Raw genomic sequence first — 1,153,433 nt, 5'->3', positions numbered from 1 at the left:
CTAAGCACCATATACCAGTTGGACAAGTGGGGCACAGCGCCCAGAGCACATTACTTCACAGCATAGCAAACACAGGCTCAACGGTTTCATACCCGAGTCCAGCAGCAGTTCAATTTAGCAGCATGATACTCTAGGCAATACCTCACTTAATTTCCGTACCCAGCACTTTCAGACCAGTAGGGGTCAGTAGTTCACCGGCTTTACCGTGAGTCCGCCAGCAGCTCAGCTTACTCCCCCAGCGCCATCAGACCCGTAGGAGTGAGTAGTTTGCACTTTACAAATACCAAATTGATTAGATACGTGCAAATTTACCTTCGCACTCCCTGTATAACACCCCCATCACCCTTTGTTATCTAATCTCCACGCCAGTCGCTCGTAAGACCGAGGAAGCCTACCCATGGAATCACGCCATTAAGGGAAAATAATTGCTTCTGCCCAGGTCCGCCATCCATGCGGTATTCTATTTTTGGATTTATACTTGTGAAATTTACATATCATAAATCAGATCCTTACCAAAACACAGAGTGTCACTCTATATATTTCAGCATATCTGGTTGATCTTTAGAAGTGACTATCATCATCACACATTGATTGGATCTTCTATAAAATAAAAGGTTTTGAACCCCATCGGAATATTTTAATAATATTTTCTTCTGGCATTCTTCATTTTTGGCCATAGGATATAAAGATTTGTGGCTTTTCCTGACGAAGGCGTACTTTACGCCGAAACGCGCGTCGAAGATTAAGATTGTGCCACAGGATTGTTTCTTCCTCTTTTAATCTGTATAAAAATTGTGTTTTTTAATGAGATTATTGTGACAAATGACTGCATTGAACAAATGTGTTTTTTTTTATACCTTGTGATATTTGAGATGTGAATAATAAACATAATTTTGTATTTTTTAACTACCTTGTTGTTACATTGTCTTGATACATATAACAAAGAAATGCTTTATATATAATCATTGCCTAAACACCTAAGCACCATACACAAGTTACAAAGTTCGAAACAAACGTTCCTCTGAGTAGGTATAACTACGTACTGACACTACTTAATTTCCGTAGCCCAGCACTTTCACACTACTAGGGGTGAATACTTTGCTTCACACCCCATCTATAGCACACCCTAAACGCCCCACAGAGGTTACAGTGTTCCTACCCTCCTCTTTCCCACTTTGTTTGCCCTTTTTTCCCCTTACTCGCTTCGACAGAATCACAAAACGACGGCCAACACTTCCTGGTTGCAACCGCTCGCAGGGCTCACAACCAAAAAGCCGCAAGCTCGTGCTCGTAACGCCTCAGCCAATCAGATGGCAGAATTCCCAAATATCGATATCTGTAAATTTCAGTATTTCTCAAAAACTACTGAAGGGATTTACACCAAATAAACAAAAGCATGCTTTATAGACCAATACCCTTCTCCCTGCCAAATTTGGGGTAATTCCGTTCACCTTTCAACCTGTAGCCTTGTCTAAAGTTTCCTATGGAAATTAACTTGGAGTAAACACGTTTTGGGACCCCCCCTTTTTTCTCAGCCCCCCCTTGAGGAATCACCCCCAAACTTCCCACATAGGAGCTGATCTGAACAATGAATTAGTTTGGAAAATGTCATGTAGATTTATCAAACGACGCCAAAGTTATAAGCAAAACAAAAAATGTTCTTCGTATGGAAAATTGGTCCTAACTATAACTACCTACTGGCGACGCCATCAGATGGAAACTAGACGAGGGCTCTAGAGCGGTGTTGGTGCTGCTAGACTTGTCGGCAGCATTCGACACCGTCTCTCACCCTGTCCTTCTTGATCGATTACAGGCAAAAGGCATTCAGGGCAAGGCCTTGGAATGGCTTGCCTCCTTTCTGTCCAATCGGACTCAGGCTGTATTCACTCCCCCTTTTACTTCAAGCAGTGGTCCCCTTAAGTGGGGCGTCCCTCAGGGTTCTTCATTAAGCCCTCTTTTGTTTAATGTATATTTCTCCCCGCTGGCCGAGATCATCTCCCTATCTGGAATCCAGGCCACATCTTATGCGGATGATATACAGCTTCTGTTCTCATATGATTCCCCTTCTCAGTCTACCTTTGACCCACTAAAAAATTGCCTCCGGAATATCGCCAGCTGGATGGATAACAACTGCCTCCGGCTTAACGCTGGCAAAACCGAAGTTATATTTTTTCATCAGCCCTCTCCATTGGACCCTAACTTGTGGTGGCCTCTCGATTTGAGTGCCCCCCCCCCTGCCTAAAGATTCTGTCAAAAACTTAGTAGTCATTTGGGATAGTGACCTTTCTTTTCAGAAGCAAATCCAGTCTGTATCTGTGGCCTGCTTCTCCAAAATGAGGATGATGAAAAAATGTATCAACTTCATCCCTAACCAAACCAGAAAAACGATTGTGCAGGCCTTAATCACTTCCCATCTTGACTATGCTAATGGCCTGTATCTAGGGTTATCCAGATGTCTTCAGCGTCGTCTCCAAACAGTTCAAAACGCCGCTGTTCGTCTGGTCTGTGGTCTTCCCTTCAGGGAACATATCACCCCCCACCGACTCAGGCTGCATTGGCTTCTAGTTCATAAAAGGGCGGAATTTAAGGCTCTCACCCTCGCCCACCGTGCGATCAATGGGAAGGGTTCTGCTCACTTATCCTCATGCTTTCGTCCTTACAGTAACATTTGTTCACTTCGGTCGAGCTCTCAACATCTTCTTTTTACCCCTAGGGTCAAAAAGGCTTGATCTGGGGGGAAAACGTTCCAAGTTTGTGCTGCCTCCCACTGGAACAACTTTACCCTTGTTCATTAGGATCATTCGGGAAGAACTTCCCTTTCGGAGAGCCCTGAAAACCTTTCTTTTCTGCTAATTTCCACTCAATAGCTAGCATTGTATCCGCTCTCACACAAGCGCCGGGACACCCCGTTGGGGTATCTGTGCGCTATATAAGATAAATAAATAAATATATTTTCGTCTGCTGTGCTGAGGGATTGCCGTGGTGAAGGCTTCCGCATATATATATTCATATATAATATATAATATATTACCTACTGGCAGTTTCCAGTGAAAGAGTATTTTTTGATTTGCCTATAACGTTGGCGTTGTGAAATAGTGAAAGCGAGTTGAACGTATAGTCTGATGTTGAGCAGGTGGACGCAGAGTAGATAGAAGCTCATAGTGGGGAGACCTCTGGAAACCTTCCGTTAAGTGCCTTGAGGTTGATGTGCTCCAGGAATTCCAATAGGTGTCTAGCTATTTTGCTTGTTCTGCCATAGAGACTCCTGCTTTGTTATGGGATGTTCCAGTGTAAGGATTATCTTTTCACATCATCTTCCTCTGAGGAGCCCAAGAGATGTAATTTCAGATCCCCAGAGAGAATGAAGTTAGGGCTGTTCTGATTGATTTTTTGTGCCAGAAGCTGATCCACAAGGTGTTCAGAGTATTGTTTATTTCAGTTCGGGTGTATATAGGTTTTAAAAATTGTTACCTCCTCCATGTGTCCATCTAATGTAAGGCTGGTCAGCTAGTCATGTTTCCTGAAGCAGGATTATATCAAAAGATTTGATGTAGTGCAAAAAGTCGGGATACATAACTTTGCTTTCCAAACCGCTGACATTCCATGTGCACAAGTGGAGGCTAGAGTTGATCTTTCAGAGTGGTGCTGCCCAGTGCAGGTAATGTAATTGGGTGTGATTGACAATGTTTATAGTTCTGGATATCCATCTAAGTTTCGGGTGCCAATTCAGTGTCACTGGTGAGTGCTGCAATCAGGATTGACTGCTGTTGAGGTCCCACCTCTGTGTGGCAACTCCCCTCGGTCTTCCCTGAGGAATGAGCAGGTGGATTTTGCTACAGCATGGATTTTGTGTCCTACATTGGGGAGCAGTGGAGATGGGTAGCCTATATCGTGGTAGACATTGATGTTTATGCCCCAAGCCTTGAAGGTTTGTTGCTATCTTTACTTGTTTATTTTGGATTTTGATAATTTTGGTCTTGTTTTACTCAGATAAATATTGGCTATTGATCTAAACTCGTGTAGAGTCCTTTTGTAGTGTTTTCACTGCGTTACTGTGCATGTGTGAGTACAAATACTTAACACATTGCCTCTGAGATAGGCCTGAGTGATCGTGCCAAGCTACCATAGGGGTGAGCAGGGTTTATCTTAGTTTTGCGATCTCCGTACCCTGACTAGAGTGAGGGTCCCTACTTGAATAGGGTGCATATCAACTAGAGACCCCATTTCTAACAAACACAATTTCAGTTGTTTTTATTGATATTTATTTTTCAATTCTACCTATTCCTAAATGTAGCAAAAATGATAATCACTGTAAACCTTTTGTGATGTTAATCTAAGGACAAAACATTCACTTTCTTGCTCAGCACATTTTCCTATTCAGTCATGGTGGAAGTAGTCCTGAAGCGAGATGAGCAGTGTAAGTTGAGCCATTCCCGTAATCTCAATGGCTCTAAATCTGTTTCCTAACTCTAGCTCCCTCAAACCTATTTAGGATGTTACACAATTATTGGCCCTTTAAATAATTGTTTTATCCTTATTGCTAATATCAGAGAATCCCAAAAGGTCTGTTAGATGGTATCCGTTCTTTATTACCTGGACGTGTCTATGAGAATTGGAGGATGCTTCCTTGTCTCCAGGGCTGACCATTCGCCGATCTGGTTGTACAGAGTGAGGCGGGGAAGGGGTGCAAGTATAAACCTTCATAGGGTGGATAGCAAACAGGAATCAAAGATCCTAAATTCAACAAGACCCGACCCAAGTCCTAGGCACTGTTTTCTTATAGGCACATGCAAGAAATGCTGCTTCAGAAAAATAATGCTACTTGGTACAATGCCATAGTCTAAAATTATTTTTCATGAGAGCCTCTGATGGAGCAAGGACTCATATAAAAGAGACTTGCTCGTACACAATCTGCTCCTTTAACTTACTAACCAATTATTTAGTTTGTTTTGAGTAAATACTAATGCGCACCACATATAAACGAGGGTAGCGAAGCTTGCCTATATGTTCACTAAAGATTAACAGAATGAACGAAGGACTAAAACGCTCTAAACAGGGAATCTTTACTGCGCATGTGTCAACTGCATCTACTTAGAATGACGTTGTAACACTTTTAAAGTATAAGTAAGTTCGCTTTATGTCATTTTCATCATCAACTAGTTCAACTAATGGTCCATTGACCAGAGGAAATAACTTTTTGATCTGTGAAGGGTTAGTTAAGGAAAATAAAAGCATTTAGACTAATCCTAAACAATTGTGAAACTCATAAACTCGACACCCAGCAGTTTTAGTCAATTTGTGTGTTTTATTGGCCCAGGTGAGTATATAGTAGTAGAGTATCCTTTGTTGGTAAACCGCTGTATCAGTTTTCCGGTAGCAGATCTATGGTTATTACTGACTAGTTTGGTGATATTGATTATCGATTAATGATTTATGTTTAACAAAAGAGTTAGTGTCTTGTTTTATGTTGTCCAAGAATTCCTGGGAAATTGAATAGCTGGTGGCAACATAACACTGGAATGACACTGAGAAGCTAGGTAGGGCTGGCAGTGTTAAACTAGGGACTATATCATTTAAAAGTAGAGTGCGATTGATAGCAGAGAGTTTGCTGGTGAAACTTTGGTCTTATATCTCCTAGTAAGGGTAACACTGAAGGAGTAGTAGGTTCTTCTGAGCTTGAATGAAGGGCAAACAGAGGTTTTTACTCACAGTGAGAGAGGAGCAATTCTGAGAATCCAGAATAAGTTGAAATCTATCCATTGTTTAGTGGAACAGACAGAGTAGCGAATGTCATCATGTTGTTATTAACGAAAATTTTATGGAAAGTATTAGGAAAAAGGGGTTTCGTATTACCTTGTGAAGGGAGGGTCAGTTGCTGGAGTTGTACTGACGTCACAGAAAGCAGCGCTGGAATTGGTTGAAACAGCGGGTGTGTGACAGAAGCAGCCTTGTAAAGGAGGGGTCAGTAGGAAGGAGTAATACTGACATCACAGAGAGACGCTCTGGGATAGGTTGAAACAGCAGGTGTGAGACAGAAGCAGCTTTGTAAAGGATGGGTCAGTAGTGAGGAGTAAAACTGATGTCACAAAAAGGCTGCACTAGGATTGGTTAAACGAAAAGTGTGAGCCTGAGTCTGATTGGTTGAATGATTAGAAAGAGAAATTGTATACTGGATTCTGATTTGACTGTTGGTGTGAGTCGCGTAGATAGAAGATTTTCAGGGTTTGCGGAATACATCTTTATATATCGTTCATCCAGAATGTATGGAGAAAAGAGAAAAATGTCATTGATGAAGAGAATAAAGAATTTCTTTAAGAAAGACAAGCCAGTGTTGACTAAAGAGGGCATTCCTATTCCGCCCCCGAAAACCCCTGCTTCCTTTATGATGATGGAAAGAGGATATCATGCTTGTGTGTGGTTAGAGAATTGGATAGAACACATAAAAGAGGATGGAGTGCTAGCTTTTCCTGATCATGGTACATTTAATCGGAGAATCCTTCAGAATTTGAGGATGAAAATGAATGACTTGGAACTGAGACCCAGATTAACTCAGTATGAGGCTTTAGAAGAATGGGAGACTGAGTCATATGAACGAGAGAAGTGCAGAGGTGGGAGATATAAAGGATGTTTCCCAAAATATTTGCATGAGTGACGTGAAGGTCAGATGAAACAGTGGAGAAGAGCTATGGTATCAGTGTTAATGGCTGAGGAACTGTCAGGAAGTAAATATAAGGAGAAAACAAACCACTTGAATGTGACAGGATATGGTGAGTCAGAAGATGAATTGTTAGAGGATATGTTAACTAAAAATCCTCCCACATACCAGGAAGGACCCAATAGAGTCACCCCAAGTGCACCAGTATTAGGAACACCCTTGGTTCCTCAAATCTTACACAATGCCTCAGTCAATAGGATACTTCATGAGAAAGAAAGCGAGCCATTGAATAAAAATAGAAATGAATTGATACAGAAAATAAATCAATTGAATTTAGGTGCTGAGGCTCTAACAGTACCAGTGACCATAGGTTCGGTCATTCCATTATATGGAGACAAAACGAGTTGCCCGAAACCACTAACCTTAACTAATTCTTTAAGTAAATCTAGAAAAGAGACATTAGTAATCGATGATCGAATTAGTGGGTGCGATTCAGTCATTTCATTAATGGACCTTCCTATAAGGGAGCCTGTCATTGAAACTCCAAGGAGAGTCACACCTGAAATTGTGAGAGAAAAGGAGTCAGTGGTACCTATGAGAACTAGAAGTGCGACTTCGGTCACTCCAGAAGATTTGGAAAGGTGGGCACAGGGAATAGAAAGACGAAGTTTAGTACCAAAAATTTAGATATTTACAAATTGAAAGTGGAGTTGGAAGAAATGATTGCTGGGAATGTGGGAATAGACAGGTTGTATCATTACAATGAGGAAGAGTTGTTGTTTATATGTAGAAGTATAACAAGGAATGCAAGGTTGTTTCATGAAGGATTGACAGAGATGGCTTCAGAAATGGGAGTGGAAATAGGGAGATCAAAATTATTGCAGAAACCATACAGAGCAGAATTTACTGATAAGGATTTGGAAAACATGAATGTGTCTGGTAGAAAATTACAGATAAAAGAGTTAATGACCATTCTACAAAAATGGGGAGACCTGGACAGATGGAGAACCAGGTGGACAAGGAAAAAGGAAGAAGCCCAAGCAAGTCAAACATCACCGAATACTTGGTAAAAGAATCAGGCAGAAAGACTGTGCCGATGAGCGAAGTTCCAGGAGGTAGATCTGTTCATGTTCCATGGAGCAGACAGGATATTTTGTCATTTACAAATGATTTCCCGAGGTTGAGAGAAAAGCCTGTTGAATGGTACAAACAGGTGGAAAGATTTGTGAAAGTTTAGAAGGTACTGTTGAAGGATTTGGATGGTTTGTTTGATATTGTGGTGCCTGCTGACTTATGGACAGAAAGTAAGATTACAGTTGATTGGCCAAGTGAGGAGTACCCAGGAGATTCTAATACAGGAGCACCCTCAAATGACGTGATGAAGAAATATCAAGTAATTACTTTCCTGACAGGAAAAATCCCTCCTAAAGAGACAGATTGGTTAAAGATAGATAGAACAACTCAAGAGCCAAATTAGTTTGTGCATGCCTATTATGAGAGGTTACTGCAGGTGTTTAAGCAGTATAATGGTTTTGAGAACATTGGTGACAAAGATATGGGACATTTTGTGTATCAGATTAGCCAGATGATTCAGCAGTACATGTTGTGCTGGCAGGGGAAGCCGACAGATGACATTTTGAAGTACGCTAAGTATTGTGGGGATGATATTGAAGCTGAAAGAGAAAATGATGTGGGCACAAGTGAAATTGGCAGAGCAGCAGGAAAGTGCACAACTTTTTCTCTCACAACAGAACAGTGCAAACTCTTTTGCATAATCAGGCATGCATAAGGCAGGGGCCTCACACAGACTGTTTCGCAATTTCACGAATGCTTCCACGCACTTATCATTCCGCACAATTTGATTTTTTGCCTTTTTCAAAGTCAGCTGAATCAATGGTCTTGCCAGCAGGGTAAGTCCTAAAATCCACTGCCTACAGTACCCAACTACTCCAAGAAACATTCTCATCACTCGTTGTGTCTTTGGCATTTGCTTTATTATTTTCATTCTTTTGGGGGTGACTTTTCTTACTCTTCTTTCTATTTTGTGGCCCAAATATTTTACTTCTCGCTGACAAAATTGTAGCTTCTCTGGAGACACCTTGTCAAGAACCCCGCTACTCTATTACCGGACCCCTGTTGTGAAGAAGTGAAAGATAAGGTGGATCATGATTGTCTAGATGTGACTGAAATGTGTACTAAGCTCCGACCTGACATAAAAGAAGAGGCCCTGAAAGAACCAGACCACAAACTATTTATAGATGGCTCTTGCTTGAGAACTGAGGGAGGAGGAGTGCAGCCCATGCTGTATGCAAAGTTTCAGGAGTCATTGAAGCATCCTGTTTACCGGGAGTTAAGTCTGCACAAGTAGCCAAATTGGTTGCCTTACCAAAGGCATGCAAAATTGGGAAAAACTGGACAATCACCATATTTACAGATAGTCAATATGGTTTCCGGGTTGTGCACGACTATGGCCAGCTCTGGATGCAGAGGGGATTTCTGACTTCTTCAGGATCTCCCATACGTAATGACAAAAATGTGAAAGAATTATTGAAAGCAATACAATTGCCAAAAGAAATTGCAGTGGTTAAGTGCGCTGTCCACCAGTCACGAAATTACTATGTGGTGGCAGGTAATAGATACGCTGACCAAATTGCTCAATCTTGTGCAAGGAACAAATTGGCACTTAACCGAAAGATTGAAATAAGTGAAATCAGCTGCCAACTTATGCTTTTCTCACCTCTAGCAACATGGGATGAGGTTAGACAGTTGCAACATGAAGTTGAGGTGAAGGAAAGGGAAACATGGGGGAAATCAGGTTGAGAAAGAAGGTCAGTAGACGATGTGTGGGTGTACATTGATGGCCGAGCAGTCATGCCAGATTGTTTACTTTCTCAAATGGCAAGAATGTATCATGGAAACACTCATGTGGGTAGGGACGCCATGATTAGACTACTCAGACAAAATTGGTACAATCCAAAGTTTAGGGTAGTCACAGACATCTTATGCCAGAGATGCTTAATTTTTTAGCAGCTGAACCCAGGCAGGAAAACAGTGGTCAGTTGGGGAAAAATTGGAAAGGCAGAAGGACCATTCACAAGGTTGCAAATAGACTTCATTGAGTTGCCTCCGAGCTACAGAATGAAATATGTCCTTGTCATAGTATGCCTGTTCTCAAGATGGGTAGAGGCATATCCCACCAGAAGAAATGACAGCCTAAAAGTTTCTAAGTTACTGTTGAGGGAGATTATGCCTTGTTTCGGTTTTCCAGTGACTTTGGAATCAGATAGTGGAAACTCATTTTAATTAATTTGTGAAGCATTAAAAAAAAACAGAAACTGCACTGTGCATACCGCCCAGAGGTTTCTGGAGTGGTTGAGCAATTAAATGGCACAGTTAAATCAAGGTTGGCAAAGGTGTGTGCATCCACATCACTGAAATGGCCAGATCCATTGCCCATTGTGTTGATGGGACCCCGAAGTATTCCTGACAGAAAAACAGGATTGAATCCCCATGAAATACTTATGGGAAGGGCAATGAAACAAGCATTTGTACCTGGACACAAGTTGATAAATATAACTGATGATTTGGTATTGGAATATTGCAAAGGATTGGCTGACCTAGTGCGTTCCGTCTCTCACCAGGTTGGAGAAGAGGCAGTTGCCAGGCAGACAATGCAGGTGCATGATTTGAATCCTGGAGACTGGGTGGTAGTGAAGAAACACACCAGAAAGTCGTGCTTAGCACCCAGGTGGGATGAACCACATCAAGTCATACTGGTCACTACAACAGCAGTGATGTGTGCAGGTTTACCCTGCTGGATCCATGCAAGCCATACCAAAAGGGTTCCAGACCCTGATGAAGAAGAGCAAAAACCGACTGAACCAGTTGTGACTGCTGAAGGTTGTGAAGTCGGAGAATCTGGAGTGGTAGATTCTGAAGTGATAGACGAAGAACAACTGAGCACAAGTCAGATGGAATGGATACCAGAGATTGACACACCTGAAGTTGTTATTCAAACAAGAAGCAGAACAAGATTAGAGAGACAGGAAAGTAGTCAGGACCAGGTAGGTGTAGAAGAACATGCTTAGGAAGAAGAAAATAAAAATACTGAGAACCTTGAGCAGGACCAGATAAGGAGAGAAGAACGTACTCAGGCAAAGGTGAACAAAAATATTCACAGACCTGAGGAGGGACAGACAGGTGAAGAAGAGCACGTTCATGCAGAAGAAGAACAAATTATATTAAGACCTGGATAGGACCAGTTAGGAGAAGAACACGTTTGGGCAGAGGAAGAAAATCAATTTGAAATAAGGCCCGAACAGGACCAGAGAGGGGATGAAGAACAAGGTTGAGGCGGATAAAACAACAGTAACAGGACCTGAACAGGAACAGTCAGAAAGTGACTTTGAACAAGTACAAATTGTGTCAAAACATACTGAAAATAAAAGAACCCTTGAAAAAGACGGAGAGGGTGAAAGTGCAGTACAAATAAAAAGGGTCAGGAAAGGAGACAACTGGCCAGGTGGAGTGAAAAGATTGAAATACTGTCTGAAGAAAACAAGAGAAGGACCAGAGCAAGTGAATAAAGTTATGAGTCATAAACAGTCAAAACATTAAATCGTGAGAAACACACATGTACTAGACTGAGAAATCTGAACAATAAATACAGGGGTCCTGAGTAGACCTACATTATCCTTGAAGATTTTGAAAATTTAGACTTACAAGAAGAGTCTGAAGAAGAAAATACTGCACAGATTGATGAAGGAATAGTGAGGCCTTCTTGAAAAATAAAGCTTGGTATTCAAGGCAAAGAAAGAAAAGGAGAGAAATCTTCTCAAGTCAAAATGGCAAGAAATAAAGTCATTGAGCGACCAAAACAAAGTTTAAGGCAAAAATGCTGTAGAGCATGCATATGTAGTATGTTATTAGTAATTTCAATATGGTTATTACTAACAGTAGTGGTGCCTTATTTTATGGTAACAAGTAAGAAGAATGAAACAATTACTAATGGGAAAGCAGATACAATAAAAGGAGACAGAGTAGAACTAGAAGCATCAGATGAGGTAGAGATACATCACACAGTATTAGATAATAATACGTCTTTAAATGTATTCACAATTTTTTTATTTTAGTATGTAGATACAATGGAGATTAGTGATTGTTATGTTTGTATGATATTACCAACGTCAGTGTCAGAGGGAGTCACATATCACCATTTACTTCTAACTTATGGTGTATCATGTAGTGTTCTAAAAAGTTTGTTTTATATAAAACCGGAAAACTTCAGTATTATTATTCAAACTTAGGTGTAGTATTTTCAGAACTCCCTATTCGAAAGAATATGAATCCAGTACTTAGTGCTACAGATGCACAGTTTCTGGGTGAATTTTTCTTAACAATGAAATCAATAGATATAGTAAAAGCACACAAAGATAATTTAACATGTACATTACGAGAAGAAGAGAAGGTGTTTTTACATTTATTTGAAGAAAGGAGACAGGATTTCCAAAAGAAAGCTGTTGAACATAAGGCTGATGTACCACCTTGGGCTGAGAAAGAGGGAATTTATACAGCTGGCAAGGCTCCTTTAACTTACTAATTATTAAGTTTGTTTTGTGTTAATACTAATGCGCACCAAACGAGGGTAGCAAAGCTTTCCTATGTGCTCACTAAAGATTAACAGAATGAACGCAGGACTAAAACGCTTTAAGCAGAAGGCACTAATATGGTGGCTTGAAGGCTCGCATGTATGGCATCTGCTTGGCTATAAAGAAAGAAAGTTATTATACTAATGCTAATGCAGGGAAAGTTTTAATAAGTAAAAGGGAATAGAGTAGAGGTGGGTGGTATACAGTGAAACCATTTATTTCTGAACAAAACATTTGTCTTTTTGACTTTCTTGTAGGTGCACATTTGGGCCTCTCGTGTGTGTCCAGAGTTTGTTAAGCACGTAATCCCGGCGCATGCATGTTGAAAGTGAGCCGGAAGAATGACAAGTAGGTTAAGAAGGGGACAAGGTCACAGTCTGTCTGAAGCCTGGGAACCGGCAGAGAAGAACCTGAATGAATAAGACTATATGCTCTAATAAATATCTTTGTGCCAAATGTAATGTGAATGCAAGTGGGAAAATAAAATATGAATACAAATTAAGGGGATGGGTTTGTTAACAGAGAGCTAACTGAAAAGAGGGATATCTAAGCATGGTGTGATGATCATCCTCCCCTTCCCGGACCAATTAGATTGAGAACTTTTACGATATTGAAACATTAGTGGGTGTAACATCCTGAACGAAAGACATAATTGAGGTAACTTTAGTAAGTCAGTTAGAAAGAAGATTTGCTGAATGCTGCAGAGGAGAGATGCTGTTGGTGTAGCGGGTGATGCTGATGCTGAGGTGGATGCTGTGAGATGCTGATGAAGAATCAAATGCAGAATCTGAAGCATAATTTACTTTTTTAATTTAATTGGGTTAGAAGAAGACTTACGGAAGAATCACGAGGAGGAAGAGAGTGTCGGAGAGGGATTCGGCCCAATCGTCGGTATTAAAGAGGTAACTATCCTGTCCTGATTCCTGTCCTTAAGACTTTGTTTTCTGAATCTATCTCAGGGGACCCTCACCTGCCCTTTGGCCAGGGGGTTGGTTTTTACACCATTCTTGATACAATATTTTCTTGTTAATTAAAACTATCTTCCCTCTCTGGCCTCTCCATTCCTGTGCATTTGTTATTGCTTGAATTCGTGATGAATATATGATGTTTTATTGATTGAATTTTCTCTCCATGAGTAAAAGGTGAATGTATTGTACTTTTGAAGTGGTTCACATATTCAAAGATTTAGATAAAACTTTAAAACACTAAAGGAGTCTGTGGTTATTTCAATTTAAAGTATAAGTAAGTTAGCTTTATGTCATTTTCACCATCAACTAGTTCAACTAATGGTCTGTTGACCAGATGAAATAACTTTTTGATCTGTGAAGGGTTAGTTAAGGGGGAAAAAAAGCATTTAGACTAATCCTAAACAATTGTGAAACTCATAAACTCGACACCCAGTGGTTTTACTCAATTTGTGTGTTTTATGAGCCCAAGTGAGTATATGTTAGTAGAGTATCTGTTGTTGGTAAACCGCTGGATCACCTCTTCCTCTCGTCCACTGACTGCCTGGACAATATTTTACAAACATTGTTCTGTTTAATGAATTGTCTGGTTCCATTTTAAAACATAAATTATTGAGGAGTACTGTCACAAATCTCCTTGCAGAGGTAAGGCTCACTTGTATTCACAGACTGTGATCTGCTGTCTGCTCTTAATACATTTTCCAAGGCTGCTTTTAGTTCCCATTCCTTTCCATTGACTAAGAACTGAGGATAAGATTGGTAAGTTAGACCTTGAGTAATGGTGAATAATACATGTCCGGCAAAGTGCACTCTGCACAATAAAATTATTACATTATGTAGTCAAACCTTGACAAGAATTGCCTTTAACATTACTTGGTGGCACTATGCTGTTTTTCTGTTAGATGAGTACATAATCGCCTACATTATTATGCATGTCTTTGGTTGCGATTCTATATTGTGCATATCTGACCTGTGGTCATGGATATCGATTCACCAAAATGCCAGGGGTAGCAAAAATGACATTACACACCCTTTCACCTTATTTACATCAAAGGAAGTGCCATCATATGACCTTTGACCCTGAATTCCTCCCTGTAAGTGATGTGACTTGACATTAATCTGGATGACATCACAGTAATTGACATCACAGAAATTACATTACAACGGTGTCATTGATCTAACAATACAACACAAATTTCTCTTTTGGATCCACCTATATTAGGATGCTCACAGTACCTTTGAAAGTGGCACGGTGTATGTAATACTTTTCTCATAAATCTGCTAAAATGTCATGGGATATGAAAAGACACTCATTAAATATTTTGGGGCATGTTCATGAAAGAGTTGCGTCGCACTTGCCCCACATTACGGGGCGCAAGAGCGAAATAACTCCTAGATTAGATTTAACATGCCACGCAAGGACACCTTGAGTGGTCTTGGTTGGATTGATAAATCTAGAGTAATGCAATGCGGTGCAAATCTCTGCGTTGCATTACTCTGCCCTAGGTAGGCGTCCTATGGGTGGTGCGTGGATGTTCCCCCGCATCCATCATGGATTTTGGCACATGCCTAGATTGAATAAATATTTGCTGATTGAATGCAATCCACTCTTCTACAATGTAGAAACCTCAAATTTGTTCTAGGGTGATGGTGGATATCACCCACTGATCCTGGGATCACCCACGGATCGAGGGTATTAAATCAAATGTCAATAAACGCCCTTCACAATAAATAAATAAAAAATCACTCTTTATTGAATTCGTATTTTTGCATATAGTTAACTGTTCATCTGCAACATTATATTATGGATTAATTAACTTCCTACAATAAGCAGTTAAAATGAACAATCTCGATGAATTTCGGACCACTGGTCCTTCATCAGGAAGTAGTTTTCTCTCTCTGGAATAAAAAAGAGGATGGTGCAAACATTTTATCTCATCTTATTCAAAAGTGTTCATGTCAATAAATAGTCACATGCGATGCTGATTTCTTAACCAGCTCTTTGATTCCTATGATCCATATTTCCATGACAAATCAAAAAATTTGACATAAAGTTCTCTTGTTAATCTCCCAAAAGGAATCTGAACTTAGAAATTCAAAAGAACGAATACATATCAAAAGGTACTCTGGATTTGTGCAAGTGGGTCAGTCAAGATCTCCTATGAGTCATCATGCTCACCTGTAATTTGCAGAGTAAAATGCCTCCTTTGCGATGAAGTAAGAGTAAAAACAAGTTTCCGGTTCTCATAGAAAGTTGACTAATGTACTGTTCCTATAAAAACGTGTGTAATAGAATGTTTTAGGATAGTGAAAAAGTTGTGCTAATTGAACTAAAGGTGACTAGTGTACCAAGAGTTAATCGAAGAGTTCAGGTGTTTAAACTCTGCCGTGGAATTCTCTAAACCGTTATAAATGATGACAGCATGCCGGTTACCAGTCGGAAAAAGTAATAAACTGTAGCTCGTACGGAACGTGAATTCAGTTGTGTTTTATTCAAAAGTTGCTGTGTGATGTTAAAAAAGATTAAAGCCTACCAATCAACGACATCAAGTGTTTAGTTAATGGTCCATGTCTTCAGGAGCATTAGAGGATCTGCACTCACTAAATCGTTTTAATGCACCGATGTTTAAAAGTTTAGCATATTATTTTAAGCCACTCAAAAAAAACGGTCATGTCAGACCGTTAGTATAAAAAGAAATAAGTGTCAAATACGTGTTGAAAATAATGATTGATGGCTGTTCCTATCTAACTTTTGAGATTGGATGCTCTGAATCCTATCTGGTGTGTTCGTGTTGGTTCTGCACTGCTTAACCCCTTCGGTGCCCCTTCGGTGCTCATGACGGAATGGTTCCGTCATGAGCACCGGTGCTCCTGTGATGTGTTCCGTCATGAGGACAGGGGCACGAAATCCTACTGCTGTAAACAGCAGAAGGATTTCCATTTTTTTGGTGGGCCTTGGGAGGTGGGGAAGAGCTTCCCCAACCTCCTGAGGCCCTTCCTTGGTTTTCAATGCAATGACGATCACGCGCATGGCGCGCTGAAAACAAAACTGAAACTTAGTTTCAGTTTCAGTGTTTCAGTGCTCGTGGGGCTATCTCAGCCCCCGAGCACCAAAACACTTGGGAGAGATATCGTTGGAAAGGGGAAAATCTCCCCTTTCCAATGGTACCCTTCCCTTGTGGATCCCTGCTTGGGGATCACCCCAGGAGGGCAATCCCCAAGCAGGGATCTACCCACTAGCACCAGGGAGGGGGAGCAGCCCCTTGGGCAAGGGCCTTTGCTCCGTCCATTTTCGTTTTATGCAGAACAGTCTTTCTGCCCCCCCCCTGCAGCAGCCCCCAATCTGCCACCCCAGGGGGCAGAACGCCCACTAGACACCAGGGATTAGAACTTTCCACCACAGAAATGTGAGGAAAATGTATTTTTTTGACAAATGTTTAGGTTTGCAAGGGATTCTGGGTAACAGAACCTGGTGAGAGCCAGTCAAGTCACCCCATTCTGGATTCCCCTGGGTGTCTAGTTTTAAAAAATGTATAGGTTTGCTAGGTTTCCCTAGGTGCTGGCACAGTTAGGGTTCAAAATCTAGAGCTAGGCACTTTGCAAAAAAAGGGTCCATTTTCAGTGTGAAAATGTGGTGTGTCCACGTTGTGTTTTGAGCAGTTTCCTGTCGCGGGCTCTAGGCCTACCCACACAAGTGAGGTACCATTTGTCTTGGAAGACTTTGGGAACGCAGGGTGGGTGAAATGTTGTGGATCCACGCAGATTCTAGAACTTTCCACCACAGAAATGTGAGGAAAATGTGTTTTTGGACACATTTTTAGGTTTGCAAGGGATTCTGGGTAACAGAACCTGGTGAGAGCCAGTCAAGTCACCCCAGCCCGGATTCCTCTGGGTGTCTAGTTTTCAAAAATGTATAAGTTTGCTAGGTTTCCCTAAGTGTCGGCAGAGCTAGGGTTCAAAATCTACAGCTAGGCACTTGTGCATCATCTATTTGTCAATAATTCCTGCTGATTTCTTTTCTTTGCCCTGCTCACAGCCTCTTCTATGATGTTTTGAGGATAATCTTTTTCTCATAATTTCTCGCAAATCCTTGTTTTTCCTGTTTCATAGGTTTCTGGATCCGCTGTTTTTCTCCTGATTCCTAATAATTGTCTTTTCAAGGAGAGTTGATGAAAGCTTGTAAAATGTATTACACTTTTCCGATCGGTAGACTTTATGAAAATGTCAGTCTTAAATTGTCCATTCTTGAGAATTATTTTGACATCTAGAAAGTTAATCTCGGTATCATGTATTCCATGTGTGAATTGTATGCGATCATCCACGGAGTTCAACTCTGTTATGGTGTCCTATAATTCTGTCCTGGTGCCTTTCCATAGCAAAAATTTAATTGAGGAATCTAAAGTACATCTTCAAATTACAAGTCCACTTGGTACTGCTATAAAAGTCTTCCTCCTCAAAGATCTCTATAAACAGATTCACATGGCAAGGAGCTGTATAGTTTCCCATGGAAAGCCAATCAATTGTATGTAGTACTTGTCCTCCCAATGAAAATAACTGTGCTAAAGTGTGAAATGCATTAGTTTGAGTAGGAATATCTTCAAATCTTCATCTAAGATAGAGATTGTCAAAGATTGTTCAATGGCCACCAAGCCCAAATTATGAGGTATCAAGGTGTAAAGCAATTTTACACCAGTGGTGCAAAGTAGTACGTTCTCTTGATCTGCAATCCTGACACTTCTCAGCTTATTAAGAATATTTGTTGCATCCTTCATATATGATTTCAGGATCTGTACACTCGGTTGTAGATATTGATCGATGTATTTCCATGTGGGTTCATGGATAAATTACCTTGTAGACACAATGGATCTAAACGGTGGGTTCTTTATCTAAGACTTTGTGAATCTTTGGCAACTTGTGTGTTGAGGGAATCTGTGGGTAAGAATGTGACGGATATTGTACATCATCAGTGATGGTTATTTGATACACTCCTGTCTTCAAGATGATTTGTAACGATTTGGTGAATTTTTGGTGGGGTTCTCTTTTGTAGCCATGCATGTTAATGTGTCAATTACGTAATTCCTCACGCTGTCCATGTAACAGTGTTTATTCATGATTACCTAAGCTCCTCTTTTGTCTGCCATGCAAAATTCTATTGATTCATCTCTTGCCATTTGTCTGGTGACACCTGCCTCTTTGTTGGTTAAATTAGAATGTCCTTGTTTTTTGCTTAGAAATGCGCCCTTGATTTCTGTCTTTCCCATGGTTTCAAAAGTATCTAATACCTTGTGGCTTATAGGAGCTTGAAATGTACTTTTGGTTTTCAAATTTTTCAAAATGCCCTTAGTCTCCTTTTAAGTCATTTTTCCTCCTATGGCATTTTCGGAAAAATGCCGTAAGTTCAGAGTTCTCATAAATTTGTACAGATATACATTGATCTCCAACTTATTGGAGTGATAAGTTGGCACAAAAGAGGTGCCCTTTTGACGAATGCCAAGTTGTAAGGATGTGATTTTTTTCATGTCATCTGTTTATCACTAAATTATCCGTGGTTAACTTGTTGTTTGGCTCCTGCTTATTCTGCTTGATTCTTTTACCACCCTGTCTCGTTCGGTTTCTCATTTGTGGCGGGACTTATTTGCAAAAAGAGCAATATTGGGGGATGTGCCTCCTGTAGAGGTGGATGCTGTTTGTGAAGTGTTGTCGCTGTTGATTATGGTAGCCTCATTGGTTTGGCCTTGACTCATGGGCAATCCCTTTTTGTTAATATCCTCATCAGAGGTTGAGGTGTTACTCTCCTTTGTTTGAGACATCGGTTTCATCTGTCTCCTTCTTGCATATATGTGAGCCCAATTGTATACTTGTCCCAATTTTTACTTCATGGTATCTCTTTTAAATGTTTTGATTTTTCTGTCATTGACCTTGGTTGTAAATTATTCCAATTGACTCAGTTTGTTTCATGATTTCCATTTTGTAAATGTGTCATTTCTATTGATATATCCTCCAATATTTTAGATAGTTTCTCTATCATAAGTAAAATTAAACCAAGTGAACATTTATTTAGAATTGCGTACCATCTTTCTATGAATCTTTGATTATTTTTACGTAGTGTAGGTCTTAATGCAATTCTTAGGCCTCTGGGTATTCTTTGTACTTTGTGGTATTTGATTAGTGTTGTGGCATGTAACCGTTGGTTTATTTATTTCTTAGACATGTATAGGAGCTGTTGCACATTACTCTCAATTGTTCCTAAACTTTTGGTGCTGATCTCTAACTCTTTGATTAAAGAAAATATTTGTTGGGCTTCATAACTGGAAAATCCCACAGATAGAGCACCGTTTTCTGTAAAGTTCGAAATGTCCTTGAATAACATTTTCTTGGGGTGCTGCTGAACTGTGTGATTAGAATCCAATATGAATAAACCTTTGTTGATTCACTGCACTCCACTGTTCTACAATGTCTCTCTGCGATTAAGTAAGAGGAAAATCTAGTGTCCGCTTCTCATATGAAGTTGACCGATGAACTGTTCCTTAAAAAACGTGTGTAATAGAATGTTTTAAGATAGTGAAAAAGTTGTGCTAATTGAACTAAAGGGGCATCGTGTACCATGCGTTAACTAAATGGTGCAGGTGTTTAAACTCCACTGTTCAATACTCTAAACCGTTATAAATTATGATAACATGCTGGTTATCAATCAGAAAAAATAGCAAGCTGCTTAAACATCTTGCTACATGGTTGAAACAAAAATAGGACTATTCACTATGAAAGAGAATCGAACCATTTGCTCGTCGGCCATATTGTAATGACCTCTCGTGATACGAAATGTCGATGCTCTCAACTGTAGGAAGAAAATCCTGGATCAGACCCATTGCTGGTAGACATGAGAATGCGTCAAAATGCTGCGTCTCCCCAGGTGAGGTGTAACAAGAAGAAATATCTTGTTTTCTCCTTGTTACTTTCTCTTTCTAAGTGTGTTGCATTCTGCAGCATCCAGAGAAAGAGGAAAATGCCTCATAGTATTGTTTTTTGTAGGAAGGTGTCCATTCCTGCACAAAAGCCACCGTGCTTACAATGCAGGCACACTTGCACCATGGTGCAAGGATGCCTGTGTTGGTGCTAGGAAGCACATTGTGTGCTAGCCCGGGGAAAAGACAGGAATGCACCATATTGTGTTAAATACAGCACATTCCTGTCCTTTCCCTATGAAGCAGCACTGATCTGCGCAACAAGGTGACTTACTGCGCTGCTTGATTTTTTTGATAAATGTGCCCCGTAATACCTATAATGGTGTGCCAACAAATGAAACCTGACGGATCACAGTAGTTGACTCCTTTGTTTTTTAAAATTTGCTATGGGTGCCCCATATGCCAAAAATAAGTCTTGGATGCCCCCTAATGCCAACAATTATATATAATATACAAGTCCTGGAATTTTCCTACTAATGTTATCCATGTAAGGTGGATGACCCTTATGTCAAAATGTATCTCTAGTAAGATAGAGCCAGCATTTTGTCATGTTGTCCCTCTCCAATGTACCACAGCTGTCATTCTTTATGTCAAGAATCCGCTCCAGAGTGCTAGCATGTTCATTTTGCCATAGGTGTTCCATACCAAAATTTGCCTCCAGTATGCCACCTCTAGTATGCCTGTGCCAGCCTTTTGCCATGGATGTGTCTTGTATCCAGTATTATCTCTAGTATACCAGGACCCTCTCTGTTACTAATTGCCTCTAGTATGCCAACATCAGTATTTTGTAAAGGTCAAAATCAGACTTACAATCATTGCACAATATTACTCTTGCTAATTTACGTTCACTAAGTGGCCTACTCACTGTTACTCAACCATTCTCACTTGCTTGCACTTATTCACTCTCACTATTTCACTCAACCTAACACTCACTCACACATTGTCACTCATTCTTACACTGATTAACTCACAGTTACTCACTCACATTGACATGCACTCACTCTAACCCTCACTCTATCATCACTTTCACCCTGACCCACTCATACTCATTTACTGACATTAACGGGCATATTTACTGGAAAATGGCAGAGTGTGGTGTTATGCCAAAATTGGTAACTCCGCGCTCCGTCAGTTTTCAAAACACAGGGATGCACCGTATTTACACAAATGTAGCGCACTCCTGCGTTTCCCCTAGCTTTAAAGAAGCTGCATAGGCACCCTTGTGCCATGTTGCAAGGGTGCCTGCGCTGCAGGGGTGATTGTTTATATGCAGGAAGGGCCACCTTCCTGCACATAAACAATCTTTACAGGCCATTTGTTGTTTCTATGTGTGCTTTCTATGTGTGCTGCAGAATGCAGCACACATAGAAAGGGCAAAATACGAGAAGAAATTAAACATTTCTCCTTGTATCGCCAGATTAAGACCAGGTAATCCCTCGCATTATTGTTGGCACTGCCCCATACCTGGTAAATATGGTCCTGCGTCAAAAAGCAATGGGCATTGCAGCAGAACGCCCACTGCAACACCCATTGCATGCCCCTTTCATGCTAAGTACTGCGTGAATAGGGGCATTATTTCTAGGGTGGGGTTAATTCCACCTTATAAATAAGGCAAAGGACTTAACGCCACCAGAACGTAGGAAAAAGTGACGTTTTGGTGGCATTAACTCCTTTTAAATATGCCCCTTAGTCTCATTTATTGCCACTCACTGACTGCACTTTGACTCAGACAAATACCTGCACACATACACAAACTTGTACATAAACTCTCGGCACTAATTTTGCCACCTCTGAGGTCAGGGGTTGTAAAGGTGGTGCCGGTGATCAGAAGGAGCAAACGAGGGGTCACAGCAGCGATCCCTGATGGCTCCTAAACGACGTCTGTCATTGGTGCTTATCAGTACCCTTTATTTTCATACACAAGTGAGTAGGGATATCAAGAGTATATGTGTATCTCATTAATCTGCTATGTATTACCTTCTAGGTTTGAATGGGGACGATTTCTTAGTGCTGGGCCTGAGGAATGGCAGTGTTATTTACAGCTTCAACCTGGGCTCTGGAACAGCTACAGTAGTAAGCAAGCCAGTGGATCTGACCCTGGGAATGCATGTTGTCCATCTTGGCAGAAATCTCAGGAGAGGCTGGTTAAAGGTAAGGCAATGTGTCAGACTTTTCTCTATATTGATGACTGGGCCATGGATCACGAAATATTTTTGAGAAGCACTATAAACATAATTTATTTTACTCTCTTATTATGAAATCGGGAGGTGGTAATACATGACAAGAACGTTTGTACACATTTGCAGTGTTGCTTTTTGTTCTGCAGGTGATGTGTTCTGTAGTTTTTTGTGCTACTGTCTTTTTGAGCTTTTGCCTTCTTTCCGTTATTTCTCTCATTTTTGCTTTCTCACTTTATCCCTTCCTTTCTCTAATTTTTTTCTTTGGATCCTCTTGCCTCGTTTATCTCCTTCTGGTTTTCCGTTGTCTCTGTCCTCAGTTGATTCCTTCCTCCCTACCTCCTTCCGTTCATTCCTCCCGTTTTCTTCATTCCTCTCATTCCTTCTTTTCTTTCCTTCTCTTCTTTCTAATATAGCCTTTTCCATTTTTCTTCATTCTAATTCTACCTTTTCATTCTTCCTATTCTTTCCTTCGTCCTCTCCTTTCTTTCTCTCCATTGTTACACTAAGTGCCTAATTACTAGTCGGACCGCCAGACTCATGGTGAGGCTGCAGTAGCAGTCTTGCAGCTGCCAAATTATGACCCTAGTGGCCATGCCACCCTCGGACCCTCGAATGGTGGTTCTCTGGCAGTGGTGCAGCAGTCCAGAGGCCTTCAGAGGCTGTCCCGCTAAGCATATTAGGAGTTTCCTATACCCCAGGGTTTTCATATCGGTTCCTCCTCCATGAAAACTCTGGCAGAGAGGAAACAAAGGGGGCCCTTGTGCCTCACGCCCTGTGGATGCTTTGTGCCCCCCTGTGTACATGCACAGAAGATCCAGCACAGCATGTACTTTCCAGTCCATGCCGTGGCAGAACTTCCTTTGCTGGTCCCATTACAATGCCTGTTTTAGAGACACTGCAGTGGATAAGTCAAAGGAAAAGCCCGCCAATGACCAAAAGCAGAAGACCATTACACAGGTTTCCTCAGAAGTGTACCCTCAGAAAGATGTTCTTTTTTTATAGATTGATTGAAAAACAAGGTCTTACCAACTGAAAATGATATGTTACTGATAATGACATAGATTCAGTATGTTTAAATGAGCGTCATGCAGATGCAGGTCCTTCAAACAGCCTTTGGGTTTGACCATCAGTCACCAGCTGCAAAGTGGTCAGAATGGCGCAAAAACAATGGCCACTCACCGGCGGGAATCCTCAAAGAAGATGATGGAATACAATACTTGGACACTTTTCACCTTTAGAGCCATTGAAATGATACACTTCTTAAAAATGCTAATCTCCGGCTAATGCTTTGCCCACAACTACTCATCACTACTGAGGATCTCACCATAGGTGCCACTAAGGATCTGCTTCCCCAGTATTTGTGTGTGGGACTCTGAACTCCAAGGTATTCGAGAAAATAAAAAATGAATTAATGCTTTGCCAGAAGAAGACCTTCAGTATCCTGGTATGGCATCTACTCCTACATCTGATACGATAATGTTATTTTTGCAAACAGAAGACATTTGTTAACCAGTGTTCTTTCGAGAAAGAATCGAGAAACCAACATCTGTATTGAGTGTTATGGAAAATGGCATGTTTGGGTTGCTTGTCTCCCTGAGTAAACTCTTCATCAAAGTTTATAAACTTTGATAAGAGAGACCAGGTGGTCCAGAAATCTTGATCTACGCCCCACTGTTCAGCACATTTGACCCAATTACCATCACCACCTTCTAAATGTAAACCCATTTCTAAAACTCTTAATTGTAAAGTAAAGAGCACACACATTTTCAGTACGTTCCTAAGTAAGCCATGGAAAAGAATGCGAGTAAAGTAGATAACTGGTAGAAGAACTAAATCGATATTTGACGCTTATTTATGCTTGTTTTGAATGGCCTTTTGAATCATGAGTCATAAAGCACGAAATGTTCTGAAACACGATGATGTCATTTGCTGAAATAAGTACATACAGCATTCTCTTGAAGCTCAGTGATATGAAAAGAACAGATGACACTATTACCTCTTCTCTGCGTTATGTTTATTCATGGAAATGTTACTAATCAATTCGAGAGCTCGTCTTTCCAAAAGACAACAAAGAAGAGTGTTGCAAGTAATGGTGTAAGAGCGAGGAAATGGTTTGGAGGATGATTAATAAGTCATACGAAAACCGGCTTTAAAAACAGAAGCAATGAGTAATTATGCACGTTTTTTTCAGGTCGATGATCATGAAAACAAAACCACCATTTCTCCTGGCATGCTAACAGGACTTAACATTTTCAGCCAGTTTTATTTGGGAGGTTATCACGAGTATACTCCAGAACTATTACCCCCTGCTTCCCTCTTCCGTCTTGGCTTTGAAGGTAAGATGACCTTCTGCAGTCTATTAAAGTTGTCTCCGGAAAATGTAGTGTTGTAACCTGATCGGTGAATTTTAGTTGTCAAGTAAAACTGTTGATATCCATAGGTGTGATATTCTCAAACTGACTGCTTTATTGAACTTTTCAGTTTCTATCCGATATGTCGCCTCTAGATGATTTAACTTATTTTTTTCTTTATTTTAAAATTCTCTGGTTGGAACCAGTTTTCAAAATTGATGAGGATTGCTATCCCCTATCCAGGTGGTGAGCTAGGAGCGAGACAGGCTGACACAAAATTAGATCTGGCACACATGTTCATACGAGGCCCACATTACACCAGGCGCGCACACATTGGCCTAGATTTCCTAATCTTTGACGTGAGGCAATGTCGACCAAAGGGAGAGAAATAAAATAAATATGGCTTATCTCCTTATCTATGTTGCATTTTTTCTCTCTCCCAACACTGGTACACTTTGGCAGCTAGGAACCAACGCAGACACCCTTTCGCATGGTGCAAGGGTGCATGCAATTTCCTCACCACCCATAGCAGAAAGTAATGCATAGTGCACCTTTCTTTTACCTTAGTATTCTATCCAACACAAATAAATACTACTAGTGGGCTGCAGCGCTGATTGTGCCACCCACAGAAGTAGCCTTTCAAACCTGTCTAAGGCCTGCCACTGCAGTGCGTGTATGTGCACTTTACTGCCACTTCAACTTGCCATTTAAAACTACTTGCCAAGCCTTAAACTCTCCTTTTATTACATATATGTCACCTCAACGGCAGGCCCCAGGTAGCCCAAAGGGCAGGGTGATATGTAAGTTAAAGGTATGACATGTACCTTTATGTTTTGCATGTCCTGGTATTGACTAATAGCCTATTTTCTGTACACTACCATGAGGCCTACCCCTCTCATAGGTCAGCATTGAGTATTCCTTAATATACTTTTCAACTGTAATTCCTGATCAGAAAGGAGTGGCTTTTTCATGTTTTATATGTTTAGAATGTTAATGATAAATCCTCCCTACTGGTGAATTTGGATTAACCATTACTGGTTTAGAAATGCCACTTTTAGAAAGTGGACATGTCTCTGTACTTACTGCTCTTTGTGCCTAACAGCTTTTCGCCAATAAATGTCTGGGCTTGGTGGCAGCTACACCTTGTTCATTCCTTCTAGATAGTCACAGACACAGGTAGGGCTGGGTGTGACAGAGGACTCATCTGCATTCATCTGCATTCTGGTAGCCTTCCTGGCAGGAAGGGAGAGAGGCAGCTCACACTTACATCTGGATAGGCTGTGTCCTGTCCTCACACAAAGCACTGATTTACCTCTCAGGGTTAGCCTGGCAGACAGGACTGGGTTGTAAGGGAATCTTGTGCACTTCAAAGTGTTCCTTTCAAGTCATCCCCTAAATCATAGGTCCTTCTGGGTATAAGTACTGGGTCTCTGACCCCTTCAATTCAGACACTTTTTGGACCCGTAACCGAAGACTGCTAGTTCTACATCAGCACATTGCTAGAAGTACTGCATTGCTGCCAGGATGGACTGCCGCTATGCTAACTGCTCTGCTGTGTTTGCTTGTTGAACTGCATGAGGGACTACCACTTTGCTACCTGCCTTGTTGTGCTGGTCTGCTGCCTGCTACCTTTGTGCTGTGCTGACCTAAAGCATTCTCCAAGGGCTTGCCCCCTGTTTTTGAAGTTTCAGGGCCATTAAAGACTTTGCTTCCAAAAGATTGAGCGCTTTGCCCTACAAAGATCCAGTGCTTGCTGTTGACCTGCAACTGCTAACTACAAACATCACCTTTACCCGCTGACTGAAATCAATGTCTGTGTGTTGGAGCCGATGCCACAGAGCCTAGGAAAGCCCTTCCAGCACAGCCCAAATTTTTTCCTGTGATGATGCCTCAGTTCAAACCATCTACGTTACCAGAGGCCATGCTACACACTGACCGCTCCTGTGAAGAGGAAATTACTGCGTCTGTGTAAAGCCTGCCCAGTCTGCTTTGACCTCTCCTTTGAGGAAAGGTACTGTGCCTGTGGTCGGGAACCACATGGTCCTCCGTGGTTGACCTGGGTTCCCACAGGTGGCTAAAACTATTTTAATGTATCACTCCTCCTGAGTGACCCAGCGTCCCTTTTCCATCTGCAGTGCCTGGGAAACTGGTCGTATCCAGACGCTGGTCAAATGCCCACGTGTCGATCTCACCCTGGTCCAGTGAGTCCATAACGAGAGTGTAAAACGCGAGTGCTCTTCCCGGCACTCACAGCTTTGAACTTTACCGTACAAAATCTATGAGGAACTAAGGTGTTTTGTAACACTGTGTTTTTTACTGCATATTCAATAAAGCTCATAACTTTAAAAGTACACACTGAATTTGGTTGCTCTTTTCTGGTTTTGGTTACAATATGCTAAGCTATTTATATAAACATGTGTGGAGTGTTTACATGGTGTATTCATTGTATTAGTGTGTGTGTTTGTGTGTTATGTGTGTGTTGCACAATACGTTACACATTGCCTCTTTTGATGATCCTGCCTGCTCTGCGCCTTGCCACCAGACAGTGAGCACAGGTCATCTCAGCTGTGGATCTAGCTTACCCTGACTAGAGTGGTGGCTTGTACCTGGCCCGGGTGCATACCTTAGCCAAGCAGAAATCCCATTTCTAACAGATAGTAAATCCCACTCTAACACTTTGTGCCGGGCATGTGTCCAAATGTGACACAAACCCAGTGCAAAGCATTAACAAGTCTGGGCCATAGTGATGATTCCAAACCTCAGAATCTGGAGCCTTCGTGGTTTTCAACGAAATAAATTGCTTGTAAAAACAATAGTTAAAATTGTGTATTTTACATGGTACTTTTCAAGTGCATTGCCTAAAAGTCACAAGAGGGAGGTGTGAGAAAGTGCCCTCTTTCTGCATGGGTGCCCCACCTTTTTGCTGAATTGCTGATGTTCTTTGACTGAGTGTGCCCTGGGCTCCTGTCAATCAAGTGCCCAGGGCCTATGTTCTTTCCCTAAACCCAATTGACATCTCTTGCCACATGTTAGCCCCTGGTAAATGGTACTACAAGTACCCAAGGCACTGTGACCAGGGAATACCTCTTTTAGTGCCACCCTTAGAGGCCCTGTACCCTTACACTCACACATTGCCTTTGCTGGCTGCGTGTTTTGGTGCAAAACAAAGTGAAGAGTTGACATGGTACACATCTCTGTGTGCAATGCCTACATCCCACTGCCTCGGGCATAGATCAGTGAGTCATCTAGCTAGGTGCACTATACCAGTGGTGAGGGTACAGGTGCATGAGCCCTGTACCCCTACAGTGTCTAAGCCCATTCTTAGACATTGTAAGTGCAGTGCAGCCATTAGGAGTATACGGTGCTGGGAGTCTGTCGTTACGAACTCCACATCACCATAATGGCTACACTGAAAACTAAGAAGTTTGGTATGAAACCTCTCAGCACATTAAACCCACACAGATGCCAGTGTGGGATTTAATGAAAAATGCCTCCTGAAAAATGACCTACCACCAGTGTCCAGGCTGAGGGGCTGCTTTCAGCTGCCACCACCGGACATGTTACTGGACCCCTGGGGCAAGAGCCTGCTGCTCTTGGAGGCCTGAAACAATGCACATCCTGGGACGAGGTGCCAAGACTCCTCCCCCGGGATGGGCAGAGTTCATGAAGGGGAAGCTTCCCAGGCTTGCCGCCTTTGTGAGCTTCCCCAGGCCACCTTCTGCTTTCAGCAACTGGTCCCCACTGGTTCTGACCCCCGCTTTGGGCAGGAGAACTGGCGGGAAAAACAAGTGAGGAAGAGAGTTTTGCCCACCTCTGCCAACTCCACCCCTCAGGTGGCGGAGGCGAGATGAAGCACAACTCTCAGTCCCTGCCATCTTGCAGATGGGGGGACTCAGCCAACCAGGGAAAGGCGTATGCCCCCCACCCACTAGGGGGTGGCATAATTGGGCGTGTACCCACCCCAGAGAAGGGGCCCATTGGTCCCAGCCTTTTTGCCTACCTGTAACACCCCTACATCTAATATTTAGGGGCACCCCTGAACCTTGTTTTGTCAGACACGAACTTGCAAGAAGAAAAGAAGAAGGATCGAACAGCCGTGCCGAAGCTAACAAGAGGAGGGCGCTCACTGACTTGGCCCCAGCCCTACCGGCCTGTCCTCACCTTGAACCTGCTCCAGTGAAATCCCTGTGTGTCCTGCAGCCAGCAACCTCAAGGAACTCTGTCTCCTGTGAACACCGGATTTGTTCAAACACCAGACTCCTGATCCACATGCATTTGAGAGTTTGCACCACTCTGCACCTGACGCCCACGGCCCGAGTTTGAGTGGCCCAACGCCAAGAGGAGGTCTCACCTGTGATCCTGGTCTGAGATCCAGTGACCCCTGACCTGCCAAGATCCCAAATTATCTCTCCAAGTGGTGGTCGCACCCAGAAGACCTTCGTCCCCGAGCCTGCAGTACTTTTGAAAACCGGAGACTCCCCATTGGAAGCTGCAGGGCTTCCAACACCAAAACAACACTCTGCACCCGGCCGCCCCAGTGCCACTGAGGACGCATCGTTTGTGTGGGCCTGAACCTCTATTTGCCCTGAGCTTAAGTCTAGGAGCTTTGCTCCCACAATCCAGTGACCTGCTTGTCAACAGCCACCACCCCTACCCTCCATTGGATAACAGTGGGCCTCAGCACTCTGCACCCGGCTGCCCTAGTGCCACTGAGGGTGTATCAAGATTGCATCCTTGACCGTAGGGGAGCCCTAAGTCTACCAACTCCCACAAAGAAGTACTTACCTTTAAACCGATAACACTATTTTCCTCCATAGGATAACATTGACTATTTTTCTATGAAAAGTTTCTAAGTATGGAGTTGGAAAACCTAAAGAATTTCTTTAAAATTGTACTAACTAACCAAAACGCTTTTACAAACCTGTTTGCAGGATATGTCCCAGTGTATTATCCAGGTACACTACACTGTGTGGGAAAGGTAATCTGAAAGTAATGTACTGCTTATTTGACTAAAAAGCCCCTTCAAAGTATATGTACTGTATTTACAAAGCATTGCATTTCTCAGTAACAATACCGTAAGTAATAATAAAGTTTATATACAATTACAATCCAAACTGTATTACAACTGTATATTTAGTGCAAAGTATTTATCACTTAGCTGTGCCAGGCTTGCTTGGTTCTAGGAAATAAAATAACTAAAAGAATATTTGTATACAAAAATAATTGGTCTGAAGTTCAGTCTTTGAGTGTGTGAATTAATTTGCGACTGAGTGTGTACAACAAATGCTTAACACTGTCCTCTGATAAAGCCTTACTGCTCGACCACACTGCCACAAATAGAGAGTGAGGTGCTATCTACTTTACTTCTGCCTACCTTTTGGGTTCCACTGGACTCTGTGCACACTATACCTCACTTTGGTTTAGTATATACAGAGCCAGAATCCTACAGGAGGCAATTCTAAGGTGGCGTTAATGTAATATTCAAATATTGCAGGGTGGCCAAAGTGTCTGCTATCAATTTTTCCCCCAAGGAAAAATACATGTACCTATCAAAGAATTGTGTACAGGTACAAACACTCAATAAAACCATTGTGTGGACAGTGGACAAAAATGTGTGCCAATAAAGATGCACTGCTCATCTATACAAAATGCCCCACTGAAGTAAATCCACATGTATAATCCTATACCAGGAAAAGTAACACGACTTAAAAATACCGTACGAAGGAACAGTGACCAGCCTGCACCGATTAAGAGTGCTTCAAAATCGTTATACTGATATCAAAATGATGCTAAACATGTCAGGCAGCCTGGGTTTTCTCGCGTATGTGACCGTAATGCTCAAAATGGCATCCTGCCAGGGTTGATTCCTGATGCTCAAATAGGCCAGTGTGTTTCATTGTTAGATGAGACTACTCAGATGCTGTTCATTGTGCCAGTAAGCTTCTTAGGGCACCATGGATGGTCAGGCTTCTTAGATTGGTATGTATTCTAAATACTCTGCTCTCTATTAGACTTGCATGATGTGCATCAATCATCCGTAATTACAAAATCTCTGACGGTAAAATCATATATTTTCATCAATAATAAAAACAGGTGCCCCGCGGGGATTTAGGTACCTGGGTATCTTCATTACCCTGGACGCGGAGGCCCGGTATAAACAGAACTTGCTTCCCCCCCTCCAGCGCCTGAAGGATGATGTCGCGCGTTGGAGGCGCTTGCGGCTCTCGCCGCTCGGCCGGGCGGCATTGTTTAAGATGATGTCGCTGCCACGTTTCCTGTACGCCTTACAGAACACAATGGACGTTGTCCCGGCGCGCTACTTTCGCGAGGTGGAGAGTTTGCAGCGCCGCCTGTTCTGGGAGGGTAGACCGCGTATCGCCCTGGCGAAGCTGACGCTCCCGTGGTACGACGGGGGGGTTGCCCTCCCAGACATCAAGCGATATTACTGGGCCTCCCAGCTGGCTGCGATAAATCACGGCCTTTACGGGCCCGCTCTAAACCCGGCCTTTGAGATGGATAAAATGTTACTGCCGGGCGGCGACTATAATCGGGCGCTTTATTCTAGCTCGCTCGACGCACGTCTGACGGGCCCCACGCGGGTCATGGTGCGAGTGTGGCACGCGGCTAACTTGGCGATGGGGTGGAAGGATCGTTTGACCCGGGCGACGCCACTATACGCATCTGAGCGGCTGGGCTCCCTGTGGACCTCGAAGGGCTTTGAGAAGTGGGACATGATAGGCATCAGCAGGGTGGGCGATCTCTGGACGAGGGGGGGATTCAAAACGATCGATGTGCTGCAGACGGAATTCCAGTTGCAGGACAGGGAGTACTTTTGATATATGCAGATCCGTCATGCGTTGTGCTCCGTATTCCCGGACGTTGCCTCCATCCCGGAGTACTCCCCTCTGGAGGATAGAGTGCTAGATGGGCATGTACCGGACGCCACGATTTCATTAATTTACAAAAAACTCATCAATGATCGCTCGGGACTGCTGACTGGCCTTCGTGAGGCGTGGGGGGCTGATGGATTGGAGCTGGATGACGAGGACTGGGTGTCTGCGGTGGCCTCCCCGAAAGAGGTGGCCATACCGGCTCGCCTTCGCTTCGTCCAGCTCAAGATACTCCATAGGGTCTATGTTACAGGGCCGAGTCTGATGCGTATGGGCTATGCTGTGGACGGGTTGTGTAAGCGTGGGTGTGGTTCTTTGGGGACCTTTCTCCATATATTGTGGGAATGCCCGGAGGTGGCGCGATTCTGGCGTGGTGTGCACGAGGTCTTGCAGGCAGTTACGCATGTGCCGCTGCTGCCCGAGGCGAGGAGATGTCTCCTGAATGTGTGGGAGCCAACCGACTACTCAGTGCCGCAGACGTGGTGGGTGACTCTGGGATATATGGTGGCCAAGCGTGATATTGCGCAATTGTGGGGTTCCCAGAGGTCACCGACTGTCTCGGCGTGGAAGGACAACATGGATTGGATTATGTTTCGGGAAAAGGTGGTGTATGTTGCGAGAGGTAAGCCTGGGAAATGGGTGAAAGTGTGGGGCCCCTGGAACGCCTACCGTGGGGGAATCTGTACCCCGCCGCTGATGCCTGATCCGTCACCGGCCCCGTCTCCTTAGCCTGCTTGTCTTCCTGGTTCTGGGCATTGAGTTCACTTTGTCTCCGTCCCGACCTATCCCCCCCTTGATATTCCTGTGGATCGGTAGGGTCCCCCCCAGGGGAGCACATGCTATTGTTTCCGATTGTGGGTTGCCTTGTGGACTTGTTTCTTCGTTATTTATATAAAAATGAAACCGTTGTGTGGGGTCCGGATGGTGTGGCTGCCAACGCTTCTTTCAACTCCTGTGATCTCTCTTCTGCCGCAGCGTGTGTTCTACTGTTTGTATTATATGCTCTTTCTGTCTGCTAGCGGCCGGCCTGAAGGTTGTAGGCCCATCTTTGTATATCTTTTGGATTCTGTAATAAACGGTTTCAAAAAAAATAAATAAAAAATAATAAAAACAGGTAAATACATGACGTTTGGAAAATCTATGCATAAGCTAATGTTTCAATGTGAACTTAGCTTAAAATCGAATCAAGATGAGATACTGTGGACCATTAGTTTTCAGATCAGCTGAGAGGGCAAATATTCAGTTCACAAGACCTGCTGATTTCAATGGAGAGACTTCATAGCTGATGGCCCTGCTATTATTCATACAGCACCTTCAGGGGCGTAACTATCAATAGTGCAGGGGCACCGGGGTACAGCAAAATGTGGGGTCAAATGCACCCAAATTATGACTGTATTTTACTGTCAGCTAGTGTGTGGTGGACCATTTACCTTGCTTGCATAACTACATCATGGGATACCAGATGAGCACGTGCACCCGAAGGCTTCTTGGATATAATGAAGTGTATAAACTTAAAAAACAATTAGGTCTTATTAATAAAACAAGTACATTTTAACCTTCATTTCGAAACACAGTCAAACGTTCCTTTTTTAATAAAACGCGAAGACTAGCAAATCTATAGCTATGTGGCCTTCACAGAGAAGGTTCTCCCCCACTCCCATCTTCTTTACAAGAAATGGGGAGTTTTTATCAATTACTTGTTTTTCGCTCTAAACGATGTGCTGCCAGAATACATTGGAAGACATTTTTGAAACAGCTCAGAACCTGTCCTTAGAATGATTTATCACAAAAGCAAAGGGCTTTGGATGTATTTCTCCTTTGCACGAGAAGCCAGTGAAGGGATCTACAGGTATCAGACACAGAGTCAAATAAAAAAAAAAATCTGCTTGTATCGCAAAATTCTGAACTCACTGCAGTTTACAAATTTCTTTACTCAGAAGGCCTAAATAGAAGGATCAAGCCTTAGGACCTAATTCCAAGTTGGGAGGTCGGACCTCCGTGGGACTGCTGCTACCACATGGGATCTGCCATCCCTGGCAATCTTGCAGTAGTTTGAGGCCCGCATTATGCTGGCGGTGTCACTGCAGCACAGCCATGCATATTACGAGCGGTGAGCCTGCCATGAAGAGTGTGGCGGTGAGGAAACTAAGGGGGCACAATAGGGCCCCCTGCTGCCTCAGGGCCAGGGGATAAATGCAGGGGGGCACATGTTGCCCCCATCTGTATGCACCCCCAATTCCTGCACAGAAGTCCATGACATGCAGGAACATGCTTTGGTGGTCCCAAGACGATGCCTTGCAAAGGCTCACATATGCGCCTTAACACGGCACTGCTTAGGGACTCCCAAAGCAGGAATTGGCAGTGTGGCAGCGGGGCGCTGGTGTGCTAATTCACTACTGAATTGATCCAAATCACGATCAATTTTTACACGGGGCATAGTCAGAAAAATATTTTTTCACCTTTTTAATCTGCAGGAAACATGCTGACTCAACAGAATTACATTGTGGGCTTAAACTATGATCTTTATTCAGTAATAATCCTAGGCTTTTCACTTTTCCAGTGGTGATTGGGGAGAGGAGGGGCCTTAGTTTTGGTCACCATTCGGAAGAGCACAAATTATTTCTACCTAGCTTAATTATTTCACTCTTGTAGTCATTGAGTCTTAAATAGTTGCAGCGCATCCAACTGAAAATTGCACGAAGGCCATTCAGCAATAACACTTAATTTGTGCAGCAGATATATCTAATCCAAATATAAACAGTGTGACATTATCTGCATAGGAAACAATTGTAAAAGCATATTTTTTGACTATGTTCACCAATTGTCTCATTTGCACATTTATTAGAATGGGAGAGAGCGCTGATTCTTGTGGCACTCCAAGCTTCAGTGGATTCATTTTAGATCGATGGGAGAGAGGCATTGTTAGAAAACCCCGGGCAACCGGGTTAGCAGTCACCCGGTTTTTCCCAGCACAAGGGGTAGCTTGGCTCGAGCGGTCGGGGGTCAGGCACCGTGTTAAGCGTACGTCACACCCTCACAATAACCATGCGTTCATCCGTTCCAAAAACGGCTCTACACCGTAAAAATTTATGAAAATATATCTGTGTTTATCTTGTTTTCTCTTAGTTGCAGGTTAAATAAATAATAACACACTTACAGTACACAAAGCTTCTTCTGTAAAAAGGGTAGGTCAAATAAATGAGCTCAGATCATAAATAATCAATGAATAAATAGATGTGCATAAAATACATAGGCAAATAAATACTGTGAGACAATAAATACTGTGAGACAATAAATACTGTGAGACAATAAATACTCTGAGACAATAAATACTCTGAGACAATAAATAGGATAAATACAAAGAATACAATACTCTCAATAAATATAAGCCATCAGTACACTTTCAAATCAGGTCACATTTGTGAGATACTATGGGTTGATTTGGCCCAATCACCGCTTGTGGTTATGTGGATGGCCTGAGGGTGTCTCACCTAGCTTGGATGAGGCAGAGGCTAAAACTGAGGTAGATCAAGGGTAATCTAGGAATCTGGCTCTCCCAAACTACACAACCCCTCACATAGGTCACTGTATCAGTCTCAGTCCACCCCTGGCACTCCCAGGCTGGTCCTAACACCTCTCTAGCCCCTAGGATGGTCTCTTAGGGCTCCACAGGGCCTTAGGCGCCCTCTATTCCACTTACTGCCCTCTTTATGAACTTCCGACTCCGCTGGTGTCGTGTCGACGCCGTGAGGCGGTTCCGGTTCGATGTCGCTAGGCGGCCTCGGCTCGATGTCAGTTCTTGTCGACGCCGTGAGGTGGTTCCGGATCGATGTCGGCGGGCGGCCTCGGCTCGATGTCGCTGGGCAGCCTCGATTCGATGTCGGTCTCCGGCGTCACAGGGACACGATCTCCCTACTTCCGGGTGTCTCCGGAGTGCGACCTCCACTACCGACCTCCGGTGCTCTTCCCTTCAGGTTCCGGCGACTCCGGAGTGCGATCTCCACTCCCGACCTCCGGTGCTCCTTTCCTCAGGTTCCGGCGACTCCGGAGTGCGATCTCCACTCCCGACCTCCGGCACGATTCACCTCGGTCTCCGGCGACTCCGGAGGGCGGACTTCACTCCCCCGTCGACGCCGCACACTCGACCTCAGGTGACTTCCTCCTCAACCTCTGGTGTCTCCACGACCTCCGTCGGCGCCCTCTCTCGACCTCTGGCGGCTCCGGGTACGACGTCTGCTTTCCAGTCAGCGCCGCTTCTTCACCTCCGGCCCCAGGTCTCTAGGCTTCTCGGCGTCGGACTCCAGGAAGATACCAATAGACAGGTCAGGAACTTGCTGTTCTTCACTTCCAAGGCCTGTTTCGGCTGTTCAGGTCCTTGAGTTGGTTCTTCTTGACTTTCTCCCACACAGGGCTCTAGGCTGGGCTCAGTCAGTAGGGACTAGTATCAAGGGTGGGTTTCCAGACCCCACTCCAGGCACAAGTTTCCACCCCTGCTGCCTCACTCCTTCCTCCTTCAGTGTTGTGCTGCTCTCCCTTCACCAGTCAGGTGCCAACTGCCAACTCCAACTGCCAACTCTGAGCTGGCTTCCCAACATTCTAAACCTGCCTCACACTGTCACAGGGTTCTAGAATGTTCTGGAAGGTACTAGTAGGTTCCAGTGATGTCACAGGTGACAATGGGTGGCCACCATTTTGTGTTTCAGGCCCTCAGACAGAAGTTCCAGGGGTAGGGAAAATGGCTCCCTGACCCTGCATCAACACTAAAAAGTCTGGTGGTTCCCAAAAAGGAAAAATACTAACAGGGTTTGAGGCAAAAGTGGGACAAAATAAATAATGATGAGGAGGGACCACCCAAAGGGCTGACAGGTCTAACACGCGTCCCCCCCAGCTGAAAGTGGGGAGAGCTACCCCACCCCTTGGGAGTTCTCATCACTAAGGCGGAAATACCTTGAGAGACCGTCTGCATTGGCGTGGTCCCCTCCAGGCCGATGTTCCACCTGAAAGTCCATTCCCTGTAGGGAGATAGACCACCTTAGCAACTTGGGATTCTCCCCCTTCATCTGCATCAGCCAACGAAGGGGTCTGTGGTCGGTCTGAACTAGGAAGTGCGTGCCAAACAGGTATGGCCGCAGCTTCTTCAGAGCCCATACCACTGCAAAGGCTTCACGCTCTATTGCACTCCACTTCTGTTCCCTGGGAAGTAGTCTCCGGGATAGGAAGACCACGGGTTGATCCAGACCCTCTTCATTGAGTTGCGATAACACTGCCCCAATGCCATGTTCCGATGCATCCGTCTGGACAATGAACTCCTTGGAAAAGTCTGGGGCCCGTAGGACCGGGGTCTCGCACATGGCTTGCTTCAGTTTTACAAAGGCCTGCTGCCAAGCCTCCGTCCAGACTACCCGTCGAGGTTGTTTCTTGGACGTGAGCTCCGTGAGGGGGGCCACAATGGTACCGTATCCCTTCACGAAGCGGCGGTAATATCCGGTGAGGCCCAGAAAAGCCCGGACCTCAGTCTGAGTCTTGGGGGGTTCCCAGGCCATGATGGCCTCGATCTTCGCCTGGAGGGGTTGCACCGCTCCCCTACCCACCAAGTGTCCAAGGTACACTACCGACCCCTGCCCGATCTGGCACTTGCTGGCCTTGATCGTTAAACCAGCTTGTCTCAGGGCCTGGAGAACAGCTTGCAGGTGACGCAAGTGATCCTCCCAGCTGTTACTGAAGACGGCTATGTCATCCAGATAAGCAGCAGAGAAACTCTCCATTCCAGTGAGGATCTGGTTCACCAGACGCTGAAACGTGGCAGGTGCGTTCTTGAGCCCAAATGGCATCACACAGAACTGGTAGTGGCCTTTGGGCGTGGAGAAGGCTGACCTTTCCCTAGCTCCATCAGTCAGAGAGATCTGCCAGTACCCAGAAGTAAGGTCAAAGGTACTTAGATATTGGGCAGCTCCCAGCCGGTCAATCAATTCATCCGCCCTTGGGATCGGATGAGCATCAGTCTTGGTTACTGAGTTCAGTCCCCGGTAGTCCACACAGAACCTCAGTTCCGGTTGGGCACCCGGTGGTGCGGCTTTTGGTACTAGCACCACCGGACTGGACCAGGGGCTGCTGGAAGGTTCGATCACTCCTAGCTCCAGCATCTTAGTGACTTCACTGTGAATGCTGGCCTTCACCTTGTCTGACATCCGGTAGATCTTGGACTTCACAGGTGGGCTGTCTCCTGTGTCCACATCATGGACGCACAGGTGAGTCCTACCCGGAACAAGGGAGAACAACGAAGAGTACTGTCCCAGGACCTGGCGGCAGTCCTCCTGCTGTTCAGGAGTTAGAGATGGGGAGAGAATCACTCCCTCCACCGACCCATCCTTCTCTTGAGACGCAACCAAATCGGGGAGAGGCTCGCTTTCCACGTCCTCTGCTCCGTCAGTCACCATCATCAAAATGACTTCGGGCCTCTCATGGTGGGGTTTGAGGCGGTTGGCATGCAGCACCCGTAGGGGCTGACGAGGGGTCTTAAGATCCACCAAGTAGGTAGCCTTACCCTTCTTCTCCAATACCTCAAAGGGTCCTGACCAGCGATCCTGGAGGGCGCTAAGCTCTCCTGGTTCGATCACCCACACCTTCTGGCCAGGCTCCAATTCCACCGGGTGAGCGTTGTGGTCATACCACGCCTTCATTACTGCTTGGCTGGCCTCCAAGTTGTCAGAAGCTTGCTTCCACAACTTAGCCATTTGGCTTCGGAAGGCCAGCATGTAGCTCACCACGTCCTGGGGAAGCTTTCTGGGAGTTCTTTCCCATCCGTCTCTCACCAGGCTGAGAGGTCCACGCACAGGGTGCCCATACAAAAGCTCGAAGGGGCTGAAGCCCACTCCCTTCTGTGGCACTTCCCTGTAGGAAAACAATAGACAGGGTAGGAGGACGTCCCATTTCCTCTGCAGGCTTTCAGGCAGACTTCTAATCATGCCTTTCAAGGTTTTGTTAAACCTCTCCACCAGACCATTGGTCTGGGGGTGGTAAGGAGTTGTGAACCGGTAGGTCACTCCACACTCCTTCCACATGGCCCGCATGTATGCTGACATGAAGTTGGTCCCCCTGTCGGACACAACTTCCTTGGGAAAACCCACTCGGGTAAAGATTCCCATCAGGGCCCTAGCCACAACAGGTGCTGTAATGGTCCTTAGAGGTATAGCCTCTGGATACCGTGTGGCATGATCCACCAGAACCAGGATAAACCTGTGACCAGCTGTAGTAGGCGGATCTAATGGACCCACAATGTCGATGCCCACCCTTTCAAAGGGGGTGCTAACGACAGGAAGGGGTTCCAGGGGAGCTTTCAGCTTCACCCCTGTTTTCCCACTGGCTTGGCAAGACACACATGTCCGGCAGTAGGTGTCGGACGACACTTTCATTTGAGGCCAATAAAAGTGTGGGACCAGACGGGCGAAGGTCTTGTCTTGCCCCAGGTGTCCTGCCAAGGGGATCTCGTGAGCCAATTCCAGTAGGAAGGCTCGGTAACGTTGAGGGACTACTAAGGCTCGTGACGATCCATGTAGGGGTGCCTTGGGTTCACTGTAGAGGAGGCCATCCTCCCAGTAAAGGTTGTAGTTCCCCTCAACGTTCCCTGCTGCCTGGGCTTCGGCCTGTCGCCTCAGTCCCTCAAGGGTAGGGCACTCCCTCTGGCCCTTGCAGAATTCCTCCCTGGTCGGCCCTCCCTCCACGTGCCACTCAGCCGGGATGGGTCGGTCCTCCAGTTTGGTAACATCCCCCACCGCGGACTCCTGGTCCACCACCTCCGGTGGCCTATCCGTCACACGGGGCGCGGATGCCGAGGCAGGCTCCTCCTGTCCTCGGTTCTTCCCTTGGTCGGCAGCCGGCTGTGCCTTTGTTCCAGGCTCCAGTCGAAACAAACTCCCTCTCCGGGTAGTCGCGGACCCTGTGCTAACACAGGCCCAGTCAGGTGTACCCAGCATCTCAGCATGAGTCCGGTATTCCACCTCCTTCCAAGCATTGTGCTCCATGTCATTCCCCAGTAGACAATCGACCGGCACGGCAGGGCTTACGGCAACTCGAAGTGAACCTGCAACCCCCTCCCATTCAAAGGGAACCTCGGCCACCGGATAGTGGCCGGTTCTGCCGTCAGCCATCGCGGCTGGGTGGAGTACATCGGGAATTACCTGCTCTGGAGACACCAGTTGGCTACGTATCATAGTCATACTGGCTCCTGTGTCTCTCAGAGCCTCCCCTCTTTGGCCATTGATGGTGACCCACTGCCCATACTTTATAGTATTTGCGGGCACCTGGATCTTAGGAACCATCTCCCGTTCTCCCAGGGACACTAAAGTGACACCCGCCCACTCCCTTCCCTTAGTTAAGGGCATCTCCTCCCCGAGCACTACACTAGCTACTCCGGGGGCCTTTCCTCCAATGGGAGGGGGTGGTCTTTTCGGGCACTTCGCATCTCCCTTATAGTGTCCGACGCCACCGCACTCGAAGCAATGGACAACCCTTGGCTGCTGACTCTGGCCAGGATTAGGGTTTCTGGGGGGGTTGGCCCTAGGGGTGAATCCTGTTCCCTTTCCTTGGAAGTTATTTTGGGGGCCTTTAGAGAACTCCTTTTTCTTTTCCCCTCCCTCTTTCTTCTGGGGGGCGCCCTGTCCGGCCTTTTGAGTATCCCCTCCAGTCCCCCTTGTGGACACCCGGGTACTAGCCCAAATGTCCGCCTCCTCAGCAAGCTTCCGGGGATTGGTCAGCTTGCTATCCACCAGGTGTTGACGCAGTTCAGGGAAACATTTTTCGAGCAGGTGTTCCTTCAACATTAAATCAAACAACCCCTCGTAGTCCCTCACCTCACTGCCTTGAATCCAACCCTCTAATGCCTTCTTTGCATAGTCCAGGAAATCCACCCAATTCTGTGTGCCCAGTTTGTGGCTACCCCGGAACTTCTGTCTGTACTTCTCGGGTGTTAGTCCAAACTTTCTTACGAGCGCCACTTTCATGGTGGGGTAGTGGGTCTGCTCATCCTGCTCTAGGGCCAATAATGCATCCCTACCAGCTGGAGGCATGTATTTGTACAATCCCCCTCCCCAGTACTTCTCTGGCACCCCATGGGCCCTTAAAGAGACCTCATAGGCCGCTAGCCACTTGGCAATATCATCCCCTGCACTATAGCTAGCTACTATGTCTTTTGGCAGATAGGGTTTGGGTTCCCTGGTGATTTCTTTGTCTTTGCTGCCACCATTAGGAACAGTTTGTGCCCCGACTCGTAGGATGTGGAGATCTATTTCCCTCAGCCTCAACTCGTGAGCCATCCTCTGTCCCTCCTTCTCTTTCTCCAGCTCCGCCAACTTCCATGTGAGCTGTCTTTTCTCCCTCCGGTCAGTCAATTCTACTTCTGATAAGCCACCGCTAGAGACAGTGCTGCCCTTCCTGGAAAGTGTTCTGGGCCCCGCTAACAGGTTCCCCACCTCAGGTTGGTACAACCCAGCCCCCTCGCTAACAGGCTCTCCATCCCTGTCCTCCTGCTCAGCCTTACTTTCCCATCGTGCCTCCCCCCAAGCCCTCAAGCTGGTCTGGAGTTCAGCCTTCTTGGCACCCGGGGGACAATACACCCCCTCTCGCTGACAAAACTCTCTGAGTTGGGCCACAGTGTAAGTTTCCAAATCTTCCAACACAAACTCCATTTTGCCCACTCAGAATAGAAGACAGATGTTTACAGAAGCTATGCAGGGGGGTACCTTTTGTAATACCTCCTCCCACCACCAGAAGTAAATTTGGTAAAACAAAACTCAGAATTAGGAAGTCCGCTTTGAGAAAACTCCCGGTGTAGGCCTATGGACTACCCACAGTTATTGTCGAGTGGACGCAAGCACAGCTCTATCCCACCGCTGAACACCAATTATGTTAGAAAACCCCGGGCAACCGGGTTAGCAGTCACCCGGTTTTTCCCAGCACAAGGGGTAGCTTGGCTCGAGCGGTCGGGGGTCAGGCACCGTGTTAAGCGTACGTCACACCCTCACAATAACCATGCGTTCATCCGTTCCAAAAACGACTCTACACCGTAAAAATTTATGAAAATATATCTGTGTTTATCTTGTTTTCTCTTAGTTGCAGGTTAAATAAATAATAACACACTTACAGTACACAAAGCTTCTTCTGTAAAAAGGGTAGGTCAAATAAATAAGCTCAGATCATAAATAATCAATGAATAAATAGATGTGCATAAAATACATAGGCAAATAAATACTGTGAGGGAATAAATACTGTGAGACAATAAATACTGTGAGACAATAAATACTGTGAGACAATAAATACTGTGAGACAATAAATAGGATAAATACAAAGAATACAATACTCTCAATAAATATAAGCCATCAGTACACTTTCAAATCAGGTCACATTTGTGAGATACTATGGGTTGATTTGGCCCAATCACAGCTTGTGGTTATGTGGATGGCCTGAGGGTGTCTCACCTAGCTTGGATGAGGCTGAGGCTAAAACTGAGGTAGATCAAGGGTAATCTAGGAATCTGGCTCTCCCAAACTACACAACCCCTCACATAGGTCACTGTATCAGTCTCAGTCCACCCCTGGCACTCCCAGGCTGGTCCTAACACCTCTCTAGCCCCTAGGATGGTCTCTTAGGGCTCCACAGGGCCTTAGGCGCCCTCTATTCCACTTACTGCCCTCTTTATGAACTTCCGACTCCGCCGGAGTCATGTCGACGCCGTGAGGCGGTTCCGGTTCGATGTCGCTAGCCGGCCTCGGCTCGATGTCAGTTCTTGTCGACGCCGTGAGGTGGTTCCGGATCGATGTCGGCGGGCGGCCTCGGCTCGATGTCGCTGGGCAGCCTCGATTCGATGTCGGTCTCCGGCGTCACAGGGACACGATCTCCCTACTTCCGGGTGTCTCCGGAGTGCGACCTCCACTCCCGACCTCCGGTGCTCTTCCCTTCAGGTTCCGGCGACTCCGGAGTGCGATCTCCACTCCCGACCTCCGGTGCTCCTTTCCTCAGGTTCTGGCAACTCCGGAGTGCGATCTCCACTCCCGACCTCCGGCACGATTCACCTCGGTCTCCGGCGACTCCGGAGGGCGGACTTCACTCCCCCGTCGACGCCGCACACTCGACCTCAGGTGACTTCCTCCTCGACCTCTGGTGTCTCCACGACCTCCGTCGGCGCCCTCTCTCGACCTCTGGCGGCTCCGGGTACGACGTCTGCTTTCCAGTCAGCGCCACTTCTTCACCTCCGGCCCCAGGTCTCTAGGCTTCTCGGCGTCGGACTCCAGGAAGATACCAATAGACAGGTCAGGAACTTGCTGTTCTTTACTTCCAAGGCCTGTTCCGGCTGTTCAGGTCCTTGAGTTGGTTCTTCTTGACTTTCTCCCACACAGGGCTCTAGGCTGGGCTCAGTCAGTAGGGACTAGTATCAAGGGTGGGTTTCCAGACCCCACTCCAGGCACAAGTTTCCACCCCTGCTGCCTCACTCCTTCCTCCTTCAGTGTTGTGCTGCTCTCCCTTCACCAGTCAGGTGCCAACTGCCAACTCCAACTGCCAACTCTGAGCTGGCTTCCCAACATTCTAAACCTGCCTCACACTGTCACAGGGTTCTAGAATGTTCTGGAAGGTACTAGTAGGTTCCAGTGATGTCACAGGTGACAATGGGTGGCCACCATTTTGTGTTTCAGGCCCTCAGACAGAAGTTCCAGGGGTAGGGAAAATGGCTCCCTGACCCTGCATCAACACTAAAAAGTCTGGTGGTTCCCAAAAAGGAAAAATACTAACAGGGTTTGAGGCAAAAGTGGGACAAAATAAATAATGATGAGGAGGGACCACCCAAAGGGCTGACAGGTCTAACAGGCATAATAACCAAATTCATATCATACAGGCAAGATTTTAAAAACTAATGTTGTGTCATTAACCCAATTTCCTTCAACTGCTTAATTAAAATTAGATGATCAATTGTATCAGTTGAGGAAGTGAGACCCAGGAGATTCAGACACATAGGACTTCTATCAGCCAGATCTGGTCTCAAGTAATTAAAGGCAGAGACTGAGGCGGCCTCAGTTCTAAAGCTCATTTAGCTCTCACCTAGTAATTGGGCTATAATGTTTTGTCCTAGTTGTGCCACTAATTGTAAAAGAGAAACCAGTGTATAACTGGAAAATACAGAAGGCTCAAGATTCATTTTTTTTAACCAACCATTGTGGCACCACTCAAAAGCAAAGGAGGAATTCAGTAGGGCTGCAATTAGCGGAACAGTAATTTCTGCCAAAGCCTTCAAAGTGGCCATCGAACAGATATCATCGAGAGAACCAGGGTTCTTTTTCTTAAGCAGTTGTTCTATTTCTAGTCATTAACTTGAGAAGCATAGTACACAAAAAATTCAAACTATCGAAAAGATCTAAAAAAGCAATTTCTTCCAGGTTAAGCTGATCATAGTGTTTTTCGATAGTTTTTTTGAACCATTTGCAAAAGTTCTTTAGTACATTTTTCTGCATGATCCGTTCCTGATCGCCATAATGTCTTTGCAATGCTCTTTTAGGATATCTTACCTTCATTCTTTGCTCTCTAAGTTCTGAGGAGAACCACAGACCGGGTCCGTGCTCGGCAATCTTTTTCTTAGTGATTGAAGGCATCGATCTATTAATTTCTTTCGGAAAGGCAATGGTGAAAGTTTTTGGCTAACTCCTCAATATTATTATTTAAATTAACGACGACCCAAAGTGAGTAAAAACGATTACTATATACAATAATTAATTTCATTCCAAGTTTTCTAGAAAGTCTGCTCTTCTTGTCAGTCTTGAGTGTTTCATAGATGGAGGTCCCTTGCTAAGATCTCTTCGTTGGCTGCCTATTAAGAAGAGTGTTGTTTTCAAATCCCTGACTCCGGTTCATCCTGCTTTGTTTCAAGCCAGTCCTGGCTGTCTTGCAAACAGATTCCTCCCATACTGTCCAGCCAGATCCTTGAGACTGGCATTGGCAGCTCTGCTGACAGTGCCCCAAATTAAGCGTATGAAGAAGGGAGGCAAGGCGTTCTCGTATCTAGCTGCAATAGCCTGGAATCAGCTCCCTTCGGATCCCCGGTCCCTTCCTTCGGAGGAAGAATTCCAAACAAAGCTGAAAAACTTGGCTATTCTCCTTCATATTGTAATGGGTCATCCCACTAGACTTAGCACCGCAACACCTGGTTGAGTAGCGGTGTGCTTTATAAAAGCACCCTTCATTCATTCAAGGTCACCACCTCTGACCATCAGTAGTGGTTTAATCTAACTGAGCCAACAAGAAAGAATCATAAAGATTAGTCCAAGAAACTTAACCACTGAGGAAAATATAAAATATGGACAGTGCATAGCACATGCTCCTACAGGTACAGGGTACAGTAGTGCACCTATCTCACTCCAACCAATTCTTTTATGGCATCGACTATGGGTTACTTTAGAATGTAAACTGACTCGTCTGCTTATTTCTGACTTGTCTCACTCTGGAAGGTTGGAAAAATATCCCGTGGCTGCTGTATGTTCATAAATTCCTGAGAGATGTAAACCTGGAATCTCTTTTCATGCTCCCTGAGTCCTCAGCAGATATTTCACGCAAAAAGCTGAAAATCGCGTGCCTATCCCATTTACGTGAGCTTCGCTTAACATCTGAGATTTTAAAGCCTACAAATCTCCATCTTGCCGCGGTACAAGTCTCATTTGGGATTCAGCCATATTTACTATCCAGTGCTAATCATTATGAAAAATATCTTTTAACACGATTCAGGTTTAATACTTTTCACCGGTTGTTAACTTTCCCGAAGACAAAAGATTGGTCTAGTAAATTAACTCCTTGTCCATGTGATGGGCAATCAGAACAATCGCTATTGCACATAGTCCTCTTCTGTAGTTACTATGAATTTCCACGCCAAAAGTGGATTTTACCTCTATTAAAATTCATAGGCCTACGCCAGTGTCGCCCGGCCCTCCTTGCTTTACAATGTTTGGACACTGAGTACAGCATCTTACCAACAGCCAGTTTTTTAAAAGCTTGTGTTAAATATCGTGCAAACTATGACCTTTCTTAAATTGCCAGATTGTAATTGTGATTAAGACTGAAAGAAATAATGTGTTACATACTAGTTGTTGGTACAATCCACGTATAAGAACCTTTTTATGATTTATATGAATTCCCATGATTTTAAAGATTTGTTTTTAACTTTTGTATACTTTTATGGACACAAAATTTGTATCCGAATAAAGTTTTAATTGAATTGAATTGAATTGAATCACTCCCTATGTCAACTAAGTCTGCAACTCTTCCCACTTGCTAACCAGACAGTACTGGATGTTTTTAGCCATCAAAATTTTGGGTTCAATCATTAACTGCATTTCATAAATTCCTGCATACACACGAAGTATTCCTGCTCCCTTTCAATCCTGCATGATCATTAATCTTGCCACATTAGTACCAAAATATGATAATATCTGCGGCCGTATCCAGGCTAGCCATAGTGCAGTTAGAGGTCGTTAAAACAAGAATAGGCATTAATAAAATGTTGGAAGAAATTACCATATTACACCTCCTGCTCTGAACGGCATCCACAAATCATATGAGGGTGATCAGCCCCTACATCTCCATATCTTGTACAAGTTGTAAGTCTTGCCTCACCATTCCTCATTTTATTGACCCTACTAGGCGGCATTGATAAGCTCCTAACTTCTCTCAAGACCTACACTCTTCAAATTAATATCCTCTGTTGGACCAGGCCCTTTTTGCAGGGTTATCCCAGAACTTTTTTCCTTGCCCCTATATTTTTTCTAACCTGTTTTTGTTGATTTTATGACTTTGGGCACTTCCCCACTGTTGATCAGTGCTAAAGTGCATGTGCTCTCTACTGTAAACTTGGTAAGATTGGTCTACACCTGTTTGGCATATTTAATTGACCTGTAAGTCCCTTGTACAGTGGTTTCCTATTTACCCAGGGCATTTAAATTAAATGCTATTAGTGGGCCTGCAGCTCTGCTTGCGCAACACACTGAAGCAGCCTTTCAAACCTATCTCAGGCCTCTGCCACTGCATGGCCTGCATGTGCAGTTTACTGCCACAGTGACGTGGCATTTAAACTATTTGTCAAGTCTGAAACTCCCCTTTTACTACATATAGTTCATCCCTAACGTAGGCCCTAGGTAGCACTATGAGCAGGGTGCTGTGTAGGTAAAAGGTAGGACATGTGCCTTTGTTATGTGGCATATCCTGGTAGTGACAAACAGACTATTTGGTTTCTCACTGCTGTGAGACTGATCCTCTCATAGGTTTGCATTGGGAATTTCCTGATATGTGTTTCAGTGGTAATTTCGAATCTGGAAGGAGTAGCGTGCCCATGTTTGGTATGTTGGAATAGTGGTGATAAATCCTAATTATTGGTGAAAGTGGATTTTGTATTACTATATTAGAAATGCCAATTTTAGAAGTGGGCATTTCTGTGTATTTATGACTCTTTGTGCTTTGCAGCTAGAGATCAGGCAATGTCTGGTTTAGACTGACAGGGGCCTGTTTTGTGTATTTGCTCTAGACAATCACAAAAGGGGCTGAGCTGTGTCCTGCTTTTTCAGTGTCACTCATAGTCAGGCTGAATAGACCTGGTCTGCATTTAGAGTGCTGGAAAGAGTTTTCACCTGCACCTGAATAGGGCTGGGCCTGCCTTTCACAATGCTATCACCACCCCCCAGTAGTGTGTATGGAGCCAGGGCTGGGGATTGAATGGGGGTGTTTTGCACTTCTGAAGTTTGTTTGAAGTACCCCCAGAACAAAGACTTTGTGAGTATAAGTACAGGGGCTGTGACCACATGATTTTAGACACTGTGTGGACTTGTAGCCAGACGCTGCTAGCTCTACAAATTGCCCATTGCCAGGAGAAGCTGTTATGCTACCAGGAGGCACAGCCAAGGGACTTTGCTTGTTGTGCTGACCAGCTGAGAAGGACCCTGGGTGCCAGACTATTGCCTGCACTCCTGCTTTAGTGCCCCCAGTGCTCTCCAAGGAGTGCCGTTATGCCTCTTGCCTCTGCAAACACTAGCGCATGGTGAGCACTTCATCTTCCATTTATTTTTTAGTGCCAAGAAGCATGTGTTGAGCACTGTGGCCTGTTCTCTGGCAGGGAAGTGCATAGAGGGCCTCCCCCTGCCTTTTCTTGGGTCTGACCCAAGGGGAGCACTTTTTGCCCAGCTGAAATTCTCACCCATTGCCACTAGCCAGATCGAGCAGTCTGTTCCAATCTGGGTGTGCCAGGGATTCCATTGCGGAAGAAATCGAATGCACTAGGAAGTGCACTGGGCTGTGAGAACCCCCCTTGGAGGGGCCCTGCCAGCCAGACAGGCATGCCAAATCCCCACCGCACATCGAGGAAACCTTCCAGTGCAGCCCTCTCTCTTGATATGCAGTCCTGTCAGGGACTCGGGGACTGCTCTACTCCCATTTCTAGGCTCTGTGGGGCCTGATTGTTTGGCTAAAGAAGCTTTGTGGGTCATCAGCTGCACCACACGGGCGCAGGCAGCTGCCTTTGCGGTCCCCATTGTGGGAGAGCCTGATTGGGGATTCCCGCCACCTTTTTCCGTCTGGGCCCCCCTCCCCCACGTGGGTACACACTTTGGAGGCATTGGCCTTCAGATGGGGAAGTCCTCGACGGAGGCCTCCTCTTCATTCTTGGCAATCCCTGGAATTACCGTAGGACAGGTAATAGGCACGCAGGAGCTATTAGCAATGTGATTGAAGCCCCAATTACCCCCGTGTCAGCAGTAGGGGTGCAGGTGGGTTCAATTCTATTTGTTGTGGTGATTTTGTGTTTTATTCACCACAGGCTTCATGTTGGTGATGAGGGGTTTCATTCATTATGTGCTTCATAACCATATCCATGCCCTGATGTTGTGATGTATGTTGTTTTCCCCACATTTCCAGGACTGAACATGATATGCTCAGCAGCCATGTTTGATGTAATGACCTAACCTGCATTTTATGCCCTGACGTTACGATTTGTGTCATTTTAGGCCTTGTAATGACAGGATAACAAGTGTCATTTGAGGATCTGCTTATTATGTACAGTGATGATGTTTTTATGATGAGTGCAACCTATAAGTATTTACTTTATGACCTAACTGTTATGACAAATGCCTGGCTGGCAAAGTGATTTATGATCTATGTGATGTCATGACAATTGCTCAGTTGGCAAAGGGATTTATGTGATTGTAGTCTATTTGTTTTATATACAATATATGAGATATTTTTATATAACCTTGTGTGGAGTCTCTTTTGTGGTGTACCTAGTCTGTCACTGGTGAGTGTGTGGTGCGCAAATGCTCTACACATTGCCTCTGGGATAAGCCTGACTGCTCTACCAAGCTACCAAGGGGGTGAGCAGGGGTTATCTTCGGTTTGCAACTCCCTTACCCTGACTAGAGTGGTGGGCTCTGCCTGGCTTAGGTGCATACCCTAGCCAACCAGAAGCCCCATTTCTAACATCCTTCTTTGTCAATTTTGAAATAATCACTTCCACTGCAAAACAAATACCCAGGATCAGAAAGCAGATTTAATACTATGAAATAACCAGGTTGTGGCATTATTGCCCATCTAAATGCACTAGAAATATATTAAAATTCAAGAAAGAAAATTCCGTCCCAATTTTCGCTGGAGTTTCCTGAAATGAACATTAAGTCCTGTCCTTTTGAAAAAAGAGACTCAATCTTACTAGGTGCGACCTCAATACTAAAAGATACCTATATATGTCAGAATTTCCATCCCAGAAGCGGTTTTAGGAGAGGTTAGGGATTCTGATGGCTTCCCTCACCCCAACCAATAACAACAAATACCTTTAGCAAATTATAATTAAATTTATAATTTATAATTTAACTTTCTTGAAAGCTTTTGGTGAGAAAAATAGAAATCCTGTTGTTGATAATGGCTATAAGTAGATTGTAAACAGATATTGAATTTAGCCCATGCAAGTCGCCCCAGAAATATTTCGGGAAATTAGCTCTTGTCAAACACACTTGCTATATTCCTACTGACAATATTTTACAGGCGCATTGCATGCCCCTATTTACCTGGCTAAAACTATCAGTGTTCGACTTGACTTTCTTAACAAAGAATGCAGTGACATGCATTCATACATGGAGGAACAAAATCAGTAATTTGGGAAACACTGTCATTGTGAGGTAATTCACTCTACCAACTAAATGAAGAAAAAGTGATTAATTTCTCTCCAAAAGCTGCTGTATCTTATTCTACATTTTGAAGTTACTGCCATTCAATAGTTTCTCAATATTTTTTGGTTTATTAACCCCAAGATACCTAGTTCTTGACCTTTCCTTCCCATCCACTTTTTGATATGGGCCCATATTCCTCCACATGACTTTGACATTTATCAAAGTAGCTTCATACCAAAGAATCTCCAATTGTCTTCAGCTTGGTTATCAACATCGAAAGAAACTCTATCCGCCCTGTAATAACTATCAAGCCCTCAGCGTAAAGCCTTACCTTAAATTATGTTCCAGCAAACTCAAAATGGGATATGCCCATCTGTTTCCTGAGGCTTCATGCTAATGACTCCAGATGAGGAGCAAAAAGCATAAGGAGATAAGGCAGCTCCATCTCATTCTCCGGAAAATCCCAAAATGATTTGATAACATGTAATTAATACATATCTAAGCTGATAGTATCCTTTATAATGATTCCGATGCCTTAAGTGAAAATGGTGGGATAAGACTGCCCCCTAGCACTGTCCATAGTTATTACCTGTTGATCCTCTGAAACGTTTTCTCAGAATCTATGAGGACTACATTAAAGGCATTGCATTGGCCTATGTCAGACCTATACCACTAACAGGTCACACTGGTAACACCCATCTACCTCCTAGAGATTAAGCCTTTTTGATCCAGATGACTCAAATTGATCAGAAACTTTACTAAACAGGACACTATAACCTTCTATTGAGTTTAGGAGCAAGACTGGGATGTAAGCTAAGGGGTTAGGTTAGTGATATTTTTATCCTTCTTATAAAACACACATACTGTGGCATAAGACCAAAATGGGAGAGCCTATCCTGTTTCCCAGACAGAGCTAAAAACATCAGTCATCCATCAAGTGAGGTATTAGAGCCTGGGAAAAAGCCCTATAAAATTTAGCAGGTAGAATAGCTGGCCCTGCAAACTTCCTGCTCTTTAGACTCCTATTTACCTCTTGAATTTCAGACAGGGTAAGCCTGAAACCCAGTGCTTCCCTTTGTTCTTGAGTTAACTAGGTTTTGTCTAAATCCCTCAGATATTAGTCAGAATCGTACTGCAATAAAAGGCCATGTAGCCTTTTAAAGGTTAGCATAAAATACATCGAACCCCTTGCAATTCGCCTCATCAGAAAACATGAAGGATCCTCCATCATGCAGTCTTACCCATTAATTTCTCTTGTTTAGACGTAGTCTGGAGGGACAGTAAACACCTGAAGACCTCTGAGTATTCATACTTCTTCACACGGTTTGCCTCATAGTGCAAGGTAACTTTAGTCAGTGCCCCCACTCTTTGCATGATTTGTGCTCAATACCTCTTTCACCAGAGATCCTTTCACAGAATCATGCTCTCTTTTCCAAGCTGCTAATCGCTCTGTAGCCTTCATAACTGACCTCTACGGGAAACATCTATTACAACGCAGGTATTACAATATAGTATCTTTAAACAGCAGTCAGTGCCACGACTGCGACGTTACCACGAGTTCCATTACAACGCAAGTCATAACATGACTTACTTTAGGGAATGCAGGGTTGGACTGGTGTCGGATTTTAAGTCTAACACCCACCCTACTGATACACCGACTGGAGTTGGAATAGTAATTTAAACTATTCAGAGTCGAGCACTTCGCACAAGCAAGTCGTTGAAATGACTTGTGTTATAATGGAACTTGTGGTAACAACACAGTTGTGATATTGACTGCATTGTTTAACCACGCATGGTTTTAGCATCTGTGGTAACAGATGCTAATCGACCTCTACTCATTTGTTTTCCTCCTCAAACTAAATTGAGAGAAGAGACCTTCTATTTAAGCCTTCGCTGAGTCTCAGATTAGTCTGAACCACCTAGCCAAACCTGTTCACAGGTCACATATCAGCCAGTAACATCATATTGAGCCACAAAGAGATCAAACAACAGTATAGACTAATCAGACTAAACACATGGCAGAATTTCAATTCTAGAATCTGTTTCATGCAAAAACAGAAAGAACATCAATGCCTGTTTAAGGGTGGAACTTTGCAGAATGGAAATTGCAGTCCAGTAAAACAAATGGCAAGCATCCTCCAACCTTAGGAGATGTCACATTTCTTACAGATCCCGGGATATGTGAGGCTGGCCAGTCCTACTCATGGATGGTTGCATTCAGGTACCAGACAAACCCTTATAGACCATGACCCTTGCCCAAAATTAAAATCAGTTCATATGTATTATCTACATCAGCATAGTTTGGCACATAATAACTAAGTTATCTGATCACATATTAGAAAACGTTCCCCAGAATACCAACTGCTCACCTTTCTTGATGGTGAGCAACCTGTACTCTAGCATCTAATGATCCCCTTTTGCTAATCAGAATTGTGAACTCCCATGTCATCTCCTGAAATAAAATAATTACTTTCTCGATCCAGCCCACTCGGAGCAGTTCCTGTATGACTAAGGAAGATGGTATTCTTGTAATAAAATAAATCTCAACACTGGAATAAGAGTTAAAAGCACACTTACCTCTTCCTTCTTCCCATTATCCACTTCCCATTTCAGCCTGCAACTCTCCTCTTAACACTTAACACACCCCTTTGCTTATAATGCACCTCCACTTCTCCACTTACTCTAAATCATTAATGTTACTCTTCATGGATTCTACCCAAATATGAGAACACTGTTTTAAATTTGTTTGTCATACTTTTATCCTTATTCCCAACCATGCACGTCATACCCTTCAACCACACCACTTCTGCATCTCTCCCTTTCCCTTTCCCATGCCCTAATCCCTCTCCACCCCCACTCCAGAGGAAAACTCCATTAAGCATGTTGCCGCATTGACTACTCCTCTGACAACCCCACCTTGACACTGACTCAAAATCGCAAAAAGGCATGAGGAAATCACCTAGCTCTAAGGCCTCAAGCCAGTCCATAAGATTTCTACAATGGCTACTTGAATTTACAGCAGGCTTGAAAAATATATCTTTTATTAGAGAATACATATTTTGCACTGCTTGCACCAAATATAAACATTAATGGTCTTAAACCTTATAATAAATGGTTAAGAGCTCCCAACTTCCATCAATATGTGGTATTTGCAGAGAGGAACTGAAGAAGGTCTGGGCATATACTTAAAAGCTAGAAATGTTGACTTCCCAATACCAGAGACTAGTAGAATTCCTCCTAGGTGCAATTTTAATTTTATAGAGTCTTCTAGTAACTTCAGCTGGGTTGAATGATTTACCCTTTTAATTCTATTGTGGATATAACATCTGTCACCATAGAAGTGATTTCTTGACCCCAGATTTACTATTAAATTATCCACGAAGATCTCCATTGTGAAGTTAATTTTGGTCTGGACCCAGATGGATTCTACAATCTTCCCCTCTTTTGCTAACACCAATCTTTTATTGGATTATTTCGTACTGTGCTGGCCCAATGCACACCACCAAATCATGCACAAATAAGCCTCAATGTATCACCTGAAAACCATATCTTTCCTTTTCATGAAATTGGTTGAAGAAATTGTGGGAAATTCATTATCTAAACTAATCATTGAATCTTGTAACTACCATGTCTGGATGGAACTTTTATTTTGATTCACTACCCCACACTCTTTGCTAAGATCCAGCTAATCTTTTCAAACAGGGATGCCATTATAAATGTGTGTGTCTCTGTCCCACTCTATTTTTCTCCATTGCTTCTCACTATGTACATGATCTCCACATCCCACATATTGAATTTCATGGCTTTTCTAACTACTCTAAGTATTGAGGTTCTACTCAGATAATGTCCCCTGCCTTGATCTAACATCCTCTACAAAAAAACAATGCTAACGAGTAAAATTCAATTACTTGATAGTTTTGTGATACATCAAATTGCTAAGTGTTCCATTCATATCGACAATAAATCTTAAATCTGATTTTCTCGAACCCTAGCTATGGTGTGTGCTTCTCATCTGGCCACTCTTGACAAATCACTATTTAATCGACTTTGAGCTTTTAATAGTATGAGTTAGTCAGCTTTAAATGATGTTTAACATGCACCTTTTCATGTCTGGAGCAGAAATGATCAGGCAGAATCACATTTGTCCATCAACATCCATCTGGATCAGTCCCAGTCAGGTGACTTGGTTGAGCTGGTATGCTAACTTTATGCCTCGGAGTCAGTATCTTATAGTACAGTACCTAAGCAATTTAGGCTTAATAAAAAAACTAAAATAAAAAAAGTCTGATTCTCAGACCTGATAAGAGAAAATTAATTGAAAACACATTAACTGGAGAATTGTGTTCTGAAGCAAGAGAAAAAAGGGGGTTTTACTCCAATTCTTAAAAACCAAAATCTGCTGAGTTGCTCAGTGCTTTGAGCACTTGGGATCCTGGTAAAAACAGCTGGTGGCAAAACATATTCTGCTCTATGTTGAAGGTGTAAATGTCCTCATTCAAGCACAAATAGGATTACGGTTAAAGGAGGTAGCAAAATCCACAGTGGTTAAGGTGGTGGTTGAACTCCAGAACATATTCAATTAATGGGATTCTACTGACCTAGTGCTTCTGGATCTGTCCACTGTATTTGAAAAGGTGGACCGCACCTATTTGATCCTGTGATTGCAGGAGATTGGACTATCAGGGTCAGTTGTCTATTTTGTCACTTCCTTCTTGGCCAACTAATCGCAAGTTGTGGCATCCTTTACAGTTCCATGTGTGGATATATCCTGCACACCTACGTATTGTGTGTAATGAGAATAATATCTCTTATTCAACTGAACTGATCTCTTGCGTGCTACCTTGATACCTGATCATCTACCGTCAGGTAAACATATCACAAAATTAATGTGTCACATACGTCAAGGTGCACTATTCATGAACATATGGGGCAAATATTATTTTCCAAAATTTCTATTCAATTTTTAATACATTCTCTCCTTAAACTCCAATTACATCAACTGTACAAAAAGTTGTATTCAATGGTAGTAAAAACTGAAACAGTTCCAATTGACACATCTCGCGTGTCTTGTATTATTAACAAACATATAACATAATGAGTTTCATGATTTCGACTTCCATTTTCCAATGCCATGCTCCCAATACATTTCAGGAATCCCTTTGTAAGGGGAACTCTACAAATAACAAATAATGCATGTGTTTAACCATACTGTAATAACAAAAAATTCAAGAACTTTCCAAGCTTATGTCATTACCACCAAGTTGGTTCCACTTGTTCATGCTGTTCCTCAAGAGCAAATATGTACCACCACCAGATTGTGATGTGTATGTTTAAAATAAAATAATATAAAAAATTACTAGTAACATCCCTAAAAATGTAGTAAATTTCAACGCGCTCCCAATTCCTGGAACCTTAAGTAAATGGTATAATTTATTTGTGAAAAATAAATTACTCTTGTGATAAAAGAATTATAGAAAAATAATAACTGTGTGTGAAAGTGCCATATGTGAGAGTGTTGATGCTTGCTTGCTTTTATTGAATAGCACGAATAATAGTAAAACCAAATTGGCTAAACCCGGTTAATCAAAACATGATTACAGACATTTTGCATATCACCCAATATGACCATGCAATAAACATTTTACCCTTGTCTTATATAATGAAAAACAATTAAACTTGTTGTATACATCAATTACGATTATAGGAAGCAAACCATCTCAATATTATCATTCAAACCAAATGGTATCAACGTGTTCAAATGTTTTATCCAGGATGTTTCTCTTTGCGCTAACTGTTCATTATTATTGTCCCTATGTGGTACCGCCAACATTTTATCTAGAATGGTAAACCTGACCTGTGGTATAGTATGTTTTTTTTCCAAACAGTGTGCAGCTAAACACGAATTTTTGTTGGCAGTTCGATCATGCTTTTGTGTTCGGTGATGAGTGTTTTGATTATTCTTGATGTTCTGCCCACGTACACGAGACCACAAGGGCATTTAATAGTGTAAACTGCCATCTCTGTGTTAAAGTCAATGTGTGAGTCAATTATATTTTTTGCCCAGTGTTTGAATGGGTGAATGTGTTGCCTACAATTACATTGCCACAGTGACTACAGTTGAAACATTTGCGCATTCCTTGGGATTGATCTCTTGATGCTGATGCAGGTCTTCTTTTTAATAATTCTTTTTGAGAACTTTGGAAATGAATGCGCGAACATCGGTTTTGAAGTGAACACCTCTTTAAAGTCAGCTTCCTGTTTGATTATTTCCCATCTTTGCAAAATGTTTCATTTAATTGCCAGTGTTTCATTGGAAAATGTTAGGACAAAAATGTCTCTTTTATCAGTGTGTTTTGTTGTTTTCCTTAGTAGATCTTTGCGTTGCATACTTTGAACCTTCTGGTGTGCAGTTTCCAAGATTTTCAGTGGGTAACATCATTTTTGATATTGTTGCGATGTTGCTTAAATGGTTTCTTCACATTTCTCTGAATCTGATGGGATTCAATTGATCCTGATGAATTGCAAAAGTGGTAAGTGGTTTTTTAATGATGCTGAATGAAAACTTTGGAAATGCAAAGCATTGTTTCTGTTCATTGTTTTCTTATGCACACTTGTATGCAAAACGCCCTCCTTTAGTTCTATTTGAATGTCCAAAAAGTTAATAGATTGTTGACTCATCTGGTGTGTCAGTTTTACATGAGGGTTCTTCCCATTGAGAATTTCAAAGGGATATTCCAGTATGTGTTGCGGCCCCTCCATAAAAGCAAAATGTAATCAATGTACCTCATATATATTAACAAGTGATCTTGCCACTCTTTCTATTGTAAAATGTGTGAGTCTTCAAACTTGGCCATTAAAATATTTGCAGACATGGTTGCCCCTGGAAAACCCATAGATGTACCTGTACGTTGAAGAAAAAAAAGTGTCCTTCCAGGAAAAGTAACTGTGATACGAACTGAAATGTGGTATTTTCCAGTAAAAAAAATTTCTGTTTGCCCTCAAAGTTGCTTTTCAACACCATCCATTCTGCTGCCTCCAAGCCCTCAGAGTGAGGAGTGGACGGATATAGTGCCACCACATCAATGGTACATAACCAAGTGTCCTCGCCAATGGTTTCTTGAATATTCATTAGTTTGTTCAAACAGTCAGTGGTGTCTTGAAAATTTGATGCTTGGACTAGAGGCTGTAAAAAGTGATCAAGATATCTGCCTACTGGCTCATGTATAGAACCACATCCTGCCACGATGGGTCTAAAATGGGGATCCTCCGGATCTTTATGCATCTTGAGGAGCATGTATATGTGCGGTCGTAGTGGATAATCCGACATCAAGAACTCTTTCATGTTATGATCTATCCATCCAGAATCCACTGCTTTCGTTAGGGTATTGTTCAATGTGTTCTTGAAAATGACAGTAGGGTCCGAATTTAAGAGAATGTAAGTTTGTGCATCAAATACATGATCTGGTACCTTTTTTTCATAATATGTGGTATTACTGACCACCACGGCCCCTCCTTTATTTGCTGGTTGAAATGTTATGCTTTGATCTTCCGCAAGTTTCCGCAATGTTCTATATTCCTTAACTGTGAGATTTCTGTGCTTGTGCACTGGACAATGCATGTGTTGCAAATCCATCTAAACTAGAAGTTCAAATGTGTCCAAAGATTTATGAGAAATAGGTGACATGAACACGCTTTTGGGTTTAACGACTTTGGCAATTTTCTCAGTCACCGTATGAGTCGGTTCCATCGCATGGTGAAAGAACCAACGTAATCGTAATTTCATCATGAACCTAAATAAGGATACAATTGTCTCCATATTATTTGTAGAATATGTCGGTACAAACCACATGCCTTTATTCAACATAGGGAATTCTAGTGGTGTAAGAATTTTTCGTACGAGATATTTATCACTAGGTTTTCTTGGGATTCCTCCGTACATTGTCTGGATTTTTTCTTTTGTCCCCTCCTTGTTTGTTTGTTTTTGAGGGCCCTTTTTCCTCTGGAGGGTGATTTGATGTCTGCTTGATTCTAAAAAATAATCCTTTGTAGCCATGCTTGTAATTGGTAAATCAGATGGAGTACCTGGTGTGGTTATGGCCATTTGTAGAGGGGTGCGTGGTGCTAATGTATCTTGCTCAGTGGCTACACTCTTCTCTGATGATGAGGCCTCCGGCTAAAGGTAAAGAAAGAGAACGTACACAGCGCAATATTTTAAGTTTAACCCCCGCCCTTTCCCCCTCCTGTGCCGGGCCTTTCATTAGCGGGCGGGGTCCATGACGAGATAGTCTCGTCATGGGCACAGCGCAACCGTGCTCCATGACGAGACTATCTCGTCATGGGCATTGAAGAGGTTAACCCATAAAGGCATATTCAAATGTAAGAATCATTACAGGAAGTAAAAAGGTAGTTAGTTAGTCTATTTAAATCAGCATCAAAATAGTTCATAAATCAAGTGAGTAAAAGTATGACAGTCAAGAATTCTTAATTGAAGACTGACATAAGGACAGCTCAGTATAAAAGGCAAGAAAAGTCTGACACACATTCCATAATAGGCACTTTTTATAGTTTCACGGAGTTAAAAAAAACCCTCACAACAAAACGTGAGGAGGTATCATAGGGCTGAACTAATAAAGTTAAATTAAATAAGCCAATTAACATTTCACAAATTGTGTTACATAAAACAACAACAGCCTTGATTATTGAAAACATTTCGAGAAGATCTCCGGCATGGCTTCCTGAGAAGCGCAAGTTTCATACAGTATCAGAAGCTGCACCTTAAATCAGATCATATATCTAATATTTTCTTGTTAATAGAAGATGACTTCCGCAAGCCTTTAAATGTGAAGAATAAAACATTTTTTTATTTTCGAAGCAGTCCGAGGCTGTTATATAAATGTGAGACCTAGTTATACTTACTTAAACACAAGCAAAATGAACATTAAACTTTCATTGATAAGTCTGCTCTCGCTTGCATTCTACTATGATCATCGAGAAGGTTTTCAAAAACAGTTCCATAACAAGACAATGTTCAACGCCCTTCTACTGGACTGTTAGTCTGGCTTCAAACCATGTTGAAACGTAGAGACACCAAAAGTTCAAGTGGTTGACGGTGCTCTGCAGATCACTGAAATTGGTGAACCCTGCTTTCTATTTCTGCTGGAACTTTCCACAGGCCTTGAAAATGCTGTAATTCATGCCTGTTTGACACCCTGAGACTCTAAACTGGCTTTTTGGACATCAACCTGTGTTCGTTTCATTCATACCTGAGGTGTAGAATGCATATGGTAGCCCTAAAATCCAAGCCCATTCTTGTAACATGTGATATTCGCCCATCATTCCCAGTGATTTTAAACTTATACATGTTGTTCAAATATGATATTACCTTAAATAAATGGAAAGACAAGAGGCGCTTTGCAAAGCCGGACCAAGTTGGTTGTATTAAACGCAGTGGCCAGGAGAGTATCGGCAGAGGCACGCCTGAAGACAGTCTCAGAGTACAGAAATTCTGGCCACACATATATACATTTTGTGTGTACAATAAAACACTGTGACATTCTTTGAAAAGCATCATAGTCATAAATACCAAGAAAAACCATATGATAACGGGGACACAGATGGCTCTTGACCTCGTGGAGAGCTAGTGTGGACCAGTATGTGTGTGTCCAGATGTCCGGTGTGGTTAGGGCATGATCACCTAGTGCAGTGTGTATGTCGTGTCCTGATTGACTGAATTTTCCTAAATACATGTGGCATCTAACTTTGTGGTATTTTGGAAAGCACACGTTTGGTCAAACAGATTTTATTGGGGCCAATTTTCTTGGGCCTGTCTGTGGTGTGACTACCTATCTGTGGGATTGATCAGGGTTTTTCTTGTCTTGGGTGCGTGTTTGTCTTTGGGCTAAGTGTAACCCCAGATGTGACCTGTCAATCTGTAGCCTTGTGTTTGGGTCGCAGGGCATGTCTGACCACATATCTCTGACTTGGGGTTGATGTAGGATAAATCCAACAGCATTGGTACGAGTTCATAAGTGTGAGCATGGCGGTCATTGATATCATATTTACCGGTATTCCCATTATTATATGTACAGTTGTTACGTTGTAAATCAATTTTGCATTCACTGATATTGACGTCATTATGCAAGCATAAATTATGGTGTACATCGACACTGAATTTACTGGTATTAACATCACTGTGCGTACATAGGTTACAGCACACATTGGCATTGCATTTACTTGTAGTGACATCATTGTGCATGCGTTGATTACAGCATACATCGATATTGCAATTATTGGTACTGGCGCTGCTATGCATTCATACATCAGGGTGTAAATTGCTATCGCATTTATCAATCTCAACATACATAGAATTCCTAGTCATCTATCAAAGCTGAAATGGATATCAGCATTCAGCAATATGCGCATCATTCCCAGCTCAACCTGTGGATTGTTTCTATCCTTGATATCACCCAGCTAATAATACCATTCCATTTGTATGGAGAGCTTCACATTTCAAGTCATTAGCAGTTCCAAATCCCTGGAATTCTCCATTAATACCAACCTCAGCTTTGGAATGCACCTCAGCTTTGGAATGCACATTGCGCACAAGACCAAAATTACCTTGTTCTGCAGAGGAAATTATTCCTACCATAAGGTGACTTAAGAACAACTTTCCAGGTAGGGTCCTTTTCCATCATTTCCTTCCTGGCTCGCATCTCCAAAACCAATGTTTCACTCTGAGAGATGCTTCATCATGCAGCAGCCTGTTTTATCAAAGGCATTAGGAAACAACAGAATAACCCCAAATCTCAGAAAACTCTACTGTGCTGCTCTGGTTTTCCGCATCCACTTATATCACCTTAGTGAACAGCTGCCTTATCTATAAGGCAGGACCCAGCCATACCTAACAACCAAGATCGAGAAATCAGGAGGACTAAAGAACACTGATATCAGTTCCATGACCAGGTTGGTATCCAAAAAGTGTAGGAAGGAAAAGACCAGTGCCAAACCTTTTTCTGCTATGCTCCCATGGAGAGGAAATCACAGGTGAGTTCTGCCAGTCACCATCATTCCTCCATTGAAGAAAAGAGCTCAACACCCTGCTCTTTATGTGCCATCTCACCTCAAAATAACAATCCAATGTGCCCTGATTGCCCCACTTATAGCAGTGTTCCTTTCTCATCATGGTTTACACACTCCTCAGCACCTACACTTATAAATTGCCAACCCAGCCCTCCATCCACTTTATACCTTCGCTTAGGGCTGTCCATCCTCTATACAAATTCACCTTTGGGAAGTTTGCACAGCTGGTGTTATATAATCCACATTTTTCAAGCCATTTCAAGATTTGTGCTACCACAAATCGCACATGCCCCAGATGAAGTCTGAATTAATCTGGGATCCCTGTGTACATTCCATTTCTGTAAACCCCGCTTAAAGTCTCTAAGGCAAGACCACATGGACTGTAAACAGAAAGCTCAGCAAAGGAAAAATAATTTTTGGGGATTCTTAAAAGATAAAGCTGTTTATAGCCACATTATGTTTTTACTGGATCAAAGAAGTCTCTATCCATTAAAACAATTACGCTTGCACACAGGCAGCTGGTCTTAACACATGAGGCTCCCACTACCATGAGTTGAGTTTTGGATCATTTCCTCACATACTTTAATAAAGTTGGTATAGATACGTGGACGTATCACATTCAGCTTGAGGATCAGCTGAGTATTATCAAATATATTAATCTGATCGGTCAAATTACATGAGCACTGGACCATAAGGATGCGTGCCGTAACATCTTGGGTAAAATAGACCATGTCCAAAATGATTTGCGTTTTTTTGGTGCATAGATATTATGGACTTGGATATCCAGGACTATAAGTTTCCATTGATCTAAATCTTGGACTCAATCAATTAAGCGCAGAGGTCCTCCGGATATAACCCTTGTATCCTTATTGTCCATAGCCCATATGATTTGACTGATCAGATTAATATATTTGATTTTATATGTGGTGCCTTGAATGTAAATCTAGGTGCATGGAGTAGACACAATGAGGAATAGCTAGATGTAAGAAGAGCATGACGTGCAAGGCTGGAAAACTTTATATTCAAGAACATCTTGTTTCCTGTTTAGAACATAGTCCCTTGGGATACACTTCAATTCATCCAGAGCCTCCATTATCAACTACATCTTTGCGCACCAACCCCCCCCCCGATCAATTATAGGAAGTGCCTCTTTAATGGTAAACACTATTCTTTAAGTTTTGATTTCTTTCTAGACATGAAAGACATAGACGAACAACAAGCTGATTAATGAGACATTGAAATTCAAAACAGAAGCAGACCTTTAGTAGGCCCCCAAACGTGGTCCACTTGATAGCAAATTTTATCAGTGGCTGGACTGGGTGACCACAAAGCATACCGACCACTGTCTGTGTTGATACATACAAAGTCTTTGAAAAGACATTGGGACTTTGTGTGAATTTAGTCATGATTCACTGGTGCAGGACAGCCAATGTGGATTTGTGCCTTGTACAAGGACTGCGTTCAGCATCAGGAGGGTGGAACATGTATGTGGCAGGCAGGTGGTGTGCCTGGGAGTGATGTCAGGATGGTTTTGGCATAGTTAGATTTGGGAAAAGCTTTTGATACAGTATCGTGGAGATACTAGAGGTTATATGCTATATTGAAGGTTAGGAACTTCACCTCTTATTTTCTGAAACTGGCATCACTCTTGTAAGTTGAGTCCACCTGCTAAGGTGGAACAAACAGCCATGTATCTGCCGGATGGGGACCGGATCAGCCCACCCGGTTGGAGTGCTGGCTGTCTCCCCTAGTGTAGCTTCTAACATAGACTGCTGCCCTCTTTAGAAGCCTTCTGAGGCTAAGAGAGTGGGAGCATCCTGCATTTTCAGGGTCCTGCTGGTCCACCCAAACTGAGGCCTCAAAATGACGTGTCCAAAGGGACAGGTCTGAATCTAGTGCAGGTTTTGCCCCCAGTATTCACCAATACAGTAAAGAGCAGTGCACCCTTGGCACCTACATTGCTTGCTCTCTTTGAATCTAAATGATCAGATTGTAGTGCTGTCTTCTTCTGCACAAGTGGTAATCTAGAAAGAGCAACAAAAGAAGACGGACCCCACATAGAGTGGTGCAAACGTGACGCAAACCGGGTCATAAATATGCCCCTCAATCTACAAAGCTCTCACTTAAACAAAGGCCTATATCGACTTCTTAAGAACCACTCAGACACCACCTGCAAAACACTACCCAGGTCACATTCTACAAAGCGCAGTTTAGGGCCCATCTTCAAAAATCCAGATCCACATTTTCCATGAAAAGCTCCAAATAAAACTGCCCAGTTAGATATCTTCTTTGGATTCACAACAAGCTCCTATCTTCAGACAATCAGATATTGACAAGATGGACTTTTTTAATTTCATGGGAAAATACTAGCACTTCCCAACAGTGGTGCAATACTTCTAAGAGAAGAGTACCAAGACTTCTCAGTGGTGAACAGTTACTCTGTGGCAGTGCATACCTGTACTTTTATACTTCCAATTTATTCACTGCCAGTACTAAAATCCAATTCTTGACATTGCAAAGCAGTAACCACCCCCACCCTTCCCCAAGTCCAATGCAGTCCATTCCTTTCTCTTCAAGGCTACCCATAGCCCCAGTAAAACACCACAGATTTAGGGTTTGAAGACCACTGGTGTAGGATGTATTTATGTGGAGTGGAGTGGATTTCTGTGGAGTGTAACTATGTGGTAGGGAGTGGATTGTAATTACGTGGAGTTGAATTATGTTGTGTGGAGTGGTATCATGTGGAGTGTAATGATGTTGCATGATGTGGAATTGTGTGGCATTGAATCGTTTGGAATTGTGTTGTGTGTGCAATTCTGTGGTATGGTGTAAAGTGGCACTATGTGGAGTGTAATTATGTGGCATGGTGCAGAGTTGCACTTTGTGGAGTATAATTTTGTGTTTTGGAGCTGAGTGGATATATGTGGAGCGTGATTATGTAGCATAGAGTGGAATTATGCAGTGTGGAGTGGAATTATGTCAAGTGGAGTTCCCTGAAGTTGAATTGTATTGCGTGGAGTGTAGTTATGTGGATTGGAGAGGAGTGGAATCATATTGCGTGGAGTGGTGTTCTGTGAAGTAGAATTATTTGGAATGGAACAGAGTGTAAATATGTGAAGTTGAATTTGTTGGATTCTAGTTATGTGGTGTGGAGTCGAATGATGTGGAGTGGAACTGTGTGACTTGAATTGTGTGGCATGGAATTGTGAGATGTTGAAATGTGTCATGTGTAGTGGAGTTATGCTTTATGAGTATGTGTGTTGTGGATTTGCATGGCACTTAATTGTGTGGGGTTCTGTTGAATTATATGGAGTTGGAATATGTGGAATGTAATTATGTGGTATGGAGTGGGTGTGAATTTATTTGTAGTGGCATTGTGTGGCATGGAGTGCCATGGAGTGGATTTATATGGAGTGGACAGGGGCTGGTTGGGGGGAGAAGAAGAAAGTGGGATAATGCAGTATGGTATGGATTCAAATGCAAGCTTCTCAGTGCCAAATTAAGTACTGTCAGCAATGTAAAAATGTTATCTGCAATCTGATATCTGCAAGTAAGCCAAGAGAGAGGATATGAGTAACGGCCAAAGCTGCCAATTTGGGAGCTGGGGAACTATATTTTAGTATCAGCGCTATCTCAACATCCTGTGACTCTGGGTAAATCTCTTAATCTTCCAGTGCCTACACAAAATGAAGTTATGAAACAATTTGTGACTTTGTGCCATAAGAGCTTGCAGGTTGCTATTGTTATATTTTATGCCAACAAAAAACCTTAGTTTATACAGATAAATTGAACATGTTATGCATTTATTTGTTGACATATTTCTCCATAAAACTTTTAGGTAGATGTCAAATGTCAATTGTTTTAAAGAGGACTATGTCCTCTTGATTGTCTGTTTTAAGTCCTCAAAGGCAGAGTTTTGCAATGCAAAACTAAATAACATCAGTGTTTATGCTGGGAAGCTCTGCCATAGAGGACTTCAAACAAAGAAGCAAGATCTGCAATCCTATATCTACAACCAAGACAGAGCACAAAATATAGTGTAATGATCAAAGCTACCCACTTTGGAGCTGGGTAACCTGGTTTGAGTCTCACGCTCAACACACTGTGACTCTGGGCACATCACTTAATCCTCCCATGCCTACACAAAATGAATGTTTCCTTGTGTAAAGTGCTCCAATACCTATGGGTCGAGTTCGTACTATACAAAAGCTGGCACAAAAACAAAACTCAGAGGATGGGACAAAGGCATCTGGCCTCCTTGCTCATCTATTATGTTTGGTGGGGGCATGGCAATGGTAAAATTGGCTTACACTTGATTGGCATATTTATTTTACCTAGTAAAGTGGTATATCATGTACCCGGGACCTATAAATTAAATGCTACTAGTGAGCCTGCAACAATTATTGTGCTACCCACTTAAGTAGCTTTTTTAAACATGTATCAGGCCTGACATTGCAGCCTGTGTGTGCAGTTTTAAACAACAATTCTAACCTAGCAACATAAACCTTTTGCCATGCCTAAACCTTCCTTTTTAATAGTCACCCCCTGCATTAGGCCCTACACACCCTCTAGGTCAGGGTGCATTGTATTTAAAAGGTTGGACATGTACTTTTAAGTTTTATCTGTCCTGGAAGAGTCCTATATATTTTTTTCACCAATGCAAGACCTACCTCTTCCATAGGATAACCTTAAGTCACCTTATTACATTTAGTAAGTAATACCTCCTTTGTGGGAGCAGGTAGCAATTCCAAGTTTGGTGTCTGAGGAATTGTAATTTAAAACCCTCTTTAATGGTGATGTTGAATTTTAAGTCACAATTCTGAAAATGCCACTTTTAGAAAACTATAATACAACTTGAGGGGTTGGGCCTATAACACAGCCTATGTTTAGATCACCGTTAATATATAAACATAAGTTGGCATTTTCTTGCCCTAACCATTTTGTGTCTGCAGCCTGTTCCTGGGCCACATGACTAGGTATAGTTTTTTTTTTTAAACCTCTATTTATCATTTTCAGAATTACATCGTAACACGATTCAGTTCCAGTACCACGGCTATGAATAATCAAAATTGCCCTGTACATAACTTGCCTAGTAGCCATTATATAGAAATACAACAGGATTAACAGAGTGATCACATAAAAAATAATCGTACATCCCGTGCTGACTTACTCCTACGGTTTCAACATCTGCGTTTGTGAAGTGGACTCACTATTCCAATCGTAATGTCATGTAATGTGTGAGGAAGTCTGGCACGTGGATAAAACCCTTTTAACCAATACCCGCTGGATCCAGGCCAGCGTCCAGTTGTTCGTTTGGTGTAGACTGTGATGTTGCTATAAATTGTTTGTATGGGCCCCAAATGGCACGTGGGCAGGATGTGCTCGGCAGTGTGGAGACGTATAGGTCATATTTCAGATTGCAGAATGCCATACTGTTTAACCAGTCTTTACTCGTAGGTGCCACCCTCTTCCCTCATTTCAACGCTATTTCTCTTTTTGCCAGGAGTAGCCCAACCACTATGAATTTCTAGACCCCCTTCGGGACATTTTTAACATAACCCAAAAGCGCCACTTCCGGGAACGGTAATAATGTCAGGCCTGTCATTTTCCCCAATAGTCGGTGTATTTCAGTCCAGTATGAACTAATTGTACTGCAGGTCAATGTATGGTGGGCAAAGTGGTTTTTAATAATAATAACGTTCATTGGTGGGGAGCATTGGGAAAAAATAGAAAAAAAAGTGCAATCTCAATCTCAAGTGACATAATAGCCTCTAGTAGTAGCTTTTGTAGCTGTTTTAACTGTTGTAGAGTGGGGAAACAAGACAGCGATGGAGGATAGACCCATAGGGGGAGGGAAATACCATCTTGATCTATTAACTTGGAATGTGAATGGGTTGAGGGTGAGAGGGAGACAGCGCCTGATTCTGCAATATCTAAGAAACAGTACAGCTAGTATTTTAATGTTACAGGAAAAACATCTTTTACAATCAGAATATTTCAAATTATTTGGAAAACTGTGATGGGTCGACAAGATCATCACGACAGACCAGCAATGCTCTTCGAAAGGGGTTGCTGTAATAATTAAAAATAATTCAGGAGTAGAAGTAATTAAGGCTCAAGTGGATAACGGAGGGCGTTGGGTCATAGTAGCAATCAAATGCCGGGGGATTAAATATACAATAGTCAGTTATTATGGGCCAAATGATGATGATATTACCCCCCTGAATAACCTATGTATTGCACTAGCAGATTTTGATTCAGCTTTGATCTTGGGGGGAGATTTTAATGTACTGCTGAACAATAAACTTGCCAGGTCCACCCCTAGAAATCAGGTAGCATTGCCACGGGTTACAACCTATCTTCTGGCCATGCTGAAAAATCTTAACCTTATTGATGTATGGCAGAAAACAATGGGTGAGAAGAGAGAATACCCCTTCTATAGCAAGAAGAATTCTCAATATTCAAGAATAGATTATATGTTTATGGAGCATTCTGATCTGGACAAAATTCGCACAATAGAATATCTGCCCATACATCTATCTGACCACGGCGCTATACTTCTGAAATTAGAACTCCCTATGGAGGTATTTTTGACAAGGTGGACCTTAAATAGAAGATTCTTTCTACAGCCCTCAACTCCAGGCTTTTTAAAGTTAGAATCTGCTCAGTTTTTACAGGAGAATTTGGGGTCGACCAGTATACATGTGGTATGGGATACTTTTAAGGCCTGGCTGAGGGGGATATTAAAAGGAGCGGTAGTGGGCTGGGATAGGGTTGAAAAAAAAGAACTAGCTGACTTGGAAGTAGAACTTTCGGGGGCAGAGACAGACTTAAAAGCCAGTGACTCTTCTGGAGTAGATCATATAAATTTAATCAAGAAAGTTGAAGAATTACAGCTGAAGTTTAAACTCACGTCTGAGGAAATCCTACGTCAAAAGTGGAAGATAAGTAAAATGAGTGACTTTGAACAGGGGGAGAACTGTGGTAAACTCCTTGCAATGAAAGGTTGGGTTGATAGAGCCAACAATTATATCATTAAAATTAAAATGGGTTCTCAAATCTTGGAGGATAAGGATAGTATAGAACAAGCTTTTACACAATTTTTTCAGGAACTCTACAGGATCATCTTCAGGTGGCAGAAGACCATATTGATGGGTGGCTTAGAGACAAATACCTGCCTACATTAGCTGTGGGTAGTCATGGAATCCTCACGTCAGAAATAACAGGACCAGAGATCTCAACTATCTTAGATGCTGGGAGGAAGGGGAAAGCAGCAGGCCCCGATGCAATTCCGATTGAGGTTTATACGATTTTGAGAGAGTAGATTATTCCGGTTTGGTTGGAATTGTTTAATAGAATTCTAGACGGTACTTCCCCTCTGCCTGATTCCTGGAGTGATGCAGTTATTGCACTGATTTTAAAGCCAGGGAAGAACCCAATTCAGTGCCAGTCATATTGACCAATTTCTTTGCTAAATGTGGACTATAAAGTTTTTGCTGGAATCCTAAATGGACGGCTTAGTAAAGTTGTTGGGACGATAATCCATCAGGCTCAAAAGGGTTTCTTGCCAGGCCGTCAGATGTCAGATTTAACACTTTAAATAGGGTCGATCGACCTTGCCTCGACACAGGGTCTTCCTCTCTCAATCACCACTGTTGATGCAGCCAAGGCCTTCGACCGGGTGAATTGGCACTTTTTGGATAGGGTGTTGAAGGTCTTTGGCTTTCCCGATCGATTTAGGATAGTATTGAAAGAAATATATAAATCCCCACGGGCTCAGATTCTGGTTAATGGAACTCTCTCCCCTGCAGTTAAGATACGGCGAGGAACTAGGCAGGGCTGTCCCCTCTCCCCCATTTTATTTGATTTATATACAGAGCCATTAGCTCAGAGCCTAAGGTTAAATGAGAAGATTGTTCCTTTTGAGATAAATGGGTTTACACGAAAGTTAGCATTGTACGCTAATGATGTGATCCTTTTATCATCGAATGTTAGCACTACACTTCCAGAGCTTGAGGTTGAAGCCCAAACTTTCGCAAGCCTGTCAGGTTATGAGATAAATAATGAGAAAACTGAGATCATGGCCTGGAACATAATTGATCAGGAGGGGAATTTTGCTAAAGAACTCAGATATTTAGGAGTTATAATCACTCAGGACCCTGCCAAATTCCCCAAGACTAATCTAGACAGAGTCTCAAAGGAGGTTGATATCCTACTTAAAAGATGGCAGAGTATTCTATTATCATTGTATGGTCAAGTTAATTTGATCAAGATGTGTGTACTCCCAAAATACACGTACCTTTTTAACAACATTCTGTTAGAGTTTGCTCAATCTGATATCCTTAAAATTCAGAGCAAGATATCCTCCTTCATCTGGGTGAATAAAGCGATCCGGTTATCCTGGAAAAAATGTAGGCCCAAACTCCAGCGAGGGGGGGTGGCTCTCCCAGATTTCCAGTTGTACAGTTGGGCTTACCAACTAAAGAATTGCAGAATGGAGAAGCCAGTTGTACAAGATGCGGCCATCAGAACGCGGATGACATCCACGCATTTGCATCCTGCTCCAGGATAGAAGAATTCTGGGTAGATGTGGGTAAGACCATTTCCAGAGCCTTGGGTTGCAACATAGAGGTAAGCCCATCCATATATTATTTGGTCTTACTCCAGTATTGGGGGGAGTTCTGGACCCGATAGGGCCTAAACAAAGATTGATCTTTTACTTGATTTTGCTGGCCAGGAGGGAGATCCGTAAACTGTGGCGCCAGACGACACCCCCCACTTGGATTGCTTGGTGGAGCTCTGTTAGATATTTTAGAGCGTTGGACCAAAGAGTAAATGTTTACAGGGAAAGCTCAGAGAAGGGACAGTTTTGGGATCTTCTGGATCTTCTGGATAATGTGACATCTGGTTAAGTGTAGGGACAGGACAATGACCCAATGATTAAAACCTCTGGTCAGCTCAAGTTGTATGTTATGGGTATCCCCCGTAAAGAACATCAGCTGAGAATGGAACCACCAAGCTATAGGCATAAGTGGTGGTACAGATCGAATGGGTGCTATAGCTATGGAGGTCATATGAGATGAGTCAAAAAAGAAAAAAAAAAAGTGCGCAAAGTCCACCTGTGGAAATTTGCATTTTAAGCAGTGATGTGGTCTGTCAGGGTCTATTCTGTGGGATGTCATGGGAGTAATGTAAATTTGGCGCAGAAACTTAAAATGAATGAGTTTGTGGCGGCTATTTAACGATATTTCCTTAGTTTGCTGACAGCATTCGGCCCATTGGTCATCTGTCATTTGGTGACCTAGGTCTGTTTCCCATGCGGCCCGCACTTTAGCGTCCTTGACTGGGACCATTTCCATGCAGGATCTATACAGTTTAGAAATCAGATGTTCCCCAGTGTCGCTGCCTGTGACTGTGGTCAAGGGGGGGAAAGGAGCAGGTTCAACCGGGTAACCAGGAAGCGTGGCCCTAGCTGTGGCACCCAGTCGCGCCAGTATAAACTTATCCATGAATGAGGCTCCCTCAAATTTGTCTCCGTCTGAGGCCGAGAAGATCTGCCCGTCTATGTAGAGGTCTCCAATGGAGGTCATCTCAAACCGTGTGAGAGTGTGCTGTACATTTCCCACCCCGTGATTGGAATCCACCTTGGATTCGGGAGAGGAAGGTTAGGGGAGTAGAGCGGTGGTGATCCCCACACACGGACCACTTTAAGCCAAGCCCAGCTTGTTGTGAACACTGTTTGAATGTTGAGTGGGTCACGCGGGTAGCTCAAGGGTAAGACGGACTGCAGTGTGTCGGCTAAGACCAGATCAGCCTCAGGGCGTAAGTACGGGATTCGGGCATCAGGATGGAACCAAGAGTGAGCGTAGCTGCATTGCACTACCAGGTAGTACATCAGGAAGTCAGGGACCCCAAAACCGCCCCTGTGGTACAGGAGTGTCATGATCTCCCAGCGGACTCTAGGACGTTTGCCCCCCCATGTCAGTCAAATGAGGTGCATATGGATAGAGGCAAAGAAGTGGTTCGGCAGTGGAATAGGAATGTTATTGAATAAATATAAAAATTTGGGAAGGACCACCATTTTTATCAGTGCGATGTGCCCAGCGATTGAGAGCGGCAATCTGTTCCACCTGTCCACTTGCTGTTCCAATGTGTGAATTGCGGTGCCGTAGTTTGATAGCAATGTTTCGTTGGTGTGCAAGTGTATGTTTATGCCTAAATACCTGACGGTGTTCGAGCACCAGGACAAAGGGAATTCACAGTCCCAGCAGGTCGTGCCCGATTTAAGCGGAAAAATCACAGACTTGTTCCAGTTAATGCCGAGGCCGGAGAAGCCGCCAAATCTAACGATTTTGCCGGACCAGTGGGTCTAAGTTTTCTTTGGGGTGTCGGACATATAGGATGATATCGTCCGCGTATATGGATGCAAGTAGAGGCCCAGTGTTAAACTGGAGTCCCCTGTGGAGGTCATGCTCTTGAAAGTGTCGGAAGAGGAGGTCCATGGCTAGGATGCAGAGCAACGGGGACAAGGGGCAGCCCTGTCTGGTACCGCGGGAGAGGGCGAAAGCCCAAGAGAGTGTCCCATTTAAACGAATTCTGGCTGTGGGGGGCCGAATAAAAGAGCTTCGTGAGGTTGATGAACCCAAAGGGCATACCCAGCCTGCGCATAACCGTCCAGAGGAAGGGCCATTTGAGGGAATCGAATGCCTTCTCAGTGTCTAGTAGGATCGCCGCTGCCAGGGTAGCCGGGTTGATTCTATGCAGAACCGCAAATAGCATACAGAGATTCAGGAAAGTGGATCTGCGAGGGACGAACCCCGACTGAGCGGAGGAGATAATTTTGTCCATTAATAAAGCAAGGCGCGTTGAGATTGTTTTCGCCAGAAATTTATAATCAACGTTTAGAAGTGAGAGCGGCCTATACGACCTGCAGAGCAAAGGATCCCTACCATGTTTTGGGAGCAGAACAATCACTGCTTCCCGCAGGGTTGGCGGCAACTGACCTCTCTCTAGGAATTTGTGGTATACTTCTATAAGTTTTGGGGCTAGGATGTCCTTATATTGCTTATAGAAGTCCCCTGTGAGGCCGTCCAGGCCAAGCGCAGACGAACCATTTAATGCAACTATGGCATCAGTTATTTCATTCTTCGAGAATGGTTCTGTGAGGAAATCCTGCATATATTTCTCTAGGAACACTATCGCGATTTCCTCAAAGTTCTCTTCGCACTCTGAGGGTGTGTGAGTCGGTTTGGAGGTGTACAGGTTTTCTTAATAGGCTACCAGGGTGTCCCTAATGTCAGTCGTGTCAGTCAGGAGAACCCCATCGTGAAACTGGATTGAAATAATGCAAGCCTTGGAGTACGGGGGTCGTAACAGCTGTGCCAACATGCGCCCCAGTCGTTCGCCCTCGCCATGTCTACAGGCTACGGCATACTTACTGAGATAATTGGTCTCTCTCTCTGCGGCCTCACAAAATTCCGCTAGTAGGCTCAGTCAACAATGCTCCACGCCGACGGGGTCAGGGGTTGTAAGTATTGTGGCTTCAGCAGGCAAAAGCTGCCGCTCAATGTCAGCCAATGTCTTCCGCAGATCCCTCAGGACCCCGGCGTGATTGGCGATAGCTACCCCATGAATGTACGCCTTGAATGGAGTGAGTGATCAGCTATGTCAGGAACTGTGGCCATGTGTGTTTAGTGGAAGGTGAATGGTGCCAGGCGTATTGGCCAACAGTGAGCAATCAGCGTGGTTAGAACTGAAATCACAATAACTTTGAGCAACAATATTAGCTTTCCCACTCCCCACCCCCCTCCCAGCCTCGCAACCCATCTCACAAGGCATAAAACCCAACAACTGTACATCCAATGCATTCCCTATGATCCACTGTGGTGTAAACAAAAGCCAATATGGGTTCAGTATAGTCAGTGAAATTAACAAGTGCTACGCACCTAGTGGGGAGGTAACGCCTCGATGGTGCCCCTCAAAATGTAGGATAACAGAGATGAGCTGTGTGTACTGTCCCTATCACGGCAGATAACCCCACTCGAGCCCACTCCGTGGACTAATCACTTAACAATTACAGATAATGAAGGTAACAAATAGAGCCTGCTGGTCATTCACTTGAGAATAGCTCAACACTGGTGGCAGATCCGCTGTGCAGAGGGGAAGAGGCTTCGCCAGCCTCCCTCCGCTGCCCGTCCGAAGTCTTGTAGGACCTTCAAAAAGCCTGTGCATCTGAGGGGTTATCAAAGATTTGGGCGCGTCCGTTAATGTCCACTCTTAACCTTGCTGGATATAACATCCCATATCTGAGGCCTAGGTTGTGCAAAGTCACCTTGACACCTGAGAACTTGCGGCGGGCCTCCTGCACCATGAGGGAGATTGAGGACCCCTGCCATTTTAACGCTCCCCGTTCCCTGGCGAGTCGTAGCGCAGTGTCCCGGTCCCAAAATTTCAAAAGACGTGCAATTATCGGCCGAGGTGGCAGCCAGGGTTGGGTCAGGGGTCCAGGGATCGATGCGCACTTTCCACCACAAATCCGGGGGTGAAGTCCACTTTACCAAATAGGTCGATCAGTAGGGATTCCACAAACGTGTCCGTTCTCCCAGTGTTCATTGACTCCGGAACACTAGTAATGCGCAGGTTGTTGCAGCGGCTGCGGGCTTCCAAGTCTTCATTTTTAATAGCAATGTCCTTGAGGATTTTTTCCATTCACTTCAGCCTCTTAGTTGACTGTACAGACCCGTCCTCCAAGTCTGATATGTGGCCCTCTGCCATATCCAGGCGCCGGTCATGTGTGTCCAATCTGGCGCCCATAGTGTCCAAATGGCTTTCCAGCTTGTCAAATGCTTTGAACCCAGCCCTGAGCTCCGCTAATAGGTCGGGAACGGATGTCGAAGGCTCCGCAGTGGGGACTTGACCACCGTCAGCCATGTTGTATCCATGGCCACTGGGAACGTTAGTGTTCTCTGCTTTGGGTCTTTACTGCCCATATCCATGCAGCCCTTGTGTGGGGAAGGTTGGGCCACCAACGACGACAGCCGGGGCCTCAAGGATCAAGGGTACAATATGGTGGAGCCAGTGGGAAACAAAAAGCACGCTGCGGGCGGCTACACAGGAGTAGGGGTCCCCACAGTGGAGGACCTGTGATGAATTGGTGCAATGGGAATCGCTCCTGAGGAGGGTTAATTGCAGCCGGCTTCAACGTCTTCTCCCTGCAGCAGACAGTTAACCCCTTCGCCGCGGCGGGAATTCCGCCGCGGCGCTGGGGGGGGGTTTGGGGGCACTGCGGTGGCACCGTGCTCATGACGGAACCACTCCGTCGTGAGTCACGGTTGAGCTGTGCTCATGACGGAGTGGTTCCGTCATGACTCCGCCCACGGCGCTAATCGCCCACACAGGTGGGGAATTAGCGCCGCGTGGGTGGAGCGGCCGCCAACGGCCGCAGCATGATGGAACCACTCCGTCATGAGCACACGCCACCCGTGGCTCATGACGGAGTGGTTCCGTCATGAGCAGGGAAGGGGTTAAGGGCCCAAGCTGGATAGGTAAGCAGAGTCTACCCCGGAGGGCGTGGGCTGTGTGGCCTTGTGGCGGGTAGGCCGCGTTGTAGAAGCAGGCCGCTGAGATGCGATTGGGCCGGGCAGCAAAGTCAAGACTGATGCGTTGGTGACGGCAGGCCTGCTGCGCCCCGCTGTGCCTGCCCAACCCTCGCCAGCAGTCGTGGCCAAGTGGCCACCACCCCAGAACCCCGGAGGCCCCTGTCACCACTGAGGTTAGCGGGCGCGCCGTCAGTAGATGACTTGAGCCCCCCACCAGGTCTGGAGTTAAGTGAAAGGGGGAGCTTGCGGTGGTCACTTTCAGTGGGGAGGCAAGTTGGAGCGGAGCGAGCACTCACCATGTCTGTGGCTGCAAACAGGCACATCCCCACCATCGTCGCTGCCGGGTGGGGGTGCGAGACAGGGTCGTGCATGTCAGCGCGTCAGGAGGCAGCTGCCGACTTCACACCACTCAGGCATGTTCCTCTGGATGTCTTAGCTGTGGGTGCGCTACAGGGCTGGCAACAGGTCCACGGGTGCCCCGGCAAGAGCCGAGCTCGCTCCAGGCATCATAGCGGCTCGATGAATCGGTGCGGGGACAGACAGGAGCAATCGGGGCACCATACGGAGCTTCAGCGCCTCGTGGCCATCTTGGTCCGCGGCGTGACCACGCCCCCATGGCTGGATATAGTTGACAGTTGGTCTTTGTGTCTTCCTCTCAGACACCCAGACAATAGCGGGATTAGGTGTGCCTGAATGGGCCAACACAGGCAGGATGGGGGGGCAGGGCTTTGCATAGCCCCACTTTCATTTCAATAGGCTGTGCTCTGCTCTAATACAAGGAACTTCACACTAGCCTTGTGTGCCTGAAGACAGGCAGGGACTAGGATAGGGAGGGAGAAAATTCCAGACACTTATGTGAGGAGAAGCCTCCAGAAGCTTTCCCCACTTCAAAGAAGACACCTTGTATAAAATAGTACCCTCAGACCCACTCTTCCATTCACTTCTGGATCTGTGGAAGGACTCTCAGAGGACTGACTGCTGATGTGGCCTTGAGCTCCAGCGGTCTGTCTTGCTGCTTCAGCTCGGATCTTCTACTTGAACCCAGGACTCCCAGAGTGACTCCAAGGGCAATTTGGCTGGCCTCCTAATCAGAGCCTCCGGGACAGAAAAGCCTTCAACCATCATGAACCAATACCTGGACCCTGCCTGAGTCCTGACCCTCCAAGTAGTGACTCTCCACTCCCAGACCTACCCTTGGAAGTGGTGCTAAATATGCCCAGATATCCCAAACCCACAAATTGGGACTTAAAACATTTTTGCCCAAAGAGTGCTCTAAAATCAAGAGGAAACTGGGACCTACCTGCTCGTCGATCTGGTCAAGGTGTAATAATCCTACAATCATTAATAGGTCCAATCAAGTCTCAAGAAATCAATCCTTGCTCAATCCTTGGTAACTTGGCAAAACAAGCAATCAGGCTTAACTTAGGAGATAGGCATCTAGAATGCATTTAATACCAACAGAACAGTAAAAAAGTAAAGGAAACAGCACAAAAAAAATCCAACACCAATTCATAAAAATAGGAAATATTAATATCGTTAAAATGATACAAAAATGACAAAGATCCAATTAGGGAGCAGTAGAAAAGAATTTCTCAAGATTAAATCAATAAAATGTATGTTATAGCACCCAAAAGCCTACAGCGTCATTCACGACTACTATGGGGCACACCTCTGGAACAAAGTCAAAGTTTCAGGACAACCACGATGGACTGCGATCCGACGAGGCTGTGGCCTGGGTCTGGTTAAAGTGTTACCTTCGGACGTAAACATTTCTTGAGTTTTTTGTCTTGTTGATGGGCTCATTGGCAGTCCTTAGGCTGGATGGATCTGAAGATTGAGTCAACAAAAGCAGCCTACAGCAGCTCAGCAAAAAGAAAGTAAGCCGTGCCCTCGACCTCAGTGGCGAGGAGGAACACGGCGCAGGAGGAGTCAGTGGTTGTGGCCGACGAAGATATCGCCAACAGCAGCTTGCTTCTCCAGGTAGGTCCCAGTCTTCTCCTTTACCTTTGACCTTAGAAACCTTTCTGGTTCTCTGGGGCTTTCCAGCAGGATGAACCTGGGCAGTCAGTCCAACTGATGAGTCGAGGTTGGTCGCTTCACCCTCGAGCCGGCTTTTCTGCTAAACTGTGCAGAAAGTTTCGAAGTTTCCCTATTTTGCTGTTTCTTGGGTCCTTTGGGAAGACACGTGTTCTCTAGCAATGGCCAAAGGTTCAGTGGCTCTGAGATGCCACTTGGGGGCTAGGATTCAACCTCCAACAATGCATTTGCACAGTCCAGGACAAATCTAGTTGCAGCTGGTCAGCTGGGGTATCTTCTCATTGGTTTTGCAAGTGACTCCTTAAGCTCTTTTGCACTTGATGTTGATCAGGGAGTCCACTCCTTTCCTTTTGGAGTTGGGCACATTTTTTTTCTATGGCGCTTTGTGAGTGAAGCAGGTGCAGTCTTTCTGTGTGCAGTCCTTTCTTTGGTGCAGTCTGGGGGTCCAGCAGGGCAGTCCTTCTTCTCTTCTCCTTTTGCAGGCAGTGTTCTGCTAAGCTCTTCAGAACTGCCATATTTATCCTTCATTTCAGCGCTTGAGGGAGAGGGCACCCTACACAATAGGAACTAAACTATCTCTCTAGTATGACCACTTTTTGTGAAGTGTAACGACTTAGTGGGGCTCCCGTCTGGAGAGAGATGAAGGTACTGGAGGTGTTTTAGGTCCTGTGGCCTCTAAATTTTTATAGAGGCTCCTCCCTTTTAAGTCCAGCTTATCTACAAAGCCCCTGTGAATAATTGAAGGATGGCAGCAGGTAAGAATAACTGAAGTTTATTTTCAAGGAGGAGAAGCACCCATCCAGCTGCAATGAATCCAATGCCAAATGTGGCATTGCTAAGGGATTCCCAACAGCTGTTCAGCTACGCTCATGAGGGAACACTCAAACCATAACAATATAAGAATTACATTCACGTGCAGGCATGTGACAAAGACAATGTACATGTGGGATGATACATGATTACATATTACAACATCTTCCATTCAAACAGCAAGAAGATTGACCAAAATAAAAGTAAATAATATACTAAATGATTTGTAAAACAGATGCAGGTATGGAGCAATGCGGACAAAGTAAAACAATTACATCTACTAACTATTCTCTAAATTTACACAGAATCTGTTATATAGATATGGGAAGGATGTACGATCCTTTCATTTAGCGCCCCGCAATTTGCGACTCATTGTGCGTCACAAAAAGCGAGGCCTAAATGAAATGCACAACAGTGTTATTACACTGTTTTGCGTTTCCCGATAGGGTCGCAAATTGTGAGGCTCATTAATATTGATGAGCCTCTCGCAATTTGCGAGCCCATTGGGAATGCCAGCCCTCCCAGGCATGGTGGCCTGCTGGGATCAGCAAACCACCATGTCTGGGACTGCTTTTTAATAAAACTGCTTTTTTTAAAAGAAAATGCAGCCCATTTTCCTTAAAGGAACAGGGGATGCATTTAAAAAAAAAAAACTATTTCGTTACATTTTTTAAGGTCAGGCAGTGGTCCCTGGGACCACTGCCTGCCATTAAAAAATATTTTCAGAGACAGTCACAAAGTGGAAGGGTCCCCTGGGGACCCCTTCCAAATTGCGACTGTATTACCACCTCTTAAAGAGGGTGGTAATTTGCGAGTGTTTTGCATTTACACATAGCATTGCAGACACAATTAGGAAGGGAATGTCCCTTCCTAATTGCGACTCGCAATTCCTAAAGAGGGAGTCACAAATAAATTGCGACTCACTATTTAGGAATTGTACATGGGCAAGAGTGATTTTTCATGTGCAAACGGGTTCGCAAACCTGTTTGCGCATGCAAAATCACGTCGTAAATCTGGCCCTATATCTCTAATAATAGAAAACAAGCGTATGTAAAGAACATTGACAAGATAAAATAATTCAATCTATTACATAATCTCTTAACTTGCACAGCATTTGTTTCTGGCGTGCACCTTTTGTGCGAGTCATTTCACACATCTCTGGAATATCTGTGACCTGCTGTTGAACAACCGGTGTGGTCACCTTTTGTTGTGTCGTAATGGATGAAGGCGAAACGGACCCCATACCTGAACTGGACCCCACATCTCTTTCCTGGGGCCAGTCAAGCCAGTCACCATTTTCAGTGTTACAGGTGTTATGTTTATTAATGATGTCGGCTTGAGGAGTAGACATTTTGACCAGAGCTTTTTTATTCCACCAACTTTTGTTGTCAAGAAGAGCTGAACCTTTGTTCTCCTGTACTACAGTCACTGCTTATGAAAACTTGGAGGAACATTTCACCACCTTCTTCGGACTCTTAATAAGCACCCAATCACCTTTCTGTTAAGAATGATCTACAGAGTGCGTACCTGCAATGAATCGTGCTTTCATGTTAGCCTGCTTTTGGTGCACCTGTTCTTTGAAAGAGATAGAAATATCACCTTGTATTCCTCTCTCGCACAACCAACTGGGATATATATGGGTATGTGCCTTCTTCCTCTAAGAAGAATGAAAGGCGCAACACCTGTGGTTGAATGTGGAGTTGCATTGTATGCCCAAACCTGGTTACGTACAAATTCCAAAGGATCTTGCCCAGAAGAAATTGCAGTTTGTATGCCTTCCTTGATTATTCTGTTTCCTCTCTCAACTAAACCATTAGAGGAAGGTGAGTACAGTGCAACTTTAAATGATGAATATCATGCAATTTAAGAGAAGAACACATGTGTTGTGACACAAAATGAGTACCATTATCGGTCACAATGATTTTGGGGGAAACTTCAATGATGAACACACTCTGCAAGAATTTAATGGCATTTTCAGTGGATGCTCCCTTGAAAAATCAAAAGTAGAGCCACTTGGTATGATAGTCTATGAGCAAAATTAAACATCTTTTGTCACGGTAAATGTTCATATGGACCAGAGAAGTCCAGCCCCACCTTGTCCCATGGATTTTTCGGAAGTGGAACAGGATGAAGTGGTGCGGAAGGAATCTTCCAATGCTTGTCTGATAAAGACATTAGGCCATTCGTCAATCATGGTCTTAACCTGTGAATCAATGAACGGCGACCAATAATACTGCTTTAAGCGTTGGCAGGTCTTTGAAACACCTAAATGTCCCTGATGAGCAGTCTGGATGATCGTCCTGCATAGGGATTCTGGAGGAATAAACAGATCATATGGCATGACTATGTCGTGAACCACCGACAGCTCTGATGAGCAGTCTGAATGATCGTCCTGCGTAGGGATTCTGGAGGAATAAACCGATCATGGGGCATGACCATGTCGTGAACCACCGACAGCTCTTCAGCCACATTTGCAAAAGACCTTAACTCCTCAGATAAGGTTCTGCGCTCAGGCCAGCGACTTGTAATAAAAGTTTTGATATGCTGTGTTCCAGTCAATCTCTGTAATGGGTGGACATTCAGACACAGCGTCTACAACTGTGACCACACACTCAGTACCATCTGCCACATTAGGCACGTCATTCAAAGCCATTCTCAAAAGACAGTCTGCTCTGCACTTTTTCACACCAGGTATATGTTTGATGTTGAAGTGAAACTCTTGAAGTTTCGAAAGTAAGTGAACAAGTCTGGCAGATGCCTTATTTGAACCACTTTTGGAGAGCATATGCATAAGAGGTTTGTGGTCACTGTATAACTCAAATTCATGGCCCCGAATGTATGATTTGAACTTGTGAATAGCCCAAACGTATGCAAGAGCTTCTCTCTCAATAGTGCTATATCGTGCTTCAGCCAGTTGGAGCTTTCTGGACTCAAAGGCAATAGTATGTTCTTTACCTGCCACCCATTGTCCTAACACTGCTCCCAGAACAGTGAGACTGGCATCGACTGTCAAAAATAATTTCATGACCATCTTGAAATGAATGTAATGCTGGGGACTCCTCAATAAGTTTTTTGACTTATTCAAACACCGTCTGAAGCTCATTGGACCATACAAATTTAGCTCCTTTTTTAAAAAGTGCTCTTAGTGGTTCTACAATCTGCGCGTAACCTTGCACAAACCTGGGATAGTATTCTGCAACCCCAAGAAATGAACGAAGGGCTTCTCTATTAGTGGGTGGCGTGGCATCGCTGATGGCTTTGATAAAAGAAAATTTAGGCTTAATGACATTAGGTGAAAGTTTGTGTCCTAAATATTCTCTACTAGACTGCCAGTGTACACCAGAATGTCATTCTGGTTGGCCTGTTCCCCAGGAACATTATCCAACAAAGTGTCCATCAACTTCTGGAATACGCTGGCCGCAGAAGCCAAGCCAAATGGTAATCTTAGATATTTATAAGCTCCAAATGGAGTTACAAATGTGGTAAGTTCTTGTGATTTGGCAGAAAGGGGAATCTGATGATATGCTGACTTTAAATCTAATAAAGACAAATATTTAGCTCCACCTGAACTGGCCAACAAGTCGTGATTTTTCACTAAAGGATGACAATCCACTATGATACTGTGATTAAGTGAGCGCAAAGTTGGCACACAATGTGACCTCGCCTGACCTTTTGCGGGCTAAAATTATGGGAGAAACCCATTCAGAGGAATTGCAAGCTGTAATTATGTTCTCATCCCATCCTCATCGCCAACTTGTGAAGTACTGAAGGACGGCAGCAGGTAAGAATAACTGAAGTTTATTTCAAGGAGGAGGAGCACCAACAACCGGAGCCGTCCAGCTGCAATGAATCCAATGCCAACTGTGGTGTTGCTAAGGGATTCCCAACAGCTGTTCAGTTACGCTCATGAGGGAACACTAAAACCATACCAATATAAGAATTACATTCATGTGCAAGCAAGTAACAAAGACAATGTACACGCGGGATGATACATGACTACATACTACAGCCCCCTTCCTCTCCCTGACTTCTCCGGAATGGAGATCTCACGTCAGCTGATTGTTACAGCCACAGGACTCATGGATCAGCTTGGCTTAGGCTGTCAAAGTCTGACCAATCAGAAAAGGCTGTTAGAGGTATGTTTTAGGTAAATTCAGGATAGTAAGTTCAAAAACAATTTCCCTGAAATATGTATATTAAATCTGACCTCGGCAAGTTGTTGGATTTAAGGTGACTATTACTTTGATACATTAAATTATATTTCTAGCCAGCTCCAATCCAATGTTAGACGTTATTTTATTTAATAAGCCCTCCCTATTTTAGCCTATGGGGCTAGCAGCATTATCATAGGGAAAAACAAATTTAGCAGTTTTTCCCTACCAGAGCCAATAAAACATAATTTGCCTTGTCTCTGCATTTTATAACTATGCACCCTACCTTTGAGACAACTAGGACAGACCTTAGGGGTGATGTATCAGTTATTAAAAAAAAAGTCATTTTGGACTTGGGAAGTGCTTTTTTTCCCAAAATCAAATTTGGGCACAGTTTTATATTTAAACCAGGCTAAAAGGCTGACCTGGCTTCAAAACTACATTGGACAGTAGATCAGTGCTCACTTAAGTGCTTTAAGGCCACTGGGGTCTCAAACCCTACATGCTCTACCATATACTGGGGACTTACAGATATGTTGTCCTGGCCAATTAAAATTATTCCAATCCCCATATACTTTTAGAGGATAGAGCTCTGCCCATGGGCCTGGTTAGCAGAGCCTAGGGCACTTTCAGTGTCAGTAATCACCAGCATCAGTCCACAATATGGGGGATGATCAAGGCAAAAGGATTACTTTCCTACATGCCCCAACCCAGATGAAATGTGATGGGCAACAAACTTACCTGCTAGTTCTAATCATCTAAGTGGAAAAACCTGGAAAGTCCATCTGTACTCGCATGGACAGTCCCAGGTCTTTGTTCCCCTGTGAAGTCCATTGCCTGTAGACAAATAGATCACCTCAACAATTTTCCCCTCTCATCTGATTGAGTCACCTGAGAGGTCTGTGGCCAGTTGGAACACAAATGTGAGTACCAAACAGGTATGGTCTCAGCTTCTTTGGGAATCAGGCCACAGCAAAGGCTTCCCTCTTAATGGCACTCTATCTTTGCTCTCTGGAGAGTAGTCTCCTGCTAATAAAAGGTTTTTGTTCATCTTGACCTTCTTCATTTACTTGTGCCAGTTCTGCCCCAATCTCTTTCACTGAAGAATCTTTCTGGATCACAAACTCCTTATTGTAGTCCAGGGCCAGTAGGACTAGTGCTGAACACATAGTCTCCTTCAAAGTAATTTTGACAACTTGCTTCAACTACACTAATGTTCCTACTGTTTCCCTGGAAACAAGAATTCCTCAAATTAGCCCCATTAGCACCGTTATTCTGAGCTCTACAGACAGACTGAAAATGTCCTATTTTCCTATATTTCACACATATTTTCCCCACAGCAGGGCAGAGCAAATTGTTGCTTAAGTGATTTCTAGAACCACACCTATAACAACTGGATTGTACTCTAGAGTTCTTTCCAGATCTAATGGCAGCTATAGTATTTTCCTCAGATAAAAAAGAGACAGAAGATTGACTCTCTTGATTGGCCAACGCTTGTGGGGAGATGATTGACCGCTCAATACTTTTGGCGATGTCTATTACTTCTCAGAGTGGAGGATTCCTACAAGTAAGTAGCCTTTCCTGCATTTTTTTAGAATAACAATTAAAAACGAACTGGTCTCTGATGTAGATATCTAAAGAGTTCTCAAACTCACTAGTTGATGCTAAAACATGTAATACTGCAACATATTCTTCAACTGATTCGTCACCAGCTTGCTTAGGTTTACGGAAACTATGCCTCTCCAATAGTATCGTAGGTGCTTCCGACAATTGTTTCCGTAACCTCGCTTTAGCTTCCAGATAAACATTTCAAATAGTGTCACCATCTGGAGATGGTATAGAGAGATTGTCAAAAACATTTTGGCCTTGGCCAGCTACACCCAAATGATTGAAATGTAAAGCAAGCTTCCTGGTAGGATTGGGTGCAAGATCATCAATAGCCGCTAAATAGTTCACAATAATGTGTAGCCATTGTCTCCACTTTATTTCCGGTTTTCCAGACCTTTGTAAAAATGGAGGTGGCTGCATTACGTTCTGTGCAGTGACCATGAGTTAAAATACAAAACACTCAACAATACTATACATATATATATATCTATATCTATATTTATATATATATATCTCTCTATATATATAGATTCACTGAAAAAACCATAGGTTTCAGGCACGTTATAGTTAGGAATTAGCATTTAAAAAACCTTAGAAATTCACTGAAAAAACCATAGGTTTCAGGGAGTTATAGTTAGCTGGACTTTTCACTCGTACAAAACCATTGAAATTCCCCCGTTATAGTTAGTTCAGGTAACTATAACTCACGCGCCCGCAATGCACTGCCGATGACGTCACATATTACATCACTCATGACATGGTCAGTGACATCACTGAGGAGGGGGGCTGCGTTGCCCCCCTCCTCAGGCCACTTATGGCTCCGGGGACCCCATCCCCCGGGGCCGGCCTTTGTTTTTTATTATTTTAAAAATATATATATTTATAGAAACACCTAGGACATGCTGGACAAACCGTATGTACCATTCACCATGACGATTTGCGTGATATTCATTAAAAGGCGACTATGCATAGAATGAATCCACATGGAATGTATTTACACCGCTAGTGAAGCTCTGACGTGTCTGATGCCCTACCGTGCCTAATCCCGCGCCCCGCCGGTGGGTACTCTCCAAGTAGACACCCTTGTCGTTTATTTATACAAACATGGGTAGCTATTGACGGGCACATTTAATATACACGCACACCAAGCCATTCAAAGGAGATTCGACAAAAATTCGACCAAACTATGCAAGAAACCCCCCTCACGGTTAATAAAAAACACATCCACCGCCGGATGTGTAATACTTTTTATTTTACTCTCTTGAAAGGAGACAAACCTCACTTGAGAGTCACAGCGTGCTCCTAGCTGAGCCCAATGCTGTGTTACACCCACCAGTGCCCGCCGATTGCCTCACACCTCTGTGTTGTATTCCACCAGCTAGTGCGTATGCTATGACACTCTCTAGCCCATGTGCACTGTAACACCACCCCGTGAATATGTCATGCCACACTTGCCTTCGCACGGGTTATATTGCCCCATTTAACGTGCCTTCCTCGATGTGTATGTTATAACGCACAGCGCTATGCCATGCATATTACAATCTGGGATCCATATCTTTGTCACAGTGCATATGCAACGTTACACTTCCCAGCACATATTTTTTATTACAACTTTAGAGACTAGTTATGTTACACAACACTGCCCTGTGCATATTACACTCCAAGGCGCATATCGCATAGCATGCGCTAGTGCCTGTGCTATCTCGCGCTCTCCAATGAATCTGTCATTGCGCACAATGTATTGCATATTATATTTCACGCCCCGGTTCATCTTATATCACACTTTTTGGTGCATAGTTTATACCAAATACTACATCTAGTTTTCATTTTCAATCGTGCTCTCAGGACTATGTTCTATATAACACTGCGTCCACCTACCCTTTTCACGGGCATTACATTTTGCGATGAGGGTGGAGGGTCAGGGGGTGTTTCTGCCAAGTGAGCCCGGAGTCACAGTCACAAACGTCTTCTTCTTCCTGAATAATAGTGAGATTATGCTGCATACTTTAAAAACAATAAAGTTCCTAATACCCACCTTCTCTGAACAGTTAGCTTGCTGCCCCATCCACCTCCTCCCTATCCTCTGTTGTCTGAATCCATGGACTAGCCTCCTCCCTCCTGCCATGCATGGTCTGATGTGCTGCCACTGCCCTCCATTGAGCATGATGTACCAGTCCACTCCTCCTGCCCTCCATTGCCCAAATCTATGGCCAATCATTGACCTCCTGCTTAGCCTCTGTGCTTAGCTTGCTGCCCCTATTCTCCTTCCCCCTGCCCTCCGATGTCTTTGTGCATGCCCCTGCTCCATCCTTTTTGCCCACTATGTTCTATGGACCTGCCACTCCTATCTACTCTGAGTGTTCTGTTGAGCTGCCACTCCCCTCCCACCTGCCTAGCATTGTCAGATGACTGTAACTTGTCCCTGCTACCTCCACCCTGCCTGTCCACATGCCACGCCCCTATCCCCTTTCTCCTGTCCTCCATGGTCCATTTTACTGCCACACCCATCTGCCCTCCCTGATCTGTTGTGCTGCAACTGCTCCTCCTGCCTGCCCCGCGCAGTCTGTTGTGAGGCCCCTTCCCCTGAACTCTCTTGTCTGTGCCCAGGTCCTGACCCTCCCTTCTATCCTCCATGGTCCTTTGTGCATGTCCCTGCACCCTCCTTCTTGCCCATCATAGCCATTGTGCTGCCACTAACCCTCCCGCTTGCCATGCATGGTCTTCTGTGCTGCCATGGCCCCTCCCACCTTCCCTGTGTGGTCAGCTAGCTGCCCCTGACCCCCTCCCACCTTCCCTCCATGGTCTGTGTGTATGCCACCATGGTCTCATTGTTGCTCTCCATGGTGTGTCTTGTTTCTAGTGCCAATCCTGCCGGACCTCCATGGTCATCTTGCTGCTCCTGCCCTGCCACCTTGCCCCCAGCCCTCTGTTTCCATGTGCAGACCCCCTATTCCCTCCCTCCTGGATTGTCTGTTCCATTGTAATGCCCCTGATCCATCCCTCCTGCCCTTTATGGTCCGTTATGCTGCAGCTTTCTCTCCTGTCTGTCCATTATGGTCAGCTAGCTACCATTGCCTCTTTCCCATCTGTTCTCTGTTGTCCATGTGCATGGTCCTGTCCCCTCCCTATTGCTTTCTATGGATTGTTGTGCTGCACTCCCGTCCCGCATGCGCTGTGTGGTGTATTGTGCTGCTGCAAACCCTGATGCCTGCCCTGTAGGGTCAGTTTGGTGCACCTCTCCATGTCCCTCCTGTCCTCTGTTATCCAAGTCCATGTCCCTACCCCAATTCCTCCTGCCTACCACGATTCAATGTACCATACTTGCGAACATTTTGAACTTGGTAAGAGGGAGATTTTGAAAAAAAACTGGGGTATTGATTTTCCCCTTTGAGTTACATTGAAAAAGAGGAGATTGTAGACAGGAGACAGATCAAATAAAGCCCATTTGAGCTTAAAAACATTGGACGTTTCCTGGCTGAAACGGGTCTGTTGGCATGTATGGTTGTACTACCACTGCCTCTTCCTTCTGCCCACAATGGTCTATTATATTGCCACAGCCTCTCTTGCCAGTCCTGTATTGTTGGTTTGTTGCCCCTGCCCCCCTTTCCACTGCCCTCCATAGTCTGTTGTGCTGCCACTGCCCTTCCTGCCTGCCCAGTGTGGCCAAATTATTGCCTCTGCACTCTCCTACCTGCCTTCAATTTTCAGAGTCCGTGCCCCTGGCCTCTGCCTCTCAACAGTATCCCAATGAACAACTAGATTGCTAACATTCTATATTTATTACAAAAGTGTGGAACGCCTGACGTCATCTTGATGTAATCAAAACTGTAATACCTAGAGTATTTCCTTTAGAAATTACATATATGGGGGGCGGAGCCAAGATGGTGGAGTGAGCGGTCGTCCTGCTCCGGAGCTCCCACCGAGGTCGGATCTAGCACCGGCTGCAAGGTCGACATCAGCACTCAAGATACTCGAGTGGCACTCCCGGGCTCCCGGGATTGAAATTACTGGCAGCAGAGCGGAGGTTGGCGGCCGGGAATGGACTTGGGAGCGAGAGGAGAGAGGCGGTGCGAGGAAGCGCTGAGGCCGCGTGGAAGAGGCTGTTTCCGGCGGGGAGATCGGAGGGCGGAGTAGCGGCGGTGGAAATTCCTGGCCCCCGGAGTGGCGAACACCCGCACAACAAAGAGGGCCGCCTGGACAGAGGTGAGAGTCCCGGAGACCGGTGAAGCGGTGCCGCTGCTGCATCGGAGCCCGAACCACCATCTTTGACGGCCGGGAGTGGTGCAGGAACTGAGTCAGAGAGATCGGTGGCCCGCGGCGTGCCGCACGGCTCGGACCTTGAGCTGTGGTGGGATCGGGGCCCGGGGGAGCTCGAGGTGGTGGGTGGCGTCCTGCTCCCCCCCTCCCCCCATGTACACCGAGCTGAGGTGGCAGTGGAGGTGAGGAGCAGCGAGCTGAGGGGCAGCCCTGGAGAGCGAGTCGCACCCAGTATATCGGGACGGGGTTGGCAGAGACTGGGGCCGGCTGCACGCTTTCTCCCTCGCGGTGGAGACGCCCCGATCTGGTCTCTCGAGTTGGTTGCCGCCTGGGAGCCTGGGGCTGGAGGATTGGCGGTCCATTGTGCCTGGGGTTCGAGGCGTGGGCCTCGCTGCTGGAGTGCTGCATTGACAGAGGGCTGGACGGGGACTCCGAGGGCAGCAGCAGAGAGCCTGGTGGAGCGGCCTTTGGTGTGTCGAGTAGAGGCTGGGTCACTGGTGGTCGGCCGCAGGCAGTGAGCAGTGCCCCCCCCCCGGGATACCGGAGAGACTGGCCGGGGTCGGGTCGTGGCAAGTTGGACACACTGGCAGTCGAGGTTCTTCAGTTCAGAGGCTCTGAGCCGGATTTCAGCTGTACAACGGAGAGCGCCACTACTGAGCCGGGGAGCATAAGGGGCGAATAGAGCCCCGAGCCTGAATACCGGGGCGGACACCGAGTGCCGGGGGTAAGGACCGTGACGACGGCAGCCGGAGAGCGTAGACAGACCGAGCTGGGTAGGAGGAGCATTCGGTGGGCACTGTGGAGTTGGAGGTCCCTGCCGGCAGCTGAGGGAGTTGGTACAGCTGGTTGTGGAGACGGAGATTATCGAGGCACGGAGGCCCGCCAGAAAGCGGCTCCCCGGCGGAGGAGTGGTGAGGAAGGGCGAGGGCCCCCATATGACAGGACAAAACCATTAAAGACCTGTTTTCTAGGGGCCCGGACGGGAAGATGCCCGCTGCCTCGGATCTCGGGGGCTCCGGGGGGGACGGCGCCGGAAGACAGAGGGTCGGAGCCCATTACTAAGGCCTTCATGGAGTCGATGTTTGCCGCGTTACAGGCGGACATACAGTCCTTCAAGCAAGAGTTCAAGTCGGAACTCCAGGAGGTCCGCCGAGACGTGGACGGCATCCGGGAGAGGGTCGCGGAGCTGGTGGGCAAGAGCGATGGCAGGGATGAGGAAGTAGCGACTCTGCAGCAGGAGATCATTGACTGCACGACCAGCAAGTGGACCTCCAGGTCCATCTGGAGGATCTTGAAAATCGCTCCCGTCGCCACAACATCCGTGTCAGGGGGGTGACGATGGCCGACTCCTCAAAAGATCTTTTTGCCTACGCGAGGGAACTCTTCAATCACATCTTGGAACGCCCTCTAGACACGGAGTTGGTGATAGATCGGGCCCATAGGGCGGGGCCCCCCAGGGTGCCGTCGGCCCCCCCATCGGACATTCTGGTGTGTGTGCAAGATTACCGCACCAAGGAGTTGATCATGCAAAGAGCGAGAAAGCAGCACCCCTTGCAGTTTCGCGGCCACAGCCCGGTGCTGTATCAGGACTTGTCCGCCCTCACGCTGCAGAAGCGGCATCTCTTCAGACCCATTACAACACACCTCCAGCAGAATAACATTCCCTACAGCTGGGGTCACCCCTTTCGCTTGGTGTTTCGGAAGGATGACAAGCTCTACCAGTTGCGCTCTTTGTCGGAAGCTTGCAAGCTGCTGGGGGTGGACCCCCCAGGTGAGGCGGGAGCTGAAGAAACCCCCACGGTGGGAGCAGAGAACACTGGGCCTCGCTGGTGTCAACAGGGGTGTAAACGCCGCTCCAAGAAGCCGCCAGCAGCGGAGATCACAAAGGGACGACTATCGGCGTTGGAGGCTGTTTCCTCGGACCTTTCTGGTGCTAACAATGGCTGAACTGGTTAAGCGAGGTATCTGAGAAACTCTGTTTTTTGTATCCAGACCCTGGCGGGAGGGAGGGCTTCTTTCCACTTTTAGTGGACATTCCCCAAAGCCTTATTACCAATCACGGACGAATGATGGACTACCTGTTCTAAGTTATCATGAGGTTTTGTTTTTTGTGTTGGGGGTTTTTGGGGTGGGGGAGGGGGGGAGGCAGGTGCTCCGCTTCTACCATTCCTTTAGGATTAGAGCGATCCTTGGTGCCCCTAGGTCTCTGATTTGTTCACACTACGGAGGCCCTGGTGCCACGACACATGCCGCCTCACAGGTGCAGTGCAGTTCAGGTGATACACATCATGCCACCCACCACACTTAAGATATTGACCCTGAATGTCCGGGGTCTTAACAATCCCGTTAAATGAAGGGCAGTCCTGTCCTGCTTAGAAAATTCTCACGCGGATCTTTGTTTGTTGCAGGAAACCCATCTAATAGGGCGGGACTGTCATCGGCTTAAGTCCCGGAAGTTTCCCACGCAATTCTTCTCCTCGGGACCTGCCAAAATAGCGGGGGTGGCGATCCTAGTTGCACAGCGGTTTCACGGGGAGGTTTTACACAAGGTGGCGAAGATCCGGGGACGGTTATTGGCATACCGATTTGCCCTAGGGGGTGTGTCGTTCATGATTGGCTCTTTGTATGGCCCGAGCGAGGGGGCTGAGCGATTTTTACATGCAGCCCTTATGGAGGCCACGGCTACATCCGACCGCAATGTTGTAATTGGGGGGGACCTTAATTTGGTTTTTGATAATGCTCAGGATAGATCCAGCCAGCGCTCTCACCAAACCGGGGCAATTTCTAAGGAGGGGCTCATGTACCTGCAGGAGCTGGGGTTCTGCGATTTATGGCGCAGTATGCATCCACGGGATAGGGAATACTCCTTTTATTCTAACGCGCATAAGACCTATGCCAGACTCGATCATTTTCTGGTATCTTCGTTGGCCCGTGCGATCTGGCCGACAGTGGATATCGGAGTGGCGTCCTTGTTTGACCATGCTCCGGTGACTGCGACTTTCACCCTTCCGCCCACGTCGCGTCCATCTCCTTTCTACTGTCTGACACCCAGGTCCCAGTGACTTTTGGGTTTACCCTTTGTTTTAACGCTCTAATGCGCAGGTGTACACCTGCGAGGTATTCCATGTGATATCGTCCTTCCCCTTTTTTTATAAAATGGTGGAGAGTGAAACCCTTTCCTATACCGAGGATTATATCAACCAGCTGCTACAGGACCCTAGGAATCTTTTTCTGTCATCCGATACACCCAATATTGATTTCACACTCAATGATAAAATAGCACGACTTGAACGTTTAGAAAAGAAACTAATTCGCACTAAGCTTCATGGTCATTTGCTCACTAAATATTTACAGGCTAGCATCATACCTGTTGGACTGCAGATCAAAAATGAACCTGCCATTTTCATCGACATACCCAAATTCAAAGAAGGCTTCAGCTTCATTGCAAACAACGCCTCGCGACATTGGATGGTGTTAGGAGTGGAAACAGCGGCTGAACAGGTCCAAGTCTTAACGAGGGAAATTGCTGCCCTCAAACAAGAAATCGCAGGGGACTCAACTTTGATTAATGCTAAAAGCGCTCTGGAAAATCTTACAAAATCATTAAAAGACTTTGAAACTTCCACGCAGAATAAAAAGCTAGACAAACTCTCTAAGGATATCAGGTTTTATGAAAAAAAGAATACGTATCCCTATCTCAACGAGGATTACTACAAGCAGGACAATTCAGGCCGTTTCACAGGGAGAGGCAGAGGCGCCTTTAGAGGAAGGAGGAACTACACTACCTTCTCCGACTCCACTGTAAGCTCAGATAGTGACCAAGAGGTCCAGGGCCCGAGCTACGACTACAACTATCGTGATAACTGGTACCCTCCCCAAGGTTATTTTCCTTTTTTAGGGGAAGGCCAATGGAGACCACCGCGAGGACGAGGTGGCAACTGGCCAAGAGGACCACCGAGAGGCCAGCAGAATCCATCGAGTACGAATTGGGACAGGGGCAGAGGCTCGACCCCCAAACAGGTCCGGTTCCAACAGGAGAACCATGGGGAGATCTCCACAAGGCGAAAAGTGTACAGATGGTAGAGCCCAGCAATAATCCAGTGGTTAACATTTCTTCATATAACTTGAACACAGACGAACAAGCTGTCCTTTCAAAGGGTTTGTCTTTTGTTCCAACGGCTCATCCAAATTCATTTAATCTCAAGACAGAACTTCATGGTTTTTTCCGTAAGATCCGTCTCAGATATTTTTTCAGGAACACTGAGGATAACCCCTCCAAATCCTTTACAGGATTAAGGCCTCCATCTAAGTTCGTCCCGCCTGCCAATGCTATGAGTAGTAGGATTTTGGCATACGAGAGCATGGTTCTGAACGATGTCAACACCTTGCTTTTGACATACAAACACACCATACCCAACACCAGCAAGTCTGAAAAAGCGGCACTCTTGACCCTCAAAAACAATAAGGACATTGTGATCAAGTCCGCCGACAAGGGGGGAGCCATAGTGGTACAAGACACGACCGCATAAGTCGGAAATTCTAAGACAACTGCAAGATGGTGTTAGCTATTCCCTGCTTAAGTCCGATCCCACCAAGGACTTGATGGGTGAAATTCACCAAATCACTTTGGATGCTTTGAATTTCGGCTTTCTAAGCAAATTGGAATTTGATTACCTGAACCAGAAATGCCCACGACTACCTACCATCTACACCCTACCGAAGATACATAAAGATATACTTCATCCACCCGGGCGCCCTATTGTATCCGGTTGTGGTTCGTTATTGGAACCTCTATGTAAGTACATAGACTTTTTTCTAAAACCGATAGCCGAGGAAACAGAAACGTACCTTCGTGACACTATGCAAGTCATTACAATGGTTGACCAACAACCATTCAACTCTAGTGAGCAAATACTTGTCACCTGTGATATTGTTTCACTATACACCAGCATTCCGCAGGAACCAGCATTGGCGGTTATGCGAGAAGTTTTGAATTCTAGACCAGCACCAATGAGGGTACCTACTGACTTCATTATAGCCCTTTTAACTATCGCTATGAAGAAGAATTTCTTCTATTTTCAAGGAAAGTATTATGTACAGACAAAAGGAGTTGCGATGGGGGCTGCCTTTGCCCCAGATCTAGCGATCTTGTACATGGACAATTTTGAAAAGCGCTTTGTTCTCAATAACAACCCCTTCTCGGCACATATTAATCTATGGAAGAGATATATCGATGATATATTAATAATCTGGAATGGCGAAACTATTCAACTCAACTTGTTTCATGAATGGCTCAATCGGTGTGATCAGGATATCCAGTTTACTATCCAGTTCAATACACAGGAGATACCCTTTCTTGACCTAAAAATCTTCAGCGAAGATGATAAACTCTTCACTACCCTATACAGGAAACCAACTGAAAGAAATTCCCTACTGAGGTATAGCAGTTACCACCCACGTGGCCTGCGTGACAATCTTCCAGTAGGCCAGTTCCTGCGGATCCGCAGGAACTGCACAAAGCGTACAGATTACACAGCAGAGTCTCAGGACCTGAGTGCCAGATTAATCGCTAGGGGCTACCCGAAGCGTTTGGTGAAGAGGGCCCAGAAGAGGGCCTGGTACAACCCACGGGACACTTTGCTCACAACTAAAGATCCTGCCACATCGCCTAAGAACAACAAGATGATATGTGTCACAACATTCTCTACTAGAAGTAATGCCGTGAAAAAGATCATTAACAAGCACTGGAGCCTTGTATCAACTGAGATTGACCAACCCAACTTACCTATGCACTCCTTCAGAAAGGCCATGAGCATTAAGGACCATGTGGTACATTCCTTTCTTGAGGACCCAGTTGAACCGACTATCCAGTCACTTTGGAATTTACCACCCGTCATAGGCCATTTCAAATGCGGGTCATGTAAAGCATGCCCTACCACAATCCAATCCAAGAAGTTTGTCTATAAACATCAGACTATTACATTGCAATCCCATGCAAACTGCAATTCTATTAACGTTATCTATGGGATCCTCTGCCCCTGTGGCCAATTATATATTGGCCAGACACAGCAAAAAATTAAAGCGAGAATTCTACAGCACCAGAGCAGAATAAGATGCAATGTGACTGGTGCACCCCTAGTTGAACACTTTCATCAACTGGGACACAGCCCTGATCAAATGCAATGGATTGTGGTGGAGAAAACTGAACTGGGCCCCAGGGGAGGCAATATATCCTCTATCCTGACCATCAGGGAGTCCAAATGGATGATTCGCTTTGATACTATTAACATGGGTTTGAACGAACAAGATCCCAGTAATGCACAATTAGCCATTCTCAGTAATTAGGTAATGATGGTCATGGTATTTCTGTTTCATCCAGCTCTGATGTCTAGCCCGTTGTCAATGTCATCTTTGAAGCCTTTGTTATGTTGACCGTTTGAAGCATGTGACTTATGTACGCAATGTTCAGATGTATATCAGAGCTTTCTTTCTACCTATATACCTATCCAAGATGCCATTACGTTATCTTCTTCAGTATAATGGGACAATGATCATTCATACAAGCCCACATGCATGTAAAAATCAATGCACATCTAGATGTTTCTTTCTTTATATTATGTCATGTACTGTATTGTTTTATATGTATTTGTATGATTTATTTTAAAGTATTTCCTCTCTGTCACACAACCATTTGCCCTTTTACGCTCATGAACCCGTTTGGATCATTTTTGTTGAGTGACACAATCTAAGGTTTGGAGATTATTTAAACAATTTATAAATACAACTCGTGTTTTTGAGAAACATGTTTTTGCCCTTAGCATTATCCACTTAATTATTCATCACCTTTATATTTCATTAGTATAGCCTAACTAGCCAATTGCTCCTTCCCCCAACAAACTACTCAGGTTGTCTTTCTTCTAATACACCGGCGCAGGCAGCATCTAGCGTCTGCGCCCGGTTGAACGTCACGCGGCGCGTGGCGTCTCCTTATGAGTGCGCTTCCCCACGGGTCCAGTGCTTTGTCAGAAACCCCGAGCACCGCATTCATGGATGCCGTCTAAGGTATGGGAGCTCCCTTTTCTATCCTTCCGTTGAGCCGTTGTTTCACAACCCTTTACGCTGGGAACGCGACCCAAGGTTTAATGTGTGGCACTTTTTCCTCACTCTGTATTATAGCACGTTAAGATCTTTTCCGTCTAAGTATATGACAATTTCTTTCCTTTTTAATCTTGGATGTGATGCTACTCTACCGCGCATGGCATCGATTGAGATTCCGGATAGGTTTTCTTAAGATAGGCTTGAACATCTGTCGTTTTCCCTATTATTGACGCACAGTTAAATGACAGATTGCACGTCCCACCACGTTTCACGGTTTTGACTATTCCCTCTTTGATTGAACGCTATTCTGTTGATGACAGATTAGGGGACCAGGTCCTTGTCGCCCTATATCCTCTTGGTTTGGATTACAATTTGGGTTTTTTTAAATAGTACTCTTTTCATTTTATTTATAGAGGCCGATTTCCCCCGTGATTAATTTCACTTACCATACCGATGTATGCTACGGCGTGTGATGATGGAGTAATAACGATAACACAGACACTACACCGGCTACGCAGTGGTCATCGTTGAAGGCGGTTTTGTGGGGGGAGTTCATCTCGATCTCGGTGGCGGACAATAGGGAGCAAGACAGCAAATGGGGTGAGCTCACGCAACAAGTCAGGGAACTGGAACAGATACTTCAGCAGACGGGAGCTCCGAGAGTTTGGCGGCAGCTCAAGGCCGCTCGCCAACAGCTAACGGTCCTTGACCAAGATAGGGCAGAGTTTGCGGCATTAAGGCTGCGACATGCCTATTATGCGGGGGGGACAAGTGTGGACGCCTTTTGGCCCAAAAGCTTTGTGAGACTCGTCAAAGACAGGGAGTTAAGAGGATCTCTCGGGCGAACGGTGCGGAGGCAACGGACGACAGGGACATTGCAGAAGCATTTCGAGAGTTCTACGAGGCATTGTATGCGGAGGCCCCCCTGGACCGTTCTGATGGAATGGCTTTCTTGGATTCGGTTACTCTGCCGGCTCTATCGAAGGCGCAAGCAGATCATTTAGATAGGAGCATTCAACTGGAGGAGGTCGTGTCTGCCATTTCTCGTCTAAAGTTGGGAAAGGCCCCTGGCCCTGACGGCTTTCCTGCCATATTTTACAAGAAATTCTGCCCTCGGTTGGCCCCGATCCTCACCCGGCTCTTTAATTCTTTTGCCACTCAGGGAGCTATCCCAGGCGACCTCCTGGAGGCCTCGATCGCGGTTATTCCTAAACCTGGGAAAGATTGCTTGCAGTGCGGATCTTATCGTCCAATATCCCTCCTTAATGTGGATCTTAAACTGTACACGGGATACTAGCTGCCCGCCTTGGCCCCCAGATGCCGCTCCTCGTAGACCCGGATCAGGCGGGCTTTATCCCCGAACGACAAACGGCAGATAACACGAAACGGATTTTGCATCTTATTGAAAAGGCTACTCGGGTTCGGGGGGAATTTATGATGTTGGCCATCGATGCTGAAAAAGCGTTTGACCGCGTCCACTGGCCATTCTTGGAACAGGTGTTGGAGAGAGCGGGAATGGGCGCACGGTTTCGCACACACATCCTTAATTGTTATAGGTCTCCCACCGCGGTTGTTAGGGTGAATGGCTTCACGTCCTCCCGCTTCCGAATCGAGAGAGGCACGAGGCAGGGGTGTCCGCTATCCCCCCAACTTTTTGCCCTCTATATGGAACCCTTGGCCCAGAGGCTGAGACAGAACCCGGAGGTCACTGGGATTCGGTTCGGGGGATATGTCCACACGATAAGTTTATACGCGGATGATGTACTGTTATCATTATCTGACCCACTCTCCGCTCTCCCGGCTTCCTGGGAGGAGCTGGATGGGTTTGCCCGGGCAGCCGGGTTTAAAGTAAATGCGGAGAAATCCTTAGCTCTGGACTTATCGTTATCTAGTTCCACTCGAGCGGGCTGCAGACCCGACTTCCCATTAGCTGGCCGGTAACCGCAATCTCGTACTTGGGGATCCAATTGGCTCCCTCGCTGCCTGCAGTGGTCGACTTGAACAATACTTTATTGCGTGACAGAATCCGTCGTCAGCTTGACCGGTGGAGGCACTGCCCCCTTTCCTAGTTGGGTAGGATCGCAGCGGTGAAGAGGACCATCCTCCCGCAGATTCTGTACCTCTTTCGTACTATCCCTCTCCGTCCGCCGGTAGGATGGATTCGTGCGATGCAGTCAGAGTTGTCCCGGTTTGTCTGGAAAGGGCGGAAGCCGCGCATGTGGCGAGCACTGACGATGCTGGGCCCGGAGGCGGGGTGCCTTGGGGTCCCGGACTTGAGACTCTGCTTCCAAGCTGCCCAATTGAGATATCTGGTAGAATGGAGCAAATGGGAATCGGAAAAACACTGGCTGTTTCAAGACCAGGCTATTGCAGCGCGTCCCCTGCAGGAAAACCCCTTCTTGCGTAAACCCCATAGGCCCCCAAATTTATACGCTTCTTATATCACGCGGGTCCCTCTTGAAGTCTGGGATGCCACCAATCTTTCACTCGAGTTGACTACCTTTCCGTCTCCGCTTACCCCTCTGACGGGCAATCCCGACTTCACCCCTGGTCTGGAGGAAGCCACCTTTGCAGGGTGGAGAGCGGCAGGCTGCCGGTCCCTTTGCCATGTTTATGGGGTGGAGGGGTGTACACTCGTTCGCTCAGCTGTGGGAGGACTTTGGGCTACAGGAGACTGAGAGGCTGCGAAATATGCAGGTGAGACACTGGGCGCTTCAGCCACAGGTTCGCTCTGGGGCGGAGAGGCACCTCTCCCTCTATGAGCGATAGCTCATTACACGTACATCAGATAAACACCTCATTTCTGACCTTTATAAGCATTTGCAGGTTAAATATAAACACTCATATAACTCTAGCAGGAATAGGTGGGAACGAGAGCTGGGAAGAACACTGAGTCATAAGGAATGGGAGGACATATATTATAGGGCGATGCACTCTGCATACCACATGGGACTCACGGAGACTCTAACGAAGATTGTGACATACTGGTATTACACCCCAGAGCGTTTGCATATGACGGATCGTGCCCGGGAGGCGCTGTGCTGGAGGGGATGTGGCGTTGTGGGCAGCCTCACCCATGTACTGTGGGAATGTACCCATCTCCGATCTTATTGGAAGCAAGTATTAGATTAAATTGATAGGCATTTTGAGACGGAGGTACCACGTTTCCCGGCATATGTACTTCTCGGACTACCCAACCCTTTGACTTACCCACTGCGGTCCCGCAGGGGTCGGCTGATGACCATTGCACTAGGGTCCACTATCCAAAACATCCTCAGTCACTGGAGTACTCCTCAGGGGCCGACTTTCACGGGGTGGTTGTATCGTTTGTGGTATGTCTTGGGTATGGAAAAATTAGCACTGACCATGGCGGGGGATGGGGAGAGATTTGGAGAGTTATGGCGACCCTTCCTGTCGATCTTGGCCTCTGAATTCAGGGAAGTCACTTGTCCCAGATATCTAAGACTGCTCCGTATTGCTGAGACCTCGGAAGATGGAGGGCACTAGCAGCTTTACAGGGGGGTTAGGAATGATGTGGAGCACGGGGGTTGAGGGGAGGGGGGGAGGGTTTACATTTTCGGGGGGATATGTTTTGTTTTGTGTTATATATGCAAGAGCGGTGTCACCTCAAAGTGATGTTCAGACTCTGTACATGCTGCTCACACGAGAAACGATGTTGACCTGTCTAGTGGGGGCTCGCTTAATAGCCATGTATGGGAGTTGTAACATGCATATATTTATGTTGGATATACAATAAATACATTTAAACCATAGAAATTACATATATGAGAGGGTCTTATTTGCATCAAAATTATGGTTAGTGCTCTAAAAAACTAAAATGTGGACATATAGTGTCTGAGTTTTCAAATAGCGACAAAGAACTTTTAAATTATTTGTAATCTTTATGTTTTTTTATCCAGTTGACCACTTGATTAAATGTTGCACCTTGGCGAGAGGATGTGGTGTTACTTCCAGAGCTGCAGACTTTGCAACTGGGGAACCAGGTTGGAATTTCTGCTTCAGCTCAACATTTTGTGATTGTGGTCAAATCACTTAATCTCCCCATGTCTACAACCAAAATGAATTTGATCTTGTGTGATGTAACCAATGCTCATGTAAAGCATTCCAATACCTGACAAGTCTGCACTATATAAAACTGCAAATACACAAAAAATAAGTGTTTTGCACACTTCTGTCATTGGGCTACATGTGGGCTACATCTGGGTGATATTTGTGCTGCATTTAGGCTCTTTTGTGTCTGGTGGCCATCTTGGGAGATTTATTTGTTATGAAGTTTCCTAATTTCCTCATTTACTGCAGTCTCCTCAGTAGGAAATGCTTTCAGTTTTTTACTTTGATTCCATCAACAAGGTATTCAGATATGTCATAAATTCTGAATGTTAGCACTCTAGTTGCTCATTAGATCACTGTAGTAAAGCTACTGCTCACCACAGAAGTCTGCTGCTGGTATTAAAAGTGCATGTTTCAGTCTGCATATCAGAATTTTTTAATGAAATAGGAGAGGATTTGAGAAGTCACTCAAAATGTGCCCTAATTTTTCTTTCTGCAGAACTAATCATAATTTCTATGGCAAAATGAACCCCCTCATTTTGTTCCTTTGTAAATTAAATGTTTTAAGTGTTACCACTTTATTCCAATCAAGATGGCTTCAGGTGTGCCATACTTTTGTCATAAGTAGGACTGTTAGCGCTCTAGTTGTTCTTTAGAACACTCTGGGAAGCTGCAGTAGAATACAAAGGAATCAACTGACAGTCTCTGCCCTTGTTGGATGTACATGTTTTACTGAGAATGTCAGACTTCATTCTCACATGACTGAGAAAGATAATGTGAATTTACAGAAAATATGCTCTCAGTTAGCTTATAGATCACCTTCCAAACCTCTGTGGAAAAGGCATGAGAAAATAGTTTTCTCTCAAACATGATTCATGATATCACAGCAGAAGGCTTTTTCACATGGTAAAATCACCTTAGAACACACCACAATTCCTAAAATGAGTATGGTACCATCAACAAATGATTTATAATGTAACTAAAGTCTTAAAACCTTCTATTAACTGCAATGCTTTTTAATGAGGTGCGATCATGTATATTGGTCCCAAGATGGCTGCCAACACTTCTTGGATGAAGTGCTGACAGCCAATCAGATCTCACGATGAGTTGTGTGGTTAGGCTCCGCCCAGATATATATGTGATTTTACTTTTGATTTTCTCAGGAACTACTGAACGGATTTACACCATTTAAGCAAAAGGCACCTGCCTGACCTGAGGACTACCTCTTTGCCAAATTTCAAGTAATTCTGTTCAGCCGTTCGGGCTGTACCTTCGACTAAAGGTCCTATGGGAAAATGCATGGGGAAAACGCGTTTTGGGACACCCCTTTTTTCTCAGCCCCCGCTTGACGAATCACCCCGAGACTTTCAGGGTAGGAGCTGAGCCAAGCGCCCTATTAGTTTTGAAAATTTCACGAAGATAAGTCAACCGGCGCCAAAGTTATTCAAAATAGAATTTTCAGATTTCCTATAGGAACTCGGTCCTAACTATAACTATAAATATATATATATGTGTGTGTGTGTGTATATATATATATTATCTACTGGCGGTCGCCAGTAGAAAGTTATAGTTAGGACCGTGTTTCCATAGGAAATCTCAAAATTCTATTTTGAATAACTTTGGCGCCGGTTTACGAATCCTCGCGAAATTTTCAAAACTAATGGGGCTCTCTGTTCATCTCCTACCCTAAAAGTCTCCGGGTGATTCGTCAAGCGGGGGCCGAGAAAAAAGGGGGGTCCCAAAACGTGTTTTCCCCATGCATTTTTCCATAGGACCTTTAGACGCAGCTACAGCCCGAACGGCTGAACAGAATTACTTGAAATTTGGCAGAGAGGTAGCCAGAAGGTCAAGGAAGTGCCTCTTGCAGGTCTGGTGTAAATCTGTTCAGTATTTCCTGAGAAAAAAGCATTTAAAAGCATATCAATATCTATACACGCGCAGGTTGCGCGCACCGTGCGAGCACCCTAACGTGCGCGAGCGTAATTCTGATTGGTGGTTACATGTTAGTCAACGTTCGAATCGGTCGAAATCAGGAAGTGTCGGCCGCCATTTTGTTTGTTTTCAGTGCGAGAGTGAAAAAGGAAGGTGGCGAACGTGAAAAGGGGGCAGGGTAGAGAGTTCCTGACCCCCTAGCCTTTGTCAGGGGGTCCCTGAAGGACACCGAAGGCAGAAAAAAACATTTTAATTTTTTTTTTTTTTAATTGCGGGGTGCGTGCACCGTGCGCGCACCGTGCGCGCATGGTGAAAAACCATTAAAAAAAAATAATACGTAGTTTATTGTAAAATAAATATATAAAAAAAATAATAATACATACATAAATTAGCATTTAAAAAACCGTACAAATTCACTGAAAAAACCATAGGTTTCACACACGTTATAGTTAGGAATTAGCATTTAAAAAACCTTGCAAATTCACTTAAAAAACCATAGGTTTCAAACATGTTATAGTTAGGTGGATATTTCACTCGTAAAAAACCAATGACATTCCCCCGTTACAGTTAGTTCAGATAACTATAACTCGCGCGACCGCCACGCTATCACAAAGATGATGTCATCAGTGATGTCATGAGTGATGCCACTGACCATGTCATGAGTGATGTAATATGTGACGTCATCAGCAGTGGATTGCGTATGAAAATGTAAAAAGAATCATGTGTGACAGGTTTAAACAACGGGGGTATAGTGATAAAATCATAAAACAAGCTATGATAAAAGCCGACACATTGAAGAGATCAGATCTGCTTTGCCAGAAACCAAAATCATCTGAAATTGAAGAATCAGTTAGATTCATAACGACCTTTTCAAAAAGTGCGTTTAAAATAAGAAAACTATTTGAAAAAAACTGGCATATCCTTAAAAGTGATCGTGTCCTTAGTGGATATCTAAATGTCAAAAAGCTTTATTTCGATAAAAGAATTATCATAAAAGCATGTACATACAAACATATAAAAACAAACAGACAATTCATCAAGGGAGCAATATTTACAAAAAGTCACAATATTTATGAAAGTACTCTCCACCTTGATAGCTTCATGACTAGTTATATAAATTCATAAAAATGTTAAAATCGTTAAAGACACCAAGGATCTCCTGGAAAAAATTAAGAAGAAACTTAAAAATGGGAGGTTTAGCTCTCCCGGATATATCTATTTACTGCCATTCATTTCACTTTAAGAACTTTAGAATGTTAGCTGGAAAGACAGATGCTTCTCCTCAGGGTCTCTTGTTTCAAGCTCTACTATATGGCATACCTAAGGGGCAAGAATATTTTTTATTTAAGTACGGCGATCCTAGGTTCTTCAAGAGGGTACGACTAAAGGTATTGGAAACAGCCCTTAAGAACTGGGTATATCTTAGGAAAAGCCTAAAAATCCCGTATTATGCACCCCAAGCTCCGATCTGGGACTCCCCGGGTACCCCAGAATGCCTTAATGATCAATTGTCTCGCCCTCTTAAAATGGCTGGCTTGTTCTATTGGCAGGATTTAGAGAAAGACTCCCAGTTGTTGAATTGGGAGACGCTCTCTGGCCTGACAGACGGTACCCTATCTAGATATAAGTACTATCAGCTGGCAGGGTGGTGGACAACTAAATCTTGGGATTTTGAGGCACTGAATTCTAAGTTCGATTTTGTATCCAGAAGAGGTGTGTTGAATCAGGAGGTGTCTTTCTGGTATTCGGCTATTCTTGAGCCAGAAGGGATATCAGAATCGGAACTTCATACTCTCTGGGGTTATTTTATTAGTATTGATTTAAATAACTTGATGAAATTATGGGGAGATTCTTACGTTATGTTACATGCTGTGGTAAAATCGGCTCTTCTTAAAAGAAACCATTTATACACTACCTATAGAGTATATATATCCCCAAAAAAGTTAACTAAGATTACAGGTTTACATTATCAGTGTTCAAGATGTAAATTACCATCGGCAGATGACTATCATATGTTCATGAGTTGCCCTGAAATAGTAGCTTTTTGGGCAAAGGTGCAAACCTTTCTAGCTGAGGTACTGGATAAACAGATCGAAATTACCACAGGATTGATTATGTTTGGATTACATATTGATTACCATCTTAACGATCCGGGATCTAAATTTATTTTTTATGTTATTATTCTGGCAAGACGTGAGATATGTAGAGCATGGAAAAATATAAATGCCCCTACTTTTTTAGATTGCTTGAAACATATAATTTATACTTGTGAATCTGATATGGCATGTGACAGTAATAGTTATGATAATGTATGGGCACCCTTGGTTGCATGGCGGAACAGATAGGGAATATTCCAATGATTTCACCTGGGCACTACATGGCTGGTCCCTTCAATCCGATGTTGGTTTATATCACATTGCGAAGAGAAGTGGATTGTAGAAGTAGTGATGGCTTGAGGGATTGAGCCTTTCCTTTTCTCCACACCGGTCTTAAACACCAGGGTCGGGATAGGTTGACCATGGAGGAGAGGTTATGGCCGCCCATCAAGATCGCCCTTATTTCTTGGTATATGAGGAATACAAAAAAAAAAAAAAAAAAGAAAAAAAAAAAAGAAATCGTTAAAAAGGTTAAAAAAGGGGATAAAAGTGCTATAAACAGGAATCATCTACTGGAGCTAGTCAATTTACTTCTGATGATCCAAGACCAGCCCAAAAATTTGGCCACTGCACAAACTAACATCAGTCTTGTGTCAGATTGTAGAATGCGCAAGGCAACACAGTAGTTTGTAGTGCCCAGGAGACGACAGGCAGGGCCTAGCCATTTCCCTCTTGGATTACTGTACACTGGGCATTCAAACATAATATGGGCAATGCTTTCGACCTTCTCCACACAAATCGGACAAGTGTCGGGTGTCTGGTGGGGAGGCTTCCATTTGCTAGTGAACTCTCGAGTTGGAAGAATCTCTAGTCTAAACTGGAGATACAAAGATCTATCCCTTGGCTTTTGTATAAACTCGAGATAAGGTTCAAAGCAGATGGACTGCTTGTGAATGTAGAAAGCTTCAGTCAGCCTGCCAGCATTAGGATTACTGAGGTCCTCATTATCAATCCTGGCCCAATATGCTCTTTTAAGGTCCACCTTACTCACGGGGGCACCATGTTCCCAGGCATCATTTAGATCTAGTTGCTTTAGGGATTTTTTGATGTTACGAAGCCAGCTTATTTTATGGGAGCCTGGAGTGTTCATAATTTCTCTCAGGCCCTCAGAGTATTTTTCTAGCTCCGGAGTGCGCCAAAGGCGAGCCCAAAATAACAAAGGACGCAACCTAGCAATATCTTTGATGGAACGCCTACCCAGATCGCTAAAGAGCGGTTTCAGAGGGGTTCCCCTAGGCATTGAGAGTAGATCTCTCATAAATTTGTTCTCGGACAAGGTGATATCTTCAAGGTTGTCAAAACCCCATAGTTCGGCACCGTATAGGGCTGTACCAACTGCTTTGGCCTGATAGATCTCCAATGCGGGAGCGATTGGCTTACTCCTAGAGGATCGATGTTCTTTGGCAATCACTCCCGTGGCTCGTTTAAAATTTAGTAGCATCTTGGTAATATGGGGTCTCCAGCTCAAGGTGTCGGAAACTCTAATTCCTAGATAGTCAAATAATTTGACATATTCTAGGGGCGTTCCGTCAGACATAATGGATACGCTGGGTGATTTATGTGACTTGAAGGAGAGGAGCTTAGTTTTTGATGTGTTAATAGCTAAACCTCTCAATGAACAGAACAAATGAAACCTATCCAAGAGCTTCTGTAGGCCCCTTGGTGTCTTCGATATCAAGAGGGTGTCGTCCGCAAAAAGAAGGGTGGGAACTTTTTCACCCGCCAGGGCGGGGGCGTCAGCTGGAACGTCTTGTAAGAATTTCACCACTCCATTCACAAACAGGGAGAAGAGGGTGGGCGCCAATACACAGCCCTGGCGGACGCCTCTTTTAACTGGGATCTTATCAGTTTTCTGTGCCTGAGTTCCCCACCGAACCCTTGCAAAGTTACCCTCGTGTAGACGGACCAAAAGGTCGAGAAGAGGGGACGGCAAACCCATTTCCTGGAGGTCAGACAAGAGACGGACGCGAGGGACCAGGTCAAAAGCAGATCGCAGATCTATAAAGGCCAAATGGAGGCTGCCCCTACCAATCGAAACAACCTTCCAGTGTAGCAGGAGCAGCCTAAAGACCTGGTCGATCGTGCCCGTCCTTGGTCTGAACCCAGCCTGAAAGTGTGAAAGAACACTATGCTCAGTGGCCCATGATAATATACGTTCCAGCAGAACCCTGCCAACGACTTTCTGGCCAACGTCGATAAGACTTATTGGTCGGTAGTTGGCAGGATCCTCCCTGGAGCCCTTCTTATATATTGGAACTACTTCCGCTCCTTTCCATGATTCGGGGATGGGTGAACCCCTAAGGATGGCATTAAGTAAGATGGTAAAATAAACAGCCCACGATTTAGGATCGGAGCGGAACAAATCACCAGGCAGGCCATCAGGACCTGGAGCTTTAGCTGGGACATCTAAATGATAATCCCCAGATCACGTTTCGAAGAAGCAGATCTTTAAAAGACGATTTGAGCAAAAATGCTATAACCACCAAAGACTCCACCCATCTTAAATGCCCTTTAGGCTTTGTAATGTGCAAACGTTGTAAGGCCTGCGCCCATAGTGCAGATTGTAAGATTTTGAATTTGCCTAAAATGAAAAGAGATTTTGTGATAAAAGGCAATTTTAACTGCAAAACAGATTACTGTGTATACTGTCTAATTTGCCCATGCGGGAAATTTTATATAGGAAGCACAGTGCATCAAGCAAAGAAAAGAGTTCTGGAGCACTTACGTGCAATTAAAAAACATGATATTCAATATCCTGTAGCTCGGCACTTTTTTAGTGTACACAAACAAAATGAAAAATTGTTATCTTATGTTGTTCTAGATGCAATTAAGCGTCAAGAAAGAGGTGGTGACAGAAAGCGCCAACTAAGATGTTTGGAATCGAGGTACATTATTGATTTTGACACAGTGATGCCGGAAGGACTCAATTCTGGCGAAGAAATGGCTGTACATCTTGAAATTTAAATATTATGAGGTTTCTTGTACAATGAATGTGTCTTATTGTAGGAATATATCATGAAATATTCTATTGAGGTCAGAGTAAGTTGTTATCCACAACACTATAAGTCAAGATCATTTATAAATATGAGTTTTTCTTCCTCTCCTTTTTTACATATAGTTCAATCATGTTCATAGTGTTAAAGCCCACTGGGGCGAGAATTTTGTGAGCGTGTACAGTAACAAGATGCAATTAATGATATATTGAATAGTTGCAGTTCACGAGATGCTGTTATGATCGTTTCAAATCGTGTACAACATTGTTACATTGCCTAAGAAGATTTGAGCCCACTGGGGCACAATGGCTTCTTTAGTTCTTTTTCTGACTGCTTGAACTTATTAGCGATCAGGGTTCTATGGTTATTATTTTTAATCCATGAATTACCTATGTGCGCGCATAATCATGTGTTAATAACGAAAGGTTTAAATTTCTTTTTTCAAGACAAGAGTATGTCTATAATAAGAAACTTTGCGAACACATAGTGACAACTAATGCTTGCAATCCATTAAACATGAAATGTTTGTTCATGCAGTCTCGTTATGTGGCTATGGCATTGCTGCTAGCCTTTTATTAAACATGCTAAGATGGCGCTGTTGTTTACACTAGAACATGATGGTTTACCACTAAGTCCATTTTCAATGTTCATGATTTGTAGAGTATTGAAATACAGGAAGTAAAACTCGTTGAATGACATCGTGATAAAGCTGTAAAGCGAAACGCGTTGATGTGGCGTGACCTTGCCCATTAAATCTTGCTGATTTCACTCCTGTGTGTCCTGGATTTCTTTTGGATCAACAAAAGTTGGTAACGAATATATATATATATATATATATATATATATATATATATATATATATATATATATATATATATATATATATATATATATCCTCCCACGCTTGGCTCCGTACAAGGCAATTGGCGCTCTAACGACGGTGCGGAAAGTAGATACGGCAGAGCCCAGCCGTTATCAATTCATCACAGGCTTCTCGGAAGAGAAATTTTACTCGCACTCACGGATTAAGGTTGCATTGATTTATTACGGCAACAACGTTCATAAACAGCTCAACAACCCAACGTTTCGGTCTGTCCTCAGACCTTGATCACGGGTGCAAAGCGCAATGTCAGATGTTCACTTTTAAAGGTACATACACTGATATTACATCATATCCTGTGACAGAGTGCTTTACATTGTGGACATTGTAGTGTCATATTTTCAGTGAGAAATAAAAGTGCAATTAAAAATTACAAATTACAATTGTCAATACTCATTTAGGGATATTAACCACATTATATTCTATTGGACCATGTTATGTTATGTTTTAGCAGGTATGTAGTCCTATTGTTTTCCGTTATTGTAAAGATCCACTTGTTATATATGTACATATTATGATAACATATTCCGTCAGGTATGTCATATAACCCTCTGGTGGAGGATGTTTTGTTCAAAAGTTGTCATAATATGGTTATAATTTTTCATTAACGAAATTATCATATTATACCCTCTGGTGGGTGTGGTTATATTACAATTAATAACGTTTTGGAATATAATTATATATATCCCAATTTTTAAGGGACTATTTTGGTAATATTAAGGCCTATATATTATTTTGGTTAATACTCCACTCCATTTCTTCTCTCAACTATCTACTAGGGGCCAAGGAATAGTATTTAAGTACAAAAAAAAAAAAAAAATTAAAAAAGGGTGATTAAAAAGTGATAAACTAATAACAATAAATAAGTACAAAGTAACATTTTGATCACATTGGAATCACTTTCTTGCCATCAGTCAATTTTTTTACAGTCCATAATTCTAATTATCAACCTGATATTAACTATCGGTGTGATTGGGTTCCCCCAATTCCTGAGAGAGTGTTATATTTTGTTTTCCAATAAGTTATTACATTACTCCATAGTTCATTGTAGGTGTGTATGCATTTCCTCATCCTTATTGAGGCCGTCAGGGGTTAGAGTTTTGAAGGACAAAATGTGACGAGATTCTTTCTGTCTCAAGGTTCTTTCACGATTGCCACCTCTCACATGGCGTTCAACCATCTCAACTCCTTAAAATTTAAATTTTTTCCAATCACCCTCATGATGTTTCTCCATATGTTCTGCCACCGCATAACTTCGATCCCTATTTATTGTTGCTCTTACATGTTCCAGTATGCGCTTTTTTAGTTCACACACTGTGCTCCCTACATATTTTAATTTGAATGGGCACTCTATTATGTAGATTACATATTGGCTTTTACAGTTTATTAGTTGGTTTATTCTCCACATTTTCTTGTTTGCCATTGGTATCTCTTTTGTATTTTGTGCAATCTGGTATACCTTGCAGGTCGAGCATTTGTAAAAGCCGTTGGTCGTCAGCCATGTATTCCGTTTTTTGGGTTTCAGATAGCTGTGGACTATATCATCTTTAAGGTTTTTAGCTCTTCGATATGTAATTCTAGGGTGTTTTCCTGCCACTTTTGCCATTGTTGGATCCAGACATAGAATATTCCAATTTTTTCTCAGGATATTTTCAATTTGTTTGGAGTCTGTAGAGTAGGTTGTAATTAGTCGAATCACATCATCTTTCTTCACTATCTTTTTTATGTGTTTCTCTTGTATGATCTCAGATCGTTGATTTTTCTCAGTTTTCTCTAAGCAAGATGCCAAGATGTTTTTGTTATATTTCCTTTCTTAAAATCTATTGATTGCATAGCTACTATGTTTTTGCCATTCCTGGTTTTCGGAGCATATTCGTCGTATCCTCAATAGTTCCCCATATGGAATATTTCTGATTAAGGATGACTGGTGGAAACTTTCCATATGTAATGTTGCGTTACTTGCTGTTTCTTTCCGATGTAATGTTGTGTGAATTTTCTCATTTTTAATATAAATCTCAGTGTCCAGGAAAACCACTCTTTTTTCACTGATATCAAATGCGAAATGTAAATTTGTATTCGTGTTGTTAAGAATTTGTAAATATATCTCAAAGTCTTCATTTGAGCCATCCCATATTATCAGGAGATCATCTATATATCTCAACCATGATCTTATTTTTTCCACATGTTTGTCATTTTCTGAGTTCCAAGCTACTTTTTGCTCCCACCATCCCATGGTGAGACAAGCGTAGCTTGGACTAAAGGAAAAAACCATCGCTGTACCTTCTTTTTGTAGGTATACCTCCTCCACAAACATAAACACATTTTGGTGCCGATCACGATCCGGTAAAAACCGGGTACGAACCGTCGGACGGAGCATATTCTCCGTCCGACGTGTACCCGGTCTTAAAAATATACAAACATGCAATTACGAGTCGCACAGAAACACCATTTCCGTACGAATCGTACAAAACCCCGACCGACGAAAATAAACATACAAATGTGATCCGGGAAAGCGCCGACGTGACGTCGGGACGCACGCAGCCTGCCATTCACGAACCAGGAATCACGATTCGCACCGACGTCATCCCGCACGGTGAATATTTACCGGCAGCCAAAAACTGCCGGGAAATCAGGACGACGCGAACAAGGAGTACCTGTACGCGACGGACAGACATGGACCCGAACCTACGTGTCATCCCGGCCCTCATAGCAGTCGACCTCCTCTACAGGTTCGGACGCAGATGCCGCAGAAGGTCAGAACAACACCCAGGGGCAAAGGGGGGGGCAGGGGCAGGACACAAAACCCCCACCCAAGTCACAAATCATACATGCCCTGGACATACCTGACCCCCAGGCCCTGGTCACTACGAGGGGGTGGGGGCGTGTCCAGCAAAGCCAGCGTCCGCCACAACGGAAGTGCTTGACGACGCGAACCGGCAACACAACAATACAGGTACGTCCCGTACTCACGCCTAAAGAGCGTGGGTACGAGTCGTACCACGCCCACACCTACGTCATCCCAACAATGGCGGGACGGCTGTACCCACGTGGCAAAGGCCTGGGTATGGCCCGCACAAGCATCACATAGCGTGGGGACGCATATGTATGGACCGTACCCCCACCCCCGTATGCATGGAGCGTACCCCCAACCGCAACAGTGTAAGTATGACCCGTACCCCCACCCGCGTATGCATGGAGCGTACCCCCAACCCAACAGTGTAAGTACGACCCGTACCCTCACCCACAGACGTATGGAGCGTACCCCCACCCCAACAGTGTAAGTACGACCCGTACCCTCACCTGCGGACGTATGGAGCGTACCCCCACCCCAACAGTGTAAGTACGACCCGTACCCCCACCCGCGTATGCATGGAGCGTACCCCCACCCCAACAGTGTAAGTACGACCCGTACCCTCACCCGCGGACGTATGGAGTGTACCCCCACCCCAACAGTGTAAGTACGACCCGTACCCTCACCCGCGGACGTATGGAGCGTACCCCCACCCCAACAGTGTATGTACGGACCGTACCCCCACCCCAACCGTGTATGTACGGCCCGTACCCACACCCGCGTATGTATGGAGCGTACCCCCACCCCAACAGTGTAAGTACGACGCGTACCCCCACCCGCGTATGCATGGAGCGTACCCCCACCCCAACAGTGTAAGTACGACCCGTACCCTCACCTGCGGATGTATGGAGCGTACCCCCACCCCAACAGTGTAAGTACGACCCATACCCTCACCCGCGGACGTATGGAGCGTACCCCCACCTCAACAGTGTAAGTACAACCCGTACCCTCACCCGCGTACGTATGGAGCGTACCCCCACCCCAACAGTGTATGTACGGACCCTACCCCCACCTCGTATGCATGGAGCGAACCCACACCCGTGTATGTTTTAAGCGTACATATCCTGAAATAGGAGGGGTGGGTGCAGAGTCCTCCCAGCAGTGCCCAGAGACAGGAGAGGTGGGTGCAGAGTCCTCCCAGCAGTGCCCAGACACAGGAGGGGTGTGTGCCTATCACTCCCAGCAGTGCCCAGAGACAGGAGGGGTGTGTGCAGAGTCCTCCCAGCAGTGCCCAGACACAGGAGGGGTGGGTGCAGAGTCCTCCCAGCAGTGCCCAGAGACAGGAGGGGTGGGTGCAGAGTCCTCCCAGCAGTGCCCAGAGACAGGAGGGGTATGTGCAGAGTCCTCCCAGCAGTGCCCAGAGACAGGAGGGGTGGGTGCAGAGTCCTCCCAGCAGTGCCCAGACACAGGAGGGGTGTGTGCCTATCACTCCCAGCAGTGCCCAGAGACAGGAGGGGTGGGTGCAGAGTCCTCCCAGCAGTGCCCAGACACAGGAGGGGTGTGTGCCTATCACTCCCAGCAGTGCCCAGAGACAGGAGGGGTGGGTGCAGAGTCCTCCCAGCAGTGCCCAGAGACAGGAGGGGTGTGTGCAGAGTCCTCCCAGCAGTGCCCAGAGACAGGAGGGGTGGGTGCAGAGTCCTCCCAGCAGTGCCCAGACACAGGAGGGGTGTGTGCCTATCACTCCCAGCAGTGCCCAGAGACAGGAGGGGTGGGTGCAGAGTCCTCCCAGCAGTGCCCAAAGACAGGAGGGGTGTGTGCAGAGTCCTCCCAGCAGTGCCCAGAGACAGGAGGGGTGGGTGCAGAGTCCTCCCAGCAGTGCCCAGACACAGGAGGGGTGTGTGCAGAGTCCTCCCAGCAGTGCCCAGAGACAGGAGGGGTGGGTGCAGAGTCCTCCCAGCAGTGCCCAGACACAGGAGTGGTGTGTGCCTATCACTCCCAGCAGTGCTCAGAGACAGGAGGGGTGGGTGCAGAGTACTCCCAGCAGTGCCCAGAGACAGGAGGGGTGTGTGCAGAGTCCTCCCAGCAGTGCCCAGAGACAGGAGGGGTGGGTGCAGAGTCCTCCCAGCAATGCCCAGACACAGGAGGGGTGTGTGCCTATCACTCCCAGCAGTGCCCAGAGACAGGAGGGGTGGGTGCAGAGTCCTCCCAGCAGTGCCCAGAGACAGGAGGGGTGTGTGCAGAGTCCTCCCAGCAGTGCCCAGAGACAGGAGGGGTGGGTGCAGAGTCCTACCAGCAGTGCCCAGACACAGGAGGGGTGGGTGCAGAGTTCTCCCAGCAGTGCCCAGACACCGGAGGGGTGTGTGCCTATCACTCCCAGCAGTGCCCAGACACAGGAGGGATGGGTGCAGAGGCCCCCAGCAGTGCCCATGGAAAAAAAAGGGTGGAGTACGAACAGATCCAATAGCCACAATTGTCAGTCAGGTGCACAAAGACCCTGCAGTACATGTAACACATGTGTGCAAAGCTGGGAGTACACACATGCATACAGCCTAAAAGGGAACATGTCCACATGAAGTCATGTCAACAGACTACATACACAAGTACAGTGATCACCAAGGATGCCACGAATGATGCAGGTGGAGACATCGCTCTGCATGCATGGCCAAAGTTGGAGGGGTCCGTCACACACCCAGCTAATGTACACACAGCTCAGCGCTAAATATTGGGAACACCCTGCAGGGAAGATGTCAGGGTACACAGAGGAAGGAACACACCTTGGGACAATTTCACCATGCAGTAACTGCTTACATGAACAGAGAAACCTAGCTAACACCTTGTGATGGCACACAGATACCAGGGTACCCCCAATGACCAGCACACTACTACATTTCCCACACTCCCAACACATGATCACCAACCAAAATCATGTAGCAGCCCCACCAACAGCAATACCACAAAAGCAGTAGTGTTCTAAGGAAAAAAAAGGCTTTATTCAGCATTTCCAAATAAAGTGTGTGTGGATAAAGTTCAATATTTACAAAGCCCATAGGGCAGTCCATGAGTCACAGCTGGATGGGGGACACAGTGGGACGCGTGTCCCCTAGCTTGCCTGCACAGTCAGACTCCTTCGTCTTCCACAGCGGGAGGGCATCATGTGGGGGGGAAGGACCAGGCACCGCAGGGACATGAGGGCGAAGGGTAGGCGTCGTGGGTGCAGGGATGGAGGACTCCACCACAGGGGGTGGGGCAGGGCCAAAGGCGGAGGCCAGGATGTCGCTGCACACCTTAGCAAGGTCCTCCAGAGTCTCCCCTGCACCCGAAGGAACCACAGGCCCCAAGGAGGGGGGGGCCGAGGGATGGGTCGCAGCGCCACTGGGGGAGGGTGTGGACAGGGGGGGGGACTCAACCACCCTGACCGGGGACTCCCTTGACCGCTTGCGGGGTGGTGTCACAGTGGGGCTCAGGGACAGAGCGGCCATGAAGGAGTCCTTGCCGGATATGTGGCCAGGAGAGCTGAGGGGAGGGGATTTGGAGGGAGTGGATTGGGTGGAATGCGGACTCCCACTCTGGCTGCGTGGCTTACGTTTGCCCCCCCACCCAGTGGGTGTGCCTACTTCACCCTGTGTGTGCGTGCCAGGAGGTGTGCGTATGACCTTCCCTGCTGGTGTGGTGCCTGTGTCTGTTGTGGTGGGTGCATGCTGACGTCTGGGTGTACGTGGGACAAGCATGGGAGTGGGAAGTGTGGAAGGGTCAGGGGTAGGGGGTGGGACGTAGCGCTGCAGGAGACCCACTGCTGCAGTCAGTGTCGAGTCAATGGACCTCAGCAAGTTGCGTTGGTCAGCCTGCGATGAAAAAATGCCCTCCAAGTATGCCTCCATGTTGTTCAGCACTTGGCTGTGGCCATGGAGGACATTAAGCATCGCAGCCTGACCAACCTGCAACTGCCGCTGGATGTCCACAGACTCTGCATTGGCGGCAGCAGTGGAGACAGGGGCAGGGGCAGGGGGTGCGGTGCCTGGCATGAAGGAGACATGTGGTGACCGGGCACGCTGGGAAGGGACACGAGCAAGTGGGAGGCGGCTGATGGCAATGGAGGGGGCGGGGTGAGATGGTATGCCACTGTCAGCTGCTGGTGCAGCCTCCGCCCACTCGGAGAGATCATCCTTGGACCCGTCAGCTTCATATTCTGTCGTGCCAGTGGACAGGTCCTCGGCCTCACTCTCCTCCGCCTCAGTTCCACTCAATGTGCCAGCCACGATGTCAACGCTGGCACTGGTGCTCGGTCCCTCCGCTCCGTCTGTGCTCATGTCTCCCTCCGTGTCCACCGACGATGCTGTGGGCAAGGTGAAGAGACAGCAATTAATCACACACCTGTATACATATGTCACATGAGTCCAATCTACATAGGTTACAGTGCATAGCCTGAAAAGAAAGATCAGTAACATCTACAAAACAAGGTACAGATGTAGGGCATGCAACACACAGTTGGTTGACCCACCATGCCACTGAAAATCCATGGAGAGCATGACACAATAGCAAATGACATGAAATGGGGTTTGACATAGGAGCCAGGCCCTGGGTACAATCCAGCACTGCATCTGCACCACACAGCGTTGCCGAAAATAGGGATGAGCAGGGACCATATCCATGAACTTGAGGCACATGCTGCATAGGTAATACTGAAAACATGCCCACCATGACTGGCTCACTGCACCTTGAGTGTATGTCCAGACAAACATCACACACTGGCCAGACCTAGCAAGGAGAATTCTGGTTTTGACATGTAGGCTTGGCCCGCACCAACCACCCCCTACATGAGACAATTTGTTGAGACACAGGTGGCACTTACATCTCTTAGTCTGGGTGAAATACACAGGGGCTGCATGAATGCAAGATTGGACGCCAAATACCCAAGGTGCGCCTGTCCAAATAATCATGTACAAATGGCCATCATCAGATGATTGTAACAAGACACACAGGCACTGGCCACCGTGAGTATGAACAAGGAAAATCAGGTCAGGCTGTACAGTGGACACTTGTACTACATATTACGTCAATATACATGGTGCCAGGGGACAATGGCACAGAGCACAACCTATGCTGTAGACACTGAGAGTGTCCACGTTTTGTGATGACACACATGACACCTAGGAAAATATGCCCCAGGGGACAGTAGTGGCCACACAACTCCATGGTCCTAAATGGGAATGACTGCAACACACGCCACCATCCCTGCACTATGCGTATCGCACACTCATGCACATCATGTCACAGGCCACAACATAGGACATGCTTGCTGTAAGGCATTACACTTCAGAGACATACTCCTATGTCTGGACTCAGCATCAGTGCCAATTGACATGGACCCCACAAGTACTGAACTGTACAGGGCACAGGCAAGGTCCCAAAACCTGTTAGACACCACCCCCACACATGATGCTACAGGCATAGTTCACGTGGAGAAAGCGCCAGCCTACATTACCTTGTGAAGGAGTGACTACACACAGACCAGAGAACACATTGCAAGGAGGGGAAGGGAGGCAGGAGAGCACCGCTATACTGTGGGTAACAGGATCTGCACAGCACCTTTAAACCCTGGCAGTGTATCCATGCAACTGTGCACTTACAAATGCTGGTGACACACAACAAACACACATGTACCTACCCCCTTCCTGCTGCTGCTTCTCCTGTAAGCGCCTCTCCAAGTCTGGAAATACCACCGCCAGCACACGCTTGTGGATGTAGGTCAGACGGCGGCGCCCGCGGTTCTTATGGGTCTCAGGTGAGTCCCCCAGCAGGACCCGTGCGATCCTCCGCGTCCAGCACCGGATATCCTGCCAGCGTTTCCTCACCTGGGCCAGGCGCCGCTTGCGACCATCCGCACTCCTCACGGCACTGACGGCGGTCAGCCATATCTGCTTCTTGGCAGAGGCGCCTACCTGTGAGGATGAACAAGTGACACTACATCAATACACCAGGCACATGTCACAGAGAGACATATTAGAACAAATTTGCTGTTTACAACAAGGCATAGTATGCATCCAACGCATTGCACCTTTGTCATAGGGACATGATCCTCTGGGGAAGGGCAAAAGCAGTACGTGCCATTGAAAGTACACAGGTGGAATGAGGGCAACTACACAATCAATGATCCAGGCTCACACTGTGCATCACAAGTTACACCAGGATAATGTGCAGCACCTCTAAGCAGTCACATGCCACAGGCCACTGACGCTACCGCAGCAGAGTACACAGACACACACAGGCACAGGACATTCACCTGCCATTGCCAAATGCAGCTACAAACCTCACTCTGCACATGTGCCACTAGACAGGGAGGGCTCACAGGTGTGGGGCTGGCCCTGCACATCAGGCACACAGCACTGCTCCCTGCTCACATCACATGGGCAGGGTATATCCATCCCTCATGCAGCCCTGGTGCCACACTCCACATATGCACCCACCCACATGACAGGGGACTTACACACACACCGGTGTCCAGGGTAGGAACACATCATGTGGACACTCTCAGCACAGGTACACAGAACTAACACACATCTGTGGGTACAGTCACCTGTCACACTGGGCTGACCACATAATCACATGAGGACTGTAGAGGCTACATTCCCAGGAGGACAAGACAGGCAGAATGTGGCATGCACCATGCAGTGATTGTCACAGTAAACACAATGCAAGTGAGGACGGCAGACATGCACCACAGCATGCACTGGCTGGGAGACATCAGGCATTCCACCCCCTGGGACCCCCCCTACAGTACATAGAATGTGTGCCACACCTGGACACAATGCCAGAAGTCACAGTCACTAACAAGGGACACAGTCAGTGCTATTAGACTCTGCACTCACCTGATACCCTGGTCGCCCATACAGCAGGGGGTACTGTGGGAGGATCACATCCAGCAAAGCCAGGTTCTCCTCCAGGGTGAAAGGCTGTGACCTCTCCACAGACCTTGACATGGTTCCAGGGAATCAGTAGCAGCAGCTGGGTCGTCGAATCCAAAGATATGCAGGCAAGTGCTCCCTCATGGGACCTGGCTGCCTTATATCTGCCTTGCTGGCCTGTTTCATGCACAGGAGTACAGAGTGATTGGTCACTCACATTTGCATCCTATGTTTCCTCCAATCCCTTCAAACCTAGCACAGTCAGTGGGTTCTCATTGTGTTTTTTTCTTGAGCATGATGTCAACTCCAGAACCACATTGCAACAAAGTAGATTCATTCAAACTGACTACTGCTGTGCACCTGCTTAAAAAAATTCAAACTTTAAACTTGGTCTCCATGACAACCAGCATGCATGTAGGCCTTTATACTTGTCCCTCATGTGTCCCCTATGTAATTTGTAGTTTCACACACAGATACGGTGCGTCCCGGGGCCCTAGGGCACCACAAATGCATAGCAACGGCCCGTACAGGCGTGTGTACGGTCCGTACCACTATGAGTACGCATACGCGGGAACACCCATAGTGAAAGTGAGCGTACGCACGCGTGTACGGTCCGTATCACTATGGGTACGCATACGCGAGAACACCCATAGTGATAGTGAGCGTACAGGCGTGTGTACGGTCCGTACCACTATGGGTGTTCTCTCGTATGCGTACTCATAGTGGTACGGACCGTACACACGCCTGTACGCTCACTATCACTATGGGTGTTCTCGCGTATGCGTACTCATAGTGGTACGGACCGTACACACGCCTGTACGCTCACTATCACTATGGGTGTTCCCGCGTATGCGTACTCATAGTGGTACGGACCGTACACACACCTGTACGCTCACTATCACTATGAGTGTTCCCGCGTATGCGTACTCATAGTGGTACGGACCGTACACACGCCTGTACCCTCACTATCACTATGAGTGTTCCCGCGTATGCGTACTCATAGTGGTACGGACCGTACACACGCCTGTACGCTCACTATCACTATGGGTGTTCCCACGTATGCGTACTCATAGTGGTACGGACCGTACACACGCCTGTACGCTCACTATCACTATGGGTGTTCCCGCATATGCGTACTCATAGTGGTACGGACCGTACACACGCCTGTACGCTCACTATCACTATGGGTGTTCTCGCGTATGCGTACCCATAGTGATAGTGAGCGTACAGGCGTGTGTACGGTCCGTACCACTATGAGTACGCATACGCGAGAACACCCATAGTGATACGGACCGTACACATGCCTGTACGCTCACTATCACTATGGGTACACATATGGCAGCACTCCCATAGTGATAGGGAACATACACAGGCCCTCTGAGCGAATGTACGGTGCCTTTCACACATCACAGTGGTGACAGGCAGCACACAGGAAGGAATAGGGCTGACATACTTGTCCATGGATGGACATCAAGGCATTGTCTGGGCAGTACTACATGTATGGGGCACAGGTGTGAAAGGCTGTGATGTGGCACATTACTGGTGAGTCGAGAAGGCACCAGATGTATGTTGAGATGTGTACAAATGTTATGTGTGACGGTGCAATGTGTGCCAGGCATGCCCTTAACTCCTTTGACGTGTGCATGTCGTACTGCACACTTGGGATGAGCGTCACTGGCATGGCACAGTCAACAACACACGCAAGTGTCCCCTGATGCCCGCTACACCACACATGTCACTACCCACGCTGCACGATGTGACTTTGTCATGTATGTGTGGGGGGTTCCCATTAGCTTGATGTTGGAGCTCCCTCAATAGCATCAGCTGTTGCAGCAACCAACATGTGTCTGTGTGTAGATGGACATGGCACACTGTTCCACACACCAGGCAACATGTGGTATCGGCTGTGAGGTGCATATGTATGCATGGGACACGGAGTAGCGTGACAAGGACATGTCTGCATCCTCTCTATGAATGTGTGGTGAGTCATTACATGTACACCTTATTGGCAAGGTGTGTGGGCTGTTGTAGTGTAATGTCATGTGACCTGTGGCTCCAGTGTTCCGCTACCAGTCTCTGCAATCGACATCCTACTTCTGCTGATGTGTTGATGTATGTCACTCCTGTGTTGCGTCTGGCTGTTCACTTACACTGGGACACAGCTAATCCCATGCCATGGCATGTGGAGGTTCACAATCTCCGTGTGTAGCTGGGTCTTGGTAGGAGTGTCACCTGGCAGCCATACGTGTCCAGGGCATGTGGCACATACCTCACTCCGTATGTCGCATATGTGTATTGACAGATTAACATGTGCTCAGCACCCAAAAATTGTTGTAGTAGTGCACTCACTCTTCCTTGTCACTTCCAAATTACTGCAGAGCGCCGCCTCTTCCCCGAGCAATTCCGGACTTGGCTGACATGCGGGAGAATGACTGTATCCGGTGCTACCGCTTCCCCCAACCCTTGATTCTGGAGTTGACGGCGAGGCTGGCACCACACCTGCAACCGCTGCACAGGTATCCTACGGCACTGACACCCAAGCTGAAGATAATGGCAGCCCTACATTTTCTTGCCAGGGGTACCTTTCAAAATACCATTGCTCATGTTGGTGGCATGTCCCAGAGCATGTTCTGCCGTGTGCTGCATGATTTCTTAGAGGCCATGTTGCTTCACCTGGATGAGTTCATCCATTTCCCAACCCCTGAAATGTTGACTGGGGTCAAGCGTGGATTCTATGCCCTGGGAGGGATGCCCCATGTCATTGGGTCCATAGATGGGACACATGTGGCTTTGGTACCACCACAGGCACAGGAGGTAGCGTACAGGAATCGCAAGCACTACCACTCCATCAATGCCCTTGTGGTGTGTCTGTCCAACATGGTGATTTCACATGTCTGTGCTCGTTTTCCAGGATCAGCACACGATGCCTACATCATGAGGCGTAGCAGGGTGCCTGAAATGATGACGCAGCTGCGCAACGAACGAGCATGTGTTGTTGGTGGGTACACTCTGTCTGTGCTGTATTTTGCGTAGACTTCCAGCACGACCGCTTCTCCTGTCCTACTTATGTCCATGTGCTTTCCATGTAGGGGATGCTGGCTATCCCAACATGCCATGGCTGATCACACCTCTCCGCAACCCCATCACGCCGGCCCAGCTCCGCTACAACACCGCCCATGGCCGGACAAGGCGAGTGATAGAGAGGACATTTGGCCTCCTGAAGAGCCGATTCCGATGCCTCCACAAGACCAGCGGCGCCCTCCCATATGCCCCGGCGAAGTTCTGCAAAATCTTCATGGTCTGCTGCATGCTGCACAACATGGCAGTTGAGAAAGCTGTGCCACTCATCCTGGATCAAGATGATCAGGACCATCCACCCGTGGAGGACCAAGGTCTTGGCAATGGGGCTAGTGATGTGGAGGATGTGGTTCCGCAAGAGGACATCCGGACTCGGCTCATACGCGACTTCTTTGCTTAGTGGTGAGTACCAGTGTCTGTGTGTGCACGCATTGGTCCCCGTGTGGCATGTGTTGCGATGTGTGGGTCCATCTGCATGTATGGCACGTGAGTCAGAGGAGTGTGTGGATGTGTCACTGGAGAGATGGTGCCAGTGATGTGTATTTCCCCAGTGCTTTTTGTGGCTGACTTCTTGTGTGTCTCTCTTCCCCAGGTACTTGCGCATGCCGTCTGCTGCTTGCATTGTTGTGGCACTGCTATTCCTCATGGACACGTCATCGTGTGCTGACTCAGCGTTACACGCACGGACAAGTTTGGAAGTCTCCTTAGGGTAAGGGATGCATCAGGGGTGTATTGGGTGTGGCAGTTGTTTACGATGTATGCACACTGCCCCTGCCGATGTTTGGTTCCTCTGCAGACATGTCGCATCACCATGGTACACATGACATGCAGCTGGGTACACCTGAATAGATGGTCAGACTTGTTGACAGTCATCAGTGATGGGATTGTGGAATGTGATGATGGCATCAATGTGTGTTACACTGCCCTCGAACACATACGGTTTGCATTGGCTTGACATGGTGTGGGACTTCCACATCAGCGGATCAATGGTGTATGGCAGTCTCTCCGTGAGCAGCAGGGGGTGTTTAGCTGTTAGTCGACACTTGTGTGCCAGTTCCATGGCTATCACGCATTTGTGCTGCAGAAGGGGGGTTCCAGTGTTGGACCCACATGTTACTCCACATGACCCGTTCATGTGTACTCCGAGTTGCCTCTGCAATCCCGAATACATGACTAATAAAGGTGTCCCTATGCCTCCAAGGTGCCTCTTCTCAGTCAATGCTGGTGTGTTGCCACGGTGCATCCGGCATGTCTGGCATGGTTTTCCGTGATAGTGGCTATGTGTCTATGTGTAGAGTAGCAAGATGCAAGCTGTTTGTGTGGGATTAGACTGTGTATTGTGCATGATGTCCATGACTGTGTGGGTATTGTGACATGTGCCATCCCCATGCATCCAACGTTGGCCAGGCCACCATTCTCTGCATCCACCTGACTCAAGCTTGCAGGACATGGTTCTGCCACCTGTCCACACATACCTGGGTGCCCCACAGGACACTCCACATGATCCCTGACCTCTGCGCATGGCTGTCGCTGTACTCAAAATGTCTGTTGGCACGGTTGTGCGGCCACCCCCTCAGCTGGTTGGGCCCATCACGGGTGTGTATGGTGCTCCATGTCTGTCTTGCCTAATACAATGTGACCCATGTGTGTCCTGTGCCAGACTCAGGCCCCAGGGTGTGGATGATTGAAGTCAAATGAGAACTCAGGCATGGTTAGACTTTACAAGACACATGTAAGGTAATAATGCAATAAGTAGGCATCTTCTCTTTATGGTGTGACTTTTTATTTTGGTTGGGGTGGGGGGGGGGGGGGTTTGACATGAGGGGCTTTCCGGGTGTGTGGAATCCAAAGTTCACTAGGGGAGTTGGTGTCCTTGCCATTTGAAATCCTCAGAGTCCATGCCACAGTCTTTGTCAACATTGGTCAGACACTGACCAGAAAGTCCATGTGGCAGAGAATGTCTTTTGCTGCTGTGCTGCTGTTGCTCCAGTGGGCCAGGAGCCAGGCCAGGTGTCCTGGGAGATGGTGCTGTTGCGCCGACCCTCACGGTCTTTTCTGTGGACGACCCGCCCTCCTGCGGGGACCCTCAGAAGCAGGCCGTGACGATGTTTGGGATGCTCCGTCGGATGTCTCCTCCTCCTCCTCCTGATCCCTCCCTGTGGGTGGTGATGTTCTACGCCTGATGGCACAGGGAGGGTTGCCCATGTTGTCGGCTATCCGACGGAGTGTACTGTGAATTCCCCTGAACACCGTCACGAGCTCAGCCTGTCTGTCCTCCATCCGCCCTTGGTGTCGCAGTAGACAGGCATGTTGCTCCGCATGTTGCTGGGCCTGCTGGGTCTTGATCTCATCGAGGGTCCCCTTCATCTCGTTGAGGGTGGACACAACCTGGGCCATGCCCGTGGTGTCCTGCCGGTATGTGTCCAGGATGTTTCGGACATGGGAATATACCGGTTCCCCAGCCAACCGGTCAGGCTCGCGCCTCTGCCGTCCTCCACTCCCACCACCCCTGCCCACTTGCACCTGGCCTGCCCTTGTGGGCACATCGGGTCTCCGGGTCCCCTGAGGGGTGGCATTGGCGTTGTCGCCTGCCTCCTCCTGGGTGCCCGGGACACCGTGTCCCTCCTGGCCAGCCTGGCTGCATTGTGGTGGTGGGGCAGGGATCCTGGGTGTCTCCTGGGATGTGGCAGGAGTGGGGGTGGTGGTTGGCCCAGTTGTACCTGACGCAGGTGCTGCAGGTCGTTGGACACCAGAGGGGCCAGGTTGGTCGGGGTCAGGTTCGTCCACAGAGTGGTGAGAGTCGTCGCTGCCGGTGGGTCCCTCATCCCGCTGAGCCGGGTCCTGTGAGTCTTCCCCCCCAGTGTTGGGGGGTGATCCACGACGTTGACCTGTGTGTGAGAGAGACAATGTTAATTTTGTTCCATGCAACATCCATGTTTCATTGGTTTCTAAGTTGGCACATTTCCTCTGGGAATTTGGATATGTCTTGCATTCCACTCACAGTGCACTTGTGCATGGGTATGTCCCTTGGCCACAGCTTTTGTGACTTTACCTATGTGTGGCACAGTCTTACTTGCGGCGTCAACTGTGACTGCAGTCAGCAGTGGAGTGGGCAGGTGTGGCGAGCCATGCATTGGCGCCTTCCGTGTTGCACTGTACGTGGGCACATGGAGTGGTTCCACACACTTAGATAATGCAGGTAGCCCTCGTTGTGCTCGTGCACAGGTTGTGACATGGCCCTGTGTTTTGCCATGGAGAAGAGGGGGGGTTCTGGCACTGGCCACCCTTGTCTACATGCACGCAGTCCACCTGCTGACAAGCAGACATTCCCACACCCCACAAGGCTGATTTGCTCTCCCTGTGTGTCCCTTTCTCGCTCCCTCTCTGTCTCCCTCTCCCTCCCTCTGTGTGTCAGCCTCCTCCCTCTGTCCGTCTCCCTGTGTCTCCCTCCCTCCCTGTCCCCCTCTCCCTCCCTCTGTGTGTCACCCTCTGTCACCTCAGCCCAGCTTCCTGGGCACACACTGTTAGCAGATCTTTGAATGGCCCTTGGATTGTTGATGTGAGTTTGTTTCTGATCTGCAGGCACCCATTGGGTGTAGTGTCTGTGTGTGCGCTGCTGCTGTGGTGGTGTGTGCTGCCACTCTTTCACAGTGTTGGCTGTTCATTAGCTGCTGTCATGTGCAAGAACGTGCCGTCACCCCCATGTGTTAATGCAACGCGTCCGCCATTTGCTGGCAAGTCTTTCCTGTGTGGGGACACACTGTTTGTCTGGCTGTGACCTAGGCCATATGGGCAGGGGGCATTGTTGTCTGCTTCTGAGTTGCACCATGTGATTTTTGGGGCCCACACTCCCGCCATCCGGGTTACCGTGTCTTGTGTTGGTGTTTTCTGTGGCCTGTGACTTGGCATTGTCCAGCTGGGTGCATGGGGCATGGTGGCGCCAGTGGCATGTGCGTGTTCATGGAGTGTGGTTGAGTCATGCGATAGCTTGGGGTGGTTGCGTGCCTGTTTGTGAGTTTGGTTGTGGATGGCGTTCTCCCCATGTGAGGTGAGTTGTTTGTGTACTCACCCGGGTCTCGGAGTCCTTCTAATCCGTCCACTGCCACCACCGGCAGTATGGCCATCACCCTCTCCTCCCAGGGATGGTATTCTACGCGACTGCGGGGCGGCCCTCCTCCAGTGACGTTGTCCTGGTTGTGTTCGTCGGTCATTTTGGCTCGGACCCTCCTCCGCAGATCGTGCCACCTGGCTTGGCATTCATGCCTGGTCCTTCTGGTGTCTGCAACAGCATTGACAGCATCGACAATCGTCTGCCACATGGCTGTTTTTTCTGAAATGCTGGTCTGTCTGACCAATGTGCCAAAGAGGTGTGGCTCGACTCTGAGGATTTCATCGACAAGGACCTCCAACTCTCGGCTAGTGAACTTTGGATTCTTGTTAGTGGGCATGGTGAGGGGTGTGGGTGTGGATGGTGGGGGGGGGTGTGTGTGGATGGTTGTGGGTGTGTGGGTGTGGTTGTGCAGGTGTGTGTGTGAATGTGATGAGGGGGTGTTTGTGAAGGTGTGTGTGTGAAGGTATGCAAGTGTAAGGTGTAGTAAAGGTTCTAGTATGGTGCTGTAGGTTGTCTGTGGGGTCTGGCAGCAGTGAGTCTGTTGCAAAGGCTCATGGTTTGTGTGTGTGGGCCCTTTTTATTGGTCCATTGGTGGGTGTGGCTGTGTTTGAAGTTTGGGTCGGTGTGTTATAAGGAGTGGTTGTGTTTTGGGCCTCTGTTTGGGATTTTGGCAGTTGCAGGTCAGTGAATGTGTTGTTTTTGTGCTTGTTGGACATGTTTAGTGGCTTTGTGCCTTTCGAATGGTGTATTCTTGTGTTGTTTTGCTTTGTCCTGGTTGTGTACGTGCGTTTTTAACGTGTGTACGGTGTGTACTTCGGGCATTTTGTTGTACAGTGCTGTCCTTGTGTCTGGCTTGGTACGACTCGTACATGCACGATGTTGTGTGACGGTGCTAGTGTTGGGGCCTGGGGTGCGCTCCGTACTTAGAATGTTGGGGTGGGGGTACGCTCCATGCATACGCGGGTGGGGGTACGCGTCGTACATACACGGTTGGGGTGGGGGAACGCTCCATGCATACGCGGGTGGGGGTACGCGTCGTACATACACGGTTGGGGTGAGGGTACGGGTCGTACATACACGGTTGGGGTGGGGGTATGCTCCATGAGTACGCGGGTGCGGGTACGGGTCGTACATACACGGTTGGGGTGGGGGTACGGGTCGTACATACACGGTTGGGGTGGGGGTACGCTCCATACGTACGCGGGTGAGGGTACGGATCGTACATACATGGTTGGGGTGGGGGGACCGGTCGTACATACATGGTTGGGGTGGGGGTGCGCTCCATACGTACGCGCGTGAGGGTACGGGTCGTACATACACGGTTGGGGTGGGGGTACGCTCCATACGTACGCGGGTGAGGGTACGGGTCGTACATACATGGTTGGGGTGGGGGTACGCTCCATGCGTACGCGGGTGCGGGTACGGGTCATACATACACGGTTGGGGTGGGAGTACGGGTCGTACATACACGGTTGGGGTGGGGGTACGCTCCATACGTACGCAGGTGAGGGTACGGATCGTACATACACGGTTGGGGGGGACCGGTCGTACATACACGGTTGGGGTGGGGGTACGCTCCATACGTACGTGGGTGAGGGTACAGGTCATACATACACGGTTGGGGTGGGGGTACGGGTCGTACATACACGGTTGGGGTGGGGGTACGCTCCATACGTACGCGGGTGAGGGTACGGATCGTACATACACGGTTGGGGTGGGGGACCGGTCGTACATACACGGTTGGGGTGGGGGTATGCTCCATGCATACGCGGGTGAGGGTACGGGTCGTACATACACGGTTGGGGTGGGGGTACGCTCCATGCATACGCGGGTGAGGGTACGAGTCGTACATACACGGTTGGGGTAGGGGTACGCTCCATACGTACGCGGGTGAGGGTACGGGTCGTACATACAGGGTTGGGGTGGGGGTACGGGTCGTACATACACGGTGGGGATTCGACTTGTACATAGGAGGGCTGGAGGGTTGTTGGGCGCGTATGCGGGCACATGTCTCCATGGTTGCTATGGGAGTTCGGTGCGGACGGTGTTTTTTCCATCCGGTTGTAACATCGGACGCACGGGATGGATCGTGATTCCACGGTCGGACTTCACTTTTCACATTTGTACGGTAAATCGTCCGAGGACGTGTCGGACACATTTTCCGACCCGAGGACGTGTGGGGAATAATTCCCAATGCGGTTCGTATGGACTTTTTACCATGCGAATCGTGATTGGCAGTTTGTACGGCACTTGTACGATTCGTACGGTAAAAAGACCGGATACGAGTCGTACGGGGAATTTTTTTACCGGATCGTGATCGGCACCTAAGTGTCAAGCACAATACAAACAAAATCTGGACATTAAACTACAAAATTGGTATGAGGAAAGACTCTTAGACTGTGAGGAGAAAAAATATTTAACAGATTTTCCAGTAACAGCAACAATTTACTTCCTCCCAAAAATACACAAACATCCAACTAGACCTCCAGGCAGACCAATAATCTCCGCCAAAGGATCTCTCCTAGAACCAATTGCAAATTACATAGATGGTTATTTGTTTCCATATGTAAAAAGTTTGACATCATACTTACTGGACACTAGTGATTTATTACGAATTTTACAAGACATTACATGGGAACCAACATACAAACTAATCACTATGGACGTAATCTCGTTATACACCAGTATACAGAACTCGATGGGCATGAGGACATGCAAATACTTTCTAAAAGAACGAAACATCCATTTCTCTAATCATAATGCGATGGTAATGGAAATGATCAAATTATGTTTGACACAAAATGTGTTTATGTTTGGGGAGGAGGTATACCTACAAAAACAAGGTACAGCAATGGGTTTTTCCTTTAGTCCAAGCTATGCTTGTCTCACCATGGGATGGTGGGAGCAAAAAGTAGCTTGGAACTCAGAAAATGACAAACAAGTGGAAAAAATAAGATCATGGTTGAGATATAAAGATGATTTCCTGATAATATGGGATGGCTCAAATGAAGACTTTGAGATATATTTCCAAATTCTTAACAACACGAATACGAATTTACATTTCACATATAATATCAGTGAAAAAATAGTGGTTTTCCTGGACACTGAGATATATATTAAAAATGAGAAAATTCACACAACATTACATCGGAAAGAAACAGCAAGTAACGCAACATTACATGCGGGAAGTTTCCACCAGTCATCCTTAATCAGAAATATTCCATATGGGGAACTATTAAGGATACGACGAATATGCTCCGAAAACCAGGAATGGCAAAAACATAGTAGCCATGCAATCAATAGATTTAAAAAAAGGAAATATAACAAAAACATCTTGGCATCTTGCTTAGAGAAAACTGAGAAAAAACAACGATCTGAGATCATACAAGAGAAACAAATACAAAAGATAGTGAAGAAAGATGATGTGATTCGACTAATTACAACCTACTCTACAGACTCCAAACAAATTGAAAATATCCTGAGAAAAAATTGCAATATTCTATGTCTGCATCCAACAATGGCAAAAGTGGCAGGAAAACACCCTAGAATTACATATCGAAGAGCTAAAAACCTTAAAGATGATCTAGTCCACAGCTATCTGAAACCCAAAAAACGGAATACCTGGCTGACGACCAACGGCTTTTACAAATGCTCGACCTGCAAAGTATGCCAGATTGCACAAAATACAAAAGAGATACCAATGGCAAACAAGAAAATGTGGAGAATAAACCAACTAATAACTGTAAAAGCCAATATGTAATCTACATAATAGAGTGCCCCTGCAAATTAAAATATGTAGGGAGCACAGTTTGTGAACTAAAAAAGCGCATACTGGAACGTGTAAGAGCAACAATAAATAGGGATCGAAGTTATGCGGTGGCAGAACATATGGAGAAACACCATGAGGGTGATTGGAAAAAAATTAAATTTTATGGAGTTGAGATGGTTGAACGCCATGTGAGAGGTGGCAATCGTGAAAGAACCTTGAGACAGAAAGAATCTCGTCACATTTTGTCCTTCAGAACTCTAACCCCTGACGGCCTCAATAAGGATGAGGAAATGCATTCAAACCTAAAATGAACTATGGATTAATGTAATAACTTATTGGAAAACAAAATATAACACTCTCTCAGGAATTGGGGGAACCCATATATGCCGATAGTTAATATCAGGTTGATAATTAGAATTATGGACTGTAAAAAAATTGACTGATAGCAAGAAAGTGATTCCAATGTGATCAAAATGTTACTTTGTACTTATTTATTGTTATTAGTTTATCACTTTTTAATCACCCTTTTTTAATTTATTTTTTATTTTTGTTGTACTTGGATACTATTCCTTGGCCCCTAGTAGATAGTTGAGAGAAGAAATGGAGTGGGTCTATTAACCAAAATAATATATAGGCCTTAATATTACCAAAATAGTCCCTTAAAAATTGGGATATATATAATTATATTCCAAAACGTTATTAATTGTAATATAACCACACCCACCAGAGGGTATAATATGAGTATTTCATTAATGAAAAATTATAACCATATTATGACAACTTTTGAACAAAACATCCCCCACCAGAGGGTTATATGACATACCTGACGGAATATGTTATCATAATATGTACATATATAACAAGTGGATCTTTACAATAACGGAAAACAATAGAACTACATACCTGCTAAAACATAACGTAACATGGTCCAATAGAATATAATGTGGTTAATATCCCTAAATGAGTATTGACAATTGTAATTTGTAATTTTTAATTGCACTTGTATTTCTCACTGAAAATATGACACTACAATGTCCACAATGTAAAGCACTCTGTCACAGGATATGATGTAATATCAGTGTATGTACCTTTAAAAGTGAACATCTGACATTGCGCTTTGCACCCGTGATCAAGGTCTGAGGACAGACCGAAACGTTGGGTTGTTGAGCTGTTTATGAACGTTGTTGCCGTAATAAATCAATGCAACCTTAACCCGTGAGTGCGAGTAGAATTTCTCTTCCGAGAAGCCTGTGATGAATATATATATATATATATATTCACTGAAAAAACCATAGGTTTCACACACGTTATAGTTACGAATTAGCATTTAAAAAACCTTGCAAATTCACTTAAAAAACCATAGGTTTCACACATGTTATAGTTAGCTGGACATTTCACTCGTAAAAAACCAATGAAATTCCCCCGTTATAGTTAGTGCAGGCAACTATAACTCACGCGACCGCAATCCTCTGCTGATGATGTCAGATATTACATCACTGTATTTAGACACTTATTTACCCATGTCTTCTTCCATTAATCTTTAGCTATACATATATTACAAATATTTATTTTTCATAAAGACACATATGTCATCAGTGATGTAATATCTGACGTCATCAGCAGAGGATTGCGGTCGCGTGAGTTATAGTTGCCTGCACTAACTATAACGGGGGAATTGCGAGAAATGCGCATAGCGGGCGCCCGCACATGTGCATTTGTGAGGAAGAAGTTGCCGCTGAAGCAGGAAGAGGAAGCCCAGGGACGCCGCAGCTCAGGTAAGACATTTTCTTACTTTTAAACACTTTAAGTTATTTTAAAATGAGGGCGGGCGGGAGGCGGCTGGCGGGCAACTCTGCTCCGCCGTGGCGTGTGCATAGCCTGCCTGCTATGCCTACTTCGTGGACCATGAAGCAGGCAGCACTACACACACTCCGCGGGCGTAGCGGAGCACTACGCCCACCCTTAGTTAGATCCCTTCTGCATGACATAGATATTACCCACGGTGCTCTTTCCTTTGAACCCAATTTCCATGGTTGTCATCCCCAACAACGGTATGGGGTCGCCATTGTAACCACCCAGTTTAATGTCAGGTGTTTGTTAGACGTTATGCAATTCAGCGAATAATTCATTAAAGACATTTACAACCATCAAAGTGTATGGAGAGCATGAGTCAGCAAACACTGTAACAGATTTATTATCTAACGTGATGTTACAGGACGGGAAACCCATTGCTCCATCACCGTTTTGTAGTTGGAAAACTAGTTTGATATCAGGAGAATTGTCTTGTTCAATAGCCAACACAGGTTTAGCAGATTGCTCCCTGCAAACCTTTGCCAAGTGAACCCTCTTACCGCATTTGTGGCATAAAACTGTTCTAGCTTGACAAGCAACATTATTGGCATAGTGGCTAGGACTACCAGATCCATAACACTTGGGCTTAGCACCTAACGGCACAAGGCTAGTACTTTTGTCCTTTCCTGCATCTTGTTTACTTATGACATTAAGTTCTGTATGCTTATCACCACCTTCTTCCATTGCATTCATGCAATCTACAGTATGTGCAATGTCCACAGCAATGTCAATGGATTCTTTAAGATTGGGGTTAGACACCAAGAGTCTTTCTTCGATCTTAGGGTTGTTGGTACACCTGACTAACTGATCTCTGATGAGGGAATTTAGTAAAGCACCAAATTTGCAGGTGATGGTTAGTCCTTTCAATGCAGCAATAAATGGTTATATTTTTTTATTTTTCCCCTGTACTCTGGAAGAAAACTTGTACCTTTCCAGCACAACGTATATCTTCTTTACAAAATGTTTTTCTAGCATGCTTATTGCTACTTGATAAACATTTTCATCGCCATCACTCTCATCTTCTTTGTGCGGAGACACAGAAATGTTGTTGTAAGTTTTGCAACCTTCAATACCTAAATGGTGGAGTAAGATATGTAATTTACGGAAGGCAGAGAATATTCCTCCCTGGTGGCAAAGAGGTAAGTTTCTAGCAACCCAATCCATTATTTTCATGGCAAAATGGGTTTTGCCATCTCGTTTTAACCCCTTCGCTGCTAGGCCTTTCTCCCCCCCCCCCCCCCAACCCCCACGTGCTAAGCCTTTTTTGGGCTATTTGGGGTAGTGCGCGCTTGGGCCCCTGTAACTTTTTGACCACATAAGGTATCCACGACAAATTTGCATCCTTTTCTTCCAACATCATGGGGATTGTAAAGGTACCCAGGGTTTGTGGATTCCCCTGGAAGGGCCCCAGAAATTAGCCAAAATACAGCTACATTTTGTTTTTGGGGGGAAAGGGAAAAAAGGACTGCAAATGAAAGCGTCTGGATTTTTCCCTGCAAATGGTATCAAAAAAGGGTTTGTGGGGCTGAAATCACCATTTTCCCAGCTTTTAGGGAATGACAGACATTTGTCAGAAAACCAACATTTTTTACACAGTTTTGGCATTTTTCTGGGACATAGTCTATTTCTGCTATTGTTTGTGCTTTCAACCTCCTTCCAGTTAATGGTAGAAATGGGTATGAAAGCAATAATCAATCCTGGAAAGCTATACATTTTAGAAAAGTAGACAAAATTCTGAATTCGGCAAGTGGTCATTTGTGTAGATCCTTCAAGGTTTCTTTATAGAAACTAACAGTTAAATATAGGAAAAATTGAAATTTCGGTGCAAAAAACAGCCTTTCGTGTCAACGTTTTCACCTGTAACTTCTTCTAATTATGACAGCTCTTTGAAAGCAATATACAGTTACACCCGCTGAACCTTTTTGGTTGTGGGGATATATAGGACTTGTAGGTTCACCAAGAACCCGACAAACCCAGAGTCAAAAACTGAGCAGCAATTTGCAATGGCTTTTTATTATGTACCGGGAATATAGCAATTATTGTGGGAAAATGTATAAATGGAAAAATCGGTATGAAAGACACCTATGTATTTCTGAAATGAGAACAAATTATAGAGTTTAGAAACAGTACATATTTGCACATTTTCGAAATTGGGAATACTCATACTAGCATGAGAATTATCGGTCATTTTTCAAAATGACTTCTTTTTTATACAATGTCTTTCATTTGGAAGGCAGAAATAACAGTTGCTTTATAAATCTGAATTACCCTAAGTCTCCCGATAAAAATGGTACCTCACTTGTGTGGGTAGGCATAGTGCCCATGACAGGAAATGGCTCAAAACCCAATGTGAATACACCACATTTTCAGAAGGAAAATGTACCCTTTTTTGGCAAAGTGCCTAGCTTTAGTTTTTGAACCCTAGCTCTGCTGGCACCTAGGGAAACCTAGCAAACCTATATATTTCTGAGAGCTAGACACCCAGGGGAATCCAGGATGGGGTGACTTGACTGCCTCCCACCAGGGTCTGTTACCCAGAATCCCTTGCAAACCTAAAAAACTGTCCAAAAAAACACATTTTCTCCACATTTCTGTGATGGAAAGTTCTGGAATCTGCATGGATACACAAATTCCCACCCCCTCGCGTTCCCCAAAGTCTTCCGAGAAAAATGGTACCTCATTTGTGTGGGTCGGCCTAGTGCCCGCGACGGAAACGGCGCAAAACTCAACGTGGTCACACCTCAATTTCGCTGTGAAAAATGACCCTTTTTTTGGCAAAGTGCCTAGCTGTACTTTTTGTACCCTAGCTCTGCCGGCACCTAGGGAAACCTACCAAACCCACACATTTCTGAAAACTAGACACCCGGGGGCTTCCAGGGAGGTATGGCTTGCATGGATCCCCCAAAGTTTCCTTACCCAGAATCATTTGCAAACCTCAATTTTGGTTGAAAAAAATCACTTGTTTCACACATTTTAGTGTGGGAAAGTGTGGCATCACCGGGCTCACACAAATTTCCTACCACCCAGAATTCCCCCAGGTCTCCCGATAAAAATGATGCCTCACTTGTGTGGGAGGCCCAAGTACCCGCGACAGGCAAGGGCCCAAAACGTAGTGAGGCGACATCAAAATTGCCTATCTCAAAACCACCTGGTTTTCCATGGGGAGGTCACCAGGGTTTTTGGCCCCGTGCTCGGCGGCCATCTAGGGAAACCTACCAAATCCACACATTTCTGAAAACTAGACACCCGGGGGCTTCCAGGGAGGTATGGCTTGCGTGGATCCCCCAACGTTTCCTTACCCAGAATCCCTTACAAACCTCAATTTTTGCTGAAAAATCACTTTTTTCACACATTTTTGTGTGGGAAAGTGTGGCATCACTGGGCTCACACAAATTTACTACCACCCAGCATTTCCCCAGGTCTCCGGATCAAAATGGTGTTTTACTTGTGAGGGAGGCCCAAGTACCCGCGACAGGCTAGGGCCCAAAACATATTATAGAGACATCAAAATTATCCATCACAAAACAACCTGGTTTTGCAAGGGGGTCACCTTTGTTTTTGGCCCGGGCTCGGCCCCATCTGGGGAAACCTAGCAAACCCACACATTTCTGAAAACGAGACACCCAGGGGAGTCCAGGAAGGTATGGCTTACATTAACCTTCCAACGTTTTCCCACCCAGAATCCCCTGCAAACCTCAAATTTAGCAGAAAGAATCACTTTTTTCTGAAATTTCTTTGTGGGAAAGTTGTGGAATCACCGGGCTGACACAAATTTCCGGCCACCCAGCATTCCCCCAGGTCTCCCAATAAAAATGATACTGCACTCGTGTGGGTGGCATAAGTACCTGCGACAGGCAAGGGCCCAAAACGCATTGAGCAGACTTTAAAATTACCTATCACAAAACGACCTGGCTTTGCACGGGGGCACCTGGGTTTTTGGCCCCGGGCTCAGCGCCCATCTAGGGAAACCTACCAAACCCACACATTTCTGGAAACTAGACACCCGGGGGAGTCCAGCGAGGTATGGCTTGTTTGGATCCCCGAAAGTTTTCCTACCCAGAATCCCCTACAAACTTAGTTCAATCTTCATTTCAGTACAATAAAACAAACTGCAATATACGTTTGTACATTAAGGGCCATATGTAGGTACCTCAATACCGGTCGGTAACGGCCGAAAATCGGTAAATATCCCATTACCGACCGGTATTGAGGCACTTGAGATGTAGGTGGCTGATTTCTGGATTCGGTATTTACCGAATTGGAATTTTAAGAAATCGGTAAAATGCCGATTCGGTAAATTACCGAATCCAGAAATGCTATGTAGGGGGCACTCAACTGAGTGCATTATTCGTGTCTGGATTCGTTATTTACCACCAACTACAAGTTGATGGTAAATGACGAATACCTTTCAAAAAGCATTTTTGTGCTATTTGTAAAGTGCCATGTGGCAGACATACATGCCCTTAGGGCATGTATGTGCGCCACATGTGCACACATGCACGAATCAGGGGTGCAACAGGGTGTCAATGTGACACCCTGCCACCCATGATAATGCCTCCCCTATTACCGATTCGGTATTTACCGAATCGGTAATAGTAACTGGCTTCCCATTCATTCCTATGGGCCTCCAGGCCCATAGGAATGAATGGGAAGGGATGCATTATTACCGATACCGATTCATAAATACCGATATTTACCGAATCGGTAATAATTACCGATTATTTACCTACATACTATTTACCGAATAAATACCGAATCGGTAAAATTCGGTATTTATGAATCGGTAAATAGTATGTTACCTACATATGGCCCCAAGTAACATATTTCAAACATCACACTTCTCTAATAATTTCCAAACTTTTCAAATAATGTTTTTCAAAGTTAAAAATATCACTACAAAGACTGAAGCACTACTACACAACACATAACACACCTTACAAATTTGTAACTCACCTTTCAAATAGTATTGCAAAATATAAAATATCAAAAACTCATAAAATACTTTTTTTTTCACACAATAAATGTAATGTACCACTCTCAGCAAGGTAAAACCAATAATAGCAAACTTTCCCTCTCTTTCTAGACACAAATAAATGTAACTAACAAATCAAAATGCCTCCTTCATTATTTCAAATTGTAAAACGCATTTCTATTGGTTACACATATTAACCATTTATTACTGTCTTCTAAAACTACCCAATAATAATTTTATTGGAGTCGCGACTCCAGCGTGGTGCCGCAGTGTAGCGACACGATGGAGCAGCGAACCCTTATGGGAGTTCAAAAACCTATTTCCAGTAACTCTCACATAATCTTTTAACAGCACACTTCTTCTAAAAATACTACTGATTTGGGAAAACTTAATTTAGTGGCATATCACTTATATATAAGTTGCCATTTCACATTTTAAAACCACAATTAAGTTTCAACCCTTCCCCCATTTTGTTTAATCATAGTTTAAATAGTAACCCGTTGTAAAACATTCAACTGTACCAGACTCCTATCACAAGAGAAAAAAAAATTAATGACTGCCCCCCAGTTCCATTGCCTGATATCGGCCCCCGGGGCCCCATCCCTTGGGGCCCGGCCATTTAAAAAAAAAGAAAAAGGAGAGAGGGGGCCGCTCCCTTTGCCTAAATGCAATTCTGCTTCGCTTCATGGAAGCAAGAGCACTTTTCCTGCTCTAGTTTCCATGAAGCGAAGCAGTTTGCTGCTTTCGCCATGCCCCCCTTCCATCTTGTGAGTAGCCCCGGGGAGGTGGTGGTCCCAGGGGCCGGGGATCTGGAATGGACCCCGGACTTAATTGATGTATGCACCAGGGAGGGGGTGTCACCGGGGCAGTGTGGGGGGCTCAAGCTCCCCACACTTAATTTTTTTAAAGTAGCCTCGGGAGGTGGTGGTCCCCAGGACATTAAGTGGCCTGCGAGGCCCCCTCCACCAATTGATAAAACCCCAGGGAGGAGGCGTCCCCGGGGCAGCGTGGGAGCCCCCACACTATTTTCTTTTAAAATAGCCCCGGGAGGTGGCGGTCCCAGGGGCTGCAGGGTATCTGCATAGCCCCCACATTTCATTAGAATAGCCCGGGGAGGTGGCGGTCCCTGTATTATGATTAAACATTACCCTCGGCACCTGGCCCACCCGGGGGCTTCAAGAAAACAAAGCACAGGAAACCGCGCTTCGTTATTTCTCTTATTTTTTTCTGCGGGATTCGTGGACCCTACTTGACTCCCGCCGAAAATTACAAAGCAAATGTTTATTGTGCCCTGTTCGACCCCCTGAGCAGGCTTAGGGGTCAGAATGTTTCTACCGTGTCACATTTTCCTATTTTTTCACCTTTTATCTTTTGACTCGGTTCAACTGAGTCACAAGGTGGCTGCCAACACTTCCTGGTTGGAATTGTTCACAGCCAATAATCACAGTCAAGCTTAAGATTGGGAGGGGTCGCGGATCCACCGTGGTCACCAGATAATAATATGTTTGAATTTACAATTTTCTCAGGAACTACTGAACTGATTTACACCATTTATCAAAAAGAGTACTCTCTGGACCAAGAGCTACCTTTCTGCCAAATTTGGTGTAATTCCATTAAGCAGTTCAGGCTGTAGCTGCGACAAAAATTCCTATGGAAATTAACATGGAGAAAATGTGTTTTGGGACCCCTTATTTTTCTCAGCACCTGCTTGATGAATCACCACGAAACTTTCAAGACAGGAGCTGACCGGAGCACCCTATTAGTTTTGAAAGTTTCGCGAAGATTCGTCAAAAGGCGCCAAAGATATTGGCAAATAAAAAACTCTTCTCCTATGGAAACTAGGTGCTAGCTATAACTACCTTCTAGTGACCCCTAGAGATATATATATGATTCTCTTACCAGTGAAGTTTCATCGGAATGTGAAAGCACAACCAGTCTGGAAATATCGAGACAAACAAAGATTTTGAATGTAGGAAAGGAGATTGATTTTTTAGCTTTCGACATACGCCAAACGCTAAGGCCTCGGAATCAAAACAACAAGAGACCAGAAAACAAAAAAACATACGAAGAAGGGAGCGGCCCAAAAAGAGGAAAAGCGCCAACAAGAAAAACATATTGGCGAAGGAAGTGAAAGCGAACACTATTATCAACCTCTCTCCATTAATTTTATCTCAAGCTGAGGAGCAGCTATTGAGCTTGGGACTTTCTTTTTGTCCGGTAAGCGATTTTAACTATTCCCAGACCAGAGTTGATGTCTTTTGCTTTATCAGAAAACTAAAACTCAAAAAGTTTTTCGCCATCAAAGATGGGTTAAAGGAAATACAGACTGATCAGGATAAGAGTCAGGCCCATGTAGTGACACTTAGTAAGGATCTAACAGCTTCTGATGCTGCTCTTTTACGTGACATGCAACATCTTAATAAAGAAGCAGCATTGGGGATTAATTTGGATAAAGATTTATGCTCCACGCAGGAGGGTCTGCACATTGAACAAATACCACAATTGGGAGCGGGTATAAGCCCATTCAAAGCAAAATCTAATTTCATTCCTATTATGCCTAAGGATGCGATTGATATTTATCATGAAGATGTTATAGAGGACATAAAAAAACTTCATTATCGCACTAGGCATAAAAAACGGTACAAAAGTCAACATGAAGTGGAATATTCCAAGTTAATTAAAAAATTGAGCAATATGCATGAAATTATAATCACACGGTGGAAATATGGTGATTTGGCCCCAGAAAGACTACATTTTAGAGGCCAAAAGGCATTTACAAGATGTGGAGTGCTATGAGAGAACTTCCTTGAATCAATATAATGTGGCTAAACAGACTTTAAAGAAGGAACTAATGTCTTGGAAAAGAGAAGGGGTCATTTCTATGGAGGAATTTAAATTTCTAAATATAGAACATCCAACAATGGCCAAACTTTACTTTATCCCAAAAGTACATAAAAAGACAACGCCAGTTCCTGGGAGACCGATTATATCGGCCATCAACAGCATAGGAGAAACAATAACTCAGTATGTTGATTTCTTCTTACAAGATTATGTGAAAGCACTACCGAGCTACATCAAGGACACTGGGGATTTCTTATCAAAAATAGAAAATATTACATGGTCAGATGATCTTCTTTTCATCACATTAGACATAGAGTCCCTATACACCAGTATTGAACACTCCACAGGTCTGGCAGCAATTAAATTCTTTCTGGACCAAAGACCAATTGAATTTTATCACCACAACAAGATGCTTTTAAATCTGATTTCCTGGTGTCTACATAATAATTATTTTATGTTTGGCAATGATTTGTACCTCCAAAAAAGAGGCGTGGCGATGGGGGCCTGCTTCTCTCCCAGCTATGCATGCTTGCATGTTGGCTGGTGGGAGGAGCAGGTCCTCAAAATCAACTATGCTAATGTGTTCAATGAAAATGTTTTGTACTGGATGAGATACATCGATGATGTTTTTGTAATTTGGAAGGGCAGCGAAACTGAAGCTTCACAATTTATTGAAGAAATGAATATTAATTCTGCAAATCTTAAATTTACGTCCAATATAAGCAGTAAAAGTATTGATTTTTTGGATGTAAAAGTATATGAAAAAGATGGAGCATTAGCAACAACATTACATAGAAAAGAAACAGCTGGCAATCTGACTTTGCATGCCAGCAGCTCACATCCTAAACATATGGTTGATAATATCCCATATGGGGAATTCCTGCGTTTAAAAAGGATTTGTAATAATTATGAAGACTTCGATGGATGTATAAATGAAGCATATAGGAGATTCCTAGACAGAGGGTACAGTGAAAAGATTTTAAAAACTGCCTTGAACAAAACTAAGGAAAGATCTAGGGAATCTCTTTTTAACAACAAAGCAGACCCGACACCTGATGACAATTCTGCCCCAAGGTTGATCACAGCTTTCAACAAACAAGAGAGGAATATCCGTGCCATTATTAAACGTCATTGGCCGATTATTCTCACGGATGGAGTATTATCTACTAGGCTACCATCTCAACCAACTGTCACATATAGGAAGGGGATTTCTATGCGAACTCAAATAGGAAAGGCTTGCCCAGAACTAACTACAGCCAAAATGTGGCTACAGCCCAAAAACGGCTTTACCAAATGCACTACTTGTAGGGCTTGCAAGTTCGGAATAAATACCACTCACTATTTTTTCCCTTTCAGTCCAGACAAAATAGCCATTAGGGGTAATTTTACCTGCAAAACTGAGTTTGCGGTGTATGTCCTGACATGCACCTGTGGACTTAGATATGTGGGTAGCACGAAGTTGCAGGTGCATGTCAGGATATTACAGCACCTACGTGCCATTGTCAACAACGACACCACATATCCAGTGGCTCGCCATTTCAAATCGATACACAAAAATGATCTCAGTTGTTTAAATTACTTTGTGGCAGCCGCAATCCCCAAACAACGCCGGGGCGGTGACCGTGAAAAAGCCCTGAGACAGTTGGAATCTAAACTTATTTTGGAACTAGATACTAGGTTTCCATCCGGCCTTAACAATACTGAGGATTTACACAATTTCTTATGAACCAGCACTTTTGAATTTTATACATTCCTTGATATTCGTTTAAGTCTGGTATATATTTTTATACTTATTTTTATACTCTGTATACATATATATTCTATTCCCCATTCTTGAGGAGGGAGAGAGAGAAAACATTGTTTTTATATGGAGTCTGTATATTTATAATTATCACACGTGGATTATTTATACTATGACACTTCATGTTTATAGTATAGTCCAGAACAATGTGAAAATTTGATGTTTGTTGTTCTTAAATATACAGGCACATTTATGAATTTATTATATTTCTCATTATTTGCACAATCACACCATAGCGTAATTTGCACATACAGCTAAAGTTTTAGGTGGTTTTTCTACGCTAAGAATATAGTCCTATAACTAGGACAATAGAGTGGCCCTCGTTTTTAGTCTTAACAATATTCATTTCATATGTAGAGTCCATACAACTTTTGAGCACATAGGTTGACATTGTCAGGTTGTTTAACACATGTTGTAGACAGGCATGGCAGCATTATCTGTAACAATAGCATTATCAATGTTATTGAATAGTTCTTTTAATGCTTTTAATATATTTATATATATTTATATATTTTATTATTGTTTGCCTTGTTACAGATGAAATTGGATTCATGGAATGTATCAATTTGCCGCCTACATTATCTTGCGGTGTCATGAGATTCAACTCAGGACTTGAATTGGTGTGACTCCATATATTGACTGAATAGGAAGTTATACGGATAACATATGCATATAAATATGTTTTTCTGTTCTTTCTCTACTTATGATATGCATTCTAAATAGGATTTATGTACTATTAAGGGCACTCTCGAGAGATAAAATAGAAGGGGCTAAAAACAAGAAACAATAATCCAATGTTAATATGGATGTATTTGAATTCCTGTATACACCTAAAACAATTATGTGTACATAGTAGTATACATATATATTTTTTCTATGTCTATACTTGGTGTGTGGTCACATGGGTTTTGCATCACTATTTAAAAATTGCTTAGTTACCTTGCCTCGTTGATGTGAACAAAGGCGAGTGGTGCCCGAAACGCGTCTTCAAGAGGACTAAACAGCTTCAATAAACATCTTGTTGCTTCAAATCGGTGGTTCGTGGTTCCTTGGTGTGAAGGTGGATGTAACGGACGTTGCTCACTAGCTGAGGACCAGGTGTGTTTGGATATATATATATATATATATATATATATATATATATATATATATATATATATATATATATATTACCTACTGGCGGTCGCCAGTAGGTAGTTATAGTTAGGACCACGTTTCCATAGGAAATCCGCAACATTCTATTTTGAATAACTTTGGCGCCGGTCGACGAATCCTCGCGAATTTTTCAAAATAGGTGAGGCGCTACGCTCCGCTCCTTCCCTGAAAGTCTCGGGGGGATTCGTCAAGCGGAGGCTGAGATAAAAGGGGGGTCCCAAAACGCGTTTTTCCCATGCATTTTTCCATAGGACCTTTAGACAGGGCTACAGCCCGAACGGCTGAACAGAATTACTAGAAATTTGGCAGAGAGGTAGTCCTCAGGTCAAGGAAGTGCCTTTTGTAGGTTTGGTGTAAATCTGTTCAGTAGATTCTGAGAAAATAGCCTTTAAATCAATATATATATCTGAGCCAGCTTACGGTGCGCTTACGGTACGCTTACCGTACGCGTACGGTGGCGTGCGCGAGCACGATTCTGATTGGCTCTTAGATCTTAGTAAACATTCGAATCGGCCGAAACCAGGAAGCGGCGGCCGCCATTTTGTGTGTTTCACTCAGAAAAAAAAGAGTGATAACAAGAAAAGGGGGCAAGGAGGAGAGTTACAGACCCCCTAACATTTGTAAGGGGGTCAAAGAAGGACAGAAAAGTACAAAGAAAACATTTATTGTTTTTAAAAAAAATCACGGGGTACGCGTACGGTAAGCTCACCGTACGCGTACGGTAGAAAAAAAAAATAAAAAAAGAAATGAAATGCAGATTTAAGTGTTTAGATATTAGGTGGCTCTAAAAAGAGCTGTTGTGTTTATGAAGTGATTTTTAAGTGGTACCTACAAGTAAGTACCGATGCAGAGTCTAAGGTTCAAGAGGAAGACTCTGTTCCCTTCATCATTGAAGTGCACACCATCTTCTCTATAAATGTCTTGCATGTCGTAACGCAAGTTGTTGTGGTAAATGGAACCCATACCATAGTCACGGAGGAAAGCAGAAACAGATTTGTTGACGTGCTTTCTTGCTTTGTCAATCTGCGGACAGAAATGATTGGACCAGTTCCATTTTTGCCTTTGGCATATGTTAGAAAACACAAAGGCAGTTTTAGGGAAAAGTGAAAACAGTTGTGCAAAGGTGTCCTTCATAAGCATTTCCAGACCTACCCCAGTCAAAGTGCCTAGGTCATTGCCACCACAGTGCACTATTATGAGGTCAGGGTGTTGGTTTTGCATGAAGGATTTCACCAATGGCATCAATTGGTGCCACTTTAACCCTCTCTGACCAATCCATTTAATGTCTACATTTGGCAAAGCAAGGTCTCTCACCATACCTGTTTTCTCTGCAAACTTTTCACTCCAGAAGACATAGCTGTGCCCTACAATCCACACTGTGAACATCTTCAAAGGAGAACTGGATGCACTCAGGAGGTGTAATTCAGTAGAATGGTAAAAAGAAATGAAAGACAGTTTGGAAATGGAGGCATACATATTTTTTTCATAAAAAAAAGAACTGATTGGCTGTTTCATACCATTCTAGAATAAAAACTAGGCTGTATGTGTAAATTAATAGAAGCATGTTTTGTATTGGTACAGAAAAATGTGTTACCAAAGAACAGTACTATGGATTTGCTGTTAGGTTTGAAAAGTCAAGCACTCTTGCTCTGTGGAATTGAAACATTGTTTGGCGAACTTCTGACCTAACTCCACACAGCAGTGTTCCATGAGCTGTTGCTATGGTAGCAGGCAGAAGTCAAGTTGGGGGAAGGGTACTAGGCAGAAGTCAAGTTGGGGGAAGGGTACTTTTGGAAAAGGGTTGGTTTTCAACCAATAGAAATGTGTGATTACATTTGAAAAAAAGGGGGAAGCACTGAGATTTGAAATTAACATGTATGTATGTGGAAAAAGAGAGGGAAAGTTTGCCATTATCTGGTTCTGCTGAGAGGAGAGAGGTGTAAAGAACAGAGATCCTGGCTCTGATAATCTGCTGTTTGAGTGCCACATTTCTTTCACAACTAACTAATTTTAAAGGTGAGTTTAGAGTTTGAGAGGGGATGTATATGGTAAATTAAGAAATGAATAATAGAAATGCAATTCTTTTTGTTGAAGTTGTGTTTATTATTTTGTGTTTTGGGAGAAATTTAAATGTGAGGAACAAGTAAAATAATATGGACTATGTTTTCACAATAAATTAAGGTGTACTGGTATAAAAAAAGAATAGTTTAAGGGTTTGAGGTTGGACTCAGTAATGCAAATACATTCAGCATCACTAAGGCTGGTTGCCCTTGCTGGAGTGTAGGCAGTCACCCAGGTTACAAATGGTGCTAGTCTGAAAAAGCAGTTTGGACATGTGCTTTTAAAAAAATCTGAAAAGTGGATTCATAATGTGTCAGTCTGTAAAAATGTTTATCACTTGCCAAAAAAAAGAGCAGTAAGTGTGCTTTCAAATTGGCAAAGAAATTTCGTTTTGTGACTAATGTGAAAACATGACTCTGTGTGCAAATAGGAATTACAGGCAGAGATTTATTGCGTATTGCTCTGGTGATTTCACAGTTGCATTAGATGGAAAGGGGGAGCCATTTTTTGGTGCAGAAGCAGACTCTTAGCACACACCCAGCTGCTTACCATGTGGAATCATGCACAGTATTCACAAGCGAGTGGGGTTTGAGGTTTCAGTCAGTAATGCAAATACATTCAGCATCACTAAGGCTGGTTGCCCTTGCTGGAGTGTAGGCAGTCACCCAGGTTACAAATGGTGCTGGTCTGAAAAAGCAGTTTGGATATGTGCTTTTTAAAAAATGTGAAAAGTGGATTCATAATGTGTCAGTCTGTAAAAGTGTTTATCACTTGCCAAAAAAAAGAGCAGTAAGTGTGCTTTCAAATTGGCAAAGAAATTTCGTTTTGTGACTAATGTGAAAACATGACTCTGTGTGCAAATAGGAATTACAGGCAGAGATTTATTGCGTATTGCTCTGGTGATTTCACAGTTGCATTAGATGGAAAGGGGGAGCCATTTTTTGGTGCAGAAGCAGACTCTTAGCACACACCCAGCTGCTTACCATGTGGAATCATGCACAGTATTCACAAGCGAGTGGGGTTTGAGGTTTCAGTCAGTAATGCAAATACATTCAGCATCACTAAGGCTGGTTGCCCTTGCTGGAGTGTAGGCAGTCACCCAGGTTACAAATGGTGCTGGTCTGAAAAAGCAGTTTGGACATGTGCTTTTTAAAAAATCTGAAAAGTGGATTCAGAATGTGTCAGTCTGTAAAAGTGTTTATCACTTGCCAAAAAAAAGAGCAGTAAGTGTGCTTTCAAATTGGCAAAGAAATTTCGTTTTGTGACTAATGTGAAAACATGACTCTGTGTGCAAATAGGAATTACAGGCAGAGATTTATTGCGTATTGCTCTGGTGATTTCACAGTTGCATTAGATGGAAAGGGGGAGCCATTTTTTGGTGCAGAAGCAGACTCTTAGCACACAGCCAGCTGCATACCATGTGGAATCATGCACAGTATTCACAAGCGAGTGGGGTTTGAGGTTTCAGTCAGTAATGCAAATGCATTCAGCATCACTAAGGCTGTTTGCCCTTGCTGGAGTGTAGGCAGTCACCCAGGTTACAAATGGTGCTGGTCTGAAAAAGCAGTTTGGACATGTGCTTTTTAAAAAATCTGAAAAGTGGATTCATAATGTGTCAGTCTGTAAAAGTGATTATCACTTGCCAAAAAAAAGAGCAGTAAGTGTGCTTTCAAATTGGCAAAGAAATTTCGTTTTGTGACTAATGTGAAAACATGACTCTGTGTGCAAATAGGAATTACAGGCAGAGATTTATTGCGTATTGCTCTGGTGATTTCACAGTTGCATTAGATGGAAAGGGGGAGCCATTTTTTGGTGCAGAAGCAGACTCTTAGCACACAGCCAGCTGCTTACCATGTGGAATCATGCACAGTATTCACAAGCGAGTGGGGTTTGAGGTTTCAGTCAGTAATGCAAATACATTCAGCATCACTAAGGCTGGTTGCCCTTGCTGGAGTGTAGGCAGTCACCCAGGTTACAAATGGTGCTGGTCTGAAAAAGCAGTTTGGACATGTGCTTTTTAAAAAATCTGAAAAGTGGATTCATAATGTGTCAGTCTGTAAAAGTGTTTATCACTTGCCCAAAAAAAGAGCAGTAAGTGTGCTTTCAAATTGGCAAAGAAATTTCGTTTAAGGGCCTAATGTGAAAACATGACTCTGTGTGCAAATAGGAATTACAGGCAGAGATTTATTGCGTATTGCTCTGGTGATTTCACAGTTGCATTAGATGGAAAGGGGGAGCCATCTTTTGGTGCAGAAGCAGACTCTTAGCACACACCCAGCTGCTTACCATGTGGAATCATGGACAGTATTCACAAGCGAGTGGGGTTTGAGGTTTCAGTCAGTAATGCAAATACATTCAGCATCACTAAGGCTGTTTGCCCTTGCTGGAGTGTAGGCAGTCACCCAGGTTACAAATGGTGCTGGTCTGAAAAAGCAGTTTGGACATGTGCTTTTTAAAAAATCTGAAAAGTGGATTCATAATGTGTCAGTCTGTAAAAGTGTTTATCACTTGCCAAAAAAAAGAGCAGTAAGTGTGCTTTTAAATTGGCAAAGAAATTTCGTTTTGTGACTAATGTGAAAACATGACTCTGTGTGCAAATAGGAATTACAGGCAGAGATTTATTGCGTATTGCTCTGGTGATTTCACAGTTGCATTATAAGGAAAGGGGGAGCCATTTTTTGCTGCAGAAGCAGACTCTTAGCACACACCCAGCTGCTTACCGTGTGGAATCATGCACAGTATTCACAAGCGAGTGGGGTTTGAGGTTTCAGTCAGTAATGCAAATACATTCAGCATCACTAAGGCTGGTTGCCCTTGCTGGAGTGTAGGCAGTCACCCAGGTTACAAATGGTGATGGTCTGAAAAAGCAGTTTGGACATGTGCTTTTTAAAAAATCTGAAAAGTGGATTCATAATGTGTCAGTCTGTAAAAGTGATTATCACTTGCCAAAAAAAAGAGCAGTAAGTGTGCTTTCAAATTGGCAAAGAAATTTCGTTTTGTGACTAATGTGAAAACATGACTCTGTGTGCAAATAGGAATTACAGGCAGAGATTTATTGCGTATTGCTATGGTGATTTCACAGTTGCATTAGATGGAAAGGGGGAGCCATTTTTTGGTGCAGAAGCAGACTCTTAGCACACACCCAGCTGCTTACCATGTGGAATCATGCACAGTATTCACAAGCGAGTGGGGTTTGAGGTTTCAGTCAGTAATGCAAATACATTCAGCATCACTAAGGCTGGTTGCCCTTGCTGGAGTGTAGGCAGTCACCCAGGTTACAAATGGTGCTGGTCTGAAAAAGCAGTTTGGATATGTGCTTTTTAAAAAATCTGAAAAGTGGATTCATAATGTGTCAGTCTGTAAAAGTGTTTATCACTTGCCAAAAAAAAGAGCAGTAAGTGTGCTTTCAAATTGGCAAAGAAATTTCGTTTAAGGGCCTAATGTGAAAACATGACTCTGTGTGCAAATAGGAATTACAGGCAGAGATTTATTGCGTATTGCTCTGGTGATTTCACAGTTGCATTAGATGGAAAGGGGGAGCCATTTTTTGGTGCAGAAGCAGACTCTTAGCACACACCCAGCTGCTTACCATGTGGAATCATGCACAGTATTCACAAGCGAGTGGGGTTTGAGGTTTCAGTCAGTAATGCAAATACATTCAGCATCACTAAGGCTGGTTGCCCTTGCTGGAGTGTAGGCAGTCACCCAGGTTACAAATGGTGCTGGTCTGAAAAAGCAGTTTGGACATGTGCTTTTTAAAAAATCTGAAAAGTGGATTCATAATGTGTCAGTCTGTAAAAGTGATTATCACTTGCCAAAAAAAAGAGTAGTAAGTGTGCTTTCAAATTGGCAAAGAAATTTCGTTTTGTGACTAATGTGAAAACAAATGTAGTAATATATTTAAATAAAATAAAGGAATTTTTTTTTAGTTTTTTTCAGGTATTGCTGAAGAGCAGTGAACAAAATTTAAGATGCCTACAAAATCCAGAGTAAAAAAAGACCACAAAAAAAACCTATATTTGAAGACAACTGGAGGACCTAAGTTAGTTGAAGATGCTCATGTTGGGAAAAAGAAAAAATCTTCTGGTAAGCAGACAAACATTTTTCTAAAGAACATATTCAAAAAAAGGAAAAATTTACAAAATGTCTGTACTGGAAAGAATGATTTCAATCGAAAAGGACAGGAAAAAATTGAGAATTTAGTTAATGCAAATATACCTTCTGCAACTAAAAAGATTAACTTAAACAGAAAAACAGCGTTTAAAGAGATACGTAGAATAATGTTTCAGAGAAGAGTTATGTCCAATTTGATAAAGGATGTGAAGAAATATAAGCAAAAGGCTAAGTTTTATAAGAGAAAAAAAGAAATTGAAGCCATTGCAGCAAAGGCATTAGAATTAAAAAGGAAACTATTCATTTTAATTTTGAATAGGATGCGCACATTAGACAAAATGGTTAATGTACTGAAATCACATAGCAAAAGGAAAAGAGTAGTGAACAGAACAAACTTTTCTAAAGTGTTTTTAGGAAAATGGATGCATAGTTCAAGTAGTGAACCTTTTTTTAATGAAGAGAGTTATTTTCAAAGTAATAGTTTGCTGCATGCAGTTGACACCAGAGGTCGTGCTTATGAAGTGAAAAATGGTTGCATAATGGAGAAGGAGATAATGGTTCCAAGAGATGAGGTACAAGTGATGGCGGATGAGGCTATGGGGAGACGTCCTAAAGCCCCAGTGTACACTTGGAATTGTAGTAGTATTTGCACTGTGCGTCAGGAATCTATTGATAAATTTCGTGAGTTTCTAAGAGAATATAGTAAAAAAGTGTAAAACAGAAGATTAAGGTGCTTCAAAGTTTGGATCCATGCAGAGTGAGAGAGAATACTGGTTTGCAGGGTCATTCTCTGGCTTGTCTATCTAGAAAAGTGTGTAATAGTGTTTTCCATCATTTTAGGATGCTGGCTGTTCATCATACTGAAATGAGAAAGTTTGTGAGACGGTTGTATTTTGCTAAAAGTCCAGCAATAAAGTTAGATGAATTGAATAGGGCTCTGTTCCGTGGAACGGTATCAGATGTAGAGAAGGTTGTTGATGAAATTCAGTTTTGTTACTTTGGTCCTGAACAAAACAGTGCAGAGAAGGACACAGTAAATGAGGAAGAAGTGGAAGAGAATGTAGAACCCTCTGTAAGTAAGACATTTAATGATCACATAACAAAATTTGCAATAATCTCTAATGAAAGACCAAATATTACTTGTATTTGTTGCCGCAGAACTCATTATAGAAAACAAACCAGGTATGCTGATCTCTACAGAAAGAGTGAAAATGAAGATAATTATAAGTGGAAGGATTTTGCCACATATATATTTCTTGAAAATTGTTTTGAATTGGGTGAAGTTCAGCGTATTTGTAAATACTGTTACAACAAGTTAGAGGAAAATAGAATGCCGACCAGAGCTGTACATAATAATTTAGAATTGGATGCTATTCCTGCTGAACTTTCTGAATTAAATACATATGAGTCTATACTCATTCAATGTGTTCATCCGTTCCAGACCATAGTACGTATGGAGCCCAAAACTGGTAAATTACCTCCTTCAGATTTACTGAGAGGTTTAAAAGGTAGAGTGGTGTATTTGCCCTTGGATTTGAAAAAAAATATGGAAACTATTGATGCGGATACTTTGGAAACTGAACCATTAATTATTCTGGTTAATGGTGTACCTACAAAGAATAAGAAGATTTGGCAGGAGCTGGTAGATGTACGGAAAGTACAAAGAGCAAATTTGTATTTGAAAAGGAATAACAAATGGTATGAATCAATTTATATAGAAGAAGAAGAAGAAGAAGATTTACAAGAAGACACAGAAACACCAACTGGACAAATTGAAAAAGTGGACAAGTCAAAGGAAGAAGAAATTTATGAACATTTTAGCATACATCCTCTTCATTCAAAAGAAGTTATGGGAGACAATATTGATCTATTTCAGATGAAGAAAGCAAAAGGAACTCCCGTGAGTGTATGGGAGGAGAGCTTGGAAGCTCGATGTTTTCCCCAGCTGTTTCCTAAAGGAAAAGGAGGACGATACGATGAACGTCCGGAACAGATTCCAGCTTCTGAGTATCGGACTACAAGACTATATGCTGAAGATCCCAGATTTCGACAAAGTATTCCTTATTTGTTCCATCTTTTATTTGAAAGCGACTTGTCTGCATTGTCTTATGCAGTAAATCACATTTTAAAAAGTGGAGTACATTTGCAAAATGTGTCTGCTAAGGATTTTATGGAGAAAGTGCAGCACCGAGATGATCATTTGGAAACACAACTGATCAATCTGATGGCTTGTCAGCGTGGGACAAATGAATATTGGTACCGACGCCATGGTGAATTAAAATGCATGTTACGGAATTTAGGAACACCAACATGGTTCGTTACCCTAAGCTGTGCGGAGTATGCTTGGGATGATTTACTGGATTTTCTACGAGAGGCAAATTCAAACATTAAAAACATCGAATACAAGACAGCAGGAGAACTGTGCTCATTGGATCCGGTTAATGTTTGCAGATATTTCAATCTTAGATTTGAGGCTATGATGTCCTTCATCTGCAATAATAAAAATCCACCTCTAGGAGAAGTAGTGGATTTCTTTTGGAGAAAAGAGTACCAGGCAAGAGGTGCTCCTCATATTCATATGCTGTTGTGGATCAAGGATGCCCCAAAGTTTGGAACAGATACTGATGAAGCAGTGTTATCTTACATTGAAGAATATGCAACATGTGCTATACCAAAAAGCACAGAAGAGAAAAAGTTAAAGGAGCAAGTTTTACGTTTCCAAAGTCATCGGTGTGGAAAATACTGTCGACGGAAATACAAGAGCAAAGATAAATACTACACTAAATGTCGATTTGGATTTCCTAGACCTGTTCTTTCAAATGGAAGAGTTAACAGTTTTATGTCATCTGTGAGACATACTATCACAAGAAAATCACCTAAGAATACCTACAACCTTAAAAGAAAAGACGAATCAAAAAATATAAATGACTACAACCCAGTGATTTTATCCATGTGGAACGCTAACATGGATATACAGTATGTAGCTGACAATTCCATTGCTGTTGCTCGATATGTAACGTCTTACATTACGAAATCAGAAAAAACAGAATTGAAGGAAATGTGGGAAGAGATTTCTCACGAGAAAACTGTCAGTAAGAATCTGTACAGTTTCAGTTTGAAGATGTTATCGCATCGAGAAATTGGATCCTACGAATGTTCAGATAGGTTATCTTCTGCAAGTCTCTACTCGAAATCAAGAAGAATAATTTGGGCAAGTTTAGGCCTTGCAGCAATGAGAAATCGGGTACTGAAATCTGTTGGAGAAATTGAATATTTGGCCGAGAATGACCCAGAAAGTACAGATATTTTGAAATCAAACATGTTGGACACATATTATCCCAAGAGAAGTCATCATCTGGAGAACATGTGTCTCTATGAAGTGCTGCAGAACTACATTTATTCACGGAAAGCCACAGAAGACATCAACAATGGAAAATATAAAGTCATTGGTGAGGAAGGATGTTTGGTGAAGCAAACAAAAGGAAGTTTGATAAATCACAGGAAGCTGAGTTGCGACACTACTGACAAAAAGGAATTTTACTACTTGGCTCTTTTACAGCTGTTTAAACCATGGCGTACAGAGGATGAACTACTGGGAGAATTTCAAAGCTATGAAGATTCTTTTAATGCTTGCAAAGACAGCATACAATGCAATACATTCACAACTTATCTGCAAATGTTAAATGAAGAAATTGAACAGGAAACTACAATTGCAGCAGAAATAGCTAGAGACAGTTCACAGGACAGCCAAAGTTCAGGAACACTCAGTCAAGATCCCCTAGGACAACCAATCGTTGAAAATGAAGCATCAATAGCCATGAATGAAGTGGAAACGGCTATGAATCAAGCTCAAGGAGAATTTATAGACTTACAAAATTTGGAAAGACAACTGAACGAAGAGCAGCAACACATTTATGAAGAGATCAGAAAAAAAATTGATCACGGATTTCTACATGAAAAAAAAGAGTGCTCATGCACATCATTTCATCCAATCAGGATGTATGTAAGCGGACAAGCTGGAACTGGAAAAAGTTTCCTAATAAAAGTCATCAGAAGCTACCTACAGCAAAAAACGGATTCTACTTTGTCTTGTGTGGTTACTGCTCCAACTGGGTTAGCAGCATATAACATAAAAGGAATCACTTTACATCGTTTGCTAATGTTACCAGTGGAGCATGAGAACAAAATACAATACAACAAGCTAACTGGAGAAGCATGCTTGGAAGTTTCAAGAGTATTGAAGAAGATGCAAGTTCTCATTATTGATGAGGTGAGCATGGTATCAAACTTAATGCTTGCCTTTGTGCATTTAAGAATGCAGCAAATTCTGAAGACAGATTATGACGTGTTATTTGGAGGAAAACACGTCATAGTTTTTGGAGATCTTTTGCAACTTACTCCAGTTAAAGGACAACCAGTGTTTAATACTGTGACACATGAAGACACGAAGAAGTCATTGGGAAGCATCGGTAATACAAATATTTGGTCCTTCTTTGAGTACAAGGAACTTACTACTAATATGAGGCAAGCAAACGATGAAGAATATGGAAGTATTCTGAAAGATATCAGAATTGGACTACTCACTGAAGCTGGCAAAAAAGCATTACAGAGTCAGCTGCTACATAATTTATTTCCAAAGGAAGAAATAGTTGCAGAGAAGATATACAAGAACATTGCAGAAAACAAAAGTGTCATCTGCTTAATGCCAACTCTACGTGAATGCTCAATATTCAATGAGGAGCTTTTGAAATTGGAAAAGGAAGATATCAGGAAATTGGAAGCAGTGGACAAAATTGAGGATGGAAGAATTACTGTCACATTAACAGGCACACTGAAAAATAAATTGGATTCACTAGAGAAAAACATTTCCAAAACAGCTGGATTAGAAAAAAATCTATATGTTTGCATGAACTGTAGAGTATTTTTAAGGAGAAATTTGGATGTTGAAAAAGGTTTAGTTAATGGAGCTATGGGAAGAGTTGTGGGTTTTATTAATTATCAGAAAAAAGATGGAATTGAATGTTTAAAAATAAAATTTGATCAGATAGAAGAAGTTAAAGACATTTGTCGTTGTTCAGTTCGTTTCATGCTTGTGAAAGACTTATATGTACGTAGGAAGCAGTTTCCGTTTTCGCTAGCATATGCTGTAACTATTCACAAGTCTCAAGGATTGACTGTAGATTGTGCATTTGTGAACATTGGTTCAACTGTGTTCAAAGAAGGTATGGCATATGTTGCTTTGTCACGAGTGAAAACATTATCAGGTTTATTCATGATAGACTTTGATGATTCAAAAGTTAGTGCTGATACAAATTGTGTAAAGGAGTATAATAGATTAAGAAGAAGCTATGCTCCTCATTTAGGTCAGTATCCTGTGTTGGAGAAACGTGTAGTTTCTCGTAAAAGGAGAAATGAGAATATCTGTAATGAAGATGTAGAGAGGAGGAAAAAAAAGAGGAGTGAAGAAATTGCAAGCAAAAAGAATAAGGAAAATGAAGAACAGGTTGTAGGATGTCATTTTGAAAATAGCTCTGGTGTCAACTGCTACGCTAATGTAGTGCTGAATGTTGCATTTTATCTGGAAAGTTTGCAAGAGCAGATAATAGTAAATCAGGGAAAAAGATTCTGTTCTGTGCTGAGTCTCCTTTTTGAAAAGCTGAGTAATGATAAAACTCAAATAGAAAGTGCTACTGAAATTAGAAAACTTTTAGATGTATGTTCAGGACAAACACAGTTTTCTGAAAATGTACAGCAAGACGCACAGGAATTCTTGATGTATTTTCTTCAGGTACTGGAAGAAGAAGGGGTTCCCATTGAAAATGTATTTGGTCTCTCTTATAAATGGGAACATAGTTGTGAAAACTGTTATAATATATGTGGCTCTAATGTTGATTCTGAAAGGTTTATTTATTGCCAGAAAGTAAAACAGTCACTTTTGCTAAATTAGTTAAAGATGCTAATCATAGCATGGAATGCAGTGAGTGTCAATCTGACATGTTTTCAACGTTAATTTTAAAGGAATACGGACAGTATGTAATTTTAATGATGCAACGCTGTAAAGCTGATGGTTCAAAATTAGATACTTTAATAAAGAAGTTTACAGGACAGCAATTATCAATTTCAGGAAAAACTTTTGTAACAGTTGCAATAATTTTCCATGAAGGACCTACTGTTACTTCTGGACATTACACAGTTTATCTTAAATGTGAAAAAGGCTGGACACTGTGTAATGATTCCCAATTGATTTTTAAGCAACGTTTGCCTTTTGATTTAGCAAATGCCTATCTAATCTTCCTGAAACCTAAATTTTAGAGAGATTTGGCAACATCTGGACAAAACAATTTTACCATTTTATTGGATTACCATTTGGAATTTACAAATAAAAAGATTTAACAAATTATCATTTGGCCTAATGGAAAGGTAACCAATTGTAATGTGGAATTTTTCCATTTTTTAAGGAAACTTTGGAAAACCAAAAATTTAAAAAAATCAGTAACATCTGCACAATTTAAATTTTGGAATGTTATTGGATTGCCATTGGAAATTTTTTCAAAAAAGATTTTTAAAAGTACTATTTGGCCATGCGGAAAGGTAAACAATTCTATTGTGGACTTATTTAATTATTAATTAATCTTTCGGAAACCAAAATGTTACAGAGAATCGGTGACATCTGTACAATTTCAACTTTAGATTTTTATTGGATTACCATTGGAAATTTAACCAAAAAAGAATTTTAAAATTACTATTTGGCCTAAAGGAAATGGAACCCGATGTATTGTGGAGTTATTTGAGATATATTATTGTGATTATACTTCTGAAACAAAAATATCAGACGGTATTTTAAAGAAATAAGTATTGATATTAGATGATATTTTTTAAGAATATTATGCATTTCTATAAAGTTATGTTTATGCAAAAAGAGATTGTGGGCTTTTTTAAAACAATCTGTGAGATTGTTAATTTTTTTTTTGCCTGCTGTTAAATGATGAATGCAATTGCTTTCACAATTTATAGTGAAATGCAATATTTTCTGAAAACAGCAAAAAAAAGGCAAAAATATTTTTTGAAAAATATGTAAATATGTGTACTGTATTATAAAATGTTTTATTAAATATTAATACTTTTTTCTTTTTTTTCAGATTGAGATAGAAAATTTTCGAAAACTAGAACCATTTTTAAAGCAATTAAAAAAAAATTTAAATGAATAAATCTTTTTTTGAGTGGGTATGGTAAGTCAATAATATCATGGTCCCTTTTTTCCACTTCTCTACAATCACATTTTCAGTTTTTAATTGTAGTCTCTCAAGGACCTTGTAATGTGATAATTGATTTTTAGTGTTTTTAAAAAAAATAAAAAAAAATTACGCGTACCGTACGCGTACGGTAAAAAAAAAAAAAAAAAAAGTTTTTAAAAACATATATAAAAAATAGATGAAAGGTAAGGTTGGCTCTTAAAAGAGCCGTTGTGTTCATGCAGGGACAGAGGAAAGAAAGATTGGGAATATTAGATGGTACGACAAGTGTGCTGATCTATTTTACTGTTCACTAGGGAAATACTGGTCTCCCTATAAGTAATTAGATCATGACAAGTGGCGCACCGTACTTCAACCCTCGCAAACCGAGGGTTAATTTCCAGAGGACCAGAAAAAGGAGATGCTCCCCCCACAGATGAAGGGCTCACCTGACCTGCAGAAGAAGGACTCGGCCCTGCAGATGATGGTCCAGGCTGAGCTGCTGTGGATGTGCTTGGTTGATTTACTGAAGGGTTACCTTCAGTAAGTCGAGCATGTGTCCTTCTGTGTACATCCTTAAGTTGTCTCATCATGGTGTGATTCCCAAAGGAATACTTCCTGTCAGGATTCCCTCTTGAAAGTACACGCTTACACAGCTTACAAGTCACTAAGGGTGTATTTACCTTTTGCTGGCCTTCTGGAAAAGTAAAATACTCCCATACGTAAGAGGTCTTTTGTTTCCTCGCTCTCTGCCTCAAGGTGGTGCTGCTAGCCTCACTCTCAGAAGAGCTCTGCTGTTCTGCCATCGTATCACAAAGACAACCCAGCTCCTTCTCCTAAGGGATCACAAGCAGAAATGAGGGGAATGGGTGTGGTGTAGGAGAGTTCTAGAACTGAAAGTAGTTTCAACCAATCAAAAGTTGTGTTTCATGATCACATGACCTACCGTACGCTTACGGTACGCTTACGGTGCGCTTACGGCAAAAGTACGCATGCGCGTAAAAAAGACACGCGCTCGCGCGCATGCGCATAACAGTCACTCCCCGACACTTCCGCGTAACGTGCGCGTGTAGCGTACACGCGTACGCGCCCCACGCGGAGTACGCGCGGCTACGCAAAACTATACGCAAACAGCGTAGATAAATTACGGACATTGCGTAAACCGTACGCTTACCGTAAGCTTACCGTACGCGCACTAAAAAAAAATTAAAAAAAAAGGAAAAAATGTATTGCTAATAAATTTTACCTGTTTATTTTATAAAAAATGTAAAATAAAAACATATTGTATAATTTAAAAAATTTAACCATAGTCTTTAAAAAAGGATAGAAAATTAAAATAAAAATATGTAAAAAAAAAAAAGAAGAAAAAAAAAAAATTAGCATTTAAAAAACCTTGCAAATTCACTGAAAAAGCATGGGTTTCACACACGTTATAGTTAGGAATTAGCATTTAAAAAACCTTTGAAATTCACTGAAAAAACCATGGGTTTCACACACGTTATAGTTAGGAATTAGCATTTAAAAAACCTTAGAAATTCAATGAAAAAACCAAAGGTTTCACACATGTTATAGTTAGCTGGACATTTCACTCGTAAAAAACCATTGAAATTCCCCCGTTATAGTTAGTTCAGCTAACTATAACTCGCGCGCCCGCAATGCACTACTGATGACGTCACATATTACATCACTCATGACATGGTCAGTGACATCACTCATGACATCACTGATGACATCTCAAATGACATCACTGATGACATCATCCTTGTGATAGAGTGGTAGACCTCCTCTCACCCTAATATAACCTTTGATACACACATTTAAAAATAGAGACTGAAATTTTCAAAAAAATGGACATACAAATAACAGTTACAACAACCTATTCAGTAATTCTAAGATCCACATACACATCCACTCATCCACCAACAATCCTATACAGTCACTCATACATGTACTCACACATCATATGTACTCATACACCTAAACATCCTGTAACACAATGCCACTCATTCATAGAGTTACTCACACATAGTCACTCATGCTAATAAAGAATCAAACATCCATATACCTGCATATACAGTTATACACACACCACCACACTTACTTTTACAGAAACTTACACATACTTAGTCTTTTAAATAATCACTTATAGAAACACATACTTATTCATACAGGCACTCTTCCAATCTCTCACTCGCACATATACTTACTTATATACACCAATAGTCATATATACTAGTTTAAAAAATATGTAGTTACTCATAAAGACACTATTGAGACAGTCATTCACTCACTAACACACCCTTACACACACTCATCCACCCATACGGTCCTACACACATGCTGTCTTCAACACATACAAACAGTGAGTCACTCATTCATGCACCTATGCACTACATAATAACCCCCACCGAACCATGAAGACACTCAGACACTCATACTGATACTCAAAAAACCAACTACTAACCTATATAGACACTCATGTAGCTACTCACCAACCCATGCAGCCACTTATATACAAAGTGAGAGACTGATACAGGTATTTACACATTTAAACATTACTCACTTAGCCATGTATTCATAAAGATACACTTAATCAGTCAGTTACACAATCAATTTTTAAAAAACAAATCATCAATTTAGACACTTATATACTCATTTATTCTTCCATCTACCTTGAGATATACATATATTAAACATATTTAATTTTCAGAAAAACACACATTCACTGGATGATGTCATCAGTGATGTCATTTGAGATGTCATCAGTGATGTCATGAGTGATGTCACTGACCATGTCATGAGTGATGTAATATGTGACGTCATCAGTAGTGCATTGCGGGCGCGCGAGTTATACGGGGAATTTCAATGGTTTTTTACGAGTGAAATGTCCAGCTAACTATAACATGTGTGAAACCTTTGGTTTTTTCATTGAATATATATATATATATATTACCTACTGGCGGTTGCCAGTAGGTAGTTATAGTTAGGACCCCTTTTCCATAGGAAATCCGCAACATTCTATTTTGAATAACTTTGGCGCCGGTCGACGAATCCTCGCGAATTTCTCAAAATAGGTGGGGCGCTACGCTCCGCTCCTACCCTGAAAGTCTCGGGGGATACGTCAAGCGGGGGCTGAGATAAAAGGGGGGTCCCAAAACGCGTTTTTCCCATGCATTTTTCCATAGGACCTTTAGAACGAGCTACAGCCCGAACGGCTGAACAGAATTACTAGAAATTTGGCAGAGAGGTAGTCCCTATGTCAAGGAAGTGCCTTTTGTAGGTTTGGTGTAAATCTGTTCAGTAGATTCTGAGAAAATAGCCTTTAAATCAATATATATATCTGAGCCCGCTTACGGTACGCTTACCGTACGCTTACGGTAAGCTTACGGTACGCGTACGGTGGCGTGCGCGAGCGCGAATCTGATTGGCTCTTAGATCTTAGTAAACATTCGAATCGGCCGAAACCAGGAAGCGGCGTCCGCCATTTTGTCTCTCGCACTGAGTGTTATTTATCAAACATGATGCCAAAAAACATGTTACGGGGCTGTTTTGACAACTCCCTCCCACATATTCATGTTGAGGGAGTCACCAAACATCCCCCAAGAGCAAAAACGGTTTTATTTTTTTTTCGGCAATTTCGCCCAGTACGCTTACCGTACGCTTACGGTAAGCGTACGGTAAAAAATAGAAATAAAAAAAACACTATCCACCCTTACCCCACCCCCTTTGCTTTTGGTGGCCGTAGGCCACCAAATGTACAGGGCTTATTAAATCAGTAAAAAAACTATATTTTGGCAACATGAAATTATAAAATCGAAATAAACAAAACACTATCCACATTGACCCCACCCCCTGTGCTTTTGGTGGCCGAAGGCCACCAAATGTACAGGGCTTATTAAAGTTGATAAAAACCGTGCACGGAACGCACTGCGTTAAGTGGGCGCGCACGCCTCGAATGGCGTAAAGTAACTTAGCATTTAAAAAACCGTACAAATTCACTGAAAAAACCATAGGTTTCACACACGTTATAGTTAGGAATTAGCATTTAAAAAACCTTGCAAATTCACTGAAAAAACCATAGGTTTCACACATGTTATAGTTAGCGGAAATTTTACTGATAAAAAACCAATGAAATTGCCCCGTTATAGTTAGTGCTGGCAACTATAACTCACGCGACCGCAATCCTCTGCTGATGCTAATACTGTATTTAGACACTTATTTGCCCATGTCTTCTTCCATACATTTTTAGCTATACATATATTACAAATATTTTTTTTTATAAAGACACATATGTCATCAGCAGAAGATTGCGGTCGCGTGAGTTATAGTTGCCAGCACTAACTATAACGGGGCAATTTCATTGGTTTTTTATCAGTAAAATTTCCGCTAACTATAACATGTGTGAAACCTATGGTTTTTTCAGTGAATATATATATATATATATATATATATATATATATATATATATATATATATATATATATATATATTACCTATTCGTCAAGGGGGGGCCGAGAGAAAAGGGGGTCCCAAAACATGTTTTCTCCATGCAATTTCTATAGGAAACTTTAGACAAGGCTACAGGTTGAATGGGTGGGCGGATTTACCCCCAAATTTGGCAGGGAGAAGGGTCTTGGCCTAGAAAGCACGCTTTTGTTTATTTGGTGTAAATCCAGTAGTTTTGGAGAAATATCGAAATTTACACATATCGATATTTGGGAATTCTGCAATCTGATTGGCTGAGGTGTTCTGAGCACGAGCTTGTTGCTTATTGGCTGCGAGCAGTGTGAGCAGTTGCAAGTAGGAAGTGTTGGCAGCCATTTTGTGATTCTGTTGAAGTGAGTAAGGGGAAAAAAAGTAGGAAAGAGGAGGGTAGGAGCACTGTAACCATTGTGGGGTGTTTAGGGTGTGCTATAGAGGGTTGCGAAGCAAACTACTGAAAGTGCTAGGCTACGGAAATTAAGTGAGGTATTGCCTAGAGTCTGATGCTGCTAAGGTGAGCTGCTGCGGGACTCCGGGATTAAAGCGTGAGCCCAAACTGTGTGTCTTATGCTGTGAAGTCATGTGCCCTCTGCGTTGCACCACACCTGTGGAAGTAGTGTCAGCATGTGTGTATACCTACTAGGATGAACTACTGCCCCCTACTGGTCTGAAAGTGCTGGGGTACAGAAAATATGTGAGGTATTGTCTAGAGTCTCATGCTGCTAAGCTGAGCTGCTGCCGGACTCGGGGATGAAAGCGTGAGTCCAAACTGTCTGTCATATGCTGTGAAGTCATGTGCTCTGGCCGCTGTGCCACATCTGTGCAAGTAGTGTCAGCATGTAGTTATACCTACACGGAGGTACTTCTGTTTCGAACATTGTAACTTGTGTATGGTGCTTAGAGGGTGTTATACAGGGAGTGCGAAGCTAAATTTGCGCGTATCAAATCAATTCGTTATTTGTAAAGTGCAAGCTACTCACACGTATGGGTCTGATGGCGCTGGGGGCATAAGCTGAGCTGCTGCCGGACTCGGGGATAAAGCCGCTGAACTACTGACCCCTATCAGTCTGAAAGTGTGGGGTACGGAAATTAAGTGAGGTATTGCCTAGAGTGTCATGCTGCTAAATTGAGCTGCTGATAGACTCGGGGATGAAAGCGTGAGCCTAAACTGTGTGTCCGTAGCTGTGAAGTCATGTGCTCTGGGCGCCGTGCCACACCTGTCCAAGTAGTGTCAGCAATATTTTATACGTAGTAGGAGGAAGTTTTGTTTGGAACACCGTAACTTGAATATGGTGCTGGCAAGTGATCCGCAGCACTGCCAAAGGCAGTGCACCCAGGACATGCAGCAGACGTGCAAGGTATAGGTGGACGTGAATGGAGTCGACCATGTGTTCGGGCTGCCCTGCTATGCGTCAGTGGCTCTGCCTGTAGCTGCACTGGCTTGCCGTGTGCCAGTCTTGTGGATGAAATGGCACAGCTTGGTGCAATGAGCCGGGTCTGTGTGCAATGGGTGCAGGGCAGAGTTGTGGAGAGAGTAGGTGTGAAGGCCATTTCATGCATGCTAACTACGACGAAGGACTTTTGAGTGTGGGATGTCCACTCGTTCTCAAATCAGGCAGTGCGTAGTGTGGGAAATGGATGCAAATATTATCGTATCTGTCAGGGGGGCTGGCCACTTGCAAGTTCCTTCTCAGAGCAGCAGATGTGTTAGTGCAAGATAGCTCAGACAAAGAACCTTTGATTTTTACAGTAACTTCTCCAGCTGCATTCATACAGGATGTGTACAAAGGCCGGTCGTGGGTGGGTGTTGTGGGATGTCTGCGACCCTGGTCATCATGGACACTTTTGTGCGGCACACCTTTGTAATGGCTATTTGCGCATGTCCTGCGGGATTCCAATCACACCGTAACACTGTCGTTTGGAGGTCGTGCATGCCACTTTACAACATCGACTGCTGCGGCCCTTGTGGCAGCCACACCAGAACACAGAGACACACTTACCGCACTTTTTGCACACGGACATGTGTGAGAAATCCCGTTCCCTTTGCCGCTTGTGCATGCAGGAGAATGCGTGCGTAGCTACATCTCCAGGCTCACTGTCAATGCTGAGGTGACATGGTAACGTCCGCTGAAGACAGCACACTTATGTTGCAGGGCCCGTGCCTATCATAGCAACACAATGACCACACAGACATACTTGCTCAAATGTGGGTTCGGGGGGTGTGGGCGGTCCTGGGGTTGTTGCAATGAGTGTTATGGCCCTCATGGGTATCCGTGTATCATGCTCATTGACTCTATAGCACCTGTGGGTGTTCAGGTGTGGCTCTTGGCTGTGTTCCCATTCATGCTGCAGGTAGTGGTTCGTCTTAACACCACCAGAAAGCAGATGTAAAACCTCTGGTGCTAACACGGCTTATCGCCGGAATTTGTTTCACATCGCAGTTTTTGCCTTTCGTTGTACAGGGTTAGTGGCACCACATGTTGCCGGCCTTGCATATGGAAATATGCCTGACTGATCAAGGGGAGTCTGGTGCTGTGGTCGCTGCCAGGAAGTTGGGGTCACTGCCATTCAGGACTCAGGACACAGTTCCACATGTGGGATCAGCTTGTGTTGAACAGGGTTAGTGGCACCATGTGTCAAAAATTCGAATTGCGAGCTCTGTTGCCCACAGTGTAGAGTGTTATTGAGTGTGTGTTGGCACTTGAAGATGAATTTGTTGATTGTACTAAAGCTATAACTGATATAAAAAAAGTTCTTGAAGCAAGGATACTAAAAGGAAATTATGTAGGATTTAGGCCTGTGATAATTACTTGCCTAGTGGACTCTGTAATTAATTAATCTAGATTTAATTTTAATTGTGAGCCCTACTGACCACAGTGTAGGCGTATCATGAAAAGATGAAATATGTATAGAATACACTGTCGAAGTGTATGAGCCTGTGATGCTGCTTGGTGCGGATGGGCCGCAGTGGGAACTATACCTGTTGCCTACTGCTTCATCTGCAATCGCGACTGTATCTGAATTGTGAGCCCTGCTGACTGCTGTGTAGACCTGAGGTAGCGGTGAGCAAGGGCCCACAGCCACATGCATAGGTTGGTGGCCTCACCGGCCTGCGTAGTTTAGGCTCAGTGGCACCACGTGTCGCCGGGCTTCCATATGCAAATACACGTCACTAATCAAAGGGAGTCTGGTGTTGTGGTCACTGCCACGAAGTTGGGGTCACTGCCATTCAGGACTCAGGACACAGTTCCACATGTGGGATCAGCTTGTGTTGAACAGGGTTAGTGGCCCCACGTGTCGTCCGCCTTGCATATGGAAATATGCCTAACTGATCAAAGGGAGTATGCTGCTGTTGTCGCTGCCAAGGACTTGGGGTCACTGCCATTCAGGACTCAGGACACAGTTCCACATGTGGGATTGTTCGGCTTGTGTTGAACAGAGTTATTGACACTACGTGTCGCCACCGTTGCATATGGAAATATGCCTCACTGGTCGAAGGGAGTCTGGTGCTGTGGTTGTCTCACGGAGTTGGGGTCACTGCCATTCAGGACTCAGGACACAGTTCCACATGTGGAATTGTTCAGCTTGTGTTGAACAGGGTTAGTGGTTTTTTAAATGCAAATTCCTAACCATAGCGTGCATGAAACCTATGGTTTTTTCAGTGAATTTCAAAGGTTGTTTAAATGCTAATTCCTATCTATAACTTATCTCTGAAGATATCATGAAAAGCATTCTTTTTTATGAATAGGGTGCACATTAGTTTTGTGGAAAAGCATCTTTGTGATTGCTTAAGAAAAAGCAGTTTCAACGTGGAGTACATATCATAGGATAAAATTTGCTCAGCTCAACCACACCTGCTACTTGCATTTGGAAGGCACTGTTTGAACTTAAAACAATCGTCAACTTTTAACCTGCACGTGTCATTAAATGTTCAAGAAAATGTTACAAAAAAATATCGTAAAGTTTTAAAAGACTGATGAACTTTTAACCTGCACGTGTTGTAGAATGTTCTAAAAAGTGTGTTGATAGAATACTTTGCACTTCTGACTTCTATGTGTTGTTGAATATTAAAAAAACGGTTTATATGGAAAATTAAAAAGAAACCAATAGAGAGAAGTTTTGAAACCTAAAAGAATCAAGAAACTATTCTAATTTGTTCTTTACATGTGTTTATGTGTGGAGCAACAAAATTATAGACAGAACAGCACCAGGAAGAGGAAGAAGCAGGGAGTGGGCATACGGGGGGAGATGGGCTGAATGGCAGACATGCACAATTAAGTATAGCACAAGTATAGACAAACAATGGCCAAAATGAAACACACCAACAAGGAGCACAAGTCACACACCTCGCCAACATCACACCAGTGAACGAGCATAGAAGTGGAATTCATACAGGATGTGTACGAAGGCGGGTCGTTGGTGTTGTGGGATGTCTGTGACCGTGGTCATCATGGATGAGATGCCCAGCATGTGGCACATGGACGAGTTCACTGTCTGTTACGTTGCAAACAGCTGCTCCTCCCTCCCAGGAGCTCCCACACTTTTGTACGGTGCACTGTTGTATCTCGTGCACTCATATGGCACACCATTGTAATGCCTATTTGTGCATGTGCTGCTGCATTCCATCTACACCATCACAGTGCTGTTTGGAGGTGGTGCATGCCACTTTACAACATCGAGTACTGCGGCCCTTGTGGCAGGCCACACCAGAACACAGAGACACACTTACCGCACTTTCTGTACACGTAGATGTCCGAGACACCCCGTTCCCGTTATCGGATAGGCACACCCCTGTGCTGACCTGTGTATTCCGGACCAGCACACGCCGGTTGTGCATGCAGGAGGATGCGTGCGTAGCTACATGTCCAGGCTCACTGTCAACGCTGAGGTGATAGCACACTGTGATGTTACAGGGCTGGTGCCTATCATGCTAACACAATGACCAGTGCTGTGTATGAGCCTGTGATGCTGCTTGTTGCGTATGGGCCACAGTGGGAGCAATGTCTGTTGCCTACTGCGTCATCTGCAATCGCGACTATATCTGAATTGTGAGCCCTGCTGACCACAGTGTAGGCCAGAGATAGTGGTGAGCAAGGGCCCACAGCCACATGCATAGGTTGATGGTCCCACCGGCCTGCGTAGTTTAGGCTCAGTGGAACCACGTGTCGCCAGCCTTCCATATGCAAATACGCATCACTAATCAAAGGGAGTCTGGTGTTGTGGTCGCTGTCACGAAGTTGGGGTCACTACCATTCAGGACTCAGGACACAGTTCCACATGTGGGATCTGCTTGTTTTGAACAGGGTTAGTGGCACCATTTGTCGCCGGCCTTGCATATGGAAATATGCCTAACTGATGAAAGGGAGTCTGGTGCTGTGGTTGCTGCCACGGACTTTGGGTCACTGCCATTCAGGACTCAGGTCACAGTTCCACATGTGAGATCGTTCGACTTGTGTTGAAAAGGGTTAGTGGCACCAAGTGTTGCGGCTTGCGTTGAGTTCTGCCTCAATAAGTCCATGTGGCGATGACTTGTGGTGCAGTGAGTTAGTGGCACCTAAAGCACTCAGCGTGTGCGCACCCTGCGATGATGCGTGGTCCTGGCGGGCCTCACTGGTAGCAATGTCTTTACATGCTTTGAAAGAATCTTCATAGCAGTCAAAATCTCCAAGTAATTCAATTTCAGTCCTCCAAGGTTTGATGAGTTGCAGAAGAGCTAAATAGAAAAACTCTCTTATCAGGAGTATCACACCTTATTTTTCTGTGATTAATCAAATTTCATTGGCATTCTTTAAGAAACATCCATCAGATCCAATTACAGCATATTTCCCTTCATTTATTTTTTCTGTAACATTTTTTCTAAAACTATAATGTTGCAGTATTTCATTTAGACATATGTTTTCCAGGTGTGGACTTCTATTTGGATAATATGCGAGGAACAGTAATCGAGTTATCTGCAACATAGGTGCCGATTCCGATCCGTTAAAAATTTACCCCGTACGGACCAATTTTGTCCGTACGAATCGTACAAGTAGCGTACAAACTGGCAAGTACGATTCGTATGGGAAAAAGTCCATACGAATCGCATTGGGAAAATTTTCCCACACGTTCTCGGGTCGGAAAATGTGTCCGACACATCCCCGGACGATTTAACGTACGAATCGAAAAAATGAAGTCCGACCGTGCAAGTACGATCCGTCCCGTGCTTCCGATGTTACAACCGTATGGAAAAAACACCGTACGGACCAATCTCCTATAGCAACCATGGAGACATGTGCCCGCATACGCGCCGAACACCCCACCCCAGACCCTGTATGTACGCGCAGAACACCCCCCAGCCCTCGTATGTATGCGCCGAATACCCCCCTCAGCCCCCGTATGTACACGCCAAACGCCCCCCCGGCCGTGGATGTATGCGCCGAACCCCCACCAGTGTATGTACGGAGCGTTATCCCACCCGTGTATGTATGGAGCGTACCAACACCCCACCATTGTATGTACGGAGCGTACCCCCACCCGTGTATGTATGGAGCGTACCCCCACCCGTGTATGTATGGAGCGTACCCCCACCCATGTATGTACGGAGCGTACCCCCACCCGTGTATGAATGGAGCGTACCCACACCCCACCAGTGTATGTACGGAGCGTACCCCCACCCGTGTATGTATGGAGCGTACCAACACCCCACCAGTGTATGTACGGAGCATACCCCCACCCGTGTATGTATGGAGCATACCCCCACCCTTGTATGTATGGAGCATACCCCCACCCGTGTATGAATGGAGTGTACCCACACCCCACCAGTGTATGTACAGAGCGTACCCCCACCCGTGTATGTATGGAGCGTACCAACACCCCACCAGTGTATGTACGGAGCGTACCCCCACCCGTGTATGTATGGAGCGTACCCCTACCCGTGTATGTATGGAGCGTACCCCCACCGGTATATGAATGGAGCGTACCCACACCCCACCAGTGTATGTACGGAGCGTACCCCAACCCGTGTATGTATGGAGCGTACCAACACCCCAACAGTGTATGTACGGAGCGTACCCCCACCTGTGTATGTATGGAGCATACCCCCACCCGTGTATGTATGGAGCGTACCCCCACCCGTGTATGTATGGAGCATACCCCCACCCGTGTATGAATGGAGCGTACCCACACCCCACCAGTGTATGTACAGAGCATAGCCCCACCCGTGTATGAATGGAGCGTACCCACACCCCACCAGTGTATGTACGGAGCGTACCCACACCCGTGTATGTATGGAGCATACCAACACCCCACCAGCGAAACACCACCACCTATGGACGGTGCGGACCAACACCCTGCCCGTGTCTGTACGCACCCTACCCCAGGCCCCTACACCAGCACCCTCACCCAACATCGCGCATGTACGAGTCGTACTAAGCCATAGCAAAGGTCAGCACTGTACAACTACATGGCCCATGTACGCACCATACAGACGCCAAAAACACTCGTACTGAACTAGGACAAAGCAAAACAACACAAGGAGAGTCAATTCGATTCGCACAACACCACAAAACATGTCCAACAAGGCCTAATACATCCTATACACTGACCTGCAACTGCCAAACAGCTAAATAGAGGCCCAAAACACAACCACTCCTTATAACACACCCACCCAAAGTTCGAACACAGCCACACCCACAAATGGACCAATAAAAAGGCCCAACACACACAAACCATGATCCTTTGCAACAGATCCACTACTGCCAGACCACAGAGACAACGCACTGCACCATACTACATCCATCAATACACCTTACACTTGCACTCCTTCACACAACCACCATCACAAACACCCCCTCATCACATTCACACACACACACCTTCACAACCACACTCACACACCCACAACCATCCACACCCACACCCCCACAACCATCCACACCCACACCCCACACCATGCCCACTAACAAGAATCCAAAGTTCACAAAGGAGGAGCTGGAGATCCTTGTCGATGAAATCATCAGAGTCGAGCCACAGCTCTTTGGAACATTGGTCAGGCAGACCAGCATAGCAGCAAAATCAGCCATGTGGCAGAGGATTTTCAATTCTGTGAATGCTGTTGGGGCCACCAGAAGGACCAGGCATGAGTGCCAAGCCAGGTGGTACGATCTGCGGAGGACGGTCCGCCGCAAAATGACGGACGATCACAACCAGGGGAACATCACTGGAGGAGGGCCGCCCCGCAGACGGGTACAATACCATCCCTGGGAGGAGAAGGTGATGGCCACGCTGCCGCCGGTGGGAGTACACGGACTAGAAGAAGTCCGAGACCCTGGTGAGTACACAAACAACTCATCTCACATGGGGGAACACCATACACAACCAAAATCCCAATCATGCACGCAACCCCCCCAAAGCCAGCACCAGACACAAACACACTCCAAAAACACACACATGCCACTAGCGCCTCCATGCCCCATGCACCAAGCAAGGCCATGCCAAGTCACAGGCCACACAAAACACCAACACAAGACAGGATGTCCCCGATGCCGGGAGGGTGGGCCTCAAAACTAACATTGAGCAACTCAGAAGCACACAACAATGCCCTCAGCCCATATGGCCTAGGGCACAGCCATACAAACAGTGTGTCCCCACACAGTACTGTGTTGCCTGCAAATGGTGGCCGTGTAGCAGGATGACATGGGTATGAAGGCACAATTTTCACATAACAGCAGCTAATGAAGATGCATCACTCTGAAAGAGTGTCAGCACACACCGCCACAGCAGCAGCGCAGACTCAGACACTCCGCCCAATGGGTGCCCGGAGATTAGAAACAAACCCACATGAACAAGCCAATGGCCTTTGAAAGACCTGCAAACTGTGTATGCCCAGGAAGCTGGGCCGAGGTGACAGAGGGTGACACACAGAGGGAGGGAGAGGGGGAGAGAGAGGGAGGGAGACAGAGGGGGACACAGGGAGACAGACAGAGGGAGGGAGGAGTGTGACAGAGGGAGGGAGAAAGGGAGACAGAGGGAGACGGACAGAGGGAGGAGGGTGACAGAGGGAGGGAGAAAGGGAGACAGAGGGAGACGGACAGAGGGAGGAGGGTGACAGAGGGAGGGAGAAAGGGAGACAGAGGGAGACGGACAGAGGGAGGAGGCTGACAGAGGGAGGAAGAAAGGGAGACAGAGGGAGACGGACAGAGGGAGGAGGCTGACAGAGGGAGGGAGAAAGGGAGACAGAGGGAGACGGACAGAGGGAGGAGGGTGACAGAGGGAGGGAGAAAGGGAGACAGAGGGAGATGGACAGAGGGAGGAGGGTGACAGAGGGAGGGAGAAAGGGAGACAGAGGGAGACGGACAGAGGGAGGAGGGTGACAGAGGGAGGGAGAAAGGGAGACAGAGGGAGACGGACAGAGGGAGGAGGCTGACAGAGGGAGGTAGAAAGGGAGACAGAGGGAGACCAAATCACCATTGGGTGGTGTGGCCATGTCCGCTCGTCAGCAGGTGGACTGTGTGCATGTAGACAAGGTTTGGCAGTGCCTTAACCCCCCCCCCTTTTCCTAAACACTGGGCCATGTGTCAATCTGTGCACAAGTACATCCGTGCTGCAGGCACAAACCTAACCTTACACCCAGTATACCCACCCACTGTGTTTGTTAGAAATGCTTAAGTTACCTACCTGCATTCTCAAAGAGCATGGAAAAAACACCATTTGGCCACGTACAGTGCAACACGTAAGGCGGCTCTGCATAGCTCGCTACGCCCGCTCACTACACTGCTGACTGCGTTCCAAAAAGATGCATTAACTAAGATTGTGTCACACATAGGTAAAGTGTCGAAAGCTGTGGCCAAGGGACATATCCATGCACAAGTGCACTGTGAGAGGAATGCAAGACATATCCAACTACCCAGAGGAACTGTGCCAACTCAAAAATGAATGAAACATGGATGTCGCATGTAACACAATTAACATTGTCTCTCTCACACACAGGTCAACGTCGTCGATCTCCCCCAACACTGGGGGGGGAAGACTCACAGGACCAGGCTCTGCGTGAAGAGGACCCCACCGGCAGCGACGACTCTCACCACTCCGTGGATGACCCAGACCAACCTGGCCCCTCTGGTGTCCAACCACCTGCAGCACCTGCGTCAGGTACAACTGTGCCAACCACCACCCCCATTCCTGCCACATCCCAGGAGACACCCAGGAGCCCTGCCCGCACACGACAACACAGCCAGGCTGACCAGGAGGGACAAGGTTCTCCGGGCACCCAGGAGGAGGCAGGCGACACCGCAAATGCCATCCCTCGTGGGTCCCGGAGACCCGATGTGCCCACAACGGCAGGCCAGGCGCAAGTGGGCAGGGGTGGTGGGAGTGGAGGACGGCGGAGGCACGAACCTGACCAGTTGGCTCAGGAACCGGTAATGTCACACGTCAGCAACATCCTGGACACATACCGGCGTGACACCAGGGGCATGGGACAGGTGGTGGAGACCCTCAATGAGATTAAGAACATGCAGGCCGAGCAATATGCCAGTCAACAGCAACACCAAGGACGGATGGAGGCAAGACTGGCTGAGCTCGTGGCGGTGCAAACGGACATGACCCGTGTACTCCGTCGGATTGCCGAAAACATGGGCAACCCTCCCTGTGCCACCAGGCGAAGAACATCACCAGCCACTGGAAGGGATCAAGAGGAGGAGGATTCATCCGACGGAGCATCACAAGCATCGTCACGGCCTGCTTCTGAGGGTCCCCGCAGGAAGGTGGGTCGTCCACGCAAAAGACCGTGAGAGTCGGCAGAACATCACCATCTCCCAGGTCACCTGGCCTGGTACCTGGCCCTCTGGCCCAACAGCAGCACATCATCACATGACATTCTCTGGCACATGGACTTGCTGGTCACTGTCTGACCAATGTTGACAAAGACTGTGGCATAGACTCTGATGACTACCAATGGCAAGGATACCAACTCCCCCAGTGAACTTTGGATTCTACACTCCCGCCAAGCACCTCTTGTCATCCCCCCAAACACGTACCCCACCACAAATAAAAATCATCACAATCACGAGATGATGCCGTCATTTTGCATTATTCCACTACATGTGTGTGTTGTAAAGTCAAACCATGCCTGATTTTAGAAGTAACTCCAACCATCCATACCCTGGGGTCTGAGTCTGGCACAGGACACACATGGGTCACAATGTATCATCCAATACAGACATGGAGCACCATACTCACCCGTGATGGGCCCAACCAGCTGAGGGTGTGCCCGTACAACTGTGCCTACAGACCTATTTAGAAGTGCAACAGTCTCTGTGATACGGTCCGTATTACTATGGCGTACGCATACGCGAGCACTCCCATAGTGATAGGGACCCTACACACGCCTGTACGGTCCGTTTCACTGCATTTGGGGTGCCCTAGGGCCGTGGAACGCACCGTACCTGTGTGTAAATATTGAAATAACATAGGGACACATGAGGGACAAGTATAAGGGCCTAAATGCATGCTGGTTGTCATGGAGACCGAGTTTAAAGTTTGCATTTTTGCATCAGGTGGCCAGCAGAAGTCGGTTGGAAACAATATACTTTGTGGCAAAGTGGTTGTTGACTTGACATCATGCTCAATTTTTAAACCATGCAAAGCCACTCACTGGGGTAGGTTTAAAGGGATTGGAGGAAACGTAGGATGCTAATGTGACTGACCAATCACTCTGTACTCCTGTAAATGAAACAGGCCAGCAAGGCAGATATAAGGCAGCCAGGTCCCATGAGAGAGCACTTGCCTGCACATCCTTTCATTCCACAACACTGCTGCTGCTCGTGATTCCTCTGGCACCATGTCCAGGTCTGTGGAGAGGGCCCAGCCATTCACCATGGAGGAGAATATGGCATTGGTGGATGTGATCCTCCCACAGTACACCATGCTGTATGGTCGACCAGGGGAGCAGGTGAGTGCAGACTCCACTAGCTTAGACTGTGCCCCTTTTTTTTTACTGTGACTTCTGGCATTGTGTCCATGTGTGACAGACATGCAATGTTGTTTAGAGTGGGTCCCAGGGTGGGTAAGGCCTCATGTCTCCCATGCAGAGCATGCTGTAGTTCCTGTGTGCACTCCTCACTTGCATAGTGCTTACTGTGACAATCAATGCATGGTGCATGCCACATTCTGCCTGGCTACTCCTCCTGGGAATGTTGTTTCTACAGTCCTGATGTGATTCTGTGGTCCCCCCAGTGTGACAGGTGAGAGTACCCATAGATGTGTGTTTGTTTAGTGTACCTGTGCTGTGAGTGTCCAAATGATGTGTTCGTCCCCTGGACATTGGTGTGTGTGTGTAAGTCCCCTGTCATGTGGGTGAGTGCATATGGGGAGTGTTGCACACCAGCTGCATGAGGGATGGATATACCCTGCCCATCTGATGTGAGCAGGGAGCAGTGCTGTGTGACTGCCGTGCTGAGCCAGCCCCACACCTGTGACACCCCCCAGTCTAGTGGCACATGGGCAGAGTGAGGTTTGTACCCGCAGTTGGCAATGGCAGGTGATTGTCCTGTGCCTGTGTGTGTCTGTGTACTCTGCTGAGGTTGCGTCAGTGGGCTGGGGCATGTGACTGCTTTGAGGTGCTGTACATAATCCTGGTGTAGCTTGTGATGCACAGTGTGATCCAGGATCATTGATTGTGTGGCACCCCTCATGCCACCTGTGTACTTTCAATGCCACGTAGTGCATTTGGCCTTCCCCAGAGGATAATGTCCCTATGACAAAGGTGCAATGAGTTGCCTGCATACCATGGCCTGTTCAAACAAGACAAATTATTTATATGTGTGTCTCTGTGTCATTGCTCAGGTGTATTAAAGTATTCTCACTTTTGCATCCTCACAGGTAGGCGTCCATGCCAAGGGGGAGATATGGAAGCAAGCCGTCAGTGCCGTGAGGAAGACGGAGGGTCGGAAGCGGTGCCTAGCCCAGGTGAGGAAACGCTGGCAGGATATCCGGTGTTGGACGAGGAGGATCGCACAGGTCCTACTGGGGGACTTACCTGAGAGCCACAAGAACCGTGGGCACCGGCGTCTGACCCACATCCATAAGCGTGTGCTGGCAGTGTTCTACCCCGACTTGGATAGGCGCTTACGGGAGAAGCAGCAGCAGGAAGGGGGTAGGTACATGTGGTTTTTTTTGTGTGTCACCAGCTTTTCGAAGTGCGCAGTTGCATGGATACACTGCCAGGGTTTAAATGTGCAGTGCATGACCTGTTCCCCAAAGTAAACCGGTGCTGTTCTTCCTCCCTTCCCCTCCTTGCCATGTGTTCCCTGGTCTGTGTGTAGTCACTCTTGCACAAGCTTATCTAGGCTGGCAGTTAATCCAAGTGCCCTATGCTTGCAGCATCATGTGTGGGGGTGGTGTGTAACAGGTTTTGGGACCTTGCCTGTGCCCTGGCCAGTTCAGTCATTGTGGGGTCCATGTCAGTTGGCACTGATGGTGAGTCCCGACATAGGAGTGTGTCTTAAAAGTGTACTGCCTTACAGCATGCATGTCCAATGTTGTACCCTCTGACATGATGTGCATGAGTGGGAGTAATGCATAGTGCAGGGACGGTTGCTTCAGTTGCAGTCATATCCATCCAGGACCATGGAGGAGTGTGGCCACTACCGTGCCCTGGGGCACCTTTTCCAAAGTATCATGTGTGTCATCCAACAATGTGGACATTCTCTGTGTCTTCGGCATAGGTTGGGCTCTGTGGCATTGTACCCTGGCCTCATCTGTATTTACGTAAACTGTGCTACATGTGTCCACTGTACAGTGTGACCCAATTTTGCTTGTGCATACTCACAGTGGGCAGTGCCTGTGTGTCTTGGTACGACAATCTGATGATGGTTGATTGTCAATGATATATGTGGACAGGCGCACCAGGGGTAGTTTGTGTGCAGTCAGGATTTAGTGCAGGCCATGTGTTTTTATCCCAGAGTAAGAGGTGTAAGTACTTCCTCTGTCTCAATCACATTGTCTCAGGTAGGGGGTGGTTTGTGTGGGCAAGGCCTACATGTAAAAATCTGAAGTCTCCTTGCTAGGTCTGGCCTGTGTGTGATGTTTGTCTGGACATACACTCAAGGTGCAGTGACCCAGTCATGTTGGGCATGGTTTAATGTATTAGCTTTGCAGCATGTGCAAAAAGTTAATAGACATGGTTCCGGCTCATCCCTTTTTTGGCAACGCTGTGTGGTGCAGATGCTGTGCACGATTGTCCCCAGAGCCTGGCTCCTCTGTCCAATTTGATATCAAGTAATTTGCTGTTGTGTCATGCTCTCCATTGTTTCTCAGTGGCATGGTGGGTCAACCAACTGTGTGTTGCAGGGCCTACATATGTAACTTGTATTGTAGATGTTACTCATGTTGCTTTTCAGGCTATGCACTGTGACCTATGTTGATTTGACTCATGTGACATATGTATACAGGTGTCTGATTATTTCCTGTCTCTTCACCTTGCCCACAGCATCGTCGGGGGACTCCGAGGGAGACACTGGCACGGACCGTGAGGAGGGATCGAGCACCAGTGCTGTCTTGTCTGGCGCATCGAGTGGCACGGAGGCCAAGGGGAGTGAGGCGGAGGACCTGTCCAGTCCCACCACCGACTATGACGCTGACGGGTCCGAGGCTGAGCTCCCAGAGGGGGCGGAGGCTGCTCCCACAGCTGAAAGCAGCACTCAATCTCTACCCGCCCCCTCCATTCCCATCACCGGCCTCCCACTTGCTCGGGTCCCTTCCCGCCGTGCTAGGTCACAACATGTCTCCTTTTTGCCAGGCACCGCACCCCCTGCCCCTGTCTCCACTGCTGCTGTGAATGCAGAGTCTGTGGACATCCTGCGCCAGTTGCAGGTTGGTCAGACTGCGATGCTTAATGTCCTCCATGGCCACACCCGAGTGCTCACCCAGATGGAGGCATACATGGAGGGCATCTCAGCTGCGCAGTCTGACCAACACCAGTTGCTGAGGTCCATAGACTCGACACTGACTGCAGCAGTGGGTCTCCTGCAGCACTGCGTCCCCCCCTACCCCTGCACCATCCACACTTCCCACTCCCATGCCTGTCCCAAGCACACCCAGATGTACCCATGCATGCACCCCACCAGACACAGGCACCACACCACCAGGGAAGGCCAAGCGCACACCTCCTGTCACGCACACACAGGGTGAAGTAGGCACACCCACTGGGTCGGGGGCAAACGGGAGACACCCAGCCACAGTGGGAGTCCACATTCCTCACAACAGACTCCCTCCAAATCCACTCCCCTCAGCTCTCCTGGCCAAGATTCAAACAAAGATTCCTTCATGGCCGCTCTGTCCCTGAGCCCCAGTGTGTCACCACCCCGCAAGCGGTCAAAGGAGTCCCCGGTCAGGGTAGTTGAGTCCCCCCCTGTCCACACCCTCCCCCAGTAGCGCTGCGACCCATCCCTCCGACCCCCCCCTCCTTGGGGCCTGTGGTTCCTTCGGGTGCAGGGGAGACGCTGGGGGACCTTGCAACCGTGTGCAGCGCCATTCTCACCACCACCTTTGGTGCTGCCCCACCCCCTGTGGTGGAGTTTTCCATCCCTGCACCCACAACACCTACCCTTGCCCCTCCTGTCCCTGCGGTGCCTGGTCCTTCCCCCCCACATGATGCCCCCCCTGTGGAAGCAAAGGAGGTATGAACTGTGCAGGCAAGCTAGGGGACACGCGTCCCTATGTGTCCCCCACCAGGAATTGGACTATGGACTGCCCTATGGGCCTTGTACATAGTGAACTTTTATTAACCAATTTTTTTTCATGCTGAATAAAGCAATGTTTTTTTTCCTTTGAACACTACTGCTTTTCTGGTATTGCTGTTGGTGGTGCTGCTCCATGATTTGGGGTGGTGATAATGTGTTAGGTGTCTGGGAAATGTAGTAGTGTGCTGCTCATGGAGTGGACCCTGGTATCTGTGTGCCATCACAAGGTATTTGCGAAATATCTTTGTTCATGTAAGCTCTTACTGCATGGTGACATTGTCCCAAGGTGTGTTCCTTCCTCTGTGGCCCCTGACATCTTCCCTGCAGGGTGTTTCCTAAATGTTGTGCTGAGATGTGTCTACATTTCCTTCGTGTGTGACGGATCCGTTCAACTTTGCCCATGCATGCTGGGCAATGTCTCCACCTGCATCATTAGTGGCATCCTTGGTGGTCACTGTACTTGTGTATGGAGTATATTGACATGACTTCATGTGGACATGTTCCCTTTTACACACTATGCATGTGTGTACTCCCAGCCTTGCACACATGTGTTACGTGTTCTGCAGGGTCTTTGAGCACCTGACTGACAATTGTGGGCATTGTATCTGTGGGTACTGCACCCTTTTCTTTCCATGGGCACTGCTGGGGGGACTCTGCACCCACCCCTCCTATGTCTGGGCACTGCTGGGAGTGATAGGCACCCACCCCTCCTGTGTCTGGGCACTGCTGGGAGGACTCTGCACCCACCCCTCCTATGTCTGGGCACCGCTGGGGGGACTCTGCACCCACCCCTCCTGTGTCTGGGCACTGCTGGGAGGACTCTGCACCCACCCCTCCTGTGTCTGGGCACTGCTGGGAGGACTCTGCACCCACCCCTCCTATGTCTGGCCATGTATGCTCGGGACATACACGGGTGGGGGTACGCTCCGTACATACCCATACCCACGCTCTGCAGGCCTGGGTACGGCCCGTACAAATGCCTTTGGAACGTAGGTACGGTGCGTACCCCCATTGTTGGGGTGCCCTAGGGGTCCGCATCGTACCCAGGCCTTCTGAGCGTGGGTACGGGTTGTACCACGCGTACCCCTACGTCACTTCAACAATGGCGGTACGGCCCGTACCCACGCTCTTAAGGCCTGGGTATGGTGCAGACCCCCAATGGGGTGCCGTATGGGTACGCACTGTACCCAGCCCTTCAGAGCGTGGGTACGGGTCGTACCACGCTTACCCCTACATCACCCGAACAATGCTGGTACGGCCCGTACCCAGGCCTTTAGAACGTGGGTACGGGCCGTACCGCCATTGTTGGGGTGACGTAGGGGTGGGCGTTGTACGACCCATACCCACGCTCTTAAGGCGTGGGTACGGTACGTACCAGAATTGTTGTGTTTCCGTTAACATCCACTTCCGTTGTGGTGGACGCATGCGTTGCTGGACACGCCCCCACCCCCTCGAAGTGACCAGGCCTTGTAGGTCAGGTATGTCCAGGGCATGTAGGATTTGTGACTTGGGTGGGGGTTATGTGTCCTGCCCCTGCCCCCCCCCTTTGCCCCTGGGTGTTGTTCTGACCTTCTGCGGCGTCTGCGTCGGTTCCTGTAGAGCAGGTGGACTGCTATGAGGGCTGGGATGACACGTAGGTTCGGGTCCATGGCTGTCCGTCGCGTACAGGTGCTCCTTGTGCGCGTCGTCCTGATTTCCCGGCAGTTTTTGGCAGCCGGAAAATATAATCCGTGCGGGGTGACGTCGGTCCGGATCGTACTTCCTGGTTCGTGAAACGCAGCCTGAATGCGTCCCGACGTCACGTCGGCGCTTTCCCGGATCACATTTGTATGTATATTTTCGTCGGTCGGTGTTTTGTACGATTCATACGGAAATAGTGTTTCCATACGAATCGTACTTGCATTTTTGTAATGTTTTTTAAGCGGGTGCGAGTCGGACGGAGAAAATGCTCCGTCCGACGGTTCGTACCCGGTTTCTCCAGGATCGGAATCGGCCCCATATTGTATGTCCATATTTGCATTCCACATCTTCAAAATTACTCGATTGTAATCATTAATGTACTTCGATTCTTGTGTTCTTTTTATATTTTAAGTATTTTTGGGTGATTTTCGAGTGATAGTATGCCTCGCTGCTGACATAAAACTGTTCACTCTTCCTTGTGATGACTTAAGGTGCGTGGTCCGGGGGGGCCGCACTCGGAGCAATGTCTTTTGTCTATTGGATTCTGGCTCAATAAGGCCACGTGGCGATGACTTATGGTGCACTGAGTTAGTAGTACCTTTGGCGCTCAGCGTGTACGTATCCTCCGATGATGCGTGGTCAGGCAGGGCCGCACTCGGATCAATGTCTTTTGTCTATTGAATTCTGCCTCAATAAGGGCACGTGGCAATGACTTAAAGTGCACTGAGTTAGTAGTACCTTTGGCACTCAGCGTGTACGTACCCTGCGATGATGCATGGTCCAGGGGGGCCATACTCGGAGCAATGTCTTTTGTCTATTGAATTCTGCCTCAGTAAGGTCACGTGTCGATGACTTGTGGTGCACTGAGTTAGTGGTACCTTTGGCACTCAGCGTGTGCGTACCCTGGCATGATGCGTGGTCCGAGAGGGCCGTACTGGGAGGAATGTATCTTGCGTACTGGTCTGCGTCATCTGCAATCGCTACTCCATCTGAATTGTGATGCCTGCTGTCACAAGTGTAGATCGAAGGCAGTAGTCTGTACCGAACATAAGTCTGCGGTGCTGTGCCGCTGGGTTCCCAGGGGGCCTGTGTCGAGGAGACCCGCAGTCATGGCGGCAGCCTTGTGGCAGGGTGAGGCCCGCCGCTCTGGCACAGACGTTGGTCTTCACAGTTCACAAGTAAACCACGCCCAGAGCCCCGGCCTATTTATTCACACTCTTATGCTGAAGTGGCGTACGTCAGACCAGCCCACTCCGGTTACGCTTATGCTTACAGGGGGGGACGATACAGCTACATGACTGAGATTGTCCCTAGTGTTTGACATAACATGGTTGGGTCCACTGTCCACAACACTACAAGCACCTGTAGTATTTGTGCGCATGGAGAGGTGTGTGTTCTGCATACTGAGATGTGTCCAGCACATCACCGCTACACTTTGCATTGTGTGCATTGTTATTCATGGGTGAAATGCTTCCTTCACATATAGTTTGTTCACACCTGTCCCACTATTCAGCTATTGTGTGACTGAGGGGCCATGCTGTTTTCAGAAAGTTTGCTGTCTTGTTCTACGCTGCCTCGGTGCTAGGGGGGTCCTGGGAGTGGTGGTGGGTGTTGTGGCATTCTTGGGCGTCGGAGCTGCTTGATCAGTAGGTCTATTACAAGTGTTGGTCTTCAGATATGGCCCTGGGCTGGGCTCCCTTTCATACTGTATGTAGCTGTTTAATATTTAAAAAAACAAGAAGACATTAAATAATAAATAGCAAAAATACAAAAACAATTTTTAGGATATTAAAGTTACAAAATATCACAGTTTATTTCAAAATTACTGAGAAAAACATAGGTTTTATGAATATTATAATTAGAAATTAGTATTTAAATAATCTAGAGCGACCGCCACTCTATCAAAAGGATGATGTCATCAGTGATGTCATGAGTGATGCCACTGACCATGTCATGAGTGATGTAATATGTGACGTCATGAGCAGTGGATTGCGGGCGCGCGAGTTATAGTTATCTGAACTAACTATAACGGGGGAATTTCATTGGTTTTTTACGAGTGAAATGTCCACCTAACTATAACATGTGTGAAACCTATGGTTTTTTAAGTGAATTTGCAAGGTTTTTTAAATGCTAATTGCTAACTATAACATGTGTGAAACCTATATTTTTTTCAGTGAATATATGTATATATATATATATATATTCACTGAAAAAACCATAGGTTTCAGGCATGTTATAGTTAGAAATTATCATTTAAAAAACCTTAGAAATTCACTGAAAAAACCACAGGTTTCAGGGACGTTAAAGTTAGTTGGACATTTCACTCGTACAAAACCAGAGAAATTCGGCCGTTATAGTTAGTTCAGCGAACTATAACTCACGCCCCTGCAATGCACTGCTTATGACGTCACATATTACATCATTCATGACATGGTCAGTAACATCACTGTGACGTCATCAGCAGTGCATTGCGGGGGCGCGACTTATAGTTAGCTGAACTAACTATAACGGGGGAATTTCTAGGGTTTTGTACGAGGGAAATGTCCGGCTAACTATAACGCCCCTGAAACCTATGGTTTTTTAGTGAATTTCTAAGGTTTTTTAAATGCCAATTCCTAACTATAACATGCATGAAACCTATGGTTTTTTCAGTGAATTTCAAACGTTTTTTAAATGCTAATTCCTATCTATAACTTATCTCTAAAGCTATGATGTTTAATAATTTTCATTGGATTTCTAAATTTTTGTATTTCAGTGTGCCAATTCCTTTAATTATGTTTTTTTAAAATACTTTTTTATCACCAATTTTTTTAACTTACTTTTTCAATTAATTCTTTTAAAAATTGAAAAAATATGATTTGTTTTTATTTCTTTTTTTGTTTTTAAATTGTAATTCTTTTTAATGTTTTTAAAATATTTTTTAAAATATTTTTTAAACTATATTTTCAAAGCTTTATTTTGTATTTTTTCCCCCATTTTGGGGGGATTAGCGCACCCTATGTGCACCGTTCTCGATCCCTGCGCAAAAGCATCCGCGTACGGTATGCGTTGGGTATGTGTTTGGTGTGCGATTGCAATGCGACCGGTCCGCAACTCCAAGCCTATACGTGACACGTACGATGCACATTACGCGACACTTGCGTCCGCGATACGTCATGTGTGTGTATGACGCGTTGGGTGCGCGAATCCCGCGAAATATTTTACATTTAAAAAAACATATATATATGTATTTCATGTGAATAATAATTGAAGACAAACTCTAAACTACTCATAAAAGTAATATATTTTTACTTGTAATCCTATATTCCTTTTAAATTCAATTTCGCGGATGCGCGCTGGGTGCGTGCTGCCTATGCGCACGGTGCGCGGATCCCATGTGACCTGAAAAAAAGAGATTTGATTGGTTCATTACACTTCCTGTTCTAACTATTGAAAGACCCCACCCATTTCAATCATTCTTCTTAGACCTTCTTTGGAGGAGCATCTCTCTGCTGAGAAGAACTTTTTTTGGGCTAAGTTTACACTTAGTTCAAACTTTTTTGCAAAACAATGGCTTCCAATAAACCTGGCACGTGAAGAGTGCCAAAGAATGAGAGTTCTTCCTGGACCTTCATAGACATCAGAGCCAAGTACTTCTCGCGTGCATCCATCGGACCAACACCTGGACATCCGTCCTCAGTTTGCCACACTGAAAGTCCTTTGCTTGAAGTGTAATGCAGTGCTATGCTACGGAGAGCAATCTATTGACTTAATTTGCAGGATGCAAGAAAGCCATCATTGTTAGTTTTCTTTTTGTTTTTTTCCTGAAGTTCATTGTTTTGTTCCTCCAGTTCTGTTTTTTCCTTTTTTTCCAGAAAAACCAAAAAAAAAAAAAACAATTCAGAAAACCAAAAAAATATATATAAAAGAAAAAGGAAGAAAAAAAAAGTTCTTGTAAGAACTAACTTTTCTGGTTTAAAAAGGAGCTATATTTGTATGTTAGCGTGTGAAAGTTTAGATGAATGTATGTGTAGTGCATAATTTACTGAACGAATGCATTAGTAGCGTATGGTGAATATATAAGTGCAGAACTATGAGGAAGTGCTGCAGCATCATACAGTAACCTCTTTAACTGCAGTGTGCTGTAGTACTTCCGAAGCACAGGGATGCAACATATGTACATAAATATGTTGCAAATCTATGCTTCTCTCTGAACGGCTGCTTAAACTGCAGCCATGTAGTGACACAGGCACCCTTGCACCATGGTGCAAGGATATCTGTGTCATGTGCTGTTTGTTTTTGTGCAGGAAGACACACCTTCCTGCACAAAAACAATCAAAAAACACATTTTTCTCCTTCAATGTATGCTTAACATTTTAGCATACATTAAAGATTTAAAAATGAGGAGAAATGAAAACAATTCTCCTTGTTGTGCTTTCATACACCAATTGGAGAATGGTGCAGCATTCACACACATATCGATATCGAGATTTATGATTTCTGATAAATCTGGAGATGTGTCTTGTTCTATGAGTATTCAGTGCAATCATGCACAACAACACTAATAGAACACCCTTTCAACGCAAAGTGATGTGTATGATGAAGTTGTATTTACATGGAGTAGAAAAGGTACACAGAGTGCCTTTTCCTCTCTTTGTAAATATGAAAGAGTGTCTTGCGCAATAACTATGTTCCAAAAAGTGACATATTTCTGTTTTTAAAATTGCTTGCAAATGATAGCAGGTAAGCACAGAGTTTTCTCTGCAAAGATGCTCAAAGAAGAATGATTGAAATGTGTTTTTAAAAACGTGTTCAAACTTTGTAGCTTCCTGCAGATCTCCCCATTCTGCATATTAATACTTAGTTAAACTTACCTTCACAGTAATACCAATTAAAAATGGTATACATTTTTTTCAGATTTATTTTGCAATGTAAAGTGATGTAAATTGCTTATTTTAAAATTAGGATCTATGAAAGAAAAGAAAAAATAGTTATAACATGTAATAATAAATTTTTTACAACACAGCATAATTTCAACAAAGTAATTTGTTTGCCTTTTTAGCTGTTCTTAGAATATATTGGATTTCACTAGAAATAGTGATTTCAGTCATACTCATCACTTAACAGCGGGCAAAAAAAAAAACATCAAAAAGATTGTTTTAAAAAAAACAACATGCTATTCTCAGTAAAATACCACAAAATACAAATCACACATATATGAAATGCTTATGGCTAACAAAATTTTATAACTTTAACTTTTAAAAACTGTAAATGTTGTCGCTTAAAAATATTCACTGAGTCAATGAGCACAAAAAAGTCCATAATTCAAACATATACCTTTCCTTGAGGCCAAATGGTATTTTTGCACTCCTTTTTATGTAAATTGTCCAATGGTAGTCCTATTTAATTATAATAATAAATTCCTCAGAGAGTGAATTATCTTCCTAAAACATTGACTTTAAAAATATTAGGTAGGAATTTGGTAATTCCCTAGGCAAACGTTGTTTGAAAACCAACTGGGAATCATTACAATGTGTCCAGCCTTTGTCTCATTTTAGATAGGCAGTGTAATGTCCAGATGTGGTGGAAGGACCATCATGGAAAATTATTGCAATTGCTACAAAAGTCCTTCCTGATATTGATAGTTGTGTTGCTACAAATTGCTTTATTAAAGTATCTAATTCTCTTCCATCATCTGTACAACGTTACATCATTAAAATTATGTATTGTCCATATTTTGTTAAAAATAATGTGGATAACATTTCTGATTTACATTGGCTACACGCCATGTTTTGATTTGCACCTTTAACTAATTTATTGAAAGACACTGATTTACAGTCTGGTAATGCTAAATACAGAAATCTTTCAGTGTCTACATTAGTGGTACATGTATACATGCAATTTTCACAATGATGTTCCCATTTGTAAGAAAGGCCAAAAATATTTTCTATTTCTACACCTTCATTTTCAAAAATGGTAAGCATATACATTAAAAATTCCTGAGCATCTTGTTGGATAGTCTGTGTAAATTGTGTAGAACCAGAACACACATCCAAAAGATTACGAACATCTGAAGCAGATTGTATTTTACTTGTGTCTGTTGTCAATTTTTCATAAACAGAATGCAACAGAGAACAAAATCTTTTTTGCAGATTCTGCATAATTTGTTCTTGCAAACCTTCAAGATCAAAAACAACATTAACCACTACATTAGCATAGCAGTTGACACCTGAACTATTTTCAAACTGATAACCAACAATCTCTTCAACAGTGTCCGATTTCTTTTTACTTGCAATCACAACATTATCTTGTTCTTTTCCCTTCTTGACACCTTCAGAACAGATATTCTCAAACCTTCTTTTTCGACCAACCACACGCTTTTCAAATACAGGATATTGACCTAAATTTGGAGCATACACCCTTCTTAACCTATTACACTCTTTTACACAGTTTGCATCTGCAGTAACCTTTGTCTCATCAAAATCAATCAAAAACAAACCAGATAATGTTCTGACTCGCGACAAAGCAACATATGCCATACCCTCTTTAAATACAGTAGATCCAATGCTCACCAATGCACTGTCTACACTTAATCCTTGAGATTTATGAATAGTCACTGCATATACCAGAGAATATGGAAATTGTTTCCTACGGACATATAAATCTTTAACAAGCAAAAAACGAACTGAAAAATGACCAATTACTTTAACTTCTTCAATCTGATCAAATTAAATTTTTAAAAATTCAATTCCTTCTTTTCTCTGATAATTAACAAAATCTACCACTTTACCCATTGCGCCATTAACTAAACCTTTTTCTACATCCAAATTACGCCTTAAAATTACCCGACAGTTTACACATGCATATAGTGTCTTCTCTAAACCAGTTGTTTTAGATATTTTTTTTCTAAAGAATCCAGTTTTGTTTTCAACTTTCCCGTCAAATAGTGATTCCTTCATGCTCTATTTTATCGGTGGCTTCCATTTCTATAATTTCTTCATTTTCCAGTTTCAATAGTTCTTCGTTGAATATGGAATACTCGCGCAGTGTTGGCATTAAGCAGATCACTGATTTATTTTCAGCAATTTTCATGTACACTTTTGCAGGAACTACATTTTCATTTGGAAACACATTGCAAAGTAATCGACTCTCCAAAGCTTGTTTGCCATGTTTTGTAAGAATTCCAATTCTTATATCTTGAAGAATACTTCCATATTCAGCATCATTTGCCTGTCGCATATTTATTGTCAGTTCTTTGTATTCAAAATTAGTCCAAATGTTCACATTACCAACACTACCAAGAGACTTTCTGGTATTTTCATGGACAAGTGCTTTAAATACCGGTTGCCCTTTTACCGGAGTCAGTTGCAGTAGATCTCCAAAAACTCTGATGTGTTTTCCTCCAAATAACACGTCATACTCTGTTTTAAGAATTTGCTGCATTCTTAAATGCACAAAGGCAAGCATCAAGTTTGAGACCATGCTCACCTCAACAATAATGAGAAGTTTCATTTTCTTCAGGACTCTTGAAACTTCACAACAAGCTTCTCCAGATAGCTTGTGGTATTCCAATTTGTTCTCATGCTCTACTGGTAACATTAGAAAACGATGTAAAGTAATTCCTTTAATGTTATGTGCTGCCAACCCAGTTGGAGCAGTGACAACACAAGACAAATGCAACTCAGTTGTTGTCTGCAGATAACTTGTAAATACTTTAATTAAGAAACTAACATTCGGATAGGTTGAAATGATGTACATGAGCACCCTTTCTTTTCATGAAGTAGTCCATGGTCAATCTGCTCTTTCACTTGTTGATATATTTGTTTCTGTTCAACATTTAGTTGTTCTTCCAAGTTTCCTAACTGTATTACATCTTCTTGAGCTTGATACATTGCTGTTTCCACCTCATTCATGGCAATTGCTGCTTCATTTTCAACAATTGGTTGTCCTAGTGGATCTTGACTCAGTGCAGCAGAACTTTGACTGTCTTGAGAACTGTCTCTAGCAATCTCAGCTGCAATTGTAGCTTCTTGATCAATTTCATCATTCAACATTTTCACATAATTTGCAAAAGCACTGCATTGTATGCTATCTTTACAAGCATTAAATGAATCTTCATAGTTCTGAAAATCTCCAAGTAATTCCAGTTCTGAACGCCATGGTTTGAACATTTGCAAAACGGCTAAATAGTAAAATTCCCTTTTATCAGCAGTGTCGCAACTCAGTTTCCTGTGATTAATTAAATTTCCTTTCCTTTGTTTCACCAGACATCCTTTGGAACCAATCATTGCATATTTTCCATCATTGATGTTCTCTGTAGTATTCAGTTTAAAAGTGTTCTTTTGCAGCACTTCATAGAGACACATGTTCTCAAGATGATGACTTCTATTTGGGTAATATGTGTCCAATATATTCATTTTCAAAATATCTGTACTTTCTGGTTCTTTTTCTGCTAAATATTCAATTTCTTGAACAGATTTCAGTACCCGATTTTGCATTCCTGCAAGACCTAGACTCACCCAAATGATTCTTCTACTTTTGGAATATAGACTTGCAGATGATAACCGATCTGAACATTCATATGCTCCAATTTCACGATGCGATAACATCTTCAAATTGAAACTGTATAATTTCTTACTTAGAGCCTTCTCGTGAGAAATCTCTTCCCACATTTCTTTCAATTCAGTCTTTTCTGATTTAGTAATTTAGGACGTTACATATCGAGCAACAGCAATGGAATTGTCCGCAACATACTGAAAATCCATGTTAGCGTTCCACATGGATAAAATAACTGGATTGTAGTCATTTATGTATTTCGATTCTTCGCTTCTTCTTAAGTTGTAGGTATTTTTCATAGACGTTCTTGTGATGGTATGTCGCATAGCTGAAATAAAACTGTTCTCTCTTCCTTTGGATAATACAGGACGTAGAAATCCAAAACGACATTTGGTATAGACCTTATCCTTTGACTTGTACTTTCGTCAACAGTATTTTCCACACCTATGGCTTTGGAATCGTAAGACTTGTTGTTTTAAGTTTTTATCTTCTCTGCTATTGGGTACAGCACATGTGGCATAATCTTCAATGAAAGACAAAACAGTTTCATCTGAATCTGTTCCAAATTTGGGGGTGTCCTTGATCCATAACAACATATGTATATGAAGAGCACCTCTTGCTTGATACTCCTTTCTCCAAAAGAAATCCACAACTTCTCCAAGAGGAGGATTCTTTTTATTGCTGATGAAGGACATCATAGCTTCAAATCTATGATTGAAATATCTGCATATCTTAACAGGATCCAAAGAACACAATTCTCCAGGTGTCTTGTATTCAATATTTTTTATATTGGAATTTGCCTCTCGAAGAAATTAAAGTAAATCATCCCAAGCATACTCAGCACAGCTCAGTGTAACAAACCATGTAGGAGTTCCCAAGTTCCGTAGCATACATTTCAGTTCTCCATGACGACGGTACCAATGTTCAATAGTCCCAGATTAATCAACTGAGATTCTAAATGATCATCTCTCTGATGCACTTTATCCATAAAATCCTTTGCAGTTACATTTTGCAGATTCATTCCAGTTTTTAAAATGTGATTTACTGCATATGAAAGTCCAGACAAGTCACTTTCAAACAGAAGATGAAACATATAAGGGATACATTGTTGAAATCTTGGATCTTCTGCATATAATCTTGTTGTCCGATATTCAGATGCAGGAATCTGCACAGGACGTTCATCATATCGTCCACCTTTTCCTGTTGGAAACAACTGCGGGAAACAACGAGCTTCCAAGCTCTCTTCCCATACACTCATGAGACTTCCTGTTGCTTTTTTCATTTGAAACAACTCAATCGTATTCCCCATCACCTCTTTGGAATGAAGTGGATGTACACTGTAATGTTCATAGATTTCTTCACATCTGGACATGTCCACTTTTTCTATTTGTCCACTTAATGTTTCAGTATCTTCTGCTAAATCTACTTCTTCTTCTCCTACAAACACATTTCTATAGTACTCATTATTTTTTAACAGATACAATGATGCCTTTTGCACTTTTCTAACATCCACTAACTCTTGCCAGATTTTCTTATTCTTAGTAGGAACACCATTAACTAGAATGACTAGTGGCTCATTTTCTGCATGGTCTACACCAATAGTTTCAATATTTTTCCTTAAATATAACGGTAAATACACAACTCTTCCTTTCAATCCTCTTTGCAACTCTGATGGAGGTAATTTACCTGTTTTAGGCTCCATACGAACAATAGCCTGAAACGGGTGAACACATTGAATGAGAATAGACTCATACGTATTTAAATCTATCAGCTCTGGAGGAATAGCAACCAACTCTAGATTATTATGAACAGCTCAAGCAGGCATTTTATTCTCATCTAATTTGTTAAAACAATATTTGCAAATACGCTGCTCAGATCCCAAATCAAAACAATCCTCTACCAACAAATAAGTTGCAAATTCCATCCACTTATCATTATCTTCTATTTCACTTTTTAAATACAAATTGACACCCCTAGTTTGATTTTTATAGTGAGTTCGCCGACAACAAATACAAGAAACATTTGGTCTTTCACCTGAAATTACCTTAAACTTTGTGATTTCATCCTCAAAATTTTTTGTAATTACGGTTCTACATTGTCTTCAACATTTTGTTCTACTAATGTGTCAGTTTCTGCACTCTCTTGTTGAGGACCAAAGTAACAAAACTCAATATTATCACAAACCTTCTTCACATCTGATACTGACCCACGCAAAAGAGCACTGTTCAACTCATTTAACTTTAGTGCTGGACTTTTTGCATAATACAATCTTCTCACTAACTTCCGCATTTGAGTATGATGTACTGCCAGCATCCTGAAATGGTGAAAAACACTTTGACAAACTTTCCTAGAAAGACAAGCCAGAGAATGACCTTGCAAACCAGTATTTTTTTCTCACTCTGCAAGGGTCTAGTCCTTGCAACACCTTAATCTTTTGTTTAACACTTTTTTTACTATATGCTCGTAAAAAACTACATAATTTATCAATAGATTCCTGTCGTACACTACAAATACTACTGCAATCCCAAGTGTAAACAGGGTGTTTAGGACATCTCCCTAGAACTTCATCAGCTATCACTTCTTCTGCATTTCTTTCAACCAGTTTCTCTCTGTCAATTGGACAACCATCTCTAACCTCATAACCTCTATCACTGGTGTCAACTGAATACAATAATTTTTTGCTCTGTAAATAACTCTCTTCATTAAAGAAAGGTTCTAAACTGGAACTGTGTTTCCATTCTCCCAAAAAAACATCACAAAAATGGTTTCTATTAATTACTCTTTTACTCCTACTTTTGGCCTTCATTAAATGGATTGGTTTATCTAGTGATCGAATTCTGTTTAATACTAAAATGAATAGTTTCCTTTTTACTTCAAAAGACTTTTCAACAATATGCTTCTTCTTTTTATGAAATAGAGCTCTCTTTATATTTCTTCACATCGTTCAGCAAATTATGTACTACTCTCTTGTAAAATATTTTTTTGCGTAATTCCTTATACTGATTTTGCCTTCTTTTACCATACTTTGTCTCCTTTGACTGACCATTTGCTTTTTTGCTTTTCCTCTTATTTTGAATTTTTTTCTACTTGAAGCATTCTCAGTGGTTTCAGCATAGTGTACATTCTGTCCTACAAATATTTTAAATAAATTGCTTTGTGATCTTACCAGAAGATTTTTTCTTTTTAGCCACATTATCTTGTACATTCAATACTTGTGGTTGATGTTTCTTCAAGTAATTCTTCTGTCTCTATTCTTTTCTTTTTCTATTTTTTTCTGGCATGATTTCTCTATTTTAACGTTGAAAAACAGTATCTGTAACAAAGAATCACAAATAAATGTATATTAATAACCTTCAAATTTATACTATTCTATTACTGTAGAAACACGTTTTATATAAAAACTGACTAAGAAACTATAGCCCTGAAGCACAAGTGTGACGATGGTTAAAACATTACATGCATAGTGCATACTACTTTGAAGCAGTTCATGTCCTAAAGCCTACCTCACTAAAAGACTACATGCTAACTGACTGAATGATTACAGTACTATAAGGAGACACACTGGGTGAGTGACAGGGTGTTTGCTAGAAGTGTATGAATACTGACATGGATATTGATGGTGTGAAAGACAAGTGTGTAGGTGATTAGAGACCTACATGCATAGTGGACATGTGTTTGAATCCATCCATATGTTAAGGCCTGTCTCAGTCCAATAGTACTTGGATACTGACTGAATGTTTTGATTATTGCAAGGAGAGTGCCAGGATGAATTTATAAGTATTTGTATTTTGGTGCAGTAAATACATTAGTACATGGTGCTGAATAAGTCACTGGAGAAGTATAAGGGGAGTGACAGAGTGTTTGCGAGAACTGCATGAATACTGTCTGGGATATTGAAGGTGTGAAAGACAAGTGTGTAGGTGGCTAGAGACCTACATGCATACTGGATAGACGTTTGAAACAGTCCATAGAGTAACACTTGGATCACTGCAAAACTACCTGGAAGTGTATGAATACTGACTGGGGAATTGAAGGTGTGAAAGACAAGTGTGTAGGTGGTTAGAGGACTGCATGCATAGTGAATAGGCATTTGAAGAAGTCCATGTGCTAAGGCCTGGCTTTCTGCATGAGTACTTGGGTATGACTGAAAGATTAGAGTACTGCAAGGAGAGTGCCTGGGTGAATTTATAAGTGGTTGGCTTTTGGCGCAGTGAATGGATTAGTACATGGTGCTGAATGGGTCACTGGAGGAGTGCAAGGGGAATCATAGGGTGTTTACTGGAGTGTATGTATACTGACTGGGGAATTGAAGGTGTGAAAGGCAAGTGTGTAGGTGATTAGAGGACTGCATGCATAGTGGATAGACGTTTGAAGCAGTCCATGTGCTAAGGCCTGGCTCACTGCATGAGTACTTGAGTACTGACTGAATGATTAGAGTACTGCAATTTATAAGTGGTTGGCTTTTGGCGCAGTGAATGGAATAGTACATGGTGATGAATGGGTCACTGGAGAGTGACAGAGTGTTTGCGGGAACTGTATGAATACTATCTAGGATATTGAAGGTGTGAAAGACAAGTATGTAGGTGGCTAGAGACCTACATGCATAGTGGATAGACGTTTGAAACAGTCCATAGAGTAACACTTGGATCACTGCAAAACTACCTGAGTACTGACTGAATCATTAGAGTACTACAAAAAGAGTGACTGGGTGAATCTTTTTAAGATTTTGGATTCTAGTGCAGTGAATAGATTAGTACTTACTGCCAAATGAGTCAGTGGCGGTGTACAGTGACAGAGTGTTTATTGAAGTTTATAGATACTGACAGAGAAATTGAAGGTCTGAAAGGCAATTGTGTTGGTAGTTAGAGGCCTCCATGCATAGTGGCAACACGTTTGAATCAATCCATGTGCTAAGGCCTGCCTCACTCCATTAGTACTTAGATACTGACTGAATGATTAGACTATTGCAAGAAGCGTACCTGGGTGAATTTATAAGTGTTTCAGTTTTGGCACAGTGAATGCATTACTACATGGTGCTGAATAAGTCACTGGAACAGTGCAAGGGGAGTGACAGAATGTTTGCTGGAAGTACATGGATACTGACTGGGGAATTTAAGCTGTTAAAGACAAGTGTATAGTATGTTAGAAGACTGCATGCATACTGCATAGACATTTGAAGCAGTCTATGTGGTAATGCATGGTTCACTACATAAGTACCTGACTGAATCATTAGACTACTGCTAGGAGAGTGCCTGGGTAAAACGTTTAAGTTTTTCAGTTTTGGCGCAGTGAAGAGATTACTACATGGTACTGGATCAGTCACTGGATGAGTGTAAGATGAGTGACAGGATGTTTATTGAAGTATATAGATGCTAAACTAGTTAATTAAAGAAGTGAAAGACAAGTGTGTAGGTGACTACAAGCCTGTATGCATAATGTATAGGGGTTTGAAGCAATCCATGTTGTAAGGCCTGGCTCGTTGCATGAGTACTTGGATACTGACTGAATGATTAGAGTACTGCAAAGAGAGTGCCTGGGTGAATTTATAAGTGTATGGGTTTTGGCACAGTGAATGGATTTGTACATGGTGCTGAATGGGTCACTAGAGGAGTACATGAGGAGTGACAGGGTGTTTGCTTGAATTGTATGGGTACTGACTGTGGAATTAAAGGTGTGAAAGAGAACTGTGGAGATGGTTAGAGAACTGCATGCATAGTGGATAAGCATTTGAATCAATGCATGTGCTAAGGCCTGCCTCACTCCGTTACTACTTGAATATTAACTGAATGTTTACAGTATTGCAAGGACAGTTCCTGGGTGAATACATAAGCAATGACTGCCTTTTAATTCTACCAAAACTTGAGAACAGGAAAGTTTTTAAGCAGTTATGCGTATTCAAATATATGAAGTACCCAAATGCATCTCTCACAGTGGTTCCCAAATGCACACAGACTCACAGTGTGATTCTAGACAAGCACCACTATCCCTAGGAGTTTACCAAAACTCATTCACTATTGTGGAAGGGGTAAGGGGACTGCACACAATCAACATATTTCAGTACTGCACTTTACTGTCAATGCCTAACTCATTTTATCAATGCATAAGCAATGACTGGCTTCTAATGCTACTAAAACTTGACAACATGACAGGTTTTAAAATAGTTATCTGTCAGCAAATACATGCTGTTACCAAATGCTTCTCTCACAACGGTTCCCAAATGCACACAGACTCACAGTGTGATTCTAGAGAAGCAACACTATCCCTAGGAGTTTACCAAAACTCATTCACTACTGTGAAAGGGGTAAGGGGACTGCACCCAATCTACATATTTCAGTACTGCACTTTAGTGTCAAAGCCTGACTCTTTTTATCAATGCATAAGCAAAGACTGGCTGTTAATGCTACTAAAACTTGACAACATGACAGGTTTTAAAACAGTTGTATTTCAGCAAATACATGATGTTACCAAATGCTTCTCTTACAATCCTTACCCAAATGCACACAGACTCACAGTGTGATTTTAGACAAGCAACACTAACCTAGGAGTTTACCAAAACTCATTCACTAGTCTGGAAGGGGTAAGGGTACTGCACACAATCAACATATTTAAGTACTGCACTTTAGTGTCAAAGCCTGACTTATTTTATCAATGCATAAGCAAAGACTGGCTTCTAATGCTACTAAAACTTGACAACATGACAGGTTTTAAAAGAGTTATCTGTCAGCAAATACATGATGTTACCAAATGCTTCTCTCACAGTGGTTCCCAAATGCACACAGACTCACAGTGTGATGCTAGACAAGCAACACTATCCCTAGGAGTTTACCACAACTCATTCACTACTGTGGAAGGGGTAAGGGGACTGCACACAATCTACATATTTCAGGACTGCACTTTAGTGTCAAAGCCTGACTCATTTCATCAAAGCATAAGCAAAGACTGGCTTCTAATGCTACTAAAACTTGACAACAAGACAGGTTTTAAAACTGTTAACTGTCAGCAAATACACAATCTTACCAAATGCTTCTCTCACAATCCTTACCCAAATGCACACAGACTCACAGTGTGATTTTAGACAAGCAATACTATCCTAGGAGTTTACCAAAACTCATTCACTAGTCTGGAAGTGGTAAGGGTACTGCACACAATCTACATATTTAAGTAGTGCACTTTAGTGTCAAAGCCTGACTCATTTTATCAATGCATAAGCAACGACTGGCTTCTAATGCTACTAAAACTTGACAACATGACAGGTTTTAAAAGAGATATCTGTCAGCAAATACATGATGTTACCAAATCCTTCTCTCACAGTGGTTCCCAAATGCACACAGACTCACAGTGTGATTCTAGACGAGCAACACTATCACTAGCAGTTTACCAAAACTCATTCACTTCTGTGGAAGGGGTAAGGGGACTGCACACAATCTACATATTTCAGTACTGCACTTTACTGTCAATGCCTGACTCATTTTATCAATGCATAAGCAAAGACTGGCTTTTAATGCTACTAAAAATTGACAACATGACAGGTTTTAAAACAATTATCTGCAAGCAATTACATAATTTTACCAAATGCTTCTCTCACAATGCTTACTCAAATACACACAGAATCACACTGTGATTGTAGACAGACAACTATACCTTGTACAAAATACATTTACTTGTCTACAAGATCTAAGGTGACTGCACACATTGCAGAAAATCTACTACTACAGATTAGTACCAAAATGTTTCTCTCAAATTGATTTCCAAATGCACACAGACTCACTGTGTGATTCTATACAAACAACACTATCCCTTGCACTATACCAAAACACATTTCTTAATCTACGAATACTACATTTTAGTGTAGAAACATGACTCATGTTTGCAAATTCATAAACAATGACTGATTTCTAATTGTACCAAAATAGAAAAACAGCACAGTTATTTGTCTGCAAACACATGAAAAACACAAATGCTTATCAAAGAATGAATTCTACATGCACACACACTGTCAATAAGATTGTAGACAAAAAAAGTACACCCTGCCCTTTAGCAGGAGAAATACATTAGTCTGATTAAAATCAAAATAGACCACATATATCCCCTCACAATTAAATAACTCACCTTTCAAGTTGTTTTGCAGATTAAGAAGTATATCAGCCACACACCAGATTTTCTTATACAGAATCTCTGCACTGTGCACCCGTCAGCAAAACCAAAGAATGGCAAACTTTCCCTCTAATTTTCCACACATATACATGTAAACATCAAATCACTTGCCTTCCCACATAAATTCAAAAGCAAACACACATTTCTATTGGTTAAACATTCCAACCCTTTCCAAATGACATAAATGTAAACCCTACCCCCAATCTGCCTTCTGCCGGTTACCATAAAAACAGGTCATGGAACACAGAACTGAGCACACAGGTCACAAGTTCAGCACACAATGTTGCTAATCAAAACAGCAAGTGTGCTTGACTTTTCAACATATCAGCTTATCATATATAATGGTCCTTTCAATCAGTTTTTGTTAACCAATAAGAATCATGCGTTTAAAAAACAGAAACATGCTCCCTACCTTTCAGTGTAGAAGGTTGTCAAACAACCAATGATTTTCTTGTCTTTTTTCAAAACTGCATCTTAGCCACCATTTAAAAAAAATCTTACTTTTCAAACTGCCATTTCATTTACAGAGACCATCTGAGTGCATCCAGACCTCCCTTGAAGATGCTTAGATTGTAGATTGTGGGACACAGCTATATTTTCTGGAGCCAAAGGTATGCAGAAAACAAAGGCATTCACAAAGACCTAGGTTTGCCAAATGTAGACATTCAATGTATTGGACAGAGAGGGTTAAAGTGGCACCAATTGATGCCATTGGTAAAATCCTTTATGCATATCCAACACCCTGACCTCATAATAGTGCACTGTGGCGGCAATGCCCTAGGCACTTTGACTGGGGTAGGTCTGGAAATGCTTATGAAGGACACCTTTGCAAAATTGATTTCACTTTTTCCCAAAACTGCCTTTGTGTATTCTAACATATGCCAAAGGCAGAAATGGAACTGGTCCAATCATTTTTGTCCACAAATTGAGAAAGCTAGGAAACATGTGAATAAATCTGTTTCTGCTTTTCTCCGAGACTATAGAATGGGGTCCATATACAATAACAATCTGCGCTTTCTTATGCAAGAGATGTATAGGAGAGATGGAGTACACTTTACTGATGAAGGAAACTGAGTTTTCCTCAACAACTTTAGACTCTGTATAGGTACTTACTTATAAGTACCAAACACTCTCAATGAACACAACAGCACTTTTTAGAGCCACTCAAGAACAAAACACTTAACCTTGATGTTTATCTCCCAAAAATTTCAGGGTTTTTTCCATGGATCCGCGCACCCAACGCGTTAGGAACCGCGCACCCAACACGAGAGAAACCGTGCACCCAACGCATTAGTATGTGCGACTCCTAATCTTACCGTAAAAAAATAAATAGCCCCTATCACTAATTTTTATTATCCCCAGAGACCCCATCCCCCGGGGCTTATAAAAAAACATTGGAGACCGTGGGGGGAGCCCCAACGCCACCTGGTCCCAGCCGGCTCCCCACGTCTTCGGGAGCCGGCATTGCTTTTCCACATGGGGAGCTGCTGACATGCAGCTCCCCATATCGTTTGGATTTTGAAAGAGAGAGCAGGTTTCCCTGGGAGGGCGGGAGACTCCTGCCCTCTCATAGCAAACAACTGTGTCCTGGGGTGGGCAACCCAGGACACTGTAGGAGTCGGCCCTGGGGGGTGGCGGTCCCCAGGGCCCACGCAGCCCCCCTCCCCCTATTAAGTTATAAACATTTTGCCCCCGGGATTTGACCCACCGGGCGCTAATTATTAACGAAGCGCGGAAGCCCGCGCTTCGGGGTTTTGTTTTTTCGGCCGGATCCGCGCACCCTGCGCGCATTTCGCCGTTTCAAAAAAAAAAAAAAAAGGGGGAGCCCCAGGGGGTCCCCCCTAAGCAACACTAGAGGGTCAGAGTATTTTCTACCTGCCCCCTTTACATCTTCCACACACTTATTTCCCTTACTTAATCAGCCTCGCTTCTACCGAGGCACAAAATGTCTGCCAACAGTTCCTGGTTTCGAATGTAGACAGACACTCGACAGCCAATTAGCATTCAGCGCGTGATCGGGAGGGTGCACGCTCGGTTCGCAGAGGGTTCGCAGAGGGTGCGCTTAGGGTGCGCAGAGGGTGCGAGGATTCTCCAAGGCCATAGATATATCTATCTTTTTTACTCTCATTTTCTCAGGAACTACTGAACGGATCTACTCTATTTATGCAAAAGGCACAGTCTGAACTGAGGACTACCTCTTTGCCAAATTTGGTGTAATTCCGTTCAGCAGTTCGGGCTGTAGCTGAGTCAACAGGTCCTATGGGACATTGCAGGGGGAAAACGTGTTTTGGGACCCCCCTTTTTTCTCAGCCCCCACTTGATGAATCACCACAAAACTTTCAGGATAGGAGCGGACCGGAGCTGGCCAAAAGTTTGGAAAATTTTGCGAAGATTCGTCAACCGGCGCCAGACTTATTGGGAATAGAATGTTGCGGATTTCCTATGGAAAATAGGTCCTAACTATAACTAACTGCTGGCGACCGCCAGTAGGTAATATGTATATATATGTATATATTCACTGAAAAAAACACATGTTTCAGGGACATTATAGTTAGGAATTAGCATTAACAAACAGTAAAAATTCACGGAAAAAAACAAAGGTTACAGGGAGGTTATAGTAAACTGACATTTCACTCCTATAAAACCAGAGAAATTAAGCCTTTATAACTCAGGCCCCCATGCACTGCTGACGATGTCACATATTACATCACTCTTGACATGGTCAGTGACATCACTGATGACATCATTGTTGACATTGTTTCATGTTGGAGGTGAAACAAAATTAGTGAACACCTACTCAACAGGAAAAGTGAAGAAATGGCAAAGAGGAGAGAGAGAGAATGTAGAGGGGAGAAAAAAGGTAAAGGGGAGGGAGAGGTGAAGGAGAAAAGAGGCAGAGAGAACTATCCCCAGTATCAAGGATCCAATCCCGAAGGGGAGGACTCAATGTTGCCTCTTGTTGGCCCTCACACACCCCGAAGGATGTCTTGCTTCATCATCGGGCTTTTTATTGCTCCTCGTCGGGCCGACGCTGCAATGCCCGACGGTCCCCCGAAGGGTCTCTTTATCGGAGGTCTTTTAAAGAGAAAAGCCGATAGGTGAGTGCAAGTGTGTGGGATAAAATGGTGGTGGATCCAAGAGACAGATGGTTGCGTGCGTGCAAAGTGTGTGAATAAAACTACCTAGGGGTGTCCAAATACGCTATTTTAATGTTACGGGAACCCTGGTAAAGTAAAAAGACCGGTAGGTCAGGGAGTCACTAGTGAGCGCAAGGTGCTCATGTGACTCATAAAAAGGTCGACATGTTTCACGCCTGCTTAGCCTGTGAAGGTCAGTGGCGTTTCTTCAGGACCTAGCTATGTGAAGGGATGTGCACGTCACAGACGGGGGTTCCAGGAATTGGAGGGGTAACCGGCGTAAAAGAAAGGTAGTGTTTGGTACAGAACTGCGGGGAGCAATGACCTAATCAGCAGTGTGAGTCTAAGAATGATCTCTTCAGGACGTACCGAACTTGTGTTACCTAGAAGGGGATAAAAACGGGGAGGGAAGGGATGGGAAAATAGAGGGGGGTGAGGGGGTACCAGACACAAATGGAGGTTTAAAACAATACTGGTATGAATGATAATAACAGTATACCGGGCGAAGCACAGCAAAAACTGGCCGTGCCCCCGATTGCCATCCAAGTAGTGGTTGTGCAGTCAGACATGTGGTAGCTCAAAATAAAACAGACCAAAGAGCCACATCAACCATACGACATCCGTGACAGGCATGACATCTAGGGAGAGGATACCGCATTTAAGGTAGGAGGAAGGGGTTTTAGAGGTTGCAGGGCAGCCTCGAATCGAGTGAGCACCTGATACATTCAGTCAGAAAATAAGGGAAAGGAACGTTCACATGGAGATGATCACATGGTGGTAGTCGACTGTCTATAGTAGTGGAATGCAAGCCCCAAATATACTCATAAGATATTATGACGGTGACTTTAAGTGGTCGCTCAAGTTATGCGTGTGTACTATGCTCACCCCCGAGGGGTGGGCCGAACAAAGGTGACAGACAAATAAAACGGGGCACATGAGACATACAGACACGCGTACCATGCTGCTTACCCTCATTAGTATAACTGAGGGCTTCCTAGGTATTGCCGTTGGCTGCCCGCGCCCTATTTGGGTTGCGTCGGGGGCCGGCTCATTCAGCACCTACCCTCTGCCAGCGGCTGCCTGTAGGAAGTGCGGGCTGTGTTCGGACTATCATTGAAATAGTGTTGGCGAAGGCGTCTCCTACTTCCTGCTCGGGACGTGAGAATCGCTGATTAGCAGACGCTAACTACTGCACATGCGTTGTCGAGTGTGTCTTGAGGGGGCGCATACTCAGAAGGGAATGACTTATCGTGTGTGCATGCGTGCAGTGGTATCTGCGGTCCTCGCCTAGGTGGGGGAGTGCGCCTGCGCGCATCGCAAGGCACGCAGCATCTGGTGCGAGGAGTGGGGATCCCCGCCCAACACACATATGCATGCCAGGAAATGTAATGTTCAGTTGGAAATGCCATCGGCCTGATCTGGTGTGTCTAATGAAACTGAAGGTAGCCAAAGCCCACATTAAAGGTAGAATAAACCTAGGTTATGAAGCCCTCAAGCGGCTGCACAGTCCTGAGTGTAAAAACACATGATCTATATGGGGTGTGTGCAGGGAGCCTGTTCAGAGTTCCACCCTGGGTATCACATCGTTGAGTCCTTTGGTGTCAGTGTGAAGGCGGAACACCCAGCGTTGTTCTTGGTGCAGGAGGGCTTGAGCATTCCAGAATGGTCTGGATTCTAGTACCGTCCATGATATTTGTTCGCAGTTATGCCCAAGCTCAAGGAAATGGTTGGTCAGCTTGGTGGCTGTCCGTCCCCGTTGGATGGTGCTCTTATGCTCGCTTATACGTGTTTTAATGGAGCGTGAGGTCATGCCAATATGCCACCCCACCCCTATGGTTTCCATCATCCTCCTTACCCACCTCAAGGCCCAATGGGGTACCCCGCATTCAACGGACCACAACCAGGATACGTACAGCCCGGCTACCCTCAACCCTTTTTCCCAAACCCGCCACCTCCTTTTCAATACAGAGGCAGGGGACGAGGCAGAGGGAGAAGAAGAGGTCAGAAACAGGTACAATGGCAAGATGCCGGTCAACATCAAAAACAACAACAAAGACAAACCAGGAGCATGACAAACCAAAGACCTTAATTGTCAACCTTTCCAAGAAACAGCTGAGTGAAGAAGAAACCGCAACCCTTGAACTAGGTCTTGGCTTTGTCCCCATCCCGAAGGAGGATGACTTCAGGATGAATCAGGAACACCAACTGTTTAGGAAAATACGACTGCAAGCGTTCTTCCAGGGGAAACCAAGCCAGGACGGAAACGACTCTGGGCTCAGACCCCCTTCCAAGTTCACACCCACCACCGCAATGGTCCCACCTGAGGTCCTAACATTTGAGAAGGCCGTACTTAAAGTGACAAACCGACCAACACAGGGGTCACCGTACAATAACCTTCCAAATAAAGCACGCCGGGCCTTGGAATCACTCAGAGGAGATGAGACGATCATGATTAAGCCAGCAGACAAAGGAGGTGCCACTGTCCTCCTAGACACTACTGACTACGAGGCTGAATGTGAGAAACAACTCAGCAACACCAAATACTACCGGAAATTGAATGCAGACCCTACTGAGGATCTGTCCAAGAGGATCAATATGTTGGTCAATGAGGCGAGCACGGAGGGGTGGATTTCCCCCCATGAAGCGGCTTTCTTGATCAACGATGACCCTAAGACACCCTACTTTTACATCCTCCCCAAAATACACAAGGGTATAACCCCCCCACCAATACGACCCATTGTCTCAGGTATTAACTCCCTCCTGGAACCACTGAGTCAATTCAGCGATCACTTCCTTCGACCCCTGGTCCAAACCACCACCGCTTACCTCAAGGACACACAGGATGTACTCAACTTGATAGAAACCATCAACAAGGATAACACCGAACCTATCGACCTACTTTTGACTTTCGATGTAGAAGCGTTATACACCAACATCCCTCAAGATGCTACCATCGAGGTTGTTGACGATCTACTACAGAGGGCAGAACTTCAAACTAACACACCAGTGGCTTTCATCTTGGATTTGATCACTATAGCCCTGAAAGAAAATTTCTTCATGTACAAGACCTCCATCTTCCATCAGGTACAAGGTACCAGTATGGGTAGTACCTTCGCACCGAGCCTGGCTGGTCTGTACATGGCTTCCTTTGAGAACAGACATATCTTCTCAGACGAAAACCCATATAAAGAGAATCTCATTACATGGAAGCGGTATATAGACGATATCCTGATCTTCTGGAAGGGCACTAGATCAACTTGTGAGACCTTCTTAGAATGGGTCAACCAACTGAACCCACATCTCCGGTTTACAGGAACAATGAGCGAAACAACCATCCCTTTCCTGGATCTAAAGATCATCCTGGAGAACGGTGTATTCAGGACTACACTACACAAGAAACCCACAGATTGCAACAGCCTCCTTGACTTCAACAGCCACCACCCCAAGGCCCTACGGGAAAATCTACCGTACGGTCAATTTTTACGGATACGACGCAACTGCACAAGTAATCAGGACTATGAGACCGAGGCCAACTACCTCGAGAAAAATCTCCTGGAAAGACACTACCCGAAGAGGGTCGTTGCGCACGCAAGAAAAAGAGCCCGTAACAACCACAGGGAAACGCTCCTGGAAACAAGAACTAAAGTACCCAACGAGTCAATCACATGTGTTACCACGTTTACACCTTGGTCCAACAGGATCAAACAGATCGTCAAACGCAATTGGAGGATCCTGAACACTGACACACTGGAACTGGAACAACCACGTTTTGCGTTCAAAAGAACATCAAACCTACCAGACACTCTGGTCAATACACGACCATTACAAAAAGGGATGGGCCCACGAAGTACCACGCTGTGGAATCTACCCCCTGTGACTACCCATGTGGTAACTGCCATGCCTCCTCCACCACAATTCACAGTAAACGACTAACCTTGGAGGACTTCATCTGGGAACAACGAGGACACTCCAATTGCAATACGAAGAACTGCATTTACCTCATCACGTGCCCATGCGGTCTCAGATATATTGCCATGACCTCACGCTCCATTAAAACACGTATAAGCGAGCATAAGAGCACCATCCGCCGGGGACAGACAGCCACCAAGCCGATCAACCATTTCCTTGAGCTTGGGCATAACTGCGAACAAATATCATGGACGGTACTAGAATCCAGACCATTCTGGAACGCCCAAGCCCTCCTGCGCCAAGAACAACGCTGGGTGTTCCGCCTTCACACTGACACCAAAGGACTCAACGATGAGATACCCTGGTTGGAACTCTGAACAGGCTCCCTGCACACACCTCATATAGATCATGTGTTTTTACACTTATGACTGTGCAGCCGCTTGAGGGCTTCATAACCTAGGTTTATTCTACCTTTAATGTGGGCTTTGGCTACCTTCAGTTTCATTAGACACACCAGATCAGGCCGATGGCATTTCCAACCGAACATTACATTTCCTGGCATGCATATGTGTTTTGGGCGGGGATCCCCACTCCTCGCACCAGATGCTGCGTGCCTTGCGATGCACGCAGGCGCACTCCCCCACCTAGGCGAGGACTGCAGATACCACTGCGCGCATGCACACACGATAAGTCATTCCCTTCTGAGTATGCGCCCCCTCGAGACACACTCGACAACGCATGCGCAGTAGTTAGCGTCCGCTAATCAGCGATTCTCACGTCCCGAGCAGGAAGTAGGAGACGCCTTCGCCAACACTATTTCAATGATAGTCTGAACACAGCCCGCACTTCCTACAGGCAGCCGCTGGCAGAGGGTAGGTGCTGAATGAGCCGGCCCCCGACACAACCCAAATAGGGCGCGGGCAGCCAACGGCAATACCTAGGAAGCCCTCACTTATACTAACAAGGGTAAGCAACATGGTACGCGTGTCTGTATGTCTCGTGTGCCCCATTTTATTTGTCTGTCACCTTTGTTCGGCCCACCCCTCGGGGGTGAGCATAGTACACACGCATAACTTGAGCGACCACTTAAAGTCACCGTCATAATATCTTACGAGTATATTTGGGGCTTGCATTCCACTACTATAGACAGTCGACTACCACCATGTGATCATCTCCATGTGAACGTTCCTTTCCCTTATTTTCTGACTGAATGTATCAGGTGCTCACTCGATTCGAGGCTGCCCTGCAACCTCTAAAACCCCTTCCTCCTACCTTAAATGCGGTATCCTCTCCCTAGATGTCATGCCTGTCACGGATGTCGTATGGTTGATGTGGCTCTTTGGTCTGTTTTATTTTGAGCTACCACATGTCTAACTGCACAACCACTACTTGGATGGCAATCGGGGGCACGGCCAGTTTTTGCTGTGCTTCGCCCGGTATACTGTTATCATCATTCATACCAGTATTGTTTTAAAGTATTTACCCCTCCAATTCCTGGAACCCCCGTCTGTATCGTGCACATCCCTTCACATAGCTAGGTCCTGAAGAAACGCCACTGACCTTCACAGGCTTAGCAGGCGAGAAACATGTCGACCTTTTTATGAGTCACATGAGCACCTTGCGCTCACTAGTGACTCCCTGACCTACCGGTCTTTTTACTTTACCAGGGTTCCCGTAACATTAAAATAGCGTATTTGGACACCCCTAGGTAATTTTATTCACACACTTTGCACCCACGCAACCATCTGTCTCTTGGATCCACCACCATTTTATCCCACACACTTGCACTCACCTATCGGCTTTTCTCTTTAAAAGACCTCTGATAAAGAGACCCTTCGGGGGACCGTCGGGCATTGCAACGCCGGCCCGACGAGGAGCAATAAAAAGCCCGATGATGAAGCAAGACATCCTTCGGGTTGTGTGAGGGCCAACAAGAGGCTACATTGAGTCCTCCCCTTCGGGATTGGATCCTTGATACTGGGGATAGTTCTCTCTGCCTCTTTTCTCCTTCACCCCTCCCTCCCCTTTACCTTTTTCCTCCCCTCTACATTCTCTCTCTCTCCTCTTTGCCATTTCTTCACTTTTCCTGTTGAGTAGGAGTTCACTAATTTTGTTTCACCTCCAACATGGAACAATGTCCTCGTTGATGTAACTATCATTGTTGGAGCACGGACATTGGACCATAACCAGCTCCTGGTCCCCCTCTCTTTTTTTGTTGATTTAGTATCACTGTTGACATCTCAAATTACATCACGGATGACATCATCCTCAGAATCTCGGATGCACCTACTTACACCCTAATATAACCTTTCATTCACGCACTCCAAAATTCAGACTACCATTCTCAAAACCATGGACACACCAATACCATTTAGTACATACCCACTTCCTGATTCATTGGCCTACACACACATCCACTCACTCACCCATACAGCCACTCATATACATACATACGTGTGTCTGTGTGTGCGTGAGTGTGTGTGTGCATAACAAGCTTAATGTGAAAGTATGGTCAGCTTGTATGATGAAACCTTAACATATGTCAAAAGAACATAAATTCACTAAAACGTTAAATTATAGTTATGGTTATGAATTACAACTGGAAAAAAATCACTGAAAATTGACGTTATGGTTTACTCTGCATTCCATAACTTACACAACAGCCATGGAAACCATATCTCGCAGGCCAAATGCAATGCTTGCAACTTTACTCTCAATGTAACAGACACAATTCCAAAAGGTATAAATAATGTCACAGATCAGATACTCATCACATTTGTAATAACACTACCAATGCAATGATGACAATCATCATTTTATAAGTGTATGTTAATATGTATTGATGTTGTACATTTGTGTGTTGTTATGTGTTGGTTTCTTTTTTGCGAGGTAATAAGCATTGTTTACCCATTATTAATCATGTCCTAATTTCTGTTTTTTAAATAGCTGTGATTGTGTTGCTGGATGGAAAGGAGCCTTCTGCACCGAGCGTGTGTCAGTCTGTGATGCAGAACACTATCTTCCACACAAGTGTACGCAAGGTGGCACCTGCATTCCATTGCCTCACGGCTACATATGCCAGTGTCCATTGGGAACAACAGGCATTCATTGTGAACAAGGTAAGCCATGTGGAAGAGATCGTTGAAGGTTTAGGATCAGCAATGCAATTACAGAGCAGTAGCTGAAAGAAATACTTATTCACCTTCTAAGAGAGAAATTGATAAATGCCTTAAATCTGAGCTAGAAAGTATTTGTTAGGTGTCAGGAGAAGTTATATGTGTTCGGGATGTTTGAGGTGCGACAAAACAAGATATTGTTCCAGGCAAATGAGTGGACACCTTTTTGCATAAAAAAATCCTTAGAGGCATTTCCTCTGTTTGTGATGCTGCAGGATGCAGCAGATGTAGAAAGAGGAAACAATGAGGAGAAATAAACATATTTCTCCTTGTAATGCCTCACCTCAGAAGGTGAATGGATTTGGAGCTTCCCCAGGTTGACAAGATTTTTTAAATATGGGGCATTCCATGGGTGGTGTGTGGGGAAGCCCAAATCAGTGTCCATTGAACGCCTCCCAGGTGCAAAGTAAGGTGATGCAGCGATGTGCACTGCATCACCTTACTCATGATTTATGAGGCAACTCAAAACCACACAGGGTAGCTTTGCATGGCTTCATAATTCGAAATAAGAGCCCTTCGTCATTCATGTACCATTTTACGTTATGAAAAATTAACACAGGGCACTCATAAATAAGCCAGATTTGCCAGCAATCGCATCAAAGACAGTTAATTCTGATCAGAAAAAATAGAGGCTTTTTAGAGCGTTCCTGAAGTAAAAAAAAAGTGTATCAGTGGAAGCATGTTGAATGATAAAGAGCTATAATGCTTCAGAGATTGAACTGAAGAATTTTCTAGATGGCAATATTCCCCTCCCCGTGCTCAGCCATTTTCATGGGGGTTGCGCACAGACTTGTAGGGATTTGCGGGCAAGTCATATGCAGGTGTCGGGCGCAGGGCCTGCCAGAGCCTAAGACCTGCCACCAGCCCCTGTTGTACACAGCTAAAGGCTATGGCCAGATTCTTCTATTAAAACAAAAATGTTTTGCCTGTACCAGCACATGTACTTCAGTACCACTGGGTGGCCTCGCTGGGTACTGCAGTGAAGGATACTGGTAGTGTGGTACTCGTGACCTAAATTTTTCTTCCCGGAGAGTTTGCATAGGGCCGCCTCGTATGGTCCTGGGGTCATGATGTGCCCACCCTGCTCCCTTATTATGCCTTTTATTCAGTACACAGGGCTCATGTCCCGAGTTATTAATGGAAACTGCTACATTTTCTTCAAAGTTGTGGCCAGCCAATCAGATGATATTCATACCATAGTAACAAAATCATTGACAAAAGAACAAGCTCTTTCAACCAACCAGGTAGGCTTATTTTTTGGATGTTTGGTGCTGCAAGAGTATTGAGGTACTAGCTGTCCAGATTTCTGTAACTTTTTACCCCTTCATGCCCAACCCGAGCTCCCCTTTAAAAACTAAATGGCTCTATGGGTATACACAACATTACAAAAAGAACGCTTTCTCATTAAAGTTCTAACATTTTGCCATATTTGGTGTAATTACGTTGAGCTTTTTTTTTTTTTTGGAGAGCATACTGGCAAATCACAATATTCCTACCTCTCCTTTTTCTTGGCCCTACTTGAAGGATTAGAACAAAACTTTCCATGAATCAGACGAGGACATGTAATATAGATGAAGTCATAAATATGTTAAAGTAAAAAACATATTTCGATTGACTGTGCATGATTGTCATCATGATTGTAAAATTGTATACGCAGATCACTGTTGTTTAATTAAAAATGTTAATTAAAAAAAAAAACTTTCCATGAAGGAACCAAAGTGGATGAACTTTACCACTTTGCAGTTATAGTTAGGTCAGAGTTTCCATAGGAGGAGCATTTTTTTTGCTAATAAATGTGGTGACGTTTGACAAATCTTAATGAACCTTTTTAAGAAAAAAGTTCATCCACTTCATCTTCTTCCTGGGATGTTTCAGGGTGGTCCATCAAACAGGAAGCGAAAAAAAGGGGAGATCCCAAAATGCATTTTTGCAAGTAATTTCCTATAGGAATTTTAAACAGCGACACAGAGAAAATGTCTGAACAAAATTACTCCAAATTTGGCAGAAAGTTGATCTTTACTGAGAAAGCATTCTTTTTGCGGTTTGGTAAAAATCTGTGCAGCAGTTTTTGAGAAATTAAGGAGAAAAAAGAGACATCTGGGTGGTTGGTTCCGCAGTAGTCCCACAGAACTCCTGCAGGACTGCACATTCAAAACATAGAGCATGCTGATTGGCTGAGAGTGCTTTTTTGTCCTTTCGACCCTCTTTGGTACTGTGGGACCCAAGCAGCGTCATGGTACTGAGAAAACTCATTGACCAAAACCCAAAAAGAGATGTTGCAGCCGCCAATACAGGGCTTGGGGACTTGGTCCTTGTGTCCTCAAGCTTAAAAAAGAATAAGATGTAAAGTTATGAGGATTCCTAGAAGGACGATCCCAGGGGTCAAAAAATCTTTTTTAAAACATTTCATCCGACTGGTACTGCAAGAATCCAGTGGAAGCCAGTGCAGACATTGGTGTGGTCCCATTGGACTCACACCAAAGCACATGGGTATACACAGTGGCCGTGCACATTTTGGGGCTGGCTGCCTGTTTCCTCAAGAAGCCTAGCTTAATAGCCCTATTTTTAGCTGCATAAAAGGAGCTGAAGCTCCTAGTTGGCATTGGCCAAGTGTTCTGGTATTGGACTTGATCATTTGATATACAGTGTAAAAATTGTCATTGTATTTTTTGGAATCCAAACACTTCAGAAATACAGCTACAGGTTTAAGGGCCAGATGTAGGAAGCGTTTTACCTGTCACAAACGGCCGCAGTAAAATTAATTTTTCCATTTACAGAGGGCAAAATGTGACTCGGAAACTTGTTACCAATTTGCATTTTGCTTTGGTGATTCGGTATTAGGAAGGGGTGTGTTTAGGGCGTCCCTTTTAAATACCGAAGAGCTCTGGTATGTATGAATGTTTCGTGACCTAGAATGTGGTCACAAAACATTCACAGTTACCACCAACTTCAAGTTGGTGGTAACCCATTCGCAAACCGGAAGGGGTCCCCAAGGGAAGTGTTTCCCCCATTGTGAATGTGGGCAGCCTCTTGGCTGTCGCTTCGCTGTTTTATTTGGTATTTTCGACTGGAGGTGTTGCATGCTTTGATAGTTGCTTTCGCTATAGATTTTGGGTCTGCACCCCTTTCATGAGCTTTTTCTTCTAGTGGGTTTTCCTGCTGTCTGAGTCAAGCTTCTTTTTTGTTTTGGGCTTGTTAAGTTCTCATATTGTAATAACTGGGACGAGGAGGACCTATGAAGGGGTAATGTCCCAGTACTTACCAGTTATCTTCATTACCCTGATTAAGCTCCTCATAATCCCAGTCATGTTCACTCCATTCCTCACTCTCTTGTTGTGTCTGGTCTTGTTACTAGCAGGCATGGAGGCGGGTGCGAGGGGTCTTGATTCTACAGAAATAAAAAAAATTCTAGCGTGTTACAATGCCTCGGGAGATGGGACTGCCTCATATTGTACTGACTGGGACGAGGAGAACCTATGAGGAGGTAATGTCAATTTGCTCCTTCCATGTGTGCTACAGAATACTGAAGAATGCAGCACACATAAAAAAAGTAAAAAAAGAGGAAAAACAGAAGTATTGGTGCAAAGCTACCTGCGTTGCAGGAAGGTGTCCCTTCCTGCACATAAACAATCATTAATGGCAATTTGCTCCTTCTATGTGTGCTGCATTCTGCCACATACATTGAAGAGCAAAAAACAAGTAGAAATAAAAGTATATCTCCTCATTGCGCCACTCTAATGCCATTGAATGGCATTAGATTTTGGCACTGCCTCAGATTTACACATTCTTGTAAATCTGGGGAAGTATCAAGAAGCAATGTGTGTTGTGTGGTTACACCCACAGCAACACCCATTGCACGCCTCTTTGACGCAGAAAACTGTGTGGAAGGGTACGATATTTACAATGCAGCTGTACTGGCGTTTGTACCTAGAAATGTGTACGCCCAGTACACATTTCTAGACTAGACAGTGCAGAGTCTACATTGCACCACAGCATAAGGCTCTGTGTGATGCAGAATACACTTGAGTGCCAACAATGAAGTCATTGGCATGAGACTCTTACTTACCACGACAGACAGAGGAACAAACTGTTCCCGACAACACTGAGTACTCGTTGGTGAATGAGGTCTGAACCCTGGGGCTTGAAGCAGGGGCTGTGGCATTAGACTGAGGGGGCCCCATCGGCAACATGGTGCCAATGGAGGAACGCATTTGAGCTTAGGTGCCCCAGAGAGGGGCTTTTTGAGGATGGAAGCCTCGCCAGATTGCAGGCGGTCTGAGGAAGAAACCAGAGGAGGGCTCCACGTACAAAGAGGAGGTCAGTGCGCTCACCTGTGGCCCGCCGCGGGCCAGCGATCATTCTCTAGATGGTCTGTGGTGGAACTGTGAGGGTCTACTGGGATATCCCAGGATCCGGCATGCCGCCTTCGCCCACCACCACCCAGTCTTCTACCCCTACGTCTATCACCAATTCCGGGATCCCTCCAGGCCTTAGATCACCGCCCGTGGGTACAACAGTACCCTGAAGACCTGGCTGAATGAGCACCGCAAGAAACCCAGCAATGGTGAGGAGGACATGCTCTATAAGTATTTAATATATAATTGTCCAACCCTAAACACTTTAAAATTCCTTACAATGTATTCTTGAGTGAACTTGCATCTTGTATACATGTAACTCTAACCACTAGTATCTGTAGTAGACATATATATTTACTACTATCCTTATGTGAGTTTAGAGTTTATCTGTTTCGTATTTTGTATGTAATTCATGTACTCTGAAGTTGTTATATAATGTAACTGGTTCTTGTTACACTTGTCATATTTGGAGTGGTTTCCCCAGACTTTTCGCCTCTAACTCCTGTATTTTTGATGCTGTGCTGGATTTCGTTTTGCTGGCTTAGATGCTTTGGGCACTTTGCCACTGCTGATCAGTGTCCAAGTGCAAGTGCTCCCTGTTCAAATTGTTATTATGATTGATTATCCCTGATTGGCATATTTGATTCACTACTAAGTCCCTAGTAAAGTGCACTAAGTGTACTGGGGCTGGTAAATCAAATGCTAATAGTGAGCCTGCAGCACTGATTGTGCCACCTACTTGAGTAGCCCTGAAAATATGTCTTGTACCTGCCACTGCAGTGCCTGTGCGCAGTTTGTTAACTGCCATGTTGACCTGGCAAGTGCTAACCTTCCCTTTTCTTACATGTCAGTCACCACTAATGTAGGCCCAAGGTACCCCTGTGGGCAGGGTGCGGTGTATGTGAAAGGATGAACATACCCTGGTGTGTGTGGCATGTCCTAATAGTGAAATACTGCCAAATTCATTTTCCACTATTGTAATGCTATCTGTTCCCATAAGATAGAATAGGGAGTTTGCTTATAACATTTTATAAACATAACTACCCCTGGGAACAAGATGGGAAAATGAAGTTTGATATACCTGAACTCAGAATGTTAAGATGCATCTTTTAGTGAGGATGATTTTTACATTCTGTGTTTGAAAATACCACTTTTAGAAAGTAGGTATTTTCTTGCTTAGCCATGCAGTGAGCCTCTGCTAGGATGTGTATTGACTGTCTGGGTTTGGAGTGTCAGAGGTTGGGGAGGAGCATTGGCTCCAGAGAGCCTGATGAGTTTGGGCTGGGCTGAATAGACCTGGGCTGCCTTTAGAGGAGGCAGAGGAGATTTTCGTTCACCTGAATGGGGCTGGTCTGCCTTCCACAATGCTGTCTCCACCTCCTGCCTGGCAGCTGCACCAGAGAGGACAGAACTGAGTTTGGCTGGGCACAGACACTCTCTGTCTTCAGAGAACAAATACATTTACTGTATAAAAAGAGAGGCTCAGACCCAAGAACTTTAGACTACTTCTGGAATCAAGAGGAACCTTTGCCAAGGAGAAAAGCTGGAGAAACTAAGGAGAAGTACTGCCCTTGCTGTGTGTTTGGGGTTGGTCTGCAGTTGCTGTTTCTGCCAAGGAAAGGAGAAGGACGTTGATGTGTGCTGTGTCCCCTGCTTCAGGAAAGTCTCCAAGGGCTTGAGTAGAGCTTGCCTCCTTTTTTGAAGTCTCAGGAACACAAAGACTTAACCCCTAGCTCCCCTGAACTTCCTTGCTGGGAGTTCTGACCTGCCAAGAAGTGCCTGTGACTGTATGGGGTCTCTGGAGGTTGTTTCTGTGGCTGGGAGCTGGAAATCAACGCAAAAATAAGAAAATTGGTGCATCGCTCTTCGCGACAGAGAAGAATCTTCACGCATTACCACGACACTGCTAAAACCGACACAGCACCTGTCGCCGCTGCAAGAATCAACGCATCGTGGGATCATGGCTGAAGAAATCGCCGCAGCGCCGCTCATGCCGCCGCATTGTTTACTGACGCATCACGGATTTCGACGCATCATCCCAGTGCGCTAAGTTTCCCCGACGTATCAGTCGCGGATCGGAGTCGTCTCAGAAGCGACGCATCACTTCCCTGTACAGACTGGACCCGACGCACCGCTACCCTGTGCCCAAAGAAGCTGTCGCATAGCATTCACGAAGGTCACAGGAATCGACACATCTCTTTGTTTTTCGACGCTTCCCGTTGCTGTGGCTGTTTGGCTTGGTGAATTTTGTCGCAACGACAGGTACTTTGCAAGAAATCACGCATCCATAGATTTCTATGGGCTCAGTTGCTAAGATCTTTTAAAGTAATTTTTCTTAATATTTGTATGTTGGATCTTTGTTGTTATGGTCTTGTTAAGTTTAGATAAAGATACTTTATTTTTATAAACTGGTGTGGTTTCCATTTGTGGTGTTATCAATGTATTACTGTGTGTTTTGTTGTGTTTCGATTTAGATGTCCGTATATAGGTTTTCCTAAATCATGTCCTTATATAGGCGCAATTCGTATTGCCCTTATTTAGGCATAGAATCCCAGTCCTTATTTAGGCATTAGCCATGCTATCCAAATACAGGCATGGTCACCTACATCCGTCCATCCCAACGTCACAACGAGTTCTTAGAAACCAGACCCTTAAGCCTTTGGGACTTTCCCTAGCTAGGATTATTGATTTCTCCAAGAACTCATCTAGTATGCATGAACTACTATTCCTTAGGGGTTCATTCATGACGTCTTCCTCTGCCCGACTTTACGTCAATGCTAACATTCCTGAGCACTTTTCAGGTATAAATATACCATCCCTTATCATGGCAAACCACGGCTCGGCTGCATAGCTCGATACGGCTCGCCATGGCAAGTTCGGAAGACTTCGAGTCCCCGCCTGACACACTGACCAGACGCTGTCATCCCCGCTCTCACAGAATCCAGCTTCCAGTGTTCTGACTCCCTTCGCGAGGTGTTAGAGTTTGAGACCCGGAAAGAGATTCCCACCTCTCTCATTCTAAGGTATGGAGCTGACTAGAACCTAGAGGGACTCTTGGCATATGCAAAACTATAGCATACCATACTATAGAATACAGCACCTACTTCTTACCTTGTACTACACTTAGGTTAGGTACACTGGGGTAGAACTATTTAGAAGCATCAAACGAGTATCCACTTCTTAGCCTATGTTATTTATGTATGTGTATATGAATATATGTCATGGCTAGAATACAATGCTGTTGCAGTATTATTTCTTCTTACTGCTTACGTTGCACGTATTATATCTCGCATACTGTCTTGCGATTGTAACAGCTCATATCTCTTACACAAGAAACAAGGCTATTCAATAAATCCATTTATTGAAACAGCCATCTATCTATTTCTGTGTAACTCTGAAGAAACTAAGCATGCACGATTGACTGAGTGAAACTGTTATCTGTTGTTTCTGCGATTCTGAGACATGTTCCGATTCTAAGGGAAACAAAGTTATCATGTTTATGCGGTTACCAGAAACTACTCACTTCTTGTTTATTCAAGGAGTTTCTAGTGGCCTCTGAGTTATCTGGCACGAAAGTAATTACGTTTAATGTACTCAATAGAGGCACACGGACCTCAGTCCTATGCCACAACTATAGTGTATATAATTCCAATGCGCAGAGCCTATAAGGGAGATAGGACTACACTATAGTTTTGAGTACAAATACCTTACACATTGTCTTTGGGATAAGCCTGTCTGCCCATGCCAAGCTACCAAGCGGGTGAGCAGGGGTTATCTAAAGTGTGTATGCCCCCTACCCTGACTAGAAGCAAAGGTTCCTATTTGGACAAAGATACCTACCTCTGCCAACAACAGACCCCCATTTCTAAAAGTTCTATTGTAAAGCACTCTTAACACCTGCAGGTAAAGTTTGCGCTATATAAAATTGCATAAAATAAATAATACATTTTTATATTTCTATATAACCTTGAGTGGTTGGACCTTCAATTCCTCTTACGGACACTGTACTTTGAATAGTAGGTACCTCTACCCCAGAAGCACCATCCTTCAGGTGGCGTTTTCTAGCTGGAAAGGGTGTCCCAATGAAACATATTAGAAAGTCTCCAGCAACTTAAAAGCCCTCATTCTGTGCGTGTATGTTTTATATTAGCCATTAAGTGCAGTTTTGAACATGTATGTGGATATTTTCACATTTTTCACACACTTCAATCCGTCAACAGTATTTAAATAGTGCTCACTTGAATTTCTTTCAAGTTTGATTTTGCTCTTTGGTTCTTTGAACATTTTTCCAACACTGGGTTTCCTTTCTCTAGAGGATATGAATACTGAGAGGACAGCTACACTGTGCCTAATATGGTTTAAGTGATGACAGGTGACAGACTGGATGAAACTGCAAATATTCCAGAAGCACCAGATGCATTGCCATTGGATTCACCATGGCCTCTTCTATGGTAAAATTGTGGAGTAGTAATCCTGTGTTTGCAATATGTGACATACTAACCATTGCCTGTCATGCCACAGCTCTACCAGAGGGCACAGTAGCTTTGGTAACAACAATCTTACCTCAAGAACACAGTGAGTGCCTCCACGGTCATAAAAATGGTCCTCTGCATATGGACACAAGAACAGATGGCGCTACCATTCATCTTTGAACTTAAAACATGTGGAGAAGCAAATATTTACCAGTGGACAAAGCTATATGGCCAGGAAAGCAAATAAATAAAGAGTCAAAAGCTATATCCAAGAAAAGATGTCCTACAATGTCTCAGAAGAAATGCATATTCTCCAGGTACTCCAGAAACAGGTATATGCACAGGGATCAGAATTTAGAGGATGATTAATATGGCATTCAGATGAGCATCCGACTGCCAATCTGTCAGTAAAGGGAACGGCCGACGGGGAGTTGGCGGTCCCACCAGGCAAATTACGATCCAACCACCATGGAGGTGGACGAAAGAGGAAACATAGTGGAGACAGAGTTGGAAGACCCCCCAGTACCTGAGGATACTATTAACTTCTAAAACATGTAAAAGAAGTGTCTTTGTAATGTTCCTAAGTCAGTATGACATAACATGACCTTGTGGGGGTGGGAAGGGGATAAGTTAATTGTTACAAATTTTAATATAATTGAAAATTGGTATATATACAAGTATACTGCAACTGCCTCGAGGAGATTTGAGATCCAAATATGTGATTCATAACAGTGATCAGAATTTCATGGGTCAATACGAGTAGTCTAGTCCACTGTATTGTTCTGGGACAATCCGTAGTGCTTACAGGTGTGATAACGCCTGCATGAGAAGATCATAACATAAGTACGTCCAGTCGGCACTCCATCCGGACTAGAATACTCATATTGACCACTTGAAATTCTGATCACTGTTACTGTTGACACAACAGGTGTCTGAACACAGGCTTTTCTATTCTGCTAACATACGGGGGATTTCCCACACTACATACTGAAACAGAACCCCCGCATCGGCTATTTGAGCTTCTGAATTCTAATTGAACTATCACAAAGCCCTGATGAGGTTCCCCGTGAGGGAATGAGACGCGTTGGCTGATCTTTTCGTATTTCTGATTTTATTTGGGAATTTGAAATAAAGAACTTTCTTGACACTACTAGCTGACTACTGGACTTCATTACCAGGTACACCCCTATTTTGTTGAAAATAATCTTGGATCTAGAGCACAGTGGCGTCACACAACAGCTGGGGTTGACTGCGCAGGAACATTACATATTGGAACTAGCCTGAGGTGCGGAACCAGGGCTCCGCCGTTGTTAGTCTTGACATATGTTGTAAGACACCATAAACAGTATACCAGTTCTCAAAATCCTTTCCCTCCTCCTTCAAAATGGAAAATAGAAATCCACTCCAGAGGTCTCAAGACTGCCTGTGTATTCTTCCTACTATTCATCATACCATTATGGGAAACTCTAAATTATATTCACCATAAATAATACATTCATATAGAACTCAATCAACCCAGCAACTATTGAAACAGAGAGAGCATATTGCCCCAGGCTTTAGAGAAATATTCCTAGCTATAACCCGTAGAGGGCCCATACTTTAGGGATTTTACCCCTTAAGAAAAATGAGGAACCAAAACGAATCAAATTAGGCAAACGCCCCTGATGATAGATATACAAACATCCCTGTTATTAACACTGGCATTCATAATACACGGAAAGCATTGAGAATGCCACCAAGTACTTCAACAAATGCACCGTAGTGCCCATGATTGTCTGGCTGAAGAAAGTTGCAAAAGAGTCTTGCGGTTTGAAATCAACAATGTAGCATCCTTATCAATCTATAAGTAAGGGTTCTACATCAAATGAACGTTGCTCTGTCCTGATAAATACTAATTCAAAAGCATCCCTGGGATCTAAACGTTGAAATTTTCCCCCTTTTGGACTATCTTTTTTGGATCTAATAAAAAAAAACCTGTAACATGTATTTCAAATTCATCTCTGGTCTTCACCAGATGAAATGAAACGACAGCCATCAGTGTGCTCCTTCTTTGTATTTAATTATTGTCCCTTTGACTGTATGTTGACACACTTCATCACTTTACAAAAATATTTCTTTCATACACTTAGCAGCTTCTAAATAAAGAATTATGTTTTATAAAATTGATTATTGTATTCTTTTTTGGTTCCTGTTCCTGTTTAGGTCTCGCCTACGCAAAGTGAATGCGCTGCGTAGGAGGAGACCACTTGAAATCGATTCGCTTTTCTTCCAAAAACATGCACGCATTGCATTACTTTAACCCCTACGACGCGCATGACGGAACGGTTCCATCATGCAAGTCGGTTGCGCTGTGCGCATGACGGAACCGTTCCGTCATGGCCCCGCCCGCGCACGGAACCTTCAGCGTGGCGCGGAAATCCGCGCCGCGCTGAAGGGGTTAAATGGCAACGCGTGCACATTTGGCGATTCCCTTGCGGGAGCGAGTTTTGAAACCATCTGTTTGTAATTGACTTCCAAACAGATGGTGCCCAAGGCTCGCTACCGCAAGGGAAACACTGTGTGTGCTCTCGGCCGCACTCTCCGAACCCCTACCCCCTCAGCTGCATTCCACGCATCCCAAGGCGTTTTGCCTGCAGGAGAGAGCAGTGCCTCCTTGTTATTATTTTCAGTGGGCACACACAACCCACTCGGGGGTGCTGCTTTAGCTGTGGCGGCCACTCTTCCTTTTTATTGTCAGCGTGCACTCACCACACATTTTTCGCGGCATTATTTATTTTTCAATAACTCATTGACCCACAAGGTTATCGCCTAGACGGACGGATGGCACATGGAACACACCCTGTGAACCTCTGTCCCCGTGCTCACAGGTAACAACGGCTGAAGTCACCTTGCTGCGCTCCGCATATGCTGCCCTCTTCCAGAGCGGATTTTTATTATTGCTTTAGGAAACAATCAATCAATCAATCAATCAATCAAGACATTTGTAAAGCGTGCTACTCACCCGGAGGGTCTCAAGGCGCTAGGGGGAGGGGGGTCCGCTACTGCTCGAACAGCCAGGTCCTGAGTTGCTTCCTGAAGGAGAGGTGGTCTTGGGTCAGGCGGAGGTGGATGGGGAGGGAGTTCCAAGTCTTGGCTGCCAGGTAGGAGAAGGATCTTCCTCCCATGGTGGCTCTTCGGATGCGTGGAACGGTGGCGAGGGCGTGGCTGGTCGATCGTAGCTGGCGTGTGGGAGTGTAGAAGGTCAGGCGGTTGTTGAGGTATCTGGGGCCCAGGTCGTGGAGGGCCTTGTGTGCGTGGGTGCGGAGTCGGAACGTGATTCTCTTGCAGACGGGGAGCCAGTGCAGGTCTCTCAGGTGACCGGAGATGTGGCTGTGTCGGGGGATGTCAAGGATGAGTCGTGCGGAGGCATTCTGGATGCGTTGGAGTCTTTTCTGTAGTTTGGCTGTGGTTCCGGTGTAGAGGGTGTTTCCGTAGTGCAGTCGGCTGGTGACGAGAGCCTGGGTGACCGTCTTTCTGGTTTCGGTGGGGATCCATCGGAAGATCTTTCGGAGCATGCGTAGGATGTTGAAACATGATGATGAGACGGCGTTGACTTGCCTGGTCATCGAGAGGGAGGAGTCCATAATGAAGCCCAGGTTGCATGCGTGGTCCGTAGGTTTGGGTGCGCTGCCCAGGGCGGGGTGCCACCAGGAGTCGTCCCAGGCGGAGGGTGATGATCCCAGGATGAGGACTTCCGTCTTGTCTGAGTTCAGTTTCAGGCGGCTGTTCATCATCCACTCGGCTACGTCTTTCATCCCTTCGTGTAGGTTGGTTCTGGCGGTGGCTGGGTTGTTGGTGAGGGAGAGGATCAGCTGAGTGTCGTTGGCGTAGGAGATGATGTTGAAGTTGTGTTGGCGTGCGATGGCTGCGAGGGGGCTCATGTAGATGTTGACGTGTGCTGGCATGGAACACCAGCAGGCTCTGTGGCGAAGGGCAAGAACATAAGCCAGGCTCATCAGCGAGGCATGTCGAGCAGAGCCCCGCCCAGTGATCCAATGGACTGAATGCAGTGGCCCGCAGAGGGGCGAGCGTCCTGGTCTCTGAGCTGCAGCTGAGTATCTTGTGCGGTCAGCGGGCCGTTCTGGTGCTTAGAGCAAATGTAGTTTATACGGTGCACGGCTAAAAACCCCAGCAGTGCAGCTAGCCGACTATGTCGTGCTTGGAGCACACTCAGTGCATGCTAGTGAAACCGACCCCCTCCACCAGCACCATCGTGTGGTTGAAGCACTCTCAGGTCAAGCTGGTGATGCTGGATCCCTCAGTGCAGCCAGCAGGCCATCTCATGCCTGAAGCACACATGAGCACAGCCGCACTGAATCAGTCCCCTTAGCAAACCTCTTGATGCAATTCTAGCAGATCCCACTGTTCTTTGGATTGAATGCTTTGTTGTCTGAACTCCAGTACGTTCCTTCAGCCGTGGTGTTGGGCCACACTGTCTGGCAAGGACACGCAGTACCCAAAGGTTTACAAGCACGATTCTTTAGACACTTGTGACGAGCTGCATCAATCAAAGTCTCGGCTCTCATGCAACATACACAGTGCTGTGTAAAAAAACAAATGTCAACATAGCAACCTCCTGCACCTGCTCAGGACCTAGCAGAGACCAGATTCACATCCCATCTTACCCACCACACACACTTTGTTTCCTCCTCTGAAGTGAGCTCAGCCTCTCTTGTTGTGAGGCACTTTAGAGATCTCGAGTCGCTGCATCCCAGCATATTCACAGCCGTATCAGAATCAGTCATCTTTTCTTCTTTGCATTCTGGTACTTGAAGTCCTATATTTATAACAGGAAGACAGAAACTGAGCTATTGTATCATTCAAATCGAGGAACGGGTGAATTTGTCACACCTACCATAGGACAGCTTGAGGTCTGTGCACATAATAGTGCCTTGAGAATTCCAACTTCATTAATAGGTGTGCTACACTTTCGCACATTTCATAGGAGAGAGCAAGTTTCTGTAAAACATTATACTGCCTCTTAGCTAACAGAATTAATTAATTTGTGTCCATTCTCTGGAAGATAATGGCAAAAGCATCTACAATGGTGGACAGTAAGAATCATTTTTCAGACATCTGTGCGATCATCTCACCATGGGGCAGCCAGCAAACTTGCTGAATATTCAGTTAAAAACTGCAAAATCAGTTCGTTATTGTATAAAAGAGAAGGAAAGATCCTTGCTGTTTTCGTGAATGAAAGTGATATTGGTTTCATGCTAGTTTAGAATAAAAAATCATCTTATTCAGAAATTGCATTTTACATATTAGCTTAAAATGTGCTGCTTTTCTGTTAATTGTTGGCTTGAGCTGAACAACTTGAACCAATGAAAGTAGAATACCTGCACCAAGCATGCTTAGCCCATGTTTGCTTGCAAGCCTATGCGCCACCAGTTACGAGGAGTGGTGGAGCAATCAAGGAAAATAGGCCACGTCCCTGGCCTGCCAAGTTAAAAAAAGAAAAGCCACAGTGTGGAAGAAAGAATCTTCTGTTTTCTTTCCCCACCATCTCCTCCAGCCCCCACCCTCCAAACCAAACAAATCCCACAAACGCTTGCTGAGGCTGCCACTGATCGCCTGGGTGGTTTCAAAATCTGCCATTGACATTCAGTGTTCAGAGTCCCCTCCCTTCCATCGTGTGATATCACCTCTTCACCAAATTAACTATCGTGTGACACATGTTCTGACCTCCACATGTATCAGAAGTGAAAGACAGACATAAAGAGGGCAATTGTGGCTGCTCCCGCTGAAAGACCTGGTACAGATTGCCCCCAGGCAGTGTTGCCCCCGCCCATGCTGCACCTATGATAGTTGAGCCCCTAGTGATAACTCCTGAGAAGTAAGGTAGAAGCCAACTGGTGACTTAAATGATGCCTCACCAGGGGTAGTAAGCACTATCTAAAAATAAATACAGTAACAGGGTCTGAGGTACCAGGTGAGACAAGACTGCACAGGAAACAGTCAAACACACGCGGCCTCCCATTCCCTGTCCCCCTCCTCCTCATTTGTGTTTGCAGCTTCAGCCGCACTCTGCCTGACATATCAGCAACGCGCTCCCACCACAACCTCAGTGTCTGCTCTACAAGCTGGATATTTGTTGTTTCTCTACTAGCGTGGGGGATAATTTTGTGCATTTTAAGATGGAGTTTAACTAGTTCCTGAGCCGGTAAGAAGAGTGATTTGTTTTTAGTCTTTCTTCTGTTTCATGATTACAGTTCTATTCTGCTTTTAACATTACTGTCTATCAATTGTGTCAAGTTACTATTAAAGGGTCACGTGGATCTTGTCTACTAACAAAGAAATAGATAAAAATAGAGATTAATAGCTGGAAGTATTTGGTTACTTCCATGTGTATCACCATTTATTCTAACAAAGGAAACCACATATACAAATACCCTTCTAAAAATATTTAAATGCACCGTAGTACTTGTTTAATAGGGTTGTTCTGTTCTACATAACATCTTCTTGGTTATATATAAAATAACAAAAATGCTTACAACGTTTTTTTATTATAACTTTTCAACATGCTGCACAGCAGTCATGCTGCTCTACACTGTGGCTTAAAGACACTGGCAAAGCTAATAGATGTGGTTAAAACGTATAAGGTCCCAAAGGCGAGACCTATTGGCTATGCCAATGCTTGTTCTAGTTTACTTTCATAGTATCCTTGCTTCTTTGGATAACACTGAACATTTTATGAGACAAATAATAGGTCTATCCGAGCTTTTGTTACCCATGTAATTCACCACAGAAGAAACATTTCTTCCCTACATATTATATAATTCAGGTTTGTATGGTTATGGTGTAAACCCTTGCCTTTTCTCCATTTATAATAAGTGAAGCAGATGGTGAAAGCACCCATAAGGGTTAGAGTGTTGTGACTGACCTCCTTCCATAAGGGGTAGAGTGTTGTGACTGACCTTCTTCCATAAGGGTAGAGTGTTGTAATTGATCTCTTTCCATAAGAGGTAGAGTGATGTGATTGACCTCCTTCCATAAGGGGTAGAGTGTTGTAATTGACCTCCTTCCATAAGAGGTAGAGTGATGTGATTGACCTCCTTCCATAAGGGGTAGAGTGATGTGATTGACCTCTTTCCATAAGAGGTAGAGTGATGTGATTGACCTCCTTCCATAAGGGGTAGAGTGATGTGATTGACCTTCTTCCATAAGGGGTAGAGTGATGTGATTGACCTCCTTCCATAGGAGGTAGAGTGATGTGATTGACCTCCTTCCATAGGAGGTAGAGTGATGTGATTGACCTCCTTCCATAAGGGGTAGAGTGATGTGATTGACCTCCTTCCATAAGGGGTAGAGTGTTGTAATTGACCTCTTTCCATAAGAGGTAGAGTGATGTGATTGACCTCCTTCCATAAGGGGTAGAGTGTTGTAATTGACCTCCTTCCATAGGAGGTAGAGTGATGTGATTGACCTCTTTCCATAAGAGGTAGAGTGATGTGATTGACCTCCTTCCATAAGGGGTAGAGTGATGTGATTGACCTCCTTCCATAAGGGGTAGAGTGATGTGATTGACCTCCTTCCGAAAGGCAAGGCATCTCAGCAACTTTGGTGTCTGCAGTACGGTGCATCAGATGTAAGTAAATCTGGCCGTGAGCATCTAAATGCTTAATTAGGCCATTCCCAAGAGGTCTCTTCCAAGTCATAGGAGGAACATCTTTGATGCGTGCTCGCTTGATCTACTTTATGGGCTTGGGGTAGGCCAACTTCCCTCAAGTATTCCTTGCTTGCTCTTTTCACATACTAGAGCTACAGCTGTACTGTATAAATGTGAATGTTTAAATCTTTATTGCTATTTCCCCACTGTATTGATCCCTGTATTCCGGCCGGAGATTTGAGTGATCATCATCCCCCAATGGCAGCTTGTAATTCTTTAGGAAAATAACTGGGGTTGCCTTCCTGCCGCACACAGAAAGCTTTAGGGGCTGCACATAATGGCATTGCAAAGACACCGAAAATCACCCTAACTGCACGGTGGAAAGGCAATTTGACTCATCAGACAGAGGCCACGAGGATCCTGCCTCGTGAAAAGCTTTCTGGTCAGATTCCTGCTGCGCTCAGGCTCCTTCCTGTTTCTTCTTATAAGCACTGGCAAAGATGAACATATTTTTAAAGAGCTTCCAGTGAAAACTACCTTCTGTTGCTGCTCCAACCCCAGGTTCCATTGTGAACAATCGCTGGCTGCTCAAAAGACACCCACACATCCCAAGATGATGGTGTTAAGGCTGAAGTATCCTTCATTACAACACTTCACCTTTTCACAGACAATAATAAATGTAGATGAGCCCACACCATCCTCTGCCCTTTTTTTTATAACAATGTGTTCAAAACAACAAGTTAAGTCAGTGGAAGCCTGGTATATGAATATAAACATAGTGCCCAGCTATCCTTTTTACTTACCAGTATGTTTTTGTATAACATAGTATTTTTTATATATGGTGTCAGCTTAATTTAACATGATGAGTTTTAACTTGAAATATTGTTCTTTAGCTCTCGAAAAAGCTGAACACATAGCATCTTCCGTTGTTAACTGGGGAAGACACCCATCCACAAGCTGAATTGTACAATGTGTTACCAGAAAACCGGTGCTCAAATTTCAGTTCCCTTACTTCACCAAATTTTGTGTTCCTGGGCAAACAATTGTACTTCACAGTGCCTCACTTTCCTTGTGAGACCAATCTGAACTAAATAACTTTACCATACACTCAGGATGTGCGCTACACAAGAAGTTCAATCAGACATAGTTTAATAGGGAATAGCATTTATGGCTTCACATTTAGCAATAACATTGGTCATTTATATGGTGCAGATGACAAACTGAAATCTTTCATGTTTGACATATGCCAATACTGTCAGGGCACAGAAATATTCTTAAATACTTCTAGGTTCAAGTTTAGAAATGACTACTTTCAGTAAATGTCTTTCAATACAGGAATATCATTTAGTCCGTTAAATTGATACATTTTTAAAAAAACTTTGAAGAAATACTTTCTCTGAATTTTAAAGAATCTTTTTGAAACTCTAAATCTTTTGATGGCTCTGCTCATACTTTTTCTTTTAGGGCCAAACCAAACCCATAGCTCAGTTCACTTCATTCATGTTCTCTGTGCAACCTTGTCTACCTGCGGAGAAAGCCAACAAAATGCTGCAGGCGCAATCGAGACCTCCAACATTGTGATGAGATCATGTACTCTGCCAGCCTTGCTAAGGTTCTCACTCAGGTAGCAGAAAAGGACGTTTTGGAGGTACTGGCCTCGGCAGCCTATACAGGCAGTTCTTTCACCACCATGAGATTCTTTACTCATTTAATTTTCCATATGTTCTGGGGCCATGATTTTTTTTCCACATGATGGCTCACCTGCTCCACCATATATTCAGGGCCAGATGAACGACTATTTTTGCATTCGCAAAAGGGTTTGCACACCCGTTTGCGCATGCAAAAACATCATGGAGGATGTACAAACCCTATTTTGTGAGTCGGAATTTTTTGCTATTAGGAAGGGGCGTTTCCTTCCAATAGCAAGGGCAACCCTATGTAAGAATGTTTTGCGTCCGTAATTGCGGGCGCAAAACACTCACAAATTACCACCCTCTTCAAGAGGGTGGTAATGTACCCGCAAAAGGGAAGGGCTCCCCAGGGTGTTAGAAATGGGGGTCTCTGGTTGGCAGTGGATGGTCACTGTCCAAGCAGAGACCCTTCTTCCTAAGTCAGAGTGAAGGGCTGCACCCCTTTAACAACCCCTGCTCCACCCTGTGGTAACGTAGCACGAGCAGTAAGGCTAATCACAGAGGCAGTGTGTTAAGCGTTTATGACCATACACAGTAATACAGCGAGGAACACTACAAAGGGACACAACACAGGTAGGTGTCAAAAAATAGTTATCTTTATATATAGGCTTATCACAAGACCAAATAACGGGATAGCCACAATACTGTGCAAAAATAATTCTCTCTGGATGCTGCAAAAATAGTTCAAATGGAGAATGCAAAGTTCAGTTCCGGGCAATGGTCTCTGCGACCCTTTTACTCACAGTTCCGGGATGTTGTTGTCAATAATCCACAAAAATGCCGCTACGGCGGGATAGCGATGTTTTTCCTCACGCTCTTGGTCGGGTGTTAGCGAGAGGCTGCAAATTTTGAGGCCCGCAAATGTGTGGGGCGATGATCAGGCCAGCGAGCCCTCAGCGACACAAACGGGATGAATTTCTTGACGCTTCGTGGCTGCGGCGGCTCGCTAACAGGCCTTAGCGACAATTTCGAGGCCCAGAAGCGTGCGGGGCGATGATCAGGCCAGCGAGCCCTCAGCGGCAGCCATGCGATGATTTTTCTGGTGCTCCGCGGCTGTGGCGGCTCGCTAACAGGCTGTAGCAATAATTTTGAGGCCCGCAAACGTGCGGGGCGATGATGAGGCCAGCGAGCCCTCGGCAGCTGCAGTGCGATGATTTTCTTGATGCTTCTCGGCTGCGGCGGCTCAATAACAGGCCTTAGCGACAAAATGAAGTCTACTGGTCCTGAGACTTCAGTCTGGAGGCTAGTTCTCTCTATAGCCCTTGGGTGATTGCAGGTTCAAGATTAAAAAGTTCTCTTACAGCTCCTTTTCCCTCTTATTTCCAGTCCAATGAAAACTACTGCAGGTCAATCCAAGGAACAGCACACAACACCAGGACAGTCCTCTCCTGCAGCTTCCTTCAGTTCCACGGACAGAGGTTGGTCTTGAGATCAAGCGGCAATACAAATTGTAGGAGTTTCAGCACATATATTTATACCCCAAAGGTCTTTGTTCTCAGAAGCTACAAGTCACTGAACCCAGCCAGAACCAGTTCTGCCCAGCTCTGGAGCACTTTGTTTACCAGGCTGCATCGTTCCTTTCAGAAAGAGGCGGTCAGCCATCAGACGCACAGTGGGAGGTGGAGCCAGCATTCACCTTGCCAGGCACAGCCCTATTCAGGTCCAGGAGCTACCCCTCCCCACACTCCAATGCAGATCTCTCTATTCAACCCAGGTCTGACTCAGCCTGCTCTGTCCCTCCAAAACCAGACAGCCAATAGACATAACAGCAGAGCACACTGGAAGGCTTAGGCAAGAAAATAGCTACTTTCTAAAAGTGGTATTTTCAAACACAGAATATAAAAATAAACTTCACTAAAAGATGTATTTTAATATTCTGAGCTCAGGCATACTAAATTCGCTTTTCTACCATGTTCTATGGGTCAGTTAGGACTATAGAATGTAATAGCCAAACCTCCCATTCTGGCCTATGGAGAACAGGTAGCCTTACAGTAGTGAAAAAACGAAATTGGGTGTAATTCACTACCAGGACATGCTACACACATCAGAGCATGTCCTACCTTACACATACAATGCACCCTACCATAGGGGTGGCTCACATGATGCCAAGGGAAGGTTCAGGGGCTGGGAAGTGGGTGCACTTCACAGCCTAGATGGCAGTTCTAGACTGCACACAGACACTGCAGTGGTAGGTCTGAGACACACTTTACAAGCTGCTTTTGTGGGTGGCGAAAACCAGCGCTGCAGGCCCACCAGCAGCATTTGGTTTACCAGCCCTGGACACACACAGTCCACATTACTAGGGGCTAACAGACCAAATAAGCCAATCAGGGATACATCAATACATATGTCATCTTTACACAGGGAGCATCTGCGCTGTGGCACTGAATGGCAGTGGCACAGCGCCCAGAGCATCTATCACCAGAAAAACAGAGGAGGCACAGGGAAAAAATGGAAGGGAGACTCATGCCAATGGTGCCAGGTCTAACACAGGGGAACCCTTCCCCTTTGGAAATGCAGAGGATTTTTTTTTTAAGGGCAGGCAGTGGTCCCAGGGACCATTGACTGCCCTTAAAAAATGAAAAGAAAATGTTTCAATTTTTCTTTTTTAAATGCATCCCATTTTCAGTTCCAGACATAGTGGTCTGCTGAGCCCAGCAGGCCACCATACCTGGGAGGGCCTGCCATTCCCAATGGGGTCGCAGATTGCGAGAGACTCATTCATATTCATAAGCCTCTCAATTTGCGACCCCATTGGGAATCGCTAACAGTGTGAAATACACTGTTGTACATTGGAAATAGCGCCTCGCAAATTGAGAGTCGCATAAAACTCGCAATTTGCGAGGCGATATTTCCACGGTCGCACATCTGGCCCTCAATTTTTTGCAGCGACCTGAACACCAATACCATAATTCTTGCTCTCTGTTGTCATTTACCCTATCCAAAATGGCTGCCTTCTTATGAATTATTATTATTGAACCAGAGAAAAGTCTTTTGAGCAAACGATTTCACCTCATTAATTTGCTCATTATTGCTCTGGATTGCGCACAAACTTGAGAAAAATATGCACACAAACATATTGCTGCCACACACAGACAAACATAATAAGCGGGAATGTTGGTCATGGGCTATAGTGTGAAAAACTCAAGGCTTATCGATTTCTGATTTGAGAAGACAAGCAGTAATAGTTTATGACAATGTGAATGGAACTGAAATCAGCAAGAAGGGTGACTGTAAGGAAGTGGGTTATACATATGTATAATCCCCATTTTTGTTTTTTTTGGCCTCTGGTTTTTGTATCTCTGCTGTGACATTGTCCCCCTAATGGAGTCTCAACCACCATAATGCTCTTGGTAAAATGGCTTTGAGCTGTAACCTCCAGTTCCCACCTTTTAAAATTAGGTAGACTGCTGTTAGTAAGTTAGCTGCTGTCTGCTCATAACCCCTGGGGTAAGGGGCACTGAGCAGGTTGCACATGAAATGTACTCTCCTGTGTGTGCACACATGCAGGTTGAGGGAGGAAGAGTGTGCCTGATTCATCCTGGCATCTGTGCCCAGTTAGCATTGTGGCAGATGTCTCCCCTGACTAAATTGTTATGATCTAACTGAATATTGTGAGGAAATCCATCATTTCTTATGTTAAGGTTATCAAGTGCAATGTTTTCTTTGTGCACTTTAAATGTTACATTGTGTTTTAACAGCAACTCTAGCAAAGGGACATGATTCAAGGTTTAGTTTTTCTGCCTTGTATATAAATTATTGGGCACAGAATCCAAATGTTTTTACATATTTGGATTCAATAATATACTTTACAAGTTGGCATACATTTCTCAGTCAGCCCTCAATGGTATTCATCCTATGAGCTGCCTAAGTGTGCGAGATCATGTCTGTGCTGTACCAGCTTGAGAAGGAAAGAGTAGGGTTAGGAAACTCCTGATAGAAGAATGGGGCAGGGTTTGAGTCTCCCTAGCTCTCACTCTGTTAACCTATGCTAATTGAAGGTAGCAATGCTAATCGATGGTAGTGATGCTTTCAGATATTGACAGTAGAAGATTGTTAGCCTTCTGTATCTCCATCTCAGCAGTTCATTTGAAGAGTTTAGGAGGGAACAGGAATGCCTGGGCGAGCAAAGAATGCCTCAGTGTTGGTCTGAGCTGCCGAAAATGCAGAACAGTGGTGGAACACAGCAGTGAACTGGTTCTTTTTATTGAATGTAACGGGTGGAGGGATACTTTGGCACCAATCACAGGAAACTCAAACTCTTCTCATAAGTCCCAACAGCGGTTTGTGCAGGTAAGCATGGTAGGGTGGTGGTGGGGAGGGGGATGTCTATAGACAAGGGAGTATGAATATTTATTTATTTATTTGTCCCTATTCTGGCATCTGTCAACTTCCCCCCTCCCACCCTGCCCCGCCACGCTTAACTGCACGGACCGCTGCTGATAAGTCCTTGCATAAACTCAAAAAGTTACATATGTGCATGCATGGAGATGTTGCTTAAGGGCTAGAGTGGCCGACTTTAAAGCTGAGGAACCATGTTCGAATCAGGCAGAAGACTCAAGCATCCTGTGATTCTCAGCAAATCACTTAATCTCCCCATGTCGAAAAATGAATGTGCCCATCTGTAATGCAATTGGTGCTCATGCTCATGTAAAGCGCTCCGATACCTCCAGGTCGAGTTTGCGCTATATAAAACAGCAAAAAAAAAAAAAGAAAAGTGAGGCTCAAGCAGCTGGAGTTTGCAGGTGCACCCACTCCAGAGTTCTACTCCTACTCCACAATTCTACTCTGAACCTACATGAACTCTATCTAGTGTTATGTTTCATATAGGTACCCTAATATAGGCCCGAGTAATGTCATGCACCTTCACCTACATTACCTCCCGAATACTACACAGTAACAAGCCTTTAGGATTGAACCTTTACCTAGTTCTTGTCTTGGGTGCAGAAGGAGGGTTTTTCCTGAACAATAGCGTCCTATAACTTCATCAATGGACTTATAAAGTATCAATGAATATTCATGAAGGTTCTTGGAAACCAGGCAGGGGCTACACCACCTACTCCATCATATCTACGTACAAGGTTCATCCCATCCGTCATTCTCAAATCCAACAATGACTAATACATGAGACAAGGGACAAAGAAACCCTAGATACTTTTTGTATAAATACAGCACATCTTGCTAGAGTTGCTAGAGGGAACCGAGACTTTCAGGCCAACACCGACCAGAGACGCTGAGGCTCCTGCATGCAGACGCTCCAGCTGACAGTGGTCTAACACATCCCTTGCGGGGTGTCCAACTTGAGTCCAGGATGGGGTCCCACACTCTCTCACTTCAGTTAATGGGGTTAAACTAAATCCTAGAGGGATTCTTGGCTACACACCTACTCACATGCTAGGTACACTTAGGTACATCTAGATAGGCATCGTAGGCGTACGTGCACTTTTATCCTGCCTTTTATATTCATCTATGTATTCATGATTATTGCAAGATGGTAGAACTGTACTATCCTTTTATTTTCACTGTAATGCTAATCATATATATCTGCTCCTGTCTAACGGTTGTTGCAGCACATCTATTTTACACTAGAAGAACAACTGTGCAATAAATTCTTATTGTAACATGCCCGACTGTTTCTTCTATGTAACTCTCTGAGTCAGAATAAGTGAGCATGAGTGACTGAGCGAAAAGTAGTATTTTGTTTCAACGATCCTGAGGCATCAGGTTTGTCATGTTCTAAGGTTGCCAGAAACTCTTCTCTCCCTGATAAGAAGAGATTCTAGTGGCACTGTGAGCTAGCTAATGCAAACAAGCTAACATTCTCAGTGGGGGTGCGCAGAGTCAGTCTGCCACCAATCCTACTGTTTATGTTATCCGAACGTGCAGGTCCTGTATGGGTAAACGTTGGTTGGGTACTTATTTAACAGTAGAATCTGAGTAGTTCAGTTGTGCTAATTCTCAGAGACCCCTACTCACAAAACACCAGAGACGTCTGGAGTGGGTGGGCACAAACTACGTCACAGCTGAGTAGGCTAAAAATCCTATTTATTGGCTGTTGGTTATACAAGCTTGAAGGATGCAGTGTTCCTAAAATTGAGCAACAAAACCTTATCTCAACTTCTTTGTTATAAAAATGACTAAGGGTGAAAATAACCCATTAGTGGATCTGCACCTCTCAGCAGGAAAAGAAGATACAAACGCAATTCCAATTGCAGAAAAATTCAGAAATACAATCACCCTAAAACTATTAGAAAAGGGTTTACAAGCTAGGGGTGGCGTTGTAGCTTTCGTGATTAAGGCACACAAATCAAACAAAGCAGAGGTATTTTATTCATGGGTTACATTCCCAGCAGCAGATGCAAGAACACACACATTTCATTCTTACACAGAGGGAGATGCACCAATGGAATATGGTCCGTTCGAGGGCATAGAGATTCCATTCACGTACCAGGAACACTTATACTGGTTTAAAGGTGCCCTACCCCACATAAGAAGTAGAGTAAGATTAGGCCCGCTCGGAGGAGACAGGGCAACATGGCCTATATTAGCAGCCTACACACCACATCCTGACATTGAAACAATGCCACAGGCAGACTTACTCGTACAACACAGAGATCTAATTAAAATTTACAGAAACCTGACGCAATTCGTCATGAGGACTTTCACAGTCCAACCAGTAACAGTTGCAACAAATGGAACCCAATCTCAGGGTACAGCAACTAAAATTACACCACAAACGTTACACGCGGTAATGGGCAAAATGTCCACGAAACATGAACAAATGCCATTTTGGGTAGCTCAGAAAATAAATCGGCCCGAGACAGTATTCCCGAATACTACCCCTTACGAAAAACACAGAATGCTAACAATCTGCTTTCCCATGGGTATAACACCACAAGCAGAAGATTGTACCACTTGGGGTACAGTCTTTGCTGCCATATATACCAGGACTCATGGTATTCCTTAATTAGCGGTGATACCGGATGTATTAGGACAAATACAAAATGAGTACGGAGCAGAGCCTGCTCTGAACTTAGGGATGAAGTTGCCATCCAATAGACCGAATGCCATTACATTTAGCAGGGGTAATTGAAAGAGCAGTATTGACTATATACTGACATCTATGTGCTTTTGCCCAAATGTTCATGATGTAGTAGTTGAAACTAGAGCTGATAGTGACCATTATCCTCTCTGTTTAACTCTAGCAGGTCCCCTCTTCCAACCCACAATCTTGAACAAAAGGGATTCTAATCCAATTTTAATTGAACCCATAGTAAGTAATAACAGTAGAGCCTTAAAATGGCCATCAATGGAGGAAAAAAGAGGTTATGACACAGATTTACGACACCTTTTCAGATGTCATCTCTCCGTATATTGATCTGCCTGCTGCAGAGTTCCCAATACTAGCTATACACCACACATTAGGAGACAAACCTATTTTAAGTAGGATCGCGAAAGGAAATGAGGTTGGAAACCAGACACCAGCAATTTAGTTAATCCTTGGTACAACAAGGAGTGTTGCAATGCTAAAAGTGAGCTCATCTTAGCAGCTAAATCAAACGACGTCGAGACACTAAGAAAGAAAAGGTCCAAGTATAAAAGACTTTTAGTGCAAACCAAGAAGAACTGGGATGATAGTGTCTGGACAGAACTGATTAGTGCAGCCAAGACCAAGGATGATGCTGGCTTTTGGCGATTGATAGCTAAAGGTAACAAAGTGGGAAGAAGCAATAAGGATCTCTTTCTAGATGCTGGCACCTGGGTCAATCACTTTTCCCAACTGTATTCAAAGTCTGCAATTGACACAACACATAACCTGCAAGGCAATATAACAATCCCTCTCACAGCCTTCCTGTCTTTTAGTTTGGAGCATACCCTGGCAGCCATCAATGCAGTAAAAGCCCCAGGCCCGGATAAAATACCAGGTGACCTGCTGAGACACGATAAAACTGTTTGGGCACCATATATCAACTAACTTTGTAATTCAGTCGCTGCGGGCGCACCGGTTCCGGAGTCATGGAAAGGGGCCGAAATTATTACCATTATTAAAATGGTAACCTCCAAGACCCTGCAAATTACCGGCCTATAAGCTTAACTGATATTTTACAAAAAATTTACACTAAGCAGATTTTAACAAAATTAAATGACTGGATTGAGGAGAATCACATTTAATCACAATATCAGGCTCGATTTAGAGCTAGAACCAGAACAATTGACGAGGTCTTCAGATTTCTCTGCATGAGTTGGAAATACACAATAAAAATAAAAGGCCACTTGTACATTGCCTTTATTGATCTGAAGGCCGCCTTTGACCTCATCCCCAGAAATTTGCTATGGAATTCCCTAAAAGATCAAGGGGTACCAGGGGAACTCCTCGTGCAAAAAATAAGATTGCATGACAACAACTATGCAAAAGTTAGATGGGTTCCGATGGGTGAACTTACTGAGGAAATCCCGGTAAAAAGGGGTGTAAGGCAGGGTTGTGTGGTGGCGCCCACCCTATTCTCACTATAGATAAATGATGCCCCTGAATATCTACTGGGCTGTGCGCATGACTCGACAAAGCTAGGTGGGGTGCCAGTACCAGCTCTTTTATTTGCGGACGACAATATTTTAATATCGCAAACCCCAAAGGGCTTGCAATGCTTAATAGATTCTTTTGATATGTGTTGCGACTCTAAGTGCCTAGAAATAAATTCTAAAGGACACACAATTCATGGAGGGAATGCAGAACAAATCAAGACATTCACCCCCAGTCAAAAGATCTGGGTAAAATCCATCATTCTTTTGCTCACCATGCCACCCCAGTTTAGAACTGGCCATATGCAAATCCGTCTTGACCCTGTGCCTCATGGGAACAGTCCAGCCCAAACTGTCAAGCAAGGTCCTCCCTGGACCGGAAGGAAGCATCCTAGGACCGGTTTCGGGGTTCCACCCCTCTTCAGTCAGGATAGCTTGATTCCAGTGGCACAGTGAGCACAGGACCCATGTCTGGGCATACCTGGCGCACTAAGTGCAAGAAACAAAAGACACACAATTGATGGACGGAATGCAGAACAAATCAAAATGTTCACCCCCAGTCAAAAGATCTGGGTTAAATCCATCATTCTTTTGCTCACCAAACACACCAGTTTAGACTTGGCCATATGCAAATCAGTCTTGACCCTGTGCCGCATGGGAACAGTCCAGCCCGAACTGCCAAGCCAGGTCCTCCCTGGACCGGAAACAAGCATTCTAGGACCGGTTTCGGGGTTTCACCCCTCTTCAGCAAAGATAGCTTGATTCCATTGGCACAGTGATCCCAGGACACACGTCTGGGCATATCTGGTGCACTTAGAGGGAGAAAGCAAAAGACACACAATTGATGGACGGAATGAAGAACAAATCAAAACTTTCGCCCCCAAACAAAAGATCTGGGCTAAATCCATCATTCTTTTTCTCACCATGCCACCCCAGTTTAGACCTGGCCATATACAAATCAGTCTTGACCCTGTGCCTCATGGGAACAGTCCAGCCCAAACTGTCAAGCAAGGTCCTCCCTGGACCGGAAACAAGCATCCTAGAACCTGTTTCGGGGTTTCACCCCTCTTCAGCCAGGATTGCTTGATTCCAGTGGCACAGTGAGCCCAGGACCCACGTCTGGGCATATCTGGCGCACTTTAAGCGAGAAAGCAAACAACACACAATTGATGGACGGAATGCAGAACAAATCAAAACATTCACCCCCAGTCAATAGATCTGGGTTAAATTCATCATTCTGTTGCTCACCATGCCACCCCAGTTTAGACCTGGCCATATGCAAATCAGTCTTGACCCTGTGCCTCATGGGAACAGTCCAGCCTGAACTGCCAAGCCAGGATCTCCCTGGACCAGAAACAAGCATCCTAGTACCGGTTTTGCTGTTTCACCCCTCTTCAGCCAGAATAAGTTGATTCCAGTGGCATTGTGAGCCCAGGACCCACGTCTGGGCATACCTGGCGCACTTAGGGCAAGAAAGCAAAAGACACACAATTGATGGACGGAATGTAGAACAAATCAAAACATTCACCCCCAGTCAAAAGATCTGGGTTAAATCCATCATCCTTTTGCTCACCATGCCAACCAAGTTTAGACCTGGCCATATGCAAATCAGTCTTGACCCTGTGTCTCAAGGGAACAGTCCAGCCCAAACTTCCAAGCCATGTCTTCCCTGGACTGGAAATAAGCATCTTAGGACCGGTTTCGGGGTTTCACCCCTCTTCAGCCAGGATAGCTTGATTCCAGTGGCACAGTGAGCCCAGGACCCACGTCTGGGCATACCTGGCGCACTTAGGGCGAGGAAGCAAAAGACACTCAATGGATGGACGGAATGCCAAACAAATCAAAACATTCACCCCCAGTCAAAAGATCTGGGTTAAATCCATCATTCTTTTGATTGCTATGCCACCCCAGTTTAGACCTGGCCATATGCAAATCAGTCATGACCCTGTGCCTCATGGGAACAGTCCAGCCCGAACTGCCATTATTCTAGGTGCGACTGTGGTCAACAACCGAACGAGCCCACTATAAAGAAGGGCTAGAAGAAATTCTAAGGTTTGACCAAGGTACTAGCCTACAGTGGACTAAGAATGTCTACTCCTGGTTTTGCAAACTTGGGCTGAAGCACTTTTGGGAAGAACCCACCCTATTGACGTTAGCTTCTAAGAAAATACTGAAATCTACCTTTTGGGCGTATATTCAAACAGTGTGTCTCACAGCCCAGTCACTGTTAGATTAACGGCCCAGTTTTTTCTTATGAAACCAACCCCGGCCTTCGAGCTATTTCTGGATGTGCAGCCCCAGTTTGCAAAATCGCTATATCTGAAATTTCATCATGGCGTTCTGCAAACCAACTTGAAGACATTAAAATGAGGTCAAAAAACAGATGAGAGTAAAGCAGAGTGCTGTGCATTATGCCAACTCAATACACAAGAAAATGACTTTCATTTATTATTCTTCTGCCCTGCATATGCTACGCCCCAGAAAAAGTGGATTACACCTATCTGTCGAAACCTGGGCACTTGATCTTGTTTTGAAGCAGAAAGAATATTGAAAACTGACACTTCCCAGAAAATTGTTTTCAGTGTCAGTAGGTATTTGTTTGCTGTGGGCATAATAAGAGAGAAACAAGGTTTGACATTTCAGTAGTCTGAAACACTGTGTAAGCGTGAATTATGTTGTTTATTAATTCCGCATTTGCACTTTAGAAATTGTTGAGAGACCAGGTAGTATGTATTGTTAAGCATACTATGCCTTGTATAGAGTATCAGACCAGCACTTGAAAGCGCTTGCACTTTTGTTCTTGATTAGATCTATTTGGAAAAGTTGCACTTATTCCCCTCCAGCCTTCGGTTCTTCTCAATTCCATCCGGACTTTATATCCTCCTCAAACGCTGCAGATATATTAAACTAAGCTTAGCATTTTTTTAAAATCATTTTTATCCTATAAGATAGATTGCCGGTTTTTCTCTTTTAAATATTTTGTATCTAAATTGTGATCCTTTATTATTTGCAAATTGTCTAAAGCTGTACCTGTGGAATGCTTCATTCTTTTTAAATTGTGTTTTATTAATCAATGTGTATGAACTGTTATTATGTATCTTTTATGGTTTAAATTAAACCGAAATAAAGATTATTGAATTGAATTGAATTTGGCTATTTCATTTTTAGAAACTTGACTACATTTGGAAAAGTTTCTCTAAATTGACACTTTTTCACTGGGAAAAGCATGGCCTTCTTTCACTTATAGTGGTTCGCCTTATATAAACAAACTCGATTAGGACTTTGGCTTAGAGTGACATTTACGATATTGAACTTTCGAAATAACTTTTTTTTTTCCCCCATTAAACTGTTTTTAAATAGGTTTTTAAAGACAATGTTTTTATGCAACTCACTGATATATTTATGTACAAATACCATGTAAAACGAGTGGTTAACTAGCATTTTATCATTGTTGACTGTTCGGCAGAGGAGTGGGTGTTATGTTTCATATAGGTACCCTAATATTGGCCCAAGTAATATCATACACCTTCACCTACATTACATCCCTAATACTACACAGTAACAAGCCTTTAGTATTGAACCTTTACCTATTTCTAGTCCTGGGTGCAGAAGGAGGGTTTTTCCTGAACAATAGCGTCCTATAGCTTCGTCAATGGACTCATACAGTATGAATGAATATTCATGAGGGTTCTTGGAAACCAGGCAGGGGCTACACCATCTACTCCACCATATCTACGTACAAGGTTCATCCCATATGTCATCCTCAAATCAAACAAAGTCTAATACATGAGACAAGGGACAAAGAAACCCTAGATACTTTTTGAATAAATACAGCACATCTTGCTAGGGTTGCTAGAGGGAACCAAGACTTCCAGGCCGACACACTGACCATAGATGCTGCGGCTCCTGCATGCAGACACTGCAGCTGACAGTGGTATAACACATCCCTTGCGGGGTGTCCAACTCGAGACCAGGACGGGGTCTCACACTCTCTCACTTCAGGTAATGAGGTTAGACTAAATCCTAGAGGGATTCTTGGCTACACACCTACTCACATGCTAGGTACACTTAGGTACATCTAGATAGGCATCGTAGGAGTACGTGCACTTTTATCCTTCATTTTATATTCACATATGTATTCATGATTATTGCATGATGGTAGAACTGTACTATCCTTTTATTTTCACTGTTCTGCTAATCATATATATCTGCTACTTTCTAACGGTTATTGCAGCACATCTATTTTACACTAGAAGAACAACTATGCAATAAATTCTTATTGTAACACGCCCGACTGTTTCTTCTGTGTAACTCTCTGAGACCAAATAAGTGAGCACGAGTGACTGAATGAAAAGTAGTATATTGTTTCCACGATCCTGAGGGATCAGGGTTGTCATGTTCTAAGGTTGCCAGAAACTATTCTCTCCCTGATAAGAGGAGATTCTAGTGGCACTGTGAGCTAGCTAATGCAAACAGGCTAACATTCTCGGTGGGGTTGCTCAGAGTCAGTCTGCCACCAATCCTACAGTTTATGTTATCTGAACGTGCAGGTCCTGTATGGGTAATATAGGAACTACACGACACTAGGACTAGTCACACAAGATCCCTTACTATCCCAGGTCAAGTGGAGAGTAAACTTGCCAGGTACCCTGAAAGAAGCTAAAATGATGGTCATGTGGAAAAATTCTTTTAAGTTTTGTTTTAAGGGACAGGTTCATCCTTATTCTTTTTAATGTTTGATTACACTCAGTTATGATTGCTGGGATTTATTTGTAAGGATTTTAATTAATCATAGAAACAAATAAATAAACTGCACTTCTTAGGTAAACGAAAGCCCCCTCTGAAAGTTGGGTGATGGGTTCCCTGAACAATGCCATTCAATCTTTATTGTTTCAGTTGGGTCAAACTAATAACAATATTGCGATGATTACTACTTTATACCATAAAAGAATAAATGAAGGGAGTAAGTGCAAGTGCAATTTTTGTTCTTTTAGGCCTCAGTTTTTTATATATCTACTGTGACATTGACCCCCTTATGGAGTCTTATCCACTGCAATTCTTTTGAGAAAATGGCTTTCAGCTGTAACCAAGCAAACACAAGGAGATGACGGACGGAGCTCTGGCATTTTTCAGACACTCACCCCCAGTCACAGATCTGGTTTGAATCCATCATTGTTCTTTAGCTCACTCTGCCACCCCAGTTCAGAGCTAGCCTTATGCAAATCAGTCTTTACCCTGTGCCTCATAGGAACATTCCAGCCCAAACTGCCAAGCTAGGTCTTCCCTGGACAGGAAACAAGCATCCTGGGACCAGTTTTGGGGTAACACTCCTCATCAGCCAGGCTGGCTTGAATCCAGTGGCAAAGTGAGCAGAGCACCCACATCTGGGCATAATCTGGCAACAGTAAATGGACTGACAGTGTTATCCACCAATCTCAGTCTTTTACGATAAGGATACTGCTACACAGCTATGGCAAGAGGCTCTGGGCTGGTTATACATGAACACAGGAGCACACGTGTGCGGGCTGCACATGGTAGACTAGACTTTTCCACAGCCCAGTACCTGCGCATATATACAAAGATTGGTGCTGACCTGAGATAGGCTTTATAATGTGAGTGAGTATTCATAATGGGGGTCTTTATTGCTTACTAAAGGTCTGTGGTGCTGACACTGTATAACACATTATTGGTGATATCTGCCCTAAATTACAGTTTTGAGATAATTAGCCCTACAGGGTCCTGTAAGGTACCAATCTAGAGGGTAACATGCACACTGAGTGTAGATTTACAGTCCCTAACATCAAATCTGCACTCTTTATGACACTTTAAGTATTGTCATATTTCCCAGGCCCACCTCATAATCAAATTCCAGGCCTTTGACCCCACTACTGGGTCAAGTTATTTACGCTGCTCTCTAGCAGAAGGATCAAGGCTTCCCCACACACTAGAGCCATTAACAGTGCTTGATGCGCTTCATGGGAAAGGAAGAGGTGGCGAGGATCAGTTAATTAGTTTGTGAAACTGCATCAGGGCTAGAACAGTCCCAGGCCCACAGAAACAAATGAGTAGGGCCAGACCTCTGAGCCAACAAAGGAGAGGCTCACCTTTGAAGTTTTTGTGGGAAGGAATCAGGTGACTGTGTCAGCTAGGGGTGGAGCTGAGGCTCTCAGGGGAGCTCTTTCAATGAACAAGTTGAAGTCAAGATTGTGGTTTGTCCCCAAATGCTGAGCAGGAGTGTTGGGATAGTGCTGGAAGGAAGATGTGGCAACCAGGGAGTTGCCAAGGGTACCTGGCTTCTAGAACTTTCTAGCCCCACTTAAAATGCCCTTCACAAGGGAGAGACAGATAAGAAGATTATGGACTAAGGAGTGATGATGAAAGGATGCCCAGCTGGAAGAAGCCATCTGATGCTGTGCAAAGACTTTGAGAGTTTAACACCAGCTGACCCCCTGGACAAGGATGGCTCTCTCAAGGGTGAGTGGTGCTGGTCCTCTCGTGCCCCCTGAGGAACAGTTTGGGGAATGAACCTTCCTGGAGACCCTGGATGGTTCTCCTGTAAGGTCTGTGGACAGGCCCTTGACTCCACTGCTAATACACAGGTGCCCTGCAAGCCAATCAATAAGCCATGGGGCCTGAGGAAGTGAGACAGGGAGGGTATTTAGCTTGCTGGCTATGGGGGTTGTGGAAGATTCCCACAAGCAGTAGAGAGCCTCATGAGCACAGGCAGCAGAAAGGACAGGCACAGGGAGCTATAAAAAGCATGATTCCCATGAAAATTGCCTTTAGGGGCCAGGAAGACTGAAGAGGATGCTTCTGGTGGCTAGACCTTGCCACTAGGATCCAAACAACATCTTCTTCAAGAATATCAACTCTATGGAGCCTTAGATAAAACTTGGTCCCACAGTGGGGCCAGGCAGATAATTGAAATTGAAATTGAAGTGATATTCCCCCTGGGGTTAGCCAGTGCCCTTGAGGTATCGGGGGGGGGGGAGGGCAAGCTCAACATCCATTTTTATAATTAGTGGTGAGATGACATGTGTGGGATCCCCTACTCAAGCAGTTTTCCCCCAGTTCCCCACATCTCCTGGGGGCTAGAGCACAAGTAGTGGGTCCTCTGAACCCCATCCCATGGTACCAAGTAATTTCCAGGTGCGCTGACCACCTCAGTGTCTGTGTCTGGGGCGTGGGTGTGCCAGCCTCTTGTACCCCATCCACTCTTCTTGGGGGCAGGGGAAGTGTAGAGTTCCTGCTCAAAGGACAGGAGCAGACCCAGGGATGTACCAAATCCTGTGCACCTCCCAAGAGGTGCATACACAGGTCGGGAGCAAGGTGCGGCTGCAGGGGCTTTGTGGCTCCCTCCACAGTCCCTAACAACCAGAAAGTCTTGGAGTACTCTTGGTGGGACCTGGGCACCCAAACATTAGACCAAACGAAACGAAACGTGATGTGTGAGGCTGCATATTCGCTAAAAATAAAGCTAAGTCAAATTTGTATTTGTCTTTATATGATGCTCCACGAAGGTCAGAGAGTACCACTAACACTTTTTAATGACAATTTGGGGGCTGCATAGAGAGTAGCAATCCTCAGCTATACCCCCACAAAAACTGGTCCAAAATTTACTAGAGCATAATAACTTAATTAAGGAGAGAAAAACGAATCCACGAGTCCATGCTTAGGAACATGGGCTTGGGAGGGTAGGGACATGTAGTGGTTAACTGTAAAGCTGTGGTTGCAATGTAATAACAGTAATGATATGTTAACACCCTGACAAAGCTAATAGGCCTGTCTTATTGAAAAAGACACTCCCATATACTGTAATTTTGCCTCTAGTATAGGTGAGGGGGGGGTGTTGGGGTATTGGGATTATAGGGTTCAGGACCAACTAGGGGCATAACATACATGAGGGTATCTATAAAGGTATTTTCAGCTACCCATCTGAATATATTTGGCATTTTCAAAATTGTAAATAAAAATCCAACTTTACCATGAAAGATTATTTAAAACTACAATTCATTTGAGTGTAAACAGCTGATGGAGTGGGGGTCTCCAAACTTCAGTCTCTTAGTGTAGTCATCAAACAGGCTTTCTAACTGGTTGCATGGACTTTTGTTAGTCGACTTGAAGTGCTGAGGGAGACCTAACATTCAGAAGTCCTTAGCAATGTCTTAAATGAATACAAGTTTGTAATGAGGAACCTGACCATAAGGGCCAAGCGGCGCAGAGTACGCCTGAAATCCTCTAGTTCTCCTGCCTTGCAATACAGAGACACTGGACACTCCGTCTGGCGTAAAAGATCGAGTTTTATTAGCTGCAGCTAGGACAGTTGTCCGTGAAGTCACACAGGGATGGGTTCACAAGAGACTGCTCCTGACCTCCGTGGCGCACAATCTTTTATACAGTGAAATACAATGGATACAATGGATAACCAAAAACATACAGAATTTGAGACATCGACAAATGTCACTAACAATGGTTTAAGCTAAAAACTGACTCGGGTTCCAGGTGATGTTTGTTGCTGGCCCCTTTAAGCGAATTGCAAAGAGAATCCACATGCTACAGTTTACAAGGAGAGAAAACATGGTTGTATGTTCTAGAAGGACAGTCGTGAAGCCAGAGAATGCATGAGATGTGTAGCGAAGGGCAGTAGATAAGATAATCGAGAGGAAAGAATGGTGTGAGCTAACAAATAGTTCGGGCGGGGGTTATCCAGTTCAGACATGGATTAGTGTATTCGGCCAGACCCTGACACTAGTTAATAAACACGTGACGAAAGGCTACCTGACACGCAAGGGCAGAAATGACAAAAACATCTCATTTACCAGCTGCCTGAGTGAGGGCAACCTAAGATGGCGGAAAACACAAGATGGAGTCTGGGTGCGATCGAGAAACGACAAATTTCAGAACCTCAGACCCTCCTTTTGCCATTACTCAGGCAATAACACAATGACTGGGCTCATGTTAGTCTGAGTCGGAGTCGATATCAATTGCCATAAGGTCGTTTAACTGTTGCTGGACCATCATCTTACTATTCTCTGTTTATCGGGTTACAGTCTTTGATACACATAAGGTAGCGAACAGACCACAGATAGCAGGACCACAGTGTATGCACAAGCAACAAGAGAATATGATGGCCAGAATTGCTCCAAGGAATGTTAGTATCTTCCATCCCCAGGTAGATAACAATCCCCATAACCATCCCATGAGGGACCAATCTCCTTCGTCCTGATGGATCGATGCGGAGATGGTATGCAATTTTGAGATGGCCTGATATACAGTCTGGGCGTCATCAGGAATGTATATACAGCAGCTTGATCCAATTAATTTACAGACTCCTCCTCGGTCTGCTAGAATCACATCTAGCGCAATTCTGTTTTGTAACGTCATGGGACGGTCCGCTCGGAGTTCTGCAGTGATGTTACTTAAGGCACCTGCAGTAACATCGATGGATGTCTCAACCACGCGAATTAATCGCCTAATGTTTCTGCTGTTAATCATTGGTCCCCAGAAGGGAATGAATCCTTTGAAGAAATCTCCTCCCTCCTAGCCAGCTGTGTATTTGGCATCAAATACGCCTCTACCATATCTGTGTCTGTGATGGTCTGAGGGTGCAGTGTACGTTGGGGGAAGCAAGAATGCTATGTAGCATGTTCCCGAAAAGTCAGAGGGGAGCCATGAACAGTTTTGTTGAGTGTCATTCTCCTTGCTATTGATTCGGAGGCAAAAGTTGCCTTGGTGGGGTACAGTCCATGCTGGGGAAGACTTCTCTTGTTTGGTCTTGTTATTAAGACTGGAAATGTAATGAGTTACATTCCAACCTTCGTAGGCTCGCTTTTCATCCAAAGGAATCTTACTCTTCCCTAGAATTTTAGCCATGGCCACTATACCCTTTATCAAAGTACCGTGGCTAAAATCCATTCCTTTCTCAAATGTACCTATCGGATATCGAAGTCTGTTGTGGTAAGCAGCCGAAAACATGGCCAGGTAAGCCCATGCTGAACCTTCATATGAGAAAGGCAATACTAAATAGGGCATCCCTTTATGGGCAGTGTGAGGCATGAGTCCACATACCCAACAGTCAGATATGTTGACAACTAACTGGTGTTGGTGTAACAACTGGATAAACGAATTATTTTGATACTCCATCCTTCTTATTTGTTCATGTGAGGAAAGGGCACTTATCTTGTGTTGAATTTTAGTGGGATGAGAAGGTTCAGAAGTAGATAAAGGAACAGTTTTTAGTTGTAACACATGGACAATCCAACCTATACATGCTAGCAAAACACATAGAATCAGCAACACACACAAGGTTACGCCAAAACGACTACGTAATGATTTACGGTATTTGGTTTGCATATTCTGTCTCCTATCTACCTGACGTGATGTACCATCCATCCTGGCTAGAAAAATTTGTCGCTCGCGGCAATCTTCCTCAATCACTTGGCTATTTGATAATCCTAAACCTAGCGGATCTTGACCATAAACCAGGTTCAGTCCAAGACTCCTACCGAGACCCTGCGACGGGGACAGATGGCACAAATACTATCTAAAAAGGAAAAATAGTTAATTGGTGGCAAAAGTAACAAATGTTCAAGTCTTTGCTTCAGGTCTGGTCCTTAGGTTGTATCGTTTCTTTGTTGGGGTCGTTTGGTCCTGAAAGATTATTTCCGGATTAGCAGTGTTCACTTGTAGATGCAATGGGATGGTTCTTCGAAGAGTGTCATCACTTTCTTCCTAAGTCTGGGTGTCTTCCAGCCGTTACTAAATGGTACGAACCGGGGAGTCTTGTCTCCTTCAGATTCACCTATGCCCCCGCGGACCCACTGGTCAAAAGGCAAGGGCAAGGGTACCTTTTTGCAATGCACGGCGTGGACCCAGTTTTTCTTGCCTTCTATCCTTACTGCTGTCCGCGTAGCCAGTAGAACCTGGCGAGGAGACGACCAGTGAGGATCAAGATTCTTCTTTCGCTGAAAGTTCTTGGTGCAGACCCAATCTCCCTGTTTGATAGAGTGACCTGGGTCTGTTGAGGCCTCTGGCAGAGCACTTTGAACCTGTTGGCGAAGAACACTTAATTTAGTAGTCAAGTCATGAAGGTAATCAATAAGCATAGGGTACGGTATGTCTGAGTACTTCCTAGGGCGAGGAACTCCCCAAATATTGGCGGGGCGTCCGAATATTACTTCATATGGACTAAGTCCCATACGAGAGTGTACAGTAGTTCTGGTGGATAGTAAGGCCAAAGGTAAAGCGTCAGGCCAGGCAAGACCTGTGCTGGCCTGAATCTTTGCCAATTTCAGTTTGAGAGTGCCATTGTAGCACTCTACCAAACCCGCTGACTGTGGATGGTTTGCCGCGTGGAATTTCTGCCTAATACCAAGACCCGTACATACTTTCTGCATGATTTTGCCTACAAATTCACTTCCATTGTCACTCCAGACAATTCGCGGCAAATGATAATGGAAAAGCGAATTGCTGAATCATGGCTGCCCAATAGTAATAAACTAAATTAGGGACTGACCACCCGCCACGATCTTGCGGGAGGGAAGTCCATTTAGTGGCCCTTCTTGGTTTCCGATATGCCCATAAAAACCTTTGACAAACCCTTTGAGCTTTTATTAAAGTGGAATTAGAGATTAATAATGGGATAGATCTAAATAAATATAAAAATTTAGGAAGGACAAACATTTTAAGGACATTACAACGTCCATATAGAGAGAGGTGGAGATGATTCAGCCTTTCTAACTTATTATGAAGCAGATCAATAACAGGAGAGTAATTCAGATCCGGAATCAGTTCAACCTCGGCCGAGATCTGAACGCCCAGATATGTTGCCTGTGAGCTAATAGGGACCTGGGAAGTTGGCATAGCCGATGTTTGAACAATTTGTGTTTTTGCAATATTTAGCTTATAGCCCGAAATTGAGCCGAATTGAACTGCTAAAGTCTCAACTGCCGGGAAGGAGCCAGCGACATTATCTGTTAATATTACTATGTCATCGGCGTATGCCAATGTCTTATATGCAATACCGTGAACTGAAATTGGAGAGATATTTTGTGATTTTTCTATCTGAGAAAGAAAGGGATCGATAAATAGGGCGAAAAGTAGAGGGGAGCAGGGGCATCCTTGTCTGGTGCCCCTACTGATGGAAAAAAAACCTGACTCATTACCTGAAATACGTATTTTAGCCATTGGGGAGATGTATAAGGTTTGTAAAGCCTTAATGAATTCTGGCGACAGACCCTTCCAGTGTAGTACGGCCCACAGATACCCCCAGGAGACCCTGTCGAACGCCTTCTCGGCGTCCAACAGGATCAACCCGAGGGGAGAGTTTGACACTTTGGCCCAATCTAGAAGGGCAATAACCCGCCTGATATGGTCAGTCGTGTCTCTGCCAGAAATAAACCCGTGCTGACGGATGGAAACTAAAGGGGAAATTATTTGTGCTAGTCAAGAAGCTAAAATCCTCAAGTAAATTTTGCTATCTGTATTTATGAGTGCTATAGGCCGATATGATGCGGGATTAAGTTCGTCCTTACCCTTTTTCTTAAATAATACTATTGTGGATTGTCGCCAGGAGTCGGGGATGACCCCGATCTGGGCAAGTTGAAAAACTTCTAATAGCTGACGCTTAAATAGATATGAGAACATCTTATAAAATTCAAGGTGGATAAGATCAGGGCCAGCTGCTTTGCCGTTGGAAAGAGATTTTATAGCAGCCTCAGCTTCTTCCCAACTAATGGGTTCTGCAAGAATTAAATTCTGATCAGTAGTAACCTTCTGAGTATCGAGGGATTCAAAAAATTGCGATAAAGAGGTTTGTTGCCGCTCAGCTATGTTTAACTCCTCAGTGTATAAGTTCGAATAAAAATCGACAAAAATATTTAGAACGGCGCTGGGTGAATCCTGAGTTATACCAAGATGGTCGTTGACCCTAAAAATTTGATTGGTGATGGCCCTTTGTTGGAGACGTTTGGCTAGGACTCTTCCGGCAGCTTCCCCCACCTCATACATTGAAGATCAAAATTGAAAATATTTGGCTGCAATGTCCTCATAAAGAGGATCCAAAAAGTTAGCTTTGGCTAAGGCGACAGCTTTCTGACTAGTTGTTAGATCCTGACCCCGACGAATGTTAGTACTTAAATCAAACTCAGCCTGTTGAAGTGCTACTACTCTTTTTGCGGTGATCTCGGCCGAGTGAGACAGCGTTCTGCCCCGCTCCGCTGGACCCTAGCTTATCCTGAACTAAGGCTCATCAACACTTGCCTGATTTCTTGCTTATTTCGATCAGTGCTCGAACAGCGTCCTGACCCGGCTCTCTTCTTCCGGACTTGGAGACTCGGAGCTTCTTTTGTTTTCTGCTAGCCGAAAGCCCTTTCCAAAGCTGCGGCTGCCGCTTTGAAGTCTCGCGGCTCCGCTCGTGATGCACGGGATGCCGACCTGAAAGGCTCCGGGACTCTGTGTTTGAAAGTTCGATCGCAAAACGATAAGTCCCCTCCTTTGAATGCTACTGCATCAAGCTCTGCACTGTCTGCTAAGGGGCAGACGCTCCCTGAAATCTTCAGCAAACTTGGTGCGAAGGACAGAGCTCTGACTCTGAATGAACCCGCTATTACCCTCCCTGCTACCTCGAGGGACACAGCTTTGGTCTCTAACGGCTTCAACGGTCCAGCTGGTAAGGAGGGGGGGAATTCGCAAATACTTACTGACTCTGCACTCCCTCATTCCAGTTTAACTCTGCAAGATTCATCTGGCTCATTGATATCAAATACTACTCATGAGGAAGTATCTCGGACCCCTGGTCTCTCTAAAGCTGTATTCACTCCGACACATGGCATTCTGGGTAATGTAGTCCAGTCCTCTAATATATCTAAGACTGCTACTCTGGAGTTGCCCGTTGAGCGATCTAATAATGCCAGGGGGTCTGAGGTTAGCGAGTCCACAGATAAGTTCTACTCTGTCTCTGATCACTCTGCGTCTGGGGAGGAGGATGACCCTGACATTCAGTGGTCAGATAATGATAGCGATGCCGCTGATTGGCGACCCAGAACTTTCTCAAGAGACAAGACGGAGCGTACAGTACGTAAGGCTTTCGGTTCTAAGTTACCTCTTCAGCACACGTTAAAAAATTCACAGAGTGACTGTCGAGAGAATCAGTTACTGCCCGACCTCTACGAAACTCCAGGTAGTACTGGAGGGGACTCTTTTGATATCCCAGAAGAAATCTCATTGGTAACAATCTATCGCACCATAATGATTCATAGAGAAGCTACTAGACAAGAAAATATTCGCACCCAAGGGGTCTGTCGCAAAATGCAAAACTCTTTGCGCCGTGTTATCAAGTCCTACACTGAAACTGTCGCAAGGGTCACAGTAGTTGAAGAACGAGTTTCAGCCCTAGAGGACGCTGTTACAACACAGAAAGATTTAGTTACGGAGGTCAAAGAACAACGTCAGGATATTCTATGGAAACTCTCTGACCTTGAGAATCGAGCAAGAAGGAATAATCTACCCGTTTTGGGGATCGAGGAGAATAAGGAGGGCAACGACACCCGAAAATTTATAGTCGAACTTTTTACAGATGCCTTCCCAGAGCTCACCCAATGGGACTGGAATCTCCAGATACAACGAGCACATCGATTCCCATTCAACAGGAAAAAAACAATCCTCTTCTTGTACTAATAATCAATATCCTAGAGCGATTTTGGTGTGCTTTAATAATTTTCTTGCTCGAGAATCCAATTTTGATTTAGCTAGACCTAACAAAAAGCGATCCGCTAAGGGCTGCCAATTCTTTGTCCGTCCTGACCTCTGTGCAGAGACAGTTGACCGTCGCTGGCATTTACGTCAGCTAATTTCTATGTTTCAGGTGAAGGGGGCCCAGGTATTTTTGCTTTTTCCGGCGAAATTGAAAGTCATCTTTAAGGGTCAGACAAGGTTTTTTTTCTCTGAAATATTGGCTAAAGAATTCCTTGATACAATTTAGTGGAATCTTTCAAGGTTTTGTTTTTTCTCTTTATTACCTATAGGCAAATGTTGAGCAGGTTACATGTTATCTAGCCCTTTTAGGTTCCAGGGGGTGATCCAAATTTAGAGGCTATCTCTTTTCTTTCTCACAGAAAATTATTAAGGATCATCCCCCCTCTTTCTTTTTTTTTTTAAAGAAGAAATTGTCGGTCCAGCGGTCTGCGGGGTGACGTTTGCTGAACCATCATAAGGACTTGGGTCCTGTGCTCCGAATGGGGGGAGAGGGGTGTGGGGGGGCTATGGGCGGTGGGTGGGGTCTTTCACGGGGGGTGTTGGGTTGTAGGGTGGGTTTACTGGGGGGTGTTTTGGTGGTGGGTGGAAGAGGTGACCAAAATTACTGTAAAAAATTTCAGCAAGATCATTTCAAAGTACTTAAATTGTTTTTTATTTTGGTTATTTGTCAAGCTTAATAGCAGGAATATATTCCCTAAAATTCCTAAATTGTTTGTCTACTTTCACTATATTCAATGGCTGGTCCTAGACTGACGTGTGCAACCTGGAACATCTGTGGTCTGAATGACCCTAAGAAGCGCAGGATTTTTCATAAAATGTTACAGCTGATGCAGGTGGACTTAATCTGTCTGCAGGAAACTCATATCCCTTGGGCTAACCGCTCCCATCTTAAATTTCCGGGCTACGATCTAGTGGCTTCCACTCGACAAACCTCTACTATTAGGGGTGTTGCCATCATTCTAAAGTTCGGGATTGGGCGGGTTAAAAGGATAAAACAGGATAACTCAGGAAGATGGCTAATTGTAGAATTGTTGGTTAACAATTCTCTGCTCTCTGTATGCTCGATATACGCATCCAATTTAGATGACCCGCAGGCCCTGATGGATTTAAATTTAGAATTAGCTACATGGCCGCACCCATTGATCTTCTGTGGGGATTTTAATATTAATATTTCTAGCCAGCTAGATATCAAAAACCATAGTGCGTATACCGGGCGGAAGCCACAAGTCTATAAGGCGCTTCGTACCTTACTCTTTGAACATGGGCTCGTAGACTTATGGCATGTTAATCATCCAACACATGATGGGTTTACTTTTTATTCAATACCTCACCAAAAGTTAGTACGTATCGATTTTGTTTTTATGTCTTCTGAAGTTCTCGGTTCTGTTAAGATCCAGATCAATCCCCGGACCATATCGGATCATAATCCTATTATTTTTAGTTTCTCATGGGATCGCTCTGTTAATCGAATTAGACCATGGACTTTCGACAGGAAGCTCCTCTTGGACAAACTCTATCAAGAACGGATGTCGCTTTGGATCCCAGAGTTTTTTTAAATCAATAGCTCCACTTCATCAGCCAGTATAGTCTGGGATACCTTTAAAGCCGCTTTACGCGGCGAAACCAAGAGAATTGCATCCTATCGATGGGTAACCGAGCAACAATCCCTTGTGACACCTTCCTTGTTCCTTTTTCAACGTGGTGTCCTAGATACAGGTCTTCCTTCTGACAGTATTGAAATTAACTTGGGAATACTGTATGTCCATTCACAGCCAAGACATTTAGCAAATCAATGGTGTCTTGCCTACAGGTCTCCAGCGTGTCTGACATGACAAAAAGGTTGTAAATATAGTGGACAAGGAGAGAGCTACAGGGCACTACCAAAGACTCTAGATTCTTCTTGAGGATCTGATCAAAAATTGAGGGGCCCTCTTTGTACCCTTGTTTGACTCGGCACCATGCCAAAACTCTATTTTGGAAGCAAAAAGAAAAGTGGAACTGACTGTCCTCACGTAAGGGAACAGAAAAGAAGGCCTGGCACAGATCAACCACTGTGAGCCACTTACGCTCACATGGAATCTTAAAGAAAATCACAGCTGAATTCGGTACCACAGGACAAAAGGGGACAACAATGTTATTAATTTTCTGAAGATCTTTTACATTCCAGTTTTTCCAATTGGGCTTCTGCAAGCCCATATTGGGTATGTCGCGTGGACTCCTCATTATTTCTTTCTAAATGTCATGCTTGATCATCAACTCAATCATTGAAGGCATTGCAGCTATTGTTTCAGGCGTTAGATTGTATTGGGGCAGTTTAGGTGTGCAGAACCAGGTCTAACCATTATTTGAACAGGCTCAACTCCTTTTATGCAGCCAATCAACTTACCCAGGAAATCCCAGCGTTCGGGGTTCACTGTATCGCTGAGATCAGGTGGTTATTCTTCAGTAGGCATTAAGGGATACAGTCCAATGGCTGTCCCTTGCCTAACCAATTTAAAATCCATATCTTCATCATGAGTTTGGAATTTAGCATCATTAGGGGTACAATAAATAGTGCAATTTAACTTGCGTAATAAATCACGTCCCAAAAGGTTAAAAGGACTGGAATCACACATTACGAATTGATGAACTTTCTCAAATGACTCTATTTTAACCAAAACCCTTTCCATGACAGGGTTTATATTCTGTGTATTGGCAACTCCCACAACTTTGATATTCTTTCCCAAGAGCGGTAGGTTTGGGACTTCCGCTATAATGACAGTGGAATTGGTAGCATCTGTGTCAATCAGAAGTGACACCGGGTGGCCATTCATCCCACCTTCAACAAATGTACCACTGTGGTATACATCTAAGACTGCGCCAAAGTATGTAATCTTCCTACCCCCTCAGGCACCGTCATTGTGATCAGAGCAGAAACCTTTCATCAACTCAAAAATACAAAACTGTTGGAACGGCTTCTGATTCTGGAAAGAGAGCTGTTTTATATTGTGGCCTGCTCACATTGAACCTAGGATTTCCTATTTTCTGTTGGAGTATTGGGGCCAGGCGAACTTGCATTGTTGGAACTTGAGGCATTTGAGAATTTTTCATTTTCTGTAGCCGTAAATTTGGCAGTTGTACAAAGTTTGCATTCTGCGATTGTGCGAAACCTACATTCTGCATCTTGATCTCATTACTTCCCTGCTGAGATTTGAATGGCACTCACGCTTCTAATGACTCAACTTGTTACAATAATGATTCAGATTTGATTTCTTCAACATTGCAGCATCAATTCCATTGCTCGGATCAATCAGAACACCACAGCCTCTACTCTATGGAACACTAATTCCGTCCTGCATCATCTGTCCCCCTTTGGGTATGCAGCTCCATGCATCCCACCCACCTATACTACATAGGGACCACCTTTCTGTGCCATCTTCACCTGAGCAAACATAAACTTCTCTTTCAATCGCTTCTGTTTCATCTGCAGCTCATCACTGCAAAATCGAGCATACCTCAATACCTCATCAATGGATCTATTCTGCCAACCAATCAAATGCTGTTAAACCATCATGCCAATTTCAGGCCGTAAACCCATCACAAACCTGGGCACAAAATCTCCCATATCCTTACCCTCTGGGAATCTCCATTCGGTTATGCTGTTTAAATACTTGCAGCAATCACTCATAATAAGCATGTACAGTCTACTTGGGTTCCTCTGTGGTCCTATCGACCTTTACCCAAACAATATCTTTTGCGCCCACCTTTCCTTTCAGAAACATAATCAACTGCTGATACTTTTTCATTACCTCAGGCAAAGGCACATATGTTATCTAATTCTTAGGAGGCTCCTTATCTGGCCACTGGATAAATACTTTACATTCAGCCCATAAGTAATATAACACCGCAATGTCGAAAAAGGTATACGAACAAACTCACACCCATGAGATTTTAACACACCTTTCAACTTGAGTATAACACTGAAGAGGATTGTCTCCTAACTTTAGGAAATCATTTGTAAATGATGCAGGCTCACTCCTACTCCAGGGCACATGTACATAACCTCCTCCTGGCACATCCCTCATTGGGGAATTATGTGCTCCTTCCCCATCCAGTGGAACCATAGGTGGTTCTCCTCTTTGTTCTGGGGTGGATCTTGGCCTCAATTTTTTTTCATTGTTCTTCTTGAACCACCTGCCTTCCCACTTTCTAAATCACTCCACTTCCGTATATAACCAATAATTTCTTTTATTTGCAGTTTCATCACTAACACTCATTATGGCCTCATTATCAAAGTGGGCCCGAAAGCTCCTTTGTAAAGACTTATTCTTGTTTAGATCCATGTCATATAGATGAGCTAAGTCTGAAAGTCTGTTGTGAGCAAGTTCAGCACGACGTGTAATATCTTTACACAAATAACAAGCTCATTCTCTCCATAGTCATCTATATGTGAAAAATGTAATTGCATGAAATCAATTCATCCAATTGTTACCTTAACCTAATCACATCCAAAGGTCCATCTTTCTCTGCACTTTAATCTTCCTCCCTGGGCTTTATGATTTCAAACTTCAAGGGGACTAGTTAAAGAATTGAACCAAATCATCTATCTCTTGTGACTAGCCTCAATTTGTGACATGGGGGTATTAACCACTATTCTCCCTCTGGGGTTATCATTTGGGATACATTGCAGTGAACTCCAAATAGACATGGAGGAATTTCAAGGTATTGGGGCGGGCTCCTCTGTAAGAGTCGCTCCAACTACACCTAATGTTTTTGGTGGGCCTTTAACAGTTGGGATTAAAGGTATCCTTTCCATAGGCCCTAACATAATGGTCGTATGGGTATTATTCTGAGAGGTTGTCATATTAATAACAGACAAAGATTGTGTTGTCTCTCCAGATGACTTAGGGTGTACACAGGAATGGTAGGTCCAATTGTAACAGGGACTGTGATTGAGCCTGGGGCTTTGGCAACTGGAAAGGTTGTTATGTTATGTTAAAACTATTTGCTATAGTGCACAAAATCACCCGGGGCATCTCAGAGCTGATGCAGATCAGAACAGGAAAACATATCAGAAGGTTCAAAATAGATAGAATAGAATAGGTTGATGGAACTTGCGACAGCACACTCGAAGCCTCAGGTGAGACAACGTTATAAGGCAGTGGGCGAGCAGACAATAATACATCCAAAAACCCATCACTAGAATCACTTTCATCACCTGAATTGTCAACATCATCTGTCTTCTCCCCATATCTTTTACTTTGTCTAGGGATCTTCGTTTGTCAATGCATGGTACAACCTGACTTGTTCAACTACCTTCATTCGCCACTTCTGTTGCTCTGCATCCCACTTGGCATCAGCAGAACTATGTACTGCTTTCCTAGCTTTATTCTTCTCCTTATCATGTGCAGCATGCTCTCGAGCATTAAATGCTTTATACTGTGATGATCTAGGGAAAGGTTTCTTCCTGTACAGTACTCTTCTTAGGTTCTCAATAATCGTACATTCAATATGTCATACCATGGAAATCTCAATGCAATCTCTGCCTCAGTGATACCGTATCATTGACGAAGCCACAAACCTGTATGGATACCATCTTTCAGTTGATCTTCCTTGCCCTCACAAACAGGAATCTGAACATCTCCTCTCATCAGTTCCCGAAGTCTCTTGAAAAATTTTGTGGCCCCAATAATCAAACAAAGAGAATACAAAGCAAATGGGAAAGAGAAAAAGGTTCAAGCACTTCCCCAAACTTAGTATAGATCACAGTTTAAGGTATGGTCAGCACTTGCACTTAATCACAACGCAACCTCTCTCTCAATGGATCTATTCTAGCATGGCACCCAATGACGTCACAATCAATCCCAGCACTGCATTTACACTGCATTTACACGACTAGCCTATCCCTTTACGGCACTGCATACCACACTCCTCACTCTTCCCAGCGGTTCACCCTCCTGTACAATTTTTTGTATGTTAAACTCTCACATCAAGCACAATTTAACAAATACCTTTTGTCTGCTCCACTAAAGAAATTCAAAATAATCACTCATACAAGAATAAACAGAAAGGCTTCCTAACCTCCACACACACCGATGATATCTCAACAAACAGGAAATCACCCTGACTAATGTAGTTTCACCTCTGCGCAGTAAGGATCTACTAGCAAACACACACAAAAAGATGGACTGAGTGTTGAAAATGTTCAGACACACACCTCCAGTCACTATTAGATCTAGGTTGAATCCATCATCATTTTTTTGCTCGCTTCACTACCCCAGTTCAGACCCAGCCATATGCAAATCAGTCTTGACCCTGTTCCTCATGGAACAGTCTAGCTCGAACTGCCAAGCCAAGTCTTTCCCAGAACCAGAAACAAGCATCCAGTGACCCGTTTCTGGGTAACACCCCTCATCAGACAGGCTAGCTTGAATCCAGTGGCAAAGTGAGCAAGGGGCCTACATCTGGGCATACCCATCCAACTTATGGCGAGCAAGCAAACACAATAAGATGATGGACGGAGTGCTAAAACTTTTCACACACCCACCCTCAGTCACTATCAGATCTGGACATAATCCATCATCGTTCTTTTGCTCACTTCGCAGCCCAATTCAGAGCCAGCCATGTGCAAATCAGTCTTGGCCCTGTTCCTCATGAGAACAGTCCTGCCTGAACTTCCAAGCCAGGTCTTTCCTGGACTAGAAACAAGCATCCTGGGAACAGTTTTGGGGTAGCACTCTTCATCAGCCAGACTAGCTTGAATCCAGTGGCAAAGTGTAAATGACTGGGTCTGAACTGGGGTAGCAAAGTGATCAGAAGAAGGATGATGGATTCAACCCAGATCTAATAGTGACTGGGGGTGAGTGTCTGAAAAGTTTCAGCACTCCATCCATCATCGTATTGTGTTTGCAATAAGGATCTACTTACATTAATCAATATTATTACACTCACAACAATTTGTTATAATCCATGTCTCAATTGTATGGTTGTTAGAACCTCACAAACTGACACCACAATACTTAGCAGACAAGCTTAACAACAATAGCTTTACCACTCCCAGGATCTTAAAACACATCGGGTCTGATAACAACTTCGACTTCTCAGCATCAAGCACGTATACACACATCAACAACTTTAAACCATAATATCACCATAATGTGATTCACTCATTTCTTCTCCACCTTACTACAAGCTCAACATAATGCTGAGATATACAGCACTATTAATACTTACTCCTCAGCTATTGCAATACATACTGAACCGCCAAATCACTCCAGATCCTCCTTTGTCACTGATATGAATTATAATGTAGTAGATGAGGATGGGTATTCCATTATGAATACTGTTGCTACTTTTGCTTTAAGCCAATCAGTCGATATTGAGGAGGTTATTAGGGCTATTGATAAGATTGCCAAGGAAAGGCACCAGGTCCTGATGATGTCCCAATTGACTATTTAGGAATAATGTCACATTGTGAGCGACATTAGCAACAAATGTTTTGCATGCCGCAATCGTGGGTCCTATTTTAGAATCTTGAAAGTAGGCTGTAATAGTTCCTATATTTAAAAAAGGGGGATAGAAACCATCCAAAGTGTTGCCCACCCATTTCATTACAAGATTCTACCACTTAAGAATACATTTCAAGTATCAAAGCATGGGTAAAAACAAAGTCACAATTTCTTCAATGTTCTGTGTCAGAAAACTCAAGAACTTAAGGCAAATTTCAAAAGTGCTAAAATCCAATATACTCACTCTTCTCCTGATAAAAAATTGTATCCCACTTGTGTGTGTGGATCAATTGCACGAACAGGAATAAGCCAAAACTTTGAACGTGTGAAGACCACATTGCACCATACTTAATTCACAGTCCTAGATTTTACCTCTTCCTGCCAGTTACGATAAGCCCACCCAACCGTGTGTAGTACTATTTTTACTGATAGAAGTATGGGAATTCTGGGTGGTGAGAGTTTCGCTGTTCCCCGCAAATTCCAGAACCTTTCATCTCAGAAACGTCAGGACATTCTGTTAACCAATGTTTGACCTGGTTACTGCATTCTGAGTACTTAAAAGTGGTGGCATCTGTGCAAGCCACACCACCGAGGATTCCAGGGCTCAGATTTAGTAACAATTTGTGCTGTGTTTGATTCACAGCTGTGATACTAACCCATACCAAAGTGTTGTAGTAGGGTTTACTTTCCAATGTGAATCATGATTTGCATTGGAAAGTTGGCTACATTAACGCACACTAGCTACAAAAGCTATGGCTGATAGACTGCACACACCCTTGCACTATTATACAAGGATGTGTGCGTTGGGTTATGGCAGCCTAAAGTGTACTAGAGCAGGAAGAGAGTAAAACAGCAACATATATTACTAGAAATGGGGCTGGTCTGCTCTCTCCCTCTTACGCAATGCAGTGTTGCATGAAAAATTAGGAAATCTGCCTTCAGATGCCTATTGTTCAAAAACTCAGCAACCCAAGACATTCATGGAGAGTTTGGATTTTTCTTAGAAAAAGAAAAGGTCCAAATTAGCATTGATCCTCCTGCTCACCAACAAAATAAAAGTGGTTTGAGCTGATGAGCCTGGACAGGGAGGGGCTGCTGGTAGTAATAGCTGGCTTTGCGCTTCCCGTTTACTCATTCACCAGATTGATCCTTGTATGGACCTAGGAGGAGCTAGGTAACCCCTCTCAGGTCTATCCAATATGTGCAGGACATCACTAGTGATATCACATACATATTAATGAGGAGGCCCCGAAGTGAGCACCAGACTACCTCATCCAGGAGTTTGCCAGTTCCAGAAATGCTCAGGCCCATGCAAACTCCTTCCCCTAGCTGACAGCATTAAAGGAGGATATCTCCTACGGGTTAAAAAAAAATATTGCAAGTCACCTTAGAGTTGTGTAACCTTATCGCTGGAATCTGCCTGCGACCTCATGCCACTCTATGTCCAAGGGACTGCTTGGTGACTCATGTACTCATAATGTGCAGTTATGGGCACATTAAGTCTAGAAGATAAATAAGCTTAGGTGGCCCTTGCAGTCTTGGATGCACCATGTGACAGTTGCAGAGTTTCTAAGCGCTGACCAGCTTTTAGTATACATGGCTATGGGGAAGTCACACACATGATGCAGTTACCTGGTGGTATCTGAAAGTGGTTCTGAACCTGTGAACATTATTGATCAGATTAATATGTGGCAGATTTTATGATGCATTAATCAACTTTGCACGGCCCTTGTAGGTGCATCTGCTCTTTTGTACTATACCAATATCAAAAGATATTTTTTTCTTCTGTTGGATAGATGGCAAAAAGTAAAGATCTAGCGCAAAGATATTTTGTGTCTTTCAGCCATCACCATTAGCGACCCATCTTTCAGAAGTAATGAGTCGTCGTGGATGGCTTTCGAATCATTCGACATTCGGCGCAAGACTCACATCCAAATACAATTCCTCCCTCATACTTCAAATGGTATCCTGTTTTATGCTGCTCAACATCTAAAGACCCAGTCAGGTAAGAGCCCAGAAAAACCTTGCAGCACAAGCTTGACTTTTAAGAAGCTAGTGAAAAGGTAGGTCAGCTCAACTACAGTGAGGCATACCACTCTAATTTATGCAGAGTATATCAAGTTCTGAAAAGTTTATCTTGTATATAATACTGGAGAAGTGTAATCTTGATCCCATCTGAAATATCATAATCAAGAGTAGCCAGCACTCTAATATGTTTCGTGTGATTAATGCTACTTAGGAGAGTAGAGTGTTGCACATATAAAGTACTCCACCTGAATAATTTGTGTATAGAACATGATTAAAAAAGGTGTAAGTAACATTCATATATTAATGTGCCAGGAGAAGTTAACATAAAATGTGTCCCATTTTGAGGTTAAAAAATTAGAATGTGTATGTGTAAACTAATGTTTAAACATTTATAGGTGTAACAAGAATTATTTTCATTCAGGTGCATTTAGAGTGGCATCCTTGTAATTCCTTACAATTTATACATGTATTAAGAAGCTGCATTTATGTGTGTGTAGAAATGTGCACATTGTCTGTAACCCTGTGCACTGTTAAAGTTGACTACAGTGGGCCTCGCGAAAACAGTTCCATTCCTGCTCATGTTTCAAATTAAACATGTAATTCGTATTTAACCTTCAATGCAAAATGCATTCGCTTGTATTCTGTTTCCACTGCATGTATGGACAAAGCCTCATTAGTTAGCATAGGAGAGTTTTGTTTTCATTAGATAGCAAGGTATGAGAAGATGAAGTTGGTAAGGAGAAGCCCAGTAACGAGCAAGGAGGTTAGATCTCATGGAGTAGAGGAGAAATGACCAAGGACGAATTAAGTTGCAACTTGTCGATGTGGGAAATGTGGTACGAGTGTCCAGTTGTCCCGGAGCTATAGAAATTCACTAGCAAGGATCATGTGGGATTATCTACCCTGAATTCAATCGATATTTTATGCTGAACATAGTGAGGGACAGGGGAGTCATTTTAGGATTTCACAGGGAGCAGATCTATGCTTCTGCTTGAGTGGCATCATGCTACCTGACCCATGGTTAGAGTGCCTTCTACCGAAGACTCCCACAGCTGGCACCTTTCTGATCTTATAAACAACACAGTAGGATGATAGACAGAGTGCTGAAACGTTTCAACCACTCACACCCAGTCACAGATCTGGGTTAAATCCATCATTCCTTTGCTCACTGAGCCACCCCAGTTTGGACCCAGCCATATGCAAATCAGTCTTGACCCTGTTCCTCATGGAAACAATCCAGCCCGAACTGCCAGGCCAGGTCCTCCTTGGACTAGAAACAAGAATCCTGGGACCGGTTTTGGGGTTTCACCCCTCATCAGCCAGGCTAGCTTGAATCCAGTGCCACAGCAAGCAGGGCACCCATGTCTGGACATACCCTTGGCCGCTTAAGGAGAACATAGCAAACGCAACAAGATGATGGACGGAATACTGAAACTTTTCACTGTGCCATTGAATGGTTAGCTCTTGAACTAAAGGGAGTTAGAACCTAACCTAGACTAGTCTAGACCCCAACCCCAGTGGCCCTTGTCCAGAATTCAGGATCAAGATGTGGAGAATAGACGGAGTTCCGGTGGCGTGCTTTGAAACAGCGATGGCGGAGGAGTGAGTATTAGTAGGAATGTGTGTATGAGGATTATGCTTAGCTTACAGTACAATATTGAATATGTGATGTATTGTGGAGATGTTGTGAGAGTCATGTGAATGTGGTGTTAAGTTGTCAAAGGTTGTTATTGAGTCGATGTGACCTAAGATCCCAGGATATAATAAAGGTGCAGAAAACACTTTGTTGTAATTGTCTGCTAAGTTTCTTTTGGGTTTGTCGTGAGACATCGTCAACAGCCCTGTTGAGATAGGGAACTTTTGTTTGCAAGATAGAGTTGTAATTAATGTGGTTAACCTTTTGCGCAGAAGGAAAACTACACTGATTTAGGTGATTCCCCGCTGGTCGAGGTTTCATTTGTGTGTTCTTTGGAGGATTGATTCTATCGGTTCTCTTAGTAGAACAGACAATTGTTAGTTATTGTTTTAGTATAAACAGAAGTGAACAAGAGAGAGATTGGGGGAAAGATTGTGAAGGAACGTGATCTGCTGCAAGGAGTGAGAGTGATGTCTGAGTGTGCCATGCTGGGATAGGTCGGTTGGTGTAACACTACACTGCGATTGGTTGAAATTGTCCCTTAGATGCAGTGTTGTTATTGGTGATTGTATTGCCGCAAAACTTGAAACTTGTTTAATTTGAATTGAATTGACATTTTTTAAATAAAAGATTGAAAAATGAGATGTTTTAAAGCAATAATAGATATGATACGAGGAGATGTTGGTGTGCCTACTAGAATTGGCCAGGAAGCGCCACCGGAGAATACACCAGCTCATTAGATGGCAATGAACGTAGGGCTCCATACTATTATTTGGCTTAAGAATTGCCTCAAGGTCACAGAGAAAGAAGGTGCATTAATGTTTCCATGCTACAGTACTTTCAATTTGAGAATAATTGATCATTTGAGAGGGATACTGTTTGCAATTAAGCCATTACCTAGACTTACACAGTTTGACACGCTTACTGCATGGGAACATGCAGCGCATGTTAAACAAAGAGAGAAATATCAAGGAAGGATGTAGGAGTTGGAAATAAAAGATTGTCAAACCCCCTTACTGAAGAAGTGCCTCTGAAGATAGGGACATTTGAAGATAGTCATCAATTTGTGATGTGCGATTCTAGTTCTGTGTGCCTGTTAGGATGTGATTTGCTATGCAAGTTAAATTGCACCATCTATTTTACATCGGAGGGTATTGAGCTTTAGACAAATGATGAGGACATTGCCTTTGAATTGGCAAGCCAGAACCTGTGCATCTGACTGTTCATCATGTTGACAGTGGAAGAATTACCACTAGATCTCAGAGATACAGTGAGAGACCTAGTTTGGGATTTTTCTGGAAAGGACATTAGACTCATCCGAGGGGTTGTGCTGGTTGTATCCAAGTTAAGCCCAATGCTAAATACCCGAGAACTCCACAGTATAACTTGCGGCCGAGACAGTTGCTGGAAATACACCTGTGGTTGAGACTATGATTGAGCAAGGCATTTTAAAGTCAATCCTGGGGAGTCCTTGTAACTCACCCATTATGGGCTTGCAGAAGCCAAGCAGTAAGTACCACTCATTGAATGATCTCCTAAAAATGCATATCATATTGGTTCCTGGTTGTGCGGTGGTATCGAATCCATCTGTGATATTGTTATAGTTTCCATTTCAGTGAATCCTGTCATTGATTTTTGCCAGGCCTGCTTTCCGTTCCCCTCCATGAGTAAAGCCAATTCTTGTTCACTTTCTAGCGGTGGAATCATGTTTTAATATGGTGCCATGTCCCACAAGGGTATAAGGAGAATTCTCCCTGTTTCAAACAGATCTTGAAGAAAAATCTGAAGTCTCTGGTCATGCCCTGTAATTCTGTCACAGTCCAGTATATTGATGACCATTTGGTTGCATCAAACAGTCAGGATGCCTGTAAAACTGATATAATTGACCTACTGAACCATTTTGCTGAGAATGGACATAAGGTGTCCCCTAGGAACTTGCAGAACTGTATGACAGAAGTCCTCTACTTAGGACTTCACATTGTGAAAGGTGCAAGAAAGGTATCATAAGAAAGAATCTCAGTGATCATGCAAATGTACCTGCCTTGCTCACAAAAAGAAGTCAGGATGTTTTGGGGTATGGTAGTCTACTGTCACTAGTGGATACCCAACGTTTCCCTAATGGCCAAGCCTCTACAGAGGTTGACACACAAAGATGTGCCGATCCAGTGTCCTGGGACAATGATTGCTTATACGCATTCCTACAGCTGAGTGAAAGCCTTCTGGTGTTCCTGTATTAGGAATGCCAGATTACAAAAACGTGTTTTTGCTCTTTTGCAGTGAACGAGAAGGTTGCACTGAGAGCCAGTTTGACACAGATCCATGGAAGTGCCTGTAGACCAGTTGCCTATTTTCAGCTACTATGGATCCAGTAGCATTAGGGTTGCCTCGATGTCTCAAATCCGCTGTTGCAACAGGTGTCAGCATAGCGAGATGTGAGAGCATCGTAATGGGTCATCCTTTGACTGTCTACGTACCCCATTCAGTTGAGATATTGTTGACTCAAATTCATACTCAGCATCTAACCACTAGTAGGGTCACAAGGTATGAGCGGACTATTTTAGCAACTGAGAACGTTACCCTGAAAAGATGTTCAGTCCTGAACCCTGATATGTTGCTTCCTTTACCTGATTGTGATGCGGATGAGATTGAAGTAGAGCATGACTGTCTCAATGTCACTGAACTATGCACCAAGCCCCCTCCTGACATTTCTGATGAGCCATTGCCTGAATCTGATTACACCCTGTTTGTGGATGGCTCTTGTCTCTGGGTCAAACAAGGAAACCCGAGGACTGCTTATGCTGTCTTTACTATTAAGGGATGGGTAGAAGCTGCCTGGTTTCAAGGAGTATTCTCTATACAGGTGGCAGAATTGATTTCTCTTACCAGAGGATGCTGCGTTTCAGACTTGCTAAAAGTGACCATATTCACCAAAAGTCATTATAGGATTGGTGTGGTTCACAACTTAGCCCAGGTATATTCTCAGAGGGGATTTATGACCTCATCAGGGTCTCTGATCTGCAACGGAGAAAACATGAGAAAACTGTTAGCGGCCCTGCAGGTGCCAACACAAGTTGCTGTCATTAAGTGTTCTACCCTTTGTAAAGTAAACGATTTTGTTAAAATTGAGAATCGCTATGCCGACGAAGTTGCACGTTTCTGTGCACTAAACGTTTGCACTTTCAATGGTGAATACACAAATGAGGAAACAGATTAAACCAATTTCAGCCTTTTAAAAACAATTGCTGACACATGGGAGGAAGTGAAGAGGTTGCAAGAGGAAGTTATTAAGAAGGAACAGCAAGATGTGTAAAACGAGATGATGACATGCGGGTTTAAGGAGATACAAGACCAGTACTGCCTAATAATTTGTTGTCACCAATGACGAGGTACTATCATGGGTTTATGCATGTAGGAAACGATCACATTGTGAGGTTGTTTAGAGAGACTTGGTTCAACGTGAAGTTTCGAGCAATGTCTGAGGCATTGTGTTACTGATGTCTGATTTGTCCGTGAATAAATGTTGGAATGCAAACTGCTGTTACACGCTGAGTCCCAAAGGGAGATCTCAAGGTCCTTCCTACAAAATGCAGCTGGATTTCGTTGAGATACCAGTATACAATGGATTGAGGTACATTTTAGTAGTGGTATGCATCTTTTCACGTTGGGTGGAAGCCTACCAGACTAGGAGATGTGATAGTGTCTAGTGGGTTTATACCTATGAACACAGGTGTGTGTCATACTTTTGTCAGATTTTGTGTGCTTCTTCTGACTGATTCGCCGCCTGCAACACACAGAGGAACAGCGAGGAGAGAGTGAAATGCTGCAACGCCGAACCGCGTTCACCCGCAAGGAGAAGGAGTTGCTCGCAGTCTCGCACTCTGCAGCCCAAGCAGTCCGAACAGAGCCCGATCACAGCAGAGCGGAGCTGTGATCGGGTCTGGTGCCGGTGACAAGAGCCAAGGACTAGAGAAGCCGGGGTTGAGCTGGGATGAAATTAAGCCGAGTTAAGTCAGGTTGGTGAGGCGGCAGTTCATTCTTCTGCTCCTGCTCACCGCCCCCCACTCCCAGCTCCCCCGGCTTGCTCGCTCTCACTTCTCCACACATCGTGTTGAGCGAGCGGAGCAGGACACTAGAGCCGTTCTCCCGCTCCCGCTGCTCTCACTGTCAAGCCCAGGCAGAACAAATTGGACCATTTCTTTTTGACCTGAAGGCAAAACCAGCTAGCTAAGGGAATGTATTAGAGACTTCCCCTGCATGGCCAGCCGCAATGAACCCTGGCTCTTCAACAGACAATCCAGTCTGTGCTTTGTATCGGCCGAGAACGCCAGTGAAGCTGAGTCAGGCGAGCGACAGGCGGCGAGCGAAGCGGAGCTGTGTGGAGTTGGGGGTGAGTACTCTGTCATGCCGCCACCTGCCCTCAGCACACGAGCGAGGACGCTCAGTTGGGTGCCAGGCAGCAGTGGAAGAGGCTGCCCTCCGTTGACTTCTGAATCCCCACCACAGCAGGCTTTCCCCCACACCGTTGAACTGTCACTCCTGTGTATGGCACAGCTACCGGCACCAGCCTGCGTCCACGGTAAGGCCGATTTGGCGGCCAGGAGGCCAGAGAGCGCAAGAGAGTGCACCGGGGGCCAGTTCAGCACATCCACCAGCAAAGAGGGGGAAAGGAAAGCCCTGCAAACTCCATAAGTGGGTGGCTGGTAAGTGAGTGCCCTCGACTGGGATTGCAGGGGCCCAACCAGGCGGTTCCACTTGCTTGTGCTTTTTACCACTGTGCCATACCCACAGTCCGCTTACAGCTAGTTTGCCTGTCTCCTCTACTGACAGTGACATCAGCAGTCAGAGGACAGAGTGCTGAGGAGTCTCCAATCCTTGACAGGGAAACTGCACCGTGGAGCGGCAAGCCCTAAATTACAAACAGCAAGCAGTATCTCCCGGGTGCCTGATGGAAGGACAAGTCACAATGCCATCAAGGAAACTCCCCCGGAGAAAGGGTACTACCCTTCGAGTTGACACTGCCCGGGTCTCTCCTGGGGGGGGGGCTCCCCAACAGTTGCTGTCACTGCGAGATAAATTATCTTCATCAGGAGGCCAACTGTCACAAGTGCGGATCAGTGAGTTTTTCAGTAAGGCCTCTCCTCAAACCGGCCCTGTCTCTTCCACGACGCTGCAGTGCGAGTCAGAAGCTCAGGTCCACGACCAGCCTCCCTCCCACTGCCCCGGCCTCATCAATGGATCATTTTCTGAGGATTCTCGTTCTTGCTTCCCTGAGGCCCAGGTCTCACCTGAGAATCTCCAGCAGCACAGGCCTCTTCAGGAGGATTTTACAACAATCCAGGACACTTCCATTGACTCACTAAGTGCCCAGTCCATCGGCTCTGGAGACTTTACAGTTTCAGACTCTACAATAATTACTGCAGCTAAATTATAAGTACAAGCACAAGTTCATGACTGCAGTTTGTCCGCCCCTTTAAACCTTCAAGAAGGCAGTGGTGACCCGGCAGCAGCTCATGTATCACCCAAGCCTGCCTCGCGCTGCAGCCCGGGTGCACATCAAATTGAGCCCATTGACTCCTTATCACCAAGAAAGAGCCCAATGTATGAAAGCCCATTTGCACCTAAAAACCTATCTGATCGGTTTCTGGCCTCCCTAGAAGCCTGAATTGAGGCCTCCATAGCGCATACACCGGGCTTCAGTTCTCATCACAATTTTTTTAGCGCTGTGCTAGAAGACAAGGACTCACCTACGCCCTCGGGCCCACAAGTCAATTTTCGATCTCATTGACGTCACCTCACGTAAAACAAGACTCTATTGCAACTGCCCTGTTATGGCAATCACAGAAAACGGAACTACAGATCGACTTAATTCAAACTTTGGGCTCAACTTTGACCGGCTTGGGTTCTAGGTTAAGTTCTCTTGAAAGGTCTATAGGGTCTCTTGACTGCTCAAACTCTTGTTCCTGTTCCCCATTAATTAACAAACTCTCATCCCTTCCAGAAGTTCTGGGCTTGCTTTTGGACAGTGTGCAGCACTACACAGCAGTGGCAAACCTAAATTTACCCAAAAGACTCAAACCGGATCTCCCTCTAAAGAGTCCTTGTGCCCAGTAACTTTAGATACACCACTATCACGAGAAGAACTATTTTCCTCCCCTTGGAACCAGACCTTAAAAAGCCAATTTCCTCTCCTCTTCAGTCAACGGCGACCAGCACTAGTGATCCCAAAGCTGGCTTGGCGACCCTTAACACTCGCAGTCCAATGACCACTCCATTAGCTATCACGCAGCTTGGACACGCTGACCTAGCTCCTTCAAATGTCGCCCACCTGCCCTCTAATCTCCCTACGAAACTATCATTGTCTAGAAGGGAAAGAAAGAAACGTAAAAAACAAACCAAAAGATAAGGTCTTGCAAAACGGAGATCTGGGATTGATGGGACAGGGGTTACCATTATGCCAGTCTCTGAAGAGAGGGGGCTCTCTCGCTTTCCTATCTTTAATCATGCTTTAAAATTCGAAACGAAAACCCCAGATTCTAGAATGGTTCTCATTGATAGTAATGACTCCATCGATAACCCTCGGACATTCACTCAGGCAGCTCCTAAGGGGACCCCCCCCCCAGCCCCCGGGGCCACCGAATCATATTCTACAATCACGAAGCACAGGTGTTCATCAACCAAAATCAAGGGGATAGCCCTTCAAGGCCAAGGTTTGGGCTGGCAAGACACCACAGCTCAGCCTTCAAGAGAAGTCCCAAATACACGGAGCGGTCCAAATAAGTGCTCGGGAAATGTAAGCCATACTACAGTTGTTTCACAAATCACAACAGACGGCGTACTGATGGGCCCCTCTCTGCGATACCCAACAGGTGACCTGACCAAAACCCCTTGGGATTACCCTCCATAAATGCCGATGCCTTCTCAGTCTCAATTTATACAGGCCTCTGGAGGGCAAAGTCAATTGGAGGGGAATCATCGTCTATACGAAGTTACACCTCTACACTTTAAGGCGCCTCTGCTTCCGCCTGATACAGTTTGGAGTCAGAAATACCAAGGTCCTGAAAAAGATGCAGAACTTGTTTTTTTCCTCACTTTGCTCATAAGGGCCCGCATGACACTCTTAACAGAAACAACCTTATTCGCTTATTCAAGCATGTCCCGGCGCTCACTGGGATTACTTCTTCTGATCTTACAGCCGTTTAATTTACCTTAATACCAGACAAAGGGGCTTTGGAAGCAACTGTTACAACGTGGTCATGAGAATCCCTAAGGGATTCAATTCTTGGGGAAGCCAGTTTCTTTGAAGACTGGGGTATAGAACTCTGGGTTCCCCCCCAACAGAAATATCCCCACATACTTCTTCAGGATGAACCAGTGAGGTCATACACTAGCGTCCTGAAGGGGTCACGGGGTGCAACCCATGTTTGGCTGCCAGACACATCAAAAGCAGATAACCTCATTAACATTTCATATAACAACAATCAACATTTGGTGAGCTGTAAACCAAGTTTGTCTGTCTCCCATAACATTTATAGCCGCCGTATATTCCCATCGAGATCCTCCAGCCCTCTGCTCCCAGCAGTATCCTTCCTAACGGCTCCGTTAAGCAGTCAGATTCTAAACTGAACATCTCCTCTTGGAACGCTGCTGGGTTAAAGTCAACCCTTTCATCCAAATCAGCAGTGGACTATTTGAGCAAAAGTGATATCATCTGCTTTCAAGAGACCTGGTCTTTGTTTCCATCAGCTCTCCACGGCTATTATAAACTCTTTCAACCAGCATCCCAGCCTAAATCTCATGGTAGACCTTCTGGGGGCCTCTCCATTTTTGTTAAACACAGGTGCAAGATTGCAGCTACCCCCCTCTATCGGAACCCCTTGGCTGGCCAAATTGCATTAATCACCGGTCTTTCAACTCCAACCAGGGCCTTCCCTTTGCTTTTAATCAACTGTTCCCACAACACAGCTAAAACATCAAAGTCACCGGCAACAGCTCTTTTGATCAAGCATCTGGAAGAGCTTTTACTTGAGTTTGCTTCTGCTGAAGTTTTGTTATTAGGCAATTTTAAAATCAGAGATCTGGGACTCAACGCTCATCACCAAAACCAAAGAGCAAGAGGCCATGATCACTTTTTTAACCAATTAAAATTTACATTCTGCGAAGCAAATCACATTGGAACAGGATCGCAGCGTCCATCTATCTCCAACATTTAAGAATCTCTCGACCATTGATTATATTTTTTAGCACCATCTCTGGCAAGTAAAGTAGTTAAAATGGAGATCCCTATTCATACAGAGAGCGATCATAATCCTTTGACCGTATCAATGGACTTGCAAGTTCCTGTTGCTGCCGAAGTAACTGAAGTGGGGCATTCAGCGCAGATCGAACTCCACACTCTAGTCAGAAGAATCAAATGGGACTCTTTAGGTGCCACAAGGTGGGCACTTGGCTCATGGAAATAATTCCAAGTTTCATTCACTACCCTCCCACAGGCTATCATCATTGGTGGGACATTGCCATCACTAAATTACAAAACCTGCTAACAGTCCCTGAAGTTCATTACAGACTCCCCAGGCCTCCCCAGCGGCGGATTTCCAATCCGGTTTTAGTTATCCAAAGAAGAGCCCTAAGGAGGGCTGTGCGCCTGCATATATCTAAAGGTACAGAGCTTACTGCCAATAATATGGCTTTATTACGTAAAGCCTACAAAAAATCAACATGGGAAGCTAAGAAACAAAAAGAACAGAACAACTGGTTAAAAATATTTGTTCTATTAAAGGAAAAAAAACGGACTCACTTTTGGAACCATATAAACAAACTTCGCTCCTCCAATAAGAGCAGGGGGAACACGGTTTCTGAAGAAGTCTGGTCTCAGTATGTAACTCAACAAAACTGCTGTGATATCCTGGACCTCGCTGAGGTCAAAATCAGAGATCCTGCCGACACTACGCTCCTGAAATCCATGAAAAACGATGGTGCTCCAGGGCCCAATGGCCTTCCATCTGCTGTATTCAAATGTGCGCTGGAAGAATGGGCTAAGCTATTACTTCCCTTATACAACTATGTGTTTACTACCTTTCAGATACCAGACTCATGGAAAGGCTCGATCCTATGCCGGATTCTTAAGAAAGGGAATCCTGCCAGCTAATTACCGACTCATTGCCCTATTAGATCTTGAGGCCAAGGTATATGCCCGGTGTCTTCTCAAGTCGCTGGAAAAATGGGCAGCGGAAAATAATATCTTACCATTCTTTCAAACTGGGTTCCGAACTTCTGCCTCCACAATTGACAACATCACCGCCCTACCCATTCTGAGTCAACAAGCAGCGCAAAAAAATCAAGTCCCCCTCTTTTGCTGCTTTATAGACTACAGCGCCGCCTTCGATAAAGTGTCTCGTATCACTTTATGGAGGAAATTAGATAAGTGGGGGATCCCACGGAGCCTGCTCAGAGCCCTTATCTCCTTGCATAAGAACACATGGGTGCGAGTCAGAACTAGCCCCACGACAGTCTCTGCAAAAATTCCAACTTCAGGCGGCCTAAAGCAAGGATGTGTTCTTGCTCCCCTCTTGTTCAACCTCTACACCGCTGACCTGGAGAGATTCCTGGAGAAAAGCAGTCTCCTTCCACCAAAACTGGTCCTCGCAAAAACGAACTTGCACATTCTCCAATACGCTGACAATATTGTTATAATTGACCAGGCCAAGTCTGGCCTCCAAAGAGCCTTGTGTATGATCCACGAATTCAACACAGCTAATGCTCTTAAAATAAACCAGGATAAGACCAAGGTCTTAATTTTTTGGCCGTTGTAAGAAAAAGAAAAGTCTAACGTGGAACATTGGGCCCGCAAAGATTAAAACAACATCAAAATACAACTACCTGGAGTTTTAGTTTAGCGAGTCTTCCAGACCATCAGTCCACTTAGCTGCCTTGAAAAAGAAAGCTGGAGAATCAACATACAGCCAGACTCGACTTAACCAGTCCCTGAGTAGCTCTTCTGCCGAACCCATACTGAAGGTTATCAATACTACCCTTCTTCCTACCTTAAGTTACGAGCACCAGGCCTTTCCTGGTGCATGCTCGGCCAGTCTTGACCATGCCCAGGTCACCATTTAAATCTTTTGTCTCCCGAATTACAATCACAGGGCAAGACTACAACTGGAGCTGGGCCTTCAAAGACAATCGATCTCCTGTGAGGCTGACACCCTGAAGTACTATGTAAGGGCACTAAAAGCCGCAGATAATACTCTTAACGCCTGGTTAAAAGAAACTCCTGCCAGCTCTGGGAATCCATGGAGCCGTCAAATTGTAAAAGCCATAAGAACGCTACATATTAACGAAACATCACTAACTGCAGACTCTATTCCATACACAGTCTGGAAAAGGGTTATCAACAAGCAGGTTAGACAAATTTCCTACCAGAGAAACACTCGGGTCTTAAAAACATCAACTATCCTGCTCCCCTTGATCGATTCATACCTCCCTGGGGTATCACAACCTTACCTTCTTGATAGTCTGAACGCATGCATCTTCTAGGTCTGCGCTCCACTGTCTTCAACCGATGGGCTCCAACTAGAGAGGAGGGGGCTTGTAGACTGTGCAATTACAGGTCTGAATCATGGCTGCATCTTCTGTGCTGTTGTCCCACCCTTGACTCTCCTAGAAGACTTCTCCTAAAACCCTTATATCTAAAAAGGGGCATGTTGGGAGGCATCTGCTCTCTGTTTTACTTCCTCAGATATTCAAGCACTTGCAAGGTCCGGAAAATATGTGAGACTCTTGGACAACTTGCTCTCTCCCTCTTCTGCCTCTGCCCAACCGGTCCCTCCTTCCCAAAAACTCATCACAGACTATTTTTGCACTTTGCCCTAGTGTCTCTGTACCTAATCATTTTATCCTTGATTTTGAAGCCTGTAATGTGATCACAACAGTAATTACAAGATTGCCCTGTTAGAAATATGTGTGCGAATATGATGGTTTGCTTCGCTTTGCTTTTAATGTGGTAAAAATGCTACGGTGACATTTTATTGCAATGGTTTTAATTAACTGTGATAATTTAATAAAACTAAACTAAACTAGTGGGTTTGTCCCCTGACGTTTTGCTTTTTGGCCTCCTGTTTTGGACCCTGTTTTTGTTGATTTTATGACTCTAGGCACTTTACCACTGCTGATCAGGGCAAAAGTGCATATCCTCTCCCTGTAAATTGTTATGATGGATTGGTGTTTCCATGATTGGTTATTTGATTTACTACTAAGTCCCTATTACAGTGCACTGTATGTGCCCAGGGCCTATAAATCAAATGCTGCTAGTTGGCCTGCAGCACTGATTGTGCCACCCAAATGAGCACCCTGTAAATGTAACTCAGACCTGCCACTGCAGTGTCTGTGCACAGTTTGATGCTGCCATTTCAACCTGTCAAGTGCACCCACTTGCCAGGCCCAAACCTCTTACATGTGAGTCACCCCTAAGGTAGGCCCAAAGTACCCCTGTGGGCAGGGTGCAGTGTATATGAAAGGTAGGACATGTCCTGATGTCTGTGCATGTTCCGAGTGAAATACTGCTAAATTTGTTTTTTACTATTGAAAGGCTATCTGTCCCATAGAATAGAATGGGAGTTTATTTATAACATCTTATAAATGTAACTTCCCACTGGGACAAGATAGAAAGATGGAGGTTAATATGCCTGAACTCAGAATATAAAAATGCATCTTTTAGAAAAGATGATTTTTATATTGTGTGTTTGAAAATACCACTTTTAGAAAGTGGGTATTTTCTTGCTTAGCCATCCTGTGTGCCACTGCTGGTTTGTGGATTGACTGTCTGGCTTTTGAATAACAGGCGCTGGGGATGTGCATTCTGGGGGGGGGGGGTGCTTGATGTGTGTCCTGCCTCTCCTGGATGAGTCAGGGCTGGGCTGAGGAGACCTGGGCTGCATTTAGAATAGGGGGGAGAAGATTTATTTCACACCTGAATGGGCCTGTTCTGCCTTGGACAATGCTGTTTCCACCTCCTGCTGGGCAGCTGCACCAGAGAGGACATAACTGGTTTTGACTGGGCAAAGAGCTTCTCTGCCACCAGAGAACAAAGGAATTTGTGCTATAAAAAGTGGGACCCAGACCCCTGAACTTTAGATTACTGCTCAACTAAGGAACCTACCAGGAAGAAGAACTGGTACAGCTGGAGGAGGATTACTCCCCACCGCTCTTACCTGCAGCTGCCGCGGCTGCTACTAATAACAACAAGAGTGACTTCTGGACTTTCTGGAATAATAGTGGAAATTCTCAAACTTTCAGAACTTGAGTTGAATTATCTCTTTACATTTGTACTTCCTTACCCGACAAGACTGAGTGCCTGATTCTAATGCAGTTAGGAATACCTCCTAACAGCATCTGGTCCATCCAAATCGGATCAGGAATGTGTCTTTACAACCGACTCAGGAAGGTTTCCAACTGGCCGAGCATGAAGCAAGTTAGGCATTAGGAATATCCCAATCCAAACGCGACGGCATTTGGAATGACCAAGCCATACGGAGCAGTAAAGGGAGAGATAGCTTGCTCATGCTTACTTTGGAGAATCATCTAATGCAATTTAACACTCAATTCTTTTTCCTGATTATCTGTATCATCGTCACAGAGTTCGTTGTCTGCTTTGTATTATATAGGGTGAATCTGTTCAGGAGATTTAGACTTATTTTGGACTTTCTGTATTTGTATATGATCTTGTTGAGATTGGTCTATATTGATTTGTTTCTAAATTTATAATTAAACCCTACCAAACTCAGATTAAGTTTTCGAGTGGGTTAATATGAGACCATATTGGATACACTGTATTGAGATGTTAACAAGTTAGTTTTCTCCTTTTACCTCTCATGCAGCTATAACAATAATTCATCTGAAGATAAATGTTTGAGTGGACCCGAGCGCTATCAATACTAGTACATACATCTCCTCTGACTATGCAATCTTCCTTACTGTTTTTAATCAACTGCACACTGTCTACAGTGAAGATTTGCTTGTTTCTGGATTCTTTAACTTTAACAAAACCGAAGCAGATTGTTATCCAATGATGGCATGATGTAGCGCCCAAGAAGGATGCATATTGTATGTGTTCCCACTTTGAATCCAGCATCCTGTACCAATTTCCTTATGTACTTTGTGCAAGCAGCTGCCTCAGAAATGCTAGCTAATTTCTCCTGATATTTATAAATATCACAATTCCCTTCTATACATTTCGATATAATTTCCCCCTACCTCTATTCTTTCCCTCCTGGAGGCCCAGCTGCAAAGGTATTTCTTGTGGTCTGTTCCCAATGGAAATGCTGTTTTGGGGTGCTCAACTAAGATGAATTTTGTATCTACTTTCTAATTCTCCTCAGAAGGATTCATGTGTTGATCCAGCTTCCATTGCCTTCTCCTGTCTCACATCTCTTCCTTTTTAACAACATCCATATAACAGCATCAATAATAACAATGACGTAGTTTGTAACACACTTTATATCATGCTCTTGTTTCTATGCCATAAATAACAGATGTTTCTACAACCCCATGCAATGGTCCTCAATGTCAGCTAATAAATAGGATCTGTAGTGTCCTCCCATGCCCAGGAGCATGCAAATGTATACACCACCCGGAGCTCTGGTTTGTATTCCTCCGCATACAATCACACACGGTTCTCCAATTACGTCATAACTGTTAATAACTACACCTTAACACCTCCCAGCAAGTTATGTACTTCCTCTGTTGAGTCGGCCCAGAACAGCAACGGTCCTATCACACATAGTCTCACAACACTACATCTCCCCCTTATTATAAAAAAAGTACAAACAACAGTTACATTATATTTCTTCAATAAGTCGTTGAGGCATTCATACTAGTTTGCCAGATCAAGTGGCATGAAGTGATTGAGATGCACTCTGTTCATGCACCGATGGTACAGGTTCTGATGCTTGATCTGGACAGTCAGGTGGCCTCATTTGTAAGTACTGGAGCTGACAATTGCAGAGGTAGGTGCTTTAAGTCGGATGAGTCCGGTGTGAGGGACTGTCCAGGATGATGGACCCTTACTATTTGTCCTTTGCACATCACAATCCTCAGAGGATTGAAGGTAAACGGATTTCTGTTTTCCACTTTTGCTTCTGCTGCTGATCAGTGTACGTCTTCATTTTGCACTTTCGAGTAGTGTCGGTGACAAGAACCTTATCAGTACTCACTGAGCCATCTACTGTCCATTGTCAGCAGTTGTGTTATGTTATAATAGCAAGTTGGCGGGACTTTCACCACTAGTGGAGTGGGGAGTTGAATGATAAACACGGGGGGCTTAACACAGGTCTTGCTTTAATTTAATCCCATCCATTGATGCTTGCTGAATTATTCTTTTGAAGGTACCCATGAATTGTTTCACAACACCATTTGCTTCAGGTCATGGAGGTGTACTCTTTTGATGCTTGATATTCATTCTGACCAATATCTCTTTGAATTATTTGCTGTTGAATGGGAGACCATTGTCAGATTTAAGAATAGCAAGGACACCTCACCCTGCAAAGGTTGTATCCAGTTGCTCAATGACATTGTCATGGGTTGTTGAAAACTTGAATATTCATCAATGATTACCATGAGATGATGGCCATTTCCTAGGGGCAATACACACATGAGTAGCGAGCAGCACACCTTTCCTTAAAGATAATTCTGAAACTTGACAATTATTTTTACAATGTAGGCGTGCCTGCCTGGTAAGCGCTCCGTCCAAATGCGCTGCAAATGAACAAAAACTCTAGACCCTATTGCAGATCCGGGGCTACGCAGCTCTCTCATTCCTATGGATTTAACATAAGTGTCACGATGCCCCTGACGAAGGGATCCATCCCGAAATGCATTGGGCAATTTAAATAAAATACGTGACATTTGGAAACCACCTTGCCTCCTGTGTGTGATCTACTTCTTATGGAATCAACAATGAGTAAAATGAATTGAAGATTACGTGAAGAAAATGGCAGAGAAAAGTAATGGATTAATTCAAAGAGTACACAAAGAATAAGGAAAATGAGATTTAATTGATTGGACTCATTGAATACATGGCTGTGCTGCCGGTATTGGATCTGCAATAGGGTCTAGAGTTTTTGTTCATTTCCTAGGGGCCCCAAAAAATCAACTGCAACTCTTTCCCAAGCCTGTGTCAGAAGGTCATACATTGTCAATGGATGTTGCGTCACCTTGGGGGAAAGGGCAGTTGCAAAGATGGCACTTCTGTAGTTCCCTCTCAACTCACTTGTTTAAGCGCGACAATCACATTCGGTCTCTCATGGCTTTTTTGGCAGCTACAATGCCACAATGTCCTTTATGGGCTAGTTCATTGACCTGTTAGCTTAGGCTCTCAGGTATGACAATCCTTGAGCCTCTCAATACAATACCCTTCTTGGTCACAGACAGTTCATCTTGTACATTTTTGAAACTACATCGTCAGCAAGAAGTCCTACACTCCTTTTCCAGGATTGAGTTGAGATTATGTCTTTGAGGATAAACATGTTCTTGTCAGCATTGGTAGCAGCAATAATCTGTTCAAAGAATAGGGTTGCTGGAGTACTGACTTCACAATGAAGTTGACATACTCCTCAGCTGTTTTGGATGTTGAACAGTGACAATGTAGCGGTACCCATGAAAAATAATCCACAGGGTTCTGGTCTTTGCCCGGCTTGTGCACAATTATTCGTTTACTAGCAATCTCAAACCCCACCTCCCAATGCATGGGGGCATCTTGGATTTCAGATTTCCAAAAATGGTTACCAGTGCTTGACGGTCTGTTATGATAGTGAAACATTTTCCATATAGAAACACATGGAAATATTCACAGGCCCACACTACAGTCAGGATCTCCTCTTGCTGAGAATAGGGACGTTCGATGTCAGACAACGCTTCAAAACTCAACTTTTTGTATCTGAACAAACAAACATGAGTCGAAAAAGTAGTGATGTACCTGCAATTCTCTTCCAACTTGAATTGATGGTATCCCTTGTTCAGGTCAAGACTGGAAAGACTTTGGAGCCATTGACCTGCATGATCATATCCACTATGTGTGGATCAGAATGTCTTTCTCTCTCAATCACTTTGTTTGCTTGGCACATATCAACACAGTTGTGCACTGCACCCTCACTGTCCTCTTTTGGCACCACCATTGGTAAGTAGACATAATGTCGAGTTTATAATATTGTTTTATTATAATATCGTGTTTTTAATGTCGATAATTAATAATATCGTGGTATGTAATATTGATGTCAAAAATATCGATTTAGTGTGTTGTTTAAAATATCGTTGTTAAAAATATTGATTTTGAAAATATCGTTATACAAAAATATCGATTTTGTAAGTCTAGTGTATTTTCTTTACAGTATATATATGTAAATAAATTCATATTTTCAATAAATTGGATATGTTTTATTGAAAATTTGTTTTAGGAGTGGGATGTTGGGTTTATAGGGGATAAGGGTGGGGAGAGTTTTATAATTAAAAAAAATGTAAGTAATAATAAAGTAAAGTATAGATATTTTTAGGAGCAGGATGTTGGGTTTATAGGGGATAATGGTGGAGAGTGTTTTCAAAAATATTTTTTTATTTAAACAAATATTTAGCTAATAATGAAGGAAATTATAAATATTCTGTAGGTGTGTAATGAAGGGTGTGTAGGGGATAAGGGTAGGGAGTGTTGGGGTGGGGGGGAGGGCGGGGGGGGAATGTTTTGTTGAAAGTTCGAATGTTGGTTATTGCTACTGTTCAAGCATATTGCCGGTTTGGTACACACTTCGAAGATCTACATTGAGGGACTACCAGTTGCTGGACAGAGACTGGGGGGATTCTTATGCAGAATTGCTTGTAAATTGGAACTGTTTTAATGTGTGTCGTGAACTGTAAAACCACAAATAAAGAAATTAATTTTAAAAAAAGGGTAGGGAGTGTTTGTAAATATTAAAACATTATTTTTAATATTATTTTTTATAATAATTTAAAAAAAAGAATAGTGGGATGTTGCGTTTATATTTTTAGAAAATAAAAAAAATTAAATAAAAATAACAATTTAAAAAATGTTTAAGAAAATCATTTAGAGTGGGATTTTGTGGTTATTGCAGATAGGTTTGTTGAGTAATTTAATCATTTTTTTTGTTTTTATAGTGGATAAGACTAGTGATTAAAAATATATATTTAATTAAATAAAATAATATAAATTTTAGGGAGCAGTGTGTTGTGCTGAGATTGTATTAGTGTATTGTTTTATTGAAAAATGTTCAATAATATATTTAAGTTGTTGTGATTGGTATTATTTGAAAATTTGTATTAGAATCTTATTTCAAATTATTATTTTCATTTTTTTAAATCAAAAAAAGCATACCTTTGTTCTGGAAATGGTTTTAGTAGTGGGAATAGGATAAAATATATGTGTAGTGTGTAGCATTTTTTATGTGTTTATGTAGTTTTGATTGGGAATATAAAATTTTATGAGTTTAATGTCCAGCATCTTCCATGTGTTAATGTTGTTTGGAGTAGGAGTACTACATTATATATGTTTAGTGACCGGCACTTTCCCTGAGTTAATAAACTTTGGAATGAGAATAGTAAATTATGTACGTAATGGTGCCGATTCCGATCCGTTAAAAAAAATTTTGGTACGACTCGTATCCATATATTTTTACGTACGATTCGTACAAGTGCCCTACAACCGGCGAAGTACGATTCGTACGTTAAAAATACATATGAATAGCGTCGGGAAAAGTGTACGAGAGGGAGACGGACATTTTTACGTGCAAATCGTAAAACAGAAGTCCGAGCGCGCAAGTACGATCCGTACCGCCCGTCCGAATACACAACCGCATGTAAAAGGCCCCGTACGGAGCAAACGCAGTAGCACACATGTACACGGGTAAACTTGTTCCCGGATACGAGTCGTACAGCCCCCCCTCCCCCGCATATGTCAGCACCGTACCCCCCGTCCGCACTGTACCCCAGGACCGTACCCCAGCCCCGCACCTGTACGTGCCACACCCCAGGCCCGTATCCCAGCCCCGTACCTGTACGCACCGTACCCCAGGACCGTTGTGCCTGTACACGCCGCACCCCGGGCCCGTACCCCAGCCCCGTACCTGTACGCACCGTACCCCAACACTGTACCCCAGCACCCTCACCCAGCATCGCGTATGTACGGACCTTACCTACGCGAAAAAGACTCGTACAGAACCAGGACACTGTAAAACAGCACAAGGAGGGTCAATTCGACTCGCACAACACCACAAAACATGTCTACATGACAAAATACATCTCAATGACTGACCTGGCACATCCAAACAGGCAAACAGAGGCCCAAAATCACAACCACCTCTTATAACACACCCACCAAAAATTCAAACCCAGCCACACCCACAAATGGACCAATAAAAAGGGCCCACACACACAACCCATGAGCCTTTGCAACAGACCCACTGCTGCCAGACCCCACAGACAAACAACTGCACCTTACTTACACCTTAACTACACCTTAACTTACACACCTTCACACAACCTCCTTCACAAACACCCCCTCTTCACATTCACACACACACCATCACATTCACACCCACAACCATCCACATCCACACCCACACCATGCCCACAGACAAGAATCCAAAGTTCACAAGGGTGGAGCTGGACCTCCTTGTCAACGAAGTCAACGAGCCATAGCTGTTTGGAACATTGGTCAGACAGACCAGCATAGCCCAAAAAACTAGCCTGTGGCAGAGGATCGGCGATAAGGTGAATGTTGTTGCGCCCATCCGAAGGACCAGGCATGAATGCCAAGCCAGGTGGTACGATCGGCGCAGGGCAGTCAAGCGGAAAATGAACGAGGAATACGCCCAGAGCAACATCACTGGAGGTGGGCTGCCCCACAGACCCATACATTACCATCCCTGGGAGGAGAAGGTGATGGCCCTGCTTCCGCCGGCGGGAGTACACGGAGTCGAAGGAGTCGCAGAGCCTGGTGTGTACAGAAACTACTTACGTAACATGGGGGCAATGGCATCCACACCCCAAATACACCAAATGCACGCAACTACCCCCAAGCCCTCACCGGACACAACCACACTCAAAAAGCACGCTCATGCCACTAACATGTCCATGCCCCATTCACAAAACAAGGCCATGCCATGTCCCAGGCTACACGAACCACAAACCCAAGACTGGATGTCCGGGATGCTGGGAGGGTGGGCCTCACAAAACACATTGTGACACTCAGAAACAGACACCAATGCCCTCAGCCCATATGGCCTAGGTACATACCCATGCACCATGCCCAAGGCACAGGGACTGGCAAAGTACTGACAAGGTAGCTGACACTTGGTCCTGCTGTATGCAGCACAAGGCCCTCCTGTGACCACTGTACACTCAAACACCAACTCCACTAGCTCAGATATCTAGCACAGGAACTCACACTCACTGTCATGCCAGCATGCACCATGAGGGGACAGATACATCACCTGGGAGACCCAATGACAAATCACACTACACACAACAGCAGGCCTGGTCACAACCCCCCCTTACACAAGCACACACCCCTGGGGCAGGCAACGGATTCATCCACTCTCACAATGGACATGTGACACAACAAGATCAATCCATAGCCAAATAAGCATCCTAGCCACAATTCTACAGGTCAAACACTCAGGAGAACATATCAATCTGTCCCCCGCAACATACCCATCCACAAGTGGACATTGAGAGGAATGCTAGGCACATCCAACTACCTGGAGGAACTGTGCCAACTTGAATATGTATGAAACATGGATGTCACATGAAACAGCATTGACAGTGTCTCTCTCTCACACACAGGGCAACGTCATGGATCTCCCCCCAACAATGGGGGGGAACAATCACAGTCCCAGGCTCGGCGTGAAGATGATCCCACCGGCAGCGACGACTCTCACCACTCCGTGGATGACCCCGACCAACCTGGACCCTCTGGTGCCAAGACCCTGCAGCACCTTCTTCAGGTACATCTGTGCCAACCACCACCCCCATTCCTGCCACATCCCAGGAGACACCCAGGAGCCCTGCTCGCACTGAACAACAGAGCCAGTCTGACCAGGAGGGACAAGGTTCTCCGGGCACCCAGGAGGAGGCAGGCAACCCCGCAAATGCCATCCCTCAGGTGTCCCGTAGACCCGATGTTCCCACAACGGCAGGCCAGGCTCGTGTGGGCAGGGGTGGTGGGAGTAGAGGCAGGCGGAGGCGCGAACCTGACCAGCCAGCTGAGAGAACCGGTATGTCACACATACTTCACATCCTGGACACATACCGGCGTGACACCAGGGGCATCAGCCAGGTAGTGGGGAGCCTCACAGAGATGAAGGGGACCCTCGACAAGATGAAGAACCTGCAGGCCGAGCAACATGCCAGTCAACAACAACACCAAGGACGGATGGAGGCAAGACTGGGTGAGCTCCTGGCGGTGCAAAGGGACATAAGCCATTCACTCCGTCGGATCGCCGACAACATGGGCAACCCTCCCTGTGACACCAGGCGCAGACCAGCACCAGCCACAGGGAGGGAGGAGGAGGAGGAGGATTCGATCGACGGAGCGTCCCAAACATCGTCAAGGCCTGCATCTGAGGGTCCCCGGAGGAAGGTGGGTCATCCACGGAAAAGACCGTGAGAGGCAGCGGACCATCCACATCTCCCAGGTCACCTGGCCTGGCACCTGGCCCTCTGGCGCAACAGCAGCACCACATCCAATGACATACTCTGCCACATGGACTTGCTGGTCACAGTCTGACCAATAATGACCAACACTGTGGTCTGGACTATGATGACTTCAAATGCCAAGGATACCATCTCCCCCTGTGAACTTTGGATTCCATGCACCCGGTAGAGCACCTTATTTTATCTACCAAAACACGTACCCCACCGCAAATAAAAAGATTTATTTTTTATTATGAGATGTTGCAGTCATTTTGCATTAGTCCACAACATATGTGTGTGTAAATGTCAAACTATGCCTGAGTGTTGAACTAACTCCACCCATCCATACCCTTGGATCTGAGTCTGGTACAGGACACACATGGGTCACAATGTATCATTCAATGCAGACATGGAGCACAATACTCACCTATGATGGCCTCAAGCTGCTGAGGGTGGGCTTGCAATACTGTGCGGACAGACCTATTTGGAAGAGTATCATGAAGGCGTAGAGGTCATGGCTCATGTGGAGGCTCCCTGGGAGGGAGTCCCAGGTATGTTTTGCCAGGTGGGAGAACTATGTCCTGCATGCTGGAGTACGGTGTATGTGAAGAATGGTGGCCAGGGCAAGGTTGGATGCACGGAGATGGCCCAACGGGGTCCCGGATGACAGTGGAACAAGGTTGGTTTTGGGTCGGGGTTGTGGCCTGCCTCCTGAGTGTGGGTGGGGAGTCTGAAGGTCACCCTGCAGCAGACAGTGATCCATTGCAGCTATCTCTGCTGGACGGTGATGTGGCTGGGGCGCGGGATGTTGAAGCTGAGGTGTGCAGATGCACCCTGGATGTGTACTAGTCTCCCGGGAGTTTGGATGTACTTGCTCCGTAGAGGGCAGGGCAGTATTTGACACGGATGTTGTCGTGGACATGGGGGATGGTCTATCTTTCCTTGGAGTGGATCTATCTGTGGATCATGTGCATAATGCAGAGGGTGTTGCAGCCTGAGGTACAGATGCTGGTGATTACCATGGCAAATGTGAGCGAGCAATAGGCCTGGGCAAAAATTTCGTTCCGTTCGCGGAAATTGCGATAATTTGACATTTTTGCGTTCCGCGGAGAGCGCGAAAATGTCAAAAATTCCGGTTTCCGCAGCTTGGCGATAATTTGTTTCTTGCTCGCGCTGTAAAATAATACATTCTCGCGCGCGCGCGATCGCCTTACCTGAATCCCTGCGTTCGCCGACAAGTTTTCTTGATCCGGTCGCGTTCTCCATGAGATGTTGTATTGTTTTTAGCCATTTGCGCTGTCTCGCGACAGTTCGCGCCCGCAGTGACGTCATGCGTCGCGCGATCACGTCTTTCTTCTCGCGATCATGCACCGCGAGAACAACTCAAAACAAGATGGCCGCGCCCGCAAGCAACCACATGGGTAAGTTGGCGACCCGCAACCATGCAGAAAATCTCGCGAACATGCCGGAAAAAAACTTCTGCATCTTCGCGATATTTCTGCTTGTTTGCGATAATTTTAAACATTCTCGCGATAATTTGCGAAGGTTAATTCCGCAAATTCCGCCCACCGCTAGCGAGCAATACATGATGCACACTATCTTGTGTGCGTGCCCACTGGGTGCTTGTGCAGGGCTCTTGCGGGTGGGACACAAGCAGTTGACCCAGCTGTAAGGGGACAATCCACAGATGATTACCTCAGTCCTGTACAAGTCCAGCCTCAGGTGGCTGATGTTCAGCCATTCATCAATGGATCGCATGCATTCTTGAATATTGGAACTGGCAATGTCGGCGTCTTTGGTGATGGTGAGGAGCACCTGGCTGTCAATGGCATACGAGCTGATGATGAGGTGCTGTGCGCATGTGATGGTGGTGAGGGGGGTCCTGGACACATTGTAGATTGATACGCTGAGAGATGATACCTGTGCCATGTGCCAGACGACGACACCATACTACATGCAGAAGCCTTGAGTCCCACTCCCATGGCCTTGCTGGGTTACAGAGCCGGTGGGGAGTAGGAGGGAACATGACCTGGTTGGTGTGACAGGGCCTGGAAGGCGTGGCAGCGCTGTGTAGGCAGTCGGAGTTGCACACTCATCATGCAAAGGTGTTGTGTGTGCGCTTAGTGTATGCCTGAGAGCAGGCGGTAGATATGCAGATGGACATTGCATGGAGGGTGGCTGCAACATCAGACTGTAGTGTGATGTGGGTCATGCAAGGACATGAGGGTCGTGCAATGTGCACGTTGCATGTGCAGACGGTCCAGCCTTTGGCACCGCGTGGCCGCAACAGTGGCACAGACAAGCTGATGACAGCCAAATGAATGGGTGGAGGGAGGGAGGAGCATCTTTGAGGCGTGTGTGTTGCCAAATCCAGAAACTCTGTGTGCCCTTGCTGCAGGGGCTGCAGCAGCAGGCGGCATGTCCTGGAAAATATGCCACAAGTTGCACACAAAGACAAGGATGTCAGAAAGGCCAACTGCAACAGGCGTATGTAAAGGAAGGAGTGTCCGGTTTTCCATGGCACACCCAGAGACAATGGATGCACAATCACCAAAGATGACTGACACCGGATCAGGAAACTGAAGGCCGAGCTGCGCACAGGAAACACACCCTCAGCAGTTGTTGAGGGCCCGTTGTGGGGACCAACATGCCCAAATACATAAACAACCATGGACTTCATGCACAATAGAGATTCTAATCCATGAAGAACAGCATGCATGTTGCTAATCTACACATAGACTCATATGCACAATCTTTGACAACTATGCCAGAGATGCCGCATGCACAGTGGCAAGAGACCTGCATTGACAGAGATGAGGCACCTTGGAGGGTGAGGAACACCTTTATTACTAAGGCTCACACTAAGGGAAATGCATCAATATGAACAGACTCGCAGGTCATTTGGCTGAACATGTGAGACCTACACTGGACACCCCCTTCACACCACAGATGCTGTAAATCCATTGAACTGGCACACAAGTGAAGGGGGTGAGCCAAACAACCCCTGCTGCACACGGAGAGGCTGCAATTCCCCATTGAGCCTCTTATGGGGATGTCCCACACTATGTCCACCCGTAGCCTCCTGTATGTTTCAGAGGGAAGTTTTACACACATTAATGCCTTCCTCACAATCCACAATCCCATTACAGATGACTGTCACGTAGGGTGACTATCAATTCATGGGAGTCATGCTACATGTCATGTGCCCCATGGTGAGTCGACATGTATGCATAGTAACAAAACATGCACAGGAGCAGTGCCCACACATTCCAAACAACTACCACAACCAAAATGCCTTGCTGCAATCCTACCCAAAGGAGACTTTTCACCATGTCCGTGCATGTAACGCTGATTCAGCACACGTTGCAATACTCATGAGGAATAGCAGGAGCCCAACGATGCCACGAGCAGACAGCATGCACAACTACCTGGGGATGACAGACACACAAGAAGTCACCGAAAAGATAGTCAACCGCATGCATGGTCATTGACTCTACAGGAATAAGGTTGTCACCATGCTAGTTTTAAATTTACTGTCTCAGCTACAATGTGTGGAATGACATCATCACTCGAGTGACACATCAGAACACACCTCTAAGTCACTTAGCTGTGAGTGATGGGCACCCACCCCCATGTCTCTGTCCACTGCTGGGAGTCCTCTGCACCCACCCCCATGTCTCTGTCCACTGTTGGGAGTGATAGGCACCCACCCCTCACATGTTTATGTCTACTGCTGGGAGTGATAGGCACCCACCCCTTACATGTCTCTGTCCACTGATGTGAATCTTAGGCAGACACCCACCCACCCGCCTGCACCCTTGGTGCAGTACACTGCTCTCCTGGGCATACACCCCCCCCAATATACTGGTTAGATGCTGCACGAGGCCCTCTGACAACATTCGTGGCGTGTGTACGCCTTGTATCACTAATGTACTGGTGCCATAGGGGTACGCGTGATGCGGTCCATACCACGCTCTCAGAGCGTGGGTACGGTCCGTACCCCTACATCACCACAACTATGGTGGTACGGACCGTACACACGCTCTGAGGGCGTGGGTACGGGTCGTACCCCTACGTAACCACAACAATGGTGGTACGGCCCGTACCCACGCCCTCAGAGTGTGGGTACGGGTCATACCACACGTACCCCTACGTCACCCCAACAATGGTGGTACGGCCCGTACCCACGCTCTGGGGGTGTGGGTATGGGCCGTACCACCATTGTTGTCGTGACGTAGGGGTACGGCCCGTACCCACGCTCTGAGGGCGTGGGTACGGGCCGTAACACAATTGTTGTGGTGACGTAGGGGTACGGCCCGTACCCATGCTCTGAGGGCGTGGGTACAGGCCATACCACCATTGTTGGGGTGACGTAGGGGTACGGCCCATACCCACGCGCTGAGGGCATGGGTACGGGCCGTACCACCATTGTTGGGGTGACGTAGGGGTATGCGTGGTACGACCCGTACCCACGCCCTCAGAGCGTGGGTACGGGCTGTACCCCTACGTCACCACAACAACAATGGTGGTACACCACGCGTACCCCTACATCACCCCAACAATGGTGGTACAGCCCATGCCCACGCCCTCAGAGCGTGGGTACGGGCCGTACCACCATTGTTGTGGTGATGTAGGGGTACGGCCTGTACCCACGCTCTGAAGGCATGGGTACGGGCCGCACCACCATTGTTGTGGTGACGAGACGCGTCCACGTCCACTTCCGTTGTGGCAGGACGCAGGGATTGGTGGACACGCCCCCCGAAGTGACCAGACCCTGGAGGTACATGATATATGTGGTATAATTTGGGTAGGGGTTAAGTTTCATGCCCCTCGCCCCCCCCCCCTTTGACCATGGGTGTTGTTCTGACCTTCTGTGGCATCTGCGTCGGTTTCTGTGCACCAGGTCATAGGCTAGGAGGGCCGGGATTACACGTAGGATGGGGTCCATGGCTGTCAGTCGCGTACAGGTGCTCCTTCTTCGCGTCGTCCTCAATTTCCCGGGAGTTTTTGGCTGCCGTAAAAAATGAGCCGTGCGGAGTGGCGTAGGCACGAATCGTACTTGCTGGTCCGTAAAACGCTGCCTGACTCTCTCCGGACGTCACGTACGCGATGTCTCGGATCGAAATTGTGGGTATTTTTTAGCCGCACGTAGTTTTGTACGAATCTTACGGAGATGGTATTTCTGTACGAATCGTACTTGCTGGTTTGTAAGGAGGATTTCCCGGGTACGAGTCGTACAGAGAATACGCTCCGTTCCACCATTCGTACCCGGGTTTTACAGGATCAGAATCGGCACCTTAGTGTCTAGCTCCTTCCCTCAGTTAATATACTTTGGAATGAGAATAGTAAATTATATATGTTTAGTGTCCAGCACCCTCCCTAAGTTAATATAGTTTGGAGTAAGAATAGTAAATTATATATTTAGTGTACAGCACCTTCCCTGAGTTAATATAGTTTGGAGTAAGAATAGTAAATTATAAATGTATAGCTTCCTGGATCTTCCCTGAGTTAATATAGTTTGGAGTGAGAATAGTAAATTGCATATGTTTAGCGTCCATCACCTTCCTAGAGTTAATAATCAATCAGGGAATTGTAAGCGTGCTACTCACCCGTGAGGGTCTCAAGATGCAACGGGGGTAGGGGGTATGTAGATCTGTATTGTGTTCAGGGAGGGGGCTCGTCTGATGTCTGCCGGTAGCTCGTTCCAGGTCTTGGCTGCAATGTGAGAGAAGGATCTTCTGCCTGCTCTGGCTCTGTGGATGCGCGGGGTTTCAGCCAGTGCAATGTTGGAAGATCAGAGCTTTCTTTGGGTACGTGGAAGTTGATTCTGTCGAGGTATTTGGGTCCATTGTTGTATAGGCATTTGTAGGTGTGAGTGAGGATTTTCAAGGTAACTCTTTTCTCCACAGGGAGCCAGTGGAGTCTTTGTAGGTGGTGGGTGATGTGTTTGTGCCGAGGATGCTGAGGACGAGTCTGTTAGCAGTGTTCTGCATTGTCTGGAGTTTGCGGAGTAGGGACTTGTTGATGCTGGCGTAGAGTGCGTTTCCATAGTCCAGTATGCTGGTGATGAGTGCATGGGTGACTGTCTTCATTGACTCAGGGGGGATCCATTTGAAGGCCTTGCCGAGGATACGGAGGGTGTTAAAGCAGCTGGAGGTGACGGGGTTGATCTGGCGGTTCATGGTGAGTGATGAGTCGAGTACGATGCTGAGATTCTTGGCGTGGTCTGAGGGGGTAGGTGGGATTCCGAAGGCGGTCGGCATCATGTGCTGTCTCATGCTGAAGGGGTGGTACCGAGGATGAGGACTTCGGTCTTCTCGGCGTTGAGCTTCAGGTAGCTGTTGGTCATCCAGACTGTGACATCTTGCATTCTTTTCTGGAAGTTGAGTTTGGCGGTTGTGGGGTCTTTGGTGAGGGAGAGGATGAGTTGGGTGTCATCAGCGTAGGATACGATGTTGAGGCCGTGTTGTTGGACGATGGCTGTGAGGGGGGCCATGTAGATGTTGAAGAGGGCTGGGCTCAGTAATGACCCCTGTAGGACTCCGAAGGTGATTTTCGTGGGGTGGGAGAGGAAGGGTGGCAGTCTGATCCTTTGGCTTCTTCCGGTGAGGAATGATCAGATCCAGTCCAGGGCAGTTCCTTGTATGCCTGCGTTGTGTAGTCTGGCGGCTAGTGTGCGGTGGGAGGCAGTGTCAAAGGCCACTGATAGGTTGAGTGGGATGAGGGCAGCGGAGTGGCCTTGGTCCAGGAGGGTGCGAATGTTGTCTGTGGTGGTGAGTAGGGCGTTCTCTGTGCTGTGGTTGCTTCGGAATCCAGATTGGGACGGGTCAAGGATGGCGTTCTCTTCGATGAATCGTGTCAGTTCCCTGTTGACTATTTTTCTGCGACTTTGGCTGTAAAAGTGAGGCGCGAGAGGGGCCGATAGTTCTTGAGGTCGGTGGGGTTAGCTGAGGGCTTCTTGAGCAGGGGTCTGACTTCTGCGTGCTACCAGTCATCTGGGAAGGTGCCTGTTTTGAAGGTGGTGTTGATGGTGCGGAGTAGTTCGGTTGCGATGGCGGCCGTGGCTCTGTGGTAGATTTGAGGGGGGCAGGGTTTAGTGGGGGCCCCTGAGTGGATGCCTTTCGTGGTCAAGGCGGTGTCTGCGGCCGTGATTGGTGTCCTATTGGAGATGGTGGACTGGCTGGTCTCTCTGGGGGGTCATCTGTGGTGCCTGGTGGATGGTCGACAAAGTTGTCGTAGAGGTTTTTGATCTTGAGGTGGAAGTAGGTTCCAAGTTTGTCACAGAGGTCTTGGGATGGGGTGATGTCTGTTGCTTCACTGCATGAGTTGGTGAATTCTTGAATGACGCTGAAAGTTCCTTGGAGTTGGTGGAGTTGGCGAGGATTTTGTTGTGGATGAAGTACCTCTTGGTGTCTCTGATTTGGTAGTGGTAGTCCGTCATGGTGTCCTTGTACGTGGTGTGGTTTTCAGTTGTCTTGGTGTTTCTCCAGTTCTTCTCCAGGCGTCTGCAGGTGCACCGGGCTTCTTGGAGAGCAGTGGTGAACCAAGTGACTTTCCTGGGGCGATGTATGTCGGGGGTTGCGTTGCGGGCGAGTTCGTCTGTGCAGTTGGAGATCCAGGTGTGGAGTTCTCTGGCTGCGTTGTTAGTGCTGGATGCCCAGGTGTGGTTCTCTCGGGTGGGGATGGAGTTGCTCGTCTGTAACCTTGCTCCAGTTCCTTCGTGGTGGGCGTGGGTCTGGTTTGGGTGCCTTGGGTTTGTTGAAGGCGAAGTGTGAGCAGTGGTGGTCAGTCATGGTGGTTGCATTGTGTGGCTGAAATGGACGCTGTTTCTTGCCGCGATGATGGAATCGAGGGTGTGTCCTGCTCTGTGGGTCGGTGTGTTGATGAGTTGTTTAATCCGATGCTGGCGAGGTTGTCACAAAGGATGGTGGAGTTGGGGGTCACTAGGGTTGTCGAGGTGAAAGTTCAGGTCTCCAATGAGTATGTAGTTCGTTGAGGCGATGGCGTGGGATGCGATGAAGTCGGTGATGGTGGTGGCAAAGGGTGTCCGGGGGCCAGGGGTCTGTAGACGAGGGTTCCTCGGAGTGTGGATTTGGGGGTTGTCTGGATCTGGAAGTGCAGGTGTTTGCGGAGGGGAAGGTTTTGCTGGAGGTGGTGAGGCGGAGGGAGCTCCTGTGGGCAATGGCGAGGCCCCCTCCAGGGTGATTGGGGCAGTCTTTCCTCTGGATCTTGTATCTGTCCAGGATGGAGGTGTTGATGTCGGGGTCAGAGGATGCGTTAGTCCAGGTCTCTATGAAGAAGGCGATGTCGGGCGAGAGGGAGTCGTGTAGGTTCCAGATTTCCATGGCGTGTTTGTGTACGGAACGTACATTGAGGAGGATGCATTTTAGGGTGTCGCCGGTGTTGGTGTAGCCGGTGTTGGAGGCCGGGGAGGGGGTGAGGGTCTGTCGGCAGTGGAGGCAGGGGAACTGGCCGTGGGTTGGGTTTGGCGAGGCCTGTTGGCATTCCCCAAGTTGTCCGGGGTTGAGTGCGAGGAGGGTGGTTGTGTCATAGCGGTGGATGGTCGGAGATCCAGGGTTCCTGGCGCTGGACACGGTTGGGCGGCCGTGCATTGGCCGGTATTATTAGGGGAGGTAGGAGGGAGGCACAGCCGGGAGGTGGGAGCAGGAAACAGCAGAGGGGAGGGGCCGCAGGGCAGCAGTGGTGGATAGGGTAGTGGGAAGCGGGAAAAACAGGCCGAACGGCAAAATAACAAGCAGAGCACAATTAACAAAAAACAGGCACAACTAGGCACAATAATGGGAAAAAAGCGAAGCACAACAGGAGAGGCAACAGGGCAACGGGGCAAACACCCTACCTGCACTAATTCCTGCCTGGGCAGAAGCACAGCATGGCAGCCAGAGCTACAGGGGGAGATAGCAGGTCCATGGCCCTGGCTAGTTTGGAGTAAGAATAGTAAATTATATATGTTTATTGTCCAGCACCTACCCTGAGTTAATATAGTTTGGAGTGCAGATAGTAAATTATATATGGTTAGCTGTCCAGCACCTTCTCTGAGTTAATATAGTTTTGAGTGAGAAGAGTAAAGTATGTATGTTTAGTGTCCAGCACCTTCCCTGAGATTTTATAGTTTGGAGTGGGAATATTAAATTATATATGTTTAGTGTCCAGCACCTTCCCTGAGTTAATATAGTTTGGAGTGGGAATAATATATATTATATGTTTATTGTCCAGCACCTTTCCTGACTAAGGGCTCAATTCTGATGCAGTTTGGAAAGCTTCCCAACCGAATCGGATCGGAAGAGTCCAACCGACCAAGTACGGTGCATCCGGATGCTTCCAGATACAATTTGGTTGGACTCCCATTGACTTCAATAGGAGCCTATGTTCCTAACCGCATCGTAATCGGGCCCTAGGTGGGAATGCTTTCCTAACCACATCGTAATATGGCCCTGGGTTGGAAAGACAAGTTTCCGATCTGATTAAGATGGAGCGAATGCCGTTAAGAGGCCTTCCTAACCTCAGTGGGGAGTGAGAATAGTAAATTATATGTGTTTAGTGTCCAGCACCTTCCCTGGGTTTTTGTAGTTTGGAGTGGGAATATTAAATAATATATGTTTAATGTCCAGCACCTTCCCTGAGCTAATATAGTTAGGAGTGAGAATAGTAAATTAGATATGTTTAGTGTCTAGCACCTTCCCTGAGTTAATATAGTTTGGAGTGAGGATAGTAAATTATATATGTTTAGTGTCCAGAACCTTTCCTGAGTTAATATAGTTTGGAGTTAGAATAGTAATTTATACATGTTTAGCTGTCCAGCACCTTCCCTGAGTTAATTTAGTTTGGAGTAAGAATAGTAAATTATATATGCTTAGTGTCCAGCACCTTCCTTGATCTAGTATAGTTTGGAGTGCGAATAGTAAATTATATATGTTTAGTGTCCAGCACCTTCCCTGAGTTCATATAGTATGGAGTGAGGAAAGTAAATTATATATGTTTAGTGTCAAGCTCCTTCCCTGAGCTAATGTAGTTTGGAGTGGGAATAGTATATTTTATATGTTTATTGTTCAGCACTTTCCCTGAGTTAATATAGTTTGGAGTTGGAATATAATTGTGAATATGTTTTGTGACAGTGCCTTTTGTGAGTTAATGTAGTTTGGAATGAGAATAATAAAATATAGTTGTTTTTTTTGGAGCAAGATTAATGAAAATAATGTATGTTTAAGTGGTAATAGTATGTAATATATGTTTATTAAAATATTTATTTATATGAGCTAATAAATGTAAAAGAAAAAACGTAATGCAAATTTAGTATGAGAAAAATAATATAGGAATTAAGGGGCTCATTATGATGGCGGAAGGACTGCAACCACCGGGCCGGCAGTGGCGGTCCTTTCACCATCACCAGGTGTATTACCCAACTCCAAATTAGGATGGCGGTGGGTAACGCGGTGGACAGACTTTCTGTCCGCCGCTTCACCGACAAAGACAATCACACCGATTGCCTGGTGGACGGTGCGGTGCCAACTAAATGGTGGCGGTGCCTAGCAGGCACCGTCCACCAAATTAGGATGTGGGCATTGTAAAGGCCTTTCCATGGTGGCGATGCCGCCATGGAAAGGCTGGCGGGGATTGGGTTTGGGGGCCCGTTGCAGGCTCCCCTTGTTTGGGAGTGTACCCATGGTACCCCCCTGCATTTCCATGCACCAAGTGGCAGGCACTGAGTGGTGCCTGCCAAGTAATGCAGGGAAATGCTGTGCAAGCACTTTTAACATTGCGTACGATGCTGCAGTCAGCAGCACCGCCCGCAATGTTAAAAGCCATGGATGCGCCGGCCAGTATGGCCGGCACATACTAATTGCAGTGGTGGGACCGCTGCAGTCTGTCAGGCGGTCCCATACACCTTTATGATTGCGGGCGGACCTAGTCCGCCCACCTTTGTAATCAGACCCTAAGTACATAGCAATATTTATATTTTATTTAATTCTTTATTTTCATTTAAAGACTCAAGCAAAGAAATATAGTGCATTTTATTTTATTTACAATGTTTCAGATATATTGTGATAAACCCAAAAAAATAATATTTATTTTATATTTTTGATGTGTCACATATTTAGTACATATTTAATCATAACTATACATTTTTAAGCCTAGAAGGTATGAAACAGTATTATGGTTTATATAATGTAGAAGTTGGTAAATATGTAAATTTTTGACAAACAAAAGATGTAGTTATCCACTGTTTGGAATACAATTATTAATATATATATTTTTAGCAGTTATACAATTTTTTTATATTGTAAACATACATTAGATAATTACAGTTTACATTATTCATAATATATATTTTGTCTGCAGAGTGTTTTTTACACAGTTGTCTTTTTCCATTTTGTTTTGGGAGTTTTAACTAAGTATTGGAATACCTATAAATTTGGATTTTTTGGGGCGGACGGGATTACGTTTTTGTAGCTGAAAAAAGTTATTTTAAATCATTTATATTGGGAGGGAAATGTTATTTGTAGAATTGTTATTAATATTTTTTATGTTATAAAATATATTTATTATGTCAAATAATTTTTTAAAAAACGTTAAAATGAATTGACATTATATTTATATTTTATATGTTAGAAGAAAAATTTTAGTTAAGAACTGAGTTTACAATTATTATTTTTCTATGTTTATGTGTTAATGTTTTAAAGTAGGGATTTTGTATTGTTTCTAAATATTCTAACCCTTTAGTATTTGGGTAGAGTCTTACTTTGTATTATAAGGGCTCGTTTTAGTTTGTTTAGTTAGTTTTGGACATAGTTGTGTTATAGATTGTTGTAGTCTTAGTTGTTGGTAGCTTTGTTTTTTGTGGATTGATTCTAATAATTTATGTAGGGTTGGTTGTGTTCTGCTGTGACTTGGAAAGCATTATGCCATCCTTTGACAGTGTTATTAGTTTTTGCTTCTTTCTTGTTTAGGGTATACTATGCATTCCACCATGAAATGAAGTGGGGAGTGCAGGCTGGTAAGAACAAACAAATGTAAACCATTACACTGCCATGTACTGTCTTGCCCAACTACAAAGCTACACCTCCTAGGCCCAAGTCCATTCATATGCACCACAATACCCAACACAGGTCTCACAGATGTAACATCCACTCCATCTAAATCACCCGAAAGGTAGCCTGCAACATTCCCAGGGTTGCATGTGTACAGCCAGACAGCAATACAACTCCCAACGGGCCCCCTTGCCCCACCCCTGAGTTGGATGGAGCACTCCCCCCCCCACCCAGACGCATGTGGCAGCCATTGCATTGTTCAGCTTCACCTAACAGGTAGGTAGCCATTTTCACATGGAGGGGTGTTTGGGGGTGGCAAGGCAGCACTACAACTCCCAACAGGCCCCCCTGTCCCACCCATGAGCAGGATGTAGCACTCAAACACACCCCCAGAAGCATGTGTCAGCCATTGTATTGTTCAGCTTCACCTAACAGGTAGGTAGCCACCTTAACAGGGAGGGGTGTCTGTGAGTGGGAGGCCTGTACCACAACTCCCACCAGGCAGCCCTATCCCACCCCTGAGCAGGATGGAGCACTCCCCCGCCCAGAAGTATGTGGCAGCCATTGTATTGTTCAGCTTCACCTAACAGGTAGTTAGTCATCTTCCCAGGGAGGGCAGTTTGGGGGTGTGAGGCCTGCACTACGACTCCAAACAGGTAGCCCTGTCCCACCCCTGAGCAGGATGGAGCACTCCTCCCACCCAGAAGCATGTGGCAGCCGTTGCATTGTTCAGCCTCACCCAACAGGTATGTAGCCATTTTCACATGGAGGGGTGTTTGGGGGTGCCAAGGCAGCACTACAACTCCCTACAGGCCCCCTTGTTCCACCCCTGAGCAGGATGGAGCACTTCCCCCGAGAACCATGTGGCAGCCATTGTATTACAACAACCAAACTTACAGGTAGGTAGCCATCTTCACAGGGAGGGCTCTTTGGGGGTGGGAGGCCTGTACCACAACTCCCACCAGGGCCCCCTGTCCCACCAATGAGCAGGATGTAGCACTCAAACACACCCCCAGACGCATGTGTCAGCCATCGTATTGTGCAGCCTCACCTAACAGGTAGGTAGCGATCTTAACAGGGAGGGGTGTCTGTGAGAGGGAGGCCTGCACCACAACTCCCACCAGGCAGCTCTGTCCCACCCCTTAGCAGGATGGAGCACTACTCCACCCAGAAGCATGTGGCAGCCATTGCATTGTTCAGCTTCACCCAACAGGTAGGTAGCCATTTTCACATGGAGGGGTGTTTGGGGGTGGCAAGGCAGTACTACAACTCCCAACAGGCCCCCTTGTCCCAACCCTGAGCAGGATGGAGCACTCCCGCCAAGAAGCATGTGTCAGCCATTGCATTGTTCAGCTTCACCCAACAGGTAGATAGCCATTTTCACATGTAGGGGTGATTGGGGGTGGCAAGGCAGAACTACAACTTACCACAGGCCCCCCTGTCCCACCCCTGAGCAGGATGGAGCACTCCCTCCCACCAAGAAGCATGTGTCAGCCATTGCATTGTTCAGCTTCACCTAAAAGTTAGGTAGCCATTTACACATGGAGGGGTGTTTGGGGGTGGCATGGCTGCACTACAACTCCCAACAGGCCCCCTTGTCCCACCCCTGAGCAGGATGGAGCACTCCCCCCCGCACCATGTGGCAGCCATTGTATTACAACAACCAAACTTACAGGTAGGTAGCCATCTTCACAGGGAGGGCTGTTTGGGGGTGGGAAGTCTGCACCACAACTCCTACCAGGGCCCCCTGTCCCACCCATGAGCAGGACGTAGCACTCAAACACACCCCCAGAAGCATGTGACAGCCATTGTATTGTTCAGCCTCACCTAACAGGTAGGTAGCCATCTTAACAGGGGGGGGTATCTGTGAGTGGGAGGCCTGTACCACAACTCCCACCAGGCAGCTCTATCCCACCCCTGAGCAGAATGGAGCACTCCCCCCGCCCAAAAGCATGTGGCAGTCATTGCGTAGTTCAGTCTCACCTAACAGGTAGGTAACAATTTTCACATGGAGAGGTGTTTTTGGGGTGGCAAGGCAGCACTACAACTCCCAACAGGCCCCCTTGTCCCACCCCTGAGCAGGATGGAGCACTCCCCCCCAGCACCATGTGACAGCCATTGTATTACAACAACCAAACTTACAGGTAGGTAGCCATCTTCACAGAGAGGGCTGTTTGGGGGTGGGAGGCCTGCACCACAACTCCTACCAGGGCCCCCTGTCCCACCCATGAGCAAGATGTAGCACTCAAACACACCCCCAAACGCATGTGTCAGCCATCGTACTGTGCAGCCTCACCTAACAGGTAGGTAGCCATCTTAACAGGGAGGGGTGTGTGTTAGTGAGAGGCCTGCACCACAACTCCCACCAGGCAGCCCTATTCCACCCCTGAGCAGGATGGAGCACTCCCCCCACCAAGAAGCATGTGGCAGCCATTGCATTGTTCAGCTTCACCTAACAGGAAGGTAGACATCTTCCCAGGGAGGGATGTTTGGGGGTAGAAGGCCTGCACTACAACTCCCAACAGTCAGCCATGTCTCACCCCTGAGCTGGATGTAGCACTACCCCCCAGCCAGAAGCATGTGACAGCCATTGTATTCCAACAAGAAAAAGTACAGGTAGGTAGCCATCTTAACAGGGAGGGGTGTCTGTGAGTGGGAAGCCTGCATGACAACTCCCACCAGGCACCCCTGTCTCACTTCTGAGCAGGGTGAAGCACTCAAACACACACCCAGAAGCATGTGCCAGAAAGTCCATCCCAATGTGACAACAGAACAGGTAAGTAGACAGTTCATGCACCCCACCAATTCTCTCAAAAAGCATGGAGCCATATGACAATGCAAGCCCTCACATCCCACCAAAATGTACACGGATACAATATCAATTTACAGTGTGCAGACAGCTAAGCGTATGTAATTGTTACTGAAACAGAAGGGTGACTCACCAAATCCCATGTTGAAGCAAATCAGAGCACAAACATGCACACCACTGAATGCTATCTGTAACTTCTATGGGGGTGGAGCTTGGAGGACCATATGAAAACAAAACAAGCATGGTCTGTCGAACAAATAAATCAAAGCACAGGACATGACAAAGGTATGCATGAGATGATAATGGCTAGTTCATGCGCAGATGTAACCCCTGCCAGGCAGAGTAATCAGCAAAGATGCTTCACATCAAGTTGTATTGCCGCCAGTTGTCAGATGACAACCTTTCATCGTAATCACAAAATCTTCACGTGGGGCATGGTATCCATTGACATGTCACACCATGGACAAGTAATGTATGTACCTCCACAATATGCCATGATGCACATAACTGTGCAGACATACAATGTGCAAAATAGTTAACTGTGTGTTGCGTAAACTGCAAATAGGATACATCGAACACCAAGCTTGAGGGGTGCCCATCAATGACCATTTTCCCTCTGTCCTACAGGTGACCAACAACTTCAGAGGATGACAACATCAACCTGCAGAGCCAGTCTCCACCCCCGGAACATGGATTCTCTGATGAGGACTCCCTGGATTTTGAGGATGCGGAGCTTGAAGCCGGCCCATCTGGTATGCCAGGGTGCAACAGGTACCAGGACCCCACTGTCCCCCCACCACCACATCAGCAACAACAACTACGCTGACCCCTGCTGGAATGACCTGTCCGGCCTCCACCACCACTTCCACCATCACCACCACCAGTGCTGCATGCAACACTCTCCCTGCCCCAGAGGATGACCACCCCACTCCCACCCCACCAACTGAGGAGGGCAGGGAGAGTAGGCAGGTGCCTACAGTGGTGAGGTCACAGGTCTGTGACAGCAGGGTAGGTGGGAAGGCAAGGGGGAGTCTAAGCCAACAGGACACTGGGACCGAAGCCCTGGACAACATCACCAGAATCCTTGGGGCGTATGAACGGGAGCAGGGACAAACGGGCCAGGCTCAGGAAGATTCCCGTGAGCTCCGCCTGCTGCTGAGGTCCAGACACCTGCATGGGCCAAATCGTGGACCTCTTGGGCCAGCTAGTGGAGGTTCTGTGGGACAGGCCTGCAGCACAACCAACACCTCCACCTCCCTCCGGTGGCCCGCAGGATGACAGTTCCACATCCTCCCCTGCGGCCACAGAGAGGGGGGACTCCTCAGACACCATTGGCCCTGCAGCAGAGGCCCCCCTGCCAAACGACCAAGGGGCCGCCCGAAGAAATCCAAGAGAGGAACCCTTGGCAAAGCATCTGCCAAACACCAGTCAAAGAGCCAGCCATAATGGCAACCCTCTTCACTATTGCATTGACTTTGATGACTGTCCTTCCCCACACTGCCTTGTTAATGGCATCCGTCTGTTGGACTGGGTCACCACATCAATGTGGTGACTACTCGATTGTCTCATCTACCCTCACTGACAACTCATTGCTTTACAATTCACCTTTTTGTAAATATTCACTCCCCTCTCACATTTACCCATTGTAAATAAACACTCCTTACACACCTATGTTGTTGTGTCTGCTCCGTGTCTATCACAGGATGTGCAATGTTCACCATGACTACAATGTACCAGGGGCACGGATTGTTTGTAGGCAAGGAGAGGCTGAAGGGACCTAGAAAAACACAACAGAACAATATTCACTAGTCAGGCGGTGGCCTCACAGCCATCACACAACACATGTCATCGAGGTACTCCAATCTGCACACATTACTATGAGCAACTGTGCCGACATAGACATCCTGTATCTGTGCCAAACTACCCTGTACCAGAAAAATTGGCAGCCAGCACTGAGTTAACAGGTCTATGTGAGCTTTGTGACTGCAGTCACAAAGCTCACATAGACCTTTTCACCAACAACGACATCAGCAGACAAGGACCCTGTTGTACATTGTGACTCACCTTCAAGTGAAATAACGGTTGATGAGCTGTTGACGCTGGTGGACACCTTCCTCCTCTCCACTATCCTCATCACTGGACATGGGTTGGTTTGCAGGCGGGGGCCTCGGCTGCTCATCAGCATCCAAGAGCAGGGGGATCTCCTTGCACAAGGCCAGGTTATGGAGCATGCAGCATGAAACTAAAATCTGATACACCTTTTTGGGCGAGTACATCAGTGCACATCTGGTCTTGTCCAGGAGGCGGAAACGTGACTTCAGGAGACCGAAAGTACGCTCCACAACAGGACGTGTCCTCCCATGGGCATCATTGTAGAGGACTTCACTTGGGGTCCTGGGATTTTACACTGCGCTCAGCAACCAAGAACGGATGGGATATGCAGAATCACCTAGGTGTGAGATACACAGACCAACTTTTTAATATAACTGTGGCAGTGGACAGCATGTCCCACACACAGCACGCTACTTGGCCCTGCGTACTCACCCACAATCCATGCACGCTCCGGAAGCAGATTAGCCATCAGCTGTGGCACAATGCTGTTACGCATGATGTACGAGTCATGGGCCGAGCCAGGGAATTTGGCACAGACGTGTGAGATGATCATATCCGCCTGGCACACACACTTGCACATTGATGGAATGGAAATGAATCCTGTTCCTGTAGATGTGCTCACGTGCCTGTGGTGGAACATGTGTTCAGTCAATGGCACTAACAACATTTGAGATGTGCCCAGGGCATAAAAATCACCCTTCACACCTGCCAATTCATGTTTCCTGGGGAAATGGTTATATCTGTCCTTGTAGATCATCATAGCGGACGGGACATCACATAGCACCATGCTGAACATAGGTTGCGACATCCCAGCTGCGCTGGACACCGTGTATTCTGGAATGATCCAGTAGCAAAAAAATGCAGGGCCGCCATCACCTTAGACGTTGGTGTGAAAGCAGTTGGATATGTTCTACGAGGCCGCAGGTGGGGCTCCAATATAGCACATAGGTCTTATAGGGTGGGTCGATCCAGACGGAATTTCCGTATGACCTCCTCATCCTCCATGTCTTCCAGCACTGTGAAGGTACGATGCACATTTGGTCTCCTCCTAGGTGCGATGAAAGGGGACACGTGTCAATGCAATCCACCATGAGATGTGTCCAACATCTTAAGTTTTGACTGACAAAACTCCAACAATGACTGTCATCATAGTTCATCTTACAGCCCAACTTACATGTAGGGACACCTTCAGCTACACTAGTCGTACACCCGTCTACTTTTCACACACTGAGTACCTCCAAAACAATATCTGACTATGTGAATGCCCAAAGGGATATGGCCACATCTTGCATGAGCAGCCCTGAGAGTATTTCATACAGCATATGTGTGAAACTACAACACTACTGTCTCCTACCTAGCTGCTGTACCTGCCACACCTTCTTGTGTAAGTCACACAGGGCACACATCAACAACACGATGATCACAGTCTGTACATAAACAACAAGTGTGTGCATGAGCCAAGCAAAGTAGACAGTGACATATGCACAATGTGTAGTCAGACATTCATCACTGTGAGTTGCTCAGCCCTATCACACATTGACATGTGTACCCATTGGAGGGTCCATCACAAGACTGTTCTGTGTTCATGCCCAGCAATATTACAAGTGACATGTGAGGGAGTAGATGCCAATGTTTTCAATCATATGCATCAACATGGCATGTGTAGTCAGCAGTGGGGTAAATGTTACATTGGCATTTTGTGCAGAATCTTGTGCCACGAGTCATGTGTCTACTGTGCACTGTTGAGAACTGGCCATTGGCCATTCATACAGCATGATTTGTCCATAGGTGCTGTCAAAGTGCTCCGCAACACAAATCTTGGTCACTGGCTCCAATGTATAGCTGCCATTCCGCGGTAGCGACCACCTGGCCCCAGTGGTGTGTCACTGCCAATGCCGAAGCCACACTTGCGGTAGTGATATACATGTAGTAAAATGGCGGTTGGCATGCTCCGCCATCCAAATCACGGTCATAGGCACCAATGCATAGCAGCCATATCGCGGTAGCGACCACCTGGCCCCTGCGGTGTGTCACTGCCAATGGCAAAGCCACACTCGTGGTAGTGATAGATATATATTTATGGTCAAATGGCGTTTGACATCCTCCGCCACCCAAATCACGGTCACTGGCACCAATGTGTAGCAGTCATTTCATGGTAACGACCAGCCTGGCCCCTGCGGTGTGTCACTGCCAATGCCCAAGCCCTTACAGCCAACCGCAGTAGCATAATACAATTTTGAAAATCGCAGTAGGCGTGCTCCGCCATCGGGGGCTGGCCATTGGATGCAAAAGAAAGATGCACGACCACGGTAGCGACCGCCTGGCCCCCGCGGTGTGTCACCGCCAATTCACAAATCCTTACATCCAATGGGAACCGCAATCACGGTAGCCTAATGTAATTTTGAAAATCGCGGTAGGCATGCTCCGCCACCATGGAGCTGGTCATTGGATGCATTTATAAAAAGATGACCTGAAACACCAATTGCAGAAGCTCAGAACCACTGAAACCACCCCAGGGGCTATATATGTGTGGGAGAAAGCCTCGCATTTCCACTGCTTCCAGAGCCTGCTGCCGGACACCCCTCACCACCGACTGCTGATGCTCCCATCTCCAGAGCCTGCTGCCTGACATCCCTCACCACCAACTGCTGCTGCTCCTGTCTGCAGAGCCTATTGCCTGACACCCCTCACCACCAACTGCTGCTGCGCCTGTCTCCAGAGCCTGCTGCCTGACGCCCCTCACCACCAACTGCTGCTGCTTCTGTCTCCAGAGCCTGCTGCCTCACACCCCTCACCACCAACTGCTGCTGCTCCTGTCTCCAGAGCCTGCTGCCTGACACCCCTCACCCCCAACTGGTGTGGCTTCTGTCTCCAGAGCCTGCTGCCTGACACCCCTCACCACCAATTGCTGCTGATCCTGTATCCTGGACCCAGTGATGGCAAGGACTGAGAAGATCAGGGCCTGACCCTTCACCACCGAGGAGCTGGAGGTCCTGGTGTATGAGGTGCTCACATAGTATGGGAGGCTATATGGTGTTCCAGATGTCATGGTAAGTGCTTCAGAGTGGAAGTGAGAGTGCAGGGAGCGCACACATGAAGTTGATCTGCTGCAGTATATGCCTGACAGTGTGGGTTTGTATCATACACTGCCTTGCATGCTGTCTCCAGGGGAAAGGATTGTGTAGCCTATTTCACACGTTTCCCTGCCTGCACATCAAATTTGGAGGGACATGAATTGTTTTGACAGCCATAAAGTGAGGCAGCAAGTTGGTTATGCAGGAGTCAGGACAGGAATTGCCTGTGTGAATGGATGTTTGGGTCCCTGATGTTCTTCACAGGTTCATCTGTGGCCTTACCAAAGGTTTACGTCCAGAGCATACTGACATCATGTATAGGTCAGCACTATGCTCAGGACTTAAATGCCAGAGGGTCACACTCTTGGTGGTAATTCACCTATGACTGCAGATTGTTGTACTTTTGTACAAAGCCCCTTCCATTTCCACCAGCATCTGTACTGACTCACATGTGTAGGCACTGTTTATGCTCTCAATTTGTCCCTTTATGTGACATTTCTGATGCCCCACGTTGGACCTCAGTGTGAGCCCACCTGGCCTGCACAGTAACTGCCCAATTTGACAAGGACACATCACTGAATGTACAGGGTGAAACATATGGTTTGTCTGCTAGACTATCCATCAAAGAGCCATCTCAGACCTGTAGATTGCACACGACAGGCCTTGTGAGAAGGGTGCGAGATTGTGAGATCCTGTCCCTAAATGTGACCTCCATGACACAGTGAGGCATTCAGAGGGCAAGGACATTGCGGGCTGTGCAGTGTTGGACACAGTGAGTCTGCTCCGAAACATAACTTCCAATGTAATGTATGTCTTGCTCACCCACAAACTGGATAGTAGATGTGGGCACCCTACACATAGCATTCTGTGCTGGCATCCTGCATGTGCATGAGATGGGTAGGTACTGTGTCCACCCTCATACCTGCATGCATTTTCATATGATTCTCCCATGCTAATGTACTATGTGAGATGCTGTATTGTCTCTGATAGACATATCTGTGAAATAGTTCTGAGTTATTATCATGCTCCTGTACTGAGAGTTAGTGGTTCATAACCCTGTGTCACTGATTTTTCCCCTTCTTGTCTCCCATGCCTGCAGCTCAAAGTACACCAGTGTAAGGCCATGTGGAGGGCCATTGCACGCAAGGTGCGGGCTCTGGGTGTCTCTAACTGACGGCCCACACACTGTCACAGGAGGTGGGATGGCATCTGCCGACTGAGCAAAAATGTGGCAGAGATGACACTGGGGCTGCTCCCTCGGACTGGAAGGTTGGCGCGCAGGAGCATGACACCACTAATGGCCCACATCTTAGCTGTGACACAGCCTGAGCTGGATGCACGTTTGAAGGACCATCAGCAGCAAGCTGGGGGTGAGTATTCTGGGAAGGGTGACTTTGGTTGTGAGTGGCTGCATGTGTTCCAAGCCTGGGCCAGTGATGGGCTCTGTGATGTTGTTAGTGGGATGCTATGGCTTGTAAGTGGCCTCTGTGTTGGATGTAGCTGTCATGCATTTTCCCTACCTGTACTTTCTCATGTCATTGGAGTAGTGGCCCTTGACATTGCATTCTGAGTTGTGGCCTTCTGGCATCGTCTGCATTGGGGTAGTCAGGGACATCCCATGGAAGGGAATGGCAGTGTGCATCATCTGAGTGTGCTTTCTTCAATGTGTGTATTGCCTGATGTCAGAATTGTGAGGACTGCACATCTGACACCAATGTGCAACTGTAGTTGTGCCCCTAAGTACGACATGGTGGATGGCATGAGCTCATGCCCATTGTGGACTGATATGTTGGAGTCTGCATCTGTGTTGTCCCCATCTGCTGCCTCCAGATGTGACTGTGGCAACATGTTTGGTGGTATATCTTCCCCCCCCAGAGCCCTAGGTGCGCTCAGAGAGATCTGTGTGTCTCATTACACGGAGCCACCGCCAGGCTATTTGGCCGTGTGGGTATCACATGGGTCACGTAGGCCAGGTTTGCATGATGACATGCAAGAATAGAGTTTTGACTTGAGGTTGCACGGTGTTACTGCATAGGGTGGTGTGCAACATGGGGATATCATCATCTTGTTTTGTGCTTTGCTTGCATATGATGTTTGTGTTAATGCCACAGAACTGACTCTACGTTTCTGTCTCTTGCAGCATCTACCGTGGCCACAGAAGGACAGGGGACTGACACCAGTGGTGAGGCATCAAGCACGACTGCTAAACACGAGCCCACTGACACTGATGTGACCAGTGCCTCGGAGGGGGACAGGAGTCTGCTTGATGAATCACAGCCAGAGACACCAACCTCAACGTCATCCGATGCCAGCGGTGACACATCTATGTTGGCAGGCACAGGGAGCGGGAACTCTGCCTCCTCTTCCACCACACAGCGTCCAGTGCCCACCCTCCCAGCTACTTCCACTAGTGCTGCCCGTGTTCGCACCAGTAAGAAGGGAAGAGTGTCCTTCACCCCAGGTACCGCTGCCCCTGCCCCTGTCTCCCCTGCTGCTATCAGTGTTGAGTCTGTTGACCTTTTGTGCCAGCTGTGTGTGGTACAGACAACTCTCATCAACACCTACCTAGACCACGACAAATGTTGGCACAAGTAGTTGCTTTCATGGAGGGCATTCATTCAGACGTGGTTGGGCTACACCGGACTGTCCAGTCTTTGTCCTCCGCAGCTACGGCAGCCATTCAGCTGGCACAGTCTCCGAGTCCAGCTCCAGTCTCTTTGACCACGCCCCTGCCAGTGGCTACATCTGATGATGGTGACCACACACCACAGACCTCAGGCTCAAGATACAGCACACGCAACACACAACAGCAGCAGCCCAAGCGAGCCGGAGCGCAGATACCATCCCCCCAAAAAACCAAAGCCACCCCAGAGCGCAAAGGCAAAAGCCCTTCAGGCAACACTCAGGGGCATAAAGCCAAGAAGAAGGCCTCAGGCTCACATGCCTCAGAGGCATCCCCAGCCAAGGACTCTCCTGTCCCAAAAGCGTCTCGCAAAGAAAAGCAGTCAGTTCCCGTTCCTGCTCTAAAGCTGGTGCCAGCTAAGGGTCCACAGAAAAAGCCCGCTAAGGCACATTCACCCACAACCTCAACTCCAATCCAGAGCCCTGTGAAGCAGGGGAAGGTGGTCAGTGTAGGGGGTTCACCTGGTCAACAGGTGATGGGGAGAAAAGGCAAGACCAGGCCAAGCGTACCACCGGATCCAGCATGTTCCCAGAGGGAGGGCCACCGGCTGCACCTGGTGCAGCTTTGGTGGGGAGTGTGCATGTTGTGCCTACCACTCCTCCCAAGAACAAAACAAACCTCCATTTAGACTCCCCAAGAAGTGGAAAGGCCCCCCTCCACATTCTCCCTCCCACACTGTGTCTCACAGCAGCATGACTCCACCTCCACGTGCCACCACACCACCTAGTCCAAGCAGCCCTCTGGCTTCCAAGGCCACTGTTACCTCTACCTCAGCTGGGCCTCTCTCTCCCAGGTCCAGTCCTCCAACTGGCCCGAGACTCAGCCACCTTCCAGTCTGACTGACAGCCAAGTCTGAGTCAAAGTCCCCCTCACACACCTGTCTCTCCCACAGCGGTGCCTGGACCGCCCATTGTTATCCACCTAACTGTGTTGCTGACCATGGCAGTGTACAGTCTCACCCATTCCCTGTGCAGGATCTAATGCACACATGTTCCTTCTCTGCACTTTGGACTGGCCACTGGCCCTGCTCTGTATGCCCGTTCCCTGTGCAGCTTCTCATGTACCTACTCTGCACCTTGGACTGGCCACTGGCCGTGCTGTGTTTGCCCATTCCCTGTGCAGAATCTCATGTACCTACTCTGCACTTTGGACTGGCCACTGGCCTTGATGTTCATTGCTGTGTTTGCCCATTCCCTGTGCAGCTTCTCATGTACCTACTCTGCACTTTGGACTGGCCACTGGCCCTGCTGTGTTTGTCCATTCCCTGTGCAGGATCTCATGTACCTACTCTACACTTTGTACTGGCCACTGGTCTTGCTCTTGTCTACGTTTGATGCCTATCTGTGTAATATGTGAATAAAGACAGTTACTCCTGTTGTCTGCTTTGTCAGTGTCCTTGCTAAATAAAGGGTTTTATGTGTGGGTAAGCTTTAATGTGACACATGCTCTGTATGCCACTTTAACATTGCCAATGGCTGTTCTAACTTTTTCATGGTTTTGCAGAGGTGACAGGCACTTCAATTCTTATTGACTCTGAGGCTATGGGGGTGCAATGATGGTTGTTTGTGGTGACCTACTGTTATCCTAATTAATCTATGGTGATGTTAGCTAAATTGTACACATGGCATGTTTGGATGCACTGTCAGCACAGAGTGGGATTCTATCCACATTATTGCCGGCAGGCTGGCCTGGGTCCATCATGTCTGTGTGATCTTTCTTGATGTGTGACCAGCAGTGTTAGTGTATGGTCATCTTGTGATGGCCAGTCATCACAGTCACATGGGTAGATTTCAATGTGTGCACTTGTGTGGTCATGAAGTGTGCCGTGTGAAGGGGGTGCCTTTCTCAGTAGTGTTGATGTGTGTGTGCCCCTGCGATGGAAACTGCACACGTGTCAACCTGGATTTGAGTGCCTGTTAGTTTGATTAGTCAGCCCTGTGCTTGTGATTGTGTGCACATGTGGGAGTTGTAGGTGTTGCACTGTGCAGTGTGTTGGTGTGTCCTTGCACTTCTGGGGGACACCTACTTGTTGGTGTCAACTGTGAGTATGCAGAGTGTGTGACTGGCAAGTCAGTGTTGTGTTTTGTTGATCAGCCATGTGTCTTGATACTGTTTGTGCACACTGTGCAGACCTGCTCAGCCACACTGACATAGTAGGTGTGTTTTCAAATGCTTTGCTGTCACTTGAGGCATTTTTGCTCCAGTATGGCATGCCTGGGCGTAGTTACGCGAAGATGTTCTTGCACTACGCGAGCTACGCATAGCTCCGCGAGCCTGCGTAGTTGCTTTGGGCGCCCGTTTGCGATGCCTTTTTCTTGTTTGGGAGCGCGTTGTGCGTGTTCGCGGAGCTGTTTGCACGCTCGGGGGATAATATCTCACGATCTTACCCATGCGGTCGCCAATGGGCGCGGCCATCTTGTTTTTCAATTGTCCCGCCCGCTTGTGATGCCTTATTTCCTGTTCCGGGTCACGTATAGCGTGTTCGCGATGTGCATGACGTGTTCGAGAGCGCATTTTACTTGTTCGCGACGATTATTGCATGTTCGCGAGAAATATCGCGTGAACTTACCCACGCGGTCGCGAATGGGCGCAGCCATCTTGTTTTTCACTCTATGCTATGGTTCTGGGCCTACTTTTCTATCCTCCCTTAATCTTTGTAATCCTTAGTATTTAAAACATTTTTTTTGACTTTTTTTAGTTATCATCTATCTCTCTCTTTCCCTAAGTTTATATTTTGCATTTTATTTCTACTTTTACTGTGTTTTTTTTACTTTATTACTTCTTTCTTACTTCTTCCCCCTAACTCTTTTTTCCCCTTCTAACTTTTCTTTTCTGCCTCCCACCCACCCCAGAACCATGGCCAAGGGCACATCGTCTTGCTCTAGCGCAAAGGGCAAGGGGCCAGCGCCCAAGAGCCGCCTGCCTTGCGGCAGAATGCGTCCTCCAGGGGTGCAGGCCCGGCAACTTTTTGGTGAGGCGGAGGTGGCCGCCCTTGTTTTTTTAAATCAGCGCCACCTCCCCTTGACCTTAGCAGCAGGCGGCAGGCCCAGCTCTGGGTACGCTACCCAGGAGCATCACCGTCGGTGGGCGAAGGTGCGCCGGGCAGTGTTCCGGTGCTCAGGGGTCCGGCGCACCCATAATCAGCTGGCCTACCGGTGGTCTGACATCCTGGACCGGGAGCAGGACCTGTTGGACCTGCTAGGTGTCGAGGTCGTTGGGCTTGGTGAGTAACTTATTGTGTATAAATTAAATTTTTGACGAATAACCAGATTACTGCAGCGTGCTACGTGTTGCTGGTAAATTACGTTTCAAAATCTTCTGTGATTGTAGGACCCAGGTGCTCGGTGCTACTCTTACTTGTTTGCAACTTTGCACTAGCTTATGCTGATTAATGTAAGAGTTTATTTTAGAGAACTGAAGTTAGGTAATGCTATTGCTAGAGAGACTCTAGTCCTTCCATTGTCCTCCTGTGAAATAGAGGTGGATGGATATTGGATACTAGGTTTAGTTAGTATTAGTTAATAATTGTTTTACGCGGTCTGCATGACGCCTCCTCTGTCACTGAGTGCTGCTTACCCCAGTCCTTCATAGAACCTTTTGTAGTTTGTTTAGTGAGTGGTAGGCTTAGCAGGGTCAGTCAGTAGCAGAACTAGATCAGATGCAACCAACCCACAATTTGTTGTATGTATGCACAAATGTATGCATGTGTCCTCCATCTCATCTATGCATTTGATGGCTAAAAAAAATGGAAATGCAGACTTAGTGAATAATTGGCCCGTCTGGAATAGGTGGTGTAGGTCAGGTGGTACTTACTAGGCTTCGTTAGTATTTGTAATCAGAATGATTATAGAATACTGGAGTGTTCATAAATAAGTAGACAATCCGTGAATCCAGCAAGCAGCCCAGTAGTCGATCCATCTGATTAGATAGGTCAATTTTATTGCAATAGTTGTTTCCTAAAATGTTTTTTGACTTATTTTTCCAAATGATTTATTTGTTTCACAGCACTCCTTAATGTTTGTCTCTTTCTTTATTATATTTTACATGATCATCAGCACCACCCAGGGGCAAGAAGACGGGATCCGAGTCGGCGGGACAACCAGAGGACCGCTCCTCTACCGAGGCTCCTCCAGTGGTTAAAATGAACAATTATATTTCCCTAACTTTTACTGCATCTTTTTTTTCCAAACTATAAATTATGGTTCCACTTTCTAATTCTATTTTTTACAAAAGCTTCTTTGACCTTGACTATCTGTTTCCAAATTCTGTTTATCCCTGCCTCTAACTAAGTTCCTTCTAACTGCCTCTGCTATGACTCTCTGTAGTACTACTACTACTATTATTCTGTCTGTAGCTAAGCTTGCACAGTTGGCCACTCTTTATTGAAGGTTTTCTTTGCAATAATAAAACTCAGATTGACCAATAGCTCTAGCCACTGTGTCCTGTCCTTTGGGTTGTCCTCTTCTAGTCTTCTTAATGTTGAGGCTTTGACAATTCCCACAAACAAAATGCCCAACCAGATATTTGACTAGTATTTTGGATCGGATAGTACATACTACTACTGTTGTAGTGATTCTGCAGAGCCACATACAGAACTATGCACAACAAAATAGGATGTTGGTGATGGGAGGTTGGACCTTACTCATCACACCTCAGTCAGAAGAACCCACGATCCCCTGACCGACTAGCTATAATGTCTCACATTAGGGTCCCACTCCCGATCCCCCCCACGAAGAAGATACACAATGATGATGACTGAGACAGACAACCCAGAACATAATAACACCCTTTTGCTCACTCACTTGTGTAAGTCCACCCCACCACCCCAAATACCAAAGAGTCTATGTGTAAGTTCAATGGGTTTATTTGAAACAAGTAACAAGCTCTGTACGTCGTTATATGAAATTTTACTACAGCCATCGTCAACAGCAAAAAGCATAAGATTAAAACAGTAAACATTTACAAGTGCAGGACAACAAGAACAAGACAAAAGATCTGTGTGAATTCTGGAAGACCCCTTACCATAGAACGTAGAAATACTGGTTACATCATGCATCATAAGCTCTGCAAATCTCTGGTTTGTAGAAGGGAATCTTCCGCCTATTATATGAGAAAAATGCTGCGCGTTAGATAGTATACTGCAATAATGCAAGCATTTCGCAGTCATGCCAAAAAGTGGAACATGTATGTGATGGCTAAGCAATACGGACTAACCAAACTCCATAACAAAGTGGCTTGTTTTTCGACCTCTTCACTTGTACGCAACCGTCATGTGGCCTCAAAGGCATCTACTGCACATGTCAATAAGCTGCGAGGTATAATTAAATATGCGCAAAAAGAGTAGTAGACATGATGAATCTAAAAGGGTTACACATGGCTCAGGCTAACTTTCAAAAGAGTAGAGTAGGACTAGATGACCCTAGGAACCATATAACACTGCTAGTGTCTGTCTACTGACTGTACTACTCTAGTGCTGATGTATGTTCTATTAACTTTTTTTTCAATCTTCCTAGTGAACACTAATAAAATAGGGGGAGGTTTCCAGGCATCTAAAAATGTGGAATGTTTTTTCTAGGCATACTACCAACCACCTGTGCCGGCGGGGCCAGCGGTGAGGGCGATGCGGCCATTCCGGAGGGGGCGGGAGAACTGGAGGTACCTGCAGGAGCTACAGGGGGGGAGCCAGCAGCAGTGGCAGGCGGTGGTAAGTTATATTCATTAATTCTTGACATTACTACTAGATGATGGAAGTGTGTTCACTACTTCATTCACTGTACTGTGCGACTTATTAAGTTGTAGTGAAAATTATACAACGGTTGAAGAAGACACCCTTTGCTTAGCATTAGCAGCGTGAGTTGAGTAACCAATGGCCTCTTCTATCTGACTCCAACTCAGCTCTGAAGGTTTTATGGAGAAGACAAACTCGGATCAGATGACCTTGATGGATGTGTTGAACAAAGAGGGAAAGAAGGGAGGAAGGACGGGCGAGATAAATAATATGACTGACTGGCAGAGAAGGATATGTTGGAAGCATGCATAGGTGGCTGATAGTAATCAGATCAGATGCATGGGTTGTTGAAGGATGGGTGGAAGGTGAAAGAGGATGCCTGCCTGGGTGGGTGACACAGTATGGGTGAATAGTACTAGATAGCAAGAATCAGCGGTGTTTGGTTCAAACTCAAAGCCAAGGCAAGCAAGGAAGGACCGGACGCATGGGTGGTTGTTGGTGAAACCAACTAAGGTTGGTTAAGAGATATATCAAAAAGAAGGATAGACAGTTACTTTAATGGATGTATGCCTGGATGTACTATCATCAATAGACAGCATAGGTGGAGACTGTTACTGGAGAGTCTTACTTTGAAGAAAATGTAAAAGAAACTGCGCCAGAGTAGCAAAGCGGAGGGGAATATAAGTAGTATTTTCAGAATACAGTTGACTCGCAGTAGTTTGCAAGCACATCTTATATATATATATATAAATATATTATCAAGCCAAAGCGCCTTCCTCCGACTCCGAGGACCACTCCCTACCTATGTTAATGTATTTTCGATTGTGTCAGCCAGCCTGCTAAGGGTGGCCTATCTGTTGGTTACACAATCAATGAAAGCAAAGTATCCTATGCAGTAGCGGTCGGTGGTGGGAGTGCGGGCGGGCGTTGACATGGGGAGGGGCAGGGTGGGTGGGAAGTAAACTATGTATTATGGCCAAATACAGGTAAGTAAACATAAAAATAAATAAAATAATTTTCATTGTGCGCACTGCACCGCCAAATGCGATGCAGTGCGTGCAACAAAATTTGTTTTATTTATTTATATGTATTGTTTAATCACCTGTGATTGTCCGTAATCCATAGTTTTCTACCCCCACCCTGCACCTTCCCACGTCACAGCCCGGCAGCACTCCCACCACCGACCGCTACTGACCTGATGTCGTATTACCATCTATAATATAAGCAATGATCATTGGATCCAATAAATAGGATCCGAAAAATAATCAGCCTTTTTGTAGTACCCAGGGCAGGGTGAAAGTGAAATTGAGCATTTGCCCTCATGTAACAGACAGAGTATGGCCAGTGCCACCCGTAATACAAAAATATGAGCTTCCCCACCTGCAGACAGAAGTAGTAAATAAAACTAACGTGAGTCTGCATCATGTGACTCATATCTGTTTCTCTTGGGTGCAAGCTTAGCTGACTGAGATGGCATGCCGGCTACAACAAGGTTATGTAATTTTGCTAAACTAGAGATAAGAACAAGACGACTGGTGTGTACTGGAGTACATAGTGCTAGTATAATGTCGGAAACTCCCACAAATGTTAGAGTCCGAGGAAGTAGGGGTATAGATACTTACCACAAAATCACAAATGTTATGTACTGTGCTTGCTAGTGATACTGTGCCTCTATGTGTTGAATGAATTTTGTGTTTCTGTTTTGCTAAGAGTATTGGTTACAACATGTTCTTTTTCTTTCTTGATATAGATACTCCTTCCCAACCAAAACCTACGAGGAAGGAGTTGGCAGCCAGGGCCCGGCGCCGTAAACTGGAGGCCATTTGCGATGAATATTGGCGGCTGGTGGCTCAGGCGGAGGAGGAGGCGGCTGCAGCCTCCTCCAATGCACCGGGCCCCAGTCAGGCCCTGCCTCCAGTTTTACAGCGCCGTGGTCCGGCAGCTGCCCACCGCCGTACCTCGATATCTTGCACTGCTGGTGCCCACCCTGTATGTAACTGCAGGGCATTTCGCCGACAGATGCTCCGCCGGATGGCCCGCTTGGAGGAGCAACTAGAGGAGCGTGTCAAAATCCTTGTGGACAAACACCTGAAAGCCCACTGACTTTAGGACCTTGTCAATTTGCCCCTTTTTTAATTCCTTTTGTTGGTGGGTGGGTTTTGGGCGTTGGGGTTTAACTTTTTTACAGACATTTTGGACTTTGACTTTTGGACATTGGTTGGGGTTAGGGAGGAGGGTGGGTCAGGTCAGAGTGGGATAGTTTATTTTTGTTAGGGTATATTAAATTATATATTCTTTACTTAAACATAGAATGTTAATGTTTTGTGGTGGATTACTGTTTTATGAATTCAATTTACGTCACATGGTTTGTTACTTTGTTTCCTTGCAGCTGCATGCCCGCAGCCAGTGTTTGATTTAAAAGATCTGCCGATTTTGTAACACACAAACAGATAGATGCGGGACCCCTCACTGAGTTATTTTTAATTGTCATACTAGTACTGTCATTCTCTCCTCCTAGTCCATTATACCTCCCACCAAACGTATCTTACCTGTGATTGATGATGATGAAGTTCGGCACAGTGATGGCTGCATGGTTGGTTTCCCAAATGAATGGAGAAGATGCCATTATTGTGGTGGTAGTAGTAGACACTGGCAATAGCATTTGAAAAAAGAAAGAGAAAGTCACTTGACTGAGAGAGACTGTGGGAGGAGTAGTAGAACAAAGTAAAGTACAGCATGGGTGGGCAGCAGAAGAAGATCCTTGCCCTGCCTTAGTTGAAATTCAATTAGTGTTGCTTTTACCACATCTGCCCCAGCAAGCGTGTGATCAATTGTTGGTGTACATTTAATGTAGTCACATCAACCTCAATATAAATCACACAGCCCAGGGGAAGAGGGTTAGGGATTGATGAATGGATGGGAAGGGGGGTTTGGGGAAAGGTTTGACAAAGAAAAACAGGCAGTATGCATGGACACAACAAAAGTAAAACACAATCTTGGAAGATGACCATGATCCATTATCAAAGAAATCTAGAAAGTGAGAAAAAGGAAATGCATGTATAATGATGAAGAGAACTTGATGGTTAATGATAATGAGTTGTACTTACTAACTACTACTACACAATTAGACTGTACAGGGCAGAAATTATTAATATGAAATTTGCCTTGCCTGTCTGCCCTCAGAGTGAACCAAATTACATGCTGTACCGGGCTTACTTTTATTTTTCAAGCAAGCAAAGGAAATGAAAAAATAGTTGTAGGGATCAATTACCAAACAAACCGCAACACACAGTCGTAATGATTGAAGAAAAAAAAGGAATCAAATAAATTTAAAGACGAATGATGAATGATACTAAAGTTACTGTACTATCCTGGTCCAAATGTGGAGTTGCATCATTCTCGTCATTCATCTTGGTCCTCCCTTCCATGGACACTCCGCACATCAATCTTGGGTACCACTGCCTGCCTGATGCGGATTGGTAAGGTAAGTGTGAGTTGTTTCTCCCACTATAGCACAGGTTAAAGGCCGGTCTGAAAGTGTAGATGGAAAAACAAAAGGGGTATTGAAAAATAACTGAATTAAAAAAAATAAACTCAAGTACAGTGGAGTGCAAGCAGAGAAGACAAGACTCTTGAGAGAACACTTTCAGACTGAGGCGGCTTGGATACATAGTGTCTACTCTACAGCATTAAGCTACAACAACAACGGGACAGGAGCCAGCACAGAACAGGCCAACCACGGCACAGGCCAGGCACCCTACCCCCATTTACCTTACATTTTGACAGAGCCAGACAAAAGACATATGCACTGCAGCAACCTAGCATTTTCCAAATGAAGTGACTAAATCAATGCGCCACTGTCCCTCATACCACTACACTCTACTCCAGTCCACACCACTAAACGGACATGTAGCCTAGGTCTGCTGTGGTTCTTGTTGAAACTGTTTACCTTTTAAGGCAGTCCATGAAACGCAGTTATTCCATCAATTATCTCCGATCCAACTGACTGACTGTGTGCAAAGATAGAATGGTCAGCATCATGACCGTGTGGTACGTGTTCTCCAACACCAACTCAGTCTGTAGTGACTGATTAAGTTTATAATATATTCCATATTACAAAATTGCAACGGATATTGGCCGGCACCTGCAGTAGTAGGAGTACAATGTGGTTATTAAACAACAAGGAAACATTGACTGTCACCTGAGTCACTTTTACTTTGTAGATAAACTAGTATAGTTCGACTTCATGCACATTCACTCGTAGTCAGCTAGCATCCAATGCATGCCATCATTCATAATAATCATTACCTGTCTTGATCTTCTCTTTGGCTGTCAGATCAGATGCCTAGCCTTCTGACAGTGATGAGTTTCTTTTGGTTTGTAGTCACGTTTCACTTCTTATGGAGGGACTGTTAGAAGCAACATGTATTGTACTATTCTCCATCTCCATTCAATGTCTGGCTTGCTTGAAATGTATTTAGGGAGAGTAAGGAAGATGGAGCAGGACTCTGAGGAGTGGAGTGGACAGTTATGCACAGACGTGCAACTCCAATAGGGAAATAACAAGAGTAGACGGTGTTGATGGATGTGTTGTGATTAGATTTGAACCAGAAAAACAGATACACACACAAATAAAGGAAAGAAGAACAATTTGAAAGTGTAGTTGTCAGGGAAGAGGAGCTCGTCCTCAAACTCTGGTGGTTCGGACAGAAGTACATCATGTAACCCACTACTTATGTCATCGAAGTCGCTCTCCTCTTCCTGCTGTGATTCACGTATTTAGTACTCCGGTGGTATAGAGTGCTGATTCATTTTGATCATGGTTAACCTCTCCACGCTTTTGGGCGAGAGACTGGTCCTTTTCACAGTAACAATGGCACCAGCAGCACTGAAATCACGCTCTGAAGAGACACTTGCACCATGGCAAGCCACATACTTTATTGCCAGCCTGCTGAGCACTGGCCATTGGCTTATTTTCCCATAACAATACACCAATGGGCTTTGCTCCATGAAGACCTCTGTTGTGTCATCTAGATAGGCCTGAACCATCCGCTCAATGTTCAGGGGTGCTCCGATTTGCTTGGCCTCTTTTACCTTTGCATCAGTAATGGACGTACGAAACCCATTCCATAGAAACCAATCACCTACCGTTTTTTTAAATGTTGCTGATGATCCTGTTGGTGCTGTTGTTGATGTTATTGCTGGTAGTGTTGTTGACTGCTGGGAGGCAAACGCACTGCTCTCGGCCTCTGAAGTAGAACTTGACTCTGGGTGCCCTGTAGTACTTTTTCTGCCCTGGGGTGGCGGGCCTCTAATTAAGATCCGTTCGTTTTCAAAGTCAGTGGATTCCTCAGCTATCAAAGTTTTGTACTTGGCAACATCCACTTCTGAAAAAGGAATTACTTCATTACTGCTCAGCAATAATTTGTAACGTGGATCCAAAATTGAGGCAGTGATGTAATGTCGATGTGACACAATGTTACTTTGAATCCTTGTATTGTCAGATAAGCGAACGGCTAAGGTGTCCGCCAAATAATATGTGTCTACTTTGTCATCCACACCTGCGTACATTTCTGACACCTCCTTCAGCTCTTGCTCTAGCATGTACAACAATGGGATAGCTTGGCCCATAGTACAGTCCTCCCTGCTGACTTCATGTGTGAAGACCTCAAAAGGAAGTAGCATCTCTGTCAGGCATTTAAAGAGGTCCCATTGGGCTATCTCAACGGTCATGCCTTTCACAGTAGGATCTCCTGACCTTTTCATGACATAAGCATTGAGTGGTATGTACTGCTCAAACAGACGCTCAAGCATGTAATAAGTTGAGTTCCAACGTGTTGGCACCTCCTGGATGAGTGCTTTGACTGGCATTTTATGCTCACGTTGAATGACCCTCAGCTCCTTCCGGGCTTTAAAAGAATGGTTGAAATGTGTGCATATTCTTCTGCAGGTGGTCAGTAAGTTGCTGACTTTGCTTTCATTTTTCAGAAAGTCTTGAACAACAATGTTAATGCAGTGTGCCAAACACGGGACCCTGAAATAGCCACCATCTTTCATGGCCCTAACTACATTACTGCCATTGCCCGTGGCAACAAAACCAATGTTAAGCCCTCTTGGTCGCAGCCACTCAAACACCTTGCTGTTAAACTCATCCAAAATGTTTGCAGCAGTATGAGATTTCTCCATAGCAAACATGGCTACAGTTGCACATTTGCGAGTGTCTTTAAAAATCTCAGCGGTGTCAACAACACCTCCAGATATCTTATCTTTAACACCTGAAAAAAAGACCCAGTGTGCAGTGATGCACATGTAAACAGTGGCTTGGCAACTGGTCCACATGTCTATTGTCAGGTGTATACTCTGAACAGCACTCTGTTTTAAGGCTTTTCCAAGCAATTCCAGCACGTTGTGATGTAGTGCTGTCACAGCAACTCTGGCGAAATAGTAGCGGCTGGGAACCTTCCATTTTGGGAAGATGGTTCTCACAAATTCCAGAAAACCCCCCCTTCAACAAAAGAAAAAGGGAGAAGGTCCAGTGCTAACATTTAGGCAGCTTCGCATTGTACAAACGTGCTATTGGGTGGTTGCGTTCGTACTGCCCCTCCAGCCTAGTAAACATGCTAAGAATGGAAGGCTGCGTGTTATTCCTTCCTGTGCTCAACGTCGCACTTTTTTTACAAGCAGTACTCCTTGGTGTCTCAGGCTGACTCTTACTCTTGTGCCACTGAGATGTTGCTGAGGATGTGGGCGTTACAACTGCAGTGCTGGGGACAGGGCTACTTTGTGTATCACTACCACAGAGAATGACTCCCTCTTCTTCTTCTTCCTGTTCCACCGTGAGCGGACCATCTACTCGTTTATCCCCACCAACAGCAATGGTTCCAGTTTTTATGCGACAAAGGTGCTCCTCCCACTGGATTGCATGGTGTTTTTTCAGATGGGTCATTTGGCCTCCGGTACCATAGTTTGTACCAAGCTTACCACGACTAACAGAGGTATGACAAACGGAGCATATAGCAATGTTCTCCTCCTTTACGATAACCGTAAAGAAGTCCCACACTGGGGAGCTTAACTTTTGTCTCCTGCTGGATGTGCCACTTCCAATGCCGGATAAACTGGAGGGTGTGTGTTGAATTTGATTCTGTGCAGTACCACTACCTACTTCTGCTGAGGTGGTGCTTGTGCTGGATGTAGGACGCTGCCGGCCCTTTGCTAATGTAAATATGGAAGCTGGAGGTCGTGTTGGTGTTACCTGTGTTGGAGGTATGCGTGCTACATCCCTCGCAGCCATTTTGGATAGGGTAAAAATGTTGGTCTCCATCTCCTCTGGGCCGGGAGTGATGTTCGTGATGACTGGCTCATCATCATCATCATCATCATCCTGCTCTTCTACATCAACCTCCATAAGTGTAAGGCTTTCTGGAACCTTCCTTTTCCCATGCCTGCTCTTGTGACGTGTCTCCCTCTCAGACTCAGTTTGTGGCTTCCAAGTAGCATCTAGATCATCAGAAGGGGGGCTTGGCGAAGAACTTGATGTACTAACCCTCCTTTTCCTTGCTGGGGATTTGGAAGACAATGGAACTTCTGAAGGAGTGGCTTCCTCTTCTTCCTCTGCATGAGGCTCAATTTCCTGAACTACCCCTACTTCGGGAGGAACAACAGCTACTATTTCAGGCGACGGTTGCGGCTGTTGTTGTTGACCACTTATCTGCTGTGTTCCCTCCTGCGTTGATTGTGTACTACTTTGAGATAGTGATAAAATTAGTTCAGGCTCAGCATCACTGCTTTTCACCATTAGGCTGGCTACTTCTTCCACACTCATCTGCTTGGGCCTGGGTTGGTGGGTTGGGCCCACTGATGCGGAGGTGCTGCCCCCAGCTTGGCATCCAGACACCGCTGCTGCAGGTGTAATTTTTGGTGTCCCAAAAAAGGTTTTGGGAGGCACACCAGACATAAGTGACACTTCCTTCTTCTTCTGTTCCTTCTTCTCCATGGCAACTTTCTTGGTACCGGAGGACCTGCTACCTGCTTTCTTTGGGGCATCTTCTTCAGATGTCAACACAGCACTCAGTTGCACAAGTTGCAGAGATGGCTGGTCAGGTCACTCACACGTCACGTCGTGTACAGCAGCAGGACGTCGGTCTGGCACCACAACGGGCGATGATGACACACCTCCTCCGTCTTTTGTGCACCTAAACGCTAAAAAGCCAGAAGAACATCAGTCAAAAGATAGCACAATCAAACTAATATAATATATAACTTCTTAGTGTGTGGTGGATGGTCACAATTATGAAATGTTATTAAGTCAGTGAACAACAACAGTATAGCCATTAAGGCCAGGGCTCCTGGTGTACTACTGTACTGTATACACTCAGGAAGAATAAGAATAGCAAAGAATAAAAACATAAATGTAGTGTAGCCTGTTTGCCCTAAATAAAAATGTGTGCATCACATGGGATGGATGCAGCATCAGGGAGCAACAACAACGAACATATACACATAAAAAGGCATTTATTTACAACACCCAAAAAGTGAAATATACTCCAGAAAAAAAGTAAAGCTCACATTTTGCAATTCAATCCAAAGCCATACATGATGTTGAAATTCAACGCTCAACACAAAAACAGTTGATTGATGAGTAGTACCCCTGGGCCTACTGGCAGGCTAGGCCACAAGCTTGGAGGCCTATGGAAAAAGCAAAGTGGCTGGTCCCACAAAATGGCCGCCACCACATGGCCAGGCCACTCACAAAAACAAGAAAAGGTCAGGAATACGAGACAGACAATGCAGGCCTATGGCAAAAGCACAATACCTACTTTCACAAAATGGCCACCACCCACATGCTCAGGCCACCCACCACAATAATAACAAAAAAGTGAATACAAAGGACAGGAACAGGAAGTTGGAGTCTCTGTGGAACTTACCTCCTCTCCTAAAAATATTTTTTTAAAAATAAAAGTGACTCCGTGCTCCAAAACTACAGCAAAATGACAACCTGAGGAGTTTTTTTAGCAAGATGCACAAAATCAGCGTTTTCGAGAAGGTTTTATGTTGCTCGAGGTATTGTTTGCCAGATTGCAAATTCTGCGTGTTTGGCATCGCGAACTGGACAAAAAGTTGTTATCGCATGCGCGAACACGCATATTGAGAGCGCAAAAATTACAAAAACTGTAAGTCCGCGTTGTCACGCTGTGCATAGTTGCCAAAAGTACGCGAGCTGAATTCCTAGGGTTACCTACTGGCTGAAAAGCCCTATTTATTTAACCCACACCCAAAAACTGCAATTCAATCCAAAGCCATCCATGGTGTTAAAATTCAACAGACAACACAAACTGTTTTTATGCACCCATGATTGGAGGATGACTACCTCTGGGCCTACTGGCAGACTAGGCCACAAGCTTGGAACAAAATGGCAAAAGCAAGCACACTGCTTGGATGGCTCCACAAAATGGCCGCTACCCACCCACAACAACAAGAAATGGAAGACAGACAATGTAAGCCTATGCTAAAAGCACAATGCCTGTCTTCACAAAATGGCCACCACACACATGGCCAGGACACAACAACAACAAGCATAAGCCAAGGGGAACAAAGAAAAGACATGCAGGCCTTTATGGAAAAAGAAGCACACACTACTAAACTACCACCACAAAATTGCCACAAGCCACATGGGCAATCACAGTCACAACAGGCCATGGAAAACAATGAACTGAAGCAGGCCTATATATGACCGGACAAAGGAGGCCTGCTAAAGAACACAGCCTTGATACAAAAATGAAAATCATCAGGGCTACAAAAGGATTGGAAAGAAGTTACACATCAAGCACACACACATCCAACAAAGGTATTTAACACACACACACACCACAGCCACATTTAGCATTTCAATCCTATGCCATCCATGCCCTACATGATGTTTAAATTCAACAGACACCACAGACACATAGACCCATGGGTACCCTACTGGTTGAAATTGCAAAGAAAAACAACTAGGCCCCTATTGAAAGTAAAGGCCACCCACAACAATAATTTTTAAAAACAATGAAAATCCCAGAAAAATGTAGGTACAAACAAGCCCCAATGAAACAAACATGTACACCAATTCTCCAACTTACTTGTAAAATTAAATCTCAAATCAAAAAGTCCTCAAATAAATCCAATCCAATGGTATGATGCAGCAGACAGACACAAAAAGTACCCTTCCAGCTCCAAATCCAAATGAAAGTGAACAACACATGGACAAAGCACTGGGAGGAGCCTGCTGGACAGGAACAGGAAGTTGGAGACTCAGGGGCACTTCCTTCCTCTTGAAAAAAAGAGTTAAAAAAAAAGGACTCCTTGCACAAAAGACTACAGCCAAATCACAATCTGAGGAGTTTTTCTGAGCAAAATGATCATTTTCGAGAAAGTTGTATGATGTTCGGGATCGCGATCTTACCAAGACAGCTGCCGGAAGTCAGCTCGCGCGTCCGAATGACGTTTTCGCGTTTGCACACTCTCGTGGGATCGAGCGTCCATATTACAACTCTCGTGGCGCACGCAAATGGACAGAAAAGCGAGTTGGCGAACGCAGAATCATGGTAAGACGTTACCGCACGTGTGAGAATGAATATTGAGCGTGCGAGGAAGCAAAACAACTACGCTACGCGGTAGATTGCGTAGCAATCCGCAACTTCGCGCTCTACGCGAATCGCGAAGTTACCTAAACTTCGCAAGCTCTGCGAGCGGAGCGTAGTTCACTGCCCAGGCTTAATGGCATGTGGGATGTGGAGTTATAAGATCCGCTTCTGATGCCTACCCATTATGAGTGAGTACTCCATCTATTTGTGTCCAGTGGCGGATAGTGACATTTGAAATTGGTTGGGCATAAAATAATTGTCATACTGCACCGTAGCGAGCGAGCGAGCCCGAACAACCTAAGAGGGATCAGGGGGGTCCTCCCCCCTCGGAAAAATTTGAAAAAAGAGTGGAAAAATGGTGCATTTTCAAGCAAATTTGAGAAAGCAGGAAGGTTAATAAAGCAATTGTGAAAGTGCAGTTATTACATTAATAAAGAGATGTCATATAACATAGGTAGCTGCTTATTCAGTATAACCACAGAGCTTCATAACAGACTTCGAGATATAATGCATTTCTGAGTACCTCACAGATGATTTTATTTAACAAACAACTAAACAGGTCGCAAACTAGCAGTATTCAACATATTGTTTACTTTTTGTATCTAAAATCAGCACGTCTGTCTTTAAAAGCAGCAAACTTTTCAATAACTTGAACGTTAAAGTCTGGGATTTTTTTAACTAGCTTGCTCTCTAGAGAGAACATATCCAAAGCATTTAGTCTTTCTTCAAGCATGGTGTTCCTCAGGAATGTCTTAATCCTCTTTAAGGTGGAAAAACATCGTTCTGACTCTGCTGTTGTCATAGGAGTGGTAATGACAATTTTTAGTAAAGCCACTGTCTCTGTAAGTGATTTTTCCATATTAAGTTTATGAATTAAAGCCAGCAAAGACCTGGCACCTTTGGCCTTCCGGTACACAGGCATTGCGTACAGTACAGTCAACTCAGTTTTCAGGTCCTCTTGGTTGAGCATAGGCTAAGCTTCCATAGCCTCATTCAGAGCATGCTCAGGGAAGGGTTCATCATATTTAGCAAAGTATTCATGTTCCAATAATGCGGCACTCACCAAATGTTTTGTGAAAGTAAAACGTTCTTGTGCATGCACAATTACAATGTCACATATCTCCTTTGCATTTTGGACCAGACTGGTGATGTTTTTCCTGTGGTTTGAAAAAGTAGAAGCCTCTGGCAGTTTGCTGTCTAAATTGTGAACCTCATCTCTCACTTTGCTTATTCTTTCGACAAACATAGTGGTATATCTTTTCACAGAGACAGTATCTATCTCTCGTGCTTGTAACTGATTGTATAAAGTGTCGACAGATAACATTATCTCATGAAATAAAAACAGAAAGAACTGAAACTCTCTGTCTTTTAGTGTTCTAGCAAATCCACGGGCTTCACTGTGAGTTTTGAAATCAAAGGTTTCATTGGCTTCTATGGCTTCAAAACATTTCACAAGGTCCTCCCTAGATTGATATATTAGTTTGACTGTACGTATGTTAAAGTGCCAACGAGTTGAGGATCCCCTTGGAACCCTTTTGTCCACAATCTCCTGAAGTGTTTCCGTTCTTTTTGGGGAACGTGAGAAGAATGCTGCCATGCCTCCTGCATCCCGAAAGAAAATTTGTGTCTCGGAGATCTTTGATACTGTCTGTTGCATAATAAGGTTAAGTTGGTGGGCGTAACAGTGCACATAATGAGCATTAGGGTACACATCTCTAATTTATTTCTGGCCTCCACCAAGGCTTCCACTCCTTACGGATGCACCATCATAGCTTTGTACAATAAGTTTTTTTTTTTGAGGCACCTCTGGAAAAATTAAGCTCAGTTGACGCAGTATAGCTGCAGTAATGGTTTCTGCACTAGAGTCTCTTAAATGTGTGAAACATAGAACCTCTCCACAACATTATTGTCACTGTCCAGGTACCGAAAGACTAATACGGACTGTGTTTGTGTGGCCACATCAGTGGTGTCATCAGCCTGAATAGCCACAAAGTCTGTGTTTTGCAACTCGTGGATAATATGGCTTCTCATAATTTCTAGCATACACTCAAGGAGTTCATTTTGTATAGTTTTAGAGGTGCCATTAAAGACTGTAGCACTTGCTAAATGTGCTTCCATTTCCTTGTCTATGCTTGCTATTAAACCCACAAGGCCTCTGAATATTCCAGGATTTGGGGAACTTTCTGATTCATGATGGCCTCGCAATGCCAGTTCGAAAGCACCACAGAAACGAATGTAATCAATTATTTTTGATAGTATGTGTCTATTCCTATCAACTGCTTCATTGTGTTTCTGTATTGTTTGGTGGTATGCATCGTTTATGTGCTGCTCAATCGGTGTGTCTCCCAACATTCCCAGTCTCATCAGGTTTTCCATATGCTTTCTTGTGTGTGCATGCTTCTTTATTTTTTCAGACAAATGCTTCAAGTCTTTTACTCCTTCTCTTGTCCAAGAAAATTCACCATTAAACAGCAAGCAGGGGAAGCAGAACAGTTGTTGTCTTGGCGGGCACCCTTTAAGTCAATCAGCTTTTGTGTACCAGGTGTTTGAGAATGTACATTTGTAAGATTTTCCTCTGTCCTGGGTAACTTGTTCTAGTTGTAGGTCAGGCCGATCAGGTCCTAATCACTTTATATGTAGTTTCTCTTCTAGTGGCCGTGCATGGAATGACATTGCAATTAGCTGTTCTACTGTATTCACCATGCCGATGCTGTCTTTACCAATATTAAAGAAACCTGTAAATAGTCAAAGTACAACGTATAAGGTTTGGTGCAATAATATTAAATTTCAGTATAAATACATATATCTTGTACATTATCGCAATATATCTCCAACAGCTCCCCTTTGGACAACATGATTGCTAAAAATACAGCCTTACTGCCTGCTGCCTCTGTGTGCCATAGTGTTTGCTGAAGGCACTGAAACAGACACTGCTTGAGGGCCTTGAACAAGGCAAGGAATAGATAGTGCCTTTAACAACCGTTATTTCCCAAAGCACAGGGCTAAGGCTATTAGTGAATTCCATCCACTGAGGGTACAACGTTCAGAATGTGCACCCACCCCAACCACCATGTAGAGTGACTGACTACATACATAGCCCTAATTCCAGTCTAAAAAAAAATAGCATCAGTTTCCTTGCCTTTAACACCGATGTTTGCTGGGTCGTAGCCAGGGTGAAAGAGCAGCAAAGGAGGTTGGGGCCTCTTGTTCTTCGTCCAAAAATTGCCCAAAAATTAGGTAATCGTTCAGGTTGTCAGGCTTTACCAGGTGCTGAAAATAAAAATATAACAATTTATTTTTGAAACATTAGGGTAAGCAAACAAAGACTGGGGGGGGAAACATAAAGCTCCAATTTTTACCTTGCAGTTTGCCTGCAGCTCTTAGATGACAGTTACTAGCTCACTGTTGTATGTTAGGATTTTAACTTACAAACTGCAAGTAACAAAAGGATCTCTCTGACAAAAGCAGTGACTCACTGACCTATTTACATCATGTGCATTTTGTGATCTGCATCAGGTACATGTTCTTCGCTGCAGGCACATTAACCTTCTGCGCTACCTTTCCATGAGTCAAAACTTCCACTAGACAAAACTCTGATTTATCTCTAGGAAAAGCATTAACCATCAGCGTTATCATGACATTTTTATTGTCTCTTGTCAGGCCACAACTGAAACCCAATGCACCTTCCAACCAAGTGTGATTGCTGAAACCAACTCTCAACATGTAACATTTCAGACACCACCCCTCCATATATAAAACCTGACACCAACAGTCCACATGTGATTCTTAACTCTACATATGTGAGATCCTTGACACCATCCTTCACATATGAAATAAACCTTCTGATTTCCACAGGTGCTTCTAGACACCCACACAGAATATGCCAAGCCCTTTCTACAGACAACAATCCCATCGGCAGACTCCGTACCCCTGTACACCTCCCAGCCTGCACACACTTTATTACCCCAGCCCCTTATGCTGACACACTCTTGTTGCCCAGTCTTCAATGCCATTCAACATGTATGGCCTTTCAATACCAGCCAGCATACAATGTGGCACAAAAGCAAGTGTTTTTTTATAGGAACATGTGCAATGAAAAAATTAGGCCTAAAATGTGCACAGTTAGGCTAACACAGGGAAACCACAATGGGCCATACAGGAAACACACAACATTGCGATGCGTTCCATCAAAGATGAACTTTCATTCAGGAAAGCCCTCAAGACCCGATTATTCGCATCCTGCTAGTTCCAGCATTTGGGCACCTTAGTATGGACTCCTAGCGTCGGGACACTCCTTGGAGGAGCTGTGCGCTATACAAATTCATTCATTCATTCCTTCACTAGGGACGAACTGTAGTGGGACATTACTCTGTTCAGTAGTACTACGGCGCATTAAAATCCAATGCAATATCTGCCAGAGGAAACCTGCATTTGGTAAACACTGTCGGAAACCTCTCCGAGTCAATTGCTGGCTCGCCATTTTTGTGTCAATATACGCATGGCCCTAATACATGAATATGTACGGTAGGGCTACGTATTGTGTCACTTATTTTGACAGTGCACGATGTTGCGTTGGTGTGTGATTGGCATGCTGTGTGTACATAAAGCAAAGTTTTTAATGGACGTTTTAGTTTTCTAATGACAATCCCATTTGTACCACGGTGATTAAATAGTTCCTTCTGGTAATGAGGTGGGTTTAGGAACACAAGAGAATCCTATTCCTCCACTCTCTGCCTAATTGACCATCCAGCGCGCCTGGCTTATCTCCCTCCACCACCTGCGTGTTCCTGGCTGTGGGAATGGGAAACCTGACCTGAAGAGGTGTGGCTGCTTCATGCCCCCTGGTTACCTGGGGCCTTGTACTGGGCAGCGCATTAGGCTGGGAGGTGCGTCTATGGGGGCGAGGGGACATCCTTAGGGGTTTTAGTCTTTCCAGGTCTGCTGTCACTATTCGCTGGCCCTTTACTTTGACATCAATATCCTATTATTCAGCTTCTACATTGTGAGTACATTGTCTCCCAGAGTGTAGTTCTTACCTTGCAAACCCCTTTAGAATCACATTTTCACTTTCTTGACTATCTGTGTATCCCTTGGTTTCTGTTTTTGTGTTCTCTCACTCACTTTCGATCTCTCACACTTTTTCTACATTCTCTCTCTCTGGTCTTTCTCCTCTGTTAACCGTTTCTTCTCTTTTGCTTTCTCTGTTATCTTTCCTTCTTTGTCTCTCACGTTTTATCGTCGTCCTCTCACTAGTTTGTTCATTCTCATATTTCTTGCTTTCTCTCTCACTTTCTCCCACTCCTCTCCAATTTTCTGTCGACCCCTTCTCTCTATTACATTTTCAACACGCTCTCTCGTCTGTAACTCGTTCCAAACTCTCTATTTTCTTTCTTTCTATCTAGTTTTTTTCTCTTTGCCTCACTCATCCTCCCATCTTGCTTATCGGACACTTCGAACCACAAATGTTTTTGCACACTTAAATGATACCTAGGTGCACCAAATTGGATTTTGAGACAATAAACTCCACACTCTGATTCACAGAATCATGGATTTGAGGAATTTCAGATTGTAAAATTCACTCGCGATTCTACAACATCTAACGTAAGTGAGCGTGCACATGAAAATATTTAACTGTGGGGAAAAAGTTGCATGTGTTAATACGCATTTCAGCATGATTGTTGAATGCTGATTTTCCTCTAGGGGAAAAGCAGCACAAAAAATGCGTCATAATTGAAGAATTCCTAGTGATACACGGCTGTCTGACATTTCTCGGATTTGCCTGAGATTCTCCATAAGTCTCATAAAAGCAGGGGAACTGATTGTTTTGTAGAACTATTTCCAGACTCTTGTGAGGTTATTTGATCTGATTGAATTGTGTAATAAAGCAGAACATTTTAAGACTGAAATATTGAATTGCAATGGAGCTCAGCGCAGCACTGGAAAGCGTACACGAGAAAAATACAGGCGAGTGTGGCTCTGAGACAGCACAGTCCCAGGCAATCAGAAGCAGGAAATCATAACTCAGGCTTAGGGACAACATAAAATGTTTCAGGAGGGCCTTCGATACCTACATGTCTCGGACTCGGACTCGTCATCACGTCGCACGACACAAGCCACCCAATACGAGCAGTAGTCAAGACACCGCACGAGGTCTGTGTGTGGTGCAGTGTTGTGTGGTGGCGTGGTGGCGCGGTGACGTGACTGCTGTGCTGAGACGTACGTAGGTAGGAATGAAATGGTCATCCAATCATACTGCATGGCTTCACAACGATAGCCACAGTGATTGGCGAGACAAGTGCGGCTGCGGCAGTGCCACGACCCACGCGGACACCCAATACTCAGTTATTCCTGCCCTCAGGCTAGCAGTGTCTCAGCCAATCCTGGCGCTGCTTGCAGCACCAGGATTGGCTAAGAGCAGGGTGAGCCACCACCCATTATGAGACCCGGGGGCTGCTGTATGAAGCACCCTTGGGTCCCTCCCTCGCCAGTTGCTCTGCGGGAAGGTGGTGTGCTGCGCATGTTCGGGCCTGGTCATAAAAATGACCAGCCCAAAAACGGACATGTACACTAGTGGTGCCGCGCTGAGTCTGTCACTCAAGCTGCCACAGCCCCACCCCCTCGGCCGTCCGCGTCCGCTTGCCTCGAGTCGGGCGTCAATCACAAGACTTTGTATTTAATTAATTTTTTACCTTAACTTAAGGAAGTTGGTGGTGGTGACGGTGACGGTCGGTGGGGCAACGCCCCAACGGATGCACCACCGCTGTTTGCGTATGGTGCACTCCAGACATGTCCACTACTGACATACACAACACTTCACTCTCATGTCAGCTGTCCCCTTGGGCTGCCAGTGTGTGTGCCTCCCCACCACTGTACTTGTTACACTGTGCTTTGTGGTGCTGATCTGTGCACAGGACCAATGTGCCACTCAGGACAGTTTCCCAATTGGTTATATATAATTTTTTTGTACTGTTTTGCAGTCATGGTTGCTCATATGCAGTTCAACTGTTTGTGCTTCACAGTCCTCTGGTCATGTTGTTTTCACCTAGCTGTCCCAGACTTGTACATCTGTGGGTGATTGGTGAGCTGTATGTGTGGTTGCTGAGGTACTTCTTACCTTCCTGAGTGTGATGTTGTCTGTGTGCTATGGGGATTTGTGTTGTGGAGGTTCATGGTGTGGCACTCATATCTGTGTGGAACTGGTATGTTTGGTGTACACACACTGCTTGTCGTACATGCAGTGCTGTGAGTGTATGTTGCCTTGTAATTGCCTGGTGTGCATCCCCTGATGTACAGCTGTGTTTGCAATGTAATGGATTGGCATGTGCATCTGGTGTGTGTTTGATGTGGATGTGTGCAGTGTTTGGCCTGTGTTGTCTCTTGCAGCTGACAGATGCTCTGTGTGTGATGTTCTATTTGCAGGTCATTTGTTTCTGCATTGTGATACATTCAGATGTGTGTTGCAAGTGTAGTGTGCATTACTTGTGTGTCTGTCACATGTACTTAGGGCTATTCTTGTTCCTGGGCTTGTTTTGAGTGCACCTTGGTGTTTTCTCCTCTTATATTTGACCTGTTACTTGTCAGGACTGTGCATGTGCAAGCATGTAGTACACTATGACACCATGTTAACTTGATGGGTGGTGTGGTATGTCTGTCTTTGTTTACTTGTTGTCCCATTGCTCCCAGTTTGTGTCCATGATTGTTTTGAGATGATGCACTTCTTGTCTGTGTTGGGGTATGTTGTCTGTGCATTGTTTCTGAGTGATGATGTGTACTCCTGTTCTGTCTGGGCTCCCATTGCCTTTCCACTGTTTTACTGCACAGGTCTGGGCTTGTTGTACTTCTGTGTATGTTGTTAGTGAGTTTTGTGGTTGGCTGTTGTTATTGTGCCAGCATTGGTTCAGGCATCCCTGAGTGTGTGTGATGTTTGTGGATGCCCCCCAGGGAGTGTGATTGTTTGTCAGTGTATTCACAGGACATTATTGGCACCATTCTGCATGTTTGACACTGGTTTTGAGTGTTGCAGGTGTGAGGTGGGTGGGGAGGGGTATGTGTGAAGGATCCAACTTGTGTTTGACAGTCATGGAGTGTGACACTGGGCCCTGTGTGTTGTGCTGATGACATACACATGTCAAGTTGTTGGATACAGATGTGTGGCTGATCACTGTTTGACTTCAGAGACTTCCTATCATCCATGTGCCTATGCATGGGTTGCCTTGCTGTCTCCCTGAGTTTTTGCACAGAGGTGACTGTGGTATATTTTCACTCACTGTGCCAGCCATGTGTGATTTGATGGGCTAAGGGTGTTGTTATATGTTCCTTCTCTTGCATGTGATGTACACATGCTTTGTGGCTAGCTCCTTGGCTTTCCATTAGTGTCCACCTCACTTTAGCTTTGCCCATTTCTTGTCCTCCATTGCTGCTGACATCTAGTCTGTGTATGTGGCTGTGTGTCAGTGTAGGGTGTGTCTAGTTGAGTGATTGTTCATATTCATTGTGGGTGTTCATTTTGTGATTGGACTCAGTTTGCTTGACATGAGTGTAGTGTGAGTGTGGTGTGAGGGTGGCCCTGAGCTTATGTGCTGTGTGTTCCTCTGCAGCCCCACCTGTTGAGACTGTCCCCCTGGTTGTTTGGTGTGTGATCCAGGGTGTGGGTTCACCTGGCTGGTTATTGTGCATATAGCATGTCCCTTAATTGGAGTGGAGGGCCTAGTGTGTGGAGGGTGGAGATGTGGCCCTATGATCTTTGTGGACTGCCCATGCCTGGTGCTGGCCCTGCCTTCTACATTGTGTGCATGTTTTTCCACGTCTTCACCGCTGCAGTGACGTGACCGGGACATTGCATTGATATCGCGGTTGATTGGTGACCTGGATGCGGAGGGGTGATTTAGTGACAGGTAGGACATGAGTGGGTACACTTGTGGATGTGTTCCTGTTCCCACCAGGGTGTCTGGTGTGGACAGGAACCGTATATCAGCCCTGGAGTTGTGGGTTGTGGTTGTGTGCAGAATTGTGTGATTGCATACCTGCGGTGGCGTCCACGACGGTGCATAACTTGTTGGTAGTGTATCAGGTACAGCACCGGGAAGAAGTGTAAATCTGGATCCATTGTGGTCAGGACCAGGTGTAGGGGACCAGGAATCTGGTTTCGCGCTCCGCTGTCATGCTTCTGCCGTCCCTGGTTGGGCGGTTTCTCCACTGCGGTGTGACTGGCTGTTTGGGGCATCCTGATTTGTATGGCGGTCGGGACGTCATTCCACACGGTGATGGGTCTCTATTGGCTCCCACCGCAGCGGTGGCGGGTGCATTTTTATGGTGGTTCATGTCACACCGCGGCGGATGGGAAATGGGCTATGTTTGCCCATAGTAATATGGCCGGTGTGAGGACTGCTGCTGGCGTGCGGAAAATGACATTTTCCGCCACCGACAGCACCGCAGTGGTGCCTCCGCCTGCCATCATAATGGGACCCTAAGGGTAGATTTTTGAAGGTGTCTCCATATGCATTGATTAAAGTGGTAATAGCAACCTTGTACTGCTGTGTGAGGGTAGTTTTTAAGGATAGTTTGTATCATTGACTGTTCGAAGTCTATGATCATTTTTTGAGGGTAGTAGTTGTTAGTTTCTTGCTTTACTTTTGTTAGGAGTTCTAAATAGGTAGTTGTTTGTTTGGTAATAGGGCATATATAAAGGGATGTTGCTATTGTGATACTGTCCATGGATTGTGTATAATTGGGAAAAGGGTTTGGGACATATTTTAGAAGTTCCATCCATCATCCATGTCTCACAATTTTGTAGTTTAATTAGGTTTGTAGGAGTTGCAAATATTATAATCCTTGTTTCATAAAATGTATTATCATAAAGAAGGAATTGTTCTTAATTATGAGTTACAGTGAGTTCAGGTGGTATTTGAATTTCACTGAAATTTTTTGGGGCAGTTGGGGTGTTTATAGTTGATTTTGATGTTCGAGCTATTAATCTTTTTAACGTTGGGATGGAGGGTAATTGGCCAGCTACGTATTCTGGAACTTGGAATAGCATGTCTTTGAGTATTTCAGTAGTAGGTTTTTGAGAGATAGTGCTAGCTTCCTTAACAGTCTCCAAAGTATCTCTTACGCCTATTTCTGCTATGTTAGGGGGGGTGGTTATGTTCCTTAGCATTTAATACAGTAGTTTATTTTGTTGTAGCCCTCCCATAACATGCATTAGCTTAATATTTGCTGCATTTCCAAATAATTGTATCGCCTGTTTGTTTTTCTTGGGTGTAGACATATCCCATATAGCATAATAAAAGTTTTCCTTTCTGTGAAGTAATGAATTTCGCACCTTCAGTCATTATGATGTTTCAACTGCTATGAGAAGTGTATATAAAAATTGTTACATATATTATAAATGCTTTTATTGTATTACAGATTTTTATAAATAAAATGATACATGTTTTAATCTGTAGAACTTTTTTGATGTTGAGATGTTTCTGTTGGCGCTTGGCTTTAGTGTTTCCTTTTATTTTCTGTAGAAAGAGAAGATAAGTGTAATTCATTTGTTTAACACCATTTTATGTATATTGGGGTTTGTGTGGTTAGTGGGGCCTTTTGGTTGGGATTAATAGTTGTTGCATTAGTATAAGTTTAATTTATACTTACTTTTTGCCAGGGTGGTTTTTTGATGTTGTTTATAGTGTGAAGTTTCTGTAGAGGAGATATAATTAAAATAAATATATTATTTATTTAGTTATTTAAAAATTACTTTACTTATCTTTTATTAAGCTATAACATTAGCTTTATATTTACTTACTTTGTAAAGTTGAAATCTGAGTTTTCAATGTGGAAGTCCGATGTTGTAGAAGCAGCTGGCAGATATTTCCCTTATTTTTGTGTTTGCTGTTGTAGCATACAAAATGTAAATTTTTGTTTAGTTTATATACTGTTTGTCAAATTGTTCTGTAAATCTTATTGGGTTATTTAAGTTGTATGTGTTTTTTATTGGTTGTTACAAATGTTTGTCAATTATTTTGGCAGTTGTTACCTTATTTGGGAAATGCTAATTAATTTTCAGTTAACCAATTTTGTATTCTTTGTTAATTTAAAAGTATGATAGTATATAATTTGTAATTTATATTGTATTTAAGGTTTGAAAATAATTATTTATTTTATATATTCTGTGGGAAAAGAGGAATTAATTTTGGTGTTTTTACTTATGTTAAAGTTAATTTTTTTATTTAAATTTTTTTTCATTTCGATTGTGTATATTTAATATAATAATTTGTTACGTATTGTGTTATTTGTAATATTGTTAAGGTGTCGATATTTTAGTTTTGACGATAATTGTGTGGTCTATATTTTTGATTTCGATATTTGTGTTATTTTGTATGTTTATTTAGTGTCAACGATATTAGTTTTAACAATATTATTGATTTCGATGTTAATTATATCGATGTTTGTGTTTGACGATATTTGTGTTTTGATATTTGTGCATTTTCTTGAAGTAAGTATAGCATATCGATATTTATGTTATCGACCTTTGTGTTTCGATAATTTTGTATATCGATATTATGTATGTCGATATTGTGTCAGTGATCCCCACCATTATGAGCGACACCCATAGTATAGGACCAGTGCAGCGCTCAATGATGTCATGTTTCAGTAGCATTTCTAGTTCTTTCTCAACAGCTTCTTGCAGTTGGAAAGTGACTCTGTGGTGTCGCTGGGAAACAGGGCAAATATCCTCACTGATGTGAAGTCGCACTTTCATCGTCTTGAGCCTACCTAGGCCATGAAATAATGACAGAAACTGACACAATTTCAGATTGAGAGTTGTCAGTCGCATGTCAGCAGTGGTGGCAAAACTGAGTAGGCAAGCACTGGACAAAGCTCCTTGAAGAACATAAATAGTCGCTTGCATAGAAACTGCTTTATGTTTCAACATTGCAGTGAATGACCTTTGATTCTGCAATGGTTTAGAGGAAGCCCACATGTATACTTTTGCATTTGACGGGTTGAGCCATGGCACTGGAGATATGCTGTTGAACTTTTCAATGGGCATGATGGTAATCAAAGCACATCTGTCAATAATAAAGGTTATGGGGCAACCGTCGACCTCTATTGTGATTTTGGGAAAATGTCCAAATGGACTCCATTGTTTCATTTGGAGATTTGCTTTGTCTCTTTTTCTTCTGTGTAATCAGCCAAACCTACATGTGCCTGTCGTGCCGTATTCAATGCCATCAGCGCACATCGATCTTCTTCACTGCCATTCAACAATGATGTCAATGAACCTTTGTTGTGTGAACTTGAAGAAGATCAACTTTGTCTGGTGTTTTTTGTTGTAACTGATGTTGCCTTTTGGCTTTGTGAGCATGGTGAGAATGCTTCAGGAACCTTCTGGCATCCATTTTCTCTTCTGCTGTGATGCAGTTGGTTTCTCTTTTGCTTTGTAAACCATTATGAAGTGGTTCTCTTTACCACAACCTTTGCACATTTGTCCTATGGCTCAACAGTTGCCTTCATATGGAGATGACAACCTACATCGGAAACACAATTTCGTCTTCTTTGGAAACTTTGCCTGAATCAACCTTGCACTGGCTTTTCATGATCAACGCAGATTCATTTTTCACTGTTCCTGCTTCCATGTCAGCGGGTTGTCGATCTGCTCTTTCTTTGGCCCTTGCAGTCATTAGCACTTTCTCCAAACTGAGCATCTCTCTCAACATGTATCTTCTGAAAGAGTCTGAGAAACAGCCATCAATTACTCCGAGACACATGGCCTCTTCATCGTTGAATTCACTACACTTGTAGCACATAGTCTTTCAACAAACTCATGCATCGTTTCACCAGCTTGCTGTTGTGCTGAATTGAAAATGTAGATTTCATAGTCCACATTCGGTATTGGATTGAACTTGGTCTCCAACGCTTCCATAATTTGACAATATGATACTGCATCAACTTGTGATATTTTCTTCAGCACTTCCTTTACTCCGTCACCGGCAATGTTGCTCAATACTTAGGGGCCGATTCACAGAACTAATCTGAGATAAAATCCTATACTTACTACTTTTGGTATTCACAGAAGGCATTTAGTAGTAGTAAAGTTAGGACTCCTAACTTTACTACTACTAAACTGAACAAAATCCTAACTTTACTACTTTCGGTATTCACAAAAGGCATTTAGTAGTAGTAAAGTTAGGAGTCCTAACTTTATTACTACTAAATGCCTTCTATGAATACCCAAAGTAGTAAGTTTAGGATTTTATCTCAGTTTAGTAGTAGTAAAGTTAGGAGTCCTAACTTTACTACTACTAAATGCCTTCTGTGAATACCAAAAGTAGTAAGTTTAGGATTTTGTCTTAGATTAGTTCTGTGAATCGGCCCCTACATGATTTTCTTATTATATACTTCCTGTAGGGCACATATGAAATAATCGAATGTCCCTATACATACAGTCCACCTTGCGCCAATATTCTGCTTCTTCGTCGCATTGAATAGTGGTTTTAGAAACAGCTGGATCGTACATCCCACTCTTTTCGACTGCTGTCAAGAGTATGTGCTGTTCAGACGATGGCACCTGTTCTTCTGGGCCAGTACCTTCTGCTCTGCAAGCATTGGCCTTGTGCTTGGACTTGGGTCATCATGTTTAATCGGGGGTTGTAAGGCGCCATCTTCTTTTTTGATGGTAAGTAACGGTTTTGTCTTTCGTACTTGTTCATCACTGCTTTTAGCTTTTTGCACCGTAACTGGTTGTGGCTGCTTTTAACATTTTGCTTTTTATCGATAATAGTTCTTTGATTTTTGTGGTGCAGTATCTCTTCTTGTGGCCTTACCAGTAGGTTTCTGGTGGGCTTTCTGAATGCGGTTCTCTGCTAGGCCTTCAACTTCTTCGAGGGGCGTATATGGGCTAGAGAGGTGCTTTGATTCCACACATGCCACCTTGGTACGGCTTCTGATCAAAGGGGGCGCACGTGGCACACACGAGGCGCGTGCTGTAAAGTTGCAAACTTCCAGTTAGAGCAGTCTTGTTTCTTCAGGACACAGATCCCGCACTCATCACCAGTTGTAGCATCCTCCCCAGCCCCGGAGTATGCAAATGCATATGCCACACACAGAGCTCTTGATTGTACGTTTTTATTCCTCCGCATACAATTACACAAAATTCTTGGATTACGTCATAACTGTTAATAACCCCACCTTAACACCTACCAGCAAGTTAAGTACTCTGTTGAATTCACCCAGAACAGCAAGAGTCCTGGCACACATAGTCTCACGACACTACAGAATCTTCGGTGTTAATTGCCTGGGTGACAATTCCCATCCACCCGCAGCAGATCATCCTCGGTCTATTAGCAAAGGAACTCAATAATCCCCCATCACCCTCTGCATGAAGCTGCTCTCATAGCTTCCTGGAGGAGTATACACATATTGTGTCAGCACTCTACTTCAGCAATCAGCTCTCCTTTTGAACTAGGGACATCAGTGAGTATTCCGAGGCATTTTGGTATTCTTAAGATTATTCTACTGTTCAAACTAGGGAGGGGGACTTTGTGCCACAGAGTCACTGTGCAATCTTTCAGAGTTTTCAATTTTTGCTGTACTAATACAGCTCAGGCATGTCTGGACATCTTCTCAATTTGAATTTTTTTATTATTGGAGTTCTTCAAGAAATATGTAGTCCATGTCTTTTTAGGTTTAAAGATAGTGGCATGCTGCCCTGTGGTCAATTGTGGTGCAAACACCAGCCAGGAAGTGAGGTGTTGACCACAAATTTTGAAAACTCTTTACTGTAAATACAACATCTTATAACAGCTCTCATCAGACCATGTTTGGTGAGCCACAGATCAAGCAGGGGTTATTGGGTTTCAGCTATGAAGGATAGTATTGTTTGTCTCTGATACCCTGTCATCTTTCTTACTATGGCTCTGCAAAACAAGGTCAAGTAAAACCACACACACAAAAAGTGATGGGAGGAATGTTTGCAAATAAACTAAACAATTATGGGAATCACTCTGGGTATCATTCCAACCCATCATTCTTCACCCGCTGTGCCACTCCAGGCAGAGGCCTGCCTCATGCAAAAGTACTGCCCCAGCTTCTCATAGGAACAGTCCATCCAGAATGCAAAAACACACAGAGGTGTGAGCTTTCTACGAGTGGCTAACAGCAGCTACTCTGAGCAGAGATCAAGGAAGAGACAAAAGGCTGATTTTACCTAAGGTGTCCATTTCATCTTAAGAACGACTTCACCCGCATCATCTGCCAAATGACCATGATCCATGAAGACTAATCAGAAGATTCTCTCAGGAAAGGGCTTAGTTGAATATCTAAAGGAGCCTTGTCTTCTCTGATGTCCCTTAAATGTCTAGGTCTCATCCTTCCATCTTCAGGAATGTCAACAATATGCTTCCACTATCTGGAAAGACAACCTCACCTACATTTTGAGCAACGGTCAAGGGCTCCCAAAATGGAACCCCACCATTACTCTAGTTCACTCATACAAACAATGAATGTACCACACAGGCCACAAACACACAACATACAGAAGGAATGTTAGTGCTAGTATCTGGATTAGTGCAGAGAAGGGGAACTTTACATGAGTAGGCTAGTAGGTCTCTACTGAAGTGAAATAGATAAAAAGGTCTGGTCTCAACTACCTATTCACAAAACACGATATATGCTGATGCCACTACCACTCTACATGCTAAAACCATGGTAGGGACAGTCCACTGCCAGTAAATAAGGTCACGCTTGGTGTAACCTTACAGGCAACAGGACAGGTCCAGGATCTCACTCATGTTAGAGGCGGGCCTAGACCTCTACGCACACACTAGATTAGTGTTAGGCAACAACTAGAGTTAAAAATCAGAATACCAGATACTCGCAGTCAAGTACTCAGGGCAGAGGAACTTGATTGTGCACCATACAGGACACATTCCTGTTCTAATAGACACCCCTTCACACATGATACTACTCAGAAATGTAATCCACTATTGCAGGCGTCCAGTCGTTAGATCAGTAAAACCGCGGGGAAAGTCACCTTTATTCCTGTGGTTCATTCTAGTTTTATACTCCACTGTGAAATCTAGACCTTTCAGTGAGATAGACCATATCCACAACTTGGAATTTTTGCCCTTCATTGCATCAACTACTTGAGTGGTTTGATATCTATCTGTATCATAAATTTAGTGCTGGATTTGCCACACTATAGCCAAGCATTGTTTTTCAATGGCCGCCCAATTCTGCTCTCAGGTCAGCAACCTATTGCTAATAAAGGCTACCAGATGCTCTCTGCCTTGGTCATTTAGTTGAACCAGTATGGCTCCAACTCCCTTGTATTAAGTAGCAGTCTGTACTATGAAGGGATAATTGCAATCAGTGGTCTTCAATACCGGTGTATTCCACATTTTTCTCTTAAGGTCCTTAAATGCTTTTCACTCTCCTTACACCAAATCACCTTCTTGGGCTGCTTCTTGGTTGTTAAACCTGTCAAAGGGCCTTCTATTGTCCCATAGGTATCAGCAAAGATCCCGTAATAACCTATGAGCCATAGAAACCCTCTCACTTGTGTCTGGGTAGTAGGCACCTCCCAGTCCAACACTGACTGAATCTTGGCATCTAATTGGTGTTCCCATTCTCGTTCCTGTAACCTATCTGATCTTTATGGTAAGCTACAGTGGGCTCCTGTATCCTGACCAACCCCCATTCTAAGTGCTTTGGGACATCTTCCTATGACCTGCTAAACACTGCAAAGTATCTAGGTAGGCCACAGAGACCTCTTCTAGCCCTGAGAAAACATAATGCACTAGGATCTTTTAAGTGGCAGGAGCTTTTTGCAACCCACAGGGCATTATGCTAAACTGGAGTAATACCTTTGGAGTAGAAAATGTTGTATTGTCCTTTGAACTAGATGCTACAGCAATCTGTCATAGCAAGTGGTTATTTCAAAGGAACTTTGCAGTCTGTCCACAAGCTCATCAGTTCTGGGGAATAGATGTGTATCTGTCTCACTATAGTCCACACAAAATCACAAGCCTGTGGAACCGAGCTTGGGGACCAACACCACGGGGCTGGCCTAATGACTACAAGATCTCTCAATTACCCACTCCAATTTCAAAATAAGGGTCACTTCTGCCTAATCCATTCATTGACTGGGTCAGACATGCAAGTCTTGCTTTTGACAGGCAGACTCTCTTGTGTCAATCTCATGAACACCGATATATGACAACCTTGGAGTCAGCAAGAAAAGATGGGAAAATTGTCCCAGCACCTATATACACTTTTCCTGCTGCTCAAGCATCAACCTAGGGACAAGTTTTAACACTTCCACAGATCCATCTATCATGTCACCAAGCAGAAGTTAAGGAACATGCTCACTGCCTTTCTTAACTTTCTCTGTCATAGCCAAACTGTTCACTGTAATCTCTCCAGACGCAAGGTTTAAGCCAGTTCACTTGAACTTCCTGGGTTTCTTTGTGATACCCGTGTTCACATCAGAAACCTTCTGCACTGCCGTATATGGCCCCCACCAAGTATCCTCTAAAGCTCTGGGAGAAATAGGCTTTGGCACCAACACCTCCTGACCTTCTAAAGACCCAGTTAACATTGCTATCTCATCATACCACTCATTCATCAGCTCCAGGCTAGCCTGAAGGCTTTTCTTCACATGATCAATGTATTGTGCCTTCAACTTCCTGAGGCCAATGACATATTCCATCACATCTTGCAGAGATGACTCAGAGGTTCTTTCTCACCCTTCGTTGCTAATGCTGAGCAAACCACACACTGAGGGGCATATTTATGAGAGGTTTGCCTCATGCTTGCACCATGCAACATGGTACATGCACAGCACAAACCTCTGACAGGTTTATGAAGCCATGCAAAGCCACTTTGCAGCTCTGAGTGGCCTCATAAATCTGCAGAAAGGCGTTCCATGGGCATTGCGGTCAGTGTTCCCAAGCAACTGCCATGGATTTTGACACGTTCCCGGATTTACAAGGAATCTTAAACCTGGTCCTGGGATCTCACTCTCCCCGGCAGCTCCGCTGTGTTCTGCATCGCCTTGAAGCCAGCCCCTCCGTGCAGGGTTCGAGACTACCCTGTTCCTGTTTTCTTGCTTTGCACCCTGTGCCTTAATTTAAGTTTATTGTGCTTACTGCTGTCTTTTTCTTTTTCTCTACCTTATTGTCCATTGCTGTGTGCTTGTGTGCTGTTGTCCCCCTTCAATATTCCCACCGCCGCTGGCCCGTGATTCCTCCCCCTACTGCCCCGCTCCCGCCTCCCAGCTGCATATCCCTCCCTCCTCCCTTTCATAATGGTGGCCACTGTGCAGTCACATAACGGACGCGTGCAGGGGGCGTGCCGTTGGCGCGCCTAAGGCAAGCACATCTGCGGCCAGTGCCAGGAACCCTGGATCTCCGGTACCCCACCATTACAGCTCCGCCGCACTCCACGCACTCAACCCTGGAAGACACGCCGACTGCGCAAGATCCTCGCCGAACACCACACATGGGCAATTCTCGTGCAGTCCCTGCAGCAGATCCTTCACCATCGACAAAGCTCCCATGACGGCTGAAGACACGCCCGATCCACGCAACACCGAAACCCTGACTTGCATCCTTCTCAACGTGCGCTCCCTGCACCGACAAGCAGTAGAGATCTGGCACCTAATCGACACCCTCTCGCCCGACGTCGCCTTCTTTATGGAAGCTTGGAACAATGCCACCTCCACCCCAACATCGCCACTGCCATCCCCAATGGCTACAAGATCCAGAGAAAGGACAGTCTGCACCGCCCAGGTGGAGGACTCGCCATCGCACACAAGACCCCCCTCCGACTCTCCACATCCAGCAGGAGTGACCCCCACTCCTACACAGAACACCTCCACTTTCAGATCGAGACAAGCCCCAAGACCACACTACGTGGCACCCTCATCTACAGACCACCAGGACCCTGCACTCACCACGCAACCACCATTGCCGAGCTCGCCGCACCCCAAGCCATCACCTCCACAGACTACATTCTACTGGGGGACCTGAACTTCCACAACGACAACGACCCCGACTCCACCACCCTCCTCGACAACCTCACCAACCTAGGACTAAAGCAGCTTGTCAACACGCCCACCCACAGAATGGGTCACACCCACGACCCCATCTTCACGGGAGGAACAAACATCCGCTTCAGCCACACCACCCAGCTCCTCTGCACTGGGCACCACTGCGTCCACTTCACCTTCGACACCACCACCGCACCCAAACCCACCCTGCGCCCTCCATGACGGAACTGGAGGAAGGTCACAGAGGAGCACCTCAATACCACCCTCCGTCAAACCCCCTACATCGCCACAAATGACAAGCTCGCACCCCTCCGCCCCCCCACCAAGCAACACCCTCTGAAAGCTGCCTGGTTCAGCCCAGAACTCCAAGAAGCCAGACTCTCCTGCAGATGCCTGGAGAAAACCTGGCGAAACCTGAAAATCACGGAATAACCATAAGAGCACCCTGAAGGAATACCACCAGTGCACAAGAGACACCAAACGAACCTTCATAAGAGACAAAGTCCAGACCAACGTGACCAAAGCCAAGGAACTGTTCAACATCATACAGCAGTTCGCTAAACCCACCTGCGAGGCCACGGACATCAGACATTCCCCGGATCTCTGCGACAAACTCAGTTCCTACTTCCATCTGAAGATCAAGACCATCTACGACAACTTCAGCGAACCAACGACGAACACCACCCCTCTACCCACCACCGCCGATGAGCCCACCATCACGTCCTGGGATCCCGCTACCGTCGAACTCATCACAGCGACCATGAAGAAAACCCACTCAGGAGCCCCAACGGACCCCTGCCCACCGCACATATTCCACTGGGCCACCGCCACCATAGCACCCGAACTTGGACGCCCCATCATCGCCTCCCTCCGAGCAGGCATCTGCCCAGCCAACTGGAAACGGGCAGAGGTTAAACCCCTCCTCAAGAAACCAACGGCCGACCCAGCAGACCTGAAAAATTAACGGCCCATCTCTCTCCTCCCCTTTTCGGCCAAAGTCACAGAGCGACTCGTAAACGCCCAGCTGACCGCCTTCATAGAAGAGAACTCCATCCTGGACACCTCCCAGTCTGGATTCCACAGCAACCACAGCACCAAGACCACCCTTCTTGCCCCCACCAACGACATCCGCATGCTACTGGATCAGGGACACACCGCTGCCCTCATCCTTCTAGACCTCTCCGCAGCATTCAACACCGTCTCACATCGCACGCTTGCAGCCAGACTTCACGACGCGGGAATACAAGGAGCTGCCCTCGACTAGATCCAAATCTTCCTCTCCGGCAGAACACAGAGGATCTGACTCCCTCCATTCCTCTCAAAACCCATGGAAATCAGCTGCGGAGTACCCCACGGATCATCAATCAACCCCACGCTTTTCAACATCTACATGGCCCCCCTCGCCACCATCGTCAGACAACATGGGCTCCGCATCGTATCCTATACCGACGACACCCAGCTCATCCTCTCGCTCACAAAGAAAGCCAAAGAAACCAGACTCAGAAGGATGAAGAACCTGGCAGCCTGGATGAAGGACAGCTGCCTGAAGCTAAACTCAGACGAAACCGAGGTCCTCATCCTCGGACCCTGCACCTCCACCTGGGACAACACCTGGTGGCACTCCACCCTCGGCAGCCCACCCACCCCTACAGACCACGCTCGGAACCTCAGCATCATCCTTGACTCCTCCCTATCCATGAACCGCCAGATCAACGCTGTCGCCTCCACTAGTTTCAACTGCCTTCGCATCCTCTGTAAGACCTTCAGATGGATCCCCCCCGACTGCAGAAGGACCGTCACACATGCACTCATAACCAGCAGATTGGACTACGGCAACGCCCTCTACTCCGGAATCAACAAAACTCTTCTACACAAACTCCAAACCATCCAGAACGCCACAGCCAGACTCGTCCTTGGGACACCGTGCCACCAGCACATGACCCAACACCTACGAGACCTCCACTGGCTCCCCGTAGAGAAGAGGGTCACCTTCAAACTCCTCACCCATGCCTATAAATCCCTTTACAACATCGGACCCAAATACCTCAATGAGAGATTATCCTTCCACGTATCCGAGAGAAACCTCCGCTTCGCCCACCTCGCCCTGGTAGAGGTCCCCCGCATCCGTAGAAACAGAACCGGCGGGAGAGCTTTCTCCTACATCGCAGCCAAAACCTGGAACAAGCTCCCTGTGAACATCAGATGCTCCCCGACCCTGCACACGTTCAGGAAAGACCTCAAGACCTGGCTTTTCGACAGACCCGGAGCCGCTGCCCCCCCCCCTCCCTCAGCACCTTGAGACCCTCACAGGTGAGTAGCGCGCTTTATAAACTCCTGATTGATTGATTGATTGATTGATTGATTGATTGATTGATTGGTAATCCGTCAGGATCTTATGCCTTCCTAGGGGAGGTGTAACTAGGAAAATATCTTTGTTTCTTTTATTTTTTTTGCTCTTTCTATGTGTGCGTCACTGTGCAGCACACGTAGAAAGAGGAAAAAGCCTTTCAGGATGGTTTATGTGCAGGAAGGTGCCCCTTCCTGCACATAAACAATGCTATATGCAACACAGGCACCCTTGCACAATGGTGCAAGGATGTCTGCATTGGAGTTAGGCTGCCAAAATGGCACCTGCGCAAGGTAAGAGGACAGGAATGGGCCATATAGGATGAATACGGCACATTGCTGCCCTTTCCCAGAGACGTACGGCAGGGCAGCAAGGTGACTTGCTGCGCTGCCCTGTTCCACTAATCTCATATATATAGCCCTGGGTGACTTAACAGAAGTTCAAAGGCCTGAAACCCACTCCCTTCTGTGGAATCCCATGGGAATTGAATAAGAGACATGGCAGTAGAAGATCCCACTTCTTCAGAGGTTCTCTGGCAGAGCTTGCATTATGCTCTTAAGGGTCTTGTTAAACCTCTCATCTAACCTATTGGTACGCAGTAGAGAAGTGACATCTAACTCGAGCTTGCTCAAATATCTCTCTCATGTAAGAGGAGATGAAATTGGTTTACCACTTGCAAAATCACTGTTTTAGATAGTCTAGCCCTAGAAAAGATCTCTAAGAGAGCCTTCGCAACCACCTTTGCTGTCGTGCTCCTCTCAGATAACTGGTGGCATGATCTACCACAACCAAGATGTAGTTACTTCCTGAAACTGAATGAGATCAAATGGGTCACCAATGTCTATTCCCACAAACTGAATTTGAACACTTATGTTGGACTTGGCCCTTATTGGCAGGTTCACCCCTAAACTTTGTTGCCTTTTCTCTGACATGGTGTTGGTGGTTTTAGGCCTCTGGGCACTTTAGCACTGTGGTCCAGTATAAAGTGTGTGCGCTCTCTGTGTACATTTAGTAAGGTTGGCCTGCCCTCCCATAGGAATGCATTGGGGTTTCCCTGATCAGTGTGTCAGTGGTAATTCCTGATATGGGAGGAGCAGAGTGGTCGCGTTTAATATGTATGGAATTGTAATAATCAATGCTGCGCAATGGTGGGCGCAGATTTATTATGACTATTTGGGAAATGCCACTTTTAGAAGTTGGCATTTCTGTGTGCTATGTGTCTTCCTGCCTGATGTGAATTGCATGTCTAGCTTGTGAGTGACAGGGTCTGGGAGGTGTGTGTGGCTCCAGGAGGGGCAGGGTGAGTCAGCACTAGGCTGAATGGGACATCTGTGCTGGGAGTAGTGGGAGGAGTAATCCCCTGACCCTGAATAGGACTGTGCCCAGCCTGGACAATGCTGGCTCCGCCCCCTGTGGTGTGTCTGATCACCTAGCCCCCACCTGACAAAGGGGAACAGGAGCTTGGAAAAACAAAGTGCTCCAATTCCACCTTGAACCAGTTGCATCTGGTTCCCCAAGCCCTGCGCTGCAGACAAAGGATGGTGTGGTACAAGTATAGGGGCTGTGACCCCATTACATTGTTCTTGTTCTGTGCTTTGGTGCTGTTCCTGACTTGGGGGCTAGCTGCTGCTGGGGCCCAGGAGGAACCACCATGGGGGCTTACCTCCCTGCTGGAGGGCCCTGTGTGCTGGCCTCCCTGGGCCCAGCTATGCCCCCTCGACCTGGAAGACCTTTTTGCTTGGACCCTTTTGTTTCTCTCCAGACACCGGACATTTGCTGCATCTAGCGCCTCGCCCTCATAAGCGCTATATTTTAATGAGGAGAGGAAGAGCGTGGGCTGCGCAGCACTGAGCTGGAGCCCTTTGAGAGGAAATCCCCATCGTAGGGATTCCCCCGTGATGCCGGTATAATTGCGGGTGCCCACCCCGCTTTTGCTTTTATTTGAATTGCGGGTGCCCATCCCGCTTATGCTTTTATTTGAATTGCAGGTGCCCACCCCGCTGGTAGGCTTGTTCTGAAGGGTTCCCACCCCACGTTTCACCACCGCAGGCCCGAGCCGCCGAAGAAATCCTCTCCAGGCCGCTACAGACCACGGCCCGGAAGCCAGGCGGCCTTGCCTGGTTGTGGTCGGGGCCTATCATGGGCAGCCGGAAGTTCAGAGCCTCGTGGGCTCCATATCGAAGTCCCGGGTCCCTGGAGGGGGCCCGGGTGAAGTGGGGAGAGGTGCTGCAGCTGGTTGGTGGGGCTCCCGTGAAGCTCAGGGAAGCCCAGCGCAGACCACAGAGAACACTGGCGAAGTGGGGAGGATCCCCGGCACCGGTCCCGAAGTGCAGAGAGGAGCGCAGGGTCCCACCGAGAGCCGGTGAGTGGGGCTTGAGTCGATTGAGGCACAGGGCACAGTGTTAGTGCCTGAGCGGTCCCACCATTACAGGCCGCTGCAACGTTGGATGCCATTATCTCGCCCTGATGGGGGGGCGTCGGGGTATATTGTTGATGCCCGACCTCCATGGCCATGTTGTTGTTGGGGCCCCCGTGGGGGTCTAGAGGGCCCAGGGGGCCCGTGCTCTTCCAGTTTTGACTATTTTCCCCAGCTACCCCGCCTGCTAGAGGGCAGCTGCATAACGGGGGCACTTTAATTTTTTGAGAGTACCATAGAGGGGCTCAGACGGCACGTGTAGTGCCAGGGCCATCTTTTCCACGTTGGGGGCACAGTTGTTAAAAGAGCCCCCTTTACTTTCTTCACAGCTGCGCCGCACCAGCGCGGGCAGCTGCAATGTTTTGGGCATATTGATTCTAGGGCACAGTGAGTGCCCAGGCCCACGTTTTGCATCCCAGCTGCATGGCAATTAGCGGCAGCTGCAACGTTTAGGCTAGTAGATCTTTGGGGGCATGTTGCATGAGATAGGAGTGAGATGCACTCCTCTGCCCCAGCGCAATTGCGCGCTTGTGACTCTGCTGCATTGGCAGCCGCCCTGACACTTTTGGACAAGGGGCATTTGAGCCCTCTGAGAAGGCCAGTTGGCCAGGGGGACTGTTGGGTTGATAGGGCTCCAGGCCCTAATGTGATTTATGTGGTGCGCAGGAAATGTGATTCTTGTACTTTTATTCATGCACCTGATTTATGCCTTTACTGTGGTTTATGCTATGAGGTTTTGCATAATGTGTTTATGCTTGTGAGGTTATCCTCTACTGTGAGCTATGCCCCTAATGTGAGTTATACTTAGGAGGTTATGGTCTAATATGTTTAGGCTTAGGAGGTTGGTGCAGAATGTTTTTCACGCCTAATGTTATACTATGGTTTATGTTGCAGGATAATGCTGAGTACAGTGGTGCCAGTAATTACTGGTTGTGTTCTACGCTTATTATTTGTTCTACATTTACTAAGTTCACTGTGTGATGGTTCTGACAGTGGTCCAAGTGGTCCTGTCTGGTGTATATAATCCCCTGTAAATATTGCCTAGTGCCAGGTAGCACCGTGTATATTGTGTGATTACTATTCTAATGTGTTTTATGATAATACAAAGGCTATTTTTGATATAACCTTGTGTGGAGTTCCTTTTCTGGTGTGCCTAGTGTGTTGTTGCTGTGGGTGTGTTGCGCAAACACTTACACATTGCCTCCGGGATTAGCCTGACTGCTAGTGCCAAGCTACCAAGGGGGTGAGCCCTGACTAGAGTGGTGGTTCCTGCCTGGCTTTTGGTGCAAGCCTTAGCCAACCAGAAATCCCATTTCTAACATTGGCTGTCAGCGGTGAGGATAGAACCTGCGTTTGCGCAGAACCACAGCGACATCTGGTTACACTATAAGCTCTGCATTTAGATAGTCACATGTTTGGGGATTGTTGTTTCTGATTTTGTTTTAAGTATCATTTCTTTTGAAATGTGGTTTCTTGTTGCACTATGAGTTGGGGGTCCTGCCAAGGACAGAAACCAGAGAATCTGGAGGAGTTTTGTACTGCCCTTGTGCAGACTGCTATTTATGGGGTTGGCCTGCAGCGCAAGCTAAAGGAGTTGTTACTGCCCCTGTACTGTCTGCTAGGCACGGAGCTGTCGCTCTCCCGGGGCGGCTGGAGTGTTTCCGCCATCTTGGAGGGAGTAGAGGTTAGCAGGACAGTTGTTGTGGCCGGATTACCCAGGATTGCTCAAATGCAGGCACACCTGCGACCGCGCAGCGGCCGTGCGCAGCGGGCACGCCGCTGGCATGCCGCTGGCGCGCCAAAGGCAATCCCGTCTGCGCCCGTCCACGCCGGTCCGTCGCCAGGTGCAAGGACCCCTGCATATTGCGCCGCGGATTCAATGAGGTACTCGCGTGAGGAGCTCCTGGCCTTGGCTTCCAATTGCCCTTCTCCACCGTGGTCCTTTCAGGATCAATCCTTCCATTGTGACTTCTGTACACTCAGACTGGCCTCAGCAGAGAGGGTCCCATGTTCATCAGGCCATAAGGAGTACAAGTTCCTCAGCCTGAACTGCCGCTCACTGGCGAAACATCATGCAGAGGTGTTTGACCTCTTAGCTGACGAGTCCCCTGATGCCCTATTCCTAACGGAGACTTGGCTTACCCAAGATTCTGTGGCAGAGCCTTGGTTGGCTCTCCCTCCAGGCTATGTGTTGGAGATCATAAATAGAGAGGGGAGGAGAGGAGGCGGTATTGCAGTAGTTGTTAAGGAAGCTTATACACTCAGCCTGTGTAAGGAGAACATAGTGGACTGCGAAAGTGCTTCATTTAAAATCAGGTTAACCCATAATTTTACAGCATCTGGCCTTTTAATCTATAGGCCCCCTGGGCCCGCGAGTGGTTTCAGGGAAGACCTACTGAGTAAAGTGGGACATTTCGCCAGTAAGGCGGCCAATTTCACTATTCTAGGGGATCTTAATCTCCACCTCGAGAACGGTGGGAAAGCCGAGATTGTCAGCTTCTTGGCCGATTTAGAGGCCTTCCAGCTGATGCAACATGTTCTCGAGGGTACTCACGTGGCCGGCCATTTGTTAAACCCTATTTTTTCTAATCTTAACCCTGTAAATATCTATCCGCCGGTCCTGCAGGTTGGGACGGCCCACTTTCTGGTTTCATTCTCTCTGCAGCTGCAGGGCAAGGCTGATATGATTTGCTCAGACCAAGTTATCAAATGCCCATGGCACAAGTTAGACCTGGAGCTCTTCTCTGCCTTTCTATCTGGGCATAGGCCTCAGCTACCACCAGACATGGACACGGCAAATTCGTGCTTCCATGAATGGCTGACGGCCGGCCTGGATAGCTGTATCCCGGCCAAATGGAGAGGAAAGGGGCATGGGCCTTCGAATCCATGGTTCAATGATTCTTAAACCCTAGCTAAGAAGGGCTGCAAGCAGCTGGAAAGTGCTTATAGACGCTCTTACGATGCGGTAGAAAAGTTAGAATACCGGGCGGCTATTAAGCAGTACCACAAGTGCATTCAGAGAGCACGAGCGGAGTTTGTGGCCAGTAAAATCTTGGTCTGCTCTAATCCCGCTAAGACTATCTTCTCCCTGCTTAATGGCATGAAGAGTGCAGGTGTCACTAGGGCTTCACCTATCGCCTCCAACCTTCAGTGCGAGGAGCTGGCTCTGTCCTTTGTTAACAAAGTGGAGCAGATTTATCTGGCTCTACCAAAGGCATCTCTCTCTTTGGAGGGGGAGGCGCCAGGAGGGGGTGATATTTCAGGGGGCAACAGCTTGGCATCATTCCCCCCCTTAACGCCCTTGGAATTCGAGGCCCTGTGCTTAAAAATTAAATCTGGCTCCCCAGCCGACCCTGTGACCTCCGCCCACTTTCGCCAGTTTCATCCACTGATCTCCAATGTGAGCATAGATTTGGTAAATTTGTCTTTGATGTCAGCCTCTGTACCACAGGCATGTAAACACGCGAAAGTTATCCCAATGTTAAAAAAGCCCTCCTTGGACCAGGCCGAACCTAGCAACTATCGGCCCATTTCCAAGCTGCCTTTCCTGGCTAAGCTGGTGGAATCACATGTGAACTCCATTCTGTCTAAATTCATCGGGCAGTATGACCTCCTTGATCCATCACAATATGGCTTCCGTCCTCGGCATAGTACCGAGTCTGCGCTATTGGTAGTGTCGGAAGCCATTAGGGGCAGTTTGGATGTAGAGGACTCTGTGTCCTTGGTCCTTTTGGACTTAAGTGCCGCGTTTGATACCGTGTCCCATAAGATACTTCTCAAACGTTTACAGGATATCGGGATCAGGGAATCGGCCCTGGATTGGATTCGGTCTTTTCTAGAGGAGAGGTCCTTTCAGGTCTTAGTACCTCCTTTTTCCTCTCAGGAGTTTGCGTTGCATCAGGGGGTGCCACAGGGCTCTATACTAAGCCCACTTTTGTTCAAACTATATGTTAGCCCCCTGGCGGAGGTGGCAAAGGGTAGGGGGCTGTCCTTGGTGTCGTATGCTGACGACACCCAATTGGTGATCGCTTTTTCGAAGAAATGCAATACCAACCTGGATAAGTTTATGGAAGATCTTCTGGCTATCTCCGATTGGATGGCGGCAAATCTGAGATTCTGCTGTTTGGGAAGGAGCGGGAGCTATGGTCTGAGCAATGTTGGCCGGACCACCTCAAACCCGCCCAACTCCCTAAGGAGACTGTAAAAAACCTGGGTGTGTGGTTTGATAATAGCTTGACTTTCGATAAACAAACGAAAGCCGTTGCAGGGGTCTGTTTCGGGCTCCTGCGTGGCCTAAAACCTTTGCTCGGTTTCTTCCCTCCCAAGGTGCGCCAGACCATTGTCCAGGCGTCCGTTTTGTCAAGATTGGACTGCCGAAATTTCCTCTACTTGGGCGCTAACAAGGCTAGCATTAAGCGCCTGCAGAGGGTTCAGAACGCGGCAGCACGGATTCTGGTTGCACTGCCTAGATCCTGCTCAGTGGCGCACGTACTCCCCAAACTCCACTGGCTGCCGATTGACAAGCGTATTCATTTCAAGGCGCTGTGCATTTCATATAAGATCTTGTTACGCCAGGCTCCATCGGGGCTATCCCATTTGATGGAGCCCCATGTGCCTAGGCATTCGCTGCGATCCGCTGACCTTGCTCTGGTCTGCATTCCTCGAGTCTGGAGAGCGGGGGGCGCTCTTTCCGCTTTATTGCGGCGAAACTCTGGAACTCGCTCCCGGCTCTTATTAGAATTATTCCAAACCATTTGGCATTTCGTAAGACTTTGAAGACATGGCTTTTCCTACCTCTGCTGTCTAATCACCCTGTCTCTCTCCTAGGCTCTCGTCTTTGTTCCTTGGTTTCGCTGGGACACATCGTCGCTGAGGCAGCCATGCGCATTACAAGTCAGAGGGACAGGAGGTTGTGAGCTCTGCGCCAGGCAGACTGTCACATGACACATTAGTTATGTGTCACACTCGGGGGGTATATGTACTCCCCAGGAAGTCCTGGTTTGCCGGGCAATTATACGACCAAAGGGTACCGTCCCTGGGTTGGGAGGCCAGGTGCAGGTGATTCCTGACCTGAAGGGAAGGGCAACTGTAATCAGTGTACTGACCAGGTTGTCTTCTAGGGGTACCACTCCAGTTGTGAGGGTATAGGGCTCTGGAAGGGGGTGCAGAGGGAGGGAGTCCTTGCCTCTGACCCCAGTGCAGCCGTTGAGTTTAGATCCCAGGTGGTAGACCAGAGAGGTCCTGAACTGGTGGGAGAGTTGTGTTCTGGGGGTGCTTCCCCTGGGAGAGTGCGGAACCTCAGAAGGGAGGTAGGGTGAGGAGACACTTCACCTGTGACCTCTGGTCAGTCTGAGTGTGCGGACCCTAGGTTGGAGGATCAGTTGCAGTTTGGAACTACACTGAGAAGGAGAGGGGAGAATGACTATTATGTGCCAGGGGTTACTGCCCCCCATTCTGTGGATTGGCAAGGACCAGTGACATCTGGGTGGCCTAGGGCCTGCCTGGTCCTGGCCGTGGACAACTAGGGAGTACCAGTGGGGCAGCCTAGTTGGGCCTGAGAGTTTTTTTTCTTCAGAGGGAACCACATGGGTTCAGAGTGGTGTAGAACCGGATGGTGTCTCTGCAGTGCGGGCCCGCATCCGTGTTCTATTGCCTAAAGCACTGAAGACCATCAAGGTAGTGATTGGTCTACCCTGCATTTTGGCTGGAAGGGGGTTGTGTTGGACTTGGCCCTTTTTGGCAGGCTCACCCCTGAACTTTTTTGCCTTTTCTCTGACATGGTGTTGGTGGATTTAGGCCTCTGGGCACTTTAGCACTGTGGTCCAGTGTAAAATGCGTGCGCTCTCTGTGTACATTTAGTAAGGTTGGCCTGCCCTCCCATAGGAATGCATTGGGGATTCCCTGATCAGTGTGTCAGTGATAATTCCTGATATGGGAGGAGCAGAGTGGTCGGGTTTAGTATGTATGGAATTGTAATAATAAATGCTGTGCAATGGTGGGCGCAGATTTATTATGACTTTTTGCAAAATTCCACGTTGGAATTTCTGTGTGCTATGTGTCTGCCTGCCTGATGTGAATTGCATGTCCAGCCAGTGAGTGACAGGGGCTGGGAGGTGTGTGTGGCTCCAGGAGGGGCAGGGTGAGTCAGCACTAGGCTGAATGGGACATCTGTGCTGGGAGTAGTGGGAGGAGTAATCCCCTGACCCTGAATAGGACTTTTTCCAACTTGGACAATGTTGACTCCACCCCCTGTGGTGTGTCTGATCACCTAGCCCCCATCTGACAAAGGGGTAAGAGGAGCTTGGAAAACAAAGTGCTCCAATTCCCCCAAGAACCTGTTGCATCTGGTTCCCCAAGCCCTGCGCTGCAGACAAAGGATGGTGTGATATAAGTATAGGAGCTGTGACCCCATTACATTGTTCTTGTTCTGTGCTTTGGTGCTGTTGCTGACTTGGGGGCTTGCTGCTGCTGGGGCCCAGGAGGAACCGCCATGGGGGCTTACTTCCCTGCCGGAGGGCCTTGTGTGCTGGCCTCCCTGGGTCCAGCTCTGCCCCCTGGACCTGGAAGACCTTTTTGCTTGGACCCTTTTGTTTCTCTCCAGACCCAGGACATTTGCTGCATCTAGCGCCTCACCCTCGTAAGCGCTATATTTTAATGAGGAGAGGAAGAGCGTGGGCTGCGCAGCACTGAGCTGTAGCCCTTTGAGAGGGAATCCCCATCGTAGGGATTCCCCCGTGATGCCGGTATAATTGCAGGTGCCCACCCCGCTTTTGCTTTTATTTGAATTGCGGGTGCCCATCCCGCTTATGCTTTTATTTGAATTGCAGGTGCCCACCCCGCTGGTAGGCTTGTTCTGGAGGGTTCACACCCCACGTTTCACCGCCGCAGGCCCGAGCCGCCGAAGAAATCCTCTCCGGGCCGCTACGGACCACGGCCCGGAAGCCAGGCGGCCTTGCCAGACCCAGGAGTTTTGCTGCATCAAGCGCCTCACCCTCGTGAGCGCTATATTTTAATGAGGAGAGGAAGGGCGTGGGCTGCGCAGCACTGAGCTGTAGCCCTTTGAGAGGGAATCTCCATCGTAGGGATTCCCCCGTGATGCCGGTATAATTGCGGGTGCCCACCCCGCTTTTGCTTTAATTTGAATTGCAGGTGCCCACCCCGCTTTTGCATTTATTTGAATTGCGGGTGCCCACCCCGCTGGACAGCTTGTTCTGGTGGGTGCCCACCCTGCGTTTCACTGCCGCAGGCCTGAGCCGCCGAAGATATCCTCTCCGGGCTGCTACGGAGCGTGACCCGGAAGCCAGGCGGCCTTGTCTGGTTGTGGTCGGGGTCTATCACGGGCATTCGGAAGTCCGGAGCCACGCGGGCTCCATATCGAAGTCCCGGATCCCTGGAGGGGGCCCGGGTGAAGTGGGGAGAGGTGCTGCAGCTGGTCGGCGGGCCTCCCGTGAAGCTCAGAGATACCCCGCTCAGACCACAGAAAACACTGGCGAGGTGGGGAGGATCGCCGGCACCGGTCCCGAAGCACAGAGTGGAGCGCAGAGTCCCACCGAGAGCCAGTGAGTGGGGCTGGAGTCGATTGAGACACAGGGCACAGTGTTGGTGCCGTTGCGGGCCGATCCAACGTTGGAGGCGATCTCGCAGAGTCCCTGATGGGGGGCGCATCAGGGTATATTGTTGATGCCCGCCCTTCATGGCCACATTGTTGTTGGGTCCCCCGTTGGGGTCTAGAGGGCCCAGGGGGGCCTGTGCTCTTTCAGTTTTGGCTATTTTCCTCAGCTGCCCCGCCTGCTAGAGGGCAGCTGCATCACGGGGGCACTTTCATTTTCTGAGAGTCCCAGAGAGGGGCTCAGACAGCACGTGTAGTGCCAGTGCCATCTTCTCCACGTTGGGGGCACAGTTGTTAAAGGGCCCCCTTTACTTTCTTCACAGCGGCGCCGTACCGGTGCGGGCAGCTGCAACATTTTGGGCATATTGATTCTAGGCACAGTGAGTGCTCAGGCCCACGTTTTGCATCCCAGCTGCACGACAATTAGCGGCAGCTGCAACGTTTAGGCTAGTAGTTCTTTGGGGGCATGTTGAATGAGATAGAAGTGAGATGCACTCCTCTGCCTCAGCGCAATTGCGCGCTTATGACTGCTGAATTGGCAGCCGGCCTGACACTTTTCGACAAGGGGCATATGAGCCCTCTGAGAAGGCCAGTTGGCCTGGGGGACTGTTGGGTTGATAGGGCGCCAGGCCCTAATGTGATTTATGTAGTGCGCATGAAATGTGATTCATGTACTGTTATTCATGCACCTGATTTATGCCTCTACTGTGGTTTATGCTATGAGGTTTTGCATAATGTATTTATGCTTGTGAGGTTATCCTCTGCTGTGAGTTATGCCCCTAATGTGAGTTATACTTAGGAGGTTATGGTCTAATATGTTTAGGCTTAGGAGGTTGGCGCAGAATGTTTTTCACGCCTAATGTGATACTGTGCATAATATGGTTTATGTTGTAGGATAATGCTAAGTACAGTGTTGCCAGTAATTACTAGTTGTGTTATACGCTTATTATATGTTCTACATTTACTAAGTTCACTTTGTGATGGTCCTGACAGTGGTCCAAGTGGTCCTGTCCAGTGTATATAATCCCCTGTAAATATTGCCTAGTGCCAGTTGACACCGGGTATATTGTGTGACTACTATTCTAATGTGTTTTATGATAATACAAAGGCTATTTTTGATATAACCTTGTGTGGAGGTCCTTTTGTGGTGTGCCTAGTGTGTTGTTGCTGTGGGTGTGTTGCGCAAACGCTTTACACATTGCCTCCGGGGTAAGCCTGGCTGTTTGTGCCAAGCTACCAAGGGGGTGAGCAGGGGTTATCTTTGACGTGTAACTCCCTTGCCCTGACGAGAGTGGTGGTCTCTGCCTGGCTTTGGCGCAAGCCTTAGCCAACCAGAAATCCCATTTCTAACAACCTACAACCAGCAAAGGCACTAATGGTGCCTTAGTTTTATCTCCGACTTACCACTCATTTGTCAAGTGGGACAGGTTCTACAGAACCTCTTTGTGTCTCTGCACATCCCTTGTCACTAGAACAAAAGATCCAACCCAAACTGGATCATTCTAATGCCCAAGTGTCAGACCCTATTTGGTGGGACAATAGATCAAGCAGGAGCTTTTGGGCATCAGCTGTGGGGATGGGGTTGTTTGCTTCTGTTGTCCTGGAGTCCGTCCCACTATGATTCAACAAAAGAGGGCCAAATACAACCTTTTCAGAACTTGCAACTAAGTGGTAAGTCATGCAAACATCCACAGGCTACCAGTGATAGCTCAAATTCAACAATCACCCAGTACTACAAAACCAGATTGCCCAACCCAGTGCTTTTCTTTAGTAAAAAAACATATTTTAATACACAGTGAAACCTTAATACTCCACAGAATAGGCTACGGTAACAATTACTGCATTGGCTCTCACCATACTGTGCCGTGGATCCTTGTGCCCCTTTCCTGGGTGGACCTCTGTTACAAATTGGGTTTCTAGTTGGCACAGGTATGCACCCTGTCCAACCAGGAACCACAGCCCTAGTAAAAGTAAGTCACCACACACGCTAAATTATCCTCTGCTCACGCTCTGGTAGCATGGCCCAGAGCAGTCAGGCTTAACTTAAGAGTCAAAGTGCAAAGTGTTTGTGCAACAATTAAAAGTAACACAGTGAAAACACCACCAAAAGACTCCACTCCAGATTAGAAAAATAGCTAACATTTGTATGTACAAAACAAGACCAAAATAGCAAAAGTCAAATAGGTATAACCAGAGTTATACATTTTTAAAGAATAAATGAAAATGTAGTGCTTAAAATGGTAGAAAAATAGAGCTTAATTTTATAAATAAAATATGACCAAAACGACAAAAATCCAAGACCTAGAAGTTGAGATATGAATTTTTTAAGAATAAATGTGAAATAGCGCTTACAAGCAATAAGCGCTTACATCAGATATCTGGTCACGCCAGACTGAGGCAAAGTCAAAAGTTCAGGATGACTGCAATACAGAGTAGGCCAGATACAGAGACCCACTTAGGCCCGCTGAACAACAGTACCTTAATACGGGCTTGCATTGACATCAAAGAAGATGCAAGGTACAGCCGAAGCAATTCGTCACTATCGAGCCACGCAGTGGGCAAGATGTTTTGAGATTCTCCACGCCAAGGCAGCAATGTGTCAACTCTGAGTGTGAGGTGTTTGTTCTGAAGGAAATACATGGTTCCTGCTCTCTCAGAAGGCGATGCGTCAATTCTGAAGGTGATGAGCTGGTTCCAAGTGTGATGCACCGGCTCCATTTTATGGTTCAACAAGGACGTGCCAGTTTCCCAAAGGCAAAGATGCTTTGGTTCTGATGAGTATGCGTGGGTTCTGGTTGTTGCAGCACTTTATACCCACTTCCATGGGCCCAGGTGGGTTGGCACCACTTGACAGGTCAAGAATTGCAGCAAGCAAAGTCCACGTGCTGCAGCAGGATGTCCCTGAGACTTAGAACAAGGGGCAAGCCAGAAAGCCCTTGGAGTCACTCTGGGTCCAAGTGATGCAGGTCAAGTCCTTCTCACCCATACAGGAGAACAGCAGGCAGCAGCGCAGCTCAGCAAGACAAGAGTCCAGCAAAGCAGACCAGAAGAGTGGCAGTCCTTCAGCAGCTCTTCTTCCTGACAAAAGTCTTCACAGGTCCAGAAGTGTAATGAAGTAATGTGTCCTCGCAGGACTCCCGCGTGGATTACCGCCACAGCGTATAAGGGATGTGTATCACCAGCGCGCAGCGTTGGCGCGCAGCGAGTGCGACGGCGGCGCGCCGGAGGTGCGCCAGAGGTAAGCCCGTTTGCACCCGTTCGCGCACAGGTCGTGCCGGGAGCCGGGGACCCTGTTCCATCGTCCGATGCTCGACTAATGTATACCAGAGACATGCTGTTGCAACTCAATGCAGGTACGGCCTCGTGCCATCAGCCTCATGCCACCGTGCGGTGTAGGCAGTCCCTGACGTGTGGTCTACTGAACGTGAGATCCCTGAGCAAACATTACATGGAAATTGCACTACTCATAGAGTCGTATGAGTTAGATGTTCTTTTTATGACAGAAACGTAGACCAGAGCGGACTGTGCGGTGGAATTAGGGTTAGCCTGTCCCCCTGGCTATAAGATCAGACACAACCCGCGGTAGGGAGCTAGAGGAGGCGGTGTGGGCTTTATTTATAGAGAATAGCTCGATGTCTCAATGCTTGAGACTAAGAGTATCTCGGGCTGTGAGACTCTGGCCTTTTCCATGACAGGGCAGGGAGGCACTCTCTATTCTGGGCTGTTGTGTTATCGGCCCCCTGCCAGCTCTTTGTCAGCAGTGCCTGAGTTAATTGATACCATCTACGAGCTCTCTAACACCCATGCTAGGACTTTGATTCTGGGAGACTTTAATTTACGTCCTGATGGCCCCTCAAAGTCTGTCCTCTCGGATCTGTTTCAGGCCTGTAGTGATATTCACTTGCAGCAGCTGGTGCACTCACAGACCCATACTAAGGGCCATATTCTTGACCTGATTTTCGCCGATGCCAGGCAGGTAGTGGTTCGAGATATCCTTCCTCAGTGTTGGACGGACCATGCCCTAGTTATTTTTTCCCTTGCACTCCCTATGGTAACAACCGGGAATGGAAGTATCGGTACTAGGACTAAGACGGGTAGGCAGTGGTCAAGGCTGCTTAAACAATCTTGCCTACCATCTTTGCTGGGCGGGGAAATCCCCTTAGGAGACAATGTGGATGCAAGTTACGAGTGTCTCTTAACTCCTTGGAGGTGGTGGCCCCCCTGCGTAAAATCAGGGATAGATCTAAGACCGCTATGCCTTGGTTTACTGCTGAGCTATCGCAATTGAAGATTTGCTGTAGACGTGCGGAGCGAACTTGGAGAAGACATTATCTAGAATCTGAGAAAGTCCTTTTTAAACAGGCCTTATTGACCTATAAAACGCAGATTAAAGGTGCTAATGCGCGATTCCTTGAGGAATCACTCTTAAATGCATCGAATAAAACGCAGGCCTTGTTTAAGATTGTTGGGGATCTCTCTCGACCTACTGCTGCTGCCAATGACATCCCTGCCTCCCAAGCTTTATGTACCTCTCTGGCGCAGACTTTTGAAGATAAGATCGCTTTGATCTTAAGCAAGCTTGTTCCGACAACCACACCTGCTATTCAGCCTGTACGGGGCTCCGTACGAGTGGCTGACATGGAGACGAAAGGGGCAGGTGGTAGTCAGGCACAGTTGGATAGTTTTCCCCTTCCGTCCTTTGAGGAGTTCTGTCTGCTGGCTAATAGTGTATCCTCTGGCTCCCCTCGGGACCCATTGCCACACAAATACTGGAAAGTATTCCAGGCGGAGCTTTTTCCCCCGCTGTTTGCTATCTGTTGCCAGTCTCTTTCTTTGGCACGTGTTCCGGAGTGTTGGAAATTAGCAGTGGTCTCACCTTTACTGAAGAAGGAAACTTTGGATCCCGCCTGTCCAGCGAATTATAGACCTATATCGCTGCTCCCTTTTCCCATTAAGATTCTGGAAAAGCTGGTCACTAAACATCTGTCCAGTTTTATGGAGACCAATTTCCGCCTGGACACGTCTCAATTTGGTTTCAGACCAGCACATGGCACGGAGTCAGCCCTGGTGACCGTTTTGGATGATCTTCGTTCGTGAGCCGACACTGGACGGGCAGCCTTTTTAGTGCTGCTCGACATGTCGGCCGCCTTCGATACGGTCAACCATGACATCCTGGTCAGAAGACTTGAGGATGTAGGGGTGAAAGGTTTAGCTCGTGACTGGTTGATCTCTTACCTAGGAGACAGGCGCCAGGTTGTGGCCTTGCCATCATTTCAGTCGGAGATTAAAGCGGTTGAGCAAGGCGTCCCGCAAGGGTCTGCCATCAGCCCTATTTTGTTTAATCTATATCTCCGACCTTTGGTGAGTCTGATTAAATCTTTCGGCATCTCGGTTATTAACTATGCCGATGATACGCAGCTCATCTTTTCCATCGAGGGCAAAGATGCGGTGTCTCTGGAGACTTTCCACCGGTGTATGGCGTCAACTGCAGAGTGGCTGAGGCAGAACTCCCTGCAGTTTAATAGCTCCAAAACAGAGGTATTATACTGCTCGATGGATCGTGCTCCTCGGCCACTGCCTCTTGACTTCTGGCCTACCTCCTTTCAGGATGCTCCCTCGGCAGCTGCCTCCGTCAGGAATTTGGGCGTAGTGCTTGGGCCTAATCTTCAATTGGACCTTTTCGTGAATAAAACTGTGGCTACTTGCATGATGTTGCTCCGCATGCTGTGGAAGATCCTCCCGCTGCTGCCGGCTCATGTTCGGCCAGAAGTGGTGCGTGGCACCATATTGAGCAGGCTGGATTATTGCAACGCACTACTGCTTGGAGCTCCGGCTAATTTGGTGGCTAAGCTGCAACGTGTGCAGAATATGGCGGCAAAACTGGCTCTTTCCCGATGCCGCTCCGATTCTTCTTCCACGGCGCTAGTTGATCTTCATTGGCTGCCTGTCCCACAACGAATTATTTTTAAAGCACTCTGCTTAGTGTTTTAAGGACTTCATGGGCAGGGACCTGTTTCGCTGCAGAATTTGTTCCGGTGGTATGTGCCCACTCGCTCCCTTCGATCATTGTCAGCACATCTTGTGGTAATTCCGAAGGTTATGAGGGCTTGGATGGGTGGGCGGGCTTTTAGATTTGTGGCAGCTAAACATTGGAATGCTCTACCCCTGTCGCTGAGAAGTTCCGGGGACTTCTCCGCCTTCAGGAAGGAACTAAAAACATATCTCTTTCCTAGGTTAGTTTAATTCCTTGCGACTGCTCTGTGTGTTGTCAGTATAATTGTCTAAGCGCCAGGATACCCTTCGGGTGACAGTTTGCGCTATACAAATACGCGATACATACATACATACATACATACGTTTCAGAGGCCCAGTACTTTTACCCAGTTATGTCTTTGAAGATGGGAAGAATTCAAAGAAAGTTTCAAAGTGCACAGAGGTCCTCCCTTCCTGCTGTGGCTGCAGACTTACTCCAGGGAGGTATGCAGCACTTTGCGTGTGGACAGGACACCGCCAATACAGGTGTAAGTGTGAGGCGTGCCCAGCTCCTCCTTCCCATTACCCAGGTTGGCAAATCAAGATACACCTAAACTTCCTTTGTGTGTGGCTGTCTAGAGGGAATACACAAAGCCCAGCTGTCACCCAGCCCAGACTGAACGGAGACAGACAGCAGGCACAAAATGGCTAAAGTAAGTAAATACCAACTTTCTAAAAGTGGCATTTTCAAAACTGTAACTTAAAATCCAATTTCACCATAAGCTGTGATTTTCAATTGTGAGAACAGTGACACCAAACTTGAAAAGTCTGTCTCTTTACAATTGTTAATTACACTTCAAAGCTGTAATAAGGTTTCCCCAATGTTATCCTATGGGATAGATAGGCCTTGCAGTACTGGAAAATGAAAGTGGGCATTTTCACTGCCAAGATATGTCAAACTTAAAAATACATGGCTTGCCTTTTAAATACATTTCACCCTGCCCTCTGGGTCATACAGGACGTATCTTAGTGGTGCCACACATGTATAAAATGAGAGGGCCAGATTTACAGACGTAATCTGAGATGAATGGCTAACTTTACGACTTTCGGTATTCACAAAGGGCATTTACGAGTTGTAAAGTTAGACTTTTGGTCTAAGTTTAGACCAAAAGTCTAACTTAGACCAAATGTCTGACTTTACTACTACTAAATTTGACCTTTGGTCTAAGTTTAGACCAAAGTCTAACTTTACTACTACTACTAAAGTTAGACGAAAAGTATAACTTTACTGTTCGTAATGCCCTTTGTGAATACCGAAAGTCATAAAGTTAGACTTTCATGGGAAGGTATCAAGGCTCCGGTATAGATTACCCTGTATGATTAGTTCATAAAGATAAGTTAATCTGTCACAGTGCTCCCCACAGTGGTATTGTCTACGTACATCGTAGATGGCTGATGGGGACCTACTGTAGTTGTCTGCCATACTCCCTTCTGCTAGGAGGCAACACACCAGCTGGAGGCATAATTCGCAATCTGACAGAGGCCACAACAGGGGAGACCACTGCCTTTAAACCTGGCAGGCATGCAGGGGCTCCTGGAAGGTGCAGAGCTCCAGCTGACAACAGACCTACTTCCCAGGTTTTGGATGAGGTACAGCAATTGGGCCGCATGGGTCAGGGGACTCAGTGGCACAGGGCAGCCACAGGAGAGTGAGCCAACTGCACAGCAGGTTTTCTCAGCAGGCTCTTTGGTCCAGCGTCTCGGTCTGCCTTTGGCACAGCCTCTGGTACAGCACAATCTAATTGGGTACAGTTTCTTTGATGCAGCAGTGCAGTCTGCTTTGGGCACAACTTCCTCAATACAGGAGTACCGTCCACTTGAGCACAACTATTTTGATGCAGCAAATGGCATTACATAGGAAAACACAGACTTGTATTTTTTGAGGAAGATATATGGGTAGGAGCCCTACGAGCAGACGTACACAATGGAATGCATTTTTTAATACTGTATTTACTTGGGATGTCGGGAGAAATATCACATTTGAACAGCCCCTTCGAAGATAAGTGATTTATCCACTTGCATTACATTATATAGCAAGAAGGGTTGAAGACTTAAGAGGGACCAGAATCATCAGCTGGTCATGACAATGTAAGCATTATGGCATTCACATGAAAATGAAATAAAATAGTGCCTTTGCACTCACATATCTTAATATGGTTTTACCAACCAGATGTGCAAATCAGAAAGAGAGCATGTGTATGTGTGTGCGTGCGTGTGTGTATATATGGCTGCATTTGAATAAAAAAACTCTTTGCACTATGGCTGCATTTGAATAACAAAACTCTTTGCACTGATTTGGTGGTCCGTGCCCGTTTGCAAGAAGAATTCCAAGGAAGCAACGGAACTGAGGATATATATATCCTTAAAAGACAGCCTAGTACATAGTCACTTTGAAGGGATATCACAGACACAGAACCCTAGAATAGGAAATCTTATGGGATTTTTTCCTTGCTCTAAATGTAAAGCATGTAAAAATAGTCCGAAAACCCTCTCGAATGACATTCCAGGCAGAAAGGAAAGCAGGACCATCAACAAATTTTTGACATGTATCACCCCATTTGTGTTTATTGTCTCGAATGTCCATGCAGGAAGATATACATAGGCAGTACAATACACCAGACTAAACACAGAATTTTAGAACACGCCAGAGCAATTGAAAAACGTGATTTCTCATATCCTGTCGCAAGACAATTCGCACAGTTCCATCAGAGTGACAGGAATCTATTAAGGTTTTTTAGCATAGATCACATGCTTACACACAAGAGGGGTGGTAATAGAGAGTTGAAATTGTGCAGGCTAGCATCCCGGTATATAGTGAATTTACAAGCAAAAGCCCCCTGGGGATTAAATACAGAGGAGGAGCTGGCAATCCACTTAGGATAGAGTCAACTATACTGACAATGTAGCGAGATGGTCAGATTGATCAACTGAAATTATTTCTGCTTTATGAGGAATGAAGATACATCGCACATATAGATTAAGAAAAGATTGTTACCATTTTTAGGTTGTATTGAAATGCAATGAAATTTTCTGCAATGATATGTTCTGGTCTCATTATTATTCACAAATAAGAGTGAGGTACAATTGCCCATTCAGGGCTCAATTATGCTCAATGTACTTTACAATTGTTAGCAAACAATATTTGGTTTATCTTAACTGCTAAGTAGAGTTTCTAGAATATGATTGTAGTATTGACGAATTTGACGTTGCTAGATTATCACGTTAAATCTACTAATATCTGGAATATGTATATATAATTGAATCATGCTGTTACTAATTATGATTTGAATTTATAATTTTGTTTTCAAACTAAGTTTGCTCACAAATGATTAATTGCTCATCCAGAGTTTAACAATGCTGAAGAGTTGTATCAAGCACATTTCTTTGATCCAAAACTTTATTTAAATGTCAGCGAAAATTCTCTTCCAAGATGGCACCGGAGAAAGTTTAAGCTGAGTTGTCCTTTACTTATGTTTGTAACGAAAGACGAAATTATGGAGGACACCTGTTGTCTTGTTTCTATGTTCATTAATGAATTTAAAAAATGCACCTCTCCCCGTTCCTACTCGCAGTGGAAAAAGGCGATTTGCCGAAACGCGTCCTGTCCCTCTTTATGATTTTGCAATAATCAAATAAATGAACTGAATTTACCCTTGAAAGCTGTGTGTGGTCGTCTTGTTTCCTGGCGAGACAAGTGGGAGCTTATATATATATATATATATATATATATATATATATAGATATTTGTCCACAGAGCCTTTTCACGATGAAAAAAAGCGTTCTTGAGCCCAGTTCCTTTAGCGTGATTATTTATTTAAGAAATAGCAAACAAACACCCGACGCGTTTCAGTGCCACTGCACCTTGGTCACGGGTAATCAACAGTTTGTGAAAAGTGCTACATATAGTGTTTAAACAAAACATAAAGGTAGGACTACCTGCCCCAACTCGATAACAAAGACCTTCAAAATTGGCATCCATTTTGTAATGGTCAAATCGTCACAAGTTACTGTTTCAAATATTTTGTAATTGCCACTGATTACAATATCTGGTAAGAACAACATGAACATAATTATATATATTGGTGCAAGGTAATTTCAGAACAATTGTAGTGGTAAGTTCAGCTCTAGTGGGCATATTACTACAAACGAGCGATTTTATCTAGAACCACGCAATTGACCAATTTTGATATGTGCTACATGTTGCTGGTTGATTAACACCCCAGTGGGCTGTCTCATAAAATTTTTGTAAATACTGCCCCAGTGGGCCCAAATTTATCAGTGGGTCTTATAATTAATTGTCTCACTTTGCGCGAACCAAATCATAATTTCATAATGCCTCTGAAAGTAGATCTTCTTAATGGTATGCTGACGGTTTGGTCTCCTACAAAACATAAACAAATTTTTTGCAATCACTATACTAGTATAAACAATTAAAAACAAACTTATGGCTTCTTATTTACATCATGTACTATCTTGTGATTTGAGTGTCAAATGTACAGCACGTAAATGATTATTTAACCCAAATGAACCGACATCTCTTCATCTTTGTTTAAACCTAATTGTTGTACGGTGTCATATTTAATAATCATTTTAGACTCCAATTTTCGTAGCTCTCTTACTCTGTCTCCACCCCTTTCTGATTTTGGAATTCTACCCAGGGCACAAAATTGTAAGACATTGATGTTTTTTCCATGTGTTTCTTTAAAATGTCTGGTAATGGGATATTGCTTGTCCTCATTGATAATGGCCCTAGTGTGTTCCAAGATTCGTTTTTTCATCTGGTGAATAGTACTTCCAATGTATACTAAAGGGCAAGGACAACACAAAGCATACACGCAAAAGTCAGATTTGCACGTTAAATGTTTTTGAATTATGTATGGTTTCTGATTTTTTGATAAAGTGAGTTCCTTTCGATTCACGCTATTTTTACATGCCTTGCATGAGTTACACGTGTAGAATCCCTTTATCTCTGTCCAGTTTTGCTCTTTATTACTAACAGCACTGCTGCAAAGAAGGTCTTTAAGAGCCGGACATTTTCTGAATGTGACTTTCGGCTGACTTCCCACTGCTTTTTTCAACACAGGATCAATGTTTAAGATGTGCCAATATTTTTTCAGACATCTTCTAACCTGCCACGACTGGCTAGAGTATGCAGTGATGAACCTGATTGGCTCATCTTGGTCTTCTTTAGGGATTTTTGGGTTTAAAAGGTCATCCCTCAAAACTGTTCTAACTTTAGCACATGCTTGTTTAATTATTTTATTTGAGAATCCTCTTTTCCCAAATCTTTCTTTCATGTTTGTCATTTCTGATTCAAAGTCTGATTTTGTGCTGCAGTTTCTCTTGGCCCTTAAAAGTTCCCCGTATGGGATGCTGCGAATCAGATTCTTTGGGTGGCAGCTGTCCGCATGTAGCAGGCTGTTGCCTGCTGTTGGTTTCCGGAACAGCTTGCTTTCCAATTTACCATTTTTGACATTCACAATCACATCCAGAAATTCGATGGTTTCTTTTTGTATTGTGCCCGTAAATGTCAAATTGCAGTCATTTGTATTTAAGTTGGCCACGAATTGCAAAGCATCATCTTTTTCTCCCTTCCAGATGCAAAATACGTCATCTATATATCTTGCCCAGAGACAAACGTTCTGGGTAAAGGCCAAGATCTTACTGGCCACCTGCTCTTCCCACCAGCCCAGGTATAAACCCACGTAGCTGGGGGCGAAGCAGGTTCCCATCGCCGTACCTTGGGCCTGACAATAGATGAAATGATCAAACAGGAAAAAATTGTTCGAAAGACATCTCTGCATCATGCATACTAGCATTTCAGTGTGTAAAAGATACTTGATATATATATATATATATATTCACTGAAAAAACTGAGGTTTCAGGGACATTATAGTTAGGAATTACCATTTAATAAACCTTAGAAATTCACTGAGAAAACCACAGGTTTCAGCGACGTTATAGTTAGGAATTACCATTTCAAAAACCTTTGAAATTCACTGTAAAAACCCAGGTTTCAGGGACCTTATAGTTTGGCTGACATTTCACTCATACAAAACTGGAGAAATTCAGCCATTATAGTATAACTCGCACCCCCAAAATGCACTGCTGATGACGTCACGTATTACATCACTCATAACATGGTCAGTCTGAAAGCTTAAGTTACAAAAGTATCACGCCTTACAACAACAAAAATCCAATACAGAAACTGATGGTCGAAGTGAGATTGATAGCTCTCAGGAAATAGCCTCCACGGCTGAGCTGTCTCTCCTGGAAACCCTTATTGAATTGCAGGCACAAAATAACAATATAGGTGACCAAAGGGATTCCCAGACCTCTAATCAAGATGAGACCCAAACATCAAGTACCATCAGAAAAAAGACTCCATTCAAGAAAAAATCGACTTTTACCCCTATAGCACCAAGGGACGGAATAGACATTTTTAATGAAAATGTTATAAATGAAATAAAGAAATTGAATTTAAAGATACAAAACATCAAAAGAAAGTCGTACAATAGAAATTGGCAATATAATCAACTGATACCCAAACTACTGAAAGACAGCAATATTGTGATTAGTAACTCTGACAAAGGAGGCAACGTTGTTTTGTGGGCAAAGAAAGAATATATGGAGGAAGCCCTATCGCAGTTAAATGACAGAGCATGTTACCGAATAAGCAATGCACTGGCTCTAAGAGGGATATATAATGACTTCTACGGAAAATTAGTGGCATGGAAAAGTGCAGGACTTTTAACAATGGATTAATATCCAATCATCAGAAAGGAATATCCTACAGTTCCAAATATCTATTTAATCCCAAAGATACATAAAAACGCACAAAAGCCACCTGGAAGACCGATTATATTGGCACAAAATAGCCTACTTGAAAACGCTTTGAAATACATAGACCTTTTCTTACTGGATGGTGTACAACGGTTGCCTTTATATATAAGAGATACTAGTGATTTTATTTTAAAATTGAAAGATTTTAGGTGGAACAAGAACTACCTGCTAATGACCCTTGATGTAGTGTCTTTATACACTAGTATTAACCATAAAGATGGGATACGTGCACTTGAATATTATTTTGGAACAATCAAAACAGCCCTGTCCCCACACAGTATGATGTTAGTGAATATGACCAGTTTTTGCCTGCATAATAATATATTCATGTTTGATAAAACATATTACCAACAGATGCGTGGAGTTGTGATGGGGGCCAGCTTTTTCCCCAGTTATGCCTGTTTGTTTATGGGTCCTAGGCATCACTCACAAACACTTTATGGACAAAAATGTGAAAGTATTGTATCAATTCATTGATGATTTGTTCATTGTGTGGGAGGGTTATGAGGTGGAAGCTACCAAATTTGTTTCACCCATAAATAATAACAACATCAATTTGAGCTTTACTTCAACTATCAGTGACAAAATCATTCACTTCCTGGACTTTGAGGTATACCTAGAAAATAACAAATTGGAGACTAGAATATACAGGAAGGAAACAGCCAGAAACTCGGTACTTCATTCGAGTTTCCACCCAAGACATCTTGTTGAGAGTATACCCTATGGGGAAATATTGTGACTTAAAAGAGTCTGCAGCAACCCATGGACTTGGCAAAAGCACAACAGGAAAGTAAAAGAAGATTTTTATCCCGAGGGTACTCTAGAAACACCATAGAAGCCGCAATAACTAAGTCACAGGGTCAAGATAGAGAACTTTTACTAAAAACTAAAAAGAACAATGAAACAAGTATAAAACAAATTCCTATGGAACTGGGAATAATCTTAGCCTACAATGCACAAGAGAAACCAATTTAAAAAATGTGCATAATAACTGGCCTATTGTGCAGTCACCCAGTTATAGGGGCAAAATTACCTTCCAATGTAGGTACACCTATAGAAGAGCACCATCAATGCACAACAGCTTAGGTACAAGTAGCCCAGAAATAACTGACCAGCCAAAATGGTGGGTACAACTAAATGAATTCACTAAATGCAAAAGTTGCAAGGCATGTCAATATGGCATAAACAAAAAATGCATAAAACGGCTTTCAGTGAAAAAGAAATTAAAATCAGCAAGCCTCTCCACTGTAAAACCGATTATGCCATATATATCTTAGAATGTTCCTGCAAACTTAAATATGTAGGAAGCACTAAGCTTCCAGCAAACAAAATAATCCTACAACACATCAGAGCCATTAACAACTATGACCCTACGAACCCAGTTGCAAGGCATTTTTGGGAAGTGCATGAAAGCAATCTCAAACATTTCGCATATTACCTAATTGATACTATACCGAATAACAGAAGGGGAGGTGATAGAGAAGGGCAACTCAGAAAACTTGAGACTAGGTACATTCTTAACCTTGATAGTAAGACCCCAGGGGGCTTAAACACTATGGAGGACTTGTACACCTACCTACAGTAAGATTTTCTCACCAATATACTCCCTTTTACTGAAATAATGTCCTGTTTAACCGAGTTCCACATTTTCAGAACCAATATGGGCAGGGAATAGATATAAATGTAATCAGGAATTAATTTGCAATTCCATTTCACCATGCAAGATGGAAGCTGCACAGCCAACCTAAACCACAGAAATAATGTTTTTTAAAATGTTGAGTTTTATTTGGCACCCATGCACTTGTAGAAAAGATTTCTTGGGATGTCACTGGTGAAATATTAGGGGAACTTAGATTAGGTTTGCACGAGCACTTTTAAATCAACAAAGTCAGACAGTTGGAATAGACTGAATGTGGGGGAGCCCGCAACACAGTAGAGAGAAAGAGGGAGAAGCCACTATGCATTAAGCAAGGATGCTCCACATACCACCTATTTATTGGAAAAGGAATTGTTTTTACAATCATTTATTGTATTTTCTGCATTTTAACTAATGAATATTTGTTTATTCAGTTATTTAATTAAAGACGGGGCTTTTTAATAGTGCTTTACGCTTAGTACTGTTAAAATAAGTTTTATCATGATCTAGTTAACTATATATTAATATATGGAAAATAACATTTGTTTATAAAGAAATGCACTAAGTATTTAATATTAAAAACATTTCCAATGAAAACGTGATAATATTCACAATGCAGTACTCTCTAAACAGTATGTCTTCCATGTGTACTGCCAAGCACCAATCAAAATATGCACTCGTCACTTTAAATGGGTTGAAAAAAATACCAGCGTTGTCATATGATCAAGGACCAAAACGCATTATGGCCGACTAATAAACTGAAACACGTATTTTGTGGTTCGCGCTTGCTTTGACGAAAGAGGAGCTGTTGTGAAAAGCGGTGAACAAGGATATATATATATATTCACTGAAAAAACCAAAGGTTTCAGGGGTGTTATAGTTAGGAATTGGCATTCAAAAAACCTTAGAAATTCACTGAAAACACCATAGGTTTGAGGGGTGTTATAGTTAGCTGGACATTTCCCTCATACAAAACCCTAGAAATTCCCCTGTTATAGTTAGTTCAGCTAACTATAACTCGCGCCCCCGCAATGCACTGCTGATGACGTCACATATTACATCACTCATGACATGGTCAGTGACATCACTGATGACATCACTGATGACATCACTGATGACATCATCCAGTTACTGTGTGTTTCTGTAAATTTTAAATATGTTTTATATATTTAGAGTGAAAGGCCTGTGGAAGAATGAGTGGCTGTACAAGTGTGTGAATGGATGATTTTCTAGGTGCGTAACTGACTCTATAAGTGAGTCATTAAATGTATCTTACTGCAGACTAGTGACTAAACTGTGTGAATGTCTGTATGTTTCTGTCTGTTGGTGTATAAGTGGCTGCATGGTTTTGTGAATAGCTATATGAGTGTCTATATGGGTTATCGATTGGTTGTCTGAGTATCTCTATGGGTGCCTGAGTGTTTGTGTGGGTAGGCTGTGTGTGACTCTGTGCATAGATGTGTGAGTGGGTGATTCTATGGGTGCATGGTTTTAAGAGTGCATCTGTGATGAACTGTATGGTTGAGTGAGTGTATGTATGGGTGTGTTAGGGATTGAATGTATATCTCAGTGGTACATTTGTGACTAACTACATATGTGAAAGGCAGTATATATGCGTGTAATAGTATATAAGTGGGTATATGTGAGAGTGTGTGATTGTGAGAGTGGCTGTATGGATGAGTGTGTGCTTGTATCAATGATTGTATAAGAGCATAAGAATGTGGTACTATTTTTATGAGTAAGTGAACTTGAGTGTATACAACTGCATAGGTGAGTAAATGGGACAGTGATTAATTATTTGCATGACTGACTAGGTGTGACAGTACCTCTATGGATGATTGGTGGTGTGTGAGTGTCTATGTAGGTGTATAAATGCATATGATAGTCTTGTACTGAGTGACTGTAAGTATGAGTGACTGTACATGTGAATGAGTGGAGGTGTATGTAGACCTAAGAGTTAATAAGTGGGTATGTAGTTATTGGTATTGGAGTATCTATGGTTTTGAGAAGGGACGTCTGAAATTTTGAGTTCGTGTATCAACGGTTAAATTAGGGTGTGAGAAGATGCAGTAATTTATCACATGGATGATGTCATCAGTGATGTCATCAGTGATGTCATTTGAGATGTCATCAGTGATGTCATCAGTGATGTCACTGACCATGTAATGAGTGATGTAATATGTGACGTCATCAGCAGTGCATTGCAGGGGCGCGAGTAATAGTTAGCTGAACTAACTATAACGGGGGAATTTCTAGGGTTTTGTACGAGGGAAATGTCCAGCTAACTATAACACCCCTGAAACCTATGGTTTTTTCAGTGAATTTCTAAAGTTTTTTGAATGCCAATTCCTAACTATAACGCCCCTGAAACCTTTGGTTTTTTCAGTGAATTTCAAAGGTTTTTTAAATGCCAATTCCTAACTATAACACCCCTGAAACCTATGGTTTTTTCAGTGAATTTCAAAGGTTTTTTAAATGCTAATTCCTATCTATAACTTATCTCTAAAGATATCATGAAAAGCATTCTTTTTTAAAAGTAGGGTGCACATTAGTTTTGTGGAAAACCATCTTTGTGATTGGTTAAGAAAAAGCAGTTTTTAACGTGGAGTACATATGAAGAACCAGAACCAATTGGGCCTGGCGGCGCAGGGTACGCCTTAGTCTCCTGGGTTCTCCTGCTTCAGCTAACAGAGACACGGGGACACTCTGTCGGCGTAAAAGATCCGATTTTATTAGCTGCAGCTAGTACAGTTGTCCTAGAAGTACACACGGTATGTTCTCAGGAGACTTCCACTTCACTCCGTGGCGCACAATCTTTTATAGTACATAGGTGACATATACATTAATAAAGAACACACCTAAAACATGCATAGAGGACCAATAAGGTAAGGTTAAAGACAAATCATGTCCAATAGAAAAAGGTTGAAAAACAAAGATATCGAGTAACTCGAAGAAGCCTCTCCTCCAACGGTGTTTGCCATCCCTCCCACAGGTTAAGGTATTAACATGTCTGTAACTGGTTTTCAGGTGGCGAGATACGTTTGTGTGTTTTGGAGGACAGTTGTGAAACAAGAGAATACGAGCGGAGGACAGCGAAGGCCAGAAGATGAGATAAGATCAGGAGAGAATATTGTGAACCAACAGATAGTTAAGAAAGGGATTAGGAAAACCAGACAGGGATTAGTGTACTCGGCCAGTCTCTAACACCAGCTTCGAAAACAGAGGCACAAGGCTATTTTGACACAATATTGCAGGAAAAGCAGAAAAGACTTTGTTCGTCATGCTGCCTGAGTGAGGGCAACACAAAATGGTGGCAGAGCACAAAATGGCGTCTCAATGCGATCGTGATCGAAAATCGAATTTCCTCAGACCCTCCTTTTGCCAGAACTCAGGCAAGATACACAGACTCATGTTAATCTGAGTCGATGTCGATGACCATGAGGTCATCAAGCTGTTGCTGTAACATCATTCTAATATTCTCTGTTCTTTGTGCCTTGGGTTTTGGGATGCACATAGTAGCACAAAGATCGCAGATGGCGGGACCACAGTGCATTCAAAGACAACAAGAGAAAATGATGGCTAAAACCATACCAAGGAATGTTAGTACCTTCCAACCCCATTTGGACAGTAGTCCCCAAAACCATCCCAATAACGACCAATCTCCTTCATCCTGATGAATCGATTCAGAGATTATATGTAATTTAGAGATGGCCTGGTATACTGTCGGAGCGTCATCAGGTATATAAATACAGCAACTAGATTTGATCCATTTACAGACTCCACCACGATCTGCAAGAATAACATCTAGGGCAACTCGGTTCTGTAAAGTCATAAGACGATCCGCTTGTAGTTCTGCTGAAATATTACTTAAAGCTGCTACAGTGATGTCTATGGTAGTCTCTACGACACAAACCAGTTGCCTCATATTCCTGCTGTTTGCCATAGGACCCCAAAAAGGAAGAAATCCCTTTAGGAAGTCTCCTCCCTCTTGACCTGCTGTGTCTTTGGAATCAATAATTCCTCTGCCATATCTGTTTTTATGGAAATTTGAAGAAGCAGTGTATGTAGGGGGAAGAAGAAAAGCTATATAGCAAGTTCCAGAAAAACCAGTCGGCAACCACGTATAGGCTCTATCGTGACAGATGAAATACGTGCCCTGAGATGGAACTAATGGCGGCGAATTCTGAGAGGAGTGGATATAAGTATGGGAACAAAAGCTTTTTCTTTGTTCGGGGTCAGTAGTTTGAGCATTGATTTGCAAACAGAAATTGCCTTGATGAGGTATAGTCCAAATCGGTGGAGATTTTCCTTGTTTAACCTTATCACTAAGACTTGTGATGTAATGAGTGATATTCCAATTAGCGTATGCTTTTCTTTCATCGACAGCAATTTTGCTATTTTCCATGATTTTAGCCATAGCTACCATTCCCTTCATCAATGAACTATGACTGAAATCTGGTCCACCAATATAAGAACTGACAGGTCGTTTAAATCGGCTTTGATAGGCGTTAGAGAAAATTACAAAATAAGCCCAAGCAGAACCTTCATAAGAGAATGGAAGGACTAAATATGGCATCCCTCTGGTATGAGGCATTAATCCACACACCCAACAATCAGTTGTATTAATTATTAATTGGTGTTGGTGTAATAATTGAATAAACGAATTGTTGTAATATTCGATTCCTCTAACGAGTTCATGTTGAGGAAGTATATGAAAGAGATGCGGAGAGATAGTGGAATAAGAAGGCACAGTAACAGAAGAAGGGACAACTTTTTGCTGCATAGCGTAAACAATCCAACCTATACACGCCAAAAGAATACACAATAAAATGAAAACACATGAAGTTATACCACAACGACTGTATATTATTTTACAATGACTGTTTTTCATTTTGTTCTTTCTCTCTCTTTCGCCTAATGTAGTTTCCATCTTCTAAATGGATGCTCACGGCAATCTTCCTTAATCACTTGATCACGATTGTCTGCCGTCCTATGACACTGCAAGTCCTGCAGGCCTATTGCCACTACTCAGGTCACAACCAAGACTCCTACCGTGACCCTGCAACCGGGATAGAAACTACATAGAAGAGAGATTTTCAAATTTTCTTCTTCAGTCTGGGTCTCAAATCGTAATGGGTTTTATCAGGTACAGTCTGATCCTGAAACCGTGTTCGTGGGTTTGTGGTATTCAGACGAAAATGTGATGGTACAGCTTCTTGGAGAATGTCGTCGCTTTCTTTTTCCGACAGTGTTCCATTCAAACGTGCATCACTAAAGGGTACAAATCGTGGAACCTTCTCGCTTTCAGAGTCACTTATACTCTTACGGACCCACTGATCAAAGGGCAAAGGCAAAGGAACCTTCTTGCAGTGCACGCCGTGAATCCAGTTCTTCTTTCCTTCAACCTTCACTGCTGTACGAGTGGCTAGGAGAACCCGACGGGGTTCTCTCCAGCGAGGCTCCAAATTCTTCGTCCTTTGAAAATTCTTCACACAAACCCAGTCACCTGGTCGGATGGAATGACCTGAGTCTGTGGAGGCCTCTGGCAGAGCGCTCTGAACCTGTTGATGAAGAACACGTAATTTAGTTGTAAGGTCGTGCAAATAATCAATCAACATTAGGTATGGCAAGTCTGAATACTTTTTAGGGCGAGGGACTCCCCATATATTGGCTGGGCGTCCAAAAACTACCTCATAAGGGCTAAGTCCCAAACGAGAATGCACAGCCGTTCTGGTAGATAGAAGAGCCAAAAGTAGTGCATAGGGCCAACTAAGGCCTGTACTATCCTGCACTTTCGCAAGCTTAAGCTTTAAAGTACCATTGTAGCATTCCTCTAGACCCGCTGACTGTGGATGGTTTGCCGCATGGAACTTCTGTCTTATACCAAGACCTGCACAAACCTTTTGCATGACTTGGCCCACAAATTCGCTCCCATTGTCACTCCAGACAATGCGCGGCAAACCAAATCTAGGGAAAAACTCTTTTAGAAGTACTTTGGCTGTAGATAAAGCAGTATTATCTTTCAGGGGGTACGCCTCTATCCATCGGGAAAAGGCACATACCACCACTAGAACATATTTGAGATTGTTGCATCGTTCCATGTGAATGTAATCGATTTGCAACACCTCAAATGGATAGGTCGGAGGAGCAAAGTGACCTGCTGGAGTTGGGGTTCCCTTTCCCGGACTGTACATTAAGCAAATAATGCAATGTTTCACTATATTATCTGCACACTTCGGGATTCCTTCGTTTTGCCATACTGGAGCCAGAAGCTTGCATATTCCTTTCGCACTTAGGTGGGCTGGACCATGCGCCATAGTAACTACAGGTAGTACATAAGCATCTGGTAACAGCCAACGTTGGTGCTCGGATAATTCTACCCAACACCCCATCTCATCTAACATTCCTGTATTTTCTTTCCACCTACTCAATTCTTTCTCTGTAGCCTCTTCTTGAATTGATTTCACACTTTCTACTGTATCCTCATACATTCCCCTTTCTCTGACCCAATTTGCAGGGCCTGCAACATACATGCGACTTGTAGCATCTCTGGCTGTCTTTTTTCTACCTCATCCTCAAATGCATTCCCGCGACCAATATCGTCAACAATCTTCTTGTGTGCGCTACACTTCACAATTGCTATCTGGGTAGGCAAAGCAAGTGACTCAAGAAGATCAGTCACCAACTGACCATGTTGTATCTTAGTGCCGTGGGAAGTAAGGAATCCCCTTTCTTTCCACAAACGTCCAAAATTGAACGCTACACCAAAAGCATACTGACTGTCGGTGTACACGTTCACTCTTTTTCCTTTGGATAACACACACGCTTTGGTTAAGGCTATCAGTTCAGCTGCCTGAGCTGAATTATGTCTGATGCGTGCTGTTTCCACGATTGTATGCAAGGTAGTAACAGCATAGGCGGAAGTTGCTTCTCCATTAGGAAGCTTAAAACAAGTTAAGTCAATTCTACCCTTTGTCTCTTCCTCAGTACGAAAGAAACAATCATGTTGTTTCCGAATATCTTTCTCTTCTGGAAGAGGTAACAGTGTGACTGGATTTAAAATATTACATCGTTTGATGTGCACATGACTAGCCAAGAGCGTCAGCTCATATCCAGACAATCGAGCACTCGTAAGATGCTGTGTTTTTGTTCTGTTTAGCAAAGTATCCACTGCATGTGGCACCATAACAATGAGAGTATTATCTAGCACCACTCCAGAGGACTGTCGAATAGAAATTGCTGCTGCTGCTGTCGCTTTGAGACAACTAGGCAATGCTTTAGCTACTGAATCTAACGTAGCCGAAAAATAGGCACATGGCTGCTGTTTATCTCCAAATCGCTGTGTTAAAACTGACAACGCACAACCTTCTCTTTCATGAACGTAGAGCGTGAAAGGCTTACTGTAATCAGGAGTACCTAGTACAGGAGCAGAACACAGAGCAGCACGTAAGTCAGTAAAGCTCCTCTGACACTCGTCAGTCCATGGAAGGGGCTGAGGCGTATCTTTCAAAGTGAGTGCCAACAAAGGCTTGGCCAACAGAGAGAAGTTAGGGATCCACTGCCTACAATAGGAAGTAATGCCCAGAAAGGCACGTACCTCTCTTTGTGTGGATGGCACAGACATTTGCGCAATTGCTTGGATACGTTCTGGGGTTAATCGTCTTCCCTCCTTTGATAAGAGATGACCCAAGTAGGTAACCTCTCGGCGAACATATTGTAGCTTAGAAGGTGAAACCTTATGATTAAGATTGGATAAGTGCCGCAACAATGCAACCGTCACATTCTTACATATGTCTTCTGAATCAGCAGCGATTAACAAATCGTCCATGTACTGAATGAGAGCAGCACCAGACGGCAAAGAAAAGGCATCAAGATGACATTTCAAAGCTTGACTGTAAATAGAGGGACTTTCACAATAGCCTTGAGGTGCACGCTTGAACCGGAAGCTTCGGCCTCCAAGAGAGAAGCCAAAAATATCCCTACTCTCTTCGGCAATTGGAATACTAAAGAAGACATTTTTCAGATCGATAACAGAAAACCAAACCGCTGTAGAAGGTATCATCGTCAACAGCGCAGTGATATCTGGGACAACAGGGAACTGTGGTACAACAATTTTGTTTACCTCCCGAAGATCAATTACAAAACGATAAACAGGAGGTTGAGAAGGATCAGTGCGTTTAAGAACAGGAAGAATAGGGCTATTACATATGTTACCTCTCGTTTCCTCAACCACATCTTTCTGAATCAAATCATGAATGATTTCCAAAAGCGCTCTTTCACCTTCAGTGGAAATTCTATATTGAGGAACGCGTGGCAATTCAGCATTGGGCTTGAGAGTAACAACATAAGGTGGAATTTCAAGACAACCAACATCATTTGGACCCGTGGCCCAAAGCGTTGTAGGAAGAGAAAGCAATTCAGGTGAGAATTGATCTTTATACAAATACATTGGAGAAGTCAGTTTCTGTCCTAAAGTAAGATATACACCAGAAGGAGAACAAGATATTGTGGCATATATTATTTTTAATAGATCCAAGCCCAATAGATTCTCGCCGCAACCATTCGTTAAGAGAAGCAGAACTTCTAAATCATAAGGGTCAATTGAAATAGGCAAAGGGCATGAAACCGGATTACGAACTAGGGCGCCAGAAAAACCTACAGATACATTCGTTAAGCCAGACAAAGGTGCCCCAGGGAGTTTTGAATGAATGATAGAACTGCTCATCGCACCAGTATCTAAAAGAAATGGCTTTGAAACACCCATTGTAGTGACATTAACATAAGGTCCATTCTGATCTACTGGAATCGACACAACTCCCTTACTTTGTCCATGGCTGTCCTAGTTAGCATGAAGACTTTCATTCTCGCCTTCAATATAACAATCCTCATTGTAATACTGTGTAGACCGAGCGTTTTGCTGATCAACGTAGTTCACAGAATTAGAGGGAGGAAGGGAACGCTGTTCTTGGGTCAACATACCTCGACCTCTACCTCTGTTTGCTGACTGGAGGCCAGCACGACCTCGTGGAGCAGATAGTGTCCAATTACGCTGCAATAAAACCGGACAACTATTCTTGAAATGACCTTCCTCTCTACAATAGGCACATTGATTAGGACCTAACAAAGGTCGCAGAATATATGGCTCAGGTTTTTGATACATCCTCTGAAACTGCGGAGGCTGTTGAAACTGGGGCTGAGCATAACGAGGTGGATAAGCTTGTTGCAAGAGAACCTTAGTTTTTAATTCTTTAGTCTTTTTCTCTTGCTTATCTTTTTCTTCTTTATCTCTATTTTCATAATATTGAGCAGTAGCCAATATCTGAGCTGTAGAAGAAACAGCCCATGAACTTTCGGAGTCTTTCAGCTTATGTGACAACTCGGGAAGCAAATTAAATACGAATTATCTACAAATAATCGCTGTCCACCCTCCGTAGTCATGTCCTAACCACTGTGATAAATGAATGTCTCCTCGAAACGAGTGAAGAAATCGGAGACACTCTCATCTTTCTTCTGTTTACACGCGGCTAGTTTATCCCAGTTAACTCTCAAGGCAGGCATCATCGTTTTCATTAATGCAATAATCCTACCAGGGAGTTCTGAAATCAAAGCCTCAGGCTTCGCACCACCCACTTGGTTTCTATCTGCGGCAATTATAGCATCCCAATCTCCACCTAATTCTTGGGCATGATTCTCCTTACGAATCCTAGCCCATAATGCTTGTGGAACTACATTCCCCATCAACATATCAATATCTGCTAAATTCATGATGCAGGATTCAACAGTTTGTGACAATTCTTTATAATAACCTGCAGGGTTCTTACGAGGATCCGGTAAAGACTGTTTGAGAGCTAAAACTTCAGACCTTTTCCAGGGGACATGTACCCATATACGCTGGAAGTGAGCAGGAATAGGTGGATTACCACCTGCTCCTGGAACCTCTTCTCTCCATACCGGAGGAACCTCTCTCATTGGATAATTTTTCAGTGTCAACCTAACTGAGGGATCGGAATCTAGAAAAGTCTGTGAGGTAAATAAGGTTCTAAAGGTAACAAGTGTCTTTACAGCGTCCTCAACCTTAGAACCTACAATGAGTCCCTTATCAAAATTAGCCTGAATATCTAACAGACCCTGAGGAACCGATCCCATGTCCATATCCTCCCAACCTTTAATAAGAGTATCACACATAGCATTGAAGACATATCTCTGCGTAGGCGCATTCCACTGTGAGAAGGTAGGCATAATGTCGAGTACACTATACCGAGGACCCTTCTCAATCCATTTGCGAGCAAGAGAGTCCAACCTTTCTTGTTCTTCGGAAGCTGGAAACTGACTACGAGACTGTCTTCGAGAAAAAGCCGGAGACACATTTAATGCCTCAAAGAAAGGTGATAAAAGACCAGAGACCGTTTCTGTAAGTCGTTTCCGCATAGACGGAGAATTGGACATAAGGATAGGGGACAAGGTATTAGGCGAACTAACGGAAGGGAAATCAGTAATTACTGGAGGAGCAGAAGGCGAAGAAGTTGAAGGTAAAGGAGTCAAAGGCAAAGCTGGCAAAGGCGGCAATACTTGAGGGGGCAAATGTGGAAGAGCCGGCGCAAGCGGAGGCGCAACTGGCGGCTGAACAGGCTGTAAGAACGGGGGTGCATTAGCACCTTGCACATAGGGCGGAGGCAATCTTAATAGGTGAGACATCAAGGAGTCCTCTTCTAAATCCTTTCTTTTATCAGAGGGGGAAGTTGGCAACATCGGATAGCATTTATCTATCGCCATACGATGCTGAAATTTCCATCGTATTATCAACTTCATCATCTTTAAACTGCTGAGCAGCCTGTATAATTGTCAGACTCTGTGCTTTCCTATCTTGCTTAATTTTTCTCTGTTTGGCTTCCTTACGCCAAAGGCGGAAAGAGTCAAACATTGCCGGCCGGGCTTTTCTTTTAAATAAAATAGTTTCCAAATTATCTAGTATGTCAGGCTCAAAGCTACCATTTTCTGGCAATTTTAAAACACCATCATTCTTCGTGTATCGGATCCATGTCTCGTTAAAGGCAATGGGGCCAACACCATACTTAGAATAGAGCTCATAAGTGGGAGTTCCAACCGAAGGAATCGGACAAGAGTCCTCCAGCCTGGAATCCCTATTACAACCAAAACAACAAAGTTTCTCAAACTTAGTCAGACCAGGCATCGTTATTTCACTGGACTGTTCACAAACATCAAGGGGGTTAAATACTTAACACAGCACAAGTGTACTTACCCCTCGGCTTCGGTTATTGCAATACCCGAATCAAAGACCCAAAGAACCTAAGAAGCAAAGAACCAAAGAACCAAAGAACCAAAGAACCAAAGAACCTAAGGACCAAAGAACCAAAGAACCAAATGTGGGAGCGACCCACCAATACTTAACTAAGATGTCTTCTTACACCAACAGAGGCCCCGTCTATCGTCTCGCTTTACCATACATCATCGAAAAGAGGGCCAAGGCAGGGCGGCAGTCAGGGCAGCCGTCGTCAGTAGCCGTCAGGATGGAGTAACCACGCTGCAAAAGACCTTCGGACCACTTTCGACATACAGGGGTCGCTTGACGTGGCTCGCGATTCCTCCAGAATTTTCATGCGGGGTTCCTCACGACCTCCAGGCAGAACCACTACCTCTGAAGCCTCCCCACGTTGGGCGCCAGTTGAAGAACCAGAACCAATTGGGCCTGGCGGCGCAGGGTACGCCTTAATCTCCTGGGTTCTCCTGCTTCAGCTAACAGAGACACGGGGACACTCTGTCGGCGTAAAAGATCAGATTTTATTAGCTGCAGCTAGTACAGTTGTCCTAGAAGTACACACGGTATGTTCTCAGGAGACTGCCACTTCACTCCGTGGCGCACAATCTTTTATAGTACATAGGTGACATATACATTAACAAAGAACACACCTAAAACATACATAGAGAACCAATAAGGTAAGGTTAAAGACAAATCATGTCCAATAGAAAAGGTTGAAAAACAAAGATATCGAGTAACTCGAAGAAGCCTCTCCTCCAACGGTGTTTGCCATCCCTCCCACAGGTTAAGGTATTAACATGTCTGTAACTGGTTTGCAGGTGGCGAGATACGTTTGTGTGTTTTGGAGGACAGTTGTGAAACAAGAGAATACGAGCGGAGGACAGCGAAGGCCAGAAGATGAGATAAGATCAGGAGAGAATAGTGTGAACCAACAGATAGTTAAGACAGGGATTAGGAAAACCAGACAGGGTTTAGTGTACTCGGCCAGTCTCTAACACCAGCTTCGAAAACAGAGGCACAAGGCTATTTTGGCACAATATTGCAGGATAAGCAGAAAAGACTTCGTTCGTCGTGCTGCCTGAGTGAGGGCAACACAAAATGTCGACAGAGCACAAAATGGCGGCTCAATGCGATCGTGATCGAAAATCGAATTTCCTCACATATCATAGGATAAAATTTGCTCAGCTCAACCGCACCTGCTACTTGCATTTGGAAGGCACTGTTCGAACTTAAAACAATCGTCAAATTTTAACCTGCACATGTCATTAAATGTTCAAGAAAATGTTACAAAAAAATATCGTTAAGTTTTAAAAAATTGATGAACTTTTAACCTGCACGTATTGTAGAATGTTCTAGAAAGTGTGTTGATAGAATACGTTGCACTTCTGACTTCTATGTGTTGTTGAACATTAAAAACACGGTTCATATGGAAAATTAAAAAGAAACCAATAGAGAAGTTTTGAAACCTAAAAGAATCAAGGAACTATTCTAATTTATTCTTTACATGTATTTATGTGTGCAGCAACAAAATTATAGACACAACAGCACTAGGAAGAGGAAGAAGCAGAGAGTGGGGGGAGATGGGCAGAATGGCACACATGCACAATTAAGTACAACACACATATAGACTAACAATGGCCAAAATGAAGCACACCAACAAGGAGCACAAGTCATACAACCCGCCAACATCACACAACTGAACGAGCATAGAAGTGAAAACTACGCTGCATTCATACAGGATGTGTACAAAGGCCAGTCGTTGGTGTTGTGGGATGTCTGCGACCGTGGTCATCATGGATGAGATGCCCAGCACGTGGCACATGGGCGAGTTCACTGTCTGTTACGTTGCCAAACAGCTGCTCCTCCCTCACACGAGCCCCCACACTTATGTACGGTGCGCTGTTGTATCTCGTGCACTCGTACGGCACACCATTGTAATGCCTATTCGCGCATGTCCTGCTGCATTCCAACTACACCATCACAGTGCCGTTTGGAGGTGGTGCATGCCACTTTACAACATTGACTGCTGCGGCCCTTGTGGCAGGCCACACCAGAACACAGAGACACACTTACCGCACTTTCTGTACACGGACATGTCCGAGACACCCCGTTCCCCTTGCCGAATAGGCACACCCCTGCGCTGACCTGTGTACCCCGGACCAACAGACGCCGGTTGTACATGCAGGAGGATGCGTGCGTAGCTACATGTCCAGGCTCACTGCCAAAGCTGAGGTGACAGCACACTGTGATATTGCAGGGCTCGTGCCTATCATGCTAACACAATGACCACAGGGACACACTTGCTCAGATGTGGGTTTGGGGGGCATTGGCGGTCCTGAAGTTGTTGCAATGAGTCTTGTGGCCCTCATGGGTATCCCTGTATCATTCTCATTGACTCTATGGCACCTGTGGGTGTTCTGGTGTGCCTCTTGGCTGTGTTCCCTTTCATGGTGCAGGTAGTTGTCCTGCTTAACACCAGCAGAAAGCAGGTGTAAAATCCCTGGTGCTAACGTGTCTTATCGCCGGAATTTGTTTCGCATTGCAATTGGTGTGAAAGTTGTGATATGATTTTTTTCGTGTGCAGAACAATATACAAACTGAGCAGTGTATCTCGTCAAGATCCAGCACCTGACGCACCATTCCCAATCAATATAAATACAATGAGATTTCTTAATAGATTTTGTGTGTACACTGTAAGTGCAGCCAATACCTCAGTGCAATTCAATACAGGATTTTAGTATTTAGAATAAATCGGAAAGGTGCACCTCGTGTCTTTTTGCACGGGAATGGCTACTCTCCATTTCATTATCAGCACTTTAATGGAAGTAAAGTTGAGATAAATCTAACACACTATTCAGAAGTTGGTGCAAACTGCAGATATCACCTGTATTCCAGCGATAAGTGCCCCAAAATTGAACGCAAAACCAAAGGAAATGATGGACGGAGTGTTGAACATTGCAAGCACTCACCCCCAGTCAACTGATCTGGGTTTAATCCACCACCGTTCTTTAGCCCACTCTGCCACCCCAGTTCAGACATGGCCATATACAAATCAGTCTGACCCTGTGCCTCATGGGAACAGTCCAGCCCGAACTGCCAAGCCATGTCTTCCCTGGACCGGAAACAAGCTTCCTAGGACCGGTTTCTGGCATTTCAGCCGTCTTCAGCCAAGCTTGCTTGAATCCAGTGGCAAAGTGAGCAAGGAACTCACGTCTGAGCATACCCTGCCAACTTATGGCGAACAAAGCAAAAACCAAAGAAAATGATGGACGGAGCGTTGAACATTGCAAGCAGTCACCCCCAGTCAACTGATCTGGGTTTAATCCATCACCGTTCTTTAGCCCACTCTGCCACCCCAGTTCAGACATGGAATATGCAAATCAGTCTGACCCTGTGCCTCATGGGAACAGTCCAGCCCGAACTGCCAAGCCATGTCTTCCCTGGACCGGAAACAAGCTTCCTAGGACCGGTTACTGGCATTTCAGCCGTCTTCAGCCAGGCTTGCTTGAATCCAGTGGCAAAGTGAGAAAGGGACTCACGTCTGAGCATACCCTGCCAACTTATGTCGAACAAAGCAAAACCAAAGGAAATGATGGACGGAGTGTTGAACATTGCAAGCACTTACCCCCAGTCAACTGATCTGGGTTTAATCCACCACCGTTCTTTAGCCCAGTCTGCCACCCCAGTTCAGACATGGCCATATGCAAATCAGTCTGACCCTGTGCCTCATGGGAACAGTCCAGCCCGAACTGCCAAGCCATGTCTTCCCTGGACCGGAAACAAGCTTCCTAGGACCGGTTTCTGGCATATCAGCCGTCTTCAGCCAGGCTTGCTTGAATCCAGTGGCAAAGTGAGCAAGGGACTCACGTCTGAGCATGCCCTGCCAACTTATGGCGAACAAAGCAAAACCAAAGGAAATGATGGATGGAGTGTTGAACAACGTTCGGGCTGGACTGTTCCCATGAGGCACAGGGTCAGACTGATTCGCATATTCCATGTCTGAACTGGGGTGGCAGAGTGGGCTAAAGAACGGTGATGGATTAAACCCAGATCAGTTGACTGGGGGTGAGTGCTTGCAATGTTCAACGCTCCGTCCATCATTTTCTTTGGTTTTTGCTTTGTTCGCCATAAGTTGGCAGGGTATGCTCAGACGTGAGTCCCTTGCTCACTTTGCCACTGGATTCAAGCAAGCCTGGCTGAAGACGGCTGAAATGCCAGAAACCGTTCCTAGGAAGCTTGTTTCCGGTCTAGGGAAGACATGGCTTGGCAGTTCGGGCTGGACTGTTCCCATGAGGCACAGGGCCAGACTGATTTGCATATGGCCATGTCTGAACTGGGGTGGCAGAGTGGGCTAAAGAACGGTGATGGATTAAACCCAGATCAGTTGACTGGGGGTGAGTGCTTGCAATGTTCAACGCTCCGTCCATCATTTCCTTTGGTTTTTGCTTTGTTCCACAAAATTTAACACCATGGTGGACTTCATCAAATAACAGTAATAAGAACAAGAATGAGTCACACAGCAGTTAAGAGAACAACCAAAAACGTTATTAATTTTTTTTTCAAACTTTATTTTTTATAATAATAAATATATAAACGATAAACTATTTTCAAACTTTATTTTTTTATTAACATATATATGAACAATAAACTAATAAACAAAATGTAACAACAATAATACAAAACAACAAGGCGGAACACTCCTGTGGGAATCATGGATGTCGACGACAGACCTGGAAAATCAGAAAGATTGTTAAAAAAAAAACAACATGGTATTCTCAACAAAATACCACAAGAAACAATTCACAGATATATAAAATGCATACAGCTAACAAAATGTTATAAGTTTAACTTACAAAAACTGTAAATATTGCCGCTTTAAAATATTTACCGAATCTGAGGAAAATATTTTGCAGAAGGCACCATGCCCACAACATTTTTCTTCAGTGGTGAGGAAATGTTTTACTTTTCCCAAGGGGCAAACAAAGAACAATGCCACCTTCATCACTCGCAAGATTTGCCAAAGAGTTCTGTTACGAGGGGATCCTAACAAAAAATTCTCGTGCGGCACAGCAAGTATGATGAAACACCTAAGGACCCTTCATCCAAACAATCTTGCACGAGAAGAGTGCAAACAGATGAGAAACACTCCTGTTCTGTATCTGTAAAAAAGAATCACAAATAAATGTATATTAATAACTTTCAAATTTATACTATTCCATTACTGTACAAACACATTTTATATAAAAACTGACTAAGAAACTATAGCCCTGAACCACAAGTGTGACGATCGTTAAAACACTACATGCATAGTGCATACTACTTTGAAGCAGTTTATGCCCTAAAGCCTACCTCACTAAAAGACTACATGCTAACTGACTAAATGATTACAGTACTATAAGGAGACACACTGGGTGAGTGACAGGGTGTTTGCTAGAAGAGTATGAATACTAACTAGGGAATTGAAGATGTGAAACACAACTGTGTAGGTGATTAGAGGACTGCATCCACACTGCATAGGCATTTAAAGCAGTCCATGTGCTAAGGCCTGGCTCAGTGTATGAATACTTAGGCACTGACTGAATTATTAGAGTACTGCAAAGATAGTATCTTGCTGAATTTATAAGTGTTTGGGATTTAGCACAGTGAATGGATTAGTACATGGTGCTGAATGGGTCACTAGAGGACTGCAAAGGGAGTGACGGGGTATTTCCTGGAAGTGTATGGATACTGACTAGGGAATTGAAGGTGTGAAAGACAATTGTGTACGTGGTTAGAGGACTGCATGCATAGTGGATAAGGGTTTGAAGCAGTCTATATACTAAGGCCTGAGTCACTGGATGAGTCCTTGGGTACTGACTGAATGATTAGAGTACAGCAAGGAGAGTGCCTGGGTGAATTTATTAGGGTTTGGCGAAGTGAATGGATTAGTACATGATGCTGAATGGGTCACTAGAGGAGTGCAACGGCAGTGACAGAGTGTTTGCTGGAAGTGAACGGATACTGACTGGAGAACTGAAGGTGTGAAAGACAAGTGTGTAGATAGTTAGAGGACTACATGCATAGTGGATAGGGGTTTGAAGAAGTCCATGTGCTAAGACCTGGCTCAGTGCATGAATACTTAGGCAGTGACTGAATCATTAGAGTACTGGAAAGAGAGTGTCTTGGTGAATTTATAAGTGTTTGGGTTTTAGCAAAGTAAATGGATTAGTACATGCTGTTGAATGGGTCTCTAGAGGACTGCAAAGGAAGTGACAGGATGTTTCCTGGAAGTGTATGGATACTGACTAGGGAACTGAAGGTGTAAAAGACAAGTGTATAGTATGTTAGAACACTACATGCATACTGCATAGACATTTGAAGCAATCTATTTGGTACTTAGAAACTGACTAAATAATCAGACTACTTCTAGGACATTGCTTAGGTAAAACTTTTAAATTTTCAGTTCTGCCACAGTGAACAGAATAGTACATGGTACTGCACCTTAGTGTCAAACCCTGACTCATTTTATCAATGCATAAGCAAAGACTAGCTTCTAATGCTACTAAAACTTGACAACATGAGAGGTTTTAATTTAGTTATCTATCAGCAAATACAAGATGTTACCAAATGCTTCTCTCACAGTGGTTCCCAAATGCACACAGATTCACAGTGTGATTCTAGACAAACAACACTATCCCTAGCAGATTACCAAAACTCATTCACTACAGTGGAAGTGGTAAGGGAACTGCACACAATCTTCATATTTCAGGACTGCACTTTTATGTCAAAGCCTAACTCATATAATCAAAGCATAAGCAACGACTGGCTGCTAATGCTACTAAAACTTCACAATATGACCGGTTTTAAAACAGGTATCTGTCAGCAAATACACGATGTTACCAAATGTTTCTCTCACAATCCTTACCCAAATGCACACAGACTCACAGTGTGATTTTAGACAAGCAACACTATCCTAGGAGTCTACCAAAACTCATTCACTAGTCTGGAAGAGTTAATGGTACTGCACACAATCTACATATTTAAGTACACCACATCAGTGTCAAAGCATGACTAATTTAATCAACGCATAAGCAAAGACTGGATTCTAATGCTACTAAAACTTCACAACTTGACAGGTTTTAAAACAGTTATCTGTCAGCAAATACATGATGTTACCAAATGCTTCTCTCACAGTGATCCCAAATACACACTAACTCACACTGTGATTCTAGACAAGCACCACTATCCCTATGAGTTTACCAAAACTCATTCACTACAGTGCAAGTGGTAAGGGAACTGCACACAATCTACATATTTCACAACTGCAATTTACTGTCAATGCCTGACTCATATAATGAAAGCATAAGCCATAACTGTCTTCTAATGCTACTAGGGGTGGGCAGAATTTGCGGAATTGCGTTACGCAAATCTCCGCGAAACGGTAAAAAATCTCCGCGAACACGCAGAAATTCCGCGAACACGCGGAATTGCTTGCTCGTGATGCTTTTTTCCTGTTCACAATTGCTGTTTGCGTGCTCGGGGAGAAATATCTCGCGAACACGCATTTTGAGATCGCGAACAAGCAAAAATTTCGCGAAATCGCGGAAAGCAGACTTTTTAGCAATTTCGCGTTCTCCGCGGAACGCGAAATTCCGCAAATTCCGCGAGCGGAACGGAATTTACCGCCCAGGCCTAAATGCTACTAAAACTTGACAACATGACATGTTTTAAAACAGTTATCTGTCAGCAAATACACGATGTTACCAAACACTTCTCTAACAGTGGTTCCCAAATGCAGATATACTCACAGTGTGATTCTAGACAAACAACACTATCCCTAGCAGATTACCAAAACTCATTCACTACAGTGGAAGTGGTAAGGGAACTGCACACAATCTACATATTTCACGACTGCACTTTAGTGTCAATACCTGACTCATTTAATCAAACAATAAGCAAAGACTGGCTTCTAATGCTACTAAAACTTGACAACATGACTGGTTTTAAAACAGTTATCTGTCAGTAAATACACGATGTTACCAAATTCTTCTCTCACAGTGGTTCCCAAATGCACACAGACTCACAGTGTGATTCTAGACAATCAACACTATCCTAGGGGTTTACCAAAACTCATTCACTAGTCTACAAGAGTTAATGGTACTGAACACAATCTACATATTTAAGTACAGCACATCAGTGTCAAAGCATGACTCATTTAATCAACGCATAAGCAAACACAGGATTCTAATGCTACTAAAACTTCACAACATGACAGGTTTTAAAACAGTTATCTGTCAGCAAATACATGATGTTACCAAATGCTTGTCTCACACTGATCCCAAATACACAATAACTCACAGTGCGATTCTAGACAAGCACCACTATCCCTAGGAGTTTACCAAAACTCATTCACTACAGTGCAAGTGGTAAGGGAACTCCACACAATCTATATATTTCACGACTGCAATTTACTGTCAATGCCTGACTCATTTAATGAAAGCATAAGCCATAACTGTCTTCTAATGCTCCTAAATTTGACAACATGACCGGTTTTAAAACAGTTATCTGTCAGCAAATACACGATGTTACCAAATGCTTCTCTCAGAATCCTTACCCAAATGCACACAGACTCACAGTGTGATTTTAGACAAGCAACACTATCCTAGGAGTTTACCAAAACTCATTCACTAGTCTGGAAGAGTTAATGGTACTGCCCACAATCTACATATTTAAGTACAGCACATCAGTGTCAAAGCATGACTCATTTAATCAACACATAAGCAAAGAATGGATTCTAATGCTACTAAAACTTCACATGACAGGTTTTAAAACAGTTATCTGTCAGCAAATACATGATGTCACCAAATGCTTCTCTCACACTGATCCCAAATACACACTAACTCACAGTGTGATTCTAGACAAGCACCACTATCCCTAGCAGTTTACCAAAAACTCATTCACTACAGTGCAAGTGGTAAGGGAACTGCACACAATCTACATATTTCAGGACTGCACTTTTCTGTCAAAGCCTGACTCATTTAATCAAATCATAAGCCATAACTGTCTTCTAATGCTACTAAAACTTCACAACATGACAAGTTAAAACAGTTATCTGTCAGCAAATACACGATGTTACCAAAAGCTTCTCTCACAGTGGTTCCCAAATGCACACAGACTCACTGTGTGATTCTAGCCAAACAACACTATCCCTTGCACTATACCAAAACACATTTCTTCATCTAGAAGTAGTACTACATTTTACTATAGAAACATAACATAACTCATTTCACAAATTCATAAACAATGACTGGTTTCTAATTCTACCAAAATATAAAAAAACAGCACAGTTATCTGTCTACAAACACATGAAAAACACAAATGCTTATCACAGAATGGTTTCTGCATGCACACACAGTGTAGAGAAAAAAATTACTCCCTACACTTTAGCAGGAGAAATACATTAGTCTGATTAAAATCAAAATAGTCTACATACATCCCCTCACAATTAAATAACTCATCTTTCAAGTTCTTTTGTAGATTAAGAAGTATATCAATCACTCACCATGTTTTCTTTTACAGAATCTCTGCACTATGCACCTCTCAGCAAAAACAAAGAATGGAAAAGTTTCCCTTTCATTTTCCACACATATACATGTAAACATCAAATCACAATCCTTCACACATAAACTCAAAAGCAAATACACATTTCTATTGGTTAAACATTTCAACCCTTTCCAACTGAAATACATTTCAACCCTTCCCCCAATCTGCCTTCTGCCTGTTACCATAGAAACAGCTCATGGAACACTGCACTGAGCTCACAGGTCGCAAGTTCAGCACACAATGTTCCTACACAAGACAGGAAGTGTGCTTGACTTTTCAACATATCAGCTTATCATATATAATGTTCCTTACAATCTGTTTTTGTTAACCAATAAGAATCATACCTTTAAAAAACAGAAATATACACCCTACCTTTCAGTGTAGAAAGTAGTCATACAACCAATGATTTCTTGTCTTTTTTCAAAAAACATTGCCGTGGATACGCGCACCCAACGCGTAAGAATCCGTGCACCCAACGCGTTAGGATGCGCGCACCGTGCGCGCATTTCGCCGTTTTTTTTTTTTTAAAAAGGGGGGCCCCAGGGAGTCATTCTGGGACCCCTAAGCACCTCTAGAGGGTCAGCGTATTTCCACTCTGCCCCCTTTATATGTTTTACACACTTATTCCCCTTGCTTCTTCAGCCTCGCATCTACCGAGGCAGAAAATGGCCGCCAACAGTTTCTGGTTTCGAATGTAGAGAGACAATCGACAGCCAATTAGCATTCAGCACGCGATCGGGAAGGTGCGCGCTCGGTTCAAGGAGGGTGCGCTTATGGTGCGGGTACGGTCCGCGGATCCTCCGTGGCCATAGATAACACTAACTTTTTTACCATAATTTTCTCAGGAACTACTGAACGGATTCACACCATATATGCAAAAGGCACGAGTCCGAACTGAGGACTACCTCTTTGTCAAATTTGGTGTCATTCCGTTCAGTGGTTCGGGCTGTAGCTGCGACAACAGATCCTATGGGAAATTGCATGGGGAAAATGCGTTTTGGGACCTCCCTTTTTTCTCGGCCCCTGCTTGACGGATCACCGCAAAACTTTCAGGGTAGGAGCGGAGCGGAGCTGGCCAAAAGTTTGGAAAATTTCACGAGGATTCATCAACCGGCGCCAACGTTATTCCAAATAGAATGTTGCGGATTTCCTATGGAAAATAGGTCCTAACTATAACTATCTACTGGCGACCGCCAGTAGATAATATATATATAAATATATTATCTACTGGCGGTCGCCAGTAGATAGTTATAGTTAGGACCGTGTTTCCATAGGAAATCCGCAACATTCTATTTGGAATAATTTTGGCGCCGGTTGACGAATCCTCACAAAATTTTCAAAATAGGTGGGGCGCTCCGCTCCGCTCCTACCCTGAAAGTCTCGGGGTGATTCGTCAAGCGGGGCCGAGAAAAAAGGGGGGTCCCAAAACGCATTTTTCCCATGCAATTTTCCATAGGAACCTTTAGTCCAAGGTACAGCCCGAACGGCTGAACAGAATTACTTGAAATTTGGCAGAGAGGTAGTCCTCAGGTCAGGGATGTGCCTTTTGCAGGTCTGGTGTCAATCTGTTCAGTAGTTCCTGAGAAAATCAAAAGTAAAATCATATATATATGTGGGCGGAGCCTAACCACACATCTCATCCTGAGATCTGATTGGCTGTCAGCACTTCATCCAAGAAGTGTTGGCAGCCATCTTGGGACCAATATACATGATAGCACCTCATTAAAAAGCATTGCAGTTAATAGAAGGTTTTAAGACTTTAGTTACATTATAAATCATTTGTTGATGGTACCATACTCATTTTAGGAATTGTGGTATGTTCTAAGGTGATTTCACCATGTGAAAAAGCCTTCTGCTGGGATATCATGATTGAGAGAAAAATATTTTCTCATGCTTTTCCCACAGAGGTTTGGAAGGTGATATATAAGCTAAACTGAGAGCTTATTTTCTGTAAATTCACATTATCTTTCTCAGTCATGTGAGAATGAAGTCTGACATTCTCAGTAAAACATGTACATCCAACAAGGGCAGAGACTGTCAGTTGATTCCTTTGTGTTCTACTGCAGCTTCCCAGAGTGTTCCAAAGAACAACTAGAGCGCTAACAGTCCTACTTATGATAAACGTATGGCACACCTGAAGCCATCTTGCTTGGATTGAAGTGGTAACTCTTAAAACATTTAATTTAAAAAGGAACAAAATGAGGGGGTTCATTTTTCCATAAAAAGTATGATTAGTGCTGCAGAAAGAAAAATTAGGGCACATTTTGAGTGACTTCTCAAATCCTCTTCTATTTCATTAAAAAATTCTGACATGCAGACTGAAACATGCACTTTCAATACCAGCAGCAGTTTCCCCTGGTGAGCAGTAGCTTTGCTACAGTGATCTAATGAGCAAAAAGAGTGCTAACATTCTGAATTTATGGCAAATGTGTGACACATCTGAATGCCTTCTTGATGGAATCAAAGTAAAAAACTGAAAGTATTTCCTACTGAGGAGACTGCAGTAAATGAGGAAATTAGGAAACTTCATAACAAATAAGTCTCAGAAGATGGCCACCAGAGACAAAAGAGCCCAAATGTAGCCCAAATATCACCCACATGTAGCCCAAGTATAGCCCAATGACAGAATGTCCAAGAGTGTTCTTAAAAACAACTAGAGCGCTTACTGTCTTCATTATGACAAAAGTATGGCACACCTGAAGCCATCTTGATTGGAATAAACTGGTAACACTTAAAACATTCAATTTAAAAAGGAACACAATGAGGGGGTTCATTTTGCCATAGAAATTATGATTAATGCTGAAGAAAGAAAATGAGGGCACATTTTGAGTGACTTCTCAAATCCTCTTCTATTTCATTAAAAAATTCTGACATGCAGACTGAAACATGCACTTTTAATACCAGGAGCAGACTTCCATGGTGAACAGTAGTTTTACTACAGTGATCTAATGAGCAACTAGAGTGCTAACATTCAGAATTTATGGCAAATGTGTGACATATCTGAATACCTTCATGATGGAATCAAAGTAAAAAACTGAAAGCATTTCCTACTGAGGAGACTGCAGTACATTAGGAAATTAGGAAATTTCATAACAAATAAATCTCCCAAGATGGCCACCGGAGACAAAAGAGCCCAAATGTAGCCCAAAATCACCCAGATGTAGCCCAAATATAGCCCAATGACAGAAGTGTGCAAAACACTTATTATTTTGTGTTTTTTCAGTGTTATATAGTGCAGACTTGTCAGGTATTGGAGTGCTTTACATGAGCATTGGTTACATCACACAAGAACAAATTCATTTTGGTTGTAGACATGGGGAGACTAAGGGGCATATTAACAAGCCAGGCGATAAAAGTATCGCCGCTCTAGTGGCAGAAAACTGCCGCTAAAACGGCGATAATGGTCTTGATAATATGCTCTATGGAATTCCAATTGAAACCCATGTTAGATGTGAAGGGCATCTAACATGGGCTTCAATTGGAATTCCATAGAGCATATTATCAAGCCCATTATCGCCGTTTTAGCGGCAGTTTTCTGCCGCTAACGCAGCGATAATTTCATCGCCTGGCTTGTTAATATGCCCCTAAGTGATTTGACCAGAATCACAGAATGTCGAGCTGAAGCAGAAACTCCAACCTGGTTCCCCAGTTGTAAAGTCTGCAGTTCTGGAAGTAACACCACATCCTCTCTCCTAAGTGCAACATTTAATCAAGTGGTCAACTGGATAAAAAAACATAAAGATAACAAATAATTTAAAAGTGCTTTGTCGCTATTTGAAAACTCAGAAAATATGTCCTTATTTTAGTCTTTTAGAGCACTAACCATAATTTTGATGCCAATAAGACCCTCTCATATATGTAATTTCTAAAGGAAATGCTCTAGGTATTACAGTTTTGATTACATCAAGATGACGTCAGGCGTTCCACACTTTTGTAATAAATATAGCATGTTAGCAATCTAGTTGTTCATTAGGATACTGTTGAGAGGCAGAGGCCAGGGGTACGGACTCTGAAAATTGAAGGCAGGTAGGAGGGTGCAAAGGCAACAATTTAACCACACTGAGCAGGCAGGAAGGGCACAACAGACTATGGAGGGCAGTGGAAAGGGGGGCAGGGGCAACAAACCAACAATATAGGACTTGCAAGAGAGGCTGTGGCAATGTAATAGACCATTGTGGGCAGAAGGAAGAGGCAATGGTAGTACAACGATACATGCCAACAGACCCGATTCAGCCAGGAAACGTCCAATGTTTTTAAGCTCAAATGGGCTTTATTTGATCTGTCTCCTGTCTACAATCTCCTCTTTTTCAATGTAACTCAAAGGGGAAAATCAATACCCCAGATTTTTTTCAAAATCTCCCTCTTACCAAGTTCAAAATGTTCGCAAATATGGTACATTGGATCATGGAAGGAAATGGGGTAGGGACATGGACTTGGATAACAGAGGACAGGAGGGACATGGAGAGGTGCACCAAACTGACCCTGCAGGGCAGGCATCAGGGTTTGCAGCAGCACAATACACCACACAGCGCATGCGGGACGGGAGTGCAGCACAACAATTCATAGAAAGCAAGAGGGAGGGGACAGGACCATGCACATGGACAACAGAGAACAGAGGGGCAAGAGGCAATAGTACCTAGCTGACCATAATGGACAGACAGGAGAGAAAGCTGCAGCATAACAGACCATAAAGGGCAGGAGGGACGGATCAGGGGCATTACAATGGAACAGACAAGCCAGGAGGGAGGGAGTAGGGGTCTGCACATGTAAACAGAGGGCTGGGGGCAAGGGGGCAGGGCAGGAGCAGCAAGATAGCCATGGAGGTCAGGCAGGATGGGCACTAGAAGCAAGACACACCATGAAGAGCAACAGTGAGACTGTGATGGCATACACACAGACCATGGAGGGAAGGTGGGAGGGGGTCAGGGGCAGCTAACTGACCACACAGGGAAGGTGGGAGGGGCCATGGCAGCACAGAAGACCATGCATGGCAAGTGGGAGGGTTAGTGGCAGCACAATGGCTATGATGGGCAAGAAGGAGGGTGCAGGGGCATGCACAAAGGGGCCTCACAACAGACCGCACGGGGCAGGCAGGAGGAGCAGTTGCAGCACAACAGACCAGTGAGGGCAGAAGAGTGTGGCAGTACAATGGACCATGTAGGACAGGAGGAAGAGGATAGGGGCATGGCATGTGGACAGGCAGGGTGGAAGTGGCAGGGACAGGTTACAGTCATCTGACAATGCTAGGCAGGTGGGAGGGGAGTGGCAGCTCAACAGAACACTCAGAGTAGATAGGAGTGGCAGGTCCATGGAACATGGTGGGCAAAAAGGATGGAGCAGGGGCATGCACAAAGACATCGGAGGGCAGGGGGAAGGAGAATAGGGGCAGCAAGCTAAGCACAGAGTTTAAGCAGGAGGTCAATGATGGGGCATAGAATTGGGCAATGGAGGGCAGGAGGAGTGGACTGGTAAATCATACTAAATTGAGGGCAGTGGCAGCACATCAGACCATGCATGGCAGGAGGGAGGAGGCTAGTCCATGGATTCACACAACAGAGGATAGGGAGGAGGGGGATGGGGCAGCAAGCTAACTGTTCAGAGAAGGCAGGTATTAGGAACTTTATTGTTTTTAAAACGTGTCTGTGCGAACCACTTAAAATATGAACAAGTATGCAGCATAATCTCACTTTTATTCAGGAAGAAGAGGACGTTTGTGACTGTGACTCCGGGCTCACTTGGCAGAAACACCCCCTGACCCTCCACCCCCTATCGCAAAATGTAATGCCTGTGAAAAGGGTAGGTGAACACAGTGTTATATAGAACATAGTCCTGAGAGCACGATTGAAAATGAAAACTAGATATAGTGTATGGTATAAACTATGCACCAAAAAGTGTGATATAAGATGAACCGGGCGTGAAATATAATATGCAATACATTTTGCGCAATGACAGATTCATTGGAGAGCGCGAGATAGCACAGGCACTAGCGCGTGCTATGCGATATGCGCCTTGGAGTGTAATATGCACAGGGCAGTGTTGTGTAACCTAACTAGCCACTAAAGTTGTGATATAAAATATGTGCTGGGGAGTGTAACGTTGCATATGCACTGTGACAAAGATATGGATCACAGATTGTAATATGTATGGCATAGCACTGTGCGTTATAACATAGGCATCGAGGAAGGCACGTTAGATGGGGCAATATAGCCCGTGCGAAGACAAGTGTGGCATGACATATTCACGGGGTGGTGTTACAGTGCACATGGGCTAGAGAGTGTCATAGCATATGCACTAGCTAGTGGAATACAACTCAGAGGTGTGTGGCACTCAGCAGGCAATGGTGGGTGTAACACAGCATTGGGCTCTGCCAGGAGCGCGCTGTGACTCTCAAGTGATGTTCGTCCCCTTTCCAGAGAGTAAAATAAAAAGTATTAGACATCCGGCAGTGGATGTGTGTTTTATTAATCGTGAGGGGGGTTTCTTGCATAGTTTTGGTCGAATTTTTGTCGAATCCCCTTTGAATGGCTTGGTGTGCATGTGGATTAAATGTGCCCGTCAATAGCTACCCATGTTTGTATAAATAAACGACCAGGGTGTCTACCGGGATTAAGCACGGTAGGGCATCAGACATGTCAGAGCTTCACTAGTGGTGTAAATACATTCCACGTGGATTCATTGTATGCATTGTCGCCTTTTAATGAATATCACGCAAATCGTCATGGTGATAGGTACGTACGGTTTGTCCAGCATGTCCTAGGTGTGTCTATAAATATATATTTTTTAAAAATAATAAAAAACAGTGGCCGGCCCTGGGGATTGGGGTCAAAAAAATATAATTAGGAGACAGGCCCTGGGGGATGGGGTCATCAGGGCCAATAAATTAGAAGAAGAAGGGGAACCACACAGCCCCCCTTCTTAAAAAATTAAAATAAATAAAAGACTGGCATCGTGCCGGAGGCCATGCCCCCTCCTTGCAGCACTCTGCAAACGCGCCCCCTGGCGAGTTGTAAGTTGGGGAATTAATTCCTCTTCAATACTGAGGGTCCTGAGGGCCAACTAGCCCAACAGGCATCTCCAGTATGCGCCAGGGAGCTGCGCTGCAGACAGGTGTTCTGAGGCCAAGCCCATTTTTTCACCTCTCTGCAACGCAGCTCTGTGGCGCTTACTGGAGGTACCTAGTGGTCTAGTTTGACCCTAGGGACCCAGGATTCAAGGGGACTTAATATCTCAACTTAGAACAGCCACAGGGCGCATTTACACAGTGGTGAAGGGAGGGGACGGGGCCTGAGGTGACGTGTGCAAACACGCACTATGGCACGTTTTAAATTGGGGATATAATTTCCCTTCAATACTGAGGGCCCCTGGGGGCTAACTAGCCCACCAAGTGCTTCCAGTAAGCGCCACTGAGCTGCATTGCAGAGAGGTGGTCCAGGCCGTGCCACTTTTTACAACTCTCTGCAACGCAACTCTGTGGCACTTAATGGAGGTACCTAGTGGGCTAGTTGGACCCTAGGGACCCTCAGGATTCAAATGAACTTAATCTCCCAACTAAAAACGGACACAGGGCGTGTTTACACAGTGATGAAGGGAGGGGACGGGGCCTGAGTTAACGTGTGCAAAAACGCCCTGTGGCCTGTTTTAAGAGGTAGTTTTAATCCCCCTGCCCTATTATATACTAGGGGCTTACAGAGGAGGTCATGCTAATCACAGGGGGACCCCAACGCATAATGTTCCCTAGTGTATGTAGTAGTTTTCACTGTATTCTAAGTGTCTTTTAACATAGCACTGGCTCTAGGACTGGTTAGTCAGACTCAGTTACCACCAGTATCCGTCTGAAAAAGTTGAGGGTACAGGATGATTTTGCAACAAGGCTTGTTTCTGCTCTTCTTTTTGTTCTTTCTGCACGTTATCCTTCTTCCTGCACTTTTCTTCGTCTTTTCTGTTGCTTCTTTCTGCACTTCTTTTTTTTCTTTCTGTGCATTTTTTCTTCTTTCTTCACATGTCCTATCTCTGTAGGCATAGTTAGAAATTAGCATTTAAAAAACCTTTGAAATTCACAGAAAAAACCATAGGTTTCAGGCACGTTATAGTTAGGAATTAGCATTTAAAAAACCTCAGAAATTCACTGAAAAAACCATAGGTTTCAGGGGTGTTATAGTTAGCTGGACTTTTCACTTGTACAAAACCATTGAAATTCCCCCGTTATAGTTAGTTCAGCTAACTATAACTCGCGCGCCCGCAATGCACTGCTGATGACGTCACATATTACATCACTCATGACATGGTCAGTGACATCACTCATGACATCACTGACGACATCTCAAATGACATCACTGATGACATCACTGATGACATCATCCTTGTGATAGAGTGGCAGACCTCCTCTTACCCTAATATAACCTTTGATACACACATACAAAAATAGAGACTCAAATTTTCAAAACAATGGACATACCAATACCAGTTACAACAACCTCTTCAGTAATTCTAAGATCCACATACACATCCACTCATTCACCAACAGTCCTATATAGTCACTCATACATGTACTCACTCATCATATGTACTCATACACCTATACATCCTGTTACACAATGCCACTCATCCATAGAGTTACTCACACACATAGTCACTCATGCTAATAAAGAATCAAACATACATTTACTTGCATATACAGCTATACACACACCACCACACTTACTTCTACGGAAACTTACACATACTTAGTCTTTTAAACAATCACTTATAGAAACACATACTTATTCATACAGGAACTCTTTCAATCTCTCACTCTCACATATACTCACTTATATACACCAATAGTCACATATACTAGTTTAAAAAATATGTAGTTACTCATAAAGACACTATTGAGACAGTCATTCACTCACTAACACACCCATACACACACTCATCCACCCATACAGTCCTGCACACATGCTGTTTTCAACACATACAAACAGTGAGTCACTCATTCATGCACCTATGCACTACGTAATACCCCCCACCGAACCATGCAGACACTCAGACTGATACTCAAAAAACCAACTAATAACCTATATAGACACTCATGTAGCTACTCACCAACCCATGCAGCCACTTATACACAAAGTGAGAGACTGATACAGATATTTACATATTTAAACATTACTCACTAAGCCATGTATTCACTATGATACACTTAATCAGTCAGTTACACAATCAATTTTTCAAAAACAAATCATCCATTTAGACACTTATATACCCATTTATTCTTCCATCGACCTTGAGATATACATATATAAAACATATTTAATTTTCAGAAAAACACACATTCACTGGATGATGTCATCAGTGATGTCATTTGAGATGTCATCAGTGATGTCATGAGTGATGTCACTGACCATGTCATGAGTGATGTAATATGTGACGTCATCAGCAGTGCATTGCGGGCGCGCGAGTTATAGTTAGCTGAACTAACTATAACCGGGGAATTTCAATGGTTTTGTACAAGTGAAAAGTCCAGCTAACAATAACACCCCTGAAACCTACGGTTTTTTCAGTGAATATATATATATATATACATATATATATATATATATATTTCACTGAAAAAACTGAGGTTTCAGGGACATCATAGTTAGGAATTACCATTTAAAAAACCTTAGAAATTCACAGAAAATAAACTGGTTTCAGGGACGTTATAGTTAGGCTGATATTTCACTCATATAAAACTAGAGAATTTCAGCCATTATAGTTAGCTGAGCTAACTATAACTCGCACCCCTGGAATGCACTGCTGATGAGGTCACATATTACATCACTCATAACATGGTCAGTGACATCACTGATGACATCTCAAATGATATCACTGATGACATCACTACCCATGCACTCATGCAATCACTTAGGCATTACCCATGTAGTTATGCAATCACTCAGCAACTACTCTTGCACTCAACCATTCACTCAGGCACTACCCATGCACCCATTCATTCCCTCAGGCACTACCCATGCACACTTCAAATGACCCAAGCATTACTCTTACAGTCATCCTTTTACTCATGCAATACCTATGCACTGATATAATCACCCAGACGTTACTCTTGCACTCATGAAGTCACTCAGGCACTACCAATGCACTCAGGCAATAATTAAGGCAGAACCTCTGCACTTTTGCAATCACCCAGCCACTGCGGATGCACTCCTGCAATCACTCTGGCACTGCTCTTGCACCCAACCATTCACTCAAACACTACACATACACCCATCTATTCTCCTGGGCATTACCTATGCACTCATGCAATGACCCAGGGATTACCCTTGCACTCATCCTTTCACTGAGGCACTACCCATGCACTGATTCAATCACCCAGGCAGTACCCCTGCAGTCATGCAATCATGCATGCTCTACTCTTGTACTGAACTATTCACCCAGGCACTAACCATGCACTCATCCATTCTCTCAGGTACTACCCATGCACTCATACAATGATCCAGACATTACCCTTGCACTCACCTTTTACTCAGGCACTACCTACACACACATCCAATCACCCAGGGACTATCCCTGCACTAATGAAATGACACAGGTGCTACCCATGCACTTATACAATCACTAAAGCAGCATTCTTGAATTCAACCATTGACTCAGGAACTACCCATAAACTCATCCATTCTCTCAGGCACTACCCATGCACTGATCAAATGACCCAGGCACTAACCATGCACTCATCCATTAATGCACTCATGCACTCATCCAACTGTTATTTAATGACAATATATTACTGAAATTATAATATTATATTTTTAGCAACTCAACATAATTTTAGAATTACATAACAGTTTCATATTTCCTTTTTTGCTGTTCTTATATTCCACTTAACTTCACCAGAAACAGTGATTTCAATGTGGTATCATTATTGAACAGCGGGGGAAAAAACAAATTGATTGTAGAAAAAAACCAAATATGTGTAAAGCATTATTTCCAATACGTGTACCTATATGCTTTTCTATCTACACTTTGTTAATTACTTTCTTCATCTACATACCTATGCACTCATGCAATAACCCAGGCAGTACCCATGAACTCATGCAATCTACACTTTGTTAATTACTTTCTTCCTATACATAAACTCTATTATTTATCTCAAATACATTTGCCACATATAGACTCTAATTTACATCTGGTACAAAATAAGACAATAAAGATGTAAACTATTTTCTTTTAAACAGAAGTTTCCGAATCCAATATTAACTACTCCAAATAATAATCCGAACACTAACTATGAATAGTAATAGTTTGCATTCCTGTTTACTTTCTGTTAGCATCTTCCCAATTGTCCGAATTATGTAGTCAAAACTTTGGCTTCAAAAATAACAAATATGAATTTGGTAATTCATAAGGCAATCTAAGTTTGAATTCCAAGTGGGCATCATTGCAATATGTCCATCTTTTATTACACTTTAAATATACAGTATAGTGTCCAGATGTTGTAGTAGGTTCATCATGGAAATTAATAGCCACTTCTATAAAAGTTATTCCTGAAATATATATTTGACTTGCTCTACAACGTTGTAGCATTAAAATTCGATATTTTCCAAATCTTTCTATCTGTAATGTAGACAACATCTCTAATCTACAATGTGAACATCTCATATCCTGATTGGCTGTTTTTATTAATTTGTTAAAAGGTACTGGTTTGCAATATGGTATCGTCCAGTATATGAATCGTTCTGTTTGTATTTCAGTGGTAGAAGTAAATGAACAGTCTTCACATTTATGATCCCACCTGTGACTTAGTCCAAAAAAGATTTCAATCTGTATTCCTTCATCTTCTAATAATCCAAGCATAAGCATTAGGAATTCTTAAACATCTTGTTGCATATTCAGAGTAAATGTCAAAGAACCAGTACATATATCCAAAAGATGTCGAACACCAGAAGCAGTATGCAATTTACTTCTATCAGTTACTAACTGTTCAAATACATTTTGTAGTAAAGAACAGAATCTTTTGTCACATTTTCTCATGATGTCATGGTGAAGATCTTGTAGATAAAAGACAATATTCAGAATCACATTAGCATAACAGTTGATACCTGAACTATTTTACAACTGGTATCCTACAATCTCATCAACAGTTTCTATTTTTTTTTTCTTTACACCTTCAAATTTATCCTCATTTGTTTTTTTTGTTAACCTCAATTCCATCTTTGACATATTTCCATTTTGGACACACTACACGTTTTTCATATATAGGATATTCACCTAAATCAGGAGTATAAAGTCTTCTTAAACGATTATACTCTCTTACATAATATTCTTTAGCACTAAACTTTTTCTCATCGAAATCTATCAAATACAAACCAGATATTGTTCTTACTCGAGACAATGCAATGTATGCCATTCCCTCTTTGAACACTGTACTTCCAATATTTACAAAAGCACTATCTATACTTATACCTTGAGATTTATGAATAGTTACTGTGTATGCTAAAGACAGTGGAAACTGTTTTCTCTGCACATAAAAATCTTTTACAAGCAAACAACTTACAACACAATGCCAAATCTGTCTTACCACTTTAATCTGATCACATTTTATAATCAAAAATTCTATTCCATCTCTGTTCTGAAATTTTCAAAATCAATAACTTTTCCCATTGCTCCATTTACTAAACCTTCTTCTACATTCAAATTACGCCGTAATATTACCCGACCGTTTATACATACATGCAAAGTATTTTCTGAGCCTGCAGTGTTAGATACAGACTTTTCCAAAGCATGTAATTTAGCATGTAGTTTCTCTGTGAGAAGATTAGTCACTGCCTGGTGTTCAAATTTATCAATAGCTTCAATTTCCACGATTTGCTGTTTTTCCAGTTTCAAAAATTCTTGATTTAATGTAGAACACTCTTGCAGTGCAGGCATTAGGCAAACTATAGACTTCTTTTCTCCAAGCTTATTGTACATTATTTCAGCCGCTGTATTTGCAGTTTTAAACAAGTTCCTTAGTAGTCGACTTTTTAAAGCTTGTTTAACATGTTTCGTCAAGACACCAATTCTTATATCTTGAAGGATGTTTCCATAATCTTCATCACTTGCTCGTCACATATTCTTAATAAGTTCTTAATAAGTTCTTTATATTAAAAAAATAACCAAAGATTCACATTTCCAATACTTCTCAAAGATTTCCTAGTGTCTTCATGGACAAGTGTTTTAAAAACAGGCTGTCCTTTTACAGGAGTAAGTTGTAGTAGAATTCCAAATACAATTAAACCTTTTCCTCCAAACAGAATATCATAATCTGTTTTTAAAATCTGTTGCATTCCTAAATGTACAAAGGCAAGCATAAAGTTTGAGACCATGCTCACCTCATCAATGATAAAAGTTTAATTTTCTTCAGTACTCTTGAGACTTCATAACAAGCTTTTCGAGATACCTTCTGATATTCCAATTTATTATCATGTTCAACAGGTAGCATAAGTAATCGATGTAAAGTAATTCCTTTAATGTTGTGTGCTGCTAATCCAATTGTAGCTGTTACAACACAAGATAAATGTGGTTCTGTAGTTTTGTGTAGATAACTGGTCAAAACATTAATTAAGAAACTTTTTCCTGTTCCAGCTTGACCGCTGATGTACATTAGAATTGGTTTAAATGATGAGCATTGGCATTCTTTTTTTTCATGTAGCAAACCATGTTGTATCTTTTCTTTGACTTGTAGATACATTTCTTTCTGTTCAATATTTAATTATCCTTCTAACTTTTCCAATGGAATAATATCTTGTGTGAATATAGCATGCTACAACGCATGCAATTACATCGCGTTCTGTAACAACGCGGTCATTACAATGACCGTGTTGTTACAACGCAATGCCATTACTACGCAAGTCATTACATCGACTTGCAGTAGATAGCGCTGTAACATCAGTAATGTATAATTTACTATTCCAACTCCAGCCTGCAGAACAGTAGGGAGGGTGTTGGAATAGTAAATTATACTATTTCTTATATTAAAGCGCCATCTACTGCAAGTTGATGTAATGACTTGCGTAGTAATGGCATCATGTTGTAACAACGCGGCCGTTGTAACGACCGCTTTGTAAAGGCAAAGCGGTGTAATGACCCCGATGTAAAAGTTGTTTCCCTCCTATGCATTCATCTAAACACCTACTTACAACCCATGCAGTCATTGAAATACTGAGGCACGCTCATGCACTCATTCAAACACTCATGCACTCATCAGCCATCCAGTACTTATGCACTCATTTAATTACTGAGGCAATACTTTTGCACTAATTCAATCACCCCAGCAGTACACTTAATTTCATCCAATCTCTCAAGCTTTAATAATAGAGTCATGAATCACTCGAACAATAGTCATGCACCCCACTTATTATCTTTAATAAATAAAGTTTTGTGTTTTGCTTTGGGTTTGGTATATTGAAGTAAGTGCAGGTAGTAATATATCTAGATTCACCTGTAGATTTAAAACTGCCTTATAACATAAAAACTGTTTTTCTATTAATGGAAGTCAGTAATAAAGTAGTTGGTACGTTGGCAAGGGTAACAATAAAAATATAAAAAAAATTACAGATTAATATCTACATAACTACACAGTTAGAATGCCTACAAAAGCTGGGACAAAAAAGCAACAAAAGCAACTACAGTATTTCTGTAGAAATTAGTTACAAAAGGGGCAAAATGCAGAAAAAGTGGTGAAAGAAAAAAGAGCTACTGGTAAGAGGTCAAAGTCATTTCTTAAAAATATATGTGGACATTTGCAAAGATTACAAAATAAAATAAAAAATTAAGTTATGGCTATGAAAACAATAAGGGTGGACACAGTGTACATTGCAAGAATAGAAAGGATTGCAACAAAGACGGACACACCGTAACCAGGAGACCGAAGCTAGTTAAGGAAATCAGAGCCAGGATGTTTCATAGTAGAGTGGTAGTAAATCTGAGAGGAAATTTGAAGAAGTATAGAATAAGGAGAGATGCCCTGAAACCCAAAGAACAAGTTAAGGGATAGATGATCAAGCCTTTGCTTTGAAGAGGAAGCTCCTCATTTTGATTCTAGAATGATGTCTCTTGACAAAATAGTGTTGTGCATGAGGAGACAAAACCAGAAGAAAAGATTAGTGAATGGAAGTAACTTTTGTAGAGATTTTTAGTGGAGAATTGGTACATACTTCTAGTACAGACCCTTTCTTTAATGAAAAAAGCTATCTGCAGGATCACAGATTAGTTCATGCTGATGATGAAAGATGACAATGTTATGAAATGAAGGATGCCAGTCCTATAGCGAAAGAGATGATGGTACCTAGAAATGTAGAACAAGTTATTGGAGAAGAGGTACAAGGATGGGAGAGTCGGGCGCCTGTTTATAAATGGAATTGTAGTAGTGTTTGTAGTATTCAACAGCAATCCATTGATATATTAAGCAAATTTTTACATATCTTTCCAAGGCGAAGTTTAAAATACAAAATAAGTACTTTTCAAGGATAAGATCCTTGCAAGACTTGAAAGCATACAAATGTGCAGGGATACTCACTTACTTGTTTATCAAACAAAGTGTGGCAAAGCACCTTTCATCATTTCAGAATGTTAGCTGTACACCACTCAACAATGCGAACTTTAGTTAGGAGGCTGTACTATGTGAAAACTCCTGCTTTATGTTTAGGAGAAACAAATAGAACACTTCTGCATGGTACTGTGGCAGATGTTGTGATGAAGTATAGTATTGTTTCTTTTGTTCTGAGCAGCACTCTAGGAGAAATGAAGAGTTGTGAAGCGGAGGAGTTGCAGAACAGGACACAGATATTACAATTGATAGCTTTGAAAAAGAGATTACAAAATTTAACACAGTGTGGTCTGAAAAACTAGAGTATGTTTGTACATGTTATTGACACACACACTAGAAGGCTCAAACACAGACTGTGGACTTATATTTAAAAAGTGAAAAAGTAAATTATGATAACTGGCAAAAATTAGCTCTGTATTTGTAGAGGAAGGCTTTGACTTGTCCATATGGCAAGTTATATATAAGTAGTGTTACAATAAATAGAAGATAATAAAATGAACAACATAAATATTAGATACCCATTTTGACAATAAAATGCCTGCTAATGTAGAAAACATATGAAGGGCCAAAAAAAAAAAATGAAAAATCAACATTTCTGATTCTTTGTAGCATTGCGCAGGGCTGTTATGGACTGCTCTCCAGCACTCACTACATCTGCACAATCCATGCTTTGAGATGACATCTGGGAAAACTGCGGAGCCAAATCTTGTAGTTGAGATTATACCTCTGACAGGACTCTATGTCCCGTTTTTGCAGCTGCTTTTGAAGTTGAGGGTCTTTCAGCGTTGTGTTGCCTTCTTATTGCTTTTACACTGTTGCTATGGAATGTTTGTAGATGTTAAATTATGGCTGTAGTCTTGCAAGAATATTTTTGATCTGTACCCCTTGACAATGACTTGTGACCAGTAGCGGTCCGTGGAGGGAGTTCGGTGGGGCAGTGAGGCGGGGCGGGGGAGGGGCAGGGTGGGGAAATGTAAACACCGCAAAATGCGATGCAGCGTGCGCAACGAAATTTGTTTTATTTATTTAAATGTGTACTTACCTCCGTTCATCCATATTCCGGTGTTTACATTTCCCCACCCTACCCCTCTCCCACCCCGCCTCACTGCCCCACCAAACTCCCTCCACGGACCACTACTGCTTGTGACATATTGGGCATTGCACAAATCTGCTCACCATGAACTCCTCTTAAGGAATGTTCAAGATAGATAAATGGGGGTGTTCTTATTCTTTTAGTTGAAAAGTGTATTATCCAATGATATTCCTTTATTTCCACATCATTTTCTGTTTTAAAATGTTTTTGTTCTTTTTAATGGCAACAAAAATGGCAACTGGGACAGGAGGCATTCGAAAAATGTGCACTGAGAAATGATTAATTAAATATAAAATGGGGAAAAAAAATAACATGTATGAACACACTGCTCACTGGCACTTATAACAACACTACAGTCCATGCAATACGTGGCTATTCTTGAAAAATCTGGAGCCATTTCTGTTGTAGTAGTCTGAACAGAAGGGACTTTCTGGCTGGGAATTGTAGTTCCTGTCATTGATGTAGATGGTCCTCCAGTTTCCCTCTGCTAGATCACCAGTTGTAGACGTTTTCTATGATAGGTTTTAAGATAATATAACATGGACTTTGTCCCACATGAATATTTTCTGTTCGTCCCTCTAGATAGGGTCTTGCTACAGATTGTGTATTGCACTCGTTTTGCAGCAGTTTTTGATTCCCCATGACTTTGAGTAACTATGTGTACTTTGATGGGTGTTTGGTAGTTATGTTCTATTCGTGAGTTCAGATGTTGAAAGTTATGTTTTGAAATTGTGGTTTTTACAAATGTGTTAAAATAAAATTAAACCAATATTTTTGTAAACAGCTAGACTCAAACTTTGTGTAAAGTATGTCGATATATCTGTTTTACACTTTGTCATTTGTAGTCATGACTACTGATGTCATTGCGACCTCCAGTGTTGCTGTGAAGAAGAAATATGCACATTTGATGTCATTATTTTGACAAATTATTACAAAGGGGAAAGTTACATTAGTATCTTACTAAGCAGCTACACTGAAAATTTATGTAAAATATGTCTATATATATTTTTACACTTTGTAAAAAACACCAGGTATTCAAAGTGTGTCCTTGGCAATTGCACTCATAGACTCACACAGGCACTACCTATGTAATCATACAATCACCAGGTACTACTTATGTACTTACGTAATTACCCAGACATTACACACTCACTCACAGACCCATACAGCCACTCACATACACAGTCACCAAACTATACAGCGACTCACACACCCTCGCTCAAAGTTTACAGGTTACAGTTCGGGAATAAAATTAAAAATACCTTCGAAATTCACTGAAAAAAACAATGGTTACAAGGACATTGTAGTTAGGAATTATCATTTAAAAAACCATAGAAATTTACTGAAAGAACCAAAGGTTACAGGGACATTATAGTTAGAAAATGCAATTAAAAAGCCTTAGAAATTCACTGAAAAAACCAAAGGTTATAGTTAGGCTCAAGTTTCACTCGTACAAAACCAGTGAAATTCAGCAGTTGTAGTTAGTTGAGCTAACTATAACTCACGCCCCCACAATGCACTGCTTAAGACCTCTAATATTAAATCATACATGACGTGGTCAGTGACAGCACTGATGACTTCACTAATGACATCACAAATGAGATCACTGATGACATCATCCACATAATCTATGATGCACCCATTCACACCCCAATATAACCTTTAATATACCTACTACAACTTCTACTACCCTTTTCGAAACCATTGGCACACCCATACCAGTACTTACATATTCACTCAGTGATTCATAGGTCTACACACACATCCACTCAGTCACCCATACAGCCACTCATATACAAACTCGCTCACTAATACAGCCACTGATATATCCACTCATATAGCCACTCACACACTGTCAGTCACTCATAGAGCTACTCACTCACCTATAGAGTCAATCAGACAGCCATTTACTCACCTGTAAAGTTATACAGACACCCACTCACTTATTCATACAGATACAAACATATACTCACTCATCCATACAGCCCGTCACACACACACTCACTAACCCATGCAGCCACAATCACTATCCCTCACTCACACATACAGTCACTCATATACTCCAACACTGACCTATACTGCTTTTCATATATCCACTTACACACCCATACACAACTGGCACATCCATTCACTCACCGACACAGCCATAGACGCACTCAGTCACGTATACAGCCCTTCTCTTATACACTCACTAACCCATGCACCCACTGACTCACCCACTCACTCATCCATGCAGGCAATCACACAGATAATCATACACCCAAACAGGTACTCAGACAACCAATCAATCACCCATACACCCACTCACCAACCCATACAGGCACTTAGACACCATCTGACAGACTGATACAGACATTAAGACAACCAGGTCAGTGACCCATACATTCACTGAGACACTTAATCACTCACTTATACAGTCAGTCACACACCTACTGAATCATCGATAGAGGCACTCATACACCCACTGACTTATCAATACACCTTAGTATATATATTTAACACTCATACACATTTTAAAAACACTCACAGTCACTGGATGATGTCACCAGTGAAGTCATTTGAGATGTCACTAGTGATGTCACTAACCATGATATGAGTGATGTAACATGCGACGTCATAAGCAGTGCATTGAGGGGGGGAGTTATAGTTAGCTCAGGTAACTATAACTGCTGAATTGGACATCATCCAGTGACTGAGTGTTTCTAAACGGTTTAAGAATTATATATACATATATATACATCCAATCGAATGTGCCCGACGCTTGAAGACACCACACACGAAGTATGAATACACCACTTTATTCATTGGCAAGCAGCAGCACAAACAAAATCGACCTCCCAGCGCTTCTCTTCACTTTCACCATACGCGTTTCAGGAACACAATCCCTTGATCACTGGCTTAGGTTCAGTTAGGAAACAGCAGTTCACTTGGTGTGCTCTCGATTTTTATATAGCAAAGTCACGCCCCCTTGGGCGTGTGCATTCGTGCATTGTGGTCACAAGAGTTCAGGTAAGTATAATCCATAGTGGGCAATGCTGTATTTCTTCCTCCGCTCATTTAAAATCCATCGGGTTGCTGTTTGGAACAAGTTGATGTGCTGCTTCACTTATACTTGTCAAAGAGGGCTGCATCGTTCTTGATGTGCGCCTAACAGTAACAGCGCACAGACCTGCATCAGTCTGCAGTGGGGAGTCTTCGTGGCCCGAGCCGGCCACCATATATCCAATCGAATGCGCCCAGCGCTTGAAGACACCACACACGACATATGAATACACCACTTTATTCATTGGCAAGCAGCAGCACAAACAAAATCGACTTCCCAGCGCATCTCTTCACTTTCGCCATATGCATTTGAGGAACAAAATCCCTTGATCACTGGCTTAGGTTCCGGTGGGAAACAGCAGTTCACTTGGTGCGCTCTCGATTTTTATATAGCAAAGTCACGCCCCCTTGGGCGTGTGCATTAGTGCATTGTGGTCACAAGAGTTCAGGTAAGTATAATCCATAGTAGGCAATGCTGTATTTCTTCCTCCGCTCATTTAAAATCCATTGGGTCGCTGTTTGGAACAAGTTGATGTGCTGCTTCACTTATGCTTGTCAAAGAGGGTTGTGTCGTTCTTGATGTGCGCCTAACAGTAACAGCGCACAGACTTGCATCAGTCTGCAGTGGGGAGTCTTCGTGTTCCGAGCCGGCCACCATATATCCAATTGAATGCGCCCAACGCTTGAAGACACGTACATACATATACGCCAAGGTGTATTGAAAAAGAGTGGCTGTATGAGTGTTTGAAGGGATGATTTAGTGGGTGTGTGACTGACTGTATAAGTGAGTGATTGAATGTGTCTTAGTGAATGCATGGGTGAATGACTAATCTGTGTGAATGTCTGTATCAGTCTGTCAGTTGGTGTGTAAGTGGCTGCATGGATTGGTAAGTAGCTACATAGGTGTCTATATGGGTTAATGATTGGTTGTCTGAGTACTTGTATGGGTGCCTGTGTGTCTGTTTGGGTAGGGGGTATGTGACTCCCTGCATGGATGTGTGAATGGGTGATTCACTGGGTGTATGGGTTCATGAGTGTGTGTGCGAGGGGCTGTATGTGTGAGTGAGTGTGCATATGGCTGTGTTTGTGAACAAGTGAATATCTCAGTGGTATATGTGTGAGTAACTACATATGTGAAAGGCAGTATATGTGAGTGTTGGAGTTCATAGGTGACTATATATGAGAGTGAGAATTGTGAGAGTGACTATGGATGCATGTGTGCTTGTGTCAGTGATTGTATAGGAGGGTAAGTATTTTTTAGTATCTGTATGAATAAGTGAGGTGGTGTGTGTATAACTGTATAGGTGAGTAAATTGCAATGTGATTGATTATTAGCATGACTGACTAGATGTGTGAGTAACTCTATGAGTGAGAGGCAGTGTATGAGTGTCTGTATGGGTATATGATTGCATTTATCAGTGGCTGTATAGATGAGTGACTGTGTCAATGAGTGACTGTATGGGTGAGTGAGTGGATATGTGTACACCTATGAATCAGTGAGAGGGTATGTACTAACTGGTATTGGTGTGTCTATGTTATGTGTATGATAGTCTGTATTTTAGAGTGGGTGTATGAAATGTTATATTAGGGTGTGAGGAGGTGCATCAGACATTAAGTGAATAATGTAATCAGTGATGTCATTTGAGATGTCATCAGTGACGTCACTCACCATGTCATGAGTGATGTAATAGGTGACGTCCTCAGCAGTGCATTGCGGGGAACTAACTATACCGGCCGAATTTCTCTGGTTTTGTACGAGTGTAATGTCAGCTCAACTATAAAGTCCCTAAAACCTGTGGTTTTTTTCAGTGGATTTCTAAGGTTTTTTTAATGCTAATTCCTAACTATAGCATCCCTGTAACCTCTGGTTCTTTCAGTGAATTTCTAAGGTTTTTTAAATGCTAATACTAACTATAACATCCCTGAAACCTCTGTTTTTTCAGTGTATTTTAAGGTTTTTGAAATGCCAATTTTCAACTATGCCCACATAGGTAGGACATGTGCAGAAAGAGGAAGAAAGGTGCAAAAAGAAGCAAGAGAAGTGCAGAAAGAGGAAGAAAGGTGAAGAAAGAAGCAGGAGAAGTGCAGAAAGAACGAACAGAGGTGCAGAAAGAGGCCTACTTTGACTGTACCTTACAAAAGACTCATACAAAGTAGCCTTCTCCCAAGATGTCTTAAACCTCACTTTTATCTTGAAGGTTTACTATCAATCGACTGCTCAGAATGTTATGCCTCCCAAATATAAAACAGCAATCCTAAGCATATCACTGTTGTAAGTCTGACCAAGTTTGTGAAAGTATGCATGCCTGTGTGCTTTTACCTAGTGACATGTTACATACAAATAAACATACAACTACTTGAATACCTGTGTTTCAAACAGCATACTCTGTAAATTTGTGTACAAAAAAAGGTGTATGTATTTCTTTCTGCTCATAGTACAGGGCACATGGGTATTCAATAGTATATTTGAGGGGCTCTATAACATCTATATACATAAGACGTGTCTGCTTGTGCAACCGAATGACAGAGCAGAACTAAAAAGATTTGACCACCTATAGGAGAAGTTACCTGCTTTTTAAGCTACCATCTTCAGATGCATAACACATGTGAAAATACATATACAAGCAGACATATACCTCAGTCACAAGAGCACGCAGATGATTAAACTTGACAGTTTGCACTTCCGAGTTGAATACAGAAAGAGGTGAGAGAAGTTCAGAAAGAAGCAAGAGAGTTGCAGAAACAGGCAAAACGAGGTGCAGAAAGAGGGAACAGGGGTGAAGACAGAGGCAAGAGAGGTACAAAAAGAGGCGAGAGGGGGCAGACAGAGGCAAGAAAGGTGCAGAAAGAAGGAAGATGGTTGCAGAAAGATGCAAGAGAGGTACAGAAAGGGGCAAGAGGGGTGCAGAAAGAGGCAAGAGAAGTGCAGAAAGAAGCAACAGAGGTGCATAAAGAGGCAAGAGGGGTGCAGAAAGAGGCAAGAGAAGTGCAGAAAGAAGCAAAAGAGATAGAGAAAGAGGCAAGAGGGATGCAGACAGAGGCAAGAAAGGTACAAAAAGAAGGAAGAGGGGTACAGAAAGACGCAAGAGAGGTACAAAATTTGCAAGAGAGTTGCAAAAAGAAGCAAGGGCAGTGCAGAAAGAACCAACAGAGGTACAGAAAGGGGCAAGAGGGGTACAGAAAGAAGCAAGAAAAGTGCAGAAATAAGCAATAGAGGTGCAGAAGGAGGCCCGAGAACTGCAGAAAAAGGCAAGAGAGTTGCAGAAACAGGCAAGAGAGGTGCAGAAAAAGGTAACTGGTACAGAAAGAGGCAAGAGAGGTGCTAAAAGAGGGAAGAGGGGTACAGAAAAAAAGAGGTGTGCAGAGATTTGCAAGCGAGGTACAGAAAGAAGCAAGAGAAGAGCAGAAAGAAGTAACAGAGGTGCAGAAAGGGGCAACAGGGGTGCAGAAAGAGGCAAGAGAAGTACAGAAAGTAGCAAGAGGTACAAAAGGAGGCAATAGGAGTACAGAAAGAGGCAAGAGAAGTACAGAAACAGGTAAAAGAAGTACATAAAGAAATAAAAGCAGTGCAGAAAGATGAAACAGAGGTGCAGAAGGAGGCAAGAGAATTGCAGAAATAGGCAAGAGAGTTGTAGAAACAGGCGAGAGAGGTGCTGAAAGAAGAAAAAGGGATGCAGAAAGAAGCAAGAGGGATGCGGAAAAAAGCAAGAGAAGTACAGAAAGAGCCAAGAGAAGTGCAAAAAAAGCAACAGAGGTGTAGAAAGAGGCAAGGAAACTGAAGAAAGATGCAAGAGAATTGCATAAAGAGGCAAGAGAGGTGCATAAAGAGGCAAGAGAGCTGCAGAAAGAGGCAAGAAAGGTGCAGAAAGCAAGAGAGAGGCAAAAGGAGGGAAGAGGTGTGCAGAAAGAGGCAAGAGAGGTGCACAAAGAAGCAATAGAGGTGTACAATGAAGCAATAGAGGTGCAGAAAGAAGCAAGAGAAGTGTAGAAAGAAGCAACAGTGATGCAGAAAGAGGCAAGCGAAGTGCAGAAAGAGGCAAGAGAGTTGCAGAAACAGGCGAGAGAGGTGCTGAAAGAATAAAAAGGGGTGCATAAAGAAGCAAGAGGGATGTGGAAAAAAGCAAGAGAAGTACAGAAAGAGCCAAGAAAAGTGCAAAAAAAAGCAACAGACGTGTAGAAAGAGGCAAGGGAACTGAAGAAAGATGCAAGAGAATTGCATAAAGAGGCAAGAGAGGTGCAGAAAGAGGCAAGAGGACTGCAGAAAGAGGCAAGAGAGGTGCAGAAAGCAAGAGAGGGGCAAAAAGAGGGAAGAGGTGTGCAGAAAGAAGCAATAGAGGTGTACAATGAAGCAATAGAGGTGCAGAAAGAAGCAAGAGAAGTGTAGAAAGAAGCAACAGTGATGCAGAAAGAGGCAAGCGAAGTGCAGAAAGAGGCAAGAGAGGTGTAGAAAGAGGCAACAGGTGCAGAAAGAGGGAAGAGCGGTGCAGAAAGGTGGAAGAGGGGTGCAGAAAGACGGGAGAGGGCTGCAGAAAGAAGCAAGAGAGGTACAGAAAGAAGCAACAGAGGTGCAGACAGAGGCAAAATTTGTGCAGAAAGAAGCAAAAGAGGTGGAGAAAGAAGCAAGTGAAATGCAGAAAGAAGCAAGTGAGGTGTAGAAAGTGGCAAGAGAGGTGCAGAAAGAGGGAAGCGGGTGCAGAAAGAGGTAAGAGAAGTGCAGAAGAAAAAAGCAAGCGAGGTGCAGAAAAAAGCAAGAGGTACGGAAAGAAGGGAGGTGCAGAAAGCGGTAGAGAAGTGCAGAAAGAGGCAAGAGTAGTGCAGAAAAAGTAAGAAAGGTGCACAAAGAAGCAAGATAAATGCAGAAAGGGGCAAGAGAGGTGCATCAAGAAGCAAGAGTGGTTTGCCCACCATTAGTACCAATTTAACAACCACATTTAGCAATAAGTAACGGGTGACCATTCCAGGTTTGCAAATAGCCTTCCACCATGCTGCAACACTTGTCGCTGCATTTTTGGTAACGTTTGAGCTAGAAACAAGGTTTTTTTGTTACAATTTGCAGATTATGCAGCAGATGATGGATTATGTGGCAAATGTGGAAAATGTCTAATTATGCAAAAATCGGTGCAGCCGAACAGTCGCAAAATTCCAGTAGCCCTGCTCATACCTCCGAATAGTTCCAGAAGTGCTCCTCAGTGGTTCCTTCTTTTTTTGTGTCATCGAGTTTATAGTTTAGCTTCTATGGAAACAAGGAAGTCTAAACCTGAGGTTACCACTCCACAACACAGTCTACCATACCACATAATTACTCTCTATAACACATAATCCCACTGTACATAATTCCTATACACTAAATAACACATACATTCCATCCACATAATTTCCCTGCACAACATACGACATAATTCCACTGCACACAACGTACATCCACTCCACTCCAAAAAACATTAGTAAAAAACTTACAACGCCAATAGCCATAACTTTCGCATATGCGAGACCTATTACATTGCAAATGCTTCTTTAACTAGTAGTCTTGTTTTCAGAGAGGTGGAGAAAGGGGGCTGGGCCTCCGACCAGTGCTCAGGAATTCTGCTGCGTAGGACTTACAGGAGATACCAGAAGGGCTTCCTGGACCCCAAAATCCCTCAGGAGTAAATTGGACTTCATCCCCCAGCCAGTAGTTTGCCAGGCACCGCGTTTGCAGAGTGGTGGAGAAAGGGGGCATGGCCTCCTAAGACCTCTTAGCAATCCCTCTGTGTGGGACTTACTGGAGGTAACATGAGGGGTAGTTGGCCCCCAAGGACCTCTTTGGGGGCCAACTACCCCTCCCATTAACTCCGGTAAGTCCCACACATCAGGATTGGTAAGTTCTCATAGCAGGCCACACCCCCTTTTCCCACCACTATGCAAACACGCTCCCTTGCGCGCTCTTGGATGGGGATTAAAGTCCCCTTTGCTGCTGGGGTCCTTAGGGGGCAACTAGCCTACCTGCTCCCTCCAGTAAGCCCCACAGAGTGTGATTGCTGAGAGGTGGGCACAGGCCTCACCCCTTTTCTTCACCACTCTGCAAACATGCCTCCTGGTGCACTCTTCGTTGGGGGATGAAGTCCCCTTGCCTCCTGAGGGTCCCTGGGGTGCATCTAGCTCTCCTGTTATCTCTAGTAAGTCCCACACATCTGGATTGCTGAGAGTGGTCAGAGGCCATGTCCCCTTTTTACACCACTCTGCAAACATGCTGCCTGGTGCACTGCTGCTTGGGTGATGAAGTCCACTTTAGTCCTGAGGTTCTCAGGACACAAGAGGACCTCATCGCCCCACCAGCAGTGTGCGAAGAGCCGCATTTGCAGAGTGGTGTAAAAAGGGGCATGGCCTCGGACCACCTCTCAGCAATCCCACTGTGTGGGGCTTACTGGAGGTACCTTGGGGGACTAGTTGGCCCCTAAGAACCCCTTAGGATTCAAGGGGTCTTAATCCCCCAACCCAGAATGCGCCAGGAGGCGCGTTTGCAAACTGGTGCAGGGAGGGGGCTGGACCTCCTCGAGAGGCTGGCTTTTCTCTTTTTTGTGTGAAGGGGGCTGTGTGGCCCCCCTCCCCTTAGTACTTTTTAGGCCCTTGGGACCCCATTCCCCCGGGGCGGGACCCATTTGTTTTATAAAATAATTTCAAAAAAAGGGAAGGTGGCAGCACGGCCCACCTCAAGAGATCGATTTTAGCCCAGGGGATGCCATCCCCATGGGCATGGCCACTTCTTTTTTTTTTTAACTACATTTAAAGGAAAAGGCCACGCGGCCCCCTCCTTAGGCCATTTCCTGCCACAGGGACTCCATTCCTAGGGGCTTTGCCTCTTTTTTAAAATTGTATTTTTCTATTTTATGGGAGGAAGGCCGCGAGGCCCCCTTCCCTGGGCCACTTTTGGCCTCGTGGACCCCATCCCCCGGGGCCTGGCCTCACGTTGGGGACAGCGGGGGAAGCACCAATGCCCCCATGATGTCTAACGTCTACCTGCCTCCTGCTGGAGCCAGCATTGCTTTTGGACAAAGGGAGCTGCAAACATGCAGCTCCCTTTGCCCAAAAGCAAATCTGCTTCGCTTCATGGAAGTGAGAGCTGTTTTCCTGCACTCGCTTCCATGAGGTGAAGCAGAAGATTGCTAGGACAGCGTGGGAGCTAACTGCAATGTCCCAGGGGTGGGCACCCTGCGACATTGCTTGAGCAGGCCCTGGGGGGGTGGCGGTCCCCAGGGCCATCTAGGGCTCCAGGAGCTCCCAACTTGTTTAAAGCCCAAGGAGGTGGTGGCCCCAGGGGCTCGGGATCCGCAACAGACCCGCGTATTTGTATAAAGTGCGTTCCAGAGAGGCTTTGGTCCTCGGAGCAGTGTGGGCAGGCAGGAGCCCCCTCATGTAATTTAAGTTATTGAGCCCTGGGAGGTGGCGGTCCCTGGGGCTTGGGGGCTCAACAAGCCCCCACGCTTAAAATAAATAAAAATCCTGGGGAGGTGGCAGCCCTTGGTGCAGCGTGGGGGTGGCAGGAGCCCTCCCCACGCATTACTAAAGCCCAGGGGAAGTGCCGGTCCATGGGGCTGCGGGGGCCCCCATAATTATCTATTGCCCCCAAGAGCCCACGCTTTGTTTTGTTTTTTTAATTCCATCCGGATTTGCGTACCGTACGCGAAAACTGTCAAATATTTTTTGGGTGCTTTTTTTGGCCCTGGAGGTCCCTGTGGGACCACCTGAGCAGGCCTCAGGGGTTAGGGTGTTTCTACCCTAAACCCTTATCTTGCTTTCTGACCTTTTTTCTTGTGAATCGGTTCAACCGAGTCACAAGATGGCTGCCAACACTTTCTGGTTTGAAGTGTTGGCAGCCAATCAGAATAAAGCTCGTGACCGGGAGTGTTTGCAGATCCGCCACGGTCACCAGATATCAATATTTTTTTCTTTTTGAATTTCTCAGGAACTACTGAACGGATTTACACCAATTAAAGCAAAGAGTGTACTCTGTACCAAGGGCTACCTCTCTGTCACATTCGGTGTAATTCCGTTCAGCAGTTGAGGCAGTAGCTGCGACAAAAGTTTCCTTTGGAAATTAACATGGAGAAAATGCGTTTTGGGACCCCGCTTGGCGAATCACCCCGAACCTTTCAAGATAGGAGCTGACCGGAGCGCCCCATTAGTTTTGCAACATTTGCGAAGATTCATCAAACGGCGCCAAAGATATTGGCAAAAGAAAAAATGCTTTTCCTATGGAAACTAGGTACTAACTATACCTACCTACTGTTGAACGCCAGTAGGTAATATATATATATTTTATTTTTTGTAAGGCATTTTCAATGCGTAATGATCTGGTCAAAACCAGCCCTGAAACATATAAGGCAATCAGTTGGCTATTACCCAAACAAGGTTTTTACGAATGCAATACATGCCGAACCTGTAAATTCAGGATCAATACCACCTCCTAGAACACAGCTTTCTTGAATGATAATATAGAGCTCACAGGTCACTACACATGCAGAACTGATCATGCAGTGAATGTGCTCCAATGTAACTGTGGCTTACGCTACGTAAGGAGCACCAAGCTGCAAATGTATATAGGAATCTTGCAGCATTTACGAGCAATCGTCAATTCTGACCCTACGTACCCGCTAGCAAGGCATTTTAAGGCAGTTCATGGAAATGACCTGAGCTGCATTCAGTACTTTGTAATTGACGCTGTGCAGGCACACATCAGAGGTGGGAACCGTGAGAAATGATTACGGCAATTAGGATCAAGATACATTATGCAACTAGTACTAAGGCCCGTTAGGTTTGAACATTGTTGAGGACCTATACAACTACCTATAACCTCCTTTTCTAGTCGAGGTATGGTTGAATTATATAAATACAGTATTGGCCAGAATACTTGGCTTTTTATGTGGATAGGAGAACAGACCCCCCCCCCCTTGTTAGCTCAATATATATTTACACTATTAGGTTCTTTCAGCATATATAATTCTTAACTTTCATGTACCTAAGAGTCTTTTACTATTCACACCACATAAATGTATTTGTACGGGGTTTTCTTATACACATTGTATTTTAAACACCTATGGCACCTTGAAGTTGATGATACTCATTTCCCTGCAATTAAGGTGGAATACCTTAGATTATGTATGCTGATTATTGCGTATTTGCACATTCATATCGCGTATTTGCAAATTTCTTAACTGTCACCACTTCAAGTTGGAACTTTGTCATTGTACTGTATTTTGTAATCTAATGTAATATCTATGAATAGGAAGGCCATCTTGCGTATTTGCACATAGTTGATGAAGCTCATTTTCCTACAGTCATGGTGAAATGCATTACAATATGCATGCTGGTTATTGCGTATTTGCACCCTTTAATCGCGTATTTGCACATTTTCGTCTGTTAGCACATTAAGTCAGTATACTGTTGTTGAACTGTACTTTAAATCCAGCGTAATGGCTACAAATAGTAAGACGATTTTGCACGATGGTAACACATCTTCCAGTTCGTATTTGTACAGACTATGAAAGGTTCAGATTAAGCTTATTCTAACCTGTGCAAACATAGGGCCTGATTCACAAAAGTAATATGAGACAAAATCCTAACTTTACGACTTCCGGTATTCACTAAATGCATTTAGTAGTAGTAAAGTTAGAAATCCTAACTTTACTACTACTAAATACCTTTTGTGAATACCGAAAGTCATAAAGTTAGGATTTTGTCTCAGTGTAGTAGTAAAGTTAGTTATCCTAACTTTACTACTACTAAATCCCTTTTGTGAATACCGAAAGTAGTAAAGTTAGGATTTTGTCTCAGTTTAGTAGTAGTGAAGTTAGGAATCCTAACTTTACTACTTCTAAATCCCTTTTGTGAATATCGAAAGTCGTAAAGTTAGGACTTTGTCTCAGATTACTTTTGTGAATCGGGCCCATAGTGATTAGTTCTACGTATGCCAATTATTTTTCCGTATAGAATAACAAATAAGGATGTGAGATTGGGAAGTAAAATGTATATATTTGTTTATGTTACCAACTAATAAAATACAAGTATGACATCCAGCGATCATTCCTATTTAAACAACTCAGGGAGATATTTGATATGCCATTCTTTCGCAGGTGCAATAGTAGGTTTTCTATGGCCATGGTAGACGTCATTAGTCACATGGTGTGCTAAGTTTCCTTTAAATGCTTTGTATAGATGCAGCAAGGTCATGTTATCAAGGTCACAGGACGTGGCCGAAACGCGCCATGGGCAGCACAAGCTTGAAATAAATTATTCTTACCAGCACCAGCTATATCGGAGTCCGTAAATCTGTTTTGTGCATCACTTGCACTTGGATTATCGTTGTATATATATATATATATATATATATATATATATCCAACGCGAAAATTGCTCCTTCCGGGAGCCAGAGACCCATGGGAGGTGGAGGGTTAACCGGCGGAGCAGCCAGTAATTCATCCAAATTGCCGGTAAAAATAAAACGCACTCTCAGGAACAGCACAGAGATGTACAATACACAAGATTTATTACTTCATAAATCACAACGTGACGTGTTTCGAGCGTCAAGCGGTCTTGATCACACCAAGTGAAATGAAGAACAGAGCATCAATACATGCATGCAGTAAGACACAAAAGTAGGACTCTGAGTGAATATATGCTATAAACAGAGGACTGCAAGTCAAAAGGCGGTTGCCATCTTGTAATGTTAAACTCGGTTGAGGTAACAAAGGTAGTGAGAAAAAGTCAAATACATTGTCTAGTAGTCACAGTTAAAATAAACTGAAGATAGAGATTTCACCAATGTTATACTACCCCTGTGGGTCTATGCAACAAATGTTGGACAGGTGTTAATTCTGTTTTTTCTATGCTTTCCGAGCTTACATAGAGCTTCTTTTCAGTTTCATTGCATTTCCGTTTTTTAGAATAAATACATTATTGAAATGTGTAATGCACATTTTTAGAAGAGGACAAACAGTGTTCCTTCAAATTCCAAAATGCCTAAGATCCATACTAAACATGCAGCATTTAATACTCTTATGTTTCTATTCACAGGTGATTTTTTGTGCATATCTTTGGTAAACAAATTTGTACAACTGCGTTACAACCTTGGTGACAGGACGATTATCATACAGGCTGACAAACAAATTCGCACCACAAGAGACCTATGGCACGTGATCAACGCAGGAAGATTTGGAAACGAAGGCTATCTGGCACTCGATGGGAGTTTTGTTACCAAAAGGGTCACTTCGAGGATGACGTCGCTTGACATATACACCGATTTCTACATTGGAGGAATGCCGGACATGCACCTCGTCAATTTCATGGCAGTAGAGAATGAACCAGTAGGATTTAATGGTTGTATCAGAGAAGTTCTGGTTAATGAAGTTGAGCTAATACTAACCGAGAAAGAAGCAAAGCAGGGGTCCAATGTCGGCGACTGCGATGGCACAGCCTGTGGGTATGCAGTTTGCAAAAATAACGGGACCTGCCATTCTACCAACTCCGAATATTCTTGCTCTTGTTCACACCAGTGGGCTGGGTTAAAATGTGACGAATCGATTTTCTGCTCCAGTAACAAATGTCTGCACCAATCACTTTGTTTTCCTAATGCCACTTTATCTTCATATAGCTGTATATGTTTAATTGGTTGGATTGGCAGACACTGTGAGACTTACATGCCTTTTTCCACTGCAAGGTTTGTAGGCACTTCCTATATTAAGTATACCGACTCTAATTATGTAAACCGAGACCTTCACTTGACCAGCGTGTCATTAAATTTCACCACCAACCAGCGTGAAGGACTTATCTTGTGGCTGGGGACCTCTAAAGAAGATAATGATTTCCTCGCAATTGGGGTACACAATGGAACCCTAAAAGTGGTTGTTAGGCTCGGGGGAAAATGCCCACTCCTTTAATTGAAAGTAATGCCATTCTTTGCTGCAACAAATGGCACTTTGTAACTGTACGTCAAAATAAGACTATTATCAAAGTTCATCTTGACAGGGTCCTTGTTATTTTTGAAGATATAGACCAAAAACAGAAATACACAGAATTAAATTATGAGGGAAATTGCTATTTAGGTGGATTTGAGCACGGACGTAAAATAAGCACAATCACATCACACATCTTTAGTCAAGGACTAGATGGCAAAATAAAAGATGTAACGCTATTTAAAGACGCTGAAACAATTAAGCTAATAGACGCGGAGGGATATGACATTTATAGTGGAGATAATTAGGTAACTAGTTTTAAGTTAACAGTAGTTGTTATAACTCTGGTACTCCTAGTTCATAGGTGCTTTAATAGTGCCCACTTCTGAGGGTAATGAGCAGGGTGCCTATCCCTCCAACCTAATTTCAAAACGGAGTCCTTGTTTAGGTATTTACGTGTCGTACAAAAGTTGATCAAGGATGCAAATTCATGGGCGAATCCATAGGCCACACCGGACTCACTCTACATTTATACCACAAATACTGATTGCAGCACTTCCCTGTTGTTAAAGGGACTAGTGTCATACATGAGTTGAATAGGGATGAATGGAATGTAAGATGGATGATTTTTTAAACCAGTGTTTGCACGCATCCTTGTTCAGGTTGGTGTAATCTATTCCGCAGGGCCTTTCTGGGTGCATAGTACACCCACATACACTCTTGCGTTTTAAACATGGTACTAAATTGCTGAGAGTTCTTCTGAGCTTATTTCAGTAGGTACTGAAAGAAACTGGACTATAATTTGGGCGGGGCAGTAACCAACCTCAAGGAATAAGAACACTAACTTGTCAGGGTGAACTCCAAAAGGCAATGTGTAAAGTATGTAAGCAGTACAAAAACAGGAATAAAGTCAAAACACCAAAAATACAATTCCAAGTTTAATGAAAAAAATATAGTTAAATTTAATAAACAAAATGACACCAAAACAATAAAAGTCCTATACGGGGAACTGTAAATAGGAGTTTTTAAAATTGGAAGAAAAAATATTGCCAGAATGTGCTAAGCACCAATGATAATCTGTGGTTGCAGTAGGCTGGAAAATAGGCACACTTTGAGGTGGACCGAGATGGAACCCAATATTGGATTCACCAAGCGGGACAGTCTGGTCAAGGATTTTACCTTCAGACCTAGGCCAAAATTTATCAAAGGATTGAATTGCCTTTGTGTCATGCAAGGTGACGCAAGGCCAACGCAATCCTTAAATCAGATTTACCAAGGCACGGAAGGTCACCTTGCGTGGCCCTACGTTGTTTGGTAAATCTGGAGTAACGCAAGGCAGCTTAAGTCACTGTCTTGCATTACTATGTGTTGGGAAGGAGTTACATGGGTGGAGAGTGGGTGTTTCCAGGCAACCAACCATGCATATTGGTGCATTCCGAGATATACCAAGACTAGTAAACTTGGGAATGCGGCAAAACTGTACACCTTCCCGTGTAAGGAAACCAGCTTTTACAGGCTTATCCCACACTTTATGCCCCCATTTTGACCTCTAGGTACTTGTGTAACGGCTCTGAAATGCCCTGAGCCCTGCTAAACCCGATTCAATACATGTGCTTTGCCCCTTAAAATGGTGTATGTTTGATTGGCTTGTCCCCAATTGACATAGCATGACTTACATGTAAGTCCCTAGTATATGGTCCAGGGGCCTCTAAGTTGAAGTATCTCTTGTGGATTGCAGCTCTAATCGTGCCACCACAGGTAGGACAAGGTAAAACATGGCTCTCAGTCTGTCACTGCAGACTGGAAGGGCAGCTTATAACTGCTAACTCAATTTTGCCATTTAAATTAATGGCAACCCCCAACCTCTCTTTTTATATATACATATCACTCATAAGGTAGGCCTAAGGCAGGGTACTGTATGTTAAAAAGTGTACTTTGAAATATTCCAGCAGTAAAAACCCTAAACTATCGTTCTTACTGCAGAAAAGCTAGTAGTCCCATTGACAGGTACAGGCCTACAGGCAGACATCTCAACTTGCTAATTTCTTAATGACACTACTAAAGAGATAATGCAGAGTATCAAAAGAAACAGTGCATTAAATCTGCTTTAATGTTTAAATCAAATGTAATGTCACTGGTGGGCAAAGTGCAACTTTAAAAGTTTCTCAAGACTACCAGTGCCTGTTTACCGTTGTACACAGGGTCTTCCCTTAGGCAACTTTCTGTTCTCCTGGGGAGACATGCTAACAACTCCCAGGAGAGGAGACAACAGGGTCCTGCATGGGAGAGAGGTGTTACCACCCTCCTGCAGGAAGCCACACAGATGTTGGCCCAGAAGGCAAGCTTCAAAGGAGAAGCCTACTTTGAAGGACAAATGGGAAACTCTTGGGAGAGGGTCTGCTCTATTGTTGAGGTAGGCAGGCTGGCAATAGGTACAGGGAAGAGGAAACTAGCTGCCAAACCCGTTTTCCAGGGACGAGTAGTCCCCTTGGTAGCTACACCTCTGGGTTGGACTAGGAAGCACTGGACACAGAGAGGGGTATTGTCATGTTGGGAGTGGGCAGAATGATGCATACTGGGAGAGCCAGATGCCAGACTTCCCAGGAAGTGGTCATCAGCCGGGAGGGAACCTGGTAGTCCATTGCTACCAACTGGGTCTACCCTGAAGGCACTTTCTGCGTATAAAATAGGTATCCCTGGTACCCAGAACACAGATCTCATCTGGACTGGAAGAAGGACTGAAGGAGGACTGCCCTGCTGCACTGCGGAACTAGCAAAGAGAGGCTACACCGGCATGGACTGCACCTGCTGAATCTGTTGGGTAGCAAAGGAGAAGGGTCGGTGCCTGCTGTGTCCTGCTCGTGGAGGCGTCTTCCCCAGAGCCCAGCTGAAGCAAGAGGCTCCAAGGGTCAGCTGTCCGACCTCCTGTTACAGCACAACAGCTGCAGAAGTCTGCTGGGTAAGTTGGTAGCCCAGAATCTCCAGGTTGCAGTGGTGCAGCACCTGAGACAAGAACTTAGGGGCAGATTTACTACTTCTGGCGCATCTCTGCTAATCAGCAGGGATGCGCCAGAAGAGTTGCGATGCATCTGCCCACCCGTGCGCCACCACTGATGCGCCGCATTTACAATGCGGTGCACCGTGGCGCATGGATGGGCAGATGCGTGCCGCATCCCCCCCCCGCGGAAAGGAGGCGCATTGCTCGAGTTGCGTCGCAAACGCAATGCAGCTCCAGCAAGGCTCGGGGTGCCCCTATCCCTAACATTCTGCGTCATTCCTTACGCCTGCTTCAAGCAGGGGCAGGGTTTTGACTCAGCATGGCCGTAAAAGTGACTGAGTGAAATCTTGTAGATTACACTCAGCCACTTTTTGGAGGCGTTCCTGTGCCGGAAGGCCCCCCCCCTGTGCAAGAACGCCCACATGTGGCGCAGGGCTTTACCACGTGACACATCTCCCTAAATGCGTCACATTGTAAATAGCCCACAGGATGGCACCGGTTTTGTGCCGCTACTGCGTCACAAAAGTGACGCAACAGCGGCGCAAATCTGGCGTAAGGGACTTGTAAATTTGTCCCTAAATGCTCAAAGTTGCACCAGAGACCAGAACTCAATGCTGCGCCAGGATCTACTGTGCCTGGGAGATACATCTGAGTGCAGCTAGGTCACCCAGAAGACGAGTTATCTCCCAGGGAAGAATTTGGTTCTGACAGGAATAAAGGGCGACTGGTAGCCCAGGGGCGACTAGACTTCTACCAGGACCAAGAGGACTTCGAGGGACATCTTCCCTGTGGCCAGTGTAGGAGAGTAGGATCTGCTTCTTATAGTTACCCCCACTTTTTGCTGATGTATCACGATTTTCGACTTAGTCTGTATGTACTTTAGGTACACTCCAGATTGGATTATGGGGTACACTTATCAGTCCCTAGTATATGGTGTACTATGTACCCAGAGCAAATGTACCCCAGAGGCCTCCCAGGGGCTGCAGCATGTATTATGTCACCCCTGAGAGACCATTCAAACTGACACCACAGGTCTGCTACTGCAGCCTGTGTAAGGTGGTACATGCACCCCTTACTTAGATATAGGTTCACTATATCTATTCTAAATCACTGCACATATAAACCCATCAGTCACCCCTATGGCAGGCCTCATCAATCCTGAGGGCAGGGTGCTGGGGTTTCATGTGAGAGGGTGCACATGCATGAGCAGCACCCCTCTGCAGCTTTTAGAACCTATTTTCCTGGGTTGGGGGTGATGCAGCCAACCACATATATTTATGTGTATTATAACCTTGCGGTAAATGCTAAATTTAAAACAACTGCTTAGAAACATGTCATGTTTGGTGTCAAACACCTTGGCATCATACCTCCACACCAGTAACTGGTGGGGGAGGTATGATTCCACCCTTCTAGAGGGACTTATGTGACACACCAGTACACCCGGTACCAGCTTTCTCGACATGGGCATTACAAAATGGATGCTGCCAGCCACAGACACGAGTCTGCCCTCCTGCTGCTGAGCCAAGCTCGAGCTGGGGAAGGCCTGACAATAGGTTTCCTGTCACAGGGAGGTGTGACCACCTCCCAGACAGGATTTTGTGTATTGGGGCTGGGTGGGTGCACTCTGAGAGTGCTTTGAAGTCTGCACTGGGGGCACATTTGGTGTCCCTGTGCATATCCCAGTTCAAACTGGTTGCAGGAGCCCTTTGCTCCTATTCTGGCGCGAAACTGGACAAAGGACATGGGTGTAGCCACCCCTCTGTCCTGACCCTCCCATAGGTGGGTCCCCAGAGTTTGTCCCACCCCTTCCTTGGGTATAAAGTAGGAACCCTGACTATAGGACTTTAGATTTTACCTGGACTAAACTCTGCTACAGAATCCAAGTACTTCGACGATCTACACTACGATGGATGACTGAAGAATCTCCCTTGGAGTAAAGGAGTTACTCCCCTGCAAGGCAGGCACCTTTAACGCATCTGACCGGTTTGCATCTCCCGAGCTCCTGAGGACTCCAAAGATTTCTGCAATGCAGGGGGTGGGTTCTCGTGCGTCCCCGAGGTCGATCAGTTCTCTCAGCAATCCTGAGACCCGTATCCCTCGTGGGGACCGTGCAACCCGAACCCTTGTGCACCGTGTACTTTTGCAGCGGCATATGCTTTTCGGTGATCCCTGAGGCTGTGCTTTGGGCTACTTGTAGTCCTGACTTCGAGCAGTAATTCCACCAAAGATTTCCAGCCTACACTCCACGAGTGTTCCGTGGGCTGGTATTTTGTGATTGAGCTCGAGGTCTCTTCGCAATCCCTGGTCCGTTGGCCTGTGGGTCCCTGTGAAGGTAACTTTGACTTTCAGTGGGCTTTCCTGGTTGCTCCAGATGTGCCCTGACTCTCCATTGCTTGGAGAGTCCCGAGGACCTTGCTGGTCCTCACCGAAGCTTATTCCCTCTGCCCGCGTGGGTTGCAGTTGCCATGGGTTGTTGGTGTTCAATCCCAACACTGATCCCCCCAGCACTCGGCATCCTTCGTGGGACAGCTCACCTCTGGACTTTGGTCATCATCGACATCTCCTGGTCCCCGTGGCTTCAGAGTCAAGCATCGCGTCATGTCACCTGAAGCACCCAACATCGGTGGGCATTCGTCTATCTTTGGGTGGTTCCTTGGGGTCCCAGCGATTCTACGTGCTCTAGGCACTGTGTCTAGTTAAGTCGTGGTTGTTATACCACTTTCTTAGTATATGGTTCGGTCTCCCCCTGGAGCCCGCGGTGTATTGTGCTATTTACTGTCGTTCTTGTGATTTAATATTGTGTGCTTTGTGCTCTGATCGTATAAAGAGGTTAGTAGAGAGGGTTTAGTATTAAATACATATATTTTATATATCTCTTGTGTGGTTCTCCTTTCATTTGGTCATTCAGGAGGTTCTGATCTGGTAAAACAAGCTGCTTTACATTCCTTCGAGACTTAGCCTGAAGGCTGCTCTCCATAGCTACCACTAGGATAGATTTCAATAAAGGTTGTCTTTAACCTAATCATCAATAAGGGTTGTTTGGACTGGTACAAGGTGCCCACTTTAATTAGTGGTCAGCATATACCAGGCCAACTTCTCACAGCCAGGACCAGAACTGCCTCATCCCTTTCATGAATTGAGGCGCAGCTGCATAAAGATCCCCATCAATCACATTGCTTCTACAGCATCTTTGAACAACTTCAGCATCCTATATCCCTTGCATCAGGACAACTTCCATAGGAACCTATTGTAGACAGATAAAGTGCCTGAAACTTCCTTAAGATTGCTTCTTCCTTTGAGGTAACTGGTTCTTGGGATGAGACTGGTCCCCCTGACTGGCTCCCAGGTGGAGTTGGTTGCCTAAAGTAACACAAAGCAACTGCATTGACACTTGCCCAAACATTTCTTGAAAAAGTTTCCTAGTATCAAATTAATTGAATCGGCCAATGCTTGTTTGCAGTTAAGTGAAAAGGTGCATATTAATTGTACCTTGTAAAATCTATATCTCCAGAACCCTCTAGTGGATTTTTTTCTTTGTGGTGTTTAAAAATATGTTAAAATACAGTATATTCTTTATAAATCATTGTCATATTTCCTAAGTGTCTCATGTATTTCTTCTTTAATTGTTTTTCTTCTGTTTAAATGTTTTGCACTTGTACCTTTGTGTAAGCCATGCTGCTCAGAATAACAGCTACCCAGGGTTAAGCTTGAGGGTTTAATAAACTAAACCTACTGGTCCTAAAGGGGTTGGTAAGTGTATTACATGGTGAGGTCGAACAATCACACCATATAATACACCCAGTTCCTCATAAGTTGCAACAAGGAGTAATAGCTTTATTTCTCCTCGCAGTTTCCTCTTTCTGCAGCACAATTAGAAAGAGAAAAACACCTCTAAGGATTGTTTTTGTGAAGGAAGAGACACCTCTATGCAACACAGGCAACCTTGCAATGAGACAGCAGGAATGCACCATATCTAAATATGGCACATTCCTGCCTCTCCAGTTGATGCAGTGCAGCAAGTTGCCTTGCTGCATCAAATAATGATAAAGCTGGCCTTTAGTCTGCAAAATGTATAAAAAATGCTTCAAGCGGGACAGGGCAGCAAGCTATATCTGGCAAAGTTGATATATAAATAGCTGTTGGGTGAGGTCCCGCTGAAGTCACTGGTTTAGGAGGGAAAAGCTATGAGCTGAAGAAAACTGAATTTCCTACCCACTGAGGTACAACCATTATCCAGAAAGTTTGGCGTAGCCCATGTGCCATGCAAGGTAATGCAAGGGCCATGCAAAACCTTGATGAGATTTGCCAAGCCCAGTGGTGCTTGGTAAATCTGGAGTAACGAATGGCAGCACAAGTTGCTGTCTTGCATTACGCTGCCCCAGAGCGGCGTTCCATGGGTGGAGCGTGGGTGTCCCCATGCATCTGCCCATGGATTTTGGTTGATTCCCAGATTTACCATGAGTGGTAGGTACAGGAATTCACCAAAATGTTACACCTTCCCAAAGGATGCATAAAGAGGAGAAATATCTTTATTTCTGCCGGTTTTCACCGCTTTCTACATGTGCTGTATTCTGCAGTAGACATGGAAAGAGAAAAAAGCCTCAAAGGATTGTTTTTGTGCAGGAAGATCCCTTCCTGCACAAACACAATCCTGCCTGTAACACATACACACTCGCACCAAGGTACAAGGGTGCCTGCATTGGCGCTAGGCAGCTAAAAGTGTGCCAGCGCAAATGGAGAGAACAGGAATGCACCATATCTTGATAGATATGGCACATTTCTGCCCTCTCTTTTCAGAAAGCGGAGAGCAGCAAGATGTCCTGCTGCGCTGCATGTAAAAAAATAACACAACACATAACATTCAATGGGGAGGTGAAGAGCTGACCAAGTTAGGTGTCATGAGACCCTTGACGAATATGTGGCCACAGGGACATGTCCCGTACTCCTCCCATATAGCCTAGTGGCTTAAAATTAAAGGGACCCAAGAAGAGAACCTGTTCTCAACAAGGGCACTTTTGTCCTGTAGCGAGGTTATGGATTCACTGCGTACATTGCTAAGTTAGCATAAGTTAGTATAAGCTTGGCTGCCATGATGCCGCTTTTGCACATGTTTCTACATGCATTTGTTTTGCACAACTCCTCTGCCTGTGCTCGCTCACATGAGAACCGTCTACCTTTCACTTCTCTTGCTGTACTCTGAGGCTCTGTCTGCACAGCATGTTCAAAGTAAAAAAACAATGTGCTCCGTTTATCTGCTGTTGGTCAGTCCCACGCATGTTAGACATAGTACTGCCACAGGTGCACTACTGAAAATGTGGTGCTTTTAATATTGCATTGTAGGCATGTTAAGACACTCGAAGACAACCTTTCAGAGGAGAAGAGCTGTGTTTGTCCAGAGATGTAAAACCTTTGCATCTAAACCTGGAGGTATGGGGTCCCCCTGACAAAGCCCCTGAGGTCTTCTATAATTATAATAAAATAGTTCCTAGAACGGGGATGGTGGCTAGGCACATCAGGCCGTTTTTCCACTAGCTTTATAAAATGATCTCCCTGTTCATATTTTATGAAATTGTAACAATGCTCACTATATTAAGTTTATGCATTTTGCTGCTAGTATTGGTTTGTCTACTGCATTATAGAGCATGTTAGTTAAAATAAACATTTTAAACTATACTGTGTCTCTGATTACTTATGTTGTGGACAAGTATGAGTGATTTAGCGAAAGAGTGTTTTTGCTCCCGCGATTACTGAGAGAGTCTGAGTCACTTGGATGTCTAATCATTGGTAGCTTCACTGTAGTATGGAGAACGAATGAGACACTCTAGCTAGTCGGATAGGGGTTCTGGGCACTAATGTGGTTGTTGGTACACCACTATACACCGATGTCCTGGTTTCCTGCGCGTAGTTCTGTATATGTGCAGAATCCCTGCAATACGGCATACCCAACGTTTGGTCTGGCCCTTATCTATGAGACGCTTGAGTAGTACTTGTGCTTGGTCCACAATTCCCTCGCTTCTGTTTCCGGAAACAGATGTGACGCTGTTTCCTCCTCTATTAATGTTTATATAGGTTTGTTCAAGCTTGATATTCTGAAAAGGTGTTTTCTTCTTATACTTACCCTTTATTGCGCTGCCACGCATTAGGTTGTTATCTATTCTTCTGTCCTCATGGCTGACGTAGATATACCAGCACATAGTCGCGCGGCGCTCTGTCGACATTTAGCCGATTACGGAATACCGGACATGGGTATTGTCTTTATCTTTGTGGTTGGAGCTGATCCGGCTTACCACTTTGAGGTGTTTTATTCTTGGGTCACCTTTCTGGCAGTGGACATTACAGACAACCTGTTCCAAGTATACACTCACTCGGCCCTTCCTAATGTATATCGTATTATAGGACTATTGAAGTTCTGTTGTCGGCATGGCAACACCAAATCTGGTTTAATGGGGCCCTCCCTCACCCAGTAACTCCGATCTGTATGGGCCCTTTATCTATTGATGGGGCCACTTGGCCCGTTTTGTCTGGGTACACACCCCATCCACGACATTTGACAGTTCCTGTAGCAGAGCTTGACGTATTGCACACCTCCCTGATACAGGTGCATAGGGCTGTCATACACTATGTCTCTCGCAACGTTCATGTGGGACCACCTGGGCTTGCTGCACAACCGGCTGGACCTGGCGGTGTGACTATCAGTCCCGTTATGGTTAATTCGGCAATAGGAAAGCATCCTCAAAATAAAGATGATTTACCTTACTGGCTTGCTGAAAAATGTGACCAGCTGGAGGCTGTATTTCCAAATACCTCTCCTGTGGAGAAACACAGGATTTTGACAATTAGTTTGCAGAAAGACTTAATACCCGAAGTAACCGATTGTAACAATTGGGTTAGGGTATTCGCGGCAGTGTATGCAAAATGTTTCGGCACTCCCTCAATGACTGTACTCCTCTCCGTGATTAAGCGTATTCAGGATGAGCACGGCCCAGAAGCGGCTGTTGAATTAGGGATAAGACTGGTCGGGGTGTTCGACGTAGTAGCTGATCTGATCCTTGCTAATGTTAAGGGAGATGCAGTGAACTTTCAAGTAGCTAATGCTTTGGCTCTGGTCCCTGAACCGGACAAGCCACGCGAACTACCGAGAATTATTGCACAGGCTTATAAGAACATTGGCCGCAATAGTTTGGGTATTAAGCCTTTTGCTAAGATATCAGCTCAACCGCAAACACAATAAAAAGCTTAGTCTGAGAAAGACGAGCGTCCAGTCTTTAATGAAAAGAATTGGAGAACTAAGAAACAGGGAAAGCAACAACAGAAACAGGGGTCGCGTGCGACGTCACCGACACCAGAGTCCTCTGAGCACACTTATGATCTGCGCTACCGCGCGAGAATTAGGTCTCCTGACAGGTTTCAGGTTCCTGATCAGCGTTCTCCTTGTTCTTTACAGGAAACATCAGCCTCACAAGCCAGTGGTGGAGAAGATCAGGAGCGCGGCAGAAGTCGAGGCGCCCCACAAGGACGTGAGCAGCCTCGACAGACCGACGGAAAGGGAAAATAAGACGATTTTCCACATTAGCGCCCACAGTTTCAGAAAAAGAAAGTTGCAGCTTTAACAGCGAGATATGCCACAGATGGTGAGAACCCGCCTCCTGAATTTAACATGGGTAGTAAAGCTGCTAGACAGCGCAGTGGATATTACAATAGTGCGGCAAGCACTGCGTCGGTTTCTGGAGACAGAAGCAACTGACACTTTCATTACAGTTGAAACAGCTGATACTCGAGTGGCTCCCCTGACAGACTATATGACACAGTTCTTTTAATTGAAGGTGACGTACAGCGTGTCATTAAGGGGATTTTTGGGGAAAATCTGACCTCTTCATACAACATTTAATTAGCAGAGATGGACTGGCCACCACCATTTGTTCTTGCTGCTCCTAAAGGGGAGGAAGTGATACTTTTGAGTTTTTCACGTAATGTCTCCAAGGAGCATGCACAGTCTTTTGCTGAAGAGTGGGCTTTGGTGCTTGCACCAGCTCTGTACCGTACGCATGTGGGATGGGATAAAGACTCACCGCCCCATGAGATACCATTGCGGTCTATGCCTCAGCCACAACCCCAATATCCCCTCCGGCGGGAAGCAAAAGGTCCTGTTTCAGAGATTCTGACACAGAGTATCAAGGAGTGATTGAGACATGTGTGTTATTAATGAATAACCCTTTTTTTACCATTACCAAACCTGATGGGTCGCACCGCATAGTTTTGGATAACTGGCATTTGAACTCTCACTGTCGCACTTTTGCGGTACAGAATACCCATAGTTCTGCTCTTGTAGACAGTCATGTTCGTAAGAAATATAAAACTACGCTTGATATTTCCAATAGATTCACAATCTGTCCCCGGCATACAGTCAATGGACCGCTTTTACGGCCAGTGGTAAACAAAAATAATTGAGGCGTTTAGTTATGGGCTATAAAAATAGCCCTGGTGTTTTCGCTGCCAGTGTTGTCTCCTTGCTAGACAGCATAGACTCCGATGCGTACTCGTACGTTGATGATATTTATCTCATGGACGACGAATTGTGGCCGCATCTCTGCCGAGTCGACCGCATCATTGTTTTGTTTGCGGACTACGGTTACAAATTCAACTTTGCAAAATCACACATTGCAGAGTACACAGTGTTGTTCTTGGGCTATGAGCTAAATAATAAAGGTAGAGGGTTAGTGCCTCACTTCCTGGAGAAATGCACATGTCTCCGACCTCCAACAACCCTGAAAAAATGACAATCTTTGCTGGGATTTTTTAACTTCGGATGTACTTACATTCCCGAATATGCCCAGCGTATCAAGCCTCTTTGTGCCTTGATACAACCAACATTTTCAAAAGCCTGCTGGCTTCTGGAACATTCGACTATCCTGCAATCCTTGCAGGCTGATCTTCTTGAATCTAAATACTTTTTAACACATGATAACCACACAAACCTGGTGATAAGAGTTGTACCAGGAGCTGTGGGTTTCACTTACTTGACATTTAATGAAGGTCACACAGTACCTATTGCTTAGAAATCACATTTATACACTTCTGGCGAGATGCGATTTTCCATTGTTGAAAAACTCTTGACAGCTGTGCAGATGGCGATCCTGAAGGAATGCGCACTGGCACAGGGTAGATGCATTTTAGTCGTATCACCGTACCCTGCACTTGAAGCAGTGACAAAGGCAAGTGTACCAAACTCAAAGGCTTTACATCCTCGTTGGATACAGTGGGCTACTTCTTTGACGTCTCCGGATGTTACCTTTATCTTTGACTCCTCGCTCCAGACACAGGAGTTCTTGCAACCGGCTACAGATTCCAAGCATGCGTATTCGGCGGCCTGTGCAATTGTGGCAGGTACCATGAAGAATGGTGAGTTCAAGTCCAGTGTTGTGCATACACAGGCACTAGGAGACTGTACCGTCCAATTGGCCGAGCTACGCGCTTTGGTGCTTGCACTAGAGTTTGCCGATCCTAATGTGAATATTCTAATTGTATGTGATTCCTATTACTGTGTTCAGTCTTTCAATGACAACTTATTCTTTTGGTCTCAGAATCACTATCGTGATTTCAAAGGCACAATTAAGCAAAAGTTGCTTTGGGTTCGAGTGGCAGATCTTAAACAACATCTGCCACTCACCCATGTCATACATACTCTTGGCCATCAACATGTGGGCATGCAAGCTGTCGGCAATAGCTTGGCTGATGAAGCGGCCAAGTCTGCAGTAGCCACGTGTCTAGTTGCAGCTGTTACAAGATCCATGACTCAGATTGATAATGACATCTTGGCAGCAATCGCTGCTACTGAGAAGTGTGGTAATTACCTTCAAGGGTTCCCTTCAAAGTACTCTTATCATTTAAGTCCCGACAAGGTTCCATATGTAAGAATTAATGACATTGGTGACAGGTTAATTCTCAACGCTGACCGCAGACTTTCATTAATAACAGCCACACACGAAGGCATGGCTTCAGCGCATGCTGGAGTGTCTGCAACAGTTTCTATTTTGCAGCAACGTTACTGGTGGTGTGGTTTATACAAACAAACCTGTAATTATGTGCTTTCTGGTGACATTTGTCAACAGATTAAACCCTCTACTGTCACACGAATGCCACTGACACAACTCTGCATTTCCAATAGGTCTTTCGGTTGTGTATATCTTGATCACTGCGGTCCTTTTTCTTCAGACACTGCTTATAAATACATCTTAGTTGCAGTTGATTCATGCACACGTTTTGTGTGGGTTTGGCTACAACGCAGTGCTGATGCTCAAAATGTCATCATGGGTTTGCGTGTCTTTGTGGGAATTTTTGCATGTGGCACCTCCCGTCTGACCAGGGTCCAGCGTTCGCCTCTAAGGTGTACAAGGATGCTATGCGGTCTTTGGGGGTGCAGGTGAAATTTTTGTCTCCATACATCCCTGAGGGCAATTCAGTTGTGGAGCGAATGAACCATGACTTAAAGCAACCCTTGACAGCTAGAGGCTTAGATACTGGCATGAACTGGCTTGCCCACTTGTACAACGTACAAAGTGCACGTAATAATCTCCCTAGAAGATCCCTGGGTTAGCGGACCCCGTACAAAATGCTCTTTGGCATACAAATGTTTGTACCGCACCTTGATGGTCTAGACATGGCGGCGGCAGCTGCTCCCTTTGACGTAGATAATCATTCTACTATGTTACAGGACTTACAAGAAACCTGAGACGGTCTTGCAAAAGACCATTGCCCTCTGCCACTGATGCTGCACGAAAGATTTTGGTAGTTGGCTGGCTACCTAAAGTTGGAGAACTGGTCCGAGAGAAGGTGGAGAACAAAAAAGAATTTGGCCCCTCTTATCGTGCACCGGTTCAAGTGCTTGGTGTGAAGGGAACTCGTACAGTCATCATACCACCACTTCCTGGTCGTAAAGACAATAGATACATCTCAGTGGACAATGTCAAGCTACAACATCTGGCCGATTCTGATTAGCATACACCTGCTGCTTCATGCCCAGCAATATCCAGGTATCCTGTGTTTGGCGCATCTGACGACACACAGCGTGACACTACCATCGAGATGAACTCTATCACTGATCCCTTGCTTACCCAACCAGCCTCCACCAGTACTGGGGAAACTGACTATGCTTATCCCACAAGCAAGTCGTTGCCTGGTTTTCAACCAACTGCCCTTAGCCAGTCACGTTTTTCTTTTGACTCGACTTCCAACTCATCGTTTGGCCCTACAAAATTCAGTGTTTTTGTCTCCTGGTTTAAACAGACTTATTTGATCACTCCTTGAACATACATGTGGTTGGTGCTAATCATAACTTTTCTGTTCATGTCCATTGGCATTGTGACAGTTTTTTTCCTTCTTATCAATGGTCACTACCTACCAGAACGCTCTGCTGTGCAGTTGGTATCTGTAACTTTGGCTCCCCACTCATCTTCTCACATCATGAAACGAGACCAGACTTTTGTTAACATCTCCGCCTTTCCAGTCGCTGATGGCATAGTGTGGGATGCTGTGGATTTCCAAATTCATGGTCCGACAGAGGTTATCAATGTACCAAATGTACTTCGTGTTTCAATGGGTGATGTAGTGAAACAGAACATTCATTCAGATGATTGGGATATGCAAGCTGCGCAATCTTTATTTTCAGATTTGAAGTGTTATGCTGCCTTTGATGCTGAAGTTTTGTATTTAAATTCTGCAAATGATGCCGATTTATATTGTTACCAGAATTTTGGACATCACTACCTGCATAAAGCTAATATATTTAGAAATGTTTTTAATTAAACACAATGGGAACATTGCCCCTCTCCATTAGCAGGCAGCTCCAAATCCCTCTTGAAGAAATTCACTTATTTTACAGATTCCGACATGTCTAATCCAGAGTCCTTTTATTTTAAATTAAACATATCATCTACTCCCAAAGTGATGTTTACCCACACAAAATTATTGTATTCCAATTTGTTTATACATAACTTATCATTGGATGGCTATGACCATTGGAAGGCTACCATTGATTTGAAATTTGTCTGGGGTTCTAGGTCCTGGCAGGTTCGCGGCACTGAAGCATTACATCGCGCATGCCTCATCCCAACACAAATTCCATTTTTAAATGATTCGATTTATCAAACCACCTGTTTTGGTTTAGCCACTACAAAACAGATGAATGCCCCTATCATTCCTAAGTTGGCCCTATATCAGAACTGGAGCATGCATACTGATTATTCCATTGAGTAACTACAAGCTTTAGTCCAGAATGTTACGTTCAATGATTCTAGTTTAGACCCACTAGGATGGTTAGTTTGGCAGATGGCTGCTGATACTTGCCAATTACATTTTCATAACAGGGTCCCTAGTTATAAAGAAGATAGATTAGATCCGCCTTTTGCTGATGCACATTTAGTTACCACTTATTCTGTGGGGAAGTAGTATCATAATTGTTTACAACACTCATCCCAATCGTCTGTTAAACAACACCTATTGCTGTTGTCCAGTAACATTGATTTGGCCGATTTTATTAAAGGCCCTTCTGGTCCCAGAACTAAGAGATTTCTTTACGCAGCTTACAATGGAATCTAGAAGATTTCTCAAATTGAAGCTGCATCACGTTTGAGGGAAATAGATAAAGCTAATCTAGAAAAGGTTATTGCCGTTGTTGACAATAGTATTAACACACCATTGTGAGAAAGTGCCATCTTTCTTGCATGGTGTGCCCTCACTTTTTGCTGAATTGCTGATGTACTTTGACTGAGTATGCCCTGGGCTTCTGCCAATCAGGTGCACAGGGCCTGTGTTCCTTCCCTAAAACTACATGAAGCCTAAAACCCAATATGCATCTCTGGCCACATGTCAGCCCCTGGTAAATGGTGCCTTAGGTACCCGGGGCCCTGTGACTAGAGAAGGCCCCTGAGGGCTGCAGCACTTATTGTGCCACCCTTACAGGCCCTCTACCCTGACACACACACACTGTCTTTGCAGGCTGAGTGTCTTGGTGCAGAACAAAACAGAGTCGACATGGCACACTGTGTGCCATGCCCACAAAACACACTGCCCTGGCATACCTCAGTCACCCCTCTAGCTGGGTGCCCCATGCCAGTGGTGTGGGTACAGGTGCATGAGCCCTATGCCCCTACAGTACCCAGGTCCATTCCTGGGCACTGTAAGTGCAGTGCTGCCATTAAGAGTATATGGTGCTGGGAGGTCGTCATCACGAACTCCACAGCACCATGATGGCTGCACTGAAGACTGAAGCACATTAAACCCACACTGATGAAGGGTGAAATTTAATGTAAAATGCACGACAGAGGGCATCTTAGAGATGCCCCCTGAACCTAACCAACAACCAGCGTCCTGACTGAGAGTCTGCCTAGGCTGCCACCCAGCAGACATGTTGCTGGACCCCTGGGTAGAGAGCCATCCACTCTCATGGGTCTGCAACAATGCACGTCCTGGGTGAGGTGCTAGGTCTCCTCCCCCAGGATTGGCAGGGGAAGCTTCAAAGGCATGCCGCCTTTGTGAGCTTCTCCAGGCCACTTGCTGTACTCAGCAACTGGCCCCTACCGGTTCTGACCCCCACTCTGGTTGGAAGATCGGCAGGAAAACCTAAGTGAGGAAAGGGGGCGTGCCGGCCTCTGCCAACCCCACCCCTCAGGTGGGGAAGGCGAGGTGAAGCGTCGATTTTTGAAACATACAAATATTCCTTAAAAATCGCCTGTGTAACAAAAACGATTTCTATCAACTGATTACAGGAAATGCACCAGAGTTGAATCCAGGATCCAACCCTGAGTAAGAAAATCACACGCAAAGTAATTGAAATTGCATTTACTTAAAAACTCCCATTGAGCTCAATGTTATAATTGTGTTTGAATTGTGTTGCCTATTGCAACAACTGTAACTATTGCATTTAAAAGTATATTGCTTATTGAAAGTACACAACTACAGCATTTCATTCTGAAAAAGTATTTTGATACCTACTTGTGGTTCTAAAATAAAACAACTATTTATTTTTATATACAAAACAATTGGCCTAGAGTTCAGTTCTTGAGTGTGTGAGACCATTTGCTGACTGAGTGTGTACAACAAATGCTTTACACTGTCCTCTGATACTGCCTTACTGCTCGACCATGCTACCCCTTTAGAGAGTAAGGTTATATCTAACTTTAGCCTCTGCCAAACCTCTGGGGACTGTGGAATCTGTGCACACTGAACCTTACTTTGGTGCAGTATATACAGAGCCATTTTCTTACATTGGTGGATCAGCAGTAGGATACAAACTTGCCTTTGTTGGACTACTTGGTTACCATCTGATCACATGACAGAACTCTTAAAATTGCCTTTAGAATTCTGATTTCCTAAATTGGACTTTCCAAAATACTAAAAGTCTTGTCAGGGCCTTGCTTAAATCCCCTTAGAATTTTAGAAAAATAAAAGTCACTGTAGTCAAAGGTAGATGGTTAGAACTGTTAGGTTAGAATGTCTCAAAGAAACCGAGCTATTAGTGAAGATAATACCATGCAGGACCTGGTTGAGGAGCTCGACCTCACACCTTACTTACACTTTTCTTTCAAGGAATTGTGGTCCTTATGCAAACTAAAAAATATACCAATGGGCCTGCATCCAACCAAACAAGGGCTCCAGGAGCTCCTGGCTGAGTATGCAAAGGACCACCCATATGAACATGGTGATGACCAGAGAGATAAGGAAAGGGAAGAGGATGAGGGGGATAGTGACCCCTCTCCAGTCATCCCTAGGGAGGAAAGGGCCCCTATACTCTTAACTCCAAGAATCAACCTCTGGGGACCTAGAGACTACATAGGTGGGCCAAGTCTCGGAGAACACACTGGGGAACTCCGCAGTGAAGAGGACAGCTTTCTAGCAAAGCTGGCCAAAAGATTGGATCTAGAGTCCAGGCTCCTGGCTCTAGAGAAAGAAAGGAAGGAGATGGGTTTAGCACCCATCAATGGTGGCAGCAATACTAAAACTAAGCATAGGTAGGAAACTTATGATCCTAAAATCCCCAAAGGGATTGTCCCTAAATTTGAGGATGGTGATGACATCACCAAGTGGTTCACAGCCTTTGAGAGGGCTTGTGAAATGAGAAAAGTAAAGAAACCTCACTGGGGGCACTCCTGTGGGAACTATTCTCTGGTAACTGCAGAGACAGGCTTCTGACCCTCTCTGGGCCTGAGGCAGGGTCCTATGACCTCACGAAGAAGACTCTGATTGAGGGATTTGGGCTCACGACTGAGGAGTATAGAATTAGATTCAGGGGGTTCACAAAACCCATACGCAGTCCTGGATTGATTTCGTAGACTACTCAGTAAAGACACTGGATGGTTGGTTAACATAATGTGCATGATTTTACTGGACTTTACAATTTGTTTATGAAGGAACATATACTAAGTAATTGCACAAATGAAAAGTTACATCAGCATTTGGCAGACCTAGGTCTAATTTCTCCCCAAGAATTGGGAAAGAAGGCAGACCACTGTGTCAAGACTAGGGTGATAAGGACAGCCACTGGGGGTGACCAGAAGAAGGTGGTTACAAAACCTCCGAGGGGAAAGGTGGTGAGAATCCCCAAGATAAAAAGTCTGAGTCTTCCAAAAGGCCCCAAAACCTGTTCAGGGGGTGGGTCCCAAACTACTCCCTATGTGCCTCAACCTTATAGGGGGAAGAACTTTGATCCCACAAAGGCCTGGTGTAACAACTGTAAGAAGATGGGGCACTTAACTGTAGACAAATCTTGCCCCCACAACAACGCCCCTAAGGCAACCAGTACAGCTACACCTGGGGTGGCAAGTCTACAGATGGGATCAGCAGTGTGCCCAGAGCAAATTAGGATGCACACTGAAGCAGTTCTAGTTTCAGAAGGGGAAGTTGAGTTTGCCACTGTAGCTGTGTGGCCACCCAACTTAAAGAAATACTTACAATACCCCTGGGTTAATGGAACTAGGATAGAAGCTCTGAGGGATACAGGTGCCAGTGTCACTATGGTGAGAGACACACTGGTTTCCCCTGAGAAATACTTGATTGGGAAAACGTACCCAGTCACCAATGCTGACAGTGTTACCACTAATCATCCAATGGCTATGGTGACATTAGGCTGGGGGCGGTTACTGGCCTGAAACAGGTAGTGGTCTCTCAAAAGTTACCAGCTGCATGTCTGCTAGGAAATGACCTGGAAACCTCAGCCTGGGCTGAGGTTGAGCTAAAGACCCATGCAGCCATGCTGGGTATCCCTGAATTGGTGTGTGTGCAAACTAGAGCACAGAGCAAGAGGAAGGGTGAAAAAGTAGGTTTGGAGCCTGAAAGTATGGCCCAACCAACCAAGAGAAAAGGTAAGAAGACTGGGGGGCCAGCTTCTGTACAGCAAACCACTCAGGACCCCTCTCCACAGGGAGAGAACTTGGACACCCCAGAGGGAACTGAGCCTATGGAGCTTGCCCCTTACCAGGTTGAACTCTTGGGCCCAGGGAGACCCTCTAGGGAAGAGCTGTGCCAGGGTCAGTAAGACTGTCCCACTCTTGAAAGCCTTAGGCAGCAAGCTGTGTCAGAAGCAAAGGGAGATGTCAGTGGTACCCACAGAGCTTATTGGGAAGAGGGATTACTATATGCTGAGGCAAGAAACCCCACTCCTGGAACCACCAAGAGGGGGGTAGTGCCACGGAAGTACATGGAGTTCCTCCTAACTTTGGCTCATGACATCCCCCTGGCTGGACATCTGGGGCAAACCAAAACTTGGGAAAGGCTAGTTAGTCACTTTTACTGGCCCCAGATACACCAAGAGGTGAAGGAGTTTGTCAGCTCCTGTGTTACCTGTCAGGCCAGTGGCAAGACAGGTGGCCAACCAAAGCCCCCCCTGATACCACTGTCAGTGGTGGGGGTTCCCTTTGAAAGGGTAGGTATGGACACTGTGGGTCCACTTGAACCTCCCACAGCCTCAGGGAACAAGTTGATTCTAGTAGTAGTGGATCATGCTACTAGGTACCGTGAAACAATTCCACTTAGGACTACTACAGCTCCTGCAGAAGCCAAGGCCCTCCTGGGTGTCTTCACCAGTGTAGGGTTTCCTAAGGAGGTGGTTTCAGACAGAGGTTCCAACTTGATGTCTGCTTACCTGAAACACATGTGGAAGGAGTGTGGAGTGCAGTACAAGTTTACTACACCCTACCATCCACAAGCCAATGGCCTTGTTGAAAGGTTCAACAAGACATTGAAAGGCATGATCATGGGACTCCCTGAAAAACTCAAAAGGAGATGGGATGTCCTGTTGCCATGCCTGCTTTTCGCTTGCAGAGAAGAGCCACAGAAGGAAGTAGGGTTTTCCCCCTTTGAACTTCTGTTTGGTCATCCTCTGAGGGGACCACTCTGTCTTGTGAAAGAGGGTTGGGAGAGGCCTCTCCAAGAACCCAAGCAAGACATTGTGGACTATGTGCTTGGCCTAAGGTCCAGAATGGCTGAGTACATGGTAAAGGCATCCAAGAATCTAGAGGCCAGCCAGGCGCTTCAGAAACACTGGTATGACCAAAAAGCTGCACTGGTGGAATTTCAACCTGGGCAACAGGTGTGGGTTTTGGAGCCAGTGGCACAAAGGGCACTCCAAAATAGATGGAGTGGCCCTTACCCTATCCTAGAAAAAAAGAGTGAGACCACCTATTTAGTTGACCTGGGCACTAGCAGGACACCCAAAAGGGTTATCCATGTGAACCGCCTTAAGCTTTACAATGACAGGGCTGACATCACCATGCTGATGGTGACTGATAAGGAACAAGAAGCAGAGAGTGAGCCTCTCCCTGATCTCTTCTCCTACAGCCCAAAAGATGGGTCAGTGGATGGAGTTGTCTTTTCAGACACCCTCTCTGCCCAACAGCAGGCTGACTGCAAGCAAGTCTTGCAGCAGTATGCTAGCCTCTTTTCCCTGACCCCTGGTATGACAAACTGGTCTACCCATGATGTGGACACTGGTGACAGTGCACCTGTCAAGAACAAGATCTAGCAACAGTCAGACCAAGTCAAGGAAAGCATCAAAGCTGAAGTCAGCAAGATGCTGGAGTCAGGGGTTATTGAACCCTCTGAGAGCCCCTGGGCCAGCCCAGTGGTTCTGGTCCCCAAACCTCATCCACAGGGTGGAAAGAGAGAAATGAGGTTCTGTGTGGACTATAGAGGGCTCAACTCTGTCACCAAGACAGATGCTCACCCCATTCCAAGAGCAGATGAGTTGATAGACAAACTAGGGGCAGCCAATTTTCTCCGTACCTTTGACTTAACTGCAGGGTACTGGCAGATTGGCATGGCCCCAGGAGCAAAAGAGAAAACAGCATTCTCCACACCTGATGGGCATTATCAGTTCACAGTAATGCCCTTTGGTTTAAAGAATGGCCCTGCCACCTTCCAGAGGCTGGTGAATCACGCCCTGGCTAGGTTGGAGTCCTTTAGTGCAGCTTATCTTGATGATATTGCTGTCTTTAGCTCCACCTGTCAGGATCACCTGATCCACCTTCGGAAGGCTTTAGAAGCCCTGCAAACTGCAGGCCTAACTATCAAGGCATCCAAATGCCAGATAGGGCAGGGCACTGTGGTGTACTTGGGCCACCTTGTTGGTGGAGGCCAGGTACAACCCTTACAGCCCAAGATCCAGGCCATCCTGGACTGGGCAGCTCCAACCACCCAGACCCAAGTCAGGGCATTCCTTGGCTTGACTGGGTACTACAGGAGGTTTGTGAAGGGATATGGGTCCATTGTGACTCCCCTCACAGAACTTACCTCCAAGAAGATGCCCAAGAAGGTTAACTGGACAGTTAGTTGCCAAAAGGCTTTTGACACCCTGAAAGAAGCAATGTGCTCAGCACCAATTCTAAAAGCACCAGATTATGCCAAGCAGTTCAGAGTGCAGACGGAGCGGCCCTATCCCATACCAATGATGAAGGCCAAGACAAATCTGTTGCTTTTATAAGCAGGAGGCTTCTCCCCAGAGAGCAGCATTGGAGTGCCATTGAGAGGGAGGCCTTTGTTGTGGTTTGGTCCCTGAAGAAGTTGAGGCCATACTTGTTTGGTACTCACTTCCTGGTTCAAACTGACCACAGACCTCTCAGATGGCTAATGCGAATGAAAGGGGAAAATCCAAAACTACTAAGTGGTCCATCTCCATACAGGGAATGGACTTTGAAGTGGAACACAAACCTCGGACTGTCCATGCCAATGCAGATGGACTTTCCAGGTTCTTCCACTTAGACAATGAAGACTCCATAGTGCAAGGTTAGTCTCATCACCTTTCGTTTGGGGGGGGGGGGATGGGGGGGGGGGTTGTGTGAGAAAGTGCTATCTTTCTGTCAATCAGGTGCCCAGGGCCTGTGTTCCTTCCCTAAAACTACATGAAGCCTAAAACCCAATTGGCATCTCTGGCCACATGTCAGCCCCTGGTAAGTGGTGCACTAGGTACCCAGGGCCCTGTGACCAGAGAAGGCCCCTGAGGGCTGCAGCACTTATTGTGCCACCCTTAGAGGCCCTGTACCCTGACACACACTCACTGCCTTTTCAGGCTGAGTGTCTTGGTGCAGAACAAAACAGAGAGTCGACATGGCACACATCCCTGTGTGCCATGCCCACAAAACGCACTGCCCTGGCATACCTCAATCACCCCTCTAGCTGGGTGCCCAATGGCAGTGGTGTGGGTACAGGCGCATGAGCCCTATGCCCCTACAGTACCCAGGTCCATTACTGGGCACTGTAAGTGCAGTGCTGCCATTAAGAGTATATGGTGCTGGGAGGTCGTCATCACAAACTCCACAGCACCATGATGGCTGCACTGAAGACTGAGAAGTTTGATATCAAACTTCTCAGCACATTAAACCCACACTGATGCCAGTGTGGGATTTAATGTAAAATTCACGACAGAGGGCATCTTAGAGATGTCACCTGAACCTAACCAACAACCAGCGTCCTGACTGAGAGGCTGCCTAGGCTGCCACCCAGCAGACATGTTGCTGGACCCCTGGGAAGAGAGCCAGCCGCTCTCGTGGGTCTGCAACAATGCACATCCTGGGCGAGGTGCTAGGTCTCCTCCCCCAGGATGGGCAGGGGAAGCTTCAAAGGCATGCTGCCTTTGTGAGCTTCTCCAGGCCACTTGCTGTACTCAGCAACTGGCCCCTATCGGTTCTGACCCCCACTCTGGCTGGAAGATCGGCAGGAAAACCTAAGTGAGGAAAGGGGGAGTGCCAGCCTCTGCCGGAGGCGAGGTGAAGCACAACTCCGGACTCTCGCCATCTTGAGGATGGGGAGCCCTACCCAATCAGGACTAGGCTCCTGCCCCCCTCCCACTGGAGAGTGGCAGGATAGGGGGTGTACCCACCCCAGGGAAGGGACCCATTGGTCCCTGACCTTTCCCTACCTGTAACGCCCCTAAATTTAGTATTGAGGGGCACCCTAAACCTTCCTTCCTCAGATCCCGACTCCGAAACAAGAAAGAAGAACAAGAAGAAAGAAGACCTGCCTTGCAACTCCTAACAAGAGGACGACATCAACTGACTTGGCCCCAGCCCTACAGGCCTGTCGACCCTCGAACCTGCTCCTGCTAAAACCCGGCGTCTCCAGTGGTCAGCAACCTCAAAAACCCCAGAGGACCTGACTGCCTTGCTCATCTACCAAGACTGGGACTCCCACGATCAGTGGTCCTGCTCAACAACCCCTGGTGCCAGCCAGGAACTGCAAAACCAGCACACTCTGCACCCGCCGAGCCCAGCCTGTGCCTGAGTGAACAAAGACCCCAAGGACGTCCCCCCGGCGACTGTGACCAAGAATCCAGCACCCAAGGACACTCCTCGGCGCTCCTGACGACGCCTGCAGCCTCTGAACCAGGGACCCCTCCAACCGCGACCAGCAGAGGGTAAGATTTCCCAACGCGAAAATACACCCCTGCACCCGGTGCCCTGTGGTCCCTTGTGCCCAGCTCCTGGGTGCCTACCTAACCTACAGCTTCCCAACTTACCTCTCGAAGTGGTGGTCGCACCTGAAGAATCTCTGTCCCCGAGCTTGCAGCCTTTGTTCACCTTGTAGCTTCTCCATTGAAATACATTGAGTGCCCGACGGCTTAAAAGCACCCTGCACCCAGCCGCCCGAGTGCCCCTGAAAGTGCAACCTCTATCCTATCTTACTTCCCCACTTGCCCTGTGTGAGTGACCAGGAGCCCAGCTCCCACAGCCGTGTGGCCTGCTTGCTAGCAGCCACCAACCAAAGGCCCCCTGCCCGCCATACGCTAACATTGGGCCTAACTCTCTCTGCACCCGGCTGCCCCTGTGCTGCTGAGGGTGTAACAACTGTACCTACCTGACCCTGGGAGACCCCCGAGTCTATGCCCAGAACCTTAACTCTGCCAGTCGAGTACTTACCTGAAAGCCGATAACTCACTTTTTCTCCATAGGGTAACATTGACTGGTTTCACTTAGAAATTCTTCTGTCGAGTTTTGAAACTTTAAAATATTCACTAAAAATCAGCCGAACGACGAAAACGAAATTACTCACTTGTTATCAGGAGAGATCCCAGTGCTGGATCTTGGTGCCCAGCACTGACCCACAAAAGTAATTACAACCGTACTTACCCATAACTTGATTTTCCTCTATAGGATTACATTGCCTGGTTTTTGCCAGAAATTCTTGTGTCAATTTTTGAAACATACAAATATTCCTTAAAAATCGCCTGTGTAACAAAAACGATTTCTTTCAACTGTTTACAGGAAATGCACCAGGGTTGAATCCAGGATCTACCCCTGAGGAAGAAAATCACACGCAAAGTAATTGAAATTGCATTTACTTAAAAACTCCCATTGAGCTCAATGTTATAATTGTGTTTGAATTGTGTTGCCTATTGCAACAACTGTTACTATTGCATTTAAAAGTATATTGCTTATTGAAAGTATACAACTACAGCATTTCATTCTGAGAAAGTATTTTGATACCTACTTGTGGTTCTAAAATAAAACAACTATATATTTTTATATACAAAACCATTGGCCTAGAGTTCAGTTATTGAGTGTGTGAGACCATCTGCTGACTGAGTGTGTACAACAAATGCTTTACACTGTCCTCTGATACTGCCTTACTGCTCGACCAAGCTACCACTTTAGAGAGTAAGGTTATATCTAACTTTAGCCTCTGCCAAACCTCTGGGGACTGTGGACTCTGTGCACACTGAACCTTACTTTGGTGCAGTATATACAGAGCCACTTTCTTACAACCATCTTCTCGCATTTACACATTAGATATTATTTAATCTGTTGTTGATATTGTACAAGATGATGTATCTGTGTTGTATCATGGTCAAAATCAATTACGTTCTGTGATGCACTTTGCGTGGACTTTGCAAACTTTGAAAATGGGGAAGGTTCCATGGAATTTTTTTAACCCAAGTGCCTTATTTTTACCTTTTAATTTAACTGACAAACAGTTTATGTCCATGAAGGATGCAACATACACGCTTTTACATATTGAGAAGATTGAACCTTTACCATTCTCCGTGGCTGAAACTGACTCTGCTGTTTGGCTCATCTACGGGGTTATCTCTTTACCATTTTCTTTGTTTAAATTTACCTCGTGCATGAAGCATTACCCAATAGGTCGTTAGGAACCCCTGGGTAGCGCTTTCCTCCATGAAGTGTGGTCCTTGCCTTTTACATACAGATGTTTGCGAGATGACAGAGAAGTATACCTTACAGGGGAATCTTTTGACTCTGCATTACGCCGTTCCCTTGTCTGTAAAAACATGAACAAGTTACTTACCTTCGGTAACGATATATCTGTAGGAAACATTAGTTAGTTAGATTCCTTACCTTAGAATATCCCCAGGCGTCAGGCTGGATCCGGAAAGATTTTCGTCAGCATTACCCTTGCGCGTTGCTAGGTGTCGTCTGCGGCTCCGCGTCCGTCGTCGGTGTCATGATCGCTGGGATGACGTCGTCGGAGTACTTAGACGCCGCCCTTGCACGCTGACGTCAGTTCTTGTACATAGCTTTCCACGCCAGGAATGCAGAGCCATGCAAGAGACCGACACTGGTGCCATGAATCTAGGGCCCTGAAAGGGATGACCTTAACCCTAGATATCAGTTCGCAGAACGGGAAGGATGGGTGGGGTGGTGAGGAATCTAACTAACTAATGTTTCTTACAGATATATCATTACCGAAGGTAAGTAACTTGTTCATCTGAAAGAAACACGTTAGTTAGATTCCTTACCTTAGAATAGATACCCCAGCAATACCAACCCCGGTGGTGGGTCTGCGAACCAAGATCACACCAGAAAGTCCTGGAGAACGGAACGGCCAAAGAAGTCATCTCTCTGGACTTGGCTGTCCAGGCAGTAATGCTTAGCAAACGTGTGCAGCGAGGCCCACGTAGCTGCCTGACAAATGTCCTGCAGAGGGACTCCCCGACCCAGGACAGTAGTAGCCGCTGTGGCCCGAGTGGAATGGGCCCTCAGCCCCACAGGAGGCTCCTTCTTAGCCAAGGAAAAACAGATCTTATTGCACAGAACGACCCACCGAGAGAAGGTTCGCTTGTGCACTGCCCGCCCCTTCTTAGCGCCCACATAGCCAACAAAGAGTTGGTCATCCAACCGGAACTGTTTCGTACGGTGCAGATAGAAGGACAGTGCTTGTTTTGGGTCCAGACGGTGGAGCCTCTCTTCCTCTTTCGAGGGATGCGGAGGCGAAAAGAAGGTGGGCAATGTAATAGACTGGCGGATGTGAAAGGCAGTTACCACCTTAGGGAGAAAGGAAGGACGAGTCCTGAGAACAACCTTGTCCGGATGGACAGAGAGGAAAGGAGGCTTAGAAGAGAGAGCCTGGAGCTCACTCACCCACCTAGCAGAGGTGATGGCAACCAGGAAAGCAGTCTTAAGAGTGAGAAGACGAAGAGGACAATTATGAAGTGGCTCAAAAGGAGCGCACATTAGATAGGTCAACACCAGGTTCAAGTCCCACTGAGGCATTATGAAAGGGACAGGAGGAAACATGTGAGTAATGCCTTTAAAGAATCGAGCAACAACAGGGGACTTGAAAAGAGAAGGCTGATCAGGAAGCCGTAAGAAAGCAGAAACAGCTGAAAGGTATCCCTTGAGGGTGCCCAGAGCAGAGCCCTGCTGGGCCAGGGAAAGAAGAAAGAGGAGAACTTCAGAAAGAGGGGCGGAAAGGGGATCCACAGCCTTTGCTGTGTACCATGCCACAAATTTGTTCCACCTGCAGGCGTATACCGTTTTAGTGGAGGGACGCCTGGCTGCCAGAATGACATCACAGACTTCAGGAGGAAAGTCAATGGCATCAACTGTCGCTGCTCAATCTCCACGCACAGAGGTGGAGGCTGGACAGGTACAGGTGGAGGACCTTACCCTGCTGCTGCGACAGAAGATCCTCCCGAAGAGGCAGTCGGATCGGGGATCGATTGACAGACTGAGTAGCTCAGGATACCAGTACCTTCGTGCCCAATCCGGAGCCACAAGGATGACTTGGGCCCGGTCGCGCCTGGTCTTCTTCAGCACTCTGGGCAGAAGTTGTATAGGCGGAAGGCGTACAACAGACCGCAACACCACTCGCAATGAAAAGTGCCGCCTTGGAAATTCCAACACGCAGAACTGATGACATTGCGCGTTCCCTACGGTGGCGAATAGATCTAACCAAGGCTCTCCCCACTGCCGAAAGAGGCCTTGCACCACGTCCGAGTTCAGACGCCATTCGTGATCCATCATGCACCGGCGGCTGAGTTCGTTCGCCCTGGCGTTCAGAGAACCGGCCATGTGTTGAACCACCAGGGTGATGCCCTGATGTTCCAGCCATGTCCAGAGACGCAGAGCCTCCTGACAAAGAGTCCACAACCCCAACTTCAGGTCCCACTGCAGAGCCCGCATCCGCCACCTGGCGTGATGTACCAGCAGGATGCAGGAGGCCATCAGACCCAGCAGCCGCAGCACCAACCTGACCGAAATCCGGGATAAAGGCTGAAAGATCGGAATCAGAGCCTGAATATCCCGAACCCGCTTTTCCGGAGGATAGACCCGGAACTGCGGCGAGTCCAGAACCGCTCCGATGAAAAGGAGCTTCTGGGAGGGACTCAGATGCGACTTCGGCACATTGATGGAGAACCCTAGCAAATGCAGGAGGCCGGCCGTAGTCTGGAGGTGGGAAACGACTGTCTGGGGCGAGCCCGCCTTCAACAGCCAGTCGTCGAGATAGGGGAAGACTGGAACCCCTAATCTGCGCAGATGAGCTGCGACCACCGCCATCACTTTCGTGAACACCCGAGGGGCACTGGTGAGACAGAAGGGGAGCACGGTAAACTGAAAGTGCTTGCGGCCTACCGTGAAACGCAGGTACCGCCGGTGGGTCGGCAGGACGGGGATGTGGAAATATGCGTCCTGCAAGTCCAACGCTACCATCCAGTCTCCAGGGTCTAGGGCAGCCAGAACCTGAGCTAAGGTGAGCATCTTGAACTTCCCCCTCCGGAGGAAAGCATTGACGCTCCTGAGGTCCAAGATAGGGCGTAGGCCCCCTTTGCCCTTCTTGGCAACCAGAAAGTAGTGGGAATAACAACCCCAACCTACTTCTGGGCCAGGAATGCTCACGATGGCCCCCTTGGCCAAGAGGGCCATAACTTCCTCCTGCGGAAGTTGCAAGTGAACCCCTGACATGCAGTGGTACTGCGGTGGCATGGCTGGAGGGGTCACCTCGAAGGGGAGGGGGTAGCCCCTTTGGACGATTTGCAGCACCCACCTGTCCGATGTGATGGTACGCCAGTGGAGCAGGTGATGGTGAACTCTGCCTCCCCCTGGCATTGAATGGGCCTGAAAGCTCAGACTAGTAAGGCTTTGAAGCAGATGCTGCTGGGGCAGATGTGGGCTGACCGGCTCTTTTTCCCCCTGCTCCGCCTCGGCGGAATCCACGTCCGCGACCGTGTTGAGGCTGGTTCTGCGGCCTGTGGGTAGACGGACGTGTGGGGGGCGCCCCTTCCTTGGCCACGAAAGGGGCGAAAAGCGGAAATTTGTGGGCGCTGGGCCGAGAGGCCCAAGGACTTGGCCATAGCCCTGAAGTCCTTAAAGCACTCCAGCGCACTATCCGCTTTGTCACCAAAAAGGCGATGGCCATCGAAGGGCATGTCCATAAGGGTGCTCTGGACATCCCCGGAGAAATTCATGGACCTCAGCCAGGCGTGGCGACGAATCGCCACCGTGGTCGCAATTGCCCTACCTAGCGAGTCCGTTGTGTCAAGCTCACATCGTATCGAGTACCGTGCTGCATCCCGCCCCTCCGCAAGAGCCTGGGCGATCCGTGTCTGGGCCTCCTCCGGACACTGGGGCAGCACGTCCGCCACCGTATCCCACAAAGAGTGGGTGTAATGGTCCAAAAGGCACGCAGTGTTGATAGACCGCAACCCCAAACTAAGGGAGGAAAACAGTTTCTTCCCAAACTGTTCCAACCTTTTGGATTCCCGATCCAGAGGAGCGGACGGGAAGGCGGTTTGGGAGGTAGAGGCCAGGATAACCAGGCTCACAGGGGTGGGGTGCACCGATAGAAAGCTGGGGTCGCCCGGTGCGGGGTGGTGGCGCCGGGCCACGTTCCGGTCGACAGGAGGGACTGTGGAGGGCTTGGACCAGGTGCCCATCAGAACGTCCGTCAGTGCCTCATTGAACTGCAGTACAGGCTCCGAGGAGCTTACAGGCGGTTGGAGATTAGTCCTCACGTCCACTGCAGGGAGCTCCAGATGAAGGGCTTCGGCAGCCCTGCGCAGCACCACAGAATAGGTAGCACCCTCCTCCGTAGCCATGGAGGGAGGAGAGATGAAGCCAGTGTCAGTGGAGGTGTCAAGAACACTGGCATCCCCCAGATCATCTGCCCAGTCTGGCTTAACTGGCACTGCTGTGCCAGAGGGTCCTCAGACCCCTCCCAGTAGTCCCCATCATCCGACTCCTGTTAGACAGGCTGAAAGGTCGGAGCCGGGCGGTAGATGAATCTGTCATCCATCGGCGCCAGAGATGGCGCCGGGCGGAGCCGCTCCGACGCCAGACCCGGACCAGGACTAAACCTGGGGACGACGTCGTCTGAAGACAGCACCGGAGGGGGTACCGAAGGGGACGGTGCCGGCGGAGGGGTCGTAAGGTCGACCGGCGTCGACCGGGATCCAGGCCTGGATCCCACGGGGGCCTGCGGCGTCGGGAACGAAGTCGACTGCGGCGCCGGGCTGGATCCGCCGGCTCGCTAGGCCTCCCAGTCGGACCTGCGGGGCCCGAAGGCGCGCCAGCAAGCCTCGACGGCAGAGCGAGACTCCTCATGGCCACGAGGAAGTCTTGGATCTCCGCCGGAGTCGCATCGGGCCCAGGGACCGGAGGGTGTGGAGCCGTGCGGGTGGTGCCACCCGAACCCTCAGCCGAGTCACGCGACAGGTGAAGGGAGTCAGAAGAGCGATGTCGCCTCTTCAACTTCTTTCTGCGCCTCAACTTACCGGAATGCGAGGGCTTAGACCCCGACGAGCAGTGATGGCTGCGGCTCTGCGACCAGTCCCTCAACCTCCTCCTTGACCGGGACCTTGAGCGGCACGGAGCCGACTGCCGGATCTCGAGCAGCTTGCGGGACTGCTCCCGCCTAGCCTTCGAGGTCAAGGCCCGGCAATCGAGGTACGACTCGGCATCATGGTCGGCCCCAAGGCAGTAGAGACACCGGCGGTGGTGATCCGTGACCGACATCAGGCAGTGACAGGCGTCGCACGGCTTAAACCAAGGCATCCCTACCGGCACCAGGAGTCAAGGTCAACTCGAAATGGGAACCAAAAAAATTCAAAAAGTTTAGTCAAAAAGTGACTAAAAGGGTATGCTCTTCCCGGATCTGCGCTTACTGGCGTGGAAAAAGAAGAACTGACGTCAGCACACGAGGGCGGCGTTTAAGTACTCCGACGACGTCATCCGGCGATCACGACACCGACGACGGACGCGGAGCCGCAGATGCGCCTAGCGACCCGCAAGGGTATTGCTGATGAAAATCTTTCCGGATCCAGCCTGACGCCTGGGGATATTCTAAGGTAAGGAATCTAACTAATGTGTTTCTTTCAGATACACGGGGCTTGCAATGTTACTGCCCCGAATCTTGCCTGTGTTTTAAATGGTGTTCCAGTACCAGCTATTTAGCCCACTTTCTCCCTACTTTCTTATGGTAGCTATCTTTTTCTCAATAACGAAGAAGGTTGCGGTTTGCATGGTAACAGTTTCTCACCGCGTGGTTTGCTGTAATAGTGTGCTTTTCCCGCCCCGTATGAGAACCTCGATACCTCAATTCGGCCTTGCGTCCCAACTTTAAAAATGGACTTCAATAAGTTGAGCAGAATAAAAGCGTTATTGTTCCAACAGGAGGTGCCACTCACTTCTGCGCGGCAAGACATTTGTCCTGCAGATAGCGAGTACAAATTCTGAGATTCAAACCCTTTTAAATACAAACCTCCCACAACATTTCGGTGAACTAATTCATTGTATCTTCAATGCGTCTGATACACATGGCCTGGTGAATTTTTTTTAAGTTGTGGGCTCTGGCCTTGTGATTTCTTATCAGACTATGGGGCATATTATCAAGGCGTTAAAATTATCGCCGCTTTAGAGGCAGAAAACTGCCGCTAAAACGGCGATAATGGGCTTGGTAATATGCCGTAGAGAATTCCAATAGAAGCCCATGTTCACACCAGAACGTGGACTTCTATTGGAATTCTCAAGGGCATATTATCAAGCCCATTATCGTCGCTTTAGCGGCAGTTTTCTGCCGCTAAAGCGGCGATAATTTTAACGCCGTTTCTTGATAATATGCCCCTGAATTTGGTGTAATAACAGCCTTTATTCATTCTATTTTTTCCAGCGTCTTTGGGGGATTACCACTGTTGCTTACCATAGCCACTGGTGTCCTTCTATTGATTTGCCTGCTATGCAATGGATGCACCGCTTGTGGTCCTACATTACCAAGACTGGTTACAATTGCTGCGCGACCGGATGCTTGGATGCTACACTCAGTGTGGCTTATAGATTGTCTTTCCGCTTTGCGTACTACATTTGCGTGCAACCCGTCTTTTCATGCTTGGACTGCTCCTTTGAATGGGCGTTGGATCTCTGCCTCTCCAATACGTCATCACCCAACCAACCTGGATTACTACCTGTTGCTGAGTCCCTTAGTGGCCCATGAGCAAGAATGCTCCGGGGTTGGTTTTAAGGCATGTGTGGCTGCGCTTGCAGTATTGGCACAATGGGATATCTGTGCGGCGGCACAGGATTTCCTACAACGTAGCTACATTAAATATCACGCAAGTTGTGCTACGATGGTGCTAGATGCACCTACCTGTGAAGATCATGAATGCTCGTTCTGCTTGCTAAACTGGATGGCTTCTATGTGGAGAGTTGTACATTGGGGAATTAATTCTCTTTCAATACTGAGGGTCCCTGAGGGCCAACTTGCTCAACAGGTATCTCTAGTATGCGCCAAGGAGTTGCTGTGCCACTTTTTACACCTCTCTGCAACGCAGCTCTGTGGCGCTTACTGGAGGTACCTAGTTGGCCCTTAGGGACCCTCAGGATTCAAATGAACTTAATCTCCCAACTTAAAACGGCCACAGGACGTGTTTACACAGTGGTGAAGGGAGGGGACGGGGCCTGATGTGACGTGTGCAAACACGCCCTGTGACGCATTTTAAGTTGGGGAAATAATTCCCCTTCAATCCTGAGGTTCCATGGGGGCCAACTAGTCCACCAGGTGCTTCCAGTAAGCGCCACTGCACTGCATTGCAGAGAGGTGGTCCAGGCCGTGCCCATTTTAACACCTCTCTGCAACGCAGCTCTGTGGCGCTAACTGGAGATACCTGGTGGGCTAGTTGTACCCAAGGGACACTCAGGATTCAAGGAGACTTTATCCACCAAATTAAAACAGCCACAGGGCGTGTTTGCACAGATTAGCTCAGCACCCCCCCTTCCTTCACCAGTGTGCAAACGCGCCCGGTGGCGCATTTTAAGAGGTAGTTTTAATCCCTCTGCCCTATTATATACTAGGGGCTTACAGAGGAGGTCATGCTAATAACAGGGGTGCCGCAACGCATAGTGTTCCCTAGTGTATGTAGGTGTTTTAACTCTATTCTAAGTGTCTTTTAGCAAAGCACTGGCTCTAGGACTGGTTAGTCAGAGTCAGTTACCACCAGTACCCATCTGAAAAAGTTGAGGGTACAGGATGATTTTGCAACAAGGCCTCTTTCTGCTCCTCTGTTTGTTCTTTCTGCATGTCTTCCTTCTTCCTGCACTTTTCTTCGTCTTTGAGGACTTCTGTTGCTTCTTTCTTCATTTCTTTTTCTTCTTTCTGTGTTTTTTCTTCTTTCTTCACTTGTCCTACCTCTGTAAGCATAGTTAGAAACTAGCATTTAAAACACCTTAGAAATTAACTGAAAAAACCATAGGTTTCAGGCACGTTATAGTTACAAATTAGCATTTAAAAAACCATTGAAATTCACTGAAAAAACCATAGGTTTCAGGCACGTTATAGTTACAAATTAGCATTTAAAAAACCATTGAAATTCCCTGAAACAACCATAGGTTTCAGGCACGTTATAGTTAGAAATTAGCATTTAAAAAAACCTTAGAAATTCACTGAAAAAAACCATAGGTTTCAGGGGCGTTATAGTTAGCTGGATATTTCATTCGTTCAAAACCATTGAAATTAGTTCAGCTAACTATAACTCGCGCGCCTGCAATGCACTGCTGATGACGTCACATATTACATCACTCATGACATGGTCAGTGACATCACTCATGACATCACTGATGACATCTCAAATGACATCACTGATGACATCATCCTTGTGAATGAGTGGCAGACCTCCTCTCACCCTAATATAACCTTTGATACACATACTCAAAAAAAGAAACTAACATTTTCAAAACAATGGACATACCAATACGACTTACAACACACCTATTTAGTAATTCCAAGATCTACACATACATCCACTCATTCACCAACAGTCCCTATACTGTCACTCATACATGTACTCACTCATCATATGTACTCATACACCTATACATCCTGTTACACACCGCCACTCATCCATACAGTTACTCACACACAGTCACACATGCAAAGTATCAAACATCCATTTACTTGCATATACAGTTATACACACACTACCACACTTACTACTACAGAAACTTACACATACTTACTCTCTTAAACAATCACTTATAGAAACACCTACTTATTTGTACAGGAACTCTTCCAATCTCTCACTCTCACATATACTCACTTATATACACCAATACTCACATATACTAGTTTAAAACATATGTAGTTACCTATAAAGACACAATTGAGACAGTCAGTCACCCACTAACACACCCATACACACACTCATCCACCTCTACAGTCCTGCACACATGCAAACTGTGAGTCACTCATTCATGCATCTATGCACTAAGTAATACCCCCCACCGAACCATACATACACTCTGACACGCATACTGATACTCAAAAAACCAAGTAATAACCCATATAGACACTCATGTAGCTACTCACCAAACCATGCAGCCACTTATACACATAGTGAGAGACTGATACAGATATTTACATAATTAAACATTACTCACTAACCCATGTATTCACTAAGATACACTTAATCAGTCAGTTATACAATCAATTTTACAAAAACAAAATCATCCATTTAGACACTTATATACCCATTTATTCTTCCATGAGATATACATATATAAAACATATTTAATTTTCAGAAAAACACACATTCACTGGATGATGTCATCAGTGATGTCATTTGAGATGTCATCAGTGATGTCATGAGTGATGTCACTGACCATGTCATGAGTGATGTAATATGTGACGTTATCAGCAGTGCATTGCGGGTGCGCGAGTTATAGTTAGCTGAACTAACTATAACAAGGGAATTTCAATGGTTTTGTACGAGTGAAATGTCCAGCTATCTATAACGCCCCTGAAACCTATGGTTTTTTCAGTGAATATAAATATATATATATAAGATATTTTTTTTTTCTGGGGGCACTCATTAACAAAACCGACAATGTCTTTTATTAGCATTTTTTCCATCTCCTGAACTTGTTGGACTATTGATGCTTTTGAACTCTGCTCATACTTCCTGAACTCTGTGTTCATCCTATGACTATATGCAATGGACTTACCAAGGGGAGGGTGTAGTGAGGTTATGGATTTGCTGCGTACATTGCTAAGTTAGCATAACTTTGTATAAGCTTGACTGCCATGTTGCCACTTTTGCACACGTTTCTACATGCATTTGTTTTGCACAACTCCTCTGCCTGTGCTCGCTCACATGAGAACCGTCTACCTTTCACTTCTCTTGCTGTACTCTGAGGCTCTCTCTGCACAGCGTGTTCAAGGTCAAAAAACAATGTGCTCTGTTAATCTGCTGTTGGTCAGTCCCACGCATGTTAGACATAATACTGCCACAGATGCACTACTGAAAATATGGTGCTTTTAATATTGCATTGTAGGCATGTTAAGACACTCGAAGAAAACCTTTCAGAGGAGAAGAGTTGTGTTTGCCTGGAGATAAAAAACCTTTGCAGCTAAACCTGGAGGTATGGGGTCCCCCTGACAAAGCCCAGAGGTCTTCTATAATTATAATAAACTAGTTCCTAGCACGGGGAAGGTAGCAAGGCACATCAGTCCGTTTTTCCACTAGCTTTATAAAATGATCTCCCCGTTCATATTTTATGGAATTGTAACAATGCTCACTATATTAAGTTTATGCATTTTACTGCTAGTATTGGCTTGTGTACTGCATTATAGAGCACGTTAGTTAAAATAAACATTTTAAACTATACTGTGTCTCCGATTACTTATGTTGTGGACAAGTATGAGTGAGTTAGCAAAAGAGTGTTCTTGCTCCCGTGATTACTGGGAGAGTCTGAGTCACTTGTTCTAGGATGTCTAATCATTGGTAGCTTCGCTGTAGTACGGAGAATGAATGAGACACTACAGCTAGTCGGATAGGGGTTCCGGGCACTAAGGTGAGTTGTTGGTACACCACTATACACCGATGTCCTGGTTTCCTGCGCGTAGTTCTGTATATGTGAAGAATCCCTGCAACAGTCCTTTTTGCATACGTGTTGCATGTTATATGCTGTCCTGAATATTAGGCTTTCTTTCACACTACTGACAGTTTCTCTGGGGCAAAAACAACCTACTCTGGATGAAAGTCATGGAACCTATGGTCATCCAATTTTTTGGGCTGAAATATGTTGACTGATGCATAGGGTGTAGGGGTAGAGCATAACCTCAATCGACCCCCCTCCCCCGTAATGATATTTAAATCATACCATGAACACCAAAGGGATACCTTGCTCTTTCAAGGTATTTTTATCTTAAGACCCTGGCAGGATAGTATCTTAAGTGCTCCCTGGAAAATGGTTGAGCCCATCCTGGTTGTTCGAGAACAAGATGAGACCAGATGATGAAGATGATACCAATAGGGTGTGTGAGGTCTACCTAACAACATTAAGGTATTGGTCAAATGGACATATTTTACTGGCCTACTTTGTGGGTGCACAATAGGTGCTACAGTCCAGAGGTGGCATTTAACTTCCAGGCCCGATCTGCATTTACTACACCATATACTAGGGACTTGTAGACAAGTTAAATATGTAAATCAGGGGAATGCCAATTTAACCTTCTCTATGGCAGGAGCACAGGCACCTTACTTCTGGTTAGCAGGGGTAAAGCACATAGAGTTCCAAGCCGAGCAAAACAGACAGGACAAAAATTGGGAGGAAATAACACCAAAGAACGCAATTTCCTACAAGCATTTCTTGGCTCCCCCCCAAAACAAAAAATGGGAAAGGAGAGCACCAGTCATAACTGCTGCTCTGAAAAATAACCCTTATGGTCTCTCTATATGAAACAAGTTTCACTTTCGTGTGTTATTTGAAGGCACATTTTTGCTCTGTATGGATGGGAAGGACAGGAGTGTATAGTTGCGGATCTCAGCCTATGTCTTTGGTTATAGCCAGATGCCATTCACAGATATCAACATGGATGACTACTTCATGTAAGTAATGCATAAAACATAGCAGTCTCGGAAAGGAGTTAATGTCCCTCTCTAACACCCAAAATGAAATAACATTGTGTTCAAAATTAATATTGTGGTTTTTGCAACCTTAATAACACTAGTGCATAGGGAGATATACTCAGCGTGTTCATTTGGAAGTACATTTTTGGGTTCAGTAAGAGAGGGATGGTGCATTGGTCCCTTTTCTGAGGTAGAAGGCCCAACTAAGGAACACTGCAAATGTAGTCACTCACTACCCAGTAAAAGATCTGACTACTGGGTCCCATCAAAGTTTCTAATGGCTCTGTAGATTGCAGTTTTCTCACACTTGAGGGTGCGACGCCACCAGTAGAAGCACAAGGCTGATGGCACTAAATCAGCTGATTATTGGTAAGCATCAGCTTAGTAACATTGACGATGTAGTGTCATGACACACAAACTTGCCATTACATCAGGTGTCTGAGAAATCCTCTAGAGTGGTGCATAGTATGTATTGTAGTGCAGTACAGCTTTAGTGTAGTGTGTTGTGGCAAAGTCATTTCTGCTGTGGTACAGCATACTCAGTAGTGCACCTCAATGTGGACCACAATATGATGTAATGCCTGTGAGGCATAGGGACGAATTTCGTTTTTGAGAGGTGCCCTACTTGCTTGAGGGATCTTGCGATGGGATTGATGGTGTGGTACTTTATGGCCATTGTAGGGCATGAAGGATATTGTTGGTAATTTGTGTTGAGTATTGGAGCAAAATGTGATGGTGTTTCATCTAGGATACTATGCGCAGGAGCATTTGTGTTGGGGAGACATGATAATGATTTTGTGTTGCATATTGTGTCCTGCTGTACTGGTACAAAGGGGCTGTGGTGTATTGTACTGCATTGCAATTTGTATACCGCTTTCCAAACCTGATGAGGTCCAGGGCACCTTTGGGTGCTTGAGGAAGAGTGTATGCATTGTTAGTAGTATGTGCATTTAATGTTGTGTATGTGAAAAACTTTGCTGTTGTGAATGAGGCGCACAGCTGTGTAATAATCAAGACACAGCGAACGTATAGTTGTGTTTAAGTGTAGTGAGTAACGAAGGTCTGTGGGTGAGATAGAGGCACAACTATGTATATTCTCCATAAATACCTTATAAAGTGTATCTTCTTGAGGAAATGTGTAATCTATGATGGGAGGACTAAATTTTACAGTGGTGCGGTCCAAGAAATTCCCTCAAGATTCTGCAGTGGTGAGGGCCAAGAAATCAAGTCATCACACATATTTTGTACTATGAGAGTACGTGAGGCAGTTCAGGCATAATCCGAAGAATACCACAAACACTACAGTAGTGGTTCTATGAGGTCCGCCCATGAGTGATTGAGGAGAAACCCAAGAAAAATCCAAGACACCACAGTACCCGATACATGGGGCCAAGCCAGGAGTGGTGGAGGTAGGACCTACAGGTTACCAGTAGAACCGCAACTGAAAACACCATTGGAAACAACTAGAATGCCAGTTGAGAAACACCCACAAGGAAAATGACATAACCACCTACAGAGCCGCACTCAAGCTCTACCACCAGAAATTTAGATCCTCCAAATGCTCACTGTTGACTAAATCATTGTAAACAGCTTCAACAACGCCTAAGAACATTTTGCCAGAGTAAAGGACTTCATCTCCCCCGCCGCCAGCTCCACAAGCATCACCCATTCACAGGGTCACTGCACCCAGCTTTACCGCTACTTCTGCAACAAAAGCAGCACCATTTACAACTTTGCTCCCCAACCGGACCAAAACACCTTTACCGCCCTCCTGCCCAATGAGACGCCCAGCAAACATGATGACCTGCAGGCCCACCAGCACCTCAACAAAGACCACCAACGCCATGCACTCCATCCACTCATGAGCCCCATCTAATCCCTGCACACACTTCATCTTCACCAAAGGAATGCGCCCCCATCTGCAATTCACTCACCAAGATACTCAAGGACTCCCTCACCAAAGACACTTTCCCAGACACCTAGAAACATGTCAGCATACTACCCCTTATGAAGAAACCCTGAGCAGACCCGAAGAGGCTGGCAAACTACAGAACAATCCACTCTCTTACAAAGCCAAAGTCCTGGAAAATGTATTTCTCAATCTGGTTTCATGCCCAATCACAGAATTGGGACTGCCCTAATCACCACCAACATCTGCCTGATTATGGACATACAGGATACTGCAGCACTCTTCCTGCTTGACCACTCAGCAGCATTTGACACCATCTCCCACCCCATCCACATTCAATGCCTTCACAACACCAACATATGAGGACCCCCCCTCAGATGGATCAGCTCCATCCTCACAGGGTGCATCCAGTCTGTCAGCCTAATGCCCTACACCTCTGCTGTCACCAACCTGCTATGCAGAGTACCCCAAGGATCTTTGCTCAGCCCTACGCTGCTCAACACATACATAGCACAGCTCGCTACATTGCTCCGCGCACACGGACCATCCTCATCTCATATATCGACACTCAGCTCATAATCTCGATCTCCGATAACATCTCAAACACCCAGGTGAAGTTCACCACCTGCATGTCTGGAGATGCCAACTGGATGAAGACCAACTGCCTAAAGCTAAACCAAGACAAGACAGAGGAGGTATGCTTTAGAAAGGATACCTCAATGTGGACTTACCCTTTGGTGGCCTACCAAACTAGGACCAACACCCAAGCTGTCTAACCAACCCGTCAATCCAATCTGACCTGTCAGATCAACACAGTCATCGTCTCCTCCTTCCTACGGAGCCTCAGGCTCCTTAGGAAAAAGTGCGGAATTCTCTTGTTCAACACATATAGAACCATTACACAGGCCCTGTCTCCATCAAGCTGGACTATGGAAACAAACTGTATGTCGGCATTACCATACATATAACTAAGAGACTCAAGGACATAAAAAACACTGCAATCAGACTCACGCCGAAACGCCCACTCACATCTTCAACAACCTAACAGACCTCCATTGGTTCCCAGGTCACAAACGTGCACTCTTTAAGCTCCTCACATACACAATACAAAGCCCTACACAATCTAGGCCTCACTTACCTGAACAGCCGCTTCAAATTCCACACTCTGACCAGAAACCTCTGCTTGTCGTGCATCCTACTTGCCCAGTACCCCATATCTGAAGAACCAGTGCAGCCACACCTGCTTTCTTGTACCTGACTCCCAAGGCCTGGCATGACCTCCCCCTGCACATCAAAGTTGCCAGCTCAGTTCTTGAATTTTGAAAGAAACTGAAAACCTGGAAGCTCCAACAGGTCTCAACCAAAGTTGCAACGTCCATCTTTAGGTGCCAAGATACCTTCCCGGGTGAGATGCTCACCATACAAATTCACATAATATTCCACAGTAAAGGATCTTGAGTGCCCACCAGCACTCATGTAGGTGGAAATACAGAAATACTATAGTTCATAAGACTGAGTCGAGGGGATCGCCCCAAGAGTGTTGGCAGTGAAAATAAAGTGCTTTAAATTGGCTATTCAGGAGAATAATCTGCATGTTGTGCATAGTTTATAAAGTTTATGTTTCATTGTATTGTATTTCAACATCTATATAGTGCTTACTACCCGAATGTAGGCTGCTGACGCACTTGCTTAGATAGATAGCACACTACATCATGTAGGGTGATTGACTGGAAGTGTGTTTTTTGGTTTTGATGCTGTGTGGGAAGTGTTTTCATATTATGCATGAGGACCACCGAGGTGTGATTTTTTTGTGTTATGGGACACAGCGCTTAGAGTGTGATGAAAAAGTGTACGAGACAGGCACGCAGTTTGAAGGCAGCTTTGAGCAGCTCTGCAGTTCCAGGGTATTTCTTATGTTCTTTATACATTTAAATGGTTACTGCACTGGGTTGTCCATTATGAGATATTTTGTTTTAAGTTTATGGTCCTGAGCAGGCATGGATTAAAGGAAGAAGTGGTGGCGAGATCTGCTGGGATGGATGTTGATATCAGAGGCGTAGCTAGAGCTTGTGGCGCCCGGGGCTATGCCTCGGATTGCCGCCCCTGGGGGGGGGGGGGGGAATTGCTGGGGGAAAAGGGCGGCAAGCACTTGAAAGAGGACCAAGAGACACGTAGTATCGCCGCTAATAGCTATCTCGATCATGCAAGTTACATGCACATACATGACACGGTCCAAGGCTACACAGTTGAATACACCAGTGACTGGCAGTACAAAAGAGAACACACAGACTGCATGATCTATCTGGGGACTCAGAAAAACCGCATGTGACATCCATCAGAGAGCTGCGTGAACAAGTACCTGGTAATCCCCTCAGCACAATGCAAACATGCACATACATGACACTGTTCAGGGATCCATCATCTACAGCTGACATTAAATGACCATTCATCATGGTCCCCCCATTAAAGCAGTGCACTTTGTGATGTCCATGGTACATGTTCTTTGCAGCAGGCACATTAACCCTCTGTGCTACCTTTCCAGGAGTCAACCCTTCCACTAGACAAAACTCGGATCTCTCTCTAGGAAGAACATTAATCACCGAAGTTATCATGAAATTTTTATTGTTTCTGAAAATTGCTGGAGGCCAGGAAGGAGGCAGCAAGTTTTTTTAAAACCATAATATACTTGCAAACACTATGCACCCACCGAAATAGGTACCCAGTGCGGTCACACCGTTCGCATCGCCCTAACCTGCTCAAGGTTCATGTCACCTCAGTGACAGAGTCACAGTGACTGGATCACTGTTGCTCTAGGGTGTGCTGCTTCGTAGGCCTGCCCGCAAGACTGGAGATGAACTTCAGTATGGATTGTGGTGGACAGGCCTTCAAGGTTAACTCACAATTGACACCACTAGGGTACACCTGCTTGTGCTAAGACATCAAGCCGTCTAAGGTCAAGTGGGGCCTTCTAAGGTCTAGCATGGGAATGTGCTCCCTCAGTAGAGTGGTCTGGTGGACTGGTCATGAAGGCTGAACCCAGTTCCCCAGTTCCAAATTCAACAGCTCTGGCCATAGTGCCACATCCTCTCCCCCACTGAACACCATACTGCCCCACAAAGTGAAACTCTCACTGTCTTCAGCTACAACCTAATTGTGCCGGCTATAAACACTTGGATGTGACGCAATTCAAATTATGCACTTGATAAGAGTAATATGCTGCCTAAAAAAAAAAGTAAAAGCAAACACTCATAGGGAATGCAAGATTAAGCAAAGCATCTGAAATGTAAGCAGAAACAACATGGTTACCATAACGATCTCTCACTCACTATTCAGAAATCAGCAAGTGGTTTTACCTGAAAAGTTAAGGACATGACTACAGGGCCCTAAAGGGAACCGTTTCAATGTCCATTGCTTATATCCTTAATAAACGTAAGCAGTATGGTTTAAAAAGACCACACCCATAAACAGAGCCATGGTACGCATTTTGTTTTCCAATCCACCCATCAACCAGGTATTGCAGTACTCCCAGGAATGGTGAACTTCCCCACCTGGGGACAACAATGCTGTTCAAAGAAAGACGAGAAAACAAAAGTAGCGCTTCACTGCAAAGTCTGTAAAGTGAGGCTGATGTATTTGGATGTGAATAAAACCAATCTGGCCACTTTGCAACCACTCTGTCTTGCTTTATTTAGTTATGTATTTATCTTTAATATTTAAACCCTTCTATTTCTCTCCATCCCGCTGCAATTTGGAATAGAAAAATGTCACAAAAAGGGCATTTCCCGCAAGAGTGTTCTTCTTTTTTGGATCCATTTCACAGGGAAGCAACTAAATGAAAGAAGGAAAGAGAGGTTGTGAACCGTTTCTTCAAGCTACGGTTTTCAGTAAGTGAGGAGCAAGACAGAGAGGGAATAATAGGAAGAGAGGGGGGGGGGCAGCTGCCAGCACAAAAAAGAAGAGGACATTGCTCGAGTCCTATTCCTTCTCTGCCCGTCCCGAACGTCCACGAAAGCAAGCCGAGCCTTATCTGAATGCCTTTGTCTGCCCCAAAATAGTGCAGTCTGGGGCGGACCGCCCCCACCGCCACCACCGCCCCCCCCCCCAGCTACACCACTGGTTGATATCATCCCAAATTTGATTGTCACTGTGAGATGCTAAAAGGTGGCCGTAATATGTTGCTAGCCGTGGCCTGCAGTGGTGGACTAAATGAGAGTCCTCCGTTGGCCAGCGGTATGTGGTAGATCTCTTCGGTTATTCTGTGCCTGCTCCTTGGTAATGGGTGTGCCATTGCTGTGGACTGGTAAAGTACATGGTGATGGATATGACCCTTACAAGTGAGTGTAGCCACGAACTATCCAGTAACAAATCTAATGGAAGAAAAACACAAAAGTAGAATATTGTAGTTTAAATGTTTGCCCTGCAGATGTGCAAGCCCATTCCCTCAGATGATCAGAGTGGGAGGAAGGAGAACAGAGTCCGTTTTAGTGGATTTTTGTAAAGTAATGCTCTCAGTACAGATAGCACTGGAGCTGTGTCTAGTCTGGAGCACCCACAATATAGGTAAAATGAAACGTGAGATCTTGCATCTAGCGGTCATTCAGCCTTCCTGTAGCAGTAATCAGACATACAAACCTTCCTTTCCAAAGCAACAGGAACTGTAATCCCACTTTTTAAACTTCTAAGTTGGCAGTGCTCAGAAAGAACAAGTTATTAGCAGCCCCTCCCTAATGAGGGCCACATTAAATTTCCAAGGGGGGGGCCTCGTCTCTATTCCTTCCCACCCCAGACTCTGGTCTCCTCCCTTAAGCCATAAATGCAGGCAAATACCACATTTACACTTTTCTAGAAGGGGGTTCAGTGGCAGCACATCAAACCCCCCTTCACTTGCCCCCCCCCCACCCTAAATTCCTAAGTTACAAACGTAAGAGCGGGACGGGAAGGCTTAGCCGGACTGTAAGAGGACCGTGGCTAACGTGCAGGGCCGGACTGGGAAACAAAACCGGCCCGGGCAAAGTGTGTGTGGGGGGGAGAGGTTGGGGGTGCCGCTGAGCTCTTTGCCAGGGCCGGATTTCGGCCGATTTTGTTACAGGGCCGATTATGCGCCTATGCTGCAAAAACGGCCCTATAACAACAAGCATTTGCAATGCAATAGGTCTCGCATTTATACGAGTTTGAGCTATTGGCATTGTAAATGACAATGCCTTTTATTTATGTTTTAAAAACCCACACATAAATAAAAGGCATTGCCATTTACAGTGCCAATAGCTCAAACTCTTAACAACTGCGAGACCTATTGCATTGCAAATGCTTTTTTTGTTTGTTTGTGTTTTTGCTTCGTTCGAGACTTTTGCCGGTAATGTTCTGCTTTGCAATTGTAGCTCTTTGATTCACTCAAAGTAAGAGACTGTTAAGCCACTTATGACTCGCCAACCAGCTGGCTGCTGATTCAAGAATAGAGCGTCCTAGCGAATACATCAATTTACACTCCTCTGGGATGGGCACACGTCCAGCGGGGAATGAGAAAACGGACCAGAAAATCAGGTCAGAGGAGACAAGTCCAGACAAAAACGGGCACACAAAAAGCAGAAAGCAATCTAATAATGAGTAACGCACTAAAGCATAAAATTAGCCAGAATGGCAGATATTGAGCGGGTGGAGAGCAGCGATGACTTCACTTCGCTTGACTTTGGTGAAAGACATGCAGTGTCCTACAAATGCGTGCTGCACCCCAGCTACACACAGAGGAACTGCTACAACTCTATGATGTGTACAATGCTTTAAACCTTCAGAAAAAAGCCTCAATGTAATCCGACTTCCTAATCAGTTCTCAAAGAAAGAAAATCGGGCTAAAACAGGAATAAAACACAATGAGAAATCTCTGCGTATTAAAAAAAACAAGAAAAACAAGCCCGGCGGAGCGTGGCGCGCGCGCTAGGCGGGGGAGCGCATTCCAGGCGGGGGAGCGGACCCTTTGAAGTGCGATGCCAAACGGATTGCATGGCGGCACGATGCGCGTGATTGTGCGCGTGCTCGCCATGCAATCCGCTTTTGGGATCCGCTTTTCGTTCATAAGTGGCTGCTGCCTGTCGTTAGTGCCACTTTGGAACATTGGTAAGTGGAGACAATAATGTTCACTTTACACATCATCTGCTTTGAAATTCTGCTGTATGGTTAGCTACGGATGTGTTCTGCCCAGCATATGTTGGTGCATTTCTAAACTTACCTTGCACTTGACTATCTCTATGGCAGTACTGGTGAAGGAGAGGGCACCTCCAGATAGCTATAAAAAGAACAGAATAGGCAATCGAAAAAAGTAAAGTCCTTAGTCAGTAGAATCTCAACGCTCTACCTGTCTGATTAATAAGTGCGCTATGGGGTTATGTTTTTTTCTGAAGCACAACTACTGCTGCTGAGGTGACTGACTGGGGCTGACAAACAAACTAATCATACCAATACCACACAGATTGGAAATAAGCTACTGTATCGAGAAACGTGATATTGACAGTGCTGGGCAGCCAATCCCAAAACAAATAACAAAAGACCAGACAGCAGATCATATCCCTTTAATTTGAGTGATGCGCAATAGTCATATTGGGTTAGGATTTTCCTTCGATGGTCATTACTTACCAGACTTAAACATAACAAAACATTACACCAGAGACAGACATTTGAACTGAAGGCAAAGAAAAAAAGCATTGAAAAAAACAATAGGTGTCACCTTTGGGACCTATTTTCTTTGAGAATCGTTTTTAGCCATGCTGTGCAACAATAGAGAAGCTGTACAGCACGACTCAACAAAAAACAGGGGCTATGAGGCATTTACCCACCTCCTTTTGCAGGCGATAGCAACACACATTCGCACACATACAAAATGATGTGTGTGCTTTTTTTAATTAATATTTAACGATCCGAATTTGAGCGGTAAATACAAATTTTTCTAAAAGTAACGCAAAAGCAATTACAATTTTTGGGGGGAGGCTTGGGTTTGAGGAAGCAACACGGAAAGTGCAGGAGGGGAAGGATACAATACGGAGGGCAGAAGCTACACGGAGGAGAGAGGGGTGCATGTAACATGAAAAGCGCAAATGGGGAAAGCAATGCGGAGGGAGGAAGCAACACGAGCGAGAGAGGAGTGTGAAGCACGGGAGGGAAAGAATCACATAGGCTGGAGAGGGGAATGTGGAGTTGTTGATGAGAAGTGCATGGGCAAGAGTAACAGAGTGCAGCAGCTGGGGTGATGAGCAGTACACAAAGGAGACAGTTAGAAAACACATTCCCTCTTGTAGAGTGCTTTACGAGTAGTGTGATAGTTATAAGACCCGCACAGTTTCCAACTGATACATTCCAGCATTTCAAACGAGTCGACACTTTTCAGGAGCAAAGGCCCGGAAAAAAGGAACAAGCAGGAAGGGGGTGGCAAATGGTGTTCACGGGCGCTTTGATGTCCTCAGTGGCCGCGCGGCTCACTGAGAACATCAAAGTGCCCGCGAAATGTAAGTGATCGCGATCGCGATAACACTTCAAAGCGGCCGTGTGGCAGGCGAAAGTGAAAGCAAACGAGTGCTTTCAGGCCTCCAAATGGTGCGCGCGCCCGGACGGGTCACATGCACTGTAGTTGGAGGCCTGCAAAGCCACTGTTTGCACTTCCAAAACGCGCTTACTATAAGTCTCGCCAGAGCCAGCGCTAAAGCGCTGGTCAGGCGAGACCTAAAAACGGCACCCAGGGGCCCAAAACCGGCCCCCACCGGTGCGGCACACCGGGGGATTGCCCAGTGCCCGCTACGGCCAGTCCGGCCCAGCTAACGTGCCAGAGCAGTGTCTTTGGGATGCATCACGGGAGGGACACCATGGGCCAATAGAAGAGCCAAGAAGGGAGACAGCCGCAGAGCGACATGGTACTTGCACCCCAGGCACTGCCAGAGAGAGCCACAAATCAGTAGCAAGGGAAGCTTAGAAGCCACACTTGCCGCCTGGGCACAGCCAGAGAGGGCTGCGAATGCCACACATCGGTAGCAAGGGAAGCCTAGAAGCCGGGTTATGTATAGAGTGCTGTCAAAGATGACTATGGTGATGGCCCACCAGTTTAAGATTGGGGATCAATGATTTGCAGACGGACGAACTGAATATAGCCGATGCCATTTCACAATTGTGAGCATTTGATTGAGTAGTGTCATGTTGAGTATGACCGATCATGTGGCTTTATGACGAAATGTTAATAAACTGCAGCCAGTTTTACACCACCACAAAGTCTGGAAGTGTTATTGATGATGGGTGGTGGCCAAGAGGGGGGGGGGGGGGGGGCGAGCCGCCCATCTAGGATAGGTTAGCAACTTGTCGGACCTCAGCCTCCCTGCTTGGAAGAATTGTGTGACTGTATGCAAATCATGTTTTCCCACACTATCATTGGCAATGTGGAAAGACATTTGCTTTTGTCACCACAGCCTGCAGTAGACCGGATTAAAAATCATAATTGCTATTTGGTAGCAGAGCAAGAATAGCAAACAAAAACTGAATTAAACCCAAGTTGATTTAAAATCAGAGGTAAGTCTCCAAAAAATTCCAGCATTTGCTTTTTTTAAATGTTGAGTAACAAAAATAAGTTTGGAGAAAGTATTAATAAGAGCCCACTGTGAAGTTGTACTTGAACCCTAGAAGCAAACATTTTAAGGGTGTCTATGCATTCAGCCTACTTTTACAGCCATCAAAGCGGTGGTCGGGCCCATGACACTGGACACGAAGTCAATAGATTATTAAGCAGGGGGGATGGGGGCGTTTGTAAAAGTGCCGTATAGCGCACAGAAGACCTACAGACACTGTACAGCCGGTGTTGACCCGCTGCATTTACCAGAACTGTTACCGGTCATGCTCAGAAAGTGATTCTGCATTGATAAGGTCGGCTGGATCCAGATTTTTGTACACAACGGAGTTATGGTAAGATTTTGTTTGAAGGTTTCATACGCTCGAACCTTTCGTTTTCCAAGAATGCACGTGGTTAGCAGCAGCACCAAGGGTGTGTATGTTGCTGCAACCCAGGCGGGCAACTAGAGCCAAATTTCGGGGGGGGGGGGGCTGAAAAAGATTTCGGGGGGGGGCTAAGTCTTCCAGCCATAGGCAGAGTGGCTGTAAGAAGGGGTGAAAACACAACAAAAGCCTCATTAACGAGTAAAAGGTCTTTTAAAGACGTGTGAAGTACTCGGGTGCGGCTGCAATTAGACGGACGCCAGCCCGTCTCAGCCGGGCTGAAACACATGAGGGGGGGGGGGGGGGGGGAAGCTGAAGCCCGGTGAGCCCGATGGGTGTTGCACGCCTGCTGCAACCTCAACCATGAAATCGGAAGGGTTCGCAGGCTAGTGTCATTTCAAGCTTCACAAGCCCTGGGGTTGTTAACACTTCTGATCTCGTTAAAGTACCTGTGCTACAAAGCCACAAGGTTCGTGCTTAACTAAAGTGTTCAGCTCTTCTACTGTTTTTGCACTCGTCTTTCTTCAACAAAAACATGGAGGGGTTGCGATGGTTAGTATCTAACAGACACAGCAGACACCGTGAGGTCCTGCCGGCACCTAATCACACCCATCGGGTGCCCAAGGAAAGACGTGAAGTTCGAAGTACCTGGTAAAGTCGATCATTTGCAGGAATTAAGGAGCAGAAAGCGCATGGGTCTTATCGTGTCACTCTGGGTCCCTGCACCTTCCTCCACTAGTGGGTAAGGGCCCCAGTGCCTATCAAGTGCAAGCATCAGCAACTAAACGCTAACACCACTGAACATGTAGGGGTGCACACTTCACTCAAGAGCACACATCCTCTACCTAAAGGTCACAGACCGACACATCCTTTTAGTCTCGAAGCGTCCATCTGAAGTCTGCACATCCCAGCATAATGGCACCAAGCGCGGAACGGTTCATCATCATTTCACAAGATGATCAGCTATTTGCACAGTCTAAAATCCGCGCAGCACTCACCTCATTACCATGGCAATACTAATATAACAACTTCTCAAAATAGGGGAAAGATTCTCTGTGCAAATAATCCAGGCCTCTATCCACCAACTCAATTCACCTACTCAAACTCCACATGAATCAGCTATATCGGGAATTTAGGGTGCATGGAGAAGCCCCTTGGCCTTGTTCCCTTTTAGACGTAAAAATTGCTTATGTGTTTGCTTAGGAAAACAAGCAAATACATTTTCTCTACTGTAACTCCGCTTGTTGTTCGAAGAAAGACTACGTTACATGGGACAGCAAACATCATGCACTCTCGCTTCCCCGTAAGTGTGTAGGACTCAGCAATGCCTATGTGGGAGGATTTTTGGTGTTGTCCATGAGGTTTAGATATGTGCTCTCATCATGTCATAGCCAACATAAAGTTCTGCTTACGCATGGTTTATAGTGAAGATGTGTGTTCGGGATAGAGGTGCTATTGCAAACGATCACAATAATTACATTAAGAAGACTCTCCTTCTCAGGGAATGCATAACCAGAGCATGACTAGGGTCCTTCAAGACTTGGCAGTGATGAAGCCTGTTGGACCTGGCCCTTTTTGCAGGATCATCCCTGAACTTTTGCCTTCCTCCTGTATTTTTTCTGACCTGTTGTTGGCTGTTTTATGACTCTGGGCACTAGGTACCCTACCCCTAACCCATTTATCCTACGCGCAGTGCTTTAAATGGGAAAAAATAAGTGCAGGTACTCATCAAAATGTGCTAGAGGTGTGGCAAGTGGGCGGGGATAGGGACGGGGCTAAGGGCAAGACATGATTATACATAATGACTTCTATGCTAGTTGCAGCACATATTAAAACACGAGAAATGTGTTTATGTAAACAAAACACGTTTAATCATTATACAAAATGAAAGCCAAACAGGATGATATTTTAACATTTACATATATATGTATAGTTATTACAGTTAACAAGAAATACAGCAGATTTTTAACTTTACAAAAATGTGTGTTAAAATGCCATTTCTAAGCTCCGATTTCAGAACTGAACACATATCTGGTATTTTTAATCTGCAAAAGTGTCAATCCTAACTTCACCTGTCACATCACTTTTTTACATTCCTCCCTCCCCCTTCCTTCTATGTCCATCTCGATTTCCCCCCAACCAGACCCATTGTCAGTTGTAATGTGAGCTCATTCCTGGAGATGCAGCGTTTCATTGCTCTTTGGGCAGGTCTAGCTTCACACCCATGGATCTCTCTCTGTTATGTAAATGCGGCCATTAGTGTTGGAGGCGCACACAAAGGGAAGCAGCTCCTGGGCTGAAAAAAACTACCATGAAAAGAAAACCGGCTTTGAGGAAGGTGTAGGATTGTGCTGCACTGCCACTCGCTTTTGTAAGGTCAGTTCAATACCTATTAATGGGACTCGATTACTGACCGCAGCCCCAGCCTAGGCCATTTCACGCACCTGACAGGGAGGGGGGTGGCTAAAGCACTTTCACCTGAATGCTCGTTGCACGCCTAATTAACAGTGTAGGGTCTACCTAGAGTCGACCCTGCACTGTTAATCACAGCGTGATGCAAGCCCTCTCAAACCCCTGCAGTGTGGGTAAATTAAATGGGGCGCCTCTAGACTTTAGCAGCGTCCCTGCAAAAGTCTACTTCAGACCCTCAGTGCGATTGCGAGATCCCCTGTGTTGGAGGACATAACGAACCTGCCCATCAATCAGGGTACCGGTACTCTCCCTGACAAAAGAAAAGTGCCGGTACTGACGGCTAGAAAATTTGGAAGTGCCGGTACTCAGTACCGGTGAGTACCGGCCCATTTAAAGCACTGCCTACGCGGACGATGTCGTTTTGATGATCCTAACCAAGATCGACTTACAAAGGTCACTTGTGGGAATGGCGGAATTTATAGCCAACAACAACTTAGAGATAAACATCACAAAAAGCAAAACAATGCTTATCACCATATGACGGACTGCCAATCAACAATTCCAACTGGAGGGCAAAAAGTTACAGGGTTCTACTTCGGCACAACCATCAGCAGCAAAACGCCTACATTTCTCAGAGAGCAAACGCCTTATCATTCGCCTTCAGGTCCTTATCAAAAAAGCTCAAGGGGCCATCATTCAAACCCCTACTGGCAACAATAAAAGCCAAAACGCTACCTACACTATCCGACGGCAGCACAGCTCTCCATGGGAAAGACGCAGACCTAATTAACAAAGCACAAGTGGCAATCTACAAAACAGTCTTTCAAATCCATCAGGGAGCTTCACCAGCGCAGACCAGATTAGAATTTGGGGTAACAAACGAAACGCTGGGAAGGAAGTATGCAACCATCAAGCAATGGTACAGCTTGAAAGAAAACATAGCAGTCTCGGAACTGAATAAGGCCCTGTGGGACGAAATAGAGGAAGACGCAAAGTCCCCTTACAAACAATACCTAAAAAAGGCGCTAACAGACACTCGTACAAGAGAACTCTGGGAAATCAATCTGCCAATAAGCAAGCTATAAATAAATCAGCAAAGCTCCACTCATTACTAGCAGATAAAACCACCTTTAGCACGAGAAAACATGCCTGGATGGTAATATCCAATTACAAATCTCTCACCCCAGCACCATACTTAACTATTACGTTCTCGGCCCACAGAAAACTACAATTAATGGCCCTGCGTCTGGGTAGATTTCCATCCACCATGGACTAGCCAACGTGGGTCCACGACGGGCCTAAAGACTGTAGACTATGTGGGAGCACTACAGAGGACCACCTTGTCTGTATTTGTACGAACTTATCCCAAGCACGAGTCACTTTCCTAAAACAAGCATCGGCATAGCCAATAGGTCTCGCCTTTGGGACCTTATAATTATTTAGTTATGCAGCACAATATCCTTGGTCCCAAAGGTGAGACCTATTGGCTATGCCAATGCTTGTTACCCCTTGTAAGTGCCCCTGCATCTCCACTCTGCCTATTGCTAAAAGAATTCGCCCCCGCGCGAAATTTGTCTCTAGTTGCACCTCTGGCCCAAGACATGACATTGCCGCCAACAACCACAATGGGCATTTAACAGAGGTAGGGAGGCCAATAATTCACGTGATGATCCGAGCCAGGGTTCCGGCTTGGATCTAAGGGCCCAAGAACGAGCAGAGTCCATAAAAAAAAAAAATAATCAGCCTGGGAACCACAAAAATGTAACTTTTTCCAGCCCCGCAAAAACTGAAAAATGAGCATGGCAGGATTATTATAAAGTAATTAACACAGCCCTCCTCCTGGGACATTGGGCTGGGGGTCCGTGAGTCCAGTAAATTGTTTGCCGTGCTTGTTGCCATGCTGATGCGCTAGAAGGCAGTGCGGGCAGGCAGATGTTAATGCAATTAAAACCCCTCCCCCTCGGCATTGGGCTGGGTGTCCCTGATGTTGTGCTAAGAGGCAGTGCCTTCCTTCTACAGTTTCAGCACAATGCTGCGTCTCACTGCCTGTGAAACCAACATTGTGCTACAACTTTAACAAGGTAAAGCGGGATGCTAAATAATAGAAACAATAACAACATTACATAATCAAGTCTGCACGTGCACCCTGGAACAAAGACAACTGAATTTAAATGTCACCGGGATTATTTCCAAACTCTGCGATCAGTGGCGCCCACTGGTAGGTCCACTATCATTTACTCGCCCACCAGTAAAAGTTTCCCATTGAATCACTAATGCGCCATGTAACACTGAGCTCTCGGAGAACAAGGTTTGAAAAGACAACTGAATTTAAATGTCGCTGAGATTATTTCCAAACTCTGCGATCAGTGGCGCACACTGGTAGGTCCACTATCATTTACCCACCCACCAGTCAAAGTTTCCCATTGAATCCCCAATGCACCATGTAACACTGAGCTCTCGGAGAACAAGGTTTGAAAAGACAACTGAATTTAAATGTCGCCGGGATTATTTCCATACTCTGCGATCAGTGGCGCACACTGGGAGGTCCACTATCATTTACCTGCCCACAAGTAAAAGTTTCCCATTGAATCACTAATGCACCATGTAACACTGAGCTCTCGGAGAACAAGGTTTGCAACTCCCAGATGCCCTTCAAAGATGAACCCAGTTAAACATGAAGCTTCACACCTAATTAAAAAGCCGCTTTTGAAGCCCGTGGAGTGACGCGCATCTGCATCATTACCGCGAAAGTGATCGCGATTGCGCGCTGCGAGCAATGCACTTAATGAGCATGACGAGGAAAGCCAGATGGCGCCTCTGCTTGTAAGCACGCGCCCGCGCACATGCACACAAGCTGTAGGCCGGCCATGGTAGCATTTTTTGAAGCCCTTACTAAAAGTCTCGCCAGACCAGCGCATGAACACTAGAGGCATAAGAACATGCAGATTGGCAATTATGGCGACCTTGGAACCAACTGACACTCCATTGAATTGCCAACTAATAAAGTTCCTCTTAGCTCATGCACAAGCACTAAAAAGTAACCCTGTGCCCTGCTCGCACAAAGCAAATAAGACGGCCAACTCAGAAGCAGACCGTACTCGCGAACACAACGCAGAATAACATCAGAACATTGGGAGGAACACTTTACAGGGACTAATTAACGCTCCAGACTTACCAAACTGTATACTATGCACGTTAAAATGTCTTTATTTTTTTTAAAACAATGTCATTCTTTATACATAATTATAGTAGAAACGAAAGGCTTTTTTAGGAAAACAAACAAAAAAAAGAGTGGAAAAAAACAACAACTTCCTTTAATCGCAGCATTCGGTTTTAGTAAATGTATTGTTATGGTTTTAACTAACTGAAACAATAAGTTTTTTGATTTGATTTGATTTTGACTCTAGGCAGTGCTAAAGTGCATATGCTCTCTATTGTAAATTCATGTATTGATTAGTGACTCCATGATTGGATTATTTGATTTACTTGTCAGACCCTAGTACAGTGCACCATGTGTGCCAGGGGCCTGTAAATCAAATGCTGCTGGTGGGCTTGCAGCACCGGTTGTGCCACCCACAGAAGCAGCCTGTAAAGTGTGTCTCAGGTCTGCCATTGCAGAGCCTGTGTGAAGTCTAGTACTGCCATGTCGACTTGGTAAGTGCATCCACTTACCAGTCCATAAACCTTCCCTTTTCTTCATATCAGACACCCCTAAGGTAGGCCCAAGGGCAGGGTGCATTGTAGGTATAAGGTAGGACATGCCCTGGTGTGTGTGGCATGTCCTAATAGTGAGTTACAGCCATTTTCGTTTTTCACTATTGCAAGGCTACCAGTTCCCATAGGCCAGAATGGGCAGTTTGATTATAACATCTTATAATCCTAACTGACCCAGGGAACATAGTAGAAATTCGAGTTTAGTATGCCTGAACTCAGAATGATAAAATACATCTTTTAGTAAAGTTGGTTTTAACATTCTGTGTTTGAAAATACCACTTTTAGAAAGTAGATATTTTCTTACCTAACAATCCAGCCTGCCTCTGCTAGCTTGTGTATTGTGTCTGGCTTTGTGAGTGACAGGGGCTGGGGGATTCCAGGAGACAGGGTGAGTCAGCACAGGGCTGAATAGACCTACCTGCGTGTAGAACCTGAGTCTGAATAGGGCTGTGCCTGCCTTTCACAATGATGGCTCCACCTCCTGTGCGTCTGATGACCCTGGCCCACACTGTCAAAGGAAAGAAGGATTCCTGTAAACAAAGTGCTCCAGGACTGCACAGAACTGGTTTGGACAAGGTACAGGTCCCTCTGCCTTCAGAGGACAAAGGATTTAGTAGTTTAAATATGGGGACCCAGACCCCAAGACTTTGGATCACTTCTGGAACAACAAGACGAACCTCTGCCAAGGAGAAGACCCAAGGAAGCTGTAGTAGTTGGTCTGCCCCCCTGCCACTGTGCTGTGTTGGCCTACAGTGGTGTCTTCAGTGCCAAGGAGAGGAGAAGAAACTTTCAAAGGACTTTCATCATCTTGCGGAGTATTACTCCAAGGGCTTGAACTTGTGCATGCCTCCTGCTGTAGTCTCAGGGACAAAAGACTTCACCACCAGCTCCCCTCTGAATTTCCTTGCTGGGAATTCTATCTGCAGAAGCCTGCGTGTCGCTGGGAGCATGACTCAACAAAGAAGAAGCTTGTTGCAGTCGCAGCTGTTGCCGTCGCATCGCCGGAGAAGTGTGTCGCCGCCGCAGAGGTCGCTGCCGCATCACCAGAGAAGCGTGCCTTCGTCAAAGCTGTTACCCGACGCATCACTGGAGAAGTGTGTCACAGCCGCAGAGGTAGCCATCGCATCACCCGAGAAGCGTGTCGTAGGGCCTTTCGCGGCTCCAAAGTTATAGAGTTCCCTGAATGGCGGCCGGGCGTGCACGCATCGTCTTCACGGCATCGCATCAAGGGCGCCAACTTATTGCATCGCACCGGATTGTCGCATCACATCGAGGCGCCATCTTGCCACATTGTAACCGGAATGCAGTACGAGAATCAACACATCGCCTCCTCTCCTGTAAGGACCAAGACGCATCCCCTACTCTGCGCAAGCATTGAGGCACAACACAGTCTCCCCCGAAGTAAGGAACCAACGCATCTCCATCCCTGCGAACCTTTTGTTTGTTTTGCATTACGCATCCAGGTACTTTTGTGAGAACCTTGTTGCATTTATCATCAACTTGAACTAAGTGACTTCTACCATCTTTAAGTCTATTTTGAGTCGTTTGTGGTCTTGTGTTAAGTCTATATAAAGAATACTTATTTTTATAAAACCTGTGGGGTGTCCATCAGTAGTGTTTTCACTGTATTACTGTATGTGTTCACAAATGCTTAACACACTGCCTCTGAGATAAGCCTGTCGTGCCAAGCTAACAAGGAGTGAGCAGGGGTTATCAAGTAGTGTAATCCCCTTTCCCTGACTTAGAAGCAAGGGTTCCTATTTGGTCAAAGGTACCTACCTCTGCCAACTAGAGACCCTCTGTTCTAACATTGGTGGGCAGCAGTGAGGATTTTGGACTTGCATTTTTGACTCATATACAGTAATTGGTTACTAGTGAGTGCAGACCAAAAGCGACCACATACTTTTCGGTAGAATTTTCTTTTCCTTGGACTGTTATTTTCCCTGAGAACTGCCAATTCTTACTGCCATGATCAGACCAGCATCTGTTGCATCTAGATTTTGAGGAAGAGAGGTTGGAACCCTACAATGTGAAACAGCTTAAGCACTTCTGCAGAAAATGTAAAGTTGCTACCCAAGGCCGTGCCAAAAAGGATGAATACCAAAAGGCGCCGAGGGCCTGGGTGGAAGCAAGAAATACCTCTGGACAGGTGGTGGAGCCAGAGGGGATGCAGATGGGCAGCTGGATAGGCCATTGTTTCAAGCCAGGGAAGGGGTACCGTCCCCGCCTGGCAGTAGCGTCTCTTCCAAAGGCCTGTCCCCAGGAGGGCTGGAAGACAGGGAGAGAAATAGGTTGCACAACCTGGGGATGGCCAGGCTCAAGATGGAGGGTCAAAGGGACCTAGATAATTGCAGGTTGTCCTTGGAGAGAGAGAGAGAGAATGAGATTAGAGCATGAGTTGAGAAAGAGGGAGCTTGATTTAGAGCTCGCGAGGCTTGAGGCCATGAGTGTCTCAGCCCAGCAACAAGAAATGTGTGTAGCTCAGAGGGTGAGCTTTGCTGAGATGGAGGTGGAATCCAGCTCAGATGGTGACAGCAAAATTGAATTTTCTAGTGGTGAGGGAGTAGTACACATACCCAGAGATGTGGCACCTGACTTGAAGGAGGGGGTTAATTTACACCACAAAGTTCTAGGATATGAGGTAGCTCCAGTGGTGAACAGTGTCCCTGAGGTGAATTGGGAAACTGACACAGGGGTTCATGGTCCTAGTGTTGGGAGGGACACTCCAGTGACTCTAGATGAGAGGAGCACGGAGAGGGGTTCCCCCATGGTTGAAGTACTGGTGTGTGAATAATGGAGACCGCCCAGAAGAGTGTGGGTTGAATGGCAGACAGTCAGATAATGTCTTGCCAATCTCAGGAGAGTGGTGTGGATTATGTGTGCAAGGCAGTGGATGGTCAGGTGAAGGATAATTTGGTTAACCCTTCTAGAGGGCTGTGTGATCCAATTGTGGGAGAGCATATTAAGTCCCTGTTTTCCAGAGCTATGTCAACACCTGTTGGAGTGTGAGTTCTCTGTCCCCAGAGAGCTCACCCAGGAGCCAGACCTCTGGGTGGTTGCCAGAGGTTCTGGAGAGGAATTGGGGAGTGACCCTAAGAGGAGTGGCTCAGGTATCTTCCAACCCAGCGTGGTGGAAGTGGCTCAGAGTAGCCTAGCTAGGTCCTGTTGTAGTGCGAGGGATGTAGGGCCTCATGTCCTGTCTGTAAGGGGAAGGAGTGAGAATGGGTTATGTCCCGATAGTGCCCAACCTCAACCTAAGAGCCTGGATGGTTCTTTAAGGGAACACCGGGTGGGGAGCCTAGACTGTCACGATGGGCCGCTCATTGAGGGGATCCCCTAGTGTCTAGTGAACTGGGAGTGTCTGTAAGCAGACCTCCCTGCGTTCTGGTGTCTGGCAGTGTCACTCCTAAGTGGAGGGTGCAGAAGTCCAGATTGAGGGGTGAGAAGGGGAAAGAGTCCCTAGTGGGAGAACCAGTGGGTCAGGGGCCAGCCAGAAGGGCTGAGTCTCCAAGGAGTGACCATGGCGACACCACTTCTGTCCTGGGGGACTTCACGCACTGTCAGATGGACAGGGGTCAGGAGATCTGCGCCAGGCACTGTCACACGACACATGAGTTGTGTGTCACCCTCTGGCGGGGGGGGCATATGTGCTCCCAATGAAGTCCTGGTCCGCCAGGCAAGTGTTCAACCGCAGGGGTTGGTCCCTGGGTTGGGTAGCCAGGTTCAGGTGTTGTCTGACCTGGAGGGTGGGACAACTGTTAACAGTGTCCTGACCGGTTTGTCTTCTGGGGGTACCGCTCCTGATGGGAGGGTGCAGTACTCTGGAAGGCAGTGCGGAGGTTGCGAGTCCTCGCCTCTGACCCCGGTTCAAAAGTAGGGTTTAGACCCAAGGTTGGAGGGCCAGGTTCAGGGTGTTCCCTCTAACCTGGAAACCCAGTTGCAGGATAGAACGCCTGAATAGGTGGGGGAATTGTGCAGGACACCTGGTAAAGGCACCCTGACAATTCTGGAAGGGGGTACCACTCCAAGTGGGAGGTTAGAGAGCCCCAAGGAGGAAGAGGACCGGGTGTGGGAAAGCCCACTCCAGCCTCCTGTCCAGCCGCTGGGTACAGGCCCGGGGCTGGTGGGTCAGTGCCAGGATGTCATACTTGACCTGACAGGAGGAAGAGTGGACAAAGGGTGCCAAGCACCTGGGGCTACTGCTCCCCGCTCTCTGACATCACAGAGGCTAGTGAGTTCTGAGCATCATAAGGCCTGGGTCTCATCACTGACTGTCAGTGGCCACTGTGGCTTGCTGTCTGTCTGTTGGGACACACCTGTCAGCAAGCTAAGGTGAGGTGCTGCACAGGTGTCCATAGGTGAGGAGAAGGGTTCCCCATAGGTTGGCTTGGTGGGCCCTGAGAGTATGGATAGAGGTGGGGCAGATTGGCGTAGAAATGGAATATGCCCCTGCTGTTGCGGGCCAGGGTCCATGTTCTATCGCCCAAAGCAGGGAAGCCCATCAAGGTAGTGTGATTGGTCTACCCTGCGTTTTGGCTCAAAGGGGGTTGTGTTGGACTTGGCTCCTTTTTGCAGGGTCATCTCTGAGCTTTTTGCCTTCCTCCTGTATTTTTTCTGACCTGTTGTTGGCTGTTTTATTACTCTGGGCACTTTACCACTGCTGATCAGTGCTAAAATGCATATGCTCTCTATTGTAAATTCATGTATTGATTAGTGACTCTATGATTGGATTATTTGATTTACTTGTCAGACCCTAGTACAGTGCACCATGTGTGCCCGGGGCCTGTAAATCAAATGCTGCTGGGGGGCTTGTAGCACTGGTTGTGCCACCCAGAGAAGCAGCCTGTTAAGTGTGTCTCAGGCCTGCCATTGCAGAGCCTGTGTGCAGTCTAGTACTGCCATGTCGACTTGGTACGTGCACCCACTTACCAGTCCATAAACCTTCCCTTTTCTTCATATCAGACACCCCTAAGGTAGGCCCAAAGGCAGGGTGCATTGTATGTATAAGGTAGGACATGCCCTAGTGTCTGTGGCATGTCCTGATAGTGGGTTACAGCCATTTTCGTTTTTCACTATTGCAAGGCTACCAGTTCCCATAGGCCCGAATGGGCAGTTTGATTATAACATCTTATAATCCTAACTGACCCAGGGAACATGGTAGAAATTCGAGTTTAGTATGCCTGAACTAAGAATGATAAAATACATCTTTCAGTAAAGTTGGTTTTAACATTCTGGGTTTGAAAACACTACTTTTAGAAAGTAGGTATTTTCTTACCTTACAATCCAGCCTACCTCTGCTAGCTTGTGTATTGTGTGTCTGGCTTTGTGAGTGACAGGGGCTGGGGGATTCCAGGAGACAAGGTGAGTCAGCACAGGGCTGAATAGACCTATCTGCATGTAGAGTGGTGGGAGGAGTAGCACCTGGGTCTGAATAGGGCTGTGCCTGCCTTCCACAATGCTGGCTCCACCTCCTGTGGTGCGTCTGATGACCCTAGCCCACACTGTCAAAGGAAAGAAGGAGTCCTGTAAACAAAGTGCTCCAGGACTGCACAGGACTGGTTTGGACTAGGTACAGGCCCCTGTGCCTTCAGAGGACAAAGGATTTAGTAGTATAAATATGGGGAGCCAGACCCCAAGACTTAGATCACTTCTGGAACAACAAGACGAACCTCTGCCAAGGAGAAGAACCAAGGAAGCTGTAGGAGTTGGACTGTCCCCCTGCCAGTGTGCTGTGTTGGCCTACAGTGGTGTCTTCAGTGCCAAGGAGAGGAGAAAGAACTTTCAAAGGACTTTCATCATCTTGCAGAATATTACTCCAAGGGCTTGAATTTGTGCTTGCCTCCTGCTGAAGTCTCAGGGTAAAAATACTTCACCACCAGCTCCCATCTGAATTTCCTTGCCAGGAATTCTGTCTGCAGAAGCCTGCGTGACGCTGGGAGCTGGAAGCGTGACTCAACGAAGAAGAAGTGTGTCGCAGTCGCAGCTGTTGCCGTCTCATCGCCGGAAAAGCGTATCGCCACCACAGAGGTTGCCGCCACATCACCGGAGAAGTGTGTCGCAGGGCCTGTCGCGGCTCCAAAGTTACAGAGTTCGCCACACGGCCGCCAGGAGTGCACGCATCGTCTTCACGTCGTCGCATCAAGGGCGCCATCTTATCCCATCGGATTTTCGCATTGCATCGAGGAGCCATCTTGCCGCATCCTAACTGGAACGCAGTAGGAGAATCAACACATCACCTCCTCTCCGGTAAGGACCAAGACGCATCTCCTACTCTGCGCAAGCATTGAGGCGCAACGCATCATCTCCCCCGAAGTAAGGAACCGACGCATCTCCATCCCTGCGAACCTTTTGTTTGTTTTGCGTTACGCATCCAGGTACTTTTATGAGAACGGTGTCGCATTTACCATCAACTTGAACTAAGTGACTTCTACCATCTTCAAGTCTATTTTGAGTACAGTATTGTGGATTTTTGTCATTTGTGGTCTTGTGTTAAGTCTATTTAAAGAATACTTATTTGTATAAAACCTGTGTGGTGTCCATCTGTAGTGTTTTCACTGTATTACTGTATGTGTTCACAAATGTTTAACACACTGCCTATGAGATAAGCCTGTCTGCTCGTGCCAAGCTACCAAGGGGTGAGCAAGGGTTATCCAGTAGTGTAATGCCCTTTCCCTGACTTAGAAGCAAGGGTACCTTTTTGGCAGAGGTAACTACCTCTGCCAACTAGAGATCCCAAGTTCTAACAAAGCCTATGAGATCAAGCCAGCACTTGGGGCTGTGGATAGAGAACCTAAGGAATACCACAGACAGTGGAGTAATAGGTCTAGCGAGCTCCAAGAACGATGCAGGCAAAACAGTAGGAACACCACACTTTATCAAGTTGCCCATCTTCAGGGATTGTGCCATTTACTTTGGGAGCAGCGGTGAAGCCTGGATCCCCATAAGTGCTGACTTGGAATCACTTGAGGAGGACGCAAAGGGCAGCACAGAGACCACAGTGGTGGGCTGATGGGGTCCACCCAGCAAAGGTAAACATGAAACCCAAGGATTTTCACAGACACCACAGTAGTGGGTCTATTGGGTCTCTCCAAGAGTGGAACCTAGGAATAGCACAGAAACCTCAATAGTAGGTAAATAGGGCCCATTCAGAAGTGGATGAGGCAGAACCCCCAGTAATAACATTTACTGGAAATCCACTGAATCAACATTCAAGTGAGCTAATTTACAGAGAAAAGATTGGGTGGAATAAAGGTACAGGTAGAATATGTGAGTAACTAGGCACAGATGCTGTGCCTATCACCATCCGGGCCCAAACATGGAAGACAACCTTAACCTCTCTTCACTTTAGTCAGAAGTCCTGGGAAGAGGTAAGGGGCTTGGTAAGGTCATGGGCCAGAGGCGAGGGTATCTTGAGGTCCATTTGTGGAAGGGGGACAGTATTAAGTTATATATTGAGTTGGATAGTTTCACAGTGTGACTATTGCTCCAACTTTTGTCTGGATTTGAAAGTCTTTGTAAGTCCCTCAGCCTGGGGCCTCTGACCTTCACATCTGTGTTTTGTGTAACCTGTCCACATATCTTTTTTCATATGACAACAATTCTTTTAAAGAGAGCAGGATGCAAAATGACAAACATTTTGCTGTTGGGGTTATTCTAAAAAATAAAACCCAAAATGGTTGGTCAAGTTCTATATTGCACAGCAGAAATGCCAACGTATTATTTTTTAGGTCTCGCTGAGCCCAGCGCATGCGCTGGCTCGGAGAGACATTTTCTATGTGGGATTTTCCAAGTGCTGACTGTGGCCTAAAGCTTGCGTGCACGTGAGCGTGCACGCGCGCAGCCGCCATGAGTCCTCCACAGTGCTTGATCGCGATGCGATCACTTTCACTATTGCGGGCCGCGCGGCCAATGCTTGTTCATTAGGCGAGCTGTGGATTTCTGCATGAAGTTTCCTTTGCACAGTCTCTCTGTTATCGCTATGATTCAAATGTTTTCCTTGGAGCTCGTGATTTGGAGGACTGGTTGGTCTACGCTTCAGGGTTAATCATGCATGGGAGGACGCTCCTGAAATTCCTTTGCACGAGGTGAAGACAAGCATATTCCTGGAGTACACAAGTTATGTGCTTAGGAATTAACTCGATGTGCACCCGCTCTCTTGCCTGGGCTTCAGTCTCTCCCCGCCCTGAATGCTGGGGGCCGGTAGTGTGCTGCTGGAAGTCTTTCCTTCCCTTGGATACCCAACTTCGCTGCTCTCAGTCTCACACCGGTAAAAAGTTACAGCTGTTGTCACCCGGTTTCCTAGCAACCCCTTGAAGCACAGATTGCAGTGCCCTATTGCTGGTCCCGGAAGCGGAAACAGGGTATCCACAAGTCCGGGACGGTCAGCAAGAATACCTGGGCACGATTTATCTCCCCGCGCGTAAACAAATATTTTTGAAGACGGGAGTTCGGAAGTTTAGCCTTGTATGTTTATCAATGTCGTGAGGCCGATCGCGAAAGATTTCCACAAACTTTAACACCAAAATTTTCCCAAGGTATACAAGCTGGGCGCTAGGAAACTAACGCTTTGTTACATTAAACACCCTCTCCCTTGCTTAAGCGTCACACGCTATCCCGTGCCACTGCACGACAGGGGCAGGTGGTGCGTTTCCGGGCAAAATTTCTCCCACCCGGGCGGTTTCCAGTAAAAAGTTAGAGCTGTTAATACCCCGGTGCTAAGCAACCACCCTGACGCACAGATTCCAGTTTCCCGATGCTGGTACTGTGTGCGTTAAACACCAGAGTGTCGGCAGGTGAACACCCTTTTTAGAATTCCCCTACGTAGTGCGTTATTTGAAAGTTAAGTCAGTTGCCCGTTACTGCACCTGTAACGGACTGTAAGTGAGCACGACTGGTGTTCTGACATCCTGTTTTTCAAGATAGCAATTCAGGTCATTAATTTTGTGTCTTGTGCAGTGGAAGTTTTATTTATTTATTTGTACCAACCAATCTATCAAACGCATTGCTTCCTTCTACCAGCTCTTACTTTAGGAGAATGATTCTCTCTCTGGAGACAGGTAACTTATTTGCAGCCTCAGGATTTCTCCAATATTGGCCCCAGCCCCTTTGGTTTTAAAAGTGACCTCTTACCTCTGACACCTCCAGTGTGTTTTTGTCTGTCGGTATCTGGAGACGGGTCGCTTCTTAATGTTGACAGCTAAATGGTTATGTGATTCCTGTCCCACTTTTCCTGTAGCAAGAGGTTGGAGGCACCTCACGGCCTCCCAGCAGGCCAGTGGCTTGGCTTAGCCGGTGCAGGCAGTTCTTTTATGCTGGGGTTATTATGGCCTGAAAGTGGCCCTGTTTTTACCGGGATGTGCTCCACCTTTTTCTGTCTTCTGCACGAACTCCAATCTTGCTGGGAGGTGGCGGGCTGGACCCCCAGCGACTTGTTTTAATAGCTCCACATTATGGCAATTGTTTAAATGTACTGTGGATACTATTGGTTAGAGCTTACCTGAAGTCGCTCATTGTATTGTAAGCCCCCATGATCGCTCCAAAATGTGTTTGCCTGTTATCAATTTTTAATTGCCTCTAACTTCTTGGCCTTTCTTTTTCTTCTCTCTGTTGAAAACTCGGTACAGGACTGTGCCCTTGTTTCATCAGCCTTTTCAATTTTTGCTTGTATTTTCTCGAATATTCAAGATTAAATGCTCCTCTGTCCGGCTGGACACAGGAGGAAATCACATAGGTCTCATTGAAGTCTATGTAGAATTGTGACTTCCTAACTTAAAATAAGCTAGGGCCTTGATAAGGATGACATAAAATAATGACATTTCCATCGTGGTTACAATAAAGAGTTGGCAGAGTAAAGCACCTTTAGACTAAACAAATGGTAAAATGTGCAATATGGGTTTAGCTATTATTATAATTATTAAATCCAGAGTGTCAATGGGGAAAAAACTATACAGAAAGAAAAAGTGCACCAAGTCCAATATGTAATGATTTATATAAGAGATGAATATGAGATAACAGAATTCTATGATTTTTGGAGCTACGAGAGTTAATGGTGAGAGTCTTGAAGGGCAAAAACAGACGGGATACACAAGGCAAAGACCAAAAGATGATAAGCTAGACCAAAAGACAATCAACTAAGACTTGTACGCTGTAATTGAAATTTAAGTATGGAATATTGAGCTGGCACAACAGAAATAAGAGCCTTAAAAACAAGATGCTAATTGAAACACTTAAGAAATAAGGAGACAGGTAATTTGTGCACGATGAACAAGTTACTTACCTTCGGTAATGCTATATCTGTAAGAGACATATATTAGTTATAGATTCCTTACCGTAGAATTACCCCCAGGTGTAGAAAAGTGGCTCTGTATATACTGTTCCCAGATAGGTACAGTGTGTACAGAGTCCACAGTCCCCAGAGGTTTGGCAGAGGCTAAAGTTAGATATAACCTTACTCTCTAAAGTGGTAGCTTGGTCGAGCAGTAAGGCAGTATCAGAGGACAGTGTAAAGCATTTGTTGTACCCACTCAGTCAGCAAATGGTCTCACACACTCAAGAACTGAACTCTATGCCAATGGTTTGTATATAAAAAAATATGGTTGTTTTATTTTAGAACCAACAATAGGTATCAAATATACTTTCTCAGAATGAGATGCTTTAGTTAAATACTTTGCAATAGGCAATTGAGTTTTGAATGCAATCGTTACAGTTTGTTGCAATAGGCAACACAATTTCAAACACAATAATACATTGAGCTCAATGGGAATTTCAAGTTAAATGCAATTGATTACTTTTAGGATTACCTTTCTAACTCCAGGACTGGATCCTAGATTCAGTCCTGGGACAGTTCCTCGAAACAGGTGAGTAAATACGATTTAGTTACTGTTGTGATTTTTAAGCAATATTTTGGTATTTTAAAAGTTGACACTTCGAAACTTTTACTAATGAAATCACCAATATTATCCTATGGGAGGAAATTCACTTAGCAGGTAAGTGGGGTTATTGTTACTTTTTCTAGCTCAATCAATCAATCAATCAATCAATCAATCATATCACTTGTAAAGCGCACTACTTACCCGTGAGGGTCTCAAGGCGCTGGGGGTGGGAGGGTTCTGCTACTGCTCGAAGAGCCAGGTCTTGAGGAGTCTTCTGAAGGTCAGTAGGTCTTGGGTCTGCCTTAGGTGGGTGGGGAGGGTGTTCCAGGTCTTGGCAGCGAGGTGGGAGAAAGATCTGCGCCCGGCAGTCGTTCTTTTGATGAGGGGGACTGCGGCGAGGGTGAGGCCGGTGGAGCGGAGTTGGCGGGTGGGGGTGTAGAAGCTGAGTCGTCTGTTGAGGTATGCTGGTCCGGTGTTGTGGAGTGCTTTGTGTGCGTGGGTGAGGAGCTTGAAGGTTATCCTCTTTTTAACGGGGAGCCAGTGCAGGTCTCTCAGGTGGGGTGTGATATGGCTGTGGGGGGGATGTCGAGGATCAGACTGCAGAGGCGTTCTGGATGCATTGCAGCCGTCTCCGGAGTTTGGCCGAAGTTCCTGCGTAGAGGGCGTTTCCGTATTCCAACCTGCTGCTGACGAGGGCCTGGGTGACCGTTCTTCTCGTTTAGGTGGGGATCCACTTGTAGTTCCTGCGGAGCATGCGGAGGGTGTTGAAGCAGGAGGAGGAGACGGCGTTGACCTGCTTAGTCATGGAGAGGGTGGAGTCGAGAATGACTCCTAGGTTGCGTGCGTGGTCGGTGGGTGTTGGAGCTGTTCCTAGTGTGGTCGGCCACCAGGAGTTGTCCCAGGCCGACGGGGTGGAACCGAGGATAAGGAACTCTGTCCTGTCTGAGTTCAGCTTCAGTCGGCTGTTCCTCATCCATTCGGGCGACGGGCTTCATTCCTTCGTGGAGGTTGGTTTTGGCGGTGTGAGGGTCTTTGGTGAGGGAGAGGATCAGCTGGGTGTCATCGGCGTAGGAGATGATGTTGAGGTCATGCTGTCGGGCGACGTGGGCGAGAGGTGCCATGTAGATGTTGAACATCGTTGGGCTGAGGGATGAGCCCTGGGGTACGCCGCAGATGATCTCTGTGGCACTGGAGCGGAAAGGGGGGGGAGGCGGACGCTCTGTGTTCTGCCGGAGAGGAAGGATGTGGTCCAGTCCAGGGCCTTCTCTTGGATCCCGGCGTCGTGTTGGCGTGTTCGTAGTGTGCGGTGGCAGACCGTGTCGAAGGCGACTGACAGGTCCAGGAGGATGAGGGCCGCTGTTTCTCCGTTGTCTAGCAGGGTCCTGATGTCATCGGTGGTGGCGATGAGAGCGGGTTCGGTGCTGTGGTTGCTGCGGAACCCGGACTGGGACGGGTCCAGGATGCTGTTCTCCTCGAGGTAGCAGGTCAGTTGTTTGTTGACGGTCTTCTCGATGACCTTCGCCAGGAACGGGAGCAGGGAGATGGGCCAGAGGTTCTTGAGGGCCGCCTTGGGTTTCTTGAGTAGGGCGTTGATCTCGGCGTGCTTTCAGCTTTCCAGGAAGGTTGCTGTCTCGAAGGAGATGTTGATTACTTTCTGGAGATGGGGTGCGATGGCTGTGCTGGCTTTGTTGAAGATGTGGTGTGGGCATGGGTCTAATGGTGATCCGGAGTGGATGGTGTTCATAATCTTGCTGGTGTGCTCGTCATTGATGTTGGTCCAGGAGAGCAGGCGGTTGGTGGTGGTGGTGGTCGTGAGGGCGAACGTCTCAGTGGTTGTCGGGGCGGTCGTGGCGTTGAAGCTGTTGTGGATGTTGGCGATCTTGCGGTGGAAGAAGGTGGCCAGCGAGTCGCACAGGTCTTGCAAAGGTGGGATGTCGTTGGAGTTGGTGTTGGAGACTTCCTTCACGATGTTGAAGAGCTCTTTGCTGTTGTGTGCGTTATATAGACTGTCTTTGAGGGAGGCCCTTTTGGCTGTTTGGATGAGGAGATGGTGTCTGCGGGTGGCGTTCTTGTGGACTGCGTAGCTGTCCGGTGTTCGTTCACGGATCCAGTTCTTCTCCAGTTTTCGGCATGTTTGTGTGGAGGCCTGGAGGTCTTCGGTGAACCAGGTGGCTTTCTTGCTGGTGTGGCTGTTGGAGGGTTTCTTGAGTGGGGCGAGTCATCGATCCACTGTCTGAAGTTGCGGGCGGCGGTGTCAGGGTTGGTGAGGTCGGCGGGTGGGCTCTGGGCGAGGGTGGTGGTTAGCTGGTTTTCGGTGACTTTGCTCCAGCAGCGGCGAGGCATCTGTTGGGTGTGGTGGTGCGTGGTGGGCTTCCTGAAGGCGAAGTGGATGCAGTGATGGTCGGTCCAGTGGAGGTTGGTGGTGTGGTTGAAGGAGACGTGGGAGCTTGCGGAGAAGATGGGGTCAAGCGTGTGGCCGGTGGCGTGGGTGGGTGTTGTCATGAGCTGTCTGAGTCCGAGGTTGTCAATCAGGGTGGTGGAGTTGGTTCCATCGTTCTTGAGGTGGAAGTTCAGGTCCCTGAGGAGGATGTAGTCCGTGGAGGCGAGGGCGTGTGTGCTGATGAAGCCGGCAATGGAGTCGCTGAACTGTGGTCGGGGTCCAGAGGGTCTGTAGACGAGGGTTCCTTTGAGGGTGGTGTTGGGGTCGGTGTGGATCTGGAAGTGCAGGTGTTCGGCGGTGCTGAGGGTGTCGTCGGTGTTGGTCGACTCTGTGGGTGTTCTTGTGGACGGTGGCGATTCCTCCTCCTACTCCGTTGGTGCGATCCCTGCGGGTGATCTTGTAGCCTTCCGGGATGGCTATGTTGGGTGCTGAGGCAGGGTTCAGCCAGGTCTCTGTCAGCCAGTTCAGTGTTGGATCCTGGATCTAGCACTAGTGTACCACCTGTAAGCAGTTGAGAGAATGCGTTTAGGTTATACAGGTGATTTTTAACGAACATTTGTAAGTTTGCAAAATCGACACTTAGAAACTTTTTCAGCAAAAACTAGGCAATGTTATCCTATGGAAGGAAATTCAAGTTGCAGGTAAGGTATGTTCTTGTTACTTTTGTAATCCAGTGCTGGGCTCCTAGGCTCAGTACTGGGACCTCTATCTAAAACAGGCAAGTAATTACGTTTCCACAGCTGGTACGATTTTTAAAGAATATTTGTAGTTTTGCAAAAATCGACACTAAGAAGAATTTTCACAGAAAAACAGTCAATGGTTTCCTATGGGAGAGAATTGAGTTAGCGGTAAGTACGCTTGTAATTACTTTTCAGGGTCAGTGCTGGGCACCAAGATCCAGCACTGGTATCTCACCTATTAGCAGGTGAGTATTTTCGATTTCGTTACTCGGTTGCTTTTCGGTGAATATTGTAAAATTTAGAAACTCCACAGAAGAATATTAAAGTGAAACCAGCCAATGTTACCCTATGGAAGAAAAGTGAGATATCAGCTTTTGGGTAAGTACTCGACTGGCAGAGTTAAGGGGCTGGGCATAGACTCAGGGGTCTCCCAGGGTCAGGTAAGTACAGTTGTTACACCCTCAGCAGCACCGGGGCAGCCGGGTGCAGAATGAGGTAGGCCCAATGTTATCCTATGGAAGGCAGGGGGCCCGTGGTTGGTGGCTGCTGGCTAGCAGGCCACACGGCTGTGGGAGCTGGGCTCCTGGTCACTTGCTCAGGGCAAATGGGGAAGTAGGTTAGAGTAGAAGTTGCACTGCCAGGGTCACTCGGGCGGCTCGGTGCAGGGTGCTTTTGAGCCATCAGGAGCTCAATGGATTGCAATGGAGAAGCTCAAGAACGAACAAAGGCTGCAAGCTCGGGAACGAAGATTCTTCAGGTGCGACAACCACTTCGAGAGGTAAGTTGGGTAGTTGGAGGATAGGTAGGTACGCAGGAGTTGGGCACAGGGGGCCGCAGGGCACCGGGTGCAGGGGTGTCGGGAAATCTTACCCTCTGTTAACCGCGGTTGGGGGGGTCCCTGGTTCTGAGGCTGCAGGCGTCGTCAGGAACGTCGAGGTGGGTCCTTGGGTGCCGGATTCGGGGTCATAGTCGCCGGGGGGGGATGTCCTCGTAGTCTTTGTCCACTCCAGCACAGGCCAGGCTTGGCGGGTGCAGAGTGTGCAAGGTTCTCGGCTGATGGCAGGGGTCAGTTACTTGCTTTGAGCAGTGCCACTGCTCGTTGGAGTCCCAGATGCTCAGTCACAAGGTAGCCAGGTCCTCCGGGGTATATGAGGTTGCTGGCCACGGGAGATGCCGGGATTTAGCAGGAGTAGGTTTGAGGGTCGACAGGCCGTTGGGGCTGGGGCCAAAGCAGTTGGTGTCTTCCTCTTGTTAGCAGCTGCACGGCAGGTCTTCTTTCTTCCTGATATTCTTTGCTGCTTCGGAATCTGGATCTAAGGAAGGAAGGTTCAGGGTGCCCCTAAATACTAAATTTAGGGGCGTTACAGGTAGGTAAAGGGCAGGGACCACTGGGTCCCTGCCCTGGGGTGGGCACACCTCCTATCCTGCCACTCTCCTGTGGGAGGGGGGCAGTGAGCTAGTCCTGATTGGGCAGGGCTCCCCATCTTCAAGATGGCGAGAGCCCGGAGATGTGTTTCACCTCGCCTCCCTCACCTGAGGGGTGGGGTTGGCAGAGGCTGGCACACCCCCTGTCCTTCCTTGGTTTCCGGCCAGTCTTCCCGCCAGAGTGGGGGTTTAGAACCAGTACAGCAAGTGGCCTGGAGAAGCTCACAAAGGCGGCATGCCTTTGAAGCTTCCCCTGCACATCCTGGGGGAGGAGACCTAGCACCTCGTTCAGGATGCGCATTGTTGCAGGCCCAGGAGAGCAGATAGCTCTCTACCCAGGGGTCCAGCAACATGTCTGCTGTGTGGCAGGCTATGCAGCCCCTCAGACCAGATGTGGATTGTAGGTTAGGTTCAGGGGGCATCTCTAAGATGCACTCTGTCGTGCATTGTACATTAAATCCTGCACTGGCATCGGTGAGGGTTTAATGTGCTTAGAAGTTTGATACCAAACTTCTCAGTCTTCAGTGGAGCCATCATGGTGCTGTTGAGTTTGTGTTGACGATCTCCCAGCAACATATACTCTTAAATGGCAGCACTGCACTTAGTGCCCAGAAATGGACCTGGGTACTGTAGGGGCACAGGGCTCATGCTCCTGTACCCACACCACTGGCATAGGGCACCCAGCTAGAGGGGTGGCTGATGTATGCCAAGGCAGTGTATTGTTGTGGGCATGGCACACAGGGATGTGTGCCATGTCGACTCTCTGTTTTGTTCTATACCCAGACACTCAGCCTGCAAGGGCAGTGTGTTTGTGTCAGGGTACAGGGCCTCTAAGGGTGGTACAATAAGTGCTGCAGCCCTTAGTGGCCTTCCCTGGTCACAAGGCCCTGGGTACCTAGTGTACCATTTACCAGGGGCTGACATGTGGCCAGGGTTTGCCAATTTGGGTTTTATATTTCAGCACAGTTTTTAGGGAAGGAACATAGGCCCTGGGCAGCTGATTGGCAGGAGCCCAGGGCACACTCAGTCAATGTACATTCAGCAATTTAGCAAAAAGTGGGGGCATACCATGCAAGAACGATGGCACTTTCTCACACCATGCATCAGACTGGATCCAGTGAATCTTTTCTTCAGTAATACCCCTGCGCGTCGGTCGACTCCGCGTTCGTCATAGGTGTCGTGATCGCCGGAATGACATCGTGGTATGTACTTAGATGCCGACCCTACACACTGTCAGTTCTTTACACATTTCACGCCAGATGCACAGAGCTATGCAAGACACTGACCACTGGTGTACAAAACTAGGGCCCTGAAAGGGAGTCCTTTACTCTAGAAGTCAGTTCGCTGAACGGGGAGGATGGGTGGAGTGGTAAGGAATCTATAACTAATATATGTCTCTTACAGATATATCGTTGCCGAAGGTAAGTAACTTGTTCATCTGAAAGAGACTGTTAGTTATAGATTTCTTACCTTAGAATAGATACCCGAGCAATACAAACCTGGGAGGTGGGTCTGCGAATCAAGTTCACACCAGAAAGTCCTGGAGAACTGAACGGCTGAAGAAGCTGTCTCGTCGGACTTGGCTATCCAGGCCGCAATGTTTAGTGAATGTGTGCAATAAGGCCCACGTGGCTGCTTGGCATATGTCACTGTGGGGGACTCCACGTCCCAAAGCAGTAGTGGCTGCCGTCGCCATGTTGGAATGGGCGGGCATCCATACCGGAGGCTCCTTTTCCGCCAAGGAAGAACAGATTTTAATGCAAAGCACGACCTATCGAGAGATGGTGCTTTTTTTTAGCACAGCCCAAACTTTCTTGGCACCCACATAGCCAACAAAGAGTTGATAATCCACCCGGAATTATTTTGTGCGATCCAGATAAAAAGATAGCACACATTTTGGATCCAGACGGTGGAGCCTCTCCTCCTCTTTAGAAGGATAGGGGGTGGGAAGAAGGTGGGCAAAGTGATGGTCTGTCCTAGGTGGAAGAGGTTACCACTTTGGGAAAAAAAGAAGGTCTAGTTCGAAGGACAACCTTGTCCGGATGAACAGCAAGGAAAGGAGGTTGAGAAGAGCCTGAAGCTAACTCACCCTGCGAGCAGAGGTGATGGCAACCAGAAAAGCTTTGTCACGAGTCTGAGAGGACAATTATGTAGAGGCTAGAAAAGAGCACACATGAGTTACGTGAAGACCTGATTCAAGTTCCACTGGGGCACTATGAAAGGAATAGGAGGAAAGAGGTGAATAATGCCCTTAAGAAATCTATTTACAATAGGGGACTTGAAAAGAGAAGGCTGATCAGGAAGGCGAAGAAATGGCGAAATGGACGAAAGAGAGCCTTTAAGAGTGCCCAGAGCAGAGACCTGCTGCGCAAAAGAAAGACTGAAGAGGAGAACCTCTGAAAGAACGGCAGAAAGGGGATCCACAGCCTTTGCTGTGCACCATGCCACAAATTTGTTCCATCTACAGGCGTGTACCGTTTTAGTGGAGGGACGCCTAGCTGCCAAGATGACATTACAGACTTCGGGAGGAAGGTCAAAAGCTGTCAATACGTCACCGCTCAATCTCCACGCAAGGAGGTGGAGGCTGGACAGGTTAGGGTGGAGGACCGTCCCCTGCTGCTGCGACTGAAGACCCTCCCGAAGAAGCAGTCTGATCGGAGGATCGATGGCCATGGTCAGAGCTCGGGATACTAGACTCTTTGTGTCAAGTCCAGAGCCACAAGAATGACTAGGGGACCAGTCGCGCTTGATCTTCTTCAGCATTCTGGGTAGAAGTGGTATAGGCGGAAAGGCGTTTAGAAGACCGCAATTTCACTTACGTTGAAAAGTGTTGCTGAGCGAGTGCCGCCTTGAAAATTCCAATGCGCAGTACTGCTGGCACTGCGCGTTTTCTTCAGTGGCGAACAAATCTAACCAAGGCTCACCCCACTGCTGAAAGAAACCTTGTACCACCTCAGAGTGAAGACGACATTCGTGATCTATCCTGCACCGGCGGCTGAGTTCCTCCACCCTGACGTTCAGGAAACCTACCAGGTGTTGAACCACCAGGGACCTACCATGAAGTTCCAGCCACGTCCAGAGGCGGAGAGCCTCTTGACATAGGGTCCACCACCCCACCCCGCCCAGTTTATTGCAGTACCACATGGCAGTGGCGTTGTCCATGAACACCTGCACCACTCTTCCTTTGACAGGAAGAAGGAATGCTTTCAGTGCAAGATGGATTACCAGGAGCTCCAGAAGGTTGATGTGGAGCCCGGACTCCGCCGGAGACCAGAGGCCACTGATTTCCGCCTGTCCCATGTGGCCGTCCCATCCCAGAAGTGACGCATCAGTCACCAGCATGAAGTCTGGATGGGGAAGGGAGAGGGATTTGCCACTGACCAAATCCTGGTTCGTTAGTCACCACTGCAATTGGTGTGCAGTGCCCTCAGAGATCTGGACAACATCAGAAAGATTTCCCTGATACTGCGCCTACTGGAACTTCAGGTCCCACTGCAGAGCCCGCATAGGCCACCTGCCATGATCCACCAGCAGGAGGCCATGAGGCCCAGCACCCTAAGAGTCATTCTCACTGAAATTCCGGATTGAGGCTTAAACATCGGTATCATAGCCCGAATATCCCGGACTTGCTGCTCGGGAGGATAAGCCCAAAACTGCGCTTTATCCAGAACTGCTCCGATGAAGAGAAGCTTCTGAGAGGGAATCAGGTGTGACTTCGGGACGTTGATAGTGAACTCCAGCAAATGCAGGAGGTCCGCCGTTGTCTGGAGGTGGGAGACGACAGCATGGGGCGAGCCCACCTTCAACAACCAATCGTCGAGCTAGGTAAAGATAGGAACCCCTGATCTGCCCAGATGAGCTGCGACCACCGCCATCATTTTCGTGAACACTCAATGGGCACTGGTAAGGCTGAAGGGGAGCATGGTACACGGAAAAGGCTTGTGGCCTACTGTGAATCGTAGATAACGTCTGTGGGCTGGTAGAACGGGAATGTGGAAGTAAGCATCCTGCAAGTACAACGCGATCATCCAGTCTCCATGGCTGGGGGCGGACAGGACCTGAGCGAACGTTAACATTTTGAACTTCTCCTTCCGGAGGAAGCAGTTGACATCCCTGAGATCCAAGATAGGACACAGGCCTTTGTCCTTCTTGGGCACCAGAAAGTAGAGGGAGTAACAACCACGACCTACTTCTGGGATAGGGACTCGCTTGGTAGCTCCCTTGGCCAAGAGAGCTGTAACTTCCTGACAGAGAAGGGCCAAGTGAGCCTCCGAAATATGCGATGGAGTGTTGGTGGCTTGAAGAGAGGGGTAGTCTTGAAGGGGAGGGAGTAGCCAATAAGGACTATCTGCAAAACCGACCTGTCCAACGTGATGTTGTGCCTGTGGTGAGGTGATGGCGGATCCTGCCGCCCACTGGCAACTGGTGGCCCTGAAATGTCGGACTAGGCCGAGTTAGAGGCTGCTGCATAGGGGGCAGTGGTAGAGTGGCCTGTACGCTGGCCCGCAGAACCACATCTTTGGGTCCCACGTCCCTGCAGAGGCTCGGTAGCTTGCGCCGGCCTGTGGCCCTGTGTGGAAAGTGGTGGGGCACCCCTTCCAGAGCCACGAAAGGGGAAAAAGGCAGACTGCACAGGACAAGCGGTGGCAGCGAGACCCAAGGATCTGGCCGTAGCTTTAGAATCCTTGAAGCGCTTGAGCGCATGGTACGCCTTGTCGCCATAGAGATGACGGCCATCAAAGGGCATGTCCAAAAGAGTCGATTGGACATCCCCAGAAAAGCCAGTGGATCTCAGCCAGGCATAGCATCTTAGGGCTACTAACGTAGAAATCATTCTGCCCAGTGAGTCGGTGGTGTCCAGTGCACAGCGGATGGCAAACTTTGCTGCATCTCTCCCCTCTGCAACTGCACGGAGTGTGTGACCAGGGCCTCCTCCGGACATGCTGTCAGCACATGCGCAACAATATCCCACACAGAGTGGATGTAACGGCCCAAGAGACATGCAGTGTTCACCGACCGCAGTCCTAAGCTGGCAGAAGAAAACATCTTCTTCCCAAGATGGTCTAGCTTCTTGGATTCCCTATCTGGGGGAGCAGAAGGGAACGTGCCTTTGGATGTTGAGGCTTGGACCACCAAGCTCTCGGGGGTAGGGTGTTGGGAGAGGAAAATGGGGATGCCTGGGGCTGGGCGGTGGCATCGGGCAATCATCTTATCCACAGGAGCCCCTGTGCTAGGCCTGGACCAAGTGCCTAGAAGGATGTCTGAGAGGGCCTCATTGAACGGCAGCAGGGGCTCCGAAGAGGCTGCTGCCGGCTGAAGCACCTCAATCAGGACATTCGTCTTGACTGCCACCATAGGAAGCTCAAGGGCCAAGGCCTCAGCGGCCCTACGCAGCACCACAGCATAGGAGGCTCCCTCCTCTGTGGCCATGGTAGGGGAAGAAAGCATGCCAACGTCTGGGGTGTAATCCAGAACCCTGGCTTCCCCCAACTACTCCCTCCAGTACGGCTCCTCCAGCTGGTCTGCCAAAGGGTCAACAGACCCCTCACAGTCCTCCTCACCTTCATCTGGCTGCCACTCAGGGCAATAGGGAATGCGAGGGGAGAACAATGGTACAAAAGTACCGGTCTGCACCAGTATCGGTCGACGCAGGTCCGGTTCCGTGTCTAAGACGAGTGGGAGGCTGGGGTCGACGCTGACCAGGGACACGACAGGCATCGGAGGTGTCATTCAGAGGAATCAGTGCTGGATGAGGTGTCGTGAGGTTGACCGGCACCGTTCTGGATCCAGGCCTGGATCCCTAGGGGACCTGCGGTGCCAAGGTCAGAGCAGCCGAGATCAAAGGCCTAGAGCCCACAGCTGAGTCCGCGGGGCCTGAGGGCACGCTGGCAGAGTCAGGCTGCCCAAAGATAGAGTGGAGGGCTTTGTAAAAAGCACAAAGCTGGGCAGGGGACGCTCTGGCTCCCGGGAAGGGTGGAAAGCTTAGAGCCGTCCCAGTAGGCTCCACGGGTGGAGCCAAAGAATGACGGCATTTGCATCCCGTGTTGGCTAATGGACAAGGAGAAAGCGAAGAGCAACAGTGCTTCTTCTTGTGCTTCGACTTACCCGAAAACTTCGATGAGGATTGATGGTGGTGACTCGCGGGACCTCGAGCGGCACGGAGCTGACTGCCGGGCCTCCAGAAGCTTTCGTGACCCCTCCCACAAAGACTTCGGGTTCATGGCCTGACAGTCTGAGCACGACTTCGGGTGGTGGTCGAACTCCAGGCACCAAAGGCACACGAGGTGCGGATCCATGACTGACAACAGCTTGTGACAAGAGTCATAAGGCTTGAAGCCAGTTCGCCAATTTGACATCCCTGCGTGCACCAGGGGTTGAACGACTCGAAAAAGATGTAGACAAAAAGTCTAAAACGGCTATTCAAAAAATTACTAAGGGTACCACTCTCTCTGGATCTGGCACGGAAAAAGAAAAAACTAATGCCAGCATGCAGGGACGGTGTCTAAGTAGATACCGCAACATCATTCCGGTGATCACGACGCCAAAGGCAAAAGCAGAGTCGACCGACGGCAACTACCGACGTGCAGGGGTACTGCTGAAGAAAGAATTCTCCGGATCCAGTCTGATGCCTGTGGGTAATTCTAAGGTAAGGAATCTATAACTAATATTCTCTTACAGATAGCTAATGCCCTTAGAAGTATATGGGAGCCCACACAAAGTAAACGGGAACTTCTAGACAGGAAGACTGAAGTAAATAAACACATTACAGAAGTACAAAAGACCAGTAATTAATACAAAATAAGACAAATGATTATAGGTGAAGTTTAAAAGATGCGACAAGAACAACAGTGTTCAATTGATACTTAGCACCTAAAGATTGCTTGACGGACATAACAAGTCTGTAAAAAATAGGTATATAGTGAAAAAGATGGTGAATAAAATATTGACAAGGGATGGAGAGAATAATAAAGCTGATGGGTAACAAATGTACAGCCTCTGTTTTAAAAGGATTAACCTTGAGAAAGGGTGATGTCAACACTGCAGATAAGCAGCCATATAGTGGTCCAAAGACTAGATCTAAAGATGAGCAAAAAAAATAGACAAACAAAGATGCATCAAAGTGGATATTGGTGGAGTAAAGTAAAAGTATGCAGGCAATTTCAACGGATATATCTTGCTACACACATTTCTTCAGCACTCTGACTCACCCTTTAATTGACTTCTTTCCACAATGTACAATACAAAATGTTATGCTCTCAATAGAGGACGTATCAGGGGAAAGATAGCTTGTTTTCCATACTGACCCTTCAGGGATCTTTCTAGAGATCCTCAGCCAGCAAGTTACAAGGTCATTCGGGAATACATTTAAGGCCAATACAGTACATTTTTTCACCCAGCACAAACCAAATGTGGTTGCCAGACCCATGCCCCTCTTGCAAGGAGCATGATTCAGACTAGTCACAAAATCTTAAATCACAGTTTAAGATGCAAAAGAAGATTATTTTAAGTAAATCCATTTAATTTCATAATGGGAACTTTAACAAAACCAAAGAAATAGCTTTCAGATCCCTGACATATCTTCACCCAATGCGGACATTTCAAGACACAGAACTCAGATATTGTTATTGACAACTTGAAGGATAAAAAAGATTGCAAATCACCAGAAGCCTACATGACCTTGCCATTTTTTTACACCTGTTTATACAGATGCTACACTGGTCACCACTTTTAGTTATTTGGCAGGTTTAGTATGACACTTTTTCTCCGCAAATATAGATGTAACCAACATTCCATATTTAAGTGCAGTGATACAAGTTGCAGACATGAATGAAAAGCAATAAAAAACCGGGAGAAACCTTAACATATACTCTTGCGTTGCAGTGTTTTAAAACAACTTCTAAATCATTGTTTTTGGTCCTGTCACAAGATTCGTATTTTCAAAACAGATGTATTTATTTACTAGATCCAGATGTTAGGTGTTTCAATAAAAAACGAAAGCGTGTCAGATAATCCATTTTATGAAAGTATAACTGTTATGTTAACAAAATATACGGATATTGATCAAGCTGACTGCATTTGTGTTAATCATATCACTGTCACTCTTGCTGTTTTTAATATATGAGTCAATCAATACAATCTTTATTTCACTATCACATAAAGAGCATAAAAAGCATAACATACAGCCAGATACACAGTATAAAAATATAGAATTCGCCACAAATAAAATCCATGACAATTTACAATTAATGACATGTGTTTAAAAAAATGTAGACATAGTAACAGATTAGATCTGAATATATTCCACTTTAGATGTATAGTAACAGATTAGATATGAATATATTCCACTTTAGATGTATACGTTCTGCCCCCTCGCTCTTAAACTTTCCTGCAATCCGTGCTAAGGATGCAGCCTCTCCAATTTATAGCACACCATAAAAATGAGGCTAAGGAGTAGCATGTAAATGGTCAGGTAACATCTGTAAAAAAAAGCTGGGCGGCACGTGTAAACTTCAGCCTACGCAAAAGCGGGAGAATAAATCTTTTCCTTTCCTCAGAATACAGTTTACAGAAGAATAAAAAATGCAGGTTAGACTGGTGCAATTGACCCTCACATGTACAAGCAGGAAGGGCATTGACAGAGTAAGTTTTGGAGGGAAATCCTAACATTAATGGGATATAATTCAGCTGAAATTAACTCAAATAAATCTATGTTGCCGATTTGTGACAAAGGTTAAATAGGAAGAAGTGTCAGTTGTTAATTTGGGTGCTAACTGGTGCAGTCTAACCGTTGTTATGGATGAGCTTCCACCTGTCACTTCCCAACTTCGCTAATAATAATCCCTTCAATTTAGCCCATGAGACACTGAGACAGCTAGACGGATTCTCTTATAAATTTTGGTGGCCAAAAGACTGAAGGTTGCTCTTAACATAGACACGCAATCTTTCCTTCTTCATCGAGTTTTAAACAGTCTTTCAAACTATCTTGATCAAACTGACAGATTCCCTTCTCCATACTGAATGGCACGCAGAATTTGTGCTATATGGACGTTATCAGTAATACATGGCAGTTAAAGTTGCAGCAGGTTTGTGGAATGGCCATCAGTCTCTTTAAAAAACCATCCTCTGTTGATTGCAAGATTGAAACATGTGCCGTTCCCCAAACAGCTGTCTCATATGTAGCTACAGAACTAGATTTTGCCATGTAAACCTTTTTTATGGCTTCCAGTGCTGTGGAGCCTATCTTGTTTATGAATCTGTGAATAGCCCTGACGCTCTTTTCCATTTGGAGTCCTCTGTTGATCCCCCATATTTTGCCAAGTGTTCTTTCTGTCAAACAAAGCCCCTAAATAGGAGAAAGTATCCACCACCTCCAAACAGCTCCCTTCTATGAACATATTTCGAGGTTTCTTAATCTCGGGCCTGCCACTAGAATAAAAGATTTTGTCTCATTGACCTGGAGACCCAAGTGCTATATATTTTTTTATATACTCCCCTATGAGGCTCTGCAGTGTGTTACCAGTCCTCGCCATCAAGACTGCGTCGTCTGCATAGAGGAGTATCGAAACACAGCCTAAATTCACTTTGGGGACATCCACTGTAGAACCGACCAACGCCGCTTCCACACCATTAGTGTAAATTGAGAAGAGGAATTGGGCAAGTACACAACACTGTCTGACACCCTGAAAGATGCCAAACTGCCTTGTGCACTCCCCATCCCTTCCAAATTGGACACATGCAGTAGCTTGTGTATCCTTGCCCACATAAACCTTTTAATTGTCAGCTCTACACCCATCGCTTCCATAATTTCCCATAACTTTGAATGAATAACACAGTCAAAAGCCGCTGATAAATCCATAAAGGCCATATACAAATGGAAATATTTGGCCACTGTATACGTAGAGATAAGTAAGTTTAGGTTAAGGCATTGATCGATTGTCCCTTTTTCTTTTTAAAGCTGTAACACGCCTTGAGACCCTCCAGGGTGTGAGTAGCACGCTTTTTAAACCCGATTGACTGATTGAATGCGACGACATTAAGATGTTCCTCTCTTGGGCCCATGTCGTTGATCTATTCAGTAATAGTCTACCCATTAATTTTGCTGTGCCATTAATTAGCAAGATTGGAATATAGTTTATAGGTAGTGCCTTATCTCCGTTTTTATAAATGGGGTTTGTAACTGTCTTTTGCCATGAGGGGAGAATACCCGTTTGGCTGAAACATTAAAGACAGTTGTCAGTAATGGGGCCCAGAGTTCCAGGTTATCTAGAAAGAAATTGAAGGGAACCCCATCAGGACCAGGAACCTTGGATCTGCTGCACTGTTTCAATCCTGGTCTCACCTCTGCCAAGTCGAAGGATAACTATCCACAGTAACAGTCGGCAGATTGCAGGATGATTAGGGGTTTCCTATCTCCAACTTACCAAAAATGTTTTCGAAATAGGCTACCCCTGCCTCCTCATTCGCATATACTTCAAGGTTAATAACTGTATCATCTTTAAAAAATGGGGCATTGATGACACTCCAGAAGTCCCTACTATTCTTTGACACCACTAACGTTTATAAGATATTCCAGGCCTCCTCCTTCAAGGCTCTAAGCATGGCTTCCCTAGCCTCTTTATAAGAATGGCATAATGTCCTAACTAGCAGAATGTCTCTCAGCTTAGACCTTAGAGCTGCATGAAGGTTTACAAGTGACTTTGCGTAGGCCCCATCGGACCAATGTACAGTTTTGGGAAAGATTTGGTCAATAATAATTCAGTTGGTTTTCTTGTAGGCCAACTTGATGCAACAATGGTCACCTTTTAAGTTTTTTGGCAGTCTTTGTATGACACCTTTTCTCCGCAAAAGTAGATCTACCCAACATTCCATATTTAAGTGTGGTGATACAAGCTGTGGACATGAATGGAAAGCAATAAAAAAACTAGAGAAATCGCAAAACATACTCTTGCCCCGCAGTGTTTTAAAACAACTTCTAAATCATTGTTTTTTGTCCTATCACAGATGTATTTATTTACTAGATCCAGATGATATAATGTGTTTCAATAAAAAACGAAAGTGTATCAGATTTTATGAAAGTATAACTGTTATGTTAACAAAATAAACCGATATTCATCAAACTGACTGTATTTGTGTTAATCATATTACTGTCACTTCTTGCTGTTTTTAATATTTGAATCAACAATCCATACAAAATGAATGACAGTGAGAAAAAACAGAAAACATGAAATTGTTTAAAATGTTTACAGTTGCAATCAAAAGCCATTCACGATAATGGAGAGTGACGCACACCTGACTGTTGAATGGGTCACACTGTAATACTCCAAGGAAAATCACAATCACAGTTGAATGCTTTGCTTTCTGTTGAAGACATGTTCTACCAATATGAAAAGACTGTTCTGATCCTGTCACGTGGTATACCTTTCAAAAACTGTCCAAGAAAGTGCAGAAAAGGGATTTACAATGCTTCTAAAGAATGTTAGAGATCTTGTAAAGAGCTGCAAGTAGTTTGAAAAGGTGATCTTTTCTCTGAAAAAAGACAAAGCCCCTGACAATAAACAATGAAAAACCAATAACAAAAAAGGGTAGCACGCCACAGAAAGTCAATCTGTTTCCTCAACAATAATTCACTCACAGTTTTATGTTCTTGAATAAAACTTTATTCATATACATTAGAAAGCTCCAGTTTCATAAAGGATAATATGGATTGAAGTTGTTTTAGTTGGACAAATTCACCCCTCACATCAAAGCATAATGCTCTACAAAATAATGTCCATCTTTATTAAAAGGGTGCCAGAATTCTGTAGACCAATAAGCACAATGTTTTATAGAATCACAGAATTAGTTCATGTAAGAAAAAAACACCGTGTACAAAAAGCATTTTGTTTTAGAATTATGTTGAAAAAAAGATACATAATGCATTATTGAGTAAGATGCAAAACCTCTATCAGAATTACAAATGGTAGCAGAACGAGTAGAGGTGTTACTTTGGGGCCTGGGCGGGGGGGGGGGGGCATAGAGAAAGAGGTAGTGGTGAGTGTATACATAGGTACCAAAATGAAAGATTGCAGAGAAGGTACATTATTCACTTATGCTGGGCCAAGTTCGCTTAGGCTGAGCTTATAAACCACAAATAATTCAATGAAAGATTTATCTTTAAAAAAAAAAGAAAAATCAAAATATCCCTCAACATATTTACATTTTACAGTACTAAGAACAGCGAAACATACGGAAATATACAAGCCACATTCAGGGCAAAGAACTTGGGACCATTAAATTATATATATATTTTTAAAACAATCAAAGCTTGAAAGGGATAAAATATGTACATGTTTTATAATAAATGACAGCATTTAAACACAATTAGAAAATTGTCTTGGTGTCTTATAGCCTCACAATTTAGATGCACTGGAAATTCCTAATAACTTAAATGAGATTCTTTTTGCAGCACACAGTGACTATTTGAAATGACAATTGGTGGATTCAATCAATCTTCTAAAAACTGCATTTTACAAAAAAGGCTGTAAATTCTTTGTCATGTAGTTAGACTGTATTTGAACAGACAAAAGCAAGCAGTTTACTAAACAAAATCAATCTTGTCAATTAAAACAATTTAAAAGCATTTATTGCATAATAACAAATAGCCTGTAATATTTTATTGGACAGCCACATATAAGATTATTTATTTAAAATATTACACCTCCATTTTATGGATAGTTGTTATAATGTTTATGAAGATCGATGACTGGTTTGTACCAAAACAAGGATTTGTTTCTGCCAAACACCAATAATGAATAAAAAAATATGGCACAAGGCCAGCAGGCTTTTCTTTGTTTATTTAAATCTGGTGGATATCTTTGTAGAGTTTATTAAATTAGAACTTTAAAAGCCAGCTTACATGTTTTACCTTTTTTGTTTTACTTTGTCATAGTGGTCCTTATCCTTATGGTGTCTTTCTCTGTATTTATCTATTTCTCTGCCTCTACTGTTTTCTTGTTCTTTATCATTTTCGTGAGTATGCCCATGTTTAGTTTTATCATCATGTTTGTCTGAATTTCTGCTTTCCTTATGGGTTTTTCCTTCAGAGCTTCGATCACTGCGTGAAACTCGAGACCTATCTTTATCCCTAGGAGTTTCATCCCTGCTTTTTCGATCTCTCTCTTTTGAATGGTTTCTGTCTCTTTCTCGGTGTCTATTCCTTTCAAAACCATAATCACTGTTCTTTTCATCGTGTAAATCGTTTGGATGAAGCGTGCTTCTCCTTTGATAATGGGACTCACTATAAAATCTTTGCCTACGATGAACATCACTGTCACGGCTAAAACTTCGGTCCGAGACTGAATCATGTCTGTCCCAAGGGTCACTGTGGCGTCTTCCAGGTAGGTGTTCATCTCTGTGAAATAGCCGCTGTGGTACTGGAAATCTAGGCGGGCCTAGGGCCAGAGGGATCCCTTGTTTAAGTGGACCAAAGTAATGAGAAGGATGACCTGGTAGTTGAACTCTGGTAGGCCAAGGTACCATGGGATTTTGCAAGCCAGAATCTACAGATCCAAACCTTAAAGATGGTCCCCTGGGGAAGCCATAACCAGGAGGAGGAATCAATGGAGGGGGCATATGTTGAGGGAATCCATATATAGGGGAGAAATTTTGAGGTGAAGGAATCTGTAATAAGGAAGGACATGATTTTGGACTCTGTAAGATGGACTTTGGATGCCTAACTGGTGAGCAGATGTCCCGTGATGTGGAGCTTGTGTCTCTTTGTGTGGAATTCTGTGCTTCTAAATGAGCTGCAGCACCTGCCGTCCCTCTTGCGTATGGTTGTGAAGATTCAATTTTGTGCAGCAATGGGTCTCCCTGCAAATGTTTAGATTTCTCTTTCTGTAAAAAGTTTAAATGACCGGTTCCTCTGTCTTCAGAAAAAGGATGACTTGTTCCAGACTTTAAATGATCCGCATAAGGTGGGTCCCTCTCTTGGGGAGAATGCTCACCTTCTCTGCCTGTTGGCCCATTACCTGAGGTTTTTACGTTTTCCTGGACAATCTTGTCTTGACTCTCCTCTCTTCTGCCACGGCCATTCAACTTGACTTCAGAAGAAATAACATGTTTTCGTCCAGCTGCTTGCCTTGGGTCCCGTTTAATATAAACAAACTTTGTTGATCTAGTAGGATTAGCAGGAGTTTCTGTTAAGTTGTCATTATTATTCACATTGCTATTATCAGATGTGGAAGCAGAAAAGCTAGAATCTGCAGTCCTGTCAGATTCATCATTTTGGTCATCCAGCTGACAATTTGCATCTCTTTCTTTAGCTCCTTCTCTTTGAAATGGAGCAGCAGAAAGGTTGTCTAAAAAAGCTTCTGTGGATACATCTGCAGGTTTTCCTTTAAGGCTTACACCTTTCAAGGTCCTCATCGCATAAAGGCTACTTACCACTGGAGATTTCACAGATTTTGTTACCTTTGTTGATTCTTCAAGTGTAGTTCTGGTGTCAGAAACACGATCATTTGTTAATTTGCCCGCCATTTTCACTTCATTTAATTTTGAGTTCTCATCCGGTGTAGTTTCATGCTCATCGAATATGTGTTCATTCTCACCAAAAAGACTCTGAAGAATGTCATCTACAGGCAGTGGTCTGTTGACTAAATCTAGTGTGGAAGACTGATTTTCCCATCCAACTAAAACACCTGGAAGAAAGCGAAGAGGCTTGGGTGGCTCAGATTTGCTTGTTATTGGTACAGACTCCATAGCAGTTTGAGGCTCATCATCATCATCTTCATCATCTTCATCATCATCATCATCATCATCCAGCTCTTGCGACCTATTCCTGCTTCTGTGCAACACCGCTGTGAAGGAATTAAAGAATTCATTTTCGTCCTCATCTTCCACATCTGCCTCTTCTTCATTACTGACTTCCGTTTTATTTTTTTTTTCCGGGGTAACATCCGGTGTATTTCCAAGGGTTTCCTCATCAAGACTTGTGTTGTGCAACCTTTTCAATCTCTGGCGAATTATCAATGCCAACAGAAGGTTTGGTCGACGTGATTCCAGCCCTGCATGTAACAAAAAAAACATAATAAATTGAGCAGAAAAAAATGTCTTTGCATAATATAGTAGTCAAAGGAAATAGTAGTATTATAGGTCTCATATGGGAAAATTGCTAGGTACAACATAACAGCAAAAACAGGATTTGTAGAAAACAAGTTCCTTTTTATTTTATTTTACAAAATCATCTGACTGCTTACTGACAAAAATGGCATTCTCTTCTGATCTCATAACAAAATATGAGACGCGGCTATCACCTGTAAATCTTTTAGGGTATTACAACATCAAGACAGAGTTCATCAGCTGGCTTACACCACACCCCTCATTAGTGAGAGCTCAACAATTTGTCTATTCTCTCCTCATCCTAGCATAAACCTATTTGTCTCCAAGCAGAAATGCAAGTATGCTTCCTTCAGGGGCATGTTTCCCTTTCAATCTGGAGGATGAAACCTGAAGGGACTGAAAAGGCACAATGAAGTTGAAAAAATCTCCATGAAACAATATGTTGCAAGCTGGTGCATTGGTGGTTCTTTTTAAAAAAGTGAAGCAATGATTTGACATTGATATTAATTAGCAATATTTATTATGTCATATTAAAGGAACAATTTACTTACCCTATAAGCATCTGTTCGTGGATGCGTAGCTGTAGATTCACAAGCTGTGCATTCTTCTGCCATCTAGCTTTGGGCTCAGATGTCTACAACTTGTTTTCTGCAAAGAAGTCTTTTAGAAAAACAGGTCCTAGTGAGTCCACCTATTAGTAGCAATGCACATGGGCATCAGCTCTATTGCTAGATTGTTTTTTCCCAGCACGGAGGAGAGTAAAGATATAGTAAAGATGACCATGCAAGGCAAAGTATTAAAGATAACGAAGAGAAGGAATATATCTGCAACAATGATAGGCGACCAGAGAGAAGGGTGGGCACATGTGAATCTACAGCACTACATGCTACAAACAGATGTTCGTGGCATGTGTAGCTGTAGGTTCACATGCTGTGCACAGACTGTAAAGTAGTCCTCCCAAAAGCAGTGGCTTAGCCTGAGGATGTTGCAGGAGACTCAAATAGTGTGCATAGGTCAGTCTGGCCAACTATTGCTCCCTGTCTGGCCAGGACATCCACACAGTAATGTTTGGTAAAGGCATGAGGGGTGGACCAGGCAGCTGCTTTACAGATGTCAGCTAGTGATATATTACCCAAAAAAGCCATAGATGACACTTTCTTTCTGGTGAAATGAGGTTTGGGGGGACAGACAAAGTTCTTTTAGCTTTGGCATAACAAATCTGTATGCACTTGGCCAGCCAACGTGCAACACCTGCCTTGGAAATGGCACATCCCTTATGTGGCTTGCAGTGTGACACAAATAGCTGTTGTGACCTATAGAAGGGTTTTGTCCTATCAATGTAATATATTAGTGGACTCTTGACATCTAAAGTATGCAGAACACATTCCACTACAGTCTCTGGGAGTGGAAAGAAAACTAGGAGTACTACTGTCTGATTAAGGGGAAAACTGGAGACTACTTTATGGAGGGTTCTAAAAACCACCTTGCACCTTATCATGATGAACCTGGAAGAAAGGTTCCTCCAAGGTAAGAGTGTGCATCTCTCTAACTAACTGAAGGGAAGTAATGGCTACAAGGAAAGCCAACTTCCAGGAAAGGAATTGCAATGGGCAAGAGTGTAGTGGTTCAAAAGCAGCGTCTATGAGTCTTGTGAGAACTACATTAAGATTCCACACAGTATCAGGTGGTGTCCGGGTGGGATAATTCATTTGAGGCCTTCGATGAAAGCCTTAGTCACGGGTATTCTGAACAATGATCCATGTTGTCTGTCTATAAGTAAACAGCTACAGCAGCCAAATGTAATCCATGTAATGAATGGAGGTGTAGGCAAGACCAGAACTTTGTAGGTGATGGTGGTAACCATGGAGGGCGAAGCCATGCGGCAAGCTCTTCAATTCTGAAGGGTCTTTTTATTTGGGAAAACGGGGCACACCAAGCAGGAGTCTTCGTGGTATTTGGGGAGACAAACACACATTGCAGACTTCCTGGAGCTCTGTCCTTATATACTTAGTGTGGCAAGTAAGGTAGAACTGAAATGGTGACCTTTCCATCAACGCAACATTCTCGACCTCAGTGATGTTGTTCTAGGTGGTGCTCTACTAAGATGGAATGGAAGATTATGTGACCGTAGAGATCGATGAGAAAAGCTTGATTGTTTCCAAAACCAATGAGGAACAGATCCTAAGGTCCGACGAGAAAACCACGTGGCACTGAACCAGACCTCACTTCGGCAAATCAGAACCAGACGGCGGAGAAACAAACTATTTAACAATGGAGGCGATAGACATGTGCATTACCACTAATAGGTGGTCAACTAGGTCCTGTGGCTCGAAAAGACTTCTTCGAAGAAGAACAAATTGCACACTTTCGAGGCCAACACTAGATGGCAGAAGTATGCACAACATGTGTATCTACATCTACACATTCCACAAACTCTTAGTTTGTTTTACCCTTGTACATCCTGGAGTATGCCTTCGATGCTCAACCTTGCTAATTTGTTAGAGTTAAGTACCTGAATGTAGAAAGCTTGCTCTGTATATACTATACCAAAATGAGGTATAGTGTGCACAGAATCCAGTGGAACCCCAAAGGTAGGCAGAGGTAAAAGTAGATAGCACCTTACTCTCTTTTTGTGGTAGTGTGGACGAACAGTAAGGCTTTATCAGAGAATAGTGTTAAGCATTTGGTGTACACACTCAGGCAGCAAATGATGACACACACTCAAAGACTGAACTCAGACCAATATGCTTGCATCAAAACTATTAATAAGTTGTTTTATTTCTTGAACAAAGCCCAGCCTTGTGCAGGTAAGTGAAATAAATGCTTTGCAAAATCTTATGCAATGTTATACAGTTGAATGCAGGTTCAAATGCAGTTGATTGAATTACAGGTAAGTGAATGTTTCAAAATTACTTTTCGGTTACTGTACAGATTACTATGTAGGTTACTTTTTAAATTACTTTTTAGGTTACTTTTTCTACTCAGTGTGATATGCCTCGATATCACACTGGGACATTTCCTAAAGAAAAGGTAAGTACATCAGTTTTTGCACATTTGCAGATTTCCAGGGTTTCATACAAACCAACTCCACACTTGATAATTTTCAAGGAAAAGTCAATGCAATCCTATAGAAGGGAATGAAGTTAGCGGTTTGCAGGCAAGTACTTATTTGTGGGAGTTGGTATTCTGAGGTTAGAACCAGGATTCCCCCAAATCAAGGATGCACTCTCAGAACACCCTCAGTGGCACTAGGGTGGCCGGGTGCAGAATGTTGAGGCCCAATGTTATTCAATGGGGGATAGGGTGGCTTCCGGTTGGTGGCTGCCCACGAGCAGGCCACAAGGTTGTGGAAGCAAAGCTCCTGGTGTTAGGCTCAGGGCAAAGGGGGAATCTGGTTTAGCACACAAGGTGCACCCGCAGCAGCAAATTGGCAGCTGGGTGCAGGGTGCTGTTTTGGCATCAGGTGACCTGTTGTTTTCAATGGGAGTTGCCGGTTTTGGCTGCATGCTAGGTTCAAGAAGACTTCCGGGAGGAACCAACTGCTGGGCAGGTAAGTTGTTGGGCTCGGGACGTAGGTGCACCTCAGGTTCCTTTATCAAGGGCGCAGGGGGCGGCTGGATGCAGGGATGTCTTTTGAGGTATAATTTAACCTTACTGGGCCAAGTGCGGTTTTGGGGGGGGGGGGGGGTGGTCTCCATGCAGAGGCAGCAGGCAATGTCAGGGAGTCCAGGAGGGGTCAACCCACAGTGGACTCGGACACTGGAGCATTGGGGGACCTCGGTGGTCCACCTGGATTAGGGGCACAGGTGTCAGGTTCAGTGGTGGTTTCAGGGCTCTGGTTTCCATGACCTCAGCAGGCTCAGATTCTTTCTTTGTGATTCTTTTGAACAGAGCAGCTGTTCACACGAGATCCGGTCTTTGTTGAAGGCAGTCAGTCCTCCCAGGTTTCTGGAAGTCGCTGGCTGCAGGACAAGGTGACTTTTGGCGCAGTATCGCTGGAAACAGCAGAAGGGCCGTCAGGGCTGGGTTCAAGTCAGCTCTTCTCTGCAGTCTACTCTGGTGGGCGTTTTCTTTCGTCCTTCTTCTTCTTAGGCTGGGGGAGTCTGTCTTCTTGGTTCAGGGCTGCCCCCTAAATACTGTATTTTGGGGGCGTTTTAGGGGTCTTGAGATCAGTAACCAATGGGCTACTGACCTTAGGGTGACTACACCCTTGGTGTGCTCACCCCACGTTGGGGAGTAGGCACAATCCCGAATCCTGATTGGAGAGTGCCTGCCATCTGCATAATGGTGGGTACTGAAGAGTGGGCTTCACCTCGCCTCCCCGACCTGAGGGGTAGGGGATTGGCAGAGGTGGGCACACCTTCTGTGCTGTGCTAATTTTTCCCTGCCTATCTTTCTGCCGAAAAGGAGGGGAGATGGAAGGGGACCTGCTCCTGATAGCAGGAGAAGCTGGGGGTCTTGTTACAAAGGTGGCAAGGCCTTTGAAGCTCCCCTGCCACAGATGGCTCTTCCTGGTCTGAGGGTGGCGTGACCGCCTCCACCCAGGAAAGGCTTTGTTTCTGGGCTCAGGGAGTGAAAAGCTCTCACCCCAGGGGTCCAGAAACATGTCTCGTGGTGGCAGGCTGGTGTGTACCAGTCAGGGAACCCATCAGAGGATGGTCATTTTTCAGGGGGCATCTCGACGCCCTTTGAGTGCATTTTTCATTAAAGCGCACATTGGCATCAGTGTGGGTTTAATGTGCTGAGAAGCTTGATACCAAACTTCCCAGTTTTCAGTAAAGCCATTATGGTGCTGTGGAGTTCATAATGATAAACTCCCAGCACCATTATACTCTTAATGGCATTACTGCACTTAAATGTCTGAGAATTCTTCTAGATGCTGTAGGGGTACAGGGCTCATATACCTGTGCCCTCACCACTGGTATAGTGCACCCAGCTAGAGGGGTGGCTGACCTATGCCAGGGCAGTGGGTTGTAGACATGGAACACAGGGATGGGTGCCATGTCGACTCATCACTTTGTTCTGTACCAAAACACGCAGCCTGCAATGGCAGTATGTGTGTGTTTGTGTAAAGATACAAGGCCTCCAAGGGTGGCACAATAATTGCTGCAGCTCTTAGAGGCCTTCCCTGGCCGCAGTGCCCTTGGTATCCATGGTACCTTTTACAAGGGACTGACATGTGGCCAGAGAGGTGTCAATTGGGGGTACAAGGTACAGTTTTGGGGAAAGAACATTGGCCCTCAGAACCTGATTGGCAGGGACCAAGGGCACATCACCTCAAAGTGCATCAGTAGTCTGGCAAAAAGTGTGTGTGTATGGGGGGTTACTGCAACAGAAGAACAAGTTACTTATCTTCAGTAACAATATATCTGTAAGAAATATAGGTTAGTTATAGATTCCTTACCTTAGAATTACCCCCAGGCGTCAGACTGGATCCCAAAAGTTTTTCGCCAGCAGTACCTCTGCGCATCAGACGGTGGCGTTGGTCGACTCAGTGTCCGTAGTTGGTGTTGTGGTCGCCGGGATGACGTTGCTGTAGCTACTTAGACGCCGCCCTCGCGCTCTGACGTCAGTTCTGTGCACGACTTTCCACGCCAGAAACGCAGAGCCATGCAAGACACTGACCACTGGTGCACAAAACTAGGGCCCTGAAAGGATGTCCTTAACCCAAGATATCAGTTCGCAGAACGGGGAGGATGGGTGGGGCGGTAAATAATCTATAACTAACCTATGTTTCTTACAGATATATCGTTACAGAGGGTAAGTAACTTGTTCATCTGAAAAAAACAGTTAGTAGATTCCTTACCTTAGAATAGATACCTCAGCAATACCAACCCCGGAGGTGGGTCTGCGAACGAAGATCACACCAGAAAGCCCTGGTGAACAGAACAGCCTAAGAAGCCGTCTCTCCGGACTGGACTGTCCAGGCAGTAGTGTTTGGTGAACATGTGCAGCGATGCCCATGTAGCCGCCTGACAGATGTCATTCAGAGGAACTCCTCGTCCTAAAGCAGTAGTGGCTGCCGTCGCCCTGGTGAAATGGGCGCGTAGCCCCACTGGAGGCTACTTTTTAGCTAAAGAATAGCAGGCTTTAATACACAAAACGACCAATCTAGAGATAGTCTGCTTGTGTATGGCCCGACCTTTCTTGTCGCCCACGTAGCCCACAAAGAGTTGGTCATCCACCCGGAACTGTTTTGTGTGATCCAGATTGAAGGAAAGGAAAGAGCACGTTTTGGGTCCAGACAGTGGAGCCTCTCTTCCTCTTTTGAAGGATGCGGAGGCGGAAAGAAGGTGGGCAAAATGATGGTTTGCCCGATGTGAAAGGTAGTGACCACCTTGTAAAGAAAGGATGGACGAGTTCGTAGGACAACCTTGTCCGGATGTACAGCTAGAAAAGGAGGATTGGATGAAAAAGCCTGGAGCTCACTCACTCTTCTGGCAGATATGATGGGTACCAGGAATGCAGTTTTAAGAGTTAAAAGTCTTAGAGGACAGTTGTGAAGCTGCTCAAAGGGAGCGCACATCTAATAGGTCAAGACCAGATTCAATTCCCACTGAGCCATAACGAAAGGAATAGGAGGAAAGAGATGAGTTATGCCCTTTAAGAAACGATTTACAACCGGGGACTTGAAGAGAGAAGGCTGATCAGGAAACCTGAGAAAGGCAGAAATGGCCGAAAGATAGCCCTTGATAGTGCCCAGAGCAGAGCCATGCTGGGCCAAAGAAAGGAGGAACAAGAGAATCTCAGAAAGAGGGGCAGAAGGGGGATCCACAGCCTTTGCTGTGCACCATGCCACAAATTTGTTCCATCGACAGGCAAATACCGTCTTAGTGGAGGGATGCTTGGCTGCCAAGATTACATCACGGACTTCGGGAGGCAAGTTGAATGATGTCAACTGCCGCCACTCAATCTCCACACAAGGAGGTGGAGGCTGGACAGGTTCGGGTGGAGGACCGTCCCTTGCTGCTGCAACAGAAGATCCTCCCGAAGAGGCAGTCTGACCGGAGAATCGATGGCCATGTTGAGCAGCTCAGGATACCGTGCTCAATCCGGAGCCACAAGAATGACTTGGGCCCGGTCGGGCTTGAACTTCTTCAGCACTCTGGGCAGAAGTGGTATAGGTGGAAAGGCGTACAACAGACCGCAACTCCACTCGCGTCGAAAGGCGTCGCCTAGCGAGTGCCGCCTTGGAAACTCCAACGCGAAGAATTGCTGACATTGCGCATTCTCTTCGGTGGCGAATAGATCTAACCAAGGCTATCCCCACTTCTGAAAAAGACCTTGCACCACCTCCGAGTGAAGCCGCCATTCGTGATCCATCATGCACCTGCGGTTGAATTCGTCCGCCCTGGCGTTCAGTGAACCTGCCAGGTGTTGAACCACCAGGGATATGCCAGGGATATTGTCCAGAGGCGGAGGGCCTCCTGACATAGGGTCCACGGCCCCACGCTGCCTTGTTTGTTGCAGTACCACATGGTGGTGGTGTTGTCAGTGAACACCTGCACTACTCTTCCCCTGACAGAGGGAAGGAATGCCTTCAGTGCAAGACGAATCGCCCAAAGCTCTAGAAGGTTGATGTGGAGCCCGGACTCCACCGGAGACCAGAGGCCTCTGATCTCTGCCTCTCCCATGTGACCGCTTCATCCCAGAAGGGAGGCATCCGTCACCACTGTGTGGTCTGGTTGGGGAAGGGAGAGGGATCAGCCATTTACCCAATCCTGGTTCGTGAGCCACCACTGCAATTGTCGTGCAGTGCCCTCTGAGATCTGGACGCAATCGGACAGATTCCCCTGATGCAACGCGCCCACTGGAACTTCAGGCCCCACTGCAGAGCCAGCATGTGCCACCTGGCATGATCGACTAGCAGGATGCAGGAGGCGATAAGGCCCAGCAGCCTCAGGGTCATTCTGACCGAAACTCGGGATAGAGGCTGAAAGATCGGAATCATAGCCCGAATATCCCAGACTCGCTGTTCGGGAGGATAAACCCAAAACAGTGCCGTATCCAGAACCGGTACGATGAAGAGGAGCTTCTGAGAGAGGATCAGGTGTGACTTCAGCACATTGATGGAGAACCCTAGCGAATGCAGGAGGTCGGACGAAGTCTGGAGGTGGGAGACGACAGCCTGGGGCGAGCCCTCATTCAACAGCCAGTCGTGGAGATAGGGGAAGACTGGAACCCCTGATCTGCGCAGATGAGCTGCGACCACCACCATCACTTTCGTGAAGACCCGAGGGGCGCTGGTAAGGCCAAAGGGGAGCACAGTAAACTGAAAGTGCTCGTGGCCTATCGTGAACCGCAGGTAACGCCAATGGGCCAGCAGGACGGGGATGCGAAAGTAAGCACCCTGCAAGTCCAAAACTACCAACCGGTCTCCAGGGTCGAGGGTAGACAAGATATGAGCGAGCGTCAACATTTTGAACTTCTTCCGGAGGAAGCGGTTGACGTTTCAGAGATCCAAGATAGGACGCAGGCTCTTGTCCTTCTTGGCTACCAGAAAGTAGTGAGAGTGACAACCATGACCTACTTCTGGGGTAGGAACGCTCTCGATGGCTCCCTTGGCCAAGAGAGCCATAAGTACCTGTTGGAGAAGGCCCTGATGATCCGCCGACATATGATGGTACTGAGGTGGCATGGATGGATGGATAGTCTCGAAGGGGAGGGAGTAGCCCCTTCCGGACTATCTGCAAAACCCACCTGTCTGACGTGAAGGTGAGCCAGTGGGTGAGGTGATGGTGGACCTGCCACCCACTGGCGTTTGATGGGCCTGAAATGTCAGAACAGGAAGGTTTGCAGGCTGCTGCGGGGGCGGGGGGTAGGGGGGGGGGTGGGAGGTGTTGGTGGACTGGCCCGCCCGCTGGCCCCCTGAACCACGATGGTGGTTCCCACGTCCCCCTCCGCGTGAAGGTTGGGGAGCTTGCGCCGGTCTGTGGCTCTGGGCGGGACGTAGTGGGGCACCCCTTCCGTAGCCACGAAAGGGGCGAAAAGCAGACTGTGAAGGGTGGCTGGAAAGGCCCAAGGTCTTGGCCATAGCCCGTGAGTCCTTGAAACGCTCTAGAGCGTTGACCGCTTTGTCGCCAAAAAGGCGACGGCCATCAAAAGGCATGTCCACGAGGGTATTCTGGACATCGCAAGAAAAGCCAGTCGATCTAATCCAGGCATAGCGTCAAAGGGCTAATGACATGGAAATCGTCCTGCCTAGAGACTCGGCGGTATCCAGCCTACAACGGGTGATAAACTTCGCCACATCCCTCCTAGCGGCAACAGCCTGGGAGAGCACTGTCCAGGCCTCCTCCGGACACTAAGGCAGCACCTGTGCAACCAAGTCCCACAGAGTGGGAATAACGGCCCAATAGACATGCCGTATTTACCGACCGCAGTCCCAAGCTGGCGGAAGAGAAAATCTTCTTTCCAAGATGATCCAGCTTCTTGGATTCCCTTTCCGGTGGAGCGCTACAGAATGTGCTCTTGGAAATGGAGGCTTGGACCACCAAGCTCTCTGGGGTGGGGTGTTGGGAGAGGAAAGTGGAGTCGTCGGAGCCGAAAAGTGGCGTCGGGCAATCATCCTATCCACGGGAGCCCCCGTGTTGGGCCTGGACCAGGTGCCCAAAAGGACATCGTTATCTAGGCATATCACACCGATTAGCAAAAGTAACTTAAAAAGTAATCTAAAAAGTAACATGCGCAGTGATCAGTAAATTAACTTAGAACTGTTGACTTACCTGTAACTCAGCCATTTGAACCTGCATTCAACTGTAAATGACTGCATAAGAATTGCAAAGTATTATTTCACTTACCTGCACCAGGCTTGGCTTTATCCTGGAAATAAAATAACTAAATAATATTTCGGATACAAACATATTGGTCTGAGTTCATTCTTTGAGTGTGTGACATCATTTCTTGCCTGAGTGTCTACAACAAATGCTTAGCACTACCCTCTGATAAAGCCTTACTGCTCTGCCACACTACCACAAATAGAGAGTAATGTGCTATCTACTTTTACCTCCGTCTACCTTTGGGGTTCCACTGGACTTATTCTGGTATAGTTTGTACAGAGCCAGCTTCCTATAGTAGTGAACAAACCTTTTCCACTTACGCCACAGTAACAGGCCTGTGTGGTGGGCTGCAAGCTTCCAGTATGGCCATACATTCTTCTAGAAGGTTTACATAGCCAAGTTCTAAGACCTCAAGTGTCAAATTGCTAGGATGAACTTTCTAGGGTTTGGATGTCTGATACAGCCTTGGATCTGTGTGAGAAGATCGAGCCTAAGTGGTATCTTCTTGTGGGGGCTAATGGACATCTCCAGAAGCATGGAGTACCATGGTTGTCTGCCCCAGGTGAGAGCCACTAGCACGAGTGACAGGACCATTTGTCTAATTTTCATCACCACGTACAAGAGGAGTAAAAGAACAGGCAAAGATCCCTGACCAATTCACTCACAGTGCATTGCCCATGGACTGTGAGTAGGGTATATGGAGGCGTAGTTTGGGCATTTTGCATTTTCAGGTAGTGAACAGGCCTAGTTGTGGGGGTACCCAAGTGCTGGAAGTACTTTTAGGAGAGTTGCAGGTGGAGTTCTTAGTCGTGGACTTGCTGATGTGTCCTGCTGAGCAAGACTGTAAAGTCACTGTCCACCCTGGAAGGTGTTCCACTAAAGGTTGTGTGTTATAGCATCTACAAAAGGTCTGTGCTGCAACAGATTGTTGCTGATCCACCACTGCAGAGAGTAGCAAGTGCTGGCCTTTACCAACACTGGATCTTTTCTCTGACCCTAAACCTTTGACCACTGCTGACCGAGGAACTCTTGCAGGGAGCACATATAGCATGAGGAACAATGCAGATGCATGAACCATTATCCCTTGAAGAAATATGACAGATCTGACTGTGAGGTTGAAAAAGAAGCAGCAGCTGATGGAATGGTAACACTCTTTGCTGCCTGGTGTGGACTTTCCCTGTGACTGTGATGAGCAGGGACACTAAGAAAGGTTGAATCTATTAATGTTGGAGGTGGGATTTGGTTGCATTAATGATGCATTCCAAACTGTGAAGCAAGGAGATACCAGGCTGACTGTGGGTGAGGCATTATTACCTGCCACTGCTATTGATCAGCCAATTATCGAGGTAGAAAAATACGTGGGTGACCCCGTTTGCAGGTGGGCAGCCATCACTGCAAGGCCTTTCATGAACACTCTTAGACCTGCACTGATCTCAAAAGGCATTACTTTAAATTGGTAGTGACCTTATCACAAAATGATGGTACCTGCCGTGCACAATATGGATAGATATGTGAAAGTAGGTACAATTGAGGTTGAGTGTTCTCATGTAATTGTCTTGTAGAAGCAGAGCGACAACGTCTCGTAGGGTAACCATATGAAGATGTTCCGACAGGATGTCTTTGTTGAGATAAGATGGGTATGAGGGAGCCATTCTTTTGGGAGTAAGGAAGTACGGGAGTAAACTCCTGCCCGCTGTTGCTCCTTTCTGTAGAAGACCTTGAACCTCTTCTTCAAGAAGGTGACATTAGGCTCTGCTGAGGGAGTGTCTGCAGGGTGGGGTGGTGGGAGGGATTGTGAGTAGTTCTAGGTAGTAGCCATGGTCTAAGGTGACTCCTCCAAATGATAGAGAAAATCGTTTACTCTTCCCCGACAAGTGACGTGGGAGAGGAAGGCCCCCTCACCGCCTGGAAGTGAAACCTCTGCCCTTCCCCTGCTGTTGCCTCTATAAACATCCCTGTTGTAGCCTCTACTTTCCTGCTGCTGTCTTTGATAAGTCTGTGGCTGGTTGGTGAAGTAAATTTAGCTACTTGGGCAGTTGTTTTTGAAAGGAACTTCTGGTGAGGAGCTTTGCAGGGCACCCATGGATTTCGCATTCTCTGTCTTCTTTTTAATCATCTGAAGCATCTTGTCAACGAGGGGGCCAACAGATTCTCTTTGTTGAACGGGATATTGACGAGATGCTGCTGGGCCCTGGATATGAACCCAGCCACGCCGAGTTAGGGTTATTGCCTGACGAGGGCATTAATATTAAGAGAATAGAGCGCGCAGTGAATGCTCACACTGGAGATGACCTTGCCATCAGACACTATTTTCTCCCCGCTCTCCCTGTACTCCTCTGTGAGATGTTTGTCAAGGTTCTGCATCTCCTTCCACTGGAACCTGTCTTATCCACCAACGCGCTGCCTCCCAAAAGCTACTTTTTTGCCTGCCGTGTCAATCTTCTTCCTCTCATTATCAGGTGCCTAGTTTGTTGGCAATATCACCTACCAAGGAATCATGGGAACCCTGGCTTTTGATTTAAACAGGATGAGTAGGCAAGGGTTTGCATTTTGTTTATAACTATAGGAGTAACTACCCTGCCTTTAATTGGCTCCTTAAAATGATCGGGGCAGACTGATAAGAATGGGACTGTCCACTCAGGAGTATGAGAGCATCTACACAAGGAAGCCCTCTTCATCCTGGATGACATGCATAATCACCTTAAGGAATGCTGCAGCCCGTTGTATATCCACATGGTAGGCCATAGTATCATCTGGAGGGGATGGTTTGACGGGTATTGGTCCAAATGTAAGGAGTAGTTTCTTACCTGTAACTCCAGTTCTGTAGTAGGGGTATCTCTGTTATAGTCATAATCTATGAATAATCCCCGCCCATGTGCGGGGACCCCGGAGCAATCAAAAATATCTCTTAAGCTGTCCCGCATTTGCAAACCTGCAAAGACACTTAAGAGACAGACAAAATAATACAGCCTAATCACCACAAGGCTGCACTGGCCAGCACTTCCTCTGAAGTGAACACAAAAGCCAAAATAAAGTTGAAATGTCATTTTTATTCACATTTGACATGTTCCTTTATTATCACACACTCCCTTCACCAAAATCCCTTTAAACAATAGAGAGGAAGGGGTGGACAGACAAGCCCTATAGGCTGTCATTATGTGTCTGCTAAAGGGATACCGTGCCTTTAAGAAACTCTCCAGAGACCCCCGGTATCCCAGGATGCACAGCCAACACAAGTTACTTTCAGTTCTTTTTGAAGGTGTATAACAACAGGCCTGATACCGTCAGGTTACTCCACCGGGGAGGAGGGAGGGTTGCTTATGACTATAACAGAGATACCCCTACTACAGAACTGGAGTTACAGGTAAGAAACTACTCCTTCTGTAGTAGGGGATCTCTGTGTATAGTCATAATCTATGAATAGAATGGCAAGCCCATCCCAACCAACAAGAAGCGGTGGAGTAAGACCAACCACCAACAAATCACTGTGCAAACAAATTCCTTAGCGAAGCCTGTCCAACCTGCGCATCTGCCCTAGCATCAGAGTCCAGGCAGTAATGCTTTGTAAACGTATGGACTGACTTCCAGGTGGCAGCCTTACAAATGTCAGCAATGGGAACATTCCTAAGCAAAGCGGTGGTAGCCGCCTTCCCTCTAGTCGAATGTGCTGTAGGCTTACCCCCTAATGTTTTATTAGCTTTTAGGTAACAAAGCTGAATACAGGAAACAATCCATCTGGAAATGGACTGCTTTGAGGTAGCTAAACCAGTTCTTACCGAACCATAATTAACAAACAGTTGATCCGACCTGCGGATATCTCTTGTCTTATCCAGGTAGAATTTCAACACCCTACGCACATCAAGTGAATGCAGAGACCTCTCCGCCGGAGAGGAAGGATGCTGAAAAAACGTAGGCAAAGTTATCATCTGATTCACATGGAAATCTGATATCACCTTAGGCAAAAATTTAGGATGGGTACGCATCACTACTTTAGAAGCATGGAAAACAGTATACGGCTCGCGGCAACACAGAGCCTGAATCTCACTCACCCTCCTGGCCGATGTAATGGCTACAAGGAAGGCCGCCTTCCAAGACAAATGCTGCAGCGAAGCCTTATGGATAGGTTCAAAAGGCTCCCTCATCAATCTAGATAACACCACATTCAATTCCCAAGGTGGAGAAGGCCTTCTAACAGGGGGAAACACCTTACGCAAACCCTCCAAAAAATCCTTAATCACAGGGATTTGAAAAAATGAGGTTTGAGAAGGGCCCTTCCTATACGCAGTCAGAGCTGCGAGATGAACCTTAATAGATTGGAAATTAAGCCCAGACTGAGCTAACTGCAGCAGATAAGGCAAAATAACGTCTTCTTTACAGGATGTAGGGTCAAAGTCCTTCGCCTTGCACCATAAGCAGAATCTCTTTCACTTATAGGCGTAGGAGGTCCTCGTAGACGGTCTCTTAGCCTCTTTTAAGATCTCCATACAGTCCTGAGGCAGGTTCAAGTGTCCATACTGCACTAGCTCAGGAGCCATGCTGCCAAACTCAAAGACGAGAGATTGGGGTGAACCATCTGCCCTCCGAACTTCGTGAGGAGGTCCGGCCAGCACGGCAGGCGCCGGTGTGGCAGAACAGACCGGTGAAGAAGGTCGGTGAACCACCATTGTCTCGGCCACTCCGGAGCAATCAGGATCATTCTGGCTCTGGATTGCGACAGCTTGATCAGCACCGCCGGAATCAGGGGAATGGGTGGAAAGGCGTAGAGAAAGCTGTTGGACCAGCTGATCCATAGTGCATTCCCCAGAGTCCCTGGCTGGTAGTACCTGGACGCGAAGTCGCGGCATTTGCTGTTTTCTGCTGTGGCGAACAGATCTATATCCGGAGTGCCCCATTCTGCGAAGACGTCTCTTAGCACGTCGTCGTTTAGCACCCACTCGTGGTTCTCTTGAACGAGTCTGCTGAGCGAGTCTGCTTGGGCATTCTGCACTCCCGGCAGGTGGGTCGCCGTGATCGTCAGATTCCTGGCCACCAGCCAGTTCCAGATCGCCTGTGCCTCCCGAGACAGGGTGCGTGACCGGGAGCCCCCCTGCTTGTTGAGGTAATACATGGTCGTAGTATTGTCCGTCTGAACCAGCAGGGAGGACGTCCTGAAGGAGGGATGGAACGCCTTCAAGGCCAAGTGTACTGCTCTGAGTTCCAAAAAGTTGATATGGTAGGTCGTCTCCATCTGCGACCATATCCCCTGAATCTGAAGAGGGCCCGAATGCGCTCCCCAGCCCTGGAGAGACGCATCGGTCACTATGGTCTGGGCCGGAATGTCCTTGTGAAAAGGGGTCCCCTTGCAGACATTCTCTGGGGAACACCACCATTTCAGAGACTGCCGAGCGTGCTGAGACAACTGGATCTTGTCCTCCCAACGCCCCCTCCTCTGGTCCCATTGATCCTCCAGACATTCCTGTAGGGGCCTCATATGCAGACGTGCATTGGGGGTGAGGAAGATGCAAGAAGCCATCGACCCCAGTAATGAAGACACCGTCCTCACCGTAGGAGAGCGGGCTGAGATGAGATGCAGAGCCTTCCCACGGATCGATAAGCGTCTCTCCTCCGAAGGACACACGCTTGCGGTCAAGGTATTGACTGAAGCCCCCAAGTACTGGAGACACTGCACAGGGATCGGCACTGACTTCGTCATGTTGATGTGCAGCCCCAGACGGTGAAGCAAAGCCGCCGTCCTGTTGAAATGGCACTGGGCTTCCTGATAAGTGGACGCTTTGATCAACCAGTCGTCCAGGTAAGGATACACAAACACCTTGGTCTTCCGCAGGTGTGCCGCGACCACTGCCATGCACTTGGAGAACGTCCGTGGCGCAGACTTCAGGCCAAACGGGAGTACGGAATACTGGTAATGGTTGTTGCCTACCAGAAACCTCAGGAACTTGCGATGCTTCGGTGCGATCGGCACATGAAAGTAAGCGTCCTGCAGATCTATGGCGCACAGCCAGTCTCCTCGATGCAACTGAGGGTAAATCTGATGCAGGGACAACATACGGAACTTTTCTCGGCGGATCCACCTGTTTGCTTGACGCAGATCCAGAATAGGCCTGAACTCGTTCTTGTCTTTTTTTCTTACGAGAAAGAACCGTGAGTAGAGACCTTTTCCTTTTTGCCTCAAAGGAACAGCTTCTATCGCCTTCTTTTTTAATAGAACGTCCGCCTCCCGCTGGAGCTCCCGCACCATGTAAAGGGAGCGCACTGGTGGAATCTGTGGAGGCGAACTGGTGAAACGAAGACAGTAGCCATTGCAAACAATATTCAGCACCCACTTGTCCTGTGTTATTGTCCTCCACTCTGCCAGGTAGTGTTGAATACTTCCCCCCACCGGAGCGGGTAACGGATGAGGGGGAAGTAACTTTTCAGGGCTTCGACCCGGACGGGCCTTTGTTCCCCGCCGAGGACTGATGCTGGCCTCTGCCCCTCTGGCGCTTCTGAAAGGGCTGCCTCTGGTACTGCTGCTGTTGCTGGGGCTGTTGCTGGGGGCCCGACTGACGCCCTTGGCCCCTCTGCTTGGTGTAGCGCCTGCCCGAGGAACAGAAGGACCTCCTCTGCTCCTTAGGCCGCTCCAGCCCCACCGCCTTCAGAGTCTCCGCCTCAGCCTTCATGCGGGCCATCTCGTCATCCGCATGCGACCCGAATAACGTCGTGCCAGAGAATGGTAGATTGGCGATCTTCTGCTGCGCTTCCGGCTTGAGCGGAGTCAGCCGCAGCCAGGAATGCCTCCTCATATGTATGCCGTGGCAGTACCCATGGGCCGCCAGCAACGACACGTCCCCCGCAGCACTGATGATCTGATTAGAGACCATCATGCCCTCGTTCAGCACCTCTTGAAAATCCTCCCTCTTGTCTCTGGGCAGGGAGGCCGCGAACTGTTGCAGGGAGTCCCAAAGAGACCTGTCATAGCGCCCCAACAGAGCGGAGGCGCTTGCGGCCTTCATTGTAGTAGCCGACGTGGAGCACATCCTCCTCCCCAAGGAGTCCATTTTGCGACTCTCCTTATCCGGGGGAGCCGTGGAGGAAGGCGTCGTAGAGTGTTGCTTACGAGCCGCCGCCACGATAACAGAATCCGGTGGGGGGTCCACTCTGAGGAACGCCGGATCCGAGTCAGGGGCCCTGTACTTCTTTGACAGTCTCGAGGGCGCCGGCTTCACCACAGCCGGCGTCAAGAACACCTCCATCGCAGGTTCCTCCAGTCCTGGGACCAGCGGGAGGAGGGGGCGCGACAGATGTACTTTATGCAAAGTCTCAAAAATCACAGACGTAGTGGGAATAGGGGTAGTCACTGATATCCCCAACTTCGCAGCCCCTCTCAGCAACACCTCCTGGAACGTGGCAATGTCATCCACTGGAGAGACGCGGGTAGGAGGCGTCTCTGACAGCGAGGGCGAATACTTGCCAGCCCCCGGAGAGTACGTGCCCCTCGACCCTCTGGAACGGGACCGATACCTCCGTCGACCATGTCCAGAGCGAGTGGAGGATCTGCGCCTACTCCGTGATCGCCTGCGAGGGCGAGAGCGAGATCTCTGCCGGTGAGGGACCCTCGGGGAAGGAGGCGGTGGCTGCGGTGGTGAGGCAGGCAGCTGAGGCACGGGCAGAGGCAGCGGAGGAGGTGGAGGAGGAGGAAGAGGAGGAGGAGGAAGAGGAGGAGGCTGAGGAGGAGGAGGCAGTGCAGGCACCGGTGGAGGCGCCGGTGGAAGGTCGGGCACCGGAGGCAAAGGAGGCCGCTGGGTACGCAGCGGGGTCAGATGGTCTGAAGCCCCATCACTTCTAGCCGGAGAGCCCCCATCATCATTGTCCGGGCTCGCGGCCACTCTCCTCTTCTTGGCGGGCCTGTCCCGCGGGGAAGCCACCGAAGGCGAACGTCCGCGCCTCCCCGATCCCCGACTGGAGATCGTAATCACCGAGGACGTATTCCCCGATGTCTGGGACGTCGAACTGTACCTGGACCTCGAACGGCGTCTCTTCGCCCTCGACGACGAGTGCCGCCCCGCAGTCGATCGTCCTCTCGACGTCGAACCAAGTCTCCTCGACGTCGACCCATGCCTCCTCGGAGTCGAGCCCCGCCTTGATCGCCGTCGCCGGGGTGTCTGCCTCGACGTCGACTGTCTCCTCGACGTCGACTTCTGGCGTCTCGACGTCGACCGCCGGTGCCTCGGCGTCGACTGCTGCGATCTTGACGTCGATCGTTGGTATCTCGACGTCGATCGTTGATGTCTCGACGTCGATCGCTGGTATCTCGACGTCGATCGCTGGTATCTCGACGTCGATCGTTGATGTCTCGACGTCGACCTGCGTCGCGGCGTCGACCGCCTCCGCCTCGACGGCGGGCGCCGGGATCTCGGCGTCGACTCCGTCAGCGTCGAGCCGTGGGTAGACGGCGGCAAGTGCAGTCCATGGGGCTCGGTACGACGTCGATGTGTTGTCGACGTCGACCGTGACACCTGCGACGGCGACCCGGTCCCGGGTCTCGCCGGCCCCTCCCTCGACGTCGAACGCCGAGGCTGCCGCGACCCAGAGCCCTGGATCGACGGCGAACATACCGGTGCCTTCTCTCTCGCCGTCGACGTCGTCGCCTTTGACGTCGAACGCGACCTACCAGCCGGTAGGTGTCGTTTCTGCTCCTTTTTCTGCCCGGAGGTCCCTCCAGGGGCTGAAGCATGGGCGGAGGAGGGGGAATGGGACCCTCCATGCCCTGAAGTCTCACCGGTCCTCTGCTTCTCCTGTCCCTGAAGGCGAGTCTTCTCCCGGTCCCTCAGGGTCCTTTTCGAAAAGGTGCTGCAGATGTCACAGGCAGCTGGGACATGTGAGGGCAACAAGCAGAGGATACACACCTCATGTGGGTCCGTCTTAGCCTTCTTCCTCCCACACTCAGGGCATTTATCGAATAAAGCCATGCTAGGGTGGGCCAAAACTGCTCCAGATTGCAGGCAGTAGTAGACAAAGGCTTTAGACGTCGAATGAAACCACTTTTAATCCAAAAAATCCGATTTTAATCAAGCAAACCACCCAAAAGGGTAGAGCTCAAGCTCCAGGGTCCTGCTAGCAGGAGCCGGAAAAAAGAACTGAAAGTAACTTGTGTTGGCTGTGCATCCTGGGATACCGGGGGTCTCTGGAGAGTTTCTTAAAGGCACGGTATCCCTTTAGCAGACACATAATGACAGCCTATAGGGCTTGTCTGTCCACCCCTTCCTCTCTATTGTTTAAAGGGATTTTGGTGAAGGGAGTGTGTGATAATAAAGGAACATGTCAAATGTGAATAAAAATGACATTTCAACTTTATTTTGGCTTTTGTGTTCACTTCAGAGGAAGTGCTGGCCAGTGCAGCCTTGTGGTGATTAGGCTGTATTATTTTGTCTGTCTCTTAAGTGTCTTTGCAGGTTTGCAAATGCGGGACAGCTTAAGAGATATTTTTGATTGCTCCGGGGTCCCCGCACATGGGCGGGGATTATTCATAGATTATGACTATACACAGAGATCCCCTACTACAGAACCAACGTTAATGCAACCTGTCCTCCTTCTTAGTGGGATAAGGAAGAGCAAACAGAAAGGAAGGGAGATGGACTGGTTCACATAGAAAGCAGACAACTTTGAACAAGAAGGAAGGGCAGATATAAAATACCAGTTTATCTGAGTAGAACACACTGAAAGCTGGTTGGACCGAAAGGACCTGTAGTTCACCCACCTACTCTAGGGTCACCACAAGGAGTACATTCTTTAATGTCAGTAAAAGCGTAGGACAATCGTGCAATGGTTCAAATGGAGAGGCCAAGAGGAAGGTTATGATTATGTTACTTACCTTGCAAGCATCTATTCGTTGCATATAGTGTTGTAGATTCACATGCTGTGCACACTTCTGGCATCTAGTGTGGGGCTCAGAAGTTTACAACTTGTTTTTCTTCTAAGACGTCTTTTGAGACACAAGATCCAGTGACGACTACTCTTCGAGGCAATGCACATGGCAATCGGCTCCATCTTCAGATTGTTTTTCGGACATCAGTTGCAGGTTTAGTGGAGTTAGATCGTGTTTATAGTGATGGCCGTGCTTGGTGAAGAAAGGGAATATCTAAAATACGTGCATATTACCTGGAACAACCAATGACTTCCAGGGAAGTGGGTGGGAACATGTGAATCTACAGCAATTCATGCGACGAATAGTTGCTTACAAAGTAATTAACATCATTCATTCGTAGCATGTGTGGCTGCACACACATGGTGTGCATAGAATGTTAAGCAGTTCTACCCGTTCAGTGGCTAGTCACTGGGTGTTGCAGATGCTTGGAATACATTTCTCAGTGGAGCTTATGCTACACATGCCTGTTGGCGTGCGAGGACATCCACACAGTAGTGTTTGGTAAATGAGCATGGAGTTCACCAGGTAGCTGCTTTACAAATGTCAGCTAAGGAAATGTTAACTAAGAAAGTAATGGAAGCACCCTTCTTTCTAGTAGGAAGGGTCCTTTTGGCTTTGGCATAGCAAGTTTGAATACATCTATCTACCCATATAGCACTACCTGCTTTGTATATAGCGTAATCTTGTCTGGGGTTAGAGAAAGCTACAAAGAGTTATGTTTTCCTAAATAATTTAGTTCTGTCAATGTAGTATAGCAGTGTTCTTTCAACATCTAAAGTGTAAAGTACCCTTTCAGCTACTGATCCAGGACTGGGAAAGAAAACTGGTAGCTCAATGGTTTGATAGAGATGAAAGGACGACATTACTTTAGGCAAACATTTTGGATTAGAATTTAGGACTAACCTGCCCTGATGCATTTGAAAGAACAGCTAGTTTAAGTGAGTACTTCTATTTCACTAACTCTTCGCAAAGAGCTGATTGCAAGTAGGAATGCCACTTTCCATGAAAGTTAATGAAGTGGATAAGAATGTAAGGACTCAAAAGGGGGTTCCATGAGTCTAGTTCGTATCACATTCAGATTTGTTACTGGAGAAGGTGCTGTTCTTGGAGGTATTATCCTTTTCAGATCTTCCATTAACGTAGTGACAACAGGTATTTGGATGAGTGAACGGTGTTCTCTGTTTCGTAAATACGCAGCAATGGTTGCCAGGTAAAGAAGTATGGATGTGCAAGCTAGACTTGACCATTACAGATGTAGTAGGTAGCATAATAGATTTTGTACTGTAGGATTGAAAAGGTGAATGGGCTGAGCCACAGTGCAACAGACAAATCCTTCACATTTAGCTGCATAGCAAGTTCAAGGGGTAGGGAATCTCGCTCCTTTAAGAAGGTCCATACATGCTGACAACAGAAGGTACCCAAACTCTATGGCTTCAGGAGTCCAATAGCTATAGTGAGCTGTATTGGATCCAGGTGTCTATCCCGTAATTGTATGTGAAAAGGTCCTGCGGATTCGGAGATTCTCGTGAGAGACCACCGACAACTGGAGTACCATGGTGGTCGTGCCCATGTGGGTGCTACCAGAATTAGAGTGAGAGAGGCTTGCCTATGCTTCCTCACCACATATGATGGAAGTGGGAGAGGCGAAACACATAGGCAAATAACCCTGGCCAATTCATTCTTGGTACATTGCATAGTGACTGCGGGTAATGATACTTAGCGGTGAAGTGTTGGCATATTGCGTTTTCCACTGTTGCAAACAGATTTACATTCGGTGCTCTCCAAATTTGGAAGTACCAGTAAAGGACTTGTGGGTGGAGTTCCCACTCGTGGACATGCTGTGTTGTGCTTAGGAGGGCCTCATAATCATTGTCTACTTCCGGGAGATATTCTGCCAGGATATGAATATGATCTTGTAACGCACATCTCAATATATGCTGCTTTGAGACAGTAGTAGGAATGAGGGCCTCCCTGTTTTTGTATGTAATAAATCGCTGTCATATTGTCTGTTTTTATAAGGACACCCATGTGGTGAATGTATCATAGAAAGGTCTTGAGCGCCAGCTAAATTGCTAGGAGCTCTACAAAACTGATATGACTAGTTCTTTGTTGAGCAGTACATACTCCATTGATTGCCATTTCCAACATGTTTGCCCTCCAACCCTTGGGTGCAGTGTTTGTGGTAATGGTGCCTTGTAGGGGTGGGTCCATGAAAATCCTTCCGTGCGACAGATTGTGGCTACTCCACCATTGCAGGGAATGATGAATTGTGTGTTGAATCAACACTACATCCTCTAGACTGCCCTCTGCTTGTGACCATTGTGATGCTGCACACCCGTAGGGGGCACATGTGAAGTTTTGCATGAGATATGATGGCTACACAAGAGGCCATTGTGCCTAGGAAACGCATTACCTTCCTGACTTGAACGTGATGATTTGGCTGAAAGAGTCAGTTGCTTCTGGAAAATGTGAACTCTATGGGGATTGGGGTTGCTTTGGCTGTGACAGTGTTAAAAATAGCCACAAATACGGTTGAATAGGGAGTGGTTCCAGATGTGACTGTTGCATTTATTGTGAAGCCCAATCTATGGAGCAGGGAGATAGTGGTTTGTGCATTCTGTGCACACCTGACTCTACACTCTTTTTCAGTCAGTTGTCCAAATAAGGGAAGTCATAAACACCCTGTCTTTGCAAGTGAGCCACTACTACTACCAGACATTTTGTGAATACCTTGGATGCTGTTGTCACTCCAAAGGGCAGTACTTAATAATGGTGACCACTTACCACGGACCTCATGTACTTGTGGTGAGCTGGGTGGATAAGAACGTGGAACTATGCATTTACGAGGTCCAGGGTTGTCTTTAGCTCGCCTTCCTGCAAAAGTGGTATTACATCCTGAAGGGTCACCATATGACAATGTTCCAATAGGATGCATCTGCTGAGTGGCCTGAGGTCTGGAATAGGTCATAATGTCTGCAGGATGATGCCCCTTTTTGTTATGGTCACCCCCACCTTTTACCACTGGCACTTATGTTTTCCGGCTGATGTGCACTGGGCCCCTCCGACCCAGGCCCCAGTGTTCTTTCCCTAAAACAAGGTAAAATGGTCTAATTGACACACAATTGTTACACTTTGGTCCCCATGTAAGTCCCTAGTAAGCCGGACCCCTGTTACCTAGGGCATGGGTACCAAAGAGGGTCCCTAAGGGCTGCAACATACAGCAACAATATAGGAGACAGGAAAGACACTGGTGGTTGCAATATGATCTCCAAGAGAAAATTTGTTACAAGCAGGCTCTGGCTAAACATTAACATCCTTTAATTAAGGAAAAGATCATTTACAATACGCAGCAAAAAGAAACCGCCAAGGATTCCACCAAAAAGCTGTTTCAAGTGGCGTCTAAACTTGCTTCCACACCAGAGAACCATTCTGGCATCTCTTCACAAGCTTTCTGTGACTCGTTAGGACATTGTTTCCAGACCAAAGTAAATTAAATTTACTCCAAGTTCAAGGTTTACTCCTCCTTAGAGACTGCATGCGAACCATGCCAGGAGCCTCACGAGATCTGTACCTTTATGGAAATTTCCTCGGTTACCAAGGAACAGATAGTCACTATGGTGAGCAATGCTAAGTCTGGCTCGCTATATGACCCGTTCCCCCCCCCCACAGCCCCCTCACGGTTCTGAAACATTTTCCTGACCTGATAGGTGCAAATTTGGCTGCTCTTTTTAATACTATGTTTACTTCTGGAGTCTTCACCAATCAGTGGAAAAGGGCCTCTATTCTTCCGCTTACAAAGAAACCAAACCTTAACCCAGCTGATCCTAACAACTACTGGCACATCTCACGTCTCCCTTGGCCCACCAAGCATTTAGAAAAAGTGATAAGTAGTCAGCTCACACAATATATTCAAGATAATCAGCTGCTGGATTAGATGTAATTTGGTTTTAGGTCCGGACATAGTACAGAGACAGCACTGATTAAAGCTACAGAAGAGATAAGGGTCGCATTTGACAGAGGTGGAGCGGCGGCACCTGTTCTCCTTGACCTGTCAGTGGCATTTGATACTGTTGACGATGGGATGCTGATCAAGCATATCACCACTTTGGGCATCAAGTACAAAGCTAAATCCCTGCTGACATCTTTTCTTACTGATAGATCACAATCGCTAGTGCTGGACAGGTTTGAATTGGCTACTTTTTCTCTTCCCTGTGGGGTCCCCCAGTGTTCATCTATTAGTCCGTCTCTGTTTAACATTAATGTTACAGAGCTGGCACTTTTAGTCAAATCTTTTGGCCTTGAATTAACTTCTTAAGCCGACGATACACAAAATGTCCTGTTACATCCAGGAGGAAGAGAGCCTCTCATTGCTACTGCTTTTTTTTATGGTTGCGTAGAAAGTCACTTGACAATCATTTCCCTTACTGGTTATTAGCTTAGCCTAATTCATGATAACTTTCAGGTGAATTAAAGAACAAGAATTGTAGGCCGGTAGATCTGATCTGATCCAACATAGAGTTTATGTGGACCTGATAAGTGCATCTTTTTTACAATGTCTCCTGCAGGGGTTGAACCTGAAACTTGGTTGGAGAAATACTTGGCATCATATTGCAAAGGAATCTAATCAGCTTAATACTAAGATGAGCTCCCCACCTGCATCAAACAGGAGCAGAAAAACAAGAACTGATGCCGGAACTCCAGGACTGTGCCATATGTTGTTGTGTTTCGATTTAGATGTCCGTACATAGGTTTTCCTAAATCATGTCTTTATAAAGGCACAATTCGCATTGCCCTTATTTAGGCATAGAATCCCAGTCCTTATTTAGGCATTAGCCATGCTATCCAAATACAGGCATGGTCACCTACATCTGTCCATCCCAACGTCACAATGAGTTCTTAGAAACCAAACCCTTAAGCCATTGGGACTTTCCCTAGCTAGGATTATTGATTTCTCCAAGAACTCATCTATAATGCATGAACTACTATTTCTTAGGGGTTCATTCATGACGCCTCCCTCTACCCGACTTTACGTCAATGCTAACATTCCTAATCACCTTCCAGATATAAATATACCTTTCTTTACCATGGCAAACGACGGCTCGGCTGCACAGATCGATATGGCTCACCACGGCAAGTTCAGAAGGAATTCGAGTCCCCGCCTGACGCACTGACCAGACGCTGTCATCCCTGCTCGAAGAGAATCCAGCTTCCAGTGTTCTGACTCCCTTCGCGGGGTGTTAGAGTTTGAGACCCGGAAAGAGATTCCCACCTCTCTCATTCTATGGTATGGAGCGGACTAGACCCTAGAGGGACTCTTGGCATATGCAAAACTATAGCTTACCATACTATAGAATACAGCACCTACTTCTTACCTTGTACTACACTTAGGTTAGGTACACTGGGGTAGAACTATTTAGAAGCATCAGACGAGTATTCACTTTTTAGCCTGCGTTATTTATGTATGTATATATGAATATGTGTCATAGCTAAAAGACAATGTTATTGCAGTATTACTTCTTCTTACTGCTTACGCTGTATTTATTGTATCTCGCATACTGTCTTGCGATTGTAACAATGCGTATCTCTTACACGAGAAACAAGACTGTTCAATAAATCCTTTTATTGAATCGCCCTTCTACTATTTCTGTGTAACTCTGAAGAAACTAAGCATGCACAATTGACTGAGTGAAACTGTTATCTGTTGTTTCCACGATTCTGAGACATGTTCCGATTCTAAGGGAAACAAAGTTGTCATGTTTATGCGGTTGACAGAAACTACTCCCTTGTTGTTTATTCAAGGAGTTTCTTGTGGCCTCTGAGTTAGCTGGCACACAAAGTAATTAAGTTTAATGTACTCGATAGAGGCATACTGACCTCCGTTCTATGCCACAACTATAGTGTATATTATTCCAATGCGCAGAGCCTATAAGGGAAATAGGAACTACACGACATGGCGCCAAACGTGTTTGGTAAGGCACTAATTTAACGCTAGATACTGAAGTAACTCAGTCGTGCTTTTCTCAGAGACCCCTACTCATAATACTCCATAAGATGTCTGGAGTGGGTAGGGTTAATATGCGCCATAGCGGAGTAGGACGAAAATCCTATGTATTAGCTGTTTGGTTTGTTAAACGTTGAAGGATACAGAGTTCCAAAATATTGTGCACCTTATCTTTGTTTCCTTGAAACTTGTTCTACATTTAAAAAATAAAAAAAACAATGTCCCAAAACATGGATAATAATACCGTGACCGGTGAGGCTGCGACTGACCAAGTCGTAACCAAAACCTCAATTCACTAAGAAGAAGGTAGCAGGTCTGAAGATCAGACATGCCGAGAATTCTGAGAACACAACTCAAGAACGGATAATGGGCTCCGACAAGGCTGGACAGTGCAGCAGAAGTAACAAAAGCTCGCCAGAACCTGAAGGAACTTCTGGAGATAGTGGACTTGAATGAGTATATCACAGTTGAGACTGTAGACACCATGGTTAGTACTCCACAAAGGTTATATGAAATAACACTCCGGATAGAGGGAGACATACCAAGAAAAGTGAGAGCACTCTTTTGGGAGAAACTTTCAAGGGGTTATGATATACTTCTAGCAGAACAAGACTGGCCACCAGAATTTGTCAGCGAGTGCCCACATGGCGAAGACATCATTATGCCAGCCTTCTCCAACCATGTTCCAATACATTTAAAATATACATATGCCAGGAAATGGGCAGTTGCCCAGGCCCCAGCATTTTACAAAAATCATGTAGGATGGGATGAGGACTCACCTCGCCACAAGATACAGTTAAAAAATCAACCTACTGCACAAAGGGAGTACCCAATTAAGCAAGAAGCTAAAAAACAGGTCAGGGAGATCCTAGATCAACTTGAATACCACGGGGTGATTGAAACATGCAACTCATCAATGAACAATCCTTTGTTTCCTGTTTCCAAACCAGACAATACATATCGTCTAGTTTTGGATTACAGACACCTGAACACTTGTTCTAAGACATTTGCAGTGCAAAATACACACAGTATTAATGAATAACATTGAGCCTAAAAATATAAAACCACATTAGACATTTCAAATGGTTTCTTTTGTCAAAACAATGCACCTGAAAGTAGGTGCTTGACTGCTTTCTCAAGAATGGGGACCCAGCGTCAATTTTGTCAACTCCCACAAGGGTTCAAGAACAGCATGGGGTTATTCTCAGCAAGAGTAACAGAGTTACTACAAATTTATGATAAACAGGCATTGTCATATGTTGATGATATCTATCTGACAGACGATGACCTGGATAGGCACTTGAACAGGGTGAATACCATTATACTGGGCTTCACCTCTGAGGGCTATAAATTCAATTAAAAAAAATAAAGAATTGCCCATCTCAATGTCCTTTTCCTAGCATAAGAGCTTTCAAGTGAAGGCAAAAGCCTGGCAACTAACTTTTTAGAAAAATGTGTGCTGCTCCAACCGCCAAAAACGCTGAAAAACTTACAGTTGATTCTAGGGTTCCTGAATTTTGAAAGAACTTATATTCTAAATTACGCAGAAAGGGTTAAACCTCTCTACGAATTAATCAACCCTGATTTCAAAATCAAAAATTGGACACAGGAACACACAGATATCCTGCATTCACTTCAAGCTGATATGTTAGCAACAAATCAATTACAAACACGCGTAAATACACCCAATTTAGTGATCCGAATAATTTCGGGTCAATGCGGATTCACCTACTTAACTTTTAGTGAAGGTGAACAAGTACCAATTGCATACAAATCACATTTGTATACACAAGCGGAAATGCGCTTCACTTCGACAGAAATAATTCTGATAGCAGTTCAAACCGCTGTAGCAAAAGAAAGAGCTCTAGCTCAGGGGAAACGCGTTATTGTCGTGACTCCGGTACCAGCCTTAGAGGCAGTTACAAAAGCGAGCATTGCAAATGCAAAAGCTTTACATCCAAGATGGATACAATGGGTTAATTCTCTTGCTGTAACAGATGTTGAATATGTTTTTGATCCGTATTTAAAAACACAAGCATTCCTGCAATATGAACATGAATGTCCTCTGCCTATTGAGATTCTCCCTCTTGATCAGTACAAATTTATAATTTATACTGATGGATCAGCACAACCCGCTACGGAGAGTAAGCAAGCTTACAGTGCAGCATGCGCAATCGTTAAAGGTCGCATGCGTGATGGTAAATTCCGACCAATGGTCACTAAAACACAATCTCTAGGAGATTGTACAGCTCAGCGAGCTGAAGTACAAGCATTCAAATTGGCACTTGAAAATATGGATCGCGAATTACCCACACTTATAGCGTGCGATTCCCTTTACTGTGTTCAATCATATAATTAATATTTACAGAATTGGCTTCAAAATGGTTTCAAAGATGCAAAAGGTGGCACAATCAAGCATAAAACGCTTTGGGGACAAGTAGTTTAGTTGCGAGACGGACTACAAAACACTCATGTGATACACAGGGAATTCATTGGCTGACGAAGCCGCAAAGGGGGCTGTACAAACGGCTTCCGTAGCTGCGATCACTCGTTCAAAAACGAGGATAGACAGTGAGATATTGTTGGCTGTCAATGCTTCAAGCAAAGGCCGTGGTGCAGCGTTACCTAAAAAATTTCCACTCAAATACTTGCATGTAATTGATGCGAACAACGTTCCGTTTGCTCGAATCCCTGGAGTGGGGGATAGGGTAATTCCAAACATAGAACGTAGAGCAGCTTTGATTTATGAAGCACATCTGGGAGAGGGTCTGTCATATCAGGGGATCTCTAAAACCATATTAACATTAAAAGAGATGTACTGGTGGCCTGGAATGAATACACTGATTCACATCTTCATCAATAACTGCATAGACTGCAATAGAGATCGCAGTGCAGAACGCCACCAGACACTAGACTACGAAGTAGCCTGCCCAGTACAGACACCATTGATAGACAGCATTAGACTATCTACGCGCAGGCGTCCTTTTGGACAAATGCAATCTCACAAACACGAAGTCAAGGTTCCTATGGACGTGGCCTCAGCGCTCGGCTGACGCTCGAACTGTTATAAAAGATTTGCGAGTCTTTATCGGCACATACGCAATAGGCACACTACACTCTGACCAGGGCCCTGCGTTTAGCTCTCGAGCTTACAAAGAAGCCATGGCCAGTTTCGGCGTTGCACTGCAGTACTCCTCTCCATTCCATCCTGAGGGAAATTGCGCTGTGTTAAGGTAAAACCGGGACATAAAGCAGTCTATAACAGCTAGGGTATTAGGTTCCGGTGATGGGTGGGTCAAACATCTTTATGGGGTCCAACACTCATTAAACAATTTGCCAAGAAGTTCTCTAGGGGGGGGGGGGGGGGTCACTCCATATGAGGTCCTATTTGGGACAAGAAAGTGGGTTCCAGATCTCGAATGTAAAGGCACAGTGGTGGAAAATAAACCATTTGATATCAAAGATCGTTTGGCTGTTTTACAAGACTTAAATGAAATAAGGTCGAAACAAAGCAACGTGATCCTGAAGCCAACCACCACTGGGGAAATTCCAGCCATCCCAGCAAGGCCTATCTGGATCCCAAAGCTTGGGGATCTAGTCAGAGAGAAGATTGCGGACAAGAAGGAATTTGGGCCTTCTTACAGACAACCAGTACCTGTCCTAGCCATCCACGGAACAAGAACAGTACTTCTGCCGCACCTTGCTGGAAAAAAGGAGAAAAGATTTGTGTCAATCGACCTCATCAAACCACACTAAGCAGTAGGCCTTGTGGACTCCGACCAAGTAGCAGACGCACTCCTCTAGCTACCATTCAAGAGATTTAAACTGAAAGACTTATCAACATCGAGGAGTCAGCAGTAATAAATGAAGGACTAAGCAACAATGCTATGGTGCTATGGAACTCATTCCTCTTGAAACCCAAATAACAGTTCATCCTGATACACCTGTCTACACCAACGTAACACGTGATCAACTGGTGCCAGTGATTTCAACGAATCCTGATGCAATTTCAATCATTGACAGAACTGCCTCTGGCTATTTCATTAACTTTGGTACGTTTTCTGAGGATCCAAGCGAACTTGAAACGACGCCAGCCAAAAGAACTTTCAAAGAACAAGCACAGGACTTTTGTCAGCTTCTGAAGAAGACTTATCTGGTTTCACCATGGATTGAACTATGGATTATTTCTGGAATACTTTTCTTTCTGCTTTGGCTAGCTTTGGTAATGACTTGAGCATGCTGACAAATGGAGGATATATTCACTTGGACACAGAAATTAAAAATGTGAACTTACTTTTGAAACCACACAAATCATCCCATCGTGAAGCAAGAGACTTGACAGCAGTGATCATCACAGCCGTTCCTATACAAGATGGTATAGTTTGGGACAAAACGGATTATGATATATTCGGCCCGTCGGAACTTTTGAAGATTACACACTTATTTAAGATTTCATTAAGTGACTTTATTACCTCCAGTACCTATTCTGATGATTGGGACTTTGAGACTGTTAATAACATGATGTCTGATCTAGAAAGGTCTGCTGCATTCTCTAACCATGAATACTTAAGAGGGTTCAACAGACTATGAACAGTTTTATTGTTACAACCACTATGGTCATCATTTCTTGCCTAAATCTGCAACACCTAGAAATGTATTTATGTATAACCAATGGGAACATTGTCCTACACCACCAAGGGGTAGCTCAACAATGTTTGCAATGAAGTTTCCATTTTTATCAGGGTACAATACATCCAATCCGGAAACGTTTTACTTTAAAAATGTGAGCAAAAGAGGAACGAAAAATATGTTAACCAATAAAAAACAGATTTATTCTGCAGCCTTTATTGCCCAACTGTCTAGACAGGGTTTCGACTTTTGGAAAGACACAATTGACACAAAATCTGTCTGGGGTACAAAAGATTGGCAAGTGTAGGGGATTGAAGCTTAGTTTAGAGCCTGTATCATTCCACAGCAAATAATGTTTTTGAATGACACTGTCCAACAAACGTCTTGCCTTGGTTTAGCCAAGATCAAAGACATGAACACACCGTCCATACCTACACCTGCAAGTAATAGCACTACACAGGAGGAGGCCGACGTACATACAATTTTACAAAACAACAGATCAGATCCTGAATGGGAAAGATGGTTGCTCTGGCCCACAGACACAAACATCTGTCAAGAAGGATTCCTGAACAGAATACAGGGTTTTACAATCAATTGGCCAGACCCAAGTTATGTTCAAAGACAGCATCCAGGGGTAGTAACAACATACAGTGTAGGAAAATGATGCCTTGATTGGCTACAGAAATCTACACTAGAGGATGTGAAACAACACTTATCTTTACTTAAAGAAGGTGCAGACTTTAGGGATTTCTTGCCAGGTCCAAGAAAACCGTGTCAAAAATGTTTGATATATGCTGGCATCTATGCAGCTTATAATGAAATACGGAAGGTTACCCAAGCAGACGCCGCAGAAAGAATACGAGAAATTGATCGTATTCATTTAGAGAAATCGCTCGCTGTGGTCAACAATGGGTTAACGACTCGGTCATCCAGGATTTATTCACTGGGCAACATTATATCCTCTGCTATAGACATTGTGGCTCAAGATTTGGTCCTGCTGTAAAAAGGCCAGTCTCAATTACGTTCTATTCTGTTATTAGGCTGGACGCTACAAAACTTGTGTGCAGGCTATGTGCCTTGGTGTTTCATCAACACGTTGTCTCAGAATACAATCTCACTGAGAAACAGATCAAACTGGCACAAAGGGGAGCAAAGTATACAGTGCTAAGCATTGAAAAACTGGACAAATTGCAATTTATGGTAGCAGGAAAACCAGCTACAGAATGGATCATTCATGGCAAAAGAACTCTGCCTGTTACAACTTCCCATTTTCAGTATTGCCTCAAACAAATGCAAGCAGGTAAATATGAAAGGTAGGGTAAAGAATACATTAAGACATCCTGGGATTTACCTTACACACATAGATGTTGGAGTGGGGGGCATGAAGTGTTTCTTAGCAATACACACTGTGAAAATGCGCTGAGCGGTTCACTCATATGTTGGGATATTAGTTTACACGGGGCCTGTAGCGGTTCTACTGCAAATGTATCCTGCCACCTGCAAGGATCACCAGCCGCTGTAATTAATCCAACGTTTGGACAACTTTCGAATGGAAGTTACCTCATGTTGAATGATCACAGCTGTTGTGGCATGTTGCCAAGCATCCCATATCTAGTATCAGTTGGCTCCAGGGTCACCTGCTGTATGCAAGTATTGTTCCTCCAAATAGACACAGTCATGGAGTCGCCTGTATGGCCTTCACTGAACATCTCTTCCATACGAATTGATACTTTAAGCAGAATGAAAGCCATTTTTTTACAACAAACCGTGCCTTTGAACTCGGCCAATGAAACCTATGATCTACAAATTGCAAGGACTTCGCATGAGATACAGGCTCTGTTACGCACAAACTGCCCTACACATTTCACAGAAATGTTGGGACGTATCTTAAACATGTCTGATAAAAGCGCTATTGTACATGTATTTATGACCGTATGTTCAGGACTGTTAACACCTTTTCAAGCAGTCCTCGGAATCATTCCAAACTTTGTGCACTCGGTGGTCTGTCACTAATTTTAGAACTCGTTGCAGGAATCCTGTTTTTATTCCTACTACTACGCTATGGCAAGCCAATCCACCAGCGTCACTCCCAGCACCTTGGAGAAAGCTCTCCTGAAAAGGAAGTGTCGTGAGCGCATAGTACAACTTTTGGGCTTACCTCATCTATGAGAATTAAATACCACATGGTTTCTGTCATTCAGGTCAATCTGGCAAGATTGCATCTTACCTGTTCTATGCTGCCTGCTTTGCGGTGAAGAATGCGTGCTAGACATCTGTCTAACACTCCCATCAGTCATGCCAACGGATATCGATACTCTGCTGGACCCGATAACGGCCCATGCTCTGTGTTGTCCCCACAGGCTACCAATCCTGATGATGGCATTCGTTGAGATCTCACAGACGCAACATGCTACTGCTGAGGTACGAGATGGATCAACTGGCACACAGTTAACATCGGAAACGAATATTGCTACTGGCGATGCTTCACATTTATGTGCAGTTAATGAATATGCTACTTACCAGTATGCATCTGTTCTTGGCATGTAGGGCTGCTGACATTCATATCTGTGCATAGATCGCCGCCTAGTGTTGGGTCCGGATGTTTGCACGTTGTTGTCCTGGAAGAGTCTTCGAAGTATCCTTGGATAGGTGACTCCTCCCCTGGACTACAGTGCGCATGGGCATCCTCTCCATCCTCAGATTGTTTTTCGCCATTGTGGCAGTGATGGCGTAGATACAGAAAGTGATGACCATGCTTGCAGTAATTCTGAGAGCTGCAGCTGCGACAGGCGCCGGGGAGGAGGGAGGGCGATATGAATGTCAGCAGCCCTACATGCCAAGAACAGATGCATACTGGTAAGTAGCATATTCAGTTCGAGGCATGTGGGCTGCTGAATTCATATCTGTGCATAGAATACATAGCAGTGCCCTCTATTGGCGGCGGCTACCCGTGCCAGCTGCAGCGGTCTGAAAAAGTGTTTTGAGAACAGCCTGTCCTACAGCTGCCTGCTGTTTTGACTGCACATCTACGCAATAGTGTTTTGTAAATGTGTGTGTAGTGGACCATGTGGCTGCTCTGCATATATCATGCAGGGGAATATTTCCTAGGAAGGCCATGGAAGCCCCCAACTTACGTGTTGAGTGGGCTCGTGGTGGAATAGTTAATGTGCGTTTTGCCTTTTGATAACAGATTTGAATACACTTAACTATCCATCTGGCTATCCCTGCTTTGGAGATGGCGTTACCTTTGTGGTGTGGGGCAAAGGCAACGAACAGTTGTTTTGTCTTCCTGAAGGGTTTAGTCCTGTCGATGTAGTACATGAGGGCCCTCCGTACATCTAGTGTATGTAGTGCCCTTTCTGCAACAGTTTGTGGGTTTTGGAAGAAAACTGGCAGTTCAATAGTCTGATTCATGTGGAACTGCGATATTACATTGGGCATGAATTTGGGGTTGGTACGTAGTACGACCCTGTTGGCGTGAACCTGTATAAATGGCTCTTGAACGGTTAGTGCCTGGAGTTCACTAACTCTTCTTAGGGAAGTGATCGCTACAAGGAAGGCCACTTTCCAGGTAAGGAATTGAATCTCGCATGAGTGTAGCGGTTCAAAGGGTGGACCCATCAGGCGTGTGAGGACCAAGTTGAGGTTCCACATTGGAGCCGGTGGGTGGCTTGGTGGAATGACTCGTTTGAGTCCTTCCAAGAATGCTTTGATGGCAGGCACTCTGAATAGAGAGAGGTGCTGCCTGGTTTGCAGATAGGCTGAGATTGCGGTCAAATGGACACGTATAGAGGTGTACGCCAGATTGCATCGATATAGGTGTAAGAGGTAACAGATGATGTTTTGGATGGATGCGTCCAGCGGGTTGATGTCATTATTACCGCAATAAATGACGAACCTTTTCCATTTGGCTGCATAGCAAGCTCTGGTAGTGGGTCTCCTGGCCTCCTTGATGATGTCCATACAGTCAGGTGGCAGGTTGAGATAGCCAAACTCTAGGACTTCAGGAGCCAGATCGCCAGGTTCAGCTGTTGCGGATCTGGGTGCTGAACCTCTCCATGGTTCTGCGTCAAATGCGCGGGTTTGATCCGCAGCCTTTGATGCGGCACCACGGAAAGTTCGAGGAAGGTGGTGTACCACGGCTGGCGTGCCCACGTGGGAGCAACTAGGACGAGTGTCAGGGAGTGTTGTCGGAGTTTGCGAGCCACCAGCGGTATCAACGGCGCTGGGGGAAAAGCGTACGCAAATCTGCCGGACCAGTTCATCCATATCGCATTGCCCTGCGACTGCGGATGTGGGAATCTGGCGGCGAAGCTTTGGCATTTTGCGTTTTCGCTTGTCGCGAATAGGTCTATCTCTGGATGACCCCACTGCTGGAAGTACGGTTGGAGTACTGATGGGTGTAACTCCCACTCGTGCATCTGGTGGCTGTGTCTGCTGAGCAGATCCGCCATCTGGTTGTCCTTGCCAGGGAGGTGTTCCGCCATGAGGAACATGTTCCTTTGAATGGCCCACTTCCACATGCTCTGAGCCAGATGAGACAACTGTGGAGAGTGTGTTCCTCCCTGCTTCTGTATGTAGTACATGGCAGTCATGTTGTCCGTCCGGATCAACACGACCTTGTTGCATAGATGTACTTTGAATGCCTTCATGGCTAGGAAGATTGCCATCAGTTCCAGAAGGTTGATGTGCATCTTCTTTTGTTGTGTTGTCCATAGTCCCTGCACTGTGTAGTATAGTACATGAGCTCCCCATCCCTGGAGAGACGCGTCCGCTGTCAGTACTATCTGTGGGACAGGCTCTTGGAATGGTCGGCCCTTGCAAAGGTTTTGTGGATTCCACCAATGCAGAGAGTTGTATGCCCGACCGCTCACCAACACTAGGTCTTTCAACTGTCCTTGAGCCTGATTCCACTGACGTGCTAGGCACTCCTGAAGTGGGCGCATATGTAATCTCGCGTGCGGGACTATGAAGATGCAGGAGGCCATCATGCCTATCAACTGCATAAACACTCGCGCTGGAAGTGAGTGATTGGGTTTGAACTTGGAGATCAGCAGGTGTATGCTGTTGATCCTCATTAAATTTGGCTGAGCTGTGGCCGCCAGAGTGTCTATAGTCGCACCTAGGTACTGTTGTACGTGTGCGGGCTGGAGATGGGACTTTGGGTAATTTAGTGAGAATCCCAGACTGTGAAGAAGGTGAATGGTGCGGGACATGTGGCTTGCACATTGCTGGGCTGACTTCGCTTGAACGAGCCAGTCGTCTAGGTAGGGGTAGACGTGTATATGCTGCCTCCGTAGATGTGCTGCCACCGTAGCTAGGCACTTCGTGAAAACCCTGGGCGCTGTTGTCACGCCGAAGGGAAGGACTTTGAACTGATAGTGCTGCCCCTGAACAGTGAACCTGAGGTATTTTTTGTGTGAGGGGTGGATGGGTATGTGAAAGTACGCATCCTTGAGGTCCAGTGTGGCTAGGAAGTCTCCCTGCTTGAGAAGCGGAAGGACTTGCTGTAGAGTGAGCATGTGAAAGTGCTCTGAAAGAATGTACTTGTTCAGGGGTCTCAGGTCTAATATAGGTCTGAGCGACCCGTCCTTTTTTGGAATTAAGAAGTAGAGGGAGTACACTCCCGTACCCTGCTCGTGGATGGGTACGACCTCTATAGCGCCTTTTAGAAGCATACTTTGCACCTCTTGCTGTAAGAGCGTTAAGTGCTCTGAGGACATAGGACGGCTTCTTGGTGGTATTGTGGGTGGAGTGGAGGTTAACTCCAGACAGTAACCGTATTTTACAATATCTTTGACCCACCTGTCCGTGGTGATGGAGTTCCACGTGGACAGGAACCTTTGTAGCCTTCCCCCGACAGGTGTTATGTGGTCGGGAGGAAGGGAGAGGGCGTCACTGCTTGTTCTTGGGGGAGGACCTGGTGTTGCCGTAGCCACGTCCTCTGCCCTTTGTACTGGAGCCACGATATCCACCTCGGGTGTTTTTATCGTAGGTGGTCTGTGTATTGCCTTTGTTATATGTTTGTTGTGACCCCTGTCCTCTACCTGCTCCCTTGTTTCCGGGGCGACGAAAGGAGCCGCTCCGAAAGGACTGAGTTTGTAGTGCGCCCATGGACTTTGCAGTGTCCTTCTTTATCTTTTCGAGGGTGGTGTCAACCTCTGGCCCGAATAAATAGTCGGGGTTGACGGGCTGGTTGAGTATATTGTTTTGTACCTCAGGCTTGAATCCTGAGATCCGTAGCCAGGCATGTCGTCGCAGCATGACGCTTGTGTTTATGGCCCTGGCAGCCGTGTCTGCAGCATCTAGTGCACATTTGATGGAAGCATTTGTGAGTAGCTGTCCCTCTCTGATAAGGATTTCTGCACCTTCTTTGTAGGGGTCAGGGAGGTGTTGAAGTAGTTGCTCCAGTGTGTCATAGTGCGCTCTATCGTAGCGAGCGAGGAGCGCTTGAGTGTTGGCTATGCGCCAAATGTTGGCAGCTTGGGCGGCAACTCGCTTGCCGGAGGTCTCTAGCACCTTGGACTCTTTGTCCGGGGGAGGAGCGTCACCTGTCGTTTGCGAGTGTGCCCTCTTGCGAGCATTCGCTACGACGATGGAGTCGAGTGGTAATTGGCCTCTGATGTAAGTAGGATCCCCAGGTGCTGATCTGTATTTCTTATCAATCCTGGGGTTTATCACTCGTGCCCTGGTGGGTTCCTTGAAAATGTCCTTGGCTGGTTTGAGGACCCCCTTCAACATTGGCAGAGTCTTTACATGTCTTTCTGAGGATGCAAAGGTGTCCATTAGAAAGTCATCTTCGATGGTATCAGAGTGAAGCTGTACCCCATGGTTATTTACAGCACGTTCAATAAGAGCGTTGAACGCCGCAGTATCCTCCGTGGGAGATGTTTTTGCCCCATAGAGTTGTGGGTCCTGTGCATCGAGAGGTGCACTGGGGTCTGCAGGGTCGCCCCAAGTTTGATCAGGGTCCTGCTGGTCATCAGGGTCTGTGTCTACATGGTAGGGGACTTGGTCATCCATGTAGTCCTCCAATGCATCCGTGTCGGAGCGTGTGGGGGAGAACCGGTGTGGATCCTGGTAGGGTGAATGGAAAGGTTCATAAAGGAGAGCCTCTGATTCTACAGGCAACTTCCTTTTTAGTGGGATCCTGAAAGGGTCCAATGGCGGCTCCGAAGTTATCCTTCGGTCGTGGAGAATCATCCTGCCAGTGTCGGCGTCGATGACACGTGCCGGAGACGTCTCAGCAGGTGTGACCGTAGTCTGGGTGACCCGTGTCCTGAGTTGGAACATTTTTGGGATTGTTGACGGAGGCAAGCCGAAGGTAATGTTGGCTGGCACCGAAGAGGCTGCTGGAGCTCCGATCGAAACGGAACCCGACGGGTCCTGGAGGGCAGCCGTGGTTTTGCTGCCTTGCGTCGTACCAGGTCGTACTTGGGGCGGCTTTGGCACCGGCCAGGTTCGTAGAGGCGGCCGTGGATTTTTTCGGCGCCGGCGGTTCATCGAGTCGAGGTGCGGAGATCACCGTCGACGTCTTCGATACGTGAGGCTTAGGTGTCGTCCAGGGAACGATGCGAGACGCAGCAGGCGGTACGGCCCTCGGTGTCGTTGGTGCCGGTAGCCGAGCAGGTTTGTCGGTGCCGATGGCCTTTTTCCGTTTGTCAACTCCGACGTCGCCCGCTTCAAGTTCGGCACCGAAGTCTCTCTTGGTGCGGTCGGTGCCGACGCGTTGCGCTGGCGTCGAAGGCGTGGAAGGCCTCGATCCGACCAGCGCCACTTTCAGTTTCGGTTTCGTAGGAACCGGAGCAGCTTTCGGTTTCGGTTTTGCGGTAGGGAAACCAGCTGGTTTATGCAGTAATGGCTGCCGCTGAACGTCCGAGGGCGGGGCCGAAGAACTGCGGGATGGGTCTCGGGTAAGGCCCGAAGGCGATCCCTCGACCGGAGCCATAGGCTGTGGCACTGGTGTTTCTTCGGTTTGAACAGGTAGGCCTTGTTCATCATTGGAGCTACTCTCTTCGGCCCCTAAGGCCTCCTCGTCGTCTCCTACCTCGGTGTCGTCTTCACCTCTGTGGAAGAGTGACTCGTCTACCTCGTCCGATCCGGGTTCGTGTTCGGAAACGGGACTGGAGGGCAAGACTTCTAATTCTTCGACGTCTTCGGCCTCGTCGAAGATGTCTGTTGGGGCCGGTGCCGCGTGCTGCGCCTCGAGTCTCGCCGCTCGTCGATTCCGTAGAGTCTTCTTGGAACGGAACCGGGCACAGGCCATGCATGTCGATTCGTCGTGGTCCGGCGAAAGGCATTTGTTGCACACCGGATGGACGTCGATGTGTGGGTACTTCGCATTGCATACCGGACACCTTTTGAATGGCGTCCTCGATTCCATCGTCGAAGTAGTCGATGGACAGGTAAATGCGAAAAAAGTCGGTGCTGAAAGTTAGTAAACTAACAAGATTGTATCGAAACCCGATCGATAAACAGCACCGACGCGAACTAAAGGCCTTTTGGCCTCGACAAAATATTTTCCTAACTTGAGCTAAGATAGCACATCCGAACCCAATGGCGGAAAAAAACAATCTGAGGATGGAGAGGATGCCCATGCGCACTGTAGTCCAGGGGAGGAGTCACCTATCCAAGGATACTTCGAAGACTCTTCCAGGACAACAACGTGCAAACATCCGGACCCAACACTAGGCGGCGATCTATGCACAGATATGAATTCAGCAGCCCACATGCCTCGAAATCTTCTAAACGAGGTATTTCAACTATATCCGACATCGGTAGACTATCTTTTGTCTACAGGAATAGAGGATTTCATGTTTTCACCAGCTCCTTACACTGTCTTTTGATTCGGCTCACAGTGTATCGGGAAAGATATGAATATGGCCTTCATTTTTTCTAAACAAAGACAAACCTTGGAACTTTTTTTTTTCTTTTCTAAAAATTGAATTTTTCTTTTTATGGCAAAGTAATATGCTTAAAGTAGAACTATTCATAGAGAACAGACTTCTTTGAACACTTCCACGGACACATTGTCACCTTTATTTCACCACAATTTCATTTATGTGCCATGACATAAAAAAATGTCTTCTGTGATCGTGAGCCATTTCATCATATGTGTATATATTTCTGTTCATTAACTTAGCATTCAGTGTAAACATATGCTTAGAATGAAACATTGCTCTAATATGTACAGCACATTTGAATTTCATGTCTAGCAAACGTTTTTTAACATGAACTTATTTTAGTATGCTTTTACAAATGTTTTTAGCAACATGCAGTACTCAGTTAGAAATGTTTAGCATTTCATGTTTAGCATTTAGTATTATCGTTCATTCGAAAGTGGAGTGGGTGTTGTGTTTCGATTTAGATGTCCGTACATAGGTTTTCCTAAATCATGTCTGTTAGACCTGGCACATTGGCGTGGGTCTCCCTTCCATTTTTCGCTGTTGCCTCATGTATTTTTGCTGGCGTTAGTTGCTCAGGGCACTGTGCCACTGCTGTCCAGTGCCACAGTGCAAGTGCTCCCTATTGTAAATTGATGTATAAATTGTGATTCCATGATTGGTTGGTTTGATTTACCTGTCAGACCCTAGTACATTGCACCAGAAGTGCCCAGGGCTTGTAAATCCAAATACTGCTGGTGGGCTTGCAGCACTGGTTGTGCCACCCACAGAAGCAGCCTGTAAAAATGTGTCTAAGGTCTGCCATTGCAGAGCGTGCGTGCAGTCTGGTACTGTCATGCTGACTGGGCAAGTGCACCCACTTGCCAGTCCCTAAATCTTCCCTTTTCTTCATATCAGACAGCCCTATGGTAGGCCCAAGGGCAGGGTGCATTGTAAGGATGAGGTAGGACAAGCCCTGGTGTGTGTGGCATGTTCTAACAGTGAATTACATCCATTTTCGTGTTTCACTATTACAAGGCTACCTGTTCTCCATAGGCCAGAATGGGCAGTTTGGTTATTACATTTTATAATCTTAACTGACTCGGGGAACATGGTAGAAATTCGAGTTTAGTATGCCTGAACTCAGAATGAAAAAATACATCTTTTAGTGAAGTTGGTTTTATCATTCTGTGTTTGAAAATGCCACTTTTAGAAAGTAGGCATTTTCTTGTCTAACCATTCAAACCTGCCTCTGCTAGGCTGTGTATTCCCGGTCTGGGGTTTTGAGTGACAGGGCTGGGGAATTCCAGGAGACACAGTGAGGTGTCCCAGTGGTGAATAGAGAGATCTGCATCTAGATGGGAGGGAGGAGTTGCACCTGAATAGGGCTGTGCCTTCCCTCCACAATGCTGGCTCCACCTCCTGTGGTGTGTCGGATGTCTCTGCCCTGCACTCTGAAAGGAAAGAAGGAGTCAGGTAAACAAAGTGCTCCAGGACTGACCAGAACCGGTTTGAACAAGGCAAAGGCCTCTCTGCCTTCAGAGGACAAAGGATTTTGGGGTATAGGTATTGGGACCCTGATCCCAAGAATTTAGATCACTTTGGGAAACAAGAAGAAACTCTGCTGAGGAGAGGAACCAAGAAGAAACTGAGGAGAGACTATCCCTGAAAGTGGGGGATTGGCCTGCAGGGGTTGCCTACTGCCAAAGAGAGGAGAAAGGAACTTTGTGTGTACTTTTGCTCAACTTGTGAAGGATCACCAAGGGCTTGGAAAAGAGCTTGCCTCCTGCTGAAGTCTCAGGAACAACGGACTTCATCCCCCAACTCCCCAGAGTTCTTTAGAAGTGCCTGCTGCTGTTGTTGGGCCTTCTGAGGGACTGCGTGTCGCAAGGAGGTGGAAGCGCGACTCAAGAAGGAGAAGCGTGCCGCCGTCGGAGCTGTTGTCATCGCATCTCGTAAAGTGTGTCGCCGCTGCAGCATCGCATCGAGCGGAAGCGTCTCGCATCATCTAGGAAGTGTCTCGCAACGCCGAAGAAGCGTGTCGCCATCGCAGCCATCGTAACTGATGCATTGCACTGCATCAAGAGAAGAGTCTCGCATCGAGAGAGAAGAGTCTCGCATCGAGGAATAAGAGTGTCGCCATCACAGCCATCGTAGTTGTCGCATTGCACCGCATCAAGAAAAGCGCCTCGCATCCACGGAGAAGCGTGCCGTCATCGGAGCTTTTGTCGCATCACGTAAAGGGGTGTCGCCGCTGCAGCATCGCATCGAGCGGAAGCGTCTCGCAACATCGGAGAAGAGTGCCGCTGCCAAGGCCGTTGTCGTCGCATCGTGTAAAGGGTGTCGCCGCTGCAGCTGAAGCATCAACTCGAGTCTTCTCGCAACATCGGAGAAGCGTACCGCATCTGGAAGATCTTCCCGTCTTTATTTCTTTGCACCAAAATCTTCAACGCATCAACATCGTTGCAACACTTTCGTTGCCATGCGTGTCCCATCTAAAAGGTACATTGACTTAAAGTGTCGCATTTAAGAACTTAAGAGAACTAAGCAAAATTCTACCATCTAAAGTAACAGTATTGTGCACTTTTGTAGTTTAATGGTCTTGTGGTAAATCTATATAAAGAATAGTTAATTTTGATATAAAACATGTGTGGTGTCCATCTGTAGTGTTGTCACTTGATTACTGTATGTGTTCACAAATGCTTTGCACACTGCCTCTGAGATAAGCCTGTCTGCTCGTGCCAAGCTACCAAGGGGGTGAGCAGGGGTTATTTTAGGAGTGTACCCTCTTACCCTGACTAGAGGCAAGGGTCCCTATTTGTCACAAGTTCATACCTGTGCCAACTAGAGACCCCCAAGTCTAACAATGTCCTTATATAGGCACAATTCGCATTGCCCTTATTTAGGCATAGAATCCCAGTCCTTATTTAGGCATTAGTCATGCTATCCAAATACAGGCATGGTCACCTACATCCGTCCATCCCAACGAGTTCTTAGAAACCAGACCCTTAAGCCATTGGTACTTTCCCTAGCTAGGATTATTGATTTCTCCAAGAACTCATCTATTATACATGAACTACTATTCCTTAGGGGTTCATTCATGACGTCTTCCTCTGCCCGACTTTATGTCAATGCTAACATTCCTAAGCACCTTCCAGGTATAAATATACCTTCCCATACCATGGCAAATGACGGCTCGGCTGCACAGCTCGATACGGAATTTCGGAAGGAATCCGAGTCCCCTCCTGACGCACTGACCAGACGCTGTCATCCCTGCTCGCAGAGAATCCAGCTTCCAGTGTTCTGACTCCCTTCGCGGGGCGTTAGAGTTTGAGACCCGGAAAGAGATTCCCACCTCTCTCATTCTAAGGTATGGAACTGACTAGAACCTAGAGGGTACTATTGGCATATGCAAAACTATAGCTTACCATACTATAGAATACAGCACCTACTTCTTACCTTGTACAACACTTAGGTTAGGTACACTGGGGTAGAACTATTTATGTGTCATAGCTAAAAGGGAATATGCTACTTACCAGTATGCATCTGTTCTTGGCATGTAGAGCTGCAGAGTTGTACACTTAGCATAGATCGCCATCTGGTGTTGGGCCCGGATGTTTGCAGTTTGTTTTTGTTCTTTGGACAGTCTTTGGAAGTCACGAGTTCGGTGACTCCTCCTTCGGTCCGTACTGCGCATGGGCTTCGGCTCCATCCTCAGATTGTTTTTCGCCAACAGGGAAATGATGGAGCGTAGTAATAACAGTGAGAAACCCATGTGTGTTGTATCTAAATAAGATGGACTGGAACGGATACAGGTAGCCGGGGAGGCGGGTGGGCGTGTACAACTCTGCAGCTCTACATGCCAAGAACAGATGCATACTGGTAAGTAGCATATTCCGTTCCCTAGAAAAGCCATAGAAGCCCCTAACTTTCTAGTAGAGTGGGCTTTAGGTGGAACAGATAATGTTCTTTTTGCCTTTTGATAGCAAATTTGTATGCACTTTACAATCCACCTAGCTATCCCTGATTTAGAGATGGGGTTGCCTTTATGTGGTGGAGAGAAGGAAACTAACAATTGTTTAGTCTTCCTGAAAGGTTGCGTTCTTTGTATGTAGTACAGCAAAGCCCTCTTAACATCAAGTGTGTGTAAGGCCCTTTCTGCAACAGATTGAGGTTGCGAGAAGAAGACAGGTAATTCCACCGATTGATTGAGATGGAAGGGGGAAATGACCTTGGGCAGAAACTTCGGATTTGTACGAAGTATGACCTTGCTGTGATGTATTTGTAGGAAGGGTTCCTGTATAGTGAACGCTTGTATTTCACCAACCCTTCTAAGGGAAGTGATAGCTACGAGAAAAGCTGTTTTCCAGGTGAGAAACTGTAGCTCACATTTATGCATTGGTTCGAAGGGCGGACCCATTAGCCGTGTAAGAACTACATTTAGATTCCATACAGGGGAAGGTGGTGCCCTGGGAGGAATTACTCGTTTAAGGCCTTCCATAAAGGCTTTAATAGCGGGCACTCTGAACAGTGATAAATGCTGTCTGTTTTGTAGATAAGCAGCGATCGCTGCTAGGTGTAGGCGTATGGATGAATATGCCAGGTTACACCTGTGAAGATGGAGCAGATACCATATGATGTGCTGTATGGATGCATCTAAAGGGTTGATTGTATTGTTACGGCAGTAAATTACAAATCTTTTCCACTTTGCGGCATAGCATGCTCTAGTGGTAGGACGTCTGGCTTCCATGATGATGTTCATGCAATCAGGGGGAAGGTTAAGGTATCCAAATTCTAAGATTTCAGGAGCCAGATCGCAAGGTTGAGCTGAGCTGGGTCTGGGTGCCGGATTTCTCCATGGTTCTGGGTTAGGAGGCATGGGGACAGGTGCAGTTTTTGATGTGGTACCACTGATAGTTGTAGTAGTGTGGTGTACCACGGCTGCCTGGCCCATGTTGGAGCTATTAGAATGAGTGTGAGGGAGTGCTGTTGTAGCTTCCTTACCACTAATTGAATTAGTGGGAGAGGTGGAAAGGCGTATGCAAATCTGCCTGACCAGTTCATCCATATCGCATTGCCCTTGGACAATGGGTGTGGGTATCTGGCGGCGAAGCTTGGGCATTTTTTATTTTCTTGGGTGGCGAAGAGGTCTATCTGAGGATGCCCCCACTGTTGGAAGAATTGGTGAAGAACTTGTGGATGCAGTTCCCATTCGTGTAGTTGTTGCGTTTGTCTGCTGAGCAGATCTGCCATGGTGTTTTGTACGCCTGGAACGTGCTGTGCCAGGAGAAAGATGTTTTGGGGAATTGCCCATCTCCATATGCTCTGGGCTAAGCAGGAGAGCTGGGGAGAGTGTGTCCCCCCGTTTTTGGATATAATACATTGCAGTCATGTTGTCTGTGCGAATGAGGACTGCTTTGCCCGAAATCTGTTTTTGGAAAGATTTTAGGGCTAGAAAGATCGCCAAGAGCTCCAGATGGTTGATGTGGAGCGATTTTTGCTGTGGCGTCCATAGACCTTGCATTGTGAGGTGTAGGAGGTGCGCTCCCCAGCCGGAGAGCGATGCGTCCGCTGTTAGAATCACCTGAGGAACCGGGTCCAGGAACGGCCGCCCTTTGGAAAGGTTTGTGGTGTTCCACCACTGCAGAGAGTGATGGGTGCGGCCGTCCACCAACACCAGATCCGTTAGCTGACCCTGGGCCTGGTTCCACTGTCGTGCTAGGCACTCTTGAAGTGGACGCATGTGGAGTCTTTAATGGGGCACTATGAAAATGCAAGACGCCATCATTCCTATGAGCTTCATAAACACTCTTGCTGGAAGAGAGTGTTGAGGAAGGAATGTTTTGCGCAAGGCTTGTATGCTTGCGATCCTGGCTGAGTTTGGATAGGCAATACCTTTGGAGGTGTCTATAGGGGCCCGAGATATTGCTTTGTGTGAGATGGTACAAGGTGGGACTTTTGGTAGTTCACCGTGAAGCCTAGTTGGTGGAGCAGCTGGATGGTGCTGTTTGTATGTTGCACACATTGGTGGTAGGACGCGGCTTTTATCAGCCAGTCGTCTAAGTAAGGGAAGACGTGAACATGTTGATGCCTGAGGTGTGCTGCTACTACCGCTAGGCATTTGGTAAACACCCGTGGTGCGGTGGTGACCCCGAAGGGGAGAACCGTGAATTGGTAATGCTGACCGTCCACCACGAACCTGAGGTACTTCCTGTGAGAAGGGTGTATTGGAATGTGAAAGTATGTGTCCTTGAGGTCCAAGGTAGTGAGAAAGTCTCCCTGACAGAGGAGCGGGAGGACTTGTTGTAGGGTGACCATGTGGAAATGGTCTGAATGTATGTACGCATTTAGAGGCCGGAGGTCCAGAATGGGTCTCAGGGTCCCGTCTTTCTTTGGTATAAGGAAATACAGGGAGTAGACCCCTAGATTTTGCTGATTGACGGGGACCTGCTCTATAGCGTGTTTTTGGAGGAGGGAGAGCACCTCCTGTTTGAGCAGTGTGGAATGTTCTTGAGACATTGGACGGTGTCGTGGTGGGATATTGGGTGGGGTAGATGTTAGCTCGAGACAGTACCCTGACCGAATAATTTGGTTCACCCATTTGTCCGATGTTATGGATTTCCATGCGTGGATAAATTGTTGTAGTCTACCCCCGACCGGAGTGGGATGGTCTGGGGGGAGGGAAGGGAAGTCATTGTGCGGGCGGGGTTGCGGAACGGGTGGTGTTAGTTTTGCCCCTGCCCTTATTGTTGTTGCCTCTGTAACCACCCCTTTGGTTGCCCTTTGAAAAGGTATTTTGAGGAGGGGACTTGTAGGAGGTAGAGGCGCTATCGGTGGAGAAGCCTCTGCCTGTGCTACGAAAGGATGAGCGTCGAAAGGAACGTTTAGGGGCCTGTGTTTGGAGTGCCCCCATAGACTTTGCTGTGTCTGTGTCCTTTTTCATTTTTTCCAACGCTTCGTCCACCTTTGGCCCAAAGAGAGTTTGTTGGTCAAAAGGGTGATTTAGTATGGACGCCTGGACTTCAAGCTTGAACCCTGAGATCCTGAGCCAGGCATGACGACGAAGCAGGACACTGGTATTTATGGCTCTAGTGTCGGCTGCATCGAGGGCACACTTAATGGAGGTGTTTGTAATTAGTTTACCCTCCTGTATCAGGTCATAAGCCTTGCGCTTGTGTTTTTCGGGGAGGTTCTGCATAAGAGCCTCAAGTTCGTCGTAGTGTGCTCTGTCATAGCGCGCAAGTAGTGCTTGTGTATTTGCAATGCGCCACATGTTTGCAGCTTGGGAGGCGGTGCGTTTGCCAGACGCGTCTAAAAGTTTCGATTCCTTGTCTGGCGGTGGGGCTTCTCCTGAGGACTGGGAGTTAGCCCGCTTTCTAGCTGTGGAGACAACTAGGGAATCTAAGGGAGCAGGGCCCTTAATGTATGCAGGGTCTGTGGGTGCCGCCTTGTACTTTTTTTCTATTCTAGGGTTCAGTACCCTGGCCCTGACAGGGTCTCTGAACACCTCTGCAGCATGCTTGGTGACACCTTTAAGCATGGGCAAAATAGACGTGGATTTGTCCTGAATGTCAAATGTGTCCAGTAGGAAGTCGTCTTCCACTGGTTCGCTGTGCATGTCCACCCCATGGTAGTGTGCTGCTCTCTGCACTAAGTGGTGAAACCCTAAGGAGTCCTCTGGAGGAGACGGCCTGGATGGGTATAGGTCGTCCTGAGGCATATCAGGTATGTCAGGGTTGTGGTAGTCTTCCCATGGGTCTGGGGTCCCCGGTGGAGTGGGGTCCATTGGGGCATCCGCCGGGTCATAATCCGGATCCCCGTCATCCGGATCTGGGGACGGGGTCGGGGAGTGATGAGGTAAGGGTGGCGGAGACCTGGGAGGGGGAGGGGGTGGAGGAGGTGGAGGAGGCAGAGGAGGAGGTAGTGGGGAGGGCACTCTGAGGGGGGAAGTAGCAGAGTCCTTCCGTTTGGGTGGTGGAGGAGGAGCCGGAGTGTCAAGGCGTCTTTTCTTGATAATTAAAGTCAATAGCCCAGTCTTTGGATCTTTAGATAGAGTCTTTTGCAAAGGTTCTGGTGTAAACAGAGCCAGTGGCGCCGAATCGTCCGCTGGCGCCGATGGTTTCGGAGCCGAGGGCTTCGATGGTTTCTGTGCGTCATGCTTTTTTGGAGCCTCCGGTTTTTTCGGCGTCGAAGGAGTTTTCGGCGCCGGAGCGTCGGTGCCGACAGATTTGTGTTTGTGTTTGGTCGGCACCGAGAGTCCAGGCTTCGGCACCGGTGGCTTCGGAGTCGAGCTGGGTATCACTTTCTTCGGTGCCGGATGGTGTTTTTCGGCACCAGGCGTCGGCTGGCTCGAGCCCGAGCTGCCGTGAGACTTCTGAGGCTTCGACACCGGGCCCTAAGGTGGGGTGATAGAAGCTGTGTGCTTGGTTTTGCCCAGGCCTGCAGGCGAGGGTGTAACCTGAGTCTCTTTGGTTTTGGGCGCGTGGGTGGGAGGGGGTACAGTACTCACGACCCGCTGCGCCTGTGTGATGTCCTCCACGTCGGAGTCGTCGGCCTCGGAAGCGCCGACGACGTCGTCCTCCTGCTCGGTGTGTAGTTGCCCCAAAGCTTCGGCGTCGTCTCCGAAGATGTCCGGTGGAGCCGCGGTCGAGGAGTGCGCCATGGTGCGTCGAGCTCTTCGATCCCGGATGGTCTTTTTAGATCGAAAAGACTTGCAGGCGGGGCAGTCTCTAGCCTCGTGTTCTGGAGAGAGGCAAAGGTTACACACCTGATGGAGGTCGGTGTGGGGAAATTTAGACCCACATTTTGGGCACTTTTTGAACAGAGTCCTTTCCATCGGCCGGGACCGGAGTCGAGGAGGGCCCGAAGGCCGGTGCCGATGTACGGGATGGAGAAAAGTGCCGCTTCGAGAGATGAAGATTGGATGAAGAAAACTCGAAGAACGAGGATTTTCCGTCGAGGCTGGAACCGTAGAAGTTCGAAGCCGGAGCACGAAGTATCACATCCGAGCCCGATGGCGGAAAAAAACAATCTGAGGATGGAGCCGAAGCCCATGCGCAGTACGGACCGAAGGAGGAGTCACCGAACTCGTGACTTCCAAAGACTGTCCAAAGAACAAAAACAAACTGCAAACATCCGGGCCCAACACCAGATGGCGATCTATGCTAAGTGTACAATCTGCAGCTCATATGCCTCGAACACAATGTTACTGCAGTATTATTTCTTCTTAATGCTTACGCTGTACGTATTGTATCTCACATACTGTCTTGCGATTGTAACAGCTCATATCTCTTACACGAGAAACAAGACTGTTCAATAAATCCTTTTATTGAAACACCTGTCTACTATTTCTGTGTAACTCTGAAGAAACTAAGCATGCATGATTGACTGAGTGAAACTGTTACCTGTTGTTTCTACGATTCAAGACATGTTCCAATTCTAAGGGAAACATTAAGTTTAATGTACTCGATAGAGGCATACTGACCTCAGTCCTATGCAACAACTATAGTGTATATTATTCCAATGCGCAGAACCTATAAGGGAAATAAGAACTACACTACAATGTAGTCCGATGCCGTCACATTCTGGGCCGGCAAAGCGACAACTCGAGATAAGTGGCACCACCTGAAAGAGCTGCAAATGATGAAAATAGTTGACGGATAAAAATTTGGCACCTCGAGGAAAACCGTGAGGTAAGAAATTTGTGGAAAGAACTAATCTTCAGAAACTAATGGATGGAAAAGGGATACGGACAGTTGATATCACGTGGGATGGGCAGATCAAATCCTTGTCAGGCTTACAGTCAGAGTTCCGGCTGCAAGGTAAGGAATCGCAGGACTGCCATCAGCTATGTCTGAGAGACAGCATGTGTCCACCTTAAGCTCTTGCAATATATTACAAAAATGGTCAGGAATAAAGGAGTGGGGTACTCTAAATTCTGAAAGATGCACTGAATAAACTGGTAATTCTACAAGAGGGCTCTATAAGACCCAGAGGGTATAAGAATGAGATAGTAGAATGGACCTTCTTGCTTCAAAACCATGTTAGGGGGCATAGGGAATCAAGGCTTAAATTTGCACATTTTCAAAATCCTAAAATTACCTGGTACTGGACCCATTACTGCTTTCGGAAAGTTGCTATGAACAAAAGTTCCTCATACTGGATATGACCCCAACCCAACTGTAACTGTATACATATATTATGGTCTTATGATCTTGTCATAGCCTGTTGCAAAGTGACCCCATTTGGGGTGGTCATCTCCAGTTAGGTTTCTAGGACTCAACTGCTGGTAATCTTGAACTCTATCACTGGAACACTGCTATTAAATGCCCAGAGTATGTGCTCTGACCCCTAAAAAGTCAAAACTGACACGAAACCTGATTGCAACATTAAAGTTTCCTATAAGTATATGGTACAGAAGTACATCCAAAGCATCGAAAATTAAATGTCATTTGTGGATTGCAGCACCCATTAAGCCATCCACTACAACGGGAGTGAAAACATGGCTTAACTGTTGGGCATGATAACCGCAGCTTCAACCCTGCTGCACAGACCTCTCACAATCCCCCTTTTTCACAGGAAAGAAAACCTGATTTTATATATTAAATACGTCACCAAAGATCTCAAAAGGAAAGATGTTGTAGAAACAGCATGTACACCCAGTGACTGGGCCCAAAACAACACTGTGTCTGACCATACTGCAGTTGGAACACATGGAACGTCAAAGTACAGATTATACACTTTAAGTACATATTTTGACATGTGCCAGCTACAGACTCAATTCAAAGACTTATGTTTATACTTCTAAAAATGCAATCTAATTGTGAGTTAGATTTATATGAAATATATTGGGAATTTAACTTTAAGAACGTTACCTTTACCCTGCTGGAGGATGGAGGAGACAAATTTACATTAGTTCTCGATAGCTGCCCAGTTTAGGTGTGAAAGAGTTATGAACTCTTCTCTCAGACCAAAGACAATGGGCATGGAGTGGGAAGGTGTTTTGTTTCCCTGGCAGAAAGACCAGTTTGGGTAGGCCGTGAACTTAATTAACTTCAAAGGAGCATGCCCTGCTACAAGTAAATGTGACACGCGGAAAGGCCCCAAACATTTGTCCTCCAAGTCAGGCCAGCGCCTAATCTAGTCGGAGTGAAGCTACCCCTAAAACTGTTTTTTGTGTCACCATGAAGGAAGGGACTGCCAATTACCCTGGCCACACCTCTAGGTGGACACAGGCTCCGAAAAAAGGGAAAAGGGTTTACCCATCTTGAATTCTCAGAGTGAGGGGCAGTGTGGCATTGTTTGCAGTGAGGCAAACAGCAAAATACTGAATAGGTATGTAGGGTGGACCCAGGGAATTTTCATCCCATTAGTCAGGGGGTGCCCGTGAGTCATCCCCACCTACTAGCTTGTGACAGGTATAAATGTGGCATGACCAAGAACTGATTCCTTGTCAGAACACTTACTAGACCTGTGAAAGATCACAAAAGGACTGGACCTGCACTCTGTGACCAAAGAGGAGCCATGAAGGGCTGGACCTGCTCCTTCTTGTACCCAGGGCAAGAAGTGGACTCCTTTGTGGCCACGGGCAAATGAGGACAGAACAAGCTGCAAAAGGCCTTTTCCTGGAAATACCGAGCTGACCAGTGGCTATTGACCTGTGGGCCTCTGCCTGACAGCCTGAGAGTCTCTAAGTGCCATCCCACAACGTCCTAGGTGCTTTAGAATTGTACTCCTGTGGTTGTTTGGGAATCGGATAAAAAGTTTGGGAATGTTTTAAAACCTTTTCTCCTGAGCTTTAGGGAGACCTAAGGGAAAATCTATTTGGGCAGCAGTTACTTGACGCTGGATAGAATTTCTGCTTTACATGGCTAAAGGTTCCCATCACCTCAGAAACAAGCATTGGAAATGCAATAGGTCTCGCATTTGTTGAAGCTGGAGCTATTGGCATTGTAAATGGCAATGTTTTATACTTTGCAATAGGTCTTTTATTTGTTGGAGCTATTCACATTGTAAATGGCAATGTTTTTTATTTATACTTGGGGTTTTATATAGCGCAAACTCAACAGCCTCAGTTGTGAATTTCGATTCATCAAAGTTTTGTGAGCCCTGAAATTTGCACAAGTAAAGTGCAAGAAGTATAAATATGTGCACTGTTTAACAAACAAAGCCACTGCAATACAAGAGCAAAGGTGACTGAGGTACTGCTTCTGGGTTGACTGAGTTGCTTACAGTCACTGCCCGTTAACCCCTTCGCTGCTGCGGACATTCCGCTGCAGCGCTGGGGGGGGCAGGGGGGCAGCGCGGCGGGCCTGTGCTCATGACGGAGCCGCTCCGTCATGAGCCACAGTTGAGCTGTGCTCATGACGGAACGGTTCCGTCATGACTCCGCCCATTTGCGTTGTCGCCCCGCACAGGCGGGGAAACAGCGCCGCGCAGGCGGAGCGGCCGCCGGCAGGATTGTCATGACGGAACCGTTCCGTCATGAGCACACGACAACCGTGGCTCATGACGGAACGGTTCCGTCATGAGCAGGGAAGGGGTTAAAGCTAGCTAGCCCGCTACTATGAGTTTATCAAACTTAATGCTATGATTTCTTATGTTATGTTATGCTATGCAATGCTATGTTCTGTTGTGTTTTGTTATGCTATACTATGTTTTGTTTTGTAATGCTATGCTATGTTTTGGTATGCTATGCTATGTTTTGTTCTGCTATGCTATGTTTTGTTATGCTATGTTGTGTTTTGTTATGCAATGCTGTTTCGTGGTGTGTTTTGTTATGCTATGTTTTGTTCTGTTATGCTATGCTATGTTTTGTTCTGCTATGCCATGTTTTGTTATGCTATGCTATGCTTTGTTTTATGCTATGCTTTGTTTTATGCTATGCTATGTTTTGTTATGCTACGTTTTGTTATGTTTTGCTATGCTATGTTTTGTTGTGTTTTGCTATGCTATGTTTTGTTATGCTATGCTATGTTTTGTTATGCTATGCTTTGTTTTGTTATGCTATGTTTTGTTATGCTATGTTTTGTTGTGTTTTGTTATGCTATGCTATGTTTTGTTATGCTATGTTTTGTTGTGTTTTGTTATGCTATGCTATGTTTTGTTTTGCTATGCTATGTTTTGCAATGCTTTGTTTTGTTATGCTTTGCTGTGTTTTGTTATGCTATGCTTTGCTGTGTTGTGCTATGTTTTGTTGTGTTTTGTTATGCTATGTTTTGTTGCGTTTTGCTATGCTAGGCCATGTTTTGTAATGCTATGCTATGTTTTGTTAACCCCTTCGCTGCCAGGCCTTTTCCCCCTCCTGTGCCACGCCCTTTTTTGGCTATTTGGGGTAGTGCGCGCTGAGGCCCCTGTAACTTTTTGACCACATAAGGTATCCACGCCAAATTTGCGTCCTTTTCTTCCAACATCATGGGGATTCTGAGGGTACTCAGGGTTTGTGGATTCCCCTGGAAGGGTCACAGAAATGAGCCAAAATACAGCAAAATTTAGTTTTTTTGGGGGGAAAAATGGGAAAAACGGGCTGCAAATGAAAGCATCTGGGTTATTACCTGCAAGTGTTATCAAAAAAAGGTTTGTGGGGCTGAAATCACTATTTTCCTAGCTTTTAGGGGATACCAGACTTTTGTCAGAAACCCAACATTTTTTACACAGTTTTGGCATTTTTCTGGGACATAGCCCATTTTTGCTATTTGTTGTGCTTTCGACCTCCTTCCAGTTAATGGTAGAAATGGGTACAAAAGCAATAATGGATCCTGGAAAGCTATACATTTTGGAGAAGTAGACAAAATTCTGAATTCAGCAAGGGGTCATTTGTGTAGATCCATCAAGGTTTCTTTATAGAAACTAACAGTTAAATGTAGGATAAATTGAAAATTTGTTGAAAAAAAGCACCTTTTGTGTCAACGTTTTCACCTGTAACTTCTTCTAATTTTGACAGCTCTTTGAAAGCAATATACCGTTACATCCGCTGGACTTTTCTGGTTGTGGGGATATATAGGACTTGTAGGTTCACCAAGAACCCGACGAACCCAGAGCCAAAAACTGAGCAGGAACTTGCAATGGTTTTTTATTATGTACCGGGTATATAGTAATTATTCTGTAAAAATGTGTACATGGAAAAATCGGTATGAAAGACACCTATGTGAAAGACACCTATGTATTTCTGAAATGGGAACAAAATATAGAGTTTAGAAACAGTAGATATTTGCACATTTCCGAAATTGGGAATACTCATACTAGCATGAGAATTATCAGTCATTTTTTAGAATGACTTCTTTTTTACACAATGTCTTTCATTTGGAAGGCAGAAATGCATCGAACGTCAATAGGTAATAACAGTTCCTTTACAAATCTGAATTACCCTAAGTCTCCCGATAAAAATGGTGCCTCACTTGTAGGGGGTAGGCATAGTTCCCACGACCGGAAATGGCTCAAAACCCAACGTGAACACACCACATTTTCACAATGCAAAATTACCCTTTTTTAGCAAAGTGCCTAGCTGTAGTTTTTGAACCATAGCTCTGCCGGCACCTAGGGAAACCTAGCAAACCTATACATTTTTGAAAACTAGACACCCAGGGGAATCCAGGATGGGGTGACTTGACTGCCTCCCACCAGGTTCTGCTACCCAGAATCCCTTGCAAACCTAAAAAACTGCCAAAAAAACCACATTTTCCCCACATTTCTGTGGTGGAAAGTTCTGGAATCTGCGTCGATCCACAAATTCCCACCCACCCCGTGTTCCCCAAAGTCTTCCGATAAAAATGGTACCTCACTTGTGTGGGTCGGCCTAGTGCCCGCGACAGGAAACGGCGCAAAACGCATCGTGGACACACCTCAATTTCGCAGTGAAAAATGAACCTTTTTTGGCAAAGTGCCTAGCTGTAGTTTTTGAACCATAGCTCTGCCGGCACCTAGCGAAACCTAGCAAACCTATACATTTTTGAAAAGTAGACACCCAGGGGAATCAGGATGGGGTGACTTGACTGCCTCCCACCAGGTTCTTTTACCCAGAATCTCTAGCAAACCTAAAAAATTGCCAAAAAACCCCCTTTTTCCCCACATTTCTCTGGTGGAAAGTTCTGGAATCTGCGTGGATCCACAAATTTCCACCCACCCCGCGTTCCCCAAAGTCTTCCGAGAAAAATGGTACCTCACTTGTGTGGGTCGGCCTAGTGCCCGCGACAGGAAACGGCGCAAAACGTAACGTGGACACACCTCAATTTCACAGCGAAAAATTACCCTTTTTTGGCAAAGTGCCTAGCTGTAGTTTTTGAACCATAGCTCTGCCGGCACCTAGGGAAACCTAGCAAACCTATACATTTTTGAAAACTAGACACCCAGGGGAATCCAGGATGGGGTGACTTGACTGCCTCCCACCAGGTTCTGTTACCCAGAACCCCTTGCAAACCTAAAATATTGCTAAAAAAACCACATTTTCCCCACATTTCTCTGGTGGAAATTCTGGAATCTGCGTGGATCCACAAATTTCCACCCACCCCGCATTCCCCAAAGTCTTCCGAGAAAAATGGTACCTCACTTGTGTGGGTCGGCCTAGTGCCCGTGACAGGAAACGGCGCAAAACGTAACGTGGACACACCTCAATTTCACAGCGAAAAATGACCCTTTTTTGGCAAAATGCCTAGCTGTAGTTTTTGAACCATAGCTCTGCCGGCACCTAGGGAAACCTACCAAACCCACACATTTCTGAAAACTAGACACCCGGGGGATTCCAGGGAGGCATGGCTTGCGTGGATCCCCAAACGTTTCCTTACCCAGAATGCCCTGCAAACCTAAAATTTAGCTGAAATAAACCACCTTTTTCACACATTTTTGTGTGGGAAAGTTGTGGCATCACCGGGCTGACACAAATTTCCTACCACCCAGCGTTCCCCCGGGTCTCCCGATAAAAACGGTGCCTCACTCGTGTGGGAGGCCCAAGTACCCGCGACAGGCAAGGGCCCAAAACGTATTGAGGCGACATGAAAATTGCCTACCTCAAAACAACCTGGTTTTGCAAGGGGAGTCACCTGGGTTTTTGGCCCGGTGCTCGGCGGCCACCTAGGGGAACCTACCAAACCCACACATTTCTGAAAACTAGACACCCGGGGGATTCCAGGGAGGTATGGCTTGCGTGGATCCCCCAACGTTTCCTTACCCAGAATGCCCTGCAAACCTCAAATTTAGCTGAAAAAATTACCTTTTTCACACATTTTTGTGTGGGAAAGTTGTGGCATCCCCCGGGTCTCCCGATAAAAACTGTGCCTCACTCGTGTTGGAGGCCCAAGTACCCACGCATCTGGGGGGCGGAAAGACTGGAATTTCTCTGGGGGTGGGGTGGGGTATTGTCATGCCCATTTTGGGGAGCCCTACCCCATAACTAATAAAACAAACAAATCCATGGTTTCTAGTGGGCATTCTGCGCCCCCAGGGGGGGCCAGATTGGGGGCTACAGCTCCCATCTGCCTCCTGGGGGGCAGAAAGGCTGTAATGGTGGCGGGTGGGTGGGGGCTTTGGCATGCCCGTTTCGGGCAGCCCACACCCTAAAAACAATTGCGCTAAAAAAAATCCCTGGTGATTAGTGGGCGTTCTGGCCCCCCCGAAGGGGCAGATTAGTGGCCAATGCCCCATGTGCCCCCCGGGGGGGGGGGGGGGGGGCAGAAAGATTGTATTAATTGGGGGGGGGGCATGTGCCTGCCCATTTTGGGCAGCCCCCACCCCTATTTTTATTTTTTTTGTAAATTCCCTGGTGTCTAGTGGTCTTTGTGCCCCCCCGGGGGGGGCAGATTGGGGGCCAATGCCCCATCTGCCCCCCAGGGGGGGCAGAAAGGCTGTAATGGTGGTGGGTGGGTGGGGGCATTGGCGTGCCCGTTTCGGGCAGCCCCCACCCTAAAAAAAACTGAAAAAAAATCCCTGGTGTATAGTGGGCTTTCTGCCCCCCCGAAGGGGCAGAATAGGGGCCAATGCCCCATCTGCCCCCCGGGGGGGGCAGAAAGACTGTGATTATTGGGGGGTGGGGCATGGGCCTGCCCGTTTTGGGCAGCCCCCACCCCTATTGGTATCTTTTATAAAATTCCCTGGTGTCTAGTTAGCTTTTTGCCCCCCCCCGGGGGGGCAGATTGGGGGCTACTGCCCCCATCTGCCACCCAGGGGGGGCAAAAAGACTAAATAATGCCCAAAATATTTGGGGGGAGCAAAGGCCCTTGCCCAAGGGTCCGCTCCCCCCTCCCTGGTGTCTAGTGGGTGGATCCCTGCTTGGGGATCGCCCTCCTGTGGCGATCCCCAAGCAGGGATCCACTGGGGAGGGGTACCATTGGAAAGGGGAGATTCTCCCCTTTCCAACGATACCTCTCCCGTCTTTCTACGTGCTCAGGGGGCTGAGATAGCCCCCTGAGCACGTAGAAAGTGAAACTGAAATGAGCCTCTTGGCTCATTTCAGTTTCACTTTCAGCTCCCGAGGCTATTTTGCATGAAAGGGAATCCCTCTGGTGCCCGCACCATAGGGATTCCCCAGGGTATGCCTCATGACGAGCTGGACTCGTCATGGGCACAGTGCGACTGTGCTCCATGACGAGTCCAGCTCGTCATGGGCATACAAGGGGTTAATGCTATGTTTTGTTATGCTATGCTATGGTATACTATGCTAGGTTTTGTTATGCTATGTTTTGTTAAGCTACGCTATGTTTTGTTTTGCTATGCTTTGTTTTGTTATGCTATGTTTAGTTGTGTTTTGTTATGCTATGTTTTGTTGTGTGTTGTTATGCTATGCTATGTTTTGTTTTGCTATGCTATGCTTTGTTTTGTTATGCTATGTTTAGTTGTGTTTTGTTATGCTATGTTTTGTTATGCTATGTTTAGTTGCGTTTTGCTATGCTATGCTATTTTTTGTAACCCAGGGCGTAGTGGGCGTAGTGGGGCTACGTGGAGCATCGCGTAGTGTGGCCAAATCTACGCACACTCGCATGCTCCGCGTAGCCCCACAGCGCGCCGCCTGCCTCCCACCCGCCCTCATTTTAAAATAAGTTAAACTATGTTAAAAATAAGATAAAATGCCTTACCTGCGGTTCGGCGTCCGGGGGCTCCCTCTTCCTCGTTGACCGCAACTTCTTTTTATGAATGCGCAAGCGCGGACGCCCGCGCATGCGCATTTCTCGCGAGAAATGCGCGGGCGTCCGCGCATGTGCATTTGTGAAAAGAAGTTGCCGTCAACGAGGAAGAGGGAGCCCCGGGACGCCCCACCGCAGGTAAGGCATTTAATCTTATTTTTAACATAGTTTAACTTATTTTAAAATGAGGGCAGGCGGGAGGCGGGCAGCTCTGCTTCACCCTGGTGTGTGCGTAGCGCTGCCTGCTACGCCTACTTCGGAAACCGCGAAGCAGGCAGCGCTACGTACACTACGTGGGCGGAGCGGAGCACTACGCCCAGGTTTAATTTTTTGTAATGCTATGTTTTGTTATGCTATGCTTTGTTATGCTATGTTTTGTTATGCTATGTTTTGCTATGCTATGTTTGGTTATGCTATGTTTGGGTATGCTATGTTTGGGTATGCTATGTTTTGTTTTGCTATGCTATGTTTTGATATGCTATGCTATGCTATGTTTTGCTATGCTATGTTTTGTTCTGTTATGCTATGCTTTATGCTATGCTTTGTTATGCTATGCATTGTTTTGTTGTGTTTTGTTATGCTATGTTTTGTTATGCTATACTATGCTTTACGCTATGCTATACTATGTTTTGTTATGTTATGCTTTGTTATGCTATGCAATGTTTTGTTGTGTTTTGTTATGCTATGTTTTGTTATGCTGTTTTGTTGTGTTTTGTTATGTTATGCTATGTTTTGTTGTGTTTTGCAATGCTATGTTTTGTTGTGTTTTGCTATGCTTTGCTATGTTTTGTTATGCTATTCTATGCTTTGTTTTGCTATGCTATGTTTTGTTGTGTTTGGTTATGCTATGCTATGTTTTGTTATGCTATGCTATGTTTTGGTATGCTATGTTTTGTTGTATTTTGGTATGCTATGTTTTGTTGTGTTTTGTTATGCACTTTTATGTTGTGTTTTGTTATGCTATGCTATGTTGTGTTTTGCTATGCTATGTTTTGTTATGTTATGCTATGTGATGCTGTTTTGTTTTGCTATGTTATGTTTTGCTAAGCTATGTTTTGTTATGCTATGTTTTGTTTTGCTATGTTTTGTTGTGTTATGCTGTTTTGTTATGCTATGTTTTGTTTTGCTATACTATGCTTTGTTTTGTTTTGTTATGCTATGCTATGTTTTGTTTTGTTATGCTATGTTTTGTTATGCTATGTTTTGTTTTGCTATGATATGGTTTGTTTTGAGCTGCGCGTGCAGTCCGCATTGGGGTCAATCTGAGCCATCATTAATGCAAGGAGACATTTGATACTTTTGGAATGCACGCGCTACAACTTGAAAGCTCGGTTCATGTGCTCCATTGATTGCAACTAATACTTGCGAGTATTTAACATGCTGACGGATGAGTACTTTTGTGATCTGGAATCCAAGCCAATACTCATCAGTGCACAACTGCATTTAGGTATGACAAAATGTAATTGCTGCCTCGTCAGGAAAAAACAGTCTGCAGGGATCCCCCTGTCCTCCCCATGTCCCCGTGCGCCTCTGAGCTCTGTGCCTGCTTCACAGCTGTCGTGAAGACTTTTCCTATCTGCTTATTATTCACGACAGCCGTTAAGCAGGCGAGCCAGTCCGGGTGGGCCGGAACAAAAAGCCAAAGTGAGGCACCCCAGAAAGCTAATTTTCAATGACAGGCCACCGTTTACCATAAACGGTGACGCCAGCCAATGGAAATGAGGGGCGGGGCAACGCACGCGAGACCTAAAAAGAACTAAATATCATTCTGCGTTCGGAATTAGAACATTTTTAACATGAAATCTTCAGAGCTCTAGAAGTACCAACCTGCTTCATGTATCCGTCCTTCTGTTCCGCAGCAGTGGCTTCAATTTCAGCGGAAATCACCGGAGGTAGAATTTTTCCTCTTCAAAACTGACATTTCTGTGTTTTTAATCAGACAATTTTTTGATTTTTTTGACTTTCAAACTTTGAATTGGACCAATCTAATTTTTGTATCTGACCAGGGCTTCATTGCTGTCGTCCTCAAATTGGTCCTGGTCTCCCCTTCACAGACTATCATTGGTAATTTGAGCTTTTTGGCGCTATTGCCACTTAAATCTTTAAAAAATTCATATAATTGGTTCACCTTACTGGATCTAAGTCGTTTGGGTCTTATTTTACTCAAAAATTGGCTCCTTATTTTAAAATTGATTGGGACGTTTTAGTTAATTTTGTGTGACTTTTTCTACTATGTATGCACTGCCTAAATACTTTACACATTGCCTTTGATATAAGCCTGCCTACTCTGCATCAAGTTGAAGAAGTTACACACCTTCGGTAACAGATTATCTGGTGGAGACATAGTCTACCTGCAGATTCCTTAACTTTTTCATTCTCCCCAGGCACTATACTGGATCTGGATATTCTTCAGCATACCTCTGCGCGCCGGGTGGCGGAGTCATGTGACTCCAAGATGACAATGACTCCAGTGGTGATGTCAGTGGAGTCATAAACATCCCCTAGGGCACGCAGATGTGAGTTTCTTCAGTAGAGCCACTGTAGAAACTGGCTGTGGAAACAGTGTGCCAAAAAAGTTCAATGTATTTTTGAAAGAATTACTAGAAACAGAAATGAATGGTATGATAATAACAAGTCAATATCTACAAGGTAAGACCAAATGGTTTGTTGAATCACAACTACCCTTACACCCAGACAACGTCTATAAGGAAAGATCAAATAGTTCGATGAAGCACATAGCTACTTGAAACACTGACCTCTGATGTATAAACCAGGGTTGTAAAAGAAAATACCTCTTACACTACAGTTTATTCGCAGAGTCGGGAGGATGGGTAGTGCATGGAAGAATAAGCAACTAGACTATTTCTCTACCAGATAATGCATTACCAAAGGTAAATAACGTGTTCATCTGATAGAGACATCTAGCAGCAAATTCCATACATTTTGAATTAAATACCATAGCTATACTCACCCAGCGGAGAGTCAGTGAACTAATCCTACAAAAGTTCTCAAAAAGAACCAGCTGGTCGAAATTATCAATAGACCAGCTGTACACAGGAATTAAATTTGTTTTAAAAGCAAAAGCTCCTTATAGGAACTGTGGCAAGGACCAGGGGTAACTTAAATAAAAGCAATCCCACAGGCATGGAAAAAAAACATGCCACAAGGGCAGCTGAATAATACTGTGTCAGAAGACAAAATTCAACAGTAGGACAGTGGTACATGACACCTGAAGGGTGAAATGATCCTATGGACAAGAAGGGCCAAAAGCAACAACAAATGCCCTGTAAACTACAGTTCCCTATACCAGTTATGAAGTATTAAAAAGAACCCATCCCAAGAAATCCAGACAAATGGTCTCCCAGAACTATTCCATGATAGAGCATAGATGAATAAACACATTCATTGTTAAGTCAGGAAGACCAAACCAAGTACAAAAATTGATGCAAATCAGTCTATCATTTGAGAGAATGCCATTAGATAAAATTATATATATTTATCTTCGTCATTTTCCTGTGTTTTCTGTTAGGCTGATGGTAGTAAAAGCCTTTCAGTATACTTTTGGGCAGTCAGCAGTATCTTGATGCCAAGTCCCCCAGGATGTGTTTTAAAGGTGTGATCTACCTTTCTTTTATTCTATTTCGATTTTCTGTTGTGTGAGTATCGTGGGCTAGTTTTTCAGTTTCATTTCATCTGTTGGGTATATGGCATATACACAGGTGTAATGTATCTGTGTTGTGCATATTTAGATATAGCTCTGCTTTATAAAATAAGGCAGGATATGTATTATATTAGATCAAATCTCATTATGAGTTGCAGTTTGCTTTCTTCACTGTAAGTTTTATCAGTGACTGTATATCATAGTGTGAGTGTGTGTGTGTGTGTGTGTGTGTGTATATATATATATGATGAGTATAGATCTATATATGTACATAGAGCACGGAGTATTAGAGATTTGGGCATTTTTTGATCATTATATATAAGGCAGATTCATACCTGTATAATTGCCATCTTTCCGTCTCTACGGGTTCTATGCGTTGAGGGACACTAGTAGTGGTCATTTTATTTAATGATGTTCTCTCAAATAACAGACTTTGATTTCCATCAGTTTTTGTACTTGGTTTGGTCTTCCTTACTTATATATATATATATATATATATATATATATATATATATATATATATATATTCACTGAAAAAACCATAGGTTTCAGGCACGTTATAGTTAGAAATTTGCATTTAAAAAAACTTAAAAATTCACTGAAAAAACCATAGGTTTCAGGGTTGTTATAGTTAGAAATTAGCATTTAAAACACCATTGAAATTCACTGAAAAAACCAAAGGTTTCAGGCACATTATAGCAAGAAATTAGCATTTAAAAAACCTTACAGCTTCACTGAAAAAACCGTAGGTTTCAGGGACGTTATAGTTAGTTGGACATTTCACTCGTACAAAACCAGAGAAATTCTGCCGTTATAGTTAGTTCAGCTAACTATAACTTGCGCCCCCGCAATGCACTGCTGATGACGTCCCATATTACATAATTCATGACAAGGCTACCGCCCTGCCATAGCAAACAGCAGTGTCCCGGGGGTGGGGACGCCGGGACACTGCAGGAGCCAGCCCTGGGGGGGTGGCAGTCCCCAGGGCCATCAAGGGCTCCAGGAGGGGGCCCCCCCTCCCTACTAGTGCAAAGCCCCGGGGAGGTGGTAATACCCGGGACTCGGGGGTCCATAACGGACTCACGCATTTCCATATTTAGTGCTCCGGGTAGGTGGTGGTCCCCGGGGGGGGGAGGGCGCGTGCCCTCGCAGTTGTTTCTGAAAGCCCCGGGGAGGTGGCGGTCCCCGGGGCAGCGTGGGGGGATTGGGACCCCCCACGCATTTTGTTCCACAGCACCGGGGAGGTGGCAGTCCTCGGGGCTGAGGGGGCCCCCGCTAATTAATTGACAGTGCCCCCGGGACCTGGCCCACACAGAGGCATTTGGAAAACGAAGCGCGGGAGCCCGCACTTAGTTTTTAAAAAATTTCGGAGGGAATCGCGACCCCCAACGTGATTTCCGCCGGAATTATAAAAATAAAATGCTATTTTTGGCCCCGAGGGTCCTTGTGGGACCCACTGAGCAGGCCTAGGGGGTCAGGGTGTTTCTACCCTGCCACCCCTTTTATTGTTTTTTAACCTCTTTTTTCTGTTTTCTTGTGACTCGGTAGAGGCTGCCAACACTTCCTGTTTTGGAGTGTTGGCAGCCAATGAGAATGATGCTCGTGGTCGGGAGGGTTTGCGAATCCACCACGTTTTTCTTTTTCTAATTTCTCATGAACTACTGAACGGATTTACACCATTTAAAAATAAAAGGTTTATTTCTTAACCAAGAATTACCTTTTTACCAAAGTTGGTATGATTCCGTTCAGTAATTCGGGCTGTAGCTTTGTCTAAAGTTTCCTATGGAAAATAAAATGGGGAAAGCGCGTTTTGGGACCCCCTTTTTTTATCGGCACCTGCTTGATGAATCACCCCAAAACTTTCAAGAGACGAGCTGACCGGAGAGGGCCACCAGTTTTAAAAATTTTGCGAAGATTCGTCAAACGACGCCACAGATATTAGGAAAACAAAAAACGCTTTTCCTATGGAAACTAGGTCCTAACTATAACTACCTACTGGCGACGGAAGGAAGGATGGATATGTATTACCTACTGGCGGTCGCCAGTAGTTAGTTATAGTTAGGACCTATTATCCATAGAAAAATCATAACATTCTTTTCCCAATAACTTTGGCATCGGTTGACGAATCTTCGCGAAATTTTCAAAACTCGTGGGGCGCTCCGGTCAGCTCCTATCTTAAAAGTTTCTGGGTGATTCGGCAAGCGGGCCGAGAAAAAAGGGGTGTCCCAAAACGTGTTTTCTCCATGTTAATTCCCATAGGAAACTTTAGACACGGCTACAGCCCGAACTGCTGAACGGAATTACACCAAATTTGGCGAAAAGGTAGCCCTTGGTTCAGAAAGATCCCTTCATTGTTAAATGTTGTAATTCCATTCAGCAGTTCATGAGAAATTAGAAAAAGAAAAAGTTTCAATATCTGGGCGGAGCCTAACGACACATCTCATCGTGAGATCTGATTGCCTGTCAGCACTTCATCCTGGAATTGCTGGCAGCCACCTTGGGACCAATATACATGATAGTACCCCATTGAAATGCATTGTAGTGAATCGAAGATTTTCGGTGTTACCAAAAGGAGAACTATAAAGGGTGATAACAGACTTTAGTTACATTAGAATTCATTTGTTGATGATACCATACTAATTTCAGGAATTGTGGTGTGTTCTAAGGTGATTTTACCCTGTGATAAACCTTCTGATGGGATATCATGAATCATGTTTGAGAGAAAACTGAAGCTAAAATGAGAGCATATTTTCTATAAATTCACATTAACTTTCTCAGTCATGTGAGAATGAAGTCTGTCATTCTCAGTAAATCATGTACATCCAACAATGGCAGAGACTGTCAGTTGATTCCTTTGTGTTCTACTGCAGCTTCCCAGAGTGTTCTAAAGAACAACTAGAGCGCAAACAGCCTTACTTACGACAAAAGTATGGCACACCTGAAGCCATCTCGATTGGAATAAACTGGTAACACTTAAAACATTTAATTAAAAAAGGAACAAAATAAAGGGGTTCATTTTGTCATAGAAATTATGGTTAGTGCTGTAGAATGAAAAATTAGGACATGTTTCAAGTGTGATCTCAAATGTCTTCCTGTTATATTTCAACAGGAGCAGCCTGCCAGTTGATGCCTTTGTGTTCTACTGCAGCTTCCCAGAGTGTTCTAAAGAACAACTAGAGCGCTAACAGCCTTACTTATGACAAAATTATGGCACACGTTAAGCCATCTCGATTGGAATAAACTGGTAACACTTAAAACATTTAATTTGAAAAGGAACATAATGAGGGGGTTCATTTTGCCATAGAAATTATGGTTAGAGCTGCAGAAAGAAAATTTAGGGCATGTTTTAAGTGAGATCTCAAATCCTCTTCTATTTCATTAGAAAATTCTGACATGCAGACTGAAACAATCACTTTCAATACCAGCAGTAGACTTCCAGTTAACTCCCTGGTGAGCAGTAGCTTTACTACAGTGATCTAATGAACAACTAGAGTGCTAACATTCTGAATTTATGGCAAATGTGTGACACATCTGAATGCCTTCTTGATGGAATCAAAGTAAAAAAATGAAAGAATTTTCTACTGAGGAGATAGCAGTAAATGAGGAAATTAGGAAACTTCATAACAAATAAGTCTCCCAAGATGGCCACCAAAGAAAAATGAGCCCAAATGTAGCACAAATATCAACCAGATGTAGCACACATATAGCTCATAGACAGAAGTGTGCAAAACACTTTTTATTTTTAGTTTTTCTGCAGTTTTATACAATGCAGACTGGTCAGGTATTGGAGCGTTACATCTTACTTGGACCCCTTATTGCGTATTTTGCACGAAGTACATGAGATTGCTCTTGCGAAACATTGAACTTTACGATTCTGTTAACCTGAAGTTGCTCAGAACCGGGCTTTGTAACACCCGTTTTTACCTACTGGTTTTAATTAATTCTCACTGTATTGTATTAGAAGGAATATGCTACTTACCAGTATGCATCTGTTCTTGGCATGTAGAGCTGCAGATCTACACACTTTTGCATAGATCGCCATCTGGTGTTGGGCCCGGATGTTTGCAGTTTGTTTTTCCCCTTGGAAAGTCTTTGGAAGTCACGAGGTCGGAGACTCCTCCCTTGGTTCGTATTGCGCATGGGCTTCGGCTCCATCCTCAGATTGTTTTTCGCCAACAGGGAAAGATGGAGCGTAGTAATAATAGTGAAGAAACCCATATGTGTTGTACCTAAATAAGATATACTGTAACAGATACAGGTAGCCAGGGAGGCGGGTGGGCGTGTGTAGATCTGCAGCTCTACATGCCAAGAACAGATGCATACTGGTAAGTAGCATATTCCATTCGAGGCATATGAGCTGCAGATTACACACTTTTGCATAGACTATATAGCAGTTCCCAACCCTAGCGGCGACCACCGGCATCTGTTGCAGTGGTTTGAAATAGTGTTTTTAGTACCGCCTGGCCCACACTAGCTTGTTGCTTGGTTTGCACATCTACACAGTAATGTTTAGTGAAAGTGTGCGGTGTTGACCATGTCGCTGCTTTGCAGATATCATCTAATGGGATGTTCCCTAGAAAAGCCATAGAAGCCCCTATCTTTCTTGTAGAGTGGGCTTTAGGGGGAACAGATAGCGTTCGTTTTGCCTTGTGGTAGCAAATCTGTATGCATTTTACAATCCACCTGCCTATCCCTGATTTAGAGATGGGGTTGCCTTTATGTGGTGGAGAGAAAGAGACAAACAGTTGTTTGGTGTTTCTGAAAGGTTGTGTTCTCTGGATATAGTAAAGTAAGGCCCTTTAAACTTCTAGCGTGTGTAGAGCCCTTTCTGCAACAGTTTGAGGTTGTGAGAAAAAAACCAGTAATTCTACCGATTGGTTTAGATGGAAGGGGGAAATTACTTTGGGTAGGAATTTTGGGTTGGTACGGAGGACAACCTTGTTCTGGTGCATTTGGAGAAAAGGTTCTTGGATAGTGAGTGCTTGTATCTCACTGACCCTTCTAAGGGAAGTGATGGCTACAAGAAAAGCTGTTTTCCATGTGAGAAATTGCAGTTCACATTTATGCAAAGGTTCGAAAGGCGGTCCCATTAGCCTTGTGAGAACTATATTTAAGTTCCACACTGGTGAGGGTGGTACTATGGGGGGAATTATTTGGTTGAGGCCTTCCATGAAGGCTTTAATGGCAGGCGCTCTGAAAAGTGATAGGTGCTGTCTGTTTTGTAGGTAAGCGGCAATTGCTGCGAGGTGTAGCCGAATGGATGTATATGCTAGGTTACACCTTTGTAGATGGAGTAAGTAGCATATGATGTGCTGTATAGATACGTCCAGAGGGTTGATTGTGTTGTTATGGCAATAAACAACAAATCTTTTCCACTTTGCAGCATAGCAGGCTCTAGTAGTAGGGCGTCTAGCTTCTCTGGTGACGTTCATACAGTCAGGGGGAAGGTTAAGGTATCCGAATTCTAGGATCTCAGGAGCCAGGTTGAGCTGAGCTGGGTCCGGGTGTCTGATCTCTCCATGGTTCTGGGTTAGGAGGCATGGTGAGAGGTGTAACTTTTGGTGTGGCACTACCGAGAGTTCCAGCAGCGTGGTGTACCACGGTTGTCTGGCCCATGTTGGAGCTACTAGAATCAGTGTGAGGGAGTGCTGTTGTAGCTTTCGCACCACTAATGGAATTAGTGGGAGAGGTGGAAAGGCGTACGCAAATTTGCCTGACCAGTACATCCATATCGCATTGCCTTTGGACAATGGGTGTGGGTATCTGGCGGCGAAGCTTGGGCATTTTTTGTTTTCATGGATGGCGAAGAGGTCTATCTGTGGATGCCCCCACATCTGAAAGAACGGGTGAAGAACCTGCGGGTGAAGTTCCCACTCGTGGATCTGCTGCGTCTGTCTGATGAGCAGATCTGCCATGGTGTTTTGGACTCCTGGGACATGTTGGGCTCGGAGAAAGATTTTGTGTGGAATTGCCCATCTCCATATGCTCTGTGCTAGTTGAGAGAGCTGTGGAGAGTGTGTGCCGCCTTGTTTTTGAATGTAGTACATGGCCGTCATGTTGTCTGTGTGAATAAGGACTGCCTTGCCTAAAATCTGTGACTGAAAGGATTTTAGGGCTAGAAAGATTGCCAGTAACTCCAGATGGTTGATGTGGAGTAACTTTTGTTGCGGCGTCCATGTGCCCTGCACTGTGAGGTGTAATAGATGAGCTCCCCAGCCGGAGAGTGATGAGTCTGTTGTTAGGATTATTTGTGGAACCGGGTCCAGGAACGGTCGACCTCTGGAAAGATTTGTGGTGTTCCACCACTGCAGAGAGCGATGGGTGCGACCGCCTACCAACACCAGATCTGTCAGTTGCCCCTGTGCCTGTTTCCATTGGCGCGCTAAGCACTCTTGGAGTGGACGCATCTGGAGTCTTGCATAAGGCACTATGAAAATGCAAGAGGCCATCATCCCTATTAGTTGCATAAACACTCTTGCTGGGAGATATTTTTGAGGTATGAATCTTTGGCGCAAAGCCTGAATGCTTGCAATCCTGGCAGGATTGGGGTAGGCTATGCATTTTGAGGTGTCTATGGTGGCACCGAGGTATTGCTTTGTGTGGGATGGTATTAGCTGGGACGTTTGGTGGTTCATCGTGAAACCTAGCTGGTGAAGTAGTTGGATTGTAGTGGCGGTGTGATGTACAGATTGGTTGTAGGACGTGGCTTTTATTAGCCAGTCGTCCAAATATGGGAAGACGTGAATGTGCTGTCTTCTGAGCTGTGCCGCCACTACAGCTAGGCACTTGGTGAATACCCTTGGTGCTGTTGTGACCCTGAATGGGAGCACCTTGAACTGGTAGTGTTGCCCGTCCACTACAAATCTGAGGTACTTTCTGTGAGCATGGTGTACCGGAATGTGAAAGTATGCGTCTTTCAAGTCCAGTGTGGTGAGAAAGTCGTTCTGGGAGAGGAGCGGAAGTACCTGCTGAAGTGTTACCATGTGAAAATGGTCCGAATGTATGTATGTGTTTAGAGGCCGGAGATCTAAAATAGGTCGTAGAGTCTCGTCTCTTTTTGGTATCAGAAAATATAGGGAGTAGACCCCTAAATTTTGCTGATTGGCGGGGACTTGTTCTATGGCATGTTTTTGTAGGAGGGAGATTACCTCCTGTTTTAGTAACGTAGAATGTTCTTGTGACATTGGGCGTTGCCTGGGTGGAATGTTTGGGGGGGTAGATGTCAATTCTAGGCAGTACCCTGAACGAATAATTTGGGTCACCCATCTGTCTGAGGTGATGGTCTCCCAGATGTGAAGGAAATTTTGTAGCCTGCCCCCGACCGGAGTGGGATGGTCTGGAGGGAGCAGGGGGAAGTCATTGGGTAGGCGGTGTGGCAGAGCGGGCGGTATTTGTTTTGCCTCTGCCTTTATTGTTATTTCCCCTATAGCCGCCTCTTTGATAACCCCTTGTGAAGGTGGATTGAGCAGGGAATTTGTAGGAAGTGGACGCGCTATCTGAGGAGTAGCCTCTGGCCGTACCCCGAAAGGAAGAGCGGCGAAAGGAGCGCCTAGAAGGGTGTGACAGTAGGGCTCCCATAGATTTCGCCGTATCTGTGTCCTTCTTTATCTGCTCGAGGGCCTCATCTACCTTTAGGCCGAATAGATGTTCATGATCAAATGGATGATTTAATATGGAGGCCTGTACCTCAGGTTTAAAGCCTGAAACTCTCAGCCAAGCATGGCGACGGAGGAGGACGCTAGTGTTAATGGCCCTGGAGGCTGTGTCTGCTGTGTCTAAGGCACAGCGTATAGAGGTGTTAGTTATCGTCTTACCCTCTTGAATTAATTCATTGGCCCTATTTTTGTATTTTTCTGGGAGATGGTGCATGATGGTTTCTAGTTCATCATAATGCGCTCTGTCGTATCTGGCCAATAGCGCTTGAGTGTTGGCGATACGCCATATATTGGCTGCCTGTGATGCAGTGCGTTGGGGAGCGATGAGGCAGGGGTGGAGAAGGCGGAGGGGGTGGAGGTGGAGAGGGTGGAGGATGTGGAGGAGGTGGGGAAGGCACTCTGAAAGGGGAGGTAGCAGAGTCTTTCCTCTTTGGAGGTGGAGGCGGAGCCGGTTTGTCCAAAAGTCTCTTTTTAGAAGAGAGTGCCAAATGTCCAGTTTTTGGATCCTTGGTAAGTGTCTTTTGCAAGGGATCCGGTGTAACCAGTTCCTGAGACAATGTTTGTTCCGTCGGCGCCAAAGGTTTCGGGGCCAATGACTTTTTAGTCTTGTCCGTGCCGTGCTTTTTTCGAACCTCCGATTTCTTGGTCGGCGCCGAGGTAGGCTTCGGCGCGGGAGTGTCGGTGCAGAGGGCCTTGTGGTGTTTGGTCGGTACCGAAAGGCTGGGTTTCGACACCGAGGGCTTTGGTACGGAGCTCGGTGTCGAGGTAGAGCCGATCTCTTTTTCGGTGCCGAAGTGTGTTTCTCGGCCCTGCTGGAGGGCTGGCTCGAGCCCGAGCCGCCGGAAGGCTTATGTGGCTTCTTCACCGGGCCCGAAGGTGGGGTGTTTGAAGCAATGTCTTTGGTCTTGCCTAGGCCCGGAGGTGAAGGCGTGACCGAAGCCTTTTTGGGTGTCGGCGCGGGTGTGGGAGGGGGTATAGTACTCACGACCCTCTGCGCCAGAGTGATGTCCTCCACATCCGAGTCGTCGGCTTCGGAAGCACTGACAAGGTCCTCTTCAGTGTGCTGCAGTCCCGGAGCTTCGACGTCGTCCCCGAAGATGTCGACTGGAACGGAGGTCGAGGAGTGCGCCATGTTTTGTCTGGCCCTTCGATCTCGAATAGTCTTTTTTGATCTGAAAGACTTGCAGGCGGGACAGTCTCGAGCCTTGTGTTCAGGGGAGAGGCAGAGGTTGCACACCTCATGAAGATCGGTGTGGGGGAATTTGGACCCACATCGAGGGCACTTCTTGAATGGAGTTCTTTCCATCAGCCGGGACCAGAGCTTGGATAGGCCCGAAGGCCGCCGTCGACGACTGGAATCGAAGATGTGTTGAAGAGAAGGTGATTGAGGAGATCAGGATCTGAACAATACCGCGATGAGCGAGGATTCCGCTTCGATCATCGAACTGGAAATGTTCGGAACCGGAGCGCGCAGTATTACACCCGAGCCCGATGGCGGAAAAAAACTATCTGAGGATGGAGCCGAAGCCCATGCGCAATATGAACCAATGGAGGAGTCACCGACCTCGTGACTTCCAAAGACTTTCCAAGAGGAAAAACAAACGGCAAACATCCAGGCCCAACACCAGATGGCGATCTATGCAAAAGTGTGTAATCTGCAGCTCATATGCCTCGAACAGAGGATTTACTGTTTTTATGTACACTTTTATGATCTATGTTTCTAAATCAGATCGAATAAAGTTTAATGAATTCTATGGCAGGACTGAGGCGAGGATTATGCATATCTTTCCGCACTTTATTTGCATAGAAAACGTAACACAACAATCATTAAACAAAAGACTACACAACCCATGAACCATTAGGGGGGTAGTCTCCAAGGTAACTATAGTCCAGTCCATCGTATATAATATCGTGACGTCCCTTCTGCTTCCTCTTTCTTCATTGCTCGTCAGTTAAGTGCATTCCTTGCATTCTTGGCTTAATCCGAAGTTGTTGCTGTTTGTATAGCGGTTTCTTGTGCACGTTATTAGCATTATTGCCTTGGTATTGTTTCATATTCCCTGCGCAGCAGGCTCTTGCCCAAGAGCGTTCTCATCCTAACAGTTTCTCCTGCTGTGAGCTCTGCGCACGGTGAGATCCTGTCAGGCGCGTCTCGTCCGAGTGAGGCAGCTCCGTCGAGCGCTCCCGCTGGTCTTTACACGCATTTGGGAATCCAGTCACACCTTTAGTGTCCGCTAGATTCCTGACCAACCCTCGCCTAATTTTGACACCACTATGCGGTGATTTCCCAAGAATGGCCACGTTAGTGACCAGCGCAACCTGGTGGTGGTAATTGGTATTGCGCCTCAGACTATTCTTATAATAGCTTCGGGGAAAGCCCAGCTGTTGGGAGCACCGGCGAGGGGGCTGCCTTAAGGATTTTACGGGCATTTGTTCTGTGCTCACACCCTCTGCTATCATGTCTTCTCCAGAAGACCATTTTTACTCCTCCTACCAGGAAGTGGAGGAGGAATGGCCCCCCAACTTCTCCCTCCAGCAGTGGACCAAGCCCTCTCTCTGGCTATTTCTAGGGCGCTGGTTCCTCTTAGGGATCAGGTTGATAAGCGGGCGAAAAGCATCCCTGGTTGTTCAGTGACCCGGATCTGGTGGTGGCGGGTCCCAGTAGCTCCCAGATGGGGAATAAAAGGGCCGTTAAGCATAACGCGGGGCACTTGGAAGGATTTGATAAACTTACGGAGACCTTCCTCAAGAATGCGCGAACGCTAAAATATGCACCCTGCGGGAGGAGGAGGAGTCCGGAGAAAATTGCGACACTGTCACCACTATTGTAGACCCCGACAGCGGGTTTCACTTAGCGGGAGAGGGTGTATCGGAGGACGATTTCTCCTCCGATGAGGATAAGGGCTTGGGCGTCCCTGGCATCCAGAGTCCCACTCCTTTCAGTCCCGGGTTGGGGACAGGGTCCACTCGGACATGTTCGAGCCTACCAAAATTTACCATCCTAGGTCCGCGGAGTGGACCCCTGACACCAAAGTGGCAGAGTATGTGGTGGGGAAAATCCATCAACCCCTTGAAAGGAAGGTCAGGAATAGGATGAGGGGAGAATGCCCCAGGCCTTCACTGAAGGGGAAGGTGGCACACACGCCTGAAATTGATGAGAAACTATGTACCTTTTTCTCCAAGTATATGAGGGATCCCAAGAAAGGAATTGATAGGTCTTGGACGTGGTAGGGCCCTTGACCCAAATTATTCAACTGGCGGAGCGTTCAAGAGTTAGGATCCCCGTTGTCCATGGATATTGTGGCTGGTTGGGCACACTACCCTAAACCCTAAAACACTACCCCCTCTACTACCCAAACACCACTGCACGACCCTAAACCCTAAAACACTACCCCCAGCACGACACCCTACACTACCCAAACATAACTGCACTACCCTAAACCCTAAAACACTACCACCAGCACGACTCCCTACACTACCCAAACACCACTGCATGACCCTAAACCCTAAAACACGACCCCCTACCCTACAAACACCACTGCACTACCCTAAACCCTAAAACACTAGAACCCAGCACGACCCCCTACAGTACACAAACACCACTGCACTACCCTAAACCCTAAAACACTACCCTCTACACTACACAAACACCACTGCACTACCCTAAACCCTAAAACACGACCCCCTACCCCACAAACACCACTGCACTACCCTAAACCCTAAAACACTACCCTCTACACTACACAAACACCACTGCACTACCCTAAAACCTAAAACACTACACCCAGCATGATTCCCTACACTACCCAAACACCACTGCACTACCCTAAACCCTAAATCTACCCCCAGCATGACCCCTACACTAACCAAACACCCCTGCACTACCCTAAACCATAAAACACTACCCCAAGCACGACCCCCCTTCACTACCTAAACACAACTGCACTACCCTAAACCCTAAAACACTACCCCCAGCACGACCCCCTTCACTACCCAAACACCACTGTATGACCCTAAACCCTAAAACACAACCCCCTACACTACACAAACACCACTGCACTACCCTAAAACACTAGCCCCAGCACGACCCCCTACACTACTGCACTACCCTAAACCCTAAAACACTACCCCAGCACGACCCCCTACACTACCCAAACATCACTGCACTACCCTAAACCCTAAAACACTGCCCCCAGCACGACTCCCTACACTACCCAAACGCCACTGCACTACCCTAAACCCTAGAAAACAAACCCACCCCATGCCCAATCCCCCTTACCTCTCACTCCTCATGGTTCCTGATTCACGTCGTCTCTGAGGGGCGGTGCACATCGTTGTCAGGAAACGGAACAGCCTCTGTTTCCTTACAAAAACGTGGATCATCGACATGGTTTTTTAGAACGCATGATCATTTACCATACATACCTTTACAACAAAATTTGTTGTAAAGGCATGCGTGGGAAATGACCATGCGTTCTAAAAAAAAGTGTAGTAATGACTTCGCGATGTACAACGCATGCGTGGTAATACATGAGTTGTAATGGTATCGCGAAATAAAAAAGTCCTTGTAACAGCCGTTTACCGATCGAAGCTGGCCCCTGCTCTTCAGTGAGACGTTTATTTGATTAATTAGGAGGAAGGAAAGTGTTTTTTTTACCGAAAAGTGCATTCCCAGCTGTTGTATTGTGAAAGTGTCCGCGTGGCCTGGTTTCACTTTCGGTGAGAAAGTGGAAGAGTCTGTTTGGATCTAAAGGAGTTCTGTTGTTGGACGGGGCCGGCGCAACACGTCATCGGAAAACATAGGTAATGGAAAGCGTCCTCCCTGAAGTGTGGAGCAGGGCCATGAGAGGTCAACGAGTGTGCGTCCCACCGCGTGACCCATGTGCCGCCTCCAGGGTACGGGAGGCAGAAGCGGCATCGCAGGTCCTCTTGAAGACCGTTGTAGCACTAATTCTACATTTTGGTACTAGGGCATTTTAACTTTGTTGTTCCTGCTAGATACAAAGAGAAGATCCTGTGTTATTCAGTGCCCTCGTTACCTTTTTTGTGGGTTGTGGCGCTTGTCACTTCGCTGCCCCGCCGGTGCACACGACTGGGCACCCCACCTCGTGTGCCATCTGCAAGGCCTCTGCCCTTGGATCACTGGTTTCGGTTTCTGGAGTGGCAACATATACAGCTGCTCCCAAAGGACTAGCCTGAACACTTAGGTGAATATCCCCTGCACCAGCATTCCACGTAAATTCTTTCTTAGCTCTCGCACATCGACGAGGACGTCATAATAGCACGGCTCCGCTCGCGACACTGTATGTCGTCATCGGAGCCATAAGAGGACCTCTTGACGTCAGTTCCACCCATTTTTACTGTGCCACCGAGGAAAACAGGCGGACCGAGACATTTTCACATGTATACATAGTATAATAAATATATATATATTCACTGAAAAGATCATAGGTTTCAGGCACGTTATAGGTAGAAATTAGCATTTAAAAAACCTTAGAAATTCACTGAAAAAAACATAGGTTTCTGGGGCGTTATAGTTAGTTGGACATTTCCCTCGTACAAAACCATAGAAATTACCCCGTTATAGTTAGTTCAGCTAACTATAACTCGCGCGCACATCAGTGATGTCACTGACCATGTCATGAGTGATGTAATATGTGACGTCATCAGCAGTGCATTACGGGCGCGCGAGTTATAGTTAGCTGAACTAACTATAACGGGGGAATTTCTATTGGTTTGTATGAGTGAAATGTCCAACTAACTATAAAGCCCCCGAAACCTATGGGTATATATATCTATATATATATCTATATATATATATCTATTACCTACTGGCGGTCGCCAGTAGGTAGTTATAGTTAGGACCACGTTTCCATAGGAAAACCTCAACATTCTATTTTGAATAACTTTGGCGCCGGTCGACGAATCCTCGCGAATTTCTCAAAATAGGTGGGGCGCTACGCTCCGCTCCTACCCTGAAAGTCTCGGGGGGATTCGTCAAGCGGGGGCTGAGATAAAAGGGGGGTCCCAAAACGCGTTTTTCCCATGCATTTTTCCATAGGACCTTTAGAACGAGCTACAGCCCGAACGGCTGAACAGAATTACTAGAAATTTGGCAGAGAGGTAGTCCCTAGGTCAAGGAAGTGCCTTTTGTAGGTTTGGTGTAAATCTGTTCAGTAGATTCTGAGAAAATAGCCTTTAAATGAATATATATATCTGAGCCCGCTTACGGTACGCTTACGGTACGCTTACCGTACGCTTACCGTAAGCTTACGGTGGCGTGCGCGAGCGCGATTCTGATTGGCTCTTAGATCGTAGTAAACATTCGAATCGGCCGAAACCAGGAAGCGGCGTCCGCCATTTTGTCTCTCGCACTGAGTGTTGTTTATCAAACATGATGGCCAAAAACATGTTACGGGGCTGTTTTGACAACTCCCTCCCACATAGTCATGTTGAGGGAGTCCCCAAACATCCCCCAAGAGCAAAAACGGTTTTATTTTTTTTTCGGCAATTTCGCGGGGTACGCTTACCGTACGCTTACCGTACGCTTACCGTACGCTTACCGTACGCTTACGGTAAAAAAATAAAAATAAAAAAAACACTATCCACACTTACCCCACCCCCTGTGCTTTTGGTGGCCGCAGGCCACCAAATGTGCAGTGCTTATTAATAGAGAAAAAAAACGTAATTTTGGCAACATGAAATTATAAAATCGAAATAAAAAAAACACTATCCACATTGACCTCACCCCCTGTGCTTTTGGTGGCCGAAGGCCACCAAATGTACAGGGCTTATTAAAGTTGATAAAAACCGTGCACGGAACGAACTGCGTTAAGTGGGCGCGCACGCCACAAATGGCGTAAAGTAACTTAGCATTTAAAAAACCGTACAAATTCACTGAAAAAACCATAGGTTTCACACACGTTATAGTTAGGAAATAGCATTTAAAAAACCTTGCTAATTCACTGAAAAAACCATAGGTTTCACACATGTTATAGTTAGCTGGACATTTTACTGATAAAAAACCAATGAAATTCCCCCGTTATAGTTACTGTAGGCAACTATAACTCACGCGACCGTAATCCTCTGCTGATGACATATGTGTCTTTATGAAAAAAAAATATTTGTAATATATGTATAGCTAAAATTTAATGGAAGAAGATATGGGCAAATAAGTGTCTAAATACAGTATTAGCATCAGCAGAGGATTGCGGTCGCGTGAGTTATAGTTGCCTACAGTAACTATAACGGGGGAATTTCATTGGTTTTTTATCAGTAAAATGTCCAGCTAACTATAACATGTGTGAAACCTATGGTTTTTTCAGTGAATATATATATAGATATATATATATTTCCCAAGGAGAAAGAGGGCATCCAGACAGGAACAGCGTAACCTCACCTGCATATCAAAGTATATGAAAAGTAAAACTCAGGATGTTCTTAAGGAAGAGAATAACCATAGAAGTGGACTTTTCTTTAGTAAAAGAAAAAATCCTCCCAGAAAATGCTGGACATGGCTGTAAAAGTTAACCCCCTTAGGTCTAAAATATTCGGACACTACTTTCCAGATTACATAACAAGCAGTGTTCATGGAAAAACTATGTTCTAAGAATGAATGTAGGAAACCATAGAACCGCAATAAATGGAGGTAAATGTTAGCAATATAATCAATCAATGGACAAAACCCATGCACAGGCAGTGGCGAGCAACATGGTAACGTTGGCATAACCCCCTAATAGGGTAGCATAACCTTTGCAAAAATCACCTAATGCAAAAGCAATTTGTGCACCACCTGAATTATAAGCAAAGGGCACCCCGCTAAAACTAGCGAAAAATACTGCAATCAATTGAAGGACCGATCAAACAAGAATGTCCTAGTAGGAGCCTGGATCAAATCAGACCCAAAACGGCACTGAAGTGGAAATTCCAAGTAGGCTTACAGAATAAGCATACTCTGTATAAAGGGTCCCCCATAGGGTATAAGCAATATGTCCCTATAAGTGATACTGAAAATCAAAAGTAATGCATAGTAGGCATACCAAACTGCTTCGAAAGATGCATGAGACATAGGCACATTTCCTAATTGGTAGAAACATCACAAGGAAATGACCTCTTGAGCATGAACACCATCATCAGAGTAAAAACGGGAAGAGAAAACCTATGCAATAAGTATCCTTGTACACATAATCTAACAAAGACCGTATTGAAACAATAATATCTGCTAAACGCAGGGACACAACATCGGGTGTCTTCAACAGGCAATACTTATATCACCATGGCACTGTCATAACATGGCCAGCCATGTAAGAAACAAAAGATTAATATTCTCCATGGAAACCTAGTATAGAGAAAAAAAATAAAAGGGGTACGTAATAAGAAAAAGAGAAATTAGGACTCCGTTTCACTTCTTTTATCATGGAAACACTGTAAAGCAGAGTCGGACGGGGCCCAAAACGATGGGTGCCATCAAAGGGCATATTGACCAAAGCAGCTAGGACAGCATCTGAAAAGTTTGAGGTACTTAACCAGGCATGACAACATAGCGCCACAGAGGATGCAATGGCCCAACTTACTGAATCAACTGTATCCATGCCACATCTCATAATCAGCTTAGTTGCCTGTTGGCCATACTGAATCAACTGTTTATATTAGACTGGAGGCCATCTGGAAGCGATGGCAATATAGTCTGCAAGGAATCTCACAAAGCATGAGACAAAAAAGCCCAAGAAGACAAAACTTGTTTGTGGACCTTAAAGCAGAACAAGCTGAGGAAAAAATATGCCTGCCACACAAATCTTGCCTCCTAGAGTTACTATTCAATGGAACATTGGGTCCATATCCTGTGAGGCTGAAGCCACATGAACTACCAAACTACAAGAGGTAGGAGTTGAGGAGACAAGCTGGATGTCCAGGAGCAGACAAGGGACTGAGAGATACAATACGATCCACCGACACCCACCCTTATCAGCCTTATCCCAAGTGCCCAACAATATGTTGTAGAGGGCCTTACTATATGAGAGAGCAGTCTCCAACCCTGTCTAACCTTGATAAAGGATATCAATTGGTGCACTTCTCCAACGTAGGAAGAGATACTTATAACACCCTAACACTCTCCTTAACATACCTGCAAAAGAGGAACACACCTCAGTAGCAAGACTTTGAGAAGACAGTAGTCCTGAGGCCGGGGAAGCCTCAAGCATACTAGCCTCACCAAGTACAGAAAGCAACTCTCCTCTATAAAAGGTGGAATAGTGTCAGCAATAGGCTGTAATAGCCCAGATTCCTCCAGATGACCTCTTTCAGAAGTCCCACCATGAGAGGAAAGTGGAAAAACAACATTCCCTCCAGTAGGCTCCATCGACGTCGCACCCAACGCCGATTGAGGTCGAGACGGCGACACCGAGACAGGTACACCTCCATGCCAAGAGGAGGAGGAGAAATGTCTCTGATCGGCGCAGTCGACATCATTGCTGGAGTCAGTTGATTGAAAAGAGACGACGAAGGTGGAAACCCAGAAAGGCTGTGCACTGGCGCCAAAGGGGAGTCGGCCAACAGGCGCCGACCCAACAACTCAGATGGCCCAACAGATACAGAGGGCAAACCCAACGGTGAGGCTCCTCTCTCCTCCATGAGACCAAACGGCGTTCAAGGTGAAGGAGGAGGCCCAAAGATAAGATGCAGAGAATTATAGTATTCTTTCATTTGGGCCATCAACGCTTTGGCTCCCGGAAAGAAGGGGGGGGGGGGGGGGGGGGGGGAAAGCGTGGGGCGGCACATGTCCAGACTCCTCAATCGGTGAGCAGGAGGAGCTGTGAGGGACAGACTTCCCACGTGGCAAAGTCGAGAGGTGCTACAGCTTCAACCCCCTACACTTACTGTAGGAGAGTAGGATCTGCTTCACATGTATACCCCCACTTTTTGCTGGTGTTTCACTGGTTTTCGACTTTAGTCTGGCTGGGACCCTGCTATCCAGGGCCCCAGCCTAGCTGCTTCCTCTCTAAATTGATTACCTGTACTTTAGGTACACCACAGACTGGATCATGAGGTACCCTTGTGAGTCCCTAGTATATGGTACACTATGTACCCAGGACATAGGTCCCCAGAGGCCTACCAGGGGCTGAAGCATGTATTATGCCACCCCTGGAAAGCCACCCAAAATGACACCACAGGTCTGCTACTGCAGCCTGGGTAAGGTGGCGCATGCACCTCTTACTGTGATATAGGTTACCTATATCACTATATATATATATATATATATATATATATATATATATATGTATGTTAGTTATATATATATATATATATATATATATATACATATACACACATATAAACCTATAAGTCACTCCTATGGCAGGCCTTATCAATCCTGAAGGCAGAGTGCTTGGTTCTTATGTGAGGGGGTGCCCCTGCATGAGCAGAGCCCCTCTGCAGCGTTTGGAGACCCTTCTCTGATGCTGTTTGTAATGAAGCCTGACCATATACTCTTAAGTGCATTATAACCTCACGGTAAATGATAACTTTGGGATGGCTGCACAGAAACATGTCGTGTTTGGTGTCAAACTCTTTGGAATCCTAACCCCCTCCCCCCGCCAGAATTCCACCCTTCTAGAGGGAGAGACATGACAGTACTGGGTTACCCGGTAGAAACTTAACAGAGCCCTGATATCACAAAATGGATGCTGCAGCCACAGACACGGTTCTGGCCTCCTGCTGCTGACCGAACCTCTGGCAGGGGAGGTCTGGACAATAGGATTCCGGTCACAGGTAGGTGTAACCACCGCCCAGACAGGCTTATGTGTATTGGGGCTGGGTGGGAACACTCTCAGAGTGCTTTGCAGTCCTGCACTGGGGGCACATTTGGTGTCCCTGTGCATAGTCCAGCCCAAACCGGTCCAGGGGCTTCAAGCCCCTGCTCTGGTGCGAAACTGGACAAAGGAAATGGGTGTAGCCACCCCTCTTTCCAAACCCTCCCATAGGGGGGTCCCTAGAGCTAGTCCAACCCCTTCCTTGGATATAAGTAAGGAACCTCTGTACCCAGAACTTTAGATATCCCTGGACAAAACTCTGAAGCTGAATCCTGGAACTGTGACGCTCTACGCAAGACTAGAGGACTGAAGAAATCTCCCTTGGGGTCAAGAAGTGGCTCCCCTGATTGGCAGGCACCAACAAAGCAATTTGCCGGTCTGCATTTCCGAAGCTCCCGCCGGACTCCGAAGTATTTGCAGCCCAGGAAGAGGATTTCCAGACGTCTAACAGGCCGACCCGAGTCCCCAGCAAAGCTGAGACCCGGAGCCCTCGTGAGTAGCGTGGAACCAGAACTCCTGGTCACTGTGCATTTCTGCAAGTGCATTGACTTCTCGACGTCTCTTGAAGTCGTGCTTGGGCTAACTTGTAGCCCCCACCTCGAGCACTGAATCCACCGAAGATTGTCAGCCTGGTCATTCCGAGTGACCCGTGGGTCGCCATTTTGTGTTTCGTATCGAGGTCCCTTCGCGATCCCTGGTCCTTTGACTGGTGGGTCCCTGATGGGGTAACTTTGTATTTCCTTGGGCTTCCCTGGTTGCTCTAGACGTGCCCTGACTCCCAACCAAGTTGTGAGTCCCACAGACCTTGCTGGTCTGCACCGAAGCATCTTTCTCGTGTCTGTGTGGGTTGCTGTAGCCAAGGCTTGTTGTGTCCAATCCGGGCACCGACGCTGCAGCACTCGACATCCTTCGTGCGACAGCTCGAATCCAGCTCCTGGTCATCCACGACGCCTCCTGGTCGTCATGGCTGAAGAGTCAAGCTTCACCTCCTTCACCTGAAATCACCCGACATCGGTGGGCATCTGCCTATTGCCTTCCTGGGCAGTGGCTAGTTACCCAGACTCTGTCTCCTCTGCTTTCAGGTTCTTCTCATCTTCGATCCAGGCTTGGATCTCTTTGGACACTTTGCATCTTCAAGACAGCAGCACTTCTTCGCCAGCTCCCATTGAAATCGACGACGCGAACCGACACCAAAAGACACCTATGCACCCGGCTTCCCTGGGTGAGGTAACACGAGTACTCCGGTGCTCCCGTGGGTGCTAGCCCTAGAACTTCCTAAGTCCAAATGGGTTTGGTCCTGAATCAATTCTAAGTGTGCCTAACCTTTAAAAATTAACCGCGACTTTCCCCATAGAAGCTAACGGGAGCTCGCGGCTGTGTTCACACACTGCACACGGCCCCCGTGGGTCCCCTGTGTCACTAACTTGGGTGGGTCCTTGGGGTCCCAGCGATTCTACAGGCTCTAGGCCTTGTGTCTAGTTAAGTCGTGGTTCTTATACCACTATTTTAGTATATGGTTTGGCTCGCCCCTAGGGCCTGACGTGTATTTGTGCTATTTTACTGTGATTATTGAAGTGTAACTTATGTGTTTTGATCTCTAGTCCCATAAAGAGACTAGGAGGGTGTGTTTAGTAATAAATACATATATTTTATATATATATACCTGGTGTGGATATCTTTCATTTAGTGATTCAAGAGATTATAGACTGGTAAAACGAGCTGCTTTACATTCCGTCAAGACTTAGCCTGAAGGCTGCTCTCCATAGCTACCACTAGGATAGCTTTCAATAAAGGTTGTCTTTAGCCTATAACCAATAAGGGGTTGTTTGGACTGGTACAGGGTGCCCACTATAACTAGTGGACAGCATATACCAGGCCAACTTCTCACACTTACCTTTAGACGTTGATGGGGAACGGCGTCCCCTTGAATGGCTCAGTCTCCTGGAACGGCCTGAGTCTCTGAATGGGAAGCAGACGACTGTGGACAAATCGAAGTGTCCGAAGACTGCATCAGCTACGCCACCTAGAGTTTCAGCGTTCCTTAAACGGCTTCAGCTTCTCGGAGTCGTGGTGTTCTCCCAAACACCACATACACATGGAATGCAGGTCTGTAGCCGCCATCTGTCGTGTACAAGACCCACAAGCCTTAAAGCCTGAAGACATGAGAAAAGGAACACTGTTCCAACAGACAAAAACTGTCCCTGTAGGCCAAAAATGGCCTGAGAAACCGCTTCTCTGGATCCACGCTGAAGCGCAGAAAAGAATAAACTGTTGTCAGCCCGCGGGGGGTGGGGGCTTATATGACTCCACAGACGTCACAACCAGAGTGAACGTCATCATGGAGTCGTTGAAAGCCATCCCTTGGCGGCCAGAGGTACTGCTGAAAGATTTCCAGATCCAGTCTGGCGCTTGGGGAGAACTCAAAAGTTAAGGAATCTGCAGCTAGATCTCTCTATCAGATGCCAGGGACTCAGCACCGGTTTATTTCATTTGATTTGTGTGACATCTCTAGTCATGACCTTATCCTTTCAAATGGACACTTGAACACCCCAAATAATTCACTTTCCTAAGACCTTCACCAGTACTGGTCTGGTATTTGGAATAAATTATCTCAAATGAGAGACTTGATTCGCAACCCAACTGGTGGCTCCATGATATCTCATACTTGCAAGGATACTCTACTGGTGTAGGTGGCTATCAACTGTATACTGACACACTGGAGAAATGAAATTGCTCCCTCACTTTCGAGAATGGCTCATAGAAATGATCAGCAGGACAAGTTATATTAGCTTCGGTAACGCCTAATTTCGCAGAGAAAATATCAAGACGCAGATTTCTTATCGTAGAATCCTCCCCAGGTACCAGACTGGATCTGGAAGATTTTCTCAGCAGTATCTCTGCGTGCCGGTAAAGGGAATCGTGCGACTCCGTAGAGATGTCATCTCCCATATGAGACATCAAAAGAGTCCATATAAGCCCTCTCCGAAAACTGAAAAAGATCTTGTATCAACAAGTACAGAATGAACAAACAGTATTAGTAAGCAAAAAGGGGATATAGGAGACAACAGGGCCCTCAGTTCGCAGAGCGGGGAGGATGGGTGGGTTGATAAGGAATCTGCAGCTAGATCCTGTCTCAACCAGATAAGGCGTTACCGAAGGTAAGTAACTAGTCCATCTGATAGAGATACTCTAGCCACAGATTCCGTATCTTAGATTCAGATACCCAGGCAATACCATACTTGGAGGAGGGCTGCCAACTAACCTCATCAAAGATCCCCAAAGCGGAGAAGCTGGTGCAAAAGACAGTAAGGGACCAGACTATCCGAAAATGATGGGTGAAGCAAGATGCTCACCGAGAGGACTGATCTCCAGGAAGCCGATAGAGAACAGAGAGCTATAAGACCGTAAGAAAACAGTAAAGAAGCAGCCCCAAAGGGAATGCAACTTAAGATCATGGAATGCAAAGGGACCAAGGACAAAAGTCCCTAGAATCCATAGCATCCAGGCTCAAACCCAAATGGAAGCAGCATACACAGCGTGCTCAGTCGCAGCAACACATACAATAAATAAAAAGCACTCACTGATTGTTGAGGCAAATATCCTGAGAAAAGGATTTTGAAAAAAAAACTTCCAATGATAGAATGGTGGAAAAAAGATAAAGTGAACAACGAATGCTGAAGAGTTTCGCGAGGAAACAACAAGAGCTGTAAAGAAATATCTACATTGAGAACCTTGAAGGTATAGAAGGCATACTCCGAAATAATGTAACGGAGACGTTCAATGAAGAGAAGGAAGGAAACCAAGAAATACAACAAAGAAGGCTGAACCAGGTCACCAAGAAAAGTGTAGGTAAAATGCAGCCATGTACAACATATAGAAAGCCAGATGACTATATGTGCACTGCACATATATATACGGAGTAAAAGACATCTACAAGAGATCCCTTCAAGAGATCGATATATACATGCAGAGACATATACATCCAAAGATAAAAGTATATAAGGATATAAGGATAAATGTGCATGAAAAAAAATAGAAATTCCTGTAGAGACACAAGTCATACCGGGTTAACAAAAGTAAATCCACTCCACCAAAGGTAACCCACATCCTCTGCCAGTGAGCAGAATGAGGAGAAGTGGAGAAACAAAGGAAACTCCAAGAAGAGAGGTAATCAAGGGAGGACAGAGATAAGACATCCTACAGTCGTAAAGATTACGTTACAACAGTAACTGAGGTGGTGTAAGAAAGAGAAGGCTGGAAAACAGCAACACAATGCCACCTAAGAGTAGGAAGTGGAGGGTATTGCCCACTACAGGAAAACAAGGGCAACGGACCAAGGACCAAGGACCAACGGCACCGACTAAGGAATGGTGCCAGCAGGCAGTAACAGGTGAAACAAAGAATGAACAGCAGGTCCACCATGAAGAAGAGGACGACGACCGCCAGGGTAAAACAAAAGGGCTGGTGGAGACTAAGATGAACACAGTTGATGTAGACAATCGCACATTGCCCTTCAAGAGAGACTTGACAAACAGGTAATAAACTAAACCAAAGCACTAGACGAAAACTCAGAGTACAGAGTATACGAGGAACAAACCCCAGGAGGGGGAAACAGCCCCCAATATTGAAGGACAGTGCCCAAGCAGCATAAATATGTAGTTGGATAGAAGATCGGATATGCCCAAAGAAAAAGTAATGAAAGACTCCCACCAAAAAAAGGTGGGGGTAATGGAACCTCTCCTAAGGGAGGATTGAAAACTAAGAGTAGTCCGACACATAGAAAAACAATGCCATGAAAGGCGGGAGTGGCATATACAGCTGTGAGGAAGAGAACAGTATCTCCATCTACGAGGATGAAGGAAGATACTGGAAAGACAGAGAAACTCAGCCTCCTGTGAAAGAAGGATACCAAGAACCAAAGGGACTGGGTCCCAGGGGAGCAGAAGGAGTAGTTTCTTACCTGTAACTCCAGTTCTGTAGTAGGGGTATCTCTGTTATAGTCATAATCTATGAATAGATCCGCCCATGTGCGGGGACCCCGGAGCAATCAAAATATCTCTTAAGCTGTCCTGCATTTGCAAACCTGCAAAGACACTTAAGAGACAGACAAAATAATACAGCCTAATAACAACATGGCTGCACTGGCCAACACTTCCTCTGAAGTGAACACAAAAGCCAAAATTAAGTTTAAATGTCATTTTTATTCACATCTGACATGTTCCTTTATTGTATCACACTCCCTTCACCAAAATCCCTTTAAACAATAGAGAGGAAGGGGTGGACAGACAAGCCCTATAGGCTGTCATTATGTGTCTGCTAAAGGGATACCGTGCCTTTAAGGAACACTCCAGAGACCCCCGGTATCCCAGGATGCACAGGCAAAGCAAGTTACTTTCAGTTCTTTTTGAAGGTGTATAACAACAGGCCTGATACTGCCAGTTTTACTCCATCGGGGAGGAGGGAGGGTCGCTTATGACTATAACAGAGATACCCCTACTACAGAACTGGAGTTACAGGTAAGAAACTACTCCTTCTGTAGTAGGGGATCTCTGTGTATAGTCATAATCTATGAATAGAATGGCAAGCCCATCCCAGCCAACAAACAGCGGTGGAGTAAAAACCAAACACCAACAAATTACTGTGCAAACAAATTCCTCAGCGAAGCCTGTCCAACCTGCGCATCTGCCCTAGCATCAGAATCCAGGCAGTAATGCTTTGTAAACGTATGGACCGACTTCCAGGTGGCAGCCTTACAAATGTCAGCAATTGGAACATTCCTAAGCAAAGCTGTAGTTGCCGCTTTGCCCCTAGTCGAATGCGCTGTAGGCTTACCCCCTAACGTCTTATTAGCTTTCTGATAACAAAGCTGAATACAGGACACAATCCATCTGGAGATGGACTGTTTTGAGGTAGCTAGACCAGTTCTCACTGAACCATAATTCACAAACAGTTGATCCAACCTGCGGATGTCTTTTGTCTTATCTAGATAGAATTTCAACACCCTACGCACATCTAGTGAATGCAGAGACCTCTCCGCCGGAGAGGAGGGATGCTGAAAAAATGTAGGCAAAGTTATCATTTGATTTACATGGAAATCAGATATCACTTTAGGCAAAAATTTAGGATGAGTACGCATTACCACTTTAGAAGCATGGAATACAGTATACGGCTCTTGACAACACAGAGCCTGAATCTCACTTACTCTCCTGGCCGATGTAATGGCCACAAGGAAGGCGGCCTTCCAGGACAAATGCTGCAGAGAAGCCTTATGAATAGGCTCAAAAGGCTCCCTCATCAATCTGGACAACACCACGTTCAATTCCCATGGTGGAGAAGGTCGTCTAACAGGGGGAAACACCTTTACGCAAACCCTCCAAAAAATCTTTAATCACAGGGATTTGAAACAAGCATTTACAATGCAATGGTCTCGGCAATATTATAGGTAGAGCTATTGGTATTGCTCATTATTTTTTTTATCATTTTTATATCCCTAAATAAATGGCATTGTCATTTCTATTGGCATTAGCTTTTTTTTGCATATGTGATACCTATTGCATTAGCAGAGAGAGAGTGAGGTAGTGAGATAGAGAGAGAGAGAGTGAGGTATTGAAATAGAGAGTGAGGTAGTGAGATAGAGAGAGAGGTAGATAGAGAGTGAGGTAGTGAGATAGAGAGAGTGGGGTAGTGAAAGAGAGAGTGAGGTAGTGAAAGAGTGAGGTAGTGAGGGAGAGGGATGTTGTGAGGTAGTGATATATAAGCATAGTGATGTTGTGATGTAGTGAGATAGAGAGAGAGGTAGTGAAAGAGAGTGAAATTGAGTTATTGAGATAGAAAGAGTGAGGTAGTGAGATAGAGAGTGATTGAGGTAGTGAGTGAGAGAGAGTGAAGTTGTGAGGTTGTGAGCTAGAGAGTGAGGTAGTGATGTTTTGAGAGAGAGAAGTTGTGATAGTGAGATATTGTGGAGTAGTGAGGTAGAGAGAGTTATGGAAAACACAAATTGTCTAAGGTGAAGATAAATATAAACGGGACCTGCAGCGTGGACTTAGATGGCCATAAGGATTTATAACGTAGTTGTTGACGACTTAATCAGTATTGTAGAGCACGTCATCTGAGTTCACGTATAGTGCCAAAGAACATTCTTTAAGTGTTCGCAGAGAACAGCGCTTCTTCGTTCAAGACCTCTTCATTTTAAAGTTAATTATGTGGCAGCCGGGAACAGAGGGCCACAGTTCCACAAGCTCCCAACGAAAAGCGCGCACAAGACACAAACGACTCACCTGTCTGTATAGAGCGCTTTAAGAAAACAGCGCTGTCAGTCCCCCCTGACCTGCTTTAACAAAGCCGACCATTCACTACCTGTGCTGCTTGGTGTAAGCAACTAGCATTGTCCATACCTCCCTTCTTCGCCTACAGCCTACACACCCTGATCCTCCCGTCACTAGACCGTACTGGGTGCTCAAAATAATACCATACTCTTCCTGACGCAGCATGGAGGGACAGATTTAAAAATCCATCTCTATAGCCTTCAACCACTAAGCAATGCCCATGACATGCGAGCACAAGTTTCCTCCACACAAGCCTAATGGGCTGCTCTGTACATTTAAATGAACGCAAGTGTTCATGTTTTGGACACTATACCCCATCAACCACAATCCTTTACAGTCGTACTCCTCTTTCCGGCCCATCTTATATTGTTAATCTTTTTTTTTTTTTTTTTTCTTTTTTTTTTTTTTTTGTCCTCATTTTGCCCTTGGAAAATCGCATAGAAGCTCTAGGAGAGAAGAGAAAGGTAAGATACACTGTCACAGGTAAACTGGTAGTGCTATCACATATTGTTAATCTGATTAGGTCTACTTTTAAATTTGCACAAATGGTAAAAGTAGGCAAATTATGTCCTACACTGGACTAGAGGCTTAAACTCAATATCAGATCTGCCCGGGGGAGGGGGGGGTTAGCACTAGACGCTATGGAAGGATGCATTTTGTATACCTGTTGTCACACACACGCTCGTACAACCAGACGCTTATTACACCCAAATCTGGTGCAACAGGTGCAGTGGGGGCACATACTCTCCCACCCCTGAACCGAGATGTGCCTTATTTCCTCAACTAATGAACACTTTTTGGGCAAGGATGGCAGTGACGACTAATAGGTCCAGTCGACAGACACTGGTGGTCTGCGGTGACTTTAGTCACCTGAAACCTCGCCCACTGTTTGCAATCTGGCTGTGAGGGGCACAGAACCGTATTCAGATAACACAGTGACAGTGAGTTTTAATCTTCAATTGCAAGAGAAAAGTTACCCTGATGAGGCTCATGACCGAGTGTCACACTACTAGCCATTCAAGATGGCTGCACTGCTTTGTAGCCAACAAACAACGTTCCTAAAAACCTACCCCAACACTAGTCATCCAAACCCAGGAGCACTTAAAGGGATCCAGCAGGCAGCACCCGAGGTTAACACTGGAGAGGGCACCAGCGTCAGCTTTCATTCACACATTAAACACAGCTTTGTGTCATACATTTATAAAACACGAAACCAACTAAAGCAAGATTGGCGTGCGCCGGCTTACTGCTGACTCCCCTCACAGGCCGAGAGGTGAAGGTTGAATGTACCCTCACAAGCGGGCGGCACGGCCAGTCTGTGGACAGAGCGTAGCGCTGCGGGTGCCCGCAGAGGTGCTTAATCCAGCCCTTGAGAAGGTATGTTCTGCTCTCTGCGGAATGAGAGAAGCTGCAGGCAACAACATATTGATCGTGGAAAGCCAGAAGCACTTAAGCCGAGGACGGCCTGGCCGCTAGCGTGCTACCTCAGGACTATGAGATCACCAGGTCCCAGGGGCCACGGAGGGCCCCGCAACAATTGAAGAACACAGACGCTGCTCTATCCTGAGACGTCACCGGCCATTGAGAGAAGTGATGAAATGTACATCAATGCTGAAGAAAGGAACGGACACAGCAGTAGCCCCAGTGCGCCTGAGAACCGCTCCATTCAGCGCCTTGAAACCAACGCAGACACATCCAACGCCCGGACGCCTCACCGGGGGACACCCTGCAGGATGGCGCTTTGAAACCTGGGGTCAAGAAGGGTCGGCCGCGCCGGTGGGGAATAGGTCGCAGGGAGACGGGAAATAAGGGTCGTCGCTCTGCTCCCCAATGCTGCGGGAAGACAGCAAACATCAGAATACACAAGGAACCCTTGCATGCCCGGAGAGACGTCCCTGCACTGACAGGGACGGACTGCTTTTAAAATACAATAATACAACACTTAACATTACTAATTCAGCTGGACAAGTCGTGCCACGCGCCGCTTCCAGAAGACATTGCCGCTTTTCCTTAGGCCGCATCATCAGCCAGGGCATGGCATGGCTGCCCGCCCCAAGCACAAAGGGACACAAGGTTTGAAGATGCACAGCACGAGAAGGCGTGGGTACAAATGACACGGAGGATTTTACACGAGAGGGGCCGAGTGAAGATGAGAAAGCACCCCGATGACACTGAATACCAGCATGGATCGGTACAGCGGCACAACAGCAAGAAGATCCTCACGGCCAGAGAACAGCATAAAAATGGCGGATGGAAGAATCAAAACTTTTTCGGATTCGGGGGCGTGTTCCTGCTGTTCTAAAAGGGCGTGGCTAAAAAGTGGAAAGAACAGCAAGGAACACGCCCCCGAATCTGAAAAAGACGGAGCCTATTTGGAGGGACGGCTCTCTCCTCCAATGGCTGGCCTCCGTTTAGGAAGCCAGCCAATGGAGGAGAAGCAAAAAGAGAGGCGGGCTAAATAGCCACTCTAGAAAACATTAAATCTCCGACTTCCGGTTCTGCCTTCGGCAGACCGGTAGTCCTCGACCTAAAAATGAGGTTTGGGAAGGGCCCTTTCTATACGCAGTCAAAGCTGCGAGATGAACTTTAATAGACTGAAAATTAAGCCCAGATTGAGCTAACTGCAGCAGATAAGGCAAAATAACATCTTCTTTACAGGATGTAGGGTCAATGTCCTTTGCCTTGCACCATAAGCAGAATCTCTTCCACTTATAGGCGTAAGAAGTCCTCGTAGACGGTCTCTTCGCCTCTTTCAAGATCTCCATACAGTCCTGAGGTAGGTTCAAGTGTCCATACTGTACTAGCTCAGGAGCCATGCTGCCAAACTCAAGGACGAGAGATTGGGGTGAACCATCTGTCCTCCGAACTTCGTGAGAAGGTCCGGCCGACACGGCAGGCGCCGGTGTGGCAGAACAGACCGGTGAAGAAGGTCGGTGAACCACCATTGCCTCGGCCACTCCGGAGCAATCAGGATCATCCTGGCTCTGGATTGCGACAGCTTGATCAGCACCGCCGGAATCAGGGGAATGGGTGGAAAGGCGTAGAGAAAGCTGTTGGACCAGCTGATCCATAGGGCATTCCCCAGTGTCCCTGGTTGGTAGTACCTGGACGCGAAGTCGCGGCATTTGCTGTTTTCTGCCGTAGAGAACAGATCGATGTCCGGAGTGCCCCACTCTGCGAAGACGTCTCTTAGCACGTCGTCGTTTAGCACCCACTCGTGATTTTCTTGAACGAGCCTGCTGAGCGCATCGGCTTGGGCATTCTGCACTCCCGGCAGATGGGTTGCCGTGATTGTGAGGTTCCTGGCCACCAGCCAATTCCAGATCGTCTGTGCCTCCCGAGACAGCGTGCGTGAACGGGAGCCCCCCTGCTTGTTGAGGTAATACATGGTAGTAGTATTGTCCGTCTGAACTAGCAGGGAGTTCGTCGTGAAGGAGGGATGGAACGCCTTCAGGGCCAAGTGTACTGCTCTGAGTTCCAAAAAGTTGATGTGGTAAGTCATCTCCGTCTGTGACCATATCCCCTGAATCTGAAGAGGGCCCGAATGCGCTCCCCAGCCCTGGAGAGACGCATCGGTCACTATGGTCTGGACCGGAATATCCTTGTGAAAGGGAGTCCCCTTGCAAACATTCTCTGAAGAGCACCACCATTTCAGAGATTGGAGAGCGTGTTGGGACAGATGAATCGTGTCCTCCCAACGCCCCCGCCTCTGGTCCCATTGATCCTCCAGACACTCCTGCAAGGGCCGCATATGCAGACGTGCATTGGGTGTGAGAAAGATGCAGGAAGCCATCGACCCCAGTAAGGAGGACACCGTCCTCACTGTAGGAGAGTGGGCTGAGAGGAGGTGCAGGGCCTTCCCACGGATCGATAAGCGTCTCTCCTCCGAAGGACACACGCTTGCGTTCAAGGTATTGACTGAGGCCCCCAAGTACTGGAGACACTGCACAGGGATCGGCACTGACTTTGACATGTTGATGTGTAGCCCCAGGCGATGAAGCAAGGCAGCTGTCCTGTTGAAGTGACACTGGGCTTCCCGGAACGTGGAAGCCTTGATCAGCCAATCGTCCAGGTATGGATACACAAACACTTTGTTCTTCCGCAAGTGTGCCGCCACCACTGCCATGCACTTGGAGAACGTCCGTGGGGCAGACTTCAGACCAAACGGGAGTACTGTATACTGGTAATGGTTGTTGCCTACCAGAAACCTCAGGAACTTGCGATGCTTTGGTGCGATCGGCACATGAAAGTAAGCGTCCTGCAGATCTATGGCGCACAGCCAGTCTCCTCGATGCAACTGAGGGTAAATCTGATGCAGGGACAACATACGGAACTTTTCTCTGCGGATCCACTTGTTTGCTTGACGCAGATCTAGAATAGGCCTGAACTCGTTCTTGTCCTTTTTTCTGACGAGAAAGAACCTTGAGTAAAGGCCTTTTCCTCTTTGCCTCAAAGGAACAGCTTCTATTGCCTTCTTCCTTAACAGAACGTCCGCCTCCCCCTGGAGCTCCCGCACCATGTAGGGAGAGCGCACTGGTGGAATCTGAGGAGGCGGGCTGGTGAAACGAAGACCGTATCCATTGCAAACAATATTCAGCACCCACTTGTCCTGAGTTATTGTCCTCCACTCTGCCAGGTAGTATTGAATACTTCCCCCCACCGGAGCGGGTAACGGACGAGGGGGAAGTGACCTTTCAGGGCTTCGACCCGGCCGGGCCTTTGTTCCCCGACGAGGATTGATGCTGGCCTCTGCCCCTCTGGCGCTTCTGAAAGGACTGCCTCGGGAACTGTTGCTGGTGCTGTTGTTGGTGACCAGACTGACGCCCTTGACCGCGTTGCTTAGAATAACGCCTGCCGTAGGAACGGAATGACTTCTTCTGCTCCTTGGGTTTCTCCAACCCCACGGCCTTCAGGGTTTCTGCTTCGGCCTTCATGCGGGCCATCTCGTCATCCGCATGAGACCCGAACAACGTCGAGCCAGAGAAAGGCAAGTTAGCAATCTTATGCTGAGCTTCAGGTTTTAGAGAGGTAAGCCTCAGCCAGGAATGTCTCCTCATGTGTACTCCATGACAGTACCCATGGGCCGCCAGCAACGAGACATCCCCCGCCGCACTGATGATCTGGTTGGAGACCATCATGCCCTCGTTCAGCACCTCCTGGAAGTCCTCCCTTTTGTCCCTAGGCAGGGAGGCAGCAAACTGTTGCAGAGAGTCCCAAAGCGATCGGTCATAGCGACCCAGCAGGGCAGAGGCGCTAGCAGCCTTCATAGTCGTGGCCGACGTAGAGCACATTCTCCTCCCCAAGGAGTCCATCTTGCGACTCTCCTTATCCGGAGGAGCCGTGGAAGAGGGCGTCGTGGAGTGTTGTTTCCGAGCCGCAACCACAATGACAGAGTCCGGGGGAGGGTCCACCCTGAGGAATGCCAGGTCCGAATCAGGGGCCCTGTACTTCTTCTGCAACCGTGAGGGAGCAGACTTCACCACTGCTGGTGTCAAGAAAACCTCCATGGCCGGTTCCTCCAAACCCGGAACCAAAGGAAGGAGGGGGCGTGACAGGTGAGCCTTGTGCAATGTCTCAAATATCACCGAGGTAGTGGGAACCGGGACTGCTACTGAGATTCCCAATTTCGCCGCCCCCCTCATCAGCACATCCTGGAAAGTGGCAATATCATCCACCGGCGAGATTCGAGTAGGCGGAGTTTCCGACAGCGATGGGGAGAGCCGTCCATTGCCAGAAGAGTCCGTATACCTCGTGCCTCTGGAACGAGAACTATACCTCCGTCGTCCATGCCTTGTGTGAGTGGACGACCTGTGTCTACTCCGTGACCTCCGGCGAGACCTTGAGCGTGACCTCGGTCTGCGTGGAGCCTTAGGAATCGCCGGTAGCCGAGGAGACGGCGGGAGCTGAGGCACCGGCGGTGGCGGAGGTGGCGTTGGTAGCTGAGGAGGAGGAGGAGGAGGAGGAGGAGGAGGAGGAGGAGGAGGAGGAGGAGGAGGAGGCTTCTGAGGCAGCGGCCGAGGGAGAGGCTGCGGAGCTCCATCACTCCTTGCAGGAGAACCTGGACCAGCACTGTCCGGACTCCCGTCCACCCTTCTTTTCTTGGCGGGTCTATCCCGTGCTGAAGTAAACGAGGGGGAGCGCCGACGTCTCCTAGATCCACGACTGGAGATCGTAATCACTGAAGACGTGTTACCAGATGTCACCGACGTCGAACTGATCGTCGACCTCGTACGGCGTCGCCTCGCCGATCGGCGTCCCCTCGACGTCGAACGTCGGGTCGACGGAGAGTCCCTCGACGTCGACGGTGAACGATGCCTCCTCGACGTCGATCTCCTTCGCCTCGACGGCGATCCGTGCCTCGACGTCGATCTCCTTCGCCTCGACGCGATCTGCGTCTCGACGGCGATCTGCGTCTCGACGGCGATCTGCGCCTCGACGTCGATCTGTGCCTCGACGGCGATCTGTGCCTCGACGGCGATCTCCTTCGTCTCGACGGCAGTCGCCGGTGTCTCGGCGTCGATGTCGTCGGCGTCGATCCATCGTGGGGCTCGGTACGACGTCGCTGGTGTGTCGACGTCGACCGTGGAATCCTCGACGGCGACCTAGTCCTAGGTCTCGCCGGCCCCTCTCTCGACGTCGAACGTCGAGAACGCCGCGATCCAGAGCCCTGGATCGACGGCGAACACACTGGTGCTTTACCTCTCGCCGTCGACGTCGTCGCCTTCGACGTCGAACTCAATCTACCAGCCGGTAGGTGTCGTTTCTGCTCCTTTTTCCGCCCGGAGGTCCCTCCAGTGGCTGAAGCATGGGCAGAGGAAGGGGAATGAGAACCTCCATGCCCCGAAGTCCCACCTGTCCTCTGCTTCTCCTGTCCCTGGAGGCGAATCTTCTCTCTGTCCCTCAGGGTCCTCTTGGAGAAGGTCTTGCAGATGGCACATGTAGCAGGGACATGTGAGGATGACAAGCAGAGGATACAGACATCATGTGGGTCCGTCTTGGCCTTTTTCCTCCCACACTCTGGGCATTTGTCAAACAAAGCCATTCTAAGAGTGGGCAAATTGCACCAAAATGCAGGATGCAGTAGAGAAAGGCTCTAGACGTCGAATGAACACACTATTTATCCAAAAAAAACAAATTTAGTCCAAATATCCACCCAAAAGGGTAGAGCTCAAGCTCCAGGGTCCTGCTAGCAGGAGCCGGAAAAAAGAACTGAAAGTAACTTGCTTTGGCTGTGCATCCTGGGATACCGGGGGTCTCTGGAGAGTTCCTTAAAGGCACGGTATCCCTTTAGCAGACACTTAATGACAGCCTATAGGGCTTGTCTGTCCACCCCTTCCTCTCTATTGTTTAAAGGGAATTTGGGTGAAGGGAGTGTGATACAATAAAGGAACATGTCAGATGTGAATAAAAATGACATTTAAACTTTATTTTGGCTTTTGTGTTCACTTCAGAGGAAGTGTTGGCCAGTGCAGCCATGTTGTTATTAGGCTGTATTATTTTGTCTGTCTCTTAAGTGTCTTTGCAGGTTTGCAAATGCAGGACAGCTTAAGAGATATTTTGATTGCTCCGGGGTCCCCGCACATGGGCGGGACTATTCATAGATTATGACTATACACAGAGATCCCCTACTACAGAACTGAAAAGAACAGCAGACACAACAGCCACCCCAGGGGTGCGATGGCAAATAGATATAAAACCACCCCCCACAGGAAGCAACAGTAGTGGCTGTGACCCAATTAGTTAGGTAAGAACACCTAAAGGGTAAAAACAGATACAAAGAACACCAAACTGCTGAAGATTAACAGCCGCAGGGGCATGATAAAGTAGAAAAAGGGCATGCACAAGAAAATGATACCCAGGCCAAGAGTCTGTCTGCGGTACAATTATCGCCCATATGGACATAAGGAGAGGAGAAAAATGAAGTAAAAGTCCATATAAGGGATACTAAGTGTATAGGTAGCTCACAAGATGTCCCTACGGCATACAAAATAAGGTCCCTGAAAAACAGGGAATAAGGCTATAGTGCATCCGTACAACATAACAGAATACCCTACACAGAGTAAGTCCTCGGGTAGAAAAAAGTAAGCAGCAAAAGGAAGATGTAAGAACAGGCCCCCACACGGCCGCAAAGTAAGATATGTTCCAGAGGGCTGCAAACTAAATCTGTCACTGACAGAATAATTAGAAGAAAAGCACCTGCAGCAAGCAGGAACACCACATCGGGTGTGACACTAAAGGGGAGATAATCACTCAACCCTATGAAGGCTGATAAGAGCTGAAACAAGGAAAAACAATTTGTTCTGACAAACCCATCCAACAATAGTTAAGACTCCGTAACACCATAACTAGCTCTAAACCAGCATAGAGCTGAGTCGGCAAGCGCACCAAAAAGGGAGGTGCCATCAAAAAGCATGTCAATCAAAGTAGTTTACACAGCCTCTAAAAACCTGGAAGTACGCAACCATGCACGCCAACGTAGGGCTATGGAACAGGCCAAACCCCGGCCAACAGAATCAGTGGTATCAATACCACAGCGGATGCTAAGTGCGGCAACTTGTTGCCCATCTCAAACCAATGGAACAAGAGCATTTTGGGCTTCCTTCAGAAGGGAGGGCAATAGATGTCCCACTGAGTGCTTCATGGCGTTGGAGAAATGGGCCAGGACACAAGAAGTGTTCAGACATCACAGTGCAGAGTTATAAGAAGAGAAAATGTGCCTACAAGCGTCAAATTTCCTGACCTCTCGTTCAGGAGGGACAGGAGAGAGAAAACAAATATTTTGGGTGGCTAAAGCAGCCTGAACCCCAAAGCCCCTAGCAGAGGGATGTCGCAGGAGACAGGAGTTATCCAACAGGGCTGGACGATGCCTGTGAGAAATAGAGCAATCCACGGGAAGCCCTGATTCTGGTTTAGCTCAAGCACCCAAAAGGATATCCAAATGTCAGTCACTATGAGGAAGGACAGGCTCAACATTGGGCAGAACAGAATGTATAACGTCAATTAAAGGCTCCATAGACTATTCCACAGAAGGAAGCTGCAAATCCAGGACGATTGAAGCACGATTGAGCATGTCACCAGAGCAGAACTAGCCTCCGTAGCCAAAACAGGAGGAGAAAGGATGCTTGAGATGATTCTACACCACTGGTGTCACCCAAGTCAAGCTACCAGCTAGACTGCAGAGGGGGTGGTACCATGTCCAAAATGGGAGGGGGGACACATAACACCGTCTGTAGTACTTCCACAACCATGGTCCTTAAAGGAAGTGAGTCTGAGATGGTCGCTCCATTGGCGCCATACCAGATGCTGTAACCAGAGCTGGTAGACACAGAAAAGATGATGCCTCGACGATGGAAGTAGCGCCGATGGCACTACTATGGGAGCCAGCGGACAAGAGCTTGATGCTGACACTGGAGTCGGTAGACCAGAAGCAGAAGCTGAAGGTGGGAGCTTTGGCGTGCTGTGCACCGGCGTTGCTAAAGCGTCAGACACCTACAGCCAACCTGAGGCCAAGGGAGAACCTGCCAGCGGGGTCACAGGCACGACCTCATCCACCTCCAAGGGGCACAATGGCACTCCTGAGAGAGGTGATGACCCAATAATAGAAAGAAGAGATTGAGAACATTATTTCATCTGGGTCAAAGACGCCCTAGGTAGGTGGGGGGATGCGGAGTGGACTAACGCCCGACACCTCAACAGAAGAGTGGGAACCAGTGGTAGGTGAAGAAGAAGCCGGCGCCACAACTTCGGCTGCTGATGCCGAGACTTACCCCCAGAAGTCAAGGGAGAATGACACCCGCAGGAATGGCTCCTAAAGAGGATGTGTGATCGGTCTGTGGAGCGTACAGGGGACAGAGGATGACAAGAAAGAATTCGGTGCCTGTAACATTCGCTCCTCAAAGAGCTTCATGCGACATTCCGTGTGTGCTTTCAGTCGGAGCTGGCGAGAGGATTCGAACTCTTCGGAGTCATGGTGGCACCCAGTCACCGCATGCAAACCGAGTGAGCGTCTGTGGCGGACATTTTTAATCTGCAGGACTGACATGGCTTGAACCCCGAGGACATTAAAGAAGGGCAGAAAAAGGCACACTGCTCCGTCGACTAAAAAATATCGAGTAGGCTGGAAAACGACTGCGTTGCTAGAGCAGAAAAGAAGGACCTGACCACAGAGGGTCGGGGGAGGGCTTATATGGACTTCGTTGACATCAACATTGGGAGATAATGTCACTTTGGATTTTCTCGACACCCTCTACCGACGCACAGAGGTACTGCTAGAAAAATTCCAGATACCGTCTGGCACTTGGTGAGGATTCTAAGATAAGGAATCTGTGGCTAGATGTCTCTATCAGATAGGTCTCCTAGAAGAGGTTGAGCTACAGGCTACAAGATCAACTATCAATCTTTGAGAGGATCTTAGATCGCTGCCTTATAATCTTGAATATAGACTCAGCCTATCTTTTGGATATTTAGTAGTTCACTATGTTTATAGAAGAGGTCCGATTTAATATTTATCATCTTGTTTGGTCTCCCCATAACATTAAAATGTACTTAGTAGACCCAGATAGGGGATCTCACATAGGAGGAGAGATATTTACCTGATGGGCATATCCTCTGCAAGCTTTCCATAATCTGAGATGCATTTCCGTCATGGATGAGGTGCTGTTACATATGGCCCATGCCACACATGCTTTGATTTGTTGATGTATAGAAGGTTTCTAATTTTATGGTGCAGTAGGTATAGGTCCACATACAATAATGGTTTTGCTTAGATCTAAGGAAGCTGATGACTCTCTTTGTTCCTAATACTTTCTACTATGCGCACAACAAGCATTCCTGCAATCAAGGAACACTCTTGTGGAACACACTACCTCCTGACTGAAAATCGTACTAAGAATACGTTTTACACTGCTTCAGAAGTGAAGGAGTTGACTAGGGAAATTTTTGAACACTCTGAAATGTTTTGGAAAGAACAAGCCCCGACTCTGAGTTACTCATTAGCGCTCATTCGAAAAGAAAACGCCCACTGGTTCCCCACACTATGCTACCATAAAGCCCCCCTTCCCACCCTGTGGCTCTTATTCCAATCATACTCTTTATTTATCTCAGCCTCTTAGCCTGTGCCAAATTAGTATAAACATAGATGAGGGGCCTTAGTTTGTCTAACTTGGTGGGTATGTATGGCTACTGTGAAATTTTGCTAGACTACTGTTATTAGGATAGTGAAATTCACTGCTAATGTTGATGGATTATTTTGTGTACTACATTCTACATACATTTACCTCTGTGAAGTTATGCTCATTTAGAAGTAAAATAACTTACAAAAAACACAAATGCAACTACGGGACACTCTTAGAGCACGTTACCTCATGTCTAAACAGCATACAAACAGAATGAGAGAGATTTAGAAGAGAAGTTAACGCAAGATATTTCTTTTAAAAAACTCAGGAACTCTCTGGAAAGAACAAGGAGGGGGGGGGATCTCTGAGGGGTTTACCTTCTGGTTCCCAATTAGAGAGGAGAAATCACATAAGGCTGACATAACCAGAATGAATCCTTCACAAATGAGATATGTGAAATCAATTTGGGGCTGTTTCTAGAGGCAGTAAAGCAAAAGTGAGTTGAATGAACTAAGTGAAGCACTTGCATAACGAGAAAATACACAATTTATTGAAATTAGGGCACAATCAAAATATGGAATAAATATGAAGCCCTAGTATATCCAACTATAGGATGAAAATACTTACCCGGCCCATCAAAGGGAACAAGAAAACGTGGAATTTTTTCTGAGGCTCCCAAAGGTATCAGATACATATCCTTCACTTGCCGCATGTTATTGGCAACTACACCATATCGCTTTCTGCTGCTAAAGTATGCATACAACAAAGTATACGAGATTTGATCCTCTTCAGTCACAGGGCAGAAGCGTATTAAACATGTTTCCTGTACAAACAAAAATAATAGTCAAAACCTTGATTACGCTATTTTTCAATGTTTCTGCAAAATATAGGATAAAACAATTTCGGCAAAACTGGACTGTAGACACTTAGTATTTAAGTTTGAAAAGTAAGTATTTAAGTTTGAAACGTTTAAGGGCACACACATTGTAGACATAGATGCAGGATTACGAAGAGCTAAGTTTGAACTAGTTGAGAACTAAATGGGGTCAAAATTAATGTGTAAACCTATTTCAGTAATGCCGTTTTAGTAAGATTAATACATCGAATTAATGGAATACTAGATTGCATACCTGTAAACAATAATTCAACATGCTTTACAGGATCACACGATGGTTGAATGTTCCTCTGAGATCAAAGAGAATTTGGATACTAAATAAAATATGATGCTGTTGGATAACAATTTACCATTGTCTTTTGACATTGTTCAGTTTATGAAATTGAGCCCTGGCACCTGCCTCTTAATTGTAGTAAATGTGGCTGCGTGTGTCACTTGCAGGTGACAATTTGGGTAGGCAGAAGCTTAGTGCAGCATTCCCCTAACAGGCTGTATGACTTTCTCCCCATACTTTATACCCCCATAGCTTGGGGCCTGTGGGGAACTGCTCACATCTGGTGAAGAATGTCAAACAATGTCAGTTAGCTTTCTTCAGGGGCAGGGCGAGGGTCCTTCTTTCCATACATGAAAACTCCCAGGATTGGCCTCCTTGGGTGATCATGTGCAGCAAGAAGCAGAGGTTGCTTTGGTTGTTTTACCCGGGTATACGAGATGAGCGTTTGACAACACTATCTTTCACCTACTTCCATAGCCGGAGCGAGTGATTTTTGGAGTGGTCAATTTATCGTCCTTTTCAACTGTATTTTTTGGTGACTATATATTGTATTGCTATTTGTATAGTGCGGAACTATCTAAAATGTGTCAGATGAATATTACTAGGAATGGGAGATGATCTACAAGACTGTGAACATCAAGTGGGGACTACACAACTACAATTCACACACTATACTTGTAAGGAAGTGGGTTTCTGTTGCAGTAACCCCCCACTTTTTGCCTGATACCTGATGCACTTTTCCTTGATGTGCCCTGGGTCCCTGCCAATCAGGTACCCAGGGCCTGTGTTCCTTCCCTAAAAACTGTACTAAAGCTTAAACCCAATTGGCATCTCTGGCCACATGTCAGGCCCCGGTAAATGGTACCCTAGGTACCCAGGGCATTGTGCCCAGAGAAGACCCCAAAGGGCTGCAGCACTTATTGTGCCACCCTTAGGGGCCCTGCACCTTGACACACACACACTGCCTTGGCAGGCTGAGTGTCCTGGTGCAGAACTAAACACAGAGTCGACATGGCACACATCCCTGTGTGCCATGTCCACAAACCCACTGCCCTGGAATGCATCAGCCACCCCTCTAGCTGGATGCCCTATGCCAGTGGTGAGGACACAGGTGCATGAGCCCTGTGCCCCTACAGTACTCAGGGCCATTCCTGGGCACTGTAAGTGAAGTGATACCATTAAGAGTATATGGTGCTGGGAGGTTGTCATTACAAACTCCACAGCACCATAATGGCTACACTGAAGACTGAGAAGTTTGATATCAAACTTCTCAGCACATTAAGCCCCCACTGATGCCAGTGTGGGATTTAATGTAAAATGCACTACAGAGGGTATCTTAGAGATGCCCCCTGAAACCTAACCTACAATCCACATCTTGTCTGAGAGGCTGCCTAGGCTGCACACAGCAGACATGTTGCTGGACCCCTGGGTTGAGAGTCCCCGCTCTCCTGGGCCTGCAACAGTGCACATCCTGGGCGAGGTGCTAGGTCTCCTCCCCCAGGATGGGCAGGGGGAACCTTCAAAGGCATGCCACCTTTGTGAGCTTCTCCAGGCCACTTGCTGTACTCCGCAACTGGCCCCCACCGGTTCGGAGGCGAGGTGAAGCACAACTCCGGGCTCCGGCCATCTTGAGGATGGGGAGCCCTGCCCAATCACAGCTACGCTCCTGCCCCCCTCCCACCGGAGAGGAGCAGGATAGGGGGTGTACTCACCCCAGGAAAGGGACCCATTGGTCCCTGTCCTCACCCTACCTGTAACACCCCTAAATTTAGTATTTAGGGGCACCCTGAACCTTCCTTCCTCAGATCCGGATTCGAAAACAAGCAAGAAGATCAAGAAACCAGAAGACCCGCCGCGCAGCTGCTAACAAGAGGACGACACCAACTGACTTGGCCCCAGCCCTACCGGCCTGTTGATCCTTGAACCTGCTCCTGTGGATCTCCGGCGCCTTCAGTGGTGAGCAACCTAAAAAACCCCGGAGGACCTGACCACCTTGAGACTCTACGAGGACCGGGAGTCCCACGAGCAGTCGTTCTGCTCAAACAGCAATACCCCTGGTGCCAGCCAGGAACCGCGAATCCAGCACACTCTGCACCTGCCGAGCCCGGCCGGTGCCAGAGTGGACAAAGACCCTGAGGACGTCCCCCTGGCGATTCTGACCTGGAATCCAGTGCCCAAGAACCCTCCTCGACAACCCAGACGATGCCTGCAGCCTCAGAACCAGGGACCCCTCCAACCGCGACCAGCAGGGGGTAAGATTTTCCGATGTCGGATAAGATTTATGACGTCAAAAGACACCCCTGCACCCGGCACCCACGGCCCCCTGTGCCCAACTCCTGGGTGCCTACCTATCCTCCAAGATCCCAACTTACCCCTCGAAGTGTTGGTCGCTCCTGAAGATCCTCCGTTCCCGAGTCTGCAGCCTTTGTTCACTTTCCAAGATCTCCATTGAATAACATTGAGCGCCCGACGGCTCAAAAGCACCCTGCACCCAGCCGCCCGAGTGCCCCTGGCAGTGCAACCTATGTCCTAATCTACTTCCCCATTTGTCCTGAGCAAGTGACCAGGAGCCCAGCTCCCACAGCTGCGTGGCCTGCTCGCCAGCAGCCACCAACCGAAGGCCCCCTGCCTTTCATTGGATAACATTGGGCCTAACTACCTCTGCACCCGGCTGCCCCTGTGCCGCTGAGGGTGTACCAACTGTACCTACCTGACCCTGGGAGACCCCTGAGTCTATTCCCAGAACCTTAACTCTGCCAGTCGAGTACTTACCTAAAAGCCGACAACTCACTTTTCTTCAATAGGCTAACATTGACTGGTTTCACTTGGAAATTCTTCTAAGTGTGGAGTTTTGAAACTTTAAAATATTCATCTAAAATCAGCCAAACAACGAATTTCGATTTACTCACCTGTTATCAGGAGAAACCTCAGTGCTGCATCTTGTAGCTCAGTACTGACCTTGAAAAGTAATTTTAACCGTACTTACCAGTAACTTGAATTTCCTTCCATAGGATATCATTGCCTGCTTTTTGCTGAAAAAGTTTCGAAGTGTCGATTTTTGAAACTTACAAATATTCTTTAAAAATCGTGCCAACGATAAAAACGTAATTACTTGCCTGTTTTAGATAGATGTCCCAGTGCTGAACCTAGGAGCCCAGCACTGGATTACAAAAGTAACGAGAACATACTTTACCCGTAACTCGAATTTTCGTCCATAGGAAACCATTGACTGTTTTTCTGTGAAATTTCTTCTGTCGATTTTGCAAACTTATAAATATTCCTTAAAAATCGCCTGTATAACTTGAACGCAGTTTCTCAACTGCTTACAGGTGGTACACTAGTGCTGGATCCAGGATCCAAAACTGACCTAGAAAAAGTAACCATAACCCCACTTACCTGCTAAGTGAATTTCCTTCCATTGGATAACATTGGTAATTTGATCAGAAAAAGTTTCTAAGTGTCAACTTTTAAAATAGCAAAATATTGCTTAAAAATCACAACAGTAACTAAAACATATTTACTCACTTGTTTCCAAGAACTGTCCCAGGACTGAATCTAGGATCCAGTCCTAGAGTTAGAAAAGTAATCCTGAAAGTAATCAATTGGATAGATCTTAAAATTCCCATTGAGCTCAATGTATTATTGTGTTTGAAATTGTGTTGCCTATTGCAACAAACTGTAACTATTGCATTCCAAGTCAATTGTCTTTTGCAAAGTATTTAACTAAAGCATCTCATTCTGAGAAAGTATATTTTGATAACTATTGTTGGTTCTAAAATAAAACAACCATATATTTTTATATACAAACCATTGGCATAGAGTTCAGTTCTTGAGTGTGTGAGACCATTTGCTGACTGAGTGTGTACAACAAATGCTTTACACTGACGTCTGATACTGCCTTACTGCTCAACCAAGCTACCACTTTAGAGAGTAAGGTTATATCTAACTTTAGCCTCTGCCAAACCTCTGGGGACTGTGGACTCTGTGCACACTGTACCTATTTGGGAACAGTATATACAGAGCCACTTTCTCACAATACTACATTTGCGTTTTGAACACAGAGATTAAATGATTTGCTTAGCAGTACCCCTGCGCGTCAGTAGGTGGCGTCATGCGGCTCCGCGTCCGTCGCTGGAGTCGTAAGCGCCGAGATGACGTCACGGAGAATACTTAGGCGCCACCCATGCGCGCTGATGTCAGTTCTGTACATGACTTTCCGCGCCAGGAACGCAGAGCCATGCAAGAAACTGACCACTGGTGCCAAGAAACTAGGGCCCTGAAAGGGATGACCTCAACCCTAGAGTCAGTTTGCAGAACTGGGAGAATGGGTGGGGCGGTAAGGAATCTATCACTAACTAATCGTGCCTTGGCCACGAAAGGAACGAAACCCAGGAGTGGATGGGCTCTTTGTGGAAACACCCAAGCACTTGGCCGTGGTTCGCGAGTCCTTAAAGTACTCCAGCGCACTGTCAGCCTTATCGCCAAACAGGTGAGTGCCATCAAAGGGCATGTCCATGAGCAAGCTCTGGACGTCAGGCGAGAACCCAGTGGATCGCAACCAAGCGTGGCGACGCTGTGCCACAGCCGTAGAAATCGCCCTGCCCAACTAGTCGGCGGTGTCCAAAACACACCGAATGGTGAACGTAGCCGCATCCTTACCCTCAGCAAAAGCCTGGGAAAGCACAGCATGGACCTCCTCAGGACACTGAGGTAACACCTGAGCAACCGTGTCCCACACCGCGTGGGAATAGCGGTCCAACAAGCAGGCGGTGTTCACCAACCGCAGCCCCAAGCTGGCCGACGAGAACAACCGCTTACCAAACTGCTCCAGCTTCTTAGAGTCCTTATCCGGTGGAGCCGTGGGAAAGGCACTCTGCGACGTCGAGGCCTGGATGACCAGACTCTCAGGCGTGGGATGAGTGGTCAGAAACGCGGGGTCACCAGGCGCCGGGCGGTGAGGCCTGGCGACATTTTTATCCACAGGGGCCCCCGTGGCTGGCCGCGACTAAGTGCCCAACAGGAAGTCGTTGAAGGGAAGCAGTGGCTCCGACGAAGTAGACACCGTCTGGAGCACCTCGGTGAAGAGGTTAGTTTTGAGGGCCACTGTAGGAAGATCGAGGTTGAGGACCTCAGCAGCCCGACGGAGCACCATTGTGTAGGCAGCGCCCTCTTCCATCGTAGGTGGGGTAGAGGCAAACCACGGGTCAGAAGAGACATCGAGGTCGCCGGCATCCTCCAGATTGTCCACCCCGTCCCGCTCGGAGTCACATTGATGGGCAAGAGGGTCCTCGGACCCCTCCCAGTCATCCTCCACCTCCGTTGCAGAAGAAACCAGTCGCGGCGGCAGAGCCGGAGAATGGACATACAGCTTCGGAAATGGCGCTGTGAACGGTGCCGGCCGGGCCGGCGCCGTCTCCCAATGCAGATCCCAGGTAGGAACGAAATGGTCCTGGAACCGGGGCAAGGGTGGAACGAATGGCAGCCACTGCGGCGCCAGAGGCGGAGCCGAGGGCGGCGCTATGGCTGGAGCCGGCAGCGCCGGACCTCGTGCGCAGGGGCTGGAGCCAACGGCGTAGGATCCTGTGGCGCCGAGGCTGGATCTACCGGAAGCGCCAGCGGGCCAACAGGATCCGGACACGGGACCGCGGGGCCCAAAGCTGCGCCGGTGGGAGCCCGAGGCCTAAAGAGGGGATCCATGGTGGCAAGAAACCCTTGCACCTGTTCGGGAGTCGCCGACAATAAGGCGGGTAGGCCGCATAACTCCCAGGCTCCAAAGGAGCCACACGGGCAGAGCCCCTGTTCCCCTCGTCCATATCCGAGGACTAACGGAGGAACGCCAGAGAGCGAAGACGCTTCTTTTTATGGCGTCGCTCACCGGAATCCGAGGGCGAAGACTTGGACCCCGAGACGCGACGACTGCGGCCCCGCGAGTGGTCCCAGGAACGGTCCCTGGAGTGGCGTTGGGACAAGTGCCGGACCTTCCGGCGCGGCTCCCTCAAGGTTTTCGGGGCCATGGCTCAACAGTCCCGGCAAGACCGGGAGTCATGTTCGGTCTCCTGGCAGTAGAGGCAAACATCATGGGGGTCCGCTACTGACATGTTGCGACGGCAGGCCCCACAAGACTTAAAGCCAGGCATCCCTACGTGCACCAGGAGAAAAAAGGGGAGACAAAAAGTCTCAAAAGAGTTGTCAAAAAGTGACTAAGGTACGTGCTCTATCCGGATCTGCGCTTACTGGCGCGGAAAAAGAAAGAACTGATGTCAGCGTGCATGGGTGGCGCCTAAGTAGTCTCTGTGACGTCATCTTGGCGCTTACAACGCCAGCGTCGGTTGCGGAGCCGCATGACGTCACCTACTGACGTGCAGGGGTACTGCTAAGCAAAACTTTCCAGATCCAGTCTGACGCCTGGGGATATTCTAAGGTAAGGAATCTATCACTAACGTGTCTCTTTCAGATCAATACATTTCCATTAATTGCTGCATTAATGTTGGCAAACTATCAAAATGGCTTGCAATTCAATTCCTAAAGTCTTGAAGATGGTCTAGCGGATGTAGACAATTTTAGACCGAAACGTTGACATCATACCTATTACGTGCATCATTATATTAGAGGCAATGTTATCTGTAGAGTTCGGTCACATTGCCCTATAAATATCTGTGAAAAGGTGCTCACATTTGTAACAAAGAAGGATAAATGTTTGTATCTTCTGGTTGCATTGTGTGTATTATGATTTTGTACCCTTTATAAGTCATAATTCTGGATTGATATAAAATCTATTTTTTAACACCCGTGTGATAAACACTTTTTTTTAAAGATTTGTTCATATTTGAATGACCTGAATTGTTTTTGAAAAAATTAAATTGCACGCTATTTTGATAGAGTTTGCCAACATTGAATGCAGCAATTAATGGAAATATATTGTTTAGTAAATCCCTTGTAGGCTCACTTACCTGTCAATATTTAATTGCCCAAGCCATCAAGGGTTGATTTGGTTTCCCATTAACTTTTGGAACTATAAAGTGAGTGGCGAAAGGAGCCTCTATTAGAGGGTAACTGTAGTGCTCCAATGGATTTTGCTACTTCTGTGTCCTTTTTCATATTTAGAAGTGATTCGTCCACTTGAGAGCCCAAAAGATGTTCCTTGTCAAATGGGGCATTAAGAATAGTTTGTTGTACCTCTGGTTTAAACCAGAGATTCGTAACCATGCGTGTATTTTGAGGAGAATACTGGTGTTAACTCCTCTGGCTGTGGTATAAGCAGCGTCTAACGTACACCTAATAGAGGAACTGGAAATGAATTTCCCCTCCTGCGCTAGTTCCTGCCCTCTTTTTCTATGCTCTTCTGGGAGATATTGGAGTAAGTCATCCATTTCGTCACAGTGGGCACTGTTGTACCTAGCCAAAAGACCTTGTGTATTGGCTATGCACCAATGGTTGGCTAATTGTGCAGCCACTCTTTTGCCAGAGGCATCTATCAACTTGGAATCCTTGTCCAAGTGCATCACCTAAAGTTTGTGAATTTGCTCTTTTAAGAGAATTGGAGACAACCAACTAATCTAAAGGAAGCTGGCCCTTAATAAAAATTGCGTCAGATGGTGGGGGGTTTTCAATTTTTTTTAATCAACTCTGGGTTTTATACGTGCCCTCACCGGATCTTCAAAAAATGTCTTCAGCATGCCTCATCATACTCTTTAACATGGGGAATGACTGTGTTGTCTTATGTGTGGTCCCTAATGTTCCAACTACGAAAACGCATTCCAAAGATTCCTTGTGTAAAGTGATTCCATTGTAAGTGGCTGCCCTGGCAATTAACTTCTGATATGAAGTGTTGTCATCAGGAGAGGAAGGTTTAGCACGTCAGAGATCTGGGTCAGTGTCTATAGGAGGATCTATAATACTACATTACAATCATCCCAAGTATCTGGTGGTGGTTGTCCATAATTTCACCCCAGCCCCTACATCAGGATCTGTAAAAGGAGAGCTGTGTGGTGTGATATCTAGAGGGCCTGTAAGTGGTATAATCAGTACTGGTGAAGATGAAAGAGGGGTAAGAGGAATGGAGTAAAGAGAGCTAGTAGCAATGTCCTCCTTTTTGAGAGGGATTTTATACTCTGTGACTATTTTCCTTTTGTAGGATGGTATCAGTGGCTTTGCTGTAATATGTTGGGTGTCTGGATTTATATAGATTATCTTTTGTTTTGGATCCACCTTTAGTTGCATGACTTCCAGAATTGGTTCCAGGGGTTTTAGAGGAGCATCTTTCAGTTTTGATGCCGAAATGTTCAGTGCCGAGCTGGATTTGTCCTTTTTGTCTTTCGGAACCGATGTTTTAGGTGCCGAAGGTGTGGTATCGATCCAACTAGGAAATGTTTTCGATTACCGACACGTGGGGGATGGGAAACACATTTGAAACAATACAGATGCTCGTACCATGGGTTGCCAACCAAAGGGATCCTGACAAACAGTCTCAAACCAGAGCACACAAACCACGTCCAAATCCGATAGCGGAAAGAAAACAATCTAACAATGGTGTCAATACCCATGTGCACTATGACCGAAAGGAGGAGTCACCATACCTCGTGACTGGAAAAGACTTCTTAGAAGAAAAAAAGCTTGCAAATATCCAGACCCAAAACTAGATGGCAGGAGTATGGAAAGCATGTGTATCTACATCACACATAAGGCAAACACATCATTTTAACACCTGCAGGGAGCAGCTGGCAATTTGGACAATACTATCATCCAGCAATATTTACATTTTAGATTCAAGCAGTCAGGTTTCAAGTTAAGGAACTTCTGCATTGTTTTAAATACTCAGTTGCGGCTGAACCAATATAACAAGATCCTTTAATGTTCTATTTTGCTTTCTGGTGCATCCATGCGCGATACAGTATTTCTTGTGGTTAGGTGCATTCAATTTCATGTGCTTTGAAGTATTACTTCGGTTACTGCTATATTGATGCTCATTCTGCTTCCAGGTAACATAACCCTGGTAAAGTTAGGTATGCCCACTTTGACAATTATTTATAGTTTTGTTTTTCTTACTTATATTTATATTTTTAAAAATATTTTATAGGTTTTGTATAGCCTGAACAAGACCCTGGCGGGTATCAGAGCGCATTACAGGGCATATATAAGTGAAAGACATGAAAAACAAAAATATACTAAAGGTTATGTTAACACATCAGTGTTAACTAATAAAGAATAGCAGGTTTCTACACGAATGTATAAAATAGTTCAATTGCATTTGGCCAAGAGAATTGCTTTACCTTCTTTTTTTAAGGATGCTGTGACTGGGTACTGTCTCGTTTCTGGGGGTAAGGCATTCCAGATCCTGGGAGCCATTCCTGAGAAGGTACGGTATTATGTTTTCTTCTTGGTAAATCTTTGTGGTTTCAGAAGAAGATTAAAGGAACTCCTAGTGGTTCTGTTCCCAACCGATAGTACCAGTTTCTCTGCTAGGTATCTAGGGGTATTGTTATGTAATGCCTTGAGGGTCATACAGGCGATTTTCAGATGGATTCTGGCCTCAAAAGGTAGCCAGTTGAGGGCACGAAGGTCCGGGGAGATATGACAGTTTGTTTTGTAACCTGTGATGAACCTGGCGGCTACGTTGATTGAAGCTCTTTGAGGGGCCGTCGTTGATCTGGGAAGGCCGCAAAGAGCGACACTCCCATATTCCATTTTGGGGATTACTCGAGACTGAACTGCCTGTTTAAAGTCATTTGTGGGTATGAAGGGTTTCAATCTTCTCAAGGTGTTCATCTGAAAATGTTCTCCTTTAGTTGCAGCACTGAGGGGATTCTGCATATTTAGCTTGTTATCTAGAGTTATTCCTAATGATTTAGCAGAGTCGATGATGAGAGGTTGACTGTTGAGTGCTGTTAGGTTTTTCATCCATTCATGGATGATGGTTGTTTGGCTGGGGGGGGGGGGGGGGCGATTAGGAGGAGTTCTGTTTTGAGGGTGTTTAGTTTTAAGTGGTTTTTGGCCAACCAGGATTGTGTTTTTTGGAGCGTTGCGTTGAGGGTCTTGATGTCTTCAAGTGATTGGACCTTAATGTAGAGTTGTGTGTCGTCTGTGTACATGTGGTAGTGGACATTTGAAGAGTTGAGAAGCTCGGTGAGTGGTTCCATAAAAAAATTGAAGAGTGTCGGGGAGAGGGAGGATCCCTGGGGTACTCCAAGAGTGAGTGGAGTGGGCTTTGATAGGTATTGATTGTTCTTGACTCTTTGTGTTCTGTTTTGAAGGAATGAAGTGAACCAGTTTACAACCGTTCCAGATAATCCCATTCTATATTTCAGGAGTTCTAGTAAGTTATCATGTTTGATGGTGTCGAAGGCTGAGGATAGGTCAAGCAGGGTTAGTAGACAGGCTTTGTTTTGGTCATTGCACATTATGGACAGACTGGCTAACTGTATCATAATTTAGCATGGTGTTTTAATAAAAGAATTGGAGCAAATACAAAATTAATTTAACAGGATTTCACAGCATCCTGACATAGCTCAGCGGTAATATCTGGACCAGCATACATGGGTTCATGCCTGCAGTTTTGCCAGTGAAATGTGTAAGTGGTGCCAAGATTCTTAACTTTGCTGATCCACTTTAGCAAAGTACCTTATTCTTGCGGTCTTAAAATATCATCCGAGGGTGCTCATGTGTGAGAAAGTGCCATCTTTCTTGCAAGGTATGCCCCCACTTTTTGCTGAATTGCTGAATGTACTTTGACTGAGTGTGCCCTGGACTCCTGCCAATCAGATGCCCAGGGCCTATGTTCCTTCCCTAAAACAAACCAAACCCAAATTGGCAAACCCTGGCCACATGTCAGCCCCTGGTAAATGGTACCCTAGGCACCCAGGGCCCTGTGACCAGGGAAGGCCTCTAAGGGCTGCAGCACTCCTTGTGCCACCCTTAGAGGCCCTGTACCCTTACACACACACACTGCCTTTGCAGGTTGAGTGTTTGGGTGCAGGACAAAAACCAAGTCGACATGGCACACATCCCTGTGTGCCATACCCATAACCTACACTGCCATGGCATACATCAGTCACTCCTCTAGCTGGGTGCCTTATGCCAATGGCGTGGGCACAGGAGCAGGAGCACTGTGCCCCTACAGTACCCAGGTCTATTCCTGGGCACTGTAAGTGCAGTGCTGCCATTTAAAAGGACATGGTGCTGAGAGATCGTCAAACACGAGCTCCACAGCACCATAATGGCAACACTAAAAACTGAGAAGTTTGGTATCAAACTTCTCAGCACATTAAACCCACACTGATGCCAGTGTGGGATTTAATGTACCCAGCACCCCAGAGGGCATCTTAGAGGTGCCCCCTTAAACCTAACCTTCAATCCACGTCTGCTCTGAGGCTGCCTAGGCTGCCACCCAGCAGACATGTTGCTGGACCCCTGGGTAGGAGAGCCCCTGCTCTCCTGGGCCTGCAACAATGCACATCCTGGGCGAGGTGCTAAATCTCCTCCCACAGGATGGGCAGGGGGAAGCTTCAAAGGCATGCCGCCTCTGTGAGCTTCCCCAGGCCCCTGCAACCCCACTCTGGCGGGAAGCTTCGTCCGGAAACCCCAAATAAGGACAGGCGATGTGCCAGCCTGCCAACCCCACCCCTCAGGTGGGGGAGGCGAGGTGAAGCACATCTTCGGGCTCTCGCCATCTTGAAGATGGGGAGCCCTACCCTATCAGGACTAGGCTACTGCCCCCCTCCCACAGGAGAGAGGCAGGATAGGGGGTGTACCTACCTGTAACGCCCCTAAATCTAGTATTTAGGGGCTCCCTGAACCTTCCTCCCCCAGATTCCAGATTTAAAACTACAAAGAGCAAGAAGAAAGAAGATCTGCCCTGCAGCTGCTGAAAAGAGGAAGACACCAACTGCTTTGGCCCCAGCCCTACCGGCCTGTCAACCCTCGAACCTGCTCCTGCTCCAACCCGGCATCTCTTGTGGCCAGCAACCTCACCAACCCCGGAGGACCTGGCTACCTTTTGGCTCTAAGCCCCTGGGACTCCCATGAGTAGAGGCTCTACTCAAAAACTTATCTCTAATCCCTGTCACCAGCCCGGAACCGCGAACCCAGCACACTCTGCACCAGCCAAGCCTGGCCAGTGCCGGAGTGAACAAAGACCCTGCGGATGACCCCACGGCGACTGTGACCCCGAGTCCGGCACCCAAGGCCCTCCCTCGACACTCCTGAAGAAGCCCGCAGCCTCAGAACAAGGTGCCCCCCCAACCGCGATCAACAGAGGGTAAGATTTCCCGACACCAAAAGCCACCCCTGCACACGGCGCCCACGGCCCTTTGTGCCCAATCCCGGGGTACCTACCTATCCTCCAACTACCCAACTTACCTCTCGAAGTGGTGGTGGCACCTGAAGAGTCCTCGTCCCCGAGCTTGCAGTCTTTTTCTAAACTGGAGATTTCCCATTGAAATCAATTGAGCACCCAACGGCTCAAAAGCCGCCCGAGTGGCCCTGGCAGTGAAAACTCTACAACTACCCACTTCCCCACTTGCCCTGAGTAAGTGACCAGGAGCTCAGCTCCCACAGCCGCGTGGCTTGCCAGTCAGCAGCCACCAACCAAGGCCCCCCTATCCCTCATAGGATAACATTGGGCCTAACTCTCTCTGCACCCGGCCGCCCTAGAGCCGCTGAGGGTGAACCAACTTTACCTACCTGACCATGGGGGACCCCTGAGTCTATGCCCAGAACCTCAACTCTTCCAGTCGAGTACATACCCTTAAACCGCAAACTCTATTTTCCTCATAGGGTAACATTGACTGGCTTTTTCCTGAAATTTCTTCTCAGTGTAGACTTTTCAAATCTTAAAATATTCACCAAAAATCAGCCGAGTAACGAAAACGAAATTACTCACCTGCTCTTAGGTGAGCTCCCAGTGCTGGATCTTGGTGCCCACCACTGACTCTGAAAAATACTTACAACTGTACTTACCCTTAACTCAATTTTCTTCCATAGGAATCCATTGACTGTTTTTCTGTGAAATTTCTTCTAAGTGTCGATTTCTGCAATCTTTAAATATTCTTCAAAAATCGTATAATATCTGAAAACGTAATTACTTACCTGTTTTGGATAAAGGTCCCAGTACTGAGTCTAGGCATCCAGTACTGGATTACAAAAGTAACGAGAACCTACTGTATCTGTAACCTGAATTTTCTTCCATAGGGAATCATTGCATGTTTCCTTTGAAATATTTTCTGTCAACTTTTAAAATAGCTAAATATTGTTTAAAAATCATTACAGTAATTAAGTCGACTTTCATCACTTGATTCTGAGTACTGACCGAGGACTGAATCTGGGATCCAGTCCTGGAATTCCAAAAGTAATCTAAAAAGTAATCTGTTGAAAAATTATCTGAATTTACCATTGAGCTCAATGCATTGTTGTGTTTAAAAAATAGAGTTGCCTACTGCAACCACTTGTAACTGTTTACAAAAGTTTATTGCATTTTGCAAAAGTATTTATATGAAACATCTCATGCTGAGAAAGTATATTTCCAATCCAAGTGTTGGTTCTAAAATAAAACAAGCATATATTTTTTATATATAAATCATTGGCCTAGAGTTCAGTTATTGAGTGTGTGAGACCATTTGCTGACTGAGTGTGTACAACAAATGCTTTACACTGTCCTCTGATACTGCCTTACTGCTCGACCAAGCTACCACTTTAGAGAGTAAGGTTATATCTAACTTTAACCTCTGTCAAACCCTGGGGGACTGTGGACTCTGTACACCCTGTACCTATTAGGGAACAGTATATACAGAGCCACTTTCTCACATCATGTCCTAAGGGAAGGCACTTATTTTGCTGCACGACTGTCTAAAACAGCCCAATACAACTAGTTGAGGTCAGGCGACTTACTTTGTTTTGAAACCTTAGACTACTATGATAAGGTTCATGCTGCCACAATCAAGTGCTATAAACTGTTTTCACTGATTTATAAGTGGACTCCGACATGAACATAAGTCTGCAGCAGTTGGTTTATGTAGAATGTGGTTATGGGATTTTCACATATTCCCGCCAGGATTTGTAAGGATGAGTACCATGTTTTTCAATAATTGCAGGCCTCTTTAGGAAATTTGTTTTAGCTTCAAAATTTTAGGAGCTGAATTGTTGATCGTATGCACTTTAACAGGGCCATGCATTATAGCATGTCTTAACAAACTGATGTAAATATGTAACAATTTATCCATCTATCTTCAATATCGCTGCAAGGTTTATTTTTAAGTTAAAGCACATGAACAGCATCCATTTTAGGACATCATCATTTCCCACTCCTCATCCCTGCTTCTCATCCATCATCCATACTTCTTAGCCTTCACCCATATGTCTCAGCCTTCACCCCGATGTCTCAGCCTTCACCCCAATGTCTCAGCCTTCACCCCGATGTCTCAGCCTTCACCCCGATGTCTCAGCCTTCACCCTAATGTCTCAGCCTTCACCCTAATGTCTCAGCCTTCACCCGATGTCTCAGCCTTCACCCGATGTCTCAGCCTTCACCCGATGTCTCAGCCTTCACCCCGATGTCTCAGCCTTCACCCCGATGTCTCATCCATCACCCGATGTCTCATCCATCTCCCAGATGTCTCATCCATCTCCCAGATGTCCCATCAATCACCACAATGTCTCATCCATCACCCCGATGTCTCATCCATGTAACAAGGGCCTGTAAATTGAATGCTACCTGTGGCCCTGCAGCACTTGTTGTGCCACTGTAAGAAAGTGCCCTCTGTTTGCATGGTTGCCCCCACTTTTTGCTAAACTGCTGATGTGCTTTGACCGAGTGTGCCCTGCGTTCTTGCCAAACAGGTACCCAGGGCCTATGTTCTTTCCCTAAAACTGCACTGAAGACAAAACCCAATTGGCACTCTTTGGCCGCAGGTCAGTCCCTTGTAAATGGTACCACAGGTACAAATGGCACTGTGGCCAGGGAAGGCCTGTAAGGGCTGCAGCATTTATTGTGCCAACCTTAGAGGCCCTGTACCATTACACCCACATACTGCCTTTGCAGGCAAAGTGAAGAGTCGACATGACACACATCCCTGTGTGCAATGCCTACAACCCACTGCCCTGGCATGGGTCAGCCACCCCTCTGGCTGGGTGCACTATACCAGTGGTGAGGGTACAGGTGCATGAGCCCTGTACCCCTACAGTGTCTAAGCCAATTCTTAGACATTGTAAGTGCAGTAATGCCATTAAGAGTATATGGTACTGGGAGTTTGTCATTACCAATTCCACAGCACTATAATGGCTTTACTGAAAACTGGGAAGTTTGGTATCAAACTTCTAAGCACATTAAACTCACACTGATGCGACCTAACACTAGTGCCCAGGCTGAGTGGCTGCTCGCCAGCTGCCAGCACCAGACATGTTTCTGGACCCCTTGGTTGAGAGCCTGCTGTTCTCGGGGGTCTGATACTACGCACATCCTGGGACGAGGTCCCAAGCCTCCTCCCCCAGGATGGGCAGGGTCCACGAAGGGGAATCTTCAAAGGCTTGCCTCCTATGTGAGCTTCCCCAGGCCTTTTGCTGCTTCCAGCAACTAGCCCCCACTGGTTCTGACCCCCACTATGGGTGGGAGAATCGGCGGGAAAACCAAGTGAAGGAAGGGAGGTGTGCCCACCTTTGGCAACCCCACCCCTCAGGCGGGGGAGATGAGGTGATGCACAACTCTTAGTCCCCACCATCTTGTAGGTAGGGGGACCCAGCCAACTAGAGTGAGGCATATGCCCCCCTCCCAATGGAGGGTGGCATAATAGGGGGGTACCCACCCCAAGGAAGGGACCCATTGGTCCCAACCTTTACCTACCTGTAACACCTCTAAATCTAGTATTTAGGGGCACCCCTGAACCTTGCCTCCTCAGACAAGAACCGACTAAGAAGAAGAGAACAAGGACCGAAGAAGCCGTGCTAAATCTCAGAAGAGGAGGACGCCCAATGACTTGGCCCCAGCCCTACAGGCCTGTCCCCAACTCGTACCTGTAGGTGAGCAATCCGGTGTGTCCTGCAGCCAGCAACCTCATGAACCCTGAGGACCTGCCCTGCCTTCCACAAGAAAGACTTTGTCTCCTGTGAGCACCGGATTTGCTCACCCACAGATTCTGGCTCTGGCCAAATCCACAAGTCTGCCCCACTCTGCACCAGACACCCCCAGCCCAAGTGGCCCAACACCACGAGGAGGTCTCCCCGACGATCCTGACATGAGATCTGTTGATATCTGACCTGCCTCGAATCTCCCAGCGAAGCCTGCAGCCTCTTTCTGGAGGATCCCCCCTGACTGCAACCCGAGCTGGTAAGAAAAACCCGATGCCTAAAGGAACCCCTGCACCCGAAGTCCCATGGCCTTAGTTGGCGCAACCAACAGTGTCCCAGCATCCCCAGGCATCCCAACTTACCTCTCCAACCGGTTGTCACCTCAAGAAGATGTTCATACCCGAGCCTGCAGTCTTTGTTGAAACCAGAGAATCCCCACTGAAATCAACAGGGCACCCGACACCAAACCAGCACCCTGAACCCAGCCGCCCCTCCGCCGCTGCAGATGTACCTTGGGTGCTAAATCGGATACCCTTTGTTCTGAGCTAAACCCCAGGAGCTTTGCTCCCACAAACTTGTGGCCTGCTCGTGAGCAGCCAAAACCAGACACCCCCCTACTCCCCATTGGATAACATTGGGCCTCAGGACTCTGCACCCGGCCGCCCTAGTGCTGCTGAGGGTGTTTTGAGAATGCATCCTTGACCCTGGTGGAACCCTGGTTCTAACCCCAGAATATCAACTCCCACAACAAAGTACTTACCTGTTTACCGATAACTTCATTTCTCTCTATAGGAATACACTGACTGATTTTCCTTGAAAAATGTTTTAAGTGTGGAGTTGGTTTTGTATGGAACTTTGAGAAACTGAAAACAACAAAAAAAATGTACTCACCTTTTCGTTAGGAAATGACCCAGTGTGAAATCTAGGTATTTCACACTCAGTTAAAAAAGAAACTCAGAAAGTAATCTGTAAAGTAATAGAAAGTAATCTAACAGTAATTTCCACTGTATCGAAAGCATTTACAAACCTGTAACAAAGTCATTTTCATTCAGCTTGCTTGTTTTGTTCAACTTGCCTTGAAAATTATTATATACACTTACCTGTGCCAGGCTTGCTTTGTTCTAAGAAATAAATACAACAAAATAATATTTTTATACAAATCAAATTGGTCTGAGTTCAGTCTTTGAAAGTGTGACATCATTTGCTGATTGAGTGTGTACAACAAATGCTTAACACTACCCTCTGATAAAACCTTACTGCTGGACCACACTTCCACAAATAGAGAAAAGGTGCTATCTACTTTTACCTCTGCCTATCTTTGGGGTTCCACTGGACTCTGTGCCCACTTTACCTCATTTTGGTAAAGTATATGCAGAGCCAGCTTCCTACAGCCACCCAGCAAAGTAGCCTTGTAAAATGTCTCAGGCTTGCTTAAGAGAGAACTTGTTGTTTGGTCTCTCGAGAATTGTAATTTAAAATCCTCTTTAACAGTAAAGTTGAATTTTCAGTCACAATTCGGAAAGTTTGCATTTGTTTTCCCTAACCATATGGTTCCTGCAGCCTGTGTCCTGGGTCTCATGACTGAGTGTAGTTGACTATTGTATTTTCCTTCCAGACAGTGTCACAAAGGGGGACTGGATTTTGGCAAGATATGACATCCTGACAGGATGGGTGAGGCAGAGCTGCCACCTACCACACTCGCACTTCAATAGGGGCTGCTTTCTTCACTCACAAAGAACTTTACAACATCCTTTTCTCACCTCAGACATCTTGTGGCCTGGGCAGGGGAAGGAAGTAAATTCCAGAACCAGATGTGGGGGGAAATCTAGGAGTTTCTCCAACTTCAAAGATAACACCAGGTATAAAAGTTAAACCCTGACACCCACTCTTCAGGATACGCCTGTGGACTGCCCTGGTGCCTGCCCAAATGTTTGAAGACTGCAGAGCAGCCTGAGACCTGCCTTGCTGCTTGAACCCAGGACTACAAGAGTGTCTCCAAGTGTCAGTTGACTGGCCTCCTGTTCTGAGCTGCAGGGACATGACAGGCTCCTGCTCGGCAGCTTCATCAGAACCAACTCAGCGCAACGCAAGTCCTCTCATCTCCAGATCAGTGGCTTGCTTGGAACCGACACAGTACGACTGTGAAAGAAAGGCAGGCACTGAGGCAGTGGTAATGATAACTATGCCTCTGGTCGAAGAGTGCATCATCACCTGATGAAAGGAACATTCCATCAAATTTAAGGGACGAAAGGTGGGATGTCTTTCGGTAGCCTGTTGTCCAAGTATGGCTTTTATTAATTGTCCTTATTCTGCATGCATGCAACCACTATCATCCTTGGTAATCATTCTGTTAAATAACGAGGAGAACACAGTATTGCCAAAGAAGATTAGCCATTCCCCTTGTTGAAGATCAGATTTAATTCAGGCTATGATGAGCATTCTGAATTACTCTTTCAGCAGGAAAAGAGATATTTTCACATACAAAGTAGGAAGCTGTAGACTCATGAAGCTTATCATTGCTATAGTAAACACTGTTATGTATCCCATGTACCAATCCCCCAAAATGTGTGAAGGTGCTTGGAAGCCTTGCCTGCTCTTCCCTCCAAAACCCCTATTGTTCAAGGTGTGCACCTTTGCTCGTAAACAACTCTGACGTAAGCCATCTCTATGCTCTGCACAGTTAAGTGGCAGAGGACACCAAAGAAGGCAGAGAAGCCTCTGACACAGAACTTGTTATGGTGTCATGGGAGAGATGGCAGTTCCGAAACATAATGCTTTATCAGGTGACCACTGGAAGGAGGACAGGGACTACTCTACCACTAATGCAGCTACTGTACCAGTAGGCCCTTTGCCCTCTTCCAGCTGCTACATACGTGGAGGCAGAGAAGAAAGGCTCTTTGGGAAGATAGGCTGTGGGGGAAAGCACTGTGAAACCACGCATATACTGATAAAGACTACTGGATTAGGGTCTAATGTCTTCCTTCAGACATCATCATTGAACTTCAGGAAAGAGAATAAACTCAGGAGAGCTCCATGGACAGTAGGCCACACCAATGGCATATTAAGTAACAAGACGAAGAAAAATAGTTGAGATGTCAAGCTCGGTTTGACAGAACGACAGGCAAGAGATAGAGGCTCAATCTCTTCTTTGCTGGTCCACCCCAGACCCTCTTTTTTCTGCTAAATGTGATGTTTGTAACACCCATGTACAGACACTGTCCAGAAATGAAGCAGCAGGGGAATCCTCTGCAATACTCCAACCTTAGAGTATATATAAAAAGTAAAAATGCGGGTAGGGTCCAACGATAGTGTTGAAAAAGTTTGGGCCTGGGCTGAGACAGGAGCAGAAGCAGCGAGGACCTGAGACCATGGTCACAACCATAATCACTGGCATCAGCAGAACAGCACCTACCTCAAAGGGCAATTTGAACATGGGCAATCACACAGAAGGGAATAGTCACCATTCAACATGGAAAGATTTTCAAAGGAGAGAGGCGGCCAAGTGGGGATAGGAAAGAAATGACTACAAACATCTCAGGAAACAGCATTGGATGATCTAAAGAAGGAATAACAGAATCAATAAAAAGAATCAAGGAATTGTAGACTAGGCTCTGATTCACTGGTGTGGAGGCAAGCCTACTCAGACACATTGCAAGAACATTTATGTAATAATGGCTAACACATACAAACTCAACAATTTAAGATACAACCTTAACATTGGCACCCACACCTCTAAAAACATACCAAAGACACTCACTCCATTTGACTCACCAGGGAGAGGAGTTGGCCTAACGGTTAGGGCGCTCGACCTCGGACCTGGGAGAACTGGGTTTGAGTCTCGGTAACAATACTAAACCTCCTGTGATTCTGGGCAAATCACTTAATCTCCCCGTGCCAAACCAAAAAATGAATGTGTGTCCTCATGTAAACGTAACTGGTGCTATGTAAAGCGCTCTGATACCTGATTGGATTCGGGTCAAGTTCGCGCTATATAAAACTCTGCTAAAAAAAAAGCACCTTAGGATGGAGTGTATATCAGTTTAAATTTGGTAGCTCTATTTAACTGCTCAGAGCTTCCAATGCCTTGTGCTCTGGTCCATTCTAGTGAAAAGGAAGTAAGCACTAAATGCAGCTTGGTTAAATGCTGAAAGCAAAAGTAGCAGCCTGGAGAGAAACTACACTCTATGGGAGAATGGATGGAATGCTTGAGTGTGTAAACTACAATCAGTATCTTTAGTATTTTGTGCGTAAAGCTCAAAGGAAAATGCAGGATCAAAAAAGATGCCTATTAGGTGACACGCCTAGGGGGCCACGTGAAAGAGCTGCAGACATATGGATTCCATTTTAAGCCAAGGCAACAGTTGCTGAAGGGTGGGATTTGAAGTTACTAACCTTCAGTAACAATATAACTGGTGGATAGCCAATCTTCCAGCAGAGTATTGAGCTTATGAATTAAATTTTCCAAGGCTTTAGACTGGACTGAAAGAACAAGCTACTTACCTTAGGTACTGCTCTTTCTGTTAGATACTCTACTTAGCTGCAGATTCATCTCCTTTTGACTATTGCTCAGGCATTAGACTGGACCAGGATACCTTTTTAAGGAGTATCTCGGTGTACTGGTAGGTTGAGGTGTGCGACTCTGTGCCAATGCTGTTCTGCTCCAAGAGTACGGCACCAAAATCCATACAAGAGCCACTCACTTGTGTTGACGTCAGTTGCTTTCTAGGCTGTCCGTGTTCCAAGACACAGATCTTAGGAGCAAATTGGCTTTGACCAGTGAACAGATCGCTATACTTGTGACCTTATAAGGTGGAAAAGAGCCCAGTTCACAGTAGGAAGGATGGGAAAATTGCGGAGGAATATGTGGTTAGTTAGAAAATATACCAGAAAGAGCGTTACCAAAGGTAAGTAACTTATTCTGCTGAAAAATACTTTTAACAACAGATTTATCATATTTTTAAATAAATACAAAAGCTCTAACTCCCAAGGAAGTGGGTCTGTGAAGCGACTCAAACCAAGAAGTCCTGTATGACTGAGCAGGCAAAATGCCCATTTCGATGAACTTGGCTATCCAGACAGTAGTGCTTCATGAAAGTATGGAGTGATGCCCATGTAGCAGGCTGGCAAAGATCAAAAACAGGCAGTGCGCATGCCAACACTGTAGCAGCCTAGGCTCTGGTGGACTGAGCCTGCAAACATTCCGAGGGCTGTTTCTTGGTCCATGCGAACCAAATTGTAATGCAGGGCACGAACCACCAAGAGATGGTCCTCTTCTCTTTGTCTTGCCATGCTTCACTCCAGAGAATCCCACAAAGGGCTGGGAAGTCTTAGTGGGCATTTGGGCAGTGGTTCAAAATGAGTAGGGAAGGCAAGACCAAGTTAAGGCCCCCCTGAGACATGATAAAGGGAGAGAGTGGAAACATGTTCCTAACCATTCAATACACCCATCACTACGGGGGACTTGAATAAATAAGGCTGATCCGACAACGGCAAAATGGCCAAAAATGCCACAGGTACACTTTAACTGTGCCGAAATTAAGTCCTTGCTGAACAAGGAACAATACAAAAAGTAATACTTTGGATAACCTGGCGTATAATGGGTTAATACGCTGAGTACCGCACCAAACCGCAAACGTGTCCGAAAAAAGCAGGTGTATAATTTTTTTTAGAGATGCATAGCTGACAAAATGACTTATACAACCGCCAGAGCGATATCAAAGGCAATCCGCTGTCGTCGCTGAGGTGAACGTTGTGCAGCATGGATGCAGGGCCTCAAGACAGGCAAGGGTTACTGGGCACAAACGAAGGGGCCTTTTATTCCTGTAGTATCAGGCCACAACCTACTAAGGATCCCTTGCAACTGGAACAAGTTATCCTTCAGCACTTGACTCTCTGCAATAGCGTAATCAGCATAGTCCAAGGCTCTCTCAGGGAGAGGTCGATACAGGGGAATGAACACAGGATGACAACTCAAAATGCGCACAGCAGCACCAATAAATCATTGTCCAGCCAAACATTTCCTTTTATGAAAAAAGGGAAGTATTTGATTTCTACATCTAACAACAAAAAGGAAAAATACAACACTTACAAACAACTACACAGTCCCCCTGAGGTTATGCCTCTAGTTTTTCTTGAGGCTGTCTCCTGGGTCCCACTGCCTCCTTGCTTCTAGCGATAGTGGTTATTCCCCATTCTCTCTAGACAACGAGTTTCAAGGGTCCACTCTGACTCTATTTTAAAGTCAACAGTGTTCCAGCTCCGCAGCCCTAATTAGCCAGCAGGATAGACAGAGGCAGACTGGTCCAAAAATCAGCCTAAGTGGCATCTGGAGTTCCTGAGCATGCACTGTCTGCAGGCGTTTGGAGCGGCAGCAGCAGCTGAAACAGGTGTGTTTGCTGCACGCGACCCAGGTGGGCTGCACTCAGCGGACACAGAGTTCCTCACATGCAGTTGTACCATCTAATCGACTGGAGGTTCTTTGCATCTCCTCCTTGCTGGGTAAGAGTCTGATCCGACCCATGGTGTGGGGTAATTATCCTGAAGAGGGTCCGTCATCTTTATGACGGTGCGCAGGAACTCCCATGGTGGCAACAATTCTCAGGCAAGGGTGGGGATCAGGTTGCATGTCTTGTTGCTCCTGGTGACCCCCTTTGGCATACAGGATCACCATATCCTCCCTGTATACCGGCTCCTGCCCATTTGGAACAGCGACGTCCTCAGAGGTGGTTCATTCTGGCATACAGGGTCATGGTTCTCCAGGCTACAAGGACTACAGCCCTCACAACACAGCAATCTTTTTGCTGCACTCCCACCTGGCATAAGGGGGCACTGGCTATTCACTATGCATGGGCTCCAGGATCCTTTGCGTCATTGGCGCAGTCAGTGGTTAATTTGTAAAATCAAAACAATAAGTGCCTGAGATCTCGTCAGGATGAAGCTTGCATTAGCCCATTTCTCCTGTAACGCTGCCTAAAACAGAGCCAACTATTCACCAGGAAGTGGGGAGAGGATGTGGCCTAACGGTCAGATCTGCCGACTTCCGAGCTGGGGAACCACGTTCAGGTCTTGGCCTCGGCTCAACATCCTGTGATTCAGGGCAAATCATTTAATCTCTGTGACAACCAAAAAGGAGTGTAATACTATAGTGCTGGTGATTAAGAACCGGTGCTCAGCACGAGAAACCATTGGCTCAAATTAAGCACTGGGCACAGTGATACACATGGCTCAATTCAGTTCATCCTGCACACGGGCAAGGACTTGATCAGTGCAGCAGCAGTCTTCTCACACCATGCTCAGGGAGTTCTCAACAAAGCTCCCCACTGGACCTCCACCGCTCTCCACTTCGTCACAAGGCGCGCTGGTCTTGACAAGTAGGTAGGTGCTGGTGCTCCAGGAAAGGTGGATACCATGGGCGATGTCCCCTGACCCAGCAGGGAGAATAGCAGGCTATGGCCCCCAGTCCTGGTTAAAGGCTGAAGGCTTGCACAGCTTTCTCTCCTCACACAGCCAGTCTGGCTGCTTGGTAGATGACAATTTTCGGGTCTCAAGCTCGCCTTCTTATAGTCAATTTCTAGACACCAAATGTGATTTAGAGTCTGAGCTTTAGAAGTTTGTGTTAGTGGTCTGCTTCTTTTGAAGTACCCACTCATCTGCATTGTCTTTCTTTTGAAAGTAGTTTTCACACTAGGAACAACTAAAATACGAAAGCCACAGAATACAGGGCATGGGAGAGACTAGAGTTTTTATCCTGGATTTCAGCCACAGTGATATGTGTAGCAAAAGGTTAGCCCAGAGCCCCACCCCTACTATTAATGATTCTCTTATCAGCCCAATCACGTTCCTGAGTTATGCCAAGACACCTTCCTTTTCACCTCTCACTGAATCAAAGAGCACAGTTTGAAGTGTATGTGGGAAGCCTGGCTTTCCCCTCTTCAGTGTTTCCCACCCAGAGCACAGGAATGCAGCAACACACAAATCTGTCATCTACCTCCTTTCCATGTATCACCATGCAGGACTGGGTCTCCCAAAATGAAATCCAGAGTCTGATATGTATTGGACCATTCAGTCACACATACATGCATACAGCTTAAACACACTGCACAGCTCTGTACCATTCCTGTACTGTACCGCTCATAGGCACCTATATATCCAGTACATGTATGTGAAAAACACACACTGCCCAGCACTGTCCTGCACGTACTGTCACTCACAAGCACACATACATCCAGCATATACATTTAGCAGGCACGCACTGTGCAGCACTACATCCTTCATGTACTGTACCACTCACAGGCACACAAACATCCAGCACATGCTTTCAGTATGCACGTTCTGTATAGTACTGCATTATCCCTGTATTGTACCCTTACCAGGCACACATACACCCAACACAGAAACACCACTGATGTGCTGTGCAGCACTACACACCAAACCAATGTAGGCTAAGGGTGAGTTGCACACAGCAGCAGAACTTTAACTGAGTGAGCCTGTAGGCTTCACTTCAGTGACACAGGTTAAGAAGCAATGACAAAGCCAGCAGGTTTCGCCTATGCAAGAACGATTGTCTTCGCTAATGTCTTTTCTCCATGCTGTACAGAACTGTGGTGTGAAGTAGAGTAGGGTAGGGTGGCGTGGAGTAGAGTGGCTTGGAGTACTGTGGTGTGGTGTAGCCGCGGAGTGGAGTGGGCTAGCGTACAGTAGAGTGGCGGAGAGTGGATTGGCATAGAGTTGAGTAGAGTGGCACAGAATGAGAGTAGAGTGGCGTGGAGTAGGCTATAGTGGAGTGGAGGGGAATGGGTAGAGTGGTGTTGATTGGCAAAGAGAGGTGTAGATTGGCGTAGAGTGGCTTGGAGTGGTGCACAGTAGAGTGGCATCATGTGCCACTGTGTGGGGCGGAGTAGAGAGGCACTGTGTGGAATAGGGTAGAACGGAGAGGCATAGAGTGCAGAGAGAGGAGTGGCATAGAGTGGTTAGGATGAGCCAATGAGCTTGTGGAGGGTTGAGGGGATGTGAGAAAGTGCCATCTTTCTTGCATGGTGTGCCCCCACTTTTTGCTAAATTGCTGAATGTACTTTTACGGAGTGTACCCTGGACTCCTGCCAACCAGGTGCCCAGGGCCTATGTTCCTTCCTTAAACCACACAAACGCCAAATTGGCAAACCCTGGCCACATGTCAGCCCCTAGTAAATGGTACCCTAGGTACCCAGGGCCTTGTGACCAGGGAAGGCCTCTGAGGGCTGCAGCACTCATTGTGCCACCCTTAGAGGCCCTGTACCCTTACACACACTGCCTTTGCAGGCTGAGTGTCTGGGTGCAGGACAAAATGAAGAGTCGACATGACACACATCTCTGTGTGCCATGCCCATCACCTACACTGCCATGGCATATATCAGCCACCCCTCTGGCTGGGTGCCTTATGCCCATGGTGTGGGCGCAGGAGCCCTGTGCCCCTACAGTACCCAGGTCCATTCCTGGGCACTGTAAGTGCAGTGCTGCCATTTAAGAGTACATGGTGCTGAGAGCTCGTCAAACACGAGCTCCACAGCACCATAATGGCAACACTAAAGACTGGGAAGTTTGGTATCAAACTTCTCAGCACATTAAACCCACCCTGATGCCAGTGTGGGATTTAATGTACCAAGCACCCCAGAGGGCATCTTAGAGATGCCCCCTTACAAATAACCTACAATCCACGTCTGCTCTGAGGCTGCCCAGGCTGCCACACAGCAGACACGTTGCTGGACCCCTGGGTGGGAGAGCCCCTGCTCTCCCGGGCCTGCAACAATGCACATCCTTGGTGAGGTGATAAATCTCCTCCCCCAGGATGAGCAAAGGGAAGCTTCAAAGGCATGCCGCCTCTTGGAGTTTCCCCAGGCCACCGCAACCCCCCACTCTGGCGGGAAGCTTGGCCGGAAACCCCATACAAGGACAGGGGATGTGCCAGCCTGCCCACCCCACCCCTCAGGTGGGGGAGGCGAGGTGAAGCACATCCCCGGGCTCTCACCATCTTGAAGATGGGAGGCCCTACCCTATCAGGATTAGGCTACTGCCCCCTCCCCCAGGAGAGAGGCAGGATAGGGGGTGTACCCACCCCAGGACAAGGACCCATTGGTCCCTGGCCTTCACCTACCTGTAACGCCCCTAAATCTAGTATTTAGGGGCACCCTGAACCTTCCTTCCCCAGATTCCAGATTCCGAAACTACAAGAAGAGCGAGAAGAAAAGAAGACCTGCCCTGCAGCTGCAAAGGAGAGGGAGACACCAACTGCTTTGGCCCCAGCCCTACCGGCCTGTCGACCTCAGACTTGCTCCTGCTCCAAACCCGGCATCTCTTGTGGCCAGCAACCTCAGAAACCCCGGAGGACCTGGCTACCTTTGAACTCTAATCCCCTGGGACTCCCATGAGTAGAGGCTCTACTCAGAACCTACCTTTCACCCCTGGCAGCAGCCCGGAACCGCGAACCCAGCCCACTCTGCACCCGCCAAGCCTGGCCGGTGCCGGAGTGAACTAAACCCACGAGGACGACCCCACGGCGACTGTGACCCAGAGTCCGGCACCCAAGGACCCCCCTCGACTATCCTGAAGAAGCTTGCAGCCTCAGAACAGAGTGCCACCCCAACCGCGATCAACAAGAGGGTAAGATTTCTGACGTCAAAAGGCACCCCTGCACCCGGCGCCCCGCGGTCCTCTGTGCCCAATCCCGGGGTACCTACCTATCCTCCAACTATCCAACTTACCCCTCGAAGTGGTGGTGGCACCCGAAGAGTCCTCGTCCCCGAGCCTGCAGTCTTTTTCCAAACCGGAGATTTCCCATAGAAATCAATTGAGCGCCCGAGGGCTCAAAAGCACCCTGCAGCCAGCCGCCCGAGTGGCCCTGGCAGTGAAAACTCTACTCTAACCCACTTCCCCACTTGCCCTGAGTAAGTGATCAGGAGCCCAGCTCCCACAGCCGCGTGGCTTGCCCGACAGCAGCCACCAACCCAGGCCCCCCATATCCCTCATAGGATAACATTGGGCCTAACTCTCTCTGCACCCGGCCGTCCGGAAACCGCTGAGGGTGAACTGACTGTACCTACCTGACACTGGGGGACCCCTGAGTCTATGCCCAGAACTTCAACTCTGCCAGTCGAGTACTTACCCTTAAACCGCTAACTTCATTTTCCTCATAGGGTAACATTGACTGGCTTTTTCTTGGAAATTCTTCTAAGTGTGAACTTTTCAAAACTCAAAATATTCACCAAAAATCAGCCGAGTACCAAAAACGAATTTACTCACCTGCTCTTAGGTGAGCTCCCAGTGCTGGATCTTGGTGCCCAGCACTGACTCTGAAGAGAACCCACAACTATACTTCGACATGACACACATCTCTGTGTGCCATGCCCATCACCTACACTGCCATGGCATATATCAGCCACCCCTCTGGCTGGGTGCCTTATGCCCATGGTGTGGGCGCAGGAGCCCTGTGCCCCTACAGTACCCAGGTCCATTCCTGGGCACTGTAAGTGCAGTGCTGCCATTTAAGAGTACATGGTGCTGAGAGCTCGTCAATTTTTCTTCCATAGGAAACCATTGACTGCTTTTCTGTGAAATTTCTTCTAAGTGTTGATTTCTGCAATTTCTAAATATTCCTCAAAAATCGTATAACATCTGAAAACGTAATTACTTACCTGTTTTGGATAAATGTCCCAGTACTGAGTCCAGACACCCAGTACTGGATTACAAAAGTAACGATAACCTACTGTACCTGTAACCTACATTTCCTCCCATAGGGAATCATTGATTGTTTGCTCTGAAATATTTTCTAAGTGCTCACTTTTGAAATAGCTAAATATTAGTTAAAAATCATTACAGTACCAAAGTCGACTTTTAACAGCTGATTCTGAGAACTGACCCAGGACTGGATCTAGGATCCAAGCCTGGAATTACAAAAGTAATCTACAAAGTAATCTGTTGCATATAATCTGAATTATCATTGAGCTCAATGTATTGTGTTTAGAAATAGAGTTGCCTACTGCAACTATTTGTAACTGTTTACTAAAAAGTCTATTGCATATATAAAAGTATTTTTATGAAACATCTCCTGTCGAGAAAGTATATTTTAATTCCAAGTGTTGGTTCTAAAATAAAACAAGCATATATTTTTTATATACAAACCATTGGCCTAGAGTTCAGTCATTGAGTGTGTGGAACTATTTGCTGACTGAGTGTGTACAACAAATGCTTTACACGTCCTCTGATACTGCCTTACTGCTCGACCAGGCTACCACTTTGGAGAGTAAGGTTATATCTAACTTTAACCTCTGTTAAACCCTTGGGGTCTGTGGACTCTGTACACCCTGTACCTATTAAGGAACAGTATATACAGAGCCACTTTCTCACATTGGTGGATCAGCGGTGGGATACAAACTTGCATTTGTTGGACTACTTGGTTACCATCTGACCACACGACAGAACTCCTAAAAATTGCCTTTAGAATTCTGATTGGTCTTTCCAAAATTACTAAAAGTCTTGCAAGGGCCTTGCTTAAGTCCCATTAGAATTTTAGAAAAATAAAAGTCACTATAGTCAGGGTAGAGGGTTAGAACTGTCAGGTTAGAATGTCTCAAACAAACCCAGCTATTAGTGATAATAATAACATAGACCTGGTGGAGGAGCTCGACCTCACACCTTACTTACACTTGTCTTTCAAGGAACTGAGGTCCTTATGCAAACTTAAAAATTTACAAATGGGCCTGCATCCAACCAAACTAGGGCTCCAGGAGCTCTTGGCTGAGTATGCTAAGGACCACCCATCTGAACATGGTGATGGCCAGTCAGATGAGGAAAGGGAAGCAGAGGAGGTTGACAACAACCCCCCCAGGCTATTCCCTAGGGAGGAGAGGGCACCCATACCCTCCAATCCAAGGATTAGTATCTGGGAACCTAGAGACTACACAGGTGGCTCTGGTCCCAGAGAGAACACTGGGGGACCCCCCCAGTGAAGAGGACAGCCTTGTGAGGCTGGCCAAAAGATTAGAGCTAGAGTCCAGGCTCCTGGATCTAGAAAAAGAAAGGAGAGAGATGGGTTTACCACCCATCAATGGTGGCAGCAATAATAAAAATAAGGATAGGGAGGAAACTTCTGACCTTAAAATCCCCAAAGGGATTGTCCCTAAATTTGAGGAAGGTGATGATATCACCAAATGGTTCACAGCCTTTGAGAGGGCTTGTGATATCAGAAAAGTGAAGAAACCTCTCTGGGGGGCACTCCTGTGGGAACTGTTCTCTGGTAACTGCAGAGACAGGCTTCTGACCCTTTCTGGGCCAGAGGCAGGATCCTATGACCTCATGAAGAAAGCTCTGATTGAGGGATTTGGATTCACCACTGAGGAGTATAGAATTAGATTCAGGGGGGCTCACAAAACCCAGACCCAGTCCTGGATTGATTTTGTAGATTTCTCAGTGAAGACACTGGATGGTTGGTTAGCTGGACATGGTGTGCAGGATTTTAATGGATTGTACAATTTATTCATGAAGGAACATATTTTGAGTAACTGCACAAATGAAAAGTTGCATCAGCATTTGGTAGACCTTGGTCTAATTTCTCCCCAAGAATTGGGAAAGAAGGCAGACCACTGGGTCAAGACTAGGGTGACAAAGACAACCACTGGGGGTGACCAAAAGAAAGTGGTCCCAAAACCTCCCCAGGGGAAAGGTGGTGAGAATCCCCAAGATAAAAAGTTTGAGTCTTCCAAAGGGCCCCAAAAACCTGTTCAGGTGGGTGGGACCCAAACTACTCCCTATGTGCCCCAACCATATAGGGGGAAGAACTTTGATCCCTTAAAGGCCTGGTGTAATACCTGCAAGAAGCAAGGACACTTAACTGTAGCTTGCCCCCAAAGCAAAGCTCCTAAGGCACCCAGTACAGCTACTCCTGGGGCAGCAAGCATACAAATGGGATCAGAGGTGTACCCTGAGCAAATCTGGGAACACACTGAAGCCAGTCTAGTCTCCTTGGGAGAAGTGGAGATTGCCACTGTAGCTGTGTGGCCACCCAACTTAAAGAAATACTTGCAGTACCCCTGGGTGAATGGAACCACGGTAGAAGCTCTGAGGGATACAGGTGCCAGTGTCACTATGGTGAAAGACACACTGGTTTCCCCTGAGCAATACTTGATTGGGAAGTCTTACCCAGTCACCAACGCTGACAGTGTCACCACTAGTCATCCCATGGCCATGGTAACATTAGGCTGGGGGGAGGTTACTGGCCTGAAACAGGTAGTGGTCTCCCCAAAGTTGCCAGCTGCCTGTCTGCTTGGAAATGATCTGGAAACCTCAGCCTGGGCTGAGGTTGAACTGAAGGCCCATGCAGCCATGCTGGGCATCCCTGAATTGGTGTGTGTGCAAACCAGAGCACAGAGCAAGAGGAAGGGTGAAAAAGTAGGTATGGAGCCTGGAATAATGGCCCAGCCAACCAAGAGAAAAGGAAAGAAGACTGGGGAACCAGCTTCTACACAGCAAACCATTCAGGACCCCGCTCCCCAGGGAGAGGATTTGGATACCCCTGAGGGAACTGAGTCTATGGAGCTTGACCCTTACCAGGTTGAACTCTTGGGCCCAGGGGGACCCTCTAGGGAAGAGCTGTGCCAGGGTCAGCGAGACTGTCCCACTCTTGAAAGCCTGAGGCAGCAAGCTGTTTCAGAAGCCACGGGAGATGTCAGTGGTACCCACAAAGCTTATTGGGAAGAGGGATTACTGTATGCTGAGGCAAGAAACCCCACTCCTGGAGCCACCAGGAGGGTGGCAGTGCCACAGAAGTACAGGGAGTTCCTCCTAACTTTGGCTCATGACATCCCCCTAGCTGGACATCTGGGGCAATCCAAAACTTGGGAAAGGCTAGTGAGACACTTCTACTGGCCCCAGATGCACCAAAAGGTGAAGGAGTTTGTCAGCTCCTGTGTCACCTGTCAGGCCAGTGGCAAGACAGGTGGCCACCCAAAGGCCCCCCTCATTCCACTACCAGTGGTGGGGGTCCCCTTTGAAAGGGTAGGAGTGGACATTGTGGGTCCACTTGAGCCACCCACAGCCTCAGGGAACAAGTTTATTCTAGTGGTAGTGGATCATGCCACTAGGTACCCTGAAGCAATCCCCCTTAGGACTACTACAGCTCCTGCAGTAGCCAAGGCCCTCCTGGGTGTCTTCACCAGGGTGGGTTTTCCTAAGGAGGTGGTTTCAGACAGAGGTTCCAACTTCATGTCTGCTTACCTAACACACATGTGGAAGGAGTGTGGGGTGCAGTATAAGTTTACTACCCCCTACCACCCACAAACCAATGGCCTTGTTGAGAGATTCAACAAGACATTGAAAGGTATGATCATGGGGCTCCCTGAAAAACTCAAAAGGAGATGGGATGTCCCGTTACCATGCCTGCTTTTCGCTTACAGAGAAGTGCCACAGAAGGGAGTAGGTTTCTCACCCTTTGAACTTCTGTTTGGTCATCCTGTAAGGGGACCACTTTGTCTTGTAAAAGAGGGCTGGGAGAGGCCTCTTCAAGAACCCAAACAAGACATAGTGGACTATGTGCTTGGCCTAAGGTCCAGAATGGCTGAGTACATGGAAAAGGCATCCAAGAAACTTGAGGCCAGCCAGGAGCTCCAGAAGCACTGGTATGACCAAAAAGCTGCACTGGTTGAATTTCAACCTGGGCAACAAGTGTGGGTTTTGGAGCCAGTGGCGCCAAGGGCTCTCCAAGATAAATGGAGTGGCCCTTACCCTATCCTAGAAAGAAAGAGTGAGGTCACCTATCTAGTTGACCTGGGCACTAGCAGGACACCCAAGAGGGTCATCCATGTGAACCGCCTCAAGCTCTACAATGACTGGGCTGACATCACCATGCTGATGGTGACTGATGAGGAGCAGGAAGCAGAGAGTGAACCTCTCCCTGACCTCCTCTCTTACAGCCCAAAGGATGGGTCAGTGGATGGTGTGATCTTATCAGACACCCTCTCTGCCCAACAGCAAACTGACTGCAAGCAAGTCTTGCAGCAGTATGCTAGCCTCTTCTCCCTGACCCCTGGTCTGACCAACTGGTGTACCCATGATGTGGACACTGGTGACAAGGAACCTGTCAAAAACAAAATCTATCGACAGTCAGACCAGGTCAAGGAGAGCATCAAAGCTGAGGTCAGCAAGATGCTGGAGTTAGGGGTCATTGAACCCTCTGAGAGCCCCTGGGCCAACCCAGTGGTTCTAGTCCCCAAACCTCATCAACAGGGTGAAAAGAGAGAGATGAGGTTCTGTGTGGACTATAGAGGGCTCAACTCTGTCACCAAGACAGATGCTCACCCTATCCCAAGAGCAGATGAACTGATAGATAAATTAGGGGCTGCCCAATTCCTCAGTACCTTTGACTTAACTGCAGGGTACTGGCAGATTGGCATGGCCCCAGGAGCAAAAGAGAAAACAGCATTCTCCACCCCTGATGGGCATTATCAGTTTACTGTGATGCCCTTTGGGTTAAAGAATGCCCCTGCCACTTTCCAGAGGCTGGTGAACCATGTCCTGGCTGGGCTGGAGTCCTTTAGTGCAGCTTATCTTGATGATATTGCTGTCTTTAGCTCCACCTGGCAGGATCACCTGATCCACCTTGGGAAAGTTTTAGAGGCCCTGCACAATGCAGGCCTCACTATCAAGGCATCCAAATGCCAAATAGGGCAGGGCACTGTGGTGTACTTGGGCCACCTTGTAGGTGGAGGCCAGGTACAGCCCTTACAACCTAAGATCCAGGCCATCATGGACTGGATAGCTCAAACAACCCAGACCCAAGTCAGGGCATTCCTTGGCTTGACTGGATACTACAGGAGGTTTGTGAAGGGGTATGGGTCCAATGTGACTCCCCTCACAGAACTCACCTCCAAGAAGATGCCCAAGAAGGTTAACTGGACAGTTAGTTGCCAAAAGGCTTTTGACAACCTGAAAGAAGCAATGTGCTCAGCACCAATTCTAAAAGCTCCAGATTATGCCAAGCAGTTCCTAGTGCAGACTGATGCCTCTGAACTAGGGATAGGAGCGGTCCTATCCCAGACCAATGATGAAGGCCAAGACCAACCTGTTGCTTTTATAAGCAGGAGGCTACTCTCCAGAGAGCAGCGTTGGAGTGCCATTGAGAGGGAGGCCTTTGCTGTGGTTTGGTCCCTGAAGAAGTTGATGCCATACCTGTTTGGTACTCACTTCCTGGTTCAAACTGACCACAGACCTCTCAGATGGCTGATGCAGATGAAAGGGGAAAATCCAAAGCTATTAAGGTGGTCCATCTCCCTACAGGGAATGGACTTTAAAGTGGAACACAGACCAGGGACTGCCCATGACAATGCAGATGGACTTTCCAGGTTCTTCCACTTAGACAATGAAGACTCCATAGGACAAGGTTAGTCTCATCACCTTTCGTTTGGGGGGGGGGGGGGGGGGGGGGGAGGGAGGGAGAAAGTGCCATCTTTCTTGCATGGTGTGCCCCCAGTTTTTGCTAAATGTACTTTTACGGAGTGTACCCTGGACTCCTGCCAACCAGGGCCTATGTTCCTTCCTTAAACCACACAAACTCCAAATTGGCAAACCCTGGCCACATGTCAGCCCCTAGTAAATGGTACCCTAGGTACCCAGGGCCTTGTGACCAGGGAAAGCCTCTGAGGGATGCAGCACTCATTGTGCCACCCTTAGAGGGGAGGGACACACACACACGGACACACACACACACGCGCGCACACACACACACGGACACACACACACGGACACACGGACACACACACACACACACACACACACACACACACACACACACACACACACACACACACACACACACACACACACACACACACACACACACACACACACACACACACGTGTTACCATCCTTGTGGGGACTATGTGTGAATACCTGCCTTGTGGGGACTAACCTTTCCCAATGTTTTTAAAATACTCTAATAACAGAAAAAAGTTAAGAAAAAATTCATGATACAGGATCCTGCTTCAAATTTGCAAATATATTGTTATTTAATCGTGCGCACAGCACCATACTTGCGGGGACTTGAACACGTGCTACCATCCTTGTGGGGACCTAGTCCGTAACACTATTTGTGAATGAATACAGTTGAAGGCACATGGCTAAATGTTTATTTTATCAACAATATACACAAACATTATAATCTATTCATATATTAATTGCTGCATATATACTAGGGGTATACATTATAGACAGATCATGTTAATGTGCCAGAAAATATCATATCATGCTTAAAGAAAGACCCTTAAAGCTGTATTTAACCTATTTATCAGTGCTTAAAATCTTAGGAGATAAGGGAACTAACACATAAAGAAATTAACATACGGAACTAAGGAATATGGTCAAGTGGAACCCAGAGCTTGATTAGCTGCTTACATTTTGGCCAAAATAGGTGTTCAAGTCCCCACAGAGATAGTGGGTGACGATCATTGTGTTTAAGTCTCCATAGAAATAGTGTGTACATTCAAAGCTTAAATCCCACTATAAAGAGTGTGAAGCTAATGATGTTCAAATCCACACAGAGGTTGTGTGTAATCATAGGAATGCTCAAGTCCCCACAGAGATGATATGTTATTATAGCAATGTGTAAGTCCCCACAGAGATAGTGTGTTATCATAGAGAAGTTAAAGTCCCCACAAAGATGGTGTGTTATTATAGTGATGTTCAAGTACCCACAAAGATAGTGTGTTATTACAGTGTAGTTTAAGTCCCCACAAAGATAGTGTGTTATTATAGCGATGTTTAAGTTCCCACATAGATAGTGCATGAAGGTGATTGTGTTGAAGTCCTCATTAAAATAGGGCCCAGTTCAAAAAGGTAAACTTAGACAAAAAAATCTAACTTTTCTACTTTTCAGTATTCACAAAGGTAAATTTAGACCAAAAGTCTAACTTTACTACTTTTCAATATTCACAAAGCCCCATACCGAGAATGTGAAGCTGATTATGTTCAAGTTGAAGTAAACACAAGGAGATGATGGACGGGGTGCTGAAACTTTTCAGTCACTCACCCCAGTCACAGATCTGGGTTAAATCCATCATCGTTCTTTAGCTCACTTTGCCACCCCAGTTCAGACCCAGCTATATGCAAATCAGTCTTGACCCAGTGCCTCATGGCACTCCCTGGTGCTTCAAGCCGAAACAGAGCTTGCGTTTAATTACAGGAATGCTCGAGTCCCCACAGAGATGGTATGTTTAATGTTCAAGTCCCCACAAAGATAGTGTTTTATTATCGTTTTTTTCAAGCCCCCACAAAGATAGTGTGTTATTATAACGATGTGTAAGTCCCCACAGAGATAGTGCATGAAGATGATTGTGTGTAAGTCCTCATTAAAATAGGGCCCGGTTCACAAAGGTAAACTTAGGCACTAAATATAACTTTTCTACTTTTCAGTTTCACAAATGTAAGCTTAGACCAAAAGTCTAACTTTACTACTTTTCAGGATTCACAAAGCCCCATACAGAGAATGCAGAGCTGATGATGCTCAAGCCAAAACAGAGCTTGCATGTAATTACAAGAATGCTCAAGTCCCCACAGAGATGGTGTGTAACTATATTATTACCATTGTCCCCACAGAGATAATGTGTGATTATAGACACGCCCAGGTCCCCACAAAGATAGTGTGTGATTATAGAGATATCGAGGTCCCCACAGAGATTGTGTGTGATTATAGACATGCCCAGGCCCCCACAGATACAGTGTGTGATTTTAGAGATGTCGAGGACCCCACAGAGATGGTGTGTGACTATAATATTGCCATGGATGCCAAAGAGAATGTGTGAGATCATAGACATCTCCAAGTCCCCTCAAAAACCTACACCCACCTAAACCACAAAAATTCCCTTGCCATCCAAAAACCCACACCCACCATAAAAAATCCCTTGTGACCCAAATACCCATACAAATACTAAACCTTAAATGATTCATTGCCACCTAAAACACCCATACCAGCCCTAACCACTAAATGTTTCCTTGACACCAAAAACCCATGCCCAACCTAAATCCTAAAAAATCCCTTTCCACCCAAATACCCACACCCACCCTAAACCTTAAAAACCCTTGCAACCCAAAAACCCATACACACTATAAAATATACAATATCCCTTGCCACCAAAAATCTCAAACCCACTTAACACAAAAAATTCCCTTGCTACCCATAAAACCGATACCACCCTAAACCCTAAAAAATCTCTTACCGCTCACAAAACTACAACCACCGTAAACCCTAAAAATTCACTTGCCTCCCAAAAACACATGCACACCCTGAAAAATCCTTGCCACCTACAAAGCCATACAAACACTACACCTAAACGATCCATTACCACCCCAAAAAAACCATACCCAGCCTAAACCCAAAGAAATTCCTTACCACCCAAAAATCCATACCCAACTGAAACCATAACATTTCCCTTGCCCACAAAAACCCACACCCACCCTAAACCTTAAACATTCCCTTGCCACCAAAAAACCATACCCACCCTAAACCCTAAAACATCCCTTGACAATCAGAAACCCATAACCACACTAAACCCTAAAAATATCTTACTGCTCAAAAACCTACATCCACCCTAAACCCTAAAAATTCACTTGCCTCCCAAAAACCCATACACACTGACAAATCCCATGCCACCTACAAACCCATTCAAACACTTCACCTAAACGATCAATTACCACCCAAAAAAACCATACCCAGCCTAAACCCAAAATATTCCTTACCACCCAAAAGTCCATACCCAACGGAAACCATAACATTTCCCTTGCCCCCAAAAACACACACCCACCCTAAACCTTAAAATTTCCTTGCCACCAAAAAACAATACCCACCCTTAACCCTAAAAGATCCCTTGTCAATCAGAAACCCATAACCACCCTAGAAATAAAAATTCCCTTCCCACCCTAAACCTTAACAAATCCCTTGTCACCCAAAAATCCATACGCGCCCTAAACATTCCCTTACCACCCAAAAAAACAAAACTCACGCTAAACCCTAAAAATTCCTTGCGACCCTATCCCCAAAAATCCTTCACCACCCAAAAACCCACACCCACCCTAAACCCACAAAAATTCACTGGCCATCCAAAAAACTTTACCCAACTTAAACCCGAAAATGTACCTTACCACCCAAAAACACACATCCACTCTAATCCCTAAAAATTCCTTTATCATCCAAAAACCCATACCCACCCAAAACCATAAAAGTCCCTTCCCCCAAAAATCCACACCCATTCTAAATCTTAAAAATTCCTTTGCCACTAAAAAACCCACACCCATCCCAAATGCTAAAAAATCCCTTACCACTCAAAAACCTACACCCACCATAAACCCTAAAAGTTCACTTGCCTCCCAAAAACCCATACCCACCCTGATAAATCCCTTGCCACCCAAAGACTCATACAAACACTACACTAAAACGATTCATTACCACCCAAAAACCCATACCCTGCCTAATCCCTAAGAAATCCCTTACCACCCAAAAATCCATACCCACCCTAAACCCTAAAAATTCCCTTCTCACCCAAAACCCCAATTCTCACCCAAAACCACAACATTTCCTATGCCCCAAAAATCCACACCCACCCTAAACCCTAAAAAATCCCTTGCCAATCAAAAACCCATACCCACCCTAAAAGTAAAAATTCCCTCGCCACCCTAAACCCTAAAATATCCCTTGCCACCAAAGGACCCATACCCACCCTAAGCCCTAAACATTCCCATACCACCCAAAAAACGATACCTACACTACAACTCTAAAATTCCTTGCGACCCTAACCCCAAAAATTCCCGTACCACCCAAAAACCATACCATTAAAAAATCCCTCACCTCCCAAAAACCCAAACCCACCCTAACCCCATAAAAATTCACTGGCCACCCAAAAAAACATACCCGACCTAAACCCGAAAAGTACCTTACCACCGAAAAACACACATCCACTCTAATCCCTAAAAATTCACTTATCTAAAAACCAATACCCAGTCAAAACCATACATTTTCCTTGCCCTCCAAAAATCCACACCCACTCTACACCTTAAAAATTCCTTCGCCACACCCATCCCAAATGCTGAAAACTCCCTTACCACTAAAAAACTTACACCCACCCTCAACCCTAAACATTTTCTTGCCTCCCAAAAACCCATACCCATCCTGAATAATCCCTTGCCACCCAAAAAACCCATACAAACACTACACCTAAATGATTCATTACCACCCAAAAATCCATACCCAGCCTAACCCCTATAAAATCCCTCACCACCCAAAAAGTCATACCCACCCTAAATCCTAAAAATGACCTTATCACCCAAAGACCCATACCCGCCCAAAACCCTAACATGTCCAATGCCCCCAAAAATCCACCCCCACCCTAAAACTTAAAATTTCCCTTGCCAACCAAAAAAAATACCCACCCTAAACCCTAAAAAATCTCTTACCACTCAAAAACCTACACCCACCCTAAATCCTTTAAATTCACTTGCCTCCCTAAAACCAATACCCACCCTGAAAAATCTCTTGCCACCCAAAAACCCTTACAAACACTATACCTAAACGATTCACTACCACTCAAAAACCCATACCTAGCATAAACCCTAAAAAATTCCATACCCACCCAAAACCCTAACGTCTCCCTTGCCCCCAAAAATTCACACCCACCCTAAACCTTAAAAATTCCCTTGCTACCAAAAAAGCATACCCACCCTAAACCCTAAAAAATCCCTTGCCAATCGTAAACCCATACCCACCCTAGAAATACAAATTCCTTTGCCACACTAAACCTTAACAAATCCCTTGCCACCCAAAAACCCATAGCTACCCTCAGACCTAAACATTCCCTTACCACCTAAAAAAACAATTCTCACGCTAAACCCTAAAAATCCTTCCGACCCTAACCCCCAAAAATCCCTTACCAGCCAATAACCCATACCTACCCAAACCTTTAATTCCTCGCCTCTCAAAAACCGATACCCATCCTAACCCCATAAAAATTCACTGGCCACCCAAAAAACTATACCCAACCTAAACTTAAAAAGTACCTTACAACCGAAAAACACACATCCCCTCTAATCCCTAAAAATTCACTTTTCATCCAAAAAACCATACCCACCCAAAACCATACATTTTCCTTGACCCCCAAAAATCCACACTCACTCTAAACCTTAAAAATTCCTTCGCCACTTAAAAACCCACACCCATCCCAAATGCTGAAAAATCCCTAACCACTCAAAAACCTACACTCACCCTAAACCCTAAAAATTCACTTGCCTCCCAAAAACCCATACCCATCCTGAATAATCCCTTGCCACCCAAAAACCCATACAAACACTACACCTAAATGATTTATTACCACCCAAAAACCCATAACCAGCCTAAACCCTAAAAAATCCCTGACCACACAAAAATCCATACCCACCCTAAACACAAAACATTCCCTTGCCACCCATAAAACCCATACCCACCCTAAACCCTAGAAATTCTTACAACTCAAAAACCTGCACCCAACATAAACCCTAAAAATTCACTTGCCTCCCAAAAACCCATACCCACCCTGAAAAATCCTTTGCCACTTCAAAAGCTACCCTCAGACCTAAGCATTCCCTTACCACCTAAAAAAACAATTCTCACGCTAAACCCTAAAAATTCCTTCCGACCCTAACCCCCAAAAATCCCTTACCAGTCAATAACCCATACCTACCCATGAAATACAAATTCCTTTGCCACACTAAACCTTAACAAATCCCTTGCCACCCAAAAACCCATAGCTACCCTCAGACCTAAACATTCCCTTACCACCTAAAAAAACAATTCTCACGCTAAACCCTAAAAATCCTTCCGACCCTAACCCCCAAAAATCCCTTACCAGCCAATAACCCATACCTACCCAAACCTTTAATTCCTCGCCTCTCAAAAACCGATACCCATCCTAACCCCATAAAAATTCACTGGCCACCCAAAAAACTATACCCAACCTAAACTTAAAAAGTACCTTACAACCGAAAAACACACATCCCCTCTAATCCCTAAAAAATCACTTTTCATCCAAAAAACCATACCCACCCAAAACCATACATTTTCCTTGACCCCCAAAAATCCACACTCACTCTAAACCTTAAAAATTCCTTTGCCACTTCAAAACCCACACCCATCTCAAATGCTGAAAAATCCCTAACCACTCAAAAACCTACACTCACCCTAAACCCTAAAAATTCACTTGCCTCCCAAAAACCCATACCCATCCTGAATAATCCCTTGCCACCCAAAAACCCATACAAACACTACACCTAAATGATTTATTACCACCCAAAAACCCATAACCAGCCTAAACCCTAAAAAATCCCTCACCACACAAAAATCCATACCCACCCTAAACACAAAACATTCTCTTGCCACCCATAAAACCCATACCCACCCTAAACCCTAGAAATTCTTACAACTCAAAAACCTGCACCCAACATAAACCTTAAAAATTCACTTGCCTCCCAAAACCCATACCCACCCTGAAAAATCCTTTGCCACTTCAAAACCCACACCCATCCTAATTGCTGAAAAATCCTTTATGACTCAAAAACCTACATGCACCCTAAACCCCAAAAATCCCTTACCACCCAAAAACCCATACCTACGCTAACCTTAAATTCCTCGCCTCTCAAAAACCCATACCAACCTTAACCCCATAAAAATTCACTGGTCACCCAAAAAACTATACCCAACCTAAACCCGAAAACGTTTCTTACCACCGAAAAACACAGATCCACTCTAATCCCTAAAAATTCACTTATCTAAAAACCCATACACAGTCAAAACAATAAATTTTCCTTGCCCCCCAAAAATCCACACCCACTCTAAACCTTAAAAATTCCTTCGCCACTTAAAAGCCCACGCCCATCCCAAATGCTGAAAAATCCCTTACCACTAAAAAACCTACACCCACCCTCAACCCTAAAAATTCACTTGCCTCCCAAAAACCCATACCCATTCTGAATAATCCCTTGCCACCCAGAAAACCCATACAAACACTACACCTAACTGATTCATTACCACCCAAAAACCCATACCCAGCCTAAACCCTATAAAATCCCTCACCACCCAAAATGTCATACCCACCCTAAATCCTAAAAATGACCTCATCACCCAAAAACCCATACCCGCCCAAAACCCTAACATATCCCTTGCCCCCAAAAATCCACACCCACCCTAAACCTTAAAATTTCCCTTGCCACCCAAATAAATACCCACCCTAAACCCTAAAAAATCTCTCACCACTCAAAAACCTACACCCACCCTAAATCCTTTAAATTCACTTGCCTCCCTAAAACCGATACCCATCCTGAAAAATCCCTTGCCACCCAAAAACCCATACAAACACTATACCTAAACGATTTATTACCACTCAAAAACCCACACCTAGCATAAACCCTAAAATCTCCATACCCACCCAAAACCCTAACATATCCCTTGCCCCCAAAATTTCACACCCATCCTAAACCTTAAAAATTCCCTTGCCAATCAGAAACCCATCCCCATCCTAGAAATACAAATTCCTTTGCCACACTAAACCTTAACAAATCCCTTGCCACCCAAAAACCCATAGCTACCCTCAGACCTAAACATTCCCTTACCACCTAAAAAAAAAACGATTCTCACGCTAAACCCTAAAAATTCCTTGCGACCCTAACCCCCAAAAATCCCTTACCAGCCAAAAACCCATACCTACCCAAACCTTTAATTCCTCGCCTCTCAAAAACCCATACCCACCCTAACCCCATAAAAATTCACTGGCCACCCAAAAAACTATACCCAATCTAAACCCGAAAAAGTATCTTACAACCGAAAAACACACATCCCCTCTAATCCCTAAAAATTCACTTATCATCCAAAAACCCATACCCACCCAAAACCATACATTTTCCTTGACCCTCAAAAATCCACACCCACTCTAAACCTTAAAAATTCCTTTGCCACTTAAAAACCCAGACCCATCCCAAATGCTGAAAAATCCTTAACCACTCAAAAACCTACACCCACCCTAAACCCTAAAAATTCACTTGCCTCCCAAAAACCCATACCCATCCTGAATAATCCCTTGCCACCCAAAAACCCATACAATCAATCAATCAATCAATCAATCAATCAATCAATCAAAGCATTTATATAGCGCACTACTCACCCGAGGGGTCTCAAGGCGCTAGGGGAGGGGGGGTCCGCTACTGCTCGAACAGCCAGGAAACACTACACCTAAATGATTCATTTCCACCCAAAAACCCATAACCAGCCTAAACCCTAAAAAATCCCTCACCACACAAAAATCCATACCCACCCTAAACCCTAACATATCCCTTGCCCCCAAAAATCCACACCCACCCTAAACATTAAAATTTCCCTTGCCACCCAAAAAAAAACCCACCCTAAAAAATCTCTTACCACTCAAAAACTCACACCCACCCTAAACCCTAAAAAATCACTTGCCTCCCAAAAAGGCAGACCCACCCTAAACCCTAAAAAATCACTTGCGTCCCAAAAAGGCAGACCCACCCTGAAAAATCCTACTACTGGGTGGTATGATATTTAATCAAATCCATTCTTGTATATCAACAGCAGCTATGTTATGCACAATTACAGCAGACACATTAACCTCACAAGCTGTCTTATTCATTTGATACCTGTGATAGATCGATTAAAAACATATTTCTGAGACTGACAAACATTTGAGCTACCTTTTTGGAATTTACTACTACACATCCTGTCACTGACTACATTTGTAAAGCACATATTACATCATGATTCCTAGCTGTAATGATTTTAAGGAAGATGTGAAACTAGGAGTGTCCCAACAAATGAGCTGCAATGAAAGTATTTTGCCGTTAGCGAGACTGCATTGAATAGGGGTAGCAGAAATGTGCAAGTCTGCAGGTTAGCTGGAAGACCATAGACTGGTTTTGATTTTGGCAGAGAGGGCACCCTGACCCAAAAGTGGCATAGTACCCTGCCTGCCAAACTGATGCTTTATTTATAGTCAGGACGGCCATTATGTTTCTGATAGCAGTGTTTGCGTAGGATGTACCAGTGGAAACACGATACCGACAGCCCGACTGAGTTGGATACTTTGGATTCGGTGCATCAGACAATCCAACCTATTTTGAGTGGACAGTTTAATGTATTTTTTCCAGTTCAGAACTGCCAGGGACACCTTTTTCAGTGAGGCTCCCATATGTTTAGTGGATACCACCAACACTTCTCAGCAGTGTGTGCCAAGACTTGCAAGTAGTGCAGTACTTTCATTGCACATTTCTAACACATCAGAGGAGGACCGTTGCACTTGTATTGTACATTACCAACACTCATCAGCAAGGCTGCTGCACTTACATAGTTCAATACTGTTGAAACCTGATGGTTGTTTGGGTTATGCTGCAGTGTGATCAAAAGTGCTATTTATGCCACTTTCGGCCACATGTACGACCATTTTCATTTGCGACTCGCAATTTGTAAATTTTAACCACTTTCAATTAGTGAGTCGTAAAAGAAAATGTAGTAATGTGTCTCAGATGCATTTTGCAATTCCCAATGGGGTCGCAACTGACCTACCTCATCAATATTTATGAGGCAGGTTGCAATTTGCGACCCATTGGGAATGGGCAATAACACAGGCATGGTAGCCTGCTAGGGACAGCAGACCCCCATGTCTTTGTTTGCTTTTAAAATAGAGCATCTTTTTTTAACCCCTTCGCTGCGGCATGAATTCCGCCGCGGCGCTGGGGGGTTTTGGGGGCAATGCGGCGCCGCTGTGCTCATGACGGAACCCCTCCGTCATGAGTCACGGGCGAGCTGTGCTCATGACGGAGTGGTTCGTCACGACTCCGCTCACTGCGCTAATCGCCCGCACAGGCGGGGAATTAGAGCCGTGTGTGAGGAGCGGCCGCCAACGGCCGCAGCATGACGGAACCACTCCGTCATGAGCACACGGCGCCCGTGGCTCATGACGGAGTGGTTCCGTCATGAGCACGGAACGGGTTAAAATGCAGCCTGTTTTACTCAAAGGAAAATGTGATGCGTTTCAAAAACAAAAATGAAATGTTTGTTTCACTTTTTTAAGAGTAGACAGTGGTCTATGGGACCACTGCCTGCTCTAAAAAAACATTTTTGCTGCCAGTCCCAATTGGGAAGGGGTCCCTTGGGGACCTCTTCCAGTTTGCGAGCGGCTTACCACCTACTCAAAGTAGGCAGTAAACTGCGATTGTTTTGCAACTGCATTCGGGTCACAATACAATCGTACATGCCCTTGCGACTTGCCTTTAGGAAGGGATGCCCTTGGCACACACCTTCCTAATACCAACTCGCAAATCCTATTTTGCTTGTCGGTGACAGGCTACCGACTTGCAAATTAGGGTTGATACATGCAACAACCCTTTTTAGCAGTCGCAGATGCCCCGCATCTCCGTTTGTGACCATTAAAAATGGTCATACATGTGGCCCCTGGTCCTAATTCCCATGTATCAGACTGATTTACAAAAGTAACTTACAATTTTGAGTAATTAAACATTTGAGTAAGTTTACTACTTTTTGGCTGTTCACAATACATGTCTCCCCCAAGCCGAAGGGGCTGGGGGCTGTACACTTTTGAGTAATTTATACTTTTGAGTCATTTACCGTTCTGAATCAGTTTAATGATTTTTGGCTATTCAGAAAATCTAAGTGTAAATGTACTCAAAAGCGTAACTTACACTCGAATTTTGTGATTAGCCAAAAAGTAGATTTTCTCAAAATTCTACATTTTTTCAAAAGTGAAAGTTATCTTTGGCCCTTATATATCTTCCTAGTGTTTCTCTCTTGCTATCTTAAAGGTTTTTGATTCCCTAAACTAGTGTCAAAGTTACAATGTTCCAGTGTGATATATGTTTGCCTTGCTATCTGTACCGTCTCACTACCATTGCCCTGGTCTAAGGACATGTCTTGGAATTTGTGACTCCCTGTTCCAGTGTCTCTTCGCCAGGACACATTTCTTCATGTCCCAATGTTTGTGTCTCAATGTACTGGAATCAATGCAACCGTGTCTCATTGCAATTGTCTCTCTCTGTCCAAAAGTGTTTTCCTGCTGACCCCATGCCTCCCATATGCACGTCTTTCTATGTCCATGTCTCCCTATGTTAATATTTGTCCATGTCCATCTCACCATATCACTGTCTATGCAGCTCAATGTTCTTTTGACTTCCTGTGTCTGTATTCGCATCTATGTCTCCCTGTTTTAATGGATGCCCTTGTGTCTATCTGATCCATGTTGTATTATATAATGTTCCCTGTGTCTCCTGTGGCCATGTGTTCCCCATTCAACACTCTATGTTTATGTATGCCCACATCAGCCTCCCCCTTCTCGTTGTCATTGTCTACCTCTGCCCATAATTCCTCTTGTCTCAATCCACAGTGGCTGACTGCAACCCATTAGCAAATCATCTGTTCAATGAAGCTCAGACCTGTAATTTCCAGGAATAGCTAGACGTTGTACTGCAAACACTTTCATTGTAGCAGGAGCTTCTCAAAAAGGGGGCGCTTTACTCGGAAAAGTATGTACAGCATCCGTGGTGACTGTAATGCAGAAACCAGGATGTGATAGGAACTTGGAGAGTAATAGTGAAGAGTGCAGATAAAGCGACGTGCACAATCTGCAAAATGCCTAGTGCAGAACACTAAGTTGCAACCCAGATGACAAGGTGCAAATTCTAGCATTTTACATCATCCTGTCAAGATTCATTATTCACAGTTCACAATCTACATTACAGACTTTGGATGCTTATTTGTATACATGCATTTAACAGACATGGAACTACAAATAACCTGGCTTTATGCTCAGCCATTAATTATATGCTATTCTTGTGAATATTCATCCTTCTTGGACAGCTCTGATTTAGATTTCTCAAATTCATATTACTGCTGTGCCCATTACCTGAGCCCTAAATATTTTATAATTGTAAACAAATTAGTGTAGCAGTAAAATGTAGATAACTAGCAACTTGCAGCATCACAGCATTATATATATGGCAAAAGAGGGCCTGATATGAGAAATATATGTTGTCGTAAAACAGAAAAAAATGAAAATAGTCTTTAATTTGAGTTACATGATTAGGTGCACTTGCCATTCTTTTGTTGGACACCTGCCTCTAAAGTAGGCTTAGTCGTATTGCATGGTAAAAGGGTGAAAGAATTAAATAAATGCGGTTCTGAAAATGTTTTTTTCCACTTGATAACATGTTAGAAACTAGTACGAAATATCTCCTTCAAATTACAGTTTAATATAACCCGGAATTTAAGTTGCTAATCTCGTCTGCATATGGCTTCATTAAGGGGTGCAGACATCAATACATACAGCCCAAGCGGATGCAGCCCTGTGCTGCCGGGTTTCTCTTGGATTGCTTGCTGCTCTGTGGGCGCTGGTGCCAGGGAGTGGAACAGGTCTGAATGGAGCTGGGCGCGTCAAGTGCACGATCCTTTGTTATGCTGAACTCTGAATCGAGCACATTCACACCTGATTCTCTGCCACAGTCTGACAGCAGAGGCTGACAAAAGAGACTCTCACCCACAGCTCAACAGGAGTATGGGGGAGGGTTGCCGCAAATAACTGGGCACGGAAGGGTTTCTTATCTTCAGAGGAAGAAAGGTTGCGGCAATGTTATCGTAAAATTCTCATCCACAATCCTACATTACCTACTGCTGGAAAAGTAGGTAAAGTCAGGAATCTGCGAAAGCACCTCCAGTGCACGTGCATGCACCAAACATTTTTCTGTTACTGTTTGGCAATATCCAAATTTCATTTCCATTCAGTCACACAACGGCTTGGGGGTACATTGACCTGTGCATAATTTACCAATTGCCATTCCTCGTTTTCTGTTCTAGTTTTAATATTTTACTATTTCTTTTTCAATACTAATACTTTCTTACTCAATGAGTCACCCGTTTTATAGACACAAATTCTGTACACCATTATTTGTTTTCATTTTGTGTTTTGCTATTATCTTCATTATACCTTTGTAAAAATATTGCCTTGAAATTTTAGTTGCTAACCTCATCTACAGCGTCTAACGTTCCCAGACAGCGTGTAAAGATGTGCCTCATGCATAGTTTCAGTGGCACCTGCTCCTCATGCTCAGCTTCGGTACTGAGTGCACATCCCTCCATAACACAAGTTCCATGGTGTGCCATGTTCATAGCAACAAACACCATAGTGTGCTTTCTGTGCATTCTTTGCATAGCTGCAGTCTCAGGCATGTGGCTCCTGCATATCTGCATATGTCCAGCATGTGTTATTTGTACATTGTGTGTGCAATAATGTGATTACAATATGGCTTCAGCATTAAACATGCACTTATTGCTACACTCGCGACAAAGACTTCACATGGACGTTGACTCGCCAAAATGCCTGGGGTAGTGAAAGTGACATGACCATACATGCCAACATTTAAGGACAGGGGCGTGGGAGATTTAAAATAAAAAAATCGGGAGAATTAAAATTCCTCATTGACTTCTTGTAAGAAAGTGGCTCTGTATATACTGAACCAAAGTAAGGTTCAGTGTGCACAGAGTCCACAGTCCCCAGAGGTTTGGTAGAGGCTAAAGTTAGATATAACCTTACTCTCTAAAGTGGTAGCTTGGTCGAGCAGTATCAGAGGACAGTGTAAACCATTTGTTGTACACACTCAGTCAGCAAATGGTCTCACACACTCAAGAACTGAACTCTAGGCCAATTGTTTTGTATGTAAAAATATATGGTAGTTTTATTTTAGAACCAAGAATAGGTATCAAAATACTTCTCAGAATAAAATGCTGTAGTTGTATACTTTCAATAAGCAATAGACTTTTAAATGCAATAGTTGCAGTTGTTGCAATGGGCAACACAATTCAGACACAATTATAACATTGAGCTCAATGGGAGTTTTTAAGTAAATGCAATTTCAAATACTTTGCGTATGATTTTCTTACTCAGGGTTGGATCCTGGATTCAACCCTGGTGCATTTCCTGTAAACAGTTGAAAGAAATAAAATTTTTTACACGCGATTTTTAAGGAATATTTGTATGTTTCAAAAATCGACACTTAGAATTTCTGGCAAAAACCAGGCAATGTTATCCTATGGAGAAAAAGTAGGTTATCGGCTTTCAGGTAAGTACTCGACTGGCAGAGTTAAGGTTCTGGGCATAGACTCAGGGGTCTCCCAGGGTCAGGTAGGTACAGTTGTTACACCCTCAGCGGCACAGGGGCAGCCGGGTGCAGAGGGAGTTAGGCCCAATGTTAGCCTATGGCGGGCAGGAGGCCTTTGGTTGGTGGCTGCTAGCAGGCAGGCCACGCGGCTGTGGGAGCTGGGCTCCTGGTCACTTACACAGGGCAAGTGGGGAAGTAAGATAGGATAGGCGTTGCACTTCCAGGGGCACTCGGGCGGCTGGGTGCAGGGTGCTTTTGAGCCGTCGGGCGCTCAATGTATTGCAATGGAGAAGTTAGCAGAGGAACAAAGGCTGCAAGCTCGGGGACGGAGATTCTTCAGGTGAGACCACCACTTCGAGAGGTAAGTTGGGAAGCTGTAGATTAGGTAGGCACCCAGGAGTTGGGCACAGGGGGCCGCAGGGCGCCGGATGCAGGGGTGTCTTTTGGCGTTGGGAAATCTTACCGTCTGCTGGTCGTGGTTGGAGGGGTCCCTGGTTCTGAGGCTGCAGGCATCGTCTGGAGCGTCAAGGAGGGTCCTTGGGTGCTGGATTCTTGGTCACAGTCGCCGGGGGGACGTCCTCGGGGTCTTTGCTCACTCAGGAACAGGCCGGGCTTGGTGGGTGCAGAGTGTGCAGTAGTCACGGTTCCTGGCTGGCGCCAGGGGTTTGTTACTTGCTTTGAGCAGAACCACTGATTGTGGGAGTCCCAGTCTTTTAGAGTCACAAGGCAGCCAGGTCCTCTGGGGTTTTCGAGGTTGCTGACCACTGGAGACGCCAGGTTTTAGCAGGAGCAGGTTCGAAGGTCGACAGGCCTGTAGGGCTGGGGCCAAGTCAGTTGGTGTTGTCCTCTTGTTAGCAGCTGCACGGCAGGTCTTTCTTCTTGTTCTTCTTGATTGTTTCGGATTCGGGATCTGAGGAAAGAAGGTTCAGGGTGCCCCTAAATGCTAAATAGGTCCCTTCCCTGGGATGGGTACACCCCCTAGCCTGCCACTCTCCCCACTGGGAGGGGGGCAGGAGCCTAGTCCTGATTGGGTAGGGCTCCCCATCCTCAAGATGGCGAGAGCCTGGAGTTATGCTTCACCTCGCCTCCCCCACCTGAGGGATGGGGTTGGCAGAGGCTGCCACACCCCCTTTCGTCACTTAGGTTTTCCCGCTGATCTTCCCGCCAGAGTGGGGGTCAGAATCGGTGGGGGCCAGTTGCTCTGTCCAGCAAGTGGCCTGAAGAAGCTCACAAAGGCGGCATGCCTTTGAGGCTTCCCCTGCCCATCCTGGGGGTGGAGACCTAGCACCTCGCCCAGGATGTGCATTGTTGCAGACCCATGAGAGCGGATAGCTCTCTACCCAGGGATCCAGAAACATGTCGGCTGGGTGGCAGCCTAGGCAGCCTCTCAGGCAGGACGCTGGTTGTTGGTTAAGTTCAGGGGGCATCTCTAAGATGCCCTCTGTCGTGCAGCTTACATTAAATCCCACACTGGCATCAGTGTGGGTTTAATGTGCTGAGAAGTTTGATACCAAACTTCTCAGTCTTCACTGTAGCCATCATGGTGCTGTGGAGTTCGTGATGACTACCTCCCAGCACCATATACTCTTAATGGCAGCACTGCACTTACAATGCCCAGGAATGGCCCTGGGTACTGTAGGGGTACAGGGCTCATGCACCTGTACCCTCACCACTGGCATAGTGCACCCAGCTAGAGGGGTGACTGAAGTATACCAGGGCAGTGTGTATGTGGGCATGGCACACAGGGATGTGTGCCATGTCGACTCTTTGTTTTGTTCTGCACCAAGACACTCAGCCTGCAAAGGCAGTGTGTGTGTGTGTCAGGGTACAGGGTCTCTAAGGGTGGCACAATAAGTGCTGCAGCCCTTAGGGGCCTTCTCGGGCCCTGGGTACCTATGGTACCATTTACCAGGGGCTGACATGTGGCCAGAGATGCCAATTGGGTTTAGGCGTCAATGCAGTTTTAGGGAAGGAACACAGGCCCTGGGCACTTGATTGGCAGGAGCCCAGGGCACACTCAGTCAAAGTACATGAGCAATTCAGCAAAAGTGGGGGCATACTATGCAAGAAAGATGGCACTTTCTCACACTTCTATTTTAGAAAATGCAATTTCAGGCGGGAGACAGCTAAAATAAAGCAATTTTTTACTTGAAAAATCAGTAGTCTCCCGCCTGAATCGGGTCTATTGGCATGTATGCAAGACACACCCCTTTACCATAATGGCATCACAGGAAGAGACCATGCCATGAATCTTACCAGTAAGTGAGGCCACATAACTATATCATAATGGCATGACAATATTTGACAGCGCTGAAATTCCCAAATAGCTGCATGATTACTATGACAATACTACACAGGAATGCCCAATATTAGGATGCTGGCGTGATCTTTGAAAGTGATGGGGAGTAATATTTGCCCTCAATTGTAGCGAGCGAAGTAAGTGAGTCAGACTTCTTATATAAGGCTTCAGGTCTGGTTTATGGTGTCTCCCCTTGAGAACATTTTAAATAAAATGGGATCAAATGCTGCATTTGAAGCACAATTTTCACATGAATTTGCTCAAAAGCCATAGGCACTATAGGGACACTCATCAAATATTAAAATCCTTTATAGTGTTCCTTATCAATGAATCTTGATGCTCCCCGTATGTTTCAAAGTGTGGATGGCTACCCACTACATGCCATGGATGCCGGCATGCCAATAATTACATACAATATGGCAGTGACAAAGTTTTGCCATTAAGGCCATCCATGAACCATAGCGGGGGGAAGTGGGAGGGGAACATCTGTTTTGAAATAATTCCTCTAGTGTGTCAGTGACAGCATTTTTTCATGATTGTCATGCCTTTATGCCACAGTTGTCCTCCCTTAGGCGAAGAACTACCTCCAGCTAGCTAGTGTCAGCCTTTTGAAATGGTTGCCTTCAAGTCAAACAGTTCCTCAACTGTGCCAGGTCCTGCATTTTCCATGGGTGCCAGTATTTTATTATGGATCTCATTAATCCAATAATTGCCTATACTTTCCCGGTGCCTATATTGTTTCACAGATGCCTGCCACCTGCTGTGGTAAGAATTGCCTCCAGAATGCCAGCTAGTATTTTGCCTGGGGGGCATTTATAAGCCAATAATTACCTTTGGTATTTCAGGGCCAGTGGTAGACTTGCAAGCAGAACAATACACCACCTTACATTTATTCATACGCACTCATTCTCACTCACTGTCACTCTTACATTTTCACTCACTAGCAATCAGTCATTCTCAATCACTCTGGCTCCAACTTTTACTCTGGCTTATTTTTAATCAATCACTGACTCGCTCATACTCTGGCACTCACACTTAATTACACATACTCCTATTGTCAAACCCCCTTTCACTCCGACTCACTAATTTATTCACACTCACTCACCCACACTCTTACTCATTCTCACTCTTTCACTTGCTCACAGATATGCTCACACACTGTCATTCACTTTACCTTATTGTCACTCACACTCATTCTTACAAACACTCTCTAATACTCCTTCATGCACATGCTTATTCATTCCCAGTCACCCACACTCTCACTTACATTCACTCTTAGTCTTACTCACTTGGATTCACTCATACTCACTGACGCTCAATCTCAATCATTCTTCTCCCATAATTCAATCATAATCTTGTAGAATTCTTAGGTAATTATGCTACAGGGTATTACACGATCTACGTCACTCCTAGTATTTAAATAGGCACAAACCAAGCTACAGTGATTAGAGCAAAGTACAAGGGTGAAGGCAAATATTATAATCATAGATTGTTTAAAGGATCATAGGGTGGAGATCTGGGTTCATAGAGAGAAAGGGGAATTGTAATTGATGCACTGTCAGATCTGTTTTATTTTTTCCAGCAAAGAAGAGGCTGATAGCATTGCATTTATTGATTCAGTGTGGGATTGATTGATCTGGTAAAATTGTCCTAAAAGGCATTTTGCTTTTGTTGGCTGCCTCATAGATTGCATTGGTGTAGCACAAATTGACTATAGCATGGTGTATAGCACTTTAGAATCGTTGGTGGATCTGTTTTTCTTTCATTTTATTTCTTCTCATCAATGGCTTGTTGTTAGTGAGTCCTAGGGAATACCAGGATGCCTATGGTTTGGGAATACACCTGTGCGTTTTCATATTTGCTTGAATGTTTGCCTCGTTTTCAAGTAATATGTTGAAGTTATTGAGAAGAGTATCAATGTATGAAGCTGGAGGTGAGGGGTGTTGATAGACAGGAATATGTTTGCGTTATAGATTGTCAATGGCAATGTCCTTGAAAGATCTAAAGGTTTTTTGCTCTTATTTGAGTGACCTCAATCTATAAGTTGGCTGTAAATCAAGCTGATGGAGATGAGAAAATGGATGGTCCAGTCCAAGGGCACAGGTGGTTTTGTTTTAAGTGGTTGGTGATGCGGAGTTGACAAATTTGAGGATGTGGATATTGAAATGACTTGGTTCAGGGACACGTTGTACCATCTGGAGTATGTTGATGAGGTTGAACATGGTGTCTGTGTTGTTTACTATGATTGAGTTTAAATTCTCCAAAGATGATATTGTTGGTGTGAGGGATGGATGAGGTGGTGAGAAGATCATAGAACTTGTTTATGAATTTTATGTCCTTTCGAGAAAACATGTAAATGAGGTGTTGAAAGGTCGAAGATTGGGTTGTAGTGAGTAGCAGAGGCATGGCAGAAGCTCCACAGACTTGATTGTCACTTCTTCACCTAAAATGCAAGGTCAGGCATGATTCGTGAAAAAAGCGAGGCTACAAAACTTTGTGTTTGGTCTGAATGCTGACTGATATGCCCAATGGGTAAAGGAATATCTAGGATATGCGAGGTTGGGGATGAGACAGGTTTCTGTGATGAAAAGTGCATTGTGATTTTTGCTTATGATTACAAATGTGCTGTCTGGATTGTGGATTACAGCACAACATGATTTAATGAGCATGAGTTGACGCGTGTTTGGTAGTTTATAGATGTCTGGTAGTTAGTTGGATGTGTATGAAGCTTGTGTGATGAGAGGGTGTTGAGTGTCTGTGTTATCATGGTCTGTGTAATCTAAGGTGTTGTGCAAGACACATGATCTAGCATTACTTTGGAGGTGCTTGATTTGTCGAGATTAGATCAGTGGTTCTGGCCCCCTGTCCTACTAGGATACCTTGCTGAGGACAGCTTGGGGAGTGTTCTGAACTAAAGTTTCACTCTGTCCAATTTGTAGGAAACCGGCCACAGGATGTAGGTTTACTGAGAGTTGCGCATCTGAACCTAAACAGAGGGCTGTCACTTCTTTTCAGTCCATTATAATGTCTAAATTGGCAAGAAATGGGTCATGGGATGCAAGGTTGCTGGTTGTTTTAGTCTTAAGCTTTAGAGCCAGCTATGGTTTATTTTATAGTAATTCGCATTACCTAGTTGGAAACAAGCGTGTCGCATGATTGAGTGTGTTTGAGACTTGTGGTTTATATTCTGCGATTGGGCTTGGGCTTCTATAAGTAGTACTTCAAGGTGACTGACTGGCGGGAAGTGATCACTTGATGTTGGGTTTCTTGGACTTAAAGTTTTGTAGCTTGGGTTTAGAACTTCTTTAGTAGTCGTTTGCAGTACCTGATATTTGGGAAGGGGTTAGCGTCATACAGGGATTCTTGGTGTTGTGGTTGTAAGTCTGAAGACAGTCTATGGCTTTTTTATTAGTCCATCACATTGACAGGCGGGCAGTAAGGGAGTCACTTCATCTGTGGTTGCTGAGTGTTGTGGTCCTTAGCAGCTCTAAAAATTAATGCACCCCCTAGGTTGATTAATTATGTCTTGACTTGGAATTTCAATATGCATGGCAACTCCAAGCCGGCATTTGGAAAAATGGACACCATTAATCGGGGATTAAGCCAGTTTTAACAACCTCTTCATTAAGGTCTCAAGTAGTCCCATACCAGGCTGACATAGCCAATCCAGTCCGGATCCTGTATCATGAGATGCATATGTGACTAATACTTACTGCCCATAGATCCAATAATCCATCACATAGTTCTTAATATGTTTGCAAGTGATGCTTAGTTCCTCAGTGCATGCATATGAGAAGGGTACAATCCTAGGGCTATGAGATAGGCATAGGGCTAAGTGCAGGTTGGGCTTGGCACAACACTGTTGGGCTTCTGCTTTGAGAAGGGAAACGTTTCCAGCTGGATGGTACTTCTGGTACTGAAAGCCAGGAATTAACTTAATATAACTCGCAAATTTTTAGCCATCTAGGGATTACTACAATAGGCCTCAGAGCCCAGCTGTTGTGACCACCTTTGTTTTCTGAATGGACTCTTTCACCACTTCTAATTTCACTTTTTGTACTACATTAATAACAGAGTCAGCTTGGGCCAGTGTCTTCTGTGTGAGAAATAGGCTTGCCAACTCAACTCTCCTAATTTCATCCATGCAACCAAGTAAACATACACAAAACATATATGGGGCCCCCTTAGGAAATACTTAACCAGTAGCATGAAGTACATGTCAAGGCTCCAAGACCTATCGCCAATACAGGCTCCTTTGCAACATGATGTAATGGTGCCTGCATTACGGGCAGGATTGTTTTGGTGAAGCAAGGGACACCTCCCTTTACAAAAACAGTCCTTAGGGACATATTCCTCTTTCTATGTGCGCTGCAGAATGCACCACACATGAATAGAGAAAGTAACAAGGAGCAATAAAGATATTTCTCCTCTTTACGTCTTTCAGGTAAATACACCAATTTGGTGCAAACCCAGGTTTACAAGTCCTTATAAATCTAGGTTTTCGGCAAAATACATGGGTGGATTCATGGGAACGTCCAAGTGCCACTCATGTTCTATTCTGCTCACCAGTTTTATTAAGCGCATGGCTACCCGACAATAGGCTTCCCAGCGCTATCAGTGCTGACTGGAGTGAGGGTAATTACAGGTGATTAGGGGAACAGATACGTTTTCAGTTCCTTTCTAAAAACTCATGAGTCGTCATCCACTGTAACGCCCAACTGACACAAAGTAATGAAAGGCAGAGTTATGCCTTGGTATTCAGCTCCCCAACCTTTGATGGGGCCAGCCGGGGACAAAACGTTGGGCACCAGTACTTATTATATTACAAATTAAGCACAGCATTCGGTGACAGAGGTGTGAGCAGCTTTTCTTCAGGACATTTGCCAAGCTGCCACATGTGCATCTCCTACATATTTTTGCACGCTACAGTGTAGATGAGGGAGATTTAAAAGCTTTGAATTTGGAACCAGGGGTTTAGCTGCTGATAGTTCAGCTTAGATGTTTTGTTGTAGTGTGTTGATTAAATATATATGGCAAGTTCAGGAGTGCTATTTTCTTTGGGAACAAATTGTGATATACTGGTTTGGTATATCCCCATTAACAGATATTGTATTTAATCAAAACAGCAATTTCATAATACACTCAAACTAACTTACACGAAATCCTGTTAAACAAAATGATTTCAGCACATCCACTTGATTGATATAAAGAATATGTATGTTAAGTCCAGCTGGATTGTACAAACTAATTATCTTGATTTGTTACGCCAGGCAAATAAAATGTTTACCATTTCCCAAACTCCTAAAAATGCGTATGCCCCACATAATTAGAATAAAATCCACGTGTGGCTGGTCAAGTGGCATTTCTACAATCGAAAGCTAAAGATTTTGAAATGAAAATGTTTAATATTAGTCTATCATCTACATTACAGTTTGCACAGAAAAGGAAATCGCCACTCTACATCACTCCATTGTACGCCACTCTAAGACACACTACTCTACAACACTCTAGGTCGCTCCACGCCACTCCGCTCTACGACACTCCACTCTACCACATGTCAATCTACTGCACTCTATGCCACCCCACTTTATGCCACTTTAGGCCATCCTACCCCACTCTACTCCACTCCACTCTATGGCACTCCACTCTATGGCACTCCACTCTATGGCACTCCACTCCATGCCTCTACTGGTGTACTCGACTCTACGACACTCTGCTCTGCACTATGCCACTTCAATCTACCCCACTCTACGACACTCCACTCTATTTCACTCCACTCTACTCTACACCACTCTATGACACTCTAATCCACACCACTCTATGCCACCCCACTCTTAGACACTCTAGGCCACTCTATACCACTCCGCTCTACACAGACAGGCTTCCTAGTGGAGCTACCCAAGGATTTTCCATGAAAGCATTCAATAGGGATCTATACGATTGGCTGATGTAAATGAGATAACCAATCATCACTTTTATTAAAGTTTGTTTTTCTGAGAGGACTGATAGGAAAACCCAGAGATGGGGACTGAGCAGGTGCAGTGGCGCTGGGGCTTAGATGTTTGTGGAGCCCTCTGCAATATGTTTCCAGCACAGGAATGCAACTAACATTAGTGCTGCAGGTAGAGTCAATCCAGGGATAATAATGTAAGGAGCCCAGTACAACATACTCCTATGGCCCAGATGGCTGAGGATCACAGTGCAAACTGCTCCCAGGTTAGAGCACAGGTGCACAGCTAGTATTAGTGCAGCAGGTACAGTGGCACCAGACTAAAGGAGAAGAAGAGATCACTGCAGCCAAATTTTAGCCAAGCATAGAGCACAAGCACAGCAGTTCAGTGGTATCAGGCATAGGCTGGGTTAAGAGCCAACAGCAGCCTGCTCCCAGTACTAAGGACTGGGGTGCTGCTATCATTGTATTGTACTATAGCACTTACACAGCGCTTCATACTCCTACGTGGGGTGCCAAAGCACATTTTTGGATGGGTAGCATGATACACCATCAGTGAGTGCGTGGCTCACAGAGTGTTTCATTTATCACCCTATATGGGAAATGTTTTATCATGCGTGAGTTACCAGAGGTGCTTTTATTTTGATTTGGGGAGCAGGGCCTATGGATGTAGCACGATCTGTGAGAAAAAGGCACACAATTTATAATGTTGTTAGGAATACTACATATCTATAGTAAGCAACATGGTTCTAGCCTAATCAGAGGCGCAGTGGCGTTCTGTGTTCATGTACTCCAAAACGGGGAACAATCAGAGAAGGCCTAGAATTGTAATTGGCAGCATGCACTGGGCAAAGATCCTGCCAAATGAGAAAAATGCGAGGGGTATGTGAAATTTGCTTTTGTGTAATTACATGGAATTTTAGGAAAATTATGAGCAATAACGCATGTTTATGCAAAATGTAAATCCATCATTTAATACTATATTTGAGCATGAAATGTGTCCTCGTGTCAATTTTGATGTGAGGACACATTTCGAGGTAAAAAATATCACAAAAAACCACAGGTGGAGTAGGCAACAGCAGCTTTCTTTCTGGCCAAATGCTTTCTCCCCATGTGTTTGCGGAAACGTTTTGCTGTCAACAGCACATATTTACGCAACGGAAGGAAATAGCATCATTTCAGGACTTTCGCTTAACAAGAAATTTCCAAAATTACACGAGTTACTATGGTGTGATTTCAGTTTTGCCCAGGCCTAAAAATTATGCCAGGTGGGCTAGAATAGAAGTTAGTGATATGAGCAAATCATGCAGAGAGTGGGGCCCAACCTCATCACATAAGGTAAAGAATGTTACTTGGTTATTTCTTTTTCACAGTAAAGTAGGCTTTGCTTTTAAAATTGTGTTATGCACTAATGTTAGTGGACTCCGGTTTGGGATGTTACTGCAGTCGGTAGAAATGTACAGCCACTGGGGTCAGAAGTCAAAGCTGCTCGGCTGGAGCTGGCAGTGTCAAGGTCTAGGCTCTTTGTCATTCAAGAGCTGCGCGGGACAGCGCTCCTTCGCACCTCTTCCTGGGCCTCAAGAATGACAAAGGAAGCTCTCACCTTGCACATCGAAAGGAGGGGGGAGGGGTTGCCACAGAGGATGGAGCAGGGATCAGACGGATAGAGCTGTACTCTTTGAAAGTGTAATGTAAAAGGGTTTGCAGTGACGGTCCTGGGAGCTTCTAGTCTTAGGCCAGGGAGAAGGTGCATTTAAGCACATGAAAGACTGACCTGGAAATTGTTTTTAAACATAGTCTGCAAGTCAATTAGTGAAAGAAACGGGGAATAATTAAAATAGTGAAAACAAAAGACAAGCTACATATCTGTTAATATTCAAAAAACAAACTGTACTCATGCATTACTACGAAAGATTATCTGCAACATGCACACCTGGAACTGTCTAGAATGTGCTTGTACCCTATTGTGAATTTTATGTGCAAAATGTCTGACCTTGCTTTAAAGACGTTCCATTAAGTGCTACAATTTTTCAGCACTGGATCGTCGCAAGCTTCTCCTTAAAACCGAAGTTGAGTGCAAAAACGCTGTGCTCATTAAGAGCAGACTATGAAATCATGGCTTTATTCTTTAGAGTAAAGAATTAGTAGTGCATAACTTTTCTGATTGCATTCGGAGGCTTGCAGTCCTGCATTTGCAAACAAACCTTGGCACCTTTCAGGACATGGGCTATGTGCGACCATATCGAAGTCACACATCGTGTAAAATTTAAGACCCAGTAGGGAACCTTTTAGTTCTTGCGGACACGTCACAAGTAGAGAATTATTTTGGACATCACACTCAAAAGCACTAAAAAAGTTGACAAACACACTATGCAACGGAAAAACCTTATAAAGCTCTGGATAATGACGAGTGCTATTGCCACTTCACTGTACATTGTGAACATGCTCTTCTGTTTATTAGATAATATTTTCTTCATGGCTATCCAAGTATGTAATTCATAATAGAGTATCTTGGAGAATAGTTTGGCAGGTGGACATAGCAGGACAAGCAGTCTGTGATACGCAGCATTAACCTATTGAGCCTCTTACATATAGGCACCAATAGTGCTCCCTTCCACTCTTGAAGTGTATGGATGCCCTCCGAAGAGGACATGAAAAAGTGAGACTAAGACCATAGTGCACCAAATATGAGCTTGCTTCATATCGATTTTTAATTAGGCCATCTGGTCCTACGGCTATAGAAACATTCCATTAATAAATTAGCGTAGTCACCCTCACTTTTTAATTTCTCACCTCAATTGCAATAAGAACTGAAGAGTCAAAAATGAGCACAGGAGCTATGCTGTTATGAACACCAAATAGTTTATTTATATATCCTACCCAAAAGGCTTGAGGGATCTCTTCCTTTAATAGAGTAGATCAGTCCACAAATATGTCTTTTCAGATTAATCCCTATTTTCTTTTAGTGCCCCTATAGTGTTCCAGTTCCTTATAACTGTATTCCATTTCTTGTGAATAATCATATTTTTCAGAATCAGGTTTTCTCTTTTGATACGGAGGTGAATTAGTCAATACTTTAAAGTGGCTCCCATTTCCTACACACTTTTCTGAGGTGTTTAAGGTTACTGCTAACATCTCTAGGTTATCACTGCCAATTAATCACTCAATCAAGCAGGATTTAGAAAGCGTGGCTTATCATCTGTGAGGGTGCTAAGGGACTTGCTGCTTCGGGTGGGTTTGGTTGAACAGCCAGGTCTTAAGTGCTTTATGGAATTCTAGGAGAGAGGTCGAGGTCCGGAGGTGAAGGGAGAGGTCGTTTCAGGATTTAGGGGCAAGGTAGGAGAAGGTGCACCCTTCACTGATGCTTCGGTGGATGGAGGGGTTGTGTGTTAGGGAGAGGGAGGAGGAGCGTAGGTGTCTGCAGAGTTGGTGTACATTCAGTCAGTGGGCGATGTATGCTGGTCCTTGGCTGTGTGGGGCTTTGTAGGTGTGGATCAGCATCTTGAATTGACTTCTCTTCTGTATGGAGCCAGTGGAGTTTCTGGAGGTGAGAGGTGATGTGCGTCTGTTTGGGGAGGTCGAGGATGAGTCTGGCCACTGAGTTCTGTATGATTTGCAGTCTCTTCAGGAGGTTAGTGGTGATTTCTGCATAGAGTGTGTTGCTGTAATCAAGGCGGACGATGACTAGGGCCTAAGTGACGGTTCATCATGTATTGACAGGGAGCCATTTGAAGATTTTCTGAAACATGAAAAGAGTGAGGAAGCAGGCTGATGAAACTGCATTGATCTGGCTTTTCATGGTGAGTTTGCTGTCCAGGGTGATGCCGAGGTTGCAAGCATGGTCTGTCGGAGTGGGTGAGGGTCCTAATTTGGGGGGTCATGAGGAGTCGTTCCATGGGCAGGTGCTGTTGCTGAAGATCAGCACTTCTGTTTAGTCTGTGCTGAATTTCTGGCAGCTGTTTTTCATCCAGTCGGTGGCACTCATCATACACCTGCGGAAGTTGGCCCTCGTGGCGGTGAGGCCTTCTGAGAGTGAGAGGATGAGCTGGGTGTCGGCTGCATAGGATATTATGTTTAGTTCATTAGCTCTGATGATGTTGGCCAAAGGGGTCATGTAAGTGTTGAGCTGTGTGGGGATGAGGAACAAGCCTCAAGAGATGCCACAGATGATGTTCTTGGGTTCCAAAGTGAAAGGAGGCAGGCAGATTCTCTAGATTTTTCCAGTGAGGAAGGAGGCAATCCATTTGAGGGCATCTCCTTGGATTCTGATGGGATGATGGCTTTTGATTAGGGTGTGGTGGAATATAGTGTTGAATGCTGCAGAGAGGTCGAGGAAGATCAGGGCCATCATTTCTCCCTGGTCAAGGAGAGTTTTGAAGTCATTGGAGGCAGCAATCAGGGCGGTTTCGGTGCTGTGGTTGGTGCGGTATCCACATTGGGAGGTGTCCCGAAGATTGTTGTTCTCCAGGTGTTCTGCAAGTTGGCAGTTGATGGCTTTTTTCGTGGGCTCTGGTGGGAAAGGGTAGCAGAGAGATGGGATGGTAGTTCTTGAGTTCAGTGAGGTCAATGGATGGATTCTTGACAAGGGGTTTGACTTCTGCATGCTTCCATTATTCGGGGAAGGTGGCCAAGGTGATGGATGCATTGAAAATGGCAGTAAGCTTGCTGCTGATTTACTTGCTCCTAAGATTGAAGATGTGGTGGGTCAGGGGTTCGTGGAAGCTGTGGTGTTCTCTGTGGTAAGCTGGTCCCAGGAGGTGAGTAGGTGGTCAGGGCTCTCATTTGTAGGAGCGAGGTGGCAGAGGAGGTCAGAGGGGGCGGGTTGGAGTCCGAAGTTTTTGTAGATGGTGGAGATACTGTCATGGAAGAAGTTTGCAGGGTGTTGCAAAGTTCCTGGCAAGTGGTGATGATGATGATTTCGGTGGCTGATTGATGATTTTGAAGAGTTCTTTGCTGTGGTTTGGGCTGGATTTGCTGCAGTCCTCCAGGGCGTTCTTTTTTGTCTCCTTCAGGTGCTGGTGGAAGTGGTTGAGGGCTTACTGGAAGGTGGTTCTGTCTGTGGGCTCAAAAAATTCAAAGTGGGCTAAAAAAAAATGTCATCAAAAGTACTTCTGCATGGTTTCCATCACTTCGAGAAGCAATTGCTGAAGGCTTCAAGCTTCATACTGTTCAGATTGTGTTGGAAAGAGTTGGCCTTGGCAATAGAGTTTTTACATTAGCTATTTAATTGAATTGCAGCATGTATTTTATAGTGGGGAGCCCTAGAAAGTGCTGGTTATCAAGGTGATGGAGCTGCAATTTTAGGGAGTGCAATAGTTCCAGACTAAGGCCACCTTCATGAGTCATTGTAGACAGATACCAAGTGAGCCTATTTCTTCAATGGTGTTGTGACTCTGTATGGAAGATTTAGTAACACTTTGTGCTGCTGCAAAATTGCACAAAGAGTTGATAAAGTATTTACTTTCCAGTGCAAACCTTTATTATGCTGGAGAGTAACTATTAAAGTAACACAAACAGTGCTTTGAGTTGCTTTGAACGACTACCCCCAGGGGCTAGCCTGTGGGTGGCACATGGTCTTCAGCACTGCTAAGATACCTAGGTAAAACAACAAATATGTAAGCCCAACCTTAGAGCGCATGTCTGTAATAAGATGTGGCTCAGTCTGTGCTACATTAAAGGGATAGAGGCATACGTCACAAAGGTGCATCATCCCTGCAGATTCACCAAAAACGTTCGCTAGCAAACAGTTGAATGCAATTCCATACCAAAAACTTTAACCTGACATTCGGTAAAGGTTTGACAAGAAAGAAAACCCATCTAATACAAGAAGACGCTAAATAAAGTTTAATTCTTGCAAGTATCCATCCTGGAACTTTTTTCAAACTGTTCACACCAGAACATGGACTTCTATTGGAATTCTCAAGGGCATATTATCAATCCCATTATCACCACTTTAGCTGCAGTTTTCTGCCGCTAAACCGGCGATGATTTTTAACGCCGTCCTTGATAATATGCCCCTTAGTCGCTTACTTGTTAGGTGAAAGAGGGGGGGCCAGCCATGCCTCTTCCTGGCGCTGATGGGCGCAGACAGGCCAGCCCTTGGCCCGGGCACACCTGCGCGCGTCCCCCACCGTGGGAGCCCGAGTATGCCATTATGCGCCTCCGGCGTGTGGGGGATGGTGCGGGCGCGTCCTGGCACTAAGGATTATGGGGGATGTAGTCCCCGGCTGCCCCGTGCAATAAAGTGCTTGGTGCTGGTTTTGGAACAGTCTCATAAACTTCATTAATCCCTTGTGCTTCATACTCTGATAGGTATCCAGTACAAACGATTAGTACTGCACTTTACACCTCCGAAATTCTGTGATTCTGTGGCTGCAGCGATTTCCACACAATTGTTGATTTGCTGTATTTGCCACATAATCCATCATTTACTGCATAATTTTGCAGATAGATTTTAACAAAAAAGAAATTCTAGTTCAAACTGATAAATAAGCAGACGTGTTGCTGCACAATGGAAGGCAGTTTGCAGAGGTGAAGTGGTCATCTTTCAGTAGGCTTTACTGTATTTGAGGTTAAAGTGGTAGTAATGAGGTGAAACCTTTGCTAAGGCAGTGTTAACATGGCCATAAATGACAAAATAATCAAGTAATACCATCATAAAACGTGCAGCATTATGCTACATAATATGCCTTTTCTTGCTACATAATTTGATGCCCTTATGCCACATAATTCCAGTGGCCCTGGTTACAGTATAATGTGTAGCAGTGACGTTAATAGTGTGTCATAGATAATAGAGGAAAAAACCCTTCCCCGGTTGACTGGCATTTAAAAAGAAATGCTGAATAATGACAAAGCAAGTCTTAATTGCCCAAACATTCACATGGCTCCGTACTTACTGGCCATTTGTGCCCCAGTATTTATAGGACATTTGACCACCCAAAATGTATGTGGGGAAATTGCAGGGGTGCTGTATTTACAATAAACCTCATAATTCCTATTTTTCTAGAAAAAGAAGATCCCACTCATATATGAATTATCTGGGGGCTCTTTAATTTGAGACCTACATCTCTAATTTAAATGTTTCAGAAATGGCATGACAACTGTGTGACAAAAGCATGGCAATTGAACATTTTCTGCGTGTGTGACAGAGTTACTAATGTTTTGAACATACCTTTAGATCAGTTTGATATAAATCTAACATCTATATATTTAAGAAGTGACACAAGAAAAACTGCATGATAGATTGTCTCAAACAGAATGACAACCTGTAATCCCTATTCCTGGCAATCTGTAAATACTCACGCATGACAACATTTCTAATGTTTGACCATTCTGAGTAGCATTCTACCTGTCAGCCCCTCATTAGGGTAATAACTGTTATATAAATACTCATACCATACCACACCAAATTGTGTTTTCGTACCAGCCTTCTAACTTCCTGCAGGCCTAACCACATCCTCCAACATAACCCTTTGTTTTATCGATTTTTGTCAGAATACATTTGTATTTTTAACTTTGTGGCTGTAGGTAGGAAATGTGCACATACATTGTGCATCTCCAAATGACTATTGTGCGTTTGTTAGTTGCACTTTTTACACCCATCCTTATGAAAACCATTTTTGATCCTGTGTGTATTTCTTTCGTGTAAACAGCATAGTCAGACTTGGTAGGTACAGAAAATCCATTGGCATCTATGTAATGTGGAATTCTAAAGTAACCCTAATGATACACTGTGTAGTGGTATTCAGCATTACTGTTCATTCTAATAGTGTACAGACTGGTGCAATAGATATATGAGCTGCATTCATTTTCTCTCTTCTCATATATTCCACCTTAGCCCTTCCATTCCTTTCCTTCCTCTGATCTTTGCATTTCCTTTCTCCTCTCGTCTAGTGCTGTTGATTTCCCATGTTCTCTCCCTCCTCTCTCCTCACTTCACATGCTCCAGACCTCCCACGTTCTCCTTCCTCAGATTTCCCCTTGCTTGCCCCCTTTTCCCAGCCATTTAAATTGTTTTCCTTCCATATTCCCATTTCTAGTGCACACTACTGAAGATGTGAACAGCTTAAAAAATGCAGAATAGTAACTCCAATCGTTCAGTTTATAAAGGGATTTGAGAGACATGTAAAACTTTCAGTCTGCACAAGCTCACAACGGAGCTGTGGTCATTTAAGTACAAATGAAACAATGTGTACACATTCACTTTTGCTGGGCCTTTAAAAACATACATTGGGTAATGCTTGCAATTGTTTAACTGCTCATAGATTGTGGCTGTGCAGAGACAGCCTGGGTTTGCAACCCTCAGCCCTTTCGTGTTGCCTCTCTGTAGAAAGGTGTGTTAGAAGCAGGACCTTCCCCCAGTCAGGCTTAAGAGAGCACGGGTCTCTTGCTGTGCTTTTGGCCACTTTGTTATGTGTAGAGGTGCATTTGCATCTCTGATCGGGCATCCTGAAGTCCTTCCTTGAGTTTCCGAACAAAGCAGGGAGTATTTACAGACGCTGTTGAGAATTCAATACTTTTTTTCAAAAGGGCTCGTAGATTTTAGAATCAAGCCAAACATGCACTTCTCTCTTTTAAGATCTGATGAGTTTATCATTTAATCTCCCATGCCAAAAACAGAAACAAATATGTCCTTTTGAAATGTATCTGGTGCTCATTTAAAGTGCTCCAATACCTTTAGGCCAAGTGTGCGCTATATAAAATTGCAAAAATATAAAAAATAAAATAAACCAAAATGCTGACTAATCAAAAATATCACCTTATTTTTATATGATTGTTTTTCACCCACCCTTAGGAATATCAATAAACTGTTTTCATTAGGAAAGCTTTATAAACAGTTTTTAAATTAAGCAATTCAAATGATTTAAATGTAATTACATATTATGGCTGTATTTAAACATATCTTCTAACAAGTTCATTAATTCTATAAAAGCATAACTTTTCTGTTAAAAATAAGCTTGGCTATGCAATGGGCATAAGCGCAATGCAACACTAGTCCCTCACTCATCTAGCCATCCTATAAAAGAACATATTCCATAGTGCATAGTGATAGGTAAAAAAAAAAAAGGCAAAGCAACATAAAATCTTTAGATTATTTGCTAAATACTATCAAATCAGTTTATATTATATTGTAGTGTAGTGCATCATCATTCTTTAATTGCAGATAAGGATCAAACAGCAATAGGTAAGTATTCTGGGATTCAAAACTGGCAAAAATTGTTTTTAGCAATGTTTATATAACCACAAACAATTTTCAGACACAAAAAATCTAAATTCAATAGCTTCATGTAAAATAACATTTTATTTTAATAAATAAAGAAATGGTTAATTTGCATGAAAAATATTTGGATAATCACCGGAGTATGCAGCTTTTTCTTTGAGAGTCTCTCCTTCCTGCTGCCAGAATGTGTTTCCAGTAAGCAAAGTGTGTTTAAATGCAAAGTGTGTTTAAGGCTGCAGTACCGCCTCCTGTCTACAGGGGCAGACCTGAGCAAAAATATAAACACACTTGATGAAACACAAGTCCCCACAAGACACTTTTTTAAAAAGTTGTCAAAATTGACACAGATGTTCCTTAAGTCATTTTTTGTCATTTAGAAGACATTGCCTTGTGGGGACTTGGGTTCAAGTCCCCACAGTGCAATCAAGTCCCCACAGCGTGAGTGTGTTATCACACCCAAGTCCCCACAAGGATAGTAACACAAACCCACACACACACACACACACACACACACACACCTTGAAGGCTAAGTGTCTGGGTGCAAGACAAAACAACGAGTCGACATGGCACACATCCCTGTGTGCCATGCCCATCACCTAGACTGCATGGCATACATCAGCCATCCCTCTAGCTGGGTGTCCTATGCCAATGGTGTGAGCGCAGGAGCCCTGGGCCCCTACAGTACCCAGGTCAATTCCTGGGCACTGTAAGTGCAGTGCTGCCATTTAAGAGTACATGGTGCTGAGAGGTCGTCAAACACGAACTCCACAGCACCATAATGGCAACACTGAAGACTGAGAAGTTTGGTATCAAACTTCTCAGCACATTAAACCCACACTGATGCCAGTGTGGGATTTAATGTACCAAGCACCCCAGAGGGCATCTTAGAGATGCCCCCTAAAACCTAACCGACAATCCACGTCTGTTCTGAGGCTGCCTAGGCTGCACCATAGCAGACATGTTGCTGGACCCCTGGTAGGAGAGCCCCTGCTCTCCTGGGCCCGCAACAATGCATATCCTGGGCGAGGTGCTAAATCTCCTCCCCCAGGATGGGCAGGGGGAAGCTTCAAAGGCATGCCGCCTCTGTGAGCTTCCCCAGGCCACTGCAACCCCCCACTCCGGCGGGAAGCTTGGCCGGAAATCCCAAATAAGGACAGGGGATGTGCCAGCCTGCCAACCCCACCCCTCAGGTGGGGGAGGCGAGGTGAAGCACATCTCCGGGCTCTCGCCATATTGAAGATGGGAAGCCCTACCCTATCAGGACTAGGCTACTGCCCCCCTCCCACAGGAGAGAGGCAGGATAGGGGGTGTACCCACCCCAGGACAGGGACCCATTGGTCCCTGCCCTTCACCTACCTGTAACGCCCCTAAATCTAGTATTTAGGGGCACCCTGAACCTTCCTTCCCCAGATTCCAGATTCCAAAATCCGAAGAAGAGCTAGAAGAAAGAAGACCTGCCCTGCAGCTGCTACGAAGAGGAAGATACCAACTGCTTTGTCCCCAGCCCTACCGGCCTGTCGACCCTCAAACCTGCTCGTGCTCCAACCCGGCATCTCTTGTGGCCAGCAACCTCACAAACCCCAGAGGACCTGGCTACCTTTTTACTCTAAACCCCTGGGACTCCCATGAGTAGAGGCTCTACTCAAAATCTACTTCTAATCCCTGGCAGAAGCCCGGAACCGCGAACCCAGCACAATCTGCACCAGCCAAGCCTGGCATGTGCCGGAGTGAACAAAGACCACGAGGACGACCCCACGGCGACTGTGACCCCGAGTCCGGCACCCAAGGACCTCCCTCGACACTCCTGAAGAAGCCTGCAGCCTCAGAAGAAGGTGCCCCCCCAACCGCGATCAACCGAGGGTAAGATTTCCAGACACCAAAAGGCACCCCTGCACCCAGCACCCCGCGGCCCCCTGTGCCCAATCCCGGGGTACCTACCTATCCTCCAACTACCCAACTTACCTCTCGAAGTGGTGGTGGCACCTGAAGAATCCTCGTCTCCGAGCTTGCAGTCTTTTTCTAAACCGGAGATTTCCCATTAAAATCAATTGAGCGCCCAAAGGTTCAAAAGCACCCTGCACCCAGCCGCCCGAGTGGCCCTGGCAGTGCAACCTCTACACCTATCTACTTCCCCACTTGCCTGCTAGTCGGCAGCCACTAACCAAGGCCCCCCTATCTCTCATAGGATAACATTGGGCCTAACTCTCTCTGCACCCTGCCACCCTTGTGCCGCTGAGGGAGAACCAACTGTACCTACTTGACCCTGGGAGACCCCTGAGTCTATGCCCAGAACCTTAACTCTGCCAGTCGAGTACTTACCTTTAAACCGATAACTCAATTTTCTCCATAGGGTAACATTGACTGGCTTTCCCTGAAATTTCTTCCAAGTGTAGACTTTTCAAAACTTAAAATATTCACCAAAAATCAGCCGAGTAACGAAAACGAAAATACTCACGTGCTCTTAGGTGAGCTCCCAGTGCTGGATCTTGGTGCCCAGCACTGACTCTGAAAAAAACTTACAACTGTACTTACCAGTAACCCAATTTCTCCCATAGGAAATCATTGACTGTTTTTCTGTGAAATTTCTTCTGTCAATTTCTGCAATCTTTAAATATTCTTTAAAAATCGTATAATATCTGAAAACGTAATTACTTATCTGTTTTGGATAAAGGTCCCAGTACTGAGTCTAGGCACCCAGTACTGGATTACAAAAGTAACGAGAACATACTATACCTGCAACTTGAAATTTCTGCCATAGGGAATCATTGACTGTTTTCTATGAAATATTTTCTAAGTGTCAACTTTTAAAATAGCAAAATATTGTCTAAAAATCATCTCAGTAATTAAGTCAACTTTTATCACTTGATTCCAAGTACTGACCCAGGACTGAATCTAGGATCCAGTCCTGGAATTCCAAAAGTAATCCTAAAAGTAATCTGTGGCAAATAACTTGAAACTTCCATTGAACTCAATGCATTATTGTGTTTAGAATTGTGTTGCCTATTGCAACCACTTGTAACTTTCTACAAAAGTCAATAGCATATTGCAAAAGTATTTATAAAAAGCATCTCATTCTGAGAAAGTATATTTTAATACCTATTGTTGGTTCTAAAATAAAACAAGCATATATTTTTTTAATATATAAACCATTGGCCTAGAGTTCAGTTATTGAGTGTGTGAGACCATTTGCTGGCTGAGTGTGTGCAACAAATGCTTTACACTGTCCTCTGAAACTTACTGCTCGACCAAGCTACCACTTTAGAGAGTAAGGTTATATCTAACTTTAGCCTCTGCCAAACCTTTGGGGACTCTGGACTCTGTACACCCTGTACCTATTTGGGAACAGTATATACAGAGACACTTTCTCACACTAAAGCACACTCATTTTCACGTGGATGTATGTTAAATGTTATGTTAAATGGTTTTGATAGAGCGCACAACTCACCCTGGGGCATCTAGGCACTAACTAGGAGAATGTACTGAGGCTAGAAAAATCTGGATATCAAAAGAAGTGTCCTGTTTGGAACAAAAAAGCTTTCAGCTGTTTCCTGAAGACGCTTAGCGATGGAATTTTACATACAGCTAGAGGGAGCTTATTCCAATAGCTTGGCGCTAAATTTGAAAAAGCTCTACCTCCGGTGCGGTTAAGACGAATTCTGGGGACCTGAAGAAGATCTAGAGTGCTGGATCTAAGTTTCCTACCTGGAGAATACTTTAATAGTTTTTTACGCAAATAGAGAGGGCCTCTTTCATTCAATGCATTATATGTAAGACGGCAGATCTTAAAAAAGGATCTGTTCTTTATTGTTAGCCAATGCAACTCCCTCAGCAGGGGGGCCGAAGCTGATCCTGCCGGGCAATTCAAGATCAATTGTGCTGCCGTGTTCTGAATTACTTGCAGTTTAGCCAGTTGAGTCTGTCCCACTTCTGCCAACAGGGCATTGCTATAGTCCAGACGGCTAATAACCATTGCCTGGACTAAGGTTCTGCGATGGGAGGTAGGCAGATAGGGAAAGATTTTCCTGAGAAGCCTTAAACCATAGTAGCATGAGCTTACTGGCGCCGCAACATGATCTTTCATGGTCAGGGCCTGATCCAATTTTAGGCCGAGATTTTTTACTGACTGGTTAGGGGTGGGGGCCTGGCCCAATTCGATAGGCCACCAATCATCCGACCAACTATTGATGGCTTTTCCCATCAACATAACCTCCGTCTTTTCCGGGTTGAGCTGGAGACAATTTCTTGTCATCCTGTCATAGATGGCAAGCATTCCGGAGGCAAAGCAGATTTTGTCGAGCTCTGGGTTAGATCCGATGGTATACATAAGCTGAGTATCATCAGCATATGAGATGATCTCAAAACCCAGACGCTCGACTATTTGTGCCAGCGGGGCCATGTATATATTGAAAAGGGTGGGACTCAAACAGGAGCCCTGCGGAACTCCCCTATCCAGCAACATTTTGCCTGAGGAGTATGGTCCCAGCATGACAGTTTGGGTTCATTCGGACAGGAAATGTTCAAGCCATTTAAGGGCTGTCCCATTTATGCCACAATCCAGGAATCTCTCCGACATCTTAGAGTGTGAAATAGTGTCAAAAGCTGCGGAGAGATCTAGGAGGATCAAAATAACTGATCCTCCCGCGTTGACAGTTAACCTAAGCGCGTCAGTTACCACCAAGAAGGCGGTTTCTGTACTAAAACCTGGGCGGAAACCAGACTGCGAGGGGTCCAGAATATGATTATCCTCTAGATACGAGCTAAACTGTCGATTGATGATACTTTCCAGGATTTTTCCCAACAGTGGTAACAGGGAGATGGGGCGATAGTTACCCAGAACCAAGGGGTCCGCCGTAGACTTTTTCAATATTGGGTGAACAATCACCTCTTTCCAGGTGGCTGGAATGGTACCAGTGAGGATAGAGTGGTTGAACATGTCTCGGATTGCCAGGGCACAGCTAGAGGCCAAAGTCGCCATGATTTTAGCTGGACATATATCTAATGGTGATCCAGATTTAGCCCCCGCAAGGCCTTTAATGACCTCCTCTAGTGTGGCTGGTTCAAAGCAGTTTAGGGAGCTAGCTACTATCTTATTCCGCTCCTCAGATTTTTGTGAAGATGCCACTTCAAGAATAGTAGGCGAAGAAAAATTTGCGTAGATTTTTAATATCTTCTCACGAAAATATATAGCCAAGGAGTTACATAACTCCTGGGATTCCTGTAGCATGTGTCTGCAGACTTTAGGGGAAACAAAATCCCGTACAATGCCAAACAAAGTTTTCTGGGAGTTACTTGCATTATCAATATGACTAATGATAAATTGCCGTCTAGCAGCTTTTAGATTCAGATGGTATTTAGACAGTGCCTTCCTATAAAGCCCCCTGTTTTCCTCAGTCTTACTAGTGCGCCATCTTCTTTCCAGTCACCTGCAACTGGCCCTTTCCAATTTCAATTCCACTGAATACCAAGGAGTGGAGGACCTTCGTGGAGAGGGGTTCACTTGTTTTTTGGTATGACTGCATCAAAGGCCAATTCTAAGGCGATGTTGAAAGTCTCCAATTGTTTGGAAATTTCGATAGTTTTGACTGTCTGAACAAGGGAGAATACCTCATTAAATGCCACAAGAGTGAGGTTACGCTAGATCCTCCACTGATCATGATCTTGTCTAATATGGGCCATTTAGAACTATTTTGGCCTGTTTGCTGTATATGGATCATGCTCATATAATGGTCTGTCCATAAAAGGGGATCTGGGGAATCACATTGTATCTGGTCTGTGTTGGAAAAGACCAGATCCAATAGATGCCCTGCATTATGGGTAGGGCCTTCGACTCTTTGGGTAAGTCCCATGAGTTCGAGGGAGGTAAATAATTTATTTACTTCAGGGTCAACCACATTTTCCCCATGGAAATTGAAGTCTCCAAGCAAAAGAAATGTATTTGCAGCCAATACATGTAGTGCAAGATGTTCCACTAAACAATCTGCAAATTTTGTTTTTGGTCCTGGGGGCCGATATACTAGGGCTCCGTACCAGGTGTCAGAAGGGGATACGGAAACTTTGAAAATCCCCAACTCTAGGCAGTCATTACTAACCGTAAAGACCCATTTCACATCTAGATCATTTTTAAAAGCAATGGCAATCCCTCCTCCTTTTTTGCTTTTCCTATCCAGATGGATAAATGTATAGTTCTCTGGTATAGCCAGAGTGATCATGGCATGATTTGTAGGGGATAACCATGTTTCAGTGAAGAAACACAAGGTGGGATTATGTAAAGTCATCATGTCCCATATTTCAAAGGGATGTTTAGCTAAATATCTCACATTACACAAGATATTTTTATGAGACACAGCTCCTGGTTCTACTCTACTGCCCCGAGGTGCAGAGGCTCCTACAGATACTGCCATTTGAAACTGACAATGGTTGCAGGTGACAGGCCCCTCCAGCGTGGGCGGAAGTGTCTGCGTGCAGTTAAGGTAAGGACATTTATTTACTTGCGCCCGTATTTTTATTTGAAGTACGGCATCAGCAGAATAGTATACAGGGGGCAAATGGTGCGTTTTAGCCTTGGAAGTAGCAGCATTTCTGGCCTCTGGTCTCGTTTGGGCGCGGACAGGTGCAGACGGGCTTGCCTTTGGCGCGCCTTGGGCGTGCCCGCTGCGCACGTCCGCTGCGCGAACGCGTCTGCATCCTCTCTAATATATCCAGAGGAGCCAAACTCTAGTGCGTTACTGCAGACTTCCCCAAAGATGTCCGCCCGCTCCCGGGACGTATCTAGTGCGTGGCCTGCCCTCTCCCACCCAACACCTGAGTGCCTCAGAGCAACAAGGGTCCAGGAGCAACACAAATAAAAGTAAGAACGTTTTTAAAAAAATTCAATTTACATACGGCGCGAATGATGTAGCAGGTAATACTCCCGGCTTCTGCCTCACGAGACAAACTGCCCAGTGTTGTGCGCACGCGTCTGCTTCCTCTCTAATATAGCCAGAGGAGCCAAACACTAGTGCGCTACTGCAGATTTCCCCAAATTTGTCCGCCCGCTCCCGGGATGTATTGAGTGCGTGGCCTGCCCTCTCCCACCCAACACCTGAGTGCCTCAGAGCAACAAGGGTCCAGGAGCAACACAAATAAAAGTAAGAACGTTTTAACCCCTTCCCCGCTCATGACGGAACCGTTCCGTCATGAGCCACGGTTGCCGTGTGCTCATGACGGAACGGTTCCGTCATGACAATCCTGTTGGCGGCCGCTCCGCCTGCGCGGCGCTGTTTCCCCGCCTGTGCGGGGCGACAACGCAAATGGGCGGTGTCATGACGGAACCGTTCCGTCATGAGCACAGCTCAACTGTGGCTCATGACGGAGCGGCTCCGTCATGAGCACAGGCCCACCGCGCTGCCCCCCTGCCCCCCCCAGCGCTGCAGCGGAATGTCCGCAGCAGCGAAGGGGTTAAAAAAAAATCTATTTACATACAGCGCGAATAATGTAGCCGGTAACACTCCCGGCTTCCGCCTCACGAGACAAACTGCCCAGTGTTGTGCGCACGCGTCTGCTTCCTCTCTAATATAGCCAGAGGAGCCAAACACTAGTGCGCTACTGCAGATTTCCCCAAAGATGTCCGCCCGCTCCCAGGATGTATCGAATGCGTGACCTGCCCTCTCCCACCCAACACCTGAGTGGCTCAGAGCAACAAGGGTCCAGTATAAACATGATCAGCAAGTGCCGAGATTCACAGGGAGAAAGAGCCAATGATGCAGACTAAAATATCACCAGTTTATGGTCATGGATGGAGGCAGAGTGCAAATGACAGACAGGCCAGGGTGGACCAAAAGGAGCTCTATGTTTCCATACTGAGACAGATAGATAGATAGATAGATAGATAGATAGATAGATAGATAGATAGATAGATAGATAGATAGATAGATAGATAGATATTTTTTTGCAAGTTGTTTTTCTTTGAAGAAGTCTTTCCAGTCACTAGGTAAGGTGACTCCTCCTTTTGGTAACAATACACATGGGCATCAACCCTATTGTTAGATTGTTTCGCTACAGAAGTTGAGAATGGAGTAAGTGAGTGTAGAATAGAGATGTCCATGAGTATGTATGTTAAGTGAGAACTACAACAGCTGAAAGTGACCGGGAAGGCAGGAGGGTGAATGTGAATCTTCAGCTCTACATGCCAAGAAAAGGTGCTTACTGGGTAAGTAACATTATTCAATCAAGGCATGGGTGCTGTAGATCACACGCTTTGCATAGACTATAAAGCAGTATGCTCCCCAAGTAGTGGCTAACTAGTAGCTGTTGTAGTTGTTTGAAACACTGTTTTGAGTACGGCCTGGCCTACATTAGCTTGCTGCCTTGCTAACACATTTACACAATAGGGTTTGGTGAACGTGTGCGGTGTAGACCATGCTGCTGCCTTCCATATGTAGGCTAGGGGAATATTCCCCAAGAAGGCCGTAGTAGCCCCTATTTTGCAAGTAGAACGCTCTCTAGGGGATACTGTTAAAGTTCTCTTTGCTTTCGCATAGCATGTTTGTATACATTTGACAATCCATCTAGAAATACTTGATTTAGATATGGGATTGCCTTTGTGTGGTGGAGCAAAAGCAACACAGAGTTGCTTTGTTTTGCAAAAGTCTGTGTTCTTTGTATATAATAAAGTAAAGCTCTTCTAACATCAAGGGTGTGTAGAGCTCGTTCTGCCACTGAATCAGGTTGAGGAAAGAACACAGGCAACTCAACTGATTGATTGATGTGAAAGGCAGACACCACTTTAGGTAGGAACTTAGGGTTAGTACGAAGAACCACTTTGTGTCTGTGAAAGAAGGGTTCTTCTATGGTTAATGCCTGAGGTTCACCAACTCTTCTTGATGAAGTAATTGTGATGAGAAAGCAAATTTCCATGATTATATTGCGGCTGACACCTATGCATTGGCTCAAAGGGTGGACCCATTAATCGTGTAAGTACTATGTTTAGATTCCACACTGGTGCTGGTGGAAGTCTTGGTGGTATTACTCTTTTGAATCCTTCCATAAAGGCTTTAATAACTGGTACTCTGAATAGAGATAAGTGTTGTGTATTTTGTAAGTACACAGCTATTGCAGCTAGATGTAAGTGGATGGATGTGTAGGCTAGTCCAGAATGCTGTAAGTGTAACAAGTATCAGATGATGTTCTGTATGGAAACATCTAATGTGTTGATATTGTTATTATTACAGTATATAAAAAATCATTTCCATTTAGCCACATAACATGCTCTTGTAGTAGGTTTTCTGGCTTCTTTCAGGATATTCATCCAGTTTGGTGGAAGATTTAAATAACCAAACTCTATGACTTCAGGAGCCAGATCGCCAGGTTGAGTTGTTTGGGGTCTGGGTGTCTGATTTCTCCATGGCTCTGTGGGAAGAGGCTGGAGGTGAGATGTAGCTTTTTGTGTGGAACTACTGAGACTTCCAATAGGGTTGTGAACCAGGATTGATGGGCCCATGTGGGAGCTATTAGGATTAGTGTGACAGAAGTTTGCCTGAGCTTCCAAACCACTAGTGGAATGAGAGGGAGATGCAGAAAAGCGTAGGTAAATATCCCTGACCAGTTCATCCATAGGCATTGCCTTTGGATAGTGGGTGTGGGAACCTGGAGGCGAAGTCTTGGCATTTTGTGTTTTCTGCTGTTGCAAATAGCCCTATGTGAGGAACTCTCCACTGTTGAAAATATGGTAGGAGAGCCTGGGGATAAAGTTCCCACTCGTAGATTTGCTGTCTATGTCCTCTTAGGAGATAGGCAATCTGATTGTTTAGTCCTGGAAGGTTTTCGGCTAGGAAATAAATTTGTCCCCCCCGTTTTTGTATGTAATACATTGCTGTCATGTTGTCTGTGCAAACTAGGACAGCTTTGCCTATTAGGTGAATTTGGAAGGCTTTGAGCACTAGAAAGACTGCTAGAAGCTCTAATTGGTTTATGGGGAGACGTTTCTGCTGTTGACTCCATGCTACTGTGATGTTGTAGGTGAGCACCCCAACCAGTCCTTGATGCGTCTGTTGTTCGTATTGTCTGTAGAACTGGGTCGAGAAAAGGCCACCCTTTGTACAGATTTTGTGAGTTCCACCACTGCAGCGATGGGTGCGGCCGTCCACCAACACTAGATGGGTTAGACGACCCTGCGATTGTTTCCACTGACTTGCTAAACATTGTTGAAGGGGACGCATGTGAAGCCTTGCATGAGGTACAATTGCTATGCAAGGTGCCATCATTCCTAGCGGCTGCATAAAAACACTGGCTAGTAATGGGTGGTTGGTCTGAAACGAAGTAAGAAGAGACTGAATGTTGCGAATTCTGGCTGTATTGGAGGATGCTGGAGCTTTTTGAGTGTTTATAGTGGCTCCCAGATATGACTGAGTGTTTGATGGTTGAAGATGAGATTTTAACACATTCACCGTAAACCCCAGCTGATGGAGCAGGTGAATTGTAGCTTGAGTGGGTTGGAGGCACTTCTGGTAACAGTTGGCTTTGATGAGCCAATAGTCCAGATAGGGAAAGACATGGATTTGCTGTCTTCCCAGAAGGGCTGCGACTACTGCCAGGCATTTGGTAAATACTCTGGAAGCAGTGGTGACTCCAAAGGGAAGTACTTTGAATTGCTAATGCTGCCCCGCTATCACAAACCTGAGATACCTGCGATAAGCGGGGTGAATTGGAATATGGAAATATGCGTCCTTTAAGTCTAGAATAGACATAAAGTCGCCTTTTTATAGAAGTGGGAGCACGTGCTGAAGTGTCACCATATGGAAATGATCTGATAGTATGTACTGACTGAGTTCTCTGTGGTCTAGAATGGGCCTCAAGGAGCAGTCCTTTTTGGGAATTAGAAAATACAGAGAGTAAACCCCTGACCCTTGATATTTTATCGGGACTGGTTCTATAGCTCCTTTGAGCAGAAGAGATTGTACTTCTTGTTTGAGAAGGTGTATGTGTTCCGATGACATTTTGTGAACACTAGGTGGAATGTTTGGAAGATTGTTGATAAGCTTCAGACAATAACCATTTTGGATAATTCCTGGCACCCATTTGTCTGTTGTTATTGACTGCCAAATGGGAAGGAACTGTTAAAGACGCCCCCGACCGGTGTTGAAGGAGGGGGGTGGGGGGGGGGAATGTGAGGTCGATGGATAAGTCACTGTTTACTTGGGGGGAGGGGGCAGTTATGTGGAGTGGAACCTCTGCCTCTGCCCTCACCATTATCTCCTCTATATCCTCCCCTGAAAAAACCTCTTGTAGTAGAGGATTGATTGCCTCCTTTGTAGGAGGAAGTATTGGTGTCCGAAGATGTATTTTTGGAGTCACCATGGTAAAAAGATCGACGCAAGGAGACACGGTAAAAGGAGATTGTAATGCTCCCATAGATTTGGCTACCTCTGTATCTTTTTTCATTTTTTCTAACGCCTGATCTACTTCAGGCCCAAAAAAGTGTAATTGAATTGAGTATTTAGAATAAAGTGCTGAACTTCTGGTTTGAACCAAGCATGTCTCCAAAGTAACACACTGGTATTAATGTCTCTGGCTGCAGTGCCAGCTGCATCTAAAGTGCATCTTATTGATGAATTAGAGATGAGCTTCCCTTCTTGCACTAAATCTGGTGCTTTAGGCTTGTGTGGGAGATATTGGAGCAGTTGCTCCATTTCGTCCCAGTAAGCTCTGTCATTTCTGGCTAAAAGGGCTTGGGTGTTAGCAATGCGCCAATGATTTGCAACCTGGGCTTCTACTCTGTTACCAGAAGCATCTAGATCTAGTAGCTTAGATTCTTTATCTGGAGGGGGAGCATCTCCAGAGGTTCGTGAATTAGCCCTTTTACGAGCATTAGAAACCACCAGCGAGTCCAAAGGCAATTGCCCTTTAATGTACATTGGATCAGATGGAGCCGGTCTGTACTTTTTGTCTATTCTAGGAGGGAGAATTCGAGCTCTGACAGGGTCTTTAAATATCTCATCTTCACGTCTCAACATTTCCTTAAGCATGGTGAGAGACTGGTTAGACCTGTGCGTGCTGCCCAATGTTTCAAATAAGAAATCATCCTCAAGTGATTCCTTGTGTAACTGTAGCCCACGGTACTGTGCAGCTCTCGCTAACAGTGCTAAATACCCTACATTATCATCAGGTGGGGAGGGTCTTGCAGGGTAGAGATCTGGGTCATTATCTGCCGGCTGATCATAATTCCTCGAGGGGCCTACTGGTAACCGATTATTGTGAGGAGGATCAGGGTCATGGGGGTAAACAACCCGATGGCAATATACCCAGTTGGACTCCTTACCGTCTTTATGACGAGGGCGATGAAGCGGACAAAACAGACTGCCCGATAATGAAGAATCTTTTCCCCGCCCCACAGTACGCCGGACTTGACCCGGAAGTCGTTCCTCCCGGAAGCAGCGGGACTCAGCGGCCTGACCAATGGGAAACCGGCCGAATAGGTCAAGAGCAGCAGAAAAAGCTGGAAGTGGAAACAATCCGCACGCCCGCTGAGAGGAAGCCTACGGAGAGAGGAGCAGACACCGATGGAACCGAGGACTCCACGATACACAGAGAAACCGCCGACTAGACTCCAGCTGAAGATCCACAGGATCCCGAGACCTGGACCGAGGAGTGGTGGAGTCCGGAGGACACGCACAAGCCGCCACAACTCAGGAGAGTTGTGGCAGACAGCGGTACGTAACAGATGCCGCAGGAATAATAAGAGAGTGGGGTGGGACAATCTGGGGGAAGGTAGTGTAACAACTTTTACTCTCGCCTTGCCATACTAGCCCTGGAGTCATCCCATAGCTCCCCATCTGGTCAATAGTCCTAGGGGATAAAGTGTCCGTAGAGCAGCATTTGCCAGAAACGCCATAACTCCTATTCTTGCTGTGACTGTGCACATAGTTAAAAGCCCTCCTTCACGTTTCTTCCCTACCTCACATATGAGAACCCAACCTCGCACGTGGTGTGGTGACGGACTAGCTTAAAACATGCACGCCGAATATGGTCAGTGTCCGCTGTTTTCTTTTCTTTGTTTGAGTGATTGCGGTACTCTGGGGGAAACCATACCAAAGGGAATGTCAAGAGCTGCCTGTACCACCTGACAACACACGTGGAAGAGGACCTTGGAAGATAACTCCATAGAACCTTCTGTGCTATACCAACAGGACTGGTTGGTTGTTAAACTTTATTTAAAACTACACCCTGTCTATTACTACGGGTTATTGAATACCATCAATAAAAACCCTTCAATATTCAACCTCTACGACCTCTTCGCTTCGGTTTCCGACCTTCCCTCCGACAATTATGTTCCTCGTGTATATCATCTAAACCATCTTCCTGATAATCGAGAGACTGTGAGGGTGGAGAGTCATGCGCTGTAGTATGCAGTGGTTCTAGTGTAGGAGAAGATGGTGGTGGTGTAGGGGAATGTGTTGGAAGAGGAGGAGGAGAAGGTTTAGTCCCATTATTCTTCTTCAATGGAATTGTATGTGGAATGTCCTCAGACTCTGGTTTATGGTTTAGAGGCCTTTTAGTGACCAGACATCCTGTATCAGGACTGATGTCCACTTATTTTTGTTGAGGATCTGATTTAGGCGATGGAAAGTCAAAAATCTGCTCCTGTGTTCTAGGAGGAACGTCTTTCGATTTCAGTACCGACTACTTCGATACCCAAATATTTTGCCCTTTCGCTGCAGAAGGTTTCAGCTCAGAAGACACTTCCCGATGACGGAAAAAAACAGTCTAACAATGGAGTCGATGCCCATGCGTGTTGTTACCGAAAGAAGGAGTCACATAACCTCGTGACTGGAATGAATTCTTCGAAGAAAAACAACTTGCAAACAACCGAACCCAACACTAGATGGCAGGAGTATGCAAAGCATGTGATCTACAGCACACATGTCTTGAACATATAAGTATTATTTCATGATTTGTTTAATTACAAGATCCTAGTTGTACGAAAGTGCTCCTTTTTGAGATGGTCACCCCCACCTTTTGCACACTGATACTGATTTTCTTGACTGGATGCACAGTGTCCCTGATTAACAGGCCCTAATGCCAGTGCTCTTTCCCTAAAAACTACGACATGCTCAATTGTCCCCCAATTGGAAAGGACTTTAGCACCCTTGTAAGTCCTTGGTAAATGGTGCCTATGGTAGCCAGGGCATGGGTACTAAAGAGACCACCCAAAGGGACCCACACAAAAACTGCATGCAGACTGCCATAGCAGGATATGTGAAAGGGCGCAAGCCCTTCTGAAACACGACATTGCCCACTCGTGTGCATTGCCCAAGTACACTGCATGTTTTTATATGTAAGTCACCCCTACAGCAGAACTTAGAGCCCTAATGCAGGGTGCATTATATTACATGTGAGTGCACATATGCATGAGCAGATATGCCCCTGTGATGTCTAGCTCCATTGCTAAGATCTTGCAAGTGATCAGGAAGCCATTTTAAAGGTATGTACTGGGCAGTTACCCAGATACACAATTGCTTCACTGAAACGAAAAGTTTCTTACCTGTCGGTGTAGTTTTGCAGCATGAAGATCTTTCTGGATTCACTATGCTGTGCATTATTCCGCGATCTTGTGGTTGGGTCCGGATTCGTAGTCTTTTCTTGGGTTTTTTTTTTTTTTTTTTTTGTAGCCCAGGTGGGCGTCGACGTCCACCATTTGGTGCACCTCCCGTGACGTCGTCGTGCTTCCTGCGGAAGTCCCACCTTTGGGGCGCCATCTTCGGGTTCTTTTTTCCCTGTTTTTTTTTTTTTTTTTTAACCCTAGGCGATTGATTAATCCTTTTGTCCATATTTCTGTACGTTTCCACTTCTTTGATCCTATCCATTTCACCCCCTCTTCCTCCAGCCTCATCTTCCTGGCGGAGGTGGGTGGGTTCGCTAGTGAATCCAGAAAGATCTTCAAGCTGCAAAACTACACCGACAGGTAAGAAACTTTTCGTTTTGCAGCGTGAATCTTTCTGGATTCACTATGCTGTGCATAGACTTTGTAGCGGTTTTCCTATTTTTGTGGTGGCTGGGTGGAAGATGATCGCTGGTCGATGAAAATGTGTTGTAGCACCTTCTGTCCGACCTGTGCTTCCTTATTCATTTGAATGTCCACGCAGTAGTGCTTTGTGAACGTGTGCACAGATGCCCAAGTTGCTGCGAGACAAATGTCTTGGATGGGCGTGTTTGCCAGGAAGGCAACTGTGGCCCCCTTCTTCCTTGTGGAGTGAGCTTGGGGCCCCTCCGTTAGCTCCTGTCCAGCCTGTTTGTGACAGAATTGAATAGTGAGGGCAATCCACCTAGCGATTGTGCCCTTGGTCACTGGTCTACCCATGAAGCTAGTAGCAAAGGACACAAACAGCTGCTTCGACTTCCTGAGTTCCTTGGTTCTTTCAATGTAGTGCATCACCGCTCTTCTGGCATCGAGGGTGTGCAGGGCCTTTTCTGCGTTTGTAGTCGGGTTTTGGAAGAAACTCGGTATCTGGATACTCTGATTCATGTGGAACGCCGACACTACCTTGGGCATGAAGTGTGGGTCCGTCCTCAGGACTACCCTGTCTTTGTGAATTTGAATGTAGGGCTCCTGTAGCGTTAGTGCTTGAAGCTCGCTCACCCTGCGTAGTGAGGTTATGGCCACTAGAAAGGCAGTCTTCATCGTCAACATTTGTAGAGTGGCCTCGTGAATGGGTTCAAACGGCGCCTTCATGAGCTCCGTCAGAACCACGTTTAAATTCCATGCCGGCGGCGGCAACCTTTTCGGGGGTGCCATTCTTTTGGCTCCCTCCATGAATCTCTTCACCACCTGCGAGGTGAAGAAACTTCCACCCTTCTCACCTCTGGTGTAGGCAACGATCGCTGCTAGGTGTACCCTTAGGGAGCTCGAGCAGAGGTTACTCTTTAGAAGGTGTGTGAGGTACCTCAGCACAGTTGAGTCTCTTGTCATTCTGTTTTGCAGGCCCTTTTTCCTGCACCACACCGTGAATCTCTTCCACTTTGCGCTGTAGCACTTTCTTGTAGTAGGTTTCCTTGCCTCCCGTAGCACTCGCATAGTGCTCTGAGGTAACCTTAGGTGTGCGAACTCTAGGTCTTCAGGAGCCATGCTGCTAGGTTGAGGGTCTCTGGCTCTGGGTGCAGGACCTCCCCGTTTTGCATTGAGAGCAGGTCTTTTCTCCTCTCGAACCTGTACGGATTGCCTTGCGCCATTTCTTGAATCTGTGAGAACCATGTCTGCCTCGCCCACTGTGGAGCCACCAGGATCAGAGTCATGTTGCTGGTTCTGCACTTGTCGAGCACTCTGTGCAACAGGGGTATCGGTGGAAAGGCGTAGGCAAATGTCCTCCACCAGCTTATCCATAGGGCATTTCCCTTGGATTGCTGATCTGGTTGCCTGGACGCGAAGCTTTGGCATTTTGCATTGTGGCGTGTTGCAAATAGGTCTATTGTGGGAGTCCCCCATCTCTGGAAGATTTTCTCCGTTTCCTGGCCATTGAGCTCCCACTCGTGCGATGCTGAGGTCTGTCTGCTCAGCCAGTCTGCCTCCACATTGTCCTTCCCTGGTAGGTGAATTGCCAGTAGATCTATCTTGAGAGGTATGGCCCATCTCCAAATCTCCTGAGCTAGGGATGAGAGGGGAAACGACTGTGTCCCCCCTTGTTTGTTGATGTAGAACATCGCCGTGGTGTTGTCTGTCTGTACCAACACCCTCTGGCCGAACAGGTGTCTCTGGAATGCCTTCAGGGCTAACAGTATCGTTTTCAACTCGAGGTAGTTGATGTGGCGGACCGCGTCTGCTGGAGCCCATAGACCCCTCACTCTGAGGTTGTCCATGTGCGCTCCCCATCCCTTTTGCGATGCGTCCGTGGTAATGGTCATTGTTGGGCTTGGTGGTGTCAGGCTTCTCCCCGTTGTTATGTTGTCTCTGTTCCACCAAGTTATCTCCTCCTGCACTGCGTGCGTAACAACCACTAGATCCTCCCAACTTCCGTTTGCTTGTGACCATTGCTGTTGCAGCCATTCCTGGAATGGTCTCATGTGCAGGCGTACATTCGGCACCAGCTGGATACAGGACGCCATCATCCCCATCATCTTGCTCACCGCCCTCACTGTCAGAGCTCGCCCCTTCTGGTAGAGCTGCGTCTCCTTCAGTAGAGCATCTGTCCTCCTGTCGCTGGGCACTACTGTACTGTTGAGGGAGTTGATCTTTGCCCCCAGGAAAATCTTTACCTGTTCCGGTTCCAGCGATGATTTTCCCCAGTGGATGGAAAATCCCAGACTTGTGAGGGTGTCTGTTACGCGTTTTGCGTGCCTCTCGCACTTCTCGCGTGAGCTTGCCTTGACCAGCCAGTCGTCCAAGTAGGGGTATACGTGTATTCCCTGCTTTCGTAGGTGTGCCGCTACCGCCGACAGGCATTTCGTAAAGACCCTTGGCGCAGATTTTAATCCGAAGGCCAGGGTTGTGAACTGGTAGTGTTCCTGTTCGATGTTGAATCTTAGAAGGCCCTTGTGCCTTCTGTTTATTGGGATGTGAAGGTAGGCATCCTTGAGGTCCACGGTGACCATGAAGTCCCCTTCTCTTATCTGTGGCAGTACCTCCTGCAGTGAAGTCATTTTGAACCTTTGCGTTCTGATGAACTTGTTTAGGTAACGGAGGTCCAGTATGGGTCTGAGGTCTCCGTCTACCTTCGGCACCACGAAGTAGTTTGAGTAGACCCCTTTGTTGCGTTCCCTGAACGGCACCGTCTCTATGGCTCCCTTTTGTAGGAGTTTCCGCGTTTCTTCTCTGAGTATTGCCAGTTCTTGGGCCGATCTCTGCCTTCCCTTCGGCTTCCTGTTTGGAGGTCTTTTTTCCAAGTCTACGCAGTATCCGTACTGCACGATGTTCCGTATCCACTTGTCTGTGGTTATACGCCGCCACTCCTGAAGGTAGAACCTCAGCCTTCCGCCTACCGGTGACGTATGCTCGTAGGCTCTTGAATTTTCTCTTCCCCCTGATGACACTTTTTTGCGCCTCACCCTTGGGGACCTTACGAGGGTAGGCGTCTTCTTGCGTGCTGAGTCACTTCGAGGAGGGCTGATCGCCCCCTCTCCTCCTTTGGCCACGTCCGTCCCCTCTCCCGCGAAAGGACTGGCCCCGAGGTTGATATTGCCAGTTTTGCTTCTGCTGACTTTGTCCGTGACCTTCGCCCTGCTGACCTTGCTGGAACGCCTGGTGCGACGTCCCCTGTTGGCTTCCACCCCTACCGTAGGGTCTCCTCGAGGGATTTCCTCGTCTCATTCCCCTCAGCTGTAGGGCCCCCATGGACCTCGCTGTCTCGTTTTCCTTCTTGAGCTGGGTGAGCTTTTCGTCCACCGTTGCTCCGAACAGTGTCTCTCCGTTGAAGGGGGTGCCAAGGATGTTGTTCTGCACTTCCGGTTTGAATCCCGAGATTCTTAGCCATGCATGCCTCCTCTCTGTGACCCCTATGGCCATGAGTCTTGCTGAAGTCTCTGCCCCATCCAACGCCGTCTTTATACAGGAGTTGGCGATGTTCTTGCCTTCATCCACCAGGTGAGAGGCTCTCTGGCGGTATTCTTCGGGGAGGTGCTTTACTAGCTCCCCCATCTCATCCCAGTGTTGGTATTGGTGTCTATTGAGGAGTGCATTCGAATTCGCCATGCGCCAGTGCATTGCGGCGTTCCTCTCGACCTTTCTGCCTGTGAGGTCGATCCTCCTGCTCTCCTTATCCGGAGGTGGCCCCGAAGTTGCTGGAACGTTGGCCCTTCTCCTGGCCGTGGAGGCTATGATGGAGTCTGCGGTGACGCTACCCTTGATGTAAGGTGGGTCCAGGGAGGAGTGCTTATATTTCTTCTCTGTCCTGGGCGTGATCGACCGGCAGGTGGCAGGCTCCTTGAAGGCTTCTCTCCCCTGGTTCATCACGCTTTGTAGCATGGGGAGGAACTGACTCCTAGTCTGGATGGGGAGCAGTGTTTCGACGAGAAAATCGGCTTTCGGCCTCTCCTCGTCGAGTTTGACGCCGAAGGCCATTGCTGCGCTCTTCACCACCATATTGTATACCCCGATGTCGTCGGGTGGCGAAGGCCTCGAGGGGTACGTGTCCACGGCCTCCTCCGGGTTTTCGGTGTCGAGATCGTGCCATTCGACGTCGTTGCTGGTAGATGCCGCCGATTCGTAGAACGACTGTTGGTCTTCTTCCTCGGCTTCCTCCTCATAATAGGGCTCCTCTTCTTCCTCGAGATCCCTTGTCAGCCCTTCGGCGTCGAACTCGCCTTCGACCTCGACGACGTCCGCCGATGAATTCGTTGGAATCTTGAATTCCTTCATCCTGGCGTCGAACTCCTTCTTCCTTTGAAGGATGTTCTCCATTTCGGCCTCGAGCCGCCTCTTCTTTTTCTCCATTTCGGAGATGCTTTCGGCGTCGACCGCGGGTCTCTTCGATGAAACTTGCGTCGACGTCGAACGTTCTTTCTGCGTCGATCGGCCAGTTTCATGGGACGATTTCGACGACCCTTGCCTTTCGGCGTCTTTCTGCCCCAGGGAGTCCTTTTGTAAGGATCCGCTTGGCCTTTTGTCCGAAGTTCCCCCTTTGGACGTCGAAGTTTTCGGCGCCGGGGCTCCCTTCGTGGACCTTGACTCAGTTTTTCTCGAGTCACCCTCGTGTTTTCGAGGTGTCTTTTGATTTGCGCTCGACGATTCTCTTACCTCGTCTTCTTTTTTCTTGTCGGTCTCTACGACCGTGAAGTTTTCGGCTGTCTCGGCGACGTTGTCCTCGTCGTCCGTGTCGAGGCCCAGCTCGTAGAGTGTCGGGGGTTTCCCTTTGCCATCCATGTTGGCGTTGGCTCTTCTCTGCCTCTCTCTCACTCTGAGTGTCTTCGGCGCGAAGGCTGAGCAGGCGTTGCAGTCGATACTCCGGTGATCCACCGGTAGGCAGAGGTTGCAAACCGGATGCTGGTCTTTCTGCGCGAACTTGTGGTGGCAGTTTGGGCAGAACTTGAATGGCGTCTTGTCCATTTCGCTCAGGGTCTCTGAGCGTGCATTCTCCAAGGCTGTCGAAGAAAAAAGGTTCGCTGGTCCTCTTTCTTCGCGCTCCTGATGAAATCTGTTCTATTCCTGATGTCTTCTCTTGATTCTATCGATGAAACTCGCTTTTCTTCCTTCTTCCTCCGAGTGAATTTCTGGAGCTTCCCGATGACGATCCAGACCCAACGGCGGAAAAAAGAATCTGAAGATGGCGCCCCAAAGGTGGGACTTCCGCAGGAAGCACGACGACGTCACGGGAGGTGCACCAAATGGTGGACGTCGACGCCCACCTGGGCTACAAAAAAAAAAAAAAAAAAAAACAAAGAAAAGACTACGAATCCGGACCCAACCACAAGATCGCGGAATAATGCACAGCATAGTGAATCCAGAAAGATTCACGCTGCAAAAATAATAGTTTAGTATCAAACACCTCATCTCAATAAATCTATACTGCTGCCAGTATCAGATTTGTGACATGCACCCAGAGGGCGCCTTAGAGGTGCCCCCTAAAAACCTACTAGTCCTCTAGTGTGTTGGTTGACTGGTATTGTCTAGTGTGCCACCACAGACAAGTTTATGACCCCTTGTAGGTGAGAGTCCGCGCTCTTAGAGGCCAGAAATAATGCCTGCTGCAGGGGAAGGTACTCACACCTCCTCCTGCATGATGGCTAGTGATTAAGCATATCAAAGCCAGAGGCTTCAAAGCCTCTGCTGCCTTTGATATGCAACCCTGTTTTCCCCCAGAAATGGTGAACACCAGTCCCTGCGGTCCACTGGCACCAGGGCAGGTGGGAAATTAGCTAGTCAGAAGGCATGTCACACTTACAGGCCAGGCAAACCTCTAAGGTGGGCCACCTGAAGTGGACAGCCGAAGAAAGATTTCACCATCTTGGTTTTGGGAGAAACAAATGCTTAACACTCCCTTTTGATAAGCCTAAACTGCTGGGCCACACTACCACAAGTAGAACACTTGGGATTATTAAAGTAAGCCCTGTAAACCAATAAGGATCATCTGGACTTTTTGCATGGTGTGCCCCTTCATTGGCCCACTACATAAAAAGCCAGCTTCCTACATTAGTAAGCATCCAAGACGGGATTTTAGGAAGAATTAAAACATTTCAAATCTTCTCCCCCACAGGTTTCTCAGAAGCAGTAACCAGCACTAAAATCCTTTTCTACAAAGGTCCTTTGATATTTTGTGTAAAGAACACCTAGCCTGTAGGTTTTAATACAGAGAAATAACAATCCACCCTAAAATGCCTGTTGATGTTACCAGATACTAATCAGAATCAATATTTCCAGCCTAATGTTTTTATCTTAACTTTTCATAATAAACAGATCAGACCTATGGCAACAGAAATATTTTTCATAGAAAAACAGTGGCTTATCAACATAATTAACTTAAGCCTGCTGCACTAAGTATAAGCTTTCCCATAAGACAACCATCAGGTATACAGTCATAACAGTATTTCGCCTAACAGGGCTTAAAAAGGATTCTCACAGTGCACATATTCTATACTTATGGATTGTTCAAGGAGGTTACCACTACCAGCAGCCTACTAAGCTAATGTATGAGATTCCACTATAAACTTCAATTCAGAAAAACAACAACCCACTCTTAAATGCCTTTTACAATCAATATGTCGGACTTACTGCCTTTATCATAACTTTTCATAATAAGGAATCAGCCATATAGCCTTTATCATTGGTTTGTCACTATAAACAGCTCAAAGTACAGAGTGTAAGCTTTCCACAAGCCAACTATCGGGCATACAGTCATAAAAGAACCAATGTATACAAATTGCATTGGCAAAGCAAAATACTATCTTTCACAATAGAGCATAATAAGGATTATTGTAATGCTACCCCTGCTCCCCTTTCACCTTCCATTCACTGACTGTGTGCATGCCCCTCTCCTCTTTCACCTGGCTTCCATTGTGGATTGTGCTTCCACTGTTCGCTGGTCTGGACTGCATGACCAGATTTCTGCTCAGACCCCTGCCCCTTTTAATCCATTGTCTGCGTACATACCTCTGCCCCCTCCCTTGTTACTATATTTCTCTGCCTGTGTCCACCCTGCCTACCCTACAAGATCATTTGAGCTGCCACTGTCCCTTCTGCCACCCATGTGTTGTCAGTTTGATGCCCATGCCTCCTGGCCTTTCACTCTCTCTGTGCCCCCCCCCTGCTCTCCATAGTCTGATGGGCTGCCGCTGCCCCGCCCATCTACCTTGTGCGATCAGCTTGCTGCCCCTGCCCTGCTCCCCCTACCCTCCGCTGTCTGTGTTTGTGCCCCTGCCCTATCTTGTCTGTCCTGCATGGCGGGCTTGCTACTTGCTACTCTTGCTCAACCCTCTGCCCTCCATGGTCCATTGCTCTGCCACTGCCCCTACCGCCTTCCCAGTGTGGTCTGTTGTGCTGCAACTGCCCCTTACGACTACCCAGCATAGTCAGTTTATAGCCTCTGCCCCTGCTTCCTCCCCCTGACATCTATTGTGTAAGTCCATGTCTCTGCTCCCTCTCACTTCGCAATGTTCTAATGAACAATTACAGCGTTAACATTCTGTGCATATGACAAAAGTGTGGCACGCCTGAAGTCATCCTAATGGAATCAGAACTGTAAAACAAAGCATTTCCTTTAGAAATGAACAAAATAAGTATTTTTCTTAAAGAAATTGTGGTTAGTGAACATGAAAGCTAAATTGAGGACACATTTTCTAAATTTTCAAATAGCAATACGGGGCTTTTAAACTAGATGCTATTTTTATGGGTTGTTGACAGTTGGGCTATATTTGGGTGCTTTTTGTCTTGGCACGCCATTTTGGGACACACTTTCTGTAATCAAGTGCCCTAAATTCTTCATTTATTGCAGTACCCTCTGTAGGAAATACATTTCATTTTACAGCTTTGACTCCAAGATGGCGGACGGGAGTGCCACAAATTTGTTATAAAAACAGAATATTAGCACTCAAGTTGCTCATTAGAACAATGTGGTAAAACTGAGGGAGCTACATAGTTCAGTTTGCATGTCAAAATGTTTTACTGAAATCGATAAGGAATGTAGTTGATGGGTCAAAATGTATCCTAACTTTCCTTTCTACAACACTAACCACAATATCTATGCCAAAACAAACCCACTAATTTTGTTAACTTCTAAATGAAATTAAGTTTGGCAGCTTTCATTGAACCATGGTGGTTAAAGATGTGCCACACTTTTGTCATACATAGGAATGTTAGCACTCTAGTTGTTCATCAGAACACTGTGGGAGGCTGCAGTTGAACACTGGGGATTCAACTGGCAGGTCCTGCTCCTGTTGGAAAAACATTGACTCAGAATGTCAGACTTTTTCACATGGCTGAGGACAATAGTGTGAATTTACAGAAAACATGCTCTGATTTTTTCTTTTTTTTTCTTTCAGCTGGAGGATTATACATTTGGGCATTGTAAATAAAAGACAATACATCAGGGGTACCAAAAATAACACAGAGCAAATGGCAGGTCGGTACAAAGAGGGTTACATTTACATGTTTGGGTCGTGGAGCACCCCTCACACATGCTGTTTCTGTTCGTCCGGAGGTTTCATGTCACAGCGCCTGCACCTGCCGCTTCCAATAAAGCCAGTCTATCACGTCTAAGTTCCACCGTAGGAGAAATACAGATGTCCCCCCTGTATTTGTTCCACCGTCCCCACTTTTGATCCCATTTCCGCGGGCAGCCTCTACCTTTATATACAGTTTTCTCCGCTATCATAGCGTGGTCCATATCATTGGCCCAATCTCATAACCGCGGTATAGTGTCTACCCCCCATTTCTGGGCAATGTTCCTTTTTGCTATGGTCCATCCCATAGCGAACCACGATTGTTCAACTTGGGTGAGGTCCATAGCCTCCCAGACATTAAGGAGGTAGAGCTGGGGAGATGGCAGTATGGGTTTGCCAATGGACCTCGCCATTTGTCGGGTAAGGTCTGTCCAGTATTGTTGAATGTGGGGGCATTCCCATAGAATGTGTATAAACGTACCCATTTGGTTACAGTGCCGAAGGCAGAGCGTGTCGAGTCGTCTCCCTAATTTGTGCAACAGTTTTGCATCAAAGTATACACGGTGTAAGATCTTAAGCTGGACGAGCCGGAGTCGCATCGGTATTGCTACTTCTCGGGGGAGGCCAGTACTTCAGTCCAGTCCTCGTCGGTCATTTCCCCCAAGTCCGCCTCCCAGCGAGCCCGTAGTTTTTGCATTGGATCGGCCCAGTTATTAATTAGTTTCTTGTATGTAAGGGAGATAGCCTTACGGTCCATTGGGTCCAGCAACAACCTGTCTTCCAAAGGCGAGGAGTCCGGGAGGGTGGGTGTCTGTGGGGAGGGCCTCTGTCTATAGCCTTTGTCTATAGCATGGCTAATCTGAAGATATCGGAAATGTTCTGACGGTGCGAGCTGATATTTGAGTTCCGCAAATGACGCCTTCTTGCCTTTGATCCATACATCCCCGACCGTAGAGATACCGATTAAGTCCCATTTATCGAACCCTGCACAAGCGCTCAATCGTCCCAAGATGTCGGGTTCCCATAGGGGGGTGGCCTTCATCAGACGCCCATGCCATCCCACTCCGCCGTTGGATCCCGTGCCACACTTCTACTGTTCGGGCCGTAGGGCCAGTCAAGCCTAGTTTTTTGGGGTTCGAGTATAGCGCTCTGCTATAGCCTCCCTTTCCCATTAGCCACAGATCGGTACGGAAGTTGGGGTCAGCCTGGGATCCGAACACCCACCTGTTGATGGCAATCAGTTGTGATGCCTGGTAGTAAAGGCGCATGTCTGTTAGTCCGATGCATCCATCGTACCATCCCATGGTGAGTTTATTTATGGTGATGCGAGGCGGTCCGTTATCCCATAACAAGTCTCTAATTGCTGCCTCGATCTGCAAAAAGTAGGTTTCGGGGATCGGGATGGGAGTCTTCTGCAGGGCGTAAAGAAAGCGTGGCAGGGCAAGCATCTTGAAAAAAGACGCCCGACCTAAAAGTGTAAGGGGTAACGTCTTCCAGTGGACGACGTCTGATTTGAACCTCTGTAACGGGCTCGACAGGTTCCGGTCATAAAACATGGCTGTGTCCATTGTTATAAAGATGCTGAGGTATTGGAAACCCTGTGTTGCCCCCGGTATGGAGTATCCCCGGGGACTTTGTGGCGGGTCACCCCAGAGGGAGTACATCTGGGATTTGGACCAGTTGATCTGGTAGCCGGAGTGGGCCCCAAAGATGTGGAGCGCACGCGCCGGGGAGGCGAGACAAAGTAAAATGTCATCCGCATATAATGAGATGCGGTCTTCATGTTCTTCCGTCCATTTAAAGCCTCTGATTTCAGGGTCCCCCCCTGATCCAGACCGCTAGTGGCTCAAGGGCCAGGGCAAAGAGAAGTGGTGACAATGGACAGCCCTGTCTTGTACCGCGGCCAAGGGGGAAAGAGCCCGAACGGTGACTGTTCACTGAGACGTGGGCAGTGGGAAGGTTATATAAGAGTCTGATCCATCTGATCAGCTTAGGCCCAAACCCCACACGAGCTCGGACCGCAAAGAGATACTCCCAGGCCACGGTGTTGAATGCCATTTTGGTGTCGAGCGCGAGCAAGATCGCTTCCTCTTTTATTGTTGCCACGCGACCCAGTGCCCCGTGGACACGGCGTAGGTTACGTACAGTATTGCGGCCCAGCATAAATCCCGACTGATCAGGGTGGATCAGGTCAGTGAGATATGGAGGAAGACGGTTGCCAACAGTTTAGCCAAAATTTTGGCCTCCACAGTGATCAGGGAAATGGGTCGGTACGACGTGCACTCATCCGCTGGTTTACAGTGCTTGCGGGTGACTACTATGGTGGCAGTGCGGATATCAGCTGGGAGGAAGCCGGTCTCATAAAACTCCTTATACAGATTCAATAAGTGGGGAGAGAGCTTCGTAACCATGGGAATATGCTCTGATTTTGGCTTCTGGTGCACCTTTTATAACCTCTTCAAGAAAATCATGAGAGAACACTTTTCTCTCAAAGAAAGTTCATCAAATCCCAGCACAGGATAAGACTTTTACACAGGGTAACATCATCTTTGAATGCATCAACATTCCTAAATTCAGAATGGTACCACCAACAAATTATATATGTTTTGACTAAAATCTGTAATCACCCTTTATGTGCTCTTTTCTGTGTCTCAAAAATAGTCTTTAATTGCAATTCATTTCAAAAGGGAACTTGTCCGACAGGCCTGTATTGCCTACCACAGCCAATCAAGGGTGGGTGCAGGGGGGAGGGTTCTCTTTGAGATAGCCCCACATACCCTTTGGAGTCAGGGTGTGCTCATCCTGCCCTCCTATATTTAAAAAAAAAAAAAATCATTTGCAGGACACAGGAGCTGTGTCCCGGGGCCCTATATTGGCTGCCACAACATATTGTTAAGGTTGCGAACAACCAATCAGGATTTGTTTTTTTACACAGTTTTATATAGCGCAAACTTGCCTCGGTATCGGGTATCAGAGAGCTTTACATTGCACCAGTTGCGTTACATAGGACACATTCATCATTTTTTTGTTAGGCACAGGGAGATTAAGTGATTTGCCCAGAATCACAGGATGTTGTGTCGTTGCCGAGACTCGAACCCAGTTCCCCAGATTAGAGGTCGACCGCCCTAGCCGTTAGGCTAACTCCTCTCCCAGGGGATTGACTAGTTCCCTTTAAAGTGACCAATCAGAGCATATCTGGAAACCAACTGTCAATATATCTATACATTTTGAGTGTTAATTTCTTAATGAAAATATTTACATCAAATCACAAAATGCATGGTTTCGGGTAACGTTCTAGATTTCAGCCAAAATGTAATTCTAGTTAGCTGTTATCAATGCAGCACTGTCTGAAATTTCCTATGAAAAATGCGTGGGGGAAAAAGGGTTTTGGGACATCGTCCCTCCACCTTTGGGTCTGTCCCTGCTTGACAGATGACTCCGAAATGTCCCAAGAAAGAGCGGAGGTGGATGAAATGTTTTTAGGATAGTTTTGTGAAGATTCAACAAATTCATCTAAATAGAAGCATTTAACATTAAGCAAATAGCAATTCACAAATAAGAGTCTAAAGTCATTATCACGTGCACTGTACCTTGGTGCCTGATGCTTTAATTTTTTCTACATAATCCCAAACAGTCTGCGGAGAAATTCTGCCACCTACTTGGATACTATCGGGAAGATCCTGCAGGGAGAAAAACAATCATTACATGAACAGGGAAAGAGGTTATATATTTTAAATATATTCACCTAATTGCTACGAATAAGCACAAATGTGCACAGAGTATTAAGCTGAACAGGCAACAGTGCTTCTTTCAAATTCAAGAAACATAAGGCTTAAGAAGTTAGTTCACTTATTGATTTGGGGCACCGTATCATTCTAACTAAAACAAATTATTGGAACAGTATGATTTAAAGGACAAGTTACTTACCTTCCGTAATACTCCTGCTGGTGGAAACTATCGAGTCTCAGATATCTCAGCATTTGAATCTTCCCCATGTGCCAAACTGGACAGAGACACTTTTTAGCAGTGCCTCTGCGCTAGGAAGTGGCGCCTTGCGGCTCTGCACTGATGTCGTACTGCTACGGAAATGACATGTGGGGCATATATAGGCACCACTAATACGGGCTAATATCACTTGTTTTCAACACTTCCCATGCCTCCAGACTCAAATAGTAAATTGGTAGACAGGGTGCAGATTTCTAGACTTTGGGATCTATTAAATGGATAAAGTCCAATTACAGAACGGGGAGGATGGGAGACTTTATCATAAAAGCATTACCGAAGATAGTAAGTTTTTCTTCAGAGACTTCTAGACGCAAATTCTGCACCTTTTGAATAGATACCAAAGGAATACTCATATGGAGGCAAGTTTGTAAATGGACTCAAACCAGAAAGTCCTGAAGGATCAAATAGGCAAAATGCCCCTCTCAGCGAACCTGACTGTGCAGGGAATAATGCGTTGTGAACGTATTGAGAGAGCTGCCTGGCAAATGTCTACAACAGGGACCCTGCGTGCCAATGCAGTGGTAGCAGCTTTAGCCCTGGTAGAATGAGCATGTCACTGTGTGGCAGATCTTAATGCAGAGGACAATCCAGCTGGAGATGGTGCTCTACTGCACTGCCTTGCCTTGCCTTTTTTCACTTCAGAAAACCTGACTAAGAGCTGATCATCCACTCAGTCTTCTTTGGCAGTCTTTTGGGATCCAAGTGAAGGAACCTTTTCTCCTCCTTAGAGAGGTGAGGTGGATCACGGAACTCTGGCAAAGTGATAGTTTGAGCGAGATGGAATGGCATTGCAACTTTCTGCAGGACGGATGCCCATGTCCGCAGAACCAGTTTGTCTGGGAAGAAGGAAGAGTATGGTGGATTGACAAAAAGGGCCTGAAGCTCACTCACATTCCGTGCTGAGGTGTTGGCATTAAGGAACATCGTCTTGAAAGTAAGGTTCTGTAATGGACAGTTGTGAAGTGGCTTTAATGGAGTGCACATCATATAAGTCACTACTAGATTTAATGTCATTGGGGCATGACAAAAGGGGAAGGGGGTGCTGGGGATACATGTGTTGCAACCTTTCCATAAATCACCTCACAACTGGTGACTTAAACAACGAGGGTAGCAAGAAGGCCAGAAGATAATCCTTAACTGTGCACAGAACATAGCCTTGCCAGCAAGAGGCAGAAAAAATAACAGAACATCATATAACTTGTCCTGGAGGGGCTCAAATTGGCATGTACGGTACCAAGCCACAGATATTTCTCAACAACAGGCGTAAACAGTTTTCCCCAAAGGACACCTGGCTGCCAAGATCAAATCTGTTGCAGCTCAATCTCCATGCATGAAGATGGAGTTTGCGAAGGCCTGGGTGCAGATGCCTGCCCTGTTACTGCAAAAGGAGGTCCTCCCAGAGGAGCAGCCTGATCGGAGGACATGTGCTCAAGCCGAGGAATTCTGGATACCATGCTCTCCGTGCCTAAATCTGAACCACTAAGATTATTGGGCCCAGTCTGTCTGATGGACAGCAGGAAGGCTTTCAAAACCAAGCAGGTTGCCCTTAGCTCCAGAAGGTTGATTTGGTGCTTAGACTCCGACAGAGACCAGCGGCCTCTGATTTCAGCCTCTTCAAGATGGCTACTCCAACCCAGAAGTGATGCATTGGTCACCACTGTTCGCTCTGGGTGTGGGAGAGAGAGGGGTCTGCCACTGACCCAATCTTGGTCCAGTAATCAACAGTGCAGATCTTTTGCAGTCCCCTTCAAAATCTGAACATTGTCAGACAGGTCTTTTTGATACTGGGCCCACTTGAACTTCAGATCCCACTGCAGAGCCTGCATATGCCACCTGGTGTGTTCAACCAGCAGGATGCAGCATGCTGTCATTCCCAGTAGCATCATAGTTGACCTCACTGAAATCTAGGACGGAGGCTGTAAGGACAGGATCATAGCCTGAATGTCCTGGACTCTCTGTTCTGGGGAAAAGGCATTAAACTTAACTGTGTCCAGAATGGCTCAGATGAAGGGGAGTATCTGATGAGGAGTCAGGTGTTGCTTCGGCACGTTGATAGTGAACCCCAAAGATGACAGGAGGCTTGTCGTAGTCTGGAGGTGGTGGACACCTGCATCGGATTAGGCTTCCTTTAACAGCCAATCGTTGAGGTAGGGGATCACTGGCACCCCTGACCTCTGAAGGTGTGTTGCCACCATCGCCATCATTTTCGTGAACCCTCGAGGGGCGCTGGGGAGCCCAAAGGGGATGATAGCAAACTGAAAATGCTTTTCTCCCACCATGAACAGCAGGTAGCACCAATGGACTGGCAGAATGGGAATATGGAAAAAGGCTTCCTAGAAGACTAACATTACCATTCTGTCTCTAAGGTTGAGGGCAGACAAGATCTGTTCCACGGGTAGCATTGTGAATTTATCCTTTCAGAGGAAGGCATTGAGAGGGTGTCTATCTAGAATAGGCTGAAGACATCCATCCTTCTTGGGCACCAGGAAGGAATGGGAATAACAACCATGTCCTGCTTCTGGCACCGCCACCCTCTCGACAGCCCCTTTGGCCAAAAGGGTGTGCACTTCCTGCTGTAAAATGTAGAGACTGTTCTCTGTCAGTCGATGAGGGGATAATGGAAGGTGTGGGGGAGAAAACAGAAAGGGTAAGGCGTATCCTTTGCAAACAATCTATACGAGCCACCAGTCTGATGTGACTGCTTGCAAGCAAGGTAAGAATAGGAGGATTTTGCCTCCCACCGGGTGGCTGAGATCCTGCATGGGCAAGCTAAAGAGGTTTTGCAGGTGGGGCCACAGAGTGAGGGGAGGTTGGGCCGCACGCTGACCTTGGCTGAGGGGGCTGTGGGCAACACAGCCTCTACTACAAAACTGCTGTGGCCTTTGTGGGGGTTGGACAGGCTGCATAAAGGGACGCCTTAGCCAAAGCTGCGAAAGGAACACTGGAAGTGTTGTGGTTGCTCAGGCAGAGCGGAAAGGACCACAGAGCGATCTGTAGCCCTGCTCGCCTTAAGGCACTCGAGAGAGGAAGCAGCTTTTCCCTAAACAGGCAAGCCCCATCAAAGGGCAAGTCAATCAGAGATGACTGGAAATCACTGGCGAACCCCTTCAATCCCAGCCATATATGGACAGATGGTACCCATGGTCCGCCCTATGTAATCGATGATGTCCAAGCCACAACAATTTGTGAACTTGGCAGCATCATGACCATCTTGAATTGCCAGAGACAGTACAGGGCGAAGGTCTTCAGGCACAACAGAGAGGACTAATGCCACCAAATCCCACAGAGTGTGAGTAGTAGTTAACCAATCGGAGGGCTAAGCTGGCAGAAAAAGACATGTTTGCTGAATGTTTCCAATTGCTTAGATTGCCTATCAGGGGGAGTGGAGGGAAATGTGTTGGGATTAGAGTGTCAGGTGGAAGCCTGCACCAGTAGACTTTCTGGTGTGGGGTGCTCCAAAATAAAAGCCAGGTCGCCAGGAGCAGTGACACAGCGCATGGCAGTTTGTCTATTGACCGGGGGCCAGAACAAGGTTTGGCTCCAAGGCCCCAATAAAGTATTTGCCAGTGTCTTGCTTATAGAAGATGTTTGCCTGGTTGCAAGACTTCTGTCAGAACATTAGTTTTAAACTCGAAGGTGGGGAGATGGAGGACAAGTACTGTGGCCGCCCTCACATCATCATGGTGTAGGAAGCAGATTTCTCTGTGACTGGTCCAGACGGAGTAAAAAGACTTGGCTTCAATGAGGTATTCGAGCCACACGCCTCCTTAAAGTCCTTGTACCAGTTATCATTTTGGTAGGGGTATGTGAACTCACCTTGGTCACAGTCATTATCCGAATCAGTCCGGGAAAGCAAATAGTGTTGTTGAGCCTGTGGTAATTGAAGTGGGGGAAACAGCCCTTCGGGCAGATTCAGACGTCACATCAACTGGTAGTCGGAGAGTGCAATTGAGGCTGCTTCTTCAGGAAGCTAAACTGGCGTCGACATGCCCAGGAGTCGGTGTGGGTCGTGGTGTCGGCCGCGGAGTCAGAGGCAATGCAAGTGCAGAGGGTATAGTTGGCGCCGAAGCTAACCCCGCTGGTGGTATCCCAGGTGGAAGGCCTCTCAGATCCTTGGGGTCCTAAGGGACGCAAGGGGGAGATGGAAGGGATCCAAAGAGCAGAAGCATGGCTGTGTAAAACTCTTAGATCTGAGGTGGCAAGGCTGAATGCCCCAGAAACTCAGGTTCGTGCCGGAACCAGCAGCAGGAGTGACTCCATAGTCGGCTGTCTTCGAGAGCCTGATCAAGAAGGGTCGAGCTGCCCACACGCTTGCTCGGGCAAAAGAGTGACTTGAGTGAGCAGAATTCCACTTCAATGTCTTTTATTTTTTACGCTTACCTGTGAACTTAGAGGGCAACAAAGACCGACTTTTGGAATGCCTCCGTCGACAATAGGAATGGGAAAGAGCGGTCCTTGGACATGGAGTGGGGCTTCGAACTGTTCTGTCATGGAGTTTTTTTATGCTTGGCAACTAAGTTTCGCCTCGCACTCCCGAACGGCCTTCGGGTTGATCGATGCGCACTCCCTGTAGGGCTTGGAGTCATGGCTCGAACACAAGCATGTCTGCTGGGTATCCAACAGACGTTTGTTTGCAATATTCCCTACAGGGCTTGAAATCTGTTGTTTTAGGCTGGTGCCATCCCTTGCACATAGTGAAAAAAAATTCTCATAATACCAAGTTAAGTCTCATATAGACGAGAGGAAGCTCTAGATCTGTATTTGGTAGAACAGAAAGAAAGGATATGATGTCTGTGTGCAGAAGTGGCACATGCATAGGCCGTGCAAGTCATTTCCAGAACGAAATGGCATCAGTGCAGAGCCCAACGTGCCACCTACTGGCATGCAGAGGTGTTGCTGAAAAGTTTCTGGATCCAGTCTGACGCCTGCGGAATATTCAAAAGGTGAGGAATCTTTGTTGACCCTGATATTCAGGGTCCTGTACCATCTGTGCAATCGCTCAATAAAATATGTTTTAAAAAAAAAAAGGTGAGGAATCTGTGGCTAGAAGACTCTCAGAAAATATTTTGAAACAATAGTTTTAAATCAAACACAAATAGGCAAAGTCTCTTTCATTGTGAAGACAAATTAAATATTGAAATTGTTACTAGTTTAAGAAGGAAAATGTTACTTACCCAGTAAGCATCTGTTCTTGACATGTAGAGCTGTAGATTTACATTCTTTGCATACTCCTGCCATCTAGTGTTGGGGCCGGATATTTGCAAGTTGTTTTTCTTTGAAGAAGTCTTTCCAGTCACAAGGTAAGGTGACTCCTCCTTTCGGTGATAGTGCGCATGGGAATCGACTCCATTGTTAGGTTGTTTTCCATCAGAGGGTGAGAATGAAGTTAGTAAGAGTAGAATAGAGATGCCCATGTGTATGTATACGAATAAGAAACTGCAGCAGGTACAGGTCCCGGGGAGGCGGGTGGGCGCATGTGAATCTACAGTTCTACATGCCAAGAACAGATGCTTACTGGGTAAGTAACATTTTCCGTTCGAGGCTTGTGAGGTGTAGCTCACATGCTTTACATAGACTATACAGCAGCATTCTCCCAAAACGGTGGCTAACCTGTAGCTGTTGCAGTTGTCTGAAAGAGTGTTCTAAGTACTGCCTAGCCTACATTAGCTTGCTGTCTCGCTAACACATCTACACAACAGTGCTTGGTGAATGTGATTAGTGTAGACCATGTTGCAGCTTTACAGATGGCAGCTATGGGGATGCTTCCTAAGAAAGCCATAGCAGCCCCTAGTTTGCAGGTGGAATGCGCTTTAGGGGGTATTGGTAAAGTTCTCTTCGTTTTTGCATAACGTGTTTGAATACATATGACCATTCACGGAGCAATACCTGGTTTAGATATAGGATTGCCTTTGTGTGGTGGAGCAAAAGCCACAAAGAGATGTTTTGTTTTACGAAATGAATTTGTTCTTTCTATCCCATATAATAATGCTCTTTTTAACATATAAAGTGTGTAGAGCTCGTTCTGCCACTGAATCTGGTTGAGGAAAGAACACAGGTAACTCAACTGATTGATTGATGTGAAAAGCAGATAATACTTGGGTAGAAAGTTAGTGAGAAGAACCACTTTGTCTTTATGAAGTTGGAAAAATGCTTCCTCTATGGTAGTGCCTGAAGCTCACAGACTCTCTTCAGTGATGTAATAGCAATGAGGAAAGCAACTTTCCAAATGAGAAATTACAGTTCACATTTATGCAATGGCTCGAAAGGTGGACCAATTAGTCTGGCAAGGACAATGTTAAGATTCCACACTGGAGCAGGCGGAAGTTTTGGTGGAATAACTCTTTTGAGTCCTTCCATAAAAGCTTTGATAACAAGTACTCTGAAAAGGGACAGATGCGGTCTATTTTGAAGGTATGCAGCTATTGCAGCGAGATGTAAACACATGGATATTTAAGCCAATCCTGACTGCTGCAAGTGTAGTAAGTAACAAATGATATTTTGAATGGAAGCATCTAACGGGTTGATATAGTTGTTATTACAATATATAACAAACCGCTTCCATAAGCCCTTGTAGTAGGCCTTCTGGCATCTTTAATGATGTTCATACAGTCTGGTGGAAGGTTCAGATAACCAAACTCTATGATTTCAGGTGTCAGATGGCTAGGTTAAGTTCTTTGGGATCCAGGTGTCTTATGTATCCATGGCTCTTTGTGAGGAGACTGGATGTGAGATGTAGTTTTTGATGAAGAACTACTGAGAGCTCCAACAGGGTAGGGAATCAAGGTTGATGGGCCCATGTGGGAGCTACTAGGATCAGTGTAAGGGATGTTTGTCTGAGCTTCCGAACCACTAGTGGAATGAGTGGGAGAGGTGGAAAAGCGTAGGCAAATATCGCTGACCAGGATTGTCTGTAAGCTCCAGGCAATAGCCAGATTGGATAATTCCTAGGACCCATCTGTCTGAAGTTATAGTATGCTAGACAGCAAGGAATTGAGAGAGACGTCCCCCGACAGGCGTGGAATGATCAGGGGAAGGGGGGAAGGGGAGGCAAGTCATTGTTTGTTTGTTGAGGGGGAGGTGCGGGGTGTGGAACCTTTACTGCTTCCCTTGCCATTATTGCCTCTAAATCCGCCTCAAAAGTAACCTCTTTGTTAGACCTGTCAGCCCTTTGGGTGGTCCCTCCTCATCATTATTTATTTTGTCCCACTTTTGCCTCAAACCCTGTTAGTATTTTTTCCTTTTTGGGAACCACCAGACTTTTTCGTATTGATGCAGATTCAGGGAGCCATTTTATCTACCCCTGGAACTTCTGTCTGAGGGCCTGGAGCACAAAATGGTGGCCACCTGTGACATCATCAGAACCCACTGGAACCTACTAGAACCTTCTGCAACATTCTGGAACCCTGTGACAGTTGGAGGCGGTTTGGAATGTTGGGAAGCTAAGCCAGAGTTGACAGTTGGAGCTGGCAGTTGGCACCTGACTGGTGAAGAGAGAGCAGCAGAAACCTGAAGGAGGAAGGAGTGAGGCAGCAGGGGTGGAAACTTGTGCCTGGAGTGGGGTCCATAAACCCACCCTTGATACTAGTCCCTACTGACTGAGCCCAGCCTGGAGCCCTGTGTGGGAAAAAGCAAGAAAAACCATCTTAAGGACCTGGACAGCAGGAACAGGCCTTAGAAGTAAAGAAAAGCAAGAATCTGACCTGTTTATTGGTTTCCCTGGAGTCCGACGTCGAGAAGCCTGAGACCTGGAGCCCAAGGTGGAGAAGCGGCGCTGACTGGAAAGCAGACGTCGTACCCGGAGCCGCCAGAGGTCGAGAGAGGGCGCCGACGGAGGTCGTGGAGAGTACCAGAGGTCGAGGAGGAAGACACCTGAGGTCAAGTGAGCGGCGTCGACGGGGGAGTGAAGTCCGCCCTCCGGAGTCGCCGGAGACCGAGGTGAAGCGTGCCGGAGGTCGGGAGTGGAGATCGCACTCCGGAGTCGCCGGAACCTGAAGAGAATCGAGGCAAGACTGCCCGACGTCATCGAATCGGAGATCGACATCGAGCCGAGGCCGCCGACATCGAATTGGAGCCGCCTATCGACGTCGTCTAGAACTGACATTGCGCCGAGGCCGCCGACATCGAACCGGAGCCGCCTCACGGCGTCGACACGACTCCAGCGGCGTCGGAGCTTCATAAAAAGGGCAGTAAGTGGAATAGAGGGCGCCTAAGGCCCTGTGGAGCCCTGAGAGACTAACCTAGGGTGCTGGAACCAGCTTGATTGTGCCAGGGGTGAGCTGAGACTAATACAGAGGGGTTGTGTAGTGTGGGAGAGCCAGATCTCTAGATTCCCCCTTTATCTACCTCAGTTTAGGCCTCAGCCTTGTCCAAGCCAGGGAGTATACCCCTCAGGCCATCCAAATCTTTACAAGCTGGGATTGGGTCAAATCATCCCATAGTACCTCAGGAAGGTGAACTGATTTACAAGTGTCACTGTTGGCTTCTATTATTTATTGAGAGCACTGTATTTATTGTATTTATCCTATTTATTGCCTCACAGTATTTATTGTTTCACAATATTTATTGTCGTACAGTATTTATTGCCTCATAATATTTAATTGCCTGTAATGTAATGCACTTATATTTATGCCTTGATTATTTATGATCTACCTTATTTATTGAATCGTTAAGACAGTATTTATTTGACGTACCCTTCCACAGGAAAAGCCTTGTGTACTGTGATTGTATTATTATTTATTTAATCAGCAACTAAGAGAAAAGAAGATAAAGAGATATATTTTCAGTATAATTTTTAAGGTGTAGTGTCGTTTTTGGAACGGATGCACGCATGGTTATTGTGTGGGTATGACGTATGCTTAGCACGGTGCCTGATCCCTGACCACTCGAGCCAAGCTACCACAGTGTATGTCTGGAGAAATCCCGTTTCCACCACCCTTCCGGTGTGGGAGTGGGGTTTTTCTAACACTCTTGAAGAGGATAACTGAGTGTTGCCTTTATATGATGTAGAGGTGTTGTCGGTGAATATGTTTTTGGAGACCCCCCTGTAGAAGGAGCGACAAAAAAACCCCTATTAGATGGGGACTGCAGGGCTCCCATAGATTTTGCCATGTCAGTGTCATTTTTCATCTTCTCTAAGGAAGTGTCAACAATAGGACCAAAGAGATGCTCCTTATCAAAAGGTGTGTTTAAAATAGAAGCCTGTACTTCGGGTTTAACCCTGAAATTCTAAGTCAGCCGTGTCTTCTTAGCAAGACACTGGTGTTGATTGCATGTGCCGCAGAGTCAGCTGCATCTAAGGCGCATCTAATAGATGTGTTGGAAATTAGCTTTCCTTCCTGAACTAGGTCTTGTGCCTTACACGTATGTTCATCAGGTAGAAATTAGAGCAATTGTTCCAATTCGTCGTAGTGCGCTCAGTCGTATCTGGCTAAGACAGTCTGAGTATTGGTAATACGCCAGTGATTAGCTACCTGCGCAGCTACTCTTTTCCCTGAAAAAGCTAAAATTCCCCCTAGGGGTGGCAACATCGCATTCATCCTGCAATCCTTGGAATGTAAATGGATCCAGAAATGTGATTCCATCCAGAATGGATTAAACAATTTAGAATAGTGGTGTAAATGTATCAGCCTACACTAGACACAATCCATTAATAGTTTAGGTCACAGTTATAACAAATACAGCATTCTACAGCACGACTATCTTTGTAAGAATGTAGTTTCTCTGATCTAGTTAGATCTATGATGCAATTGGTATATTGTTGTACCTACACCTGTCAGGCAACACAATTATTATGGGCTGCAGACCATACGTGTATTTAGGATTTGATCTATGTTACTGCTGTGGCAAAAATGAATAATCCTGAAACAGAACTGTAGTGTTGGTTGCCTACTGTATTGTAATTATCATGTCATGACATTTGTATGTACATTGAATCTGAAAACATAACAAAATTATATCAATGTTGGTTATCACTGTTCACATATTGGTTTTAAATTTCCTGCTATTCAACTATAGTTGGGTACTACACGCAAAAGATATACACACTAGATGTCCTTGATATACCTTGAAGCCCTGGTTAACCTTTACATCACCTGCCCCAATATTTAAAAGGAGAATGGATTGTCATTGTTGCGTTGAATCCAATGTTCCAGCATGAAGTAGAGTGCGCCAGTGGTACCATATTGGCTCTTCTAATATTCAAAAAGGGCTTGCTCTAAAAAAATAAATGTGGTCCTCAAATACTATTCAGTAGTGTTTTAAAGTCAAAAAGGATACAACAGTACCATTAATACTGCCATTCCGCTACACTCAACAATAGCCAACACCTTTACTGGCCTTGAAGTGAGTGCACGGTGCACGCGCCATTTGGCTGCCGGCATCCGTACATGGGCGTTCATATTACAGCATCCGACCACGGTCCTCACATTAGGACAGCCATCGGAAGCGCCCAGCCCTTAAGAGAGATTAGTAAATTCAATTGAAGCAATTTTGCCTTCTATAATTTTGTTTTCACTCCCGATTACGATTGCGAGTGAAATTAACGACCCGTTTGGCCTTCACTGGAAATGTATTCCAGACAAGATCGCAAGTGATTCTACCTTTGAAAATTGCCTCAACTTTAAATTCCCTGGCGGTTGGCATAGAATTTATTAGTTACTCAGCACCGAATTAGAGTCGGGTGATTGGATTTTTAATTACTTCTAAGTAAATCATTTTAAACTGATGTAATTGTTATTGATATTGATAAATCTTTATCGAACTACAGATATATTGGTGAACTATACCGAATCTTTCACTCACCATCCACCAACTGGTGAATAGACTTTTTTGCCTCACACAAACGAACCATATGTTGTTCTTGAGTAAATTACAAGACATATGGGTACATTAAATTATACTGATTTCTACCAATAGGATCTACAGTAATCGGGGCTGCCATTGACTTACACCAACTGCCATCGTGACTATCTATGTTACGGTAAGCCTATCCTCAACTACCACATTCATTGGGCGTTACCAATATGTCAGTAATAGACTGTAATCTCCCATTAACATGTTCCTATTAGGGCTACTCCCTCCATTTAGTCCCCAGTATTCCTGTCCTGAAGAAAGGGTTGAAACTTTGTCGGCTAGTAAAAAGAGAAAGCCTAAGGAACGCAGAACACGTCCTAAGAATTATTGTATCATAATTGATAAGTGCTCCTCTTTGTGTAAATACTAATAACCACTACCTCCCCTTCTTCTTAGCACTGTATTTATATCACTATTGGTTATGGTCACCTCACTGGGGTTCACAAATCACGCTGAAATGCAAATGTACATAGTGTAAATACAGGATCAAATATCCTTGATAATTCTAGTTTTGTTTGTACAAAAATGTGATGAATGCAAAATAAATGATACTCATTTCGGCTGAAGTGAGTAGTTTGATAAACTGTTTTGTGGGCTTCTATCGGTATTAATCCATGCAATTTTGTGTGACCGAATTTAATTAAGGTCCTATTCTAAATGTTATTTCAGCCTTTGATTCATTCACGCAAGCTATACCGTGTATTGCAGAAACTGCAATTATTAGAGTAATGAGTTCCTTATGAACATTGTTTTTGCTAATCAGCAACATCCAGTTCGTAAGGACGTATGGGTAGCTCTTGTTTTATGTGAATACTCTTTTCCCTGAGGAATCTATTAATTTAGATTCCTTGTCTGGAGGAGGGCCATCCCCCGATGTGTGTGAGTTTGCCCATTTACAGGCATTAGAAACCACTAGCGAATCTGGTGTAAGGATTTGGGCGCGAACCGGATCTTTAAAGATGTCGTTAGCGTGTCCTCAAAAGGGAGTGTATAAAAGCTGGAATCACTCCAAAGACTGTCCAAAGGGTGCTCAACAGTCCAGACCCTATGGTCTTAAATAGGTGCTGTACCATTTCTCCGAAATAGAAAGGGCAGTTAGTTCGCACCAGTGCCTGTATCTCAGCAGAGGACCTTGCAACCTGACAATCAAAAGTCTCTTGGGCTGAGGTTAAGGGCACATCTTTCTGTAAAAGGATGGCTTTCATTCGGCCCAGAGTATCAAACCGTATAAAGGAAACATTCAAGGAAGGCCATAACGACTGTGTGGGTCGGTAATATTTGCATACAACAAGTAAGCCTGGAACTTACTGTGACTAGATATGCGATGCCTGAAAGCTGATGACGGCTGATAGCCAGAAACCGGTCCTAGGATGCTTGATTCCGGTCCAGGGAAGACATGGCTTGGCAGTTCGGGCTGGACTGTTCCCATGAGGCACAGGGTCAAGACTGATTTGCATATGGCCATGTCTGAACTGGGGTGGCGTAGTGGGCAAAAGAACGATGGATTTAACCCAGATCTCTTGACTGGGGGAGAATGTCTGCATTGTCAGCATTCCGTCCATCATTTGTTTGTTGTAACGCTTTTCGCCCTAAGTGGGATGGGTATTCCCAGACGTGGGACCCGTGCTCACTACGCCACTGGAGTCAAGCTATCCTGGCTGATGACGGCTGATAGCCAGAAACCGGTCCTAGGATGCTTGATTCCGGTCCAGGGAAGACATGGCCTGGCAGTTCGGGCTGGACTGTTCCCATGAGGCACAGGGTCAAGACTGATTTGCATATGGCCATGTCTGAACTGGGGTGGCGTAGTGGGCAAAAGAACGATGGATTTAACCCAGATCTCTTGACTGGGGGAGAATGTCTGCATTGTCAGCATTCCGTCCATCATTTGTTTGTTGAAAGCATCCTACAGCAACCTTGATCATTCAGCAATCAGTAACTCCCATTTAAGAGCAGCCTGAACACCGGATTCATCACGGCAGCTGGGGAACCCTTTAAATAACGGGATACGTTTGCAACGGAAAAGTTGCAAGCCCCGTTAAGCATAATATCCTGGCAAAGTAGAGACCCATTTAATAAAGTCTCGCAGTCTGGACAGCTGAGAAACAATTCAGCCTCCCCATTCCTACGTCTAAATCTATAAGGTAATTCCCAATATTCATGGATGAAGCCCTTACCTATTGCTTCATATATGCCTATCTGGTGGTGTTATAGGCATTATTGAAATCGGGATGTTGTTGCTGGCAATGTTATATGGCCATGAATTAACCATTCTGTGGACGGTGATTCTGCTACGGTGAAAGGTAATTGGTCTAACTTCTCAATGTGCAGCATTGTATATTTTGCATCTCTTGGTGCCATTCTCTTTTGTCTCTCTGATAGACTATATTTGAAAAATAGAGACATACTGTTAATATATCACCAGGGCACACGACCAGAGCGCAATGATAGAATGGATGTTAACTGTGATTCCCTGTATGGTAAGCTGGACAGATCCTGTTCCATTATATCTACAGCAGAATATACAATGTTGCCCAGTGAATAAATCCTGGATATCAGTGCAGGCATACCATTGTCAACCACAGCCAAAGCCTTATCTAAGTTATCTCTGTCAATTTTACTCAATTTCTTTGCAGCTTCCTGTTGAGATATGTTCCAAATTTCATCATATATGGCGCATAAGAAGCGTTTACGACGTGGCTTTTGGGGACCTAGGAAAAAATCCCTAAGATCCATGTCATCTGAGATCACCGGGGGCACCGTAACTAGAGCGAGCACAGGCTGAGTGACCTGCAGGTTCAGGTCACAGAGCCCGCCGCTCTCCGAGGGAGCACGAATTTGGGAATAATAAGTTATAGGTACTATTGGCCTGTCACGAATAAGAAGGGTGAGTTACTTACCTGCCCTACCAGAGTGCTTAAAAATTAGCAACCTCATTTTTACCTAGGTCCTGAAGACAGCACCCCGACCCTTCTGGGCAAGTGAAAGGCTGAAACATGTCGACCTTTAACATGGACAACGAGGTGCTATAGAACAGTAACATTTCTATAAGCGCAGCACCCTAGTTTTAACCTTGCCTCCTCGCCTACCAAAAAAGTTTCTTTGGGAAGGAATGGGAAGAAATTTTAATTCCCTTTTTTTCCATCTATCACTGATCACTACTGCTATCACCACCAGGTGAAGGAAAGCACATTATCAAAAAGACCCAATGATGATGCTTTCACGTTCTAAGAGAAGCAGAGAATCAAGATATACCGCTATACCACTCCTGTACGTGAATGAGGGTTTTTAAGTTGGAAAACACACCTGACGCTGGCAATACAGGTACAAGTGATCCATTCTCCCTTTGATTACTTATCTGAGAGAATGGACAAGTGCTGTTTCACCGGAGACAGTGTTGAGGTTCTTAGCCAGCGTGCATGCGCTGCACAGCGAGGCTTTAGTAGGGGCTTTAAACTAGGAATACATGCTTGTGCTTTTCTTTTTTATGTCCCGCTATTGGCCTTTGCATGCGTCTTTCTAAGAACGACAGCACGCAATTGGACCTAGGCGGGTGCATGTTTCACGTTCTCTGTCCCCTGGACTAGGGTCCACGGGAGTGAGCAGCAGCGCGGCCAGAAGCCAGCTGCATTCCTGACATTCCTTTGAGGCTGTGCATGCAGCTTGTTAATATGACAACAATCTCCATTATGGCAGTGAAGGCAATTACCAGCGCGTGCCTAGGCAATTAGCAGGTCTTTGCTGATGCGGGGACAGCCCCTCATTAGGACACGGAAAGCCTCTTTGTTTCTTCTGCGCCAGGACGGGCTGCTCCAGTGAACTGGGCACCCGCCGTCGGGAGGGGGCGCTGAAAACATCGGCATATTCTGCTCTCAACTTTTACACCTTCTGACAAAGCATCTGAGAGACGCCTCTGGTTGTCTCAAACACACTCCTGCACAAGGCTTGTAATGATGTTTTGGGTTCTGGTAAGGTGCGTCGTGCAGGGCTCTGCGGCTTCAAGGAGCACTATAGCCTGAATGGAAGGGGCGGGACATCTTGAGAGCAGTGAAAGGATGAAGAACAGTGGGTGTGTGGAAGCTGTGATTCAGTAGCTACTATACTATATATAGAAGCAGGAAAACACGTTCTCCCCGTACCTCAGGTCTATTATCAGACAATAAAAACTCAGCGCTTAGAAATAGGCTGGGTGCTATAAATGTCGTGGTTCATCCTGATTGGCCTGGAAGTCCCTATACATTTTGTCTCTAATTCGGCCGGCACGTGCCCCTCTTCTATATTTAAAGAAGTGTATTTGGTGCATTATGAAATGCGCTGTTTAATCTTGGTCGTACAAAAGGGGGTGGTGAAAAAAAAAAGGGGGTGGTGATGGACGGAGCATCAGAACCAATCAAACACTCGCACCCAGTCAACAGATCGGGTTTGATCTATCACCGTTCTTTAGCCCACTCTGCCACCCCAGTTCAGACATGGGCATATGCAAATCAGTCTGACCCTGTGCCTCATGGGAACAGTCCAGCCCGAACTGCCAAGCCATGCCTTCCCTGGACTGGAAACAAGCTTCCTAGGACCGGTTTCTGGCATTTCAGCCGCCTTCAGCCAGGCTAGCTTGAATCCAGTGGCAAAGTGAGCAAGGGACTCACGTCTGAGCATACCCTGCCAACTTATGGCGAACAAAGCGGTACAAAAGGGGGTGGTGATGGATGGAGCATCAGAACCAATCAAACACTCACACCCAGTCAACAGATCTGGGTTTGATCCATCACCGTTCTTTAGCCCACTCTGCCACCCCAGTTCAGACATGGCCATATGCAAATCAGTCTGACCCTGTGCCTCATGGGAACAGTCCAGCCCGAATTTGCGTCTTTAAACCTGAATCAATAACGTTCAGAAAGAAAACCCCTTTTAGTATCACGTTTTTATCCAGTACCCCAGGTACCCTATGAATAAACTTACTGTTTGGGTATAACTGTAGGTATTTTTAACTTCACTCATCTGGTTCCCTGCATGACGAGTTAATATTTTATATAGGAACTCCCATAACATCTTTTGGTTGAGTCCGCCCAGGTAGTACGATCTTACCTGGGTGTGGAAAGACGCCTATGATGAAGCTTGTCACGATAAGTGAGTAAGGCGTCTTCTCCAATATCTGTGGATATCCCTTCACCCAAAGATAGTCAGAGGCTTAACAATTGACCTCAGTGGGACCCTTTTACACTCTTCCTGTCTTCTTCGTATGTCCCTTTTCTTAGATTTGTCTGAATATCCCTTACGGATACACAGACACCAGCAGTTGCCTTTTGTGATGCGATTGTACTTGGGAGATTGCAACTGATCTGCTTCTCTCACTCTCTTTTGTGAATAAGAGTACTAAACTGCACCACCAGCGGCACAGGGGCTCCCGGGTGCAGAGATCAAAATCGGAGTTCGGCCTAAGGCTTTCCAATAGAGATAGAGGGTGCCTGGAGCCACACTGCTTGCAGGTAAGTAGATCGGTTGTAGGGGCCAAGCTTTGAGGGTTAGGCACGGGGGCTACAAAGCAGCATCAAACATACAACACCAGCTGCACAGTGACAGCCGGGTGCAGGGTTCAATTTTGATGATGGGCGTCAAATGCTTTTCACTGGGGATTCTTCTTTTGGCAAAGAGGCTGCAGGCGTGGCACCGGATGTTGCAAGAGGGAGACCACCAACAGCAGAGATAAGTAGAGATGTAGGGGGTTGTAAGGGCACCTTCGGTTCAGCTCACCAAGGCCCAAGGACTTCAGGGTGTAGGGGTGCATTTTGACATTGGAGTCTTCTTACTGGAGCCGGTCGCAGTTGGGGGGAGCCTCTGGATTCACACTGCAGGCATCGTCGTGGAGGTGTGGAGCAGTCAGCCAATGCTAGATACAAGGTCAGGAGCGCTGAGGAAACTTCACTGCACAGGGGAGTCACTCGGGCCGTGGGCATCGGGTGCAGAGTGGGCAGGAGGCAAGGATCTGCTGGGATATGGAGTCCTTGGAGTAGGTTTCTTCTGGACAGGTCCGCTGTCCACAGAAGATTAGTCTTTTTCGAAGGCAGCAGTCCTCCCATGGTTTTCAGAAGTCACTGGCTGCAAGACAGGTCACAGGTTCGCAGAAGCTGGAAACAAGCTGGTAGGGCTGGGCCCAAGGCAGTAGTCTTCAGTATTCTCTGCAGGGTCGTCTTCTTTCTTCTTAGGTCGTCGCAGATTCAGTTTCCAGGTCTGGGGGAGCCATCTAAATACTAAAATTAGGGACGGTTTAGGGGAGTAGTAGGTAGGGCCAATGGGTACCTTACCTGGGGTGACTACACCCTCTATTGTGCCACCCTCTTGTGGGAGGGGAGCACAGACCTAGTCCTGATTGGAGGGATTCCCCCTAACTTCAAGATGGCGGGGACTGAAATATGTGCTTCACCTCGCCTACCCCAAGTTAGGGGTGGAGTTGGCAGAGGTGGGCAAATTCTAATTCTTCTCGAGTTATCCCGCCAGTATTCCCGCCCAAAGCGTGGGTGTAAAACGGGGGTTGTCGTATGCTGCTAGCAGCAGAGGCTGGAGGTCGCATTACAAAGGCAAAAGGCCTTTAAAGCTCCCCTTTTCAAGCACTGGCCCATCGTTGGAGGAGGTGTGACACCTCTGCCCAGGATGTGTATTGTTTCTGGTCCCAGAGAGCAGGGGCTCTTTACCCAGGGGACCAGAAACATGTCTGATGGTGGCTGGCTGCCAACAGCCGGTCAGAGACCACACTAGGGTTGGCAGGATTTCAGGGGGCACCTCTGAGGTGCCCTCTGGGCACATTGTTCAATAAATCCCACACTGGCATCAGTGTGGATTTATTGAAAGGAGTAGTTTGGTACCAAACACCCCTGTGTTCAGTGAATCCATCATGGTGCTGTGGAATTCGAGTTGTTGAGTTTCCAGCCTATGTACATTCTATGGCTTTACTGGCACTTATAATATTAGGAAATGGACCCCAATATTGTAGGGGCATACCTGCTCCTGTAGATTTGCCATCACGTGTGGTATAGTGCACCAGGCCTGCTGGAGGGGTGACTTACCTATGCCTTCAGGCAGTGTTAGCTGGCATGGCACCCAGGCAGGGTGCTGTGTCGACTTTGTCATTTTCTCGCTCACAAGGGCATGCAAGCAGCAAAGGTAGTGACATGGTCCCAGTGAGGGTGGTCCCAAGGACCCTCTTCAGCTCCCAGGCCCTAGGTACCCTGGGTACCATTGGCTCGGGACTTACAAGGGGTAGAAGTACCAATTGGGTGGTTTGTTTATTGGGAAGAAGCACTGGCGCATGTAACCTAGTTAGTAGGGACCATGTGCAAAAAAACCCTGGGCAGTGTGGAAAAACACTCAAGCTATCGACCGGTCCACTGAGGCCCTGGAAATGGTTTTAGCTCAAGTGCCCAACAGAATACCAAAGATAGTTTCACTGAAGCAAAGCGCAGGCGCAGTACTCAGCTGGCCCTGCTAAAGCAACCCAAGTAGGGGATCACAGAAGGGAGCTGCACCCCCAGAACTATGTCAACTCTCTGTAAAGCTGAGCAAAAGCCAAGCTAGCCTCCAAAGTGAGGTGAGGAGGCGAAATCAAGGCCACTAGCGTCACCAAGGGCAGAACCCATTGAAACCCCGGAGGAGGCTCAATCATGCGATCAGCCACTTAACCAAAATACTTGTGTGTCAAGGAGAAAATAGCAGGGGGCTCCTCTGAAATGAAGGAAGGTAGCCCGAAGAGGACTGATCCAGAGACGCCATTTCCGAAGTCAATTGAGCCACCTTGGCGTCAGGAAGGGGAGAAAAAGAAGGGGCAATCAGTGATGCTGAGGTCAGTGCCCGTGGATCCAACACAGTCGTCAAAGGTGGCAACCGCAAGTGGCTGTACACCGGAGCTGAGAAGCAGTCGATCATGGATTCTGAGGGCCCTGCGGACACCAAGGGAGTGCCCGCCGGTTTGGAGTCAGTTGGTGCCTTACCGACCTTCTTAGGGCCGGGAAGCGGACCAAGAGAGGATGGCATGGAGGGAGAGAAAGTATTTCCTCATCTGAGTCAGTCTCGCCTCGGTGCCTGGAAACACTGGAAGGCGTCGCCCAGATTTTCTCTCCAACTCCGAAATCAGGGGAATAGGAGGTGAGTCAGGGACATCACGTGTACGCGGTAAAGTTGTGGTACGCGGTAAAGTTGTGGAAGACCGTGGCGCCGACTGCCAATGGAGTGACTTACCAGGCGACCTCGTAAACAAAGGACTTTGGGAGCTGGTCCTTGGAGGAAGAAGAGGACAGTCACTGACGAGGGCTGTCAACTACTGCGCTGCCAACAGCGTCATGTGGTGCTCCTGCAACATTGACAAAGGAAGCTGAAGACTTGAGCTGCGCAGTTCGGAGTCAGGGTGCGTGCCTAGAAACCACATACAAATAGGAAGAGGATGTGGGATCGACATCGTAGACCTCGACGATCTCTAGAAAAAGTACACTGGTTCGTCGTAGTAGGCTAAAATGGCCAGAGGTACTGTTCGCTGGATCCGCGTGGAAAGAAGAAACTGATGTCATTTCATCAGGGGAGGGCTTATATAGACTCTAACGACATCGCAGCCGGTGGACGACGACGTTACGGAGTGCCTCCACCTCTTTACCGACCCACAGAGGTACTGCTGTAGGAAATGTTTTGGATACAGTCCGGCTCCTGGGGATAGGCTAAGATAAGGAATCTGCAGCTAGACGTCTCTATAAGATACCACATTTCTGATATAGCTTTAAAATTGTCCACAAAAAAAAATACCTCTAGTAAGAAAAAAACAGGAAAATTAAACTAAGTCTTAAAAGTGAAATGTGAAAAAATATCTAATTAATTGAGAAGCAATTTAAGTTTATATGCAGTACAGATTTCCAAGGATGTGGTATCATGTGCAGTTGGCTCTTTTGCCTCAGGTAACCAAAAATATATGTGTTTATTATTGTGCCTGCAGACCAAAAAAATTACATAAAGTCATCACAATTTGTTTGTGTCATCAAGCTACCACCCAGCAGGTGAATTAAACAACTTCGCATGCATACAAATGATCCCATTTTGAAAAAATAGCAATTTAGTATTGGAAGTACATTACCTCAGTTAAATGTTCAAGCGAACCAGATACTGGGTAGGCCTTGATCACAAATTTTGCAACAGAAGGCATATTAACAAAACCTTTCCAGATGTAGGACAGCCGAGCAAGGAATGTAGTTTCGTCCTCAATCGCAACAGATTTCCTGGGTCTTAACAAAAAATACAATATTACTATGGTAATAGCAAAATGTTGCAAAGGTTAACAAATTCAAAAAAACAAGGAAAAACTTAAACAGTGATTATTATTGGTAGGCTAGGCATTTCCGGATTGATAATATTAAGCAGTAATATGCACTGCAGCTGATCTAAAAGGATGGAATAGAAATTAGGGGCGCAAATGTTTTCTTGAGATGACACCACCCACTTCTACCACCCCTGCTGCCCATTTCCTCCCCTGGCACAGCCAACGTGCTCCACTGGAGCTCCTCAAAGCGGAGTCTACCTAACTCAAAAGGGATTCTTTGGTTTGCACCAAGAACATTTCCAAAAAGCGGGATGGACTATGAAAATGGGTCACTTTCTGGCAATAAAGGACAATCAATTATGGTGCAGTAGGCCCATAAAACTCCTTGGTTTTGGTTCCACTGTGCTTACTGCACTGATAGCCATGACCTTCGTTCGATGTACTGGGGAATCTTGCACTGCTACTGCAAGTGATGTGTCTGTTTTACGTGAGAAAGAACATTGCTCTGTTTCTATCTGTGCAACAGCTGTGTACAGTGCTTTGGGGAAGCTTAAGCTATAATTAACCAAAAATAATGAATATGTTTAATTCCTTGGCATTATACAAAACATAGCTTGAATAATTCATTAGGCTGAAGCCTCTGGTTCCTCAAACATAATTGGGACATGCTGAAAGCTAACCACCCAGTGCTAGCTATTGGCTTTGCCTTTTTTTCACTCACATTTGATTGCTTTCTATTCACTGGCTGTAGGAAGCTGGCTCTGTATATACTTTACCAAAGTGAGGCATAGTGTGCAGAGAGTCCAGTGGAACCCCAAAGGTAGGCAGAGGTTAAAGTAGATAGCACCTTACTCTCTATTTGTAGTAGTGTGGGCAAGCAGTAAGGCTTTATCAGAGGGTGGTGTTAAGCATTTGTTGTACACACTCAATCAGCAAATGCTTGTCACACACTCAAAGACTGAACTAAGACCAATGTTGTTTGTGTATAAAAATATTCTTTTAGTTATTTTATTTTCCTAGAACCAAGCAAGCTTGGCACAGGTAAGTGATTTGATTACAGTAGAATTACTGGTAATGCAATACTTTGAAATATTGTACATATACTTTGTATTGACTTTTCAATAGGATGTCAAGTGAATTACTTTACAGATTACTTTTCTTACACAGTGTAGTATACCTGGATACTGAAATGGGACATTTCCTGTAAACAGGTAAGTCAAAGCGTTTTGGTTACTTGTATACAGTTTTAGAGACTTTTACGGATTTTCCAACTCCACACTTCATAGAAAACAGTCAATGTTATCCTATGGGAAGAAATAGTTTTATCGGTTAACACGCAAATACTTGTTACACTCTGGGATATCCCAGGGTCAAGGATGCACCCTCAAAGCACCCCCAGCTGCACCAGGGCAGCCGGGTGCAGTGCTGAGGATTCTCCGGTTTGCAAACAGACTGCAGGCTCGGGAACAAAGGTCTTCTGGGAGCGACCACCACTTTGAGAAGTAAGTTAGGATGCTGGGGGTTGACGAGACACCATCGGCTGGGCCACACAAGGTTGTGGGGCGTCGGGTGCAGCTGTGTCTTTTAGGGTCAGATATTCTTACCTGCTCCTGGTCGCGGTTGGGGGGACCCTCAGGCTTGAGGCTGCAGGCGTCGACTGGAGGCTTGAGGCAGGTCAGGGATCACTGGATCTTGGGTCAGGATTGCCGGGGAGACATCCTTGTGGGTTGGGCCACTCGAACTCGGGCCATGGGTGCAGAGTGGTGGAGTCTGTTGGTGAACAAATCCTGTGATCAAGGGAGGGAAAGGCTTTTCCTTGAAAGGAAGGGCAGGTCCTTGGGGTTCTTGAGGTTGCTGGCTGCAGGAAACATCGGAGTTTCGCTTCTGCAGGTTCGAGGTGGGTACAGGCCGGTAGGGCTGGGGCCAAGTCAGTGGGCGTCCTCCTCTTCTTAGCTTCGGCACGGCTGTTCGGTCCTTCTTTTCTTCTTGCTCGTTGCTTGTCTGAGGAGGCAAGGTTCAGGGGTGCCCCTAATTACTAGATTTAGGGCGTTACAGGTAGGTAAAATGTTGGGACCAATGGGTCCCTTCCTTGGGGTAGGTACACCCCATATTATGCCGCCCTTCAGTGGGAGGTGGGCATATGCCTCACTCTGGTTGGTTGGGTTCCCCCATCTGCAAGATGGCGGGGACTGAGATTTGTGCTTCACCTCGCCTCCCCCATCTGAGGAGTGGGGTTGGCAACGGTGGGCACACCTCCGTTCCTCACTTGGTTTTCCTGCCCAAAGTGAGGGTCAGAACCGGTGGTGACTAGTTGCTGGAAGCAGCAATAGGCCTGGTGAAGCTCAGAAAGGCGGCAAGCCTTTGAAGCTTCCCCTTTGCGAACCCTGCCCATCCTGGGGGAGGAGTTTGGCTCCTCGTCCCAGGATGAGCATTGTTTCACACCCCGAGAGCAGCAGGCTGTCGACCCCGGAGTCCAGAAACATGTCTGGTGGTGGCAACTGGGGAGCAGCCTCTCAGACTGGACACTAGTGTTAGGCCATTTTTCAGGGGGCATCTCTAAGATGCTCTCTTTGTGCATTTTTCATTAAATCCCACACTGGCATCAGTGTGGGTTTAATGTGCTGAGAAGTTTGATACCAAACTTCTCAGTTTTCAGTAAAGCCATTATTGTACTGTGGAGTTCGTAATGACAAACCTCCAGCACCATATACTCTTAATGGTATTACCGCACTTTCAAAGTCTAAGAATTGTCTTAGACACTGTAGGGGTACAGGGCTAATGCACTTGGACCCTCGACCACTGGTATAGTGCACCCACCTACAGAGGAGGCTGATCTATGCCAGGGCAGTGGGTTGTAGGCATGGCACACAGGGATGTGTGCCATGTTGACTCTTCACTTTGTTCTGCACCAAAATACGCAGCCTGCAAAGGCAGTGCGTGAGTGTAAAGGTACAGGGCCTAGAAGGGTGGCACAATAAGTTCTGCAGCCTTAAGAGACCTTCCCTGGTAACAGTGCCCTAGGTACCTGTGGTACCATATACCAGGGCCTGACCAGTGGCCAGAGAGTGCCAATTGGGTTTGGTCTTCAATGTAGTTTTAGGGACAGAAAACAGGCTCTGGGTACCTGATTGTCAGGAGCCCAGGCCACACTCAGTCAAAGTACATCAGCAGTTTAGCGAAAAGTTGGGGCAGCCATGCAGAAAGAGAGCACTCACACTGGCTTTGTTTGGCTTAGGCTGCCCAGCTTGTGTTTGCCCCTCCCATTGAGCACTGACTGTTTGTCACCTGACTGGCTTGTTTTTCTCTTCCAAGACTGCTCACTTTTGGTAACTCTTTTGTGAAGCACTCCATGCGAGTGCATGTTTTCCAGCTGACTCCACTAGCTCTCAGCTCATTTTGTCTGGAGGGTGGCATACACCATGGGACTCAGCACAACAGTCTACAGTCAAAGGGCTTGTATTGTACCTTTTAGTTTCGGATGATTAGCACAGTCACTCTCAATGTCAAGAGTCTAAATGCTCCAAACAAAAGGAAGGCCATTTGGAAAAGTCTTTCAGACAGGCAACTGGACATGGTATGTCTACAAAATATACACAGCTTAAAGAAGGACCAGTGAAAATGTCGATATAGTGCGTACCTTACAGCCTTCCACTCTTTCATCTCTGCTAAGCAACGGGGCATAGCAATACTTTCTGAGCACAATTTCCTCTTTACAGTCCTACAGCAGATAAGGGGGGCACATATTTAATGTTAATTGGGACCCTACATGGCCACCCCAGTATACTGGCCATGGTCTACGGCCCTAATACTGCTCAAGATACTTAACTTTTGCAGTTTTTGTAGGTGTAGTCTTTGTGTTTCTGTAAGAAACTGGCTCTATATATACTACACAAAATGAGGTATAGTGTGTATAGAGTCCAAGTGTCCCCAGGGGTCAAAGTTAGATAGAACCTTACTCTCTAATAGTGGTAGCTTGGTCGAGCAGTAAGGCAGTATCAGAGGACAGTTTTAAGCATTTGATGTACACACTCAGTCAGCAAATGAATTCACACACTCAAGAACTGAACTCTAGGCCAATTGGGTTTGTATAAAAATATACAGTGGTTTGTTTTTAGAACCAAGCAAGCCTAGTACAGGTAAGCATTAGATACTTTTCAGTAATAAGTTACTGGATATTGAACAGTTTGAAAATGCAATAGAAATTGTACTTTGTTTGATTTACAGGGGAGCAGTAGTATGCAACACTTAGCAAATACAGTACATTGGAATGAATAGGCTTTTTCAGTAAATTGCAGGTAAGTTACTTTTTACGTTACTTTTCTAACTCAGTGCTGGATACCTAGGTTCAGCACTGGGACATTTCCTAGAAACAGGTAAGTAATTACGTTTTGGTTACTTGCATGATTTTGAAAGAATATTTTCAGTTTTCAAAACTCCACATTTTGAAACTTTTTGGAGAAAAAGTGTCAATGTTATCCTATGGAAGGAAAACAGGTCAACGGTTCACAGGTAAGTTAACGGCTGTGGGAGTTAAACTTCTGGGGTTAGACTCAGGGGTCTCCCAGGGTCAGTGATGCACTGTTGTTATTCCCTCAGCGGCACTAGGGCAGCCGGGTGCAGAGTGTTGAGGCCCAATGTTATCCAATGGGGGATAGGGGGCCTCAGGTTGGTGGGTGCTGCCAAGCAGGCCACGAGGTTGTGGGAGCAAAGCTCCTGGGGTTTAGCTCAGAGCAAGTTGGGGACCAAAGTAGCACCAAAGGTGCACCCTCAGTGGCACTAGGGCGGCCGGGTGCAAGGTGGTGTTTTGAGGTTGGGTGCCCTGTTGTTTTCAATGGAGAACCTCCGGTACAAAGAAATACTGCTGGCTTGGGTACGAGGATCTTCTGGGTGCGACCACCACTTCGAGGGGTAAGTTGAGATGTCGTGGGTTGGTAAGGCACCGTAGGTTTGGGCACACAAGGCCGTGGGGCGTCGGGTGCAGGGGTGCCTTGGGACGTCGGATTTTCTTACCCGCTCTGGTCGCAGTAGGGGGGGTCCTCTGGATTTAGGCTGCAGGCGTTGTCTGGAGGCTTGAGGCAGGTCAGGGGTCACCAGATCTTGGGTCAGGATTGCCGGGGGGACCTCCTCGTGGTGTTTTTTCGCTTGGGCCAGGTTTGGCGGGTGCAGAGTGGGCTGGATTCGCGGTCTCTGGCTGGCACCAGAAGCTGCAGTTTAAACACGTCTGGTATTCACGGGAGAACCAGTCTGGGAAGTGAATGAAGGCAGGTCCTCCGGGGTTTGTGAGGTTGCTGGCTACTGGACATGCCGGGATTTCGCAGGAGCAGGTTCGAGGGGAGACAGGCCTGTAGGGCTGGGGCCAAGTCAGTGGGCGTCGTCCCCTTGTTAGCTCTGCACGGCTCTTTGTCCTTCTTTCCTTCTTGTAGGTAGGCTGGATCTGAGGAAGGTAGGTTCAGGGTGCCCCTTAAATACTAAAATTAGGGGCGTTACAGGTAGGTAAGGACAGGGACCAATGGGTCCCTTCCCTGGGGTGGGTGCACCCCGTATTCTACCATTCTCCAGTGGGAGGGGGGCAGGAGCCTGTCTCCGGTTGGCTGGGTCCCCCCATTCTCAAGATGGCGGGGACTCAAGGTTGTGTTTCATCTCGCTTCCCACACCCGACGGGTGGAGTTGGCAAAGGTGGGCACACCTCTCTTCCTGACTTGTTTTTCCTGACGGTTCTCCCGCTTAAAGTGGGGGATAGAACCAGTGGGGACCAGTTGCTGAAAGCAGCAAATGGCCTGGAGAGGCTCACAAAGGCGTCACGCCTTTGAAGCTTCTCCTTCGTGAACCCTGCCCATATTGGGGGAGGAGGCATGGCAACTTGTCTCAGCGTGTGCATTGTTTCAGGCCTCCGAGAGCAGCAAGCTCTCGACCCAGGGGTCCAGAAACATGTTTGGTGGTGGCAGCCTAAGCAGCCACTCAGTCAAGTCACTAGGAGTTGGTCGAGTTTCAGGGGGCATCTCTAGGATGCTTTCTGTTGTGCATTTAACATTAAATCCCACACTGGCATCAGTGTGGGTTTAATGTGCTGAGCACTTTCTCCCCCCCCCCCAAACGAAAGATGATGAGACTAACCTTGCCCTAGAGAGTCTTCATTGTCTAAGTGGAAGAACCTGGAAAGTCCATCTGCATTGGGATGGGCATTCCCAGGTCTGTGGACTACTTCAAAGTCCATTCCCTGTAGGGAGATGGACCACCCCAAAAGTTTAGGATTTTCTCCTTTCATTTGCATTAGCCATCTGAGAGGTCTGTGATCAGTTTGAACTAGGAAGTGAGTACCAAACAAGTAAGGTCTCAACATCTTCAGGGACCAAACCACAGCAAATGCCTCGCTCTCAATGGCACTCCAACGCTGCTCCCTGGGGAGAAACCTACTGCTTATAAGAGCAACAGGTTGGTCTTGGCCTTCATCGTTGGTCTGGGATAGGACCGCTCCTATCCCTAGGTCAGAGGCACCAGTCTGCACTATGAACTGCTTGGCATAATCTGGAGCCTTCAGAATTGGTGCTCAGCACATTCCTTCTTTCAGGGTGTCAACAGCCTTTTGGCAACTAACTGTCCAGTTAAACTTTTTGGGCATTTTCTTGGAGGTGAGTTCTGTGAGGGGAGTCACAATGGGCCCACATCCCTTCACAAACCCCCTGTTGTACCCAGTCAAGGCAAGGAATGCCCTGACTTGGGTCTGGGTTGTTGGAGCTGCCCAGTCCAGGATGGCCTGGATCTTGGGCTGTAAGGGCTGTACCTGGCCTCTACCAACAAGGTGGCCCAAGAACACCACAGTGCCCTGCCCTATCTGGCATTTGGATGCCTTGAAAGTAAGGCCGGCAGTTTGCAGGGCCTTTAAAACCTTCTCAAGGTGGATCAAGTGATCCTGCCAGGTGGAACTAAAGACCGCAATATCATCAAGATAAGCTGCACTAAAGGACTCCAACACAGCAAAGACTTGATTCACCGAAGTCTGGAAGGTGGCAGGGGCATTCTTTAAACCAAAGGGCATAACAGTGAACTGATAGTGCCCTTTCAGATGTGGAGAATGCTGTTTTCTCTTTTGCTCCAGGGGCCAAGCCAATCTGCCAGTACCCTGCAGTTAAGTCAAAGGTACTTAGAAATTTGGCTGCCCCCAATTTGTCTATCAACTCATCTGCTCGCTCTTGGGATAGGGTGAGCATCTGTCTTGGTGACAGAGTTGAGCCCTCTATAGTCCACACAGAACCTCATTTCTCTCTTTCCACCCTGTGGATGTACCCTGCAGTTAAGTCAAAGGTACTTAGAAATTTGGCTGCCCCCAATTTGTCTATCAACTCATCTGCTCGCTCTTGGGATAGGGTGAGCATCTGTCTTGGTGACAGAGTTGAGCCCTCTATAGTCCACACAGAACCTCATTTCTCTCTTTCCACCCTGTGGATGTACCCTGCAGTTAAGTCAAAGGTACTTAGAAATTTGGCTGCCCCCAATTTGTCTATCAACTCATCTGCTCTTGGGATAGGGTGAGCATCTGTCTTGGTGACAGAGTTGAGCCCTCTATAGTCTACACAGAAACTCATTTCTCTTTCCACCCTGTGGATTAGGTTTGGGGACTAGAACCACTGGGATGGCCCAGGGGCTCTCAGAGGGTTCAATAACCCCTAAATCCAGCATCTTGCTGACTTCAGCTTTGATGCATTCCTTGACTTGGTCCGACTGTCGATAGATTTTGTTTTTGACAGGTGCACTGTCACCAGTGTCCACATCATGGGTACACCAGTTTGTCAGACCAGAGGTCAGGGAAAAGAGGCTAGCATACTGTTGCAAGACTTGCTTGCAGTCAGTCTGCTGTTGGGCAGAGAGAGTGTCTGAAAAGACAACTCCATCTAATGACCCATCTTTTGGGCTGTAGGAGAGGAGGTCAGGGAGAGGTTCACTCTCTGCTTCCTGTTCCTCATCAGTCACCATCAGCATGGTGATGTCAGCCCTGTCATTGTAGAACCTGAGGTGGTTCACATGGATAACCCTTTTGGGTGTCCTGCTTGTGCCCAGGTCAACTAAGTAGGTGACCACACTTTTTTCTCTAGGATAGTGTAAGGGACACTCCATCTGTCCTGGAGTGCCCTTGGGGCCACTGGCTCCAAAACCCACACCTTTTGCCCAGGTTGAAATTCAACCAGTGCAGCTTTTTGGTCATACCAGTGTTTCTGAAGCTCCTGGCTGGCCTCAAGATGTTTGGATGCCTTTTCCATGTATTCAGCCATTCTGGACCTTAGGCCAAGCACATAGTCCACAATATCTTGTTTGGGTTCTTGGGAGAGGCTTCTCCCAACCCTCTTTTACAAGACAAAGTGGTCCCCTCACAGGATGACCAAACAGAAGTTCAAAGGGGGAACCCTACTCCCTTCTGTGGCACTTCTCTGTAAGCGAAAAGCAGGCATGGTAAGAGGACATCCCATCCCAGGGAAGAGGTGTGGCGCGGCGGCCAGGGCGACTGACTCTGGAATCTGGGGATCACTGTTCGATCCCCAGCGCCAGTGGCAGATTAGCCCAGCACCATGTGACTCTGGGCAATAGCTTGCTTAATCTTCCCGACGGCCCCCAGCGCCTAGAGACCCTTACGGGTGATTGTTCGGGCTTTACAAATGTGGACATTATTATCTCATTTTGAGTTTCTCAGGGAGCACCATAATCATACCTTTCAATGTCTTGTTGAATCTCTCAACAAGGCCATTGGTTTGTGGGTGATAGGGCGTAGTAAACTTGTACTGCACTCCACACTCTTTCCACATGTGTTTGAGGTAAGCAGACATGAAGTTGGAACCTCCTTAGGAAACCCTACCCTGGTGAAGACACCAACGAGGGCCTTGGCTACTGCAGGAGCTGTAGTAGTCCTATGGGGAATTGCTTCAGGGTACCTAGTGGCATGATCCACTACCACTAGTATGAATTTGTTCCATGAGGCTGTGGGAGGTTCAAGTGAACTCACTATGTCCACATCTACCCTTTCAAAGGGAACCCCCACCACAGGCAGTGGTATCAGGAGGGCCTTTGGGTGGCCACCTGTCTTGCCACTGGCCTGACAGGTAACACAGGAGTTGACAAACTCCTTCACCTTTTGGTGCATCTGGGGCCAGTAAAAGTGGCTAACTAGCCTTTCCCAAGTCTTGGTTTGGCCCAGATGTCCAGTTAGGGGGATGTCATGAGCTAAAGTTAGGAGGAACTCCCTGTACTTCTGTGGCACTACCACTCTCCTGGTGGCTCCAGGATTGGGGTCTCTTGCCTCAGTGTTGAATATGCTACTTACCAGTATGCATCTGTTCTTGGCATGTAGGGCTGCTGACATTCATATCTGTGCATAGATCGCCGCCTAGTGTTGGGTCCGGATGATTGCACGTTGTTGTCCTGGAAGAGTCTTCGAAGTATCCTGGGATAGGTGACTCCTCCCCTGGACTACAGTGCGCATGGGCATCCTCTCCATCCTCAGATTGTTTTTCGCCATTGTGGCAGTGATGGAGTAGATACAGAAAGTGATGACCATGCTTTACAGTAATTCTGAGAGCTGCAGCTGCTACAGGCGCCGGGGAGGAGGGAGGGCGATATGAATGTCAGCAGCCCTACATGCCAAGAACAGATGCATACTGGTAAGTAGCATATTCAGTTCGAGGCATGTGGGCTGCTGAATTCATATCTGTGCATAGAATACATAGCAGTGCCCTCTATTAGCGGCGGCTACCAGTGCCAGCTGCAGCGGTCTGAAAAAGAGTTTTGAGAACAGCCTGTCCTACAGCTGCCTGCTGTTTCGATTGTACATCTACACAATAGGGTTTGGTAAATGTATGTGTAGTGGACCAGGTGGCTGCTCTACATATATCATGCAAAGGAATGTTTCCTAGGAAAGCCATGGAGGCCCCTAACTTACGTGTTGAGTGGGCTCGTGGGGGAATCGTTAAAGTGCGTTTAGCCTTTTGATAGCAAATTTGAATACATTTAACGATCCATCTGGCTATACCTGCTTTGGAGATAGCGTTACCTTTGTGGTGTGGGGCAAAGGCAACGAAAAGTTGTTGTGTTTTCCTAAAGGGTTTGGTCCTGTCGATATAATACATGAGGGCCCTCTTTACATCTAGGGTATGGAGTGCCCTTTCAGCGACAGTCTGTGGGTTTTGAAAGAAAACCGGCAGTTCAATAGTCTGATTCATGTGGAACTGCGATACCACCTTGGGCATGAACTTGGGGTTGGTACGTAGTACGACCCTGTTGGCGTGAACTTGTATAAATGGCTCTTGGACGGTTAGTGCCTGGAGTTCACTAACTCTTCGTAAAGAAGTTATCGCTACTAGGAAAGCTACTTTCCAGGTAAGGAATTGAATCTCGCATGAGTGTAGAGGTTCAAAGGGTGGACCCATCAGGCGTGTGAGGACCAAGTTGAGGTTCCACATTGGAGCTGGTGGGTGGCTTGGAGGAATGACACGTTTGAGTCCTTCCAAGAATGCTTTGATGGCAGGCACTCTGAATAAAGAGAGGTGCTGCCTGTTCTGGAGATAGGCGGATATTGCGGTCAAATGGACACGTATAGAGGTGTACGCCAGATTGCATCGGTAGAGGTGTAATAGGTAACAAGGAATATGCTACTTACCAGTATGCATCTGTTCTTGGCATGTAGAGCTGCAGAGTTGTACACTTAGCATAGATCGCCATCTGGTGTTGGGCCCGGATGTTTGCAGTTTGTTTTTCTTCTTGGACAGTCTTTGGAAGTCACGAGTTTGGTGACTCCTCCTTCGGTCTGTACTGCGCATGGGCTTCGGCTCCATCCTCAGATTGTTTTTCGCCAACAGGGAAATGATGGAGCGTAGTAATAACAGTGAGAAACCCATGTGTTGTATCTAAATAAGATGTACTGGAACGGATACAGGTAGCCGGGGAGGCGGGTGGGCGTGTACAACTCTGCAGCTCTACATGCCAAGAACAGATGCATACTGGTAAGTAGCATATTCCGTTCGAGGCATATGAGCTGCAGATTGTACACTTAGCATAGATTATATAGCAGTACCCAACCCTAGCGGCGACCACCGGTATCCGTTGCAGCTGTTTGAAAAAGTGTCTTTAGTACAGCCTGGCCCACCCTAGCTTGCTGCTTGGAATGTACATCTACACAGTAGTGTTTTGTGAAGGTGTGCGGTGTAGACCATGTGGCTGCCTTGCAGATGTCATCTAAGGGTATATTCCCTAGAAAAGCCATAGAAGCCCCTAACTTTCTTGTAGAGTGGGCTTTAGGGGGAACAGATAATGTTCTCTTTGCCTTTTGATAGCAAATTTGTATGCATTTTACAATCCACCTAGCTATCCCTGATTTTGAAATGGGGTTGCCTTTATGTGGTGGAGAGAAGGAAACGAACAATTGTTTAGTCTTCCTGAAGGGTTGCGTTCTTTGTATGTAGTATAGTAACGCCCTTTTAACATCAAGCGTGTGTAAGGCCCTTTCTGCAACAGATTGGGGTTGCGAAAAGAAGACAGGTAATTCCACTGATTGATTGAGGTGGAAGGGGGAAATGACTTTGGGCAGAAACTTCGGATTTGTGCGAAGTATGACCTTGCTGTGATGCATTTGTATGTAGGGTTCCTGTATGGTGAACGCCTGTATTTCACCAACCCTTCTAAGGGAAGTGATAGCTACAAGGAAAGCTGTTTTCCAGGTGAGAAACTGTAGCTCACATTTGTGCATTGGTTCGAAGGGCGGACCCATTAGACGTGTAAGAACCAAATTTAGATTCCATACAGGGGAAGGTGGTGCCCTGGGAGGAATTACTCGTTTAAGGCCTTCCATGAAGGCTTTAATAGCGGGCACTCTGAAGAGTGATAAATGCTGCCTGTTTTGTAGATAGGCAGCGATCGCTGCTAGGTGTAGGCGTATGGATGAATATGCCAGGTTACACCTGTGAAGATGGAGCAGATAGCATATTATGTGCTGTATGGATGCATCTAGAGGGTTGATTGTATTGTTACGGCAGTAAATTACGAATCTTTTCCACTTTGCGGCATAGCATGCTCTAGTGGTAGGACGTCTGGCTTCCATGATGATGTTCATGCAATCAGGGGGAAGGTTAAGGTATCCGAATTCTAGGATTTCAGGAGCCAGATCGCCAGGTTGAGCTGAGCTGGGTCCGGGTGCCTGATTTCTCCATGGTTCTGGGTTAGGAGGCATGGGGATAGATGCAATTTTTGATGTGGTACCACTGACAGTTGTAGTAGCGTGGTGTACCACGGCTGCCTGGCCCACGTCGGAGCTACCAGAATGAGTGTGAGGGAGTGCTGTTGTAGCTTCCTGACCACTAATGGAATTAGTGGGAGAGGTGGAAAGGCGTATGCAAATCTGCCTGACCAGTTCATCCATATCGCATTGCCCTTGGACAATGGGTGTGGGTATCTGGCGGCGAAGCTTGGGCATTTTTTGTTTTCGTGGGTGGCGAAGAGGTCTATCTGAGGATGCCCCCACTGTTGGAAGAATGGGTGAAGAACTTGTGGATGCAGTTCCCATTCGTGTAGTTGTTGTGTTTGTCTGCTGAGCAGATCTGCCATGGTGTTTTGTACGCCTGGAACGTGCTGTGCCAGGAGAAAGATGTTTTGGGGAATTGCCCATCTCCATATGCTCTGGGCTAAGCGGGAGAGCTGGGGAGAGTGTGTCCCCCCCTGTTTTTGTATATAATACATCGCAGTCATATTGTCTGTGCGAATGAGGACTGCTTTGCCCGAAATCTGTTTTTGGAAAGATTTTAGGGCTAGAAAGATCGCCAAGAGCTCCAGGTGGTTGATGTGGAGCGATTTTTGCTGTGGCGTCCATAGACCTTGCATGGTGAGGTGTAGGAGGTGCGCTCCCCAGCCGGAGAGCGATGCGTCCGCTGTTAGAATCACCTGAGGAACCGGGTCCAGGAACGGCCGCCCTTTGGAAAGGTTTGTGGTGTTCCACCACTGCAGAGAGTGATGTGTGCGGCCGTCCACCAACACCAGATCCGTCAGCTGATCCTGGGCCTGGTTCCACTGTTGTGCTAGGCACTCTTGAAGTGGACGCATGTGGAGTCTTGCATGGGGCACTATGAAGATGCAAGACGCCATCATTCCTATGAGCTTCATAAACACTCTTGCTGGAAGAGAGTGTTGAGGAAGGAATGTTTTGCGTAAGGCTTGAATGCTTGTGATTCTGGCTGAGTTTGGATAGGCAATACCCTTGGAGGTGTCTATAGTGGCCCCGAGATATTGCTTTGTGTGAGATGGTATGAGGTGGGACTTTTGGTAGTTCACCGTGAAGCCTAGCTGGTGGAGCAGTTGGATGGTGCTGTTTGTATGCTGCACACATTGGTCGTAGGACGCGGCTTTTATCAGCCAGTCGTCCAGGTAAGGGAAGACGTGAATGTGTTGACGTCTGAGGTGTGCTGCTACTACTGCTAGGCATTTGGTAAACACCCGCGGTGCGGTGGTGACCCCGAAGGGGAGAACCGTGAATTGGTAATGTTGTCCGTCCACCACGAACCTGAGGTATTTCCTGTGAGAGGGGTGTATTGGAATGTGAAAGTATGCGTCTTTCAGATCCAAGGTTGTGAGAAAGTCTCCCTGGCAGAGGAGTGGGAGGACTTGCTGTAGGGTGACCATGTGAAAATGGTCTGAGTGTATGTAGGCATTTAGAGGCCGGAGGTCGAGAATGGGTCTGAGGGTCCCGTCTTTCTTTGGTATTAAGAAATATAGGGAGTAGACCCCTAGATTTTGTTGATTGACGGGGACCTGCTCTATAGCGTGTTTTTGGAGGAGTGAGAGTACCTCTTGTTTGAGCAGTGTGGAATGTTCTTGAGACATTGGACGGTGCCTTGGTGGGATATTGGGTGGGGTAGATGTTAGTTCGAGACAGTACCCTGACCGAATGATTTGGGTTACCCATTTGTCCGATGTTATGGACTCCCATACGTGGATAAAGTTTTGTAGTCTGCCCCCGACCGGAGTGGAATGGTCTGGGGGGAGCGGAGGGGAGTCATTGTGCGGGGGGGGTGGCAGAACGGGTGTTGTTGGTTTTGCCCCTGCCCTTATTGTTGTTACCCCTGTAACCACCTCTCTGATTGCCCTTTGAAAAGGTATTTTGAGGAGGGGACTTGTAGGAGGTAGAGGCGTTATCGGTGGAGGAGCCTCTGCCTGTGCCACGAAAGGACGAGCGTCGAAAGGAACGTTTGGAGGCTTGTGTTTGGAGTGCCCCCATAGACTTTGCTGTGTCTGTGTCTTTCTTCATCTTTTCGAGCGCTTCGTCTACCTTTGGCCCAAAGAGTGTTTCCTGGTCAAAGGGGTGATTGAGTATGGATGCCTGGACTTCAGGCTTGAAACCTGAGATCCTGAGCCAGGCGTGGCGACGAAGCAGGACACTGGTATTTATGGCCCTAGAAGCAGTGTCGGCTGCATCGAGGGCACACTTAATGGAGGTGTTTGTAATTAGTTTACCCTCCTGTATCAGGTCATGAGCCTTGTGCTTGTATTTTTCTGGAAGGTGCTGCATAAGAGCCTCTAGTTCGTCATAGTGTGCTCTATCATATCGCGCAAGCAGTGCTTGTGTGTTTGCAATGCGCCACATGTTTGCAGCTTGGGAGGCGGTGCGTTTACCAGACGCGTCCAGAAGTTTAGATTCTTTGTCTGGCGGTGGGGCATCTCCTGAGGATTGGGAGTTAGCCCGCTTTCTAGCTATGGAGACATCTAGGGAATCTAGGGGAGCAGGGCCCTTGATGTAAGCAGGGTCTGTGGGTGCCGCCTTATACTTCTTCTCTATTCTAGGGTTCAGTACTCTGGCTCTGACAGGGTCTTTGAACACCTCTGTAGCGTGCTTGGTGACACCCTTAAGCATGGGTAAAATGGAAGTGGATTTGTCTTGTATATCAAATGTATCCAGTAGGAAGTCTTCTTCTACTGGTTCACTGTGCATGTCCACCCCATGGTAGTGTGCTGCTCTCTGCACTAAATGGTGAAACCCTAAGGAGTCCTCTGGAGGAGACGGTCTTGATGGGTATAAGTCGTCCTGAGGTACATTGGGTATATCAGGGTTATTGTAATCCTCCCATGGATCTGGGGTCCCTGGTGGAGTGGGATCCATTGGGGCGTCCGCCGGGTAATTGTCCGGATCCCCATCATCCGGATCTGGGGATGGGGTCGGATCGTAGTGAGGTACAGGTGGCGGAGACCTGTGAGGTGGAGGTGGTGGAGGAGGTGGAGGGGGTAGGGGAGGCGGTAGTGGGGAGGGCACTCTGAGGGGAGAAGTAGCAGAGTCCTTCCTTTTGGGTGGAGGAGGAGGAGCCGGAGCATCAAGGCGTCTTTTCTTGGTAGTTAAAGTCAAAAGCCCAGTCTTAGGATCTTTGGACAAAGTCTTTTGTAAAGGGTCTGGTGTAAACAGAGCCAATGGTGTCGAGTCGTCTGTCGGCACCGGTGATTTCGGAACCGGGGGTTTCGATGGTCTGTGTGCGCCATGCTTTTTTGAGGTCTCCGGGTGTTTCGGCGTCGAATGATGTTTCGGCGCCGGAGCATCGGTGCCGACAGATTTGTGTTTGTGTTTGGTCGGCACCGAGTGTCCAGGCTTCGGCACCGGTGGTTTCGGAGTCGAGCTGGATTTTGCAGTCTTCGGTGCCGGATGCTGTTTTTCGGCACCGGGTGTCGGCTGGCTCGATCCCGAGCTGCCATGAGACTTTGGGAGCTTCGACACCGGGCCCGAAGGTGGGGTGATCGAAGTTTTGGTTTTGGTTTTGCCCAGGCCGGCAGGCGAGGGAGTAACCTGAGTCTCTTTGGTTTTCGGCGTGGGGGTAGGAGGGGGCATATTACTCACGGCCCGCTGCGCTGGTGTAATGTCCTCCACGTCGGAGTCGTCGGAAGCGCTGACGACGTCTTCCTCCTGTTCGGTGTGTGTTTGCCCCGAAGCTTCGGCGTCGTCTCCGAAGATGTCCGGTGGAGCTGCGGAGGATGAGTGCGCCATGGTGCGTCGAGCTCTTCGATCTCGGATGGTCTTCTTCGATCGAAAAGACTTGCAGGCGGGGCAGTCTCTAGCCTCGTGTTCCGGAGAGAGGCAAAGGTTACACACCTGATGGAGGTCGGTGTGGGGAAATTTAGACCCACATTTTGGGCACTTTTTGAACGGAGTCCTTTCCATCGGCCGGGACCGGAGTCGCGGAGGGCCCGAAGGCCGGTGTCGATGAACGGGATGGAGAAAGTGCCGCTTCGAGAGATGAAGATGATGAAGGAACTCGAAGAATCGAGGATTTTCCGTCGAGGCTGGAACCGTAGAAGTTCGAAGCCGGAGCACGAAGTATCACATCCGAGCCCGATGGCGGAAAAAAACAATCTGAGGATGGAGCCGAAGCCCATGCGCAGTACGGACCGAAGGAGGAGTCACCAAACTCGTGACTTCCAAAGACTGTCCAAGAAGAAAAACAAACTGCAAACATCCGGGCCCAACACCAGATGGCGATCTATGCTAAGTGTACAATCTGCAGCTCATATGCCTCGAACATAATGTTTTGGATGGATGCGTCTAGCGGGTTGATGTCATTATTATTGCAATAAATGACGAACCTCTTCCATTTGGCTGCATAGCAAGCTCTGGTAGTGGGTCTCCTGGCCTCCTTAATGATGTCCATACAGTCAGGTGGCAGGTTGAGGTAGCCAAACTCTAGGACTTCAGGAGCCAGATTGCCAGGTTCAGCTGTTGCGGATCTGGGTGCTGAACCTCTCCATGGTTCTGCGTCAAATGCTCGGGTTTGACCCGCAGCCGTTGATGCGGCACCACGGAGTGTTCGAGAAAGGTGGTGTACCACGGCTGGCGTGCCCACGTTGGAGCAACCAGGATGAGTGTCAGAGAGTGTTGTCTGAGTTTGCGTGCCACCAGCGGTATTAGTGGTGCTGGGGGAAAAGCGTACGCAAATCTGCCGGACCAGTTCATCCATATCGCATTGCCCTGCGACTGCGGATGTGGGAACCTGGCGGCAAAGCTTTGGCATTTTGCGTTTTCGCTTGTGGCGAATAGGTCTATGTCTGGATGACCCCACTGCTGGAAGTACGGTTGGAGAACTGATGGGTGTAACTCCCACTCGTGCATCTGGTGGCTGTGTCTGCTGAGCAGATCCGCCACCTGGTTGTCCTTGCCGGGGAGGTGTTCCGCCATGAGGAACATGTTCCTCTGAATGGCCCACTTCCACATGCTCTGAGCCAGATGAGACAACTGTGGAGAGTGTGTTCCTCCCTGCTTTTGTATGTAGTACATGGCGGTCATGTTGTCCGTCCGGATCAACACGACTTTGTTGCACAAGTGTACTTTGAATGCTTTCATTGCTAGAAAGATTGCCATCAGTTCTAGAAGGTTGATGTGCATCTTCTTTTGTTGTATTGTCCATAGTCCCTGCACTGTGTAACTGAGTACATGAGCTCCCCATCCCTGGAGAGACGCGTCCGCTGTCAGTATTATTTGTGGAACAGGCTCTTGGAACGGTCGGCCCTTGCAAAGGTTTTGTGGATTCCACCAATGCAGAGAGTTGTATGCCCGACCGCTCACCAACACTAGGTCTTTCAACTGTCCTTGAGGCTGATTCCACTGACGTGCTAAGCACTCCTGGAGCGGGCGCATATGTAGTCTCGCGTGCGGGACTATGAAAATGCAGGAGGCCATCATGCCTATCAACTGCATGAACACTCGCGCGGGCAGGGAGTGTTGTGGTTTGAACTTGGAAATCAGCATCTGTATGCTGTTGATTCTCACTAAATTTGGCTGAGCTGTGGCCGCCAGAGTGTCTATGGTCGCACCTAGGTACTGTTGTACGTGTGCGGGCTGGAGATGGGACTTTGGGTAATTTAGTGAGAACCCCAAACTGTGAAGGAGGTGAATGGTGCGGGATATGTGGCTGGCACATTGTTGGGCTGACTTTGCTTGAATGAGCCAGTCGTCCAGGTAAGGGTAGACGTGTATGTGCTGCCTACGCAGATGTGCCGCTACAGTAGCTAGGCACTTTGTGAAAACCCTGGGTGCTGTTGTCACGCAAGGGAAGGACTTTGAACTGGTAGTGCTGCCCCTGAACATTGAACCTGAGGTATTTTTTGTGTGAGGGGTGAATGGGTATGTGGAAATACGCATCTTTGAGGTCCAGTGTGGCCAGGAAGTCTCCCTGCTTGAGCAGCGGGAGGACTTGCTGTAAAGTGAGCATGTGAAAATGCTCGGAGAGAATGTACCGGTTTAGGGGTCTCAGGTCTAATATAGGTCTGAGCGACCCGTCCTTTTTTGGTATTAAGAAGTACAGGGAGTACACCCCTGTACCTTGCTCGTGGACGGGTACGACCTCTATTGCACCTTTTAGTAGCATACTTTGCACCTCCTGCTGTAAGAGCGTTAAGTGCTCTGAGGACATAGGACGGTTTTTTGGAGGTATTGTGGGCGGAGTTGAGGTTAATTCTAGGCAGTAACCGTATTTGACAATATCTTTGACCCACCTGTCCGTGGTGATTGAGTTCCACGTGGACAGGAACCTTTGTAGCCTTCCCCCGACAGGTGTTATGTGGTCGGGAGGAAGGGAGAGGGCGTCACTGCTTGTTCTTGGGGGAGGACCTGGTGTTGCCGTAGCCACGTCCTCTGCCCTTTGTGCTGGAGCCACGATATCCACCCCGGGTGTTTTTGTCGTAGGTGCTCTGTGTGTTGCCTTTGTTGTATGTTTGCTGTGACCCCTGTCCTCTACCTGCTCCTCTATTTCCGGGGTGACGAAAGGAGCCGCTCCGAAAGGACTGCGTTTGTAGAGCCCCCATGGACTTTGCAGTGTCCGTGTCTTTTTTTATTTTCTCTAGGGTGGTGTCAACCTCCGGCCCGAATAAGTAGTCGGGGTTGACAGGTTGGTTGAGGATGTTATTTTGTACCTCAGGTTTGAATCCGGAGATTCGCAACCAGGCATGTCGTCGCAACAGGACGCTAGTGTTTATGGCTCTGGCAGCTGTATCCGCGGCATCCAGTGCACACTTAATGGATGCATTTGTGAGGAGCTGTCCCTCCCTGATGAGGATCTCTGCACCTTCTTTGTATTGGTCAGGGAGATGTTGGAGTAGTTGTTCTAATGTGTCGTAGTGTGCTCGATCGTAGCGAGCGAGGAGCGCCTGAGTATTGGCAATACGCCATATGTTAGCCGCCTGTGCGGCAACCCGTTTGCCGGAGGTCTCTAGCACCTTGGACTCTTTGTCTGGGGGAGGAGCATCACCTGTTGTTTGCGAGTGTGCCCTCTTGCGAGCATTCGCAACTACAATTGAATCCAAAGGTAACTGGCCTCTAATGTAGGTGGGGTCCCCAGGCGCCGATCTGTATTTTTTGTCGATCCTGGGGTTTATTACTCTTGCCCTGGTGGGTCCCTTGAAGATGTCCTTTGCTGGTTTGAGGACACCCTTCAACATAGGTAAAGTTTTAATGTTCCTTTCTGAGGATGCGAAAGTGTCCATGAGAAAGTCGTCCTCTACGGTGTCAGAGTGAAGTTGCACCCCATGATTGGCCGCAGCACGTTCAATTAAGGCGTTGAACGCGGCAGTGTCCTCTGTGGGAGATGTTTTTGCTCCATAGAGTTGCGGGTCCTGTGCATCTATAGGTGCACCGGAGTCGACAGGGTCATCCCAAGCTTGATCAGGGTCCTGTTGGCCTTGAGGGTCCATTTCTCCGGGGTAGGGGACGTGGTCACCCATGTAGTCCTCCAAAACATCTGTGTCGGAGTGTGTGGGAGAAAAGGACAGTGGATCCTGGTAGGGGGAATGGAGAGGTTCGTAAAGAACCGGTTCCGAAACCACTGGCAGCTTTCTTTTAAGTGGGATCTGGAAGGAGTCCAAAGCTGGCTCTGAAGTCATTCTCCTTTTGTGGAGCAGCATCCTGCCGGTGTCGGCGTCGATGATATGTGACGGAGACGTCTCCGCAGGAGAACATTCGGCAGGCGTGATCGTGGTGTGGGTGACCCGTGTCCTGATTTGGAACATTTTCGGGGCCGTGGATGGCGGCAGGCCAAAAGTAATGTTGGCCGGTGCCGAAGAGGCTGTTGGAGCTTTTATTGGCTCGGAGCCCGATGTGTCCTGGAGGACTGTTTTGTGTTTGGTGCCGTGCGCAGCAACGGGCCGCACCTGGAGCGCCATCGATTTCTTTGCGCCGACCGGTTCCGTAGAAGCGGGCGTGGACTTTTTCGGCGCCGGTGAGTCATCGAGTCGAGGGGCGGTAATGGCCGTCGACGTCTTTGATGAGTGTGCCTTTGGTGGTGCTGTCGAAGCGGTGTGAGACGCAGCAGGCAGTTTGACCTTTGGGGTCGGAGTCGATTGCGTCGGTGCCGGGAGCCGAGTAGGTTTGGTGGCACCGAAGGTCTTCTTCCGTATGTCGACGGCGACGTCGGCCGTTGCAAGCTCGGCATCGAAGTCTCGTTTGGTGCGTTCGGTGCCGATGGGTTTTGCTGGCGTCGAAGGTGTGGTGGGCCTCGATCCGACCAGCGTTACTTTCGGTTTCGGTTGAACCAATACAGCTTTAGGTTTCGGTTTCGAAGAAGGGAAACCAGCCGGTTTGGGTATTAATGGCTGCCGCTGAATGTCCGAGGCCGGGCCAGAGGGCGGGGCCGAAGAACTGCGGGATAGGTCTTGGGTAAGGCCCGAAGGCGATCCCTCGACCGGAGCCATAGACTGGCGCACTGGGATGTCCTCAGTCTGTACGGGTAGGCCTTGCTCGTCATCGGAGCTACTCTCTTCGGCCCCTAAGGCCTCATTGTAGTCTCCTACCTCGGTGTCGTCTTCGTCTCTGCGAAAGAGGCTTTCTTCAACGTCTTCCGAGCCGGAGTCGTGTTTGGAAACGGGGCTGGAGGGTAGGTTCTCCACGTCTTCGACATCTTCGGTCTCAGCACTGAAGATGTCGGCCGGGGCCGGTGCCGCTTGCTGCGCTTCGAGTCTCGCTGCTCGTCGATTCCGGAGAGTCTTCTTGGATCGGAATCGGGCACAGGCCATACATGTAGATTCGTCGTGATCCGGTGAAAGGCATTTGTTGCACACCGGATGGACGTCGATGTGGGGATATTTCGCATTACATACCGGACACCGCTTGAATGGTGTCCTCGATTCCATCATCGATGACTGGTCGATGGTCGGGTAGGAAGCGAAAAAGTTGGTTCTGGAAGTTAGTAAACTAACAAGATACTATCGATACCGATCGGGAACAGTACCGACGCGAACTAAAGGCCTTTTGGCCTAGAAAAAGTTTTTCCTAACTTGAGTCAAGATAAGCACATCCGAACCCAATGGCGGAAAAAAACAATCTGAGGATGGAGAGGATGCCCATGCGCACTGTAGTCCAGGGGAGGAGTCACCTATCCCAGGATACTTCGAAGACTCTTCCAGGACAACAACGTGCAATCATCCGGACCCAACACTAGGCGGCGATCTGTGCACAGAAATGAATTCAGCAGCCCACATGCCTCGAACACAGTAATCCCTCTTCCCAATAAACTCTGTGGGTACCACTGACAACTCCCTTTGCTTCTGAAACAGCTTGCTGCCCCAGGCTTTCAAGAGTGGGATAGTCCTGCTGCCCCTGGCACAGCTCTTCCCTAGAGGATCCCCCTGGGCCGAAGAATTCAACCTGGTAAGGGTCAACCTCCATAGGCTCAGTTCCCTCTGTGGTGTCCAAGTCCTCTCCCTGAGGAGAGGGGCCTGATCCTTTTGCTGAATAGAAGCTGGTTCCCCAGTCTTCTTACCTTCTCTCTTGGTAGGTTGGGCCATTTTTTAAGGCTTCAACACTATTTTTTTCAGTCTGCCTTTTGCTCTGTGCTCTTGTTTTTACACACACCAATTCAGCGAAGTCAAGCATTGCTGCATGGGTTTTTAATTCAACCTCAGCCCAGGCTGAGGTTTCCAGGTCATTGCCAAGCAGACATGCAGCTGGTAGCTTTGGAGAGACCACTACCTGTTTCAGGCCAGTAACCGCCCTCCCAGTCTAATGTCACCATAGTCAATGCATGATTAGTGGTAACACTGTCAGCATTGGTGACTGGGTAAGTACGCCCAATGAAATATTGTTCAGGGGAAACCAGTGTGTCTCTCACCATAATGGCACTGGGACCTGTATTCCTCAGAGCCTCAAACCTAGTTCCATTGAGCCAAGGGTACTGTAAGTATTTCTTAAGTTGGGTGGCCCCACAGCTAGAGTGGCAAACTCAACTTCCCCCTCTGAAACTAGAACTGCTTCAGTGTGCAACCTGATTTGCTCTGGGCACACTGTTGATCCCATCTGGAGACTTGCTACACCAGGAGTAGCTGTAACTGTAGGTCTTGAAGCCTTCTTGCTAGGGCAAGCCTTGTCTCCAGTTAAGTGTCCCAACGTCTTACAGTTGTTACACCAGGCCTTTGCAGGATCAATGTTCTTCCCCCTACAGGGCTGTGGAGTATAGGGAGTAGTTTGGGACCCACCCCCCTGAGCAGGTTTTTGGGGCCCTTTGGAAGACTCAGACTTTTTATCTTGGGGATTCTCACCACCTTTACCCAGGCGAGGTTTTGTAACCCCTTTCTTTTGGTCACCCCCAGTGGTTGTCCTAGTCACCCTAATCTTGACCCAGTGGTCTGCCTTCTTTCCCAATTCTTTATATAAATCTTTTTATTGAACAAATAAAAAGGCAGTGGCGTACAAACAAACATTTCTTTCCGCAATGTACATTGTCTGTCACAGGTTATAGCAATTGTTTTACATTTAAGTCTAAACTATTGTGCTGTCTCATTTCTGGGATTACAAAGCATAACTTGTTCATCTAGGGAGGGGGCATGTGGGGGCTCACATATATTACCCCGATACACATTCCATTTAGTCCACAGTTGTATCCATTTTCGAGGACATCCACGGGCCACATATACCGTTTTCTCCCTTGCCATACAGGAGTCCATGTCTTTTTTCCAGGTGTTAATCTTTGGAGGCGTTGTCGCTCCCCAGTGCATAGCTATATTCCTCTTAGCAACCATCTGCCCCAGCGTCACCCAGAGTCTACCCTTTGTATTTAGGTCCGTGGGCTCCCATATATTTAGAATACACCTTTTCACCTCAGGTCGTAGCTGGATCACCCATATCACACTCATGCACTCGTGTACTTTTTTCCAATAAGTTTGGACTAACGGGCACTCCCAGAGCGTGTGCAGAAAGGTTCCCTCCTGGCCACATTTTCTCCTGCACATACCATCTATACTCCTACCCATATGTGCCAATTGTCGTTCGGAAAAATAAACTCGGTGAAGAATTTTCAATTGCACCAGCCGTAACCGTGCCAAGATGGCCACCTCCTTAGGGGAGGACAAGGCCTCCTGCCATTCCTCATCGTCTATTTCAAGTCCGTCTCTTCCCCATTTCTCCCTCAACGCTAGCAGGGGGTCCGGGGTGTGATGTATTAACTTTTTATATGTGAGGGATATACTCCTTTCGGGTAGGTATCCGTCTAAGAGTCTGTCCTCGAGAGGGGAAGACTCTGGCAATGTTGACCCCTGTGGAATGTTAGCATGCAGGGAGTGTCTGACTTGTGCGTACCTGAAGTGTTCCGAGTCTGCCATTTTGTATGTCTGCTGTAGCGACGCAAAAGACACCATTCCATTTTTCCCCCATAGATCCCCTATACGGGAGATCCCAATGAGATCCCATTTGTCGAACCCTTTTGTCCTCCCTAGCGTGCCCAGTCGCTCCGAGTCCCAGAGTGGCGTTGCCAGTGTAAGTCTGTTTGCCCACCCCAGGTTACGATTGACCACGTGCCAGAGATGTACTGTGTGTCTTGTAGGTCCTGTGAGGGGGTATCGATTCGGTTTAGAGTACAATGCCCCGGCAAAATCTCCCCCCGGGAGAAGTCACTTGTCCATACTGTAAGCTGGGTCGCCCCCGTCGCTATACCTACACTGGTTTATGGCTGAGAGGTGCGCTGCCCAGTAGTACTTTCTGATGTCGGGGAGGGCAATACCTCCATCATACCATCCCAAGGTTAGCTTTTGAAGGGCTATTCGGGGTTTCCCATCCCACAGCAGGTCCCGTTGTGCGGTTTCGATGGCCGCAAAGTACTTGTCTGGGACTGGGTCAGGGTAGTTCTGGAGAGCATAAAGAAACCTAGTCAAGGCCATCATTTTAAAGAGCGCGGCTCTTCCCAATAAGGACATAGGAAGTGTTTTCCATGTGTCAGTGTCGCGCCGGAGTCTCTGTAAGGGTGGAACGAGGTTCCACTCGTACCTGGCCTTGGCGTCAGTGGTGATAAATACCCCCAAGTATTTAAATCCTTCCTTGGCCACCTGGATAGGACAGTCGGCTGGCAGGTTCGGGGGGTCCCCGTGTATGACATATATTAATGACTTACTCCAGTTGATTTTGTACCCGGAGTTCCTCCCGAAACTAGTGAAGATATCCAACACCACTCTTAAGGACTTCCGGGGGGAAGCAAGATAGAGGAGGATGTCATCTGCGTATAGGGAGATCCGGTCTTCCCACCCCTCGGCCCATTTCTGTCCCCGGATCGACGCGTCACCCCGTATCCAGGCCGCCAGCGGCTCAAGGGAGAGCGCGAAAAGCAACGGTGAGAGCAGACATCCCTGCCTTGTTTCCCTTCCAAGTGTGAACGGTTCCGATATTTTATTATTAACCACCACCTGCGCAAGGGGCTCAGCATAGAGGAGCTGTACCCATCCAACAAAACTAGGGCCGAAACCCATCTTTTTGAGTACTGCCGTGAGGTATGCCCATTCCAATGTGTCGAATGCCATGGTGGCGTCCAATGAGACCACCATCGCATCTTCTTGTATTGTGGGGCTGCGCCCCAGTACACCATGCAGACGTCTCAAGTTGAGGGCAGTGTTGCGGTGTGGTATGAAGCCCGATTGGTCTGGGTGTACCAGCTTGGCTATTATAGGGCGGAGTCTGTTGGCCAGTAGCTTTGCAAGTATTTTGGGTTCTGCATTGAGCAGGGAGATAGGTCTGTAGGAGGCACAGCTGTCTTTAGGCTTCCCTTCTTTAGGTATGGCCACTAGCGTGGCCATGCGTTGGTCTCTCGGCAATAGCCCTCGTCTTCTACTGTCTTCGTACATACTTTTAAGGTAGGGTGCCATTTTGTCCGGTTTGAGCTTGTACAGCTCTATGGGTAGGCCATTTGGGCCTGATGCCTTACCTGGGCGGAGGTCGCAAATTGCCCTAGCCACTTCGTCGCTCGTGAGCGCATTGTCTAATGTCTCCCTATCCAAGTCCGAGAGGATTGGCAGTTGTATATTTGCCAGTAGATCGGCGGAGTTTTCTTCTGGGAGTTCCGATCCCCTCCTGTACACCCCCTGGAAGTGCGTTGCGAATTCTCTGACAATGTCATGTGGCTCAGTAAGAACCGTCCCCGTACCAGTTTTTAGCTCTGGCACCACTCTTCGCGCCCTCTCTTTTTTGTCTAACCAGGCTATCATTTTGCCAGCTTGGTCTCCCTGGTCTTATATCCACCCGTCCTTGTCCCTAGCAAGGGCCTTTGCAGCGTCAGTGGCTAGGGCCTTATATTCAGCTACTTATATTTGCAATCAGTGGATAGCAGCGTGGTCTGCTCCCTCTCCTGCCTCCTCCTCAAGACGGGTAATGTCTTGTTCAATAGAGACCATTTGTTTCCCATTCTCTTTACGCATCCCCGCTATTGCTGAGAGGGCTTGTCCCCTTATTACCGTTTTAAAGGCTTCCCACAGTGTAATTGAGGAGTCTACCGTACCCTCATTCTCTGCAAAGTATTGGTCTATGGCCCGCGTGAGGGTGGCTTTGATTTCTTGGTTTTGGAGGTACCAGGGATTTATCGGTGTAACACATCCCACCCTCCTCTCCCCAAACGTGAGGTGGACCCATAGTGGGGAATGGTCCGAGATGCGCGAGCTAAGTGTTTAATTTCTTGGGTGTTCACGCCCTGGTGCAGGTGCATAAGGATGTAGTCAATTCTGGAGAGAGTATTGTGTGCCCCCGAGAGGAAAGTATATTCCCGTAGGGTGGGGTGTTGCTGTCTCCAGAGATCTGCGAGGCCGAACGCCTCAAGGAAGTTAGGGAGCCAATTATGGCTGGCACTGATATCCCTGGGTGGGAACCGGTCGATCGCTGCTGGGACGACCGAGTTGAAGTCTCCCCCAATTATAAGTACCCCCTCCGGTAGGGAAAGCAGGAGAGTACCAAGGTCCCTGTAGGACTGTGTTTGAAGACCTGGGGGGATGTAGACTGCTAACAAAATCAGCGTTTGCCCTTCCCATTGCCCCGATACGGCTGTGAAGCGTCCCAGTGGATCTGCCCACGTATGCTGGATACTGAATGGGAAGGTGCGTTTGAGTATGATACCCACTCCTCTGGATCCTGACGTGAACCCGGCGTGAGCCACCATTGTGTATACCCATCTATTTAGTGCTTTACAGGTATTACCGATCAGGTGCGTCTCCTGGAGTAGTGCTATGTCTGGGAGATATCGCTTGAGGTACTGCAGCACTATACTCCGCTTCACCTTGTCCCCCAACCCATTGACGTTCCAACTCAAAAGTTTCAGACTTTTATCCCAATGCATCTCGGGTGTGGCACTGGCTTTCCTTGTACATCCTGCGACCCTTGCGGTTCCATCGATTCGTTATACTATGTATTCTGCATGACCACTTAACAACCCTTCCGGTTCCCCCCCTCCCCAAACAACACTCCCCCACTAACCCCCCCCCCCGCTACCCTGCCACGTAGGTCTAAAACTACCCACATTTCCAACTAGCAGATGGCCTATCGCCCCGCGAACTGGTTAACTGTGCTGTGAGGAGGTGGGCCAGAACCAACTCCAGTCGCCTAGAGCCCCCTCCTATAGTTTTGATTATCCCCAGGTAGTAGTAAGGGACCCCCCTATCACATAACATTGGTATCTCGTCACATTCTCTGGGGGCCTCCGCCCCATCCTCAGCGGAGCAGAGAAAAAACCCGCCCTCCCTGCGCCGCCTGCGGCGTGCGCGGGAACGGAACGACCCCCCCCAGGGAGACAGGGCCGCCCCCCCCCCCCACCCCAAGTGATCAATAACAATGTGTACATTACGATTTGCAGGTATTGTCTATCTGAGTCCGGGTCAAGACCTCAGGTTCCGTCAGTCTCTCAGCGCTGCATGCGCCCCAGGGCTGCTCGATCTCGACCACCAGGAGCGGGCGCCACCTCTTTCTGCGTCGGGCCTCCCGCCCGTCGCCCCGACCCGCGAGTCTGGGGGCTCCTCCGACCGCCGCTCGCTCCGGAGGTCTTCTGATGTGGCATTTGCCCATCTAGTCAGTCCTGCGCCTCTGTCGGCGTGGAAAAGAAGAGCGTCTTTCCGTACACTATTACTCTGAGTTTCGCTGGAAAGAACATCATGTATTTCAGTCCACGCTGCCGCAGGACTGCCTTCACCCCTTCGAAGGAGCGTCGCTCCTGCTGGACCTTGAGTGTGAAGTCCGGGAAGAAACGGATAGTAGAGTTTTCGTAGTGCAGGTCTCCCTGGGCCCGGGCCGTCTGTAAAATGGCATCCCGGTCTCTATAGTTGAGGATCTTGGCGATAATGGTCCTAGGAGGTGCCCCCGGCTTGGGTCTGGGGATCGGCGCCCGGTGCGCCCTTTCAATAGTGAAAAGTGAGGAGAGCCGCTTTGGTTTGAGGTGGTTAAGGATGAGGTCCTCCAGGAAGAGGTCCACGCTCTGCCCCTCCAGGCCCTCGGGGACCCCCACCACTCTTATGTTGCTCCTACGGGCCCGTCCATCCTGATCCTCGAGCCTTAGGGCCATTTGGCGGTGCTGGTGTGTAAGGTTATTGATGCGCTCCTCTAGTTCTTTTGTGGAGGTCCGGAGTTCCAGCACGCTGGCTTCGTTTACTTTGACCTTTTCCGCCGTTTTGTTCATGTCTGCTCGCATCAAGTTCATTTCAATGGACATTTTATCCATCTTGGTTTCAAGCGTAGTCCCCAGACCCTTGATAGCCGCCATTATGGAGTGTAGAGATGGTTCTCTCTCGCTAGGCTGATCTCCCTGTGCTTCGCCGTCCTGCGGCGTTGGTTTCGGGACTGCGTATTTGTCCAGTTTGTTCGATTGTACCGGTGCCGCATGCTTGGGCTTCATAGTGCTGCTCTACCCCTTGGGTCTCACCACGTCGGGTTAAGGACTGTGTGGGTCAACTGCGCGCCCTCCGGGGTTGTCTGGTTGCACTTACTCGGTGGAGCGTCCGGTCAGCAGGGCGGTCCGAGATATTCGAATGCGTACGCCTCCTCCTCGCCTCCGGACCAACGGGCGCCGACGAGGGCCTACCTCTGCTGGGCCCGCCGCTCCTCTGTCCCCCAAAGGGTTGTACACCACCAGTGCACGCCAGTCTCCGCCTCCGCCCGCACTCAAGGCGCCTCAGCAATCCGCTGCCGGCATCTCAGACCCAGGCTCATGTGGAGGATGGGCGCCCACAGCCCTCCAATTCCACCAGCGCGGCTCTCCACTCGCCGCCCGCCCCCCAGCAGTGCGGTCCGGGCCAGTGCGCCCGGGCTTGGCACCCGCACCTAGAGGCCAAAGGCCGCCAGTGGAGGCGGTGGGGGCTCTATTTGGGCTTCGTGTGCTTGCTGTCCACCCCGATGTGAGAGCAGTCTGGGTGCAGGTTCCCATGGTCCTCTGCCAACCCTGCCCCCCACTTGGTCCATTCAGCAGCGCTTCCCAAAGGCGAGGCGGAGGGGGGGGGGGGGGGTGGCGGAGGCCACCAGCAAACCCTCCGTGGTCCTCTCCCCTCGCGGGTCCCAAAGCTCCGCTCCGGCTATCAAATATGTGTGCCCCTCCAGGGGTTATCTGCCACATCTTGGTTGGCGCCTGGCCACTCCTCCCTTTCCCAATTCTTGGGGAGAAATTAGACCTAGGTCTACCAAATGCTGATGTAACTTTTCATTCGTGCAATTACTTAAAATATGTTCCTTCATAAACAAATCGTAAAGTGCAGTAAAGTCATGCACATTGTGTCCAGTTAACCAAACCATCTAGTGTCTTTTCTGAGTAGTCTACAAAATCAATCCAGGACTTGTTCTGAGTTTTGTGAGCCCCCCTGAATCTACTTCTGCACTCCTCAGTGGTGAATCCAAATCCCTCAATCAGAGTTCTCTTCATGAGGTCAAAGACCCTGCATCTGGTCCAGAGAGGGTCAGTAGCCTGTCTCTGCAGTTACCATAGAACAGTTCCCACTGGAGTGCCCCCCAGAGAGGTTTCTTCACCTTTCTCATGTCACAGGCCCTCTCAAAGGCTGTGAACCATTTGGTGATGTCATCACCCTCCTCGAATTTAGGGACAATCCCTTTGGGGATATTAGGATCATAAGATGGCTCTTTATCCTTATTATTTGGATTGCTGCCACCATTGATGGCTGCTAAACCCATCTCATTTCTTTCTTTTTCTAGAGCCAGGAGTCTGGACTTTAGATCCAATCTTTTGGCCAGCTTTTCCTCCTCATTGAGGCTGCCCTCAATGTCCTCAACAGGACCTGAACCACCTGTGTGGCCTCTAGGTCCCCAGAGGTTAACTCTTGGAAGTAAGGGTACAGGGACCCTTTCTTCCCTAGGTAGTGGTGGAGGTGGTTACCTATCTCCATCCTCCTCACCTCCTTCCACCTCTGACTGGTCATCACCATTCTCAGCCAACAGCTCCTGGAGCTTTAGTTTGGTTGGATGTGGGCCCATGGCTATGTTTTTAATTCTACATAAGGACATTAACTCCTGAAATGACAGGTGAAGGTAAGGGGTGAGGTCAAGCTCCTCAACCATGTCCTGTATGCCATCTTGGTTATCTTCACTAATAGCTGGGTTCTGTTTTTGAGACATTCGAACAAAAAAGTTCTAACCCCTCTACCCTTGACTATAGTGACTTAATATTTTCTAAAATTCTAAAGGGACTTAAGCAAGGCCCTAACAAGACTTTTAGTAGTTTGGAAAAAATGCCAATTTGAAAAAATCTGAATTCTAAAGGCAATTTAAGAGTTCTGTTGTGTGATCAGGTGGTAACCAAGTAGTCCAACAAATGCAAGTTGTGTATCCCACCGCTGATCCACCAATGTAAGAAACTGACTCTATATATACTACACCAAAATGAGGTATAGCGTGTATAGAGTCAAAGTGTCCCCAGAGGTAGGCAGAGGTTAAAGTTAGATAGAACCTTACTCTCTAATAGTGGTAGCTTGATCGAGCAGTAAGGCAGTTTCAGAGGACAGTGTTATGCCTTTGATGTACACACTCAGTCAGCAAATGAATTCACACACTCAAGAACTGAAATCTAGGCCAATTGTGTTTGTATAAAAATATACTGTGGTTTATTTTTAGAACCAAGCAAGCCTGGTACAGGTAAGCATTAAATACTTTTCAGTAATAAGTTACTGGATATAGAAAAGATTGAAAATGCAATAGAAATTGTACTTTTTTGATTAACAGGGGAGCAGTAGTATGCAACACTTAGCAAATACAGTACATTGGAATGAATAGGCTTTTTCAGTAAATTGCAGGTAAGTTCCCTTTTACGTTACTTTTTCTAACTCAGAGCTGGATACCTAGATTTAGCACTGGGACATTTCCTAGAAACAGGTACGTAATTACGTTTTGGTTATTTGCAAGATTTTTAAAGAATCTTTTCAGTTTTGTAAACTCCACACTTAGAAACTTTTTGGAGAAAAAGTGTCAATGTTATCCTATGGAAGGAAAACAGGTCAACGGTTCACAGGTAAGTAAACGGATGTGGGAGTAAAAGTTCTGGGGTTAGACTCAGGGGTCTCCCAGGGTCAGTGATGCACTGTTGTTGCACCCTCAGCGGCACTAGGGCGGCCGGGTGCAGAGTGTTGAGGCCCAATGTTATCCAATAGGGGATAGGGGGCCTTGGGTTGGTGGCTGCTGGCAAGCAGGCCACAAGGTTGTGGGATAAAAGCTCCTAGGGTTTAGCTCAGGGCAAGTTGGGGACCAAAGTAGCACCAAAGGTGCACCCTCAGAGGCACTAGGGCGGCCGGGTGCAGGGTGCTGTTTTGAGGTCGGGTGTCCTGCTGTTTTCAATGGAGAACCTCTGGTAAAAAGAAACACTGCAGGCTCGGGGACGAGGATCTTCTGGGTGCGACCATCACTTTGAGGGGTAAGTTGGGATGTCGTGTCGTGAGTTGGTTAGGCACCGTTGGTTTGGACACACAAGGCCATGGGGCGTCGGGTGCAGGGGTGCCTTGGGACGTCAGATTTTCTTACCCGCTCTGGTCGCGGTAGGGGGGGGTCCTCTGGATTGAGGCTGCAGGCGTCGTCTGGAGGTTTGAGGCAGGTCAGAGGTCCCTGGATCTCGGGTCAGGATCGTCGGGGGGACCTCCTCGTGGCGTTTTTCCACTCGAGCTCGGGCCGGGTTCGGCAGGTGCAAAGTGGGCTAGATTCGTGGTCTCTGGCTGGCATCAGAAGCTGCAGTTTAAACACGTCCGGTGTTCTCGGGAGAAACAGTGTAAGAAGTGAAGGCAGACAGGTGCCCTGGGAATTGTGAGGTTGCTGGCTGCTGGTCACGCCGGGATTTCGCAGGAGCAGGTTCGAGGGGAGACAGGCCTGTAGGGCTGGGGCCATGTCAGTGGGCGTCGTCCTCTTGTTAGCTCTGCACGACTCTTCGTCCTTCTTCTTCTTTTCTTCTTGTAGGTAGGCTGGATCTGAGGAAGGAAGGTTCGGGGTGCCCCCTAAATACTAAATTTAGGGGTGTTACAGGTAGGTAAGGGCAGGGACCAATGGGTCCCTTCCCTGGGGTGGGTACACCTCCTATGCTGCCACTCTCCAGTGGGAGGGGGGCATGAGCCTGTCTCTGGTTGGCTGGGTGGCGGGGACTCGAGGTTGTGCTCACCTCACCTCCCCCAACTGAGGGGTGGAGTTTGCAGAGGTGGGCACACCTTTCTTCCTCACTTGGTTTTCCTGCCGGTTCTCCCACCCAAAGTGGGGGCTAGAACCAGTGGGGACCAGTTGCTGAAAGCAGCAAATGGTCTGGAGAGGCTCACAAAGGCGGCATGCCTTTGAAGCTTCTCCTTCGTGAACTCTGCCCATCCTGGGGGAGGAGGCTTGGCACCTCGTCCCAGGATGTGCATTGGTTCAGGCCCCCGAGAGCAGCATGCTCTCGACCCAGGGGTCGAGAAACATCTCTGGTGGTGGCAGCCTAAGCAGCCACTCAGTCAGGTCTCTAGGAGTTGGTCGAGTTTTAGGGGGCATCTCTAAGATGCCCTCTGAGTGTATTTTACATTAAATCCCACACTGGCATCAGTGTGGGTTTAATGTGCTGAGAAGTTTGATATCAAACTTCCCAGTTTTCAGTAAAGCCATTATGGTGCTGTGGAGTTCGTAATGACACTCTCCCAGCACCTTATACTCTTAGTGGCAGTACTGCACTTACAATGTCTAAGAATTGGCTTAGACACTGTAGAGTACAGGGCTCATGCACCTGTAACCTCACCACTGGTATAGTGCACCCAGCTAGAGGGTGGCTGACCTATGCCAGGGCAGTGAGTTATAGGCATGGCATACAGGGATGTGTGCCATGTCGAATCTTCACTTTGTTCAGCACCAAAACACGCAGCCTGCAATGGCAGTGTGTATGTGCAAAGGTACAGGACCTCTAAGGTTGGCACAATAAGTACTGCAGCCCTTAGAGGCATTCCCTCCTGGCCTACCTTTTACAAGGGACTGACATGTGGCCAGAGAGGTGCCAATTGGGGTACAAGGTAGAGTTATTAGGAAAGAACACAGGCCCTGAGAACCTGATTGGCAGGGACCCAGGGCACATCAAGTCAAAGTGCATCTGTAGTCTGGCAAAAAGTGAGGGAGGGGGTTACTGCAACGGAAACCCAGGTTCCTACATCCACACAATCCTTCAGGGAAATCAATCTATCTTCTTCTAAATGGGAACAGGCCACATAGTGCTAGGAGGGCCTCCCCACCCCCGTCCAGGTGCCCGACCGAGGCCGGTGGTGGCACACCTATTTAACTACAGTGACCACATTTTGCAGGTGACAAGGGCGCAGGGCCTTGGACGGTCGAGAACGCTCAAGTGCATATCTACCCAGACTACACTGTACAGGTCAAGAGAAACAGATCCTCCTTTCTCAAGGTGAAGAAATGTCTACGAGAACATAATGTGAAGTACACTCTTCAGTTCCTAGCCACACTTTGGGTGCAACACGAGGGAACAAAATGGTTACTTACCAGTAGGAGGAGTTTTGCAGCTTGAAGAATTTTCTGGCTTCACATGCTGTGCATCATTCTGTAATCTAGTGGTTGGGACTGGAATTGTCGGTTTGTCTTTTTTTTCTGATTTTGGTCGCTGTCGACCACCATTTAGTTCCAAATAGAACGTATGGCTCCCACCACTGGGGAGACACCTCAAGTAAGCACTCCTGGATGCGATAAGCCTATCGCTTAACAAAATAAATGCGTATGGTAATTATTTTAGAGAATTGTTTATTATCCATTGCATTCAGGTTAATCAATGATCCGTAGTAACTCGTCGTCGTAATTCAATTCTTCATTACAATAGACGTATGAAATCAAGTGTCATTTCCTTCCACAGGAATACTATATCAAAACCCCGATGCATTTCGGGTCCAACCCTTCTTCAGGGGGAAATCCCTAAAAAGAAAAGTAAGGTACTGAGTATACCTCGAGCGGAATGCGCATCTGTGGTTAATAAAGGTTCTGGGTGTTTGTGTGACATGCTAAAGAATCCTCCACCAAGAAAAAAAAACACAAAAAAAAAACCCTGTGCACTCTGTGATTGTCGTCCGTGAATGCGAAATAGCTCTTAATGAATTCGATGATAAATAGAATGAATACCAAGTCTTATCGAGAATGCATGGGTGCTGTTAGTCAGGAGTGGGTGATATTGTAAAAATAGGAAATAAAGTCGTGTAGCCGGAATATAACGTGAAAAGAAGTGAATGGCGAGTATCAAGTGTGCTTTGGTACTGGGAAAAAAATTATGAATGCGAACGTCAAACGCACGAAAATAAACAAAAGAAAAGCGTTCAATAGAAAACTAAAAGCTAGGTACCTGTGGAAAATGCTCGCGAACGAGCGTACGCGATTCAAATCCTTCGTCCCGGAAACGCTGCTATCAGCGTCTCTCAACCCGGTGATAATTAATACAGTGAACCGGAAGTGAACCGCTGTAAATCATGAATAGTGACGGTGAATCGGGGGAGTGTGAAGTGAAAGGATGAAGAGGAAAAAAGACTTCTAATGAGAAATATAGGAATGAACGTGAAAGGGGAATAGCGAGTAAAAATTACAATAAAAACAAGCATACTGTGATGGATTTTTTCGTATAAACAAACCAGCAAATGTCTAAAATATAAACATTCTACGGAAACATAGGTATGAAATAAGATGGATGAATCAGGAAATTGGAGTTTATCAGCTGGTAAACAAGTGTGGACGCACTGGAAAATCGAGAAAGAAATAGTAAGAAGAATAAAAATGAGGAGAATAATGAACGGTGCAATCCACTAAGGAACAACAGACATTATTACACACACATCACTAGATGTTAGACAGAGTCTTAAAGGTAACAATTCCATTTGTTCTTCTTTAGATTCTGACCACCATTTAGTGCCAGGTACGTCCCCTGTGGGACGTCAGACGGTATCCTGGAGGTCGACATGCGTGGTGGCCATCTTCCGACTCTTTTTTCTGTTTTCATTCTGTTTTGTAATCCTTGAGATGGTTTTGAAGTACTGTTGTAGTCTTTTGCTTCCCATCTGTTTGTATTCCCTGTAGGGGAGGCTGGGTGGGTCGCATGTGATTCCGAAAATTGTTCAAGCTGCACAACTACTCCTACTGGTAAGTAACCATTTTGTTTTGCAGTGTGAATCCTTTTCTGGATTCACAAGCTGTGCATCAGATTATGTAGCGGTTTCTGCCCTGTCTAGGAGGCTGTGGTGAAAGCAAGACCTTGCAAACAGGTGTTGAAGCACCTTCTGTCCAATTTGAGCTTCCTTATTCATTTGTATATCCACACAATAATGCTTTGTAAAGGTGTGTGGCGATGCCCATGTTGCTGCTGCGGCGTAAACAAATGTCTGTGACCAGTTGAGTGAAAGTGCATTTCCCTTTGACAGGTGTTGTGGAATCCTCGAGGCAAAGCTTTGTCATTTCCTGTTCTGCATAGTTGCAAATAGATCCAAGACTGGAGTTCCCCAGATGTTAAATAGAAACTGCACCGTTGTCTGCTTCAATTCCCTTTAGTGGGAGCAGTTGTTCTGTCTGCTCAGTTGGTCTGCTGTAATGTTGTCTATCCCTGGTAGATGTACTGTTAGTAGACTGATCTTTTGGGGTATCGCCCAAAGCCAGATTTCCTGTGCAAGTTTGCTGAAGGGAAAGGTCATTGTTCCACCCTGTTTGTTCAGGTAGAACATTGTAGTTGTATTGTCTGTTTGTATTAATATGCTTTTCCCCTGAATATTTTTCTGGAATGCTTTGAGTGCCAGAAAAACTGTTTTCATCTAAAAAGAAAAATGATATGTTTTGTAGAGTCCTTTTCGCTCCACTGACCATGAACTTTCAGCTGGTTGAGATGTGCACCCTACCCGTTGAGTGATGCATCTGTGGTGACTGTCACAGATGGAGCTGGGTCCTTGAAAGGTCTCCCCTGTGCTATGTTGTTGGATGCCCACCATTGTATCTGTGCCTGCACCCTTTGTGTAACAACCACTAGATCCTCCCAAATTCCTGTGGCTTGTGACCAGCTGTTAGTGAGCCATTCTTGGAATGGGCGCATGTGTAGGCGAGCGTGAGGGATGAGTGGGATACATGATGCCATCATGCCCATTAGTTCCATTACCTTCCTCACTGTCAGAGACTGTCCCCTCTTGTAGAAGGCTGATTCTCGATGGATAGCTTGTATTCTGGCTTGTGTGGGATTAGCCTTGGCGTTTTCTGTGTTCAGTCTTGCTCCCAGGAAAGTTTTTTCTCTTTCTGGCGTTGTTGAAGATTTTTTTAACATGACCGTGACATGTTTGTTTTGTGCGTGCCCTTATTAGCAAATTAAGGGTAGAGGTGGATTTCTGCTCTTCTCAGGTATGCTGCCACTGCGGGCAGGCACTTTGTGAACACCCGTGGAGCAGATTTTATTCCGAATGGGAGTACCTTGAATTGGTAGTGTGTTCCATTGTGTAGGAATCTTAGGTACTGCCCGTGCCTTCTGTTCATAGGGATATGTAAATAGGCGTCCTTGAGATCTACTGTTGCCAAGTAATCCCCCTTTTGAATCTGTGGAATTATTTAATGAAGGGTACACATTTTGAAATGTTGTGCTAGTATGAACTGGTTTATTAATCTTAGGTCCATGATTGGCCTTAGAGCTTGGTCCCGTTTGGGTACTAGGAAGTATGGAGAGTAGTTTCCTTTGTACCACTGTTGTATTGGTACCTTTTCTATTGCTTGTTTTTGGTATAGTTCTTTGATTTCTGCGTTGAGCAGTGTTTGTTCTGATTTGTTTAATTTTCTTGTTCTTGGTGGATTTGCAGGTAGTGTCTTTGTGAGCTCTATGCATTATCCGCATTGTACCAAATGTAATATCCAATTGTCTGTTATTATCCTTTTCCATTCTTTGTGGAAAAAGGATATTCTTCCGCCCACTGGTGTTTTGTGTGGGTCCTTTTCCATGATGAAGTCAGTTAGACCCGTTTCCTCTTCCTCTAGAGGATTGGCCTCTTCCTCTGCCATTCCCTCTTCCTCGAAAGGGCTGTTTCTGTTGTTGTTGCCAACCTTGGTAGCTAGACTGTTGACCAATCTGTTGGTTTGGGTTCTGCCCTTGAGATGGTTGTGTTGTTTGCTGTCCTTGACCTAAGCTGTCTCTACCTGTGGTTTTTCTGTTTGAGAAACCTCCTCTTTTAAAAGAACCTCTTTGCTGTAGGGCTTCCCTAGCCCTTGCTGTTTCATTGTCTATTTTAATTTGTTGGAGGGATTCATCCATCTCCTTGCCAAACAGAGCTTCACCGTTGAATGGTCTGTTGATAATTGAGGTATGAACTTCTTGTTTGAATCCAGAAATTCTGAGCGAGGCATGCCTTCTGAGGATGGTTCCTATGCACATTTGTCTGCTTGCAGTATCTGCTGCATCTAGGGCTAACTTTAGGCAGGTGTTAGCCACGTTTTTCCATGCCTGGACAATAGATTTTGCCCTCTTCTTGTCCTCCTCGGGGAGTTTGTTCAGCAGCTCCTCGATTTCGTCCCACTGTTGGTGTCCGTACCTGTTCAATAGGGCATTAGAGTTGGCAATGCGCCACTGTGTTGCTGCTTCTTTCTCCATTCTCCACCCCACCATGTCCATCCTGTTGCTTTCCTTTTCAGGTGGTGGCCCTCTGTTGGAGACTGCATTGGCTCTCCTACTGGCTGTGGTGACAATGATAGAGTCAGGTACTGTACTTCCCTGAATATATTTTGGGTCTTTTGAGGAGTGTTTGTACTTTTTCTCTACTCTGGGGGTTACCCCCTTGTGTTGATGCTGGTTCTTTGAATGTTTCTGTGCCTTGGTCCAGGATACTTGGCAGCATAGGCAGATATTGTGTCCCTTTTGAAGTTGGTGCCAGTGTTTCTAGCAATAAACATGTATCCCCTTTTTCTTCCTCTAGGGGGACTCAAAATTGATTTACTGCCCTTTTGAAAATGTAATTGTAGAAAGCTATGTCATCAGGAGGTGAAGCCTTCGAAGGGTAGCAGCAAATCTCTTCCTCTGGACTCACGGTGTCGAGGTCGTTCCATTGTTCGTTGAAATTTTTGGAGTTTTCGTCCTCTTCCGGTATGTCTCTGTATTGCTCGGATTCTTCGCCTCGAGCTTCTGGTGTTGGCGGAGTCTCGAAGATGCCCCCTTCTTCTCCTTCGGCATCTTCTGCCTCTTTGCCGTTGACTCTCTCTGGTTCGGGCGCCGGTGTTTTCGGGATACGATAATCTTTCAATGAGGCATCGAAGTCCTTCTTTTGCAGGAGCGCTGCCATTTCTTCCTCGAGTTTTCTCTTTTTCTTTTCGACCTCGAGGACCCTCTCGGCGTCGGTGGCCGGAGATTTTCTTTTCTTCTTGACATCGGTCTTCGGCGGTGTAGTGGTCCTTTTTTGCGGGTTCGGCGTTGACCCCTTGTTTTTGCAATTTCTGCGATTTTCCCTCCTCGGTGACCTTTGGTTGGGTCCCGAAGGGTTCTTTCAATCGCGGCTGGTCTTCAATCGCCTTATTGCTCGGCGTCGGGGCTGCCTTGTGTCCGTGGCCCTTCGATTCCGATGGATTTTTAAGGTGTCTTACCTTCTCCGCTTTCTTTTTCGGATCATCAGCCTTTTTCTAGGTCCCCTCTAGGACCTCGACGTTCGATCCCTTGTGCGTCAACCCCACTGGTGCTCCATGTTCCTCGTCGTCGCTCAAGAAACGCAGGTCCCTTAGAGAGGTTTTCTTCGCTGTCTGCGACATTGTGGTGTAGTGGGCCTGTATTTGACTTTGACGAGTCCTTAGCGTTTTCGGTTGGAATGCTGCACAGGCCTCACAGTCCTTGTCCTTGAGGTCTTCGGGCAGGCAGAAGTTGCCGACGTAGTGTGGGTCGCGTTGTGCGTACTTGTGGTGGCACTTGGGACAGAACTTGAAGGGGGTATTCTCCATCGCCCCTAACCCGCCATTTGTGAACCGGCATGGATCCTCCCTCACGACGTTGATGATCGCTGATACCTTTTCGGTGATGTCAATGATCGATGTTTTTCTTCGATAGGCTTCTACTTTTTCGAAGTTTTTCGGGAAAAACGAAAAATTGTTCGGAGCTTCCAGACGCAATGGCGGAAAAAAGAACCTGAAGATGACCACCACCCACGCACGTCGACCTCCAGGATACCGTCTGACGTCACACAGGGGACGTACCTGGCACCAAATGGTGGTCGACAGCGACCAAAACAAGGAAAAAAAAACCAGACAATTCCGGACCCAACCACTAGATGGCGGAAAGATGCACAGCGTATGAATCCAGAAAAGGATTCACGCTGAAAAACTACTACCTTCTGCACGATTCCAGGGGAGCCCTGGGCCTTGATAGAACAAAAAGGGTTCGCACCACCACAAGGAGTCACACCCAGCTCCAGCTCTTCATGGCAACCGCAGAGATGCCGGAGAACACGCAACCAGGGAAGTCCACAAGGTCCAACAAAAGAACAAGCGGCAAAGGAGAGGGCCTATGCGGTGAGGTATTCGGAGAGACTTGCTGCGTTGGGTTCTTCTTCGGTCTCCGGTTCGAAGGCAGAGGACCCAAAAGAGGGCACTGCATCATTGAGGGAATCACAGCTCGCAGTGGTGATGGGTCGGGGTCCCTCCATTACCCAACAAACATCCCAAGAACTAATGTGTCAAATTTTGAATAGATTTGGAGGGGAACTGTATGAATGCTTATGTGTGTACCTGTGCCGGGAGGGCATTAACGTCTTAATGTTTTATATTGACACCTGGCTACGGGTAGCGAGCCATGTTAGGTGGGCATCCAGAGATCGCTGTTCTCACTTCGCCCCCCACTTACTTACATTACCGTTGTAGACACTGTTGATCAGTTTGAATTGCATACAAGTCCTGAAGGACGGATGCCCATTGGCGAACTGACCAGGGAATGCGAGTTGGGAAATGTTGTTTAGGTTTAATTGCCTGCAGCACAAGAGAGTATTTCATGATCATAATCAGTGGGTTTCTTTGCATGCTATATGGGGAGGGGATAACCGGTGGGGGAAGGGGAAGAAGGTGCAACTAACTGCAAAACTGGAGTTGTTCCCATTATCATTTCTTTAATAACAGGTATACAAGTTACACCCATATTGTTAATGATGTGGAATGTCTGAAACCTCTCAGAGTATGCAAACGTTACTGGGTATATCAATCGCAGTCCTGCAAGAAACCCACCTGATTACCCAGATACTGAATTTAATATGCAAGCGATAGAGAGGTACACTGGTGGGGACCACGTATTCAGGTTATTCAAGAGGTGCTATGATCTAGGAGGCTCCTGGAACCCCACTGGAAATTCTATACACTCACATTTACCCTGAGGGCCGCTATGTGGTGCTGGAAGGGCTACTAGACGAACTACAAATATCGCTGGTTTCATTATATGCACCCAACTCTGGCCAATACTCTTTTTTGAAATCACTGACACCGGCGCTGCTTTGTAATCCTATGGCACCGATCTACTGGGGCAGGGATTTTAACTGTACCCCTGACCTAGATTGCTGACGCCCCCAACTTCCAGGCACTCACCGAATTTAACTTACACGACACCTAAAAACATGGGCTACTAATCTCCAAATACAAGAGGTGTGGCGGAGCATACGCCCTCACGACATGGAGTACTCATACTATTCAGAGCTACACAACCTGCATACCAGAATCAACCTAATATAATGCTCACATGACACTGTCACCAAGGTATCCTGTGAGGAATATCTCGGACGCTCAATGTCTGACCACAGACCTCTACAGCTACAGCTGACAAGGAGGAAAACCAAACGCAGAATCCCCACTTGGTGCATGAACTTAGAAGCGCTTGAAGCTTCCCCGCTGCGTTCCTCCCTCTCTAATTCAACCATGTCCTACTTTCGTGACAACTAAAGCACCGTATCCGTAACTGGGATGGAATGGTATACGCGCAAGGTTATGTTGCCCGGAGGTATACAGTGTCCGCCTGACCCTTCGCAAGAAACTGGGTGTCATGGAGGAGTAGATCCGACAATGCCACTATACTAGCCAAACCAGGTTAACAAATAAAATAACGCTCAATCAATTGAGCGCCCTAGATTACAGGAAATACCTAACGGCATTCTGGACCTTAGGCCAAGCACATGGTCCACAATATCTTGTTTGGTTTCTTGGAGAGGCTTCTGCCAACCCTCTTTTACAAGACAAGAGTGGTCTCCTCACAGGATGGCCAAACAGAAGTTCAAAGAGGGGAAACCCTACTGCCTTCTGTGGCACTTCTCTGTAAGCGAAAAGCAGGCAGGGTAAGAGGACATCCCATCTCCTTTTGAGTTTTTCAGTGAGCCCCATAATCATGCCTTTCAATGTCTTGTTTAATCTCTCAACAAGGCCATTGGTTTGTGGGCGATAGGGTGTAGTAAACTTGTGCTACTCTCCACATGTGTTTTAGGTAAGCAGACATGAAGTTGGAACCTCTGTCTGAAACCACCTCCTTAGGAAACCCTACTATGGTGAAGACACTAATGAGGGCCTTGGCTACTGTAGAAGCTGTAGTAGTCCTAAGGGGAATTGCTTCAGGGTACGTAGTGGCATGATCCACTACCGCTAGAATGAATTTGTTCCCTGATGCTGTGGGAGGCTCAAGTGGACGCACTATGTCCACACCTACCCTTCCAAAGGGAACCCCCACCACAGGCAGTGGTATCAGGGGGGACTTTGAGGGGCCACCTGTCTTGCCACTGGCCTGACAAGTGACACAGGAGTTGACAAACTCCTTTACCTTTTGGGGCACCTGGGGCCAGTAAAAGTGGCTAACTAGCCTTTCCCAAGTCTTGGTTTGGCCCAGATGTCCAGTTAGGGGGATGTCATGAGCTAAAGTTAGGAGGAACTCCCTGTACTTCTGTGGCACTACCACTCTCCTGGTGGCTCCAGGATTGGGGTCTCTTGCCTCAGTGTACAGTAATCCCTCTTCCCAATAAACTCTGTGGGTACCACTGACATCTCCCTTTGCTTCTGAAACAGCTTGCTGCCTCATGCTTTCAAGAGTGGGATAGTCCTGCTGCCCCTGGCACAGTTCTTCCCTGAAGGATCCCCCTGGGCCTAAGAGTTCAACCTGGTAAGGGTCAAGCTCCATGGGCTCAGTTCCCTCTGGGGTGTCCAAGTCTTCTCCCTGAGGAGAGGGGTCCTGATCCTTTTGCTGTGCAGAAGCTGGTTACCCAGTCTTCTTACCTTTTCTCTTGGAAGGTTGGGCCATACATTCAGGCTCCAACACTTCTTTTTCACCCTGTCTCTTGATCTATGCTCTTGTTTTTACACACACCAATTCAGGGATGTCCAGCATTGCTGCATGGGTTTTCAGTTCAACCTCAGCCCATGCTGAGGTTTCCAGGTCATTGCCAAGCAGACATGCAGCCTGGAACTTTGGAAAAAACACTACCTGTTTCAGGCCAGCAAACCCCCACTCAGTCTAATGTCACCATATCCATTGCTTGATTAGTGGTAACACTGTCAGCATTGGTGACTGGGTAAGTTCTGCCAAACAAGTATTGCTCAGGGGAAACCATTGCGTCTCCCACCATAGTGACACTGGCACCTGTATCCCTCAGAGCTTCTATCCTAGTTCCATTAATGTACGAGTTACTTACCTTCGGTAACGATGTATCTGGTAGAGACGTTCTCTAGCCGCAGATTTCTTAACTTAGAATATCCCCAGGGGTCAGACTGGATCCGGAAAATTCTTTGCAGCAGCACCTCTGCGCACCGTGAGACTGCGCCACAAAACCCCGCACTGACGTCGTTCACGTACGTGACGTCAGCGAGGTCATATAAGTCCCTTCCGGCGCGCTGACGTCACTTTTCTTCTGAGAAACTTTTCCGCGGCACAACGTGGAGCCACCAACAAAACTGTGAAAGTATGGGAACAGTGTGCGAAGGATGAAAAATCCACAAAACAAATAAGGCGGATGGTGCAAAACGTACAAGTTACTTACCTTCGGTAACGATGTATCTGGTAGAGACGATTCTAGCCACAGATTCCTTAACCTAGAATTATCCCCAGGTGTGAGACTGGAACCGGAAATTTTTTGCCACAGCATCTCTGTGCACTGGGGGCGGTACCACGTGACCCCGCCCCGACTTTTTCCGCGGACGTAACGTCAGCGAGGTCACATAAGTCCCACCCGGCGTGCTGACGTCAGTTTTCTTCTGAGAACTTTTCCGCGCCACAACGCGGATCCATCACAAACAAAACTGTAAGAGTATGGGAACAGTGTGTGAAAAACCAGTAAAACAAAAAAGGAAGAAGCGAATGGTGAAAAACAGCACCATTAGGGACAGTGCCAAGCACTGTATTACTGAAAGTCATGGAAAGGGAGGAGCAGAGCACCGCTCCAAAAATCAGCTTCGCAAGGCGAAGGCGGTATCCCCCCCGAGACCGAAAAAACATGTGAAAAATGTCAGGGCAGACGACAGAAAACCAGCCACCACAATCAATAACAGTGAAGGGCGACAAGTTCAGAACAGACGAGGAACGACAAATCAACCCAAGACAACACCAGCAAGGAGTGTCATATCCCCTGTAACAGCTAAGGGCGGAGGCACAGCCAAGAGACCCCAACGCAAAGGAGCGCAGAGGAGCCAGAGACCCCAAGCGATGAAAAAATGAAAGGGAGAGGCTCAAATAAAAGGAACGAAGCAAATGCCACCCGGAGGGAGGCGGGTGCAGAAGACCAAGCTGAAGGGTCCTCGCAGAACGGGGAGGAAGGGCGGGCTGTGAAGGAATCTGCGGCTAGAATTGCCTCTACCAGATACATCATTACCGAAGGTTAGTAACTTGTACATCTGATAGAGACTACTAGCCGCAGATTCCTTAACATAGAATAGATACCCTAGCCATACCCACAGGGGAGGAGGGTCTGCGAGAGAACCTCACCAGCCTGGAAGAACACAGGGCCCCAACAGGGGATGTGTCATGGGGACAGGAAGGATGGCCCAGTCCCCACCAAGCAAAAGTAAGCAAGAACAAGGAGAAGGGAAGGCCAGGAAACCACAAGCCTACCTGAGGAGCAAAGGGCGCCTGCCAGAAAACCCGGAGGGGCAGAAGGCACGCCGCGAGTACCAGAAGAAGAAAAGAATAAGCCTCAAAGCCAAGGCAAAAAAGGGGAGGAACTGAGGCAGAGCCCGCCACAGGAGAACACACACACAGCGAAGGGGACAGCTGAATGGGTGTCTATCCCGAAGCAGGGAACAAGGCCAGAACGGTTCCACAGTCGAGAAGCGCAGACGTGAGAAAGAAGACACAGACGCGCAAAGCTCCAACAAGCACGGGACAGGAGCACACACTGACATGGCAAGGTCAACGGAGGGGGACCAAAACTACTGGGCGCGCACAGCAGGCAGCTGGAAAATACTATGAAGCAGCGGCTCAGAACAAGTCGAGTGCAAGACGAAGACAGAGGCAAGAAGGATCGCCCCAGGAGCACCACCGGCCCACAAAAAGAAGTGGGAAGCCAGAAGAGAAAGAGATACCTGTAGTACCAACTGAAAGCCGGCAACCAGAACACAGGAGAGCACCAGGAGAACTAGCCCCCTTGGAAAACACGGCAGACAGGCCCCGGCCGAAACGGCAGAGAACTAGGTGGGAACACCAAGACACGACGCTGTAAGCAGCATGACAAAGGTCGGTCCGGTGATCCAGAGGCAAAGAGGGAAGGAACCCTACAGAAGAAGGATAGAAACACCCTCGGATACTGAGCGGGACAAAACCTGAAGCAGCACAAGCTGCGCAAAGGCGGAAGAAAGAGAAAGAGAGAGAGAGAGAAAGAGAGAGAAAGAGAGAGAAAGAGAGAGAAAGAGAGAGAAAGAGAGAGAGAGAGAGAGAGAGAGAGAGAGAAAGAGAGAGAAAGAGAGAGAGAGAGAGAGAGAGAGAGAGAGAGAGAGAGAGAGAGAGAGAGAGAGAGAGAGAGAGAGAGAGAGAGAGAGAGAGAGAGAGAGAGAGAGAGAGAGAGAGAGAGAGAGAGAGAGAGAGAGAGAGAGAGAGAGAGAGAGAGAGAGAGAGAGAGAGAGAGAGAGAGAGAGAGAGAGAGAGAGAGAGAGAGAGAGAGAGAGAGAGAGAGAGAGAGAGAGAGACCGCACCAAGCGGTATACTGTGACACCAGGAAACGCGAGGAACCGGAGAAGGTATCCACGCCCGCCTAGCTTAAGACAGGGCTATACAATAGCCAACAAATACCCAACCTAGGGTATGAATCGTCCCTTAACAAAAACAGGGAAACACCTCTTAGGGAAACCCGCAGCAGAGGTCAAGAACATAAAAGACCTGTGGGAAACACCACAGACGTTTACCAAACAGCCAAACACCTCTTAGGGAAACCCGCAGCAGAGGTCAAGAACCGAAAAGATCTGTGGAAAACACCACAGACGGCTTACCAATCAGCCAAAAAAGACACAAAGGGTCCAACCTGAGAACCTATACAGCTGCACTTAACAGCAAAAACACTCACCACAAGCTGAAGGGCTAAACCAGCAGCCAAAAGAATAGAGGGGCAAATTGAAGGGACTCTGAAGGCATTCCAAGCCTCACACAGCACACAACGGGCCAACCGAAACATAAGGCCCCAAAGAGAAAGGTGGGATAAACGCCTCCCATAAGACCCCGGAGGACCGGCCAACCGAAGCATACGGAGGGGGAGGGGGCGGAGCCCCGCAAGGAGTCTTGAATAGCGGAGTCTGCGTGGGGGTGAAACAACAGAGTCCCATCAAAAGGTAAATCCACAAGACACTCCCGAACATTCCCCGGAAAGACACCATCCCGCAACCAAGTATGGCAGCGGAGGGCCACAGAACTCGCCATAGAGCGGCCGAGGGAATCAGAGATGTCCAAAGCCGAGCGGAGAATGAATGTAGCTAACCCCCGACCATCCCGCACATGGTAACACAGATCAGCACGGAATCCCGCAGGTCGGAAGTAGGCCTGGCCTTCACACAAAGTGTGTTGAGCGCGTGCAGAGCAGTGCTAGTGGAGGCAAAAATGTTGCACACCCAGGAGTCCAGCAACCGGGACTCCTGTGACGGCAGGAGCAGCACTGAAGGCAAAGAAGGAAAAGCAGCCCGCAGGAGAGGGCCCTGGGCAGAAGGGTGGGAAAAAAGGCAGACTGGATCGTGCGGAGCAGGACGGTGGTGGTGAAGTAGCGGTTGAGGCACCGGATCCCCCGTGGCAGGGTGCCCCCAGAAGAGAGTTGTGGAGCGACGCTTCAAATGGGAGAAGCGGCTCTCCTCCACCAGTGCCCTGGTGGAGAACCTCCAATAAATGGTCTGTAGGGAGTGGAGCAACCGGATTGCCCATCTGCAAAATGCCAGTGTCCGTAGAAATGCCCCAGACAAAGGCCACACTCGCCTCCGTAGGGCGTCTTGGGGGGAAAGGAACTCTTCTGTGGGCGAAGGTTGTAAACTAAGACGCCCGTCCCGGTGCCCTGCTGGAGAGAGAAAAGACCAGCCCCTGTAAGATGGAAGACCCACAGACGAGTGGGGAACCTGAGGGGTCTCTGGAAAGGGAGGAGAAGCCTGCGGGGCAGACAACTGCAGGGAGCGGAAGAGTGGGGCTGTGGACGTGGAGACAGCATAGAACCCGCCCTGGAATCTGCCGGAGAAAAGGCCACAATGCGGCGCTCAGTCTCCGGCGAAGAGCGGGTCTGGGGGTTGTGGACGTGGAGACGGCATAGAACCCGCCCTGGAATCCACCGGAGAAAAGGCCACGATGCGGCGCCCAGTCTCCGGTGAAGAGGTGGCAAGGAGACGACCGCCTTCTGGAGAGGAAGGGACATCCGGAGAAGAGTTGACGATCCAACGTCGGGACGGCGCCGGGGAGTCCACCACAGGCACCAGTGAGTCCTCGACTGGTGCCGAAGTGTCCACCAGGGGTGCCGGGTCGACCTCCACCACCACGTGCCTCATCGGAAAGGGTGGGCGGGGGGGGGGGGGGGGGGGGGGGGGCAGGGGTTTTGGAGCCGAAGCGGCCAATGAACGGCACCGAAAAGGCGCCGGCTCGACCCGGGACGAGGCAGCCGTCTGTGCCGAGGACTGAGAGGGGCCCGGTGAAGCGCCCCGGGTCCCCGCTTCCACCCATGGCGTCGCCAGCACTGGGCAGGAAAGCCGTTGACGCCAGAGAGGCGTCGGCTCGGCCTCCGGGAAGATAGCCGTGTGGCCAGAGGACCGAGGGGGACTTGGGGACGAGCCGTGAGTCTCGGTGACCTCCTGCGACACCGTAGGAAACCCCGTGGGGCTTTGCGGCGAGGCCGGGACGCCATGGGCCGAAGAGGGGATCCCCAAAGGGCCGCACCTCAATGGCACCACACCTCCAAAACCTGAAGCCGAACTCGTCCGCAGAAGGCCCCGCGCACGGCTAGGGATCCACAGACGTCGCAGGAAGAGGAGCAGGAGGAGGGCCCAAGGAAGCCTGCAGAGCTGTAGCGTAGGCTTTCATCTGGGCCATTGTCGCCCCAACGTCGGGAAACGGCGGATAGGGTGGCCACGGGCGAGGACGCACGTCCCGGCGCCCTCTACCGAAGGAGGTCAGGGCCTCGGTGGCAAGCTGCAAAACTTACTGGTGGGCGAACGACGCCCATGGGGTCTCGGCGAAGAACGATGCCGCAACCGGAAACGGCGGCCCCTGGACCCATCCGAGGTAGGAGACGGACGCTGCGACGAGACCGATCTGGACAAGCGGGCCGACAACAATTTCATCCGGCACTCCCGCCGGGACTTCGGCTTGAGATGCTGACAAGCCTCGCCGTCCGTAGAGTCATGGTGCTCGCCCAAACACCACATAAAAATAGTGTGATGGTATGTCGCCGACATCTGACTTGCACAAGAAGCACACATCTTGAAGCCCGAAGGCATCGCGCACTGTTCCCAACTCAAGGCTCTAGAGAGGCCTGAAAACAGGCCAAGGAGCACACTCCGGATCCGCGTTGCACGCGGAAAAGAAGGATACTGACGTCAGCGCGCCAGGGTGGGACTTATGTGATCTCGCTGAGGTCACGTCTGCGGACGACGTCAGGGCGGGGTCGCGTGGTACCACCCCCAGCGCGCAGAAATGTTGTGGCAAAAATGTTCCGGATCCAGTCTCATGCCTGGGGATAATTCTACGTTAAGGAATCTGCGGCTAGTAGTCTCTATCAAATACCATCATAAAAGACAGTATCAGACACTTTCTACATATAAGTGAAAAAGCAAAAGTGGAACAAAGCTGTGAGAAAGAACCCCGCAAAGTGAAGCGTAGACCCTTCCCAAAGTGCGAGCAACAAGGGAAGAATATTGCAACAGACAAAAATAGACTGTTATTACCATGTAGAACTGTGCCGTTCAACAAGGATGGAGCACAGAAAGAACAGCAATTTACTTCAAGAAGGTATGAAAAGACTAGCACTTCACTTATAATAATGGAAGTGTGAAACAGAGCTTAAGAGATCTTCAAAGAAGACGACTATATAGGAGACAAGAGCCCCTAGTCAATGGAGAAGGCGGGAGGGAGGGAAGACAGGAGGAGGAGAAGAAGAAGAAGAAGAATCTCCTAAAGACAGTGAATGAAAAGGCATCATCTACAGGAAAAAGCCCCTTGGAGGGAGTCAGCCGCATATGGTAATTCCGATAGGGGCGCGACTATATGAGCACCCTTGAAAGAAAACCAATGGCAACTGAAATTAGGCAAAAGGAGAAGCCCACCTGGCAAGGTTCTCGCAGAACGGGGAGGATGGGTGGGCGTAAAGGAATCTGTGGCTAGACAACGTCTCTACCAGATACATCGTTACCAAAGGTAAGTAACTCGTACATCTGATAGAGACATCTAGCCGCAGATTCCGTTACTAAGAATAGATACTACAGCCATACCCCCAGGGGGGTGGTGGGTCTACGACAGAACAACAGAAAGTGCCCAAGCACTGAGCCGCCAACAGAGTGACGGACAATGGGGAAGGCTGTGAAGGGACAGCCAGACAGCAACCCAATTAGATTGGAAGAGCAAAAGAAAACGGGGGTCAAGGCGTCCCAAAAAATGCCAGAATGGTGCTACACCATACCCGTATAAGTATGAGATGTAGAAACGGCACCAGCTATATACCAGACAGAGAGAGAGAGAGAGAGTCCCGAACGAAGGAGGAAGAAGGACCACTCTCAGCTTAACGGCGCACTATGTGGACACCAACCAAAGGTTGGGGAAAACATGACGAGATGCAACCAGAGCCTACCAGGCTTGCCCATGGAAGGAAGGCCGGCGAAGCTACAGCCAGGAACCAAAGGGCAAGAGGTAGAAAGTGAGCAATGTCCTAGAAGGACAGACAGGAACAAGAAACACACCCAGGCACCAAAGGGTGGACAGGGGCGAATAGTAACTATCTGAAGCACGCTGATGCGGGCCATCACTGAAACATGCACAGAGCCGACAGCCACACAGACAACAAGGTGGCATAGCTAAAATAAGCATAGGACTGCCCAACCAGACAGCTTGAAGACCAAGGTGAGAACTAACTCACAAAACACAGATATGCAGGGTGCAGCCCCTAGGACAACTGATATCAGAAGGGCTGTCCCGCAGGCACAGCCGACATAGTATAGGGTGATACCTAATGAAAGGGGCACATCCGAAGGAAGTGGTAGCAGAGGCACCAGAGTACCAATAGGCGTATAAATGTAGGAAAGAATCTCAGAATTCTAGACCACATCCTCCGACTGGGAGTAAAAATTAACCCTCGTCCAGAAAGAGAGAGATCGTTCAGTATCTGAACACCAAGAAGGGAGCAGTGTAAAGGCGGGGAACCACCCCAGGTAGTGGGACGCAAAAGGGACCCTATTGCTGAAGATGCAGGAAAGCAACAATGTGCACCTAAGTGTACTGAAAGACACCCTGCCGTGTAGACCAAGGGCAATCCTGAGTGCAGCCCTGAAAAGCTCCCTGACCCATGGAGACTTAGGACCAGACCTCGCAGCAGCAAAGAGAGGTGGAGATGTAGGAAGAAGAGTGCCCATGGCAACCTGTATATACACATAGCAAAGAAGGGTAAACGAGCCACGACCATGCAACATGGGTGTTATGGGAGCACACCTAGTGCATTAATGGCAGGTGGTAGCTGCATTTTAAGCGTGAAAAACACCATGAAAACCTCCCAAGGAGGAGAATGAGGCATATAAGCAAGACAACACATGACGTATAGAAGATAGCGCCAAGTCACAACATCGAACACCGTACAACGGCAAGATAAGAGCACCAGGGGACGTATAGAGCCCAAAAGATCTCTAGGCCCACATGACATAAAGCAGAGCTATATAATAGCATACAAGTACCCCACTTGGAGTATGGACACCCCAAACAACGGTGAACACCTCTTAGGGCAAACCACAGTCGGAGGGCTAGACACAACAACCTGTGGAACACTGCCACTGTAAGCTTATTGCCAGGTCAAAACGCATAATGCATCGAAAGGATACTAAATGAAAGGGTAACCACCCCAGAACATGCTAAAAGAAGACCTGGGAAATATAGGCTTCAGGGGGAGGGCGAAAGCCCGCTAGGAGGCGCTGAAAAGCCGATTCGGCATGGGCATCAAACAATAGAACCCCATTAAAGGGTAGATCAACAAGTCGCTCCCGGATATTCTCCGGGAAGACGCTATCCCGCAACCAAGAATGGCGCCGCAAGGCAACCGAACCAGCCATAGCTCGGCCTAAGGAATCAGCAGTATCCAAGGCCGAGTGGATCGTGAATTCAGCAAGGTCACGGCCATCCCGGAAAAGATGAACGAGGTCAACACGAGCGCCTTCAGAGGTGACCGAAAGAAGAGACTCTGCAGAGTCCCAAAGGGCTGAGGTAGCCTGAGCCAAGACACACACTGTATTCAGTGAACGAAGGGCAGCACTAGTGAGCCGAAGATGTGACGACCCCACGACTTAAGCCATCTGGACTCCGGGCAGGGAGGAAGCATTAACTGAGGCAAGGAAGGGAAGGCTGTTTGTAAAACAAACCCCTGCACGTCTGGGTGAACAAATAAGTAAACTGGATCATGTGGAGCAGGACGGTGGCGGTACAAAACAGAACGAGCCACCGGATCACCAGAAGCTGGCCAAGCCCAGGAGCCCAAAAGGGCGTCATAAAGAGAAGCTTCAAAGGGAAGAAGCAGCTCCACATTCCCCGACCCATGGTGAAGGACATCAAGCACAGGGTCCACAGGCAAGGGGACCGAAGGGGGTTGCATGTTTAGAACACGAGTGGCAAAAGAGACTACTCTAAGAAACACCGCACCGGCCTCTGTAGCCCTCCAAGGAGGGGACAGCAACTCATCTGTAGGGGAGGGCTGTAAACTAAGTCTTCCAAGACACTGACGGTGCGACCAATGCCCTAAGGAATGGAGCCCCATTGACGAATGGGGGTCCTGATGGGGCTCCTGGGAGGCGGGGATCCTGTTGGGTCCACAAATTCTAAGGGGGGCACAGGCAAGGATAGATCCGGCGTCGCTGGACGTGAAGGCAACGCCACACTCTCTCCAGAAGCTTCCGGAGAAGGGTCAACAACCCGGCGTCGATGCGGCACCAAAACGACTTCGGTTGGCGCCGACCCTGCCTCGTTCGGCGCCGACTCGGCTCCATCCGGCGCCGATTCTATGTCCACCATGACAAGCTCCGCTTCCGAAGAAGGGGATGGCGGCGGAACCGGGGAGGCAAGCCTCCGGCGCCGCACCGGCACCGACTCACCCTCAAGCACAACAGGCTCCGTCCCCAAAGTAAGAAGCGGCGTCGGAGCCAGGGAGGCAAGTTTACAGTGCCGGAACGGCGCCAACCCCGGCTGAAGGCTGAGGTGTGCTTGAAGCAAGGCTTTGAGCACCAGCAACCACCTGCGATGCCACAGGGAGCCCCATGGGACTATGCGGCACGGCAGGGGTGCTATGGGTCGTAGAGGGGGACCCAGCCGGGCCGCACCCTGACGACACCATATCTCCTTCGTCCCTGGAGGGAAAGGGCTTATTTGGCGCCGAGAGCGAACCCACTGGCGAGTCCGTCGGGGACCCCGTAATTGGCGGAGGCCCCGAGGACGCCCCAGGAACAGGAGAGGACCCAAGGGAGGCCTGCAGAGCCACGGCATAGGCCTCCATTTGGGTCCGAGTCGCCCCAGTGCCTGGATAGGGGAGGGGCGACTCCCGAGGGCTCTGGGAACTAGTGCCCCCGACAACAGACGGAAGTGAGGTTGAGGACCTCGGCAACATGCACCGCAACTTACCCATAAGGGGTGAACGACGTCTCCAGGCCCCAGAGGGAGACCGACGCCGCAACTGGAAACCAGAGGGGCCTGCCGGCGATGAGGAGGCCAGAGGCGAGCCGAAAGGAGCTTCATCTGGCACTCCCGCCGGGACTTCGGCTTGAGGTGTTGACAGGCGTCGCAATCCGTCGAGTTGTGGTGTTCGTCCAAACAACACATACAGATAAGATGTGGGTCCGTCGCGGACATTTGCCGCGAACAGGAGGTACACGTTTTAAAGCCCGAAGGCATCGTACACTGTTCCAGATGCGAAGCGTCAAAAGGGCCTGAAAACAGGCCAGAGGAACCGCTCACTCTGGATCCGCGTTGCACACCGAAAAGAAGGAAACTGATGTCAGCGCGCCGGGAGGGACTTATATGACCTCGCTGACGTCTCGTACGTGGACGACGTCAGGGCGGGGTCGTGTGGTGCCGTCCCCCCAGCGTGCAGAGGTGCTGCTGCAAAGAAATTTCTAGATCCAGTCTGACGCCTGGGGATATTCTAAAATAAGGAATGTGCGGCTAGATGTCTGTATCAGATCTAAGGGTTTTATAAGTTATTTTTTAAGTTGGGTGGCCCCACAGCTACAGTGGCAAACTCAACTTCCCCCTCTGAAACTAGAACTGCTTCAGTGTGCAACCCGATAACCTCTTGGCACACTGTTGATCCCATCTGGAGACTTGCTACACCAGGAGTAGTTGTAGGAGGACTAGGGGCCTTCTTGTTTGGGCAAGCAGCATCTCCAGTTAAGTGTCCCAACTTTCTACAGTTGTTACACCAGGCCTTTAAAGGGTCAAAGTTCTTTCCCCTGTACCTATTATTGGACTGGGAAGAGTTTTGGGACCCCCTGTGCAGGTGTTTGGGGCCCTTTTGAAGACTCAGGCTTTTTGTCTTGGGGATTCTCACCACCTTTCCCCTGGGGAGGTTTTGTAACCACTTTTTTTTGGTCACCCCAGTGGTTGTTTTTATCACCCTTGTCTTGACACAGTGGTCTGCCTTCTTTCAAAATTCTTGAGGAGAAATTAGTCCTAGGTCTACCAAATGCTGATATAACTTTTCATTAGTGCAATTATTAAAATTAGTGCAATTATTAAAATATGTTCTTTCATAAACATGATTGCAAAGTCCTTTGAAATCCTGCACATTGTGTCCAGTTAACCAATCATCTAGTGTTTTAACTGAGTAGTCTACAAAGTCAAGCCAGGATCTAAATCTATATTCCTCAGTTGTGAGTCCAAATCCCTCAATCAGAGTTCTCTTAAAAGGTCATAAGACCCTGCATCTGGGTCAGGAGTCTGTCTCTGCAGTTACCAGAGAACAGTTCTTAAAGGAGTGCCCCCCCCCACCCAGTGTGACTTCTTCACTTTTCTCATTTCACAAGCCCTCTTAAAGGCATTTTGTGATATCATCACTCTTCATATTTAGGGACAATCCCTTTGGGGATTTTAGGATCATAAGATTGCTCTTCATCCTTATTAAGTAAATAGATGCCACCATTGATGGGTGCTAGGCCCATCTCTGCTCTCTCTATTTCTAGTGCAAAAACAACAGTTGATGGACAGAATGCAGAACAATGTCATACATTCACCCCAGTACAGAGATCTGGGCCTAAATCCATCGTTATTTTGCTCACCATGCCATTCCAGTTTAAACCAAGCCATATGCAAATCAGCCTTGACCCTGTGCCTCATGGGAACAGTCCAGGCCGAACTGCTAAGCCAGGTCCTGGGCTCACTGTGCCACTGGAATCAAGCTATCCTGGCTGAAGAGGGGTGAAACCCTGAAACCGGTCCTAGGATGCTTGTTTTCGGTCCAGAGAGTGTGAGAAAGCGCCATCTTTCTTGCAGTGGGGGCCACTTTTTGCTGAATTGCTGATGTACTTTGACTGAGTGTGCCCTGGGCTCCTGCAAATCAGGTAACCAGGGCCTGTGTTCCTTCCCTAAAACTGCATGATGCCTAAACCCAATTGGCATCTCTGGCCACATGTCAGCCCCTGGTAAATGGTACTCTAGGTACCCAGGGCCCTGTGACCAGAGAAGGCCCCTAATGGCTGCAGCACTTATTGTGCCACCCTTAGAGGCCCTGTACCCTGACACACACACACTGCCTTTGCAGGCTGAGTGTCTTGGCGCAGAACAAAACAGAGAGTCGACATGGCATACATCCCTGTGTGCCATGCCCACAAACACACTGCCCTGGCATACCTCAGTCACCCCTCTAGCTGGGTATACTATGCCAGTGGTGTGGGTACAGGTGCATGAGCCCTGTACCCCTACAGTACCCAGGTCCATTCCTGGGCATTGTAAGTGCAGTGCTGCCATTAAGAGTATATGGTGCTAGGAGGTCGTCAACACGAACTCCACAGCACCATGATGGCTACTCTGAAGTCTGAGAAGTTTGGTATCAAACTTCTCAGCACATTAAACCCACACTGATGCCAGTGTGGGATTTAATGTAAGATGCACGACAGAGGGCAACTTAGAGTTGCCCCTGAACCTAACCTACAATCCACGTCCTGTCTGAGAGGCTGCCTAGGCTGCCACCCAGCAGACATGTTGCTGGACCCCTGGGTAGAGAGCCATCCGCTCTCCTGGACCTGCAACAATGCACATCCTGGGTGAGGTGCTAGGTCTCCTCCCCCAGGATAGGCAAGGGAAGCTTCAAAGGCATGCCGCCTTTGTGAGCTTCTCCAGGCCACTTGCTGTACTCAGCAACTGGCCCCCACCGGTTCTGACCGCCACTCTGGCAGGAAGACTGGCGGGAAAGCCCAAGTGAGGAAAGGGGTTGTGCCAGCCTCTGCCAAACCCACCCCTCAGGTGGGGGAGGCGAGGTGAAGCACAACTCCGGGCTCTCGCCATCTTGAGGATGGGGAGTCCTGCCCAATCAGGATTAGGCTTCTGCCCCCCTCCCACTGGAGAGTGGCAGGATAGGGAGTCTACCCACCCCAGGGAAGGGACCCATTGGTCCCTGACCTCTACCTACCTGTAACTCCCCTAAATTTAGTATTTAGGGGCACCCTGAACCTTCCTTCCTCAGATCCCGAATCCGAAACAAGCAAGAACAACAAGAAGAAAGAAGAACTGCCGTGCAGCTGCTAACAAGAGGACGACACCAACTGACTTGGCCCCAGCCCTACAGGCCTGTCGACCCTCAAACCTGCTCCTGCTAAAACCCGGCGTCTCCAGTGGTCAGCAACCTCGAAAACCCCGGAGGACCTGACTGCCTTGTGACTCTAAAAGACTGGGACTCCCACGAGCAGTAGTTCTGCTCAAAGCAAGTAACAAGCCCCTGGTGCCAACCAGGAACCACGACTCCTGCACACTCTGCATCCGCCAAGCCTGGCCTGTGCCTGGGTGGACAAAGACCCCGAAGACGTCCCCCCGGCGACTGTGACCCAGAATCCAGCACCCAAGGACCCACCTCGACGCTCCTGATGACGCCTGCAGCCTCAGAACAAGGGACCCCTCCAACCGCGACGAGCTGAGGGTAAGATTTCCCGATGTGAAAAGACTCCCCTGCACCCGGCGCCCTGCGGCCCCCTGTGCCCAGCTCCTGGGAGCCTACCTAACCTACAGCCTCCCAACTTACCTCTTGAAGTGGTGATCGCACCTGAAGAATCTTCGTCCCCGAGCTTCCAGCCTTTGTTAGTTTTGTAGCTTCTCCACTGGAACCATTGAGCGCCCGACGGCTCAAAAACACCCTGCACCCAGCCGCCCAAGTGCCCCTGGGAGTACAACTTCTATCCTAATCTACTTCCCCACTTGCCCTGAGTAAGTGACCAAGAGCCCAGCTCCCACAGCCGAGTGGCCTGCCTGCTAGCAGCCACCAACCAAAAGCCCTCTGCCCGCCATAGGCTAACATTGGGCCTAACACTCTCTGCCCCTGTGCCGCTGAGGGTGTAACAACTGTTCCAACCTGACTCTGGGAGACCCATGAGTCTATGTCCAGAACCTTAACTCTGCCAGTCGAGTACTTACCCAAAAGCCGATAACTCACTTCTCCTCCATAGGGTAACATTGACTGGTTTTACTTGGAAATTCTTCTAAGTGTCGAGTTTTGAAACTTTAAATATTCAGCAAAAATCAGCCGATCAACAAAAACGAAATGACTCACCTGTTATCAGGAGAGATCCCAGTGCTGGATCTTGGTTCCCAACACTGACCCTGAAAAGTAATTACAACCGTACTTACCGATAACTTGTTTTTCCTCCATAGGATAACATTGCCTGGTTTTTGCCAGAAATTCTTCTTAGTGTCGATTTTTGAAACTTACAAATATTTCTTAAAAATCGCCTGTATAACAAAAACGATTTCTTTCAAATGTTTACAGGAAATGCACCAGGGTTGAATCCAGGATCCAACCCGGAGTAAGAAAATCATACGTAAAGTAACTGAAATTGCATTTACTTAAAAAGTCCCATTGAGGTCATTGTTATAATTGTGTTTGAATTGTGTTGCCTATTGCAACAACTGTAACTATTGCATTCAAAAGTCTATTGCCTATTGAAAGTATTTAACTAAAGCATCTCATTCTGAGAAAGTATATTTTACTTGTGGTTCTAATATAAAACAACTATATATTTTTATATACAAACCATTGGCCTAGAGTTCAGTTCTTGAGTGTGTGAGACCATTTGCTGACTGAGTGTACAACAAATGCTTTACACTGTCCTCTGATACTGCCTTACTGCTACCACTTTAGAGAGTAAGGTTATATCTAACTTTAGCCTCTGCCAAACCTCTGGGGACTGTGGACTCTGTGCAAACTGAACCTTACTTTGGTGCAGTATATAAAGAGACACTTTCTTACAGGGAGGACCTTGCTTGGCAGTTCGGGCTGGACTGTTCCCATGAGGCACAGGGTCAAGACTGATTTGCATATGGCTGGGTTCAAACTGGAATGGCATGGTGAGCAAAATAATGATGGATTTAGACCTAGATCTCTGTACTGGGGTGAATGTATGACATTGTTCTGCATTCTGTCCATCAACTGTTGTTTTTGCATTGGTCACCCAGAGTGGGACGGGTATGCCCAGACAGGGTCAAGACTGATTTGCATATGGCCAGGTCTAAACTGGGGTGGCATGGTGAGCAAAACAATGATGGATTTAACCCAGATCTCTTGATTGGGGGTGAATGTTTTGATTTGTTCTGCATTCCGTCCATCAATTGTGTGTCTTTTGCTCTTTCTAGAGCCAGCAACCTGGTCTCTAGATCCAGTCTTTTGGTCAGCCTTACTAGAAGGCTGTCCTCCTCATTGATGCTGTCCTCAATGTCCTCATTGGTATCTTATCCACCTGTGTGAGATCTAGGTACTGAGAGATTGCTTCTTGGAGTCAGGGTCACTGGGGCCCTTTTCTCCCTAACCAGTGGAGGGGGTTGATCTACCTGGTCATCCTCTTCCACTCCTTCTCCATCCGACTGGTCATCACCATTTTCAGATGGGTGGTCCTTAGCATACCCAGCCAACAGCTCCTGTTTGGGGGGATGGGGACCCATGGCTATGTTTTTAATTTTACATAGGGACCTTACTTCCTTGAATGACAAGTGAAGGTAAGGGGTGAGGTCGAGCTCCTCAATTAAGTCCTCGATGGCACTGTGGTTATTTTCACTAACAGCTGGGTTCTTGTTTTCAGACATTGTTCAAACAAACTTCTAACCCCTCTAACCCTAGCTACAGTGACTTTTAGTTTTCTAAAATTCTAAAGGGACTTAACCAAGGCCCTAACAAGACTTAGTAATTTGGGGAAAATTGCCAATTTGAACAAATCTTAATTCTAAAGACAATTTAAGAGTTTTGTCGTGTTATCAGGTGGTAACCAAGTAGTCCAACAAATGCAAAGTTGTATATCCCACCGCTGATCCACCAATGTAGGAAGCTGGCTCTGTATATACTATACCAAAGTGAGGTATAGTGTTCACAGAGTCCAGTGGAACCCCAAAGGTAGGCAGAGGTAAAGTTAGATAGAACTTTACTCTTTATTTGTGGTAGTGTGGTCGAGCAATAAGGCAGTATCAGACGACAGTGTTTAGCATTTGTTGTACCCACTCAATCAGCAAATGATTTTACACACTCAAAGACTTAACTTCAGACAAAATGGTTTTGTATAAGAATATTCTGTTAGTTATTTTATTTTCTAGAGCCAAGCAAGCCTGGCACAGGTAAGTTGATAAGTACTTTGCAGTAAATATACAGTTTGAAATGCAATTGTAAATGTACTTTGAAATGGTTACAGTTTGAATTACTGGTAATGCAAAACTGTGAAATGCTATACATATAGTTTGTTCAACTTTTCAATGAAAAATACAGGTAAGTTACTTTTATGTTACTTTTGAGATTACTTTTTAGATTACTTTTTCTGCTCAGTGTGATATGCCTAGATATCACACTGGGACATTTCCTAGAGAAAAGGTAATTAAAATCAGTTTTGCACAAATGTTATTTTTCTGGTTTATATATAAATCAACTCCACATTAAGAACATTTTTCAGAGAAAAACAGACAATGGATTCCTATGGAGAGAAATGAAGTTAACGGTTACCAGGTAAGTAATCGGTCTTCCCCCAGGGTCAAGGATGCACTCTCGTTACACCCTCAGCGGCACTAGGGCGGCCGGGGGAAGAGTGCTGAGGCCTAATGTTATCCAATGGGGGGTCTCCGGTTGATGGCTGCTGGCAAGTAGGCCACTGGGTTGTGGATTCAAAGCTCCTAGACTTTAGCTCAGGACAAATGGGGAAACAAATTAGCACGAAAGGTGCACCCTCAGTGGCACTAGGTGCTGTTTCAACGTTGAGCGCCCTGTTGGTTTCAATGGCGAACCTCCGGTTTGCAAAGGCACTGCAGGCTCGGGCCGAAGGTCTTCTGGGTACGACCACCACTTTGACAGGTAAGTTAGGGGTTGGTTAGGCACAGCTGGTTTGGGCACACAAGACCGCGGGGCGTCAGGTGCAGGGGTGCCCTTTGGGGTCGGATCTTCTTACCAGCTCCTGGTCGCGGTTAGGGGGGCGTTCTGGATTTAGGCTGCAGGCTTCGGCTTCAGGCAGGTCAGGGGTCCCTGGATCTTGGGTCAGGATCGCTGGAGGTGACCTCGTGGTGTTTGCCCACTCGAGCACGGGCCGTGGACGGCGGGTGCAGAGTGGGGCGGATTTACGGTGTCTGGCCGGAGTAAGAGGTTGCAGGTGAACAAATCCGGTGTTAACGGGAGACAAAGTCTTTGTAGTTGAAGGCAGACGGGATTTCGCAGGAGCAGGTTTGAGGGGGAGACAGGCTGGTAGGGCAGGGGCCAAGTCAGTGGGCATCTTCCTCTTGTTAGCTGCTGCACGGCTGTTCGGTCCTTCTTCTTGCAGGTTCTTGTCTGAGGAAGCAAAGTTCAGGGGTGCCCCTAAATAATAGATTTAGAGGAGTTACAGGTAGGTAAAAGGCAGGGACCAATGGGTCCCTTCCCTGTGGTGGGTACAGGTGGAGGGGGGCATGAGCCTGTCCCTGATTGGACGAGTCCCCCCATCTTCAAGATAGCGTGGACTGAGAGTTGTGCTTCACCTCGCCTCCCCCACCTGAGGGGTGGAGTTGGCAGAGGTGACACACCTCGCTTCCTCACTTGTTTTTCCCGCCGGTTCTCCCGCCCAAAGTGGGGGTCAGAACCAGTTGGGAGCAGTTGCTGAGAGCAGAAAGTGGCCTGGGGAAGCTCACAAAGGCGGCAAGCCTTTGAAGCTTCCCCTTCGTGAACACTGCCCATCCTGGGGGAGGAGGCTTGGTACCTCGTCCTATGATGTGCATTGTTTCAGGCCCCAGAGAGCAGCAGGGTCTCGACCCAGGGGTCCAGAAACCTGTCTAGTGGGGAAAGCTGAAAACAGCCACTCAGCCTGGACACTAAAGGCAGGTTCGTTTTCAGGGGGCATCTCTAAGATGCCCTCTGTGTGCATTTTTCATTAAATCCCACACTGGTATCAGTGTGGGTTTAATGTGCTGAGGAGTTTGATACCAACTTTCTCAGTTTTCAGTGTAGCCATTCTGGTGCTGTGGAGTTTGTAATGAAAAACTCCCAGCACCATATACTCTTAATGGCAGCACTGCACTTACAATGTTTAAGAATGGACTTAGACACTGTAGGGGTATAGGGCTCATGCACCTGTACCCTCACAACTGGTATAGTGCACCCAGCAAGAGGGGTGACTGATCTATGCCAGGGCAGTGGTTTGTAGGCATGGCACCGAGAGATGTGTGTTATGTCGACTCTTCACTTTGTTCTGCACCAAAACACGCAGCCTGCAAAGGCAGTGTGTGTGTGTAAGGGTACAGGACCTCTTAAGGTGGCACAATAAGTGCTGCAGCCCTTAGAGGCCTTCTCTGGTCACAGTGCCCTGGGTACCTGTAGTACCATTTACCAGGGGCTGACCTGTGGCCAGAGATGCCAATTGGATTTAGGCTTCAATGCAGTTTTAGGGAAAGAACATAGGCCCTGGGTACCTGATTAGCAGGGGCCCAGGGCAAACTCAGTCAAAGCATATCAGCAATTCAGCAAAAAGTAGGGCAACCATGCAGAAAGAGGGCACTTTCTCACAGTCACGGACTTGAGAGAACCCCACCCCCTCATTTTGGATACTACAGCACAGAGCTGGTGGACCTGTCCACTGACTGGCTGTGGCCTTCCATTTGGGACACAGAAGCCACAGGAGAGAGGGGCCAGTGAACACTGTGGGAACTGCGACACAATGTGCTGAGCTCCCACATATTACAAACCGGCACCCCCCCCCTGCATGCAGCCGTCGACAGCAGAGTACCGCCTTCCTGCGATAGGGCAGAGGACACCCTCTTAGGGGCCGGGTAGAGGCGACACCAGGGACACCCTAAGACAATATAATATCCGAGGGGCAAAGATGGCAGACCTAGGGCAAAACCAGTGGAGACTGCCCCAGAACAAGAGGAGGGACAACGGGAGCAAGTGCAGAGTAATGCAGGGGCGCAGCAGCTTGAAGTCCACATACAACAATAACAACTGGCTAAGATTTTAGAGGCAATCTTAGACACAAAAGAGACACTGCACCAAGATATAAGCACAGTGTCGGTGGGGTTGGGCCTACTTCGTGCGGAGCACCAGAAGCTCAACGAAAGGGTGAAAGTGGTGGATTCGAGCCTTGAGGAATTGTCCCCGTGCCATCAGGCGATGGTCAAGCAAGTGGCAGAGTTGCAGGACAGGGTTAAAACCCTGGAGCGCAGGGCAGAAGATGGTAAAGGGAGTAGCCGAAGAAACAACATTTGCATTTTGGCCTGCCAAAGGGGGTCAAAAACGGCAACATGATGGTCTATTTGGAACCATAGCTCCGCACAGTGGTTGCACCGGAATGGGCTAACAGTTCTACACCCTGGAGAGGGCACACCGGGTCCCGGCATGTCTGCCGGCACCAGGCCGACCCCCGAGACTGGTGGTGGCCCGATTATTGCACTATAGAGACAGAGATACCTTACTGCACAAGGCTCGATCAGATGGCCCATTTGAAGTAAATAACAGTAACGTTTCCATATTCCTAGACTACACACTTGAAGTGCAGCGAAACCGCGCCTCCTTCTTAGAAGTTAAGAAGGAGCTGAGCTCAGAGCGCCTCCAGTACTCCCTCATTTTCCCTGCCCGGCTTCGCATAGTAGTGGATGGTAAGACACATTTCTTTGAGGATGCTTCAACTGCATGGGGCTGGTTGGAAGCATATAAAACTAAGACCCCTTGGGTTGCACAAGAACAGGTGCTGACCCGCCAGAATCGACGGACTAGAAAGCGATCCAGGAGACGCCCGGTGAGAAACAGTGCGAGAAAGGGCAGCGTCACTATAAGCAGTGGCTGAGATTATGCGGGAAGATAAATCCCACTCGAAGGCGGGGTCACGCTACCAGAGGGGCACGGAGGGCTTGGACTCGGATTCCTCTAATGGAGACAGCCTCAACATGCCCCAAGTAACCTCAACGACTGCAGATGAGATTATATATCCGAGACTGTACTGTGGAATGGAACTGGCTCGGTGCCTTGCCACTGCGGTTGCGGCTAAATCACATTGGGCCCGAGTAGCCGATATGGCCTCGGTTGGACTATTATTGAGGTCCGTGCATGGCATGTACTCTGATATTTGACATGCTCTTGTGAGATATTGAACGAAAACACGACCCCCTGAATGACCTTACCGCAGTTGGATTGTACCTTGATTGTCTTTTGTAGTCATATGACGGGTTTGGGCGGATGGCCGTTGCCTCACTGCTCGGGGGATGGGGAGGTGGTCCATGTTGGGATCCTTTTTCTGTTGTGTGTTCCTAGAGAGGATAACAGACTGCTTTTCCTTTTCGCGGGACTGGGAGGAGGGGATGGAGGGGGACGAACTGCCTAACTTGTGATGTCAACACACTGCCAAACACTGAAGTTCCTTACATGGAACATTAAAGGGATGGGGTTCATGTCCAAATGCCATAACATGGAGTAGTTTCTTACCTGTAACTCCAGTTCTGTAGTAGGGGTATCTCTGTTATAGTCATAATCTATGAATAGTGCGGGGACCCCGGAGCAATCAAAATATCTCTTAAGCTGTCCTGCATTTGCAAACCTGCAAAGACACTTACGAGACAGACAAAATAATACAGCCTAACAACAATATGGCTGCACTGGCCAGCACTTCATCTGAAGCGAACACAAAAGCCAAAATAAAGTTTAAATGTCATTTTTATTCACATCTGACATGTTCCTTTATTGTATCACACTCCCTTCACCAAATTCCCTTTAAACAATAGAGAGGAAGGGGTGGACAGACAAGCCCTATAGGCTGTCATTATATGTCTGCTAAAAGGATACCTGCCTTTAAGGAACTCTCCAGAGACCCCCGGTATCCCAGGATGCACAGCCAAAGCAAGTTACTTTCAGTTCTTTTTGAAGGTGTATAACAACAGGCCTGATACTGTCAGTTTACTTCACCGGGGAGGAGGGAGGGTCGCTTATGACTATAACAGAGATACCCCTACTACAGAACTGGAGTTACAGGTAAGAAACTACTCCTTCTGTAGTAGGGGATCTCTGTGTATAGTCATAATCTATGAATAGAATGGCAAGCCCATCCCAACCAATAAACAGCGGTGGAGTAAAAACCGAACACCAACAAATTACTGTGCAAACAAATTCCTCAGCGAAGCCTGTCCAACCTGCGCATCTGCCCTAGCATCAGAGTCCAGGCAGTAATGCTTTGTAAACGTATGGACCGACTTCCAGGTGGCAGCCTTACAAATGTCAGCAATTGGAACATTCCTAAGCAAAGCTGTAGTCGCTGCTTTGCCCCTAGTCGAATGCGCTGTAGGCTTACCCCCTAACGTCTTATTAGCTTTCTGATAACAGAGCTGAATACAGGACACAATCCATCTGGAGATGGACTGTTTTGAGGTAGCTAGACCAGTTCTTACCGAACCATAAATTATTAACAGTTGATCCGACCTGCGGATGTCTTTTGTCTTATCTAGATAGAATTTCAACACTCTACGCACATCTAGCGAATGCAGAGACCTCTCCGCCGGAGAGGAGGGATGCTGAACAAATGTAGGCAAAGTTATCATTTGATTTAAATGGAAATCAGATATCACTTTAGGTAAAAACTTAGGATGAGTACGCATTACCACTTTAGAAGCATGGAATACAGTATACGGCTCTTGATAACACAGAGCCTGAATCTCACTTACTCTCCTGGCCGATGTAATGGCCACAAGGAAGGCAGCCTTCCAGGACAAATGCTGCAGGGAAGCCTTATGAATAGGCTCAAAAGGCTCCCTCATTAATCTGGACAACACCACGTTCAATTCCCATGGTGGAGAAGGTCGTCTAACAGGGGGAAACACCTTACGCAAACCCTCCAAAAAATCTTTAATCACAGGGATTTGAAAAAATTAGGTTTGGGAAGGGCCCTTTCTATACGCAGTCAAAGCTGCGAGATGAACTTTAATAGACTGAAAATTAAGCCCAGATTGAGCTAACTGCAGCAGATAAGGCAAAATAACATCTTCTTTACAGGATGTAGGGTCAATGTCCTTTGCCGTGCAACATAAGCAGAATCTCTTCCATTTATTGTTGTAAGAAGTCCTCGTAGACGGTCTCTTCGCCTCTTTCAAGATCTCCATACAGTCCTGAGGTAGGTTCAAGTGTCCATACTGTACTAGCTCAGGAGCCATGCTGCCAAACTCAAGGACGAGAGATTGGGGTGAACCATCTGTCCTCCGAATTTCGTGAGAAGGTCCGGCCGACACGGCAGGCGCCGGTGTGGTAGAACAGACCGGTGAAGAAGGTCGGTGAACCACCATTGCCTCGGCCACTCCGGAGCAATCAGGATCATCCTGGCTCTGGATTGCGACAGCTTGATCAGCACCGCCGGGATCAGGGGAATGGGTGGAAAGGCGTAGAGAAAGCTGTTCGACCAGCTGATCCATAGTGCATTCCCCAGCGTCCCTGGTTGGTAGTACCTGGACGCGAAGTCGCGGCATTTGCTGTTTTCTGCCGTAGCGAACAGATCGATATCCGGAGTGCCCCACTCTGCGAAGACGTCTCGTAGCACGTCGCCGTTTAGCACCCACTCGTGATTTTCTTGAACGAGCCTGCTGAGCGCATCGGCTTGGGCATTCTGCACTCCCGGCAGATGGGTTGCCGTGATCGTTAGGTTCCTGGCCACCAGCCAATTCCAGATCGCCTCCGCCTCCCGAGACAGCGTGCGTGAACGGGAGCCCCCCTGCTTGTTGAGGTAATACATGGTAGTAGTATTGTCCGTCTGAACCAGCAGGGAGTTCGTCTTGAAGGAGGGATGGAACGCCTTCAGGGCCAAGTGTACTGCTCTGAGTTCCAAAAAGTTGATGTGGTAAGTCATCTCCGTCTGTGACCATATCCCCTGAATCTGAAGAGGGCCCGAATGCGCTCCCCAGCCCTGGAGATACGCATCGGTCACTATGGTCTGGACCGAAATATCCTTGTGAAGGGAGTCCCCTTGCAGACATTCTCTGAGGAGCACCACCATTTCAGAGACTGTAGAGCGTGTTGGGACAGATGAATCTTGTCCTCCCAACGCCCCCGCCTCTGGTCCCATTGGTCCTCCAGACATTCCTGCAGAGGCCTCATATGCAGACGTGCATTGGGGGTGAGAAAGATGCATGAAGCCATCGACCCCAGTAAAGAGGACACCGTCCTCACTGCAGGAGAGTGGGCTGAGAGGAGGTGCAGGGCCTTCCCACGGATCGATAAGCGTCTCTCCTCCGAAGGACACACGCTTGCGTTCAAAGTGTTGACTGAGGCCCCCAAGTACTGGAGACACTGCACAGGGATCGGCACTGACTTCGTCATGTTGATGTGCAGTCCCAGGCGATGAAGCAAGGCAGCTGTCCTGTTGAAATGACACTGGGCTTCCTGGTACGTGGAAGCTTTGATCAGCCAATCGTCCAGGTAGGGATACACAAACACTTTGTTCTTCCGCAAGTGTGCTGCCACCACTGCCATGCACTTGGAGAACGTCCTTGGTGCAGACTTCAGACCAAACGGGAGTACTGTATACTGGTAATGGTTGTTGCCTACCAGAAACCTCAGGAACTTGCGATGCTTTTGTGCGATCGGCACATGAAAGTAAGCGTCCTGCAGATCTATGGCGCACAGCCAGTCTCCTCGACGCAACTGAGGGTAAATCTGATGCAGGGGCAACATACGGAACTTTTCTCTGCGGATCCACTTGTTTGCTTGACGCAGATCTAGAATAGGCCTGAACTCGTTCTTGTCCTTTTTTCTGACGAGAAAGAACCTTGAGTAAAGACCTTTTCCTTTTTGCCTCAAAGGAACAGTCTCTATCGCCTTCTTCTTTAACAGAATGTCCGCCTCCCACTGGAGCTCTCGCACCATGTAGGGAGAGCGCACTGGTGGAATCTGTGGAGGCGGGCTGGTGAAACGAAGACTGTACCCATTGCAAACAATATTCAGCACCCACTTGTCCTGAGTTATTGTTCTCCACTCTGCCAGGTAGTATTGAATACTTCCCCCCCACTGGAGCGGGTAACGGATGAGGGGGAAGTGACCTTTCAGGGCTTCGACCCGGCCGGGCCTTTGTTCCCCGACGAGGATTGATGCTGTCCTCTGCCCCTCTGGCGCTTTTGAAAGGACTGCCTCGGAAAATGTTGTTGTTGCTGGTGTTGTTGTTGACCAGACTGACGCACTTGGCCGCGCTGTTTAGAATAACGCCTGCCATAGGAACGGAATGATCTCTTCTGTTCCTTGGGTTTTCCCAACCCCACGGCCTTCAGGGTTTCTGCTTTGGCCTTCATGCGGGCCATTTCGTCATCCGCATGAGACCCGAACAACGTTGTGCCAGAGAAAGGTAAGTTAGCAATCTTTTGCTGCGCTTCAGGCTTTAGAGAGGTAAGTCTCAGCCAGGAATATCTCCTCATGTGTACTCCATGACAGTACCCATGGGCCGCCAGCAATGATACATCCCCCGCTGCACTGATGATCTGGTTGGAGACCATCATGCCCTCATTCAACACCTCCTGGAAGTCTTCCCGTTTATCCCTAGGCAGGGAGTCAGCAAACTGTTGCAGGGAGTCCCATAATGATCGGTCATAGCGACCCAGCAGAGCGGAGGCGCTAGCAGCCTTCATAGTCGTGGCCGACGTAGAGCACATCCTCCTCCCCAAGGAGTCCATCTTGCGACTCTCCTTATCCGGAGGAGCTGTTGAAGAGGGCGACGTGGCATGTTGTTTCCTAGCCGCAACCACAATGACAGAGTCCGGGAGAGGGTCCACCCTGAGGAACGCCGGGTCCGAATCAGGGGCCCTGTACTTCTTCTGCAACCTTGAGGGAGCAGACTTCACCACGGCCGGTGTCAAGAAGACCTCCATGGCTGGTTCCTCCAGCCCTGGAACCAAAGGGAGGAGGGGGCGTGATAGATGCGCCTTGTGTAATGTCTCGAATATCACAGAGGTAGGGGGAACTGGTACTGTCACTGAGATTCCCAATTTTGCCGCCCCTCTCATCAGTACATCTTGGAAAGCGGCAATATCATCCACTGGCGAGATTCTAGTAGGCGGTGTTTCCGATAACGTGGGGGAAAGCCGTCCAGCGCCAGAAGAGTCCGAATACCTCGTGCCTCTGGATCGAGATCTATACCTCCGTCGTCCATGCCTCGTGTGAGTGGACGATCTGTGTCTGCTCCGCGACCTCCGGAGAGATCTAGAGCGTGATCTCAGTCTCTTAGGAGCCACTGGTAGCCGAGGAGAAGGCGGGAGCTGTGGCACCGGAGGCGGTGGTAGCGGAGGTGGCGTAGGGTGCTTAGGAGGCGCCACTGGGAGCCGGGGGTCAGGTGGAGGAGGAGGAGGAGGCGTAGGAGGCTTCTGAGGCCGCGGCTGAGGTTGAGGTTGCGGCCGCGGTAGAGGCAGTGGCAGAGGGTCCATTGGAGACTCTCTCCGTCCATCACTCCTTGCAGGAGAACCCGGACTAGCCCTGTCCGGACTTCCGTCCACCCTTCTCTTCTTTGCGGGTCTACCCCGTGAAGAGGCCGAAGTGAACGAGGGACAGCGTCCTCCTCTCCTAGATCCACGACTGGATATCGTAATCACTGAAGAAGTGTTACCAGGTGATCTCGTCCACGACGTCGAACTGTGCGTCGACCTCGTACGGCTTCTCCTCGCCGTCGAACGCAAACGGCGTCCCCTCGACGTCGAACGGCGTCCCCTGGCGTTCCTCGACGTCGAGCGCCTTCGTCTCGATGGCGAGCCTCTCGACGTCGACGGTGAGCGATTTCGCCGCGACGGCGATCTCCTTCGCCTCGACGGCGATCTCCTTCATCTCGACGTCCTTCGCCGGTGTCTCCGCGTCGAAGTCGTCGACGTCGATCTATGAGTCGACGGCGAAGGAGACGAGCGGGCTCGCCTTGACGGCGAGCGGAGCTGTCTGCGGGGCGCAGTACGACGTCGATGGTGTGTCGACGTCGACTGTGAAGCCTTCGGCGGCGACCTAGTCCTAGGTCTCGCCGGCCCCTCTCTCGACGTCGAACGTCGAGGACGCCGAGATCCAGAGCCCTGGATTGACGGCGAACACACCGGTGCTGTACCTCTCGCCGTCGACGTCGTCGTCCTCGACGTCGAACGGGATCTTCCGGCCGGTAGGCGTCGTTTCTGCTCCTTTTTCTGCCCGGAGGTCCCTCCAGTGGCTGAAGCATGGGCAGAGGATGGGGAAGGAGATCCTCCATGCCCAGAAGTCCCACCTGTTCTCTGCTTCTCCTGTCCCTGAAGGCGAATCTTCTCTCTGTCCCTCAGGGTCCTCTTGGAGAAGGTCTTGCAGATGTCACATGTAGCAAGGACATGTGAAGATGATAAGCAGAGAATACAAACATCATGTGGGTCCGTCTTGGCCATTTTCCTCCCACACTCAGGGCATTTATCAAATAAAGCCATGTTAAGAGTGGGTCAAACTGCACCAAACTACAGGATGCAGCAGAGAAAGGCTCTAGACGTCGAATGAACAAACTTTTATCTTCAAAAAAACCAATTTTAGTCCAAAACATCCACCCAAAAGGGTAGAGCTCAATGCTCCCGGGTCCTGATAGCAGGAGCCGGAAAAAAGTACTGAAAGTAACTTGCTTTGGCTGTGCATCCTGGGATACCGGGGGTCTCTGGAGAGTTCCTTAAAGGCACGGTATCCTTTTAGCAGACACATAATGACAGCCTATAGGGCTTGTCTGTCCACCCCTTCCTCTCTATTGTTTAAAGGGATTTTGGTGAAGGGAGTGTGATACAATAAAGGAACATGTCAGATGTGAATAAAAATGACATTTAAACTTTATTTTGGCTTTTGTGTTCGCTTCAGATGAAGTGCTGGCCAGTGCAGCCATATTGTTGTTAGGCTGTATTATTTTGTCTGTCTCTTAAGTGTCTTTGCAGGTTTGCAAATGCAGGACAGCTTAAGAGATATTTTGATTGCTCCGGGGTCCCCGCACATGGGCGGGACTATTCATAGATTATGACTATACACAGAGATCCCCTACTACAGAAACATAATTATTTAAAGAGACTGGGAGTGCAGGAGACGCATCTGCCCTGAGCAGAGGTGGAAAGGGTGAGTAGGCGCTGGAGAGGGCAGGTCTATGCTACATCTTTCTCAGCGTATGCACAGGGGGTGTTAGTCTGGGTTAGATCTGGAGTACCCTTTGAACTGACGGGGTCTGTAATAGATAAGGAGGGCAGATATGTCTTTCTCATGGGGAGGCTGTATGGGTGTGAAGTCACACTAGGCTGCGTGTATGCACCCAAACAGGACCAACTGGCCTTCATGGCCGACCTTTCCACCTGTATAGCAGACATGATGGTAGGGCAGGTTATAATGGGCGGTGATTTTAATGGAGTGTAGAGTCCAACATGGGGAGGCACAAGAATACTCATTTTACTCCCCAATGCACCAGCTGCACACACGACTAGACACCTTTTGGTGCTCCCCCTCCCTCAGTGGCTTTATCATGGGTACGGAATATCTAGGACGGACCCTGTCGGATTCTAGTCCATTGCTGCTGACATACAGGCCGCATGGAGATAGACCTCCCATACCTACATGGCGCCTCAACCTTATTTCTCTAGAAGACGCGCCGTTTGCCAGATCCCTACAATCTCTCGCCGGAGAGTACTTTACTGAAAACGAACGCTCCACTTCCTCTGCATTAATAGAGTGGGAAGCGTTTAAGGTGGTGGTGCGAGGACACTGTGTGGGGCAAACTGTGGGAGTGTGTAGGGTCCTCCACTGGGACTTGTTGGCTAGGGAGGAAGAAATCCGGGCACTGAACAACCTCCATGGACAGCATATGCAGGCCCACACACGCCTTCTGGATAAATGTAGGAAGCTGGTCCTGTATATACTATACCAAAGTTAGGTATAGTGTACACAGAGTCCAGTTGAACCCCAGAGGTAAAGTTAGATAGCACCTCACTCTCTATTTGTGGTAGTGTGGTCGAGCAGTAAGGCAGTGTCAGAGGACAGTGTTAAGCATTTGTTGTACACAGTCAGCAAATTAATTCACACACTAAAAGATTGAACTTCAGACTAATTGTTTTTGTATAAAAATACTTTTAGTTATTTTATTTTCTAGAACCAAGCAAGCCTGGCACAGGTAAGCAATAAATACTTTACAGTAGTAATGCAGTTTGTAAACAGTTTGAATTGAAATTGTATATGCACTTTGTTTTGACTTACAGGATGGTTGCAGAGAAATACAATACTTTGTAAATACAGTACATAGACTTGAATGGACTTTTCAGTAAAATACCAGGTAAGTTACTTTTTAGATTACTTTTCTTACTCAGAGTAGAATACCTGGATACTACTCTGAGACTTTTCCTGTAAACAGGTAAGTAAAATGGTTTTGGGTAAATAGTACAATTTTAAAGAATTTCTTTAGGTTTCCAAACTACAGACTTAGAAATAAAAAATTAAAAAACAGTAAATATTACCATATGGAGGAAAATAGTGTTATAAGGTTTAAAGGTAAGTATTTGGTAGTGGGATTGAGGTTCTGGTGGTAGACTCAGGGGTCCCCCAGGCTCAGGGATGCACCTTTTTACACCCTCAGCGGCACTAGAGCGCCTGGTTGCAGAGTGCTAAGGCCTAATGTTATCCAATGGGGGATAGGGGGCCTCTGATTGGTGGCTGCAGGCAAGCAAGCCACTTGGTTGTGGGAGCAGAGCTCCTGGACTTTAGCTCAGGGCAAATGGGGAAACAAAGTAGCACCAAAGGTGCACCCTCAGCGGCACTAGAGCGGCCGGGTGCAGGGTGTTCTTTCGACGTCCGGCGCCCTGTTGTTTGCAATGGAGAAGCTACGGTTTGCAAAGGCACTGCAGACTTGGAGAACAAGGTCTTCTGGGTGCGACCACCACTTTTGAGAGATAAGTTGGGGAGTTAGGGGTTAATTAGGCACCGTCGGTTTGGCCACCCAAGGCCGTCGGGTGCAGGGGTGCCTTTTGGGGTGGGATCTTCTTACCAGCTCCTGGTCGCGGTTGGGGGAATCTTCCGGATTTAGGTTGCAGGCGTCGGCAGGAGCTAGGTCAGGGTCGCTGAATCTCAGGTTAGGATCGCTGTGGGACCTCCTTTTGTTGTTCCCACACGAGCTCGGGCCGTGGATGGCAGGTGCAGAGTGGGGCGGATTCGCAGTGTCCGGCCGGAGCCTTGCTTTGCAGATTAACAAATCTGGTGTTCACGGGAGACAAAGTCTTTGTGGTTGAAGGCAGTCAGGTCCCCTGGGGTTTTTGAGGTTGCTGACTGCAGGACACACCGGGATTTTGCAGGAGCAGGTTCGAGGTGGAGACAGGCTGGTAGGGCTGGGGCCAAGTCAGTGGGCGACTTCCTCTTGTTAACTACTGCACGGCTGTTCGGTCCTTCTTCTTCTTGTAGTTTCTCCTTGTCTAAGGAAGCAAGGTTCAGGGGTGCACCTAAATACTATATTTAGGGGCGTTACAGGTAGTGGAAAAGGTTGGATCCAATGGGTCCCTTCCCTGGAGTGGGTACACCCCCTATTATGCCAACCTCCAGTGGGAGGGGGGCATGAGCCTGTCCCTGGTTGGCTGAGTCCCCCCATCTGCAAGATGGCGGGGACTGAGAGTTGTGCTTCACCTCTCCTTCCTCACCTGAGGGGTGGAGTTGCCAGATGTGGGCACACCTCTCTACTTCACTTGTTTTTCCCGCCGGTTCTCCCACCCAAAGTGGGGGTCAGAAACAGTGGGGACCAGTTGTTGAGAGAAGCAAGTGGCCTGGAGAAGCTCACAAAGGTGGCAAGCCTTTGAAGCTTCCCCTTCGTGAACCCTGCCCATTCCGGGGGAGGAGGCTTGGCATCTTGTCCGAGGATGTGCATTGTTTCAGGCCCCAGAGAGTAGCAGGCTCTCGACCCAGGGGTGCAGAACATAGCAGGCTCTCGACCCAGGGGTGCAGAAACATGTCTGGTGGTGGCAGCTGAAAGCAGCCACTCAGCCTGGACACTAGTGGTAGGTTAGTTTTCAGGGGGCATCTGGAAGATGCCCTCTGTGTGCATTTTTCATTAAATCCCACACTGGCATCAGTGTGGGTTTAATGTTCTGAGAAGTTTGATACCAAACTTCTCAGTTTTAAGTGTAGCCATTATGGTGCTGTGGAGTTCGTAATGACAAACTCCCAGCACCATACACTCTTAATGGCAGCACTGCACTTACAATGTCTAAGAATGGACTGAGACACTGTAGGGGTACAGGGCTCATGCACCTGTAACCCCACCACTGGTGTAGTGCACCCAGCTAGAGGGGTGACTGATCTATGCCAGGGCAATGGGTTGTAGGCATGGGACACAGAGATGTGTGCCATGTCGACTCTTCACTTTGTTCTGCATCAAAACACGCATCCTGCAAAGGCAGTATGTGAGTGTAATGGTACAGGACCTCTAAGGGTGGCACAATAAGTGCGGCAGCACTTCAAGACCTTCTCTGGTCACAGTGCCCTGGTTACCTGTGATACCATTTACCAGGGGCGACCTGCGACCAGAGATGCCAGTTGAGTTTAGGATTCAATGCAGTTTGTACGGAAAGAACATAGGCCCTGGGTAACTGATTAGCAGGAGCCCAGGGCAAACTCAGTCAAAGCACATCAGCAAAAAGTGGGGGCAACCATGCAGAAAGAGGGCACTTTCTCACTATAAACGCAAGCAGTACGCTGACATCTTGGAAAGGTTCAGGTCTTACGACTATAATACGCATATGGACAGGGTGCAAAGAGAGAAGGGAAAAGCTGTCCGTTTGTTGGCTTGGTTAATTAGGCCGGAAATACATGGGCCCCCGATTCTACGTGTCCGGACCACCGCTGGCCTGACTGTACATGACCCGAGGGAGATCAATGGTTTATTTAGGTACTATTATAAGACTCTCAAAGCTGCCACCGTTGGGGCCCCCAGCATGCATATTGGAGCTTTCCTAGACCTGTTAATCCTCCGCATTTTATCAAATCGATGTGCTTATTCAGCATGATCAAAAGCAAACATATACAGCTGGATGCGTACAACCAGTGGCCGACAGCGTATTAAGGATTGCATTTCTACACAGCTTTCTTGCCTACAACCCAAGGGCTAGCAGCGATAGGCAGCTTATGTTATTTCAAATATAAAACATGAAACAACTCAAAGAAACAGTAAAATCACCCGTTATAAAAGGGAGCAGACAAAAAGGAAAACCGACCCTCCCTCCTCTCTCCCCCTTTCCTGCACCTACCACAAACTCTAGGTTCTAAGAGTGTAGGGATTCAATTGCATTGTTGAATGTGCTACGGGAGACAATACAGATTTCGACTGAGCACATCCGCTTAGTTCCAGGAGGAGATGCAATATCTGTAGGAATTTGGGGCCCGTGATCTCACGCAGGTCTTTCGAAAGTATCTCGAGGAAGGGGGTCCAGAGCTCAGCATAGGCATCCAGTGTATGTTCTACAGCCAAGGACATGTGCTCCATTGCTAAAATCAACCAAAGTCTATGGAGCCATGTTGTGTGGTCTGGAATGTTAGAAGAGTCCCAACGGACTAGGATGACCTGGTGCGCTGATAGCAGACCTAATGCAATCTGTCTCCCCGTAAAGAGCGTAGGGGAAAGGTCAGAGGGTTCAGCAGTACTAAAAGGGTATAAGCTGGGAAGAGAGGTGTTTAATGCTTCATCTATATCATCCAGGTCCTTGTCCCAAAAGTGACCCAGTTTAGGGCAATGCCAGAGTAAGTGTACCAAGGAGCACTCTAGTCCGCATCCTCTCCAGCAGCGCTCTGAGCGGTTCTCATCCCAAAGGTGAATGCGGGCCGGTGTGTAATACCAGTACGATATGACTTCGTAAGCAGATTCCGAGTCTGCAATATTATATGTTGTGTGGTGTGCTCATTCTTGATCAGATAGTACTCTACCAAGTCACTCCTCCCAATGCCTCTGCCCCCCAGTGCGCCCCTCCCCACCCCGGCATAAAGCATTGCATATAGCTCCCAGATAAGGTGTTTATCGTCCTTTTTGCACACTAGCCAGTTCTCGAAAACTGTGAGTGGTCTTGAGGCTTTCTCATGATATGCCAGGGAGGTGACCCAGTGTCGGACCTACATGTAGTGAAAGGAGTTAGCCCACGGGAGGGCGTACTCCTGGCATAATTGTTCGATGGGGATAATGCCACCCAAGTCAAAGGAGAGTTTCTTTAATTGGCCGGGAGGGAAGTCAGGATTGTTCACTGTCGGTGACATTGGGAGGGGAATGTCGTAAAATGGCAAATGCTACTTACCAGTATGCATCTGTTCTTGGCATGTAGAGCTGCAGATCCACACACTAAGCAGAGATCGCCATATGGTGTTGGGCCCGGATGTTTGCACTTGTTTTTGTCTTGGAAAAGTCTTTGGAAGTCACGAGATAGGTGACCCCTCCTTTGGATGATAGTGCGCATGGGCATTGGCTCCATCTTCAGATTGTTTTACGCCAGCAGGGAAATGATGCACTTTTGTGAGAAACAGAAAAGATGCCCATGTATGCTGTATCTGAATAAGATAATACTGGAACAGATAAAGGTAGCCGGGGAGGTGGGTGGGCATGTGTGGATCTGCAGCTCTACATGGCAAGAAGAGATGCATACTGGTAAGTAGCATTTGGCGTTCGAGGCATATGAGCTGCAGATCACACACTAAGCATAGATTGTATAGCAGTACTCATCCTTAGCGGCGACCACCAGTATCTGTTGCAGTAGTGTGACATAATATTTTGAGTACAGCCTGGCCAACACTAGCTTGCTGTTTTGTTTGCACATCTACACAATAGTGCCTTGTGAATGTGTGCGGTGTAGACCATGTAGCTGCTTTACAGTTGTCATGTAAGGGAATGTTCCCTAAAAAAGCCATTGAAGCTCCTATCTTTTGGGTAGAGTGGGCTTTAGGGGGAACTGACAATGTTCGTTTTGCTTTGTGATAGCATATCTGTATGCATTTGACAATCCACCTTGCTATCCCAGATTTTGATATGGGGATGCCTTTTTGTGGTGGTGAGAAGGATACAAAAAGTTGTTTTGTCTTGCGAAAAGGTTTTGTTCTCTCAATGTAATAAAGCAGTGCTCTTTTGACATCCAGAGTGTGAAGAGCTCTTTCTGTGACTGTTTGTGGTTGCGAGAAGAACACTGGCAACTCTACAGACTGATTGAGGTGGAAGGGAGAAATAACCTTAGGGAGGAATTTAGGATTAGTTCGTAGAACAACCTTAGTATGATGTATTTGTAAGAAAGGTTCCTGAATGGATAGTGCTTGGAGCTCACTAACTCTTCTACGAGAAGTGATGGCCACTAAAAAAGCAACCTCCCATGTTAAAAACTGTAGCTCTCATTTATGTAGAGGTTCAAATGAAGGACCCATTAGTCTTGTGAGAACTAAGTTTAAATTCCACACAGGTGAGGGTGGTACTCTGGGAGGAATTATTCCTTTGAGGCCTTCCATAAATGCTTTGATGGCAGGTACTCTGAAAAGTGATGTGTTGCCTATTTTGTAAATAGGCCGCTATGGCAGCGAGGTGCAACCTAATAGATGTATAATCCAGGTTACACCTTTCGAGCTGTAGTAGGTAACATATGATGTGTTGGATAGACACATCTACGGGATTGATGGTGTTGTTATGACAATATATAACAAATCTTTTCCACTTGGCTGCATATCAGGCTCTAGTGGTGGGACGTCTAGCCTCCTTAATAACGTTCATACAGTGAGGGGGAAGGTTAAGGTAACCAAATTCTAAGACCTCAGGAGCCAGATCGCAAAGTTGAGCTGAGCTGGGACCGTGTGTCTGATCTCTCCATGGTTCTGGGTTAAGAGGCGTGGGGAGAGGTACAGTTTTTGGTGCGGAACCACAGAGAGTTCCAGTAATGTGGTGTACCACGGTTGTCTGGCCCAAGTTAGAGAAACTAGAATGAGAGTCAGTGAGTGTTGCTGTAGCTTTCGCACCACCAATGGAATGAGTGGGAGAGGCGGAAAAGCGTACGCAAATCTGCCTGACCGATTCATCCATAACGCATTGCCTTTGGACAATGGGTGTGGGAATCTGGCGGCGAGGCCTGGGCATTTGGCGTTTTCCTGTGTGGCGAAGAAGTCTATATGTGGTTGAACCCATATTTGAAAAAATGGTTGAAGAACTTGCGGATGAAGTTCCCACTCGTGAATCTGTTGCGTTTGACGGCTTAACAGATCGGCTATGTTGTTTTGGACTCCCGGGACATGTTGGGTTAGGAGAAAAATGTTCTGCGGTACAGCCCATCTCCATATGCTTTGTGCTAGATGAGAGAGCTGTAGAGAATGTGTCCCGCCTTGTTTCTGTATGTAGTACATGGCTGTCATGTTGTCCGTGCGGACAAGGACAGCTTTGCCTGATATTTGCTTTTGGAATGCTTTTAGAGCTAGGAATATGGCTAGTAACTCCAGGTGGTTGATGTGGAGTAATTTCTGTTGAGGAGTCCACCTGCCCTGCATGGTGTGATGTAAAAGATGAGCTCCCCAGTCGGAGAGAAATGCGTCTGCTGTCAGGACAATCTGTGGAACTGGCTCTAGAAACGGGCGCCCTTTGGAAAGGTTTGTGGTGTTCCACCACTGCAGAGAGCAGTGAGTGCGACCGTCTACCAACACCAGATCTGTTAACTGACCTTGAGCCTGGTTCCATTGTCGTGCTATGCACTCTTGGAGAGGACGCATCTGGAGTCTTGCGTGTGGCACTATGAATATGCAAGAGGCCATCATCCCTATGAGTTGCATGAACACTCGAGCTGGAAGAGTGTTGAGACTGAAATTTGGTTATGCTTGCTATCCTGGGTGGACTGGGATAAGCGAGCGCTTTTGAGGTGTCTATTGTGGCACCTAGGTACTGTTGTATGTGGGACGGTGGTAGACGAGACTTCATGTAGTTTACTGTAAACCCCAAGTCGTGGAGTAGTTGAATAGTGGCGTGAGTGTGGTGTACACACTGACTGTATGAGCTGGCTTTTATGAGCCAGTCGTCTAGATATGGAAGACGAGAATGTGCTGTCTTCTTAGATGAGCTGCCACTACTGCCAGGCACTTGGTGAATACCCGGGGTGCTGTGGTGACTCTAAAAGGGAGTACTTTGAATTGGTAGTGTTGACCGTTCACTACGAACCTGAGATATTTCCTGTGAGATGTGTGAATGGGAATATGGAAGTAGGTGTCTTTGAGATCTACAGTGGCAAGGAAGTCGCCTTGTGAAAGAAGAGGAAGGACCTGCTGAAGTGTGACCATGTGACAATGGTCTGACTGTATGTAGAGGTTTAGGGATCTGAGGTCCAGAGTAGGTCTCAGAGAGACGTCCTTTTTGGTATGAGAAAATACAGAGAGTAAACTCCTGTGTTTTGTTGGTACAGGGGAACTGGTTCTATTGCACTCTTTTGTAGGAGGGAGATGACTTTCTGCTTGAGCAGTGATAAATGTTCTAACGACATTGGGCGCTGTTTGGGTGGTATGTTTAGGGGGGGTAGAGGTGAGTTCTAGACAGTAACCTGATTGAATGATTTGTCTCACCCACCTGTCTGTGGTGATGTTGGTCCAAACAGGCAGGAACTGTTGTAATCTTTCCCCGACTGGAGTGGAATGTGCTGGGGGGAACGGTAGGAAGTCATTGGCTAGGGGTGGAGGCAGAGAGGGTGTTGTTGGTCTTGCCTCTACCTTTGTTATTGTTGCCTCTGTAGCCTCCTCTCTGGTAACCTTTGGTGAGTGTAGACTGGGTGGAAGTCTTATAAGAGGTGGAGGGGTTGTCAGAGGAGTAGCCTCTGGGGATGCCCTTGTAAGAGGGGCGACGAAAGGAACGTCTGGGTGTCAGAAAGTGCCATCTTTCTTGCATGTTATGCCCCCACTTTTTGCCGAATTGCTGAATGTACTTTGACTGAGTGTGCTCTGGACTCCTGCCAAGCAGGTGCCCAGGGCCTATGTTCCTTCCCTAAACCAAAACCTCCAACCCAAATTGGCAAACCCTGCCCACATGTCAGCCCCTGTTAAATGGTACACTAGGTTCCCAGGGCCTTGTGACCATGCAAGGCCTATAAGGGCTGCAGCACTCATTGTGCCACCCTTAGAGGCCCTGTACCCTAACACACACACTGCCCTTGCAGGCTGAGTGTCTGGGTAAAAGACAAAACAAAGAGTCGACATGGCACACATCCCTGTGTGCCATGCCCACCACCTACACTGCCCTGGCATACATCAGCCACCCCTCTAGCTGGGTGCCCTATGCCAGTGGTGTGGGCACAGGAGCATGAGCCCTGTGCCCCTACAGTACCCAGGTCTATTCCTGGGCCCTGTAAGTGCAGTGCTGCCATTTAAGAGTACATGGTGCTTGGAGCTTGTCAAACAGGAACTACACAGCACCATAATGGCAACACTGAAGACTGAGAAGTTTGGTATCAAACTGCTCAGCACATTAAACCCACACTGATGCCAGTGTGGGATTTAATGTACCAAGCACCACAGAGGGCATCTTAGAGAGGCCCCCTGAAACCTAACCTACAATCCACATCTGGTCTGAGAGGCTGACTAGGCTGCCACACAGCAGACATGTTGCTGGACCCCTGGGTAGGAGAGCCCCTGCTCTCCTGGGTCTGCAACAATGCACAACCTGGGCGAGGTGCTAGATCTCCTGCCCCAGGATGGCCAGGGGGAAGCTTCAAAGGCATGCCGACTCTGTGAGCTTCCCCAGGCCACTTGCAACCCCCACTCTGGCGGCAAGCTTGGCCGGACACCCCAAATAAGGACAGGGGATGTGCCAGCCTGCCAACCCCACCCCTCAGGTGGGGGAGGCGAGGTGAAGCACATCTCCGGGCGATCGCCATCTTGAAGATGGGAGGCCCTACCCAATCAGGACTAGGCTACTGCCCCCCTCCCACAGGAGAGTGGCAGAATAGGGGGTGTACCCACCCCAGGCCAGGGACCCATTGGTCCCTGCCCTTCACCTACCTGTAACGCTCCTAAATCTAGTATTTAGGGGCACCCTGAACCTTCCTTCCCCAGATTCCAGATTCCAAAATACAAAGAAGAGCAAGAAGAAAGAAGACCTGCCCTGCAGCTGCTAAGAAGAGGAAGACACCAACTGCTTTGGCCCCAGACCTACCGGCCTGTCGACCCTCGAACCTGCTCCTGCTACAACCCGGCATCTCTTGTGGCCAGCAACCTCACAAACCCCGGAGGACCTGGCTACCTTTTGGCTCTAAGCACCTGGGACTCCCATAAGTAGCAGCTCTACTCAAAATCAGCTTCTAATCCCTGGCATCAGCCCGGAACCGCGAACCCTGCACACTCTGCACCCTCCAAGCCTGGCCTGTGCCGGAGTGAACAAAGACCACAAGGACGACCCCCCGGCGACTGTGACCCCGAGTCCGGCACCCAAGGACTTACCTCGATGCTCCTGACGACGCCTGCAGCCTCAGAACCAGGTACCCCCCCAACCGCGATCAACAGAGGGTAAGATTTCCCGACACCAAAAGGCACCTGGCAACCTGCGGCCCCCTGTGCCCAACTCCTGGACACCTACCTATCCTCCAACTACCCAACTTACCTCTTGGAGTGGTGGTGGCACCTGAAGAATCTTCGTCCCCGAGCTTGCAGTCTTTTTCTAAACTGGAGCTTTCCCATTGAAACCAATTGAGCGCCGAAGGCTCAAAAGCACCCTGCACCCAGCCACCCGAGTGGCCCTGGCAGTGTAACCTTTGCACCTATCTACTTCCCCATTTGCCCTGAGCAAGTGACCAGGAGCCCAGCTCCCACAGCCGCGTGGCCTGCTAGTCAGCAGCCACCAACCAAGGCCTCCCTGCCTCCCATAGGATAACATTGGGCATAACTCACTCTGCACCCGGCTGCCCCTGTGCCGCTGAGGGTGTAACAACTGTACCTACCTGACCCTGGGAGACCCCCCCCCCCCCCCCCCGAGTCTGTGCCCAGAACCTTAACTTTGCCAGTCGAGTACTTACCTGAAAGCCGATAACTCTATTTTCTCCATAAGGTAACATTGACTGGTTTCTTCTGAAATTTCATCTTCTTCTAAGTGTGGAGTTTTCAAAACTTAAAATATTCACCAAAAATCAGCCGAGTAACGAAAACGAAAATACTCACCTACTATTAGGTGAGCTCCCAGTGCTGGATCTTGGTGCCCAGCACTGACCCTGAAAAATATTCACAACCGTACTTACCAGTAACCCAATTTTCTTCCATAGGGAATCATTCTCTGTTTTTCTGTGAAATTTCTTTTGTCGATTTTTGCAAACTTCAAATATTCTTTAAAAATCGTACAAACTGTGAAAACGTAATTACTTACCTGGTTTAGATAGAGGTCCCAGTACTGAGTCTAGGCACCCAGTACTGGATTACAAAAAAAACGAGAACATACAATACCTGCAACTTGAATTTTCTTCCATAGGGAATCATTGACTGTTTTCTATGAAATATTTTCTAAGTGTCAATTTTTAAAATAGCAAAAGATTGTCTAAAAATCATAACAGTAACTAAGTCGACTTTTATCACTTGTTTCTGAGAACTGACCCAGGACTGAATCTAGGATCCAGTTCTGGAATTACAAAAGTAATCCTGAAAGTAATCTGTTGCAAATAACTTAAAATTTCCATTGAGCTCAATGCATTATTGTGTTTGAACTTGTGTTGCCTATTGCAACAACCTGTAACTTTCTACAAAAGCCAATTGCATATTGCAAAAGTATTTATCTAAGGCATCTCATTCTGAGAAAGTATATTTTGATACCTATTGTTGGTTCTAAAATAAAACAAGCATATCTTTTTTATATATAAACCATTGGCCTAGAGTTCAGTTATTGAGTGTGTGAGACCATTTGCTGACTGAGTGTGTGCAACAAATGCTTTACACTGTCCTCTGATGCTGCCTTAATGCTCGACCAAGCTACCACTTTAGAGAGTAAGGTTATATCTAACTTTAGCCTCTGCCAAACCTCTGGGGACTGTGGACTCTGTACACACTGTACCTATTTGGGAACAGTATATACAGTATCTCACATTAGTGGATCAGCGGTGGGATACAAACTTGCATTTGTTGGACTACTTAGTTACCATCTGATCACACGACAGAACTCTTAAAATTGTCTTTAGAATTCTGGTTGATCTTTTCCAAAATACTAAAAGTCTTGTCAGGGCCTTGCTTAAGTCCCAGTAGAATTTTAGAAAAATAAAAGTCACTATAGTCAGGGTAGAGGATAAGAACGGTCAGGTTAGAATGACTCAAACAGACCCAGCTGTTAGTGAAAATAATAACATGGACCTGGTGGAGGGGCTCGACCTCACACCTTACTTACACTTGTCTTTCAAGGAATTGAGGTCCCTATGCAAACTTAAAAATATACCAATGGGTCTGCATCCAACCAAACTGGGGCTCCAGGAGCTCTTGGCTGAATATGCTAAGGATCACCCATCTGAACATGGTGATGGCCAGTCAGATGAGGAAAGGGAAGAAGAGGAGGAGGAGAATGACCCTCCAACACTATTCCCTAGGGAAGTGAGGGACCCCATACCCTCACATCCAAGAATTAGCATCTGGAGACCTAGAGATCTCACAGGTGACTCTGGTACCAGAGAGATCACTGGGGGACACACCAGTGAAGAGGGCAGCATTTTAGAAAGGCTGGCCAAAAGATTAGAGCTAGAGTCCAGGCTCCTGGCTCTAGAGAAAGAAAGGAGAGAGATGGGTTTAGCACCCATCAATGGTGGCAGCAATAATAAAATCAAGGATAGGGAGGAAACTTCTGATCCTAAAATCCCCAAAGGGATTTTCCCGGAATTTGAGGAAGGTGATGACATCACCAAATGGTTCACAGCCTTTGAGAGGGCTTGTGATATCAGAAAAGTGAAGAAACCTCTCTGGGTGGGAACTGTTCTCTGGTAACTGCAGAGACAGGCTTCTGACCCTCTCTGGGCCAGAGGCAGGATTCTATGACCTTATGAGGAAGACTCTGATTGAGGGATTTGGATTCACCACTGAGGAGTACAGAATTAGATTCAGGGGGGCTCACAAAACCCAGACCCAGTCCTGGATTGACTTTGTAGACTTCTCAGTGAAGACACTGGATGGTTGGTTAGCTGGAAATGGTGTGCAGGATTTTACTGGATTGTACAATTTATTCATGAAGGAACATGTATTGAGTAACTGCACAAAGGAAAAGTTGCATCAGCATTTGGTAGACCTAGGTCTAATTTCTCCCCAAGAATTGGGAAAGAAGGCAGACCACTGGGTCAAGACTAGGGTAACAAGGGCAACCACTGGGGGTGACCAGAAGAAGGTGGTCACAAAACCTCCCCAGGGGAAAGGTGGTGAGAATCCCCAAGATAAAAAGTCTGAGTCTTCCAAAGGGCCCCAAAAACCTGTTCAGGGGGTGGGACCCAAACTACTCCCTATGTGCCTCAACCCTATAGGGGGGAAGAACTTTGATCCCTTAAAGGCCTGGTGTAATAACTGTACTAAGTCAGGACACTTAACTGTAGATAAATCTTGCCCCCACAACCAAGCCCCTAAGGCACCTAGCACAGCTACTCCTGGGGCAGCAAGTATACAGATGGTGTACCCTGAGCAAATCTGGGGACACACTGAGGCAAGTCTAGTCTCACTGGGGGAAGTGGAGTTTGCCACAGTAGCTGTGTGGCCACCCAACTTGAATAAATATTTGCAGTACCCCTGGGTGAATGGGACTAGGGTAGAAGCTCTGAGGGATACAGGTGTCAGTGTCACTATGGTGAAAGACACACTGGTTTCCCTTGAGCAATATTTGATTGGGAAGTCTTATCCAGTCACCAACGCTGATAGTGTCACCACTAGTCATCCCATGGCCATGGTGACATTAGGCTGGGGGTGAGGGGGGGGCGGGGGGTGAGGGGGGGGGCGGGGGGGGGGATTTGGGGGAGGATACTGGGAGCTTATTGGGAAGAGGGATTACTGTATGCTGAGGCAAGAAACCCCACTCCTGGAACTACCAGGAGGGTGGTAGTGCCACAGAAGTACAGGGAGTTCCTCCTAACTTTGGCTCATGACATCACCCTAGATGGACATCTGGGGCAATCCAAAACTTGGGAAAGGCTAGTTAGTCACTTTTACTGGCCCCAGATGCACCAAAAGGTGAAGGAGTTTGTCAGCTCCTTTGTTACCCGTCAAGCCAGTGGCAAGACAGGTGGCCACCCAAAGGCCCCCCTCATCCCACTACCAGTGGTGGGGGTACCCTTTGAAAGGGTAGGAGTGGACATTGTGGGTCCACCTGAACCTCTCACAGCTTCAGGGAACAAATGTATTCTAGTAGTAGTGGATCATGCTACTAGGTACCCTGAAGCAATTCCACTTAGGACTACTACAGCTCCTGCAGTAGCCAAAGCCCTCCTGGGTGTCTTCACCAGGGTAGGGTTTCCCCAAGGAGGTGGTTTCAGACAGAGGTTCCAACTTCATGTCTGCTTACCTGACGCACATGTGGAAGGAGTGTGGAGTGCAGTACAAGCTTACATCCGCAAATCAATGGCCTTGTTGAGAGATTCAACAAGACATTGAAAGGTATGATCATGGGTCTCCCAGAAAAATTCAAAAGGAGATGGGATGTCCTGTTACCATGCCTGCTTTTCGCTTACAGGGAAGTACCACAGAAGGGAGTACGTTTCTCACCCTTTGAACTTCTGTTTCGTCATCCTGTGAGGGGACCACTTTGTCTTTTAAAAGAGGGCTGGGAGATGCCTCTTCAAGAGCCCAAACAAGACATAGTGGACTATGTGCTTGGCCTAAGGTCCAGAATGGCTGAATACATGGAAAAAGCATCCAAGAACCTTGAGGCCAGCCAGGAGATCCAGAAGCACTGGTATGACCAAAAAGCTGCACTGGTTGAATTTCAACCTGGGCAACAGGTGTGGGCTTTGGAGCCAGTGGCACCAAGGGCCCTCCAAGATAAATGGAGTGGCCCTTACCCTATCCTAGAAAGAAAGAGTGAGGTCACCTATTTGGTTGACCTGGGCACTAGCAGGACACCCAAAAGGGTTATCCATATGAACTGTCTTAAGCTCTACAATGACAGGGCTGCCATCACCATGTTGATGGTGACTGATGAGGAACAGGAAGCAGAGAGTGAACCTCTCCCTGACCTCCTCTCCTACAGCCCACAAGATGGGTCAGTAGATGGTGTGGTCTTTTCAGACACCCTCTCTGCCCAACAGCAGACTGACTGTAAGCAAGTCCTCCAACAATATGCTAGCCTCTTTTCCCTGACCCCTGGTCTGACAAAATGGTGTAACCATGATGTGGACACTGGTGACAGTGCACTTGTCAAGAACAAAATGTATCGCCAGTCAGACCAAGTCAAGGAAAGCATCAAAGCTGAGGTCAGCAAGATGCTGGAGTTAAGGGTCATTGAACCCTCTGAGAGCCCCTGGGCTAGCCCAATGGTTCTGGTCCCCAAACCTCATCAACAAGGTGAAAAGAGAGAGATGAGGTTCTGTGTGGACTATAGAGGGCTCAACTCTGTCACCAAGACAGAAGCTCACCCTATTCCAAGAGCAGATGAGCTGATAGATAAATTAGGAGCAGTCCAATTCCTCAGTACCTTTGACTTAACTGCAGGGTACAGGCAGATTGGCATGGCCTCAGGAGCAAAAGAAAAGAAAGCATTACCACCCCTGATGGGCATTATCAGTTTACTGTGATGCTCTTTGGATTAAAAATGCCCCTGCCACTTTACAGAGGTCGGTGAACCATGGCCTGGCAGGGATGGAGTCCTTTGGTGCAGCTTATCTTGATGATATTGCTGTCTTTAGCTCCACATGGCGGGATCACCTGATCCACCTTGGGAAGGTTTTAGAGGCTCTGTAAAATGCAGGTCTCACTATCAAGGCATCCAAATGCCAGATAGGGGGTGTATTTGGGCCACCTTGTAGGTGGAGGCCAGGTACAACCCTTACAACCTAAGATCCGGGCCATTCTGGACTGGGCAGGTCCAACAACCCAGACCCAAGTCAGGGCATTCCTTGGCTTGACTGGGTACTACAGGAGGTTTGTGAAGGGATATGGGTCCATTGTGACCCCCCTCACAGAATTCACCTCCAAGAAGATGCCCAAGAAGGTTAACTGGACAGTTAGTTGCCAAAAGGCTTTTGACACCCTGAAAGAAGCAATGTGCTCAGCACCAATTCTAAAAGCTCCATATTATGCCACGCAGTTCACAGTGCATACTGATGCCTCTGAGCTAGGGATAGGAGCGGTCCTATCACAAACCAATGATGAAGGCAAGACCAACCTGTTGCTTTTATAAGCAGGAGGATATTCCCCAGAGAGCAGCGTTGGAGTGCCATTGAGAGGGAGGCCTTTGCTGTGGTTTGGTCCCTGAAGAAGTTGAGGCCATACTTGTTTGGTACTCACTTCCTGGTTCAAACTGACCACAGACCTCTCAGATGGCTAATGCGGATGAAAGGGGAACATCCAAAACTACTAAGGTGGTCCATCTCCCTAGAGGGAATGGACTTTGAAGTGGAACACAGACCAGGGACTGCCCATGCCAATGCAGATGGACTTTCCAGGTTCTTCCACTTAGACAATGAAGACTCCATAGGGCAAGGTTAGTCTCATCACCTTTCGTTTTGGGGGGATGGGTGGGGGTTGTGTGAGAAAGTGCCATCTTTCTTGCAAGGTATGCCCCCACTTTTTGCTGAATTGCTGAATGTACTTTCACTGAGTGTGCTCTGGACTCCTACCAATCAGGTGCCCAGGGCCTATGTTCCTTCCCCAAACCAAAACCTCCAACCCAAATTGGCAAACTCTGGCCACATGTCAGCCCCTGGTAAATGGTACCCTAGGTACCCAGGGCCTTGTGATCATGGAAGTCGTCTAAGGGCTGCAGCACTTATTGTGCCACCATTAGAGGCCCTGTACCCTAACACACACACACTGCCCTTGCAGGCTGATTGTCTGGGTACAGGACAAAACAGAGAGTCAACATGGCACACATCCCTGTGTGCCATGCCCACCACCTACACTGCCCTGGCATACATCAGCCACCCCTCTAGCTGGGTGGCCTATGCCAGTGGTGTGGGCACAGGAGCATGAGCCTTGTGCCCCTACAGTACCCAGGTCCATTCCTGGGCCCTGTAAGTGAAGTGCTGCCATTTAATAGTACATGGTGCTGGGAGCTTGTCAAACACAAACTCCACAGCAGCATAATGGCAACACTGAAGACCGAGAAGCTTGGTATCAAACTGCTCAGCACATTAAACCCACACTGATGCCAGTGTGGGATTTAATGTACCAAGCACCACAGAGGGCATCTTAGAGAGGCCCCCTGACAACTAACCCACAAACCACGTCTGGTCTGAGAGGCTGCCTAGGCTGCCACACAGCAGACATGTTGCTGGACCCCTGGGTAGGAGAGCCCCTGCTCTCCTGGGTCTGCAACAATGCACACCCTGGGCGAGGTGCTAGATCTCCTCCCCCAGGATGGGCAGGGGGAAGCTTCAAAGGCATGCCGCCTCTGTGAGCTTCCCCAGGCCACTTGCAACCCCCACTCTGGCGGGAAGCTTGGCAGGAAACTCCAAATAAGGACAGGGGATGTGCCAGCCTGCCAACCCCACCCCTCAGGTGGGGGAGGCGAGGTGAAGCACATCTCCGGGCGCTCGCCATCTTGAAGATGGGAGGCCCCACCCAATCAGGACTAGGCTACTGCCCCCCTCCCACAGGAGTGTGGCAGAATAGGGGGTGTACCCACCCCAGGACAGGGACCCATTCGTCCCTGCCCTTCACCTACCTGTAACACCCCTAAATCTAGTATTTAGGGGCACGCCGAACCTTCCTCCCCAGATTTCATATTCCGAAAAACAAAGAAGAGCACGTAGAAAGAAGACCTGCCCTGCAGCTGCTAAGAAGAGGAAGACACCAACTGCTTTGGCACCAGCCCTACTGGCCTGTCGACCCTCGAACCTGCTCCTGCTACAACCCGGCATCTCTTGTGCCCAGCAACCTCACAACCCCCGGAGGACCTGGCTACCTTTAGGCTCTAAGCACCTGGGACTCCCATGAGTAGAGGCTCTACTCAAAATCAGCCTTTAATCCCTGGCCTGTGCCGGAGTGAACAAAGACCACGAGGACAACCCCCCGGTGACTGTGACCCCGAGTCCGGCACCCAAGGACTTCCCTCGACGCTCCTGACGACGCCTGGAGCCTCAGAACCAGGTACCTCCCCCCAACCGCGATCAACAGAGGGTAAGATTTCCCGACACCAAAAGGCACCCCTCCACCCGGCGCCCTGCGGCCCCCTGTGCCCAACTCCTGGGTACCTACCCATCCTCCAACTACCCAACTTACCTCTCGGAGTGGTGGTGGCACCTGAAGAATCTTCGTCCCCAAATTTGCAGTCTTTTTCTAAACCGGAGCATTCCCATTGAAACCAATTGAGCGCCCGAAGACTCAAAAGCACCCTGCACTCAGCCGCCCGAGTGGCCCTAGCAGTGTAACCTTTGCACCTATCTACTTCCCCATTTGCCCTGAGCAAGTGACCAGGTGCCCAGCTCCCACAGCCGTGTGGCCTGCTAGTCAGCAGCCACCAACCAAGGCCCCCCTGCCTCCCATAGGATAACATTGGGCCAAACTCACTCTGCATCCGGCAGCCCCTGTGCCGCTGAGGGTGTAACAACTGTACCTACCACTCCCTGGGAGACCCCTGAGTCTGTGCCAAGAACCTTAACTTACCTGAAAGCCGATAACTCAATTTTCTCCATAGGGTAACATTGACTGGTTTCTTCTGAAATTTCTTCTTCTGAGTGTGAAGTTTTCAAAACTTAAAATATTCACCAAAAATCAGCCGAGTAACGAAAACGAAAATACTCACCTGCTATTAGGTGAGCTCCCAGTGCTGGATCTTGGTGCCCAGCACTGACCCTGAAAAATATTCACAACCGTACTTAACAGTAACCCAATTTTCTTCCATAGGGAATCATTCTCTGTTTTTCTGTGAAATTTCTTTGAAGTGTCGATTTTTGCAAACTTCAAATATTCTTTAAAAATCGTACAAACTGTGAAGACGTAATTACTTACCTGTTTTTAATAGAGGTCCCAGTACTGAGTCTAGGCACCCAGTACTGGATTACAAAAGTAACGAGAACATACTATACCTGCAACTTGAATTTTCTTCCATAGGGAACCATTGACTGTTTTCTATGAAATATTTTCTGTCAACTTTTAAAATAGCAAAATATTGTCTAAAAATCATAACAGTAACTAAGTCGACTTTTATCACTTGTTTCTGAGAACTGACCCAGGACTGAATCTAGGATCCAGTTCTGGAATTACAAAAGTAAGCCTGAAAGTAATCTATTGCAAATAACTTAAAACTTCCATTGAACTCAATGCATTATTGTGTTTGAACTTGTGTTGCCTATTGCAACAACCTGTAACTTTCTACAAAAGCCAATTGCATATTGCAAAAGTATTTATCTAAGGCATCTCATTCTGAGAAAGTATATTTTGATACCTATTGTTGGTTCTAAAATAAAACAAGCATATATTTTTTATATATAAACCATTGGCCTAGAGTTCCGTTATTGAGTGTGTGAGACCATTTGCTGACTGATTGTGTGCAACAGATGCTTTACACTGTCCTCTGATACTGCCTTACTGCTCGACCAAGCTACCACTTTAGAGAGTAAGGTTATATCTGCCAAACCTCTGGGGACTGTGGACTCACTGTACCTATTTGGGAACAGTATATACAGAGCCACTTTCTCACACTGGGAGCTTGCGATTGCAAGGCTCCCATTGATTTAGCTGTGTCCGTGTCCTTCTTCATCTTCTCAAGGGATGAATCAACATTAGGGCCGAATAAGTGTTCCTGATCGAATGGTTGGTTTAAGATGGAACTTTTTAGGTTTGAACCCTGAAATGCGTAGCCAGGCATGTCTATGCAGGAGAACACTTGTGTTGACAGCTCTGGAGGCGTTATCTGCCACGTCCAGCGCGCAACAAATGGATGTGTTGGTGATGAGTTTCCTCTATTGTATAAGGCGATTGGCTTTATCCTTATATTTGTCCGGGAGGTGTTGCAATAGGGTTTCAAGCTGGTCGTAATGTGCCCTATCGTACCTGGCTAACAGCTCTCGAGTGTTAGCGATACGCCATATGTTAGCTGCCTGTGAAGCGGTTCTTTTGCCAGAGGCGTCTAAGAGTTTGGACTCTTTATTGGGGGTGGAGCGTCCCCTGATGTCTGAGAGTTGGTCCTCTTTCTAGCATTGGAGACTACAAGGGAGTCTAGGGGTACGGGGCCCTTAATGTACGCTTGGTCTGTTGGGGCAGCCTTGTATTTTTTCTCGATCCTGGGGTTACTAACAGGATCTTTAAATACCTCAGGTGCATGCTTGGTAACTCCTTTTAGCATGGGCAGAATAGAGGTGGACCTTTGTGGGTTATCAAAGGTGTTCGTAAGGAAATCCTCTTCCACCGGGTCAGTATGCAAGTCAACCCCGTGGAATTGGGCAGCTCAGTGCAGAAGCTGATGAAAACCCATTGTGTCCTCCGGAGGGGAATGCCTGGAGGGGTAGATGTCATCCTGTGGAACATTAGGGACATCTGGCGTACTATAATCGTCCCAGGGGTCAGGGGAATAAGGTGGATCCCCTAGCGGCTGATCATCCGCACCCCCTCCCGTGTCATCAGAGGTGTCATAATCATCATCCATTAGTGGAGGAGATGGTGGAGGAGAATAGTGTGGAGGGGGAGGAGGCGGGGAGGAGTTGGAGGAGGAGGTGGTGGAGAAGGGACCCGGAGGGGAGATGTGGCAATGTCCCTTTTTTTAGGTGGTGGAGCCAGTGCAGGCATATCCAATGGTCTCTTCTTTGTACTTAAAGTCAGCTGACCAGTTATAGGGTCTTTTAGAAGAGTTTTCTGTTTAGGGGCTGGTTTAAACAGCTCTTCTGATAGAGGCTGGTCTTTCGGCGCCGACCGTTTCGGTTCAAAAGACTTGAGCGGCACTGACTCTGGAACGGTTTTGTGCTCCTTTGGCTTGGAACTGTGATGTTTTACAGTCTCTGTGGCCACTTGTGGAACCATGTTTTTTCGGATCCAAGGTTTTTTTCAGCTCCGGAGGGTGTGAATCCGAAGCTTTAGGGATCGGCTTTTTTGCTCGGCTCAGAGTGTTTTGAGTCGATGGGGCGGTGCCTGTAGATTTCGGTGCCGAGTGCTTGGATGTGGAGGCAGCGATCGGCACTGAGGAGGAGGGCAGTTTCTTCTTTGGTGCCGGCGTCCGCTCGGTACCGATGGTAGACTGACTTGAGCCCGAGTCGCCTGAAGGCTTAGTAGGCTTCTTTGCCGGGCCCGAGGGCGGGACATGGGAAGCAGTCTCTCGGTGTGCACCTGGGCCCGAAGGTGAAGGGTGTGACCGAAGTCTTTTTCGATGGTGTAGGGAGGGGGTCGACGTCTCTACTTACGACCCGCTGCCCAGGAGTGATGTCCTCGAGGTCGGAGTCATCGGCTTCGGAGGCGCTGACGGGACCTTCTTCGATGCGCTGCTGTTCTGGAACATCGACGCCCTCCAGGAAGATTTCATCGGGGATGGGCGCCGATGAGCGAGCCATTGTTCTCCTGGCTCGACGATCTCGAATGGTCTTCTTCGAGCGGAAAGAGGCACAAGCCACACAGTCTCTGGCCTCGTGCTCCGAGACAAGCAGAGGTTGCACACCTCATGTAGATCGGTGTGGGGAAATTTCGACCCACATTGAGGACATTTCTTGAATGGCGTCGTTTCCATGAGCCAGATACTAAGGCCCAGGCAGGCCCGAAGGCCTTCGTCGACGACCGGAATCGAGGACTTCGATGTTGAAGAAATGCGCGACGATTAGGGATCGCGATCAAAAACAATACCGGAGAAGGGTGAAGGATTGCGCGTCAAGAGTGGAATCGGGACGGTTCCAAACTGGAGCGCGAGATACACATCCAAGCCCGATGGCGGAAAAAAACAATCTGAAGATGGAGCCGATGCGCACTATCATCCAAAGGAGGAGTCACCTATCTCGTGACTTCCAAAGACTTTTCCAAGACAAAAACAAGTGCAAACATCCGGGCCCAACACCAGATGGCGCTCTATGCTTAGTGTGTGATCTGCAGCTCATATGACTCAAACCCTTTTTTCAAGCTTTCATTGTAGGCGAGTTCACCGTAGAGGAATAAAGGCCCCATGCTCGGTGTTTGCACGGAAGTCAAGCTTCGTGTCTACCTCTGTTTTGTGCATAAAGGACCAGTATTTCTCAGAGAGCGGCCGGTTCCACTCGACAAGATAGAGAAGGTGAACTGCCTGAAGATATTTATGTAACAGAGGAGAACCCAGGCACCCCTTCCGCTTGGATAGTGTTAGTTGTGCTGCTGTAAACCTAGGTTTCTTTCCTTCCCAAAACAATAGACAGCATTAAATTGTGTTGGGGTCGTAGTCATTGGTAGTGTTTGAAAGATGTAAGAATGCAGGGTAGCACTGTCATCTTCACAGTGGCGATGCGCCCAAACCATGGCAGTTTCAGATGCGACCATCCCTACAAGGCCTTAGTCATATGTGCCCTTAGTGCTGTATAGTTAAGGGCCATGGTTTTGGGGATAGTGGGGGCCAGAGTGATGCCCAGGTAGGATTGAATATGCTACTTACCAGTATGCATCTGTTCTTGGCATGTAGGGCTGCTGACATTCATATCTGTGCATAGATCGCCGCCTAGTGTTGGGTCCGGATGTTTGCACGTTGTTGTCCTGGAAGAGTCTTCGAAGTATCCTGGGATAGGTGACTCCTCCCCTGGACTACAGTGCGCATGGGCATCCTCTCTATCCTCAGATTGTTTTTCGCCATTGTGGCAGTGATGGAGTAGATACAGAAAGTGATGACCATGCTTTACAGTAATTCTGAGAGCTGCAGCTGCTACAGGCGCCGGGGAGGAGGGAGGGCGATATGAATGTCAGCAGCCTGCCAAGAACAGATGCATACTGGTAAGTAGCATATTCAGTTCGAGGCATGTGGGCTGCTGAATTCATATCTGTGCATAGAATATATAGCAGTGCCCTCTTATTAGCGGCGGCTACCAGTGCCAGCTGCAGCGGTCTGAAAAAGAGTTTTGAGAACAGCCTGTCCTACAGCTGCCTGCTGTTTTGATTGCACATCTACACAATAGTGTTTGGTAAATGTATGTGTAGTGGACCAGGTGGCTGCTCTACATATGTCATGCAAAGGAATGTTTCCTAGGAAAGCCATGGAGGCCCCCAACTTACGTGTTGAGTGGGCTCGTGGGGGAATCGTTAAAGTGCGTTTAGCCTTTTGATAGCAAATTTGAATACATTTAACGATCCATCTGGCTATACCTGCTTTGGAGATAGCGTTACCTTTGTGGTGTGGGGCAAAGGCAACGAAAAGTTGATTTGTTTTCCTAAAGGGTTTGGTCCTGTCGATATAATACATGAGGGCCCTTTTTACATCTAGTGTATGGAGTGCCCTTTCTGCGACAGTTTGTGGGTTTTGAAAGAAAACAGGCAGTTCAATAGTTTGATTCATGTGGAACTGCGATACCACCTTGGGCATGAATTTGGGGTTGGTACGTAGTACGACCCTGTTGGCGTGAACCTGTATAAATGGCTCTTGGACGGTTAGTGCCTGGAGTTCACTAACTCTTCGTAAAGAAGTTATCGCTACTAGGAAAGCTACTTTCCAGGTAAGGAATTGAATCTCACATGAGTGTAGAGGTTCAAAGGGTGGACCCATCAGGCGTGTGAGGACCAAGTTGAGGTTCCACATTGGGGCTGGTGGGTGGCTAGGTGGAATGACTCGTTTGAGTCCTTCCAAGAATGATTTGATGGCAGGCACTCTGAATAGAGAGAGGTGCTGCCTGGTTTGTAGATAGGCTGATATTGCGGTCAAATGGACACGTATAGAGGTGTACGCCAGATTGCATCGGTATAGGTGTAATAGGTAACAAATAATGTTTTGTATGGATGCGTCTAGCGGGTTAATGTCGTTATTATTGCAATAAATGACGAACCTCTTCCATTTGGCTGCATAGCAAGCTCTGGTAGTGGGTCTCCTGGCCTCCTTAATGATGTCCATACAGTCAGGTGGCAGGTTTAGGTAGCCAAACTCTAGGACTTCAGGAGCCAGATTGCCAGGTTCAGCTGTTGCGGATCTGGGTGCTGAATCTCTCCATGGTTCTGCGTCAAATGCTCGGGTTTGACCCGCAGCCTTTGATGCGGCACCACGGAAAGTTCGAGAAAGGTGGTGTACCACGGCTGGCGTGCCCACGTTGGAGCAACCAGGACGAGCGTCAGTGAGTGTTGTCTGAGTTTGCGTGCCACCAGCGGTATCAGTGGTGCTGGGGGAAAAGCGTACGCAAATCTGCCGGACCAGTTCATCCATATCGCATTGCCCTGCGACTACGGATGTGGGAACCTGGCGGCAAAGCTTTGGCATTTTGCGTTTTCGCTTGTCGCGAATAGGTCTATCTCTGGATGACCCCACTGCTGGAAGTACGGTTGGAGTACTGATGGGTGTAACTCCCACTCGTGCATCTGGTGGCTGTGTCTGCTGAGCAGATCCGCCATCTGGTTGTCCTTGCCGGGGAGGTGTTCTGCCATGAGGAACATGTTCCTCTGGATGGCCCACTTCCACATGCTCTGAGCCAGATGAGACAACTGTGGAGAGTGTGTTCTTCCCTGCGTCTGTATGTAGTACATGGCAGTCATGTTGTCCGTCCGGATCAATACGACTTTGTTGCACAAGTGTACTTTGAATGCTTTCATAGCGAGGAAGATTGCCATCAGCTCTAGAAGGTTGATGTGCATCTTCTTTTGTTGTTGTGTCCATAGTCCCTGCACTGTGTAATGGAGTACATGAGCTCCCCATCCCTGGAGAGACGCGTCCGCCGTCAGTATTATCTGTGGGACAGGCTCTTGGAACGGTCGGCCCTTGCAAAGGTTTTGTGGATTTCACCAATGCAGAGAGGTGTATGCCCGACCGCTCACCAACACTAGGTCTTTCAACTGTCCTTGAGCCTGATTCCACTGACGTGCTAAGCACTCCTGAAGCGGGCGCATATGTAGTCTCGCGTGTGGGACTATGAAGATGCAGGAGGCCATCATGCCTATCAACTGCATGAACACTCGCACGGGGAGGGAGTGTTGTGGTTTGAACTTGGCAATCATCATTTGCATGCTGTTGATTCTCACCAAATTTGGCTGAGCTGTGGCCGCCAGAGTGTCTATAGTCGCACCTAGGTACTGTTGTACGTGTGCGGGCTGGAGATGGGATTTTGGGTAATTTAGTGAGAACCCCAGACTGTGAAGGAGGTGGATGGTGCGGGACATGTGGCTGGCACATTGCTGGGCTGACTTCGCTTGAACGAGCCAGTCGTCCAGGTAAGGGTAGACGTGTATGTGCTGCCTCCGTAGATGTGCCGCCACAGTAGCTAGGCACTTCGTGAACACCCTGGGTGCTGTTGTCACGCCGAAGGGAAGGACTTTGAATTGGTAGTGCTGCCCTTGAACAGTGAACCTGAGGTATTTCTTGTGTGAGGGGTGAATGGGTATGAGGAGGTACGCATCCTTGAGGTCCAGTGTGGCCAGAAAGTCTCCCTGCTTGAGCAGCGGGAGGACTTGCTGTAGAGTGAGCATGTGAAAATGCTCGGAAAGAATGTATTGGTTCAGGGGTCTCAGGTCTAATATAGGTCTGAGTGACCCGTCCTTTTTCGGTATTAAAAAGTACAGGGAGTACACCCCCGTACCTTGCTCGTGGACGGGTACGACCTCTATTGCGCCTTTTAGAAGCATACTTTGCACCTCCTGCTGTAAGAGCGTTAAGTGCTCTGAGGACATAGGACGGTTTTTTGGAGGTATTGTGGGTGGAGTGGAGGTTAGTTCTAGACAGTAACCGTATTTGATAATATCTTTGACCCACCTGTCCGTGGTGATGGAGTTCCACGTGGACAGGAACCTTTGTAGCCTTCCCCCGACAGGTGTTATGTGGTCGGGAGGAAGGGAGAGGGCGTCACTGCTTGTTCTTGGGAGAGGACCTGGTGTTGCCGTAGCCGCGTCCTCTGCCCTTTGTGCTGGAGCCACGATATCCACCCCGGGTGTTTTTATCGTAGGTGTTTTGTGTGTTGCCCTTGTTGTATGTTTGCTGTGACCCCTGTCCTCTACCTGCTCCTCTATTTCCGGGGCGACGAAAGGAGCTGCTCCGAAAGGACTGCGTCTGTAGGGCCCCCATGGACTTTGCAGTGTCCGTGTCCTTTTTTATTTTCTCTAGGGTGGTGTCAACCTCCGGCCCGAATAAGTAGTCGGGGTTGACAGGCTGGTTGAGGATGTTATTTTGTACCTCCGGTTTGAATCCGGAGATTCGCAACCAGGTGTGTCGTCGCAACATGACGCTAGTGTTTATAGCTCTGGCAGCTGTATCCGCGGCATCCAGTGCACACTTAATGGATGCATTTGTGAGCAGTTGTCCCTCCCTGATGAGGATCTCTGCACCTTCTTTGTATTGGTCAGGGAGATGTTGGAGTAGTTGCTCTAATGTGTCGTAGTGCGCTCGATCGTAGCGAGCGAGGAGCGCTTGAGTATTGGCAATGCGCCATATGTTAGCTGCCTGGGCGGCAACCCGTTTGCCAGAGGTCTCTAGCACCTTGGACTCTTTGTCCGGGGGAGGAGCATCACCTGTTGTTTGCGAGTGTGCCCTCTTGCGAGCATTCGCAACGACAATGGAATCCAGAGGTAATTGGCCTCTAATGTAAGTAGGGTCCCCAGGCGCTGATCTGTATTTCTTGTCGATCCTGGGGTTTATCACTCTTGCCCTGGTGGGTTCCTTGAAGATGTCCTTTGCTGGTTTGAGGACCCCCTTTAACATGGGCAGAGTGTTTATATTCCTTTCTGAGGATGCGAAAGTATCCATGAGAAAGTCGTCCTCGATGGTGTCAGAGTGAAGTTGCACCCCATGATTGGCCGCAGCACGTTCAATTAGAGCGTTGAACGCGGCAGTGTCCTCTGTGGGAGATGTTTTTGCTCCATAGAGTTGCGGGTCCTGTGCATCCATAGGTGCACCTGGGTCTACAGGGTCATCCCAAGCTTGATCAGGGTCCTGTTGGCTAACAGGGTCCATCCCTCCGGGGTAGGGGACTTGGTCACCCATGTAGTCCTCCAACGCCTCCGTGTCGGAGTGTGTGGGAGAGAAGGATTGTGGATCCTGGTAGGGTGAATGGAAAGGTTCGTAAAGAACTGGTTCCGAAGCCACTGGCAGCTTTCTCTTAAGTGGGATCCGGAAGGAGTCTAAAGCTGGCTCAGAAGTTATTCTCCTTTTGTGGATAATCATCCTGCCGGTGTCGGCGTCGATGAAATGCGATGGAGACGTCTCCGCAGAGCGTTCGGCAGGCGTGATCGTGGTGTGGGTGACCCGTGTCCTGATTTGGAACAGTTTCGGGGCCGTGGACGGTGGCAGGCCAAACATAATGTTGGCTGGTGCCGAAGAGGCTGTTGGAGCTTTTATTGGCTCGGAGGCCGACGTGTCCTGGAGGACCGTTTTGTTTTTGGTGCGTTGCGCAGCAACGGGTGGCACCTGGAGCGCCCTTGATTCCTTTGCGCCGACCGGTTCTGTGGAGGCGGACGTGGACTTTTTCGGCGCCGGTGAGTCATCGAGTCGAGGGGCGGGAATGACCGTCGACGTCTTCGATGAGTGTGGCTTTGGTGGTGCCGTCGAAGCGGTGGGAGTCGCGGCAGGCAGTTTGACCTTTGGGGTCGGAGCCGATTGCGTCGGTGCCGGGAGCCGAGTAGGTTTGGTGGCACCGAAGGTTTTTTTCCGTATGTCGACTCTGACATCGGCCGCTTCAAGCTCGGCACCGAAGTCTCGTTTGTTGCGCTCGGTGCCGACGGGTTTTGCTGGCGTCGAAGGTGTGGAGGGCCTCGATCCGACCAGCGCCACTTTCGGTTTCGGTTTCAGTTGAACCAATACAGCTTTCGGTTTCGGTTTCGAAGAAGGGAAACCAGCCGGTTTGGGCATTAATGGCTGCCGCTGAATGTCCGAGGCCGGGCCCGAGGGCGGGGCCGAAGAACTGCGGGATAGGTTTTGGGTAAGGCCCGAAGGCGATCCCTCGACCGGAGCCATAGACTGTTGCACTGGGATTTCCTCAGTCTGAACGGGTAGGCCTTGCTCGTCATCGGAGCTACTCTCTTCGGCCCCTAAGGCCTCATTGTAGTCTCCTACCTCGGTGTCGTCTTCATCTCTGCGAAAGAGTGTTTCGTCGACGTCTTCCGACCCGGAGTCATGTTCGGAAGCGGGACTGGAGGGTAGGTTCTCCACTTCTTCGACATCTTCGGTCTCGGCGCTGAAGATGTCGGCCGGGGCCGGTGCCGCTTGCTGCGCCTCGAGTCTCGCCGCTCGTCGATTCCGGAGAGTCTTCTTGGATCGAAATCGGGCACAGGCCATACATGTAGATTCGTCGTGATCCGGTGAAAGGCATTTGTTGCACACCGGATGGACGTCGATGTGTGGATATTTCGCATTGCATACAGGGCACCGCTTGAATGGTGTCCTCGATTCCATCGTCGATGTCGGGTCGATGGTCGGTTAAGATGCGAAAAAAGTTGGTTCTGGAAGTTAGTAAACTAACAAAGATACTATCGATACCGATCGGGAACAGTACCGACGCGAACTAGAGGCCTTTTGGCCTGGAAAAAGTTTTTCCTAACTTGAGTCAAGATAAGCACATCCGAACCCAATGGCGGAAAAAAACAATCTGAGGATGGAGAGGATGCCCATGCGCACTGTAGTCCAGGGGAGGAGTCACCTATCCCAGGATACTTCGAAGACTCTTCCAGGACAACAACGTGCAAACATCCGGACCCAACACTAGGCGGCGATCTATGCACAGATATGAATTCAGCAGCCCACATGCCTCGAACATGAAGTTATCTGCCTAATGCAGCGGGAGCCCTGCCTTCAAGTCCTCCACTCATCTTGGGGGGACCAAAATATTTAAAACTTGGGTTTTGTTAAGGTTGACTTTAAAGCCAGAAGGGTCTCCAAAGGCCGTCAGCTCAACAAGTAGAGCCAGAAGGGAGGTCGTCGGGTTTGTCAGTGAGAGAATCACGTCATCTGCATAAAGGGTGATTTTATGAGAATCCTCCCCAAATTGTATACCCTCGGTACTAGTGTTATTCTGGATCCTTTGTGCTAAAGGCTCCAGATAGAGAACAAATAGAAGAGGGGACAGGGGGCAACCCTGCCTTGTACCCTGCGCCATTGGGAAAGAATCCAATGACACCCCGTTGATTCAGATGCAAGCTCGGGGAGCGTAATAAATGCAGCAAACCCATTGTATAAAACTATCGCTGAATCCGAAGTGACGCAGTGTCTCGAAGAGGTACACCCAGCGGACCCTATCAATTGCTTTTTCAGAGTCTATTCACAGGAAGAGTGCCTCTTTGCGCGACCTGTGGATCCCATCCATAAGATGTAGGAACCTCTTGGTGTTGTCCCCTCCCTACCACATTGGTATGAAGCCCGATTGGTCCGGATCTATAAGCCCCACCATCAGAGGATTGAGCCTTGCTGCAAATATTCCGGAGAACAGTTTTGCATCGATGTTAAGTAAAGAGATTGGCCGGTAGGAGCCACACTCATTCGGGTCTTTACCTGGGTTGAGGATGGCAGAGTGAGGCTTCTAGCATAGAATCGGTGAGTGTGCCTGTCTCCAGGAATGAATTGAACAGTTGCTTTAACAGCAGGGCTAGTACTTGGCAGAACATTCTATAGAAGAGGGCCGGGAATCCATCCTGACCAGCGGCCTTCTGGACTTTGAGGCGGGCTATGGCGGAGATGACCTCCTCTAACTGTATAGGGAGGTCAAGCTGGGCTGTGGTCGATACCGGGAGGCGGTCACAGAACAGTATCGGAGAGAAGCATGGGTCTGTTAACTGGAAGGGTCCCGATTAGAATATAGAAATTGATAGAAGGATTGAAATGTTTCCACAATTTGTGCGTCAGAGTGGATTTCCTCTCCGCTAGGCCCTTTTATTGAGGTGATGGAGTTCGCTAATGCTTTAGCCCAGAGTCTCTACACTAGCATCCTACCACACCTGTCACTGCTCAAATAGAATTTATGCCGCAACTTGAGCAGGGCATATTAAGCCCTATAAAGGCATTTTAACAGGAGTCTTTTCCCTTCCAATTGCTTACAGATTCTCGGTGCACCGGTCCATTTGTGTGTGGACTCCAGTTCCGTCACCTCCCTTTCCAAGGTCTGGCGCTTGTCCCGATGCTTGCGATTCTCAGCTGACGAGATTGCAATAAACACCCCTCTCAATACAGCTTTGAGCACCTCCCACACAAAGGCTAGGGGAGTATCCCCCATATCGTTCATTTGGAGACACTCAACCAGTTTAGTGCGTACCTTCGAGAGGATCTGTGGGGACTGAAGAAGGCTCTCCCTCAATCTACACCGAGAGGGGGCCGATCGGTCAGAGCATGTATGGATCGTAGCAGTGATCATCGCATGGCCCGATAGTGTTCTCGTTCGATATTCGTGGTTGTCAGGTGTGGGAGTGGCGTGGAGGAGGCGAAAAAGTGATTGAGTTGCGCGTGTTTTATGGGCAGCTGAATAGAAGGAGTAGTCCCGTGTATCAGGATGCTGCTGCCTCCATATATCATTGAGGCCATTGTTTGCTAGCCAGCGTTTGGCTTCGGCTGAGAACGCGCCAGTCTCCCCAAACCACGGGTTCGATCTGTCTAAGCTGGTGTCAATAACCAGATTGAAGTCCCCTCCCACCAGGATCGCAGAGTCGGGAGAGGTGAGGATATGAGCGAGGGCCTTAGTAATAAAGGGTTCTTGGTGTGTTTTCGGAACATAGATATTCGTACAGTGAGATATGCGGTTCCCCATTGAATTCTTATCGCTAACATTCGTCCCTTAATCTCGAGTGACGTGGTGATTACCATGCCCCTGAGTTTTTCCCTTAAGAGAATAGCAACTCCATTTTTTTTTACAGGACCTGAGGACCAATTCTGTCTTGGGAATAGTCGGGAACACATGGCGCTGTGTCTCTTGTTACCAGTTGTGTTTCCTGGAGGAGACAGATATCTCCCCCAGAATTCTCTAGAAGGGAGAGGAGAGCTGCACGTTTTACAGGGTGGTTGAGGTCTCGAACGTTAAGGGTAATGATTTTTAGGTCTTTACCTATGTTGCCTCTGAGTGGGCCATGGGGCTATATTGATGTCTAGGCCGGGAGCGGCTACAGGCATGATGCAAACCTGCTATGGTATCTGCGCAGCTACGGTCCCAGAGAATGATAGGCATAATGTTGATAGTAATTAGAACTTGCCAGGTTAGCCCTTGGTGCAGGAAATGGCAACCCCCCCCCAAAAAAATGATTTAACTTCACAAAATAGAGCGACAAATAGAGGGCGACAACAGTTTGTCGCAGAATAACATTCCATCGGGGACAACGGTCATGAACCTTCTAGGCATCAGACAGAAGTTGTCAGTGCTGATTTCGGCGGTCAAGATCTCCATGTAGGTGTGGTATGGACCGGAGGGCCTCTCCGGCTCCACCCTGCATGCACTCCCCACTTGTAAGTCCGATTATCATCAGGTGGAGACCACCTGCCCTGGCGATCCCAAAAGGGAACAGAGGAACGCTTCTCTTTCTTTCACAAATGTGTCGTGATCGGGCTTGAGGCTGGTTGCGGGCTTCCCCACTGTTTGCCATCTGGGATGGCGGGATCTAGAGCCGCTTGGGCGATTACCCCAGTCTTCACGAGAGCAGGTATCAGGCAGTCCCAAAATATCATGAGCCTCTTTCAGTGAGTGGAGTTGTCATGTTTGACCTTCAAATTGGAATTAAATCCGGAAAGGGTACCCCCAAGAAAACATAATCCATTTTTCTCTAAGGTGAGTCGCGACTGAACGAAATTCCCTCCTCTTGTAAAGGGTGGTCGTGGAAAGATCCCGAAAGAGGGTGGGGGTGTGCCCCTGAAACTGTACAGAGTGTGCTTCATTAGCGCGGCAAAGGCGAGTTTTTTTAATGTGGGGGGGGGCCCCTAGCTCCCCTTGGTTTCCTAGCACGATGGACCCGGTCCAGTTTGAGATCGCGCTGGTCATCGTCGCCCTGGAGCTGCCTAAAGAGAGTTACAGTGTAGGCCTGAATATCCTATCCCTCCGCGTTCGTTGGCACACCGCGGACGCAAATGGTGTTGCAGTGGGAGCGGTTCTCTAGGTCCTCCGCGATGGCCTGGAGCTCTACATGTTTATCTTTCAATCTGATGATCTCTTGCTGCATCATTTGATCTCCCTGTCCCTTCCAGTCTCGTGCTCTTCTATATGTGCAACGTGGTCTTACACGTCCTCCAGGTCTTTTCTCAGCTGCTTTGAGTCGGACGACAGCTGTCCCTTCAATTCTTGCAAGTCTTCTCTCAATGACGAAAAGAGTGCTGTCATGAAAACTTTAGTGGCGGAGGCATACGCATCCTCCATCCCCTCAAGGTGGGATTCTCCATCTCGAGCAGTTCCAGTAGTGGTCCCGGAAAGAGGCTGGTTCATTAACATCTTTTACTGAACGCTCTTTTTTGGTTCGAGCTGTTGCCATATTGCCGAGTGTGCGTCGTGGGTGGCTATGTAGAGCTTCACGTCTCGGCTCTGGCACGGCTGACACAGTCGAGTCCAGCCCGGTCTGTTGTCGGGTGGGGCCGAGGCTGGTTCTGCGTAGGTCTGACTCTAGGTATTTGTATGCACCCCTTGAGAGTCTGATCCTCAGTTGCAGTCAGTGCGAGCTATGCTACAGGGCTGGTTACTATGCTTCCTGTGGCTTTGGCTCAGTGGGCGGTCTGAAATACACATGGCAGGGTGCGTAGCCGTACGGTCCCCCTTGGACCTCCAAAGTGTGTTGTAACTGTGGCCGGTAAGCAGTCCCTCGTTTGCCGCAGCTCAGAGGCCTAACGTACAGGCCCACCCCAGGCAAATCCTTGGGTCCAGAGAAGTGAGCCTGTTTATTGGGAGAGTGCCCGGTCGCAAAAGCGGTGAGGCGCAGTTCCCCTCTGTCAGGCTACTCACTCAGGGGATACCTCCTACTACGGGCTCCTCTGTCCTCTGTTGCTCCAGGGGCAGATGTCGCAGGAAGCACCTCTGCAGGCTGTTCTAGAATCAGTGGAGTCCCTTACACAATATCCGGGCATCCCCACATTATCAATTAAGACCCCCAAGGTGCCGGGGGCCGTCCTCTGGTGCTGTGAATGGGCCTGCTTCTGAGCCAGGCTGGACTCTCTAGTGCACTTCGCCCCTGTCGCATCGACCATGTGGTCCATGCTAGTTATTCACAGGCCTCTCCGCCCGCCGCCTGCCCCATGTGCCTGCTCCACCTACTGCATGAGGCCCGCTTTCTCTGGTGGCGATGGAGGATGGGTGTTCGCAGCTTCTACCTCGGGGTTGGCACAGCATGCCCCCTCAGCGCAGGCACACGCTTTTGCTCCAAGATATCTCCTTGTGGGCCACCAGGCCGCAGTGATCTCTCCAGGTACGGCCCAGATCAGTGAATCCAATCTCTCGCTCTGTTGGCAGGAGGGAGAACCAAGGGTGCTCTCAATAGGCGGAGGGAGTCGCTCGGCTGCCCGAGACTCCAGGTGATGACCGAGGGTCTCCGCTGCAGGTCAGAACTCGCCTCTGATGCATCACAAGTCCCGAGGTCGGGTTGGATGCCACCGTTCTCAGTTAACCAGCTCTGGCCCTCCACCTCCGGTTGATCCACGGAGGGGCTCGGTTTCGCATGTTCGGCGGTGCTCAGCTGCTCTCTTCTACACCCCGCTGAGTTGTGCATCTGGTCCGCAGGAGTCTCCACCGGTACAATGCGGTGGGGAGGCAGCTAAAGTACAGGCTTATGTCGGCGGAGTCGTAGAGACAGAAATACGTCTCATCCGACCGCCATCTTGGCCACACCTCCAACCTCCTCATTTTAGATGCAAATGCAAGAAAGGAATTGGGAGGATCTGTGACCCTGCAGGAGGGGCAGGGAGCCATCGCCACTGTGGCCAATGGGAAAACTTTTGGGCAAGATGGCCTTCCGGCAGAGTTTTATCAGAAGTTTGGGACCGAACTGGCTCCAAGATTGGTGATCTAGTATGCAAAGTCGCTCCAAGTGGGCAAACTGACAGAGAGCACTCGTGATCCCACACCCCAAGACTGCATCCCCTGATGCTGGGGTAAAAGATTATAGGCCCCTCTCCATGCTCCATACTGACTTTAAAATACTTAACAAGGTTTGGTGCTTCCACTACTTCCACATATGCCGAGCCTAATTCATGCCGATCAGAATGGATTTATCCCCTATAATAACTTGTATAACCTCAGACGATTGCACTCGGTGCTGTACCACCTGGAAGCACAGCCCCTCAGACAGGCCGCTAGTCTGTCCATCGACTTGGAAAAGGCCTTTGATACCTTGGGGTGAGACTATCTGTTGGCGGTTATGAGGTGCTTGGGTATGGGAAATAACTGGGTGGTGTGGGTGCGACTAATGTACAAGCGCCCCATAGCCAGAGTCAAGACTGGTAAAAACATTTCACCACAATATCAAATAGCACGAGGAACCTGAAAGGGATGTCCCTGTCGCCGCTTCTATTCACCTTAGCGATAGAGCCCCTGGCCGAGCTACTTCGACAGAGGAGGGGAAGGCATGAAATTGGTGATAGGAGGGAGGACACATATCATCTCTCTTTACGAGGATGACCTACTGGTTTACCTCTGTGATGCTACTAGGGGTGTGGCGACAGCTCTACATCGCTTGAAGACATTTGGGGAGCTGTCAGGTCTACGGGTAAAAAAATGTAAAACATACCTGTAACCCGTGGCTGAACCATTACAGCGCGCCTCCCGATCTACCTGCAGATATTAACTGGCACCAGTAATTTTTAAACACCTAGGTATCCAGGTCTTTTATTCGTTGGAGGATCTAAGAGGTGGTAACTTGGATAAATCACTTAGATCGCTTCAGTCCAACGTTCAGGCCTGGGGTACGTTACGCCTACTCATAATGGCTAGGATCTCCTTGGCGAAAATGGTCATGTTACCCCGTTTGTTATATTATTTTGCCAACTTACCAGTATTGATGCCTCCAGGATGGTTTCGCACTTAAGACTCCCTAACAAGAGACTTAATCAGATTTTGAGCTCTTTCAACTGGCAGCCCAGCTGCAGTGGCTTGCCCACTGGCTGGAAGGAGTAAATACTAAAGGGACCTTTTAAATGGAGCCCGGCCAAAATCCCAGGCTGCTGCTGGCAAAACTCTTGGACCATACAATAAAGGTTCCCTATACCTCGATATTGCAGACCACAGCACTTTAGAGCTGGAAACGTTGCATTAGGAAAGTACCTGACACCCCGAAATACTCTCCGGAGTTACCTCTGGTGGGGCTACCACATGGGGAGCCACAGAGGGTCATAGCTACGGAACAGATGGCACCATGGGTGGTGGTGAGACTTGAGAAAGTGGGGGACCGTAATCAAGAGGAAATGTTGCTCCCCTTTGCGTAACTGGTGGAGGGTTGTAGCTTGGCCCCAGGCCAGTTCCTTATATATGAGACATTGCAACGAGCATTTGGACAGTTGTGGGGCCGGCATAGAGAGGAGCCGGGGTGCGGCACTCACTGATCACACTGGGCACAGCGAGACATCAAATAAATGGTTCTATGCATCCCTGCGTGAGACTTCTCTGGCTCCACTGCTGAAACTGCGGGGGATATAGGAGAGAAATCTGAGAAGGGAGCTGACTGATAAGGCATGGAGCAGAGTTCTGGAGTCCCCTAAGAAAGTATTGCAGAATACACTATTGAAATATATTCAATTCAACTATGTGCATATGACATACCTGACATCACATAGGATATTTGTCACTTTTGGGGGAGTGCCGAGGGGATGACCTAGATGCAGTCAGGAAAATGCAGACTTCCTGCACAGGACTTGGGATTGCGGGATCACACAATCCTTCTGGCATGAAGTACTCTCTAAAATTAATAACACCCTGGGGCGTACACGTGAGCATGCTGCCGAAGTCTGCTTATTAGGGCTCTTCCCCAGAACACCTAAACGTAAGGTGGGCAACAGATTCATAGACCTGGCACTCGTACTTGCCAAAAGGCGTACTGCGATAGCGTGGAAAGCGCCGGGGGGGGGGGCACAGTTGAGTGTTTGGGAGAAAGAGGTGCTTCTTTGGGCGGGAGCTGAGGTAAGGGTGCTGCGTAAAGAAGAGTTGATTGGTGTGTGAAAGTGGCTCTGTATATACTGTTCCCTAATACGTACAGGGTGTACAGAGTCCACAGTCCCCCAGGGTTTGACAGAGGTTAAAGTTAGATATAACCTTACTCTCTAAAGTGGTAGCTTGGTCGAGCAGTAAGGCAGTATCAGAGGACAGTGTAAAGCATTTGTTGTACACACTCAGTCAGCAAATGGTCTCACACACTCAATAACTGAACTCTAGGCCAATGATTTATATATAAAAAAATATATGCTTGTTTTATTTTAGAACCAACACTTGGATTTAAAATATACTTTCTCAGCATGAGATGTTTCATATAAATACTTTTGCAAAATGCAATAAACTTTTGTAAACAGTTACAAGTGGTTGCAGTAGGCAACTCTATTGTTTTATAAACACAACAATACATTGAGCTCAATGGTAAATTCAGGTTATTTGTAACAGATTACGTCTTAGATTACTTTTGGAATTCCAGGACTGGATCCTAGATTCAGTCCTGGGTCAGTACTCAGAATCAGGTGATGAAAGTCGACTTAATTACTGTAATGATTTTTAAACAATATTTAGCTATTTTAAAAGTTGACACTTAGAAAATATTTCAAAGGAAACATGCAATGATTCCCTATGGAAGAAAATTCGGGTTACAGGTACAGTTGGTTCTCGTTACTTTTGTAATCCAGTACTGGGTGCCTAGACTCAGTACTGGGACCTTTATCCAAAACAGGTAAGTAATTACGTTTTCAGATATTTTACGATTTTTGAAGAATATTTAAAGATTGCAGAAATCGACACTTAGAAGAAATTTCACAGAAAAACAGTCAATGGATTCCTATGGAAGAAAATTGAGTTAAGGGTAAGTACAGTTGTAAGTATTTTTCAGAGTCAGTGCTGGGCACCGAGATCCAGCACTGGGAGCTCACCTAAGAGCAGGTGAGTAATTTCGTTTTCGTTACTCGGCTGATTTTTGGTGAATATTTTAAGATTTGAAAAGTCCACACTTAGAAGAAATTTCAGGAAAAAGCCAGTCAATGTTACCCTATGAGGAAAATAGAGTTTGCGGTTTAAGGGTAAGTACTCGACTGGCAGAGTTGAGGTTCTGGGCATAGACTCAGGAGTCCCCCAGGGTCAGGTAAGTAAAGTTGGTTCACCCTCAACGGCTCTAGGGCGGCCGGGTGCAGAGAGAGTTAGGCCCAATGTTATCCTATGATGGATAGGGGGGCCTTGGTTGGTGGCTGCTGACTGGCAAGCCACGCGGCTGTGGGAGCTGAGCTCCTGGTCACTTACTCAGAGCAAGTGGGAAAGTGAGTAGGTGTAGAATTTTCACTGCCAGGGCCACTCGGGCGGCTGGGTGCAGAGTGCTTTTGAGCCGTCGGGCGCTCAATTGATTTCAATGGGAAATCTCCGGTTTAGAAAAAGAATGCAAGTTCGGTGACGAGGACTCTTCAGGTGAGGTTGGGTAGTTGGAGGATAGGTAGGTACCACGGGATTGGGCACAGGGGGCCGTGGGGCGCTGCGTGCAGGGGTGCCTTTTGGTGTCGGGAAATCTTACCCTCTGTTGATCGCGGTTGGGGGGGCACCTTGTTCTGAGGCTGCAGGCTTCTTCAGGAGTGTCGAGGGAGGTCCTTGGGTGCCGGACTCGGGGTCACAGTCGCCGTGGGGTCGTCCTCAGGGTCTTTGTTCACTCCGGCACTGGCCAGGCTTGGCTGGTGCAGAGTGTGCTGGGTTCGCGGTTCCGGGCTGCTGCCAGGGATTAGAGGTAGGTTTTGAGTAGAGCCTCTACTCATGGGAGTCCCAGGGGCTTAGAGCCAAGAGGTAGCCAGGTCCTCCGGGGTTTGTGAGGTTGCTGGCCCCACGAGAATTGCAGGTTCGAGGGTCGACAGGCCGGTAGGGCTGGGGCCAAAGCAGTTGGTGTCTTCCTCTTGTTAGCAGCTGCAGGGCAGGTCTTCTTTCTTCTTGCTCTTCTTTGTAGTTTGGAATCTGGAATGTGTTTGACAAGCTCCCAGCACCATATACTCTTAGCTGGCAGCACTGCACTTACAGGACCCAGGAATGGACCTGGGTACTGTAGGGGCACAGGGCTCCTGCCTCTGTGCCCACACCACTGGCATAGGGCACCCAGCTAGAGGGGTGGCTGATGTATGCCAGGGCAGTGTAGGTTGTGGGCATGGCACACAGGGATGTGTGCCATGTCGACTCTCTGTTTTGTCTAGTATCCAGACACTCAGCCTGCAAGAGCAGTGTGTGTGTGTGTGTGTGTTAGGGTACAGGGCTTCTAAGGGTGGCACAATGAGTGCTGCAGCCCTTAGAGGCCTTCCCTGGTCACAAGGCCCTGGGTACCTAGGGTACCATTTACCAGGGGCTGACATGTGGCCAGGGTTTGCCAATTTGGGTTTTGGCTGTTAGGCTGTTTTTTAGGGAAGGAACACAGGCCCTGGGCATCTGGTTGGCAGGAGCCCAGGGCACAAGAAGGAAAAGTGCATCAGCTATTAGGCAAAAAAGGGGGAGGGGGGGGGGGGGTTACTGCAACAGAAACCCACTTTCTTACAATGGGGCTACGACAACGCCCAATAGCGGAACAATGGAAGAACACACTACATACCTGGGAATAACTGAGCTCTTCTAGCAGTATGAGTAGCGAAAGTGAACAATCCTCGGACGAGAAAGGGAAGGAAAAGAACTCCCCCCTTATAGCCCCCCCCGTACACAATTAAAATTAGTGAGACTTATAGCCGCAGTCATTAGCGCACTAGTTTAAGCCAAGCAGTTAAAAGCTTTTGTCTGTTTATTACATCTTTGTTTGGTAATTTTGAGCTATACCAGATCCTTGGACAGCAGCGACACTGCCTGCCCAGCCTCAGGTATCTTGTACTGCAGGGAAACTATACTAGAGTAGGGAAGGGACGGGTATGGGAATATGTATTTGATTTCTCGTTTGTGTAATAGATGGAATGAACAATGCCAGTAATCACATGCTATATATACACTGTACCCCCCCTGGGTGTGCTCCTTTGAGGTACAAGGTGCTAAGCACTAGTACTAAGCTCTGTAATACTTAAATGTAAGAACGATGCTGTATTTAATGTTTGAGCAACAGTATATGATGAAGAATGTATAACTAAATGCCAATAAAGATATGTTAAAAAAAATCAAATGATGATTTGCATGAAGAAGGCTAATCCAAGAGTATACACTAATGACACCGTTATCTCAAGGTGGTCTGCGACTACAGTGCCCAGTCCCAACTTTTGATAACACACTAAAAGCATGTCTATGAGACATAAAAACCTCAACAGCTTTTTTATTGACAAGAACAACATTTCAGATTTTAGGTCCTCTTTTCAATATTCCTGAGACATAACCAACAACAGATGTTGTTCAACATAGTGGGACATCTTGAGGACCTACTTTGAGTTGTACAATTTCTACACATGATACCAGTTCCAATCCTCTCTGAACATACTAAACCCTAACACATATATTTAAAACAGCCCATCTTTAGGACAGTATCGAGCAGAATAAAATGAAGGGAAAAAAACCTTGAAATAATAGGAAATGAAAAGGTGGCAGTTATATTCTAAATTAAGTTTAAACATGCCAGATGAGTAAATAAACTCTGAAAGAAGTAACATGTAAAATATAGCGATAAAAGGGTCAGCGGTTTAATTTCTTTGAACTAGAACAGTAAGGTGGCCATGAAAAACATAAACTAACCAGCTGCTCAGTACAATGATAACATGCAGACCATACCTGGGCAGCAATGCAATGCATAGATCTTCACAACCGTGATAGTGTATACTAGAAACATGCAGTATCACAAAGTTAGCATTACCTTACAGGCGAAGATATAGTTGCTTTAGGTGATTCTGGTTGCTCTGCTTCTGTTATATCTGAAGCTAAAATACTGGATGCTGTGGAAAGTGCACTAGCAATGTCTTCTTCCATATGCTCCGCTTCATTGTCAGAATGCTTGCGAGCCACACCAATTGCAATTTTAACTTTTTGGGGAGAAAGGTCCTCGGAAGGAGGTGCCATCCGACCTTAGAAAGGGAAAATACTCATCAACATCTTAGACACATATATTCTATATTTATAACCGAGTGCGTGTCTGTTAAAGAATTATGGCTTTCTGCTAAGATCAGAGACTAATCGATGTTACAAATATAAAATCTTCAAAAGTCTATGAAAAATTGTCATTATAACATTCATTATATAACTATTCAATTACAATCCAAATCTTACCTCATCTTATGCCTGAAAAAAGTTACTTACCTTTGGTAATGATATTTCTAGTAGATGCTACTTCTTCCGGTAGATGCTTCCTCTTATGAATACTCCTCATGCATCAGATCATATCCAAAACCATTTTTTCCGCCGCATGAATTCTCCAGTGCCACTAAGTGGCACAACCAAAAAGAACAATTGATGGACAGAATGCTGAACAATGTCAAACATTCACCACAGTATAGAGATCTGAGCCTAAATCCATCGGTTATTTTAATCCCCATGCCATTGAAGTTTAAACCCAGCCATATGGGAACAGTCCAGTCCGAATTGCAAGGCCGGGTCCTCCTGAGACCGGAAACAAGCATCCTGGGACCGGTTTCAAGGTTTCACCACTTATCACCGTACAAAAAGAGGCATTTCCTTACACGACTCAATCTTCAAGCATGGAGGTGGAGTGTGTGCAAGGTTGGATGCAAACGCCTGCTTTGCTGCTTTGACAGGAGATCCTCTCGGAGGGTCAGCCTCATCGAAGGACCGATGCTCATGACCAGGAGTTCGGAATACCATACTATACATGCCCAACCCGGAAAATCTCCATGTTCATAGGTGCAGGGCCTTCTGGCTTGTTGCAGTACCAAATGCCCGTGGTACTGTCCGTTACAAGAGACAGGGGTCCCTAAAAAATTAGAGAGTAGTAATGCAATGAATATAGCCTCAATCAGTGCTATATTTATGCCACTATCCAGCCGGACAAAGGCACATTTAATATAAACAATGTTTCAACAATGGTATATAAAATACAAGTCAAATGACAGTGGGATACAAGCCTGTATCCGAGGACTTACATATCAGAAAAACAGTGAAGTACAAAAGGCTCAGGCAGTTTCGTGGTTGTTTCATTCAGTAAATATTTAAATGGCAAAACAACTAATATACAAGAGGTCACCTTCACATTGAATTAAGTACAATAAATACTGTGTGTAAGGCTGACAACTGTGTCGACGGCGTTTCGGTCCTTATCAAGAGGATATCGGACCATCATCAGGACTAACTTGCATTTTATGTACCATTGTTGAAACATTGTTTATATTAAATGTGCCTTTGTCCGGCTGGATATTGGCATAAATATAGCACTTATTGAAACTATATTCATTGCATTACTACTCTCTAATTTTTTAGGGACCCCTGTCTCTTGTAACGAATTAGTTCCCAAGGTCCCTGACCGATTTCCTTCGTGGTACTGTCCGTCAGCACCTGCACCAGCCCCTCTCTGATGGAAGTAAGGAAATTAATCGATGACAAGCGGACGATTTAGAGCTACAACAGACTGATGTGTGGTTGAGCCACCACTACAGACTTGTTCTCCACCTCTCCCTGGTGGCCATTTCCATCTAGACGCGATGCACTGGTCACCACAGTTAACTTCATGTGCGGTAGGGAGAGGGGTCTGCCACTGAACCAATCATGGTCCAGCAGTCACATTGCAGGCATTTTGCATTCCTCTCTGAAATCTGGACTTGTTTGGAGAGATCCCCCTGGTGCTGTGCCCACTGGGACTTCAGATCCCACTGCAGAGCCTGCATTCACCATCTGGCATGCTTGACAAAGAGGATATGGTAAGCTGTCAGTCCCAGCAGCTACAGAGTCACCCTCATACAATCTAGAACTGAGGCTGAAACATCAGGATCATCGCCCAAATGTCCTGGACTCTTTGGTCCGGGGTACAGGAGGAAAACCACACCATGTCTAACATTGCTCCAATAAAGGGGAGAATCTGCGAAACAGTCTGGTGTGAGGTGTCAGGCGTGATTTCTGCATGTTGATCGCAAACTCTAATGATGTCAGGAGGCTCACTGTACTCTGGAAATAGGTGACAACTGCCTGGGTAGAGCCTGCCTTCAGCAGCCAGTCATCGAGGTTGGGGTATACTCAGACTCCCAACCTCAGATGTGCTGCGACCAATGCCATCCCTTTCGTGAACACCCTAGGAACACTGGTGAGGCCAAACGGGAGCATAGTGAACTGAAACTAATCCTGGCACACCGTGAACCAGCTGGTATCACCTGTTGGCCTGCATGACAGTGATATGGAATTAAGCATCCATAAGGCCCAACTTCACCTTCCAGTCTCCAGGGCCAAGGGCAGACAAGACCTGGGCCAGGGTGAGCATCTTGAATTTGTCCTTCCGCAGAAAGACAGTGAGATTGTGAAGGTCCAAGATGGGATGGAGGCCTCGGTCTTCTTTTGGCACCCAAAAATTGGAGAGTAACAACCACAGCCAACTTCTAGCACCTTCTCTTAGGCTCCTTTGTCCATACGAGCCTGCACTTCCAGTTGCAACAGGAACAGATGGTCCACCTTCAGCAGGTCTGAGGATGGTAGAAGGTACAGCAGATTTGCGAGGAACAGTAAGGAGTAACCCCGCTGAACAATTTGCAGGACCCACTTGTCTGTCTGAAGTTATCGTATGCCACTCTGACAGAAAATGTTATATCATTAGTCCTTCCATAAATGCTTTGATTACAGGTACTCGAAAGAGCGACAAATGTTGCCTATTTTGAAGATAGTCTGCAAAAGTGAGATGCAGTCTGATGGATGTATAGGCCAATGATGACTGCTGGAAATGTAACAGGTAACAAATAATGTTTTGTATGGAAGCATCAAGAGGATTGATGTGATTGTTATTGCAATAGATAACAAATCGCTTCCATTTGGCTGTGTAGCAGGCTCTTGTGATTGGCTTTCTGGCCTCCTTAATAATGTTCATACAGTCTGGTGGAAGGTTCAGATAACCAAACTCTCTGACTTCAGGAGCCAGATCGCGAGGTTCAATTGTTTGGGATCTGGGGGTTTGATTTCTCCATGGCTCTGTGTGAGGAAACTGGGAGTTAAATGTAATTTTTGATGTGGTACGAGAGAGAGTTCCAATAGGGTTGTGAACCAGGGTTGACTTGCCCATGTTGGAGCTACTAGGATTAGTGTGAGAGATGTTTGCCTGAGTTTCTGAACCACTATTGGAATGCGTGGTAGAGGCGGAAAAGCGTAAGCAAATATTCCTGACCAGTTCATCCATACAGCATTGCCTTTGGATAATGGGTGTGGATACCTGGAGGAGAAGCTTTGGCATTTTGCATTTTGGGGTGTTGCAAACAGATCTATGTGAGGGACTCCCCAAGCTTGGAAGTATGGGTATAGAACTTAAGGGTGAATTTCCCATTTGTGTATTTTATATCTTTGTCTGCTGAGGAGGTCCGCAATCTGGTTGTTGACTCCTGGGAAATAGATATTGTGGTAAATAGCCCACTTCCAGATGTCTTGGACTAAGTGGGATCACTGGAGACAGTGTGTTCCTCTCTGTTTCTATATGTAATACATAGCTGTTATGTTGTCGGTTCGAACCAAGATAGCTTTGCCGGAAAGGTGATCTTGAAAAGCTTTGAGAGCTAGAGAGATCGTCATCAACTCTAAATGATTGATGTGGAGCAACTTCTGTTGCTGGCTCCACAGGCCTTACACTGTGTGTTGTTGAAGATGAGCCCCCATCCAGTTAAGGACGCGTCCGCTGTTACTACTGTCTGTGGAACTGGGTCTATGAACGGCCGACCTTTTGACAGATTTTGTTCGTTCCACCATTGCAGAGAGCGATGAGTACAGCCGCTTACCAGCACTAGAACGTTTAATAGACCGTGTGACTGGTTCCACTGACTGGCTAAGCATTCTTGAAGTGGACGCATGTGAAGTCTGGTATGGGGAACAATCATGATGCAAGATGCCATCATTCCCAACAGTTGCATAAACACTCAAGCTGGAAGTGATTGATTGGGTTGAATTTGTGAATTAGTGCCTGAATGTTTTGAATTCTGGCTGCATTGGGAAACGCGAGAGCCCTTTGAGTATCCAGAGTGGCTCCTAGGTAGTTCTGACTTTTGTTATGCTGAAGATGTGATTTTAACACATTGACTGTAAAACCTAGTTGGTGAAGTAACTTAAATGTTATGGAAGTATGATTGAGGCATTGTTGGTATGTGCTGGCTTTGATGAGCCAGTCATCCAGATAGGGGAAGACATGTATGCTTTGGTCTTCTTAGATGCACAGCTACCACCACCAGACACTTTGTGAAGACTCTGGGGGCAGCGGTGACTCCAAATGGGAGTACCTTGAATTGGTAGTGTTGGCCTGCTACCACGAACCTGAGAAATTTGTGTAGAGCCGGATGTATTGGAATATGAAAATAGGCGTCTTTTAAGTCGCCCTTTTGCAAAAGAGGTAGCACCTGTTGAAGTGTTACAATGTGGAAATGGTCTGATTGTATGTAAAGATTCAGTTCGCTGAGATCCAATATTGGTCTGAGAGAACCGTCCTTTTTGGGTATTAGGAAGTGAAAGGAGTAGACGCCCGACCCCTGATGTTGTGGTGGTACAGGCTGTGAGAAAGTGGGTTTCTGTTGCAGTAACCCCCCCCTTTTTTGCCTAATAGCTGATGCACTTTTCCTTGTTGTGCCCTGGGCTCCTGCCAATCAGGTGCCCAGGGCCTGTGTTCCTTCCCTAAAATACAAACTCCAAATTGACAAACCCTGGCCACATGTCAGCCCCTAGTAAATGGTACCCTAGGTACCCAGGGCCTTGTGACCAGGGAAGGCCTCTAAGGGCTGCAGCACTCATTGTGCCACCCTTAGAGGCCCTGTACCCTTACACACACACACTGCCTTTGCAGGCTGAGTGTCTGGGCACAGGACAAAACAAAGAGTCGACATGGCACACATCTCTGTGTGCCATGCCCATCACCTACACTGCCAAGGCATATGTCAGCCACCCCTCTGGCTGGGTGCCTTATGCCTATGGTGTGGGCACAGGAGCAGGAGCCCTGTGCCCCTACAGTACCCAGGTCCATTCCTGGGCACTGTAAGTACAGTGCTGCCATTTACAAGTACATGGTGCTGAGAGCTCGTCAAACACGAGCTCCACAGCACCATAATGGCAACCCTGAAGACTGGGAAGTTTGGTCTCAAACTTCTCAGCACATTAAACCCGCACTGATGCCAGTGTGGGATTTAATGTACTAGCACCCCAGAGGGCGTCTTAGAGATGCCCCCTTACAGCTAACCTGCAATCCACGTCTGCTCTGAGGCTGCCCAGGCTGCCACACAGCAGACACGTTGCTGGACCCCTGGGTGGGAGAGCCCCTGCTCTCCCGGGCCTGCAACAATGCACGTCCTGGGTGAGGTGATAAATCTCCTCCCCCAGGATGAGCCAAGGGAAGCTTCAAAGGCATGCCGCCTCTTGGAGATTCCCCAGGCCTCTGCAACCCCCCACTCTGGAGGGAAGCTTGGCCGGAAACCCCATACAAGGACAGGGAATGTGCCAGCCTGCCCACCCCACCCCTCAGGTGGGGGAGGCGAGGTGAAGCACATCTCCGGGCTATCGCCATCTTGAGGATGGGGGGCCCTACCCTATCAGGATTAGGCTACTGCCCCCCTCCCACAGGAGAGAGGCAGGATAGGGGGTGTACCCACCCCAGGACAAGGACCCATTGGTCCCTGGCCTTCACCTACCTGTAACGCCCCTAAATCTAGTATTTAGGGGCACCCTGAACCTTCCTTCGAGAGATTCCAGATAGAAAACTACAAGAAGAGCAAGAAGAACAAGGACCTGCCCTGCAGCTGCTAAAAAGAGAAGAAGACACCAACTGCTTTGGCCCCAGCCCTACCGGCCTGTCGACTCTCGAACCTGCACCAGCGCGGCATCTCTCGTGGCCAGCAACCTCACCAACCCCGGAGGACCTGGCTACCTGTTGGCTCTAAGCCCCTGGGTCTCCCATGAGTAGAGGCTCTACTCAAGAAACCTATTTTTAACCCTGGGCAGCAGCCCGGAACCGCGGACCCAACACACTCTGCACCAGCCAAGCCTGGCCAGTGCCGGAGTGGACAAAGACCCTGAGGACGACCCCACGGCGACTGTGACCCCGAGTCCGGCACCCAAGGACCCCCCTCGACATTCCGGAAGAAGCCTGCAGCCTCAGAACCGAGTGCCACCCCAACCGCGATCAACCAGAGGGTAAGATTTCCGACATCAAAAGGCACCCCTGCACCCGGCGCCCTGCGGCCCCCTGTGCCCAATCCCGGGGTACCCACCTAACCTACAACTACCCAACTTACCTCTCGAAGTGGTGGTGGCACCTGAAGCATCCTCGTCCCCGAGCCTGCAGCCTTTTTCCAAACCGGAACATTCCCATTGATTTCCATTGAGCGCCCGAAGGCTCAAAAGCACCCTGCACCCAGCCGCCCGAGTGGCCCTGGCAGTGCCCTCTCTACACTAACCTACTTCCCCACTTGCCCTGAGTAAGTGACCAGGAGCCCAGCTCCCACAGCCGCGTGGCTTGCCAGACAGCAGCCACCAACCAAGGCCCCCCTATCCCTCATAGGATAACATTGGGCCTAACTCTCTCTGCACCCGGCCGTCCTGAAACCGCTGAGGGTGAACCAACTGTACCTACCTGACACTGGGGGACCCCTGAGTCCATGCCCGGAATTTCAACTCTGCCAGTCAAGTACTTACCCTTAAACCGCTAACTTCATTTTCCTCTTAGGGTAACATTGACTGGCTTTTTCTTCAAAAATCTTCTAAGTGTGAACTTTTCAAAACTGCAAAAATTCACCAAAAATCAGCCAAGTGACAAAAACGAATTTACTCACCTGCTCCTAGGTGAGCTCCCAGTGCTGGATCTTGGTGCCCAGCCCTGACTCTGAAAAGTGTTCACAACTATACTTACCTCTAACTCATTTTTCTCCTATAGGAAACCATTGTCTGCTTTTCTGTGAAATTTCTTCTAAGTGTCTACTTTTGCAAATTTGAAATATTCTTTTAAAATCGTACCATTTCTGCAAACGAAATTACTTACCTGCTTTTGATAAGGACCCCAGTCCTGGGTCTAGGCACCCAGTCCTGGATTACTAAAGTAACGATAAAGTACTCTACCTGCAATTTGAATTTCTTGCCTCAGAGATCCATTGAATGTTTTCTGTGAAATATTTTCTAAGTGCTAACTTTTGAAATAGCTAAATATTATTTAAAAATCATTACAGTTATTAAGTCGACTTTCATCACTTGATTCTGAATACTGACCCCAGGTTGGTTCTAGGAGCCAGACCTGGAATTCCAAAAGTAATCTGAAAAGTAATTTATTACAAATAACCTGAATTTATCATTGAACTCAATGCATTGTTATGTTTAGGAAATAGGATTGTTTATTGCAACCAACTGTGACTGTTTATACAAATTTATTGCTTAAAACAAAAGTATTTATATTCAACCTCTCATTCTGAGAAAGTATATTTTTACCCCCTTTGTGGTTCTAAAAATAAAACAAGCATATATTTTATATATACAAACCATTGGCCTAGAGTTCAGTTATTGAGTGTGTGAAACCATTTGCTGACTGAGTGTGTACAATAAATGCTTTACACTGTCCTCTGGTACTGCCTTACTGCTCGACCAAGCTACCACTTTTGAGAGTAAGGTCATACCTAACTTTGACCTCTATCAGCCTCTGGGGGACTGTGGACTCTGTACACCCTGTACCTATTAGGGAACAGTATATACAGAGCCACTTTCTCACACAGGCTCTATAGCTTGCTTTAGAAGTAGTGATTATACTTCTAGTTTGAGAAGGTGCAGGTGGTCCGGTGAAAGTTTGTGCGACTTTGGGGGAATGTTTGGAGGAGTGTTGATGAACTCCAGGCAGTAACCAGAATGGATAATTTGGAGAACCCACTTGTCTGTGGTGATTGACGGCCACTTTGGTAGAAATTGTGACAATCTTCCCCTACAGGTGTTAAGTAGTCGGCGGGAACTATGGGCAAGTCACTGTTTTGTATTGGAGGGGGAGGTACGTGTGTTGGAACCTCTACCCTTGCCGTTGTTTCCTCTATAACTACCTTTGAAGTAAGCTTTGGAACCTGAGGGTTGGCTATTGCGCTTATATGTGGACATAGTTTCAGAGGAGGTGGTCTTGGACTCTGCTCAATAAAAGGATTGCCGAAATCAACCACGGCCTTGTGAAGACTGAAGGGCTCCCATTGATTTAGCCACTTCGGTATCTTTCTTCATTTTTTCAAGTGAAGAGTCTACCACCGGCCCAAATAGGTGTTCCTTATCGAATGGTGTGTTCAATATTGAGGTGTAAATCTCCAGTTTGAACCCCGATATGCGTAGCCTGGCGTGCCTTCTTAACAGGACACTTGTATTCACCACCCTGGCAGATGTATCAGCCGCATCTTGGGAGCACCTAATTTGATTGTTGGAACTTCGTTGTCCCTCACATACCAGGTCTTGTGCTTTAAATTTATGTTCCTGGGGTAAGAATTGTATAAGTTGTTCCATTTCATGCCAATGTGCGGTCATATCTAGATAAAAGCCCTTGAATGTTAGATATGCACCAGAAGTTAGCTGCCTGCCAAGCTATTCTTTTTCCTGAAGCATCAAGGAGCTTTGACTCTTTATCTGGGGGTGGTGCGTCTCCAGTAGTCTGTGAGTTTGCCCCTTTGCGTGCATTAGAAATAACTAATGAGTCTAAGGGTAATTGTCCTCTTATGTAGACTGGATCAGATGGTGCAGGCTTGTATTTTTTAATCACCCTGCGGGTAAGGATACATGCCCTGACAGGATCCTTAAATATATTGTCTACATGTCTGGTCATCCCTTTAAGCATGGGTAGCATATGTGTGGATTTTTGTGTGTTGTTTAATGTTTCAAAGAGGAAATCCTCTTAAAGGGATTCTTTATGCAGCTGGACCCCATGATAATTGGCAGCCCTGCCTAGCAATTCAATATATACTACACTATCATCTTGTGGAGAGGGTCTGGTAGGGAATAGATCAGGGTCATTGTTTGTGGGCGAGTCAGTGTTATAGTCATCCCACTCATCTGGAGGTCCAGGCTGATTATCATCATTAGTATCATCCCCATCACCCTGATCGTCCGGTATATATGGTGGTGAGTGCTCAGCTGAAGTTGGCACAGACAGAGACTGAGGTAAAGGTGGTGAAGGAAGAGGAAGAGGAGGAGGGGAAGGGTTTGACCCAACAGTTCTCTTCTTTAATGGAATATGGTATTCCTCTTCGGTAGTAGCCCCTCTTTTTAAAGTCACTTTGGTAGTGATGTGGCCGCTTTTTGGATGTATAACCAAAATCTTCTGTTTCGGGTCCGGTTTTTCGAGCGGATCACCGAAAGTATGCTTCTTAGGTGATTTTGGTACATCTGTCTGTTTCGGTGCCGAAGGTTTTGGGGTTGGTGTTTTCGGATCCTATATGGTTTTCGGTGCCAAGGGGTGATGATCGGAGCCAGACTTGGTCTTTGATCCTGAAGGCTTTGGCTCGGTGCCTGATTTGGAATGGGGCTTTTTGGAGCCGGAGGGCTTTTGTGTAGGGTTCGGTGTTGAGCCAGTAGGTGGGGCGTCAGAAGCGTGGTCTCGGTGCCAACTGGGGCCAGACCGCGTGGGTTGGTCCGGAGCCTTCTTTTTACCTGGTTGACCCAGAAGTGGGGGCGAAGAAGGGACTGTACTTACAGTACGTTGTCCATGCATGATCTCCTCGTCCTGGTCGAAGCCCTCCTCCGAAATGGAAATAGGATCATGTTCCTCCTCTGCCCCGATAGCGTCACCGGCTTCTTCTTCCAGTTTAGGTCCGAAGAGGTCCGGAATGGAGCCTGTGCGTTGGCACTGCATGTCGTGTCGTCGAGCCCGACGGTTGCAAAGCATTTTCGTGTTAAACGTGTTACAGTCCTGTTGTTTGTGTTCTGAGACAAACACAGGTTGCACACTTCGTGTGAGTCGGTGCGCGGGTATTTCGTGTGGCACCGAGGGCAGTATTTAAAGGGAGTTTGTTCCATCGACTGCAAGTCAGATGGAGGCAGTTAGGCCTGACGGCCTACCATGAGTTTTCCGATCGAAAGAGGGTTTTTTCGAAACAAACACGAAGAATGGAATACACGATCGGAAACAATACAGTCGAGGGTGACTCGTCTACGCACCGTGGGAAACCGAAGAATCGATGTTGAACCGGAGAGCAGCGAGTAACATCCGAAACCGATGGCGGAAAACACAATCTGAAGATGGAGACGATGACCATGTGCACTGTTGCCGAAAGGAGGAGACACCTACCTCGTGACTAGACAGACTTCTACGAATAAAAACCAAGTGCAAACATCTGGACCCAACACTAGATGGCGATCTATGCATAAGCATATGATCTACAGCTCACATGCCTCGAACATAGTGTTATCGGTTTAAAGGTAAGTAGTACTCTGTTGTGGGAGTTGGTGTTCTGGCGTTAGACTCAGGGGTCCTCCAGGGTCAAGGACGCACTCATGTTACACCCTCAGCGGCACTAGGGCGGCCGGGTGTAGAGTGCTGAGGCCCAATGTTGTCCATTTGGGGATAGGAGGCCTACGGCTGGTGGCTGCGGACGAGCAGGCAACTGGGTTGTGGGAGCAAAGCTCCTGGACGTATGCTCATAAATTGGGGTTTAGGCCACTACAAAAGATGCACCTTCAGCAGTACTGGGGCGGCTGGGTGCAGAGTGCTGTTTTGGCATCGGAAGCCTGTAGCTTTCAATGGGGAGTCTCCGGTTTGCAAAAGCACTGTAGGCTCGGGGACGAAGGTCTTCTGAGTGCGAACACCACTTGGAGAGCCAAGTTGGGATCTTGGGAGTTGGTTAGGCACCATCGTCTGGGCCACCCAAGGCCATGGGGCGTCAGGGTGCAAGGGTGCCTTTTTGGGTCAGATCTTCAGACCAGATCCTGGTCGCGGTTGGGGTGACCTTCAATTTTGAGGATGCAGGCGTCAGCTGGAGGCTTGAGGCAGGTCATGGGGGGTCACCAGATCTCGGGTCAGGATCGCAGGGTGGACCTCCTCTTGGGGTTGGCCCACTTGGACTCGGGCTGTGGGTGTCGGGTGCAGAGTGGTGCAGACCCGTGGGTCCTTGCGGAACTGGAGTCTGTTGTTTGAACAAATCTGCAGGACACACCGGGATTTCGCTGGAGCAGGTTTGAGGTGGGGACAGGCCGGAAGGGCTGGGGCCAAGTCAGTGGGCGTCCTCCTCTTGTTAGCTTCGGTACATCTGTTAATGCATCTTCTTCTTTTCTTCTTGCAGGTTCTTGTCTGTGGAAGCAAGGTTAAGGGGTGCCCCTAAATACTGGATTTAGGGGTGTTACAGTTAGGTAAAAAGGTTGGGGTGGGTCCACCCCCTATTATGCCACCCTCCAGTGGGAGGAGGGCATAAGCCTTTCCCTGGTTGGCTGGGTCCCCCCATCTGCAACATGGCGGAGACTTCACCTCGCCTCCCCAACCTGAGGGGTGGAGTTGGCAGAGATGGGCACACCTCTCTTCCTCACTTGTTTTTCCTGATTGCTCTCCCGCCCAAAGTGGGGGTCAGAACCAGTGGGGACCAGTTGATGAAAGCAACAAGTGGTGTGGGGAAGCTCACAAAGGCGGTAAGCCTTTGAAGCTTCCCCTTCGTGAACCCTGCCCATCCCGGGGGAGGAGGCTTGGTACCTCGTCCCAGGATGTGCATTGTTTCAGGCCCCCGAGAGCAGCAGGCTCTCGACCCAGGGGTCCAGAAACATGTCTGGTGGTGGCAGCTGAAAGAAATGGTACAGGGCCTCTAAGGGTGGCACAATAAGAGCTGTAGCCCTTAGAGTTCTTCCCTGGCCACAGTGCCCTGGGTACCTGTGGTACCATTTACCAAAGGCTGACCTGCGGCCAGAAATGCCAATTGGGTTTTGTTTTTAATGCAGGGATAGGGATAGGCCCTGGGCACCAGATTGGCAGGAGCTCAGGGCACACTCAGTTAAAGCACATCAGCAGTTTATCAAAAAGTGGGGGCTACCATGCAGAAAGAGGGCCCTTTCTCAAAGATACGATAAGCGGAGAAGTGGGATACGCGTTCGAAACAATATCGACGCGGGTAAAGTGGATTGCGCAACAAGGAAAACCCGAAGAAACGGTTTCGAACCGGGGTTCAATAATACACGTCCGAACCTCATGGCGGAAAAAAAACAATCTGACAGTGGAGCTGGTGCCCTCCTGAAAGGAGGAGTCATCCTACCTCGTGACTAGAAAGACTTCTTAGAAGAAAAACAACTTGCAAACATTAGGACCCAACAATTGCCTGTAGCTCACCAACTCTCCTTAATGAAGTAATTGCAATGAGGAAGGCAACCCTCCATGAACGACAAAGGACATTTGTGTAACGGCTTAAAGGGTGGACCCATGAGTCTTGTAAGTACAATGTTTAGATTCCACACTGGTGCCGGAGGTATTCTAGGTGGAATGACTCTTTTTAAGCCTTCCATAAAGACTTTAATCACAGGAACTTTGAAAAAGGATAAATGCTGTCTGTTTTGAAAATATGCAGCGACTGCTGCGGGGTGCAATCTGATAAATGTATCAGCTAGACTAGATCATTGTAGATGCAGAAGATAACAGAAAATTTTGAAGAGAAGAATCTAATGGATTATTTTTTTTGATATCATAATAGATAACAAAACGTTTCCATTTTGTTGCATAACAAGCTCTGGTGGTAGGCTTCCTTGCTTCTTTTAAGATATGCATACAGTCTGGTGGCAGATTTAAATATCCAAACTCTATGATTTCAGGAGCCAAATCGCTAAATTGAGCTCCTCTGGGTGCCGGATTTCTCCATGGCTCTGTGTGGGAAGGTTGGAGATGAGAGACGGCTTTTGATGTGGAACCGCTGAAAGTTCTAACAGTGTGGTGAAAGAAAGGTTGACAAGCCCATGTGGGGGCTACTACAATCAGGTGTAAGGAATATGCTACTTACCAGTATGCATCTGTTCTTGGCATGTAGAGCTGCAGATCTACACACTTTTGCATAGATCGCCATCTGGTGTTGGGCCCGGACGTTTGCAGTTTGTTTTTCCTCTTTGAAAGTCTTTGGAAGTCACAAGTTCGGTGACTCCTCCCTTGGATCGTATTGCGCATGGGCTTCGGCTCCATCCTCAGATTGTTTTTCGCCAGCAGGGAAAGATGGAGCGTAGTAATAACAGTGAAGAAACCCATGTGTGTTGTATCTAAATAAGATAGACTGGAACAGATACAGGTAGCTAGGGAGGCGGGTGGGCGTGTGTAGATCTGCAGCTCTACATGCCAAGAACAGATGCATACTGGTAAGTAGCATATTCCGTTTGAGGCATATGAGCTGCAGATTACACACTTTTGTATAGACTATATAGCAGTTCCCAACCTTAGCGGCGACCACCAGTATCTGTTGCAGTGGTTTGAAATAGTGTTTTTAGTACAGCCTCGCCCACACTAGCTTGTTGCTTGGTTTGCACATCTACACAGTAATGTTTAGTGAAAGTGTGCGGTGTTGACCATGTAGCTGCTTTTCAGATATCATCTAATGGGATGTTCCCTAGAAAAGCCATAGAAGCCCCTATCTTTCGTGTAGAGTGGGCTTTAGGGGGAAAAGATAGCGTTCGTTTTGCTTTGTGGTAGCAAATCTGTATGCATTTTACAATCCACCTAGCTATCCCTGATTTAGAGATAGGGTTGCCTTTGTGTGGTGGAGAGAAAGAGACAAATAGTTGTTTTGTCTTTCTGAAAGGTTGTGTTCTCTGGATATAGTAAAGTAAGGCCCGTTTAACATCTAGAGTGTGTAGAGCTTTTTCTGCAACAGTTTGAGGTTGTGAGAAAAATACCGGTAATTCTACCGATTGGTTTAAATGAAAGGGGGAAATGACTTTGGGTAGGAATTTTGGGTTGGTACGGAGAACAACCTTGTTCTGGTGCATTTGGAGAAAAGGTTCCTGTATAGTAAGTGCTTGTATCTCACTGACCCTTCTAAGGGAAGTGATAGCTACAAGAAAAGCTGTTTTCCATGTGAGAAATTACAGTTCGCATTTATGCAAAGGTTCGAAGGGCGGTCCCATTAGTCTTGTGAGAACTATATTTAAGTTCCACACAGGTGAGGGTGGTACTCTGGGGGGAATTATTTGTTTGAGGCCTTCCATGAAGGCTTTAATGGCAGGCACTCTGAAAAGTGACAGGTGCTGTCTGTTCTGTAGGTAAGCGGAAATTGCTGCGAGGTGTAGCCGAATGGATGTATATGCTAGGTTACACCTTTGTAGATGGAGCAAGTAGCATATGATCTGCTGTATAGATGCGTCTAGAGGATTGATTGTGTTGTTATGGCAATAAACAACAAATCTTTTCCACTTGGCAGCGTAGCAGGCTCTAGTGGTAGGGCGTCTAGCTTCTCTAATGACGTTCATACAGTCAGGGGGAAGGTTAAGGTATCCGAATTCTAGGATCTCAGGAGCCATATCGCAAGGTTGAGCTGAGCTGGGTCCGGGTTTCTGATCTCTCCATGGTTTTGGGTTAGGAGGCATGGTGAGAGGTGTAGCTTTTGGAGTGGTACTACTGAGAGTTCCAGCAACGTGGTGTACCACGGTTGTCTGGCCCACGTTGGAGCGACTAGGATCAGTGTGAGGGAATGCTGTTGTAGCTTTCGCACCATTAATGGAATTAGTGGGAGAGGTGGAAAGGCGTACGCAAATTAGCCTGACCAGTTCATCCATATCGCATTGCCTTTGGACAATGGGTGTGGGTATCTGGCGGCAAAGCTTGGGCATTTTTTGTTTTCGTGGGTGGCGAAGAGGTCTATCTGTGGATGCCCCCACATCTGAAAGAACGGGTGAAGAACCTGTGGGTGAAGTTCCCACTCGTGGATCTGCTGCGTCTGTCTGCTGAGCAGATCTGCCATGGTGTTTTGGACTCCTGGGACATGTTGGGCTAGGAGAAAGTTTTGTGTGGAATTGCCCATCTCCATATGCTCTGTGCTTGTTGAGAGAGCTGTGGAGAGTGTGTGCCGCCTTGTTTTTGAATGTAGTACATGGCCGTCATGTTGTCTGTGCGAATGAGGACTGCCTTGCCTAAAATCTGTGTTTGAAAGGATTTTAGGGCTAACTCCAGATGGTTGATATGGAGTAACTTTTGTTGCGGCCTCCATGTGCGCCCTGCACTGTGAGGTGTAATAGATGAGCTCCCCAGCCGGAGAGCGATGCGTCTGTTAGTATTATTTGTGGAACCGGGTCCAGGAACGGTCGACCTCTGGAAAGATTTGTGGTGTTCCACCACTGCAGAGAGCAATGGATGCGACCGTCTACCAACACCAGATCTGTCAGTTGCCCCTGGGCCTGGTTCCATTGGCGCGCTAAGCACTCTTGGAGTGGACGCATCTGGAGTCTTGCGTGAGGCACTATGAAAATGCAAGAGGCCATCATCCCTATCAGTTGCATAAACACTCTTGCTGGGAGAGAGTGTTGAGGTATGAATCTTTGACGCAAAGCCTGAATGCTTGCAATCCTGGCAGGATTGGGGTAGGCTATGGCTTTTGAGGTGTCTATGGTGGCACCAAGGTATTGCTTTATGTGGGATGGTGTTAGCTGGGACTTTTGATGGTTCACCGTGAAGCCTAGCTGGTGAAGTAGTTGGATTGTAGTGGCGGTGTGGTGTACACATTGGTTGTAGGACGTGGCTTTTATCAGCCAGTCGTCCAAATATGGGAAGACGTGAATGTGCTGTCTTCTGAAGTGTGCCGCCACTACCGCTAGGCACTTGGTGAATACCCTTGGTGCTGTTGTGACCCCGAATGGGAGCACCTTGAACTGGTAGTGTTGCCCGTCCACTACAAATCTGAGGTACTTTCTGTGAGCGTGGTGTACCGGAATGTGAAAGTATGCGTCTTTCAAGTCCAGTGTGGTGGGAAAGTCGTTCTGGGAGAGGAGCGGAAGTACCTGCTGAAGTGTTACCATGTGAAAATGGTCCGAATGTATGTATGTGTTTAGAGGCCGGAGATCTAGAATAGGTCGTAGAGTTTCGTCTCTTTTTGGTATCAGAAAATATGACCCCTAAATTTTGCTGATTGGCGGGAACTTGTTCTATTGCATGTTTTTGTAGGAGGGAGATTACCTCCTGTTTTAGTAATGTGGAATGTTCTTGTGACATTTGGCGTTGCTTGGGTGGAATGTTTGGGGGGATAGATGTCAATTCAAGGCAGTACCCTGAGCGAATAATTTGGGTCACCCATCTTTCTGAGGTGATGGTCTCCCAGACCTGAAGGAAATTTTGTAGCCTGCCCCCGACCGGAGTGGGATGGTCTGGAGGGAGCGGGGGGAAGTCATTGGGTAGGCGGTGTGGCAGAGCGGGCGGTATTTGTTTTGCCTCTGCCTTTATTGTTATTGCCCCTATAGCCGCCTCTTTGATAACCCCTTGTGAAGGTGGATTGAGCCGGGGATTTGTAGGAAGTGGACGCGCTATCTGAGGAGTAGCCTCTAGCCGTACCCAGAAAGGAAGAGCGGCGAAAGGAGCGCCTATGAGGGTGTGACTGCAGGGCTCCCATAGATTTCGCCGTATACGTGTCCTTCTTCATTTTCTCGAGGGCCTCATCTACCTTTGGGCCGAATAGGTGTTCTTGGTCAAAGGGATGATTGTACCTCAGGTGTGAAGCCTGATACTCTCAGCCAAGCATGGCGACGGAGGAGGACGCTAGTGTTAATGGCCCTGGAGGCTGTGTCTGCTGCGTCTAAGGCACAGCGTATGGAGGTGTTAGTTATAGTCTTACCCTCTTGAATTAATTCATTGGCCATATTTTTGTATTTTTCTGGGAGATGGTGCATGATGGTTTCTAATTCATCATAATGCGCTCTATCGTATCTGGCCAATAGCGCTTGAGTGTTGGCGATACGCAATATATTGGCTGCCTGTGACGCAGTGCGCTTTCCTGACGCGTCCAGTAGCTTTGACTCTTTGTCAGGTGGTGGTGCTTCGCCTGACGCCTGGAAGTTTGACCTCTTCCGTGCAGTGGAAACCACTAGGGAATCCAGTGGCGCTGGCCCTTTGATATAGGCAGGATCTGTGGGGGCAGCTTTGTTCTTTTTCTCTATGCGTGGGTTAACGACCCTAGCCCTGACTGGGTCCTTAAAAACTTCTGGCGCATGTTTTATTACCCCCTTAAGCATAGGTAGTATGGAGGTAGACCTATGTGCAGTATCAAAGGTGTCGAGGAGGAAATCCTCCTCTACTGGGTCAGTGTGTAGCTCTACCCCGTGATAATGTGCCGCCCTCTGAAGTAGGTGGTGGAAACCTAATGAGTCTTCCGGTGGAGATGGCCTGGAAGGGTAAAGGTCATCTTGTGGGACGTCTGGAATGTCTGGATTATTATAGTTGTTCCATGGGTCTGGGGATCCTGTAGCGGTGGGGTCTTGGGGCACATCCCCTGGATCGTAATATGGGTCCCCCTGATCATCATCGCCTGGAGACGGGGTCGGGGAGCGATGAGGTGGGGATGGAGAAGGCGGAGGGGGCGGAGGTGGAGAGGGTGGGGAAGGCATTCTGAAAGGGGAGGTAGCAGAGTCCTTCCTCTTTGGAGGTGGAGGCGGAGCCGGTTTGTCCAAATGTCTCTTTTTAGAAGAGAGTGCCAAATGTCCAGTTTTTGGATCCTTGGTAAGAGTCTTTTGCAAGGGATCCGGTGTAAACAGTTCCTGTGACAATGTTTGTTCCGTCGGCGCCGAAGGTTTCGGGGCCGATGACTTTTTAGGCTTGTCCGTGCCGTGCTTAGCACTGTGCTTGGGAACCTCCGATTTCTTGGTCGGCGCCGAGGTGGGCTTCGGCGTAGAAGTGTCGGTGCCAAGGGCCTTATGGGGTTTGGTCAGTACCGAAAGGCTGGGTTTCGACACCGAGGACTTTGGTGCGGAGCTCGGTGTCGAGGTAGAGGCCGGTCTCTTTTTCGGTGCCGAAGTGTGTTTCTCGGCACCGCTGGAAGGTTGGCTCGAGCCTGAGCCGCCGGAAGGCTTATTTGGCTTCTTCACCAGGCCCGAAGGTGGGGTGTTCGAAGCAGTGTCTCTGGTCTTGCCTAGGCCCGGAGGCAAAGGCGTGACCGAAGCCTTTTTGGGTGTCGGCGCGGGTGCGGGAGGGGGTATAGTACTCACGACCCTCTGCGCCGGGGTGATGTCCTCCACATCTGAGTCGTCGGCTTCGGAAGCACTGACGAGGTCCTCTTCGGTGTGCTGCTGTCCCGGATCTTCGACGTCGTCCCCGAAGATGTCGACTGGAACGGAGGCCCTTCGATCTCGAATAGCCTTTTTCGATCTGAAAGACTTGCAGGCCGGACAGTCTTGAGCCTCGTGTTCAGGGGAGAGGCAGAGGTTGCACACCTCATGAAGATCGGTGTGGGGAAATTTGGACCCACATCGAGGGCACTTCTTGAAAGGAGTTCTTTCCATCAGCCGGGACTGGAGCTTGGGTAGGCCCGAAGGCCGCCGTCGACGACTGGAATCGAAGATGTGTCGAAGAGAAGGTGATTGAGGAGATTTGGATCTGAACAATACCGCGATGAGCGAGGATTCCGCTTCGATCGTCGAACTGGAAATGTTCGGAACCGGAGCGCGAAGTATTACATCCGAGCCCGATGGCGGAAAAAAACAATCTGAGGATGGAGCCGAAGCCCATGCGCAATACGATTCAAGGGAGGAGTCACCGAACTCGTGACTTCCAAAGACTTTCCAAGAGGAAAAGTAAACTGCAAACATCCGGGCCCAACACCAGATGGTGATCTATGCAAAAGTGTGTAATCTGCAGCTCATATGCCTCGAACATAATGTTTGCCTGAGCTTCTAAACCAGAAACGGAAGGAGTGGGAGAGGCGGAAAAACGTAGGCAAAAACTCCCGACCAATTCTTGCCTTTGGAGAGAGGGTGTGGGAACCTGGAGGCGATGTTTGGGCATCTTGCATTGTCCACTGTGGTAAACAGATCTATTTGTGAGAATCCCCATTGTCGAAAATGTGGAAGGAGAACTTAGGGATGAAGTTCCTACTCGTGTATTTGCTGTCTCCTTCAGTAGAGGAGGTCGGCAATCTGATTGTTCACCCCTGGAAGGTGTTCTGACAGGAGATGAATTCTGTGATGGATTGCCCAACTCTAAATGGTTTGAGAGATTTGTGACAGCTGGAGTGTGTGTGCCCCCCGTGTTTTTGTATATAGTACATAGCTCCAAATAAACAATGTGGTTCTACTCAATGCGATATAAAAATATTTTTGTGTATTTTGTTATTTTTAACCCCTTCGCCGCGGCGGGAATCCTGCCGCGGCGCTGGGGGGTGCGGGGGGGGGGGCAGCGCGGTGGCGCTGTGCTCATGACGGAGCCGCTCCGTCATGAGCCACGGTTGAACTGTGCTCATGACGGAACGGTTCCGTCATGACTCCGCCCAGTTGCGTTGTCCCCCCGCACAGGCGGGGAAACAGCGCCGCATGGGCAGAGCGGCCGCCAACGGTCATGGCATGACGGAACCGTTCCGTCATGAGCACACAGCAACCGTGGCTCATGACGGAACGGTTCCGTGATGAGCGGGGAAGGGGTTAAATGGTGAATAAATAAAGCAGTGCCTTATGTAATGTCAATAAAGGCACTAAATGTTTTTAAAATACCCCTCACACACTATGAATTCCCATAGTGTCATGCTTCATCATGGGGGTCTTCCCGTCCCTCTACGGGGCGGGGCGTGCTTCGACCAATACGTATATGGGAGCACTGTTGTTAGGTGAAGGAAGAAGACTATGTGTAAGGTGATGGTGAGTGTGGCCATATGACAACAGTCCGGTCATTTTTTCCTATACAGCCAATTAATAAAGACTACCCGTTTTTTTAAAAGACGAACTATCGATAAAGATTTATAGTTAATTCTAACAAAACTGTCTTCAGCAATCCACTACCTGTTCCTTAATAATATTCCCAAGTGACATCATTAAGATTTCGTATATATATTTTATATTTACTATGGAGCAACGGGTTTCTCAACCAGTGGGGACTGCTTACGAAACATGTTGACCCAGTAGGGAGTATCTAATTGACATACACCCCCTACGTAACCCCAATTTTTAACATTCTCAGCTAGGGAATTGAATAAAGTCTGTTTTTTCCACTAGCTAGAGGATTTTTAATTTTTATATTCACTCACTAACCCTATCACACTCACCATCACCTTACACATAGTCTTCTTCCTTCACCTAACAACAGTGCTCCCATATACGTATTGGTCGAAGCACGCCCCGCCCCGTAGAGGGACGGGAAGACCCCCATGATGAAGCATGACACTATGGGAATTCATAGTGTGTGAGGGGTATTTTAAAAACATTTAGTGCCTTTATTGACATTACATAAGGCACTGCTTTATTTATTCACCATTTAAAAATAACAAAATACACAAAAATATTTTTATATCACATTGAGTAGAACCACATTGTTTATTTGAAGTCTGACATAGGAGGAAGGTTCTACCAGGAATCCTCTCCACTCCCTCTCTTTGTTAATTTTTTATAGTACATAGCTGTCATGTTGTCTGTGCGGACTAAGACAACTTTGCCTATGAGGTGAGACTGAAAATCCTTGAGTGCTAGAAATACTGCTAGACTCTCTAGATAGTTGATGTGTAGATGTTTGTGCTTGGTGTCCTAGAGACCCTAGATTGTGTAATCTTGGAGATGGGCACCCCAACCTGATAGAGATGTGTCTGCTGTTAGCACGATCTGTGAAATAGGGTCAATGAAGGGCAGCACTTTTGATAACTTTTGTGGATTCCACCACTGCAGAGAGCAGTGGGTGCAGCTGTCTACCAACACTAGATCTGTCAATTGACCCTGTGAATGATTCCATTGACGTGCTAAGCATTCTTGTAGGGGACGCATGTGTAGTCTTACATGAGGCAGTAAGTCTAGCATGACCTGAGTGTTTTGTAGACACTTTTGGTATGTGCTGGCTTTGATGACAAGTCATCTAAGGAACAGGAAGACGTGGATCTGTTGTCTTCTGAGATGAGCTGCCACTACTGCTAGACATTTGGTGAACACTCTTAGTTACTCAGAATGGAAGTACTTTGAACTGAAAGTGTTTGCCTGTTATCACAAATCGGAGGAATTTGCGATGAGCTGGATGTATGGGAATATGAAAGTATGCGTCTTTTAAGTCCAGTGTGGACATAAAATTGCCTTGCTGTAGAGGCGGGAGCACTTGTTGAAGTGCTACTATATAGAACTGTTCTGAGAGAATGTACTGGTTTAACACTCTTTAGCATTGTTTTTGCGTTCTTCAGGGAGATAATGGAGCAGTTGCTCCATCTCATCCCAGTGTGCTCGGTAGTACCTAGCTAGCAAGCCTTGGGTATTTGCGATGCGCCAGTGGTTAACAGCTTGGGCGGCTACACGAAGCATCTATGAGCCTTAATTCTTTATAGGGGGGGGGGGGGGGGGGGATAGCATCACCGGAAGTTTGTGAATGAGCTCTTTTGCGAGCATTGGATACTACATTGCAGTCAAGAAGCAACTGACCCCTAATAAAGATAGGATCAGATGCCAATGGTTTGTATTTTTTATCGACTTTAGGAGTCAGAATGCGTGCTCGCACTGGGTTTTTTAAAATGTCATTCGTATGCCTCATCATGCTCTTCAGCATAGGGAGTTTCGGACTGGACCTGTGTGTGGCCGTAAGTGTCTCAAATAAAAAGTTCTCTTCTAATGACTCTTTGTGTAACTCCACTCCATGGTACTGTGCTGCTCTAGCAATGAGTTCCTGGTAAGCCATTTCATCAGGTGGGGAAGTCTTTGCAGGGTAAATGTCAGGGTCATTGTCTAATGGAGGGTCAATAGTGTAATCCTTCCATGGGTCTATAGGTAAATGAATATCTTCCTCATCTTTATCTCCCTCCCCAGGCTGTGAAAGTGGAGACCCCTGAGGTGTAATATGTAAAGGATCTAGATGTGGAGAAGAGGGTGGAAATGGAGGGGGTGGTAGAGCAGGATAAACAGGGTTGGTAGCCACATCCTACTTCTTCTTTAAAGGAACCTTATAGTGAGAGTCCTCAGAAGGAATTTTGCGTTTAACTGGAGATTTAGCATGAATATGTCCTGTATCAGGATGGATATAATTCTTCTTTTGTTTGGGATCCAGTTTCGGATGAACAATGTCTAAATTAGAGTCAGAGTCAAAAGAAACTGCGGTCTTTTGATTTCGGAACCGAAGATTTCGATGCCGGGATGGATTTGCTTTAAGGAGCAGAAGATTTCGGCTCCGAAGCATGCTTTTCTTTCGGCTTAGAAAATTTCGGCTCCGAAAATTTCGTCTCCGAACCAGATTTGGGATTTGAACTAGAAGTTTTTGGTTCCGAAGAGGATTTCGGTCGACCCGAGCTGGCAGGCTTGACTTACTGTTTCGGTGCCGAGCTGGGAGGCAGGGCTTTGGAAACATCGTCTCACCGCCGACCTTGGCCAGAAGGCAGGGGTGGTGTCAAAGCCTTAGGAGTTTTGGGTATGGGTTTAAGGGGCCATTGGTCCTCACAGCACCCTATCCCGGAGGCACGTCTTCAGACTCCATGTCTATCTCAAGGTCCGAAACGGACTCTGGAACAGAGATGGCCTCTTCTTCTGCCGCTTCGACATCTTCATGCTCTGATTCTTCGCCGAAGATATCCGGACTGTGTTGAATATGCTGACGTTGCATTTCATGACGACGAGCCCATCGATCCCAAAGAGTCATTTTGGACCGAAACGATTTACAAGCATAGCAGTAGTCTTCATTATTCTCTGGAGACAAGCACAAGTTGCACACACTATGTGAGTCGGTGCGAGAGTACTTAGTATGGCACAGAGGACAGAATTTAAACAAGGTCTGTTCCATCAACAGAAGACAGGACTGACGCGGTCAGGCCCGGAGGCCGCCCATGAAGTTTTTGATCGAAATTGAAGGATTCGTTGACCGAAGGAATAAGTGGAGAAGTAGGAACCAGGGAGCAGCAATACACGTCCAAACTCGATGGAGGTAAAAAACAATCTAACAATGGAGTTGATGCCCATGCGCACTATCACCGAAAGGAGGAGTCACCTTACCTTGTGGCTCGAAAGACTTCTTAGTAGAAAAACAACTTGCTAACAGTCGGACTAAACACTAGATGGCAACAGTATGTAAAGCAGGTGTTATTGAATATGCTACTTACCAGTGTGCATCTGTTCTTGGCATGTAGGGCTGCTGACATTCATATCTGTGCATAGATCGCCGCCTAGTGTTGGGTCCGGATGATTGCACATTGTTGTCCTGGAAGAGTCTTCGAAGTATCACGAGATAGGTGGCTCCTCCCCTGGACTACAGTGCGCATGGGCATCCTCTCCATCCTCAGATTGTTTTTCGCCATTGTGGCAGTGATGGAGTAGATACAGTAAGTGATGACCATGCTATACAGTAATTCTGAGTGCTGCAGCCGCTACAGGCGCCGGGGAGGAGGGTGGGCGATATGAATGTCAGCAGCCCTACATGCCAAGAACAGATGCACACTGGTAAGTAGCATATTCAGTTCGAGGCATGTGGGCTGCTGAATTCATATCTGTGCATAGATTATATAGCAGTCCCTCCATTAGCGGCGGCTGCCCGTGCCAGGGGCAGCAGTCTGAAAAAGGGTCTTGAGAACAGCCTGTCATTCCCATTCGTGGATCTGCTGTGTGTGGCGACTTAGGAGGTCGGCCACTTGATTGTGGATCCCTGGGAGATGTTCTGCTAACAGGTAGATGTTTTGGGGAATTGCCCATCTCCAGATTTGCTGTGCCAGTTGGAGAGAATGTGTCCCTCCCTGTTTCTGTATATAATACATTGTCGTCATGTTGTCTGTGCGTATGAGGACAGTTTTGTTCTTTAGGTGTACCTGAAAGGATTTTAGTGCTAGGAACACTGCTAAGAGTTCCAGGTGGTTGATGTGGAGCAGTTTCTGTTGACTGGTCCATCTGCCCTGAGTGGTATGGTGAAGGAGGTGGGCTCCCCACCCTGTGAGAGATACGTCGGTAGTTAGCACAACTTGTGGAAGAGGCTCTAAGAACGGCCGCCCTTTGGACAGGTTGATGGTGTTCCACCATTTCAGTGAGCGAAGTGAGCGACTGTCCACCAACACCAGATCGGTAAGTTGTCCGTGAGCTTGGTTCCACTGTTGTGCTAGACATTCCTGTAAGGGACGCATTTGAAGTCGTGCGTGTGGGACTATGGAGATGCATGACGCCATCATGCCTAGGAGCTGCATGAACACTCTTGCTGGAAGAGATGGATGAGTTTGAAATTGAGAGATGAGATTTTGTATACTGGCTATCCTGGCAGTGCTGGGATAAGCAATGGCTTTGGATGTATCTATGGTTGCTCCTAGATACTGATGTAAGTGGGAAGGTTGTAGATGGGATTTGGGGTAGTTGATAGTGAATCCCAAATTGTGGAGAGTTTGAATCGTGCGATGAGTGTGGAGAACGCATTTTTGGTGAGTATTGGCTTTTATGAGCCAATCGTCCAGATAGGGGAAAACATGGATCTGTTGTCTTCTGAGGTGCGCTGCCACGACTGCTAAGCACTTGGTGAACACTCTGGGTGCTGTTGTTACTCCGAATGGGAGAACTGTAAATTGATAGTGTTGCCCATCTACCACAAATCGTAGATATTTTCTGTGAGCGGGATGCATAGGGATGTGAAAGTATGCGTCCTTGAGGTCCAATGTGGCAAGGAAGTCTCCCTTTTGTAATAGTGGGAGGACTTGTTGGAGGGTGGTCATATGAAAATGATCCGAATGTATATACTGGTTTAGTAGTCTGAGATCCAGTATGGGCCTTAATGTTTTGTCCTTTTTGGGAATGAGGAAGTATAGAGAATACACCCCTGTTCCCTGATGTTGAAGAGGGACTGGTTCTATCGCATGTTTTTGTAACAGGGATTGAACTTCTTGTTTGAGGAGAGAGAGATGATGTGAGGACATTGGGCGTTGTTTGGGTGGTATGTTTGGGGGGGGATTGTATGAGTTCGAGGCAGTAGCCAGACTGGATAATTTGTCTTACCCATCTGTCTGTGGTGATGGAAGTCCAGACAGGTAGGAATTGTTGGAGCCGCCCCCCGACCGGAGTGGAATGGTCTGGGGGGAGTGGTGGCAAGTCACTGTTTGGTGGCTGGGGAGGTGCGGGTGTTGTTGTTGTTGCCCCGCCCTCGTCCTTTGTTATTGTTTCCCCTATAACCTCCTCGGAAATATCCTCCGTTAGGGGATGTTTGTCCAGAATTTTTAAAGGTGGACGTGGTCTCAGTTGCCGTGTTTTTGGAGCCTCCTCTATAAAAGGAGCGACGGAAGGAACCCCGGGTTTGAGGAGACTGCAGTGCTCCCATAGATTTGGCAGTCTCATTATCCTTCTTCATTTTTTCTAATGCAGGGTCCACTGCAGGGCCAAATAGCTGCTCTTGGTTGAAAGGTTGAGCTAGAATTGCGGTTTGAACCTCCGGTTTAAAACCGGAAATACGGAGCCAGGCATGTCGTCTGAGTAAGACGCTAGTATTGACCGCCCGAGAAGCAGTGTCTGCCGCATCTAAGGCGCATTTAATGGAGGCATTAGATATTAATTTGCCTTCTTGAATGAGGTCAGTGGCCTGGGATTTAAAGGGTTCAGGCAGATGTTGCATAAGGTCCTCAAGTTGGTCATAATGCACCCTATCATACCGGGCTAACAGGGCCTGGGTATTGGCAATACGCCAGTGGTTCGCCGCCTGTGCGGCGACTCGTTTGCCTGAGGCCTCTAAAAGCTTAGACTCCTTGTCCGGGGGAGGCGTTTCTCCAGTTGTCTGTGAGTTAACGCGCTTCCTGGCATTTGATACGACCAAGGAGTCTAAAGGGAGCTGGGCTTTAATGTATGCAGGGTCCTGCGGGGCTGGTCGGTACTTTTTTTCGATGCGTGGGTTGAGAACCCTAGCTCTAACAGGGTCTTTAAAGACCTCAGTGGCATGCTTTGTAACCCCTTTAATCATGGGCAGTATGTGAACAGTTTTTTGTGACTGCTCAAAAGTATCGAGGAGAAAGTCCTCTTCAAGGGGGTCCGTGTGCATTGTGACGCCATGGAATGTTGCTGCCCTATTTATTAGTTGGCCAAACCCCAAATGGTCATCAGGAGGGGAGGGCTTGGAGGGGTAGGTAGTGGGGTCAGGCATGTCAGGCATTGGATAAGACCAGTCATCTACTGGTGCTGTGTCTGGAAATGTAAAAGGGTCGTTTGGATCAACAGGATCATTAAATAAATCAGGGTCCGCCCCTCCCCCTAAGTCATCATTATCATCCTGTGGAGGAGGTGAATGATAGGGAGATGGTAAAGGTAAAGGTAAAGGAGAAGGAGGAGGAGGAGGAGGAGGGGGGACGGGTGAGGAGGTAATACAGGAGAGGAAGGACGAAGTGGTGAAGTAGCACAGTCCTTTTTCCGTATGGGAGCTGGAGGTGGTGTGATGTCCAGCTTCCGTTTCTTGTATGGGACGGCAGTCACATGTCCAGTTTCGGGATTGATGTAGATCCGCTTTTGAGTAGGATCTGGGCGAAAAAGTTCATCCGGCTCCGAAGGTGGTGGCGGTGATGGCCGTTTCGGGTCTTTATGAACTTTTTTCGGTGTGGACGTAGTTTTCGGTGCCGATAGATTTTTCGGTGCCGATGAATTTTTCGGTTCCGATGGATTTTTCGGCGCCGATGGCTTCGGTGCCGAGGGACTTTTAGGCATCGATGTCGAAGAACGTTTCGGCGCCGGTGGAGACTTCGGTGCCGAGGAACGTTTCGGTGCCGAAGGAGATTTCGGTCTTGAAGCCTGTTTCGGTGCCGACAGTGGTTTTTTCGGTGCCGAAGGTGTTATAGGTACAATCACATGAGGTTTGCTCGAGCCCGAGCCACCTACAGGCTTAGATGTCTTCGGAGCCGGGCCCGAGGGCGGGGCTTCTGAAGAGGATTTCCGGTCGCGACTGGGCCCAGCTGGCGGAGTCTTGACCAATGTCTTTTTGGATGGGGCAGGGGGGGTGGTACTCACACGCTGCCCTGGAGTGATGAGGTCATCGGAATCGTCGGCCTCGGACACGATCTCGAGATCTTCGGTGTCATCTTCAGGAACATCCTGAGCAAAGATGTCCTCCGGTTCTGGAGCTGGTTTGGCCATAATATGGCGTCGAGCTCTTCGGTCCCGGAGGGTCTTCTTGGAACGGAAGGCGGCACAAGCTGGACAGGTTGATTCGTTGTGTTCCGGCGACAGGCAGAGGTTACAAACCTCGTGGTGGTCACTGTGGGGGAACTTCGCTCCACACTGGGGGCATTTTTTAAAGGGTGTCCTGTCCATCAGCCGCTTCCGGAACCGGTCCGAGTTGATTTCGATGTCGATGGAACGAAGATTGAAGAGTTAAATCGATTGCTGGAAGTTTTCTGCTGGAGCGGAAAAAGTTCATCCGAACCCAATGGCGGAAAAAAACAATCTGACGATGGAGTGGATGCCCATGCGCACTGTTGTCCAGGGGAGGAGTCACCAACCTCGTGACCAAAGGCTTCTTCCGAAGACAACAACAACCTGCAATCATCCGAGCCCAACACCAGATGGCGATCTTATCCTCAGTGTGTGATCTGCAGCTCATATGCCTCGAACATGGCGTTGCCCTTCAGTTGTGGAGAAAAGGCAACAAACAGTTGTTTTGTTTTCCTAAAATCCTTTGTTCTGTCTATATAGTACATGAGGGCCCTCTTTACATCTAGTGTATGGAGCATTCTCTCCGCGACATTTTGTGGATTTGGAAAGAAAACAGGCAGTTCAATAGTTTGATTCATGTGGAACTGCGATATCACTTTAGGCATGAAAGTGGGGTTAGTACGCAGTACAACTCTGTTTGCGTGAACCTGTATGAATGGCTCTTGAATGGTTAGTGCCTGGAGTTCACTAACTCTTCTCAACAAAGTGATTGCCACTAAGAAGGCTACTTTCCAGGTGAGGAATTGAATCTCACATGAATGTAGAGGTTCAAAAGGTGGACCCATTAATCTGGGGAGGACCACATTCAGGTTCCACACCTGTGCCGGTGGGTGAGTTGGAGGAATCACTCTTTTGAGTCCCTCTAAGAAGGCTTTGATGGCAGGCACTTTGAATAAAGAGAGGTGCTGCTTGTTCTGAAGATAGGCCGCTATTGCGGTTAGATGTATACGGATCGAGTTGTATGCCAGATTGCATCGGTATAAGTGTAACAGGTAGCAGATGATGTTCCGAATGGATGCATCCAGCGGATTAATGTTATTGTTTTTACAGTAAATGACAAATCTTTTCCATTTAGCCGAATAGCAAGCTCTGGTCGTGGGTCTCCTGGCCTCCTTGATGATATTCATACATTCTGGAGGCAGGTTTAGGTAGCCAAACTCTAAGACTTCAGGAGCCAGATCACCAGGTTCAGCTGTTGCGGATCTGGGTGCTGAATTTTGCCATGGTTCTGTGTTAAAAGTTTGGGTGTTAGCCGCAGTCTTTGAGGCGGCACCAAGGACAGTTCTAGTAACGTGGTGTACCATGGCTGGCGTGCCCACATTGGAGCAACCAGGATGAGTGTCATTGAGTGTTGCCGTAGTTTGCGTGCCACTAGCGGTATTAATGGCGCTGGGGGAAAAGCGTACGCAAATCTGCCTGACCAGTTCATCCATATCGCATTGCCGTGCGACTGTGGATGCGGAAACCTGGCGGCAAAGCTTTGGCATTTTGCGTTTTCCCTTGTGGCGAATAGGTCTATCTCTGGATGACCCCACTGCTGGAAGTACGGTTGGAGTACTGATGGATGTAGCTCCCACTCGTGCATTTGGTGGCTGTGTCTGCTGAGCAGATCCGCCATCTGGTTGTCCTTGCCCGGGAGGTGTTCCGCCATGAGGAACATGTTCCTCTGAATGGCCCACTTCCACATGCTCTGAGCCAGATGAGACAACTGTGGAGAGTGTGTTCCTCCCTGCTTCTGTATGTAGTACATGGCAGTCATGTTGTCCGTCCGGATCAACACGACTTTGTTGCACAAGTGTACTTTGAATGCCTTCATTGCCAGGAAGATAGCCATCAGTTCCAGAAGGTTGATGTGCATCTTCTGTTGCTGTGTCGTCCATAGTCCCTGCACTGTGTAATTGAGTACATGAGCTCCCCATCCCTGGAGAGACGCGTCCGCAGTCAGTATTATCTGTGGAACAGGCTCTTGGAACAGTCGGCCCTTGCAAAGGTTTTGTGGATTCCACCAATGCAGAGAGTTGTATGCCCGACCGCTCACCAACACTAGGTCTTTCAACTGTCCTTGAGTCTGATTCCATTGACGTGCCAAGCACTCCTGAAGCGGGCGCATATGTAGTCTCGCGTGCGGGACTATGAAGATGCAGGAAGCCATCATGCCTATCAACTGCATGAACACTCGCGCTGGAAGGGAGTGTTGTGGTCTGAACTTTTTAATCAGCAGTTGCATGCTGTTGATTCTCGCTAAATTTGGCTGAGCTTTGGCAGCCAGAGTGTCTATAGTCGCGCCCAGGTACTGCCGTACGTGGGCAGGTTGGAGATGTGACTTTGGATAATTCAGTGAGAATCCCAGACTGTGAAGAAGGTGAATGGTGTGGGATATGTGGCTGGCACACTGCTGGGCTGACTTTGCCTGAACAAGCCAGTCGTCCAGGTAAAGGAAGACGTGAATGTGCTGTCTCCTTAAGTGTGCGGCCACTGTCGCTAGGCACTTGGTAAAGACTCTGGGCGCTGTTGTTACTCCGAAAGGGAGTACTTTGAACTGATAATGCTGATCCTGAAGAGTGAACCTGAGATATTTTTTGTGTGATGGGTGTATGGGTATGTGGAAATACGCATCCTTTAAATCTAGTGTTGCTAGGAAGTCTCCCTGACTGAGTAACGGCAGAACCTGCTGGAGGGTGAGCATATGAAAATGCTCTGACAGAATGTATTGGTTGAGAGGGCGGAGGTCTAGTATAGGTCGTAGAGACCCGTCCTTTTTTGGTATTAAGAAGTACAGAGAGTACACCCCTGACCCCCGCTGTTCCATAGGCACGAGCTCTATGGCTCCTTTTTGCAGCATACTTAGTACTTCTTGCCGCAATAATATCAAGTGCTCTGCGGACATAGGACGGTGTCTTGGTGGTATGTTGGGTGGATTGGATGTTAATTCCAGACAATAACCGTACTGGACAATTTCTCTGACCCACCTGTCTGTGGTGATGGATCTCCAGACTGGCAGGAACTGTTGGAGTCTCCCCCCGACCGGTGTTATGTGGGCGGGGGGCAGCGACAAGACGTCACTGTTTGTTATTGGCGGAGGACCGGGTGTTGTTGTGTCCTCGTCCTCTGCCTTTGGTGCTGGATCCATGATATCCACCCCAATTGTTTTTATTATAGGTACTCTGGGTACCTCCTTTACTGTACTGCTGCTGGGACCCCTGACCTCTAGCTGCCCCTCTATTCCCGGGGCGACGAAAAGAGCCACTCCGAAACTGCTGCGACTGTAGAGCCCCCATAGATTTCGCAGTTTCAGTGTCCTTTTTAATCTTTTCCAGTGTAGTGTCAACCTCGGGGCCAAATAAAAAGTCTGGGTTGACTGGTTGATTCAAGATATTATTTTGAATCTCAGGTTTGAAACCTGATATTCTCAGCCATGCGTGCCTCCTCAACATCACACTAGTGTTGATTGCCCTTGCTGCAGTGTCAGCTGCATCTAGTGCGCATTTGATGGACGCATTTGTAATGAGTTGCCCCTCTCTGATGAGGAGCTCCGCTCCTTCTTTGTATTCATCTGGTAGGTGTTCTAGCATTGTTTCTAGTGTATCGTAGTGTGACCTGTCGTATCGGGCCAGGAGTGCCTGAGTGTTGGCAATGCGCCAGATGTTTGCTGCTTGTGCTGCTACCCTTTTGCCTGATGTTTCTAGCACTTTGGACTCCTTGTCTGGAGGAGGAGCATCACCAGTAGTCTGCGAGTTAGCTCTCTTGCGAGCATTAGAAACTACCATGGTGTCCAACGGCAATTGACCCTTAATGTACATTGGGTCTCCGGGTGCTGGTTTGTATTTTTTCTCTATTCTCGGGTTCAATACCCGTGCCCTGGTTGTTTCCTTAAAGATGTCCTTAGCATGTTTAAGAACCCCTTTTAACATTGGTAGAGTCTTGACCGTTCTTTCAGATGTGGAGAACGTTTCCACCAAGAAATCCTCCTCCACAGAGTCAGAATGGAGTTCCACTCCGTGATTGGCAGCTGCCCTTTCAATGAGGGCGTTAAAAGCAGCAGTATCTTCAGTGGGAGATGGTTTGATATTATAAAGATGAGTGTCAGGAGCATCTTGTGGGTCACCCTGGTCAGTAGGGTCTCCCCTTGCTTGATCTTGGTCTTGCTGTTGGTCATCAGGGTCATTATCCACAGAATAAGGGGTATCATCCCCAATATAGCCCTCTCCTGCATCCGCCTCCGAATGTGTAGGAGAAAAGGATGGTGGTTCCTGATGATAGGTTTGGAATGTTTCTACAAGCACTGGCGACGAACCTGATGCCACTTTCCTTTTTAGTGGAATCTTGTATGAGTCCAAAGCGTTCCCTGGAACAATTCTCCGCTTGCGGGACAACAGCCTACCAGTGTCGGCGTCGATAAACTGGTCCTGCGAGTCCTCGACATCGGTTCTTTCCGTGGACACTGTTCGTGGTTATTCGACACTCCTAAGTTCGAACATCTTCGGTGCCCCTGGTGGCGGCAATCCAAACTTGATCGATTCCGGCGCCGAGTGAGCTTTGGCGACCTGGTGTGGTTCCGGACCCGTTTTTGGTTCGAGGGTTGCCCGTTCCCTGATGCGTTTTAGGGACTCCGACACCTGTTGCAACGTGAATGCAGACGGTGCTTTGGAACCGATAGGCTCTTTGGAGACAGGTCTCGACGCGGTCTCCGGTTTAGTCCCAGCCTTCGGGTTTTCGATCCGAAGTTTGGGATCTATGCCCTGTTGATCCGATATTTTGGCAGTCGCCGCACTCTTCGGTGTTGACGTAGTCGGATCGACCACCATGACCTTGGTGGTTGGTGCCCCAACCTTCGGTGCCATATGCCGTTGCGTCTTCTCGGGACCGAGGGCCTTCGTCTGTGTCTCGGTGCCGAAGCCCTTTTTTGGTTTCTCAGTACCGAAGTCCTTCTTTCTTTGGTCGGCTCCGATGTCCTTTTTCTGTGTCGACGGATTGGAGGGCTTCGATGCCTTCGATCCGACCTGAACCAGTTGCACTTTCGGTTTCGATTTGACCGGTGCTGTGTTTGGTTTCGCTTTCACTGAATCAAATCCAGTCTTTTTTGATATTGTTGGCTCTTTTGAAATGTTCGAAGCCGGGCCTTTAGGCGGGGCTGTAGAACGATCCGACTGATCTTGGGTAAGGCCCGCAGGCGATCCCTCGACCTGAGCCTTATCAAGACTGTCTCCTTCGGCCCCCGCATCGACGGATTGGCCTAGCTCCTCGCCCGAGCTATCTTCCTCGGCCCCAAGGGCCTCATCGTCGTCTCCTACCTCGTCGACGACGTCTTCGTCCTCGAAGATCACCTCATCATCCTCGTCAGATTGGGATTCATGCTCCGAAGCATGGCTCGAGTCTATCTCTTCGACGCTCTCGACTTCTTCATCCTCGGTGCTGAATATGTTAACCGGGTTAGGCGCCGATTGTTTGGCCTCCAATCTAGCCGCCCGTCGATTCCGAAGTGTCTTCTTTGACCGGAACCGGGCGCAGGCCATACACCTTGACTCATCATGATCCGGTGATAAACATTTGTTACACACCGGATGGACATCGATGTGTGGATATTTCGCATGACAAAGGACATCTCTTGAAGGGAGTCCTCGATTCCATCCTCGAGCGTCGATCGATGTTCGGACCGAAACTAGGTCCGAGAAGTGTGAATAAGTCCGAGAACAAGTATAATAATTTGTCGATACCGAACGCGAAGATTACCGACGATACCTAAAGGCTTTTGGCCTTAAATAAAGTTTTCCTAACTTGAGCTAAGATAAGCACATCCGAACCCAATGGCGGAAAAAAACAATCTGAGGATGGAGAGGATGCCCATGCGCACTGTAGTCCAGGGGAGGAGCCACCTATCTCGTGATACTTCGAAGACTCTTCCAGGACAACAATGTGCAATCATACGGACCCAACACTAGGCGGCGATCTATGCACAGATATGAATTCAGCAGCCCACATGCCTCGAACATATATATATATATATAATTTCACACAAAAAACACAGGTTTCAGGGACGTTCTAGTTAGTTGGACACTAAGACCCCGCAAAGGGCAGAACAAAACAAACAAAAACGCAACAAGGAGAAAGGCACGGATGCAACTGGTAGCGCAAGCAATACCAAGAAAGCCCAATACAAGAAAAAATGGCACCGGAAGTAAAACATGCTAAAAAAACAAACACAGTCGTAAACCTATCTCCCATGGTATTAACACAAGCGGAAACCCAACTATTAGAAGTAGGCTTATCATACTGTCTGGAAAACAGGTTTGATTACGCAAGAACACGAGTAGATGTTTTACAATTTATACGAAAGCTAAAACTTAAAAAATACAATTTGACAAACTGCAACAAATCAAGAACGGAACAAGTTACAGTTCAACGTCAATCACAAAGCCAGGAGTAGACTAATCCACTAACAGTAGCAGATGCGGAACTACTGGCCAACTTAGAGGAATTGTGACACAATTGTGGATGAAGGCGCTGTGAGAAAGTGCCATCTTTCTTGCATGGTATGCCCCCACTTTTTGCTGAATTGCTGAATGTACTTTGACTGAGTGTGCCCTGGACTCCTGCCAATCAGGTGCCCAGGGTCTATGTTTCTTCCCTAAAAACCTCAAACCCAAAATTGGCAAACCCTGGCCACATGTCAGCCCCCGGTAAATGGTACCCAGGGCCTTGTGACCAGGGAAGGCCTGTACGGGCTGCAGCACTCATTGTACCACCCTTAGAGGCCCTGTACCCTAACACACACACACTGCCCTTGCAGGCTGAGTGTCTGGGTACAAGACAAAACAAAGTCGACATGGCACACATCCCTGTGTGCCATGCCCACCACCTACACTGCCCTGGCATACATCAGCCACCCCTCTAGCTGGGTGCTTTATGCCAGTGGTGCAGGCACAGGAGCATGAGCCCTATGCTCCTACAGTACCCAAGTCCATTCCTGGACACTGTAAGTGCAGTGCTGCCATTTAAGAGTAAATGGTGCTGAGAGCTCGTCAAACACAAACTCCACAGCACCATAATGGCAACAATGAAGACTGAGAAGTTTGGTACCAAACTTCTCAGCACATTAAACCCACACTGATGCCAGTGTGGGATTTAATGTACCAAGCACCCCAGAGGGCATCTTAGAGATGCCCCCTGAAACCTAACCTACAATCCACGTCTGGTCTGGGAGGCTGCCTAGGCTGCCACACAGCAGACATGTTGCTGGACCCCTGGGTAGGAGAGGCCCCGCTCTCCTGGGCCTGCAACAATGCACATCCTGGGCGAGGTGCAAGGTCTCCTCCCCCAGGATGGACAGGGGGAAGCTTCAAAGGCATGCCGCCTCTGTGAGGTTCCCCAGGCCACTTGCTGTACCCAAAAAACTGACCCCCACCGGTTCTAACCCCCACTCTGGCAGGAAGACTGGCCGGAAACCCCAAATAAGGATAGGGGATGTGCCAGCCTGCCAACCCCACCCCTCAGGTGGGGGAGGCGAGGTGAAGTACATCTCCGGGCACTCACCATCTTGAAGATGGGAGGCCCTGCCCAATCAGGACTAGGCTACTGCCCCCCTCCCACAGGAGAGTGGCAGGATAGGGGGTGTACCCACCCCAGGGCAGGGACCCATTGGTCCCTGCCCTTTACCTACCTGTAACGCCCCTAAATCTAGTATTTAGGGGCACTCTGACCCTTCCTTCCTTAGATTCCAGATTCCGAAAAACAAAGAAGAGAAAGAAGAAAGAAGACCTGCCGTGCAGCTGCTAAGAAGAGGAACACACCAACTGCTTTGGCCCCAGCCCTACCGGCCTCTCGACCCTCAAACCTGCTCCTGCTACATCCCGGCACCTCTTGTGGCCAGCAACCTCACAAACCCCGGAGGACCTGGCTACCTTTTGGCTCTGAGCACCTGGGACTCCCATGAGCAGTGGCTCTGCTCAAAACCAGTTTCTAACCCCTGGCATCGCCCGGAACCGCGAACCCTGCACACTCTGCACCCGCAAAGCCTGGCCTGTGCCGGAGTGAACAAAGACCCAATGGGCCTGCATCCAACCAAACTAGGGCTCCCGGAGCTCTTGGCTGAGTATGCTAAGGACCACCCATCTGAACATGGTGATGGCCAGTCAAATGAGGAAAGGGAAGAAGAGGAGGAGGATAATAACCTCCCCCCACACTATTCCCTAGAGAGGAGAGGGCCCCCATACCCTTGAATCCAAGAATTAGCATCTAGGAACCTAGAGTTCACACAGGTGAACCTGGTACCAGAGAGATCAGTGGGGGACCCACCAGTGAAGAGGACAGCCTTTTTGCAAGGCTGGCGAAAAGATTGGAGCTGGAGTTCAGGCTCCTGGCTCTAGAAAAAGAAAGGAAAGAGATGGGTTTCGCACCCATCAATGGTGGCAGCAATAATAAAAACAAGGATAGGGAGGAAACTTCTGATCCTAAAATCCCCAAAGGGATTGTCCCTAAATTTGGAGAAGGTGATGACATCACCAAATGGTTCACAGCCTTTGAGAGGGCTTGTGAAATAAGAAGAGTAAAGAAACCTCTCTGGGGGGCACTCCTGTGGGAACTGTTCTCTGGTAACTGCAGAGACAGGTTTCGACCCTCTCTGGGCCAGAGGCAGGATCCTATGACCTCATGAGGAAGACTCTGATTGAAGGATTTGGATTCACTACTGAAAAGACCTGCCGTGCAGCTGCTAAGAAGAGGAAGACACCAACTGCTTTGGACCCAGCCCTACCAGCCTGTCGACCCTCAAACCTGCGCCTGCTACATCCCGGCACCTCTTGTGGCCAGCAACCTCACAAACCCCAGAGGACCTGGCTACCTTTTGACTCTGAGCACCTGGGACTCCCATAAGCAGTGGCTCTGCTCAAAACCAGTTTCTAACCCCTGGCATCAACCCGGAACCGCGAACCCTGCACACTCTGCACCCGCCAAGCCTGGCCTGTGCCGGAGTGAACAAAGACCCCAAAGACGTCCCCCCGGCACCCAAGGACTCACCTTTACGCTCCTGGCGATGCCTGCAGCCTCAGAACCAGGTACCCCCCCCACAGCCGCGATCAACAGAGGGTAAGATTTCCAGACACCCAAAGGCACCCCTGCACCCGGCGCCCTGTGGACCCCTGCGCCCAACTCCTGGGTACCTACCTATCCTCCAACTACCCAACTTACCTCTCGAAGTGGTGGTGGCACCTGAAGAATATTCGTCCCGAGCTTGCAGCCTTTGTTCATCCAGGAGCTTTCCCATTGAAAACCATTGAGCGCCCAAAGGCACAAAAGCACCCTGCACCCAGCCGCCCGAGTGGCCCTGGCAGTGTAACCTCTACTCCTATCTACTTCCCCATTTGCCCTGAGCAAGTGACCAGGAGCCCAGCTCCCACAGACGCATGGCCTGTTAGGCAGCAGCCCCCAGCCAAGGCCCCCCTGCCTCCCATAGGATAACATAGGGCCTAACTCACTCTGCACCCGGCTGCCCCTGTGCCGCTGAGGGTGTAACAACTGTACTTACCTGACCCTGGGAGACCCCTGAGTCTGTGCCCATTACCTTAACTCTGCCAGTCGAGTACTTACCCAAAAGCCGATAACCCAATTTTCCTCCATAGGGTAACATTGACTGGTTTCTTCTGAAATTTCTTCTAAGTGTGGAGTTTCTCAAACTTAAAATATTCACCTAAAATCAACCGAGTAACGAAAACGAAAATACTCACCTGCTATTAGGAGAGATCCCAGTGCTGGATCTTGGTGCCCAGCACTGACCCTGAAAAGCACTCACAACCGTACTTACCATTAACCCAATTTTCTTCCATAGGAAATCATTGACTGTTTTTCTGTGAAATTTCTTCTAAGTGTCGATTTTTGCAAACTACAAATATTCTTTAAAAATCGTACCAACTCTGAAAACGTAATTGCTTACCTGTTTTAGATTGAGGTCCCAGTACTGAGCCTAGGAGCCCAGTACTGGATTACAAAAGTAACAAGAACATACTATACCTGCAACTTGAATTTTCTTCCATAGGTAATCATTGACTGTTTTTCTATGAAATTTGTTCTAAGTGTCAACTTTTAAAATAGCAAAATATTGCCTACAAATCACAACAGTAACAAAGTCGACTTTACTCACTTGTTTCCAAGAACTGTCCCAGGACTGAATCTAGGTTCCAGTCCTGGAGTTAGAAAAGTAATCCTGAAAGTAATCTATTACAAATAACTTAAAACTTCCATTGAGCTCATTGCATTATTGTGTTTGAACTTGTGTTGCCTATTGCAACAACCTTTAACTTTCTACAAAAGCCAATTGCATATTGCATAAGTATTTATCTAAAGCATTTCATTCTGAGAAAGTATATTTTGATACCTTTTGTTGGTTCTAAAATAAAACAAGCATATATTTTTTATATATAAACCATTGGCCTAGAGTTCCGTTATGGAGTGTGTGAGACCATTTGCTGACTGAGTGTGTACAACAAATGCTTTACACTGTCCTCCGATACTGCCTTACTGCTCGACCAGGCTACCACTTTAGAGAGTAAGGTTATATCTAACTTTAGCCTCTGCCAAACCTCTGGGGACTGTGGACTCTGTACACACTGTACCTATTTGGGAACAGTATATACAGAGCCACTTTCTCACAGGCGCAAACAGTCCAAATGGTGGAATTTACTGTACAGTACCAACCAATTTCAAACCAAGATCCACCTTTCAGCCTTTAATGATTAAAGACTTGTTGGATATATTTGGAGATTTGGTCACTAATGAAATAAAAATTCTCAAAACAAAAACGGCAAGGCAACAAAAGAGACTCACTCATCATCAGATTGCGTATAACAAACTAATGACAAAATTGCAAAACAATGACCTGATGATCATAAGAAACTCTGCCAAACGAGAGAACATTGTAATTTGGTCCCACAAAGACTATGTGCGAGAGGCATTCCAACAACTGGAGGATAATAACTGTAACAAAAAATGCAACATGCAAATAGTACGCAGTTCATGGAATTAATACTATTCGAAACTAAATGCATGGCGAAGTGCAGGATTAATAAGCACGGATGAACTGACATTTAAAAAAAATGAATTTCCGGTAATCCTGACAATTTATTTGATCCCTAAACTGCACAAAAACGCAACATCACCTCCAGGAAGACCTATAATTTCAGCTATGGGCGGCTTGATGGAAAATACATCAAAATAATTAGATTTTTTCCTTCAAGACTATGTAAAAACGTTACCCTCCTTTGTACAAGACTCTGGTGATTTTCTGAGGCAACTGAATGATTTTAAATGGGACTCAAGCTATTTACTTATGTGTCTAGATGTAACATCGTTATACAAGAGCATCCACCACCAGGATGGGATGAGACCTCTACACTTGGCGCAGCACAACAAAATGCTCAGCGTGATGATTTTTTTACTGTCTAAACAATAACTATTTTCTGTTTTCCAACCAGGTATACCAACAAACGAGAGGAGTAGCTATGGGAGCTTGTTTCTCCCCTAGCTACTCCTGCCTCCACATGGGCTGGTGATACGAAATGGTGTTAAACACAGAACACAAGTCTGACGTAGATAATCACGTAAGGGTTTGGCTACGCTATATAGACGATTTATTCGTAATATGGCAGGGCACTAAAGAATCAGCACAGGAGTTTGTAAATAGCATTAATCAGAATAATATCAATTTACATTTCACCTCCAACATCAGCAGTACTAGTGTGTTTCCTTGATGTGGAAGTATATATTAAAACAACAGAATTGAAGCAAAACTCCACCGAAAGAAAACTGCAGGAAACAGCACACTACATGCATCAAGCCAACATCCACGTCACCTCATCCACAGTATACCCTATGGAGAAATGTTGAGGATTGGCCACGTGTGTAGTAGAGAAAAAGACCTTATAGAAGCCCAAAAAATGAGTAAACTGAGATTTTTAGAACGGGGCTATAAGGAAAATACTCTAGATATAGTTATTGATAAAGTCAATAAAATTAATAGCAAGGAACTGCTGATTAAGAAGGTTTTACGAGAACCCTAGAAGAGTGACACTGAAACAAGATTGATTTTAACATACAGCCGGGAACAAAATACCCTGCATAAAATAATCAATAACAATTGGCCAGTGGCCAGAAGCGACCCTGTCATTGGCAAATTGTAGCCTAAGAATACCAATATTACATTATGCAAATCTATGAGGGACTATCTTGTAAAAAGCAGCGCAGAAGTCATCAATACTACGAAATGGCTTAATAAACGCAAAGGATTTGTAAAATGCCAAACATGTAGGGCATGTAAGTATGGGACGAATAAAACAACATACACAACTCCATTTTCAAATGCCCCAAAGAAAATCACAAAGTTCTTGACTTGCCATACAGATGATGTGGTGTAAATGTTGATCTGCTCTTGTGGGCTGCAGTATGTGGGCAGTACAAAATGACAGGCCCATAAACGCATACAGCAGCACATGAGAGCAATCACTAACAATGACCACACATACCCCATTGCTCAGCATTTTAAAGCAAAGCATCCCAGCAATTTAGAACATCTATCATATTTTTTGAATGACTCTATCCCAGTTTTGAGGAGAGGGGGGAATAGGGAAGCTAAATTAAGACGTTTGGAAACCCAATATATCTGAGAACTAGATACTAAGACCCCCAATGGACACAACTCCAATAAGGACTTTCACACATGGTTATAATAAGTAACATTTCTATAACATATCCATTGTTTACATAATCAATAGTCCCTCAAGCTTTCCATATCCATGTATTTGAATACCTGTTCATTCTTTTTTTTTATATTGTAACTTGAACTTTTTAAACTACCCTGACTTAAAACATCGTGAAAGATATCCTTCTGTCTGCCTATTAGCATTCATGCTATGAATTTATGGAAACTGGGTTTATGATTAAAATTTGGTACAAGTTTATTTTAAATTTAGTTAGTTAATAAAATACCATGGGACAGGGGTTTTTCCCGGTAATACACGTTAGTTTTATTTTAGCACTCACACACTTTTCAGATAAACTTTGAGGAAAGATGAACTGGCCAAATGTAAATGAATTAGGCTAGGACAATTACTTTTATCATCAGCAACAGGGACATGTTTTTTTATGAACAAAAAATATTTTATTCTTGATATGAGCTATGTATTTTACTAGTATGATCATTGGCTTTTATATAGAGATTCAAAATGTTTAATATGCCTTTTAATATTGTTGAATTATCTATACTATACTTTTTAACTGTATTTTACATATATACAAATTGGTTTTAGCATGAACATCAATATAGAATGCAATCCCTTATAATGTATGAACATAATATCATTATTTTCTGAATTTGCACAGATTCTGTGAAGGATACATGTGAAAGTATTTTCTCAATGTTTATCTAATTCTGCTTTGCACGAGTGAGGCACTTGTCACTTTAAAAGAAATGAGGTAACTCCTAGAGCGCGTCATGTTATCAAGGCCGAAACGCGTCATGGCGGTTGTGGTGATGGACGAATAAACTACATTACCTGCACAAAGTTTGGGTTCGTCTCCGTTTGTTACTGAGGAAAGGAAGTTTTGGTAAACGGTGCGACAGGAATTTATATATATATATATAATATTTTTTTTCACTAAAAAAACACAGGTTTCAGGGACGTTATAGTTAGTTGGAAATTTCACTCATAGAAAACCAGAGAAATTTGGCCATTATAGTTAGTTGAGCTAACTATAACTTGCGCCCCCGCAATGCACTGCTGATGACATCACATATTACATCATTCATGACATGGTCAATGACATCACTGATGACATCTCAAATGACATCGCTGATGACATAATTCATGTGATAATCTGATGCACCTCCTCATACCCTAATATAAACTTTGATACAACCACTCTAAAATACAGACTACCATTTTGGAAACCAGACACACCAATACCAGTTACTAAATACCCGCTCACTGATTCCTAGGTCTACACACACATCCAATCATTCACCCATATAGTCACTCATACATGCAGTCACTCACCAATACAGCACTATCATTTGCACTCATACACCTATACAGACGCACACACCGTAACTCATCCATAGAGTTACTCACATAACTAGTCAGTCATGCAAAGAATCAATCACACTCCCATTTACTCACCTATATAGTTATACACACACCACCTTACTTATTCATACAGATACTAACACATACTTACTCTCTTATACAATCACTGATACAAGCACACACTCATCCATACAGCCACTCTCACAATCACCCACTCTCACATATAGTCATTTATATACTCCAACACTCACATATACTGCCTTTCACATATGTAGTTACTCACACATGTACCACTGACATCCATTGACTCATCAACACACCCATACACACACTTACCCACCCATACAGCCCTTCACACATGCAGTCTTGAACCAATACACCCATTGAATCACCCACTCACACATCTATGCACAGAGTCACACATAGACACTCAGGCACCCATATAGATAGTCAGACAACCAATCAATAACCCATATAGACACTCATGTAGCTACTCACTAACCCATGCAGCCGCTCACACAGCAACTAACAGACTGATACAGACATTCACACAGTTTAGTCACTAGCCCATGCATTCAGTAAGACACGTTTAATCACTCACTCATACAGTCAGTCACGCACCTACTAAATCATCCATTCAGACACTCATACTTCAATACACCTTGGAATTTACATATATAAAACATATTTAAACTTTACAGAAACACGCAGTCACTGGATGATGTCATCAGTGATGTCATCAGTGATGTCAATTGAGATTTCAACAGTGATGTCACAGACCATGTCATGAATGATGTAATATGTGATGTCATCAGCAGTGCATTGCGGGGGCGTGAGTTATAGTTAGCTCAACTAACTATAACGGCCAAATTTCTCTGGTTTTCTACGACTAAAATGTCCAACTAACTATAACGTCCGTGACACCTATGGTTCTTTTCTGTGAATTTCTAAGGTTTATTAAATGCTAATTTCCAAAAATAACGTCCCGGAAACCTATGTCTTTTTCAGTAAATTTCTAAGAGTTTTAAAATGCTAATTTCTAACTATGCCTACAGAGGAAGGACATGTGCAGAAAGAGGAAGAAAGGTGCAAAAAGAAGAAGAGATTTGCAGAAAGAGGTAAGAGAAGTGCAGAATATGAAATAAATGTGCAGAAAGAAGCAACAGAAATGCAGAAAGGCGCAGAAGGAAGCAGGAGTGGCTTGCACACCATTAGTACCAATTTAACACCCACATTTAGCAATAAGTAACATGTGACCATTCTAGGTTTGCAAAGTACCTTCCACCATGCTGTAACACTTGTTGCTGCATTTTTGGTATTGTTTGAGCTAGAAACAAGGCTTTTTTTGTTCAAATCTGCAGATTATGGATCATGCGGCTAATGCTGAAAATGTATAATTGTGCGAAAGTCGGTGAAGCCAAACAGTTGCATAATTCCAGTGGTCCTGCTCATACCTCTGACTAGGTGCACAAGTGCTCCTCAGTAATTACTTCTTTTTTTGTCTCACTGAGTTAATAGTTGAGCTTCTATGGAATTGAGGAAGACTAAACCTGAGGTTACCACTCCACAACACAGACTACCATACCACATAATTACTCTCCATAACACATAATCTCACTCTACATAAGTCCTTTAAAATAAATACCACATACTTTCTAGCCACATAATTTCACTGCACAACTTGCCACATAATTCCACTACACACAACGTACATCCACTTACTCCAAAAAACATTAGTAAAAATCTTTTACCTTTACAATGCCAATAGCTCTAACTCTCGCAAATGTAAAATCTATTACATTGCAAACACTTTTTGAACTAGTAGTCTTGTTTGCAGAGTGGTGGAGAAAGGGTGCTGGGCCTCCGACCAGCGCCCAGAAATTCCGCTACGTAGGACTTACAGGAGGTACCAGGAGGGCTTCTTCGCCCCCAAAGTCCCTCCGGAGTAAATTGGACTTCACCCCCCCATCCCATAGTCTGCCAGGAGGTGCGTTTGCAGAGTGGTGGAGAAAGAAGGGCATGGCCTCCGAAGACTTCTTAGCAATCCCTCTGTGTGGGACTTACTGGAGGTAACAAGAGGGGTAGTTGCCCACCAAGAAAATCCGCTCTTGGATGGTGATTGAAGTCCCCTTCGCGGCTGGGGTTCCTTAGGGGCAACTAGCCTACACTTGCCTCCAGTATGACCCACAAAGTGGGATTGGTGAGAGTGCTCAATTGCCACAACCCCTTTTTACACCACTCTGCAAAACACGACTCCTGGCACACTGCTGCTCGGGGGATGAAATCCACTTTAGTCCTGAGGTCCTCAGGACACAAGAGGACCTCATCGCCCCACTAGCAATGCGCCAAGACCACATCTCAGCAATCCCACTATGTGGGGCTTACTGGAGGTACCTGGTGTGCTACTTGGCCCCCAGGGACCCTCAGGAATGAAGGGGACTTCATCCCCCAAATTAGAACGCGCCGGGGGCGCGTTTGCAGAGTGGTGCAGGGAGATGGCGGCTTTTCTTTTTTTTTTTTTTGCATTTTTAGAAGGGGGCTGTGTGGTGCCTCTCCTTTAAGTATTTTTTGGGCCCTTGGCCTGACACTTTTTTTTTTTTTTTTTTTTTAAATGGAAAGGGGGTTACCTGGTCCCCCTCCTATGGCCGATTTTGGCCCCGGGGACCCCATCCCCCCGCTAACTATTTCGGTATTGCCCCCAGGACCTGGCCCACCCAGGGGCTTATAGAAAACGAAGCGCAAGGGTCCATATGCTTTGTTTTTTTCTACCAGATTTGTGAACCCAGCGCGAATTCGGGCGATTTTGTTTTTTTGGCCCTGGGGGTCCTTGTTGAGCGCCCCATTAGTTTTGAAAATTTCTGGAAGATTCGTCAACCGGTGCCAAAGATATTGGCAAATCAAAAAAAAAAAATATATATATATATATATATATATATATATAGAGAGAGAGAGAGAGAGAGAGAGAGAGAGAGAGAGAGAGAGAGAGAGAGAGAAATATAGAGATACATACAGACAGACATACAGACAGACATACATGCACACACTCTCACTGTGTCACTGGAACCAAGATGCACCTGGCTGGTAGAGCCCATAACTAAGACGAAACCGTCCCGGTTCCAGGAGGACCTTGCTTCATAGTTCAGTGTGGACTGTTTCCATGAGGAGCAGGGTGAAGACTGATTTGCATAAGGCTGGGTTGAAACTGCGGTGGCACAGTGAGCAAAAGAACAATGGGTTGGACCGCTACCCCAAACTCTTGACAGTGGTTAGACATTGCAAGCCACCTCCCATCACCTTTTGTGTGTTTCATGTGTTGCATGTACCGCACGAAGGGGCATGGGTATGCCCAGACATGGTTTCGTGCTCACTGTGTCACTGAGCCTAAGCTGAGCCTAAGCTGTACCTCGCTGATGAGCCCATAACTAGGGCAGAATCGGTCCTGGATCGCTTGTGTTTTGGTTCTGGGAGGACCTGGCTTGGCAGTTCGGTCTGGACTGTTCCCATGAGGAGCACATGTTTGATGTTACATCTCATTCCATTGTAAAGCATATCTTTATCACGCATGTCTTACAACATGAATGCCATTACAACGCAAAGCTTTACCATGCACGTTATTTCAATGAACATGCCTTTACAATGAATTTCGTTGTAAAAGTATGTATATTAAAGGTATCTGCGTGGCAAAGGTTTCCATGACCCCTATCGTAAACCCTATCACCAGTCTCTCACTCTCCAAGTTTCAGAAGGACCTGGCTCTTCGACGACTCAGTGTGAACATCCAGGAGCTGCGCCGCCCCCCCCCCCCGCGCGCCTTGAGACCCTTCTGGGTGAGTAGCTGCGCTTTACAAACCCTTGATTGATTGGTTTACCTCACCACCCACCCGGGCCACTACCCTTGTAAAAATATACCCTTTTCCCTTGCCCTAAAAGCTGAATGCCTATCCCTGCGCAAACCCCCCTCTCGGCCCTTCCCCTGCCCTAAACCCTACCCTTGTGAGACCCCCCCAACCAGCCCCCACCCATTTCCTACTTTAAACCCTAAAAAACTACCCCTGCACTATCCCCCTGGCCCCCAGCTCTTCCCCTACCCTAAACCCTATAATACTACCCTTACACCCCCGTCCTCCAGCCTTTCTTTAACCCAAACACTTAAAATAGTAGCCCCCCGCCCCAGGCCCAATGCCCCTTACCTCTCTCCTCCTGCAGGCAGCTCATCTGAGGGGCGGTGCATGTTGTTGTGAGAAAGCAGAAGAGTCTCTTTGTTTCCTGTAACTATGTGGATTGCCTACCAACACAGCTGTTTCCATGCATATGCCCTTACTACTACACATATGCCTTTAACATACATACCTTTACAATGAAATTCGTTGTAAAGGCATGCGTGGTAAAAGCATATGTGTAGTAAAAAAAAATATGTAGTAAAGGCTACGCGTTGCAATGAGGAGCAGGATCACTGTCTCACTGTAACCAAGATGTACCTGGCTGATGAGCCCATAACTGGGGCAAAACCAGTCCTCAGTTATTTGTGAGTCGGTTCTGGGAGGACCTGGCTAGGCAGTTTGGTCTGGAGTGGTCCCATGAGGAGCAGGGACAAAACTGATTTGCGTATGGCTGCGTTAAAACTAAGGTGGCATGGTGAGCTAAAGAACGATGGGTTGGACTGCTACCCAAGCTATTGCCAGTGGTTAGACTTATTGCAAGCAACCTTACATCACATTTTGTGTGTTTCATGTACCACTGTAAGTGGCATGGGTATGCCCAGATGTGGGTCAGGTGCTCTCAGTATCACTCAAACCAAGCTGTACCTGGCTGATGAACCCATACCTAGTGAAAAACTGGTCCTGGGTTGCTTGTGTTCCGGTAAAGGGAGGACCTGGCTTGAAAATTCGGTCTGTACTGGTCACATGAGGAGCAGGATAAAGACTGATTTGCATATGACTGGGTCACAAACTGAGGTGGCATGATGTGCAAAACAACAATTGACTGGAATGCGCCCAGAGTAATTCCCAATGGCTGAGATTATTTCAAGCACCCCATTCATCACTTTTGTATGCTAAGGGAATATCTTGGCTACCAAATTTGGAGTGGACCAGTATTGTTACCCTGGGACAGCCTGTATAGGACATTGCCCAATAATGTCTGGTTATTCCAAGACAACAACAACAACAAAAGGCCTCACAATCATAACTTATAAATAGTAGTTGCTGCTTTTATCAGAACATGGATATGTTTCATTAAGCAAAAACATGGGTTACAGGCACTGCTCCATACCATTTCAGTCCTTGCTTTTAGCATTCTCCTTTCCTCAATGTCTGAACCTATACAAATTTCTTTATATGAGGTAAGAGCTCAAAAACCCAACCATTCCGTTCCACCAAAATGCACACATCAGGGACCAAAATGGTGAACTCCGGACCATGCTCAAAAAAGAAGGCGAATCCCAGACCAATCTCATTCATAAACTTGTTAAGCAATATGCTTGGAACTGCTGGACAACAGAAAGCTGGCTAGCTATTTCAAAATGGTGGTGCACCTAATATTTGAGCCATTATCTTCAGAGGTTTCAATGACAAACTGTCTAATGCTAAGTCAGTTAGTAGCGCTCCCTGTGATAGTACAGGAGAAAGAATGGGTGAAAAGTGGAGATTTCAAAACATGAAGACAATAGTATTTTAAGAACCTGCAATTTCAGTGGCGGTCCAAGAACCAAGGCCATATGGAAGTTGCCCAGAGGTATACCACCCGCAGGAGATAGAGATATGCCACAAAATTAATGTTATTATTCTGAAGCAGGACACTCAAGAGATCTACTAACCGAGAAGGAAACAGAATTACCTGTCAACATACTTGGATCTTCTAACAAATCCAACGTGACCTACTTTATGAAAATGTACAGTCTCTCTTACCCTTGTTTGTATCCATGTCTACATGAAAGAAAGGCCTGATTAACCTTAAAAGCACTATGTCTTGAGTCCAGGCCATTCCAGACAGACAGGCCACTGGTAACTTGACACATATAGAGTTAGCCCTCTCACAATACATACCATTATTACTGAAGGAAAACTGCAAACTCGATATTTGCGACCCATTGCTCAGCCTTAGCACTCTTGAGTTGATGAACATGGTATGTGCTCAAATACTTAAATAAGATACTACCTTTGAAGCCTGTGGAATCTCATTCCTAGATGACTCTGAGGTGTCCTTGAGCAGCCAGTAAAGAGATTGCACAGAATCGGATATAACTACTGTTATGTTTCAGCTTGTGGCAATACCGTAATGGGCTAATAAATATGAATGAGACTAAATTTGCTGTTTACCTGTACAGATTTTGCAGTTAAGATCGAAGAGATGACCTTTATGTTGATTAGTTGTGTCAGATGTAGACTCTGGTTCTGCTGTTTTTTCTTTAGGCAATTCCTCTTCCTTTTCTACTGGTTTAGCAACAGTGGGTTCCTATAAAGAGTTATTCATATGTTAAGTAATTTCAATACACGATTATCCTATGATAATATTTAAGGTACAAATCACTCACCAAACATTTCTGTAAGAATAAAAACAGTAGAAAAGAAAAGAGAACTGACCTTGCTTTATTACTTGCTTTTTTAATATCTATCATGTGAAGGTTTAAATCACCTCTGTAAACCCTTTTGCGATGTGCTTGGAGCACAGACACTATGTTACCTCTAGCCTCCACTAGTTTTCAAATTAAAGTATTCAATATTGATCTTAAGCCACATTTGCAAAATAAAAAACACATTAATGCTTTCCAAATAGCTGACAAAGAAACCACTGCTGCTGGTGTTTATACAGTGGCAAATGATGAATGTTTTTACTATTTTTAAAATCCACATGAATGTTTTTACTATTTTTAAAATCCACATGAAGAAACACAGAGGTTTTATTTCTTAACAATGAATTTTTCTGCTAGTAGCATGTGTAAAATGTCTAGTGTTCTCAGTTCCTCAAATACATCACTGTGGTCAGCAAGAACCTCCTCTGTTCATAGCAGGTGTAATCAGACCACTCAAAAGAACTGGAGACGTGTAAAGTCAACACTTAGTTGTCTTATTCAACACTGAATAATTGTATCTAGTTTATGTTTAAGTACTTTGAACTGGTCAATAAAGGAATTAAGAACACAGAAAGTGAACTGGACTGCCCAGGATTAAATGATATGATCAAGTGGGATTAAAACTGAGACCACACGAGAGATTTACTGTGGGACAATAAACCGCCCCGCATAGCTATGACAAAGTTAACAATGGGATGGTATGATGGGGGCATTGGATTGCCGGACCTGCATCTTTATTACCAGGCCACGCAACTGACGACCATTAACAGCTGGGTGTTTGGGAGGCATGATGATCCGAGCTTCCGGACAGATCATTGGTTGATGGGGAAAGGAGGCTATAATAGAGCTCTTTACACCAATCATAAGAAATTGGGACTTACTGGCCCGACGGAGCGCGCGGTGGAGGTGTGGCATGGAGTGCAGATGCAGATGAGTTGGAGGGGCCGCCTAACGAAGGCTACCCCTCTATGGGAGCCAGATATTTTGGGGAGACTGAGTACATCGGCGGGATTCAATAAGTGGGAGATGATCGGAATCGCCAAAGTAAGCGACCTATGGGAAAAAGGGAAATGGTAACATTCCAGGAGCTTCAGGCCAGATACCAGTTGGCTTCCTCGGAGGGTTTTCGCTACCTGCAGATAAGCCATGCCATAGAATCGGCCCGAACTAAAAATGCGCCCATTCTGGACTCCTCCCCCCTGGAGGACAGGCTCCTGTTAGACCCAATGAACCGAAAGGCCATATCACTCACATACCGTAAACTAATCAACTATAGGGTGGACCTGATGTCAAAACTTAGGAGGGCCTGGGAAGGAGAACTAGGAGACTTGGCCGATGAGGACGGGCGGGAGGCATTATCATCACCCAGGGATGTGGCTATCCCAATGCGTCTTCGCCTGGTGCAGCTAAAAATCCTACACCGAGTGTACTTTGATGCTATTCTATTACATAAACTTAATAGGCGACCCGACTCACTCTGCCTTCGACAATGCGCTCAGACGGGAACATTCCTGCATATTTTATGGGAATGCCCCCACATACAGAGTTATTGGACTAATGTAACCAGACAAATGGCCAGGACATGTGGCAAAGCTATACATCCGACACCCACGATGTGTCTTATCAACATCTGGGTAGCGACGGACCTCACGCAAATTGAGTAAGAATGGGTCACAGTGGGGTGGTGTCTGGCTAAGCGGAATATCGGCCAAAGGTGGGGAATTGACAGCATACCACTACTGAGGGATTGGGCTAAAGACATGGATCATGCCATGCTCGCAGAGAAAACGGTATTTAAAGGGAGGGGATGCCCACGTAAATGGGACCACAAGTGGGGAAAATTGAATAAGTATAGGGGGATATATGTGTCTCACCGACGATAGAGCTGAGGGGGAGAGACAGCGGGCAAATGTGGGGCGAGTGCAGAAACAGTCACACACGGTGAGAGGTGACCAGAATAGCAAGAGTGATACGGCGACTCCTGACTCGGAGACATATAAGGGTTTGTTGGAGGGGGAGACTGGTGGCATGTAAATTTAGTTACCCTGGACGCATGTGTGCTAGAGGTGCATTGAGGGAGTGTGGAAATGGTAGGAACTAACGTATCTACATTGTCTATGCAATTGTCTCTGCTGCTGTCTTTGTTTCTAATAAAAATTGTTTTAAAAAAAACCAAAAACTGAGACCACACAAGACTAGTCACCAATAGAGTCTTCGGACACCACCTCCCAAGTTAAGGCTTGATGGCCTATAAGGAAAACATGATATTCTCCGGTACTCTGGTATCTCTGAATAGCAATGTTTCTATTTTCCTGAGCCAGACATATGTTTACCATGTGCTTGTGAATTAAGGTTTTACAGCCCTTCTGGACTTTCTTATAGACCAGTCAGCCTCTACCAAAAGAACATTTCTGAGCACACTTATAGTGCAGCAATAAACTGCTTCCCTTGCATATCAATTAGGAGGCACTTTTGCTCCCTATGCACATGTTGCTCTTTGGCACAATAAACGGATTATTGTGTGTTTTTCCCGCATAAGAATAATGTTACTTGCCCAGTAAGCATCTGTTCTTGGTATGTAGAGCTGTAGAGTCACATGCTGTGCATAGCTCGCCATCTAGTGTTGGGTCCAGATGTTTGCACTTGTTTGTTTTCGAAGTCGTCTTTCAAGTCACGAGGTAAGTGGCTCCTCCTTTTGATGATAGTGTGCATGGACATCGACTCCATTGTTAGATTATTTGCCGCAGAGGGTGAGAATGGAGTAGTAGTAAAGAATAGAGATGTCCATGCATATGTATGTAAATTAAATTGAGAACTGCAGCAGGTACAGGTATCCGGGGAGGTGGGGGGGGGGGTGCATGTGACTCTACAGATCTACATGCCAAGAACAGATGCTTACTGGGTAAGTAACATTATGCGTTCGAGTCTTGTGATCTGTAGATCACATGCTGTGCATAGATTACATAGCAGTATCCTCCTAAAGCAGTGGCTAACCTGTAGCTGTTGGAGTTGTCTGAAATAGTGCCTTAAGTACTGCTTGACCCACATTGACTTGTTGTCTTGCTGACACATCTACACAATAATGTTTAGTGAAGATGTGCAGTGTAGACCATGTTGCAGCTTTGCAAATGTCAACCATGGGAATGTTTCCCAAAAAGGCTATAGTGGCCCCTAGCTTGCAAATGGAATGTGCCCTAGGGGGTACAGTTAAGAGTTCTCTTTGCTTTCGCATAGCAGGTTTGAATGCACTTCACAATCCACCTTGCATTAACCGATTGGGAAATAGGATTGTCCTTGTGTGTAAAGCTCGTTCTGCCACTGAATCAGGTTGAGGGAAGAATACGGGTAATTCTACCGACTGATTTATGTGAAATGCAGATACTACCTTAGGTAAAAATTTAGGATTAGTACGAAAAACCACTTTGTCTCTGTGTAGTTGGAAAAATGGTTCTTGTATGGTTAATGCCTGTAATTCACTCACTCTCCTTAAAGAAGTGATTGCAATGAGGAAAGCGGTTTTCCAGGGGAGAAACTATGGTTCGCATTTGTGCATGGGCTAAAAAGGCCCATTAATCTTGTGAGGACTATGTTAAGATTCCACACTGGAGCAGGTGGAAGTTTAAGAGGTATGTCTATTTTTAGTCCTTCCCTAAAGGCTTTGATCACTGGTACTTTAAACAACAACAACTGCTGTCATAGTCAAATAACTTTATTTGATTCATTCGAATCATAAAAGTTTGGCATGCATACGTACAATAATTAAACACTCTTAAAAGAGCTTATACAAAAACCAGACACAGAGTACATGTATTGGCTCAAGGTTTAACTTTTTAAAACAGGGTACAATTTGCCTAGCTTAAAAAGCATCTCCTCCTCTATGGCTCTTGCTCCCCCAGCACAAGTTCTATGTCAATAAAATTAGAACATTCTAACAATCTCCATCACATTAATACAAAATATATGAAATTGTAAAATCACTTAAAACTTGATTTCCTTTTACAATTCATACAGTTTCCTAATTGATAAAGCAATTCCAATGAAGTAAATGATTAAAGCCTCCTGATAAGAACAGGGACGTATTTCCTTCAAAACAGGCGTAATAAAGCGTGCCCTCGGGTCTTCGCAAAGTGTGAAAAACAACATAAAGTGTATAGTGCTTTGTTGGGCTAAATTATTACAAGGACAGGGAGTCAGTCTCTCAAACCAACTTGCCTGTTTGGGAAAAGCCACAAGAAAGTGCAGCGTGCAAAGACGAAATCTGTAGAAATTTTGTAGATATGCAGCTACTGCCGCTATGTTTAGTCTGATGAAGGTGTAAGCCAACACTGACTGCTGCAAGTGTAACAGATAGCGGATGATGTTTTGTATGGAAGTATCAAGAGGACTGATATGATTGTTACCACAATAAACAACAAATCGCTTCCACTTAGCTGCGTAGCAGGCCCTTGTAGTAGGTCTTCTAGCCTCCCTAATCATAAGTCATACATTCTGGTGGAAGGTTCAAGTAACCAAACTCTAAGATTTCAGGATCCAGATCGCGAGGTTCAGCTGTTTGGGATCTGGGTGTCTGATTTCTCCATGGCTCTATGTGAGGAGACTGGAGGTTAAGGGCAGCTTTTGGTGAGGAACCAGAGATAGCTTCAACAGGTTTGTGAACCAAGGGTGACGTGCCCATGTGGGAGCTACTAGGATTAGTGTGAGAAACGTTTGCCTGAGCTTGTGGACGACTAATGGAAGAAGTGGAAGAGGCGGAAAAGCGTAGGCAAATATCCCTGACCAGTTCATCCATAGTGCATTGCCCTTGGATTGCGGGTGTGGGTACCTGGAGGCGAATCTTTGGCATTTTGTGTTTTGATATGTGGCGAACAGGTCTATGTGAGGGACTCCCCAACTTTTAAAGTATGGGAGGAAAACTTGAGGACGGGGTTCCCATTTGTGTATTTGCTGCCTTTGCCTGCGGAGTAGATCTGCAATCTTGTTGTTCACTCCTGGGAGGGTTTCGCTAGGAGATAAAGTTTGTGGTGAGTGGCCCCCCTCCAGATGTCTTGGGCTAAGTGGGACAGTTGGAGAGAGTGTGCCCCCCCCATTTCTGTATGTAATACATAGTTGTCATATTGTCTGTATGAACCAAGACAGCTTTGCCCTCCAGGTGAGTCTGAAACACCTTGAGAGCTAGAAAGATTACAAGCAGCTCTAGATGATTGATGTGGAGCAACTTCTGCTGTTGGCTCCACATGCCTTGCACTGTGTGATGTTGTAGATGAGCTCCCCAACTGGTGAAGGACGGGTCCGCTGTCGGTACTATCTGTGGAAAAGAGTCTATAGACGGCCGTCCTTTTGACAAATTTTGTGTGTTCCACCACTGCAGAGAGCGATGAGTACGGCCGCTTACCAACACTAGATCCGTCAATAGACCCTGTGACTGGTTCACTGACAGGCTAAGCATACTAGAAGTGGACGCATGTGCAGACTGGCATGGGGGACAATTATGATGCAAGATGCCATCATTCCCAGCAGTTGCATATATGCCCGAGCTGGAATCCAGTAATTGGGTTGAAATTGGAGTACTAAAGCCTGAATATTTCGAATTCTGGCTGCGTTGGGGAAGGCTAGCGCATTTTTGAGTATCTAGCGTGGCTCCTAGGTAGTCCTGAGTATTGGCTGGTTGGAGATGTGATTTTGTCACATTGCTTGTGAACCCTAGTTGATGTAGTAACTGAATTGTTCTGAAAGTGTGCTGAAGACATTGCTGGTACGTGCTGGCTTTGATGAGCCAGTCGTCCAAGTATGGGAAGACATGGATGCTTTGTCTTCTTAGGTGAGCAGCTACTACCGCCAGACACTTTGTGAATGGGAGTACACTGAACTGGAAGTGTTGACCCGCTACCACAAACCTGAGGAGTTTGCGATGAGCGCGGTGAATTGGAATATGAAAATAGAGGTCTTTTAGATCTAGAGTAGACAGAAAGTCGCCTTTCTTCAGCAGAGTAAGTACTTGTTGAAGTGTTACCATGTGGAAATGATCTGACTGAACGTAAAGATTGAGTTCTGCGAGAACCATATTTTTTGGGTATTGGGAAGTAAAAAGAGGATACACCCGACCGGTGATACTGCGGTGGTACGGGTTCTATAGCTCATTTTAGAAGTAGAGACTGAACCTCTTGTTTGAGGAGGTGTAGGTGATCTGGTGAAAGTTTGTGTGACTTTGGTGGAATGTTTGGAGGAGTGTTGATGAACTCCAGACAGTAACCAGAACAGATAAGTTGTAGTACCCAATTGTATGTTATTGACTGCCAGATTGGTAGAAAATCTGACAGTCTTCCCCCGACAGGTGTTAAGAGGTCGGGAGGGAAGTAGGGCAAGTCACTGCTTTGTATTAGATGGGGAGTTTGATCCCCTGCCTTTGCCGCTGTTACCTCTGTAACCCCCTCTGAAGTAACCCCTAGATGGAGAGGGTTGGTTATTGCCCTTATAGGTGGTGGTCTCCGAGAAGGTATTTTTAGAGTCTCTGCTGTAAAAGGAGAGCCAAAAGGAACCACAGCTTTGTGCTGACTGGATGACTCCCATGGATTTGGCCACTTCAGTGTCCTTCATTTCTCTAGTTAAGAATCTACCATTGGGCCAAATAGATGCTCCTTATCCAAGGGAGTGTTTAAAATGGAGGTTTGCACCTCTGGTTTAAACCCCGATATGTGAAGCCAAGCATGTGTTCTCAAGAGGACACTGGTGTTTGCCGCTCTAGCAGCAGTGTCTGCAGCATCTAGGGAACATATTATAGCGTTATTGGAAGGAATATACTACTTACCAGTATGCATCTGTTCTTGGCATGTAGAGCTGCAGATCTACACCCTTGTGCATAGATCGCCATCTGGTGTTGGGCCCGGATGTTTGCAGTTCGTTTTTCCTCTTGGAAAGTCTTTGGAAGTCACGAGTTCAGTGACTCCTCCCTTGGATCGTATTGCGCATGGGCTTCGGCTCCATCCTCAGATTGTTTTTCGCCAGCAGGGAAAGATGGAGCGTAGTAATAACAGTGAAGATGCCCATGTGTGTGTTATATAAATAAGATAAGCTGGAACAGATACAGGTAGCCGAAGAGGCGGGTGGGCGTGTGTAGATCTGCAGCTCTACATGCCAAGAACAGATGCATACTGGTAAGTAGCATATTCCGTTGGAGGGACATGAGCTGCAGATTACACACTTGTGCATAGAATATATAGCAGTACCCACCGTTAGCGGCGACCAACCGTATCTGTTGGCAGTGGTTTGAAATAATGTTTTGAGTACAGCCTGGCCCACACTAGATTGTTGCTTAGTTTGCACATCTACACAATAGTGTTTGGTGAAAGTGTGCGGTGTTGACCATGTAGCTGCTTTGCAGATATCATCTAATGGCATGTTCCCTAGAAAAGCCATTGAAGCCCCTATTTTACGTGTAGAATGGGCTTTAGGGGGAACGGATAGCGTTCGTTTTGCTTTATGGTAGCAAATTTGAATACATTTGACAATCCACCTAGCTATCCCCGACTTGGAGATGGGGTTGCCCTTGTGTGGTGGAGAGAAAGAGACAAACAGTTGTTTGGTCTTACTGAAAGGTTGTGTTTTCTCGATGTAGTAGAGTAAGGCTTATTTGACATCTAGTGTGTGGAGAGCTCTTTCTGCAACAGTTTGTGGTTGCGAGAAGAATACTGGTAGTTCTACAGATTGGTTTAGGTGAAAAGGAGAAATGACTTTGGGGAGGAATTTTGGGTTGGTACGGAGAACCACCTTATAATGGTGCATTTGTAGAAAAGGTTCTTGAATAGTAAATGCTTGTATCTCACTGACCCTTCTGAGGGAAGTGATGGCTACAAGAAAAGCGGGTTTCCATGTTAAGAATTGAAGTTCACATTTGTGTAGGGGTTTAAAGGGAGGTCCCATTAGTCTGGTGAGAACGATATTTAGGTTCCACACAGGTGAGGGTGGCACTCTGGGGGGAATTATTCTTTTAAGGCCTTCCATGAAGGCTTTAATCACAGGTACTCTAAAGAGTGAGAGATGTTGCCTGTTTTGTAGGTAAGCTGTTATGGCTGCTAGGTGTAGTCGAATGGACGTATAGGCTAGATTGCACCTTTGTAGGTGGAGTAAGTAGCCTATGATGTGTTGAATGGACACATCTAGTGGATTGATGGTGTTGTTATGACAATAGATAACAAAACGTTTCTACTTGGTGGCGTAGCACGCTCTAGTGGTAGGGCACCTAGCTTCTTTGATGACGTTCATACAGTTAGGGGGAAGATTTAGGTACCCGAATTCTAGGATTTCAGGAGCCAGATCGCAAGGTTGAGCTGAGCTGGGTCCGGGTGTCTGATCTCTCCATGGTTCTGGGTTAAGAGGTGTGGAGAGAGGCGTAATTTTTGATGCGGTACTACCGATAGTTCCAGCAGTGTGGTGTACCACGGTTGTCTGGCCCAAGTTGGCGCTACTAATATTAGTATGAGGGAGTGCTGTTGTAGTTTGCGCACTACTAGTGGAATGAGTGGGAGAGGCGGAAAAGCGTACGCAAATCTGCCTGACCAGTTCATCCATATCGCATTGCCTTTGGACAATGGGTGTGGGTATCTGGCGGCGAAGCTTGGGCATTTTTTGTTTTCGTGGGTGGCGAAGAGGTCTATCTGTGGATGTCCCCACATTTGAAAGTATGGGTGAAGAACTTGCGGGTGAAGTTCCCACTCGTGGAGTTGTTGTGTTTGTCTGCTGAGTAGATATGCTATAGTGTTTTGTACTCTTGGGACATGTTGGGCTAGGAGAAAGATTTTCCGGGGTATGGCCCATCTCCATATGCTCTGTGCTAATTGAGAGAGCTGTGGAGAGTGTGTGCCGCCTTGTTTTTTAATATAATACATGGCTGTCATGTTGTCTGTGCGGATTAGGACTGCTTTGCCCAAAATTTGTGTCTGAAAGGATTTTAGGGCTAGGAAGACCGCTAGTAACTCCAGATGGTTGATATGGAGTAGCTTCTGTTGAGGTGTCCATTTGCCTTGCATGCTGAGATGTAATAGATGAGCTCCCCAGCCGGAGAGCGATGAGTCCGTTGTTAGTACTGTCTGTGGAACCGGGTCCAGGAACGGTCGACCTTTGGAAAGGTTTGTGGTGGTCCACCACTGCAGAGAGCGATGGGTACGACCGTCTACCAACACCAGATCTGTTAATTGACCCTGGGCCTGGTTCCATTGGTGCGCTAAGCACTCTTGGAGAGGACACATCTGGAGTCTTGCGTGAGGTACTATGAAGATGCAAGAGGCCATCATCCCTATTAGTTACATGAACACCCGAGCTGGAAGGGAGTGTTGTGCTATGAATTTTGCGCGTAAAGCCTGAATGCTTGCAATCCTGGCTGGATTGGGGTAAGCAAGCGCTTTTGAGGTGTCTATAGTGGCACCTAGATATTGTTTTATGTGGGATGGTTGGAGATGGGACTTCTCGTGGTTTACCGTGAAGCCCAGCTGATGAAGTAGCAGGATGGTGGTGTGTGTGTGTGTTGTACACACTGATTGTAGGAACTGGCCTTTATCAACCAGTCGTCTAGGTATGGGAAGACATGAATGTGTTGTCTTCGCAGATGTGCTGCCACCACTGCTAGGCACTTGGTGAATACTCGTGGTGCGGTTGTGACTCTGAACGGGAGCACTTTGAATTGGTAGTGTTGGCCATCCACTACAAATCTGAGGTACTTCCTGTGGGCCTTGTGCACTGGAATGTGGAAGTAAGCGTCTTTTAGGTCCAAAGTGGTGAGGAAGTCGTTTTGGGAAAGTAGCGGAAGTACCTGCTGAAGCATCAACATATGAAAATGGTCTGAGTGTATGTATGTGTTTAGGGGCCGAAGGTCTGGATGGGCCGTAGAGTCTTGTCCCTTTTTGGTATGCGAAAATACAGGGAGTAGACCCCTATATTTTGTTGGTTGGTTGGAACATGTTCTATTGCATCTTTGTCTAGGAGGGAGATTACCTCCTGCTTGAGTAGCCGCAGGTGTTCTGTTGACATCGGGCGTTGTCTGGGTGGAATGTTTGGGGGGGTAGATGTTAGTTCTAGTCAGTAGCCTGACCGAATTATTTGTGTTACCCATTTGTCTGAGGTGATGGTAGTCCCGACCGGAAGGAAATGTTAGAGTCTGCCCCGACCAGAGTGTGATGGTCTGGGGGAAGTGGAGGGATGTAATTGGGGAGGCGCGGTGGCAGAGCAGGCGGTGTTTGTTTTGCCTCTGCCTTTGTTATTGTTGCCCCTGTAGCCGCCTCTTTGGTAACCCCTTGTAAAGGTGGACTGAGTAGGGGATTTGTATGCAGCGGAAGCGGTGTCTAAGAAGTAGCCTCTGGATGTGCTCCGAAAGGAAGAGCGGCGAAAGGAGCGTCTGGGAGGGTGAGATTGTAAGGCTCCCATGGATTTTGCCGTGTCAGTGTCCTTTTTCATTTTCTCTAGGGCGTCATCCACTTTGGGGCCAAACAGATGTTCCTGGTCAAAGGGATGGTTGAGGATCGAGGCTTGTACCTCCGGTTTAAAACCTGATATCCTTAGCCAGGCATGGCGACGGAGGAGGACACTAGTATTGATAGCCCTAGAGGCTGTGTCTGCTGCATCTAAGGCACAACGTATGGAGGTATTGGTAATTGTTTTGCCCTCCTGAATTAGCTCGTTGGCCCTAGCTTTGTATTTATCAGGGAGATGGTGCATTATGGCTTCTAGCTCGTCATAATGGGCTCTGTCATACCTCGCTAGTAGAGCTTGTGTATTGGCGATACGCCATATATTGGCCGCTTGAGATGCAGTACGTTTGCCTGATGCGTCCAAGAGTTTAGACTCTTTGTCAGGTGGTGGTGCGTCACCTGACACCTGGGAGTTGCCCCTTTTCCGTGCTGTGGATATCACCAAGGAATCTAGTGGAGCTGGCCCTCTGATGTAGGAGGGGTCTGTTGGGGCGGCTTTATATTTTTTCTCAATGTGCGGGTTAATGACCCTGGCTCTGACTGGGTCCTTAAAGACCTCCGGCACATGTTTTATAACACCTTTTAGCATAGGCAATATGGATGTGATCCTATGTGTGGTGTCAAATGTATCTAGGAGGAAATCCTCCTCCACTGGGTCGGTATGTAAATCTACACCGTGGTAGTGTGCCGCCCTTTGCAATAAATGATTGAACTCCAAGGAGTCTTCTGGTGGAGAAGGCCTGGAAGGGTAAAAATCGTCTTGTGGAACGTTAGGGACATCAGGGATATTATATTCGTCCCATGGGTCTGGGGATCCTGTGGGAGTGGGGTCCCCTGTAGGTATATCTTGGGGTACATCCCCTATGTCGTCGTATGGATCCCCTTGATCATCATCATAATCCGGGAATGGAGTGGGGGAATGATGTGGTGGGGGTGGTGGAGGAGGGGAATGTGGAGGAGGTGGTGGAGGTGGGGAAGGTAGTCTGAAAGGCGAGGTAGCAGAGTCCTTCATTTTTGGAGGTGGAGGCAGAGCAGGTTTGTATAACTGTCTCTTTTTGATAGAGAGTATTAAATGTCCAGTTTTGGGATCCTTAGTTAATGTTGTTTGTAAGGGATCCGGTGTAAATAGCTCTGGAGAGGTTGGTTGGTCCGTCGGCGCCGAAGGTGTCGGGCCGTTGATTTTTTAGGCTTGTGGGTACTGGTTCGTTGTTTGGAACCATGCTTGGGAAGCTCCGGTTGTTTAGTAGGCGCTGAGATGGATTTCGGCTTTGAAATGTTGGTGCCGGTGGTCTTGTGGTCTTTTGTCGGTACCGAGGACGAGGTCGGTGCCGAGGAGCTGGGTCTCGACCCCGAGTGCTTCGGTGTGGGGCTCGGTGTCAAGATGGAGGCCGGTTTCTTTTTCGGTGCCGAAGGATGTTTATCGGCTCCGACGGTGGGCTGGCTCGAGCCCGAGCCGCCTGAAGGCTTAATTGGCTTCTTTATCGGCCCGAAGGTGCGGTGTGGGAAGCAGTGTCTTTGGTCTTGCTTAGGCCCGAAGGCGTGACCGAAGCCTTTTTCGGTGCCGGCGAGGGTGTGTGGGGGGGGGGGGGGGGGGGGGAGGGGACGGGTAGAGTAGTACTCACGACCCTCTGTGCCCGAGTGATGTCCTCCACATCTGAACCGTCGGCTTCGGAGGCGCTGACGAGTCCCTCGTCAGTGTGGTGTTCTTCTGGAGCGTTGAAGCCTTCCCCGAAGATGTCGTCCGGAATCGCCGTCGAAGAGTGTGCATTGGTTCTTCTGGCTCTTCGGTCCCGAATCGTCTCCTTGGACCGGAAGGATTTACACGCCAGACAGTCTCGAGCCTCATGTTCAGGGGAGAGGCAGAGGTTGCACACCTCGTGGAGATCGGTGTGTGGGAATTTTGACCCACATCGAGGACACTTTTTAAATGGAGTCCTTTCCATTAGCCTGGACCGGAGCTTGGGTAGGCCCGAAGGCTGCCGTCGACGACTGGAACCGAAGGTCTTGCCGATGAGAGGTGCGTTGAGTGGGGAGATCGCGATCGAAAACAATACCGCGAATTGGGGTGAGGATTGCGCGTCGATCATCGAACTGGAAGCTGTTCGGAACCAGAGCGCGAAGATTACATCCGAGCCCGATGGCGGAAAAAAACAATCTGAGGATGGAGCCGAAGCCCCTGCGCAATACGATCCAAGGGAGGAGTCACCGAACTTGTGACTTCCAAAGACTTTCCAAGAGGAAAAACAAACTGCAAACATCCGGGCCCAACACCAGATGGCGATCTATGCACAAGTGTGTAATCTGCAGCTCATATACCTCGAACATAAGTTGCCCTTCACGCACCAGGTCTTGTGCCTTAGATCTGTGTTCCTGGGCAAATATGGTATTAATTGCTCCGTCTCGTCACAGTGCGCACGGTCATATCATGCTAGCAATGCTTGAGTGTTGGAGACACGTCAGAAATTGGCCGCCCAAGAGGCCACCCTTTTCCCAGAAGCATCAATACGTTTGGATTCCTTATCCAGCGGTGAAGCATCTCCTGTTGTCTGGGAGTTGGCCTTGCATTAGACACATTCAGGGAGTCTAGTGGCAACTGACCTTTTATATATACTGGGTCCGATGGGTGCTGGCCTGTATTTTTTTTCTAGGGGTAAAAATAGGAGCTCTGACCAGGTTGTTAATTATGTAATCGACATGCCTTATCATCCCTTTGAGCATAGGTAGTGTATGTGATGACCTCTGCGCGATACTGAGGGTTTCAAAGAGGAAATCCTCTTCTAAGGACTCCTTATGTAGCTGCACCCCATGGTAGTTGGCAGCTCTACCCAGTGACTCAATGTAGCCTACACTGTCATCTGGTGGAGAGGGTTGTTAGGATATAAATCAGGATCATTGCCCGTGGGCGAATTGGTATTGTAATCATCCCATGAGACTTGCATTGGTTGATTATCATCCCCATCCCCATTGTCATCCCCATCATACTGGTTGTCAGGTGTATGTGGTGGTGAATGTTCAGGTGAAATAGGCTGAAACTGAGGAGAGGAGGTGAAGGAAGAGGAAGAGGAGGAGGAGGGGTTAGTTCCAACCTTTCTCTTATTAAAAGGAATGTGGTATTCTTCCTCTGTGTCAGTCCTTTTTAAAGTCGCTTTAGTGGTGATATGTCCAGTTTGAGGACAAATATACAGCACTTTCTGTTTTGGATCTGGTTTGTCGATCAGAGCGTCAAAACCGTGTCTTTTTCGTGATTTCGGCACATCTGACTGTTTCGGCGCCGAAGGTTTCGGTGCTGAAGTCTTGCATGTTGATATTTTCGGATCCGAAGTGTGTTTCGGTGCCGAATGGTGGGAGTCGGTGCCGGACTTCTGTTTCGACCCTGAAGTTTGATTTGGAGGGAATGTTTTCGGGGCCAAAAGGCTTTCTGGTAGGCCTCGATCCCGAGCCAGAAGGCGGGGCGTCGGAAGCATGATCTCGGTGCCGACTGGAGCACGAGGGCACGGTTTGGACCAGGGCCTTTTTCTTTTGTGGAGTTGGGTCTTGGGCCAAGGGTGGAGCTGTACTCGTGGTACGTTGTCCATGTGGGATGTCGTCCCCTTGGTCGGAGTCAAGCTCTGGGATGGTGATTGGCTCCTGTTCCTCCTCGGTTCCCATTGCCTCGCCAGCATCTTCTTGGTGTCCGAAGATGTCTGGAATGGAGCTTGTGTGCTGGCTATGCATGTCGCGACGTCGAGCCCGACGTTCGTGAAGTATCTTCTTGGAACGGAAAGCCTGGCATGCGTCACAGTCCTGTTCTCTGTGTTTGGGGACAAACACAGATTACACATTTCGTGTGAGTCGGTGCGCCGGTCTTTCGTGTGACACTGAGGGCAGAATTTAAATGGAGTTCGTTCCATCGCCTGCCAGTCGGCCCGACGCGTGTAGGCCCGCCGGCCTTCCAAGAGCTTTCCAACCAAAAGTTTGGTTTGTGCATGTAAATACGATACACGATAAAAGGGAAGATGCAATCGAAAACAATACTGTTGAGGGTGAGTATCTTGCGCACAGAGGGAAACGGTGTCGAACCGGAGTGCAGCGATAGACGTCCGAACCTGATGGCAGAAAAAAACAATCTAACAATGGAGTCGATGCCCATGAGCACTATCATCGAAAGGAGGAGTCACCTACCTTGTGACTGGAAAGGCTTCTTCGAAGAAAAACAAGTGAAAACATCCGGACACACCACTAGATGGTGAGCTATGCACAGCATGTGATCTACAGCTCACATGCCTCGAACAATGAACTTATTTTTAATAAGCATACAATGTTCTGCAGACTGTGAGCTACTCATTTTCACTGTATTTTGGGTGCTTCTCTGCATTTGTGGCGTTTATCCTTTAGAATATTCTTTTAAAATTAAAGCACAAGTTACTTACTTGAGCTTTAATTAAGAGACATTAGTTAGTGATAGATTCCTTACCTTAGAATATCCCCAGGCGTCAGACTGGATCCGGAAAGTTTTCGTCAGCAGTACCCCTGCGCGTCGGTAGGTGTCATCATATGGCTCCGCGTATGTCGCAGGCATCGTAGCCGCCAAGATTACATTGTCGGAGCTACTTAGATGCGCCCACGGGCGCTGACGTCAGTTCTGTGCGCAATTTTTCCACACCAGGAACGCAGAGCCATGCCAGAGACCGACTACTGGTGCAATAGATCTAGGGCCCTGAAAGGGATGACCTGAACCCTAGAGAACAGTTCGCAGAAAGGGGAGGATGGGCGGGCGATAAGGAATCTATCACTAACTAATGTCTCTTACAGATATATCATTACACAACTAATTAACTTGTGCATCTGAAAGAAACACATTAGTGATAGATTCCTTACCTTAGAATACATACCCAAGCACTACCAACCCAGGTGGTGGGTCTGCGAAGTAAGATTACACCAGAAAGTCACAGAGAACAGAACGGCCAAAGAAGCCGTCTCTTCGGACCTGACTATCAAGGGAATAGTGCTCAGTGAAAGTATGCAACGAGGCCCAAGTGGCCGCCTGACAGATGTCTTGCAGGGGGACACCACGCCCCAATGCTGTAGTAGCTGCTGTCGCCCTGGTAGAATGGGCGCGCAGCCCAACCGGAGGTTCTTTTTTAGCCAGAGAGTAACAGGCTTTAATGCACAAGACAACCCATCGTGAGACAGTTCGCTTGTGCACAGCCCAGCCTTTCTTGGTGCCCACGTAGTCAACAAAAAGCTGGTCATCCACCCGGATGTGTGCGGTTGAGATAGAACGAAAGAGCACGTTTTGGGTCCAGACGAAGGAGCCTCTCCTCTTCTCTCGAAGGGTGCGGAGGCGGAAAGAAAGTGGGCAGTGACAGTTTGCCCGAGATGAAAGGCAGAGACTACTCCTGAGCGGAGGCGATGGCCACCAGGGAGACAGTTTTCAAAGTTAATAACTGCAAAGGACAGTTATGAAGAGGCTCAAAGGGAGCGCACATCAAGTATGTGAGAACCAGGTTCAAGTCCCATTCAGGAATCACAAAAGGAACATGAGGGAAAAGGTGAGTAATGCCTTTGAGAAATCTATTGACAACTGGGGACTTGAAAAGAGAGGGCTGATCAGGTAGGCCGGAGAAAGGCTGAAAGAGCAGAAAGGTAGCCCTTGATAGTGCCCAGAGCAGAGCCCTGCTGGGCGAAAGAGAGAAGGAACAATAGAACCTCAGAAAGAGGGGCAGAAAGAGGATCTACTGCTTTCGCTGTGCACCATGCCACACATTTATTCCACCAACAGGCGTATACCGTTTTAGTGGAGGGACACCTGGCTGCCAGAATTACATTACAGACTTCAGGAGGCAAGTCAAATGGAATCAGCTGTCGCCACTCAATCTCCACGCAATGAGGTGGAGGCTGGACAGGTTCGGGTGGAGGACTGTCCCCTGTTGCTGCGACAGGAGATCTTCCCGAAGAGGCAATCAAATCGGGGGATCCACGCACATACTGAGTAGCTCGGGATACCAAACTCTTCGAGCCCAGTCCGGTGCCACAAGAATGGCTTGGGCCCGGTTGCGTCTGATCTTCTTCAGCACTCTGGGCAGAAGTGGTATAGGTGGAAAGGCATACAACGGACCGCAACTCCACTCACGACGAAAAACGTCTCTGAGCGAGTACCGCCTTGGAAATTCCAACACGCAGAACTGCTGACATTGCGCGTTCTCTTCGGTGGCGAATAGATCTAACCAAGGTTCTCCTCATTGCTGAAAGAGACCTTGCGCCACCTCTGTGTGAAGGAGTTCGTCCGCCCTGGCATTCAGGGTACCTGCCAGGTGTTGAACCACCAAGTAAATGCCTTGACGTTCCAGCCACGTCTAGAGATGTAGAGCCTCCTGACATAGGGACCATGACCTCACCCCGCTTGTTGCAGTACCACATGGCGGTGGTGTTGTACCACATGGCAGTGGTGTTGTCTGTGAACACCTGCCCTACTCTCCCCTTGACAGAGGGAAGGAATGCTTTCAGTGCAAGTAGGATCGCCCTGAGCTCCAAGAGGTTGATATGGAGCTTGGACTCCGCTGGATACCAGAGGCCTCTGATCTCCGCCTCTCCCATGTGGCCGCCCCATCCCAGGAGGGACGCGTCCGTCACTACTGTGTGCTCCGGTTGGGGAAGGGAGAGGGCTCTGCTGCTGACCCAATGCTGGCTTGTGAGCCACCACTGCAAGTCCTGTGCAGTGCCCTCCGAGATCCAGACGTAGTCGGACAGGTTTCCCCGATGCTGCATCCACTGGAACTTCAGGTCCCATTGCAGAGCCTGCATATGCCATCTGGCATGATAGATCAGCAGGATGCAGGAGGCCATGAGGCCCAGCAGCCTAAGGGTCTTCCTGACCGAAACCCAGGACCAGGGCTGAATCATAGCCCGAATGTTCCGGACTCGCTGTTCGGGAGGATAAACCCGAAACTGCGCTGTATCCAGAACCGCTCCGATGAAGAGGAGCTTCTGAGAGGGAATCAGGTGCGACTTCGGCACGTTGATGGAAAACCCCAGTAAATGCAGGAGGTCGGCCGTAGTCTGGAGGTGGAAGACGACTGCCTGGGGCGAGCCCGCCTTCAACAGCCAGTCGTCGAGATAGGGGAAGACTGAAAACCCTGATCTGCGCAGATGAGCTGCGACCACCGCCATCACTTTCGTGAACACCCGAGGGGCGCTGGTAAGGCCGAAAGGGAGCACGGTGAACTGAAAGTGCTCGTGGCCCACCGTGAACCGTAGGTAACGCCGGTGGGCTGGCAGGATGGGGATATGAAAATAAGCAGCCTGCGAGTCCAACGCTACCAGCCAGTCTTGCGGGTCTAGGGCAGACAAGACCTGAGCAACCGTGAGCATTTTGAACTTCTCCTTCCGGAGGAAGCGATTGACGTTCTGGACGTCTAAAATAGGGCGCAGAACTTTGTCCTTCTTTGGAACCAAGAAGTAGTGGGAGTAACAACCACAACCTACTTCTGGCGTCGGAACGCGCTTGATGGCCCCCTTGGCCAAAAAGGCCGCAACTTTCTGCTGGAGAAGTGCCAAGTGATCCCCCGACATGCGGTGGTACTGAGGTGGCATGGCTGGAGAGGTAGACTCGAAGGGGAGGGAGTAGCCCCTTTGGACTATTTGCAGAACCCACCTGTCCGAAGTGATGGCACGACAGTGGGGGAGGTGATGGCGAATCCTGCCGCCCACTGGTGTCCGGTGAGTCTGAAACAATGGACTAGGAAAGTTTTGAGGCGGCAGCGGCAGGAGCGGTGGTGTATTGACCTGCTCGCTGTCCTTGGGACCCACCATGTCGGGTCCCACGTCCGCGGCTGCACTGAGACTGCAGCTGCGCAACCCTGCGGGTCTGAAAGGAATGCGATTGGGGGCCTCGACACTGACCTCGAAAGGAGCGAAAAGCGGACCCAGAGGAAGTGCGCGTGGTGGCGAGACCCAAGGACTAAGACGTAGCCCAAGAGTCCTTAAAGTGTTCCAGGGTGCTATCCGCCTGGTCACCAAAGAGGCGTGTGCCATCAAAGGGCATGTCCAACAAAGTGTTCTGAACATCCCCGGAGAAGCCAGTTGTTCTGAGCCTAGCGTAACGGCGGAGCACCACCGCTGAGGAAAGCGCCCTGCTGAGTGAATCGGCCGTGCCAAGTCCACAACGGATAGTGAATTTAGCAGCATCTCTTCCCTCGGTAATGGCCTGGGAGAGCACAGCCCGAGCTTCCACAGGGCACTGAGGCAGCACCTGTGCCTCCGTGTCCCTCACAGAGTGTGAATAGCGGCCCAACAGTATTCACCGCCTGCAACTCTGAACTGGCAGAAGTGAAAATCTTTTTCCCAAACTGCCCCAGTTTCTTAGATTCCTTGTCTGGAAGGGCAGAAGGGAATGCGCTTGGCGAGGCAGAGGCCTGGACAACCAGACTCTGAGGCATCGGGTGTTGCGTGAGAAAGCTGGGGTCACCTGGCGCCGGGCGATGGCAGCGCGCAACACCCTTATCCACAGGTGCCCCTGTGTTGGGTCTGTTCCAGGTGCTGAACAGGACATCAGTAAGTGCCTCGTTGAGAAGCAGAAGCGGCTCCACGGAGGAGGATGCTGGTTGCAGTACCTCAGTGAGGAGATTGGTCTTGATAGGCACAGAAGGGAGCTCGAGCTTAAGAGCCTGAGCCGCCCTACGCAACACCTCAGAAAAAGTCCCAACCTCCTCCGTAGCCACAGACGAGGGGGGCAGCGTACCAGGGTGTGGAGAGAAATCCAAATCCACTGGACCCTCCATGTCGCCTTCCCATTCAGACTCATCCTCGCATTGAGCTGCAAGAGGGTCTTCAGACCCCTCACAGTACTCCCCTTCATCCACCGGTTGTTGAAGAGGCCGGTAAGGACAAAGTGCCCGGGGAAATGGGACAAACTCCCCACCAAGAAATGGAATCGGGAGGTAAGAGACCAATCCGTCCGGCGTCAGTGGCGGCGCGGCGCCCGGCGGCGGTGCCGAGGTTGGATCTGGCGGCACCACAGGGTATGGTGCCGGCGTAGCCGAGGCCAAAGGTGGCGGCACGGGGGCAGACCCACCCGCGGGGCCTCAGGCACCGGAGCCGCGGGGGAGTGACCGCCCACCCCCTCTACCGCGTCCCGTGACCGGTGAGGGGTAGACGAAGAGCGACGTCGCTTGTTTGACTTTTTATGGCGCCGTGACTTACCTGTCCCCGATTCCGGCGAGCGATGGTGTCGGCTCCGCGACCGGTCCATCGACCTCCCACGGGAGCGGTACCTCGATAGGCGGGGAACCGATTGCCGGACCACCAGCAACTTTCAGGAACGCTCCCGCAAAGCTTTCGGCACCATGGCCCGACAATCGGGGCACGCCTTGGGGTCATGGGTGTGCCCCAAGCAGAAGAGACACACATCGTGCGGGTCCGCTACCCACATGTTCCGACGGCAGGTCCTACAGGACTTAAACCCGGGCATCCCTACTGCACCAGGAATCGAGTACTCGACAAAACAAGAGAAACAAGTTCTCAGAAACCAGAAACCAAGTTAAAAGTTTTAACTAGGGGTACCGCTCTCTCTCAGATCTGCGCTGCTGGTGCGGAAAAAGAAAGAACCGACGTCAGCGCGCATGAGCGCGTCTAAGTAGCTCCGACGACGTCATCTCGGCGGCTATGATGCCAGCGATGTTCGCGGAGCCATACGACGACGCCTACTGACGCGCAGGGGTACTGCTGACGAAAAAGTTCTGGATCCAGTCTGATGCCTGCGGATATTCTAAGGTAAGGAACCTATCACTAACGTGTCTCTTTCAGATTTTACGTTTGAATGGAGTGCACAAAACAACTTTTGTTGCAACACAAAAAACTTTGGCTTTGCAAATGGATGGATAAGGTAACTGAGATGCAGCACAACACAGTGTTGTTAAGTGGATAAGCAGAACTCCTAACTCTAGCCCCAGTCCAGCAAATAGATTCCATCTCCCCCAAATCAGAGGCTTATAGTCCTATGTAATCAGTCTAACTGATCACCGCCCAGTAACTCTTTTTTTCTTCAAATACCAGCTACTACCTCTACTCCATCCGTGAAGGATTTGAGGGGATGCATCCAGCGGTGGCAAAGAAAACGTGAGGACCCAAAATGTGTCCCCATTCGGTTTCTCATAGGAACGTTGCACAACACTACAGCCAAAATATCTGAACTGAATTACACCAAATTTGACAGAAAGCTAGATCTTTATCCAGAAAGCTTGCTTTTTGTGATTTGATAAACTCACTTACCTGGTTGAGAGAAATTAAGCTTCAAAATGTAAAGATATCTAGCGATGTTGTACTACCAAAGGGAAAAAAAACAGCCAAATGAAGCATTCTGATTGGCTGGTCCTGTGGAATTGACTAGCAGCAACACGAAGGGAAATGTTAGCAACCTCTAATTTAGATCTATAGAACCTGGTCCCAGTTTCCTGAATATTAAAATAAAACAACTTATAAGGGACATGGTAGCGATCAAATTGCAAAGAAAATTTCGTTCGGACCCCTGTAGCCTATTAGCTGTAGCACTGTCCCTATGGATATTGCATGGGGAAATTGTGTTTTTGGATTCCCTACGTTTTCTTGGGCCCTGCTTGACAGACCACCCCAAAACGTTCTAGGATAGAGAAGAAAGCTGAGGTGAAATAAATCAAACTGTGCCCAACTTATTAGAAAAACTAAAAAACTATCTTCCTGTGGAAAACCGGATACATGTATCTATATATATGTGTATGAAACTGATATAGATATATTACCTTTGGGGAGAAACTTGCAACCCCCCCATTTGTTTTGGGTCTCATCTCCTTCTACCTCTTCCCATCCCTAAAATCTCACCTCCCTTTAACCCTGCCAGTCGCTAAACCCTAAAATCACCCTTACCCCCTTTAACCCTACCCATACCTGAACATGTAGCCTTATGGATAGAGCAGTCGACCTCAAAGCTGGGGAACCAGGTCCGAGTCTCGGCATCGACGCTCAACATCCTGTGATTCTGGGCAAATCTCTTAATCTCCCCGTGCCTGACAAAAATGAAGGTGTGAATCTGTAACAAAACTGGTGATCATGTAAAGCGCTATGATACCTGATATCTTCAGGTCTAGTTCGCACTACATAAAACTCAAAAAAAAAAAATAAACTCTAAAAAGATGGCATTGCTGAGGCAGAGGCAAACACATACTCTTGTCTGCTATATGTTTGAATGTTCTTCAGTAATTCAGCTCTTCCAGGTAGTCCAGTCAGCCCCAACTAAAAGGTTTAGAGCAGGTGTAACACCTCTAATCACAAATACAAAGATCAGTCACCCATCTAGCTGGGTGCCCTATACTAGTGGTGAGGGTACAGGTGCATGAGCCCTGTACCCCTACAGTGTCGAAGTCAGCTGCCACCACCAGACATTTTTCTGCACCCCTGGGTCGAGAGCCTGCTGCTCTTGGGGGCCTGAAACAAAGCACATCCTGGAACGCGGTGCCAAGCCTCCTCCCGCAGAATGGGCAGGGTCCACTAAGGGGAAGCTTCAAAGGCTTGCCGCCTTTGTGAGCTTCCCCAGATCACTTGCTGCTTCCAGCAACTGGTTCCCACTGTTTCTGAACCCCACTTTGGGTGGGAGAACCGGCGGGAAAAACAATAGCGGAAGAGAGGTGTGCCAACCTCTGCCAACTCCGCCCCTCAGGTAGGTGAGGCAAGGTGAAGCACAAGTCTCAGTACCCGCCATCTTGCAGATGGGGGGACCCAGCCAACCAGGGAAAGGGTTATGCCCCTCCCACTGGAGGGTGGCATAATAGGGGGTGTACCCACCCCAGGGAAGAGGCACATTGGTCCCAACCTTGTACCTACCTGTAACACCCCTAAATCTAGTATTATGGGGCACCCCTGAACCTTGCTTCCTCAGACAAGAACATGCAAGAAGAAAAGAAGAAAATTAAATGAACAGCCGTACCGGAGCTAACGAGGACGCCACCCACTGACTTGGCCCCAGCCCCAACGGCATGTACCCACCTCGAACCTGCTCCAGCGAAACCCCCAGTGTGTCCTGCAGCCAGCAACCTCAAGAAACTCAGAGGACCTGCCTGCCTTCAATCTCAAAGGCTCTGTCTCCCGTGAACACTGGATTTGTTCAAACAACAGACTCCTGTTCCGCAAGGATCCGCGGGTTTACACCACTCTGCACCCGATGCCCACGGCCCGAGTTCACGTGGCCCAACACGAAGCGGAGGTCCCCCCAGCGATCCCAACCCGAGATCCGGTGACTCCTGACCTGCCTCAAGCCTCCAGCCGACGCCTGCAGTCTCAAAGCTGAAGGTTCACCCAACTGCGACCAGGAGATGGTAAGAGGATCTGACCCCAAAAGGCACCCCTGCACCCGACCGACAGTGCCTAACCAACCCCCAAGATCCCAACTTACCTCGCCAAGTGGTGGTCGCACCCAGAAGACCTTCGTCCCGAGCCTGCAGTGCTTTTGCAAACCGGATACTCCCCATTGAAAGCTACAGCGGTTCCGACGCCAAACAGCACTCTGCCACGGCCACCCCAGTGCCGCTGAGGGTGCATCTTTTGTGCTGACCTAAACCCCCATTTGCCCTGAGCTTTGCAACCACAAACCAGTGGCCTGCTCGTCAGCAGCCACCAACGGGAGACCCCCTATCCCCCACTGGATTAACACTGGGCCTCAACACTCTGCCCCCGGCCCCTCACTTGTTTTTCCCTCCTGCTCTACCGCCCAAATTTGGGGTCAGAACCAGTTGGGACCAGTTGCTAAAAGCAGCAAGTGGCGTGGGGAAGCTCACAAAGGCGGCAAAACCCCCTCCCCTTGCCTCTCCCCCTGTGAGTTTCTTTCACTCTTCTGGCTTCACAAGCCCACTCAAAGGCTGTGAACCACTTAGTGATATGACCACCATCCTCACTTGGTGATATGACCACCATCCTCAAATTTAGGGACAATCCCTTTAGAGATTATGGGATTATGAGATTGCTCTCCGAACCAATTTATTAATTTTCTGCCACCATTGATGGGTGCTAGGCCCATCTCTGATCTTTCTTTTTCTAGAACCAGGAGTCTGGTCTCTACATGTAATCTTTTACCCAATCTCACTAAGAGAAGGTTCCTCATAGAGGCTGGCCTCAATGTCCTCAGAAGCACCTGGCCCACTTGTGTGGGCTCTATGTGGTGAGAGCTGTATTCTTGGAGTCAAGGTCACGGGGGCTTTTTCTCCATAAGAAGTGGGGGGCGGGAGGGGAGGGCGTTTGGAAAGTATCCTCATCTCCTCCATCTTCTTCCCCATCCGAGAGGTCTTCACCACTCTCAGAGGGATGGTCCTTAGCATACCCTGCCAACATCTCCTGGAGCTTTTATTTGGAGGGATGGGAGCCCATGTTAATATGTTTAAGTTTAAATGGTGACCTTAACTCCCTGAATTGTAAGTGGAGATAAGGGGTGAGGTCGAGCTCCTCAATTCTATCCATTAGATATATTTTCATTAACAACTGGGTTCTTGTTAAGGGACTTCATAAAAGAAAAACTTCTAACCTTTTTTACCCCTAACTAAACTGAGCTTTTATTTTTCTAAAATTCTAAAGGGACTTAATCAAGGCTATAACAAGATTTTTAGTGATTTGGGAAAATGTGTCAATTAAAAAATCACAATTTCTAGAAACAATTTAGGAGTTCTATCCTGTTGACCAAATCAGTCCAACAAATGCAAAGTTGTATATCTCACCGCTGATCCACCAATATAGGAAGCTGGCTCTGTATATCCTATACAAAAATAAGGTATAATGTGCACAGAGTCCAGTGGAACCCCAAAGATAGGAAGATGTAAAAGTAGTTAGCACCTTACTCTCTATTGTTGGTAGTGTGGGCGAGCAGTAAGGCTTTATCAGAGGGTAGTAAATGATGTCACACACTCAAAGACTGAACTCAGACCAATTTGTTTGTATAAAAAATATTATTTTGTTTATTTATTCTCTAGAACCAAGCAAGCCTAGTACAGGTAAGTATAAATTGTACTTTCAAGGCAGGTTGAACAATACAAGCAAGCTGAATGAAAATGTCTTTGTTACAGGTTTGTAAATATTTTCAATACAGTGGAAATTACTGTTAGATTACTTTACAGATTACTTTATAGATTACTTTTTCAGTTAAAAGGTACTTGGTTGTGGGAGTTGATATTCTGGGGTAAGAAACAGGGTTCCCCCAAGGTGAAGGATACACTCTCAAAGCACCCTCAGCGGCACTAGGTCAGCTGGGTGCAGAGTGCTGAGGCCCAATGTTATCCAATAGGGGATAGGAGGCCTCCGGTTGGTAGCTGCTCACGAGCAGGCCACAAGGTTGTGGAAGCAAAGCTCCTGGTGTTAGGCTCAGGGCAAAGGGGGATCTGAGGTAGCACCCAAAGTACACCCGCTGCGGCGCAAGGGCGGCTTGGTGCAGGGTGCTGTTCTGGCGTCGGGTGTCCTGTTGATTTCAATGGGGAGGCTCCGGTTACAACAAAGACGGCAAGCTCGGGAACGAACACCTTGTAAAGCTGACCACCGGTGGGAGAGGTATGTTGGGATGCTCGGACACCGTCGGTTGGGCCACCCAAGGCCGTGGAACGTTGAGTGCAGGGGTGTCTTTTGGAGTCGGGTTTTCTTACCAGCTCCGGTCGCGATAGGGGGGATACTCCAGAAAGAGGCTGCAGGCTTAGCTTGGAGAGTCAAGACAGGTCAGAGATCACCAAATCTCAGGTCAGGATCGCCGGGGAGACCTCCTCGTGGTGTTGGGCCACTCGAACTCAGGCAATAGGCATCGAGTGCAGAGTGGCGCAGACTCGCAGATTTGGCCGGAGCCATAGTCTGTGGGTGGGCAAATCCGGGAAACAAAGTCTTTGACTTGGAAGGCAGGGCAGGTCCTCGGGGTTCTTGAGGTTGCTGGCTGCAGGACACACTGGGACTTCGCTGGAGAAGGTTTGAGGTGGGGACAGGCCGGTAGAGCTGGGCCAAGTCAGTGGGCATCCTCCTCTTTTTAGTTTTAGCATGGGTTCTTCAGTCCTTCTTATCTTCTCCTTGTCAATTCTTGTCTGAGGAGGTAATGTTCAGGGTAGCCCCTAAATGGAAAATTCTACTTACCAGTATGCATCTGTTCTTGGCATGTAGAGCTGCAGATTCATATACTTGTGCATAGATCGCCATCTGGTGTTGGGCTCGGATGTTTGCACTTTGTTTTTGTCTTTGGAAGAAGTCCTTGTAGTCACGAGATAGGTGACTCCTCCCTAGGGTGAGAGTGTGCATGGGCATCGACTATCTTCAGATTGTTTTCGCCATGAAGGGTTATGATGGAGTTAGTAAGAAATAGAAAAGGTTGTCCATGTTTGATGTATTTAAGTAAGATAGTACTGGAACAGATAGAGGTATCCGGGGAGGTGGGTGTGCGTATATGAATCTGCAGCTCTACATGCCAAGAACAGATGCATACTGGTAAGTAGCATTTTCCGTTCAAGGCATATGAGCTGCAAATCATATACTTGTGCATAGACCGTACAGTAGTTACCTTCTTAGCGGTAGCTACCTGTATCTGTTGCAGTGGTCTGAAAAAGTGTTCTTAATACAGCCTAGCCCACACTAGCTTGTTGTTTTGCTTGCATATCTACACAATAGTGTTTTGTGAAAGTGTGTATTGCAGACCAAGTTGCCGCTTTGCAGATGTCATCTAGGGAAATGTTCCCCATGAATGCCATAGAAGCCCATAGTTAGCGTGTTGAATGAGTTCTAGGGGGAATGGTTAATGTGTGTTTGGCTTTGATACAGCATATTTGGATGCATTTAACAATCCCCACCTTGCAATCCCTGCTTATGAAATGGGATTGCCCTTATGAGGTGGGGAGAAAGCCACAAACAAGGTTTGGTGGTAACATGACCGGTTACTGGGTCAATGTGTAAAGTCTTTTGTTTCGGATGCGAAGGATCTGGTACAGACTATTGTTTGGGAACACTGTCCTTCTTCAGTGCCGATGATTTAGGGTCAGAATGTTCTTTCGGTTTGGTTTCAGAAACTTTCTGTGGGATTTTGGACTCTTTAAGTTTGGATGGAGGAGCTTCCGTCTCCGAGACCTTTTTCGGTTCCGAAGTCTTCGATATGTGCTTCGGCTCCGAAGGTTTGTCCTTTGACTGTTTTGACGCGGAAGGCTTTGGCGCCAAGGCTGTTTCGGTGCCGATGAAGAAGGGTGTGGCACAGGTTTGGTTTTGGCCTTCGGTGCCCAAGGTAACTTCTCGCAACCAGAATGGGTTTGGCTCTAGCCGGAAGGATTCTCTTTCGGTTTTATGGCCAGGCCTGAGGGCGGGGCATCTGAAATGTGTTGCCGGTGCCGACCTATGCCCGAGGGCCAAGGTGTTACCTGAGCCTTTTGTTTGGGGTTGGTTGGGAGAGGGGTCTCAGTACTCATGGACCGTTGAGCCGGGGTGACTGCCTCGTCTTTGATGTCGGAGTCATCGGCTTCGGAGATGGAGGCCTCTCCTTTATCAGCTTCCTGTTCTGTATGGACCTCGGGATTTGCTTCAAAGATGTCCGGAACGGAGCTGCTTCCGCAAGACAATTCGTGATATCGAGCCCGACGGTCAAGGATGGTTTTCTTCGACCTCAAAGATGAGCAGGCCTCGCAGTTCTTGTCTTCGTGCTCCCGGAAGAGGCAGAGGTTGCAAACCTTGTGTAAGTCCGTGTGTGGGATCTTAGCACCACACCCGGGGCATTTTTTGAAAATGGTCCTTTCCATTGACTGCTGGCGTAGTCGGCGCATATACGCCCAACAGCCAGCATTGAAGTTCGAGGTAGAGGATATTATAGTTTTTTGAAGATGGGCGTCGAAAGGGAAACGCGATTGAGACAATGCTGTTGAGTGGTGAGGAATTAAGCATCGAAGGGGGGTTCGAAGACAACACCGACCCGGAGCGCAGCAAAATCACATGCGAACCAGATGGCGGAAAAAAACAATCTGAAGATGGAGTAAATGCCCATGCGCACGGTCACCCTAGGGAGGAGTCACCGATCTTGTGACTACAAAGACTTCTTCCAAAGACGAAAACAAAGTGCAAACATCCGAGCCCAACACCAGGTGGGGATCTATGCACAAGTATCTGATCTGCACCTCATGTGCCTCGAACAGTAGATTTAGGGGTTGTAGAAAGCTGGCTCTGCATATACTATACCAAAGTGAGGTATAGTGTGCACAGAGTCCAGTGGATCCCCAAAGGTAGGCAGAGGTAAAGTTAGATAGCTCCTCACTCTCTATTTGTGATAGTGTGGTCGAACAGTAAGGCAGTATCAGAGTACAGTGTTAAGCATTTGTTGTACACATTCAGTCAGCAAATTAATTCACACACACAAAGACTGAACTTCAGACTAATTGTTTTTGTATCAGAAATATTCTTTTAGTTACTTTATTTCCTAGAACCAAGCAAGCACAGGTAAGTGATAAGTACTTTGCAGTAATTATACAGTTTAAAATGCAATTGTAAATGATCTTTGAAATGGTTACAGTTTGAATTACTGGTAATGCAATACTGTGAAATGCTTAACATATACTTTGTATCGATTTAACAATAAGAATTACAGGTAAGTAACTTTTACATTACTTTTGAGATTACTTTTTCTACTCAATGTGATATGCCTAGATATCATTCTGGGACATTTCCTAGAGAAAAGGTAAGTAAAGTCAGTTTTGCAAAATTGTTATTATTCAGCTTTCCATACAAACCAACTCCACAGTTAGACATTTTTCAGATAAAGACAGTCAGTGGGTTCCTATGGAGAGAAACGAAGTTAACGGTTACCAGGTAAGTAATCGGTGTTTGGAGTTGAGCGTCTGGGGTTAGAACCAGGGTTCCCCCAGGGTCAAGGATGCACTCTCGTTACACCCTCAGCGGCACTAGAGCAGCCGGCAGCAGAGTGCTGAGGCCCAGTGTTATCCAATGGGGGATACGGATAGGGGGCCTCCGGTTGGTGGCTGCTGGCAAGCAGGCCACTGGGTTGTGGGAGCATAGCTCCTGGACTTTAGCTCAGGTCAAACGGGCAAACAAAGTAGCACCAAAGGTGCACCCTCAGCAGCACTAGGGTGGCCGGGTGATATTTCGACGCCCTGTTGGTTTCAATGGGGAACCTCCGGTTCCCTAAAGGCACTGCAGGCTCGGGGACGAAGGTCTTATGGGTGCGACCACCACTTCGAGAGGTAAGTTGGGAAGTTAGGGGTTGGTTAGGCACCGTCGGTTTGGGTACACAAGGCCGTGAGGCGTCGGGTGCAGGGGTGCCTTTAGGGGATGGATTTTCTTACCAGCTCCTGTTTGCGGTTAGGGGGGCCTTCTGGATTTAGGCTGCAGGCGTCGGCTGGAGGCTTAAGGCAGTTCAGGGGTCGGCGGATCTCGTGTCAGGATCGCCGGGGTGACCTCCTCGTGGGGTTTTCCCACTCGAGTTTGGGCCGCGGACGGCAGGTCTAGAGTGGGGCGGATCCGCTGTGTCCGGCCGGAGCCAGAGGCTGCAGATAAACAAATCCAGTGTTCACAGAAGACAGAGTCTTTGTAGTTGATGGCAGGCAGGTCCTCCGGGGTTTTCGAGGTTGTTGGCTGCAGGACACACCGGGATTTCGCAGGAGCAGGTTCGAGTGGAAGACAGACCAGTAGGGCTGGGGCCAAGTTAGTTGGCGTCTTCCTCTTGTTAGCTGCTGCAGGACTGTTCGGTCCTTCTTTGTCTTCTTATTGTTGCAGGTTCTTGTCTGAGGAAGCAAGGGTCAGGGGTGCCCGTAAATACTAGATATAGGGGCATTACAGGTAGGCAAAATGCAGGGACCAATGGGTCCCTTCCCTGGGCTAGGTACATCCCCTATTATGCCACCCTTCAGTGGGAGGGGGGCATGAGCCTGTCCCTGATTGGCTGAGTCACCCCATCATCAAGATGGCGTGGACTGAGAGTTGTGCTTCACCTCGCCTCCCCCACCTGAGGGGTGGAGTTGGCAGAGGTGGGCACACCTCTCTTCCTCACTTGTTTTTCCTGCCGGTTCTCCCGCCCAAAGCGGGGGTCAGAACCAGTGGGGACCAGTTGCTGAGAACTGCAACTCGCCTGGGGTAGCTCACAAAGGTGGCAAGCCTTTTAAGCTTGGACCCTGCCCATCCTGGGGGACAAGGCTTGGCACCTCGTCCCAGGATGTGGATTGTCTCAGGTCCCTGAGAGCAGCAGGCTCTCGACCCAGGGGTCCAGACACATGTCTGGTGGTGGCAGTTGAAAGCGGCCTCTCAGCCTGGCCACTAGTGGTAGGTTAGTTTTCAGGGGGTATCTCTAAGATGCCATCTGCGTGCATTTTTCAGTAAATCCCGCACTAGCATTAGTGTGTGTTTAATGTGCTGAGAAGTTTGATAGTAAACTTCTCAGGTTTCAGTGTAGCCATTATGGTGCTGTGGAGTTCGTAATGACAAACTCCCAGCACCATATACTCTTAATTACAGCACTGCACTTACAATGTTTAAGAATGGACAGAGACACTGTAGAGGTACAGGGCTCATGCACCTGTTCCCTCACCACTGGTATAGTGCACCCAGCTAGACAAGTGACTGATCTATGCCAGGGCAGTGGGTTGTAGGTATGGCATGGTTTCTCCTCCTCTAGTTTCACGCCAAAAGCTGCTGCCGCATTTTTGACGGCCATGTTATACGCCCCAATATCATCTGGCGGCGAAGGCCTCGAAGGATATGTCTCCATGGGCTCTTCTGCATTTTCGGCGTCGAGGTCCTGCCATTCCAGCTCTTGCGTCGTCGACGGTGCCGAGCCGTAGATCGACTGCTCCTCCTCCTCTTCTTCTCCCTCATAATAGAGATCTTCTTCCCCTTCTTCGGGAGCTTTCGACTGCTCTTCGGCGTCGAACTCTTCCTGCTCCTCGACATCGACAAGAACCGTCGCCGGTTTCGCTGGGATTGTGAATCTCTTCATCTTTTCATCAAACGCCTTCTTCCTCTGAAGGATGCTCTCCATCTCCGCCTCGAGCCTTCTCTTTTTCTTTTCCATTTCGGAGGCATGTTCGGTGTCGAGCGCTGGTCTTTTTGACGGAGCTTGCGTCGACGCGGCCTTGACTTTCGAAGTCGAACGCCCCACCTCGTCGGCCTGTTTCGACGAGCCTTGTTTTTCGGCAGTCTTCGGCACCTGGGAGTCCTTCTCGAAGGATCCAAGGACGATAGGCCTCGCGGTCGTCGAAATTTTCGGCGCCGGTGTTCCTTTCGAGGACTTTGACTCTGGTTTTTTCGAGTCAGTGTCTGGTTTTCGGGGCCCTTTCGGGAGTTTTGTGCTCGACGTCTCTCCTACCTTGTCAGACGTTTTCTTATCGGTCTCTGCGACCGTGAAGTCATCAGGTCCCTCGGCGATGTTGTCTTCATCGTCGGTTTAGAGGCCCAGGTCGTACAGGGACGGGGCCTTACCCTTGCCTTCCATGTTGAAGTTGGCTCTCCTCTGCCTCTCTCTCACCCGGAGGGTCTTCGGCGTGAAGGCGGAGCAGGCGTTGCAGTCCTTGCTCTTGTGGTCGGCAGGCAAAGGTGGCAGACCGGATGTTGGTCCTTCTGCGCGTATTTGTGGTGGCAGTTACGGCAGAATTTAAAAGGTGTTTTGTCCATTCCTGCGCTCAGAGTTCCTGAGTGCGCATTCTCTGTCGGACGTCGAAGATTTCGAGGTTCTCCTCCTTCTTCGTCGTCCCAGCTCTATGTTCTTCCTCTCTGTAGGCTTTGCTTTATTTTCCTTCGATGAAACTCGTGCTCTTCTTCTTTCTTCGTTCAAACTCTGGAGCTTCTCGTTGACGATGCAGACCCAACAGCGGAAAAAAGAATCTGAAGATGGCGCCCCAAAGGTGGGACTTCCGCAGGAAGCACGCCGACGTCACGAGAGGTGCACCAAATGGTGGGACGTCGACTCCCACTTGGGCTACGAAAAAAACGCAAAAAAACAAAACAAAAGAAAGACTACGAATCCGGACCCAACCACCAGATCGCGGAATAATGCACAGCATAGTGAATCCAGAAAGATTCACGCTGCAAAAACATAGCTTTCATGTCACTGGGGTAGCTTAAGGTCAATAGATTGACCTTGACTGCCATTGGCATGTCAGTCACAATCTGTTTTCTTTTCCTGCACTGTTGATCTTACTTGTTTCACCTTGTCAAACTGTGATGTTGGATTTCCAAAGGGATGTCACATTAGTGTTAGTATCTTAGAGTAATATAGTGTCAGGTTTTGAGCTTGGACAGTCTCATGTCCATTCCTTAAAGTGATGTCTAAGTCAGATCTCATTTTGTAGTCCTATCATCAAATGTACTACAGAAACAGAGGGGCACTCTGTATAGACAACTCTCCCCATTACCAACACTTTAATTGAGAGTATTCAGTACAATTCATAGTGAATCATGCTGTTATCTAAAAGATGCACCCTCAGCAGCACCGGGGCGGCCAGGGCAGAGTGCTGATTTGGCGTCAGAAGCCCTGCCGCTTTCAATGGTGAGTCTCCTGTTTGCAAAAGCACTGCAGGCTCAGGGTGCAAACACCACTTGGAGAGGTAAATTGGGATCTTGGGGGTTGGTTAGGCACCGTCGGTTGGGCCGCCCAAGGCAGTGGGGCATCGGGTGCAGGGGTGCCTTTTTTGGGGTGGATCTTCTTACCAGCTACTGGTTGCGGTTGGGGGGACCTTTCAGTTTAAGGCTGCAGGCGTCAGCTGGTGGCTTGAGGCAGGTCAGGGGTCGCCAGATCTCGAGTCAGGATCGCCGGGGGGGACCTCCTCTTGGTGTTGGGCCACTCGAACTCGGGCCGTGGGCGTCGGGTGCAGAGTGGTGCAGACCCATAAATCCTTGCAGAACTGGAGTCTGTTTGAACAAATACGGTGTTCACGGGAAACAGAGTCTTTGGGATTGAAGGCAGGCAGGTCTTCCAGGTTTGTCGAGGTTGCTGGCTGCAGGACACACCGGAATTTGGCTAGAGCAGGTATGAGGTGGGGACAGGCCGCTAGGGCTGGGGCCAAGTCAGTGGGTGTCCTCCTCTTCTTAGCTTTGGCACAGCTGTTCGGTCCTTCTTCTTCTTTTCTTCCTACAGGTTCTTGTCTGAGGAAGCAAGGTTCAGGGGTGCCCCTAAATTCTAGATTTAGGGGTGTTACCGGTAGGTAAAAGGTTGGGACCAATGGGTCCCTTCCCTGGGGTGGATACACCCCTATTATGCCACCCTCCAGTGGGAGGGGGCATAAGCCTTTCTCTGCAAGATGGCGGGAACTGAGAGTTGTGCTTCACCTCGCCTCCCCCACCTGATGGCTGGAGTTGGCAAAGATGGGCACACCTCTCTTCCTCACTTGTTTTTCCCACAGGTTCTCCTGCCTAAAGTGGGGGTAAGAACCAGTGGGGAACAGTTGCTGAAAGCAGCAAGTGGCCTGGTGAAGCGCACAAAGGCGTCAAGACTTTGAAGCTTCCTCTACGTGGACCCTGCACATCCTAGGAGAGGAGGCTTAGCTCCTCGTCCCAGGATGTACATTGTTTCAGGCCCCCAACAGCAGCAGGCTATCGACCCAGTGGTCCAGAAATATGTCTGGTGGTGGCAGCTGAAAGCAGCCACTCAGCCTGGACACTAGTGGTAGGTCCTTTTTCAGGGGGCATCCCTAAGTTGCCCCTGTGTGCATTTTTCATTAAATCTCACACTGGCATCAGTGTGGGTTTAATGTGCTGAGAAGTTTGATACCAAACTTCTCAGTTTTCAGTGTAGCCATTATGGTGCTGTGGAGTTTGCAATGACAAACTCCCAGCACTATATACTCTTAATGGCAGCACTGCACTTACAAAGTCTCAGAATGTACTTTTATATTGTAGGGGTACAGGGCTCATGCACCTGTACCCTCACCACTGGTATAGTGCCCCCAGCTAGAGGGGTGACTGAACTATGCCAGGGCAGTGGGTTGTAGGCATGGCACACAGGGATGTGTGCCATGTCGATTCTTAACTTTTTCTGCACCAAAACATGCAGCCTGCAAAGGCAGAGTGTGAGTGTAGTGGTACAGGGCCTCCAAGGGTGGCACAATAAGTGCTGCAGCCCTTAGGGTTCTTCTCTGGTCATAGTACCCTGGGTACCTGTGGTACCATTTACCAGGGACTGACCTGTGTCCAGAGATGTCAATTGGGCTTTGTTTTCGATGCAGTTTTAGGGAAAGAACATAGGACCTGGGTACCTGATTGGCATGTACCCGGGTGACACTCCGTCAAAGCACATCAGCAGTTCAGCAAAAAGTGGGGGCTACCATGCAGAAAGAAGGCACTTTAAAACAACTACCCTCTGATAAAGCCTTATTGCTCACCCACACTACCACAAATAAAGAGTAAGGTGCTATCTACTTTTACCTCTGCCTACCTGTTGGGGTTTCACTGGACTCTGTGCACACTATACCTCACTTTGGTATAGTATATACAGAGCCAGCTTGCTACAACATACAAATACTCCTTTTTTTGCTTTGGTTGTATACAAAACATTTCACACAGCTGTTGGTAGCTAAGCTTGCATGCATTGTCAGTTTCTTGGCACACGTACCCTTGGCTACAGCGAACAGAGGCCTTACACTGCTGCCCAAAAAGGAGAAAATCAGAGGGAACATTGCTGACCGACCATGAACAAAGGCCATAAAACACCTCAGTACTGCCTGCAGTCCAAGCAGGTTGATATAAAAATACTGTTCCCCTGAAAACCAAAGTCCTCTGGTCTCCAGTTCTTTCAATGAAGCATCCTTCCCCAAAATGGAAGCATCTGTCATCACTGTGGACACTGCTGGTGTAAGACGGAAGGGTTTCTACACCTGAAGTTCTCCTCCACCAACCATCTGTTAAAGTTAAGAGAGTGACCGTGATGTTGTCCATCAGATTACCCTCAAAGGCAGCACTGAAGGGACCAATTGGCTATCAAGCATTGGTCACAAGGAGGATACAAGAAGCAAGCAGACCTAACAAATGCCCAGAGAAGGAGCAAATCTCTGAGCGATATCTCCACCACCACCCCTATTAACATAAGGTGCTGTGAGGGCTACATGTGCGCCTTGGATAGTTGGGTGAAAAATCCCAAGTTAAAAAGCAGGTTTGTTGTCATATTTAGATTATCAATTACTAGCAACAGCAAATGTGCCTTCATCTACCAATCTTCAAGATATGGGCTGCAAACCACCGTCCTTCTTGGGTATAAAGTAGAAAAGGGTAAAAAAAACATCCCTATCTAACCTGCTATGTAAACAGTTGCCCAGACCCTTTTTACAACATGGCCATGACTTCTTGCCGGGGAATGTGAACGTGCCAGCCTGACTAAGTGGAAAATACATCAGGAGTGGGAAACTGTTAGAAGGGAAGGGCATAACTAATTTCTAGAATTTGTAGGACCCACCGTCCATTGTGATGGCCTGCCTGGCACTTCAGTGGTGTAATGTCTTTCATAGTGCAACACCACACTCTATATATGGAGGCATTTGCTGAAATCATAGCATCTGATAACGCCAGTAAAATAACATGGTTGAATGGTATACAAATATTTTGGTATTTTCTCACCTCAATTTCCATGTCTTCTGCTTCTTTTAATGAGGATTCATTTTCTATTTCAATCTCCCCTTTGTGAGTTATTTTAGTGATTGGCCGTCTTTCAACATCTCTCTGTTCTTTTTCAATCATTTCTATGGTCTGTAAAATAGAAGACAGCAACATTTACATTTATGGAATGTCTAAAGTGTAAAAACGCTGCACTGATTATAAAGGTATGGAAAATTAACTTAGTTCTCCATTATGGGAATCTTCCTTAAAATCAAGAACCAGAATTAGTTAAAACATCCTAAAATACTGAATGTAAAGAGACATTTGTAAAAGTAAATAAAGTTTAGCAGCCTTTTGTTATCACTGAATCTGTGCTCTTTTGTTAGTTTGAACAACCGAAGTGTAACCCATTCCAGTGTGAGGGTGGGTACTGCCCATTCGAACCAGCCTATGAGGTAACCAGAGGTGGCTTCAGCATGATTATAATCTAGACCCACTGACTGTTTTACCTGTAAAGATCACACAAACGTTCTTCCCAGCCAAGACACAGATCCCCTGTCTCAGAGTTATCTATATGTTTTGCTTTGGCATTACAGACTTGGATGCACTTACCTATCCATCTAGTATTGTCCAACTTGAAAACAGGTTACTCTAAGCGAGGCTTACCAAAAGGTATAAACAGATGTTTAGATTTCCTAAAATCTTTCTTTCAATGTAATGCAGTGGTCTTCAAACTTTGTTACGCTGCACCCCCTGAGAGAAATGTTTTGCAATAATGCCCCCCTAAAACCTTCATCGGGATATATTGAGAGTGGGTAAGGAGGCTACTAAACAGGGGAGGATTTAAAGTTTTTTTTTTAAAACATTTCAAATTGAGGTAAGAGAATGGGGCAAGCTTCCAAGTTTGTCCGGCAATGCTTGGGCAGAACCTGAAGGTAACTAGGTGGTAAACTGTTTGCTATTGGTATGGCGGTCTTCTTGCTTTAGAATACCTGGAACGTGCATGCTGTGCTGTGTAGTGTCTAGGCGTTGAAGTCCATCAGACACCTATCCTAAAATAATAATGGGGAGCAGTATTTACAGATTGTAACACGGTTTTACAATGGGATTTTCAAAGCCTTTCTGAATCTAAAGTGTCTGCAAAACCCCCATGGCCTTGGCGGTGTCCGTGTCCTTCTTGATGCTCCTCATCGAAGGGCAGGTTGAGCAAATGTTGCTGGACTTATGGTGTGAAGCCAGAGACCTGCAGTCACACGTGTCTGCAGATCAGGACACTATTATTGTTCCAGCGAGCCGCAGCGCCGAGGGCACAACAAATGGTAGTATTAGAGATGAACTTGCTCTTTACTACGAGGTTCTGACTTCATTTGCGTTATTGGTCAGGGAGGTGCTGGAGAAGCTCCTCCATTTCATCACAGTGGGCCCTATCACAGCAACATAGCAAGTCAACCAAGTGGCGATGCACCAAAGGGTGGAGGCCTAAACAGAGACATGCTTGCCAGCTGCATCGATCTTCTTGCTCTTTTTATCTGGTGGAGGCACATCTCCCATGCCCTGTGTATCTGCACCCTTACGGGAAGTGTGAACCACCAGAGAGTGTGGTGGCAATTGACCCCAGAATTAAAGAGAGTGTCCGAAGGAGAAACCTTGTGCTGCTTGTATTGTATTGTAATTGTTATGTTATGTTAAAACACTTTAATAGCGCACAGCTGCCCCAGCCAAGGGGCGTCCCGGCGCTTAAAGAAAGGTCCCAACACAACAAAGCTGTACAAGGGCAGAAGTGCGCAGATCGAAGTACTAAAGTGAAAAAGAAAACAAATGCGTTTTGATAGCCCTCCTAAACTTCAGAAGCTCATCCATCTCACGCATGTGGGGCGGAAGAGAGTTCCACAAATTTGCAGCCAAAACCTGAAAAGACCGGCCTCCGGCCCTGCATAGCCTAAACCGTGGGACCACCACCAAGTTTTGACCTAAGGATCTAAGAGAACGCGAGGGCACGTAGGGCACCAAAACATTAGCAAGAATCTGGAGAGGCCCACTTGAGGATCTTGAAAAAAAGACACAGGGTCTTAAAATGGATCCTCTGTGCTATAGGCAGCCAGTGCAAAGCACGGATGGTACTTTCCGCAGAACAGAACCTCGGTAAACCTACCAGGGCTCTTGCTGCGGCATTCTGGACATGTTGCATCCGGGCAAATTCAGCCTGGTTGGCCCCCAGCAGGAGCGAACTGGCGTAATCAAGGCGCGATAGTATGGATGCCTGTATGACCAGCTGCCTGGTAGAAGCATCAAAGAACCTCAAGATGGGTCGCAGCCCTCGTAAAATGCCGAAACAGGTAGCCGCCACTTTTTTTGTGTGGACACTGAAACTCAGGGCAGAGTCTAACCACACCCCCAGGTTCTTTACCTCTGAGACTGGAATAGGAGTTACACCCAGTTCAGGAGGCCACCACATGTCACCCCAAAGATCCGTCCGCTTACCCACAATCATGACCTCAGTTTTTTTTGCATTTAGTTAAAGACAGTTGGCATTCATCCAGCTAGCCACCGCCAAGAGACCATCCCGGAATCTGGGGGCGTTGAGGTCGGAGTCCCCACTCAGGACAACTGCCAGCTGCGTGTCGTCAGCATAGGAGACCATAGTCATGCCCCAATGCTTGACGACAGCAGCTAGCGGTCTCACATAAAGGTTGAATAATGTGGGACTCAACGACGAGCCCTGAGGCACACCCATCTCCAGCGAATAGAACTTGGACTCAAAAGGCGGAGTAGCGACCTTAAAGGTCCGATCAGTAAGGAAAGAGTGGAACCAGTCGAGAGCAATGCCCATAACACCCGCCTCCCTGAGACGTTGGAGTAAGATCCTATGCGAGACCGTATCAAACGCGGCACTGAGATCAAGTAATATCAGTGCCGCAGTCTGACCAAAGTCAAGCACAGAACGGAGCTGTTCCGTCATAGAGAGCAAGGCAGTCTCGGTGCTGTGACCAGCACGGAAGCCATTCTGGGAGGAATCTAGAATGCTTGCCCTTACAAGATGTTCGGTCAACACCTCGTTCACATGAGTCTCAACAACTTTCGCGGCCCAGGGGAGGAGGGAGATCGGGCAATAGCTCTCGAGTTTTAGGGGGTCCATTGTGGGCTTTTTCAAAATGGGTGTCACAACAGCCTGTTTCCATTTATTTAGAACAACACATGAGGCGAGAGAGAGATTTATAAGATGGCACAATGGAGGAAGACAGATAGCAGCAGAGTCTCTAAACTGAGCTGGCCTCATGGGATCCGCTGGCGAGCCAGATTTTATCTTATGGGCCAGTTTAAAAAATCTCTCCATCGATAAACTAGGAAATTATGCCAAGGCCTCACCTATAGCTGGTATAGGGCTAGTGGGCTCAGCTACCGGCTCAGTGATGGAGAAGGCACGGTAGATAACTTGAACCTTTTCAAGGAAAAAAGAGGCCAGGTCTTCACAATGGGCCACTGAACAAATTTCCGCCGCGGAAGCTCTTTTGACCATCAGATCCTTTAGGACCTTCAAAATTAGCTTGGACGGATTGAGACTTGTTCTGAATTCCTGTGAATAATAGGCAGCACGGGCTCTACACACAGCTCTATGATATTTTTTGACTTTAGAAAAATACAGAGATTTTTTCCCAGCCTCATAGGATTTCCGCCAGTCCCTTTCTACCTGTTTACAGGCTTTTTTTAACGGCACCAGGGAACTGTCGTACCATGGGCTGGGTTCTCTGGGACGACATTTCGTCCAGGCCGCAGGGATCAATACATCCAAGGCCCGAGAAACCCAATCACAGAAAAGGTCAACATTGAGATAAGGGCCTAGAGGGTTAACTTCCAACAGATGGTAAAAATCCTCCAGTTTGAGTTTCTTCCAATGGCGTTTGTACACTACTCTATCCAGGGGCTTAAATGGATGTTCATTGATCAAAAGAGAAATTTTAACTAAGAAGTGGTCAGACCAGGCAACAGGGCTAGGCATAGCCACCTTGGCCCCTGTCAAATTTGTAAACAAAGCATCAAGTATGTGGCCCCCACATGAGTGGGGGAGGTAACCAACTGATTGAGCTGAAGGGCCTCCAAATCCGCCAAAGTACTACTAATGGCAGAGATATGACGGCAATCAAAATGGAGATTAAGGTCTCCAAGAATGCTGAAGTTAGCGCAGCCCAATGCCAGCGAGCTGACACATTCTGGGAGAGCCTTTCTAAAAGCAGTGTCGCACCCGGGAGGACGATAAATAAGGAGGCCAGATAAAGTAAAATGATGGCTAATAGAAATTCTGAAGGACGCACATTCGCATCCTACCAGATTCACTGCCCTCCAATCACAAGGGTAGCAAGACTTTACAACCATAGCAATGCCACCACCCCTAGATGCCCGATTGGGAGTACAAATGGAATAATCTGAAGGGAGTGCAAGATTCACGACTGCCGTGTCTACCCTTGACAAGGCGTCGAAGTGCCTTTTTTGGTGAGTAGCACGCTACTCCGGAACCCATAAAGGATTAGTGGTGAATTAGTATGGTGAAATATGAAAAGTAATTTGAGTGGTGGATATTAGTCAGTTATTTGGATCGAGAAGGATAGCAGAGGGATAGAAGAGAGAAAAAGGGTTGCATTTATATAGTGCTTGCTACACCTAATGAGGTGTTGAAGCACTTTTTTTGGTGAGTAGCACGCTGGGGGACCTCACTGGGACCGGTGGGCCACTCAAACCCCGGCCATAGACACCGGGGGCAGTGGTAGTTCCAAGCATCAGGTTTCTTTTTCCTCAGCAGGCTCTGAGTCTTTCTTTGGTGTTTCTTCTGAACAGAGCTGGTGTTCACAGGAGTTCCAGTCTTTGTTGTAGGCAGTCAGTCCTCCCAGGGGTTCTGAGGTTGCTGGCCGAAGGACAAGACTATTTTTGGTGCAGAATCTCTGGAAACTGCAGACAGACTGGTAGGGCTGGGGCCAAGTCAGTTGTTCTCTGCAGGCTCCTCGCTGTGCATCTTCTTTCGTCCTTTTACTTCTTAGGTTGCGGGAATGTGCCTCCTTGTTTCGGGGCTGCCCCGTAAATACTGTATTTAGGGGTCCTTAGGTCAGCAGCCAATGGGCTACTGACCTTAGGGCGACTACACCTTGGGTGTGCTCACCCCATGTGGGGGAAGTGAGCACAATCCCTAATCCTGATTGGGGAGTGCCTGCCATCTGCAAGATGGCGGGCACTGAAGAGTGGGCTTCACTTCTCCTCCCCGACCTGAGGGGTGGGGTTGGCAGAGGTGTGCACACCTTCTGTGAAGGCTACTTTTTCCCGCCTGTCTTCCCGCTGAAAAGGAGGGGAGACAGGAAGGGGGCCTGCTCCTGATAGCAGTAAAGGCTGTGGGGCACATTACAAAGGCTGAAAGGCCTTTGAAGATCCCCTGCCACAGATGGCTCGGCCTGGCGGAGATTTGAACACCTCCGCCCAGGAAAGGCTTTGTTTCTGGGGTCAGGGAGCAAAGGCTCCGATCCTAGGGGTCCAAAAACATGTCTCATGGTGGCAGGCTGGTGTGTACCAGACAGGGAACCCACCAGAGGCTGGTCGTTTTTCAGGGGGCATCTCTAAGATGCCCTCTGGGTGCATTTTTCACTAAGTCCCACACTGGCATCAGTGTGGGTTTAATGTGCTGAGATGAATATGCTACTTACCAGTATGCATCTGTTCTTGGCATGTAGGGCTGCTGACATTCATATCTGTGCATAGATCGCCGCCTAGTGTTGGGTCCGGATGTTTGCACGTTGTTGTCCTGGAAGAGTCTTCGAGGTATCCTGGGATAGGTGACTCCTCCCCTGGACTACAGTGCGCATGGGCATCCTCTCCATCCTCAGATTGTTTTTCGCCATTGTGGCAGTGATGGAGTAGATACAGAAAGTGATGACCATGCTTACAGTAATTCTGAAAGCTGCAGCTGCTACAGGCGCCGGGGAGGAGGGAGGGCGATATGAATGTCAGCAGCCCTACATGCCAAGAACAGATGCATACTGGTAAGTAGCATTAGTTCGAGGCATGTGGGCTGCTGAATTCATATCTGTGCATAGAATGTATAGCAGTGCCCTCTATTAGCGGCGGCTACCAGTGCCAGCTGCAGCGGTCTGAAAAAGGGTTTTGAGAACAGCCTGTCCTACAGCTGCCTGCTGTTTTGATTGCACATCTACACAATAGTGTTTGGTAAATGTGTGTGTGGTGGACCAGGTGGCTGCTCTACATATATCATGCAGGGGAATATTTCCTAGAAAAGCCATGGAGGCCCCTAACTTACGTGTTGAGTGGGCTCGTGGGGGAATAGTTAATGTGTGTTTTGCCTTTTGATAACAAATTTGAATACACTTAACTATCCATCTGGCTATCCCTGCTTTGGAGATGGCGTTACCTTTGTGGTGTGGGGCAAAGGCAACGAACAGTTGTTTTGTCTTCCTAAAGGGTTTAGTCCTGTCGATGTAGTACATGAGGGCCCTCCTTACGTCTAGTGTATGGAGTGCTCTTTCCGCGACAGTTTGTGGGTTTTGGAAGAAAACGGGCAGTTCAATAGTTTGATTCATGTGGAACTGCGATATTACCTTGGGCATGAATTTGGGGTTGGTACGTAGTACGACCCTGTTGGCGTGAACCTGTATAAATGGCTCTTGAACTGTTAGTGCCTGGAGTTCGCTAACTCTTCTTAAAGAAGTGATTGCTACCAGGAAAGCTACTTTCCAGGTGAGGAATTGAATCTCGCATGAGTGGAGAGGTTCAAAGGGTGGACCCATCAGGCGTGTGAGGACCAGGTTGAGGTTCCACATTGGAGCCGGTGGGTGGCTTGGTGGAATGACTCGTTTGAGTCCTTCCAAGAATGCTTTGATGGCAGGCACTCTGAATAGTGAGAGGTGCTGCCTGGTTTGCAGATAGGCTGATATTGCGGTCAAATGGACACGTATAGAGGTGTACGCTAGATTGCATCGGTATAGGTGTAAGAGGTAACAAATGATGTTTTGGATGGATGCGTCCAGCGGGTTAATGTCATTATTACTGCAATAAATGACGAACCTTTTCCATTTGGCTGCATAGCAAGCTCTTGTAGTGGGTCTCCTGGCCTCCTTGATGATGTCCATACAGTCAGGTGGCAGGTTGAGGTAGCCAAACTCTAGGACTTCAGGAGCCAGATTGCCAGGTTCAGCTGTTGCGGATCTGGGTGCTGAATCTCTCCATGGTTCTGCGTCAAATGCGCGGGCTTGATCCGCAGCCTTTGATGCGGCACCACGGAAAGTTCGAGGAAGGTGGTGTACCATGGCTGGCGTGCCCACGTAGGAGCAACTAGGACGACCGTCAGGGAGTGTTGTCTGAGTTTGCGAGCCACCAGCGGTATCAACGGCGCTGGGGGAAAAGCGTACGCAAATCTGCCGGACCAGTTCATCCATATCGCATTGCCCTGCGACTGCGGATGTGGGAACCTGGCGGCAAAGCTTTGGCATTTTGCGTTTTCGCTTGTGGCGAAGAGGTCTATCTCTGGATGACCCCACTGCTGGAAGTACGGTTGGAGTACTGAAGGGTGTAGCTCCCACTCGTGCATCTGGTGGCTGGTCTGCTGAGCAGATCCGCCATCTGGTTGTCCTTGCCCGGGAGGTGCTCCGCCATGAGGAACATGTTCCTCTGAATGGCCCACTTCCACATGCTCGGAGCCAGATGAGACAACTGTGGAGAGTGTGTTCCTCCCTGCTTCTGTATGTAGTACATGGCAGTCATATTGTCCGTCCGGATCAACACGACTTTGTTGCACAGATGTACTTTGAATGCCTTCATGGCCAGGAAGATTGCAATCAGTTCCAGAAGGTTGATGTGCATCTTCTTCTGTTGTGTCGTCCATAGTCCCTGCACTGTGTAGTGGAGTACATGAGCTCCCCATCCCTGGAGAGACGCGTCCGCTGTCAGTACTATTTGTGGAACAGGCTCTTGGAACGGTCGGCCCTTGCAAAGGTTTTGTGGATTCCACCAATGCAGAGAGTTGTATGCCCGACCGCTCACCAACACTAGGTCTTTCAACTGTCCTTGAGCCTGATTCCACTGACGTGCTAAGCACTCCTGAAGCGGGCGCATATGTAATCGCGCGTGTGGGACTATGAAAATGCAGGAGGCCATCATGCCTATCAACTGCATGAACACTCGCGCTGGAAGTGAGTGTTGGGGTTTGAACCTGGAGATCAGCATTTGCATGCTGTTGATCCTCACTAAATTTGGCTGAGCTGTGGCCGCCAGAGTGTCTATAGTCGCACCTAGGTACTGTTGTACGTGTGCGGGCTGGAGATGGGATTTCGGGTAATTTAGTGAGAATCCCAGACTGTGAAGGAGGTGAATGGTGCAGGACATGTGGTTGGCACATTGCTGGGCTGATTGTGCTTGAACGAGCCAGTCGTCCAGGTAGGGGTAGACGTGTACGTGCTGCCTCCGTAGATGTGCCGCCACAGTAGCTAGGCACTTCGTGAAAACCCTGGGTGCTGTTGTCACGCCGAACGGAAGGACTTTGAATTGGTAGTGCTGCCCCTGAACAGTGAACCTGAGGTATTTTTTGTGTGAGGGGTGAATGGGTATGTGGAAATACGCATCCTTGAGGTCCAGCGTGGCTAGGAAGTCTCCCCGCTTGAGAAGCAGAAGGACTTGCTGGAGAGTGAGCATGTGAAAGTGCTCGGAATGAATGTACCGGTTCAGGGGTCTTAGGTCTAATATAGGTCTGAGTGACCCGTCCTTTTTCGGTATTAAAAAGTAGAGGGAGTACACTCCCGTAACCTGCTCGTGGACGGGTACGACCTCTAGAGCGCCTTTTAGAAGCATACTTTGCACCTCCTGCTGTAAGAGCGTTAAGTGCTCTGAGGACATAGGACGGTTTCTTGGAGGTATTGTGGGCGGAGTGGAGGTTAGCTCTAGACAGTAACCGTATTTGACAATATCTTTGACCCACCTGTCCGTGGTGATGGAGTTCCACGTGGACAGGAACCTTTGTAGCCTTCCCCCGACAGGTGTTATGTGGTCGGGAGGAAGGGAGAGGGCGTCACTGCTTGTTCTTGGGGGAGGACCTGGTGTTGCCGTAGCCGCGTACTCTTCCCTTTGTACTGGAGCCACGATATCCACCCCGGGTGTTTTTATCGTAGGTGGTTTGTGTATTGCCCTTGTTGTATGTCTGCTGTGACCCCTGTCCTCTACCTGCTCCTCTATTTCCGGGGCGACGAAAGGAGCTGCTCCGAAAGGACTGAGTCTGGAGAGCTCCCATGGACTTTGCGGTGTCGTGTCCTTTTTTATTTTCTCAAGGGTGGTGTCAACCTCCGGTCCGAATAAATAGTCGGGGTTGACAGGCTGGTTGAGTATATTATTTTGCACCTCAGGTTTGAATCCGGAGATTCGCAACCAGGCATGTCGTCGCAGCATGACGCTTGTGTTTATGGCCCTGGCAGCCGTGTCTGCGGCATCTAGTGCAGACTTGATGGAAGCATTTGTGAGTAGCTGTCCCTCTCGGATAAGAATTTCTGCACCTTCTTTGAACTGGTCAGGGAGATGTTGGAGTAGTTGCTCCAATGTGTCATAGTGCGCTCTATCGTAGCGAGCGAGGAGCGCTTGAGTGTTGGCTATGCGCCATATGTTGGCAGCCTGGGCGGCAACTCGCTTGCCAGAGGTCTCTAACACCTTGGACTCTTTGTCCGGGGGAGGAGCGTCACCTGTCGTTTGCGAGTGTGCCCTCTTGCGAGCATTCGCTACGACAATGGAGTCTAGTGGTAATTGGCCTCTGATGTAAGTAGGGTCCCCAGGCGCCGATCTGTATTTCTTATCGATCCTGGGGTTTATCACCCGTGCCCTGGTGGGTTCTTTGAAGATGTCCTTGGCTGGTTTGAGGACCCCTTTCAACATGGGCAGAGTTTTTACATGCCTTTCTGAGGATGCGAAGGTGTCCATAAGAAAGTCGTCCTCGACGGTGTCAGAGTGAAGCTGCACTCCATGATTATTCGCAGCTCGTTCAATAAGAGCGTTGAACGCTGCAGTGTCCTCTGTGGGAGATGTTTTTGCCCCATAGAGTTGTGGGTCCTGTGCATCTAGAGGTGCACCTGGGTCTACAGGGTCGCCCCAAGTTTGATCAGGGTCCTGTTGGTCATCAGGGTCTATGTCTCCGTGGTAGGGGACTTGGTCACCCATGTAGTCCTCCAACGCATCCGTGTCGGAGTGTGTGGGAGAGAATGATTGTGGATCCTGGTAGGGCGAGTGGAAAGATTCGCAAAGGACAGGTTCGGAGTCCACAGGCAGCTTTCTTTTTAGTGGGATCCGGAAAGGGTCCAAAGGTGTCTCCGAAGTTATCCTCCGTTCGTGGATAACCATCCTGCCGGTGTTGGCGTCGATGAGATGTGATGGAGACGTCTCAGCAGGTGTAATCGTGGTGTGGGTGACCCGTGTCCTGAGTTGGAACATTTTCGGGACCGTGGATGGAGGCAGGCCAAAAGTAATGTTGGCTAGCGCCGAAGAGGCTGCTGGAGCTTTTATTGGGCCGGAGCCCGACGTGTCCTGGAGGACCGTTTTGGTTTTGCTGCTTTGTGCCGCAACAGGTCGCACTTGGAGCGCCTTTGAGGCTTTAGCGCCGACCAGGTCTGTAGAGGCGGCCGTGGACTTTTTCGGCGCCGGTGGGTCATCGAGTCGAGGGGCGGGAATGGCCGTCGACGTCTTCGATGCATGAGGCTTTGGTGTTGCCGTGGAAGCGATGTGAGACGCAGCAGGCAGTGTGACCTTTGGTGTCGGAGTCGATGGCGTCGACGCCGGGAGCCGAGCAGGTTTGGTGGCACCGACGGCCTTTTTCCGTATGCCGACTCCGACGTCGTCCGCTTCAAGTTCGGCACCGAAGTCTCGCTTGGTGCGCTCGGTGCGGACGCGTTTCGCTGGCGTCGAAGGTGTGGAAGGCCTCGATCCGACCAGCGTCACTTTTGGTTTCGGTTTCAATTGAACCAGTGCAGCTTTCGGTTTCGGTTTGGAAGAAGGGAAACCAGCCGGTTTAGGTAATAATGGCTGCCGCTGAATATCCGAGGCCGGGCCCGAGGGCGGGGCCGAAGAACTGCGGGATAGGTCTCGAGTAAGGCCCGAAGGCGATCCCTCGACCGGAGCCATAGACTGTGGCACTGGGCTCTCTTCAGTCTGAACGGGTAGGCCTTGCTCGTCATTGGAGCTACTCTCTTCGGCCCCTAAGGCCTCATCGTAGTCTCCTACCTCGGTGTCGTCTTCATCTCTGCGAAAGAGTGATTCGTCGACGTCGTCCGATCCGGAGTCATGTTCGGAAACGGGACTGGAGGGTAGGATCTCCAATTCTTCGACATCTTCGGTCTCGGCATTGAAGATGTCTGCCGGGGCCGGTGCCGCGTGCTGCGCTTCGAGTCTCGCCGCTCGTCGATTCCGTAGAGTCTTCTTGGAACGGAACCGGGCACAGGCCATGCATGTAGATTCGTCGGGATCCGGCGAAAGGCATTTGTTGCACACCGGATGGACGTCGATGTGGGGATATTTCGCATTGCATACCGGACACCTCTTGAATGGTGTCCTCGATTCCATCGTCGATGTCGTTGATGGGCAGGTAAGATGCGAAAAGTCGGTTCTGAAAGTTAGTAAACTAACAAAGGTAGTATCGAAACCGATCGAGAAAACAGTACCGACACGAACTAAAGGCCTTTTGGCCTCGACAAAGTTTTTCCTAACTTGAGTTAAGATAGCACATCCGAACCCAATGGCAGAATCTGAGGATGGAGAGGATGCCCATGCGCACTGTAGTCCAGGGGAGGAGTCACCTATCCCAGGATACCTCGAAGACTCTTCCAGGACAACAACGTGCAAACATCCGGACCCAACACTAGGCGGCGATCTATGCACAGATATGAATTCAGCAGCCCACATGCCTCGAACAGTTTGATACCAAACTGCTCAGTTTTCAGTGTAGTCATTATGGTGCTGTGGAGTTCGTAATGACAAACTCCCAGCACCATATACTCTTAATGGCAGCACTGCACTAACAGTGCCCAGGAATGGACTTGGGCACTGTATGGGTACAGGGCTCATGCACCTGTACCCTTCACCACTGGCATAGTGCACCCCAGCTAGAGGGGTGACTGATCTATGCCAGGGCAGTGGGTTGTAGGCATGGCACACAGGGATGTGTGCCATGTTGACTCAAGAGGAAGAAGAAGGGGTCTCTAAGGGTGGCACAATAAGTGCTACAGTGCCCTGGGTACCCGTGGTACCATTTACCAGGGGCTGACCTGTGGCCAAATATGCCAATTGGGTTTGGGTTAGTTTTAGGGAAAGAACACAGGCCCTGCGAACCTGATTGGCAAGGACCCATGGCACATCAAGTCAAAGTGCATCAGTAGTTTGGCAAAAAGTGTGTGTGGGGGGTATTGCAACAGAAACCCAGCTTCTCACAGCTGAATAATGCGCACCATGAGAATCCAATAAAGATTCACGCTGCAAAAATTACTAGTTACCTCGTAAGTCAAACCTTTACTTTGATGAGAAGCAACTTGTATTGTCCACACCAAACTCTAGATGGCAGAAGTGGGTAAAGCATGTCATCCACAGAAACACATGCTGCAAACTTCTCTTAACACTCAACTTGGCTACATCTGCAGATTGAATAGCCTTCAGGGGGAAACTGGCTTAACAACTGGAGAGTCATAAGTAATGGGAGCCCAGTAGTAAACAACTTTACCTAGATAAGATACTGCTCAGTAACCACTGACTGAATTAGGGCCGCAAAAAATGATCAGGTGCAGGGTCACGGGGACATGCAAAATTCTAGCAAATCCCATCTGTTAATCACATTACAGACATTAGACAAATTGACGCTCACAGTTTGTTTTAAAACAATTATGACCCCAAGAAACTGATAGCAACATTTGCTATATATAATTGTTGCTGATTTCTGCCATCCATTCCAATAAGCCTAGACTGCGATTCTTGGCTCCATTTTAACTGCTTCAAAATAGACAATCAGTGTAAATTATCCAAATTTAAATCCAGGCGGTTCTTTAACCTCTATTTTCCAATGTCACACTTTGAAGACAATGATTGTTTTCCACTTGGCAAATAAAGAAACCCATTTAAACAATGAAGCTGACACTAATTTATAGTCTAAGGTTTACGCCTTTTATGCAAAAAATTAGATAGCTCTGCTGGTATATCTGGCAATACTCTATCATGCATACATTATAGCTATTGGTTGGTTATCTCTTCCCAGAAAGCTACGTTATCTAAAAGCCTACAAAAAATCATTGATGCTTCAAAGACATTTGTAAAATAATCTTGGTATCTGCTGGTCTCTGTTCTAACCCTAATTCTAATGTTTCAATATAATATGGCATTGTTACATAGAAAATTACTTTCAGGTCCCACTTCCCTGCTATTAATGTTACTAATCCTCCCAATACGTGTTCTTTATCACTTAATTCAAATGCAAGGAGTTTCCATGACAAGAAACCCTGCAACTTTATTTTTAACTATGTCCAGGTTTCCTGGAGGCATATTATGTCATACACACATGAACTCCAATGTGTATTATTTGTCACATAATATAACAATTCATGCTAGGTTACAGGAATAAATCTTCAGAGAATGGGTCGCATGTGAATCCAGAAAATGTCTTCAAGCTGCAAAACTACTCCTACTGGTAAGTAACCGTTTCGTTTTCCAGCGTGAATACTTTTCTGGATTCACGTGCTGTGCATCAGATTACGTAGCGGTTTCTCCCATTTTCGGGAGGCTGTGGTAAGAGAAAGACTTTGCAAACAGGTGTTGGAGTACTCTCTGTCCTATTTGTGCTTCCTTATTCATTTGTATGTCACCACAGTAAATGCTTTGTGAACGTGTGTGGTGATGCCTATGTAGCTGCTGCACATATATGTCTATGGGCACATTGGTCATAAATGCCAAGGTTGCTCCCTTATTTCTTGTGGAGTGAGCTGTTGGCTGTGTTGTTAATGCCTTATTATCAGTGGCATAGCATATTTGGATAGCTTGGACTATCCAGCTTGAGATTGTTGCCTTGGTGACAGGCAAATCTGTGTTGGTGTGTGCGTAGGCCACAAACAACTGTTTGGTTTTTCACGTCTGTTCTGTTCTTTGTAAGTGGTAAAGTAGTGCCCTCCTTACATCCAGGGTATGGAGGCTTCTTTCTCCCTTAGTCCTTGGGTTTTTGAAGAAGACTGGGAGGAGGATATTTTGGACTAAGTATTTGGATACCACCTTTGGCAGGAGCTGTGGGTTTGTCTTTAAAATTACCTGGTACTTGTGTATTTGCAAGTATGGTTCCTGAATGGTTAATGCTTGTAACTTGCTTACTCTCCCTAAGAATGTTATGGCAATGAGAAAGGCTGTCTTTAAAAGTGATGTGCTTGAGTTCTGCCTTATGCTTGTGCTCAAATGGTTTTGTCATTAATTGCGTGAGCACTGTATTTAGACTCCACATGGGCACTGGTGCTGTTCTAGGGGGAGCAATTCTTTTGGATCCTTCTAGGAATTGTTTTATGACCGGCCTTGTGAAGAAGCTTTTGCATGCTCTTCCCCTGGTGTATGCTACAATAGCAGCAAGGTACACCTTTATGCTTGAGTAGTTGATGTGGCTGTGTAGGAGATGAGTTATAGGTGATCACTGTTTCTTGTGTGGTGATTGAATTTATGTGGTTATTAGCAGGACACCAGGAGGTGTATCGCTTCCATTTTGCAGCAAAGCAATTTCTTGTAGTTTGCTTTCTTTCTTCTTTTAGGATTTCCATAATTCGTTGAGGCAGGTTGAGGTGGGCAAACTCTACATATTCCGGTGCTAGGCCGCTAAGTGCAGCGTCTTTGGCTCCGGGTGGAAGTTCTGGCCCTGTTGCATTGTCAATAGGTCCTTGTATGTTTTGATCTTGATCATCCTTGCCCTGGACAGCTCTAAAAGGTTTGAGTACCATGTCTGTCTTGGCCATTGCGGGGCAATGAGAATTAGGTTTCTTCCTGGTTGTCTTGACCTTTCTAGCACTCTTTGGATTAGGGGTATTGGAGGAAAAACATATGCAAATGTCTCTGACCAGTTTAGTGATGGGGCATTCCCTCTTGACAGGTGGTGTGGAAACCTCGAGGGAAGGAACTGTAATTTCTTGCATTGTTGCAAACAGGTCTATCAATGGTGTTCCCCAGAGATTGAAAATGTATTGTACTGTTTTGTGGTTCACCTCCCATTTGTGGGAACAGTTGTTCTGTCTGCTCAGCTGATCTGCTGTTGTGTTGTCCACTCCTGGAAGATGTAATGTTTGTAAATTGATCGCTTGGGATACTGCCCATTGCCAGATTTCCTGTGCTAGCTTGCTCATTGGGAATGATCTTGTACCTCCCTGTTTGTGAGGTAGAACATTGTTGTAGTGTTGTCTGTTTGGATCAACACAGTTTTCCCCTGAATGTGTTACTGGAACGCTTTCAGTGCTAGGAACACAGTTTTCATTTCTAAGTAGTTGAAGTGTTTTATGGAATCCTGTTCATTCCATTGACCACATACTTTCAGCTGTTCGAAGTGCACTCCCCATCTGCTAAGTGATGCATCTGTAGTGATTGTCACAGGAGTTGGGGTCCTGAGAGGTCTGCCTTGTGCTATGTTGGTGGATGCCCACCATTGTATTTCTGCTTGCAGCCTGTGCGTAACAACCACTAGATCCTCATAACTCCCTGTGGCTTCGGACCAGTTGTTGGTCAGCCATTCTTGAAATGGGCGTGTGTGTAGGCAGGCGTGAGGAATGAGTGATATGCATAATGCCATCATGCCCATAAGTTTCATGACCCTCCTCACTGTCAGAGACTGACCCTTGAGGTAGGGTGATGTTTCTTGCTTTGTTGCCAGTATTCTCTTCTTGCACCTAGGGAAAACTTTTCTCTTTCTGGCTTTGTGGATGACTTCTTGTGGTTTATAGAGAACCCTAGGTTTTGTCGTGTGTGAATAGCTGTTTGAATGTGCTTGAGGCATTTCAGTCTTGTGTTCTCCCTTATGAGCCAGTCGTACAGGTAGGGGTAAACGTGTCCCTTCTCTTCTTAGGTGTGCCGCCACTGCGGCTAGGCACTTGGTGAAAACCCTTGGTGCTGACTTGATTCCGCAAGGGAGTACCTTGAATTGATAGTGCGTTCCTCTGTGTAGGAACCATAGGTATTTTCTGTGTTTTTCGTTCATAGTAATGTGTTAATAGGTATCCTTGAGGTCTATTGTTGCCATGTAATCTCCTCCTTGGATTTGGGTATTGCGTAGCCATTTTGAAGTGTTGTGTTAAAATGAACTTGTTTCTGAACCTTAAATACAGGATTGGCCTTGGCCTTAGTGATCGGTCCTGTTTGGGAACTAGGAAGTATGCTGAACCTCCAGTTTTGGTACTAATTCTATTGCTTGTTTTTGCAGTAGTTCCTTTATTTCCAAATTTAACTGTATGAGTTCTTGTTTCTTAAAATTTTTCTTTTTGGTGGGTTTGTAGGTGGTGTCTTTGTTAGTTCTATGCAATACCCGCATTTCACCAGATTTAATATCCAATTGTTTGTTGTGGTTTTTTGTCACTGTTTGAAAAATTATTATATTCTTCCTCCCACTGGTGTATGATGTGGGTCCTGTTGTATTTGGGAGTCAATTTGAGCTGTTTCCTCTTGCTCTAGATGGCTAGCCTCTGCCCCTGCCTCTTCCTCGAAAGGACTGTTTGGGTTGTTGTTGCCAACCTTAGTATCCCGATTGTTGGCATGTTTGTTGTTCGTTACCTTGGCCTTGTTGCTGTTGTGACACTTGGTGTCCTTGGCCAAATGCACCTCTTCCTGTGGGTTTTCTGTTGTTGAACCCACCTCTTTTGAAGGTACCTATTTGCTGCAGGTCTCCTATCGCTTTGGCTGTTTCATTGTCCGTCTTTATTTGTTGTAGGGATTCATCTACCTCCTTCCCAAATAGTGCGTCCCCTGTGAAAGGCCTGTTGATGATGGAGGTTTGTACCTCCTGTTTGAACCCCGAGATCCTATTATTATTATGTATTATTAATATTTATAGAGCGCGACAGCTACTTCCAACGGAAGTGTCCCGGCGCTAGCGTCCTACAGGCACAGGGGATAAAGCGAGGAGAGGATAGCAGCAGTCTCTAAGGCATTCTGAATAACCAAGTCTTGAGGGCCTTTCTGAACGGAAGTTCCTTATCAAACTGTCTGAGATCATTGGGTAGGGTATTCCATAACATTGCCGTTTTTCCTGAGAACGCACGTCCACCTGTCCTAGCCTTTCTAAACCGCGGAATGATCAGAAGATTTTGATTACAGGATCTAAGAGTTCTTGGGGGAAAATATTTCTGGAGTCTCTGTTTCAGATAGCGGGTGCCAACCCCTCTCGTTGCTTCATGAGCCAACACAAGGGGCTTAAACTGCACTCTTTTCCTTACCGGTAACCAGTGCAAGCTTTGCAGATGAGGCGAGATGTGATACCGTAAAGGCACATTCCTCAGAAGCCTGGCTGCAGCGTTTTGGATACGCTGCAATCTACCCATCAAATAATCCGGAAGGCCAATGTACAAGCTGTTGGCGTAGTCGAGTTGGGAAGTGATAAGGGCATGCACCACTGCCTTCCTACAGTTCATAGGAAGGAAGCGTAGGAATCTTCTAAGTGTCTTCAATCTCCAAAAACATTGGGAGGAGATATGCATAATTTGAGCCTTGCCAGACAGTTGCGAGTCAAACCTGACCCCTAAGTTCCTTGCCGCCGTTACCGGTGTCGGGGGCGGGTTCAGTTCTGCTGGCCACCACAGCTCCGTCCGTGGAGGAGAAGGTTGATTGAAAAATAGGACCTCCGTCTTATCAGCATTTAACTTAAGACAATTTTCAGTCATCCAGGAGGAGATATTTAATAGGCATTGCTTAAAGTTGATGAAAGCTGTGTAACCATGTTCCTTAAAAGAGAAAATCAGCTGCGTGTCGTCTGCATACGAGACAACTCGCACACCCCATTTCTCAATGATGGCAGCGAGGGGTGCGAGATAGACATTAAAGAGCGTCGGACTCAATGCCGAGCCCTGTGGCACCCCCTGCGCCAAAGATCTAGAGCTAGAAACATGGGGGTGTAGAGTCACCTATTGTGACCTACCTTCCAAGAAAGACTGAAACCAATTCAACACGGTCCCCGTCACTCCTATCCGGAGTAATCTGTATAGGAGGATCTCGTGGGAGACCGTGTCAAACGCTGCAGATAGATCCAACAATACCAGCATTGCACATCTACCTTGATCAAGGGTTTCACGGATCGACTCAGTGACTTCCAGTAGGGCAGTTTCCGTGCTATATCCAGCCCTAAATCTTGATTGCGAATCGTGTAGGTGATCGTTGGATTCAAGGAAGTCCGAGAGTTGTCTCTGGACTTCTTTTTCAAGGATTTTTGCAGGGGCTGGCAGTAATGATATAGGCCTAAAATGTTTAAGTTCCGAAGGGTCCGCGCCCTCTTTTTTAAGAATGGGTTGGACCAATGCCTTTTTCCACTCAGATGGAAAGATACCAGTTTCCAAGGAAGAGTTCCAAAGCGAATTCAAGGTATCATTAAGAAGAGGAGCTAGAAGTTTAAACACTCTGGCCGGGCAGGGGTCCAGAGGGGAGCTAGACTTAATTTTCAAAAGTTCCTTCAGGGAGGCTGCCTTCTCAAATATGCGAAAGGATGTCCAGTTGACTGCTGTACTGATCAGAGGAAGATCCCGATTACCAGTTGATGGAAAGGTGGAATAAATAGTCAAAATTTTGTCCTGAAACAAAAGTGGCCAATTGCTCGCATAGATCCAGGGAGGGTGAGATAGTACTCTTTAGGGCTGAAGGTTTCAAAAAGCCCTCTACTATCCTGAAAATCTCTCTGGAAGGATTGTCCGAGTTCAGAATTTGTTTAGCCATGTAGTCTCTCATCACCTTACGTTTTAGTGCATGGAATTTTTTTTAGGGCTGTCTTATAAACTTCTTTTGCAGTGGATTCATAATTCTTTCTCCAGATACGCTCAAGACTCTTTTCGCTACGGAGCTCCGTATTGAACCAGGGTGCAGATGGTTTATTCCTAACCACCTTGCAAGGTTTAATCGGAGCCGATTTGTCTAAGGCTTCAACAATCCATGTACTAACAAGGGAGGAATCCAAATTGGGATTCCCAGACAGTGTAGGGGAGGTCTTATCGAGTTCTTCTCTCATGGATTGCAGCGTAACTTTCTTCCAGTTTCTCCTGTTTTCTGTCATAGGTCTGCTGAGATTGCTCTCACGCTTATGACTCAGCCTAAACAAGACCATTATATGGTCAGACCATGTAACCGGAAACAATTCTTCCACCTTAAGAAGGGGATCATTGGTGAAGAGAAGGTCTAAGGTATGGCCAGCTGCGTGAGTAGGAGAAGATATTTTTTGCGCTAAGTTAAGACTATTTAGGGAGTCTTCTAATTGGTTGGCTAGAGGGCAGCTAGCATTGTCCATATGGACATTAAAATCTCCAAGAACGGTGAAGTTAGAATAGCGTAAGGACAAGTTGGCGATGCAGTCAAATAGCACTGGCCAATAGGTGGCCAATGTATTAGGGGGTCTGTAAACCAGTAGTCCCGCCATCGAGGATTTGTTGGAGAATTTAATGTGAAAGGCCATGGTTTCAATAGGTCCCAGGCCTTCAATTTTCATGTAATTCATATCCCAGTCTTCCCTTAAAATTATAGCGAGCCCTCCTCCCACCCTATTGTCCCCCCTGTTTACATTGAACAACCTATAGCCCATAGGGACCGCTAAGCTAATATCAGGATTGGAACACTCTCTCAGCCACGTTTCTGTCACGAACAGTAGGTCCCAATCATGAGTCTCCAATAATAGCCAGATGTCTGCAGCATGTTTCGGGAGGGATCTGCAGTTAATCAAACCGGCCCTAATCTGCTGACCGTTCTTCCGATTGTGTGGAGAATCAACCCGAGGCAGTTCCATATCCCTTTCACGGGTCCTGTCCTCCTTCCTGACACATCTGTTAAACTCGAAATTGCAAGACCCACAATGAAACCCTGCATGTCCTCTGCCTACAAACGATATGGTATCTGGAGCAAAACGCATGGGCGCGATACATTGAAGCTGTGACAAGGCGAGCAGCTGGTCTCGAGTCCAGGGCCTAATCGGTTGGGAGGGTTGTCGAGCAGCGTGACTGGCACTGAGCACGGGCCGAGCACTGACGGGCGCAGATGGGCTTGCCTTAGGCGCGCCTTTGGCGCGCCCGCTGCGCGACCGCTTCAGTGCCATAGAAATAGTCTTCAGCACAACTAGACCGCCCACCCGACTTCCCCCAAAAAAATGGCCGCCGCGACCCAGAAGAGCCCGATCCACAGGAAAAACGCCTGTTCGGGACTGGGACGGCTGCGGGTAGGTTAGTAGGAGTATAAGTTGACTGTTAGTGACCCAATGGCTAAAAACTGGCAGTCTTAGGACTGGTGTGCAAATACAGCAAGAAGTGCAAAATACGCGTGTAAACAGTTAAAAGGTTAAAATAAGCACAGGAATGCACACAGTCACCACAAAGCAATTCTGTAATCAATAGAAAAGCGCTATCCTGCTCTCGGCTCAAGCCTCAAGAGCGAGTGGACGCTGCGCGACCGCTTCAGTGCCATAGCAATAGTCTTCAGCACAACTAGACCGCCCACCCGACTTCCCCCCAAAAATGGCCGCCGCGACCCAGAAGAGCCCGATCCACAGGAAAAACGCCTGTTCGGGACTGGGACGGCTGCGGGTAGGTTAGTCTTAGGACTGGTGTGCAAATACAGCAAGAAGTGCAAAATACGCGTGTAAACAGTTAAAAGGTTAAAATAAGCACAGGAATGCAGACAGTCACCACATAACAAGCAATTCTGTAATCAATAGAAAAGCATGTCTTCTTAGGGTGTGCCTGTGCACATTAGCCTGCTGGCAGTGTCTGCTGCATCTAGTGCAGATTTGAGGCATGTGTTTGCGATGTTTCTGTCTTCATGGACAATAGATTTTCCTCTCTTTTTGTCCTCCTCAGGGAGTTTGTTGATGAGCTCCTCTATGTCGTCTCACTGCTGGTGTCCGCATCTGTTCAGGAGGGCGTTGGAGTTAGCAGTGCGCCATTGTGTCTCTACTTCTTTCTCCATCTTTCTTTCCACCATATTGGGGAGAGGAGTTGGCCTAACGGCTAGGGTGGTCGACCCCAAATTTGGGGAACTGGGTTCGAGTTTCAGCAATGACGCTGAACATCCTGTGATTCTGGGCAAATCACTTAATCTCTCCGTGCCTAACAAAAAAAAATGAATGTGTCCTCTTGTAACGCAACTGGTGCTATGTAAAGCGCTCTGATACCCGATACCTTCGGGTCAAGTTTGCGCTTTATAAAACTCTGTAAAATAAAAAATAAAAATATCCATCCTCTTGCTTTCTTTTACTGGTGGGGGTTCAGTGTTAGAGAGTGCATTAGCTCTTCTTCTGGCCGTGGTGACGATGATGAAGTCAGGCACAGTGTTGCTCAGAATATATTTAGGGTCCTTGGAGGAGGCCTTGTACTTCTTTTCGACCCTTGGTGTCACTCCCTTGCTTGAGGCTAGCTCCTTAAAGGCTTGCTTGCCCAGGTCTAGGATGCTTGGTAAGTACTGTGTTCCCTTGTTGGCCAGTGTTTCCAGCAGGAAACAAGTGTCTCCTTTTTCCATTTCGAGGGGTACCCCGAAAGTGTCTGCTGACGTTTTCACCAGCTGGTTGTAGAAGGCTATATCATCTGGTGGTGATGCCTTAGACAGATAGCAGCATATCTACTTTTCGGGACTTTTGTTGTCGAGGTCATTCCATGTGTCCTTAAAATTTACGGAGCATTCGACCTCTTATGGAGCGTATCCGTAATCCTCTGGATCTTCGTCGCGAGGTTCGTGGGTTGGAGGGGATTCGAGGATGTCCTCCTCTTCTCCTTTGGCTTCTTCTGCGTCCACGTTTTCCGGTTCGGTGACCGGGACTTTCGAGATCCGGAAGTCTTTAAGTGACGCTTCAAACTCTTTTTTCTTCTGGAGGAGCGTCACCATCTCGGCCTTGAGTCGTTTTCTCTTTGTCTCGACCTTGAGTGTTCATCAGCGTCGGACACCGGAGACTTTCTTTTCTTGCTTGCGCTCGCGTCCTTTGACGGTGTCACGCTTCCCTTCGGGGGTACGTGTTCGACCCTGGTTTGCAGCGTTTTATGTGATTTCCCTCTTTGCTATTCCTTGGTAGGGTTCCGTGGGGTTCTTTAGATCGCGGCTTACCTATGATGCGCCTTTCCTTCGTGTCCCTTTTGGTTCAGACAGATGTGTATGGTGTCTACCTTAGCCGTCTTCTTCCCTGTGTCGCTTGCCTTCTTGAGGGCACGTGGTTTCTCAGAGTCTCCTTCCAGAATTTCGACACCTGATCCCTCTCGTGTCGACTCTGCTGACATTCCCTGGTCCTCGTCGTCGATAGACAGGCACAGGTCCTTAAGAGAAGTCTTCTTCGATGTTTGAGACATGGTGGCGTTGTGGGCCTCTCTCAGCTTTCGACGAGTCCTGAGTGTTTTTGGCAGGAACGTCGCGCAGGCATCACAGTCCTGGTCCTTTGGTAGGCAGAGGTTGCACACGCCGGGTGGATCGCGTTGTTTGAACTTGTGGTGGCACTCGGGGCAGAACATGAAAGGGGTATTTTCTATTGCCCCTACCTTGCCATTTGTCGACCTTAGAGGTCTTCTTTGTCGATCCCGGAGTCCTGTTCTTATTTCCGGTTGCGTCATCTATGTTTGGTGTAGTTCATTGGAACTTTTTTCAGCCTTTTTCTTCTTTTTTCAGGTATATCCTGAAAAACCTCAGAGCTTCCAGTCTTGTTTCTAGACTAAACGGCAGAAAAAAGAATCTGAAGATGGCTACTACGCATAACAACTTCCAGGGCGCCGTCTGACATCACACAGGAGGCGTACCTGGCACCAAATGGTGGTCGACAGCGCCCAAAAACGAGAAAAAAAAAAAGAAAAAACAAACAAACAAGGACTATTCCGGACCCAACCACTAGATGGCGGAATAATGCGCAGCATGTGAATCCAGAAAAGGATTTGTGCTGCAAAACTAGGATATCTGTTTAACGACTGACAACAAATATGCCACCTATGACCGATCATCCTCTAAATAAGTTTAAGTATAATTTTCACTTTTTGTATCATTCGACTTTTGTTTGGCCTCTGTTCTTGAGTTTGGTGTGCAATTTCCTCTCTACTACCCCTTTGGACGTTTCAGGAGATTCAAAACAAATTCACATCTCACAGTATTGTAGGGGACCTATGTAGGAAGCTGTCTCTTTATGGGATATATATCAGTAAGTTGATATACCATTTAAAGAGTCCTGTGGTTTCTGTTTGACTGGACAGGGGCTTGATTTCCAATCCCAAAGTGCTGTAGGGGGTAGTGTGGTCAAGCAGCCTTAGGCTTAACACAGAGGGGTGCAAGACATTCTAAAATACACACAATGATTAATAAATGACACCAAGACTCAAGAAGGAGATCCACACCAATTTATAAAAATAGCAAGTATCATTTTATACTTCTTCAATTATAAATTCTTTTCAGTTCAAAAAGTGGACTTAGTGCAATTTGTGAGTTCTGTTATGTTATCCTATGGAAGGAAGAACAAGTTCTGCAAACAGGTACAGAACATCGACTTACAAAACCAATCTCCATGAGTTAAGGTGAGTAGTGGGCAAGGTCTTAGGCAGCACCAGCAGGGGTACAAGGGCGGCTAGGAACAGGGTGCAAATCAGCAGTGGAAGCCCTAAGCGTTTCAACGGAGATCAGTTACTGCAAACAGAGGCTGCAGGCTCCGGCAAGGAAGCCAGTCAATGTGAACCAACAGGGGGGTTCAAGATTTGCGCTGCTCAGGGACGCAGGGACACCTGGGGTACTCTTCTTTACAGTCTTGGGGAGACGGGTGCAGAGGTGTCCTTAGGCATCAGGTTTTCTTATCGGGAGTAGTCGAGGGGGCTTGCGTGCAGAGGCTGCAGGGGACGTCAAGGAGTCCACGAGGGGTGAAACCACAATAGACCTGAGCTCTGGAGGGCTGAAGAACCTTGTTGGCACCGTTGACAAACTTCAACTTGGGCCAGAGATGACGGGTGCAGTGGTTGCTTCAGGTGCCAGGATTTGGTAGTTCAGGAGACATTTGAGTCTTCTCTTTTGGAGTTCTTTGCAACAGGTCCCCTGTTTATGGGAGGTCTTGAGTCTTTTTCAAAGGCATGCAGTCCTCCCAAGTCTCTGGAGTCACAGCTGCAGGACAAGTCAACTTTGGTGCTGTTTTCGATGAAGGATGCCGACAGGCCAGCAGGGTTGGTACCAGTAAGTTACTGCTTCTACTTTCTCCGCTTTTGTGGCTCTTCGGTATCCTCTCTCTTCTTAAGTCATCAGGATTTACTTCTCTGGTGCCAGGAAGTCCCCTATATACTGAATTTAGGAGTGTTAGGGGAGTGTAGGGTAGTAGGCAATGGGCTACTGACCTTTGGGGTTACTACACCCCCTAATGTGACCATTCCTGTTTGAAGTTGACATAAACCTGTCCCAGAATTCCTAAGTATGCCATCACAAAGATAGCTACTTCTGAAAAATCGTGTCCACCTCACAGTAACCCATCTTAAGGGTGGTACTAGCCTGGAGGTGGCACGCCTACTTAACTAGCTAATGTTTCCGCCTGTCCAGGCACAAAGGAGGCTCAATCTGCTTTGAGGGGAGCCGGATTTGCATTCCAAAGGCGGCAGTTTCTTTGAAGCTCGCCAGCCAAAGGAGGCTAATCAGCAGGTCATCCTGTGGGAAGGGGTGTTACACCATGTTCTCGGACAGGCTTTTGTTCTGAGTCTCAAAAGAGCAACAGGCTCTTGCTCTAGGAGGTCACAACAGCTTCTCAGGTGGGAGGCTGGCAGAAACCAGACAGCAAGGACACCAAAGGCTATATGGTTTTCAGAAGGCACCCCATTGGTGCTCGCTGACTGCATGTATAGGTAAATCTGAAACTGGCATCAGTGTGAGTTTACCAATATGAGATGTTTGATACCAACATCCCTATTTTCAGTAAAGCAATCATGTAAATCGGGAACTCGTTTTCACCAGTGTCCATCACATGTTTTAAAATGACTTCCCTGGTCACTTGTACTGGCAGTAATAGGACTGTCACGCACGGGGCATATCTGCTCCCACAGAAATGCACTCATAATTCATTTTTAACACCCTGCCTTAGGGCTGTTAGGCCTGCTGTAGGAGTGACTTACAAATAGTACATGCAGTGGTAGGGGACATGGCACACAGAGATTGTGGGACTTGTTGTGTTTTCACTTTTATCTGCACCAAGACACACAACCTGCAATGGAAGTCTTGCATGTGCTTGGTGAGGGGTCCCTTAGGCTGGGACAATTTGTGCTGCTGTCCTTAGGGACCCTCATTAGCACACCAGGGGCTAGTTACCAGGAGTACCATTTACTAGGGACTTACAGAGGGTGCTAAAGATTTTTCCAATTGGGTAAATATTTGTACATTTTGGGGAAAGACCCCTGGTACTGGAGACCTGGTTAGCAGGAATCTAGTACACTTCAGTCAAAGGTGCATCAAATACCAGGCAAAAGTGTGGGGGAAGGGGTACCGTAATAAGTACCCAGCTTCCTACAACCTAACATGTTTTTCAGTAAGCGTGACTCTTCAATTGTAAAATAGCTGCTAATTAGCCCAAACAAGGTATAGAATCTCCATGTGTTTGCAAGTCATTTTAGTTGCTTCACTGTAAGATCTCTTCTTAATTGAAGTATCTATAACAGTAATAAATCCCAGATTCATAAGAGAAGGTATGAGCATCAGTATTTTTTCCAGATGATCATGCTCCACTTTCTTTAGCATCACTGAAGTGAGGCTTTGTTTGTTAGATATGGGTAAAATGTACTTTCCCAGCTCCAGTTTTTACTTTGCAAACTCGTCTCATGCTCTCTTTATTCTTATACTTTCTTTAATGGGGACAGTTCCATTATGGATTAAACTATGATGATTGAGTTTTTCATCCCTATCAATATTTCCCCCTCATGTTTTTGAATCGCCTAATAAGTCAAATTTGTATGAATATTTCTTATTTTCTTTCTTCTGGGTCCACCATCCTTACTTCGGTAAGTCAGTGTCCCGCTTCATGGTCTACTAAAATAGAGCCTTGCTTATTCATTCTCCTGGTTTAAAATCCTTTGGATGTGTCTATGTTTAGTATTATATCAATCAAGGGGAGGGAAATAGAAGAGGCTGTGATCCATTCGGCTTCCAGCAAATTAGTAATAATCAAAGGGAATGGATCACTTGTAGCTGGCACCAGGGTTCGGATAGTTGTTTCCGATATTGGTAAAAAACCCTCATTCATGTAAGATAGGAAAAAAGGAGAATACAAAAAAGGTGAGAAGTGCTCGGGTGTTGTGATTGGTTAAAAAGTTCCTCTAGCTACCTATATTCAATTTTATTCCATTAGGTGCAGGGAAAAAGGATAAAAAACAGCTGGTTGCAGAAAGGACAGGTAATGTATCCGCTGCAGTTTTAGTCTGAGTGGTCGGTAGCTAGAGGAACTTTTTAACCAATCACAACACCCGAGCACTTCTCACCTTTTTTGTATTCTCCTTTTTTTCCCTGATCACTACTGGAACGGCCAGTGGTTCCCTCCGGGTTGGTGTAAGCATGGGAAAAACCCTGTGATGATGCTGTCACGTATCTAAATATCAAGGCGGAGAACCAAGATATACCGCCCAGGAACTATCTTACGTAAATGATGGTTTTTTACCAATATCGGAAACAACTATCCGAACCCTGGTGCCAGCTACAAGTGATCCATTCCCTTTGATTATTACTATGTTTAGTATTACTCACAGCTTATTGCTCTCACTCATCTCTTGTGGGACCAGGTCTATGATAGTGGACACTTTCTCTGATTTTTAAGGTTGCTGAAGATACTCTCTTGAGATGCTTGTTGTAAACTGGCCTCAGGTTCTGAGGCTGTTAATATTGCGGGCCCCTGCATTTTTTTACTTGTGGAAAATTTTGGAAACGATTACATTCTTCCATTTGGTTTGACTTTCTCTTACTCACATTAGAAATAAATATACTGTTTTTCAGCATCCCCTTAAGTCTCTTTTTATTTCTATGCAAAAGTGCTTTTTCAAAAAATGGATCCACCTTAAATGTTTTGGACTGGGTGTTATCTTCTATATCATTTATCTACAATTGATTCACAAAAGCGCTGTTCATTCACAATCAATTTGCTTTAAAGTTTATTTTTACACCAAGTTTACCCATGCAAATTATAATTTCTTTTTTTTTACATTGGTCAAATTGATGGCTCTGAGAAGACAATAAGCAAGACTAAAAATGCACAGGGGCCTCCCTTTACGAAAATGTCATGGTTTCCCTTCCTGTCGAACAAAGTTTAGGAAACCTGGAGAACAGACAGACGGACAGAAAGACAGACACAGATATCCAAGCACAGATACACAAACATCAGGGGAGCTCCTTTATCCAAAATGACAAGGAAAGCCTTTCCATGTCCTAACATAAAGTGGCATCAGTTACTATGGAAGATTATATCAAATTCCAATTATGGCTGACAGATTACGAGGTAGATTAGTGAAGATAGAGGCTATAAATCTTACATGTCTGTTTTCTCTTTGTCTCCAAGCAGCTAATTCTTTGGAGGCTAATTCTTCTGGACTCATTCGTATGAGATGATCAGGTGAAATATCTCCTTTGAGTACTCTTTTATACAAGACCTAAAAATAAAAAGAAGTCTCTATACATAAAAAGGAAAACCAAAATGCATCAGTAAATATCTACTACTAATTAAAAATGTGCTTACGTTATTTTTAGGATCCCTTAAGTTGAACATTAAACTTCTATATTTGTTTTTATATTTGGAATCAATGTCCTTATAAAAGGAGAATAGTTCTTTTTCAATCTTTGTTGCCACCTTTGCTGCTCTTTCCTCTGGAATTTTTGAACCAGATTCTGACAACCTGAAAAATAATTTATGTTGTTAAAATTAAGTTTGCCTTCGTTGCAAAAGGAAATGTCATGCATTTTCACAGCATTTTCTGTATTTTTAGTCTTACACATCCTTCAGAGCGTGTTAACAAGCTGTTGACGCTACGCAATACATGCCATGCGCATACGTGCATGACAACAAATAAACTGTGACGTGCATCTCTGATATTTTTCATTCCTCAACTGCTAACAGATAGAATATTAAACAAATTGAGCTAAAACTCTGTAGAAAAGGGTTACAAGGTTTGTAAGTAGGCTCAGTTAAAGAAAAGGAAATATAACTTATTTGTAAATCTAGTTGCTCATCGGAATCGTCTCTAACTCCATCAACATACAATATCTTTTCTTGTAAGTGGGTTTAACGCAATGGGATTCGCAAAATCTAATGTTATTAGTCGATTAGTAGAATGTGAGAAAGTGGCTCTGTATATACTGTTCCCAAATAGGTAGAGGCTGTACAGAGTCCACAGTCCCCAGAGGTTTGGCAGAGGCTAAAGTTAGATATAACCTTACTCTCTAAAGTGGTAGCTTGGTCGAGCAGTAAGGCAGTATCAGAGGACAGTTTTAAGCATTTGTTGCACACACTCAGCCAGCAAATGGTCTCACACACTCAATAACTGAACTCTAGGCCAATGGTTTATATATAAAAAATATATGCTTGTTTTATTTTAGAACAAACAATAGGTATTAAAATATACTTTCTCAGAATGAGATGCTTTATATAAATACTTTTGCAATATGCAATTGACTTTTGTAGAAAGTTACAAGTGGTTGCAATAGGCAACACAATTCTAAACACAATAATGCATTGAGTTCAATGGAAGTTTCAAGTTATTTGCCACAGATTACTTTTAGGATTACTTTTGGAATTCCAGGACTGGATCCTAGATTCCGTCCTTGGACAGTACTTAGAAACAAGTGATAAAAGTCGACTTAATTACTGTGATGATTATTAGACAATATTTTGCTATTTTAAAAGTTGACACTTAGAAAATATTTCATAGAAAACAGTCAATAATTCCCTAAGGCAGAAAATTCAAGTTGCAGGTATAGTATGTTCTCGTTACTTTTGTAATCCAGTACTGGGTGCCTAGACTCAGTACTGGGACCTTTATCCAAAACAGGTAAGTAATTACGTTTTCAGATATTATACGATTTTTTATGAATATTTAAAGATTGCAGAAATTGACAGAAGAAATTGCACAGAAAAACAGTCAATGATTTCCTATGGGAGAAAATTGGGTTACTGGTAAGTACAGTTGTAAGTATTTTTCAGAGTCAGTGCTGGGCACCAAGATCCAGCACTGGGAGCTCACCTAAGAGCAGGTGAGTATTTTCGTTTTCGTTACTCGGCTGATTTTTGGTGAATATGTTAAGATTTGAAAAGTCCACACTTGGAAGAAATTTCAGGAAAAAGCCAGTCAATGTTGCCCTATGAAGAAAGGAATATGCTACTTACCAGTATGCATCTGTTCTTGGCATGTAGAGCTGCAGAGCCACACACTAAGGATAAGATCGCCATCTGGTGTTGGGCTCGGATGATTGCAGGTTGTTGTTGTCTTCGGAAGAAGTCTTTGGTCACGAGATTGGTGACTCCTCCCCTGGACAACAGTGCGCATGGGCATCCACTCCATCCTCAGATTGTTTTTCGCCATGATGGGAAATGATGGAGTGTGTAAGAAGTAAAGAGAAAGGATGTCCATGTGTAGTGTCTAATTAAGACAAAGCTGGAACGGATACAGGTCCCGGGGAGGCGGGTGGGCGTGTGTGGCTCTGTGGCTCTGCAGCTCTACATGCCAAGAACAGATGCATACTCGTAAGTAGCATATTCCGTTCGAGGCATATGAGCTGCAGATCACACACTAAGGATAGACTATATAGCAGTGTCTCCCCTGGCGGTGGTCACCTGTATCAGTTGCAGCAGTTTGGAATAGAGTTTTTAGGACAGCTTGGCCTACTGAAGCTTGTTGTTTGGATTGCATATCAACACAGTAATGCTTAGTGAAGGTGTGTGTAGTAGACCATGTGGCTGCTTTGCAAATGTCTTCTAAGGGGATGTTCCCTAAGAATGCCATAGAGGCCCCTATTTTACGCGTGGAGTGCGCCCTAGGGGGAACGGTAAGAGTACGTTTAGCTTTTTGGTAACATATTTGGATACATTTGACTATCCATCTGGCGATACCCGATTTGGAAATAGGGTTGCCTTTATGTGGTGGAGCGAAAGCAACAAAGAGTTACTTGGTTTTCCGAAAAGGTTTGGTTCTGTCGATGTAATACAGTAAGGCTCTTTTAACATCTAAGGTATGAAGTGCCCTCTCGGCTACTGAGTCTGGATTAGGGAAGAAGACTGGCAGTTCCACTGACTGGTTTAGATGGAAAGGGGAAATGACTTTAGGGAGGAATTTTGGATTCGTCCTAAGAACCACTTTGTTCCGATGTAGTTGTAGGAAGGGTTCTTCGAGAGTTAAGGCTTGTATTTCACTTACTCTTCGCAGGGATGTGATTGCGATGAGGAAAGCCACTTTCCATGTTAGGAACTGCAGTTCGCATTTGTGCATTGGTTCAAATGGGGGACCCATGAGCCTTGTTAGAACAATATTAAGGTTCCACACCGGGGAAGGTGGTAACCTTGGAGGAATAATTCTTTTAAGACCCTCCATAAATGCTTTAATGGCTGGTACCTTAAAGAGGGACAGGTGTGGTCTATTTTGCAAATAGGCTGCTAATGCCGCTAGATGTAGACGTATAGAGGAATACGCTAAATTGCATCTTTGCAAGTGTAATAGATAGCAAATGATGTTTTGGATGGAAGCATCCAGTGGTTGTATGTCATTGTTAGCGCAGTAAATGGCAAATCATTTCCATTTTGCAGCATAGCATGCCCTAGTAGTAGGTCTCCTGGCTTCTTTCATGATATTCATACAGTCTGGAGGAAGGTTGAGGTACCCGAACTCTAAGACTTCAGGAGCCAGATTGCCAAGTTCAGTGTTTGAGGATCTGGGTGTCTGATTTCTCCATGGTTCTGGGTTAAGAGATCCGGGGAGAGATGCAGTTTTTGATGTGGAACTAGCGATAGTTCCAAAAGTGTGGTGAACCAGGGTTGATGTGCCCAAGTGGGAGCCACTAGGATGAGTGTCAGCGACTGTTGTTTCAGTTTGCGTACCACAAATGGAATGAGTGTGAGAGGCGGAAAAGTGTACGCAAATCTGCCTGACCAGTTCATCCATATTGCATTGCCCTTTGACCGCGGGTGTGGGAACCTGGCGGCGAAGGTTGGGCATTTTGCGTTTTCTTGTGTGGCGAACAGGTCTATGTCTGGTTGTCCCCACTTTTGGAAGAATGGGAGTAAGACTTTGGGGTGTAGTTCCCATTCGTGTATCTGCTGTGTGTGGCGACTTAAGAGGTTGGCCACCTGGTTCTGAACCCCTGGGAGGTGTTCTGCTAGCAGGTAGATGTTTCGGGGAATTGCCCATCTCCAAATTTGTTGCGCCAGTTGGGACAGTTGTAGAGAATGTGTCCCTCCTTGTTTCTGTATGTAATACATTGTGGTCATATTGTCCGTGCGGATGAGGACAGTTTTGTTTTGTAGATGCACTTGGAAGGATTTCAGTGCTAGGAACACCGCTAGAAGTTCTAGGTGATTGATGTGGAGCTGTTTTTGTTGAATGGTCCACCTTCCCTGAGTGGTGTGTTGAAGGAGGTGGGCTCCCCACTCCGTGAGAGATGCGTCGGTGGTCAGCACAACTTGTGGAAGGGGCTCCAAGAACGGCCGCCCTTTGGACAGGTTGATGGTGTTCCACCACTTCAGCGAGCGAAGTGAGCGGCTGTCCACCAACACCAGATCGGTAAGTTGTCCGTGGGCCTGATTCCACTGTTGTGCTAGACATTCCTGTAAGGGACGCATTTGAAGGCGTGCGTAGGGTACTATGGAGATGCATGACGCCATCATGCCTAAGAGTTGCATGAACACTCTTGCGGGGAGAGAGTGTTGTGTTTGAAAGTTTTTGATGAGACTTTGTATGTTGGCTATCCTGGCTATGCTGGGATAAGCTACGGCTTTGGCTGTGTCTATGGTGGCTCCCAGGTATTGTTGTACTTGGGAGGGTTGTAGTTGAGATTTGGGATAGTTGATGGTAAATCCCAAGTTGTGTAGGGTTTGAATAGTGCGGTGAGTGTGGAGAACGCATTTGTCTAGAGTATTGGCTTTTATGAGCCAATCGTCCAGATAGGGGAAGACATGGATTTCTTGTCTCTTGAGATATGCTGCCACAACTGCCAAGCATTTGGTGAACACCCTGGGTGCAGTTGTTACTCCGAATGGGAGAACTGTAAACTGATAGTGCTGACCGTCTACCACGAATCGTAGATACTTCCTGTGAGCGGGATGCATAGGGATGTGAAAATATGCGTCCTTGAGGTCTAATGTGGCAAGGAAGTCTCCTTGTTGAAGTAATGGAAGGACCTGTTGGAGAGTGAGCATGTGGAAATTATCCGATTGTATGTACTGGTTTAGTAGTCTGAGGTCCAGTATGGGTCTTAAGGTTTTGTCCTTTTTGGGAATGAGGAAGTATAGGGAATATACTCCTGTGCCCTGATGTTGTAGTGGAACAGGTTCTATTGCGTGTTTTTGAAGCAAAGACTGTATTTCTTGTTTGAGGAGCGTGAGGTGGTGAGACGTCATGGGACGGTGCCTGGGTGGTATGTTTGGGGGTGGGTTTATGAGTTCGAGGCAGTAGCCAGATTGGATAATTTGTCTTACCCACCTGTCTGTAGTGATGGTATTCCAGACAGGTAGGAACTGTTGAAGTCTTCCCCCGACCGGAGTGGAATGGTCTGGGGGGAGTGATGGCAAGTCACTGTTTGGTGGCTGTAGAGGTGCGGGTATTGTTGTTGTTGCCCCGTCCTCGGCCTTTAGTATTGTTTCCCCGATAACCTCCTCTAAAATATCCTCTGTTAGGGGATGTTTGACCTGATGCTTTCAAGGTGGAAGAGTTGTCTGTTCCCACATTTTTGGAAGCTCCCCTATAAAAGGAGCGACAAAAGGAGCCTCTGGGTTGAGTAGACTGCAATGCTCCCATAGATTTGGCAGTCTCATTATCTTTCTTCATTTTTTCTAGGGCAGTGTCTACTGCAGGGCCGAATAGTTGCTCCTGATTAAAGGGTTGAGCAAGAATAGTGGTTTGGACTTCCGGCTTGAAACCAGAAATGCGCAGCCATGCGTGGCGTCTAAGTAATACGCTTGTGTTGACTGCCCTAGAGGCGGTGTCCGCTGCGTCTAATGCACATTTAATAGAGGCATTGGATATTAGTTTGCCCTCTTAGATGAGGTCAGTGGCCTGTGTTTTGAATGGTTCAGGCAGGTGTTGCAAGAGATCCTCTAGTTGATCATAATGGGCTCTATCATAACGAGCCAATAGGGCTTGTGTATTTGCGATACGCCAGTGGTTAGCCGCTTGAGCGGAAACCCTTTTGCCGGAAGCCTCCAGGAGTTTAGACTCTTTGTCTGGGGGTGGCGTGTCTCCGGTTGTTTGGGAGTTCGCCTGTTTTCTGGCATTTGATACGACTAGTGAGTCTAGGGGGAGTTGCGCCTTGATGTACGCAGGATCTTGTGGCGCCGGTCTATATTTTTTTTTCAATTCTGGGGTTAAGAACCCTGGCCCTGACAGGGTCTTTAAAAACCTCATTGGCATGCTTTATCACTCCCTTAATCATGGGTAGAATGTGGACTGTTTTCTGGGACTGCTCAAAAGTGTCGAGTAGAAAATCCTCCTCAGGAGTGTCGGTGTGCATGGTGACACCATGAAACGATGCTGCTCTGTTTATAAGCTGACCGAACCCTAAATGGTCATCAGGAGGGGCGGGTTTTGAGGGGTATGGAGTGGGGTCAGGGATATCAGGCATAGGGTAAGTCCAGTCATCTACTGGAGCTGTGTCCGGGATTATAAAGGGATCAGTAGGATAAGTAAAGAAATCTGGGTCTCCCCCTCCCCCTAAATCATCATCATCCTGTGGAGGTGGTGTGTGAGAAGGAGATGGTAGAGGTGAAGGCGGTGGGGGTGGGGGGGATGGAATAGGGGGTAATGTAGGAGAGGAAGGACGTATGGGTGAAGTAGCACAGTCCTTCTACTTTGGAGGTGCTGGAGGAGGTGTTGTGTCCAGCTTCCTTTTCTTGTAGGGCACCGCTGTGACATGTCCAGTTTTCGGATTTATGTAAATCCGTTTTTGTTTTGGATCAGGCCGAAAGAGTTCCTCACTGTCCGAAGGCGGCTTTGGCGCCGACTTTTTTGGTTCTTTATGGACTTGTTTTGGCACCGAGGATGTTTTGGGAGCCGAAGAACTTTTCAGTTCCGGTGGATTTTTCGGTGCCGAAGAACCTTTCGGTGCTGAAGGACCTTTCGGTGCCGACGAGCCTTTCGGTGTCGGTGGAGACCTCGGCGCCGAGTGACGTTTCGGGGCCGATGGAGATTTCGGTCTCGGAGCCTGCTTCGGTGCCGAAGGTATTATAGGCACAATCACATGAGGTTTGCTCGAGCCCGAGCCACCTGCAGGCTTACTTTTCTTCGGAGCCGGGCCCAAGGGCGGGGCTTCTGAAGATGTTTTTGGATCGCGACTGGGCCCAGTTGGCAGAGTCTTGACCAATGTCTTTTTGGGTGGTGTTGGGGTAGGGGGGCTGGTACTCACTGGCTGCCCCGGATCTGAATCGTCGGCCTCGGACACGATCTGGAGATCTTCGGAGTCATCGTCAGGGACATCCTGTGCAAAGATGTCTTCTGGTTCCGGAACCGGCTTGGCCATGATATGGCGTCGAGCTCTTCGGTCCCGGATAGTTTTCTTCGAACGGAATGCGGCGCAGGCTGGACAGCTGGATTCGTTGTGGTCTGGTGAAACGCACAAATTACAGACCTCGTGGTGATCGCTATGAGGGAACTTTGCTCCACATTGGGGGCATTTTTTAAAAGGTGTCCTTTCCATCAGCCGCGTCCGGAGTCGGTCCGATATGGTTTTCGACGTCGAGTTTTCAAATTTTGAGAGTTGTAGTGATTGCTAATAGTTTTCTGCTGGAGCGGAAAAAAGTTCATCCGAACCCAATGGCGGAAAAAACCAATCTGAGGATGGAGTGGATGCCCATGCGCACTGTTGTCCAGGGGAGGAGTCACCAATCTCGTGACCAAAGACTTATTCCGAAGACAACAACAACCTGCAATCATCCGAGCCCAACACCAGATGGCGATCTTATCCTTAGTGTGTGATCTGTAGCTCATATGCCTCGAACATTGAGTTATCGGATTAAAGGTAAGTACTCGACTGGCAGAGTTGAGGTTCTGGGCATAGACTCAGGGGTCCCGCAGGGTCAGGTAGGTACAGTTGGTTCACCCTCAGCAGCACAAGGGCGGCCGGGTGCAGAGAGAGTTAGGCCCAATGTTATCCTATGAGAGGTAGGGGGGGCCTTGGTTGGTGGCTGCTGACTAGCAGGCCACGCGGCTGTGGGAGCTGGGCCTCTGGTCACTTACTCAGGGCAAGTGGGGAAGTAGATAGGTGTAGAGGTTGCACTGCCAGGGCCACTCGGGCGGCTGGGTGCAGGGTGCTTTTGAGCCTTCGGGCGCTCAATTGATTTCAATGGGAAATCTCCGGGTTAGAAAAAGACTGCAAGCTCGGGGAAGAAGATTCTTCAGGTGCCACCACCACTTCGAGAGGTAAGTTGGGTAGTTGGAGGATAGGTAGGTACCCCGGGATTGGGCACAGGGGGCTGCGGGGTGCCGGGTGCAGGGGTGCATTTTGGTGTAGGGAAATCTTACCCTCTGTTGATCGCGGGTGGGGGGGGCACCTTGTTCTGAGGCTGCAGACTTCTTCAGGAGTGTCGAGGGAGGTACTTGGGTGCCGGACTTAGGGTCACAGTCGCCGTGGGTCGCCCTCGTGGTCTTTGCCCACTCCGGCACAGGCCAGGCTTGGCTGCTGCAGAGTGTGCTGGGTTCGCGGTCCGGGCTCCTGCACTATATAATGCATATGACCACTATGTACACTAGTACTGTAATGGGGATAAAGTACACCAACAATCTCTATGAGAATCCTGTTTATTGAGGATAATCAGAAGTAATATTATTTAGCATAGCAGGTCACACTGAATTGTTGCATTAGGGCTCTGCAAAGCCTCCATTCCGCAACAGGAACAGGCATTCCTGCATTACACATTTTAGTAGCAATACCTTTTCAACAGTATGTCCGTGAGAGTATGACGAACACTTTGCCGGATTTGATCTACGGACGGTTTGGGAGCAGGAGGGGTTGTAGGATGAACGTTACTAACTGACAACCGCTTTTCAGTTTTCTTCTTGTGTTCAAACTTCTCAAGTGTGCCTGAAATAAAAATACAAAGAAAATAACCATCCAAGTAGAAATAAAACTAAATGTTTCACAACATATTCAACTAAATGGATCCTCAATCTAATGAACTATAGCAAACTCTATTACAAACTTATTTGCAAATCTGCTATATTATGGCATGAGTAAACCACCACTTTAGAGCATACTGTAAATGTTAGTGGTGTCTACCTCCAAATCAGAAACATTTTCTTGAGAAAGTGGCAATATTTACATAAATGTGGTTCTCCCTGTAGTAACTAGCATTCATTCATAATTTAGATTTTAGAATAGCACCACAAAATATACAATTGTGGTGTGGTATATAGATATATATAAATTAACCTGATTCCTCTTACATCCAAGAAGGAGTCTGCACACGGGGCGCAAGTTGTCATCAACTTTACTGGGAAATTCAGCAGCTTGCATTAGGAACACGTTTCAGCCGTATTGTGCAGCCTTCGTAAACCTCTGAATACACCGGTTTGATTCATTTAAATTAGTTGGGCATGTAATTCCAATTAGAATGCCATAGTGGAAATACTCTTGCTCACTGCAATTCATTGTTCATTCAAACAGTCCCGGACTAGTGTCTCTTGAAATCACTTTGTGGCTATTGCCTACGAAGTGCGAGAGCATTTTATAGTTTACTGTGCAAATTACGCATTGTATTAAAACTTGGCTTTCATTTCAAGTTGCCGTAGATGTACCGTTATTTATCTATCTATCTATCTATCTATCTATCTATCTATCTATATATATATATTATCTACTGGCGGTCGCCAGTAGATAGTTATAGTTAGGACCGTGTTTCCATAGGAAATCTCAAAATTCTATTTTGAATAAATTTGGCGCCGGTTGACGAATCCTCGCGAAATTTTCAAAACTAATGGGGCGCTCCGTTCAGCTCCTACCCTGAAAGTCTCGGGGTGATTCGTCAAGCGGGGGCCGAGAAAAAAGGGGGGTCCCAAAACGCGTTTTCCCCATGCATTTTTCCATAGGACCTTTAGACACAGTTACAGCCCGAACGGCTGAACAGAATTACTTGAAATTTGGCAGAGAGTTAGCCATAAGGTCAAGGAAGTGCCTTTTGCAGGTCTGGTGTAAATCTGTTCAGTATTTCCTGAGAAAATAGCATTTAAAAGCATATCAATATCTATACGCGTGCAGGGTGCGCGCACGGTGCGCGCACCGTGCGAGCACCGTGGGAGCACCCTAACGTGTGCGAGCGTAATTCTGATTGGTGGTTACATGTTAGTCAACGTTCGAATCGGTCGAAATAAGGAAGTGTCGGCCGCCATTTTGTTTGTTTTCAGTGCGAGAGTGAAAAAGGAAGGTGGCGAACGTGAAAAGGGGGCAGGGTAGAGAGTTCCTGACCCCCTAGCCTTTGTCAGGGGGTCCCTGAAGGACCCCGAAGGCAAAAAAAAATTATTTATTTATTTTTTTAAATCGCGGGGGTGCGCGAACCGGTGAAAATAAAAAAAAATAAAAAAAAATTTAATACGTAGTTTATTGTAAAATAAATATATTAAAAAAATAATAATACATAAATAAATTAGCATTTAAAAAACCGTACAAATTCACTGAAAAAACCATAGGTTTCACACACGTTATAGTTAGGAATTAGCATTTAAAAAACCTTGCAAATTCACTTAAAAAACCATAGGTTTCACACATGTTATAGTTAGGTGGATATTTCACTCGTAAAAAACCAATGAAATTCCCCCATTATAGTTAGTTCAGATAACTATAACTCGCGCGACCGCCACTCTATCACAAGGATGATGTCATCAGTGATGTCATGAGTGATGCCACTGACCATGGCATGAGTGATGTAATATGTGACGTCATGAGCAGTGGATTGCGGGCGCGGGAGTTATAGTTATCTGAACTAACTATAACGGGGGAATATATATATATAACTGTAAAAATGGCAAAAGACTTTGTCCATTTCTATCTCGGCATGATTAGCACTGTGCTAGTCCTATGCTTAAAGGCTTTGATAGAAAAGCAGACATTTGAGGTGAGCAGATCTAGAGTGTCGCTGGTGTTGAGAGCGCTCTCTACAGGAGCTGCTTTCCACCTAAACTTGAGAACTACCCAGAGTTCTCTGCTTCTTTTTTGCATTATATATATACACACACACACACACACACACACACACACACACACACACACACACACACACACACACACACACACACACACACACACACACACACACACACACACACACACACACACACACACACACACACACACACACACACACACACACACACACACACACACACACACACACACACACACACACACACACACACACACACACACACACACACACACACACACACACACACACACACACACACACACACATATATATCAAATGCTACTTACCAGTATGCATCTGTTCTTGGCATGTACAGTTGCAGATCTACACACTGTGCATAGATCGCCATCTGGTGTTGGGCTTGGATGTTTGCAGTTGTTTTTCCTCTTGGAAAGTCTTTGGAAGTCACGAGGTATGTGACTCCTCCTTTGGATCGTATTGCGCATGGGCTTCGGCTCCATCCTCAGATTGTTTTTCGCCAGCAAGGAAATGATGGAGTGTAGTACGAAACAGTGAAGATGCCCATGTGTGTTGTATCTAAATAAGATAAACTGGAACAGATAAAGGTAGCCGGGGAGGCGGGTGGGTGTGTGTAGATCTGCAGCTCTACATGCCAAGAACAGATGCATACTGGTAAGTAGCATTTGCCATTCGAGGCATATGAGCTGCAGATTACACACTGTGCATAGATTATATAGCAGTACCCATCTTTAGCGGCGACCACCAGTATCTGTTGTAGTGGGTTGAAACAATGTCTTGAGTACAGCCTGGCCCACACTAGCTTGTTGCTTAGTTTGCACATCTACACAATAGTGTTTAGTTAAAGTGTGCGGTGTTGACCATGCAGCTGCTTTGGATGTTCCCTAAGAATGGCATGGAAGCCCCTATCTTACGTGTAGAGTGGGCTTTAGGGGGAACAGATAGCGTTCGTTTTGCTTTGTGGTAGCAAATCTGAATGCATTTGACAATCCACCTAGCTATCCCAGATTTGGAGATGGGGTTGCCTTTATGTGGTGGTGAGAAGGAAACGAAGAGTTGTTTGGTTTTACGAAAAGGTTGTGTTCTCTCGATGTAGTAGAGTAAGGCTCGTTTGACATCTAGTGTGTGGCGAGCTCTTTCTGCAACGGTTTGTGGTTGCGAGAAGAATACGGGTAGTTCCACAGATTGCTTTAGGTGAAAGGGAGAAATGACTTTAGGGAGGAATATTGGATTAGCACGGAGAACAACCTTATTATGGTGCATTTGCAGAAAAGGTTCTTGAATGGTGAGTGCTTGTATCTCACTGACTCTTCTGAGGGAAGTGATGGCTACAAGAAAAGCAGTTTTCCATGTTAGGAATTGAAGTTCACATTTGTGTAGAGGTTCAAAGGGAGGCCCCATTAGTCTGGTGAGAACGATGTTAAGGTTCCACACAGGTGAGGGTGGCACTCTGGGGGGAATTATTCTTTTGGGGCCTTCCATGAAGGCTTTTATGGCAGGTACTTTAAAGAGTGATAGGTGCTGCCTGTTTTGTAGGTAGGCTGCTATGGCTGCAAGGTGCAGTCGAATAGACGTGTAGGCTAGATTGCATCTCTGTAAGTGTAGTAAATAGCATATGATGTGTTGAATGGACACATCTAGGGGATTGAAGTTATTGCTGTGACAATAGACTACAAATAGTTTTCACTTGGCTGCGTAGCAAGCTCTAGTGGTAGGTCGTCTAGCTTCTCTAATGACGTTCATACAGTCTGGGGGGAGATTTAGGTAACCGAATTCTGGGATTTCAGGAGCCAGATTGCAAGGTTGAGCTGAGCTCGGTCCGGGTGTCTGATCTCTCCGTGGTTCGGGGTTAAGAGGTGTGGAGAGAGGTGTAACTTTTGGTGCGGTACTACGGATAGTTCCAGCAGTGTGGTGTACCACGGTTGTCTGGCCCAAGTCGGAGCTACTACGATTAGTGTGAGGGAATGTTGTTGTAGTTTGCGCACCACTAATGGAATGAGTGGGAGAGGCGGAAAAGCGTACGCAAATCTGCCTGACCAGTTCATCCATATCGCATTGCCTTTGGACAATGGATGTGGATACCTGGCGGCGCAGCTTGGGCATTTGGTGTTTTCTTGGGTGGCGAAGAGGTCTATCTGTGGATGCCCCCATATTTGAAAGTACAGGTGAAGAACTTGTGGATGAAGTTCTCACTCGTGGATCTGTTGAGTTTGTCTGCTCAGGAGATCGGCTATAGTGTTTTGGACTCCTGGGACATGTTGGGCTAGGAGAAAGATTTTTCGGGGTATGGCCCATCTCCATATGCTCTGTGCTAGCCGAGAGAGCTGTGGAGAGTGTGTGCCACCTAGTTTTTGTATATAGTACATGGCTGTCATGTTGTCTGTGCGGACTAGGACTGCCTTGCCTGAGATTTGTGTTTGAAAAGATTTTAGGGCTAAAAATATGGCTAGTAACTCCAGATGGTTGATGTGGAGTAACTTTTGTTGAGGTGTCCACCTGCCCTGCATGGTGTGATGTAGTAGGTGAGCTCCCCAGCCGGAGAGTGATGCGTCCGCTGTTAGTACTATCTGAGGAACCGGGTCCAGGAACGGTCATCATTTGGAAAGATTTTTGGTGGTCCACCACTGCAGAGAGCGATGGGTACGACCGTCTACCAACACCAGATCTGTCAATTGACCCTGGGCCTGGTTCCATTGGCGCGCTAAGCACTCTTGGAGAGGACGCATCTGGAGTCTTGCGTGAGGTACTATGAATATGCAAGAGGCCATCATTCCTATCAGTTGCATGAACACTCGAGCTGGAAGACTGTGTTGTGGCTGAAATTTGGCGTGCAGAGCCTGAATGCTTGTTATCCTGGCAGGACTGGGGTAGGCTAGCGCTCTGGAGGTGTCTATGGTGGCACCGAGGTATTGTTTTACGTGGGAGGGTTGCAGATGGGACTTTGCGTGGTTTACTGTGAAGCCCAGTTCGTGAAGTAGCTGGATAGTGGCGTGCGTGTGTTGTACACACTGGTTGTATGAGCTGGCTTTTATTAGCCAGTCGTCTAGGTATGGGAAGACATGGATGTGTTGTCTCCGCAGGTGTGCGGCCACTACTGCTAGGCACTTGGTATATACTTGTGGTGCTGTGGTGACTCCGAATGGGAGCACTTTGAATTGATAGTGTTGGCTGTCCACCACAAATCTGAGGAACTTCCTTTGAGCGTTGTGAACAGGAATGTGGAAATAGGCGTCTTTGAGGTCTAAAGTGGCCAGGAAATCGTATTGCGAGAGCAGGGGAAGTACCTGCTGGAGTGTGACCATGTGAAAATGGTCTGAGTGGATATATTGGTTCAGGGGCCTGAGGTCTAGGATGGGCCTTAGCGTGTCGTCCCTTTTTGGTATGAGAAAATATAGGGAGTAAACCCCTATATTTTGTTGGTTGATAGGAACTAGTTCTATTGCCCCCTTTTGTAGGAGGGAGATTACCTCCTGCTTTAGTAGTGTTAAATGTTCTTGTGACATTGGGCGTTGTTTGGGTGGAATGTTTGGGGGGGTAGATGTTAGTCCGAATTATTTGTGTTACCCATTTGTCTGAGGTGATGGTAGTCCAGACAGGAAGGAAATTGTGGAGTCTGCCCCCGACCGGAGTTGGATGGTCTGGGGGGAGTGGATGGAAGTCATTGGGTAGGGGTGGAGGCAGAGCGGGAGGTGTTTGTCTTGCCTCTGCCTTTATTATTGTTGCCTCTGTAGCCGCCTATTAGGTAACCCCTTGTAAAGGTGGATTGGGTAGGGGCTTTATAGGAAGTGGAAGCAGTGTCAGAGGAGTAGCCTCTGGATGTGCTTCGAAAGGAAGAGCGGCGAAAAGAACACCTGGGAGGGTGCGATTGTAAGGCTCCCATAGATTTCGCCATATCTGAGTCTTTCTTCATTTTTTCCAGGGCCTCATCTACTTTAGGGCCGAACAGATGTTCCTGGTCAAAAGGGTGGTTCAGGATGGAAGCTTGCACCTCTGGTTTGAAACCTAAAATCCTTAGCCAGGCATGGCGATGGAGGACGACGCTGGTGTTAATTGCCCTAGAGGCGGTGTCAGCTGCATCTAGGGCACAGCGGATGGAGGTATTGGTAATGGTTTTGCCCTCCTGAATTAACTCTTTTGGCTCTATTTTTATATTTGTCAGGGAGGTGTTGCATTATGGCTTCTAGTTCCTCATAATGTGCCCTGTCATATCTTGCCAGAAGCGCTTGTGTATTTGCGATGCGCCATATGTTGGCAGCCTGGGATGCAGTGCACTTGCCAGATGCGTCCAAGAGTTTTGACTCTTTATCAGGTGGTGGTGCCTCGCCTGATGCTTGGGAGTTTGCTCGCTTTCGTGCTGTAGACACTACTAGGGAATCTAGTGGTGCTGGCCCTCTGATGTAGGCGGGATCTGTAGGGGCGGCTTTATATTTTTTGTCTATGCGAGGGTTGATGACCCTGGCTCTGACTGGATCTTTAAAGACCTCTGGCGCGTGCTTGATAACTCCTTTGAGCATGGGCAGGATGGAGGTGGGGCTGTGTGTCGTGTCGAAAGTATCAAGGAGGAAGTCCTCCTCCACGGGGTTGGTATGGAGATCCACACCGTGGTAGTGTGCAGCCCTCTGGAGTAGGTAGTTGAACCCCAATGAGTCTTCTGATGGGGATGGTCTCGAAGGGTAGAGATCATCCTGTGGGACGTTAGGAATGTCAGGAATGTTATAGTCGTCCCATGGGTCTGGGGAGCCTGTAGGAGTGGGGTCCCCTGTAGGTTGGTCATGGGGCTCGTCCCCTATGTCATCATAGATAACATCATTGTCATCATCCGGAGAGGGTGTGGGGGAATGATGAGGTGGGGGGGGGGAGAAGGAGGAGGTGGTGGAGGAGGGGGCGAAGGTATTCTCAAAGGGGAGGTAGCAAAGTCTTTCCTCTTTGGAGGTGGAGCTGGGGCAGGCTTGTCCAGCTGTCTCTTTTTGATTCTGAGCATCAAATGTCCAGTCTAACGATCTTTGACCAGTGTTTTTTGCAATGGACCAGGCTTAAAAAGTTCTTCAGAGAGTGGCCTGTCCGTCGGCGCCGAAGGCATCGGGCCGTAGGTTTTTTTGTTTTAGAGTCTGCACTAGTCCGCTGTTTTGAACTATGCGGCTTTGAAAGGGCTGGTTGGTTACTCGGCTCCGAGATGGTTTTCAGCTTCGAGATATGGGTGTCGGTGGCCTTGTGTTTTTTGCTCGGTTCCGGGGACGGTGTCGGTACCGAGGAGCTGGTGCTGGTTTTCGGCGCCGAGTGCTTCAGTATGGAGCTCGGTGCCGAGGAGGAGGCCATTTTCTTTTTTGGCGTCGATGCGGAGGAGTGTTTCTCAGCACAGACGGTGGGCTGGCTCGAGCCCGAGCCGCCGGAAGGCTTAATAGGCTTCTTTACCGGTCCCGAAGGTGCGGTGTTGGAAGCAGTGTTCTTGGTCGTGCCTAGGCTCGGAGGCGAAGGCGTGACCGAAGCCTTTTTGGATGCCACGGAGGGTATGGGGTGGGGGTGGATTTCGGTACTCACGACCCTCTGTGCTGGAGTGATGTCCTCCACATCTGAATCGTCGGCTTCGGAGGCGCTGACGAGGCCCTCGTCGGTGTGTTGTCCTTTTGGAGCGTCGACGCCTTCTCCGAAGATGTCGTCTGGGATCGCCGTCGACGAGTGTACCATAGTTCTTCGTGCCCTTCGGTCTCGAATGGTTTTCTTGGACCGGAAGGATTTGCACGCCGGACAGTCTCTAGCCTCGTGTTCAGGGGAGAGGCAGACGTTGCATACTTCGTGGAGATCGGTGTTGGGGAATTTGGACCCACATCGAGGGCACTTTTTGAAGGGAGTCCTTTCCATTAGCAGGACCAGAGCTTGGTTAGGCCCGAAGGCCGTCATCGACGACTGGAATCGAAGGTCTTGATCGATGAGAGCCGCGTCGAGTGTGGCGATTGCGATCAAAACCAATACCGCGAAAAAGGGGGGAGGTTTGCACGTCGATTGGAGAACTGGAAACTGTTCGGAACCGGAGCGCAATTACTCACTTCACCCGCGCCGTCTAACTCACAGCGGGTGCCTCCGGACAGGGGGTGAATCCGTCAGTGTTACACAACAACTATGCTACGAATTTCGGAGCACTTTCGGGAGTTCAGGTAAGATTTATTTTCGGTAAATGCATTTCGGCATCGGCCTTCATCAGTACGAATAAATCCATATCATGAACACAGCATGGGGTTGTAAACGCATCAATGTCTGTCCTTATTGGTGGGGTTTCTGACAACTCTGATTGGCGGCATTTCCTGTGTCAAGGGTGTGTCTCTCAGGGAACTGATGGCCTCAATGTCCCACAATGCAACATTTGCTTCAATTCATTGTGTCCTAATCGGCGTCTTTCAATGCCGTAACTGTTCCCTTACATCTCGTCGTCAATGAAGTTGCCCCATATATATCTTACAAAGTTAGACCACATGTACACTGTTGCTAAGCTGTACTGCCTTGCCTCATTTCTTTTTTCCTTCTGGTCTGCCTTTTGTTTCAAACTCTCCATTCACCTGAGGAACTCTGCATTTGAACAATGGGGGTCCATAGGGCACATGGGCTCTTGTATCCAAAGGACAATCCCACCCAAAGGCGATGGTGGCTAACTTAAAGCTTCCTCATACCAGAGTGACCGCTAGTTGATGTCCGCTAGTTATAGTTCAATAGTGCTGGCTTTTTTTCCCTGCACCACGGGGGATAACCTTTAAACACAGAAAGAAGTGGGTGGATAGAAGAGTTGGAGCGAGGAGGAATGTGTGTGCTTGGCCTTTAATTGCCAGGTTATAGCATCAAATGGCTGTTTCGAGCATGACTTGGGTCTATTTGAGATACTGAAAATGACTACAGGTTTAACTTCCTCATCAGTGGACTGACAAACATGTCTCACATTTTCTCCCTCTCCAATGATGCAGGTATACAGAGAACTGATTTCACATTTAATCCCTTGCCAAATAATTTGTCCTGCTTTATACACACACCTACTCTTACTCTTTTGTGTGCTGCGTGGTCTGGTGCCTAGCAGCAGGTAAGTGGATTATTATGTGATGTGGTTGTGGGACCTCACCATGTAATAAGGTGTGTTACAGAGCAGTGAGAATTAGTCAAAGGACAAGTGCTAAAGTATTGAGAAGTATCAAAACAAAAATAAGTAAGAGAACCAACACAATAAAGAAATATCTTCAATTAGACACTGAAAATGGCAAAATGTATGAAAGAAAACAGGAGATACGTTTTTTCAAAGGAAGGTACATTCATTTTTTAAAAAAATGTAATTACTTGGATGGGCCACAGCGGGACGGGGGCCAGTCGAACAAGTTACTTACCTTCAGTAACGATATATCTGTAAGAAACATAGGTTAGTTATAGATTCCTTACCTTAGAATTACCCCCAGGCGTCAGACTGGATCCGGGAAGTTTTTCGTCAGCAGTACCCCTGCGCGTCGAAAGGTGGCGGTGGTCGGCTCCGCGTTCGTCATTGGCGTCGTGGTCACCGGGATGAGGTTTCGATAGCTACATAGACGCCGCCCTCGCACGATGACGTCAGTTCTGTACACAACTTTCCACGCCAGAAGCGTAGAGCCATGCAAGACACTGTTCACTGGTGCACAAAACAAGGGCCCTGAAAGGAAGTCCTTAACCGTAGAAGTCAGTTCGCAGAATGGGGAGGATGGGTGGGGCGGTAAGGAATCTATAACTAAGCTATGTTTCTTACAGATATATCGTTACCGAAGGGAAGTAACAAGTTCATCTGAAAGAAAGAGTTAGTTATAGATTCCTTACCTTAGAATAGATAGCCCAGCAATACCAACCCCGGAGGTGGGTCTGCGAACCAAGTTCACACCAGATAGTCCTGGAGAACAGAACGGCCAAAGAAGCTGTCTCGCCGGACTTGGCTGTCCAGGCAGTAGTGTCTCGTGAACGTGTGCAGCGATGCCCACGTAGCTGCCTGACAGATGTCATTAAGGGGGACTCCATGTGGTAGCTGCCATCACAGTGGTGGAATGGGCGCGCAACCCCACTAGAGGCTCCTTCTTTGCCAAGGAATAACAAGCTTTGATGCACAAAACAACCCATCTAGAAATGGTCCGGAAGAACAGTCAGAAAAGGAGGCTTAGAAGAAAGTGCTTGGATCTCACTCACCTTGTGCGCAGAGGTGATGGCCACCAGAAAAGCAGTTTTTAAGGTCAGAATCCTGAGATGACAGTTATGTAGCGACTCAAAGGGAGCGCACATTAGCTATGTAAGAACCAAGTTCATTTCCCACTGGGGCATTACCAAGGGAACAGGAGGAAAAAGATGAGTAATGCCCTTAAGGAAGCGATTTACAACAAGGGACTTGAAAAGAGAAGGCTGATCAGGAAGCCTAAGGTAGGCTGAAATGGCAGAGAGGTAGCCTTTTACAGTGCCTAGAGCAGAGCCCTGCTGGGACAAAGAAAGAAGGAACAAGGGAACCTCAGAAAGAGGGGCAGGAAAGGGTATCCACAGCCTTTTCTGTGCACCATGTCACAAATTTGTTCCATCTGCAGGCGTATACAGTCTTAGTGGAGGGACGCCTGGCTGCCAAGATAACATCACAGACTTCGGAAGGCAGGTCAAACAACATCAACTGCCACCACTCAAGTCTGGACAGGTTCGGGTGGAGGGCCATCCTCTGCTGCTGCGACAGAAGATCCTCCCGAAGAGGCAGTCTGATGGGAGGATCTATGGCCATGTGATCTCGGGATACCAGACTCTTCGTGCCCAATCCGGAGCCACAAGAATGACTTGGGCCCGGTCGCGCTTGATCTTCTTCAGCACTCTGGGCAGAAGTGGTCAAGGCGGAAAGACATATAGAAGACCACAACTCCACTCGTGACGAAGAGCGTCGCCTAGCGAGTGCCGCCTTGGAAATTCCAACAAGCAGAACTGTTGACACTGCTGTAAGAAACTGGCTCTATATATACTGCATCAAAGTGAGGTACAGTGTGTATAGAGTCCAAGAGTCCCCAAAGGTAGGCAGAGGTTAAAGTTAGATAGAACCTTACTCTCTGATAGTGGTAGCTTGGTCGAGCAGTAAGGCAGAATCAGAGGACAGTGTAAAGCATTTGATGTACACACTCAGTCAGCAAATTAATTCACACACTCAAGAACTGAACTCTAGGCCAATTGTGTTTGTATAACAATATACTGTTGTTTATTTTTAGACCCAAGCAAGCCTGGTACAGGTAAGAATTAAATACTTTTTTGTAATAAGTTACTGGATATAGAACAGTTTGAAAATGCAATAGAAATTGTACTTTGTTCGATTTACAGGGGAGCAGTAGTATGCAACACTTAGCAAATACAGTACAATAAAATGAATAGGCTCGTTCAGTAAATTGCAAGTAAGTTACATTTTACGTTACTTTTCTAACTCAGTGCTGGATACCTAGATTCAACACTGGGATATTTAATAGAAACAGGTAAGTAATTACGTTGTGGTTATTCGCATGGTTTTTAAACAATATTTTCAGTTTTCAAAACTCCATACTTTGAAACTTTTTGGAGCAGTACACCTACCAATGTCCCCCGACGGGTATCCCCCTGGGACAGCCACCTGCGCAACTGATGCGGAGGCGGTAATGGGGTTCTTGCTTATGTTACACTTTGGGGAGGGCGGGTGGGCGCATAATTCTGGCAAGTTGGGGTTGCTGCAGTGGGAGGGGGGGATGTTATGTTTTAAGTTTGACAGTCATATCACACAGATTTTTTGCTGGTGTCTTGGAGGCGGTATCAGGTGCTTCAAGGTGCGCATACATCATGCATAGTCAAGACTGGATTTCACATTGAGTGTGGGACGTGGAGGGACATTCGGTGTGGGTCCCTTGTAGGTTGATGGCACATGCTTCAATAGATGGCGGATAGTGAAGCCGGAGCATTGACTATTCTTACCTGGAATGTAAGAGGAAGAAGTGGCACATAATAGCATATCTGGACAGGCACAGGATACATATAGCTATGCTGCAGGAGACGCACTTTGATCCCCACCAACTGAACACCTTTGCAGGCAAATGGGTGGGCTATAGGCTCTTCTCTTCCTACTCCTCCTATGCGAGGGGTACTGCTATCCTGGTTAAGAAACAGATCCCATTTCAGCTTGTGGGTACCGCCTGTGATCCGCAGTGCCGCTACTGTCTGATGTGGGGAAGATTGGGATCGGAATCAGTCACACTAGCCTGTTGCTATGGGCCTAATGTAGATACCCCGGAGTTTTTTACATCCCTATGGGCCAGGATATTTGATATAGGCTCTAGCCATATTATTTGGGGGGGGGGGGGGGGGGGGGGGGAAGACTTCAATGTAACATGTGACCCCGGTCAGGACAGGTCATACCCTGCCCCTCATCACTGCACCAAGGCGGGCGCGGCTCTTCAGGATATTGTGGTGGCCTACCACTTGCTGGACGCTTGGCGGCATGCACACCCACCCACACGCTAGAGAGGGAACGCATTATACGGCAAAGGCGGCGTCATGGGCCCGCCTGAATTATTGGTTGTTGTCCCGGGGGTTGGGGCCTGCGATAGTTTCAGTGCAGCATCTGGCTAGAACGTATTCAGATCATGCCCCAGTTAAGATCACGTTGGCATCTGCAGATTTTTATGCCCCGCGCAGAGCTTGGCGTTTGCACGCTCTTATTTTATTGGATACCGTTTTTCAGGCGGAGCTACGGGAAGAGATACAGGATTTCTTTGTTCGTAACAAGGGCTCGGTGGACAGTGTGGAGACTATCTGGGAGGCGTTTGAGGCCACTCTCCGGGGGTTCTGCATCGCTAAGGGGGCAGGAGTGCTTAAAGACATAGTTCATACACTGAATAATTTGGAGGGGGAGCTTAGATCGCTGGAAGCACAATTGGCGGTGAGCCCAAGTAGAGCTGCCCAACTCGAATTCAGAAAAACACTATCGGCATACATGGATGCTGCGCAGAAGGAGACTCGGTTCTGGGGGAGGTTCTGGGTGGCGCGCTGTTTCGTAGAGGGAGGCAGACCCGGTAAGGCCCTAGCACAAGTAATAAGAAAGGACCGGCATTGTGGGTGTGTGTTAGAGGTGGAGGACTCGGACGGCATGGTTCATGGTGATACTCCCCATATTCTTCAGGCTTTCACACATCATTACGCCCAGCTGTACACCACTCAGAGGGACGGCGTCTTGGACTTGGACAGTTTTTTGGACGATGTGGCGCTGGGCTGGCTGACCGATAGGCAACGAGAGTTCTTATGTGCACCATTTGAGCTGGATGAGGTCAGGGATGCCATAATGAGTATGCAGTCTGGGAAATGCATCCCCATAGATTTCTACAAAATATACATTGATCTCATGGCCCCATCCTACGGGAGGTGTATGAGGAATTGCTAGAGGTTGGCTGCCTCCCGGCGTCTATGAGGGAGGCCATCATTGTCTCCCTTTTGAAGCCAGGGATGTCACCCCGGAAGTGCGACTCCTACAGACCGCTATCTCTCCTCAACTGCGATGCTAAAATCTTAGCCAAACTAATTGCCACCCGACTGAGTCTACTCATGGAGAATCTGATTATCCCGGATCATGAGGGCTTCGTGCCAAGAAGAGCCACCTCTCATAACTAGCGAACGCTTTTTACTGTACTAAACAATGTCTCACCGGAGTTACCGATGGCCGTGTTTTTTTTTTTAGACGCCACCAAGGCGTTCGATTCCATAGAATGGGATTATATTTTCGGGGTTATGATGCGGATGGGATTCCCACCACTCTTCTTATCTTGGATCCGGCTGTTATATAACACGCCGGTCGCTAAAGTACTCATTAATGGGCAAACGTCGCAGGCCTTCCATATCACCAGAGGCACAAGGCAGGGTTGCCCGTTGTCCCCACTGCTTTTTGCCCTGGCAACAGAGCCGCTGGCGGCGCGATTGAGACAGCGACATAATGACAAGGTTCTGCGGTGCAATATGCGGCAGATCCTGATATCATTATATGCCGACGATATCACGCTCTATATCCCGGACCCACAACAACATTTGAACCCGATATTACGAGAACTTATAACTTTCGGGGTGCTGTCGGGGATTTGAATCAATTGGGGGAAATCCTGTATCTACCCGCTGACGGCGGTTACGGGGCGGTTCCCGTTAGATTACCCATTAGAGTGGTGCGAGGAAGAGCTGCGATATCTAGGTATTCGGGTCACGAAAGATAGGGAGGAACTCATGCGTTTGAATTATGGCACCACAATGACTCGTATAACCGAAAATATTAGTCGCTGGATAGCCCTCCCCCTCTCTCTGGCGGGGCGGGCTTCCCTTATTAAAATGGTGATCCTCCCTCAACTACTTTATTTATTTTTAAACATCACGTATCACCCTGTTTTGATTTTTTTTCAAGACACTTCGTTCTGAATTGACGCGCCTGGTATGGGGGGGGGGGGGGGGGGGGGCAACTGCCGAGGCTGCAATGGGAGGTGCTCACTCGTTAGTACGCACAGGGAGGGTTCGGAATACCGAATTTTGAGCTCTACTATCTTAGTGTGCAAGCTCACTATGCGTGGTTTTGGGTGAAGCAGCCGCGGTATATGCCGCAAGTAGCGGCTGAGCATTGGCTCGCGCATCCCATCCCATTAGAGGGGGTACTATATGACTTGAGCACACCTAGAGATCGTAATCAGACCACACTCACCTGCACTGCTTCGGCCTGACAGCGTATTGGGCGCATGCTGAATGTAACTCTGCTTTATTCCTCTTTGCTGCCTCTTAGTTATCATCCGAGCATACTCCTGCTTCTTCCAAGGCCTACAGCAGACTCCGATGGATGTCTTTATCTATATTCGCCTCAGGCATGGAATTTGGTCATTAACTCCAGACTTTCCTGCGGAGCCGCAGACCCTAGCTCCGCTTCAAATTATGCTCAAAAGCACGACGTGCAAGCGACTGGTCTCCCTACTATATCGGACGGTGCATGCGCAGAATTTGCTTCCGGCTGCGCCTTCCTGTGGGCGCTGGGGCGATGAACTGGGCTTCGCCCTATCAGACGAACAATGGGAATATTGTAGTTTGCAAACTGAGAGGGTGTCGGCTAGCAGCAGGCTCTGTATACTCCATTATACGTTTTTACACAGACTGTATTCGGACAGCTATGAAAGGTGTCGGGCTCCTAGGGCGGATTTCCTGCACCTGGCATGGGACTGCCCGAGGGTGCGCGAATTTTGGGGGCACGTCTTTGAAGCATTAGCTCTGATGACGAATACAGAGATGGAACCCACACCGTTGATGGCGCTACCAGGGTATGTTAAGCTTGTTCCTGCTGCGATTCGCAAGTTTGTTGCTCTTGCCCTTCTCATGGTAAAGAGACGGGTGGCTTGTCGCTGGGGAAGAGGGCGGGCGCCCAAGTTTAAGGACTGGATTGACGATTTAGTGATTTGCCAAGAACGACTTGCCACATATGCCGAAATGCTCCCTGTTTCCTCTAGGCCTAGAGATATCTGGGCCTCCTTAACCTGCTATCTACTATCCCATCCCCATGGACCTGGCTTCTCTGACGCAGCTGAGGCTACGCACTGAAGATTCCTCCGGTTCTGTTAGTGTCTGGGACGACCCTCCAGGGATCTCTAAATTACACATTTGGGCAGAAGATATTCGGGTGTCCAGGGGGGGTTGGTGGTACAGATTTATTTGGGGAGAGGGGAGGCCATCCTAGTGTGCGGTGAGGTGGGAATGGCTACCCTCAGGAGAAGAAGGGGACGGATATGCTACCATGGTGGAATGAGTGGTCTCTGGCCATTAGTAATAGTTGGGTCCCTTATCATACTGCCAGGTCCGCGCACACCTGGGGTGGACGCCTATCCCACCGCATGGTTCAAGGGTCACAAAGTAAGGCATAGTCGATAGAGGAGGATGGCAAATAGGTGGGGTGTGCAACGCTGTTCCTCACGTCAGGTGTAACACTGCTGTAATGTCCATTTATGCACTGTTCCAGTAACTGATGTGCCATTGTTCTGACTGTAGCTCCACACGGAGGGCTGAAGTACTGAATACTGCTTGCAATGTTAATTTGATTGACTGTCTGTTGTTAAATGGATGAAAATAATGAATATGCTACTTACCAGTATGCATCTGTTCTTGGCATGTAGGGCTGCTGACATTCATATCTGTGCATAGATCGCCGCCTAGTGTTGGGTCCGGATGATTGCACGTTGTTGTCCTGGAAGAGTCTTCGAAGTATCCTGGGATAGGTGACTCCTCCCCTGGACTACAGTGCGCATGGGCATCCTCTCCATCCTCAGATTGTTTTTCGCCATTGTGGCAGTGATGGAGTAGATACAGAAAGTGATGACCATGCTTTACAGTAATTCTGAGAGCTGCAGCTGCTACAGGCGCCGGGGAGGAGGGAGGGCGATATGAATGTCAGCAGCCCTACATGCCAAGAACAGATGCATACTGGTAAGTAGCATATTCAGTTCGAGGCATGTGGGCTGCTGAATTCATATCTGTGCATAGAATACATAGCAGTGCCCTCTATTAGCGGCGGCTACCAGTGCTAGCTGTAACGGTCTGAAAAAGAGTTTTGAGAACAGCCTGTCCTACAGCTGCCTGCTGTTTTGATTGAACATCTACACAATAGGGTTTGGTAAATGTATGTGTAGTGGACCAGGTGGCTGCTCTACATATATCATGCAAAGGAATGTTTCCTAGGAAAGCCATGGAGGCCCCTAACTTACGTGTTGAGTGGGCTCGTGGGGGAATCGTTAAAGTGCGTTTAGCCTTTTGATAGCAAATTTGAATACATTTAACGATCCATCTGGCTATACCTGCTTTGGAGATAGCGTTACCTTTGTGGTGTGGGGCAAAGGCAACGAAAAGTTGTTGTGTTTTCCTAAAGGGTTTGGTCCTGTCGATATAATACATGAGGGCCCTCTTTACATCTAGGGTATGGAGTGCCCTTTCAGCGACAGTCTGTGGGTTTTGAAAGAAAACCGGCAGTTCAATAGTCTGATTCATGTGGAACTGCGATACCACCTTGGGCATGAACTTGGGGTTGGTACGTAGTACGACCCTGTTGGTGTGAACTTGTATAAATGGCTCTTGGACGGTCAGTGCCTGGAGTTCACTAACTCTTCGTAAAGAAGTTATCGCTACTAGGAAAGCTACTTTCCAGGTAAGGAATTGAATCTCGCATGAGTGTAGAGGTTCAAAGGGTGGACCCATCAGGCGTGTGAGGACCAAGTTGAGGTTCCACATTGGGGCTGGTGGGTGGCTAGGAGGAATGACTCGTTTGAGTCCTTCCAAGAATGCTTTGATGGCAGGCACTCTGAATAGAGAGAGGTGCTGCCTGGTCTGTAGATAGGCTGATATTGCGGTCAAATGGACACGTATAGAGGTGTACGCCAGATTGCATCAGTAGAGGTGTAATAGGTAACAAATAATGTTTTGGATGGATGCGTCTAGCGGGTTGATGTCATTATTATTGCAATAAATGACGAACCTCTTCCATTTGGCTGCATAGCAAGTTCTGGTAGTGGGTCTCCTGGCCTCCTTAATGATGTCCATACAGTCAGGTGGCAGGTTGAGGTAGCCAAACTCTAGGACTTCAGGAGCCAGATTGCCAGGTTCAGCTGTTGCGGATCTGGGTGCTGAACCTCTCCATGGTTCTGCGTCAAATGCTCGGGTTTGACCCGCAGCCGTTGATGCGGCACCACGGAGAGTTCGAGAAAGGTGGTGTACCACGGCTGGCGTGCCCACGTTGGAGCAACCAGGATGAGTGTCAGTGAGTGTTGTCTGAGTTTGCGTGCCACCAGCGGTATTAGTGGTGCTGGGGGAAAAGCGTACGCAAATCTGCCGGACCAGTTCATCCATATCGCATTGCCCTGCGACTGCGGATGTGGGAACCTGGCGGCAAAGCTTTGGCATTTTGCGTTTTCGCTTGTGGCGAATAGGTCTATCTCTGGATGACCCCACTGCTGGAAGTACGGTTGGAGTACTGATGGGTGTAACTCCCACTCGTGCATCTGGTGGCTGTGTCTGCTGAGCAGATCCGCCATCTGGTTGTCCTTGCCGGGGAGGTGTTCTGCCATGAGGAACATGTTCCTCTGAATGGCCCACTTCCACATGCTCCGAGCCAGATGAGACAACTGTGGAGAGTGTGTTCCTCCCTGCTTCTGTATGTAGTACATGGCAGTCATGTTGTCCGTCCGGATCAACACGACTTTGTTGCACAAGTGTACTTTGAACGCTTTCATCGCGAGGAAGATCGCCATCAATTCCAGAATGTTGATGTGCATCTTCCTTTGTTGTGTTGTCCATAGTCCCTGCACTGTGTAGTTGAGTACATGAGCTCCCCATCCCTGGAGAGACGCGTCCGCTGTCAGTATTATTTGTGGAACAGGCTCTTGGAACGGTCGGCCCTTGCAAAGGTTTTGTGGATTCCACCAATGCAGAGAGTTGTATGCCCGACCGCTCACCAACACTAGGTCTTTCAACTGTCCTTGAGCCTGATTCCACTGACGTGCTAAGCACTCCTGGAGCGGGCGCATATGTAGTCTCGCGTGTGGGACTATGAAAATGCAGGAGGCCATCATGCCTATCAACTGCATGAACACTCGCGCGGGTAGGGAGTGTTGTGGTTTGAACTTGGAAATCAGCATCTGTGAGAAAGTGCCATCTTTCTTGCATGGTATGCCCCCACTTTTTGCTAAATTGCTGAATGAACTTCGATTGAGTGTACCCTGGGTTCCTGCCAATCAGGTGCCCAGGGCCTATGTTCCTTCCTTAAACCACACAAACTCCAAATTGGCAAACCCTAGCCACATGTCAGCCCCTAGTAAATGGTACCCTAGGTACCCAGGGCCTTGTGGCCAGGGAAGGCCTCTAAGGGCTGCAGCACTCATTGTGCCACCCTCAGAGGCCCTGTACCCTTACACACACACTGCCCTTGCAGGCTGAGTGTCTGGGTGCAGGACAAAACAAAGAGTCGACATGGCACACATCACTGTGTACCATGCCCATCACCTACACTGCCAAGGCATATGTCAGCCACCCCTCTAGCTGGGTGCATTACGCCTATGGTGTGGGCACAGGAGCAGGAGCCCTGTGCCCCTACAGTACCCGGGTCCATTCCTGAGCACTGTAAGTGCAGTGCTGTCATTTAAGAGTACATGGTGCTGAGAGCTTGTCAAACACGAGCTCCACAGCACCATATTGGCACCACTAAAGCCTGGGAAGTTTGGTATCAAACTTCTCAGCACATTGAACCCACACTGATGCCAGTGTAGGATTTAATGTACTAAGCACCCCAGAGGGCATCTTAGAGATGCCCCCTTACAGCTAACTTACAATCCACGTCTGCTCTGAGGCTGCCCAGGCTGCCACACAGCAGACACGTTGCTGGACCCCTGGGTGGGAGAGCCCCTGCTCTCCCGGGCCTGCAACAATGCACATCCTGGGTGAGGTGAGAAATCTCCTCCCCCAGGATGAGCAAAGGGAAGCTTCAAAGGCAGGCCACCATTTGGAGTTTCCCCAGGCCACTGCAACCCCCCACTCTGGCGGGAAGCTTGGCCGGAAACCCCATACAAGGACAGGGGATGTGCCAGCCTGCCCACCCCACCCCTCAGGTGGGGGAGGCGAGGTGAAGCACATCTCCGGGCTCTCGCCATCTTGAAGATGGGAGGCCCTACCCTATCAGGATTAGGCTACTGCCCCCCTCCCACAGGAGAGAGGCAGGATAGGGGGTGTACCCACCCCAGGACAAGGACCCATTGGTCCCTGGCCTTCACCTACCTGTAACGCCCCTAAATCTAGTATTTAGGGGCACCCTGAACCTTCCTTCCTTAGATTCCAGATAGAAAACTACAAGAAGAGCAAGAAGAACAAAGACCTGCCCTGCAGCTGCTAAAAAGAGAAGAAGACACCAACTGCTTTGGCCCCAGCCCTACCGGCCTGTCGACTCTCGAACCTGCACCAGCGCGGCATCCCTCGTGGCCAGCAACCTCACCAACCCCGGAGGACCTGGCTACCTTTTAGCTCTAAGCCCCTGGGACTCCCACGAGTAGAGGCTCTACTCAAGAAACCTATTTGCTATCCCTGGCACCAGCCCGGGACCGCGGACCCAACACACACTGCACCAGCCAAGCCTGGCCAGTGCCGGAGTGGACAAAGACCCAGAGGACGACCACACGGCGACTGTGACCCAGAGTCCGGCACCCAAGGACCCCCCTCAACATCCCGGAAGAAGCCTGCAGCCTCAGAACCAAGTGCCACCCCAGCCGCGATCAACCAGAGGGTAAGATTCCCGACGTCAAAAGGCACCCCTGCACCCGGCGCCCTGCGACCCCCTGTGCCCAATCCCGGGGTACCCACCTAACCTACAACTACCCAACTTACCTCTCGCAGTGGTGGTGGCACCTGAAACATCCTCGTCCCCGAGCCTGCAGCCTCTTTCCAAACCGGAACATTCCCATTGATTTCCATTGAGCGCCCTAAGGCTCAAAAGCACCCTGCACCCAGCCGCCCGAGTGGCCCTGGCAGTGCCCTCTCTACACTAACCTACTTCCCCACTTGCCCTGAGTAAGTGACCAGGAGCCCAGCTCCCACAGCCGCGTGGCTTGCCAGACAGCAGCCACCAACCAAGGCCCCCCTATCCCTCATAGGATAACATTGGGCCCAACTCTCTCTGCACCCGGCCGTCCTGAAACCGCTGAGGGTGAACCAACTGTACCTACCTGACACTGGGGGACCCCTGAGTCCATGCCCGGAATTTCAACACTGCCAGTCGAGTACTTACCCTTAAACCGCTAACTTCATTTTCCTCATAGGGTAACATTGACTGGCTTTTTCTTCAAAAATCTTCTAAGTGTGAACTTTTCAAAACTGCAAAAATTCACCAAAAATCAGCCAAGTGACAAAAACGAATTTACTCACCTGCTCCTAGGTGAGCTCCCAGTGCTGGATCTTGGTGCCCAGCCCTGACTCTGAAAAGTGTTCACAACTATACTTACCTCTAACTCATTTTTCTCCCATAGGAAACCATTGTCTGCTTTTCTGTGAAATTTCTTCTAAGTGTCTATTTTTGCAAATTTGAAATATTCTTTTAAAATCGTACCAATTCTGCAAACGAAATTACTTACCTGCTTTTGATAAGGACCCCAGTCCTGGGTCTAGGCACCCAGTCCTGGATTACTAAAGTAACGATAAAGTACTCTACCTGCAATGTGAATTTCTTGCCATAGAGATCCATTGAATGTTTTCTTTGAAATATTTTCTAAGTGCTAACTTTTGAAATAGCTAAATATTATTTAAAAATCATTACAGTTATTAAGTCGACTTTCATCACTTGATTCTGAATACTGACCCAAGGCTGGTTCTAGGAGCCAGACCTGGAATTCCAAAAGTAATCTGAAAAGTAATTTATTACAAATAACCTGAATTTACCATTGAGCTCAATGCATTGTTATGTTTAGGAAATAGGATTGTTTATTGCAACCAACTGTGACTGTTTACACAAATGTATTGCTTAAGACAAAAGTATTTATATTCAACCTCTCATTCTGAGAAAGTATATTTTTACCCCCTTTGTGGTTCTAAAAATAAAACAAGCATATATTTTATATATATAAACCATTGGCCTAGAGTTCAGTTATTGAGTGTGTGAAACCATTTGCTGACTGAGTGTGTACAATAAATGCTTTACACTGTCCTCTGGTACTGCCTTACTGCTCGACCAAGCTACCACTTTTGAGAGTAAGGTCATACCTAACTTTGACCTCTATCAGCCTCTGGGGGACTGTGGACTCTGTACACCCTGTACCTATTAGGGAACAGTATATACAGAGCCACTTTCTCACAGCATCTGTATGCTGTTGATTCTCACTAAATTTGGCTGAGCTGTGGCCGCCAGAGTGTCTATGGTCGCACCTAGGTACTGTTGTACGTGTGCGGGCTGGAGATGGGACTTTGGGTAATTTAGTGAGAACCCCAAACTGTGAAGGAGGTGAATGGTGCGGGACATGTGGCTGGCACATTGTTGGGCTGACTTTGCTTGAATGAGCCAGTCGTCCAGGTAAGGGTAGACGTGTATGTGCTGCCTCCGCAGATGTGCCGCTACAGTAGCTAGGCACTTTGTGAAAACCCTGGGTGCTGTTGTCACGCCGAAGGGAAGGACTTTGAACTGGTAGTGCTGCCCCTGAACAGTGAACCTGAGGTATTTTTTGTGTGAGGGGTGAATGGGTATGTGGAAATACGCATCTTTGAGGTCCAGTGTGGCCAGGAAGTCTCCCTGCTTGAGCAGCGGGAGGACTTGCTGTAAAGTGAGCATGTGAAAATGCTCGGAGAGAATGTACCGGTTCAGGGGTCTCAGGTCTAATATAGGTCTGAGCGACCCGTCCTTTTTTGGTATTAAAAAGTACAGGGAGTACACCCCCGTACCTTGCTCGTGGACGGGTACGACCTCTATTGCACCTTTTAGTAGCATACTTTGCACCTCCTGCTGTAAGAGCGTTAAGTGCTCTGAGGACATAGGACGGTTTTTTGGAGGTATTGTGGGTGGAGTTGAGGTTAATTCTAGGCAGTAACCGTATTTGACAATATCTTTGACCCACCTGTCCGTGGTGATGGAGTTCCACGTGGACAGGAACCTTTGTAGCCTTCCCCCGACAGGTGTTATGTGGTCGGGAGGAAGGGAGAGGGCGTCACTGCTTGTTCTTGGGGGAGGACCTGGTGTTGCCGTAGCCGCGTCCTCTGCCCTTTGTGCTGGAGCCACGATATCCACCCCGGGTGTTTTTGTCGTAGGTGCTCTGTGTGTTGCCCTTGTTGTATGTTTGCTGTGACCCCTGTCCTCTACCTGCTCCTCTATTTCCGGGGCGACGAAAGGAGCCGCTCCGAAAGGACTGCGTTTGTAGAGCCCCCATGGACTTTGCAGTGTCCGTGTCTTTTTTTATTTTCTCTAGGGTGGTGTCAACCTCCGGCCCGAATAAGTAGTCGGGGTTGACAGGTTGGTTGAGGATGTTATTTTGTACCTCAGGTTTGAATCCGGAGATTCGCAACCAGGCATGTCGTCGTAACATGACGCTAGTGTTTATGGCTCTGGCAGCTGTATCCGCGGCATCCAGTGCACACTTAATGGATGCATTTGTGAGGAGCTGGCCCTCCCTGATGAGGATCTCTGCACCTTCTTTGTATTGGTCAGGGAGATGTTGGAGTAGTTGTTCTAATGTGTCGTAGTGTGCTCGATCGTAGCGAGCGAGGAGCGCCTGAGTATTGGCAATACGCCATATGTTAGCCGCTTGTGCGGCAACCCGTTTGCCGGAGGTCTCTAGCACCTTGGACTCTTTGTCCGGGGGAGGAGCATCACCTGTTGTTTGCGAGTGTGCCCTCTTGCGAGCATTCGCAACTACAATTGAATCCAGAGGTAACTGGCCTCTAATGTAGGTGGGGTCCCCAGGCGCCGATCTGTATTTTTTTGTCGATCCTGGGGTTTATTACTCTTGCCCTGGTGGGTTCCTTGAAGATGTCCTTTGCTGGTTTGAGGACACCCTTCAACATGGGTAGAGTTTTTATGTTCCTTTCTGAGGATGCGAAAGTGTCCATGAGAAAGTCGTCCTCTACGGTGTCAGAGTGAAGTTGCACCCCATGATTGGCCGCAGCGCGTTCAATTAAGGCGTTGAACGCGGCAGTGTCCTCTGTGGGAGGTGTTTTTGCTCCATAGAGTTGCGGGTCCTGTGCATCTATAGGTGCACCGGAGTCGACAGGGTCATCCCAAGCTTGATCAGGGTCCTGTTGGCCTTCAGGGTCCATCTCTCCGGGGTAGGGGACGTGGTCACCCATGTAGTCCTCCAAAACATCTGTGTCGGAGTGTGTGGGAGAGAAGGACTGTGGATCCTGGTAGGGGGAATGGAGAGGTTCGTAAAGAACCGGTTCCGAAGCCACTGGCAGCTTTCTTTTAAGTGGGATCCGGAAGGAGTCCAAAGCTGGCTCTGAAGTTATTCTCCTTTTGTGGAGCAGCATCCTGCCGGTGTCGGCGTCGATGATATGTGACGGAGACGTCTCCGCAGGAGAACGTTCGGCAGGCGTGATCGTGGTGTGGGTGACCCGTGTCCTGATTTGGAACAGTTTCGGGGCTGTGGATGGCGGCAGGCCAAAAGTAATGTTGGCCGGTGCCGAAGAGGCTGTTGGAGCTTTTATTGGCTCGGAGCCCGATGTGTCCTGGAGGACTGTTTTGTGTTTGGTGCGTTGCGCAGCAACGGGCCGCACCTGGAGCGCCATCGATTCCTTTGCGCCGAACGGTTCCGTAGAAGCGGGCGTGGACTTTTTCGGCGCCGGTGAGTCATCGAGTCGAGGGGCGGTAATGGCCGTCGACGTCTTCGATGAGTGTGCCGTTGGTGGTGCTGTCGAAGCGGTGTGAGACGCAGCAGGCAGTTTGACCTTTGTGGTCGGAGTCGATTGCGTCGGTGCCGGGAGCCGAGTAGGTTTGGTGGCACCAAAGGTCTTTTTCCGTATGTCGCCGCCGACGTCGGCCGTTGCAAGCTCGGCACCGAAGTCTCGTTTGGTGCGCTCGGTGCCGATGGGTTTTGCTGGCCTCGAAGGTGTGGTGGGCCTCGATCCGACCAGCGTTACTTTCGGTTTCGGTTTCAGTTGAACCAATACAGCTTTTGGTTTCGGTTTCGAAGAAGGGAAACCAGCCGGTTTGGGTATTAATGTCTGCCGCTGAATGTCCGAGGCCGGGCCAGAGGGCGGGGCCGAAGAACTGCGGGATAGGTCCTGGGTAAGGCCCGAAGGCGATCCCTCGACCGGAGCCATAGACTGGCGCACTGGGATGTCCTCAGTCTGTACGGGTATGCCTGGCTCGTCACCGGAGCTACTCTCTTCGGCCCCTAAGGCCTCATTGTAGTCTCCTACCTCGGTGTCGTCTTCGTCTCTGCGAAAGAGGCTTTCTTCGACGTCTTCCGAGCCGGAGTCGTGTTCGGAAACGGGGCTGGAGGGTAGGTTCTCCACGTCTTCGACATCTTCGGTCTCAGCGCTGAAGATGTCGGCCGGGGCCGGTGCCGCTTGCTGCGCTTCGAGTCTCGCTGCTCGTCGATTCCGGAGAGTCTTCTTGGATCGGAATCGGGCACAGGCCATACATGTAGATTCGTCGTGATCCGGTGAAAGGCATTTGTTGCACACCGGATGGACGTCGATGTGGGAATATTTCGCATTACATACCGGACACCGCTTGAATGGTGTCCTCGATTCCATCGTCGATGACGGGTCGATGGTCGGGTAGGAAGCGAAAAAGTTGGTTCTGGAAGTTAGTAAACTAACAAGATACTATCGATACCGATCGGGAACAGTACCGACGCGAACTAAAGGCCTTTTGGCCTAGAAAAAGTTTTTCCTAACTTGAGTCAAGATAAGCACATCCGAACCCAATGGCGGAAAAAAACAATCTGAGGATGGAGAGGATGCCCATGCGCACTGTAGTCCAGGGGAGGAGTCACCTATCCCAGGATATTTCGAAGACTCTTCCAGGACAACAACGTGCAATCATCCGGACCCAACACTAGGCGGCGATCTATGCACAGATATGAATTCAGCAGCCCACATGCCTCGAACTAAACAGAATTAAAACAAATTAAAAAAAAAAAGAACCAGTGGGGACCAGTTGCGGGAAGCAGCAAATGGTCTGGAGAGGCTCACAAAGGTGGCATGCCTATGAAGCTTCTCCTTCGTGAACCCTGCCCATCCTGGGGGAGGAGGCTTGGCACCTCGTCCCAGGATGTGCATTGTTTCAGGCCCCCAAGAGCAGCAAGCTCTCGACCCAGGGGTCCAGAAACATTTCTGGTTGTGGCAGCCTAAGCAGCCACTCAGTCAGGTCCCTAGGAGTTGGTCGAGTTTCAGGGGGCATCTCTAAGATGCCCTCTGTTGTGCAATTTACATTAATTCCCACACTGGCATCAGTGTGGGTTTAATGTGCTGAGAAGTTTGATACCAAAATTCCCAGTCTTCACTGTAGCCATTATGGTGCTGTGGAGTTCGTAATGACAAACTCCCAGCATCATATACTCTTAATGGCAGCACTGCACTTACAGTGCCCATGAATGGACTTGGGCACTGTAGAGGTACAGGGCTCATGCACATGTACCCTCACCACTGGCATAGGGCACCCAGCTAGAGGGGTGACTGATGTATGCCAGGGCAGTGGTTTCCAAGTTTCCTGTACGTTTTCCAAGGGCTTCTCTGAGGGCTACGGAATTCAGGGATCAGCTACGCCCTCAGGAGTCAATCTTCCACAATGCACTCGGGGTGTTTAGCACAAGGCCAGTTACCCCTGATCAACTGCTCTCCCTGTTACAGCAGATCTAGTGGTTGCTTACAGGTAAGCAATTATTTCCTTTCTGGGGAACAGATCCACTTCAGCTATGAGTCTCATGGGCGTGGGGACACCTCAGGACAGTCAGGACTCAGGAGATCCTGGGCAGGTGGGCTGTTGAGAAGTTCAGGGTTCTTTAGCTTTTGGTGATCCTGCAGCTTAACAAGAGGCTAGCCAACTAGCTCTTGGAGTCGATTCTTCCGTTCTGGCACAATTGGAGCGTTTTTCCATAAATGGACACAGCAGGCACAGTCCTCTTTGAGAGGCGCTTGAGTGCAGCAAGTGCAGTCCAGTCTTCGGTGAGGCCCCTCTATGCTGGGTCCAGCAGGGCAGTCCTTCCAGCGCTATAGTGATCTGAGGAATGCGTGTCTGGGGTGCAACTTGTAGGCCATTTTTGAGTTTGTAAATGAGGAAATTAGGGAGCTTCACAATAAACCTGTTCTCCAAGATGATCACCAGAGACAGACGTGCCCAAATGTAGCACAAATATGATGCAAATTGAGCCTAAGAGAAGACCAATGACAGAAGTATGTAAAACGCCTAATTTATTTACATTTTTTCATTTTGCAGTTTCATATAGCACAGACTTGACCCAAATGGTACTGTAGTGCTTTATATGAGCATCAGTAACATTATATAAGGTCACATTCATTTTGATTTTAGTCAGTGATTTGCCCAAATTCAGAGGATATTGAGCTGAGGCCGAAACTTGAACCTGGTTCCCCAACTGCAAAGTCAGCAGATCCGGCCGTAGCGAGACATCCTCTCCCCTAAGTGCAACAAATAAACAAGTGATCAACTGAATAAAACACATAAATATAGCAAATAATTTAAAAGTGCTTTGTAGCTATTAGAGAACTAAAAAAATGTGTCCTCATTTTAGTGCACTAAACAATTTCTATGGGGAAAAAAACCCTAATTTTTAGGTCGAGCCTAGACAGCGCTTGCGATATCTTGAAGATTTGCTTTGTGTGGGCTTTACAGCATTCTCCCAGGACTTTTCTGCTGTAACTATAACTTCGGCTGCCGCCATGCACTGCCTTTACCCTCGAATATTAAATTTATAACATCCCTAATCACATCTGAAATGCCATCATTGTTGATAATACTGTGCATGGCAGGTGCACAAGTTAGTTACTTTAGGGTGTGAGTTATATTTACTTGAGATAACTATAACAAGTGCATTTTAGTGGTTTGTTAGTTTCAAACAGTATGTTTCACATGATATTTTCACCTAACTAAAACATCCCTTTAACTTTTGCTTTTTTCAGTACATTTCTAAGGTTTTTCTAATGTAAAGTCAGATACTACTAACATCACTTTAATTTTAGTTTTTTTCAGTATATATATATATATATATATATATATATATATATATATATATATATATATATATATATATATATATATATAGAGAGAGAGAGAGAGAGAGAGAGAGAGAGAGAGATATTTTACACATACATATATGCAGCTCTTTAAAAATGCATGTTCTTGACAATTTGGCAGCAAGGGGAAGAGGTTGAGTATCATTAGAGGGGTAGAAGAAGAACGATTCAAGCACAGCAAACTTCTGTTGAGCTAAAACATTCTATTTTATTATATAGACAAAATTACCTGATTTTTGCATTTTTTCTTCTGTAAGTGAAACATTTGGGAGGTGTTTAGTTAGGTTATCATTCTTCTCTTCAGATAGGAGATGAGATGATAAAGATGTCTGTGTTGATTTCTTCATAGGTGTACTGTGCACTTTTTTGCTATCCAATTCTTTGCTTTCTGATACACATCTATCTCCAGAGTCCTGCAAAAGGTTATTTGATTACTAATTAACTAGTAAAACAATTAAACCCATTGAAACGTCCCTTGTAAAGTTTAAGTGATCAACATTAAAATAAGTTTTTTTTATAGAACAGAGGCATACAATAATCATGGAAAAAAGAAAGGCACGGACAATAATTCTCCAACTTAAGTCTATACTAAATTGGAATGATCAGCATTACTCCACCACCTAGAGGTTGATCTTGGAAAGGCATCTAAATATACAAGCATTGGCATAGCCAATAGGTCTCGACTTTGGTACCTTATAAGTATTTAGTTATGCAGCACAATATCCTTGGTGCAGCAACATTAACTGTTGCATGATTAAACACTTATAAGGTCCCAAAGGCGAGACCTATTGGCTAGCATCCAAGCAAGGGGGTTTCCCTATCCAGATCTGCAGTAGGAATTTGCCAGACAATTTACATTAAGATGTTTTATGCTTCATAGACATTTTCAGGGTTGTCTTTGCTTTGTTGTGAAAACTAAAGAGCAGACCGAAACGAAGATCTGAACCCATCTACCCTTGAACAACCGACATAGTACCATGGCACTCATGCATCGCAATGCTTGCACCAAAATCTGCACAGAATGATCACTGCAAACACATTTGCACCGATTGCTGCAGAAGCCCGTTTTGTGCAGCCATCCATCGGTAAAAACATCATATTTACACTTAGAAGGTCGGTGCAAAAAAAGCTCAGGCAAAATTCACTGCACTTGTACCAAGTTTACGTAGTCTGGACACACTCAGATGTTTTTCATTGTCCGGGCTGCAGTTACATGTGTGCTTACAAGCATCTTTCTGAGCGTGTATGTGTGTGTGTTTGAGAGAGAAAAACAGAGCGAGAGAGAGAGAGGGGCATAATATGAGAGAGAAACAGAGACAGCCATGGAGACAGATAGGCTGCGGAAAGAGTGAATGAAAGAGAAAGAGTAAAAGAAGGGGAGCAGCAGAGAGTCATGGAAGCTGACAGCGAAAAATGTGAGTGCAAAAGGGAGAACGAGAGTGCCACGGAGGCTAAGAGTAAATGTGTGTGTGTTTGAGAGTGCGAGAGAGAGAGTACAAGAGACGCGCGATAGCTACGAAAGGCAGATAGAGCTAAATAAATTATATCCATGAGAACCACTGTTTTCTAATGTAATTATACACCGTCCTAGTTCCGCATAGGCAAATGGGTTGGTCTTGTTGTGTAAGAATATGCTCAGTGTGTTCAGCCTGGGTATATGCCCCCATCACGTTCAAAGTTTACCGCCACCAGTGTCAGAAGAAGTCATTCAGCAATGCGAAGGAACTAAAACAAGTGCTGAGTTTATTGAGAAGAATGTAATTACTATCAAAAAAGGAAGGAATCAGGAACGCATAGATTTAAATAAGGCTGCGACGTGCATGCTCCTTGTAATATGTTTTATTTCCCAAGGGACAGAGCGTACTTCAGGGGAGAAGGCGACGTCTTCTCAAGCCTCATTTTGCTCTCACCGTTTAGCTCCTAAATCGCCTCATTAGGGTGCGTGCTTTTCCGTTGATCAACAAGGTGCTTCGGAAAAGTCTTCTCGTCCTGCTGTTAGTTGTTAAATGACTGCTTCCTCATCCATCATGCCCAGGAAGCCAGCTGTTTTCACGTGTCTCTAAGACATGCTTTGAAAACAGGCACGGACTGGTAAAATCCATGCCAGGTTTATTTTATTTATCAAGATGCTGTATGAAGCGTCGGCTTCCCGCTTGTCATAGTACTTGAAAAGTCTGAGAAATAAACTACTGGGAGATAAATGCTTTGGAAGCCTGATGTAGCATGACTTTTCTGGGTGATTTATTACATGGCGTCTGGAGTAAGCAAAATCGAAAGTGAAAGATCCTCACTTTTCAGAGAGCAGGGAGGGTTTCCTAAAACGCTACATAATTATGTTATCTTTGAATAGGAATACATGAAAATTAATATAAATTGCTCAAATCATAGGTGAAAATCTATGATGCGAATCTATGATGCAAAAATTCACAATTTTATCAAGGGAAGCTTTGTAAAGCAGACACCAGATATTTTATGGCTAACAGTGAAAGCGATCGAAAGTGAAAGCGATCGCGATTGTAACAAGAAGCGCGAGCAACAAGCCTGGGAGATGTGTGCACGCGCGAATGCGCCAAAAAAAACAAGCCCGGCGGAGCGTGGCGCGCGCGCGCTTGGGGGCGGGGGAGCGGACCCTTTGAAGTGCTCCCAAAAGGTGGATTGCATGGCGGCACGATGCGCGTGATTGTGCACGTGCTAGCCATGCAATCCGCTTTTTGGGAGCACTTTTCAAACCCCCTTACAATAGTCTCGCTTTGCGATCGCTTACGCGATAGCAAGGTCGAGACCTAAAAATGTTTGGGATGTTAATCAAAGTCAGAGTACATAACTTTAATGTAAGCTCACAATGACCCCACAAAGTGACTGCCTTCTTTAGATTCTATCTTCCTTGAAGGCTTATGAGGAAAAATATCAAAGTGTACATAGGTGATTATTACAGGCTGTAAATGTTAATTATGTATTGTTCGATTTCACCAGGGCTGTTTACGAGTGTCATACGGAATAGCAAACTATTGGTATACATAAGTACCTTTTTCCTTTGGTTGAGTGAACCTATGCTCAATGCACTTGCTGTGCATCAAATGTAAATCAATATTCCATCTAGAGACGTGGGCTTGAGGTGTGTGTTTATACAACTGTCTGTCTTACTGTAGTCTCACAGAGATCCTGAATATCCACAAAGTCGTGCTTTGTAAATTTGAACAATGGAAGACTATCTTACATATATCTTCTAAGGCTACTTTTACAATAAATGTACGGAATGCAGCACTTATCCCTTAGTCCCAAGTGCATGTTTCTGTAATCTAGGTGAAGCCCACAAACTTTCCTGTCTTGTGACCATCCCCATTGGTAATGGGAGCAAATGATGTCCTGCAGTGGGAGGCGAATACACATCACTTATTATGTGCTGTTGTTATGTTTTGGAGTGGTCTATCACTGCAGTTTCATGCTAAAGTAGTTATTTACATACATGAATAGAGGAGTTACAAGTTGAATAAATGAAGCGGATAAAAGGAGTTTGAAGCGGGAATTGGTTTGCCCCTCACTATATTTATAGATAAAGATGGATGTGAACTTTGCACAGCTACCTGTAACTAACTAAATATACATGAAGTTGCATGCAGTGAGGTTTTAACAATGGAATACACCTTTAACGAACAAGTTACTTACCTTTGGTTAAGCCTTATCTAGTAGAGACTATCTAGCCACAGATTCCTTACCTTGGAACTATCCCCAGGTACCAGAGTGGATCTTGAAATGTTTAGTGAACAGTACCCCTGTGCGCCGTGTGGTGCCGTCGACTAGCTCTGCGTGGCGGCGCAGCCAGCAGTGACGTTTGCAGTGCCTATATAGGAGCCACCCCATTACACTGACGTCAGGTTCTTTCCCAACTTTCCACGCTAGGAGCGTCGTGCCAGGAATAACACTGATCACTGGTGTAGAAAACCAGGGCAGTGAAAGGGGAAAGCCTGTCAATAGAAATCCATTCACAGAGTGGGGAGGATGGGCGGGTTGTTAAGGAATCTTTGGCTATATACTGTCTCTACCAACTAAAGCACTAGTCAAGGTAAGAAACTTGTTCAGCTGATAGACTTTAAGCCACAGGTTCCTTTCTTTAGATTAGATACCCAAGCAATACCTACAGGAGGTGGGTTTGCGAAACGATTTAATACAAAAAACAGGCAAAGTGCCCATCCCGACAGACCCGACTGTCCAGGAAGTAGTGTTTTGTGAACGTATGCACAGAAGCCCACATTGATGACTGGCAGATGGTACTCCATGAACTAACAGAGTGGCTGTAGCCTTGGTGCTGGTGGAATGGGCACATATGATTTCAGGGAGTCATTTCTTGGCCAGTGCGTAGCAGATTTTAATGCAGAGCACGATCAATTGGGAGATGGTCTGCTTCTGCATGGAATTGGGAGATGGTCCGCTTCTGCATGGCCTTTCCCTTCTTCACTCCGACATACCCCACGAAAAGTTGCACGTCCACCTGAAACTCTATCATGCGGTCCCGGTAGAGCGACAATGCTCTTTTTGGGTCCAGTCGGTGAAGCTGCTCCATTTTTTTAAAAGGATGTGGCAGAGCATAAAAAGTAGGCAGGGTGATGAACTGGCCTACATGAAAGGGAGTGACAACTTTTGGCAGAAAGGAAGCTCCAGCTCGAAGAACCAGCTTGTCTGGGTAGATATTCAAGCATGGAGGCTTGGATGGCAAAACCTAAAGCTCACTGATTATCTAGGCAGATGTTATTGCCACTAGGAAGGTGTTTGTAGGAAGCTGGGTTTCTGTTACAGTAACCCCCCCACTTTTTGTTAGATTTCTGATGCACTTTGACTTGATGTGCCCTGGGTCCCCGCCAATCAGGTTCCCAGGGCCTGTGTTCTTTCCCAAAACTGTACCTTTATACCCACAATTGGCACCTCTCTGGCCACATGTAAGTCCCCTTTAAAAGGTACCATGGTTACCAAGGGCACTGTGACCAGGGAAGGCCTCTAAGGACTGCAGCACATATTGTGCCTCCCCTAGAGGTCCTGTACCTTAACAAACACACTGCCATTGCATGCTGAGTGTTTTGGTGCAGAGAAAAGTAAAGAGTCGACTTGGCACACATTCCTGTGAGCTATATCTGCAACCTACTGCCTATGGTATAGGTAAGACACCTCTCAAGCTGGGTGCACTGTACCACTGGTAAGGGTACAGTTGCACGGGCACTGTACCCCTACAGTTTCTAAGTCCATTCTTAGCTATTGTTATTGCAGTAAAGTCATAAAGAGTTTATGGTCTGGGAGTTTGTCATTACGAACTCCACAGCACAATGTGGCTTTACTAAATTCTGGGAAGATTGGTAGTAAACTTCTCTGCATATTAAACCCGCACTGATGCCAGTGTGGGATTTACTATACAATGCACTCAGAAATCGACCAGCCTCTGGTGAGTTCCCTGACTGGTACACACCAGCCTGCCACCACAAGACATGTTTCTGGACCCCTGGGGTGGGAACGTTCGCTCCCGGAGGCCAGAAACAAAGCCTCTCCTGGGAGGAGGTGGTCACAACTCCCCCAGGCCAGGAACAGCCATCTGTGGCAGGGGGCTTCAAAGGCCTTGCAGGCTTTGTAATGCGACCCCCAGCCTCTGCTGCTATCAGGAGCAGGCCCCCTTCCTTTCTCCCTTCCTCTTCAGTGGGAAGACGGGCGGGAAAATTTAGCCAGCCCAGAAGGTGTGCCCAACTCTGCCAACCCCACCCTTCAGGTGGGGGAGGTGAGGTGAAGCAGTTTTTAGTGCCCACCATATTGCAAATGGCAGGCACTCCCCAATCAGGATTAGGAATTGTGCTTGTTCCCCCACGTGGGGTGAGCACACCAGGGGTGTAGTCACCCTAAGGTAAGTAGCCCATTGGCTACTGACCTCAAGACCCCTAAAATGCCCCCTAAATACAGGGTGCAGCCCTTAACCAAGAAGGCAGATTCCCGCAACCTAAAAACGGAGGAGGATGAAAGAAGAAGCACAGAAGAGGAGACTGCAGAGAAGAGCGGACTTGGCCCCAGTCCTACCGGCAGGGGGGAACTGCGGTATTTCTGCAGATGGAGCCTCAGCACACCCTGCATGTGGAAAGCCTTGATGCGGAGGTCCATCTGTCACAGGTTGCCAGGTCACCGTAATGGCAGTCCCATCTTACTTGAAGTAGACTGACCATCAACGAATTTCTGCGATAAAGCCTGTCACGCAACACATGATGGACCTTGTAGGAAAAGCAACAATGGCTCTGATGCACAGAGAGAAAAATCCTTGCACGTCATTGCCTTTTGTGTTGCCGAGCAGGGCCAAAACCCCAAGGTTTATGCATAGCATTGGGTCTTGACTTCAATGCATCTGTGATTCCATTAAAAGCATGGGGATCCCTACCAAGCATGCAAGCATCTCTAAAAATGTTTAGCAGTCCTCGGCTGGGGCAGAGGCCAGGGCATCAACTGACCCAGCAGGCTGCCAGCAAAGTTCAAAATAGGCTTCTTAATTTCCTGTATTTCATAATGAGATTATATATGTCTTTCTGTCCATGAGTGTAGTTAGTTTTAACAGTGTAGGATTTTATTGGGAAGTCCTATAGTAGAGCAATTCTAGGTGGTTGCATTGGCACCACCCGAAGGGAGCATTTTATTGTTACCACAAGCAAAAAACGTTGGCCTCTTGTTAGTGGGATATGGAGGTAGACTGTCACTTTAGTTAGGTGGCAAAAATAATTGCTCCTACCGAGACCATGTTATTCAAATCTATAAGCTGAGAACCAAATTGAAAATTCGTATGTACTCATATTGAACTACAGCATTCTTAGACCAATCACGTAAAGGTCTAAGCGTAAAGGAGGAAGACTCATTCAAAATTCTTAAAACTGCAGTGCCTTTCTCTCCCATTAACACAACTTGTTTTTTTTTCAGTTTTTGAAGGCCCCATGGTTGAGATACCCGTCTACAGGCTCTCAGCCTGACTGCAAGGACACTCTTCTCAGGTAAAATCAAAACCTTTGCATGATTTGCAAGTCCCACAAAAAGGCCCATTGAGGAAAGATTGAGGCCTTTCAGATCTGGTACTGCATCAGAAATGAGCGGGTTGGAGATAATTCCAGTAATTGGGGTACAGGACATTTTCTCCGCCCTTGAGCACCACACACATTTCGAGTGATTTCTGGGAGCCCTACCATTAAAGCCAGAGATATTTCCATATTAAATGCAACACACCTCTAGCAAAGTATTGGGTATATCTGTGGCTTTTTGATGTCAGAGAGTCTTGGGGTAAATGGCCGTAGAAACATTGTGCCCACAGGTTTCCCCCCCAAACCCTTTAGAGATAGTCCAATTAACGTGTTAATGTTCATCAGTAACACCAACATCTAAGCAGCCATTTTGTCACCATTTCCGTGCCATTTCTGCATCAGGCCTCAGGTAGACGCATATTATTAACCATGTCCATTTTCAATCCGTAGGCAGGAACGGAATGAGGGGTGACTGGACAGAATAAAGCACTGGTGATGAAACACAGATTGTACTACTTGCCTAGAAATTGTGCTAGTTAAATCGACACAGATCTCGCCAATTTGTTCTGTCTTTCCGCACTAATTTCTCCCCTGCGTATTTTATCATTTAAATAATGAAGCCTGCCTGAAAGCAAAAAAAGACTGTTTATTACTCCTGGTTTGAATTAAGAGTTACATCCGTTCAATATTAGTCACTTCCGGGACTGCAAACAACGCCAATCTTTTTCTAGTTGTGACTTCATGTTTTAATAATGTGCAACAATAAACGTTCTCGTGGGCCAGTAAATGGGAGGATGGCCTACAAAGTTTCAAAGCTATTTGAATGAACGTGGGACATGCACTACCTAGGTTAATTTCTTTCTCAGTTGTAAAGTCAGAGCTACCCCATAAAAGCCATTTGGCACACTAGTATTATTAATTTTGCATTAAAAGCCATGAATCAGAACTAAATAGATGTATTATGCCACAAAATGAAGAAGAAAGGAAAGAAGAAAAAGAGGAGAGGAAATGAAGGAAGTAAGAGAATGAATGAAAAGAAAAGGAGAAGACAAAAAAGAAAAAGGAAAGGAAAGGAAACAAAGAAAGAAAGAGAAAACAAGAAAGAAAGAACATAAGAGGGAAAAGGAAGAGAAAGAAGAAAGGAAGGAAGGAAGGAAGGAAGCAAGCAAGCTAGCTAGCTAGCTCATGTGACACATATTATTCCAATGCACCATTGACCAATGAGTCAGTCAAATACGCTGGTTATTAAACCTAGTCTAACTTTATGCTTTCCAGTAACTGGTGCAACTGATTGGCTTCACAGTTAATAAGGTTTAAAAACACGATTCCAGTTGCATTCTCCCTTGCTTTGGTCTATGTAACTGCAGGCAGCTGACAACCTATACCTGCAGTAACTATGGACTGCACTCCAAACAAATGCATGAATTGTCCCGTTTTCATCGTGTAAATGAATGTGAGCGGACCGAAGACAGTGCAGGCTTTAACTAATGAAATGAAATGAAAGAGGCATTTGTAGAGCGCATGGCTACCCTAAGGCCTCCCAGCGCTGAGAACCAGGTAACAGAGATGCTGACTGCTTATGCAACCTGGAGCAAGAGAATACTTTGTGGCTAGGAGAACAAGCATTGTCTCATGGAGAACATCAAAGCGGCCGTGAAAGTGTTCGCGATCAAGTGCGATGCGCGCCCGCGCACTCAAGCTCTAGGCCGGCCATGGTAGCATTTTTTTAAGCCCTCACTAAAAGTCTCGCCAGACCAGCGCATTCGCTGGATCAGGCGAGTCCTAAAAACTGCAGGCGGTATTTAAACTAATTCAAAGCATGATGTTCGCTGTTCAATGTAATTTATATGTTTTATGTGTTATTCCCTGTATGCACTTTATTCAAATTCATCTACTCATCTCCCATTAAAATCACTGACCCATTTCGATGGTTAAAATGGAGCATACAGTCAATTGTTTCAACCACAGCACCGCTTCTGCGCCCTTTGCAGTCTGGGCTGATGTACTGAACAGGGTAACTGTGGAGATAACTTACCTGGAGCATTTCAGAAATGGTTGAAAATTAGTTCAAATGGAATACAATTTCACAACGGCGGAAGAATATAAGGCAAAACTATTTTTTAATGACCGAGATACCTTGCATGAAGGAATATGCTACTTACCAGTATGCATCTGTTCTTGGCATGTAGAGCTGCAGATCTACACACTTGTGCATAGATCGCCATCTGGTGTTGGGCCCGGGTGTTTGCAGTTGTTTTTCCTCTTGGAAAGTCTTTGGAAGTCACGAGGTCGGTGACTCCTCCTTTGGATCGTATTGCGCATGGGCTTCGGCTCCATCCTCAGATTGTTTTTCGCCAGCAGGGAAAGATGGAGCGTAGTAATAACAGTGAAGATGCCCATGTGTGTTGTATCTAAATAAGATAGACTGGAACAGATAAAGTCAGCCGGGGAGGCGGGTGGGCGTCTGCAGATATGCAGCTCTACATGCCAAGAACAGATGCATACTGGTAAGTAGCATATTCCGTTCGAGGCATATGAGCTGCAGATTACACACTTGTGCATAGATTATATATCAGTACCCATCCTTAGCTGCGACTACCGGTATCTGTTGCAGTGGTTTGAAATAATGTTCTGAGTACAGCCTGGCCCACACTAGCCTGTTGCTTAGTTTGCACATCTACACAATAGTGTTTAGTGAAAGTGTGCGGTGTTGACCATGTAGCTGCTCTGCAGATATCATCTAATGGGATGTTCCTTAAAAATGCCATTGAAGCCCCTATTTTACGTGTAGAGTGGGCTTTAGGGAGAACGGATAGCGTTTGTTTTGCTTTGTGGTAGCAAATCTGAATGCATTTGACAATCCACCTAGCTATCCCCGACTTAGAGATGGGGTTGCCTTTGTGTGGTGGTGAGAAAGAGACAAACAGTTGTTTGGTCTTACGGAAAGGTTGTGTTCTCTCTATGTAGTAGAGTAAGGCTCGTTTGACATCTAATGTGTGAAGAGCACTTTCTGCAACCGTCTGTGGTTGTGAGAAGAATACTGGTACTTCTACAGATTGGTTTAGGTGAAAGGGAGAAATGACTTTAGGGAGGAATTTTGGGTTGGTACGGAGAACAACCTTGTTCTGGTGCATTTGGAGAAAAGATTCTTGAATGGTAAGTGCTTGTATTTCACGGCCCTTCTGAGGGAAGTGATGGCTACAAGAAAAGCGGTTTTCTATGTTAGGAATTGAAGCTCACATTTGTGTAGAGGTTCGAAGGGAGTCCCCATTAGTCTGGTGAGAACGATATTTAAGTTCCACACAGGTGAGGGTGGCACTCTGGGGGGAATTATTCTTTTAAGGCCTTCCATGAAGGCTTTAATGGCAGGTACTCTAAAGAGTGATAGATGTTCCCTGTTTTGTAGATACACTGCTATGGCTGCAAGGTGCAGTCTAATGGACGTATAGGCTAGATTGCATCTTTGTAGATGTAGTAAATAGTCTATGATGTGTTGAATGGACACATCTAGGGGATTGATGGTATTGTTGTGACAATAGACAACAAAACGTTTCCACTTGGCCGTGTAGCACGCTCTAGTGGTGGGTCGCTTAGCTTCTTTGATGACGTTCCTACAGTCAGGGGGAAGATTTAGGTAACCGAATTCAAGGATTTCAGGAGCCAGATCGCAAGGTTTAGCTGGGCTGGGTCCGGGTGCCTGATCTCTCCATAGTTCTGGGTTAAGAGGTGTGGAGAGAGGTGTCATTTTTGGTGCGGTACTACGGATAGTTCCAGCAGTGTGGTGTACCACAGTTGTCTGGCCCAAGTTGGAGCTACTAGGATTAGTGTGAGGGAGTGTTGTTGTAGTTTGCGCACTACTAGTGGAATGAGTGGGAGAGGCGGAAAAGCGTATGCAAATCTGCCTGACCAGTTCATCCATATCGCATTGCCTTTGGACAATGGGTGTGGATATCTGGCGGCGAAGCTTGGGCATTTGTCGTTTTCGTGGGTGGCGAAGAGGTCTATCTGTGGATGCTCCCACATTTTAAAGTACGGGTGAAGAACTTGTGGGTGGAGTTCCCACTCGTGGAGTTGTTGTGTTTGGGTCTGCTGAGCAGATCTGCTATGGTGTTTTGGACTCCTGGGACATGCTGGGCTAGGAGAAAGATTTTCTGGGGTATGGCCCATCTCCATATGCTCTGTGCTAGCTGAGAGAGCTGTGGAGAGTGTGTGCCACCTTGTTTTTGTATATAGTACATGGCTGTCATGTTATCTGTGCGGACTAGGACTGCCTTGCCTGAAATCTGTGTTTGAGAAGATTTTAGGGCTAAAAAGATGGCTAGTAACTCCAGATGGTTGATGTGGAGTAACTTTTGTTGAGGTGTCCATCTGCCCTGCATGGTGTGATGTAGTAGGTGAGCTCCCCAGCCGGAGTGCGATGCGTCCGTTGTCAGTACAATCTGAGGAACCGGGTCCAGGAACGGTCGCCCTTTGGAAAGGTTTTTGGTGGTCCACCACTGCAGAGAGCGATGGGTACGACCGTCTACCAACACCAGATCTGTTAATTGACCTTGGGCCTGGTTCCATTGGCGCGCTAAGCACTCTTGGAGAGGACGCATCTGGAGTCTTAAGTGAGGTACTATGAATATGCAAGAGGCCATCATCTCTATTAGTTGCATAAACACTTGAGCTGGAAGGAAGTGTTGTGCCATAAATTTTGCGCATAGAGCCTGAATGCTTGTAATCCTGGCCGGACTGGGGTAGGCTAGTGCTCTTGAGGTGTCTATGGTGGCACCGAGGTATTGTTTTATGTAGGATGGTTGTAGATGGGACTTTGCGTGGTTTATTGTGAAGCCCAGTTCGTGAAGTAGCTGGATAGTGGCATGCGTGTGTTGTACACAATGGTTGTATGAGCTGGCTTTTATCAGCCAGTCGTCTAGGTATGGGAAGACATGGATGTGTTGTCTCCGCAGGTGTGCTGCCACTACTGCTAGGCACTTAGTGAATACTCGTGGTGCTGTTGTGACTCCAAATGGGAGTACTTTGAATTGGTAATGTTGTCCATCCACTACAAATCTGAGAAACTTCCTGTGAGCGTTGTGCACAGAAATGTTGAAATATGCTTCTTTTAGGTCTAAAGTGGTCAGGAAATCGTTCTGGGAAAGCAGTGGAAGTACCTGCTGAAGTGTTACCATGTGAAAATGGTCTGAGTGTTAGTATCTGTTTAGGGGCCTGAAGTCTAGGATGAGCCGTAGAGTCTCGACCCTTTTTGGTATGAGAAAATATAGGTAGTAGACCCCCATATTTTGTTGGTTGGTAAGAACGTGTTCTATCGCCCCTTTTTGTAGGAGGGAGATTACCTCCTGCTTTAGTAGTGTTAGATGTTCCTGTGACATTGGGCGTTGTCTGGGTGGAATGTTTAGGGGGGTAGATATTAGTTCTAGGCAGTAGCCTGGCCGAATTATTTGTGTTACCCATTTGTCTGAGGTGATGGTAGTCCAGACATGAAGGAAATTTTGGAGTCTGCCCCTGACCGGAGTGGGATGGTCTGGGGGAGTGGAGGGAAGTCATTGGGTAGGTGCATAGGCAGAGCGGGCGGTGTTTGTCTTGCCTCTGCCTTTATTATTCTTGCCTCTGTAGCCGCCTCTTTGGTAACCCCTTGTAAAGGTGGATTGGGTAGGGTCCTTATATGAAGTTGAAGCGGTATCAGAGGAGTAGACTCTGTATGTGCTCCGAAAGGAAGAGCGGCGAAAGGAGAGCCTGGGAGGGTGTGATTGTAAGGCTCCCATAGACTTTGCCGAATCAGTGTCTTTTTTCATTATTTCTAGGGCCTCATCTACTTTTGGGCCGAACAGATGTTCCTGGTCAAAGGGGTGGTTCAGGATGGAAGCTTGTACTTCTGGTTTAAAACCTGAGATCCTTAGCCAGGCATGGCGACAGAGGAGGATGCTGGTATTAATGGCTCTGGAGGCGGTGTCAGCTGCATCTAGGGCACAACGGATGGAGGTATTGGTGATGGTTTTGCCCTCCTGAATTAACTTGTTTGCCCTATTTTTGTATTTGTCAGGGAGGTGTTGCATTATGGCTTCTAGTTCGTCATAATGGGCCCTGTCGTATCTTGCTAGTAGCGCTTGTGTATTAGCGATACGCCATATGTTGGCAGCTTGTGATGCAGTGCACTTGCCGGATGCGTCCAAGAGTTTTGACTCTTTGTCAGGTGGTGGTGCTTCGCCTGACGCTTGGGAGTTGGCCCTATTTCGTGCTGTAGACACTACCAGGGAATCTAGTGGTGCTGGCCCTCTGATGTAGGAGGGATCTGTAGGGGCGGCTTTATATTTTTTGTCAATGCGCGGGTTAATGACCCTGGCTCTGACTGGGTCTTTAAAAACCTCCGGCGCGTGCTTGATAACTCCTTTGAGCATGGGCAGTATGGAGGTGGCCCTGTGCGTAGTGTCAAAGGTATCGAGAAGAAAGTCCTCCTCCACGGGGTCGGCATGGAGATCTACCCCGTGATAGTGTGCAGCCCTCTGGAGTAAGTGGTTGAACCACAATGAGTCTTCTGGTGGGGATGGTCTCGAAGGGAAGAGATCATCTTGTAGGACGTTAGGAATGTCAGGTATGTTATAGTCATCCCATGGGTCTGGGGAGCCTGTGGGAGTGGGGTCCCCTGTAGATAGGTCATGGGGTACGTCCCCTATGTCATCATAGACATTATCATTATCATCATAGTCATCATCCGGAGAGGGTGTTGGAGAATGATGAGGTGGGGGTGGAGAAGGGGAGGGAGAAGGGGAGGGTGGAGGGGGTGGAGGAGGTGGTGAAGGCATTCTGAAAGGGGAGGTAGCAGAGTCCTTCCTCTTTGGAGGTGGAGCTGGGGCAGGTTTTTCCAGCTGTCTCTTTTTTATGCTGAGCATCAAGTGTCCGGTTTTGGGGTCCTTGATCAATGTCTTTTGCAATGGATCTGGTGTAAAGAGTTCTACCAAGGGTGGTTTGTCCGTCGGCGCCGAAGGCATCGGGCCGTTGGTTTTCTGGTTTTAGAATCTGTGCTAGTCCGCTGTTTGGAAATATGCGGTTTGGAAAGGGCTGTTTGTTTACTCGGTGCCGAGATGGTTTTCGGCTTCGAGATATCTGTGTCGATGGCATTGTGTTTTTTGGTCGGTTCCTGGGATGGTGTCGGTACCGAGGAGCTAGAGCTGGGTTTCGGCGCTGAGTGTTTCAGTATGGAGCACGGTGCCGAGGAGGCCATTTTCTGGCGTCGGTGCAGAGGAGTGTTTCTCGGTACCGACGGTGGGCTAGCTCGAGCCCGAGCCGCCGGAAGGCTTAATCGGCTTCTTTACCGGTCCCGAAGGTGCAGTGTGGGAAGCAGTGTCTTTGGTCTTACCTAGGCCCAGAGGCGAAGGCGTGACCGAAGCCTTTTTTGGTGCCGTCGATCTGACCTTCAATATAAATAGGGTCTGTTGAGGAAGGTTTGTATTTTTTATCCACTCTAGGAGTGAGGACCCTAGCACATACAGGATGTTTAAAGATGTCATCTGTGTGCCTTAACATACCCTTACTCACTTTGCCACTGGATTCAAGCAAGCCTGGCTGAAGACAGCTGAAATGCCAGAAACCGGTCCTAGGAAGCTGGTTTCCGGTCCAGGGAAGACATGGCTCGGCAGTTCGGGCTGGACTGTTCCCATGAGGCACAGGGTCAGACTGATTTGCATATGGCCATGTCTGAACTGGGGTGGCAGAGTGGGCTAAAGAACGGTGATGGATTAAACCCAGATCAGTTGACTGGGGGTGAGTGCTTGCAATGTTCAACACTCCGTCCATCATTTCCTTTGGTTTTTGCTTTGTTCGCCATAAGTTGGCAGGGTATGCTCAGACGTGAGTCCCTTGCTCACTTTGCCACTGGATTCAGGCAAGCCTGGCTGAAGACAGCTGAAATGCCAGAAACCGGTCCTAGGAAGCTTGTTTCCGGTCCAGGGAAGACATGGCTTGGCAGTTCGGGCTGGACTGTTCCCATGAGGCACAGGGTCAGACTGATTTGCATATGGCCATGTCTGAACTGGGGTGGCAGAGTGGGCTAAAGAACAGTGATGGATTAAACCCAGATCAGTTGACTGGGGGTGAGTGCTTGCAATGTTCAACACTCCGTCCATCATTTCCTTTGGTTTTTGCTTTAACATACCCTTAAGCATAGGCAGTGTCTGACTGGATTTATGTGTTGCTAGAGTTTCAAATGGAAAATCCACCTCTAAGAACTCTTATGGAGCTCTACCCTATGGTACTGTGAACCTCTAGCAATGAGCTCCTGATATGACGGATTGTCATCAGGTGGAGACGGTCTGCCAGGGTAAAGCTCTGGGTCTGTATCCTGTGGAGGATCAATGGTATAATCCACCCAAGGATCTACTGGTGACTGTGTGTCATCATCATCAGTGTCACCTGCATCAGGGTGAGGTAGAGGAGACTGACTAGGTGAAATGTGTAAGGGATCAAATTGTGGTGGAGAGGGAGGAGGAGGAGATGGTAGTGTGTGGAAAGGACTAGTCCCTACATGTTTCTTCTTCAATGGAATTTTACAGCTGTTGTCATCCAGAATGTTGCGTTTGGATGGCGGCTTAGCGTGAATATGCCCAGTATCCTGATTAATATAGAGTTTTTTCTGTTTCAGATCCGATTTAGGTGGTACAATGTCCATGCTTGGATCCGGTAGCAGTGCTGGCAGTGGTTTCATTTTCGGCACCAAAGCTTTCGGTGCCGAGCTGGAATGCCCTTTCGGCACTGAAGATTTCGGCTCCGAGGAATGCTTCTATGGTTTCGGCTCAGTACTTAGCTGGAAGGCTTGTCAGAGTATTTCGGTGCTGAGCCAGAATGCGGAGATAAAGAAACCTCTTATCGGTGCCGACCTTGGCCTGAAGGCAGAGGTGATGCTGAAGACTTAGATATTCTTGAGACAGTGGAAGGCGGAGGGAAGGGGTCTTCTGGAATCACGTCCCCTTATCCATGCGGCACATCATCCTCTTCGAGGACAATCTGCAACTCTGCCTCAGTCCGAAGCCGCTGAAGCTTGTTCTTCGGCCGCTGAGACTTCCTCTTGTTCGAAGTCTTCGCCGAAGAGATCCAGTGTGTCATCTAACTGCTGCCGCTGCATCTCTCGGCATCGAGCTTGATGATCACGGAGAGTTTTCTTTGACCTGAAGGATCGACATGCACCACAGTCTTGTTCTTTGTGCTCAGGGGACAAGCACAAGTTACACACCTGATGTAGGTTCGTACGCGGATACTTTGCGTGGCACAGAGGGCAGAATTTGAACGGAGTCTGTTCCATCGACAATGTGTCGGACTGACATGGATAGACCAGAGGGCAAAAAACGCAATTGAAATGGAGATTTCTTGATGGTCGAGTCAAACCACAGAGAAAGGAAACATGTTCGAAAACAATGAAGTCAAGGGTAGAGTGGATTGCGCACCAAGGTAAACCCGAGGACTGCAGCAATACAAGTCCAAACCCGATGGCTTAAAAAAACAAGCATTGGCATAGCCAATAGGTCTCGCCTTTGGGACCTTGTATGTTTTAGCTAGGCAGCACATTATCCTTGGTGCTACAACATCTAGTGTTCTTTAACGTGGAAGTTTTTTTTTTACAGTTTTATATAGCGCTAACTAGACATGAAGGTTTTGGGGCGCTTAACGAGCCTCACTTACATTACACAAGGACACATAGGCATATTATCGAACTGCACTGAGAAGTATTTATTTAAAGTCTTATTTTTGTGTAACTGCCTGATAAGAGCGCATTGCATTCATCAGCAACATCGGAATCCAGGACAAGGCGCTGGAATGGATCATCTCCTTCCTCGACGGAAGAACACAGCGAGTCCGCCTACCACCTTACAAGTCAGAGGCCTCCGAAGTCATCTGCGGCGTCCCCCAAGGATCATCCCTGAGCCCCACCCTCTTCAACGTCTACATGAGCCCCCTCGCGGCCATCGTACGCAAACACCACCTCAGCATCATCTCCTACGCCGACGACACCCAGCTGATCCTCTCCCTGACCAACAACCCCGCCGCCGCCAGAGCCAACCTACACGAAGGGATGAAAGAGGTAGCCGAGTGGATGACGACCAGCCGCCTGAAACTGAACTCGGACAAGACGGAGGTCCTCATCCTGGGCTCCTCTCCCTCCGCCTGGGACGACTCCTGGTGGCCTCCCGCCCTGGGCACCGCACCCAAACCGACAGACCATGCACGTAACCTGGGCTTCATCCTGGACTCCTCCCTCTCCATGACCAGGCAAGTCAACAGCGTCTCCTCGGCGTGCTTCAACATCCTACGCATGCTACGGAAGATCTTCTGGTGGATCCCCACAGAGACCAGGAAGACCGTCACCCAGGCCCTCGTCACCAGCCGACTGGACTACGGCAACGCCCTCTACGCCGGGACCACCGCCAAGCTCCAGAAGAGACTCCAGCGGATCCAAAACGCCTCAGCCAGACTCATCCTCGACATCCCACGATCCAGCCACATCTCCGGACATCTGAGAGACCTTCACTGGCTCCCCATCAACAAGAGAATCACCTTCCGCCTCCTCACCCACGCACACAAAGCCCTACACGACCAAGGCCCGAGCTACCTCAACAACCGAGTCAACTTCTACGCTCCCAAACGCCACCTCCGATCAGCCAACCACGCCCTCGCCGCCGTCCCCCGCATCCGCAGAGCAACTTCAGGAGGAAGGTCCTTCTCCTACCTGGCCGCCAAGACCTGGAACTCCCTCCCGTCCGACCTGCGCCTGACCCAAGACCACCTCTCCTTCAGGAAGAAGCTGAAGACCTGGCTGTTCGAGCAGTAGCGGCACCCCCCCCCCCCCAGCGCCTTGAGACCCTACGGGTATGTAGCGCGCTTTACAAGTGTCACTGATTGATTGATTGATTGATCCGAGGGCAGGCTCCGAGGAAATTGCACTTCCTTTCAAAACATATGTGACATCCTATGAACAACAAACTTACCTTTAGAATATGCAGTGAATTGCTGCTGCGTTGTGCCACTTAAACAAATGTGAATACCTTTGGGTGAACATACTGAACTCCGTTTCACCTGGTCTATGTTACACAAGCTAAAGAAGAATAAAAGATAGGGCTCAAACAGCTGTAACATTTGCCCAGCCAGTAAAAGTTTTAAAACAGCCCTGAATCTCGTTTAGCATCTATGGAGACAGAGGGAGGGGTGCTTATTTCGGTGATACGGAACAGCCCGGCAAAAACAGTAAGGGAGAGAAGCTGCCCCTTTTAATATAGCAACAGAAGATGGCTGCAGAAGATGGAGAGGATTGAGCAAATGCACAGGCCCTTGTGATGGGGAAGAAGAAATGACCAGGATGGGTGGGAGCCTTAAAACAATGGGGCGGGGGGTTTGATAACTGGTTTTGAAAACGCAATATTAATGATAACAAAACCCTGCCTTCCAAAGATCGGACCCCCCCTGAAGGTGAAAAAACACCAGAGAAACCCTGGTGATTAGGGTTAATAAGATGAATGCTACAAAAACACGGTGTTAACCACAACCACGTAAATGCAGATTTCTGCGAATAACAGCCATTAATTGCGTGAGGAGGTAAAAACTACATAAGCCCACATAAGCACATCGTGCACCACAACCGTGCAACGTTGGGTCTGTGGGTTGTGTAAAGAGAAAAACACTGAATGCACATGGTTTTAAAGACAAAGAAACTTCAAGACCACGACCAATCCCAATTGGTACACAGGACACAAACAATTAAGTATAGCTGAAGCTCAAAGCAAGATAGCAGTTTGTAAAAATCAAAGTGGAGCCAATGGGCCACGTGAATGTGATTATTAATGCCATAGTGAGTCTGCAGTCCCAAGGTGTGACCCCTGGCAAATTAAAATGGGAGTGAGGGACTCGAGGACAGATGGGCAAAAACAGGGAGGTCAGGGGACAGTAACAGATTGCAAAAGCATAAGTGCTATAGCGGCCTGGTAGGAAAAATCGAGACCAGCGCATACATCGAAAAAGCAATCGAGGTCGGGAATAGACGCGCGCACACACAAACGCAGAGGTGCACTTAAATAATCCAAAACTACACAATAACTGAAGGCAATAATGCACACGCTCACATAGAGAAGGCAATAAATGGTACATGCAAAGACACATACATTCAGACGCACAAATGTACGCCAATCACGAACAGACACGAACACTGCAAAATACACACAAACACATTCCCTTCTAGAGGAGACAATAATCTCCCTTTCTCTCTTTCTGTGGGCCCTCTCTTCGCCCCACAGGTTCCTATGAGGCTTAGCACCACAGACCCTGCATGGGTGTCACCTGAAGCAATGTTTGTTTTTGGGCGTGGGACACAAAGCTCGCTCTCTACTGCCAAAGATGCCGGCTGCTGAGGGTGGAGCGCAGTGTTCGGGATTTTTAGAAGAAGGCTGCGGGTGTGACAGAGCCCTCTAATGAGAGGTCCTGTCTGTCTCTGTAATGTGTTCTCCTTTGTTGTGGGCAGGACGGGGATGAGGGTCTGTGAGCCACGGGAGTAATTTTTAAATGTGTGCGCCCATGTTGTGCAAGTAAACACGGGCACATTGATAAAAATAAAGCGTAGTAAGCGCTCTTGTCGCATCAAACCGGGCACCGTGCGAGGCAGCGCGGCACCTAAAAAACAAAACATGAAACCTAGCAGCATGCGAAGCAGTGCGGCACCTAAAAAAACAACAACAAAAACTGGTGCCGTGCAAGACATCGCATTGCACAAACACATCAATAAAAACAAGTGTACAGCGAAACAGCACAAAACTCACACAAACGTGCAGCACACCAAGGCTCCCTCGGAGAGCACGTCAGGAGCCGCGAACGCGTGTGCGGGAATGGCATGGCAGAGGCGGTGGAGTCTCCCCACGCCTGGCTGAGCTGCTAAGGCACGGTCGGCTTTCACTTTCGTTCTTCGCAAAGCTTTCTTGTCTTTATGGGGCCATATGTTTGAAACATATGGCCCCATAAAGATAAGAGAAGCTTTTACAACAGACGTAAAGCAACCGAGCCAGTCCAACTGGGACGGCTCTAAAAGAGAAAAGTGTACGTCACTAGACGCTCTTTTCCAATGGCTGGCCACCGTGTAGCATAAACGGTGGCGCCAGCCAATGGAAAAGAGGGGCGGGGCTTAAAGCCCACTAGAGAAATCTACCCTAACTCATTGAATCTCGCCAGCGAGACTACGCATGTCTGCGCAGTCTACGCCAGGCGAGACCTAACAATCTAACAATGGAGTTGATGCTCATGAGCACTATCACCGAAAGAAGGAGTCGCCTTACCTCGTGACTGGAAACACTCCGAAGAAATACAACTAGCAAACATCCTGACAAACACTAGATGGCAGGAGTATGCAAAGCAAGTGATCTACAGCTCACATGCCTCGAACAGAGGCTTACCCTCCCCCGTATCGCACATAGTTGTTGTCTGGGGTACGCAGCAAGTGTGGGCCCTTCTAAGCCAGCAGGGCCAGGGGTCTGGACAGGCGCGGACAGGATTAACTTTGGTGCGCCAGAGGCACGTCTGCACACTCATGCCCCTTAAATAGTCATTTTCGATCTGGACAATGACTATGGGACTAATTTCCAAGATGTCCTCCAAAGTCACCCAGGAAGTAGGCAGCACAACCTCTCCCTTTATAACAATCGGCTCCTAGAGGGCCGTGACAGACAGAGGAGAGGGCAATTCGAGTTTTTAGCAGTATTAAAATATCACCGCAAATCAAACAAAGGCAAACAACAGAAAGGTGTAAGAAAGTGGCTCTGTATACACTGTTCCCAAATAGGTACAGTGTGCACAGAGTCCACAGTCCCCAGAGATTTGGCAGAGGCTAAAGTTAGATATAACCTTACTCTCTAAAGTGGTAGCTTGGTCGAGCAGTAAGGCAGTATCAGAGGACAGTGTAAAGCATTTGTTGTACACACTCAGTCAGCAAATGGTCTCACACACTCAAGAACTGAACTCTAGGCCAATGGTTTGTATATAAATATATATGGTGGTTTTATTTTAGAACCAACAAGAGGTATCAAAATATACTTTCTCAGAATGAGATGCTTTAGATAAATACTTTCAATAGGCAATAGACTTTTGAATGCAATAGATACAGTTGTTGCAATGGGCAAAACAATTTCAAACACAATTATACATTGAGCTCAACGGGAATTTCTAGTTAAATGCAATTGATTACTTTTTGGATTACTTTTCTTACCACAGGACTGGATCCTAGATTCAGTCCTGGGACAACTCTTGTAAACAGTTGAGTAAAAACGTTTTGGTTACAGTTATGATTTTTAAGGAATATTATTGTATTTTAAAAGTTGACACTTGGAAACGTTTTCACATAGAATCACCAATGTTATCGTATCGGAGGAAATTCACTTAGCAGGTAAGTAGGGTTATCGTTACTTTTTCTTACTCAGTGTTGGATCCTGGATGCAGCACTGGGGCATCTCCTGTAAACAGTTTAAAGAATGTGTTTTTGTTATACAGGCGATTTTTAACAAATATTTGTACGTTTGCAAAATCGACACTTAGAAGAATTTCTGGCAAAAACCAGCCAATGTTATCCTATGGAGGAAAATCAAGTTAGCGGTAAGTACGGTTGTAATTACTTTGCAGGGTCAGTGCTGGGCACCACGATCCAGCACTGGGATCTCTCCTGATAGCAGGTGAGTAAATTTGTTTTCGTTATTCAGCTGATTTTAGATGAATATTTTAAAGTTTCAAAACTCGACACTTAGAAGAATTTCCAAGTGAAACCAGTCAATGTTCCCCTATGGAAGAAAAGTGAGTTATCGGCTTTTGGGTAAGTACTCGACTGGCAGAGTTAAGGTTCTGGGCATAGACTAAGGGGTCTCCCAGGTTCAGGTAGAAACAGTTGTTCCACCCTCAGCAGCACTGGGGCAGCCGGGTGCAGAGTGAGTTAGGCCCAATGTTATCCTATGGGAGGCAGGGGGCCTTTGGTTGGGGGCTGCTGGTTAGCAGGCCACGTGGCTGTGGGAGCTGGGCTCCAGGTCACTTACTCAGGGCAAGTGGGGAAGTAGATTAGAGTAGAGGTTGCACTGCCTGGGGCACTCGTGCGGCTGGGTGCGGGGTGCTTTTGAGCCGACGGGCGCTCAATGGATTACAGCGGAGAAGCTCAGTGACGAACAAAGGCTGCAAGCTCGGGGACGAAGATTCTTCAGGTGCGACCACCACGTCAAGAGTTAAGTTGGGTAGTTGGAGGATAGGTAGGTACCCAGGAGTAGGGCACAGGGGGCCGCAGGGCGCCGGGCGCAGGGGTGCCTTTTGGCGTCGGGAAATCATCAGGGGTCGTCAGGAGCGTCAAGGTGGGTCCTTGGGTGCTGGATTCGGGGTCACAGTCGCCAGGGGGACGCCCTCATGGTCTTTGTCCACTCCGACACAGGCCAGACTTGGCGGGGGCAGAGTGTGCAGGAGTCGCGGTTCCTGGCTGATGCCAGGGGTCAGTTACTTGCTTGGAGCAGTACCACTGCTCGTGGGAGTCCCAGTTGCTTAGAGTCACAAGGTAGTCAGGTCCTCCGGGGTTTGTGAGGTTGCTGACCACTGGAGATGCCGGGGTTTAGCAGGAGTAGGTTCGAGGGTCGACAGGCCGGTAGGGCTGGGGCCAAATCAGTTGGTGTCTTCCTCTTGTTAGCAGCTGTACGGCAGGTCTTCTTGGTTCTTGATCTTCTTTGCTTGTTTCGGAATCTGGATCTGAGCAAGGAAGGTTAAAGTGCCCCTAAATACTAATTTTAGGGGCGTTACGGGTAGGTAAAGGGCAGTGACCAATGGGTCTCTTCCCTGGGGTGGGTACAACCCCTATCCTGCCACTCTCCTGTGGGAGGGGGGCAGTAGCCTAGTCCGGATTGGGCAGGGCTCCCCATCTTCAAGATGGCGGGAGCCCGGAGATGTGCTTCATCTCGCCTGCCTCACCTGACGGGTGGGGTTGGCAGAGGCTGGCACACCCCCTTTCCTTCCTTGTGGTTTCCCGCCAGTCTTCCCACCAGAGTGGGGGTCAGAACCGGTAGGGGCCAGTTGCTGAGTACAGCAAGTGGCCTGGAGAAACTCACAAGAGCGGCATGCCTTTGAAGCTTCCCCTGCCCATCCTGGGGAGGAGACCTGGCACCTCGCCCAGGATGTGCATTGTTGCAGGTCCAGGAGAGCGGATGGATCTCTAACCAGGGGTCCAGCAACATGTCTGCTGTGTGGCAGCCTAGGCAGCCCCTCAGACAAGACGTGGATTGTAGGTTAGGTTCAGGGGGCAACTCTAAGTTGCCCTCTGTTGTGCATTGTACATTAAATCCCACACTGGCATCAGTGCGGGCTTAATGTGCTGAGAAGTTTGATACCAAACTTCTCAGTCTTCAGGGGTGACTTAGGTATGCCAGGGCAGTGTGTGTTGTGGGCATGGCACACAGGGATGTGTGCCATGTCGACTCTCTGTTGTGTTCTGCACCCAGACACTCAGCCTGCAAAGGCAGTGTGTGTGTCAGGGTACAGGGCCTCTAAGGGTGGCACAATAAGTGCTGCAGCCCTTAAGGGCCTTCTCTGGTCACAAGGCCCTGGGTACCTAGGGTACCATTTACTAGGGGCTGAAATGTGGCCAGAGATGCCAACTGTGTTTTGACTGTTAGGCAGTTTTAGGGAGGGAACACAGGCCCTGGGCACCTGATTGGCAGGAGCCCAGGGCACACCAAGTCAAAGAGCATGAGTAGTCTGGCAACAAAAAAAGAACAAGCATTGGCATAGCCAATAGGTCTCGCATTTGGGACCTTATAAGTGTTTAACCATGCAACAGTTGCATAACTAAATACTTAGAAGGTCCCAAAAGCGAGACCTATTGGCTATGCCAAGTGGCCGTGCGGTGGCAAAAGTGAAAGTGATCCCGATCAAACATCAAAGCGGCCGTGAAAGTGAAAGTAATCGCGGTAAAGCACAGCGCGTGCGCCCGCGCACATGCACTGTAGCTCTAGTCTGGCGTAGTAGCACTTTTTGGAGCCCTCTCAATAAGTCTCGCCAGACCAGCGCATGGTCAGGCGAGACCTAAAAGGTAGGGGGGGGGGGTGAGGGGGGTTACGGCAACAGAAACCCACTTTCTCACAAAAGGCTAAAACACTTGTGAAGCTCGAGTGACACCAAGACACAATTTGACACTGTTGCTTGGATAAAAACAATTCCAGTGCCCAGCTTCCTCCAGGATTACTAATGCAAGCAGATAGATGGATTTTGTGTTTAGCACCATATCTTAGGTTAGGAATTGGTCTGTAATGGCAAGTCAGATAACATGCATTTTGACACACAAGATCAGTATGCCTTGTGGAGCATTCACAATATCTTGAAGGGCAGCCGTGAGAGGGAGCCAACACAAGCCTATATCTGGTGTGATGTGATCATGAGACGTTAAACCTAAAGCCAGTCGACGTGTTGTTGTTTGCATCAGCTTTAGTACTGGAGTGTCTTTCTGAGGCAGATGGTAAACATGTGGCAGACATCTGAGTGGAACACCACCAAACCAACCATCATCTTAGATCCACCTCATGCTGTAAAAAACATAACCCTATGTGCATGACAGTGCCTTACAAACTCCTCTTTGAAGTGGCCAATCGAACAGCAGTTGGTTGGGGCTGCATTTGCCAAAAATCAGATTATTAGCTTAGCACCCAAAAATGAATACACTATTAACTCACTCTTTAATCCAGTCTTAAACTTGTGTGAGAAATTGTGAGAAGATGTGGGTTTCTGTGACGCTTTTCCAAGCCCAGTCTAAGCTATGTAATATCTGCATAGATTTGCATGGACATATTGCAATAAATGATAATGTCAGCCAGGGGACAGATGTATGCACTGAAGCGCCATAAGACGATAAACCTTGGAAAAGAGTCAATTTCCCCCATCCTCCCATAAGAAGGATAAACTTTGAAAGATGGTACATGGGTCGGAGTGGGTGGTGGCGAGGGGAGAAAGAGAGAGAAAGAGAGAGAGAGAAAGAGAGAGAGAGAGAGAAAGAGAAAGAGAAAGAGAAAGAGAAAGAGAAAGAGAAAGAGAGAGAGAGAGAGAGAGAGAGAAAGAGAGAGAGAGAGAGAGAGTTTCAGAAAATACATAACTGCATTAACTGTAAAGATCGCCTAGAGTCCATATGCGAGATCTTCCTGTTAACAATAAAAGTTGTTCTTTAGGAAGTGCTATGGGTTTCTGTTGTAATTATATCAAATACATCAAATTTAAAAACTCCAGAAAAGAGACACAAACTGACCAAATTCACATTCACCACTTTGGAGAATTAAAGGCCTTCTATTGACATTCGTAAATATCCAATACAGTGAGGATATGGACATACATATAATGGATGGGGTCACACATTTATGTGAAGTATTATAAAAACGTGCTTAATGAAGAAACACAGCATACTATTTTTTCACCTCCTGGGTTGAAGGTTTCAATAGTTATGTTGTTGTTACTCAAAGCTATCGCTGATTTGTTCCCCAGATGAAACAGCAGGAAAATATTTATATAATTTCACTGAAAACAAAGCTATAGGATAGGTTTTTTTCCCCCAATTTAGCAACAGTACCATATTTTGTAACTGTGGACCATTTTCTAGGGAGGCAAAACAATACTCTTTCAGTGGAAAAAACAATAAGGGGCTTCTAGTATTTTACACTCAAAAACAAGTATGTAAGGTTACCTTGCTACACAATTTAATTTTGTTCTTCACACGTTCTTCTGTTTGCTTCGGTTTTTCATTCGACGTAAAACTGCTGACCGTTTCCTTTGATATCACAGTCTTCTTGCTTTCAACAGTTTTGTTTTCTCTATCTGCACCAGTTTTATCTTCATCTTTCAAGGTACCGTCATCATAGTATTCAATCTTCCTATCTTCATCAGCAGAACACTTTACACAGATGTACTCTTTACCTTCATCTCGCATTTGATGTGCTTGAGAAAGACTCAAACCAACACATTCCCCATGTAACCAATCTCCACAACGCCAGCAGCCCACCATAAATCTATAAGAGAAAGGGACATACTTGCATCACCTCATCTGAATCAGTAAATCACATAACTAAGGTCTAACAGAGCAGCAACTGTGGTCAGAATGTCAGAGAAAGGAGATAATAGCACTATCATAAGCAAACAATTAAATAAATGATTTCCCCCACTACATTCTCATTATTAATTACATACCTAAGGAATATTTAGAGCATGTCTACTGATGTTTAGTCCGAAGTGTCAAACAAGGAGTGGTGGATGGAGGATTAATTCCTGACCTCTAACCACGTCAAACTTCAGTGGCAAGTCAGAAAACTTTGAACAGCAGAACCTATTTTCCAAAGCTACCATGAAGTGCCAGAGTCACCTTGTGTTGCCACACTGGAGTAGTTTAACCAGAAGGAACTATTCACTATTGAAACCATCAACAGCCAACAATTCATGTTCTGGAATGATCCTGGACTTAAGAAACTGATCACATGAAAGATAACCAGATCCCCTTCTATATGAAGTAAGCAATTCTAGGATCCATACCAATGCACCAGTTGTGTCTCCCTTGTTGAGACAAAAGACCATTAATCACTTAGAAATACTGTGCCTCTTGCCTCTATGCTTTTCTGGCCTATGTTATTCCTCTAGAGAACTCAGCAATCTGCAAGTCTGGTAGTGGTGCTCCATATTTTACAGCACTCTAGAGCCATGCTTTGTTGTCTGGCAATCATCCTGATGACACTCATTACATAAGGGAGAGCAGTTAGTGCTTGCCCTCTTATGGTAGGCTGTAAGGTGACAATGTTAAGAAGACTTACTGTCTCTCTATGAGGCATTTTCTTGAGGTCCCAGGGTAGTCCAAGATGACCATGGGCATCAATTTTGACAACTGATGTCTTTTTTTCCACTGGTGTCCAGCAGGACACAAATGCTGCACTCAGTTTGCATAACCAAGGAGTCACCTTAAGCATTTGACTCTCAAAGAATAGTGAGCTGGAGTAACCTTGGGGAACTCAAGGAGATATTGTCAGGATAGACTCTTTCAACAAGTTTACAAGTAATGTAACAGGTAAAGGGAAGAGAAACAGGAACCTAAAAGTGTCTGTAAGTCCTAAGTGCTTAGCACTACTGTTTTCCTTTCTATTGAACCCTGTAGTCAATGTTATACTATGGTGAGCTCAGGATCTTCCCCAACAAACCTTACAGATTCCTACAGCCAAAACTAAGTCAGTTCTTCAAAGGAGTCTAAAAAGTTATATCAAAGGAACACCAAACAAATCTAAACTAAAGGTCCTATACATTTTCATGTCGGTGATTTTGTTTTGGTGACATACAAAACATGTTGAGAATTTACCCTCTGTGTATCTGCCACAAAATTATAAAAGATGTTCAAAGTGGCCCAAGGGTCCAACATACAAAGAACGGAAGAGTGCATTCTTCAAGGAAAGTAACAACTTTTAGGGGTGTCCCTATGGTATTCAAGAGAGATGGCGGTGAATTGTGTCCAGGCATCCGTACCAGGGGATCAGTGAGCATAGTCATGGTGGTGACTTGTGCCCAGGCATCCGTACCAGGGGGATCAGTGAGCATAGTCATGGCGGTGACTTGTGTCCAGGCATCCGTACCAGGAGATCAGTGAGCATAGTCACTGGCATCAAAATGAAGTAGCTACTGGGCTATTTGGTGGGGCAATGGCTCAAAAAGGTGCCAGTTCGCTCAAAAAGGCTGTATAGGTGTTTTAAGGTTTGGGCCTGTATCTCAACATCTATCTGGGATAGAAATTTTGTAGGCGAGACCTCCAGAACAGTTAAGGCTAGAAATGAAATGTAAATGGTTCCAGAATCTGCAGAATTTCTTAAAACCAACAAAAAGGGAGTCAAATCCAGGGGTTGAATTCTCAAGACTCCACAGGACTGCACTCCAGAGGAACAGGGAGGGAATGGCTGCAGTAGGCTCATATTTTTCGGGTGCTGAAAGCAATGGAGCCTTTCCTGGACGTTGGTGAAATGCTTGTTGCTGCTTCCTCTGGTTAGATAACTGGGGAAATATCCTGTTTCTGGGACAGACTTAGTTCATCAAGGCTGTCCCACACAGTTTTTATAGAAGTTGATCTTTGGTGGGCTGTATAGCAGGTCACTCTTCCTAGGGTGAGAGCACTTCAGCTCATCAACAGACAGGTAGGTCTTCCTCCTTCTACAGAGATGTCAGTCAGATAGCTTCTAACCACAGCCACCACTAGACCCAGCTGTTCAACGGATGACACAAATCATGAGGCATAAGAAAGCCAGGATTTAAAGAAGTCAATGGCTACAAACTTGCACAATTAATTCGAATTAGTCCACTGGACTGCGTAGATAGATTTAGTAGCAAATGGATTCAGTAACTTGCTGTCAAGATGTTGTCTGCGACTTCATCAGGAAAGCTTAAGGACTCTGATCAATCTTCAGGCATGCAACAACAGCATATGGGGATTTGTGTGGTGAACCTGTCCATCTCAATGCTACTATGAGTGCAGAACTGCTCTGCACAGGAGATGGCAAGGCAGCCAAATGTGAAGTGCTAACTGATCAGCGTATGAGGCACTCCTCACTCAGTCTGGGGCAATAAGAAATAGTTGTGCTCGGTCCTCCCACACGGCCTTTGACCTTGCACAGAATTTTGACAGGAGATGAATAGCCAGAAATGTACACCGCAGGACCAAAGACTAGTCGGCATCCTGGGAACCATTCAGGTGGAAGTATATGGCACAGAACCAAGGACACTTCCTGTTATGAGCCACATCAAAGAGATCCACAAGCGGAAACTCTAAACTGGATCAGAAAACCTTAGTCACTTCGTAGCTCTCACTTATGGCTCTTGAGTGATAAGCAACAGACCATGCATATTCACATTCAGCGAACTTGCTAGCTGAGCACTACTGAGAACATTCTGCATCACAGGGCCCACTTCCAAAAACAAATTTGATTTGTCACCAGTAGATAGTTATAGGTAGGGCCTAGTTACCACAGGAAAAGCCTTTTTTGACTTAGCAATAACTTTGGTGTTGTTTGAACAATCTTCATGAACTTTTCCCCATAAAGTGTCAAGGTAGGTTCTGTGTGTCATATCAAGTTTGGGGGTGATCCGTGCAGTGGGGATTGAGAAATTGGGGTGCGAAAAAAGGGTGCATTTGTAAAGTTAATTCTCATAAGAATCTTTAGCCACACCTACAGCCCGAACATCTGAACGGACTTATTGTGCCACCATTAAAGGTCCTGTACCTTAACACACAAACACACTACCATTGCAGGCTGCATATTTTGCAGCAGAGAAAAGAGAAGAGTCGACATGGCACTCATTCCTGTGTGCCATGCCTGCAACCCACTGCCTGTGGTATAGGTAAGACATCCCTCTAGCTGGGTGCACTATACCATGGTGAGGGTACAGTTTTATGAGCACTGTACCCCTACAGTGTCTATGTCCCTTCTTAGACACTGTAAGTGCAGTAAAGCAATAAAGATTATATGGTCTGGGAGTTTGTCATTACAAACTCCACAGCACCATAATGGCTTTACTGAATTTTGGGAAGTTTGGTAGCAAACTTCTCAGCATAATAAACCCACACTAGTGTGGGATTTATTATACAATGCATTCAGAGGGCATCTTAGAAATGCCCCCTGAAAAATGACCAGCCTCTGGTTGGTTCCCTGACTGGAACACACCAGCCTGCCACGGCAAGACATGTTTCTGGACCCCTGTGGTTGGAGCCTTCGCTCCCTGAGGCCAGAAACAAAGCCTTTCCTGGGCGGGGGCGGTCACACTTCCCCCAGCCCAGGAAGAGCAATCTGTGGCAGGGGATCTTCAAAGGCCTTGCGGCCTTTGTAATGTGTCCCCCAGCCTCTCCTGCTATCAGCAGCAGGCCCCCTTCCCGTCTCCCCTTGTTGTTCGGCAGGAAGACAGGCGGGAAAAATTAGCAAAGCCCAGGTGTGCCAATCTCTGCTAACCCTGCCCCTCAGGTGGTGGAGGCGAGGTGAAGCCCACTCTTCAGTACCCCCCATCTTGCAGATGGCAGGCACTCTCCAATCAGGATTAGGGATTGTGCCTACTCCCCTACGTGGCCTGAGCACACCAAGGGTGTAGTCATCCTAAGGTCGAAACCGAGTGGCCCACCAGTCTCAGCGAGGTCCCCCAATGTAGTGTAGTTCCTATTTCCCTAATAGGCTCTGCGCATTGGAATAATATACCCTATAGATTTGGCATAGGAATGAGGTCAGTATGCCCCTATCAAGTATATTAACCCCTTGCATGCCCGCCCCTTTCCCCGCCCAGTGCCGCGCTTTGTATTAGCGGGCGGAGTTCAGGACGAGCTGGACTCGTCATGGGCACAGCGCCACCGCAGCCCATGACGAGTCCAGCTCGTCATGGGCACTGAAGGGGTTAAACTTAATTACTTTGTGCCAGCTAACTCAGAGGCCATTAGAAACTCCTTGTAAACAAGAAGGGAGTAGTTTCTGGCAACCGCATAAACATAACAACTTTGTTTCCCTTTAGAACCGGAACACTCTCAGAATCGTGGAAACAACAGAGAACAGTTTCACACAGCTAATTGTGCATGCTTAGTTTCTTCAGAGTTACACCGAAAGAATAGACGGGTGTTTCAATAAAAGGATTTATTGAACAGTCTTGTTTCTCGTGTGAGAGATATGAGTGGTTACAATCGTAAGACAGTTTGCGAGATATATAATGTCCAGTGTAAGCAGTAGAAAGAAATAATACTGCGCTAGCATTATCTTTTAGCTATGACAAATATATTCATATACATAAATAACATAAGCTAAAAATGTGAGTACTCATAAGATGCTTCTCTAACTAGTTCTACCCCAGTGTACCTAACGCAAGTGTAGTACAAGGTAAGAAGTAGGTGATGTATTCTATAGTATGGTATGCCAAGTCTGGTATGCCAAGTCTGGTATGCCAAGAGTCCCTCTAGGTTCTAGTCAGCTCCATACCCTTAGAATGAGAGAGGTGGGAATCTCTTTCTGGGTCTCGAACTCTAACACCCCGCGAAGGGAGTCAGAACACTGGAAGCTGGATTCTCTGCAAGCAGGGATGACAGCGTCTCTTGTCAGTGCGTGAGGCTGGGACACGGGCTCCCCTAAAGTCGAGGTCTCCCCCTACTTGCTTGGGCAAGGGAAGGTATATTTATACCTGGTTGGTGCCCTTGGAATGTTTGCATTGACGTAAAGTCGAGCAGAGGAAGACGTCAGGAATGAACCCTTAAGGAATAGCGGTTCATGCATAATAAATGGGTTCTTGGAGAAATCAATATTCCTGTGTTAGGGAAACTCCCAAGAGCTGAAGGGTCTGGTTTCTAAGAACTCGTTGTGACGTTGGGGTGGACGGATGTAGGTGACCATGCCTGTATTTGGATAGCATGGCTAATGCCTAGATAAGGACTGGGATCTTGTATCTATATAAGGGCAATGCAAATTGTGCCTATATAAGGACATGTTTCAGGAAAACCTATATACGGATACCTAAAGCGGAATACAACACCAGTGCTCCAGAGTCCGAGTCTACAATGGGTTGACCCCTCCAGGACTACCGACATTGCCTGCAGCCTCTGCACGGAGAATCCACCCCAACCGCCTGTGGCCCGGTAAGGTGAAATCCAACCTCAAAATACACTCCTGCATCCAGCCGCCCTGTGCCGTGCACCTTCGTCCCTGAGCCCTGCAACTTATCTGCCCAGCGGTTGGTTCCTCCTAGAAGTCTTCCTGGACCGAGACTACAGCCAAAATCCCAAACTGACAACTTCCTTTAAAAACAACAGGGAACCTGACGCCAAAAAAGCAGCCTGCACCGGCCACCCCTGTGCCGCTTTGGGTGCACCTTGTGTGCTAAATCAGATTTCCCTTTGCCCTGAGCCTAAGTCCATGAGCTTTGCTCCCACAACCTTGTGGCCTGATCGTGAACAGCCACCAACCAAGGCCCCATATACCCTGTTGGATAACAATGGGCATCAGGACTCTGCACCCGGCCGCCCTAGTGTTGCTGAGGGTGCTTCAAGGCTGCATCCTCTACTCTGGGGGAACCATGGTTCTAAACCAAGAATAAACTCCAAAACTTAAGTATTTACAAATAACACTGTTTTTTCTAATAGGACTGCATTGACAGCTGTCAAGTCCGAGAACCCTAAGAAACTGCATATGTGTAAAAAGTGAATTACTTACCTTTTGTCTAGGAAAGGTCCCAGTGTGAGATCTAGGCATATCACACTGATTAGCAAAAGTAACTTAAAAAGTAATCCAAGAAGTAATGCACAAAGTAACTGAAAACTAATTTTGACTGTTGACTTACCTGTAAATCAACCAACTGCATTTTAACCTGCATTCAACTGTAATTTACTGCATAAATCTTGCAAAGTATTATTTTGCTTACCTGTACCAGGCCTGGCTTGGTTCTAGAAAATAAAATATGACTAAATATTATGTTTATACAAGCAAATTGGTCTGAGTTCAGTCTTTGAGTGTGTGACATCATTTCTTGCCTGAGTGTGTACAATAAATACTTAACACTATCTTCTGATAAAGCCTTATGGATCACTGACAAAATATCGATGGTCAAAAAATCGACCTACAAAAATATCGGAGCAAAAATATGGATGTCAAGAATATCGACATCTTATCTACAACATGGTAAGTACACAAATATCGAAAATAAAATATAGAATGTCAAAAATATCGTTGTTAAAAATATAGGGTATTTTTTAGTTAAAAAAATATGTTCAATAAACCAAATAATACTTATAAATAAAATAAACATAATTAAATATATTTTATAATGTTTAAAATTAATAATTAATATATATATAATTTAATAAAATATTAAACATATACATATAATATATATACTTACTTAATAATCAGTGTTAATAATTGTTTTAATAACTTCTAAATTATTAAAAAGTATTATAAATTACAAATACATCATACACATAAAACAATAACGAATACAAATTTAATAATAATATATAACATTAAAAAAATTACATTTAATTTGAATATTGTTAAAATTAATTATATATTACATTAGCTAAAAGAATACAAAAAATATTAAATAGCACAGACAATAAAACTATTACTCCAGCTCCAAAAAAAACAACAGTAAGGAAAATGTTGGATAGCGTAGGGCTAAAAATTACTATTCCAACTCCAGAGAGTGCAACAGTAGAGAAAGTGTTGAATAGCGTAGGGGTAAAATTTACTATTCCCACTCCAGAGAGTGCAACAGTAGAGAAAGTGTTGGATAGCGTAGGGGTAAAAATTACTATTCCAACTCCAGAGAGTGCAACAGTAGGGAAAGTGTTGGATAGCGTAAGGGTCAAAATTACTATTCCAACTCCAAAGAGTGCAACAGTAGGGAAAGTGTTGGATAGCATAGTGGTAAAAATTACTATTCCAACTCCAGAGAGTGCAACTGTAGATAAAGTGTTGGATAGCGTAGGGAAAGAAATTACCATTCCCACTCCAGAGAGTGCAACAGTAGGGAATGTGTTGGATAGCGTAGGGGTAAAAATTACTATTCCAACTCCAGAGAGTGCAACTGTAGAGAAAGTGTTGGATAGCGTAGGGAAAGAAATTACCATTCCCACCCCAGAGAGCGCAACAGTAGGGAATGTGTTGGATAGCGTAGGGGTAAAAATTACTATTCCCACTCCAGAGAGTGCAACAGTAGGGAAAGTGTTGGATAGCGTACGGGTAAAAATTACTATTCCAACTCCAGAGAGTGCAATAGTAGGGAACGTGTTGGATAGCGTAAAAGTTTAAAATAACATACTTATAAATAAAATAATTATTTAAAATAATTAGTGATTTAATAATTAAATAACTCAAAATTATTTACAAATACCAATAGATAATTATTACAAACATAACTACCAATGAATAATTAATTAACAATAAATTAATAATAAATATTAATTAACAAATAATAAATATTAAACAATTAAAATATTTTTCATAACCAAAAAACATATGGATTATTAAAAAGTAATTACCAATTAAAAAATATTGAACAATTTAAAATACATTATACCCCAAAATAATAATTATGAAACATTAATTACCAATTATTAATTACTTATTATTATATTAATTAGAAATATCAATACATAATATGTAATCATATTTAATTCACAATTAATGATTAATCAACAATACATTATTTTTCATAACCAAAATATTATAATTTAAAATATTTATAAATTAATAATTAATGTCCAATTAATTATCAATACCCAACAACAAATTTAATGATTACTTAATTAGATTTCAATTACTTCCAACACTATTCCCCTATAAACGCACGACACACTCCAATAATAAAATAATACACTTAACATAATTATCAATTATTCAATTAATAAAAACTAATTACCAATTAATAAAAATTAATTACCAATTAATTCTTAATTAACAATAATATAATCATCAATACAAATAAATAAAAATAAATGATTACCTAATTACAATTAAATTACTTCCCACCCTATTCCCCTATAAACCCACAACCCGCTACAGAACTTAAACGCAAAAATTATTTAAAATTAATTTATAATTCCTAAAAGTGTATAATTAATTTCATATAATTAAATTACTTCCCACCCTATTCCCCTATAAACCCACAACCCGCTACAGTACTAAAACAAAAAATTGACTTAAAAACCATTATTAACATATAAAAATTGTATACATATATTTTAAAACCAGTAGAACACTTAAAAAAAACATATAACACATGCATATTAAATACATAATAAAATACATAACAATAATATAAATATTAGTAACATCAATATTAGTAACATCGATATATGTGATTTCGATATTACTAACTTCGATATTACTAACATCGATATAAAAATACTTACCTTAGGGTCGATATTATGTCCATAGATATTATTGACATCGATATTCTGTCCCTTCGATATTTAAAACTCGATATTAGTGTAGGTATTTTATTTTCGATATTTTGTCTGCTCATCAGCCTTACTGCTCGCCCACACTACCACAAATAGAGAGTAAGATATTATCTACTTTTACCTCTCCCTACCTGTGGGGTTCCACTGGACTCTGTGCACACTATACCTTACTTTGGTATGGTACATACCGAGCCAGCTTCCAACAGCTGTACAGAGTCCCTTCCCCCCAAAAAGTGAAAATAAAGAAAAGGGGGCAGGGTAGAAATACCCTGACCCCCCAAGCCATGGTTTTGGGGCCCCCCCGAGATTCCACCACAGCATAAAAGCATTTCTAAAAAAAAAAAAAAAAAAAAAATCAGTCACCGAATTTGTGGATATATATATATATATATATATTTTTTAAAGCAAGCGGAGGCTTTTAGAGGCATATAATAAATACAGTGAGGGGTGCACCCCCCCCCCCCCCCAGGGCTTATGAAAAACGCAGGGACCGCCCCTTTCATATGAATGCGGGCGTGCCTGGGGTCTGGTACCACCCCAGGGCTATTTCCAATTATGTGGTGGTCGGGCCTCGCAGACTCCCCCCTTGCCCCGGGAACCTCCACCTCTCTGGGGCTAATTAAAACAATGTGGGGGGCCTCGCAGCCCACGCCCTCCCCGGGGACTGCCACATCCCTAGGGCCAATATCAATACTATGTGGGGGGTGGGGCCTCACGGACCTCCGTCCCCCCGCACAGGTGGCCACCACCTGCCAGGAGTACACTTTTCTTAATTTTAAATAATGCTGGGGAGGCAGTAGGATCTCCTCTGCTGCCCGGGGTAGTGCCACTTTCCCAGGGCACATACCTTATTAAAAGATAAAACAATGCGGGGGAGGCCCTATGGCCTCCCCCACAGCCCCGGGAAACAAATACAATAATTAAGGGGTTCTGTAGCGTTACCCCAGGCTGGGGCCCTACATGGCCTTGAGGAGCGCCAACCCCCCGGGTCGGCTGCAGCAATGTCCCAGGGTGCCAACCCCCAGGACACTGCAGTTTACTATGGCTTGGCGGGACCGCCATAGCACACTCTGGTCCGCTTCATGCAAGCAAAATCAAAAATGCACTTGCTTGCACGAAGCAGAGTAGAATTGCTTTTGGACAGAGAGAGCTGCATGTTAACAGTTTCCTCTGTCCAGAAGCAATGCTGGCTCTCGCAGGACACTGGGAGCCGGCAGTGACCGCAGTGGTCTTCAGGATCCCTCCGTGCTCACCATCGAGGTGGCCAAGCCCCGAGGGATGGGGTCACCGGGGTGTTATCGGCCCAGGGAAGGAGGCCACACAGGCTCCCCCTCACCATTTACTTTTGTTTTTGAAGGCCTGGGCCCGGGAGACAAAGTCCCTGGTACAAAATAGGCCTGGGGACGGGGTTGTGCACCTCCCCCTGTCCTTTTAAAAAAAATATATAAAGGCCTGTAAGCGTTTCATGATTTGTGTATTTTGGTTTCTTTACCAAGAGTGGTATTAGGCAGGGCTCCGCATCATGCTCTGCTGGAATGAGAATTTGGAGAATATTACCTGGTTGTGTCTTTCGGTCTACTCTGGGATGTGCAAAATTAGTAGGTTTCTCAGTCATAAATTCACTAATATTAACAAGTTCCTCTACCTGTACCTGTTATTCATGCTCAGTATCCGTGAGCACATCAATGCTTATGTTTGCATCAGTTTCCTCTATCCCCTGTTCATCAGAGCAAGGGCTGGATGCTGGAGGCCTCTAGCTCCTATTTATCTTAGGCTTCTTGACAGTCCTACTACTCACAGTATCCTTTTCTTTGTCTCTCCTGCTTTCTCATATGGCACCTCCTTAGTCATAGGAGGCCCTTGAGATGGAGCGATGTAGACATGGTGTGACACAATGTTTTCCGCCGTGTGCCACCTGTTGGTCTTGGGAGCAGCTAGGAAATTGTGCACCCCACTGGGCTGCAGGTCGGTGTACCGGCATTGAGTAAACATCATTTGCTAACAGTCACAATAGCCCTGGCTACACAGCAGTCCGCAAGCACTGATCTGGGACACCTAGCCTGATACAATTAAACAGACGTTAGCCGTTGTACCCAGATCCTTAAAACATGCCCAATACTACAAGGGTCGCATATGGCACATATTGTAGTCCATCAGTGAACTCTGCATCAATAAAATCAGGAGGCCATAGATATGGAGACTAAATGTATTCTACACGCACTCTCAAGGGGGGGGGGGGGAGCAGCAAACACACAGCTTCATTCTTCCATCTTACAACTGCCCTCAGCCTGTCGTCATCTTGCTGCAGCCTATGCTCTTTGCTCCCGTCCTCACAGAAAACGTTCACTTTCATTGTTATTAGATAATGATATTTCAGTGTAAAAAAAGAGAAAATATGGGGACAGAAAATGTACTCTGCTAACAAAATTTTGACTGTTAGCAAGTTAAGTCCAGTGCATGGATTTCAGTTTTCAATGAGAACGAACAAGGATGCATAGAGGTATTCTACTGCTTAGGACTATCGTAGCAAATACCATTATGGTGAGAAGGAGTGGGATTTTTTATATTAAATGAAGACTTCAGCCACATAATTTGTAAAGCAAGTTTGATTACATCAACCCAGCCCTAACATTGAGGATTAGTACATTCCTTTTCAGAAACCTACCACCATGAATTCAGCACACCCAAAAATAATGAGGAGAATATGTGAAACTACTGCTATAAGGGATAACTAAATACTTCACACACTCATATGACAAACCCTCCAAGTCCTGGGTCTCAGAAGCTGAAGGAGTAGGTTAGTAAGTATCTTACTGGTCACCCTAAAAATAAAGAACTAAGCCACTGCCATTAGAGTAAAGGTTATTAATGAAGTGTACTTAGGCCCATGATAGTAAACACTGAATTTGGCACAAAGTAAGAAGAAAAAAAATATTATACAGACAAATTATTTAAGTAACATGCAAGCAGTACACATACGAAGGGTGACAATCAGAATTGTGTTTGAACACAAAATCATTTAGAACACATTTGTGAAATTATATAAAGTTAAAAAGAGAAAAACATTCAGAACAAAATAGCATCATACATACCTGTTAACATGGTGCTTTTTACAAGAGGCACATTGCTTGGCATGCAACAATGCATTTTTGTCACTTGGTGAGCTAAGCTCGAAACTGTCCTTCTTTACAGCAGCAATGTTATCTGGGATAAAAAGTGGAGGTTCATCTAAAGAAATGCTCTTACTGCTTCTTCTTTGGCGTGGTTGGAGGCCCTTTTTCAATTTAAGTCTCTCATCTTCCTTCAACCGCTCAGCGCCCATTGGATCTTTCTGTTCCCCCTCATCCTTTCCTTGCTCACTAGTTTTTAATAATGAAGGCAGCTGTTTTGTAGTTTGTCGTTGGTTAGATTGTCCAGTGTGTTCTGGCTGAGAATGGGTATGCACATGCATTGAAACTGGATGGTGTACTTCACCTGGAGAACTTTGTTGAATCCTAGCTTTATCATCCAAACTGTTGGCTAATGACTTCTGGACATGGGTGTGGTGCGTTTTTTTCACATCTACAATGATTGGCTTTGAGGCAACTTTAGCACTTAAAATAGAACTATGCATCTTGTCATCATTAGTTGAATGGACTTTTCTCCCTTTTCCGGACTTAACAGAGAGCTGAAAAGTAGGCTCAACAGTACTTGGTGTACCCTTTTCTGGTGACTCTTTCCCAACAGGCCGAATCATTTTAACGTGGACTGTGTGTGTTCTGGTCTTCTTCAACCCTTTTCTGGTTGATATGCACTTATCTTCTGCTTCTAGATCTGAATTATGCAGAGAATCCTGTATAGATTGAATTGGTTGGGATAGTGTTTTTTTTAAAATGTTCTTGCTTTTTGTAGGCTTAACAGCCAGTTTATTGTGGAGAGCATGAGCTCTTGGCTTTGCTTGCCTTTTTGGGCGGACACCACCTGTAATCAGTGATGCGTTCTGCGTATAGAATTTCTGAGCACGGTTGCTATCCAAAACACGTTTCTTTCCTTGCCCAGAAGTATACAAATTCTCCTCAGTTTTTTCATCAGATCCAACAGTTTCAAAACACTTTCCAGAAAAGCATAGTACTTGGCCTGCAGCGTTCTCATCCTGCAAAGCCCCCCCTTTGCAGTTGTTTATTACCCCTGTATTTCTTACCAGTGAATCCACAGAAGCCTCTAACCATGAGCTGCGTGCACTTTCTTTACTTACTGCCCCCAGCAAGAGTGGCATTACCTTGTGTCCTTCCGCAGTACTCACAAATGCTTGATTAGATGGTTCAATCAATTCAGAAGAACTACTTTCCTTCACCGTCTTTAGTATTTCATTTATTTTAGAGCCCCCCTCTGCTTGTGACTGAAGAGTTATGTCAGCTAGTGCTTCTTTTTCTGTCATGATACGTTGTGCATTACTTCTAATATTCTCAAACTGTGTTGCTATCCCAACTTTAATATGCCTTTCTTCCTCCACAGAGTGAGAGTCGTATATATGGGCACAGCTACCTAATTTATCAGACTTAACCTCTGATCCTTCTTCCAATTTATTTTCCACTTTCTCCGTTGCTTCTTTCCTCATGTCTTCACCTATCACATTTGATTTTTTCACACCAGGTAGTGGCAACTTTACTCGCTGCGCTGTTTGATACGCTCGCCTTCCGCTTTTTCGCACTGCTTTGTGATGCTCTTCTTTCACCTGCAACTCATCTGCATGGTCATCAACAACCTCACTGGACTTAAGAAATGAGTCTTCCTTTGCCCCAACTGTCAGAGTTACTGCAGAAATTAAAGCAATTTTCTTAGGACTCAGTGCAGGTGCAGTCTTAGAGCGCTTTGCAACTGTACTTTGCCGCAAACTTCGAACAGGTTCTAGAAAAAAGAAAAAAGAAAAAACACAAATTAACATAAATAATAATAAACCATAACCTTACATCTGCTACTGATTGACTAACCAGCATTGACAAAGCCAATAGGTCTCGCCTATGGAAGAGCTATTGGTATTGCCAATATGTTTTAGCCATGTTGTACACCAGCATGGATTCTGTTCAGCATGGCTAAAAGTAAGTGACATAGAGGAGAGTGGAACTTAGTGTCGTATGGCTAAATGGCAAAGAGTGGAGTAGAGTGTTGTACAGTGGAGTAGCCAAGAGTGCCGTTTATTGGAGGAATAGAGTGGAGTCGCAAAGAGTGGCGTACAGTGGAGTGGCATAGAGTAGAGTGGAGTGGACTGATATAGAGTGCATTTCCGTAGAATGTTGCAGAGTACAGTGGCATAGAGTGCAGCTGCGTGCAACACAGTGGCATAGAGTGCAATGGCGTAGAATGCCATGAGTTACAATGAGTTCTGTTTGTTATCCTGATTGCTTTGTGCAATCGAAATGGTATCTAGACTAGAACAACAATGTGTGTAGACCAATCTATGGTCTGGGGAATTGAGCAGACAATGTCCACAAAATAAGTAGTGTGTGGCCCTACACCAGACCACTATTTAATAATCCAGAATACAAATCAAATAAAGGAATAAACAACGCACAACATAGCCATTACTTTTTGCATATATTCATAGTCATATATCCAAATATTAAACACTGTTTCTTCGTGTAAGGCAGTCACGAAATTAACAAAAAAGACAACGCCATTTCAGTGAAGTAGTGACATAAAGGGCAAAAGTGTTAGCAAAACACAATACAAAAGTTGTACATAAAACACAAATATAGAAAATGTTCATGCTTTTTGTATTGACTAGTTCAACATCTGTCCTATCATATCTTTTAATTTCATTTAGAGGAAGGCTGGACAAGGACTGATAAATTTGTGGTCGACGTGTCAACCCTTTGTGTATATCTCAGTTGGTACACATCACAGCAGGTCTTCCTCGGGACTAGTAAAATATGTTTATTCCTTTATTTGATTTGTATTATAGAGCGTTAAATATTGGTCAAGTAAAGGACCACACTCTACTTATGTTGTGAACACTGTCTACTCAATTCTCGAAACGATAGATTGGGCTACACACATTATTGATATCGTCTAGATAGAGTCTAGATACCATTTAGATTACACAAAGCAATCGAGATAACCAACAGAATTCACTGTAGCGCATAACATTATACACCCAGGTTCTGAGGGACACAGGGTAACCCCATTATATTTGGTGGGGTAAATCGCAGCATAGTAGAATGCAGTGGCATATATTAGAGTATTGCATAGTAGAGTGCAGTGGTGAACAGTGGAGAAGTGTAGAGTGGCGTTGAGTACAGTGGCATAGAGTGCAAAGTAAAGTGGCACATAGTGCAGAGATAGAGTTGTGCAGAGTAGAGTGGTGCAGAGTAGAACCGAGTGCCGTAGAGTGCAGTGGCATAGAGTACAGTGGTGTAGAGTGGAATGATGCAGAGTAGAGTGGCATAGAGTGCAGTGACATAGGCTGCAGTGGCATAGGGTGCAGTGGCAGAGTAGAGTGCAAGGTAGGATGGCAAAAAAGTACAGTGGAGTAGAGTTCAGTGGCATAGAGTGGTGTTGAGTAGAGTGGTGTAGAGTGCCGTGGCATGAGTACAGTGGTGCAGAGTAGAGTACACTGGTGCAGAGCAGGGTACAGTGGTGTAAAGTTTAGTGGAACAGAGTAGAGTGCTTCAGAGTAGAGTGCAGTGACGTGGAGTAGATTAGAGTGGACTGTTGTAGAGTGCACTGGCGTAGAGTGTTGCAGAGTATAGTGAGGTAGAGTACAGTGGCATAGAGAGCAGCAACATAGAATTGAGCACCGTACAATGCAACGCCATAGAATGCAGTGGCATATATTAGAGTAGTGCATAGTGGAGCAAAGTGATACACAGCGGAGTGATGCAGAGTAAAGTGGCATAGATTGAAGTGGGATAAAGTACAGTGATGTAGAGTGGCGTAGAGTACAGTAGCAGGGAGTGCAGTAGCTCAGAGTGGTGCGGTACACAGTGCCGTGCCGTAGTCTGGAGTGATGCATAGTCCAGTGATGCAGAGCAGAGTGGCATAGAGTGCATTGGCATAGAGTGCATTGGCATATAGTGCAGAGTAGAGTGCCGTGGTGTGGAGTAGAGTGGAGAAAAGAGCAGTGGCATACAGTACAGTGGTGCAGAATAGAGTGTGGTTGTGTTGTGTGCACTGCCGTAGAGTGCAGTGGTTTACATTAAAGTGGCAGAGTGCAGTGACAGAGTGCAGTGGCAGAGTAAAGTGACATAGATTGCAGTGGCATAGATTGCAATGGCAGAGTGGTGCAGAGTAAAGTGGCATTGAGTGCAGTGGCGAGTACATTGCTTCCCAGTAGAGCGAAATGGTGAGTAGTAGAGTGGTGCAGGGTAGAGTGCGGTAGCGTAGAGTGTAAGGGCGTAAAGTGAATTATACAGCAGGGGCATAGAGTGCAGTGGTGCAGAGTAGATTAGAGTAGCATAGAGTTGAGCATTACAGAGTAAAGTGTATTGGTGTAGAGTGAAGTATTGCAGGGTGGCGAAAAGTAGCACAGAGTGAAGTTGCTTCTAGAGGGATATATAGTATTTATTGGCAGCCCAAAAAACAGGCAATGCCAAGAGTCAACAAGTGAGCTGCAGCTTTTAATGATTTTCATTTTATACTGACCTCACAGCACTGTATATTGTACAATATAAAGAATGGAAAATCAGTATGAAGGAAACCTATGCATTTGTTTAAGTGTGCCCAAGATACTGCATTTAGGAATAGTGATTATTGGAAGAATTCTGAATCTGGACTTACCCATACTATTATGTGATTTCGAGGGCATAGACACTCAGGAGACTGCAGGGTGGTTGGTGCCACTTGTATAGACACTACTAGCTTTTCTTACAAGAAAGTCATGCAAACACCAAGCTTTGGCTAAAACCACATATTCCTTCACATTTTTTAAGGAAACTTCTGGCATGTTCAGGGAAGCAACATGTTTTTTTACCACCCAGTGCTCCCACACTTCTACTGATAACAAGCATTTGCAATGCAAAATGTCTCGGATTTACGCAAGTTTCGGCTACTGGCATTGTAAGTGACAATGACTTATTTATGTTTTGGTTTTTGAAACATAAATAAAACGCATTGTCATTTACAATGCCAATAGTTTAAACTTGTGTAAACGCGAGACCTATTTCAATGCAAGTGCTTTGTAGTGCAGTTCCTATATCCCGGATAGGCTCTGCGCATTGGAATAACATACACTATAGATTTGACATAGGACTAAGGTCAGTATGTCTCTATCGAGTATATTAAACTTAAATTACTTGTGTGTGCCAGCTAACTCAGAGGTCACTAGAAACTTTGCGAATATACAAGAAGGGATTAGTCTCTGACAACCGCATAAACATGACAACTTTGTTTCCTTTTACAATCAGAACAGTCTCAGAATTGTGGAAACAATAGATAACAGTTTCACTCAGTCAATCGTGCATGCTTCGGTTCTACAGAGTTGCACAGAAATAGAGAGACGGGCGTTTCAATAAAAGGGTTTATTGAACAGTCTTATTTCTCATGCAAGAGATATGAATTGCTACAATCGTAAGACAGACTACAAAATACAATATGTATGAGGTTAGCAGTAAGATAAAATAATACTGCAATAGCATGGTTTGTAGCTATGACATATATTTAGGCTGTGGGGTTTTAGGTTTAAACCTATAATAACTGATAAAACCCCACTGAAAGAGAAATAGTCCTCACCAGTGAAAACATATAAACACTGAAAAAACACCTGCACAACCACAAACTAAATGCCATTCAAGGAAAGAAAAAGGAGTGTGAAAGAGTCATTTATTTTCTTCCTGAAGCGGCCAATACAATATAACTTTGTTATACAAGCTAGCAGTAAGAAAGACCGGGCTGAAATTATTCTGCTTGAGTTTGGTTGTTTAGGGATGGCACTAAAATATTGTTTCTTGTTCCTTTTGCTTTCTTTCAGTTGTGGTCTTTGGTCTAAAGATGCAGGGTTTAGAAGCATGTTTTAGGTCTTGTTTAATTATTTTATAAACTGTAGAGAATCAGGAAACATCAAAATCATATTTGATATTTTGGCTGCGTTTGATTCTTTCACCGATAGGTGAAATGGCTGGTTTCATAAAAATCTTTCCTTATATGTGTCATCACATTTACCCACAGAGAATGGGTAAATCCCTTAATACATCAGCCACCAGTTTCTAGCGGTTCAGTATTGATAGTAGGTGAATTGCCAACACCTCAGGCTTTAAACATTCAATGCAAGGTGTAGAGCAAGTATATGTATAAAGAGTGCTATCACTAAGCATCTGGGATAGTGGTGAAAACATGGCACCAGACTTTTGGTAAACATAAAACGTAGTGTCACTTGGAATGCTGTGCAAAAAAGGTTCTTTCCAAGTTCAACAAAGATTGGAGTGATATTGTTTGAATTGACAGTGATTCTATGGCAGGACCGGAGGCTCCGATTATGCTATTTCCTTCTTCGCTTTAATAACATATTTTTTCCAAAGCAGCCAAAAATAGAAACAATCAACATTTCTATCCTCAAAACAAGGAAAAACGATCTGGAGAGAGTAATCACGAGCACAACCAAAGTTCGTAAGACTACAGCTCCCATCAGTCACAGTCTCATCCAAACGTAGTCCTTCCTCAGTGTTAGCCTCCAGTAGAAGGTCTGCCACATCCGTTGTCCCTCCTCTTTCTTCGCTGCTCCGCAGCACCAGATAAGTCGTTTTCTTTTTCCTCGACGGTTTTGGTGTGTTAAAGTGTTTTGATAGTGGTTTCGGGGCCGTTTCCTAGCGGGTCTCAGGCTCCTTGTCGGGGTTTCTTTATGTGACTTTCTTTCAGATTCCCCGGTGCCGCGGGAGCGCCTTCGCTCCTTTCGCGGACACTCCACCTCTGCGGTAGATAATTACCGCTGCCAGGGGGAGCTCGCGCGAAAATGTGTAACCACTGACACAACTGTCTTTTTAAGGTATTGAAATCACTTGAAAACACTGAAAACCCCCCACCAGAATTTATCAAAAATAGAAACTGAAAACAGGAAAGCTTGCATATATTAATCAAAATACATTCATAAATAACATAAGCTAAAATGTGATACTCATCTGATGCTTCTAAATTGTTCTACCCCAGTGTACCTAACCTAAGTGCAGTACGAAGTTTGAAGTAGGTGCCATTTCTAAAGTATAGCTAGCTATATTTTAGTTTAACCAAGAGTTGCCAAAAGTTTCTCTAAGTTCTAGTTCATACCTAAGTTCTAGCTCCATACCTTAGAATGAGAGAGGTTGGAATCTCTTTTCTGGACTCGATAGTCTAACCCCCCGCAAGGGAAGTCAGAGAGAACTGGAGCTGGATTCTCTGCGAGGAGGATGGCAGCGTCAGGTCAGTGCATCAGGCTGGAACTCGATCTCCTTCCGAACTTGCCGTGGTGAACCGCGTAGTCTGGGTTGGATCGAATCCTCCGGGAATCGCAATTTGCCAGGGCAAGTGCTGGTATATTTATACCTTGAAGGAGTCTAGGAATGCCAGTACTGATGTAAAAGTCGGGCAGAGGAACGTCATGAATGAACCCCTAAGGAATAGATGTTCATGCATACTTAATGTGTTCTTGGAGAAATCAATATTCAAGCTGAGGGAAATTCCTAAAGGCTTAAGGGACTGGTTTTCCAAGAATTCGCTGTGACGTGGATGGACAGATGTAGATGGCCATGCCTGTATTTGGTTTATGCGGACAATGTCTAAATAAGGGCCGGATTTCTGTGTCCAAATAAGGGCAATGTGAATTGTACCTATATAAGGGCATAAATCGGGAAACCTATATACGGAATCTAAATCTGCACACAACAGCTTGTTTGGTGTTGTACACATTGAGTGCCCCAAGGCTCCTATGGCCAGACTGGTACTGTGCATCTGCCTATGCGTTTAAGTCCTTATTACATTTATAGTTTGTCCATCTGTCTCTCACATAACTTGATTACACACCACAGGCGCTCTGACGCTAACATGAAAACTGCTTCTCGATGGTCATGACGCACAACTTGAAAACACTTCTTAAGTAAGCTGAAAATAAAAACAACACCCATCCCTATAGCCCACACTATGCACGATGTAGTTTGCTACGGGCATGGCTAAGCACTTCAGTACCCTACTCCTTTGCCCCCAACCCCAGTGGGGAAGTAAGTGCTGTGCAAAGGCCACTATACAGTACAATACAAATTCTGGCAAGGCCTACTCCATTATCTGTCCTTAGGAAGTCAGTAAATTCTGGACCATAAATTTAGCTATAGTAACGTCTGTTATTACAGTGCTTAGAACTGATAGATGAAGCACTTTATAAAGAACAAGGTAGTAGTATAATATCTTGATGGCCTTTGCTTTGTAACAAAAGTAGATCTCAATCACCTAATCTGGGGTATCTAGTGGACTGACTAATAAACCAGATGTACAGAAGACCTTGTGTTGAGCACAACAAATGTACATGCTACAAACAAAAGGGGCTATTTTAGCTTTCATTATAAATGTGTCTTCAATAGCTATACTTACAACCACTCATCCGAATGTACTCTCAATGTACTTGTGCAGACTTTCACACAAGAAGGGCAGCCAATGCTAAGAAGTGTGTGCTATTCCTCCAGATACACTCGACGTCAAAACAAGTGAACATGTTTTAAAGATGATACACAACATGTGAATTTACACAAATATTCATGCTAAAAACAATCAAGTTACTTACCAATCATAATAGTTAATTGTGTGACTCTGTTATAGATTCACGTGTGGCCCTCCTAATCTGCCCACTGAGGCAGAGCAATGGCAAACAATTACTATTTACAAGACTGTTTCTATGCCACTCACTATACAAAGCCTTTAAAAATACACTATGTAGGTTGCGGAAAACTGCAGGTTTCATGTCATTGGCATAGCTGGTCATTTGAGAAGTTTGTGGTCATCATGCACATTCAAATGTTAAAAAGAAGACACTATTCCACACCCATGGTACGTGGCTCTTGTAATAATCCTAATGTATTTTAAATAAACTGCAGTTTTTCCTGCTTCATAGCACTGCAAAAAAAAAAAAGATTATCCTAATTATTAGTACTTGATTTATTAACTTTAGGAGGCTGGAAGGCTGAATTATCGTTCTTGGAAATCGAATCATTGGTCTGCATATCACAAAGCACTTTAAGCCATCTAGGGCATTATGATGAAGCTGGCAAACCATTGGTTGAGGCGAGAATCTTGTTTCTGCAATTGCAGGAGTAAGAGTGCTTGTGCTGGGTGTTTAATGACCAGGCACGAACGGCGCAGCTAGTTAAGCGCTCCATTCTTCTACACACTAGTAGAGAGCTAATCTTATTTTAGCTTATATTTTTTATGATGATGGGAATTACTAGTGGGGATGCATGTATCACCAGTTTTAATTTTAATCGTAGGCCACAGCACTATGGAGTGGATTTTACCGCAAGGGTTTTTGCCTTTTCTGCTTTGGGTGGTATTTATTGCCAGCTTTAAGTGGTGTCCCAACTGCCGGGCAGTGATATGGCCCCCTCTCCGATGTATCTCTACATGCGCTGCTGCAGAAGGATAACGGTTCTTGGGGCTGTGGTAGCAGTGAAGTAAAGTTGCAGCATTTGGCCCCAGATTTTCACATTTGGGTTCCCAGCCGCTCCTTCCCCACAATGATAGAGTTTCATTTTAAAGACCACTTCGTGGGCCAGTGCAGCTGTAACCATGCTCTTTCAGGGCTCGCTCTGCGCTCTGAGGTCACTAGACGGCCCTGTGACCCCCTGTTCAGGAATTTAAATGGCATGGGTTATCCAGCGACAACGCCTAATTGTAACTATAATCATGGCTGACATGGCAGCGGGGCTTCTGGAGATGGCTACAGATTAGTTCTCTGTAGGCAGGTTTCTGAGCACTATCAGGAAGGGCATATGAGAGGCCAGACTACATTTCCCACCTAAATGTTTTCTTTTGTATGATAATTCATGGTATGTCCTGGTGAGAAGCATTGCTGTGAGTGCGATGTTTCTCAATAGGCCTGGGCTAAATTTCCGTTCCGCTCGCGGAAATTGCGATGGTTTGACATTTTTGCATTCCGCGGAGAGCGCGAAAATGTCGAAATTTCCGCATTCCGCAGCTTAGCAATAATTTGTTTCTTGCTTGCGCTGTAAAATAATACATTCTCGCGCGCGCGATCGCCTTACCTGAATCCCCGCGTTCGCCGAAAAGTTTTCCCGATCCGGTCTCGTTCTCCACGAGATGTTGGATTGCTGGTAGCCATTTGCGCTGTCTCGCGACAGTTCGCGCCCGCAGTAATGTCATTGGTCGCGCGATCACGTCTTTCTTCTCGCGATCATGCACCGCGAGAAGAGTAAAAACAAGATGGCCGTGCCCGCGAGCAACCGCATGGGTAAGTTGGCGAGCCACGACCACGCAGAAAATACCCTGAACAGGCAGGAAAAAAACTTCCGCATCTTCGCGATATTTCCGCTTGTTTGCGGAGATTTTTAACATTTTCGCGATAATTCCGCCCACCCCTATTTCTCAACCAAATTGACTGTCAGCGCTGTTATGTTTAAAGTTTATTCTCGGGTGTTGAGTATGGAGGTGCGGTTAGTTAGAGGTGTGCTGTTGTGTATGGCATTCCTCTGCTGTACAGAATATGCATGCAGTGTTCTGTCGAATGCCTTGTATGATTTGTCCTTTTAAGAGATTACATGTCGTCACCAGAATAGTGTTAGGAATTCCAACTAAACAAGCAGGAAAATTAATGGAGACAGACAGCTAGTGGTGACTAACTATACAAGCATTTGCAACGCAATAGGTCTTGCATTTACGCGAGACCTATTGCAAGGAAAATGACTGGCATTACGACAACGGGAGGGAGGGAGGGCACGGCAGCGGGAGGGCGGGGGGTAGAAGGCACGGACAACGGGGAGGGAGGGCGGGTGGGATTTTGAAGGCATGGATATTGGGAGGGCGGGGGTGTTGGAGAAGGCACGACGGACAAAGGGGGGGCTCAAAGGCACAGATAACCGGTGTGGGGCACAAAGGCACGGACACCCTGGTTGGGAAAAGGCACCAAAGCACGTCGTGCCTTCAGTAGGAGAACCTCATTAACGAAAAGAGTGCTCACAGTCTAAATAACACTACCGTCTAACACTCGATGTAAAGGGGCCAGCCGCCATGTGAGGTGACAAATGAAGAGGAGGCGGTACTAAGGAGGGAATAACAAGCCTATCGCCGAATCAGAAGCCAGCATTTAGGGCAGACAATGACACAAGCTAATCGCAAATATGGGCGGAGAGTGGGCAGAGCTTCTATTCACCTACTCCTCTACAATAAGCCTCGCAGAGCAGCGCATGCGCCCTGGCTCTACGCTCGACCTAATAATCGCAAATATGGGCGGAGCTTTTATTCAACTACTCCTCTACAATAAGCCTTGTTAATGCTGCGCATGCGCGCTGGCTCTAGGCTCGACCTAAAAACGGTACCCCACTGTGGGCCTCTCAAACAGGACAGGAAAGCCCCCAAAATGTAACAGAGACACCAACGTTTAGCTATTGAAAATGAGCCATTTGAGGAATGAGTGGGGTAAACTTTCCCTGGCCGGGCATCTCCCCCTACCCCAAAGTTATCCTCTACTGACACCAACAGGTTTCAATTTCATCAGTGTGATGTCAGTACACTGAACATCACACTGATGGAAAGGAACCTTTTCCCTTGTGTTCCAAATTTGTTTGTTAAAATGAAAATTCTTCTGGTGCGGGCACCAGAAGGATTTTCTGCTTCAGATTGATGAATGAACTTTTTACACCTATTGCACTCCTGAGGTAGTGTGGTGGAGATGAACGGTTCATCCACCACATTAAAGAAGTTAGGGTAGGGTAGGACCAGTGCACTTGCTCTGACACACCAGTGTATGTTTATGCAAATATGGTTGATACTCTTTCAAGGTTGTATGTCAATATTATGCAGACTTCAATGATTCACTTCAGTGTACGTGGATTTGTTTTTCAAAACACAAAGATTCATTCCCTACTGCACTCAATTCTATTACATGCTTTATGCGGAGCAGAAGCATGTGAGACTTGACCTTCTGCTAAGATTTATTCAGCGTCCAAAGGACTGAGGAATATGCTACCAGGTTTGAAAATTCTTTTCCATCGGTAGTTATTGACATGTGAGCCTTAGGGAACTTATACTCATTTAAAATTTCAGTCCCACTTTAGCTCTTATAAGACTCGCATTGAATAAAAACCCTACTAATACTAAAAACAATTTTTTGAGATGTATCCGTTTTCAATATTCTTTCTGCCTCAGTGCAAGTTCTAATACTCCGATTAAGGCAAATTGGTTTAATCCTTTTATTCCTTGCTTTGCCATATGCACGGCAGAAGAATAAAACATGCAAATCGTTCTCCTTTGAAGCATTTTTGCATAGTTCGCACCATTCATTATTGTTTTTATTCCTGTTTACTGCCCAGTTTGATGTATTTGCATTAATATTTAGTACACCATACCTAAACTTCATATATAGGGCTTTAGCCAATGGAGGACGTATCTCGTCCATAAACATTTCAAAGCTGGCTATTCCCTTGTCTAGGAGAAACTTTGATGTCAATATACCATTATCTGCGCTATACATCAAGTTATTTTGGATGTAAGTCCAAAAAGTGGCTTTTAGCAATATTTTGCTACACCCAATCAGTTGTGTTGCTGCTTCCCAGAAATATTTGAGACCTAATTCCTCGGACCAGAAGGAAACATGTTTTATCCACGGAGTACCCCTACCTTTATCAATTTCTAAAATCTCTTTGAGGCCCTCTTTGTAACTGGTCAGTTCAGGGGTTGACCAGAGTCGCACCCAAAATAATAGGGGTCGTAGTACTGCGTGGTGATCCAAACGTTTAACATTTAGATCCATCAGGATGGGTATTAGTGGTGTTCTTACTGGCAACCCCAACACCCTCCTAATGAATTTATTTTCTCCCGGTTCAAAGGTCTTTTGGCAATGTGGTCCCCAAATTTCGGCACCGTATAATGCAACTGCTTGTACTTCATATTTATACACCTCCAGGGCAGGAGTCATTGCTTTTGAGGTGCTACTCCCATGCATCTTTTGAAGTTGGGCAATTTAATTTTTTTCCAGCTGCTATTTCCAAGACCGCTTTGCATCCAACATTATCCCTAAATAAGTAAAACAATGTACATACTCTATCTTTTGGCCTCTGATAGATAAATTCTGCTTGAAGGACTTGTGTGGGTTTATAGCCATGTACTTTGTTTTGCCAGAATTTATTTCAAGGCCCTTTTCGTTACAATATATATTAAAAAGATTCAGTAGGGATTGTAGACCTTTGGGGGTTTGGGATATCAGAATGGTATCGTCAGCAAATAAAAGGGCTGGCATAGGATCCACCCCAACTTAGGAGAATCATGTGCACAGCCCAATAAATAACTCGGAATGTCATTAACATAAAGAGAGATTAACGTGGGTGCCAACACACATCCTTGACGTACACCCCGTCTGACTGGAATTGCCTCGGTTAATTCACCCCTTGGGCCCCATCTTACTTTAGCGAAGTTGTCCTCATGTAATCTTATTATTTGCTTCAGTAGCTCAATGGGAACACCCTGTTGTTTTAGAGATTCCCAGAGCAAATTCCGAGGCACAAGATCGAAAGCGGCCTTAAGGTCTACAAAAGCTATATATAAGTGGCCCTTTTTTATAATTATGTATTTCCAGCATAAACATAAAAATCTAAAAACCTGATCAATTGTACTCGTTTTTGTTCTAAACCCCACCTGGAATTTTGAAATCACCTTGTTTTCATCGAGCCAATCGTTTAATCTCCTTAAAATATGTCTGGAATACATTTTTTGTAAAATATCAATTAGGCTAATTGGTCGGTAGTTTCCAGGGTCGTCACGATTACCTTTTTTAAAAACAGTAACAATTTCTGCCCCTTTCCATGTTTCCGGTATCGGCAAACCACCCGTAATTGCATTACAAAGATTGTTAATATAAGGGCCCCAGACACTATCATCATGTTTTAATAAGTCCCCCGGGATTTTGACAGGCCCAGGGGCTTTGCCTGGTTTAACTGCTCTAATTGCTAGGAATGTTTCTTCCAAGCTAAAATGCAGGATATTTGTGTTTGAACTGGGGACCACGGATATCGAGCAGGGTAGTTCTACTATTTGATTGTCAGCATATAGTTTAGAAAAATGCTCCTCCTACGTCTTTGCATCTATAAAGAGGTCCTTAGCTTCCCTACTTGTCTTACTACCCTTGGCTATTATACGCCAAAAACCTTCTTGATCTTTAGATTTAGCCGCTTCAACTAACTCTGTCCAGATGTTATCCTCCCACTCTTTCTTTGCTTGTTCTAGAATTTGCTTGTATTTCGTTCTCTTCTCCCTTGTGTCTATTACATTGTTCTTTTTTATTGCCAGTAGGAGATCAGCTTTTGCCTCTCGGCACTCCTTGTTTTACCACAAATTAGCACCTGATTTTACTCCACTTCCCACTCTACCTTGTTCTCCTGGTAATTTACTTAATATTGGTACCAGTGCTTCCTGCAACTTGGAATGTGTGGTCGTTATCGGGAATTCCACTTCTGGGACGTCTAAATGTGACTGAATAATATCGGAAAAAACATTGTATATTTGTATCATGGACTCCACCTTGCCTAATATATTCGCCCACTTTAAGGCACGACGATTATTGCTCACTATACTACCATCAAGTGAAGGCATTATTTCCCCTTTATTCTGAGCTTTACCCATAAAGAGGTCTGGTTTTATTAACAAATGCAAGGGTCGATGGTCGCTGTCAGATTTAACATCTACTTTCATATCTAGTATATTTGGCCAAAAATTAACAGATGCTATTATGTAGTCAATACAGCTCCTATAAGTGCCTCTACAGAAGGTAGGAGTATTAGGTTTATCTGAAGATAGCCTGTGCCCTGTTGTTAATTTCATTATCTGGGCAACTGCTATAGTGCAGGACACTAACGGGCTACTTTGCAGGACAAGGATATTATGGGCGGTGTCCTCATCTTCAAATAAATTGCGGAACCCCACAACCGGTTCGAACTTACAGTTGAGGTCACATCCAACAATTATCATTGCACCTGGCTCTAATGAGTTCAAAAAGTTATCCAGATGGTTTATTATTATCGATTCCTTTGCATTTGGGCCCGGCCTGTTGTAAACATTAATTAAATATTTTATAAAAATTCCCCAGTGTTTTTATTTTTACAACAGACAAATCCTCAGATAGTGTGTGTAATGCCATAGATTCTATTTTAAGGGTTATCCTAATCCATATGGTAAGGCCTCCCGAGGCCCTGCCTCTCGTTGAAGGAATGGCTTTTACATTAAAGGTCTTATACCCTGCCCTGTGCAGGGAATCCAATGCCCATGTCTCTTGTAAAAATAAAATGTCACTATTTTCTGTATACTCCATCCATTCGGCGTCTCTGAGATTCCTATTTAATCCTGCTACATTCCAGGATGGTAATCTTAAGGCTTCGTCACATTTTCTTCCTAAATTTATTATATTTAACCTTTCATCACTATTATTTAAATCAAGGGGAGCATGTACAGACATTGATAATGTCCAATTCTTGCTTCTCATCCCTAACACTTATGCACGACCTATATATGTTATGATCTACTCGCTTCCCCAATCCCTCCTCTTGATACTGTATATTAATGGTGGGTATTTCTCGCCTGTTTCTATTAATTGTATTTTTTTCTAGATAAAGATTTTTGCTGACGACCTCAGTTGGTTGTCATTCTACTGCGTCTAGTGTAGATAGAACTTGGAATCTATTCGAAGATAGTATTGGGGCGTCGTCAAAATCTGTTGACCTTAGATTAGGTTTATAGAAATACCCCAGTGGGAGAGCATGTATGCTGGTATTTTGTATAAAAGTTTCCTCTCTGGTATTCAGAAGTGATCTAACCAGCTGCGGCCGACGGAAATTTACTATTATGCAATCTCCGTCTATATTTTTAGGGGAATCACCGACCCATCCTACTCTTCGGACCATCAAGATTTCATTAATGTGTCTTGGGCTGAATTTTTTATGTTTTGTGAGCCAATCTGCTGTTTTATTTCGTAGGGTCATCCATGACTCATTTTGACCTATTTTTAACACCGTAACCCCTACCAAGATTAGGACATATGGGCATGCGGTAGGCCAATGACATCAAAACTTGGAGCCAAGGAAATATCTTTTGGATTTTTGGTTCTATCTAACCCTACCCTCCTCATGGGTTGATTTAGAGTTCCATTTCCATTCAAGGTATCTGTTCCCCTCATAATGGCCTCACTATTCTGTGCCTGTTCCCGTGAGCCCATTTCCCTATTGTCACTTCCTGTTGTCAATTTATGTGCAAAAATGTCTATAGGCCCACTATTCAGTCCGGTAAACTCGAGGGGCGAGGTTCATCTAAATTCTTTAGATTTCCACCTCTTTCGGCGATGCAGGGAGTACTTCTTTCTGCTTTCTCTTTCATATCACCTACAAGTACTGTTAGCTGATTTATCTTTTGCTCCATGCAGTCTGATCTCTTGTCTATTAAGCCACTTATCTGAGTTAGCATCGCTTTTAGTGCTGTTTCTAATATCCCACTAATTACTCGTTTTAAACCCTCAAACTTTTCATTTTCTATTTCACTGGTTGATGTAAAATCCACTTCTGTCTGTGTACTACATGTTTTTAACGGCTCCCCTGGTTGTTCCTCTGTTTGTTGATTTTTCTGCGAGTTAGACCGTAAACCCCTTTTTTTCTTAAATTCTGAACCCCCCAGAGCGTGCTTTTGTCTCGCTCCAGGGGCCCTTCCCTTAATCTTATCTATTTGTTTTACGGGTTGTGGTCCAATTTCTGTGTTCAAACTAATATCATCGGCAGATGCTTGATTTAGGGATGATGAAGTCAGGTTTAACGGGGCCGATATTTCAGATCCGTTATGGATTGTTATCCCTGGTTATAGCGGTATATTTGCTTCTCTATGAAGTGGAAATAGGGAAGGGTCAATAATAATCGTCTCTCTGTCAATTGGATCTCGTGGGACAGCAGGGACTCTGCTCTAATTAGGAAAGCATCTAAGGTGCCTGCTGCACCTTTACGTTTATCCATTCTCCCGGACTACTAACTGTCTATGGGGCCACAGAACTTAGGATACGGGCCGCACCACTCAAGAGTAGATAACCTAACCGACCAACCGTGTAATGTGGTGTCGTCAGCCCTACGTGTTAGTGCCTGCTACTAGAAGATACAGCAGCACCCAATCTAGATCCTCTCACAAGCCTAGAATGTATCCAACTTTGGGTTGTACCCCCAATGTCTAATTGGACAAATGGCAAATTACAATATAAAAGAATCCACAGTCCAACAAATCTCAAGTTCTGAGGTCTTATAAGTCCCAGTTCGATAACATTAGGAATATCAACCCCAAAACAGCCTCGTAATACAATTCAACCAGTCATTTAGGGTCTGTCAGAAATGGTTGGTGTGTAAATGTATTAATGACTAGGATTGCCTTTTTACCTTTAAATAGAGCTGCTCATTCCTTATTTTCCTTTCCCCTACTGATGCCGGCATGATATGTATTTTCTTCTATTGTCTTTTTTATGTGACTTTTATGGTTTTATTTTGAACCGAAATAAAGAATAAATTAAATAAAACACTCAAATATTTGTGAGGTGATAATTCATTGTTAAAAAAAGCGCTCTCCAGCGTAAAAGAGAGAAAATGGCAAATGACCCTGAGAATTATTCACACTGGATGCAGTTCCAACTTCTTAATTCAATCAAAAGACCCTTTCTGTACTCCTCTCCCCTGCTCCTTTCTCCACACGTCACCACCCTTCGTTCAAATTACTGTAGATCAAACTATATAAAAGTATTCCAGCTTCAACCAAGGTAGGTAGGGAGGAAGGAAGGAAGGAAGGAAGGAAGGAAGGGAGGAAGAAGGGACTGAGGGAGGAATTAAGGAAGGAAGGATTGTGCTGTAAAGCAACGTCCTCCATAGTGGAGCATAGTTTTTGCATTAATTCTTGTGCAGAGAAGCTTCTTAAAACACAAACAAATTCTTCTTTCAAAGAGCTCGCACTTTTGAATGCTGAATGACCTGGCACTGGCAATATGATTTCTTAAAGTCTGGGCTCACATTCCTCATTTTCTTTTTTCTTTGACCAGTCTCAAAGGAAGGAGATATGCACAGTGGTGGCTCCTCCATGGGGGTGTGGGGGCATCCCCCACACTGCTTTCTTGCATTGTGAGAAGGCAGAAACATAAAATGTTAAAACTACCATCTTATGTTTTTGCTTCTCACACTGCGAGAAAGCAGAAGTGCCTGGTTGGGGGAGGGTGGGTGGTCCTGCACGAGGGTGGGGGGGGTTAGGGGTGCATGACGAGGGAGGCTGCCAAAAACGCGCCAGGAGCTGAGGCGGCGGCGTGGGATGCGGTCACGGAGGAAGGTAAGTAAAGTTTTTTTTATTTAATATAGATTCCCCCCCCTCCCGTGCGACCCCAACCACCCGTTTTGCAGGCCGCGACTGAAACCATGTTTATATGCAGTCAATTATATGGTCCTGATGAGTTTCGTTGTAATTGCGTTTATTGTGGAAACGGAAGTTGGCTGAAAACTGCACTTACGAGTTGCTTTCTGTACACAGATTTTGCCAATAAAAACATGGTGAAATGCTGGGAAATGTGGAAATCGACTCAGAAATGCTGATTTCTGTGGTAATTCCTCAATCTTAATACAGAATTCTATGCACATTCCAGCACAAGGACAAGCCTATCCCTGTATTGAGGACATAAACAGAAGATTTTGAGGACAATCTCATAATAAGTACATAAAGCATTCTTCAAATGCACAGTATATACGTTGCTTATTATGTGCATTTCACACACGCACACTTCCTGCATGTAAAAGTGCAAATGTAGGGGTAAAAACAAGAGTGTCAGAGGATAGCAAAGTTCTGGCGTACACTGGCTGGCGTACACCACAATGGGGGTAGTGTAAAGTGTGCACAAAGTGCCGTAAGCGCATTAATCCTTGTTGTTGGTCAAAATGCCTGTCCGAATGCACAGCCTGGATGTAAAATCTTTACACACAAGACCTAATCACAAGCATGCCAATCAGCAATGCTGCAACACACAAACACAACACACTTAGAACGTCAGGGCGAAAATCAAAATGACTGTATTTGCATCAAAACACCTGTTAGCATAATGCAGTGTCAGGGCCAACAGCGCTGTATTCACCACATGACATTGAGTTTTGAACCTAGGCGGCGTATGGCCATTTTGACTGGATCTGCTTCACTGCACCCTTCAGCAATTACGAAAAAGCCAGACCAACTGTTTTCACCAGTGCTTGCTTGTGTATGTTTGTTAGTACTTACTCTTAAATTTCATTCTGCTCAGCGCAAGTGAAAGGGTCTTAATTTCATATTCTTAGTATTTGTGTCGTTGTTATGGTCACTAAAACGGTTACATTCATGCAAGTAATTTTATTGATCTGCTTAACGTGTGGCCTTTCAGCCCGGCACTGGTCACACGGGCAGAGCTTAAACCAGTTTGTGTATGGTGTGTGCTTGTGTGTGTTTGTGTGTGGTTGCGTGTGTGCGTGTGAGAGAGTGTGGAGAGAGAAAAATAATATTTTTTCAGTGATATGTATGCTCCATCACGGTAGGGATTCTGGTGACAAAGTACACAAAGACTGCTTTTTGTATTTGTTATACTGCATGTTTATTTCAGGTGCAATTAGCTTTAATAACGTACGTATCTTCCGCAGAATAATGTTTATTAAAAACAGTATGTGAAACGCTGGACAGTGCGCTTCAGTTGCAATTAGTAACAATAACAACATGTTTAGTTATGTCAGTCACAAGGTGGAGATTTTCTGATTACTTTGAGACACCCATCTGTAGAAGATGGAGCATTTCTGGCAGGCCTTTGTCACTGACAAACCATGGAAGCAAGATTCACACTTAATAAATGTGAAGTTAAAAACTAAATTAGCTAAACTAAATTAAAAGGTATTTTTTTTAAAAAGAAACCCAGATCGATTCCGTTCCTATATATACACACAGAGTTGCTACTTTAATTAAATGCAACGCTGGGATTACCTTCTCAAGGTAGGCTTGAAAAAGAAAAAAAAAAAAAGCTATGGAGCAGTAATAACACGGAAGACAGGATGGTTGGTCGGACGGCGTCATTGTGCAGGTCAGGCGCAGCACTTTGTTCAGCCACTCAATGGTATTAACATTGGCAAGGTGTAAGTGGACATTTGCAAATTAGTCGAAAGGGGTTTCTGTGCCCTCAAATTCGCTTGAAAATGCACCGTTTGTTTACTCTTTTTTCAAAATTTTCTCGGGGGGGAGAACCCCCCCCCCCCCCCGAAAGTTGTTCGAGCTTGCTCGCTACGCTCACTAGCCACAGTGCAGTACGACTATTATTTTACGCCCAACACTTTCAAATGTCACCAGCCGCCATTGGATATGCATGGAGCCTAAATGAAAAATCACACAGGACTTGTGATGTTACTATAGCCTGTGCCTTCTCCAGAACAGCGCCTTTTATTCACAAGTTCTGAAAGAACATTATCATTATATAGGTAGGACTGTCTTTGGAATGAGATCTGATGAGCTCCAGCTATGGGTAAAATGCTACCATTTAATGCAGGGTCCGTAAGGCAAGTACCTTTAGTAAGTTACTAACAAAGACTTCTAAAGAAACCACTATTTGCCTCTTTTGTATCAGAGCAAGCCCCCCCACTGCATTTTCACATGACTGGTTGCCAACAACTATTCTATCACCTGGCAGGGGTTGGTAGGGCAATCCAAAGCGCTTCTAATATCATCTTCATTTTATACTGTAACTTTTCATTCAATATTTTAACTCAGTCATCTTTAAGGCCTGGATGTTCAATAAGTTCAGAAGAAAGAACTTATTTCAAAATATGAGCCTCACTTAAATCCTTTGATTTAATAAAGAGAAAGTACACAGAACACAAACCCAAAGAATCAACCACCTCAACAGGAGCGAAGCCTGTAGAGGGAAGCAGGAGGATAACAGACATAGAAGACATTGGCTTTTTCTTACAGCACACCTAACCAGATTTAAATTTTCCTCAGGTATTAATAGCATTGTCTAATGCCTGTGACTGTAACGTTACTAGTCTTTCTCTAAATTTCTCAGGAAAAGGTAGAGAACCTGCCGGTCCCAACTTTTACATTAAACACTCTCTCACTGTTTTACGGTGCAGCTCCACCCCAGCGCAATTTACCTTGTTTTTCATGCTTAGCCATAAGAGCACTGCTCCTGTCAACTCAACTGGAAACAGGACTTGTGTTGGAATCCAGTTTCTCCTTGCTATGGGCACAGTCATCAGAGTATTAGTGTGATTCAACAGTTGAATACACTTGTCAGGCACTTTACCAATTGCAAATATCAAGGTCTCTGTTGATGCAAGAAAATTTAGGAGAGGTTTTCTGTCAGCCAAAACTAGCCTTGTGCTACAACATTTCCTTGTCTGTAATCCGTGATGGTTTAATGAGATGTAGGAGGAAAGGAATTAGATGCTGGGCGAAAGGAGGTTGATGTCAACAGTTGCAACTAGAAAGCTGAGAGACTTCCCAAGGGTAAGGTTTCAGCTGTGAAAGTAGCACTTTATTGTAAAGTGCAACACTGGCAGGAGCTGGCAGTCTTGTATTTCAAGCATGGTACTACAACACAAACATAGTGGGGGAACGTTTTGGGATGTACGCAGTGAGACACAGTTTGCATGGTGTTGCAAAACCTTATGTGAGATTGGCTTGTGGATGAGAGGCCGGGGATGGAACAAAGTTAGGAGGGCAGTGTGACTCATAACACTGGATAGCGACTTCTATACTATGTTTTACCCAAAGTGCTCTATTGGTGGTAGGGTGGGTGAACAGCCTTGGACCTAACACAGAGGAGTGTAAAACATTTATTTCACAACAGTGATCAATAATGGACACACGACTCAAGAAGGAAATCCAGACCAATTTTATAAATTACACTTTGTTTACTTTTTATTTTAAGACCAAGATCTTCGCATTCAGGTAAGTTTTTAATTAAAAATACTTTGCACTTTTAAAAAATAGACACTTAAAATGTTTTCAATCATGTTAAATATTATCCTATGCCGAAAACAGCTTTGCGGTTTATCAGGTAAGTGCGCAACTTACAGTTCAAGTCTTCGAGGCCGAAAGTCAGCAAGGGCCAGGTGAGTACCAAAACTGCACAACCAGCGGCACATGGGCAGCCGAGTGCAGCGGTCAAATCTGAGTTTGGCTCAATGCTTTCCAAAATAGACGGGGGTGCCTGGTGCCACACTGCTTGCAGCTAAGTAGAGCAGTTTCAGGGGTTAGACTTTGGGGGTTAGGTTAAGCACAGGGGGAGCCACAAAGCAGCATAAAACATACACCAGAGGCACAGGCGTGGCCGAGTGCAGGGTGCAAATTAGACATCAGATTCCCATTGCTTTTCAATCGGGATTCTTCTTTCGGCAAAGAGGCTGTAGGAGTGGCACCGGAGGTTGCAGGAGAAACACCAACAACAGCAAAGGTAAGTAGAGCTGTAGGGGGTCATAGGGGCACCATCGGTTCAGCTCACTCAGGGCTGGGGCAGGGGTGCCTTTCAAAGTTGGAGTCTTCTTATTGGAACCGGTCATGGTCAGGGGTGGATTTTTTGAATTCACACTGCAGGTACCGTCGTGGATGTCAGGAGCAGTCAGCCAATGCTGGGCACGAGGTCAGGATCACTGGGGAGACTTCACTGCACAGGTGAGCCACTCAGGTTGTGAGCGTCAGGTGCAGAGTGGACAGGATCTGCCTAAATCCGAAGTCCTTGGAATTGGTTTCTTCTGGACTGGTCCGCTGTCCACGGGAGATTGGAGTCTTTTTCTAAGGCAGCAGTCCTCCCAGGGTTTTAAGAGGTCGCTGGCAGCAAGACAGGTCACAGGTTCGCAGAAGCTGGAGACGGGTTGGTAGGGCTGGGACCAAGGCAGTCGTCGCCTTCAGTCTTCTCTGCAGGATCACCTTCTTTCTTCTTACGTCACTAAAGATCTAGTTTCTAGGTCTGGGGGAGCCTCCTAAATACTAAATTTAGGGAGCGTTTTAGTAGTACGCAGGGCCAATGGGTGGCTTACCTCGGGGGACAACACCCACTATTGTGCCACCCTCCTCTGGGAGGGGGCATTGACCTACCTTTGATTGGAGGGTCCCCTCATCTTCAAGATGGAGGGGACTGAACAGTGTGCTCAACTTCGCCTACTCCACCAGAGGGGTGGAGTTGGAAAAGGTGGACACACCTCCTAGCCTTTCTAAGTTTTCCAGCAGGTTTTCCCACCCTAAGTGGGGGTGTAAACCGGTGGCTGCCATCTGCTGCTAGCAGCAGAGGCTGGGGGTCGCATTACAAAGGTGGCATGCCTTTGAAGCTTCCGCTTCGAGCACTGGCCCAATCTGGGGAGAGACGTTTTGACACCTCTGTCCAGATGTGAATTGTTTCTGGTCTCAGAGAGCAGACGCTCTCCACCCAGGTGTCCAGAATTATGTATGGGTGTGGCAGGCTGCTTAAAGCTAGTCAGTGCCCAAAACAGGGTCGGTAAGTTTTCAGTGGGCATCTCTGAGATGCCCTCTGAGTACATGTTTTAATAAATCTCAAACTGGCATCAGTGTGGATTTATTACAAGGAGCTGTTTATTACCAAACACTCCTGGGTTCATGGTGCTGTGGAACTCTAGCTATCAAGTTCCCAGCCCATGTACTCTCTATAGCTTCCCTTGCACTTCCAATTTATTAGGGAATAGATCCTAATACTGTGAGGGCATATCTGCTCATGCAGAAATGCCCACACCTAGGATATAGTGCACCATGCATTAGGGCTGGTAAGGCCTGCTAGAGGGGTGACTTACCTATATTTTAGGCAGTGCTAGCTGGCATGGCACAAAAGCATTGTCCCATGTCGACTTGATTATTTTTTGTTTCACCTCACAATGACATGTCTGCTGCAGGGGCAGTAGCATGGTCCTAGTGAGAGGGCCCCAGGGGACTCTGTTCAGCCTCCAGGCCCTAGGTACAACTTACTAGGGAATTACTGGGGGGGCAGAAGTACTAATTGTGGACATGTTTTTAGGGAAAGAACACAGGTACTGGGAACCTAGACAGCAGGGACCCAGTACTCCACAGTCAACGTTGCATCAAAAGCCAGGGAAAAAGTGTGTGTTTGGGGGAGGAGGGGTCCTGCAACATAACCCCATTTTCTCACACTCCTCAAAACCAAAGAAGGGAAAACCATAAACCAATTCCAGTAGACTCGTCTGACCACTTTCACATCCCATTTTCTGTACACTCCTTAGAAAAGTTAACCAAACGACAGCCCGAGACCAAATCAATTGGTAAGAGACATTAATATACTTACATCAGTTGTACACACTATACCTACAGAGCAATCAATCAATATCATGAAATCTTACTACAAAGATAAAATGAGGGATTACAGATAGGACTGCTGATCAATCACTTAAAACCAAAAAATCTCAACTCTCTGGTTTTCTAGAGAACTAAACAAATGTAAGAAAATCCTCTAAAACTTTCAGCAATATTCATCCTTGAAAAATGTGAAAACATTTTGCACAACTTATCTTTAAAGTTCTATCTATCAAGAAAAAGAGATACAGTAGGCTAAAAAGAAAATGCACATAAAGGCTAGTCGAGACTGTGAAACAACACACCCTTACCAAACCAGACATGGCACCCACCTCTTTCAATGAGGAATTAAGGAGTTCTGAACACTTCTTCATTGAAAAGTTGAAGAAACTATCTCTCCCTACCTCACCATGTGCAGCCGCACCGCCTTCTTCTTAGAGCACATTCCCAATACACTTCTTAATGTAAAGAGAGCCTCAGTTACTCCATACTGAAGCAACCTGATAAAAATTTCCTTAGCTCAAGGTACAGTCATAGAGAGTTTAAAAATAGGCCAGACTTTGCATTTGCTACCAGAACAAAAATAATCAGTGGACGGCCCCAACGATCTGAACATGTTTTGCCTGGTCTCAAAGCTTCCTTTGCGGGCAAAGGTTCTAAGAGCTGTTAGAGACACAATTCAAAAATTTCCGTGAGAAGAAAACCTGCTGGATGAGCTCCAATCAGGCTTCAGGTTGAATTGTAGAATTGAAACAGCTTTTTAACAACAAAGAACAATGTTCTTCAGGGTTTAGATAAGGGCAACTCCAGTCTCCTGATTGTCCATGAACTTTTATTACCCTTGACACAGTAAACCATCACATGGTCTTAAAAAATCTGGAAAATAGAATAGGTATCAATGGGGCAGTTCTCAATTGGTCAACATCATACCTGAAATCGGCGTCAACTGAAATTGCCTTTTCAACCTAGTCAAGCTCAAATAAGAAGTACCCTAATGCTCCATTTTCCTTCCTACCATCATTAATCTATGCATAGGAGCCACTAGCCTTCACACTTAGCCTCACCAGAATCTCTTAAAATGTCTATGCCGACACTGAATTCCACCTAAAAGTCGCCACCCTCCTCCCCCAATGGACATTCAATAATTAGCCAATGCCTGGGAAGTCAACCCAGACGGGATGCCTTGTCACCACTTGAAGCTTGATCCTCTTAAAAAAGAACTCCTCCTTATATTTCTGCATAAATCTTCAATCCCAATATTAAGATGGCTGAATTCAGTTTTAAGACTAAACTGTAACCCCAACATTATGGAGACCACTAGGCTTACTTTAGACCAGAGCTTTCCAAACTCTGTGTCGCGGCACGGTACTGTGTCGCCTGCCATGTGTGGGTGTGTCGCACGAAGATGCGTGGACGAACTCTAGACGCAGTCTACTCATCATGAAGGACGGTACTGCGCATGTCAGTGACGCAGTACCTGTTTCTGCAGAAGGTGGAAAGGAGGAGCATAGCGCTGCCATTCTCCCGCGGGCTCAGCGGTGAGTAATATACTGTCATGATTGTTAGGGGATGGGTGATGGAGCTGTTAGCTTTTGCCCTCCAGTGGGCCATTATGGGCACAGCCTGGGCCCGTACAGTGGTCCGGTAGTGAAGCAGGCACAGTCAGGGGTCTAGGCCCATTCCCCGAATCGGCATGACGCCTCATGGTGTTGGGGGATGTGGCCGCCTGGCTTCTGCCCTCCAGTGGACCATTACTGGCACAGCAAGGGGTTCTGGGCCCGTTCTGGGTTACAGGCACAGCCAGGGGTCTAAGCCCGTTCCCCGAAACCTACTAGATTGATAGGATTTTTTTGCAAGATCAGGAATGGGCTGCTAGCATTTATTAATACAAGAATGAGTGACAGAATAACTTCTGTTATGGTATCGTCTAACGGGCGTATTTCTGGTGGACAATGAAGGCAAGGAAACAGGCCAATTATAAGAAAAAGTATGTAAGCCATTAATTTTGAAAAACAGATTATCTTAGCGTGTTTTTTTTAAATAAGGTTTACTCTACTATGCTTGATTTCCATGCCGTATGAGACAGAACTTTGTTGTTGTTGCAAGCACATCAAGGTATACTTGAATGTTTAGTCTGCTATTAAAACTCAAATCATCATGCATGCTTAGTTTGAAGGATGCCTGGGTGACAGAACCTTGCCCCATTGGCTGAAACATATGTAGTTGTTCTTGCTAGTAGGCTAATAACTCAATGATATCAGTCACTAATATAAAAGAGTGAAACCATAGGTTTGAGGAAAATAAATGTGCTAGCTAGGTAGACATAATACAGTGAAACCGTAGGTTTCAGGAAAATAACTTTGCTAGGTTGACCAGACCTGGACCGGATGCATTGATCTTTGTATAATTTACAAGTCTGAGTTGTAGCTGGATAACTACATTGTCTCTTGGAGACCTTAAAAAAAGATTTGAAATGTCTAGTTCAGTGGTGAATGGATGGGTGAGTTATCTATGCATACATTCAAACCTAATCCTGGCAGTACACTTGCGCTCAGCAGCAGGTAAATTAACTTAAATATAGTTGGTATAAGTTGACAAAAGTTATACATAACATTTATCCTTTTCAAAAGTCCAGCTACTTTAAAACTCCTAAGAGTCTTTTTGATTGTAGAAGACGTTTTATTAAATGCATTTTTCAAAGTTACAAACAACTTTTATAATATTTTACCATACCGTTTTTTACAATTTTAAAGTAATGTTTTATCAATCACTATGAGCATTGAGGCTACTGAACTAAAATTATAGGCTTTTTGACTTGTAAAACTGAATTACTGTGTCGCGAAATGATGCATGTCTAAAAATGCAGTTAATTTAACATCCGGTTGGCTAGTTAAACTGAATTACTGTGTCGCGAAATGATGCATATCTAAAAAGTGTGTCACCAATTTGAAAAGTTTGGAAAGCACTGCTTTGGACAAATACTGTTGGTTGCAAAGACACTTCAACGCTACAGAGGGCTACATTTCAACTCAATCAAACCTTGTTTCCCGAATTCGGATTTTAAGATAGTAATGCAGTCCACATACTGTGTAAACGTGACTATGGCATATGACTAATTAAAGGTGTCCCAAACTGCATATAACCCCCTCTTAGAAAACACTCATACAGCTACTAGACTGCCCAAGGAAACAAGAAAATTCTAAAATACTACGGGCATCCTGGTCTCTTCTAAATGGATCCCTATAGAAGTCAGGAACATTTACAAACTTGCCTTTATCACATATAAAGTTGTGTTTCAAAGTACTGCTTGCTACTTTGTACGATAACTAACCAAGGACCCAAACACATCTGAGCAAGGATAATATTTTTCTGGAAACACGAAGATTCAAGTAAGTGTACCAAAGGGTGCCATTAGAACAATATCATCCTATGATCTTTTGAAGTAAGAGCGAAAAAAATTGTTATTTCAATGCTACTTCAAAACGTCAAAGAGCACTACCTCTCTGCTGCTATTTTCGGAGAAGGTTAATGTGACTTTGAACTTTCTGACATAACTGCTTGAGGTTAAAGTATTATGTTGACATTTGTATAGCTCACATTTTATCGGATCAATTTAACTTCATTATGTGTCATATCTTATGACCCTTAACTTACCGTTATTTATACATATTTATTATACTATTGGCTATTAACTTGTGTAGGAAACTGATCTTTTGTGAATTGCTCTGTCAAACTACGGGTCTTGTCCACACTGCATAAACCTGATTATAAATAAATAAAACCTACATCAAAGCAGCTAACCATGCAATTGAAACACAGACCAAATGTTCTTCTGATCACTAATAAGGAAGCCGATGAGGGACAGGTTGGAACCGAACAGGAGGTAGCTATAATTGTAAAACTAGCCTTAATCCTATTTCTAACCCTACATGTAAGGTTTAAGTTAGGTTAATGGTCCAGGTTTCTGGTTTCATGTTCAGGCCTTGGCCAAAGACCAAACCCTGTGAGCAAATCCAAATAGGCTTGTCTAAAGGATGTGCCACGCTTCCTTGTGGACAGATGAAATAGGCTACAATGGGATGAAATGACACTGCTGGGACCCCATAGATACTTTAGGTAAGGGCCATGACATATAACAAAATCAAAAAGAACCACTGAAAATCAGCTAAAGGGATGTTATGGTTATTTACTCAGATCACAAGATAACATTGGCGAGTAACAAAATCAATATACAGTCCACTTCAGTTGGATGAGAATCACAGTTGTGTTCATCAACCTAAAAAACAGTATTGTGATCTATGCAACCATAAACCCTTCTAATGCACTCCATGCCCTTAAAAATGACTTCACAAATTAGATCAACAACATCATCATTAAACTGAAAATTATATACCTTCTACACGTCTGTTGATTAGACCTGGCTGAATGTGACATCACATGCATTCTCAAATAATGCCGTACACACATACACAGGACATCACAAGTTACAAACAAATCATATTTTGCACAATTGCAGTTGACAGTGGAAACACAGCCGTGTTTTCAATATGCACTTATGAGAAACAGACATGTTGGATAATGGTTCACAGTCCAGTCCAAATAAGTTAAAGGTTTCAGTGATGGTAGCAACCTTGGCCCAACTTTGGTACCTTGGCTTGAGCAACAAGACAAACCTCAGAGAAATTATACTTTCTTTTTCTTACCCATAGGCACGTAAACACACAGTATACAGCCTCACACCACAGTTAGTCCTAACATTTTTTAAGAGACTCAGGACCTTAGAGAAACGTGTTCCAAGAGAGTTTTGTACATGCTCTGGGTGACTCTTTGCTATTAGTGCTGTTGAAAAACATTATTTTGTCAACCATACAGTTTTAGGTGCTATGTTGATAGGAATTGGTGTGTTTTGCTTAACTGTAATTCGGCAATGAAAAGCAGTTAAGTAGAGGGGTGAAGCATAGTGGGAGTACAGCGACGGGAGTGGAGAAATAGGACATTACTGAGGTGTAGGTGAGAGGGAATTCTAATTGTTTTAAGAGCCACACACTGATTTCTGTATGGTCTCTTTTTCTGTGTGTATTTCAGTTCTGGTGTTTCTATTGTCTTCCGTTGATGTAGGTTTGTTGTTAGGCATATGATTTGTAAAATAGTGTATGCATTTTGAATATCATAGTCTATTTTGAGTGCTCCACATGTCCATATGATTGTGTTGGGTTTTTACACTTGTGGCAGGTGCTATGGTATAAGTGTAGTATTTCATGTTGTATTTGTTGTATGCATACAAAGCATTAGTGGTTACAAGTGCAATTAGTGAGACCCGTTATGATCTCTGCAGCTGTACAGCAATCATTTGGCTACTGCGTTCGCCATAGGCTTTGCTATTAGCCGGAGAGTTTGTTGTTGGTGCATTTAATTTTCATATGTGGTGGTATTTGTATTTCATCAGTGAAATAAACTGCGCTAAACACCTTATATTTAGCATGTTGATATATTACTTCCATTATATCATGCAACTTTACATCAAGTGATGCACTGGATTGTCTTTTGATTTTGTTGACTTGAGCACCTTCATTAAGTTCCATTATATTGCATTCAGGTTTTCTGCTACTGAATATATAGTTAGTAAGGTGCTTTAAGGTATGAGTCACTCATACTGCTCTGTTGAGTGCTTTATAAGCAAGCTTACCCTGTGCTATCAAGCGAGGTGATTTTCGTGAACAATTGACTGCAGACTTATCCAATCTGTGCCTTACGTTGCTGCATGATAGGATCGCGTCATCTTCATCGATGGCATCATGAGTACTTTCTTTTACACACCCTTCATCCATATCATCATCCAGACCTATGACTGGAAAAGAAAATACTCGACGGTCATCCCTTGAAACATAAGATCTTTTGAATCTACTATATTATCAGCACTCCTACAGCCCATGTCAAAAATGCACTGCTCTCAATAATGCTAGATCCATCAACGATGGAGATCGTTGCCTAATGAGCATGTAAGACCATAAAATCCTAGTTACACTAAAATGATCTGGGTCTTGTGAGGTGCAACATCTAAAACGATAACCAGAAGAGTTAACAAAACTTGCAATATATGAAAACTGTCTCAAGAACCACAGGTCAAATAACACAATCAAGTTACTATAACTAGGCCCACTGGTTCCGAATTTAATTGCTACTTGAGCTACAATTGCACCGCCGGACATACTCACCTGTCATGCCCGGCTTTACAAGGCAAATAATAAATATGCATTAGCTGTGCTTAATATATGCACTACACACTTTTGAGGTGCTAGTCCAAGGACAGAGCGCTAGGCATACCAGCTGGCATTTTACTATTGGACATTTCAGAAAACCTTCCTTTATGGGCCAGGGATGAAATGGGTAAGAAGAACTACCAAAGTGGTGAGAAAGGAAAATGTTACTTACTGTGGAAGCAACTTTACGTGGTATATATTGTGATGTAGATTCACATGCTGTGCACACTCCTTCCATCTAGTGTTGGGTTCGGATGTGTTTAACTTGTTAAGTCTTCGAGTCACGAGGTTCGGTGACTGCATACTGAAGATTCATAGGGACATTGGCTACATTGTTAGATTGCTTTTCCACACAGAGGGACTGGATAGGAATGTAGCGTAAAGATACAGAAGATGACCACGCACACAAATATAGAAGGAAGGGCCTCTGCAACAACCAAAGTTTTAAGGGGAGTGGGTGCATGTGAATCTACAGCAATTCATGCAACAAACAAATGCTTACTGGGTAAATAACATTTTCTTTTCATCGCATATGTAGCGGTTGATACACATGCTGTGCACAGACTGTAAAGCAGTCCTCACCCTAAATTTCCTATCTCCGCGGTATGGAATGTATTGTATTGTATTGTATAAAATATTTGTATAGCGCAACTATCACCCCACGGGTATCCTGGCGCTTAGAGACCCTGATGACATAGAGCAGAACAGAACGGTTAGGTCGCTGAACAGGAATGTTGCTAGCAGTTTCTGGCAAATAACCAGGTCTTAAGGTTCCTCCTAAACATCAGCAACGAGTCAGCTCGTCTGAGGCTTATGGGAATTTCATTCCAAAGGCGAGCTGCTGCCGTGCCAAAAGCTCTGCCTCCCAGCTTTGTCAATTTCACTCTGGCAACAGACGCCAGGCCTTGGCTGGTGGACCGGAGAAGTCTTTTGGGCGCATACCAGGTAAACCGCTCTTGAAGGGGAAGCGGGCCTGTGTCGTGTAAACCTCTGTAGACAAGGCATAGAGATTTGAAACTGACTCTGTCCTTGATAGGTAGCCAGAGTAAGTCCCTCAGTGCCAACGTCGCAGAGGAACTGCGATGTCTCTTGAGGGCCAGTTTGGCTGCCATAGACTGGACTCTTTGCAGCCCCTGCAGAATGTATTTAGGTGCGCCCAAATACAGGGAGTTACAGAAGTCCAGTCTGCTCATAATGATGCTGCGGACCACTAGTGGTCTCACTTCACTTGAAAGTAGAAGGAGGATTTGGCGGAGGGCTCTCAATAGTGCAAAACATATGCCGATTGTTTTATTTGCCTGGGTTCTCATTTGAAGGTCTTCATCCACCATGACCCCCAAGTTATGAACCGTCCTGGCTGCCACTAAGGGTTCATCCTCTGGTCGAAGCCTAAATTCGTCCGTTAACTGTCTGGACAGTTGAGCTGCACCACAGAACAGCAACTCTGTTTTCCCAGCATTGAGCTGAAGGGAGTTAGCCCCTAGCCAATCTGAGATCTGCCCCATGCACGCTTGGAAGGAGCTCATGGACAGTGCGTGCTTTCCTTCAATGGAAAGTAGCAATTGGATGTCATCGGCGTAGTTGACAACATCAATCCCGAAAGATTTTATGATAGGGATCAAAGGGCTAAGATAGACATTAAAAATGATCGGACTTATTGCTGAGCCCTGAGGTACTCCGAAGCATACTGAGGACCAGGGGGAGACAAAAGGCAACATGCTAACTGCCTGCTGTCGGCCTGACAGATAAGATTGAAGCCACTTCAGGGCACACCCCTTCACTCCAATGCTCTCTAGTCTTGCCACCAGTACCGCATGACTGACCGTGTCGAATGCGGCCGACATATCCAGTAGGACCAACACTGACGAGGTCCCACTGTCGGCACGCATTCTCAACTTGTCCATTACAGTGATCAGAGCGGTCTCTGTCCCGTGCCCTGGCCGGAATCCAAACTGGTCTCTGTCCAAAAGGTGATTCTCTTCTAGATAGCATGACAGGGACTTGCTAACCAGCTTTTCCAAGATTTTAATAGGGAAAGGCAGCAGAGATATGGGTCGGAAACTAACTGGCAGCGTAGGATCTAGAGATGGCTTCTTCAACAGGGGAGTCACTAACTCTTGTTTCCAGACATCTGGCACCACTCCTTCTTCCAGGGATTGGCAGCATATGTGCCGCAAGGCCGGGAAGTGGATAGGGCCATACTCCTTCCAGATTTTATGAGGAAGAGGGTCAAGGGGTGAACCGGATGAAACCTCCTGCGCTAGGCTGATGAAAAGATCGTCTGTGAGAGGTTGGAAATGTTCCAGTGAGGTGATATGTCTGTCTTCCTTAATAATTGGCGATGTTCCACTAGAGGGAATATCAAAACCCCCTACAATTTTGGCCACCTTTTCGATGAAAAAAGTGACTATCTCATTACAGACTTTGTGATGCCTGAATTCTGTTTGCCGTGCACCCAGGGTTGCTGAGGTCTTTAACGATTTAAAAAAGGGCCTTGGTGCTGTTGGGCGCCTGTAGGATGGAGCTGGCATAGAACTGTGCCTTAGCTTCCCTGATGGCTTGGTTATATTGGGCTTGGGCTAGTTTGGAGGCTATTTTATCTATTTCAGAATATGATCTACTCCATCTTCGCTCTGCCTGTCGTCGGACGAAGCGGAGCTTTCTCAGTTCCTCACTAAACCATGGGGCATATGGTGTAGCCTTAATTTTAATTTTTTTCCTAGGGATACAGCCACCAAGCGTGTTCTTGATAAGATTGCTGTAACTGTTGTAATTCTCCTTTACTGAGACGTCAGGGTCGTGTCGAAATGGCTCAGTAACAAGAGGAACTAGACTCGATTTAAAAAAGGGCCTTGGTGCTGCTGGGCACCTGTAGGATGGAGCTGGCATAGAACTGTGCCTTAGCTTCCCTGATGGCTTGGTTATATTGGGCTTGGGCTAGTTTGGAGGCTATTTTAACTATTTCAGAATATGACCTAGTCCATCTTCGCTCTGCCTGTCGTCGGACGAAGCGGAGCTTTCTCAGTTCCTCACTAAACCATGGGGCAGATGGTGTAGCCTTAATTTTAAGTTTTTTCCTAGGGATACAGCCATCAAGCGTGTTGTTGATAAGATTGCTGTAACTGTTGTAATTCTCCTTTACTGAGACGTCAGGGTCGTGTCGAAATGGCTCAGTAACAAGAGGAACTAGACTCTCTTTTAAAAGTTTTGCCCAGTCTCTACCCCACCGAAAGGAGGTTGGTTTTCTTCCAGTCGATAAAGCACGGGGTAGAGTAATCCTAAAGCATATCAAAAAGTGGTCTGCCCAGCTTAGCGGGGATATATTGAGCACCTCAAGCTCAGACTGCTTGGCAAAAACCAGATCAAGCGTATGTCCTCCCAGGTGAGTTGGCTCTTGGATATGTTGTAATAGGCCACAGTTTTCACAGGTTTGATTTAGAGCTTGTAGATGATTCCCCAGGCTCCCCGTCTCCCAGAGATTGAAATCACCAAGTAATAGTAGTCTAGAGTGTGTCAGTGCTAGACCAGCAATGGTGTCGAGTAAGGCTTGTTGTTGATGATGATCTGGACCCGGGGGTCTGTAGCAGACCAGGCCGGTCAGCACTCTCCCTTTGGCTTCTTGTAGGGTAAAGCCCAGGAATTCGTACCCAGCTATCTCGTTTACCTGTAGCGGGGCACAGTCCCATTTATCTTTAAATATTATCGCTATCCCCCCTCCTCTCCCCGTTAAACCAGGTTTATGGAGAATTTTGTAGCCTGGTGGACAGGCAAACCCAATCTCCACAGAGGAGTCCGGGGTAATCCAGGTCTCTGTGATAAATAGGAAATCCAGGTCCTGGTCTTCCAACAAGTTAAAGTTCTCCTGATGATGCTTTATCAGGGACCTGCTGTTAATCAAGCCACATGTCAAGGTCCATAAAGGTCCCCCCCTTCCACCTTTACCGATATTAAGTAGACTGTCCCTTGAATAGCAAATCCTACCTGTACTGGTTGAACCAGCGTGGAGGGCGCTGGGCGCGACCGAGGCGCGGACGGGCGTAGACGGGCTTGCCTCTGGCGCGCCTCCAGCGCGTCATCGGTGCGCGCGCTGCACGCTTGCATACCCCTTCTTAAATGGGCCAGCCACTAGACCGCTAACAAAGATGGCGCTCAGTAAGTGGCGCGTTTCTCGAGCGTTCCGTGACCGTCTCACCAAAGCGGTGAGGTGAACAATCTTTTAAAGTGCAGGTGAGTGGGCAATGAATCAATGTAGCAATTTAATCTTTTTAAAATAACAATTTAGACCAGTTAAGACCTGTGCCAGTATGCCAGGAAAATTAAAACCAAGCGTCGCGCTAAGAACCTACCCTCCGTCTGCGAGGGTGCGGTGCAACGGTACGAACAGCTGAGTGAGGATCTCGAGCAGGATGTCCTGCGTTTTACACACTCCGTTTGTTGTTGCTAGGCGTCTCTAATAGTGTGTAATGGTGTGCACCCTACAAAGGATGCCATATCCGGTTGACCCGCCAGACACTCCTACCACTATTTAATATTGATTTCTCTATGTATAGTACTGTGACCTGACTCGTCAACTGACCGCTATGGAGTGCCCCGTATACCCCAAACTTAATTCGTTTATTGATTTCAAGTATTTATACTATGACAATGCATGATTGTCTGAACAGCATTTTCTGCGCTGAGCCCTGATACAGTCCCTTTTGTTACTCGCTTATGAGGGGGATCCTGCTTACCTTCCTTACCCTTCCTTTTAGTTATGTTCATGGGTTTAGCTAATTAAATTGACGTGGCGGAGTGAAGCCATACGAAATGTGTATAAGCAACCTATCTGTGCATGTAATGTATGTATATGCTGCATTGCAATCAGGACAGGCTGTTCTGTAGACAGAGTTTTATTTATGTATGTAACCTGATGTATGTTATTTGCTGTTACCGAGTTTGAACTGATGTCAGCTGGGTCGTCTTGACATTGCGATATTCTTACTTGGACTGACTACTGGTTCTTTATGACAATATTTATGTAATTACCTGTACTATTCAATGTAAAAAATGTAATAAACAGATCAAACAAAAACAAAAAAAGACATCCACACAGTAATGCTTGGTGAAAGTGTGTGGAGTAGACCAGGTATTTGTTTTGCAGAGGTCCTCTATAGGAGTGTTGTCAAAAGAAGCTACAGAGGATCCCTTTTTGCAGGTAGAGTGGGGTCTGGAGTGGACAGGCAAAGATCGTTTGGCTTTAAGGTAACAGGTCTGGATACATTTGACCAACCACTGTGCTATTACCACTTTAGAGCGAGCAAACTTGAAGAATTTTCTGGATTCACATGCCGTGCATTATTCCGCTGCCTAGTGGTTGGGTCCGGAATAGTCTCCTTGAAGTCTCTGTCTCTAGCTTTTTTTTTTCTTGGGAGTCATCGACCATTTGGGTTTAGACCCCTCACTGTGTGACATCAGAAGCCTGCCCTCAGATTCTTTCTTCTTCTTCCAGATGACATTACTGTCTTGAGTTTGTAAATATACCTCTACTGGTGGAGTTGGTGGGCGGCATGTGAATCCAGAAAATTCTTCAAGCTGCAAAATTACTCCTACCGATAAGTAACCATTTCGTTTTGCAGCATGAATCTTTTCTGGATTCACATGCTGTGCACAGATTGCAGAGCAGTTTTCTTTTATGTGGGTTGGTTGGGTTCCCTGGAGAGTGTATTTGCAAACAAATATGTGAGTACTCTTTGTCTCATTTCTGTCTCTCTGTTGATCTCAATGTCCACTCAGTAGTGTTTAGAGTAGGTATGTATCAATGAATGACCATGTAGCACCTGTGCAAATGTTTTCTAATACCACACTACCTAAGAAGGTGAATATTGCTCCTTTTTCCCTCAATGAATGAGCCTTTGACTTATCTGCCAAGGTTACTCCTCCTGCCTTGTTATAATATTCTATTGTTTATACTATCCGCCTTGCAATTGTTCCCTTGGTGACTGGGAGTCCTTTCCCTGCGTGTCTGAAGGATACAAAGAACTGTTCTCCTTTCATGATGTCCTATGTTCTCTCCAAATTGTACATATTTGCTCTTATTACATCTAAAGTATGCAACGCTAATCCCGCTTGCGTTTTAGGTTCTTGAAAAAGAGCTGGTAGGTGGATTGCTTGGTTAACATGGAATGTTGATACCACCTTTGAAACAAATTTTGGGTTTGTTTTCATGACCACCTTGTCCCTATGTATTCGAAGGCATGGCTCTTGGGTGGCGAGTGCTTGTATCTCACTTACTCTTCTTAGCGAAGTGATGGCCATGAGAAAGACAGTTTTGAGGATTAGAAACCTCAATTGTGCATTCTGCATTGGTTTAAATGGTGACTTCATTAGCTGGGTGAGCACCACATTCAAGCTCCAGCAAGACATTCCCATGCTTTTTGGTGGTGCTACTTTCTCCAACGCTTCTAGGAAGCACTTCACCACTTGTGTGGTGAAGAAACTTCTACTCAGAGTGCCTCTTGTGTAAGCTACAATTGTTGCAAAGTGGAATTTGATAGAGGCATAGTAGAGCTGATTGTCTGGTAGATGTGTCAGGTATCTAATGACTGAGGCCTCTTGCGTCCGGTCTCAGTTTTTCCCAGGCCTATTACACCATAATTTGAATATTTTCCATTTGTTGCAGTAACATTTTCATGTTGTTGGTCGCCTTGGTTCCTTTAGAATCTCCATTGCCCTTCTTGGCAAACTGATGTGCCCAAACTCTAAGTCCTCAGGAGCCATGCTGCCAGGTTGAGGGTGTTTGCTTCCGGGTGCCACACTTGTTCTTCCTGTATTATTAAGATGTCTTGGTGTGCTGCGATTGGAATATATTGCCCTTGGGATATTTCTACAATGCCTGAAAACCATGTCTGCCGAGTTCATTGAGCGGCTATAAGGATACGGTTGACCTGTTCCAATCTGTACTTTTAGATTACTCTCGGTATCATTGGAATCGGTGGAATGGCGTAAGCAAATCTCCCTGACCAATTTATCGACAGGCCATTCCCCAGCGACTCTGGGGGGAAGAACCTATATGCAAAGTTTTGTCACTTTGCATTCTTGTGTGTTGCGAAGAGGTCTACTTGTGGAGTCTCCCAGATCCTGAAGATCTGGCTTGACACTTCTTGTTTGAGTTCCCACTCATATTTGGTGTTTGCCTTTCTGCTTAGCCTGTCGGCATCTGTGTTTTCTTTTCCTGGTAGGTGCATTGCTACTATCAATACCTTGCTCGCTTTTGCCGATCCCTATATATCCTGAGCCCAGATTGATAACGGATAGGATCTTGTCCCACCAGCCCCCCCTTGTTTGTACGGGTAGTGCATTGTTGTTGTGTTGACTATTCAAATTAAGACCGTCCTCCCAGTCATATGTTTCTGGAAGGCATATAATTCCAGAGAAACCATTTTCAGCACCAGAACATTTAGGTGTTGCACTGGTTCTTTGGGGCTCCTGGTCTTCAGCTTGCCCATGTGAGCTCCCCATCCCATGTGGGATGCATCTGTTGTGAAGGTCACGGAAGGAGTTCCCCACTGTTAATGTTTTGCGGTTCCACCACTGTATCTCATTCTGAACCTTGTCCGTAACAACCACTAGATTGTCCTAACTCCCGATTGATAGTGACCATCGCTGCCGGACCCATTCTTGCATTGGCCTCATATGTAGCCTTGCATGTAGCACTAGGGGGAACGCAATAAGCCATCATGCAGATCATTTACCCCACTGCTCTCATCGTCAGACGTTTCCTCTTCTGGTAACAGCGACTCTGCTCTATAATTGCCTCGATCCTCTTGCTAACTAGTCTTGCTTTGGCTGACTGGGAATCCAAGACTGCCATTAGGAATGTTTTCTTCATGTTTGGGATCTGATCTGACTTTTTGTAGGCGATAGAAAGAGTTGGGGGGGGGGGGGGTTCTTTATCACCTTGTTGATGTTCTTCTAGCTTGACTGCTTGCTTTGCTTTCGCTAGTCAGTCATCTAAGTATGAGTACATGTGCATTCCCTGATGCCTTATGTGTGCTGCTACCGCAGCCAAGTATTTCATGAACACTTGTGGTGCTGACTTTATTCCGAAAGGTAATAGCTTGAATTGGTAGCGAGTCTTGTTCACTACAAATCTGAGACATTGTCTGTGACGTTTGTTTACTGGTATGTGCAGGTAGACGTCCTTGAGGTCTATGTTTGCCATGTAGCCTCCTTCACCTATCGGGGGAATGACCTCCTGTAGCGCTGTCATCCTCAATTTTTGCACTTTTTATGAACTTGTTCAATTACCTCATGTCCAGTATAGGTCTTAAGGTCATCTCTGGTTTCGGTACGAGCAAGTAGATTGAATAAACAAACCCATTTAAGTGTATGTTCCTGGGGAACTAATTCTATTGCTTCATTGTTTAAAAAATCTTCCACTTCCTGCTGTAGTCGTCTGTGTTCATCTAGCTCTATCTTCCTTAGCCATGGTTGTGTTGTTGGGGATGATTTTGTTAATTCTATGCAACAGACACATTTTATGATATTAAGTATCCGTTTGTCGGAGGTTATTCTCTACCATTCTTGTAAGATTCCTCAGATTCTTCCTCCTACTGGTGACTTGTGTAGGAGAGTTCCTTGTGGGCTGTCACTTAGTGATGGAGTTCTCCCTTTTGGGGTTCTGCCTCTTCCGGAGCCACAAAGGGACCGGCTGGAACTTGAGCGGCACCGCCATTCTGGAGTGGTGAGCAGTTCACTTTGGTGGCTGCTGAAGTCTGTGAGCGATGTGAACAATTGTATGGTTTTCTTTTGCTGATATTGCTCACTTTTTCTGAGTCATGCTTCCCCAAAAGTTTCCATTGTACTGTGAGGCCCCATTACCTTGGCGGTCTCATTTTCCTTTTTCATGTGCTGGAGCACTTTGTCTACTGCCTCTCCAAATAGGCTGTCTCCTGTGAAAGGTATGCTGATGATAGCTGGCTGGTCCTTTTGCTTAAATTCTGAGATTCTCAGCCAAGCGAGTCTGCGCAATGTTGTGTCTGTGAAGAGCTGTCTATCTGCTGTGTCTGCCGCATCCAGGGTGGATTTCAAGAATGTGTTGGCAATGTTCTTGATTTCCTGCAGGACTGTGTTTGCTCTCCTTTTGAATTACTCTGGGAGATGTTCCATTAGCTTCACTATTTCGTTCCACTGTTGCTGACCATACCTATTTAGTAAGGTGTTTGAGTTGGCTACATGCCACCATGTTGCTGCTGACCTTTCCATCTTTCTCCCCACCATGTCAATTCTCTTGCGCTCCCTGTCAGGGGGTTGTCCTGCAGACGTAGGTGTATTTGCTCTTTTCCATGCTGTAACCACGAAGAGGGAGTCTGCTGGCATGTTTCCCCTGACGTATGGTGGGTCTCTTGATGAAAAGCTATACTTCTTTTCTACCCATGGGGTTATTACCTTAGCCGCAGCTTGTTCTTTAAAAGCCTCTCTGCCCTGGTCTAGCATGCATGGGAGCGCTGGCTTAAACGGGTTTCTCTTTTACTCCACTAACAGTGTCTCCAGGAGGAAACATGCTTCGGATTGTACTTGCTCCAGTTGCACTCAATAGTTGTCTGCAGCCCTCTTTACTACTCTGTTTTATGCAGTGGTGTCATCTGGTGGAGAAGGGTTTGATGGATAAGACTCCACTCCTTCGTTTGGTGACTCTGCATAGATATCTTGCAGTCATCTGTTGTTTCTCCTATGTGAGAGATGCTTTCTTGTTCCTCCTCAAGATCAAGGAACTCCTCTTTTATCTTTTTCTGCAGCTCTGGTGTAGCAGGGATAGAGGGCTGTTCCAGCTCCTCTGTTTCCTCTACTTCCACCTTCCTTTTCAGAGGGATTCTGTAACCCTGCAGGGAGTCATTGAATACCCTCAACCTTTTATGTAGAGCGTCAAAATGCTTTCTTTTACTCTCTATCTCAAGCACTTTTCTGCGCTCAGCTTCGACTGTTTGTTTTGACATCAATGCTGACAAACCTTTCGACATAGAGGTCAGGTGTCACGGTGCTTCAGCAGTTTTGAGCATCAATGCAGAGAGGCTCTTCTGTCTCGTCAAGGCTCCAGAATTTCTGGAGGGCGTGATCTGAATTTCGTCGACCGCGCTGAGCTTGCTCTCACCGTCTCTTTGATCCTTTCTCGAAGTCAAAGCCGGTTTCAAGGGTCCGCCTCCATGGGTGTCCCTTGTCTTGGACCTGTGTGGCTCTGTGAACTTCACTCTGCCCTCCAGCGTCGACGATTTAGGCGTCATTGCAGTTTTCTTCAAGCCCAAGGTTTTCGGCTTAACTTTCTCAGCTCTATGGGGTTACTTTTGGTCTATGTTCCTCTCCCGCCACTTTCCTGAGGCTCTTGCCGGTTTGATTCTAGTCGATCTCATTAAGCTCCAGCTCTTCATTTGGGCCTCCTCTTTTTCTAGGAAGTTTCTGCTGTCATTTGACAGGCCCAGGTCTTTTAGAGACTCCGGCTTCCTCTGTGGCGATGCATAGTGTGCCCACCTCTGCTTCTGCCTTGCCCTGATCGTTTTGGGCAAGAACTCTGCGCATGCCAGACAGTTCTATGCGCTGTCCTAGGGAGGCAGAGGATAAAGACATTGGGTGTACCGTTCTGTGCATACTTGGGGTGGCACTTATAGCAGAATCTAAAGTAGGTATGCTCCAGGCCCCTTTCTCATTCTCCAACTACGTGGTCTTGCTATGTTGGTCTTCTCTTCTTGGTGTTAATCTGTGGTTTTCGGTATTTCCTTGATACTCTCTTCTTGTTATCAGTCGTCGACCAATCCTCTCCCCTCTGTGGTGATATTCGGTAGAAAAAGTGTTATCTCTCTGCTTTTTCTTCATCCTCAACATCGGAGCTCTCCCATACGCTTCTAGACCCAACGGCGGAAAAAAATCTGAAGAAGGCGACTGTGTTGAGGGATTTCCGGGGCATACATCTGATGTCACACAAGGAGGGTTTTAAACCAGTATGGTCGAAGACACCCAAGAAAAAAAACAGACAATATCTTGGACTGTTGCCTTAAGAGGGTTGATGTGCCTGGGACTACTGTAGTGCCCAGACCTTTTCCATTTAGCTGCATATCACACTTTCGTTGTAGGTCTGCGTGCCTCCTTCACAATAGACATATAATCTGGAGGTAGGTTGAGGTGCCAAATTCTAAGACCTCAAGAGCCAAACTTCAAGATTTAGCTGTTTTGTTTTCATGTGAGAAGGTCTGGTAGTTTTTGGCAGCTTCTCGTGCGGTACTATGGAAAGGTCGAGGAGAGTGGTGAACCAGGATTGTCTGGCCCAGGAGAGTGTTACAAGGATGAGAGTGAGGGATGTTTGTGGAATCTTCCGAACCACGAATGGAAGTGCGAGAGGGGGAAAGGGTAGGCAAAAATCCCAGACCGGGTCATCCATAGTGCACTGCCCATGCACTGTCGGTCTGGGTTACTTTGTGCATTTTGCATTTTCAGAGATGGCAAAGAGGTTTACATTGCGGAACCACCAATGACGAAAGTATGCGAGTAGGACTTGCGGGTGGAGTTTCCACACATGAACATTTTGCTATATCCTGCTGATCAGCTATCCAAAGACATTGTCCACTCCCAATAGATATTCTGCTAGTAGATGGGTTTTGTGATGGAGTGTCCACGTCCAAATGTTCTGAGCAAACCTAGACAACTGCGGGAAGTGAGTGGCACACTGCTTCTGTAGGTAGCACATGGTGGTTATGTCATTCGTGAGAATGTAAACTACCTTGTGCTGAATGTAAGTGAAGAACGGCTTGAGAGCCAGCTTGACAGCCAGCAGTTTCAGGTAGTTGATATGGAGGCCCTATTGATGGAGAGCTCCACATACCCTGAACAGTCCAATTTTTCAACTACGCCTCACACTCAATGAGGTAAGCGTCCATTGTGGTCACCTGTGGAACTGGGTCAAAAAAGGGAATGCTGTGTAACAAATTGGTGCCGTTCCACCACTGCAAAGAGCAATGAGAACAGCCTCAGATCAACGTTAGATCTTCCCAGCAACCCTCTGCTTGTGACTACAGTGCAGCTAGGCAATCCAGCAAATGAGCACGTTTAACCACCTGGCATGAGGAACTATGGCAATGCAAAAGAGCATCATGCCAAGGAGGCATATTAGTAAACTAAACTTTTGAGTCAAATTGTAGTACAATTTATATTTTAACAGATGGTGAAAGTCACACAAAAAACAAAGATTACAGGGACATTTGAGACATGTTTGAGTGTGTAAGTGGTTTTCTGAGTCCCTGTGCGCGTGTGAGAGAGTGAGTGAGTGTAATTTGCTGTGTGGGTCTGTGAATGGGTGTTTGAGTGGTTTTGTAGGTCTCTGAGTGGATGCGTGAGTGGCTGTACAGGTGTGTGAGTTGTGGCGTAGGTGAGTAGGTGGGTGTGTGAGTGGGTGTGCGAGTGCCTGTGTGGTCCTCTGGATCTCCGAGTGGGTGGGTGTGATTTATTGTATGGGTGTGCCTGTGGGTGTGAGAGTGGTGTTCTGGGTCTCTGAGTAGGTGTGTGACTGGTTGTATGGAGGGGAGTGGGTGTGTAAGTGGGTAAGCGACCGAGTGTGTGTGTGTGTGTGTGTGTGTGTGTGTGTGCGCTTGTGTGTGTGGGTTTGTGCGTGGGTGTGCGCGTGGGTGTGCGAGGGGTTCTCTGGGTCTGTGAGTTGATGTATCAGTGACTGTATAGGTGTGTGACAGGGTATATGAGTGACTGGGTGTGTGAGTGGATGCCTATGTGTGCGAGTGGTTGTGTGGGGGTGTGAGGGAGTGTGGGGGTGTGAGGGAGTGTGGGGGGTGAGGGAGTGTGGGGGGGTGAGAGAGTGTGGGGAGTGAGAGAGTGTGGGGAGTGAGAGAGTGTGGGGAGTGAGAGAGTGTGGGGAGTGAGAGTGTGGGGAGTGAGAGAGTGTGGGGAGTGAGAGAGTGTGGGGAGTGAGAGAGTGTGGGGAGTGAGAGAGTGTGGGGAGTGAGAGAGTGTGGGGAGTGAGAGAGTGTGGGGGGTGAGAGAGTGTGGGGAGTGAAAGAGTGTGGGGAGTGAAAGAGTGTGGGGAGTGAAAGAGTGTGGGGAGTGAAAGAGTGTGGGGAGTGAAAGAGTGTGGGGAGTGAAAGAGTGTGGGGAGTGAAAAAGTGTGGGGAGTGAAAGAGTGTGGGGAGTGAAAGAGTGTGGGGAGTGAAAGAGTGTGGGGAGTGAAAGAGTGTGGGCGGTGTGGGAGAGTGCGGGGTGAGAGAGTTTGTGAGTGGGTGTATTTCTTTTAATTGAGATTTGGATCTGTGGATTCATACGGGGTCTGTGCTGAGTGCCACAGTGAATCCGCAGATCCTTGTGCGCCCAAACAAAAATATTTTTGGGCAATTTCTAGCCCATGAGTGATTCCTCACAGACTCCTCCATCAGTCCCATGGGTTCAGGACACTTCTATCCTGCCCCTTTTATCCTATTTCTACTTTCCACCCCAGACATCGTGTCCCGATTCACAAAATGTCGGCCGCAACAATTCCCTCAGGTTGCAGCCAGCTAATCACAGAATTCAATCAATCAATCAGGGGAATTGTAAGTGCGCTACTCACCACTGAGGGTCTCAAGGCACTGGGTTGAGCAGATGCGTTCAGTCGAAGAGCCAGGTCTTGAGTGTCTTCCTCAAGATGTTCAGGGAGAAGGAGCGTTTGATGTCGACCGGGAGCTTGTTCCAGGTCTTGGCCGCGATGTAGGAAAAGGCTCTTCCACCAGTTCTGGCTCTGTCGATACGCGGAGTTTCGGCGAGGTCAGAGGTCGGAGGTTTCTCTTGGGTGCATGGAAGGAGATTCTCTCATTGAGATATTGGGGTCCGGTGTTGTGGAGACTTTTGTAGACCTGGGTGAGTAGCTTTAAAGTAACTCTCTTCCCAACGGGGAGCCAATGGAGGTTCTGCAGCTGTTGGGTGATGTGTTCATGTCGAGAGATGCCGAGGACGAGTCTGACTGCAGTGTTCTGTATGGTCAGGAGTTTGCAGAGAACAGACTTGTTGATCCCGGCTTAGAGGGCGTTTCCGTAGTCCAGTCTGCTGGTTACGAGTGCGTGGGTGACGGACTTCCTTGATTCGGGGGGGGGTCAATTTGTAGGTCTTTTGGAGGACGCAGAGGGTGTTGAAACAGCTGGAGGCAATGGCGTTGACCTGGTGGGTCAAGGAGAGGGAGGAGTCGAGTACGATGCCGAGGTTTCTGGCGTGGTCCGTGGAGTTGGGAGGGCTGCCAAGTGCGGTGGGCCACCAGGTGTTCCCCCATGCAGAGGGGGAGGATGCGAGCAAAAGGACCTCTGTCTTCTCCAATTGAGCTTCAGGCAGCTGCTGTTCATCCAGGATGCGATGTCCTTCATTCATTCCTGGAAGTTGAGCCTGGTGGTGATGGGGTCCTTGGTGAGTGAGAGGATGAGCTGGGTGTCGTTGGCGTAGGATATAATGCTGAGTCTATACTGTCTGACGATGGTGGCCATGTAGATGCTGAAGAGCGTGGGACAGAGCGATGATCCTTGCGGGATTCCACAGTTGATTTCCATGGGTTCAGAGAGGATGGGTGGCAGTCTGATTCTATGGGTTCTGCCAGTGAGGAAGAAGCGGATCCAGTCGAGGACGGTTTCCTGTAGGCCAGCGTCGTGGAGTCTGGTGGTGGGTGCATGGTGGGAGACAGTGTGGAACACTGCAGAGAGATCGAGTAGGATCAGGGCCGCTGTGTGTCTTTGGTCGAGGAGGGTGCGGATGTCATCTGTGGCAGCGAGTAGAGCGGTCTTGTGCTGTGTTTGCTGCAGAATCCGGATTGGGAGGGGTCAAGGATGGAGTTTTCTTCGATGAATTTTGTTAGCCGGGCATTGACAGTCTTCTCAGTGACTTTGGCCGCGAAGTGGAGGAGGGAGATGTGTCGGTAGTTGATGAGGTCCATGGAATCTGCTGAGGGCTTCTTGAGCAAGGTTCTGACTTCTGCACATTTCCAGTTGTCAGGAAAGATGCCGGTCTTGAAGGTGACGTTGATTGTTCATCATAGTTCTAAAGCGATGGCGGCTCTGTGGAAGATGTGCGGAGGACAGGGGTCCGTAGAGGCTCCTGAGTGGATGCCTTTAATGGTCGAAGTGGTGTCTTTGGTGGTGAGTAGGTTCCAGGAGGAGATGGTGGGCTGGATGGCGTTGCTGGAGAGGGAAGTGGTTTCGGAGCCAGGTAGTTGAAATTGTTGTAGAGACTTTTGATTTTCCGATGGAAGTAGGATCTGAGTTTGTTGCAGAGGTCCTGGGAAGGGGTGATGTCCGTGGTTTCCCTGGGGGCTTGGTGAATTCCTGCGTGACGCTTTAGATTTCTTTGTAGTTGCTGTAGTTGGCAAGGATCTTGTTTTGGATGAAGGTCCTTTTGGTGGATCCGATGTGTTGTTGGTGTTCCGTCATGGCATCCTTGTTGGTGGTGTGATCTTCTAACGTTTTGCTGTTTTTGCAATTCTTCTCGAGGGGTCTGCAGGTGCGTCTGGATTCTTGTAGGTCAGCGGTGAACCAGGTGCCTTCATCATTACTGCTGGCGTGTGAATTCGCTTCTTTAGATATACATAAATCTTTTTTCTTTAATAACTTCAAAACTACTGAACAGATTTAAACCAAATTACAAAACAAAAAAAAAAAAACTTTTCTGGACCAAAATCTAGCGTTCAGCTAAATTAGCTGTAAATTTGTTAAGCAGTTTGGGCTGTAGTTGTGACTGAAATCCCTAAAGGAAATTGCATGGGGAAAACACATTTGGGGAACCCTCACTTTTTCTCAGCCCCTGATTGACGAATCACCCTGAAACATTCTGGGTTCCCTACCTTAAAAAAAAAAAAAAAAAAGAATCACAGAAAAAGGGGCAGGCCTCGGGGATGGGGTCCCCGGGGCAGAAAATGGCCCAGGGAAGCGGGACCATGCGCCCCCCCCCCTTCTTTATTTAAAAAAGGAAAAAGAAAAGCCGCTGAAATCGGCCCGGGGAGGGGGCCCCACATTTCCCCTCCCCATTCTTAATATGCCTGGCCCTGGGGGATGGGGTGATGCGCCTCCTGGCATGCTGCTGGTTGGGGGATGGAGCCTCCTTGGTTGCTGAGGGTCCTTAAGGGCCAACAAGACCTCCTGTTACCTCCCGTAAGCCCCACACAGCTGGATTGCTGAGAGGTGGTTTCTCATAGGTATTTTAGACACTACTACAGCCTGAATCGCTAAACAGAATTGCACACAATTTGGCATAAAGGTAGCTCTTGGTCCAGAAAGAGCCCTTTCTGTAATTTAGTATGAATCAGGTCATAGTTTTAGACTTATGTAAGAAAAAAGAAGGACTTTGTTACTTACCCAGGAAGCATCGGTTCTTAGCATGTAGAGCTCTAAATTCACATGTTTTGCATACTCCTGCCATCTAGTGTTGGTCCGGATTTTTGCATGTTGTTTCACTTCGTAGAAGTCTTTCCAGTCACAAGGTAAGGTGACTTCACCTTTTGGCAATAGTGCGCATGGGCATTGACTCCATTGTTAGATTGTTCTCCAGCAAGAGGGTGAGAAAGGAGAAAATGAGTGTAGTAAAGAGATGCCCATGTGCAAATAATGTAAATAATGAGAACTGCAACAATTACAGGTTCCGGGGAGAAGGGTGGGCGCATTAAAACATTCTTCATGGTTATCATTCCAACAAAATTTTACACCTTTTTTTAGTAACAATCTCAACGTCAATGTTTTGTCTGAAAAGTTCTTCACGAATTTAGAATAAAACTCTACGAGTCCCATAAATGACCGAAGTTGTTCTTTGTCTGTGGGACAAGGAGCCAGATTTATGGCCTCTAGGACATTTTTCTTTGGCTTGACTCCCTGAGCTGAAATCTCATAGCCTAAATACTCTATGTGTTGAACAAGGAAACAGCAATTCTCTTTGCGTAGAGTCAAACCAGCATCATCTATTCTTTGCAACACATTTTTTAGCACCACATTGTGTTCTGAGATAGTATCACCAAACACAAGTATGTCATCTTGAAAGAACACAGCTTTCTTTATTCCTTTAAAAATCTCAGTGACCATGCGTTGAAAAACACTAGCAGCAGAGATTAAACCAAAAGGGAGTCTCGTGAACTGAAACGTGCCCTCCCTGGTTATGAATGCTGTTAAGTGTTTTGACTCATCATGGAGGCGGATTTGATGATATGCACTCTTCAAATCTAATTTCGTGAAGAACTTCGCCCCTTGTAGAGTAGAGACTAACTCACCTATGTTGGGAAGAGGAAAAGTGTCCGCCACCACGTATTTATTCAAAGATCTTAAGTCCACACAGAACCTAATTTTGCCATCCGCCTTCTGCGTGATGACGACCGGAGACACCCATGAAGAAGCCTCAACAGGTTCAATGACACTACCCCGTAACATTTCATTAATTACTTTTTTAACCTCATCTTTGACTGATAGTGGGATTCTTCTTACTTTATGTTGTACTGGGACAGTGCCATTCTTTGTAACTATCTTGTGGACATAACCCTTTAATTCTCCTAATTCGTCCCTAAACACATTTCCTGCTTCGTTGAGTATGTCACTGACAGTATGGTCATCCACTACCATTACTTGGTTGGGTGCTCTCGGATTCACTATTATATGCAAGTCGTATTGATGGATCCAACCAAGAATTGGTGGACCATCTACTGCAACATATACCTTTCCTTTAATTGACCTGTCTTTAAAATAAATATCTGCATCAAAGTACCCCAACAAATCTATACTCTCACCTTGGTATCCAGTTGGAGAGATATCACTTTCCTTCAAGACTGTATCACCCCACTCATCCCTAAATAAAGGCTCGGGAATAATTGTGTGTCTTGAACCAGTATCAACCATCAGAGTTACCTTGCGACTATTAATCATAAACTCTGCTTTGGGTCTTATTTCCCTCTTCACATGCAACTGTTGGTACCACCATCCTCCACACTCAAAATTTTGTCTATTTCACGTTTCAGTTCCTTGGGTTCATCTTCAATAACAGCCACATTAGTATTACCTTTACTCCTGCACATTCTTGAAAAATGGCCCAACCTCCCACACTTGAGACACTCTTTGTACTGTGGCTATTACTACCGCATCTAGAACAAAATCTGGAGTTGGGATGTTTTACAAAATTACATTTTCTTTAAAGGATTTTTCCCTTTAGATTTAATTATACCAACCGCCTCTTCATATCCTGTCTCACACTCATTCTTGGATTTCTCCGACACTACTGAAACTGAAACTTGTTGTGAACTATATCTTTCTAACTCTTTCATACATTTTTCTGATTCCTCCACTACTTTCGCCAAGTCTATAGCTAATTTCAAAGACGGATTCTTGGCTTCCCACAACCTCTCCTGAATTTTCCTATTGTTACACTGTACTATGAGCTGATCACGTATCAACTCATCACTCATTGCTCCGAAATTACATTTAACAGATAATTCTCTAAGGCGTGCTACAAAATCGTCAATCGATTCTTCAGAGCGCTGTTTATGGGCGTAGAACTTATATCTGTTCATAACAAGGTTCTCTTCCTTGCCAAATCTCACTTCCAGTCTTGTTATGGCCTCCTTATACTCATTTGGAATAGGCTGTCCACTTGCTTGCAACGCTTAAGGAAGATACTGAAATTCACGTTGGCCCTCTTTGCCTAAGGCGCTCAATAATAATGCTTTTTTCAGTTTAGCAGAAAATTCCTGACCATCCAAAGCGTCTAAGTAGTTATCAAACATGCGTATCCAGTCTTCCCATGAGATTGACGATGTGCCTGGTTCACTGGGAAATTGAGGAGGTAAAGACACATTGATTTGTTGATTTGATTGTTGAGACATGGTGTCTTGGGGTACTCGGAACAGTTATCTTTTAGTTATGCGGAATTTACAAGTGTAAAGAAGGAGGATTTTTTTTTTTTTTAATTCGTTTCCCAAGATGAAACACAGCTTATTCATCTCCCATACTACGCGCATCACTGTTGCGAAAAAATGCGCTAGATTTCCACTATTCCGAGAGGTTCTACTTGAAGTGGTTTATCAACCGATAACTGTGTACTACGATGAGCCTTCCTGATCCAAGATGGCCGCTCGTCTCCGTGGAAGTACGTCGTCACGTTGCGCAGCTAAGCAAAGGATTGGAATGCAGCTGAGATGAATAGACGCTGAGTCCTGCTGCCTAGCAACGCTCAATACAAGAGCGTATTCACGCACTGATGATCAAAGACGCTGCCGCCTAGTGACGTTTCACTCGTGACAAATATGCGCATGCAGATTGAATCCCAAACTTTAACTGACTCACTGTTCGTCGTGTGATGTCAGCACTGCTCCGCAATGTCAATAATTCATCACTTTCCTTCGCCGAAATCCTGGACCTGCCGCATCGTCTCAAAACTCAAGTGTAGCGCTGCACGTCGTGAATTCTTGTGGAGGGTGTCGCTTGTCATCCGTCTGCTCCAAGGAAGGCTCGCACTCTCGTCCAGTCAGCATCCCACCCTCGTCGCCAAATTGAAGTAGATGAATTGTGTAAACAATACAGGAGCCTCTTCACGGTAGACAGGATATTTATTCCAAGAACATAGATCAAGCGTACACCACCCCAGCTGCCCGACCACCAACTGCCTCAACTAGAATCCAGCTTCGGTTACACGCTAGCACTTAGAACACCACAAGTGTTCCAAAGGCAGAACGGGGAAAGGACACAAAGGAAGGGCTTATACATAACAAGAAGCAAGGTAAGTACAATACAGATGATAAATGTTTACAACAATTGTATCTGAGAAGACTGTAGGTGAGACTTTTGAATGTTGACTGTGAAACAGAATTGGTGGAGTAGGTGTAGCGTGGTCTGAGTGTTTTGTAAACACATTTGGTGTGTGCTGGATTGATGAGCCAGTCGTCTACGTAAGAGAAGACAGGAATGTGTTGTCTTGGGGATGAGCTGCTACTACTGCTAGGCATTTTGTAAATATCCTGGGAGCAGTAGTTACTCCGAATAGAAGTACTTTGAACTGATAGTGTTTGCCTCCTAACACAAATCTGAGATATTTGCAGTGAGCTGGCTGAATGGGAAAATATGCGTCTATTAAGTGCAGTGTGGACAAAAAAGCACCTTGCTGTAGGAGAGGAAGAACCTGTTGAAGCGTTACCATATAGAAATGCTCTGACAGTACGTACTGGTTTAACGCTCTGAGATCCAAAATTGGTCTTAAGGAACCGTCCATTGTTTGGAATAAGAAAATAAAGAGAGTAAACCCCTGAACCTTGGTACTGAAACAGAACTGGTTCTATGGCTCCCTTTTGTAAGAGATTGCACCTCTTCTTTGACTAACTACAAATGGTCTGTCAACAGTTTGTGAACGCGAGGTGGAATGTTTGCTGGATTAAAGGTGAGCTCCAGGCAATAACCATGTTGCATAATGTCGAGCACCCATTTATCGGTTGTTATAGATTGCAACATGGGGAGGAACTGTTGAAGTCTTTCCCCGACAGGTGCAGTCTCTCTTCCCTCAAACAATTCACAGTGATAGCCTGGCGAAACTGGATTACTTCTGACTAAGGCAGGAGTATCTCTTGTACCAACCACCCCGTAAAGCTGCATTGTGCCCTTCCACAGTTATTCAATTAAGAGGGTTCAGCTGATTCACAACAATAGGATTTATTCACCAATGGCACTAATTATAAAGCACGTAGATCTTTTTTTTCGTGTAGAAAAATAGTGGCGCCATTCCTGTCTCTGGTATTCTGTCACAGCATTCTGAAAGGAGCCTTCTGTATTGTACTCTCACCAATTATTTGTATTAAATTCATTCATTCCGTTTAAAGAAGAAACCACTTTTAACTTGCAGATTTGCAACTTTCTTACATGCTTCGGGGACATTTCTGACTTCGAGTAGTCTGCAAGATCAAATGTCGTTAAATAATCCTTCCTACAGCTGGCCCACGGATTACAAGCCACGGGGGTTCTCGGAAGTTCCAACCACAATAAATATTTTATATTAATTTGTCGATCCCAAAGTTAAGTCAGGTCATTAAGAAATGGTGGCATTCGTTTATATGATTATCTCAAGAATTTGACTTCCAGTCTAATTGGTGCTTTGCAGCTTTACTGGAGTTTGATCTGCACATTACAGGGTCCATCCAGAGCAAGAGTTTACTGCAAGGCTTCATAACCATAGGCCGCAAATGCTTCTGCTTAGCTAAAATGAGTGATAAAATGTGTTTGCTATCAGGGGAATGGACGTTGTTGCACAACCTTCTCATGGCATAAACCAAAGAATTTGCCTTGCATTTTAGAGATGCCTGACCTTCAGTTCAGATCCCCATATAGTTATATATTTGAGCTCTTTCCATTGATGCATCTGCTCGCTACCTGGCTATATTACATGTTCTTCTTCCACCCACCAGTACTGCTTACTTTTAATTTATTGCTAACTTTTCTTGGTTTTCCTTGATGTACATCTCTCAACCGTAACCTCCAGTCAGACAGATAATTTTAAATTGGAAAATCCACAAGAGACAAGTTAGGGGTAATGTGAGACTGCACATATTTCTTCTCCACCTGGCGACATTGTCATGTGAGCTAACACCTTTATTACACCTCCTGGAAAAGAAACATTTTAAATATTTGTGTTTTCCCAAACATATTGTACTGCATACACCTATTGAAAATAGTTGTTTTTTAGAGTAGTCGACTAGGGACAGCACATTTTTTTAGTACCCACAAAGTTATGACTTTGTAGTGTGCACGCTAACTCCATCATACTTCCATTGGAATATCTATTTTTCAGACCCTACTTCACATTTTCTACTGCGGAAAATCCACCTGTCCATTGCATTCTCTATAATTGTTATTGCGCCTGTCAATGGTAAATTTACTAGCTTCCAACTCAGTGCATAACAAAATTGTGAATTGATCCTCCGTGTGCACATTTCATTTGATAAGCGCAATAGTTGAATTATGAGGTTGAACCTGGCTATGCATATTTAAGGTCTAAGTGGGGAGTCAATGGCTCTCTAACATTAGACCTGTTGAACCGGGGAATTCCCTTACTAAAACTAGGTCTCTGATGAAGGTCAAGTTATTATGCTAACAAATCAGAAAGAGGAGTGTTTGCATTCTCCAGCCATGCATTGATGTCTTTTGACATTGCTGTTTGTAACCAAATACGAACCTAAGATGTGAAAATTGAGATTCTATCTATGTCTTGCATAAGCCAAAACATTTTTAGGTCTCGCCACATAATTACATGCCACATAACTACAATGCACTCAATACAACAGACACTCCAAAAACCAATCAGTGCCACATAGTTACACACCACATAATTACACAGCGCTCAATGCCACATACACTTCAAATACCACTCAGCGCCACATAATTACACACCACATAATTACACTACACTCAATCCCACATGCACTCCAAATAACACTCAGTGCCAATTAATTACAATGCAAACAATGCAAGATACACTCAAAATAACACTCAATGCCACATAATTACACGCCACTAAAATCAACATACACTTCACACAAAACCACTCAGTGCCACATAATTATATTCTACACAATTACACTCTATCTATCGCCCTCACTCTCTATCTATCTATCTATCTATCTATTGGACTATTGCACTCTATCTATCTATCGCATCACCACAGCATCACTTAGCACCACCACAGCATCACTCAAGGGCACCACTACATCACTCAAGGGCACCACTACATCACTATGCGCTACCACAGCATCAATTAACGCCACAGCATCACTCGACACCACCACAACATCACTCACCGCCCCCACAGTATCAATCTGTACAACCATTCAACAACAACTGGCTCTAATATGTTCTCTCAATATTTAGGCTTTATTACAAATGGCACAAAAAAAATTATCATATTTAACTTCTGTTCGTGGTTTTTAGGCGCAATTAAATACACTAAACATAATCTTCACAAGAGTTATTAACAAAAGTTTAAACGATTGCCATTATAATTTACATTAACTTTTATTTAAGTATTAATTATTTGCAAAAATTAAAAGCCATTGTTATTTGTAATATCAATACATCTAAGTCACGTAAATACAACACATATTGCATTACAAATGCTATAGGTGTCACATTTGCAACAGTTAAAACTATTGACATTGTACATGAGAAAGTTAGTAATTTCAATATTTTCAATACCAACTCATAAATAAAAAATTTGTCAATTTACAATACAAAAAGCTCAAACTTTCCTAATGCGAGACCTAATGCATTGCAAATGCTCGTTTCCCCTTTCAAACAGGTCTACTAAATTCCCCAGTATACGTCAACTAGGGCATTTCTACCGCCCCATGTAATTTATAATGATTATCTGAATACCAGGCAGTAGTGCACGAATCTCACTTTTTCTTTAAACGGTCCTGAAGAAGTGCCAATTGACCCGTTAGGGGCAAGACTAGGCACAAAACATGTCGACCTTCCACACATAAACTGCCCCTTAGGAACATTATCGTCCACACAGGGTCTCACTCTTGCTTTTAGTTAGGGTAGAGCTACCTTTCTATTAAAATTTGATTCTAGAGGACTGCTCTACACCTATTTTATCCTATTTAATCTCACTGTGCACTACCTAGCCCCCACACCTGCACGCACCTTATGGCTTCTTCTTCAAAAGATCCCCGACAAAGAGCCCCGGTTTCGGGAGCCCGTCAGGCATTGCAGCGCTGGCCTGACGAGGGGCAACCGCCCTATGATGAAACATGACACCTCTCAGGTTGTGTGAGGGGATCACGAAGAAAGACCGGTCTTCCCCCCCACACTCACAAAGGAACTGCACACCTTCTTTAAATATTAACTACTCTTCTACCATGTGTAACTCTCCAGTGACATAGGGTGCAGGCAGGCCTTAAGGCAAGTTGGTATGTGCTTACAATGTATAAAATGCACTGCAAGGTTTAAGTGAGCTATATGAACTCCTGGAGGCCCATGTGCCCAATTATACATGCACCTTCAGTCCCAAACTTCAATCTGTCATACGCAAGTAGAAAAGCAGACAGACCGTAAACCACCCAGTGAGATAGTAATAGAAGCACCTGAACATTCATTCACACAGGCAGGAAGAACTGATATGTATCGAGCGCTAATAGAAGCAGTTGCACACGCACACAAATAACTCTTAAGTGTACCATGCAGAGATGTAGGCCCTGAATTATGTCTCAGTCCCGTTATAAATCAACCTCTGCATGCAGTTTTATTGCTAGGGCGGTTTTGTTATTTAAAACTCCTACACAAGATACAAACTGCTTTTGTACCACATATAACTGATCACTAAGGTAGACTTAAGCAAGGCCATTGCGCAGGGAGCTACGTGCTTAAAAGGTAACACATGTACTCTGAAGTTTCAGTGAGCTATATGCACTCCTAGACACCCATGTGGCCAATTATACATCCACCCTGACACCCAGACTTAAATCTAGCACACCTAAGTTGAAAAGCTGACAGACACTAAAAGTCCCAGAGAGATAGTGACAGAAGCACCTAAACATTTATTCACATAAACAAGAGCAACTGATATGTATCTAGCACTAATGGAAGCAGTTGAACACACTCAAAAAACCCAAAACTCACTAACACATCCAGGAGGCAATCTATGTAGCCTTTTACAGACACATTTAGAGAACCGTAGAAGTCACAAAGAGAGGCAGCCATTTACGAACAAACTTACATAGACATGCAATGACAGCCCCAAATTGGGACTGAGACACTCATTTAGATATCTGCTAAAGAACTGACACTTTCAAGTTTAACATGCAGAGAAGTAGCCCTTGCATCAGGTCTCGGGCCTGCCAACCCTGAGGCTGTGCATGCAGTTTTACTGCTTGGTTAAAACTCCTAGTCAAGGCATAAACTATAGTTGTACCATGTATACCTCACTACTGAGAAATTCTGTGGGTAGGCCATAGGGCAAGCTGGTATCTGCTTAAAAGTACTCCGAAGATTCAGTCAGCTAATGCGCTCATGGAAACCCACGTGCTCAATTATATATCCACCGTGCCACCCAGACTTCAATCTGACACACTTAAGTAGAAAAGCAGACAGGCACTAAAGCATCCACTAAAAAAATGACAGAAGCACCTATATATTCACTCACATAGAAAGATACAACTAATATGTATCTCGTCCTAAAACAGGTATTTGGACACACGTAAATAATCCAATACCCTTACAGACACATTTAGTGAACTATAGTGGTCAATGAGAGAGGTAGTCATTTACCAACAAACTTGCATACTCTTGGAATTTCAGCCCCTGACAGGGTCTCAGTCATTCAGAAATCTGCAAAAAACTGACACTTTCAAGTCTAACATTTTTCAGGCTTGCTGTAGTTTGGCATGTGCATGTAGTTTTAGCGCTAGTGGTATATTCCCATTTAAAAGTTCTATACAAGGTTTAAACTTCTCTTCTACCACATATAAGCAACAATGAAGATAGCCTGAAGCTATACTATAGGATAGGGTCCTTTGTGCTTAAAAAGTAAGACATGTACTCTGAAAATACATTGCACTATATGCACTCATAGAGACCAATGTACCCAATTATACATCCAGGCTGACCCCAGACTTTAATCTGACATACCTAAGGACAAAAGCAGACAGACACTAAAACAGCCATTGAGGCAGTGACAGAAGCATCTAAACATTCACTCACACAGAGAGGCACAACCATTATGTATCTACTACTAATGGAGGCATTTGCACACACACTTAAAAAAGGCAATACTCACTAACACAGCCACATCCATAAAGTGTCTTAGAGACACTTAGAGAATCATACATTTTATAAAGAGAGGCAGTCATTTATCAGAAATTTACATACACATGCAATCACAGCTCCATATAGGGACTGAGACAGTCATTCAGATATGTACTGAAGATTTGATACTAGGAAGTCACCATCCAGAGGAGTAGTCCTTTAAACATGTCTTCAGGCTGGCATTCTTAGCCTCGTGCATGCTAGGCCAATTTGGCATTTAGAAACCCTTCAAACCTTAACCTAGTCTTCTACTACATATGACTGTGTCCCGAGGTAGGATGTAGTCAAGCAATAGGGTATGCTCCCATGAGTTCATGTCTGTGTAATTAGGTGTACGGTGAGTGAGAGGGTGTGTGAGTCTCTCTGGGAGCGAGTGAGTGTGTGTGTGTGAGTAGCTGTATGAGCACACTCTCACTCGCCCATAATATAACTGAGCAATAAGATAGGCTGCGGGTAGCTAATAGGGAGGGTCCTACGAACTTAAAAGGTAACACATGTAGTCTGAAGACTGCCTGAGCTATATATGATCAAGTAAAGTAAATGTTTAAATAGTTAAAATATGTAAGGTGATACGATGTAATTATGTGATAAATCTACTTCTCTATATTTGTTTTCAGACATCACTATCTAGTTATCTAAAGAGAATTACCATGCCAACAAAAACTCAAAGAGGGAAGAAGCAGCAGCAAATAGAGTGTCTCCTTAGAACTGAGAAACAAAAGGGGCAAAATTCAGAGTATAAGGTCAGAGAAAGGCCTGCTGGTAAGAGGACCAAGACATTTCTTAAAATTGCGCACAATTGGAAAAAGTGCAAAAAGAAGCTAAGGAAAACAAAACTATTACAGAGTATCACAGCACAAAAAGACTCTGATATATAAAGTAAGAAGTTATTTAAACAAGCATTTGCAATGCAATAGATCTCACATTTGCGAGTGTTTTAGCTACTGGCATTGTAAATGACAATGCCTTTTATTTAGTTTTGGTTTTTAAAACATAAATAAAAGGCACAGTCATTTACAAAGCCAATAGCTTAAACTCTTACAAATGCAAGACCTGTTCCAAATGCTTGAAGGCATGGCTGAGCTGCCCTCTTCTGTCTCCCGTGGTCCCTGAAGAGCTCCCTGTTCACTACGAGTTAAATAAACAAGCTGGTGGTCACAACTGTGCATGAGAGACCCTCGCCCTCCTGCAGTAAGAGAAACTCATTAAAGAAAATAGGGCTTACAAGAAGACACACCGCCTAACAACCGAGGTAAAAGGACCAGTCCTCATGAGAGGTTACAAATGAAGACAAGGCAGTACTAAGGAGGGACTAACAAGCCTAATAACGAATCAGAAGCCAGCATTTACAAAGGACAATGACACAAGCTAATGACAAATATGGGCGGAGTTTCAAGTACATACGCCAATACAGCAAGGCTTGCAGAGCAGCGCATGTGCTGCCCAGCATCATTGTTGAATTCAATTTTAGGCAGTTCTGGTCCATCCAACGGTCCACTGCAACCATACAGTTTTTAAAGAACTTACTCAAGTCCGGATCTCTGTCCGATAACGATACCACAATTTGGGTATCGTCGGAGTACGATACCAGCGATAGCCCAAAGGACTTGATTAGAGCTGCCAAGTAGAGATTGAAAAGAGTTGGGCTCAATGATGATCCCTGAGGTACCCTGCAAGCCACTGAAAAGTATTTAGATGTAAAGCCCTGAAAGGCAACTGATTGAATGCCGTCAGTCAGAAAGGATTTCAGTAACTCTAGCGAAGGGCGCTTTCATAAGTTCCGTCAGGACTAAGTTGAGTTTCCACGCCGGCGGCGGCATCCTTTTTGGTGGCGCTATCCTTTTTGCCCCCTCCAGGAACCTCTTTACAACTCTTGATGTAAAGAAACTTTCACCCGTCTTTAGGCAACAATCGCTGCGAGGTGTACCCTTAGTGAGGATGAACATAGTTTAGCCTTTAGTAGGTGCGTGAGGTATCTTAGCACCGTTGATTCCCTTGTCATCTTATTTTGCAGTTTATGTCTCCTGCACCAATGTGTGTACCTCTTCCATTTTTCCCCAAAGCATTTCCGTGTCGTCGGTCTCCTTGCTTCCCGGACCATTCGCATAGTGCTTTGAGGTAGCCTAAGGTGTGCAAACTCTATGTCTTCAGGAGCCATGCCGCTAGGCCGAGGCTCTCTGGCTCTGGGTGTAGAACCTCTCCGTTCTGCATGGAGAGTAAGTCCTTTCTTTTGGTGAACTTGTGTGGTGGTCCCTGTGCCATCTCCACTATTTGCGAGTACCAGGTCTGTCTTGCCCACTGTGGTGCCACTAGGATCAGTGTCATGTTGCTGGTCCTGCACTTGTTGAGTACCCTGTGTATCAGTGGTATTGGTGGAAAAGCGTAGGCAAATGTTTTTGACCAGCTTATCCATAGGGCATTCCCCTTGGATTGGTTTTGTGGTTGTCTGGATGCGAAGCTTTGGCCTTTTGCATTCTGGTGTGTTGCAAACAGGTCTATTGTCGGTGTACCCCACCTTCTGAATAGCCTTTGCGTTTCCTGTCCATTGAGCTCCCACTCGTGGGACGCCGAAGTCTGCCTGCTGAGCCAGTCTGCTTCCACATTGTCCTTCCCCGGTAGGTGAATGGCCAGCAGGTCTATTTTGAGTGGGATGGCCCATCTCCAAATCTCCTGCGCCAGGTTGGATAGGGGAAATGACTGTGTTCCTCCCTGCTTGTTGATGTAGAACATCGTTGTTGTATTGTCTGTTTGTATCAACCACATTCTGGCTGAACAGTTTTTTCTGGAAGGCTTTCAGGGGTAGGAATACGGTCTTCAACTCCAGGTAGTTGATGTGTCTGACTGCATCCGCTGGAGTCCACAGACCCCTCACTTTGAGCTTGTCCATATGTGCTCCCCATCCTATCTGAGATGCGTCTGTGGTGATGGTCACCGTTGGGTTTGGTGGTGTCAAGGGCTTCCCTATAGTTATGTTCTCCCTGTTCCACCATGCTATCTCTTCTTGCACCGTGTGCGTTACAACCACTAGATCCTCCCAACTTCCTCTTGCCTGTGACCATTGCTGTTGCAGCCATTCCTGCAAAGGCCGCATGTGTAGGCATACATTGGGAACTAGGTGAATGCATGACGCCATCATCCCCATGATCTTGCTCGCTGTTCTCACTGTCAGAGCTTGCCCCTTCTGGTAGAGGCGCGTCTCCTTAAGCAGGGTCAGTGTTCTCTTGTCGCTGGGCATCACTGTTCTCTGTAAGGTGTTGATCTTTGCACTTCAAGAGGTATATTGGCTCTACTCACCTGTAGGTCTGTATACTGTTACTCAATGCTACTCATTTTATCGACCTTGAAAGGCCGAATGGCTGATTGGATTCACTGACATTCGAACCTGTAGCCACGAGTAATACACAGATCCTTCTGTGCATGCATTAGGTGACACACACACAGCCCCCCCCCATCACACTGCACACAGCAAACCTCACTATAGAGGTCGTATGGAAGTATTGTCTCCCCAGTACAGAGGTAGAAGTCGAGTGCACTGAAGGAGGCCCAGACAAAGCGGACAATGAGGGATTATACCAATCCACACAATTGGCACTCAATTTACGATGGAAACCAGCGGCTATGGTGCCCCGTTGCTGGACACTGGGTGTACTGAGGTGCTAGTAATGCGGAGCCGGAGACGTGAAGGTAAGGTTCAGAGCCGGGGAAGATGGTATTTGGAGTAGGAATAGGTGGTACAGAGCATGCGGGAGAAGCAGCAAGTGAGTAGACGTAGGAGAGAGGGTTAGGGGTGGGGGTGTGTCAAGTGCCAGCACCACTCAAAGCAGCGAATTGCACAGAACCCAATATTTCCCAGGATAAAGGCAGTGCGACACAGGAGTCATTCCATAAGGCGCCGCCTGGTATGGAATTACTGCAGTGACCTTGGGAGGGAACCTGCAGGTAGGGAAGGTCGCATAGAGACCGGCTCTGCAATGGGCTGGCACCGTGAGCCGGTCCTGGAGACGAGTGCACCGCACAACCAGGGGCAAGTGAGGGAGGGCGGATGGCGGTGAGGGGTGGGTGTACACAGGAATTCTCCGGTGTCCGTCACCTGGAAAGAATATATGTTATGTTATGTTAAACGGGGTTTTGTTAAGCGCTCAGCTACTCAAGCAGAGTGTCCCGGCGCTATCAGACCCGAAGCCACAGAACTCTAAACAGGGGGAGGGGGGCTTAATGGCTAAAGAGCCAAGTTTTGAGCTCTTTTCTGAAGGACAGCAAGCTCTCACTCTTCCTTAAAGAGAGTGGGAGGGCATTCCAAGCCCGGGGCGCAAGGTACTTGAAGGAGCGTCCACCAATACGGGCGCGCCTGATTGCTGGGACCGTGGTGAGAGATAGAGACGCTGAGCGCAAAGCTCTGGCTGGTCTATAGAGGATAAACCTCTTTCTGAGATAGCTAGGGCCCATGCCATGAAGGGTTTTAAAAGCAAGGGTGAGCGTTTTAAACTCAATGCGCCTCTGGATAGGAAGCCAATGAAGGGTTTGCAGCAGGCCAGACGCATGAGCGCGATGACCAAGACCAAAGATCGCCCGAGCGGCCGAATTTTGCACAATCTGCAGGTGCGAGAGGAGAGACTTCGGGAGGCCCAAATAAAGGACATTGGCATAATCAAGCCTGGATCCTATTAGGGCCTGCACTGTCGTTTTCCTGTGGGCAATGGGGAGAAGGGGAAGAAATTTTCTAAGTGATTTCAAGACCCCAAAACACTGGCCAACCAGACTCATAATTTGTGGTTTCAGAGAGAGAGAGGTGTCCAGCTTAATCCCAAGATTTTTTGCCACCAGTGTTGCATTAGAGGGGGGGGACATGTCCAGCGGCCACCAGGATTTCTAACACGTATCAGGGGGACAGCCAAAAAAGAGAACCTCGGATTTATCCGAGTTGCATTTGAGTTGATTCACTTGAAGCCAATTAAAAACTGCCTCCAGGCAGCCTTTGATGAGAGCACCATCGAAGTCCATATCTTTCTCGCATGAAAAAAGGAGCTGAGTATCATCAGCATATGAGACAATCTGGGCACCGAAAGACTCCGCAAGTGCCGCCAGAGGGGAGATATAGATATTAAAAAGAGTTGGACTCAGGATTGATTTTAAGTTTGATATTAATTCTCTGTTTTTGTATGTGCAACTTCTTATGGACCAAAGTAAGAATCTGATTAATTACATTATACAAATGTTCTGGTTTAATCTGTAAAATGCGCAATAAAAAGATTCATAAAAGAAATAAACTGAAAAATTCAGTGCACATATATTTTCCAGCGCAGAAAAATAGATACCGTACATACATTAGAAGTACGCCATATATTTCCTTCACACACCGATTAAGAATAGTGAATGTTACAATCCATAAGGTAGCAATAAGGTGGCCTACAGCACTCCTACATGATCTGAGGAAAATACAAACAAAAAAAATCTAGAAGTTGTCAGGGGCATTCTATCCACGTTTCTTGATAGAACAATATTTTAAATGTGGAAATAAGCAGCAAAAAAAATCATAATCCAAAGTGAATTTTACAGTCAGGCACATTCCAAGAAAACATAGATATATATGTTGTACCTCCACTATAAATTGTACTGTGCGCGCTACAACAGTAGTTTGAAATGAACCTTTTGGTATCGTTTTCGGATTTTTGAATAAAGTTTTGTGGGTGCTCCTGGGGCGACGTATCGGTCAAAGAACGTCGTGTGTAGATAAGAAAAAAGATACACAATCATGATTGAATGTGTCCCCCTAGGCACACTGGTGATCTCCGTTTAGAGATGTCGATTTTGAAAAACAAATTCAATTGGAAATTATATGCAGCTTTAGCAATTTTTAGTCATTGCACTTCTCAGTATTCATATGTTCATTGTGCGTTGTTCATTCACGATGTCAAATGGAATAAAAACATCTTATAGCTTCAGACGTTTTGTATGTTGTCCAATGCATTTCGGGTTCCATGAACCCTTCGTCAGGGACAAATTTCGAGTTTGTGATGAGACAGGTGTGTGCTTCTTCATGTGTTGGTATGGTTCACCATACCAACACAATGAACATATGAATACTGAGAAATGCAATGAATAAAAATTGCTAAAACTGCATATAATTTCCAATTGAATTTGTTTTTCAAAATAGACATCTCTAAACGGAGATCACCAGTGTGCCTAGGGGGGGACACATTCAATCATGATGGTGCTATCTTTTTTCGTACTTCCACTATACCAAGCTCTTCCACCCCTGGTGTTACAGAAAGCTGCTGGAGCTATTGTGATCATTGGCACTCCCCACATCTTAACATTTCATTAGGCCTGGGCGGTGAACTTCACTCCGTTAGCGCAGTTTGCAGAGTTTTCTGCACTCTGTGGAGCTCGAGGAAGCAGAAAACTCCGCTTTGCGATGTGCAACAGAGTTTTTCCCCGATCGCGAACGTTAAGTTCGCGATCGCGAGCTGCCGCTCGGGTAGAATTTCTACCCGAGCTGCAGGAATACCAGCACAAACTGCAATTCTTTGGTAACTTTGTGGAGTTCCGCGTAGCAAAACTCTGTGAACTACGCCCAGGCCTGCATTGCATAACCTACAAAAGATCATTACTATACATCAGTCAAGCTAGGGTTGCATTTGAATAGTAATTTACTTAATTTAGAAAACCCGTCCAGCAATGTATCTTTCCCTGAAGTGTCAAGTGTAGTAACAATCTTTTTCCGATCTTTGGTCTTGAGCAGCTTAAAGTTGGCCTGCAAAAGTTTTTTACCAGTAAATAATGAAGTCAAAATGTATGGGCAGTGACAGCGTGACAAATCAGGGAATGAGGCGCTCATCCACATATTTTGATATTGTTTTGCAGGATGCCACCAAAACACAATCTCACTTTATGGATCTCAAATACTTTTGTAGCAAGATTCTTGATGAATAGAACATGGTCACTGTCCACTGAGCTCACAAGCTCCAAATGGGTATCGGAGGACAAAAGCTACTGGTCAGAAATATAGGGACTACAAAGATTTCACAGATTATAGCATTTACAATTAACAGCAAGAAGGCTAAGCTTAGGATGTATCCAAACAAGTAAATCACTGGTGCAAAGGCGCCTTTATTGCAGTATTATGTATTGCAGTTGCACGCACATCAGAATGGTTAGAATGTTAAAGGAAATGGTCCAAATACAAATGTCATTGATGCATGGTTCAGTTGTTATAATGGCTCCTAGCAAACCAATCTATTCGTTAAAATCACTGACCATAATAACATGATGCATTACAAGTAATTTCACATGTGGTCACTGAAACAGAATGTTGAACTTTACAGACGAAAGGTCTTCAATACACATTACGTGTAAATCAATTACCATGGTTTACAGTTCTTGACTCTTTGTAATTTGTAAGAAAGGCCCAGTCTACAGAATCATGAACTATTATAATTTGCAAAAATGGAGGATGTGCCGTAATACAAATTTATGAACCATAGCCCATAGTGAATATTCTACAACACACGGATGTAATGCAAAGTGTGTGTGTGTGCAATTTAATTGTGTTAATGCTATTGTGTGTGCTTGTGAAGTTTTACATACATCTGTGTCTGCATGTGTTGTGCACGTGCCATTTTATATGGGTAACAGTGTGGTTGCGTGGTTCTACACAGAACATTTGTTTATGTTTTGCTTGTTTAATTATGCGAGTGTTTTAAATTGTGTGTGTGTTGACTGGGTTGGTGTTCGTTTTTAGGTCTCGCCTGGCGTTAGCAGCGCGCATGCGCAGCCCTCGCCATGCAAGGGCCTTTTGTAATCAATACGGTTTCTGAAGGAACTTTAAGCACCGTCCTTGTTTTCAATTGGCACGCGTCATCGGTTATGTTAAACGACGGCGCGTGATTGGAAATCGTGCTTTTGGGTTACCACCTTGTCCACTTTTAGGACGGCCCATCTGGACTTGCCGACGCCATCTTTGTTTCGGGTGACGTAGGAGGGTGTGCTTCTACCTTATTTACTGGCTTCTAATGGGTAATTACTTTGCTTTCCGTTCAGCGTTTACTGGCTTGTTATTGGGGATATCTTTTTTGTAAATGTTTTAATTTTAGTTCCTTTGCAAAGTGCTCTAATGCATTTGGCTTTGGTCAACCTTCGTGCACAGGAACGGCTTATAAATTGCAACACATTGCATGTGCCACTGGAATTTGTTAAACTATGGCAGTAAATTTAATCTGCGGCCAGTGAAACTGCCACATAGTGATTCAACGTTAACATGTGATAGCTAACCGCAGTTCGTTTTCGTAATCTGGTCACCATTTTATTGGGTCCTGCCCTCCTCCGACCACTTACGCCAGGCAACAGCTCGCGATTTCCTCTGGTGTGTGTGGCTGCACTTCCAGAACCCCAGACATCCCCCTGGGGTCCTTTTGTCACTACAGGTACAGATTCCGTTCACGCCGTACCTAATTTCTTTCTAAGCGATCACGACCTAAGCAGCTGGGTGGGTATCCTGAGGCATGCGACTCGTGATTTACCGTGCAGGTCATCATATTTTTTTTTCTAACCCATCGCCGTACAGCCTCTAAGCCCTTTTATTAGCACCGTTCACAAACTCTTAACTAATTTAAGCCCATTCCTTCTTCCACTGATGTCGGCTACAATATACTCTAAAGGAGAGGAATCCCGATTCTTAAAATCCTTTGTCAGGAAGTAGAGCTTCGTTTCCCTTCTGATTTTTTTCCACGAACATGACCTGCATTCATTTAACATGTCCCTTTTCCTTCGCGCATACCCGGAAGCAGAAGAAAATCCCGCAATAGAAAAAATACCTGGCAGAGTGTTTGTTTCTTGGCTTTTTCTCAACTTGTTCCGTCTAATGAGGTCACCTGTCGATCCGGGATACACTCTCAACGGAACACGAGTGGTGTGGAAAGAGGATACCTTCCGATACTTAGGTGTACAGATATACCGTCAACCGCAGGATATCTTTGACGGGAATGTGGGTAGAGCGGTTACGGCTCTCAAGTCGCAGATGCGCTTCTGGGGCACATTGCCGCTGACAGTCACGGGCAGGGTGGCATTGGCCAAAATGGTGATCCTTCCCAGGCTACTGTACTACTTTGCCAACTTGCCAATATACATACCAGCGGCCTTTTTCACTGCGTTCTCCAAGTTGCTCCACGATTCATCTGGGGGAGTAGCCGTCACAGGCTGTCACTGGCGAAATTATACCTGCCCACGGATCAAGGGGGACTAGCGGCGCCCTGCTTCGTGCATTACTACTTGGCAGCGCAGCTGCAGTGGATAGCCCGCTGGTTTGCAGACAAGGGTCGGGACGACACGGCGACTGTGCTGCCCCCATACTCTCTGGAGCGGCTTCTCACGCTTTTTCATCCAGCGGTCAAACACGCGACACAGACACCACTCCTACTAAAGGTGGCGTACAAATGTTATAGCAGAAGTTTATTTATTACTAGAACCCTGATACCATACGCACCTGCGTTACCATTAGAGGGCTCCCCCAGCGGGGTACGGACACTTACGCCTTTGGCCTTGGCATGTTGGAGGGATGCGGACATACAGACTCTAGGAGATCTGTACCGGGAAGGCTCGTTGGCGCCGTATGACTCGTTGGTGGAGGAGGGGGGCTGCCGGCAGGACAATTCCTTGTGCACCGCTCATTAGTTGCAACGCTGACGGCTATATGGGGGGACATGTCCACAGAACCAAAGCAACATCTCACCATAGAGTACCTCCACGTTATGGGACGAGGTAGGCACCTGGTAGAGTATTGAGCTTGACGATTTGCTTCCTCCTTGAAAGTTTTCACTGTATGTAATTTGCTATTGCACTGCCACGTCTGTCATGCATGTATCTGTACTGTACTGATTTAAATGAGGATATGCCAATGTTGTTTAATAAAAGGTTATACAAAAAAGAGAAGCAGACAGACACTGAAACACCCAGTTATGTAGTTAGAGAAGCATGTAAACATTCACTTACACATACAAGTACAACAGATATGTATCTTGTGCTAATGGAGACAGTTTCAATCAATCAATCAATCAGTATATTTATAGAGCGCGCTACTCACCCCTGAGGGTCTCAAGGCGCTGGAGGGGGAGTGGGGGGTGATCTGCTGCTACTGCTCGAAAAGCCAAGTCTTGAGCTGTTTCCTGAAAGTGAGGTGGTCCTGGGTCAGTCGAAGGTGGGCTGGGAGGGAGTTCCACGTCTTGGCAGCCAGGTAGGAGAAAGACCTTCCTCCGGTGGTGGTTCTGCAAATCCGTGGGATGGTGGCAAGGGCGAGGCTTGCGCAGCGGGTGGGTAGGTGTGTAGAAAGTGAGGCGGTTGTTGAGGTATTCGGGGCCCATGGTGTGGAGGGCTTTGTGTGCGTGGGTGAGGAGCCTGAACGTGATCCTCTTGTTGACGGGGAGCCAGTGCAGGTTTCTCAGGTGGGCGGAGATGTGGCTGTGGCGGGGGATGTCGAGGATGAGTCGTGCGGATACGTTCTGTATGCGCTGGAGTCTTTTCTGAAGTTTGGCCGAGGTTCCAGCGTAGAGGGCGTTCCCGTAGTCTAGTTGGCTGGTGACGAGGGCCTGGGTGACCGCCTTTCTGGATCTGGTGGGGATCCATCGGAAGATCATATGGAGCATGCGCAGGGTGTTGAAGCATGTGGATGAGATGGCGTTGACTTGCTTGGCCATCGTGAGGGAGGAGTCCAGGATAAATCCCAGGTTGCGAGCGTGGTCCGTGGGTGTCGGTGCGGTGCCCAGCTCAGTGGGCCACCAGGAGTCGTCCCATGCAGAAGGGGAAGGTCCTAGGATGAGGACTTCTGTTTTGTCTGAGTTCAGTTTCAGACAGCTGAGTTTCATCCATTCTGTGATGTCTCTCATACCTTCCTGGAAGCTGGCTCTGGCGGTGGCGGGGTCTTTGGTGAGGGAGAGTATCAGCTGGGTGTCGTCGGCGTAGGAGATGATGTTGAGGTTGTGTTTGCGTGCGATGGTGGCGAGGGGGATCATGTAGATATTGAAGAGGGTGGGGCTGAGCGAGGATCCCTGGGGAACGCCGCAGATGATCTTGGTGGCTGCGGAGCAGAAGGGGGGTAGGCGGACTCTCTGGGCTCTGTCGGAGAGGAACGAGGTGATCCAGTCCAGGGCCTTTCCTTGGATCCCAGCGTTGCGGAGGCTGATTATTAGGGTGCGGTGGCAGGCGGTGTCGAAGGCGGCCGAGAGGTCTAGGAGGTAGTTTCCCCGTTGTCGAGCCAGGTCCTGATGTCGTCGGTGGCTGCGATGAGGGTGGTCTCGGTGCTGTGGTTGGCTCGGAATCCGGACTGGGATGGGTCGAGGGAGCCGTTAGCCTCGAGGAAAGCAGTCAGCTGTTTATTGACGGTCTTCTCGATGACTTTTGCCGGGAAGGGGAGAAGAGAGATGGGGCGGAAGTTCTTGAGGTCTATCGGGTCCGCTGTGGGTTTCTTCAGTAGGGCTTTGATTTCTGCGTGCTTCCAGCTCTCTGGGCAGGTGGCGGATGTGAATGAGTTGTTTAAGACGTTCCGGAGTTGGGGTGCGATGATGGCACATACACTTAAATAATACAATATTCACTAACACACCCAAGAGGCAATCTATGCAGCCCCTTATAGACACATTTAGAGAACCATATATCTCACAAAGCGAGGCAGTGATTTACTAATAAATTTACATCCCTGTGGAATCACAACCCTAGATAAGAACTGAAACACTCATTCAGATATCTCCTAAAAAACTGTCACTCTCCTTTTTGCCATGCAGAAAGTAGCCCTTAGATTTTGTCTCAGGCCTGATATACTTGAGCTTGGGCATGTAGTTTTACTACTAGGGCTGTCTTATCACTTGATACTGCTACACAGGGTGTAGACTGTCCTTGTACCACATATAACTGAATTATGATGTAGGCTGTAGCTAGGCCATAGTGCACAGAGCTATGTGCTAAAAAAATGCAAGATGCACTCAAACATTTGAGTGAGCTGTATAGACTTCAAGTGACCTATATGCCCAATTTATACATCCAGCATACACCCAGACTTAAATCTGAAATACTCAATCACACAAACAGGCTGAACTGATATGTATCTAGTGGAAACGGAGGCAGCTGTACACATATTTAAGGAAACTGAATACTCATTAACACACCCAGGAGGCAATCCATGTAGCCCCTTACAGACATATTTAGAGAATCATGCATGTCACAAATAGAGACAGTGAATTAGTAACAGACTTGTATACATATGCAATCAGAGCCCCAAACAGGAACTGACACACTCGTTCAAATCTCTAGTAAAGAACTGACATTTGCAACTCTACCATGCAGAGAAGAAGGCCTTGAATCATGTCTTGGGCTTGCTACACTTGAGCATGTACATGCACCTTTCTTGCTAGGTCAATTTTAACATTGAAAAGTCCTACAAAAGGTATTAACTACTCTTCTTATTTTCAAAAGGGGGGACTGAGAGCTGGGTTATGAGGTCCTGCACAAAGGCTCCCAAATGAGGCTAGAATTTAAAGAAGGTGTGCAGTTCCTATGCGAGTGTGGGGGGAAGACAGGTCTTTCTTCGTGATGCCCTCACACACCCCGAGAGGTGTCATGCTTCATCAGAGGGCAGTTGCAGACGTGAGGTTGGATCCTGGGTAAGGGGAGTATAGTACTGGGTATTCTCCAGTTGGCATAGACATTCCGTCCCCCCCCCGCATCAGTCAGGCAATCGGTCAACACACATATGACTTGCCACTCCCCTGCACGCGAGCACCTCCATTAAGAGTAACCGGTGCCAGCACGCACACTGCGGTTTGCTTTTTCTGCAACCGGGCAAACTGATGTCATTACGGTGCCTTCTGAAGCGCCGCCGAGCACCTCAGTGGCCGAGACCTTACGGGGTACCCCATACTAGGGTCCCCCCGTAACGATCAGTTGACTCGACATGAGCACTAAGCACGCACCCATCAGGCCACTACCGATCTACGTCTCAGTCACTCTCAGTTCCTGGACCCCTCCGTAGCCTTTCTAGCGTTCCTGCCTGCGGATTATTACTATTTACCCGAGCACTTATGGTTGTTCCCTATCTCACTGAGCGAGCAGCTGTTCTCGCCTTGTAAGTGTTAGATCCCTCTCATCGCCGTGTATGCCACTACAGTCACGATAAAGTTCACTCTCACTTGAAGTGCCCTTAGTAGCGCTCTGGCAACCACGTGACCACTATGCCTCCGCACTACTTTTCTCAACACTTACGGTATGCATTGTTTCTATATGCCAGAAGCATATCCTTTTCATACTTAAATGCTTCACGTGGTTGCTACAATGAGTAACCCATATTGCTTTATCCAACCCTGCCCCACCACCCCCCTTTTTTAGGTCTCGCTGAGACATCGAAAGCTGTCTCTTTGAGACATTTTGTAAGTGGGCTTTCAAAAGTGCTACCCACATGGTTTGCTGGCCTAGGGCTTGAGTGCACGATGGCGTGCACGTGCACAGCTGCTCCTCTTCTCCTTGCATTCCCCCCTCCCTTCTCACCCAGCCCTTTGATGCTCTGCTCGATTACTTTCACTTTCGCCGCTTTGATATCCCAGCCCTTTGATGCTCTGCTCGATTACTTTCACTTTCGCCGCTTACCACGTGTGTATGTTTGGTGCAAACAAACACACAACTACAAAGCAAATCAGAGTCTGTCGGCTTATATCTAATTGCGTGCCTCTGTTCGCTCATGAGTGTGTTTCTGCGTGTGAAGCATGGCTGCATGTATCTCTTCACAAAGCAAATCAGTCTGTCGGCTTATATCTAAATGCGTGCCTCTGTTCGCTCATGAGTGTGTTTCTGCGTGTGAAGCATGGCTGCATGTATCTCTTCACTCTTGGTATTTATTTCATGCCTCTGTGATCGCATTGTCGGTCCCACAGAGGGGCTCTCGCTGTCTACGCCCCCCCCAATCCTAATGCTTATGTGTGCATGTGTCGGTTTGCGTGCATTCGTGTTTGAATTTTTGACTGTATGTTTGCACGCACACTCTCACGCCACCAAACAAATGTGTTTTTTTTGCACACTTTCACTAAGCATGTCAAACGCTTTTTGCACGTGCAGTGATTTATTTCTATCTATGATATGATAGGCAAACTAAAGGCACGACCTGTCATTACCACATAAAGACGCACAGCAGGTGCAGTCTCTCTTCCCTCAAACAATTCACAGTGATAGCCTGGCGAAACTGGATTACTTCTGACTAAGGCAGGAGTATCTCTTGTACCAACCACCCCGTAAAGCTGCATTGTGCCCTTCCACAGTTATTCAATTAAGAGGGTTCAGCTGATTCACAACAATAGGATTTATTCACCAATGGCACTAATTATAAAGCACGTAGATCTTTTTTTTCGTGTAGAAAAATAGTGGCGCCATTCCTGTCTCTGGTATTCTGTCACAGCATTCTGAAAGGAGCCTTCTGTATTGTACTCTCACCAATTATTTGTATTAAATTCATTCATTCCGTTTAAAGAAGAAACCACTTTTAACTTGCAGATTTGCAACTTTCTTACATGCTTCGGGGACATTTCTGTCTTCGAGTAGTCTGCAAGATCAAATGTCGTTAAATAATCCTTCCTACAGCTGGCCCACGGATTACAAGCCACGGGGGTTCTCGGAAGTTCCAACCACAATAAATATTTTATATTAATTTGTCGATCCCAAAGTTAAGTCAGGTCATTAAGAAATGGTGGCATTCGTTTATATGATTATCTCAAGAATTTGACTTCCAGTCTAATTGGTGCTTTGCAGCTTTACTGGAGTTTGATCTGCACATTACAGGGTCCATCCAGAGCAAGAGTTTACTGCAAGGCTTCATAACCATAGGCCGCAACTGCTTCTGCTTAGCTAAAATGAGTGATAAAATGTGTTTGCTATCAGGGGAATGGACGTTGTTGCACAACCTTCTCATGGCATAAACCAAAGAATTTGCCTTGCATTTTAGAGATGCCTGACCTTCAGTTCAGATCCCCATATAGTTATATATTTGAGCTCTTTCCATTGATACATCTGCTCGCTACCTGGCTATATTACATGTTCTTCTTCCACCCACCAGTACTGCTTACTTTTAATTTATTGCTAACTTTTCTTGGTTTTCCTTGATGTACATCTCTCAACCGTAACCTCCAGTCAGACAGATAATTTTAAATTGGAAAATCCACAAGAGACAAGTTAGGGGTAATGTGAGACTGCACATATTTCTTCTCCACCTGGCGACATTGTCATGTGAGCTAACACCTTTATTACACCTCCTGGAAAAGAAACATTTTAAATATTTGTGTTTTCCCAAACATATTGTACTGCATACACCTATTGAAAATAGTTGTTTTTTAGAGTAGTCGACTAGGGACAGCACATTTTTTTAGTACCCACAAAGTTATGACTTTGTAGTGTGCAGGCTAACTCCATCATACTTCCATTGGAATATCTATTTTTCGGACCCTACTTCACATTTTCTACTGCGGAAAATCCACCTGTCCATTGCATTCTCTATAATTGTTATTGCGCCTGTCAATGGTAAATTTACTAGCTTCCAACTCAGTGCATAACAAAATTGTGAATTGATCCTCCGTGTGCACATTTCATTTGATAAGCGCAATAGTTGAATTATGAGGTTGAACCTGGCTATGCATATTTAAGGTCTAAGTGGGGAGTCAATGGCTCTCTAACATTAGACCTGTTGAACCGGGGAATTCCCTTACTAAAACTAGGTCTCTGATGAAGGTCAAGTTATTATGTTAACAAATCAGAAAGAGGAGTGTTTGCATTCTCCAGCCATGCATTGATGTCTTTTGACATTGCGGTTTGTAACCAAATACGAACCTAAGATGTGAAAATTGAGATTCTATCTATGTCTTGCATAAGCCAAAACATTTTTAGGTCTCGCCACATAATTACATGCCACATAACTACAATGCACTCAATACAACAGGCACTCCAAAAACCAATCAGTGCCACATAGTTACACACCACATAATTACACAGCGCTCAATGCCACATACACTTCAAATACCAATCAGCGCCACATAATTACACACCACATAATTACACTACACTCAATGCCACATGCACTCCAAATAACACTCAGTGCCAATTAATTACAATGCAAACAATGCAAGATACACTCAAAATAACACTCAATGCCACATAATTACACGCCACTAAAATCAACATACACTTCACACAAAACCACTCGGTGCCACATAATTATATTCTACACAATTACACTCTATCTATCGCCCTCTCTATCTATCTATCTATCTATCTATCTATCTATCTATCTATCTATCTGACTATTGCACTCTATCTATCTATCTATCTATTGGTCTATTGCACTCTATCGATCTATCGCATCACCACAGCATCACTTAGCACCACCACAGCATCACTCAAGGGCACCACTACATCACTCAAGGGCACCACTACATCACTATGCACTACCACAGCATCAATTAACGCCACAGCATCACTCGACACCACCACAACATCACTCACCGCCCCCACAGTATCAATCTGTACAACCATTCAACAACAACTGGCTCTAACATGTTCTCTCAATATTTAGGCTTTATTACAAATGGCACAAAAAAATGATCATATTTAACTTCTGTTCTTGGTTTTTAGGCGCAATTAAATACACTAAACATAATCTTCACAAGAGTTATTAACAAAAGTTTAAACGATTGCCATTATAATTTGCATTAACTTTTATTTAAGTATTAATTATTTGCAAAAAATAAAAGCCATTGTTATTTGTAATATCAATACATCTAAGTCACGTAAATACAACACATATTGCATTACAAATGCTATAAGTGTCACATTTGCAACAGTTAAAACTATTGACATTGTACATGAGAAATTTAGTAATTTCAATATTTTCAATACCAACTCATAAATAAAAAATTAGTCAATTTACAATACAAAAAGCTCAAACTTTCCTAATGCGAGACCTAATGCATTGCAAATGCTTGTTTCCCCTTTCAAACAGGTCTACTAAATTCCCCAGTATACGTCAACTACGGCATTTCTACCGCCCCATGTAATTTATAATGATTATCTGAATACCAGGCAGTAGTGCACGAATCTCACTTTTTCTTTAAACGGTCCTGAAGAAGTGCCAATTGACCCGTTAGGGGCAAGACTAGGCACAAAACATGTCGACCTTCCACACATAAACTGCCCCTTAGGAACATTATCGTCCACACAGGGTCTCACTCTTGCTTTTAGTTAGGGTAGAGCTACCTTTCTATTAAAATTTGATTCTAGAGGACTGCTCTACACCTATTTTATCCTATTTAATCTCACTGTGCACTACCTAGCCCCCACACCTGCACGCACCTTATGGCTTCTTCTTCAAAAGATCCCAGACAAAGAGCCCCGGTTTCGGGAGCCCGTCAGGCATTGCAGCGCTGGCCTGACGAGGGGCAACTGCCCTATGATGAAGCATGACACCTCTCAGGTTGTGTGAGGGGATCACGAAGAAAGACCGGTCTTCCCCCCACACTCACAAAGGAACTGCACACCTTCTTTAAATATTAACTACTCTTCTACCATGTGTAACTCTCCAGTGACATAGGGTGCAGGCAGGCCTTAAGGCAAGTTGGTATGTGCTTACAATGTATAAAATGCACTGCAAGGTTTAAGTGAGCTATATGAACTCCTGGAGGCCCATGTGCCCAATTATATATGCACCTTCAGTCCCAAACTTCAATCTGTCATACGCAAGTAGAAAAGCAGACAGACCGTAAACCACCCAGTGAGATAGTAATAGAAGCACCTGAACATTCATTCACACAGGCAGGAAGAACTGATATGTATCGAGCGCTAATAGAAGCAGTTGCACACGCACACAAATAACTCTTAAGTGTACCATGCAGAGATGTAGGCCCTGAATTATGTCTCAGTCCTGTTATAAATCAACCCCTGCATGCAGTTTTATTGCTAGGGCGGTTTTGTTATTTAAAACTCATACACAAGATACAAACTGCTTTTGTACCACATATAACTGATCACTAAGGTAGACTTAAGCAAGGCCATTGCGCAGGGAGCTACGTGCTTAAAAGGTAACACATGTACTCTGAAGTTTCAGTGAGCTATATGCACTCCTAGACACACATGTGGCCAATTATACATCCACCCTGACACCCAGACTTAAATCTAGCACACCTAAGTTGAAAAGCTGACAGACACTAAAAGTCCCAGAGAGATAGTGACAGAAGCACCTAAACATTTATTCACATAAACAAGAGCAACTGATATGTATCTAGCACTAATGGAAGCAGTTGAACACACTCAAAAAACCCCAAACTCACTAACACATCCAGGAGGCAATCTATGTAGCCTTTTACAGACACATTTAGAGAACCGTAGAAGTCACAAAGAGAGGCAGCCATTTACGAACAAACTTACACTGACATGCAATGACAGCCCCAAATTGGGACTGAGACACTCATTTAGATATCTGCTAAAGAACTGACACTTTCAAGTTTAACATGCAGAGAAGTAGCCCTTGCATCAGGTCTCGGGCCTGCCAACCCTGAGGCTGTGCATGCAGTTTTACTGCTTGGTTAAAACTCCTAGACAAGGCATAAACTATAGTTGTACCATGTATACCTCACTACTGAGAAATTCTGTGGGTAGGCCATAGGGCAAGCTGGTATTTGCTTAAAAGTACTCAGAAGATTCAGTCAGCTAATGCGCTCATAGAAACCCACGTGCTCAATTATATATCCACCGTGCCACCCAGACTTCAATCTGACACACTTAAGTAGAAAAGCAGACAGGCACTGACGCATCCACTAAAATAATGACAGAAGCACCTATATATTCACTCACATAGACAGATACAACTAATATGCATCTCGTCCTAAAACAGGTATTTGGACACACGTAAATACTCTAATACCCTTACAGACACATTTAGTGAACTATAGAGGTCAAAGAGAGAGGTAGTCATTTACCAACAAACTTGCATACTCTTGGAATTTCAGCCCCTGACAGGGTCTCAGTCATTCAGAAATCTGCAAAAAACTGACACTTTCAAGTCTAACATTTTTCAGGCAGTCTAACATTTTTCAGGCTTGCTGTAGTTTGGCCTGTGCATGTAGTTTTAGCGCTAGTGGTATATTCTCATTTAAAAGTTCTATACAAGGTTTAAACTTCTCTTCTACCACATATAAGCAACAATGAAGATAGCCTGAAGCTATACTATAGGATAGGGTCCTTTGTGCTTGAAAAGTAAGACATGCACTCTGAAAATTCATTGCACTATATGCACTCATAGAGACCAATGTACCCAATTATACATCCAGGCTGACCCCAGACTTTAATCTGACATACCTAAGGCCAAAAGCAGACAGACACTAAAACAGCCATTGAGGCAGTGACCGAAGCATCTAAACATTCACTCACACAGAGGCACAACCATTATGTATCTACTACTAATGGAGGCATTTGCACACACACTTAAAAAAGGCAATACTCACTAACACAGCCACATCCATAAAGTGTCTTAGAGACACTTAGAGAATCATACATTTTATAAAGAGAGGCAGTCATTTATCAGAAATTTACATACACATGCAATCACAGCTCCATATAGGGACTGAGACAGTCATTCAGATATGTACTGAAGATTTGATACTAGGAAGTCACCATCCAGAGGAGTAGTCCTTTAAACATGTCTTCAGGCTGGCATTCTTAGCCTCGTGCATGCCAGGCCAATTTGGCATTTAGAAACCCTTCAAACCTTAACCTAGTCTTCTACTACATATGACTGTGTCCCGAGGTAGGATGTAGTCAAGCAATAGGGTATGCTCCCATGAGTTCATGTCTGTGTAATTAGGTGTACGGTGAGTGAGAGGGTGTGTGAGTCTCTCTGGGAGCGAGTGAGTGTGTGTGTGTGTGTGTGTGAGTAGCTGTATGAGCACAGTCTCACTCGCCCATAATATAACTGAGCAATAAGATAGGCTGCGGGTAGCTAATAGGGAGGGTCCTACGAACTTAAAAGGTAACACATGTAGTCTGAAGACTGCCTGAGCTATATATGATCAAGTAAAGTAAATGTTTAAATAGTTAAAATATGTAAGGTGATACGATGTAATTATGTGATAAATCTACTTCTCTATATTTGTTTTCAGACATCACTATCTAGTTATCTACAGAGAATTACCATGCCAACAAAAACTCAAAGAGGGAAGAAGCAGCAGCAAATAGAGTGTCTCCTTAGAACTGAGAAACAAAAGGGGCAAAATTCAGAGTATAAGGTCAGAGAAAGGCCTGCTGGTAAGAGGACCAAGACATTTCTTAAAATTGCTCACAATTGGAAAAAGTGCAAAAAGAAGCTAAGGAAAACAAAACTATTACAGAGTATCACAGCACAAAAAGACTCTGATATAAAAAGTAAGAAGTTATTTAAACAAGCATTTGCAATGCAATAGATCTCACATTTGCGAGTGTTTTAGCTACTGGCATTGTAAATGACAATGCCTTTTATTTAGTTTTGGTTTTTAAAACATAAATAAAAGGCACAGTCATTTACAAAGCCAATAGCTTAAACTCTTAAAAATGCAAGACCTGTTCCAAATGCTTGAAGGCATGGCTGAGCTGCCCTCTTCTGTCTCTCATGGTCCCTGTTCACTACGAGTTAAATAAACAAGCTGGTGGTTACAACTGTGCATGAGAGACCCTCGCCCTCCTGCAGTAAGAGAAACTCATTAAAGAAAATAGGGCTTACAAGAAGACACACCGCCTAACAACCGAGGTAAAAGGACCAGTCCTCATGAGAGGTTACAAATGAAGACAAGGCAGTACTAAGGAGGGACTAACAAGCCTAATAACGAATCAGAAGCCAGCATTTACAAAGGACAATGACACAAGCTAATGACAAATATGGGCGGAGTTTCAAGTACATACGCCAATACAGCAAGGCTTGCAGAGCAGCGCATGTGCTGCCCAGCATCATTGTTGAATTAAATTTTAGGCAGTTCTGGTCCATTCAACGGTCCACTGCAACCATACAGTTTTTAAAGAACTTACTCAAGTCCGGATCTCTGTCCGATAACGATACCACAATTTGGGTATCGTCGGAGTACGATACCAGCGATAGCCCAAAGGACTTGATTAGAGCTGCCAAGTAGAGATTGAAAAGAGTTGGGCTCAATGATGATCCCTGAGGTACCCTGCAAGCCACTGAAAAGTATTTAGATGTAAAGCCCTGAAAGGCAACTGATTGAATGCCGTCAGTCAGAAAGGATTTCAGCAACTCTAGCGAAATGCTCTTGATCCGCAAGTTATGTAGGTGGTTAATCAGAATATTATGATTAACTGTATTGAAGGCCGCAGATAAATCAAGAAGGATAAGAGTGGCATTGCCACCCCCTTATACTGCGGCACCAATCTCATCAGTAGCCACAATAGGAACGAATTCCATGCTAAAAACACTCCAGAATCCGCATTGAGTGTCATCTAGTAAGTTATTTTTTGATGGATCCATTTCATAACTGTCTTACAACAGATCTGTATTGGAATGCTTACCAGCTGCATGAATTAAGCTGAATATGATCTATCTATAAATAGCAGGCTAAGATGTTGAGAACATGTACCTTTAAGAAAGGCCAGCAAACTGGCTAAAACCCATCAGAGCACACTCTACACTTTTTAAGCACTTGCACTTCATACTAATATTTGACAGGATGGAGAAGAAATAAAGAGTTTTGCACAGTCTCTTAAGAGTGAATGCCTGATTACTAGAGGGGAGAAGAACATGTTTGGTGCCAGTACACTGTCCTGAAGTGTGATGTTTACACTCAACTGTTGTAGGCCTAGAATGGTTTAGGCCCAATTTGTCCGACATAATTGATCTCGCCAAATAGTAAATTCTTTTTCTATCCCTATTTAAGTTAATAATTAAGTTAATCAGGGCTTTATCCTTCCCTAGTTGCTCTTTCATCACTAAGTGAAAGCACAAGGTGATGTGGCAACAAAACATGGTACTTTCTTCCTTTAATATGCATAGGATACTTTGCTCTATATAAAAAGTGAATGCCCTAACTGTTTGAATCCCCTTTCCTCTGTGCCTTATAGAAATTAAAAACTGAATAACATGTCATCAATGTTAATCCAACATAAGACCGATTTTCTTTTTCATTGAACAAACAAATAATATGGACTTGCAGAACAGTGGTCAAATAGACTCAGGACATGGATATCACACCAAAAACAATCACCTCAGCAAAGCCTTTTTGCTTCAAGCTTGACAAGAAATTCCACCATGATATCCACGTCGAAGATATGGCCACAAGCACCAGATATCAATTAAAACTTCATGTAGCCTTGAGTCTATACTCATAAAAGAAGACCTTAAAATTGCCCTACACCCTGTTTTACCTAATTCACGGACTACGGTAACGCACTACTAACTGGCTTGCCCAAGCCTCGCCTCGTTCCCCTAAAAGCAGTCCTTCCAATAGCCGGTCTGGTTGCATATTCAGAAAAGATTTTGGCATATTACACCATCCCGTAAATCACTGGGTTGCCTTGTCATGGAGCACCACTATGCGTGTAAGAGTGCATGCATTACTTACAAGGCAATTCAAAAGAACAAACCAAAGTACATGGCACAAAAGCTTCAGCTTTCTGGGAGAAACAGAACACTAAGAAAGCAAGCTTTGTTCAAGTTAGACCCTTCCAGATTTGCAAAGTCCTCCACCCTTAAGCATATGCACTGTGGCATGAAACAAAGACTTGGAATGTTCTAATGGTACAGACTGGTCATAACAATCTCCACTTTTTAGATCTCGCCTGGCGTAAGACTGCGCAGACATTCGCAGTCTTGCTGGCGAGATTTAATGATTTGAGGAGATTTCTCTAGAGGGCTTTAAGCCCCGCCCGTCTTTTCCATTGGCTGACGTCACCGTTTATGCTAAACGGTGGCCAGCCATTGGAAAAGCGTTACAACAAACAAATGATGGACGGAATGCTGACAATGCAGACATTCTCCCCCAGTCAAGAGATCTGGGTTAAATCCATCGTTCTTTTGCCCACTACGCCACCCCAGTTTAGACATGGCCATATGCAAATCAGTCTTGACCCTGTGCCTCATGGGAACAGTCCAGCCCGAACTGCCAAGCCATGTCTTCCCTGGACCGGAATCAAGCATCCTAGGACCGGTTTCTGGCTATCAGCCGTCATCAGCCAGGATAGCTTGACTCCAGTGGCGTAGTGAGCACGGGTCCCACGTCTGGGAATACCCATCCCACTTAGGGCGAAAAGCGTTACAACAAACAAATGATGGACGGAATGCTGACAATGCAGACATTCTCCCCCAGTCAAGAGATCTGGGTTAAATCCATCGTTCTTTTGCCCACTACGCCACCCCAGTTTAGACATGGCCATATGCAAATCAGTCTTGACCCTGTGCCTCATGGGAACAGTCCAGCCCGAACTGCCAAGCCATGTCTTCCCTGGACATGGCTTGGCAGTTCAGGCTGGACTGTTCCCATGAGGGTCAAGACTGTTTTGCATATGGCCATGTCTAAACTGGGGTGGTGTAGTGGGCAAAAGAACGATGGATTTAACCCAGATCTCTTGACTGGGGGAGAATGTCTGCATTGTCAGCATTCCGTCCATCATTTGTTTGTTGTAACGCTTTTCGCCCTAAGTGGGATGGGTATTCCCAGACGTGGGACCCGTGCTCACTACGCCACTGGAGTCAAGCTATCCTGGCTGATGACGGCTGATAGCCAGAAACCGGTCCTAGGATGCTTGATTCCGGTCCAGGGAAGACACGGCTTGGCAGTTCAGGCTGGACTGTTCCCATGAGGCACAGGGTCAAGACTGATTTGCATATGGCCATGTCTAAACTGGGGTGGTGTAGTGGGCAAAAGAACGATGGATTTAACCCAGATCTCTTGACTGGGGGAGAATGTCTGCATTGTCAGCATTCCGTCCATCATTTGTTTGTTGTAACGCTTTTCGCCCTAAGTGGGATGGGTATTCCCAGACGTGGGACCCGTGCTCACTACGCCACTGGAGTCAAGCTATCCTGGCTGATGACGGCTGATAGCCAGAAACCGGTCCTAGGATGCTTGATTCCGGTCCAGGGAAGACATGGCTTGGCAGTTCAGGCTGGACTGTTCCCATGAGGCACAGGGTCAAGACTGATTTGCATATGGCCATGTCTAAACTGGGGTGGTGTAGTGGGCAAAAGAACGATGGATTTAACCCAGATCTCTTGACTGGGGGAGAATGTCTGCATTGTCAGCATTCCGTCCATCATTTGTTTGTTGTAACGCTTTTCGCCCTAAGTGGGATGGGTATTCCCAGACGTGGGACCCGTGCTCACTACGCCACTGGAGTCAAGCTATCCTGGCTGATGACGGCTGATAGCCAGAAACCGGTCCTAGGATGCTTGATTCCGGTCCAGGGAAGACATGGCTTGGCAGTTCAGGCTGGACTGTTCCCATGAGGCACAGGGTCAAGACTGATTTGCATATGGCCATGTCTAAACTGGGGTGGTGTAGTGGGCAAAAGAACGATGGATTTAACCCAGATCTCTTGACTGGGGGAGAATGTCTGCATTGTCAGCATTCCGTCCATCATTTGTTTGTTGTAACGCTTTTCGCCCTAAGTGGGATGGGTATTCCCAGACGTGGGACCCGTGCTCACTACGCCACTGGAGTCAAGCTATCCTGGCTGATGACGGCTGATAGCCAGAAACCGGTCCTAGGATGCTTGATTCCGGTCCAGGGAAGACATGGCTTGGCAGTTCAGGCTGGACTGTTCCCATGAGGCACAGGGTCAAGACTGATTTGCATATGGCCATGTCTAAACTGGGGTGGTGTAGTGGGCAAAAGAACGATGGATTTAACCCAGATCTCTTGACTGGGGGAGAATGTCTGCATTGTCAGCATTCCGTCCATCATTTGTTTGTTGTATAGCCATTGGAAAAGAGCATCTAGTGACGTACACTTTTCTCTTTTAGAGCCGTCCCAGTTGGACTGGCCGCCCCAACTTACTGCTGGCGTGAAAGTTTTTTTTTATCTTTATGGGGCCAAACACATGGTCCCATAAAGATAAGAAACCAGTCAGGCGAGCCAGTCCAACTGGGATGGCTCTAAATGAGAAAAAAAAGCGGGAGGCGTTGTTGGCGTTGCTTGTTTGATTCGGAACAGAAATACTGCAGTAAGTAAAGATCCCACGGAGAGCGACTGTCTTAAAAATAACAGCATGTCCGAGGAGGTTCCTAGTCGTGCCAGCGCTAGTTCTATGTGCTTCAAAGTGTGTAGCATGCAGCTCCTGCGTAGTTTGGTTTCTCAGGTCCCGGGGGCTCAGCATTGGTATTCAGGGTGCAGCCTAGCCCCGGCGCTGTCACTCTGTTTCCTTTTTTATCCTCCGGTTGTTGTAAATTAAGGCAGAATGTGATTAAGCATTTACTGAAAACATTAATGTTTCCCCTTTATCGTGTTTTCCTCCTTATGTTGGCTGAAGTCCGGACTCCATTTTGTATTGACATGCTGCCATGTGTTCACCACGAGGAGAGTCCGACCTCTGTGTTAGTTGCTCTTGTAATCTGCCTAGCAACAGTTATAAATAGCTCTCTCTTGTCCATCTGGCGCATGCCCAGACTTGACCACATCTGTTATAATTAGCTTTGCTTGACCATGTGTTTTCACGGGCCTAAGGAGTGTGTTAACTCCGCCCATGTATTGATTTGGTATCGAGAATGACCCTAAATGGTAATGTTCTTTGACTCCATGTGGTATCCACCCACTCATGAGCCCCTCTGTTGTGTATAAAAGGGGACTGTGTACGCAAGTTCGGTGTGCTACTCCTTGCAATACTGAAGAGTGTTGTGTGGATTGTAGGACCACCCTTAAGGGTTAATAAACGTTGTCTTTGTACTTTGCAGTTTCCGTGCCAACTTCCTTATAGATTTCGTTACAGAAGAGCGAACCCTTGTCTCTTGCGGGCCTAGCTGGGGCTTGTATTCATCAATTGGCGCCCGTCACGTGGGGCTCATCGGCGACTCGGATGCTCGAAGGATTGGTCGCGACGAAGGTGAGGAGTTTGGCCGGGGACGTGATCACTGCCAGCGGCGTCTTAGCCCTGGCATCCCGAGGTTTTTCTTCCTTCCCTTCCGAGCTGACCGTCTGGGTGGCGCCGGTCATCGACTGAGACCTCTTCTGTCGGTCCTGCCGTGAGAGCCGTTTGGGCGATTGTGGAGCTTGGCAGTTGGAACCTGGACTCTTGATTGGTAAGAACCGTTGTACGGTACTTGCTCCGAGTTTTGAAGCCTGGTCTGGCTATTTGAGTTTGATTGATGGTGACTAGTCATATTTTGAATTTGTCTTTGTGAAAATATATGCGTTGCAACACATATAGGCAGGTAATGTGGAGAAATTTCTCCGGAGCTGTGTAAACTTGGAACGGCGCAACGATTAAGTGCCATTTTTACTTGATAATATTGCATATTTTGCATTATTCCGAGCATGCCTGCTTTTAGCGCACTCCGTAAGTGGTGCTGCTGTTTGGGTAACCGGTTGAACCTCGAGGAATCTGCTCCAGCTCCCCCAGAGGGGACTCCTAATAGGGATATGTATGTGAAGCATGGTCTTTCTTCCATAATGTACAGCACGTTGTGGAGGAAATATACCAAGAAGGATCCTGAGTTGCGATGACCTTTGTATGGATCGTTTGATATACGTAAGATTGAGTATGTGGAACAGTGTATGTGTAAGCGACGTGCTCGTCAGGATATGTTTGAGTGTGTGCGATTATGGGTGAAGGAAGTGCGTGAGCGAGAGAAGCGTGAGAAAGCGCTGTTTGATAAAGAGCAACGGAAGAATGATCATATGCGAGCGCAGGAAGCGAAGCATCGGGAGGACAAAGAGCAAACGGACAGACAAGAGAAAGAGCGTAGGCTACAAGTTTCGGGTCAATATGTTGTTCGCCAGCCGCTTTATCCTGTCCTTAATAATCCTGATGATGATTTTTATTTGCTAGATCGCTCTCCGCCCCCTTATGTTGGCGCATCCGCTCCGCGGCCGCAAGATTCTGACCCGGCTTTGGGTAAGGTAGACACACGGTCCATGCTGCCGGCCGAGCAAATGGCTGAGCTTCGGCAAATTTCCTTCCGCGCGCTTAAAGGCAAGGTATCCATGGAGGACTTATTTCAAATTTGGGGGCCATGGCAGGAGAGAGATAAAGTGTATTTTTTGGGTCATTTCGCGGATGAAGTGATTAATGCTTTCCGAAAATATTCTCATGTTTTTGAGCCTGACGAAGTGTCTTCGGATGCAAGAGCAATACGTAACGGTGCTTTTTCTCCCTCTAAGGCTCCTGAGGCGGCTCGGCGGCTGTTCGCCTTACGGGACGAGGTGCTGGCCCTTCGAGAGAAAGCACGCCAACGAGCGGAGGAGGAGAAGCGGTCGGATTCAGTTGCGGCAGGGGGCCACCCATCCGCCTCCCAGTCAGATAAGGATAATGTAGTGCATGCTAAACCGATGCGAGAGGCGGCACCTTTGTATGTCCCTCCGAAAGGAGCAGGGACTAGCTCGGACATTAACTCTGCCGATGCTAGGGGATATTTTGTGTATAATTGGGTTTATACTCCTTGGCATAGGGCCGATGTTATGGCGTTAAAGAATGCATTGCCTGACCCCCGCAAGAATCCAGCGGCCTTCTATGAAGAAGTCGAGGGGGCCTTGAATTCTTGCATTATGACCTTAGCGGATATAGACCTGTTCTTTGGCCTTATCCTACCGCCGGATACGTGGCGCTCTGTCCGGAAGGTAGATGATGCGGTTGCCTTCAAGGCCCGGTGGTCTGACCTTGAGGATGAGGATAGGGAGCGGAAGCCTGCACAGAAACCACCCCAGAATATTCTAGATCTCCCTGCTGCTATTGTGGCTAAATTGAAAACAATAATCCCCCCTAAAAAGATTGACTGGAATATGTTAGCGGCATGTAAGCAGAAAGTTGATGAGTCAGTTGCAGATTTCTTCACGCGCTTCGAAGAAACGTTCCATGACTTTAGTGGCCAGTCGCTTACCGACGACACAGGCCGCCACCTTTTCGCGGACAAATATGTGGCCAATCTGCTGCCGGCAGTTGCGGCCCGGTTAAAAGCGAGTGAGAGTTCTTGGTCCTCCGCGACACCGACGGCCCTTCTGACCATCGCTCAGTATTATGAGCGTCAGGAGCACGAGGCGAAGGGCCAGGAGGAGAAGAAATCGAAAGATCTCAAAACCAAAGTGATGTTAGCACAAGTATATGGCCCGCCCCGCCGGGGTAATAATAATAGGGGAAGGGGCGGATCTTATGGTCCCCCTTCGGGCCGATCTGATTTGAATAAGAACCAATGTGCGTACTGTAAGCAGTTGGGCCATTGGGCTAGGGAGTGCCCAGCATTGCGTGCTTCGCGGCAGGGGCACACTCCGGGTGGCCAGAGAGGTAGAGGGGGCTTCTCGAACTTTAGAGGAAATTCTAACGATGATGTCCGTTTCGGCACTGCTGGGCAGCACCGAGATAGCTCAAACGTTTTCGATCGCCAGCATCAGTATCATGTATCGGACATCGATCATTCGGGATATCATGATTCTCAGCATGCATAGGAATGCGTAGGATGGGGGTCCGAATCAGTTGAGGTGCCGGTCGATCAGACGGGTCCTTATGTATCGGCTGAGGTTTTAGGTTCTACTGATCAGTTCCTAGTGGATACAGGAGCGACACGTAGTGCATTGTCTAGGTACTTGGTTCCGGGGGCTCCCCCATCCGGCTCAATAGTTACATCGGTAGGGTTTGACGGTACACTCTCCCGAAGCCCTCTTTCACAGCCCCTTGCATTTAAAGTTGATTGTTTTTCTGCGCCTTGTCCGTTTCTGCTTGCTCCGTACACACCGGATAACATTATGGGCCTTGATATGTTAAAGTACTTTAGGGCTACAATCCGCTGCTCCCCTGAGGGTGTGAGGGTGATCTTGAATGACAACTACCCCCGGTCTGGGCGGATGTGTACGATATCAGAGGATGCGTTGTTGGCTACCCTCCCCCGAGCTTTATGGGCGACTTCGGACACAGATGTGGGACAAATGGTGATTCCTCCGGTCCACATTAGTGTCCAGGAGGGGGCGGTGCTACCACGCCTCCCTCAGTATCGTATTTCCCAGGAGGGCGAGGAAGCTCTCATACAGATTGTACAGGATTTGATCGCAGTAGGAGTAGTGGAAGAAGTTCCCTATAATATCTGTAACAGTCCGATTCTCCCTATTCTGAAAAAGGACACGGATGCAAAAGTCTATCGGTTTATAATTGATTTGAGGGAGGTAAATAAGATCGTGATACCTCAGTACCCGGTGGTTTCCGATATCACGACGTTGCTTACCTTGGTCCCGCCTACGGCGACCGTGTTCTCAGTGATTGATTTGAAAAATGCCTTCTTTTCTATTCCCATTCACCCTGATAGCCGATTTCTTTTTGGGTTCACATTAAACAATAGATCTTATCGTTTTTGTAGAATTCCCCAAGGCTATACAGAAAGCCCTAGTATTTATAGTCAGGCCTTGAAGCGACAGTTGGATTCCTTTGTTTTACTCGAGGGGGTCGCCCTCATTCAATATGTCGATGACATCCTGTTAGCGGCTGACACCCTGGAGTTGTGCGAGAAAAGCACGATAGCCTTACTTTCCTTTTTAGCATCCCACAATCACAAGGTCTCTAGGAAGAAATTGCAATTCTGTAGACCAAAGGTGACTTATTTGGGTCACCTTTTGTCTAAGGAGGGGCGTGCACTCACACCAGATCGTATCCAAGTAATCTTGGACACACCGAGGCCATCCACGCAGAAGGATGTGCGTGCATTTTTGGGCCTCGTTTCTTTTTGTAGACAGTGGATATTGGGGTTTTCACACATAGCTAAGCCATTACTAGCGCTCTTGACAAAAGACACGCCTATCCCAATCCCTTGGTCAGATGAGTGTGATGCTGCTTTTCAGCAATTGCGACAGGCCCTTTGTTCAGCACCAGTGTTAGGGACCCCTGATTATACAAAACCCTTTTCGTTGTATGTGCATGAGAAAGATGGATGTGCATTGTCAGTCTTAGTACAGATGCACGGTGATAAGCAGCGCCCTTGTGCATACTTTTCGGCTGTACTTGATCCTGTCGCCCGAGCATTGCCGGGGTGTTTTCGCTCGGTTGCGGCGACAGCTGTGTCAATACGCCAAAGTGAAGGAATTGTGTTGTCCCATAAATTGTTGGTGTTAGTTCCCCATGCTGTGGACGCCCTGCTTAATCAAACAAAGACGCAGCATTTGACCAGTGCCCGTTTGACGGGATATGAGCTGACGCTTTTGGCTCCTCATATTACGTTAAAAAGGTGCGTGACATTAAACCCGGCCACATTGTTGCCATATCCCGAGACCCAGCCTGAGGCACAGAAAGCGCATGATTGTATTCTTGTGACTGAGGAACAAACAAAGGGTCGTATTGATCTCCAGGATACGCCCTTTTCAGAGGTAGATGGAGAATTGTGGGTGGATGGATCATGTCTGAAGCTACCAGATGGTACGGCTTCAGCAGCGTATGCAATTACCACGTTGCGGACGATAGTGGAGACAGCACGCATACCACAGAAATCAGCTCAAGCAGCGGAACTGATAGCGTTAACACGAGCGTGTGAGCTCAGCACAGGATTGTGTGTGAATGTTTACACAGATAGCCGCTATGCCTTCGGAGTAGCGCACGATTTCGGCCTACTCTGGAAGGAGAGAGGGTTTCTAACGTCACATGGGGTGCAGATAATGCATGGGGAGTTAGTCCACAATCTTTTAACTGCATTGACATACCCAAAGAAAATTGCCATTGTTAAGTGTAGCGCCCATAGGAAAGTGGTTGATAAGGTTGGAGAAGGGAATGCGTTAGCGGATCGAGTAGCACGGGAGACTGCGATGCAGCCCGGTACTACTGCCATGTATGTAGTGAAGTCACAGGTGGAGAGATGGCATGATGCGAAGGAGGAAGTGCGAGAAATACAAAAGATCGCTTCTGACAAAGAGCGGGAACAATGGGCTAGCGAAGGAGAACTGGATGACGAGGGTTGCTGGAGAAATAAGCAGATGGATAGATGGAAATTACCCACGGCTTTTGTACAACCTATGGTCCAGATGGCACATGGGCTAGCACATGTTGGAGCTTCCGCGATTGTGAAATTGCTTACCCAAGTCTGGGAGCATCCAGAGATTGCTAGCACGGCAAAGAGGGTGGTGCAGACCTGTATGATCTGTCTGAAGTATAACCCAGGGAAAGGCACGCGAACTCCAGCAGGAGGATTTGCGACACCCACTGCACCCTTTGAGGTTCTGCAGATGGATTACATCCAGCTTGAGCGCTGTAACAATTTGAAGTATGTTCTAGTAGTGGTTTGCGCCTTTAGTAAATGGGTCGAGGCGTACCCTGCGAAAGACAATACTGCAATGACTACAGCGAAGCTATTGCTGAAAGAGTTTTTCCCCCGATACGGCGTCTGTAGACTTCTGTGGAGTGATAATGGCCCTCACTTTGTAGCGGATGTTATAAGGTATGTCTTGAAGGGCCTAGGCATCACCCAGAAGTTCCACGCCGTGTTCCACCCTCAGTCTGCAGGACTAGTCGAGAAATATAATGGTACACTGAAGCTTAAGATCGCCAAAATTCAAGCTTCAACGTCTTTGACTTGGCCAGACGCTTTGCCACTGGCGTTATTGTCAATTAGGTCGGTGCCACACTCTCGAACCGGCCTTACACCCTATGAGATTGTATTTGGACGCCCAATGAATATTTGGGGTCCACCAAGACCTAAGGCTGTGTATGATGTACCTTGTGTGATGATGAGTGATTATCTGGCACAGTTAACGGATAACTTGGTTTCTATTCATCAACAGGTCCGAGAGGCGCTCCCTGATCGGTCTACCGGTGAAGGACATGGTCTCCGGCCTGGGGATCATGTCATGCTGAAGGTTTTCGACAGAACGAACAGTTTGGAGCCGAGATGGGTCGGACCTGAGCAAGTTCTTCTTGCAACGAGGACGGCAGTGCGAGTCTCGAACAGGAAGAATTGGATCCATTCCTTGCACTGTCGAAAGGTACCGCCCGGATTGGTGGAATCTGCCGTGCTGACCGATCAACGAGACATCTTAGCAGCAGAGACAGGCCGTGCTGCAGAGCCAAACGACACGGAGGAGCTCTTTTCGGACCACACGACTTCTGGAGGAAGGCGATATCATCTGCGACCAAGGAAGTGAGGTTTCCAGTACCGGGACATACTGTCAGAACGGCCCTTGGGTTAGTGAAACGGAGAGCCGATGAGGCAAGGGGGGGGGGATCAGCCCTGCATTAGTGTAGCGACACCCGTCTTGGCCCGCTGGTGAAGAAATCAACCGCTGCCCAAGGGGAAGAGTTCTGACAGACTTTTAGTTTCAGGAAGATACCAGGGTATTGTTTCCTTTGACATGGAAAAGAAGAAAATCATTTGTGCGTTGGGGTTCATACTAACAGTAGCTATCGTTGGTATAACCACATGGTTTGTGGAGGAGGCAACTCCTGCCCGAGAGACACTTGTGTTGACGACTCCAGTGCCTGCGGAGCACTACTTTTATACATTGCCATACCAAGAGTTGAAGCATCGACAATCCTATTTGAATAACACTTTTATTCAGATGCTGCATCACACCCACGTTGCTACGAACGCTACGAACTGTTGGATATGTGGGATGATGCCAGCCCATCAGAAGAAAGGAGGTACGCCATTCATACCCCTTCCTTTCTCTCACAATGGCTCTTGTAGAGCATGGTACACTTTGTTGTTTGCCACTCGAAAACCGACAGTGGGACGATTGCTTTTCAGACTTAATAAAGAATGTCATCAGGACAGAAATGGATATCCACAAGCAAATGGAACAATTTGGGAATGGGAAGAGTACCGACCGGACAATGAATCCATTCCCTATATCTTCACGAATACCAGAGACACTGTGGGAAAGGAAAAATTTGTGATCCAAGTGGCCCAAGCCCAAGCGGACCTGTGTGTCCAGAGTGTGGGTTTTATCCCTGTTGGTGTCAGTGATTGTATAACTGTATTAAACATTGATGGGTTAAATAATAGCACCTTCCTAGCATCCCATAATACCTATTTTGTATGTGGAAATAAAGGTTATTACCGTTTGCCGGCTGGGTGGTCTGGGGTATGCTATGTATCATTCCTATTACCTCCTGTATTTCTAGCACCCGCGTCATACCATAAGGATTTGAAATTGCTGAATAATGTGACTGTAAATAGATATAAACGTACTCTATCTATTAATGAGGTGGATCAAACCGATACTAGTTTGCAACAGTATATTGATTTCAACTTAGGACTGTTTTTCTTTGTTGGAGCCGCTCTGAATAGTAGGAAGATCCGGAGATTAACGAGAGTGGTAGAAGCTGTGACTAATCAGACTGCTGCTGCTCTTGGGAATCTTACGGAAGAATTACAGATAACCAGGATTGTTGCATTGCAGAATCGTATGGTATTGGATGTGATGCTAGCTGATCGAGGAGGAGCCTGTAAAATTATTGGAAGTAGCTGCTGTGTGTTCATCCCTGATCATACGCCATCCGTTTATAACGCCATTAATAAGCTGCATAAAATAGCAGCTGAAATCCACACAGAAAACGGCACTTGGTCCTTTTCTGGATGGTTTTGGGCGTTGATTACTGCCTGGGGTTGGAAGGTTCTAACTGGTCTCTGTATTATTGTAGCAATTCTGTTCCTTTTTTGTATGTGTATTCAATGTGGACCATTGTGCTGTTCCGTATGCATTTCATTTTGCATTCCAGATAAGAAAGCTATTGCCGATGTTACCCGTCAGAAGGGTCTAGCTAAAGAGGTTAAAGGAATGATGATAATTGACATATACGATGATTATTCTTGGAAACCGGATGTCTTCAGTAAATGCTGAAAGGGTCGTCTGTTGTAAATTAAGGCAGAATGTGATTAAGCATTTACTGAAAACATTAATGTTTCCCCTTTATCGTGTTTTCCTCCTTATGTTGGCTGAAGTCCGGACTCCATTTTGTATTGACATGCTGCCATGTGTTCACCACGAGGAGAGTCCGGCCTCTGTGTTAGTTGCTCTTGTAATCTGCCTAGCAACAGTTATAAATAGCTCTCTCTTGTCCATCTGGCGCATGCCCAGACTTGACCACATCTGTTATAATTAGCTTTGCTTGACCATGTGTTTTCACGGGCCTAAGGAGTGTGTTAACTCCGCCCATGTATTGATTTGGTATCGAGAATGACCCTAAATGGTAATGTTCTTTGACTCCATGTGGTATCCACCCACTCATGAGCCCCTCTGTTGTGTATAAAAGGGGACTGTGTACGCAAGTTCGGTGTGCTACTCCTTGCAATACTGAAGAGTGTTGTGTGGATTGTAGGACCACCCTTAAGGGTTAATAAACGTTGTCTTTGTACTTTGCAGTTTCCGTGCCAACTTCCTTATAGATTTCGTTACAGAAGAGCGAACCCTTGTCTCTTGCGGGCCTAGCTGGGGCTTGTATTCATCACGGTCTCCAGGCTGGGGATCTCCTCCGCTCGGTGACGTGTGCGTGACGCCGGGCGCCGCTCGCTTTCCATGCTGCACAGGTAGCAGCGCCGCAGCCATATTGAGCGTTCAGCGGGGGCTCGGCTAAGGAAAACGGCCGGAGACAGCTGCTGGGCCCCGGTGGAAGGAAGCGTAGGAGGCTTTTGCAGCCCACTCTATGTACACACCCCCTCGGGTGGCGGTTGCTTCTTGGTGCTGCACGGCTGGCGCTTCAGGGACCGGAGGAGGCGGCAGCGGGGAGCAGCAGCGGCGATGCCTGGCCAGCCCTGAATGGGATGCCGATTGCTGGGTTGGAGGAACCCTGGCCGAAAATTGAGGTGTATTCCAGCGGTGGTGAGGTAGGTGCTTGGTTAATGCGTGGGTGGGGTGTGTTGGTTTTTTCACTGTTTTAGTAGGATGGTTAATGTATGTGAAACACGCAGACGCTCCCTCTGAAACTTGTTAGTAAAAAGTAGGCGTCAGCCAAAAAAAAGCTCCTGCCTCACGTAGTCATGGTTTCCACTAACGCCCACGTGTATGTATGCTTTCAGAGCTAGGCCTAACACCGATATAGCGTCAGCGTAAAGCAATGGGAAATGCAATAGGCCTCGCCTTTTATTAAGTTAAAGCCATTTGCTTTGCTAATGCTATTATATAGCAAAGCAAATGGCTTTAACTTAATAAAAGGCGAGGCCTATTGCATTTTCAATGCTTGTTAAAAAAGGAACAGCACTTTCTAAAAGACATTTTGTAATCTGCAGCCAATAGTCTTACCCGATTACCCTGAACATGTATTACAAAGATGTCACTATTGCCAAGATGACCTTAATTCATGTTTTATTAATGGTACATGTTTCATTGTGGTACTTTGCTATTTTGGAACGAATGCTGCCACCATGTTCATAGGGTTTTGAAACGCTACATGAAGAACCAACAAAATATATAAAAGATATAAGTAGTAGACCAAATATTTTTTTTATTTAACTGTAAAAATACAGCAAACGTGAAAATAAATATGCATTACGCTAACTCATGCTGCAACTAAGTTAACACAGAAGATTAAGATTGTTTGAAGTTATTTTGTGCTGGTGTATAAAACACTAAAGTTAAGGAGGAAAAATAAGAAAGCAAAATAAAATAATGCATTCCTTTAAAAAGGCAAATGTAATATTCACAGAAACATTCGGTTTCTTTATGCCTGAATATCGAGTCTTTATTAAAACAAGGTTTTGGGCCATACTGGCTTTGCAGATGTCAGTGAGTCACATTGTACAGAATGGATAAGATTCTGTGCAACAAAGCCAAAAGAAATTAAAGAAAATTATGTGCATGCCTGCATGATGCCATGAGGCAGGCACCATTTGTAGGTCTCGCCTTGCTATCGCGTAAGCGATCGCAAAGCGAGACTATAGGGGATTTTAAAACTGCTCCCAAAAAGCGGATTGCATGGCTAGCACGCGCACAATCACGCGCATTGTGCCGCCATGCAATAAGCTTTTTGGGACCACTTCAAAGGATCCGCTCCCCTGCCTGGAATGCGCTCCCCCGCCCCCAAGCGCACGCGCTCCACGCTCTGCCGGGCTTGTCTTGTTTTCCTCTTGATTGAAATCATCTGGTTTCACTTCCCTGACAAATGTATTGGGATACCCCAGCCACCCCACCTTCCATAGCCCTCCCTCCGACCCCACTCTGCTTTTAAAGCAGGTTTTTTTTTTGTCTGCAGCCTGTCTCCCAGACCAACACGCTTTCGGTGAACTACCATTTTCATAAAAACCAATGAAAGGCACATGTGTTCGCTGGCGAGAGCACAATGGCGCCCACAACACAGGGCTCGCAGGCACGAGGCCTATAGAATGTTTATGTAACTGCAATTGATATCAATCAAAAAATAACTCCTAAATCCCACTGATTCCTACCAGAATGCCGCCTCAGGTTGGCCACAGCGAATGAAGAAAGCCTGTTCGGCAATGGTCATGAGACTGCGTTATATAAAATGACTAATACTGAATACCAGTAATATCACAACAATCCGATATGCCTGACTAATTCGTAATCCGGAAATCTCTCTGCGACAAATTTTTTGTAACTCCTGTAAAAAGTATTCCATGTTAAAAAAAAATCTCGTGAATTTTTTCCCATGGCGCTATTCATCCTATCTTGATTTTGAGCGAAGTATTAGCACCGGCGCAACTAGCAGAGAGAATCTTCAAGGAGGTAATGTTGAAAGGGAATGGAGGAAGCCCTTGAGGAAAAATGTTCACAAACCTTGGAAAAGGCAGACTTTTATTTCATGTTTTTAGTTTTTCATTGATGGCACTTTTTCCTAGCACTTCTAAAAGGGTGTTTCCACTATGCTTAAAAAAGTGATATAGCGCTCTTTATATCGATCATTAGTGAGACTCAATCATATTTGTACAATCTCCTGTCTTTTCTTGTTATTTCCAAGTGTCAACAGTTGAGATCACAGCGACGCATCACAAGGCCCCCAGGACTACAGTAAATATCTCGATTTGTGCAACTTCTGTGGCAGCTAAGCATCATCAGACATTTAAAACAAGCATTGGCATAGCCAATAGGTCTCGCTTTTGGGACCTTATAAGTGTTTAGCCACGCAACAGTTGATGTTGTTGCAAAAAGGATATTGTGCTGCATAACTAAATACTTATAAGGTCCCAAAAGCGAGACCTATTGGCTATGCCAATGCTTGTTTTTAAATGTATCCATCTGACCTCGATCAGTAAATAAAAAATAAAAGAAATTGAAGTAGTAATATATTGCTTTTTCTAAGGCGGGGAGGCCGGCAGCAATTTGTTACCTGCGCCTGCCGGAAAAATTAATTAAAAAGTGAACATTTTTAAATAGTGGAGGATCAACCGGGAAGCAGGTGTGGAGGTGGAAGCAATGAAGACAGGGGAGGGGAAAAGCAACACACTAGAGAAAGCAATATAGAGGTTAGGGAGAAAGCAACACGGAGCTAGCTAGAAGGGATTGACGAGGGTGAAGCACACAAGTATGCACTTGCAATCTGAGGGAGACAGTAGCACATATTTGTTGAGAGGGGACAAGCACACGATGGAGAGCGTTTGAAAACGCATATACTGCATAATTCTTATTTTTTTAAGTAGTCCCTTAATATCGATCAGTGGAAGAATACAAGTCAGCTGAGAAAAGGCTGGTAAACGGACTATGTTCCTTGGGAGGGGCAAACACACGACAGACAAGCCAACCCATCAAGTAAGAAGAAAGCAAACGAATGACAATGAAGCCAACCAATTGTGAGCAATCGGCTGGCTGTAAACTCTGGAAGTTCTTGGTATGCTCACAAAATGTGTTTTTCAACCACAAAACTTGCGCTGTCTTGTAAGAGAGACCTAAAAAAGGAACTGACAATCTTTAAGTCTGTTCCTTGAATCTAGACCTTTGATTTAACAAAGTTGGTAGGGCACAAAGAAGAAGAGAGAAAGAGGGGGCTAGGGAGGAGCAGAGGAGAAAAGGTTAACAAGATTCGAACGGAGGAGAGGAAGAACTGAGGGAGGAGTTTATTTTACCATGCAGGTTACATTTTCTTGGTACACATCATAAATTGAAAGTCTACAGGTCAACAGAAGCAATAAGCAAAACAAAAATGTTATTTACCTGTAGAACATGCCAGTTGGAAATTAGGATCACTGCCATCCAAAACAGGCAAACAGAACTGCGTGCTTGCAGATCCTAGCATAGGGTCCTTGTCACTAAGCATGTTTTTCAAGGAGTCTTCTACGACATTGTGACTTGAAATAAATTCATCACAGCCTTCGCTCTCCAGATTGGACCCAAGAAATAGGGCATCATCTAAGCTTTCTGGAATTAAGTGGTTAAATGAGTCAACTATATCCATTAAGAACTCTGTGCACCCTTCAGTTCTGTAAACAAAGAGAGAGAAAAGAAATGTGTATTACATCTTAAAACTACAAAGGTTAATTATACATAGAAATCTACATTTATTGAAAATGTATATTAGACAGAATCTAAGAACTAAATGTGGGATACAGGCCAGTCTACTTTTCCTGCAAATTATTTATCTCAGAATCAATTTTGTCTCCAGCTGTAGACTTGTAACAAACATTGTCCCTTAAGACCTGTATCAGAAAAGAAGGTAATATGTTTGAATCTCACATGTCTTTGTTGTGTATGCGTCCCAAAGAAACCTGGTTACTACCTGTTCAGACATCAATGTAGAACAAGCATTGGCATAGCCAATAGGACTCGCGTTTGGGACCTTATAAGTGTTTAGCCATGCAACAGTTGATATTGTTGCACCAAGGATATTGTGCTGGATAAATAAACACTTAAAAGGTCCCAAAGGCGAGACCTATTGGCTATGCCAATGCTTGTTTAACAGTGTGTTAAAGGTCTGGCAGTAGGAAGGACAGGTTTAGGGGGGATGGGAGTGTTAGCAAGTAATCGTAAACAAAAGTCTCCGCTGAGGGGAAACAGCAATACAGGAGGAGGGCTATGTCTGGCTTGTGCCACACTAACGCCGCTGGTCTGTTTCCTGCTGACACTTCTAACATTAGCATTCTAACGTAACTGCGGGGAAGAGGCGCTATCTACTTGTTTGCACCCCAAGTCCGTTTTACTCCCACTTATAAACACTTTGCAGTAAGATTAAAAATATTGAAAAGTGTCTAAACACTTCAGATGGGTAAATGTTATATACGGAAAACCTGAGCTTTGTCTGCAGCTTTTACCTAGACGTGTGTTTGTGTACATTTGAAATGAACCATTAATTATGCTGTCAGTTTGGTAACGTAATTATTTTGATTGTTTACTCATTCTCATGATAATCATATTTAGCGCTTGAAAACTTTCTTGACCTGCAGTGCATTTTTATGTTCGTTTGTCTGTTCTGCATCTGTTTGAAAGCGATGCAGCCCCCTGGATCACATCTGTTCTGAACCCTTCCAGGTGCGGACAGCACCGTTTGATCAATGCAACTTTAAATGCAAACAAGAGCTGGGACTCGGATCTCCGAAGATTCCAAAGCAATGCCCATCCTAATATACGGTGGCCTTTAAGGGCGCGCACGGTTATAAATCACACATCTTACACTTCCTGACTCCACACAACATGGGATTAAAGAGTGCCAGGCGTACTAGGCTTCCAAACTACCGGTTCAGAACAGGATAGGCCGCACAGCACTATTCGAACGCTCCTTGTGACGAAAAATATGATTGTAAACTAGCTAATCTTCGTCAACAGTGGGTTTGTTTCTAGTCCAGCTACATCATGGCGTGCAGAGAGCATTAAGCCATTTATATAGCTTTAGCAAATGCATTGCAAGAACGACTATAAATAAATGTGAACAAGATAGAAGAGGCAAATGTGTGTAAACAGGCTGGATGGCCTCTGAGCACAAAAGGGCCCCCCACTGGGATCACAAATGGGGAGGGGGGGGGGGGGGGGGGGAGGTCAAATGGCAAATGGATGGGGAACAGGAGGAAAAGGAGGTTCACGAGAGGCACAAAATTAGTTTAAGGAAAGGGCGCATCTGGTGACATGTATGCAATGATGCCATTTTCAGAAATAGAAACGTTTTCTTTAATCGTCCATTCAGGTGCTGAACTGGAGGTGAGGCCTCATGGGTGAGGGTGAGGGTGACAGGGAGAAGGTGGAGGAGTGGGAGAATGGTGATCGGAGGGAGGTTAACTAAAGTAAAGGAAAAAAGATTTTATAGATAGCCTGAAAGCCTGAAGCGTTTGCTAAAAATACACAGCCCGTGAGTGGTCCACGCGTGAGAGGGGGGGGGGAGCAGGAGGCGAGCCCGCGAGTGGTGCGTGCGCACTTAGGAGAGCAGTCTGGATCATTTTCAAGCACTGCACGTGTGTGTGCTTCAAAATGAGCAGAGCGGCTGCTAAAGGCCAACCTATGCAACTCATGCGCGCTGCGTAGGCGAGACCTAAATAAGGAACAAACTTGGATTTTTCACTTTGATGTTCAAACTACAGAAACAAAATACCACCATAAATGCTAGGAAATTAAGGAGGCAAATGTTAGTGAGTCCCATCCAAATATCTACAGGTATCAGAAATATTTGGATAGGTCTCCTCAACAACTTGTATTGTGTCATTCTTCATCATAGCTGACCTACCCATACTGTGGTAGGAATAGTACAGCCACAGTGGACGCAACTGTGTTCTGGGAGTTCTTGATAAAGTGGTACTGGATAAAGACAAGGCCCCAGATCTAAAAAAAAAAAATATATAGGTGATCCCACAGAAATATTTCTTTGTTATTTGGGTAAACCTAGATAGGATTAAAAACAGAAGAATGGATAGTAGATGATATACAATGTATTCTCTATCCACTAGTTTATGCTTCTGTTGTATATGTATAGCCAACATGTTTCGACCTTGTTCTTGCATCTATTTACATGTAGACACTGCAAAGATCTGTGGGAAGGGTTATACGCACTGACTTTGTGAGCATAACACATTGCAAATAGTTGTGCATCCAGGATAGGTGTTCATGCATGTGTAAAATATTATTTGTTCTCTCATATAAATTACCCCTAGTTTGGGTTAAGGAGGTGTTGTGACCAGGCGAGGGTGCACCTCTCTGTAGACATACAGTATAGGTCAAAGAATGATGATATAGTGGTCACAGTTAATTGGCTCTTCCGGCATGACGCTAAGTGAACTACTATCTTTAAGTGATGCATCAATGGTTACACGACGAAAAGAACCTGTCTCTAAAAAATAAGTCTGTAACCTTGGGCGAGTTGTCATCCTTTCATATGGCATTCCTCTCTTTCGGCAATGGATGGATATTCCCCAGCTCAGCATGAAGTGAAATATTACTAATAAACACTAAATTAAGGTGGCAAAATGACAGTACCTGAACTTAAAAATAGATATTGCCTAATACAGGCAATCCTTAATGAATTAGAGGGATATGCAGTCCCACATGATCTCTACATAAGGAATTAACAAGAAAACTTCAATCGTATGATCACTCCAAAAATAAGATTCCGTATCCGAAGATTAAGAAAGCGACCAAGATTATTTCACTTGAGTCATACTACGGTACTCAAAGTGCCGCTTAAGTATTGGTGGTAGAAATACAACGCCTGGATGTCTATGACCCACAGAACAGAGATGGGCTATTCGTCAACTTTTCGGTCTCAATCGGTGTCAATCCATGATCCCATTTTGAGGACTATGGAAATTAATGGCGATATAATACTAATTTTTTTATTTTTTATTTAAGAATAACAAATGTAAAATTAGATACATAATCATGTCTGTCTGAAATATAATACACCTGTTGTGATGAACACAATACATATCTTCAAAACTTGGAGACGAAAATGTGGAACAACCAGAACCAGCACCACAATTAAAATAACCAATGTTACAAATCATGCTTATTGGTCTAGAGCTCCAGAGAAGAGTAGACCAAAGGTTGAATGCAGCCAAAACGTGCTGTAGACTTGCAAAAAGCCTTAGACACTAAAATAGTTGACGAGTAGCCCATTTCGCTGTTGGGAAATATTTCAATCTGCGCAAGTTTTGTTTTAATGCCAAGACGGCCACTCCCTTGTCCTCACTTTAGTGGGTTTTTGATACATTGACATTTGTAAATTTGGAACAGTGTAGCCTTTATTGGATAACACTTTGTCAATGTATTTGAGTGACTTCATTTTTCAGTGAACCCCAGCATTTGTTAAGCATTAATATAATTTGTTGCATTCAACCAGTATATACACTGTCTGTGTTAATTTTTCTGTGTCTAATTGTTCGATGCAAATATTACTAATTCATGTATGATGCTACAAAAGGACTTCTGAAACAGACTTTAACTTTGCAATTTATGTACTTTTGAATAATTCCCTTGTTGGCAGTTTACCCTAGCAATTGTTTGATACCCAAGACCACAAGGGACTATGGGGTTGTCCTAAAGTATATATTACAACCCTCACGTGGGGATTCAATAGGTGCTTCGACTCTACCTCGAGTATAAGCATTCCACAATAAAAACAAGCATTAAAAATGCAACAGATTTCGTCGTTGTCAAAGTTAGTGTATTTTTTTTAGCAAATTGTGTTTCTTTTTAGAAGTGTTTTTATTATTCTGTTAGCATTTTTCAATGTACATAATATGCATATATATGCATGCATTTAGAGGTTTCGTTATTTAGATATGCAGAAGTATTGTATTTGTATATATGTGCATATATATGTGGGTCTATATATAGGTATATAATAGCATAGATCAAATTGCCTCCGTCGCTAATCAACTTGTATTCACCCACGACTCACACCCTGCAGTGCGCATGCAGAAATATGAATGCTCACAAACCACTGGAATAATTGGCGTAAGCAGCTTTTGAAGTGATTAACAATGCAGTGACGATAGCAACTAAAATACATGTAAATGTGAAATTTTTAAATGACGCCTCATGGTGTGCATTTCTTATATTCTACTTTATTTAAAATTTTCACAAAGCTTATAAAATACACCAGCACTCAATACATTTCACTGTGTGCAACCAGGAAGCAGCAAGGAGAGATCACTGGATATGCATGCTTACTCCAACATGCCACTGACAGCATTTCAACCCTACAAAATGCCTACTTTAGAACCAGCACCCCTCCATTTAATATTGCGTATTATCTTCAGGGGGTGACGGAAAGATTCCTGCTTGGTACCATAAACATCATAATACCTGTCACGTGACCCCCCCCCCCCTCCCGCAGTCTGCTACTTGCATTAGGGCTCCTCACTGAGCCGCAGACGCCCCCGACTCACCCTTTTACAATGTGTGGAGAGCTACAAGTATAGCTCGAGCTATCTAGGCGCTATATAGCCAGGCATTACGGTGTTTTTCTGGGTTGTTTTTGCATTGCTGTGTGCTTCAGTGTGTCATCTTTGGATTTCATTATCAGGGCAAAATGAAACTTCAGGGAAGAGAGACCCAGAGGGAGGGGCGTGGGGCAGGGGGTAGGGGGTTCAAGAAACACGGCAGGCGTCCTTTATCACGACAAGTGTTTACATACCTGCGGGCGGTATAGAAATGTTGAGTGAGACGCAGGTTTCTTCTGCCCCGTCCGATGCAAAGAGCGGAATGGCTGTCTCTGGGACACAGACGAGGGACAGGTCCCTCGAATGAGGGGGAGCTGCAGAACTATGCTAAATCACCACTCGTGCTTTTTGCGTTCCAGAGTAGCGTGCTGCTCGCCGAAAAGCGCTTCAACCCCTCGTCATGGGTAGTAAGCGCTAACTAAATGCAAATACAATGACGTAGTGCGATGTGTTGGTGGCTTCAAGGAGCCGCTCTGGGTGCGGCCCTCAAAGACAAGGCTGGGAGCCAAGCGGGAACCATGACAGGGCACTCTGGGGTTACTTTGACAAGGAAAACCCGGGGTTAAGCTGAACCAGTCAGCCACGGTTTATTTTTGCATCGCACTTTCACTTTAAAGTGCGATGCAAAACTAAACATGTGGCCTGCTTTCCTTCTGTCGTAAGAGATCTCTTGTCTTTATGGGGCAGTGTGTTTGAAACACATGGCCCCATAAAGATAAAAAACCTTTTGCGACGCACTGAAGGCAGACGAGCCAGTCCAAGTGGGACGGCTCAAAAAGCCAAAAGTGATCGTCACAAAGAGGTCTTTCCCAATGGCTGGCCACCGTTTTACATAAACGGTGACGCTGGTCAATGGGAAAGAGGGGCGGGGCTTAAAGCCCTTTACAGAAAATACCCAAAAACGTTAAATCTCGCCAGCGAGACTGCGCATGTGCGCAGCCCACGCCAGCCGAGACCTAAAGAGAGAGAAAAAACAGCATATGTCAGGGGAGTTTTTCACTTCTTCTAAACATATTGTACATTAATTTATACATGGAGCACATACATCTGGATAAGTAAGATACCCGAATTGCCGTTTAAGGGTCCCGTATAACCCAATTGCATACCTACGACCCTAACCTGGGCTTTCAATAAGACCTTGGACCGCAACCTGAATAATAGCGTACCAAAACACTGACAAAATAATTATATACTAAATGGACGTTTTCCTTCCTTACAACATATTGAACATTACTGCAGGTACCCAGCACACATAAATGGATATGGTGGTGTAAGAAGAACTACAACCCTCTGAGTTCTTCTTTCGAGTCTCTGAGATGAGGTCACGATCGCCCGACTCCAGAGAGGGCAGCAACAACTATTACAAGCACGAAGTTCGCACATTTGGATCAGGCGGGGCTTGAGAAAGTACAACTTTCAGTATCCTCTGCACGAGTCGCTGCAATGAGGCCACACTCATCCGACTTTCACAAGAGGGCGGCAACTAGATAAAAAGTTTGCCTTCCTAACGTATTTTGTCATTAGCGGCCCGATGAGGATCTGTAAGAGATACAGGTCGGCATCTTTTCCTTGACAAGGTAAGAGTCAGCCAATGGGGCTTTCTTTGAGCAGCATGTACGCTTACTAATACGGCAGGTACCATGTCAAAACAACTATAAAGTAATACCTCAGGCAAACATTCTATATATTTACTAACATATTATTCCATAATAAACAGAGCTCATCAACACATTAATGTAAAAACATCATAATTATTGTATAATTCACATTTAAATTAGACAAACATATAACAAGTACATAAATATGCACACAATCTGGCTCTAAAACAATACAATCATCCATATCTATCATAACCCATACACATACATGAAATGCATTCACTAATCTCTCAATGAGTTCAATTATGTGTATCAATTAATGTCTTCTTATTTAACAGATCCTGATAGATATAGACAATAGCTTCACAAAAATATACTTTCATATCAATATATGGAAAACAAGGAACGACACATGGTCAGGAGTCCAGAGATCAATTATTGCACATAGCAGATATTTAAAATGTAGCTGGAGTGCCTGCTGCACTTAGAAGTTCTTTCTCTACACATGTTTCGGCACAAGGGCCTTCCACAGGATATCCATGTTTGACTGCTTTTGAAAATACTTCCCGTTTATAATGATGGATGCAAGACAGGATCCATATATCAGGACATGCCTCTATTTGTCCTTCAATACTCAAAATAGGAGAGTCCTGGAACAGTGGTTGTTTAATACCACCCAAGGTTGGATTACTTGTTGAACAGGACTTGAAAACACCTGCTGATCGATATAAGAATTCTCGAATCCCCTATGTGATACAGGATCAGCGTCCGTGTCGTATAGCAATGCTTGTAGGATCAAGAGTACTCATTGGCACGCCTGGATACAGTAATGTAATGCCAATATGTTATGCTGTCACACAGAATTTACACCCTGTTGATCTTGTCTTGCTGTCTCCAAATGTGAATACACTCTATCCAAAAGACAACCGCACGCTAATGCTGTGTCCTCCATTCAATCGGAAAACCCCCTTTTATATGCACCCTGTTAGAAACCAGACACTGTACCTTTAAGGACATCACTTCACCTGTTTGACAACATCTATTCTTTTATCATTATTGGTGTCCCTCCTGGTAGCAGCACACTGGTAATAGGGATTCATACATTACAAAATAGTAACCAACGATACAAAGCAGCGGCAGGAACCCCCCAAAACATGGTCTCTAGTGTAACCAAATGAGGCCTCCATTTTTAATACAAGAATGCTTGTATTTAATGTACATATTCATCTGCAAACCATGCTAGCTATCTGCTACACAGGCTCGCACAATTGTTCTCCACATTAATGTGTGAGTAAGACAAAGTTAACAAGTAACTTGATAAATGCATTCACTTGCAAACCACAAGGGCCACACTAGTTTGCAGGATGGTTTTCCACAAAAATATGTGAAAAAGATTTAGTTAATGGGTATGAAATACAGTGTGTTCATACTCAAACATTTTCGTAAAGCCCAGTGGTAGCAGGAAATCAATAGTTAATATGGTTGTAAAAGGAGGAAATACCATATATGCTACCACAATAAACAGTGACAAGACATCCAATTTTTTTTTATCTATAGTGTGTGACTACAGGAAGGTGCCCCCCTAATTATGATCAAGACACCCTAATAGTCCAAACTAGGGGTAAATTAGATTAGCAAATGAGTGATTTTTGGATGTACAACTATTTGTAGTGTGTTATGCTCACAAAATCAGCACGTATGGCACTTCCTACAATTCTGGTTTGACGTCTGTAGTGTCTATAAGTAAATGGGTTGCTGTCCTTACAAATATACTTTGCAGTGATCATAGGTATTCCTTTTAACAGGTTTCAAATTACACAAGAAGATTAAGGTAGGAGATGCCTTTTCTGCTATCATGGTCTGAGTCAGACAGAGAGCATACATCAAACCCCTGAAGATGGCTGATTGAGCCATAGGGGAAAGACCAAAGCTGAAATATTTTGGCTATACATATACAACAAAAACATAAATGAAGAGGGGACGAATAATACATTGTTTATCATCTGCTATTCATTCTTCTGTTTTTATTCATACCTACCTTACCTTACGGATAATGAAAATTTTCCATGGGATCACCCAAGGTATTTTTAGATTTGGACCCTTGTCTTTATCCACTACCACTTTATCAAGAACTCTAGGAACACAGTTGACTCTACCATGGTGATAATATTCCTACCACAGTGTGGATAGATCACCTATGATGTATCATGTAATAAAACAAGTTGTTGAGGTGACCTATCTAAAATCCCTTTGATACCTGTAGGCCATTGGATGGGACCCACTAACAGCTGCCCCCTCCATTCCATAGCATTTATGGTGGTATTTTTATACATCGAAATGGAAGGTCATGCTAGGTTAATACCTCTATTGCTCCATTAGTGTATTGATAAGCTACAGAAACACCAGGTTCTGGAGGAGGTGGTGGGGGGGGGCAGAATGAGGTGTTTGCCAAACCTGCTCTTTTGATGGGTGGGGCCTAAACGAGCTTGAATTACCAAGCAGTTGGGCATATGCCTGATCCAAGTAAAGGCCAGCCCACACTTCATAATTGTTATTCCTCTTTTATAATTTGCCCAGCATCTAGTGGATATTTCAGCACCGAGGGGGAGGGGTGAATTGGGGTACACACCCCACCCTGCCCCACCCATACCCCACCGTGGTAAGATGGACTTGTGTCTAGGAGACGGGGTGTGAGCTCATCAAAAGGGGACAGGCTTCTGAATCCATTTCATTTTCTCTATCTCCCCTCCCCCAACTACTAACCAGTGGGGCAGGATTGCGGTTTGTTGAATGCTGATAGCCGTAACCTTTGATGGGAGTGGGGTGTAATTGCCCCCAAGAAAACAATCCCCCAATGGTATCACCATCATGGACTTCTGCTTGGAGGGTCCCCTCCTGCAGCGAACACAAAGCAGCAACCCACTAAAAAGGAGTGTTGCAAGTTTTTAGAAGTACAGCTGCAGTTCGGATCAGGGCTTGGGAGGAAAGAACTCTGCCCCTCGAATGCTGCAATAACTGAAAGCCATTGGAGCCGAATGGCTCCTGTGACATCCAATTTCCCTTTGATGATGGCATCACACTGTGCGTGCTGATAGTAATTGAGACAAGCATTGGCATAGCCAATAGGTCTCGCTTTTGGGACCTTATAAGTATTTAATTATGCAGCACAATATCCTTGGTGCAACAACATCAACTATTGTATGGCTAAACACTTATAAGGTCCCAAAGGCGAGACCTATTGGCTATGTCAATGCTTGTTGTAAAAAGCAGTGGAGTCTCTTCATCTCCTCCCAACTCTGCAGTGACCGGATGAGAGTGATCCAGAGTCCTGGCGGGGGCAGTGTCACCAGCCTGCTGCCTGCCAAACCCAGGAGAATGATGACAGCGAAGGAGAGCCACAGGCCACAGACGTCACAGGTAACCCCATTTCTTAAGATCCATAAAAAGTCGGCATATCACACAACGTAATAAAAAAAAACAATTATAAAAACAATGTCGCCCTCTTAGCTTTCAAAGCAAGAACTCTAATAAAATGTGTAGAGGAACTGACTTACTTCTTTTACTGTATTTATAGAGTATTTTATGTAACGCTCGCCCTTTACCCAGTTTGTTGTCATTTCCTTTTCTAAGGTACTTTGACCCACATGTATTTCAGTGCATTTGCATGATTGCATCTTGCCACACATTTCGCGCTGGAAAAAGGGGCGTGGATGGGATTAGAGGACGCAGCGTGACTCATCTCGGCTAGGCCAGTGCGCGTGCTGCTGCATTCATCCGAGAAGGGAGGGGCAAGCAACCCTTTGTCTGCTTCGAGTTCATGCAAGTACACGACCCAGGAGAGTGGGCAGCCCTTCATCTACTGGTTTTGCCATCTTTCCTTCACACACAGAAAGGAGAAATGTTGCCAGTGATTAAACTCATACACACAGTTTTGGCAAACATTAAATCCGATTTATTGCGGAGGGACATGCAAGAATATGTGCATTGTCACGAGCTAGATTGTATCTATATCATTGGCACAACAATCTAGGGGAATTCTCCACTGGCGTTTATTTTTCAGTTCACATATCTTCACTAATGTTAATGTAACTTTACATCAACATTTGCAACACCCGACAAAGTGAAAAGAGATCATTGCACTAATTGGTCAATGAAAAAAAAAACATTTTGCATCAAAGAATCAGTGCAATTGCCAACGCAAAGAGTGCACCGGTGCCAGTGCGATCTATTTAATCTGGAAATATAAGCGATTTATGTGAATTGACTCCTGGGGCTGACAGCACTGAGCAGCCTATGTTCTTTAGAACATGAACCAATCCGATTGTGTGCAGCTCCTATGTACACAGAAAAAAACAGCATAGAGAATGTGCTTTTGTTTCTATACCCTTGCATCGTTCCTTTGTTTGTATACAGAGTGTGCTTGCACGGTTGTGAAATATCGTAATCCTCCTATCTGGTCAACATGAGCTTTTAGGAGAAAATGGTGTAGTTTAGAAGAGATGAGTAAGTGGGTGAGCAATTGAGTAGGTGAGTGGATAGGTCGGTGGATGATGGATGTTTAGATAAATGCTTGGATAAGTGAGAGGGTGGATACCTGGATGACTACTTGGATGGATGTCTGGGTGAGTACTTATCTGGATATTTGGATGGATGTCTGGGTGAGTATTTGGATGAATGGATGGATGAATGAGTGGAAGGGTGTTTTGAATAATTAGGCAGTTGACGCATGGGTGGGTTAGTTCTTGGATGGGTGGCTTGGTTAGCTGCTTGGATGGATGAATGATTGAATGGATGGATGGTGTGTCCTTGGATGAACGGATAAGGTATGGATGGAGAAACATAGGGGAAAAAAGCATTCAAAATCTAAGTAAATTATTGGACGGTTGGTCAGAACTGGACACGTTTCATATTATAAACGTTGAGGCCAAATTGTATATTAATCTGTATGAATAATTTTGTTATTATAAACGCGTGTTTGTGCTTTTTGTAAAGCAACAGAGACAGCAATAAATAAGACGGCAAAAGTGGAAGCAGGGGTGCGCGCGCGACAGCAAACACGCGACTGGTGCGCGTGCAGCAGCGGAAAAAGTGAAAGCTCCAGATGGCGCCTTGGGCGCTGAAAGCTGCCGGCTGCGCATGTGCACCCAAGCGCTAGGCCATGTGGCAGCACTTTTAAAAGCCCTAACTAAATGTCTCGCAGAGCAGCGCATGCGCTGGCTCAGGCGAGACCTGAGAAAGTCTTTGAGCTGACACTGTAGACCTATTTTGCATGTATGCACAGACCACATCCTTAGCATTTTAGAGTCAATGATGAGGATGTATCCGGCTCATTCTCAGAGTTCCTGAGGTTACTGTTAAGTTGCAGCTGTCTTCGAAACAGTTAATTGGAGCCAATTGCAAAAAACTGCTTAAAATGTGGCCCATTCAACATTTTTTATAGTTTTGCTCAGCTACTAAATTTCATACAAATTTTTCAAAGGGCAACAAAATTAAAAGAAATTGTAATAGCTTTAGCTTAACATGGATGACATGCATGAAATATCACAACTAGCAAGATCAGCTTTGTTTTTGTAGGTCAGGTTTTTTTTTTCACCTCTGTCTGGAGGGGTTTAAAAGAGGGTCAGACAACAGTATCTTCTATTTTAATGAACTTTTTAGGTCTCGCCTACGCCAGCGCATGCGCTGCTCTGGCGAGACATTTAGTGAGTGGGCTTTAAAAAGCGGGCCAAAGCTTTTTGTGTGGCCTAGAACGTACGGTTACGCGCACAGTTACGAGCAGACACGCCATCTGGCTTTCCTCTCTCGTCATGGCTCATTAAGTGCATCGCTTGCGGGCACCCTTACAGCCCGCGATCACTTTCACTTTGGCGGCCGCGTCACTTTCACGCCGCGCGGCCAATGCTTGTTGTTTCTTGTTTATTTTTGTTACTTTGTGCGCACTATTTATTTTTTTGTTTGCCTCGGCCCGTGTATCCGCATGGCGCTTGCTTCAGGATGCTGTGCTTCAAGGTTTTAACCACATTTGCATTTCCCAACTAGTAGTGTGTGTTTCGATGTGTAAACAACATTTGTGGCTTTTGTTTTCTCAGCACGGCGCCCGCTTCACGGACATCGCGCTTCATGTTCCGTTTCACCACCGCAGAGTGTTGAAATGTGAGCTCCCAGCTCTGCAGATCTTTCTTCCCCGTCTGCCCTCTGCCCCCTCCTTCACACAGAAGCTGGCCCACCCTACATCACTCAAACAAAATGAACACCAGCATTCCTTACCCTTCAACCACGTTTTCGATTTGCGAATTCTGTTGTTTCCAAAGTTAATCTCTGCAATAAAAGAGGCACCTTTTTTATTCCTTTAGATATCCCCGGCACTCCACATTCTCCTGCGTAGTCTTTGTTGGAGCGCTGACCGCTCTGTTTCTGTGAGTGATTTCTACCCGTGATTACAACCTTGTGTGGAAAATGGCTGTGTTTATTCAATTAATCATGTGTGTGAAGCTGTAATTCTCACTCACTAACACCATATTTGTAAGTAGTCACAGTCCGACACTGCTAGCAAAACATCTGCAGTCCATGAAATGAGACACACACCCCAAGTGGAGCTTGTCTTTTGTGTATTTTAAGCACAAAGCCTTACACAATCTGAAACTTCTGTGTGTGCTTCACAGGACATGATTAAAATGCCCTGATGGTTAAAACAATCGGAACGTCAGACAGAGGAGATAATACAGATGCAAACCAAAACTCAAATGAATTCTTAAACATTTAAAAACGACTCCAAGAATGAGTGTGAACTTCATTATATGAGTAACCTAACATTAAGAAGCTTTTGCCAGACATGTTCAAGTGTTGCCCTCATGCTCGAGACACCTTGCATGTGCTATTTTTTATTTGTATTTTTTAAGTAGTGATGTAGTGCGTCATGGCTCAGGAGTGTCAAATCGCTTTACGTAAGCGAAGGCACCCTAATGAGCCTGGCTCATGGCCTATGACCTCATACAAGGCTTTGTAGCTTTGAACAGCACTTCGATCAGAAGATAAACAATAATGGTACAACTGAACATGTACTAACTCAAGTGATTGGTGGGATTAGGAAAACAATAAAAGAGAGAGTTGTTAACATTTACTACAACACAGGCTTTGTTTATCTGATAAAAATAAGGGGGAGCTATGCAAAACTGCGTCCAGGTGTTTGTGTACAATACAGCATTATCCATGACGGCGCGATCCTTTCAGAATGGTTGTACAACGAATGCCATTACCCCGCATGCCGTTACAGCGCTTACCTTTACCCCGACTTGCTGTCGGGGGTGCACCGGAAGTTGGATTAGTATAATTAACTATTCCAACTCCAGTGTGTGCAACAGTAGGGAAGGTGTTGAAGTTAAATCCAACACCTTCTACCCCCTGCAACAAGCCTTTCGTGTTGTAACGACATGCGGGGTAATGGCATGCCTTGTAACGCATGTGTTGTAACGGTTGTATCCCTTTCAGAACACATTCCTGGTATGTGTTTGGATTTGTATGCATATTAATCACACCCTTGAGTGCGGCTCTTGGCAAACTCTGCTCAGAAACTCGCACATTTTGGTTACTATTTGTGTGCAACGTAAACTGCACGCTACTTTTCACCCTACTCCAAGCTAAATACCTTAAGTAAGATGAAAAGAAACATGAATACAGCATTGCAGGGAGCCTTGTGACTTTTTGTGGCAGGCCACTAATTATACCCCAATGCAAACATCATTCAGTAGAATTTTTTTTTGTTAAAACCCTGAAACGTGCCTTGGAATAACTGAAAGCAAGTTCCTCTATGGGTAGTCAGATTCCTAGAGAAGGGTGTGTCGACAGCCCTAGGAAGCAACAAGCATTGGCATAGCCAATAGGTCTCGTCTTTGAGACCTTATAAGTGTTTAGCCATGCAACAGTTGATGTTGTTGCACCAAGTATATTGTGCTGGATAACTAAACACTTATAAGGTCCCAAAGGCGAGACTCATTGGCTATGCCAATGCTTGTTAATTTTGGGTGTGTGGAGCAGGGTTCTGTATCACAAAAATGAATAGTGTCCAGTCGCTGGCTGAATCTCTAGGGGACAGACTACAGGTTTGGCGAAATGTCACATCCTGCTTGCAGACCACAAGAGGCCCAAGTCAGGGAGCAATTGGTTCTGTGGAGAGGAGGGACTCTACTGACAAAGTCTGCAGTGCACAGCCTGGTCAATAGCAACAGGGTGGGTACAAAGTGTGATTAACAGAGTGCAGTGGAGGCCATATGCTGGCAATTTTGGGAGTTAGTGGAAAAAACCATGATCCGCTGCACAACCAAAGGTCGTGTGCAGCTGTCCTAGAAGCTGTATCCCCCAAACAAGCTGCACCTACCCAAAGGCTATGAGCAGCTGCTTAGAAGGTCCAGGTGGTGCCGGGCACACAGATATACAAAAGGTCTCACTGTTCTCTCAGTACCCCACTGGAAAATGATAAATATTTTCAGGGTTTGGGGGGGAAAATAAGAGAATTCGGATGCACCTGCAATAGCCAAAGGAAATACACTGCTGCTAAAGAATTGTTATCTTTCAGTCTAGCTGCACCCTGGTTTAAGAGGATTGGTGTAGGGGGCGAATGAATGCCTCATCATGGCCCTAGTCCCCAGTGGTCACGGTTAAAGAGAGTTCTTAAGGGCTTACTATTTAAAGGGGGCCTGCAACAGATATGAAAATGTGGGAAGCTGCAACAACCTCAGAAAATGTTACTTCCCAAACAAGCTGTGCACAGCCTTGTGGGGCTGCACGCAGGGTGTGATCTACGGCCACTCCTCTCTGCTCCTTTGCCCACCTCCTGATGCCCAAAAGGCCAGTCCGACCTGGATTACTGCTAGTTCTAGAAGAATACTGCTCATGGCTTCTGGGCTCTTTCTTCTGATTACATTATCCAGCTTCAGGTTATTACACATTCCTTCATGCTACTCCTAGCCTTCCAAAAATCAAAAACAGTCTCTTTTGATTAAACATTTGTTTCTTTTTTCAGGCAAAGGACAAACCAATGAAGTACCCAATTTCGAGTCTGGTGGTCCATGGACCGCCAGACGAGTGGGGGCGCCCTGCAGCAGCCGCCACGGAACTGCTGTTCTCTGGTGGTGGTGTGGCTGCAAGGAGGGCACCATATGCTTTGTGGAACCGCCGCTGTCCAGCCAAGCATATTACGAGTTTCCTCTCCGCCGGCGGTCTCATGGAGGTTCCTCCTCCATAAACGCCATGGCGGAGAGAAAACAAAGGGGGCCATGTAAGGCCTACTGTGCCTCCTCCGCATGTGGATTCATACAGGGGGCAGAGATGTGCCCCCTGTGTGCATTCACACCAGTTCATGCCATGCAGGAACTGTTTTGGGTATTCCCATTGCTGTGCCAATTTTTAGGGCACTGCCGTGGGAAACGTCACAAAAAAGCCCGCCACACAGGAGGAAACTCCTAATCTGGCGGGAGGTCTGACCACAGCTTTGGTAGTGCAGAGGCGTTATAGACCCCGCGCCACACCGCCAAAAAGGTGAAGAAAAACTGCCCACTGCTTTTGACAGACATTTAGAGACTAAGCCAGGTGACAGAAAAGAAGACTATTATATTAAATTCTTTACTTTGAACGGTGGAGGTCCCATCTCAATTAGCTAAAGATAGTAGTCCAGCAGCTAGGTTTGCACTATATAAAAAATACCTACATGCATAGCATAACAATCTTCAACTCGCTGACAGCCAGGTGTTTTTCTGCACGTGGAATTTGATTTCATTCAGAAAAGACAACGTATTTTTACCTATGATGCTTGCAACAGAACCTTTAGAATTTATATTTTGTTTCACAATGTTTTTCGTCAGCGGTATCCTCCATGCTGTCCCTTTACTTTTGCTTCATCTCGTCTTGCACGCCTATGGCCATTATGAAGCGTCTCTCTGTATACCACAGTTATGATCAAGGGTTAACTCACAGTAATAAGACAGTTGTTTTTATTGTTAAAATGGCTCTTAAAGGCAAACTTATTTTCTGGGGATTTTAATGGCACACGATACTAAGATCCAGAATCATACAGCCATGTTATGTATACTAATGTAACATACGCAGCCTTTTCACATTTAATAGCGGTCACTTAATACCTGGAAGATGCAATCTTTCTCAGTCATTGCTATTCTCAGATACGTTTCAAGTGGGAGAGACTAACATGTTAGTTTGTTACTTTACAAGATGCACTAATGCCAAAGGATCTATATAAAGTAACAAAGTAGCTTGCTCCTCTCTTCCACTTGAGGTGTAGAACAGAGTAGCAAGGAGAGAGTGAGAGATGGAGGCAAAGCGTTCAGCTACTGAAGAGACAGATGTTAATGTGGAAAAAATAAAATGGATTTATGATTCAGGTATTTTGTATTCTGGGGCATTCAAAGCCTACAAAACATATTGGATGGGTAGCACCAGCATACAGCTAATTTCTAAACGTTATCAATTCTGATTGGTAAGGGAAATTAAGTGCCATAAAATGCAATTATTTACTCAGTATAGCAAAATGTGATTAAGTGAGGGAACTAAGATTAGATTCCCGATGAGACGACAGTCACCTCCTTGGTCACTAACTTTCCAAATATAGCTGCTCTGACCTTCAAGGAAAACAAATACGTTCTTGACTGACAAATTTCAACATGATTCAATTAACTTCTACTTAATAGATTAAGTGCTAGTCGAATACCTCAAAACTCATATGCTGCAAGGATTTTTAAAATGTTACATGTGTTCCAGATAATGCTTGCAAGCAGAAATTTAATTTTCAACTTTAATGGATCAAAAAGAACATGGGCTATGTAGAAGGAATGTTCAGGGAAGTACAGCAAGTGCAACTGAGTTTAAATCATAGGGAAAACTCCTGCTTCTCGCCCTTCCAAAGTAGATAAATAAAAGCACTAATGAGTTGCGTAACAGCTGCATTTGTTATTTGCATTGCAACTGCACTTCAAAGTTCAACACCAAGAACTATGTTTAAAAGCTGTTCTAGTGCAAGGCAAAATAAACGTTATAATGTAGAACATGAACCACTGTTGTTCTAACACTTATCGATGCACTTTCAACAGTTACGTTCATTTATTTTACTTTTATTGTGCTTCTACAAAATGAAGGATTCGGATTTGAAGAGCAAAGATACTACAATTTCTGACTAAAATGATCCTTAGTCAAAATCGTTACAAAATTGAAACCCCCTGGGGAACATGGTTTTATCAGATATAATAGTTCTTACTTAGTCATTACAGAAAAATAAGAGGCAGCAATGATCCCTGGCTGGAATAGATTATGTGGTTGTTACGCGGGTACAGTACTTCTTTGTGATAAACTGACATTCTTTGCCCAAAAAAGAAACAGACAGACATTTAATATAGAGGACATACCACAAACCGAACTTTGTCTTTTAATACATTAGAGATTACTACTCAACGCAATGACCGCTGGAAGAGAGTTTATATCAAATATCTCATTCAAGAAAACCATTGACTCCTTCAACTCCAGCACTACCGCCATTCTGAATGGGTTGTCTCCATGCAACTATCTTCATTCTTCAGCTAAAACAGCATCCCATCGAATTGCTGAACCAGGTTTCCTTCAGGGCATTGCACTGAACTATTACTAATTGTCATCCGGGATGAGTTCAAATCAATAGTCGAGCTGAACAGGGAGGCAGTACTCCTGCTCTAACTCTGTGACATTGCGGCTTCCAACAACACACACAGACTGAATAGACTCTTAATACACTTAAAAACATCATGCATGTAATAGCACGCCTAATCTGAAATCTGATAAAATATAACCACATCATGTCCATCATGTTGGATCTCCAATGAATCACCCACCATCTTGAAAAACCAGCTTCATCATCTACAAAGTCATTATACCGGCACCCCTGCCCATCGAGCAGGCAAGCACACCACACTTCCAGCTAGGACACCGTTGTATCGGAAACAAAGATGTGAAAAAATAACAAATAAGTTAACATGTCTTCTCCCTTAAGGCAACCAGGATCTGGAATTACATCCCTGTACACATCAAGACTGACTCAACTCAACTCCAATTCAGAAAATAACCGAAGATGCACATTTTTAAAGAACACTACATCACAACAGAGTAACAGTCCACTTTCAGTCTGTCCCCAGGTATTGCTCCAATCATCTTTTGGCTGTATCATTGCCTTTGACCCTGCACAGAGTTCCACTGTCTTTCAGCTAAATTTGAGCTATACCAAAAAACTTACAAAGCACTGCACTGGACAGCATCTCTTTTTACCTTTCAAAACAGACATCAATAAACCATCAACCCACAGTCTTCCAAATCCTCACCTTTTGGTTTTGAAGCAGGCATCCTTTAAAGGGATTGCCTCTTTGTTTTTGAATAGCTATTTGATCCTCCTCTGTGTATAATCAACAACTACAGTCACTTCTGCTAAAACACAAACTTTGCATATACCTTCCTACCAGGATGAGACACCACATTTGACAGCCCAGAGGGACAGAACGTCCCATATGGGCGAGGATGCCTTTCTAGAACGCAGTCTACCAGACAGCACAGCTGACAGGCTATGATAAAGACATCTTAGGGAGTTTCAGAAAGTTGACCTAGAAATGCATTCAGTCAGTTGCTTGCTATTCGCTTTGAGGTTTGTAACTCACGTTTTCTGGCTTTCCATTTGCTGGCTTAATTTGCTTTAGGCTGTCCAGCTTGAGTTTGTACCTCCCCATGCCAAAGCCGCATTTATAGTATTCTTCCACTAACTCATTTTTTTAAATAAACAGGCCTTTAAATCTTATTATCTCGTCACATTTGCTGGCATTCAAAGCCCGAGGTCAAATGTCAAGCGAGGGAACCTGGTGTTTATTTTACTTTTGGCTGACTTCAAAGTGAGAGGGTTTACAGGAAAGAGGAATGCAGCGTACTTTATCCATAGACCCTGCTTGTGCCCCTTTTAAAATATATATATATATATATATATATATATATATATATATATATATTGGACAGCCATCTCAAAAGGTATCGTGTTCTTCAACTACACAAAATATTTGCTTTTTATTCATGTGGCATGAAGTTACTATTAGCATTGTCAGGGTGGGTGGAGGCATGACCATTTCTAAAATCCTGTTTGAAAACTATTACTTACAAAAAAAAACTTGCACTGATTTAATCTGATGTAATAGTGCTAAAATGAAACAGTTCTGCATGTGAATGAAATACATTTTTGCAGAGACGGTTTCATATTTAACATGTTTTTTGCAAAATGTCTTTATAAATGACGGTGGCCCAAAAGTTACGTGTGCAGGACACCCTTGTTACTTGCTTACCTTCACATCGATTAACTTGTACATATATGCTTGCCTGTTTTCAACAGTGGTTGCATGCAAAGTTCAGGAGGCCGCTTACGGATGGCACTAATTTAGTATGATGTACTATACTACTAAGATGAAACAGTTCTGCGTGTGAATAAAATACATTTTTGCAGGGACTTTTTCTTATTTAATACGTTTTGAACATAATTCCTGTTCTTTGGTGACTCCATTTTATTTGTGAAACTGGCTTTTTAGGAACAAAGTACAAAATCGCATTTCAGTCTAACATAAAGATTAGGAGCAATTTACACTGTTTATGGCCATTCACTGTCAAGCACAGGATAAGATATTTTCACAGGAAAGAGCCAGCCACATTGTAACACAATTTAACAATGCTTGGTTTTCACTTTGATTTGTAAAGCATATGATGTATTTATGACACCTGTGGCAACTCGCTTTGGAGTGATAAGTTTAAAGGCACTTTTTATAAAAGCTTGTGTGTTTACGTTTAGCTACACACTAGGTCACTGGCACACCTTGAAAGTGTATGGATCACTTTCTTTTTTTTAAAGTACGGGAAGTTTTTGTAAAAAGCACTTAAAAGTTCAATAAGTATTTCAGCGCTTTATAAGAGCACCAGTTATGTGGAACAAAGACACTTTTTTAAGGCACTCAGGAGATTACATGAATTGGCCAGGATCACAGGATGTTGAGCCAACGCAGAGCCTCGAACCTAGGTCCCCAAGTCAAGAGCTCATGTGTAAAAGACACTGACAAAGACAATAGATTTTGCATAGGCGAAACCTACTGGCTTTGCCAATGCTTGTTCTTTATTATTACATATAATACGATCTTGAAATACAAACCTTAAGGATTTGCACTATATGAAACTTCTCCAATATTTGATTGTACTAAAATATTGTCCATGTAGAAAAGCAACCCCGGCCATCCAAAGGTTGCACATAACCTACTTGCCTTTTAGTTCACTACTGGCATTTTCAAGGTGGGTGGAAGCATGAATGTTTCTAAATTCATGTTTGAAAACTATTCCTTATAATAAAAGATACAAATCCTTGCGCTGATTTAGTCTGATATACTACTACTAAGATGAAACAGTTATGCATGTGAATAACACATTTTTGGGAATTTTTGAAAAAAAAGTTTTCATATTTTACACGTTTGTTGGCGAATGTCTTTAATGGCTTAAAAGTTAACTGTGCAGTGCATCCTAGTTCCTTGCTTTTGTTCACATTGATTAACTTGTAAATAAATGCTTTCCTGTTTTGAACAAGGGGTTGCAATGAAAGGGTCAGGACTGTGCTTGCTGTCCCCAGACTACAGATCTACAGGGACATTATATTATAGATTATACAGCAGTGCTGACCTCAGTGCAGCATAGCAAGTGAAAAAAAAATGCTATAACACAGTCAACACTGGCTGCGTCATAAAGCTTTTTTTCTTTACTTTCAACCATTTACTTTCAACCATTTGCAACATAGCTAAAAAAAAACATTGGCGAAGCTGATAGATTTCACTGAGGCAAAACCTACTGGCTTTGCCAATGCTTGTTTTTGCCTACTGTTCCACTCTGACACAAGATTATGAAAGGCCTCAAATTAATTGGGAAGAGCAACAAAGACACAGCTGAACACCTCACCTACATGTACATTACAACCAGATGCAAACTACCAAATGCCTTAAGAAAATGGTCCATGAATGTACAAATATTTGGAAATCACCTCCCTGGAGCAGAGACAGTACCTATACCATAAATCAAGGGATCATCCCATGGTGATACGGATTTATGAGAACTACTTATACAATCTAAGAACACTGTGTCACAGCCCTTGTGTATGCACTGCACGAAGTCTGCAGCTAAAAGATGAAATCCCTTCTGACCATCACAGGCAACACAAAATGCTTCCCACATAGGTCAGAGTATAAACCTACCCTTCATCAACTTTGTACACTGATGATGCGCTGCAAAATTACAGTCAGTGCGAAGACATGCTAAAAATGCTATAATTTAATTGGTCATATCACGAGGATCTATTTAAGCAGAATGTCATCAAGCGGGGCACGTGTAGTGGAGTAACAAAACTTGAGGGGGCCCCCCTGCAAAGTACATGCGCGGGGCGCCCCACGTTCAAGACCCAGTCTGAAGCTCTCAGGCCAGGGGCCTGCCAATGCCGGAGGGGGCCCCCCCAGAGCTGGGGCCCCTTGCACCTGGCCCCTTTAGTTACGCCACCGAGCACGTGCATGTCTCTCTCAAATTAAAAGGGTATTCAAAGTGTGTCTAACTTTGAGCTAATTTAATACATCACAACCCACATACGTAAGAAGGTATTGGTAATTATATCATCACCTGTGTGATTTTAATATTGTGTTGCTTATTAATTAATCCCTGTCAAGTTGCATCTAAAAGTGGGCGTTAGAATATAGCAAGCAGGCCAGTATTTTGTACATCAAACCGTGTTCATTAGAATCTCACTGACAGAGGTAGTTTAAAGGAGGGTATACAGGATGTGTATCGTTTTTGGACCTTGTGAATGTCAACATAAAGTAGCAGTAATAATGTTTATTAGGTTTTAACAAAACCATAAAAGCACATAAAAAATAGAACAGTATATACATTAGTGACATTTAAATAATTTAAAATCACAATTTAAAAGATAGAAAAGCCTGTTCACATTAATGACATTCTGTAATTATAATATCCTGAAACAATCTATTAACAAGATCAAACTTTAGATAATACAGATTAGTATACAAGCTAAAACTATAGAACAGTATACAGCGATTCTCTAATGCTATCAAAAAATCAAAAAGGGAATTAGCATTTAATCAGTGATTTAAAAGAGAATCTCATGTATGGGTAGAGATTGACCCCCAATGTAACTCATTTCAAGGTCCTAAACAACTCTTTCAGATGTAATCAGTTATTTAGAGGACTACATTTGTATTTATCGTGAAGTGGTATGTGCTTGCATCTAAGTCGCCATGCGTATAACAGATATCTTGATAGGGCATAAATCAACCATGCAGTTGTATCACTTCAGAGGATTCCAATGGTAGGCCTCATTTGCCTTACAGACAAGATGCAGCAAATCGGAACTAGCCAAGATCTCTTATTTGCAGGGTATCTGGGACAGAGGGATAAAAGGTGCTCTTCTGTTTCAGGGATATCATGGCAGAATGGGTATAAGGGCAAGATGTTTTGGCCATTCCATCTGAAGCAAAATCCATTAAGTGGCAAAATCCCATTTCTAAATTTTAAGTATACGGATTTCGTTTACAGGTGTACGATCTGATTCATGAACTCCTCACAATACGAATTATCTTTAAAATCCAGAAACCTGCCAGTTAGATCCCGCACTATTGCATGGTTCAGACATAGGCCACTGGTGTGGAGCCAGCACCTCTTCTTGAGGAACGTCAAAGTGTTTTTCTTAATGGAATTGGGACTGTCCACAATTCGCTCATACCAAGATTAATTAACCATACTTTGACATACTTTTTTATTAATAAAACATATTTTATTGATTTTCTTACTATCACAACTTCTTCCGTCAATGGTACACATTATTTAAAATCGCCATTAGTATGCCATATATTAGATCTCAACATAAAATAAACAGTGGTACTGTTGTCAATGAATTGCCAGTGGTACTATCTTACAGATTTAACATATATATTTCCATTGCATTGTAATGACCATCGAAATGTCGTTACTTCCATACATATAACACAGTATAAGCTGTAACGGGTTACACCACTCATTTCGTCCCTCCCAATCTTAACCTAATCTAACTATGTTTCCCTCCCCCTCCCACCCCACAGACTCAGTTCTGCATTTACATATTCATGTTGATAGTCAGCATAGCGATACTTAACAGTTGTATTTCATGGCACAAGTTCCGCAATTGGTACCTATTATAGTATATAGCATTGCAAGGTCCAGGTCTCTGCATCGCCCACTTTTTGTTGGCATCCTTAACAGTCTAATATTGCCCCTTCTACAGTGACTGTACTTCTGTGGATATAAATTTCTCCAACATCATATTCCATTCCAGCTTTACCCCATCTGACCACTTCATTGTACCAATCTAGCACCGACGGTGCTTTTGCCGCTTTCCACCTCATGCTTATTGTGCGTTTAGCAAGGATCAATGCCAAATTGGAAAATCTATGTTTGGGACTCCCCTGTTTGGCTCTAGCGGTTATTACTAGTATGTAGTACTCAAACAACTGTCCTCCCTTCCCTGGGGCTACCTCGTTTAATATTGTGTGTACTGTTGCCCAGTAATGTGTCAGCCGTGGGCAAGACCATAGCATATCTAATAAGTTTGCATTAGAGTCTTGACATTGGGGGCATACGTCCGTTATATCTGGAAACATCATACTTAATCTGTGGGGGGGGGTCAGGTAAGCGCGATGTACAATCATAAGCTGAATTCATTTAAACTTCGGATTACGCAATACCATCCTCGGATATTCCATTAAAATTCTCCATTCTTTGTCCCTCAATTCACGGCCTATGTCAGTAGTCCATTTATAGCGGAGTGTTTGTAGTAATACTGCAGCACATGTTCGGATCCTGCGATATAACCATTTAGTCAAATGACTGCGGTTACCCATCAAATATTGCATGTATACTAATTCATGTGTCGGGGGCTCTGCCCCTCCAGGCACCCATGTGTTCCCAACATATCTTGTTATATTTGCATGGAGAAGAAATAATGTATTTGGTACTCCCTGTTCCCTCACGAATGTAGCATGATTCATCAATGTGTGATCTGGGAATAACATTCCCACCATGTCTACGCCATACTTTGACATACTTTAACCAAGGAATATAACCTTTTCTGTCAAGTGCCATTATTTCAAGAAACGATTTTCGCACATGGAGTGGTGAACTATTGTGGCAGACTCATGTCCAATAGGCTATGTGTCTAAATGCTGCCACATGTGAAATACTTTGGAGACCAGGATTCAAGCGTATTGGGATTAAAGGTGCATTATGAGGTAAATCCAAAATCCAACTCATAAAAATGTTTCCTCAATGGCCCCCTACATTCTAAAAACCCCGGATCTCGGCACTGTATAGTGCAGCACTTACCCCCTTTGCCCGATAGATGTCAATGACAGGGGCAACTGTCCTGTATGTTCTTGCTTTCAGCCTTTTAGACAAGGCAGAGCGGGCATGCTGGAGGGTGAGCTGGGAATTGGAGATGTGTGGAGTCTAAGCTATTGTGTTAATGAATGTAAGCCCTAATTAAACAAATTCATTAACTTGTTCTAAAAAGATACCACCAAGCTTCACCATACCCTTAAACGATTTATACAGATTAAACGCCATAAATTTTGTCTTGTTTACATTTATATCTAGTCCAAGGTCATCACATGCACCTGAAAAACTATTCTGTAGATTCTGTAGCTCCATAAGTGTTCTAGGAACAAGTAATGTATCATCCACAAACATTATAGACGCAACTGAGCTGCCAGTTATCTTAGGCGGGTTACCACTGCAGTTGTGTAAGTACTCTAACAGCTCATTAATGTATTAAGTAAACAGATTTGGGACCAAGACACACCCCTGTGTTCTTCTCATATCTCGGTTTTCCTTTGTCTTTTCAGATTACTTTACTACTTCAGGGTTTCACAGGAAAGGGCTTTCCCAAATCCTTTATTTCCTAAACTTCTCCTGCTATTCTCAGTTACACAGTAACTGAGAACACAGTTACACTGTATATAAGCATTTATTTGGACTATAGATATGTACCTATATGTGTATTGCTTTGCATAAACGTGTATAGTAATTATGCTTTTAAAAATATATTTGTTAGTTCTGCTTAACAAATGTACATATTACTGATAGTTACCTTATTCTTTATTTTAACATATATATAAGTGACTGCATTAATAAGTAAATCTTTTATCATAACTATTTATCTACAATTGCTTCACTATTGAATAACAAGAAAAAATAATGTAAGTACAGCAACACTTGAAAGTTGGAGTTTATTAAATGCATCTTTATTCAACATATATTACCTTGCATTATGCTTGTGTGTATGTATATATATATATATATATATATATATATATATATATATATATATTCGTCAGCAATGTGATCCTTTACTCCCACGCGCTCGATCACGGGTGCTCAGCGTTGGGGCCGGATCCTGGCCCAATTTTCTTCAATTTTGAAACAAGGGACGCGGCACTCAAAACTTGGCTCTTTAGCTTTTTAATGCAGTATTGACCACTCAGACCAACGCGTTTCAGCCTGCTCTCGGCTTTGTTCACGGTAAGTGAGTAATCATTTGTTTCTACTATTTATCCCATATTTGCCTCAATGTGGCATTATGGGAATTGTAGTACATATTTGTAATTTATTTAGAATAAAAAATGACAACAAAAATTATTACATGTTTAAATATTTGCCACATATTTCCACAATGTTTAGCGTATTAACTTTAGCTTTATGGAAGTTTTATGCGTAGTATTATCCATTTGACAATATTATGGTATAGTACCTGTATTATTTGCGCATTTCCCTGTGCTCTTTTGTATGCACTCTCTTTTGCTTGCAATAAATTGATATAGTATCAAACGTTAAAACAAAACGGAGGTCACTTCAGTGCATACATTAACCTTGTTAAATTCATGATTCTTTTCTATGTAAACACATCATCATGGGGTATAGTACCCCTTATCAATGCTATTTATATCATGATTTCAAGCAGCTTATTTTCCAATGCAAACGGTCAGTATTTATCAATGGTAAACAGTCTCTCCTCTTACTCTAGATGTACAAACAGTTGTTCATCATAATTCATCACCCTCTGGATTTTTGTTTCTAGTCTAATGATTAACCGTGATTCTGTTTGTCGCAGTTTTTTCATCCTATTCCCACCCCGTTCTTCTTAGGGTATCATCCGTATCCCATAGTAGTTCATGGCTCTCCAGTCACTTTTTTGACAGGACGCCATATGCTTAGCTGTTGCATATGACATATCTTTATTTTTTACGGCTCTTATATGCTCTAGAATCCGTTTTTTCAGCATGCACACTGTGCTTCCGACATATTGCATTCCGCATTTACACTCGATAACATATACCACATGAATTGATGTACAAAGGATTTTTTGTTCAATTTTGATGACTTGCCCACTTGGATCATTGATGGTGTTTTTGTTTTTACCAATATTGCAGGCTTTGCAGACACTACATTTTTTAAAACCCTTTTGTTGGTTACTTAGCCAGTTCTCCGATTCAGACATATTGTCAAATGGGTAATACTACGCATAAAACTTCCATAAAGCTAAAGTTAATACGCTAAACATTGTGGAAATATGTGGCAAATATTTAAACATGTAATAATTTGTGTTGTCATTTTTTATTCTAAATAAATTACAAATATGTACTACAATTCCCATAATGCCACATTGAGGCAAATATGGGATAAATAGTAGAAACAAATGATTACTCACTTACCGTGAACAAAGCCGAGAGCAGGATGAAACGCGTTGCTCTGAGTGGTAAATACTGCATTAAAAAGCTAAAAAGCCAAGTTTTGAGTGCCGCGTCTCTTGTTTAAAAAAAAAAAATGTATATATATATATATTCACTGAAAAAACCATAGGTTTCACACATGTTATAGTTAGCGGAAATTTTACTGATAAAAAACCAATGAAATTGCCCCGTTATAGTTAGTGCTGGCAACTATAACTCACGCGACCGCAATCCTCTGCTGATGCTAATACTGTATTTAGACACTTATTTGCCCATATCTTCTTCCATACATTTTTAGCTATACATATATTACAAATATTTTTTTTTCATAAAGACACATATGTCATCAGCAGAAGATTGCGGTCGCGTGAGTTATAGTTGCCAGCACTAACTATAACGGGGCAATTTCATTGGTTTTTTATCAGTAAAATTTCCGCTAACTATAACATGTGTGAAACCTATGGTTTTTTCAGTGAATTTGCAAGGTTTTTTAAATGCTAATTCCTAACTATAACGTGTGTGAAACCTATGGTTTTTTCAGTGAATTTGTACGGTTTTTTAAATGCTAAGTGACTTTACGCCATTCGTGGCGTGCGCGCCCACTTAACGCAGTTCGTTCCGTGCGCGCACGGTGCGCTTCGCGCACCGTGCGCGCACAGTGAGCACGCGGTGCGCTTCGCGCACCGCGCACCCACTTTACGCAGTTAGTGCCGTGCCCACGTTACGCTAGATGGGCCATGTACGCACGATGCGCTTCGCGCACCGTGCGCACATGGAGGACATATTATGCGCTTCCTTGTGATAGGTAATCTGTTGAAATTTTTTGGGAAAATTTTCTGTGCTCTGATAAGCCATGCACAAATGGTGGCCTACGGCCACCATTTGCACAAGGGGTGGAGAAAGTGTGGATAGTGTTTTTTTTATTTTTATTTTTTTACCGTACGCTTACGGTAAGCGTACGGTAAGCGTACCCCGCGAAATTGCCGAAAAAAAAATAATGCCGTTTTTGCTCTTGGGGGATGTTTGGGGACTCCCTCAACATGACTATGTGAGAGGGAGTTGTCAAAACATCCCCGTAACATGTTTTTGGCCATCATGTTTGATACATAACACTCAGTGCGGTAGACAAAATGGCGGACGCCGCTTCCTGGTTTCTGCCGATTCGAATGTTTACTAAGATCTAAGAGCCAATCAGAATCGCGCTCGCGCACGCCACCGTACGCTTACCGTAAGCGTACGGTAAGCGTACCGTAAGCGGGCTCAGATATATATATTGATTTAAAGGCTATTTTCTCAGAATCTACTGAACAGATTTACACCAAACCTACAAAAGGCACTTCCTTGACCTAGGGACTACCTCTCTGCCAAATTTCTAGTAATTCTGTTCAGCCGTTCGGGCTGTAGCTCGTTCTAAAGGTCCTATGGAAAAATGCATGGGAAAAACGCGTTTTGGGACCCCCCTTTTATCTCAGCCCCCGCTTGACGAATCCCCCCGAGACTTTCAGGGTAGGAGCGGAGCGTAGCGCCCCACCTATTTTGAGAAATTCGCGAGGATTCGTCGACCGGCGCCAAAGTTATTCAAAATAGAATGTTGAGGTTTTCCTATGGAAACGTGGTCCTAACTATAACTACCTACTGGCGACCGCCAGTAGGTAATATATATATATATATATATATATATATACACACACACACAAACATGTTCCATGTACTTATGTATCTATATATTTATTACTTTTCTTCTAATTCAGCATATCCAATGCACTACCCCAGTGTTTCCCAGACTGGGGTCTGTGGACCCCCAGGGGTCCGTGACACATTCCCAGGGGGTCTGCAGGCAGCAGTTTTAAAAAAATTGCAAAGTTCCTTGCAGAATTAGCAGTTTTCGAGCAACAATAAATATGTCAAGATAACACCAGTAAATAATGTACCAGCTGGAGAGTGAGGGTTAATATGCCTGCTGCAAAGAACGCGTACCATGCATTTTAAAAAACAGTGTTTTATGTGGAGGGGTAAAACAATACTGCAGCACCATGAGTGTAATATTCTTGTTTGTCGAAAGGGGGAGGCAATCCTTCCTGATTTAAGGTTCTTTATTGGGAACTCTGTGATGACAATTTCTATCACAGAGGAAACGAATTCAACAACCGTCCGCAGGCAAGAACCCGGGTTCTTGCCTGCGGACGGTTGTTGAATTCGTTTCCTTTCGACAAACAAGAATATTACACTCATGGTGCTGCCCTGCAGTATTGTTTTACCCCTCCATAGATATTAGGAAGCAATATCCTCATCCAACTAGGATCGGAATCAGCACAATCCATTTGAGGAGGAGATAAAATTGCTTCTTCCTAGACTGAATACAATAAATCACAAGAGTCCTTTTTAGAAATCTCTACTGTCCTGAAGATGGTCTGACGGATTGACGCCATTACAGACCGAAACGTCGACTACACTATCTATATCCATAACATCTTTGTACAGTTGATTACTCTCCTAATAAGAGATAGATCTCTGTGTTACCTTTTGGATTAGATACTTGGTGTCATGAAATGTGGATAACATTTATTCTTTTCTCTTTTCATGTGACACCGCACATTTAATTGTTCATTTGTACTCCTTTTTATTGATTGCATATATAAAATGATTTGTGATTTTTTCACGAAATAGATACCTCGTGTGTGTTTTTCATATTTGATTAATTCAGCTAATTAACATGTTGTAGAGTATCAGTCTTGAACTCATTTCCGAATTAATTTTTTAAAACTAAAAAAAGATACAATTTCTTTAAACAAAATCCCTTGTTGGCACATTACCTTTTTGTTTAAACTTGCCCAAGCCCTCAAGGGTATATTGGGTCTTTCCCCTACGGTTACACTGTCTTAATTGAATAAGGTCGAAACGCCGTCGACATTCCAGTGTAATTTACGGCCACCATAGGATTAAACCCTCACAACAAATTATTTATTGTATTTATGTTATTTGATTGTAATTATTGTTTGTTTCCATTTTGCGCCGCTTCACGCTGTATATATATCACTTGTGTCACTGCACTTATCACTTGCACTGAGCACGGTCAGTACACAATTGGTGTGTTTCTTGGCTACTTTAATTCAATTGTAATATAGTGCTGTTATAACTATTTGCATAATAATAATGCTTTTTTTTCTTATCTTGGTCTCCTGTTTCCCTTCCTTCATGATTTATGCATTCACTTTAAACTGCGTTTGTAATTAATGGTTGAGACATTGTCGTTTTGTTACCATAATTCACCCGGTCTCAACTGGGTAAACGGGTTTACTCCTGTTTCACGTTCTTTTACACACTGCATGGTACAAGCTAGAAACTTATGTTTTTTCCCAGTCTTTCATTTGCCTGATGCTGCTAAAGGAGTTTATTTGGGTGGAAATACATTTGTATTGTTAAAGTCAATGCTAACCACTGTGTTATGTTCTGCATCCTAAGTTTGTGCTTTTTCAGACCAAGCGCTATTTAAAAATGCCAACCAGTATGAATGACATGTGAATCCTACACCTTGTAGTCCCCTTTGCCTTAAATAACATTTTCTCTACACTGATTTACAAGTATGATTCCTTGTCTCTATATGTGTGTTATGTAAAGTGCTCTGATATCCTTCAATGGTATGAGAGATGCTATAAAACAAATGAAATACATGTGACAGAGGGGCTATGGAGAGATGAGTGGCACTGTTGGAGGGTGATAATAAGGGAATCATTTAGGAACCCTAACAAAGATTGTTGTATCCTGGTACATAGTAAGGTCATCGTTTACTATTCTTTAAAAGCTAATGCAATTCAATATATAATGATAAATGTGTTGTTGAATGCACCATTGTATCCTAAATTTTCTTGGGAGGGGGGGGGGGGGGAGCCTCCCAAAGCCCCCTTTGTAGTGGTTAGGCCCACTCACTGCACTTGGTGTGCACTGTATGGGGACTGGTCTGAAAACATTTGTCAGGGCTGCTTTGGGATTCCACTCAGGCCCTGGCAGAACTCTTTCAATATAAAATACTAAAATCCTTAGTAATTCGAGTATTTGGTTTGTGTGCAGATTTGTGTTTATTTTTTTCGAATTGCTCTTTCAATGTTTAAATTTAAATCATACAGATTGCTGGGGGTCCCCGGCTTCCAGTGGTGAGTCAATCGGGGTCCTGAGGAGTCAAATGTTTGGGAAGCACTGCACTACCCTATTTCTCACCTTATACTGCTCTCAATATATCCTCTATCTCAACACTCTGACTCATCTCAAACCTCGTTCTACTGCTCTTTCCTATCCACTACCCTATTTCTCACCTTATACCTCTATCAATATATCCTCTACCACCACTCCCTCATTTATCCCATACCACTACTATGATCCCCAAAATAACCCTTTCTAGACTCTTTCCTTCTCTACCCATCATTGAATCATCTTGTACCTCTTATTATTCAGATCTCCTAAACAAGCGTTTCTAAACCCATAACTGACTCTTCCCCCTCCACCTCCCTTTTGCTCATCCTAAACTCCCTCCTACTGCCGTGAACTCAACAAAAAAAAAAGATTCTAGACTATTCCCTCCTTTATCTCTCTCTATCCCTCCACTGTTCTGTTTCAATCCAAAAAACAGAATAGCATGTGCACCACTCAAAGTAATGCCATACTTCCCTAAACTAACTCCTCTCCACCTGACATTTACTCACCCCAAACCCTCGCCTACGGCTATAAACTCCCCCAAAAAAGATAATAATTTCTAGAACCTTCCCTCTTCCTTCTCAATCCAAATAACATACTAACATATCCACCACTCAAATTATTTTCATATTTCACTTTACTAATTCACTAGTAATCCTTTATGGGTTCTGGAGGCGCGTGCTACTCACCGAAAAAGAGCTTCAACACCCCATCAGGGGTAGCAAGCGCTATATAAATGCAAACCTTTTTCCCGCTTCTATCCCTCCACTAGCCTTCTCAATCCAAATAACTAACATATCCACCACAAAATTTACATTCATATTTCACAATACTAATTCACCACTAATCATTAATGGGTGCTACTTGCCAAAAATGCACTTCAACACCTCATATGGGGCAGTATGTGCTATATAAATACAATTACAATACCCCTCTGTCCACCTTAATGTGCTCTGCGAGTTCACCCTTTCGCCTCCTCTTCTAATTTACCTGGTGAAGCCTAATGATCGTTTGTAAAAGGTAGTTTGGAACACCAAACTGCGCTAAAACTGCCCACAATTTTCCCCTGGGAATAAGACCAAAGCGGGCACGTAAGTCCATGAATACAATGTACACGTTTATTTCTGATCACCACATACTTCCACAAAATTATTGAAAACCTGAATACCTAATCAATTGCACCTGTATTATCTCAAAAACCAGCCTGGCGGGGTGAGAGGATCTCGTTCTCTTTGATCCAACCATATAATCTCCCCAACAAACGCCTACAAAACCGTTTTTGTGAAATATCTATTAGGCTAATGGGCCTATAGTTGGTGGGATCATATTTGTCTCCTTTTTTATGCACTTGGGACCACCTCCGCCCCTAACCCGGAATCAGAAACCTGTGCACCATTTAAAACAACATTAAAACAAAGACTGAGGATAACACTCCATACATTCACTTCAGAAGGGAAAAGGTCACCAGGGATTTATCTAGTCCAGGAGCCTTTCCTCTCTGAAGCGTGGAAAGGGCTAGCCTAGTTTCCTCCAAATTAAAGTCAATAGAATCAATATCAATATCCCAGGATTCCCTGTTTTTACTTGCCTGTAATGGATTATCTATCCCCAGTCCTGTTTAAGTTTCTTCGGCGTAAAGTATACTAAAAAATGTTACCTAGGACATCGGTTGGACGTACTAATCTTCATCTATAACCTGGCTCCTACTTCCCTTAGCCACAATATGCCAGAACTGCTTGCTGTCTTTGCTTTTGGCTGCTATAGATAGATCTCTCTATTGGCATTCTTCCAATTCTCTTTTGCCTACATTTTGGACCTTGTTGGTGCCTTTAGTGGGTCAATACATTTTTGCATCATGAACTTATGGCTCCCATACCAGAGGTAAACTAGTAAATGCCTCAAAAAAATGTTCCATTCATGTACAAATATATGGAAACCACCTCCCTAGAGTAGAGACAGGACCTCTACCATAAGTCAATGGGATATCCCGTGGAGATACGGGTTCATAAAAATGACTGGTACAATCTAGGAAGAATGCAACCAAAAAGCTGAAACCTCCTTCTGACCATCACAGGCAACCCAAAATGCTTGCCACAAAGGTCGGAGTATAAACATACCCTCCATCAACTTTGTACACTGGTGATGCTCCGCAAAGTTACAGTGTGAAAATATGCTAAAAACGCTATAATTCAAATGGTCATATGACGAGAAGCTATTAAAGCACAATGTCAAATGGGACACGTGTATGTCTGTCTCAAATAAGAACGGGGAATTGTAAGTGTGCCTAACTTTGAGCTAATTTAATGCATCACACCCCACATACGTAAGAAGGTATTGGTGATTATAAATCACCTGTGCAATTGTATTATTGTGTGGAGTATCAATTAATCCCTGTCAAGTTGCATCTAAAAGCGGGACTTAGAATTTCGCAAGCAGGCCAGTATTTCGTACTGCGAACGGTGTTCATCAGAGTCTAACAGACCGAGGTTGTTTAAAGAGGCGTATATAGGATGCATTTTTGTTTTTGGGCCTTGTGTATGTCAAAATGTCAACACGTATACTGCTAGGTAGTAAGCTAGCAATCGGACAAACTTAAACCTACACATTGCAATCAAGTAGCCAAGAGACTACATTAAAACCTTGTTTAAGTCGCTTCCGCACACAACACCGATGTAGTTAATAAAGAAAACAATTGTAAAAATAAGACCCAAAAGGGAGAACAGAACCTATCCTTATCATACTGCAACTGGGTCTGGAGGGTACTGACGTCTGAATTACATCACTCAATGAACGAACACGTCCGGCAAACGAGTGTGCAGGGTCCGAGCTCCAATAAAGGTGGGCATAAAAACACATCAAGCTAGTGAGTTGGGGGGGGGGGAAAGAGTACCAACGTGAACCATCAAAAGAGAACACCCCTAAAATAACGCAGATAAGAAGTGATAGTGGAAATCCGGTCACAACAGCTGGCGACCTCGTGTGGTTAAGGCAGTCCCATCGCGGACACAAGCGTGCAGCAATATCATCAAGAAAAGAGCCGCCCAGCAACGGGGGGGTGGTAGTGTGCAGCGATCGAAATACCACGCCCACTGTTAGAAACAAGATTACTTGCCCTTGCAAAAAGACCACTTTTTGCAGCCTCTTGTAAGGGAAGGAATGCGCTTTCACAGATCCTATAATTGGCTCGGAGAGGGGATCTCTTCGCAGGGAGAGAAGGCTCAATGGCCACGGGAAGAGGGGAAACTGTTACAGATCGAGTTCTCCCGTAACGGTGACCTTTACTCACACAATCACAACACTCACCTGACACAGCTCTTAAAGGGCGCTTTGGTTGTGCCCCGTCTGTCTCATTCTATGACCGCCACCGGGCCCCAGCGCGCTCAGCCCTCCTCCCCCACGGCTCACTCTCCGCAGCCATCAGCAGCTCGAAGCCCGCAGCAAGGCCGAGTCACGTGACCTCACTGTTTACCGTGCAGTGGCCAGGAAGTTCGAGCGTGCGAGTGTGGGAAGGGCACTGAGCATGCGCAGTATGGAAAGTTGGAAAGGCGCGTGCGCGTGGGTCTGAAGAATCTCCATCGCTAAAATTACACTTTTAGTTTAGCCCAGTCACTCGCGATTTTATTATTATGTATTATATTTATTTGTTAAGTTAAGGTGCGACCGTGCCAGACCACGGTACAGAGATTTGCAGTATATATCCGTTGTGCATTACACACATGGGGAGAGGATGCAGTGGTCTGTCGGCTAGACTGCCGACTTTGGTGCTGGAAACCAGGGTTCGAGCCTCGGGGTTACGTCCGCATTCTGTGATTCTAGGCAAATTGTCTAATCTCCCCGTACCTGAATATGATATGTTGATACAGCGCTCCAATACCTTCGGGTCGAGTTTGTGCTATATAAAAGATACAAGCAAAACTACATGTCAACAGACCAGTTGTATTGCAGGTCTCCCTATTTTTTAAAACAGGAAATACATTTGTTTCAGTGTCATAGCTGCCAAGGTTTCAGATTGCTAGGTGTGACTTTTTAATAATTTCAGAGTAATTAGGATTTCAACAACTATGAGTGGCACTGCCTCGTAAGCAATATCAAGCAATGAAAACGAGGGAAACAATATAAGAAATTGCACGTATTTGAGGAACGAGAAGCTAAGTTAACTGCTGCAAACCGTAAGAAATATAAACGACTTCCATTTATCAGACTCTTGCTTAAATTGCAGAAAATAGATAAAGCAGCTTGGAAGAGGTTCAAAATGTCATTATAATCAGCTGTCACTCAACTGCCACCAGTGACTAGCAGGAACGCAACTGAAAAACAGAGCAGAACACAGACTTATTGCATGACTCAAACAAGGCGCAGAAAACTCAGAATAACGCTAGGATGGACCGCATTTGTTAGTAGGTGTCTGGCAAGCCACCTCATTGATATGATCCCCACTTTACACATAGAACTGGGTAATCCGTTCAGCTATGTTTGCACTGTCCGTTTCCATTAGTTTGAATGGGTTGAAGTTCTCTGCATTTTAAGACGCCCTAATACATCGAAAGTAATCTGCCATTTAATTGTACACCGTGAATAAACAGGACACAGTCTATGCTATTTAATAAGACAGTCTAATAAATATTGGTTCCCTATGGGCGAGGGATTTGCTGTGCTGTGCTAGCTGCCCTACCCTGGGCAGGCTGAGGGTTTCTGGATTGAGTAAGTGGTGGCCTTCGTATGCTGCTACTGATTTCGTTTCCTCTACTTGTGAGGAAGAGAAACAAACAAGAAGACCCAATGAGGGGGGGCTCCTTTACCAAGAAGTAAAAGAATCTCCAGGCCGCTTCAGAGACCCGCTATTGATGGAGCGGGTAAAATGTTTTCTTTTTATATACCCAATCCATTTATATAAGTTTATATTAAAACAAATAATAATTAATTAATTAATTCTAATAAATTAATTGATTGATGTGATGGTACTAAACCAACCTTATTAACCAAGAGAATACACGTGGGAATGCATTTGCATGGCTAAAATAATAAGTGAACTAAGTTTGTATGCATATTATAATGATAAGTGTTGCTTGAGCAGTGTTAATGTGATTTGCGCTTAAATAAACCAGCATTAACGTCTTTGAATGTTGCATATGGCTAGATAAATACATACACGTAAGGGTATTAGCAAGAGAATAACACTGTTTTAATCATTTCTATGTATTAATTACGATTTTGTGTTTCTTTGCTTAAAGTTGACTATTCTGGCCTACCAAAAGATGGCTGCCGACTGAATCCTAACTAAAGTACATAACTTCATAAATTAAGCAATGGAGAAAGTCGCCTGCACTGACTTCGTTCCTGTCCTTTCCATGACCCGACAGACCAGGCCCATGAAGACTACCCTGGGCGAGGTGCCAATGTCCCTGAACGTGAAGCAATTGTTGCCAATGTGGAAAAATGAACTAACAAAAGCCACCTATTTACAATAGACTGATACTTTCTTGACCTGGGAACAGCCTTTCCCATACGCCTAAAATTGATCTTCATCCACATGTGAAAATTTGAGAATGTTTCTTAAATGTATTGAGACGTAGTTGAATTCAGCCAATCCGTGACCTGGGAATAAAGAAAATGTTACTATTATATGTAAATTTTAGTATAAATAATAGTAGTCTAGAGAGGGAATTTGCGAGACTCTCCCATGCTACACTCTATGCTGCTGCTCTTCGCTAGAGATCCTTATGCTGACGGAAGAGGACGGAGACTTTAGAACTCTGATGAACTTTCTGAGGACCAGTTCTGACTTAGAAAACGACAATTAGCCAGAATAGGTAAATATGACAAAAGATAATATGGCATTATTAGGATTTAACCTGCATTTTAATTAGATAAAGAAAATCATTATTTGAAGAACTGTGTCGGTTGATTATTTCTTGAAATGTTTTATTGATTAATTGGAGAATTAAAGAGTCATCAAATTCTAAATCAACTAAATGATCCAATTGGCCTCCGGATGGAGGAACTGTTAGGGTAATTCAGTAAAGTGGTTTTCCTCTATCCAAGTGAATAACTGTAGATCGAGATCGGAGATCTCCCTGTAGGCACGGATAGTTTGAGAGAATGAATGTTGGTGTTATGGGCCCCACCAGCGTGTGATGTGTGTATGTGCGTGTGACTGAGAAATCATTCTGTCCGTGGAAGCAGGGGAAGATTTTGTGTTCTGAACTGCACCAGTATTTCTGGTAGCTAGAGATGGTTTTTAATGTTTTGGTTTGATGATTTGGCATGTATATAGCTTATCGATTATTGATTGGTATTGATATATGTACTAACACTATATGTTGAAGTTGTATTGAGTTTTATGTTGTCTGTACGGCTTCTGGGAGGTAGGAAGTCGGGAATTGATGACAGTTCCGTAGTCGAGCAGAGGTAAATCGCTGCTCTCGGGAAGGACGGGATTGTGGTTGCCCGTAGGTACACGGGAGAAACGTGTGACAATTGAAGTTGCACGGCGCATTGTCTGGGTTCGATTCGGTAGCATTACCGTGTGTTGCCATTAGTAATATTTCTGTGTGAGGAAGGTGTGAATGATAGCAAAGGGTTACCTGTGAAATTTTGGTCTTAGGTACCAGGAAACCAATTGGTATGCCGATAACGCTTATCACTGAAAAGGTAGCAGGTGTTCTCTGAGCTTGTTAGAAGGACAAAGTAGAGGTAAGCGCTGCTTTGTTAACGTATGGTATAATTCTGTAGTAGGACAGACTGTTCGCTGTTCTCGGAAAAGGCAGGATTCTGTGTGAATGAACTATATTTTCTTGCGTGAAAGTGCGTGAATGAAAATAGCATCCGGATTGATTGCGGAACTCTGGATTTATTTCTCAGGAGCATTGCGTTTCCACCTATGTGTTTTAATTCCGGAGAAAACAGTTATTTGATGCTTGATAGAAGGGTGAAGTAGAGGGATGCGCTACTTTACCAACGGACGTAATGATTCTGTAGTAGGGCAGAGGTAAGCGCTGCTCTCGGGAAAACAGAATTCTCGTGGGAAAGGTCTTTTGCTATTCTGTGGTTAGCGGAGCAGACAATGGAGATGTTTGTATGTTGTAACTAACAAGTATTGTAAAATTGAAACAAAGTCTACCGAGTAGTTTTGTAAAGGAGGGGTAGACTGAAGACAGGAGTCAGGAGCAAGAGCTGCTGCAGCGACTGCTGACGTCAGGAGGATCGCGCTGGGATTGGACAACTAGTCAGTGACGAAGACGCTCCAGGATTGGTGCGTTAGTGTGAGTCGCGCAAGGATTGGAGATTGTGACAGTGACGTAGACGCGCTAGGATTGGTGCGTGAGTAAGAGTCGCGTTACTATTGGACTAAAGATCGTACAGTTGCAGTAAAGACTAGAGGGTTCACAAAAGAAAGGAAGATGTATTATCATTCACCCGAGAAAAAGAAAAAATCTATGTTCAGTAATTTAAGAAATTGGTTTGTGAAAGACAAAGAGATTGTGACTAGGGAAGGACAGTTACTTCCCCCAGCGAAGACCCCCGCATCCTTTATGGTTGCGAAATATGGATACCATACTTGCATCTGGTTAGACAATTGGGCGAAGTATACAAAGGAAGACGGAGTTTTAGCGTTTCCAGAGGATGAGTCCTTTAATTTGGCAATATTAAGGAATTTACGGGAGAGGATGATGAGCTTAGATCCGCGACCTAGGCCTACGCAATTTGAGGCATTGACAGAGTGGGAAGATGAAATGCATGAGCGAGAAAAGCAGAGAAATAGTAGCAGGTACCGATACATGTTCGGACGGCCCAATGATCGCGAAACTCACTGTGACCGAATGAGAAGGTGGCGAGACGCAAGTATGACTGAAGGATTGTTTACAGTGAGAACTGTAGGGGAAAGTGAGGGAAGGAAATGCCTAGAAAAGAAAAATCATGTAGAAACCCGGAGGTATGGGGCCAACGAGACAGATGATGATGTCCTAGATGATATGTTTTTCAAAAGCCCACCTCCGTACAGGCAGGAAACAGAAACGCCAACCGCAGATACACCAGTGAGGGAGACTCTGAGAATCATTAAGACAGAAGTTGTGACTCCGGAAGTAAAAAGCAGGAATTCTCTTAGGGAACGGGGAAAGGAAAATAGGGCAGAGAGTGAAAATTCTAGGGAACTAGCAAAAACCACATTAGAACTGACAGAGAAAATAAGAGAATTGACGAAAAATCTAGAAGCAGTTACAGTCCCTGTGACCATAGGTCCTGTTATGCCTATTTTTGAGAAGCAGAAAGACAGTGAGCACGGACTAACAGTCCCGTATGTGAACAATAGACAGGAAGAACAGCCCCTAAGGAGAGCAAAAGAGAATTCCTGGGGACATACTATGGGTAAAAGTGAATTGTATGTGTCAAAGAACCCATTTTATTGTCCTGATACTGCCGAGAGAAGCAGAATGGTAGGAGGATCAATATTAGAACCACAGAGATTGACGGAACCAGGGGATGTAGAGAAATCAGTGAGTATAACTACCGACGAATTGAATGAATGGCTGAAGGGCTTGCAGGATAAAGAAAAAGAATCTCATACCGTTGATGTGGCAAAATTACGGATGGTGTTAGAAGAATTGATTGTAGGGACCATCCCCACAGAAAAGCTGAAAAATTACCAAAATGAGGAATTACTGTTTTTGTGCAAAAGTGTCACTTGGAGAGCAAAGAATTTACATGACAGACTAGCAGAAATAGCAAGTGAAATGGGAATTGACATGGACAAGGTAAAAGCTTTACAGAAGCCATACCGAGTGGATTTCACAGAAAAAGACATTGAGAATCTGAACGCTGCAGGACGAATAGGGCAGATTAGGGACATAATCACCGTATTGAGGAAATGGGGAGATGTGGACAAATGGAAGAGCAGGTGGTATAGGAAGCAGGATGACACCTCAGACAGAACATTTCCAGTATTTCCTGTGAGAGAAAAGGAGAAGGTGGTGACAGAGTTCCCTATGAGAGAGATTCCAGGAGGGGGATATGTGCATGTCCCATGGACCAGACAGGACATTCTGTCATTTACAAATGACTTCCCTCGATTACGGGAAAAGCCGGTCGAGTGGTACAGACAGGTAGACAGATTCGTTAAATTGTCAAAAGTGCTGTGGATTGATCTGAATAGTCTGTTTGATATAATAGTGCCAGCAGACTTGTGGGCAGAATGCAAGATAGTCATAGATTGGGCAACCAAAGAATACCCGAGAGATCCCAAAACAGGAGCCCCAGACCCAGAGGTAATGAAGAAATATGAACAGGATATGATATTCTTGAAAAACAAAGTGCCTCCAAAAGAAACAGACTGGGTTAAAATAGATCGAACACATCAGGAAGTGAAAGAGTCAGTCCACGCATACTATGAGAGGGTAATTTTAGCTTTCAAACAGTTTAGTGGGGATGACAGTCTGGGAGAAAAGGACCTGAGTCATTTTGTGTACAGATTTGTGTATGGTCTGCGTCCCGAAATTGGGGACATGATTAAGCAGCACACCGTGGACTGGCAGAGCAAGAAAATAGATGAGATCCTAAGGCATGCTAAATACTTTAGTGATGAGATTGAGGCAAAGCAGCGAAAACTAAAAGAAAAGGCAATGTGGGCTCAAGTGAAGGTTGCAGAGAGACAGGAAGCTCAGCTGGTAGAACAAGCTAATAATCCAGGCATTAAATCAAGATTTGGCCCAGGAAAAGGAAAGGGTAATATAGAAGAAGCAAAGAAGAAGTTCCCATGCCACAATTGCGGGAGATTAGGGCACTGGAAATCCGAGTGTAAATATCCACCAGGTACTAATAATGAAAATCCGTCATTGAATCCACAGGTGCAGTGTGAGGGGAGTGGCCCACCGCCGCAACAGCAGAAGGCTGTTAATCCACAGAATCAGGTGCCAAAACCGCCCTTACCACAGAGCCGGAATACCCAGAAATATAGTAAGGAGACGGGATTCTACACTGAAGAACAGGTAAACAAACTACAACGCGCGAGCGCTGTGTCACAGTATTGGCTGTAAAATGACGAGAGTGAGTCAGAAGAGATTTATTGACGGTGCCGAAAAGAGGAAGCAGGGTGCGTACTTGGCGCATCTCTAGAGATAGATCAGACAGGACAATTTGTGGATGGGAAAGTTAATGATGAAAACATTACTATTCTAGTAGACACTGGAGCTACACGATCCACTGTCAGATCAGCAGATGTGAAAAATCTTCCTCTTTCGGATGAAACAATCCAAGTAGTTGGTGTATCAAACACCCAGATTAGAACGTACCTTACTGAACCTGTAGAGGTCAGAATAGGTAAATTCTCAGACATGCATCGATTTGTGGTGTGTGACACCAGTCCTGTGAATTTACTAGGTAGGGATTTGTTGTGCAAAATGAATTGCACCATATTCTATACACCAGACGGAATAGCCTTTGAAACACCAGATGAAGATGTTCTGTATAAGATGACCATAGCTAACAGAGAGTGTGAGGTTGCTGGAACCTATGCAGTATTCAATCCAGATGAATTGCCCCCAGAATTGAAACAGACAGTAAAGGCAGCCGTCTGGGATTTCACTGGAGAAGATGTAGGCCTGATGAGAAATGTAGACCCAGTAAGAATCGCTGTAAAGGAAGGAGCAGTTTACCCAAGCATTCCACAATACAGACTGACACCTGAAATAATTGCAGGAGTAACCCCTTTGATTGAGAAAATGATCCAGCAAGGAGTGTTAAGGGAGATATTGAGCAGTCCATGTAATTCGCCTATAATGGGACTGAAAAAGCCGAGTGGAAAGTTCAGGATTGTGCAAGATTTGAGAAAGATTAACAAGATTGTTGTATCATGTTGTCCCATTGTTCCAAATCCCTCAGTAATTTTGTATCAGATTCCTCATGATGCAGAATGGTACACAGTAATTGATTTGTGTCATGCTTTCTTTTCCATTCCGTTGCATCATGACAGCTAGCCGCTTTTTGCATTTCGGTTTGGAGAGCGTATTTTGGCATGGTGCCGAATCCCACAGGGGTACACAGAGAGCCCCTCCATTTTCAATCAGTTGCTAAAGAAATCCCTGGAATGTCTTACCATGCCTGAGAATTCAGTTTTGGTCCAGTATATTGACGACCTATTGGTGGCGTCAAAGACACGTGAGGCCTGTGAAACAGACACCATAGCTTTGTTGAATCATTTGGCAGATGGAGGACTGAAGGTATCTCCGACAAAATTGCAATACTGTAAAAAAGAAGTACAATATTTGGGTCACACTATCGAAAAAGGGCTGAGAAAAGTAACCATAGACAGGGTCAGAATCATTAGAGGAATGAGAGCTCCAATGACCCAAAGAGAGTTGAGAATGTTTTTAGGAATGGTTGGTTACTGTCGTCAGTGGATAAGTAACTTTTCCCTGATTACCAAACCATTGGTAAAATTGACGAAAAGTGAGGTCAAAGACCCTCTTGAACTAAACAAAGAAGAATTGGCAGCATTCAAACAGCTGAAGAACAGATTTTGTGAAGCCCCAGCTCTGGGCATGCCAGATTAAGAGAAAGAATTTGAACTATACTGTAGTGAGAGAAACGGATGTGCACTCTCAGTGTTAATACAGAAACATGGAAGGCAAAGGAGACCAGTGGCATATTTCTCGTCAATGTTAGATCTAGTGGCGATAGGTCTGCCAGGATGTCTAAAAGCAGTAGCGGCTACATGCCGAAGCCTAGAGCAGAGTGAGGGAATCGTGATGGGGTATCCAGTAAGAGTGTTTGTACCTCATAGTGTGGCGATCCTTTTAACAAGGAGTCAAACACAGTTCATGTCAAATAGTCGGCTGACTAAGTATGAAAAGGTCATTCTAGGTGCAACCAATGTGAGTCTGGAAAGATGTGTGAATGTGAATCCAGCTACACTTTTACCTGATGCAGAGAGAGTGGAGATAAGAGAGGACGTTGATCATGATTGTCTGGATGTGCTTGACTACTGCACGAAACCTCGACCTGACATAAGAGATCTGCCACTGCCAGAAAGTGATTATGTGTTTTTTGTGGATGGATCCTGTCTGAGAACAGATGAAGGAGTGTTGAGCGCAGCATATGCAGTATGCACAGTTTCAGCAGTTATAGAAGCATCAATCTTGAAAGGAGTTAAATCCGCTCAAGTAGCAGAAATAGTGGCATTGACAAAAGCATGCAAAATTGGGAGGAATGTGAGAGTGACTGTGATGACTGATAGCCAGTATGGCTTCGGAGTCATCCACGACTTTGGCCAATTGTGGCTACAAAGAAGTTTCCTGACCTCAAGTGGAAATCCCATAAGGAATGCAGAAGTGGTTGGAAAATTGCTTGAGGCAATACACATGCCCAAAGAATTGGCTGTGGTGAAATGTGCTGCTCATGGGCAGGGTAGTGATTACATCACTACGGGGAATCGCTTTGCGAATGACATGGCTCAGTATTGTGCCCGAAACCAATACTCAATTAATCGGTCAAAAGAAAAGGAAATGTCTTCTTGCTCCATAATGTTTACTAACGTTGTGGGAACATGGGATGAAGTGAGGCAGTTGCAGGATGAAGCAGTTGATGAGGAAATGAAGCAGTGGGTAAAAGCAGGTTGTACACCCAGGGAAAAGGATCATGTGTGGGTCTATCGGGATGGAAGACCAGTAATGCCTGATGTCAACCATGGCACGGATGTATCATGGCCAAGGACATCTGGGAAGGGATGCCATGATAAGGGCTTTTAAGCAGACCTGGTACAATCCAAAATTCAGGTTGATAGCAGAAAGTCTCTGTCAAAGATGCCTGATATGTCAACAGTACAATCCTGGAAGGAAAACTGTGGTGAGTCTAGGGACCATAGGCCGGGAGGGAGGACCTTTCACCAGAATGCAAGTAGATTTCATTGAAATGCCCCCTTATAACAAACTAAGGTATGTTTTGGTGGTAGTTTGTCTGTTCTCTAGGTGGGTGGAAGCATACCCAACCAGAAGAAATGATGGAATCACAGTGGCCAAGCTATTGTTGAGGGAATTCATCCCAAGGTACGGGTGCCCAATAACCATAGAATCAGACAGAGGAGGACATTTCTACAATGAGATCATGAAATTGATTTGTGAAGCATTGGGTGTACAACAAAAACTGCATTGTGCCTACCGACCAGAGGCTTCTGGTGTGGTCGAGCAAATGAATGGTACTATCAAAAACAGAATAGGGAAAATGTGTTTAGCCACAGGTATGAAATGGCCTGATGTCTTGCCTTTGGTTTTGATGACCATTAGGTCTACTCCAGACAGAACTACAGGTTTGAGTCCACACGAGATCATCATAGGACGCGCCATGAGACACGTGTTTGTACCAGTCAACAAGCTGATGACTATAACTGATGACATGATTTTGGATTACTGTAAAGGCCTGGCTGACGCAGTTCATTCTGTGTTTCACCAGGTTGGAGCGGATGCCACCACACTTGAAAAGAAACCAGCCCATGATTTGAGCCCAGGGGACTGGGTGAGAATAAAAGTCCACAGAAGAAGAAATTGCCTGGTTCCAAGGTGGGGAAGGCCAAGGCAAGTCATCTTGACCACAACAACTGCTGTGAAGTGTGCTGGACTGAAAAACTGGATACATGCAAGTCACACTTTGAGAGTTCCAAATTCAGCAGACAGTATTGGAAAAGAAGATTTCGATGAATCAGAATCAAGTGATGAGTCAAGCAATGAGAATATAAAGTCAAAAGAAAATCCTGAAAGGGGGGAAAATGAGCCAAGACTAGTTCAGACTCCCAGAGAAGAAATTCTGAGGAAAAGATTGCAGATTTCAGATGGTTCAGATTCTGGAGATGAGCAAAACGCCAATGGTGAACACAGAAAGAAGAAAAGAAAAGAAAAGAATGTCCAGTCAGAAGTAACATTTACACCAAATGAGAGAGTAGAAGAAGTTCCACCTGAGAAAATATTGGAAGGAGAAGAAGGGACAGTCACAGAAAGAGAGGGACAGATTGCGGAAAAACCCCGAGGAGGTGTAGGGAACTGCAACACCCAGCTAGGTGAAGGGACGAGTAGTCAGCAGGAAAATTGCGTGCCGGAGACCCGAGGAGGGACAGAAGTAGGGCCAACCCAATAGGTGGAAAAAGAGATTACTGAAAAAGAAAAGTCAAACGAGACAGAATCTGAGGACAGTGAAACTGAAATACCAGAGGGTCGAGTTCTAAGAAAGAGAACTTGGATTGAGGAAAGAAACAGTAAAGACGGCAAAACAACAAGAAATGCTAAAGGAGATCTTTGGCCAAACAAAATTAAGAAACTGAGATATCGATTGACACGAGTCAAACCCTCAGAAGCTGAACAAGTGAATGAAGTAACCAGAAAAAGAGGGAGAAACAGAAGTGTCTGAAGCAAACAAACGATCAAGAAAACCAAACCAGAAGTATAAGTCACCTGAATGGACGTACGTGGCACTGCCTGAACAAGGAAAAGAGGTACATAGTCAAGGAAATCCAGAGGAGACTTTACTGAGATTGATAAAAGAAGAAGAAAAAGGGGAAATCCTGAGAGTTATCTTATCCGACATTGGAGAAGAAGCGGAAGATCAGGAAATCCTGTATGTGGATGACGAGAAAGAAGTGAAAAACGACAAGAGGCCAAGCTGAGTAATTTCAAACAGGTCCTTGTAGGAATACACAGGATTGAATAAGAAATTGAAGTATTTGGATCACCTGATAAGGTCTTAGCTCTTGTGGGAAAGCTACAAGAGGCGGAGTAGAAGAGGCTAAGTCAAAAGACACGGTTAATTCTAACAAGATGGCTAACATAGATGATAACAAGAGTAGATGTACTTTCATGAGAAGATGGTGCAAGACATGTTGTTGTTGTACAGGACTATTAATGCTTCTTTGAAGCGTACTCGCTCTTTTGATCTCTTTCAAAGTAACTTTAGATACACTAACGGGACATACTGAGAATATGACTAACATAGTGAAAAGCTCACAGAAGGTAATACCAGTTAGAACAAGCACTGACCATATGCACCAGGATAGGTCAATAACTGATTTTTCTAGCAATGTGTTTTCAAAATTATTGTATGAATATGTATAAACAATGGACGTAAGGGATTGCTACGTATGTATGCAATTACCTGCATCTGTTTCAGAAGGGGTGACTTATCATCACCTCCCAGCAACTTATGGAATAACATGTAGCGTTTTAACTAGTATATTTTATCAAGTAGGAAAATTAGAGTATAATTTGTCTAATATAGATAATATTCTTGGACGATTGCCCATGAATAAAGAATTGAATCCAGCTAAAGATGCTAATGTATTAGGGGAAATTTTTATAGAAACTAAAGAACTAACTTTAGATTATGTTTTTAAGAACAATTTAACTTGCAGTTTGAAGACAGAAGAGAAAACATTTTTGGATATGGTTGAAGAGAGAAGACTAAAAATACACAAGAATGCAGAGGGACATGAAGAAGGGGAAAACATTTGGGAAATAGATGGGAAAAAGGAGACACCGGGTGGAGTTAGACCAACAATAGCTATAGACTCACCCCAGAAAGGCAAATTATGCGTTATGAGGGAAAGATCCCAATATGATTATATCTATATAGGGACAAGTGAGTGTCATGATACATATTTCATTGCATCCGGATGGGGATTTAGAGGTGGAGAAGATCCAGTTTTCCCTGGACTGTACTATATTTGTGGGAACAAGGCTTACTATAGGTTGCCCGACCATTGGTATGGCACATGTTATGTTGGCCTGGTCTTTCCAAAGATCTTTCACATGGATAGAGTAGACAATAGTGGACCAAATAACCTACTAATACGTAGCAGAAGAGAAACCTGGTTAGAAATTGTAGGTGATATTTTTGGAGCCTTGATACCAGCAGTGGGAATATCTTGGAATGCAAATAATATTCGGAAATTGTCAACCATAGTAGATCGCTTGTCAACAAGCACCGTTGGAGGATTTCTTTTGGTAAACACTGAGCTGGTTGCCATGCATGCTATGATTATGCAAAATCGACTTGCCCTTGATATCTTATTGGCAAAAGAGGGTGGAGTCTGTGGAGTGCTGAAAGTTCAACATTGTTGCACTTACATTCCTGATGAAAGCAGAGATCTAAAAGTCTATATTAAGAATATTACAGAATTGCATGATGAAATAAAACCACTGGAGGTTGAAAGTATCTGGACTAGAATTAGTAATAAAATGGCTGCTATTAAAGCTTTCTTAGGTAAATTAGGTAGTACTATAATAGGGAAAATATTATTTCCATTAACCTGTGTGATTTTCGTATTATTAATACTTAGATTAGGATGTATGTGTTGTAGACATAGAAGAAATAAAAAGAAGGTTAAACGAGAAATTTACAAAAAGAGGGAAAAGAAACCAGAAAGAGATCTCAATGAAATAGAATTGGAAGAATGGAAGGAGAGTATGTATAACAAAACCAAAGAGAAGATGAAAGGGAAACAGAATTTTAATTGAGCAAGAAAACATTTCAAATTTCTGTAAGAGGGGAAATAAATTGATTTTTGTGGGTTTTTGTTTGTGGTGATAAAATCACCAAAGGGGGGATTGATGGAGCGGGTAAAATGTTTTCTTTTTATATACCCAATCCATTTATATAAGTTTATATTAAAACGAATAATAATTAATTCTAATAAATTAATTGATTGATGTGACGTACTAAACCAACCTTATTAACCAAGAGAATACACATGGGAATGCATTTGCATGGCTAAAATAATAAGTGAACTAAGTTTGTACGCATATTAAAATGATAAGTGTTGCTTGAGCAGTGTTAATGTGATTTGCGCTTAAATAAACCAGCATTAACGGCTTTGAATGTTGCATATGGCTAGATAAATACATACACATAAGGGTATTAGCAAGAGAATAACACTGTTTTAATCATTTCTATGTATTAATTACGATTTTGTGTTTCTTTGCTTAAAGTTGACTATTCTGGCCTACCAAAAGATGGCTGCCGACTGAATCCTAACTAAAGTACATGACTTCATAAATTAAGCAATGGAGAAAGGCGCCTGCACTGACTTCGTTCGTGTCCTTTCCATGACCCGACAGACCAGGCCCATGAAGACTACCCTGGGCGAGGTGCCAATGTCCCTGAACGTGAAGCAATTGTTGCCAATGTAGAAAAATGAACTACCAAAAGCCACCTATTTACAATAGACTGATACTTTCTTGACCTGGGAACAGCCTTTCCCATACGCCTAAAATTGATCTTCATCCACATGTGAAAATTTGAGAATGTTTCTTAAATGTATTGAGACGTAGTTGAATTCAGCCAATCCGTGACCTGGGAATAAAGAAAATGTTACTGTTATATGTACATTTTAGTATAAATAATAGTAGTCTAGAGAGGGAATTAGCGAGACTCTCCCATGCTACACTTTATGCTGCTGCTCTTCGCTAGAGATCCTTATGCTGACGGAAGAGCACGGAGACTTTAGAACTCTGATGAACTTTCTGAGGACCAGTTCTGACTTAGAAAACGACAATTAGCCAGAATAGGTAAATATGACAAAAGATAATATGGCATTATTAGGATTTAACCTGCATTTTAATTAGATAAAGAAAATCATTATTTGAAGAACTGTGTCAGTTGATTATTTCTTGAAATGTTTTATTGATTAATTAGAGAATTAAAGAGTCATCAAATTCTAAATCAACTAAATGATCCAATTGGCCTCCGGATGGAGGAACTGTTAGGGTAATTCAGCAAAGTGGTTTTCCTCTATCCAAGTGAATAACTGTAGTTCGAGATCGGAGATCTCCCTGTAGGCACGGATAGTTTGAGAGAATGAATGTTGGTGTTATGGGCCCCACCAGCGTGTGATGTGTGTATGTGAGTGTGACTGAGAAATCATTCTGTCCGTGGAAGCAGGGGAAGACTTTGTGTTCTGAACTGCACCACTTTCCCAAGGCTCCATTGATGAGAGACAACTGAGATGCAGCGGAACAGCTTTACGTAGGGGCTCAGTCAGCACCTCAACTCAGCGCACACAATCTCTCTCCCACTGACGACGACCAGTCAGACATGAGGTGTGAGCAACGTTTCACTAACCTCATTCAGAAGAAGGGCCCTCCAGTCTGTCCAGGAGGCCCCTGTGCCACTGACTTCTCTCTGTCGGCTACTGTAAAGTATTGAATTCAGCGGGGAGGTAATAAAAATTGCTAGCACGCGGTGGCCCGGGCCAATGCAAGCCCGCGGCCGGCGTCATGATTATAAGCAGCACGCCCTCTGGCCATGACTACATGCAGCGCTGCCCGCAACAGCATTCTAGCTCCCAAAATAACCTTTGCGCGCTTCCGCATCAGGATGTGATGTCGCCCGTCGATGACATCAGGCTGCAAGTCAGAGCCGAGCCGCGGAAGTCAGATTCACAATCATGATACATTGTAGCAGTTGAGCTAAAGCTGCCAGCAGCCTTAGCTCAGCTGAACCCAAGCCCGCTGGAGCAGCGCGAGCAAGCCACGGGCAGTGCGCTGCCGCAGACTCAGTTTTAGTCAGGCTTTCAGTGACAGCTGACACACAACATAGGCGTGACAGTTCATTACTGTGCGGTAATGCGGAGTACCACACTGAAATGCGTTAGTCTAACGCCTGATGAGTGATACTTGACAGGACTGCAGTGTACTCTGTAGTGTCCTGCTGGATACGTTTTAGTGTATCGCCTGGTGTTAACCCACATTGTACACCCACCCTTCACAGGCATCACCGGTCAGGTGACCCTGCTAATAAAAGGGCAGGGTGCATGTGCCCTGGACCAGTTTCAGTATCATAACCACAATGTGTGTGTCACTCATTATAGTAGCGTGTGGGCCCAGGGCCCACAACACAACATACTCCAGCTTGAAACCAACTCCACTTCTATACAAGTTAATGGGTGAATTTACATTTGGGATAGTGTACTTTTTCAGTTGCATAATTAACGCATTAATGAGCAACGTGTGATTGACCTTTGCTAAATAACGTGTGAACGTACATGCCAAGGACTTGATCAGGCGGGAGACTCCTGATTTTCTAAGCCAAAAAATGGTTTAAGTAGGTAGCTATGACCTCCTACCGGGCCCCTGAGAAGGATTGGGGAGTGGGGTTGTGGGGGCAGTTTCTCAGTGATGGGTGAGATACCTTATTAGAATTACCTTCTGAGGATCAGAATTCTTATGTGCAAATTAAGGAAGCCTTAATGACCAGGTATGGGTTGATCCCTGAGCTTTATAGACAAAGGTTTAGGAATTGCAGGAAACTGGAGTCTAGCACTTGGGTAGAATATGTGACTTTTTTTGCAGAGCATTGGCTGGTTGGGTGAAGGGTAGCAAAGTAGATGATTATCAAGGGCTTTATGATTTGTTGGCATGGGAGCACTTGTCTAGTAATTGTTTTCCAGAGCTACGCCAGCACCTTATTGACAGCAAGCTGACTAACCCTAGAAAGCTTGCTGAGGAGGAGGACCGCTGGGTGAGTACCCGAGTCCACAAGGGTCATGTGGGAGACTTCACCAAAGGTGGGCAGGGTCCCCAGCAGAAGAGTGGGAGTTCCAGAAAGGGCCCCAAAGTAATTCCCAAGGGATCCAAGGGAAGGGTTCCCAGACTCCCCCTGAGAAGAAGCCAGGGGCCCAACAGGTAAACCTGTTCATAGGGGACCCATGAGATGTTTTCAGTGCGGTAAGGTGTGCCACCAGTTCTATGATCCCCTGGTGCACCACCCCGGCAGATAGCTAGTGTAGCCCTGGGGGAGTAGATGGATGCCCAAGGTGGGTGGGGTCCCACAGAGATGTCCCTAGTCTCTTTAGGAGACTGTGAGGTGGTCCCCAGGACACAGCTGCCTGATAACACTAAAAAGTACAGGCAGTGGGTGACCATTAATGGCAATAGAGTGGAGGCTCTTAGAGACACCGGAGCCAGTGTGACAGCTGTCAGTTGTCGGCTGGTGTCTGAAGAGCAGCCCGATGCATTTTACCCAGTTGTTGCCGCTGACAACACAGAGAGCCACTGTAAGGTGGCTCAGGTTCCCTTTAAGTAGGGGGGGGGTCTCTGATACTCTTCAAGTAGCTGTAAGTCCAGCCATGCCTGTTGACTGTCTGTTGGGTAACGATTTGGAGAGCTCCCCTTGGGCTAAGGTGGAGCGAAGTGCTCATCTGAAGATGTTGGGTCTGCCTGAGGGGGCGTGTGTGACCACCCTGTCCATGGCAGCCAGTAAGGGTGTTCAAGAGGACCTGGAGCCTGAAAGAGTGGCCCAGGTGCCTGCCCTAAAGAGAAGAGGCTGGGGCATGGGAAACCCACCCCCACAGTTCCCACGGTCCAGGAGGAGGCAGACCTTGAGGGGGATGCCCTGGATCCTACAGGGGAACAGGTAGCTGAATGGGGGACCTGCCTGAGCTGACCCATTGACAGCAGGAAGGAGGACCCTCCAGGGAAGAGCTCTGTGAGGAGCAGAAAAAGTGCCCTTCTCTTGTGGGTTTGCAGTAATAGACTGCAAACCAGGCAGCAGGTTATCAGTCTGGATCACATTGGATCTACTGGGAGAATGGTCTCCTGTATAGTGAGCCTAAGGTTGCTGAGCCTGGGTCAGCCTGTGTGCTGGTGGTACCCCAGCGCTTCAGAGCCTTCCTACTGGGGCTGGCTCATGATATGCCTTTAGCAAGACATTTGGGGCAGGACAAGACTTTTGAAAGGCTTGTCACCCACTTGTATTGGCCCCAAATGTGCAAGAGTTCAGACACTCTTTGCAGGACCTGCCAGACTTGCCAGGCAAGTGGAAAGAGTGGGAGGAAGCACAAGGCTCCTCTCCAGCCATTCCCTGTGGTCAGCACCCCCTTTGAAAGGGTGGGCTTTGACATTGTGGGGCCTCTGGGTCCCGAGACAGCCATGGGCAACAGGTTCATCCTGGTCTTGGTGGGCCATGCCACCCGGTACCCGGAAGCCATCCCTCTCCGGACTGTGATGGCCCCCGTGGTGGGTCGTGGGTTGATGGGGATTTTCTCCCATGTGGGGCTCCCCAGAGAGGTGGTGTCAGACCGTGGCCCAAACTTCATTTCCAAGTATATGAAGTCCCTGTGTCAGGAGTGGGGGGTAATTTATAAGTTCACCACTCCTTACCACCCTAAAGGTAATGGGCTGGTTGAGAGATTCAAAGAGGCACCCTCAAAGGCATGATTATGGGTCTTAAGGAACCTATGAGGCGTAAGTGGGACGTCCTCTTGCCATGCCTTCTCTTTACTTACAGGGAGGTACCAAAGAAGTCCTTAGGGTTCAGCCCCTTTGAACTACTGGACGGTCATCCTGTGAGAGGACCTCTGATATTGGTAAAGGAAGGCTGGGAGAAAGCTCCCAGGAAACCTCCCCAGGATGTATATAGTTACATGCTGGCCTTCAGAAATCAAACCCAGAGTTTCAGGCAACTCGCTCATGCGAATCTGGAAACCAGCCAGGAAGAGATGAAGCGATGGTACGATCAGAATGCCACTCTGATTGAGCTTCAGCCTGGTCAGAAAGTTCTGGGTCATGGCCCCCGTGGAGCCCTGTGTGCTCCAGGATAAGTGGACCGGACCATTTGAGGTGATGGAGCGCAAGAGCGATGTCACCTACTTGGTGGACTTGCAGTCTCCCAGGAACCCTTTGCGGGTCCCACATGTCAACTGCCTGAAGCCTCACTTAGAGAGGTCTGAAGTGGGCATGCTCCTAGCGACAGATGATGGAACGGAGGAGGAGACTGAGCCTCTTCCTGACCTCCTCTCTGCAACAGAGCAAGATGGGTCAGTGGATGGTGTAAACCTCTCTTCCACCCTGACCCCTGAGCAGCAGAATGACTGTCGCCAGTTGTTGGGACAGTTTTCTGATCTGTTCTCCCTGACTCCCAGTGTCACTGATTGGTGTGTCCATGATGTAGACACTGGGGACAGTCCTCTTGTAAAGCACAAACCTTACAGAGTGACTAGCAGGGTGAGAGCTTGCATCAAGGAGGAGGTCTCCAAGATTCTTGCATTAGGGGTGATTGAGTCCTCTAACAGTCCTTGGGCCAGCCCAGTGGTCTTGGTCCCAAAGGCTGCTGCACCGGGTGCCACGCTAGAACTCCGGTTCTGTGTGGACTACCGAGGGCTTAATTCAGTCACCAGGACTGACGCGCACTCCATCCCCAGAGCTGATGAGCTCATTGATCGGTTAGGGGCTGCCCAGTACCTCAGCACGTTTGATCTAACGTCTGGGTACTGGCAGATCGCCTTAACTGATGGGGCAAAAGAGAGGTCAGCCTTCTCCACACCAGATGGACACTACCAATTTCGGGTTATGCCCTTTGGGATAAAAAAGCCCCCTGCCACCTTTCAGAGGTTGGTCCACCAGGTGTTGGCTGGATTGGAAGATTTCAGTGCCGCCTCCCTAGATGACATTGCAGTGTTTAGCGCCAGTTGGGAAGAACATCTGTGC

The 1,153,433-nt window shown here is 46.0% G+C and overlaps 2 protein-coding genes across 3 annotated transcripts in view; one reads left to right on the top strand and one right to left on the bottom strand.

Annotated features, from left to right (window-relative positions):
- Positions 1–413,172, top strand: part of LOC146817306 (uncharacterized) — a 528,574-nt gene extending 115,402 nt beyond the window's left edge. The window contains exons 2-6 of the mRNA XM_085609198.1: positions 22,215–22,381; positions 24,602–24,746; positions 201,737–201,909; positions 252,737–252,898; positions 411,850–413,172. Coding sequence (XP_085465324.1) covers positions 22,334–22,381; positions 24,602–24,746; positions 201,737–201,909; positions 252,737–252,886 — 516 coding nt within the window. The 5' untranslated portion in view covers positions 22,215–22,333 and the 3' untranslated portion in view covers positions 252,887–252,898; positions 411,850–413,172. The remainder of the gene's footprint in view (positions 1–22,214; positions 22,382–24,601; positions 24,747–201,736; positions 201,910–252,736; positions 252,899–411,849) is intronic.
- An 80,716-nt stretch (positions 413,173–493,888) lies between these two features.
- Positions 493,889–1,134,480, bottom strand: PHF3 (PHD finger protein 3). 2 transcript variants are annotated; one of them, XM_085610899.1, is made up of 16 exons: positions 1,134,280–1,134,480; positions 1,099,129–1,099,394; positions 1,034,492–1,034,653; positions 1,004,427–1,006,221; positions 992,077–992,398; positions 966,569–966,752; positions 938,348–938,498; positions 929,959–930,115; positions 929,756–929,872; positions 902,082–902,210; positions 866,825–866,960; positions 818,930–819,137; positions 709,643–709,790; positions 689,271–689,360; positions 595,849–596,044; positions 493,889–497,298 (listed from the first exon to the last, which is right to left on the bottom strand). In XM_085610899.1, the coding sequence occupies exons 2-16, from the start codon at positions 1,099,367–1,099,369 to the stop codon at positions 495,155–495,157; spliced, it is 6,180 nt and encodes a 2,059-aa protein (XP_085467025.1). In that variant the 5' UTR covers positions 1,099,370–1,099,394; positions 1,134,280–1,134,480; the 3' UTR covers positions 493,889–495,154. The 2 variants fall into 2 exon arrangements, with proteins under 2 accessions (XP_085467025.1, XP_085467026.1); XM_085610900.1 differs by lacking the exon at positions 1,034,492–1,034,653 and having other exon boundaries at positions 1,134,280–1,134,453.
- Positions 1,134,481–1,153,433: the final 18,953 nt, after the last annotated feature.

Source organism: Triturus cristatus, chromosome 6, assembly GCF_964204655.1.
Source record: "Triturus cristatus chromosome 6, aTriCri1.1, whole genome shotgun sequence".
Taxonomy (NCBI): domain Eukaryota; kingdom Metazoa; phylum Chordata; class Amphibia; order Caudata; family Salamandridae; genus Triturus; species Triturus cristatus.
This window is presented reverse-complemented; position numbering and strand designations above follow the sequence as displayed.

Coding starts and splice junctions, on each gene's coding strand:
- PHF3 (XM_085610899.1), bottom strand. CDS start 1,099,369: ATGGATATAGTTGACTCATTTAACCACTTAATTCCAGAAAGCTTAGAT. Junction 966,753..992,076: donor AAATTAAATTGTGTAGCAAG/GTAACCTTACAT, acceptor AACCTTTTGCAG/GACTCTGGAGATAGATGTGT. Junction 938,499..966,568: donor AGAAAAAATGCAAAAATCAG/GTAATTTTGTCT, acceptor TTTTTATTTCAG/GCACACTTGAGAAGTTTGAA.